The following is a 1,000,782-nucleotide window of genomic DNA, read 5'->3' on the forward strand; positions in this document are numbered from 1 at the left end:
GGTGTAAGTTGGTGGTCCAGTTTCATTTTTTTGCATGTATCTGTCCAATTTTCCCAAAACCATTTATTGAAGAGACTGTCTTGACTCCATCGTATGTTCATGCCTCCTTTGTCAAATATTAATTGGGCATAGTGGTTTGGGTCGATATCTGGGTTCTCTATTCTATTCCATTGGTCTATATGTCTGTTCTTGGGCCAGTACCAGGCTGTTTTTAGAACAGTGGCTTTGTAATACAACTTGGTATCTGGTATTGAGATCCCACCTACTTTGTTCTTCTTTCTCAGGATTACTGTTGCTATTGGGGGTCTTTTTTTATTCCAGATGAATTTTTGGAGAGTTCTTTCAAGGTCTGTGAAATATGCCATTGGTATTTTAATGGGAAGTGCATTGAATCTATAGATTGCTTCGGGTAGTATGGACATCTTAATGATGTTGATTCTATCTATCCATGAACATGGTAAGTTCTTTTATCTGTTTTCGTCTTCCTCTATCTCTTTTTTCAGTGTCCTGTAGTTTTCCACGTATAGGTCTTTTACCTCCTTAGTTAAGTTTATTCCTAAGTATCTTAATTTTTTTGGTGTGATGGTAAATGGGGTTGCTTTTTTAGTCTCTCTTTCTGTAAGTTCACTATTGGTGTATAGAAATGCCATAGATTTCTTGGTGTTAATTTTGTATCCTGCTACATTGCTGAATTCATTTATTAAGTCTAATAGTTTTTTGATGGAGTCTTTAGGGTTTTATATGTACAATATTATGTCATCTGCAAATAAGTACAGTTTTACTTCTTCTTTTCCAATTTAGATGCCTTTTATTTCTTCTTCTTGTCTCATTGCAATGGCTAGTACTTCCAGGACTATGTTGAACAGAAGTGGTGAGAATGGGCATCCCTGTCTTGTTCCTGTTCTTAGGGGAAATGGTTTTAGTTTTTGCCCATTGAGTATGATGTTGGCTGTGGGTTGATCATATATGGCTTTTATTATGTTGAGTTATGATCCTTCTATTCCCACCTTGCTGAGAGTTTTTATTAAGAAAGGGTGTTGGATTGTGTCAAATGCTTTTTCTGCATCAATTGATGGGACTGTGATTTTCATCTCTCAGTTTGTTTATGTGATGTATCACATTAATTGATTTGCGGATATTGTACCATCCTTGCATCCCCAGGATAAATCCTACTTGGTCATGGTGTATGATTTTTCTGAGGTACTGCTGGATCCGATTTGCTAGAATTTTGTTGAGGATTTTGGCATCTATGTTCATGAGGGATATTGGTCTGTAATTCTCTTTTATTGTGTTGTCTTTATCTGGATTTGGTATTAGGGTGATGCTGGCTTCATAGACGGAGCTTGGAAGTGTTCCTTCCTCTTGAATTTTTTGGAATAGACTGAGGAGGATAGGTTTTAGTTCTTCCTTGAATGTTTGGTAAAACTCCCCTGTGAACCCGTCTGGCCCTGGACTTTTGTATGCTGGAAGCTTTTGGATGACTGCTTCAATTTCTTCCATAGTTATTGGCCTATTGAGATTTTTAGATTCTTCCTGATTGAGTTTTGCAAGGTTGTATTTTTCTAGGAATATGTCCATTTCCTCCAGGTTGTCCAGTTTGTTGGAATAGAGTTGTTCATAGTATTTTTTAACAATCCTTTGTATTTTGGTGGGGTCTGTTGTTATTTTGCCTCTATCATTTCTGATTTTGTTTATATGGGTCCTCTCTCTTTGCTTCTTGGTGAGCCTGGCTAGGGGTTCAACAATCTTGTTTATCCTTTCAAAGAACCAGCCCTTGGTTTCATTGATCTTTTGTATTGTTTTTTTGGTCTCTATGTCATTTATCTCCGGTCTGATATTTATTATTTCCTTCCTTCTGCTTACACTGGGCTTTTCTTGTTGCTCTCTTTCTAACTCTTTACCTATGGTTAGGTAGTTTATTACCATTGTTTCTTGTTTTTTTTGCAGTAGGCTTATAGATCTATGAACTTCCCTTTCAAGATTGCTTTCGCTGTGTCCCACAGATTTTGGATTGTTGTGTTTTCATTCTCGTTTGTTGCCATGATGTTTTTTATTTCTTCTTTGATCTCTCTGGTAACCCAGTCGTTGTTTAATAGCATGCTATTTAGTCTCCATGTGTTTTATTTTTTTTTTTGGATTGTATTTATTGTAGATTATTTCTATTTTTATGCCATTGTGATCTGAGAAGATGCTTGATATGATTTCTATCTTCTTGAATGTGAAGAGACTTTGCCTATGACCCAACATATGGTCTACCTTTGAAAATGACCCATGTGCACTTGAGAAGAATGTATATTCTGTGGCATGGGGTGAAAAGTTCTGAAGATGTCAATTAATTCCATGTGGTCTAGTGAATCATTTAGGATTGGTGTTTCTTTGCTGATTTTTCACTTAGAGGATTTGTCCAATGGTCATAGTGGGGTATTAAAATCCCCTACTATGATTGTATTGCTGTCAGTCTCTCCCTTGATATCCTCCAGGAGTTTTTTTTTTATGTATTTAGGTGCTCCTGTATTTGGTGTGTATATATTTACCAGAGTTATTTCTTCTTGTTGGATTGCTCCCTTTAGTATTATGAAGTGGCCTTCCTTATCACTTTTTATGTCCTTCACATTGAGATCTAATTTATCAGATATAAGTATTGCTACCCGAGCTTTTTTTTCATTTCCATTCGCCTGAAAATCCTTTTTCCATCCCTTCACCATCAGTCTGTGTGCGTCCTTTTTTCTGAGGTGGGTTTCCTGTAGACAGCAGATATATGGGACATGTTTTCTTATCCAATCCATTACCCTATGCCTTTTGATTGGGGCATTTAATCCATTTACATTTAGAGTTATTATTGATAGGTACTTGTTTGTCGTCATTTTTATTCTTTACCCCTGTGTTCCTTCTTCCCTTCCTATTTCTACTTTTTACAGCAGACCCTTCAGCATTTCTTGCATTGCTGGTTTGGTGGTAATAAACTCCCTTAGTCCTTTTTTGTCGGTGAAGTTCCTGATTTCACCCTCAGTTTTGATTGATAGCCTTGCTGGGTACAGTATTCTTGGGTTCAGACCCTTCCTTTGCATGACTTTGTATATTTCATTTCATTTCCTTCTTGCCTGATGTGTTTCTGTTGGGAAACCAGTGGATAGTCTGATGGGGGATCCTTCGGGGGTAACTTTCTGTCTCTCTCTGGCTTACTTTGTCATTGGTGTTTGCCAATTTAATTATAATGTGCCTTGGCATCAGTCTTTTGGGGTTCATTTTGTTTGGGGCTCTGTGAGCTTCTTGGATTTGTGTGGATTTTTTCTTCCCTATATCAGGGAAGTTTTCTGTCATTTCTTCAAACAGGTTTTCTATTCCTTGCTCAGTTTCCTCTCCTTCTGGCACCCCTATTATTTGGATGTTGTTTTGTTTAATGTTGTCCCAAAGTTCACTTAGGCTCTCCTCCTGCTTTTTAATTTTTTTTTTCTAGAAGCTGCTCTACTTGGGTATTTTTTCCTACCTTGTTTTCTATTTCACTGTTGCAGTCCTCTGCTTCTTCTAGTCTACTGTTGATGCCTTCTATTGAGTTCTTTATAGCAGCGATGTCATTTTTCATTTCTTCTTGGTTCTTCTTCATTTCTTCTTGGTTCTTACACATATTGTTGAATTTGTCTTCCATTCATTTAATCCACCTTATGACCATTTCTCTGAATTCTTTCTCTGACAGTTTGCTTGCCTCCATTTCATTTACTTCCTTTTCTGGTGATGCCTGCTTTTCTTTCATATGTGGGCTGTTTGTTTCCCCATGATCTCTCTTCTCTGGGTGTCTGGTTATGTAGTTCTCTCTCTCCTGTGTTGATTTAAAGGCACAAAATACAACACAACCAGGTACAACACACAAGGCACTGAACACAAATGTGTTCATGATATTAATAACCCCAAATAAAGGTGACCAACAGAAAAAGGCGAATTAGAGGATAAGAAAGAAAGAAGAAAAAAAAAGGAATGCAAAAATGAAATTGGGAAAAGGAACAAACAAGTAAGCGAGAAAAGAAAGAGAATAAAAAAGAAGAGGGGAAAAAACTATTTATATGGGGAGAAAACTCCAATAGAACAGCCACTAATCCTAACAAATGCCAGCAACAAATACCTAGAGATGAATGCAAACTACAAACAACAACTAATATCAAGCAAGGCGAGGGAAAACAGAAGCAAAAAACAAAACAAAAAAACAAAAAAAAACAAACAAAAAGAAAAAGCAAAACAATGTCACAAACAAGCATAAATAACTCGATATAATCAACAATCAAGCAAACAACAACAAAAGGACAGAGAGAAAAAAAATTTTTGAATAGTGAAGAAAGAGAAGAGAGAGGTGTGTATGGACTTGAAGCAGGGGATTGGAATTAGATATATAAGTAGGGTGAAATTTTAACAGGGGGTAAAAAGAAGGAATAGGGAAAATCTAAAGCAGGAATAGGGTAAGAGAAACAGGACAACAAAAGGGGAAAAGTGAGGAAGGGAGTGTTGGCATAAAGGTAGAGTTGAGATAGAGTAAAATGATGCTAAAGGAGAGATGAAAATAGAATGTAGAACACTAATCCCAAAGTAAAATAAAGAGAAAATAAAATGACACTTTTTAAAAAAAAGGTAAAATAGTAGTAGTAGTAATAATACTGATTGAAAATAAAAATGTAATAATTAAAAAGGTAAAATCAAAGTGAGGAAAAAAGAAAAAAAATGGGTTTCTTAAGTAAAAGATGGAAAAAATAAAAATAAAAATGTGCAGTAGTGAAGGTCATTCACTTCCTCTACTATTCTGTTTGGCACGCCTGTTTCCTAGTCAGGACAGTATTGCAGTTTCCTGTGTTCCACTGCTTCTCAGTGTTGTAAGCCAGACCTGATTTTTAAGCAGGCAGTACGTCTTTATTTCTGATACTCCTTTATTTGTGTTTACACAAGAGTCAATTTGTGATTCAACCCCTGGGTGGCAGTGTTTCTGGATTGACCTCCGGGTCTATAGGTCCTCTCTAGCTAGTGTTTAGATTTTGTTTTCCCTGTGGCACTTAATACTGGTTTGGGGGAAAGGATTGCACCAGAGCTGGTTCTCTGATCGTTATTCCCCGCTCTGATCCCCAGATTCCACAAAAATAACTTTCCCCTGCAGTCTCTTAGAGTGTCCCCAATTGGGTGATCCTATGTATTGGGCTTAGTAATTAAAAGCAAGGATTTAAACAGAAAAAAAAAGAGAGGGAGAGGGAGAAAAGAGCTAGAGTAAGTGTGTGAACTCTGGTGCTGTGAGCAAGTCTGTGCAGTCTTTTTTCCCCTTGGGTCTAAGCAGCTGGCACACTTTTAAAATTTTTAGGCTGTTCTTTTGTGCCCATTTCAGCTTTGGGTTGCTTTTTAGAGTTCCCTTCTATTAGCAGCTCTGCGGACCCCCTTCCACATTCGTGAATCATGCCAGCTCCAACGGCCGTGGATTTTTCTGGTCGCGGACTTCCCCAGGTCCTCCAGCTTCCATAGTGTGCATTTCTCCTGCCCGGACCACAGACCTCACCTTATCCCAGGTGAAATCTGACCTTTCTGTGAGGGGCTGCAGAGCTCCTCTGAATCCGCGTGCTCGTGCCATTTGGGAACCGGTGTTCTCAGGTTCGCAGCTGTTCGCTGGGTGCCGTAGTTGTAGATTTTCAGGCTTCCGATAACATCCACTTTCCCCTTCAAGATGGTGCGGTCTCTGTGTCAGAGCTGGTCGCTCCAGGAGGGAACCCAACAGCAGTGGGGGCTGCCTGGTCAGGGGAACCCCGTCCAGCCATCCCCCACAGTCCCCTGGAGTATAGCTGTCCCTCAACTCACCAAGAAACACTCCCTGTGCGACCACACACTCTCACTTTGTACTCTCACTCAGACACTATCTAGCAGTCTGCTTTCCCATTGGCAGCCATCTTCCCTTCCTAACACCATGGTTTTAATATTCCCAAACAATGAAGTATAAGTGAATCAAGGAAACTGTCTAGAATCCAGTTTTAAGTACCCAGACCTGTAAATGATGGAGAGTCACAGAGAAAAGGGTCCAGTGAAGGAACAAAGAGAAGCTGAGATTCCAGAATGGCAGTGTGAAGCTTTCAATTCTTTGTCAACCCCCTAATGATGGAAGAGAGACCTAAATTGGGGTTCCTCATAGGGATCCAGCTGTAGGCTTCATGTGAAAACAACCCTGCCCTGCAGATGTTTCCTCTGCTGCTGGAATTTAAGGTAATGTGGTTGTGGATTGGCTTTTCCTGCTGTTGTTTTTGTTGGCTGAGATCAAGGTGACTGAAGATGTAGCTCCCTGATGAACTCCTGGACCCTGGGCCTTGGGGGGACTCTAGGTTGGCCAAAGAGGCTGGCTTAGTATTCAGTTCGCAGCAGAGAACACAGGTGGCAGTCACTGTATTCTGACTTCACTGTTGAAGCCTGAGGTGCACCCCATGGCACCTCCTTGGTCATTTGCCACAGTGCTTTATTCATTAACGAGGTTCCAGGACAGCAGCCACCTGTGTCAGCCGGTTGCCAGCAGAGGGAGGCAGCTTGACTAAAACATCTGCTAACCAGGAGGGCAAAATCTCACTGACGAACTCTGAGCCAGAATTAGGGTAGGATCACAGGTAGCCTCTTTGGGGCTGATAGCCACCCTAGGACTATAACAAGGACAAAATTTACTGTGTAAACTCAAACGAGCAAAGACGATTTTCTGGCTACTGTAAATTTGATGAGTCGGTACTTTGTTTTCTAGAGAGGGTTCTCTCCATTTGTGCTTTTCCTTTCCATTCCTGTTTCCGTTCTCAGTGATTTTCATGTCTCTCAAAGATAAGCAGCCAGATTAGTCAACTAAAATTACTTACGGAACATAATTATAAGATAGCTTGCTAGGAGCTGGTTCCAGCCCTTGAGGTGTTTATAATCTTGTTCTAAGATAAGACTTTGCATAAGGTGTAATAAATAATAAGCATTAAGTTAAATAAAATGCCACATGAACACCTAGAAGATAAGAACCATAGGAGCAAATTAAGGAAAGAAATAAACACACTAAATCAAACAGTTGTGTTGCTGCATATAGATGCACATAGAAATGTTCTCTGAGGGAGGCAGTGGGAATGAACAGTTCAAATGATGTTTTAAATTAAATGGACTCTTAGTCTTGATCTTCCTCTTTGTTTCACAAACTCTTCTCCAGGTAATACAACTCAACAGTTGAAAACCCAGGTCCTTATGAGTATCAATAATAGGAGAGTGGAGTGCGGTGAGGAAGAGGCAGGAAAAAGAATGCATAGCCTCCCTCAGGCGAGATGTAGTGTTGCCAGGTAATGCCTGTCACTGTTTATTTCCAAAGAACTTCCTGAGGTGCTTGAGGTTGGGATGTGGTAGGTTTAGATTTGCTTCCTAACATGAATTGAAAGAATGGGCGGCTTGCTGTGGCATAATTGATAACAGCTAAGTGGCAGGCTGTCTCCGTGTAGCTGTCTATTTGGCACATGGGAATGAATGGGGCTGGGGAGGCGTGCATTTTGTGTTCAGGCTGTTGGTTCATTTTTTATCTCAAAGCCCAATGTTTGGGATGCAACGTTGAGCAAAATCACATTCAGTCCCTGCCTTTTTGGAGCTTAACATCATCCAGTTAGCAGACAAATATTTTTTAAAGAATTACACCAAAGAGTAGAAAATGACAGTCCTGGTGAGCGCTACAGTCCCCAAAAGAAGCAGAACCAGGCGGTGAGGTGGGCAAGTCACTGGGGACAAGTCAGCCAATTAGAAACTACCTGACAAAAAAATCATGGACAAGTCTGACTGGAACAGCACAAAACCGCCCTTTCTCTTCCACATTTTGTTTTTCAGGAAAGGGAATTTAACCTGTAATCAGGACTGGGATTATCCCAAATGTAGGCTATTTATTTACTCTTACTGATTAGTCTTAAAAATAAGTCCCCTCTACCCTCATTCTCAATACAGCTCATTAACTTTCCTTCCCTCTCCACCTCTCCTCTCTCCCTCCCTCTTACATAGTAAAAGAAAGGAAAAGGTTATCTTAAGGGCTGATCCTAAATTACTTAGCCAGGTGAGTTCCTCTTTGCAAACCTGTGACCTAGAGGCTCAAGTGAATCAACTCTTTGGGTTTGCGGTCACTACTCATTTTATCGTATTTTCTACAGTTTCTTGCACAAGGTCTTGAGGAATGCTGCCTACTCACGTCAATCCGAGCTGTGCTGGTCTGTCTGCTGTGCTGCGGAGTTCTCTTCCTGGCTTATTTCGCACACCAGGGCTCTGGGCCCAGGGTTTGCTTTCTCACACCTCCTTCTGGTCTGTCGTGGAGCAGTGGGAGAGGCCCAGGAAGGGAGCGGCGAGGTGGGGGACGCCATCCCAGGCAGTGGGGTGTCAGGAACCATGAGAGACCCATTCTTCCCTGAGCCCACACTCTCCTCGCTTGGGTGTGTTCACACTTTATCTGGTGTCAGCTAACATTTGCTGAGAACCGCCCGTGTGTGCCAGTCATCATGAAGGTGAAATGTGAGCCCTGACTGGTTTGGCTCAGTGGATAGAGTGTTGGCCTGCAGACTGAAGGGTCCCAGGTTCGATTCTGGTCAAAGGCATGTACTTTTGTTGTGGGCACATACCCAGTAGGGAGTGTGCAGGAGGCAGCTGATCGATGTTTCTAACTCTCTATCCCTTTCCCTTCCTCTCTGTAAAAAAACAATAAAATGTATTAAAAAAGAAAAAGAAATGTGAGCAGGACAGAGTCCCAGTTCTTGAACTTATACTCCTTAAAGGCCCTGCAAGTAGTGTCCTGCAGAGAGCCTTCATATGTTACATTGACCTTGACAAAGGTGGATATGGAAAGGGTTGTAGGAACCATGAAAGTGCAATTCATTCTTTCCTAAGAGAGTGTAAAAAAGTTCAAGTGCAGGTGTCACAAGGAAGTTCCATAGTCTTATCTGTGACACCAAATGAACATACCCAAGCACACATGTTTGTATATGAACGTACCCAGACACACACATCGTTTGTGTAAAAGCAAAATGTAGGAAAGCCAGAGGCGGCAGCCACTCCTGGGTCTCAGTGCTTCCTTTCCCTAGTTCAGGACTGATTGCTGGACTCTCATTGGCTGACAGCCTGAACCTGGAGGTATCAGGGGCTGCATGCCTTCAGTGGAAGGGTTATGTGTGTGCGCGTGTGTGTGTGTGTGTGTGTGTGTGTGTGTGTGGAGGGGCTACTTTCCATAACCAAAGTCGGATAAAGTTCACATTGGATGTCAGTTTGGAGTTGGGGGGAAAAATTGGGCAGGGCTGGCCCAGCTCAGCTGAAGTCTAGGGCCAGGAAGGAAGGTGTCGGGAGGTGTTGCCATCCCATTCTTAGGCCCAGGGGAAGCCTCTGTCCCGGCCACACCTTCTTAACTCGGAAAAACCCTAATTAAGAGGCCTCTAGGAATCAAGTCTTCCTGGGGAGGATGTGTTCAGTGAAGAGGCAAGGCAGCGGAATGAAACCTCTTTCCATGCCCACTCTGGGAACAGGAAGGTGACATTAGGCTTCTACAAGTCAGGGTTTCATGCTTTTTGCTGGAGATTTCAATCTACAGTGTTGAGTGGTGGGGTCGTCTATAAATAAAATAATAAATTCAAGCCCTAGGGCCTAGTCTATACAGGCCTTCAATGAGAGACGGGTGTGGTTGCTGCTGTTGCCATCCTTAAAATGATGTGAGATGCTGCCATCTAGTGTGCATCAGCGAACTTTTTTACTTTTTCATTAGAATTGGAAATGTATTATTATTATTATTATTATTATTATTATTATTTAGTCAGTTGGTCTTCGAATTTTTTTCTTAGAACGCCAAACTTCCGTTCTTGGCTGAGGTGAACGAATGTAAAACAAATCCATCAGTTTGATAGGATGGGTTCCTGCATGAAGAGTAAAAAGTCCTCTTTCCTAGTCCCAGGAAGCCTCCTACTCCGGGTACTGGGCAAATCACTGAGCCTCCTGATGGTTACTTCTCCTCACCTGTGACACAGGCCAACCATCCTTTCCCCACCCGCAGCCGAGTAGTGTTGCAGGGTTGAAGTGTCACCTGTTCATTCATCTGGTGATGCCTAGTGAAGCCGGCTGTGCTCTGACCCTGGGCTTCGGGGAGTAAGGAAGGCAGGGTGCTGCCATCAGGGAGCCGGCGTTCTCTGGATGAAATAGATACACACACACAATGAACAAACCTTTCAACCTTTCCTCACACTGACTAATAGAAGGCTCTCTTCCTCCATTCTCTCTGCTTCCAGACCTTCTCCTTGCATAATACTGCCAGTTCCTTCCTGAAATAGATCTCAGCATATTACTGCCTTGCTCAGAAACCTCCCTTGTCAATATGACAAAATCCTGTTTATCTGTCATGGAGGCTCTGGCCCTAATCACGCTGGCCAGCTTTTGAAATAATAGCAGGTAGACTTTGCCATGTGTCAGGTATTTTGCTAAGTGCTTAATCTGTTATTCCTCACAACACCCCAAAAGCTATGACGTGCTATTACATTCTGTTTTTCCATGAGGAATCTGAGGCAGAAAGATGTAAAGAACATACCTAATAGACAAGTAAACAGCAGCCCTGCAACTCAGACCCAGGTCCACCTGGCAGCAGAGCCCACACCCTTAGCCACTAAGCCACACTGCAACACTGCTTCCTGCTTCTGCACCTCACACCTACCTGGTGTGCTTGCCTTTCCACTGCCACCTGTTGCAATCGCATCCATTGCTCCTGACCCAGCTCAAATATCCTGACACCAGGCTGTACCTAACATCCACATTGCTCCGGCTCTGCCACTCCCAGCTCTAGAAGGGTCATGGCATGCATCCTGCCCTGTCACGCAAGATAGAGATAGTGCACATGTTTGCCTCCTTGGACGTAGTGCAGGAGGTCTCGTGAACATCTGCAACAGTCTGACCCAAATGAAGGTTTGCTGAATTGTAGCAAACAAACAGCACAGGAGAAAGGGCACTGTAAACTGAGAAACATTCAAGAAACATAAGCCAGCAGATGCTTTTAAAATTTCTTTATAAAATGAAACAGACTTTGAATATTCACTTGTGCCTGAGCATTGTCTTCTTTTTTTAATTTAAGTCCGCTTTCCGTATCAACTAAAGATATTCCTGCCCTTTTAAACAGAGGTTACTACCTGGGAAATGTTCTATTCTAATAGAGAGAGAGATTTGAAACTATCCTACACAGAGTTTGAACAAAGCAAGCCTGACCCTCCTTACAGAGCCTTAACAAGCATCAGTGCAGTGCCTCCAGCTGGAGGGAGAACCTTGCCAGGTAATCGAAGGGACCCTGGCCTGGGAGTCAGGGACTTGGCTGGGGCTGGGGCTGGGGCTGGGGCTCTGCCCCTCACTGGCTGAATCTCATTAATCTTCTCAGCAGAACAAAGGAGCTCAAAATGATTTCTGAGGTCCCCAACCAATCTTAAGTATCTTAGATTCAGATCTGGGCTCTGCAGCCTCATTACTTGGAGTCACTTAATTGCTTTTGGAAGTCAATTTTCTTGCCTATAAATTGGAGCCTATCTTATCAGAAAATGGTGGGCATTGCAGAGAAGGATGAATGTAAATTGCTTGTACAAAAATCTAACAAATGCAGGAAAGATGGAAGGAGCACAGAGTGTTGCCATTGATAAGTTAAAAAAGGATGGCTACCTAATGGTGTCCAATTTCCTCTTTCTGGAAGGTGGATTAAGTAGGTTAAGCCTGAAATCTTTTTTCTTTGGGGTGAAACATTTTCTTAAGACAAAAATTATAAGGAAGATACTAGTAAAATGATAATTGACAAAGGACTCACATGCAGAATATATTAAGAAACCTTATCAATTAATAAGAAAACATAAAGAACCCAATAGAGAATTGGACTAAAAGATGTCAACAAATATTGCACAAAGGAAGGAAAACTCAATAGCCAAAAAAAAAATATGAAGGATGGTTAGCCTCATTCGTAATTACAAAAATGCAAATTAAAACCACAGCGTAATGCCATTATATACACACCAGATTTTAACATTTTAAAGAACTGACAATATCATGTGTTGGCAAGAATATGGAGTAACTAGAACTACTATACTCTGGGGTAGCAGTAAATAAGTTGCTGTGCTTTGGAAAACAGTATTACTTTGTAACATTGAGCATGTGCACACTCTAAGACCTAAGAATTTCACGTGTATGGATTTGTATTAGTTTGCTAATGCTGTGTAACAAAACTCACCACTAATGTAGCAGCTTAAAATACTACACATTTACTAGTTGACAGCTCTGTAAGTCAGAACTCAGATGAGCTTGACTGGGTTCTCTGCTTAGACTGTCAAAAGGCCAAAGTCAAGGTGTCATCTGGGCTGGACTCTTATTTGGAGTCTTGGGGAAGAATCCATGTCCAAGCTCATCAGGTAGTTAGCAGGATTCATTTCCTTGTGGTTGTACGACTGAGCACTCTGTTTCCTTGTGTGCTATCAGGGGAGGACAGGGTGGGGAGGGGAGTAGGGGTCATTCTCAGGTCCTGGATCCCTATCTTTGGCCAGCAACAGCACATCAAATCCTTCTCCTGCTTTGAACCTCCCTGACTTCTTCAGTGACCAGCTATGTAGTATTCCATTGTGTAAATGTATTACAGTGTTGCTTTTATTCTATTTTATTTTTTATCTGTAAGATTTTATTTAGTTTGCTTTTTATTTATTTTTAATATATCCTTATTGTTGCAAGTATTAAAGATGTCTCTTTGATTTTTTTCCCATTGACCTCCTTCCTCTCCACACCTGCCCATCCCAAGCCTTTACCACACTATTGTTGTGTCCATGGGCTATGCATGTATGCATACAAGTTCCCAGTTAAATTCTTCCCCCATACCTTTCACCCCACATTCCCTCTGAAATTCATCAATCTGTTCCATGGTTCTATGTCTCTGGAACTATTTTGTTCATCAGTTTATTTTGTTCATTAGATTCCACATGTGAGTGAGATCATGTGATACTTATCTTTCTCTAACTGGCTTATTTCGCTTAGCATAATATTCTTCATGTCCATCCATTCTGTTGCAAATGGTAAGGGTTCCTTCTTTATTATCACTGCGTAGTATTCCATTGTATAAATGTATTACAGTGTTGTTATCCGCTCATCTGCTGATGAGCACTTGGGCTGTTTCCAAATCTTCTTTTTTTTCCTTTTCAATTTCCTTTTTTTAAATTATTTTTTTTCTTTATTTATTAAGGTATTACATATGTGTCCTTGTCTCCCCATTGCCCCCTCACCCCCCCCCCCACTCATGCCCTCACCCCCCTGGTGTCTATGTCCATTGGTTATGCTTATATGCATGCATACAAGTCCTTTGGTTGATCTCTCCCCCTTACCCCCACCCTCCCCTACCTTCCCTCTGAGGTTTGATGGTCTGATCAATGCTTCTCTGTCTCTGGATCTATTTTTGTTCATCAGTTTGTGTTGTTCATTATATTCCACAAATGAGTGAGATCATGTGATATTTATCTTTCTCTGCCTGGCTTATTTCACTTAGCATAATGCTCTCCAGTTCCATCCATGCTATTGCAAATGGTAAGAATTCCTTCTTTTTTACCACAGCATAGTATTCCATTGTGTAGATGCACCAGTTTTCTAATCCACTCATCTGCTGATGGGCATTTAGGCTGTTTCCAAATCTTAGCTATGGTGAATTGTGCTGCTATGAACATAGGGGTGCATATATCCTTTCTGATTGGTGTTTCTAGTTTCTTGGGATATATTCCTAGAAGTGGGATCACTGGGTCAAATGGGAGTTCCATTTTTAGTTTTTTGAGGAAACTCCATACTGTTTTCCACAGTGGCTGCACCAGTCTGCATTCCCACCAGCAGTGCATGAGGGTTCCTTTTTCTCTGCATCCTCGCCAGCACTTGTCGTTTGTTGATTTGTTGATGATAGCCATTCTGACAGGTGAGATGGTATCTCACTGTCGTTTTGATTTGCATCTCTCAGATAATTAGTGACTTTGAGCAAGTTTTCATATGTCTCTTGGCGTTCTGTATGTCCTCTTTCTAAAAGTATCTCTTTAGGTCTGTTAATGTAAAAAAAACATTGAAACCTGTAAAGAACTTTTGTGAGTTTATGTGAGCCAAACTGTCGACATATGCCTGGAAGCAGAACCTCAATGAATTGAGATAATGCTCCAGAGATTGGCGGGTTACATCTGTATTTATACATTGCAATCAAAGGAAAATGACATAGGTGGGTTACATGAAATCCATTGGTGATAGACTAGAGAGGCGGGAGAAAGTAAAGGCAGGGGGTGGGGTTTGGGGAGGGAGAACCCCTGGGATTGGATAAAAAGTTAAATGATTGACACATACTTGACAACTGGCTAGTAGGCAAAAGTGGGCAGGGGCGGAGTCCAGAGAACCAGGGAAAGTTTGCTGACCCAGCCCTGGGCCCCACACTAACAAAATCTGCTTTAGAGGGCAGATTGGCCCCTCCTGCTTGCAGCTGTTATGCCCAGATTTCGTGATCCCCAAATACCACCATGGAGCCCAGTCCGATGCAAAAGCAAAGAGCCTTTAATCGAGCTAGCTTGAGCTCAGTCCCACACACACACACCGGCGCAGCTGCGAGGTGGAGAGAGAGCGAGCCCCAGACCCCAAACGCGCTGATTTATAGGGGGCCTGGGAGAGGTAGGAGGGGTGATGTAGTGTTGTCTCCGCTGATTGGTCGGGGTCAGGTTGCACATGGGGGCAGGGCGCGGCTTACTTTCCTCTTGCATTTCTATTGGCTAATTCAAAAGTATGGGTTGGGCTCTTGGAGAGGTTCTAGGGCGGGAACCTGACTCCACGAGGTGGAGGACATGGAACAAAGGGAACATGGAGTCGGTCTCTCCCTGCCCTTTCACAGCCAAGTCCTGTGGAGACAAACACAAACTGTGGATCGAGTGGAGCTTCAAGCAGGTTGCTGAAGCCAAAGGAGGACAGATATTTAGTGGTTAGCACCTACATATCTCACGGAAAGCCCAGAATTGGCAGACAGAACAGTCAGCCACAGTCATTAGAAGTGAGGAGGAAACTGGTCTTGCAAGGCATGTCAGGCCATAAAAACTGTGAACAATGCACTGCCCTGGGGTCAGGGGGGCGGCTGCGGTGGTGGTGGTGGTGGTGGTGGTGGTGGTGGTGGTGGTGGTGGTGGTGCAGGAACAATTAACATGATAATGAAGGAATTTGTGGTATCTGTCCCAGCACCCAACACATTAGGTTGTGCCCCAAGGGGTCTGGAAAAAGGGAAGTTACAAGTTACCCAGACATTTCAAAGGGTATGTTATCATAGATGCAAAAAGACAGATAGGCTCAGTTAAGGTAAAGGTTGACCTTGTCAGTGAAGATACCAGCGTAGGAGGTGACTACCCACCATAACTGCTTTTAGTTAAAGTTTAATTTCAGACCATCCTTTGTGGTTGCTTTAGGTCTCTGAGTTTGCAAGACCACCATGCAGGCCTCCCCTGAGCTTGTCAGGTTAGCATATGGCCTCTTTCGTCCACAGGTCCGGTGCCCTTTTTTTTTTTTTTTTATTGGATTGTTTATCTTCCTTTTGTTAAGTTGTATGAGTTCCCTGTAAATGTTGGAGATTAAACTCTTATTGGAGATAACATTGGCAAATATGTTCTCCAATGCAGTGGGCTTTCTTGTTGTTTTATTGATGTTTTTTTTTTTGCTGTGCAGAAACTTTTTATTTTGATCCTACTCTTCTGTACAGAAGACCAAAGAAATACCAAGCACGCTTCCTAGAGAAAGGGAGGGACCCCGTTTATTAACACTAATGGACTCTGGGAATAATTTCCAAATCAGAGTGAAGAAACATGCAGAGGGCTTCACTTTTTATAACCTTCTGGGGTCTTTGTCTTGCAGATATGGTCCCGCCCCCTTTCGTGGGCTTACAGGAAGGCCCCCAGGTGTTGGGGGTCCCCAGGCCATATCCGATGATCTGTCCTGGGGCCAGCGATAACGACCCTACCCCCCAACAGGGCAGTGCATTGTTCACAGTTTTTATGGCCTGACATGCCTTGTAAGACCAGTTTCCTCCTCACTTCTAATGACTGTGGCTGACTGTTCTGTCTGCCAATTCTGGGCTTTCCGTGAGATATGTAGGTGCTAACCACTAAATATCTGTCCTCCTTTGGCTTCAGCAACCTGCTTGAAGCTCCACGCGATCCACAGTTTATGTTTGTCTCCACAGGACTTGGCTGCAAGTAGGAGGGGCCAATCTGCCCTCTAAAGCAGGTTTTGTTAGTGTGGAGCCCAGGGCTGGGTCAGCAAACTTTCCCTGGTTCTCTGGGCTCCGCCCCTGTCCGCCTTTGCCTGCTAGCCAGTTGTCAATCTTAAAATCCCTCAAAGGTCCCTTTCTGAAAGGGCTTTAGGAGAGGGAGGTGCTGTTTAGCTTTTAGGGAATGTGCTTGGTGTGTTTCCCTTTCCAGAGCTACTCCTTTGCAAGTGGCCCAAAATAGCACTCTGCCCTCAGCTAGACAGAGTTCCTTCTATGCAATGCAGTGGGATCGGCTAGAAACCTGGAGGTCCTACCAGCTCTCCCGTGTGGGGAAAGTACCTATCTGGTTTCCAGGATAGTGGGGCAGAAGGTCCCAAGCTCCTGAGACTGTTCAAACCCGTAGGCTTGGCCTCTGCTTTTGTTTCCTCTGAAAAGGTCAAAATGGAGGGTGTGGCTGGCTGGACTCCTAAGGGTGGGGCGGTCTGTAACACCAAGGGTGTGTTTTTTCTTTCTTTACCTGCCCTGTAGCTACTGGGATGGGCTAGCTCTCTCAGGAAAAACTGGCCCTTTAGGTTTGGGTGACAACGATTGACCAAATGCAGGACTCCTCACCGCTGCTCCTCCAGGTCTCCTTACACTGCCTGCCACCATAGCCTCTCCCTAGGCACCTCAAGTCCACACTTCCCTCCCTGCACCAAAGCCTCAGGTGAGTAGCTGCAAATGGAAACTCCTGTGCTCTGGGTTTAGAGAAAACAAAACAAAACAAACCGTGCTTTCTTGGCTCCAGACTCTGATGCAGCCAGCAGCCCTGCCTCCTTTCACAGCTGGATGTTACATGGCCCTCGGGTCTCAGCTCTGTGGAGCCCAGCCTGGGTTGCAGGCCTCTATCTTCTGAGAGAATGTTACAGAAAACCGGAGAAGAACCAAGCAATACTTAGAGAGATGGAGTTACATTTATTACGCGCAGGCCCAGAGGAAAATGTCTCAAATTCTGGACCCCAACATGGAGGAACTTTCCCCATTTATATGTTTTTACCTTTGTCTCCCAAATATGGGGTGTTTCCGGCCCCCTTTGCAAGTTCTTAAAGAGCCCCTATGTGCTGGGGCCTTGAGACCTCAACCAGAGGCCTGGCCTGGTGCCAGCACTGATAATTTTGTCCAGGGAAGGTTTAATGGCCTCTCTGAAGTGGGAGTAGTCTTATTTTCCTTATTATTTAAGCAAGCAAGCATTTACAGAAGCCGAATAGCAGGGTTAAAATTTCAAGCAGCAGTTTTTATATAAGATGGACGCTTCAAGAACAGATCCTCCCATAGCCAGGACCTGCCTCCTCACTCTCGGCCCTGCCGCCCCTGGGAGCTAGGTCAGCTCCTCTCTCAACCTCACCCTTCCTTCTGGTCTCCAGGTGTTTTCTGTCCTTACTTGATATAAGTCTCCTCAGCTGGACCTCAATTGGTAATCCCCTGTGGATGTTCTCTAATTTAGTTGTATTTCCAGTCTGGCCCTGGGAGGGGGTGCATGACAGGTCTGCCTATTCGGCTGCCATTTTCCCTCCTACCCTCTGCTTTTAATGGGCTAATGTGATCTGACTAAGCCCTTGGGATAACTTGCCTTTGAATTAACTCGAAGTCAACTGACAAGTAACCTAATTACATATGCAAAATCTACTTTTCCACATAACATCATCATGAGTATGCTGTCCCCTCATAGTATCAATTCCAGGGAAAAGGGTGGGGAATCTTGGGAGGCATTTTAGGGTTTTGCCTTATGTCATATGTACCTATGAGAAACTGTTTTACCGATGTACTAGGAGCCAAATACAAGGATTTTCATAATTACCCCCCAAATGAATACACAGCAAGATTTATCACCATAGGCTAGATGAGTAAATTGTATTACAGTCGTAAGATTAAATTCTGTACAGGAGTAGAAATAAGTGAACTACAACATTTATCGACAGGGATGGATCTCACACACAATGTTAAACAAAATAAATTTATCACAAAGGAATGCATACAGTTTGGCTCTTATTACATAAAGTACAGAGAGAGGCAAAATGAGACTATTGTGTGAAAAAAATCTACTCATAGGGACGTACTAAAATATGGCAAAACTATAAGAAAGGGAAGGAAATGATTCTTACAGAAATCAGGATGCAGTTGTTTCACTTACTTTTCAGGGATTAGAAGGAAGATGTATCAGGGAGAAGAGTACAAATAGCTCTCACCTTCGACCACTTAGCCTGGGTCGCGATTGCATCAGTGTTTAGTTTATGATTATTCACAATGCAGACATATCTTTGATATACTCTTCTATAACATGAGATATTCACATTAAATTTTTTTTTACTGTGAACTTTTAATGAAACCTTATGATTGGTGTCATAAGAAAAACCCTGGTCACATAGGAAGTGGACATGAACATATCTGGAAAGGAGAAAAAAGCCAGGGGCTAGTGTAAAGACGCCAAGCAGGAGGCTTTTGCAGTATGAACTGTTCAAGAAAGGATGTCTAATTTCATCTCAGAGAGGGTCCTTCTCTCACTGCTCTGTAACAGTGTCAACCAGCACTCCCAATGGGTTCTAGTAACTGCCAATACACAGTAGTAGAAATAGAATTTTTCTGTTCCAAGGTTTTAGTTGTGGTTGCATCTTTAGGTTGCATTAATATTGCAGCAAAAGAATTTAGGTAAGATTTGCTTTACCTATTAGTTTTTTAAAAAGCAGCAGCATTGCCAACAATTAATAAATCTATCAAATGCATATGGCCTTCCATGTTTGTCTATACAAACCCAAGACCCCCTCATCTTCTCCTTTTACTAGCCTCTTTTCATGAGGCTAAGAGAGTATAAGCATCTCCTTATAGGAAAGTTCAGTTGGAATTCCCTTGAAAAAGACAAATTTCTGGCCTGCTGGTCGCCCTCTATTTCCAAGCCCTCGTTTCTCTGCTTATTTTTATATTCCTTGGTTATTTCAGTGGAAGTTTGAAAGGCAGAGAATGTAAATGGCAATCTGAAAATGACTCAAAGGGCAATTGTAAAATGGTGATCTCATTATAATAAGTGTACTCTGCTTGTTGAGGGAAAAACACTAATTTGGGTGTACTGTCTGTTACAATATATTTATTAAGAAACAAAGTCCATTCCTCTGAGCACACCAAGCACGCTTCCCCAGGGCCTTTGCACAACTCTTCCCACTGCTGGGCTGGCCCTTAAACCAGATGCTCACAAAGCATATTCTCTCTTCACTCAGTTCTCTGTTTGGATATCACCTCAGAGGGACTGTTCCTAAACACCCTCACCCTCCCTCTCTTTTCTTGCTTTATTTTCTTACCACTTATCACTCCTTGACATTGTATGATGTGTTTACCTGGTTGCCTTTTGCTTTTCCTCAATACGAACAAACTCCAAGAGGACAGAGGCTTTTTCTGCTAGTTCATCTATCCCCAGCACCTAGAATAGTGTCTGATATCCAGGAGCATCTGTCAATATTTATGAATATAAGGACCTGTGACAGTGGAGAAGGATGACTAGTCCAGCTGGGGTAGCTGGGTGACTGTCCTCACTTATTTTTCTGTAATGTCAGAGTCACACAACAACTTGCCTTATAGTTTTACTAGTTTATTTTCATTCCTGTATTTAAAAATCTTACATTTCATTGCTTAGTAATAAATTGACATTTTGGCTGACAGTTCAGCCCTCTGTTATATTGACTTACAAAACCTGGAGGTATAAGCACGTCTACACCCCACTGACAGTCTTCCTGGTGTCTGGGGTGTCCCTGAGAATAACCTTTTATTTGTGAGCATGTAGCTTGGATTTGGCAGCTGGACAATCATTCAGAGATAATAAGCAACACAACAGTTCCCAGTGGCTGTGACTGGTTGGTTCTCTCCTCGGTTGACATGATTTTATTAATACCAGCAGTCACTCTTCGCCATTCTGTTATTTTTCAGTGTGATTAATGGTGAGCCTATGGATGAAAGGAGCTTTACAGTAGCAAACTATCACTTAAGTCATGCTTTGACTCCCTCCAGCTGCCTGTTCAAATAGAAACTAACTCCTCAAGGTGAAAAGCAATTGGTAGATGGAGAATTTAAGTACCAAGAGGTGGTAAAGTGGGAAAGAAGCATATCTGTACACTGAAGGTTGACCTTCTGGAACCACATTTGGGCAGTGGCAAGGGCTGGCCATCTCATTGGCAATGTGCAGGTACTACTGGTACTCAAAGTCCTCCAGCAGAGACACATAAGCAAAGAAAAATAACAGTTACAAGGAAGGAAGGGGGAGCAGAAGAGATAGAGAGGAGGAAGGAAAAAGAGAAATTTGTTTTTGTTGCAAAGTAATAGAATATCACAAGAATAGAATTTGCTCACTGACCTCAGTGCAAGGTCTTCTATCCAGAACACTTATAAGTAGGGCAAGAATTGGTTCTCACTTTTCTATTGATTTCTGGAGTTAATAAATCAGAAGTCAATGGAAGTACTTTGATGTTGCCAAAATTGATCTGGAGATCTTCAGCTCTTGAAAGAGTATTTCAGGGCACAGATATCAAGCTTTGAAAGGCTTTTAGTTGTAAAGTGAAGCTATCACCAATGGACAAACATAGTAACCAGCCCTGATGCCAGGTGCCATGTTAGACAGGTGATAGACAAGGATTGAGACTCACTCAAAGGGCACTTTTTTTTTTTTTTTTTTTTTTATGAAAGCTATGTTAAAGGAAAATCCCTTCTCTCCTTGGAACATTCCAGAATTCCCTCTTGGTTTAGCATCCCCTTTTGGCACCAAGACTAGATGTGATATTAACTGATGGGATACAGTCAGAGAAGAATCCCATGGTGCAAGTTTTGTCTACAGTTCAGCCTTAAAGTTGCTTTCTTAGGCTCTTCTGGCTCATGCTTAGTCCAGGGAGCTAACACTACAATCAGCACTGAAAACTTTCCAGACTTCTCCTAACATGCTAGCAACAAAGATATCACTTGACTTTCTCTCCACTATGTTCAGCTATAACTCAGACAAATAATACAATTGCATAAATTCTAGCATGAGAGTTAGTCATCAACAAGGGGCCTTGATTAATGGCTAAAAAAATTAGAAGATTTTATAGGGTTAAAAACATGTACTTGGGAGTCTAAAAAAAAAATAAAAATCTCAAGATCCTGTACGTGGTAATGATATGAACTTTGGCTAATTACTTAGTCTCTGGGAACCTCAATTTCTTTATCTGTGAAATGGGGAGCCTTCTCACATGGGTTCTCAGGTAAGGTTCCTAGTACCAGGCTTTCCATATTCCTATTGCACAATAAGTAACTGCACTGGCGTGATTACTATTATTATCATTAATTTGAGAGAATAATGGGGAGAAATTTTAGCCCAAACAAAATTGATTCCAGATCTTCTCTGGCCAGTTGAATTCCCCTACACTGAATTCAAGAATCCCTCAACAGTGTGTAATTGCGATCAATACAAACTGGATAGTGTTATGGCCCTTCAACCCACTTTTCATAAAATCGCCAGTTATTATTTAAAAGCAAAAATTTTACCCCATGTCACTTCTACCTTCAGTATTCTGAAAAAAGACTTCCATATCTCCCCATAGGGGCCCCGGAGAACACCCTGTCTTGACCCCCCTGTAGTTCCATATTCACCTTCAAGAGAGCTCCCAACCCATGTGCTGGATTCTGATCAAATGGAACCTCCTGTAGCGGTGCCTGCAGGCTCCTCCTGGATGTCCTCCTCATCTCTTCTTTCTCTTGCCAGCTTTGGGCACTGCTGTTCACCTTAAAGACAACCCAAAATACCACGTGCAGGCGCGCACGTACAGTGCGATTGAAACTTCGTGGCCCATGCGCAGAAGTCGGTTTTTGGCTCTTAAAAAAGAAATTTCAATCGTTGTACTGTTGATATTTGGTTCTGTTGACTAATGAGTTTGCCGACCACTGCACATGGGCCAGGAAGTTTCAATCACACTGTACGTGCGCACCCGCACATGGCATTTTGTGGAAGAGCCACATTCAAGGGGCCAAAGAGCTGCATGTGGCTCGTGAGCTGCAGTTTGCCGACTACTGCACTATACCATGACATAAGCACAGCCAGAGAGCTATTACGTGGTCCAGCATGATGGAGAGAGTGACTGGCAGTTACTTATTGTGCAATAGGAATATGGAAAGCCTGGTACTAAGAACCTTACCTGAGAACCCATGTGAGAAGGCTCCCCATTTCACAGATAAAGAAATTGAGGCTCCCAGAGACTAGGTAATTATACTATAGTGGGTGCTTGTCGCCCTTTCTCCTTCCCCACTAGACCGAATTCTGAGGGTTCAGACCCTGTCTTGCTCATCTTGGTGACCTCTTTGCAGAACCCAGGGCCTGATAACAGAAAGTGCTCAAGTCAGTTGAGTGAATCAATGAATGATAATCATTATCTCCTAGGACAGTGGTCAGCAAACTCATTAGTCAACAGAGCGGCAAACCGCGGCTCGCGAGCCACATGCGAGTTTGCCGACCACTGTCCTAGGAGAAGCAGAATTCATGTGCTCCCCTTCCTTCCCATAGGAAACCCAACTTCCGCCAGTCTTGAGCACCACCTGTGCTTTCCCAGCTCCAGCTGCCGGTCCAACTCTGTTCATCTTTGAAGTGCTGGCTAGAAGTACTGCCGTTTGAACATTGTTCAGTCCTATTTGTAATCTGTCTACGTCTCCTGATCAAAAGGGTTAAAGAGAATAAAACGGGTCAGAGAAAACTTATTGTGCTTAGCAGATATCTTGCAGAAAGCTTGCAGCCTTGAGCACAGCATAGCTCAGATAACCAGAAGACACCTGGCATGGGAGGAACCAAGGACGGACCGGACCCTTACGTCAGCAGAGAGGCTTGCAGTCAGCAAAAATGAATAAAAATCTGCCTCTCCCTGCTCTCTTTGCTATTGCCTTTCTCGGTCTCAGCCCACCTGCACCCAGGTGACTGGAATAAAATCTCTTTTGATACATTATGGCCTCATGTCACAGGTGCGTGACCTCGACCCACTCCAAACCTTTCACTGATCATTTCTGGGCACCTGAAGATGGGGGTTATGTCTTTCATCCTGGTAGTTTGGGCCTAGACCAGTGCCTGGAACATGGGATTTACTCCACAAATGTCTATTGAGTATATAAATGAAAAGTATACACTTAATAACCTCATTATTCATTCAGGACTCATTCACTACTGATATTTTAGTTGCCTTTTTATATTTTAGACTTTGTGAAATTACTTTTAGTACTTATCCCAGGACTGAAGATTTAATAGAACCTTAATAAATATTTCCATTTACTTAGATTTTCTTAATATTGTGTGTTGCAGCTTACATTTTGCCATTCTTCTTTTTAAAAAATCCTCACCCTGAGGATATGCTTTTATTGATTTTAGGGAGAGAGGAAGGGAGAGGGAAAGAGAAAGAGAGAGAAATATTGATGTGTGAGAGAGAAACATCGATTGGCTGCCTCCCATCTGTGCCCCGACTGGGGATTGATCCCACAACCTGGGTATGTGCCCTGACTGGGAATCAAACCCATGACCCTTTGGTGCATGGGACGATGCTCCAATCAACTGAGCCATACCAGCCAGGGCTGCCATTCTTAAACGCATTAAATTTATGCCAGAAGTAAAAGACAAAGGCTTCCTTTAACCTTTAAACCAAAGCTTTCTCAGAGAAACGGATAATCATCAGAGAGAAATAAACATGAGTAAATAGTGCTGCTGGGTGGCAGAGAAGTAGCCCGGCACTAGAGGTCCCTCTCTCCATGTGATGCAATGGCCCTCACCAGCTTCAGTGGCTTCTGACTTGGAACAAAAAGTGAGGAGCAAAGGAAATTTGAACCCATGAATTCTTTGTGGCATCGCAAATTAGATTTTACACATCAGGCCTGCATTCCCGAGGCCCTGGCCAGAGCCACAAGAAAAGAACTATTTTCTTTCCCCAAATCCTACCCCCAGCTCAATTTTATTTTATTTATATCTGGCTCTTAAATTAGCCATGTGACTTTATTCAGATTCTTTTATCTCATCCCCATCTGGGAGGCAATCTGGGTCTGGCTGCTAGTTTTTACACTGAAATATCACCGTGGAATGTAAGCATGGAATGCCACTCCCTGTTCCTCATAGTAGTATGTCCAATGACAAAACTTAAAACAATTTAATAATGAGTTTTATGTCCTTTATTCAAGGGAAAGCAATTCATGGATGGAGGAGGGCAGTACCTCACAAGCAGCAAAGACTCTTTCCAAAAAAATTTTGGGCAAGAGTGACTTTTAGGGGAGATTAGAAGGAGCAACTGGGAAACTGGGCAGATTGCCTAGGAGGTTGGGATTTCCTTCTTAGGCCAATAGGTCCTGTTTTCTTGAGTCAGGTGAGTGAGCTAAAGCTCAGGTGGAGGATGGTGATTGGTGTGTGTTAGATCTCCTCAACAGGTATTTCCTGTAGATGCAGGCTGACTTAGGTTTAGATTTGTAGCATGGGCTGATCTACTGGGTGGCCTCCATTTTGTGGGTTTCCATGTATGAGTTCACTTTATCAGGCATGAAGGATAATGGGAATAAGCTCAGGGATAGCAGGGTCTTGTAGCTCAGGCTGTGCCTTGTCCAGGGATGGCTCTTCATTCCAAGGGTTTGGGGTCCTCACAGAATGACACATCTCATTATTCACGGCAACTAACAAGTGCCATCAAGGAAAACCTCGATGGTTATGTTATTTTCCACCAAGAATCAATAACTCATAAGAAATCAGTAGAGAAGCACGTGAAAAGGCTAACCAGTGCTTTTAAAATAAGAAACAGAAAAATTAACTTATGTTAGGAAATAAAGAATAGAAAGATGACTTTCAAGGAAATAAGTTTTAGGGTTTTGTCATGGTAGTGATGAGTAGTGGAGAAGAGGGTGAAAGTGTTATCAGAGTTCTTGGGGTGCCATGGGGAAAAGGATTTACTTAGGTCCCCCATGGGAAGAAGGGGTTTCATGGGAAGCTTTATTGATGATGCAAAACTAAAGGAGTTCCCCTTCAAGGTCCCATTTCTATCTGTCCCACCATAGAAGTCTAATCTTATGTTCTGCAGGGGGAGAATTAAGGCCACTGCCCAGAGTCTCCATTCCATATTAAAGCACAATCCAGGCCAGCATTCTGTGTGTGGAGTCCGCATGGCCATTGGCCATGTGGCTTCTAAGGCCACATGGCTATGGAGAAGGAACAGGCGAGTGTACCAGGTGAGGGTGGGTCATGAAGCAAGAGCACAGATCTGGCACATGAGAACAAGACAGTGGGAACTCTGGGGGTTATGTATTCCCAGATTTTTGAGGGCTTGCATTGGGGTCCACCCACCTAACCAATCCATTATTCCCCAGGCAAGCACCTTCCCTATGTCACCCTGACTTCACTGTGCATGAGCACATCTGTCCCTTTGTTCCATCCCTTCCCCCAGTGATCTTCACGGAATGGACTAGTGGTTCCCAGGGGAGCCTGAAGCAATAGCTTCCTGGTGAAGCTGCCCAGATAACCAAGCTTATAATGTCTGGCTTCCCCTTTGCCCCCCTCCCACTATTAATATTAATAACTAGCTAACTACAACAATATAAAAAGAATTGCTGTGGCCTCCTTGTTGCTCCAGTAACCTCCTCCCCAGTTCTGTGCTCTGTAGGGTGGCCCATGCTGCCTACATGCATCACCAGGGACGGAGAGAGCCATGAGGTGGGTGCTTACAGGGGAAAGGGCTGGAGGCCCCCTGTGGGGCAGAAGGAGAAGGAGGGAAGGCTCTTTCCTGGGCCCTGCAGTGCTGCCACTGGCAATTCATACACAATTAGTCCTCTCAGCCTAATGAACTGCACTCTCCATGTGAGGGGCTCTGCTGAAGAAGAACCAGCTGAGGGCCCTGGGCAGGGACCCTACTTGCCTAGGTATAAGGTGGAACTGGGTCATCTCCAGGTTTCCATTCTTGGTTCCTTTGTCTTCTGGTTCCATTGACCCCTGAGCTATGCCTTCCCAACTCAGGACCAAGGAATATGCTGCAACTAACCTAACCAAAGTTGCCTTTTTTCACATCCAGTTGTTAAGTCCTTGAGGACTTTTGCCAAATCCACTGGCTTTGGACTTGCACAGAATATGTATAGCAAAGAAAATTTGGAGACTTGGGACTTGGTTTGGAAGTGGTGGATAGTTATACAATTATCAGGCAATTCTACATAGTTGCTTGCACCCTGACTTGTTCCAAAGTGATTTTCTATTAGTTGCAAAATGGATTACACCAAGGGATGAGATCACACACATTGGGGGTGGGGTGGAGTCGAGGGAGGGGGAAGAGGGTTGTGCTGAGTACCTTTGGTTGGCTTTTACCACCACAGGCTAAACAATGACCAGGGAGTGTGAAGAGCCAAAGAATAGAGGAGGGGTGGGGGATGCCACAGACACACCCTCATGCTGGGACATTTCTGACACCTCATTTTCAAAAGCCAAACATCAGATTCTAGGATTCCAGATCAGTTAGTTTGCCACCCTGGAATTCTGCGTGGGGTTTTGGCAGAGCCTCTTAGTTGACTGACTGGGCCACAATTTGGGAGGAAGTTAATGTGTTTCATATGTTATTGGCAACTGTGGGCCCACCCACAGTGATGAAATAACTCTGAAAATTCCTTTGCGGACTCCCTACTGCTTTTATTCTTCCTACAAAGAGACACAACTCAGAGACCTCTGCAATTTACAAATCAACGAGCAGGAACACACCTGTCCATTGCTAATGGCTTGAAACTTCAGGGGAAGAAAGTCAAAGCCTGACAATGGCATTAATTTAGGGAGAGGCAGTGTGCAACTGTGGGCCCAGAGTGAGCTGAATTCCCCAGCATCTTGTAGTTTTTTTGGTGTTGAACATCTGAGGTGCACAGATTCTGAAATGGAATCCAATTAACCTTTAGCAATGTTTCAGCTGGGAGGCCAGAAAGCACATTTGTTCACCTCATTCTGTAGTGGTCCTGATACCAACAGATGATAGCACATTGAGGGACCGAATCCTCTTTGTGTTTTTATAACCTGGCAATTAACTTCCCCATTTTACTGCAGCGCAGAAGGAAGGGAGAATCTCCAGGCAGGGCCCTTCTCCTTCACTCTGCAGGTGCCTGGAAACCACCACCCCGTCCTCTCTTCTCACTGGGATTACAGCAAAAGCAACAGTTAAGCTTCAGTAAGAAGAATGTTGGTTTCAAAACATGACAATCACTTTTCTATATGAAATGCATATCTTTGGAAGGTGTAGATCCTGTATTGTACCAGTAACTTAAAAATATGTATTTGTGGGAGATTAGGGTATTATGGTTATGAGTTGTGGTGTAACAAATTACCCCCCAAATTTTAGTGTTTTAAAACAACAATATTTCTTTAAGGTCTTGTATTGATTTGCTAGGGCTTCATAACAAAGTGCCACAGACAGGGAGGTTTAAACAACAGAAATTTATTTCCTCAGTGTTCTGGAGGCTGGACATCTGAGACCAAGGTATGGGCAGGCTTGGTTTCTTCTGAGTATTCTCTCTTGGCTTGTGGACGGCTGTCTCCTCCCTACGTCTTCACATGGTCTTCCTGCTGTGTGTCTGTGTCTTAATCTCCTCTTTGTATAAAGACACTGATCATATTGGATTAGGGCCTACTTTGGTGGCCTCCTTTTAGTTCATTATCCTTTGAAAGCCCCTTCTCCAAATGCAGTAACATTCTGCAGGACTGGGGCTTTGGATTTAAACTTATGAATTTGGGGAGACACAATTCAGGCCATAATAGTTAAGAATGTACAATTTGGACAGAGGTCAGCAGAGATGACTCATTTCTGCTCCTCCGATCTGGGACCTCAGCTAGGATGACTAGAGTAGTGGGAGCTGGAACAATGGAGACCACCTAGACTCTCTTTCTCCTTTGCCCTCTACCCATGTGCCCTTTCTAGTGTTGGCTGATTCAGGGCATCTGGACTTCCTCTATGCTAGGTCAGAATCCAAGAAAGCTAGGCAGAAGTTACAAGGCCTGTATAGCCCAGCCTGAACTGTCATCATTGTCAATCCCCCTTTATCCTGTGGGTCACACAGGCCCACCCTCCATTCAATGTCCTTTTTGCTCCAGGCTCTGCCATCATCAACGTCTTCTTGCCTCTCCCAGCCTTATCCAGAGAATTCTTGCCACGTGCCTGGAGTCTCACTCTTGATTGGCTCTGGGATGCTCTGATTTTTCAGTGGTACTTTACGTGTTTCAGTGGTACTTTACGTTAAATGTTGAGCCAACATTTCTAGAAAAGCTGTCACAAGCCAGGCATAGTGCTAGGAGCCAGGAGTGCACAGATACTTTCTGTCTTTTGAGAAGCTCCATGGAACCATAAACAGTTTCAACATGTTAGTGACATGCTGTTGAGGACGGGAGGTGAATCAGGGAAGGGTCTGAGGAAACCTCATTGTCCAGACCCCTGGCGCTTGTGGAGTTAGGCAAAGAATGTAGGAAAGAACTTGCTGTTGGCACAGGGCACAGCTGTAACTGAGGCCATGAGGTGTGTGGATTTCTGGGGACCATGCAGTTAGGGTTCTGGAGTGACAGGTGCAGTTCCAGGGTATTGAATGTTGATTCAAGTGCGGTCAGGGGGCAGCTGGGGCACAGCTAGGGTTATTCTAGGACTCAGGAGTCAGGGAAGGTTTTCAGAAGCGATATGAAACCTTTAGTTCTGCATTTACACACATTGCTCTGGGGTTGAGTGGAGGGATTGCAGGAGGAGGTCAGGAGCTCGGAAATCTGTTGGGAGACTCTTGTGAGAGTCCAGGTCATCATGAGTCTGACATAAGGCAGTTGTCATAGCAACGAGGTGAAGGGAAAGATTTGAGAAATGTTTCCAAACTGAAAAGGACAGGGGTTGGCTGCTGGTATGGGGAAGTTGTGGTGGTGGTGGTGGTGGTGGTGGTGATGGTGGTGGTGGTGTGTGTGTTGGGGGTGAGGTGTAGGGTGCTGCTGTTTTGCCCACTTCCAGCCAATGTTCTTTGTCCTTCCCACCACTGCTGCTGTCTTCTCAAGCTTCCTTCTCTAGAAGAGTCTAGGTGGCCAGGTGGCCATGCTCTCTGCTCTGCTGAACCTCCCATCCCATCCTAATTCAACAGAGAGGAGAGCCTGATCCACTTCCTAGGAAGTCGCTCTTCACCCAAGCTGCCCACTGATTCAGTTAGCTCCTGGTGGATCCTTTCTGCTTGAAGTTTACAGCTATTAATTAACAATTGCGTGTGTGTGAATAAAATACTTATTTTGACAGATAAATTTATTCCAAGTGTTTTATATTTTCTTGGATGGCTTATCCTGTCTAATAAGGAGGGAATATGCTAATTGACTGCCCCACCCTCAAAGATGGCGGCACCCACAGCCACAAGATGGTGGCGCCCAGTCCCCTCAGCCCCATGTGCCTGCCTCTGGAGTCCCCCAGTTCTGTCAGACCCCCAGCTGCCCAGGGCTGCCCAAGGCGCAGGCAAGCCTTGGATGGTGTCTGCCCAGTCACCCAGGGCTGCCCGAGGCTCAGATAACCAGGGCCGACTGAGGCTTGCACTGCCAGCAATGGCAGCAGCAGAGGTGTGATGGGGCATCACCTTCCCCTGATCGCTGGGACGCCTCCTGCCCCTGAGGGCTCTCGGACTGTGAGGGGGGCAGGCCGGGCTGAGGGATGCCCTCTCTAGTGCATAAATTTTCATGCACCGGGCTTCTAGTTGCTTTATAAAAAAATAACCTTTTTATGTTGGAAGAATGTTATTTTATAGAAAGTTGCAAAGCCGGTATAGAGAATTCCCTCACCCATTTTAGTTTCCTTTAATGCTATCATCTTATATTAGAGTGGTGCATTTGTACAAACCAAGAAACCAACACTGGTACATTGCTATAACTAAACACTGGGCTTAGTTTAGATTTCACCCGTTTTGCCTTTACTGCCCTTTCTCTGTTCCAGGTTCCAGCAATCCAGGATCCCACGCCCTCTCAGTTATCTATGTCCTTGGTTATCAGGGTTCTCTCCAGCTGGTCTTCAGTTGCTTATTCAGGATGATTTTTCTATATTTTAGTTGTAATTCCTGTTTGGTCCTGAGAGAATGTCACCGTAGCTTCCACTTAATCCGCTGCCATTGTTTCTCTGGTTTTAATCATTATCTTACCTTAGGACCCCCGAGGTCTCCAGCTATGGAGTCAAGTTTTCAGGAGGATTAAATGAGGCTTATTTCATTTCTATGAAGGGCCTGGTACCTCCCCTTATAGTCTTGTGATAATTTAGGGTCTTGAAATAATTTCTTTAAAAAAATAAGATTTTTAAAGTAGTAATTCCACGTCCCTAGCAATCTCAGAGAGTTTACTTTAGGTTTAGGCACAGTTTACATCTCTATATAGTAGATGAACCATTGAACTACAGTATAAGAGGGGTGAGGCAAACAAAATCACCCCAAAGGTGTTTAAAAACTGACTTGTGAAAAATCCTTTCCTTGATTACAGCCACTGTATGTTTTCAGTGGGGTAGCAAACAAGTCACAAGAAAGTGTGTAAAAATGGTTCCCAAAGAAACGATAAAATCTATAGGGAAGGACATCAGGAGGCTATTGTTCTGACTGCCAACTAAAAAGAATAAACACTACAATCTGTCCTGAACCCAAAGCACAGCTTTTGGAAAATAAAGATTTATGATCTGGGTATAAATGGTGATGAATCACTTAACAATACATGTTTTCTGGCCCAACCTGTCAAAAGTAACGAGCCATAGTGTGTCCCAGAGTTCATCTGGTTGTACGCTTTCCCTGTAAAATATGGAATAGATGAAACACAATTTGTCTGAATCTCTGCACAACTCTCCTCCAATTACTGTGCTTCTGTTCCTGTCATCAGTGAAAATAAATGGGCCTATAACTACAGCCTCAGATACAGTCTCGTGGCCAGTGTTTCCCTGGCTGTCGCCAGCCTGAGTGTCTAATGGGGCCACATTTTAAGTCAAAACTCAAATTTTATTGTCCCCTACTAATGTCTGCTGGCTCCTCTGCTCCCCCAGTCACCTCCATTTCTGCGCAAGGCTCTCCCAACGCATCTCAGAAGCTCCCCGGGCATGCCTCACTGCCCTTGAATAAGGCTGCTCCTTGGAGTACTAACCTTACTCTGGGTACGCAGTGCCCCCCTGGACACATCTGATGCCCCACTATTTTTCCTGGGCCTGATGGTCTTCCACTGATACCATAGCATCTTTCTTTGGGCCCTGCTCCTAATCAATGAGGCACTTGTGGTGCCAAGCTGTGTGGCAGTTTGTGGCAAGATGGGGGGATTAAATGAGAACCGACGCCTCTCTCTTTGTTACTCTGTGTGTGTGTGTAATCTATCATGCTTGTGCCATGACGTTTTGCCACTGTTTTAATGAATTAGCCTGTCTGACTTGCATCATTCTTTTCCCCTCAGACCTAACTAAGTAAGAGCCATGTGCCCTTCCTATGAACCCTGCTCTCCATGCCTGGCTCCTTTCCCCCCTAGAATGAGTTCTCTCTCAGGAAACGCCAGTGCCCATGCAAATAGCGAGTCTGTCCCACCAGTTTGCCAGACAAGTTCAACAGATATATATCCTAACCTCAGCTCAAGCTGGGACAGGCTTTATGTTTTACTTCAATGAAATTTATAGTTCTTTTGCAGAGGTTTTCATGGTTGCCACGAGTCCCTTCTTGGAACGGGAGAAAAGAGCCCTGTGGAAATTGGATCATTATGGCACTTCTGGTGGGCGCCGGGCATGCTCAACGATTGTTTGAGACCTTGACCTTGGCTGTGTTGCTCGATCTGTCAAACAGGCCCCTGACTCCACCCCTTCTTTTCTTTCTCCAGCTGGCTTTGTTGGGAGTGCTGTCTGTGTCTTAGGAAAGCCCTTATGAGGTGTAATGTTCCTGCAGGCAATTCTGAGGAAATGTGAAGACAGAATCACCTACGTGACATATTCTGATTTATATTGCTTTTTAATCAACTTTGTTTACATGTCTAACTTCAGAGAATATATGTTGGATAGGGAAATTGAGAAAAAAAATCCAGGAAGTTAATAAAAACTCTGAGCCATGGCAGGATATCTTTCTTATAATCTTCAGTGACCCACCCTGGAAATGAACTTGAAGCCGAGATTGAAAATGGAGAAGACATTAGCACCAAAACAAACTGGTGCCTGTTCCTTCTGCAGGCTGGGCTCGGTTCCCAGGTTTCAGCGCACGCTGGCTGCTTCTCCCAGGATGACTGCATGTCACACTGCTGGTTTTCAAAAGCCACGAAGGACAAGTCCAGGTCACAGATGGCTGGTCTGTGACTCATGCCTCCAGTTCCAACATCTCACTGTATGGATGATTGATGGGTGTGTAGGGAAGACTGCACTTCACCTTTCCAGATAAAATATGGAAGCAGATAAACCAAGCTGAGATTACTAAAAAAAAAAAATTCACATGAACCATACTATAATAGCAATAACAGAATTTGAAAAAAAGTATCCAGAATCCCAATATCCCAATAAATAACTATTTTATTTTGTCTGTGTTCACTTATAGTATAAGAAGCAAAAATTAATCCTATCTAATAAAGAGGGAATATGCTAATTGACCATCATTCTGTCACAAAGATGGTTGCACCCACAGCTGAAGCCAAGTTCCCATAAGGAGCCTTAACGAGTAATCAGCAGGGACCTGAGGCTACACCCTCCCCGACCCCGATGGGGACCTCAGGCCACGCCCCCTGCCCTGGTGCCAGGCCTGGGGACCTGAGGCCATGCCCCCCACCTGGGGGGGGGGTTGATGGGGGACCTCAAGGTGCGCTTCCCATCCTGGTGCTGGGCTAGGGGACCTCAGGCTGCTCCCCCCGCCCCAGCACCAGGCTGGGGGACCTCAGGCTGTGCCCCCCACCAGGTGGGGCTTGACAGGGGACCTCAGGCCATGCTCCCCACCCAGTGGGGCTTGACAGGGGACCTGAGGCTACACCCCCCTGCTGGTAGGGCTTGACGGGGGACCTGAGGCCATGTCCCCCTCCCAGTGCCAGGCCAGGGGACCTGAGGCTGCACCCCCCTGCCTGGCGGGGCTTGATGGGGTACCTCAGGCCATGCCCCCCACCCAGCGGGACTTGACAGGGGATCTCAGGCTGTGTCCCCCACCTGGTGGGGCTTGATGGGGGGCCTCAAGGCATGGCCCCCGCCCCAGTCTGGGCTGGGGGACTTCAGGCCACGCTCCCCATCCTGGCGCCAGACCAGGGGACCTGAGGCTATGTCCCCTGCCTGGCGTGGTTTGACAAGGGTGGGACTGGCCAGGTCTGGATCTAGCCCAATGGGGGGGGGGAGGGGCGGGCTGTCTGGGTCTGGGTCTCACGTGGTTTTGAGGCGCATGTGGGTGGGCGGGAACTTGATTCTGGGTCCCGTGGTGTGCCCCAGACTCTGACAGGAGGAAGGTTTTCATATACATTTTACTAATTTTCTTTCATCTCTGTTACTTCTATTATAGAGAAAGGGCAAATAGCAATATTAAATTATTTCCTCTAATTAATCCCCTTTTAATGTGCATGAATTTCGTGCACCAGGCCACTAGTTAATTAATAAATGTATAAAGCAAAAAGTGGTTGAGACTTTGAGAGAATGAATGCACTATATTGACTGAACATGCATGTAAATAAAGCTACTTGAGTAAAAACCTGATATTGGATCCCCCTAATTTATTCAAAAGGATTGAAAAAAACGAAATGAGAAAAATCTGTATTATTTTAAAACATCCTGATTGAGTTTCCTTTAGTCTCAGAGGACTAGGAATCTTAAATCCTTTTATTTTAAAGGAAAATAATAAATTTATTGCTTGTTAAAAACGTATTTTCTGATTGTAAAACTAATATATACTTAAGGATACAAAATCAGTAAAAAAAAAAGTCACTTGTAATTTTTCCATCAGGGATGACAGTAATGTTTTGTTTATTTTCTATAGTGTCTTTTTTTGTGTGTATGTGCACTTTAAAAATGAAATTTGGTCATGCTCTGTTGACACTTTATTTCTGTTCTTTTTCTTCATTATTATTTCCACTAGAGGCTTGGTGCACTAACTTGTGCACCAGTGGGGTCCCTCAGCCTGGCCTGTAGGATCAGGCCAAAACCAGCTCTCTGACATCCCCTGAGGGGTCCCAGATTTCGAGAGGGCACAGGTCAGGCCTAGGGACCCCACCAGTGCACAATCAGGCAGGGGAGGGATGTGGGAGGTTGGCCAGCTGGGGAAGGACTTCGGGAGGGCTCCAGGGCAGGTCCAGACTGTATCACTCAGTCCTGATCACCAGACCCCAGCAGCAAGCTAACCTATCAGTTGGAGCATCTGCCCCCTGGTGGTCAGTGCACATCATAGCGAGCAGTTGAGCAGCCTTAGCATATCATTAACATATTATGCTTTGATTGGTGGAATGGATGACCGGACAACTGGACACTTAGAATACTAGGTTTTTATTATATAGGATAGCATTTCCTCAATGCCATTAAATATTATTGGAAGGCATCATTTTAGTTTATCGCAGACAGAGATTCTGTTGCTGAACATTTGATTCCAACATTTGTTATCATAAATACCACTGCAGTGAACAGTTTGTACACTGATCTTTGAGTTTCAGATAATTTTCTTAGGGAAAATGCTTAGACACAATCTGCTATTAGCTTGAAAGTTGACATTCTTTGTTACTGTTTTTAATTTTTAAAAATTCTTTTTCTTATATTTTGATGGTTCTCAGAGGTTCTACAACATAATCCTTGACATCTGATAGCCTAATTAATAATTGATACTTTCAGCTCTTGTTGGAGAAAACAGATCCTTATAACACTTTCCTAAATTTAATCTTTTTCCAACTTCTATGCTATCACTGCTGTATATTTTAATTCTCTCTTTATTTTATACCCCACAAAACTTTAAAAAAATAGTCAAAAATGATTCTTTTTGATCACATATTTGCCCTTTTCAATGTGCTTCATTCTTCCTATAACTGTAAACTTTATCTGGGATAATTTTCTTCTGCTGAAAAACTTGTATTTCTTGCCCTGGCTGGGTTGTGAAGTTGGTTAGAGCATTGTCCAGATACGCCAAAGTTGCCAGTTTGATCCCCAGTCAAACTGGCAACTTTGTTTGCTTAAAATATCTTTAGCTTACTGTTTCTATTTTCTATTTTACTGGATATAATTGGGAGTTATTTCCTTACCTTGTTTTCAGATAAATGGAAAGTCTTGCATCTTTTCTTCTATTAGTCTAACTATTGCACCTTCTATGATAATTTGCAATTTTTTTCAGGATGATTTTAAGCTTAAATTTTTACTGCCTCTCCTTCTCCCCCTCCCCCTCTCCCTCGTCCCTCTCCCTCTCCCTGACCCTCTCCCTTTCCCTGACCCTCTCCCTCTCCCTGTCCCTCCTGCTCCCCCTCCCCCCTCCTCCTTCCCCTTTCCCTCTCCCTCTCCCCTCCCTCTCCCTCTCTCTTCTCTTTCTTCTTTTTAAGAGAGTGCCTGCATTTCCAGCTGTCTCTCACTGGCAGACAGCAGCCCTGCTGCTTTTCACAGACAGATGTTATGTGGGCACCTTTCTCAGTTCTGCTGCTCTGGGCAGGGGAGCCCAGATTGGAGTTTAGATCCCAGAGTTCTCAGTGGGAACCCCTCACAGCTGAGATATCCCTCTGGATTTCAGCTGCTCTCTGTGGGAGCAGGGCCAGCCCTTTTGCACCTCTGCACTTCCAACCAGTCTCTATGTGATCTCCTCTTTCCATCCTTGGATATCAGGGTTCTCTCCATCGAGTCTTCAGTTGATTATTCAGGGTGGTTTTTCTGTATTTTACTTGTATTTCCAGTTTGGTCCTGGGAGAGTGTCAGTGTAGCTTCCTCTTACTCCACCGCCACTTTGGAGTCCTCTTTGAAAAATTAAAAAAAAAAAATTAATTGAATCTATTGGGATTACATTGGTTAATAAAATTATATAGGTTTCAAGGGTACATCATCTGTATATTGTATTGTGTATTCACTCTCCAAAGTCAAGTCTCCTTCCTTTGCCATTTATTCCCCCTTTACCCTCTGCTACCTGCTCCCAACCACCTTTTCCCTTTGGTAATCACCATACTGTTATCTGGGTTTGTAATCACCCTTGATCCTTTCACCTATTTCACTCAAACCCCCAAACCTCCTCTCTGACAGTTACCAGTCTGTTCTCTGTATCTATTAATCGGTTTCTATTTTGTTTGTTTGTTTGTTTGTTTATTTTGTTCATTATATACCACATATTAGTGAAATCACATGAAATTTGTCTTTCTCTGATTGATTTATTTCACTTAGCATAATATTCTTCAAGTGCATTCATACTATTGCAAAAGTAAAGATTTCCTTCCTTTTTACAGTCTAGTAGTATTCCATTGTATAAATGTACCACAGCTTTTTTATCTACCATCTACTGATGGGCACTTGGGCTGCTTCCAAATCTTGACTATTGTAAATAGTGCTGCAATGAACATAGTGGTACATATATTCTTTTGAATCAGTGTCCCAGGTTACTTCAGATATATTCCCAGAAGTGGAATTCCTGCATCATAACGCAGTTCCATTTTTAATTTATTGAGGTAACCCATACTGTTTTCCACAGTGCCTGCACCAACCTACATTCCTACCAACAGTGCATGATAGTTCCATTTTCTCCACTTCTTGTTTGTTGATTTATTGATGGTGGCCATTCTGGCAGATGTGAGGTGATATTGTGGTTTTAATTTTCATTTATCTGATGATTAGTGATGTTAAGTATCTTTTCATGTCTATTGGCCATCTTTATGTCCTCTTTGGAGAATTATCTGTTGGCCATTTATTAATTGGCTTTTTTTTAAAAGTGTTGTGTTGAATAAGTTCTTTATAAATTTTGGATAGTAACCCCTTATCAGATTTATCATTGGCAAATATATTCTCCCATTCAGTGGCTTGTCTTTCTATTTTGTTGATGGTTTCCTTTGCTGTGCAAAAAATTTTTAGTTTAATGTAGTCCCATTTGTTTATTTTTTCTTTTGTTTCCCTTGCCTGAGGAGATTTATCAGGAAAAATATTGCTAAGAGAGATGTCTGAGATTTTGCTGCCTATGTTTTCTTCTAGGAGTTTTGTGGTATTGCGTTTTACATGTAAGTCTTTAATCCATTTTGGGTTTATTCTTGAATCCTAATAATAAAAGGCCAGGGTTGTAACGACCTAATCACAATGAAGGCTGACCATCGGGAAGTCAGTCCTGCAGTCAGCGCTGGGTTGCCCTGGCGCCCTTCACAGCCGCTGCCACATGCTGTGGTATAAAACACAGTGTGCAAGTGATCAGAAGTGCAGGCACCACCTCCATGCCACCCCCCCACTTCCATCAGTCCCACCGGGCCTAAGGTGCCTGCCCCATTTCTCTTCAGGCCTCCACCGGGACTGCTGATAAGCCCTGCCTTTCTGATAAGGCCCCATAGATAGGCCCAGAGACGCTTACTGGCATAGAAACTGACCAATCAGAACCAAATCTGGGTGAATGTAAGGAGTGAATGGCTGCCTAGGAGGTGGAGCTTTTGATGCTGACTGGCATAGAAACTGACCAATCAGAACCAAATTGGCCGACAGAGCAGAGCATTTGGGGGTGAGATCAGGCCAGCAGGGGAGGGCAGTTGGAGGCAAGATCAGGCCAGCAAGGGAGGGCAGTTAGGGGTGATCAGGCAGGCAGAGGCAGTTGGGGGTGAGATTAAGCCGGAGAGCAGTTGGGGGCAATCAGGCAGGCAGGCAGGCAGGTGAGTGGTTAGGAGCCAGCAGTCCCTGATTGTGAGAGGGGTGTCTGACCACTGGTTTAGGCCCGATCCCTGTGGGATTGGGCCTAAACCTGCAGTTGGACATCCCCTGAGGGGTCCCAGATTAGAATGGGTGCAGGCTGGGCTGAGGGAACCCCCCCTCCATGCACAAATTTCATGTACCAGGCCTCTAGTATGGTATAAGAAGTTTGTCTACTTTCATTTTTTTTGCATGTATCTATCCAATTTTCCCAACACCATATGTTGAATAGATTGAATATTATTACCCCATTATATGTTCTTGACTCTTTTGTCAAATAGTAGTTGGTCATATAGGCATGGGTTTATTTCTGGGCTCTCAATTCTGTTCCATTGATCTATATGTCTGTGTTTATGCCAGTGCCATGCTGTTTTGACTACTATGACCTTGTAGTATAGTTTTATATCAGGTAGCATTATTCCTCCAACTCTGTTCTTCTTCCTCAAGCTTGCTGTGATTATTTGGGGTCTTCTGTGGTTTCATATAAATTTTTGGATTATTTATTTTAGTTCTGTAAAATATGTCATTAGTATTTTGATAGGAATTACACTGAGCCTATAGATTGCTTTGGATAGTATGGACATTTTAACTATGTTAATTCTTCTTATCCATGAAGATGGTATATGTTTTCATTTATTTATATCTTCTTCAATTTCTTTCTTCAGTGTCTTATAATTTTCTGAGTACAGGTCTTTTAACTCCTTGGTTAAATTTACTCCTAGGTATTTTTTAATGCAATTATAAATGGGGTTGTTTTCTTAGTTTCCCTTTCTGATTGTTCATTATTAGTGTATAAAAATGCAACTGAGTCCTAGCATAGTACCTGAGGAGACACTGCAGACAAGCCAATGGCACCATTGTCGACCCAGCGCTAAGACAGAAAATCCATTTTTTCTGTCTACCTGAAATAATTTATCTACTTATATTTTGAATTGCAAGTTTCATTGTGTTTTTTTCCCTGCTTTAACATTAAATCTAGTAAAATACCAGCCTTGATGGCAATATCTTGATACTTATGTCTTTGTCAGAGCAGATTTGTCAGATCTGCTTTAAGTGCTGTGGGAAATTTCTAGTGGGTCAGGGTCCTTAGCCAGCAATTATTTATGTATATATAAATACCAGGTAACAACCAAGAATAACTAAAAGCAGAAAGTGTGACACCAAAACCACAGCTTTCATTATCAAAGCCAGTCACCACATCCTGGTTGATCGCAGTTCTGATGTGTTCCAAATCCCCCAAACACCACTGTTTATTTCTCTCCATGTCCATCAGCCACGTCTGACTTTCAGACTGACAGAGAAATCAAGCATGTTTTCCAGAAAAAAATTACAGGAGCTTTAGTGTCTTTGTTGCATTTCATCCCTGGGGCAGCACAGCACATTTCCCAGAAAACCACACTGATGATATTTTAGCGAGGGTTTCACAAATTTCACAAATGTTAGGGCCTCAGGGTGCAGAACTGCCCAGGACTTCTCTCACTGTGCTTGATGAAATAGCAGGCTGCCAATGGGAATTAAAAGAAGAAGAAGAAAAATAGAAGTTAGAGCAATTGCATTTTTTATCCTGCCGACGTTTCTTTAATAATATATATTCACTAAGAAATGACAAAGTGGAAGCTGAGAGCACGCAGGGCTGGATGGAGAGGCTTAGCCGCATCTGGGGCAGGCCGGTGGGATTGTTTGAAGAGTTATATTACTCCTGCCATCACTTTGCACTCCGTGCTGCTGGCACACTGATCCCGTGGCAAGTGCCTGGCGGGAGGGTGATGGTCAGTGTGGGCACGCTGTGCAGGGCGGGGCCAGCCCTACCTGCATGGAGGTGGAAATGGACGTCATGACCGAGATTTTCCAGTGCTGCCCTTCATTCCTCCACTCTCAGGCTTAGCACTTGGTGTTCTTCTTCATATCCTGGTTTCCATCTTGTTTTCCATCAGTCCCTGACTCATTGTGGCTGATTTATATGTAATCCTTACAGGGATGGGTATCCTGCAAATGTCAATGTCCATCCCCCAGCTTCTGCTATTAGGCAGGTATAACACTATGAGTTGGGGATGCAGAAGTGAACAAAATGCTCCCTGCTTCGTGGAATTTACATTTTAGTGGGAGGGGCTGATAATAAATGCATATGAAGGATGTAATAAGTGCTATTAAATAACATAGCAGACTCACAGGGGGTGGGTACTGGCACTTGCTTTAGGGTGGTCAGGGAAGGACTCTGAAAAGGCCACCTGGGAGCAGAGACCTGAGGGAGGGAGGGAGGCAGTGTGGGTACATCTGCAGGAGAGTGTTCTGGCCAGGGCCCAAGTGGACTCTACTTGGGAAGACTGAGGCCCTGCACTGGTAGCTGGTGGAGCTGGGGCAGGATGGGGTGGGCTGGGAGACAGGCTTAAGGGAGTCAGATGATGCAGTGCCTTGAGGGCCACTGTAAGGAATTTGGATTTTACTGCCAGGAGGGCCCTTTCAGAAGGAGAATGATAGGATCCAATTGGGTTTTAAGCTCTCACTGGAGAAGACATCATCCAGGCAAGGGCAGCAGCAGGGAGGCCAGTTAGGAGATCATTCTAGTAGTTCTCGAATGTTCTGGCAGTTAGCGTCCAGTGACTTTCCCTGTTTGTCCCAAAGGGTGTATTCTTTTCTTATTCAAATCCTGCTTCTCATTGCTTCTCTGGTCTCTGGGGATGGGCCCCTTCTTGGGCCCTGTGCCTGGACACTATCTTCATAAGTTGCCTGGAGCCCCAGGCTTCCTTTTCTTACCTGCCCCCTCTCTCCACCCCAAGCAGGAGCCCCACTCGGAAGCCCAGGCCTACCGGTCCCTGGGGCACAGACACCAGAGTTCTCCCTGCCTCCTGGGCATGTGCTATTTCTTATATGTAAGAACGCTGAATTATAATACATTCTACATGGGTTATTTAAACTCATGTTATTTAGTTTAATGCTATATTAACTTTAATGCTATTTAAAGTAACATTGTGAATTTTAATCCATCTACTTTTCCAATTTTCAATACTCTGAACTACTTTAATGTTCTGAAAAATATTACTATTAAAATTTTCCATAAAAGCCCCAAGCTTCAGGCCCAGTATGACTTGGTGTGGCACTGTGTATCATGTCTTTAGTCACAATTTTGATATTTTGTTCATTGTGGATATGTTTTAAACAACATAGGCTTTTTAAAAAAATCTAAATTCTTTATTGTTTTAAAGTATTACATATGTCTTCTTTTCCCCCCATTGATCTCTCCCTGGCTGCTCCCACCTCCTAGCACATGCCCTCACCCCCCTACTGTCTGTGTCCATTGGTTATGCTCATATGCATGCATACAAGTCCTTTGGTTGATATCTTATCCACACCCCCTCCCTCACCTTCCACTTTCCCTCTTAGGTTTGATGGTCTGTTCGATGCTTCTGTGTCTCTGGCTCTATTTTTGTTCATCAGTTTATGTTGTTCATTATATTTCACAAATGAGTGAGATCACGTGATATTTATCTTTCTCTGACTGGTTTATTTCGCTTAGCACAGTGGTTGGCAAACCGCGGCTCGCGAGCCACATGTGGCTCTTTGGCCCCTTGAGTGTGGCTCTTCCACAAAATACCACGGCCTGGGCAAGTTTAAGTTTAAAAAATTTGGCTCTCAAAAGAAATTCCAATCGTTGTACTGTTGATATTTGGCTCTGTTGACTAATGAGTTTGCCGACCACTGGCTTAGCATAATGCTCTCTACTTCCATCCATGCTGTTGCAAACGCTAAGAGTTCCTTCTTTTTTATGGTTTTTCTTTTTAAAATAGCACTAAGATATTACTCATCTTGATTCCTATGTTTTTTGGCACCCTATTATATTTTGCATATGAGCTGACCACTTGCTTCCCCCTAATTTGATCCTTATAGAGTCAGGGGGTCAGTGAGAGCCTAGTGTAGAAGCCCAGGTGTGGGAGATGGAGGCTTGGACCAGGTGGTGGAAGTGGGCATGGAGAACATGTTAAAAAGTGTAAATGAGTATAACCACATAGGATGATGGCATTATTGTTCCTTGTTGCTACGAGTGTAACAATTGACTGGTTTTTACTCTGCCTTCTTTGGAAATGTGGAGTTAGTCAAGTTTTACTTTACTAGTATAGGTTTGCAAAAACTCAGTTTTGAAATCACATATTCATTTTGCACTTGAGGTCAACTCTTTATCCCCACAAAGCAGCAATTTTCTGTTAACATTTTGCATATTGGAATAGAAAGGAAATATATAAGGCAGCTCTCTTTCATAGCCAAGCGATGCAGACCAAATAAACGGCACCAAAGGCAGCTGATCATGATCACAAGGAAATAATGCATTCCTTAGCAAGATCTGTGCCATAAATACACTGGCCGCTTCTGTTTTACAGGGTCGAGTTCCATCTGAGACCCACAAATGTGGCTGGAAACTCAGCCCGTGGTAATTGCTACAAGTGTCTGATGAGTGATTTTTATTAAGTCTTCTAAATTTTAAATAGTGATGGGTGAGCAGAATACAATAATGATACTCTGAGCATAGTTCCCACGGATATGATTATGCTGGCATGGATCGGGACATATTCTGGTGATTTTTTTTTCTCCCTGAATGTCTCATTAATTTTTTCTTTCACACCCCCCCCCCTTTTTTTAAAGGAAGCTTATTCTGGTTTAAATGACATGTTCCCATGGAAAGAGCATGTGCAAATTATCTTTCTTTAGAAATGAAAGGGCACATCATGAATGCTTTTCCACTGTAGGGTTTTGAAGAATGCATACACTTGTCTGGACAGAGAAATAATTGGCTCTGAATTAACTATGCAATGAAGATTAAAATGTAATTTTTATAGCAAGGATTCTTCAGGCACCTTACCTTTCTGGCATGGGTAAGGCAGGACTGCCAGGCTTCCTTCTTTCTTGAGGTGCCATGTAGTGACATGGGACACATTTAGAATCCTAAGGGATGTCAAATTTGGGGGCCACAATGGTGGTTACCAAATTGATAGTGACCTTTTTATATGATCCTTCCACATTCATTTGGTATCCAGTTTTGGAGCTAACAACCATAAATACCCCAAGTAACATGTCTTAAGAGAACTGGCAACATTGAATGCTTCTCTTTATTGCCTTTATTCAACAAACGTTTGTCCCTGCTTGGTGCTAAAGCTGGGTACTAGGGCTGAAGGTACAATACCTAAAGGAATGGTTTATTAAGCAGCTGTGGTGTTTTTGAGTGCACCATTAGACTGTGCCTTAAAGAGAGATTCCTGGGATTCCAGATGGGAGAGCAGTCCCTGACTTAGGCAACTCAGGCTGCTATAATAAAATACCACAGACTGAGGCTTAACCAACAGACATATTTCTCACAGTTCTGGAGGCGTAAAATCCAAGAACAACATCTAGCAGATTTGGTTCTTGGAGAGGGCTTGTAGACAACCTATAGTCATTTTACAGCTGAATATTCACATGACCTCTTCTTTTTTTAAATTTATTTTTTTTTTAGAGAGAGAGAGAAACAGCAATTGGTTGCCTCCCACACACACCCCAAATGGGAAATGAACCCACAACCCTGGGCATGTGTCCTGACCAGGAATCGAACCAGTGACTTTCAGTTCATGGGGCAATGCTCAACCAACTGAGCAACACCGGCCAGGGCACACATGACCTCTTCTTTGTGTGTGAAAAGAGAGAAAGAAATCTCTTTTGTCTTTTCCTCATCTTATAAGGGCACTCATTCCAGCGTGGGCGCCCCACCTATCTAAATCTATTTCCTCCCAAAGGCCCCACTTCCACATACCATCACATTGGGGGTTAGGGCTTCAACATATGTCTTTAAGAGGGCACATTCAGTCCATAACAGTCTCCCTGGGAGAGGGAAGCAGTCAGGGAACCTCTTGAAAGGAGGTATGGTTGATCCCTGCCTGACCTCCAGGGAACCTGAAGAATGGAGGGAAAATTATTCTGTGAGCAAACCCCTTCCCTCTGCTCCTCAGATCCCTGCCCTGAGTTGGCCTGCGGACAACTTCCAACCACAAGGAGAGAGATTTTTTTCAGGGGCTTATTCCCAGGCCCAGGCCTGCCAATGGCTAGAGTCCCCTCACCCCCTTGTTAAATTGGGGTGCATTGGGCCACTCTATACTCTGAGGTGACATTTGTCAGCTACTCACTAATTTCCCCAATCTTCCACTCAATCCAAGAATACCACTTCTTTGCTTGTAAATCCTTTTACTTCTCTTTCACCTTCAGCTGTATTTCCAAAAGGAAAGTTATTTTCTTATCTGTGAGAAGGAAAAAGGCCTTGCAGAAATAAAGCTATCCATCCCTACCCAAGCAGCATGAACTCTTGGCTCATCGCCAGTCAGTTCACCCTCCTGCTGCCCCTCTTGGCGCATGTCTGATAGACATGCCTCTCAGCTTCCTTCGTTTGTCTTCCAAGTCCTGAATGAGCCATGGCCACGTGACCAGCATCCGTTAGAGCAATGGGATTCTTGCTTTCTCTTAGCAGCTGTCCTGCTCCCGCTCCTTTCCCAGGAGGCTTCTAAGCTCATCTCTATTGTGAATGAGGCAGTGCCAGAAAGAGGAGTTCCAGATGTTTTCCTGCATTAGTATGTGGTTCAGTTTTAAAGGCCTATCTATGCATATGATACATTCTGTTCAGGTCCTCTCTCAAGCCTGCCTTGGCAAAAATAGATGTGGTGGCTGGAGGGCTTGCACAGATGCCTGGCGGTCCAGGGCCCAGTCCTCATTGCTTTTTTTTGCCTCTTCCAGCAGCTCCTGCTGAGGCTTTGGCTTTTGATACAGGAGGGATTTACAAAGTTAGTTCCTTGTCCATGGTGACATGGCAGAGGCTGTGGCAGAGCCTGGTGAGAGGAATTCTGGTTTTAAATTCACTTCTCTTTTCACCTCATGACACAGAAGGTAGCTCCAAATAGTGGGAAGCACACTGGGCTGGTGGCCAAGAGGCCGGGCTGCATGTCCCACCTTGGCCACTAGCTCGCTGTAGGGTTTGGGCAGCTTCTGTGGGATCTGTTTCCTTTAGAACTGCGATGGTTGGCAGGGGCACACACATTCCTGCTCCTCTACTCCCACAGGCTGCAGAAGCCTCCAGAATGCCCCTGCTGATAACCGGACTCCTCACGCTCATATCATGTGTCCTGCCTCTCCTCAGATCAAATGAGGGATAAAATATGTTACTCATTTCCCAGCAAGTTTTACAGCAGAATTCTTTCTTCAGATGATATCAGAGGTGGAAACCCTACATACAAGCACAGTCATCCTCTTTATTCATGGGGTCTGCAAATTTGCCCACTTGCTGTAATTTATTTGTAACCCCAAGTCAGTACTCACGGTCAGTCTTTCATAGATATGCACACACTGATGAAATGTTTGAATGGCCCATGTGCATGTCCCGGCTGAGGCCGAACAGGGCTCTGCCTTATTGTTTCAACCCCATCCAGAGATGGGTGGAGGCTGGAGACGGACGGTCAGCGGCAGGCAGTGCCAGGGGCTCCAGCTCTGGGGCCAGTGGACAGGGCTTGAACCCCAACTTTGGCACCTGTTGGGAGTTGGCCTCAGCAAGTCACTGAACATGCCAAACCTTGTTTTCTCTTTTGTAAAAAAACAGAAAACTAGAACTACAGGATGAGTTCTTTTTAGGATTTAAGATTATCATCTGTCTGAGGGGTGTGTGTGTGTGTGTGTGTGTGTGTGAGTGTGAGAGTGTGTGTGTGAGTGTGCGTAGTGCATGCGCGCATGTGTACATAATACTTTCCCTAGAAACTTTCAGAATTCAGAGTTCACGAGACTTACGGAACATGACTACATGAATAACCAGAATTGACTGTAAGCCAGGTGCTGAGCTGGTCTGGAGCCCTGTCAGCTGACCTTTCTCCAACTGGAAGTGGGTACGGGGATCCTAGTTCGGCAAGGCCTGGCCATGTGAGCCTAAGGAGCCCTTCTATGACCGTTACACCAGGCGGGCTGGACCCTCCTAATCTGAGGGGAGACTGCCCTGGTTGGGCCAGGGGGAGGACTGTTCTACGTGGAGGGTCACAGGCTTGTTCCTTCCTGGAGAGGATTTCCCACAGCTCTTCCAGGGAGGTCTCAGCTGAATCAAAGGACCACTTCTATTCATGTGGTCGAGATGTTAGCTCCAGAGACACCTCTGCCCTTGGCTTTCTTTTTTGTTTCCTTCCTGGAACGAAGTCTGACCATTGGAACATTAAATGTCACAGTACATGTGTATGTGTGTATGTGTGAGCATACATATATTTGTGTTTACATGATTATTTGTGTGTGAACGCATGTTCATGCATGTGTGAATGCATTGTGCATGTTTATGTGTTTACTCATGCACACCTGTGTGTGTATGTTTATGCACACATAGCTGCATATGCATGTGTGCATACGGGTTTGTGTATGTGCATATGTGTGTTATTTGTGTGTCTCTGTTTATATTTACATGTTTGTGTATGTGTTTGTGTATGTGTGCATGTGTTTATACATGTGTGCCGGTATATATTATGTTTCTATGTGCAGGTGTTTGCATATATGTGCAGGTTTATATGTGTGCATTTGCATGTGTGTTTATGCATGTGTACATTTGAATGTGTTTGTGTGTATTGGTGCATTCATGTGTGCACGTGTGTGTATTGGAAGTGGAGTTTTATATGATTCGAGGGGCAGAGGCAGGCAGCACAGGTGGTGACTTTAAAGGCAGAAGAGATGTGAACTTCCTCAGTGAGGCAGCTTCCAAAGCTGGGACTGACTTTAAAGATGTCAAAATCCTTTCCTCTCTCAGCGTTTGAACCACAGCTCAGATGGTGTCTTCAGCACGATCAGAAAAAGACAGATTCCCTTCCTTCCCTTTTCTTCTTCTTCTTCTCTCTTCCTGCACCTCTCTTCCTCCCCTGTACTGCTTCCTCTACCATCGCCCCCTCTCCTGCTCGGGTGGTGACTAGATTTCGTTGTTAATAACTGTCTGTGGCTTTAAAGCCAGGTCCTCCCACACATCCCTGCACTGTGCCCAGCGTCACTGTCCTATTTCATTTGTACAGAAGGAGGACCTTCGCCCATGCCCAGCAACCCAGTGGGGGTTGTGGCCAGTGGCACCAGGTTCTCCCTCTCCCCTCTCGGAGCCATCATGCAAAGCTAACTACACAGGAGAAAGTGGGTGGCTCAAGGGCAAAGCAGGAAAATGAGCACATCCAGCATCCTCAAGGGAAAGCACCCTCAAATGGGAGGACGCTGGCGCCAACACCACAATGTGAAAGGACATATAGGGCATTGTGCTCTGATGTGCATTCATTCGATTTTACCATGAGAAATTGGTTGGGGAAGAGTCTAAAACTTAGGTGCCATATTGGGGAGTAGATTAGGCAGGGCTGCCCTTTCAGTACTCACTCATCTGCTCATTTGTTTATTTGTGATATATAATCACTGAGTGCCTACATGTGCCAGGCACTGTTCTAGTGGTTGGGATCCTGGACTCTTTCCTGACTCAGTCACTCCAGAATAGCTGGCTGGCTTTGGAGAAAGTGATTGCATGTTTGGGACTAATAAAACACCATCATAGTTGGGGGACTAATCGCTAGGAAAGTCCCTGACTTATGTATCCCTCTCACTTTCAGCAACTTTCAAGGTCAGGAGGAGTCTCTGGGCTGCCAGGGCTTTGGGTGTGACCATCAGTCCATCTTGTCTGAGAAGGGGCTGAGCTGACTGTCTCCAGAGTCTCTATGCTCCAGCCAGAGTCACTCCTCTTCTGTTTTGTTAGCAATTTGCAGGATTTAATTCTGCAAAAAGTTTTATGTTTTGTCTTGTTTTGTTTCTGTGGATGTAAAGGGGCCACATGCTAACCTGAATAGCTCAGGGAAGAAGGCCTGTGTAGGAGCCTTGCAAACTCAGAGACCTAAAGTAACCACAAAGGATGGTCTGAAATTAAACTTTTAAAATTAAAAAGCAGTTTATGGTGGGTAGTCATATCCTGGACTGGTATCTTCCCTGACAAAGGCCAATCTTTATCTCAACTGAGCCTATTATCCTTTAGCATCTATAATAACATATCGCTGGAATGTCAAAGTAATTTTCCTTTTTCTGGACCCTCAAAGCACAGGCACCGCTTTGCAGAGACCACAGATCCCCTCACTGTTGAGTTAATTGTTGACTGTTAAGTATCCTACATCCACTTAAGTGAAAGAAGTATGTGTATCATTTTAGTTTTTATCCAACCCCAGAGGTTCCCGTCATTTGCCTTCTCCCACCTCCCTTATCTATGACCAGTGGATTTCATGTAACCCACTTATGTCTCCTTTGATTGTAATATATAAAACAGGGTGCAAAACTGCCATTCTCCAGAGCATTATCTCAATCTGTTGAGATTCTGTTTCCCAGCAATTGTCAACAGTTTGGTTCAAATTAACTCAAAAAATTCTTTACAGTTTTGAATGCTTCTAATGTTAACATTTCATTTAAAGGTTGAAAACCCACTATCCTGCTTTTTCATCTTCAGAAGATGACAAAGAGTAAAAGTCTAAGCAATGGCAACTCACCTGGTTTCTGCCTCACTTATTTTATCTGGGGGTTGGGATAATGCTAATTGGTAATAGTTTACTAGGTGTACCGGTTAGTAATGCGGATTTTTTTTTCAATAGATGGTGTTACACATATATTGATATATATGTGATTTGATATGTATGCTATTTTGTTGTATTAACAGCAAGCTTCAAAACTGCATATGTCAAATTTTCTGAAGTTGTTAACATCATAGATATTTTTACACTTAAAAACATTGAATTTCGTGCCCCCAAAAAAAGAGCATTTGCGGGAAGTTTTTTTTTTTTTTTTTTTAAATATATTTTATTGATTTTTTTACAGAGAGGAAGGGAGAGGGATAGAGAGTTAGAAACATCGATGAGAGAGAAACATCAATCAGCTGCCTCCTGCACACCCCCTACTGGGGGATATGCCCACAACCAAGGTACACACCCTTGACCGGAATCGAACCTGGGATTCTTCAGTTCGCAGGCCGCTGCTATATCCACTGAGCCAAACCGGTTAGGGCAATTTGCGGGAAGTTTTAATTCATTACTTTATTTTGAAGAAAAGTGCCACTGAATACTTTAGGAAGCTTGTGGTAAACATGCTCCACCTCAAGATACTTGAGAACACTGGTTTAAACATTTTAAAAGTGATGATTTTGATGTGAAAGACAAAGGCGTCCAGGTCAACCAAAAAAGTTTGAAGATCAACAATTACAAGCATGAAGATGTGTGTCAAACTCAAAAACAAGTTGCAGAAAGATTAAAAATTGCTTAGCAAACAATTTCTGATCATTTACAAGCAACGGGAAAGATTTTAAAGGAAGGAAAATGGGTGCCACATCAACTGAACAAAAGACAAATGGAAAACCGAAAAGTCATCAGTGAAATGTTGCTTCAACAGCACAAAAAAAGTCTTTTTTGCATCGAATTGTGACTGGCGATGAAAAGTGGATTTATTTTGAGAATCCCAAATGCACAAAATCATGGGTTGATCCAGGTCAACCATCAACATCGACTGCAAGGCCAAATCACTTTGGAAAGAAGACAATGCTATGAGTTTGGTAGGATCAGGAAGGTGTGGTGTATCATGAGCTTCTAAAACCAGGTGAAACCGTTAATACTGATCGCTACCGACAACAAATAATCAATTTGAACCATGCTTTGATCGTGAAATGACCAGAATGGGCCAGAAGACACAGCAAAGTAATTTTGCTTCATGATGATGCACCATCACACACTTCAAAACCAGTTAAAGACATGTTAAAAGATCTTGCCTGGCAAGTATTAACCCACCCGCCATATTAACCGGACCTTGCTCCTTCAGATCACCACTTGTTCCAATGGATGGCACATGCACTTTCTGAGCAACACTTCAAAACATATGAAGAAGTGGAAAATTTGGTCTCTGAATGGTTTGCCTCAAAACAAGACAAGTTCTATTGGGACAGTACCACAAATTACCTGAAAGATGGGGAAATGTGTAGCTAGCGATGGGCATTACTTTGAATAAAGCACTTTCGATGTTTCTCTTGAAATTATAGTGTTTTCTTTGATTACAAAATCCACTATTATTAACCGGTACACCTAGTACATAGAGATTCCTTCATATATTCAAAATAATTTCATATTCAATATGCCATTAGATATACATTCCTTTCTCTCAGGGTTATAGAAATGATGGGCTAAACAATCATTGCAGTTTCTGGAAAGAAGGAGCCCAAGTTGTGAGTACATTCAAATGGATGGCTTCTGTCTGACCATGGAGTCGGCTGCCAGAACATATTTTTTTCTAAGCATTGTCATGTTATTTTTAAAAAAGTTTGTATAGATTTGGGTCTTCAACGTGTCAATAATTAAACAGGATAATCAAGTAAATATTGCAGCAGTCACCTCTTTCCTTCTTCCTTTCCACACAGGCACCTTGACATTTCGTGCTGTCGAAATGGCTGACAAATCTGTTTACCACTGAAAAATAAACTGCTTTTCTAACCCAAAGGGACACCCAAATAGTGTCATTCTTATAAGAAAACTAAAATATATACTTTGATTAAAAGGAACTGTCAACAAGGGGAAATATTGGGCTTTCCTCCTGACTGCTGCCAGTAGCCTTAAAGCAAAGGTTGAGACCATGAGAAATTATAAGTCGTCGACAGAAAATGCCCCAGATCCCACAGCACTTTGTAACACAATGTGCTCTAGGCATGCTTTGTACAGAAACAAAACTCTACTGATAGATCTGAGTTCCATGGCTATTTATTTCCTCCTTCATTTAAAAAATATTTTTGTTTGTTAATTTAAAATTTATTATAATATGGTTCAGTTATAAAAAAGATTTATATTAATATCTATGTTTAAGATATAAAGGATCATTAACAGCCATATGCTCGTCATCCAGTTAAGAATATTATGAGTATGTTATGATCATATTTCCCTCCTTTAGATAAATATTACTTTGACTTTTGTGTTCATCATTCCCTTGCTTTTTACTGTAGTTTTTCTACCTAAATATGAATCCTTAGACTGGATGGCTTTATATTTTTGACCATTATATGAATAGTATTCTATTGTTTTTATTCTTCTGTGACTGACTTTTTGCATTCCATGTTTCATAGATGCATTCTTAGAAAAAAACCAGTGTTTGCAATTATCCTTAGTTAATTGTAACTGATCTATAATATTCCATGGAATGAATGGGCTGAAATATACACACACATATCCTATCTAATAAAAGAGTAATATGCAAATTAATCATCACTCCGCCACATCCATAAGCCATGCCCACCAGTCAATCAGGAGCGAGTATGCAAATTAATCCAACCAAGATGGCTGTGGCCACGGAGCAAGCAGGAGGCTTGGGTTTCCCCAGCAATGGAGGAAGCCAAGCTCCCACAGCCCTGTCCTGCCTTGGCCTTGGCTTAAGGCTACAAAGTTTCAATTATAGAAGATAAATAAATCCCAACAAAAATGGCTGTGGCTATGAAGCAAGCAGGAGGCTTGGCTCCACTCAAGGCTACAAAATTTCAATTATAGAAGATAAATAAATCCCAGATACCAGGGCCTCCGCTTGGGTCACCGGGGGGCGTGGCCAGCCTGCAAACCACCACAGGCCCCTTGCCCAGGCCGCCCCACGCCCCAAGGGAACCCCCACCCTGATCCAGGACACCCTTCAGGGCAAACCAGCCGGCCCCCACCCATGTATCAGGCCTCTATCCTATCTAATAAAAGAGTAATATGCAGATTGACCATCACTCCAACACACAAGATGGCTGCCCTCATGTGGTCAAAGATCCTGCCCCCATGTGGACACAAGATGGCCGCCACAAGATGGCCAGCAGGGGAGGGCAGTTGGGAGGGAGCAGGCCTGCAAGGGAGGGAAGTTGGGGGCGATCAAGCCTGCAGGGGAGGGCAGTTAGGGGTGACCAGGCTGGCAGAGGAGGGAAGTTGGGGGCAACTGGGCCTACAGAGAAGGGCAGTTGGGGGGGACCCAGGCCTGCAGGGAAGAGCAGTTAGGGGTGACCAGGCCTGCAGGGGAGGGCAGTTAGGGGCAATCAGGCTGGCAGGGGAGCAGTTAGGCATCAATCAGGCTGGCAGGGGAGTGGTTAGGGGGTGATCAGACTGGCAGGCAGAAGTAGTTAGGGGCAATCAGGAAGGCAGGAAGGCGTGCAGTTGGGAGCCAGCAGTCCTGGATTGTGAGAGGGATGTCCAACTGCCCGTTTAGGCCCAATTGGGCCTAAACGGGCAGTTGGACATTCCTCGAGGGGTCCCATATTGGAGAGGGTGCAGGCTGGGCTGAGGGACACCCCCCCCCCATGCACGAATTTTGTGCGCTGGGCCTCTAGTATATATACATACTAGAGGCCCGGTGCACTTAGGCCCGGTCCCAGGGGAGTGGGCCTAAGCTGCAGTCAGACATCCTTAGCGCTGCCCAGGAGGTGGGAGAGGCTCCTGCCACCACTGCTGAGCTGGCAGCCATCAGTCCGGCTTGTGGCTGAGCAGAGCTCCCCCTATGGGAGCACACTGACAACCATGGAGCAGCTCCTGCATTGAGCATCTGCCCCCTGGTGGTCAGTGCACGTCATAGCGACCAGTCATTCCCAGTAGTTCCTCCATTAGGGTCAATTTGCATATTACCCTTTTATTATATACTAGAGGCCTGTTGCATGAAGATTCATGCAAGAATAGAACTTCCTTCCCCTGGCTTCGCTCCTGGCCGCCCAGGAGCCTGCAAGTCCTCCCTCCCAACTGCCTGGGAGCCTGCAAGTCTGCACTCCCAGCCAGAGCGCTACTCCTGTAGCTCCCTCCACCCCCCCACCTTCCCCCTCATAGCAGGCGTCCTGCCCCACCCGGCCACTCCAGGCCTGCGTATGCAAATTAACCCACCATCTTTGTTGGGTTAATTTGCATACTCACTGCTGATTGGCTGATGGGTGCTGTGGAGGTATGGTCAATTTGCATATTTCTCTTTTATTAGTGTAGATATACACATTTTCCTATGGAAGGACACTGATTCCAGTTTATTTGTTTTTTTCCATTACAAACAATGCTGATATGAACATTTCCTTCATGCTCCCAGTGCTCCATTGCAAGTGTCTATAGTGTATGCTTTTCAGGAATGGAATTGCAAAATCATATAGCATGTCTATCTTCAACTTTACCAGGTAATGTCACATTGCTTTCCAAAGTGATTGTAATAATTTATACTCTCAATAGCGGTATATAAAAACTCCCATTGTTGTGCAAACTTGCTGATGCTTGGTATTTTATAGTTTAAAGAATTTTTGCCTTTTTTGGGGTTGTAAACTGATGTTTGTGTTATAGTTTTAATTTGCATTTTCTATACTACTATTAAGGTTGAATATCTTTGCATACTTTACCATTGGCCGTTGTGTTTTCATTTCTGGGAAAATATTCCTATGTTTTGTCCATTTTTCTATTAGTTGTCTCTTTGTTAGTATTTTATGAGTTCTTTACCAATGCTGGGCACTAATCTTTTGTCAGTGATACGGGTTGCATATCTTTTGGCTTGGCTTTTGAATATCTTTAGATCATTGTTGGGTAAAGAGATAGTCCAAATTATAATGTCAAAATTGTTAATGTTTACTTTATGGTTTGTTCTTTTTCCATAGTGTCAGAAAACCTTTCCCCCCCCAAAGCTCTGAAGATGGTTTTATGTATAATTTTAAAGTTTTGCTTTTTAGAATTAATTCTCTATTCTACCTGGAATTAATTTTTGTGTGTGAAGTACATGTCAAATGTTATTCCCTAAATGGATAACAGGTGCTCCACATCCATTTTTGAATAATCCATTCTCTCCCCACCACCTGCAATGCTGTCTGGGCTTTCTTTTATATTGCATTGGTTTAAAGACTTCTCTCCCATCTTGACCCAAGTACAGAGAATGAAGTTAATCATCACACACCTCAGTTCATGTCATATTGTTATTATTGGTTCATTCATGCTCTTTTATTGCCTATCCTCTCTCTTCCTCCTCTTTTACTTCCTTTTCCATTCCCACTTGCCTCCTTTCCCCAAGGCAATCTTTCTAAACAATGTAATGTGTATCCTTTGTTTTTTTGTTTGTATATGTTCTTATAAATAAATATGTGTGTGTATAATCAGCTTTATTGAGCTACAATTGACAAATAATAAAATTTTCCCTTTTAAAGTGTACAGTTCGATGAGTCTTAACAAATGTATGTAAGTTCCACTGTGGGTCTTTGTAGCTAGTCCCTTTCTTCTTCCCTAGCATCTGGCAACAACTGATTTGCTTTCTGTTTCTGTATTTTTCCCTTTTCTAGAATTAAATATAAATGAAATAACATTGTAGTCTTGTGTGTCTGACTTTTCTACTTGGCATAATGCTCTTGAGATCCAACCATGTTGCTGTCTTTAGCAATAATTCATTCCTTTTCATTGCTGAGTAGGATTCACTATATGGATATAACGCTATCTGTTTATTTATTATTATTATTTCCTTTTATAAAATAAATTTTGTCTTCAACTTTTCTTCTTATTGAATTTACTAGAGGCCCAGTGCATGAAATTCATGCACTGGGGGTTGGACATCCTTAGTGCTGCTGTGGAGGCAGGAGAAGCTCCCGCCATCGCCAGCCATGAGCCCAGTTTTTTGGGGCCCTGCCTCCCGCTGGTCGCCCTCTGTGTGTGGGGCAAATGGGGCCCCAGAAGCCAGGCTTATGGCTTATGGCTGAGCCGTACTCCCCCTGTGGGAGCACACTGACCACCAGGGGGCAGCTCCTGCGTTGAGCATCTGCCCCCTGGTGGTCAGTGCACATCATAGCAACCGTTCGTTCTGCAATTCAGTCAATTTGTATATTAGCCTTTTATTATATAGGATTGGGGTGACAGTGATTAACAAACTATACAGGTTTCAGGTGAACACATAATCTGTACACTGTATTGTATGTTCACCACTCCAGTTTTATTCATTTACTGGTTGATTGATATCTGGGTTGTTTCCAGTTTGGGGGGGTATTGTGAATAAAATAGCTATCAATATTATGTACAAGACTTGGTGTGGACATATATCTTCATTGCTTTAGGTGACTATCTAGAAGGAGAATTTCTGGGTTATATGATAAGTATATATTTAACTTGATAAAAATTGTCAATGTGTTTTCCAAAGTGGTAGTATAATGTGAATTCTCACCAGCAAAGAATGAGAATTCCAGTTTCTTTGCATCCTCACAAATAAAAATAGTCAGTCTTTAAAATTGTTGCTACTATAGTGGCCATGTTGTGCTATCATCTTGATTTTACTTTGCATTTCTTTAATGACTAATAATGTTGAACTGTTTTTCATGGGCTATTTGCCATTCTTCAGGCTGGGGGGAATTGGTTAAAATCTTTTACCTATCTTGTTTTTTTACCAGTTGATTTTCTTTTACTTACTGAATTGCGAAAGCTCCTTGTACATATTCCAATGAAAGTCCTGAATCAGATATATGTTTTGCATATATTTTCTCCCAGGATGTGACTTGACTTTTTATTTTCTAAAGTTTTAAAACTGACTTTGAGAGAGAGAAACACACACACACACACACACACACACACACACACAGAGAGAGAGAGAGAGAGAGAGAGAGAGAGAGAGAGAGAGAGAGAGATTTGCTGTTCCACTTATGCTCACTTATGCATGCATTGGTTGCTTCTTGAGCCCTGAGTGGGGATTGGCACACAACCTTGGCTTATTGGGACGATGCTCTAATTAATTGAGCTATCTGAACAGGGCTTGACTTTTAATTTTCTAACAGTATCCTTTAAAAACTTTAAATTTTGATTTATCAAATCAGATTATTAAATTTTTCTTTGATGGTTTACGTTTCTGTGCCTTGAGAAATCTTCTTCCTTCCTTCCTTCCTTCCTTCCTTCCTTCCTTCCTTCCTTCCTTCCTTCCTTCCTTCCTCTCTCTCTCTCTTTCTTTTTTCACTGCAGTTTACTTTCAATATTATTTTGTCTTGATTTCATGTGTAGCATAGTGTGGGTAGACAGTCATATATTGGTACTTTACAAAGTGTTCCCCCTGATATTTCCAGCACCCACTTGACACTATACATAGTTTCAATATTATTGACTATATTCCCTATGCTGTACTTTATTTCCTGTGAATATATTGTAACTATGAATCTGTACTTCTTAATCCGTTCACCTTTTTTTGTCCAGGCTTTAACTTCCTTCCCCTCTGCTCTATGTGTCTATGAGTCTGTTTCAAGTTTGTTTGTTCATTGGTTTTGTTCTTTGGATTCCACATGTAAGTGAAATTATATGGTATTTGTCTTTCTCTAACTTTTTTATTATGCATAGTGCCAGTTAGGTCCATCTATGATGTTGCAAATGGTAAGAAGAAATAGAAGAAATTTTTTTTTTTTTTTTTTTTTTTTTTGTAATTGAAGTTCACAGATAGGTTTTAGTATGTTTTCTTCAGGAAGTTTTATACTTTAAGCTCTTACCTTTAAGTCTTTGATCCATTTTGAGTTATTTTTTTATATGGTGTGAGGTTGAGTTTTAGATGAAGTCCACTGGGATTTTGAGGTTGCAATATGTATATAAATCAATTCAGAAAGAATTGATATCTTAACAATATTGAATCTTCTCATCTATGAAATGGCATATTTCTTCATTTATTTGTGTTTTCTTTAATTTTTCTCAGCTGTGTTTCCATTTTCAATATATTTCACTTCTAATTGTTTACTGTTTGTATATAGAAATGCAATTGGTTTTTGTTGTTCGTCTTGTATTTTGCAACCTTGTAAAATCCCTTATAAGTTCTAGTGGTGTTTCGGTGGGTTCCTTAGAATTATATTATTGCATTTGTGAAGAAACAGGGTTTTCTTTTTTTTCTCCCCAATTTAGTCCTTTTTTTTTGGTTTTGTTTTGCCTTTTTACACTAACTAGGCACAAAATTGAATAGAAGTGGTGAAATGGACATTCTCACTTTTTTCTAAATGAACATATTCATTCTTTCATAACTATGTCTGTTAGCTGTATATTTTTAGTAGATGCAATTAATCTAGTTGAAGAAGTTTCTTCTAGTCAAAGTTGGCAGAGAGTTTTTATCATGAACTAGAGGCCTGGTGCACAAAATCATGCACGGGTGGGTTCCGGCTGCCTGCCTGGATCAGGGTTGATTGGGCCAGCCCAGCCAGAGGGAGGGGCCATGGGCAGTTGGCTGGCCGGCCCCACCCCTGATTGGTGTGGGGGGCCTGCCAGGGGAGTGGCCATAGGTGGTTGGCCAGTTGGCCCCACGCCCTGGTTGAACTCCTGGTTGAATTCCCAGTTGAGGGCCCGTTCCTCCAGTCTCTGCTTCTGTCATCATATCCATTTCCTCCAATTCTGACTTCTCCTGCACCCTGTTGTAAGGACCACTGTGATTGCATCAGGCCCAAATGGATAATCTAGAACAGTGCTTTTCAACCTTTTTCATCTCATGGCCCACATAAACTAATTACTAAAATTCTGCAACACACCAAAAAATATATTTTTTGCTGATCTGACAAAAAATAGGTATAATCTTGATTTATTCATACTGGACAGTTATGATTATGTTAGATGCTGTCATTTTTTTACTTGACAATCTAAAGGAAGAAAGGTCAGTGCCCCTGACTAAATAGTTAGGTATTGCTTGTTTTAAAAATTCTTGCAGCACATGAGTGTGCCACGCATGCAGGTTGAAAATTGCTGATCTAGAATGATCTCCCCATTTCCAAATACTTCCTTTAATCAGACATGCAATGTCCTTTCTGCCATGTCAGGTAATATTCACAGGTTCCAGGGATTAGAAGGTGGACATATGAGAGGGGCATTATTCTGCCTACCACATATGTTCATGAGAATATCTAGTTATCTTTTTCAGTAAAGTTTTGTATAGTTTTGGAAGTGTTCCATCTTATTCTATTTTCTGAAAGTATGTGGGTTAATCTGGTATAATTTCTGCCTTAAGGGCTTAGTAGAATTTATTAGTGAAGCAATCTACACCCCAGAAATTTTTTTCCTGAGTGTCCAATGTAGATCAGAACTTCCTGCTACACTTTTAAAAATACCCTATATTGCCCTGGCCGGTGGCTCAGTGGTTAGAGTGTAGGCCCATGCACTGAAGGATCTTGGGTTTGGTTCCTGATCAAGGGCATGTATCTAGTTTACAGGTTCAATCCCTGGCCCCAGTCAGGTTGCATGCAGGAGACAACTAATCGATGTGTCTCTCCCAAATCAATGTTTCTCTTTCTCTATTTCTCCCCCTCCCGCCATCATTCTTCTCTCTCTAAAAAAAATCAATGGGAAAAAAATATCCTCAGGTGAGGAATAACAACAACAAAAACAATACCCTAGACCAGGGGTGGGCAAACTTTTTGACTCGAGGGCCACAATGGGTTCTTAAACTGGATCGGAGGGCCGGAACAAAAGCATGGATGGAGTGTTTGTGTGAACTAATATAAATTCAAATAAAGGAGCGGAGGGGAGAGCAAGAGAACCCTCCGCTCTTTCGGCTCCGCAGGCTGGATAGAACAGGCGAACAGGCGGGATCCAGCCCGGGGACCGTAGTTTGCCCACGGCTGCCCTATACCCTTTCCTCAGAGCACTCAACCCAATTTATAATGATATGTGTATATGTGTGATATTTGATTTATGTTTCTCTACCAGCGAAACAAGGGTGCTTACTTTTATGTATTTTTAATACTTAAGATTTTTTTTCAGCTTTATTGAGTTACAATTGACAAAATTATAAGTTCTTTTGGATAAAGCTAGCTCAAACCAAAAGTTGGTTTCTCTTTTTAGTAACTGAAAGTGTCTTAGAAATAGCCAGGGGGATGCTACTACTTTGTGGAAGGGTGAGGCTGATGTTATGTTTCCAGGTAATTTAGAAAGAAACCTCCATGAGCCTGAGAATGATGGGAAAATACAGTGGTATGAAGTGGTATGAAGTGGTCTGAAGTGTTACGGGCTGAATGTTTGTGTCCTTCCAAAATTCATATGCTGAAGCCCTAACCTCAATTTAGAGGTGGGGCTTTTGGGAGGTGATTAGGGTTAAATGAGGTCATGAGGGTGGGGTCCTATGATAGGTTAGCATTGAGGAAAGGCCACATAAGGACACTGAGAAATTGGCTGTCTACAAGTTAGTAAGAGAACCCTCTTCAAGAACGGAATCTGCTGGCACCTTGATCTTGGCTTTCCCAGCCTTCAGAACTATGAGAAACAAATGTTTGTTATTTAAGCCACCCAGTCTGTGATATCTAATGGCAGCCCAGGGATGACTAAGACAGCAAGTCATATGCTTTCTGTTCTATTCACTCCATTCAGGCCTGACCAGACCAGTGTCCACCCCGAGGCTACCCTGCTGGGGTATGCAAATGAGCAAGGCCAAAGAAAGAATGCATCAGAGGCCTCAGGAATAAAGAAGTAGAACAGAAGCAGCCTGCAGCCTCCTTTTCTGTAGACACTGCCAGGTCTGTAGGTCCATGCATTGCTGCACTCTCTCACTCTAACTTTTCTTCTTTCTTTCCTAAAGATACACACACACACACACACACACCCACACACCCATCTCCAACTTCGTAAGCATACCTTCAAACACAATAGATGCCATGAATAAAGAAAGTTTCCTCCATTTTTAACACCTAAATTTATTAAAATATAAAAAAGTGAAGATCAGCTTAGATTGAACTTTTACTTCTAACTTAATTTCTTTTCTTTGTAGAAATTCATGTATATCCTCAATTTCCCCAACTTGACTCTACCACTTCAACATAGAGGGCTTAATGGGATGTAGAAGTCCCTTGGTTCTGGCAACTAGACTTGCCTAATTCATTGCTCTGAGTTTAGTCATCAACTATAAATTTTGAAAGTTTGCAAGGAATCAAAAAACCTCTGTAGAAGAAAGTTAAAAAAAAATAAATGTGTCCTCAGATGACCTTTGTTTACTCAATCTGACAAGTATAGATTATGTTGTTTGAAATGCTTTCATTCTGCTAGGAAGTGTCCTTTAGTGGAGTCTACAAAGGAAATAAAGCCCTTGTATTGTTACACACTGCTCTACTATTTATGAAAGGACATAGATTTGAAATGAAATACTTATTGAGTCATCTGGTCCACTGTCTAGGACAGCTTCTTTCTTTCTAGTACTTCATTCAACCTGTAGTGTTGGGCATTTTATTTTCTACAATTTCTTACACATAGCAAAGTTGCACAAGGCCAGAGTAGAGTCCAATTTATCTTTAGATATGCAGTACCTAACTTGGTAAATGTACCAAGTAAATGCTTAATATATATTTTTTTTCAGTGGAATTTAATTGATATTTTATCTGAAGCCAAATCTTTGGTATAGTTCATATTTTCTAGTTTACTTACCAAATTAATATTTATTACCTGCAATATATGAAGCATTGGTTACCTTATCCTATCTAATAAAGAGGGAATATGCTAATTGACTGCCCCGCCGTCAAAGATGGCAGCACCCAGTCCCCTCAGCCACCCAGGGCCGCCCGAGGCTCAGGTAACCAGGGCCGGCCAAGACTTGCACTGCCAGCAGTGGCAGCAGCAGAGGTGTGATGGGGCATCGCCTTCCCCTGATCTCTGGGTTGCCTCCCACCCCTGAGGGCTCCCGGACTGTGAGAGGGGGCAGGCTGGGCTGAGGGACCCCCCTCTCCAGTGCATGAATTTTCATGCACCAGGCCTCTAGTTTCTTGATAAAAACAGATTTATCCATCTTTACAAATAAATATGATAAAACACCTGATACAATTGAATGCTTAATAACTGACCTTATAATGCTTAGCTAAAAAATAAATTCTTTTTAAAAAGGAGAGAGAACTTTGTAAAGAATGCAAAATAGACTCTTTCTTGTCTCATTTTTTTCTAAAAGCATGCCTTAATTGACACTATAAGCAAACAAAAAGACCAATGGGAAACTGAAAAGTAATGTATTTATAAAATTCTCTTTATAATATAATATGACAAATATAAAAGTTAGAAATATATATTAGCCTCCTCATTAAAGAAGAGATTGAAATGATCAAGGGATTTTAATTTTATGCTCTACATACATTTATCCACAGGAAAAAAATAAATACATAAATCTGTGCCATGTACAGATTATTTTTAAAGAAATGCTTATGGGCAATGCCTACATTTAGGTACTAGGATTCTTGAAGACTGATGTTAAAGGGATTGCTATAAGAAGACTTATGTGTCCGCACATTGTTTCTCTGCATATTTATTCTTCTTTGGAAACTGTGAGGGAAGAAGAGGAGGTTTTGTAACCAAAAATGCAGGTTGGGCTGCCTGCCACAATGAAAGCCACACTCCTGAGACAGGTGCGTGTGCAAAAGGAAACAGGTTTTATTCAGGTGCCTGACCTGGAAGAATGGTGGATGCTTGTCTCAAAGACCATTTGCTTTCCTGCTTTCCTGCTCAAGCCCTGGTTCTTACAGGGATAAGGAGCAGAGGGCTTCCCCCCCGCCCCCAATTATCTTGCTAGCTTTCATCCTGCCAAAGGGGAAAACTCCCTGGTGCTCCATGTCTCTGGTACTGGAGAGGGGTGCTGCAGCACCAGCCATCCGAAAGCATGGAGATGCCACAACCCTCAGCACATCTTGACACTGGACACGTCACCCGCACATCCAGGGAAGTGGTTGGATCCTGGCCACCCCTGCATCCTCTGCGCCACCCTTCAAACTGGCCAGCCAGGCCTGAGCTCCAACTGATGCCTGTCTACAGTAACAGTTGTTCTTAGGCAACAATGAATAAAGCATATGGTAATATTACAAATTGCAAAAGCAGAGAGTTGCCACTTAAACATCTGGAGCTATTCCATATTCCTTTAAAATCATCCTTGGTGTTATTACACAATGGTGCCATCAGTTTTAAAAAGAATTCTTTTCTCACAGCCACCTTAGGAAACAGCACAACAGCCTCAAGAACCACAGCCTCACTATGCTCCCAGAAGTATTTACCTTTTTGTTAATTAGAACTTCTTTGGTTCAGTCTAGGATTTCAGCTCTTTCCACTCTTGCTTTGACTGTGACACCATTTAAAATCTTTGGTGATACATGATCCCATCCTTTTATTTCAGTTAATGGTGCTTGTGAAATCCAAATCCTTAAATCATAATCTCATATCGCACTAAATTTTTAATATGAGTTTACACTGATTATTCCGCCATCATCTTGTTTTTATTTGCAATAAAACGTTAAGAGAGGAAATGCCTCAGTGTATCACCACGCAGAGCTGGCTTCATGGGCCATGCTTTTCATGCTTCTTTTAATGCTTTGTTTTTGTCATCTTGAAGCTCTTAATACTTACTGAGCAAGAAACCCACATTTTCATTTTGAACTAAGCTCCTTGAATTATGGAGCTGGTCCTGTCACCACCAGCCCTGACTGGTTTCCAAGCAGAAAGTTGGAATTGGATGAAACACTAAAAAAGACTGTCTTGATGTGGTTGAAAACACAAAGTGGATTTTTTGCTGTGTTTGTTTATATTTTCTGAACAGAGCATCTTAAGGAAATCTCAATCCTTCTTGGGAAATGGAAGTGGGGGGTCTGTCATGCTACTGGCTGGCTATTATTCCTTACAATGTACCTTAAGTCTAGTACATGTTCCAAGAAGCATGAAAGGAAAAAATAAAAAGAGGGAGCAGCATACAAAAGCAGCCAGGTATAGATGGCAGCCCAAAGTTGTTCATGTTGCCAGCCACACTTTTCCCAAACACTTGGCTGCCCTAGAACACAGGGTATAGCCAAGTATTTCAAACCACTTTGTGTTAAGTTCTGATATATTAAAGTAAATTTAATCTATATGTTTCTGAATCATTTATACCTAATTTATCAAAACATTATTCTTAAAGGCCCTTTGAGGTCATGAAAAATCTGAGAAGTTCATAGAAGATTTCTTGCCCCATTTATGCTAAAATTAGAAATAGAAAATTGAGGATTGTGTCAAATATTTGAATCAAGAAGTTGTAGAATGTGGTTTGTAAAACAAAATGTGGCCAAGTGTTTTCAGTTAACCAAGGTATCCACTTCATGCTCTCCTGCTCTCATCTCCAGCACAAACTCTATCACCTTCTGCACGAATGTGGTAGCTCCTTTCAGCTCTGGCTGACTTGCACTATGTGCCAATCAAGATCAACTAGTCACCTCCTTCAAGATCACCTTCTGTTATAAAACATCTTTAATGGATGATCTAAACAGAGAGAATAATATATGGTCTCAGATGATCAGATGACAGGCAGGGTACATTCCATTTCTACATTTGGGTTTTTGGTGATCTTGGGTGGGTCTTCATTCTGTTAGGACCATGATTGTTAGGACCAGGCTTAAATGACCCTACATGCCATTGAGATTGTCATATGCTCTTTGCTTTTCATTTTAGTTGTCAAGGTGCACTCATCTGAACCAAAGGGGACTTATATTTAGCAAAAGATAGAGTCACTACTCTATTATGTTTAATGGAATTATGACATTGCCCAACCATTGTAACACAGAGATGATAGTATTTTCCTTTGAAAGCATGGTGTGGGTGCAACCCACCAAAGGGTAAGTTTACAGTTAAGTCTTCTACATGTTTATATTCCCTCCTACTTTTTTTTTTTTTTTTTGCGTTATTTGAGTTTATTCTTGTAAGCTAGGTACTATTATTGGCTCCATTTTTCTTTTTCTTTTTCTTTTTTTCAAATTTTTATTAAGGTATTATATGTGTACATATCTTACCATTGCCCCCACCCACCCCACTCCCATACCTGCCCTCACCCCCCAATGTTTTGCATCCATTGGTTACTCTTATATGCATGCATACAAGTCCTTCAGTTGATCTCTTATTTCCCCCACCTCTCCCTAACCTTACTGCTGTAATTAGACACTCTGTTTGATGCTTTACTGCCTCTGTAACTTTCTTTTGGTTCATCAGTTTATAATGTTTTTCATTATCCCTAAATGAGTGAGATCATGTGGTATTTTTCTTTCATTGACTGGCTTATTTCACTTAGCATAATGTTCTCTAATTCCATCCAGGTGTCTACAAATGGTAGTAATTCCTTCTTTTTTATGGCAGCATAGTATTCCATTGTGTAGATGTACCATAGTTTTCTGATCCAGTCATCTGATAACGGGCACCTAGGCTGTTTCCAAATCTTAGCTATTGTAAATTGTGCTGCTATGAACATAGGGGTGCATATATCCTTTCTGATTGGTGTTTCTGGTTTCTTAGGATATATTCCTAGGAGTGGGATTACTGGGTCAAATGGGAGTTCCATTTTCAGTTTTTTGAGGAAACTCCATACTGTTCTCCACAGTGGCTGCACCAGTCTGCATTCCCACCAGCAGTGCACGAGGGTTCCTTTTTCTCCGCATCCTCGCCAACACTTGTCGTTTGTTGATTTGTTGATGATAGCCATTCTGACAGGTGTGAGATGGTATCGCATTGTCGTTTTGATTTGCATCTCTCAGATAATAAGTGACTTTGAGCATGTTTTCATGTGTCTCTTGGCCTGCCTTCTGTCTTCTTTCGAAAAGATTCTATTTAGGTCCGTTGCCCATTTTTTTATTGGATCATTTATCTTCCTTTTATTAAGTTGTATAAGCTGCCTGTAGATGTTGGAAATTAAACCTTTATCAGTGATACCATTTGCAAATATGTTCTCCCATACAGTGGGGTTTCTTGTTGTTTTGTTGATGGTTTCTTTTGCTGTGCAAAAGCTTTTTATTTTGATGTAGTCCCATTTGTTTATTTTCTCTTTCGCTTCCATTGCCCTAGGGGCAGTATCACTGAAAAAGTTCTTTTGGCATATGTCTGAGATTTTGCTGCCTGTGGATTCCTCTAGTATTTTTATGGTTTTCCGTCTTATATTTAAGTCCTGTATCCATTTTGAGTTTATTTTTGTGTATGGTGTAAGTTGGTGATCTAGTTTCATTTTTTTTGCATGTATCTGTCCAATTTTCCCAACACCATTTATTGAAGAGACTGTCTTGACTCCATTGTATGCTCATGCCTCCTTTGTCAAATATTAATTGCGCAGAGTGGTTTGGGTCGATATCTGGATTCTCTATTCCATTCCATTGATCTATATGTCTGTTCTTGTGCCAGTACCAGGCTGTTTTGAGGACAGTGGCTTTGTAATACAGCTTGAAATCTGGTATTGAGATCCCTCCTACTTTATTCTTCTTTCTCAGGATTGCTGTGGCTATTCAGGGTCTTTTTTTATTCCAGATGAATTTTTGGAGAGTTCTTCCTAGGTCTGTGAAATATGCTATTGGTATTTTAATGGGGAGTGCATTGAATCTATAGATTGCTTTGGGTAGTATGGACATTTTGATGATGTTGATTCTACCAATCCATGAACATAGTATGTTCTTCCATCTGTTTACATCTTCCTCTATCTCTTTTTTCAGTGTCCTGTAGTTTTCCGCATATAGGTCTTTTACCTCCTTGGTTAGGTTTATTCCTAAGTATCTTAATTTTTTTGGTGCGATGGAAAATGGGATTGCTTTTTTAGTCTCTCTTTCTGTAAGTTTACTGTTGGTGTATAGAAATGCCATAGATTTCTTGGCGTTAATTTTGTATCCTGCTACCTTGCCGAATTCATTTATTAAGTCTGTTAGTTTTTTGATAGAGTCTTTCGGGTTTTTTATGTACAATATCATGTCATCTGCAAATAAGGACAGCTTTACTTCTTCTTTTCCAATTTGGATGCCTTTTATTTCTTCTTCTTGTCTAATTGCAATGGCTAATACTTCCAGTACTATGTCAAACAGGAGTGGTGAGAGTGGGCATCCTTGTCTTGTTCCTGTTCTTAGGGGAAATGGTTTTAGTTTTTGCCCATTGAGTATGATGTTAGCTGTGGGTTTATCATATATAGCTTTTATTATGTTGAGGTATGATCCTTCTATTCCCACCTTGTTGAGAGTTTTTATCAAGAAAGGGTGTTGGATTTTGTCAAATGCTTTTTCTGCATCAATTGATATGACTATGTGATTTTTATCTTTCAATTTGTTTATGTGATGTATCACATTTATTGATTTTCGGATATTGAACCATCCTTGCATTCCTGGGATAAACCATACTTGGTCATGGTGTATGATCTTTCTGATGTACTGCTGGATGCGATTTGCTAGAATTTTGTTGAGGATTTTGGCATCTACATTCATGAGGGATATTGGCCTGTAATTCTCTTTCATTGTGTTGTCTTTATCTGGTTTTGGTATTAGGGTGATGCTGGCTTCATAGAAGGAGCTTGGAAGTGTTCCTTCCTCTTGAATTTTTTGGAATAGTCTGAGGAGGATAGGTTTTAGTTCTTCCTTGAATGTTTGGTAAAACTCTCCTGTGAAGCCGTCTGGCCCAGGGCTTTTGTTTGCCGGAAGCTCTTTGATGACTGCTTCAATTTCTTTCATAGTTACTGGCATATTGAGCTGTTTAGATTCTTCCTGATTGAGTTGGAAGGTTATATTTTTCTAGGAATATGTCCATTTCCTCCAGGTTGTCCAGTTTGTTGGAATAGAGTTGTTCGTAGTATTTTTTAACAATCTTTTGTATTTCGGCAGGATCTGTTGTTATTTCACCTCTTTCATTTCTGATCTTGTTTATTTGGGTCCTCTCTCTTTGCTTCTTGGTGAGCCTGGCTAGAGGTTTATCAATCTTGTTTATCCTTTCAAAGAACCAGCTCTTGGTTTTGTTGATCTTTTGTATTGTTTCTTTGGTCTCTATGTCGTTTATCTGTGCTCTGATCTTTATTATTTCCTTCCTTCTGCTTACACTGGGCTTTTCTTGTTGCTCTTTTTCTAACTCTTTGAGTTGTTGGGTTAGGTAATTTATTACCCCTGTTTCTTGTTTTTTGCAGTAGGCTTGTAGAGCTACGAACTTCCCTCTCAAGACTGCTTTCGCTGTGTCCCATAGATTTTGGATTGTAGTGTTTTCATTGTCATTTGTTGTCATGATGTTTTTTATTTCTTCTTTGATCTCTCTGGTAACCCAGTCATGGTTTAATAGCATGCTGTTTAGTCTCCATGTGTTTGATTTCTTTGGGTTGTTTTTATTGTAGTTGATTTCCAGTTTTATGCCACTGTGGTCTGAGAAGATGTTTGATATGATTTCTATCTTCTTGAATGTGAAGAGACTTTGCCTATGTCCCAACATGTGGTCTATCTTTGTAAATGACCCATGTGCACTTGAGAAGAATGTATATTCTGTGGCTTTGGGGTGAAATGTTCTGAAGATGTCAATTAATTCCATCTGGTCTAGTGAGTCATTTAGGATTGATGTTTCTTTGCTGATTTTTTGTTTAGAGGATTTGTCCAATGGTGATAGTGGGGTATTAAAGTCTCCTACTATGATTGTATTGCTGTCAGTCTCTCCCTTGATATCCTCCAGGAGTTTTTTTATGTATTTGGGTGCTCCTGTATTGGGTGCATATATGTTTACCAGAGTTATTTCTTCTTGTTGGATTGCTCCCTTTAGTATTATGAAGTGGCCTTCCTTATCTCTTGTTATGTCCTTCAGTTTGAGATCTAATTTGTCAGATATAAGTATTGCTACCCCAGCTTTTTTTTCAGTTCCATTTGCCTGGAAAACCTTTTTCCATCCCTTCACCCTCAGTCTGTGTGCGTCTTTTTTTCTGAGGTGGGTTTCTTGTAGACAGCAGATATATGGGTCATGTTTTCTTATCCAATCCATTACCCTATGTCTTTTGATTGGGGCATTTAATCCGTTTACATTTAAAGTTATTATTGATAGGTACTTATTTGTCGCTATTCCTATTCTTTACACCTGTGTTCCTTCTTCGCTTCCTATTTCTTTTTTTTTTTTTACAGCAGACCCTTTAGCATTTCTTGCATTGCTGGTTTGGTGGTAATAAATTCCCTTAGTCCTTTTTTGTCTGTGAAGCTCCTGATTTCACCTTCAATTTTGATTGACAGCCTTGCTGGGTACAGTATTCTTGGATTCAGACCCTTCCTTTGCATGACTTTGTATATTTCATTCCATTCCCTTCTGGCCTGATGAGTTTCTGTTGAGAAATCAGTTGCTAGTCTGATGGGGGTTCCTTTGTATGTAACTTTCTGTCTCTCTCTGGCCGCTTTTAAGATTCTTACTTTGTCGTTGGTGTTTGCCAATTTAATTATAATGTGCCTTGGCGTCGGTCTTTTGGGGTTCATTTTGCTTGGGACTCTGTGAGCTTCTTGGATTTGTGTGGGTTTTTTCTTCTCTATATCAGGGAAATTTTCTGTCATTATTTCTTCAAATAGGTTTTCTATTCCTTGCTCAGCTTCCTTTCCTTCTGGAACCCCTATTATGCGGATGTTGTTTTGTTTCGTGTTGTCCCAAAGTTCCCTTAGGCTCTCCTCCTGCCTTTTAATTTTTTTTTCTAGAAGTTGCTCTACTTGGGTATTTTTTTCCATCTTGTCTTCTAGCTCACTGATGCAGTCCTCTGCTTCTTCTAGTCTACTCTTGATGCTTTCTATTGAGTTCTTTACAGCAGCAATGTCATTTTTCATTTCTTCTTGGTTCTTCTTCATTTCCTCTTGGTTCTTGCTCATATTGTCGAAATTGTCTTCCATTCTTTTCAGCCACCTTATGACCATTTCTCTGAATTCTTTTTCTGGAAGGTTGCTTGCTTCCATTTCGTTTACTTCCTTTTCTGGTGATGCCTGCTTTTCTTTCATATGCGGGCTGTTTCTTTGTCTCCCCATGGTCTCTCTTCTCTGGGTGTCTGGTTATGTAGTTCTCTCTCTCCTGCGTCGATTTAAAGGCACAAAATACAGCACTACCAGGTACAAAACACAAGGCACTGAACAGAAATGTATTCACGATATTAATAACCTCCAATAAAGGTGACCACCAGAGAAAGACAAATTAGGGGATAGTAGAGAAAGAAGAGGAAAAAGAAAGAAAGAAGAAGAAAAAAAAAGGGGTGTCAAAATGAAATTGGGAAAAGGGAAAAAAAGAAGAAAAAAAAGTAAGAGAGACAAGAAAGAGACTAAGAGAGAAAGGGAAACAGACTATATATATTGGGGATAAAACTCCAATAGAACAATCACTTATCCCAGCAAATGCCAGCAACAAGTGCCTGGGGATTAATGCAAACTACAACACCAACTAATATTGAGTGAGGCAAGGGAAAACAGAAGCACTAAACAAACAAAAAAATAAAGAAAAGAAGAATAAGCAAAACAATCTCACAAAAAAGCATAAAAATTCGATATAATCTACATTCAAGCGAACAACAACAAAAGGACAGAGAGAAAAACAATTTTTTGGATAGTTAAGACAGCGAAGAGAGAGGTGTGTATGGACTTGGAGCAGGGGATTGGAGATTAGATATATACGTAGGGTGAAATTTTAAAAGGGGGTAAACAGAAAGAATAGGGAAAATCTAAAGCAGGAAAGGGGTAAGATAAACAGGACACTGAAAAGGGAAAAGTGAGGAAGAGAGTGATGGCATAAAGGTAGATTTGAGATAGAGTAAAATGATGCTAAAGGAAAGATAAAAATAGAATGTAGAACATTAATCCCAAAACAAAATGAAGAGAAAATAAAATGACACTTAAAAAAAAAAAAAGATAAAATAGCAGTAGTAATAATACGGATTGAAAATAAAAATGTAATAATTAAAAAGGTAAAATCAAGTGAGAAAAAAATTAGTTTCTTGAGTAAAAGATGCAAAAATGAAAATAAAAAAATAAAAAATAAAAATAAAATGTGGAGTAGTGAAGGTCATTCACTTCCTCTGTTGTTCTGTTTGGCACGCCTGTTTCTCAGTCCGGACAGTATTGCAGTTCCCTGCGTTCCACTGCTCTTCAGTGATGTAAGCCAGTCCTGATTTTAAGCAGGCGGTGTGTCTTAATTCGTATTCCTTTATTTTTGATTACACAAGAGTCAATTTGTGATTCAGCCCCTGGGTGGCAGTGTTTCTGGATTGACTTCTGGGTTTATCTATGGCCTCTCTAGGGAGTGTTAGAGCCTTCTTTCCCTGTGGCACTCACTACCGGTTTGTGGGAGCGGGCTGCCTCAGAGCTGGCTCTCCGATGGTCACTCCCCGCTCCAATCCCCAGGTTCCAGAAAAACAACTTTCCCCTGCAGTCTCCCAGGGTGTCCCCAACTGGGTGAACCTATGAATTGGGCTTAGTAATCAGAAGCAAGAATTTCAAGAGGAAAAAGCCCAAGTGTGCGCACTCCGTGGCTGCGCGTAAGTCTAGCACACCCCTGAAATTCTTAGGGTGTCCCTGCACTTCAGATCAAAATGGGTTGCTTTTTAGAGAGCCCTTCTGTTAGCAGCTCTGAGGACCCCCTTCCACATTCACAGATCACGCCAGCCCCAGCAGCCACCGATTTTTCTAGGCACAGACTTCCCTGGTCCTCCAGCTCCCGCAAAACGCGTGTTCCTCTCTTGCGCTGGGACCAGAGACCTCACCTTATCCTAGGCGAAATCTGACCTTTCCGTGGTGGAGTGTAGAGCTCCTCTGAACCCGTGTGTTTGCGCCAATTGGGGAGCGTTGTTCTGGGGCTCGCAGCTGTTCCGTGGGTTCCGCAGTTGTGGATTCTCAGGCTTCCGATAAGCTCCACTTTCCAGTTCCAGATGGCGGAGACTCCGCGTCCAAGCCTGCAGCTCCGGGAGGGGACCCAGCCGCAGTGGGAGCTGCCAGGTCAGGGGAACCCCGTCTAGCAGTCTCCCACCTTCTTCTGGAGTTCAGCTGTCCCCCAACTTGCCAACAAACACTCCTAGTGCGACCCTCAGCTGTTCTTTCTTTCTGCTCCAGGACAAGGCTCGGAACACGTCTGTCTATTCCGCCGCCATTTTTCTCCCCCCTCCCTCCTACTTCTTAGCATAATTCTTTACCACCAAAAATCTTCCAGTACATATTTCTGGTATAAATACAATTGAATACAATGCTTTCAATATAATGAGTGGAAGCACAGATGAATTTTTAAGTGATGATTTCTAATCGAGTGCCAGAAAAAATTTGAAGACTCTTTCCAATTCTCAACACTATCACAACATTTTATGGAAAAACAGAAATAAATAGGTCAAATATCAAAGAGTATCCAAAAATCATATTTTATAATTTCTCCAGAAAGTAAGCTACAAGAGAACATAGATATTTGTCTGTTTTAATTGCTGGTGTGTTCCAAGAGTTTAGAATCTTGCCTAGCATATATGAGTATTCAAGAAAAATTTGTTGAATAACTGTCATTAAGAATGGATGATGGATATAGCTCCTCAGTAAGAATGAAAGCTCTGATTCAGCACCTACCTTAATTCCCTTTTGCCCTCATCTTACCAATTAGAAAAAGAAATTTTCATTAAACAAATCTCCCACTGCTGCAAACCACTATTATGTCAAGTGTGATCTCCAAACCTAGCATATAATAGCTTTGGGAAATGTTACAACTAATAATGAAACATAACTTATTGAATTCATAATTTTTTTCCTTGTGAAATGGAACTTTCATAAATGCCAATTTTTTTTTATGGTAAAGTGCAGTAAAGAAGGGATGGAGGCTTTGTAAGCATATTTTATTTTTTAATGGAGCCCAAGTTTTATTTTTGTAATTTAAAATTTCTTAAAAATTTTTTTCAATTACAATTTACATTCAAGTAGTATTAGTTTTGGGTATACAGCATAGTGGCTAGATATTTCCCTCTGATATTTCCAGTACCCACCTGGCACCATACTATTTATTACAACAAATTATTTTTTCTGATCTATTTCTTTTAATTTCTGAATCAGGTCATTTATACTTCATACAAAGTTAGTCAAAGAGCATATAACAGTCTCAGTGGCATGGAGGGTCATTTAAGCCTGGTCCTAACAATCATGGTCCTAACAGAATAAAGACCCACCTACGATCACAAAAACCCCAAATGTAGAAATGGAATGCACCCTGCCTGTCATCTGATCATCTGAGACCATATATTATTCTCTCTATTTAGATCATCCATTAAGGATGTTTTATGACAGAAGGTGATCTTGAAGGAGGTGACTAGTTGATCTTGATTGGCACATAGTGCAAGTCAGCCAGAGCTGAAAGGAGCTACCACATTTGTGCAAAAGATGATAGAGTTTGTGCTGGAGATGAGAGCAGGAGAGCATGAAGTGGATACCTTGGTTAACTGAAAACACTTGGCCACATTTTGTGACTAATAAACATATATTTATCATGATGTAATTGATGTGACTATAGGGATAAAGTTTCTTTCATAATCTTTTGACTGCAATTCCATTATTAGTCTTCTCACTTATTTTCCTAAAAGGTGGTTTTAAAATTCAGAACAGAATCACAAGACTATCAAGAGCTCAACTGGATTTTCCTCTTACATTCTTATTGGTTTTGTGACTCTTAAGATAAATTTTACATTATCTAAATGTAACTTTTGTCCCTATAATATGGTCATTTAAGGTTCTATTTCAGGATGCAGTGCAACTGTGAGTGTCAGCATTTAGGACAGGGACATGTCCCTATTGGCATGGATGGTCCTACCCTCCCTCCCCATGCACATGGCAAACACTGCCGTTCAGCCTGGCTCTCCCTTCTACTGCTAGAGACCTTGGAAAGCTCACCATGGTGCTACAGCTGCCCACCAAGTGGCTGGGGTTGGCTACTTGCCATCTTTAGCTTAGGTTCTTTTCAAAATGTCACTCTGGAGAACACTCCGTTTAAAGTTGTTTCTGTGTGATTAGAGTCCATTTTAGTGGTGCTGGAGGAGATTAGAGCAATTCTGTAGATGTTCTGGTTTTAGATGGAAGGACCTTAAGATTTCTGGCCATATAAGCATCCTTAAAACAGCTTCTGTGCACTTTCTCTTTGAAAGGGTCTCTTCAGTGTAATGATGATAAGCCAAGCCTAAATTCTTATAGCACAATCAGTGCTTACTGACTGTTTCATTAGCTCCTTTGCAGTCTGAGACCTCTTTGCAGCTAGGTTGGGCCACATGACTAGTTCTGGCCAGTGATCCCTTTCTTTTCCTGGTGCGGTGAGTTTGTTGAGATGGCAGCATCATAAGTTGGAAGGATCCTCAATCTCTGAGTCACCAGGTGGAAAAGAGTTCTCAAAAATTTAATTGGGCCTTTATTGTGTTAAGTTGTGGAGGCTCTGGACTTCATCTGACATAATGCACTACATGAGGGAAATATCACCAACATGTGAATAGGAAGGATTAAGATTAACCCTAAGTTCACTGTCTGACTGTTCTTTACCTGCCAGTAAAACCCATCACAAGCCTTGAATGTGAACCTATATTGTCTGCCTCAGAGACAAGAAGCTAAGGGTAAATACCCAAAATAAATGAAAACAGGGATGTGAACAGGTTATTTGTACACTCATGTGCATAACAGCATTATTCCCAATAGCCAAAAGTTGGAACACCCAAGTGTCCATTAACAGATGAATGAATAAACAAAATGTGGTAAACACATACAATTGAATAGTATTAATAGTATTAATAGCATTAATAGTATTAATCCTTGATAAATGCTATAACATAGAAGAAACTTGACAATATTATGCTAAATGAGATAAGCTAGTCACAAAAGGACAAGTACTGGTTTCATTCATATGAAGTACCTGCAATAGTCAAATTCACAGACAGAAAGTAGAATGGTGGTTGCCAGTGGCTGAAGGAGGAGAAATGGGGAATTGTTGTTTAGTGGCTACAGAGTTACCTTTAGGGAAGATGAGAAGTTCTGGAGATGAATAGTGGTGATAATAGCACACAATGTGAATGTACCTAATACTAAACTGTACACTTAAAAATGGTTAACATGGTAAGTTTTATATTATGCCTATTTTACAACAATTAAGAAAAAAGGAACAGAAAAGATTGTTTAACTTCAGCAAGAGGGAGCGCTCTCTGATCCTTTCATCTCTCTGGGCTAGATTATTCTCTTGTTCTCCCAATTCTCTTTTCCCAGATTCTCCACACAAACTCCCATAAAACTTCTTTTCCAACGCTGTTGCCGCATTTCTGTGACCCTCCTAAAAATATTGGGTCTGTCGTGTTCACTATTGTGTCTCTAGAAAACAATGCTAAATGTTAACTGGTACCTAGAACATGGTAAGCATTCAATGTTTAAAGCAAGGGATGCTGGAATGCCCTTCTTCCTCCACTGGTGTTCTCAGAAACTACCAGGTGGGGGCAGCACTATTCTGATGAACTCCTAGATGCTGGGGGAAGTGAGGCCTAGGGTCTTTCCTGTGGCCAAAGCCAGTCTGGGACATAAAATTATGGAATGATTTGGTGGCATTATGTCTGTTTGCCATGTAGTCAACCTCCAAGAATTAAAGAGCTACCCTAAACATCATTAGTCTTCTTTAAAGACTTGTTATATATCTATACTAATAAAAGGGCAATATGCAAATTGGTCAGGACGCCCTCACAGTTACAACTGAACAGCAGGCTGCGTGGGGTGACCAGGCCGGCAAGGGGGTTAGTGAAGGACGACCAAATGACTGAACAGCAGGCTGCGTGGGGCGACAAGGCCGGCAGGGGGTGCAATGAGGGGCAACCAGGCTGCCAGAGGGGGGCAGTGAGGGGTGACCAGGCCAGCAGGGGGGACAGCTGGCGGTGACCAGGCCAGCAGGGGGGGCAGTTGGGGTGACCAGGCTGGTGGGGGGGGGCAGTGAGGGGCAACCAGGCCCACAGAGGGGGGCAGTGAGGGGTGACCAGGCAGCAGGGCAGGGACAGTTGGGGGAAACCAGGCCAGCAGGGGGGCATTTTGGGGCAACAAGGCCAGCAGGGGGGCAGTTAGGGATGACCAGGCCAGTGGGGAGGGCAGTTGGGGGTGACCAGGCTGGCAGGGGGGCAGTTAGGGGTGATCAGGCAGGCAGGCAGGTGAGCAGTTAGGAGCCAGGGGTCCTGGATTGGAGAGGGTGCAGGCTGGGCTGAGGGGACCCCCCCCCCCCCCATGCATGAATTTCGTGCACCAGGCCTCTAGTTTATTATATATTTATCTCTCTGAATTATTCTTAAGTTCATTCATTCATTCATTCAATAAATATTTATTAACTGCTTACTATCTTCAAGAACTATTCTAAAAGAAACTCACTACAGACTGATTCATTTGCCTCTCAGCATAACCATTATTGCTTGTCTCATTTTCGGTTCTTATAAGTGTATTTCTAGTATCACATGATCTCACTCATCTAGGGGAAATAATGAACAACATAAACTGATGAACAAAAACAGACCCGGAGACAAGGAAGCATTGATCAGACTGTCAAACCTCAGAGGGAAGGTAGGGGAGGGTGGGGGTAAGGGGGAGAGATCAACCAAAGGACTTGTATGCATGCATATAAGCCTAACCAGTGGTCATGGACAGCAGGGGGGTGGGGGCATGCGTGGGGCGGGGTTTGGGATGGGAATGGGGGGATGAGGACAAATATGTGATACCTTAATCAATAAAGAAATTAATAAAAAAAGAACAAAAAAACAAAAAAACAAAAAAAAAGAAAAGAACTATTCTAGGCCCTGAATGAAAAAAAAGACTAAGTCCTGGCCCTCATGGAGTTTACATTCTAGTGAGGGAACACTGTCTCCATCCAGAAAAATGAATGAGTGAACACATAAGATATCGAAAGGTGATAAGAGCTGTAGAGAAGAATGGGTGAGAGAAGAGGACAGACAGTGATGATTTCATTACATGTTATTCACCCCCCCCCCCTGAAGTTTTATCTTGTTCTTTGGTTGGAACATATTTGTTTCTTCATTTCCCTTGATTCTCTACATTGGTTCCTATGCATTAGATAAAACAGCCGGCTTTCCCAGCCTTGAAAGAGTGGCTTGGTGTAGGAGACAAATCTTTCAGTTCAACTCTGCCCCAGATCATGGTTGTCTCTCAACCTTGTGATTGCCCAAACAGCCTACTTTACTTTTGGGGGCTCCCAGTAGTTGGGACTGTGCCAAGACCTGCCAGGGTCCCAAAGAGGAGGATCTTAATCAGCACCTAGATTCAGGCTGATTGGAAGACAGACTCTCAGGCAGCAGCTTTTAAAGTGTGCAAATATGTACAGGCTGGTGGGACCGGGAGTGTGAGCGCCACTGACCTCCAGAGCCAGATGATCTGGGGGGGTCCCCTGGGTGGCAGCCACAAAAGTCAAGGCTCCAGAAGAAAATTAAATGTACGCAAGCAGCAAAATTTTGTAAAATATTTCCCAATGTCCCACTCAGTATCCCACCTGCCTTCCATCTTGTTTTACCTCTCAACATATCCATAACTTCTCCCCACAATGGTTTGTCTGAGGATTTATTCACTCCTGGCATCTACCTTGAGCATCTCTGTTTTTTGTTTTTTTCCCCAAATACAAACCATGTCTAGTTCTTCTGGCTACTTTAATTTTGTAGCAACTATATGTAGCAGTTGTGTGTGTGTGTGAGTGTGAGAGGCTGGAAACACTCCTGTGTATCATTTTACAGGGTGGACCTAAGGGTGAGAATGCTGAAAACTACAGGTAATCTTTTAAAGCCCAGTGTCCAGAGGGCAGCCATCTGTCCCAGAAGCTAGGAAGCCATAGGTGTCTATTGTCTCCATTGAGTTGGTCCTGGGTCCACTCACCCCTCTTCCCTCTGCAACCTCTATATTCCTCACCTGGTTAACCTGCTTTGTTAGCCTTCTAGTTTCTGTTGTCCATAACTGCAATAGACTGAATGTTTCTCCACAAAATTCATATGTTGAAACCTAACCCCCAAGGTGATGGCATTAAGTGGTGGGGTCTTTGGGAGGTGATTGGGTCATAAGGGTAGAACTCTCAAGAATGGAATTAGTGCCCTTATAAAAGAGACTCCCCTTAGCTCTCTCACCCCTTCCACCATATGAGGACACAGTGAGAAGGCACAATCTCTGAACCAGGAAGTGGGGCCTTACCAGACACCAAATCTGCCAGCACCTTGATCTTGGATTTTCCAACCCTACGAACTGTGAGAAATGAATTTATGTTGTTATTGAGTCACCCAGTCTATCGTATTCTGTTTAAGCAGTTCAAAGACTAAGTTGATAGCTTTGCCGAGTATTTGGCTTTTGCATGCTGTGTGGATTTAACTTACATGAACCTTCAGTTCCAATACCCTCTACCTGATTCAGAGTCTGTTTCTCAACTACAGATTCCTGCATGGGAGGAGCTGACAGCCCAGTCTAGATCAGGTTCTGCCTTCCTCACTCCTAGCAGACGTGATGCTAGTTGCCCCTCTGAGTGGTGATGAGGCAGACTTTAAGAAGGGCCTTGTCAGTGGGAAGAAATGAGAGATATCTGTGGTTCAGCAACGTAAGTCCATGTAGCTCACAGTGACACTTAACAATATTAGAAAGTTCAAGCTTTAGGCTAAGACAATATCTTGAACTCATTATTCCTCTAAAGCGACTAAACTAATCCTGTGAGTAGATTAGCGCAGAAGTGCAGAGAAGTTTACCTGATATGCCTCATTCATTCCTGGCCCTTTAGGATCATAGAACAAATTCACAGCTGAGTTTTAGTCTTTATTTTGAGTTTGCCTGGCTTTCACTCAGTTAAGTGAAAACATTAATATTTAACTTATAATGTCAATGGTGGTCTGATCATAAACTCTAAGAAAATTTTAGGGATATTGCAGACTGCTAAAATGAAAATGAGCCATTTACTTTGTGGTGGTTCATTAATTCTGGGGTATTGGAGATATTAATTTTAATAGATTCAAAGCCATTAATCAATATTTATTGAGAGCCAGTGAAGTGTTGTTAATTTGGCATAATGTAAAAAAAGTTTTTTGCTTCTAACAAATATTTGTTGAATGTTCATCATATGAGACAACAATTATTTGCATCATTGAATTGGGAAATAAAAATTATGTAGACAAAAAGTTAAAGAAAAATATCTGTCTTTGTAGTTATTACTAAATTGAAGACTTAGGAAGTACTACGAATACAACTAAAACTCATCTTTCATTGACTATAGAAAGATAGAGTTGATTATGATCTTAGACCTAATTGTAGTCTCTTGTTTTTTAAGAGGATACTGAAGCCTAATGAAAGGGCTAAGTGACCAGTTTAATGTCACATGGCCAATGGAATTTATTTCCTGAATATCATATTCCCTTGGTGACTATGGTGTGAGTTTTTTTAAAATATATTTTTATTGATTTTCACAGAGGAAGGGAGAGGGAGAGAGAGATAGAAATATCAATGATGAGAGAGAACCATTGATTGGCTGCCTCCTGCATGCCCCCTACTGGGGATTGAGCCTGTAACCCAGGCATGTGCCCTTGACGGGAATTGAACCTGGGACCCTTCAGTCTGCAGGCAGACGCTCTATCCACTGAGCCAAACCAACTAGGGCTGGTGTGAGGTTGTTAGGTGCTCTCTAGTTAGAGTAGAAAGTTGCTTGGTAAGAGAGCCCATCAATATTGCAAACTGGAGAGATTCCCCGCCCCCCTCCTCCCCCCCGTCACATTATTTTTGGTGCTTCCCTAATTAGAGATGTTAAGATTCCAAAACACAGGATGACGATCAATTTTATATCATTTTAAAAAAACCACCATAAAGTGTGTCTAAATATGTTTGAAAAGTTATGTATTCATGTCATGTTCTTTTAGGTTTTTATTTTTCAGTTTCAAGTTGTGTGTGTGTGTGTGTGTGTGTGTGTGTTTCCAGAAAAGCAAAACAAACTCAGTTATCTGGGAATCATAAATCATTTAAGTAAGAGCTAGGGGGAAATAGGACCTGTATGCTAACACTATTCAAATCACAGTTATATAGGCCCAGGAATAAAGGATTCCCAAAGCACAAAAGTAGAGAAAAGGCTTTCTGAAAAGAGAACAAAACAGATTAGAAGCATCATGCTGTAATCATTTACTTTTTTCCTAATTGAGGATATCATAGATATAGTAACATGTAGCGCTAATTTTAAGTGTTCATCAGGATGAATTTGTGTGTGTGTATATGTGTGTGAATGCGTATATGTGTGTGTGTGTGTGTGTATATATATATGTGTATATGTGTGTATATATATATATATACATACATACATATATATACACATATATGTATATCCCATGTAATCACTACCCAGATTAATACCTCCACATCCCATGAGATGTCCCATTCCAGTCTATACTTCATCACTACAAAGGTAACTACTGCCAGCATCATTGGAGCATTATACTTCTTATCTAAAAGAAATTAAAGTTTTAAACTCTGAAGTCCCAAAATTTATTTGCCATTTATTAATTTAACAAATATCAAGTGACTACTCTATAATAAACTTCACACGGGGACTGGAGACTCAGTGGTGAACGTGACAGAAACTATTGTTCATTATTATAAACTAGAGGCCCAGTGCACGAGTTTCGTGTACTGGGATGATCCCTCAGCCTGGCCTCACCCTCTCACAATCCAGGACCCCTCGGGGGATGTCCGCCTTCTGGCTTAAGCCCGATCCCCCCTAAGCTGGCATTCAGACATCCCTCTCGTAGTCCAGGACCCCTCACTCCTTACCGCCTGCCTGCTCGCTGCTCCTTACCACTTGGCTTGCTGCTCCTTAGTGCTGTTTGCTCACAAGCTGTGAGCCCGGCTTCTGGCTGAGCAGTGCTGACCACCAGAGGGCAGCTCCTGCATTAAGAGTCAGCCTCCTGGTGGTCAGTGCGCATCATAGCGACCAGACATTTTGGTCATTCCACTGTAATGGTTGCTTAGGCTTTTATTATATAGAGGCCCAGTGCACGAAATTTGTGCATGGGTGGGGTCCCTAGGCCTGGCCGGCAACCAGGGCCTCTTGGGGCCATCTTGCCCAATCCCCATTGGGGCTGGGCCACCCAGTTGCCTGCCGGACCGAACCTGCTGGACGGGGCCTCCCGGATTGGGGGAGGGATAAAGGGAGGGACTGTAGGAGGTTGGCTGTGGGAGTGCATTGATGACCAGCAGGCAGCTCCTGTGCTGAGCGTCTGCCCCTGGTAGTCAGTGCATGTCATAGTGATTGGTCGACTGGTTGTTCCGGTTGTTCAGTCATAGCAGTCACTTAGCTTTTATATATATATATATATATATATATATATATATATATATATATATATATATATATATATACACACACACATACTAGAGGCCCGTTGCACGATATTCGTGCAAGAATAGGCCTTCCTTCCCCTGGTTTCACTCCCAGCTGCCCGGGGCTGCCTTGGAGCCGGCACGTCCCCCCTCTTACCGGGAGCCAGCAAGTCCCTGCTCCTGGCTTGCCTGGGAGCCGCACGTCCTCACTCCCCAGCCACCCGGGAGCCGGCACCTCCCCGCTCCTGGGCTGCCCGGAGCCGGCAAGTCCTCACTTCTCTCTGGAGCACCACTCCAGTAGCTCCCTCCGCTGGCCCCCTTCCCCTCATAGCAGGCTTCATGCCGCTGCACCCTGCATATGCAAATTAACCTCCATCTTTGTTGGGTTAATTTACATACTCACTCTGATTGGCTGTGGGTATAGCGGAGTGATGGTTAATTTGTATGTTTCTTTTTTATTAGGTAAGATATAGATAATGCTGTGGTCATTTTTACTATATTTTGAAAGTCTTTTCTCCCTAAAGTTTGTTCTAATTATGTATCTTTATGCAAGATATTACATATATCAATTTATATTATCTTTTACAGCTTTAATATTGGGTTTGAACTTTAAAAACCTTTTTTTTAAGTGTAACAGGTTTGATGTTGGATATGGTAATAATTATAAGAACCTCAAGATGTGTCCTGACTGGTAGCTCAGTGGTTAGAGCACTGGCGCATGTCCTAAGGGTTGAGGGTTTGATTCCCACTCAAGGGTACGTAGCTGGGTTGCAGTACCTGGGTTGCAGATTTTCTGGCCCCAGTTGGGTGCGTGTAGGAAGCAACCAATCGAAGCATCTTTCTCACATCAACGTTTCTCTCTCTCTCTCCCCCTTCCCTCCATCCTTTCCACTCTCTCCAAAAATCAATGGAAAAAATATCCTCTGGTGAAGGTTAACAACAACAACAACAAAAACAACACAAAATAGAACATCAGGATGCAACTGTTTCTTAGTTTATCTCCTGAGAATTCTGGCAATCAGGACCCAGTAGCCACAGCTATGGCACCATTATGAACTAGGTGCAGCACATGCTCATGAAGGCAAAGTGTCAGAGGGAATAAAGTCCATGCTCTTGTTCTCAGTTATGCTGAGTCACTGTGGTACAGAAGGTGAGGGACCAAGACTGAGCTGTAAGAAGATGAAGATGGAAAGTCCCAGGGTAACACTGCTCTGGCAACAGCTGTCTGTAGTTGGAGATAAATCTCCATACCTCAGTTCATTATTAAAATACATTAGTTTTGCTCTAAGGGCAAAATGGGCTGGTGTACCTTGACTGTTGTATCAGAGGTGTCTTATAGTCCCCACATCTAAAGGATGACTGGATGCTTGCTGAGTGTATTTCCCCAGAAAGGACGGTCAGTCACTATTAATTACAAGCCCTTTTCTGGCCAGTGCTCTTGGATATTTCAGCCCTACCTTAGGCAGTCAACTTGTGACTTTGTTAGAACTGATTTTAAGGGCAGGTGTTTTTAGAAAGGGAAATGCACTTTTAAGTTATTTATAATATTAAAAGAGAGAGCGAGAGAGAGAGATTTTTGTTTATTCTTTCTGATAAACATGGAGCACCACTGAAGGCAAACCAGTCTCTGTCTCATTGGGAAGTGGCTTCTGGAAGTGGGACTTAGTCCATGTAGACTTATGGGATCTGCAAAAGCAATCACCAGACTGGCCATTCACCTTTTGCAGAAAAGATTTGGGAAAGAAACAGTGGAGGAGTTCAGGGATGAATTTCCCTCTCCGTTTTCCTTGGAGGGAATGAGAAGCTTCCCAGATGATCATTTGTTTCAGACAATAGTAGAGAGTCATGATTGACATGTTTTCATGTTACTCTTTTTTGGTTTGACACAGAAAATCTACTGGGGTTGGGCTAATTTACAAATGAAGGGGTTTATTTTCCCTTTGGTTGTGGACATAATTGTCTCTATTAACTTTAATGGGAGTTTCAGAGCCGGTCTGAAGGGAGAATGGATGGCTTATAGTGCAGTGCTGGTTCTGGCCATGAAACCCAGGGGCAGGAAATGCAGCGCATGTTCAACTTCGATACCATAAAGAAAATAGAAGCCGTTTGGAAGTGTTCATGTTTTTCTCTATCAAGGCTTTTTTGAAAGAAAGAAAATGAAAGCTCGGTGTACATAAGAACAATTTTATGTGGCCATTGAAAAGATTAAGGATCATCTTTAAAAACACCATAAACATTTCATCTTGAGTAATGGGGATGTGTGCAGTAGTAAATGTGCATCAACAACGGGGAGTCCAATTTCTGCATCTTGTAACCAATACAAGTCCATATCCAAAAGGCCAGCTTGGCCAATAAAAACTTCCATATAATTCAGAGTAGCAACCTAATCTCCTGAGAAAGGACTATAAGATATTATCAGGGAACATTTCATAGTGAGGGTCTCTGTTTCACCCTTTCTAAGATTGTATATCAAGAGTGCTATAGGCATCTGGACAAGATAATGAAATCACATTTAATTATGAAATCAGCTTTATTAATGATATAACCATCACATGGCATTGTGTACTATGTAAAAATAACGTAAGGGCTCTGGGAGAACAGAACTCTACTCAGATTTTAATTCATCTCTACAAATGTTGATTGTCTTGTTCACTGCCTGGCACATATTTGGCACTCAATAGCTTTTTGTTGAATGAAGTAATGAGTAATTGGGTGACTCTCTTCAATCCTAATGAAGAGAGTGAAATATGATCCTTGCTCTCCAGAAACCACAATCTAATAGATACACATAACAACTACAGTGTCCTTTTTCTTGCTCTAATGGTTTGAATCCAAATATAAGGTGTATTATCCTAAGTGCAGTACTTTTTAAAAAGTACAAACTGGATATAATGGGAGACATGGAAGGGAGTGATCAATTCTGTCTGAAGGGATTGGAAAAGGCTTCACAGAGGAAATACCAGTTGACCTAGACTTCCTGTGAGAGGGAGAAAAAGAAAAGAATGAGCAGAAGATTGGAGATGTGAAGATGCACATTCTTTTCAGGGAACAGCAAATAGTCTAGTCTTGCCAAAGCTAACTAGGTCTGTGTGGAAAGACAATGTAAGGTAGAGGCAGGTGAGAGGATGGTAGGGGCGCAAGTTCCAATCAAATTGTAAAGGATCTTGAATATCATATGAAGGACTTTGGATTTTAAAAAATGATAAATAATTGATTTTTAAAAAAGAAAATAGTGTGATTACATGATCCAATCTGAGTTTCAGAAAGATGACTCTGACATCAGTGTAGAGGATATATTGAGAGGGGAAAAAAAAGATTGTGGTCAGTGATATCCTATATAATAAAGAGATAATATGCAAATTGACCCTCACGCCCTTGCATCACAAGATGGCTGCCCCCACATTGTCACAAGATGGCCGGCAGGGGAGGGCAGTTGGAGGTGATCAAGCTGGCAGGGGAGGGCAAGTTGGGGGCAATTGGGCAGGAGGGGAGCAGTTAGGTGTCAATCATGCCGGCAAGGGAGTGGTTAGGTGTTAATCAGGCTAGCAGGGGACTGGTTAGGGGGCTATCAGGCTGGCAGGCAGAAGTGGTTAGGAGCGATCAGGCAGGCAGGCAGGCGAGTTAGGAGCCAGCAGTCCCTGATTGTGAGAGGGATGTCTGACTGCTGGGATCCCTGACTGTCTGACAGGGATCGGGCCTAAACCGGCAGTCGGACATCCCCCAAGGGGTCCCAGATTGGAGAGGGTGAAGGCTGGGCTGAGGGTCACCCCCCCACCCCAGTGCATGAATTTCATGCACTGGGCCTCTAGTTGATTATAACAGCCATTGCAATAACTTTGGTGCTAATGATGATCTGAGCAGAATGGGATCATTTGCAGAAGGCATGGGCAAATAGTTTGTTCAACTGTTGGTCTATCCATCCTCCCATCCACTCAGTTCAGGTATCCATCCATCCATCCATCCATCCATCCATCCATCCATCCATTTACTTAATCAACAAATATTTGTAAAGTGCTGTAGTTAACACCAATGCTTCCTTAACAGCCACTTTGTCTTCTCCATTTTTTTTCAATAAATCTTGATTTTTCTTTGATATTGGGTGGCCTTGTACTTTGTTGTTGTTAATTTTCACCCAAGGATATTTTTTCCATAGATTTTTAGAGAGAGTAGAAGGGAGGGAGGAGAGAGAGAGAGAAAGAGAGAGAGAGAGAGAGAGAGTGAGAGAGAGAGATATTGATTGGTTGCCTCCTGCACCCACTCTGACTGTGCCAGGGATTGAAGCTGCAATCCAGGTACATGCCCTTGACCAGGAATCGAACTTGCAACCTTTGGGTTTACAGGCAAATACTCTAACCACTGAGAAACACTGGCCAGGGTTGGGTGGCCATGTACTTTTGAAGAAGTTGGACTTTCCTCAGTTCTGTGCAGTTGATATTAATTAGTCTAAATTATTTCTTTACTTATTTATTCCTTTATTCAATATTGATTAGGCACCTTCTAGCATACAGGCACTGTTTTCAGAATTGGGGATATAGCAGTGAGGTGAATAATTATGATTCTTCCAATTAAGATGCTCACCCTATTGTTGGAGACATTTAAGTTGACTGGAGTGCAGTCAAAATTAACTGCATTCAGATTTGTAATGCTCATCCATATTTTAAGCCTTTCTCCTAGGCCAGTGGTCAGCAAACTCATTAATCAACAGAGCCAAATATCAACAGTACAACAATTGAAATTTCTTTTGAGAGCCAAATTTTTTAAATTTAAACTTCTTCTAATGCTACTTCTTCAAAATAGACTCGCCCAGGTCATGGTATTTTGTGGAAGAGCCACACTCAAGGGGCCAAAGAGCTGCATGTGGCTCGTGAGCTGCGGTTTGCCAACCACTGTCCTAGGCAGATACTCTCTCTTGCAGTCAGGCAAGACCTGAGTGACTAATTATTGTTAGGTGAGATCTCTGAGTCTGCATGGAGAGTAGGTGTCCTTCTCACCATTACTTGAGCAGAGTTTGCTTGAAAGAAAAATAAGCTTCTGTTTTTATAATAATTAAAAATTTGTGAGTTGATGGTTATTGAAGCATAAGCTATGCTAACCTGACTAATACTATGATTATTGCCAGTATCCAGGTATGAATGAACTATGTGTTACAGGAGCCCAGGGGAAAAATTATTCACTGTCCGAATGAACCAAAAGGAGGACTTTGGAGGTGATACTTGAGCTGGGTCAGGAAAAATGATCAGGAGTTAGTTAGGTAGATACGCAAGTGAGAGGCTTCATGTAGTGGGAACATCTGGGCAAAGGCTTGGGGGCTTGAAATGGCTGGACATGTCTGCAGATTTCTTTGGCTCCATGTAGAGTGTGTGGTTGGGGGAATGGCTTTCATCAGGCCAGGAGTTAGCTCATTACTGCAGAGAGCCTTCCCAGTGTGCTGATTGTTGATGGTGGAAGACAGCAAGAGTCCCAACTAATGGGAGCAAATCAAATGTCAGAGGTTTTCTTAATCACAGTAACTGGGGGTAGAATTGAGAGTTTCCTTTCCACTTCAGACTTTCAGCCTTTGCTTTCATTAAATACCATTAAGTGAAGTGATATAGCCTATTAGGATCTTTCAGACAATTCCCCCTGGGACCCTGGAAATATCTTTAGAGAGATCAAACTTTGGAGCCAATGGTGTAAATAGGAATTACTCAGGCAGAATTAACAAGAACAGGTGGATGCCATTTGAGTTGTATATATTTTTAGTCTAAAAAAAGAAACCTAAAAATACCCTTCGAGCAGTAACACGTCTTGTGGCAGATTTAGTTCTCTAGAGAGGGACAATTAAACCAATCACCAGGCATAATTACTTACAAAATGTCTTCTCTAAGGCTCACAAACTTTATAATAAAAAAGCACATGCTGTCATAGAACTTGGATTTCTCAAGAAAATAAACAGGCTAGAAAATAATCTTCCATCACTGCAAAACTGAAGAGAATTTTTTCTATTTCTTGACATTAAAAAACACACATGGTAACTAATAAATGATTTCCTAACACTCTTCAAGACTATAAATTTTTCTATTTGAAAGGCAGAAATGTACTAGTTATTTTTATAATTCTCACAAAGTGCAGTGCAAACCAGTAAAATAAGCTAATTTATTCAATCTTGCAACAAATGTTCACCAAGTGCCTACTTTGAGCCAGGCAGTGTTCTAAGTGCTGGGGCTACAGAGGTCAACAAATTGGAAAGATATGATGCCTTAAGAAACTTGGATTTCCATGCGGGAAAGAAATGATAAGCAATGTAAGGAATGTCAGATGGTGGAGGGCTAAGAAAATAAATAAATCAGGGGAAGGGTAGGGTGTATTGGGGGTTGTTTGCTATCATATATAGAGTAGTCAGGGAGGACTTAACTTGATCAACTGACATTTGTGCACAGACCTGAAGGAAATAAAGAAAAGACCATGTGGTTACCTGGGGAAACAGATATCCAGGCAGAAGAAGCAACCATGCAAAGGCCTTAAGGTGGGGTGTACTTGGCATATTGTAGAAACAGCAAAAAGGTCAGTGATGTGGGGATAAAGTGAGCAATGGGAGAATAATGGATATAAGGTCAGAGCAGTTTTGGGATTAGCTCCTGTAGGGCTTGTCGGTCACTCTAGGAACTTTGGCTTTTATTCTGGATGTTAAGTGGAGCCATTGACAGTTCAAGAAGACTGTGTGGTCTGGCTCTTATGAGCTGAACTGTGTTCTTTTGAAATTCATATGTTGAAGTCCTAACCCCAACTACCTCAGAATGTGACTGTATTTGGAGACAGGGCCTTTACGGAACAAATTTAAGTAAAATTGGTGATATAGGTGGGTTCTAATCCAATATGACTGATGCCTTATAAGAAGAAGAAATTAGGGCACAGACACACAGAGGGAAGATGATGTGAAATACAAGGAGAAGGTGGCCACCAACAAGCGAAGGAGAGAGGCTTCAGGAGAAACCAACCCAGTTCACACTTTGACCTTGAACTTTCAGCCTCCAGAAAGGTGAGAAAATAAATGTTTGTTATTTAAGCCTCTCAGTCTGTGGTACTTTGTCATGGCTGTCCAAGCAGACTAAAGCACTGAATTTCCGCTTAAAACAGATATTCTTTCCTCTGTGTGAGTGCAGAATGTGATGGGCAAGGCAGAAGCTTGGAAGAACAGGTCGCTGCTATTTTAAAAGTCCAGGTGAGATGTAATGGTGCTTAGTTCTGAGAGGTAAAAGTGGAGGAAATGTGAAATGGTCAGACTTGGGTTATATTTTGAAGGAAGAACAGATGGAATTCATTCTACCTGGATGTGAGACAAAGTGAGGAGTCAAGACTGTCTCCAGGGGTCTTGGGCTGGAGCAACCAGAAAAATGATGCTACCATTTGCTGAGGTGAGAAAAACTGAATGAGGAGCGGGCCTGAGAAGGCGGTGTGGGAATCAGGCACAAGGTATGGACGTGTGAACCTGATTTGCTTACTAGAGAGTCAGTGAATGCATCTCCAATGCAGGTAATAGGAAATAGAAGAGCTTTAAGAGCCTTTGTCTACTGAGCACCCAGTAGGTGATTAACAATGCTCAGTGAATAAATGAGCGAATGAATTGGAAAGTGGGGTTTCAGCTTTGCTTTTTTTGACTTTGGGAGAAGCATATCATATCTCTGCATCTGAAAAAAATGTAAATGCTACTGCAGAAATTGCTTGCTTGAAGCTATATTTTTAAAGATTATGATTACAAAAATGTGTGCTACATTATGTTTGGGGATAATTTTCTAAATGTATTTAAATAGAACATATAATTTGAATAACAAAACGTCTGATGTTCTGCCACCTTTCTCAAACAGTTCTTGGTCCTTCCCTCCCAGTAAACGGTTAGTTTGTCTTGTCCCCTCAATTCTGTCTACATCAGAGCCTCCAGAGCCACCTTTCAAGATTTTTTCTATTTGACATGGTGAACAGTGGCTATTCACGTGACTTTGTCCATAACAGTGAAAATCAGCTTCAAGATGACAGGCAGTGTCCTCTAAAGGAGATAGAGCAACTCAGAGAAATTTCAAAATTCCACCTCACTGACACACTGTGACACAAACATGAATTAAATTTTTTCTAGCTGTGATTATTTTCCTTGACACAATTTTAATAAAATTTTAAACATACAGAAAACTTACAAGAATAGTACAAGAAATTCCTGAATTACCAGTTGTTCACATGTTACCCTTTGTCTCTCTCTTTGTACACACACACACACACACACACACACTTTTCCTGAATTATAATGAAGTTGCAGATATCATTCCCTTTTATTCCTAAATACTTTAGTACACATTTTTAAAACCATGAATATTCTATTACATAATCATCCTATATAATAAAAGGCTAATATGCAAACTGACCAAATAGCGGAACAACCGGTCACTATGATGCCCACTGACCACCAGGGGGTAGACACTCAATGCAGGAGCTGCCCCCTGGTGGTCAGTGTGCTCCCACAGGGGGAGCATTGCTCAGCCAGAAGCCGGGCTCATGGCTGGCAAGAGCAGCGGCAGTGGCGGGAGCCTCTCCCACCCCCCATGGCAGTACTAAGGATGTCCAACTGACGGCTCAGGCCTGCTCCCCACAAGAGCGAGCCTAAGCTGTCAGTTGGACATCCTCTGAGGGCTCCTGGACTGCAAGAAGGCCCAGGCTGGGCTGAGGGACCTCCCCCTGAGTGCACGAATTTCATGCACCAGGCTTCTAGTACCATTATAAAATCAATAAATTTAACATTGATACAATGCTGCTACTTAACCATATTCAATTTTTTCATTGGTGACCATAATTTCCTTTATAGCCATTTTTTCGAGGCCTATGATCTGATGGTCCAAGATTGCCTTCATTTGTCATAGCTTGTTTTTCTTTAATCTAGTTTCTTGACCTGTCTTTATTTTCTTGATCTTGACATTTTTGAAAAGTAGAGGTCCTTTATTTTGTAGAATCTCTATTTGGCTTGTCTGCTATTTCCTCATAGTAGATTCAGGCTCTGGATTTTGGCAGGAACAGCACATAAGTGCTGCTGTGTCCTTTTTGGTGCCTTGTATCAGGAGGCACATGTTTATTTGTGTCAATATTGTCAATATTGGTGATGGTGACTTTGCTCACTTGGGAGTTACTTGCTCCCTTTGTAGTGAATAAGTGATTTGTAAGGAGATACCAGGAGACTTATATAAATGTCCTGTTTCTTAACAAGCTTCCACCTACAACCTTTATCATTTTTTGATGAGTTTCTGTTTCCAGGATGATTGACTTTTATTGGTTATTTATTGATTAGTCTAAGTCTCCAGGTTGATTAAGGTGTATGACATCTATTGAACTAAACATTTGTAGGATAATTGTTTATCTACATCTGTCTATACAGCTCAATGGATCATAAGTGAGGCACACATGTATTCATGGCCTTCATTAGTGATGAAGGCCATGGTTAATTAAAATGCTCTGGCAAGGTGTCACAAAATTAATGGGCCTCCTGGGAAGCTGAAGTAGTTTTTCTCAGCCCTTGTTTAATATTTGAAAAAAACATCTTATAGAGTTGACAGTTCTGTGTATGTAGACTGTACATAATCAACATACACTTCTGGGTGGTATAAAATAAGTGTTACAAAATAAATCCCTAACATAAGTTTGCTTTGTTTTCATTTACCTTTTCCATTTAAAGGTGGAATGAGCAACATTCTAGTTACTTGAAGATTTTATTTATGTTTGAATAAATTGAAGTATTGCATAACTAAATGTAAAAATACTACTTTCTAAGCAATTTTAAGACTCTATTTCTTACGACAACATAGAAGTTTATAGATACCACCCATATACATATATGATGCTGCCTCCTCCTCTTCCTACTATGTAACTTATATATTATAGAGGGCATGCATTACAATTTTTGTCCTCAATTTTCATGAATAACAACTATATAAAACCATGAAAACTAAATTAAGGTACAAATTATTAATGTGTTTAAATGGAAATTTATGCAAAACAGTGAATATCATTGATATTGGACCAATTCATAAACGGTGTCATAAATAATACAATTACTTAGCCCCAACCGGTTTGGCTCAGTGGATAGAGCATTGGCCTGCGGACTGAAGGGTCCCAGGTTCGATTCCAGTGAAGGGCATGTACCTTGGTTGTGGGCACATCCCCAGTAGAGGGTGTTCAGGAGGCAGCTGATCGATGTTTCTCTCTCATTGATGTTTCTAACTCTCTATCCCTCTCCCTTCCTCTCTGTAAAAAATAAATAAAATATCCTATATAATAAAGAGGCAATATGCAAATTGACCATCACTCCAACACACAAGATGGCCGCCCACATGTGGTCAAAGATGGCCGCCCCCATGGGGACACAAGATGGCCACCACAAGATAGCTGGCAGGGGAGGGCAGTGGTGGGTGATCAGGCCAGCAAGGGAGGGCAGTTGGGAGGGACCAGGCCTGAAAGGGAGGTCAGTTGGGGGCTACAAGGCCTGCAGGGGAGGACAGTTGGGGGCGATCAGGCCTGTAGGGGAGGGCAGTTAGGGGTGACCAGGCTGGCAGAGGAGGGCAGTTGGGGGTGACCAGGCCAGCAGGGGAGAACAGTTGGGGGGGACCAGGCCTGCAGGGGAGGGAAGTTGGGAGCGGCCAGGCCTGCAGGGGAGGGAAGTTGGGAGCGGCCAGGCCTGCAGGGGAGGGCAGTTGGGAGGGACCAGGCTGGCAGAGGAGGGCAGTTGGGAGGGACCAGGCTGACAAGGGAGGGAAGTTAGGGGTGACCAGGCTGGCAAGGGAGGTCAGTTAGGGATAACCGGGCCAGCAGGAGAGGGCAGTTAGGGATCGATCAGGCTGGCAAGGGAGCAGTTAGGGGTCGATCAGGCTGGCAGGGGAGTGGTTAGGGGGTGATCAGGCTGGCAGGCAGAAGTGGTTAGGGGCAATCAGGCAGGCAGACAGGTGAGTGGTTGGGAACCATCAGTCCTGGATTGTGAGAGGGATCCCAGATTGGAGAGGGTGCAGGCTGGGCTGAGGGACACCCCTCCCCCCACCCATGCATGAATTTTGTGTACTGGGCCTCTAGTATTTAAAATAATAATAATACAATTACTTTGTAAATATTCAGCAAAATAAAAAAAGTATTCTCAGAAGGTCTTATCTCTCCTGTATATCTCATGTATCTCAATGGCTTCCAGGTGACCAGGTTTTCTCAGGTGATTATAACATTTAAATGTGAATTCTGCCCTGGTGGAGCCTGGCTAATTAGAGGGGTTCTGGACTAACCCACTCCAGGATCTGTTCACCCAGAGCTGGCCCCTTTCCAGCCTCCATCCAGCCCTCCCAGGTACCCATATAGATTTAGGGGCTTTCATAAAAGGTCTGAATAAAAGAAAGAACAGAGCAAAGACTTCACAATGTGGGTAGCAAGTGCAGTGCCACAGAAGGCTCTTATTGTGCCATTTGCTAGGGACCACATGCTGAGTGTAGTAGAGCCCAGTTTCTGTTTCATGCTGCTGTGAAATTTATAAGCGAGTCTCAAGCATCACTTCCAGTGAGGAATGTCAGAGACTTACTAGTAGACTTTTTAATGTGCTTTTATATTGCAAGATTGAACTCACAATCTGTTTAGAGACAGCAAGAAGCAAGTTATCGAACCCTGATCTTTGTTATATGTGCTTAAAATGAGAAATCCTAGGGTACAGTTTGATTATAGTGGAGGGGATTGGGATGGAAAAATCTACCAGAGTTTGGGAGCATTTCATTATGATGAAGGTCCAGAGTTAAATCTTTTCATACCATGCGTGAGATCCGCTAAATCTGTAAAGGAAACAGACACACACAGACCTTGTGCTCATGCTGCGATTAACATCTCAAGGAACCCCTAGCTTCCTAACTATGGACAATATTGTTCAATCACAAAAGGCTTTCTTTCCAATATGATCTGTACTTACCATGCGTTATTTATAGGAGCAGCCAGTTCAGTACCATATGAATGAATTAATTCTTTTGAAATATTTGGCACATGGCTGGGAGGTTGTGTAGTCAATAAGATGAATATTCTCTCTCTCTCTCTCTCTCTCTCTCTCTCTCTCTCTCTCTCTCTCTCTCTCCATATATATATATATATATATATATATATATATATATATATATATATATATATATTTACCCCAGCAGTATTCTTGAAGCTTTAGAATATTCACTGCTCTTTAGAAAAATTGAGCCAGAGTTCAATCATGTAGTAATTTTTTAATGCAAAACCAAAAGTGGCATCTATAGATCCAAAGTGAAATCTTTACCATCTTGGCGAGATTGCTCATGGAGCCAGAGGAGCACAGCTGCCTTGCTTCGGTTGCCCCCATAGATACTGCTTTCCTTCAATGTTCTTTATTGAACAAGTTGGCTAATAGGCCACCGTTTTATTAAGTGGAAGGATCTATGGGCAGCTGGATGGTCAATAACATTGACCATTCATAAATCAAATAATTAAGTCAAATGAAGCTCACACAAGGGAGGTTGACAATTGTGTAGGAAGTTACTTCCCAAGGGCACTTTGAGTAGTACAATTTACTTGGCTAGCCTCCAGGTTATTCTAGGTTTCATTTGGAGTGGTAGCTTTGGGCTTGGGGAATGTGTAGGAATACACACATCACAGCCTGTAACTGAGTATTTGTATTAATTCCCCCTCTATAGTGAAATCAGGCTGTCTCATTTAGCCTGTTCATTCATTCCTCAAGGGCACTCCACAGGGGACATCTGAATCTGTCAACTAGCACACACACATCACATTCCTACAGAGCTGTAGCTGTTTCAAAGAGGAGTTCTCACTGGTTGTTTCCTTTGGGGAAGAACAGAACATTTTCAGAATCTTTTCTTTTTTTTTTTTTTTTTAATATATTTTATTGATTTTTTACAGAGAGGAAGGGAGAGGAATAGAGAGTTAGAAACATAGATGAGAGAGAAACATTGACACCTGTAACTGGGGATGTGCCCACAACCAAGGTACATGCCCTTGACCGGAATCAAACCTGGGACCCTTCAGTCCACAGGCCAATGCTCTATCCACCAAGCCAAACCAGTTAGGGCAGAATCTTTTCTTATTTCTCCATGGCAAGGTCAAGGGTGGGAAGTCAGGGAAACAGTGAAACTCGCATTAAACTCCCTGCCATCTTTCATTTTAGAAGTCATCCTATACAATAAAGAGCTAATATGCAAATGGTGTTTGCGCCTTCGTGCTGGGGCCAGGGGACATGAGGCCACGCCCCCCACCCAGTGGGGCTTGATGAGGGACCTGATGCTGTGCCCCTCACCCAGCGGGGCTTGATGGGAGACCTATGCTGCACCACCTGCCGGGCGGGGTTGATGAGGGACTTGAGGCTGCGCCCCTCGCCTGGTGGTGCTTGACGGAGGACCTGAGGCTGTGCCCCCAGCCCTGTGGGGCTTGACGGGGTGGGGGGAAGGCTGGCCGGGTCTGGGTATTGCGCGATTTTGAGGTGTGCGGGTGGGCGTGGACTTGACTCTGGGTCCCGCGGTGTGCCCCAGACTCTTACAGGAGGGAGATTTTCATATACATTTTACTAATTTTCTGACACTTCTATTATAGAGAAAGGACAAATAGCAATATTAAAATATTTCCTCTAATTAATTCCCTTTTAATGTGCATGAATTTCATGCACTGGGCCACTAGTAGTAATAATAATGTTGTATTTGGCACTTATGAAGTGCCTATGATGTACCAAGTATTGTGCTATACTGTTTACACATATTGACCCAGATATTCAAAACGGCCTTACAAGACAGGTAGTGTCCTCACTTTATAGACTAACTGGGCTCTGAAGATAAGAGGATAAGACTGCGATTTAAACCTGGATCAGACTGCCCTCAAGAAATATTTAGATGGAAGAATAAGCCAAGGCTAGATGATTCTGAGGGTGGAGTAAACCAACTTCTCTGTAACACATGTTTCTAAGGGCTTACTCCTGAGCTGGGAGTGTGAGAAGAGGATGCTGAGATATGGGGACATGAGTTTCACAGAGCTCTGTGGTCCCAACAAGACAATAACTATTGCTCATGCAGCATTTAGTAGGTGCTGGTCATTATTCTAAGCTCTTATCTGTATAATTATGCAATGAATCCTCACCACAACCCTATGAGATAGATACATTTATGACCTCTGATATACCTTCTTCAGTACCAGCAGATTCCTTAGTGCTTCAAATCTTTTTTTAAAATATATTTTTGTTGCTTTTTGAGAGAGAGAGAGAGAGAGAGAAATATTGATGTGAGAGAGAAACATCAATTGGTTGCCTCTGGTATGTGCCTGACCAGGAATCAAAATCACAACCTGGGCATGTGCCCTGATTGGGAATCAAACCCACCATCTTTTGGTACATGGGATGACACTGTCAAGCAAGGGAGCCACACCAGCTAGGGCAGTGCTTCAAATCTTGATGTGATAGCACAAACACACTGAAATCTGACAGGAGTGAAAACAACAGCTTTTTCTGTTAATTGTCCCTATAAATTTTCATTTGTGTTAATACTTTTGAGTCAATGTGTGTATTGCCTAATAAAATCAAAGACAACAGCAGGTATGCTCATTTTGTATTTAACATTTGTTTCTTTTAATTTCATATATCTTTTCTTCAAAATAGTTATTAAACATTTTTTAAACAAAAGCTTTTCAATGGGAGAGCACAGAATCTCAGAAAGCCCTTACTGGGAAGGAAAATCCGAAGGAAGCCATTCTACGTCAGCCACCTGCTTAACTCTAGCATTACTGAACAGAGCGAATCTCACCACCAATGGAGCTCACAGAACACAGGCTATTAATTGTAGCAAAGGGTAAAAACAGGCACTTTAATGTTCTTTATAAAAACTGTGATTTTATCACTCAAAAAAACTACTGTGTCTCTGAGCTCCATGGTTACCCACCCACAGAATGTCTGAGGGAGATTCCCAAGCCAATAGCAGGTCACCTGTCAATTAATGTAACAATCCAGTTATTAATTTACATAAAATAACATATAATTTAGAATAGAACAGCTATAAAAATTACAAATATTCATCATTCAAAAAACATTAGATCAAAAATTGTCATAAAATTATGTTTTTCTTACTATTCAAGCAATACATGTCCCTTTAGGAAAAATTAGAAAATTCAAAAAAGCAAGAACATTTTAAAAAAATTGTTCATAATCCCATGACTCAGAAAAAACCTTTGGTGGTTGTTTTTCATGATTTAATTTCGAGGGACATCTGTGGTTTTCTGACACAGGTTTGGCAACTGTGTGATTCACTTTGGCTAATTACAATTGCTAGTCAGGAGCTGTCCTGATTTCTAGTCACTTCCAAGGATCTCCCTGGGGGAGGTGGCTCAGAGGAAGGTGGGATGGTTGTACCATTTTGCCACATGGTAGGAAAAAAAATGAGAATAATAAGCATATTGGTACTTCAAGATGATCTAATTCAGTCAGAGATAAACAGCTGCCTGTAAAGTGACCCAACAAAATTAATGATAAAGTTAGGACCAAAACAGAGCTTGAGACTTTTTGCTCTTCACTGTTTTGTTCTCTGTCCTCTAGGTTGACACCAGGAATTGTGTAATAACACACGTGTTCTTGGCTTAACCTCTCTGTCTTTCATCTCAGCTCAAAGCAGTGACTTCCTTGCCTCCCATCGCAGGTCCTTGGATAAATGGGTTTTCTGCTTAGGAGCAGCTACACTTAAATCTTTGGATTTTTTTTTTTTAAATATTTTATTGATATTTTTACAGAGAGGAAGGAAGAGGGATAGAGAGCTAGAAACATCGATGAAAGAAGAACATCGATCAGCTGCCTCCTGCACACCTCCCACTGGGGATGTGCCCGCAACTAATGTACATGCCCTTGACCGGAATCGAACCCAGGACCCTTCAGTCCGCAGGCCGACGCTCTATCCACTGAGCCAAACCGGTTTTGGCTAAATCTTTGGATTTTAAGCAAAGGGTTTTAGGTGAAAATGTACCAGATGTTTATACTTTTAGCATTTGGTGTCCATTTTAGCTTAATTCTCATAGTAACAAGTGGGGAACATGGGGACTATTTGAGGGGACAAGACTAAACAGTTAGATAAAAAAGAGACAGTCACTCACTGCTGGTCAGATGGCCACGGACAGGGTGAAGGGCAAGGGATTGAGGAGCATCCAGGTCAAGACATTTCTTTCATCTAATTTTACAATTTAAAAATATTGGTAGGTACTAGTTTTTATAGAAATGTAATTTCTTTTTTTTTTTTGTTTGTTTGTTTTGTTTTTTTGTCTATGTCAACACACCTACGACTGACTATTACCATGATCTCCTTTTTCAATTAACATTTATAAATAAAAAATCTAAATTTTGTATGATATTTGCAGTCTTCAAGCTTGTTCCCTGTGGTATGATTATATATTCAATGATAGATATTCTTATTTTATAAATAATTCACGGAAATAGACTAACATTTTAGAATTCAGCATGGCTATGTCAAGAATGGGAAATATGTTTTCAGTTAAGTTTTAAAAAAAGGAGTCTTTGGTCAAATGACTGTTAAAATATAAATAAAAATTGGAATGAAGAAAAATCCAGGGAGAGCTGTAAAATGAGCTGTGCTGCAGTGATGCTAGTCATGATTTTGATGGCTAGGAAAAGTTATAGTGTTTCCCAGGCCATCCAAAGGCTAATATCACAATTTATGGACCATACAAAATGTCTTATTTAAACTCCTGGGAAATTTAAAAACTATATATACTTGGGAAAATAAAGAACCCTATGTTTTAATTCTATGAGATGGTATAAACATTATTAATGTGTGGGAGTTCATAGCTCCCCAGGCCCTTTCGCTTCAGCATCTTCTCCTCTCCTGCTTTTTTCAAGGAAATAAAGGACAAAAGCCACATGCACATATTTTTGTTTAAAAAAAAGTTTCTTGGAGGTGGAGAGAGTAGAAGCAATGTGCATGGAGGAGTGAGGAAACCAAGGGCAAAGATGGGAGCAGGAAGGGTGGCTAGTGAATTTGGTGAGGGCAAAAGATTGAGCAAATCCTGGGGGATTTGGAGACCAGAGGAGATGCTAATAAGAGTTGCATGGGTTAATTTTCTGACCTATCTTAAATGTTTGAGAGAAAAGTGAGGATTGATATTCCCAGCTGGGCCATTTTTCTTTCATTGTGACCCTGATCCACAGTTACGCAGTGAGGGACAGGGCTATAGAAGGAATGTTTAAGCAAAGCTACCAGAGACTAGCTCCATCCTAAGCTAGATCCATATTGTGGGACAAAGCCCATTGGCTCCAAGCTTAACGTATGTTATTTTAAATTTTGGCTCCATCAAGCACTTCTTTTAAATTGATTTTTTTTTTTTAAAGAGAGGAAGGGAGAGGGATAGAGAGTTAGAAACATCAATGAGAGAGAAACATTGATCAGCTAAAGGGTTAGACAAAAAAGAGACAGTCACTCACTGCTGGTCAGATGGCCACGGACAGGGTGAAGGGCAAGGGATTGAGAAGCATCCGGGTCAAGATATTTCTTTCATCTAATTTTACAATTTAAAAATATTGGTAGGGTACTAGTTTTTATAGAAATGTAATTTCTTCTGTTTTTTTTTTTTTTTTTTTTTTTTGTCTATGTCAACACACCTAAGACTGACTATTACCATGATCTCCTTTTTAATAAGTGACAGTGGCAATAATATGGACTTAAATTTTAGGCCTCTAATCAAATAAATTTAGAATGAATTCTCTTGCCATATTGATTTCCTGCAACCAAGGTACATGCCCTTGACCAGAATTGAATCTGGGACCCTTCAGTCCGCAGGCCAACGTTCTATCCACTGAGCTAAACCGGTTAGGGCTTAACATATGTTATTTTATTGAATCCTCATAACAACTGTCTAGTGATGGTGCTATTTGATTTCATCTACAGGAGAGAGAAACTGAGACTTAGAGAGGCTGCCTAAGTTGACCCAACTGCTGATAGGTCATATCCCATATTCAATATTCAATGGGCATCAAAGGGGCCATGCTCTCACCCCTTTCCTCTCTTCCTAAACAACTTTTCAGTTAAGGCTCAACTCTTCCTTGTTCTTTCAGTTTTGGGGCCCACTCACACATTACCTCCCCTCCCCCAGGAAATGTTCAGCAGAAAAGATGAGTCATGAAATGCCAATCCTATGTGCAGCTTTGTCGACTGACTTGTGGACTTCAGGGGCTTAAAAATCTCTGTCTCAGATCTTCCCAAGTGAATAATCGGTCATAAACATGTTCTCAATCTTGAAGAATAGCAAGTCAAGACCTGCTCTAAAACCACTCAGGAGAAAAGCACTTAGTAGAAGCAGTAAGAATCCAGATCTGTCCTATCATCATCCTGAGGTCTTCCCGCCCCCTCTCAGTTCTGTTGCTGAGGCAGAGTTCCACTTCTGCTGTGTGAAAAATTGGAGCTGAGGAGGGATGGTGCCAGAACTGCTCTCCCAGATGTCTGTTTAGCAGGCAAAGGGCTTTGAGTTATATTATGATTGTGGACTGAAGCATCAGACCCCATAGACTAACCCCTATCCAAACAGACACATGACTTGATGGATTCTGCCCAGGACACCTGTCATATTACACATACAAGTCATTCTTTGTTAGCTTCCTTGTGATAAGTGGCAGTGGCAATAATATGGACTTAAATTTTAGGCCTCTAATCAAATAAATTTAGATTGAATTCTCTTGCCATATTGATTTCAAAACAAACACACATCCAACAGGGGGACACTTGGTCCTTTGTGAGCCTCCCTATAATCCAGAGACTGCTTGGAGGGTAGTGATTCCTTTGATGCCAGAAATTCCTCAAAACCCACCTGAAGAGTAAGAGAACTCAATATAGTTGGCAGTAGGAAGGCCACCAGATCTTGTGTCTTTGTGGTCCGGCAGCTTTGTGGTGGCCGATTGCCTAACTTTCCTGCAGCATCTGAGACCAAGAAACTCAGAAAGTAAAGTCACTCCACAAAGAGAATAATAATAATAATTTGAAAGAAGTTTCTTTGATTTTTGTTAGAGCTGATCTATGGATGATTGGACCCCAAAGAAGAGACATGGTGATTTGGTGTCCTCTGGCTGACTGTGATAAAACAATGAGGGTGACCTCCAAGGGTGCAAGACAAGATCTTGGTGTCTCAGCAAAAGACAACAAAGTAAAACAATAGATCACAGAATCTGGAGTGAGTCCAGGCAGTCAGTAGGCAGCCCTGGGAACTTTGTCCCAGTTAGAGAAACAGTTCATTTCAGACTAGGGTCCTTTTTCTAAGACTCTGGAAACTCTCTAAAGCAGGGGTGGGGAATGTTTTTTCTGCCAAGGGACATACAAAATTATCAACTTAAAAAGTAGTCTAATATATTTGGTCAAATGTTTGATTAACTCACCCCTAATGCATTGGCAGGGCCAGACCAAAGGATTTCTCGGGCCTTATACAGTCCCTGGGCTGGACTTCACCACTCCAGCTGAGACTAAAGGGATAGTTCCCCTCACAGCCCAGAATCTTTAATTCCTCTGCAGGCAGACTTTGCGCCTGACCCTAAGAAGACAAGAACATTGACAGTAAATTCAGTGTCTCCTTAAATTACCGGTACACCCTTGATTTAAACATTTAAACGTGTTTTATTGTCATTGTAATTTTGTTGCAATTTTTAAGTCAGAATGCTTATCCATCTTCACACCATCGATTTTGGGCTCCCATGAGACAAGGAGCAGAGGCAGAAATCATTTCCGGCTGTGGCTTTCTAAATTAGTTCAAGGGACCCAAGAATCCTTATGCACCTAAAATTTGTGTGGTGACTGGATAATAATGACTTACACACATATGTAATGTTCACTGATTTTATTGTAAAGAATAAGATACAAACATGTTTATAAACATTATTAAATTCACACTAGCTTTTTGCCTTATTCAATGTGTACTGCGATGACAGCGATTATCATGATTTATTTTTTTGAAAGGAAAAAAGGATTCTCATGTTGAAAAAGGATGGAAATGCATGGAACAGAAGGAGATTCAGACTAGCACCTGGCTCTCCAGACCTGCCATCATGTTCCTGAGAGTAGAACCTGCTCCCCTTATAGGAACCATTGAGGTTGAACCCTGGTATCAAATGACTTGGGCATAAATTCCAGCCCTGTTCCTCCATTCCTAGTTAAGTAACCCTGGCCAAGTTCCAGGGCCTCTGGTGCTTCAATTTCTCATCTGTAATTATGGGGACAATGATAGGGCTAAAGTGTTTATCATAAATTTTGGAAGGTGCTTTATGTTCAACAAACAATAGCTATTGTTTTTCTTAATAGTAACAGCTGCAACTTTTCTGTAAAAGGCCAAGATTGTGCCTTTCAATGTGGACAGAACCTCTGTTTATGGTCAATGTGTCTCTTCTGCCTGAACAGGACCCCTCATATGTCTGCTTTGCCAGAGCCCCCTAAGAGGGATTCCATATGTGGAAACGCCTGCCTTCCTACAAAGGACAGATGCTAACGTGATTGCCAGAAAATGAGACTGATGAAAATGTTTAGTTTTGTTACAAATGAACAAACTCAGGCCATGTTTAATAGTTCCTTTACTTTTAAAAGAAAAAAGAAAAACAGGAGAAGCCAAAGGCTTCTAGACAGACCTGCCTGACAGTATGAGATAACCGACCAAGGGTAGCCGCTGAGCATCAGGCTCCTGTTGGGCGCCTGCCTGTGTTCTTCAACCTTGACAGCAAGTTCTGGAAGACAACCTGGCAGCCTCACAGTCCATTAAGATAGCAGATGCAAGCACACTCAGAAGCCAACCGCTGAAATCAGGTTAATTTCAGCCTTGTCCTGCGGCTGTCCTCGCGCGGCCAATGCCAACTCAACCCAGAACTCTGCAAGGTTAGGTCATGGCAAAGCTCCCGCTAGTGGGTATTTCTCAGTAGGGTGTGTGCTAAATAAATGCAAAACTTCAAAACTGGGTGGCTGCGTGGCATCTGTTTGGAATGGAAATTTCCAGCCTATTGCTAGGAGATGGAAGCAGGGTAGAACATATAAAATAGGTGATATGCACGGAAGTGGAACCAGGTGAATGGAAAAATGTCTTAGATTTGATTTGTGCTCATTTGCTGGAAGATAAGGTTATTTCAGGAACAGTAGACTTAACTGTTATGTGATTGAACTCTTTATGAAACACGAGGTTTACTTGTATGTTGCTATTATGACAATAGTATGTGTCCATGTAGAGAAACAGGAAGACAAACGGCAGTAGTTCAATGATCCACCACCGACCACAGTTAGATTTTAGATCATTTTGTCTTTATCTTCTTTCTCTGGGCTCTCGTTGGCTCACTTGTTGACCTAAGTTTGTACTTAATATTGAGAACATTTGCTGTTAGGTTTTCTTTTGTGACTCAGTGTCAAAATGATTTGAATTTAAATTTTGGGAAGATGAAAGAATTTGAAGGCTGCTATGTTTCTGGTAACAGTTAGTACCCTCAGGGGAAATGCATTTCTATTACTGAGAAAGAGGTAATGATGCGGTTTTTCTCTCCCACTGAATTTCTGATGATTGTGTTCTGCTGCCCGCCCTCTCCTTTTCCTTGGCAGTGCCCCTTTTTCTCTCTCTCTTTTCCCCAGCACCCAGTTCAGTATAGTTCTACAAATGGCCATGCACACCTGCTCCAGGCTGGACATGTGACTGAGCATTGGGGATATGAGATAACCAAGTCTTGTCTTTGCCTCTACAAAGTCCACAGTCTAGTGATCTAGGATGTGCCTGCCCCCCGAGGGAGAGGGCACAGCAAAGGGAGAGGAAGCATCCCAAGCAGTTGCTCCTTGCTCTGCAGTTCTAACCTAGCACGTACTCGAGGCTCATTTGGGTGCATGGATGGGTACCGTAGGTGAATGCAAGCTTGGTTAACTGGGCATCTTCAGGAGTGATGGCTTAAAAGGCAGAGTTGCCCCTGATTAAGAGCTTGAGCATTGAAAATAGACAGGACTGACTTGGAACTCTGGCTTTGCCATTAACCACTGTGTGACCTTGAAAAATGTATCTATCCTCTCTAAGCATCAGCTTCTGCATATTCCAAAATGGTATAATAATAACTGCTTCATAGGGCTGTTGAATGACCTATTTGTAGGTGCCTAACAAAGTGGCTAACACATGGTAGGTACTTAATAAATTGTAACTGCTATTATTTTCTGGTTATTTATGCTTGCAGATGAGTTTGTTATCAACTGTGTGAAGGGCAAGACTGTGGTATTAGTAGATGATAGCTGGAATGGGTACACATAAGCCAAGGGTGGGTGTTCAGGAATCAAGGCGGGTGTGAGGACTTGGGGAGCACTGACAACATCTTTGCTTTGGCAGCAGCTGGGTTTTCTCCCAGGGAAAAGAAATGGCTTGTTTAGCCAGCCAGATAACCAAGCTGTACAGTCCAACAGCCTTTTAAACGGAGCTTTGCAAATGTGTTCCATGCAGCCTGCTGTAATGAGATTCATGCTTCTTCAGTGGTAATCCTCCACTAGACAGCATTTTAAATCTTTTCCTATTTGATGCACAGAACTGAGGTCCAGGATATACATATTTTCAAGTGTCATTTTTAATTTAATGCATGATTGAACATATTACCACTGGCACAGCTAAATAGTTAAACTAGAATCCATCAATTTGTCCCGAACTGTTGACATGCAGGATAATGCTACAGTTAAATTAAATTTAAATATAAGAACGAGAAGCAGCTTGGTTTCCTGGCAGCCCAGGGGCCTGCTTTGTCAGTGAGGCTTGGCTGCAGGGAGAAAAGGACATTTTAAAATATGGGGTGTATTTCTCACCACCCTTCCGTATGCTCCGGGAATGTGCTGATTCTGTTGCCTTTCTGCCCGACTGAGTGGCAAAGCAGACCAGGTGTCCAGAGTCTGGCAGGAGGGTACTGTGCAAATGGAGAGGCAAATCACTGATAATAGGAAACACCTGGTTTGCAAATCATAACATTTCAGAACTAGAACAAATTTGGGAGACCCCAGAATGTCCAAGTTGGGGAGACAGGCCGGAGCTTTGGTCCAGTTCAGAGTAGCTGGGAAATCTGCCCAAGGACATCTGAGATGAGAACATGGCCCTTCATTCAACCCAGAGTGAATGTTCTCTTCTCTGTGTTTCACTGTGCATTATGAAAAGACATAACAGAGTGGGCCCTGATGCTCATTTCTATGAGAACGTGGGCTAGTGAGTGAACCACTCTGAGCTCAATGTGCTTGCCTGAAAAATGGGGATAATGTTACTAGGTATCTCATAGGATTGCCAAGAAGATTGAGTTCTAGGTATGAAATGATTAGAACAGTGCCAGGCACTTAATGAGAACTCAATCAATATAAACTATTCTTGTTATACTAATAAAGATAACTTATTTTTTATTGTTGAAGCATCCTATATAATAAAAGGCTAATATGCAAATTGACCAAACAGCAGAACGACCAGTCGCTATGATGCCCACTGACCACCAGGGGACAGACACTCAACACAGGAGCTGCCCCTTGGTGGTCAGTGCCCTTCCACAGGGGGAGTGCTGCTCAGCCAGAAGCTTGGCTCATAGCTGGTGAGCACAGCAGCGGTGGCGAGAGCCTCTCCTGCCTCCATGGCAATGCTAAGGATGTCTGTCTGTAGACTTCCGAGGAAGTGGGCCTAAGCTGTCAGTCAGACATCCCCTGAGGGCTCCCAGACTGTGAGAGGGCACAGGCTGGGCTGAGGGACCCCCGCCTCCAGTGCATGGATTTTGTGCACCGGGCCTCTAGTTTCCTATAAACTGTTTTCCCAGGAGTGAGGATGTGTGTGCTGCCAAGTATATACTCTGTCTCCTGGGTCCTCTAGTGTTCCCTTGTGGAAGTACCTAAGACAACTGGCCTGTGCAGTCATCTCCTTGGGATGCTGTAAGAAATTCCAGTGGGGTTTGTGGGTTACAATAATAGGCATTTAGTCTCTCACAGTTCTAATGGCCAGAACTCCAAAGTCAAGGTGTCAGCTGGACTGTGCTCCCCAAAAGCTCCAGGGGAGGATCCTTCCTCACCTCCTCCAGCTTCTGGTGGTTCCAAGAGTTCCTTGGCTTGGTTCCATATCCCTCCAGTCTCTACTTCACATGGCCTCCTCATCTTCTCCATGTGTCTGTCCTCTTTATGCCCCTTATAAAGATACTAGAGGCCCGGTGCATGAAACTCATGCATGGGGTGTGTGTGTCCCTCAGCCCAGCCTGCACCCTCTCCAATCTGGGAACCCTCGAGGGATTGGGCCTAAACGGGCAGTCTGACATCCCTCTCACAATCCAGGACTGCTGGCTCCCAACCGCTCACCTGCCTGCCTTCCTGATTGCCCCTAACTGCTTCTGCCTGCCAGCCTGATCACCCCCTAACCACTCCCCTGCCAGCCTGATTGATGCCTAACTACTCCCCTGCTGCCTGATTGCCTCCAACTGCCCTCCCCTGCAGGCCTGGTCATCCCTAACTGCCCTCCCCTGCAGGCCTGGGTGCCTCCAGCTGCCCTTTCCTGTAGGCCCAGTTGCCTCCAACTTCCCTCCTCTGCTGGCCTGGTCACCCCTAACTGCCCTCTCCTGCAGGCTTGATCGCCCACAACTTCCCTCCCTTGCAGGCCTGGTCCCTCCCAACTGCCCTTCCCTGCTGGCCATCTTGTGGCGGCCATCTTGTGTCCACATGGGGGCAGCCATCTTGTGTGTTGGAGTGATAGTCAATTTGCATATTACTCTTTTATTAGATAGGATAGAGGCCTGGTGCACGGGTGGGGACTGGCTGGTTTGCCCTAAGGGGTGTCCCAGATCAGGGTGGGAGTTCCCTTGGGGCGTGGGGAGGCCTAGGCGAGGGGCCTGTGGTGGTTTGCAGGCTGGCCACGCCCCCCGGTGACCCAAGGGGAGGCCCTGGTATCTGGGATTTATTTATCTTCTATAATTGAAACTTTGTAGCCTTGAGCGGAGGCCAGGGCAGGCCAGGACTGCGGGAAGCTTGGCTTCCTCCATCGCTGGGGGCAACTCAAGCCTCCTGCTCTCTCCAGCTCCGTGGCTGCTGCCATTTTTGTTGGGATTTGTTTATCTTCTATAATTGAAACTTTGTAGCCTTGAGTGGAGGCCAGGGCCCGCCAGAGCGGGCGGGAAGCTTGGCTTCCTCCATTGCCGGGGAAACCCAAGCCTCCTGTTTGCTCCATGGCAGCAGCCATCTTGGTTGGGTTAATTTGCATACTTGCTCCTGATTGGCTGGTGGGCGTGACTTGTGGGACTAGTGGAGGTACATTCAATTTGCATGTTTCTCTTTTATTAGTGTAGATTTGTCACTGGGTCTCATTTCATCTCTGATCTCTTTATGAGATCCTTAGCTCAAGAATATCTGCAGAGACCCCTTTTCCAAATAAGGTCATATTCACATTCACAGTTTCAGACCATGGATATACCTTTTTGGAGGGCCACTATTCAGCTCACCCCAGCTGGCTATTGTTGGGGTGAGATCTGGTTATTGGAAATGAAACAGAACTAGAAGGAATTAAACACATAAATGTGGCTTTGGTTGATATTATAGTTCTGACATAGAGAAAGAGGTTTCCATTACATGTGTTCATGAAAATGAACCAGAAGTTTTGCAAGCGTCACTGAAGGATTTTTCAAACCCAAGTTCCTTCAGGACTATCCTGCATTGTTTGCACTGGGCAGGAAACTCTGCTAAATTCCCTGGTTTCTGCAATGTCTGGATATGTGTTGTTTGTTTCTTCTGAAGCCAGAACTCAGTGGGCAGAATAAAAGGAAGGTGAGGTCCATCCACAGCAGGGACATCAGACACAGCTGGCAGCCAGCCCCACTCAGCCTTCTGTATGCAGTGTTCAGAGCAAGGGAGGTGGCTGGCCAGCCCCTGGCGTGACATTATCAGCTGCACAGTTATGGGCCCTGGCACGTCGCTGCTTGAGCTTGGTGGTGGTCTTCCAGCCACTGAATAGCTGGTGATTAGGGTGAGATGTCCAGCAGATGGTCAGGTTTAAGCCATGTGCTGTGGTTGGAACCAGCCATGCTTATCATTATCCTATTCAGGGAGATTTAAGCACTCAGGTGATTTCTTAATTTTTTTGGCCTCTAGCCTTTATGATGACTATATCATTTTGTGAATCTTGACACTTTTATTTTTATAATTACAATTTCCACAGGCCTATGAACTTTACTCTCAGAATTAGGTGGAATCATTGATGCCATCAGTTCTGAGACTGACTGTGCCATGATTAGAATCCAAGAAACTTTTGAAGTTGGTGTTTATCCCGTTCTTTTTAAATGAGGCCAGAACTTGGAGTTCTCTGGATCTTAGAGGGAATTTCAAAGTTGAAATAAGTAATTAAACTGTGAGTTGGGGTGGTAGGGGAAATGGATACCAGACAAGTCAGCAAGAAGGTGGTAGAGTATGGGACCTCCTGAAGTGTGACATTAAAGTCACCAGGATATCCATTCATGGCCACAGGTAAATGAGTCCTAACATTTGAGCAGCAGAGAATCATTCTTTTGACTTAAGCCTGTTCCTTTATTGGAAAGCAAGTGCTCCTGGGAAGGGTAACCAGTTGGTCTGTTTTCAGACATGTCTATCTATATGTACATGAGTTTATCAGATCATTTCCTGACATTTGGTTTTGTTGGAAGGATGATAGAGGGAGAAAGAGGGCATTGGGCTTCTGAGTGGTATGAGGAGTCAGGGCCATGGGTAAAGGAGTGATGCTACCTTATATATGTTCTTAAGTTTATCTCTGTTAAGAAATAGAGTAATGGGAAATTGGGGCATCTTGGATGACAGTGACAGGGAGAAAGGAGAGCAGAGTTAAAATTCTTAAGAGAGACAGGGGGCAATCCAGCCTATAGCTTAAAATACAGCAGTGTGTTATGTTCCAGGAGCCCTTTTTTACCATAATTTTCTTCTGAGCGTAAAACACAGACTGATAGTTTTTCATATATTTTCCCTCCTCCCTCAACCCAAACAAAGCTCTTTATAGACAATTGCTAGAAGCTTAGTCCCCTTCCTCAGCTCTCTTGACACCATATGAAAGTAGAATAGGACCTCTCCACAGTCATGTTACAAGGGTTAATTCATGGTAAATACAGCATTACACCTTTATACAAAACAAAAGCTATAAATGTTATCATGTCTCCTTTATTTCCCAAAATGAAATTAAAACTAGCCTGTAAAAGTAAAAAATGATAAACTTACTTATTTCAGTCTTGGTTAAAGCTAGAAAAAATAAGGTTATGAAGGCTTTAATGGGGTCAAATCTTGAAATAGAATAAACTTTGTTGATAAAAATGGTTCAAGGATTCAAAGTGCAGGGCTAAACAATTACAGATCTCAGCAAGATAAGAAAGATTAAATGAAGCAGTGCTTATATTTGTTAGTTCATAAAATACAATGGACCAACAACCCTTGCCAAAGGAAGAAACCTGGCCTTTTAGTTTAAATTTTTATATGCTCTGATGCTTATAGATATCAAGACAGCTCTCTCTAAATGTTTATTAATGAAGGACATAGAATACTTTAAATGAGTTCTGGTATCTCTCTCAAAGATGATTTATTTTGGAAAATTATCACCCTAGGTTGGAACCTAAAACTATACCCCTGCATACTGGTAAACCTCAAAGGTTGTTAAAAAATAGTTGTTAAAGGAAATTATATTTGTTCTCTTAAAATTATAAACTCTGCAACAGGAAATTGAATTTACTCACTAATAGCCAAACTTCTATTATTTTACTGGTCATAATTACATAAACTATATAAATGCTCTTGCTGCTCAGAAAAATATTTCAGAATCCAGAATTTCCTCCTTGAGAGACAGCTGCATAAGTAAAAGAAGATACTTTTTAATGTTCACAACCACAAATGCCCATTCTTTCATAGCTCCTATACCAAATAAGTGGGAAGTCCAGTCTTTCTTGGGGCTCTCTCCCTTGTCTGGATGATAAGAGAACCTCAGAAAGCTTATCTGGTATAAAAAGTAGACTGTCAAACCTTGTTGTTGAGCCTATATGAGAGTACTATACTTTCAGATGCATTCAGCCACCAGAACTTAAGACAGTGATACCTGGTCTAATGGCTGCCATTGAGCAGATATGGGGGACTGAGTAAATGTATACATTCCTTCTTTTTTTTTTTAAAAAAAAAATTCTTTATTGATTAAGGTATTACATATGTGTCCTTATTCCCCCATTACCCCCCACCTCCCATTCATGCCCCCAACCCCCTGTTGTCTGTGTCCATTGATTAGGCTTACATGCATGCATATAAGTCCTTTGGTTGATCGCTCTCCCTTCCCTTCACCTACCTTCCCTGAGGTTTGACGTTATGATTGATGTTTCTCTGTCTCTGGATCTATTTTTGTTCATCAGTTTATGTTGTTCATTATATTCCACAAATGAGTGAGATCATGTGGTATTTATCTTTCTCTGCCAGGCTTATTTCACTTAGCATAATACTCTCCATCTTCATCCATGTTGTTGCAAATGGTAAGAACTCCTTTTTTACCACAGTGTAGTATTACATGGTGTAGATGTACCACTGTTTTTTAATCCACTCATCTGCTGATGGGCACTTAGGCTGTTTCCAAATCTTAGCTATGGTGAATTGAGCTGCTATGAACATAGGGGTGCATATATCCTTTCTGATTCGTGTTTCTAGTTTCTTGGGATATATTCCTAGAAGTGGGATCACTGGGTCAAATGGGAGTTCCGTTTTTAGTTTTTTGAGGAAACTCCATACTGTTCTCCACAGTGGCTGCACCAGTCTGCATCCCCACCAGCAGTGCAGGAGGGTTCCCTTTTTTCTGCATCCTCACCAGCACTTGTCATTTGTTGATTTGTTGATAATAGCCATTCTGACAGGTGTGAGATGGTACCACTTTGTTGTTTTGAATTGTATCTCTTGGATGATTAGTGACTTTGAGCAGATTTTCATATGTCTCTTGGCCTTCCTTCTGTCTTCTTTCAAAAAGTGTCTATTTAGATCAGTTTCCCATTTTTTAATTGGGTTGTTTTTCTTCTTTTTGTTAAGCTGCATGAGTTCCCTGTAAATGTTGGAGATTAAACCCTTATCATTGATAACATTGGAAAATATATTCTCCCATGCAGTGGGCTTTCTTGTTGTTTTGTGGATGGTCCCCTTTGCGGTACAAAAGCCTTTTATTTTGATGTAGTCCCATTTGTTTATTTTCTATTTAGTTTCCATTGCCCCAGGAGCAGTATCAGTGAAGAAATTGCTTCAGCATATGTCAGAGATTTTTCTGCCTGTGGATTCCTCTAGTATTTTTATGGTTTCTCGTCGTATGTTTAAGTCCTTGATCCATTTTGATTTTATTTTTGTGTATGGTGTAAGTTGGTGGTCTAGTTTCATTTTTTTTTGCATGTATCTGTCCCATTTTCCCAACACCATTTATTGAAGAGACTGTCTTGACTCCATTGTATGTTCATGCCTCCTTTGTCAAATATTAATTGAGCATAGTGATTTGGGTCGATTTCTGGGTTCTCTATTCTATTCCATTGGTCTATATGTCTGTTCTTGTGCCAGTACCAGGCAGTTTTGAGGATAGTGGCTTTGTAATACAGCTTGAAATCTGGTTTTGAGATCCCTCCTACTTTATTCTGCTTTCTCAGGATTGCTGTGGCTATTCGGGGTCTTTTTTCATTCCAGATGAATTTTTGGAGAGTTCTTTCTAGGTCTGTGAAATATGTCATTGGTATTTTAATGGGGAGTGCATTGAATCTATAGTTTGCTTTGGATGGTATGGACATTTTAAAGATGTTGATTCTCCCAATCCATGAACATGGTATGTTCTTCCATCTGTTTATGTCTTCCTCTATCTCTTTTTTCAGTGTCCTGTAGTTTCCTGCATATAGGTTTTTACCTCCTTAGTTAAGTTTATTCCTAGGTATCTTAATTTTTTTGGTGAGATGGTAAATGGGATTGCTTTTTTAGTCTCTCTTTCTATAAGTTCACTTTTGGTGTATAGAAATTCCATAGATTTCTTGGCATTAATTTTGTATCCTGCTACATTGCCAAATTAATTTACTAAGTCTATTAGTTTTTTGATGGACTCTTTTGGGTTTTTTTATGTACAATATCATGTCATCTGCAAATAAGGACAGCTTTACTTCTTCTTTTCCAATTTGGATGCCTTTTATTTCTTCTTCTTGTCTAATTGCAATGGCTAATACTTCCAGTGCTATGCTGAACAGGAGTGGTGAGAGTGGGCATCCTTGTCTTGTTCCTGTTTTTAGGGGAAATGGTTTTAGTTTTTGCCCATTGAGTATGATGTTAGGTGTGTATTTATCATATATAGCTTTTATTATGTTGATGTATGATCCTTCTATTCCCACTTTGTTGAGAGTTTTTATCAAGAAAGGGTGTTGGATTTTGTCAAATGCCTTTTCTGCATCAATTGATATGACTGTGATTTTATCTCTCAATTTGTTTATGTGATGTATCACGTTTATTGATTTGTGGATATTGTACCATCCTTGCATTCCTGGGATAAATTCTACTTGGTCATGGTGTATGATCTTTCTGATGTACTGCTGGATCTGATTAGCTAGAATTTTGTTGATTTTGGCATCTATGTTCATGAGGGATATTGGCCTGTAATTCTCTTTCATTGTGTTATCCTTATCTGGTTTTGGTATTAGGGTGATGCTGGCTTCATAGAAGGAGCTTGGAAGTGTTCCTTCCTCTTGAATTTTTTGGAATAGTCTGAGGAGGATAGGTTTTAATTCTTCCTTGAATGTTTGGTAAAACTCCCCTGTGGAGCCATCTGGCCCCGGGCTTTTGTTTGCTGGAAGCTTTTTGATGACTGCTTCAATTTCTTCAGTAGTTATTGGCCTATTGAGCTGTTTAGATTCTTCCTGATTGAGTTTTGGAAGGTTACATTTTTCTAGGAATATGTCCATTTCCTCCAGGTTGTCCAGTTTGTTGGAATAGAGTTGTTTGTAGTATTTTTTAACAATCATTTGTATTTCGGTGGGGGTCTGTTTTCATTTCACCTCTTTCATTTCTGATTTTGTTTATTTGGGTCCTCTCTCTTTGCTTCTTGGTGAGCCTGGCTAGAGGTTCATCAGTTTTGTTTATCCTTTCAAAGAACCAGCTCTTGGTTTTGTTGATCTTTTGTATTTTTTTTTTGTCTCAATGTCATTTATCTCTTCTCTGATCTTTATTATTTCCTTCCTTCTGCTTACACTGGGCTTTTCTTGTTGCTCTCTTTCTAACTCTTTGAGTTGTAGGGTTAGGCAATTTATTACCATTGTTTCTTGTTTTTTTGCAGTAGAATTGTAGAGCTATGAACTTCCCTCTCAAGACTGCTTTCACTGTGTCCCACAGCTTTTGGAGTGTTGTGTTTTCATTGTCATTTGTTGCCATGATGTTTTTTATTTCTTTCTTGATCTCTCTGGTAACCCAGTCATTGTTTAATGGCATGCTGTTTAGTCTCCATATGTTTGATTTTTTTGGATTGTTTTTATTGTAGTTGATTTCCAGTTTTATGCCACTGTGATCTGAGAAGATGCTTGATATAATTTCTATCTTCTTGAATGTGAAGAGACTTTGCCTATGACCCAACATATGGTCTATCTTTGAAAATGACCTATGTGCACTTGAGAAGAATGTATAATCTGTGGCTTTGGGGTGAAATGTTCTGAAGATGTCAATTAATTCCATCTGGTCTAGTGAGCCATTTAGGATTGTTTCTTTGGTGATTTTTTGTTTAGAGGATTTGTCCAATGGTGATAGTGGGGTATTAAAGTCTCCTACTGTGATTGTATTGCTGTCAATCTCTACTTTGATATCCTCCAGGAGGTTTTTTTTTATGTATTTGGGTGCTCCTCTATTGGGTTTACCAGAGTTATTTCTTCTTGTTGGATTGCTTCCTTTAGTATTATGAAGTAGCCTTCATTATCTCTTGTTATGTCCTTCACTTTGAGATCTAATTTGTCAGATATAAGTATTGCTACCCCAGCTTTTTTTTTTCATTTCTATTCGCCTGAAAAACTTTTTTCTGTCCCTTCACCCTCAGTCTGTGTGTGTCTTTTTTTCTGAGGTGGGTTTCTTGTAGACAGCAGATATATGGGTCATGTTTTCTTATCCAATCCGTTACCCTACGTCTTTTGATTGGGGCATTTAATCCATTTACATTTAAAATTATTATTGATAGGTACTTATTTGTTGCCATTTTTATTCTTTACCCCTGTGTTCCTTCTCATTTCCTATTTCTTTTTTTTACAGCTGACCCTTTAGCATTTCTTGCATTGCTGGTTTGGTGGTAATAAATTCCCTTAGTCCTTTTTTGTCTGTGAAGCTCCTGATTTCACCTTGATGGGTACAGTATTCTTGGATTCAGACCCTTCCTTGATAGCCTTGATGGGTACAGTATTCTTGGATTCAGACCCTTCCTTTGCATGACTTTGTATATTTCATTCCATTCCCTTCTGGCCTGATGAGTTTCTGTTGAGAAATCAGTTGCTAGTCTGATGGGGGTTCCTTTTTAGGTAACTTTCTATCTCTCTCTGGCCGCTTTTAAGATTCTTACTTTGTCATTGGTGTTTGCCAATTTAATTATGATGTGCCTTGGGGTAGGTCTTTTGGGGTTCATTTTGCTTGGGACTCTGTGAGCTTCTTGGACTTGTGTGGGTTTTTTCTTCCCTATATCAGGGAAGTTTTCTGTCATTATTTCTTCAAACAGGTTTTCTATTCCTTGCTCAGTTTCCTCTCTTTCTGGTACCCCTATTATGCGGATATTGTTTTGATTCATATTGTCCCAAAGTTCCCTCCTGCTTTTTAATTTTTTTTCTAGAAGCTGCTCTACTTGGGTATTTTTTCCTACCTTGTCTTCTAGCTCACTGATGCAGTCCTCTGCTTCTTCTAGTCTACTGTTGATGCTTTCTATTGAGTTCTTTATAGCAGCGATGTCATTTTTCATTTTTTCTTGGTTCTTCTTAATTTCCTCTTGGTTCTTACTCATATTTTTGAATTTGTCTTCCATTCTTTTCATCCACCTTATGACCATTTCTGTGAATTCTTTCTCTGGCAGGTTGCTTGCCTCCATTTTGTTTACTTCCTTTTCTGGTGATGCCTGCTTTTCTTTCATATGCAGGCTGTTTCTTTGTCCCCCCATGGTCTCTCTTCTCCGGGTGTCTGGTTATGTACTTCTCTCTCTCTCCTGTGTTGATTTAAAGGTAAAAAATACAACACAACCAGGTACAATACACAAGGCACTGAACAGAAATATATTCATGATATTAATAACCCCAAATAAAGGTGCCCACCGGAGAAAGGCAAATTAGGGGATAGGAGAGAAAGAAGAAGAGAAAAAAAAAGAAAGGAGTGCCAAAATGAAATTTGGAAAAGGAAAAAAAAGTAAGAGAGAAAAGAAAGAGAATAAGAAAAAAAAGGGGAACAAACTGTATATATGGGGGGAAAACTCCAATAGAACAGCCACTAATCCCAGCAAATGCCGGCAACAAGTATCTGGAGATGAATACAAACTGCAAACAACAATTAATATCAAGCAAGGCGAGGAAAAACAGATGCAAAAAACAAAAAAAAAAAACAAAGCAAACAAAAAAACAAAACAAAAAAAGAATAAGCAAAACAATCTCACAAATAAGCATAAAAAAGCGATATAATCAACATTCAAGCAACAACAACAAAAGGACAGAGAGAAAAACAATTTTTTGGATAGTGAAGACAGAGAAGAGAGAGGTGTGTATGAACTAGGAGCAGGGTATTGGAAATTAGATATATAAGTAGGGTGAAATTTTAACAGGGGGTAAAAAGAGAGAATAGGGAAAATGTAAAGCAGGAAAAGGGTAAGAGAAACAGGACAACAAAAGGGCAAAAGTTAGGAAGAGAGTGATGGCATAAAGGTAGAGTTGAGATAGAGTAGAATGATGCTTAAGGAAAGATGAAAATAGAATGTAGAGCACTAATCTCAAAGTCAAATAAAGAGAAAATAAAATGACACTTTTTTTAAAAAAAAAAGGTAAAATGGTAGTAGTAATAATACTGATTGAAAATAAAAATGTAATAATTAAAAAGGTAAAACCAAGTGAGGAAAAAAAATTAGTTTCTTAAGTAAAAGATGAAAAAGAAAAAAAATAATAAAAAATTAAAAAAATAAAAATAAAATGTGCAGTAGTGAAGGTCATTCACTTCCTCTATTGTTCTGTTTGGCACGCCTGTTTCCCAGTCAGGACAGTATTGCAGTTCCCTGCGTTCCACTGCTCCTCAGTTTTGTAAGCCAGTCCTGATTTTTAAGCAGGCGGTATGTCTTACTTTCTTGTATTCCTTTATTTGTGTTTATACAAGAGTCAATTTGTGATTCAGCCCCTGGGTGGCAGTGTTTCTGGATTGACCTCCGGGTCTATAGGTCCTCTCCAGCCTGTGCTTAGATCCTGCTTTCCCTGTGGCACTCAATACTGGTTTGTGGGAGTGGGCTGCCCCAGAGCTGGTTCTCCAATGGTCACTCCCCGCTCTGATCCCCATGTTCCAGAAAAACAACTTTCCCCTGCAGTCTCCTAGGGTGTCCCTAACTGGGTGATCCTATGTATTGGGCTCAGTAATCAGAAGCAAGGATTCAAAGAGGAAAAAGTGCAAGTGTGTAAACGCTGGGTCCGCGTGCAAGCCTGCGCAATCCCCGTTTTCCCCTTTTGTCCAAGCAGACGGCACACTCCCAAAATTTTTAGGCTGTCCTTCTGCGTCAGATCAAAATGGGTTGCTTTTTAGAGATCCCCTCTGTTAGCAGCTCTGAAGACCCCCTTCCACATTCATGGATCACTCCAGCCCCAACAGCCACGGATTTTTCTAGGTGCAGACTTCCCTTGGTCCTCCAGCTCCCACAGTGCGCACGTTTCTCTGTCCTGCTGGGACCAGAGACCTCACCTTATCCCAGGCGAAATCTGACCTTTCAGTGGTGGAGTGTAGAGCTCCTCTGAATCCATGTGTTTGCACCAATTGGGGACTGGTGCTCTGGGGTTCGCAGCTGTTCGGTGGGTGCCGCAGTTGTAGATTTTTAGGCTTTAGATAATATCCACTTTCCCCTTCAAGATGGTGCGGTCTCCACGTCTGAGCTGGTGGCTCCAGGAGGGAACTCAGCAGCAGTGAGGGCTGGCCGGTCAGGGGACCCCCATCCAGCAGTCCCCCACCTTCTCCTGGAGTATAGCTGTCCCTTAACTCTCCAACAGACACTCCCTGTGCTACCCTCAGCTGTTCTTTCTATCTGCTCCAGGACAAGGCTCGGGACACGTCTGTCTATTCTGCCACCATTTTTCCACCTTGTATACATTCTTTCTTAAATCAGACACAACAGCCTCACTGAATTCAGTGAGATTAAGATGTCTGGATTTGTCCATCTGTAGCCAACTAGGACTCTGATCAATTTTACCTAAATAAAGTAGGAAGTCAAGGTTATGTAATTAAACATAGGGCACTTGCTACAATCATCTAACATGCTTACAGCTGCCATGTTCTAGACCTTAAGAATAAATATAGCCTAGTAATTAATGTGTAGTGTGTTGGGAGGAGTGAGTGAAGATTCCATGTGGTCTTTAGGACTCAATGTAATTTACACAGTGATGTGCACATTCTGAATTCTTGAGTAATACCCATTAGTAATCATTGCTAGAAATGATACCTCATTTCTCCCAAGGAATCCAGTTCAGCAAACCTATCATATCAAGGCATTCTTTGAGCTGCTGAAGATATGACAAATAGGAGAAATATAAATTTTCCAAACTCTGAAGTTGAGTGTTTGGTCCATCATCTTCAATGGAGGCTTTTCACTGGATTTTTTTCAAGGTCAGTGTCTCCTCTCTTATTAAGTGCTATGGATTAAGTAATGTATTTATTCAGTTCTTTCTTTCTTTTTTTTCCAGTTCTTTATTTAATAAGTAATGCCTAAACTATTATTGGCTATTAGTCCAGAGTAAGTCAACATATACTTTTTTAAGCTCTAGGGATAAAACCATGAGAAAAATTTGCATGTTTTCCATTCTCAAAGAGCTCACAGTCTAGCAGGAAAGACAGACATTAAGTATATAATGCAGGGGTTCTCAACCTTTTTAATGCTGTGACCCTTTAATACACTACATGTTGTGGTGACCCCCAACCATAAAATTATTTTTGTTGCTACTTCATAACTGTAATTTTGCTACTGTTAATGAATCGTAATGTAAGTATCTGTATTTTCCGATGGTCTTAGGTGACCCTGCTAGCGATTCTCAACCTGTGGGTACAGCAGCAGTTCTCAACCTGTGGGTCACGACCCACAGGTTGAGAACTGCTGCCAGGGTCACCTAAGACCATCGGAAAACACAGATATTTACATTACGATTCATAATAGTAGCGAAATTACAGTTATGAAGTAGCAACGAAAATAATTTTATGGTTGGGGGTCACCACAACATGAGGAACTGTATTAAAGGCTAGTGGCATTAAAAAGGTTGAGAACCACTGATATAATGGCAGCTAATTAAATGTATGATTACAGGTAGATTAAAGGCAATAAAGAAGAACTGGTGGTATAGGAACATTTAACAGGGAGACATGAGTAAGGGAAGTCAGGGAATATTTCTTTGAGGAAGTTTAAGTTTAAATTGGATCAAAGCATTTGTATGTTGGTGTGTAGCATGGGTGCCATTTTTACTGGATTTTAAGATGTGCCAGGAATTCTTAGTCCCTGTTACTGTGCTCTAGTGGTCCCTTGAGTTGGCTTTAAAATGGTTTCACTTGTCTGCATTTCTGGAGGCTAGTGATTCAATGAGACATGCACTATGAAACCAGTGCCCAGGTCAGGGGTTAGAGAGAACCCTACATGTTTTCTTCAATTTTGAGTCAAGGCCGTCACTGGATTTTTTTAATCCCTGAGTGTCTCAAGTTTTCAGATAGTAAATGAACTTATTAAGAGCCTTACTTTCTACCCTAGTATTAGTAATTAGGGTAATTCAGGTTTCCACTTCCGTATCAGACTGAGGGGACCAATCAAGTAAACATGGGTCTCTCTAAAAAGGCTTGCAGTCAACAGCTCCTTCTTTAAACATAGCCCGCACAAATTTCCCATCCGAGCCAGGGATTCCTGGGGTCTCTTCCATCTACTTCTGAGAGTGCTTTCCTGGCTGCCCCTGAGTGATCTCATTTCTCTCACTGTGTGGTTTCTTAACTGTCAATACCAAGCTAGAGTGCAAGGTGGCACCTCAATATTTTGATGTTCACTTGTATCTAGGTTCTCTTGTTTTGTTGAAACAAGGCAGCCATGTCTTTGGGTTACTGAGAGAATCCATGCTTGTAATCTTCTTTCCTTTGTTTGTGTCAAGGTTCCAGTTTAGCACAATCAACCAACTACCTCTCCAGAACTTGAACAACTCCTCTGGGAAAGGAGGAGAGAACTAAGAAGCCACATGACTGATTGCTCCTAGTGCTGTCCACCTGCAGGCCCCTTTCCCACCCAACCCCTGCTGCCCCTAACACACACTTCTTAAGTGGCAACGTTGACTCTAGCTTGGAGGAAGTTTGACCCAAGTGAAAGGACATCAGTGCAGATAATTTGGGGATAGGGAGCACAATCTATTACACACAAGTTTAAAATTTGCAAAGCTCTGTGTGGGAGCTGCTGTTATAAACAGTTATCTGTTAATGGGATTTGAGCCTGAAATGCCCACATGCTGCTTTAAAATTTTCCTCCATCTGTTCATTTCTACAAAGTTTATTTATTTATTTAGGACAAGAGACGTGGCCTACTAATGTTGCTTGCAGAACAATTGGGATTTTTAGATTCAAGGAGGTAAAAAAAAAAACACCCTTTGCTGGGGGTTCCTGAGATGTGTCTTTTTATTCCCACTCCTCTGGTATCTTCAGATGAGAAGGTACTGGTAGAAGTGGAACAAGAGGAACAATTAGCAAAAGTTATCATTGGTGACTTTTCTGTCCTCAGCCTGGGCATTCCTACAGATTAACTGTGTGGCGTCAACACGGGTCACTGGAATATGAGGTAATGGGTTTCATATCACAGCACTGTGTAGATTGAGAAGCGATGGGCAAGTATGGTCCATACGACTGTGGAAAATAAGATAAAATAAATACATAGGAGACACAACTGTGAATTGATCCAATTTTACATAATTCAGGAAGGAATTTGTTCCTTAATTCACATTTGGAAAATTTCACCACAAAGGTTGGCTTTTTAAAAAACAAAACTAACTTCCGGTGTTTTCCTCTCATCTCCTAGTTGAGTTGACTACAACTAGAAGCTTCTTTTCTCAAAATAACTCCCCTTCTCTTTCATGCGAGGTGGGATTTTGGTCCTGATTTCTGCTCACAGGCATTTGACCCATGTTTTGAGCTGTTGTGGACAAAATGAGGCTGAAACTTTCAGCCCTGATGCTTTCTCTCACCTGCCTGCTGCTCTTGACCACAACACTCTACAGACCCTGTTTTCTTTTCATAAAAAAACTAGAGGCCTGGTGTACAAAATCCTGCACTGGGAGAGGGGGTCCCTCAGCCCGGCTTGCACCCTCTTGCAGTCCGGGACCCCTCGCTCCTTACCAACTGCCTGCTCACTGCTCCGTACTGTTTGGCTCACTGCTCTTTCCTTAGTGCTGCTTCGGAGGCTGGGGAGGCTTCTGCCACTGCCACTGTGCTCGCCTGTGGGAGCTCTGGCATTGAGCATCTGACCCCTGGTGGTCAGTTCACATCATAGTGACTGGTTATTCCAGTCGTTCCGCCGTAACAGTCACTTAGGCTTTTATTATATAGACTAGAGGCCCGATGCATGAAATTCATGCAAGGGGCTCGGCCCTCGCAGCCCCAGCTGGCCCTCACAGCCCCGGCTTAGTCCAGAGGTCATCCAGACAGTTGTTCAGCTGTTTGATCTAATTAGCATATGAGCTCTTTATTATATAGGATTAGAGAAATAGATCTTGTAGTTATTTCATAATTATAAAGCACTTCTTGCATACTTATTCTTTTAAGTGTGTAGATAGTTACTGATGCCCAATATGAACCAGACACCTGGGGGTACAGAAGTGAAAATATAGACAAGGTTTTTGCTTCCAAGGAGCTTATGGTCAAGTAGAAGAGACCTATATTAAAGAAATAAATATACCTACACACACAATGTTAATAAAGAGGAGGACGTGTGACAATAACTGGCTTGGGATCAACCACAAAGATCTTTGAAATCTACTCCTTGGAAACCCGGGTCCCAGATGAATGTTTTCCGAGGACTCTGTGAAGAGAGATAGTCGTGAACAAGAGAGGAGTGCCCCCACATTGACACTGGGATGGGCCCAAGAATTTGTATCCACATTCCATCAGGTCCAAGGTGGTGCTGACCTCATGCTGCTGGGCCTGCCAGCCACCTCCATAATCTCTCTCCTGGTTTCTCTCTCTGGTCCCACTCTGCTTCCCTTAGAATTCTCATTTCTCATGTGGACACTTATTTTACCCACTATTCTCCTTTCTGTAACTCTACCTGGCCCTAACCACCACCTTAGCTTACACTCTGGTCAATTCTGAAGTGAATGAAACAAAGAAAAGATATTCACATTGCTTCTCTCATAACACAGATAATACATCTAGGGTTTAGGGGTATAATTAAGGCTATCCTATATCTAGAAAAGATAAGCTTTCTTCTGGTGTCTTTCACTGTCTCCATCATGATTGCTTCAATCTTATAGTTTTTCTATTGCTGCAATTGTTTTCTTTCTCACTAATAGTTTCAACTTAAACTGGTTACAAAACACAGTTGCACAACATCTTCATGGGCACATATTTATAAAGAAGTTTCAATACAGATAATTCCACTTTAGTGAACCTTTTGTGGATTTATTTCAGAATGAATTTGGAGAACTCTAAAAAGATTTTAGGAACAATGATTTATGTATTAGAGCTTGGATTGTGTAGCTGGATTACAGCACGAATCATGGCACAGAATGGTGTTGTCCACAACGTGAGTCATGTGTGTAATTAAAATTTTTCTGCTAACCACATTTATAAAAGCAAAATGAAATGGGTAAAATTAATTTTAATAGTATCTTTTATCAAACCGAATATATCAAAATATTATTTCTACATGTAATCAATATAAAATTTATGAATGCAATATTGGCATGCTTTTTAAAGTTACTGAGTGTTTGAAACTCACTGTACATTTTGCACTTATAGCACATTTCAATCTGGACCAGGCACATTTCAGAATAGTCACAGGTGGTCAGGGGCTTCTGAAAGAGAACAGGCAGAGCATTGTTCTTTATTCTTCTTTGGCTGCTCAGGTTTAAACAATGTTATTTTGAAGTTAAAATGGTCTTTCAATATTGATGAGCCCAAATTCCATAGTTTACATAAGAGATTTGAGTCTGGGAGAGATAAGGTGACTTGCCAGAGTGAGCTGGGGACCAAGTGGGCTCTGAGCCCATGTCTCCTGCTCCCCTGGCCAGGTTTCTTTCTAGAACACACTCCATCTCTGGGATGTGATGACTCATGACATGTGTCTAGACGAGAAATAAGCCAAAGTTGTCAATGCCATGTTCTGAGCTCTGCCTCTGACTTGAGATGGGATCAATGTCAAATCCATCTCTTGACATGGTCACTCACTTGCTCAATTCATTTGACTGCCTACTGCATGCTAGACACTAGGAATGCAAATGCACCCTGGGGAAACTCAGCCTGTGGGGGACAGACAGCATTAACTGCAGCATTGCAAAACAATGTGTTAAAAGGTTCAACATGAATGTATATAAGTTTCAAAAGGTTCTAAGACCATCAAGGAGAGGACAGATGAAGACACATTCTGTAACAGGCATGATTGTGGAGGAGAATCTAACAGAATGAACAAGAACTGCTGATACCTAGGCTGAAATTTAGACCTATATTCATTCATATGGTATATGTTTATGGAGCTTGTCTTAGGCACTGGAAAATGCAGTGATAAATTAGACACAGTTTGCATATCAAAGAAGGTTACTAGCTAGCGAGGGAAACATACCAAAACCAATATCCTATATAATAAAAGCCTAATATGCTAAGTGTCTGGACGTCCGGTCAGCCGTTCAACCAATCAAAGCATAATTATGCTAATGATACTCTAAGGCCACTCAACTGCTCACTATGACGTGCACTGACCACCAGGGGGCAGATGCTCCAACTGGTAGGTTAGCTTGCTGCTGGGGTCTGGCCGATCGGGACTGAGTGAGATGAGCTGGACACACCCTGGAGCTTTCCCATGGTTCCTCCCTGGCTGGCCAAGCTCCCACATCTCTCCCTGGCCCCAATTGTGTACCAGTGGGATCCCTCGACCTGGCCTGTGCCCTCTCGCAATCTGGGCTGAGGGACCCCCTCAGAGTGCACGAATTTCGTGCACTGGGCCTCTAGTGTTAAAATAAATAAATAAGTCACAAAACTCTGAAAAGAGGCCAAGAAATTACTTGGTGACACAAAATGATGAAGGGGAGGACAGCTCATAGACATTGGGGGTATAGGGAGTTCCCCTATCTGAGATGTGTATTAGAGTAAGCTTAGGCATTTAACCACAAGAGAAACACCCCAAAATGTATAATGGTTCAAATACAAGTTTTTTTTTCTAATGTAAAATCCGAAATGAATATTACCAATCAGTTGATGGCGCTTTTCCATGGACTATTTCAGGGACTCTAGCCCCTTCCACTTGTGGTTTCTCAATTTTCAATACATAACTTCTATTGCTGCATACTTTTCTGCATAATGTTTTATTTTCCCAGAGGGGTGTGCAAGCCCATAAGAGATGCATGTTATTTTTGCTCACCATTACTTGACATACCTAACTGCAAAGGAGTCTGGGAAATAAGGTCTAGTTATGTGTCTATTAGGGAGAAGAAGCAGCGATTGGTGGACATCTAGCTAGATTGTGCCACGGAGTCAAAGGGTTAAAAGAAATTACCTCTGCAAAGAAGAAAGAGAAGAATGTTCTAGATAGAGGAAAAGGTATGTGCAAAGGCTCTGTATATGTTCTTTGGAGAAATGTTTATTCAAGTCCTTTGCCCATTTTTAAATTGGACTGTTTGGTTTTGTTGTTGTTGTTGTTGGTGGTGAGGGGTTTAGGGTTTTATTCTAAGTGCGAAGAAAGGCATGATGGAGCTCAAACAGGGGAGAGGCATTTTAGGAAGAGCCTGTGTCTCTCTCTGAGTGATAGTGTAATATTCTCCAGTAATACTGGCTTCTGGATCTAGGAGCAGTGTGGGTGGATATTGATGACACCATTAACCACAGCAGTCCTTGTTCACTAGGAGCTAAAAGTGCAGTGTAATTGGGATAGAAGGCCTGGGTTCTATTTTTCCTCCCACACACTTCAGCAATGTCCTATATTTCTAGGCTGCTCCATGGTGTCCTGTATTTCCCATGTATAGGACTGAAATGGGGTAGGGATAGGGCGAAGACCACTTGGAACCTGTGTTAGGTGACCCAATCTCTAGGACCCACTTAGTCCCTATGATTCTGAAAGGACCTGACAAAGGCAGCCCAATTAGTGCAGGCGGTGATATTGGTTGCTGTGATGATGGCAGAGACACCTATTTCTTGGGCAGCTGGTGACATTGTTAATGCATTTCACATCAGCCCAATAGGAACAGCTGGATCAGAGCAAGAGATCCGTGATGTGGAAGCAATAGGATTTCCAATCTCCAGAGAGCTTCTGTTCCCCTCCCGCTGATGTTATTTCAGGTTTATACAGCCTGACACATTCAAGTCAGAACTCAATGTTAAACAACATGCCACTTGACAATTTTATTTGTTTTATTCAGTAAGGCAAGTGGTTCACAACGTTAGTGCACCAGAATCACCTGGAGGGCCTGTTAAAACAGTGCTGGGTCCAGCTCCCCCTCCCCCGCAAACTTCTGAGCCAGTGGGTCTGGTGGGGTCAAGGATTCACATTGCCAGCGAGTTCCCAGGAGATGTGGCTGTGGCTGCTCTGGGCCCATTCTTTGAGAACCACTGCATGAAGACACTCAGCATGGCTCTTTGTGGTCACCCAATAAGCTAATTTAGAGTTCTTAAAATAGCAGTAATTGCAGCTGCTGTTCATGGTGGCCTGGCAATAGATGCCTACCTCCTTTGGTGAGGTTTTCTTCCACACCATAGTATGCAAGTGTGTGTGTGTGTGTGTGTGTGTGTGTGTGTGTGTGTGTGTGAATGCGTGCACTTGAGGGTGCAGACATGTGAGCCCTTGACCTCTGGAAATTCCTTGAAGACCACTGCTTTTCTGTACAGAAGCAGCAAGTGAGAACTCCTAGCCTTGATATGGCTGGGAGAAAAATCACTTACTCTTTTTCTATTGTTTGTTTCATGTGATGAAAAGAAAAAATGATATTGCCTTTATCGGTCAGGAGTGTATGGGAAATAATTAACACCCATTAAAATCTTTGATTTTATTCATACAGCTCACTACAAAAAAATGTTAATCAACATTTACTTTATGCTAGCTTTGCACTACATGCTGAAACTATAGCTATGACCAACACAAAGTAAGTCTCTGATCATTTTTTCTAGTGACAGGAATAGAAAATAAGCAAATAGAAAGTAAATATGTTGTGTGTCCAATGGCAATAGATGCTGTGGGAGAAAATAGAGTACGGATGATAGGGTATGGTGGGACTGGAGGAATTTATCATTCGTGTGTGTGTGTGTGTGTGTGTGTGTGTCTATGCACATTCACACAGGGGTCAGGGAGGCATCTCTGAGAAGGTAACATGTGGACATAGACTTGAAGAAAGTGAGGAAGTGAACCATTTGGAAATCATGTGCTCCAGGTAGAGGGAAAAGCATGTGCCAAGGTCCTGAGGAGAGAGTGCCTTTGGCATTTTAAGCAATAGCTAAGAAGCTAGTGTGGCTATTGTGGAGCAATGAGAAAGAGGAGGGGTGAGAGAGAAATTCAGAGAGGTAATCAGGTCCATGTAGTGTAGGACCCTGTGATTGCAAAGCTTTGGTGAGATGGGTGTCATTGGAAGGCTTTGAGCATAAAAGGGTGCAGTCAAATTTGCATATTAAAGGACTGCTGCTAAGGGGAGCATGCACCAGAGGAGAGGATGGGAGGAGCAGGAAGACCAGTTAGGACCGTGGTCGGCAAACTGTGGCTCACGAGCCACATGTGGCTCTTTGGCCCCTTGAGTGTGGCTCCTCCACAAAATACCACGGCCTGGGCGAGACTATTTTGAAGTGGCGTTAGAAGAAGTTTAAGTTTAAAAAATTTGGCTCTCAAAAGAAATTTCAATCATTGTACTGTTGATATTTGGCTCTGTTGACTAATGAGTTTGCCGACCACTGAGTTAGGATATACTCTGAGTGGCCAGATTATTATGATCTCTGAACGCATAATAATCTGGCCACTCAGTGTATAGCCTATATAATAAAAGGCTAATATGCAAATTGTCCCCTCAACCAGGAGTTCGACCAGCAGGCAGGCCGGCCAACCACCCATGTCCCCTTCCCGTGGCCAGGCTGGCCAGACCCCACCCATGCATGAATTCATGCACTGGGCCTCATATATATATATATTCACACACACACACTGAGTGGCCAGATTATTTTGCGTTCAGAGATCATAATAATCTGGCCACTCAGTGTATATTCAGTAATCAAGGCAAGTATGATGTTTGATCAGACCAGGGTGTATAGCCAAAGGTGGTGACAGGTGATGGTGTTTTGAACAAGAGCCAACAGGATTTACTACTTATTTAGATCCGAGGTGGGGGAGAGAGGATCCAGATGACTCCAGGTGTCTTGACTTGCGCGACTGGGAGAACAGTTTCCAGGACCTGTGGAAGCAGGGCTGTGGTCTAGCTGTGAGCTCAGGAGAAAAAGGAGACATCACAATCCAAGGAAAACAAGACAGATATAAAAGAAAGTCACCCCAAATCCTACAACCTCAACAGAGTAGATGTTTTTATTTTTTCATGTTTCTTTCATTTTATATTCCCATCCATTCCTAGTTTAGAAATAGGTATAGTTAACACTGAATGGTTAATATATGACAGGCACCATAATAACATTTCTCAGGCATTATCTCATTGAATCCTCACAGTACCCCCAAATAAAGATAACTAAAGCTTAGACAGGTTGGGTAACACCCAGTTAGAAAGTGGGGAGCTGGAACTTTCACCCAGGGCTGCCTGATTCCAAAAGTCCCTACTATTCTCCATTTCTTTATATTTATCTATAAAACCCAGGAAACCATAGTCTTAAGCTTTTGGAGTCATTCCTCAACTTCCATCTATTGCTGTGCACTTCAGGGCTCACTTTCCCTGGAATGCCTGAAGGAATAAGCCTGGGGATCATCAGAGATAAATGTGCTTCCTTGGTGAGTTGATTGACTTGTTACAACTGAGACAGTGCTCCAGGGCATCAGAGTAACTCATCTAACAAAGGGAACAAGGAGGGTCTCACAGGATGTGGGGAAATGGTGGGACTTAGCTAAAAGTCAAATGAAGCCATGTTTTGATGGGCGCAAAGCAAAGCAGGCCTGTGTCCAAAGGAATTAGTGTCAGCCTGGATCGAAAGCAGACTCGGAGTCCTGTTTCCTTGGAAACTGCAGGGTTAAGAGAAATGGAGAACGTTCAATCCTTCAATCCGCCACCTCGTCATCTGAAACTCTTCCCCCTGGGCTGGAAATCCAGGCCATTGTTCTGTGTCCCAGATGCCTGGGACTTCCCAGGTAGGAGCGGGGATAGTCCATGCTTAGTGATTTTGAACAGAAAAGTTTCTGGGATTTTCTCACTTTAAAGAATAAGGCTTCTTAGTGCTATGTCTTTTTGCTCATTAAACAAAAGAGGTTTTTCACAGGTTGGCAGAATGAAGATGGCTTTGCTGCTCCTAGCCACTGTTCCTGTGGCTGCTGTTTTTCTTGCCAACCAGGCTTGCCCGCTGTGGTCCTGTGCCTGTTCATTCAGAAAGTTTCACTAACATCGGGCTGCGATGCCTGTTTGGGGTCAAGGCGTGGGATTATAGTACATGAAGACAAAAAGGCAAGGTTGCACTATCAATATGACTGTCTAAAAAATCATTTCCTGCTTCTGTTGGCCATGTTTTGCTCTCTGCCATTTTCTTAGACCTCTGTCCCTCCTCGGGGTTCTTTGTCCCTCCTCCTCTTCCTCATTTTAGAGCTTACTGTTCCACTCAACACAATATTCTCAAATATGCCCTGTTTTCTTAGGCAGAGCAGTTCCATTCTTTCTTTCTCTTCTCCTTCCAAATCATGACCTGGTGGCTGATGGCTCCCTCACCTTTCCCAGGCAAACAGGCTCCTCAAGGCGGGTGGGGTTCAGGAACCTGGCGTCATGGCTCTGAGAGCATGGAGGGGAGGGAGAAAAGGAGGGGAGGGGGGAGGGGGGAGGGAGGGAGGTGAACTCAGTGGCTCTCGGTTCATTCATAGAAGAGCCTGGCTCCTCTGACACCAGGTATTACACCCTGACAGTCTCTGAGGATGCAAACGCAGGTGTAGTGTGTTTTTACTTAAAACACAGATACTTTTCTTGGAGTTACAACAGCGTTGTATTGAAAAGAGTTCCTGGTTTAGAATTGATGAGGCCAGGATGAGCATCTGGTATCCTTTATCTTGAAGACAGATTTGGGAGGAGCAAATTGGAAAGACGGGGCTTGAGCGATGGTTTTGTCTACCCTGGTTGGCTAGGGAGCTGAACCTCTCCCTTAAAGCACTGTTGTGCTTTGAGTAATTGTAAACTCCAGCAGGGCAGCAGGGTGGACCTAATCAAAGCAAGGAAACCAGGACTGACACATTTCAGAGCTTTCACTCATTTATTGAACACAATTTTATTAGGGTGTACTTTGTGCTAGGTACTATGCAGAAAGGTGAGTCCAATACAGACTTGCCCTCAAGGACCATACCTAGGGGGAGAGACAGATAATAAATAAAATAATTTAAATGCAATGAAAAGTGACAGGAAAAGAACTTCAGTAACACTATGCCCAGGAACAACTGGACATCAGAGAAGGAACAGAACTTACTCTGCGGTAAAAAGTCAGAACAACCAGGGGATGAATTTTGGAGGGAGGCTGTGAGGGTACAAAGGGGCAGCAGAGGGGGTGTGACAGATGCTCGGGTGGAGAATACAGACAGCGAACTAGCTGTGGGCAGTGAGGCTGGAAAAATAGGCAGGGGCTGCTGGAGAAAGACTGTTTGCCAGGATGAAAAGCTGGCACTTGTGGAAGCCATTAATACCCCTAAGCTTGAAGACAGGGAGGGGGTCTGATACCTCACTCAATAAATGTTGAACTGATGTGCTGTGAGCGAAGGGGTCCACTTATCCTTTAGGAAGGAAATTCTAGATGTGTGTGGATGAGCTACCCCAGGCAGGAATAAGAGAGCATAGGAGTAGCACTGGACTGCATCTTGACAGAAAGAACTCTATCTTAGAGGCCCGACTATGACTCCTTGCTTTCAATAAAATTCCGTAGTTTAAATTAATCTAACTGCATCCTTAAAGAATACATAACAATAACATCCCTTCTTAACATCATGTCCTGCAAAATAGTTCTTTTCTCAATTAACTGATAACTAGAATATTTGTGCAAGTATTATTTCATAGGCCCTTTGAGTGGTCCACTGACCATGGAAAACCACCACCCGAAGACGATCATGGGACAACGGACCTCACTCTCATTCCCAAGCCCTATACCCCTCCCCAAGACCCCTATAAAAGCCCTCCACACGAACCCCTCTGGGAGCTCTTCTCTCTTCTGGTCAACCCCCTTGTGAACAAGCTCTTTCAGTGAACTCCATGATCTTGTACTGAGTTCAGCACTCAACTCTATGACATTGAAACTCAAGAACCTGGCATTCAAAGTCTGGTAACAGGAAGATCAGTTAGAATGCAGTCTGGAGACCTGGCAATTGAGGGAGCAGCAGGAGAATTGGAGAGGAGCAGAAAATAAAATTGCAGAAAGTACTCGAGAATGGCTGAGAGTGGCCACTAGGAAACTTGTGAGGGCACCAGGGTCACTCAGAGGACAGGCACCAATGTGGGGAAGAGCCCAAAACTCTTAAAGGTGGGAGCATGTGCCACATCCATAGGGAACCACCAGGGGGCACTATCAGCTACTCAGGTCACAGCTGGTTTCGGGGAGACCGTTTCAGGGTTGTTTCTGGGCTTGCATGTCTGACTTGGTAGGTGGACTGACTGGATGGGTTATTTCCCCCTCATTTCACATTTCCACTTCATCTGCAGCATGGCCATGCCCATCAGGCTGATGTCCTCCATTAGGCTGCTGCCTGAGGCCATGAAGGGTGCTCAGTGGTGTGTAATTAGTGTCTGCTAACAATTCTATTATACTGTTCACTCAAGAGTAAGCCATTCCATTTATCTTCACCACACAAATAAGAAGCATCATTTAATGAGATATTAGAAGAATGAACTAAAAGAAATGCCAGTGATATCGTATAAAAATAGAGAACACCACCACCAACAACAACAACAAAAACCTGGCTTTTTATAGGTGACTGACATTACTTATTCACTCAGTGACTATTTGTTGAGTGCCTACTATGTGCCAGGCACTGTGCTTGGCACTGGGGATACACAGCAGTGAAGGAGGGAAGCAAGGATCCCATTCTGATGGAGCTGCACTTGGTGGGGGAGGCAGGCAATAAACAAGTGACAAGCAAGATAATTAAATTGTGGTAAGTGCACCGAGGACAATGAATTAGCAGAGCGACATGATGGGGCACGTCAGGTAGGGTGGTCAGGGTAGGCCTTTCTTACAAGGTGACAGGGAAGCTGAGCTCATAAAGATGTATAAGAACCAATGGAAGAGGTGCTCAGAAAGAGGAAACCCAGAGAGCTGGGGGGCGGAGTCGGGGGAGACAGATGGGCTCTCCAAGGGGGGACAAAGAAGATAATCTCCCAATCACAGAGCCTTTAACATGCTTGTGAATGTTAACTTTATTCTCACAGTAATCAGGAGCCACCAAAGGGTTTAAGCAGAGGAGAGACCTGGTGTGCTCTGTTAGAGCATCACCCTGCTACGGAGGAAAATGAACTGGAACGGAAGCAGAGAGCCCAGTGAGGAGATCAAGGCAGTTGATCCGAGCAGACAATAAGGTTGGGAAGTGTTGTTGAGGCAGAGTAGACAGGGCTTGTTGCTCCATTCAATGTGTGGTTTGAGGGAAAGAGGGATCCAGGAGTAGCCCTGCAGTCAGGCTTACTCGATTTGGGTGGAGGGTGTCATCATTTACAACAATGGAGCATCCGGGTGAGGGGAGTGGGAACAATCAGTGTGCCACGCTGGACATCTGATGTCCGAGGTGCTCCTTGGCCATCCAGGTGAAGACACCAAAGAGGCGAAGTTGTGCTGTGAGCCTGCTGCCCAGAGCCAGGTGTAAAACAGAAAACTGAGTCATCCATATACAGATGTTTTCATTCAGACTGTAGCACTGGACAGTATACTTCACATGTAGAGGCCTAGGAGGTGGAGCAGGAGCAGGAGCAGGAGCAGACAGGAGGGAACTCCAGGCACCCGCACACAAAGGTGAGAAAGCAGCACTTCCAGAGGAGAGCAGAGGATTAGCAACCTGGGGCCATGGATGACCTTGACTTAAGTATGCAGAACTTTAACCATGACTCAGCTGTTTTAAGAATGCAGGAAATGGCCAAACCTAGAACTTTTATTACTTTTCAAATTGATAATGGCACTTCAGTCTTCCTGGGGCACGGATAAGATTAATGTAAGTGATTAAAATATGTTAAATAAACCTTTACATCGAAAGCTTTTCTGAAAGAAAGCGTTTTTTGAGCCAGATGCTGGTGAGAAAAGGACCAGGTCCAGGCATGCAGTCTAAACCACAGCCGCAGGGCTGGGTGGAGGAGACAAACGGCCACCTTCCTGGACTTTACAGGGCTCTTCAGTACTTTAAGTTTGGGGGAAAGGTATTAGTTTTTTGAAAGACTTTACATTGGCTATAAATAAAGGAGGTGGGATAAGGCGAGGCTGGTCTGGAACAGTCCTTAGGGAAAGAGCGTGTGCACTCCTGGCTGGGTTTGGGCAGCAGTCTGGGAAGCTCATGCAGGAGCAGGACAGGGTGGCACCCAGCGGGCTGCCACCCTGATGTAATGGTAAACAGACAAACACCAGCCCTTGCTCTCACAGGGCTTACATGCGGCTGTTCTTTCTAGCGAATCGTGGAAATAGTCACCTGGAAGTTAACTCAAAATTTCAACACGCATTCAGGAATGTAAGCAGTCTTTTGTTGGTTTTGGCCTCCAGCTGTATACTGATTGTCCTCTCCAGTCTCTTCCTTCCAGCCTCAGCCTGCTGTAATTTAATTTAGGACGTATCAGAATTTTTTAAAGTGACTGTCATTCGGCTTTGCTGTCCGATACATACGAACTAGGACAGGTTGGCTTTGGTGAAAGAAGTGGTGGAAGAGGTACAATGTCCCCTGCTGTTTGCTCATGAAGGTCACAGCATCCGAGCCACAGTGGCCAGGTGCTTGGGCCAGACTTGGCTGAGGCTCCTCAGGCTGACAAGGTCTGAGGCACCAGAGTTCGCCGCCCAGCACGTGATGTGGTTTCATAACCGCTATGTCTCAGACAGCTCCACCCCGGGTGCTGACCCAGGGAGAGACTGTGCAGCCCTTTCCTCCTCCAGCTGGCCTGGTGCAGGTGGCCTGGGCGGGCCCTGAACATCAAGGAAAGCTCTCTCTCCAAAATGGTCCCCCTCACTGCAGCACAAAACAGCAGTGCTAGAGATCTGTCCCTTCGTGTTAAACACTGGCCTTCCTCATTGAAAATGTAGCCAAGACAGTGCATAATTTCTGATGGTGCTGGACGGGAGGGGGCCAGTGATCCAGCCTCACTGTCCATGGGTTTCTAGATGGTTTTCTTTTCTTCAGTGACCAGGGAGACGAGGTCACTTAGACGAAATGCATCCCTTGTCCCTGCATTCATTCATTCAACAGATATTGGAGCGCCTACTGCACACCAGGCACTGCTTTAGATGTGGGGGGATAGTGGTAAACAGACACCAGCCCTTGCTCTCACAGGGCTTATATTCTAGTGTTGGGCGGGGCGGGCGGGGGCAATGATGAAGAAAAAAGTAAAATAAATAGTGGGTATAGATGGAGATAGGTACTATGGTGGAGGGCAAAGCAGAGGGAGGTAAGGTATTCCAGTGGAAGGGGGATTCGTGATGCCCTTTTGAGTAGAACGGTCAGGAAAGGCCTCAGGGAGAAGCAAAGACCTGAGGGAAAGAAGCCCCGTGGTTATAGGTGAAAGGTGTTCCAGGCAGGGGGCGCTGGCAGGAGCAGGGCTGGGAGGTGGGGCTGTGATAGGAGTGAGGAGCAGCAAGGAGGCCTGGGAGCTGGCCTAGAGGAAGCGGGGAGAGTGGCAGGGGATGAGGTTGGAGGCTAGGGGAGACCAGCTCACACATGACCCTTTGCTCCTGAATGAAATGGGCAGCATTACAGGCATCTGAGCTAAAGAGCTGCATGGCCAGACTTAAATGTGAAAGTTCCACCCCGGCTGCCTGGGCCACACTCCAGGTGGGAAGTGACAGTGGGGACACAGCCAAGAGGGGTCTGTACAAGGAGGATCCAGAGACCCTGGAGACAAGTACTACCTTTTCCATAACTTGGTCTATGCCAAATTTTGCCCCAAATCTCTCTGCCTTCTGACAGACACATCTGGCTCCAGAATCACTGAAGAGTCCACTGGGTGGTGGTGGAGGGGGGGTGTCATCCACTCACCATGCTGTCCCAGGCCCTATAGTTTGGTTATCTGTCATGTGTGTCCTGGTGCAGCAGCTCCCTGTGCTGTGGCATGTGGCACCTCCCTGCTTCCTGCACACGTACGTTAGAATTTAAGTGTCATTTGTGGTAGCGTTGGAGGCATTGACTCTCCTTACCTCTTTCTAGTCCTCGACTCATGTTCAGCTCTGGTCTCTTTGTGACTTCAGACATGCTACTAAATATGTGAGCTCCCTGAAGACCAGCTTTTGTGGGGAGGATGCTTAAGTGGGTAGCTTCTGTGCCCCTTCAGACAGGAGGCAGGGACTCTGAGCTCCCGGCGGGGCATCTGTTGGATGGACCAGGTGGCCCAGCTCAGCACATTTGCTGAGGTCCAGAGAAGCAGCTCCTGTCCCTCCCACCCATGGACAGGAAGCCACAGATGGCCCAGGATTTGATTGGCGGTGATGTTTGCAAAGCTCCCAGGGCGGCATGTGCGGCCACACTGCTTGCTTCCAGGAACGTGCCTCCAGTGTGGGGAATTTGTCATTTTATCTATAGCTCCTTTAAAAGCTTTGTAGTGGTACGAACCCCAGGCAGAAATGAGCTTTCTGTAAATGCTAGGAAAATCACCAGGTTCACTCACTATGTTTGTAAAAAGAGCTAAGCCAGAGTGGTTTTTCACACTGGCACTTCTCCTAGTCCACTGAGACTATGACAAAACATCTCAGTGACAATGAGGTCATTTATCCCGGCGATCTTCTGGGACTATTTCCTTAGAAAAGGTGATTTTTTTAAGTGTTCAGAACATTATCTTCTTCAGACTTGAATTTTTATTTTTATGTTTAGTAATGCTATGCCACAATAGCTACCAAAATGACAAAAGTGTTTGCCCTTTCACACAGAATTCCCACTATTAGAATTTATAGGTACACTTCCCTGTATATGAAATAACATCTTCAGCATTGTTCATAATAAGAAAGAGGAACTAGTTAAAAAACAATGCCACATGCACACAACGGGATACTGTGCCACTAAGAGAGAAATTATGATGTGCTCCTTTTCCTGACATGATAAGATTCCTAAGACATGTTATTCAGTGGAAGGGAGAAAGAAGTAAAATGGTGCAGTGCTAACTTTTGCGTAAGAAATGGAGGACAATAGGTATATGCATAAAGAAACACTGGAAGGTAGAAAAGATTAATGAAAATTGTTCCATTGGGGGACAAGAGGAATGGAGTAGATCAGGGCACAATACAAGACCCCTCCATGTATTTCTTTTTTTTTTTTTAAATATATTTTATTGATTTTTTACAGAGAGGAAGGGAGAAGGATAGAGAGTCAGAAACATCGACCAGCTGCCTTCTGCACACTCCCCACTGAGTATGTGCCTGCAACCAAGGTACATGCCCTTGGCCGGAATCGAACCTGGGACCCTTGAGTCCGCAGGCCGACGCTCTATCCACTGAGCCAAACCGGTTAGGGCTCCATGTATTTCTTTATTAAAATTTTGATATTAAAGTCATGCAAATGCTTGATCTCTACAGAAATTTTTTTAAAAGTAAGGAAAGACACACCCAACTATGTCTATGTTTCAGTGGCTCACAGTGTGGCTTCTGATGGTGGTACAGGGCAGTGCAAAGAGTTTTGATAACTATTTAATTTTTGAATACCAACCTGTGTAAGGCAGGGGCTGAAAGGGGGCTCCAGAGGGAGGGACAAAGATCCAGGCATGCCCTGGAGGCACTTGCTTATTAACATGCGAGTTAATAGCTGGTGATGACACACTGGACTGAGAAGCACTTCGGGGGAGAGTGCCAGAAGCTGTGGGGCTTGGAGAAGCTAGCTGGGAAGAGAGTCAGAGAGGGTCATTGAATTCTCCACAGGAGAATGGGGCTGGAGAAAGTAGGAATGAGGAAACTGGGAAGAGGAAGAATATACAGAGGCTCAGAAAGGCAGAGAGCAGAGGAACTAGGCGTGGCAGAGTTCAGGGTGTGGGTCTGGGAACTGCAGGTAGTTCAACTTGGCTGAGAGGGAAGGGGTGTTGATGTGTGATTGATGGGATGTCAAAAGCAAAAGGGAAGTGATCTGATCATAAAGGTCCTTATTGATTGTTCTGTGACAGATGGTGCTTGTTTGGCTACCAATATCCTTTCTCCCTTTATGCAGTCTCCCATTTTTGCTTAGCATATGGCCTCTTGGATGAAAGACTATACTTACTAGCCTCCTTTGCAAATTGTAATGTCATGTGACTAAGCCAGGCGTGGGCAAACTTTTTGACTCGAGGGCCACAATGGGTTCTTAAACTGGACCGGAGGGCCGGAACAAAAGCATGGATGGAGTGTTTGTGTGAACTAATATAAATTCAAAGTAAAGGAGCGGAGGGGAGAGCAAGAGAACCCTCCGCTCTTTTGGCTCTGCGGGCCGGATAGAACAGCCGAACGGGCTGGATCCGGCCCACGGGCCGTAGTTTGCCCACGGCTGGTAAGCCCTGGTCAGTGAGATGTAAATGAAAATGATGTGTGGAACTTTTCCTTCCTTTCCCTTTTTGGTGGCTGGAATGCAGATGCGATGACTAGAACTAGAGGGCATCTTGGGCCAGTTGGAAGACATGTGTAGTGATGCATAGAGCATTGAGACTTAAGTGCCAACATTTATGTAAGAGAGAAATAAATTTCTGACCTAGTTTTAGTTAATACAAAGGTTTTCTGTTCCTTGCAGGTAAATACAATACCAATTAACCTGGGTTTCAAATTTCCACTCTCTATCATCTTTGGTGGTTTAGGACAATGTTTCTGATATATCTAACTTCCATTTCATAACTCTATCTCAAGCTAAGAATCCCAAGTTTAGCCCTTGAATATTTTTGGTCTACACCATATCTTTGAATGAACATTTTATTATTATTTCTATCTGTTTGGTAATGTTTTTTGAACCATTGAAAAGCCATCTCCTTTAAGTTTGATATCACATGTTGAAATCAAGTCAGTATTGCAGAGTGGCTAAAAGTGTGGACTGTAACACCAACTTGCTGGTTTTCAAATCCTGCCTCTGTCACTTATCAACTGTGTGATTTCAGATAAGCTCTTTCCCCGTCTTTGAAAAGAGGATAGTTCAGGGGTCCTCAAACTTTTTAAACAGGGGGCCAGTTCACTGTCCCTCAGACAGTTGGAGGGCCGGACTATAGTTAAAAAAAAAACACTATGAACAAATTCCTATGTGCACTGCGGGCCCAGGACGAGTCGGCTGCTAAGCAGGACAGGCAGCAGCACCTGGTGGGCCGGATAAATGTGGCCCTCGGGCCGTAGTTTGAGGACCCCTGGGATAGTCCTTCCTTCATCTTCCTTCATAGCCTACTTAAGAGGATCAACTGATATACTATAACTAGAGGCCTGGTGCATGAAATTTGTGCACAGGGTGGGGGGATTGGGGGAAGGGTGTGTGTGTGTCCCTCGGCCCAGCCTGAAACCTCTCCAATCAGGGACCCCTAGAGGGATGTCCGACTGCTCATTTAGACCCAATCCCACCGGGCCTAAAAGGGCAGTCAGACATCCCTCTTACAATCCAGGACTACTGGCTCCCAACCACTCGCCTGGCTGCCTGCCTGATTGCCCCTAACCACTTCTGCCTGCCAGCCTGATCATCCCCTAACCACTCCCCTGCCAGCCTAATCGATGCCTAACTGCTCCCCTGCCAGCCTGGTCACCCCTAACTGTCCTCCCCTGCTGGCCCGATTGCCCCTAACTGCTCTCCCCTGCTGTCCCAGTCACCCCTAACTGCCCTCCCTTGCCAGCTGGGTCGCCCCTAACTGCCCTCCTCTGCTGGCCTGGTCGCCCCCAACTGTCCTCCCCTGCAGGCCAGGTCACCCCCAACTGCCCTCCCCTGCTGGCCTGGTTGTCCTCAACTGCCCTCCCCTGCAGGCCTGGGTCCCCCGCAACTGCCATCCCCTGCCAGCCTGATTACCCCTAACTGCCCTCTCCTGCAGGCCTCGTCACCTCCAACTTCCCTCCCCTGCAGGCCTGGTCACCCCCAACTGCCCTCCCCTGCAGGCCTGATTGGCCCCAACTGCCCTCCCCTGCAGGCCTGGACCCCCCCAACTGCCCTCCTCTGCAGGCCTGGTCACTCCCAACTGCCCTCCCCTGCTGACCATCTTGTGGTGGCCACCTTGTGTCCACATGGGGCGGCCATCTTGTGTGTTGGAATGATGGTCAATTGCATATTACCTCTTAATTATATAGGATACACAAAGAGCAATTAGCACAGAGCCTGGTGCTTGGTAGCCTTCCAGTAAATATTGACTGCTATTACATTTATGGTTTTCTATGTTTGAAAATCTCTAGGCACATTTCAAACATAGTCATATAGTCAATTATATGTGTTTTCTCTGTAGAGGTACAAAGAAGTGACATTGTAGTACCCAGAACACATGGACATAAGTAGAACCCATATCTCCTTATGTTCCAGAGTAATGATAATACCTGTGAAAGGATTTGGTTAGTGGTGCGGAGACTTATAAAGGAAAGAGTCTGGTATTATTTCCTTAGCCCTTTTTCCTCTTAATGCTCCCAGGCAGGCTTCATCATGCCTGCCCTACCCTCTGAGATTTGTGTTACCCTTAACCCTTTCCCACCTGGTTCCCTGGATGACAGAAGCATCACTGGAGGGAGGCCCTTTCCCCTGGCTACCATCACCATAAACACTGAGCCACTCTGTGCCACTCCTTACCTGCCATCCCCCCAAATTGGTGCAATAAACAGGGAAAATTATTCCCTCAGGCATTTGCTCTTATTGGCAGGAAGAATGAGGTGAGTATAAAGTATCAGACATGGAATTATAGGGGTGCTTCTATAAGGAGGCATCTCATACCTGACAGGCAAGGCACAAGAATGCCTCTAGAAGATGCATGTTGGATAGTGCAATCTGCTCTCAAATTTAGGAAAATTATTTGATGAAGATTATGGGTTTTGTAGTGAGCCTTCCTGGATTCAAATTCTGGTTCTGCCACTTTCTTACTGTGAAAATTTGGGCAAAGTTACTTATCTGCAAGTGGGAAAGGCATCCCTGACCTGACATAATAAATATGACAATAGGAGCATGCCATAAGTAAGTATGTGCAATGTAGCTCCCGGCCCCCATTACACATGATAAATGGGTTGAACAAGTGAGAACTTAGCCCTCATTAAACTCTTAGCTGAAGTCAAGTGTGTTTATATGCGTAACTATTTCTCCCCAATGAGATGTGCCATATAGTTTCTTTTCTCCTTTCCTTCCTTCCTTCCTTCCTTCCTTCCTTCCTTCCTTCCTTCCTTCCTTCCTTCCTTCCTTCCTTCCTCTCTCCCTCTTTTTCTCTTTCTTTCTTTTTTTCATTCTTTCTTTTTCCTTTCTTATTTTTCTTCTTTTTTTTTTTTTAAATCTCTGGAATTCTCTGCAAAGGCTAGCATATACCTGTATCAGTTAGCTTTTCTGTGTAACAAACTAACTTAAAACTTAAAATAATAACTGTTATCCAGCTCATCATTTTTCAGGTTGGCAAATTGTGCCAGGCTATTAAGGAATTTTGGTCTTGGCCGCACTCTGTCTATCTCACCTGGGTTCATTCGTGTGTCTTGGTCAGCTGGAGGGTCAGCTGGGGAGACTGGTTTATCACAGTCCCACTTTGGACGACTGGATGACCGGGGCCTCTGATCCTCCAGCAAAATGGCCAGGGCTTGCTAACGGAATGATTGCCAGGTCCAAGAGCAACAAAGAGACACAAGCACTCTCCAAGACCCAGATTCTGTCACAATTTTCTACTGTCCTATTATCCAGAGCAGGTTACCTGGCCAAGCCAATGTGGGAGGGAATACCTGAGGCATGGAGACAGAAGGTGTGAACAAATACGGGCCCATTGTTATGACAGTCTACCACAGCCCTCAGAGTAGAATTTTCATAGCTGTTTACCAATGGAGGGGTTACAATCTGGCCCCTTTCCAAACTGGGTAGCTTTCAGAAGCCACAAGTCTCTGCTTTGTTTTCTGAGGCCAGCATCCCAGTCATCTCTGCCGCACCATGGGCTCCATATTGGCAATCAGGTGTGAAATACCTGCCCCTCTTGTTGATTGGCTCCACCTAAAGAAGAGAAGGTGTGTCCCTCTCCTCATGGAGAAGCCTAGGGACTCATGTTTCAAATTCTGGAGGTGCCATCACTTAGTTGTTTGTATGAAGGCACTCATTACTTGTGCAGTGCAGGCTGTGCAACCACATGTGCCAGTATCAAGGCCTCCAGCAGAGCCTATTTCTGGTGGATGAGAAGGGATTCCAGCTGCACAGGGGAGCCAGACCACTGGATAGGCAAGAGGGAGGGAAGAGTTTTCACAGCCACAAATCCTTATGTGTTTCATGAGGAGGTTGGTCTCCAGGTCTCATCCTCCTCATCTGTAAAGTGAGCTGCTTGTACCAGAGACTCTCAGGGAAGTTCCCTTCCAGCTCTAATCTCAGTGGTTCTCAACATATTAAACAAGAGTTAATGCCACTCTAGTTGAGGGGAGGGAATGGAAAGAGGAACTAGCATTTATCTGGCGCCTATGATATACCAGGCACTATATATCTATGTTATCTTGTTTGATTTTCATACCAACACTCTGCCAGATGGGTATAATTAGCTCCGTTTTTGCACAAGTGGAACTGGGATTCAGAGAGGGTAAGTGACTTGTCTGCGGTCCCACAGATGGTAAATGACAGGGCTGGGATTTGAACTGTGGCACCAGAGCACTTTCCCCTCTAACTGCCACAGCAGAGCCCAGGTGGATGGCAAATGACTTGTCTGTAACACGCCCCCCAGATATTCAACTGACAACTGTGGCTTGCCCAGAGGCAGTCAACAGAGCCAAATATCAACAGTACAACGATTGAAATTTCTTTTGAGAGCCGAAAACTGACTTCTGCGCATGGGCCACGAAGTTTCAATCGCACTGTACGTGTGTGCCCGCACGTGGTATTTTGTGGAAGAGCCACACTCAAGGGGCCAAAGAGCCGCATGTGGCTCGCGAGCCGCAGTTTGCCGACCACTGCCTAGAGGAAACGACAGTTGTCAACATGAAACCTGGCTGCGAATGGGGGCCTGGGCAGTGATAAGGTGCTTAGCACAGCTTCATGAATGAGGAAACAGTGCAGCTGATCCTCGGCCGGAGGGCAGATCATTGGCTGGAAGCCGACTCTGTGTGGGGAGAATTGGCTGTTTACTGGAGATAATAAAACAGGAAACATTTCAACATTAAGGTATATGAGTTTTGGCAGGGAAAGATTTGATGACCTAATGATGAGCACTGGAGGCTAATTTGAAAACAGCAGATTCTCCAGCTATACCTAAAATAGTAGGCTGATCTATTAAAATGGAGGGTGCCGACAAGCCTGGAGACAGCATTATTTAAATTGGATGGGGTAGAGAATGCTCAGTGCCAAATAATGGCTTTTTTTCTATTTAGGATTAATGATGTGGTGCTGGGCCTGTTCGGGTCGGCGGCTGTGTGGATGGCACCTCCTGAGGCTTGGTTGACTGGAGGCAGCTGTCAGCCCTGCTGGAGGGAGCCTCTGTCTTCAGAAAGGGGCAGGGGAGAAGCTGGAAGGGTCAGCAGCTCAGTGTGTCCTCCTCACATCTGTGTGCCCATTTCCTCCTTTGCCCCTGGAATCTACACAGCCAGCTCTCAGTTACCTGAATCAAGGAGGAGAGCTTGGCCAATCTGTAGCTATTTCAGTGTTTTGAGTGGTGCTGCTGATTTACCTGTCTGAGATTGGTTTCTGGGATGTGACGATGAATTAAACACCTTCTTTATCCCAGCCCCACCTACAGTACAGTTACAGGAGGAAGGCAAACAGGCAAGTTCAGTGTGACAAGCTGAGTGATTGGGCAGCTCCAAGCATGGGCAGCTTTGGACTGGGATCCTGGTCTAAGCTTGTATCAACCTGGAAGGTGTCCTGTGGAGGCTGTAGTTTCTACATTGGACATGTGAAGGTGACGCTGAGGGAACACTGGCTGACACTGGGTGGCTATGTCCTCAGGGACCATAAGGGCTTCTTCCAGGAGGCATAGGGGCATTTGCCTACCAGGGTGTCAGAACTGTCACCAGGGTACTCATCACGCTTACCACTGTCCAGCCCCACTCTAGCTGAGGAGGCCACACGGGGCAAGGGACCTTAGGGTGGTTGGGTGGGGACACTAGTGGCCCTGGGACGGCAGCTCTTCACCAACTGGACAGTCTAGGCATGCTGTGCTTTCATCTTTTCACCACTTTGCAGCTGTACCTGTGAGTAAAGACTTGGTGTCATAAGGAAGAACACCTAGCCATCAGGGAGAGCTTCCTGGAGGAGACCACAAATGAAAAGGGTGAGATGAGCATTCCAGGAGGAGAGATCGGTTTATACAGAACCACAGAGTTGAGTGGGAACTACAATTATGAGGCTGTAGAGTGAGGTGATGAGGCTGAGGATATAGGTAGATGTGCCACACTCAACACTGCCAGTGGTAAACCTGAGGGGGTGGAGCAGTGAAGAATTAAAGAAGACAGACAAGAGAATAAAGCTGGGGCTAGGTAGGACACTGCTCTTGGATGGAGAGACAGTGCCTTAGCCTGAAAGCCCGAGTCTTTATTTTATAGCCAGATTCCACGAGGCAAAGTAAGGGTGTGGTCAAGATGTTCACAATGTTCTCGCGGGTTTCAAATCTACTCAATTACATGCACCTGAACTCTATGAAGCTTTGTTTTGGCAGCACTTGCTGCACCTCCCGCAGCCTATATCACTTAGCCACCTGGGACCACAGGTTCGGACCATGAGATCAAGCTTACAACTATAGCCTTTGGCTATAATTCTGCTGGGAGGGCTTTGCCCTCTCATTAGTCTGATGCTTGAACCTGTCCAAATGTTGTAGCTGCTCTCCACAGATAGAAGCCTTGAATGCCATTCTAGGGAGCCTGGAATACTTTCTGTTAATGCTATTTAAGGGTTTTAATTAGTCAATAACAATAATAATAGGCATTTAATAAGTACTAGTTATGTGCTACATAATGTACTAAGGTGCTTTAAAGACTTATGAGTTAGAAATTACTGTTTTCCATTTTACAAAAAGGAAACCAAAGTGCTGTTAAGTCAGCTTTCACGGGTTACATTTGAGAAGGTGCTAGCAATCCCTCTACTACAGGGTGTCTTCTAAAGAGCATCTGCCTTAGCCATGTTCTCTTGGCTTTACATTGGCACTGGTAGAGAAAAATAGTGAGACTTAAAACACAAAGGATTCTCTGTGGTTAGGACTCAGGTTCAAATTCTGACAGTCACTTTCTATCATTGTGACCCTGCAAAAATTGTTTAACCTCTCCATCTTTTCTCATCTATAAAGTAGATATAATAACAGTAGCTAAAATTACTATGTAGAAGGCATTGTACACTAATTACCTGATGAGTTTTTGCAATAATACAGGAACTTTTATTATCTCTGCTCTGAGTATTTACAGTGCTGCTCAGACATATTTACCCTTCTCCACTCTTGTTCTCCCATGAGTGTATGGTGTTTTCCAGTACAAGGTATGTAATATCACAACTGAGTGAATGTAGACGCAGATATGAGAATCCAGCTGTTTTCTTTTGAGCCAGACACTTAAGAGCTTTTGGAAAAAATGCAAAACCATGCCACTCACTGAAATGTTTTTTTGATGGAAAAATATCATCATTTGGGTAATGTTAAGGTTTTGTTATTATTTTAAAGAAAATAAGTAGCTATTTTTCAAACGTCTCAGTTTCAAGTTATATTTTGGAACTTACTTATAGATAAAATCTATGTAAACAAAAACTCCCTAGGCCCTCAATTATTTTAAAAATAAAATGGAAAAGTTTGGGAACGTGGGCTGTGCCTAGGTTTCAATGGGCATGTTTGTGGCGTGCTCTGACGTCGTCTAGGATATGAGGCACGCAATGGCCGTCCCGCTGCCCTGGAAGCAGTGGAACCGAAGCAGTATGCAGCACTGTGGCAGTCACTGTGGGGGTAGATTGCTCTTTTGTAGCCCTGCCTGTGGCCTGTCACAGCCTGAAGGAACCTCATGGAGGACAGCAGAGGAGCCAGCCTCACTGAAAGCACCACAGTCAGTGGGCATTTGTTAGTGGCCATCTACGTGTATGTAGCATGTCCCAACAACACCCCCTTGCACCCATTTTTCTTGTTTTTAATTTTGACTGGCCACCGGGATAAAGTAGACTTACCATATGATGGAGTGGAGCTGAATGATATAAATGCCATACTGAAGCAGGCACTCTGGGGAAGCATTCCTCCACACACTGAAGGCAGTTTGCAGTGAAAACTGTGACTGCTCCAAGGCTTCCTCCTGGTTCTGGGACCACGCTCAGCCTGCTTTCAGGGCGAGCCAGGAGTGCTGGAGAGTCAGGGGCCAGGGAACATCTCTGAACCCACGACAGAGGGGGAGTTGGTGGGAAACACTGGCTTTCTTGCCCCTCACTGTTCCCCAGGGGACTCTGTGGAATGGAGCTTTGGTTGCCCTTATTGATAACTGGTCTGATCATGGGTCTTTTATTGGCTTCCTTCCTCTCCCTAGTCCCTTATCAATGTTTCCTGGGTCCACTTCCTATGTGTCTCTGACTTGGGGTCTGCTTCTTGGGACACCCAAACTGGGACACCAGGGGTAATGACTCTAGGCTCCAGTCCTCATGACCATCCAGTTAGGTCCTCCAGGTTTAGGTGCCGTTGCTTAGCAATATGCAAGAGGGCTATTAAAGAAAAATCTCAAAGTTTTTGGAAGGATTATTCATAAAAAAGTGCACAGAACAAAGTGTACAGCTAATGAATTTTCATGACGTAAACACTTAGACCAAGGTCTAGAATCTTACTGGCATCTTAGGAGCGTTTGCTTATATTCAGCTCTGCTGAATACTATGAAATGGTTTTCCGATGTGGCTGTATAAACCTATATCCTCTTCAGCAGCAAGGGTTCCACTTCTCCAAATTTTTGCCAGTACTTGTATAGCCTGTCTTTTTTATTTAAGCCCATTTGGAGGTGTGTATCACATTGTAGCTTTAATTTGCATTTTCCTGATGGCTAGTGATGGTGAACACTTTCAATATGTGTATCACCATTTATAAACGCTTTTTTTGTGTAGCATTGGCTTCCAACCTTTTGCCAGCTTCCATATTGGGTTATCTTTTTCTTATTGATCAGTAGGAAATCTCTATATATTCTGGATATGAGCCATTTATCAGACATATGTTTTGCAAATAACTTCTACTCTGTGACTTGTCTCTTCATTTTCTTAATGGTGATTTTTGATGAGCAGAATTTCTTAATTTTAATATAGTCTATCAATTTTTCCTTTAAGTTCAGTATTTTTTGTGTTCTGTTTAAGAAATCTTTGCCCTGTTTGAGTGGCACAGTTGGTTGGAGTGTTGTCCCATTTGCCAAAAGGTTTCAGGTTCCATACCTGGTCAGGGCACAAATCTAGGTTGTGGGTTTGATCCCAGTTGGAGTGCATACAGAAGGCAACCAATAGATGTTTCTCTCTCACATCAATGTTTCTCTCTCTCTCTCTCCCTGCTTCCTTTCTATAAAAAATCCATGAAAAACATATTCTATGGTGAAAATTAAAAAAAGAAATCTTTGCATACTTCAAGGATGTTTTTATGGGACTGTATATATGAAGCTCTATCTGGGCTTTCTATTCTATTTCATTGGTCAGTTTGTCTATTTTTGTGTCTCTTCTATTCTTATATTATCTTAATTATCACAGTTTTATAGCAGGTCTGTCTCAAGGTGGGAGTTCTGGACCATCTTCTTTAAGATTGCCTTTGCTCTTTTTGGCCTTTTGTATTTCCATTAGAATTATAGGATTAGCTATCAATTTCTTAAAAAAAAAAGAAAAAAATTCTGGGATTTTAATTGGAATTGAATTAAATCTGTAGATTTATTAGGAGAAAAAATTGCTATGTTTACAGTATCATGTCCTAAGGTCTATGAACATAGCATGGCCCTTGATTTATTTAATTAAAATTTTTTTCCCTCTCAATAGTGTATTTCTAGTTTTTAGTGTAGAGGTCTTACATGTAACAGGGGCAATTGAAGCTCCGTGTTGTTTCAAAGGCAATAAAAGGATCAATTGAGATGCTAGACACATTCTATTGAGTGAAAGTTGAAATGTTTTTCAATTCACTCAGTAACCACCAAACTAAGCAGGCATGACCACAGTAAGAATTTGGAGTGAACTTCAATCTTTCTATACAAAGGAAAAAAAAGGACTTCTTTTTGTGTCCCCCAAAATGATATGTTGAGGACCAAGCCCCCTTTAAGTGGATGCAGGAGAGTCTGAGATATGTAGTTTTTGGCATTTGAATGAGCAGCGTGGGAAGGCACACAAAGGAGTGGAATGGATGCTGAGTGAGCCAGTCTGCAGCTTTTGCTGGAGGGGGGAGGAGGCTGCTTCACAATCTTGGCTTGTGTAGGCAAGAAAAAGCCCTCCAGATCAATTCAGACAGACTTTCCCGTCTCAGAACTTCTCTGTAGTTCCTTTTGGCATACTATGAAATCTATGCACCATTCCTTGTTCTTTGGCAGTCTCCGGCTTTGAGATTTAACTCTTTCTTGTCCTTTTCTTTGTGAAGGTGACATTAGCACTCTGGTTTTAAAAGCTCTGACAATTATAGTAGCTATTCCCCAATCCACAGGAGGAGCTACCAGACGGTTGTGTCCTCCCAGCATGTTAGAGGCAGAAGATGATTCTCCAAACCTCTAAGTACCACCTCCCTTTGCCAAGGTTTTTGTTCTCGCAATCCTGTCCCTGGGACAGGCTGCACCTCTAGCAACAGCACCGAATGCATTCTGCCTGCAAAGCCACCTCTGAGGGACCATATGTATTGCTCTCCTCTGGTGCAGCTGACTGTCAGGTGCCTTTGAAATAGGATCAACAACACATGCTACTAATTGGCACCAGTACACACTCACACATATGTAATGTGTGTGGTCTAGCCACTGTCTTCCACTGTGGCAATTGAAGCACAAACCTTCTGAGATCACCCTCACACAGCCCAGGTCAGACAAAGGGGTGCACATGGGCTCTGACAATGCACCTGTGTGACCTGGTGAGGAAGAGCTTGAGGCTATGATGGTGCTCAAACCCAGCCACCACGATGCCCCTTCTCTTCATGTGAAATGGCAGAACCTGCATTTGTACTGTGTAGGTGCGGAGTAAGGAGCAGGGCTTTTCATGGACTCCCATGGCTGCTGGCTCTATGCTCTCCTGAAGAGCAAGCTGCTGTCTCATCTTTCCTAAGCTCTTTGCCAGACATGAATTTGCTGCTGCGCTGCTCAAATCATATTTAATTTTGAGAGAAGGAGGACTGGCACTTGCACTTGACAACAGGGTGTGATTGGCTGAGTCATGCTGGCTATTGCTTTCCTGTTTCTTCCACTTGAAATTGTTTTTGCCATGTGTATCAATCAGGGCCTGTGGGAAACAGATGGGATATTCCACTGGAATAATTACAAAGAGTTAATTAAAGGGACTGTTTATAAAGTGTGGCAGAGGGTCCTCTGGGGGTACCATTGAGGGATGGCAAAGGACCCTTAGGTGAGCTGAAGCTGTTACCTCCCCTGAAGCAGCTAGGAAAGGGAGAAATTCTGAGAACCTGGGAGAAGGGTTGTAAGGAGAGGGCTGCCTGACTGGAGCTGTGACCTTCAGTTCAGAGATGCAGTCACTCTGTGGCCACCCAGCAGGGAGGGACTGGGGGAATAAGCACTCTAACCTCATGCTCTTAACCCTCATTGACCCAACCCAGCTAGAAGCCAGAGGGCAAGGGAACCCTATGCAGCCTACAAGGTCAGCCTCCTGGGGGATCAATGAAGGCTACAAAGTGACTGTGGAGAATCAAATGGAAAATCACCAGCAACTACTCTGGAACATGCTAGAATGAATTTACTTTACTATGTTTGGGCACAAGAAAAATCTCATTGATTTTTCTAAATCAAGGTAAAACTAGCTCAGCCCTAGCCAGTTTGGCTCAGTGGATAGAGCATCAGCCCGCAGACTGAAGGGTCCTGGGTTCAATTCTAGTCAAGGGCACATACTTGGTTGCAGGCTCCATCCTGGCCCTGGTTGGGGTGTATGGGGGAGGCAACCAATTGATGTGTCTCTCTCACATCGATGTTTCTTTCTCTCTCTGTCTCTCCCCCTTCCTTCCACTCTCTCTAAATCAATGAAAAAATATCCTCGGGTGAGGATTAACAGAAAAATAAAAAAGAAAATGAAAACATTCTTAAAAAGAAGATAAAACTGTCTCAGATGCTATTATTATAATAGATCACAAAGAAATATCAATCATTGGGAAGCTCCCTTGATGACACTGGGTCATATAAAAATCCTGGCTCAATGTGACTATGCAGAAAAATTGGAAGGGGCCTTAGCTCACAGTGCTCTCTACCTATAGTAAACACCAGGGTTTTGCCAGCATGCTTGCTTCTTTTAGCAAATAGTCTCTTGTGTTCATTTGGGAAATGACCTCCCTCGGGTGTATAGTGCTTAGGGGAATTGGCCAAAAGGTGAGCATCCAATTCACCAAGCCACTCACACTCAATTCTGTGGGAGTTTGAATTGGAGTTGAGTACTTTAAACCTGAATAGAAAAGATTTGGAACCAAAGCATCCTAATAACAGAGCCCCAGAAAGAGGACACTGCCTATTTTCTAGCTGTCCTGAACTGCCCTGATTTCTGTCCTTTAGGAGACCAGGTTTTTCAGTTTTCTCTTTGATTCTGTGGCACCCTTTGTCCTTTTAATCACTGGTGTCTTTTTTTTGTTGCTTACAACCAAAGCATCCTGATAGCTACACCAGTGTTGCCATGGCTACATCTGCTACATGGGACTTTCGCTGCCCTGGTCTCCAGCCAGCTGCCTTGGCAGAGCTTCAGGGAGCTCTTTGCAGAGGTCTTGCCCCCACTACAAGCTTGCTCAGAGGGGACGCTTGCTGCAGCTCCTAAAGTCATGAGCTTGAAGTCCAGCCTCTGTCTCCAGGGAGCTGCCTGGGGGCAGAGGGCATGTCCCCACCACTTGTATAAAGTGCTATCCCTTTGCCTTTCCCCTTCCTTTCTTTTTGTCCTGAGGAATCAAGATCGGGTTGGGCCAGTTCCCTCTCTTCCAATTCTCAGATTCTCCTCTTTTAGACAAGTCACTTCTCTTACCTTAGTAACTTACACTTTCAAACAAAATCTGTTAGCTTCTCCTAGGCAAATAAGTCTTGATTTCTCAGCTTCAAAGGCCTTGGACTGTCTTTTTAAATGGTGAAGTGCTGGGAAAATACATTATTTTGTGGTGAGAAAACGTTGGTGCAAAAACAAAACAGAATAATAAAAAATAGTTAATTTCTCAATTAGTTTATTCTGTAATATTGCTTTCTATCTTTTGACAGAATGCATCTAAATCTACAATATGAGTATCTGTGAGAATATACCCCTCCTCTCTTTCTATATATGTATGTGTGTGTGTGTGTGTATTTGTTGCAAATATATTTTACTACTAATCTATGAGGGTTTCTGTGTGTGCAAATAAATTATATTTATCCATATATCATTATATATAAACAATATCTTAAAACTACTATAAAAATGAATGAAACCATGCCTATAGTAAATGAATCCTTACTAACCCACTGGTACTGATCTTTAATGAGTTAGTCAACATAATTAAGATTAAAATTCACTGTTTTGCTCTGACTTCGCTCATTGAGCCCATTTTTCATCATTCACTCACCTGCCTACAGAGCTTATCACCATTCCCTCTGCAGTTCTTTATATAAGCTTCCGTTTCTGGCTGAGTAATCTCTCTCTGGTAAACCTTCTCTCCTTTCATATATTTTTTTTCATGTCTAAGTCATATTTCATCACCTGAAATAAATTTTCCAAGATTGATTGGCCTTTTGCCTTTAAGCTATATGAATATATAATATAAATCCAAATTCATGTTCAACCTTCCACTCATATGTGTTTATGTCAGCCTGTTTATCATCTATATATCTATCAATTTATCATTTTAATGCTGATGTAAGCAGAGATTTTGTTCATGTGTTAAAACTTAATTATAAGCCAGAACCCATTTATAAATAAGCAGAAGAAGCCTCCTCAAGGACAGAAAGATTCTTCTTTGCATTGAATATGCCAATTTGCATTTATTAAAGTTTAGCCAAACAGAAATAATTTTCTCTAATTTCTTTTTTGATAAAAAGGACTTGAAACCATATATAATTCATAGTAATAGATTAGGAGTCTATATTGGCACAGGAATCATGAGGGTAAAGAAAAGCACAATGTGCCCTGGCCAGCATCACTCAGTGGTTAGAGCATTGGCCCACACACCAAAGGGTCGGGGATTTGATTCCCTATCAAGGGCACATATCTGGATATTTGCTTTCCAGGTTTAATCCCCAGCCTGGGACACATTCGGAAGGCAACCAATAGATGTGTCTCTCTCACATCATTGTTTCTCTCTCTCTTTCTCTCTCTCTCCCCCTCTACACTCTCTTCCATTCTCTCTGAAAATAAATAGAAAAAAATATCCTTGGGTGAGGATTGAAAAAAAGAAAAGGAAAAAGAAAGAAAGGCACAATGCCAGAGGTAAGCAAAGTTGTCTAGGAAGAGCTTATTGTCACTAAAAATTAGTGATAATTCCGATAGTCTGGAAGATTGAGAACTTTCTTGAACTGCTAAAAATTCAAGTTAGTATTGGGTAAAGACAAAGAATACTGTATTGTGATTTACAATTACGACTCATAAAATGTCAGATTTCAATGTAAAAGAGAGAGAAAATCAATTATGTTTATGTTTTATATTCCAGGAAACAAAGAGTTATTTTAGCTTCTTTGTGGGTTATGTCCCACAAAACCTTTCTTTTTTGTTAATTTGGAGGATACTTTTCCATTGATTTTTTTTTTTAAAGAGAGAATGGAGGGGAGGGGGAGAGACAGAAAAAGAGAAACATCAATGTGAGAGAGACACATCGTTTGGTTGCCTCCTGCAAGTGCCCTGACTGGGTCAGGGGTGAAGCCTGCAACTGAGGTACAGCACTTGACTGGAATTGAACCTGAGAGCCTTCAGTCCAGAGGCTGATGCTCTATCCACTGAGCAACACTGGCTAGGGACCTTTCAAAGAATGCTTGTAAACCTATGCATGTCTGCAGAAGCTGATTACACTAATAAGATAAGACTTCAAGGTACAAAAAGTCATTCTTTACTACATTCAGGTGTCATAGAGTTTGAAATTCTATTAGAAATGATTCTATTGAATTAAGAGTTGTCCATTTTTCATGTGTTTATTAATTTTGAAAACCTTCACTGAGTATCAACATCTTCAGGGTCCTGCAAGAGAACATGAAGATGCAGAATGGACACCTTGGCTCCATAGGCACAGGAGTAAGTAACTGCAGGGCAAAACAGGATGTGTGCCCTAAGGGGGTATAACAGTGGTGAAGCAGGGAACCTGGGAAGGAGGGAGGAGTTTCCATCTGCAGAGGGACCCGATAACAGTGGAGTCCAAGGGGTGAGAGTCCCCAGAGCACTGGGGACATGACTTTGTTAGGGTTGGCTCAGTTTACAAAAGCACAAATAGAATACAAACTTGTGAACACATGCCCTGACATTTAAAAGCTGGCCTCGCATGAATTTTTATGGAGCCTCACTATGTTTTTTGAACCTCCAAGTCCAGAGGTGAAGGTGTTAGCAAGCAGTCTGACCTGTTAGGTTGGCCGTTTGCTCCACTGCCTCCCTCTCACTCCAGAGGCCTAGTTCTTTCCTTTCAGAACCTTTTTGAATTCAGATTGAGTGCACCCTCTTGCTGGCCCTGCCTCATAGACTTGTTCCCATTTTAAGATGTCAATGCGCTGACCACCTAGGAAGCTGGGAAAGTTAAGCAGCATAACAGATCGCTTTCATGTCAGGTCATTGGTCCCAACCACATTACAGATATTCCAACTATTTACACCTGCTGCCCACTGTATATTCCCCTAGAATTTCTGTGTCACTATAGGAATTCACACCAACCAAAAGGGAGTGAATACAAAATAGAAATTAATTATTATATTACATTTCAAATAAGCCCATTGTTCAAAGTCTACCAGGCTATCAATGGTACTGGGCCTTTGGGCTCTGGGCCTCAGGCCAGCGTTTCTTTTCAAATTTGGGTTAAGGAGTTGGATTTGGGTTCTGGAAATAATAAGGGGTCTAAACATAGCATTGGTTGCTGCAGAAGCAAAAATGATGCTGTCTGAATGTCTACACTACTAGCCAGGATTGATGACTCAGCAGTACTGCCTCCTGCTTCCTGTTTAAAGTGGTAGCAAGGGATTTGTCCTGGGTAGTGAGCCAGTCCACTACCTGACCAGCAGACACCCTCACTCAGAGCTCTTCCCTCCTCTCCCCACTAAGAGGGGCTATGGTGCTCTGGGAAGAAGGAGCTGCATAACTCAATATGTAAATGAAGTCTTTGGAATGGACTTTGAGACTTGGCAGTGCTGTCTCTTTGCAAGTTCTAAAAAAACTTTAAACTCTTTAAAAAGTGTGCAAGCCTGGGAATGGTTTTATAGGGCTCTAATGAGCAGATAATTGGGACATATGAGAACTGTTTGGTCACTTTGTTAGAAAATGAGAGAGATGAATAGATAATATGTACATTTAGTCTTAATCGTAACTACATTTCATCTATATACTCAACACCTACCCCCAACAGCAGCTACACATGAATGGACAAAGCTTTACTAATTAAAGTGGAATTCCCAACATTTACATATTTTCTCTCTTTTTATGTGAACAAATGGCAGGTTGGAGCATTAATATTTAACATAACTGCATGGTTAAGACCATTTCACAATAGATGGCTAGAGAAGTCTGAAATTTACCAGCTGGTTGTTAACCCTTTGGACATTTGGTATTTATTTTATATTGAACATTCTTTGCATTTTTTCAGGGTCTCATTATTTCCATTTGGGAAATCTAACAGGGGGAGGGAATTGACCTGTAGACATTACATAATTCATTCTCTTTTAGCTTTGATTCTGGAAAAAAAATAAGGCGTGAAGATATCTCCATCACTTTTCTTTTCTCCTCAATTGTCTTTTGTGTTTGTGCTGGGGCCAGCCCAGGGTCTCCTAGGCCCCTCTTGTTAGCAACCAAAAAGAGGAATGAGGTGTGGGCTGCCAACAGCTGGTTTCACTATTTCTCAAGTTGAAACACAATATTTAAATTTCATGTTAACGCTGGACTTGACCACGTACAGCCATGGGAGAAATCATTGCTAAGATAGGAATTATTGTGAAGAACAAGTAACAAAAATGGAAATAAGACATTTAATGGCAAGTAGTTTATAAGACAGTATAATAATATTTAGGAGAGAAAGGAGAGCTACATGACACCTTTTCTCTTGCATTTTAAAATATATTTTTAGGTTAATTTCTCTCTGATTTCTGTACTACATTATTTGAATAATTTTATTTCTTTAACATTCTGGAATGGAAAATTTTCCTACATTACATATGGTTAATTTATTAACATTTCCCCCAAAATATTTTATTTTTCTAATGAACTTCTTCCTGAAAACTTTAATAGAAATATCATAATAGTACATTCCTATGAAATGCTAATATTGCTATCTTTTAAAAAAATATTTTTATTGATTCAGAGAGTAAGGGAGAGGGAGAGAGAGATAGAAACATCAATGATGAGAGAGAAACATCAATTGGCCACTTCCTGCAGGCCCCACACCAGTGGTCGTGCCCACAACCCGGGCATGTGCCGTGACCGGGAATTGAACCGTGACCTCCTGGTTCACAGGTTGACACTCAACCACGGAGCCATGCTGGCCAGGCACTATCTTTTTATATTAGTAAATAATTTAAAATACAAAAACTTTTTTTTTTTTTTAAAGTAGCAAGTCAGTGGTGGATTTGCTCATGGTCAGAGGAGCTAGACCTTTGGAAATAACTCTTGATATTCATTCCCCAACACCTTTGCACCTCTTTTATATTAAACACATTGCTAGGGAATGTTTGCTTTTGATTCTCCTGTGAGGAAAATGTCAGAAGTCCACTCTGAAAGATATAGACAAAGAATCACAGTTTAGGGATATGTTTACTCAAATTCACAGCAATGCTGAGTTTATAAACCAAAAACTTTATCTTCTTCTAGATCTTTGTTTGGCTCTTTTGTCTTGACATTAGCTCAGGGTGATAAGTAAGGAATGCTGACTTCATGTTTTGGGTTGTATGTCTTCAATTTGTTGACCTTATAGAGCCCAAACCTGTTAGCTCCTGTGGGGTAGTGATTGATTTATTATTCGTGGTCAAGTTGCAGGAACTTTTCCTTCTGGCTGATGCACTGCTTTCAACTGCACAGGGCCAGAGCTCTCTGATCTTTTTTTTTTTTTTAATATATTTTATTGATATTTCACAGAGAGGAAGGGAGAGGGATAGAGAGCTAGAAACATCGATGAGAGAGAAACATCGATCAGCTGCCTCCTGCACACCTCCCACTGGGGATGTGCCCGCAACCAAGTACATGCCCTTGACCAGAATCGAACCCGGGACCCTTCAGTCCGCAGGCCGACGCTCTATCCACTGAGCCAAACCGGTTTTGGCTCTCTGATCTTTATTATTATTATTTTTAATGTGACTATTTTCAGTTACAGTTGACATTCAATATTATATTAGTTTCAGGTGTACAGCATAGTGGTTAGACATTTATATAATTTATGAAGTGTTCCCCATGATAAGACTAGTACCCACCTGGCACCAGACATAGTTATTACAATAGATTGACTCCATTCCCTATGCTGTACTTTACAAGGCTCAGTCCCTGACCTTGGCTGATTTTAATTGCCAATTACTTTAAACATATTTTCAAAGTTTATTTCAGAGGGGAAGGAAGAGGGAGAGAGAGATAGAAACATCAATGATGAGAGAGAATCATTGATTGGCCACCTTCTGCATACCCCACACTGGGGATTGAGCCCACAACCTGGGCATATAACCTGACCTGGAATTGAACCATGACTTGGTTCTTAGGTAGATGCTCAACCACTGTGCCACACCAGCTGAGTGCTAATTACTTCTTAATCTCTTCATCTTTTTCACCCCCCACCAAGCCCTGTCCCATCTGGCAACTATCAGTTTGTTCTCTGAATGTTTCTGTTTTGATAATTTATTTTGTTCTTTAGATTCCACATTTAAGTGAAATCATATGATATTTGTCTTTCTCTGTCTGACTTATTTTACTTAGTTCAATACCCTCTAGGCTCATCCATGTTGTTGCAAATGGTAAGATTTCATTATTTTTTATGGCCAAGTAATATTCCATTATATATATATATATATATATATATATATATATATATATATATATATATATATATATATATATATATTAGAGGCCCAGTGCACGAAATTTGTGCACTTGGGGGCAGGGGGTGTCCCTCAGTCCAGCCTGCACCCTCTTGCAGTCCGGGAGCCCTTGGGGGATATTCAGCTGATGGCTTAGGCCCACTGCCCAGAGGGAGCGGGTCTAAGCCATCAGTCGGACATCCTTCGTGCTGCTGCAGAGAAGGGAAAGGCTCCCACCACAGCCACTGTGCTCGCCAGCTGTGAGCCTGGCTTCTGGCTGAGCGGCGCTCCCTCTGTGGGAGTGCACTGACCACCAGGGGGCAGCTCCTGCATTGAGCATCTACCCCCTGGTGGTCAGTGCGTGTCATAACAACCAGTCATTCAGCCGTTCAGTCAATTTGCATATTAGCTTTTTATTATATATGATGTACCATATCTTCTTTATCCAATTGTCTTTTGATGAACACATTATCTTTATGGTTGTTACTTGTCTTCTCACACCTGGTTCCTAGGGTGATCTTTGGTTTGACACTGCTAGATATATGGCATAGGCTGCTGTTAGTAGAAGTAAGTATGCACTATTTTAAGTAAATGCAGTGCATGAAAATCAAGATTTTCAAAGAGAAAAATTTCATGGTCATGTATTTTACAAAGAGTTTTGAAAAAATATTTATCATAGTTTTTTTTTGAAAAGTTGGATCCATATCTGTTTCTTATTTACTGTAGAACCAGTGTTGCTACCTCATTTACTTGGATTTTTATAAAGATAGGTTGCTTTCACAATATAAGCCACATGGAATATTAAGACAATCTTTTTGATAATTCAAGCCAAAAATTACATTAACATCTTCAAAACATTGAAGGAAAAGCATACCTGAACCTACATCACCACTTACCTGTAACGTATCTTACTGAATTTTTCACAAACAGGTTTGGAACTCTTTTCATCATGAATTACAAAAACAAGTCACAATAATAATTAATATTTTGGCTAAGTTTAAACAATGTTTTATTGCATAAATTTTATCATGTTTGTATTTTATAATTTTAAGTTTATAAACATTTTATAAATTGTTATTAAGTTTCATCCTATCTAATAAAAGAGTAATACACAAATTAACCATCACTCTGCTACACCCACCATCCATGCCCACCAGCCACACCCACCAGCCAATCAGGAGGGAATATGCAAATAAACCCAACCAAGATGGCTGCAGCCACAGAGAGCAGGAGGGAGGCTTGGGTTTCCCTGGCAATGGAGGAAGCCAAGCTTTCCGCCTGCCCTTGCCGGCCCAGGCCCCCACTCAATGCTACAAAGTTTCAATGATAGAAGATAAATAAATCCAAACAGAAATGGCTGCTGCCACGGAGCAAGCAGAAGGCTTGGCTCCACTCCAGGCTACAAAGTTTCAATTGTAGAAGATAAATAAGTCCCAGATCCCAGGGCCTCTGCTTGGATTGCCAGGGGGCGTGGCCAGCCTGCAAACCACCACAGGCCCCGCACCCAGGCCACCCCATGGCCCAAGGGAACCCCCACCCTGATCCAGGACACCCTTCAAGACAAACCAGCTGGCCCCCACCCATGCACCAGGCCTCTATCCTATCTAATAAAAGAGTAATATGCAAATTGACCATCACTCCAACACACAAGATGGCTGCCCCCATGTGGACACAAGATGGCTGCCACAAGATGGCCAGCAGGGGAGGGCAGTTGGGAGGGACCAGGCCTGCAAGGGAGGGCAGTTGGGGGCAATCAGGCCAGCAGGGGAGAGTTGGAAGGGACCAGGCCTGGAAGGGAGGGCAGTTTGGGGCGATCAAGCCTGCAGGAGAGGGCAGTTAGGGGTGACCAGGCCAGCAGAGAAGGGAAGTTGTGGACAAACAGGTTGGCAGGGGAGCAGTTAGGCATCAATCAGGCTGGCAGGGGAGTGGTTAGGGGGTGATCAGGCTGGCAGGCAGAAATGTTTAGGGGCAATCAGGAAGGCAGGCAGGCGAGCAGTTGGGAGCCAGCAGTCCTGGATTGTGAGAGGGATGTCCGACTGCCCGTTTAGGCCCAATCCTACCGGGATCAGGTCTAAATGGGCAGTTGGACATTCCTTCAGGGGTCCCAGTTTAGAGAGGGTGCAGACTGGGCTAAGGGACACCCCCGCCCCCCCCACCATGCATGAATTTCATGCACCGGGCCTCTAGTTTTAAAATAAACTTTTAATTTTAGAACATTTAGATTTACAAAAATATCAAGAAGATAGTTCATAACAGTTTTTCCTATTATTGACAGCTTATATTACTGTGGTGCATTTGCCAAAATTAATGAATCAATATTGACACAACTGTAGCTGAAGTCCACACTTCATTCAGATTTCCTCAGTTTTTCTCTAATGTCCACTGTCTGTTTCAGGCTCCCATCAGGGTACCATGTTACATTACATTGTCATGTCTCCTTAGGCTTCTCTCAACTGGATTTGTCTGATGCTTTTCTCATGAGTAAACTGGAGTTATGGGATTTGAGGAGGAAGAACCTAGAACTAATGTGCCATTTTCATTACATCATATATGGGGCACTCTCAGCATGACATCACTGTTGATATTGACCTTGATTATCTGCCTCAGGTAGTGTTGATCATATCTAGCATTCTTTTAAATGCCAAATTTGCACTGCATATTTAAAAGATGATAAAGGAATTTATTCATGTGCTACTTGTCAGGAACACAGCTTTTTACCTGAAACAAATTATGACCATAATGTTCATTTTGGGTAGTAAGAGATTGCATAGCCATGGAATGAACCAAAACTACTGAAAATTGACAAAATGTGTGAATTTCTGACCAGGTTAAAATTTCATTTGATTTTCAAATATCTGCAAGTGTAAAAACAACACAAAAGTTATCACTAAGTATTCAGAATTCTATACTGTTTTAAATAGAAGTAAACACCAGACTTTTGCTACTGAAAGACAAAGGTTAATATAATTTATTCATTATAATATTCTAACACTTCTTGTGCTGGTATCACAGATACATATGTTAGAATTAAAAGCTACATTACTTCTTACCTGTGGGCCTATTATTTGTAGGAAATAGTAGGGACCAGGGAAACTGCCAGATGTTGGTAAAAGAGTTGGGTAATCAAGAAGATTAAAAGAAATTACAACTCATGGGATATAGTAATATGACTATGAAACACTGTATACATAGAAGTAAGTGGTTGTTGATAACTGGAATTCTCATCAACTAACCCAGGCACAGTCATTAATCAATGTAATATATACAAACGAATAAGACATTCACAGGGGTCATTTTGAGATATGTTAGCAAAGCATTTTCTCCTCATCTTGTTTATTTTTCATGCTGGCTAAATCATTAGAATTTCTTCTTCTTTGCTCTCTAGTGAAACAACCATTGGCCTGTATCCATGAGAAGGCAATAAGCCCAGTCAAAAAATATCTTCAATATCTTCATTAATCCCTGGAGATTAATGTTATTTAATCATTTAAGGGGAAAATGTTTAGTGAAATACATTAACCTACTCTATGATGGCCTAGTACATAAAATTACACCTGACTGATGAATTGTTTAATAAAATTCAACATTAATTCCTAATCAAACCATGAAAAAAAGGAGTAAAAATATTCTTCCTTACTATGATAAAGAAAGCCCATTAATATGTAGATAAAAGTCATACTGAATTTAGATATGTTTGGAGTGAGTCACCCTCAACCTGCTACAAAACAATATGTAGCATCTATTTTCTAATGCTAAAGATACAGTAATGAGAAAAACAGACAGGAATCCTTGCTCTCTGAAGCTTATATTTTAGTTTTGGTGTGGGAAGTGGGGTGTAAGAAGGAGGTAAGTAGGCAGATTAGAAATAAATTCATCCGGTATTTCTTCCTTATCCACAGTTTTTCTGTCCATGGTTTCAGTTACCTACAGTCAACCACAGTCCAAAATACTAAGTGGAAACTTTCAGAAGTAATAAATTCATAAATTATAAATTGCAAGCTGTTCTGAGTTGAGTGTTGAAATCTTAAAAGTTGAAATCCCAATGGGGTACATGAATTATCCTTTTGTCCAGCATCTCTACCCAGTTCTCAGTCCTGCTCATTTGTCACTCAGTTGCCATCTTGGTTATCTGATTGACTGTCGAGGTATCACAGTGCTTGTGTTCAATAATCCTTTTTTTTTTTTTTTACTTAATAATGTCCCAAAAGTACAAGAATAGTAATGCTGGTGGTTCATATATGCTGAAGAGAAACCATAAAGTGTTTCCTTTAAGTGAAAAGATGAAAAGTTCTCAACTTAATAAGAAAAAAAAATCATATTTTGAGGTTGTTGAGATCTATGGTAAAAACTAATTTATCTTTGAAATGGCCTAATGTATAAATTAAACACTAGAGGCCCGGTGTATGAAATTCGTGCACAGGAGGGTGTCCCTCAGCCCAGGCTGCACCCTCTCCAATCTGGGATCCCTCTCACAATCCAGGACTGCTGGCTCCCAACTGCTCACCTGCCTGCCTTCCTGATTGCCCCTAACCACTTCTGCCTGCCAAACTGATCACCCCCTAACCACTCCCCTGCCAGTCTGATTAATGCCTAACTGCTCCCCTGCCAGCCCGATTGCCCCTAACTGCCCTCCCCTGCCAGCCTTATCGCCCCTAACTGCTCTTTCCTGCTGGTCTAGTCCCCCCCTCAACTGCCCTCCCCTGAAGGCCTGGGTCCCCCAAAACTGCCCTCCCCTGCAGGCCTGGACTCCCACAACTGCTCTCCCCTGCCAGCCTGGTCCACCCCTAACTGCCCTCCCCTGCCAGCCTCATTGCCCCTAACTGCTCTCCCCTACTGGTCTGGTCCCCCCCGCAACTGCCCTCCCCCGCAGGCCTGGATCCCCCCAACTGCCCTTCCCTGCAGGCCCGGTCACTCCCAACTTCCCTCCTCTGCTGGCCTGGTCACCCCTAACTGCCTTCCCCTGCAGGCTTGATCGCCCCCAACTGCCCTCCCTTGCAGGCCTGGTCCCTCCCAACTGCCCTCCCCTGCTGGCCATCTTGTGTCCACATGGGGGCAGGATCTTTGACCACATGAGGGCAGCCATCTTGTGTGTTGGAGTGATGGTCAATCTGCATATTACTCTTTTATTAGATAGAATAGAGGCCTGATGCATGGGTGGGGCCGGCTGGTTTGCCCTGAAGGGTGTCCTGGATCAGGGTGGGAGTTCCCTTGGGGTGTGGGATGGCCTGGTCGAGGGGCCTGTGGTGGTTTGCAGGCCGGCCACGCCCCCCACCCAGTGACCCAAGCGAAGGCCCTGGTATCTGGGATTTATTTATCTTCTATAATTGAAACTTTGTAGCTTTGAGAGGAGGCCAGGGCCAGCCAGGAAGCTTGGCTTCCTCCATCGCTGGGGGCAACCCAAGCCTCCTGTTCTCTCCAGTTCCATAGCTGCCGCCATTTTTGTTGGGATTTATTTATCTTCTATAATTGAAACTTTGTAGCCTTGAGTGGAGGCCAGGGCCGGCCAGAGCGGGTGGGAAGCTTGGCTTCCTCCATTGCCGGGGAAACCCAAGCCTCCTGCTTGCTCCATGGCTGCAGCATCTTTGTTGGGGTAATTTGCATACTCGCTCCTGATTGGCTTGTGGGCGTGGCTTGTGGGCGTAGCAGAGGTACGGTCAATTTGCAAGTTTCTCTTTTATTAGTGTAGATGTCTCAACTTAACTTTTGAACATATTGAATAAAATAATAATAACTATTTTAATATTCTTTTCTGCTAACTCTAACATCTGTGTTAGTTCTTGATGATTTTGATTATGTTATTTTGTATTTAGTGTTCATATTTTCCTACTTCCATTCTTGGTAATTCCAGACATTGTAAATTTTACCTTGTTGGATGCTGACTATTTTTGCATTTCTTAAACACTCTTTAACTTTGTTTTGGAACACAGTTATGTTACTTAGGAACAGTTTGATCCTCTCAGGTCTTACTTTTCACATTTGTTAGGCAGACACAGGGAGTGATCACTATGGCTAATTATTCCTCACTACTGAGAAGGGGCCTTCTGAGCACCCTACCTGATGCACCATGAGTCACGAAGCCTTGCAGTCTGGCTGGTGCAAACAGGCACCATTCCTGGGCCCTGGGTGAGCACCAATCACCAGTCTTTCTAATTTGTTTAGGTGGTTCTTTCCCCAACTCAGATAGTTTCCTGTTGTGCACGTGGTGGTCAGTACTCAACTAAATACCCAAAGGGGGCCCTTTTACAAGTCTCTGAGGTTCTCTCTTTCTGTACCTATCTGTCTCCTGTCTGGTGCTCTGTCCTGTGAACTATACCTGTCCTGATCTCCCCTGACTCTTGCCTCTGTCTCCTCCATTTAACAAGTGCCCTTCTTCTCACCTGGGTTCCCCTCTCTGTTCTGTGGCCTGGAAATGCTCTTAATGCAATAGTCTGGGACAACTGTAAGGCTTATTATGAATCATTGTCCTTAGTTGTCCTATGTTCAGCGTCTTGAAAAGTATTGATTCACATATTTTGCCAGTTTTTTTGTTTGTTTCTGGTGGAGAGGGTAAACTTCATCCCCATTACTCTTGGCTGGAAGCAGAAGTTTCCTCATATCCTCTTAAAATACAATATTTACATGGTTGTAATTAGAGTATATGTATCATTTCATGGTCAAATAGACATTATAGTTGAGACAGACAGTTTTCATATTTCTAGTTTTCATAATTGCCATTTAGTAGCTGCAAAATATTCCACAGTGTGCCAAATTTATTTGAGACCTATTTATACATTAAAGGATGATTTGTGTTCTACCTCTTTCCAAAAAAAGGATGGCTTACTGACAAAAAGGCCTACTAAATAAGAGTGTTGCATTATGAATTAAAAGGAAGAAAAAAGGTTAAGAAAAAACAAGGAAGTAGTAATGCCAACTATGATAATATCTGCTCTAAATGAAAGTAAAATTGGGCTTTGGGTATTCTGGCAGCCAAATGTGCCAACTGTGATTAGTTCCTTACTTTTATTATTAGAATTAAAAGGAGACATAAGGGATATTAACAGTTATTGAATGCCTACTATGTGCAGCTTAACAAAAGGTATAATAATATTCGATTTGGTTTGATTTCACCTTTGTGGCCCTTGCCCTGGGTCACAGAGCCAATGACAGAACAAGCATTCAGATTTCCACAGTAAAATGGCACAGCAGGGATTCTGAGGCTACCGCCACCCTGCACACAGGCTGCCTCAGAAGAAAGACATTTTCCTTGTACTGAATTCTGAGAGATGTTTCTTACAAGGAGCAACTTATATAGGCAAGTGGGAGTGATCCAATGACCAATGTCTTCACAATAGCTTCATATTAAAAGGAGTTTTTAATGACTTTATTTTTTGTAGCGGCTTTTGATAGGTATGATATTGAACTGCCCTTCAACTGAGGAGCTTTTGGAAGGAATTATGTCACTTTCTTGGGAGGTAAGGTTAGGCAAGAATGGGATTTATTACTTAGAGAAAAGGATTGCTGTCCCCACACTGTCCTGTGATCTCAATTACTCTTGGACAAAGTTTTGAAAAGGCCTGGAGAGCTCAGATTTCACTGGTTTGTTTTTTGTTTTTGGATGAGGATCTATTTTACACTAATGAACTCCTCTTCCTAACAAACCTCTCCACAATTTTTCACACTTAGACTTACGTGTTCATAATTCTACTAAAAGCTCCAGGCATCTTTGTGGAACCACCATTGTCACCAGAATTCTGAGGCTCCCTGCTTTTCTGATCTCTCATTCTCTGTCAGATGCTACTTTTCATCACCGACGCCCATGTTCTACCCAGCACCCATGCTCTGGGTGCTGTCCTTGCCTCTTTCTCGTTGTACTTAACATTTTAGCATCTCTTGGTGCCCAATTTAATATTAATGAGCATCTACTGCTCTCTAAGCTCGATGCTCCCAACTGCAGGAGTGCACACAGACAGTACCTAGTTCTGACATAGGTTGCTCACTCTCTAATAGGCGGATAATAGAGAAAAGTGAATAACTGTCATACCAAAAAAAACCCAAACATTAAAAAACACAGTAACTTAAAGTTGTGCAAACGAAGCTAATATAAATACCCAAATGGAAAAATCAGGAAAGTTATGTAAACATACACACTTTCATCAGACGCAGTTTATGCACTTTCCAGATTTGCTTGGCCCCAGGGATTAGCTATCCTGCCACTGTCATTTCAACTCCTAGTACTGCTGCCATCCCCGCCTCCTCCAGGGTATGGGCCAGGCTTTGGGACAATTTCCATAACATGTTCTGAGCAAGAAACCTCAGCAGCTTCAGTGCCCAAGTCCTATCTGGCTGACCCGCAAAAGCTGTGGTGTCTGCCTCCGTTTCTGGGACCAGATGCCATGCCCTTCCGTTCACGGTTGCCTGGAGGAGCTGGTAACAGAACTCTGAAGTTCAAGGGAGTTCATCCTATGGAGTCAATTTGACTGACAAGAGTCAGCAAAAAAGCAGAGGCAGGCTGGTAATGACCTCTCTCTTCCTCTCCTGAATGGACTGTTTCTTAAAATACTCTCTCTTAGAAGCGCTTTCTTGCAAATGAGCAACTGTACTATGGCCAGGTCACTACCTTTTTTGATTTGTTTGTTAATCCTCACCCGAGAATATTTTTTCATTGATTTTTAGAGAGAGTGGAAAGGAGGAGAGATAGAGAGAGGAACATTGATGTGAGAGAAACAAACTGATTGGTTGCCTCCTGCATGTACCCCTGCAACCGGTACATGCCCTTGACTAAATTGAACCCGGGACCCTTCAGTCTGTGGGCAGACACTCTATCCACTGAGCCAAACCAACTAGGACTAGGTCACCACCTCATACCCACTCTCATCCCTTCCCTGATGTACCTTCCCAGCTCCTTCACTCTTACTGCCCTGAGATTGCACCTCCCAATAATGTCTTCACACGTGGGGTCTGCTGCAGACACTGTCTAGGGAATCTGGGCAAAGATTCGGGGCGAAGCTTTCCAAGCAGAGCACAGAGAGATGAAGGCAGGTGTGCTGAGGCCTAACATCAGTGGTTGACACATTTCTCAGGTCTGTCTATCCACCCTGAGCGTGTCCTGACTTTTCTACACCAGGTACTGCTCCTGCTGAGCCCTCTGCGGGACGTACCCTCTCTCTGTCCACATCCACATGTTGCAATAGCACGCAGTATTCCAAGTAGAATTTTTTTAAAAAGCAGAAGTCATAAAAAAAGATGTTCTGCTTACTCCTCAAGTTCCACCTCAAAAACTACCATGTCCTTGAACCTAAAAGCAAACTCTCCCTGCTCTTTGCAGCCCAAATTGTTTTTTTTTTTTGTTTGTTTGTTTGATTTTTTTTTTTTTAATCCTCACTGGAAGATACTTTTCCATTGATTTTTTTAGAAAAAGTGGAAGAGAGAAGGAAAGACAGAGAGAAATATCGATGTGAGAGAAACACATCAATTGGTTGCCTCCTGCACACCCCCTGGGATCAGATGCCATTGGGGAGCACCCAGGTTGGGGAGGAGCTTGCAGCTGAGGTGTGTGCCCTTGACCAGAATCAAACCTGGGACCCTTCGGTCCGCAGGCCAGTGCTCTATCCACTGAGCCAAACTGGCTAAGGCCAAACTATTTGTTTTTAAGTCACTTTATAAACATTTTTTAAATATATGTTTTGTTGATTTTAGAGAAGAAGGGAGAGGGAGGGAGAGAGAGAAACATCAATGAGAGAGAAATCAACATTGATTGGTGGCCTCTTGCATGTTGAACCTGAAACCCGGGCATGTGTTCTGACTGGGAATCAAACCAGTGACCTCTTGGTTCATGGATTGACACTCAATCACTGAGCCACATCAGCCAGGCCACTTTATAACATTTATCATATATTGTCTTGTATCATAAATGAGTCTTTGGTATTACTGCATCTATGAGATAAAAAGCTCATGAGGGCAGGAGTATGACTTAGCTTTGTATCTTCTGCAAAGCTTATCATGGAGTACTGCCTGCAGTAGGCACTCAGCAAATATCAGTTACATCTATTTAGAAACTTATCTGTAAGGTTAAGTTAATGCTATAGATATGTTCCTTAAATAATTATTATTAATTTTTAAAAATTCTTTTATGAAACTCACCACAAAGTGCAAAATGTTCTGATTAGCTCAATAGAAGGCCATACTCACGTGACTCTGATCTTGCCATGACTTTCCAGCACCTGGGAGTAGGGAGTGATCCTCAGAGCTTCCTGAGGTCAAGGGCATTAGCATTCAATCACACCGCATGGACCTCCACCACAGGATAAACACTGAGAGGACTCTTTTCAATCAATTAATGAATACCTTTGAGCAGTTACTTTGTGCCAAGTACTGTGATGATCAAATAAATGCTTTTAAGAGCATAAGTTATGTAGTGACAAAACCTATATCTGTCCATACCAACATTTAAAGCCCATTAATTTCTTCCCCCCTGTTTTCTATTTAGAAAGTTGGCTTCTGTGTTTCTACATTTCACAATGTCTAGTTCATTTCAAGGAATTTTTGGAATCATTAAAGCAGGTGAGTGAAAGAAGAAATCAGAAACAGACATGAAAAATTATTACTCTAAGTATTAGTAATGGCTATTTTTAGTTGACTGAGTAGACTCCATAAAAAGATAGAAGCTTGGCAGTGCTCATCAACAAGACGCTTTCATTTTCTTAAATATTTGACTCTAGGAAGTCTTTTGAGCCACTCACTAAGTAACAAGACTGGGCAGACTTCTATTTTTTTCTCTATTGACATCTTCCAAGGAAAATGCTGCATGATATGATTTTCAAGGCTAATTTGCCTTTTTGTGTTAAGCAGTGTCCCTGGTTACAAATTAGCCTCCCTGAGCTAGAGAGGCTCCTTCAAAATTCCTAACAGGCAGCCTGGTGGAGAGATGGGAGGGAAGCGATGGGAGGGAGGACGGGCGGAAGGAAGGGAGGGAGAGAGGTAGAGGGTGTCTGTCTTCTGCGTACATGTGGTGCAGGCAGGGAGATCTGAACGCTAACAGAACAGGCAGTGTAATTACATGCTCCTTGGAAGTATATTAGCCCCACCGGGAACTAAGCTTGCCAGTTCACTTGGGGAAGAAAAGTAGATTTGGGGGTGGTGAAAGGGGTCAGTTCATAACTGACTTCCCACTCAGTTATAATGAGGGCATTTGCTGATCTCCAGTGACCGCCTGGTGCTGTGGTCAGGTTCATCTCCCTGACTCCCAGATATTTGATTTTGCAAAAGGGACACACCTTTCTCCAGAAAAGAAGGCTCTGACCAGATTGCAAGCGGTAGGTTGTGACATTCAGCATGTTTATGCAGCAGTATTGCTTAGAGATGCAGAGAAGGGAGCGGGGGGTGGTGTTGGGCTGGTTGATTTATCTGCAGTGGGGAATGTTTTATTTTAATTGTCAGTTAAAAGAAGAGTTGCTGCCTAGGCTAAGGTGTCGGTTAAAAATTCTGTGTTCTAAGATTTTATATTTGTGTTTGATGTGGTTTCTGTGCTTGTGCAGCTTAGCGCAGCCAGGCAGGGCTCACCTTTAAATAACCTGCAGCTTTCCTCCTTTTTTTTTTTTTTATTCCTAAGCCCAGTTCCCACCCCTTCTTCCCAATATCCCCCTCACCTCTCCCACCCCATGTGAAACGTGGCCTGTCTTCATCTTGAGCCTTTTGCACACTGAGTCTGGATTTGTGGCTGGTTTTTGGCAGGTATTTGTGGATGCTTTGCAGTCACCCAGGGCCCAGGCGGACTGACTGTGCAGAAGTGTTTGTGCATGGGAATCGGAGACCATGGCAGTGCAGCTGGTGCCAGACTCCGCGCTCAGCCTGCTGATGGTGAGTGCTCCGGGAGGAGGTGGGGCCCAGGGGCGCCCAGCTCCAGCCTCTGCAGCATCGCATCGCACCCCTGTGGGGTCTGCTGCTGCAGCCAGAGCTGCAGACATGTTAACAGTCGTTCTGCTTTATCCTGCAGGCTCTTTTGAAATGATTTCTTGGGTAAAGAGCAACAGCCATGACAAAGCACTTCCAGGGAAAAGGAGCTTTAGATTTGCCATTTTAGAAACTTGTTGCTTAATGCTATTTTGAGAGATGTGCTTGCAAACAGGTGCTAAGAGCCCCTGGAAATAGATTCCCAGCAACGCCTCTCCCTGGCTCTCAGCATCCTTTCCCCCGTGCCTTTTGCTTCTAAATTGAGGTAATCATGTTTGTTTGGTATGTTTTTTTATATCTTCTCATGGCAACTGTGGAATATTTTGCCCACAGGACAATTGAATAGGATCTTCTTTCAAGGTGCCCATGTATCTGCTCAGATTTCTCTGTAGAGGCAGTCGAGGTGGTTCGCTGTGACCTTTTGTGACACTGGAGTTTGAGGAAGCTTATCTCCCAACTACAATTGCTGGGGAGACACTCTGAGGCCTTGTCCTGGCATTTTTCCGTGTGTGGACCACTGACCTACTTTAAGCCACTCCACGAGTTCCATCACGTTAAGAAACAAGGACATTTAAGCAAACAAGGACAGTGGCATCGCCTTGTTTTAAGCTGATTGATGTTTGCTTGACATTAGGTTCAGAGTTTGCTTTTGCATCATGTTGCTCCTCCCCGTCCTCAGGAGCAGCCCATCTGCCAGGGGAATGCTGGTGGAAATGGCCCCTGTCAGCTGGGTGTGGGAATGTTCCAACAGTTGCACAGGAGATTTTATGAACAAAGCGTAAGTGCTTCTGCTGTATATTGATCAATGTTTTCTGATTGAGGAGAAATGCGGCTTTGCATGGTCTCATGAATTTATTAAGGCCACTTGGAAGAGAAACGAGTGGGGAGTAACCTCCCCAGTGGCCAGCCTGGTCAAGTTAAGAGAAACAGATTATCTTGGTTCCTTATTACCCCAAATGTCATTTAGGCCAGAGAGGCTGTTGATGTGCCTGAGATCTCACGGGCCTCTGCTGACTTCCGACTTCACTGGGGGAGAAGGAGTGGAAATTTTCTGTAGAAATTACCCTTTACTCATCTTTCTTCCCTCATGAATTCTATTGTCTTATGCTATTTTATCCTCAGTGTCTATCTGTGCTCACACAAGTAGATGCAAAGGCCCTGATGAGTATTTGTGCATGTGGCAGGCACTGAAGTGCAGTATCCAAGGGGACCAGGAGACCCCTAGGGAACTGGGAGTCTGAGTGAGATGCAGAAAATACAAGTGCATGTGCTCACAGGCAGGTATGCATGTGCATATTATATAATATTGTTAAATAGAAACAAATCCTGTATATGTTAACATAGAGAAGAAATGTGTTCTTGAAAAATAGAGCTGGGCCTGCTGCCTCCAGGTGTCTGCTCTGAATCACCTGAAGCTTCCATGCTTCTGAGCACTCAGATAAGTGCCTGTTTGACTTGGGCCCTAAGGCTAAATCCTCAGCACCCAGACAGAAGGCAGCTCAGCACCCTGGTCCAGCTGCTGCCACACACACACTCCTGTTCCCTTGTGCTTGGGCTTCCCAAATATTGTGGTTGCTGACCTGGAGGTCTCTCAGCTCAGACTTTATCCTTCATTATCAGCAGTCTCTGCCCTCAGATCTCTCCCTAGAGCTCACCTCCTGCCCGGATTAAAGGATTGTGTGCCTGTCTCTCAGGGAAGCCGGGGAAATAGCTTTGACACCGAGATGGACCATCAGATTACAGAACCCTTGTGTGCTGTGTGTAATTGGAGTCAATATATGTTTTCTGGTTCATGACTGGTTTAGGGGGATTTTCCCCTATGGATGTCACTGATTTTTTTCATTTTAAGGGTAAACCCCAAAGTAATTGCTTCCCTGACCTATTACATGATGAGTCTCAAAATTTATAGGCAAGTAGAGGTGGAAAGGATGAAGGAAAAAGGAGCTGCTTTAGCTGTGAGTTCAGGAAGGAAGCTATAAATATTATTACTTAGTAGCTAATCAATCAGCCAATCAGATCTCGGTACGTAGAGTGCCCGCTGACTGAGAAAGCAGCGTGGTGCAAGAGCAAGAGCAGGAGCAGCTTGTAAACATGGGGCAGAGGGAGCTATCAAGTGGCCTCATTGCAGTTTTGATTCTGTGCCTTGGAATCACTGGGCTGTGGGGAGGTGGTGGAGGGGGGGGTGCACTTGGCCATGCCCCTTCCTTTGGGATAAAGAGGCAGCTGGAAGTTATACTCAGTGTAGACTCTAATGAATCAGGGCAGAATGCGTTTGCTTGGTTATGGAAGGGGCAACAGAGCCTGGAGGTGGAGACCCTGTCATTTCTTCCCAGTTTTGACACTCACTGTGTGATTCTGGGCACATTGCTTCCTCTCTTCGTACCTTAATTATGTCATTTGCTAATTGAGGTGTGGTCCTCATCACTAGGGTCCCTTTCAGCTCTGTTAAGCACCATGTAAGGCCACTAGGAATGCTGTCTAGAACAGAATTCCTGGTAGGCAACTCTGACACTTGATTTGGCATTGTGTCTTATTTGCACCCTAGCACATGAACGGTATTGCTTTTAGATGGTGGAATTTGTCCCCATCCATGTGGCTTTAACTCCAGGGTAAGTATGTTTCAGATTATCTGTTGGAATGGGCAATCATTAGGGTTCGCTCACACTCTGCTTCAGGAGTCCTACCCCATGGGATCCTGATTTATTCTGTTTGACAAGAGCAGGTGACCTTTGAGAAGTATCTAAGGTGCCTTTCCAAGTGTGCAGGGTTTGGGCAACTGAGAGGGGTCCTGAGTTGTGAGCATGTACTGACTTTCTTGAGGTAGGAGGATTTCACTGACTCTGTCAATGCAGAGTTACTGTGGGGGGTGAGTGTCCAAGCAAGATGGAGCCCCTCAGATGAGGAAGGGTAGAGTCATAGAGAGGACAGGTGCTGGTGATGGAGATAGTCTCACAGGCATGGAAAGCCCACGTGTGCAAAAATCTTGGGAAGCAAGAAAAGATAGTACTGTTCACCACATTGATGGGAGCCTTCAGCCTGATGTGGCTGATTGCAGAGTAGGAAGCTGTTGGCTATGTGTCATTTGCTGAAGCCATGTGACTTTGAGGACTGCTGCGAGGCCTAGAACATAGTAGAACCAGGGATTTCTTAATAATTTCATTAATTACAGGATAGAGATGCATAGCCAAGGGTTATAAAGGTAGTATTATGACATTTTGGCTCATTATACTCTGACAGTTGGATTAAAATAGATTTTAATGTAAGTTAACTGGCTAGGTAATAATGCAAATTATACTTTTCTGTGAAGTGTCTTTACATATATTATCTCATTTAATCCCTTCAAGAACCATATTTTAAGGCAAAAAAAAACCACCCCATTAATAATCAGAATTTGGGAACCTGTCAATGATCACACAAATGAAATTGATGGCTCAAAGTCTCAAAATTGAGGTCCTCAGACTTTAAGCCAGTGATAGCACATCAAAGCTCAAGAACTTGACTACCAGGATCTTCTATATATATATATATATATATATATATATATATATATATATATATATATAGAGAGAGAGAGAGAGAGAGAGAGAGAGAGAGAGAGAGAGAGAGAGGTAATATGCAAATTGTCCAGGACACTGTAACATCATGACCACTCAGGAGGAGGCTGCACGTGCAGGTGGGTGGGAGGGGACTGTGTGCGCAGTGAGGCAAGCCACGGATGGCGCAAGCCCAGAGAGAAGAGGGCCTGACAGCCTCTGCAGCTGCGGGGAGCCCCGGAGAGAACAGGGCCTGCCAGCCGCCATGGCTGCGGGGAGGCCCGGAGAGAAGAGGGCCTGCCAGCTGCAGCACGCTGGCAGTCCCACCCCTGAGCGTGAGCTGCAGAAGAAACATCTTTTCTGACTGCTCATTGGCTAAGCTCCCAGTACGCCACTCACAGTGTTCTTGGTAACTTGGGTAATAAGAATCCAAGAAGGTGATCTAGGGTTTTTCCACCACACTCCTGGAGGAAAAAAACAAAGGTCCACTGCTGGAGGGGCTAAGAAATGTCATATCCTGCCCTAGCCAGTTTGGCTCAGTAGATAGAGCCTCAGCCTGCTGACTGCAGGGTCCGGGTTCAATTCTAGTCAAGGGCATGTACCTAGGTTGCAGGCTCCTCCCTGGCCGTGGCCCAGGTCAGGGCTCATGAAGGAGACAACCAATCAAAGTGTCCTTCTCACACTGATGTTTCTCTCTGTCTTTCCCTCTCTCTTCCACGCTCTCTAAAAATCAATGGAAAAATATCCTCAGGTGAGGATAAAAGAAAGAAAGAAAGAAAGAAATGTCATAGCCTATGAAAGACACATCTTGAAAATGCCTAATGAAAGTTGTCATTTTTTCGTGGTGAAGGGACTGGACTCCATGTTGATGAAAATACCTTGGCAGCTGCAGGGACCAGCAGTGGCAGCAGCAGCAGGGTGATGGGGGTGGCTCCTTCTCCTGATCAGCTGGTCATCTCCTGCAGAAGGAGGCCAGACTGGAGCTTAGGTCCACTCCCCCAGGGGCATCCCCTGAGGGCTCCCGGACTGTGAGAGGGGGCAGGCTGGGCTGAGGGACCCCCCACCCCCGCCAAGTATACAAATTTTTGTGCACCAGGCCTCTGGTTGAAATATAAAATTGAAAAATGATACCACTGGTCTGGTTCAAGAGATCTGATTTGACTCTAGCACTAAGAAATATATTTATATTCCTAAAAGACTTGCTGTGTTTCAAGGATCTGTTTTTTTGGACTCTGTTTCTAAGAAATTGCCAAGAGTTATGTTTTATAATAGATAAATTAAATATGTAAAAACTCTAATTCATAAGTTAGAGAAATTAGCAGGTGATTATTTTCACTGAATGAAGGGTGTGAATTAGATTATCATAAAGGTTTTTTCCATTCCAAAAATTTGATTTCAGATTTCTGGTTTGTGTGTGTCTGTGTGTGTGTGTGCGTGTGTGTGTATGTGTCTTTTTCCCCAAGTCATTGTTTAGTACTGTTGAAATTATCCACTGCCATCATAGTCCCAAACTTCCTAGTGCTATGGAACTAATGTTGTAAAAAGTATGTGGAAATATAATCTAGTTACTCAAAAATGCTTAAGGTAAGAATGCTTAGAAGTTAGTGTTTTTCTAGGAAATGTGTTCACTTTCTTCCTGACCATACTTTCTATTAAAATTTCAGTGGTGCATTAAAAGTTGCCAACTCCTTAAACTATGCAATAACCCATTTCCCATGCTAGTCGGTGATGTTTTAATACTGCCTGATGGAAGACTTGCCTTTGGTACAACTTTGATCACCCAATTCAATGAAGTCAAAGATTAAAATTGATGTGGTTAACTTTTTAGTGTTAATGATGAGAAAATTAATTTTGTCATAAATCTTTAGCTAATACTATCAGCAGAGAAGGTATATTTAACTCTTCTTTCCTTTTCACTGATACGTCCCTACTTCAGTTCCTGAATTAAAAAAAAATTTACACTAATAAAAGAGTAAGATTCAAATTGACTATACTTTCGCGATGCCCACCAGCCAACCAGGAGTGGATATGCAAATTAACCAAACAAAGATGGAAGGTTAATTTGCATATGCAGGCACCGCCCCAGCCGCTCTGGGCCTCTGGGCAGCGTGGGAAGGTGGAAAGGCAGCTCTGACCGGAGCAAAGGCGGTGTCAGCAGCCAGGGGAAGGTAGGCCCATTCTTGCACGAATCTTCGTGTATCGGGCCTCTAGTATATAATATTTGCATAAATTTTGTTTTGAAAGGATCCTCTTGAATAGACTAGCTTTCTGATCTGTTTTGAGTAGAGCCCAATTGATAATTTGCTGTCCTATAACTTTATCTCTTTCATTTTGTTTTATATAGGTTCTTTTTTCCTCAGACATTTTCCTCATTGGGACATTTTTATGTTTTAATTGGACAGTTCAAAAATATTTACTAAATATCTACCCTGTAAAAAAAAGAATGCAAGCCTGTCACTGGCTTTGGTGAACTGGCAATCTAATTGGAGAGACCAGATAGAGACCTGTGGAGATTTTAATGAAAGGAATTCACAGGACAATGTCAGAGAATCTTGTAGGAACTGTAATAAGACAATGTGTAACCCATCACCACATAAGCCCTGGGTGCTCTGAGTTCTAAAGCCCTGTGGTGTACTGCTTGTCAGAATGGAGGGACTGGTTCTTTGTGTTTAAAGTAACAGATTGAACGCCGAAACTGGTTTGGCTCAGTGGATAGAGCGTCAGCCTGCGGACTGAAAGGTCCTGGGTTCGATTCCGGTCAAGGGCATGTACCTTGGTTGCGGGCACAACCCCAGTAGGAGGTGTGCAGGAGGCAGCTGATCGATGTTTCTCTCTCATCGATGTTTCTAACTCTCTATCCCTCTCCTTTCCTCTCTGTGAAAAATCAATAAAACATATTTTAAAAAAAATAAAGTAACAGATTGAGGAATGAATGAGTTAAGAGTGCAGATTTGAAGTGAGGAGAATGATTGAATTACAAAAGGGTCTGGATTATGTTTGGGCGGTAGAAAGTTATCTCAGAAGGAAGAGGGGAGGGGTGGGTAGGAAGAGATTAACCAAAGAATTTATATGCATAACCCATGGACATAGACAATTGTGTGGTAAGCCTAGGGGAGGGAGGTGGGGGGAGGTAAGGGATGGAGGTTGTCAATGGGGAGAAAAGGGGGGCATCCATAATACTTTCAACAATAAAGATAAATAAATAAAAAAGTCATCTGGTTTGGACAGAGTTCCTATAGGTGACAAAGAGCTAAATGGTCAGAAGTCAGGTAGGAGATGATATCAAGGTCCTAGTTCTATCATTATAACCTAAGTTTTCTGTACGTTTGACCTCTGATGGGTGTCTATTCTGAATTTCTGATAAGATCAAGGATTTTCTCCAGATCCCTGTTGGCAAAAGGCACAGGAGAAAATTGAGTTCTATCTTAAGGAAACTTGCTCTTGAGTTGATAAAAACTCTCCTACTATTTTTCTTTTTTTTTTTTTCATGTATTCATGTATTTTTATTGTAAACATCTGAATTATTCACATTGTCATAGATCCTGAACTCATAAGCATGGACCATGCACAGGCTGGCAGCAAGCCAGGAAGCCACTCTGCAAGCAAACAGATACTCTGCGTAAGGAGAAAAGTCATAGCACAACATTTAATGTCCAACCTGAGTCACCTCAGAATGTTACATATATTGACTTCTTAATTCATGTAGTATCGGGAACTCAACTGCTTGTTTGGTGACAGGGTTGACCTGGTTTCAGGAGGATTATTCCTGAAATAATTAAGGAAAGGGGGCTCAATCTTTTCTTGGTGGCTTGCTCCTCCCCAGCACCTTCACCTTTCTTCGCATCCTCAACTTCTTGGGCATCTTCTCCTTCACCTTTACCTCCTTCTTCTTCCTCCTTTGCATCCTCAAATTCTTCCTTGGCACCTTCTTCCTCTTCCTCTCCTTCCTCTTTGTCAGCTACTTCCTTCTCCTTCTCCTCCTCTTCAGCTTCTCCTTCAGAGGGGGGTTCATCCTTAGCTTCCTTGGCTTTTGCAGCCTCAATGGTCTCCTCCACCTTGATCTGCTCCTCCTGGACATGGCTGGTGTATTAAGAAGGGAAGGAGCGAGCGGATATCAAGTAGGAGCTAGTCTGTAAACCACCTTAGGCAGATCGACCAAAGATCTGGGAACTCTGGGAGTCGCCACTGGCTATGCTTCCCAAGCTGGTGAAACTGAGTTGGGTCTCCTCACCTTCCAAGAATTTCCTGTAAGCTGCAATGTCAATGTCCAAAGCCACATTGAGGAGGTCCTGGTATTCTTTTAAATATCATGCCATTTCACTCTTTGTAGTTCTCAACTCATTTTCTAATTTGTTGCTTGTGTCCTGCATAGCACTAGCATGGGAGTTCTGCTTATCCTCCAGCTCTCGCAGCTGCTTTCCCAGAGCTTAGTTCATGCCCCGGCTTGCTTTGATCTTCAGGGTCTTGGCCTTGAGCAGGCGGCGGCTTTCCGACACCTCCTCCTTGGCGGCGGGCACCCTGTAGGTGTTCTTGGCAGTGCTCTCAGTCAGCATGGTGAAGCAGCTCTTGTACCATTCTTCTGCATTCTGCATGTTCTTGGCAGCCAGCTTCTCGTACTGGGCGCGGATGTCCTTGAGCGCGGATGTCCTTGAGCGCGGCAGAGAGGTCGGACTTGGAGAACATGTCCATCTCCCCGGAGATCTGAGTGTACTGGATCTGCGCCTGTAGCTCGGGATCTCCTCTTCATGCACCTTCTTCAGAAAGGCAATTTAGTTCATCAGGCTGTCGATGCGCTTTTCAAGCTCAGCGCCAGCGAGAGCCGCCTCATCTGCATCTTTGCGCGCCTCCATCAGCCAGCCCGCTGCATCATCATGGTTCAGCACCTCTTCCTGGTGGCATGCCTGCAGGTTGCTCCCAGTCCCTTCCAAGCCCTGGTGCCTGCTAACTGCCCACTGTACTCTCCTCGCCAGGGACTGGGCACGGTGGGCCGGGGCACAAGCATCCCATTTTCATTAAAATGTTCAACCCCGGCCTGCTCCACTGGTGTCCACAGGCGGCCCGGGGGCAAACAGTGATCTCAGAGACCCTGGCCACCACCACCTACCCAGGTCCCCGATGGCGGCCTGGACCCCGCAGCCAGTGTCATGCACTGCCTGCACTCCCCCCCCACCACCCGCCCAGTTATCTATCGTGTCCTCGACCCAGCAGGCGGCGTCAGGCACTGCCTGCCTGGCCTGCGTGGTCCCGGATGGCGGCCTGGACCTCTCCTACTATTTTTCAAAGTGCTTTTGTACCTGTTGTCTCACAAGTATTCTCTATGAGCCAAGCAGGATGGTTACTATATCTTCCTTTTACACAGTGAAGCTCAGACCCAGAGATGTTAAATGGCTTGCCCAAGATGAGTCAGCTAATTGGTGATGAAACTGAGATATGACCCAGGTTTCCATGATGGTTAATGCATAAGTTTGAAAGTTGGAGACCTTTGTGGAAATGTAGAGAATCATAATTATGTGGGAATAAGGGGTACAGTATCTGGCACTGTACACAGAGTGGGGCCATGGGGCCCAGGACAAGGGCCCTGGATGTTCAGGTCTATAGGTGTGACTGGTTCTTATCATTGGTTTTTCTTATTTATTTAAAATAGGATAGTTATAAAAAAGTCTCTGGGAAATGTCATGTTATGGTTTATCTAATTCAGTAGCTAAAATCCATCTTAAACTCAATTATCTACCTCCTAAGGTATACTTTCCTAATGGGCATATCTGAAATCTTGATGTTAAAGATTTTGTAGTGTTAACGTAAAAAAACCATGGAAACCTGTAAAGAATTTTTGTGAGTTTATTTGAGCCAAACTGTCAACATATGCTGGGAAGCAGAACCTCAATGAATTGAGATAATGCTCCCGAGAATGATGGGCTACATCTGTATTTATACATTGCAATCAAAGGAAAGGGACATAGGTGGGTTACATGAAATCCATTGGTGATAGATTAAGGAGGTGGGATAAAGCAAAGTGGAAAAACCTCTGTGATAGGGTAAAAAGTAAAATGATGGACATATGGATAGTTTTACATAATTAATAGTTGACAATTAACTTGATAACAATAACAAAGAGGGAATGTCTTGGTGCCATTTGTTGTGCCCTGAGGGGTCCAGAAAAAAGGAAAGTTACAAGTTACCCAGACATCTCATAGATATGTTATCTTAGAGGCAAAAAGACAAATGGGCTCAGTAAAGATCTAAGTTGATCTTTGTCAGGGAAAATACTGGCCTAGGACATGACTACCCACTATAACCTGTTCATAGTTAAGTATTTAATTTTCAGGCCATCTTTTGTGGTTATTTTAGGTCTCTGAGTTTGCAAGACTGCCATACAGTCCTCTCCTGAGCTTGTCAGGTTAGCATGTGGGCCCCTTTCATCCACAGTATTTAATGTTTATTGTATATATTTGTCTGTCTCAGAGGGTAAAGTTTTAAATCAATGACACTCAAACCACCTCTCTCTGATATATATATATATATATATATATATATATATATATATATATATATATATATAGCTAAATATATTTTTATTTAATTTTATATCTAATCTATTTCTCTGGTTGTAAGTGACAGAGACCTACTCAAACTAGCAAAGAGGGAAATGCATTGACTGATACAACCGGAAAATCCAAGAAATGGAATAGCTCCAGGAAAAGCTGGATCAAGGACTTTAGGGACAAAGTCAGGACCCTGTTTCTCTGCTTCTCCCATGTCTTGATTCTACTTTGCTCTGTGTTGACTTCAGGCTCTGGAAGATTCTTCCCTCAGTAGCTCTGGGGTTACTTGTCCTTAGAGTGAGTTAGAGGGAAAGCATCTGTGAACCCTAATTCATAGGTTCAGTTTCCCTAAAAATAAATATAAATTGAAAAGCCCAATCATCTAAATCATTTATGGTAGGTTGAACAAGTCTTATCATCTATAAAGTGGGATAATAATAGCTACCAGATAAGAGTTGTCATACTTATTTAATGAAATGTGCATGCAATATACTTGACACTGTTCCTGGACCAAAGTAAACACAGTATTAGCAATTAATTGTTTTATCTTAAAATAATATGAAACAACCATTCACCCAAACCCATCTCATTGGACCCCTGAATGAGCCAGAGTCAGTCTAAAAGAAAAAGTTGCCCAGTTCTCTCTTTCTGCATCCTATCTGGACAATCAGTGACCACCTTTGGACAACCAGCCAATAGTTTTAGAAAAACAGATGCTCATAGGGTTAGGCAAACACTTAAATTTTATTCCTGTCTTAAATAACTAACAAAATTTTCTTATCCTTCAAGGGGAGATGACTAAAATATGAGCTGCAATATGTTCTCTCTGGCAAATGCAAAATGCATGCCATCCAGTTCTGCTACACATGATTGGGTGGCTATTCATGTATCTCTGCTAAAAGATAATTGCACACTGCTTTGCAAAGTTTAGTAGTGGTTTGGAGAGTATATGTTACTGGTGCAGGTAGCAGCTTCTCATTGAATTCTCTGCCAAAATATGAAATCTAATGAAACATATAGTATTTAGCCTGGTTGTAATCAAGGTCTTGGAAATATGTTTGACTAAGACCATGTGATAATACCAAGTGAGGAGACTAAATTCCAATGTCAAAGTAACATTGACCTATGACTTATGTTGCATAGCAACAAATGCTTTTTATGACTCCGGATATTGAAATCTTAGTCTCAGTCTAGACCTGGAGAAGCAATTTCCTGAGCAGAAGATCTAGTTCTCCTCCTCAAGCCAGTCATACATGCCCATGGTTTCAACTCTCGTCTGTGTAATAGCAACTCTCTAATTGTATCTGTACCTTGTCCCCAAGCTCCTGATGATGACCAATGCAAATGCTTGTCAGACTTTTTCTCTGCCTTGTCCCATAGGTACCTCAGACCCACTTCATCCCAAAAGGATTTATGGTCTTCTTAGTCTACGAATGTCTCACCTTCATTTGCCGTAGCACCATTTTCCCTGTCATCCGGGATTTACCTTTGACTCCTTCTTCTCCCTCATCCACCTTTTCCAGTCACCACCAGGTCCTATTGTTTCTACTCCCTCCTTTTCTTTCTAATCTGGGTCCTTCTCCCTGTTCCCCTTCCTGAGCCTTAGTTCAAGCCTGTCATCTCTCACTAATGGGATATCTACAAAGCTGCTGAGCTGGTCTTCTGCTTTTACTCTCTTTCACTATGTCTGTCTTTACATTTTCCAGAGTGATATTTATAAATTGAAGGCCTACTTTCTCTTCCTAAAATCCTCTGATCACACCTGATTATACATGGAATAAAGCTCATGTGTCCACATTGGCCACTTCATGCTCTGGTCTCTGCTTACATGTCCAACCTTGTGTCCCACTATTCCCTCCTCTACCCCTGAATATTTATACTCTAGAAGTGTTGAAAAATTCCTCCCCCAAAGCAAACACCCTGTGGCTCAAGCCTGTGCACTTTTGGATGTGCTCTTTCCACTGTCTGGACTGATACTCTGTCCACCTTCCTCAGTTTCTCCTTTATTTCATTCATATACATTTTTCTATTATTTCATTTATTAATAACACTGCTATATGATGTTTGGCTTTTGTATTTGTTTCCTTAATAGAATATGACTGCATCGAAAGTATAGAGTATTTGCCCAGCAGGTGTGACTCAGTTGGTTGAGCATCATCCCATGCACCAGGTGGTTGCTGGTTCTATTCCCAGTAGGGGGGCATGCAGGAGGTAGCCAATTGATGTTCCTGTCCCATGGATGTTTCTATCTTTCCTCTCTCTGAAATCAATAAAAAAAAAAAAAAGGTTCTTAAAAAAAAGTGTAGAGCATTTGTCACTCATTCATTCAACAAATATTTATTGAGTACATACTATCTTCCAAACACTGCATTAATGTGAGAGATGCAGTAATGAACAAGACAGATGAGGCTTTGCTGTCCTTGAGCTCATGCTCTCATGGGGAGAGATAAAAAAATTAATATATTAAAAATAGATAGAGATATCAGGGAGTGATAAGTGCTCTGTCACTGGTTAAAAATGATGATGGGAAGACACTGTGTGGTGACAGCTTTGGAGTGGGTGAGTAAGGGGACCTTCTCTGAGGTGGTGACATTTAAGCTGAAGAGTGACTGGCAAGAAGAAAACATTGGTGGAAAGTTATGGGCAGCACATTCCAGATAGAATAAAGGCCATAGGACTGGAAGGGGGTTCACAGGCCCCAGCACTTTGAACTGTACTCAGTAGATTTGGTAAATTGAGGTATTAATTGATTGCTTCTGGCAGCTTATCAGTGGACCAGGCTCTAGGAGGAATTTGGGATAAATATAACATATGGCCCTTGCCCCAGAACTTACATTTCATTAGAGAAATAGAATTACAGAAAACACCATGTGAGAGAAAATGGCCTTACATTAAAGGGTGGGGTACCAATAATGTGTAGGAAGGAATTCAGAGAACTGGTAGGGGAGAGACAGGGGAATGAGACCTAAAGATCTAGTTAGGACAGAGCCTGTGGAAGAAAAGGACATCAGGCCATTGTGAAGAGTGCATTTATTTATTTTCCATCTTTATTGAGATATAATTGGCAACAACATTGTATAAGTTTAAGGTGCAAAAAGTATTGATCTAATACATTTATATATGGGAAAATGGTTACCATTGCGGTGTTAGCTAGCACCTCCATCATGTCACATATTTACTATCACTTTTTTGTGATGAGAGCATCTAAATTCTACTCTCTTAGCAACTTTAAAGTATATAATACACTAGAGACCCAATGCACAAAATTCATGCAAGAGTAGGCCTTCCTTCGCCCGGTTGCCTGCACCGGTTTCCCTCTGGCACCCAGAACCCGGGCTTCCCTCCAGCTGCTGGCAGGTACCTGAGACCTGGGCTTCCCTCGCAGCCCCAGCTTCATCCGGAAGGTTATCTGGAAGGACATCTGGTCTAATTAGCATATTATGCTTTTATTATTATAGATTATTGTTAAGAACAGTCACCATGCTTTACATTGGATCAGAACCCTAGAACTTATTCAGGTTATAACTGGAATTTTGTATATGAGACTACATCTCTCCATTTTCTCCACCCCACCCCCTGGCAACTGCCACTCTACTCTGTTTCTATGATTTTTTTTTTCAGATTTCACATGTAAGTGAAATTATACAGTATTTCCCTTTCTCTGGATGACTTATTTCTCTTAGCATAATGCCCTTAAGGTTCATCTATGTTGTTGCAAATGGCAGGACTTCCTTCTTTCCTCTCTGTGTGTGTGGTTGATATATATATATCTCCTATATAAAAAAAGCCTAAAATGCAAATTGACCAAACAGCAGAATGACTGGTTGCTATGACGTGCACTGACCACCAGAGGGAAGATGCTCAACGCAGACCTGCCCCCAGCCCACAGGCCCCAGGCCAGCCAAGGTGGATACCAGTGGGGGGCCCCTGATCGCCCTGCTGGTCACCCTGCAGAGAGAGGCGACAGACAGTGGCTGTGGGTGGGGCTGGCAAGCAGGCGGCACCAGGCCAGCCAAGGCGGGTGCCAGCAGGGGCCCAATGATCGCTCCGCTGGTCACCCCACAGATTGGCCCTGATCACTGACCAGGCCTAGGGACCCTACTCATGCATGAATTTCATGCACTGGGCCTCTAGTATATATATAGATTGATATAGATATAGATATAGATATAAATATAGATATAGATATAGATATAGATATAGATATAGATATAGATACAGAGATATAGAGTTATATATATGTCACATTTTTTAAATCTACATGTCTCACCTTCATTTGCTGTAGCACCATTTTCCCTGTCACCCCAGGATTCAGCTTTGACTTCTTCCTCTCCCTCATCCACCTTGTCCAGTTATCACTAGGTCCTGTTGTTTCTGCTCCCTCCTTTTCTTTCTAATCTGGGTCCTCCTCTCTGTTCCCGTGCCCAAGCCTAGTCTAAGCCTTAATCTTTAACATTTTTTTTATTCATTTATTCATATGTTGTTGATGAACACTCAGGTTTTTTCATATCTTGACTATTTTGAATAATGCTGCAATAAACACGGGGGTGCAGACATCTCTTTCATCTCCTTTGGATCTATAACTAGAAATGGGGTTGGGGTGCATTTATTTTTGGTGGGGGAGGGAAGAGAGAGAGTATCTTCCCAGCAAAGGGAAAAAAAGTGATGAGGGAAAAGCCAGAATAAATGATTCTATATGGCCAAGGGTGGGGAGAGAATGAGGGCAGAAGTGGGGTGTGAAAAAGAAATTAGTAGGAGGAGAAGGAAGATGGCAACCAGCAGGATGGCAGGGAGAAAGAGAGTAAGGGAGCAAAAAGGAAGTGTGTGTACATGTGGTGTGTGTGTGTGTGTGTGTGAGAGAGAGAGAGAGAGAGAGAGAGAGAGAGAGAGAGAGAGAGTTAGAACCTGCAAGACTTTTAGGGCTGGTGGACCAGGCTTTCCAGGCTCTCGTAGACAGGGAGCCTCCTCTACCTATGCAAGCACTCCCCTGTGGCGGTGCTGGCACAGAAATCATGCCATCTTGAAGGGCAGAGCTGCTGTAACTAGGAACCCAGGCTAACCACCACCCAGACTGGATTCAGACGAAAACTGAGACCCTATAGCCACTCTGGACAAAGACCTGCTACCACAGTTGCAGACCCACAGACACCAAGACTCAAACCACCATGGTCTCAGGCTCCTATGAGTCCTGGAGGGCATTCCCCTCCCACCTGCCTGCTGCTGGGGCATAAGTCCCATGCATCCCAAGCCACCCCTGACTGTTGGCAGGCATGGCTCCTGCTGGCCCCTAACTGTCGGTGCACGATTCCCACAGGACTGTGGTGGCCACAGTCTCCTGGGAACCCGAGCCAACCCTGACTGTTGGCACACGGGGCTCCTGCCGACCATGCTTCCCAGGTACCCAAGCCAGCCCTGACTGTCAGTGCACAGGTCTCCCATTGGCCATGCTTCCCAGGCACCCAAGCTAGCCCTGACTATCAGCTCACGGGGCACCTGCTGGAGGCGTCTCCAGGCACCCAAGCCAGGCATGCTGGGCCTCTGCCAGCTGCGCTTCCTGGGCACCTGAGCCAGCCCTGACTATCGGCACACCAGGGCTCCCGCCAGCTGTGCCTCATGGGAGCCTGAGCCAGCATTGACTGTCTGCATGCTCAGCTCTTGCTGGCTGCACCTTTCAGGCACCCAAGCCAGCCCTGACTATTGGTGTCCAAGGCTCTCACCGGCCATGTCTCACAGACATCCCAGCCAGCCCCTGACTATCAGTAGCCGCATCTCCTGGGCACCTGAGCTGGTCCCTGACTCATGGTGCTCGAGGGTTTCCCGCTGACCTGCATGGTCAGGCCTCCCAATACCCTGAGCCCACCCTTGACTATTGGGGTGCACTACACTCCTGCCAAGCTCGCCCCACAACTCAGGCCCTGTGCAACTCAGTGACTGGAACTTTCAGCAATAGCAAAAATGGGGAGACAAAAACCCAACCCCTAAAGGAAAGAAAAAGAGGCATGCACTATGTCAGAAAAAGAATTCAGAATAATGATCATACAGTTCATAAACCAGGTGGATGAGAATATCAACAACCTATGTAAAAATCAAGAAGAAATCAAAAGTTATATAGCTACAATAAAACACACAATGGAAGGTTTCAACAGTAGACTAAGAGAAGCAGAGGACTGAATTAGTGATCTAGAAATTAGGGCAGAGAAACAGGCACAATCTAAACAGCAACTGGAGAAAAAAAATTAGAAAGCAGGAGGAGAGCCTAAGGGACTTTGGGACAACATGAAATGAACTAACATACATATAATAGGGGTGCCAGAAGGATAAGAAGAGCAGCAAGGATTAGACAACTTATTTGAAAAAATAATGACAGAAAACTTCCCTTATATGGGAAGAAAAAAGTGACACAAGCACAGAGAGACCCAAATAAGTTGAACCCCAAAAGACCCAACCCAAGACATGTCATAATTACAATGGCAAACATTAACGACAAAGAGAGAATTTTTAGGGCTGCAAGAGAGAGACAGAGAGTTATCTACAAAAGATATAACATTAGATTATCAAATGATTTCTCAACAGAAACACTTCAGGCCAGAAGGGAATGTAATGAAGTATATAAAGTAATGCAAAGCAAGGGGCTGAATCCAAGAATACTCTATCTAGCAAGGCTATCATTCAAAATTGAAGGGGCAATCAGGAGCTTCATGGACAAAAAAGGGCTAAGGGAGTTTATCATTACCAAGCCAGCAATGCAAGAAATGCTAAAGGGACTGTTGTAAAAAGAAGAAAAACAAAAGGGGGAAGAAGGAACACAGGCACAAAAAATAAAAATGGCTACAAACAATTACCTATCAATAATAACTTTAAATTAAATGGACTAAATGCTCCAATCAAAATACATTGAGTGGCTGAATGGATAAGAAAACATGACCCATATATATGCTGTCTACAAGAGACCCACCTCAGAACAAGAGACTCACACAGACTGAAAGTGAAGGGATGGAAAATATCTTTCAGGCAAATGGAAATGAAAAAAAAAAAAAAGCTGGGGTATCAATACTTATAGCTGACAAAATAGACCTCAAAGTGAAGGCCATACCAAGAGATAAGGAAGGCCACTTCATAATACTAAAGGGATCAATACAACAAGAGGATATAACTCTGGTAAACATTTATGCACCCAATGCAGAAGCACCAAAATACATAAAAAACTTATGGAAGAAATCAAGGGAGAGATCAAAAGCAGTAAAACCATAGTAGGGGACTTTAAATACCCCACTGACATCACTGGATAAATCCTCTAGACAAAAAAATTAGCAAAGAAACAGCAATCCTAAACGACTCACTAGATCAGATGAAATTAATTGACATCTTCAGAACATTTCATCCCAAAGCTATAGAATATACATTCTTCTCAAGTGCACATGGGCCATTTTCAAGGATAGACCAAATATTGGGGCACAGACAAAGTCTCTTCAAATTCAAAAAGATTGAAATCATATCAAGTATCTTCTCAGACCACAATGGCACAATATTAGAAATCAACTACAATAAAAACAATCACAAAAATTCAAACATTAGGAGGCTCAATAGCATGCACTTAAACAATGATTGGGTTACCAAAGAGATCAAAGAAGAAATTAAAAACATCCTGGAAATGAATGACAATGAAAACACAACAATATGAAACCTATGGGACACAGTGAAAGCAGTGCTGAGAGGGAATTTCATAGCTCTAGAGGCCTACCTCAAAAAAAACCCCCCAAAAAACTGGTAATAAATTATATAACTCTACAACGTAAAGAATTAGAAAAAGAGCAACAAGAAAAGCCCAGAGTGAGCAAAAGGAAGAAGATACTAGATCAGATAAATGACATAGAGACAAAAAAACAAACAAAAAACAAAACAAAACAACAACAACAACACACACACACACAAACAAAAAAACATTACAAAAGATCAATGAAACCAAGAGCTGGTTCTTTTAAGGATAAACAAGATTGATGAACCTCTAGCCAGGCTCACCAAGAAGCAAAGACAAAGGACCCAAATAAACAAAACCAGAAATGGAAGAGGCGAAATAACAACAGACCCCACAGAAATAGAAAGGATTGTATAAAATACTAGGAACAACTCTATTCCAATAAACTAAATAACCTAGAGGAAATGGACATATTCCTAGAAAAATATGACCTTCCAAAACTCAACCAAGAATAAAAAAATCTCAACAGGCTGATAACTAAGGAGGAAATTGAAGCAGTCATCAAAAAACTTCCAACAAACAAAAGCTCGGGGCCAGACGGCTACACAGGGGAGTTTTACCAAACATTCAAAGAAGAAATAAAACCTACCCTTCTCAGACTATTCCAAAAAATTCCAGAAGAAGGCACACTTCCAAGCTCTTTCTATGAAGACAGCATTACCCTAATTACAAAACCAGATAAAGACACCATAAAGAAAGAGAATTACAGGCCAATATCCCTGATGAACATAGATGCTAAAATCCTCAACAAAATTCCAGCAAATTGGATCCAGCATTACGTTAGAAAGACCATACACCATGTCCAAGTGGGATTTATTCCAGTGATGCAAGGCTGGTACAATATCTCCAAATCAATAAACGTGATACATCACATAAACAAATTGAGAGACAAAAATCACATAAATCATATCAATTGATGTAGAAAAATTTGACAAAATCCAATACCCTTTCCTGATAAAAACTCTCAAAAATGTGGGAATTGAGGGATCATTCCTCAACACAATAAAAGCCTTATATGACAAACCTACAGCAAACATCATACTCAATGGGCAGAAACTAAAACCATTTCCACTAAAAAGAGGAACAAGACAGGGATACCCACTTTCACCACTCCTGTTCAACATAGTACTGAAAGTGCTAGCCATAGCGATCAGACAAGAAGAAGAAGAAATAAAAGGCATCCAAATTGGAAAAGAAGAAGTAAAATTGTCATTATTATCAGATGACATGATATTGTACATAGAAAAAAACTACTAAAATTAATAAATGAATTCGGCAATGTAGCAGGATACAAAATTAACACCCAGAAATCTATGGCTTTTTTATACACCAACAATGAACTCACAGAAAGAGGAACTAAAACAAAACAAAACGAAACAAACAACAACAACAACAAAAAAATCCCATTTACCATTGCAACAAAAAAATTAAGGTACCTAGGAATAAATTTAACCAAGGAGGTAAAGGACCTTTACTCACAAAATTACAGGACGCTGAAAAAAGAGATAGAGGAAGACATAAACAAATGGAAGAATATACCGTGTTCATGGATTGGTAGACTCAACATCATTAAAATGTCTATACTATCCAAGGCAATCTATAGATTCAATACAATCCCCATTAAAATACCAACAGCATACTTCAAAGACTAGAACAAACTCTCCAAAAATTCATCTGGAACAAAAAAAGACCCAGAATAACTGTAGCAATCTTGAGAAAGAAGAACCAAGTTGGAGGGATCACAATCCCAGATATCAAGCTATACTACAAAGCCACTGTCCTCAAAACTGCCTGGTGCTGGCACAAGAACAGACATATAGACCAATATAATAGAACAGAATACCTAGAAATAGACCCAAGGCATTATGCTCAATTAATATTTGACAAAGGAGGCAAGAGCATACAATGGAGTCAAGACAGTCTCTTCAATAAATGGCACTGTGAAAATTGGTCAGATACATGCAAAAAAATGAAACTAGACCACCAACTTACACCATACACAAAAATAAACTCAAAATGAATAAAGGACTTAAATGTAAGATGGGAAACCATAAAAATCTTAGAAGCAGCCATAGGCTGCAAAATAGCAGACATTTGTCGTAGCAATATCTTTACTGACACAACTCCTAGGGCAATGGAAACTAAAGAGAAAATAAACAAATGGGACTACATCAAAATAAAAAGCTTATGCACAGCAAAAGAAACCATCAACAAAACAACAAGAAAGCCCACTGGATGGGAGGACATATTTGCCAATGTTCTCTCCAATAAGGGTTGAATCTCCAAAATTTATAGGGAACTCATACAACTTAACAAAAGGAAGATAAACAGTCCAATCAAAAAAATGGGCAAAGGACCTAAATAGACACTTTTCAAAAGAGGACATACAAAGGACCAGGAGACATATGAAAACATGCTCAAAGTCACTAATCAATCAAGAGATGCAAATCAAAACAACAATGATGTACCACCTCACACCTGTCAGAATGGCTATCATCAACAAATCAACAAATGACAAGTGCTGGAGAGGATGTGGAGAAAAAGGAACCCTTTTGCACTGCTGATGGGAATGTAGACTGGTGGAGCCACTGTGGATAACAGTATGGCATTTCCTCAAAAAATTAAAAATGAAACTTCCATTTGACCCAGTAATTCCACTTCTAGGACTATATCCCAAGAAAATAGAAACACCAGTCAAAAGGATATGTGTACCCCTATGTTTATAGCAGTACTATTTAAAATAGATAAGATTTGGAAACAGCCTAAGTGCCCATCAGCAGATGAGTGAATTAGAAAACTGTGGCACATCTACACAATGGAATACTACACTGCTGTAAAAAAGAAGGAACTTTTATCTTTTGCAACAGCATGGATGGAACTGGAGAGCATTATGCTAAGTGAAATAAGCCAGTCAGAGAAAGATGAATATCACATGATCTCACTCATTTGTGGAATATAATGAACAACATAAACTGATGAACAAAGATAAAACCAAAGTCATAGAAGCATCGAACAGACTGTCCAACCTATGAGGGAAGGTGGGGGGTGAAGGGATAAGAGATCAACCAAAGTATTTGTATGCGTGCATATAAGCATAACCAATGGACACAGACGGCGGGGTAGGGGGGCAGGAGAGAGGTGAGGGAATATGCGGGGGGTAGGGTGGGTGAGGAGAGTTCAAGGGGGAAAAAGGAGACATATGTAATACTTAAAACAATAAAGAATTTAAATTAAAAGAAAAAAATAGAAATTAGTAGGAAGCATATGGGATTGAGTGAAGAAGATTTGCATTGTGGAGGAGGGATGATGGTGAAACAAGTCGGAACCAGATGAGAGAAGACATGGAAAATGGTCCCTTTGAGGACCTGGAGTGAAGCCAAAGGCATTTAGGAGCCTCTCTGTGTTCTTGGATGGGGACTGACTTAATGACTGTGGGGCTGGGAAGGGTGCTCTGGAGAAGTGGGAGGGAGAATGCCAGTTTAGGAGACAACTATATGAATTCAGGTGGGAGGTGAAGAGGCAACATGGTGATGGCCATGAGAAAAGTGAATGAATTCAAGGAACATTCAGAAAGCAGAATCATAAGGACCATGTGATAGATTGATGATAGGAGACCATGCGCAGAGAGGAGTCAGCCAGGAGTGTAGGAAGGGTGTTGGATATTGGAGCGGCAGGAAGTGATGACAGAGGAACGACTTCGGGGTGGGAAATATAATTTGAAGACAAATATTCTGTGATTAACTTAGGACCACTGAGTTGGAGGGCCTGAGGTAATTATGTGATTTCCCAGCAGAGATAGCTGATGGGCAGTTGGAGATAGTGGTCAGGTTAGGTCAGTGATTATATTTGGAGGGGCAGAACTGGGAGCATGGGAATCCTGAATAAATATTATAGAGAGAAAAGAACAGATGGTTAAGCTCATAAAAGGGGAATTCTAACAGCCATGGTTAGAAAGAGTTCATATTACCTTATGATACAAGGCCACATTTATATCAGATCAATGTTACCTCAAATTTGGCATTAATTTTCCTCATGATAAATGTACCATGTGGCCTCATTGAAGCAGCCTCAGAGCTTTTTCGCTAGATTCAGGCTAAATGCAGTACTATTAGATGACTGTGCTTCCTCACAAGTTTCTCTGGGCATGGCTAAGTTAGGAATATACATATATAAACTGTTACTAAACTTCATAAAGCAGCTGGATGTATTTTGTGTTTGTGTGTTCTAGTTACTATTGCTGCATAACAACTACCCCACACTTTTTGACTTGGAACAACTATTTTAATACTAGTGGCCTGGTGCATGAAATTTGTGCACATTAAAAGGGGATTAATTAGAGGAAATAATTTAATATTGCTATTTGCCCTTTCTCTATAATAGAAGTGTCAGAGATGAAAGAAAATTAGTAAAATGTATATGAAAACCTTCCTCCTGTCAGAGTCTGGGGCACACCACAGGACCCAGAGTCAAGTCCCTGCCCACCCACATGCACCTCAAAATCATGTGAAACCCAGACCCGGCTGGCCCCCACCCCCATTGGGCTAGATCCAGACCTGGCCAGTTCCACCCTTGTCAAGCCCCACCAGGCAGGGGACATAGCCTCAGGTCCCCTGGCCCGGTGCCAGGACGGGGGTCATGGCCTGAGGTCCCCCAGACAGACTGGGGCAGGGAGTGTGCCTTGAGATCCCCTGTCAAGCCCTGCCAGGTGAAGGACATGGACCTGAGATCCCCTGTCAAGCCCCATTGGGTGGGGGGCATGGCCAGAGGTCCCCCGTCAAGCCCTGCCAGGTGTGGGGGGGTGCAGCCTCAGGTCCCCTGGCCCAGCACTGGGAGGGGGTCACAGCCTCAGGTCCCCCGTCAAGCCCCACCGGCAGGGGGCTGCAGCCTCAGGTCCCCCGTCAAGCCTCGCTGGGCAGGGGGCGCAGCCTGAGTTCCCCCGACCCAGCACTGGGGGTGCACCTTGAGGTCCCCTGTCAAGCCCTGCCAGGCAGGGGGCATGGCCTCAGGTCCCCTGGCCTGGCGCCGGGGTGGGGGGCATGGCCTGAGGTCTGCCAGCCTGATGCCAGGGCGGGGGGGCACAGCCTGAGGTCCCCTGTCAAGCCCTACGGGGGTGGGGGAGGGTGTAGCCTCAGGTCCCTGCTGATTGCTCGTTAAGGCTCCTTGTGGGAACTTGGCCTCAGCTGTGGGTGCAGCCATCTTTTTGATGGAGTGATGATCAATTAGCATATTCCCTCTTTATTAGATAGGACTAGAGGCCCGGTGCACAAAATTCGTGCATGGGGAGGGTTGTCCCTCAGCCCAGCCTGCACCCTCTCCAATCTGGGACCCCTTGAGGGATGTTCGACTGCCCATTTATAGGGATTGGGCCATGGGGGTGTGTCCAGCCTGGGTGAGGGGTTGAGGGCTGTTTGCAGGCTGGTCACACCCCCTTCAGGGTGGTGGTCCCCACTGGGGTGCCTGGCTAGCCTGGGTGAGGGCTGATGGTTGTTTTCAGGCTGGCCAAGCCCCCCAGCAGGGACCCTCACCCCATGGGGGTGTGGCCAGCCTGGGTAAGGGGCTTTTTTTCTTTTTCTTTTTTTTTTTTTCAGCGCCTTCTTGAGCAGAAGCCAGGGCTGGCTGGAAGCAGGTATCTGGGATTTATTTATCTTCTATAATTAAAACTTTGTAGCCTTGAGCGGAGGCCAGGGCCGGCCAGGGCGGGCGGGAAGCTTGGCTTCCTCCATCGCTGGGGGCAACCCAAGCCTCCTGCTGGCTCCAGCTCCGTGGCAGCCACCATCTTAGTTGGGTTAATTTGCATACTCAATCCTGATTGGCTGGTGGGTGTAGTGGAATGATGGTTAATTTGCACGTTTCTCTTTCATTAGTGTAGATGCTCACCAATTTTATGGGTCAGGAGTTCCAAAAGGTGATAATGGGAATGGCTTGTCTTTACTCTGTAGTGTCTGGAGCCTCAGCTTAGAAGCGTTGAAATCTGGGGTGACTCAACAGCTACAGTTTGGAATCTCCTGAAGGTGTCTCCATTCACACGTCTAGTGGTAGATGTTGCTGTCAGCCAGATCAGACCTGGTTTTGTTGACCACGGCACTTTTTTAGGGCCTCTCCACATATCCTGTGCTTCCTCACAACATGGCTGCTTCAAAGTAGTTGAACAGCTTACATGGTGGATCAGGACCCAAAACCCAGCATCTGAGCTAACAAGGCAGAGCTGATGACCTTTTATGATCTAGTTTCACAAGTCACATAGAGTCGCCTCTGTTGCATTTTCTTGGTGGCAAATAAGTCACTAAAGGTTAGACTCAAAGGGAAAGGATATAAACCTACCTCTTGTAAAGTGTGTCAACATATTTTTTAATATGTTTAAAACCACCACAGTGTATATTTATTCTATGTAACTCAATTTCTTGGTCCTTGAGGGTCTTCTACTTTTTAAATTTCTTACAACTTGTCCACTATTGATTGATTGAATGGTAGGTTGATATCACAAGAAGCCAATTTTTTTTTTAAAAGGCCATAGGTTTATTATTTTATTTTTATTTTTTTTAAAATATATTTTATTGATATTTTACAGAGAGGAAGGGAGAGGGATAGAGAGCTAGAAACATCGATGAGAGAGAAACATCGATCAGCTGCCTCCTGCACACCTCCCACTAGGGATGTGCCCGCAACCAAGGTACATGCCCTTGACCGGAATCGAACCCGGGACCCTTCAGTCCGCAGGCCGACGCTCTATCCACTGAGCCAAACCGGTTTCGGCAAGAAGCCAATTTTTAATTTTTTGCCTTTTACCAAAAATTTGCCTCTGAATTTTCAAATTACCATCCAAAACTCTAAACATCTAGGAAGTAACATGTATTTAGTACTTTTATGTCATATCTTTAAAGAATGCCAGAGAATGTATGAATCATGAGGAATGTCCTGGTCTGCCTGCTCTGTGACCTTTAAGGTCCCAAGGTTTAGTTCACACTGAAGATTGGGAGCTAATAAAGCAATAGAGCTGCTTCCATTACATGCTTGGTATATGGATGAATAACTTGTTTGGTTTCTTTATTGCCCATGTGTCAAGGTAAAAAAAGGTACATAGCTTGGTATTAGGACTGAAATGATTTTTTTTTCCTCGTGAGGAGTGTGAGCATAATTGAGCTGTAATGAACACAGCTGAGGTCATTTTCTGGGGATTAATGAGAGGGAGAATGTGTTCATGGCCCAAGGCTTAGTCTTCATCATTAACCTAGTTGGTCATTAATATTGTCTGGGAATGCTTTATGTTAGGCCATTACAACTAGTGCCATATGCTACTACAATTGGGAACATGAACATTACCTGTATCAACAACTATTTGTTTTCCTCTCCACTCCTCACAATTACTGAGTGAGGCTGCCTTTTTAATACATATTCCAAAGGCATGAAGCACCAAGGGCAGGACAAATTTAAAACTTCCCTTCCCTCCTCTCCCCTTGGTAAGCACCAAGGATATGAGGACACATGTCTAAATACCACCTGATCCATGTTCTCATGAAGTTTAGAGTTTAATTAGTCCAATAAACAATGTCAACACAGTGAGATAAATGTTATGGCAAAGAAAACGTCAAAGTGTCTTATGGCACAGGATCCCAGTGTAGGAAGCTCTAAAGGGCACTGATGTTTCAAGTAAGTTGTGAAGAACTAAGGGTCGGATAGGTGGATGATCGTGTGGGGAGTTCCAGGTATAGGGAAGAGAAGATGAGAGAGCAAATGCAAATGAAAGAGCTGTATGCTCCAGCAACTATGTGACATGTTGGTATGGGAAAGGCAAAAGGGAATGGAGGAGATGAGGCCAAACCCTGGCTAGGAGCAGACACAAAATGTCTTCTGAATAAATGGTAGGAAGTTTGAACTTTATCTTGAATTTTACTAATAGTCATTAATTATTTTAAGCAGGGAATGACATGATCAGAATTGAGTTGCAGAAATAACACTCTGGAAGTAATGTGGAGAATGGCTTGAAAGAAAGGGTGACCCGAAGGGAGGGAATCTGGATTAGAAGATATGGAAGTCAAGCAATAAAGTGAGCTTGAACTAATGCCGAGCCATTGGGAATGGAGGCGAGAGCTAAGATTTGTGAGCTATTGAAGTGGGAGAGAGAGGTAGGTGGTTAGTAATGACTCTTAATAATAAGCAAAATAAATGGCTGCTCAACGGGCTTAAAAATAGAGACTTCTTTAGTTAATTTATCAAGTCCAGAGGTGCAGCTGTTTCCGTGCTCTGGCTCTGATCCCACTGCCCCCTCCACCCTCTTGAAACTCTTGGTTTGGCCATCTCTGTGTTTTGTCTTCAAGCTGGCTTCCATCCCATGGTCTCAAGATGGCAGCCAGCAGCAACTGTTCAATATGCTTCTTTGTTTAAGCCCAGTGAGGAGAGAAGAAACATCTCTCCTCAAAATAAGAACAATAAATTCTCCCTTTCTTTTTGAGAGGGCCAACTTAGATCGTCTGCCTGCCCCAGGAAAATGTCAAGGACCCATTGGCTTAAGCCTGGGATGCTGAGCTGGTCACTTGCCAAGTGGCAGGAGTCACCATGCTTGGCTAGATCTATTAGTATTTTCTGCTGAAGCTTGGAATGGGGTCAATTTCCACAGTCTCACATAAAGGGGAAGGAAGAAAGTGGGTGTGGTTGCTATGTAAACAACCAACAGTATCTCAACCCATGCAGGAGAATGGGAGGATGAGGGAAGTCAGTACGTGGAGTGTAAGTTTCTTGAGTGCATGGCTACATCTCATTCATTTGTGATCCAGTAAACAGCTGTCGAATGAGTAAAGGCATTTAGGAAGAAATAGTGTCTGAGCTTGAAGATGCAGACCAGGTGATGCAGTAGAGGAAGAGTTTCAGGCAGAGTTTAAAGAACTGGCAAAGGTAAAGAATAATACAGTGGCATGATATGTTTCAGAAAAGTCAAGGAGTTTAGAATTGCTGGGACAAAAACCCAAGGCAGAGAGAGGCAGAGGTTGTGGCTGGAGAGCTAAGGAAGGACTGTACTCTATTGAGGAACTTAAACCATTTCCTGTAGATAATGAAAAGACGTTTGAAAAGTTTTAGTCAAGATAATGAAAAAATCATATCTGCATTTATGTAGATCATTCTGACAACAGTGTGTAGAAAACTGCTATAGGAATGCAAGTAACAAATGCTGAGGTGAAATCAGCAGCTGATAAGATTTTGATCCAATATCTGAGTCAGAGGGAGGAGTCAAGCATGGTCTCAGATCTTTATGCTGGGTGATGACATGGTGGAGGCCACAGGGAAGAAAGGACTAATAACACCTTCATTTTGGATAGTTCATTTCAGGGGCTTGTGAGACATTCTAGTAGAGGTGTTTGGCCATCATTAGATATATGCATGTGAAGTTGGATAACATTTCTGACTGAACATACAGATTCAGAGTCATCAGTATTCACGTGAGTGTTAGGTCAACATGGGAGAGTGAAAAACACCTGGGTGAAGCTATGAGCCATGGGTGAGGAATTGAAGGGACAGGTAGTGGGAAGAAAGCCCATAAAAGAGGCAAAAAAAAAAGTGGGAGAGGTGGAAGGAGGTCCAGGAGCATAAACTGTCTTGGATGACAAGAGAATTACAAGGAAGACAGAAGTGATTATTAAGATTGCTAAGTGCTACAGAGAGATTAAGGAAAATAAAAACTGAAAAATACTTACTGGATTTGCCAATCAGGATGGCAGTAGTGACCTCAATGTGTGAGATGCTTTCTAAATGTGATAAAATCAGAAGCCAGGTTGCAGGTGAATGAAGAGGGAATAGGAGGTGAACAAGTAAACACAGAGAGGAGAATATAGGAGGTGAGGAGAAGAGACACTGGATGGTGCCTAAGGAGTGGGAGGAAACAAGGCAGGGATTTCAGAGATGGGGAAATTGGGAGCATTAATATAGACTAAAGGATAAAGGCTCACAGAGATTGAAAGATGAGAAATACAAAGGGTTTGGGGGGAATGTGAGCAGTGCTTCCCCTCACAGTTCCAAGATGGCTGCTGTAACTCCAAACATCATGTCTCTTATTCCTAGGACCAAAAGCAAAAAAAGAGGGACAGTAAAGAGCTCTTCTGTGTCTCTATTTCTGTGAAGGAGGAAAATCTCTCCCAGAAGGTCTCTAGAATAGTTCCCCTTATTTTTTTGCTTTTCTTTTTTTAATCTTTATTGTTGAAAGTATTACATATGTCCCCATTTTCCCCTCATTGATCTCTTCTAGCCCAACCCCACCCCTCACCTCAGGCTTTCACCACTGTATTGTCTGTGTCCATGGGTTATGCATATATGCATACAAGTTCTTTGGTTGATCTCTTCCCACCCTTTCCCTCCTTCCCTCTGAGGTTCAACAATCTGTTCCATGCTTCTATGTCTCTGAATCAATTTTGTCAGTTTATTTTGTTCATTAGATTCTACATATGAGTGAGATCATGTGATACTTATCTTTCTCTGATTGGCTTATTTCACTTAGCATAATGCTCTGCAGGTCCCTCCATGCTGTTGTAAGAACAAAGTCACTTATGTGACATATTGCAGATTGGTTCACTCAACCCCCTTCTAAAGCCCCTCTCTAGAATGCTCTCTTAAACCATAGAGACTGGGAATCTAAAAAATGCATTTCCTAATCAGATGTATATACATATATACATATGTATGCATGCATTTCTCAACTAGATGCCTCCCACTCTTGTTCCTTGATCCTTTAGATTCTTTATGTATCCTTCAAGAATTTCTCTACTAATAAGCAACATCGTCCCTTGTCATTCTTTATAGCACTACCTCATTCTTTTAAAGGCTGTGTAATATTGTATGATATGAATACTTCATAATTTATTTATTAATACTTCTTGATGGACATTAGGCATTTTCAATATTCTGTAATTACCAACAGTCCTGCAGTGAACATCTGTGTGCTCCATCTTTTTGTAGGGGCCTGAGCATACAGTAGGATAAATTTCTAAATGGAGAATGCTGAGTCGAGGAGGATATCATTTCAAATTTTTGTAGATATTGTCATAGTAGTGTCTTAAAAATGCATCATGCCAGTTTGTTTTTAAAAATTCTACTTTCTAAGCTCTAGGAATATAAGAAGTGATTCTTATTTGCTGGTAGGGAATATAGGGACTATTCTCCAAAGGGTAGTTAGAATCTTACTGTATAAACAATTACAGCATTAAATGTCTGTAAAATTCAAGTGGCAAGTGAGTAGTGAATATCAATTACACAGCTGCTGCGTCTCAAAGGCAGATGGCCTTTCAATTTTGTATCCCAAGAATTACACCCAAATTTCATCTCTTCCTCAGATTGTGCTCCCACTGTTTTTTTTTTTTTTACCTCCAAGAAAATGGTTTATTGCACTTTTTTGCATAACCAATTAATTTTAACCAAAAGCACAAAGAAACATTCTACTAAGCAGATATCTGGGTTTGGGGTTTAATCCATCAATATATGTTGAGTCCCAATAATTGTTTAACACTGAGGAATTCCATACAAAAAAATATTATAACACATGTTCCCTACCTTCAGTGACTTTACAATCTAGGTTGAGAAACCAACATATAAAACTTAAATGCTTATGCACCAAATAAAAAAACAGTCTCTAAGTGCCAAGCTGTGTAATTTAACTATTCATGTTTGCCAATACAAAGAAGAAAGAGGTTGCTTTGCGTGGGAGTCATCAGGGATTCTGTGAGACAGGTGGGTGTTGGCTTGGTTTTGTGAGGCAGGAGGGAAAAGGTGTGAAAGCACTGGGAGCAAGGTGTGGTTGCCATGAGCAAATAGAGCTAAATAAGACCTGCACTGAGCAGGGAGAGTGTGTGTGATGGCTGAAGTAAGTTTGGGTGGATGGGGTGGGAGCACATAACAAAAGGCATGCTTGGTAGGAATATATAGGAAATCATAGGAAATGAGTGTGATAAACTGGAAAGAACATTTGGGGGAAAGAAGTTGTGTAGTGTATGCAGAATGGTCCTGTAGATCCCAAATGGGTCATGCTCTCAGCTCTCATACTCAGCAATTTGAATTTGAAATGGACCCTTCTTAGTTCCAAAGCTATGTGACTTTATCTAAATTTTCCCTGCCTTTAGAAGTTAAGACAACTGTGATTTTTTTTCAGGACTTAGATAGATGTTTAAGAAACACTTCTTCAATCAAAGTCTTGGGGTGGTGGCAGGAGGAGGAGATTGAGGTTGGGGCGATGGGTGGGGATCTGAGCAGTATTGCAGGCATAAAGCCACACAAGGCTTGTACTAGTGGTACACTGGTGTGGGGATGGCAGTACAAGTGCAACTCAAGAGGAATTTCAAAGCCAGAAGCCTCAGGCCTTGGTGATACATTAAGAAGGTGAGGGGTGAGTCTATTAAACAATCTAATAAGAATTCATCTAGGGTCCACTGTGTTCCAACCCCATACAGGGTGCTGGAAGGTAGTGAAAAGCTGAACAAGAATATTCCTTCATTCAAGGAGGTACAGAGTGGGCAGTTTTAGTGTACAGAGGAAGAAACGGCAAAGTCAAATAAGGTGGGAGCCCAGGAAAGGTGTCAACAATGTGTGCAGAGATTCAAAGCTGGCTGGGGTGTCAGGGTGGCATTTGAGGTTGTGAGCCTGGAGGACACAGTGGAATTCATCTTGTGGAGTTAAAGAAGAGGGTCTGGGAGAGTGGGCACCGACCAGAGAGATTAAGAGGAGCAAAGGAAAGCACGAGGGACATGAGAGGTGCGTTGGAAGAGTAGCCAGTCATTCAGAAGGTTTAGATGGAGTGGGGGTGGGGTGAGGGTAGGAATTCAGGACAGAAATCTTCTTTCAGGCTTTGACTTTTAGGCTGAGGAGTTTTGTTTTGTTTTTAAATGTGGTAACAAATGAGGGTCTACTATGCATTCTTGAGCGGGGGTGGGGGTTACTGGGGAGGGGAAATGGAGGTGAGCTGATAAGTTGTGAAATGATCACAGGAGCCCTGAAAGACATGAGGAATCTGAGTGGTGAAAGGGGTAACATCTACTGGGGATGGAGCCTGAAGAAAAACAAGGAGGGCTGACGTTTTGAAAGCTGGCTCAGCGAAGACCTAATGGCAGTAGACATTAAGCTACTCGGAGGTTCTCAGAACTTTAGACAACCCAAGAACCTTGGGAATTTGTTTAAAATTCAAGTTTAACCTCTGAGATTCTAGTTTTCTGGGTCTGGTGTGGCTATAATTTTTTAAAACCACCCCAGATATTCAGTTGCAGGTGGCCTGAGAATCACATATTGAGAAATTCTCTGTGCCCTAATGTGTCTATCTATAAACATCCTGGTTTGAATATAGACTTGCAGAAAGCACCTTTTCTCTCAAGAAAGAAGGACCTGGATGGAAAGGTAATGCCAAAGAGTAAATACTACAATCCTTGATGAACTCTTCTGGCACATAAAAAGTGGGCATTTGCTGAATGAATTTTCACAGTCCTTCCTAATATTAGCTGTGGCATACGAAGATGTCTTGTACAATGATTGATCTAGGGTGATTTGATAGGTCACATTTTAATTTTCATGAAAACTATTTGTCTGGCTCATGCAATTCCAATCCGATTTTGTCAGTATTCTGTAATGATGGGGTGGCGGTCTTTTGCTTATCTCCCCCGGGAAGGCACCAGTGTATCAGGGCAGTATTTCATAACAATGGTGTCGATGGTCAGGAAAATACTTCCAATGCTTGAAACTTTTCAAAGAGTGCATGTGTCATTCAACCTGAAAACAGATTTAAAAGAGGTGCAGTAACTATTCAGAGATGAAAGATATGTGTGCAGGGAGAGAAAAACAGTTGAATTTTAAAAAGAATCATCTATTACATATGAAAGCAGAGTTATATTTTCCCCTCAGCCTGCTCCTGCATAATTTTATTCTACTTTTCTAATTATGGTTATAGAACAAGAAAAATCCAGACTGCTGCTCACATTGTCACTACTTTTCTCAAGAAAAAAAGTAAATAAGTAAATTGGTAGTCAGTATCCATGCCAGAGAAAAGGAAACAAAGATAGGATGTGAATTTTCTTTGTCTGAGTTTTCCTTGGCATGTTTCTCTCCTTTTTCTTCCCAAAGTCATTTGAAAGGGTGTCACTCAAGACCAATGAAAGGAATTTGGATGAGAAACTGAGTGTAAAGTTGATACCAATCAATAGTACATTTGTCTATCAATAGACTTTGAAATGCTCTTCAAAAATGGTTGCATTTTACTGTGGCTAAATGATTAGAAAATAAAATTTCACTGAACAAATCCTCCTTTGTCTAAAAGACTGAGCTTCAGAGTATCTAAAATATATATTTTTTCCTTTATTGTGTCAAAAGCTATTGATTGGGAAAGAAGAAACTGTGTCTGGTGCATCTTAGGGACAAAGGGTATGTTTTTAGTTCTGGCTCTGGAAGGTGTGGCATTAAAAGGAGAAGAAACAGAAGGTTAGCATTTGCTCTTCACATTTATTTAAAAAACACTGTGCAAATGTCACTCATGACGATCTCCAGCCAGAACAAGTGGAACATATCATGTGCTCTTGCTCTTTTCCATTTTGTGGTTCATTTTTAGAGAGAGTGATTTCTCACTGGGGGTTGCTCTCCTTGATTGGCATATTAGCCAGCTTGGTCTATTATAACAGAGTAACTAAGATTGAGGGGTCTAAAAATCAGAAATTTATTTCTCACAATTCTGGAGACTGGAAGTCTGAGATCAAGGTGCTGGGGATTCAGTATGTGGTGAGGATTCTCTTCTGGTTTAGAGAGGGCACCTTCTCGCTGGGTCCTCACATTGTGGAGAGTGAGCTTTGGTGTCTCTGCATCTTATCAGTACATCAATCCAATCAGATTAGGCTAACCCTTATGACCTCATTTCACCCAATTATAGTCATACTGGGGATTAGGGCTTCAACATATACATTTGGGAGGACACAAGCATTCAGTCCATAGCAATTGACTAACATAGCTTCACGCAAGGCCCAGCCCTTTCTGAGGTGTTGATTTTCATCTGTGTGTAATTGTCTCTCATTCATCCTTCAGTTAAAATTAAAAGCTTTACTAAGGTGTATTTTGTTGCTTGTGACAAATGGATGCAAATGTTTTATCAAAGAGCAATGTCAGAAGTCAGAAACCAAGAATCAGAGAAAATCAATAAACAGAATTAATGGCTAATAAATGAATGAATTTGTAAATAGCAAAGCATTTGTCTTTTACCAAGATGGTCACATTTCAACTATTTTGCATTTTCCTGCTATTTGGAGTCCAGAGCCCATGATCTTAACCATTATGCTATTTTTGAATAACGTTTCTTTAATATGAAGTGAGCATATCTTATGAATTCATTATATGATTCAACATTTAAGTATCAGCCAGTGTGGTTCAGTGGTTGAGCCTCGACCCATGAACCAGGAGGTTAAGGTTCAATTCTCAGTCAGGACACATGAGTGGGTTGCAGGCTTGACATGTAGGAGGCAACTGATCAATGTTGACTTCTCTCTCATCGATGTTTCTATCTCTCTCTCTCTTTCTTTCTCTCTTCCTGAAATCAATAAAAATAAGTAAAAATATAAGTAAATAAATAAATAAATAAATACATAAATATCTTATGATGTGAATTCCACACTGTCTAATAATCATCTATCACTATGTAAACTTACCACACTATTATTGACTATATTCCTCTTTACCTTTTTCATCCATCCCTCTCTTCCCTCTATGCTATCTGGCAATCACCAGTTTGTTCTTTGTTTCTATGAGTGCTTTTGCTTTGTTTTATTTATTTATTTGTTTTGATTTTTAAAAATTCTACTTATGCCCTAAACGGTTTGGCTCAGTGGATATAGCGTCAGCTTGTGGACTGAAGGGTCCTAGGTTTGATTCCGGTCAAGGGCATGTACCTTGGTTGCAGACACATCCCCAGTAGGGAGTGTGCAGGAGGCAGCTGATCGATGTTTCTAACTCTCTATCCCTCTCTCTTCCTCTCTGTAAAAAAATCAATAAAATATTTTTTAAAAATTCTACTTATAAGTGAAATCATGCAGTATTTGTCTTGCTCTGTCAGACTTATTTCACTTAGCATAATGCCCTCAATGTTTATTCAAGCTGTCAAAAATGGCAGGATTTCCTTCTTTCTTGTGGCTGAATGATATTCCATTGTTTGTATATACCACATTTTCTTTATCCAGTCATCTATTGAAAGACATTTAGGTTGTTTCCATGTCTTGACTCTTGTGAATAATGCCACAATGAGATCCTGATTTCAGTCCCTTTGGATATGTACCCAGGAGTGGAATTGCTGGACCATATTCATTCTCCTTTCCATGTTTGCCAACCAGTGAAGCTCACTTAAGCCTTTGATGTCCAAAGTTTTACTGGAGTTCAAACATACACTTCCCACCTGGCTGACCTATAGTTCCTACCCTCTGGAGGTGGAACTAATATAACGTGGTCCAAAGTCCCCACCATAAATCATATTGCCAGACTGCCCAGTGACCAAAACCCTCAGGCAAACAAAGACACTCCTAACAAGCTTGACAGTCCAGGAGCCTAGATAGAGATCACCTCCCAGTAGTTGAGGGCAAAGGTGAGACCTCTCCTTGGGTAAGGTTAATTCTTCATTGCATAGCACCTCACCTCCTACCTAACACTCAGGCCTCAGTTTCCCCTTCTATTCCTCAGGAAAGCCTTTCTTTATCATCAGACTGAGTTGTCCATTTGTTTTATGGTCTCATAAACACCACATCTTTTTACTTCATAGTATTTCACACCATTTACATGAATGACTTGAGTAACACATTAATGTATGTCTCCTTGAATTATATATCCCATGAGGGCAAGGACTGAGCCTGCCTTGATCACCACTACAAATCCAGCTTTTGGTACAGTGCTGGGCTCACAAAATGGCCTAGGAAACCAATAAGTATAGATTGGTTCCTTTAGAAAAGAACTTTCAGACTGGCTAATCATTTATGTGACTTTGGATAAGTGAACCAAGGAGTGAATGTTTGTGAGATGCTTGGGACAGGGATTGGCAAAGTGGGTGTCTATGTTAGCCTTCTCCATCTCCAATCCTACCACCCTTGATTGAAAATGACTCTGTATGGAATAAAGCAGTTTAATTCTAGATGTGAGAGACCTGGGCAGGGCCTGGAGGCTGAAAAGACATGGCTATAGGCTCTTTTCTGGCTCCTGACCTGTCTTGTCTAAAGCAGCTCATTTAGTTCATAGTGATTATGGTCAGGTTCCCCAAAAGGACAACCAAGGTGATGACTGGGGTGAGGAAGGTAAGGTGTGCTGCAGGAGTAGAGGTTAGGATGACTTAATCTGATACCAGGCAAGTTACCTCTTCAACTATTTCACTTGCAAAATGGGATAAAAATCATACTTGTATTGTATGGGTTGTTATAAATATTAAGTTAAGTGCTGGGCCATAGCAAGTACTCCCTCCATGGGAGGTTTTATTATTATGGTAGCAGCAGCAAGCTACCCATCCTCCTCCCAATAGCTCTCCCAGTGATTAGCCCACATTACTGACACTAAATCCATATAGTCTTTCAGGATAAGGTTTTGCTGCTAGAAAACCTTTTAATGCACCTAGAACAATGCATAAGGATAGAAGAGGAGGCCATTCCTTTCCATAGGCAAGAAGTTGAATATCAGAATAGAATGGATTAAAGACTTATGAACTTAGCAGTCTTGTTATCTTGTATCTGGACTACAGAATAGCCTTTGGACAGGTCTCTTGTCTCTGTGAGGCTGAGCAAATGTTCATTTTCCCAGATCTGTCACAGTTTATGCTCTGACAGTTCTGAAGCCCAGAAAACTCCTCTCAGTCCTAAGAAAATGGGAGCAGTAGGTGATCCTACACATCTTGGCTTTTTAAATCTCAAGTGCCTGGCATAAGTGCCTCCACTTCATGCCACCATTCATCCATTGCTGGGTCAGCCTCCCCCTGGTCTTAAATCCTGCCCTGCTGGACACAGTGACATGAAGGCAGCCATGGGCATCAGAATAGAAGGTAGAGGTGTTGGAGCTTAGCTGAACATAGGACAAAGTGGTCTTTCTCTGCTGGGTAGTCTATGATTCCTTGGCACTCATGCGTCTTACTACATCCTTCACTTTTGCTCTAAGTATGATTTCTTAAAATGGAAGCCTGAGTGATATTCATTTTCTTCTTTATATCTTGTTTATCCTATCTAATAAAGAGGGAATATGCTAATTGACCCTCATGCCATTGCAAAGATGGCGGTGCCCACAGCCAACAAGGAGGGAATATGCTAATTGACTGCCACACCCTCAAAGATGGCGGCACCCACAGCCACAAGATGGCAGCACCCAGTTCCCTCAGCCCTGCTGGGGTGCTTGCCTCTGAAGTTTCCGAGTCCCCTCAGCCCACCAGCCACCCAGGCTCGGCCCGGCCCCAGGTGCAGGCAAGCCTCGGATGGTGGCTGCCCAGCCACCCAGGGTCGCCTGAGGCTCAGGTAACCAGGGCTGGCTGAGGCTTGCGCTGCTGGCAGTGGCAGCAGCAGAGGTATGATGGGGTGTCACCTTCCCCTGATCGCCAGGTCACCTCCCACCCCTGAAGGCTCCCAGACTGTGAGAGGGGGCAGGCTGGGCTGAGGGACACCCCCTACAGTGCATGAATTTTCATGCACCGGGCCTCTAGTATTTCTATAAATTAGAAAAACCAACATAAGAAAGGAACCTATTGAGAACTGGGGCTCTCTGGATCTAGCAGAACTGTAGTTAGCAGAGTGAAGGGGGAGATTACAAATAGGTTTTAACTTTTGGGCTGTTTCTGGTCAGTTGTTAACAGGCATCCAGGAAGGCTGCAGCACTGTGATGAAAAGTAGTGTGAGGTATGAGGCTGTATCCAGGCTCAGGGAGAGAGAGAGAGAGAGAGAGAGAGAGAGAGAGAGAGAGAGAGAGAGAGAGAGAGAGAGAGAGAGAGAGGCAGTTCTGTGATCAACCAATGATATCTGTCGTGTCACAGAAGGAAGCAAGGGGCACACAGGCTACATATTCTCATCACTAATTTAGGAAGATAATCAGGAATGAGAAGTTGCATCAGCTTTCTCCCCCCTTGCTGTTCCCTCTGGGACAGTAATGAAGATAAAGCTATAAGGAAGGAGGATGCTGTGATGGAGATATGCCCAACAGGGGGTGGGGGCAGGAACAAATGTGTTGTGATTCATGGTAATGACTCTAAGAAAGTAAATGAGAAGGTAGACAGGAGTTCATTGTTAATTCCCTTTTGGCATTAAGCACTTCATCTTTCTTCTCATTTGGATTTCACATTAGCATTTTATATCAATAAACAGCCAAAGATACTAACCCATTTTGCTGGTGTGTCTGAGATCATTTGAGTATTCCAGGCATTGTAGGGAGATGGATCTCACTGATACCCTAGGGCAGATAGAGGCTGATAACAAAGGCTTGGGGATCAAAATATGACCTCTACATGGACAGAGCTATGGACCTGACCAGGCAAGGACAGGAAGGTCTTTCTGAGCAGATAGCAAAAGGGATGTGAAGAGGCAGAGAGTTCCCACTACAGGTCAAAGGGCAGAAGACCAAGAGTTAGCTCTTTCCATTGTGCACAGGCTCCGATTATTTCATCTGCATGTGCCTGCCTGTGAGAAGCCTTGTTGGGTCAGGCCAGAATTTTATTGCTTTGGCCAAAAGCCTTTGCAGGAAATATACTCGTCCAACATGTTTATGAGTTTATATACATTACCCAGTCCTTCTTGGCTTTGTTTTTCTTCTTGTGTTGGGATTGGGAAGTGAGTTATGACTACAGTAGTTCCTTGTTATGCCAGGTGGTTGCAATTTACATCTTCTCTCATAAACATAAAGACACTTCTTGTTAAGTAATTTAAGAGACAGAAATGATAATAGGAAAAAAATTTCTTAATAAAGTGCTTAGGCAAAGAGAACTATAGCATGCTGTTATAATTCCAAAGATTTTGTTTATTTTGACCCAGTTTAAATTGCTGCATCCTGTTTTCTGCAATTGTTTTTGAGATAATATTGCTTTTCAAAAGCTTACAATATTGCATTTATGTACATTTTTGTATATTCAGAGGCTTTTCATATTAAGAAGTACATTTTATTCTTTAAAACATGAGTTAAATTACAGTTTCCATATTCTTGCCCACCTCCTCTCTCAAACTCCTTCTAAGGGAGAGCTGTCCATTCCTACCCCAGCTGGAACCATACTGTATCTACTGTGACCCCTCCTTGTCTCCTCAGCCCCAGCTCCACTGGATAAGGGGCAGCCCAGAGTTTATACAGTGCCTTTGACGTATGACTCTGATGGGCCTGTCACAAAATGTGAGCTGAGGGCAGTTTCTTCGCTGAGATAAGAAAACTTGGAGAGACTGAGGCACCAGAAACTGCAATGGAAAAATTCACAGAATATATGGGGTTGGAGAGACTACAATGGGACTATCCTTTGCACCCAAAAGCAAACTGACACAAAATCAGCCTGTATTTACAGTTTTTGTATTCACTTGACTTTCCAGCAAATCTGAGCTTCCTGGTGAATTAGGTCTTTAGCGGAAGGTAGGTGTTTCAGCAGCTATCATAAGTCCTCCAAGTAAACCAGGGCACCACACAGGGCAGATGTGAAGTCCTGGGCGGCTTTCCCACTGCCTGATACTGCAACGTCTCAGGGGCCTGAGCCCCAGGGATAACCTGCACTGGTCACATTATCTCCTCCGCTCCATGCACACTTGTCCAAAGCCTGAGTTTACGGAGGCTGGCCCTCCTTGGAATCACTATTTTAAGGAGAGAGATAATTAATCTCATTACTAAAAACATTGTCTTAGACTCTAGTTTCCCCACTTACAAAAAGTGGGGAGCCTGGCCAGGGTGGCTCAATTGGTTGAGTGTCATCCTGTACGCCAAAGGAATGCCGGTTTCATTCCTGGTCAGGGCACATACCTGGGTTGTGGGTTTGATCCCTGGTCAGGGCACTTACTGAAGGGAACCAATCAGTATTTCTCTTTCACATTGTTTCTCTCTCTCTCTCCCTCTCTTTCGTTCTCTCTCTCTCCCTCACCCCCTCTTTCCCCACTTTCTCTTTTTAAACATGTCCTAAGGTGAGGATTTAAAAAAAAACAAACAGAGAACCTCAGCTTATCACATCCTTATATGGCTTGGATAGATAGAAGATTAATGTGAGACCCTGGGCGAGACATGCTGAGTGACTCAGGGCAGATGCTATGCAAATGAAGGATGCAATAACAGCCACACTCCACACACCTGAGCCCACCCTAACCTTTGGGTAGCCTCCTTGGAAATAAATGAGATCTGATATTTAATAAAGCTTGTGTTTTTGAGAAGATTGTGGTAGGGAATCTTGCCGAGCAGATTTAGGCTTCAGCGACCTTTTTATGCCATTACAAATAGTGTCAGCAGGTTAACTCAATGCAGAATGTGCTCACTGTAGTAGAAGAAAACCCTTTATGTCTTTATTAGACTTTCTTAAAAAAAAAAAAAGATAATAAAGACCAATTTCACTGGTTGCCAATTTGAATCCACCTGAGTTTGGGGCCAGTTTCGGCTACGCATGAAGGGAGCATGGTAATCATCCTTGTATCCAGGGTCAGTGAACTATGGATTGCAATACTTTGCAGACATATTGCATTTACTGCAAAGCCTCAGGCATGGCCTTATTATTTTATCTGGGGGATGCGGAGGACACCTGATATGTTAGTTTACTTGTCCTTTTTATAGTAGTCCACGCTAGGCCAATTGGAGCTCTGGTCTTCAAGGCCCTGACTTTTAGCATCGCTGAAGGTTTAATGTAAAGCATGCCTCTTTCTTTTCTTAAAAAGTCCAAAATAGATCATACATACAAAAGAATATATAAAAACTATGTCCAGTTTAAAGATGAAGAATAAAATAAGCATCAATGTGCCTACCATTCTGAGTAGGAAGCAGAATATTCCCTGCACTTAGAGGTCCTGGGTGCCCCTCCCTGATTGCACCCTTTCCCACCCCACTTGGAGGGATGAGCCTGCATTTTCCCTGAATCATTCCATTGATTTTCCTGGTAGTTGCACTTAACAGCTATCCCAAAATGATGCATTCATTGACTATTTTTAAAAAATTTATCTTTATTGTTGAAAGTAATACAGATGTACCCTTTTTTCTCCATTGACCCCTTCTAGCCTACCCTCTCCCCCCATCCCAGGCCTTCACCACACTACTGTCTGTGTTAATGCGTTAACGCCTATATGCATGTAAGTTCTTTATTAATCTCTTCCCACCCACCCATCCCAGCCTTCCCTCTGAGATTTATAAGTCTGTTCCATGCTTCCATGTCTCTGGATCTGTTTTGTTCATCAGTTTATTTTATTGACTATCTGGGTTGTTTCTGGATTTTTGCTGGTATGACATGCTGTATGAATGTTTAAATATGTTTCCTGGTGCACACATGCAAGAGTTTCTCCAGGGTTTACACCAAAGAATGGAATGTCTAGGGCTTGGGATAAACACATGTGTAATGCAGAATGTTTCCAACAAGGTAGCACTAATTTAATCCCTAACTAGCAGTAGACAAGCATTATCTGTTTTGTCTATATATTCTTCAAAACTTAGAATTGCCAACTGTGAAATAATAATTGAACCCTAAGTGTTAAATAATTTTTGTTATTTTCCCAATTGTCAGTGAAATAGAGGCTTTCTATTCAGCGGACCTGCGCATTTCTTATTCTATAAAATTTCTGTTCTGTTGCTCATTTTTCCATCAATTGTCTTTTTCTTATTAATTTTTATCAATCTGTTATACACTCATAATGCTTATAATTTGTCAGTTATAGTTATTGTAATATCTCCATTTGATGGCTTATATTTTCACTCTTCTTAACACAGTAGCTTTTAGAGAACAGAAATTCCTGATTCTAATGTAGTCAAACTTATAAATCTTTTCTTTATGAACCACACATTTGTGTGTTGTTTAAGAAATTCTACCTGGAGGTCATAAAGATGACCCCTATTTTTACTATGGAGTATAATACTATCTACTGGGGACTTATTTTTGTGTAGCATGTGAGGAGATATGTAATTTAATTTTTCATCATGTGGAATGATGTCCCTGCAGCAGTTATTAAATTGTCTATACTCTCTCCATTTGTTCAATGCCCTTCTGTGATAAATCAACTTTCCATATAAGTCTGGGCATTTTCTGAGCATTCTATTCTGTTCAATTGGCCTGTTTCTCATTCCCAGTGCCAGTATCTCCCTGTCTTAATTACTACAGCTTCATAAAAAGTATATCTGTAAGATAAGTCCTTCCAAATTGTTCTTTAGGAGCATCTGGATTATTCCTAGTCCTTTATGTTTCCATATAAACTGTAGAATCAATGCATCCAGTTCCATAAAATATCCTTTTTGGTATTTTCAACAGTATTGCATTGAATACATGGATCAATTGGGGAAAATTAATTCTTATTCATGAATTATTTAGGTCTCCAGTCACTTAAATCTCTGAAGTCTTTCATTACAAATTTCTCATTTTCTTTAACAACATTATAGGTGCTCAGATTTATTTCTGAGAAATACGTACATGTGTATAACTACTGTGATGGTAACTTAAACACATAATATTTAAAAATTATTAGGTTTAACATGTTAAGTTAATCTTTGTAAATTCCCATAGTAATTATTCTTCCATAGATTTCTTAAGCTTTATATAAAAAATGATAATTGATGGCAGTTTTTAAAAATTTCAATTCTTATAAATGAATATAGTTTTTATTTTACTCTGCTACTAGGAGTAGTCACAGTGGGGATTCTTAGCTTATTCCTGCTCTTAAAATGTAACAGAATGCTTTTAACATTCCACCATAAAATGTATTATTTTTAATGACATTTTATATAGATATACTTTATTATCTATACTTTATATAGATACTAAGGAAATAAATTTTCATTCTATTCCAAATTTACTAAGATTATTCTTACCATGAATAGATGTTAAATTTTATTGAATTATTATTATTATCATTATTTTCATCTACAGAGATGATCATATATTATTATCCTTTAAGTTGTTAATGGGGTGAATCACATTAATCTATTAAGCCAATCTTGTATTCTTGGCATAAAACCAAGAAAATATGATGAGTACAATTTTTTAACAAATTGCAATGTAGTAGAAAGATCCAAACCCTGAGTCAGAGTATCTATTATTTAAGTCTCCCTCTTGCTTATTTTCTTTTAAATAATAAAAGCCATATCTCAATGTTATTTTTTGCCACCAGATTTTAATTGAATAAACACTAGTTTCCCCCTGATTTTTCAATTTTCTCATTTATAAAAAGTTAGACAATTAATTAATTTCCCCCCATTGATTTTTAGGGAGAGTGGAAGGGAGGGACTGAGACAGAGAGATAGAAACATCAATGTGAGAGAGACACATCAATTGGTTGCTTCCCACACCTACCCCAATTGGGGTGGGGGATTGGACCTGCAACAGAGGTACATGCCCTTGCCTGGAATTGAATCCCCGACCCTTCAATCTGTGGGCTGACACTCTAACCACTGAGCAAAAACCGACTAGGGCAAAAAAATTTTAGATGGTATAACAAATACATGTAATTTGTATATTTCACAATTGTTTTTTTTTTTAGTAGTACCATGATTCTGGATCTATGTTCAGTAAAAAAAAAAAAAAAAAAAAAAAGAATCTATGTTCTGCATTCTTACTATCTTGATACAACTTGAAAATAACAAAAAAAAATCACAAATTTAACTTGCATCTCCCCTTTCTTCAGGTCTCACTCTACGGAGGTAATGATTGAGTGTAAAAGATCACAATTCAAGTTTTCTCACTGTATTTCTCTTCCCAACTTGTTGTTGATAAATCCCACATTTCCAAGGTGTCAAATATTTATAATGGAGTCAAATTTCACTAGTAGTAGTAGACACCTTTTCTTGAGTTTCCCATCTGCCAGGCATTGGGCTAAGCATTTTTCATCTATTTTACATATTTTGTAACCCAAGACCCTGCGAGGTAGTTATCATTATTCCTATTTTATAGATGAAAAAACTAAGTTTAAAAGAAGTTGCATAACTTGCCCAAGATCCCACAAGATGGAGCCACACAAGACCCTTCTTCTCCTACAATGTCTCTTCCCTCAGTTTACTGGGGTATTTTAAATACATGGGATATTTTAAATACATGGTGATGGCTTGCTTAGACTGTGGAAAGTCTAAGTTTCCAACATAAAATTGTACGTATTCTCCCTTGTATGAAAATTGTGCTTCCCCCCAACTTTAGGCATACCACATCATTTCAAGAGGGTGAGACTTTACAGTAAGATTTTGCAATTTCTTTTTGGAGTAATGGAATATCCAAATTTACTTGCAGGAAGTTGGACTCTGAGGTTTATTATGAATGCCCCCACTCTTAACTACCTGTTTAAATATTCTAGGCCATACTCAAATTTTTTTAAAAAAAGTAGTGGTGAAGATGAAAAGGTTGATGAGGAAAATGGGTTGGCATAAGTCTTTCTACTCGAGGTCGGTTATTTTCATTTTTTTCACTGGAGAATGTCATTTCATCTAGACTAGAGAATCAATTTTCTCTGAAAATAGAAGATAAACACCTGGAATCACCATGGGATTTAGGCAGGATTCCTATCGTTAGTCCATAAGGCTCCTTGAGTTTCTTGAATAAGAGTTGTTTTGTCATTTCTGACATAAAATAATTATTGTCTTAACAACCTATTTCTCTCAAACCTGACATTTACCATTCTTCCCATTTGCCAAGTCTTTGCAAAAAAGACCTCAAAAACTAAAGGTCTTGTGATCCTTTGTAGGTAAGCATTTTTGTTTACCTGTCTGAGAGAAAATATACGTCAGGTGTTATCAGCTAATATCTTTATTTATTTAATTACTAGGGCCCAGTGCACGAATTCGTGCACCTTGAAAGGAACTGTAGGCCACGAGGCTGCGGTAGGCACAGGGGCAGGTCTGGGCCCATCCTCCTTGCCCCTGCCCAGCCCCTCCTGCTGTGGCCCCCCCTCCCCCAGTCCCCTGTCTGTTGGCAGCCCCACTCCTGCTGCCGCTGCTCCCATGTGCTGAGGGCACTGGCCCCTGTCTCACCTGCTGAAGGCATGGAGTGATTGGGGCTAGCATCAGCAGCAGGTGCAAGCAGGGCCAGCACTGGCAGTGGGTGTGAGAGGCGGCTGCTGACCCCAATCTCCCCTCAGGAACAGGGGGAGGTGGAGAAGCCCTGAGGGGTGATTTGGGCCGGCAGCCACTGCTTGCACCCACTGATGACACAGAGCGATCAGGGCCAGCACCGGGTTCCAGCAGTGGGTGTGAGCAGTGGCTCTGGTGCTGGCAGCGGGTGCAAGTGCCAGGCAGGACTGTAGCATGCGGGAGCAAAGAATTTTCAGTAATCACCAGAGGCTCGCTCCGATGGCAGCAACTGGCTTATTCTGGTGCTCCTGCTCACCTGCTCCACCATCCCACCACAGCCAACGCCTGACATGTTCTGCGCACACCCCCTGGTGGTCACTACACATCATAGCGACCAGTTTTTCAGTTGTTTGATTGTTCCAGTTGTTCTGCTGTTCAGTCTATTTGCATATTAGCCTTTTATTATATAGGACTAGAGGCCTGGTGCACAAAATTCATGCATGGGGGGGGTGTGTACCTCAGCCCAGCCTGCACCCTCTCCAATCTGGACCCTCTACAATCTGGGACCCCTCGAGGGATTGGGCCTAAACGGGCAGTCGGACATCTCTCTCACAATCCAGGACTGCTGGCTCCCAACTGCTCGCCTGCCTGCCTTCCTGATTGCCCCTAACTACTTCTGCCTGCCAGCCTGATCACCCCCTAACTCCTCCCCTGCCAGCCTGATTGATGCCTAACTGCTACCCTGCCAGCCTGATTGCCCCTAACTGCCCTCCCCTGTAGGCCTGGTCACCCCTAACTGCCCTCCCCTGCAGGCTTGATCACCCCCAACTGCTCTCCCTTGCAGGCCTGGTCCTTCCCAACTGCCCTCCCCTGCTGGCCTGATCACCCACAACTGCCCTCCCTTGCAGGCCTGGTCCCTCCCAACTGCCCTCCCCTGCTGGCCATCTTGTGGTGGCCATCTTGTGTCCACATGGGGGCAACCATCTTTGACCACATAGGGGCAGCCATCTTGTGTGTTGGAGTGACTGTCAATTTGCATATTACTCTTTTATTAGATAGGATTTTTAAAATGTCTTTAGCAACTACTAAGTGACAAAACCATTGCTAAGGTCAAGGTACATAAAAAGGGAAGGAACCCTTAAGGATCTTGCAGGCTGGTGCAATACACATCAGAAAGCTGTAATTACAGCAATGAGATCAGTACTTACACACACACACACACACACACACACACACACACACTTTCTATAGAAACACAAAAGAGGGACATCATACAGACCAGTATACCCCTCAGTAGTGCTTACCTTATGGCCATCTGAGAGAATGATTGGGTCACAAAGGAGTCATGCCAAAGAATAAGATGACAGCATGAAGAAAGATTGGGATACTAGTAGGTGAAACTAGAAGATAAACTTCACCTGCTTTGCAATTTTATTAAAGATTGATCCTAACAGAACAGAACCCCAGAAGCAACTTGACATATACTCTTTGTGAGAATGAAAATATGCTGTTCCCATTGCTTAACAGGAGGCCATGTGACCTCCACCATTTCAAGTCTTTCCCTGGCCCCACTAGTGAGGACAAGCAGATTCCTACCCCTCACTAACATTTGGCAAACTTACCCATGTGGACTTGGTCTCCTCCCACCACCTCCCTTAGCCTCCCCCCTGCCTCCAAATCTATCTGATTATTTTGAAGGGTTAATTTTTAAGGCTTAGTTTATATAGAGCAGACCAAGGGCTTTCAAACTCCCCCTGCTGGGGAAAGACTGTGGCCTCAGAAAGACCCATTTGCAACAATGAAAGTGACTTCTGGCATCAAGACAGGTGTGCTCCTGGTCTCTAACTAGAAACCATAGCTGCTTGACTTCTGGGCTGTTATCAGCTATATAGTCTCACCAGAGAGCAGGGAGTTGTTGTGTTTCTCTTCATGCAACTCTTTCCACATTATAATCTTTTTTTTTTTCTGGCACATGTTTTCTTAAGCCACTATTTAAGAGAGAGCAGCATGAATATGAATAATGCATTTTCAGCAGAAAACTTGTAATGGCAAGAGGCTCACTTAGCCTGAGGATTTGAGAATATTGCTGAGAAATCCAATGCTTTCCTGCCCATGCTTTCATTTCAGAGACAATTAGGAGAGAGTTGAGCAAGAATAGAATGCAAAGTTATAATATCCTTTTTCTTCTTTTTTTTCTGTGTTTCTCAATGTTGAGAGGATGAGAGTAGAAATATCTATGAAGCATTTGTAATTCCTTTTCTCAGCCTGCCAAATAAAATCTGTTTACTGAGTCCAAGAAGAACTGGTGCTTAGATGAGAATGTCAAAGCTTTGTAAAGTGAAATATTGAAGGGCGATTTCTCATCTTAAATTAGCACCATAATGCATGAGGAGAATTCTAATGGTCCACATGGTGTGTTGCATGGCTATGATATTTTAGCAACTGAAGTTCTTTCATAGATCTGCCATTTTGTAGTTTGATTAGATCTGTAGAAAACTAGTATTTCCCACCCCAAACTGTTCAGACCAAAACATCATCACCAGCATTTGATTGATTAGTTTTCTGGCCTTTGAGGCAAATGGAGACTCTGATCTATTGATTGCCAATCAGCTGGCACTGATCCATGATCTTAAACCATGAGATGAGAGAGTTAGATTATTTTAGAGGGAAAGCTAGTGTGGGGAGAAAAGCAAAAGAACTTATAATGATTGAACCTACTTGGTACTTAACACATACTTTCTCTAGTCCTCACAACAGTTTTGAGGTGTATTATTATCCCATTTCACAGATGGTCAGATAAATTGAGTAACTTGCTATGGTCTCACAGTCAGTGTGTGCTAAAACCAAGGGACAGACCAGTGTCACTCTGCAGCTGCCCTCTTTTCCCTACACCAAGGCTCTGGACAGTGAAGTTCAACTGGGGCACCTGAGGGGAGCATGGGAAGCTTCGGGGTGAGCTCTCCCTTTAATCTGAATGATGTTTTCCAAGATTTCACTATTGAAACAGTGCCCACCAGTGGTGGCACATGAGAAGCAGGGAGCTAGCTCACCTCAAAGCTTTCGATGCTCCCCTCAGGTGCCCCAGTTGAACTTCACTGTCCAGACTAGTATTTTCCAGCCCAATGCAACTCTCAACCCTAGAGAAGGCTTTGTGAAGACAAGAATTGGGTTCAGACCCAAGAGTGAATATGGGAAGTAGGCAGGTGAGCTGGGAGATCCCTGAAGGATTTACTTTGGGGGTCTGTAGTACACTTTGCTTATCACTCCAAATCTGACCCTTCAGTATTAGCTAGATTGAAAAGTGGCATTGCTTATTCTAATTCAGAAAGTCTAATGAATCTAAGATTCTTCATAACATATATTAAACTCTGCTTTATATGCTCTCAGGTATTCAGGCTATTGGGAATTCAAAATCAGCTCAAAGTGTTCCTTCATTAAGTAAATAATCACTGTGCACCTTCTATGTATCAGGCTCCATGTTGGACCTGGGTATCAAAGTTTTCTAAGACCTAGTCCCTGCTCTTGAGTATCTAGTGGCATTCTGTGGTAGTACAGAGGAGAGTCAGTTTCCTTCTATGCATGTAGGAGAAGGCCTCACAGGAGAAGAAGCACTGAGGTGGGACTTGAAGGATGAATAGGCGATTATTAGGACAAGAAGGCAGGAACGAGGACTCGCGGTATATTACCATCACACAAATATACAGAATACGTATTACACAAGTTTTACAGTCACTATACATATTTTATTGCTGAAAAATCATTGTACTTAGCTCTGCAACAATATTTTATAATTGTTTTTTCTTTTGTTGCTGTGTATTCCAGTTATCAACATCACTATCTAAAAGTGTTATTTGGCATGCCTATATTAAGTTTGAGTAAGTCAAGTTATTTGATGGTGATATTCATTGTGACAACTTTGGCCACCTTATAAAGGTGTACAGTATTTGAAACCAATATATACCTACATTGTGTCAGGCTCCATGGTATTAGTTACATGTGTAATCTCATTTAAATTTTACAATAATTTTATTAGCTAATAATTTTTGTTCATACTTTACAGTTGAGATAACCGAAACTCCCAGGTAAAACAGTGTAATTGGATTGTCTATCAGCTGGCACTGATCAATGATCTTAAACCATGAGATGGGAGAGTTAGATTACTTTAGGGGGAAAGCTCTAAAAATTAGATAAATTTAGATAACAACTTCTTTCTCACTAGCTATTTGTTTGATCATAAGCAAGTTATTAACCTCTCCAAATAAGACTTTTCTCATCAGTGAACTGGGAGTAATAAAGATATACTCATCAATGGTTGTTGAAGGATTAGTTGAGATGATCTATATCCAGCCCTTGGCCTAGTACATATGTGTTCAATGAAGTATAGCTATTTTTAGTTATTACTACAGAGGTTAAGAAACTTGTTCCAAACTGAACACTATTATATCTGATTTCAAAACATGTACTTGCATATTTTTAAATTAGGGCTCAGATTCAATGACCTACAAGGCAGATTTGCAAAATAAACAAAGTTGTTGAAACAACACTTATTATATGTAATAAGTGAAGGTCAACATTACACACAATCAGAGGAATTCTTATAATTATGAAGTGGTGAGTAAATGGACGTGAACATAAGAGAAAATAAATACTCAAGAGTTTTGAATACCAATGCATAGGGCCAATCCCCAAAAAATCTTTCCTTCTTGATCCCCCCCCATCTCTGTTTTTGTTTTGTTTTGTTTTATTTTATTTAAAAATTTCCCAGTCGTTTTTACTTTTACCATGATATAAGAATATATAGATTAAAGCAATGATATAAGTCTGTAATTACTTAATATGTAATTTCCTTTGTATTTAGCCTTATTTCTTTTTAGTGATCAACTTTTTAGCCATTTTGAAGTCTACTGTTTTAATAATTGCACAATTTGATAGTGGTTATTTTGATTTGAAGCCATTCAAACCCTGAAACCTTGTTAAGTTAAAGTCAGCTCTAGGAACCCAGATTTGAAGGGAGATTTAGCTGAGAACAAGGTTGGAGAAGCTTATAAATGATATGTAGCGAATACTGCTCTCCACTGACACTGCTGATGGATAATCCCTTTAAACTGGTGAGTTTGAGCTTCAGGCTTATGTCTGAAACTCACAAGTGTCCTCTGAAGATACAGCTCTAAATGTCCAGTGGCATGTTATTTGTACTTCAACTTTCACAATCTTTTCTGGAGGGATGCACTTTGATGTGAAGTCAAACCCCATAAACCACTTTTTGTGGTTGTAGCTAAGGCTTAAGCAGTGTCTCCAAGCTCAACAATCTTGGTATGAGAAAGGAAGGAGGAACTGCTGGCCTGTGTAAGAAGGTCTCCCTGAGAGCAGTAGGCAGAAGGGAGGGTGTTATGTATATACATTTTTGCTGGAGGACCCAGTTTTCAAATTCTCACCACTGCTGAACAATTAATCAAATGGCAAACAATCTTGTACATTTACTGTTTTAGATGTGTTCTCAACCAACCTGTCTCTTTGCAGTTTCAAAGTTCACATATGACATGAAGTCTGAGTGTTGCTGGTTCTCAGTGTCTTTACATGTATGTAGTTTATTTCTACATTTCTGTCCTGAAGGTTCCCACACATTCTCAGATTGTGGTTAGCTGCTGTAACTTTGGAGATAACTCAAGAGGATCTCCTGGAAGCCTGCGACTAGGCTGTATTAGAATGTATTAGTTTCCCCATCTCTCCTACACTTTCTTAATCTTCTGAGCTGTTGCTGCTTCCTTGTGACTAAAGCAAAAGCAATTACCAGTTTTATTAGGGGAGTTGCCTGGAGACTACTGGGCCTTATGGAAGGATAGATGGGTCACAGTTGCCAGCTTATCTTGTCTGCAAGCAGCAGAATTGGCTTTGCAAGCCATGAGCTTCTTTGCATCAGGTCTGGATCAAGCCCCAAAACCTTTAAAAAGGGCACTTGCCAGCCCCTAATAAATATCTTTGCATGCATTTCCTTTAATTTATTGACTTGCTTGTTCCTACATGTCCCTGTATGAGTTTACGACGTCTGGAATCAAGTAAGAAGAGATTGTGCTGACTCAGAAAATTAGAAAGGGGAGTTAGTGCTTTTATGGGTGCAGAGTTTTAGTTTGGGGAGATGAAAAAGTTCTAGAGATGGATGTTGGTAATGGTTGTATAACAATATGAATGTACAGAATGCCACTGAACTGCACACTTGCAAATGATTAAAATGGCAAATTTTGTTACGTATATTTTACCACAGTTGTGATAGGACTGCCATAACAAAGTGCCACGAACTGGGTGGTACTTAGAACAGAAATTCATTTTTTCACAGTCCTGGAGGCTAGAGGTCTGAGTTCATAGTGTTGGCAGAGTTGTTTCTCTTGAGGTCTCTCTCCTTGGCTCCTAGATAGTCATTTTCTCTCTATGTCTCCACAGGTCTTCCCTCTGAACCTATCTGTGTCCCAATAGTCTCTTCTTAAAAGGACAGTCTTATTGGATTAGGCCCACCCTAATGATCTCATTTTAACTTAATTACCTCTTTAAAGACCCTTTTTCCAAATACAGTCACATTCTGAGGTATCAGGGGTTAGGGCTTCAACATATGAATTTGAGGGGAATACAATTCAGCCTGTAAGAACAATTTTAAAAGAGTAGATTGTACTTGGTTAGTAGAAGGAGTAAAAAAATTCCAATTTCTAGCTCAGCGGTTCTCAAATAAGGTATGAAAATTGCCCATAAGCTTTTTCAAAATTCATACACTGAAGAATTTTCAGAATTGTGATACATGGGTGTATTGAAATACATCCCTGGTAGCAAAGTCTGGCAGGACAGAAGGAGATAATGGATCCAATCACTTACTTTCATAGCAAGAGCTAAAACTATTGGTCAATGGAATCTGTTCCGAAATGACTATTGTATTTAATTATAAAAATTGATTTGCATAAATTTAGACAGTATATGCATACAAATTACTTACATGGTAGGTTTGACCTTGGTAGGTCTGAGAGGTAAGGAACTTAATAATGGGCATGGCCACGGTCAGGGTGGAGTAAAGCTGACCCAGCAATAGTAGAGGGGCCTCACTGATGCTTTTCCTTCAAGTTAAGGTTACATGGGAAGCGGGCAGCTCCCTCCCTGCCACATGTGTTTTGCTCCACTGCCATGTTGCACTCCTCAGCCTCAGACATTATTGTCCTTAAAAACAAATGACCAATATGTCCTTGGTGGGTCAAATTCTATTCAAAGAGTTGTCAGGAGCCCTGGGTAGCCTTCTTACTCTACCACTAATTAATATGATGACATTGAGCAATGGCCCCTGTCCTGGCCTTAGTTTCCTCATTTGTAAAGCATGGGATGTGCAGTAAAGAAAGAGTGTGTAGTGGTCATGAATATGGGCTTGGGAAAGACAGACCTGGGTTGGAAGACTGTAATTTTAAGCAGGCTACTTGTTTTTGACTCTGAGATTCTTTGAAATGGGGAAAAGAATAGACTCTCTCATAGCATAGTGTGAGGATTAAATGAGATAATGCATGTGAACATCTAGCATATGGTAAGCATTCATTACTAACATCAACATCACCATCACCATCTAAGTTTTCACTACAAGGTCAGAACATCCTGGTTCTACAATTTTAAATCCCAGTGGGATGAGTAACTGTCTTTCCTGGAAGAAGTATGAAGGAAGAACACTATGAGTAGTAAATTCAGGCTTTTTGCCTGAGTTTTATGGAAGTTGAAAAACTCCACTTCTTCAGGGAAATAGCTTACTTTGATAAAGAGTTGGGGTTGAATCAACCTCATGTTTTCTAAATATTCACAAATCAAGGCCAGCAGGCATGCTGTGATGGAGCCCAGTGGTCAGCACAGCCTGAAATGGCTGGGACCCTTCAAGGCGCCCATGCCTTCTCCAGCTTATACACCAAGGAAACTGAAACACTAAAGGGAAAGGGGAGAGGTACAATAGCACAGCGGTGATTGACTGGGAAAAATAAATCTATACATTTCATCCCGAGAACACAAAATAAATGCAAAAACGCAGAAAATAAAGATTGCCCTCCCACTCTCCTAACTGCTGGTCTCCTCGTAACATTTGTCAGACAGGATGGAATTGACCGCTTCATTTGGCCAGGAACAAAGCTCTGGGAGCTATAAAGACTGCACAGCCTATTTCACATGTTCAGCCGGAAAATGCATGGCCCATTCAAACCCCAGGCTGGGAGCAAGCCAGATTCTTTGCCGATCTTATCCAGAGAACCTCTCCATGTGTATTCCCTTGGTGTTGAATTTAAACTGCCATGTTTACAGCCAAACTGTGGTGTTCTAGTGCAGACTCGAGCCATTGGGAGGAAATGACCTTGAGAAGTCAGAGACAGCCTGAGCTCCCTAACCCTGGGCCCTGCTGGGCTGGGACCCCCTTTCCTGACAGAGTGTACTCAGTAGGGAATTTGGCATGAGGGGCAGAGACTGGAATGGCAGACAGGATAGAAAGTACAGTATGCTAATTGTGTGTGGGGAGGACTTGCTTCCTTCTTTACTGAGATGATTCTCTCAGTCTCAAACCTGACTTTTTCATCCTTCCTGAGGCTCAGATTCAGATTTGGACCTTTCTCCCTAACGACTGTGAGGGCTTCTCCGGAGCATCTCATCTTGTCAGGACAGGCGGGCCCTGTGCCTGCAACACCCTCTCCCCAGAATGTGGGAATGGTGGAGTGTGAAGAATGTAGGGGGCATACACACTGCTGATCACCTTGACAGGAAGATCAAGGCTTAAAACCATAGAGAAGTCAACACATAAACAGACAGAAATTAAAACGATCTCTGACTCTGGGGATGTGAGGTTTCTCACATCTTCTTCCTGCCTATGGGGCCCATGACACAGGGCCAGCTGTCCTCACACAATTTTAAACAACTTTAAACTTCCTAGGGCAGGAATGGAAGCCAGAGGCAGAGGGCCAAGGTGACCAATTGGAACTTGAAAATGGGGACACAGAGTTCCTGAGCTGAAAGGCCAAAAGACCCGGGCCTTCTCATTTAGAGATTCTGAAGGGAGCTCTCCTCCTGAATAGGTTTCACAAGAGGTGGGGAAGAAAGCAAAAGAGGGTGGGGAGGTTTGCGCCAAGTGGCTTTTGTGGGGGGTCTTGGGAAGGCTCCTTAGAGGAAGTGTCCAGGTTGGTCAAACTCAGATTGTGAAGCTGGTCACATTTAACTTCTACTCAACTCTTTTCCTTCAGCTCTCAGAAGTACACCAAGTCCCCAGGTGGCCAGTGTTTCAGGCAGTGTATGATAGTCATGACACCGAGGCATGACATTTAGAGCGGAAAGGATCCTTACAGGTTAACTAATATAAAATACTGGTAGGAAAAAATATCCACTAGAGGCCTTGTGACTTGGCCAAGGCCTCTGTCAGGGCCAAGGCCAGAGCTTGGAGTCCTGTTGCACTCTACCATGTTGTGTTTTGGAAGACCTAGGATAGACTCCTGATGGAAAAGTCTTAAATTTTTACATGAATACAGAGATATTTGCATTAAACCACCTTTATTGCCTAATGTAAGTCTGGTTACACATAAGAAAAGGCAAAAATTTCAGGACACACGGAAACAGATATCATCGGAAAGTGTAAATTGGCTTGATTCTCTGCTCTGGGGCATTCTCCTTTGTTTGTCCTTCCTATATTCCCCTTCTTGAATTGCCCCATGTATTAGACACAGGCTCAACATATTCAAATGGCCACCAATTGTGGTGTTGTTATGGAAGCACAAGTTGTGTTTGGGTATTTGGGCTAAAAAGAAGGGCAGTATTGCTGTGCATACTTCCCGATATATTGTGTCCATCTTCACCATTCAGCATTGTGTGTTTTTTTTTTACCCTTTCCTTATAAAGGTTAGATGAATTTTATCATCTTTAGTCCTATTGGGAGAGGCTGAGACTTTGGCAGTCACTATAGGTGTTTCTCAGTTGGTCTAGGTCCTCCAACATTATTGTTATTGATTCACAAGAGGTTTCCTCAATGGTCTCCATGTGCCTGGGATGGAGCAGAGAGCCTGGCACGAGGAAGTCAGACCCACTCCTCACAGAGACAGGGTGGAACTGCCTGGCACTGGGCAGCAGCTAGAGTCAGAGTTTGGGATCTGAAGTGTTGATCAGGACAGAAAGTGTCCTACCAAAGACTGAGGGACACAGGGATTACCTGCAAGAATGGTTCAAGACCAAAGACTGAAGGAGAGACAAGATGTCAACCTGGAAACTGAAATTTCAACACCAAGACCATAGGGCAAGAGCAAGAACCGATTTGGGCTTCAGGTGCTAAACTGGAAGAGGAGACCAGAGAGGCCCTGGAGAAGGGAGGGTCGGTGACTCCTGGGAACAGCCTTGGTGCAGAAGTGGATCCTTTTCCCTTGTCCCTTCCTGCCTTCATCTCCTCCCCTTGGCACCCTGGTTGAGGTTCAGCCCTTGTTTTTCCAGCCATGCATATAAACATGAAGATCCCTGGTTGGATTCAGAATCTTTTGGCTCTAACAGCCTCCCAGGTGACAGGTTCAGTGCTCCTTTTGCCTTCTCCAAGCTTCAGGATCTTCCACAGCCTTCCCTTTGCCCAGAGGGGTCTGTATTTCTCTTAAGGTAAAATAGCAGAGTGGATAAGAGTGTAGCCCTGGAGTCAGTCTGGATTTGATGGCTGGCTCTGCCACTGTGTGACCTGAGCTAAGTCACTTCACCTCTCTGTGCTTCAGTTTCCTTATATGTAAAATGAATTCACACATGGGCCATGCTTAGGGCTGAGGTCATTCCTCAAGAAATGGTTTTGATCATAAGCTGAAGAGAGTTGGGCTGAGGGTGGTCCTCCAGTTCTGCTATCCCCTTCAGGAAACTACTCATGAGTTTCCCAAGCCTGAACTGATGGCCTGTCTGGTACCACCTCCTGCATTTGTGTATAGAGCAGGACACCAGCCCTTTGGCAACACCAGTCTTCAAATGGTGTACCCCATTTATGCACAGTACCTCCATTTGGAATGCTCTGTATTAGCTAATGTAATAAATACTAGCACTGTTCATTTTCTCCATGGCAATCAAGTTATTCATAATTATTTTATTGGAGCTTTTTTCTTCCCTTCACTATTTCCTTTAACATCATTCTCACCACACCCTAACTTTGAAAGGTCAAGGATAGGGTCTTTCTTGTTCATTGTTGTATAACAGATTCTAGCACAATGTAAGGGCACTAGTGAGGTCTCTAAAGTATTTATTGAATGATTGAATATATCTCAACTTCTTTGTGAGATAGTCTGAGTATTGATATCCAGAGAATTTATGAAAGGAACTGAAGTCCCCATATCCATTCATCCAGAGGACATGGAGCCCTGTTATATTTAAGAACCATGGAGCTAATTCTGACCACCCTGAGCCCCAAGATGAAGGTATATGGAGATAAGGTCCTGCCATAACTCTTGTCACATTTGTGTCTAGTGTTTGGGTCTGGAAGGGTCTATGAAAAGGTTAGAAATCATTTCTACCTAGAATTCAGGCTCTATTTTAATTTAAAAAGATGAACAGGAAAGACTGCTAATTCAATACACTCAAAAAAGAAATCACCAGCTTATGTGAGTTGACCACTTGGTTTAATATTTCATATACAAAAATAATTTTGTTGAATTTTGTCAGAAGAAAATGATATGATGAAGAGATGATTTAATACTTGAACATAGATAAACAGAGGTATAGGGAATCTTAACTGGCATTTTCCCATCTGTCTTTATAACTTCAAATCCCCACAGCTCTTTAAGGTAGCAGAATTGGTTACTTCATTGCCCCCAGCAGAGATATATTTTGGAAAAGCAACAAGAAGATGTTTCAGAGCCTAAGATGTCTATCTGAGTAAAATATCTGCAAATTAAATTGATTAGAATATTAACTTTAAACATATTTGAGAAAGTAGCATTCAATCCCCTTTGTGAAGTATGAGCTTTGAATGAGTCACCATCCTAAGGGTAAATCATTTAGGGAAAGACAAATGATATGACTTCAAGGTGTACTAGTAAGTCACTGAAATTGCCAGGACTTTAATGGAAATTAGTCATATTAGGCAACCTTGAGAGACTCTCTTAAAGAGAGAAAATTATCCTACCTTCAGAAATTCCAGAGCTTCAAAATGGCAGAACACTAATGGAGGTCTGAGGACAGATGGTGGCTTGGTTGGTTTAGCTGCAGATAACTTTTATTTCTACTTCCGTTTGTTCACCTTTCACAATAAGATGGCAAAGGAAATAAATGAAGGGTATGAAGGTGACAGAGTGGCAAGGACAATTAGCCCTCACCAATGACCCATGCTCTCCCCGTTATTTCCCAGTCTCCTTTGCAATTAAGTTAGTGTCTTGTGGCTATTTCTGGCCAATTCTGTGAGGGGCAGTTACCTGGGCTATTTCCTAACCAAGGTGGTTAAGAGCAGGTATACCTTCTCCATCTCTCTCTTCCTGCTTACAGCAACGTTGGCAACCATACTTTCCTGATGGCATAGCTATAAGACGGGGGAAGATTACCTGAACTTCACTGGGCTTTGCATGAGAAAAAAATAAACCCTGATTTTATTAGATTTATTAGATTTTTTTGTGTGTGATATCAAGATGTGTTTATTGCTGTATCATAGCCTATCCTAACCTGGTCAGAACAATAGGTCTCTTTATGACTCTTCCGCCAAGGTGGTTGGATAAAGTGAAAATTAATTATAAATGTACTAATTAATCTAATTATTAAATAACAGTCATAACAGTTCCTCTGATAAGACTTTAGAATTCCATGACATTGTCATCCTGCTGTTTTCAGAGCAGGACTGGTTACTTTTACCCTAGTAGCCACCTATACAGTATGTTTTTTAAAATGCTGATTATGTCACAGAACATCTCACTGCCCTCTCACTTAGCTTAAGCTTTTTATAGATGTGATCATTAAATAAGAAAATGATTTAATTCAAAGATCTCCCAAACCCAATATTGTAAGAAGATATTGTTCTTAAGAATAAAGAAGGATGCGATAGAAAATAGCTAAATCCTAAGAATTGTCATAATCGCATCCATCAGAAGAACCTTTGAGAGTTTGCTATATAAATGAGTAATGATAATAATGGGTTCTTGGAATTAGTATGTATCAGGTGAAATCGCTCACTGCAGTGGATGGGAGGGATTTCCTGTTAAAGGGAGTAGATGGGTAATGAATTTGGGAATCTTCAGATTGTGGACCATTTTGGTTGACAGGTTAATAGCTCCCCAAAGATGTTCTCATCCTAATTCCCAGAATCTGTGACTATGTTACCTTCCATGGCAAAAGATATTTTGCAAATATGATAAAGGTTAAGAACACTCAGATGGAGAGAATAGCCTAAATTATCCAGCTGGAACCACTGTAATCCTTAAAGTTTTAGAAGCAGAGACCCTTTTCCAGCTGGAGTCAGACAGAGATGTGACGATGGGAGTAGGTCAGAGCAATGCTTCTGCTGGCTTTGAAGATGGAGGAAGGAGGATACAAGCCAAGGACTGAGAGCAGACTCTAGAAGCTGGAAAAGAGAAGAAAACAGATTCTCCCCCAGAACCTCTAGAATGGAGCACAGCCCTGCTGACACCTTGATTTTAGCCCAGTGAGACCCATGTCTGACTTCTGACCTACAAAACAGATAATAAAATCGGGTTGTTTAAGCCATTAACTTCATAGTAATATACTCCAGCAGCAATAGGACACATACAACCATGGACTATTTTAAGACCTCATAAAGCAGCCAGTTTTGCTCACACAACTAATCTATTATGTGGTTACATTTCAAACATTTCCTTTGTTGAGTTTATGAATAGTGTGGCAGTAGTAATACTGCCCACCTGTCCCTCACTTCTTCACGAAGAGCCACCACCCTGTCTCATGGCCCTTGTCCAACTACTGGCTTTCACAGAGCTATTGTAGCATGACTTTGCATTCAGTATGCAATCATGTTACCAGAAAGAGAAGCAGAAATTCATCTGAGGTTTCCCTCTCTTGTCCCATAAGTTCTTTACCCAAACCTCAGATAGTTTTGCCCCTGGCTGCCTGTCCTTGACTTTTCTCCCAAAGAGCTGTGGTTAGTGGGAAAATATTCCTCAATGGTTGCTTCAAATATGGAACTATTTTGTAATGCAATTACCATTTGATTTGGACCATTTATAAACTGAAGATAAACACAAAATATGTAAAAATTTCTGAAAAATTAGCCTTGGCTCCCTGGATGGATTGGTATCACAGGAAATGCTGACTTGCTTCTATTGGCTATTGGCTTCACCTGGGCAAAACATTGCTTCTGACTATCTTGTTCATGCACATGAATTGCAAATGAAGAGCGACCAAGCTTTGCATTTCCATGGGGGATATTGTGTAGATTTCATAATGCATCAAATAGTTCAGAATATAAGTGGCTTTCTTCAAATATTAATCTTCACTAGTTTTTTAGAGCCCCTGGCAGGTAGGTGGGCACATGAAGAACTATAGCAATTTCATTGCTATATTTTTATAAAGATGAATGAAAAAATAAATGAGTTGGAGGAATCTTAAAATCCTATATAATAAAGAGCTAATATGCAAATGGTCATCATGCCCTCACACCATAAAGGCTCAGACACTCAACACTGGGGAGAGAGGAATGGGGACAAGCCAGGCACAAATGAGCTCACGAGAGAGGAATGGAGACCAGCCAGGCTGCTGTCCAGGAGAGGGACAAGCTGCCCGCCCTGTGGTCCCGGGTGCCAGCGGCTGAGCCTGCACCTGCGCCTGTGGCGCAGGAGAGGGACAAGTCGCACGCCCCGTGGTCCCGGGTGCCAGTGGCTGGGTCTGTGGCCCAGGAGAGGGACAAGCTGCCCGTGCATGGTCCCCTGCAGCTGCAGCCAGCCCGGGCGAAGCTGGCCCAGGTCCTGGGTGCCTGTGGCCGGCCAGAGGTATTTAGCAGCATCTGGGTGTGGGGAGAGGCAGAGGCAGTTAGGGGCAATCAGGCCAGCAGGGGAGCAGTTAGGGGCAATCAGGTCGGTAGGGGAGCAGTTAGGGGTGGTCAGGCAGGCAGGCAGAGGTGGTTAGGGGCTATCAGGCAGGCAGGCAGAGGGGTTAGGGGCGATCAGGCAGGCAGACAGGTGAGCGGTTAGGAGCCAGTGGTCCCAGATTGCGAGAGACAGTCGGACATCCCCTGAGGGCTCCCGGATTGGAGAGGGTGCAGGCTGGGCTGAGGGACCCCCCCAACCCCCATGCACACATTTCGTGCATCAGGCCTCTAGTTTATGTCATAATAAGTCATTTGCATCTCCACAAAGCTAAGTGACATTCTCCAGGAAATACAGCTAATAAGTCAGGGAGTCAGGACTCACACCTAAATTCTGAAAACCTGTTCACCTGCCTGTATTTACTTATGAACACTAACACATACATGATTTACAATCATTTAATACACCGTTTTTATAATTTTAAAAGAGGTTATTTGTTAACTTAAATGAACTCCTAATTGGCTGACTTGCAGACACTGAATGAAAATGAGGAGAGAGTAGACCATTCTGGAAATAAAAATAAATATTTTACCCCAAGTGGCTTATGAGTAAGAGGAGGGCCTTGAAATTTAACAGTCGAGCTTGAGCTATTGTGTCTTTATCGCTTGGCATTGGGCAAGTTACTGAGTCTCTAAAAGGGTTTCCTCATGCAGGGGTCCTCAAACTTTTTAAACAGGGGGCCAGTTCACTGTCCCTTAGACCTTTGGAGGGCCGGACTATAGTTTAAAAAAAACCTATGAACAAATTCCTATGCGCACTGCGGGCCCGGGACGAGTCGGCTGCTAAGCAGGACAGGCAGCGGCACCCAGCTGGCCAGATAAATGTCCTCAGCAGGCCGCATGTGGCCCGTGGGCCATAGTTTGAGGACCCCAAAGGGTCAAGAACATCTATTTTCCAGGGATATTATAAGGATGAAATGAGATGATTTGAGCTACTTGTGTTTTCTTTGCTTCTTCTCTTCCTCCTTTTAAACCTGCAGACATGTATTCACAAGAACTACACTGCACACAGCATCTGAAAGAGACATGCGGCATATAAAAATAATAATTTTAAATATTATTTAAATAATTTTATTTAAATAATTTTAAATAATTATTTAAATAATTTTAAAAATAATAATTTTAAAAATTCCAAGGTCTTAGCCTCTTATTTTTTTTAATCTCCCTTTCTTTCTTTAGCCATAGACATGATTTGCAGAATTTGAGCCAATTATGTCTTCCCTGTGTGTTTTTGTTCTGATTCTGTTGTTCACTGTGTCTATCTGCCTGCCCCAGGCATTGAGTTTCTTGAATAAAATGTGTTTTGTCAATACACAGTGCTAGCAATACTGAAACTTAAATGCTGCTTAGGAATTCCAAAGAAGAAATAGTTCTGTTCTTGATTATTTCCATGACACAGTGTGTGAATTCATTATACTTAATGCTAGCTCGATGATATAAATTGTATATTGACTACAACATGCACATTTATACACATCTATTCAGCCTAAAATTCTTAGTGTTCCCCAGAGAGTAGTAAAATGATATAACTTATAATAGTATCATTAACTTTTGACTATATTTGCAATTACACTTCTTGGAGTCTCTTCATGATAAGAAAGAAAATAAAGGCAGTTAAACTAATGTGTACTCTCAAGTATGAAAATACGATTTTTCTCCTTCCTCATTTTTTATCTTTTATGAATATGTTCTAATGTTTTGGGGAACATTTTTCAATCAGCTTTTTCTGCTTTGTGCTTTTCTAAGTGTCTGCATGAAACTACCCGGCATAGCCTTAACACACACACACACACACACACACACACACACACACACACACACACACACACACACACACCTGGAGTTCTAAACATCCAGGGAAGCAGAAATGGGAACATTTAATTCCGTAGTTCAATGGCATTTTACCTGAAAATATTATTGGTAATCTTAAGGCACATCCTCCAACATCTGACTTAGAGAGAAACTACTTGAAGGATAAGCAATGGTTTTCAATTAGGGGCTATTTTATGCCCACCAAACCGCACTCCCTAGAGAACATTGGCAATGTCTGGAGAGATATTTGGTTGTCAGAATTGGGGGAAAGTGCTACTGGCATGTCTCAGTAGAGACCAAGGATGCTGCTAAATACACTACAATGCACAGGACGGCTGCCCAGTACAAAGATCTGACCAGCCTAGAATATCATGACATGAAGATCCAGCCCATATAGATCTATTATCTTTAGGGATACTCATATCAATGGGGAAGCTGGAAATAAAAGAAAAGACAGAAATAATGTGGCTCAGGGACCTGTGCTCTGCTTTGTGGACCAGAAGGGCTGCCAGGAACTTCAGACACTTGCTTCATCTCTGCTGATTGCCCTGTCTCTGAACGAGGCATAATAAGCAGTACCAGCTTCACGGGAGGCGGTGTGGATTAATGAGATAATCTTGCAAAGTGCTTGGCAGGTGAAATGTTTTTGAGATGTGCTGTGATTGTGCTCATTAGTTTTCGGAGACACTTGGGGAGAGAATCTTTAGTGAGAAGACAAGTAATTAATGCAGCAACTCTGTGCTTAGCATGATGCTCGCTCAGGGGAGAAGAGCCCAATGCTGCTGTGACCACTTTCTTCCTTTTGATGCTCCCAGACTGCTTATTCTTCCGCTCCAATCTACCCCCATGTTCCTTCTCTGGGTTGCCCTTTCCTGACAACTGAACTGGCTGCTGGAATGTCTTAATTAGGTTTGGGATTTGCTTATGGTCTTAGTCCATTCAGGCTGCTTGCATTATAACAGAATACCATAAAATGGGAGACGTATAAACAACAGAAATTTGTTTCTCATGGTTCTGGAGGCTGAAAGTCCAAGATCAAGATGCTGGCACATTCAGGGTGGTGAGGACTTTCTTCTAGGTCAGCTGTGGGCAAACTACAGCCTGCGGGCCAGATCCGGCCCGTTCGGCTGTTCTATCCAGCCCACGGAGCCGAAAGAGTGGAGGGTTTTCTTGCTCTCCCCTCCGCTCCTTTATTTGAATTTATATTAGTTCACACAAACACTCCATCCATGCTTTTGTTCCGGCCCTCCGGTCCAGTTTAAGAACCCATTGTGGCCCTCGAGTCAAGAAGTTTGCCCACCCCTGTCTAGGTTTATAGAGGGCTGTCTTCTAGCTGTGTACTCACATAGTGGAAGGGGTGAGAGGCCTCTATGGAATCCTATCTAATAAAAGAGTAATATGCAAATTAATATGCACCACTCTGCTACACCCACAAGCCACGCCCACCAGCCAATCAGGAGCGAATATGCAAATAAACCCAACCAAGATGGCTACAGCCACAGAGAGCAGGAGGGAGGCTTGGGTTTCCCCAGCAATGGAGGAAGCCAAGCTTTCCACCTGCCCTTGCCAGCCTAGGCCTCCACTCAAGGCTACAAAGTTTCAATGATAGAAGTTACATAAATCCAAACAGAAATGGCGGCAGCCATGGAGCTGGAAAGAGCAGGAGGCTAGGGTTGCCCACGGCGATGGAGGAAGCCAAGCTTCTGCAGCCCTGCCCAGCCCAGGCCTCCTCTTAAGGCTACAAAGTTTCAATTATAGAAGATACATAAATCCCAACAGAAATGGCTGCTGCCACGGAGCAAGCAGAAGGCTTGGCTCCGCTCCAGGCTACAAAGTTTCAATTGTAGAAGATAAATAAACCCCAGATACCAGGGCCTCCACTTGGGTTGCCAGGGGGCGTGGCCGGCCTGCAAAGCACCACAGGTCCCTCGCCCAGGCTGCCCCATGCCCCAAGGGAACCCCCACCCTGATCCGGGACAACCTTCAGGGCAAACCAGCTGCCCCCCACCTGTGCACCAGGCCTCTATCCTATCTAATAAAAGAGTAATATGCAGATTGACCATCACTCCAACACACAAGATGGCTTCCCCCATGTGGTCAAAGATCCTCCCCCATGTGGACACAAGATGGCCACCACAAGATGGCCAGCAAGGGAAGGGCAGTTGGGAGGGACCAGGCCTGCAAGGGAGGGCAGTTGGGGTGACCAAGCTGGCAGAGGAGGGAAGTTGGGCGCGACCAGGCCTGCAGGGAAAGGCAGTTGGGAGGGACCCAGGCCTGCAAAGGAGAGCAGTTGGGGGGACCAGGCCTGTAGGGGAGGGCAGTTAGGGGTGACCAGGCCTGCAGGGGAGGGCAGTTCGGGGGGACCCAGGCCTGCAAAGGAGAGCAGTTGGGGGGACCAGGCCTGTAGGGGAGGGCAGTTAGGGGGGACCAGGCCTGCAGGGGAGGGCAGTTAGGGGTGACCAGGCCAGCAGGGGAGGGCAGTTAGGGGAAAACAGGCTGGCAGGGGAGCAGTTAGGCATCAATCAGGCTGGCAGGGGAGTGGTTAGGGGGTGATCAGGCTGGCAGGCAGAAGCGGTTAGGGGCAATCAGGAAGGCAGGCAGGCAAGCAGTTGGGAGCCAGCAGTCCTGGATTGTGAGAGGGATGTCCGACTGCCCGTTTAGGCCCAATCCTACTGGGATCGGGCCTAAACGGGCAGTTGGACATCCCTCGAGGGGTCCCAGATTGGAGAGGGTGCAGGCTGGGCTGAGGGACAACCCCAACCCCGTGCACAAATTTCGTGCACCGGGCCTCTAGTCTCTTTATAAGGGTGATAATCTCCTTCATAAGGGGTCCACCTTCATGACCCAATCACCTCCCAATGCCCCATATCATAATACCATCACCTTAGGGTATAGATTTCAACATATGAATTAGGTGAGGGGGCATGGACATTTAGTCTATAGTACTTATCAAGGGTAGGCATGAGTCACACTGGAAGTTGTGTCCTGTAGCTCTTTTAATGACTCCAAGGGCTTCCTGCTCTGCCCACACCCTAACCCCTGCTCTGTCTACACTCTAACCCCAGAACACTAGGGAGTTTAGAGAGTCAACTCTGGGAGCCAAGAATCATACCATTAAGATGACACGTCTATGACCATCCCCAAAGCACCTTCCTAGGGCAGTGGGCAGCTGGCGTCTGGTGCAAGGACAGATTCAGGAGACTCAGAGCCACTGTGAGTGGGGATGACTTGCTGGTGAAGGGTGATGGACATTGACACTGAACAACTTGAATATATATGTTTTTGATCTTCACCCGAGGATGTGTTTTTATTGATTTTAGAGAGAGAGGAAGAGAAAGAGAAACATTGATGTGAGAGATAAACATCAATCAATTGCTTCCCATACATGCCCCAACTGGGGATCGAACCTACAACCTAGGTATATGCCCTGATCCAGAATCAAACCCACAACCTCTTCCAAGCATGTCAAACCCACCAGCCGCGAGTTTGACATGCTTGGACGGGATGACACTCCAACCAACTGAGCACCTAGTCAGGACTGAATAATTTTTTAAAATTTAAATAAATTTTATTTTTCAATTTTAGTTTACATATATCCTGATACATCTTACACCATATATAGTTATTAGAATATTATTGACTATACTAGTGGCCCGGTGCATGAAATTCATGCATGGGGTGGTGTTCCTCAGCCTGGCCTGCACCCTCTCCAATCTGGGACCCCTTGAAGGATGTCCTACTGCCGGTTTACAGGGATCAGGCAGTCGGACATCCCTCTCACAATCCGGGACTGCTGCCTCCAGCCGCTCACCTGCCTGCCTGTCTGCCTGATTGCCCCTAACCACTCTGCCTGCTGGCCTGCTCGCCCCCAACTGCCCCCCACCACTGGCCTGCTCGCCCCCAACTGCCCCCCACCACTGGCCTGCTCGCTCCCAAATGCCCTCCAACTAGCCAGATCACCCCCAACTGACCCCTGTACCAGCCTGCTCACCCCTACCTTCCCTCCCCACTGGCCTGCTCACCCCCAACTGCCCCCCTGCTGGCCTGTTCAGTCCAAACTGCCCCCCCCCACTGTTCTGATCACCTCCAACTGACCCCCACTGACAGCCTGCTCACCCTCAACTGGCCCCCCTGCTGGTCTGCTTACCAAACCTCACTCCCTAGAGAGCCAGTCCACATAACGTTAACTAGGTTAATATGTTCCCTTCCCAACAGCCGCTGCCATCCCATTCTGGCCTGATCACCCCCCAGGGACCCAAGGTCCCAGCCCCTCCTTTTTTTCTTTTTCTTTTTTTTTTTTCAGCACCTCTTTGAGTGGAGGCCAGGGCTGGCTGGAAGCAAGTATCTAGGATTTATTTATCTTCTATAATTAAAACTTTGAAGACTTGAGCGGAGGCTAGGGCTGGCCAGGGTGGGAAGCTTGGTTTCCTCCATCGCCGGGGGCAACCCAAGCCTCCTGCTTGCTCCAGCTCCATGGCCTGCCGCCATCTTGGTTGGGTTAATTTGCATACTCGCTCCTGATTGGCTGGTGGGCATGGCTTGTGGGTGCAGTGGATTGATGGTTAATTTGCATGTTTCTCTTTTATTAGTGTAGATTCCCTATGCTATACTTTACACCCCTCCTGTCTATTCTGTAACAACCAATTTGTACCTCTTAATCTGGATATTTTGAGGTTCCAAAGAACATGGAATGGATCCACTTATTTAATATTTTTTCAGTTTATGAATCAAAGGCAGATGATGGACATTTTGGGCGATGGTTGGCAGCAAGACTGTCCAGCAGCTTCACTTGATTGATGTGGCCTGCCCCGCCTCCTGAACTGGCTAGAGTCAATGACACATGCTCATGATCTGTTTTTGTGCAGGGGCCTCAGCTCTGCCAAGCAGGAACTTTGCCCAGATGGGGCTGGTGGGAAGGGAACCAAGCTGGGTCATCAGGCTTCTGTGCCAGCCCATAAGGGTAGGCATCAGTGTCCTGTTTTCTCAGACCAAGTTGGTCCACACTTTCAAGCTCTGTCTCCTTTAACATAGCCATCAGAAAATAGCACAGATCCCCTCCAGACCATTTGACCTGAAAGGGGATTTCTGAGTGGGATGGGACAGGGATCCAGCCAGGAGGATGCCATGCTGGTTTATTTACCCCTCTTGCCAGCTCTGAGGGACAGAATGAGAGCAGTATGGACTGGATTTGCTGTTCATTCTTCTATGACTTGCCCTCTGGTTTTTCTGACGAATCACAGGGCTATTCAGTAGGCTGACTTGTTTAATTTACTCACACGAAAATGCTCTTTATGACAGGGTGCTCCTCACTGTGCCGCTTACACCCCTGAGGCCCTTACCAAATAGCTCATTGGTCTGCGGCCCCAGAACAACCACGGGTTGGTGATGGGCTGTGTGTATCTCCCCCCATATGGGAGAACTATTGTTTGTCTCTCAACCCTTCAAAGAAAGGGAAGCGGCTCATTTCAAATTCCTTCTGCTACTCACTACCTAGGAGTCTTTGTGTATTTTTAAATCCTGAGTCTGGCAAGGGTCTGAGCAGGGAGAATGAGGTGAGGGCAGTTTAGCCCTTGGAGAAAAAAACATCCCAGTCCTGTGCCTCCATGCCTCTTACCCTGCTGACGGCACCATACATGCTTGCATTGTAGAGCCCTGGATAAGCCTCAGCACAGAAAATGTCTCTGCTCATATTTACACATAATAATTACCAAGAATTTACAGTGCTGGGGGCTGTAATTTCAACACTAACAACAACTTCCTGAAGTATTCAAACCCTGTTTTATGGAACCAGGACTCAAAGAATGAGGTAACTTGCCCATGGTTACCTCTTTGGTGTGAGGATCCAGGAGAAGAAATAGCAGGCTAGCAGGGAGTGGAAAGAAAGTTCTCAAACCAGTTTTCATGTTGAAATTTAGAGAAAGCCATGGACTAAAATATGACCTCTCTTTATTTTGTGGTTTTGCCACTTGAAGGTTTTCTACTTATGAACCAAATATTACTCTTTAAATTTTGGAAGTGGGTGGGGAGGTAGAGGACGTATGTTGAGATGGAGAGAGACAGGAAGTAAAGAGTGGAAACAGGTGAAATGAGGTGTGTGTATGGGTGTGCGTGCACGTGTGTTTGGAAAGAGTGTGAATAGCTGCCTCTCACCAGCCACAGGTTGGTTAATAACTCCCCTTGAGACCAGTGTTTGGGTTGGAGCCTCTTAATTTGCTTTCAATACAAGTGGCCACTAAAGAACCTAGTAGAGTAAGTATTAAAAGAGCTTTGCTAACTACATTAATGCTGGGGTGAGGGGCAGATCCCTCCTGGCTCATGTTATAGGCAAAGGAACGAAGGTGCAGAGAAGTTCAATGATTTACCCAAGGCCATATCACCAGCAGTGGGCAGAGCTGGAATGGGAGCACGGGTCCTCTCTGCTGCACGGTGCTTGCCGCCTTGCTCCCTGGGGGCTGAAAGGCACCAGAATGGAATGGGACAGGGTGCTATTGCAATGACATGCTTCTTGGAAGAGACACTATTTGGAAAGGCAGCTGTTGGGAACTGCTTCTCTGCAGCTGTTTCAGTGATGGAAATAGCAGCTTTGATTTGGGTCCTCGAAAGGAAAGAGATGGGCAGTAGGACCATCCGTGAGTAGGTTCGTTTTCAGTTTAGGACTCACCTGGATAGGAAGAGAAGAGGGACGCAGTCTGACAATTAGTTTTGCAGGAAAATACACTCTGGGTACACAGTAGAGCTTGTCTAATCACTTCTCAGGACAGTGATCAGAAAAAGTAACCCCTGGAAAAGGATTTGCTCTAAAGTGACTTCGGAATGACTTGGGATGTCTACTTCCTTTGAGCTTCCAGAATGTTTTGTTTCTTTTTATTTTCCTTCTCCTTCTAAAAGGGCAGCTAGTAGATGGAGAATAATACTTAAAACAAATACCTCCTCCCACTTCCCTCCAAGATGTAGGAGCTCATGGTAGCAGGGCTAAGGACATGGACTTGGAAGTGAGACTGCCTTGGTTTAAAGCCCTGCTCTGTCTCTTACCCTATGTGTGAGCTGATAGCTAACCTCTACTTAACTTCTTTTCCTCTTTGCTAGTTTTAAAATGGAGATTGGAATGGTACCTATTCCCTAGGATGGTTCGTAAAGATTAAGTAGGTTAACATTCAGAAAACATTTAAAACTACCTGGCACACAGTTAGCACTGGATCTGTATTTGTTAAATAAGTAAATATAATTAAGGACTATAAGCCAAATGGAAATGCAGAGGTGGTGTTAGGAGCCGAATATGGTGAAGAGTTCATGCAGTTATGACCCTGTCCCCACATGTGGCTCGCGAGCCGTGGTTTGCCGACCACTGCCTTAGAGAAACTGAATGTGGCCCATGTACTGGCAAATGCTACAGCCATGAAGGTAAGTCCATGCTTCATCCAAATAGCAGGCACATATCAACTTCTGATTAATAAGTACCAGTCACTTCTTTTTGATGCCTGCAGTTGAAAGCATGAGCTGCCACCACCTTCACAGCTAGAATTAGCTCACCTTAGTCATGCTTCCCAATTGTTCCCAGGAGGTCCCCCCAAAGAGGTGACTCACATGCTCTTACACATCTGTCAGTCCTCCTTGCTCACCCACACCCAGGACTGCTGACTTCAGAGCTGCTTGGAGCAGCATCACCTCTTCTCTTTCCCTTCATGGGAAAGCCAACGTTCATGCCCAAATAAGCCAGTCCACATAACCGAAATCAGGCCTGGGAGGCAGTAAGTGCTCAATAAATGTGCACTATTATTAATATTAAGCCCTATCCCTCTGGATGCCTCCCAAGCTTTCACTTTTCAAGATGCTATAGCTGGTTAGTTTCTCTGCAGACATCGAGAATATGGATGCTGCCTACTCAGAAAGCATTTATCTCTGGATGTGCTGTATGTAGCATTTTAAAAAGTTTTCTTGAGTAGTTGAGTCAGTTTCTGGCCCATACCTCATTAAGTCTTTCGTCAAAATCTTTTCTTTTCTAGCTCTTCCCTTCCTAATTATATGGGCTCAAATTCAACTCAAAAGGCCAGATCATAGTAAATGCCAACATTTTTGAGCCCTTGCTATATGCCAGGCACTCTTTTAAGTGCCAGGCAATGGAAATATCATTTCATCTTCGCAGTGACCCAACAGATTGGACATGAACATTCATTTTACATATGATGAAGCTGAAGCCCAGAAAACATATCTTTCCCATGGTTTCCCAGCTGAGAAATGGTGCAGTGAGAATTCAAACCAGCAATCCGTTTCTAGATCCTACCTCCTAATGATTGCACCACACTGATGGGGACTCTGAGCCTCATTTCCTTCTTACCTTGCCCATTGGTACAGTACAAGAATTCCTTCTTCATTTCTCAGTTCCAGTATAAATCTTTCCCTGTATCTCAAATTGATGGAAACATTTACTGAGATGGGTTGGGGCAGAGAAGTTGCCTACATATTTGGAGCCCCCGTTAGCCAGCAAAACTGTTAATAGGGGCTATTATCATGAAACACAAACAGTTGATTCAAATGGCAGAGGTCTTAATCCCAGCACTCAGAATGGCATTAAGCATCTCCTATATGTTATCCTTAAAGACATTGTCCATTGTTCTGTATGCAACACTTGCTCATTTAATAATGGTGTCATAATGCTTACTATGTAACAGATATTATATTACATTAGTAATGCTTACTGAAGAACTCTTCTTCACATAGTTATATCTGTTCTCTCATTTATTGGTTTCTGCTGATGCCCAAATAGACAATCATGTTAGCTACATTAAAATGTGGTTCATAGAAATTGCATTTCACTTGTTCATGCATTAACTCACTTACCAAATATGTATTTAACCCATCATGTGTAAGAAATCCATAGGCAAACATATAAGCAAATGTAATGGGGATAATGTTCCCAAATATTTAACCAGTATGTTTTGCTGCCCCCTTAAATCATGATTCCATGTAACTTCTACTTCCAAGGCTGGGTCATGAGATGTATTGCCACCACAAAGAAGGAAAAATTGGACACTGTCTGGAATAAAGATACCATGGACCACTTTTAGAGCTTAATACCAGGCTCCGTCCTCTCAATCCCATGCATTCATTGACCAGATACCTTCTTGTATTAGAATTCTTCCCAGGTGGTGGGGCATAATGTTCTTAGAGATCATCTCCTTCAACACATTTACTTTACCAGTAAGAAAACAAGCCTAGAAAGGTGAATGATATACCAAAAAAATTAGGGGCAGAACTAAAACTTGATTCTAAACTTGATTCTAATGTTCCACTTGGAATCCAACATTCCGAACTATCTTCTTTGTTATTTAGGGAAATGTCCAGGTTTTTATCCACATTTATGTTTTATTTTAATATATTTTTTATGGTCAAGGAAATAGTTCGCTTTGACAAAATCCACGTTTCATCATTGCTGGGTGCTTCTCTTAAGAACAAAGGTGAAGATTGCAAGCCTGGCTGTGAATGTTTTCTTCTGTTCTGTCACTTAACTGGAGGTAGCCAGAGGTGGCCAATTTGAAGTTGTTAAGATCAGCATGTGCCTTGAATGGTAATATTTCTGGCTTCAGTTCTAATCTTAAAAATGATTCAACTCTGTCACTGAGGTGTTAGGCCATAACAAAACAACAACACTCTTTACTTGTGATTTAATGAGTATTTAGGGTAACTGATAATCCCCTGTTGGATCAGTGTGTGAACCCTGAGCCCAAGTGGACATTCATGCCTTCTCTATGTTGTTGCAGCTGTTCTGTGGCTTGATCCATTGACACAGTCACTGTTTGGTGTCAATATTTTCAGACTGAACAGTCTCCCTCTGCTAGATGAGTTGACTTGTGGGGACTTAAACTCCTTTATTAGTTTACTCAAGGATGAATAGATCTCCATTCAAAACTTTGAATTCTCTGGAAGCAAATGAGTTTATGGTACAAAAGGGAGAGATGGCAATGGTTGAAACTGGGATCATGGTGGGCTGTTATAACAGCAGCAGCCACATACATCTATTTATTTTCTCTTGTGCTTGATATAATCTCCTCTTGTTTTGTACAGAACATACTGCACAGGCTTGTAGCTTAGAATCAATAGGCTGTACCATATAGCCTGGGTGTGTGGTAGGCTATACCATCTAAGTTTGGGTAAGTGCACTCTGTAATGTTCACGCATTGACAAAATTGCCTAACAATGCATTTCTCAGAAGGTATCGCTGTTAAGTGGAGCATGACTATATAGTATGAAGTAAAGATCACGTTTTATTTATTTTTCCATATGGCTGTCCAGTGTTTCCAGCACCATTTGTTGAAAATATTTCCTGTTTTCCACTGAAGTTTGTATTAGTGTTCCAAGGCTTTCTTAACAAATTACCACAAATGGAGGCTTAAAACAATGGAAATTAATCTATACTAATAAAAGGGCAATATGCTAATTAGACCGGGTTGACCAGCCATCTTCTGGACATCTAAATTCCTTCCGGACAAAGCCATGGTGATGGGGGCTGAGGCAGAGGCAGTTACGAGCGATCAGGTCAGTAGGGGAGGGCAGTTGGGGGTGAGATCAGGCTGGCAGGGGAGGGCAGAAGGGGTGAGATCAGGCCGGCAGGGGAGAACAGTTAGGGGCGATCAGGCAGGTAGGCAGAAGTAGTTAGGGGTGATCAGGCAGGCAGGCAGGTGAGCAGTTAGGAACCAGTGGTCTCAGATTGTGAAAGGGATGTCTGACTGCTGGTTTAGGCCAGATCCCTGTGACCAGCCGTTGGACATCCCCCAAGGGGTCCCCAATTGGAGAGGGTACAGGCTGGCCTGAGGGAACCCCCTTCCCCATGCACGAATTTTGTGCACTGGGCCACTAGTCCTATATAATAAAGAGGTAATATGCAAATTGACCATCACTCCAACACACAAGATGGCCACCCCCATGAGGTCAAAGAGGCCACCCCCATGTGGTCAAAGATGGCTGCCCCCATGTGGACACAACATGGCCAGCAGAGGAGGGCAGTTGTGGGCGATCAGGCCAGCAGGGGAGGGCAGTTGAGAGGGACCAGGCCTGCAAGGGAGGGCAGTTAGGGGTGACCGGGCTGGCAGAGGAGGGAAGTTGGGGTGACCAGGCCTGCAGGGGAGGGCAGTTAGGAGTAACCAGGCCAGCAGGGGAGGGCAGTTGGGGGTGACCAGGCCAGCAGGGGAGGGCAATTAGGGGCAATCGGGCCGGCAGGGAAGCAGGGATGTGTCAATCAGGCTGGCAGAGGAGTGGTTAGGGGGTGATCAGGCTAGCAGGCAGAAGTGGTTAGGGGCAATTAGGCAGGCAGGCAGGTGAGTGGTTGGGAGCCAGCAGACCTGGATTGTGAGAGGGATGTCAGACTGCCCATTTAGGCCCGATCCCACTGGAATTGGGCCTAAACGGGCAGTCGGACATCCCTTGAGGGGTCCCAGATTGGAGAGGGTACAGGCTGGGCTGAGGGACACACACCCCCATGCACAAATTTCATGCACTGGGCCTCTAGTTTTCTTATAATTTTAGAAGCCAGAAGTTCAAAATCAAGGAGCTCTGTTTGGAGACTCTAGGGGTGGCTCCTTCCTTCCTCTTCCTAGCTTCTTGTGGCTTCTGGCACAGGAGTCCACAACCCTTAGAGTTCCTCGGCTTGCAGCTGCATCCCTCACATTTCCACTTCCATTTCCATGTGAGTCTTTATGCATATGTCTCCTTCTTCTCTGTTTATAAGGTCACCAGTCATATTGGAATTAGGAGCCACCCTACTTCACATGAACTCATCTTAACATAACTAATTATATCTTCAAAGACCCTATTTCCAAATAAGGTCACATTCTGAGGTTCCTGATGGACATAAATTAAACCCACTATCAATTACTTGGCCACTTCTGCTGAAAATCACTTGGCTATATGCGTGACTTATACTCTGTGATTTGGTTCATTGCTTTAAGCTTAGAAAGTCCTTGCTCATCCTGAGATCAGTTTAAATATTAACCTCAGTTTGTTGAATGATTTAACTTTTAAAAATCTGGAATAAATTTTGAAGTATGGCATATGGTTACACTGTAAGTTTTCCCCCCAAAATAATAAATTTCTCTCCCCCCAATCAATGCCTAGTATTTATTTTGTATTTTAAATTGTAAATATATACAATGATTATAATTTTACCTAAATGCATATATATGATCACATACAGCTTTTAAAATAGCCATTTTCTACTTGTTGAATAATTAATCTCTTGCCTTTTTTGCTGCTTCCTTTAAGTTTTTTCTAAGTATATATATTAGGGCCAATTTAATGACCACTTTGTTCTATTAGTGCTTTTGAGATTTGTACTAACTAGTACTAACCATTATAACTTTATAATTGGCTTTGAGAATTATGAGGAAAAATCTCTCATCACTTTCATTTTTTTCCTGGCTTATTCTTCAAGATGAACCTTTAAATAATTTGTTCAACAATTAAAGTCATTTTCATTTCTACTGAACTAACACTGTACAAATGCATATTTTTGGTGAGAACTGTCACCTTCTCAATTTTACGCATGCCATAGAGAAATCTGCATATGCCTTGTCTCATGTAAGTCTTTTATATCTTTCATTAAAGTTTTATAGTTTTTATCATATGGTTTTCTATTATACATTTCTTATTAGCATTGTCCCTAGATATTTTCTACTTATTGCCTTCTATATAAATTGAGTATTTTTTTCTCCTATTCCATTTTAAAACCAGTTTCGGCTGGTAGTTAGGAGCAGAATAAGTGCTTTTGGTATACTTATTTTTATCTGTCACTTACTAAAATAACCTTTATTAATTTTATAATTTCAAAAATTACTTTTATCCCCCTTTGGCATCAAAAATGTAAACTCTTTTTTTTTTCTTTCTTTTGGTCCCTTTCATGTTTCCTTTTCTGGTGACCAGGATAATCTCCTTTTCAGATCTGCAATTTGAGGGCAGGTTAGTATCCTCAGCTCATGACTGCATTCCAAGTGCTACTCTGCTGGTCTGATTGTTTCCTGCCTCTGCTGCTTTGTTCTCTGCGACTCTCAATGTTGTGATGCATTAAAATGTACCACTCCTAGTAAGCAGTAACACCAGGGCTTTTCTTGTGCCCCCATCTACATCCTCTCTTGGACATAATACTCTGATGTCCCACTACCAGTTTCTAGTCCAGTTCATGCCTGATTTGTTTTCCTGAGAACCACTCTGTCCAATCATGTGGAGGAGAGCCGTGGTGTGGGCCAAACTGCGGCCACCTCAGAGGGCAGCAGTTAGACGGCAGGGCGGCTACCTGGCCTTCAGCTTGGTTCAGACTGATAAGCAGAAACAACACACAGGATGAAGCAGGAATGGTTTTTCTCCCACTTTTAGGAGGTTGGTTGGTTATTTCCTAGCATTTTCCATCTTGGCAGATATAAAAATCCACTCCCCCGCCCCCCAGATTTTAGCAGCAAATTGATAGCCACTTCTAATTTTGAAAGAGTTGTAAATTCTTAACTTTTTCTTGTACTTCACAGGAATTTTAAAGGAAAGCTGGCATACCTTGCTTCTTGGCTGCAGGCCGATGCCATCCTTATCAGGAAGTTAAGCAGTGTGGAGGGAGTGAGGCAGAACTCTGGAAGCTAGTGCTCTGTAGATTGGGATCCTCCCTCAAGACGCCTTCCTGGAAAGAGGACAGTTCTGTGGAACATTTGTACCTGCCTCTACTGCCCCACCTGTCTTGCCCCTTGAAACCTAGGCTACCATCCATACGGGAACTTAACTAGCAATGAGGAATAATACAATTCACAAAGAGTTTCTTTTACACCAAGTGTCAGACAACGCTTTTCCTGTCTTAGGTCCAGGAAGTGACAAAAACCTCTCATATTCTAAAGAAGGGAAAACAATGACTGAAGCTGGTCCTTCTGCCCTTAGCCAGCTCCCAGTTCAAGCTTGTATGTACAAGAGAAGGCCGGACTGAGACGGTGAGGGAGTTGGGAGTTCCTTAGAGGGAAAGGTCAGGTTGTCCTGTGTTTTCCCTCCAGGAAGAGAAATGGACATATCACCCCCCCACCACCACCACCACACACACACACACACACCCTGATCTCGACTTCTGGCAGAACTGTGAAAAAGTAAATTTCAGTTGTTTAAGCTGCCCACTCTGTGGTTCTCTGCAAACTAACACAAGCCCTTTCTGGTTTCAAGTGACTGGAGTCACTCTGAGAACCTCCGTAGATACGGATGCTGGACAACGAAGCTGGCTTTGTCATAAGTCCTAGAGTGGACATAGCAGCACTTCAGCTATAGACAACCCCCCCCCCTCACCTGCCTTTGCTGCAATGTCTTGGGAATTGACACAAAAGGAAGCTTCTAGGGCTCCCCAGGGTCTCCCCAGATCAGCTCCCTGCTCCCCAAAGACAGATGCAGTAAGAGGCTCGCTAGTGAGCATCTGGAGAAACTGTGGCCAATGCTGGGTTTCTAGTGGAATTACTAAATTTTTCTCAGGTCTAACTAAAGACTTAGTTAGGAGTGTTCTAGAGGGATGGAGGCAAAGGCAATTTATCAAGAATAAACTTTATATCACAGCCAAACACAAACTCTAATGTTATTAGTAGCAGGAAAGTACTTTTCCAGCACCCACACAGACATAGTAAGTGCAAGTTCAGAAATGACTAAGAAAACACACACACACACACAACCTTTATCCCACCGATGACCTGTAATTAAATTATTTTGACAAGACACCAAGTTCACTAAGCAAAAATGTTTAACCCTATCGCCAAAGAACACATGGTGCCAAAAAGCAAAGGCAGGAGGTGACAACCCTCCTCAACAGATATCAGGAAGAGAGAAAATATGGAGACAGATGAGGGAATAGACACAGGTAAGAGAAGAAAGACTACTTCAACTGGAAGGAAGTGGGTGGCAAGAAGGAGGAGGGCGTCCAGGGAAGAGGCCCGGAAAGAGAGGAAGCTGTAGTCACAGACCCACATCAGGGCTGAAGGGATAGGGTAGCCTTTAGGGCACGCGAAGCCATAGAAAACTTCAAAGGAGGCTTTTCCAAAGGCTCTAATGGCCATGGCAGTTCTCCCGTTCACTTTGCATGTGGCTCTTACCAATATGAGTTGGGGTATAATATAAATAGCTGATTTCCTCCAGCATCCATGTGTGTAAGTAGGCCTAGTGACCTAAAGAGACCAGTGGAAGACTGGATGACCGTCTCCAGGGAAGGTCAGTTTGCTACCTACACAGTTAGAGAGAGCTTCGGAAAAGCCTTCAGTTATCTCCCAAATGGTCCCCACTGCTAAGCACTGGCACATGAGAACTGAGTTCAGGCCACAGGTCCTGCGATATAGACATTTACCCGGTGCCCAAAGCAATGGCAAATTGAAAATTCAGCTGATAGCTCCTGTCAAAAGAAATAAGATCACATTAAAATTCTTGCCATTTCCTCTTTCCTGTTAAATAAGCTAGCTTAACATGCAGAGCGCTCTCTCTCTCTTTCTCTCTCTCTCTCCCCGCAACAGGTCTGTTTTCTGGAGAGTGGACCAAGGATCTATATGTTTCAACCTGTCTGAAGAAGCTGATAGGAAAGACACATTTATTCTTTTCCTTTCAACATGCCTCGGGAAATGAGCCCCATTCAAGGAGGGTAACATTAAGATGAGAGGGAGTGGAAGGCCTCCTGGAGCACAGGACCACTCTGAAAGTGGACATTTCAGCCTTGAACTGAAGCCCAGTCCCCACTCCATGCTTATATTTGTCGTGAATGAATAGAATAGCTTCGTTGTAATTTCTAAAATGCTTGCAAGCATTGTACAAAAGTCAGAAACCTCTGTTGCACCCTCACACAAAATAGCACTTTCATAAGTTAAAAACATTTTTTTGTTGTTTTTGGCAACAGACAACCGTACATGGCCAAACACTATTTTAAGCCAGTTTGCCTTCTGTTCCCTCTGTCCTAAAATTCCCGCTTCCCTTCATCCCCAACACTCCAGTGGGTGCTCTTCCAGAGTTTGCATCTGACTGCCCACATAACATGAGCTAGATTTAATTGAGCACTTGCTATGTGCTAGGTAGGGGGCTCAGAACCCTATAAATTTCACATTTTTATTTTCACACAATGGCGTGCATTAAATAATTAATGTATCTGCCCAACTATAAGGAGAACCATTTTACCTAATGGGAAGATTCCCTGAACACCACTTTTTTTTTTATAAAGTGTTATGGCTGTAGCTAACATAAATACAACTTATGAAATGTAATTTATTAATTCAGCTGCACATACATATTTAAATCACATACTATTTAAATAATAAAATAGTGTAGAAATATTGCCTTTTTTCAGTCTTACACATCATTACATAATTTTATTCACCATTGTGTTCATTATCTCCAGAGCCAATTTTGAGTCACTCAATTCATTTTTCCAGGACATATAAACTTCATTTCCACCTCGGTTGTTTGAGATACAGCACACTGTCACTGGAAATTTTATACCAAGTCATGAATACCCATTAATATAACATTAGGACAGTTGTTTTATTTATTCAAAGTATAGGCGTATATTTATGAGCTCCACAATTTAACCATTTACCTTATTACCTTTTAGAATCTTCAGAAAGTTTGGGTACAATGGCTTCCACTATTTGCATTCATGAGGTCGTATTCTCAGAAATAATTGCTAAATCTGTGTTCTATTCATTTGTCTTTTCTATTTACAGTTTCTGTCAGGAAACCTCTGTAAGAAACCCCAACAAACACTGATTGAAGTCATTTCAAGCCAATGTATTTTCTTTAAACAATGCCGTGTGTGTGTGTGTGTGTGTGTGTGTGTGTGTGTGTGTGTGTGTGTGTTTAAAGTAAATGAGACAGCATCCCAACATCTGAGTCACTTTATAAGAATTTCAGTATTTGGAACTTCCTTCTTTTCTAAGGGATGATTTTGGTAAAAGCCCTTGGACCTATGTTCTGATTTACATGAGATCATTAACCTCATTTTACAGATCATGACACTGAGGTTCAGAAGCGGAAAGAGCTTTGCTGAGATCAAAGAGCTAGTGTTTGAATGAAATGAAGCTGAGACTGCAGGCCTGGAGCCATGTGCTGCAGGGCCCAGGGCACTGCCGGTGGTCTGCCTGCCGCCCTGACCTCATGTCCACTCTGCAGCAGTCCCATTCCAGAGCATCCTGCTGCTCTCAGATGCTATGATAACAGATTCGCTTGCAGGCATTTATCTGAAGGAAATCATCAGAAATATGTACAATAGTGCAATTTAGATAGCATTATTTTTAAGAGCAAAACATTAGAAACAAACTAACCATCCACAATGAGGGACATTTTAACCTAACATTATGCTCACATTAGAATGCTAAGCAGCCGGTTTAACATTCATGAACTATTAAGTAGAAAAACGAGAAATTGTAAAATATGATTCTAGTTTTATATTATTTCTTAATAAAAGCACATATACATCAAAAAAAGACCAGAGGGGAACACAACATGTTAGCTTGGTTAATCCTTGGGAGATGGAATTAAATGAGATGGTTATTTTCTTAACTGTACTTTTATTTTCCCCCTACCCCAGTGGTCGGCAAACTGTGGCTCGCGAGCCACATGCAGCTTGCGAGCTGCGGTTTGTCACTCTGTTGACTAATGAATTTGCCGACCACTGCCCTACCCCAAGTCATGCCTTTTCCAAAAGAATAGCTTCAACAGTGAGAATTCAGGGACAAAGAAAGAGGAAATGTGCCATGTGGAATGACAGGAGAAATACCTGGGAGAAAATGATGTCATGTTTTACAAAGTGTTAGCTACACGACTTTCACAAAGGTACTGCCCTGCAAAGGCATTTTCTAATTAAGGGGGAAAGATTAAGGTTGTAATCCTGGGGAGTTATCAAGTCCAAAATATGTTTGATCTCTGTTACAACTGCACAGGTGTAATAGCCTGTTTTATGGAACCAACTAGGTGTGCAAACCGCTTGGCCACATTTCAGACCCTCTTCTATGGCCAAAAACCAAGCAAGCTCTCCTAGAGAATTAGCTAGGGCTCTTTTAACCCAGGCCCTGGCTCAGGGCTGTGCTAGGTGAGAAGTAACAGATTTAACAAAAGTGACACATTCTTCACCCTCAGGGAGCCCACTAATCCAGCACAGACATGCTGATGAAGACATGGACACAATGAGCAGGAAGGGAATGGGCATTCTCTGGGGGTGGCCCTAAGTCACAGCCGGTCACCTGCTGGTAGGTGGCAGGAATGTCCAGTACCTAGAGGGCTAATGATACTGGATGGAAAAAGGTAGCATGAGGCCAATCTCTGTTCATTGCCAGGATGAAGCAAGGCTGTCCCTTAGAAAGGCACCATTCCATACCCCTGCCACAAGGTTTCTAGCTGCATTCAAACTCTGGCCTCTACTATCGCGCCTGGTACTGCATTTTTCTTTGGGGAGTAGGGAGCTGATCTGGGGAGCCTCGGGAGAGTCCTGGAAACCTCCCTTTGTGTCCATTCACAAGATGATTACAGCAAAGGCAAGTGAGGGGGGGTTGTCTGTGGCTGAAGTGCTGCATGTCCATTTTAGGATTTAGTGCAAAGCCAGCTTCAGTTGTCCAGCATCAGTGTCTAAGGAGGCTCTCAGAGTGTCTCTGGCCACTGGCAACCAGTAGGGTTTCTTGTTAGTTTGCTAAGGTTGCCATAGAAAGAACCATAGCCCTAGCTGGTTTGGCTCAGTGGATAGAGTGTCAGCCTGTGGACTGAAGGGTCTTGGGTTTGATTCTGGTCAAGGGTGCATACCTCAGTTGTAGGCTTGATCCTTGGCCCTGTTCGGGACACATGTGGGAGGCAACCAATTGATATGTCTCTCTCACATCAATATTTCTCTCTCTGTGTCTCTCCCCCTCCCTTCCACTTTCTCTAAAAATCAATGAAAAATATCCTCAGGTGAGGATTAACCAAAAAAAAAAAAAAAAAAGAAAGAAAGAAAGAAATAAAAGAACCACAGACTGGGTGGCTTAAACAACAGAAATCTCTTTTGCTTTCAATTCTTTTGGGTGTATATCCAAAAGTGGAATTGCTGGAGTTTATGGTAATCCTATTTATCATTTTTTGAGGAACTGCCATATTGTTTCCTAAAGCAACTGCACCACTTTACATTCTGACCAGCGGAGTCCCTTTTACTCTTTAACCCCTGGCTGACCTCCCCATGAAGAGCTTGGAGTATCAGTTGCTTCTTTCACATTATTAAACAAAGGACAGGGTCCCCCTTGCATCCCATCTATCATGACTTAATTTGGCATTTATTGCCTCCTTATCCTTGTTTTACTTTATAATTTTGTTCAGAGGTCATGTGGTAGAGCGGCAGGTTATACTTTAAATCCTCACAAAGAATATGTAAACACAGAAGTTATCCTTTGTATCTCTTTATTGGACTTCTGTTATTTTTTTATTACCATTAATATACTACCTATACCTTTGGGCTATCTATCACTGAATTTCTTCAACATCCTGAGCAATGATGTGTAAGAAATATCTAAAAAACCTAATATAGAAATGCTGCCCCTTAGAGATTTGTGGGAATAAAATTAATTTGAGAAATGTGTTTGATGTTTTAGTTAGCATCTGACTTTGAGGTGTACTGGCTGTATCTGACTACATGCTACCATATTGGGGGAAAACACTTGGGGAATATAGTTAAATGTGCAATGTTCTCCTCTCCCTTGTCCATGACTCCAGATGGTCATTAATATCCCATCAGTGGAGTTTTCACATTTTTTCAATATAATCTAATTCCTTTTGCTTTTGAAATGGTGATTTTTTTTCCCCACATCTCTTAGGTCCCAAACCTGAAGGAGTTTTAGTTTCCTAAGATTCAATGCTTAGCCTGTGAGGAGAGGTACAAATGCTTCAAGTCATGGAGCAGAGATCACAGTGACAAGTTCTCCCACAGTCATTTCTGCAGTCAGACTGTTCTCCACCAACACTGTCAGCAAACAGCAGTGCCCTCTGCCCCGTGTGCTTGGCATTCCCATAAAAGCAGCTCTGTGGAGACACAAGCATAGGAAAACAAAAGATAGCCTGACTATGGCTTTACTCTTTCTATATGGCCCCAGAAACCCCTACATGGGTGGTTGTGGAGTCCTCAGGAAGCCATCTTGCAGGGAACCAATTCCAGCATGTAATAATTACAAGAGTTCCATCAAAAGTTTGATGGGACTTGGGCGCTCAACAAGGGTGAGCCACATATGTAGTTTACCTGTTGGAAATGGCTAAATGGCACTTCCCCCAAACCTGAATAGGATTGTTAACTGCCAGACAGCTCAGGGCATTTTATTGCCTCCTGTTGGTCAAACACCTGAATAGCTGTAAGGCTATTCCCCAAACTGATAATGCTTCTGTATACCCTTTGATACCTTACCCTTTGAAGTCTATTATTTCTACCTTGCCTTAGGACAAATTGTGTTGAATAAAAGCACGGGTCCTAGGTCAAGGTAAGAGTCTTTAGCTCCTTCAGCTGAAGATCCTCTGACCCCCAATGCCTTTCAAAATTATCTTTCGTCTCCAGACTCTTTAATCATCTATGCGCAGCCCCTTTCTCCAGAATGCTGAACCCTTTGTAAGGCTGGGAAAAGAACCCTGGCATTATGGCACCCAAACAGAGACACCAATACCATCTTCCCAACGTTCCAGACAGAGATGCACATGAGTGACAGTTCTGCTGCTACTTACTCTTATCTTATTTTGCCATCTCTGTTCCTGACATCACCTATGTTTAATGCTCAGTGGCTTTTTTAAAGGGGGAAAATAAATCCCCCTCCAATACTCTGTAGAAGGGGATTAGATCACTGTGAATATCCATGCTGGCTAGTAAATAATTTGAATGTAAATTATATAAACTCAGAACACAAGTATCTGAATTCATGAGTGTCCTTCAATCATTGCCATTTCTGTACTTCTGCTTTTTAGGAATGGAAGGCTTTTTTAAACCAAGAATTAAAAATAAACTCATTATTGAAATATCTTTTATGCTAAATAGGAATCTTAATTATTGTTGAATAATCAGCTTCAACTAAAATAAAAGGTTATACTCAAAATGCTGACTATAGCAAAGAGGTTCTAGTAGCTATTTTAAATAACAGTTTCAGATAGTTCCAACTGCTTCACTGTTGCGTGGTTTAATAAAAAGAACTTACATCAAAGTCGAGCTTTTTAGAATGCATTCTTTTTTCTCTGAATGGAGACTGGCTTTTTTATAAATATGGTGACATGGAATTAAATTTTACATTAGCTGGCTATTTTATTATAGGCTATTTTTAATATGGGCTGTTTTGTGATCACCTGGAAAATACTACATTCTGGTGGGAGATTTTCTACTCTCATTAAGCCAGCAGAAACCTAGGTAGACTGAATTAATTGCCAACAGAATTGGGGTAACTGCCTCTTCATTTGCAAAGTGCTGAGCCATTAAGAGGATCAGTCAGTAGGGGGTGGTGTAATCCACAAGCACAGACATTTTCAGTGTGATTCCACTGGTGGGTTGATGTACCTGAATGCAAAATTATGCTGGGATTTTGTGTTGTTGTTTTTTAAGTGCATTAAAAAGAAAACTATCCCAGCAGGGGCTTAATAAAATACTTTTTCTCATCTTTTTACTTTTTATTTTTATACCAGGTGTCATAGTTTAGAAACCATTTGTGAATGTGAATATTAAGCAGGGAAGGGAATGAGGCCAAGCTGTGACCTCCTTATAACAGTCAGATAGGAACCCTTTCCTACTGCCTGTGTGGAAGGTGTGATATGCTCAGAATGACCCTTTAGATCCTGTTAAATAGGCAAATTTAGTAATAATGGTGAAACTTTATGCAAGTGCAAGGAGGGTTATAACTGGTGTGGACTTGTGGAGGGGCAGGGGGGCTTAATCTCCAGGGAATAAACTTGAACCTCAACCAGGAGACCAGAACTATCCTGTTACACTGAATTAAACTAAACATGCTGGTGTTGCCCCTAACAACAGTTGCTAGGCGACCTTTGCCAGCATGTGGAGGGGTGGGAATCACTGCAGATAATGGCACTATTTATCATCACACACCAGCAGTCCTGTTTAGGGAAAGGCCTGACACAGACATCTAATGTGCCACATGATGAAATGTCATGCACACACAGAGAGGAAAACATTGGGGGGAGGTCTGGGAAATCAGAAATAGTTGTCATGCAGCTGCTATCTCATTCCTGCCTATGTGATTTCTGACTAAAACTTCCAAAGTGGCGTTTCAGTTGTGTGACAACGTTAAGTGTACTGTGTGACCACTCCACCTCTGATGGGGGAGGCTTGGAAGGGAAGGGAAGACAGAGTGGGCAAGAAATAATGACAATGTCATTGCTCTATCATTGACATTGTAACTCTAGTAACAGTCAGCATCGTACCATATATTATCAATATACAGCCCAAGTGAGCACACACTTAAAGCATCCCTCTAAATCAATACGTGACTTGATTGACAGATCACCAAATATGTCATGATGTAATTCACTTTCTGAGATACAAAGGACCCTATTAAGACTAGTTCCTCTTTAAAAGGTGTTACATCTATTTCAGCACAAAATGTCACCACTGTTCATAGAATAGAGTAGGCCAGTGGTCGGCAAACTGCGGCTCCGTTGACTAATGAGTTTGCCGACCACTGGAGTAGGCCAACATTATCAGAGCCCAAGGGGGTATTTCCGAAAATCACACCATTCTGAGTTGAGCAAATGCTTGGAGTAGCATCAACTCTTCCTCTCCCCAACCCGCCCCCTCCCCCCTCATCCTCCTGCATATTCTCTATCTACTTGGCCAATCTGTGCAATCTCAGCAGTTGGGCTGGGACTCATGTGGTTTGAATAGTTAGCTGTAGATCAATAGAAACCTACCTGACCCCACCCTGCCTTTCCCAGTTTTAAAGAAGCAATTCTCAGCAAGATATTTTTTTAACCAATTAAAAAGCTATTTTTAATTAGAGCAAATTGAGGTGGATCATTAAATGCATTAATCCCTGTAGTATGAGACAACTTAAACAACATTCCTGATTCAGAGGTTTCAACCCTTAAACGATCCAGCTATGTTACCACCAAGGAAAAGAAAAGGAAGCATCTCCGGGACATTTTTCTGTGGATGTGCCAGATAATTAAAATGACAGTAGCTTCAGGGTGAAATATCGTACCTGCCCTTCTGTGTTCTCAACATTAGAATTGCATTTAGAAGAGACTTTTATAGGTCACCAATAGGAACAGTAGAAATAAATCAATGTCGGGGGGGGGGGGTGTCGCACTTTAAAAAGAAGAGAGAAAAGAAACAACTTAAAAGGTCCTTTGGAGAAGTGATGGGTCAAAGTCTATTACTATTTTTCTATGGAAGAAATAAAGTGGGTGATGATCTGATTGCTGGATGGAATGTCAGGCATTGGTTCAGGCCTGGACTCATTTATTGTCACCACCCACTTACTGCTGAGCCTTTAGGCAAGGTATTTAATCTAGATTAGCTCCCATTTCTCCTATAAATTTGGGATAATCATTATATATTACATACATAACATATATAATTATGAGATTAGATGACACATAGTATATAAAGCACTTAGTATAGTGCCTGGCACATGATAAGCTTGCAACAGATGTTAGGATGGTTGACTCCTTATTTTTATTGTAAATTGCTGGGAAAGAAGTTCTAAGGCAGAACTCCAGAAGGGCCAGCGTGTTACCTGAGTCAGGGGAGTGGGGCTTGCACCTGCCTGTCCTGTTAGAGACTCTGAGCTTAAAGGCATTTTGAAAGGGTCCTGCTAATGGCACAGACCTGCTATGGAATGACACAAGTGCAGTGGGAATGAATGCTGTGCAAAGCAGATGAAACCAATGCCGCATCTGCCCTGCTACTCGGACACTCAGAGAAGCTGTCGGGGGCGGGGTTGAGTCTTCACCAGTAACCTTAGCAGCCTCACAGTGTTCCATGCTCACAGACTCAGAGCACTAGTTAATAATGGAGTCCCAGAAGGGACCTAAGTGGTCAACATAATGAATAGCATTTGCCCAACACTTCATAGCTCCTCACATTATCCTACTGGATCCTAGCAACTGTCCTGTGGCATGAATAGGGCTGGGGCTCTTCTCTCTCTCTCTCTCTCTCTCTCTCTCTCTCTCTCTCTCTCTTTCTCTCTCTCTTCCCTCCCCCCCCCCCCCCGCCCCAGAGAAATTGATGCTCACAGTCTATGGTTTACTTCTGATTAAATAAGTCAGCCTAAGAAGTATAAGCCCAAGACCTAATGTGTGTCTTCTGTCCCCGTATCTCACATCCCAGAGCCCTGACTTCCTGTGGCAATGCTTGTTGTGCCCATGCCATATCCCCGTGTCCCACTTGGCTTCAATGCAGCTGTGGAGACAGCACCTACGCATGGCCAGAAACTCACCTGAACACAGAAATTCCTCCAGAATTTCCCCAGCAGCCTCCTGACCCCAGTGTAGGAAAGTTAACACCCTTAGGGGCAAACCTCAACCAGTGGGGGTGGGAGTCAGTGGGGAGTCCCCAGCTTCCAGTCTAGGGCACATTCTACACGGCTTCTTAGAGTGCCCCTTGTGAGACTGAGCCCCTTTGCCACAGCAGTAATCAGCTCAGTAATAAGTCTTTTTCAACTTTTCTTCCTTTTTTCTCACTTACTTGCCCTCTAACTGCTAATTCTTGAGATTTCCTTTCAAACTACTCACAGCTGTATTCAGGAAAACCCAAACTAAGACAGCTTTGCAAGCCTTTAACAAAAAAACCATCAAACCAACGTATCGGGAAGAACAAAAACCATATTATTAGGAAGGTGTCAGTTTCATATTCAAAGCTGCTCATTTTGTAAATTTTGGAAAATTGGAAAAAAATTATTGGGTTTCAAAATTCAACAGGGCACAAGGAAGACTTGCTTTTGCCATGGGTTGTTAAGTGGGTTTGTCTTCTGTGGAGCCAGATGGCCAGGGTCCTTGTGGGTTTGCTGCCCCTTAACTGTGTTTCTGCCCAAACACAGGATGCACTGGAGTGCTGCTCAGGGCCCTTTCTGCTTCGACAGAGTATGTTCCTTTTGCTGGATTCACACAGAAAGGCAAAAGATCATTCCCCCCCACCACTCTCAGCCTTGGAAATCCCACCACAAAACTCTGTGTGGGAGGCCAGCGCGGGCCAAGGAGGGTCAGAAAGGGCTGAGCGCTCAGATTTGGGCACCGCCTCCTAGTTGGGTTCCCCATTGCCACTCAGTGGGATGTGCAGGGGGTGCAGAATAAGAACTCCTGGGTTTGAGTTCAGGCTCTTTTTTCTGCCTGCTGTGTGAATATGAGCAAGCCACCTAAGCTCTCACTTGTAAAAATGGAGCTAAGATAATAAGAGGTATCTACATAGCTCATGGGGTTGTTGTAGGCACAAAGATAGGAAACATATGTGAAAGCATTCAGAAAACCAAAGGAAGGAAACAAGTGTTACTTATTAATTTTTAGGAGGAGAGGAAGGGGGAATAGGAGGAAGAAGGAAGAAGAATGGTGACAAGAACCCTGCTTAGTAAGTTCTATCCCTAAGGCTGCTGCTCCCTGTGCCTGACCACGCCTGTCTCCCCTCCACCTCCAGCCTCCTTTGGCCTGGCCCATTCCTCTCTTCCTTGGGGTCTCAGCTTAAAGGTTAGTCCCTCCAGGAAGCTGCACTGACCACCTTTTCATTGATAGGTGCCTCTGTGACTTGTGCTACTGTGAAGTTGACCCTTCAGAGCCCTTTCTTCATTGCCTGTGGATAAATGACTAATATGAGAGTGGACATGTCCTTCAATCGCATCACAGTTGAGATTTTGGAGACTCAATATACTTGGCCCGAGTCATCTTAACCTTTTTAATAATTAAATACTACAGTTACCAAAATACCAGAAAGCAAAACCCACGGGGTGGAATGTTTTTCTAGTAGAGGAACAAATCATTTATTTACGAACATTGGTGTTACTTTAAGCTGGGACTGAGGAGCTCCAGCTTTTCCTGACGCTAAGGAAGCCCTGAACTCTCCACTCCTGGAGATTCGATCCATTGGGTAAACACTTTCTGTTGAAAACATGTCAATATGCAAAACAAATGCTTATCTTACCAACATGCTAGGTAGTAAATTTTTTTTTTTTTTGCTAGGTAGTAAATTTTGAAAAATAAGTTCCCACTCTACCTAATGTCCTTTAGTGGAGGGGATACTTTACTTTATTCAATGTTGAAGGCACAGCAAGCATTGATGAAACATAGACTGAATCTTGGGAAATTTCAGCATATACATAACACGCATCTTCTAAAAATACCTTAAAGTTTAAATTTAGAAATAATGCTACTCTGTACTTAGTGTCTAAATATTTCTACAGATTTTCCTTAGGGGAAATCATAGTCAGTGCAGTTGTAGTTGAGTAGCCAGTCTCTGCAGTGATATGACACACATGTATGTTTTCTTATGATGTTACCTTAGCTCATCTTAACGTAATAAGTATGATAACTACTATTCATGGTACAATGATAGCTATTGATCTTTCCTGCCTAATTAAGTAACAAAGTATATGAAAGGTGTGAAGTGAGTCATTGATGCATTTGATGGCAAATTATGATCAATGTGTATCACTAAATCCTTGAGGGCTTCAGGGCTTGCCTGGCTCGTAGCCCAAAGCCTATGCACTGTTCGCGATCGCTGCAATGTGGAAACAATCTAAATGTCCATCAGCACATGAATGAATAACAACAATGTGATATATACCATAATGGAATATTAGCCAGCGTTTAAAAGACAGGAAATTCTGCAATGTGCAATATGTATGTATGAACCTTGAGGACATTATGCATAAGTAAAAAAAGCCAGTCACAGAAAACAAATACTCCATGATTCTACTTAAATGAGGTATCTAAATTTGTCAAATTCATAGCATCAAAGAGTGGAATGGTGATTGCCAGGGTCTGGGGAAAGGGAGAAATTACTAATTAACGAGGATAGTTTTAGTCAAGATGAAAAAGCTCTAGAGATCTGTTGTACATCATGCCTATAATCAACAATCATGTACTATACATTTAAAAATTTGATGAGACCTCTCTCCCCCGCCCCCTTGCCCAGGCACACACTCTCCAGCTGGTGCTTATGGAGACCAAGCCCTCTCCTCTGGACCCCTCCTCTGGCCTTCCCTGCCCCCTCCCCTAAAAAAAAAGAATAAAAATTTGATGAGTGTAGATTTCACATTAAATGTTCTTACCATGATAAAATATAATATAAAAACAAACAAAACAACAAACCACCTCCTGGTAGGCTCCAAATATGAAGTGCTTTGGTAATACTTGGGATTTGTAATCTCCTGCGGTCATTCTTTATTTTCCTTATCAATGCAGAGGAACAGGGTTAGAAGAGAGCATCCAATCAGGAGTTCTATATTGGTTTAAGATGCCTGTTAGACATCAAAGTGGCAATTAGGCACACAGCTGGATGTATGAGTTCAGCTTAGGAGAGAGATCTGAGCTGGCGGCAAAAACCTGGGCAGCATCAACATGCCTCTGCCATTCAGAGCATGGGCTGGGTGCAGTAATCTAGGGAGTATAGTGAAGGAAGGAGGCTCAGTCACACATTGCAACATTCAGCAGTTAGCCAGATGCTCCTGGTACATTCCACCCACCTTGACAGTTCTGCTTAGCAGGAGGGTTCCACAGGGCTTCTCTTCAGTGTGGCAAGAGGCCAACAGGTCCCCAAGTACAGTAACCCCAGTGTATGGAGGGTGTTGCCAACCACAAGCCAGACACAGTCATTATGCTAATCTGGGAGCCTTCACTACAAAGTTTGCCCCAGGACGATCAGGGGTGGTATTCCCTCAGCCCTCCCCTGCATTTGCTCTGGGAAATAGAGGTCTCTGAAGTGCTCCACATCTATCTTGCTCTGTTCATCTCTACCAAACTACCCTGGACCCCAGGAGGTGAGGGGATGGCGGTCCTCTGCCTCTTCCCACTTCCTGCCACTGCCTAGTTGCTTTGCTTCCACTTACAGCAGAGATCCAGCCTAATACTGGAGGTAGGATAACCAACTCAAGTTTGCCTGGAAAATCCCACATTCTAGGGAACCCCCTTAGTCCAGGACAAAGTTAGACTGTTGATCACTCTGACTGGAAGGAAACTCAGAAAATAATTTCTGTCATCCTCTAGATTCTAGAGTCTAGAGCCTAACCCATGGACTCCAGATTCCTCATGGCTCTCCAGACACTCCTCATAAGAAGTTTCTGCCCTGTGCTAGTCAGGCTGTGGTTGCAGGGTTGCAGGCTTCCCCACCCCCACCTCACCCCATTCATCCCACCTACTCTCCCACTTCTGTATCTTCAATAGGCAAGTCATGCCCTGGCCAGTGTGGCTCAGTGGTTGATTGATTCACAGTCAAGGGTGTGTGCCTGGATTGTAGGTTCGATCCCTGGCCCCAGTCAGGGCACATTTGGGAGGCAACCAATCAATGTATCTCTCTCATCTCTCTCTCTCTCTCTCTCTCTCTCTCTCTCTCTCTCTCTCTCTCTCTCTCTCTTTCTCACTCTCTCCCTCTCACTCTCTCTCTCTTCCTCCCTCCCTTCCACTCTTTCTAAAAATCAATGAAAAAAATATTGTAAAGTGAAGATTAACAAAACAACAACAACAGAAACCACACACACAGGCAAGTCAAGTCAGTAAGGAAGTCTGCCCCTGACTCAACCAGCTTTTACTCCCTAATTCTCCTTTCCCATGTCCACAAAGCCCCTCCCTGCCTTTCAGCTCTTAACTCAGCAAGATCTCCCTGCTACATACTGACTGTGTCAGAAAGCTCCCTAGGAACTCCCTAATCCCAGCCTTCCCCTTCCTTTCCCAGTTTTTCCCTTTTAGGCCACATGCCACATATTATGTCTTCGGATTGTGAGACTTTGCTTTAAGTCCCATAGAAAAAGTAAATGAGCCAAATAGGTGTTGAACCTTTTCTTACCACCACCTTTGGAGAAGTCATTTTTCTTATTGAAATAAGAATAGTAAATCATTGTTGAGGTGTATGAGCTCCTACTGTGGATACTTTATGGAAAGTATCCCTAAACTTCACAGCCCCTCCTGAAATATAGCCTTTTTACCTATAGTTTACTGGTAAGTTGATGGAGACCTAAGTCATTTTGATCAAGGTCACACAGGATTAAGGAGGATTGTTAGTTGATCATCATCTGAGCTCCCTGCCTGTTTAGGGGAATCTCCCACCCAATATGTAAGTCAGGGTCCTGCTGCCCAGGTTGGAACCTGAGCAGAGCCAGATGTTTCCTCTCCCTGTTCTTTGACAGCTGGATGCAGGCACTTGACCCAGACCCAGCCAATTGCTTGTTGTGCCTGGTTCTCTGCACCTGCAGAGGGAGTACACCAGAGGGACAGGTAGAGATGGTTAGGGGAGCTCTAGGTTCAGGGACAGCATCAAGTGTCCAGTGGTATGGGGCCAGCTGTCCTAAGTGACTGATTGTGGGGGCCTCAGCTGTCTCTTCTGCCACCTAGACCCATTGCTCTCATTTATTCTCTGACTCTGGCCCTCTAGTCTCCCACTCGGTGCAGTGAGCTCCCCACGTCCTTCCAATAATGCCACTTTTACTTGAATCAGATAAGAATCAGCCAGAGTTGCATTCTTGGTTACAAACAAGAATTCTCATCCATGCTGCTGGGAAATCGAGACCACTTTCAACTATTGGGGAGGGGTGGGGGGTGGTGTGTTCTATCCAGGAAAAATGCTCCCCTGAAGATCTACGAACAGGCGTGAGGCTGAGGAATGTAATTTTCTGAGGAAAGAGGGTTTCCTTTTCTCTTCTTCACCATCAGATTGAAGGCAAGTCTAGCAACAAAAACATTCCTTTTGGAAAATCTTAAAGAATATGTAAGAAAGACTCAGATTCCATGGAGGATACTCACTCATGAGACTAGATGGAGTTCTTTCTGTTCCACTTTCTTCTTGGTCCTGCTCAATTTTCATTATGGGATTTTGTGGGACTCTGATATTCTCTTTTGCCCTTTAATGTCAAAGGTTGGATTTGCTGCCTGATTCTTAGTAGAGTAATGGGAGAGCATGGTTTGGAATGAGGATTATGCTTATTCTATACAGTGCTGATATAGTTATCCTAATTATTTCCTTTGCCGGCAAATGGAAAAACCAGCAAAGAGTCCCAAGGACAGAAGACACCCTGCTATACCCTGGGATTCTCTATTCATTTCTGTGAACCCTGCAACAACACATCTGTCGTGGGATGATTGGAGAAATGGTTGGTAGGAAGCTCAGCTACGGGAATGGGAAAGGGGCTGATTCTGTAATATATGTGTCAACGGGCATAACAGAAGTACAATATCAAAACCCCATTGAAGCAACAAAGGGCAGTAGTTAACATTGGTCTGGAAGATGTATTAGAGTGTGGTACAGGAAGTACCTCTAAAGTACAGCACTTCCTAGCAATGCAGCAGTGGGTGTGTATGAGAAGATGGGGGTTGCCCAGAGAGGCCTCCCATTGAATCAACCACCCAGAAAATGTCATTGTAGCCAGCACATCTACAGGTGTACTAATTGCTAACGGGGAGAGAGCTACACCTTTCACTTCTGCATGTAACTATGTAGTAGTAAATAAGAAAGAAGTAACCAGAGCTACAAAAGTACAGTTGATAAAGATAAATGCTTTAAAGCTGGAGCTTGGAGTGAGTTTAGAGTAATGCTAAAAATTCTCTGTAATCCATGGATCCAGCCCAAGTCACAGAAGTGATTGATCTCACATAGAGCCACAGGGGCTGTTAGTGATGTGAGACCATGAAGGAAGGTTGCAGAATTTGATCATAGAAGGAGAGAATCTGAATGCCCAGCACAGAGACAGTTCCCTGGCTGCTCTTGGCTGAAAGTTCCAGCCATCTCAATAAGGAAGAATTGGCCTTTAGCATCAAGTTCACACTGTAGTTATTGAGTTCTGTTTCTAAAACAAGACCAGGTTCCTTTTTATTGTGGTCCACCTCCCACATTCACAGTCCAGAGCACATAAGACTTGCTTTGGCCTTGAGTGTGCCTTTCAAGTACTTTAGCCCCGCTCTCTGGGGCTCCATTGGGGGCAATGAGTCTGAGCAGCCCTGTGTAAGATGGGTTGGTTGCTGCCTATGAGAAATTCCTTCATGCCTATTTCACATCAACCCTAAGATCACTCGGAGGGGCCCACAGTATCAGTGAGGCAAGGAATTTGCTAACAAGAACTTCATGCTAACACAAAGGTAAAACAGACCAGTCTCTGATTTTTTGATTAGTGGATGATCTGCCTCAAAGCATACAGACTTTTCACCAGGGACTGACACAAGCCAATCCAGAGCCGTGAGGTTGTAATGGTTGATTCAACCAGTGCTAAATTTTTTCCCCTTCCTGGAAGGCCTAGCGGCTAGGCAATCAATATCCTAGATGCTTATCTTCAGAGATGCTATGTCAAGAGGTCAGACAAGAAAGATGCATTTCATTTACCTGTTTGCTGCTCCTGAGCACAGTGAGGGTTTGGAGTGCTCTGTGCTTAGTGTCACAAGAGACTATGGTAGTTTTCTATGCCATCAGCTTGGGATTTCTTTCTTTGCCCTTCATCTTAGCACAATAGCAAAGAAGACATATTCATCTTCTTGGCAATGGCCTGTTTAGAATCTTTCCCTGTGTCACATTGATTTATTATTTCAGACTCACTTTGAAAAGCATCTTTCCAGTCCTTAAATGTCGGAATAACATCTGAAACGGATTCTGATTCTGACTTTAGTTCTCCAATTGCAAAGGCCAGCCAACTGTAAGAATGTGGTCCTCATTGCAGCTGCCCTGCCCCTCCCTGCCTCCCTGTGCTGAGTACATTCCTCTGAAGGAAAACAAAGCCAGTGGTTCTCTTTCTGCTCACCTGTTTTTATTCTCATCTAGTCTTTTCCTATTCTTATAAATCTATATTAGGCTGGGGGTTGCAAAGCTCTTACAGCCTACACTGAACTGACTATGGTCATGAAAGTGCCCAGAATGATTGTGTTTTGTATGAGGGGAATACCATGAAATCAGATGGTTTTGCCTATTTTTATGCCTTCGTGGAGGTAGTTTAACATTATCATTCTATTCTATTATTCTGGAGGTAGAATATTATTAATAATAAAATCAATAGCAACCATTTAATGAGTGCTTACTCTCATTTCCCAATTACCTTTATAGACATTACCTTTAATTCACAATAATCCTGTGAAGTATTATCCCCATTTTATAGATAAGCAAATTGAGTTTCAGGGGTTAAGAAGAGGGCAGAGTGTCACGTAACTATGATGTGTCTGAACTGGGTTGGAATATAGAGCTGTCTGATCATAAAGTCTTTATTTTTTTTCTACTTTACCACTCCATCTGTACAACTGAAAATTATTGTATGGGCTTAGGAGCACCAGTAGCTCTTATGAGTAGCAATGATAACAGCCACAACAAACGCAATAACAACAATGACTAATATTTATTGAGCATCTACCAGATGCCATGATCTTTGTTTGCATTGTCTTTGTAATCCTCATAATAGTTTTGTGATTTAGACACAAATTTTATTCCGATTTTACAAACAAGGGGACTGAGACCTAGAATGGCTAAAGGAACTTGCTCAGGGACACATGACTTGTAGTTTGATGGAGCTGAGCTTTACACCCAGGTCTACAGTATCCAGCTCCCAAATTCTTAACCATTTCTCAGTGGTGACAGCAATGGGCAAATGTCCTCAGATTAGGTGATTTTGTCACATGATTCCCAGGAGAAAAGGGTTCCACATTTCTCATTTATGAAATGAACAACTGTAGATGTTAAGGAGAGGTACACCTTGGCTTGTGTTTTGTTGAGAGATGTGTACCAATGTTGTCATTAGAAAGACGGGAGTGATATTTACGGAAGCTCTGAGCAGGCCAGATCGACACCTCTCTGACCATTATATCAGCCTTTCTCTGGAGATAGGGATGAAATGAAGCAAATTGTATTTTCCACCAATTCTCAAAGGGCATGAACTCAACTCTTCTAGTTCACAGGACAATTCAAGTTTTGATTTGGGACAGAATGACCCCATGTAGAGAGGACAGGCTAGCTAGATTATCTGAGCATTCAGTTCTATTTCAATGTGGAAGCTCTGGGGAGTCAGAACTTTAGTTTTATGTTTGATATAGAACCTGTTGACATTAAATCGCTTGTTTTTAAAATAAATATGTGTGTTTGTGTGAGTGTGTGTATTTGTGATATACTGTGACAGCCCTGTGTAATTGGTCTTAAGAAAAAAACAGGATACTCAAATTCATTGTATAAGAATATGTTTCTCTGTTTGCCATATTTTATCCTGATTTTAGTTTTTAAAATGGCACCACTTGAAGAAGTGCAATATTTTGAAAAGCACAAATGTAAATGGTGGTGCAGATATGCACATGCATTACACCTCCCACATACCCACCCATGTAACCAACTTGGCCTTCAGTTAACATGTTCAAAGCTGCTTAGGCAGAGTTTTCACTTCATTACCACTATTAGCACCTGCTTTTGAAATGTGAACTATGTTAGTTGAAAGATGACAAAGTAATCTTATTCTGGCTATGAACCCAGTCCACCCTCCCACTACTTAAAAAGGTCCATCCTATATAATAAAAGCCTAATATGCTAAGTGTCTGGTTGTCTGGTCGTCCAGTCATCCGTTCAACCAATCAAAACATAATATGCTAATGATATGCTAAGGCCACTCAACCACTTGCTATGATGTGTACTGACCACCAGGGGGCAGATGCTCCAGCTGGTAGGTTAGCTTGCTGTTTGGGTCTGGCTGATTGGGACTGATCGAGATGGGCTGGACACGCCCTGGAGCCCTCCTGCAGTCCCTCCCCACATTCCTCCCTGGCCCAGATCATGTACCGGTGGGGTCCCTCACCCTGGCCTTCTCGCAATCCGGGCTGAGGGACCCTCTTCCCCTGAGTGCACAAATTTCATGCACCAGGCCTCTAGTTTTATTATAAAACACTTCTCCAACATTGGTGCTGGAGGAGACAAAAACAAGAAAATCCGTATGAACAGAGAATCCCAGCAGTGCACATATTAGGCTGTGGGTTGCATTTTTGTGCTTCTATTACATGGTTCAGTTGATTCTGTGGGGATACTCAGCACTTAAAACTAAATCATAAAGCAAGTTGGGAAATCTGATGTGAGAATTCTAGAAAATTGATCTGCATCCCCTTCTGGCTTTTTGCTTTTAAACTGTGAGGGCTTGATCATACTTTTTCTAAATGTAAGAAATTAATTGGGTGTATTTCTCAATGACTGAAAAAGCCAAATAAGCAGAAATTAGTGAATCGTATTAATCTCAAACCTAATTTTCTTTAATGCAATTACTCCAGATCCATGGGTCACACGTTGACTCAAACTTTTCATTGTTTTCTTTCTGAAAATGTCTGCATCTTGCAAACCTTAGCTACTGTCACCCTCTTGTTTCTAAACCCCATTTTCTCAAACAAAGTATATTCTGCATTTGGGACCATAGCTATTTACTTCCTCCTAAGAAAGCAGAGTTAGGAAAACACTATTTTTATTTACAAAATTAAACACTTGTAAACTGCTCTATAAGTATATGACTGTATAATCCAGTGGTCAGCAAACTGCGGCTTGCGAGCCACATGCAGCTCGCGAGCCGCGGTTTGCCACTCTGTTGGCTAATGAGTTTGCCGACCACTGGGATAGGGGCTTAATCACAAGGAACAACAACAGCCTTTAATTATTGGAATTGAGAGTCTAGGTCAGTGGTCGGCAAGCTCATTAGTCAACAGAGCGGCAAACCGCGGCTCGTGAGCCGCATGTGGCTCACGAGTCGCAGTTTGCCGACCACTGGTATAATCAATCACCCAACTAGTGTGCTGTAAGAGTGAATAGGAATTTGTTAATAATTACTCCTAATAATAGGCTTAGACCAATGGCCCCAATCAAATGGGGCATATGGTCACCACACTTGTGTGAAAATATTTTCACTGTGTACTGCCTATAAGTATATAACTAGGATTTGTTTTCCTAGGCCAAAATCACAGTAGAAGTCTTCCAACATTATCATCTACTTTGAATCTAAATTGATTCTATTAAACTTTGATATTATTAAATTTTCTGGTCAGAAAGCTTTATTTGAAAAAAAAAATAGTGATGAAGTGATTACTTTTAATGAATATCTAACAGTGCTCTTTAACACCTAGTATGAGCCAGGAACTTGTGCTAGAGTAGGATTGTGATTGTGTGCAGAATAGATACAGTCCAACCCAGTGCGAAGCTTGTAGTCTAGTGGAGGCTGGAGATGAATAAATGGACCATTTTAGTATTTTATGATGAGAGAAGAAAGGATGTCATGGGAATACAAAAAGATGTATGATTAATACCCAAACTGAGAACTGAAGGATTCACAGAAGAGATAAGCAAGAGTACTGGATTGAGGAAGAGAGAGAACTCGGCACCTTCAGGGAATTGTGAGTAGTCACTCTTCCATCTCTGTGACTTTCTTTGCTTCCATGGATGATCCACTCAGTCTAATGAAGACCCGGTCTGTATTTGGAATATTAATATCTTCAGTCAGATTAAAGACTTGTCTTGCTGCCCTGGGACTCATTCACCTTCTTTGAAATAATTCTTTGTATCTCTCTGCTTTAATCCATTATGTGTTAATTTTAAAGTTTAATTTTCCTCATTTCTACATTCTTGGCCATGAGGTAAGAAAAGGACAGACAGATGCCTCACTGTAGCTTTCATTTCAACTTCTTAAATAGGTATAAATATAATATTTTCAAATAAATAATTTTGGAAGTAATTATTTCAGGCTAAATGTTTTACAACAAACTTTAAAGGATATTTTGTAAAATATTATTAATTTACTTTCATCTGGTTAATATTCACCTTTTCATTCTTCCTGCTAATTCTAACAAGGATGCCAAGTTTCTTTGGAGTCAGGTGATTCTATTACTCTTGGGACATTTTGCTTTTAGGGCATTTTATAATTCAGATGACAGGTTATCATGATGAGAAAGGCAAGGTACATTTATTTACAGTAAGGTTTGGCGTTTTGTCTCTTTGAGACCTCTTGAATAATTTCCTGTTGCTTTGAATAGGTGAACAATAGTTTCCTCTGGGTCTGCTCTCCATCACCTGCAAGTCAGACTTACCAATAAAGTTGACAAAACACCAGCCTCTCTCCCCATAGCTTCAGGCCAGTGAAATTAAGTTAATCAAGTGTCTCCTCTTAACACAGTCTGTCATCAAAAGTCATCAGCTCTAAGGAGATCAACATGAGTCTCTTTTAAGCTTCCTCCTTCCTCTTTCATCTTTTGCTGCTTCTGGATGGTGATCTGGGTGTGGCCTTGAATTGTGTTCCTGACAGTTGGAATTTTATCCACATAGGCTTGCTTGCAAGATGCTAGTACAGTGAAGCTCTTTGCAGGAAAAAATACTTCAAAAGTTAGTCAAGGTGCCATTTTCACAGTCAAAAACACTTCTCTAGTAAATGTATTAACTTGTCTTTTAATTGGCCAGACCTCAAATCTTTCTTCCTGGTCTGACTAGGTGTGGAAGTGAGGAAGGAAAACAAAGTGAAGAAGAGACAGCTCTGCTCTCAAAGGGCCCCCATCTGATGGGGAGACAGACCACAAGCCAGGAACAGTCACACAGGGCAGGTGTTCAGAGCCCAGGATGTTGCAGAATAGTAAGGATATGCAGACAAACCCCCTGGAGGATGGCGTAGTTCTGCTGGTGAGCGCAACTCATTTAGGAACAAGGACCTTGATTCCTAAGACACTCCTCAGAAACCGAGCTATTTCTGTGGAGTTGGCTTTCTTTTGCACACTTTTGGGGGCATGGGTTTGAAAAAGAGGGGCTAGTTGTTTCCATCAGAGGGAATAGAGCAACCCAATCCTGTTGGTGAGATGGGTGGGACTTCCCTGAGCAGCGTGATGAACAGTGGTCACCCCAGCACACCAACTTTTCAAAAACAGTGAGTGGAGGGGACACAGGGCCAAGCCTCCTGCTGCAAATGATGAGTTTTAGAGAGGAGTCGCCTCAAATCCTGCTATCCCATAGCAGAAATGAGTTAATAGGGGACGTCCAGGCCACATATGCCTCTCTGGTTGAAGAGGAGAGTTCAACCACAGAGGCGGAGGGTTGCCAGAGGGTTGCCAGTAGTTATAACTACTTCTGCCCACATATTGCATATGGCTGCTTTAAACATTTCTCCAAGAACCCCTAAGAAAATGCATCAGGGCCAATGGCAGTGAAGGTCGTTGCCTTGCAGAGAACAACTCCCTAGAGATAAGCATGGATTTGGCCTCCAGCCAAGTTTTGGGGAAGGAGAATGAAGGTTCTCCTTGCTCCACACAGTGGAGGAGCACAGGACCCTGACACCTATGGAGAAAAGGTGGTGTGAGGCAGAGGGCACTATGCTGACCTGGCTGAGCAGTTGTACCTGCTTCCCCCAGGAGTGCAGACCATTGAGATCACCCTCCCAGGAGAAGGGAAAGTCACCAGAGCAATGGTTCTCAATAGTTTATTAACTTCAGAACCCCACTGCAATCACCAATAACCAGCAGTGCCACCTGAAGGCATAAGGAAACAGTAAATAATATTTACCTTTTCCAGGTGCTCTCACTTTAGTCATTACCTTTAAAAAGATTAGATTGAAACTCCATTCCAATCTGTGGTCTAATACTGTAGTGGGGAGGGGGCAAGTAACATAGGTTGATGGGAAGGGGTCATGTGACAAGAATCACATAATGAATGTCATTATAAGATGTAGATTCTAATTTCTAAATCTCTGCTCCTACTCTAGATTTAGAATATCCACTGTTACAGAGGCCTTACTCTCTCTCTCTTTCTCTCTCCCTCTCCCTTGCCCTCTTTCTCTCTCTTTCCCTGACTTACTCACTCTCTAGCCAAATCAGGCTCTCATATCTTCTGCTCTCCAAAGGTGATTCTGATTATTGGGCAACTGGATCACCATCATATGCCTTCTTCAGGTGTGCTTTGTGGTGGGCACAAGCTGAGCTTGGTATTTTGCATGGCAGGGAGCACCTAGCCAAGCTGTGCTCACACTGCATAATAAGACCTTCTGCTAAGTGAGGCTTATAGATTTGTTGAAAAAAATTATTCTGCACTGCCAATGAAGAGCCGAAACACACAGGAGCTTCAGATTATTTCACAGCTGATTTATATTCACAAAGAATAATCGGCATCGTGGAATTTTTCTTGCCAGATTGATTCTCATTTGAATATTGAAAGATATGTCATTTTAAAATAATTCCATACTTCACTAATGAATTAAAATTGAGATATTGAACACATACAACACATGTGTGCTTGTGGGCAATCCATTGGTCTTTTGTCTTAGGAAGGTAGGGACATCAAGGCCCCCAGGAAGTCATCATCTGTCTTCAAGAGAAGCAACCAACATTTTAAAGTCTGTTTTCTAGAAAAGTAAACTTGGGCCTCACTATGCAATAGCCAACTGTACCCCTTCCAATAACAGATTAGTTCAGAAACAAAATGATTGACATGAAAACTCAAATTAAGAATATAACACAGTGAGTTTCCACTAATCTTTTTAAAGATAATAATTTCAGAGCTACAGCAAACTTACTTGGTATTGAAAGAAGTGGAGATGCATCTCCCTAGATCACACCTTTCAGGGCTGGCCTTGGCACATTGCAGTCAGAGCACCCAGATAATGCTTTCCCTGTGGCATCCAACTTCCCAGGCTTCCTTCTTATAGTTCCCCACACTGAAATGGTCCTCCATCACCTCCAAAACTCCCTGCATGGCTCCTCTCCCAAAAGTTCTTCCCACATAAAAGATGGAGCAGTCCCAGGCAGGCCCTGACCTGTTGGGCAGGCCCTGAGCCAGGCTCCTACAGTGGTGCTCACCTGGTTAAGAGGGTTTAAAGCCCCTCAGATCAGAAGGGCACATCAGATCAGCCTTTCCTCTGCTCTGCCCCACCCTGAACCAGGGTCAGCATCTTGCTTTCCCTGCACTTGAGACTTGCTACATTGGTTGCATGATCCCCCACCCCTTATTTTTTTAGGAAATCTTCCCTCAGTCTTCCTGCCCCCACCCTAGTCAATCTGGTGGGGTTCCTGCTCCCTAAAATCATCACATGTGCCTGCCTCCATGGCTGTGCCCTGCCTCTGAGCTATGGAAACCCTGTGCAACTCAGCCCACCTGTCTGATTGCTTCCTATGTGCTAGTGCTGCCAAACTGCTCACTCAGGCCTCCTCATCTGACTGGTCCTGGGTGGAATGACCTGGGGTTCTGACTCCCACTTCCTCACTGATTTCAATGAACTGAAATGACACATACTTGCAGAACCACAATGCTTTCAAGGTATGTGAGTTTCCTCAAAATATGACAATGAGAAGACTTTCAAACCATAAACCCAACACTTAAAAAAAAGTCAGTTATTGGCAAGAAAGTTGGAGGTAGAGATGAGAACTTCTTGACCCCTTCTGGAGCATGAGGGACATGAGTAATTGTGAGCATCACTTCTCTAGAAGTCTCATTGCATTGCTCTGCCCACAATGAACTTAAAAGAGTTCATATTAACAACTGATTTTATTTTCGAATGGCATGACCAGCAACGTAAGTAATGTTATCAATAATGCAAGTAAAATCAAAACTGTTTATTGGGATTTGGCTGTATAAATGAGTCAATTTGAGGCCTGATGTGATGGAGTTAATTCACAGTGACCTGGTGTTTGAGCCTCTTTGGATGAGTATGTTAAGTTCTAGTTGGTCAGTGCTGAATAGTTTTGTCACTTAAAAGGACAAGAGCGAACTGATGTGAATCAATAGAATGTAAGTTCTAGAATGACAGCAGAGGAGAGCCAAGATCCAGGCCTTTCAGGCTCAAGTGGTCACCATGGATGGTAGATAGCCTAGCTCAAAACCCAACCTCTTGCTTCACAGGTAGCCTCTACGATGAGAATCATAATAGATCATGTAAAAATGCTTATAGGAATCATCACATTTTCTCTCTTGTCTTAAAATAAGGGGGAAAATACTTTGATCACTCTTGACTGTGGGCACTTGAGAGCTCCAGGCAGGAAAAATATGATTTGTCTTAAAAATTCAGGCCCTGAATAAAACCAAATTTTCATCTCCCTGCAGTCAGGTTTTGTTCCCTGAATGAGTCTGGATCATGGATGTCCACAGACATCCCTTGGCACTTCTGAAGTTCTCAGAGTCCCTGTCTGAAGGTATTCCATTGGACTTAGCTGTGTCTGTTTGCTTCTCAGTTCTTGAAAAACAAAACAAAAATGTAATTATCGAAGACAGGAATTCGTGGGGTGGCACAACTCATTAAAAAGAGCAAAGGTTTGTAGCATGACACTTGATGGGATCCCAGGTTGGCCACGGGTCATACTCTGATCTCAGATAGATATCTTGCCATCTCTGAGCCACAGTTTCTTTATTGAATAGGATAATAATCTATTTATCTATCTATATATAAAAGCCTAAATGACCATCCGATTCTTCAACTGTCCAACTGGTAGCTATAACACACACTGACAACCAGGGAGCAGATGCTCAATGCAGGAGCTGCTGAGCTGTGGTGACTTGGCAGCTGCGGTTCTCGGGTGACACACTTGGAACCAGAGAGGAGGGAGCCCACCTCTCTGGTTCTGGGGTGCGTCACCCGAGAACTGCCCTCTCGCAATCCAGGGCCCCTCGGGGGATGTCAGAGAGCCAGTTTCGGCCCGATCCCCATAGGCCAGGCCAAGGGAGCCCACTGGTGCATGAATCTGTGCACCGGACCTCTAGTATCCTAATAAAATAGAAAGAGTAATATTTACTCTGAAATTTTGTGGAAGGATTGAAATGTGCTGGCATGTACTAGTTATTCAATAAATATTTATGGAACATGGTAGTTTAGCTAATTTCAAACACACCAGTCCTGATACAGTTCTAGGACACTCAGGTCTTCATCAAAAGTAGCAGGTAGAGTGGACAGAGGAGTGTCCTTGAACAGAGAAGAATATCTGCTCCTGACAAAGAGCATCACGAAATCTAAGGTGCCTATAATCACAAGGAGCACTCACCCTAATGCTCAAACAATCCAAGTGGAACAGAAATACTCGCTTTTTATTGTTGCTTCCAGCTCTTTTTCTCACACAGACTGAGTGCTGTATATCTGGTTTTCTCTTGCTTATTCTCCAGCTCTTTCTCACCTCCTATTTTCCTAGCCCCCTTTCTTACCCTTCTCTTCTTTCGTGAGTGACTCCAAAGCTAAAGATCATCTTAATCCAACCCTATGACGTACCACAATTTAGGTGAACCACATGAAACAACAATAACTTTATAAACTGTAAAATCTTATACAAATGTAAAGAATTATGATATTGGTGGTGGAGATGATGCTTGTATTAGGATTAACCCAATGGTTTAATAACTCAGCAGTATTGAATTCTAATCTAGGGCAGTTAATGAGCATTGAAACAACTATGCCTTCTGGGTGAGAGAAGAAATTAGTCCAATAATCAATTAAATTCTCTGCTTGTTTGAGTGAGCATATGGGATAAAGTATCAGTGTGTATAATCTTTAGAAAAATCTTCAACTGTATTTCACACCAATTCAAACAAACTAAATCATCATGGAATTGGGAAATGATTGGACATGGAGAGCACAAGACGAGGAGTAGAGAGAAACAATGATGATTTTGGAGGATACTCTGCTAGCCTTCACAGCACCTTTGTAAGAATTTCCAAACGTGGTCTTTCCTGCGGGTGGAATGAGCCCTGTCCTAGGAGAGGGGTCTGGTTGACAGACAGTGGGCTGGATTTCAGCCCAACACCCTGTGACCAGGTACTCTCATGCAGGCCACCACCTGTCAGCCCTTTGGGTGGTCCAAAGTGGGGGACCGTGTGGTCCTTGTAGGATCAGTACTTGGGGTTAGTTCATGTAATATATTTTTAAGTTGTCTAGAGAAAAGAGTGCATATTTACCTTGAAAACTTATTCTGTGTAGTAAAATGTTTAAACAAAAAAAGGTGAGTGCATCAAATGTAATGACAAAAGTGAGGAAGTGAAAGGAACAGTTGAGTAAATTATGTAGGCTGATTTTCAGGAAGACATCTGAGCACATTCCTGTGTCCTTGATAGCCAGTTACATTTTGGGCATATAATAGACACTTAGGAAATGTATGGGAAATAACTAAAGAAAGGATGGGACATTGGGAAAAGGGGAAAAATAAAGAAGGAGGCTCTGGATACAAAGGATTTAAGGATTTGGTCCCTGTCTCTGGGATTTTCCCATATCTCCAAGAAGGGCTCACTGGTGACTTGGAAGTTGGTAAAAGACTAATTATTTGCATTCTCCTTGGAAAACTTGAAACATCCTCTTCTGAAGAACAGGTAATTTAAAAACCCATGGTTCTATTCTACTTTTGAGCAAACCCAGATAGTGTCCCTATTTGGAACTGAAAGTGAGATTCTAGTGAGATGTACCTTGAGAAGAGAAAGAAATCACGAAAAAGCCCTAAAGTTGTGGGGTGTTTAGGAAGAGAAGAGAAAAAAAAATCAAACTGATTTTCACTATGTTTAAAGTCAATTCCATCATGACTGATAAGATCAGTTAAATACTTATTCAGCAAATTTCAGAATTCCATGGGAATTTTGGAATAACCACAGTTTGGGTGAAGCTGGTGGGGTTTCCTAAACCCAAACAGAGCCCCTGTCCTAAAGCAGCAGAACATGGCAGTAGGTGTCACCACCAGAAAGCCATTTCTTTTCCCAGTGGGGATTGCAATGCTAGCAGACAGGGTCTTCAAAAGGAAAATAAATTAAAGCTTTTTATTTCTTCCAAGAAGAGAATGGTATGACTGTTTAGGATAGTAAGATTTTCTCACGAAGGATGCAAGGCAGCCAGAAAGCATGGAAAGTAGCAACTGAGAATCCCATGACTAAATTCTTAAAAAGTGTGAAATAATTATTTTCACAGTAGACTTTCCTTGTTCTTTGGTAAAAGTTGGTAAATGTACTGACTACTGGTTAATATAGATATTCACTTAGTTGTTTATATTATTCTTTCAAGCTTTCCACCAACCTCTTTAGGACCTCTAAGAAAAGCTTTCAACGTGAGTAGGAGAAACAGCCGAACACCTTGCCGTAGTATTCTGTGGGGAATTTTGTTTACTGATCTATTGATGAACATGTTGTTTCCACCTTTTGGCTATTTGTATACTCTTAATTACTAAAACAATTATTAAATTTGTTTTTCTTCCCACTTAGTGCTCTTTTCCTCTAAAAACTAAAAACAAAAAATACTTAAAATCACTTTTGTTACTTTTAGTTTATAAAGTTAAAAATTATAGTAAAGAAAGATTAGGCATTCTATTGTCTTAATAATTATATTTTGGTGTTAAATTAACTTTTAAACAAACACCCAGCAATTCAAGTAGCAGATAGCAACCACATTGCACATCTTATTTCATTTTCTATGAGTAAGAAAGATCAGTCCCTTTCAAACCTGAGTAGTTGATATTGATGGCTTTAATTATTTTAGCGGCTGGCTTGTTTTTCACTTACATGGACACATGGACTTTAAAGTAACTTTTGAGCGCCTGGAATGTATTTATTTCCCATGGCTTTTCCATTAACGCCAAGACAATGGCTTCTAGAGTTGATGGCACCTACCTTTTTTCTATTTAACTGGCTGCTATCATGACATTTTATAGTTAAACTTTAAGCACTTTAAATTTAACATTATTTTACCTTAAATCTAATCTATTAAGTGACTCGGTTCACTATGCTTGCTTTAATTCAGTCACAGTAATAAACTGCAAAAACATGGAATAATGTGCTTTTAGCTTTATTGGTGTGATTCAGTCTTACAGATTCTAATATTAAAAGTATAAATAAGCAAGAGGCAATTACTTAGATAATTCTTTGTTTACATTTAGGCACAGTACACAGAAGATTTTTTAAAAGCACAATTGGTTTTCCCTCCCCCCCCCCCCCTTCCTTTCTGTTGTTCTCGGAATGCTACAATTTTAGTTCGGACCATGTGGTACAATGATGGTGCACATGGGAAATATGTCAAATACAAGGTTATCTATGGACAGTGGAACTCTAAACACCAAAAAATAGTAAGTTTTGATTGAGAATCTAAAGAGACTCTGCCTGCAAGAAACTCACAATTTTTAGAAACTATGCTAGAGAGAAATAGAGATATGTGAAAAGAATAATACTGTACAAGATAATGTACATTATGTACTAAGTTACAAATGTTTTGAGTTCAGAAGAGACTGGGAGGATTTACCTAATCCCACCCCCTTATTTCCTGGAGAAAAAAGCAGAGATCCAGAAAGGTTAAAAGGTTTGCCTGGGGTCTCTCAGCTTATATGTAACACAGTCAAAGTCAGATCCAATGTCCACTAACTCCCAGTCCAGTACTTACTAGTAGGTCCCATCACTGACATCTTCACTTCCAAAGGGAAGTCGGGGAAGGCTTCATAGCTGACATGGGATTTGAGTTGGGTTTTGAGAACCCATATTCAGGGCTTCCAGGTAGAGTTGTGCCCGCTGGGCACTCTAGGTGCCAATCCAGGGACTCTGATGGCCATCTCCCAGGGAGGAAGACACACTAACAAAGGGTGACATTTATTCAGGCAGAAAACATGAAATGCTGGTGTGGTGAGATGCTTTCACTGCCCCTGGATGTAGGTAGACCACCTTAGCACAAGGCAGCCCTGAGGGATGATCCAAGGGTCCTCAAACTATGGCCCGCAGGCCACACGCGGCCCGCCGAGGACATTTATCTGGCCCGCGGGTGCAGCTGCCTGTCCTGCTTAGCAGCCGACTCGTCCCGGGCCCGCAGTGTGCATAGGAATTTGTTCATAGTTTTTTTTTTAAACTATAGTCCGGACCTCCAACGGTCTGAGGGACAGTGAACTGGCCCCCTGTTTAAAAAGTTTGAGGACCCCTGATAGGCAAATCAATAAAAATCACTTCAGGGCTTGGTCTCTTCAAGAATCCTTGGCATTGCTAAAAGCTTGACTAAGGCTTAAATACTGGCTCCCCTGTTTACTGTCTGTGTGATCTTGGGTAAGTTACTTACCTCTCTGAGTTCAAAGACAGTAACAGCACCTACTCCACAGGGTTGTGAACATTAAATAAGATCATGCTTATAAAGCAATTACCAGAGCACCTAGTCTATGGTGTCTTAGTCCATTCCAGCTGCTATAACAAAAATACCATAGACTGGGTGGCTTAAAGCAACAAACATTCATTTCTCACAGTTCTAGAGCCTGGAAAGTCCAAGACCAAGGTTCTGGTAGATTCAGTGTCTGGTTCATAGACAGCTGTCCTCTCCCTGGGTCCTGACATGGCTGAAGGAAGGAGGGAGCTCCCTGGAGTCTCTTTTATAAGATCACTAATCCCATTCATGAGGGCTCCACCCTCAACACCAAATCACCTCCTCAAAGGCCACCTACCAATATCACCACTTTGAGGATTAGGTTTCAACCTATGAATTGGGGGTAGGGGGGAAGTTCAGTCTATAGGGGTAAGTGGGAAACACCTGTTTACTCTTTTTTTTTTTTTCAATTCTTTGCCATCACAGATTTTTTAATTTTTATTTTTCAATTACAGTTGATGTACAATATTATACTAGTTACAGGTGTACAACCCAGTGATCAGACATGTATATAACCTCCTTCTCCAGCTCCTGGTAACTTTTAAGCTACTTTCTATATACACTGAGTGGCCAGATCATTATGATCTCTGAACGCATAATAATCTGGACACTCAGTGTATATCCTATATAATAAAAGGTTAATATGACAATTGTCCCCTTGACCAGGAGTTCAACCAGCAGGCAGGCCGGCCAACTGTCCATGTCCCCTCCCCCTGGCCAGGCTGGCTGGACCCCACCCATGCATGAATTCATGCACTGGGCCTTTAATACACACACACACACACACACACACACACACACACACACTGAGTGGCCAGACCATCATACGTTCAGAGATCATAATAATCTGGCCACTCAGTGCACATGAACTTGCCTATTCTAGATATTTCATATAAGTGGAATCATATATTATTTATCCATGTTGTAACATGTGTCTGAACTTTATTCCTTTTCATGTCTGAATATTTCAGTATATGTATATACCATATCTTGTTTACTGATCTATTGATGAACATGTTGTTTCCACCTTTTGGCTATTTGTATACTCTTAATTACTAGAGTTGTGATCCACCGCAGATTTTTGAACTTAGTCTTTGTTTTGCCCTGAGCAATCCCTCTGAGGCCTTGGGGGAGCTCTCTGCTTTCTCTTCATGGCAGCGAAGCATGTAGCTGGCCCTTGTGGAAAATGCATTCATGAGCAAAGCCTTTCTGGCAGCTTTCCCTCAGTGATCAGAGAGCACGGTGCCATTCATTCGAATGTCATTGTCAGCTACAGTTTCAAATTTTAAATTCTTTTCCCAAAAGCAGCTCACCATGTTGCCTACAACCAGCATTCACCACAGAATTACCCAGAGTGATTCTCCTGCTCTGATTTCGAGGCACCTTCATGTGCTTGAAAGATATATATAAATTTCTTTTCCTGGTATCCAGTGTCTAGAGAAGAGCTGGCTGAGATTGTGGCTGGCAGTGCAAAGACTAAATGATTTCCAGTATCAGGAGCGCAGATCTGTTCTTCCATTAAGGGAGAAATAAGATCATAGATGCAGGGAGTTCAGAGCTGACATCTGAGACAGCTCGCTCCTGTATAAGGTGGTGGGGGTGGGCGTGGGGGCACTTGGGTGAAGCGGGAGGACAGCTGGAGTGGTCCACCGCTCACTAGAAGCAGGAGGTCTCAAGAGGCAAAAGGGTCATGATGTGTTGCTCTTATAATTAATATTCTTCCAAAGCTGCCCATGCAAAGGCCTCAGTACCTCTGAATTAAGGTGCTGGTGCTGCTGAGCCGCCCTTGTTAGTGGGGTTCTGTAGGGAAGGTGAGGGGTGGCCCTGCAGGGATGGGCCACCCCTTTTCTCCTGGGGTGGGGGGGGGGGGAGGAAGACCAATTTGGAGCTATCCTGGGGCACTTCTTCAGCTCCAAAAAAAAAGACTTATTGTCTCAAAGCATCAAAGGGAATGTCTGTTTGCACCCTAGGCATCATTTTGGAGCTTGATTCTGCTTCATTATCCCACTTAGGTTTCCACTGAAGAGAGATGAGGAAAATCCTGTGGCCCATTTCCCTGTGCTGAGGCATCACTGAGACAGGCGGGCTTTTAAGCATTTCACATTTAAATATCTCTCCTGGCGGCCTCTCTACAGCTTCCATTTGGAAATAGGATTATAATGGGTTGTAATGTCTGACAGCTTTTCAAGTCACTTAATTTGACTCATTCTTGTGATTCTTACTTAAATGTTAGATCCCAGCTCCAAACACTTTGTGGTCTTGGGAACATCAAAATTCATAATCCAGCCTGGCCCATAGCCGATACTTAGTTGTCATTTTCTCTCTCAGAGACAGTGGGTAAAGCTGTAGGGGAAATTGCAAGCTTTGCCCCCTACAGATCTTATCATGGCAGGGAGGGGAGGGGGACTTAAGAGAAATAGTAAGCAGCCCTTTATAAATGATGTGCATAATTTGGTCTGGTTCCTATGGCAGCTCTTTAGAAATATTTATGGACCTCAGTTTCCTTGTCTGTGAAATAGAGATTGATCTCTTAAGGGACTCTAGTAATAACACAGTAATTAAAAGTAAAGGCCCCAAACCAGACTGTGTGAATTCAAATCCTGGGCCTGCTGCTCAGATCCAGCTGCTCTAAATACTAACTCTGGAACCCTGAGCCCGTTACCTAACTTCTCACACCTCTGTGTTCTCACCTGTGCAGTGGGGCTTATGACAGAACCCATATCAGGGTTGTTGGAAGGATTAAATGACAAAACTCCTTAGAACACATTTGGCACAATGTAAGCTCTTGATAAAAATTAGCCATTGATATCATTCATATTCTAAAACATTTTAAGTTAATTTATTTCACTAGTACTGATGAACCAGGGAAGTGTGGCTAGAACAGGAACCTAATTCATCTAAGTTAAAAATCCCATTTTATTTTTCCTCTAGAGTAACACTTCCCTAAAATACAAATAACCGTGGTACAAGGCCCAACATAAGTGTTGTGTTTTAAAGGCATACAAACCTGCTTAGGAGCTGGGACCCTGATTTCACCCTCTGTGTTTCTCTACCACCTATCCCAGAGGCTGGCACATAGTAGAAGCTCAGTAAGTGGTAGTTAAGAACAACACTGTTGAATATGAGCACATGTAAGCAGGCAGGACATGCCATAATGTCAGGGATGTCTGGAGTTAAGGGTTTGTATTAGGGCTATAACAAATTGCCTTAAACTTGGTGGCTTAAAACAACAGACATTTATTGTGTCACAGTTCTGGAGGCCAGAAATGTGAAACTATAGAGGTGGAAAACTTTTTCCTCTACCCCCTCAGGTTCAGTGCCTGAGGCCTGAAAATTAAACCGAAGAAAGACAGATTAACAGGAGAAAAGGCATCACATTTTATTTGATGTGGTCTTGGGAACATCTTGGGGGTGGGGGGGGGACACTCAGGGCAATGGCTCTTTTCCATCCACCTGGAAGTATTTCCCTATTTTAACACCAATTCACGGTCTGGTTCCCTCTTGTGCTGCCTAAATATCAGCCCTGAATTCCTAGCCTGTAGGCAGAGGGCTGATGGGCCTACTGGGGAGAGGCCAGGGTGGGGAGAGGTTGGTAGGGCAAGTGACTTCCCTTCAGCCCAGTGAGGAGGTTCTCAGAGGCAGGATGTATCGAAATGAGCTTTAGGCTGTTAGGCGTTAGGAGTAACAAGAAAATCCCTTTGCCCTTCTGTAGTGTCCTTGCGATGAATAAAACGAGCATGTAGAGTATGGACATGAGTTTTATCCATTGCAAGGACATGAGTGAATGTGTGTGGCTGTGAGCATGTTAATGAAATTCTCTACTATGGAAGTGACGTCGGAAAACAATCATTGTCCCACTAATAGAAGGATGTGGACAGGAAACTGGGAAGGCTGGTCAACAACCTTAATTGTTTTAATCACTCATTGTTTAGTAGAAACATTGTTAGCTGAAGCAGCCTCCACCTCTGTTTCTCCTATGTAAATTTCTGTTATTGGAATTTCCTGCCTAAAGGTTATGGGCGTATCCCATAGTCTCAATAAAAGGGATTGTAAGGCCAGAGCAAGGGGTAGTCCTTCCACTAGAGTTGGGCTCCCGCCTGGCCTCCAATATTTCCAAATTAATACTTTTCCAAGTCTCTTTCCATTTGTGTGCGCCTTCTCCAGAACCCGAACCCTGAACCGGAACCCTGAACCACGCAGGACGTGAAAGGGGTTCCCACAACGTCCCTTGTCCCTCACTAGAGCCTCAGGGTAGCCGAGAGCCAAGGACAGCCTGATCAGATTTTATTCTTTCAGCAATTAGACCAGAACCCTTACCCATGACCTCTCCCACAGAGCATGCATTATTTAAACAATAACTTCATGTTATTATAGTAAGATGAGGTTTGTATTGTCCTCAGAGTACAAAAGTAATATATGCTCATTGTAGAACACTTAAAAATTCAAGCAATAAAGGAAATAAAAAATCACTAGTAATACTAGTATCTACTGATACTTCATGTTTGCTTGCTAGTATTGATTCTCTCTCTCTCTCTCTCTCTCTCTCTCTCTCTCTCTCTCGTGTGTGTGTGTGTGTGTGTGTGTGTGTGTTTTCTGTCATATGTAATGACAATAGCTAACTGTAGGGCTCCCCTGCCAGTGTTAGGTGTTGTGCTTAAGAACTTACAAGGCTTATTTTATTGAGCCCATACAGAAAACCTGAAGTGAGGGGGTACCATAATTAATAGCATTTTACAAGTACAGAGACGGGAGGGCCCTCACTGAGTTCACATTTCATATACCGGTTTATATTATGCATTTGACACTTAACATAATAACATGGGCATATCCCATGGTATTATTCTTTTTTAAAATATATATTTTTAATAATTTCAGAGAGGAAGGGAGAGGGAGAGAGAGATAGAAACATCAATGATGAGAGAAAATCATTGATCGGGTGACTCTTGCACGCCCACTCCTGAGGATTGAGCCTACAACCCGGGCATATGCCCTTGACCGGAATCAAACATGGGACCCTTCAGACGTAGGCTGACACTCTATCCACTGAGACAAACCAGCTAGGGCAATATGGTATTAATTATTCTTTAAAACCATAATCTTTAATGGTTGCATAACATTCCAGAGTGTAAATATATCATCTAACCATGTCTTAAACAAAAGCTATAATAATATACATATAAAATGTTGTTGAACATTTCAGGTCCCCTCTCAGGCTCTTCAGCATTGTAAAAACACAGTGATGAACATCTTGGACATAAATGTTTGAAGGATATCTGACTGGGTCTTTGGCTAGTTCCCCAGAACTAGAGAGGTATTAGGTCAAAGGCTGTGAATGACTCTATTTTTTAAAAAAACTTTCTATTTTTTAATTACAATAAACATACAATATTATATTAGTTTTGGATGGTTAAACATTTATATAACTTACAAAGTGATTACCCTGATAAATCTAATGCTCATATGCCACCATACATAGTTCTTAAAATATTGACTATAATCCCTATGCTGCACTTTACATTCTAATGACTATTTGTAACTACCAATTTGTACTTCTTGATTCCTTCACATTTTTCACCCATCTCACCAACCTCCCTCACATCTAGCAACCATCAAAATGTTCTCTGTATCTATGAGTTTGTTTTGTTTTGTTTATTTACTTTGTTTTTAGATACTACATATATGTGAAATCATATGGCATTTGTCTTTCTCTGTTTGACTTATTTCACTCAGCATAATAGGCAATAGGTTTATCTATGTTGTTGCAGATGGCAAGGTTTCATTCTTTTTTATGTTAATATCCCATTGTACATATGTACCACTTCTTCTTTATCCATTTATCTATTGATGGACACTTAGGTTGCTTCCATATCTTCACTATTATAAATAATGCTGCAATAAATATATGCTGCAATAATACCTTTTTAAATTAGGGTTTGAGGTTTATTTGAATAAATACCCAAAAGTGGAATTGCTGGGTACTTGTTGTCTCTTGTTATAGCCTTTGTATTAAGTCTATTTTGTCTGATATAAGTATTGCTGTCCCAGATTTTTTTTCCCATTTTCATGAAGTACCTTTTTCTATGCCTTTACTTTTGATCTGTATGTCTTTCCATCTAAAGTGAGCTTTTTGTAGGCAGCATATATAGGGATCTTGTTTTCTTGTCCATTCAGCCACCCTATGCCTTTTGATTGGAACATTAAATCCATTTACATTAAAATAATTGTTGATAGATATATAGTTATTGCCATTTTATTATTCATATTTTTATTTTTTTAATCTTTATTGTTGAGAGTATTACAGATGTCCCCCTTCCACCTTGCCTCAACCCAGTTCCCACACTGCCCCAGGCCTTCACCACCCTATTGTCTGTGTCCATAAGTAATGCATACAAATTCTTTGGTTAATCTCTTCCCACCGCACATGGATATGGGACCATCCCATTCCTCATTCTGCCCCTCCCACCAGTCTTTATGTGGCTTCTTCTGTATATTCCTAGTTGTAGGACTTTTCTTCAGCTAGACTTCAGGCGGTTCTCAATAATGGTTGTTTTGAAGTTTAGTTGCAATTTTGATGTGGTCATGGGAGGAGGTGACCACAGGGTTTACCATCATAACCAGAATACTATTGTGAATGACTTTAAAGCCATTGGTTGGTCTGAATGAAATTGCTTCCCAAAAATATTGAACCATCTTGGATTCCTATCAGTGGGGTATGAGATTGTTGATCACATCTCCAGTGTTTTATGCAATTAAAAAGTATTTTATTTCTCCTTTTAAAGTTTGGGTTTTGAAATAGCTTTCTAATAAGAAATACTTTGGGTTCACAAATAAGAGCCAGTGAAAATAAATGAGGATTGAAGCATAAACTAGATGAATATATATATATTAAATTTCAAAAGACAGGCCTCTGTTGTGGAAAAGACAGCTGCAATAATTTAAAAGTAAAACTATAGGTGGTAAATTTTTCTTTTACTTTTTTTCCAATTTAAGTGCTGGCTGGTTGTCAGTTTGTTGCCAAGATGGGAAGAAGAAATGTGAACTTTCACATTGAGAAGGTTATGAGAACCTTGTGTGTCTGTGTGTTTGTGTGGGAGTCTGTTGGATTATTCTGAATATTTAGCTTTGAAAACAATCAAACCAATCAATTGCTGGGCAGTAGCTGGATGTGCTGTATATCAACAGAGAGACAGACTAGGTCACTGAGACAGAGGCTGGCCCTTGGTAAAACCAGCTGAGAGCCAGCTTTTATCTGTCTGAACCCGCTCCCTCCAAAACGTACTATAAATCATGGGAAGAAGTAAGAGTCTCAGTGACAAGTGCTGGGCTTAGTCACTGTTCTTGTTTCATAATTGCACAGCAGCAGATCCCAACAGTTCAGACCAGACCAGACATGAAACATTCTTTCCCCTGGGAACCAAGCTGGAGGCTTGGCCACTCCAAATCTTCTCTATTTACCCTTATCCTGTTTATCCTTGGTTTCCAAAGTCTTTGTTGGAAGTAGGAACTCTCCCACTGCTAGGCATTAGCTGGTACTTGAGCTGAGGGTACGCCTTTTCAAGGATGAGAGGGCACCTACACATCTGTACCCTGCGGTGGCTGAGGAGGGCGATTGGAATCGACTCACATGCTTACGGAGGCTGAGAAGTCCCACAATCTGCCATCTGCAAACTGGACACCTAGGACAGCAGGCAATATAATTCAGTTCAAGTCTGAAGACCTGAGAACCAGGGCAGCCGATGGTGTAAATCCCAGTCCAGGGGCAAGAGAAGATGAAAAGGCATGTCCCAGCTCGGTCAATGAGGCAAGAGAAGAGTGAATTGGTACTTCTTTCATCTTTTGTCCTATGGACTGGATGGACTGGGCCATACCCCCCACGTGGGAAGGACAATCTGCTCTACTGAGTCTACCTTTACACCTGCTAATCTCATCTATAAACACCTTCACAGACACAACCAGAAATAATGCTTAATCTGGGCACCCATGACCCAGTCAGGCTGACACACAACATTAACCATGACAGTGACCTCAGGAGGTGACTTTAGAGAGTAGGAAGAGAAGTCTCTTTTTCATCCCAGTGAAGCAGAGGCCACACAACCTGTAAGACAACACTATGTCTAAATAACCAGAGCCACCTAGGCCCTGGGGATCTTCTAACAACTGAGTTTACATGAGAAGTAATATCAGGCCCTGGCCAGTGTGCTCAGTGGTTAGAGCATAGCCCTACAGAATGAAGAGTCATGGGTTTGGTTCCTGGTCAAGGAAATACCTGCTTTGCAGATTTGACCTCTGGCCCTGCTCAGGGCACAAGCAGGAGGCAACCAATCAAAGTGTCTCTCTCACAATGATGTTCCTCTCTCTCACTCCCTTCTTCCCTCCCTCCCTCCTTTCTACTCTGTCTGAAAGTCAATGGAAATAATATCCTTGGGTGAGGATTAACAACAACAACAAAAAGAAGTACTATCAGGAGTTCCACCAGGAAAGAGGAAAGGCAGACTCTCAAAGTGCCAAAAAGTTAGAAGTAGTCAGTTGCGTTCTGGAAGGAGGGTTCCATAACCATCTCATTGCCTCGAGAACTTGATGCTATGTTTACACTTGCCTTGAAATGTGGCTAGTGCAATTGAGCAATTGAATTTTTAATTTAATTTTATTCTAATAAATTATAATTTAAACGGTCACCTGTGGCTGTTGGCTGCTGCACTGGATAGCAGCAATAAAAAGCTTTTCAGTTTTATGGCTAACAATATTGAAAGTCCAAATCCTGTTTTAGACAAACTTTTGATTTAGACAAAGAAATGTGGGTACCATTTACTAAAAAAAGAATACTGAGTGAGCAGAGGTTTGATAAACTGAGGCAGGGGCACATAACTGAGAGTAGAGAGAAAGTAGTGAATTTGAAATGCAACTGAGTTTGTGTCCCTCTCTGTGCTTTGCTGGGCAGTTTATTCCTTTCCTTCCTGGTTTGAGTAGTTATTTCGGTGGATCGGTGCTTTTGTGTTCAATAGGCTTGATTTTTCACGCAGCAGGGTTATTGCAGGCAGGAGAGCTCTTTGCTTAATCTTCTCAATTTCTCCCTGCTTGTTCCAGCTGCACGGATGTGAGCATGATGCTGTCAGCTTTCTCTCCAGGCGCTGATCAAGTGTGACAGTTTCTATGATGTGCCCACACAGAAAAATAAACAAAACGCAACTTAATGAAGAAAAAAGAGACCCCCACAAAAGGAACCTAACACCCCAAGTGTCACTTATCGTTCTTATCTCTTGGTGAAGTGGATCCTAGTCAACTCAGTTTATAGTTGTGAGAAAAAAATATTAACCCTAACTAGGGCAGCTTACCTTGTGCAAGATAATCAAGTCTGTTGTGAGTGTCTATTCTTTCATAAATCCTTATTATCCTAATTAATAATTACTTATGGATAATATAGTGATATCTTTAAGTAAGTAAGTCACCCTTTTTTCTTTTCAGTTTCCTTCCTTCCTTCCTTCCTTCCTTCCTTCCTTCCTTCCTTCCTTCCTTCCTTCCTTCCATCCTTCCTTCTTCCTCACCCAAGGATATTTTTCCTATTGATTTTTAGAGAGAGTGGAAAGGAAGGAGGAGGCGGGGGGGGAGAGAGAGAAACATCGATGTGGGAGAGACGCATCCATTTGGTTGCCTCCTAAACGCTCCTTGACTGGGGCTGGGGACTGAGCATGCAACCCAAGTATGTGCCCTTGACCAGCAATCAAACCAAGGACCTTACCATGCATGGGCTGACTCTCTAACCACTGAGTCACACTGGCCAGGGCTACAGTACTTTTCAAAGCAAAGGCACTTGTTAAATAAGAAAATTGACTAGCTAAAGTAAAACCCTAGCTTTCCCATTTACTACAAAAGAAACTTTACGTCCCCATCTACTCCCAATTAATGCAGAAACAAAATAAATTGCAAAGATTTCTAATATGTGGAACACAGCCAAATGACAAGATGACAAACAAGGCAGGTGACATCTATGGGAAGCACTTAATGATTCAATAACCAAATAGTTTAAGACTATAGGAAAATAGGAATATATTTAGAAGAGTGAATATCTGTTATGTTTACTAGAGGGGGCAAAAGCCAATTGGCATTGTTATTGTGACTTAACTGACCTCACCACTGACTTTCTAGGATCAAGATACTATATAGTGTTACCTAAGTCGGCTGTTTTTGGATGTCCCCTAGAGTGCATGAGACATTGTAAAAACATTCTCCATTAACTACAGGAAAATGGCTTGTGTAATAATTAGGCTCATTTTAGGAGAATCCATCCCTACCAAATTCTGAGATGGAAAATGAGAAAATAATGATATCTGTCAACTTCTTCAGTTCAGTTTCTTCAACTCACTTTAATTTTTTCATTCCAGAGCCCCTTTACTGTGCTTTCCCCTGTTCAAGGGGCATCACCACCTCCTGCTTCCTGACCAATGTCAGGCTTGGGCACAGACAGGAAAGCCACCCATGTGGAGAGTCACAGCCTTGGGGAGTCACTGGCAAGGGGTCTGCCATGCTTCTCAGAGTGGGAGACTTGCGGGTGGCTTTGGGAACAGCTGAAGGGAAGAGCAGCAGCTTCCAGGGTTTAGTGAGGAGCTTTTTTCCTCCCAGTCCACACTCTTTGCTGGACATTATGAAAAATAAATATAAGGTAGCAGAAACTAAGGAGAATTGAAGGGGAAGACTGCATTTGTGTAACTCAAACATGGCATGGCATCTTCTGAAACTCCCGTAGGATTTCCCCCCAAGCTAACCCTGAAGCAATACTCAGAATTCTTTGCTTTCCCCACAAAACAAAATGCACTTTTCAAGTACGTGTATCAGTCAGGGTCCAGGGAGAATTTGATATAAAGATTTGTTAACTGGGGAACTGGATGGCAAAGAGAGGCCGAGATCCAAAAGGCAGCCACTGGGAAAGCTGTTACCACTTCCAGTGGAAGGAACCAAGAGAGAAGGTTGGGACTATTAAGATAGAAATTTGGAGGAAGAGCCCCATGGAGCTGAGTCAGTCCTGCTGTGGTGCTGGGCTGTGAGTTGGGAGGAGGGGGTCTGTGTGGCTGCATCCTCAGCTCCAGGAGGGGGTACTGGCATCTTTGAGGTTGCCATCATGAGGCTGGTGCCAGTGATAGAAAACTACAAATGATCCAGCGGCTGCTGCTGCTGCTGAAACGTAACTCCTGGGGCAGGTAGAAGCGGCCAGGCTGTGGTGATGGAGACAGGACAGGAGGCAAAACAGGAATAAATATGCCCCTCTCCCCATGCAGCTTTGCAGGCTCTCTCCAGTGCCCCCTATGCAGAGCATAAAAGAGAGCCAAGGTGACCTATAAGCCAGCCCAGGCATCAGAAAGAAGTGTCTGGAAGGGTCGATTTGAAACTGAGAATCAGTAGTTAAGTTATTGACACAGATTTTATTGAGGGTTCTGTAGAGAAGTCTGAAAGGCAATTTACATTGCAGGGTGTTCTATGATTCCCTCCCCCCAAATAAATCCCCATCAAGTCTCTCTTCCTCTAGTCTTTTCTTTCTACCGACTTCCATAGTTGTCTTCTGTTTTCAAAATGAACCCACTTAACTGCTCTAATCTTGCATCTCTGCACGATCATCCTGCCAATAAACATGACCAGTCTCTTTTTAGAAGGTGAAGGAAGTCTATACAATATACTTTTTTTCTGTCAAAAATAATATCTTTTTTTTTTACATCAGAAGGTAATAAAAATAATAAAAATTTAAATTAATTGTAATGAGATAAGAAAAAAATAAAAGAAAGAAGAATAGAGAAATGATATCTTTTCTCTATAGACTTTATTACAAGTCAAACTCCTGTAAACAGACAGTAGAAAAGCTATTGCTGGGGTGGGTGAAACACAGGGAGGTTAGGAAATGGGTGCAAACTTTCAGCTATAAGATGAATAAGGTCTTAGGATCTAATAAATAACATGGTGATTAGAGTTGATAACATTATATTGTACTAGAGGCCTGGTGCATGAAATTCATGCATGGGGGCGGTCCCTCAGCCCGGCCTGCACCCTCTCCAATCAGGGACTCCTCGGGGGATGTCCAACTGCCGGTTTAGGCCCAATCCCACAGGGATCCAGCAGTCGAACATCCCTTTAGCAATCCGGGACCACTGGCTCCTAACCACTTGCCTGCCTGCCTGCCTGATCACCCCCTATCTGCCCCCTTTGTCACCCCCAACTGCCCCCCTGCCAGCCTGACCACCCCCAACTGCCCCCCTGCCAGTCTGGCCACCCCCAAATGCCTCCCTGCTAGCCTGGTCACCCCCTAACTGTCCTGAAGGAAGTCAGGTGTCCAGTCACTAGGTCTAATTAGCATATTACCCATTTATTAGTATAAATAATAGAAATTTGCTAAGAATATAACTTAAATGCCACAAAAATAAATACATTAATTAAATAAAATAAGAAAATTAAAAATTGAGTGCATAAAGAATGAGTGAAATAAATGAACATTAAAGCAATAGCTAAAAGAAAAACAAAATGAAAAGTTTTAAAAATTAAACTTAAACAGCATAAGAATAAAATCAACAAACAATAGTTTAAAATGGAACTAGTCAAGTGGAATTAAAACTCTTTTTTGGATAAAAGTGGGAAATTTATTTTAAGAGAAGAGAAAACCAGGAAGGAGAAAATAGAAACAAAGTGCTTAAATGTAATAGAAAATAATAACTTTCATTTATTAAAGAATGAATGACAGGCACTGTGCTAAGTGCTTTCAATGTAGTTTTCATTTAACTCTCACACCACCATTAGGCAGGTATTATTAAGCCCCCATGTTTTCTAGGTTGGAAGACTTAGAGTATTCTCACAACTCAAAAAGTTATGGAATTGAAATTTAAATTTAGCTAGACCTACCTAGATGCAGAGCCCGTTTTGAGGAAAGGGTCATGATAATGAATAGTAGAAAGAGGGAAAAACAAATTAATCAGGACGTTTAATGTAACAAGATACCAAAGAATGCTGCATTACTGAATTATTCACCATTGTGATAAGATAAAATCAGGGCAAAATCAGAAAAGAGAATAAGAAGAAGCAGGAGGAAACAAAATTACAAAAATCAAGGATTTGGGAAAATAACAAAATCCCCAGGTCCTCACTTTCCCTGTGGTCCAGTCCCCTGTTCAGTTAGAGCCTGGGGTGTCTCCTCTGCCCTTTGCCTCCAGCTTAATGAAATGGCTTAGGCCCTTCCTTAGGCCTTGCTTTCATCTTGCCTGACAAAGAGGGCTTCCAAGGCCAGGTGGCCTGCCTGGTTGGACGTATGCATGTCCCATAATCTCAAAACAATTGCAGGGCACTTGCCACAACATCCCAGGCCTCAACAGCTTGTAGATCCAAAAGAGGTCATCTAATATTAACACCTTCATGTCCCTCAGCCTGAGGCTCTATGCTCACACAAGAAATTCAGTCCTTGTAGAGATCTGCTGCTCGGGGAATTTCAAAGAAAAGATCAGTGTCTAAGCAGCTACTCCTCTCTGGTATCTACTGCATCGAGTTGTGTCACCATCTCAACTCTTAGGCTTCGGAAGTGTATTTTTAAAGTTTGGGAATCCCAAGAAAACTACTCAGGCATGCTTCCTAAAAGGATGTGCTTTGATGGGATGAAGGTGAGTGGTGGGAAGCAACCATGGTCTGTCTTATACACTGAGCCTTACCAAAGAGCAGATCTTCAGGAAACAGTTTTGAGCTGGCCTGACACCTGGTGGGTAATGAATAAGTAGGAATTTTCTGTCTCTTTGGAATGGTTGGGAGGTATTAGTTTCTCAAGGCTTACATACACAGTATGCTCATTTTCTAGGGTTAATAAACAATAATAGACACTCAGGCATTAGCAGGACGTTGGCATATTAGGCACCAAAGTTTACATGTATGTTTGCATGTGTTACAAATAACTTCAGAGCAATGTAATGGCATATGAGGATGATGATGATGATGATGTAAGTCTTGCCATAACTAGAATAACTGTATATTCTATTTGCCCTGAATAATTTTGGTTTCTGTTTTCTTGCTCCAACATTATTGTAGTGTCTCCTTTCTCCCTCAAAATTTTTCATAATACAATAGCCATGACACAACATGTGGGGTTTCAATTTGTCAACTGTATAAATTATGAGGTTCCTTAATTGAAGGAGTGAGCTTCTGGATTGAGCTATTGGTTGCAGCCTTGTTGTAGCGCCACCTGGTGTCAGCATTCTGAGCCTACTTACATATCCATAGGGACAATTCTGGGTGTTGTGATTGAGGCTTTGAGGACAGCAGTAACAATTGTAAGATTCTCCCAATTAGATGGTTTGCAATTCATGGAGACCGGGCTGGCACACCATTGGGATTGAATGGATCCTTCCTAGAGAGGGCTGCCTGTCTTCTCTTGACTGGTCTTAGCCTCCCTTTGACATCCCTCCTCAAGATAAGAACTTTGCCCACCTATTTAGAGAATTAGGGCTGGATACAGAGGGTGGGGGCAAATTGCCTATTGCTTTCTATTTGAATTCAAGTTATTTCAGTTAGCATTGGTAATCACAATAAAAGTTAACACTTATTGAGAGATTTCTGTGCACCAGCAATTTACATTAAGAAGGCATTACTAATCAAACACCAAATAAACATAAGCAGAAGTAACCTGTAGACTATTGTAATGCACACCCTACCATTGAGGTCGATGTCTCTCCATATCTAAGACTTATGTAGGAAATATCATTTTGGTTTGCACTTGAATTTTTTCTTTTATAAAAATAGAAACTTCAGAATTTGATTTGAATTGAATTTTAGCCTTTGATTTGAGGTTTTAATATTCTTCATGTACCCCAAAGGTATTTGATTATAGGTACTTTTTTAAAATCCTCATCTGAGGCTATCTATAGAGAGAGAAAGAAGAGAGAGAGAAACATGGATGTGAGAGAGAAACATCAATCAGTTGCCTCCCATACTCACTCTGACCAGAAATCAAACCTGAAACTCAGATATGTGCTCTGACGAAGAATCAAACCCACAACCATTTTAGTGTATGGGGCAATGCTGCAACCAACTGAACCACTCAGCCAGAGCAATAATAGGTACATTTTAATGTTTTACAACCTATCTGGAACTCCTGCAGCTTAAGCTATAGGGTCCATGGCTGAAGTCAGCCTGGTGAGACTCTGGGATCAATCCTTAGAGGATAGATCAGGTTTGAGTAGATCAAGGCTGAGTTAATGTTCATTGTTGGTCCCACTCAGCCCCAGATATCCAAAGTTTCTATGAAAGAGATTCCTGTAATATTCCCTTATGATCAGGCATGTGTGTGTGTGTGTGTGTGTGTGTGAGAGAGAGAGAGCACGGTTTGTAGTTATGCTGGAAGGGTTTTAACATGGATTTCAGAATATGTTTTTTCAGTTCCTGGCCATTTTAACTGACTTGTCTTCCCTGGGAAAGACTCTGTTGAATTTCTGCTTTTGCTAATCTATACATATAAAGAGGTAATATGCTAATTTGTCCCTTACAGTGTCCGAATCACGACCGGGCAGGAACTGGTGGGCAGGGACCGGGGCGGGGACTCCCCCCCTTACTCCCCCCGCCCCTCTCCCCAGGCACACACAGGCCTGCCCTACGCTAACTACACGCTGCCTCAGAGGCGGAGGTCACTCCCGACTGGTGGACGGGGTCGGCCAGCCAAGCCCAAGTCCAGCTATGGTCGGGCCAGCAGGAGCCTGAGGCCACCCCAGCCCCCACAGGTCCCAGGCCGGATGGTGGCTCAATAGCAGGCAGCGACTCCATGCACAGTGCCCGGTGGCGGTTGCAAGGGGTACCAGGCCTCACCGAGGCCTGCTGCTGCTGCTCGGCAGGAGCCTGGTGGCCTGAGCCAGAGTGGGCATGCACTGACTGCCAAGCCTGCTAGCGCTGCACGCCCCACCCCGCGCCCTGGCCCCATGCCTGTGCCCAAGGCCACACTGCCTGCGCCGCTGCCGCCTGCCTGGCTGGCAGGGACCAGAGTGTCCTGGGCAAGCTTTTCCTGCCCCTGGTGGTGGAATGGGGAGGAGGGCGCTGGGTACAGGGAGGGGACCTCAGCTGGGGTCCTCCCAGCGCAGGGAAGGGGCCGGGCCTGGGCCTGGGCCTGGTGGGGAGCTTAGGAAGTCTGGCTGAGCAGGCACTGGTTCATACCAACTGTTACTCTGCCATCTTCCTCCAGCTCTCCAAGCCAACCCCCCTGCCCCACCTTCCCGGGAGAATGGGCTCTGGGCGACATCCCCGAGCACAGACTGTGGGCCCGGAGACTCAAGGAAGAGTGCCCGGTGGGGCCCGGGCGTGGGCCAGTGCAGAACTACCAGGGCAGAGCTGCTTCCGTGTCTCAGTGAACTTTGCAACTTACCCAAGGAGGAAACCCAGAGGGGAGAGGCTGGGAGCTGTGGATTCCCAGCCCTTTGGTCACTTGAAAACAGCCCCGCTTGGAATGTGAGGTGGCTGTACGTTCAGCTGAGAGGTGCGGGGGGGCTGAACCCCACTGTCCCTGGGCTCGGTCGGTCCAAGGCCCGAGCATCCACCACGGGAAGGAAAAAACGGAGGGAGGGGCCTGGAGGAAGGGAGGGCAATCAAAGGAAACGTGTCTAGACTTTCCCCAGCCCTCTCCCTCTTTCCGCTGCCTACAAAAGCCCCAGGCCCGGCCACAGTTCTGTCTCCACCTTTTAGTCCCCTGTTCTCCAACCACAGAGGAAAGAAATAAGGAAGGAGTCGTGCTGCCTCCAGAAGGTATCTATATACCTGATTGGCCAGTCACCTCCTCCAGGGAGGGCCAGACTGTGGCTTAGACCTGGTCCCCATGGGGAGCGGGCCTAAGCCATCAGTAGGACATCCTGTGAGGGCTCCCGGACTGTGAGGGGTGGGGGGTGGCAGGCCGCGCTGAGGGACCCCCCTACCCTGTGCACAAATTTTCATGCATCGGGCGTCTGGACTTTCATAAAAAACTAATAAAGAGACATGAAAGCTGGTTTCTGAATATACTGAATGAAAATTTTCAGTGTTGTGAAGCGATAAAGAACACTTACTTCAGATTCTTAGTTTGTATATGTTCAATGGGGGCACAAGAAACAGTGACAGTGTATGCAGTGGACACTTCCTTGTGCAACCTCTCCTGGGCTGGATACATGCTGAAGGCGTTGAGGGACCTAACCAGTGGTTGGCAAACTGCGGCTCGCGAGCCACATGCGGCTTTCGAGCCTCGGTTTGCCGCTCTGTTGACTAATGAGTTTGCCGATCACTGACCTAGACTCTCGATTCCAATAATTACAGGCTGTTGTTGTTCCTTGTGATTAAGCCCCTATAACCCAAGGAGTTGCTACTATGAGTTTTATAATGGTCTCACTCTCAGAAAAGCAGATGTTGCACTCTGGTCTTTTCTGTCATGAATATTACCACCTGGTTCCTGGCAATCAGATAAGAAATTGATTGGACACAGCTTGACTCTTCCTGTAACAGGGGACACCTGGAGATCTCGCCGCAAGAAGAGTCAGACTTGATGTTCAAACCTCAGCAAGTTTATTTATTATCTGAGTAGAGAATGGAATAAATGGAGAACCTTAGGGAAATAATTTTTACAGATGATTTTCAGTCTATAACTGCAGCATAGAGTCTCTCTGCCATTTCCTGATGGCAACTAATTTTTATGCAAGGAAGCTCAAGAGGGATGGTTTATTTTTGTGAGAACGATTTACTATCTCATGCAGGCATGATTTTCTCCCAGGTCTGTTTTCTTTTTTAAATTTCACTGAAATCTTGGAGATTTGGTTTCCAGTCCTTGTTCTATTTCTAATGTATCTATACATATAAAGAGGTAATATGCTAATTGTCCATTCTGGTGTCCCAGTAATGACCAATTTGCATATTGACAGACCAGCAGGAGGCTGTGTGCGCAGCAGGGGGCGGATGGCTGGAGCCAAGTTCCTGGGGGTCTGAGGAGAGTGCCTGACAGGAGCCTGGACTGCAAAGAAGGAAGAGGAAGCAGCCACGGGGAGAAGACCCAACCTCGGGGGTAGCTGCAGTCCACACCTCTGACTCCCGATCTCTTCCCCCTGCCACCCCTGCCAGGGGTGCCCACAACAATAGCATGCTTGCAACCACCCATCAGTGCCCCCGAGGCACCTGTGGCCCACAGCCCGCCGCTGCTGGGCCCCCTCCACTGGGGCCAGGCATGCCTCTCCTCCCTATAACTCCAGACCCAGGTGGAGGCAGGCCTGAGTGGCCCCCCAGGGTCAGACCCTTTCTCCTGACAGCAGCAGCGCCATCTCCTGCTGAACCTCTCTGGGGGTGTGGCTAAACCCGCCCTCCTAGCCCACCTGGCTCCGCCCTGGCCCGGCCCCCACCCCGCTCCAGGCGATTGGAGCCCGGCCCTGAGCAGGTACAGCTGAGAAACAGCCACATACAATTTAAAGAATGGCACCAAGTGGGAAGGTTTGACAGTTACTCCCCCTTCGGCCTCGCGGACCCCCTTGCGCCCCCCTAACTCCCTGCCCCCTGCCAGCACCTCCAAGGACAGCCACCGCTACAGGGCTGCTGGCCAGAACCCACCCCTCCGAGGCCTGCGGAAAACTATGCAAAGCTTCCAGTCCCAGGAAACAATCATGCCCTCCTCCCCTAATCAGCATCTGCTACCTGTGAGGGTACCTGTGAGCTTAAAAATAACAATCCCTTCCCCTTTAGACATCACTTACTAATGAAACATTTCTAGGTTTATTAGCTCAGAACCTCCTCATGACAACCCAGTGAGGTAGGCGGAGAAGAGATTACAATTCCCATGGTATATGTGTATGTATTCAGAAATGAAGCTCAGAGAGGAAAAGTGTCAAGCCCAGTGGTTCCCAAGGTGGGGGTGCAATTTGATTTTAAGTGGGGGCAATTCGAGAATGAGTTAACAGTGAATTTTTTGCATTTCTTATGGTTCTAGGAGGCCTCATCTACAGCGTATCCTACAAAATAAAAGGCTAATATGCAAATGATCGAATGGTGAAATGACCGGTCACTATGATGCGCGCTGACCACCAGGGGGCAGACACTCAACACAGGAGCTTCCCGCTGGTGGTCAGTGTGCTCCCACAGGGGGAGCGCCGCTCAGCTGGCGAGCACAATGGCAGTAGTGGTGGGAGCCTCCTGCCTCCGTGACAATGCTAAGGATGTCCGACTGATGGCTTAGGCCAGGGGTGGGCAAACTTTTTGACTCGAGGGCCACAATGGGTTCTTAAACTGGACCGGAAGGCCGGAACAAAAGCATGGATGGAGTGTTTGTGTGAACTAATATAAATTCAAAGTAAAGGAGCAGAGGGGAGAGCAAGAGAACCCCCCGCTCTTTCGGCTCCGCGGGCCGGATAGAACAGCTGAACGGGCCGGATCCGGCCCGCGGGCAGTTTGCCCACGGCTGGCTTAGGCCCACTAAACCATCAGTCAGACATCCCCCCAGGGCTCCCGGACTTCGAGAGGGTACAAGCCCGGCTGAGGGACCCCTCCCCCCCAAGCACACAAATTTCGTGCACTGGGCCTAAAGTTGTATTATAATAGGCAAAGCCTTAACCCCTTTGGGTGTTTCTACTCAAGGAAAAATAAAAATTAGGACATCTAGCCTATATAAAAAGGAATGTCAAGGGAATATGGTAGATTATTTTTGATGTTATGAAAGAAAGAAATAACTGCTACTAATAATAATTCTCATTGTTCTATTTAAAACTGCCTTGAGAATAAGATTTGCCATTTAATTTTTAAGGAGTGAAGGGAAAATAAAAGAGAGCAAAAAGATATTATTTAATGCTTTGATCAGCCTGATGTGGAGTAGGGGCATTCCTCTCCCAAACCAGCATGTGGTTCATAATTTTCAGCTAATAGTATCTGCAAAATCATATGAGGTATTTTTTAAAGGGAAATTGAAATATAAATAAAACAATACATTTTTAGAACAAAAATAAGTTTTTGTATTTTATTTAAGGATCATGAAATGAGATTTCTTAAATTTCATCCCCTCCACATCTCAGATATGTAAAGTTCCTAATGGCAAGAACGTCCCTTTTTTTCACCATCACCCACAATACTGAGCCTAGTATTATGAGAGCAGAAGGGATCCATATGTGGTTGATGAGTGATTGAAGGAATGTAGAGGCAGATGAGTTAATGAAGAACAGGTGACTATTCTGACATCAGCTCAGTGGTTTGTTGTTTACTTTTTTTTTGTTTTGCTTAATGTTATAGAAGATCATTGTAGGAAATTTGGAAAGTGAAGAAAAGTATTAAAATAATAATCACAGAGGATCCATTGTAAATACGGTATTTTGGCATATATTCCTGTTTTTCACACACGTGCATGCAGACATATACACATGTACACATGGATATTTGTGTATAAGTCCATAATATCATTTTTGTATCTTGACAACATAATGTAAATATAGTTGTGATGAACTCTTTTCCCAATTAATATTCTATTGTGAATATTTTCTCAGATAAAATATTGCTAAAAATTATTCATTGCTAGATTTCTTTTTTTAAATTGAGATGAAAATGGCATAAGACATTATATTAGTTTCAGGTGTATAACATAATGATTCAATATTTGTATATATTGTGAAATGATCCCCACAATTATTTAGTTAATATCCATCACCACACGTAGTTACAAATTTTTTGTCTTGTGATTAGAACTTTTAATATCTATTCTCTTAGTAACTTTTAAATATACAATACAATATTATTAACTATAGTCACCTTGTTGTGCATTACATCCCCAGGACTTATTTATTTTCTAGCTGGAAGTTTCTACCTTTTGACCCCCTTCACCCATTTTGCCTACACTCCAATCCCCTGCCTCTAGCAATCACCTATCTATGTATCTATAAGCTTTTTTGCATGTGTTTATTTGTTTAGATTACCATTATAAGTGAGATCATATGGATTTGTCTTTCTCTGATCTTATTTCACTTAATATAATGCCCTCATGGTTCATCCATGTTGTTGAAAATGGCAAGATTTTATTCTTTTTTATGGCTGAATAATATTCCATTGTATATATACACCACATTTGAGTTATCCTGGCTATTGTAAATAATGCTGCAATAAACATATGAGTGCATATATCTTTTTGAATTTATGTTTTTTTGCTTGTTTGTTTTTGGATAAATACACTGAAGTGGAATAGCTGGATCATAATGTGGTTCTATTTTTAATTTTTTGAGGAACCCAATACTATTTTCCACAGTGGCTGCCCCAATTTACAATCCTACCACCAGTGCACGAGGGATCCCTTTCCTCAACATCCTTGCTAACATTTGTTGTTTTTTGATTTATTTATGATAGCCATTCTGACAGGTGTGAGGTGAGATCTCATTGTGGTTTTAATTTGCATCTCTCTGATAATTAGCAATGTTGAGGATCTTTTCATGTACCTATTGGTCATCTGTATCTCATTTGAAGAAAAATGTTTATTCAAATCCTCTGCCCATTTGTTGTTGTTAATCCTCATTTGATGATATTTTTTCCATTGATTTTTTTTTTTTCCGAGAGAGTGGAAGGGAGGGATGAGGAGAAGGAGAGGGAGAGAGAAACATCTATGTGAGAGAGACACATCTATTGGTTGTCTCCCGCATGCACCCTGAGTGTGGCCAAGGATTGAACCTGCATCCCAGGTAAGTATCCTTGACTGGGGCACTTCAGTGTTGGCCAACAATAGCCTTTGGTGTGTGGGCCAACACTCTAACCACAGACCCACACAAGCCAGGGCAATCCTCTGCACAAGTTTTTAATCCAGTTTGTTGTTGTTTTTTTTTTTTTTTTGCTGCTGTTATTGAGTTGCAATATTCTTTTTGGGGTGATGAAAATATTTTGGAACTAGATAATTGCAGTGGTTATACAACATTATGAATGTACTAAATTCCACTAAAATAGTCACATCAGTAAAAAGAAAATAATTATATCCTGGAAGTAATTCTCTTCCTATGAAAGTTCAGTCTTCAACATTTCCCCTCCACCCCCAACACATGCATGCACAGATGCATGTACACACACACACACACACACACACACACACACACACACACACCAGCGGACAGAGAGCATCAGCGGACAGTGCATGGTGGAGGGGCATGAACCTCTGTAGGGTTTTCATTTACAGATTTGTGCCTTCACTAATATATGTAGCTAGTTATACAAATCATAACAATTCTATTTTTAAAATTCTGATCTTCAAGGCATTAGAGAAAGAATGGGAATTCCCATAGTGTGAGTATAAAGCTTGATACAGAGAAGACTTCAGCTAAGCATGGGACATAGGCTGGAGCAGATCAATGTTCACAACAGGACTAACTGAAAGAAAAAGAGCACAGAGGTTTTCAAAAGGGGCAATATATTTCCCTCAGCCTCACCAAACTGAGAAGTGTGCCAGTGGCTTAGTAAGAGAACCTTAGAGTTCACAGTAGAACTTCATAGCAATAACTCTAAACATGCATGTTTGTTAAACAAACTAAAATACAAGAGCAATCTAACTATGACTACATCAGTATATCATCTTATATGTGTATATACACATAAATGTATATATAAATTTAGTTTATTGCTAATGTACTATGCTTAAGCTAACTGATTAGCAAGGTTTCCATTACTCATTCCACGGTAGTCAGTTTTTTCCTATGAATTCTTTGGCCTTTATAAAGCCTCTGGCTTAACGAACCCTTTTAATTTTTGCTAAAGAGGCAAACTAGAAGCACAGAGAGCTAAGTGACAGTTTCCAAGAAGCCGTGCCCCTATGCCATGGTGTCTCAGCAAGGATCATTCAGTTCTGGGTGCATCGTCTGTTATTCTTGCTGGTGTAGAGCTGTCCTTTGAGGTCATCCACTCTGTCATTCACTATTCTTTCTCTGCCCTGCATGTCTAGATTCTGCCTATAAAACCCAATCCACTTGTCCAGGAAGCGATAAAGTCTTCCCCAATAAGTCCCCTCTTTAACTTCCTTCTCCATTCCCAAATCCTCACAGCACTCCTGGTCTCTACTACATCATCTTGTATGATTGCATAGACCATCTTTTATTAACTATGAATGTTTTCTGGTCGTTTCTGTAAGCTTCTTGAAGACTCATTTGGGTCTGGTTCTGTGTTCATTCCTATGGTGTAATATTTAACTTCTATATTTCTGTTGCATGTTTGGTATGTGATAAGGCACTGTGAGGATTATAAAGCAATACACTATGATATTTTTATTTTCTGGGAGCTTAGTTTCTGAAAGATAAGATAAGGACTCCAGACCTGAAAAAGTTAAGTAAAAGTGTCAACAAAGGCTCTGTGATTGCCTCCACAGCACTATTCTCAATGCAAGTTCTCAATCCCTTGGTGCATTATTGTTGGCTGATTGCTTGCTTGCTTGCTTGCTTGATTGATTGATATTGATTTCCTGATTAAGAAGGAAAAAGCAAGGTAGAGTACAGTTCATTGAGTTACAAATAGTCAAATATGCTTAAAATTTACTGAGGTAAGAGTCTGTTCTTCACCAGACCATGATTGCCAGAAATTGTATTCAAACAAAATTAGCCATGGTTGGCCCAGAGTGCAATTTCTGAACACAGTATTTAACTTGACCTAGATATTGATGAAGATAACAGTATAGTCCTTGATGTTGGAGTCAGCAAGTGCTGTATTTCTTTTTGTGGCATTACTCTGTGCAAATATATTTAACTCACATTGGTATGTACATAGCCCTGACAACAGCAGCCTTTTGGGGGTGATTATAGATGTAATAGCGAATAAATAAATCATCTTCTGGAAGATTCTGGTGACCTATGGAAGAAAAGTTGAGTCAAAAATGCTGAAAAACTCTGTCATGGAATTGATTACATTTTAAAATTCAGTGATATAGAGGAAGATATATCAGTTCCTGGAACTTCACAGTTAAAAGTCACACTTTGGCAACGCCACACTCATGGATGTACTTTTATTGTCTACTCTGTGCAGGGAACAGCAAGGCTCTTCTCTGGAGAGGCTTAAAGAGGGAAAGAAAATAAATAACACAAGAGGTCCTGAAACTCTCTTAAGGGAAGAGGCTCAAAGGAGAAGGCTCTTACATAAACCAGAAGGTTTGAAGAGGCTGATGCTGGAGGGACAAAAGGAATGTGAAGTGGAGGAAGCTTACCACACAACAGAGTATTAACAGGTTCCAGGTTCTTTGTAGAGAATTTACACTTCCTGACTATATATTTAAATTTTTACCATTTTTATAAGCTAACTAACTAGGTTGAGTTGTTATTGTTAACAAACTAATTAATTTATTTTAGCATCTTTAAATTAGATGATGTATTTGTGAGTGTGTGTGTGTATGTGTGTGTGTATGCACTTATATTCCAAATGGTTGTGTAGAGTTAAACAAAATCCTGTTAGCAATTCTCATAGAGGAAAAGTGGGATGACACGCTTATTATTCCAGATCCAAAAGAGCGATTTTATACAAAGCCTGGAAAAGTCAGTAAGTTAAGATCCCCTTGAATGATAAGGGAATGGTAACTTCAGAGATAAAGAATCACCAGGGAAGCAGCTCTGCACCTTTGGCTGGGCCTCAGAACTCTTGATTATTAGCGACTAAGGCTTCAAGTGTAATCAGGTAAGACCAGTGGGGATTAAGACCTGAGTGATGTTTTAAGTAGGAATATGAAATGCCTAACGAGGGGTAGTATGGTGGAAGTAGAAATAGGCAACCACTGAAAAAATGATTTTAATTATAGGATAAAGAGAAAATAGGAAGCAAGAATGAAGCAACATCTAAGAAATTAGTATATAAAGAGTTGTAATCACTCATAAGGAGATGGGACATTTACTGGGAGAAAAAAATCCAGCCAGTGGAACTGAAAAATCCCATCTAATTATGAAAGCAGGGAATGTATTCTGGAGGTGCAAATATTCATCAATGTGTTAATTGTCACACATTCTAAAAATATGAGATAGATTTAAACGGCCCTATCATTAGACTGATGATTGGAATTTTGCTTTTATGATGCCGTAGCAATTCAGATGGTTCTTAAGTCTCCATAGGAACAGCCTGATGCTACTTTTTATTCTTCTTTGTGGTCACATGATGACTGATGCATTGCATAGGAAACAGAGAAATGGTTGATAGTATTTTCTCATTAGTGACACAGGAGCTACCATGAAGGACTTTTATTAGCAATGGTTCTGAGCCTTATAAACTAGAGCCATTTCATGATAACCTTTCTTCTGCTAGCTGACACTTATACTGGGTGTCAACCTTTGCCTTGATGAGCCACTGCTCTAGATCAATAATATTATTGTTTCATGAATTATATGTCCATCTGGATAATGTTTCCTCAGGCAGATAGCCCCTTTCTTTTGTAATGCCCGGTTGTCTTAGAAGGTGCCACCAATATATGAATGGAGGTCATTACCATGAACTGCCCACCATTCTCACTCTAAGATCAGCAACAGACTAGTCTACTAGAGGAGGGTCATAGGCATGTCATGAAACCTTAGACAAGTCTCTGTAGTGGTCTCTATCTCAATTTTCCCATCTGTGAAAGGGGAGTGATGACTAAAGCCTTTTTCTTACTCAAAGGGTAATGTCTATATAACATTTAGATATTTTGCCAAATGTGTTTTGAAGGTGATGTACATGTTGAGAGAACCCCAACTGCCTTAGGTTTATGTGTGAGAGGGATCAAAGTGCTATGTGGCTTAACCCACAGAGTCAGGGAAAACATCATGAAACTTGAAAGCATAAGTACGACAGACAGAAATATCTCCACCCTCATCCTATAAAGAGGAAATATGCAAATTGACCATCACTCCAACACACAAGATGGCCACCCCCATGTGGTCAAAGATGGCTGCCCCCAAGTGGACACAAGATGGCCACCACAAGATGGCCGGTAGGGGAGGGTAGTTTTGGGTAACCAGGCCTGCAAGGGAGGGCAGTTGTGGGTGACCAGGCCAGCAGGGGAGGACAGTTGGGGGGGACCAGGCCTGCAGGGGAGGGCCATTGGGGGGAACCAGGCCTGCAGGGGAGGGCAGTTGGGGGCAACCAGGCCTGCAGGGGAAGATAGTTAGGGGTGACTAGGCCTGCAGGGGAGAGCAGTTGGGGGCAACCAGGCTGGCAAGGGAGAGCAGTTAGTGGTGACCAGGCCAGCAGGGGAGGGCAGTTAGGGGCAATCGGGCCGGCAGGGGAGCAGTTAGGCAACAATCAGGCTGGCAGGGGAGTGGTTAGGGGGTGATCAGGCTGGCAGGCAAAAGCGGTTAGGGACAATCAGGCAGGCAGTCAGGCGAGCAATTGGAAGCCAGCAGTCCTGGATTGTGAGAGGGATGTCCGACTGCCCATTTAGGCCCGATCCTGGTGGGATCGGGCCTAAATGGGCAGCCGGACATCCCTTGAGGGGTCCCAGATTGGAGAGGGTGCAGGCTGGGCTGAGGGACACACACCCCTGCCCCCATGCACGAATTTCATGCACTGGGCCTCTAGTTAAATTTATAACAGTTTTCTAACAGAGATAGACTCAAGTTCCCAACACTGTCACCATCATTCCCATTAATGAATATCAGACTGAGTTCAGATTCTTCTAAACTCTCTTGATACTGGTTGTTCTTCAGTGGGAATCAAACGTTTATGGGCTCCAGTCCTAAGCAATGACACCAACATTTGTTATCCTGACTGAAGCAATTTGCTTCTTCATATTATTTCTTCTTTATATGAAAGGATGTTTATAAAAGAACGAAGAAAGCTACCTTGTATGCAGAAGACAGCTAGTAAATATTTGTTCTCCTCTTCCTCCTATTCCTTTCTCCATCTGAAGTTCTTGCATTTTGGAATTTTGCTGCAGGGATTAAAATGTGAGCTAGGCACATCGATGTGTTTGGAGCTAAGGATAACAACATCATTCTCAATTCAACTGTATTGAATATTAAGTAAGAGTAGTAAGCTCTTACTATGTATAGGACACTATACATAGTGATGGAAATACAAAGAGTTATGAGCACCTGTGCTTGAGGGTTAAAATGCAGTTGAAGTTTAAAAGATAACCATGACAACCTAAACTAACTGACAAACAGGCAGTATAAATAATACGTGGGCTGAGTTGCTGAGGAAAAGTTTCCTGAAAGAAAAGGAGTGGAGGTAGACATTGAAGGGAGCTAATATTTATTGAGTGCTTTTTAAGTAATGGGCATTGGGCGCTTTGCCCACTTTATCTCACTGATGAAAGGGGGGCTTTTGATAAGGGAATAAAAGTGGGAAGATGGAACTGGCGGCCTAGAAGTGGAAATGATTGACTAATGAGTTTGGCAGAAGAGAGGAGGTAAATAGAAAAAAAAAAAAAAAAGATAGTAAATGACCCTAAAAGCCAGGAGTTTGAACTTTATTTTCCTTAGTGGGAAGCCATTGTACATAGTTAGGTAGGGGACAATGTATACCCAATAGTAAGATTTCAAAAAGAAACCTTGAGGAAAACAAACAAAAACAAACTTGTTGGTTTTTGTGTTTTGTTGTTTTGTGTGTTTTTTTCTAGCCAATATCCTAGGGTAATGTGAGCCGTATATTTCTAGTTAGTTCCATCTCTCTTTGTTTTAATCTGTCTTTTCAGACCTTTCTTTTCTCCTGGCAAATTATAGACTCAAATAAAAAACAAATTCTTTGAGTCTGTTTCTAACCTAAAAATGTGTCATTCAGCAAGTGTTTCTTGAGTACTTTCTTTGTGACAGGTTCACGTCCTTTCTGTAACTTCCGTCCATCATACCTGGCTGTTCTTTTCCCTACATACTTTACAGGGTGAGTGGAGAAATGCATTGGATACAAGTCAGAGCAAATGTTCATGAAGAGATTCCAAGTCATTTCACCAGCATTTGTAAGGCTGGTCTAAATAAAATGCCTTTATTTACAAAGAACATATGTAGCAGACAATATTTTGGAAGAGAATTTGGAGTGCTGAGGATTCATGTAATTTTAGGAAATCCAGTGAGTTCCCTAAGACTCAATTTACTTAGCTGTGAAATGGGTAGATGGACTAATTGAAATAGAGTTCAACTCTAATATGTTATGCCTTTATATAATGGAGTTAAGCTTATAATGCCTTTGAGAAATAGCATTCTTGTATTACTAGAATATGAGCTATTTCTTATTGTAAGTTGTTCTTTAAGGGTGAAACTTATGTCTGAGGCCACCTTGAGTGGTCAAAGGCCACTGAGTCCCTTGACTAAATTCCCTGGTCAAAAATCTAGGGGATTCACCCAACAGTTGAAGGTTCAGCGGCTAAATAACCCTCTCCTCTCTCAGGAGGATACAAATATAACTAAGAGGGAATAACATGAACAATATATTCCTGTGGGTCACACATGGGCGACATTGAATAAAAGAGCAACGTTTCCTTTGCTCAACTGTGTGGGTCCCAGCTTGCACCCCTACCTAATCCATTGCTTTGTTGACCACAGACTCTGTGCAGCTGATCCTCTGGGCTTGCTCCTGACCCAGAATGATTCTGCTCTGGTTGCAATCTTGCCTGGTGCTTTATGAAGCTGTTTCTGTGCCTATCTCTTCATCAATACCATTGTCATCCTATCCCATTCTATATAGAATGTGCTGCTGCTTCTCTTAGGTCCAGCCCAGCTCAGCCTCACACCTTCCAAGACTAACCTGAATTACATTTCTCTGTTGTTTGGGCTGGTACCAACTTTCTCTACTGCCACCACCATCACATCCTTCTAGAACTGCTGGAGATGCCACTCCCTCCTGCTGCTGCTGTGGACACTGCTCTCATGTGTCCCTTGGAGATCCTTTGCCATGACTGCCAATCCCTAATGCATCACCCATAGGCTCCATGGTTAACCCTCTTACTCATGAGGCATACTTCCTTTCCATCTCTCTATTTTTCCTACCAAAAATATGTCTTTGACACTTGAGTAACATAGTTCCCTGGTTTTGGACAGGAATACTCACAACGTGCCAGTACTTTCCCAGGCTCTGGGGTCTCCCTCTGCAATGTTGTGACTGTTAGTACTTCTCCTTTCACTTAGTGTGATACCTCTTTCCCCAAGAAAACTCTGCTGATGTTGGGGTTAAATCATACATATCTTTCCTGTGGATATCTAGGAACAAATGAAAAAAATAAAAAGAACATTTAGTTCTTCTAAATCTTTCTAAGTCAGATTTCTAGGGTCTCTCAGGAAGCAAGAGCCTTATGCAAATGATGTTTTCCTGGCTTCTGGAAACAGACATGCAAATGAGACTCACAGTGGTTTTGGGCTATGCCATCTATATACATAAAAGCCTAAGTGACTGTCGCAACTGAAACAACCGAACAGACGACTGAACAGGCTGCATGGGGTGACCAGGCCGGCAGGGGGGTTAGTGAGGGATGACCAAACGACTGAGCAGCAAGCTGCATGGGGCGACCAGGCCAGCAGGGGGGAGGGGGCAGTAAGGGGAAACCAGGCTGGGGAGAAAGTTCAGGGTGACCAGGCCGGCGGGGGAGGGGGCAGGTGGGGGTGACCAGGCCATCAGGGGGGAAGTTAGGAGTGATCAGGCAGGCAGGCAGGTGAGCAGTTAGGAGCCAGTGGTCCCGGATTGTGAGAGGGATGTCTGACTGCCGGTTAGGCCTGATCCCTGGGACATCCACCGAGGGGTTCTGGATTGGAGAGTGTGCAAGCTAGGGTGAGGGGATCCCCCCATGCATGAATTTTGTGCACCGGGCATCTAGTATTATATATAACTAGAGGCCCGGTGCACAAAATTCGTGCATGGGGGGGTGTCCTTCAGCCCAGCCTGCACCCTCTCCCTGCTCTTAAGGGATGATCAGGGCAGCAGCTGCTGCTCACACCCACTAATAGCACTGGCCCCACTTGCACAATCCTACATCCCTCTCACAATCCAGGACTGCTGGCTCCCAACTGCTCACCTGCCTGCCTTCCTGATTGCCCCTAACCGCTTCTGCCTGCCAGCCTGATCACCCCCTAACCACTCCCCTGCCAGCCTGATTGATGCCTAACTGCTCCCCTGCAGCCTGATTGCCCCCAGCCACTCGGCGCCTGCATATGCATATTAACCTGGCATCTTTGTTGGGTTAATTTGCATACTCACTCCTGATTGGCTGGTGGGCATTGCGAAGTTATGGTCAATTTGCATCTTTCTCTTTTATTATTGTAGATACTAGATGCCCGGTGCACAAATCCCTGCATGGGTGAGGTCCGGCCGGCCTGCCCCATGGGGGCTGATCGTGCCGGGCTGACGGGCAGGGAGGGGATGCGGGAGGTTGGCTGTCTGGCCTTGCCTCTGATAGAGGTTGGAAGGGCCGATTGAGGGCAGGGCCAGCTGTGGGGAGGGGCCTCAGGCAGTTGTGGGGGGGGCGATCGGGGCCCCAATCAGGCCAATTGGCTGCCACAGTGCGTGTCATAGTGACAGGTCGTCCTGGTCATTCTGTTGTTCCAGTCACTTGGGTTTTATATATATAGATACGAAAAGTAGCCCTGGCCAGTTTTCTCAGTGGTTAGAGCTTTGGCTGGTGGATTGAAGGGTCTCAAGTTCAATTCCTGGTCAAGGGCATGTACCTTGGTTGTAGGTTTGATCTCCAGCCCTGGTCAGGGAGTGTGCAGGAGGCAATTAGTTGATGTGCCTCTCTCACATTGATTTCTCTCTCTCTTTTCTTCTTCCCTTTCTCTCTCTCTTTCATTCTCTCTAAAAATCAATGGGAAAAAATGTCCTCAGTGAGGATTAAAAACAAAAATAGGAAAAGTAGGATGAACGGTTGTTTCTGAACTGTATGCCTAGGACAAACCTGTCCAGACACAGTCTCTGGAAAAGGATGATCAGTGCAATACCTTGGGTTGATTTCACAAAGAAAAAGTAAGCAAAATCAAGGCCTAGCACCTCAGATTCAAAACATTCCTCTTTCCTGGCCATTGTTTTCTTTCATTCCAAGCTCTCCAGTTGTGTAACTGTCTAAACATATTCAGACATGAAAGGGGAACACCCTAAACTACTTTAGTGGTCATGTTTGTTTATGCTCCACTGTGCCCACAGAGTTGCATCCTGGCAATCCTTGCATGAGGATTCTGTAAGGAAAGCCAGCATTTTCTTTTTAAAAAAAGAGAGAGAACCATGTCTTTATTCCCCAAACCTCTCTCCCTTAATTTCTGATGTATCACCCATGTGCCACACATCAGGGCTTCTTTGAATGAAGGCTTGAGGAGATTTATTTCACTGAGAAGTTATATCTTGCCCAGCTTGGGCATGTGCTTCTGCAAACATTTAGAGTGCCCCTTGGGAGATGAGCACGGTGCCTACATAGAGAACTTCAATCTTTGTTGAGCAAATGAATCTACTAAAATTATAAAGAAAATACCTTTTTTTCCCAGAAAGGTTTTGAAACATTTAAAAACCAGTAAGCAATTTTCCCATGTTACATTTAATACATTTGAAAGTTGGTGAAGAGAACCTAGGTAAATAACCAAGGTTATTCAACAAGCCAGATATAGAAAATAAGTTCTATAAGAGTTTTGTTGATCTGGTTTTAAAAGTTCTAATACCACCCTGGCCAATGTGTTCAGTAGTTAAACGTCAGCCTGCACACTGGAGGGTCAATGGGTTTGATTCTCAGTCAAGGGCACATACCTGGATTGTAGGTTAGATCCCAGAGTATGCAAAAGGCAACCAATTGATGTATCTCTCTTCCCTCTTTTTCTCCCCACTCCCTTCCACTTTCTCTAAAATCAATGGAAAAAATATCCTTAGGTGAGGATTAAAATTAAACAGTCTAATCTTTTCCTACAGATCATGACCAGGTGGCCAGTCCATGACCATGCTTTGAAACCAAAGTTTTAAAATAAAACCTTTTCTTTTTCTGCAGCTGTGCACCATATTCTATAATTTCTCTTGTTCTTATGATTAACTAGGGGCCCAGTGCATGAATTCGTGCACATTGAAAGAAACTGGGTTGTGAGGCTGCTGTGGGTACAGGGGCGGGTCTTGGCCCATCCTCCACACCCCTGCTCAGCCCCTCCCGCCATGGCCCCTGGTCCCCTGTCTGCTGGCAGCCCCACTCCCGCCACTGCCACTCCCACATGTCGATGGTGCCGGTCCCACTCGCACCTGCTGATGGCAGGGAGTGATTGGGGTCAGCGCCATCAGCAGGTGCAAGTGGGGCCAGCGCTGTTAGTGGGTGCGAGCAGCAGCTGCTGCTCTGATCATCCCTTAAGAGCAGGGAGAGGTGGAGAAGCCCTGAGGGGCAATTGGAGCCGGCAGCCACCACTCATATCCGCTGACAGCGCCAAGTGCTGGCAGCGGGTGCGAGCAGTGGCTCCAGTGCTGGCAGCAGGTGGGAGCACTGGGCGGGACTGTGGCGCGCAGGAGCAAAGAATTTTTAGTAACCACCAGAGGCTCGCGACCTGCATCCCGCCTTGGTCTGGGGACCCCGCTCACCTGCTCCACCATCCCGCCGCAGTCAACACCCGCCATGTTTCGTGCATGCCCCCTGGTGGTCAGTGCACATCATAGCACTGGTTGTTTGGTTGTTCTGCTGTCCAGTCTATTTGCATATTAGCCTTTTATTATATAGGATTACATTTATGTTAAAGCCAATGCTCTTCACCTTCAGAGTTTGGTTTCTCAGGTTCAGACTGAAGTCTTGAATTAGAAAAGTCATGTTTTATTATCATTGAGGCAGAAATATTCTTCAAGTTCAATCAAAATGCCAATGATTTTGTGACCTTAGATACTGTTGCCTCTTTTTATGTTTATGAAAAAAAAAGACACAGTAGTTTTCTTTTAAGACACATACTTATTTATCAAGGTTAAGATACAGTTTGCCAAACAGACTGCATTTTCAGGTTTGTTTTGTTTTTTTTTTATAAAAGATGCCCATCAATAACTAGCATTAATTTCAATTTTTTGATAGTAAAAAATTTAATCAAGCCATTATTTTCCTTTGTGCCTTAGGTCAAAACTGGCCAACAAATTTAAGATGCAGGATTGATTTGAAGAACTCCTCAGAGCTATGAAAATAATGCACATTGAGGCACATTTAATGTTTGAAAGGTCACATTTTAAATGTAACACCATTAATTAGGTGATAGCACTACTGTCAATTAAAGAGACCATCAAGTACTGTGCAGGTAGGTGTATACACTTCAACTTGTAAAATTAAATAACTTAGAAGAATGAGAAATAACAATAAAAAATAATTTCCTGGAGAATTTAAAATAAATTAATATGCAACTCTTCAGGTGAACACTGACATATAAAGTAAACTATGCCTCATTTCATTTGTGCATGATATATATAGAAGTGGATATAGAGGGGATAAATGGTGATGGGAAAAAATGTTCTCTGTAAAAAAAATAAAAAAATAAAGTATGCTTCATTTCATTTGTGCAAGATGTATAGTTTTTTTTTTCTTCAAAGAAGGGAGATGTAAATTAAGTTTTAAATTAAGAAAATAACCCTGAGATCATATAATCTGGCAATCATTTATCAGCACTCTGCACACCTCAATGGTCTTACCTTGGTCATCAAGCAATGTGTTATTTCCCGCCTCTGTAATTCCTTTGCATGTTTGATCTCTGCCTGAAATCCTCTCCTCATTCCCACTTGTCTCCATGCCCATCCAATGTGTTGGCAGCAACATAATGACCTCCTCTCTGTGGCTTGAAGACACAAGAATAGTTCACTTGATGTTTTAATCCACAATGTCATGTGAGTCAGTACTTCCACCTACCTTTGGTTCTACTGTAATTATCCAAACCTCTGTACTCATTCTTTCTCAGTATAATTCAGATGGTTAAAGTGACTGTCATTTCCAGTCCTTGGAGTTTTCAAGATCCATGATCAGGACCTGTGGAAGTGATTAGGTCATGTGGGTGCAGCCCTTATGAATAGCATAGGTGCCCTTATAAAAGGGACCCCAGGCAACCCCCTTGCCCTTTCCCCCTGTGAGGACACAGTGAAAAGAAGGCTCTCAATGAAGCTGGAAGCAGATCTTCACAAAACACTGAATGGGCCAGTGGCTCGATCTTGGACTTTCTGTCTCTAGACCTGCTGTTTATATGTATGCATTTCTGTTATAGCAGCCCGAATAGATGAAGACATTTGTTAACACATGTGTGGTGTGAAGGAGCCCTGCTGTGTCCCAGCCAAGCCCAGATGGGCCCAGTGGTTATGAGGTGCTTCTGACAGGAGATGGAGGGTCCCTTTCATATCTCCAGGGAGGGGCCCATTGGAGAAGAAAGTTCCTGTTCTGTTTACACAGCTTAAGGATTCCAACGAGCTCCAAAACAGAAACTGCTCAGATTCCTGTCTCTGTTGATCACTGTCATTTTTGTCCTGCCCACGTCTAGGTTTTGATAAACAATTTCAGGATAACTTTAAAAGTGATTTGTCTAAGGCCAGACCTTCTCAAATACTTTGAGGAAAATATCTAGAAAAAAACACATTTCCCTGCATAATGTCCTTCAGCACAATGCTTTATTTAGGAGCTTTGAAGTAAGTACCCCAAGAGAAACAGGAGGCTGTGAAAATGCTAGTGATTGCCCTTTTGCAGGGAAGTGGCTGGAGAGGGTTAAAGGAGCATCTAACTGCTCCCCTTTCCCTCAACCAGCCTCCCATGAGGATAAGGAGGGAAAGTGCCAGCAGATTCCTGGGTGCCTTCCACCTGGTGGCCCTTACTCAGCTCTCTCCATATCTGTGCTCCCAGAGGCCCTCTAAGCAAACACTGGAGTAATGATCTGAGGCCTAGGCAGCTGTTGGTTTCCTCCCTCTTGACAAAAGAACTTAAACCAAAACCCTTAAAGAAAAGAAGGAGGGACGGAATGTAAATACCTCTTGTCAAACTTTTTGCAAAGTAATGTCCCTCTGTTCTTCATATTTTTTTCATAAAACACAAGGGTAGGTAGAGCCCCATTCCAGGATAATGAAATAAAGCAATTTTATTTCCCACCCATGTGGCACTTTTTTTTCAGAAAGGTAAGAACTGCCGAAGGAGGAAGCCTCCCAGGGCTAGATTCCAATTAACTGCTGTACTCAATGCTGATAACTCGGCATCACTGTTCTTCTGAAAATGGGACAGGGAATCTGAAAGAACGTGAAGACAAGGTGACTGATCAACCAAGACAGAGCCTAACACCACTCCTTCCCCAGTCTTCCACAGTGTTAGGACGAAAATAGTGGAGGAAGAAACACAGGAGAATAAAATGTCATAGGTCGTATACTTGATACTCAATCCAACGCAAGTGTTGGTATGGGCGCCTTGAAGCTCGAATATTGACCCAGAGGTTTGGAAACTACTGTCATCATCATAAAGTGTCTCCACTCCTCTGCATGACTTGCTTTCATAGCTGAGGCAGAGTAGGAAAAACTTGGAATTTGGAATTAGAAGAACTGTGTCTGTGTTCTGGTACTTCTGCTCAGGAACTCTGTGATTCTGGATGAGTCACTGTCTCTTGTGGCCACATATGGAGCCAGGCAATGGTAGACATTGGTTGTTGAGAAGTTTGCAGGGTTTCACTGACCTAGGATGGGCTCAGCTGAGTTTGCTTATAAGCCTGTACAGTGGATCTTCTCTCATCCTCCTCTTGAGATCAAATGTCCTTCCATGGACATTTTCAAGCTTCTGTTTATACCACATTTGTTAAGTTCCATTGGCCAAATAAGTCACATAGGCATATGCAGAGATAGTGAGAGTGAGGCAAAGTCTGGATGGCAAATGGCATGGATAACACACTGCATGAATAATTGAGACTAAGTGATGCGATCTGCCACGATACTTAACTTTCTCAATTTCAGTTCTCTCATCTGTGAAATGGGGATCATCACATACTTTTGAAGATTAAATGAGATGGCACTGAAGTGCTTATCTCAAGTCTGAACAAAGTTGATCCTCAGTAAATATTACTTTCTTTCTAGTTACCTCTCCAAACTTGCAAAATGGAAATTAATACCTGTCACACCTAACAGGATTATTGTGAAGCTTTAAAAAGGTAACACCTGTGAGAGCATTTGAAAGAATGTTAATCACCATATAATATTTGTATTGCAATAACGTATAGAATGCTTATTCTTACACAGATGTAAACATAAATTTAGGCATTTGGATATTAAATCACAGTTCTCATTGAGCATTTTACCTTAGCATATAGTGAGTGAAATTTTTTCTGTGATGTATTTTGATATTTACAGTATAAAGTGAAGCAAATATGTGTGGCCTGAGATAAGGGGCCGCGGTAAAGGAGAGTGAGAACGGGAAGGGGATTTTCGGCATTCCCCAAGTAACTCCCTTAGTTTTGCCCAGGGTATCTGGAGTCAATCCAAGAGGAAGGTCTGTTCTATTCCTTATCACCCTAAAGTGCACATCTTAATGAGGGTATTTCCCAATAAGAAGTAAAGAGTGATGGGTCACAGAGGAAAAAACCGATACGGTTAAGACACAATCTTCTTACCTTAATAAATCAAAAATTGTTTGTGGAACAGGGCAATACAATCCGCAGATAATGACTCTTAATTGTGTGACTGGCTGCCATCCCCAGAGACTACCAGGGACTTAAAGAAATTAACCTTGAAGATGGCAAAGATGTGGGGAAGAGAGGGTCAGATTTTAATGCAGCAGAGAGGGGAAATCTGAGCATCTGATCCTGACCTGTCTTATGGCCTTTGTGACATTTCCAAATGCTCCTGGTTCAAAGAGGTTTATTATCAAGTTCTTCCTTTTTTTTTTTTTTTTTTTTTTTTCTAACATCAGAATGGGGAAGAAGAATGGCGCGCAGGACAAGGGCATTTGCTAGGAGATGTTTCCTGGTGCAGGGGCATTCTCTCTGTGGGTCAGAAGCCCCCACTGTGCAGTGGCAATGCCTTGAGTCAGACTTCATCTAGCACTCCTTTTCCCTGCAGTGCATACGTAATTGCTATTTTGCCAGTTTCTATATATTTGATATTCATTGACTTTTTCTTCCAGGCTGAGTTAACCCAGAGTGCAAATTCTGCCCTTTTTGAAGTTGAAGGAACTCCTTTGGAACGTGAAGTTGCAAGCAGAGAGCCCCTCCCATTTAAAGCAATCTGTGAATTATCGTTGCCACTTATGAGTATTTTGGTGACATTGATCATTCTCCAGAGTGCTGGGATGGCTAGTGATCTGATGATTATTGTGCACTGACATTGAACATTTATTGTCCAGGCTGGACCATTTCCTAAACCCCCATCACTCCATTCTCTCTCACCCCCTCTCATCATTACTCCATCAGTTCTTAAAGGACTTGAAAATGATAGGTAATAAACTAACTGGTATGTTCCACTTTACTAATAACTGTTTATCTTAATAACATAAAACTCTGCTTCATAAGTGCCTTACATGATAGATGGCTAATGAATATTGGTTTCATGAACAAATAAATGAATGAGGTTAACTTTTAGGCTAAAAGTTAATGTAATAGCCTAAAATAATAATTTCAAATGCTGAATTTGCAGCCCCCAACTAGTAAAGAATAGGCCATTAAATATGCACTTAACTCTTTATATGTCTGATGTTGCTGGGGAGATGAGAAGGAAATGTTCTCACTAGTAGGCCTCATGGAGCTAAATGTAGGTCCCTTGTGTGAGCAAATTACTTAACCGAAGCTTCTGTGGAATAGCAATAATAGTCCCTCCCTCATCGGGTAGCTGAGGGGAGTGTATGAGCTAATGCATGAAAATCAGTTAGTGCAGTGCCTAGTACAAGGGAATGTTCAAGAGCTATTGTCATCCTCATCTTAATCACTATCATCAGCATCCTCTAAAGATCATAATTTGGTTCTGAGTTCTGAATATTCCCAGGAGTTTGGTTTAGTCAGGGACCTCTTGGACCACTGTGAAACATGGTAGACAACCCAACTGCTGGGGCAGGGCGACTGGTATGAACAACCACAAAAGTTGCACATTTCCTATGCAGTGTGATAATGTATAGCATCAAAGTGCTTTCTAAAGTCTCTTCCTCTGGCTCAGGAAGCCTATTCTGGTTCTGAAAACTAGAGTGTCAAAAACCAGCCAGCCTGAAACATATAATCAGTCTAACTTTTTTTTAACCTTGACACAGTCCCAGTCTGTTTTACCACTTTAATCTAACCCTTTGGGAGATTCAGGGTCAGATAGAGTAATAAGAAGCAGGAGTGATCAGTGTGCCAAAGACAAAAAAAGGTCAAGGAAGAAACTCTAGAAAAGTGATCCTGATTAGTAAGTCTGGTGAGAGGGTCTCTGGGATTAGGAAGGGACAAAGACCAGAACAGAATGCTTCAGAAAAAAAAAATGTCAAAAGTGAAAAAGCAGATCATGGGTATACCTGTCCAAATGACTAAGGGGTCAAATGGGATGAAGGCTAAGTGTGGCACACTGATGAGTGATGTCTCCATAATGAGCAGGGTAGCCAGCTTATTTTAATGTCCAGGGCTAGTAAGTGGGGCAGATGAGGAATAATATTTTGAAAAGACAAGAGGGATTTTCTCCCCCACCCAAAAGAATTAAAGCTGTTGAAGGGATAGGGGAAGGGTGTGGGAAAGAGGAGAGGGAATAGAATTAAAGATGGAGGCGCAGAATGGAATTCTTGTGGAACAGATTAGTGTTCAGTTGTCTCAGAGAAAGTTAATAATGGTTATCCAGTTAGGAGAAGGGCACAGAAAGAATTGAGCTATAGTGGAAGGGGAATCTCATGGAGGGCTTACAGTCCTGTACAGAAACACAATAACATGGGTGGAGGCTGATATAAAAAATGAGGTGACTGATGGAAGGGCTTGATTCATTGGTTGAATTTTGTATCAAACCTGCTAGAAAGCATAAGGGCATGGGGACAATGGCTTTTCCCACCCTGTCCATCACTATGTCACCTGGAACTAGAATAGGTCCTGGCACTTAGTAGGAACATTGCAACTGTTTGTTGAATGACTGAATGAATAATTAAAGATTAAGGGACCCCAAACACTAAGATGCTGGGTAAAAAAAAAAGTAATGTTTAAGCCAATAACAAGAGAAATAAGGTTCAGAGGTCCCCAGAAATGGCAATTCAAGAAGAAATAGAGTTGTGTAGACTCTGAAGTTCTTTAGAATGTAAATGTATAAACTGGAGGAGAATGAAGAACACGAATGAAGGAAGAGGCAGGGTAAAGAGGGCCAGCCTATGACATCATTGGGAGGACAGTGTGTGGATTGCCCATCTTGGAGATATACAGAGAGTCAGGCACAACAGCAGATAGAGGGACAGTTCCATCCAGGAGACGAGGGACAGGAAGCATCAGCTTTAATATCATTGATGAGTTCACATGCAGTGCGAGAATATCACATATATGATGTGAAAGCTTTGGTAATGGCATAGATGTTCTTAGTTACAATTAAGGAGTCACCAGTTGAAGGAGAGATGTTGAATTATTTCCACATAGAGACTATCTCAAGCATAAGAAAGTTAAGGAAACTCTCATCTGACCCAGGACTTTGCAATGTTTTTTCATTGTCTACTTTTTACAAGTGTCTAGTGGTGCTGAATAAAGCTGTCAGCCCTGGTTTATTTGGAATCTTGGACAGCACACACACTTATTCTTTAATGCTCAGTTGTTCAGGACCAAGTCCATAAATCTGGTTTTGAAACTTCTCCTAAGAAGAGGCTATGCCTCTAAACATCTGGTCAAACAGAAGAAAAAAAATCCAGTTAACTATCTAGATGTTAGGTCAACACTGGGTTAAACAAATTTTGAAATATACAAACAGTGGGATTTCTATTTTCGTTTTTAAACCAGAAAACCATCTGAGTAATGGTGGCAACTGGATCCACTGCTGTTGGGTCCCAGTTTCTTAAAAGAGGAATGAATGAATAGGGATAGTGGTACCTTCAGCTGTCAGCTCTAGAGAGAGTAAACCCCGCAGAGCTCAGCCCCCCTCTCCTGGCCTCCTGTCCTGGGTGAGCTGCCCCTGCGGTCTGATTCAGATCACTTTTCTTGGCTCAAATATGGTACCTAAGACAGTGGTCGTTTGTCAAGTGAGCATGGTACACAGGGAACTGTAGGCAGATTATGGAAAGAGAGGGAGGAGAGAGAGGGAGGAGAGAGCGCTGGAGAGAGAGAAAGAGAGAGAGGGAAGAGGGCGAGGAGAGGAGCCGGCTGCTCCAGGAACCGTGCTTTCCAGGCGCTGGGGATTCAAGTTAGACCGGGTGGCTGTGCGGCGCCACCAGGGAGCGGGGAGCGGGGAGCGGCCGCGCCTCCCGACATGGCTCTTTTCATGTGGGATGCTTAAGGACTGCACGGAGAGGGAGTCACTTCAAGAGGAGAGCAACTGGCATGAGGATTCCGCCAAAATGGAAGGGCTCCTGTCTCCGATGAGGACTAAGGTAAGGGGAATGAGTCGCGGGTTTTTTATTCTTCTGGAGGGATAGAAAAAAGGCAGCGGAGGTGCCTGCCGGGAGCCTCTGTGAATGGGAGGCTCACTGAGCTTTTGTCTTGTTTCACAACTAGGGTGGCGATGCAACTGGATCTCTCAAAGAATAGGCTCGCCTCACAGACAGCGCGAGGTGCAGGAAGGGGAGCGCAGGGGTGGAGGGAGAGCCATCGGTCAGTGTGGTCAGTGTGGACAATGGGAGTCTTAGTAAATGAGTTCTCCTCTTGGTTGATTAGACAGCCATATTTTAGCAGGATTTCCGATCACTCTTCCTTGGGGGCCGGGCAACACCGGGAGCTGTTCGTTGCAAGAAGTACCAATTGCTGAGGCTACATTGCTGTTTAGCGGAGGAGTAGTAACACGTTGAAAGCAGAGCATGCCCAGCTCTGGCTTGAAATCCCTCTTTCCCCCTCCTCTTCTTCAGAGCAAGAAGGCAGGGAATCCTCTGTGGAAAGTAGGTTAATGCATTCTGGAAGCCAGCGTGTTTTCAGAGAACTACCAGCCCGGCAGAAAAGCATGCAGAGTACTGGACTAGCCTGACATATTGAACTTGGACCTGAACTGTTCAGGGGGAGCTGCTGAGTCTCCGGAGGCTCAGGGAACTTGTTCTCCTCGGGTGGGGCTTGCTTTTTTCCTTGAGAAAGGGTTGCCTCAAAGACTGGGCTTTCCACTGAGAGCTCAGGTGACAGGAGGCTATTTAATTTCTGCTAAATCCACATAGAACTCTAAGTAGGTGGGTCAAAAGTTCTAAATCATGCTAGCAATATTACTTTTCTTATTCAGAAAATTCCAAAACGTCCGAAAATGGGCTCTATAAGCACATGGCAGAGTTAAAGCCAAAAGACGGAGGCTCTGACTTCATCCCTGATGCTCAAGTTAGTGATTCCAGCACAAATGGGCTCTTGCCATCAAATCGTTCCTTTCCTGCCAGTTTAATGAGCATGGCCACAGTGTTTTAGGATAATGTCAAAACTAGGGCCTTAAGCAGGAAAGTGTCCTACCCTTTGGGAGAATTGCCCATCTCCCTGTCATGCTCACTAGCCCTCTGGTCATCATTCATTAGGTGAGTAGTCCCAAGTGAGAGTTTGCTACCAAAGGTTCTAATCCCAACCCCTCGCTGGCTAGCTGACTTGCTGGGGAGCCCCTCTGTGACCATTTGTTCTCTCTGAGCACAGAGCTGAAGTCCTGATTCTTGCAGTCAGCAGACCTCACTCCAAGGTGCTGTAGAAGCAACAGCAGGTACTGTTTCATAGAGGGACCTGTTTTCCTTTATTGTCAGGATGGGGTTTGAATGCTTAGAGGGTGGTAATGTAATCTGTCCATTCGTTCCACTTATGAAATTGCTGCCTCAGACACTTTGTCCTGGTATTGTGCACTCTGAGGCTCCCCTCAAATCTGTGGATTTGAGCCCAGAAGCTTAGGCAAGTACATTTCTCATAGACCTTGAGGGGAGTTCCCTATGCAAATGAGCCAGCACTCAGGCACGGTGTAAATCACACTGCAGGCCCATTTAAATGGCAGATTGTAGTAGGGGGAGAGATGGATGGCAGTGGGTCAGGCTTCTCATATATTATATTTATCAGTTTAATCCACATCATAGCTTGTTCCTTACCAATCATATCATCTAATGAAACACTGAGGGTTTGGGTCCCACCAAAGTTCAAACAAGACCTCTACATAGCAAACTGATTTTCATTCAAACCCTTAAATTTTTAGGTTTCAAAGGATATGTGTGTGTGTGTGAAATTGTTTTGGTGAAATTTTTTTAAATCTCTTTATTTCTGACTCTGAAAATTGATATTTCCATATTGAAGATTCAAATTACATTTTAATTTGGTGACCTACAGTAGCATCTTGACTCAGGGAGCAAGACCCAACTGTGTAAAACTTTCACTGCTGAGACTCAGCTTCAGTTTCTAAATTGCCATGTCTGTGTTATTGACATTACCCAGCGATTTTTAAAAATTGACCCAAATTCTTTTATGAGGGACAACATGTTGTCATTCTTAAACTTTGATCCACATTGTACCCTTTTAAGTCTACTCTGGAATATTCTGCCCCTTCAGTAAGGATGTAGCTTGAAGATCCTGATTTTATGGCATCCTGATGGGTTGGACAATACAGCCCCCGAGTGCTCAGTTTTGGTGTGTTATGGTTACTTAATAACTTACTGACAGTTTAAAGAAAGTGTTGAGGTAAATTGGACATCATGCAATAATTTCATTATGCCATGTAATAGACTTAATCAGTCTAAATCATGGGTGCTTAATGCATTTTAATCTTGTGTTTTGCATAATTGGCACATAAATATGCATGTGATTAACTGGAAGTGGCAAAATGGGGTGGGCAAAATGTTCACAAGTGTGAAAATTCAGGCACTTGCACAGAGGGCACCTGAGAACACACGGTCTCCTGGGTGGTGGCCACACTTGAGATACCTAGAATCAGACAAGGCAGCAGCTGGCCTTCCTTTGTCACAGTTAGTGTGTTGTCAGTGATACATGGTCTTAGCTCAGCTATGGCTTTGGCTGGATTCACTTGGGTACTCTACTCATTCTTCCTTTTATATATAATGCATCGCATAGAGTCTCTAGGCTGATGGATGTACTTCTGACTAGCCTCCTGGAAGGCCATGACACAGGCCTCAGGATTCCAACCACAACAAATGATATTCGCAAAGGCAGGGGGGAAATGGAAAAAAGAGAAACGCCGATTGAGTTGTTTCTCATATGAGAGTAAACAATTTTGTGATTAATCATCTTTACGTACTTTTAAAATGTGTCCTTTTTAAATTTGACTTTTAATCCTCCAACCTTCATATTTCCCTTTAATCCTCTGTACACCGCCTCCAGTGAATGAGACTGGCAAAAATTGCCCTCCTTTTCAGCGTCTTGTGATGCCAGCTTGCCAGTGCCTGCTGCAAAATTTACAATGAGCACCTGGCTACAGCCACGTAATATCAAGCCAAGCCTACTTGGATGCAAGGTGTGTTTTCTGGAGAAGTTATAGTATCAAAAAAAGCTGAAGAAGGAGAGGAGAGAAGAGAAAAAGAGGGGAGGCGAGAGGAGAGGAGAGGAGAGGAGAGGAGAGGAGAGGAGAGGAGAGGAGAGGAGAGGAGAGGAGAGGAGAGGAGAGGAGAAAGGGCAGGGGAGAAAAGGAAAGAATCCTTGGTTGGAGAACCATTTTTTTTCTTTCAGTTTTATTGAGATGTAATTCACACATAGCACTGTTTAAGTTTAAAATGTACAGATAGAATGATTTGATAAATTTATATATAGTTAAATGATTACCACAATAAGTTTAGATAAAACCCATCATTTCATATGGTTACAACAAAAATTTTTTTTGGTGATGAGAACTTTTAGGATCTATTCTCGTAAACTTTCAAATATGTATATCATACTGTAGTGTTAGCTACAGTCATCATGTAGTACATTACATCCCCTGTATTTATTAATCTTGTAACTGGAAGTTTGTATTTTTTGACCACCTTTATCCAATTCTCTCACTCCCACCCATTGCCTCTGTTAACCACAAATCTGATCTCCTTTACTTTGAATTGGGTTTTCTTGATTTTTTTGTTTTGTTTTTAGATTCTATTTATAAGTATGATCACACAATATTTGTCTTACTCTGTCTAACTTATTTCACTTAGCATAATGCCTTCAAGAGTCCTCCATGTTATTACAAATGGCAGGATTTCCTTATTTTTTTTATTGCTGAACAGTATTTCTTTGTGTGTATGTGTGTGTACATACAAACACATACACATATATTTTTTTCTTTATTCATTTTCTTTATCCAGTTGTCAATGGATACTTAGATTGTTTCAATGACTTGTTTATTACAAATAATGCTGCAGTGAATATGGGAGTGCCAATAGCTCTTCGACATAGTGATTTCACTTTCTTGGGGTTTATACCCAGAAGTGCAATTGCTAGATCATTTAATAGTTCTATTTTTAATTTTTTGAGGGACTGGAGGCCCATCTTTTATATCCAAACAAAAATACTCACATCTTTAATTAAATGCTTGCACAGTAAATGGCGAGAGGATATAATTAACCTGGAGAATGGATGTTAACTAGATTTATTATAGAGATAATTTCTCAATATATACAAATACTAGTGATCCAGTGCACAGATTTGTATACATTGAAAGGAAATTAATTAGAAGTAATATTTTAATATTCTATTCACCCTTTATAATAGAAGTGTCAGAGATGAAAGAAAATTAATAAAATGTATATGAAAATAATATATAAATTGATTATTAAATAAACAATAACAACATGATATAACAACAACAAAGACATGATATAAAAATAACACACACGTGCAATTGGCACCAGCAAGAGCTTTATATGTATTGTGCATGCGCGAGTCAATGTTTATTTTTAAGTTGCCAGTGCATGTCATATGTACTGGCTGGTCAGTCAGTCAGATGGACGTATGATCGATCACTTAGCCTTTTATATATATAGATTGAGTCATCATGTTGTACACCTGAAACTAATATAATGTTATGTGTTAGAAAATTAACCTCTTTATAAAGGATGGAATATTAATTTTTAAAAAGTTTAATTTGACATCTCAGTGACTATTCTGTGTGCTAACTAGGGTTTTTAGAACACTGTGATACTGCTGCCTTCAATATCTTCTCCCCTTCACAATTAGCTAATTCCCCAGAGAAGGTGCTTTTTATCTGTCTGAAGTCTCTTATTTCTGCCACAAAGGCACTGTGTCATTTACTGCACTACAGTTACTTTTTAAAAGGAATGACTTCTGATTTGTGGCATAAAGTAGTTTTCCAAAGGAAGTCTTCTGAAAGAATCAGACTATTTATAAAAGGAACACTTACTGGGAAATGGAAGCTAAGCTTATAAAGAATGAGCAATTGAAATTAACATAAGAATTGTGTCCTGCAACTCCTGCCCTTGTGTACCCAGGGTAAGTGCCACAAATAATTGCAGTTAGTTCAGGAATTGTCCATCTCAACCACTCTACAATTTTGGAAGCACATTAGATACAGATGTAAGATGTGAAAATTCTAAAACTACAGACACTATAGATAGTAAAAGAATGAATCAAAGGAGCATGGTCAAAGGCTCTCTGGTTCTTCAGACCAAGTATCATACAGTATATGAAACCCTTAAAGCCACATATAATTCTACTAAATCTACTTGGAACCTTGCCAGGTCTCCATAGAGAACAGTGCCTGAAATGATCCATTGTGTTCCACACACTTGATACATGGATTCTGATTAAATATTGGAATTTCCCTTTGAAGAGCTCTGTGAACTAGGCAGCAATAAGGACTGAAGACTGGTGTAGACTGAGTAAGGTAAGACTAAAGGGGTGCTTGACAATTACTTTCAAACACATTAAATATACACAACATTATTCACCAGCTAATGACAGGCTATTTTATCTTAATAGAGGCTTAAATAAGAGGAAACCTGCTGGAGTTGAAGCATGACAAGTTTAGATTAAATCCAAAGCAGTGTTTCTTGACATTAAAATGTTTTCCTGAGGAAGGCTGAAACAGTTTCTAGTCTGGAAGCCTCTGAGACAGGTAAGGAGAATCTTACCTGAGAAGCCAGAAGGAGCCTATAAGACACTCCATGTTTTTATGATGCTGGACATTTTTCTTATAAAGCCAATAAAACCAGAAATAGATTTGTTTATGAGGGATGCATCAAATTCCCTTACAAAGAGCTACTGTACTGTAATGTTTCTATTAAACCACTGAACTCAGTTGGGTGCGAACAGGATACAACTTTATTCTTTTTCAAATGACCTCTTTCAAGGCATCTGTGAATCATGGAAAGAAATTGGGGACTCTCGGCAATTTATTTAGTTAATGAAAAGGAGGGGTATGAGGCACCATAGCCTATCCTAATCAGCTTAGTGGGTTCAAACCCTAGCTCCTCCATTCCCTAGGGGTAATTTTTCTGAGCTTCAGTTTCCTCATGTGTAAGATACATAAATTAGTAGCCTGTATCATAGGTTATTGTGAGAAGTAAACAGTTAATGTCTGTAAGGTCTTGGCACACCGTAATAAATGTTAGCTGTTACTAGTATGAATGCATGAACAAATACACAGATGAATATTGCAGAAATTCAAGTCATGACACAAGTGTGGAATGAATTGTCACAGTCATGAGTGCAGTAGGAAAGACGGGACCTAGCTTCAGGGTGATGCTGTTAGCTCAGACACAGAGTGGGAACTCCCACCTGCAAGAGCCCTATGAAGTTGGGTCCTTGCCTATCAAGAGCTCAGAGTGAAGCAGATGCCTTTGTAGCATAAATAGCTTTCATCACAATAAAGACTTTCACAACCAATAATTATGATAGGTTGGTAGTTTACCAGAAAAGACTGTGGATTCAAGCTTAAGCCAAAAATTTTCCTCTCCGGGACTTCAAGAAAATCATGTTTCTGTACTTGGCCCTGGGTTTTATAATCTCTTAACAGAACCCTTAATAAAAAACAATTTTCCTTTCTTTTGTGCTTTATTTTTTTTAAAATATATTTTATTGATTTTTTACAGAGAGGAAGGGGGAGGGATAGAGAGTTAGAAACATCGATGAGAGAGGGACATCGATCAGCTGCCTCCTGCACACCTCCCACTGGGGATGTGCCCGCAACCAAGGTACATGCCCTTGACCGGAACCGAACCCGGGACCCTTCAGTCCGCAGGCTGACGCTCTATCCACTGAGCCAAACCGGTTAGGGCTCTTTTGTGCTTTAGATCTTGAAAATTTGAACATACATATTCTTATGTGATCTTCACTACAGTAGTTAACCCAGAAATCAGCCAGTTACAAAGCAGGGCCCTCCCACCAAGGGCTGGTCATTACCATTAACCAGCACACCACTGCCTGGGACCTGCATGAAAAAGTCCATCTTCGTATCTGGACCTCCAGGCTCACCTTGACCTCACCCTTACTCACTGACTCTGCCTCATGCTTCTTCTTTCTCCTGCCCTGGCTGCTCTCAGGCTTCAGCTGAACAGTTCAGTCACCGGAGGTGTGTTTAACAGCTCCTGGGCCTCTCTCCAGAGATTCTGATTCAGTAAGTCTGAGATAGGCCCAAGAACCTGCATTTTGTGGAAAGGCGGTAGGACTCTGATTTGGGTGATCCTTTCACCACATGTGGAAGGAATACATCATCTACCTGTCCAGTTGCCTCAGGGAGGCTTTGCAGCTCTCTGAACATGCCAGATCTTTGAGGTGCCCAGCCCTCACCACCCTGCCTTCACCTCCTTACACTGTCTGTCCCTTGTAACCAATCCTCTTGGGAAATCTTTGATGCCCAAGTCTGGGGTGAGTCTATAGCATGCTCTGCTTACCTCATCCCCAGCCTTTCTCCCACTCAGTAACCACATATATATTTGCTCCTTTTGTAATGGTTGGCCAGGAACTTCTACAAAACAGGCTTCACCGTGTCTTGTTCACCCTGTTTGCCTAGTAGGTAGCATGGTGCAAGCAAAATTGTAGGCTCTTTTTATATATTTATTGACTAAGTGCAGGACACAAATCACTTATAGTTCTCTAAGGACTCATGTAGATTTGATAAATCTTGGGCATTGAGCAGATGTCCCAAGGCCAGAGTAGCTGGTTAGATGCAGTGCAGAACTAGCTCCACACAATAGGATGGGCAAATTCCACAGGGTGAGACCCCTAAGGCAGAATTTTCAGGAACAGATAGTGGGTAGGTCACTCGTGTTTTTCTTTTCCTATCTTGTTGTTTCTGGTTAGTAATAGCTAACATTGCCAGAGTGTTTTAATAGTTTCCAGGCTTAGGAGACTGTAGAGTGGAGAAACCACAACTGAGGGCTGATGGTGACTTCTGTTCAGGGTTATTGTTATTCCTGACATACAGGAAAAATAAAGTCAGAGATTTCTATTCCAAAATGTCTTAATGACTCTACTTTTGTTGAAAAAGTAAATGACTTTTTTCCAGATGAAACCAGGCTGAGTTTACTCTAGGAAAATGGGAAAACATCCTGACTTTATTTTCTTTTACTGCCAGTGTATCTCAATGGGTAGCATAAACTAGCTAAAAAACAGTGAAATGACTTAATTCCTTGCATTAATACAAAACAATGTTAATATTTTGAAGTAACTGTTGATTAATGATACTATATTAATACAACTTAACAATATATAAATATTATAATAGCTATGATATTATTTAAATATAATATGTCAATATACTAGTATACATTTCAGCAGATATTTATTAATATATTGATATAACGTGTTAATATATTATTGACACAATATTGGTATTGGTTACAAATATAATGTGGCATATTAATAATATATGTTGATATATTAATTATAAATGTCAATACATAATATAGTTAAATGCTGTGATCCTATATAATGAAAGCATAGCATGCAAATTGTCCCCTTGACTGGAGTTCTGGGAGTTCGACCAGGGGGCAGGCCATCCAGGGGAAGGAAGGGTGTACCCGGCTGGCAGCTGGCAGCCTGCAGCTGGTATGGACCCTACCAGTGCACGAATTTTGTGCACTGAGCCTCTAGTATTTTAATAATATTATAATATTAATTACCATTTATTGAGTATACTATAAGGACAAGTATTTTACTTTTTTAAAAAATCTCTAACCCTCATAAGAGTTTTAAAAAGCAAGCATTGTTAACCTCATTTTATAAATGGGAAATGAAGACTCCAAGAGGTTGGGTCCCTCAAAGCTATGGAAATCATAAGTGGAGAAAGCAGGGCTTGAACCCAAAGCTTCCTGGCATCAAAGCCCATCCTCTTTCTATCATCCTTCTGCTCCATGTGACTAACTTAGAAATAAAGAAATCAGAGGAAAAGAGTCTGAATTCACCATTGCTTCATTGTAAACTGGGAGTAATGGGAGTGTGAAGTAGAGTTAGCTAATTCCAATGTGCCAGTTCACTTCATTTGACCCACATGAATCCCAAGACAGCTTGATTCCTGATAAAACCTTATTTGACTTCAGAATTGCCTGGGGCACAGGATTCTGGGGTTCCTTGCCAGCTGCCTGAGAGGAAGCACAGGGACACCCCTTCTCGTTCTCCCTAGACAGAACAGCCCCTTATTTCCAGACAGTGATGCCTTGGCACTTGAAGACTTGGCCTGGGCAAATGCAGGATGCAAGGCTTGCTCCACACCCCAGAAGGTGATGAAAGAGCCAGCAACACACCACAAATGCCAGCCTGCTAACTGCTGGACTTTCAAAGCCATGGTTGGTTTACAGCCCTTTTCCATCGTGAGCCAAAAAAATCCTGTTTGCCCAGCAGAGTTTATGAAGTCTCGGTGGAAGCTGTCTGGATGGCCCTGGTAAATGAGAAAATACATGGGCCACTGGCTTCATTAAATGGGATAACAGGGCCCTGGGTGGTCTCTCCTGGGGGCTGGTGGGCCAGGTTGCACCTGCAGGCAGAGCTAGTCAATTGGTTAAAAGAAAAAGGAGAAACCCCAGGCCATGCCTCATGCTATATAATTAAACTGGAATATGAGTGTGGCAGGTAAAATGTAACATGACTGAGGGAGGGGAGGTAAGTGACATGAAGATTTCTGATACATAAAAAATAGGGGGATTGATTTATTGGTGGTTAATTCTATTCATTTTCCCAGTCAGATCTGTTCATTACATCCCAAGCAAGCAGAGAGGAGAACTCTTAGCAGTAAAGCTGTTGGGAAGGAAAAAGTAATTTTGCAGTTCTTCTATCTCATTTACTTATTCATCCAAAAAGGATTTATTAAGTGCTCATATCCAGTGTCAGGCAATAAACACATTTCCTCTGTCAAGGTTGTACAAACAAAAGGGAAAGTGTTAAAGGGTCCACAAACAAGGCAAAGCAACCCATCACTCTCCCTTGGAAACAAATGGGAGATAAAAGCTAGAATCAGGATACAATCACTTTTCCAAAAGGCCACTTTTCACTAATTGTGCTGCTTTTAATACAAGTGGATGATAGCAATTGGGCAAATTAACTCCGCATTGATATTCAGTGGGAATTACTACATTAATGGCAATAACTTAGTGTCTTCAAAGGGATAAAAATGCCTGAAGGAGGATCCTATTTAGTTTTGTAAGGTTTCCTTTATCTTACACAAAGAGCATGAACTCGGACATCTTTTCTAAATGGGGGAACTGAAATGTAGTCATTTCTCCTAAGACTTCCAAGTAAAACATTATATTTGACACCAGGGAAAGCAGCTTGGAAAACACAGTGTAGGATATCATGCAATTTGATAAAAACCAAGGTCCTTACTTAAACAATGAGCTGTGAGAACTAGAATAACCCCAAGCACATAAATGGGCTTTCTATTATTACTTAGTCACTACAGATTTTTGGCAGGAAATTCACGTTTACCCTACGTATGTGTAGTTGTCATTCACTTTAAAAATTGATGCTTCAAAAGGTGATTCCAATGCCAGTGTATGTGATGGAAACAGAGCAGGGTTTAGATGTTACTTTACTGACTATAAAGCAACCTTTCATTTATTTCATGGATTCAGTAAATCATGAATCACTTTGGGCATGTCTATCATGGGTAGATTGAAAGATTTTAATATTTTCACTAAGTTACTTTGTTTTAATTTAGGATAAATACAACAATGAAGCATAATATGTGCTTAGGATATACCATAGTATATACCCAGGAATGAAAAATATTTAAGTTATTGATCTCAGTGCGGACCAATAGAAATATAATTCCAGCCACAATGAGAGCCACATGTATCATTTTAAATTTTCTAGTAGCCACATTAAAAAAATAAAAAGACACAATAAAAGTCATTTTAACAATATATTTTATTTAGCTAAATATACCCAATGTATTATCATTTCCCTATGTAATCACTATAAGAATTATGAATGAGATATGTTACTATGTTTTTCATATTGTCTTCAAAACCCAGTGTGCATTTTATGCTTCCAACACATCTCAATCCAAACTGGCCACATTTCAAGGGCTCAATAGATGCACATGGTTAGTGGCAACTGTGCTAGATGAGGCAGCTCTAACTGATTTATTGGTACAATTAAAGAAGTCATAAAGCTGATATTTGTCTAATATTGGTAAATGGCAATTGCTGTTCAAATAGCTTATTTTGACAATGTAGTCTCTCCCCATTACTATTTTTGTAGTTGTGATTGGCACAGTGCAGGACCTCCGGCACAAGCATAGTTGCTGGGATGAATGCCCAGAGTGCTTTGGCCTCTGTAGTGAAAGCTGATGGTTGCACACCAAGAACGAATGAGCTCAGTGCTCCTGTTGTGCAGAGGGGGCAGAGTGGCAGGTCAGAGGAGACATGTGGGCACAGGGGAACAAAGCAGTTCTAAAGGGTTCACGTGGTTATTTTCCACATTTTCCTCCCAGTCAATCTAACATTAATCTTGAGTTTCTCTTTTTTTTGCCATTTCAAGTGTTGTTTACTGCATTCCTGTAGGAACCTTCTCTAGCTAGTTGCTGCAGATACCAAGGCACTCATTCCATGCAGAGGCACTGTCAGCCAAGGGAGGCATTTCCTCTACTTCCCACAGATAACAGGTCTAAGTTCTTGGCCCCGTAGACCACTCTTATGTGAGGCCTCCAGAGTCTCTACCTTTGAACCACACCTCTCTCTCAGGTTTCATGACTACACTCTAAAGCTGTTGTTTGTTTTTGGGGTAAGCTTTAAAAACTAATACCTGGATATTCCAGATGTATTCTTACCGTAATATAAGCGTGAACTCATTGTTTGCTCCTCAAGCTGCTCCTCCTTGCGTGTCCCCTACCTCCTCTAGTGCCAGCCTCCTCCATCCAGGCTCAAGCCAAAGCCCTGGATCTTCACACACCTCTCTTTGGCCATTTCTCTTCATAGTCCACCAGTCTTCACATCCTGTCATTTCATCTCTTCCATATATCTTAGATCTGTTCCCTCCTCTTCATCCACATGGTAACAGTTCTGGTGCAAGTGGCCATCTTTTGATTGAATTCTTGCCATAGTCTCCCAGCTAGGTTTCTGATGTCCACAACTCCCTCCCTCTAACCCATTAAATAATTACTGATAGAACCACTGTTTTTAGACACAAATCTGATCATGTCATTTTCATAATAAAATTCCTCCTACTGTGACATTCAGGCTCTTCATAATTAGATCCTTGCCTACCTCTTCAAGTCTCTGCTGCTGCCACTGCCTTCTGGGATGTTATGCTCATTACTGATGCTTCACCAAAAATCCACGGCTTTCCTAGCCCTGGTGCCTTTGTACATGCTGATTCTCATGTCCAGATTCTGCTCTTCTCTTGCCTTCCTGAAGATGGTGTAGTTCTCCCAAAGTTGACTCAAGTGTCACTTCTTCCATGAATCCTTCCATGGCTTGAGGGTAAACATGAGGTCACCTTTTCCCCTGTCTCCACAATCTTGCCCATTAACCCCCACCCTGTACACACATCACCCCTGCTACATAAGTGTGCAACAGGTAGTTGGTGAAAAAAGTAAAACTGTCATTTAAGGATTAAGCTCTCAGAATTGTCCCCCATGGCTTGCAAGTTTGCCTAGATGCAGAATTAATATTTCATTCATTAAATATCTGCCTCATGGCCTGTGCATGTCATACCATAATAAGACTAATATTCACCCATAGATGTGTGGATTCCAGATGCATAAGACCCAGTGGTCTTCAACTTAACCTGCAGCAGGAGTTATGTCAGTGCCGGTGTTGGCTGGGCTCCAGGATGGTGGGAACAATGATGCCATCTACTAACTTCCAGCCAGTGTTATTAGTGTATGAGCTAGGTGTTTTCATCCCCATTCTAAAGCTGAGGAGTCAGAGGCTCAGAAAAGCCAAGTAACTTTCCCAAGACCTCACAGTCATTAAAGGGATGGAGTGAGGATCTACATCCTCATTTGTCCACAAATCCCACTCTTGTACCGTTGTACTAAATGCCTCCCAAATTTGTCTTGTGCTTGGTTGTATTTTGAGTGTGATTTATAGATGACAAAGTTCCTCAGGAAAAAGAATGAAGGGTGAGCCAGACTGTAGTAGGTCCTGGGCTCCATGTGGGCACAAGGGTAGACAAGAGGCTCTAGAGAAGACTCAAAGGCTCTCCATGAGATCTCCAGATCCCACGACATTGGAGATCTGATGTGTGGGACCTCCTTTGAGGTGTTTTCCGACTTGGTTTAGATTCAGGTTAGACTTTTGCTGCAGCTTTCAGGCCTGAACCCCAAAGATCTCAAGGAGTGGCGAGTTTTGTCAATGAAAATATGTGATCCTTTGTGCTGCTCCCAGGAGCTTTTTGTCTATTAAACAAATGAACCACCACCAACAATAACACCAACTACTTTCACATGTTTGTATTTGCTTTAAGAAAATACTTATCCAGATTGCTGTACATTTCTTTGCTTCACAGACTGTTTTCAGGTAGAGAGTGTTGGTAAAATAACAAGTGGGTGAATAAGCCTCTCTGATGGAGAAACTCAATGAGATCATGAGGCCAGCTGTGTGCTTGGCTTTACGAGCTGTGTTCCAGAGTCTATGGAGGCTTCAAAGGTTTCCATTAAAGAGTTTTCCAAGCAGAGTTGAGTTTTATGTAAGGTGACTGGTTTGCTAAAATGTTTTATGTAGCATGACTTATTTGGGATACATAAAAACACATAAAGAGTATAGACCTATGAATGTATCACCTGGCTTAAGAACTACAACATTGCTGAATGAGCAGAAGTCCCTGGTACCTTCCCCAATAACACCCCTCCCAGAGGGAATGCCTATCCTGAACTTGGTATTTATAATGGCATACCTTTATTTATATTTATATTACAAATGTTTGTAGAAAAAATAAATAATATTCTATGTATATTTTGGTGCTTTCCAGAAATGGTACTAATGTGTATATATTCTAAGGGTATGAATTTTCTGCAACTTCTCCCGGTCACTAAACAGTTTATGTGTGTGAGTCACCAACATGAATGTGTTTAGTTGTAGTTCATTCATTCTCCCTCCTGAAGGCATTGTTTGAGCACAACAGTACATCAATGTATTGCCAGTCATATATTCCTTCTCCTGTGGGTGGAGAGTTCTCTATTTTTAGTTATTACAAACAATATTGCTACATCCATTCTTAAATACGTCTCCTTGAGCTCACAGGGAAAGGTTTCCCCAGTGTCTATACTTGGGAGGGGAATTGCTGGGCTGGGAGGTATGGACATCCTAACATATACTAAATTGCTCTCCAAAGACATTGACTATTAAAACATGTTTGTTTCCCTATAGAACACCTCTGTCTACACTGTGTTGTGTGGTATATGTATCTGCGCATAATTAAGAATAATGCCAAAAAAGGAACGATATAAATATTCCTGTCTACATACAGAAATTATTATACTTGCAAACATCCTGAAAACAAAAATAAGAGAGATATTTGATTACTTTCCTCCAAAACGTCCATCTACTATCATTTTATTCTAACATGTACTTTCAATATCATCATCCCAAATCTCAGTGCCCCACCCTAGTGTGAATTTTTTATATGTATGGTGTTAATGTATGTAATCAATTAATGTGTTAATTAATTATTAATTAATGTATTGATAATCAATATGGCCTGATTAGGGTTTACTTGATTTTATTTTATTTTCACAAAATTCATAAAATGGTAAGGAAAACTACTGGACTCTGTTACTAAAACCAAACCCACATTTTTTCATGCTGTCCAAGGAAGAAGGATCTTCAGGTGGAAAGGGACAGTAGCTAGTTCTTCATCTGACCCTTTGAGTTTCCTTTCTTTTTAACCACTGCTGGGCTGGCCTCCAGGGCACGATTACTAGTACTGTCTCTCAGGGGGCCTCTATAAGAATTTTTTATTTGATGTTTCAACACAATCATCTTCAAAACACAAAGAGTAGGAAAGGATTGTGCACCATCTGATGACCACCTCATAGCCAAGCACTGGCCCATGATAGCAGAGTCACCATATTTCTTTCAGGCTAATGAAGAAAAAGTAGAGATATACTTAGTACTAAGTTACGTGGTTTTGCCAAAAGTAGGTCAAGGGCCTCACCCTGTATTATTAAGGTTGTGCAGAGGTTTGACCTGGAAGAAAATAATAGTAGAGTTCACTCTTCACCCAGCACATGGCAATATAGGCACGCCAAACTCACAGGAACCCGGCACATGGGAGTCAGAAATGGATTCATGCTAAAAGCAGCAATTTAGTTTAAAGTGGGGGTGAGGGGAGGAGTCATCACCTGGTTAAATCAACATGTTAATTTGAACTTTATTGATATATGATTTTACAAAATTGACTTTATAGTTTTGTAAAAACTCTAAGCATAAAGAGATTCGTTTTTTACTAGTTTGCTTGCAAATACTTAAGTAACAAAAATTACAACAAAAATAAATTATGTCAGCTCTAGACATCTGGTGGAAAGGCGTCCCGTTTCCAAAGTGGATCAGACCTCTCAGTGCTGCTGAGACCCAGTGAGAACATCTCTATGTCACTTTTAAAATGTCAATAATCACAAAAGGGAGAGAGGCAGACTTGCAATGGTAACCTCTCTCAGAAGGGGTAATTCACTTACCCTCAGCTTCAGGTCCTGGTGGAGTCTACTGTTTGCCCCTTTCTTTGGGTGAGGCCCTCATTCTTCATCACCCTGCAGTTCCTCAAAAGCTATACGTTTGAGCTTGAAATCAGGGGAGAAAGAGCCTCCCTGCCCAACCTATCATTTCCTGTTTCAGTGAGGTTCCAGCCAAGTATTTCAAACACACATCATTTAAGACAGGGAATTGGTTACTGGGATGCTGGAAGAGCTAAGAAGTGAAGAAGGGGATGGTGAAGTGACAGCAGGAAACCATTACCCTATAAGGCTGTAGGGATACAGGGAAGAGGTGATGTTACCAGAACACACCAGACCAAGTCATGTGTCAGGAATTAGAATAACCAGGAACTGCAGCTAATAGCCAGGTTCATGGAGGAAGGGGCAGCTGGAAGGGGAGGCAGCACTACAGGATGCAGAGAGAAAGTTGTCTCCCTTTAATCTTCCCTCACTACTTCCCATGGACAAAAGTGACAGAAAGTGACCCCAAGGCTCTTCCCTGTGACACACTGCAGGGGGAGGAGGAGGAAACAGGCACATGAAGGCTTCCTCCAGATTTCTGTGTTCTTGCTCAGGACCCTCCACTTCTCTCAGGTAATTGACGCTGGGGGCAACCTTTCTTGGAAGGCAAATAGGATTCCTATTTTGTACCAGGTTCCATTGGTTGCTGTGGAGCCCCATGTTGAAGTTCTTGTGACTCTGTGATTGACTGATAAATAACATCTGTCATTAGTGCAAAAGGTGAGTAGTGGCACTCATAGTTGGTCTATACCATCTCTATCTTCTTTCTTCAGAAAAATCTTTCAATAGACAATATAAAAAACTAGCATCTCTACATAGCAGATATGAATCTTAGTCTATACACAAATTCAGGTGTGCATGAATTCTTTATTTTCTTAAATTGAATTAATTTGAATGTAAGTCTTTATCCCTCTGGATGGGTGGGGATTTCAAGCACATTACTCTTCTCATATGGTGCATGGAAAATGGGGAAAGACCTCTTCACTCCAGCCCATTGTGGACACCCCTGTCCAATCACTCTCAAGACTGCATGAGGGAAATTTGGATAATTATCTGCTTTCCTGACTTGTGTGAGGCCCAGGAATCTTTGCCACAGCTTGGAGCCCTACTGCTCAGGGCCAGCATTCCAAGAAGTCCTTTGCTACCATCTTCCCCTTAGAATCTAAGGCTTAGATAGTGTCTCCTTCCTGAGCTCTGCCTCAGAGGGGGTGTTAAAGATCCCTACTGTTCATGGACTGTGGATCCTGACCTCTACCCCTTCACATGCTGGGGAGTCTCTCTTCTCTCCATTCCTAAATGCAGGTGCCCAAAAAGGAGGTCCAAAGGGATGTTATGTTCTTAGGTGTCCCCTCGGTTTGTGCAACCAAGATGCCAGCCAATTATTTTTATTTAAATTTCATGAACTGAGTTACTATCTTTAGAGTTTTCTAATGGAAGTATCCTGGTTTGGCTACATATTTATTTTCTGGCAAATTCTAATGTATGTAGAGACAGTATAAATACATTACATAGCCTTCCCTTCATGTTGTTCAAAGGCCCATCCCCTCTCTCTTCCCTCACTGGGAATTCTGACAACATCTTTTCAAAAAACTTGGTTTTAGGAACTAGAGCTGGGGTAAAAGGTACCCTGCAAGCAACTTCTGGCTTTGGCTGGGGTGAAAACTTTGCTTAAGTGAAGGACACAGGAACCTGCTGCCTTCCTAAAACAAAGGAGAGAAAAACGTAAGGACAGAAATTAATTTAAAATCTCCAAAAATTAACCTACAGCATTTTCAAGAAATTCACCCTGTGAGTGGGAGGGAGAAAGAGCTACAGGGAAGGTGGGCTGTCCTCACTGAAGAAGGTTCTGTCCCTTCATTCAGGCATGCATTCTCCTGCAGTGGGAAGACACTACTCTGGCCACAGGGGGAGCCTAGAAAATACCCACCAGAACTACCTCATGGAGTTTCAAACTGGGAAGTCAAGGAATTTCAATAACTTCAGTCTTAGTCTCTGAGCAGCATGTATAATCTCTAGGCATTTGACAAATCCAATACTTAGGATATTAGGTGTGATTCTAAACTGAGATTTCTCCAGAAAAAGCCCATCTTCTGCAATTACCTTGTCTTCCCATGAATGAGTATGAAATCGGTGGAGTAATTTGTGGAGTAATTTTTAAAAGTGCTGATGTATTCTCAACTGTGCCACCAGTTAAAGCTAATTGGGAGAGAAGGTGGGGAGGAAATGAAAATGTGTAGTTTGGGGTTCCTGGCTGTGAGCGTGTCTCCTAGGAAACCACACATGATGGAGAGTGGTAGACTCTCTGAAACGGGGGAGGAGAAGTGAGAAATATGAAGGCAAATATGCACCAGGAAAGAAAAGAATATCATTGGCTGAGCCTCAATTAGTAAAGAAAAATACTCTATTCTTAGTGGAATCTTTTGGAATTGCTGATGAGATCAAGGCAGGGTAGGGTGGGAGAAATAAAAATGAGTACATTGGTTAGACAAAATACAATCTAATCTCACTAATAAGCAAAATATTAAGCAATGTGCAAATGAGTAGTCTCTACTTTGGCTTTGTAATATAAATGAAAATAACAGTCTAATTATCATCTGAGAATGAAGCTGATACCACTTAACTCTCTACCACAAGTCACAGGTGTTGGTTTGTTTTTACTAGTGGGGGCCATGTACTAAATGTGTGAAATGCCCCTGCTACTTCTTTTTATAATCAACAGTACAGACCTATATCTCATGGACTCCAGGATTACAGGTAGGGCATGTGCACTCTTCAAATGCGTGGGAGTCTGAGTCCTCTCCAACACTTTCTCAGTAACACTGTGCCAATAGCACAGTACACATTAGAATGGGGTGTACCTCTTCAGGCAGGGGTGGGGAACCTTTTTTCCGCCAAGGGCCATTTGGATATTTATAACATTATTCACGGGCCATACAAAATTATCAACTTAAAAATTAGCCTGCTCTATTTGGTCAAACATTTAATTAACTCACCCCTAATACCTTGGCAGGGTCAGACCAAATGATTTCATGGGCCTTATGGTCCACGGGCTGGACTTTCCCCACACCTGTCTTAAGGGAATGATTACAGATAACAGCCCACACTTTTGAGAGGGGTTCTAAGAACTTACTGACATTAAATTACTGAAACACCTTAAGGTAGGAATTATTTAGATCATCCACTCTTTTACAGATAAGGAAACTGAGGCACAGAAACATAAACTAACTGTCCCAACGTCACACAGTAAGAGAAGCAGCCAGGATTTGAACCCAGGCAGAGTAATCCAGAGCCCACAGGCTTAGCAATGCTCTATGGCATCTCTAGCCTGGATTTGTGGTTTGGCACCAGCATCTAGAGCAGCCGTGGGCAAACTACGGCCGGATCCGGCCCGTTCGGCTGTTCTATCCGGCCCGCGGAGCCGAAAGAGCGGAGGGTTCTCTTGCTCTCCCCTCTGCTCCTTTACTTTGAATTTATATTAGTTCACACAAACACCCCATCCATGCTTTTGTTCCTGCCCTCCGGTCCAGTTTAAGAACCCATTGTGGCCCTCAAGTCAAAAAGTTTGCCCACCCCTGAATTCTAGAGCCAAGTGACTCGCCTTATGAATATAATGAACCCCTATGGGGGTTGGGTCTGGACCATCTCATCCACTACCTATCCTTTAGACTCTCACCTGCTTTAGCTCTCACACTATTCTTCATCTGCAGGTTGGCAGCGAGGAAAGGAACAGTTGTATCTTTTCCAAAAGGTAGGTCCTAGGGCTCCTAGGTCCTGCAAAATCTAGGGCATCTTTTAGTGAACTGACCTGTCTGGAATTTTTGTTTATTTATGTATAATTTATATCTTTTGTCCAAAAAGGAGCTGAAGCATGTGTATATGACTAAATAAAAATAGAAAACTACAAATCTGGAAAGGAAATGAAGCAAATGCATGCTTATAGTTACTACAATTAAGCACTACACTTAGTTATTACCCTGTTATTTTTCCCAAATGAAGTTCAAATTTATTTTCAACTCACCTATAGACTCATTTGCATTGGGAACCTACCATGTGCCAAGCAAGTGCCAGTGCTCTAGTTGAGATAAAGATATTTAAGACATGGCTACATGCTGACATTTATCTGCAGAGAAAGGCTGGCTCATATGAGCAATAGCTGAGAACTAAATTACAGATGACACAGTGCCTTATTATACATAAACTAGAGGCCTGGTGCACGAATTTGTGCACGGGTGGGGTCCCTTGGGGTGGCCTGTGGAGATTGTGCCCCAGCTCATGCCCCAAGCTTTGCAGCCCCGCAGCCCCGCCTGGCACCTCGCTTTGGCCTGATGCTGCCCCCTCACCTGTTCCACCATCCCACCTGTGGGGCAATTGATCTGGGCCGGGGTCCTCCCCTCCCCCACCGCCACTGCTGTTTACCCTCTGCAGGGCAATCAGACCCCCACTAGCGCTCACCTTGGCTTGACACCACCTGCTCACCTGTTCCACCATCCCGCTGTGGTCCTGCTCTTGTTGGGGGGGGGGCATTGGGGCTGGCAGCGCCTCCACTGCTGCCCGCTGCCAGCACCACATCACCCACTAATGCCCACCATGTTCCGCACTGCCCCCTGGTGGTCAGCACACATCATAGCGAGTGGTCGAACTCCGTCTCCCAGTCAAACTCCTGATAGAATGACTGCCCGAGGGGACAATTTGCATATTAGGCTTTTATTATATAGGATGTTCAAAGTAAGGGCTCTGAGAGGTTAACACAAATCAGGTATAGGAGAACCAATCCCTAGAGTTTCAGGATTCTAACAGGTATCAGTTACTTCATTATATATGGATAATGGCCATGATAGGAGTCAACAGCTAGAAGATGAATAGAGAGCTGATCACCCTGCCCCTGAACCTAGGGGACAGGCACTTAAGAGTAAGACTCAGAACTTCAGAACTGGACACAAGATCTGAGACACCAAGTCTCTCAATGACTTATAACTAACACTCATTTTTACATTCATGAGCATTATTTAATTGTATATATTATCTTTCAATATAGAGAAGAGAAGGATAGATTTATCTGAGGGAAAAGTGATTGTTCCAAACTAACTCAATTAGGATTAGAACTCTAGCTTCCTGGGGCTTTCTTGCTTACTTATCAGTTCTGCTTCCTGGTTGTTACCACCCTGTGTTCTGTTTACCCTTCTTCTACTGGTCCTTTTATGCATGTGTTTGCTCTATCTTTCTGTTTCAGTGTAAACTTATATCTGTTCATGTCAACCCTATTCTCCAAGTCACCCAAGGAATGAACCTTGAAGTGACTTTGGATTCTTTTCCCTTCTCTGCCACCAAAATCTGTCCATCCCCAGTGGTTTTTCCAGGCCACAGTAAAATGAAGGAGCAACAGTAGATGGTTTCGAAAGACTTTTCAGTTCTCTTCAAGAGTTTGTCTTGCCAAAGAAAATTATAGTTAAAGCAGTAAAAACAGATTTTAATCAGGAACTATGGCAAAAGGAGAAAAGAGACCCAGGGAAAATTGAACTGGGCTCCGTTCTAAATCCAGCATAGTGAAGATGGGATTTATAGCCAGGGTGAGGTCAGTGGATGGGAAATTACTAAGAGGAGATATCAGGGGTAAAGAGGAAGTTCTGGCTAAAATGACTGGACAGGATTCTTTCTTAAGGCCAGCAGGGGTAATTAGACATCATCTCTGGGGTGGTGAGAGATGAGGAATTTGCTCAGCTATTGCGAGTGATTAGATATTGAGGGTGGGGACCCTGGCTACACCAACTTGCCAAGCTTCTTGCTATAATTGGATAGTGAAAGACTGACAAGGACACAAGGAAGGACACTGAATGTCTAGGTTAGAGGACCCTGACTAAAGTTTAGTCAAGGATGAAGTCTGTCAGTTTCCATGTCTTTATCCTAATTCAGAAATTTCCTCCTCCAAATTCTCTCTTGACCCATATCCTTTTCTGCAGCTTCGTCATCCCCTTCACAATTCTTCACTACCCAGTCCTGAACCACACTGTATGTGGAACAGTCTAAGTTTTTCTCATTCCAGAGCTACTCTGCATTTCACCCAAGTTTTGGGAAACAGACCCCTCAGGCTCATGGATGGCCATTCCATCCATCAGAATGGACTCCCACACAGCATCGCAGCATACCTTTTTATTTTTTTATTTTTATTGATTTCAGAGAGGAAAGGAGAGGGAAAGAAAGATAGAAACATAAATGGTGAGAGATAATCATTGATCAGCTGCCTCCTGCATGCCCCTTACTGGGGATCAAGCCTGCAACCGGGCATGTGCCCTTGACCAGAATTGAACCCAGGACCCTTCAGTCGGCAGGCTGATGCTCTATACACTGAGCCAAACCAGCTAGGGCCATAAACCTTTTTGAGTGACAGAAATTATGCTGAGACAATTACCAAACACATGATAACACCGCCGACAGCAGATAGAAAACAGCTGCAAAGACACGTTTATTGCCAGTGGGGTGGATTAGAGCAGAAACCCATCAGGGTATTGTACTTTTCGATTTTTGGAATGTAAATTGTGTGTGATGCAGAGCAAGGAGAATTATTTGTACTGTTTGAAAGATTTACCTGAGCACATTATAGATTTTTTAAAGGAGCAAGGAAAATAAGAAAGAGTTCTTTGAGTTATTAGAATCTTCTTCCCCTCCTCCCCTCCTTCTTTCCCCCTCAGAACAGGTTCCCAGGGGAGTCCCGACTCTTTTCTCTGAAGGCACTGGTGACCTTGTGACTGACTGTGCCATGGCTCCTAGGAGTAATTCTGATTTGAATTTTAACAAAACTTTAAGTCAAATTAATGAACTTCCAAGGAAGATATTTTGAGGCTCAGCCAGCAGGTAGGGAAGACTCTGGGGGGCCTCAAGTCCTCCCCAAGAACATATAGGCCTCCTCTTTTGCTTACTTATGTTGGCCACACTTTAGCATCTTTTAGTTTTCATTTTTTAAAATCTTCACCTAAGGATAGGCTTTGATTTTGAGAGAGAGAGAGAGAGAGAGAGAGAGAGAGAGAGAGAGAGAGAGAGAGATTCATGGTTTGCCTCCTGTATGCACTCTGACCAGAGATCGAACCCAAAACCTAGGTAAGTGACCTGACTGGGAATCGAACCCACAACCTTTTGGTGAACAGGATGACGCTCCAACCAACTGAGCCATGGCCAGGGCCAATTTTAACGTTTTATTCCAGCTCTTCTAAACTCTCACCGTTTGTCCTCACTTAGTGAGAAAGATGCCTTGTGCTCTATTTTTATTACACCAACAACACTACCTTGACAGCCAGAAATGGCAGGAAGAGCCATGTTCAAATACCTCAAAGGCTTGGGTTTGAATTCTAGCCAGGAAAATACTCTCTGGCTTTAAGCACTTCTCTACACTCTTTCTCAGTTTCCCCCATCTCTAACATTGGTTGTATTAGCTCTCAAGGTCTCTTCCAGTTTGCAAAGTCCTTGATGCTAACAACAATTCAAACATCTATTTGGGGAGCTTACTGTACACAGACTTCCATGTGCTGGAGCCTGATTTCCAGTAAAGGATGCATATCTCAGTGCTTCTGCTGCTCTTGATTCTCTCAGGGTGTATGAAGGATTTTTGACAATATTTGTACTTTAAGAAGCAATCACCATGAGATTACAGTTTCTGAAGGGTCAGCATTTTACTAGGCCACATTTTCTGCTTAAATTGCCTGACGGTGTCCCTTAATAGTGAAGAGTATGCTTTGCTTAGAAAACCTGTGTTCAATAATTTAGAGAATGTCACCAGAACATGGAACATGTACATAAATGATACACACATCTTGAATACCAATTATTGCCTGACAGAGAGGAAGCCTACTTTACGGTTAAAGATGGGAAAACTGGAGGAGCTCTCTGACCAAAAAACTCTTTCCTGTTAGCAGCACCTTTGTTTAAAAAAACATTTTTCCATTCCTTGTAATGTCTCCATCTATAACAGAGCGTGTAATGTATATTATTGATCCCAATAAAAGCCAGCTACCCGAACACTGTTTTTCTCTATGAATCTTTCTTTGTGACAATATAGCCTATTAGAGCCAATATGTATTTTGTGATGTTTAAAGGGAAATGAGATTTATCAGTTAACCAACCTTTATTGAATTCAGTCACTATGCCAGGCATCAGAGGAGCCAAAGACACAAGAAGCCACTGATATTATGGCGCACACACACACACACACACACACACACACACACACGTTGAACTTTAAACCAAAAAGATCACATGGTAAGAAGCACTGAAGAGAAGACAGTAGAGGCAACCAACTCTGATGTGAAAGTGTAGAGCAGTGGTTCTCAACCTTCCTAATGCCTTGACCCTTTAATACAGTTCCTCATGTTGTGGTGACCCCCAACCATAAAATTATTTTCGTTGCTACTTCATAACTGTAATTTTGCTACTGTTATGAATCATAATGTAAATATCTGTGTTTTCCGATGGTCTTAGGCTCTGTAGCAGCGGTTCTCAACCTGTGGGTCACGACCCACAGGTTGAGAACCGCTAGCAGGGTCGCCTAAAACCATCAGAAAACTCAGATATTTACATTATGATTCATAACAGTAGCAAAATTACAGTTATGAAGTAGCAACGAAAATAATTTTATGGTTGGGGGTCACCACAACATGAGGAACTGTATTAAGGGGTCACAGCATTAGGAAGGTTGAGAACCACTGGTGTAGAGGAAGGAAGCAATTAACCTTGCCTGCAGGTGGGGCAAGGAGTGGGGAGGGCTAGGTGACAATCAAGTGAGGCTTCACAGGAAAGGTGCTCCTGAAAGTAGAAATGAGAACAAAGACACTATGCCAGTCCAGGCTATGGAACTCAAGAGCCAGTGGGAAGTGTGTCAGTGTTTTAACAACTGGTACAGCCATAGCACTTATACTAGCTGAATATTATGAATGCTAGTAGGTAGGTTAAAATTACTAGGCCTCCAATTGTTTATGAGTCCTTGTCAAAGCAGGTTGAACTTATTTATTTTGTAGTCATTGTCATCAAACATTTATTGCATTACTAGAAATGAGCCAATTATGATGCTGTAGAAGTTCACTGTGTCTAGTGGACTCAGCCACTTCATCGTGCCCACCATATCATGAAATTCTGGAGAGCAAAGGTGCATGTAGTCTCCTTTGTGTTTCCAACACCTAACACTGAGATAGGCACATAGAAAGTGATCAATAAATGCTTATGAATGAACAAGCTGGTATTTGAATATATATATATATATATATATATATATATATATATATATATATATATATACTGATTTCAGAGAGGAAGGGAGAGGGAGAGAGAGATAGAACATCAATGATAAGAGAGAACCATTGATTGACTGCCTCCTGCACACCTCACATTGGGGATCGAGCCTGCAACCTAGACATGTGCCCTGATTGGGATTAAACCGTGACCTCCTGGTTCATAAGGCAACACTCAACCACTGAACCACACCCACCAGGCAACTTGCTAATTCTTGATTCCTTTAGACTCCAGAGCAAGTTGAAAACTCAATGATCCATTTTCCATTCCCTTTAGGTAAATATGTTTGACACCTTTTGGATCCTTGGTTTACCTGTTAGGAAGCTAAAGTGATCTTTGGATCTTAAAATTGTCTTCTTACTGTGAAGAGCTGGCCCAGGCTTACTTCCTGGAGGTGTGTGCAGAGTACTTTGTTCAAAATATTTTGGTGTGCCCAGAGAAAATGCACTTGGGGCTTAAATAATTCCATCTCATGAAAGAAGGGAAAGAAGTAGTTATAAAAATATCTTCAGATAGAATTAAAATTAAATTAGAGAACAGAAAAGGGGGGCAGCAGAACACCCTTGCATAATTTAGATGTAGAAAATATATAAGCAACTGGCAATTAATGAGAAGAGAGATGATCAAGGGTAGGCAAGGAAGCTGGGGCTGGGAGGTGAGGCAGGGGACCACATCTCAGAGGTGTGTATGTGCAGTGAGAGCAGGTTTTCCTGGGCTGTGTAGCATGAATTTTTATTATGCCTCTCCATTCATTTCTACTCAACTTCAAACACTTCATTCATATTATGCAAGCAACTTCTTGATGTAAAAATTGGTATGTGCTGATAGCTCTTGAATCAAAAGGCAACATTCAAAGGTGAAAGTCTCAATGGGAGAGGAAGAAAAGGTGAAAGGTGCCAAACCAACTCAAAGCTTCTGTTCAGTCAAATGTTTTTCTCACTTTTTGTCACTTCAAAACACACACGTTCCCTGGCAGAATTGAAAATCCAGTTCAAATGACAATGCAATTATACATAGACTGTAAATCTTATTTCAGAGTCACAATGCATCATTCCACTGGCGATGGGGGAGTGGTGCTAATTATTCCTGCTGAGAATGATTATTTTTAATGAACTGAGATCCAAATTATACTTGTTCCATTTCAGTTGAAGGGCTGTAACCATGACATAGCAAGACCCTCCTTGTAGTCACCTTATAAAAATTCATCCATGTGCACTAGCTTTCAGGATTTCAGAATAGCAAGACCCCTGTTGGCTTCTAATAGTGGTACAGCGAGTTGGAATAATCAGCAAGTGCTGATAACTGAGGGGTGGAGGGGCAGTGACATTGCTCATGATGAGGTTACCTGGTGGGGAGGAGGACAAGCTATATGCATCCACAGGAATTGCACTGCCATGGCTTTACTTCACTGGCAGTGACTGAATTTTTCTCATTTTCACATTTCAGAACACACATAAGGCTAATTATGAACACCTGAATCCTACCATTTCCTAGGGATTAATTAATGGGATGATAATGAAACCTTGAGCAGCCTTCCTAGAAAGGGCAGTCAGAGGGTCAGGGCTGACCTCAATGACAAGGGGGAATCAGGGTCAGTGAGGGTCCAGGATATGCTCACAATTAGTTGAGTATTTAGAATCCATTTCTTGGCCTAAAAACTTGAAAAACTGAATCAGAAAGATGAAATTTTACTTCATCTTCTGATATTCAGAGTGGGGTTTTTTCCTTATTTAAAATTATTTTTATGGAAATAAAATAATGGTAGGTTACCTGTGCAGGCCCAAGTCATATATATATATATATATATATATATATATATATATATATATATCCTCAAAATCATTTAAAATCCCCTCTTATCTCTATATATAAAATCCTAAGCAACCATTATGACCAGTCAACCAAATGTCCGGTCAACAGGCCGATAGCTATGACTTGTGCTGACCACCAGGGGGCAGACGCTCAACTCAGGAGCTTCCCCCTGGCAGTCAGTGTGCTCCCACAGCCAACCTCCCGCCATCCCTCCCCCTGGACTGGGCAAGATGGCCCCGATCGGCCCCAATTGCTGGCCAGGCCAAGGGACCCCACCTGTGCACAAATTTGTAATTATAAAAGTCATCATATTCTGAGGTCTGCTGTGAGAGGGTTGATGATCATATATTTCTAACTTTAGTTGAGTCCTCCTCCTTAGTAATCCTATTTTTTCTTTTATCTCCTTTGTCAACAGCTAGACAAGTGTAGCATGTACTTTTCCTTCACTGCCTTAGTCTCCATTGCTGTCTCTACCTCATTTCTTTTTCTATCTATATGACAGTCCATTCATTCATCTATCCACCCACACATCTATTCATGCTTTCAAGGCTTATTCCAAAAAGATTTCAAGACATCTTACAAAAAAAACCTGCTTTACAACAGAAAGAAAACAAAGAAAGCTATTCAAAAGAAAAATGGTAAAATAAACTCAAGATTAAGTAGTCTATAGAAATATTTACTAGAAGTCTCATAGAAATGACCAAAACGTAGATCACAGAAGTGGCTCTACATTTTTCTAGTAGTCATAACAAATAGGAGAAATCAGCCTGTCCCAGGAATCACAGGTCATAGCAGATGCTAAAGAGAAAAAAGTTCTTCAAATGTCATCTCATTTCCCCCTCTTTCTGCACATGCTCCTAACAAACTGAATTTATCTGTGTGGACTAACTTTTAATTCCAGAGGTAGAGAAAGAGAAGAGCCCTTTATCCTCTAAATGATGGGCTTTTATTCAGAGAATACAGAATCACACGGTTCAGGCAGAGAGTAGGCACGCTTTAAAGCCACCTCTCATTGTTCAAGACAGTAGAGAAAAGGGGGGTAGGCACTAGCCAGCCGTGGGCAAACTACGGCCCGCGGGCCGGATCCGGCTGTTCTATCCGGTTCTGTTGGTCTCCCCTCCGCTCCTTTACTTTGAATTTATATTAGTTCACACAAACACTCCATCCATGCTTTTGTTCTGGCCCTCCGGTCCAGTTTAAGAACCCATTGTGGCCCTCGAGTCAAAAAGTTTGCCCACCCCTGCGACAAACAGGGAATAAAGGTTTACTGTAACCACCTCTCCACACAGGATATAGCACACAGGAGAGAGTGGAACACAGGGAACTGGGTTCTTCCTCTTTCAGTTGGCTGCCTGCTCAGCCTCTGCAGCTACCAATGGACCTGATGGGGTCCTGCTGGCTGCTGGCTCAAGTTGTCCCATGGCCATCAGACCCTCCCTATATTACCCATGGTCCTGTTTCTTGTGGAGATGGCCAAGCATTAGACACTACTGTGCTGCCTGGGTTTGAGGGACCCACAAATGCTTTAAAAACCCATAACCAAACATCCACCTCACTTTTGCATTCCTAAACATTGTTTGGGCACTTAAAATCAAACTGTTTCATTATTTAGTAAATTTTCACGTGCTAGCTTTATATTTAAAGCCTACAGGCTTTCATACACTGGTATTTGCTTGGCCTAGAGTAGCAATGTCCCAAGAATCACAAGGACCCCTTAGCAAGACATCATCTTTTTTTTTGCTAATTCAACTGTAATCAACTCAATTTTATGCTATATTGATATCACTTTTGTCAATAATGCTCTTCCTACCACAGTCAAGTCTTGAACTAAATCTTCTGAAGTTTGGTAAGAATTAAATTACTCCAATTTTACCAATTTCCCCCCTTCTTATTCTAATCTTACTGATGAGACACCAGGATAAAACAGGATCAGCTCTTCATAAATTAGATAAGCAGGATGGCTGCTCTGCCTATAGAATTCTAATGATACAAGGAATTACTCTTGTTAAATCTACTTGAAATAATGATAAGAGCTTAACACATGTTCTCTGGGTCAAAGTGGGGCCAGGTTTTGCCTAAAGTGGAATAAAACTAGTTTCTCTCCATCCATCCTGTGACTCACAGAGGGCAGGTCTGACCTGGTAATGCATCACTTCTGTGGCCCTCTCATAACCAGCCCTGTGTCTGAGCCCCACGATGACCCTGCAACTCACCCAGACAGCCACTGCCTGCCTGCCAACACCAAATGGAAGTTTTAGAAGAGAGGAATGGGGATGGTAGGAAAGACTCAAACCCAACTGTCTTAGTTCAAGCTGCTATAATAAATATAACCTGGGGGCTTAAACAACAAATATTCATTTCCCACAGTTCTAAAGGCTGGGAGGTCCAAGATCAAGGTATGGGCAGGTACAGTGTTTCATGAGGGCCCACTTCCTGGTTTGCAGATGGCTTCCTTCCTGTTAGGTCCTCACATGGCCTTTCCTCGGTGAGTGCATGCAGGGAGTGAGGAGAGACAGAGGCAGAGAGAGAGAGATTGGTTTTTCTCTCTTCTTCTTTTCATAAGGACATTATTCCCATCATGGGGCCCACCTGCATGACCAAATTGAACCATAACCACCTCCCAAACGCCCCATTTCAACCAGCATCACATTGTGAATTAGGGCTTCATCATATGAACCTAAGGGGAAGACAACAACTCAGTCCATAGCCCCAGCCATCTCTGCTTTCCTCCTGCCTCCCATTTCCAGGGAGGACCTCACAAATTGCCCAGGTGCCTGTGGGGAGGCTCAAAGCAAACAGGGACCAGTGCAGTTGACAACAATATCAGCAGGGTCAAAGATATTAAGAGGTGAACCTGCCTGCTGTCTGCTCCCATGAGCCCTTGGCGTCCTCTCCACCCACAGTGCACTCACTCTGCTCTCCGTTTCCTGCAATATTTCCTGGTCTGGTTAGTTGACAAGTTGAAAAGCATGGCTCCCTGGGAACTCCCACCTGACTGTGTGCTTGAGTTTTCTGCCCCATTGGTCAGGGATAAGAAATTGGAAATTGCCTGTCTGACTGCAGACCAGAGGGTAACTCGCAGTGAAACAGGGGTCTTCAGATGGAGGTATGGAGGTGGCTGTTTTGATTAGGAGTGAAGAGGGCATTGTCATGGTTAAGAAGTCCATGATTTCAACAGCCCAGCTCCCACTACTGACAGTGTTTCTGTAAGCTCTGCAGGGAAGGAAGAATGAGTTTCCTGAGTTGATAAAATGCAGAAAAAGACCCCATCCATCTGGTGGTGCATTGTCTGCATGCCTCTGTCTCCTGAGCCAGGATTTAAAAGTGTATTTTTGTCTCGGCCCAAATTTCCTGTAATGGACTTACAAGTGGATCAGAAACTTCAGATGGAAGCCCCAGACATTTGTTTTGGGAGCCAGAGAAGCCACACGGCTGAGCCATTGATAGTTAACGAAGTTATGCTGTCCATTTTGCTCATGTTTGGATCTGTGTCCTTTCCAACAGTTTCCAGAACAGTCACACTTAACTGGATTTGAATCAAGGTGACTCAGGAGAGACACCAAATAGAGGAGAAAGCAGGGTGCCTGTGGGTGGTGCCTTGGGCTAACTAGCTAAACAACAGAAGGGTCTCTTCTTCTCCCACCTTCCATCACCGGTTCACTCTGGGGAGCCCTCATTGCTTCTGCAACACCCCAGCCTCTGTTCTTGGTGGTTTTGCAAGTCCTGGTATTTTGGGTGTGGCATAATTAGAGGAGAGATTTGTGAACTCTGCAATTCATTGTTTCCTTTGTCCAAGCAAAAGTATAATTTGGGGATTTGTGTGGTTGAATCCACATTACAAATGCTGCAGTTAGGCACTCATGGTGTACCAGAGCCAATTACAGGAGGGCCACGAAGATGGGACATGCGGATTTAAATGCTCTCTTGTGCAGCTAACTTTTTATGAAAGAGTAACCATCCTGTGCTTCCCCTTCAGATGCCAGGCATGCAAACCAAAGAGTCTAGATTCCACCTTAGTACCTTAACCTCAGACCAAAGCTTGACCTCTGACCTGGACTACAAGTTGCATGTCCCATTGGATAACTTGGAAATTGTGGAGGCTTGATCCCAGGCTAAACAGGTTTCATGGCCTCCTGGGAGCCTGGAGTCAGGAGTTTTGACATAAATATATAAAGCCTTATTTCCTATGTCAAATAAATATAACCATATTTACAAATGTGTACATGCAGACAGGTAGCAACATCTATGTCTTACGTGGTTTATATACAGTAGTTAGGTATGTGATTATCACATCAAGGCAATTATGAGATTGTACTTAACAATATCACCTAGAATTGCTGTTTACAGACCAAACTTTGCAATACAATTTAAAGAAGAAATTTAAAATTATTGACTGTGGCAAGTGTCACAGAGAAAGGTCCCATATTGATGGAGGACAAAATGTCTCTGGATACAGTAAGGACAAGAATAAGAGACCTCATAAGGAAGGGAAGAAAGAAGTGTTGGTGACAGCAGAAGGACATGTGCTCCCTCCATCTGTGGCTGTCACCAGGGGCTCCAGGGAGAGGAAACTTTGGGTGGAGAGCAAGCAAGGTGGGTCCACAAGCACTGAAGCCTCCTGAAGCTAGAGGTAGGACCACAGCCTAGAGAGGTGGCAGTGAGGACAGCATGGGGAACCACAACATGGAAGGAGCTGGATGGAACAGCTCCCCAAAATCTCAGCCATGGGGGATGAGCTGCCAGGTGCTTGCAAGATGGAAAATTTGGTAGCATGTGGACAAAGAAGTTGGCCAGCTTCAAATATCAACCACTGACTTGTTGTTGTTCAGTGTTAATTAAAACTGTTAATATCATCCAAAGGTGAAATATAGGACTTCCTGGGAGAACTGAAAGATGAGGGAACAGGAACAGCAACAGTACACAGGACCAATTACTCAGGTGATGGCCGCACAGCCCCACCGCAGAGCTGTTAGAACTGACACTCCTGCCCAGGTTGCTGGTGGCCTGAACCTGTGTCCAGAGACTGGGCTCCTGCCCAGCAGATGGGCCACCTTGGGGTTTTCCTTCCCAGCAGGGCACCATCTGATGTCAGGCTTTTGTCCCAAATGCTTATTCCACTTGGTATTGACTCTCTCTGGGACCTTAAGTTCATTTTTAAATTGCTGATTCTAAATTGCATTCCACAGTTCATATATATTCAAAAATAATAATGGTATTGTTATAAACTATTGGTGATTTTTAAATAGTAAGTAACCCTGAGGCTCTCAGAGGGACTTTTTGTTTGGTTGGATTTTTTTCTAATTTAAATCAAATTATCAAAGGGAATAAAGTCTCTATGCTTTGTTTCTTTGAATTATTAACTAGATATCCTATGTAATAAAAGCCTAATATGCTAAGTGTCCAATTGGTCGACCATTCGACCAGTCATTATGACGTGCACTGACCACCAGGGGGCAGATGCTCTGACCAGTAGGTTAGCTTGCTGCTGGGGTCCGGCCATTCGGGACTGGGCGAGATAGGCTGGATGCGCCCTGGAACCCTCCCGTGGTTCCTCCCTGTCACAGATGTGCACCGGTGAGTTACCTCGGCCTGGCCTGTGGGGATCGGGCAAAACTGGCTCTTCGACATCTCCCGAGGGGTCCCGGATTGCAAGAGGGCCAAGCCAAGGGACCCCACCGGTGCACAAATCTGTGCACCAGGCCTCTAGTACTATAATAAGATGCCTCACTGCCATTCACAATGATGGAAAAAGAGAGAGAGAAATTAAAGGCTATTGGGATGGAGGTCCTTTCATATCAGGCAAGTCATGGATTTGCAAGAAGGAAATAGGGTGTTTGGTGGAAAGCACTGCTCTGTTCATAGGCAAACATACAAATCAATCTTATTTCCTCAGCTGGAAAACAAGCAGTGTCCCTTCCATTCATGCACTTGGCACTGGCACTGTTCACACTTACTATCCTACCTGACCCTTACAATCCAGAGATGAGGAATGTAGGGCAGATGAGGTTAAGAGAGGTCAAAGGAGGACTGAGTCATGCTGGAGATGGTGTCAGGCCTGAGAGAACAGACAACAGTGTGATGGTGATGGTGATGATGACAGTAATTAATATGCACAGAGTGCTTTACAATCCAGAACTGCCACATGCATTTTCTCATTCAAAACTAGAAGGCTAGTTTTACACTAATGTATGGGACACTGAGTTGGAAGCGAAAAAACTTTACATTCTAGGTTGCTCAGCTACAATATGCAAAGCCATGTATAGACCAGCAAATCTGTTTAATTTTCACAGGGAAAACATACCAAAATTTGCATCAGATTTGAGTACCTAGGATTCTTGGGATACAATGACTATGCAAATGGTATTTGTCCTCAAGTAGAGGGAAGAATCTCATGTTACTATACAAGAAAGCAAAATATAAGAAGTGATGGGGAAAATGACCCAACATATAAAAGTGAGCTCAATGGAAGCGAAGATGTATGAGGGTATTTGAAGAAGGTTTAATGGAGATGGAATTTGAATCAGTTTTTGGAGGATGGGTTGGATTTCAGGAGAAAGAGCAGAGGTATTCTGGGAAGAGAAAATGTCTTGAGCAAAGGCATGGAAGAGAAAAACATGACCATGTCGAGAGATCCAAGTGGGATATAGCAGAGGGCACAGGAAAGAGGGTTCTGAGTAAAAAGCCTGAAAAGGTAGATAATTGGTCCAGTTGTTAAGGGTGTTGGAGGCAGAGGTGGACACTATCATCACCCCATTGACAGATGAGAAAACTGAGGCACACAGAAAACACGGTCACAAAAGCCAGGAAATGGATCTGGGTAGTCTGACTGCAGGAGCCATCCTCTAGCACTAATGACAGTGCCTCTTGTCTGGGTGCTCAAAATCCCTGCTCCACCTTTAGCTTCCCCATGGTGTGGGTGTGGCAAGGCCTGTCCTCTACCTCACAGGACTAATGCCAATCAATTTGCTTTTGGTTGCGAGTGATAGACTCAAACTCAAACAAGTTGAAACAAAAACACAATGTTTGACCTCAGAAAACAAGAAGTCCAGAGGTCAGGCAAGAGCCATCACTGGTTAATTCAGCAGCTCAACAATAACTTCCAGAACGGAGGTGCTCCCTTCTCTCCACCTGCCACTCCCCACTCCCCCACCTCATGGGCCAATTTCTATGCTGGCTGAATCTTCTTTCCACTACCCCCCCCCCTCTCAGGGCAGCCATTCTGACTCCCTAATGCTGTCAACTCCACTTCCCACACCTCCTGTAGTCATGTGGGCCTCCTCCTCCTAGCAGGGCGGCACTTTCCGTATTGTGTGACCCTGACATTAATGTCAGTGTTCCCTCTTAGAGTCCAAGCTCTGAGAGGAAAGAAACTGTATATTTTTGTTCAACATTTTGTCTCTAATGCCTGCCACTCAAATACTTGTCAAATGAATAAATGATAGCTTTGTGTAATGCCTAAAAACTAAGAACCACAATACATATGAAATATGGCAAACTACTAATTATGATGTATTCTCCTATGGTGCTTTTCTCTGATTCATATTATTATTGATTTCTCCCCCACGAAGCATTGTCCTCTTTCTCCTTCCTTAAAACCCAGGATTTATCCAGATATCCATGCAATCCCCTGTTCCTGAGAATATTCTAATTATTTACCACCTCTGGCAACTGCTGTTAGCTCAGGAGTGGCCCATGATGTAAGCTTCCCAAACAGACTGAGGGAAGGCTGTTCTTGTAGGGACACAGGGCTACTGATTGCCCCTGCTGTCTGCAGTCATCTTGTAGCTGGTATAGTGCTAGTAAAGTTGGAAATAATAGAGAGAAACTTAGTAGGCAAAAGCGAACAGGACTTGGTGATGTTTGGGAACATGAGGAATGAAAAAGTGATGTTAAGGAAGACTCCTTGTTTTCTGGCTTAGATCATGGAGTGGATGGATGGATGGATGGATGGAGGTTCTAATAATTGGAACAGAAAATCCTGGATAAAATGGGAGTCATCTAGACCAGACTTTCATGTAATTTGCCATAATTGTTTTTTTTAATTAAATTTATTGGGGTGACATTGGTCAACATGAATATATCAGTTTCAGGTGTGGGTTTCTATTACAAGAGCTGTATATTGCACTGTGTGTCCATCACCCAAAACTGCAGTTTGTGTTCAGGGGTTTCAGTTTTATTTCCCACACATGAGTGAAATCATGTGGTTCTTAGCTTTTCCTGACTTACATCACTCAGCATAATGTTCTCAAGGTCCATCCACGTTGTTGCACATGGTGCTATTTCACCCTTCCTTATGGCTGAGTAGTATTCCATTGTGTATATGTACCACGTCTTCTTTATCCAGTCCTCTATTGCAGGACACTTTGGTTGTCTTGGCCACTGTGAATAATGCTTCAATGAACATAGGGGTGCATATATATTTGCAAATATATGATTTCAAGGTTTTTGGGTATATACACAAGAAAGGGATTGCTGGGTCATATGATAACTCTATTCTCAATTTTTTGAGGAATCACCAGACTGCTTTTCATAGTGGTTGTACCAGTCTACATTCCCACCAGCAGTGAGTGAGGGCTCCCTTTTCTCCACAACCTCTCCAACACTTGTTATTGCTTGTCTTGTTGAAAATGGCCACTCCAACAGGTGTGAGATGGTTTTATAGTTTTGATTTGCATTTCCCTAATTGCCACTGAGGTTCAACATGTTTTCATATATCTATTGGCTGTTCGTATGTTTTCTTGGGAGAGGTGTATTTTCAGGTCCTCTGCCCACTTTTTGATTGGGTTGTTTGTTTGGTGTTGCATAATCAGTTTTACAAATTAAGTTTGAACTCATCTTCGCTTCTTGTTTGCTTCCTTCGTGCTGTGTTGGGCCCTTGGGTGTGCCCTGTTTATTACAGTCCTCCTTGTATCAGACTTTATTTAGTAATGTTTGCATTTCATACTTGGACCAGTCTGAGAGTGCCAAGATAGCAGGAGATGTGCGTCTGTGTGTATGTATGTGCATGTGTGGGATTGCATTCCACATGGCAGATTATTATTTGTCCGTAGTAAGTGGTGGATAAATATCTGCTGGGTATGGCTGGGCTGAAGCATTGTGAAGGTGAGATCACCACACTTTGGTGGAAATTTGCATTTAACCTGGGAGACACGGGAGCCAACAAAATTCCCACCTTATCCACTCCCTTTGCTCTGTGTCTTTTGTGGTTGCATATTTAGAGTACATCCAGCAATTGAACCTCTGCAAGCCTCAGGCTATGTGGCAGGGTAGCTGTGTCTTTGAAGGTCCTGGAAAGAAGTTTGTCATCCTTTTGTCTTTGGAAGGTGGGGGTACCTTTCTTTGATAATAGGTTTGCAATTTTTTTGGCAGATTGGAAATAATATTTCAAAGGCAATGAAGAAGCAGATGGGGGACATTACTTGTAATTGCTTTATACTGTTATCAATTTGCTTACAAGAAAAGAGAGGCAACCCACCATCCATCAGGGGAGGGAATCGTCATAGCCAGCGATCATGGTGCATGCTTTGGAATGTCATGGCAACCGCCCCATGGTCTGGACTTGATTACTTGCTGCTGCATTCGGTCATAGCTGAGTTGCTTCATTAACATTATTTTCTTCAACCTCATTTGTAAAAGGAAGTTGGAAAACAGCTCCACGTGGGGCTTCATGCTCACCTGCTCAGAATAGCTTATGTGGCAAAATGAAGTAGCATTCCTCTCTCTATCCATTGCTAATGGAGTCTATAATTGTACTCGGAGGCTTATGGGTACTGATGCCTACTGTGGGCATGAAGGAAGGGCTCACCAGAGGTGACTACCCAAACCTGTTTTTCTACAGGTGGCAAAAATGAAGTCAGGAAAGATTGGTGCTCAGTGTTGAACAGAGTCCTCTTTGGTGATCAGCTGTCCTTGGGTTCAATTCCTGCCTCCGTCACTTACTGCCTAATAAGCGATCTGAGCCTCAGTTCTCTCCTGTGAAATGGGAACAACACCTGCCTTCTCAGCACCTCATGTGAGAATCACAGATCAAGCTATGATCATGGTACTTGGCACAGAGCAGGTGTTCATTTCCGGGGACTGTCATTATCATTATGTAAAAAGTCACAGAAGGAGTTTATTGGAAAGCTGGGACACAAATTCGTGTCTCCCGAGTCTGGCCTGGTTAGACCACACAGCTCTGCTTGAGGAAGGAGGCCTGAGTGTAGGTATCTGTCATGTCTGCTCAGTAAACAGTTTCACTTATTTTGTGCCCAGAGAATGGCACTATTCAGGTGGCAGGGGAAGCTGGTGTGGGTTGGTGGGCTTTGGGCTGAATATTTGTCCTAAACAAGCTATCTGTAGCGTTCCCTGGAACTCTCCACATCCTCCCACGGCACACGGAGACTAGATGGTTGTACTGTAAGTTGCAAATAAAATGGCCAATCAGTCTGGAAGACTCTGGGGGCTGCCTAAACAAAGATGAAGACCACTCCACGCAGAGAGCTAAGTGACCGCTGAGCGCGCAGGGGAGGTAACAGGCGGTGGAGAGGCGTAATGAAGATGGGTATCTCAACGGACGCTTTAGCTCCAGAACAGCCTGGTGCCTCTCTCCTCGAACTGGAGCCAGAGCACATCAGAATTCTGGAAGGTTCTGAGAGGTAAACGGGACGTCTGGCATACAGAGGCCATTTCCACTGAAGAGAGGTTGTATGTGGAGTGTGAGTGAGAAAGCAGATCCAGCCCAGGGTCCCTTCACAGGCGGAAATAACAATGGAGGGAGGGGGCGGGACAGAGCCAAGTGAGGGGCCCTGGAGACTGCAGAGGAGCCTGACCTTTCCAGAGAGGCCCGTCTCCCTGTGTAGGGAGAGGCTGGGAGCGCTCCGTCCCAGGGGTTTCAGCTTTGTTCCCATAGCCCTCTCAGTGTTCAAAGAAATGGAAGCGGCCAGAAACCCAAAGACGCTGGCACAAAGGAAACTCAGAGCAGAGCTGGATAATGAGCAAGCCTGTGCCCGCAGGGTGCCAGTGCGGGCTGGCGTGAACCCACCGCCTCCCACAGATTAGACGCTGGAGCAGAGCAGCCCTAGCCAATTGCGTCTCCGCGTGGAGGACGGGAGCGTGCCTGAATCTGCCTGAGGTGGGGCTCGTTCTCTTTCACTTGAGCAGCCCCTGCCTTTGAGTCAGGTAATCCTTCACACTCAGTTTCTCTTTGAATCCCCACAACATACTTGCGAAGCAAGTCCTTTTATTTCGGTTTAACAAATGAAGACGATGAAGCTGAGCAAGATTAAGTAATTTGCCTTGGGACCGAGTGGGAAGGTAGATGAGCAAGGATTAGAACCCAAGCCCACACTCACACCTCTAATAGTGTCATAGTAACAGCTCACCCTAATACAGAGCCAGCCAGTGCCAGGCACACACTTTCCATACGTTCATGTGATGCCTACACCCCCCTGATGAGGTAGGTATTTTTACCAGCATCATGTCCATTCAACTGATGAGGAAATCGAGGCACCATGAGATGAAGTAACTTGCCACACTGAGTGGCAGGGACAGCTGGAATGGCTCCCAAGAGCACGCTGTTAGCCATGAAGCATGCCTCTCAGCATGTGCTCCCGGGAACCACAGCCTCAACATCACCTTCAAACTTGTTTCAAATGCAGATTGTCAGGCCTCGCCCCAGATTCAGCGCACCAGGTGATCTGGCCTTGCCCTGTCACTCCTGTAGGTGGCGTTCTCTCCAGTAACCCATGAGAGTAGCTGACACCCACTTCTTACATTCTTGCTCCTGGAAGTGAAAGTGTGTTCTGTGAACAAGCAACATGGGCCTCCCCTGGGTGCTTGTTAGAGCTACAGACTCTCAGGATCCACCATGATCTATGAACCAGAACCTGTGTTTTAACAAGATCCCCAGGTATCATGCGTGCAATTTGAAGACTGAGAAGCTCTGACCTAGGGTATAGCACGGTGAGGTCGCACTGAGGAAACTGCCCTCAGATCTCACTACTCCCGAGTGGGGGAGGGAGGGGAGCGGCTTTCCTCAGTGTCCCCAGGAGGGACATCAGTTAGGAGACAGTCCCTCGCTAGAAGGTGGTGTACTAATTAAGGTAGCCGCAGCTGCTGCAACAGATGAACGAAGTCTCTGACTCAGTGTAACAGATATTTCTTACTTGTGCAAAATCAAATCAGAGGGGAGGGCTCTGCTCCCCAACAAATGAGAAGTGATGCCCACAACTTTCTCCTCACACTCCAAGGCCACCTCTCCCTGCGAGGGAAAGTGGGAAATGGGACCTCAATATGTGCTCAGGAGCACGAGCAGCCAGCAGTCTATCACATTCACTGGAAACCTTCAGCTCTCAACTGCTCATTTATTTATTCAGCGAATGAACACATGTGTGCATAATATTGAGTAAGGAGTAAGATTGATTTATTCACCCACTCGTTTATTCAACAAACATCTGTTAAGGCCGGAGCAACTTGGAATAACAAGGTGAATAAAATTGCTTCTTCTCACAAAGAAGCCAGCATCCAGAGGGGAAGATGACAAACAGCCCAGTGACTGGCAACTGTGGCTAGCAATAAGCTATCTCCTCTGAGACCTCAGGAGAGGGTATCAGGCAGGGGATACCAGGGAAAGCTTCCTGGAGGAAGTGACACTGAGCCAAGTTTAGACACGTGGAAGGAATAAACAAGGCATAGAATGGAGTTTGAAGACTCAAGACTGCTGAGCAAGCTGCATGTGTGAAGCTGTTGAGTAACTCAACTTGGGAAACCGACATGTTGGTTGGCTAAATGGTGGTATTAGGGATGGCGAGGGACATGAAGCAATACAATTAAAAAGGCTGAGTTGCCTGTCTCCTGCGAGATGGGAAACAGTGAAACTGTGGTTTGGCCCATGATGGCAGGAAAAAGAGGCAAATAGTTCTGACCACACACTTGTATGTTACCTTCATGCTTAGTCACCCAGAAAACAACATGCCCACCCTACAATGAGCTTCCTCACTAAAATGCCCTTTATATTCTGCAGGAATGGAGGTGCAAGCTGTCTTAAATTACTCCGTACTTTTTATTCCTGGAACAGCTGTCACCTGCCTTGTCCTGGGAACTCATTACTTAAAGTGGGATGTGCAGATTTCACACATTCCCCTAGTCTTAGGTAGTCCAGGGCTTTCTGAAAAGCTGCCAACCATATTTCCACCAGACTGTCAGCCAAAGATGTTCTTTAGAAGATCTGTGGGACAGGACAGAAAGCTCTGTCTTTCATAATTAGGGAGTGATTAATAATTTAATCAGGACAGAGAGCAGTCCACAAAATGTCACCTCTTCTCATTTGCTGGGCTACGGGTCCCCATTAATCACAGGACATTCTGAATGCAAAAGGGACAGGTTGATTTGAAGCTTAATGTTGAGGTAACCTTGCCACTGCTCCCTGTTCTGCTTCAAAAACGCTGCCAATATATCACAGCCAACGTCACTGTCACTGGCCCAGCCTCTGTCCCTGATGAACATCCTGGGAAGCTGATGGAATATCTGCAGCTTGCTCCATCCCACCTCCTTCCATCATGGGTCTTGAAAGCTGGGCCACAGCAAATGCACCCATGGGAAAGTTCCTGGAGGTGTAATCCCACCCAAGGACCCGGAGCTCTGCTCTCATTGTCACAATGGCCCCTGCAGACTGAAGGTTCGTGTACTGCAGTTTCAAGTCCTGTTTGAAAGGACAGTTCCTCCTCTTCTGACCTCTTCTCTTCTAAGGATGCTCCTGCAGAATGCTTTTCTCCAAGCTCTTTGTCCACAGAAGCAATAGTCCTGGTGTCAACAGCAGTGAGAATGAGTTTTCTCCACCATGACTGTCACCCCTCTGAACTAGGATGCTCCCTGGCTTGCCATGGTTGCTGGCAGGAGACTCCTGGATTCTCAACACTGCCCAAGGCCACCTCCCTGCACTACATGCTCAGTTCAAAACCAAGACCTTTCCCAACAAAAGACTACTCAGCCCATTGGGGTTCCTGGTTCCTCACTGTAACACACATCTGGCTGATTATGCAGGAAGGAAATTTGTAAAGAGGAAGGTCATTCAGGAGGTTAAAGAATTTCCATGAGATCCAGAGTATCGCTGGATTCAGGGCTAAAAGGCCAGGAAAGATACCCCAAATCCCAACACCAAATGGGCCCCCAAAGCACGGCATCTCTTCCATATCAGGTTCCGATGAGGCAGCTTGCTTCCTAGAGTTGCGAACCTGGACACCACACACCCTCACGAGGATGGCTGCCACTGCTGGTCCGGCGCCAGACACTCGCCCCCTGTGCTGCCACTGGGATGTCTCTTGGTGCTGAGGATTCCTTGAGACCAGCTTCCTACTCCAGGTCTAAGGCCAATGCATGTGCCCACTTCCCATGCCCACACTCTACCTCCGGGAGCCTGAAAAAGTGAGTGAGCACCAAGTATTTTTAGCTTCCATGGCAGAAAATTGCCTCTAGCTCAGCAAGACATCCATCCTGTGGGCATGCCACAAACAGAGAAAGAGGTTAGTGGTCAGCTGCTTCTGTTTTATGCTCGTGAGGGATGAAATGAGGTTGAAATTCATCAACACCAGCTAGCTTATAACATTATTCATAACAGACGCTAACACTTTCAGACTCTGACAATGGGTTCATTGCCCATCCCTCCTGCCACTTCTCCAAAACATTGCAAACACCTGCTGTTGTCTCCTTACCCCTCTGCTAAGTGGGTGGGGGTGGACTGGTAGCCTCTGACACTCTGGGTGCTCAGGAGGAGATGGTCTGGGAATTTTGATTCTATTTGACTAGCAATGGATATTTGCTCAGTTAAATTTCTGTCTGTCACTTCTTTACTTTTGCAGTTTGCTGCCAAAATATTGGCTCTCTCTCTCAAGACTGCCAATTGTAGTGTCTTCAATACCAGCCACATAGACTACATTTAGGGCCAGGAATTTCTGTTAAAATTCATATTCTCAGCAGCTTGATCCAGAATTATTGTGTAGTAGGTGTTTGAAAGGACTGACCAAGAGCTTCAAACTTAAAAATTCTTTGACAATTTTGCAGTCTCTCTGAGTATCACCATTACTATACTCACTGCTAACTCTTTGAGTATTTAGGGAAGCTATGCCTCAACCCAGGCTCTAGACAGAATTATCCATCCATAGCCAAGGAAATACATCCCAGCTGTCCTAGACTCCTAGGTGATGCTCAATGTGCTCCCATGAGTCAGAAGGATGCCTTATGGGGGCGAGTCAGGGCCTCCATTGCATCAGAAGGTGTCCACACTTACTCATGTTGAAAGAGGAACCAACTCTCAAACTCTTACTGCACCCTTTTCTTCCATCCTCCCTTACTCAGGGTAACCAACCTGTCTTGCTTGGCATGAACTTACTTGGAGTTGTTGGCCTCTTGATGGGGCCTCCTTTCTCTGGCCCCACTAGGTGAAAAGGAAGTGATCATTATTGCTTTAACCTTAGGAACATAGAGCTCAATGAAAGTTGGCTGCTAAATTCTAAGAGTCTCAGAGACCAGGACTCACGGTGGCTCCCATGGCATTAAAATAACCCCAACCCCACCTCCACCCCTGTCCCATCAACTTCTAGGAAATGACACTCTTGCTTCCTTAGGAATGCAGGGCAGTGGCCTCAAAAATAAGGAGGCCAGCAGACTGTCACTTCCACCATGCCATAAAAATATTTACCTTTATAGCAAGGGCTACCTTCTTCACTGTGTAAGTGTCTCTCATTCACTCACTCACTAACTCATGAATTCAGAAAATATTACTTGAATGCCTACTATGTGTGAGGCCCTGTGCAGGTCCTGTGTTATAATGGATTCTTGCCTTCTTCTGGGTCAGTGGAAAGGAAACTGTGTGAGTCTGGGCCTTGCAAGAAACAGACACCAAGACAAGGTTACACATGCAAGGATTTTGTTAGAGGAAATGCTTGCATGACAGGGAAGAGCTGGGAAAGGCTGGGAGAGCCCTCAGAAGTAATGCAAGTCTGACCTTGAGTGAAGGAAAGGGGGTGTGCTAGACTCTGAATGATTGTGTCATCCCCCATTCATATGTTGCAATCCACACCCCCAGAGGTGATGATATTAAGAGGCAGGGTCTTGGGTAGTTGCTTAAGTCATGAGAATGGAGCCCTCATGAATGGAATTAGTGCCCTTATAAAAGAGGCTCAAGAGAGACCCCACACCCCTTCTGCCATGTGAGGATATAACAAGAAGTCTGTGACCCAGAAGAGTGCCCTCACCTAACCATGCTGGTGCCCTGATCTCAGACTTTTAGCCTCTAAAACTGTTAGAAATACAGTTGATCCTTGAACAGCATGGGGATTAGGGCTACATACCCCCACCCCCGTATGTCAAAAATCCACATATAAGTTTTGACTCCCCCAAAACTTAACTAACAGCCTACTGTTGATGAGAAGCCTTACTGATAACATCAACAGTTGATTAATACATATTTTGTATGTTTTACAGGGAGGGGCAAAAGTAGGTTTACCATTGTTTGGAAAATAATATAAAAATCCTATATAATAAAGAGTTAATATGCAAATTGACCATCACACCCTCACAAGATAACTGCTTATGACCAGGCTGGCAGGGGGGTTAGTGAGGGATGACCAAACGACTGAAAAGCAGGCTGTGTGGGGTGACCAGAACAGCGGGGGGACCGTGAGGGGTGACCAGGCTGGCAGGGGGGGGGGCAGTTGGGGGTGACTAGGCTGACGGGGGGGGGGGGCAGTTAAGGGTGACCAAGCCGGCAGGGAGGGGGCAGTTGGGGGCAACTGGCCGGCAGAAGGGGGGAAGTTAGGGCAACCAGGCCAGCAGGGGGGGCAGTTAGGGGTGATCAGGCTGGCATGCAGAGGCAGTGAGGAGTGATCAGGCTGGCTGGGGGTGGGGGGCAGTTAGGGGCAACCAAGCAGGCAGGCAGGTGAGCGATTAGGAGCCAGCAGTCCAGGATTGTGAGAGGGATATCCAACTGCTGATTTACGCCCGATCCCTGGCGGTCAGACATCCCCTGAGGGGTCCTGGATTGGAGAGGGTGCAGGCTGGGCTGAGAGGACCCCCCGATGCACAAATTTCATGAACCAGGCCTCTAGTTAATAAATAATAATACAAGAATAAACTCTGTGTTTTACACATAAATGTAAATCTACTTTTGCTCCACCCTGTATGTGTTATATACTGTAATCCTGTATAATAAAAGTCTAATATGCAAATTGTCCCCTTGACCGGGAGTTCAACCGCTCACTATGACGTACACTGACCATCAGGGGGTGGCGCAGAACATGGTGGGCATCAGCAACACTGTGGAGCAGTGGAGGTGCTGTCAGCCCCAATGGGCCCCAATCAGAACAGGACCATGGTGGGATGGTACAGCAGGTGAGCAGGTGGCACCAGGCCAAGGTGGGTGTGAGTGGTGGCCCGATTGCCCCACAGAGGGCGACTAGCAGTGACAGCAGGGAGCGAAGCCACCTTCCAGCTCCCAGGCGCTGAGGGAGCCAGGTGGGGGGCCCAGCCCAATCGATCATCCTGCAGATGGTGACCAGCAGCTGGCAGGCCCTGATCACCTGATCTGGGCTGGGACCAGGGCTGGGATGGGGAGCTGGGGGTGGGTGGTGGCGACCAACCTCCTGCGGCACCCAGGCCGGGAGCTGTGACCTCTCACCGGCTATCTGAGGGTAGGGGTGATGGGGATGGAGGTGCAGTGGGAATGCGGGTTGTCCGCAGAGCTCACTCTCACTCCCCCTGCTACCCACCCCAGGGATGCCAGGGCTCACACACTGGGGAAGCCCCCGCGCTCAGGTGCCAGGTGCCTGCGAGGAACCCACCCCATACCCAAGCAGCCTCTTTCCAGTGAGCCAGGCTGCAGCTGCCAGTACTGCAGGGGCCGGTTGGGCTCCCCATGAGTTCGCGCAGGAGTCAGTCTGCAAGGCCAGGCGTGAGAGAGCGCACTGCCCGCCCACCTTCCATGCAGCACCACTGGGTGGCCCAGAGGCCCACGTTGCACCCCAGACCACAGCATCAGGTCATGTGAACCATATCTCCATGTGGGGACTCGGGCACCGTGACTCAGGTGGAGGGGGGTATGTGGGGGCCTGGGAGTGCAGGTGCTGCCCAGGGCCCAGAGGTCAGCTGGGACCTGCCCTTCCACTCCAGACGCTCATGCTTCGATCCTCAGCCAGGCCTAGAGACCACACCCATGCATGAATTTCATGCACCGGGCCTCTAGTCTTACAATAAAGTATGATAGAGAAAATAAAATGTTTCTACGAAAATAATAAGAAAGAGAAATACATTTGTGTTTTTTTTTAAGTCCACATGTAAATGGACCTGCTCAGTTCAAACCCTAATTATTCAAAGGTCAGCCCTGGGAGTCCAGGCCTCAGTGCCAGCACAGCAGTGGGTTTCAGCACAGAGCAGAGGGCCCTTGATCAACTATGACCTCTGCTCTCTGAGGTCGGCCAGGTGCATCCTCCCAGTGGCCACAGAGCCATGCTTTCAACCAAAACCAGAATAAGAAAGGGAGCACGAGGAAACTTTGGCACAAAGTCAGATCTAACATAAGAGGAAGTTATATCCATCCCCCCGAGGGCTCAGTTTTGTTCTGTCAATAGCCATTTCCTGTCTTGTAAAGGCAAGGACTAAATTAGGGCTGGTGTCTATCAATTATGCTAGTTGCTGGTTTGACTTCACTCTCTTACTTATGGAGAAAGGTGGACTGTGCAAATGTTTTTATGAGATGGCTTTTGTTTTTAAAGCTGCTTCAAATGGGGTCTTTGCATGTAAAGAAGCTGATTTACAGGGTCCTAGCCCATTTTGCTTAGTGGGTAGAGCATCATCCCACAGACTATAGGGTCCCAGCCAGGTTCAGTTCCAGTCAAGTTGCAGGCTTGATCCACAACCCCGGTTGGGATGAATACAGGAGGCAACCAATCAATGTGTCTCTCCCACATTGATGTTTGTCTCTCTGTCACTCCCCTCCTTTCCACTCTCTCTAAAAATCAATGGAAAAATATCCTTGGGCGAGTGTTAACAAATGAAAAAGAAGCAGAGTTCCAGGACCTTGATTCTGCCATCGGAAGCCCTCTTTCACCCCTTCTGCCATCTCATAGACTGGGCTTTATCTGCTATATCAGAGTTAGCAGAACCCAGCATAAGCAAGTTCTGGGTAATTCTCAGTATCTGCTTTCAGCAGAAAACACAAGAAGCATAACACTTGATTAAATCTGTTCAACCTACCTGTTCCAATGGCTCCAATTTCTTATTAACAGAGGAATAAACATGCACAAACCACCCACCGGTGTGCATTCTTCACTTGAATCCAAGGTGAAAATCAAGCTCAGGTTTTCCTAACAGATGCTACACACGTTTCTGGAGTGTAACACGTCCGTGTTTTTCTATGTCAGCTCTGGTTCCTAATAGGATGCTGTGATGAGGCAGGTCATGAAATTTTCATAACCAACCCCCTCCAAGTACATGCACGAAAGCTGAGATAGCCCAGGGAGAGAAACAACTAATGCACATGCGATCTGAAGTGTTTCTGAATATTGGTGCTATTTTCCCAGTGCTTTGAAATTGATAAGTGCAGGTGGCATTTACACAATTTTTTCTTCAGTCATTCATTCAAAGATACTTACTGAACGTCTATAATGGGCAAGCTTTTTTATAGAGAATTCAGTTAAACCAGAGACACTGATAGACAAGAGGGTAGGGTTCAGGGAGGTAAATGGAGTTTTACATTGATTTCTGTGACAAGGTAAAGAAGAGAACTACCATATAAGCAGTACCTTAGTCTATGGTAGGAAGACTGCAAGACTAGTTAGTCATGGTATATCTAACTAGGTAAAAGAGTAACTTATTATTTTTCCTATGTAGTTTGTGATTTCCTGAGAGATACTAGATAAGCTAGAAATAGCCCACCCACAGATGGGTTGGGACCTTTGCAGTAGTAATGATCAAGGAATAGCCAGATATGCTAAGATCTACATGCTGCAATGCAATAGCCCCTTCCACATGTGACCAGTGTACGCTTGCAATGTGCCTTGTCTGAACTGAGGCTCTCTAGGTATAAAATAACCCCTGGATTTCCACAACCAGGCTGCTCTAGACTGTAAGCTTCTAGGAGGTGGGTAATCGTATTGTGTCCTTAGGACATAGCACACTTTCTGCAACTTATGAGATGATCTAAGATGTTTGTTGAGTGGATGAGTGTGAGTTAAGTAGACATCAATGCTGTCACTGATAGTAAGTGATCATTTATTATCTCACTTATCACCCACTCTTAGTATCCCATTCATTCTCCATCCACAACACTTTGTGGTTTCTGACAAGTCTACTCAGAACTTGGTCTAAGGTGTTCAATAGGCAGATGGCCATCCCAGATTCTGTGCTAAAGCCCCCACGCATGTGCTAATCCTGGCAGCTTAAATAAGGGCTTGCAAGCAGAGACACCTACCTGCAGATCTGTGGGATACAGAAACTGAAGGGGGTTTAGCTCTACATACTCAGCTTTCCCTCCCTGCTTTCCAACCACTTAAATTTCTCAAAAAATTTTAGTTGATCCAAAAGAAATGTGTTCCATCCTTTCTTTTCTCTGGTGATTTTATGGCCACCCTTCTTGCTTGGAGTCATTCTTCTGACTCTCCCTCATCATCAGGTTTCAGTGGTCATTTCTCCCTGCTCTTCGTGGGTCATCTGCCTCTCCTAAATTATAGGCTGTAAAGGAATGAGGGATGAGGAAACAAAAATGGGAATTTTAGAATTGTGCCTAAAAATAAGAATAAATCTGTTCTGAGTGAGGGCGTGCGGGGCCATCCTGCAAAGGATGGACATAGGTTTTGGAGTATGGACTTTGTTCTCTGTTTGCTGACTCTCCCCAGGGCTTCCACCTCCTGCTGGGCCCTGGCTGCATTTGAGGTGAGTGGTGTTGTTACCAGGAAAGTGAGCTCTGAAAAACGAGGTTAAGTTGTATCTAGGATAGTGAAGTATTTGGAAAGTTAGAAGCAATTGGGGTGAGGTTAAGATAGCATTTGGCCCTGGCCAGTATTGCTCAGGAATTAGAGCATCAGGCCATGAAACAGAGGGTCATGGGTTCAATTCTCAGTCAAGGACACATACCTGGCTGCAAGTTCCATCCCCAGCCCCAGTTGGGGTGCATGTAGGAGGCAACCAATCCATGTGTCTCTCCTCTCTCTCTCTCTCTCTCTCTCTCCCCCCCCTCTCCCCCCTCTCCCTTTCACTCTCTCAAAAAAATCAATGTAAAAAAATATCCTTTTGTGAGGATTAACAACAAAAAAATATAGCATTTGGCCAAGGCAATCAGATCTACCCAACCATACCTACAAATGCCTATTTTTGGAAAACATATGCACAGAAAGCCAAAAGCAGGACTGGATAGTGGAAAGGCTAGGGCTTGCCCATAGAGAGGAGAGCCAGAGGAAAAGAATAAGGAAGAACAGGGAACAGATCTCCTCAAGTCTGTGTGGAGCTTGCCCAAGCCATCCTCCCTAAATTTTGTTGAATACACATCAGGCAATGGGCAGGGGAAATTTTTCAGAGAAGCCTTGGGGAGAAGACAGATTTCCAAAGCATGCTGAACTTTGAAAGAACCACCCACTGAAACTGTAGCACTGGAGTCTGGCCACCCCAGTCATTCTCAGCATCCTTGGTGATAGATGAGTTGGGGTGGTATGGAGTACAGAAGAAGAGACCTTTTCGACCTGAACTTGAAGGTCAAGAGGTCTGACTCCAAAAGAATTCAGTAGGAAACAAAGATGTTCTCTTCAATAATAGAAATTTGCTGAAGCGGAAAAACAAATATATACATACATATATACCCATATGTGCATTTCTAATTAAGGCTTTAATAATTAGGCTTTGATTTGGAAAATCTGAAGAAATGGGTAACAAATGATTTCTGAAAATGGGTTGACTACGTATACTTATATATTTTAAAGGAACATTTAATTCGATAATAATAATGACATATGGAAATGAAAATCAATACGCTATACAGCATTCTTTGAGCTGCTTTTCCCTTAAACTATGCCAAATTAGTGTAATTAAAAATGATTTTAAGTACAAATCTGTACTAGATACAAAAGCTCTTCTTCCTCCCACCCCCAGTCTTTCAGGCAGCCCTCTCGTGTGCATTTCACAATTAGCATACACTTAAACAGAGCCCTTATTTAATAACCTCTTTGTATGTCTCTTAGTTATATTAATTACACCCACTAAGTGAAGTTGAAGGTGGAAGCATAAAATGGATGTCCTTTTGAATTTGAAAAGAAATAAAGTTTAATCATGACCTTCCTGTAAGTACAGCCGCCCTAAAGTGTGAAGATGGTGAGGCCCCAATGGAGCTATTGCTATCTCTTAAAGGCCATCTCATTCTTTTGAAATCAATTGAGAGAAAGTGCAGACAGGGCCCCGTTGAAGCTGCACAAAGTGTTCTTAACAGCTCTCTCTGTCTTCTGCTCTCTTCTCTGCACTCATCCATCGCGCATACCTGCCACATTAATTCTCCTAAAATGCCACATTAATCATGTTACTCCTGCTCACCCATCTTCATAGCTCCTAATTACTTAGAGAATTCGATTCAAAGACCGAGTCAGTTGCTTGAGGCTCTCCCCAGCAGGGCCCACGTTTTCATAGCTGACTACGCTCTTCAGGCACCTCCATGCCTGTCCCCTTCCTTCTGAAAACCCAGTCTGCTATGTTTCCCAAATAATTCATGACCTTTCCCATCATCAAGCAATTACTCACACTATTCTCCAGGCCATAATCTCTTTCCTCATTCTCTTTGTCTTTTCCTTCCTTTCTTCACTAATCATTGAGCACCTGCCGTGTATCAGGAGCTGAGTGTGAACCCTACTGTCCACTCCACCTCCCTGCAGGATGTCCTCCTTCTCCAGAGCACATAGCACTTAATTTTTTGTCATTAATTGTTAATCAATCATAGAATCCTGTGACAGTCTCTTACACTTACTGTATACAGTCTCAGTCAGTTCAGGCAGCTATGGCAGAATACCATAGACAGGGTGGCTTATAAACAACAGAAATGTATATCTCACAGTTCTAGAGATTGTTAAAGTCCCAGACTGAGGTGCTAGCCAATGTCAGCAGCGTCTGGCAAGGGCCCCCTTCGGGTTCATAGCCAGCTGTCTTCTTGTTGTGTCCTCACATGGCAGAAGGGGCTGGGGAGCAAGCTGAAATCTCTTTCATAAACAAACTAATCCCATCACCAGGGTGTCACCTTCATTACCTAATCACCTCCCAGGGCCCACACCGAAGATCAGATTTCAACATATGAGTTTTGGGGAGAAGCAAACATTCAGTCTATGGCATATACTATTTTTTTTTTAATGTGTTTACATCATCTCTCAATAAGATTTTAAGGTTCTCAGTGGAAGGATCATTACTTACTCTTTTTGGTACTTGACATAATGCTTTGCTTGTGGTAGGTATGTTTAGCAAAATTAATTGGTAATGATATTTATACTCAGATCTTTACCACAGTAGACCCAACCATAGTGCTTTTATTTTTTGGTGGTTTATTTTTTTAGCTTTTATTTGTCTTGTTTCCCATTACTTTTGCCTCATTTTCTTTTCTTTTCATTTTTATTATTGACACTACTAGAGGCCCAGTGCACAGATTCATGCACCATTGGGGTCCCTCGACCTGGCCTGTGGGGATCGGCCAAAACCGGCAGTCCTACATCCCCAGAGGGATGTAGAAGTGTGTGAAGCAGCAGGCAGCTGGGGAGGAGCCCGAGCCCTGGCCTGGTGATGAGCTGCTCCTGCTCTCCCAATACTGATGCTGGTCCCAATCCCGTCCCTATCCCATCCCGGTCAGGATGGGGAGGGGCGCACAGAGGGAGTGTCTGTGGGAGAGGCTCATGCCGCCACAGCTGCACTTGCCAGCCATGAGCCCGGCTTCTGGCACCTGTTAGTCAGTTGAGCAGTGCTTCCGCTGTGGGAGCACACTGACCACCAGGGGGCAGCTCCTGCATTGAGCATCTGCCCCCTGGTGGACAGTGTGCATCACAGCTACCAGTTGATCAGTTGACTGGTCGCTTAGGCTTTTATATATATAGGTTACAGATGCCCTCCATTCTTCCTTCTTTTGCCCACCTCCACCCAGCCCCACCACACCTCCTCCAACCATAGTGTTTTAAGCGTGGATATTCCTTCAGGAAGAGAAGACAGTACTGCTTGAGTATCCACTGCCTTCAAGGAAGGACTGTGTAAGGAAGAGTAATCCCTGAGCTAGAATCTGTGCACTTTGTAAACTATCCAATGGCAACAAACCGTAAGCCAGATGACAGCTTGGGCTGCTATCCCAGCGTTCTCAATGGACCCTGCCTCAGAGAAACTTAAGGTACAGGGGCTGTGATTTTAACAAGGGGACATAAATAAGAGTTAAAATATTGCCTATGCACCTGGAGGTCACTGTGCTAAATGAAAAAAGCCAGTCACAAAGGGACAACTGCTCTATGATTCCACTTACATGAGGTTTCTAGAATAAGCAAAACACACAGAAGGAAAGTAGGACAGTGGTTTCCAGGGGCTGGGGGAGGGGAAGTGGGGGGTTGTTCGATGGGGACAAAGTTTCCGTTTTGAAAAGAGTTCTGAAGATTGTTTGCACAATAATGTGAATGTACTTAGTACTACTGAACTGTAGCTTAAAAATAGTTAAGATGGCAAATTTTATGTTATGCGTTTTTTATGACAATTTAAATTTTAAAAACCTTTAAAAAGGAAAACATGAGAGACTTCTGAGATCTGTGTTTGGCAGAATAAAATAATTTCAATAATGGCAAAACAACATTTCCTATGTATTGATTATCAGCATAACAAAGGGATTCAGAGGTTTTTTTTTTTTTTAAATATCTGAGATATCTGCTTGAATATAGTTCAGGTGACTAAATGGGCCCTTCCTTGGACAGTCTCCAATCTTGCCTCAAAAAAAAAAAAAAAAAAAAAAGATACCTATATCATAGTTGTCCAGAATGTTTATTTTTGCATTCTCTTTTTCAGTATTAAAAAAGGAAAAAAATCTTATGAATCACCTTACAATTTATAAAATCCCTCACAATTGCTGTTTTCAAAGACATCTTCAGCACCCCATTTCCATATTTTCATTGTGGTCAAGAGGGGTTTTTCTCTTTCTCTCAAATAAATTATTTTTATTTTTTATAAACCAATTTCTCCTTATTTGGCCTTCTAAACCACACTGAAAGGGCTTAGCAGACTTTTCATATAATCCTTATACTTCTGTAGTTAAAAGCAGTGCTTGTAAGAAGTAGAAACAGTGAAGACGTTTAGGCACCATACACTGAGCAGCTTGTGTCAGTTGTCAGTGAATTTTGTACTAACTTACCTGGCAGCTTGCACACAAAGGGAAACATAAACCATTATGTGTTTTGTTTTTCAGCAGTAGAATATGTTCAAATTTAAGTGTACCCCAAAACAGTAATGAGACACCTTCTACTTTACTATTATTTTTTAAATCCTCACCCAAGGACATGCTTTCATTAATTTGAGAGAGAGAGAAAGGGAGAGGGAAAGAGAAACATTCCTGTGAGAGTGAAACATCAATTGGTTGCTTCCCATACATAGGTGCCCCAACTGGGGATCAAACCCACAACCTGGGTATGTGCCCTGACCAGGAATTGAACCAGTGACTGTTCGATGTAAGGGACAGTGCTTCACCCAGCAAGGGCCTACTTTTACTTTCTTTAGAAGAAATAAGCATAATTCTGTTTCCCTTTCCTTAAAACACTAATTTCCCACCCTTTAAGTTCTCCTTTGCAGATCTTTTACTTTCTTTGTCACTTCCAGAACACAGTGAACCAAGCTGAACACTGCTCTACTAGACAACTGACTATGGAAAAAATAAGCTCCTCTCAGCCTGTGCAGGGTACAGTATCTCACCCATTGTTATGGCCTCTGAGATGTTTTTACGAAACCATCATTTTCCCAGCCCCTATTTATTATTCAATCCAGAAAGTACATGAATACCTACTAGTCTGGAGGCTGTGGAGCTTGAGGTACCTTGCACTTGATGGGAATATAAATTCGTGCAGCCACTATGAAAAATAGTACGGAGGTTTTTCCAACATTTAAAAATAGAACTACCATATGATTCAGCAATTCTACTTCTGGATATTTATCTAAAGGAAACAAAATTGCTATCTCAGAAATATATCTGCATCCTCATGTTCATTGAAGCATTATTCACAATAGCCAAGACATGGAAACAATCTAAGTGTCCACTGACAGAGAATAGATCAAAAAGTTGTGGCATATACACACAATGGAATAGTATTCAGCAATGAGAAAGAAGGAAATTCTTCCATTTGCAACAATATGAACAGACATTGAGGGCATTATTCTAAGTGAAATAAGTCAAACAAAGATAATTACTATATGATCTCACTAATATGTGGAATCTAAAAACATCAAACTCATAGACACAGAGTAGAATGATGGTTTCCAGGGTGTGAAGGGTGGGGAAAATGGGGAGATGTTGGTCAAAGAGTACAAACTTTCAGTTATAAGATAAGCAAGTTCTAGGGATCTGAGGTACACATGATGACTTGAAAATTGCTTTGACAACAGAGCTTTAATGTTCTCACTGTGATAAGAACAACATGGTAATTATGTGAGGTAAAGGTTGTATAAACTAACATTATTGCGGTAAACTTGCCATATACAAGTTGTATACCTTGAACTTACATAATGTCAATTATCTATAAATAAAGCTGGAAAAAGTTTTTAAAGAGGTGATTGAGAACACCTTCAGTTCTTAATACAACCCATTCCTTGTCTGTCAGGCTCTGTGTTAGGGGCCAAGTGGTGGGTAAATGGGACTTTTGAGCTGAGACTAAGGATGAGAGGGAGTTTGCCATGGAATGATGGGAGGGCACCCCATGCCCAGCAGTCCTGCCTGCAGTATGGAAGAGTGTAGTGTAACTGAGGTTGGGGCCATTGCCCACAGATACTCCTGATTTTCTCTCCTCAGAGGCCTTCTAAGGACAGTCTCAGCCCTGCTCCCACAACACAGAACTCAAAATCTTGTAAGATATGTACACATATAATACCTTAATAAAAAAAAATAAAAAATAATAAAATATATATTTTTATTGATTTTTTACAGAGAGGAAGGGAGAGGAATAGAGAGTTAGAAACATCGATCAGCTGCGTCCTGCATGCCCCCCCACTGGGGATGTGCCCAAGACCAAGGTACATGCCCTTGACTGGAATCGAACCCGGGACCCTTAAGTCTGCAGGCTGACGCTCTATCCACTGAGCCAAACTGGTCAGGGCCAGAACTCAAAATCTTTTAAAGGCCACTGTTCTGACAGGATGTGTGAGCTGGTTTTGTTTTCCCCTTACAGGAGAGGCACAGGCAGTAAGAACTATAGTACTAAGTTGAACCACAGGACCTTGCCAGCTTCTTGGGTCAATAGTGATGGACTCTCAGCAATTTCACATGTTCTAAACTCATTATTTTGAGTATTGGGACTGGCCCATGGGGACAAGAGTGATTGGGAGGAGTCTCTTGCTTTATGTCCCTCACTTTTCTGCACAGGACAGGCCAGGGTTACAGCACAGACTTGGAACCTGAGGGACTGAGTGAGACCCTTGTGCAGCACAGTGACAGGGAGGAGTGGTTGGGATCTTATGACATCGCCTTCACTTTCTGGGGAGCGGACCATCTTGGAGAAGAGAAAACCTGCTGAAGGCACAGATGAGGGTTCTCAACTTGAAGCAATTCTAGTGGCAGAGACTGAGGCCTGTGTAGTTTGTATTATTCTCTAGGACAGAGAAGTGAGCATCACGTCTCTCTGGCATGAGAATGGTGAGAGGTGCTTAGTATGGAAAACAGAATGAGAAAGACCTTTCTTGGAGCTATGTTTGCTTCATTTCACAGCAAGGAGGGACGAGAATGCTACCCTACTTTACCTATGGTTGGTTGGCTTAAGCTGAACAGGAATTGTTGAGTGTATGAAACTCTAACAGCTTGGACTGAGTTCCATCATTTCCAATTCAACATTTCAACATCATCTTTATGAATTTTGGAGTTTTAAAAAACTTCTAGGTGTTATTATAGAAAGAAAGATAGATGACAGGAGGGAAGGAAGGAAGGAAGGAAGGAAGGAAGGAAGGAAGGAAGGAAGGAAGGAAGGAAGGAAGGAAGGGCAGAAGAAAAATATCTAGGTGACCTTCCAAATAATCATTCCAAATAAATTTCTGGCCCATGGAGTAGAGAGGCAAGGTAAGGCCCTCTCTCTAGAGCAGCCATGGGCAAACTACGGCCCGCGGGCAGGATCCGGCCCGTTTGGCTGTTCTATCCGGCCCGCGGAGCCGAAAGAGCGGAGGGTTCTCTTGCTCTCCCCTCCGCTCCTTCACCAGCAGCAGTGTTAACATGGCAACGTCGGAAACAGGGCCGCAGCTCCTTCTTCTGAGTGGGCGGATTTATATCCGCCCATTCAGTAGAAGGAACAACCTCTCAATCTTCAGAGGCTCCTTGTAATGCCCAGGGACGCGTCCCCCGACATCACCCTGGGAATGCATAGACACATTATCATGGTGATGTAGGGAGACACGCCCCTGGAGAGCACAGTATCAGAGCATTAACTAAAAAGGAGACCAACAACACTGTTCCCACTGAAGTTGATGTTTTAAAGACCAAAAACCTTTCAACCCAGTCTACATTGCCATCTACATCTACGTCCTGGGCATAATTTGGAAGTTGCACTAAAGAAAATGTTTAATTTACTGTTTACACATTTTGTTCTTTTCTATTTGTTTTAGTTTTAAATTATTTTATTATATTTAAGTTTAATTTGAAAGGCTTTTGTACCTTTCCTTTGTTAGGCAATTTTATTTTGCCTTTGCCATCTTCAATATAAGGTATGTTATTGTACTATGATTCCTCCATTTTTTGAAGTTTCAAATTATAATAATTAGTGTTTACATTCTTCTTGTTTAAATGTTTGAAATGAATAAAACTATTGAAATAAAAAAAAAAGACCGTACCCTTTTATGTAATGATGTTTACTTTGAATTTATATTAGTTCACACAAACACTCCATCCATGCTTTTGTTCCAGCCCTCCGGTCCAGTTTAAGAACCCATTGTGGCCCTCGAGTCAAAAAGTTTGCCCACCCCTGCTCTAGAGAGTACTGTCTTAATTTAGCAATTGCATACTAATTTATGTACTATGTAATTTATGTATCATGTAATTTAATACTGATTATGTACTAACCTGATATTTGAAAGATAATGCCATGGCTGGGTTGCTCAATTTGTTAGAGCATCAAAGTTGCAGGTTTGATCCCTGGTCAGGGCACATACAACAATCAAGCAATGAATGCATGACAAAGTGGAACAACAAGTTGAAGTTTCTCTCTCTCTCTCCCCCCCTCTCTCTCATCAATTAAAAAAAGAAAGATAACAATTTTATCAGTTAGGTTTCCATTCAACTGAGTATAATAGAAAAACTAAGGCTTACCAGGATTAATAACAAGTGGTCTAAATAGGATAAGTATTTACTTCCCTCTGAGGAAAAAAATATCTGCAAGTAGGCAGTCCAGGGCTGGGATGGATGCTCCGTGGTTAGCAGGGACCTAGCCTCTTTTTTTGTGGCTCCACTATCTTCAACATATCACCTCATGGCCCTAAATGGCTACATGAGATCGAAACATCACATCTGCATTCCAGACTGCAGTATGGAGTAAGGGGGAGAAGCCTCTGACCCGCCTGTTTAAGGAGACTTTCGTCAACATCCCATTAGGCAAAGCATAGTCACAGAACATGTCTGCATAAGATGCATATGTATCCCCTTTTAGGTGGGCTCATTGCCGATCTGATTAAAACACATTTTGTTACATGGAGAAGAGGATAGAATAAAGCAGGCTTGGGTTGACACTGCAGTGTCTGTCATCTTGGCAGTGCAGTCTGCTGTTGTCCAAGACAGCTGTGTAAAGGAGAGGCTTATGTCAGGAAACCAAATATGGAAGACACCCGGGAACAAAAACTAAATCATGTCATGCTCCTCCTCCACATTTTTAAAGGTGCTCTTGATTTCCTATGGGCTGGTTTAGAATTTTAGAATATAAAGCTTCAGGAAGTTGCTGTGACAAGTTGCCCTGTGTGAAACCTCCCATGCACATAATCACTGTACCAGATATAATTGGGAGCTAATTTCATATTTCCTGCATATCATATTGGAAAATTGAGCTGTCAGATCTATTTAAGGGCTACACACCAAATGCAAACACCCAAGCCCTGCTCTTTTAAAGAATATATTTCTAGGAGACTTCTTTTTCTCTCTTTGAGACTTAACAATAACATTATACTAGAAGCCAAATCCATCTAATTAAGCCTTCAAAGTTCAGCTATTTGCTGTGTATAAAATTTAGAAAATTTACAGATGGCAATATAGCTGAGGGAACTTTTTCATAGGTATCCTTTCCCATTGAAAACTCCCTTAATTTCCAAAGCTTTTAAAATTGTGGATTGTAATCCAGTAGAACAATATCTTAGGCATTATGTGAGGTTCAGTGGGGTCTAGATAATCCACAGTCATGATGCATTGGACATAACTGGGTAATCAAAGCTTGGTTAACAAGAAATGAGTGGGTACTATTCAGCCTGCCTCTGGAGAGAGATTAAGCTACATGCTATGAATGTATATTACTGAAGTCATGTTGCTAGTATAGTGCCTTTGATTCTCTGACTTATCAAAGAATCTCCAAATCAGTGGACAATACCACCTGAATTCTTTTCCCATAGCTTTTTCTGATCTCTTTTACATCATTTTTTAAAATATGTTTATCTGGGAGGAAAGCTGCATCCTCTATTCCCTAACGTCCATGGGTTGGACTTCAATCCAGTAAAAGCAGCTTGATTTTCTCATTTCATTTCTAGAAATAGTTGAGAGATAGAGAGATAATGGTGATCCAACATCTGGTGGAGATATGTCTAAAATTAGATAAGATGACTGTGGATAGAAAATGCTAAAATGAAGAGGGAAGGAGGAGAGAGTCAATTTACTAATGTGATTCACTCTGTGAATAGTGGATGGGCATTACTTATGAGGAGAGATGTGCTGTGTGGTGTGGTGTGGTGTGGTGTGGTGTGGTGTGGTGTGGTGTGGTGTGTGTTGTGAGCAGGAGAAGCCAGGACTGGGATGCAGACGTTCCCAAACATGGCGATGGTGTCCACACGGTCCAGGTAGGGAATGAAACAGGAGAATGTATCGTTGGTTGTCTAGCTCCTTTCTTCACCATTTTGCCCTTTATCTGCTGCCCTTTCTCCTTCAATTCCTGGTGTCACTTTTTCTTCTCTTCTGCAGTCTCAGAAAGGTCCGTCAAAATTAATTCACACCTAAATTGTAATGAAGTGTAAATTGATTTCGTTGGAATTTCAGACAGTAGTGTGTATGTGAAGAGGCATCTTTGGAGCAGCAGATCACATTGGCATTTTTTTAACCTATTCATAAAACTGACTGTCCAGCAAGTAACTCTTTCAGGGCAAAAGCCTGAGAAATGTTTTAGCAAAGTTAACTATTGCAAGTCAGTCCTATTGTCAGCTCATTCTCCCCCAAGGAGGATAATTGTAGGAAGCCCTGGGAAATCCAATCATTTTCATGAGCTGGAGGATTGATGAAAGAATTATGAAATCACAGGTGAGAAGCTAACTTCACCTAGCTATTACCTAGCCCAGAGGTTTTCAAATTCTTTTGGTTCTGAGTGGGTTATTTTTAAATAAAAACATGGAACAGATAAAGCAGAGCAGTTTTGGTAGAAACCTAGGTGGGCATCAAGGGGGTGGGGAGGGAAAGCCCGAGGCTCTTGCAGACACCCCTGACACTTGGGGTCTGGAGTCTAAACACCACTGTACCATCCAAGCCACCCCTTGTGAAAACCTAGGGGCTTGGGCTCTGAGATGTTAAAATACTTGTCCAAAGTTATACAGCCAGGATGGGAAAAGTTACAACTTGGATCCAACATTCCAAACGTCTAGGTCAGAGCTTTCCCACAACAGTGATCAAATGACTGATTTTCCCTTCGATGTTTATTTTTTTCTGATTAGAAAATCTAAAAAGTGTAGCAAGTATAGAGAAAAGATGAAATCCACCTAAAATCCCATCAATCAAAAAATTCTATGCTATATTTCCAGCATAAAAAAAACTTCAATAAACTTAACTTCAACAGTCTTAGACAGATTTAACTTTTCTTGTATTGATTCAAATGGGTGGTTGTTCCTGAGACCCAGTGAGCATATAAAATCAAATTCTACGTCATAAATGCATACAGAAAGTTTGAGCTATTTCATTTACTTAGATTTTTAGGGAGGAGAAATATATGGTGGAACAGTTCTCTTAAAATATCTCTTTCTAATCAGGTTTGCCAGAACCCAAACCCAGCCTATCCTTGCTGATAATGATAGAATAATGTAAAAACGTTTGCCACAGGGAAATTTTCTCGACCTTTCTCCCCAAATGTCTGTGAGTGTCAAACTCTGGCTACAGCTGAATGTTTCTAATGAATTCTTTGAAGCACCAGCATGGATGCTACTTCCAAATAAAAAAGTGATGACAAATGAAATGCTTATTTTACTTATGTGCATTAAATAATTTTAACTTCATAGTTCAGGTGAATCAAGAAGAGAGTGAAAATGATGATGATAGGGTAACCCAAATACTGCACCTGGCTATGCTGAGCTGACTGGATGCACCGGCAAAGGCTGGCATATTCAGGGTGAAAATCAGAGATCAGTGCTCCACCTAAGAGTTTCCATAAATGGCTGGAGCAGGGAATCCAGGGCAGAGTCATACAGTGGATGGAGGGAGAAGGTGTTTACCCTAAAGCCAGATTGCCTTGCTTCAAATCAGGCTGTCTCTAGCCTTGGCTGGTGTTGCTCAGTGCTTAGAGCATCAGCCCTAGAATGGAAGGGTCACAGGTTTTATTCCCTGTCAAGAGCACGTACCTTGGTTTTAGTTTTGCTCCCTGCCCACCCAGGGTCTGGGCACATATGGGAGGCAACCAGTTGATGTGCCTCTCTCACATTGATCTCTCTCTCTCTCTCTCTCTCTCTCTCTCTCTCTCTCTTCCTCCCCACCCACCCCCCTCCCCCGCCTCCCTTTTATTCTCTCTAAAGAGCAATGGAAGGAATACCCTCAGGTGACAATTAACAACAAAAAATCAGGCTGAGTCTCTGACAATTAACATCCCCATCTATAAAAGAGGGACAATAAAAATTGCACCAATTTTTTTTTTAAGATTTACTAAGCATATCCACATACATCACTTAAACCAGGGTCTCACACATAGTATTCAATGATTATTAGCTATTTTGATAGTAATTATCATACAACTTATGGACTTTTACCCTCTTTAACTTCCCATCCCTCTGCTAACTCTGTTCTGTAAATTTAGACTATAAGGATTTTTACTGGATGCATCTGGGATTCCAAAACAAAGCTGACTTTTTGACTTAAGCCAAAAGTCGGGCCTGAATTGGACATTAATGGAATATGAAGCTCAATTGAGACAGAGAAAGCCCTGTATGCCTGGGCACCCCCTGAAACACAGATCTCAGAAAGGGCAACGGATTTCCCAAGGCAAATGAAAGTAGCTTCCATTTACTGAATACTGTGCGTCAGGCACTGTGCTAAGTGGAATGCTTTGTTTCATGCTCTCAACAACACATGTTTCAGGCGAAGGAAACAAGGTTTAGAGAAGTTACACAACTAGTCCAAGGTCACACAGCTGTCAGGTGGCAGAGCTAGGAATCCAAACCAAGTACAGTCAACTTCAAAGCTTGTATTCATGCCCATTATGCTGGACTGCCCCCTGAAGGCAAGCCAAACTGGGAACATAGCATGAGCAAGTCTTGGACTTTTTTAACATTGAACAAAGAAGGTGTTCAAATGGGTGTGAGGGATGTAACAGGAATGAGTCAGGGTCATGAGGTCCTTGAGCACCTTATGCAGAAGTATTTATCAGTCAAGTGAAGGGAGCCATTGAGAGCTTTGGGGTATTGGAGGCAATGGCATGCCTTGCATTTTAAAAACATAACTCAAATGGCAGCTCCTGGGGATAAATTTGTTTAAGCAGAGACAGGAGTCGGGAGTGACCAGTTTGAAGACTATCACAACATATCATTGAGAGCGTCCTGGGCCAGGAAAATGGGAATAGGAAGAATATATAAGAGACATAATATACCCATAAGCATAGCAACTAAGGGCACTGGCTTTGGAATCTGACCATCTAAAGGCTGAATCTCAGTTCTGTCATATAGTAATTGTTTACCTTGACATTCAGCTTCCTCCTGTTTACATCTGAGAGAATGATTGTCTTAGCTAGTTTGAGCTGCTATTACAAAATATCCTAGACTGGGAGGCTTATAAACAACAGACATCTATTTATCACCCACCTTTCTGGAGGCTGAAAGTAGGAGATCAGGATGCCAGCAGGGTTAGGTTCCGGTGAGAGCTGTCTTCCAGGTTACTGACTGCCAACGTCTCATTGTATCCTCACATAGCATCTGGGGTCTCTTTTATAAGGGTACTAATTCCATTCATGAGGGGCTCCACCCCCTTGACCTAACCACCCTCCAAAGGCCCTGCCTCTTAAAGCCATCACAATGAGGGGTTAGGATGCAACAAATGAATCTGAAAGGGACACAAAAGGGTCAACCCACTGAAGTCATGTTAAGATTGTGAAAATTAGGATTAAAAAGATGAATCACTTAAAAGCAGTTATAATACAGTTGCCTAGCATTATTAATACAGTGCTCAATAAATACTAGCTACTTTATTATCATTATAATAATTAACATTCCTACTGTCTTCATCCTTCCTGTCAACCAAAGAATAAAAGTCTACAGAGAATGAGAATAAATGAATTTTTAAATTTTTATCATGGCCTCATTAGACAATTGAAAATTTTCAAAAACTATATTTCTAATGTTTCTTATGCACCAGTAGGGTAGAGAAATTGTGGTGTGTAGCATGGTGTTTTCCACAAATAGACAGGATTTTGTTCTTTAGTGAATGAAGAAAATGCAATGCAGCTAAACAAGCCACATAGCTAATGACTTCCACTGGATGGACAGAAAACCACACATTTCTCAACTTTTTCATTTCACTGCCTCTTTGGCTCAGACCCATGTGTCCTTCCTGGGTGCCCACTCCTGCACAGCAGGGTCCGGGTCAGTGTGACTCTTCTTATGGCCAAGCAGAGTGAGCCCCACACAAACTTAGCTACTTAAAACTTATCTTCTTTAAGTGAATATCTTTTGTAACTTTGAATGGAAATATCTAATATTTTAAAATGTACTTATTTGCAAAGTTGGGTTAAGAAGCAATTTTTCTCAACGGTGCCCAGAGTATTCCAGTTAAGTCAACTCCCTACATCTGGCAGGATTTGCAGATCACAGAGTCAATCTACAAAGTTGCTGCCAGAGAAAGGGCTAATTAAGAGGGCTTGGTACTGTGTTCCCCAAGAACAGGATGTTGAGGGTATTTTTACAGCCCCCCTCAATTGGACACAGATGTCCTAAATTCACACCTTACCGCAATGTTCCAGTTTTTTATTTTTACTTCTCAAATCTTCTTTAAAAAAATTTTTAAAATATGTTTTTATTTATTTCAGAGAGGAAGGGAGAGGGAGAGAGAGATAGAAACACTTATGATGAGAGAGAATCATCAATGGGCTGTCTCCTGCACACTCCCTACTGGGGGTCGAGCCCGCAACCTGGCATGTGTTCTGACTGGGAATCAAACGATGACCTCCTGGCTCAAGGATCGATGCTTAAGCACTGAGCCACACCGGCAGGGTCTCAAATATTCTTGTTGTTCTCCTAGTTTTATTGATCTAAGTGAGTGTTCTTGTTGTTTTGCATTGGTGCATTTTGAGCTTGCCCTGAGGTGGGACTGCCAAGCTGCAGAAGAGGCCCAGTGCAATTAAGCGCTGGAGGAGCTGGTTATTGTTCAGAAAGCATGTTAGCTGTGCGCAACTCTGTGTACATCATAAATGGGCTAACACCTACACATGTAGTCTTTGTTTCATTGCTTCACATGGAATAAGGGTTTGATCCACCATGCAGGATAGGAACAATGGTTTTGGAAACATGGGTCCAGTGAGCCACACTGGCCCACAGGCCACAAAGTGCTGAAGTTGAGATTATGTTTAGAAGTACATTTATACTGTCATTTAAACTGAGTGATCCCCTACTATATGCTCTTTATGCATTTGCTCTATCAATAGCTTATGTCCTCACAGAGAGTGCAAGCATTTCAATTCAATTGTAAATTATAATACAAGTAGCATCAAATCAGTGAATGGCCCCATGCTAATTGCTATCACCATTTTTCCCATGGGCAAATCTGGCTGAGTGTAAAAGTGATGGCTAGCAAGAGGAACTCAGTTACAGGCAAAATCCTTTAAAACTTGAACTAATTCCTAGACAGAAAAATATTTACACTTGGTAGATACCTGGGGGAGAGATGTCATGAGTTGAATGGTCAGTGATCTTCTGAGTAAACAAATAAATCTTAGAGTTTCATTTTGGTCTCAGTTATTAAAATCATTGGGTTCTTTGTCTTAGTTTCTTACCAACTCCTTAACTATCATAGTCATTAAAATTCACTCTTCAGAGACAATATACAATAAGACAATGAGACTCAATGTCATTAGCCCCTTAGTATTCACACATGCACACACATATGTGCCCACACATGCATATTTATATGCACTCACATCACACATACATAGCCATGCACATACACACATACAGATACACACATTCCAACTGCAGTAGTCACTGCAAATCTTCAGTGTTCCTCTCTGGGGAGCCACACAGGCATTACTCCCCAAACCTGAGCGACCCTCTCCCCAGCATGTGCATGGATCCTAGGCAAGGCTGAGGACTCTTGAAATCCTCAGAGAGAGGCCAGGTGGATTCAGAAGCAGATGGGATCTCCCTGGGAAGACAAGACTGAGCCACACAGGGCTCACTGAGTCAGCATCTGGGTCCAATTCTCATGCAGTTTGTGTGTGGAGTGATGAAGGAAGATGCATCCTTTCAGTGTCCAGCGACCCTGCATATGGGGTGTAGGAGGTTACCCTTCCTCTGGATTTGGAGATTACAGCCTTTGTGTTCACACTGAGGGGACATTGGCCAGAGGTAGGGTGTAGGAAAGCTGCCCACTATTACATTTCCATTAGGATTACATTGCCTTCACTTCTGGGATCGTCCCCCCAGAGGGGGCTCATTAGCATAGTTTTAATGCCTCGCATGTACAGCCTCCCTCATTCCAACCGCCCTTTTTGTATACCAAGCCCCTAACATCTGCAGGGGGCGGGCAATGCGACAGGGGGCCCTGCGTTTGGGTTCAACCAAGGCGCAATCAAAGACACAGACCTATGCTGTGGAGCCAGCCTGTTCTGTGCTGTGCTGTCAGGAATTGCTTCCCCAAGCTGCTCTTTCCAGAAAGCTCCACTGGATGGTGGCTTTGTTGGTGTGTTACGCTCCGAGGGGTCCAGTTCATTATCCACAATGGCTCTGGCTCTTTTGGCAGGAGCTTGCACCTTCCTCCTCCAGGCACCCATTATGATTCAACAATTGCAGTCACTGGTTAAAGCTGTTGCCTTTTTTTAAATTTTATTTTATTGCTTAAAGTATTATAAATAGTAGTACATATGTCTCCTTTTTTCCCCATTGACCTCTCCCTCGCCCCCCCAACCCCCACCCAGCACAAAGCTACAAAGCTGTTGCCTTTTAAAAAGCATTTCCTTCCCAGCTATAGTTTCTTTCCCAAATAAGCACGCTAGGTGGCAGTGAGCAGTGAGAGAGGAGGGCTGCTTGGGAAAGGCATTCTGAGGCAAGTGCAGACCTACAGGCCCTGGATGCAAAGAATCCTTCCGCGAGGTGGGCTCTGTTACCCATGGAAGACCAACGGCAGCTTTAAGGGCAACCTGTAGTTTTTACTAAATGATGAAGGGCAAGATTTATTGTCAAACCTCTTCTTATTTGTAGAAGTTTGATGATAATTTCTGTTCTGGTAGTATTCATAATATTGTCAAAACCAGAGACATTTATTTATAGCCTATAAGCATACTTCCTTCACAGAAAATAATGATTATAGCTAGGTGATACTCATTCAGTCAAAACTTATAGTGTGAGTGGGTATAAATGTGTTTTCTTTAGAAGGCAGGAGAGCTTCATGATCACTTCAAGTATTTAAGTGTTACTGTTCTTTCTCTACATAACCATCATCTCCCTTTTTCAATCAAGATGGACATTCCTGCCCTGGCAGGTGTAACTAAGTGGTTAGAGCATCATCCCACACATGGAAGGGTCAAGGGTTCTATTCCCGGTCAAGAGCACATACCTGGGCCTTAACTGGTTTGGCTCAGTGGATAGAGCATCAGCCTGCGGACTCAAGGGTCCCAGGTTCGATTCCGGTCAAGGGTATGTACCTTGGTTGCGAGCACATACCCGGTGGGGAGTGTGCAGGAGGCAGCTGATCGATGTTTCTAACTCTCTATCCCTCTCCTTTCCTCTCTGTAAAAAATCAATAAAATATATTAAAAAAATATATATCTAAAAAAAAATACCTGTGTTGTAGGTTTAATCCCCTGCCACAGTAGGGGCAAATGCAGTAGGCAACCAATTGATGTGTCTTTCTCAAGTCAATGTTTCTTTATCTCCCTTCCACTCTCTCTAAAATATCAATGGGAAAAAATATCTTCAAGTGATGATTAACAAAAAACAAAAGAAGGACCCCCCTTTTACTATCTTAAACTCAGAGTCACAGCTTTCTCAGCAGATAAAGCCTGGAGTCTTAGATTGCCTCTGCTTAGGGAAGACTTTAAAACTTGAAATGTAGGAAAGGACACTAAAATCTTAGTTCATACACTTAGTTCATTTATATTCTGCCTGTTTTTTAACCTGAATGCACTTTGTTCAGATGGGAAGAAAACACTTGCAAATCAACTGGCAAGGTGGTTTCCGTAACCTGAGTCTTGTCTGCGGCTGGGGAGGTTGACCTCCCCCCATCCAGAAAGCAGGCACTGTCCCTTCAGCACCTTTGGCCCCTCCTCTCCAGCCACAGCCCTGCCCTGCCCTGGCCTGGGGTCCTTATCAGAAAAGATGCAGCGAGCTGTTTCTAGCCAAGCATTCTTGGACACATAGCATCATTGCACCAGTCGTGTTTCTGTTCTAACCCTGATCTGAGTCTCCAGCTCTCGTGACTTCTGGGTTCTTTTCTAGGTCCAGGTCTCTGCTATTCCCTTGGCTTGAGCCCCCATCTTAGTAACGAGTCGACCCCCTCTGCTCTGGCTTAGCTCTTGCCAGATACTCTCTAAGGTTTGAAGTCCTTCCCCTGGGGCCCCACTATCAAGTGACAGACCCTCTCTCAACTGCATGCCTCTGATTGATGGTTAGTTCTAACTTCTGAGTCCCCCACAGTGTTCTCCACTGAGCTGTCTAGATACCATGCAATTCCAATAAGAATTGCCATTAAAAACACTTCAGCTTTTGCTGATGTCTGCACTCAACAAACACTTATGCAGGGTTACTGTGTGCTCCACGCTGGGCAGTGGAGACATAGTGGCTATAAGACATGGTTCCTGTCCTCCAAGTGCTACATCTTACCTTTAGATCCCTGTTCTAGCTCAGCACCTTCTCCCAAGGCCAGTGGCAGTCTGCTCCCAGCTCTGCCCACCTTTGCAGGAAGTTCCTTCTCTAGACCAGTCACTCCCACTCGGCCTCGTCCTATTGCAGCAAACTGGGCCATGGCTGGCTGTGCCTGAGGTCATCAAAGTGTCCTGCTCAGTTTCGGGTGACATTCTTTCTATAGCTATCCACAGGCAGGTTGAGGCTACCTTTATTCAAAGGGAGAAGGGAACTAGAGTGCTGAATTGTCAGGGTGTCACTGCCTTCTTGGATCTGTGCCTCCACCAAACAAAGACGACACAGAGCAGACACAAGGAATCTGCCTGGCTTGAGGTGTGAAATCCTGAGTAATTTGCTGTAAGAGAGATCAGTGTGTTAGTGTGTCAGGAACAAAAAATCGCCTCCTCCTTCACTTAATTATGTATATGACCCAGAGACCTTGAGGTGGCATTGAGCAGAGTGTAAGCTCTACCTTGCTAAGAAGATAAAATCATTTGAAGCTATATCCATATGCAGTGAACAATTGTACCTTCTAGGAAAGCTGTGCTTCTGATACTGTGTTAATTACCTTGTAAGTGAGCAGTGTGGGTAGTTAATAACGTTGGTGATTCCAGCTGAGGACTTAAAGATAACATAATACATCTTAGTTATCTACTGGCTGCAAAGCAAGTAAGTAAATGTCAAGCTCCGCCTTGGTCCTCTCATTGAGTGAGGCAGATGTGAAAAAATACCCTAATAGGGAAACTAGGGTGGAAACATCTGTTCAGGAAGGGATGCTCTTAAAAAAAAATCTTTAAGAACATGCCACAATTTTTATGCAGTTATTTTCTCTAAAATTGGGTGTTGTTTTTTTTTAATTTTCTTTGGGTGATATCTTTTCCACTGTATACATATGTATGCACACACATACCACCTAATTGCTTTTTAATTCATTTTAAAAGATAAAGGACTTACTTAAGAAATTAGGTTTACAAGGAAATCCTTTTGAGGAATCTAAACATTCTTCCTGCTCCTTCTTGAAGTATTTTTCATGCCTCAAAGTTCTAATCTGTCTGGTGTCATTTCGTGTTTTGCTAGTCTGTGCTGTGGAGACCTGGGGGTAGGGACTTTAGCGTTAGTCTGGATACTTAATTTGGGTACTTCCCTTTAGTGAAAGAATTTTTAACAATGACAAAAGATTATTGCAGAGTATGGAAGCCATGTTGCAAAGTGCTTTTGATGTAATTCATAAAGGTAGAAATATGGGGAAAATCATAGATAGTACCCAGGCCTGGTTGCAGTATGGTTCCAGTGTTAACTAACAACCCTACTCCTTAGGGCAGTTGGTGAAGGCATTAGCACAGAGTGGCTGGCTGCTGCACCCTGATTCGACCCCATTCTCCTAGACCCAATTCTACATTTCCTGCTGTGCCCTGCTCAGGTCCCTGCAAAGTGGCCCCTCCTGGGTGCCCACTGTCCTGCTGATTGTAGTGTCCCCAGGCCCTCTAACTGCAATTTTGCAGTGTGCAGAGCAAAACTCACCAATTATGCTCCTAATAATCTTGCTACTTCTCCTCCCATTTCCAATCCCTGTGTGTCAGATCTGTGCAGCACAGAGCTATAGGAGGCATAATTTTTGTGCACCCTGTGAATACCACAAATATTCTTTCCTGGATGGCAGCGGTCGAGGAGCCCTCCGGGACTTCAGATAGGAGCAAGAATACCTTCCAGATTGAGTGTTACCTTGGCGACCCATCTCCTATTACTTAGAGGCTTTTCCTTTACAGTTATTTCCTGCTATAAATATCCTCCCGGCAGCCATCTGCCCCTGCGGCAGAGTTTTACTATTTCATGCTTGCTGTTTGGATTACACCATCACAGTACTGCATCCCTTCTAGAGACATTGCAACAATTCCTGTCTCTCCTAAAGAATATCAGCCCTGCTCTACCAGGACAGAGCAAGATTTATTTTAGTTTCATTAAAAAAAAAATCTGTGCAATTTGAACAAAGCAATCAGGAGCTTGTTGGCCCATGAGGTTTAATCCATGGACTCATACAGGGGACGGAGGAAACAAAACAAAGCCTGGAAAATACCTAGACATCTGGACTGTGAGCTCCTGCTCCATGGAACAGGTGCAGACCCTCCAACAAATCCAAACTGTTGGTGATGGCATCTCTCAAGGGGCCAGGTAGCTATTTTCCCACAAGTGAAAAATTTCCAGTGAAACTAGACCCTGTTTTGTTTTCTTTTTAAACTTGAGAGGGTAAACTTTCATTTTCAATCCACAATAAATAAGGTGTTTTGAGGCCAAGACCCTAATGAGGTAATCACCACAAAAGCTGCCACCGAAATGAGCATGTTTGAAAACTTATTGAAAACCTAGAATGGGCTGACCCTGTTCCCAGCATACTGGCTGAGAGATTGGGGGAGGGGGTCTTTGTTGTCCTTGTAACAGGTGACAATTCAGAGTAGGGCCAGCCCATCCTCTGTGGGAACCTTACCGATACATGTTTGAGGGGCTGGTTGGAGGCTCCAAGAGGGGAAAGAATGAATAATAAGTGGGAGGTCAGCCAATGGCAGTCACACTGTTCACTGTTCTCTCCCATGGAAACACAGCCTTCCCAGAGCCATTGCCAGGGGCCTGTGGGAAAATAGGTAGAGTCGGGAACAACCTTTGTGACACTAAAATCTGCTGGAAAGTAAATGGACTTCAAGCGCTGGGGACATTCCAAGAGAGAGGCTTTGAAGCAGTGGAGATCAGGAGTCAGCTGACTAGCCCCACTGGCTTTCTCATAAATGGGGACTGATCTTCAGGGCCTTTCCCATTGCCTCCCAGCCCACCCTGCCCTGGCTTTTGCCTTTGCAGACACGTTGGGATTAGGCTCACTGTCAGAGCAGCCGGGAGCAGTGACAGCAGCCCAGTCCCTAGCACACTTGGGGCCCACGCCCCTGGCCCTGCACACAGCTGTGAGATCTTGCATTGTGACTCACCCTTCCTGTATCTCTGTTCCCTCCTGGGCAACACTGACTGGCTTGGCAGTCCTTCCAGAAGCAGACCCTGAACTGAGGATCTGAGTGAAAGGAATTTGTTGAGGAAGTGTTTCCAGGGAAAACCAGGGAAGGAGCCGGGTGAGCAGGATAGATGGGCAGAGAAGCCGTGAAGTGTGGGATTGCCCATCCAGGGCAGCTCTGTGGTGTGAGCTGAGTGTCTCAGAGTTTGTGCCTCTGGAGGAAAGGGACCCAGTCTCTGTTCCCTCTCAGCAGTCCTCATTGCTGGCTTCCTGGTGGAAGGGGGCGAGGGGCGGGGGCAGGGGGGCTTAAGTTCTCACGTACCTCTGGCTCTCACTGTTTGAGCACAACAGCTCCCGCAGCAGCCTGTACGCAGCCCTCTGACGGAGGCAGCAAGTGAGCTGTTAAACCCACAGGAGCTGTGTGAACATGAGGTGGAAGGAGTCACAGCAGCAGGCACCAGCAGAGGTGTCCTTTACACTGTGGGATAAGAGCTCTTATTGCACAGCATTAACATGAGTATGAAATGACTGGCTGGGTTCCTACAAAGTGCTTACATGGAACAATATACAGTGAACTTTCAATGACTTTCTAGTTTCCCCCAATGAGCATCACACTCATTATCCCCAACCTCTGACGCAGCGTGCTGGAACAGGGCCAGCCCAATCCATGTTCTTAAACATGCTGGTTTCAGTGGCAGCTTCCACAGTGATCGTCTCCCTCATAGCACTGCTCCTCAGTTGTGCGCTGGGAGACGACACAAGCTGGGAGCAGAGGGGACTCTGTTGGTGACAGGATGAGAACCTAGAAGGACCACAACAGGCTGGAGCAGTGGGATGAGCATGAGAAAGAAAAGCGCACCAATCCTCAGTGTACAGTAAACTATGTGGAGAAGGCACAGAGGACATAATCAGCTATCAATAAGCTCCCCATGAGTCAACACACAGCGGAAACTATCAAAAACTATCAAATACAGACTGGCTCTATTCTTGGAACTGTTATTTTTTGAACTTTACAAGTAGCAGTTTCATCTGACTCCAAGTTTTATGGGCAGTTCCCATCACTGCCCTCATGCACATCTGGACTATTGTATTTGGATCAGGCAGAGTTGGTTGAACGGACCATGTGTGCTTAGCTAGACAGGAAAAGTTCAGGCCATCTCCACATACATGTAGAACTGTCATGTGAAGAAAGCTGGGAAGCTGTGAGGGGAAGGCCTGATGTGAGGAAGTTACTCGAAAGTTCTTCACGAACTTTCCTTCTCTCTACATCTTCCAAGACCACTTGAATTCCCAGGGGGTGTGGCAGGACAGAGCCTTCCCATTACCCAGGGCATTGGTGCAGGTGCTGACAAGCAGTGGAGGAGATTCAGACATGCAAGGGAGACAGACCCCTTCCCCCATCTTCAAGACCATAGAGTTTATCAAGGGTCAATAAGAAATGGATAATAGATGAATGGTAGTCAGATTGATAGATAAGTAGATATATGGATAGACAGATAAACATATTGACAAATAGGCAGGCAGAGATGGGTAGGTAAGTAAGTAGGTAGATAAATAGAGAGATAGATAGATGAATAGATAGACAGATGGATAGATAAACAGATAGATGGGCCCTAGGCAGTTTTGCTCAGTGGATAGATCATTGGCCTGCGGACCAAAGGGTCCCAGGTTTGATTCCAGTCAAGAGCACATACCTGGATTGTAGGCTCCTCCCCAACCTGGGCCCTGGTCAGGGCACATGCGGGAGGCAACCAGCCTCTTTCTGGCTCTCTGGCTCTCCCTGAATCTGTCTTTCTCTATCCCTATCTCTCTCTTCTCTCTCTCTCTCTCTCTCTCTCTCTCTCTCTCTCTCTCTCTCTCTCACACACACACACACACACACACACACACACACACACACACATCTCCCAATATAAGGTACCACATATTCCCAGAATTCTGGAGTTGGGAAGGGCTTTAAGACACACTCGAGAAACCAGGATTCTAAGCTGGCAAGCAATGAAATCATTTATCCTACTGGAGTCAGGGCTGGGATCTCCTGAGTCAGACAGAAGAATGAGAATGAGTCTACTCAGTGATGTTTCTTTATGCCATGGTGATTGCCCCCAAATCTCAAAAAAAAAAAAAAATACATTATATAAACAAACTCTCATAGGGGAGTTACATATAAAAACTTGTGAACATAGGCTTGCTTGGCAATGTTATACTATACTCTGGTGAAGGGCTACAACTTTGCCCCCCCAAAAAATCCTGAAAGAATAGTAAATCTATTAAATAAACATTGGAAACAGCCATTTCCCTTTGAGCTGAAAATTAGCAGGTTTATCAAACTTGATTATCTCAAAATAGGAAAATAGCCATATTTTCCACTTATAAAAGGTGAGATGCAAATCATAAAAAGTAAATTATGAAGAATTTTTTAAAATAAGTTATTCCTAACCTTTGTTTAGAATGCTTGAAAATTGATTCAAATCTTTTATGTTGACAGATTTGATGTTCATATTAGTGAATTTGAGGCACTGTCAAAAGCTGAATTATCAAAGATTAATCAAATGTTCAGTCTATGAAGGGAAAAAGACAGGCTGGTACATTTGGTATATATTTTTGTTAAAGTGGTGACATCCACACTAAGCTTTCTGTTTAGCCTTTAGTTAAATAGATAATTAAATTAATTGTTATATTCCATTCTACCTTATTAGTTTTATTTCTTTGTAGATAAGTAGAAAAACATATCACTTTCATTTATTTTACAATTATACTAAATGTATACATTAACTAGAGAAATATATATACAGGGTAGAAATACATGCCTTTATATATGACTAGAGGCCCAGTGCACAAAATTCCTTCACTGGGAGGGTCCCTAGCGGCTGTCTGCCAGCTGCTGGCCAGGGCCTCTCTTTCTTCCCCAGGCTTCCTACTGCCACCGCAGGCCAGGGCCTCCCTCCCTTCCCGGGGCTGGCCCCGCCCCCTGGTTGAACTTCCTGTCTAACTCCCCATTGAGGGGACAATTTGCATACTACGCTTTTTAAAAATATTTTTATTGATTTCAGAGAGGAAGGGAGAGGGATAGAGAGATAGAAACATCAATGAGAGAATCTGCAACCCAGGCATGTGTCCTTGGCTGGAATTGAACCTGGGACCCTTTAGTACGCAGGCCGACACTCTATCCACTGAGCCAAACTAGCTAGGGCTACGTTTTTATTATATAGGATAGAGGGCTCTTGAAAGACCTAGCTACAAAAGGCTTACTGCCAACCACATTGAAGTTGAAGGCAGAGGATTTTGCAAAAAGGAGAAAAATTGGTTGCAATGCTAATCAAAATGGCAGAGCCATGCATGCCTGCTACAGTCCCAAAAACACTGTGCCGATTCTCAAAGCTATGAAATGAATTGATAATTCCTGCTGCTGAATTGAACAGTGAATGAAATCCCTCCAAGTTCATGAATCACATTGGGGACCAGACAGATGGTCCTTCCCCCAAATCATGACTTCATCAATTTCACAGAGAAGAGGTTTTCACAGAATACTGAAAGCAAATGAATAGGCGGGAAAATACATACCTCAGCTCCCACTCGTCCCACAGGCTGAGCTCTCGCTGGCATGTGATAGTGTCTAGCATGCGAGGCAGTCTCTTTTCCCAGCATACCCATGGGCATGGAGTTAGTTCATAGGCTAGCAATTCTGAGACCCGCTCAATCTCTCCGCTGCAGAGAGAATGTCTGATCAGGGAGCAGACTCCCTGCAAAGTATCAGAGCTTTGCCCAGGGGTTGTACCAAGGTTGCATATGAACCTGCACTTGCAGGCAAGTTGTTTGCTACCTTTAGAAATCAGTTAATCTGGGACAAGCAGTCTGTCCTCCAGTCCATGAGGCACCAGGATTTCAACACCTCACAAAAGATAGAAAATAAAAAGTACAATCAACACAAGAGACACCTAAAACCCCTCTGTTGGAGAAAATAATAACCACTAACAGCTACCCTTTGTGTAGTGCTAACTGGAAGCCAAGCAGCGTGCTGTGTTCTTTACATCCACCACCTCGTGTAAAACCCAGGACTGTGGGAGGTGGATATTCATTCCCATTGGCATCTACAGATGGGAAAGCTGAGACTTCAAGGGAATTCCTGCACAGTCACACGGCGAGTAATAGTTAGGGTTCAACCACTTCTCGGTCTCCAGCATTCGCACACTTAACCACTGTCCTGCAGTGGCGAGGGGTAACCTCTCTTGTAAGATGACTTTCAGGGCTTGTGAAGAACACCTCTTGATTTACAAACAGATGGAGGAATGAGCGCCTTAGTAAAAATTAGGAGAACTTACCCTGGCATCTTAGGAAGGAAGTGCTTTAAATGGTACCCAGGGGTTTGTTTTTATTCAGGTATGGTAAGGACATTGGAAAGAGAGTTTGTTACTACTCACCATCACCAGGAATAGGGGAACACCATGCAGGGCCACACAGGGAAGCACTGGGCCATTCAGGAGGCAGACGAAGCACGGAAAAGGCATGGGCAAAGCCTTTATTATGGTCTTTCATGGGAAAGGACAGGCAAGGCAGGGTAAGCTGCTGAGTAGGTTTAGAATTGGGTACTTCCACTAATTTGGGCAGGCTCTGAGCTGTGGAGGGGGTCTCTCATCACCTGGCCCTGGGTGATGTAGCACAGGGGACAGTATTCTGGGCTGCAGGAACCTGATGAAAGGAGGTGGTGGGGGTATGGACTCAGAATCGGTCAGTTTGCATGTGAACCTGCGCTTTCAGGCAAGTTGTTTGCTACCTTTAAAAATCAGTTAATCTGGGACAGTCTGTCTCCAGTCCACGAGGTGCCAGGATTTCAACACATCGCAAAAGATAGAAAATAAAAAGTACGATCAACACAAGAGGCACCTAAAACCCCCTCTGTGCAAGTGCTGTTTTACTCGCCCCCGTGACAACATAAGCAGCAGTCATGGCTACGAATGTTTTACGGGACGATGTACGGTTTACAGAGCACATTGCATCTGAGCTGTTTACCGGTCTGAGACGACTGAAACATGGCCCGTTTACACTTTTTCTCTGGATGCAACCTCTCATAAAATGAGTCTCTTAGCTCAGCTGCTTGAGTCATGGAAATATTTCTTTAGAAATATGATCATCTGCTTCTTTAGCAACCAGAGTTTTTATTAACCGAAGTTTCAGTTGGACAAAGGTAGGGAAGAGACGCCTAACAAAGTTACTGATGTTATTAGCTTTTTAAAATATGATGCTCATACCAAGTTTTTCTGTTGTTTTTATGTCCCTTGCAATTGTCTGTCTGCTCTGCTGCTATAAATGAAGGAATTGTGCCTGAGAGAAGAATCTGCTCCCAATGTCTCCCATCCATTGGTGAGCACTAAACAGCAGCAGCAACATGAGCAACTAGAGACCCTGCCCAACTCTCCTGTCACTTCACAGCTTGGCTCTGCCCTTATGTGTGTCCCCAGCCTGAACCCATGCCTGGGAGGGCCGTCTTCGTCAGCCTTTCCTCCATCTGGAGGCACCTGAGGATCCAGTGCCTTTTATGCTAAGACAAAACCGAGAAGAGACAGTAGCAGTCCATCCAGCTCCTTCCCCTATCCCTCCTCACCCTCCTGGTTAGGGAGCCTAGGGACAGTTGGGTTCCTCTTCTGACTCAGACCAACTCGATGACCAGGGCTGGTCACCTAACCTCTCGAGCTTCAGGCTTCCTGTCCCCCGCCCCCCCAATCTGTAGAATGCAAGGATAATAATAGGACCTATGTTATAGGGTTGGTGAGAGGATTAAATAACTATTCCATGGGCAGAGTAAGGACTCAAAGATGTCAGCTGTTTATGAATGAACTTCAGAACAGCATTTGTCCAAGTGTGGCCTGTGTTCCACCGGCACCAAAATCACCTACAGGGCCATGACCAGGGTCCTACCGAATCGAGATCTCTCAGGGAGGTTCCAGGAGTCTGTGGCCCTGCCAGTTCCTACACATACTCAGCCCATTAATGTATGAGAGCTCACCTTAGAATTCAGGGCTACAAAATGGTTGAGGCAGGGGCATTGCAGGCAGACAAATCTAATTTTAAATCTTGCCTTATCTTTTAGATCTGTGTGATGCAGAACAGTTTATTGGATTTAACTTCTGGGACCTGCTGTTTTAATAAATTGATATTAACATCTACCTTGTTCAATAAATATTTGTCAGTGATGCTATGTATATGACAACCTACTAGGGGCTGGGGATATAATAGTGAACATTCTTTAAAAATCTATTTATTTGGATCTATGCCAGACCTTCGCATGGGACTATAAATAATTCACATTCAAACCCATCCAAATTAATGGCTACCTATCATGATTATTGGTAGGTCTGAATATGCCATGGGAGAGATGATATATAGAGTCAGCTTTGGGCTACAGTGCCATTTGGTTTACATTTTAACAATGTCCATGAAGATCAGTCACTAACTCAGATGCACTTGAGTTTCAGATGCCTTCTCCTCACCCAGCTGCAACCCTGGGTCCTGTCTCTCTGCAGCCCACTCAGCCCTAGAGATAGCATAGCATGGAGGAAGGAACAGCTGGGGCTACAATAACCAACACAGTTCTGTCACCAGCTGGCCAGTGACCTTGGACATAATACTACAAACTCCGTGAGCTGCTGAACCCTCATCTGTAGAATAAGGGTTTGGGGTTCCAAGAACTCTACAATCTTTTCTAACTTTAAGAGACATGGGAAATCTATTCCAAATGTCATTAAGAGTTCTAGGCCTCGCCTCAATAATCTGTTTCTAGGATACCCAATATCTACTCCTCATTTCTCATCCAAGTCTATGTGTCTTCTAGTCCTTCTTGGGAAAGAAAGGCTGAGTTCTGTATGAAGCTTCTGGCACTGGTTATCAACAAAGACTGCACATCTTTTGCAGAATACAAGACTGAAATATTAATGAAAAAACCCTAGGTTATATCTGTGGGTTTAACAATTAGTAGAAAATGTTTGAAAAGTATGGTTTGACTTAAGACAGAAACACCTTAATAAAAATTACAAGTGGAATGTGTAATTCAAATACAAAACCATGACTGGCCCATGACTGGAGCCAGATGACCAGCACTGAAAGTGTGAACTTGCCACAATAAGCAAGCTATGCCACCTCAAAGCAGTTACCCAACACTCTGGGCCCCATGAAAGTGATATTTTGCCTCTTAAAAGAACTGTGGGGATAAAAAATAATAACAAATGTCTAGTGGTTGGCACGGTGTCTTACATGGTAAAAGACACTCTGTATATGATCATTGTTGTTATTATTATACTAGAGGTCTGGTGCACGAAATTCATGCACGGTGGGGGGGGGGGGGGCAGTGTCCCTCAGCCCAGCCTGCACCCTCTCCAATCTGGGACCCTTGTGTGTTGCAGTGATGGTCAATCTGCATATTACTCTTTTATTAGATAGGATAGAGGTCTGGTGCACGGTTGGGGGCCAGTTGGTTTGCCCTGAAGGGTGTCCCAGATCAGGGTGGGGGTTCCCTTGGGGCATGGGGCGGCCTGGGCAAGGGGCCCACTGGGATCGGGCCTAAATGGGCAGTTGGACATCCCTCTCACAATCCAGGACTGCTGGCTCCCAACTGCTTGCCTGCCTGCCTTCCTGATTGTCACTAACCACTTCTGCCTGCCAGCCTGATCACCCCCTAACCACTCCCCTGCCAGCCTGATTGATACCTAACTGCTCCCCTGCCAGCCTGTTTTCCCCTAACTGCCATCCCCTGCAGGCCTGGTCACCCCTAACTGCCCTCCCCTGCAGGCCTGGTACCCCCCAACTGCTCTCCCCTGCAGGCCTGGGTCCCCTCCCCCCAAATGCCCTTCCCTGCAGGCCTGGTCACCCCCAACATCCCTCCTCTGCTGGCCAGGTCACCCCTAACTGCCCTCCCCTGCAAGCTTGATTGCCCCCAACTGCCCTCCCTCCCTTGCAGGCCTGGTCCCTCTCAACTGCTCTCCCCTGCAGGCCTGGGTCCCCCCCCAAATGCCCTTCCCTGCAGGCCTGGTCACCCCCAACATCCCTCCTCTGCTGGCCAGGTCACCCCTAACTGCCCTCCCCTGCAAGCTTGATTGCCCCCAACTGCCCTCCCTCCCTTGCAGGCCTGGTCCCTCTCAACTGCCCTCCCCTGCTGGCCTGGTCACCCACAACTGCCCTCCCTTGCAGGCCTGGTCCCTCCCAACTGCCCTCCCCTGCTGGCCATCTTGTGGTGGCTATCTTGTGTCCACATGGGGGCAGGATCTTTGACCACATGGGGGCAGCCATCTTGTGTGTTGGAGTGATGGTCAATCTGCATATTACTCTTTTATTAGATAGGATAGAGGTCTGGTGCACGGTTGGGGGCCAGCTGGTTTGCCCTGAAGGGTGTCCCAGATCAGGGTGGGGGTTCCCTTGGGGCATGGGGCGGCCTGGGCGAGGGGCCTGGTGGTGGTTTGCAGGCCAGCCACAACCCCCCGGCGACCCAAGCAGAGGCCCTGGGATCTGGGATTTATATATCTTCTACAATTGAAACTTTGTAACCTGGAGTGGAGCCAGGCCTTCTGCTCCCTCTGTGGCAGCAGCCATTTCTGTTGGGACTTATTTATCTTCTATAATTGAAACTTTGTAGCCTTAAGCAGAAGCCAAGGCAGGCCAGGGTGTGTGGAAAGCTTGGCTTCCTCCATCGCTGGGGGCAACCCTAGCCTCCTGCTCTCTCCAGCTCCATGGCTGCCACCATTTCTGTTGGGATTTATTTATCTTCTATAATTGAAACTTTGTAGCCTGGAGTGGAGGTCTGGGCCCACCAGGGTGTGCGGAAAGCTTGGCTTCCTCCATTGCCGGGGAAACCCAAGCCTCCCTCCTGCTCTCTGTGGCCACAGCCATCTTGGTTGGGTTTATTTGCATATTCGCTCCTGATTGGCTGGTGGGCATGGCTTGTGGGTGTAGCGGAGGTACGGTCAATTTGCATATTGCTCTTTTATTAGATAGGATTACTAGGGGCCCAGTGCATGAATTCATGCACCTTGAAAGGAACTGTGGGCTGAGAGGTTGCCATGGGCACAGGGGTGGGTCTCGGCCCATCCTCTGCACCCCCGTCTGGCCCCTCCCGCTGCTCACCCCCACCCCCAGGTCCCTTGTCTGCTTGCAGCCACTCCTACCACTGCTGCTCCCAGTGCTGAAGGCACCAGGCCCGCTCACACCCGTTGACAGCATGGAGCAATTGGGCCCAGCCCCAGCAGCAAGTGTGAGCTCCTGGCAGGACTGTGGGAAGCAAGAGCAAAGCATTTTCAGTAACCACCAGAGACTCCCCTGGATAACATTGACCATCGCCTGCCTTGGTCTGGCGCTCCTGCTCACCTGCTCCACCATCCTCCTGCGGCCGACTTCCACCATGTTCCCTGTGCGCCTGCTGGTGGTCAGTGCCCATCATAGTGACCGGTTGTTTGGTTGTTCTGCCATTTGCTCTATTTGCATATTAGCCTTTTATTATATAGGATTGTACTTTACATTTTCCATGACACAGAGCTTTCTCCTGCGCTTTCACCTGTTTTACCCTCAATCACCCATATGAGCTATGCAGAGCTGGTATTATTTTTAGGGAAGCACTTTCTGGGTCAGCCATGATTCCCACCCAATTCTGCTTTAGAAGATTTTAATCAGAGGTGGCTTCCCTATCTGCTCTTCCAGATGAGCCACCCGGCCAGCTGCTTACAGGTGGCCAGACCTGGGAGAGGCACATTGGCATTAATCCAGTTGCCAGCAAATGTCTCGTGGCCTGATTTTGTTTTGTTATTGGCCTTTCCCCTTCATTGCACACACATACAGAAGGGAGTCAATATCAGAAATGTCACTTTTGCACAGACCGAAAATTGACTACTGTGGTTTTACAAGTCACAGAGAGTTTATTAAAAACTAAATTGATAGCTAAAAAAGACTCTGACTAGGAGAAGCCCATAAACTTAATGGCATTTATTAATTTATGGGCCATTATTACAAAATGAGTAATATTTATATAAAAGCAGCAAAGAGCTGTGATTTGGTTAGGATACTTGCTGTCTCCCCTTACAGAGATGATGACTACTCAACCCTCAAGTCCGAGCTGGCTTTGGCGCCCAGCAGCACCCTCCCACCTCACCCTGAGTTCCTTTTCTCCAGGCCTCTCCCTGCCTTAACACTGTTATCTCAGTCCCTTACCCTGAGGACACAAGCTTGGCAAATGATCAGGAAGGCAGCAGATGAGGCATAGAGATCCCGGCTGGGTGCTGACGACCCTTCTTTCCCCAGTCAGCCTCCTGCAGGCAGGACATCCTCTCTTTCAGGCTTCAGTTCTTTACCTTCAAAACGAGGGGCTTGCATGACTGCTGTGCAATGTCCTTTAATAGTTGTGAGCCATGCCCAGGACCCAAAAGGCCAGCTGGTCCAGCAAAGTGTTGTCATGCAATCCGCAGCCCAGGAGAGGCTTATTATCTTGGCCCTGGGCACCAAAGTGGCATGAGGAAGAGGAGGCACCAACAAAGAACACTCCCTGCTTGTCCAGTTGCTCTTCCAAGAAAGTTGAAAGAAAGAGGGTGTGAGGCACTGGAGGGCTATGACATCTGGGTGGGGCTCCCTTCCTAGGCTAAACTTTGCTAGAAAGCCAGTTACAATGTCTGCAGGCTGGAAAAATGTTGAGGAAAGGAGAGAGGAATGTAGAACATCACAAAAGCCTTCCATTGGTATATGAGGCACAAATTTAAAAGTGGAAAAGTAGCAGAGAAACTGGATTGTTTGGTAATGTCACCCTATCAGACACTCCAGGTACAGGGGGACAATGGAGTACTCAGTGGCTGAATGCTATTATCAGACAGCCTTGCTAAATACTGGGGACACACAGAACCAAGGACACACAGAACCAAGTCTATATAGCCCGTTAGTTACTCTCTGGCCACAGTAAATTCATTGCCTAATAGCCCTGTAGATTTCACCTGTTCCATTGAATACCATCACTATGTAGGCTTGATTATCTGAAAATTGATGCTGGCTGTTAAGATGGGATCAGGAATCATAATTTTCATTAATGGGTATAAAAGAAAACATTTCTATCACTTTTATCTCATTTACTTTTCTTTCATTTAAGAGACATCAATATACCTAATAGTTATTGAATGCTTGCTCAGTACTGGCCCCTGTGGTAAGTGCTTTCTGTGGCATTACATGTTTAATCTCTGTGCTGACCTCAGGAAGTGTCTGCTGTTGTTATCTCCAATGTGTAGGTGGGGAAAATGAAGCACTGGGAGTTCCCATACACAAGTGATCAGAGGATCAGGGATTTGAACTACCTGCTGGGTGACTCAACCTCTCACCCACACTGGGGACAAAGAGAAACTGGATTGTTTGGTAATGTCACCCTATCAGACACTCCAGGTGCAGGGGGACGATGGAGTACTCAGTGGTTGAATGCTATTATCATACAGCCTTGCTAAATATTGGGGACACACAGAACTAAGGACACACAGAACCAAGGACACATAAAACCAAGAAAACATAGAACCAAGGAGAGGAATATAGAACATCACAAAATCCTGGAGGAAGTTCACAGAACATCTCTAAGGTCACTAGCTAGCTGGTGACAGAACTGGGTTGGTTATTGTAGCTCCCTGGTGCTCCTTCCTCCATGCCAAGGAGAGGAATATAGAACATCACAATGGGCCGCCCCTTCTTTGAAGCACCACTGGACAGCTGGGGTCAGTGAGAAGGAAAATGAGGTGTGTTGGTGCTGTGGACACACTGAGATGACCAAACCCTGAACTGTTCCGGTCTCTAAGGGAAGTCCTTCAGGACCTAGCGATAGAGCGATAGTCATATTCCCTCTTCCAGGGGGGAATTCTTAGGACTCATCCAGCATATGGAGCCTCAATATGAACAGCCAGCTGGAAAGCACTGAATACAGATGCGCTTGTCTCCACAGAAAAGGAAGGTGGCCCAGGGCTGAGGGAGGTGGACATAGTAGAATGGGAAACACGTGTGTTCAGAGCCAGAAGACCTAAGCATCAGTTTCTTCACCCATCATATAGGGGTCATGACCTCCTCCATATCCTAGCATGTAAAGTTGTCATGTGGGTCACAGGAGAAAACAGATGTAAAGTGCTATAAAATGCAACATATTCCAGAGAGCACCTCGCATATAATAGATGCTCAATAAATGATGGTTGAATAAGGTAGTTTCCACTCAGGCAGTAGATCAGCTGAGCCAGGGCCTCTTTTGGAGGGGAGAAAAGTCAGCTTTCTTCTGTGTGCCACCAAAAATGAGTCCCATTGCCCCAGATGTAGTCTGGCCCTGACGAAATGTAAGATACATGTAAGATTTGACACACAATAGGAAGACTTTTGAGAGCCATGGTAGTAAAGTCTTAAGCATGTTCTCACAGGGGTATCAAAGTGGTTGCTACCCACTCTGGTCCTTCCTACCCTTGGTATTCCAAAAAATGAACCTGAGAACTGTGACCAGAGCTGTTGTTCACTTAAGATCCAGCAAAGCAGAGTGGAAGATGAACCTCTGTCTTATATGTATTATGTTTGTATTTATTCTGATGATTCATTCATGGGAATGGTCCCCTGCAATGAGGTGCTTTCTGCCTCAGAAATCTAATGACAAGGGTCATTAATCCTTGAGGCCAGGGTGACTGTCAGGTTGATTAAGGCTGAAAATACTCACTATCGTGTAATGTTTTGTACAATTGGGTTCATTTTATAAGACATTTTCTCATCATCTTCTTTCCTGCCCTATATCTTACTCATGCGGGTGAGTGTGCATGTGCACGCACACACCATGAAACACAGATATCTCCTAGAAACAAGCCACAGGAATACCCGAGATGGATGTTGAGCCTATATGAGAATGGAAAGCTTTCTGGGTATTTCAGAAGATGCAGTCTATGGTTTAATTATGTAATCCTCTGAGAATTAGATAGAAGAGCTCAATTCAAACAGATCTGCTTCCCCTTGTGTTTACTTCTGAAAATTAATGCATTCTTCAAAACTTCTACAAATGGATCACTTCTCACAAGATGCAACATCAAACTCCCATGTTGCAAAAGGCCTCTCAGAATTGACACCAGTGACCTCTTAATAGCAGGCGAGGGAAGCCTTTCCATCAGTGGAAGGGAATGTAGAAATGGACATTTTGCCAATACTGATAATGATGACTGCACACTTCAGTGTTTACAAAGCACCTTCACATGCATTATCCCCTCTGAGCCTCATAACAACCCTGAGAGGTCAGTGGAGCAGGCATTATTGTTACAATTATGCTCATGATTAGCCTTACCTAATGAATGAGAAAGCCAGAGTTCCAAGATTCCACAGTCATCAAGCAGCAAAAGAAGGACCCACATTTCAGCTGACCAAGTTCAAACCTTGCATACCAGTAAGTAAGAAGAGCTTTTGATAGAAACAATTTGGGCCCCTGAGTAAAATTCTTATTACATGTATTTCTTGTATAATGGAGTTCCTCAGTCCCTAGCAGCATTTTTAGTCCCATTGGTTTGTACCTGGTGCTGTGGCAGAACCTGGATTCCTGGCATCTCTTCACTTCCCCAAATGTTTGAGTGACACAGAACTGTGCCCTCTGGAAACTGCAAAGTTCACTTAGACCCAGGCTCTCCATTAAGAGGACAACCAGGGTTGTCTAGTGGTTAGAGTATCAGCCCACACACAGAAGGGTCATGGGTTCGATTCCTGGTCAAGGGCACATACCTGGTTTATGGGTTCAATCCCCACCCCCAGTTGGGGCGCATGCAGAAGGAAACTAATCAATGTCTCTCTCTCTCTCTCCTTCCCTCCCTTTCACTCTCTCTGAAAAGCAGTGGAAAAATATTCTCTGGTGAGGACTAACAAAAACACACACAAAAAAAAAAAAAACAAAAAAAGGATCAAAGCTTAAGGCACCAAGGGCTGCCTCCTCCATAAGCCTCCAGACTCTTCCCTCTCATCAACACACATAATCTGCACACCTCCTCTCTCAGCTCAAGAAATCTCCATCCCTCGTTCTCTCCTGTCTCCCTTACTGCAGAGCTCTATGAGGACAAGGACCATATCTCAGTCAGCTTTGTATCCTAAACAGGTCATCACAGTTCAGGGTATAATGTGTGAAGTGAACAAATGAAGACATTAACTAACTAATTAATTATTAGGGAGAAATATGAACAAGTGTTAGTAAAAAGTAAATTAGTGGATTTTGTCCATGCTGATACCTTTTTTCACCCAAAAGCAATTTGTTTGACAACTTTCCACATTTTAGCTTCTTAAAATGACAGCTTTAACCCAACCCCAGAAAAGACAAAATAAGCCTGAGCATGTTTTATACTTTAGTCATACTCAAAACCTCTAGGTCTTTAGTGAGCATTAGATGGGCTGGGAGATACTGGCAGGGATTCAGGCACAGGCCTTCATGACACCACTGAGGGCTGCTGCATTAGATCCATAAAACATATGTATATATTTTTCTAGTAAACAGGAAAGGGGCTCATGTTGGGTGCACAGTGGGCCAGCCTCATAGCAATGAGGTGGTTTTACAGGGGCTCAGACGTGGCAGACAGACCCAACACCAGGTAACCATCCTACTAAGGTCAGATTCTTCTGGTAAATATTAGTACAGTGTCCTTCTGAGGTGAGAGGTGGGTGGTATATTACAAGTAAAACAAGTTTTAGGTGAAATTCTGCCCAACGTACAAACATTTGTCAACAAATAGGCACCAACAAAAAGTCCTGTAACTTGGGGAAATACCACTTTCCATCTTTATAAATATGCAGCAATATCATTAATTCAGACTGTGGCATTCTGCCACCCTCCTGCTTTCCACTGCTTCCTATTTTGCTCTGTTCCCTGAGATCCCATTCTATAACCTGCACCCTTACAACTCACCTTGACTACTACCATTTTACTAACCACCTAAGTATTTTGTTGGTACTATAGTACTTTCTACACAAAATTTAAAGGGAACTTATAGTGACCCAACTCACACAGGGCAACTTCCAACCTTCCAACACTTGAGTTATCAGAGACTTCAATTTGACCACTTGGGTGGTCATAAATAATAGGATCATGAAAAACCCATGAAGATGGTGTACTCTTTTCCCTGAACTGCCCATCACTTTATGCTCCCTTCAACCCCCAACAGCAGTCCTTGGACAAGGTAAGATACCACAAACCACATCAGCCATCATGTGAGGTCTTTCCCAGCATGGACACCAGCCATGTAATATCTGACCTCAGGCCCCAGTTATATTTTGGTTTTGGAGTGTTTATTTAAGGTCCTGGGTGTTTAATTTCAACCACACCACCACAAAACCAACCATATAAAGATGATGGGCAAATTTAGTGAATCATCTGAGAACTTGAGGAATGTTACATTTCTTGCTGACAACCTAATGAATTAGTTCTTCATGACCTAGAACACCTCATTTCATACAAAGATGCCTCCAAGATTCATCCCATCAAATTCCTTGCATCCCTTCCCTCACATGAACAACTCAACATGCAGGTCACCCCCACTCGAAGTCTACTAAAGGGATTGTAACCAGTACACCAATCAGCAAGATCACAAGGGAGGGCACATGAATAGAAGATACTGCCTGGCATAACATCTGAGCCAAGAGATGGGAGGCACCGTGGGTTGCCTGGGAAGATGGTATAGGTAAAGGTTATAGAGTATCCTCACAGAACAAGCCTTGTCTTTATTTCTTTTGCTGTTGTTTTTTTTCTGCTACTAAGTTATTTTTTTTTAAATTCTTATTCTTTGGCTCTTTCTTTCCCTTCATATAAATTATAAACATATGTATATATTTTTCTAGTACTCAGTATCCCTAGCTATACATTACTAAGACTTGAATTGAAGAAACATACCTCATGGCTGGAAGGTGCAGAGTTAGGGAAGGATAGAAAGCTATTTTCCAGAAGCATGTTTCATTAGTTTTATGACTCAAATATCTCCATCTCACCTCATTTTCCTTTAAGCCTAAATATATAGCAAACTGAGATGTACTCATATGGGATCTCAGTGGGGAATGAGTGCAGACAAAAAGCTTATTAGAATAGTTTCCTGTCTTCTAAAAAATCCTCCTCTTTCCAAAAATAACTGATAAATGATCCTTTGTGGTGATGGTTGTGGTGCTGCTTCTATTGCTGTCAAATGCCTACATCTTGCTGAAAATTATAGCCTCCTAGGTCTGGACAGCAAATGTGGATACTTGCATGTTGGGGTAACGCCACTGGGGCTCAGAAAGCACTAGGTTTTTGAAAACAACTCCACTACAACTCACAAAATTTTAATTTTAACAATATTTTAGATTTTTAATTTTCCAAAGAATGCTTAGAACTAAGAAGAATGAGGTTATGTAAATCCTGAATTGTGCCCCACATTGCATAGCCACAGTTGTTGTATTTGGCTTATTCTTCCAGATTATCTCCTTTGCTTGGAACTTTGAAGACATTATGCCAAAGAAGTTGAAACTTCTGACTTCCCAAGACCCCATTTGCACCCAAATTCAGCCCAGCATCTCTTTGGCCCTAAATTGTGTTGCCTCTTCTTATCTAGTTGGCAATCAAACTCTCATTGTTTTTGCTGGTCTCAACTATATATCCAGAAGAAAGCAGTGTTATTAAACATTCATGGTAAAAATGATCAATTGATTTGAACCTTCCCAAGAGAATTATTTTTATTTTAAGGAGGAAGTTGTTAATATAAGTCAATGTCCAGTGGCTGGAATTTCAGGTTTAAACTCAACATTTATTGAAGACGTATTACATGTTGGTCACAGACCTTTGTGCTTTGTGGTAAAGCCACAAAATTAAGAGAAGCAACCTTGCAAATGCAAATACATCATTCCCAATACTTCTTTCTTTTGCTCTCCCTCTAAGCCCAGCCACCAATTCCCACTTCATCCAAGTGTCCACCCCAGTGTCCACCATCACCCAGTCTTGGCATCAAGACTTAATCTCCTTCATTCAATACTTACCTTGGAGAAGATGCCCAGTATACGCATCTTTCCACACACTGGTCTGGTCATTTTCTCTGACTATTTTTACCCATATCTTAAGCTACCAAAAGCACCAAGCTTCTTGTCTCCTCACCTCCCAAGAACAGAGTTTAAAGAGTAATAATTTGGATGTTAACCCCCCACCCCCGCCATTCCATCCTTATATCTTCCTCTCCTGATTTAGAAAAGTGTTCTAATCCAAAGTAGGTATTTCCCCTCTAAATTGTTTTTTTACATAAAGTATTTTCAGATTATTTAAAAAATCACTGAATTATTTACAAAGAAAATTTTGCCATTTAAATATTTTTCTTTAAAATATATTTTATTGATTTTTTACAGAGAAGAAGGAAGAGGGATAGATAGTCAGAAACATCGATGAGAGAGAAACATCCACTGGGGACGTGCCCGCAACCAAGTTACATGCCCTTGACCGGAATCGAACCTGGGACCTTTCAGTCCGCAGGCTGACGCTCTATCCACTGAGCCAAACCGGTTTTGGCCCATTTAAATATTTTTATGTAATTCATCTCCTATGTTTTGGTGGCATAGGCATGAATATGAAGGGTAAACTTACCTTCCAGCTGAAAAAGCAGGGTTTACCCAATGAGCAGTGTTAATATGAACAGTGGTTAAAGGTTATCAGATTTAGCTTCCTCCCAGCCAAATGAACATGACAGCCTGATATAATTTGGTCTGTTGGAGAATTTGTTTTTTTCCCTGAATATTGCATTGTATTTTGGGGGTCAGGGGAACTAAATTTGCCTTCAATTTATGTTTGCTCTGGACTGACTTCTGAAAAATGGAGATCCAATGCCCTCATAGATGGAATGGCCACATGGAACAGCAGAAAAGCAACTCAAGAAAGTGAGGACACAAGTGTTTTGGGAGCTGGGCTCTTTCCCTAGAAAGGGGTGTGTTTGCCTTGGTATATTAGTCAGCTCAGTTTATGCCTTTCCCTAGAGAATAATTACTAAAGATTCACAGTATGCATCTTGTCTTACAACCCTTCAATTTCCTTTGATTAGTGCATCAATATTGGCCTGAAATCCTTGCATCTACTTAGAAGAAGTTAAGGAAACTTCTTGTGGCAATGAATCTGTTGACTCAGTTATCTTGAAACACACCCTTTCAATCCTGCTGATTCAGTGGCAGTCTGAGCAGAATATTTGCAGAAACCACATCTGCATGTATGCACTTTTGCACCCCATTGCCTAGCACGGCCTTTAGTACACAGTAGGCATGCAATGGCTGTTAAATAAACCCATGAACCAAGATATAACATAACAACATGTACAACAGCCCAAGGATGCTTCAGAGCCCTGAAGTAAGTGAGAGGTGCAGTGCTCCTAAGTCCCAACTGACAGTGCTCCATGTCAAGTCCATTCCTGCCCAGACAGAAGACCAGCTCTTTCTGTCTCTGCCTCTCTTCAACACTTACCCTCCCTGACAATTTTGCTTTCATCAAATTTTTCTCCAGTGGGTGGCCCTACTATATTGCTAATAAAATGTTGGTAGAGGAAAAATACTAGGGAGAAAACAAATTAGTTGAGAGATTAAGATGAGGAATGTAGTTGCATTTTTCAATCTCACTTATTTGAACCGTACAATAGTCCCTCCTTACCTGTGGTTTTGCTTTTCATGGTTTCAGTTACCTGTGGTCAACTGCAGTCCAAAAATGCTAAATAGAAAATTCCAGAAATAAACAATTCATAATTTGTAATTGTTTTGAGTAGAGTGATGTTTTGAGTTTTGAGAAGCGTGATGAAATCTCCCACCATCCCACTCCATTCTGCCTGGGACTTGAATCATCATCCCTTTTCCCATCATCTCCATGCAGTACACACTCCTTGCCCCTTAGTCACTGAGTAGCCATTTCTGTTAATAGATCAACTGCCTCAGTATGACAGTGCATGTGTCAAGTAACCCTTATTTTACTTAATAATGACCTCAACAGTAGTGATACTGAAAATTCAGATCTGCCAAAGAGAAGCCATGAAGTATATGTATCTATGCATAGAAAAAACACACAGCATATATAGGGCTTGGTACCTTGTACAGTTTCAGGCATCCACTTGAAACATATCCCCTGCAGATAAGCGGGGATAACTGTAACTTCCATAATAAGATAGATGGAGGATTTTATCTTTCAAAATTCCAGGAGGACTGCTTAGGGGAGGAGACATGGAAAAGGGGGTAGAGTAGACACTGGAATACACCCAACACGAATCTGTGCAGGGTGGAGGGCCCCAAGGGAGGAGCACAGGATGAGGCATGGTACCAGTTTCAGAGGAGGTGGAGCATGCAGGGGGAGGTTGGCAGTAGGAGAACAGAGGGACAGAAGCTGAGCATTTCTGGTCAGTGAGAGATTTGAGGGGAAGGAAAGTCTAAATACGCTGTGATGTGTTGTGTGAACCATCCCTTCAAGAACAACCACAACAAAGACTATTCATTCTTCAAGACTGATGGCTATTGATTTGTGTTGAGTAGACTGGCCCTAGAGGCAGCCCAATGATACTTGATTAATATTACTCTCAAAATAGCCAAAGAGGGACAGCAAAAGTTAGAGGTGAAAATAAAGGGCTAGCCTAATTCTCTATAAAAGCTGTAATTCTCAAATATTTTGTTTCATAGGCCATGCATTCTTTTTAATTTATTGATTTTAGAGAGAGGAGAGGAGAAAGAGAGACACTGATTTGTTGTTCCACTTATTGATGCATTTATTGGTTGATACTTGGATGTGCCCTGACCAGGGATTGAACCTCCAACCTTAGTGTATCAGGACAATGCTCCAACCCACAGAGGCACCCAGCCAGAGCATCATAGGCCATGAAATTTTAAAAAGTTTTTAGAACCTGACTTTTAAATTTTGCCAAGGGAAGCCACTGGGGCAGAGGGAGGTTGACTACCCTATTAGCACTAGCAGAATAGAAAGCTGAACACCAAAAAACTGTAAAATACATACTTTTAAAATAAAAGTCTTTAAATTTGAATATGTTTTATTTTGGTGAAAATGCCCTTACAATTGATCTTATTTTTCCCATTTCATCAAGGATCAAAGAAAAATTCTTCATAGGTCCCCAGACCAATGTTTATGAAGGTCGAGTGCATAGAGGCTTCCATGAACTCTGATGACATTCATAAACCCTCTCTAAAGAAAATGAGCATGTGCACACATGCCTTTGCAAAGAACTTCAGAGAGTTTATCTCTAAGATAAGCACTTATGCTCCAGAGAACCCTTTGCACTGATAGAGATCTGTCATTTGAATTAAACATATCATGGCCGGTACTCTTTGCAATCTTATCTTAATTTTTATAGCAGTGAATGCCAAGGCATGGAAGTTCTGTCACTTACAGTCTATCACCATGTGAATTAGTGGCAACCTAAGGAATAAAATTCACATGACCTAAGTTCAACATTAACTTAGCCAAACTATTTAACACTCCTAAAATATAACATAGAGGACAAATGATATTTCCACAAAAGTACAGAAAAGTAAGTCAGCAAATCCACTTTCTCTCTCCCCTGGAGTCAGGAGTGGGGACTGGGAGTTGGGGGAGGAGGAGTAATTGGAAACAGTGACACTGGAGAAAGAACAAAAGCAAGTCTCTGTGCCATGAGAGAATAATACACCCTCAACCATTCAGTGTATTTTTAAGAGAAAGAGAGAGCTGACTAAATAAGACAGCTTCCTTCATCTCACTTAATGGGGGGAGTGGGGAAAATAGACAGGAAACAATTCCAATTAACCCTAATAAAATTAGCATCCTAATATGTGAAAATCCTGAGTTCAGCTACTACCCAACAGTCTATGGAAATATATGTGTGAGAACTTCAAGCTTACACATGAGTAAGTGATATCAAATGTAAAGTATTATTGTTTCTGCACATTTTAATAATTTTCAATGGGAAGGAGTGGCAAATTGTCCTCCTACCCCCACCCTACCCAGAACCTTTTTAATTCAAGGTTAAGAATTCTGAGTTCTTAGCTACTTAGCACAGACCAAAGTCAGATTTAATTACAAACATGATGAACAAAATATAGTAATATATAAATATACTAGATTGTAATTAATCAAACCTTTATTGAACTAGAATTTTTCTGCACCATGCTTAAATGATAAAATCACAGGGAAAGCAATGCATATTGGGTGTCTGGACTATATTATCCTTTCTTTCTTTTCTTTTTTTTTTTTTTAATCCTCACCCGAGAATATGTTTCTGTTGATGAGAAAGAGGAAGGGGGGGGGGAGAGAGAGAGAGAGAGAGAGAGAGAGAGAGAGCATTATCCATAGGTTGCCTCCTGTATGCACCTTGACCATGGATCAAACTGCAACCTAGCTATGTGCCCTGACCAGGAATTGAACCCACAACCTTTTGATGCACATGATGATGCTCCAACAAGCTTAGTCACCAGGTCAGAATGATATATTACCCTTTTTTTGGTCATAACTGTTTTATTCTCCCAAAAGTCCCCGTCAGATATGTGGTATAATCACCACTAGGGAAGCAATCTGCAAACTGGCTCACTGTTCCTTCCACTGACACTATTTGAACCTTCCTCCACCTCAGCACCTGAACCTAGAAAAGTTAACTTTGTGATATGACCAGGATTCTAGCTAACGTGTTAGTGACTTCATACCTTACTCCTCTCAGGCATATGTATACTCCAAAAAATAATCCTAGAAAGCACATTGCTTCATTTATTAAAATCTTACCTAATAATAGAGAAACATGTAAATTGACCGTACCTCCACTTACACCCACAGCCAATCAGAGTGAGTATGCAAATTAACCCAACAAAGATGAAGGTTAATTTGCATACATACCTGGGTCCGGGAATCTCCTGGCACCCAGGTCACTCCCAGCAGGCCATCAGAGGGGCCAAGCCTGCGATGGGGGGCAGGGGGAGGGGGGACGCGCTTCCCAAGCCTAAAGCCTGGGACTTGGGAAGGGGCCGAGCCTGCGACCAAACACAGACCATCCGGAAGTCAGCGCTGGGTTGCCCAGCTGCAGCCTGGCGACCCAACACTGACTGCTCAGGTGGCTGAGACCCAGAAAGTGAGTCAGGGTCTGATCTGCAGCCTCAGTGGAAGCTGTTGATCAGTGTACTTACCTCTCTCTTTCTCTCCCTCTTTCTTTCTGATCTTAGCCAGCAGCCAGGCTTTTCTTTCTCTCCCGGCCTCTGCAGTGGCTGCTGTTAAGCCCCGTCTCTTTGATCAGGCCCAGAGATAGGCCTGGAGATGCTGACTGGCATTGAAACCGACCAATGAGAAACAAAGGTGGGTGCTGTGGGGAGCCAATGGCTATCTAGGAGGAAGAGCTTTTGACGCTGACTGGCATAGGAACCGAACAATGAGAACCAAATCTGGGTGCTGTGGGGAGCCAATGGCTGCGTAGGAGGTGAAGTTTTGATGTTGGCATAGGAACCAACCAATTAGAACCAAATTGGCCAGCAGAGGAGGGCAGTTGGGGGTGACATCAGGCCTGCAGGAGAGGGCAGTTACCGGTGATCAGGCTGGCAGGCAGAAGCAGTTAGGGACAATCAGGCAGACAGGTGAGAAGTTAGGAGCCAGTGGTCTCAGATTGTGAGAGGGATGTCTGACTGCCAGTTTAGGCCCAATCCCTGGGATCAGGCTTAAAATAGTAGTTGGACATCCCGCAAGGAGTCCCCAATTGGAGAGGGTGCAGACTGAGTTGAGGGAATTTCCCCTCCATGCACGAATTTCGTGCACTGGGCCTCTAGTGGACTTCTAATGGTAGAATTTCAGATGGGACGGTATCTAGATGGAGAAGATATTTGGAGTGGAAGGAAACTTTCCCAGCACAAGTTAAGTCTTGCTATGGTAAATATTATTTTTGATGTTTAGAATTAGCCCTGGCTCTGCTCGTGTTTACTACAACCAATGAGATGACTCTCCTTGTGTATATACATATGGGTGTGTATTCATGTCAGTGTTCTTAATAAGGCAGCAGGCCAGGAAACTGTTATGTTTGTGTTATTTTCTAATTCTGCAGCCGTAAATAAGCCTGATTTTTATAAGTTTAGCTTTTCTTTTATTTAAGTGTTTTTATATAGTGTTTTCATTTTCTTTTTTTCTCTTCAATACTGGTTATTATTGTTTAAACTAGAGGCCCGGTGCACAAAATTTGTGCACAGGTAGGGTCCCTAGGCCTGGCTGGCGATCAGGGCCGATGGTGTCTTCCAGCTGCCAGCAGGGGCCTGCCTTTGTTCCGTGCTGCCCCTGGTGGTCAGTGCACATCATAGAGAGTGATTGAATTCCTGGTCTCTCAGTCTAACTCTTGAGAGGACACTTTGATATTAGCCTTTCATATATATAGATGTTTTGTTATTAATGTCTATAAAAGATGTATTTTTGATGTGATTTACTGTATTACAAGTTTTTGTATGGGCTCAGAGAGAAAGTTTATTCCCTGAAGGATTGAAGGTTAATTGTACATCTGTTGATACACCCCCATGATTGTTAACATTGTTTCATTATTATTTGTTGTTCAATCAGTCAATAACAATAATGTTCCTTTCAATTTCTTTTATATTTTTTATTTATGTATGTTTATGTTAGGTTATTTGTTACATACAGTTTCTTGACTTATTGTCACTGTAGATTCTATGTCCTTTTCCAGTACGGGTTGACCTTCTTAGTCCTTTGTGAGTCTTTATTGCCATGAACTCAGTGTGCAGCACACAGATGTAGGCTCTACCTCTGAATCCTTCAAATGCTGGATGATCCCTGTTCCTTATTCTTCTGTGTCCTTTTTTTATAGTCCTCTCTCCACTTTCAACACAAATACATGTAATTTTTATCCTCTTCACCCATCCTCTCTATTCGGACTCAACGCATATTCTCATTTCATTAACAAATATCTACACTATAAGTAGGCTGGTTCCTGACCTTAAGGTGCTGAATCAAGAAAACAGCTGTGTACCCATCCATACTCTGAGCACTCAGGCAGGGCCCCAGTCACCTTCATCAGAGGGAGATGTGGTATGTTAGCTCAATTGTATTTTATGGGGTGGGCAGTCCCCCATTCTGATCTCCAATAAGAATAGCAGATCAAAGTGCACAGCTCCTCACCCAACTCCTAGTGCAGCGCTATTATACCAAGATGGGTCCTGTCCTCCTTAGTTGCCCATGTTTCTGCAACTCTGAATCAATGGAGTCTTTCTGAACATTCTTACCCCCTGTGTGTTTCTAGCAGCCTCTGCCCATTATGCTTCGTGTTAGAAGCTGTACTTCCCAGAGGCACTGACCCCAATGCCCACCAACATACGCACATGCCCCCCACTCCCCACTTCTTGTTTCCTCTTTTGTTGTTTTCTGAAAGTCACAAGATGCTTGTACAGTATAATTATGTTAGCAGGGAGAATTAAGGGCTAGGACTCTTGTCACCTCTAAAGCATTCTGTGGAGAAAAAAGTACTATGACCCTTTTCATGTTTTATTTAGAACTGAGCCTGGGGGGCATACCATGGAGGGACAGCATGTCTTTCTGTCTCCTTTCAAGGGGGCAGGGCTTTTTTGTTTCATAACATGAAGCATGGTTATTTAACATTGATTCCAATAGCCTTTCAAATAGTGGAAATTTCTCTCAGACTCTGTTTCTTGATATTTTGGTTAGGGGTACTTGGAGTTCTTGTCATTTTGTATGACTCAAGAATTTCAGTGAGGAATTGGGAGAGACTGCATTGAGGCCTCTACGTAGATGCTACTTCAAATGAGAACTAGAAAAACAAAGTTTGACAGAATAGGGGAAAGCTACCATTCTCCATCTATCTCCTCTTGCTAGTGGTAGGATCAAACATCAGTGATAGGTGTGAGCAAAGACCCTAAGTGCCCACAATAGGGAGTTGGCATACTCATCCATTCAAATTAGATGATACTATGAAGATGCTTTAAATGGTACGATACATGATAAAAGGTTGGTGGCTTTATTTTAATCCAGGGTGCCTCCCCCCTGAAAATGTATACATACTTTAACAGTTGATAGCTAAATTTTGAAAATTAAATGTATTTTAATAAATACTGCTGTTATAATTTATTCAAAGTGTGTGTACACATTTTTTGGGACAACCTATATATAATTATCACTGCAGTTTTGCATTCTAAAATTGCCTCTGCTGCTGTTTCAATGAGTGATCTATTTCCTCAATGTTAAAAATGAGCATAATATTCTGAGGGCTGCATTTCACCAGAAGTGCCACAGTAACAGGCACCAGCAAAGTGCCTTTCAAAGTTCACGCAGAAGAAATCATAATTTCCTGAGAATAAACATTTATTTTATTTATTTTTATTTTTTTATTGATTAAGGTATTACATATATGTCCTTATTCCCCCATTACCCCCCACCTCCCATTCATGCCCCCATGCCCCTGTGGTCTGTGTCCATTGATTAGGCTTATATGCATGCATATAAGTCCTTTGGTTGATCTCTTCCCTTACCCCCCTTCCCTTACCTTCCCTGAGGTTTGACGTTCTGATTGATGTTTTTCTGTCTCTGTATCTATTTATGTTCATCAGTTTATGTTGTTCATTATATTCCACAAATGAGTGAGATCACGTGATATTTATCTTTCTCTGCTTGGCTTATTTCACTTAGCATAATGCTCTCCATCTCCATCCATGTTGTTGCAAATGGTAAGAACTTCTTTTTTACCACAGCATAGTATTTCATTGTGTAGATGTACCACAGTTTTTTAATCCACTCATCTGCTGATGGGCACTTAGGCTGTTTCCAAATCTTAGCTATTGTAAATTGTGCTGCTATGAACATAGGGGTGCATATATCCTTTCTGATTCGTGTTTCTAGTTTCTTGGGATATATTCCTAGAATTGGGATCACTGGGTCAAATGGGAGTTCCATTTTTAGTTTTTTGAGGAAACTCCATACTGTTCTCCACAGTGGCTGCACCAGTCTGCATTCCCACCAGCAGTGCACAAGGGCTCCTTTTTCTTTGCATCCTCGCCAGCACTTGTCATTTGTTGACTTGTTGATAATAGCCATTCTGACAAGTGTGAGATGGTACCGCATTGTTGTTTTGATTTGCATCTCTGATGATTAGTGACTTTGAGCAGGTTTTCATATGCCTCTTGGCCTTCCTTCTGTCTTCTTTCGAAAAGTGTCTATTTAGATCAGTTGCCCATTTTTTGATTGGGTTGTTTATTTTCTTTTTGTTAAGCTTCATGAGTTCCCTATAAATGTTGGAGATTAAACCCTTATCATTGATATCATTGGCAAATATGTTCTTCCCTGCAGTGGGCTTTCTTGTTTATTGATGGTCTCCTTTGCTGTGCAAAAGCTTTTTATTTTGATGTAGACCCATTTGTTTATTTTCTCTTTAGTTTCCATTGCCCTAGGAGCAGTATCAGTGAAGAAATTGCTTCGGCATATGTCTGAGATTTTGCTGCCTGTGGATTCTTCTAGTATTTTTATGGTTTCCTGTCATATGTTTATCCTTGATCCATTTTGAGTTTATTTTTGTGTATGGTTTAAGTTGGTGGTCTAGTTTCATTTTTTTTCATGTATCTGTCCCATTTTCCCAACACCATTTATTGAAGAGACTGTCTTGACTCCATTGTATGTTCATGCCTTCTTTGTCAAAAATTAATTGAGCATAGTGATTTGGGTCAATTTCTGGGTTCTCTATTCTATTCCATTGATCTCTATGTCTGTCCTTGTGCCAATACCAGGCAGTTTTGAGAACAGTGGCTTTGTAATACAGCTTGATATCTGGTATTGAGATCCCACCTACTTTGTTCTTCTTTCTCAGGATTGCTGTAGCTATTCGGGGTCTTTTTTTATTCCCGATGAATTTTTGGAAAGTTTGTTCTAGGTCTGTGAAATATGCCTTTGGTATTTTAATGGGAAGTGCATTGAATTTATAGGTTGCTTTTGGTAGTATGGACATTTTGATGATGTTGATTCTACCCATCCATGAACATGGTATGTTCTTCCATCTGTTTATGTCTTCCTCTATCTCTTTTATCAGTGTCGTGTAGGTTTCTGCGTATAGGTCTTTTACCTCCTTAGCTAAGTTTATTCCTAGGTATCTTAATTTTTTTGGTGCAATGGTAAATGGGATTGCTTTTTTAGTCTCTCTTTCTGTAAGTTCATTATTGGTGTATAGAAATGCCATAGATTTCTTGGCATTAATTTTGTATCCTGCTACATTGCCAAATTCATTTATTAAGTCTAATAATTTTTTGATGGAGTCTTTAGGGTTTTCTATGTACAGAATCATGTCATCTGCAAATAAGGACAGTTTTACTTTTTCTTTTCCAATTTGGATGCCTTTTATTTCTTCTTGTCTAATTGCAATGGCTAGTACTTCCAGTACTATGTTGAACAGGAGTGGTGAAAGTGGGCATCCCTATCTTGTTCCTGTCCTTAGGGTAAATGGTTTTAGTTTTTGCCCATTGTGTATGATGTTGGCTGTGGGTTTGTCATATATGGCTTTTATTATGTTAAGGTATGATCCTTCTATTCCCACCTTGCTGAGAGTTTTTATCAAAAATGGGTGTTGGATTTTGTCAAATGCTTTTTCTGCATCAATTGATATGACTATGTGATTTTTATCTCTCAATTTGTTTATGTGATGTATCACGTTTATTGATTTGCGAATATTGTACCATCCTTGCATCCCTGGGATAAATCCTACTTGGTCATGGTGTATGATCTTTCTGATGTACTGCTGGATCCTATTTGCTAGAATTTTGTTGAGGATTTTGGCATCTATGTTCATGAGGGATATTGGTCTGTAATTCTCTTTCATTGTGTTATCTTTATCTGGTTTTGGTATTAGGGTGATGCTGGCTTCATACAAGGAGCTTGGAAGTGTTCCTTCCTCTTGAATTTTCTGGAATATTCTGAGGAGGAGAGGTTTTAGTTCTTCCTTGAATGTTTGGTAAAACTCCCCTGTGAAGCCATCTGGCCCCAGGCTTTTGTTTGCTGGAAGCTTTTTGATGACTGCTTCAATTTCTTCCATAGTTATCAGCCTATTGAGATTTTTAGATTCTTCCTGATTGAGTTTTGGAAGGTTGTATTTTTCTAGGAATGTGTCCATTTCCTCCAGGTTGTCTAGTTTGTTAGAATAGAGTTGTTCATAGTATTTTTTAATAATCCTTTGTATTTCTGTGGGGTCTGTTATTTCTCCTCTTTCATTTCTGATTTTGTTTATTTGAGTCCTCTCTCTTTGCTTCTTGGTGAGCCTGGCTAGAGGTTCATCAATCTTGTTTATCCTTTCGAAGAACCAGCTCTTGGTTTCATTGAACTTTTGTATTTTTTTTTGGTCTCTATGTCATTCATTTCTGTTCTGATCTTTAATATTTCCTTCCTTCTGTTCACTGTAGGCTTTTCTTGTTGCTCTCTTTCTAATTCTTTGAGTTGTTGAGTTAGATGATTTATTACCATTTTTTTCTTGTTTTTTGAGGTAGGCCTGTAGAGCTATAAACTTCCCTCTCAGGACTGCTTTCATTGTGTCCCATAGTATTTACATTGTTGTGTTTTTATTGTCATTAGTCTCCAGGATGTTTTTAATTTCTTCTTTGATCTCATTGATAACCCAATCATTGTTTAATAGCATGCTATTCAGCTTCCAAGTGTTTGAATTTTTTGCAATGTTTTTATTGTAGTTCATTTCTAATATTATGCCATTGTGGTCTGAGAAAATGCTTGATATGATTTTAATCTTTTTGAATTTGGGGAGACTTTGTTTGTGACCCAATATGTGGTCTATTTTTTAAAATGTCTCATGTGCATTTGAGAAGAACAAATATTCCGTGGCTTTGGGGTGAAATGCTCTGAAGGTGTCAATTAGATCCATCTGATCTAGTGTGTCATTTAGAATTGCTGTTTCTTTGTTGATTTTTTGTCTAGAGGATTTATCCAGTGATGTCAGTGGTGTATTAAGGTCCCCTACTATGATTTTATTGTTGTCTATCTCTCCCTTGATATCTTTCAGGAGTTTTTTTTATGTATTTGGGTGCTCCTGCATTGGGTGCATATATGTTTATCAGGGTTATATCCTCTTGTTGTATTGATCCCTTTATTATTATGAAGTGGCCTTCCTTATCTCTTGTTATGGCCTTTACTTTGAGGTCTATTTTGTCAGAAATAAGTACTGCTACCCCAGCTTTTTTTTTTCATTTCCATTTGCCTGAAAGATGTTTTTCCCTCCCTTCACTTTCAGTCTGTGTGAGTCCCTTTTTCTGAGGTGGGTCTCTTGTAGACAGCATATATATGGGTGGTGTTTTTTTATCCATTCAGCCACTGGATGTCTTTGAGAATAAGCATTTATTGTTTCCCAAGGCTAAAGAAAGCCTCCCTCTCTGGTGGCCATGGCAATGTTGGGTGGTGGAATTAGATACTCAGATGGTAGCTTGCATATGGCACTGTTTTACAATAAGAAATATTTCCGGCACTATTGGAAGTGGCTATAACGAAGTGTAATTTAAAAGCACTATGAGGGGAAAAGTGGAACTGGGAACACATGCGTTCTTTCAGTGAATCTGTAGTTGGGGAAAACACCAATATAAAAATAGGCTATTTTTAGGACCTCAGTATCTCGGCTCCGTGAATGCTTCTGAGTCATATTTTATGAAGACGACACACTTGGCTACTGTTGGGATGTAGCCCCCATCCAGCTGGGGTGGGGGTGGTGGTGGAGGATTAAATGGCATTCCATCCTGAGCACTTCCAGGCAACACTGCTAGTGCAATTCTGATTGCAAAATCTTGGACTTAAGTAGCAGGAAGAACATGACTTGATTTTTCAAATTGCCAGTAGATATACTGCTGCTTTGGGGCCATTCATTTGGCCTCAAAAGTCTCAGGGAAGCTGTAAACTTTCTAATATCAGATTTTTCTTTTTTGGTTCATTTAAAATTTCTGGGGTAATTTTTTAATGGTACGCATCTAACAAGTAGATTTAATTCTCATGTTTTGACTAGAGTGTCTTTATCTACCGAGGGCAGACAGAAAATCCTAAGGTGTTAAAAATGTGTACTAGATGGGAGTTTGCTAAATCCACATACAAAATTGTGTGCTTTTAAGCAACGATCCTTGGTCTAACCTAGTTTGATTGGATAATTTGCCAGATAGTTATTAAGAGATAATTACATGCTCGGCATTTGGTTGGACCTGTTGAGTTTCCACAGAACAGAACAGTAAGGAGTTTATCACTAAATTAAGGGTACACAATTAAAGCATATGGCATAAGACTTTACAAAGGGGGATGGTAGTGGAAGGGAGCCTATAGAAAAAACACCCTTTCCCATGTGCATTGGCCATAGAGACCCTGCCTATGTTTGTCCCTGAGAGCCCCCTTTCTTCTGCATCTATGGCTCAGCAACCCCGCCCTCACCCTCAATGTGATGAATAGCATCTACATGTCTCTTTTATCAGACACATATAATTTACATAAATGAAATCTTACTGATACATGCTTTTTCATAATCTGATATCCCTCCAACAATATATCTAAAATAAAATATCTTGCCTGTAAATATAGCTCTGCATCATCATTTTATTGACTCTGTAAAAATATTTAATCAACTTCTTTTTGAGGGGCATTGAAGTGGTTTCCGAGGTTTTCACTGCTGCCAACAGTGTATTATATATACAGCTCTTTGTACTTGTCTGATTATCTCCTTAGGGTAAATTTCTAGAAATTACATTTGGGGTTCAGTGAGTATGCACATATTGAGTTCATTTTGTCAGAATGCTTTTACCTACAAAGAATAGGAAATCCAATTGAAGAAATAAAAAATAAAGAATTAATTATGACACATAAGAAGTCTGGAAGTTGAGGCATTCTAGGGTTAAGTCAGCAACTCAATCATGTCACTAAATCCAAAGTCCCCTTCCTCTGGCTCATCTGGTATTTTCAGTGTATTGACCTGGTCCTCAAGCTTCCTAATCACACAATGTTGCCACAGTTCCAGGCATCATGGAACAATACTGGTATATATAAAAAAAAGGCATTTCCTCTATACATCTTTTTTTTATCACAAAGACGATATTTCCCAGGATATCCCAGCAAATTCCCCTTTGCATCACTTAGCCAAAATCAGCTGGACAACTAATGGAATCAGTGATCTGTGAGCTAAGAAAACTCTTGAGATCAGGAGAATATTGACAAACTACTTTCCAGAAAGATTATAGCCACTTTTACTATTAGCACCTGTTTATCCAACTTTTATCGGTCTGATATTACATAAAAAATGATACCAGGATTTGTGTTGTTGTTTTTTTAGGGGGATATTTCTCTTTTATTGAGATAATAATTATAACTTGTTTTTATATTAATTCATCAGATTAGTAATTATCTTTTCAAATATTTATTGACTGCTTTTGACTCTTCTTTATAAAACTGCCTGGTTATATCCTTGGCCCTTGGGTAATTTATTTTTTTCTAATTGGCTTGTAAATGCTCAGGGTATATTAGAAAAAGTGAATCTTGTTTATTGGTATCATTGTAATTTTCCCACTGATTTATTATCTGTTAGTATTATTTATGGTGAATTTTGCCATACAGAATTTTAAATTTTTATGTAGTCAAATTTATCAATTTTTCCTTTATGGTTTCTGGCTTTGTGGTTATGCTTAGAAGTCCATGACAACCCAAAGATCAAAAGAACTTCACCTGTGTTGTCTTCCAATATTTCTTCTTTTAAGTGGCTAGCCACCTATCCCAGAAAACAGTAATTAAATAGCCCATCTTTCCCCCACTAATTGGAGAATGCCATCTTCATCACATACTAATTCTCATATATGAAAATAATTTGTGTTCACCAGTTTTAAAAATGAGACATTCAACCAATATTTACTGATTTTGCAATGTAGAAAGCACCTTGATTATGGATGAGAGTAGAAACAGGGATAATTAGACCCCATGTTTGTCTTTAATCATGCATATGCCTAGTATTAATAAAAAGTGCAGGCACCAGACTAAGAGTAACTGGTTTGATTCCCAAGCTGTCCACTTACAAAGACTGTGACCTTATATGACTTTAAGCATTATATTTCACTTTTCTGTGCTTTACTTTCTTCTAAAGAACAGTAGAATAATAAATTGATAGGATAATTAAATGAACGAATTCATGTAAAATGCTTAGAGTCTGGCACAGAGGGTGAGTGTGATGATGGTAGCTATCACTTAAACTCAGAGGAGGGCATCAGGGTGCTTAATGCAGAGACTCTGGAAACAGGCTGCATGGGTTGGAATTCTCCTAACACTTACTAGTTGGGTCATCTTAGGTTAGTTACTTAACCTCACGTACTATGTCTCAGTTTTTTCATCTGTAAAATGGAGATGATGTTGTAATCCTATATAATAAAAGGCCAGGGACCATAAGCAGAACAACCAGAATGACCGCTTGACCAGTTGCCATGAAATGCATTGACCACCTCTCGGTCCTTCCCCCCTACCCCTGTGGTAGGCTGGTGGGTAGGGTGTTGAGCGGCAGCAAGCAGCAGTGAGCTATGTGCGCATGATTTGTGCGCTGGACCTCTAGTCATTAAATAAATTTGTATGTGTAAAGTGCTTAGACACTTTAGAAAATGCAAAATGTGTAAAAAGCTATTTTTGTTATCCAAGAGATATCATGTCACTTGATTCCTGACTACTTCAGAATCTTGACAATAGACTAAAGAAAGAAGAAGAACAATTTGGGGGAGCCCATGGTCACCTTCCATTATTAAAAACCCCAACAGGCGAGGGATCTCAATACCAGATTTCAAGCTGTATTACAAAGCCACTGTCTTCAAAACAGCCTGGTACTGGCACAAGAACACACATATAGATCAATGGAATAGAATAGAGAATCCAGATATCGACCCAAACCACTATGCGCAATTAATATTTGACAAAGGAGGCATGAACATACAATGGAGTCAAGACAGTCTCTTCAATAAATGGTGTTGGGAAAATTGGACAGATACATGCAAAAAAATGAAACTAGATCACCAACTTACACCATACACAAAAATAAACTCAAAATGGATACAGGACTTAAATATAAGACGGGAAACCATAAAAATACTAGAGGAATCCACAGGCAGCAAAATCTCAGACATATGCAGAAAGAACTTCTTCACTGATACTGCCCCTAGGGCAACGGAAGCCAAAGAGAAAATAAACAAATGGGACTACATCAAAATAAAAAGCTTTTTCACAGCAAAAGAAACCATCAACAAAACAACAAGAAATCCCACTGTATGGGAGAACGTATTTGCAAATGTTATCACTGATAAAGGTTTAATCTCCAACATCTACAGGCAGCTTATACAACTTAATAAAAGGAAGATAAATGATCCAATAAAAAAATGGGCAACGGACCTAAATAGAATCTTTTCTAAAGAAGACAGAAGGAAGGCCAAGAGACACATGAAAACATGCTCAAAGTCACTAATTATCCGAGAGATGCAAATCAAAATGACAATGAGGTACCATCTCACACCTGTCAGAATGGCTATCATCAACAAATCAACAAACGACAAGTGTTGGCGAGGATGTGGAGAAAAAGGAACCCTCGTGCACTGCTGGTGGGAATGCAGACTGGTGCAGCCACTGTGGAGAACAGTATGGAGTTTCCTCAAAAAACTGAAAATGGAACTCCCATTTGACCCAGTAATCCCACTTCTAGGAATATATCCTAAGAAACTAGAAACACCAATCAGAAAGGATATATGCACCCCTATGTTCATAGCAGCACAATTTGCAATAGCTAAGATTTGGAAACAGCCTAGGTGCCCATCAGCAGATGACTGGATCAGAAAACTATGGTACATCGACACAATGGAATACCATGCTGCCATAAAAAAGAAGGAATTATTACCATTTGTAGGCACCTGGATGGAATTAGAGAACATTATGCTAAGTGAAATAAGCCAGTCAATGAAAGAAAAATACCACATGATCTCACTCATTTGGGGATAATGAAAAACAGTATAAACTGATGAACAAAAAGATAGATACAGAGGCAGTAAAGCATCAAACAAACTGTCAAATTACAGCGGGAAGGTTAGGGAGAGGTGGGGGAAATAAGAGATCAACTGAAGGACTTATATGCATGCTTATAAGAGTAACCAACGGATGCAAAACATTGGGGGGTGAGGGCATGCATGGGAGTGGGGTGGGGGGGCAATGGTAAGACATGTACACATATAATACCTTAATAAAAAAATTTAAAAAACAAAACAAAAATAAAACCCTAACAGGCAAAAGGATAGCTTCCAAGAAATTCTACCTCTGGCTTCTACATTATTCTTTCTTTGGGGATAATATTGGGACTTCAGAGGAGACAGGAGCTAACACTGCCACCTAGTTTCATTTACTCAAAAAACATTAGATTCCACAATAACGTTTACAAAACATAATTAGACTTAAACCAGGTTTGCTCTCTCTTTCAATCGTAATAGGATTTGGGATAAATTTTTTGCTGTTCAGTTAGCTGCTTTTCAACCAAAATTATCAGATAAATTAGGTATGCTTTGCATTTTGTTTCTTGTTTTCTCCTCAGTTATATCTAAATCCATCATTAGCCCCTTGACTACTTGAAACATTTTTAGTTTGGCCAGGGCATATTTCCCCCCTGTTCCCACCCATCTTCTAAACCAAGAGTAGACATTATACCTGATTATGGCAACCTAAAACTCGACATGCGGCCTCAGAGTGCTGCATGTTGCATTTGGGTCTGTGATTTAGCTGGTGATTATGCACAAACTTGGGCAGCCAGTCCATTCTCTGCAAACCCTGTAATTGCAGAGAGCTCTGTGGCATGCTCCTTCACTGAAGGGCTGCATGCTGGCCTCGGAGACAGCCTGCTAGGATGTCACCAGCCCATTCCCTCTGGTCACACAAGTTGTAGAGAAAGGACGAGGAGAATCCCCCCTGAGCTCACCTAGATGAGGTCCTCAGTCAACAGTGAATGTCTGTACTTATCCTTCCTGTGAAACGAAGTCAATTTTTTTCTCTAGTTTCAACAACACTACAGAAAATGTAAAGTCCTACAGGAGAATAGTAACATAGTTGTTAAAAAATACTTTTTTTACATTTCTTCTCTCTCAGTCTTTGATTTCATGCCAGTTTTATTGATGCATATTCAATGTACCTAAAAGAAAAATGGGCAAATGATTCTAAGAAGATAAATGAAGATTATAAAAGTATGTATTTCAAATTGCATATATCTGCAAAAGTTATGTTAGTTAAAACTTCAGATTGACCCTAAATAAATGAATTCTGTGTGATGAATGAACTTAGTATGAAAATAGGCTAAATTCCCCCAAGGGACCTGGGAAAACAAGAAACTAACATTTCGGGATGGACTGTATTTGGTAAAGGGAACCTCCCCATCCTGCACGACCTCCCTGAACCAAGCCTGGACTAGCAATCATTTTTCTCCAGTTCCACTCATTGAAGGAACGGTAAATTTAACACATTCTTGCCAGGTTCAATTTAAGACCTGGGTAAAGATGAATGAATTGTTTAATTTGTAGAGAACTAGATATTATTTTCCTGATCAAAACCATTCTTTTATTTTGGGGTAAGTTTTATTTATTTGTTTAAATCACACAATCACATCCACCACATAGACGAGCAAACTGAGCTTGGTTCCAAGAGACTCTGGTGCATCAAGTGAGAGTCAAGATGTACATAAACACAGTAGATGAGAAGGGGTTCTTTGGTATTAAAATTGCCTGCAGCATGCATTGACTTTTGTCTTGTTTGATTCATATTTCCCTTTCCTTGAAATTTCCTGAGTTGAAGCAATAATGCAAAATGGACATGGAGCCTGGTGTTTATTATTTTCTTATTTGTCAACATGACATATTCTCATAAACCCAGCTCTATAGCATGAAGACAGTATGTGAAGAAGATAATATATTCACATTGCACCGAGAAGGAAGAAAGCCTCTTTTATTGCTTTCATTTAATAAAGAATGTTGCTGTATTTATTGGAATTTGAAAAGTAAGGTACCGTTGTGTTCTCTGCTTGTGTTGCCTCATCTAAGAGACAAATGATGGAGTCTAAGATCTGTATTGACAATACTGCATTATATAACTTTCATTGACCTGAAAAGCAAAATGCTTTAATTGCAAAGCTCTTTGAGGCCTCATCCCCTACGCCTGACTGAAGAAGATTCTTGCATTTTTATTGTCTACTGCTTCTCAAATATGACAAGTCAAAGGAGGCACAGAGCACATCGGTCCACTTGCTAAAGCTTCAAGGTTTTGTGGTAAAACATAATCTGCCAAAGGTGAAGGGACTAAGCAAAATAAAAAGTATTCCATGCAAATAGTAACCAAAGAGAGCAGGCGGAGTGGCTACACCAATATAAGACATAAAAAATATACCTTTAAATAAAAAACTTTTTTTAAACCTCACTAGAAGTTATTTTTTCCCCATTGATTTTTAGAGAGAGTGGAAAGGAGGGAAGGAGAGGAAGAAAGAGAGAGAGAGAGAAACATCAATGTGAGAGAGATGCATCAACTGGTTGCCTCCAAAAAGAGGTGGAACCTGCAGCCCAGGCACATGCCCTTGGCCCATAATTGAATTTATGACCCTTCCATGTGCGGGCCAATGCTCCAACCACTGAGCAACATTGGCCAGGGCTCAAAAATATTTTTTAATGGGTATAGAGTTTCAGGTTTGCAAGGTGGAGAGAGTTCTGGAGATGGATGGTAGTGATTGTTGCACAGCTATATGAAGTAATTAGTATCACTGAACATTACACTAAAAAAGAGTCAAGATGGTAATTTTTATGCCACATATATTTTACCACAATAAAAAATGTTTTAAGAAAAACAAACAAAAACATAATATGACAGGCCTGGCAGGGCTAAATGTAACCATAGAAAACTCACTTGCTGCCTGGGGAGATGTCAGGAACAATGAAATTTCAAAATATCCTATAAGCAATAATTTTATTTTCCTTTTGAACTTATGAGGAGCTATTTCCTTTCACTAGAGGACACAAGTAGCAGCAAAGAGCTCAGCCACGCATTTGAAATGCCTGAGTCTTTGCAAGAGAATGAACCTGGCAGATGGTGGGGTGGGGTCTGATGGCCTCTGGGTTTGGATAGGGTGGCAGATGCATAAGTGGCAGTTTAGCAAGCCAATGGAAAATCAGGAATCCCATGTACACAAGGGGGCCAGGGAAGTGGAAACTGGGACTGAGACTGGTACTGGAGAAATACAGTGAAAAAAAATTTTTTTTTAAGTTTTCTTTTTCAATTTAAAAGGGAATGAAGTAGGTGCATTAAAACTGAAAACAGAAAATATCTTTAGAATGAAGGCAGGTCTTATTTACAGTCCTTTTGATCCTTCAGCTGCTGTTTCAGAAGCTTTGTGAGAAAATAGGCAAATCTGGTGGTCATTCAGTGCTGCTGAGTACCTAATTCATGGATTTATTTATTTTTAACTTAATTTTCTTGACCCAGTCATTTTTGTGTATTATTTATTTGAGAAAGATGTGTATTAGTAAATACAGCTTTAAGAGAATCATTAAAAATTCAAAGAAAAATTTTTTTAATTACAACAGCAAATTATTTATATTAGGCTGACAATTATGAATAACTTTCTTAAACATCATAAACCTACTTATTGATGTGACTATGGAATTAGATTGAGTGGCTGCTCAGAACTCTGTAATTGCATACATATTCCCCCAATTTTATTTTTGTATTGGTTTTGGGTGTACAGCTTAGTTGTTAGACAATCATATACTTTACATAGTGTTCCCCTTGATATTTCCAGTACCGAACTGGCACCATACATAGTTACTGCAGTATCATTGACTCTATTTCCTGTGCTTTACTCACTTCCCCATGACTGTTTTATAACTACCAGTTTGTGCTTCTTAGTCTCTTCACTTCTTTCAGTCAATTTCCCAACCACCTCCCACCCCTAATTCATGAATTTTAGGTCTTTAATATGTATGTATGTCTGTGTATTTGTGTGTGTGTGTGTGTGTATCTGGAACAGTGCAGTGATGGAGGGTATAGGGAAGTCAGATTGAGTCTCTATTACTGAAGATCTCATTTTGCAGATGGAACACATCATACAGTCAGTAAGTCAATGAGATGAACATGGCATCTGGAAAGAACTGATCCACTAATGCATATTCATATAAGGTAACCTGAAAACCCAAGCTCCTTCAGTCCTCCTTGGAAGAAAAGAATGCATTGATATATTAATTAACTTGTTAACAAAGTGACCATAGTTGAGTCTCTAGGGACAAATGTCCAGGTGATACTTATGTGGTTGAGATGGGGTTTTCTCTGGAGTGAATCAGTACACTCACTTCCCATCTTCTTGGGAAGAGGCAAAAATTAAATACCAGCAAAATGGACTTGAGATAGGAGTGGAGGAAAACCTCCCTCTCCTGGGATCCAAGAAGGCAGTTTTCCTGTGTCCAAAACCTGGGGAGGCCTGGGCCTGGAGAGGTTCTCAGTGGCTTCCCTTGTTCACTGGAGACTGTTCAGATTCCAGGTGGGATGCAGGCTCTCTACCAGACTCTAAAATGTGTCTAAATCCTTATTAAAAACATCAGCCTATTCGCAGATATAGTTTGAAAATTAGGGCAAGGTTTGTGTCCATTCTTAGGACACATGCTTGTCATGCAGGCAAGAAAGAGCAGTGTCCCCTGTCCCCAAACCAGAACTGGGGTACCAGTGGCTGGGTCAGGAGAGACAATCTCTCCAGAGTCACCAGCAGCAGAGGACTGGGCAGGGATATAGCAGCAGATAAAATAACATGAGTTGAGGGGCCAGACCTGTTTGTTCCAGATATACTGAAGGCCTCAAGAAGTGCTCAGAAATAACAGGGGTCTTTTGGATGGAGGTGGACTGATGCCATAATAATATGAGTGAAAAGAGCAGGTGTAACCTTACTTAGACATCAAAGGTGGGTGATTCCTAGGTCACAAGGGTGAAAAATTAACAACTAAAACCAAGTATATTAGCAACCCCCCCCCATCACCCTTATACACAATTTCTATTTTCATGGTTTCAGTTACCTGAAGTCAACTGTAGTTCAAAAATATTAAATGGGAAGTTTCAGAAATAAATAAACAGTTTATAAGTTTTAAATTGTACACTGTTCTGAGTAACGTGATGAAATCTTGCACTGTTCTGCTCCATCCTGCCCAGGATGTGAATCATCCCTTTGTCCAGCGTCTCCATGCTGTACATGTTTCCCCCCTCCCCACTCACACCCCTGTTAGGCTCTTAATGGCTTCAGATATCAAATCAACTGTCATGGTATCACAGTGCTTGTGTTTAAGTCACCCTGATAGGAGCCTAACACTAAGTACAATCCTTAGTCATTCACCTCACTTCATCTCATAACATAGGCATGGTATTATCTCACATCAGAAAAAGAAGAGTGACCATACAATAAGATGTTTTGAGAGATTGACTACATTCACATCACTTTTACTACAGTACATTGTTATAATTGTTCTATCTTGTTATTAGTTATTGTTGTCTATCTCTTACTGGGCCTAATTATAAATTAACTTTTATCATGGGTATGTATTATAGGAAAAATATAAAATATACAGGGTTTAGTATTATCTGTGGTTTCCAGCATCCACTGGGGTCTCAGAATCCCCTGCAGATAGAGGGGACTACTGTACTCAGTGCTGTAGACTGAATGCTGTGTCCCCCAATGTGATGGTATAAGAAGGTGGGTGGGGCTTTGGGAAGTAATTGGGATTAGAAGATGTCACCAGGGTGGATCCCTCATAAATGGGATTAGTGCCCTGATAAGAGTGCTTGCTTCCCTCTTCTGCTCTCTGCCATGTGAGAATACAAAGAGAAGGCTGTAACTTAGAAGAGGGCTCTCACCAAAATGCGATCATGCTGCTACTCTGATCTCACACTTCCAGCCTCCAAAACTGTGAGAATTAAATTCCTGTTGTTTACAAGCCACCCAATCTATGGTATTTTTGTTATAGCAACCTAAGCCACTCAGGAAATATAGCAGAAAGGAGTTGTCTGAATTGGGTGAGGCTAGTGAGCTAAGGATCATAGGAAAGGCACATTGGAAGTAGAGTTCTAGGGAAATAAGGACATGGAGAGGAAGAACAGCTATTGGTCTCCAATAGCTGCTGTAATTCAAACTTCCAGCTGAGGGAAATCTATAGGGCTGATAGCAAAGCCACCTGATTTATGTGGTGTCCAGGCTGCACAGCATACTTCCTGCACACCCTTGCCCCAAGATCCTCACATTTTGAACGTATTTACTTATGCCAGAGCAGAATTTCTCACAGTGATCTGATCCTCCTTGGATGCAGCTAATCAGCCATGCTCTGCCATGATGGATCAGTGGTTCTGGATCTCTGTTAATATGCCACTGTAGAGAGAGATACATTCCATGACCTCCTTTTCATCATAGCTATTATTAGCCTGGGAGAGAACACAAAAATCAGAGACTCAGAGAACAGTGTTTATGTGTTTCTGACCCCACTATCCCTGCAGAAATCCTTCAGAATGTTTCCCTGAGTGTTTTGGGAGTGCCCAGGAAAATGTCTAAGGTGTATGTATTCATTTCCAAGAGCTTCTGCAATAAATCACCACAAACTGGATGGCTTAAACCACAGAAATGTTTCTCTCACAATTCTGGGGGCTGGAAATCCAAAACCAAGGTGTTGTTGGCAGGATTGGTACTTTCTGAAGGCTCTGAGTCCAAGTCTCTCTCTTGGATTCTGTTGGTTTCTTGCAATCCTGGACATTCCTTGTGCTGCTGGTGGAAATTGTGTTCTTTCATGTAATCACGAGAAAAGCATTCAGGAGACTCACACGTGGGGGGATGAGGTTTAGTGGTAAGATTCACCAGGGTGTAATGGAAGGCTGCCTCTGGGTTCCCAATGTCTCATCTCTATTTGTCCTGCCATGGAAAAAGTTCAATCTTGTCTTCATCAAACCCCAAACAAAGGCCAAGTTCCAATAGTTCTGTGCCATTGCTCTGGCCCTGCGGTCCCAGTCCCTGTCCAGGTAGCTCAGCACTGTTTCCAGCTGTGATCCTTTGCTGTGCTGCCCTATCCAGGCTCCTGCTTGGAGCCTGCGTTTGGAGTCTGCACCCAGCTGCTAGGACCACATGGTTGCTATGGAGAGAGAAAGCACCAATGAAGGGGTCAGGGCATGTTACAGGAGAAAGTGAGAAAGGGACTTGTCTTTGTTATGCTCAGCTTACATTATCTTGTACTTGAATAGGGCCAGGCACTCTTTTCAAACTCACCAATTAGTTTTCCAAGCTTTCCAGGGCTTCTGCTGTATCCACCCCCTAACTAATCCATTTCCTAGATCTTCCAGGGTGTGTCTCTTTTCCAATCCGATCCTTCTCCCAGGCCAGACTAACAGGGCTCTGTGGTCACCATCTTGGCTGCCAATGTGTAAGTGCTTGCCTCCCACCATGGTCTGGGCAAGCAGACCGAGGAAATTGATAAGCTGGTCCTTCCTCTCTATAAGGCAGAGGGAGGGGCATTAAACCCCTCGTCAGGACAATGCTGTTATCCCTTGGTATGTGAAGCTGCAGCTTCCTGGTTAAGCAGGCTTATGCTTCCTAGTTGATTATCCTTTAATAAGTCTGGTTTCCTTTGCTCCCTTCCTTTATTAACATCTAACTACCTATGATCACACTTGGTTTGGAGGTACATCCCTCCAATCTCCACTTCCATCATCCCGGGCCTACTCCTCTCTGTGTGTCCTTCTCTGAGTCTCTTCTCCTTTGCTTACAACTTTAAATAAAAATAAAATCCAATATCCCCTAAGAAACTTGGGAGGAAAAATATTTACTTTAGACCACTATGAATTATAAGGAGTTGGAAGGGCACAGCTTGGCTGACCTCTTTCCTAATGTGCCTACATTAAAGGATTCCCCTGAGTCCACCTTTTGTTCTTACAGCTCTGGAATGTTTGCCAGCAGGGTTCTCCAACTTCCTGTTCTCAATCTTTTTTAAATACTCCATCTAGTGTGAAACTACTACATGCTTCACCATTAATTGCTCTTTTATACTGTCAGAAATCTCCTCATCCCTCAATTCCCCTTTTGGACATTTGTAATTCTAATGGGCTTAATTGCTCTGTTTACTACCTTTAAACTTTATTTGAAAAAAGTATGAGAGAGGTTTCAGATACAAATTAAACCAGCACATTAAACCAATGAATCAGGAATGCAGCACTGGGCAAAGTCACACTTCTTTCCCAGAGAGAATGGCTTCTCAAATTCTTTCCACACAATTCTGTGGGCTCCAGGTTATTCCTGAACACAGAACTATGGTGGCCAGGGTCATTCTGTGCATCCTGCTTTAAAAATATATTATTTTAGAGAGAGAAGAGGGAGAGAAACATTGACGTGATAGACATCCATCAGTTGACTCCCATACATGCCACGACTAGGGATCAGACCTGTAACCTAGGAATGTGCCCTGACTGGAATTAAACCTCAGACCCTTTAGTTTAAGGGATGCTGCTCCATCTAACTGAGCCACACCGGCCAGGGTGCATCCTACTTTTTGAGCTACAAGTGAGTTCTCCACATTCTGCCAGTAAGAGATTTTGTTGTTGTAGACCAACTCTCGTCCATTTTTGAACAGACATCAGAACCTAGAGGTAGAGTCAGTGAATGGAAACTTCCAGGGCCGGAGGAAAGAAATATTTTTGTCTTCATAACAATCAGGGAGATCCCCATTTTGTTTATAAAAAATACTGTTGTTGTAATTACTGTAAAATTCTGCCATTATATAGTAAGTGGAGAATTTCAAGAAAAAAATCATTCATGCAAAATGAGGGGATTGTGCTAGTAAGAGGTCAATGCAGTCAATAAGGCAGTCTCAAAGCTTGATGCTCAGAATTTCCTAAGATTCTAATTTGCCATCCAAATCCATCCCAGCCCCAGCAATTGTGTGTTCTGGCTTGAATTTCCATGGGGATTATCTGAGTCCTATCGTTGGCTGGGACTTTCAGGACAGTGACAGCCATCCTAGTAATATCTTGGTAGGCTGGTTCATTCTTAAACCTGATTCAGGGCCGTTGGCTACTGCTCCCTACCCACCAACCCCCACATTCCTCCTCTATTTCCTCTCAATTTCCTCCTGTCCCATAAAAACTCTAACCCACCCACCTACCCCCATTATCTTGGGATCTTACTGATTAATAACATAGAAATAATGTATATTGTTTATTGAGTGACTATGTGCTAGGATGTGTGCTAAATGCCTTCACATTTTTTAATATCAAATGGTTAAAACAGTTCTGTGAAGTGGGTACTGTTTCCCCCATTGGTGAAGAAAGAAGCAGACACTAGACTTCAAAAGTCTGCTATAGGCCCCACAGTGGGAAAGCAGCAACACCATGATTCTAACTCTGCTCTCTGTAACTCCAAAGCCTTTCTATTTCATGTTTCTCATTGACATTAAAGTCTGAAGGAGTCACATTCTCCCATACTTCTCAGACTTGGAAATCCCTCAAAGGGGAAATTTTTAAGCTGGAAAGTACTTTTCATCCCTAAAAGTTCACATTTCGTGTTACAGTCAGTTTTGTTTTCTGGATTATTCAGTACTAATAATACAATGAGGTTCTTCTTTGAGTTTTCAGAACACAGCTGGGAGAGAAATCAACAGAAATATTTGAGTCATCTTCCCCATTAGCTGATACTCATTGCAGATGCTATAAAGATAGTTTGGGTTCATATCAACCTCTTTGATTGAACTTCTGCCTCTGAGACGGCTGAAACTGACCACTCTAGTTTTAAAAACTGAAATGTACACAATGGCTTCTCTTTCTTCCTTACGTGTTTATTTATTTAACATGTTGTGTACCGTCTTTGAGGTTCCCAGCCCCCTTTTTGCCAAGGGCCCCCAAGGTAAGAATCCTTGTAAAGGTGACCAACATTGAAGCAACAGTTTTTACAAGGAGATGTTCCAGAAGTCACCAGATGATCAAGCATAGGCTCAGGCCATGGTTATGGTGTGATTCTAGTTTTAAGACCTTCTTCTTTTCCTCTCAATCATTTGCAAAAACAACACCATGTTAATCACCTCAGGCTTGGGGTCCCAGAAGACAGCCTGCCATTTTGCCCTAGGTTTGGGGCATCAAGCTCTGGGCCACTTGCTATTACGGGCTGCTGTGCTGCAGGCCTAGACCTTTTGTCTCCTCCAGACACATTTATGTGCCACTCTAGCAATGCCCACAAAGGCCAGTTCCTCCAGAGCTCCCCATCAGGGGACAAGAGGAGAGCTGACAGAGTCCATGGACCACATGCTGGCAGGTGGGTGTATGAAGAACTTTCCTGTGATACCCTGCAGCCCAGACCTCCAAGATAGAGTCATTAACTGTGGCTTCCCTATGGGATGCTGGTCTACTATAACCAAAGCACATCACAATCTGTGAGCAGCTGTCACTCGTAAGGAACCAAGGAGCTGTTCTCATTTTTGCTACCAAGCAAGGACAACAGTAAAGCAAAATCCCGAAGGCTGAAGAAGTTAAAGCAATTTACATTGGCATAGTTCCACTATGGAGAATCTATTCTTACTCAACAAATCTAACGAAATTGAAATTTTGACACAAGAGCTATCAAAATTATGTTGCCTCATAGGGGTCATTCCACAATCCTGAGAGTGAGGTTGGAGATGAAAGCAACCCACAAATCAGAAGGAATATGGTAGCATGGCCCCTGGGTATAACTCCACAGTTTATAAAAACCTTGTTCTTCTTCTTCTCCTCCAGATAATCTCCAGGAACCAGCCCTGATGACCATGCTTCCAAATAGTAGTGTTACTACTTGGTGGGGATTTTTAAATCACCACATTTGGATCAATATGAGCAGACACAGGGGAATTACCTTAACTGTCTTTGGGCTGGTCTGGGGAAAAGCCAGGCAGGATCCTGAATCACTGCCTAGCTATGCATTCTAGCTGTGAAAGGTCAAGGGCCTGATCCTCACCCTGAACAAACAGAAATGATAGAGTCAGGAACCAGAAAAGCTGGGTCCAGGACTCAAGCCAGCAGAGAAAGAGTAAAGCTGAAAATTACCTCTGCCTTGGCATTGACAAGTATTAAATTAAATCTACCTGTTGTTTTCTTAAAATATGGTCAGATTAGGCCCTGTGGACTCAGCTGATCTGGAAAGGACTTTTTCAAAAAAGTTTATAGAACAGTTTTGCCTCTTGCCATGTGTCCTTTTTATGGTATTTTAAAATGTTTCTGCAGCATAATATAGATGAGGAAGACAGTGGTTCCTCTTAGTACATTAACAAGCTTTCAGTTAATGATGAAAGAAAAGTGTCACAGATCCTGATCATTGCAGTCACTTTAGAGCAGTAGTGATTACAATGTTTTATTATATCATGAACAAATATCTGAATTATTTTAACAAATGTATGGAGAAAAGTGAATCGGAATGTGTGTATGACAGAATACATTAGAGCTGATGATCCCAAAGATCTACTGTATTTGGTTAGTAAACTGAAAAGTAAATTCAGTGATTTAATCTACTAAAACAGCATTTATTTATATTTACGCCAAACATATTCTATAATAAATTTGTATAAAGTATATAAATCACTATAAAACAGAAAAACTATGATCAGTATAGAATAGAGGTGATAACCATTAAAAGATGGAATCCACACACCTAGCTCAATCAATGAAAGCTTCATAAAGGCAAAGGCATTTGAACACCTTAGAAAAGTAGTACAATTTCAGTAGGAAAGAGCAAAGGGAGAAGTCCCATCAGATTTTGCACACATGGGGTAGAAAAGGCAGGGGAATGCTAAAGGGAGATCAAGCATGGAGGTTCGTTGGGCTCTAGCATAACTCATGTGAAGTTATAACAGAAGAAGGACTAAAAGCGTATAGCCTGACTGTAAAGAATTCACTTAAATTAATATGATAGACAAGTCAGGCATTGCAGGTCCTTGAGCAGAGAAGTGTCATGATTAAAAGTAGTTTTTATGAAGATTATGGTGGTGGCTCTATTACTTCCTAAGACTCTTGTAACAAAGTACTACAACCTGGATGCCTTAAGACAACAGAGATTTGCGCTCTCACAGTTCTGGAAGCTGGAAGTGTGAAAGGTGTCAGCAGGGCCATGATCCCTCTGACAGCTGGAGGAGAATCTGTCCCATGTCTCTTTTGCTTCCACTGTTTGCCAGAAATCCATGGCATTCCTTGGCCTGTAGATGCATCACTCCAATCTCTGCTTCTGCCTTCACATGGTATTCTCTCCCTGTGTCTGTGTCTCCATGTCCAAATTTTCCTCTCCTAATAAGGATATCAATTATATTGCATTTAGGATTCACCTTAATCCAGGATAATCTCATTTTAACTTGATTACATCTGCAGAGATCCTATTTCCAAATAAGATCACATTCACAAGTTCCAGGTAGACATGAATTACAGGGACCATTATTTAACCCAGTCAAGAGGCCAAAAGTAGGAAGAATTTACATGGGGAAAGATTGGCAACTCGGAGACATCTGTGAGGAGTCCAATGTAACAGATCAAGCCCAGAGCAACACTAGGCAAGAAGAGGAGAGACCAAAAAAAAAAGGCAGAGTCCCTTGAGTTGGGTGACTAATTCGAGCAGGAGAGAAGTTAAAGACGACCTGGAGATCAGGTGCTGGGTGCCTGGGTGAATGGTAGTGCCACCAACCCAGGTAAAAAAGTAGAAAGCCATAGTTAGTTTGGTGAGAAATTAATTTGATTTTATGTTTCTTTGCATAAAGCTAGCAAAAGATGTTGCTGTGCATGGAAGTGCAGGCAGCAGGCATTTAGGGCTGGAGTGCCAGACAGAGATTGGAGCAGGCAGAGGGGATTTAGGAATAATCCAGCAAAAGAAGATAGATAAATTATCACAAGAATGGACAAAAATCTCGGACTTTGAGAAGACAAATGAAAAAGACAGAGGGAACATTTTGAAGGACAGCTCAATTGCAAATCAGAGGAAAAGAGAGGCAATGAAAAAGGGAGAATTCAGGACGCCAGTGGGCAAGGATTGAGGGCAGGAGAATGAAGAAAAAAATAGGTTTGTGAGGCTTTTTTGTTTTGTTTTTGTGTTTCTTTTTGGAAATCATATGATTTAATTCTTTTATAAAATATAAACATGCATTCTAGGACATTTCCTTTGTGTAGATATTTAGCACACATGAAATTTTAGGATTTCTTCATAAAATAACATTGAACATATAGCAAAAATTACTCATGAGCCCTAGCTGGTTTTACTCAGTGGTTAGAGTGTCAGCCTGCAGACTGAAGGGTCTCAGGTTCAATTTCTGTCAAGGGTATGCACCTCAGTTGCAAGCTCAATCCCTGGCCCCAGTAGATATGTCTCTCTCACATCAATGTTTCTCTCTCTCTCTCTCTCTCTCTCTCTCTCTCTCTCTCTCTCTCTCTACCTCTAAAAAGTAAAAATTAAAAAAATCAATGGAAAAAATGTCCTCAGATGAGGATTAACAACAAAAATTCACATAAAAATGAAATTCTTCAGAAATATACTTATATTCAATCATCAGCCATTTTAATGTTATATGTTAATGTTCTATATCAGCTGTGGGCAAACTACGGCCCGCGGGCCGGATCTGGCCCGTTCGGCTGTTCTATCCGGCCCGCGGAGCCGAAAGAGCGGAGGGTTCTCTTGCTCTCCCCTCCGCTCCTTCACCAGCAGCAGTGTTAACATGGCAACGTCGGGAAACATGGCCGCAGCTCCTTCTTCTGAGTGGGCGGATTTATATCCGCCCATTCAGTAGAAGGAACAACCTCTCAATCTTCCAGAGGCTCCTTGTAATGCCCGCGGACGCGTCCCCCGACATCACCCTGGGAATGCGTAGACACGTTATCGTGGTGATGTAGGGAGACACGCCCATGGAAAGCACAGTATCAGAGCCTTTCTGAGGTAAGATTAAGAGCTCTACTCAAACACAATTTTTTCCTGTTCCCACATTCTGTACATCACAATGACTTGTTAATAAAACAATAAAGACTTTCAGCTTTTAGGGCTTGTATCCACTGCAGTTTTTTTTCCCACTGCGGACGTGCGCAGCAGGAAAAAAGACACACAGAGGACATGTCACACTAGCCATGCTGTGGCTGCATTTTTTTGCTGATACGGATGCGGTATCAGTAATGCTACCGGGGCCACTAACCGCATGTGTTAGCGGCAAAACAAATGCATTTTGCGCTGCGTTTGCTTCTCCCCCTTGCGCCTGTAAAAATGCGTGCTACAGGGCATTTGTGTTAACATGCACCACTGCACATTAGCATCAACGCTGGTGTTAAAATGTTTAAAATGAATAAAACTATTGAAATAAACAAAAAAGACCGTACCCTTTTATGTAATGATGTTTACTTTGAATTTATATTAGTTCACACAAACACTCCATCCATGCTTTTGTTCCGGCCTTCCGGTCCAGTTTAAGAACCCATTGTGGCCCTCGAGTCAAAAAGTTTGCCCACCCCTGTTCTATATGTTCAAATTTTTGATGAGGAAAACATTGTTGTCAATACATAGATAGCATAGTAATAGGTTGCAAATAAAAATATCCTTTTTAAAAAGTTTCCTATGTCCTATCCTTGTTTTTAACTTTATATACGTACTAGAGGCCCGGTGCACGAAATACATGCACGGGGGGATGTGTTCCTCAGCCCAGCCTGCACCCTCTCCAATCTGGGACCCCTGGAAGGATGTCTGACCGTCCATTTAGGCCTGATCCCAGTAGGATCGGGCCTAAACGGGCAGTTGGACATCCCTCTCACAATCCAGGACTGCTGGCTCCCAACTGCTCACCTGCCTGCCTTCCTGATTGCCCCTAACCATTTCTGCCTGCCAGCCTGATCACCCCCTAACCACTCTCCTGCCAGCCTGATTGCCCCTAACTGCCCTCCCCTACAGGCCTGGTCACCCTTAACTGCCCTCCCCTGCAGGCCTGGTCCCCCCCAACTGCCCTTCCCTGCAGGCCTGGTCGCCCCAAACTTCCCTCCTCTGATGGCCTGGTCACCCCTAACTGCTCTCCCCTGCAGGCTTGATTGTCCCCAACTGCCCTCCCTTGCAGGCCTGGTCCCTCCCAACTGCCCTGCCCTGCTGGCCATCTTGTGGTGACCATCTTGTGTCCACATGGGGGCCAGATCTTTGAACACATAGGGACAGCCATCTTGTGTGTTGGAGTGATGGTCAATTTGCATATTACTCTTTTATTAGATAGGATAAAGGTCTGGTGCATGGGTGGGGACTGGCTGGTTTGCCCTGAAGGGTGTCCAGGATCAGGGTGGGGGTTCCCTTGGGGCATGGGGTGGCCTGGGCAAGGGGCCTGTGGTGGTTTTCAGGCCAGCCACACCCCCCGGTGACCCAAGCGGAGGCCCTGGTATCTGGGATTTATTTATCTTCTATAATTGAAACTTTGTAGCCTTGAGAGGAGCCCACGGCCGGCCAGAGCAGGCAGAAAGCTTGGCTTCCTCCATTGCCAGGGAAACCCAAGCCTCCTGCTCGCTCTGTGGCCAGCCGCCATCTTGGTTGGGTTAATTTGCATACTCACTCCTGATTGGCTGGTGGGCATGGCTTGTGGGTGAAGCGGAGTGATGGTTAATTTGCATGTTACTCTTTTATTAGTGTAGATAACCAGGTAATACACACCCACTTGTGTCTATCTTCTTTCACTCAAAAATATACTTTTAGATCTACCCATGTTGTTGAGTGTTATAGAAGTTCAGTCATTTTCTTTGCTGTATTTCATCTCATTATATGGTTAGTCAGTATGACTAAACCCCATATTTATCTGTTCTATCTCTGATGGCCACTTACATAGTGTCAATTTTGGAGCTATTATGAATAATGCTTCTATGAAAATCCCTGGGCATGTCTTTGATGCTCACACAGACACATGCCTAGATATGAATCTTACTTATAAATGTTTCCCAATTTTAATTCTTTAACAAAATAGCTCAGGTAGGAAGATTATAGTGCAGTTCCCTTTTGGTGAAGAAAACAAATTAATTTTTAAACAGACAAAAGAAATTTCAATTAGTCAGAATTTTAATGATGGAAAGCTAATCTGTAACCACTATGTTGAAATGTTGGACACACTGCAACCCAGCAGGACTTTTAGAGAACGTCATGAGAAAGGCTTCTTGAAAAAAGCCATGAAGAAAGCAAGTCAGGCTTCCTTCTGAAGCAGCTCTGAAGAATCTGAAGTACAGAAAGGGCTCTGTTTTATTAGGAGAAAGCAGAAGTGTTCTACTTGCCCTATTTCAGCCTGAAACTGGAACACAAAACAGGACAGAAGAATCCAGTGTAACGCCAAGTACTCCATTACTTTTTCAAAGTATCGCAAGTTGCTGTTCTCAGAAGTTATTATGATAAAATAAGTCACTTTGCTTTCTCACATGGGAGTCATATAGTTCCTTTAATTAAGGGGAAGTAAGGCAGTTATTCTGCTTGGAAGGCCTGGTGTGTGCTACTTCACAGCCTGGGAAATATATTCATATAGGCTTGCGGGTGTGACATCTTACCATTCCTTCTCCTCATGCCCTGCTTATTTCTGTTCCCTCACCTTCCCATCAACATCTCATTAAATGGACACCTGATCACTGTGTCCACTGTGGGGCTGAACTCTGCCTCCTCCTGACCTCAGTTCCAGTGAAGAAAGAATTTGCAGAGTGGTCAAGGAGACTGTTCCCTCATCTCCAAAACGCAGTTCATCTCAGATGAATTTTAGACTCCTCCCAACTTTAAGAATTGCATCACTGTGTTTTTTGCTCCAACATTAACTTCAACTAAATTCCTCTAGTGGCATTATTGTATTTCTCCATTACACAATGGAGATGCTATTAAGATTATCTTGTAAATGAATACCAGACATTTTCCAGTAAGCCCCACCACCACCACCACCACATATACTTCTTAACCAACTTTGCTTCCTCACAAGAACTCTCTCTGTTTCGTTCAACAGAAGAATGATTTTCCTTCAGTGACAGGGAACAAGTGATTGTTCACAAAACTAGGTTGCTGTACACAAGCCCAGTGTAGTGGTTATATCACTGACTCTGGAGCCAGAGGATGTGCTCCTATTCCAGCTCCACCATTGGACTGGCCCTGTGACTGCGAGTAAGTGACTTAACCATTCTATTCCTGGGTTTCCCCATCTGTGAAATGTGAAGGGTGAAGAAAATAACCACCTCATTGGGCTGTCATGAGGATTAAATAGGTTCATATTTGTAAGGCACCTAGAACAATGCCTGGCACAGTGTAAAGGTTAGAAAGGAGATGGATGGATAGATAGATAGATAGATAATAGATAGATAAGCAAATGTGCAATCAATAATATCTTACTTAGAAATTAGAAATACACATTCTTCGATGTAAAACACCTACCTCACTATAGAATATCTAACATCTAATCCATTGTGAGCAAAAAGTATATTATTAAACAACAATACCAGTAAATGGTCTAAGTACAGGTCATAAAAATAGCCTTCTAATAATTCATCACCATTTCCAGCCACAGGATTAATAGCTTGGAGTCTGCAGGACATGACAAAAATCACTACAACTTCAATGCAAGTTCAATAGAAAACAACAAACTCAGTAAATGTTTAATGTTTAATTAAGTTAATTATTAACTGAATTATTTAGTAGGTTGGTTGCTGTTTTGTAATGATTCTTTTACGTGCCCAAGAAAGTAAAGGTATCTACATTGTCCCTTTCAAAAATGCTCAAGAAATGTTGACCTGAATGTCAATGCTATTATTGTTTCTTCCAAACACAGCTAGTGACCTTGAGAATAAGTGGAAACATAAAGAGATTAGCAACAGAATAAAATAGAGGCCCACCATAAATTTAGGGAGGCAGTGGGATCAGCCTTACTGATGATGCAAGTCGTTGGTAACAATCTTTGCTCAACCAAGTCTCAGGGGAACCTGCAGCCATACTTAAGGTGTTGACATTCTCGTATATCTTGGCACACAGTGGAAATTCTAAGCACCTTTATTGCCTATGCTGTTGATCCCTTATGAGATTACCTTCTGACTTTGGTAGATTTGAAATTGATAGCTGACAAATGTTATCAATTTTATACAGTTCACATCTGATTAGGTGTCATGGTCCAAAGCCTTTTAAGATTTAACCTTTTTTTTTTTGCTTTGATATGTCTTCTCAAGGCCAAAGGGAAATTTTTTGGAGGGGAATATTTGGATGAATTACCCTTTGTTCTTGCTTAGAGTGGTTTTAATTTCCATTCATCCTAACAGGTGTGTTTTGGGTGGGTAATACAGAGATGCATAAGGGAACCATTAATAAAGATTCTCTTAAATTGCCTTTAAATGTGGACTTCCGTGGGTAGATGGATCTCACATTTTGTTGCTAATCTTAGTTCATGCCCATTATTGGAATGTTTATGGGACACAGCTGGTCCTGTTTTGATGAATGAAGCTTTGGTTTAAAAAGGGGAATAAGTATTAGGAAATTTTATGAACCAATATTTTGCTTATTAAGGAGATTATAAGTTGAAATAAAAATGAAATGCCATTTTCACTCATCATATTGTCCCAAATTAAAAAATTGGCACTCACTCATACTGTGTGGCTGACTGAGGCCTTCTCTATCATGTGGGGGTATAAACTGGTACAACCTCTAGGGAGAGTACGATGTACAATATCTAGTTTTTTAATGTAATGACCTGTGAGCCAGCAATTCCATTTCTAGAAGTCTACCTTATAAATATTTTGGCACATATATAAAAAATACTTTCTGTTATATTACTGACACATTAAAATATCCATCAATAGCCCTGGCCAGGTTGCTCAATTGGTTAAATCATCATCCTGATACACCAAGGATTCGGGTTCCACCCCTGATTAGGACACATACAAGCATCAATCAATGACTGAATAAATAAGTAGAATAAATAATCAATGTCTATCTCCCCCTACTCTCTTTCTAAAATCAATCAATAAATAAAATTAAATTTCTAAAAACAAACAAAACAAACACCCATCAATAGGGAATAGGTTAAATGAAGTACTAATTACAGTTGTAAATATGCTACCATTTTTGAGATATAATATATGTACATTATATATATATCTGTATATATATATATATCTGTATGTGTGTATATATATATATATATATATATATATATATATATATATAATGTATTCAGGAATAAAATATTGTGTGATACAAATGATAAAATTTTATGCCTAAATATATATAATGTGTATTTATATATATATTCACAACTGTAAATAACATATTTTCAACTGAAAATAGCACTTCATTGCCTGGAATCCTATCTAATAAAAGGGTAATATGGAAATTGTCACTCCAACACACAAGATGGCTGCCCCCATGTGGTCAAAGATGGCTGCCCCCATGTGACACAAGATGGCCACCACAAGATGGCTGGCAGGGGAGGGCAGTTGGGGGGGACCAGGCCTGCAGGGGAAGGCAGTTGGGGGGGGCCAGGCCTGCAGGGGAGGGCAGATGGAGGCGACCAGGTCAGTAGGGGAGGGCAGTTGGGGGCAACCAGGCCTGCATGAGAGAGGAGTTGGGGTGGGGACCAGGCCAGCAGAGGAGGGCAGTTGGTGGCAACCAGGCCTGCAGGGGAGGGCAGTTGGGGGGAACCAGGCCTGAAGGGGAGGGCAGTTAGGGGCAATCAGGCCAGCAGGGGAGCAGTTAGGCATCGGTCAGGCTGGCAGGGGAGTGGTTAGGGGCAATCAGTCAGGCAGGCAGGCAAGTGGTTGGGAGCCAGCAGTCCTGGATTGTGAGAGGGATGTCCCAGATTAGAAAGGGTGCAGGCTGGGCTGAGGGACACCACCCCCCCCCCCCCCAGTGCATGAATTTCGTGCACTGGGCCTCTAGTATATATATATATGTGTGTGTGTGTGTATGTATATATATATGTATATATATATGTATGTATATATATGTATCAATATATATATGTATTATGTATTCTCCTTTTAGACCAATCTAAGTGCTTTATCTAGAGTTATTGTGTTCATTCTCAAAACAACCCAGTTAGACATGGAAATCTTTAAATCCTGTGTACCATTTACAGATGAGAAAGAGCCATTGGAAACATCAGTAAGAGATATGGGAGAACATGGCAAGGCTCTGTGCTTCCATAGCCTGTATTTGTTAGAGTTCAGGTGGTGGGGCTGAGATGGTTTTCCTGGCACATTCCCAGTTTGCCCTGCTGGTGCCCATCACAGAATCTCTACAAGTCCCTTTTTCTCCCAATGGTAGAGCCAGTGACAAGTGGCAAGCCTGAAAGATCAGGCGAGTCATTATGTGTTCCTCTCCATCATAAACCCAGAGCACCACTGCATGTGCCTGACACCAATTTCACTGCCTTTTAGTTTTGAAAGTCTCGAAATTTGTCCTTGTGAACAGGCAGGGTATGAGGGTATGGGAAGCAGGGCTGGGGTGGGGTGGGTGGGACAGATGTGGAGGAATAGAGCCTTTGTCCTTGACAGAGAGGCTATCAAAATTGAAAATGCATTGTGAGTGTGGAAGACAAGGTTGGCTGTGTAAGCCATCTGACACAAACAGGGGAAGAAGGAGGCAGACACTCAGTACATGGTCTGCGGATACCACTGCTCTGACCCACCACAGTGCCAGCCTGTGGGGGACCCTATAGAGGCAAGCTTTAAATTAACGTCTGTCCTCTGAGAGACAGCGAGACCACACAGGCGAGCCTTTATAACTCGACACAGACAGGCAGCTGTCTGTGGGGCCATCAAAAGAGCCTGATTTACTTAAATAAGCATATCTTTAGAAATCCTCTCTCTTTCTACTTTTAAGTTAAGGCAGAAGGTTGACAGGCAGGATATCAATAATACCTTGGTATCAATTGCTTTTAATGTATCATTGTGTGTGTGTTTGTGTGGGTGGGGGAAGTTCACTATAAACTGAGTCTATAGAACATAATTGAATGATCAAAATAAAAGCACTGATTTTGCTTTTTAAAAAGATCTCAGTAATCATTTAATCTTTGTTTCAAATTTCTGCTTAGCTTCACTAAATAAGGCCCCAAAAATAGTTAACTATGTTATTTTAATGACTAATTTAATTAAACTGTATGGTGGTCTGATCACTACTTTGTCTGACTTTCAAATAAATGGTTTTGCTGAGTAGAAAATCACTGCACTAGGGTGGACAGTGAGATCATTCCAGAAAAACATTTTGTATATTGCCCACTGTCTCAGGCTTACACACTGTTGTACTTAGAGATTGTTTGAGATGAATGGCACTGTGCTCTCATTGAACCAAGGACCTCACTTCTCCAGTGTACTCATACCTTTGACATGAAGATTTATTTTCAGGGCTGCAGAATAACAGTTTTCTCTTGAAGGAGGGTTTACCCTTAGTTTCCTTAGGGAGTACCGAGGGGACACTGGTTTGCTGTCTCTACAGGGAATTCAGCCAATGCCCACCCTCCAAGAAATTATCTGAGTCCTCACACCACAATGTTGAGCTGCTGCAGAAGATTTTTCATAGACTTGGGAGAAGGAGGTGGTCATTCAAGCTTCAAACAGAAAGAAACTCTAAATTAAAAAAATCTAACCATAGCCCTCGCTGGTTTGGCTCAGTGGACAGAGTGTAGACCTGTGGACTGAAAGGTCCCGGGTTCAATTCCAGTCCGGGCACAACCCTATTAGAGGGCATGTAGGCAGCAGCCGATCATTGATTCCCTCTCATCATTGATGTTTCTATCTCTCTATTCCTCTCCCTTCCTCTCTGAAATCAATATCTATATACGTATATAAAAGCCTAAGTGACTGAACGACCGGTTGACCGGTCACTATGATGTGCACTGACCACCAGGGGGCAGACGCTCAGCACAGGAGCTGCCCCCTGGTGGTCAGTGCACTCCCACAGCAGGAGCACTGCTCAGCTGACTGACGGGCACCAGACGCTGGGCTCACGGCTGGTGAGCACAGTTGTGGTGGCGTGAGCCTCTCCTGTTTCCATGGCAACACTACCTGAGCAGTGGCAGGCACAGTGGGGTCAGGATGAGCAGAAACAGTGTGGTACCTGGCCCGGGTTTGGGCTCCTCCCTGGCACACTACTACATCCCTCAGGGAATGTCGGACTGCGAGAGGGCATAGGCCAGGCTGAGGGACCCCACTTGTGCATGAATCCATGTGCCAGGCCTCTAATATATATATATATATATATATATATATATATATATATATATATCAATAAATGTTATTATTTGAATACGCAGAACAAATTCTAGCATTTGCCTACTATATCAGATGTGTTGCTGATTATTGTTCTCAGTTGGTGGTACGCATCAGATCCTTCTCTAGGGTCACTAATCTTTGAACAGTGGGTAAAGTTTTTTTGTTTTTTTCCCAACTGTGACTTATGCCATCTATGGGGTGGAATCAGGATTCCAGGTTGCCACTACTGACTCCTTGCCTGCCACCTTCTCAAACGCAGTGATTTCTGGGCGCAAATCCTTGGATCCGTCATGGCCCCCAGACATGCTCCTGTTACTGATTGCTGCAAACCCCTTCTTCAGGAGATGTGCCCTGTACCTCACTCATTCTTGCTCATTGCCTTTTCCATGGTGTGAAAGGAATGTTCTCCTTTCCCCCTTTATCAGTGAGCTTTCCCTCATCCCCCAAGTCCCAGAGTGAGCACCCCCAATAAGGAAGTACAATCTTCTTTCATCTACCCAAAAAAGATAGTACAGTGGTAGCCATTTATTCACTTTCCATGGTTTCAGTTACCTACAGTCAACCATGGTCCAAAAATATTAAATGGAACATGCAGAGATGAACAATTCATATATTTTAAATTGTGTCCTGCACTGTCTCCCTCCATCCCTTTGTCCAGCGTCTCCATACTGTACATGCTCCCCACCTGTTAGTCACTTAGTAGCCATACAGGTTATCAGATTGACTTTTCAGTAGCTCAGTTATTGTGTTCCAGTCATCCTCATTTTATTTAATAATGGCCCTAAACCAGTGGTCGGCAAACTCATTAGTCAACAGAGCCAAATATCAACAGTACAATGATTGAAATTTCTTTTGAGAGCCAAATTTTTTTAACTTAAACTTCTTCTAACGCCACTTCTTCAAAATAGACTCGCCCAGGCCGTGGTATTTTGTGGAAGAGCCACACTCAAGGGGCCAAAGAGCTGCATGTGGCTCGTGAGCCGCAATTTGCTGACCACTGCCCTAAACCATTCACATAACTTTGATTAGAGTATATTGTTATAATTGTTCTTATTTCATTATTACTTACTGTTTCTTACTGTGTCTAATTTATAAGTTGAACTTTATTACAGGTTTGCATATATAGTAAAAAATATATATAGAGAGAGTTCAGTACTATCCACAGTTTCAGGCACCACTGGGGGTCTTGGAACATATTCCCGAGATAAGGAGATACAGTATAAAATTGTATCTCATCTTGCCATGTCTTCTTGAGACTATAAGATCTGGAAGAAGGAGCTGTGCTAGTATCTGGCCCAGTTTCTGAATAAATATTTGTCAAAAGGATGAATGAAAGCACGAACAAAACTTCTCCACAGTTACCAAAAATACATCAATTAGATACAATATAGTCACTAAAAGAGATTCCCCATTCAATCTGCCTAAGCCATTCTTTACCATGTTTTCATCTATTGGTAAGTACTGATGGCAATGAACTTACCTTATAATATTGTATCTTCTAGGGTTTCCCCGCCTTCAGACTGGTGTGGTCCTTCTGCTTCTAGGGTGCCTACTTTCCTGTATGTGCCCTGACCAGGGATCGAACCTGCAACCTTGGCATATTGGGATGATGCTCTAACCAACTGAGCTACCCAGCCAGGGCATTAAATGTCTGTATGATGACATCCACAACACACTACCAAATTCCTCATTCTCTCTTCATATTAACTCACTTTTGGTCAAGTTTTCACTTTTGGAAATGGTTCAAGTGATTTAGTTCCCAAAAGTAGGATGTTCTCGTCCTCAGAGGCCTAGATCAAGGACACTAACCACTGACACTGCCCAAATTATGCAGTTTCTTGGCCATGAACTTTGCTATTTATGTTAGGGAAGAAGCCACTGCCATGGACTTCCCTTAGAACCTAAGAAATTGTCTCAGAAAATTGCCATCTAAAGTCCTTGCTGGGACTCGGAGACTGTCTTATATGAAAACTATTAACTGTACTACATCAGCTGATCCCTTATCCATCCCAAAAAGACAATTAATGGAATAAACAAATATGTCTTTAATGAAGTCCCAGCTATTCAAAACACTTTGTCCAAATTTAATTCATAAGGAAAGAAAAAAACCCTGGTTTTGAAAGCCTTCCTGAGGTTTTCAGGAGACCAGAAAAATACTGTCTCTAAGAAACACCTATCGTCCCCAATAGTCTCCTGGTTATATGGCTGATGGTTCCCCCATCTTACCTGGTGAAAGGAGGCACCTGGTTTGTTGAGTACCTGATGGCAACTGTAGTTTTAAAAAATATGGCAACCACATGGCAACAGCTAGTTGAGACTTTGTTTTTGACATTGCTTGCTCTGGCCCTTGCATCAAGTATAGACATGGCAAAAGCATTAACTGATAGCAAGGTCTGTGAATATGAGTTTGCTCATCAGGGAAATATATTTTCTATACATTCTTGGTTATTGAAGCCATACATCATCACAACACTGAGCCCCCTCCCTCGTGCCTTTGCCTAACAAGGGAAGCCTGTCATGAGGCCCTCTCTATTTCCTCTATTAGAGGCCTGAGAACAGAATCCAAACCATAACTCAGAGAACACTTATGTACAATTTATGACCAACTGTCAGGCTAAACTACTCGCACAGACTCCAAATCTGCTTTAGAAATAATATGATGCTTTTTATTTTTTTTTTTTTTTTTTTTTTTTACATTTTTTTTAATTGTTTGAAGTATTAAAAATAGTAGTACATATGTCTCTTTTTTTTTCCCCATTGACCTCCCCCCACCCTCCCCTTCCCCCCAGTACATGCCTTTACCTGCCCCCCCCCAGTGTCTTTTATCCATTGGTTATGCTTATATGCATGCGTACAAGTCCTTCGGTTGATCTCTTACAGCCCCCCTCCCCCCAAAAACCTCCTCTGCCTTCCCACTGTAGTTTGACAGTCTGTTCAATGCTTCTTTGCTTCTGTATCTATTTTTCCCCCTTTTCTTTCCTTTAAAAAATCTTGCCTCTGCAGACTGGAAATAGACATATAATAAAAAATGTTTGAGTCCCAATTTCAATGTCCAACAGTTCTGATTCCCCGTTTCAATGTCAAACAGTTCCTTTTGTGTACATGTCAGCAATGATATCTGGATGGTGGGCACATGGTGGCAATGCAGGTCCAACCCTCTCTGGTTTGGTCCTAGGCAAGTGCTGCGTCGCACAGCTTCTGACTGCTAGCGTGGCAAGGCGTCGTCAGCGTCTCCCATCTCTGGACTGTTTCTCCTCTTGTCTTCATGGTTGGAGCAGACCTGTCAATTCCTCTCTGTTGCAGGAATCCACATGGTCTTGGAGTTGTTTTCTGAAAATATACAAACATATTCTCGACCAAAAGTTAATAAAGGAATCTTTTCTATATAATTGATTTGGGATCCTTTTTATTTTTGCCCAAATGATTTTCCTTTGTCTTATTTAGACACCATGTGTGTTTTGCTGTTAGCATTACAAATAGAAACTAATTTTGTAAAGTAAAAATTTTCTAGATGTAATTTACTTATAGGATATTTTTCCTTACATGATATTACCCTACTATCCCCCCTTTTTTGATTAATGGAGGCTTTTGTAAATTTTATAATGCAGTCTTGATAACTTTAAATTTTAACTTTTTGCACAAAAATATGACTGCTTTAGTTTCATTGCATGTTCAGGAATTTTACCATGAGATGAACTACCAATAGAAATTTTAGTTAACACTTTAGGAACAGCTTTTTGTCCAGTACAATTAAATTTTCTTGAATATTCACTTATTTGAATTAGCCTATTTAAATTAATCTGAAAACTTGATTATTATTTTACTGTCAAATTTAATACTCTACCAACAATCTTAGTTTACCCTGTAAATATTAGTGGAAAGGATTATTTGCATTCTTGAGTAGGCCCTGAGCATTCCTGGTGCTAGGCTGGATTTAGATATAGGGCAGCTGCTGTCAGCCAAGTCTCTGTCTGTTACCTGGGTCCCAATCTGAGCTGGGCCAAGTCACACTGTCTGTCACCTGTGTCCCGATCTGAGCTGGGCGTGGGAAGCAAAGCAGCCATGAGAGCAGGAGACCTCCCTCAGATGGGGCGAGGGTTCAGGCCCCTGCAAGGTTGGGAGGGTGGGGGTCTGTGCCCCACCTCTGATGATCCCCAAGTTCTCTCCTGATGGCCCCTCTGCGACTGTGCCTGTCTTAGGTTGTTCCTTCCCTGAGGAATCTTACCCGTCTCTGGCTAACCAGTCATCCTCCAGGGCCAAGCAGGGTGATGTGAGGTTCAGTTCTGTCTCCTTGGTAGCCTATGCCCCCATGGCCTCCACGCCCAGTACTTGCCTTGGGATCCCCTGGCCTGCTGGCGGGGCCCCAGAACTGATTACATATCTCGGGGAACTCAGATTTCTTCTCCAGGGAGGGCCCAGCTCACACAATTGGGCGAGAGACAGATCCATGGTACCAGCCACCACGAGGCTTCAAGCTCAGCATGAACAGAAAGCTCAGGCAACAGCTGAGGGCAATTGGATTGTGAGAAGAGGGTCCCTCTTGGCACAAAAAGCAAGAGGGGCCAATATAGAATGCTCAAGTGCCTTCCCAGTGCCTTAATTCCTTCTGAAAGGGATTAAATCCTTTCATGTCCTTTTTTTTTTTTTTTTTTTTTTTTTTTTAAATTGCTGCCAAACATTCCAATAATTAGTTTGTAAGTTTGTTTGGGATAATTGTACAGTATGCTGTTGTAAAATATCTAAAATTATAATGACATTGTAGAATAATATCATGTAAGGATATTCTTTGCTCTAGGCCATGGCAATTCAATTTCAAACTGGCTGACAATTACTTTTTGTAACTTTATATAAACTTTGTCAGGGAGGCAAAAACATAAATTATTCCCCCATAACCCCCCACCCCCCACTTATGTCCCACCCCCTTGTTGTCTGTGTCCATTGATTAGGCTCATATGCATGCACACAAGTCCCTTGGTTGATCTCTCCCCCTTATCCCCACCCTCCCCTACCTTCCCTGAGGTATGACGTGCTGTTCGACGTTTCTCAGTCTCTGGATCTGTTCTTGTTCATCAGACTATGCCATTCATTATATTCCACAAATGAGTGAGATCATGTGATATTTATCTTTCTCTGCCTGGCTTATTTCACTTAACATAATACTCTCCATATCCATCCATGTTGTTGCAAATGCTAGGAACTCCTTCTTTTTTACCGCCGCGTAGTATTCCATTGTGTAGATATACCACAGTTTTTTAATCCACTCATCTGCTGATGGGCATTTAGGCTGTTTCCAAATCTTAGCTATGGTGAATTGAGCTGCTATGAACATAGGGGTGCATATATCCTTTCTGATTCGTGATTCTAGTTTCTTGGGATATATTCCTAGAAGTGGGATCACTGGGTCAAATGGGAGTTCCATTTTTAGTTTTTTGAGGAAACTCCATACTGTTCTCCACAGTGGCTGCACCAGTCTGCATTCCCACCAGCAGTGCACGAGGGTTCCTTTTTCTCCACATCCTCGCCAGCACCTGTCATTTGTTGATTTGTTGATAAAAGCCATTCTGACAGGTGTGAGATGGTACCGCATGGTTGTTTTGATTTGCATCTCTCTGATGATGAGTGACTTTGAGCAGGTTTTCATATGTTTCTTGGCCTTCCTTCTGTCTTCTTTCGAAAAGTGTCTATTTAGGTCAGATGCCCATTTTTTGATTGGGTTGTTTATCTTCTTTTTGTTAAGCTGCATGAGTTCCCTGTAAATGTTGGAGATTAAACCCTTATCGTTGATATTATTGGCAAATATGTTCTCCCATGCAGTGGGCTTTCTTGTTGTTTTATTGATGGTTTCCTTTGCTGTGCAAAAGCTTTTTAATTTGATGTAGTCCCATTTGTTTATTTTCTCTTTAGTTTCCATTGCCCTAGGAGCAGTATCAGTGAAGAAGTTCCTTCGGCATATGTCTGAGATTTTTCTGCCTGTGGATTCCTCTAGTATTTTTATGGTTTCCCGTCTTATGTTTAAGTCCTTTATCCATTTTGAGTTTATTTTTGTGTATGGTGTAAGTTGGTGATCTAGCTTCATTTTTTTGCATGTATCTGTCCAATTTTCCCAACACCATTTGTTGAAGAGACTGTCTTGACTCCATTGTATGTTCGTGCCTCCTTTGTCAAATATTAATTGAGCATAGTTATTTGGGTCAATTTCTGGGTTCTCTATTCTATTCCATTGATCAATATGTCTGTTCTTGTGCCAGTACCAGGCTGTTTTAAGAACAGTGGCTTTGTAATACAGCTTGATATCCGGTATTGAGATCCCACCTACTTTGTTCTTCTTTCTCAGGATTGCTGCAGCTATTCGGGGTCTTTTTTTATTCCAGATAAATTTTTGGAAAGTTCGTTCTAGGTCTGTGAAATATGTCGTTGGTATTTTAATGGGAAGTGCATTGAATTTATAGATTGCTTTGGGTAGTATGGACATTTTGATGATGTTGATTCTACCAATCCATGAACATGGTATGTTCTTCCATCTGTTTATGTCTTCCTCTATCTCTTTTTTCAATGTCGTGTAGTTTTCCGCATATAGGTCTTTTACCTCCTTGGTTAAGTTTATTCCTAGGTATCTTAATTTTTTTGGTGCAATGGTAAATGGAATTGCTTTTTTAGTCTCTCTTTCTGTAAGTTCACTATTAGTGTATAGAAATGCCATAGATTTCTTGGCGTTAATTTTGTATCCTGCTACATTGCCGAATTCATTTATTAAGTCTAGTAATTTTTTGATGGAGTCTTTAGGGTTTTCTATGTACAATATCATGTCATCTGCGAATAAGGACAGTTTTACTTCTTCTTTTCCAATTTGGATGCCTTTTATTTCTTCTTCTTGTCTGATCGCAATGGCTAATACTTCCAGCACTATATTGAACAGGAGTGGTGAGAGTGGGCATCCCTGTCTTGTTCCTGTTCTTAGGGGAAATGGTTTTAGTTTTTGCCCATTGAGTATGATGTTGGCTGTTGGTTTGTCATATATGGCTTTTATTATGTTCAGGTATGATCCTTCTATTCCCACCTTGCTGAGAGTTTTTATCAAGAAAGGGTGTTGGATTTTGTCAAATGCTTTTTCTGCATCAATTGATATGACTATGTGGTTTTTATCTCTCAATTTGTTTATGTGATGTATCACGTTTATTGATTTGCGAATATTGTACCATCCTTGCATCCCCGGGATAAATCCTACTTGGTCATGGTGTATGATCTTTCTGATGTACTGCTGGATTCGATTTGCTAGAATTTTGTTGAGGATTTTGGCATCTATATTCATGAGGGATATTGGCCTAAAATTCTCTTTCATTGTGTTATCTTTATCTGGTTTTGGTATTAGGGTGATGCTGGCTTCATAGAAGGAGCTTGGAAGTGTTCCTTCCTCTTGAATTTTCTGGAATAGTCTGTGGAGGACAGGTTTTAGTTCTTCCTTGAATGTTTGGTAAAACTCCCCTGTGAAGCCATCTGGCCCCGGGCTTTTGTTTCCTGGAAGCTTTTTGATGACTGCTTCAATTTCTTCCATAGTTATTGGCCTATTGAGATGCTTAGATTCTTCTTGATTGAGTTTTGGAAGGTTATATTTTTCTAGGAATATGTCCATTTCCTCCAGGTTGTCCAGTTTGTTGGAATAGAGTTGTTCATAGTATTTTTTAACAATCCTTTGTATTTCGGTGGGGTCTGTTGTTATTTCTCCTCTTTCATTTCTGATTTTGTTTATTTGGGTCCTCTCTCTTTGTTTCTTGGTGAGCCTGGCTAGAGGTTCATCAATCTTGTTTATCCTTTCAAAGAACCAGCTCTTGGTTTTGTTGATCTTTTGTATTGTTTTTTTGGTCTCTATGTCATTCATTTCTGCTCTGATCTTTATTATGTCCTTCCTTCTGCTCACTGTGGGCTTTTCTTGTTGCTCTCTTTCTAATTCTTTGAGTTGTTGAGTTAGATCATTTATTAGCATTTTTTCTTGTTTTTTGAGGTAGGCCTGTAGAGCTATAAACTTCCCTCTCAGGACTGCTTTCATTGTGTCCCATAGCAATTGCATTGTTGTGTTTTTATTGTCATTAGTCTCCAGGATGTTTTTAATTTCTTCTTTGATCTCATTGATCACCCAATCATTGTTTAATAGCATGCTATTCAGCTTCCAAGTGTTTGAATTTTTTGGAATGTTTTTATTATAGTTTATTTCTAATATTATGCCATTGTGGTCTGAGAAAATGCTTGATATGATTTTAATCTTTTTGAATTTGGGGAGACTTTGCTTGTGACCCAGTATGTGGTCTATTTTTGAAAATGTCCCATGTGCACTTGAGAAGAACGTATATTCTGTGGTTTTGGGGTGAAATGCTCTGAAGATGTCAATTAGGTCCATTTGATCTAGTGCGTCATTTAGAATTGCTGTTTCTTTGCTGATTTTTTGTCTAGAGGATTTATCCAGCGATGTCAGTGGTGTATTAAAGTCTCCTACTATGATTGTATTGTTGTCGATCTCTCCCTTGATGTCTTCTAGGAGTTCTTTTATGTATTTGGGTGCTCCTGTATTGGGTGCATATATGTTTACCAGGGTTATATCTTCTTGTTGAATTGCTCCCTTTAGTATTATGTAGTGGCCTTCCTTATCTCTTGTTATGGCCTTTACTTTGAGGTCTATTTTATCAGAGATAAGTATTGCAACCCCAGCTTTTTTCTCATTTCCATTTGCCTGAAAAATGTTTTTCCATCCCTTCACTCTCAGTCTGTGTGAGTCCTTTGCTCTGAGGTGGGTCTCTTGTAGACAGCAAATATATGGGTCATGTTTTCTTATCCATTCAGCTACCCTATGTCTTTTGATTGGTGCATTTAATCCATTTACATTTAATGTTATTATTGACAAGTACATGTTTGTTGTCATATTTTTCCTTAGTGTTTGTGTTTCTTTTTGCTTTTCTCTTTCTTCTTTTTACAGCAGTCCCTTTAGCATCTCTTGCATTGCTGGCTTGGTAGTGATAAACTCTCTTAGCCCTTTTTTGTCTGTGAAGCTCCTGATTCCACCTTCAATTTTGAATGATAGCCTTGCTGGGTATAGTATTCTTGGATTCAAACCCTTGCTTTGCATCACTTTGTATATTTCATTCCATTCCCTTCTGGCCTGGTGTGTTTCCGTTGAGAAATCAGTTGATATTCTAATAGGAGAGCCCTTGTAGGTAACTTTCTGTCTCTCTCTGGCAGCCTTTAAGATTCTTACTTTGTCGTTAGTGTTCGCCAATTTAATTATGATGTGTCTTGGTGTTGGTCTTTTGGGGTTCAACCTGTTTGGGACTCTATGTACTTCTTGGACTTGCATAGTTTTTTTCTTGCCAATATCAGGGAAGTTTTCTGTCATTATTTCTTCAAACAGGTTTTCTATTCCTTGCTTCTCTTCTTCTCCTTCTGGTATCCCTATTATTCTAATATTGTTTCGTTTTGTGTTGTCCCAAAGCTCTCTTAGGCTCTCCTCTTGCTTTTTAAGTCTTCTTTCCAGTTGCTGCTGTGTTTGTGTGTTTTTTCCTACCTTGTCTTCTAATTCGCTGATGCGGTCCTCAGCCTCTTCTAGTCTACTGTTTAAGCCTTCCAATGTGTTTTTTATTGCAGCTATGTCATTTTTCATCTCTTCTTGGTTTCTTTTCATGTTGGTGACATTCTCATTCAGCTCCTTATAGTTCTCATTGAGTTGTGTGTATTTGTCATCCATCCGTTTAAACATCCTTATAACCATTACTCTGAATTCTTTCTCTGTTAAGCTACTAGCCTCAATTTCATTTAACTCCCTCTCTGGTGATTCCTCTTTTTCTTTCCTTTGGGAGTTGCTTTTTTGTCTCCCCATGGTTTCCTGTAATGTTTTAATTGTAGATCCAATTGCTTTGCTACCCAGGTTCTTTTGGTGATGGTGCTACTGGTGTAATCTCTCTGTTCTCCTGGGCTTGGTAATCTAGTGTAGCTCCCTACTTGAGCTATTTGGATTCTCTTGATGTAGGCCTTCGACCTTGAGAGGCACAACTGCAGTATCTAGAAGTCAGCAGCTGTGGAGGGGAGTATCCCAATTTTTGCTGTCTTGCACCCTTAATTGAAATCACGCGTGCCCAGTGGGCACTCACAGTGGCACCAAGGAACTGTCTGTCGGGGTGATGTGGCTCAGGGGGTCTGCACTCTGGAAAGGTGTGACTGTGATGCCCAGAGTTCTGTAGTTATGGGGTGGGCAGACTCAGCTTTCACTGCTGCACCTGTGGTGGATAGGCGCTTACTCCCAGTGGCGGATCACAGGAGCACCCGCCGTTAAGTTTGCCAGCGAGGCACACTGAAGCACTCTGAAGGGCTCTGGCAGTGTAGCTGTGTAATTAAGGTGCTTAACTTCTAAAGATTTCTCTTTAGGGCAGATCCTATAGCCTCAGGGAGTATTCAGGTTCCTCGGTATTAATCAGTGTGGGATCTGGGTGTGGCTATATTGGTTGCCTGGAGACTGGAGGGAGGGGCTATCTCTCAGGAGAAAATGGCGACGGGGCCTAGATATGACTCAGCACCAGACTCGCTTCCACCTCTCCTGGACCATCCGCTGCCTACTCTCCCCAGATTCCACAACCCCACTCCCTCCTCTGCACCTTAACTGCAGGTAAGCGTCTGTATCCTAAGGGTCCTACGAACCAGGTTCAGTGGAGAAAGGCGCAGGCCCCAGCGCGAGGAGGGACCGTGTCTCTGCAAGTTCCTCTCTTGCCGGCACTGCGCGGTCCAGCAGCTCTTCAGGGCTGCCTTAGAGCTCAGATCCCAAATCCAGACTCCAAGGTCTAAAATCCCCTACCTCCCGCAATCCCGTGGACCCTTTTTTTTTTTTTTTTTTTTCAGTCAGACGCTTTGCCTGTCCTCAGGGACGCGGCTTGGCGCTGTGTAGTTTCTCCCTTACCTGGGCTCAGAGGTCCAGCAGATTCTAATGCCTAGATCTTTGATTTTACCTTTATCGGGGAATCTCTGCCCTTCCCAGCTGCAAACTGTCTCACCAGCTGCGCCTCCTTCGCCAATTCAGGCTGGATTCCACTCGTTTCAGCTGCTCCCTCTATCTGCTCCGGGACAAGGCTCAGGACACGTCCGTCTATTCTGCCGCCATTTTCCACTCCAATATGATGCTTTTTAATCAAAAATTTTCTTTGTCCTTTATGGTTGCTTTGTTTAATGATAAGTGCCAAATTAAGTGGGTCTGTATCTCCTTTGGGGAAATGAAAATCATAGAAAGATACTAAATTGGACAGTTTCATCTGTTCCCACTTTAGAGAGCTCTGACAAGAGGAGGGGAAGTTTTATTGTAGAGCAAAGACTTTATATTCATAGTTTCTTCTCAATTTCATGTGGGCTACCTTATTTTTTGTCATCAAACACTGACTCCTAAGTGGTCACACCCTGCCTAGAGTCAGAGATTGGAGTTCGCCTGGGCCTGGAAGCTTGGAAATTGCTTAGGGAACGGGACAGAACTCCCTTGCAGACCAAGGCTGTTTCCCATAGGACAGTCACAGCAAGAATGGCAACTAGAGGCTTGACTGACAAGTGTTCCAAGGAGATTTTCTCAGGGCTACAAAGTTGTTCAAAGCAATGGTCTTTCTTAAGATATAATATTTCAGCTTTGCCCTAGCCGGTTTGGCTCAGTGGGTAAAGCATCGGCCTGCGGACTGAAGAGTCCTGGGTTCAATTCCAGCCAAGTGCAAGTACCTCGGTTGCAGGTTGCAGACTCGATCCCCACCCAGCCCTCATCCGGCCCGTGCAGGAGGCAACCAATCAATGTGTCTCTCTCACATCAATGTTTCTCTATCTCTGTCTCTCCTCCTTCCTTCCATTCTCTCTAAAAATCAATGGAAAAATATTCTCAAGTAAGGATTAACAAACAAACAAGCAAAAAATTTCAACCATAAAGGGAAAGAAATTCTGACACATGCTACACCATGGATGAGCCTTAAAAACATTACACTAAATGAAATAAGCCAAACACAAAAGGACAACTATTGTCTGATTCCACTTTTATGAGGTACCAAGAGTAGTCATATTCATAGAGATAGAAAAGAGAATGCTGGTTGCCAGGGGCTAGAAAGCAGGAAGAAGGAGGAGTTGTTATTTAATGAGTCTCAGAGTCATTTTTACACGATGAAAAGAGCCCTGGAGATTGGTTGCACAAAGATGTGCATGTACTTACCAATACTGAACTTTACACTTAAACATAATGAAGATGGTACATTTTATGTTATGTGTATTTTACCACAATTCAAATTTTTAAAGTAAAAAGCAAAGCATACTTTGGAGGCAGAAAAGGAGAAATGGCATTTGCAAGGTTTAATGGATATTCTTTAACTGGCAGAAGCTTGAGTTGACACAAGAGATTAAATTTTTTTGCTTGATGTTTATCTTCTCTTGCAGAGGAGGGAGTTGGAGGGTGGAGGATGGGGGAGTGTGTAAGGGATCTAATAATATTCTGAGGAAAAATTTAGTACCCCCACAATTTTCGTTTCCTTGTTTTTCACAAGAATATGTGCTTTTCTGTCATCGCGCACAGAACAAGGTCTGATGCGTGTTTTACAAAGAACTATTGATGGCGTGTCTGTGTGAATTGCCCTAGCCTTGGTCACAGCCAACTTCTGTGGGACCCGCTGCCCTGTCTACAATACACTCCAGTGTGTTTGGCCATTTATGAAAGGTCAGAAATGAACTGAGAAATGGCTAGAGTCAAAAACATGTGGCCCTATAAATATCAGAGCCAGACAGTTTATTCCATTTTCCCCACTCTGGCTTCTCACCCCATCTCACTTCTCTCTCTTTCACCATCTGTTGAGGTTCCTGCATTTTGGCTGGTGCCTCTGATTGTGAAGTTGCGTTATAAAGAGCAGATGGTGGCCATATTCTTCACCTGTTGATAGCACCTTGTGCCCAGTCTGGTCTTATAGCGCCATTAATATAGCTCTTTATTTGCACCTTTTAAGATCTCCGGTTGCAAAGCACCAGCAGTGCAGTCTGCAATGTTCTGTTTTCTCTTAAGGGTTTCCACTCCCCGTTAGTGGCAATTTTGCCTTGTGACTAAATTTGACGCCAGCCGTGTTCACTGAGCTGAGAGTTTGCAGGTTTGGGCTGTCAGCCTAAGAACAAATTGGAACGTTCACTATGACGTTAGCTGCCAAGCTGGAAGACATTGAAGTGACGCTGGAACATCTGCTCATGGACGTGTTTGTAAGTAAAGACTTTCACTTATTTCACGCGCAATAGGCCTTCCTTGCCACCCCCACAGTTTTCGTGACTGTCCCCATTACTGAATCTGATTCTATTCCGCACCTGGAATAGGCTGTGGAGGGCGGGATCTCTTATTCCTTACTGATGCGCCTTGTGTGGAGAACACCGTAAAGTCTCTAAATGCCTGAGGGGGCGGGGTGGTCTGTGCAGATTACATAGCCGAGAAGTGACTTTTAAAATCAAGCAGTTTCCAGAGTCTGAATAAATGCGATGAAGAAATATAAAACAGTTGCCAGAAGAGACAAAAGTAGCTTCCATAGGCATTCCTCGAGAGAATCAGATTTGTTTGGGAAGTGGTCATTCCAGAAAAGAGGAGGGAAAGTGGGTTCAAAATACTGCATTTTTCAGATGGAGAACACTGAGGGCAGGAGAGAGCGAGAACTTCACTCTCCTCAGAGCCCCAGGCCCGGACCTGGCCACTTCCATAGGTATTAGGTTACCAAGACTTCTTCAGAGAGTTGCTTTTATGGGATGAGGCTGTCTGGGTGACTCGTTTTTAAAGAAACAGCAGGTGATGAGGACACTTCTGTTCTTGTGATGATTTTAGAAACACAATCTTTAGAAACTCCTGGCACCAATAGCAACTTAAACATCGCTTCTACCCCCACACTAACCACAAGCATTCTTAGTCTTTTCTCTGGGTTTTCGGTTGGTGACAGGTCTGTCTGTTCTGTATTATTGATGGGGTTCAGGGAACGATGGACTGTGTGAAACAGGCAGGTGGTAATGCAGCTGAAAGGTGTTCTCCTTCCAAGAACAACACTGGCGCTGCCTGGGAAAGGCGGCTCGGTGCGTTTCGAGGACACGCCAGTCTGCATCTGGAATCTGGAAAAGGCTGTGGAGGGCGGGCTGCACATCGCGGAGTCCCTCTCAGGAACCTTTCAGGAAATGATGTGTTTTGGCAGATGTGAGAGTCTGGGGCTTTTTTCATTATTAATTTATAATTTGTCTTCGAATTGAAGCAACATTCTGCTGGCAGGATTCCTAGAGGGAATTAGCCTTTCCAGGGCTGGGTACCAGGATTCATTGGAACTTAGGGTCGGGAAGTTGTGACTTAAAGAGGGATGTGTCAAGAATGGGGAGTGTTCTTCTGCATTTCCAGGGATGGAGGTTCATGGGCAGCAGTAAGAATAGAGAATGAGCAGCAGGATGGGGGCGTTGCTTTGACAGCCAATGTCCTCTGCCCAGCCACCACTGCCTGCCACGGTGGGGGTTACTGGGAGTGGGGTAGGGGTGGGGTCTCACATGGGGGGGCGGGTTGTGGCATACCAAAGGCTGGTGTGAGTTTGGTCATTTCAGGGGGAAAATTCATGAGGGAGTTATTTCATTTAAATACCACAAAGTCATTCATGTATACAGGGGTCCTCAAACTTTTTAAACAGGGGGCCAGTTCACTGTCCCTCAGACCGTTGGAGGGCCGGACTATAGTTTAAAACAAAAAAACTATGAACAAATTCCTATGCGCACTGCGGGCCCGGGACGAGTCAGCTGCTAAGCAGGACAGGTAGCGGCACCCAGGGGGCCGGATAAATGTCCTCGGCGGGCCGCATGTGGCCCGTGGGCCGTAGTTTGAGGACCCCTGAATTACCTTTTCTCCTTAACTGCCCCTACCCCACACCATTTTCCCAACACCTTCACCACCATGATCTTGTTTGGAATCTCCCAGATACACTCCCTCTTGGAAGGAAATGCAGCCACACACTCCATCCTCTTCTGTAAATACAACCCATAATGTCATGGCCCCAACTGAGATCCTTACAACTTCTGATTTGGACTAACCATCTAACTACTCTCCTGCATTCAGCATTTCTCCTCTAATTCATCCTACCATTGTCATCTCCAGAGCAACCTCCCCACATCCTATTTTTGCAATTAATGAGAAATTATCGTTTAGACTAGTTTTAGGTTCACAGCAAAATTGAGCAGTAAGTACAGAGAGTTACCATGTACCCCTCCCCCAACACACACACACACACAACCTCCTTCCCTGTGGACATCTCACACACGAGTGGTTACAATCGATGAACCTACATTGACACATCATTACCACTCAAAGTCAATAGTTTACATTAGGGTCCACTCTTGGTATTGTACACTCCATGGGCTTTTCAAATGTGTAATGATGAATCCTTCATTGCCCTAAAAACCCTCTATGCTACATGTGTTCATCCTTTCCTCCCCTCTAACACCTGGTAATTGCTAATCTTTTTACTGTATCCATAGTTTTGCCTTTTCCTGAATGTTGGAATTATATATAGTATGTAATTTATTCAGATTGGCTTATTTCACTTAGCAAAATGCAGTTTAAGTTTCTAACATGTCGTTTTATGTCTTGATAACTCATTTCTTTTTAGCACTGAACAATATTCCATTGTCTGAATGTATCACTTTTTTATCTATTCATCCACTGAAAGACATCTTGGTTGCCTCCAAGGCTGAGCAATTATGAATAAAGCTGTTATAAACATCCACGTGCAAGTTTTTAGGTGGACATAAGTTTCAATTAATTTGGGTAAATACTAAGAAGCTCCATTGTTTGATCATATGGTAATAGTTTAGTTTTGCAAGAAAATGCCAAACTGTCTTCCATGGCTGTACCATTTTACATTCCCTCAGCAGTTAATGAGAGTTTCTGGTGCTCCACATTCATGCCAACATTTGGTATTGTTGTGGTAAATCAGTGTTTTGAATTTTAGCCATAGGTGTGTAGTGATATATCATTGTTGTCTTAATTTGCAATTCCATAATCATATATTATATGGGACATTTTTTTCATATCCTTCATTGTTATCTGTATATCTTCTTTGGTGAGATGTCTGTTCAGGTCTTTAGTCCATTTTTTAATCTGATTGTTTGTTTTCTTATTACTGAGTCTTAACTGTTTATTGTATACTTTGGATACCAGTCATTTTTCAGAAACATTTTTACAAATATTTTCTCCCAGTCCATGGTTTGTCTTCTCACTTTCTTGACAATGTCTTTTGCAGGACAGAAAATGTTCATTTTACTGAAATCTAGCTTGTCAATTATTACTCTCATTGACAATTTCTTGGTGTTATATTTAAGATGGCATGGCCATACCCAAGGCCACCTAGGTTTTCTCCTATGTTATCTTCTAGGGGTTTTATAGTTTTGTGTTTTATATTAAGTCTATGATCCATTTTGAGTTAATTTTTGTGAAGGGCATAAGGTCTCTGCTTAGGTTCATTTTTTTTTTTTACATGTGGATATTCAGTTATTCCAGCACCATTTAATGAAAAGACTATCTTTTTTCCATTATACTATACTTTCTCCTTTATCAAATCAGTTGATCATGTTTATGTAGATTTATTTCTGGACTCTCTACTCTGTTCCATTAATCTGTTTGTGTACCAATTCTTGCACCAATACCACACTGTCTTAATTTGTGTAGCTTTACATTAAGTCTTGAAGTTGGGTAATATCAGGTCTCCAACTTGGTTATTTTCCTTCAATATTGAGGTGACAATTCTGGGTCTTTTGCCTTCCATATAAATTTCAGAATCAGTTTATTGATACCCACAAAACAACTTGTTGAGATTTTTATTGAGATCATGTAAAATCTATAGGTCTAGTTGGGAAGAACTGACATTTTGACACTATTGAGTTTTCCTATTGTGAACATGGAATATTTATCCATATATTTAATTCCTTGTTGATATCTTTTATCAGCATTTTCCCATTTTCCTCATATAGGTCTTATATTTTGTTAGAATTATACCTAAATATTTTATTTTGGGGTGCTAATGTAATTGGTAATGTGTTTTTTAATTTCAAAATCCACTGTTCATTGCCAGTACAGAAGAAAGCAATTTATTTTTATGTATTAACCTTGTACCCTGTAACATTCTATAATTGTTAACTAGCTCCAAGAGTATGTTTTTTAATTCTTTCAGATTTTCTACATGGACAATCATGTCATCTGTAAACAATGACTGTTTTACTTTTTCTTTCCCACTCCGTATGCCTTGTATTTCATTTTCTTGTTACATTAGCTAGGAATTCCAATACAAGTTTGAAAAGCGGTGGTGAGAAGGACACCCTTGCCTTGCTCCTGATTTTAGTGGAAAGCTTCACGTTTCTTGCCATTAAGCATTAGCTGTAGGCTTTTTATAGATATTGTTTATCAAGTTGAGGAAGCTCCCCTCTATTCCTAGTTTACTGAGGGTATTTATCATGAATGGGTGTTGGATTTTGTCAAATGCTTTCCCTGCATCAATTCCTCTGGTAAAATATTTTCTCCTGAGGGCAGGCCTTGCTAAGAAGAACAGAATGCTCTGACATACCTCCATGTACGCATCCCTAAAGAATATTGAGAATGAGCTTTGAAGTTGCATGGACTTGGATCTCAATCCCAGCTCAGCACCCTCCCTAGTCATGTGACCGTCTGCAAGTGTTGAATTTTTCTGAGCTTTTTGAGCTTTGATTTCCTTATCAATACAGTGTAGCTAATACTACACAGTTTACAGGGTCACAGTGAAGATTTTAAAGAGGTAATTTAGAGCAAGTGACAGGGCCATGCTTGATGCAAAGGAGGCACTTGGTGAGTTAACTCTCTTCTGCCCTTTGTCTTCCCCTAGAAAAGGCATCTGTTTTAAGTCCCTAGCCACAAAGCGTTATTTCCCATTCTTTTGCTTCTCAAGCTCTCCTCACTGTTATCACCTAACCTTCCCCCTTGGATTATCAGGGGTGTTGGTTCTGTTAAAGCACAGTGTTTCCTCCCTGCTTTAACCACAGTTGTGGCTGTTTCTCCTGCCTGTTACCAAATTGCAGGAGGCACCTGGCCCTGAGTTCTGCAGCCAACAAGGGATGGAGCCCTGGGCAGAGCTGTGTTTGGCTTCTGCTCTGCAACTCAGCTTCTGTGGTGGGGACTTTGAGCAAGGTGACTTTTGGCTGCATTTCCAAAGCCACTTCCCAGGAGAGAGCCAGGGAGACTGTCTGACATCCCACAGGGCTTGGAAGGATTAAAAACCCACATAAGAATGAGGGCAACTGACATCCACGGGACAGTATCTCTTCTCATCCTTGCTCAGGATGACAGGCTTTCTCACATGAGTCTAATTGTCAGAAAGAGTATTTCCATCTGAGGGCCATTAGCCTTAGCTTTCCTCTATAGCTCATAGCTGCTCATTAGGATGTCATCCCACTATCTCAAGAACAGCTGTTTCCATATTGACGCTTCCTTTCCAGGATTACAAAAGGCCACTGGGGGGTTTGTGGGATTGCAAGGCTTCTGCAAGATGAGATAAAAGGGACACATCAGACCTGGTGTTTCATAATTAGTTGTCACCACTCTGGGGCTCCTGTAGTTGCTGCAATGCTGCTGGGTTCATGAACAAAAATAACACACATGGGTGTGAAGGAGCGCGCGCACACACACACACACACACCACCCACAACACTGCAGCAAAGTAAAGAGCACAAAAGGTGAGCTCAGTCACAGTGTATGTGAATGACTCTTGAGGACTAGCTCCAGAATTGCTGGCAATGCCATGGCTGGTGTAGTTGTCTTGTTCCTTTTGTCTATCTTCATCTTGTTTCAAAAGATTCAAGGGTCTTCTGTCCAAAGTACAGCTTGGAGGCTTCATGTCACCAGTGGGTCCATGGACTAAGAGCCCTGCAACATACACTGAAGGAAAAATGAGCGGAGGGAATTAAGCAGGTCTGCTGAAACACTGTTTGTTGCATTAAATAACCAGCTATCTAGATTCGAGTTTGTTCATTCAGAAAGGCTGGAGAGCTCCAGCTCTCCCTTCCAGCATTCCATGCACACTTTCTCAAGGCCCTCCGTGACCTTCCGGTTACTACCCACAGCTCTCAGTTTTTATCAGGCTTAAACTCTGTAACATTGCTCCTTCTGTTTGTAATTTAATTCTTGTTTTTGTCAAAATAATACACATGCATGGCAATGCTAATAACATTCCAAAGTTCAAGAGTATTACAAGGTTTATAAAAAACACAGCCCAGACCCTTTCTCTCAGTCTCTAAGTCCCTCTCCCCAGGGCCACGGCAGATATCCCTTTCAGCTGTTGCTTCTAGTAGTTAACTCTATGTTTCTCAATAATATAATTATACTAGTGGCCCAGTGCATGAAATTCATGCACATTAAAAGGGGATTAATTAGAGGAAATAATTTAATATTGCTATTTGCCCTTTCTCTATAACAGAAATGTCAGAGATGAAAGAAAATTAGTAAAATGTATATGAAAACCTTCCTCCTGTCAGAGTCTGGGGCACACCACGGGACCCAGAGTCAAGTCCCTGCCCACCCACATGTGCCTCAAAATTGTGTGAGACCCAGACCTGGCCGCCCTTCCCCCCCCCCCCCCCCCCCGCCTCATTGGGATAGATTTAGACCTGGCTAGTCCCACCCTTGTCAAGCCCCACCGGGCAGGAAACATAGCCTCAGGTCCCCTGGCCTGGCACCAGGATGGGGGGCGTGGTCTGAGGTCCCCCAGCCCAGACGGGGGCAGGGGCTTGAGGTCCCCTGTCAAGCCCCGCTAGGTGTGGGACATGGCCTGAGATCCCCTGTCAAGCCCCACTGGGTAGGGGCATGGCCTGAGGTTCCCTGTCAAGCCTCGCCAGGCGGCAGGGGGGGGGGGGGGAGGGGGGCGCAACCTCAGGTCCCTTGGCCCGGCACTGGGAGGGGGGAATAGCCTCAGGTCCCCTGTCAAATCCCATTGGCAGGGGGGTGCAGCCTCAGGTCCCCCCTGGGCAGGAGGCGCGGTCTGAGTTCCTCCGACCCAGCACTGGGGTGCACCTTGAGGTCCCCTGTCAAGCCCCGCCAGCCTCAGGTCCCCTGGCTCAGTGCTGGGGTGGAGGGTGCAGCCTGAGGTCCTCCTGCCTGGTGCTGGGGTGGGGGACTCGGCCTGAAGTCCCCTGTCAAGCCCCACCTGGTGGGGGGCGTGGCCTGAGGTCCCCTGGCCTGGCACTGGGGCCAGGGGAGCAGCCTAAGGTACCCAGGTCGGGAAGTGCACCTTGAGGTCCCCTGTCAAGCCCTGCTGAGTGTGGAAGGTGGCCTAAGGTCCTCTGTCAAGCCCCACCGGGTGGGGGGCACGGCCTGAGATCCCCTGTCAAGCCCTGCCAGCCTGAGGTCCCCTGTCAAGCCCCATGGAGGCGGGGGAGGGTGTAGCCTCAAGTCCCTGCTGATTGCTTGTTAAGGCTCCTTATGGGAACTTGGCCTCAGCTGTGGGTGCAGCCATCTTTGTGATGGAGTGATGGTTAATTAGCATATTCCCTCTTTATTAGATAGGATTGTGATTTCTTAATTGCTCCATTTTTGGCATTTTATGCTGCCACCCTGAAGGATGAGGCTTTAACTTACTCCACATTCTCACAAGCATATACGTATCTCTTCTTTATATCAATATATCTATATCACAGTTTAAATAAAAATTCAGTTTTTTGTGAATACCAAATATTGCTTACAGCTGAGAAATACTGTATATTATGATTATATACCTGAATTTTGTGACTTTATGTTTTTCTAGGAGTTAATAATTGCATTGTTTTCTTAATATTTACCCCTCAATTATTTTTCTCTAAGTTCTTCAATAGAACTACTTATATCCTCTCAATATGAGAAATTCATCAAATAATCAACATATTCTCTTTTATTTTCTTATTTTTTTGAGATATTCTTCCTGGAGTCCTTCGTCTTCCTGCAGCCATTGGGCTAGCTTCTAAGTCTCTTGTATGACGGTATTCTTAGGCTCCTCTTTTCACCTCTCCTGTGATTCATTCTTTTCTTGGAACTTATGTTCTTTTCTCTGTAGGTCTAACTTTCTTTTGCTAGAGACTATCTTCCAGTAAACTTCTGAGAAAGGGTGAGTGATAAGTGAACTTTTTGTTCTTGAATATCTGCCCTCACACTTAACTAATAACTTGTCTAGTGGTTACTTGTCTGCTGTTGAAACCCAGACCTGCATTTCTATGCTTGACTCTTAAGTTCCAGGTCAAAATATTCAGGCACCAAAAGCTCTGTATGTCTGAAGCTACTCATTTTCATCTCTCCAAACATTCTCCTCCTGTGTAACTAACAAGACCATCCCTCCTCTAGTCCCTCAATATAGAGGAACACTGTATACCTCCCTCCATTTATGACTCCCCAATATCTTGTATTTAACCTCTCACCACTATCCTACTGCTGGGCTCAATCATTGCTTATTTGGACATTTGCAACAAACTTGCAATTGCTCTCCTGGGCTTTAATACACTTTGTTTCTTCATTGTGCTATTCATCCTCTATCATTCAAGTTCAAAAAATTTAGGCTAGATGGTATTGCTTCCTTCCCCAAAAGTAACTTTTAATGACTCCCTCTTGCTCACAGAGTAAGTTCTAAAATATATTTTTATATGCTATACGAGTTGGAATCTGGTCTCATTGTCATTTTTTACTGCCTCTTTTCTCACATGTGATTCTATTTCATTTAATTTTCACAACAGTCTATTATCTGTGTTCATACTATAGAGGTTTAAAATTCAAATAGAATGGAGTACCCCTAAGCAAGCAGTAACTATTACAATCCCCTACCCATCCTCATTTATATCTAAAGATTTGTCCACTAAAGAAGAAATAGCTAAGATTTTGCCCATTCTGGTCACAATCTCTTACTGAGAAACCCTCTGGCATTTTGACTTCTGAGATGTTGGGAATCCTCTACTGCACACTCAAGATAAACCATAGTCCCATGATGTGAGATCTCCAACCACCCATCTTTCTAACAGATCAAGTGCTTTCCTTCTTCCCCCTGGGAAAATACAGACCACATGGCTTACCCCAGAGACCCCTGGACAAATGGGCAGTTGCCCTTATGAGTGATGTGTTCCTGGCAAAGGAGAGAAAGCTATCTGATAGCCCAAAAGAAAGCCATCCTCCTTTGAAACACCACAGAGATTACTTAAATAAACCAAGATGAACCATTCTCCTGTTGAAGAAAATGACATGTTAAACTTCTGAAAAAGGGAAGCATGGACATCAGAAGATTTAAAAGTTGATTGTTAGCCACCCAATGCTTATCTAAGACACCTGAAATTTGGAGGCTAAGCCCTAGTAAAAATAAAAAGTCGACATTCATTGACTATTTGAAGGTGTACTATATATATTCCACTAATCCTGGGTAGTCAATACCGTAAATAAGGACATTATTAATTTTGCCATTCTAGGTGCAATTAACAGTTTACCCTGTGCAAACTTTACTTTATAAACATGGCAAATCAATGCTGGTTATAAAAATCTATCCACAACTGATAGCCCAGGAAAAAGGGCTTTGCAAATGGCCTTGAAAGCCAATCTACACAGCCAGCCTGCACGGGTCAGCTTATTACCTACTTAATCACACAGGCACCCTGGCAATTTTATTGATTTGTCAGGACCTGAACATGACATCACTCCTAATAGCACATGCAGTAAGCCATTACCACCATGCAGAATAGCCTTGATCCCAGGCTGCAGCCATTGATTGCCTGACTTAGCCCCCTGCTTGGAAGGGCAAGTGGTGTTCTGATGGGGCAAAGCATACCAAGGCCAGATGTGAAGACCTTCGTGTGGAGGTGAATAGTTGTATGATTCTGTCAGCATGTTGATAAGCCTGGTATTTAATGTCCATGAAGCAGGGAAGGCTAAGACAGAGCACTAATTCTTAAAGACCGTTCATATTTTCCACTTGACTTTCTCCACAGCTTGATCATTGCCATCAAGTTGAGTGAGATTCTGGGATGCCCAATTAGCATGTGAGGTTTTCATCCAGCAAATGCTGCATTTTCTTCCCACCCTGGAAGAATGAAGGTCTGGTTTCCTTTGTGATGGGATGTGTTTTTGCTTTGATGGAGATAGAAGGTCTTACGCTGGGCTGATTCTCTTCTCCTACTTACTGAAATAAAACATACTAAACAGAAAGGGTCCAAGAAGAAGCCTGCTTACCACCCAAATTATGTGGCTAAGCTGGATGACCTTCAAGGCATTCAGATGGATAAAACACAGACGTTACAAAACAACATGGTGAGGTCCAGGAGGCTGTTGTGATGATGGAGGCAGCAGGAAAATAGTATGCAGAATTGAGAATGGAAAAAACGAGGTGTGTGTGTGTGTGTGTGTGTGTGTGTGTGTGTGTGTGTGTGTGCCATTCACAAAGGACTTTTACAAACTCTATTTCATTCCATCCTATTGGGTAGGTGTTCAAGTATAAGCTTAGGTATAAGTTTTTTTCACTCCACTACAAACATCACTACAGAGAGGAGCGGAGTTTGAACAACAGAAGAAAACCCTTCCCATAAGCAAACGCTCCCTTATATCCTCAACCGGTGGCCTGGCACCTGATACACAGCAGCCATACAGGAGAGTACAGTGATTAATGGAGTCTGAAGCCACTTACAGCATTACCTGGGCAAGTCACTTCCTTTTTCTATGCCCCGATGTTGTCATCTGCATTTAGGGTAAATAAGAGCACCTATTTGATAAAGTGTTGTAAGAATTAAATGAACTAACATATTTTAAAACCTTTAAATTATTGACTGCAATGGAATGTGCCATATAAAGGATTGCCATTATTTTCTTAGCCACATAAAAATAATTGGTGAATGAATGCTGTGGCATAAGCAATAAAATGAAATAATATCGGTTTAGACAAGGGCAAGGCCAATATCATAGAGCTCAGTATCAGACACCGGAAGAGCACAGACAACATAATCTCAGGAGCAAGTAGTAGAGGCACTTACCTAGTCCACCAAACCTTTACCAGCCATGATATTCAGAAGTAAAAAAAAAAAAACCCACAAAAACAATTCAGTTTAAACTTCTATTATTATTATTATTATTATTATTATTGTGCCTGTCTGTTCATGAAGGCCTATTAAATGAAACCCAGAATGTAGTCCAAGTAGACAAGGGAAAGGGAAAGAGGAAGGAAGGAAGGAAGGAAGGAAGGAAGGAAGGAAGGAAGGAAGGAAGGAAGGAAAAAAGGAAGGAAGAAGGGAGGGAGGGAGGATGGTAGGGAGGAAAGGCAGGGAAGGGAAAATTTATCTGCCCACCCAGGTGAGCTATAGTTCTACCTACTGTTTCTTCCAAATGCCATAGGAGCAGGAACAGTGTGGGCAAAGATGGTAATGCTAACAGTGCACTGTGTTGATGCAAACCTTAGTTAAAACAAGAGAAAGGCAAACTCTCCTGCTCTGGTGAAATGCAGATAATCTCCTAGGCCCCAGGCCTGTGAGATCTGGTGATGACTGTGTTGCTTGATGTCTTCGTCCTGTTCTTAGGGATATTAGATTTCATGTTTGGCCTAAATTCTGGCCACTTTTCACACAGAAAATTATGGATGTAGACAGTGTTTCAGTTTGCATAACCTCAGTCACAGCTTCTTCTAATGAGATGTGACATGAATTACCAGGTGAGCTGAGCTAGGAGCTAAGGGACATGGTGTGGGATGTTGAAGAAAGACAGGCCTCCCCTTCTAAACTTCCCTCCCTCCTACTCTAGGAATTATCCAAATTGGTTAGGACTATGTTTCCTTTGTGTGTATGTGTTTGGGTGTATCTCATCCTATTTATCCTCCTACCTGTTTTACGTGGCAATAATTGACAAGGGCAAACTTCATTCAAGGCTATAGCTTCTTCCCTCACACAGCTCTGTGGGTGATGCCTGCAGTGGGAAAGGAGGGGTGTGGGCCCCTCCTCCCTGGGCAGCCTTTAGCATGTCCAAGGTTGAGGTGGGTGGGGGAGGCCAGGACAGGAAAGTCTCTCTCCCTCTGGTACTAAAAGGTGTTTAAACCCAACTCTTGTCCCTGTGGGGTGCTTCATGGGGCTTTGAAGACCCTTCCTGCCTTTCCCATTGCTGGGGGTTTCTCGGTGCAATTCCCTGGCATAGCCAGGCTTCCCTTCAAGGTTCCTCTCTTTGCCTGGGCCCCACACCCAGCCTCTTCCAGGTGGGCTTGGCTTGCTCTTCACACAACACACTGAGTACCTAAGAGGAACCAAGACCAATTCTCTCAGACGCCACATCTGACCCAAAACAGTGGGATGGAAGTTACTCCCAATATCCCAATCCTTCCTTCCCTTTCCTGCCAACAGCTGTTCCAATCAGTCCATTTTCCTTTAAAAAGCTCCCTGTGCCCTCCCAAGATTCTCCTCAACCCCTCTCATCAGGCCCTTGGCCAGGGGACATTGGCTCCCACCCCTTCCTACCCCCCCTTCTCCTCTAACAGCCTGGAGTACAAGGTCAACTTAGGGCTCAGAACTGTTCTCAGACCTTCCTTCCAGCCCCTGAGTGGATGTGGAAGTGGATAATGGTTGGTGCCCATTGTCTCAAGATCTCCAATAAAAGTGAAAAGGGCCTCCTTGTAATATCCTGTTAAATTTACTTGAATGACATTAAAAAAGGCATCTACACTGTGTGTTTTCTATTGTCTTTGTTTCCTTGATATAAGCAATATTTCACCTTTTACCAGAGAAAGAATGCAAGTGAACAGAAAGAGAAGAGATAACACTTTCTGAATTGATTCTGCCCGTCTTTTCCCAAGGGCACTTCAGCTCACCCCCCTGACCCCAGCTCCCGGTGGCCCCAGGCTGCCCCCTGACCCTGGAGCTTCATTATGGCACCTATTGTGCAGTGTGCCCCTAGTTACCAATCCCCCCGCCAAGCCAAAATTTCTATCCTATAGACAATTCTTTTTGTATTCTGCCAAATGAACAAAATAAAGCATTATAAATGAGCATGCTTAGTGCTAGTGAGTTATACTGAGGTAAGATATGCACACATGTGGGCCTGAAGATTGCCAAGGGTCAGTTGCCCGAATGGCCATTTCAAGCACTGGGCCAATAGCTGGAATAATACCCGAGTCCAGTGTGTCACTGTGAGCAGAGCCCAGAGGTTGCAAAGACCAGTCCTCATATCTGCGCCATGACCCAGGATTCTATCAAGGGTGACCCGACCTGCCCACAGCTTGTTAGCTGGCACCAGCTCTGCCAGGGCCTGACTTGTGAGTCAGCTATTGCCCCTGTGCCCACCCACTCTGCCCAATGAAGTCAGCCCCCTCCTGCTGCTGCCTTTCCCAGAATCCGGTTGTAAACTGCCTTCTCTGTAACAGGCCTTCATCTCCAACTCCCTTTTCCACCCCAGTGCTATTCGTGATCAGGAATACCCATTTGATTTGATACGTCTTGCTTCAGTGTATCAAGACATTGATTTATCTGAAATGTGGTTCAGCCGATTCGTATGCATTTTTGTTCCAGAGTTTGAGTGTAAACATTTAATTGAGACTAGAAGGAAATGTTCAGAACAAGCAACCTCAAACTTCACTGGCCTTGACTGCTCTGTTCCAGGAGGTATCAAAAGCAGCAGCTTCAGGGACCCTAGGACAGATGTGTGTGTTCTCCACCCTCTCTCTCCAGGGTTCAGAGACACCCTATCCTGGTCCCATCCTCCCCATCTGTCCTGTGACCCTTATGCTGTTCCCTGGGTGCACAGGGAACCCCCTTGTCCACCACCCTGGCAGAACCATGCTCTCTCTGACATATTCTGCTCTCTTCAGTTCTTCCTAATTCACAATCTTACATTTCTTTGTTCCAATGAATCCCTGGTCCCCCAGTGCTGTTCCTTGGCTCTTGACCCTCAAATCTGTTCGCTTTTCCCTCCCTTGCCTGAGTGGCTAGTTTCATGCCTTCAGTGCATGGAAGACATGGTGGGAGATTGGAGGGGGTAAGAAGGGAGAAGCAGGGCAGTCCTCTCCCACCTCCACCCAGCATTGGCATATGACTCCAGCAGTGGTTGGGTCCTACCTGATGGGTCCACAGGGTCCCAGCCTCGGTCAGGTGACCAGCTCCTTCCTGTGTTCCTCAGACCAAGGCTTATGCTGGCTTCCGGCTGCCTCCCCAGCTCCCATGGGCCTCTTCCTCTTCCATCACCTGTGCTTAGCTCCAACAGACATTGAAGCAGTGGTTCTAAAGACCCCAGAACTGCTACATCTAACACCATTTCCTGTATCCACAGAGATTTTTTTCATTTTCCTGATGAGCCCACGGATATAGCTCCTTTCTGGATCTCCAACCTGCTGTAATCTGATCAAGTCCTCTGACAGGGGTGGGTATAACAGACTTTGGTTTTCATCTTGGCTCTGACAGTTCTAGCTGTGCAACCTTAGTCAACTTCGTAAACCTCTCTGAGCTCCAGCTTCACCACCTGTTAAATATAGATAATAAAACTCAATTCTGCCATTGAGACAACCTTTGGTAACTTTTCAACATGTTGTCTACTTCCAGCAGGGTGACTACTGGGTACTCATCAGTCCCCTCACCTCTCCTGAAGTGGTCACATCCCCTAAGGTGTGAGTGCATATCCCCTCCAGGGAAACATGTTTGTGTTAGTGGCCTTCTAGAAATAAATACTTCAGACTCAATAATTAATTTTAAATGTTCAAATCTCAAACACCCACAATTAGAAAGGTGGTTTGGGACAAGCTGACCTTTGAGAGCCTTCCTATTTCTCTATGAGGACTAGGGAAGGCTCTGGGCCACCTTCTCCTCTCCACTAGCTGGAAGGAGGTGCTGATATGAGAAATGATCCTGCTCCCCGTCCCCTGGGGGCGGGGGGGGGGGGGAGGGAAGGAATGTGTAGGGCTCAAATGTGTGGGAGTCTAGCCCAGGGTTATTTTTGTTTCCATTAACATTCTCTTCTATATGTATTTTAACCTTAATCAATTGCACATGTTTTAGTTTTATTTGCACTTAGTTCATCAAAGTGTCCCTTATGATCTGAACTATGCCATGAGGACTTAAGCTCTTCGGTGAAATGTTCATTAATACCCCTGGGAAACAGGAAGTTGCATTTAGTCAAATATAAATAAAGTCAGCTCCCAGGGGCTTTGCCCTAGCCTGGGTCAGGAAGGAGACGGGGACTTCTCAGTTGATCTGATCCATTGCCTCCTCTCAGACTGCACTGGAGGAAGAAATTCCCAAGACTCCGGACAAATAAGTGCTTTGAAAATGTGCCTGTCCTTTGTTCAACACCATTATGTAGTGAAGTGGGAATTTATAAAGGAAAGAGATTCTGTTGATTTGGCCAAATAATTGGGTATCATTCCAGATTTATTGAAACCAGGCAGTGCAGGGAGGAAGTGAGGAATGGGAGGAAAGGTATGGAAGCCTAAACCACCTTGCCAAAGATGTCTGCAAGGCCTGTTGTAGAGCTTTCCCGTCTCTCCTTCTCTCACCCTCTCACTAACTCTCTGGCTGCACATATGGAACCAATTACCAACAAAGCCCGATTGTTATATATTTGGAATTTCCCACATCAACTTGATGCTTTCTTTAACTGCCTCTTAATGTGTGTCTGCCCTGGGTGACCAGACCCATGTTTCCAGCCTGCCCACCCCCTCCCCCACCCCTACCTCCCTTCGAAGAGTCTTTTTTCTGATTCATTTTATAGTGGCATAAAATTCCACTCCTTCCCTTCACACCCTACCCCCACTTCCTATTAGTTTCTTTGAATAAACAGAACATTCTTTTCCATCATTTTCAATAAACTGCTCTGTAGAGAGTAAATATAAGCTGGTTCCCAAAGCATATGAGTGATATCAGGTTAACACCCAAAAGCATGGGATGATTACCAAGGAAATGGCATCTCTTTCTTAAAACCCAGAACCGAGAAGAGCAATAGATTTGGAAATACGTTTAAAAGAAGGAGAATAAAACACTTCCAACCTCGGAAGCCCCTAACTTGTTTTTCTTTGTAGTCATTTTCTCTGCTACAGAAACAGGCAGCTTTAAGGAGGAGCAGTGATGGGGGAGGGGCAAGTACATAGCACATCCCTTATACAGTATTACAGAAAAGTTTAAATTTTAGAGCATGAGTACCCTCAGACAACCCGATACAGAATTATACAATAAGGTTAGAAAATAATAGGCAATTTTGATGGATGAAAATGAGCTTGGACAGCTTTTTTCAGAGCCTCATAAAGTAAAACACAACTTCATGTTTACTGGCACACATAAAAATAAATTTTCTATAACAGACATTTAAAGAAGAGATGTCAAATGCAAGTAGATTTGATTACATCTGAACCACATGAACAAACATTTTTCCCTCCCGTCTCTCACTCTTTCTCTTTGTGGGCTGCATTCACATATATAATGAATTGTATGCCTACCTTTATTTTCTATGTGTTGGAAAGCAGGAGGAAAAAAAACAGATATGCATGTCTGTCGCTCAGGGTCATAGGTATAATTTATGCCTGCGAACAGGCACGACCCCCTCCCCACAAGTCCCTAATGTACTATGTCACTAGTCCTCAGATATTTTTTCCTGTGCTGGGAAGAGAGAAATCAGAATGCAGAATTTCCCCGGAATCTCCGCACCAGATGGTGATGTTCCAAATAGTCTTCTTAAGGTGAGCACGTGACCTACTGTACAGCCCAGGGGCTCCGGCCTCACGTGACGGAATGAGTAATAACGTCTGATAGAGCTTTGATTAGACGACTGACCTGGTTACCATCTGTAGCCACCAGAAACAAAGTTGACATTTCTGGATCACTCCCCCCAGAAGCGTTGCCTGCCCACTTCTGGGACATGCAGCCTCACGGAGGGGCTGACACACAGGGACGGACAGGAGGGAGCTAAAGCTGCGCTGCTAGAGCACTCTCAACTTGCAGAACTTGGGCTATTTTTTCTTCTTCCCCATCCCCCCACCTCCCGACAAACCACATCTTGACTCATATGGTCGAAAGAAAAACTCTCTCCGTTATTTGATAGTTGGGAAACCTCCAGGAGACCGTAACTTTGTTTAGAGGAAGCCTCTGTCTCTCCCTTCGCTGGGAACCCTTGTGCGCGTGCACAGACACACACACTCACACTCACACACAGCTCTACACCATGGTGGTTCAGGCTGCCGTGGCTCCGAATAGACCCCAAAGACTTTTATTGAAAATTCCTTATGGATCTCTGAGAAGACGCAGCGTGGAGAGGGTAAGCAACGTGGCGGGCTGTTTGTTTTCACCCAGTAATTACTCCAAAGAAAGGGAGATGTTTGATTTCATTGTACATAGCATCCCTCTGCTAGTCCTGTTTACTGAAAAAATTCGAATTCCTGGGACTGTAGAATACTAAGTCATACGCAATGTTTTCCTTAATAGATAATGATGGGAAATTTGAAACAAATTTTTGTCAACTTTGCATGTGGGGGGCACCTTATGGATGAAAAATGGAAAAGATTAGGGTGGGGGCTGCCTCTGTAATGGATATGGGAGACGGTGTGCTTGTGGAGAACAGCATCTGGGCTGCGGGGACTGTAAACCCTGTTTTCTTCTATGTTTCATGAAACATCCATTAGTGTAGCAGGCTGCAAATTTCCTCCCTGGGTGACAGTGTCTTCAAAGGAGGTGATGATGACATTAAGGAGCTGTGATGCCTTGAGGGTTTAAATTGTACACCCAGTTGACTAAAATCCCTCTGTGTTTTGTTGCTGTTGATATTGTTTCAAATACCTTGCTATCATTTTGGTGGTTTTTGTTGTTGTTGTTGTTGTTGTTGTTTTTTAATACTATGGATTTTAGCTCAATATTACTCTGATAATTTTCTGAAAGCATGCTCACTTTACGGTAGCCCCTAGCAGAGAAGATCCTATAAAACAATACGAATGATTGTCCTTCTGGAGTGACTGATGATGTAGTTTGGGGGTGACTGTAGCTAATGCAAAGCTGATTATCCTCAAAACGGTGGGCTCATTTGTGTGAGGACAATGTCTACACCCACACGGAGGGGGAATTGTTGGTGGGTCTCAGAACCCCACCAACGATTCAAAGCTGCTGTTTGAATCATGGCAGGCCCCTCCGTGAGCTGTGGTGGTCTATTTAGACGACTTAGGTTAAGGTGTAATCTGAGATCAACAAAGCGAGCACTCTCTTGATAGATAGCAACCTGCCACATTTTTTTTAAAGGGGAACCGCATTTAATGGCTTTTTCTGGTTAGTATACTACTACTCAGTGACTTGTAAATTTCAAAAACATAATTAGAACTTTAAAATATGAAGAGCTCCCTGGACTTCTAGGCAGGGTTGATTTCTTCACTTTTGATGAGTTGTATTTTTTCTGTCATTTGAGTAATAATGAAAAAAAAATTCACTCCCTGCTCTGACTACGTGTACATCTTTACTTTGAAACATCTTTCTTCAACTCACATGTGTCATCAGTTCACATGTGTTCAGTGCCTACTGCATGCTCCCTGATATACCAGGAGCTTAGAGTGTAGGACCAACAGTTACTGTGAAAGTTATAAATTTCTCAGGCTTATGTAGGTTCTGAAAATGTTACTGTGAAAGTTACAAATTTCTCAGGCTTATGTTGAACGTAATTTTAGGCTCTGAAAATGTTTTGACCTGTATGGTAATTAATATATTATTTAATATGTTCTGTTCACAAATACCCGCTCAGAAACATGAACTGCACACACTGGAGTTGTACCACATGGCGATATTAATGAGAGAGTTATCCTGTGTTCAGGCATAAGAAATCATACTAACCTGGTAACCTCTGTTTAACCTTACAATCTCCAGCTGGATGTTTGTTTAATAAATCAAGATGTATGCAGTTACCATTTCTGTTACTCACTATTCACCAATTTTAGAAAAACTGACAATATATGAACAGTGTCACATATAAAACCTGTCAGCTGATGCATACGTTGGTGCATACTTACATTCAAAACACGAAGACCTGTTTTCTGCCCTTGGGCACATGCCAGTATTGCTCAGGCCTTAGGAGTCTGATCTGAAAGCTTTTGGGCCCTTAAAAGAAGCATGCCCATCCTTGGAGCATCAGACGTGCTATTACTGTCCATTGGTAGATGGGTAGCAGCGGGCCTGGGCCACCAGGAACATCACTCACAGGGAAAGGGCCCTTGAGCTCCTATGAGCCTTCCATCTCACCCTCCACAAGGGAGAGGGAGACTAATTAGAATACGTGATGTCATGTCAATTACAATTGGTTGTTTTATACTGCTGCTGGTTTTATGACAATTTTCAGTATCAGAGTCATATATTTGCGTAAAAGGAGGGCAGGGAAGGTGAGAAACGGCACTTGCTTTAAGAGGACCAGCTCTCTGTTCCAGGGGCTCCCGGAATTCAAAGCAATGGCAGCTTTTTTCAGTTACATCAGCAACCGAGAGGGTGACAATCATTGGAACTGTCTCGTGCTATTTAGTGATGCCACGACCTCGCATTTCTATAACGCCTTTACACACCGCACTTTCTTATCCATTGCCTCCCTTACCCTTTACCTTCATGAGCTGGTATGAAGAGAAGTAATCCAAGGTATGGAGAGATGTAATCTTCTGTCCAAGGACATGCAGTCAATGACAAAGCAGGACCTAAGTCAGGTCCTGCTATTGAGCCTGTGTTCCCTCACCTTTGCTCTCTGGGAAGCTTTGATATTGCAGCCTAGCCTTGAGAAATTGGTTACAGCCCACTTGCCACCAGAACTTCACATGAAAGAGAATATGGAAGACTTACCAAAGGCAGAGATGCTAACAGCCAGGAGAATAACTGGTGATTTCTAGGGCTCTGACAGTCGTGTGCCCTTAGGGGTCCAGGATGAAACAATTGTTTCTGTTTTCCAACTGCCTAGAAATTGAGTTGAAAGAAAAGAAATGAGCCCTGGCATGGTAGCTCAGTTGGTTAAGAGTGCTGTCCTGACCTGCAAAGGTTGAAGATTCAATCCTCGGTCAGGGCACATACCAACCAATGAATGCATAAATAAGTGGAACAACAACTAGATATGTATTATCTCTCTCTCTCTCAAAAGAAAGAGAATGCACCTTTTTAACTATACTGCCTAGATATTTGTCAAGTCATGATTACAAAAACCCTCTCTCAGGCTGGGAGGCCAGGCTTAGTTCTTGTTCATGTGTTTTCACAGACCTCCATCAGTTCATCACTGTGCCAGGCAGGGCAGCATACAAAATTAAAAAATAAAGAAATATAAGGTGCTATGTTTGGTAAAATAGGAGAGATTAGGATACAGGTTTATATAAATGAAACTATTTTAAGTCGATACAATAGGGCTTTAATTCAGCAATGTAAGTAATGAAGACACGTTAGGTGCTACAGGGAGCAGCAAGGTGGGGTGGAAAGGTTTGCAGCCACACTGTCCCTAGCTATTTATGTGTGACCTTGACGAAGTGGCCTAGGATCAGAATTAAGATATTAACAGAAGCTGCCTCACTTCTCATGTTAAATTACCATAAACCCCATTATTGCTGGTGGAAAATTTGTTCACTCTAACATGTGAATACAGACTGAGGAGACAGATGCTCTCCTGTTTATTCTGAACTCTAAGACGGTACCATAAATCTTATAGAGGTACAAAGTGAGTTTGTGAACAAATGGCCAGACTCAGATGATTGGTCTCTTCAGACTAATGTAAATTTGACATTTTTGTTGGGGGGGGGGGGTGGGAAAGAGCAAGAAAGCATTCTCTTTTACCACAATTATTTGAATATTTAAGTGAAAGGGGTTTTTTGTCCTGGAAAGACTGAAGTGGTGTGATATTTCTGGAAGCAGTATTTTTAACACAGTATAAATTAAACCTCTTGCACCCACATTATTCACTATTCGATGTGTTACTCCAGGTTGATGCATTGCCAGTCTATTATTTTATAAACCATTACATTATCACAGCTGCTAAGCTGCATAACTTAAGAATTCAGAATACAACAGAGTCTCTATAGTCAAGTGTGTGGTGCCTACATTCTGAATATGATCATGCAGGGAAGTGTAGGATTTTACCAAACACATATACAGCAGACGGCTTTTAGTGGGTATTTATTACCCTTGAAAGCAGACAGCCAAGAAACTGTTCAGACAGATCAGTGTAGTCACACATATTATTATCCAACCCCCTCATCCTGCCTGAGGTTTTGTTTCTTCTATAAATACACACCTCTCTGGAGAAGAAAGAACATGGACTCTCAGGGCTCCGGGCCTCTGGTTCATAGGCTGCATTGGAGACCATTTTGCCCATGTTGTTTTGTCCCAAACCATTTTAATTGACCTCAGCTTGGTGACCCAGAAACATTGATTTTGTTTCTGACAGCAGCTTATGTCAAGTTTAGCCAGTGACTTGTCAACTTGGCCAGGATGAGACTGCGTAGTAGAAAAGGCTGTTCCTACTGGTTCCACCCCAGAGTTGTTTTTCTGTTTGTTTTTAATCCTCACCTCAGGATATTTTTTCCTTTGATTTTCAGAGAGAGTGAAAGGGAGGGAGGAGGCAGAGAGAGAGAAAAAGAGAGAGACATTGATGTGAGAGAGACACATCGATTGGTTACCTCCTGCATGTGCCCCAACCAGGGCTGGGGGGTTGAACCTGCAACCTAGGTATGGGCCCTTGACCAGGAATTGAACCCGAGACCTTTCAGTCTTCAGGCCAACTCTCTAACCACTGAAAAAACCAGCCAGGTCTAGCCCAGAGTTTTCATTCCTCATGCTGGTGTGGAAAGCAGGACTGGAAATCTCTCTTCAAATGGTCAGGACCCCCAAAAGCGTTACTGTGCTGCACCAGATGGTGGCTGCCAAGCTGAACTTGAAGCCAGGTGGTGGCTTCTCTATTTAGAGTACTTGTTCCCAAGTCCTGACTCCTTCTTGGGACTATCCCTAGTGTCATAGGTCATAGTTCTTAGCTCATCCTAAAGCAGTGCTTCTCAACCTTGGTTTCACATTAGAAGCACCTGAGGAGCTTTAAAAATTCCCAAGGCCCCGCTGTCCCCCAGACCAATGTATATTAGAATACCTAGAGGGGACCCACACAGCAGTTTTCAAGGCCCCAGATGATTCTAATGTGCAGCCACATTGAGAACCATGGCCCTAAGGTAAGATCACTGGTACCACACTCACTTAAGGAGATTAGCTAGTTCCTATTCTTTCTTGTGTCTTCACATGAACAAGGAATAAATGAGTTGATTGTGTTGGATTTTTAGTAAAAAGTGTTATCCCAATAGGAGGAAAGATATTTAAGCTCCTTTCAAGTTGGGTCCATATTCCTGGAATATCCGATGCAGTAACCAGCACTTTGAGGCCACTTTCTAGGTAATCAAACTCAGCCTTCTGAAGTGAGAGCAGCTAGTGTGGTGCAGGACTTCCAGACAATTTGAGATCAGAAACAGCCAACCCAGCTCCTGACTAGTTCTTCTCCATTAAAGTGTCGACAAAGCCTCCGGGTTTCTCAACCCGCCATCTTGCAGCTATGTTCACAAAACCAACTGTGTATTCTCAGAACACTTTCTATAGGTGTTTTGAAATCATATCTCTTATAAATTGTTCTAGCAGAATGAATACTATCCACCTGTGTAACATAAGAGTTTCTTTGAACACATAGTTGAAAACAATCCTCTTTTACTTGGATTGCTTCATCAATGTGCCTCTGAGAACAATATTATTTTATGTGTAGGAAACAATATAGAAGAAACTATGGCTGTAGATCTTTGTTTTCTAATCTGGGAGTGGATGGACCACATCTGTGGATTTTTCATTCTTTTTTTCTATTCTTTTTAAGTCACTTAATAACTAACTGCTTCAAAGGATGTGGTCAGTTTTTTACTCCACCCCAGAGCCTAGAACAGTGCCTGGCATATATATAGGGAGAATAAATATTTATTGAGTGAATGTGAGTAGATGAATAAAAAAGAAGGGCTTCATGGTCATAAACTCAAACCTTTTATCAAACAGAACCATCACCTAAAGGGTAGGGTTGCCAAGTATCTGGTTTTCTTGTGTAGATGGATATTTGGGTCATGATCAGTCTTAACAAAGTGACTTATTTTGAGGATGCTAGGATGCTAGTGTTTCTTCTTTTTAATTTATATTTTTTATTAAAGTAAAGTTAGCTTACAATGTTATATTAGATTCAAGTGCACAATATAGTTATTTAACATTTATCTACCTTATGATGTGAGGATGCTAGTTCTTTGCAGAGAACTTGGTCATGAAAATTTCTTGAAATTCAACTACACAATTGACACTTTTGAGCACATGAGCAGCCCTTTTCCTCCCCAGTCTGAATCTGTGTGGGGGTATTTTGAGATAGTCTACAAATACGCCTCTCATCATTTCCTCCACTACTCACTGATTTTTCTCAAAAATGCCAGGGTCTCATTTCCACATGGATAGACTACTTTCAAGTGGTCATTTCAGTCCTTCAATTGGAACATTAATCAGGAAAACCAATAAGGCTTGCAAGTATATTGACTATTTCTGGAAAATGTGGTTTTGAGTTCAATCAAACAAAACCAGTCTCAGAAATTAATATCACGGGGAATATAATATCTAGAACCCAATTTATTAATTCTGCTATTTTTAATTACTTTTTATTTAGTACCTACTGGTACTACATGCAGGCAGTGTTCTAGGCCCAAGAAATACAATAGAGTGAAGTGTCTGCTTTCATGTTAAGAGGTGATAAGGTCTCTAAAGAAAAATATAGCAGGAAAAAAGGAGTGAGGGGAGATGAGTGTGCCACACTTTTTATAAGGTGGCTGTTTGTTAAGGTGATGTTTGATGAAAGACCTGAAGGAATAAGGGAATAAGCCAAGTAGTCGTCTGCGGAAAGAACACTCCAAATGGAGGAATCTGCAAATGCAAAAGGTGTGATGCTAGAGCACACTTGAGGGATATGAGGAACAGCAAGGGGGCAGCCAGAGTTGGGCAGTGAGAAGGTCACGGGGTATGTAGTGAGGAGTGGCAGTCAGAGAAGTCTTAGGAGCCCGGATGCCAGGGGCCTGTATGGGCCATGATAAAGACTTTGGAGTATTATTCTGAGTAAGACAGAAGAAGACCAGTGGTTTGGGGGCAAAAGGATGATATTAGTAGACATTTTTTAAAGGGGTCACTGTGGCCACTAAGCTGACAGTGAAATGGGTGAAAGCAGGGTGGCTCATTAGGTCATTAGTATAAGAATCAGAATGCAAAATGATGATGGTCTAGACCAGATGTACTCTGAAGGTGGTAGGAAATGAGTGGAGAGAAGAAAGATTGACAGGATTGCGTGGTGGGTTGGGTGAAGAGAGAGTGGGGAAGAGAGGAGTCAAGAATGACTCCTGAGCAGCTGCGGATGGGGTGGGCACTTACTCAGATGGGAATGCTGCAGGGAGAGCAGGTTGGTGATCACGCCAGGGCTAGGGGGGAGTAAGAGCTATGTTTGGATATGTTAAACTTGGGATGATGATGAAAAATTCAAACGGAGGATGTTAAAAATGTAAGTTTTGTGTTTAGATGAGAGGCCTGGACTGGAGCTATGAATGTGGGCATTACTGGGGTGCTGGAGCCAGCTTCTCCAGGCTCAAGAATTGACCATGTGCGTCCCTTCACAACTCGCACTCAGTGATGACGCGTGGGTAGCCTGGAGCGGGCCCTGGTGGTGGGATTTACACCATGGCAGCAGAACCAGTGTGCCTGGATGTGGATAAGTTTTGCCACCAGTGCCCCGAGAAAGCTCTGGACACTTGCATTTATACTTCTAGGTCCATCAGGTGGGCAGCAGTGTAGGTGCATACAGGGGTTCTGAAACTCCTCTCATTAAGATGTCAACTTAGTACTTAAGGGGAGGGAGAGGAGAGGGAACCCCCTCATTCTGCTGGGCCCCAGCTCTAGGTTTTCAAGTAACAGAGCATGTAGGGAGATGAACTATCAAAGAAAGAAAAAAATCTTCTGGAAAAAATCCTCCTGGACTGTGAGAGGGCACAGGCCGGGCTGAGGGACACCCCCCTCCTATTCAACATCACTTCCGGGGGCAATACCCATATCCTGTGGCATTTAGTTCAGCCACAGAAGCCATTCACAGATCATCTTCGTTTTCTTTTATTTCTAGTACTAGAGGCCTGGTGCATGAAATTCGTGCACTGGGGGTGGGTGGGGTATCCCTCAGCCCAGCCTGCACCCTCTCCAATCTGGGACCCCTCGGGGGATGTCCGACTGCCAGCATTGTAACTCAAATGCATTTAGGAGCCAGGCAGGCAAAATACGTGTAGGACAGTGAGGAAAGAGGCACATTGCAGACTGGAGCACCCATGCCCTAGCAACTGACACCAGCCACTCCCAGCCCTGTCACCAGGAAATGGACTGGTGTTCCTGGAAACTTTGACTTTCCAAAGAAAATCATTGTGCAATTTTCTCATCTATTAAGATGCAAATCAACTGAATGGCCAAACAGTGGAATGATCATCTGGACAACCATGCTATGACACCCACTGGTGCCAGGCCAGCCAAGGCAGGTGCAATGCAATTGGTCGGGGGGCCTGGCCATTGCCCCATGATTGTCTTGCAGAGGGAGACTCAGGCCACCAGATGGTGGGGCGATCAATCGGGGGGCTCCATGATTGCCCCAAAGAGAGAGGCCCAGCCACTGATCAGCGGGCTGCAGCGGGTGAGTGGGGCCTCCCTCTGCGGGGCGATCAATGGCGGGGCTTCCAGACTGTGAGAGGGCACAGGCCAGGCTGAGGGACAACCCCTGCCCCAGTGCACAAATTCGTGCACCAGGCTTCTAGTCCTATATAATAAAAGGGTAATATGCAAATTGACCCTAACAGCGGAATGACCAGGAAAGACCGGTCGCTATGACGTGCACTGTAGGCCAATATCTGTGTTTTCTGATGGTCTTAGGCTCTACAGCAGGTTGAGAACTACTAGCAGGTTCGCCTAAGACCATCAGAAAACACAGATATTTACATTATGATTCATAACAGTAGCAAAATCACAGTTATAAAGTAGCAACGAAAATAATTTTATGGTTGGAGGTCACCACAACATGAGGAACTGTATTAAAGGGTCGCAGCATTAGAAAGGTTGAGAACCACTGGCTTAGAGCATCGTTTCATTGTCTAGCAAGAGGAATAGAACTTAAAAAGCAACTGAACCTACAGTCTAACCTTCGCCTGACAGGGCAGCTGAGCATCAACCATACTGTTTTGCTCTGGGCAGGTATTCTCCACTGTTAAAGTGGACTATAGTGAACAATTCCATCTAATGAAGCAATCATTCCACCACCTAGAGGTCTAGTTTGCTGTAACTCAGATTTACAAACTGGCAGCATGTGGTCCTACTCAAAGCCAGAGGCAGCAGGAGAGCCAAAATGAGGTTCATTTATGATCAAGGTGGTTGGCTGGTAACAGCTGAACTAAATCCTTTTCATTCTAAATCATCTCTTTCTCACTCGATGGAGGAGAATTCTGGGGTCTCAGCCAAGTCCTTGAGCAAGAACTTGAAGGGATTCACAGCTCTTTTTCTGATGAAAACTTTGGTTGTACACATAGGAGCTCCTGCTCTTTCCAGACTGTCAGGTGAAATGGTGCTCCACCTGGGCACAAGTCATACCTCTCAGCGCCCCCCTCTGCTTCGCGGCCCTTACCTGGCAGAGCCACACAGAGATGTGTCTCTACTTTTAATCTCAGAATAGCTCCAGTTCTGCCTCTTTCAGGAAAAGGCAACTGACTTCACTGCCTTCCAGCACTTAGTCAAAGACCTCCCAGGGACATCTGACATGAGGAAAAGCAAATCAATGGATATGTTAGCGATTCATTATTCTGCCCCTTTTATACTATGTCTGTCTGAAGTTAAATAATCAAATATCAATATACCTGAACCGTTTTTTCTCTACTCTCTGCTGAGATTATTTTATTGAGTTAAGATTTAATTCATCTTTATAGAAGGATGATGTTCAGTATCTTTTTCTAGACATGCAGCAACCTATTCTGGGCCTGGACTAGGGCCAAGTGACCCAGGTCTTGGGCAGGACATGGAGTGGGTGGTCAGGATTTTCAGAATATGAAACTCAGGCAAGATGTGGGAGATGGCTGGTGGCAGGATTGCTAAAACAAGCCCCACAGCCAGGTGGATGGGTCCTGAGTCTGAAAGTGTTAGATGGAGCTGGAAATATCTGGAATGAAACAGCCAAATGGAGACCAGAGACATTAGCGAAGTAGATTCAAAACAGAAGGTAGAAGGGAGAGTCTTGAGGAGTCCATGAACCATTTACATAGCTGCAGGGGTGTCTGGGCAAAAGAAACATCCTTAAAAATACTTCTGAGGCTTTTTAAAAATTACAGTTAAAGATATTGTTCCTTATGTGTGTTTTTTTTCAATATCCCTTATATAAATTTCACCCTGTTAATTCCTTTTAGGAAATGATAAAAAATATGTGGTTCAATATGTGTACATTTTTTTACCTTTGTTGCGGGAAAACTCAGAGCTACATTTGGGGTCCAGCTGGCTCATTCTAGATAACCTTTTTGCATTCATCTCGTCCTTTTAAGTAGCTCTTTTTTCTATGTTATGGTATTCTTAATTTCCTAGTTTACCTTTATTATCCAAGTGTGTATTTACATGCATATACTTTGCACCCCTGCCAAGCGCATGACATCCTACCACTTTCTCTCCTGCTTGTGTTAGTTTCTATAGGGAAACCAACACAGCGGGAACAGTTCACTGAGAGTAAAAACATAGAACAAAGGGTGCGACCCCCCCTCTCTCGGCAGAACTAATGCTCCGAGAGGCATATCAAAAATGCTTCCCCGTAAGCTGAGACATGGGAACATCATGCCCTGAACAACGCAGCGTTTTTTCCCAGATGAGAATGAATGTACCTGGAACAGACGGCGCTGATAACACAGAGCCACTGCATTCACCCCATTGTGCGTGCCGTGTGTGCCCCCGTCCGCCCCGCCCTCCCCCCCCGACATAGTGCAGCTCCTGGTGGCAGCAGAAATGTATTCCTGGAAGGAACAGAGAATACACTACAGAGGGGGGTCCCCAGGGGAAGTCAGCGGTGGGTAGCCTCATTCTGACCCGCAGAGTCTGAGGCCACCTTCCATAAAGCTGCATGGTGCCCAGGGGCAACTCTTCCATCCCTTAGAGCCCTAACTCGCTGCTGCAGGCCGAGCCGCCTGAGAAGAGGGCCCCCGGAATGCTGAAAGCTTGCGCTTTGTCCTTTTCACCTGCAGCTCTTTTTCTTTTCCTCTCTAAATGCTGCTGTCAGTGTGCTCTGCTATAAACTATCCGTGCACAAATAACAATAGCTTCCTGGGAAAGAGCTGCTGCTGCAGGCAATGGGTCGGTGCCAAGAGGAGGGTGAAGCCAGGAACGCCACAGCATTCAGAGTGCAGTTTCAGGGTAATCGTCCAATTCCACTAGGGACTCTGGCTCGGCACCCACCATGGAAGCTGGCTCCAGTGTCTCCTCTGAGGGAACTTGGGGCCCCACCCCTTCCCAGATACCTTGGTTTTCTTATTTTATTTGTTTAATGTTTAAGGACAGACCATTGCTGGAATCTAGTCTCTGATCTTGGAGTTCATGAAAAGAAAGATGGGAACAAAAGCTGGCAGTCAAGGAGGCTTCAATGGTTTGTCAGGTTTACACCAAGAGGAAGAAATCACACATTCCCAAATGCCTACTCCTGTACTTAGCGGCTTTCTGAGAATTCCTGACCTTGAGATGTGAGATGTCACTGTCCTAGGCATGTCCTTTTGGCAGGCTATGGCAACTCCTGTTGCTCAGCTAAGGTCAAGGAAGCAGGAGCTTGCTCCCTCCCCATCACTAAGATGGAAGGCCAAGAAGCTCTGGCAAAGGAAGGTCTGCATGTGCTTCCTTCCATCTGGGAATGAATTAACCAGGTCATGCAGGTCAAGGAGCAAATATCCAGTTTTCCTCCCCTCTTCCCTAGCTCATCCACAGACAGGGCCCTCAGGGGGCAGGAGGAAGGAAATGCACTGACCGATGGACATGCCAGGCCAGGGCCCCCAAAAGAGGGGAAAGCTCCTCCTTGTATGGTTTTTCAGGCACCACGTCCTTTTCTCCCTCCACTTTCTTCTCCAGATTGATCAAAGGTCCCAGGAAAATGACCAGGAGCAAATTCAGACAGATAAGAAGTTGCTGAGGCCCAGGAGACCTTGGCCTGATGCTAACAATGTAAAGTACGTTTATTCAGTGAACTCCTGTCGGTGCAGGGCACTGTGCTTTACTTTACTCTCCAGAGGGAAGTTTACTTTACTCTAAACTGGAGGGAGGCCCTTGGGGCCTAAGCTGCTGAGGAAAGTACCCTTGAGAGAGGAACTAGGGTTGCCAGATTCAGCAAATGAAAACACAGGATGCCCAAGTAAATTTGAATTTCAGATAAACAGCAATAGTTCTTTAATATAAGTATGTCTCATGTTGTTTGTCTGAAATTCAAATTGTACTGGGTGTCTGGAGTCCTAATCAGAGGGCCACTGCCCTTTCTCCATCATTTGAGCTGTCTTCCTCTCCTGTCCCCCTGCTCTCTCTGGTTCCTCCTCCTGTGGCCTTCTAGGAACTTCTGAGCTCTATTCCTGCACACAATCTTGCTTTAAAATCATTTGTTCATCACCAATCACTGTTCCAGGCTGTTATGTTCTAAAGCCATGCATCACAAATGTCAATGTACACAGGGACACCTGGGGATCTTGTCAAATGCAGTCTTGGATCCAGCAGGTCCAGGGCAGGGCCTGAGAGTCTACATTTCTGACCATCTCTAGGTCATACTGATGCTGCTGTCCATGAGGCCTCTGATCAGCAAGGCTCTAAGTGTCCTAACTGGCACATGGACAGAGATTATTGTTCTTCTCATCTTTGTTTCCGATATTTTCTATTATCTACCTATCATACACCTATCTGCATCTCTGGATATTTATTTTTCTATCTACCTTTGTCTATATCTTAATCTCTGTGTATCTATATATCTATACCATCTATCTATATCTATTTACCTATCTCTATATCTATCTATCTATCTATCTATCTATCTATCATCTATCTATCTATCATTATCTATCTATCATCTTTACCGTGCTTACTTTATACAAACATTTGGGCAAGATCAGTGTGAAAGTCCAGGTCACTTAATGAGAAATGAAATCCCTTTGGTGCAGGGGGTCATAAGAGAGAAAAGAATGTAGCACATTGACATATTCCTTCTGAAAAGCATGCTCTCCTTGTATAGGATACTGTGGATCTTAAAAATATAACCCACTCTGAAATAGCCTCTCCCTCCTTGATGTCCTATGAAGGTCAAAGAATCCACTATGAGTATTTTACATTTGCCAAATTGGGAAGTCCTATAGACCTGAAACAGTCCTGGGCCTTAAGAAATCTAGGCCCTTGTATGAGCAAGTGGGAATCTTTATGCGTTGTGCATAATCCTAAAGAAGACCTCTGTGTGGTTTAAAAGCAGCTCATGGCCTTTAGTTATGAAGAGGATCATTTCCATTTCCCTCTCTGTTTTGAACAAATATTAAGTAAAATAAGTAGGCCTGAGACACTATGTCTATTGTTTGATCAGATTTTTTTTCATCTTCTACCATATCTCAAATTTATTTGTTTCTGTAAGAGTTAGAGCTCCTCCTTTTAAAAAAATAAATATTGAGTGTTTGTGTTTTCACCATAGATGATACCCAGTGCTCCTGCCTTGGAGACATTTAAATTTGTTTTTTCTCTTCCCTTGCAGCTGTGACCTAGTTAATTGTAGGTGGGAAGCAAACTCTGAAATCATTGGACTTTCTGTTTTGCTTAGAAATCTTGCTCCCTTAAATTGTAGCATGTCCTCCTTAATAACAGGAAGTCAGGTTTTGAGATCAGCAACATTTGTGTTTTTTGTGCATTGAGATAAAGAAGAGTACGTGTGTTGCCTGCAGTTTCCTGGGATGGGGAAGAGGGGAGAGAGAAGGGAGATAGACAAGAAAATAACCCAAAGATGAATCACTCATTTCCAAAACAAGAGTCTAAATGCTCTTTGTTGAGGGCAGTTTGTAGTCTCTGAATGTTCTGGCCTCTGGGCCACGGGGACAAAAGGGTAAGTGATTCAGGGTATCAGTGTGGCTGCTTGATTGCTGCCTTTGGGGGACTCCAGCGATTAAACTATCACATCCTAAGAAACCATTTTAATTTAGAAATAAATGTATGTTGCTTACATTCAAGCTTTTCAAATCAATAATTAGGTCCTCTTGGTGGGAAGAAAAATTCAATTCCTTTTAATAAAAATGTTTCTTTAAACTATTTAATTATTTTTTCAGCTGAGGGAGCAAGGAAGAGTTGGGTGGAAGGTCCTAAGTGTACCTTTCCATTCTGCATACGGAGAAGGGGTCCTTGATTAGCTCCTCCCGGGCTGGCTGCCCTGCTGGAGTGTTTCTTCCATGTTACTCTTGAGATGAGGGTGTCAAAGAATGAAACTAAACAGTGAACACAGGGAGTAACACTGTACTTCTTACTTCCATTTCTGTCAGCCACCCTAAATGCAAGAACTAAGGGGTGTCCTGGACCTAGGTCAGAGGTTCTCAGTGTGGTCGCTTGGCCAGAGTGTCAGCCTCACCTGAGAACATGCGAGAAATGCCAATGCCGGGCCTTACACTCCGGGGGGATTCCGATGCAGGCTAGTCCACGAGAACCTCTGATCTGGACTCTTAGGCATCATCTCCAGTTACAGGAGCTCATCTGCAGGACAGTGACCTCAGTGCCAGATGGTGGCAATGGCTCTTTTCCTTGGCTGCACGTTAGAACCCCTAGGCTGCTTGTTAAAAATTGTAATACCAGCCGAAACCGGTTTGGCTCAATGGATAGAGCGTCGGCCTGTGGACTGAAGGGTCCCGGGTTCGATTCCGGTCAAGGGCATGTACCTTGGCTGCGGGCATATCCCCAGTGGAGGGTGTGCAGGAGGCAGCTGATCGACGTTTCTCTCTCATCGATGTTTCTAGCTTTCTATCCCTCTCCCTTCCTCTCTGCAAAAATATCAATAAAATATATTTTAAAAAAAATTGTAATACCAACTCCTTCCCCAGACATAAACTTTCAGTCCCTAGAGGTGGCCTCCGGTGAAAGCATTTTGTAAAAGCTTCCCAGATAGGCAGCCAGGGTTGATAACCATTGCTTCATGGGAAAGGATGGTCCAGGTGGGGGAGGGTTGCTGAACCTGGGAAAGGGAGCTGGCAGCTCTTAGTACAGGGCCCAGGGGCTGGGGGGGGGGGGGGGAGGGGCTGCAAATTTGCCTTTCCAGGCAATGGAGATGCTAAAAGCCGCTAGTGGTCTCACCGTCATCATTGGGCACAACGGGGGTGGAAGGGGCCTCATTTAGAGCCAGCTGGCAGGTGTCAGATCCCTCCTAGCTAGTCCTGTCCAGCTACAGGTGTGACAAGTGCCAACACTGCGCCTGACTCTGCACCGATCGCGTCCGGCAGAGTCCAGGAGGAAGAGATGTTGGCCAGTGGCTGAGGGGGTGCCAGGGACCCGCATGTCCCAGTTTTGGTTGTTTCCCCCTAGCCCTGGCCAAGTCAGCGGGCTAGTGCCCTTGTCCCTGCTCTGGTTCTGCTTTCCATTGGAGGCTGGAGCCGCTAGTGCTGCTGTCCTGACGCCCTGCTCCCCTCTTGCTAACCCTGCTTCTAGGAGGGAGCCCTTCTTCAGGTCAGAAAGAAACCTAATCCCTCTCCGGTGGTGTTCCACGTCCTGGTGCCTGGCCCTAACTCACACCACTAGTCTATGTTCAGGGTAATTTAAATGGGGCCACAGTCTCAGCCTCAGTGGGCATCACTCATGCCCAATCTCCTTCCCTTGCCCCCGGCCCTCAGCAGAGGAACCAGCCTGCCTTACCCTGAGGCCCACAGTCATGACCAGCAGAGTGGTCAGTGCTGAATGTCCGGGGGAGGGCCACAAAGGGTGCCTTGGCCCCAAGTGTGTGAGCTGGACGTCAGAGCTGGACTCAGATCTGGCCAAGGAATGAGAACGCAGGTTAAGGAGATGTCGTAAAGGGCAGGGGCCCCTGAGGCTCATGCATGCTAAGGAGCACCGTTCACCCAGGGCCACCGAGCAGGACGCATTGGGGCAAACAAATGCTAAGTGTCAATACTGCGTGTCTGTCTGGAGGCAAAGGCCCAGCTGCCTCAGGGGAGGCCCAGGACTAACAGGGCAGAAGCAGTAGGTGAAAAGATTAGTATCCAATGCCATGGCATTTCCTCAAAAACTGAAATCACCATGTGACCCAGCGATTCCAGTTCTGGGAAAGGAAAGCAGAGACTTGGACAGTTATTTCTATGTCCACGTTCATAGCAACCAGAAGGTGGAAACAACCCATCTGTCCGTCAATGAATAGAAGGAGAAATATAAGTTGAAATATTATGCAGCCTTTAAAAAGAAGCATATTCTGACACATGCTATAACATAGATGAACCTTGAAGACAAATACTGGATGATTCCACTTACATGAGTCACCTAGCATAATCTAATTCATGGACTTACAGACGGAAAGTAGAGTGGTGTTACCGGGGCTGGGGGAGTTGTTTAATGGGCACAGGGTTTCAGTCTTGCATTTTGGAAATGGATGGTGGAGACAGTTGCACAACAATGTGAGTGGTACATTGTATGCTATGTTTCTCTTACCACAATTTTAAAAAATCAGTATCTGGCCCTAACCAGCTTGGCTCAGTGGATAGAGCGTCGGCCTGTGGACTGAAGGGTCCCAGGTTTGATTCCAGTCAAGGGCATGTACCTTGATTGCGGATACATCCCCAGTAGGGGGTGTGCAGGAGGCAGCTGATCAATGTTTCTCTCTCATCGATGTTTCTAACTCTCTATCCCTCTCCCTTCCTCTCTGTAAAAAATCAATAAAATATATTTTTTTAAAAATAATATCTGAAACCCAGAAGGTCGTGGGGGTGTGAAACCCGATAGGTAAATGCTTCCATGTGTCACACAGGACCTGGGCCTGGGCTGTAAATACACACTTAATTCCTGACACGCCTGCCCCCTGGGCTGCTCTGGCTTCACATTTTGAAATCCATCCTGGTTTAGGTAGAGGAGGAGGGGTGCTCCCTTGAGTGAATGCCTCAGCCCTTATTGTGGTCAAACCCAGGAAGGGGATCGAAGACCTGCCAGTTATTGGAGCTTAATTAACAGAAGTCTGGCCCCCGCTGTGCTACAATGAAGCCATTGTCCCAGGTTTATTAAGAGACACCAACAGAAGGCACTTAGCTCCTAAGCTGCTCCTCAAAGGAGAATCTTAAATCATCATCTTTGTTTCAAGGGGGAAATAACCAACACCCTGATCCAATTTCCTTCTCCTCTAGTGGAAATTTACCTCAAATTGTACCACACACAGACTTATTTTAAAATAAAAAATTCATTACATTCTGTTTTTCATGACAAATCAAGCAATAAAGTCTAAGCTGGTTTTCCTTATAGATTTTCAGATGCCTTCATGGCCTAGGTAGGTATAATTATATTTTTCCTCTTAAGTCATTAAAGGGAGTTCAATTTCTGTCCTTAGTTTATTTCCCTTGCCTGCCTAGCCCTCTATTTTTGGGTTGCCAATTGTGGAAAAGGACCTCGTGCAGCCCTGGCTGATGTTACTCACTCAGTGGTTAGAGCATTGGCCCTGACTCCGAAGGGTTGCAGGTTCGATTCCCAGTCAAGGGCACGTATCTGGGTTGCAGGTTCTATCCCTGGTCCTAGTTGGGGCAAGTGCAGGAGGCAACCAATGTATGTGTCTCATATCCATGTTTCTCTCTCTCTCTCTCTCTCTCTCTCTCTCTCTCTCTCTCTCTCTCTCTCTCTTTCTCTCTCTCTTCCCCCACCCTCCATCCCTTCCATTCTCTCTAAAAATTAAAAAATCAATGGAAAAAATATCTTTCAGTGAATATTAACAATAAAAAAAGGACCTCATGCATATTCAAGCACACAATTAGCCTTGGATTAAGTAAATGTTCCACTTATATAGGCTGATTAGTGTCTGTCAAAAATTGACAGGACTTAGAGGAGATCCACATATAGTCATGCATCGCTTAACCACAAGGATCCATTCTGAGAAATGCATCCTTAGGCAATTTTGGCATTAGGCAATTTGTTTGAACATGATAGAGCGCAGGTACTTACTCAAACCTGTGGTATAGCATACTGCACACCTAGACTATCAGGTAAGCCTATTACTTCTACACTACAAACCTGTGCAGGATGTTACTATATGGAATACTGCAGGCAATTATAATACAATGGTATTTATCTAAACATACCTAAACACAGAAAAGATACAGTATAAAAGATAAGAAATGGTACACTTGTATAGGGCACTTCCCACCAATGGAGCTTGCAAGACTGGAAGTTGTTCTGGGTGAGTCAGTGAGTGATATTACTGTACACTAGTGTAGCCTTATAAACAGTGTACAATTAAGCTACACTAAATTTATTTAAAAATATATAGGGTGTCCTCAAATAATGTATACACACACTTTGAATAATTATAAAGACTGTGTTTATTAAAATACATTTCATTGTCAAAATTGAGCTATCAGCTCTTACAGTGTATATACATTTTTTGGTGCACCCTGTATTTTTCTTTAATAGCAAATTAACCTTAGCTTACTACAACTTTTTAACTTTATAACCTTTTTTAATATTTTTTAACTTTTCAACTCTTTTAAGCTAACACTTAGCTTAAAACAGAAGCATTATGGCAGCTAGGATGTCACTAGGAAACAGAAACACTTCAGCTCCGTTATAATCTTACTAATAGCCCTGTGCACGAATCCGTGTGCCAGTAGCTCTCTGCAGGGCCTGGTCGCTCCGTGCCCACTGCCCAGAGGCTCTTTGCAGCCCAGAGGCCCATCTGCAGCCGGGCACGGAACACTTGTCCCTTCGCCAAGTGACGACACAAGCATTCCCTCCCCCCTCCCCGCCCCGGCTGCTCCATGCCCACTGCCCAAAGGCCCTCCGTGGCCAGGGTGGAACGCTTGCCTCATTGCCATGGCGACAAAGCAAGCATTCCGTCAGGCCGCTCACGCTACCCGCTCTCAGTGGCTGCCCCCCCAGGACTGGGGACTCCAGTGGGGCTGAGAGGACTGGGCATTGCCATCTTGTAGCTATGGGTGCCGCCAACTTTGTGACAGAGTGATGGTTAATTTGCATATTACCCTTTTATTAGATAGGATGGGGCTGCTGTCATATTTGCAGCGCTTGATGGTAGAGGGAATTTCGGTGGCTGATCAGAGTAACCTGGCAGGACCGTACCTCCTCCTCCTCCACACACTTGCACTGTGGCAGGTCTCTATTCACCTGCTTCCACCTGCATGTCACTTGTGTCCCACTGGGAACTTGCCTCTGCCCTAATGGGAAGGGTATAAATCTCCTGGTCTGGTCTGCTTTGCTTTCCCTTCAGTCTTTAGCCAGCCATGACCACTAGGCTTGCTTTGTTACATATCTTTTATGTGTTTGCTCTTAGTCCACCTAGTTTCCGGCCTCCTGGTCAACACGATCTCTGAAGTCATTATTCACAGGTATTTTGATTGATGGCTTTGAACTCGTTGATTTATCTTGAAATTCTGGATGACCCTGGATGTCTGTGATGAATTTCCTGATTTCCTAACCATAATTTGCCTAAATCTCCAACCCCAACATTGTTCTTGGTTTTTCAAGCACTGTTGCTAAATCCTAAGCCATTTCTACTATCCTTGGTCAGCCATGTATACAAACAGACTATGCTACCCATAATTTAAATGGTTCCAGAAAACAGCACTCCAAATTGTTTTATCTATGAGATCTTAATGAGAAAGCACAGTATTAAAATTCTTCAGTGGTAGTCTAGGCAATTCAAAAAATTAATAAGCTTATCCTAAAACAGCACTAGTTTTGTAATATAGAAGTTCAGTTCATCAGCGAACCCCATCCCCATTGACCAGCTCAATATACAAAACTCATGGTTGCTTTTTGTTTTGTTTTGTGTGTTTTGGGGTTTTCTGTCATTGTTGTTACGGGTGTTGCATCCTGAGAAGACTTTTTGTTAAATGTAGGAAATGTGCTAGACTAGAATAAAATAGACTTTTTGCCACAGCCACGTTGGAATACAGTCTCTAGAACCAGGCATAACTGTGGACTGGTTGGAGTCCTTACCCTGAGACTTAGTAATGCTAAGGACCCAGAGCACTGGGTGGAACAACGTGCTGGTCAGCCGACAGTCTCCCAGTTGGGTTCTTCAGATGGCCAGACAGCTTTTACAGCTCTGTGTTCTCTCTCCCCTTGGGAAAAGCATCCTAAGAAATAGACACAAAAACATAGCCTAGAAAATGGCTTCCGAAAGTCATTAGCTCACCCAGATTGTATCTGACCTACAGAAGCCACACTGACCCCACCTACATTAGCGAGGCCATTCCATTCCCATTCATCAACCTCTTGCATTGTCATTGTCACAGAGTGTCAAGTCTTTATTGCTAAATAAGAAGGGGGACTTAGGGCTAACACTAAAACTCAGGCTCTTTCAAAAATGGTACCTACCTCCTGTTAAGAACTTTAAGCTACTCCAGGGTAGATGTTATGAAGACATGTCACCCAAGAGCAGCAGGAAAAGTCACAGCCTACACTTTTATATAAAACTAGTGGCCCAGTGCACAAATTCATGCACATTGAAAGGAAATTAATTAGAAGAAATATTTTAATATTGCTATTTGCCCTTTATAATAGAAGTGTCAACAAAATTCATGATTGACAATGACAGATGGAAACACACATGTGTGATTGGTGCCAGTGAGAGCTTATGTATGGTGCATGCGCAAGTCAACTTAGCCTTTTATATATATAGAATAAACTTGCTTAGACCTGCTTTCTGATTTAGCTAAACTTTTTTTTAGCCCAGTGAAGCATCCCAACTTCTCTTCCAGGTAATTGTTAGCAACACAGCAGTAAATATCAACATGAAGCAGATTATTATTGTAGATCACTCAGGGAGAACAAAGGGTAAAATATTTAACTGCAGCAGTATTTGACTATATTCTGCACAGTGAGAAAACCTGAAGTCATTTTTAAGGCCCACCATTTCTTACTTCTTTTCAGTCGGGTCAGCCCTAACCGGTTTGGCTCAGTGGATAGAGCGTCGGCCTGCGGACTGAAGGGTCCCAGGTTCGATTCCGGTCAAGGGCATGTACCTGGGTTGCGGGCACATCCCCAGTAGGGGGTGTGCAAGAGGCAGCTGATCGATGTCTCTCTCTCATCGATGTTTCTAACTCTCTATCCCTCTCTCTTCCTCTCTGTAAAAAATCAATAAAAATATATTTTAAAAAATTTCTAATGAAGGAGAAAAAGATGGCAGCTGGCAGGACAGAGGTGAGGCAGAGGAAGTGAGTGAGTGAGGGTATGAAAGGAGAGTGTGTGGATGTGTGTGTTGTGTGTGTGAGTGAGTAAGGGACAGTTAAATCTTGCAGGAAAAGCAGGGGCTGGCAGACCAGGCTCTCTTGGACAAGGAGAGACTATTACCGCTGTGGGCACTCCCTGGACTGCAGGACTTGGGCACAGAGCCCATACCATCTTGAAGGAGAGAACAGCCTTTTTTAGGAACTCATCAGCACCACCACCCTGACAGGACTTTGACACTGCCCGCGACGCAGCAGACAATCCAGCCAAAATCCTGCTACCCCAGCTGCAGACCTGTGGACCCTGGGACCTCCACCTCCAAAGGTGCACAATTCCGGCAGCAGTAAGTGCATCTTCCCCCTCCCCAGAGGCAGAACTCCAGACACCACTTTCTTTCACGGGTTTCCAGCTGCGTAGGCATCCAGGGCACACCACTCCACAGGCAGCACCTGGGAGTCACTGGGAGCCCCCGCTGTACAGACATGGGCGTGCTGCCCCGCAGTAGAAATTCTGTATTTCCTCTGCCTGAATAACTTCCCACAGACACCCCAGCTGTGTAACTTTAGCACCAGGGCCCCTCAAAGTGCATCAGAGCTCTGCGCCAGCAAACTCACCACCACAGAGGCGCACATTTCCAAAGGGCAGGCACCCTGAGCCCATATATTCACAGGGTCCTCTGAGGAGCTGCTGTGAGTCCTGGCTGGGTGTGATCTTGGACAAACAGGGATGCACTGCCCCCGGCAGTAGAAATTCTGAATTCACTCATCCTGGACACCTGCACAGACACCCCAGCAGTGCAACTTCAGTGCCAGGGCCCCTCAAAGTTCATCAGAGCTCTGACCTGGCAAACTTACCTCCTCAGACACACATATTTCCAAAGGGCAGGCACCCTGAGCCCATATATCCACAGGGTCCTCTGGGGAGCTGCTTTGAGCCCCTGCTGATTGTGATTCTAAGGACATGCTGCCCCGCAGTAGAAACTCTGAACTCCTTCCTCCTGAATAACTGCCCACATATACCCCAGCTGCTTAACTTCAGTGCCAGGGCCCCTCAAAGTGCATCAGAGCTCTGCACAGGCAAACGCACAGCCAGTCCGTGCACACAATTCCAACGGGCAGGCACCCTGAGCCCATCTATTCACATGGTGCTTGTGGGAGCTGCTGTGAGTCCTTGCTGGGTGTGATCTTGGACAAACAGGAATGCACTCCCCCTGGCAGTAGAAATTCTGAATTCACTCATCCTGGATACCTGCATACAGATGCCTCAATTACATGGCTTCAGTGCCAGGGCCCATCAGAGTACTTCAGCGCCCCTCGCTGGCAAATGCATAGCGGGTGCCCCTGTGATCCCCCACATGGGAGCGTGTGCATATCCACCACAGGTGCAGCAGCAAAAGCTGAGTCTGCCTACCCCACAACTACAGAACTCTGGACACCACAGTCATGCCTTTCCAGAACACAGGCCTCCTGAGACTCATCACCCCAACAGATGGTTCCTGGGTGCCACTGTGAGTCCCCATTGGACACGTGCAATTTTAATCAAGGGCGCAAGACAGCAAAAATTGGGACACCCCCCCTTCACAGCTGCTGACTTCTAGACATCGCAGTTGTACCTTTCCAGCTCACAGGCCTACATCAAGAGAACCCAAATAGCTCAAGTAGGCAGCTACACTAAATTACCAAGCCCAGGAGACCTGAGAGATCACAACAGTAGCACCATCCCCAAAAGAACCTGAGTATCAAATCAATCAGACCTACAATTAAAACGTTACAGCAAAACATGGGAAGACAAAAAAGCAATCCCCAAGGGATGGAAAAAGAGGAATCACCAGAAAGGGAGTTAAATGAAACTGAGGCTAGCAGCATATCAGAGAAAGAATTAAGAGTAATGGTTATAAGGATGTTTAAAAGGCTGGATGACAAATAGACACAACTCAATGTCAAATATGCACAACTCAATGGGAACTATAAGGAGCTGAATGAGAATGTCATCAACATGAAAAGGAACCAAGAGGAGATGAAGACCGACAGATCTGCAATAAAGAACACAATGGAAGGCCTAAACAGTAGACTAGAAGAAGCTGAGGACCGCATCAGCGAATTAGAAGACAAGGTAGGAAAAAACACACAAACACAGCAGCAACTGGAAAGAAGACTTAAAAATCAAGAGGAAGCTCTGGAACAACACAAAATGAAACAACATTCGCATAATAGGGGTACCAGAAGGAGAGGAAGAGAAGCAAGGAATAGAAAACCTGTTTGAAGAAATAATGGCAGAAAACTTCCCTGATATTGGCAAGAAAAAAACTATGCAAGTCTAAGAGTCTCAAACAAGTTGAACCCCAAAAGACCGACACCAAGACACATCTTAATTAAATTAGTGAACACCAACGACAAAGTAAGAATCTTAAAGGCTGCCAGAGAGAGACAGAAAGTTACCTACAAGGGATCTCCTATTAGAATATCAACTGATTTCTCAACAGAAACACACCAGGCCAGAAGGGAATGGAATGAAATATACAAAGTGATGCAAAGCAAGGGACTGAATCCATGAATACTATACACAGCAAGGCTATCATTCAAGATTGAAGGTGGAATCAGGAGCTTCACAGACAAAAAAGGACTAAGGGAGATTATTACCACCAAACCAGCAATGCAAGAAACGCTGAAGGGTCTGCTGTAAAAAGAAGAAATAAGAAGTGAAGAAGGAACACGGGTAAAGAATAAACATGGCGACAAGCAAGTACCTGTCAATAATAACTTTAAATGTAAATGGATTAAATGCCCCAATCAAAAGACATAGGGCAGTGGTCGGAAAACTGCGGCTCACGAGCCACATGTGGCTCTTTGGCCCCTTGAGTGTGGCTCTTCCACAAAATACCATGTGCGGGCATGCACGTACAATGCGATTGAAACTTTGTGGCCCATGCACAGAAGTCGGTTTTCGGCTCTCAAAAGAAATTTCAATCATTGTACTGTTTATATTTGGCTCTGCTGACTAAAGAGTTTGCTGACCACTGACATAGGGTAACCGAGTGGATAAGAAAACACGACCCATATATCTGCTATCTACAGGAAACCCACCTCAGAAAAAAAGATGCACACAGACTGATGGTGAAGGGATGAAAAAGGTTTTTCAGGCGAATGGAAATGAAAAAAAAAAAGCTGGGGTAGCAATACTTATATCTGACAAATTAGATCTCAAAGTGAAGGACATAACAAGAGATAAGGAAGGCCACTTCATAATACTAAAGGGAGCAATCCAACAAGAAGAAATAACTCTGGTAAAAATATATGCACCCAATACAGGAGCACCCAAATACATAAAAAAAAAAACTCCTGGAGGATATCAAGGGAGAGATTGACAGCAATACAATCATAGTAGGGGACTTTAGTACCTCACTATCACCATTGGACAAATCCTCTAAACAAAAATGAGCAAAGAAACATGAATTCTAAATGACTCACTAGAACAGATGGAATTAATTGTTATCTTCAGAACATTTCATCCCAAAGCCACAGAATATACATTCTTCTCAATTGCACATGGGTCATTTTCAAAGATAGACCATATATTGGGTCACTGGCAAAGTCTCTTCAAATTCAAGAAGATAGAAATCATATCAAGCATCTTCACAGATCACAATGGCATAAAACTGGAAATCAACTACAATAAAAACAATCCAAAAAAAATCAAACACATGGAGACTAAATAGCATGCTATTAAACAATGACTGGGTTACCAGAGAGATCAAAGAAGAAATAAAAAACATCATGGCAACAAACAACAATGAAAAAACAACAATCCAAAATCTATGGGACACAGAGAAAGCAGTCTTGAGAGGGAAGTTCATAGCTCTACAAGCCTACTGCAAAAAACAAGAAACAATGGTAATAAATTGCCTAACCCTACAACTCAAAGAGTTAGAAAGAGAGCAACCAGAGAAGCCCAGTATAAGCAGAAGAAAGGAAATAATAAAGATCAGAGTGGAGATAAATGACATAGAGACCAAAAAAACAATACAAAAGATCAACCAAACCAAGAGCTAGTTCTTTGAAAGGATAAACAAGATTGATGAATCTCTAGCCAGGCTCACCAAGAAGCAAAGAGAAAGGACCCAAATAAACAAAATCAGAAATGAAAGAGGAGAAATAACAACAAACCCCACAAAAATACAAAGGATTGTTAAAAAACTACTATAAACAACTCTATTCCAACAAACTGGACAACCTGGAAGAAATGGACATATTCCTAGAAAAATACAACCTTCCAAAACTCAATCAGGAAGATTCTAAAAATCTCAATAGGCCAATAACTATGGAAGAAATTGAAGCAGTCATCAAAAAGCTCCCAGCAAACAAAAGCCCGGGGCCAGATGGCTTCACAGGGGAGTTTTACCAAACATTCAGGAAGAACTAAAACCTATCCTCCTCAGACTATTCCAGAAAATTCAAAAGGAAGGAACACTTCCAAGCTCATTCTATGAAGCCAGCATCACCCTAATACCAAAACCAGATAAAGACAACACAATGAAAGAGAATTACAGACCAATATTCCTCATGAGCATAGATGCCAAAATCCTCAACAAAATTCTAGCAAATTGGATCCAGCAGTACACCAGAAAGATCATACACCATGACCAAGTAGGATTTATCCCAGGGATGCAAGGATGGTACAATATCCGCAAGTCAATAAACGTGATACATCATATAAACAAATTGAGAGATAAAAACCACATACTCATATCAATTAATGCAGAAAAAGCATTTGACAAAATCCAACACCCATTTTTGATAAAAACTCTCAGCAAGGTGGGAATAGAAGGATCATACCTCAACATAATAAAAGCCATATATGATAAACCCACAGCCAACATCATACACAATGGGTAAAAACTAAAACCATTTACCCTAAGAACAGGAACAAGACAGGGATGCCCACTCTTACCACTCCTGTTTGACATAGTACTGGAAGTTTTAGCCATTGCAATTAGACAAGAAGAAGAAATAAAAAGCATCCAATTTGGAAAAGAAGAAGTGAAGCTGTCCTTATTTGCAGATGACATGATATTGTACATAAAAAACCCTAAAGACTCCATCAAAAAAACTAATAGACTTAATAAATGAATTCGGCAATGTAGCAGGATACAAAATTAACGCCAAGAAATCTATGGCATTTCTATACACCAATAATGAACTTACAGAAAAAGAGACTAAAAAAGCAATCCCATTTACCATCGCACCAAAAAAATTAAGATACCTAGGAATAAACTTAGCTAAGGAGGTAAAAGACCTATACACGGAAAACTACAGGACACTGAAAAAAGAGATAGAGGAAGACATAAACATGGAAGAACATACCATGTTCGTGGATTGGTAGAATCAACATCATTAAAATGTCCATACTACCCAAAGCAATCTATAAATTCAATGCACTTTCCATTAAAATACCAATGGCATATTTCACAGACCTAGAAAGAATTCTCCAAAAATTCATCTTGAATAAAAAATGATCCCAAATAGCCACAGCAATCCTGAGAAAGAAGAACAAAGTAGGTGGGATCTCAATACCAGATTTCAAGTTGTATTACAAAGCCACTGTTCTCAAAACTGCATGGTATTGGCACAAGGACAGATATATAGACCAATGGAATAGAATAGAGAACCCAGAAATCGACCCAAATCACTATGCTCAATTAATATTTGACAAAGGAGGCATGAACATACAGTGGAGTCAAGACAGTCTTCAATAAATGGTGTTGGGAAAATTGGACAGATACATGCAAAAAAATGAAACTAGACCACCAACTTACACCATACACAAAAATAAACTCAAAATGGATCAAGGACTTAAACATAAGACGGGAAACCATAAAAATACTAGAGGAATCCACAGGCAGAGAAATCTCAGACATATGTCAAAGCAATTTCTTCACCGATACAGCTCCTAGGGCAATGGAAACTAAAGAGAAAATAAACAAATGGGACTACATCAAAATAAAAAGCTTTTGCACAGTAAAAGAAACCATCGACAAAACAACAAGAAAGCCCACTGTATGGGAGAACATATTTGCAAATGTTATCACTGATAAAATTTTAATCTCCAACATCTACATGGAACTTATACAACTTAATAAAAGGAAGATAAATGATGCAATAAAAAAATGGTTAATGGACCTAAATAGAATCTTTTAGAAAGAAGACAGAAGGAAGGCCAAGAGGCATATGAAAACATGCTCAAAGTCACTAATTATCAGAGAGATGCAAATCAAAACGACAATGAGGTACCATCTCACACCTGTCAGAATGGCAATCATCAACAAGTCAACAAACAACAAGTGCTGGCGAGGATGCGGAGAAAAAGGAGCCCTCAAGCACTGCTGTTGGGAATGCAGACTGGTGCAGCCACTGTGGAGAACAGTATGGAGTTTCCTCAAAAAACTGAAAATGGAACTCCCATTTGACCCAGTAATCCCACTTCTAGGAATATATCCCAAGAAACTAGAAACATGAATCAGAAAGGATATATGCACCCCTATGTTCATAACAGCACAATTCACCATAGCTAAGATTTGTAAACATCCTAAATGCCCATCAGCAGATGAGTGGATTAGAAAACTATGGTACATCTACACAATGGAATACTATGCTGCTATAAAAAAGAAGGAATTCTTACCATTTGCAGCAGCATGGATGGAGCTGGAGAGCATTATGTTAAGTGAAATAAGCCAGGTAATGAAAGAAAAATACCACATGATCTCACTCATTTATGGAAAATAAAGAACATTATAACCTGATGAACAAAAAAATAACAGAGGCAGTAAAGCACTGAACAGACTGTCAAATTACAGTGGGAAGGCTGGGGAGTGTTGGGGAGGGGGGGAAAGAGATCAACCAAAGGACTTGTATGCATGCATATAAGTACAACCAATGGACACAAGACACTGGGTGGGTGGGATGAGGGCATGTGACAGTGAGTAGGGGAGGCTGGGGGAAGATCTATGGGGGGAAAAAAGGAGATATATGTACTACTATATGTAATACTTTAAATAATAAAATAAAAATTTTTAAAAAAGAAACATTAAAAAAATTTCTAAGCTTTCTAAATCTCCATTTTATGGCTAATGAAAATAGGATTCCACTGAGTCTCCTATCTACCTACTCCAGGACTTCTCTGAGAATCAAATGAGATGAGGCACGGGAAAATGCTTCATAGACATTTGGCTACAGTGTAAAGTGTTTCCACCTGGTTATAAAGCAAGTCGTGTTCCTAGGCTGAAGAAACCGCAAGGAGGCTAGTCATTGCTAGGGAGAGGAATCTGGGTGTTGCTACATGATGTCATTACCTGGTGCCCACAGCGACCATTTCTGGGTGGGCTGGGCTGTGGGCTGCATTTTGTGCCATGTGATCTCAGCAGCATTGGCTGTGATTTGGTGGACTGTCACTCTGGGGTGGTGGTGGGACCTATGTCCTACTTGGGGGAAGCCAAGTGTTGCTTTGTAGGTGCCAGGTTGGCAGTGCCATTTCTCTGTGCATCATTGCAGCTCCTACATTGAGCATCTACCCCCTGGTGGTCAGTGCATGTCATATCAACCCATCGGATGGAGGGAAGGACAGTTAGCATATTAGCCTTTTATATATATAGATAGGCAATTTCATTCATTCAGTACTCATGACATTCCTATTAAGTCCAAGACACCAGTGATGCCAAGAAAAAAGAAAAAAAAAAAGCAGGATTGCTAAAATAGAAGGAGGAGTTTTAGAGGAGAAAGAGACTTTACTACAAGTGAATAACATTTTTTAAGTAAAACCCTCTAATCTATATACAAGCAACCAGAAAGATGGAATGATTGGAACGACTGTTCGCTATGATATGCACTGTGGCGGCTAACTGGCCTGATTGGGGCCCCAATTTCCACCCCCCCCAAGCTCCTGCAGCCCCTCCCCCCGGCCAGCAGGCCCTGATCGCCTGATCAGGGCCAGGCCCCAGACTGGGACAGGGAACCAGAGGTGGGTGGTGGCAGAGTGAGCAGCAAAGGAAGGAAGAGGGGGGAGGCAGGGAACCTGATCAGCCCTGATCACAGTTCAGGCCTAGGGACTCCACCCATGCATGAATTCTGTGCACCGGGCCTCTAGTATATTATAAACAACACTAGAGGCCCGTTGCATGAAGAGATTCGTGCAATAGGCCTTCCTTCCCTTGGCTTCCAGCACCGGTTTTCCTCCAGCACCTGGGACCAGGCCTTTGCTCTGGCCAGAGTCTGCCTTCTTCGTCTTTGCTTCAGGCTCTGGCCACAGTCTGCCGCCTTCATCTTTGCTGCAGACTCCGCCCAGAGTCTGCCATCTTTGTCTTCGCTGCAGACTCCAGCCGGAGTCTGCCATCTTCATCTTTGCTGCTTCGTTGCAGATTCCGGCCAGAGTCTGCTGTCTCCGTCTTCACTGCAGTCCTCGGCTGGAGTCTGCTGTCTTGGTCTTCGCTGCAGACTCCAGAGTCTGCAGTCTTCGTCCACTGTGCCAGAGTGCTGCTCCTGTAGATCCCTTCGCCCCCCGCCCTCCCTTTCATAGCAGGCATCCTGCCCCGCCCGACCACTCCGCACCTGGAGCAGCTGGGCGGTGGCCATCTTTGTCCTTCTAATTTGCATATTCCCTCCTGATTGGCTGGTGGGTGTAGCGGTGTGATGGTCAATTTGCATGTTTCTCTTTTATTAGTGTAGATACTACAGTATGTCTTCAAATAACATTGTTTAGTTCAATGTCATTTCATTATAACATTATAACATAGCTCTTGTTTATGTTGATTAGCCTATGATAAAACTGGTTTCATTATATGTCATTTTTCCTAAAGTTGCAGAACCTATCGAAGATGTTTAGTGAAGACTTACTTACTGTACCTGCAGTTGGGTCAAGGGTTAAATGGAACTGAAGTTATAGGTGAAAACACAGGGGGCTTTTATCCCTGTTTACCTCTTATAAATTCCACTTGCTTTCCTTTAAGTTGGAAGAGAAATGTTACGTTCACAGCTTCTAGACACAAATTTTCTAAGGTCTTCGAGGTTCCCACTAGGAGAGAAAGTGTTAATTCTCTTTCAGCAACTCTCCTGTGGACATTAACTCATCTTCACCTTGTCCGGTGAGAAAGGAGTGGTTCCCAAGCTCTTGCCCATCTCAGTGGACACCCACTTCTCAAGCAGGTGGACCCTCCCTTGTGCATAGGCCATTCCATTCCCATTTATCAACAGGCCCCAGACCAGGGCCCTTCCAAGTGTATGTAACTTCTAAATAAAACAAGGCTTATAGGTTTTCACACAAGGCTGTGATCACATAAATACATGCTGTAAAATATATACTTGAAAGTCATCCTCGGCCACTGAGTTCCATGGAAACCAAATACCCAGAGAATGAGAAAAGAGCTGGGGCATTTAATTTCTCATTCAGGGCCTGGATGGATTTAATTCAGACAGCCGGTTTTATTTCTGTTGAAGTCTGGCATGTATATATGAACTGACTTTCGTAACCCGGGTAATTGATAGGATGACGTCACTTTTATGGCCATAAGACCACTTGTATAACGGCTTGTGAAGCTTGGGAGAAATATTTCTAAACATAGCTCTTGGCATGCAACTCTGGAGCACTTAAGCCAGAGGGCAGCTCCTGCCTCCCCAAACTACTTTCCCAGGGACCCAAAATATGTTTATATACACAGCCAAGCATTTTTCAAAAAGTATTCTCCTTCCCCCAAAATGAACAGACTACGCTCCCTCGCGTTTATATAAATGGCTCTCCCGGGTTCTCAGATTGAGGCCTGATGACGCAATGATGACCGTCAGAGCTGGGACATTGTCCAGACCCAAATATGGGATTAACTGTGTGAGTGAGAGTCTTGAAATGCCTCAGAATTTCAAAAGCTTGTTTGGGTTTGGGTTTTGCACATCGCCCACTCACTTTACCATCCAAGTGCTATTTATAAAATCCTTTCCCCAAAGATCTCGTCCTGGGATTATAAAGTGACAAAGGGGAACTTCCAAAACTGTTTGGACTTCGGCCCCAGATGGTGGGTGTGAGAGTGTCAGGAGCAGAAGGAGGAGAGGGTGGAGGGGAGCTGATGGTAAAGAAAGGGAAATTGCTGGACTCTTCTGCACTCTCCACCTGTCTGTCTGCAGCAGCAGGCTTGGGGCTAAGCCAGGGAGCAGAGGCCAGCGCCCTACAGCCAGCCCTTTTTGCTTGCTGTTCACACCCACCCTACGCAATGGCCATGCCATAGAGTTCATTTAGGAAAGCAGGAATGCTACCACTTCATACCCACTAGGATGGCTAATCTCAAAAAGACAGGAGGTAACAAGGTGGGCGAGGATGTGGGAAAATTAGAACCCTCAGACATTGATGGTGTTAATGTAAAATTGTGTAGTCACTATGGAAGACAGCTGGGCAGTTCCTGAAAAGGTTAAACACAGAGTTACCAGCAATGCCACTCTTAGGTGTCCACCCAAGAGAAATGAAAAATGTACATCCTCCCCAAAACGTGTACGCGAATATTCATAGTAACATTATTCATAATGGCCCCCAAAGTGAGGACAACCCAAATGCCTACCAGTACCACTGATGAATGGATAAACAAAACATAGTTTATTCATACAATGGATTTTTATTCATCAAGAAAAAGGAGTGAAGTGCCGATACTTGCTACATGAATGAACTTTCAAAACATTATGCTCAGGAAAAGAAGCCAGTCCCCCAAGTCACATTTATAATAATAAAAGCATAATATTCTAATTAGACCGGACATCTTTCCTGACGAGCTTCCAGACAAAGCTGGGGCTGTGAAGGAAGCCTGGGTCCCAGGTGCCAGAGGGAAGCTGATGCCTGCAGTCAGGGGAAGTAAGGCCTACTTTGCATGAATTTCATGCATCGGGCCTCTAGTTTATATAAAATGTCCAGAATAAGCAAATCTATAGAAACAGGAAGTAAATTAGTGGTTGCCAGTGTCTGGGGAAGGGAGGGCTGCCAGCTAATGGGTACAGAGTTTCTTTTGGGGTGATGAAAATGGCCTAAATTTAGATTGTGGTGGTGGCTGTACAACCCTGTGAATATACTGAAAAACCACTGAATGTACACTTTAAATGGACAAAGTGTTCTACATATGCTTTATATTTCAATAAAGTGATGAATTTTTTTTTTTTAAAGAACACTAGCAAAGAGCTATGGGATTCCTTCATTTAACGAATAAGCACCCAGCTCTGCCCCAGACCAGCATTTTGGTTACACGTGGAGATTTAACAACAAAAGCATTCAGTGGATGGAACAAACAAAGTATGCAATAGATTTCAACCTAAGTTTGAGTCCTGTGTTGGAAGTCAGGAGGGGAAGCAGAATTAAAATGTGAGTCTGTAGTGAGGAGCTAAAAAGGTCCATATGTGGCACAGAAAAGTTAGCTGCACACAAAACCCAAGAGGAATCTGCTTCCTAAAAAGCTGAAAATATGACCGACAACTGTTTCTGACAACACCCTGCTCTCCCTTTGCTATTATGTAGATTTATTTCTCCTCCAGCACCTTCTCAGGCTCACTTTGGAATTAGTTGCCTATTGATCCTCTTTAGTTCTTCCAAAAGAACAGATGTGGCTTATTAATTTGGGTTGGAATGTCTGGGTATTTTGGGTCTCAACTGAACTGGGTTTTGATGTTGGAGAAACTGCCCTTTACCTTCAGATTCTATCAGCAAAAGATAACAACTAAGAGAAACTTTTTAAAAATCCTATCTGTGCCCAGCCAGTGTGGCTTAGTGGTTGAGTGTGAACTATGATGCAAGAGGTCACGGTTTGATTCCCTGCAGAAGGCAGCCAATCAATGATTCTCTTGCATCACTGATGTTTCTATCTCTCTCTCTCCCTCTTCCTTTCTCTCTGAAATCAATAAAAATATGTTTTAAAAAATACTATTTGTGTCTCCCGGGGGCTGACTTTGGCCTGACATGGAGTGTAGAAGTTCTTCACTCAGTCTTAGGGCTGGCATTTTCTAAAATAGACGTCAGTAAATAATCACCAAATAATTAACACAGTTACCTTAGATTTTATTTCTGAATATATTTCTCTGTTTGCTATACATATACTTGTCTGTGTGTGTGTGATTTCCTGTGTCTTCCTGTATTTGAAAATTCTGTTCATAATTTTGTTCACATTACTTGCAACTTAGAGTTTTTGAGTTCTTCTCAAGGCGGTATTTATATCTGAAAATCCCTAAAGTCAGGCAAAGGCATTTATGGCTTTAAAAAATATGTTTCTCCATCTTTACAAAAACAGCAACCTAGAGTCTGGGAGCAGGGACAGAAACCATGGAGATGTGCAGATGGAGACAGGGCATAAGACGAACAGCTGGACAAAGTGGCAGTGGCTAGGAGAGTGGTGGCACTGGAAGTGCCGGGCAGTGCCCTCATGGCCCTGGGTGCCCTGCCAGTCCCACCGCCTCTCCTCCTTTGTCCTGGGCAGGAACTTCTGGCTTCACGGTGCCTGCCTCCCTCCAGGGTCAGCACCAGATTCAGAGTGCTCAGCTTTGGTCCCTTCCCAAGAAACCACAGGACCAACACTTCTGTTCTACTTGTAATGCCCCTCTCCCCAGGACAGTGGTCGGCGAACTGCGGCTTGTGAGCCGCGGTTTGCCGCTCTGTTGACTAATGAGTTTGCTGACCACTGCCCCAGGGCATACAATAGGCAAACACACACAACTGACCCAATCCTGCCATATAACTAATACTTGGACTCTTTCACCCCAAACATTAGCATAAGAGTTCATGAAAAGGGTGATAATGGTGATTGCTCTTAATTATGTCTTCCTGGTACCTCAATGATGTTGCTTACCCTTTAGAAACCATGAGGTATTTATTCATTATTCTTTGTGATCAATTGACTGAGTAGTAAGCTACATAAAAAAGCTCAATTTTCCATGATTTTTGAGGATAGAAAGTGATTAAAAGGAGCTGGGAGTCTGTAAGACAAGTCCAGGTCATTTATTTGCCTGATGATCCCAGCTTCCATCACAATATCCATGTGGCCTGGGAATGCTACTCTGACCCTCTGCACTATGATTTCCTCCTCTCTGAAATGAAGGTGTACATTATAAATCCTTTTAAAAGCAAGGGCATCGTGGTCAATGGTCGTGTACTATTTGCATGCACAGCCTATCAGACACCATTGGGGCAGCACAGAGTCTACAGCAGAATCAGAGCTATGAATGAAGAGACTCAGCCAGTGATGCTGGGCAGCATCCTCACAGCACTGGGGCATAACCAGTTCCTCTCTCCTTTGCTTGTGAGGGCTGGGGACATCTGCCGATATTGCCAGGCTCAGATTGCAGGTGCAAAGCAAGTCTCCGAATTGGTCATCCCTGTCCCCATGAGTGGTAAAGACTTCAGAACAGTTTAAGTAGGTCTCATGGTTCTCATGAATTAATATTTTGGTATTCAGGCATGTTTTTAAAAAGCCTATGGCACCTTCGGACTTAAAAGATTCCCAGACCATAAGCTAAATATATATTTAACTTTTTAAAAAAATTAAAGTCACATTATTTAATCAGAGAGTAAACAATATCTTTAAAACTGTCCCTATCTATTCCATAATTACACACTTCAGACAAGAGCCTAGTTCCCAGCCAGAATCCCCAGAGGATGGACAGCATGAGCTCAGGACAGAGGCAAAAGCTAACTGTGATGTAGCTGGTCTTTGTTTTTTCTTGAAAATACCAAGGTGGTTAGGTAATGTTAATGGGACAATTGTTTTCCCCATTCCATTTGTTTTTTAACTTATTTTTTAAATCATTCTTTCACATACCTTTTTTTTATTTCTTCCTTAAATAAAGCTATCTCTTTCCTTCCTTCTTCCTTAAATAAAGCTACTTCTGCTGATGGGGTGTTTGTAGAAAGGCAAGATTCCTTAGTATCCCCCCTTTAATTCCAGGGTGTGTGGAAATAAAGGAATAACATCCAGGCATAATGTTTTACCTCAGAGCCATCACTCATGGGAAAATGATTAAAATTCATCAAAGCAGAGTTAAATGAAAATGGGCTTCCCATATTTATTAAATTAACTAGAGGTCTGGTGCACACATTTGTGCATAGGTGGGTCTGGCCGGCCCGCCCCCATTGGGGCCAATAGGGCAGGGCCAGCCGGGGAAAAGGACCATGGGCAGTTGGCTGGCCGGCCCCGCCCCCTGGTCGAACTCCCAGTTGAGGGGACAATTTGCATATTAGTATTTTATTATATAGGATTAATGTATCAATTCATGGAAGAAGAAGAAAAGGGACTAAGAGAAGATGATGTGGAGAAACAAATTTTGAAATGATCTCAAGAGCTTCATGTAATCAATAGTAGGTAATGTCCTTGAATTACCTGACCATGGTAAGTGCTCCAAAAAATAACTAAAATCAGGTACATGCCATGCTCTGCATAATTCACTTTAAGTATATTGTCTCATTTAATCCTCACAACCACCCTATGAGGTTGGTATGATTTCTATCTTACAGATAAGGAAATATGTCAGAGAAGTTAATTTGTCTGAGGTCACACAGTAGGTGGTTGGGCCAAATTTAACCTCAGGTATGTTGGACTTCAGGACATTCCAGTACTGTACTATCATTCTGATGCTATTAAAGGTTCAAGTTGAAGAGATGTGGGTGGGTGGATGGATGACTGACTGAATGGGGAAAATGTGCACATGGCAAACACCCCTCAGTAACTACTATGGTTTTTCAGGGCTATCCAACCAAAATGCTATTGAGACTAGACATGCCCCTTCTCTTAACTGTCCAGGTTGTGTTGTGGCTGAACCTCTCCTACCTGTTGCCTCTCCTTCCTGCTCTGAAATCTATTAAATTAGGATGCAGATGCCCTTATGAAACATGGTTTAAAATAATCAAACTCTAAACAACTGACATCTCATATAATTGTACCCTGTTCAGCTGGGTGTCTTTCCTTGGACTGAGATTCACAAAGGGTTGATCCAATACATAGTAAAGTTGTAAGAGCTTTGGAGAAAGTGCCCCATCGTGCGGAAATGTGGAATATTTTGCCTTTACCTCCTTTATCTGCTTTCCTCCCAAATTGAGGATGTTGATATAAAATCTATCAGATAAGCTTTCTCACAGCCTTATAATCCTAATCTCAACTTGGAAAATTTTCAAAGAAAATGCCTGTGTTTTTATAAATTGGACACAGAAATAGAAATTTCTCCAGGGTTGATATAAGATGGGCTTTTTGGCTTCGCCATGCAGACACTTGTTGCTCTCTAAGTTTGAAAGAGTTAAGAGGAAAGATGGAATGCCTCGGGAATGTTGGCCGGGAGGCCCAGCTCTCTCCTCTCCGCTTCTCACCCTGGACGAACTCCTGGGAGCCAGGAGAACTTAGTGATGACTATGGGTTCATGCTCTTCCCTCAGTTCTGCCCCAAAAGCCGCCTCTGTGTGCTGGAGAGGGAGGGATGTGCAATTTTCTGCAGGGTGAGGCTTGTTTGCACCATGTCCCTGGAGAGTTCCCAGACACAGAAAGAAAACATTTGAATTAGGAGCCATTGGCTAATCCTTGCTGGAAAACAGGACCTGAAGGGTAGTGGGGGTGGTGAGGGAAGGTAAGGGAGAGAAGAGTGAGCAAGAGGAAACAGTTATTTTGACTGCATTTTTTCCTTGCCTGATTAAATCTAGTGACATTTGAACTTTGTGGTACTAAAAGAACCCAGCTCTGAATGTGGGGCCTGGGACCAGAGGGTAAAGGCGGGGCCTGGAGCTGGCTTGGCTGCTGGTCGCTTGGCGCTGGGGACCTGCTCTGTGGCTGGGACCAGCTGGTGTGGGACCTGACTTGCCTGGCGCTGAGGACGTGCAGAGGGGAGAGCCTTCGGGTCCCGCAGCTGATGCAGAAATTATGGTGCTTCTCCAGGGCTGTCTACCAGGTGGGACCTGCAGCTCCTCTTTCGTTGCTTTGCAGCATGAGAAATGTGGGGAATGGTGGAGGAAAGGCAGAAACTATTGTCACATGTTTAGGGTTATGGAGTGTGTTATAATAAATGTGAGGGGCGTGGTTAACATTAATTGAGCATCCTCTTCAAGGTACCAGGCACTGTGAGCGGTGGCTTGTAAGCAGTATCTAATTCAGTTTTCCAAACCACCAGGTAAAGTAGGTGCTATGTCACCATTTTGGAGATGAGGTTATTGAAACTCAGAGGTCTTAAGTTGCTCAAAGTCACCCAGCTGGTAAATGGCAGAGCCCTGCAATTTAAACCAAAGGTTTTCTGGATACAAAGATGAGGATGCTCCTTCCATGAGTTTGTACTCCTCTTACAAGAGACATTGTTTTCTCACAGTGCGTATTGGGGTGGTGACAAGCTGGTAAGGGACCTGTGGCTGTGGGGACAGGAGGCCAGGAGGGGAAAGTGCTGAGCAACAATAAGAAGTCTTTGTTCTCACTTCCTTGTCCCTTTGGTGGTTTGCATGGTGGCCCCTGAAGTCAGATATTCACACACACTTCTTCTCAAATGTAAGAAAAAGAGAAAATTTTCTGCAGGAAGGTAGTCTTGAGTCAATTGGCTGGAGGTGCAGAGCCCTCCAAAGGGGGAGACAAAGAGTGTCTCTGTCCCCTGTTCATCCCCTCAGACTGCTGTCATTTTGCCACAGAGACTTCAGTCCCCACAGCCCAGCCCAGAGGAAGGGGCCAGACTGACCTGGTGTGGTAGGGGGTGTCACCAGCTCTTCCTCAGTTGACAGTGGTGTTTTGTAACCCAGTTTATTTCACTAAGTCAACTTGCGTGGTTTTGGCCCCCTCTCCTTGTTAGCTGGCTCACCACATGCTTGGAACCAAGCAGGCACAGCTGGTCTTTGTATTTTTAGGTGTAATTTGGCGGCGCAAATCCCTTAATGAACTGTAATGACTAAACAGCGCAGGACCATGTAGCCCCCTCCCTCCCTCCCCTCCTTGAGGAATGTCTGGATGCATGGAAGCGACAGCTCCTTGGAAGAGGTGCCCAGGAGCCTGGGTTGATTTTACAGAGGAGCACGCCCTCCCAGGACCCCTCCTCCCACTTCTTCTGCCCATTGGCAGTCGGACTAAAGGCCATTTCCTCTAGAAATGAGATTTTCCCCAGAATAATTGTGTTTGAAGGGCATGTATGTATTGTTTTACTAATAATAGCAAATGTGCCCATAACTGGTCTTATATAAATGAAATGTGAGTCTTACAAGTTTGAAACAATCTAAAAAATTTACACAACATTTCCAATGATGATTTGCAAATCTGAAAGAAACCTGGAAAAAAAGTCTCCCTGATTAATCAATCATGTGGTTGGTTTGTCTACTTGAAGATTTTTCTGGTTTAGAGTCAAATCTCAAACAGCTTGGAGTTTGGGAGTGATTTCTTAGTCAAGGAAATTCGGTCTTAGCTGTTGCTGTACTTGTGAATGAATTTGAGGGCCCTGGCTTCCTACCTCCATCTCCCACCTTCTTTGTACCTCCTGTTTGCCTTCTCAGAAAGTTCTATCACCACCATGATTCTAAATCAAGTAAGCCCCACTTCAAGGGGCTTTTTCAGGACTTCCCTTAATGTTATAAGTGTTCTAAAAAGTATATTGAAATTTAATGGCTGCCAGGTTAGGGGAAAAAAATAAATTGTTCCTGCTCAACCTCTATTCAGTTTGTCAGGCATGGAGCAGCAGCTCTGTGTCTGCCCTTTGCTCCTCCCATATAGAGTGGGGGCGATGGCTTCACAGCCCCATAAGAATTAGTAAGAATTAAGTAAGGGCATGTGTTGAAGTGTGCTGCAACACCAAGTGCATACAAATGGGAAATGTTGTTGTTTCTTAATATACTGTATTCTTACTGTTTTTATCTTGAGAAAAGTTTACCAAAAAATGTCTTTATTTTTTAGCGGTAAGGTGACTAATGGCCATTTTATGTATTTTGTTTGGGTAATTGTCTAGGAAAAACTCTGTGTTTCCTTTTACTGTAACACTACTACTCTTACACTCAACACTTCTAATGCCAAATATGAGGATTTCCCACACACGGAGCAATTCTGACACTAACTGGAGTTAGTGCAGACCCCACAGGTTAAGGGCTTAGTCCCACAAGACTGTGCCCCAGTTCAGATGCCAATCCCAAGTAGGTCCCAAGTTACCCACAACTCTTTCCAGCTTGGCTACAAAATGGAGGTTCCCATGAGCCCCTCCCTGGGTTTAATCAGTTTCTAGAAACAGCTTAAAGAACTCAGAAGCACATTTACCACTGTTATTGTAGGATAAACTGCATGATAAAGGGTACAGATGACCAGCCAGATGAAGACATCCATAGAGTTTTAGAGGGTCCCATGTGCAAGATCTTCTGACCCTGTGGAGTTGGGGAGTGTTGTCCTCCTGACGTAGAGATGTGTTCACCAATCTGATGAAAAGCTATTGGAACCCCGTGATTTGGGGCTTTTATGGATTCATGGTCACATAAGCATGATTGATTATTAACGTAATCTTCCTAGAGAATGGGGTGGGGCTGAAAGTTCCAAGTCTCTAGGCATGGCTTGGTTTCCTGGTGACCAGCCCCCACCCAGGAGCCCACGCAGAGTCACCTCATTAGAACAAAGACACTCCTGTCACCCAGGAAATGCCAAAGGGTTTTGGAACTCTGAGTCAGGAGCCAGGGTCAAAGACCAAATGTTAACACAAAAGATGCTCCCAGTGCTCTGATCTCTTAGGAAATCACAGGGGTTTCAGAGCTCTGTGCAGGAACTGGGACAGAGACCAAATACAATTTTTCTAGTAGTTCATAGCAATGCTTTCATGGTTTACAGCTTCTCACTGGCTAGGGTGATGGTTGTCAAACCCTGGCTGGACTTGAATTTCAACAAGGGAGCTTTTACTATCACCCATGCCCAGGCCCAACTCCCGGAGATCCTGATTTAATTGTTCTGGGCCTGCATATTGGTATGTTTTCATAGCTTTCCTGGTGATTCTAATGTGCAATCCAGCTGGAGAGCCCCTGAGCTGAAGGAGGCTCATTCTACTGTCAGGTAGCAAGCAGATGTTTATGAAACCCCCAATAATAGGCAGCAATGAAATCACTGAAGGAAGGGGACACTTTAAAAATGTATGTATGGCCTTAGCCAGTGTGATCAATGGTTAGAGCATCCGCCCAAACACCAAAGGGTCACATGTTTGATTCCCGGTCAATGGCACAAACCTGGGCTGCAGGTTTGATCCCTGGCCCTGGTTAGGGCTTGTGTGGGAGGCAACCAATTGATTCTCTCTCTCTTTCCCTCCCTCTCTTTCTCTCCTCTCTTCCTCCCTTCCCTCCGCTTCTCTAAAAAGCAATGGAAAAATCTCCTCAGGTGAGGATTAACAACAAAAATGTATGTATTAATTTCATGAGCCCCACCTTAGACTTCATGATTAAGAATGTCTTAGAGCGGAGCCTGGCAATCTACATTCTTAGCATGTGATTCACGATATGAATAGGAACCACTAATAAAGAACAGAAAGTATTACATGGCACATAAAAAAAAATAAGGATCAGAGTCAATGACTTGACAAGATCATCATGAGGATTAACTCAGTTTAAATTAAGTTTATTCCTTAGCCCACACAAAGCACTAAATAAATGTTAGCTGCTTTTATTATTATTGCAAGAATGAATGTGATCACCCACATTTACCCAAAACTATGAAGAGAGTGGGATTTGTTACTTGGGATGGTAGTGACCATCTTTGGACCAGGGTTCACCTGCAGCTCCGGAGCGGGGAGCTTTCCTCATTTCTAGGTCCCCATCATGCTCCCCAAACAGTGGCTCCAGATGTGCAGTGGCCCTGCAGGCAGCTTCAGTCTCCTCTCTGCAGAAACGCTGGTCTTTCTGACGTGCCTCTGACCCAGTACTTCTTGATCACGTTACTTTCCCAGAGAGTGGTTATTTGTGGAGCTTGAAATGTCCATAATCAGGGGTGGGGAAGCTTTAAAAGGAAATAATTTTTTAAATAGTACAAATTTAGGTGTGCAAAGAAAACCACAGCACATTACAAATGGAAGAAAGCTGACAAATTTCATAAGCATCACAAAATCCAGAAAAGTGACACAAGTTTATTAATAAACTGCCTAACAATCTCTATTAATACTTTTCCTCCTATGTATTTTGGCTTTCTACTCTTTTTCTTATTTTTTATTTTTCAATTACAGTTAACGTTGAATATTTTTATATTAGTTTCAGATATACAGCATAGTGGTTAGACATTTGTATAACTTATATAGCAATCTCCCCAATATGTCTAGTACCCACCTAGCAGCATATATAGTTATTACAATATTATTAATATTTCTAATTTATTGATTTTAGATAGAGAGAAGAACATTGATTTGTTGTTCCACTTATTTATGCATTTATTGGTTACTTCTTGTATGTGCCCTGACTGGAGATCAAACCCCAATCTTGGTGAATCAGGACAATGCTCTACCCAATTGAGCTACCCTGCCAGGGACAATATTACTGATTATATATCCCTTGCTTTACTTATATCCCCAAAACTATTATGTAACTACCAATTGGACTACTTATTCCCTTCACTTTTTTTCACCCAGTTACCCAATCCACCTTCCATCTGGCAACCATTAAATTGTTCTCTGTTTCTATGAGTCTGTTTCTGTATTGTTTGTTCATTTATTCTGGTTTTTAGATTTTATATATAAGTGAAATTGTATGATATATATCTTTCTCTGCCTGGTTTATCCCACTAGAATTACCCTCTAGGTTCATCCATGTTGTCACAAATGGTAAGATTTCATTCTTTTTTATGGCTGAGTAATGTTCTATTACATATATATATATATATATATATATATATATATATATATATATATTACCTCTTCTTTATCCACTCATCTATTGATGGCCAGTTGGATTGCTTCCATGTCTTGACTGTTGTAAGTAATAATGCAATGAACATAGGGATGCATATATCTTTTCAAATTAATGTTTTGGGTTTCTTTGGATAAATATCCAGAAATGGAATTGTGGGGCCATAAGTAGTTCTACTTCTAATTTTTTGAGGAACCTCCATACTATTTTCGATAATGGCTGCACCAATTTGCAATTCCGCTAACAATGAATGAGGGTTTCATTTTCTCCACCTCCTCACCAACACTTGCTGTTGGTTGATTTATTGATGATAGCCATCTGACAGGTGTCAGGTGAGCAACTTTCATATGTCTATTGATCATCTATTTGTAGAAATGTCTATTCAGGTCCTCTGTCCATTTTTTTAATGAATTGTGGTTGTTTTTGGTGTTAAGTTTTATAAGTACTTTATAAATTTTGGATTATTAACCCCTTATCAATGTATCATTGGCAAATATTTTCTCCCAATTGGTAGGTTGTCTTTTCATTTTATTGATGGTTTCCTTCTCTGTGCAAAAACTTTTCAGTTTAATGCAGCCCCATTTGTTTATTTTTTCTTTTGTTTCCCTTGCCCCAGGAGGAGATATATCAACAAAAACATTATTAAGAGTAATGTCAGAGAGTTTACTGCCTATGTTTTCTTCTAGGAATTTTATGGTTTTAGGTCTTACATTTTAGTCTTTATTTTCAATTTATTCTTGTATATGGTGTAAGAAGATGGTCTAGTTTGTTTTTTTGTATGTAGCTGTCCAATTTTCCCAACACCACTTATTGAATAGACTGTTTTTACCTCATTGTATATTATTGCCTCCTGTGTCATAGATTATTGACTATATAAATATGGGCTTATTTCTGAGCTCTCTAATCTGTTGCATTAATCTATGTGTCTGTTTTTATGCTAGTACCATGTCATTTTGATTACTATCACCATATAGTATAGTTTGAGATCAGGTAGCATGATACATCCAACTTTGTTATTTTTTTCTTTTCAAGATTGCTTTGGCTATTTGGAGTCTTTTGTGGTTCCATATAAAATTTAGTATTATTTGTTCTAGTTCTGTAAAAAAGAAATGCCATTATTGCATTGAATCTGTAGATTGCTTTGGGTAGTAAGGACATTTTAATGAAGTTATTTCTTCCTATCCATGAGCATGGAATATGCTTCCATTTATTTGTATCTTCTTCAATTTCTTTCTTCAATGTCTTATAATTTTCAGAGTGCAGGTCTGTTATTTTCTGAGAGTTCATTACTGGTGTATAAAAATGTAACTGATTTTTGTATATTAATTTTTTATCCTTCTACTTTACTAAATTCATTTGTCAACTCTAGTAGTTTGTGTGTGTGTGTGTGTGTGTGTGTGTGTGTGTGTGTGTGGAAACTTTAGGGTTCTTTATATATAATATATGTCATCTGCAAATAATGACAGTTTTACTTCTTCCTTTCCAAGTTGAATGCCTTTTTTTCTTATCTGATTGCTGTGGCTAGGACTTCCAATACTATGTTGAATAAAAGTAGTGAATATGGACATCCTTGTCTTGTTCCTGATCTTAAGGAAAATGCTTTTAGCTTTTCATCAATGGGTGTGATGTTAGCTGTGGGTTTGTCATAGATGGCTTTTATTATGTCTCAGTATGTTCCCTCTATTCCTACTTTGCTGTGAGTTTATCATAAATGGATGCTGGATTTTGTCAAAAAATTTTTCTGCATCTTTTGATAAAACCATATGGTTTTAAACTTTTGTTTGTGTGGTATATCATGTTAACTGATTTGTTGATACTATACCAACATTGCATCCCAGAAATAAATCCTACTTTATGGTGATGTGTGATCTTTTTAACGTATTCCTGAATTTGGTTTGCTAATATTTTTTAAGGATTTTTGCATCTATGATCATCATGCATATTGTCCTATAATTTTCTTCCTTTGTGATGTCTTTGTCAGGTTTTAGAATCAGGATAATACAGGCCTCATAAAATGAGCTTGGGAGACTTTTGTCCTTAAATTTTTTGGAGTAGTTTGAGAAAGATAGGTGTTAATTCTTTTTTGAATGTTTAATAGAACTCATCTGTGAAGCCATCTGGTCCAGGGCTCTTGTTTGTTGGGAGTTTTTTGATCACTGATTTGATTTTGTTAGTAGTTACTGGTTTGTTTAAATTTTCTGTTTCTTTTTCACTCAGTCTTGGAAAATTGTACATTTCTAGGAATTTATCCATTTATTCCAGATTGTTCAATTTGTTGGCAAATAATTGTTGGTAAGATTTTCTTATAACCCTTTGTATTTCTGTGGTGTCAATTGTCACTTCCCCTCTTTCATTTATGATTTCATCTATTTGAGTCCTCTCTCTTTTATTTTTAATAAGTCTGATTAAAGGTTTATCAATTTTGTTTGTATTTTCAAAGAACTAGCTCTTGATTTCATTGATCTCTTGTATTTTTTTAGACTCTATTTTATTTATTTCTGCTCTCATTTCAATTATTTCCTTCTTTCTACTACTTATGGGTTTTGTTTATTGTTCTTTTCTTATTTTCTTTTTTTTGTATTTTATTTTATTTTTGCATGCAATAAACATTAATATTTCAAGAAAAACTATCCTATATTATAAAAAGCCTGTGGTCGTCACGCCCTCATGCCTTAATGACTGATCAGCAGAAGGCTGTGTGCACAGTGGGCGTGCACGGGTGGGTGGGGACTTGACACTACATCCCCATGAGCACCGGTGGGGACTTGACTAGGTGGTGCATCAGGGGAGTCCCGTGGTGCCAGCCCTGCAGGGTGGGACTCTGGGACTCGGGGGTATCCTGAGGCACCGCCTCTCCAGGGGCCATGCAGCAAAGAGGGTGCAGGGGATGGGAGTCGGGCGGGTGGGGGTGGGTATCACAGCACGGGTCCCCAGATGGCAAGCGGAGGTGCTCCGGTTGTGGGGGGAGGGGTGGGGGTGCATGCAGCCTGAGGTGGGGGGAGGCGGTGTGTGGGGGAAGGGCATGAACTGGGAGAGGAATTGAGGCAGAAGGTAAAAGCTGTTACTAAGGGAAAGAGCCAAACAATTCGGAGCAGCCAACGGCTCAGACACTCAACACTGGGGAGAGAGGAATGGGGACCAGCCAGGCACAAAAGAGCTCGCCAGGCCCATGGCGGTGGCGGCGGTGGCGGTGGCTCGGGGAGGGTGTGAGCAGGACCACATGATTTCTCGCACTGGGCTTCTAGTTTAACTATAATAATGTTACATGTAGTCTCTATGCAGTCTCCACTTTTGGTCCTCGGGTGTCAGGGTTCTCTCCTGCGAATTTTCCGTTGATTATTCAGGAAGTTTTTCTGTATTTTAGTTGTAATAGCAGTTTGTTCCTGGGAGCATGTCTATGCAACATCCACTTACTTTGCTGCCATTTTAAATCTCCTAACCTTACTTTTTCCTTATTTTCTTATTTGAGATTTTTTTCTTAGTTTCTTTGTTTATTGTTCTTTCCTTAGTTCCTTATTTGAGATTTTTTGTTTGTTTCTTAAGATAGATCTGTATTGCTATGAATTTCCCTCTTAGAACTGTGTTTGCTGTGTCCCATAGATCTGGGGTCATTGTGTTTTCATTTTTATTTGTCTCAAGATATCTTTTTATGTCTTCCTTGATTTTCTTGTTAACCTATTCATTGTTTAGTAGCATGCTATTTAGCCTCCATGTGTTTGTGTGTTTTCTAGTTTTCTTGTAATTGATTTCTAATTTCATACCATTGTGGTTGGAGAAGATGCTTGATATGATTTCATTCTTAAATTTATGGAGACTTGTTATGTGGCCTAACATGTGGTCTATCCTGGAAAATGTTCCATGTTTGACTGCCTACTCTTTGATATCTTCAAATGATCCTATATAATAAAAGCCTAATATGCTAAGTGTCCTGTTGTCTGGTCAGCCATTCAACCAATCAAAGTGTAATGTGCTAATGATATGCTAAGGCCACTCAAATGCTTGCTATGATGTGCACTGACCACCAGGGGGTAGACACTCTGACCAGTATATTAGCTTGCTGCTAGGGTCCAGCCCATTGGGACTGAGCTAGATGGCTGGCCAGACATGCCCTGGAGCCCTCCCGAGGTCCCTCCTTGGCTGGCCAACCTTCTGCATCCCTCCCTGGGGTCTCTTGGTCTGGTCTGTGCCCTTTTGCAATCTGGGACCCATAGGGGGATGTTGGAGAGCAGGTTTTGGCCAGATCCTGCAGGCCAGGCTGAGGGACCCCAATGATGCACGAATTCGTGCACCAGGCCTCTAGTTTTGTAATATTTCTGTAGAGACAGAAGAGGAAGATAAACTGGACTTTCCTGTAACATGACTGATCAAAATCTTTTCTTTTGTTGGTATTAGTTTAGAAACATTTCTTTCAGATTTACAACTTGTTATTGGACATATTCAAATTTTAAAAATTGTTGTCAAATTTGGAGAGCTTTCTCTCAAGTTTCTTTTATATATAATCTATTATCAAACAAACTTATTGTTTGTAATAAAAATACAGGTGTGTACCCTCTAAGCACTGAATTCTGGAAAAATTCAATTGTATTCTATGAATGCAATTCATAGAAAACAGTGTGGTGCTTCTGTAATGTGTATGTTGTATATTATATTGTCCCTTGATAGGGGACAAGCTTCTGCTTTTGACTGGGGATTATGAGAACTGCACTCTCTACTTATAATTTTAATGTCTGATAATTAGAAGATTTCCCCACTGACTATATTCTGGCTCTTAGCTTTCTAAACTGTCTCCTATGTAGAGGCCACATTCCTGCATAGCCAGGTGATGTGAGATACAGTAATACCTGGTTAAGATCTGGCCCTGTACCTTCATGTACAACTTTCAGGTTAGGAGTATGGCTGGAAGCCATGTCTACACTAGTACTGCTCTTTTTTATTTTTTTTCTTTTCATCAATGTAAGTGACTGTGAACTTCATCAATACATACTCCTTAACCAAAACTACATGCATCCCAACTCAACTTCCCTTTAGCTGAATTCCAAAAAAATCTGATGGCCATTCTGATGCCACCTGATCAAGAGGGAAAGGTTAGCAGAGGGGAAGTTATTGTGGAAAGAGACATTAGTCACAAGTGAAGTGTAAGCTTGATTAGCTTCATGATGAATCCACCTCTGTACCTTCACCCCCAGCCCTCATCACTCCGGGTTGTGCAGTACAAACTATAGGAAAAATAAAATAAATAAGACTAACATCCTGAATTACTGCCATGCTGTAAATTGCTTCTGGACTCAAAGATGTAGAACATATGTATGACATATGTAAGCCTGTTTTAGATTATTATTTTTTAAGTTGGATGTCATTAGTTTTTTTTTTAGTTTTGGTCTATTATAGAAACTGTATTCTTCATTAGAGTTGTCCACTTTGTTGTTGTTGTTGTTGTTGTTTTCTAATAGCTACTGGACAAAGCACAAAAGAGGCAATATACCTGGTCTTCCTGGCTATAGGATGTATCATAGAAAGTAGGAGAGGGACAGTGTCCCAAGGGACATCACCACCTTCCTTCAATAAGTGTGGTTTGTTACATGGTTTTAAAATCATCCGTGGTTCACCCATCTCTGCTGCTTCTAGAAGGAAATATGGACAAGTGGCTAGAGTAACCATCCAAGTGTCAGAATTTGGGTAGAGTCCTTTTTAAGCTTATATATCCTGGTTCTAACCCAATGCTCCAGCAGCAGATCTGTGGCCCACAGGTCAGGCTGCAATGACCTGTATACACCACATTTCCTGCAAACAGTGTAAGAAAAACAGGACAACAAGTGAGCTAATATATGAGATTGCCTTATCACCCTGGGAAGGGGTTTGTTGTCACAGAGAATGATTTGTGTTTTCTTCTTAGTAGAAATCACATTTCTGTACTGAGAGGTTATAGAAACATGAACTGTTTTGAAAATGGAACTTTATCAGTTATATACATGATTAATTATGATGATGTCAGTGGTAAATTCTAATGACAAGCAATTCTCTAAAATGAGATTGGGTATTCAGTAATTCATTTGTATATTCTTAAACAACTAGTACAACCAGTTTGGGGCCGATGGATTACGCCATGATTCAAACAAACGTTTCCACATGTGGAAAGTTAGGCTTTGATTCTCAATTTGCTGTTTTTGCTGTTCCCCTTTCATCATTTCGTTACGGCGATGTATATTTTCAAAGGGCTGTGCCCTTTGTATTATTTAATGCCTGCATATGGAGTGGGGCTTAACTTTTTCTCCAGTGATCTATAACATATGTTATGGTTAAAGGGGGAAAGAAAAGGCTTGCACCAAGAAGAACAATTAGCAAATTTATGAGGTTTGTTGCTAACTTTTCGCAACTCTGTGCATTTGTTTTAACCTTTCTGACAGTCATTAGGGCTGTTGGCACCTGTCAGTAAAAGACGGTGTGTTTGTATTCGCTCCAATGTGCTGGAATGTCACTCAGACTGTCTCCTGCAACAGTATTTTCTGACATTAACACAATATCACGTCTTTGTAATGGGATTGGAAGCAAAATTCTCATTCTTGAATTTTCTAATTTCTCCTCTTTGATGTGGACAATACTTGCAAACAATGTCAGAGCTCTGTTTTTATCCTGTTCATAAAATATTTTTGAGTCTGACATAGGGTATGCTTTCATCCTCCTTGAAGGCACTTCCCTGGTTTTGGTGAGAAAATAATATGTTTGGAGTTTTAACATTCTCCGTCAGTTATTTCAGTCATCTCTCATATTGGGTCAGTTCCTCCCAATATATGCTCATCTACTTTCAAAACATTGTAGAAATCAACTCTGTTTTTAACTTTTAACCAAAATCAGGCTACATTTGAATAGTGAGGGCTTTGAAAATTCTACTTAGGCGGGGTCTGGAGTAATGCCATTGAAAGGGTATAGCCAGTTTTTATTTTAATTGTATGTTTACTTGGGGGTATCTTGAAGTGGAGCTGATGGAGAATATGGGGGGGGTCTAATTTCTCTGTCATTGCCTTGAAAAAAAGACATTTAACTAAAGGGAGAGTTTTTGCCTAACAACCTCAAAAAGTCCTATTCACAAACTGATGTCTTTTCAGAGGCCCATCAATTGAAAGAGAATTTTTCACATATCCTAACTTAAAACAAAAACAAAAAAAACCACACACACCAAAAACTCAAAAAAACATATTTGCATGGGTTTTTCTTTTTTAGAGTTTATAAAGTAGTTCCAAACGCATTCTGTTATTTTTGATTCTTAATACCACTGGGAGGTATTATAAACAAGGGCACTGCACTGGGCTCAGAGAAGTTGGTGGCTGGCCTCCTGTGGGGAGGATCTCAGCGGTTATACCACCAACATCTGTTCTGGGGTAATGATCACCCAGGAAGGCCAGCAGATTTGGAGTAGCCCTCTTCAACAGTCATTTGGAAGAAGATGGCTAGCAGCGGATGCTAAAGTCAAGTATTCTAAATTATATTTCTAGCTTTTACAATTAATTAGGGTATGGCATATTTCTGTCTCAGCTTCCCCATGAATTAAATTAAGATTGATTCATTCACTTATTTATTCATTTATATTTTGTTCATTTAACAAATAATGAACAAACACCTGCTATGTACCAGATATTGTGGTAGGTCCTGGAGATGAGATGGTGAGCAAAGCCAAATAGGATTCCATATTCTTATAGAGGTTGCATTCCAATGGTAGAATCCCAACCATCATTCATTCACTCAGCAGCGCAAATACAATACCAAAAAAGTTCAGGTAAAATTAAAATTGAAAGTCAGTCCTTTGAGGACAAGGTGTATGGTGACCTAACAGGGGTATAAGAGGGGAACTTACCTGTTTTGAGATGTCAGGAAAGGCTTTCTGAGGAGGCAATACATGAGCAGAGGTCTTAAAGACAAGTGGGAGTTAACTAGGCAAAGGGGGCCAAAGGGATGGGCAGGAATAATACTATGTGCCAACTCAAAGATGCTGCAGCAGACAGGAAGACAAGAATACTGAGTTGGTTATGCCTAACAATCGTGTGTCCTTATTTAATAAATATAATGTGTTTTATATAATTTACAATAATGGTGACCATCCTGCTTGACCACTGGGTGCTCTGTATTAAGCATTGTTCTAGCCCCACAGTGGACCTTGTGAAAACCAGCTGGCCTATTTTGGAAACCCCAGCCTCAGCTAGAAATTGTCTTCATTCCCAAGGGTGTAAGCTCATTACCACACCAGATGGGTTCCCAATAAATGATGATTGTGCAATCTGATTATTTTCATGTCATGCTGATTCCCTTTGGAAGATGGAAATGGGGTATGGGATCTCCTTCATCTTTCTAAGTTAGAGGAGAACGTCTGCACCCCCTGCAGATGGAGAGAAAATGTGCAGTTCAGAACGAGGTGCCAATTCTGTAATAAGGATCCACTAACAATCACTTTTCAACTGGAGAATTGATCCATTTTTATCACAGGCTACATCATTTAAAGTAAGTTGGGCTTCCGCAGTGATACCTTGGAAATCTCAGTGACTTAATATGACAAATTACATAAGTCCAGCAATGTATTCAGGGTCATCTTGTGACTCTCTCCTCCTCTAAGTTCTCATTGAACAAAGGAAGACAGAGAAGGGAAGCACCCATGAACGTTTTTATGGGTCTTCCCTTCTACTCACATCCCATTGGCCGGAATGCAATCTCATGGCCATTCCCAACCACCAGGGATGCCAGGAAGAGCAGGTGGGTGTGCATCTGGCTCACCTATCACAAAGGGTCCACTTAGCCTGAGGTAAGGACATGTGCCATGCAGTCAGTGAATTGATATAAGTCCCAATTCCCAGACCAGATCTTGTCACCTATAAAATGGAAATAGCAACTCTATTTACCACATAGTGTTATCTTTAGGATTGAATGAGGCATTGCATGTGAAACACTTAGACCAAGCCCAATAAATAGCACGTGCTCAACAAATGTTATGCTTTTATTATCAATGTATTCATTCCCTACAAAATAAAAGCAAATGTAATCTTTTTGTATTATCTCATCTCAGAAGGAAAAAAGCTCTTGATTATCCAAATTTGGGGAAGATTATTCTTCCTGAGCCTCCTTTACGTTTCCAGGGGAATTTTTTTTTTTAAATTTCTTTATTGATTAAGGTATTACATATTTGTCCTCATCCCCCCATTCCCATCCCAAACCCCTCCCCATGCATGCCCCCACCCCCCTGTTGTCCATGACCACTGGTTAGGCTTATATGCATGCATACAAGTCCTTTGGTTGATCTCTCCCCCTCACCCCCACCCTCCCCTAACTTCCCTCTGAGGTTTGACAGTCTGAACGATGCTTCCTTGTCTCCGGGTCTGTTTTTGTTCATCAGTTTATGTTGTTCATTATTTCCCCCAGATGAGTGAGATCATGTGACACTAGAAATACACTTATAAGAACCGAAAATGAGACAAGCAATAAGGTTATGCTGAGAGGCAAATGAATCAGTCTGTAGTGAGTTTCTTTCTGGGCCAACAATTCTTTTGAGTCCCAATTTCAATGTCAAACAGTTTCTTATGTGTACATGTCAGCAATGATATTTCAGTTCTGGATGGTGGATAAATGGTGGTAATGCAGGTCCAACCCTCTCTGGTTTGGTCCTGGGCAACCTGCAGTGACGCACAGCTGCTGACTGCTAGTATGGCAAGGCGTCATCAGCATCTTCCATCTCTGGACTGTTTCTCTTCTGTCTTCATGGCTGGAGCAGTCCTGTCAATTCCTCTCTGTTGCAGAGTTGTTTTCTGAAAATATACAAACATATTCTCTACCAAAAGTTAATAAAGGAATCTTTTCTATAAATTTGACTTGGGATCCTTTTTCATTTTTTGCCCAAACAATTTTCCTTTGGCTTGTTTTGACACCATGTGTGTTTTTCATGGGTGTCTTGCTGTTAGCATTACAAATGAAAGTTAATTTTCTAAAGTAAAAAATTTCTAGATGTAATTTACTTACAGGATATTTTTCCTTACATGGTATTCTTCTACTATCCCCCCTTTTTTTATTTAAATATTAGGAGGCTTTTAGAAATTTTATAATGTAGTCTTGATAGCTTTTAAATTTTAATTTTTTTGCACTAAAATATGACTGCTTTAGGTTCATTACATGTTACGCAAATATACCATGAGATGAACTACCAATCAAAATTTTAGTTAACACTTTAGGAACAGCTTTTTGTCCAGTACCATTAATTTTTCTAGAATATTCACTTATTTCAATTAGTCAATTTAAATTAGTCTGAAAACTTGACTACTATTTTACTGTCAAATTTAATACTCTAACAACAATCTTATTGTACCCTGTAAATATTAGTGGAAAGGATTATTTGCCTTCTTGAGTAGGCCCTGAGCATTCCTGGTGCTAGGCTGGATTTGGATATCAAAAACCCACTTCCCCACACCATGGGTACAAGACAACTCAAACAAGTCTTGTTGCAGTGAGAGGGCAGCTGCTTGTCGGCCAAGTCTTTGTCTGTTACCTGAGTCCTGATTTGTGCTGGGCATGGGAAACAAAGCAGCCATGGGGGCAGGAGACCTCCCTCAGAAGGGGTGATGGTTCAGGCCCCTGAAAAGTTGGGGGGGGGTGAGGGTCTGTGCCCCACCTCTGTTGGCCCCCAAGTTCTCTCCTGATGACCCCTCTGCAACTGTGCCTGTCTTAGGTTGTTCCTTTCCTGAGGAATCTTACCCGTCTCTGGCTAACCAGCCATCCTCCGGTGCCAAGTAGGGTGATGTGAGGTTCAGTTCTGTCCTTGGTGGTCTATGCCCCCATGGCCTCCATGCCCAGCACCTGCCTGGGGATCCCCTCGCCTGCTGGTGGGGCACCGGCACTGATCACATATCTTGGGGAACCCAGGTTTCTTCTCCATGGAGGGCCCAGCTCACCCCACTGGGCGAGAGACAGATCCATGGTACCAGCCACCACGAGGCTTCAACCTCGGCATGAGCAGAAAGCTCAGGCAACAGCTATGGGCAATTGGATTTTGAGAAGAGGGTCCCTCTTGGCCAAAAGGGCAAGAGGGGCCAATATAGAATGCTCAGGTGCCTTCCCAGGGGGCCCTCTACACAGTGGAAGGGATTAAATCCTTTCATGTCCTTTTTAAATTGCTGCCAGACATTCAAAGAATTAGTTTGTAAGTTTGTTTGGGATAATGGTACATTATGCTGTTGTAATTCTAAAATATCAAGAGATGTGTTACCTTTGTCTCCAAGCACCAAAAAGATGATTTTTTATTGATTCCCAAGGGTGCGAGGTACTATTATAGTTAATGGGGGTAATACAAATCTGGGAAAAATTATAATGACATTGTAGAATAATATCATGTAAGGATATTCTTTGCTCTAGGCCATGGCAATTCCATTTCAAACTGGTTGTCAATTTCTTTTTGTATAGACAAGGTCTTAGTTACATTTTCTGCACCTCTCCCAGGAGCAAGTACTGATAGTCCCTTCCTTTGGTGTCACGCAAGCCAGAAACCTCTCTTTAATTTTACACACAAAGAAGCAGTGGTTTGATTTTGTGTCATACAAAAGGGAAGCTGGGTAGCGACCCCTGTGTAATTATACTTCCTTGCCCCACCCATGGTCCTCCTGGATGACCAAGGTGTTTGGTATTATTGGTGACTACATTAGGCGGGGGATCAGCCCACGTAAGGGCTCTTACCCATGAAGGGTCAGGAACATAAGTCCAAAATACTTCCCCATTTTCCCCAGGTAATATTACCATACAGCTGATGACTGCTAGCATGGCAAGAAAGACGTTCTCAGGCGTTCTTGGGGTTCTGGTTACCTCACAATTTCTTTTTTATTTTTATTTTATTATTTTCATTATTATTATTATTATTTACATATTTGTCCTTATTCCCCCATTACTCCCCACCCCCCATCCAGGGGAAATTTAAGAAAGTCTTTTGATAGACGGTTTTGTCAGGAAATAAGCAAGCTGCGATCCAAGAGTCAAGTGGGCAATTTTGGTGCCTTCGGTGGCCGCAGCTGGGGACTCGCAGCTGAAAGTCACACGGGTTGGCAGTTCCTAGAAATCTGAAGGGCGCTCTGTTCTCTCCTCCCTGTGAGCCTGGGTCCAGGCGCGGGGGCTGCCTCTCCCACACCGTGTGGCTCTGTCTCTGCTTCCTGGAGTGAGCATTTTGTTTATAATGTCCCTGTTCTGGGGCAGCCACTCTGGCTTTTCCACAGCGTCTACTGGTCTGGCCCAAATAACCCGCAGTTTGTTTTCTCTCTTGGCCAAGTCAAGAGCCAGCGCAGGGCACCCTTGAGCATTTTCTGAGCAAGAGGAAGTGCTTGTTGATATCCAGCTCTGGGGTGCCAATCGCAGCTGACATCTCCTTAAAGGGCTCCGATCCAGGCCAGGCAGCAGAAAGGCATGAAGTGCCAGCTCTCACTGTGCGCTCTGGAGGTAATAGAGGAGAGGGTAAGGCTGGTGTGGCCTCCTTTTAACAGCTGCTGTTATACTTAGTTCCCCTCCTATGCCCATGAAGCTTTAGATAAAGCCTTGGGAACAATTGGCTCAGCTGATGTGACACAACCTGGCCTTCCTTTACAAGGTCCATGGGATATTTGGAGCATATCACCTGATGACATCAAATCTTAGCAACAACAACAACAAAGTCACAGCTTTTGAATGTGTATAGACATTATTTGATAACCATTGGGTGGGGAGGGGCTGCTGAGGAGAAGGGCTTCTGGGAATTCCAGCCAATGCTGTCTAATAAGACCCCATATTTATAGAGTAAAATATTCCAAGTGGCTGTGAGTCTTGTGAGCTGTATCAAACACCAAGGAAATTACTTGCCTAGACTGGTTATAACTATAAAAAGTAAAAGACGTTAAAGATGTTTATTGAGCTCTGTTTCGAGTATTTTACAAATATATTAATTCTCCCAATGAGCCTATGAGGTAGCAACTGTGATTACTCATTTTACAGATAAGAAAATGGAGGTGAGATCATCCCGTCCAAGGTCACACAGGCCAGAGTTAGGCTGGCTCCTCATCGCGGGGTTTATATAACTATCTACAAGCAGGAGACCCTTCCTGGTGCCACCCTGGGCTCCGACAACCATCTAAATATAGTCTCTCTCTCTCTCCTTTTCTCCATCTTCCCCCCCCCCCCCACACACACACCATCTCTCTCACGTTGGTCATGTGTTCATAGTTACTATATATGATCACCTTTCTAAGTAGCTGACAGTACAGAGGGAGACAGAGAAATTTGGGGGCCAAAGAGACACAAGGACACAACTAAGAATAAATAGAATGGGGAACTGAAGGCAGAAAAAAAGCTAGTGATTTGCTCAACCCCGTGAATGAATATTGCAGCCAGAAATAGCACCAAGGATTCCCAATTCCCACTAGATTCTCAATATGAGATACTGTGCTTTCCCCAGTAAGGGAGGGTTTACACTACCTCCTTTGTGTTTGGACTCTGCTTATGATAAAATATACACCAAAAAGAAGTGGTGAGATTCATAAACACACAGTTGAGCAGTATAGCCTCTCAAAGGCCCTGCCTATTTGATTATCTTTCAGCTTTAAGACAGATTCTCCTTCCCACACATGTCTGTGCAGAGTCAGAGCCATCCACCCACCAGAGAGAGGGCTGATCCTGTCATTAATAACTGTTTGGGTTAGCTTTTGGTTCAGAGACTGTGACTCTTTTCACGATTTTCTAAGCTAGTTATCAACAATGTCTGGGCAAGCAGACACTCAGGTCTCAGGCCTGAGGAAGTGCCCAGGGTGGAGGCTGGAGGGAGGATCCGAACTGACTGTGGAGCTCACTGTGAACCTCAGTTTTCAAAAGTTGCTCACAATCTCCTGCTCCCTGCCCTTCCCAGACACTTGCTGAGGGCCAAGACGTGGGAGTGGCCTGTTTGTTTTCTTACCCAGCCTTGTGCTGTTGTCCAAATTGTTAATGCTGCTCAGAAATTCCAGTCAATTCACTTGAATCTTAAAACTTACTGCTAAATCAATTTATAGTTTTCTCTGCCATGGGGACAAATACTCTTCTTTACATCCACAATAATTTTCTTTTTCCTCAACTAGCAATTTTACTTTTTTCCCATTTTTATTGCGATATAACTGACATACATCACTGTGTAAGTTTAAGGTTTACTGCATAATGATTTGACTTACATATGTTGTAAAATGATTACCACAGTAAATTTAGTTAACATCCATCATTTCATATATACATATATACAAAAAAAGAAAAAAAATGTTTTTTTCTTTGCAGTGAAAACTCTTGAGATTTACTCTTAACAACTTTACTATGAATCATACAGTAGTAGTAACTATAGTCTGCATGTTGTATATTACATTCATAGTACTTGTGTATCTTATAAGTGGAATGTGTACCTTTTGATCCCCTTCCCCCACCCTTCCTTCTGCTAATCACAACCTTGATCTCTTTCTATTAATTTGATTTATCTTTAATTTTTATCTTTTTTTTTGGACTTCACATATAAGAAAGATCATATAGCACTTGTTTTTATCTGACTGACTTATTTCACTTGGCCCGGTGCCCTCAAGTTCCATTCATACTGTTGCAAATTAGAGTATTTCCTTCTTTTTTATGGCTGAGTAGTATCCCATTGTGTACATGTACCACATCTTCTCTATCCATTTAGCCATTCATGGAAACTTGTTTCCATGTCTTGGCTACTGTGCCTAATGCTGCAGGGAACACAGGGTGCAGCCTGTAACTTTCGATTGCATCATGGTGTATGTGAGATAGCAGAGACTTTGGTGTCAGCCCAATATAGGTCTGATTACCTGTCTCCACCAATTACGGGTCCATCGTCTACCTGTTGCATGAACTTGGCAAGCTACATGAGCCTGTTTCCTCTTCTGTAAAATGGGTGGGAATCATTTCTTATACGATTGTTTTAAAGATAATATATTCTACCTAAAGCACTCAACATATTGTATAGCACATCCAAGGTGCTTAATAAATGGTAATAGTTTCATTGTTAACCCTTTAATCATCATTTAAACATGCCTGGGAATCTAACTGTGATAGGAAGGCCCTTTGCAGCAGCATTAGAGATGAGTTTGAAAGGGCTTAAAATAAAGATCAATCACCTTGATATTTTCCACATACATTGCCAATTCAAACCAAGAGTGGAAGAGCCTGGAAAACATAGAAATAATCTTCATACATCCTGCTTTATGTCTAAGAACAATTCCTTCTCCCTCTCCCCGCATGGACTGCTAATCAATCCCCATCCCCTTGAACTGTGCTTTCTTGAAGGGTTGAGTATCTCCACATATGGAGTGCAGTTTCTCTGCGGGGCCTTTAATACTAGAAATTCCTAAACAAAGCAGACCCTGGCAGAGCACGGGCTCCACGATGACAAATCAGCTGCCATCAGGCGCCACCTCAGGTATTACAATGTGTTTTCACTTAAGGAGGAAACTGCAACTCAGACTTCAAAGGTTAGCTCCTGGCCCTGTGCAATAGCGCTGATTGTCCCACTGCAGAATGGCGGTACCTGGAGCCAGAGAGAACCTCTCCACCCTGCTCTTTTTTCTTTTTTTAAAAATATATTTTATTAATATTTTTACAGAGAGGAAGGGAGAGGGATAGAGAGTTAGAAACATTGATGAGAGAGAAACATCAATCAGCTACCTCCTGCACACCTCCTCCTGGGGATGTGCCTGCAACCAAGGTACATGCCCTTGACCAGAATCAAACCTGGGACCTTTCAGTCCACAGGCCGACGCTCTATCCACTGAGCCAAACTGGTTAGGGCTCCACCCTGCTCTTATTGTCACCCTCACCAGCCATATGCTTCTTGGAGCACTGACATCTCAGTAACTTGGGTTAGAAGTACAATGGGTCACCCACTAAATGGCATTTAAGAGCAGAATTATTAACATCAAGTTAGATGACTACCTCACCCAATTGAATATGATCTATGCTTTGTTAAGATCCTGTGAAATTTGAAAAATGGGAGCTGTCTAAGAAAGAAAATTGTGTATATGGCTAAAGAATTGAAGTCAATGCTCATTCTCAGAAGAAAAATTCAAATTGCTTTTAAAGACAATTTGCTGGTTATTTCTAGCCTATCTGCAATCTAAGCTATCACAGATTAAAAGGGGAGCTACAGTCAGGTTTGTGTGGAGGCCCTGCATTTCACACTGGCATGCTGGGAGGGTTGGGGCAGGGTGCTGGACCCAGGCCTGGGGGTCTGTGATAGACTTCCTACCTTGGAGGAACTTTGGCAATGACTCCAACAGTCACACAGGCTGCCACGGGAGGGATGGAAATGTTGCCATGGGACTGTGGACCTGGTGTCTTGAGGGATCTGGTGACACTAAGGCCATGTTTCTTTCTCATTTGGTGACCTTTCCTATTACTTGAACAGCTAGAGCCACTGAGCACCGTAGGAATCTCTGATCAGGAAGAGGCCTCTCTTTTTATTTATGTCTGCACAAGCAGCCCAATCTGAAGAAAAGCAGCAAAGACAGCGAAGAACTGAAAACTTGGCACATTTGGGTCTGTTTCTGCCCTGCTGTCCTAGCACAGCGTGGACCATTCATCGCTGCTCCTCTTCTGTTTCCCTAACAACGGAATAAAGACCAGCTGCTGCCCTGTGGGGACTCTTGGTAAAGTGAACCCCTGGCTGGGGTGGCTCAGTTTATTGGGCGCCATCCCATGCACCCAAAAGGTTGCAGGTTTGATTCCTGGTTGGGGCCCATGCCCTGGTTATGGGCTCAAACCCTGGTGGGGGGCATGCAGGAAGCAGCCGATCAGTGTTTCTCTCTCACATCAGTGGTTTTTTTCTCTCTCTCTTTTTCCTCTCCCTGCTTTTCTCTAAATAAATCAATTTTAAAAATCTTTTATAAAAAGGAAATGCAGAATCCCAGGCTTCACCCCAGACTTACTAAGTCTGAATCTGCTTTTTAAAACAAATAAATAAATTGGCCCTAGCCGGTTTGGCTCAGTGGATAGAACATCGGCCTGCAGACTGAAGAGATCTGGGTTCGATTCTGGTCAAGGGCACATGCCTGAGTTGCAGGCTTGATCCCCAGTAGGGGGCATGCAGGAAGCAGCCAGTTGATGATTCTCTCTCATCATTGATGTTTCTATCTCTCTCTCTCCCTCTCCCTTCCTCTCTGAAATCAATTTTAAAAATATCTATTAAATAAATAAATAAACAAACAAACAAACAAACAAACAAACTGAACCTCTTGTGTGATTATGGCAGGCCAAGTTCTTACATTTTACAAACAGTAAAAATAGTTGATAGTGCAAAACCAATAAGCAGCTCTTGGGGAGAGTCCTGCCCTGGCTCACTTTAGAATACCAAAGGAAATGTGGTAAATGTTACAGGAAAAGGTTCACAAGTTAATTGTGTGAGGGAACAAAAGCAGGATACACAGCTGTTCATACAAAGCAATCACCATTTCACAAGGGAAAGAGCATCTATGGAGGAGTCAGGTGGAGAACAGCATTGTCCTAATAGTGGAGTATGAGGACTTGCCACATGCCAGGGATCAGGCTGTGTGTCCTGGAGATGCATCTAATTTAATCCTCACAGCAGCCCTGTAGGCAGTGAATACAGAAAGAAGTGGCACAGCCAATTCTGAACCATGGCAGATGCTTCTAGAATTCATACTCTTTGCCACTAGGCTATAACATAGCATTTATTTCTGGGTAGTATAATTTCAGACGTATTTTAACTTCCTTTAACTTTTCTGTGTTTTTTCAAGTTATGTGTTATTGTTGTTGTTTTACAATGAGCATCTATTATCTGAAAAATCAGAGAACAAAAAGCATTAAAAGGGGAAAAACAGACACATTTGTGAAAAGCAATCACACTTGCTTCATAGAGGAGATGTTAAATTAAACCAGATTTAATTACCTCTAAAACAAGCTACTTCTAATTTAAGATGTAAATCTGAAAGAACATCCTAAGAACCCAAAACTGGGGCAAGCAGAAAACAGATATTCTCACCTATCACTTCTCTGTAAAATTTTAAATCATAATATCTGATCACCCTTAACGTTTTTCCTAGTGATTAGGCTGACATTGCCCACCCCCAAACGTGGTCAGCTGAATCCCTTCATTTGTGCTTTTTTTTTCCCTTCTCGTACTTCTTTCTGTAGCTTTCTGTGTAAACTCCCTCCCCTGGTCTCATTCATGCTGGTGTTTCATTTATGGTTTCCTCTCAGTCTGTCCCAAAAAACAAGTTCTCTCCAGCCGCTGTAGCCCCACGATGCACACTAATGCTCCCCTTCCTTCTGTACTGAATGTCACCACTGCCTCCTCACCACCCACTCCTTAAGCCCTCACAGTCTTGGGCCTCTGCCTCTACTGTCCTGTTTCCCACAAAGTCACCAGTGACCATTCACTTGTTACCTCAATGCCCATTTCCCGTCAGTGTTTCTGTAGCTTTGATCACCTTTTTGGAGGTGCTCAGCACCCTTGGCTGCTATCTCCCTCTTTCTCTTTCTTCTCAGCTTCCACTGCAGGTTTCTCTTGCTCCACATCCCACCTAAACCCAAAGATCAATTCTCAGTCTTGTTTTCTTTTCTCTATATATACTCTCTTTGAATCTCAGTATTTCTTGTGTACTACATGTTCATGGCAGAGTTATCCACAACTCCCAAATATATATACTATATATGGGAAGGTTACATTCTGTTGCACAAGAGAGATGAAAACTATATAAACAAGCAGAAAAGTGTCATCATGAAGGACTTCCTGACATCATGACATCTGAGCTAAGACACAGATGATGAAAAAGAACTAGGCAGTAACGTTCTAGTGGAAGAGAGGGCAGAGGGCAGAGCAAGTGCAAAGGTCCTGAGATAGAAACAAAGGTGGCCTGTTCTAGGAAGAGGAAGAAGACAGCGTGGCGAGAGCCTGGTGAGCAAAGGGGAGAATAGAAGAAAGGGAAAATGGAAAGGTTGACTCCTCCATGAAATGTTAAATTACTACAGTACTTGGTAATTCTATGGTTATCATTCTACCTGGTAATGGCATTATCTGTGTCTCCTACTATAGTCATCTAGAGTAAAAAAATGCGATCTTACTTGTTTTTCTATTCCTTCCAGCTCTAGATCAACAAATTATTAAATTAGTTGAATTTCAGTGGGGATAAGGCAGAAATGAAATCTGTTAAGATCCAGACTTACACAAGTTAAAACCAGCCTTTGAGTCATTAATCAGCATGATGCCAGAAATAACATCACACTGAAACATCAGTAAAATTTAGCCAGAACAACTAAGCCAAGTGTCCCTTTCTTTTTTGCCTCCTCCAGGCTGGGAATTTAGCATCCCCCAAGCCACTCATCTGGGACAGGATTTCAGGGTGTGTGCATATTTTCCATCTCCACGGGGCCAGCCATGGGTGGAAGAGAATTCCTAACATAGGATAGGGTCACCCTGAATTAATGGAGAAGACTCTTTCCTGGGGAAATCCCTACATGCTGCAAAGCCAGTAACCCTGCTAATTAAAGAAGCATTTTTTGAGATGCTGCGTTCTGTCATAAGAAGTGTTGACTCTTGATGACATGGAGAATGACTAGCATCTTATTTCATGCATTCCAAACAGAAAAACACACAGATGTGAATGTCTGCTCTTCTTATCCATGGCTTCTGAAACAAGGTGTTAAGAAATCTCAGTAGTTTAGGGTGCAGCTTGGAGTCAGAAAAGCAATGTAAAGGGAAAACACTTTTATGTTTTTTATCTACTCTCAGTACCGCTGCACCACCACCTCACTGCGGACACCATGAGCGAGCTTTCCACACATCAAGCTGTTCTGTGACCAGTGTGGTGTCATTTAACTAAGTTATGATACTGTTTACCTGGAGATGGGGTCTGATCCCACAAGTTAAGGGTTCAGTCCCACAAGACTGCCCCTGCCCCCACTTCCTTTCAGAGGTCCCAGGTCCAGGTTTTCACCTGTGCTTCTGCCCACAGTAGATGGGAGGTCCCCACCACCCACTCCTTGGCTTCCATTAATTTGCTACAGCAACTCAGAGAAACATTTTACTGACTGGATCACCATTTTATTATAAAAGGATATAACACAGGAACAACCAGATGGAAGAGAATTACGGGGCAAGGTTTGGGGAAGGCGTGTGGAGCATCATGCTCTCTCAGAGCACTACTCTCTCCAGACTGCCATGTGTTCTCCCTCCCGGAAGCTCTCCAAAGCCCAGACTTTTGGGTTTTAGTGGAGGTTTCACTGCTTAGGTATGATTGGTTAAAGCACTGACTACTGGTGACTGAGTCAACCACCAGCCCCTCTTCCCTCTCCGGAAATCAAGGGTTGGGACTAGAAGTGCCAATCTCTAATCACACAGTTATTTCCCCTGGCAATCAGCCCCATCCCTCCTTAGGGACTTTCCAAAAGCCATCCCATTAACATAAACACCTTCATCACTCTTTTCATCCAGGAAATGAAATTCAGAGGGTTTTAGGAGCTCTGTGCCAGGAACAGGGATGAAGACTAAATATTATATTTCTTACTATAAATTTCTTACTATGAATCACACAAGGTTCTGGTATCAGTGAGGTGGCATTTATTACCTTCCATGTACTCACTCTGGCCTCAGTGTCCTTATGTACAAAACAGGGATTTATAAAATTGGTCCAATAGGGTTGACATAAGGTCACCAGTTTGTGAAATTGATTTGTCAAGTCATATAAGATCTTACAAAATTAAGGTATGTTTGAAGCTTTTGAAAAATCTTGGCAGCATCAATTCTGGTCTTCGTTATGTGGAGCTGCAAGAACAAGATATTCCCAGAGTTCCCTTGATTAAGTCTGGCCCTGGGCGTGAGTTCCTATATCCCAAATTGGGCTGATGAATTCACAAAGAAAACTTACTTGAAGTCATGTACTCATTCCCAAGTGAGCTTAATTGCTGTGGAAGTAAGCAAAGCTGTACCTAAACAATTAAGTTTTAGGAAATGCAAGCAGAAAACCTCTCGCTTGGAACATGACACCCACTCCTCTCTAAAGTCCCCCCATACCAGGATCTACAACTGTTTTTACCTTGGGCGTCAGTCAGACCTGCCTCCATTGAGTTAATGTATCTTGAAAGTGAAAGGTCTTTAAAAGTGGTTATATAGTGATGAGTGACCATTTGATTTAGTGTTTTAAACTATATATATATAAATGAAAGTTTTAATTAGTATTGAAAATGAGTGAATTTCAGATCTCAACCCCCAGCAAATAGTTATACTTTAAGGTAGCATCTAGTGCAGCAATTTTCAATCTTTTTCATCTCATGGCACACATAAACTACTAAAATTCTGTGGCACACCAAAAATATATTTTTTGCCCATCTCACAAAAACTAGGTATAATTTTGATTCATTCTTACCAGATGGCTATTGTTCTGTTAGCTGTTGTCATTTTTAACTTTATAATCTAAGGAAAAAGAGGTCAGTGCCCCTGACTAAATAAATAGTCAGGTATCGCATGTTTTAAAAATTCTTGTGGCACACTGGTTGAAAATTGTTGATCTAGTGCAAATGTCAAAAGTGTTTGAACAATCAAAAAGTTATATGCATTTTTAACTTTCAAAAATCTTTTCCCTTTCCAGCTTATCACTTCTGCTCGTGCCTTCTCCCCATCTCCATCACCTGCTCTATTGTTCAAACCCGTTTTGCCCATCCTGTACCTTTGAGCTGCCGCTCACTGCCTCTGACTCCTTCCTCCTTCTTTATCCTACCATCTTTCCCTCCAGTTCATTTTACCCATCACTGGGTAAGTCACTTGTCTGCTAAATTATCAATACTTTTTATGGTTCTCGATTGTCTTTCAGGACCAAACATTTTAACAAAAAATCACTTTTTAAAATGTGGAATCATATGTTAAACTCCCAATATGTAAAATAAATTTGAAGAATGACATTTTAACAGCATGAACCTACAAAATGTGTGTATTATGCCCTGGCCGGGTAGGTCAGTCAGTTGGAGTGTTATCTCAATATGCCAAGATTGCAGATTAGATACCCTGTCAGAGCACATACAATGAGCAACCAATGAATGTATAAATAAGTGGAACAACAAATCAATGTTTCTCTCTCTCTTCCTCTCTCAAATCAATAAAATTTTCTTAATACAAGACCATTCAATGGGAATTATATTTGGTTGCCCAATACCAAGAAAATCCTAGGACACTCTGATACGTGTTTTTTATGTGAGTGGACATGTGCAGGCCTGAATATTTGGAAAGGCCAGGATAAAATGACGCTGGTTGACTCTTGATGACATGGAGAATAATGACCCAACCAGGATTCTGCGAAAATTTCACAAACGCAAAGTGCCTAGTCAGACAGACAGATTGACTGACTCAACACATTACTCATTTGACACATACTCCACTTCACCAGTTCTTTTATGTGCAATATTTAAAAAGACTTTATTTTTAGAGCACTTTTAGGTTTAGAACAATATTGAAAGGAAAGCATAGAGATTTCCCATCCACCCTCTGCCCCCACACATGCACAGCCTCCCCCACTAGCAACATCACTCACTGAAGTGGAACATTTACTCCCAAGGATCAACCCACATTGACACATCACAATCACCCAACGTCCATGGTTTGCCTTAGGGTTCATGCTTGGTACTTAGACAAAAGTATGACATGGATCCTTCATGATCATACCGTGCAGAGTACTTTCAATGCCCTAAAAGCCCTCTCTGCTCTGCCTGTTCATCTTCTTCCCCACCCCCAGTGGCCACTGACCTTTTCATTGTCTCCCTAGCTTTGCTTGCCCATTCTTTTCATATAACCATTACAGGTTGTCCATGCTGCTTTTTTAACTGACTGGTCACCTTATTGCTTAGCTAGGAAAAGGATATTAAAAGAAAAGAAGTGGAAGTTAGAGGGTGTAAAACAAACAAACAAAAAAAAGACAAGGAAAAAACACACACACCAGATTCTGTTCCCATGGTGAGGCTGAAAAAGGGAGTCAGCAGCCACTGGAATTTGTAGAGTGACCCAAGGGAAATGGACTGTGTTCGGTGAATAAGACACCTGTGTGTGACTTGGGGACATTATATTAGATAAATAAACAAGGGACTGTTACACCTGAAGGTTTTGTTATGGTAAGAAAAATGCTCTCCTCTCTTGAGAAGCCTGTGGCGTTGACTAACTCTGACAAGACTGAAGCGGTTCAGCAGGGGAGTCTGGGTAACTAGCACATGTTTCTAGCGGAGCCTCAGGCATGTTCCTTGACTCAAGAAAGGGCCTGATTGGAAAGTCCAGCTGAGTTTGCTCTTCTAGAGCTGAGGTTCAGGAAGCATTCGCCCGTGCCTCTGACTTCACTGGCTGGCTCGGCCCCTCCATTCTGGTGGCCGGGCCTGCTGGGTCAGGACAGGGCTCTAAGCAAACAGTTCAGGGAAGATCAGATCCCTTCCTTGGTCCTTTTTGCATCCCAACTCATAGCTGTGGGGCCCAACATTATTTCTCATCCGGGCAATCTTATTTTTTAACCTCCCTGGACCCGTTGGTGTATCTCTCTGAGAGAGGGGAAGGCAAACCCTAGAGTAATGTGTAAGCAATGGTTGGGCCCTGATTTATAGGTTTGGTTTATGCGAAATGAAGGTGAAACTGAGGCATCTGACTCTGGCCTTGATCATTAATTACTCCGAAGCCAGGAGTAATTAAGGAGCAAGGAAATGAAGGATTTAGTTGCTGGTGATAACTGGATAAGGAGAGAGAGTAACACCAGCCAAATGCAGAGTGCCCCACACTGTGTAAATGTGGAGGTGGCAAGACTTCCAGGGGTGACCCTGGATATGTAATTGAGCGAGCTTTATTAAATGACTTGCCGCATGGAGCACGTAAAGTCTCCTGGCCGGTTTATATGACACGCTGCTCCAGAGGCGGAAACCAGCTGCATCTGAACCTCCGCAGAGCCCTGCCTGGCAGATTTGCAGACAGCAGTGCCCATGAGACATCTCAAACTTTATAACTACATATTTAAGCATTTATGAGACTTGCACTGCGTTCCATTAAAATGGAGAGAGAGAGAGAGAGAGAGAGAGAGAGAGAGAGAGAGAGAGAGAGAGAGAGATGCAAGAGGGAAAAATCCTGAGACTTCCAGCAGAGGTAATTAACCCCAAATGTTTCATAAAGGATTTGATAGCATTCTGGTTTTAAACTCCCTTCCCAGGCCTATTGTAGAAGGGAAAGAGAAGAAAGGAACTTATTAAAAATTCACCATTGCACTTTTTAAAAAATCATATGACTAAACCAAGCTGTTGGACCCATGTTCAGAAAGAGACTAACCACACGGACCTCATGCCAAGGTAACAGATTAAAATTTTACTGGAGAGAAAATATTTAAGACACAGACTGGCAGTTTTCACCAGACCCACTCGAGAAATGCCTTTCTTTTATCCCCTCATCTACTTACTCTGTGCCTTGCCTGTCCGGTCTAGGTTTGGCATCAGCCTGGGCAGCTTGGCGTCTGCCCAGCTTCCCACCAGCTGGGATGCATTTCCCGTTCCTCCCACTGCACCGTTGCTGGTGGAGAGGCACGGAGGGGCTGCTGTAATAGCAGAGGTACCTGAGTAAAGCCAGTGCTAATACCTGCTCACTTGACCTCACCTGCAGTGGTCCCACCTGACATGCTGACCTCCCTAGGATGAACACCACACCACAGGACTTCCTCATCAGGCCGGTCTCAAAAAGACGGAGAGTCAGTGCGCTTCCCTGAGGGGTGGGGCGGCCTTCTATTTGTCCCTGTGTGCCCAGGCAGTGAAGGCACATCAGTATGTATACACTAAGCCTTCCCATGTTACAAAAGAAGCTTCCACAACAGTCAACAACTGAGGCAGCATCTGTCTCCAAAAATTAAGTCTGAACATATAAACAGGAGAGTTTTCTGCAATGCCAGGGCAGACATATTGAACATTCAGCAGACCAAACAGTGTCATGCTCTGTCACACCTGCTAATGGATGTGTGGTTTCCATCTCATGAAAGATCCCCAAGAAGTAAGCAGACGGTCTGATGGTTTCAACATTCACCTGCCAGGAGGGAGGTACTGGACAGGTGGCTTCTTGTAGTTCCCTTGACACTTTAACTCTGCCCTCTCTGGATGGGAGAAACATTTGCATGTTCTCACTGATGGCTTACTTTACTTAGGGTCTGACCCTTTCGCTGCCATGTGGTGCGCCTTTCTGCCCACCTTAGCAGGACCCTTTCTCCAGCCCACTCTGAATGCAACTTTTAATAGCAATCTAACCCATAACCGCCAACCTACTTCCATATCAGGTATTTTTAAAGACGTAATAGTTGTTGAGCTTTGGTATTATCTAAAGTGAATGAGAAGCCCTGGCTGGGTAGCTCAGTTGGTTAGTGTTGTCTCAATTTTGGGTTCAATCTTAGGTCAGGGCACATATAAGAATCAACCAATGAATTCATAAATAAGTGGAACAACAAATCAATGTTTCTCTCTCCCACTCTCTCTCTCCCATTTTCTCTAAAATTAAAATAAATAAATACAAATCATATCTAATAAAGATGGAATATGCTAATTGACCATCACACCCTCACAAAGATGGTGGCACCCACAGCCAATAAAAAGAGGAAATATGCTAATTGACTGCCATGCCCTCAAATATGGTGGCACCCACAGCCACAAGATGGTGGCGCCCAGTCTCCTCAGCCCTACTGGGGCGGCAGGCACACAGCATGGCCAGGCCCACCCTCAGGCGGGTCCGGCCTCTCTGCTCACCAGCCTCAGAGTCCCCCAGTCCCCTCAACTCCCCCAGCTGCCCAGGGCCAGCCCGAGGCACAGGCAAGCCTTGGATGGTGGCTGCCCAGCCGCCCAGGGCCACCAGAGGCTCAGGTATCCAGGGCCGCCTGAGGTTTGTGCTGCTGGCAGTGGCAGCAGCAGAGGTTTGATGGGGGCATTGCATTCCCCTGACCACTGGGTCGCCTCCTGCCCCTGAGGGCTCCTGAACTGTGAGAGGGGGCAGGCCTGGATGAGGGAACCCCCCTCTAGTGCATGAATTTTTATGCACTGGGCCTCTAGTTTAATAATAAAAAGAATGAGAATTATACATTACTGTTTGATTTAGGTATATTTTTCATCAAATTATTTGATCAAGAATTGTGGTGGGCTTTTATGTCCTTGTTTTGGACATTTTGCCATATGGAAAAGCACAGTCCTTCACAAATATCTGGAATTTTCAATATGAAACACATAACTCATAATTTTAAAATGACTTCACGGCATTTTATAATTCATGAAATCCCCTACTCTTTGTATGATCAGACATTTTATAACATAAACCATAACACATCTTGTTTCTCTCAAGGAAAATAAAAGCAGAACACAGCTTTTCTTTTTAACCCTTTCTTTGCCATCAGGGAAGAAGACTTTCTGTTTTTGCACAAAATTCAGAGATCTTTATAAGCTTGGTGTGAAACAACTTATTTATACCTTTCCAGGCATCTTGGTCAATAAAAATTCAAGCCATATGTTTTGTTTGTTTGGACTGCTGTAACAAAGTACTATGGACTGAGTGGCTTAATCTCAAGAGAAATTTGTTTCTCACAGTTCTAGTGGCTGGGAGTCCATGATCAAGGAGCCAGCAGGTTCGGTGTCTGGTAAGGACCTGCTTCCTGCTTCAGAGACAGCATCTTCTCACTGTCCTCACATGGCAGAGGGCAAGGGAGCTCTGGCGGGTCTTTTTTATTTTTTAACCCTCACCCAAGGATGTGTTTATTGATTTGAGAAACATTGATGTGAGAGAGAAACATTCATTGGTTGCCTCGACCGAGGATTGAACCTGCAAGCTTTTTGGTGTACTGTATGATGCTCCAACCGAGCCACCCGGCCAGGGTTGTAGGGTCTCTTTTATAAGGACACTAATCCCACTTCTAAGGGTTCCTCCCAAAATCACCAAACACCATCACATTGGGGATTAAGCATCTACGTATGAATTGGAGGGGGCACAGTCGTTCAGTTTATAGCACCGTATGTCCCTCATACTGCTCTAATGACTGAAATCCATGCAGGCCCTCAGCCACTCACTCCTTCCCTGGTGAAAGCCTTGATCCAGTTCCATGATCTCTTTCAAGTGCCTACAAGATGAACTTGCCTTTCAGTCTTGTTTTACATTTTGTTCATCGAGTTCACCTTCAGTCTGTCAGCCCTTCCTGCTCTCCCGTGAGGAACACAGGTCCCAGCATTGCAGTGGCAGCATTAGAGAAATCAGGATAGCACCGAGAAGCTCTAAGAGGGAGCTCATTAGTGCCGTTAATGAGCCTTCCCCAGTTTCATTTGTGTCTGAATCACAAACTTTCTAAGTCATTTACCTTGTCACAGAGCCATTTTTGGAGCGGGTAAGCAACATTAGAAAGGCTCGGGCTCCTCCGTCTCAGAGAGAGACCACAATGAAAATGCAATGCCACCCAGGATGGAGGTGACACGGCGGCCTAGAGATCTGGGGCACATGCCTTTGCCTCTGCGGGCTCCATTGGTAGCACCTGTCAGAGGTCACCTGAAAAAGGAGCTCAGGATGCTGGGCATGCTGGGCCCCTGACCTGCCCCTTCCCATGACCCCTCTGGTCTGGATCTAAGGTGCAGGGGCTATAAATGGACCCAGAACAGGGTCTGCTCTTTCCAGGGGACAGCCCTGAGGAGCAAGCTAGACTTAGGGCTTGGGCAGACCTGAACCCTCTTCTGGTATTACGCTTTCTCTGCCACTCGGCTCCCCTCAGGTCTGCTTCCTTCCTTTGTAGTTAGTGGCACCGCAGAATAAAGGAGTAATCCCAACTGGCCACTGACTGGCTGGGTAACCATGAGCAGGCTTAACCACTCTGCCCTGTAGTTTACATGAGGGTTGGACTGGACAGCCGAAGGACACTTCTGACCCCTAACCTTCCAGGAGTCTATGGATAAGGCAACAGGGTCATGTTGAATGGAGAGGCAAAATGGATAAGCCCCATCATGAAGCTGTTCTCCCATTCTCTTCCCCTGTGAGCATTCTCTTCCCCTCACTGCCTGGGTCATTCTCCATTCCTCAATCCCTTCAGAATCCACCAGGGAAGATGGGAATATGGTGTGAAGAAGCAGGGATAGAGCCATCCCTGCTCCAGACTTGCAGCATCGAGACTGAGAAAAACAAATGTTACCAGGCCAATAGATGGACATTATGCAGAAATCTAATTTTAACACAAGAACTTCATTTTTTAATAGAAAAAGAAATGATGACATATATGGCATCATATTATATTTCAAGAGTCCTGTCTTTTGAATATGACATCAACACTATACTGAAGGATTGCCTTTCTGGGAACTGAACTAGCAGGAGTGATCCCACATTCTTGCCCCTTCAAACTACAATAGTTTGTTCTTTTTTTTGTTGTTAATCCTCACCAGAGGATATTTTTGTCCCCATTTATTTTCAGAGAGAGTGGAAGGGAGGAGAAAAAGAGAGAGAGAGAAAGTGAGAGACAGAGAAAGAAAGAAACATCGATGTGAGAGAGACACATTGACTGGTTGCCTCCTGCACCTGCCCCAACCAGGCCCGGGGATCAAAACTGCCACCCAGGTACATGCCTTTGACTGGGAATAGAACCTGAGACCCTTCAATATGTGGGGTGACACTCTAACCACTGAGCGACACTGGCCAAGGCATTTCATATATTCTTGAATGGACAGCTGAAGAAGGCTAGGGAGCCTGGCTTTGGTCATAGGACTTGAAGAAGCTGACTGCCTGTGGGAGGCGTCAACCCCTGACCTTGGCCTCAGCTGACACTGCTCTGAGTAAAACAGCATCAGACCCCAGAGAAAGAAGGATATTGCACAGCCTACTTCAGGTTCACCAAGCAAAACATGGGTGGTGGTAGAATTTCTCTCTTTCTAACTCAGAGGGCCAAATGGCTCATGGTGGACAGAACTTCAACAGGTATCAAGTTGTTTTCTCATATTTATTTCCATCAGAGAGCTGTGCTGTTTGTTTTGCCAAAAACACTGGATGTTACTACCTTAACAAGCCTTCCAAGTGTGTATCCTTCTATCAGGACACTGAGCCTTATTTTTCAGCCAAGGTGATGAGATGGAAAAACCTTCTGCTGCCTGGCTGGGAAGCCTGGTTTAACCTAGGCTCTCCAGCAGCTTCCTCTGTGGCCATCCCGCTGAAAGACGTGGCACATTGAGAGGTTGTCAGGCAAGACGGTCACTGCAGCACCAAAGATAATTATTGTTGTTGTTGGCTCCACAGAGTCATTTAAGGGTTTGTTCCACTCTATATTTAGTCATGCTTGCTACAAAATCGGGAATACTTTCATATCATTGACATTTGACACATAGACATTTTTCTGGAGGGAAAAAATAACATTCAGGTTCTCACATTAATGTTGGGAAAGTTCAACCTCCCTACTCCCAAAAATGTGGCAGTTTCTAAAGTTGGAGCCAGGGACTAACCAGCCAGAAGTTTGTATTACAAATAAATCCCGCTCTTCATGCCAAGGAAGCATGTCAAGAGGCTGATGGTTAAACTGGCCAAGCTAAAACGTTTCCTGAAAAATTAGAATCCCCAAATAATGAATTACCTTTTACCTGATTAAAAAATAAAGGCAAAGTGGGTTGGTAATCACATTCTAAAATAAGAAGTAGATCCAAAATGTAACTAAAATCATATGGTTAATAATTTTCCAGACCCCAAATGATCTCTAGGTTGGTTTTTCTCCCTAATCTCACTCTGTGTTGATTAGTCTCACGAGACAGAGCAACTTGAAATGCATGGTCAGTACCAGAGTGAAATCCCTCCAGCTGCTTCTGGGGGCTTCCCTTCCCATGTAGCCACCCCTGCCCCTCCCCCCCCCGCCCCTCCCCCCTCCCGCTGCCCGCTCCACTCCAGGGTTTCTCAAGCCTGGCATAGTGACGTTTTGGTCCAGATAATTTTGTGTCATGGACACTGTCCTGTGCATTTGAGGATGTTTAGCAGCATCCCTGGCCCCTACCACCTGATGCCAGCATACCGCTCAAGTTGTAGCAATTAAACACATGTCCAGAATTGGCTCCATTCCAATCAGGGAACATGTCCGGGTTGTGGGTTTGATCCCCATTAGGGGGCGTGCAGGAGTCATCCAACTGATGTTTTTCTCTCCCCCTGTCCCTTTCTCTCTCTCTCAAATTAATAAAAACATACAGGATTTTAAAAATGTCTCCAGATGTTGCCAAATGTCCTCTGGGTGGGAAAGCAAAGTCACCCACTGTTTCAAACCACTTTGTTAACCTCTCTGTGCCCAGTACGAAGCTTTGCCAAGAATTAACCTGAATTTGTGCTGTACAAATATATATTATTATGACCTATTGAGACTGATTAAGAACAGAGCAAAAATCAGTACCTTGAAACCATAAAAAGAGTGATTTCTGAGCACAAGAAAAACTTTTTTAATATTAAAGTGGTTGGTAATGATGTATATTCAGGGCCACTCCTTGAAGGCCATTAAAAGTTAGATTAGAAGATTATCTGTAGTAGGAGGTTTAGGTAAGAGCACATAAATAAAATAGAATTTCTTTAAAGTTCTTTTTCAAACTTTTTGTTTAGTTGGTTTTTATTTTTAACAAAAAGGATATACAGAAAGGCATGTAAGTATACAGGGATACAAAGAAAAATAAATTATTTACAAGAGGTATTTTTGTTCTTTAGCCAAAGAACTAGGCATACGGGGGGGGGGGGGGGGGGACCAAGAATATGCTTACATGAGAAACAGTGGAGAATGAAATTGAGAGATTAGTGGATCGTTCATAGCGTAATGTAATGGTTACAATTAAGAGATTTGCCTACTGATAAATGTTTCAGAACACGCATAGTACTAACTGCTCTTCCACCCTTCTCACGGCAAATGGATTTACTGATTGAAGAGCCTTTTAAATTTTAATTTTAAGTTCTTTTTTCATTTCAGTTTTATTAATCTTTATCATAAATATTAACTTATGAGCACCAATGTCCAAAGGGCCTTGGTATACTGTCTCACAAAGGCTAATGAATATCACTACCACATTTAACCAAAAAAGCAGCGTGAGTGTAGAAGAACTGACAAGTTGTTCCTCAATTTGAAGCAGATCTAAACCTAAAACACACTGATCCTTATCCATGACCACATTCAAAGGAAAAGCACCCTAAATATAAGGGCATTGAAAGGCTTGACCCTGGGATGCTGGGGAGGGGTTGCAGTTTGGGATTTCATTATTTATAGAGTGAACCTTAAGTTGTTTTGTTTCATTTACCTGCTAACTGCAGTTTTCCCGTGTCCCTTTCTGCTTCATTAAGTCCATTGTCGCTGGGGTCAGCTATTTCAGCTCTTGTGGAAGCACCTTTGCAACCAGAGGGAAGGAGCTTTCCCACAAATCCCCGAGGTTTGCTGTTATCAAAATGAGTGAGGCCCTAGCTGGTTTGGCTCAGTGGATAGAGCATCGGCCTGTGGACTGAAGGGTCCCAGGTTTGACTCTGGTCAAGGGCACATGCCCGATCCCCAGTAGGGGGCCTGCAGGAGGCAGCCGATCAATGGTTCTCTCTCCTCATTGATGTTTCTCTCTCTCCCTCTCCCTTCCTCTCTGAAATCAATAAAAATATATTTTAAAAAACACACACAAATAAACAAACAAAAAAGTGAGTGAGGTTCTTTCCTCTCTCCAAAGACACGCAGCTGCTGGGGATGGCAAGCACTTGATGCTTTCCAGGGATAAAGAAGGTTACTCATCAAAAGGTTTGCAAAAATGTCACTGAGAGGACTGCTTCAACCCCGGATTTGCTGTCAGGAGTTTCTCCACTTTACAGAGAACTGTAGGCTCCTTTGGCCAGTCCAACCAGAACTGCTATTGGTACCTGTCTAGTCATGTGCAGCATTTATTAAGTGGATCAGGTGCAGCACAAAGAAATGTCAAAACAGTTTACTTAAAGGAAAAAGCTCAGTTAACACATGAGTTTGCTGCATAAGTGATGAAAGTGTGACAAAATGAGAAAGCTCTTTTTTTTTAATCAAAGTGGAACATAGACCCCAGATCTTTGAGATTCAAAGCAACCCAAACATCCTTGGTTCACTACTCATTTACAAAGAAAACCATTCTCAGTCTCCTCAATGTGCGTGGGTGACTAGGCCAAGGAGCCCAGTTGGGGGCTCAGACTCTAGCTCCATCATTCTTGTCACTCCACCACATGTTGGTGATTTAAATGATGACTACTGTCCTCAAAACAAGGAGTCCAGCTGAAGCTATTGACATTCCTTTAAGCTCATGTGCTGATCTCTCCATGAAGCTCCCCTGGATGGACACATCGATCTTATAGTTACAGTCATGTGCCACTTAATTACAGGGATATGTTCTGAGAAATGTGATGTTAGGGCAATTTCATCATTGTGCTAATACCATGGAATGCACTTACACAAACCTAGATGATATAGCCTACTACACACCCAGGCTGCTTGACACTGTAGCCTACTGCTCCCAGGCTACAAGCCTGTGCAACATGTTACTGTACAAAAGAACATGAAATTAAATCAAGCACAGGAGAAAATGATGCAACTAAGAGATGCATGAGGCTGCTGCTGATATAATATACTATTTTACAGCAAATTTTTTACATCTAGAGGGAGTACACTCTAAAACAATGATAAGGAAGGAGTATCCTATATAATAAAAGGCTAATATGCAAATCGACAGAATGGCGAAATGACTGGTCGCTATGACATGCACTCACCACTAGGGGGTAGACACTCAATGCAGGAGCTGCCTCCTTATGGTCAGTGTGCTCCTACAGGGGAAGCGCTGCTCAGCCAGATGCCTTGAGTTGGGCTCACGGCTGGCAAACACAGCAGTGGTGGCGGGAGCCTCTCCCACCTCTGTGGCAGCACTAAGGATGTCCAACTGACATACATCCCCCCGAGGGCTCCTGGATTGTGAGAGGGTGCAGGCCGGGCTGAGGGACCCCCCACTCCCAGTGCACAAATTTCATGCACTGGGCCTCTAGTAGTACATAAACAAGTAACATAGGTGTCTTTATCATTATCAAGTACATGCACTGTAGGTAGTTGTATGTGCTATGCTTTTGCAATAGGTTTGTTCAAGTTACCATGACCACAGACATGTGGTTAACGCATTGTGCTATGACATTACAACAGCTATAAGACTAGGCGATAGGAATTTTTTAGCTTCATTATAATCTTAGGAGACCACCATTGTATATGCCATCTGCTGTTGACCAAAAAGCATGGAAAGCCCAGGGACTCTAGAGGTGGATAGAATTTGGTTCGACTTATGGTTTTCCACTCAAAAGATGCATTTCTTTAGGGAAATTGTGTACCTTCCAGAGAAGGTATCAGTTTCTGGTCTGTAAGAAGGAGGATGCAGGAACTAAAGTGCCACGACAAGTTTGAGAATGAATGAATGCATTGGGGTGATAAGTGGCAAGAACATGACATACAGACTAGCAGGTAGGGGGCACTCAGGGAAGGGAGTTTTTCTCTACTAACTGGTCTTTGCTTTCATTCACCACTGAAAAATAAATATCAGAGATGATAAACTTATTTTTGCCCATTCTCTGGAAAATAGGACACACTGGATATAAAAATACTTTTACTTAACACATTGCATGCGGATTATACTGGAACTTTCTGGAATATCATCCCTCAACTTCTAGAATGAGGGCTGCTGTTTTAGTCTTGAATTTGCACTGTTCTTTTCATAATCTGATACCAGGTTTTTTGCAAGGCAGTTATGTGTTCTACTTTTAGTTTAACTGGAAGAAAACCTCCTTAGCATTCTTGTCTACTGCTATACATGTAAAAATGTTCTGCAAGGGATTGACCACAAAGGGACTGGCTGTTTTATTTCAGCAAATGTGTAGTAAAATGCTGATACTCTGAAGAAGCTTCAGCAGAGATGCAAGCGGGATTACCTGGCAGAGTGTTTCTCTCTGTTCTTTGGTCAATGAACATTAAAAGATAGCCGACTTCTCCAGTTTTTAAAAGCAAGAGCATGTTTTTCTTTTTTTTGTTTTGTTTTGTTTTTGTTGTTGTTGTTAATTGTCACTCGAGGATATTTTTCCATTGATTTTTAGAGAGAGTGGAAGGGAGGGGGAGAAACAGAGAAAGAGATACATTGATGTGAGAAAGATGCATCAATTGGTTGCCTCCCATACATGGCCAGGCCAGGGATCTAGCCTGCAACCGAGGTCCCTGTCCTTGACTGGAATCAAACCTGGGACTCTTCAGTCTGTGGTTCGATTGAGCCAAACTGGCAAGGGCACAAGAACATTTTTAGAATCCTATTTTTCCAGCTATAAAATTAGATTTTCTATCCAGGAACTAAATGAATTAAGTGGATCCCTAGATGTTTATTGAGGAAAAAAATTAATACTTTTCTCCAAGCTAATATCCTCCCGTGATGAATCATTTTCTGTTTGGCAGGCTAGCACAATTAGAAGCTAGACTGCCTATACCTTCCTAGAATCTGTCCCTTGTTCTAGCTGTCATTTGTCATCATCAATGTTTTTTTAGACATATAATTCAAATATTTCCTTCCAAAGTGTGAAAATGTAATTAACCCCACCTACAGGTGCTTGGCAAATCCTGTAGCACTTTTTTTTTTTTAAATCATGTCTTCTGGATCTTCATTCATAACAGCTTTAAAGTTTTTTTACAACCTTGGATGCTTGTAGCTGTTGCTACACTCTGCATAATAATTATGAAGCTGCCAAGAAGACTGTTTCCCAGCAGCTACAATGGTGGCATTTCTATATTTGCTACTACTCCCAGGATTGGGCTTGGCTGATAGTAAAATGAGCTTCCCCTCCTTGTCTGTTCCACCTGCCCATCCCTCTTTGGCCAATTCATCTGTTGCCCAAATCTTTGGAAATGACAGGTCCTTTCTGTGACTGGGGGATCCCTAGGAAAATAGATACAGGGGATAGGCAACATACATTGACCACGATTACCCAAAATATCCACAAAAAAACATGAAACTCCTCCTTACATTGAAAAACCGAGAAGGAAATTTTCAATGTAGATAAATCTGTGTTTAAAACATATCTGATTCCCTATGGGTGCCTCCTAGTTTAGAGTGTGACTTCTACTGTGTATATAATTTAGAAATTCTTCAATCTTCTAAATGTAGTCAGAAATGATTTCTTAATTATAGTAAGTCAGATCAATTACTTGTTTGAGTATTCCCACCCCTGTGTGTTACAATGTGTCATCCCCTATTATTTTATGCAGTGTTCTTCATTTTTTCCAATAGATTGTTAAGTTCCTTGAGAGTAGTTCTTCTAGAAATCGATGGTGGTCTGGGATGAGTCTAAGTTCAACATGAGCCAAGAGTAGTGCCCAGAGGTTAAGGGAGGCAACCCAATCTGAAGCCTCATTCGTAAAAACATGGGGACCAGCTTGTGGGAGGAAGGCAGCCGGCTGTCCAGACTGCTCCAGCTGGGTGAGCTGCAGCCTCTACAGGGTCCCAGCTAACCAGAACTTTGAGAACCTGTAGTTGGCCCAGAGAGGTTTTTAGTTGATTAAAATTCTGGAAGCCATGTCTTAGGAGAAACACAAAAAAGCGAACATGTTTACCTTGAGGGAAACAAAAAAGATACAGGGAGGATAATATCGATTCTTAATCAGTTAAAATGAATGCATTCATTCAACTGTCATTAAACAACATTTGTTGAGCAGCTTCTTGTGCCAGAGAAGAGACACCAAGAGCAAAGGACAAGGGCCAGGTGCTGTTTTTGCAGACTTAGAGTTAGTGGGGCGTGGAGACCAGACAGAAAGGGCTTCCTCGGGGACAATATATTTTGGGTTAGGAACTACTTCGTTACAGTTCTTTGGGGAAACGAGGCCATTTGCCTAATTGGTTCTATTTCTTATTATTGAGATATAATTGACATATAACATTATGTTAGTTTCAGGTGTACAGCATAATGATTTGATATTTGTATATAATAGTGAAATAATCACCACAGTACGGTAAGTCTAGTTAACACCGATTACCACACAGAGGTATACACATTTTTTTCTTGCGATGAGACTTTTAAGATCTACTCTCATAACAGCTTTCAAATATGCAATGCAGCAGTGATTTTCAACCTGTGTACTGTGGCACACTGGTGCCGTAAAAAATTTTAAATCGTGCGATACCTGACTATTTAGGCAGGAGCACTGACCTCTTTCCCCTTAGATTGTCAAATAACAAAATGACAACAGCCAACATTACTATAGCCATCCAGGGTGAAAGAATCAAAATTATACCTATTTTTGTCAGATCAACAAAAAAATATAATTTTTGGTGTGTCACAGAATTTTAGTCATTAGTTTGTGTGCCATGAGATGAAAAAGGTTGAAAATCACTGCAATACAGTATTATTAGCTATAGTCACCATGCTGTGCATTATATCCCCGTGGCTTATTTGTTTATAACTGGAAGTTTGTACCTTTTGACCCCCTTTATCCCTTTCACCCAACCCCTAACCCTGACTCTGGCAACCACCCATCTGTTCTCTGTATGTATGTGTTTGGTTATTTATTTATAGGTTCCACATATAAGTGAATTCATACAGTATTTGTCTTTCTTTGGCTAACTTATTTCACTTAGCATAATATCCTCAAAGTCCATTCGTGCTGTTGCAAGTGACAATATTTTATTCTTTTTATGGCTGAATAATATTCCATGTGTGTGTGTGTGTGTGTGTGTGTGTGTGTGTGTGTGACAGTTTTTTGTTTTTTGTTTTTATCCATTCATCCATTGATAGACACATAGGTTGTTTCCATATCTTAGCTATTGTAAATAATGCTGCAATAAATATGGGGGTGCACATATCTTTCTTAATTAGTGTTTTCACTTTCTTTGGATAACTACCCAGAAATGGAATTGCTTGATCACATAGTAGTTCTATTTTTAACTTTTTGAGAAACTTCCATACTGATTTCCAAAGTGGCTGCACCAATTGACATTTCCCACCAACAGTATACAAGGGTTTGCCTTATTGTTTCTTAATTCTGGATCTTTATGATCCTGATTAACTGCTTTATTTCTTTCTCAAGAACAGGCATGTACACCCAGTGTGAGACCCTTGGTGATGGGGTACACAGTGGGGTTTTAGATGCACAGGGAAAAGCATTCAGCCAGCACTCGGGTCAGGAAAGGCCCTATCTGCTGCCTGGATGGTGTGGTGGACTCGGAGCGCTGCGGTGGGGGGTCCAGAGGAAGTCATCAGTACCCAGAATCACTGTGAAGGGTCCTCAGCAGTGCCACCGCATGTGGGGGCGGGAGCGTGGATTTGGTCAGTCCTGGGGTGGGGCTCCCAGGTGGCTGGAGTGGTCCCTGTGCTAAGGAAATGTGGAGTTTTAGAAAAGGCCAGTGCGAGGTCAGGGACCTGAGCTCTGGTCCTGCTTGTGGTGCCTGAGCAGCTCACTAGTCTCTCTGGACTCAGAGCCTTTCCCGGCAGCGAGCTGATGCGCTGGATTATCTCCAACCTCTTCTCCCCTCTTACCTCTACATGGCTCCCTCATGTCCAAAGTTAACATTTTAGGATGTTCCCCGGCGACCCCGGCTCAGGGATTTTATGGTAATTAAAGGCCCATTTACCATTATTCTTAACTCCACACTGTGATGTCCCCATGCAAGTTTCGTTCAAACAACATTCTCCCCTAAAGCTGAGACCCTTTATCTGTCTCTTTCCCCCAGTGCTTTGGGGAGTGGCTAGCAGTGATGCTCTTGGCTCGTGACTGGATTTTACAGATCAGAGCGAGTCATCTATACCCTAAAACAAAGTGTGCTCACTGGAGAAACAACCCGCAGGTCGCCCCAACCGCCTCCGCAGCACGACTGGCTGTGGCGCTGATGGCTTCCTTTCTGAGTCCTAGGAAGACTCTCACAGGGCAAGTAACCCCTGCAGCTTATCTAGCAGAGACCAGCATTATCAAACACCTGACGGAAAAGTCGGAGAGTGGCAGGAACCTACACTCCTGTCACTCGTCAGCTCTTGATTATAGTTCTCAACCAGAGCCACACAAGCCCCCAGATGCAGTGCATGTCTCTGATTAAAGCAGGCTGCGATGCTAAGGAAGGTGGCATTGAATCCAGCCCCCTGAACACCTGACCTAGCCTGTTGGAATTTAGCTGCAAGCACTCTACAAACACATAATTTCATGCATTCATAAAGTCATCTCTGTCTTCTTACTAAGGAAATGCTGCATTATTATTGCCTATCTCTTCTTTCCGGAAATTCAAAGTATTTTTTTGGAGAAAATTATTAATTCTTATTCTATGTCCTGACATGGAATAATAATAATTATTATAATTTTAGCTAATGTTTAGTACATGCTTATTATAGACAGGGCCCTGGCTTGTGTGGCTTTCATGAAATATCTTATTTAATTCCCACAAGAACTTTATGAGGCAGATATTGTCCCTATTTAATAGATGAGGAAACTGAGGCACAGAAGACTTAACTTAATTTTGCCTCATCATAGAGCTAGTAAGTAGCATGGGCAAGGCTCAAACCCACAGAGGCTGCCCCCAGACCCTGCCTCTTTGCCACTCTGCCTTGCTGCCATTTCCCTGCTGAGAATTTAAAAACCAAAGGTTATAAAAGTTGGCGTAAGCTCACATTTGGGAATGCCTTACAGCCAATATCAGAAACTCGGCCTCCAGCTTTGGGGAGCTCTGTTCCCCTCCCCTCTTTTTATTCAGGTGACAAAACCAGGCTAAGTGCCAGCTGTTATTACAGTTGTTCTGGGTTCTCCTTCCATCGTGACTTAAGTTCTCATCTTCATAAACTGCTTTTCACCTTAAAGTGATAAGACTTCTCTCCAAATTTTACCACTGAAAACCATCAAAGTGCATCACTCCTGTGGAGCCTTACTGGTGACCTAGACATGGGCTGACGGAGGCCAGGGGGCCGCATCTCCAGGCCAGCTTTCCCGGGGGATGTCTAGAAAGGCCACCTCTGTTGCAGCTCAGGACAGTCTGTAGCGAGAGCTCACCTGGAGGGCCCCTCAGGAAGTCCTCCAGACGGTCTGCCAGCCATTCCACATGGAAAGAGAAAGGACGGGACAGATTGTGAAACACAGGTTGTCACAGTTACTTTATGGTTACAATTTGTATGTCAAGTGGTAAGTTGATTTAAAAATAAAAAATTGCTGCTGGCTGCTATCCCACAAATAACTTGTAGCTGTGTGCAGCCAAACACATCTACAAATAATAAGGAAATAACACTTGAGAATAACAACATGGCTTGGCACAGGAAGACAAGGATCCCAACTATGTCCAGTTACTTTGGGACCAATTTCTTTTTGTGGGTTTGAGTGGGGGAGGGGGGTGGGAGATGGAGAGCCATTTTCTAATATACCACCAAATGCTCATTCACGTATGGAGCAAACTTGAGGTCCTACTAAATTAAAGTTCCATGTAATTTTATTTTAACTAGACGTCCTTTTTCTCATTGTTCTGTCACATGTAAAGGTAGAAGGGTGAGGAAAGGGAGATGGAGAAAGTCCTCCATGACTTACACCCACTGGGCCTTTGGAGTGGCTGCGTGACCAGCTGGCCCTGAGGTGGCTTGAATGGGATGGGGAGGAATTCCTGGCAGATGCCCATCTCCTGCCGAGCCACACTCCACAGAGCACTGTGTGAAATCACAAAACAGACTATTAAGGATAATATATACTAGTAATCTCCATTTATCACTGAATGTAAAAAGAAATGAAATGGAGTCTTTAATATAAAAATAAAAACAATGACTAGTATTCTAGAACAAGTCTGTATTTTTTAATTCTACAGGTATAAAAAAAATGTGCACCTGGATCAGCCTAATATAATAAATGCCAATACAAATACTTGTGCGGATAGTTTGATCTTCATGATTACAATTCACAGTGTAGGATTTTTTCTTTTACTCCGGCTGAACTTCTACTTTTTAAAATAGATCCTTAAGCTATCATTGTAAATACTAAATACAATTCAGTGGAATTCTGAAAATGAACTCTAAAAATGATACTAGGAAAAAAATGAATTTTATTTCTTATGATCACCAGCTTAACTTACATATTCCAAAAAAAAACTTAAATATCTTGAACATCCAACACTGCCAACTGCCTTAGAATTTAGAGATCTAATTTTGTTCGCTTTCCCTATGTTGCTATGAAACGCAGGTCTTCCCTTCTGTGCTGATAGTCTCTCCACATGGATGGAATGTATAGGGTCTTTGCATTCATGATCTGTTGGCCTCACTTTTTTTTTTTTTTTTTTTTTTCTTTTTTTTTTTCTTTTTTTTTTATTTATTTATTTTTTTTTCAAATTTTTATTAAGGTATTATATGTGTACATATCTTATCATTGCCCCCGACCCCCACCCCACTCCCATATATGCCCTCACCCCCCAATGTTTTGCATCCGTTGGTTACTCTTATATACATGCATATAAGTCCTTCAGTTGATCTCTTATTTCCCCCACCTCTCCCTAACCTTACCACTGTAATTTGACAGTCTGTTTGATGCTTTACTGCCTCTGTAACTATCTTTTTGTTCATCAGTTTATAATGTTTTTCATTATCCCCAAATGAGTGGGATCATGTGGTATTTTTCTTTCATTGACTGGCTTATTTCACTTAGCATAATGTTCTCTAATTCCATCCAAGTGCCTACAAATGGTAGTAATTCCTTCTTTTTTACGGCAGCATAGTATTCCATTGTGTAGATGTACCATAGTTTTCTGATCCAGTCATCTGCTGATGGGCATTTAGGCTGTTTCCAAATCTTAGCTATTGTAAATTGTGCTGCTATGAACATAGGGGTGCATATATCCTTTCTGATTGGTGTTTCTGGTTTCTTAGGATATATTCCTAGGAGTGGGATTACTGGGTCAAATGGGAGTTCCATTTTCAGTTTTTTGAGGAAACTCCATACTGTTCTCCACAGTGGCTGCACCAGTCTGCATTCCCACCAGCAGTGCACGAGGGTTCCTTTTTCTCCGCATCCTCGCCAACACTTGTCGTTTGTTGATTTGTTGATGATAGCCATTCTGACAGGTGTGAGATGGTATCGCATTGTTGTTTTGATTTGCATCTCTCGGATAATTAGTGACTTTGAGCATGTTTTCATGTGTCTCTTGGCCTTCCTTCTGTCTTCTTTCGAAAAGCTTCTATTTAGGTCCGTTGCCCATTTTTTTATTGGATCATTTATCTTCCTTTTATTAAGTTGTATAAGCTGCCTGTAGATGTTGGAAATTAAACCTTTATCAGTGATACCATTTGCAAATATGTTCTCCCATACAGTGGGGTTTCTTGTTGTTTTGTTGATGGTTTCTTTTGCTGTGCAAAAGCTTTTTATTTTGATGTAGTCCCATTTGTTTATTTTCTGTTTGGCTTCCATTACCCTAGGGGCAGTATCACTGAAAAAGTTCTTTTGGCATATGTCTGAGATTTTGCTGCCTGTGGATTCCTCTAGTATTTTTATGGTTTCCCGTCTTATATTTAAGTCCTGTACCCATTTTGAGTTTATTTTTGTGTATGGTGTAAGTTGGTGATCTAGTTTCATTTTTTTGCATGTATCTGTCCAATTTTCCCAACACCATTTATTAAAGAGACTGTCTTGACTCCATTGTATGCTCATGCCTCCTTTGTCAAATATTAAATGCGCATGTTGGTTTGGGTCGATATCTGGATTCTCTATTCTGTTCCATTGATCTATATGTCTGTTCTTGTGCCAGTACCAGGCTGTTTTGAGGACAGTGGCTTTGTAATACAGCTTGAAATCTGGTATTGAGATCCCTCCTACTTTATTCTTCTTTCTCAGGATTGCTGTGGCTATTCGGGGTCTTTTTTTATTCCAGATGAATTTTTGGAGAGTTCTTTCTAGGTCTGTGAAAAACGCCGTTGGTATTTTAATGGGGAGTGCATTGAATCTATAGATTGCTTTGGGTAGTATGGACATTTTAATGATGTTGATTCTACCAATCCATGAACATGGTATGTTCTTCCATCTGTTTACATCTTCCTCTATCTCTTTTTTCAGTGTCCTGTAGTTTTCCGCATATAGGTCTTTTACCTCCTTGGTTAGGTTTATTCCTAAGTATCTTAATTTTTTTGGTGCGATGGAAAATGGGATTGCTTTTTTAGTCTCTCTTTCTGTAAGTTCATTGTTGGTGTATAGAAATGCCATAGATTTCTTGGTGTTAATTTTGTATCCTGCTACATTGCCGAATTCATTTATTAAGTCTGTTAGTTTTTTGATGGAGTCTTTCGGGTTTTTTATGTACAATATCATGTCATCTGCAAATAAGGACAGCTTTACTTCTTCTTTTCCAATTTGGATGCCTTTTATTTCTTCTTCTTGTCTAATTGCAGTGGCTAATACTTCCAGTACTATGTCAAACAGGAGTGGTGAGAGTGGGCATCCCTGTCTTGTTCCTGTTCTTAGGGGAAATGGTTTTAGTTTTTGCCCATTGAGTATGATGTTAGCTGTGGGTTTATCATATATAGCTTTTATGATGTTGAGGTATGATCCTTCTATTCCCACCTTGTTGAGAGTTTTTATCAAGAAAGGGTGTTGGATTTTGTCAAATGCTTTTTCTGCATCAATTGATATGACTATGTGATTTTTATCTCTCAATTTGTTTATGTGATGTATCACATTTATTGATTTGCGGATATTGAACCATCCTTGCATTCCTGGGATAAATCCTACTTGGTCATGGTGTATGATCTTTCTGATGTACTGCTGGATCCTATTTGCTAGAATTTTATTGAGGATTTTGGCATCTACATTCATGAGGGATATTGGCCTGTAATTCTCCTTCATTGTGTTGTCTTTATCTGGTTTTTGTATTAGGGTGATGCTGGCTTCATAGAAGGAGCTGGGAAGTGTTCCTTCCTCTTGAATTTTTTGGAATAGTCTGAGGAGGATAGGTTTTAGTTCTTCCTTGAATGTTTGGTAGAACTCTCCTGTGAAGCCGTCTGGCCCCGGGCTTTTGTTTGCCGGAAGCTCTTTGATGACTGCTTCAATTTCTTCCATAGTTACTGGCATGTTGAGCTGTTTAGATTCTTCCTGATTGAGTTTTGGAAGGTTATATTTTTCTAGGAATATGTCCATTTCCTCCAGGTTGTCCAGTTTGTTGGAATAGAGTTGTTCGTAGTATTTTTTAACAATCCTTTGTATTTCGGCGGGATCTGTTGTTATTTCACCTCTTTCATTTCTGATCTTGTTTATTTGGGTCCTCTCCCTTTGCTTCTTGGTGAGCCTGGCTAGAGGTTCATCAATCTTGTTTATCCTTTCAAAGAACCAGCTCTTGGTTTTGTTGATCTTTTGTATTGTTTCTTTGGTCTCTATGTCGTTTATCTGTGCTCTGATCTTTATTATTTCCTTCCTTCTGCTTACACTGGGCTTTTCTTGTTGCTCTTTTTCTAACTCTTTGAGTTGTTGGGTTAGGTAATTTATTACCCCTGTTTCTTGTTTTTTGCAGTAGGCTTGTAGAGCTATGAACTTCCCTCTCAAGACTGCTTTCGCTGTGTCCCATAGATTTTGGATTGTAGTGTTTTCATTGTCATTTGTTGTCATGATGTTTTTTATTTCTTCTTTGATCTCTCTGGTAACCCAGTCATGGTTTAATAGCATGCTGTTTAGTCTCCATGTGTTTGATTTCTTTGGGTTGTTTTTATTGTAGTTGATTTCCAGTTTTATGCCACTGTGGTCTGAGAAGATGCTTGATATGATTTCTATCTTCTTGAATTTGAAGAGACTTTGCCTATGTCCCAACATATGGTCTATCTTTGAAAATGACCCATGTGCGCTTGAGAAGAATGTATATTCTGTGGCTTTGGGGTGAAATGTTCTGAAGATGTCAATTAATTCCATCTGGTCTAGTGAGTCATTTAGGATTGATGTTTCTTTGCTGATGTTTTGTTTAGAGGATTTGTCCAATGGTGATAGTGGGGTATTAAAGTCTCCTACTATGATTGTATTGCTGTCAATGTCTCCCTTAATATCCTCCAGGAGTTTTTTTATGTATTTGGGTGCTCCTGTATTGGGTGCATATATGTTTACCAGAGTTATTTCTTCTTGTTGGATTGCTCCCTTTAGTATTATGAAATGGCCTTCCTTATCTCTTGTTATGTCCTTCAGTTTGAGATCTAATTTGTCAGAAATAAGTATTGCTACCCCAGCTTTTTTTTCAGTTCCATTTGCCTGGAAAACCTTTTTCCATCCCTTCACCCTCAGTCTGTGTGCGTCTTTTTTTCTGAGGTGGGTTTCTTGTAGACAGCAGATATATGGGTCGTGTTTTCTTATCCAATCTGTTACCCTATGTCTTTTGATTGGGGCATTTAATCCATTTACATTTAAAGTTATTATTGATAGGTACTTATTTGTCGCCATTCCTATTCTTTACCCCTGTGTTACTTCTTCGCTTCCTGTTTCTTTCTTTCTTTTTTTTTTTTTTTACAGTAGACCCTTTAGCATTTCTTGCATTGCTGGTTTGGTGGTAATAAATTCCCTTAGTCCTTTTTTGTCTGTGAAGCTCCTGATTTCACCTTCAATTTTGATTGACAGCCTTGCTGGGTACAGTATTCTTGGATTCAGCCCCTTCTTTTGCATGACTTTGTATATTTCATTCCATTCCCTTCTGGCCTGATGAGTTTCTGTTGAGAAATCAGTTGCTAGTCTGATGGGGGTTCCTTTGTATGTAACTTTCTGTCTCTCTCTTGCTGCTTTTAAGATTCTTACTTTGTCGTTGGTGTTTGCCAATTTAATTATAATGTGCCTTGGCGTCGGTCTTTTGGGGTTCATTTTGCTTGGGACTCTGTGAGCTTCTTGGATTTGTGTGGGTTTTTTCTTCCCTATATCTGGGAAATTTTCTGTCATTATTTCTTCAAAGAGGTTTTCTATTCCTTGCTCAGCTTCCTTTCCTTCTGGAACCCCTATTATGCGGATGTTGTTTTGTTTCGTGTTGTCCCAAAGTTCCCTTAGACTCTCCTCCTGCCTTTTAATTTTTTTTTCTAGAAGTTGCTTTTCTTGGGTATTTTTTTCCATCTTGTCTTCTAGCTCACTGATGCGGTCCTCTGCTTCTTCTAGTCTACTCTTGATGCTTTCTATTGAGTTCTTTACAGCAGCGATGTCATTTTTCATTTCTTCTTGGTTCTTCTTCATTTCCTCTTGGTTCTTGCTCATATTGTCGAATTTGTCTTCCATTCTTTTCAGCCACCTTATGACCATTTCTCTGAATTCTTTTTCTGGAAGGTTGCTTGCCTCCATTTCGTTTACTTCCTTTTCTGGTGATGCCTGCTTTTCTTTCATATGCGGGCTGCTTCTTTGTCTCCCCATGGTCTCTCTTCTCTGGGTGTCTGGTTATGTAGTTCTCTCTCTCCTGGGTTGATTTAAAGGCACAAAATACAGCACTACCAGGTACAACTCACAAGGCACTGAACAGGAATGTATTCGCGATATTAATAACCTCCAATAAAGGTGACCACCAGAGAAAGGCAAATTAGGTGATGGGAGAGAAAGAAGAAGAGGAAAAAAGAAAGAAAGAAAGAAAAAAAGAAAAAAGGAGTGTGAAAATGAAATTGGGAAAAGGGAAAGTAAAGAGAAAAAAAAAGTAAGAGAGACAAGAAAGTGACTAAGAGAGAAAGGGGAACAGACTATATATATTGGGGATAAAACTCCAATAGAACAATCACTAATCCCAGCAAATGCCAGCAACAAGTGCCTGGGGATTAATACAAACCACAACACCAACTAATATGGATTGAGGCAAGGGAAAGCTGAAGCACAAAACAAACAAAAAAATAAACAAAAGAAGAATAAGCAAAACAATCTCACAAAAACAGCATAAAAATTGGATATAATCTACATTCAAGCAAACAACAACAAAAGGACAGAGAGAAGGACAAGTTTATGGATAGCTCAGACAGCGAAGGGAGAGGTGTATGTGGGCTTGGAGCAGGGGATTAGAGATTAGATATGTAAGTAGGGTGAAATTTTAACAAGGGGTAAACAGAAAGAATAGGGAAAATCTAAAGCAGTAAAAGGGTAAGACAAACAGGACACTGAAAAGGGGGAGGTTGGGAAGAGAGTGATGGCCTAAAGGTAGAGTTGAGATAGAGTAAAACGATGCTAAAGGAAAGATAAAAAATAGAATGTAGAACCCTAATCCCAAAATAAAATGAAGAGAAAATAAAATGACACTTTAAAAAAAAAAAAAAAAGATAAAATAGCAGTAGTAATAATACGGATTGAAAATAAAAATGTAATCATTAAAAAGGTAAAATCAAGTGATGAAAAAAGAAAAAAAAGTTTCTTGATTAAAAGATGCAAAAAATGAAAATAAAAAAAAATAAAAAAATAAAAAAATAAAAGGTAAAAATAAAATGTGAAGTAGTGAAGGTCATTCACTTCCTCTGTTTTTCTGTTTGGCACGCCTGTTTCTCAGTCCAGACAGTATTGCAGTTCCCTGCGATCCACTGCTCTTCGGTGTTGTAAGCCAGTCCTGATTTTAAGCAGGCGGTGTGTCTTAATTTCTCGTATTCCTTTATTTTTGATTACGCAAGAGTCAATTTGTGATTCAGCCCCTGGGTGGCAGTGTTTCTGGATTGACTTCCGGGTCTATCTATGGCCTCTCTAGGCAGTGTTAGAGCCTTCTTTCCCTGTGGCACTGCCACCGGCCTGTGGGCGTGGTCTGCCTCAGAGCTGACTCTCTGATGGTCACTCCCCGCTCCGATCCCCAGGTTCCAGAAAAACAACTTTCCCCTGCAGTCTCCCAGGGTGTCCCCAACTGGGTGATCCTATGTATTGGGCTTAGTAATCAGAAGCAAGGATTTGAAGAGGAAAAAGCCCAAGTGTGCGAACTCCAGGACTGCGAGTAAACCCAGGCACAAAGGGAGCGCACGGGCTGCGCGTAAGTCTGGACAGCCTGAAATTCTTAGGGTGTCCCTGCACTTCAGATCAAAATGGGTTGCTTTTTAGAGTGCCCTTCTCTTAGCAGCTCTGAGGACCCCTTTCCACAATCACAGATCACGCCAGCCCCTACAGCCACGGACTTTTCTAGGCACAGACTTCCCTGGTCCTCCAGCTCCCGCAAAACGCGCGTTCCTCTCTCCCGCCGGGACCAGAGACCTCACCTTATCCCAGGCGAAATCTGACCTTTCCGTGGTGGAGTGTAGAGCTCCTCTGAACCCGTGTGCTTGCGCCAGTTGGGGAGCGTTGTTCTGGGGCTCGCAGCTGTTCCTGGGGTGCCGCAGTTGTGGATTCTCAGGCTTCAGATAAGCTCCACTTTCCGGATCAAGATGGCGCAGACTCCGCGTCCAAGCCCGCAGCTCCGGGAGGGGACCCAGCCGCAGTTGGTGCTGCCAGGTCAGGGGAACCCCGTTCAGCAGTCCCCCACCTCCTTCTGGAATTCAGCTGTCTCCCAACCAGCCAACAAACACTCCTTGTGCGTCCCTCAGCTGTTCTTTCTTTCTGCTCCGGGACAAGGCTCGGAACACGTCTGTCTATTCCGCCGCCATTATTCCCTCTGTTGGCCTCACTTTTAAAAGAAGATAGCCTCATGGAAATAACTTCACTCTGTTCCTGATCCTTTCTTCCTAGAGATGATATTTCTTGGCTATTTTAAAATTATCTTGATAATCTTTGTAGAACTTGTGTCCAGGTAAAAGGAAGAAACCAACTAAACCCAATTGAAATTGAACATTTTTACTTCTTGAGTAGTATGAGAAAAATCAGATATCAATATATGATTCAGAAAACTGAAAATTAATCTTTGCATAGAAATTCATACATGAAATTAAGGTAAGTCTACAGTCATGGTATGAATGTTTGTTTCCTCACAAAATTTATATGTTGAAACCTAATGCCCAAAGTGAGCTGGGGCCTTTGGCAGGTGCGTAGGTCATGAGGGTGAGCCCTCATGAATGGGATTAGTGCCCTTATAAAAGAGGCCTCAAGAGATCCCTCGACCACTCCACCATGTGAGGACACAGGAAGAAGTCAGCCATCTGTAACCTGGAAAAGGGTCCTCACAGGAATCCAACCATGCTGGCACCCTGATCTTAGACTTCCAGCCTTCAGATCTTTGAGAAATAAATTTCTATTGTTTATAAGCTGCCCAGCTGTTGGTATTTTATTATAGCAGCACAAACAGACTAAGACATCTAGGTTCTAGGAAATATTTGCAATGTCACAGAATCAGTCTTTCTGAATGGATGGTTTTGTGTGCTAGGGTATTTGGGCTTCATTGTAAATAGAAATTGTAAATAGAGATTTACATTGAACTCTTTTAACTTGGAAGAACTTAACCATGCATCTTCTTGGCAAAGGTGGGGGATTCTGTAAGTAAGAATAAAGGTGGACATTGCCTCCCAAGTGACCCTGTGGAGGTTGTTCTAAAAGCATCTGGTGTCGCTGGTACCTCTGCATGTTTTTATTCCCTTCCTTCTATGCATCCTTGTCCATTCTCACCTCGAGCATCTTGCTCTTATTTGTCTGTATAAGGAAATTGCCTAAGTAGAAGAAGACACGTGAAGATAGCCAAACTTGGGGAGCTCAGAGTGAGACAAACTTCCTCTCTTACTGCTACAGTCAAAACTGCTCCAAATGCAATTGGTGGGTCACAAAGGAAATATTTTGCTTTACACTCATGTCTGGGGGAGATGGCATTATGAAGCTTAAAAATAAATATCCCAGCTTCTAATCGTTAGCTTTGACTTGAAAATTGCTGGCTGATTATTGGCACTGCTGTTGTGTTGCTTTTTTTCTATGGACTGGAATTGCTTTGGGTATTGCCTTGGCATTAATCAATACCCATTGCAAAAGGGAATAGCTTATTACATCATCTTCGCCTCCCTTCCCCTATGCCTTGAGGGGATCCAGACAGGATTATTCCCTACAGTGAAAATCACAAGTGTCGGGACCAGTCTGGCTGCAAATGACCCCAACAAAAAGCTTTTCACTGATTCTCTGGGGATCTGTGTTCACCATTTGACAGGGAAGGTTGAGAAGTGTTTCCCAGTATACAACCGCCCTGTCTCCTCTGTCTATTTCTTGGCATGACTCTTAGTTAATGTGCAAAAGCAGACACGGCCAGAACTGAATATATTCCTTCACTATGGTTTTCAAATATCTGTAGCTGAGAATGTTTTCTTTGAACCAGACACCTAAAGGGAGGAAATGCAAAGTTGATTTCTGTGATCAACAATTATTTCCCATGCACTGTATTCGATCAGTCAAATAAATTTACTGATTGGTAACATGAAATTATTTATGTAAAGGGAAACTTTATACTAAAAAAAAAAAAAAAAGAAAAGAAAAAATAGGTTTCACTGCAATGGAACGTTTCATAATGTTATACTGAAAATTGATTTTAGTAAAAAGAGAGAAACTGAAATTAAAGAGATTTGGCATTTTCCCTCTGGCACAAATTAACTTTCCTAGAAAAATGGTCTGAATAAACAAAAGTGGAGATTGGGAAATTATCAAATCAGTGAGGTTGAACATTTGCACACAAAAATAAACATATAGTCAGCTTGTGGTTGACTGTAAAAATTGTGATTAGAGAAAGTTCTTCATTTTATGTCTGTTTTTCTCTATCTCTCTTGTCCAGTGGTCAAGTTTAAGCCTTCTCTTTGGGGCAGTGATTGAGTCTGAATCCTGACCAATGGTGAGATCAGGCCCAACCATCCCTGTGACCTTTCCAAGTGACCTGAGAGTCTCGCCCATTGTGTACAGTGTCTATGTAGCCTATCTATAATAATAAAAGCATAATATGCTAATTACACCAGACGATCTTTCGGATGAAGCCAGGGCTGCCCAGGTCCCAGGTGCCTGCCAGTGGCTTGAGGGAAGCCCGGGTCCCAGGTGCCAGGGGGAAGCCTGTGCTGGCAGCTGGGGGAAGGAAGGCGTACTCTTGCACAAATTTCGTGCATCGGGCCTCTAGTATTACGTAAAGAAATACTCAAATCGCATTCTGTATTAAGGCATTCCTTTAACAAATGGCTGTTGAGAACCCATTATATGCCAGATACTCCTCTAAACACTGGGGATAGAGCAGAGAACAAGTATGCCCACTCTCATGGAAGTTCCATTTTGAAAGGACTGGGGAGATAGAAAATAAAGAAATCTGTACTGTGTCAGATGGTGGGCAATGCTGTAAAGAAAATAAAGCAGCCAGGACAGACAATGATAGCAGGGGGAAGGTTGTTGTTTAGATTGGGTGATCAGGGAAGGCTTCTCTTTGAGAGAAGTCCTGCATGAACTAAGAGACTGTATCTGAGGGAAGAGGGTTTCAGGCCAAGGGAATGGCAAGTACGATGGCCTAGAGGTGGAGCATGGCTGGTCCAGTGACTGGAATAAAAGGAGGGAGGAATAAGGAAAGTGGGAGGAGATGAGCTTGAGTAGGGAGAAGGTATTTCACATAATGTTGTTTGGGGGTGGGGGGTTGGTATATGCAATTTGCACATTACGCCTAATTAGATATGGTGTCTTGAAGAAATCTTAGCTGAGGCATAATGTGATCTTGCTTATTGTTTTAAAGGGTTGCTCTGACAGCCGCCTGGGCCATATGATATCAGAGGCCAAACTCAATAGCTCAAGTTGGTTTTCATCATCCCCTGGCTGGCCATTGTAGGAAGTATGTTCATAAGACTTGCAAATAATACAAAATAGAAAAAATAACAGATTCAAGATCTAAAAAGATTCATTCTTTACTTTTAAAACCCAGCTAAATAGCATCCTCCACTTCCCTGCCCCCTCCCTGCCTTCCCTGCCCCCTCCCCCACCATACCCCACTGCTTCCCCAGCAATGCTCCCTTAATGTTGGCATACACTTCCCGCATCAGGTTACTCTAGAACTTGTGGCTTTATTTATTCCCCCCTGCCTCAACACTGCACCCCACTTAAAAATAGGAAGGTAGCTTACTCACCTCACCATTCCCCAGACTGGCACATAGTAGAGATTTAATAAAATTTCTTTGAGTCAGTGAATTAGCTAGCAATCTGTTAGGACTGATTTGCGCCAATATGATGATATATAGTAAAATCCAACTGCTTGTGCCTAAGATTGATAAGGCCCACCTTTCCAATAGTTTAGGTTTTAAAAAGTCTGGTATTTAGCAGACCTTGAACTTATTATGAGGTATGCATGGGATATAACTACTTTATAAAATATAGTAAGTTGATGAAGTCTTAAGATCTAAGCAGGTTGGGCCATTTGCTGATCAGATCAAAAGCACTGCATGGAACACATGATGTTTGGATTTCCATATGTGTGCGGGTATATGCCTGTGTGAGCAGAAACAACACAATCTTCTATTTCACCAGAAATAAAGTTGGGAAGAGCCTAAGTCTGAGGTTGTGATACCTGAACTTCAGAAGCAGCAAAGTCCATGCCCGGGGACACCTGTCTAGTGGCTGGTGCATTGCGTTCTTTGACATTTTAACTTGGCCTTGGGGTTTGCTAACACCTGAAGATGTACCCTGTAAAATCCCCTAATATGAAAGGGAAGCCCTGATTTAGTTAAATATCACTTCAAGGAAACATGTATGGAAACTTCTAAAAGGCAAACAGATGTATATTTTTTATAAAATTGCACCCTGGAAAGCCTCACTCACATAGGCCTCCAGCGCACCATTTATTCTGTGCCCAAGGTGTGCATTCCTTATTTCTTTCATGAAAATATGTGACTACTCCAGCTTATCATTGTGGATGGAATGCATTTTTTCCATTCCATTTTCTCACCTTTTACAAGCATGACTTAACCAAAGAACGAACTACTCATAGTTGGTTATAATACTGAGTAGTGATTCAGTCCTACTGTTTGACCACAGCCCATTTATTACCGACAACTACTGGAGTCTTGAAGAAGTCATGAACAGACATGGCAGAAATAGTCAACATTCCTGTCACATGCCTCATTGTAGTGATTCAATTCTACAACTGTGTCCTAGAGAGAGAGAAAACAACTGTGTCCTAGAGAGAGAGAGAGAGAGAGAGAGAGAGAGAGAGAGAGAGAGAGAAAAGTCACAAAGGACTGAACTTGTTGGTTTCTAAATGATTTTTAACTGGCACCATCTGATTCTAATTGTATCTCATATTTTGGCTTTTCAAGTCAGAAGCAGTGTGATTTTGTCATTAGAAAAATAAAAGAGGAATTTTACCTTCTACTTTAAGTCAAACTTTGAGGAGAATGAGAGCTTTTTATTTTTAGAGCACAGTCCACTTACCTTAGAGATAGAAACCAATCTTCTCTAATCCTACAAAACAAACAGCCATCAGTCTCTTCTTATACTGACTTTTGTATAGTAAGTCACTTACCCTCCCTGGGTTCCACTTTTTTCTATAAAATAAAGGAGTTGGACCACATAGTCTCAAACACATTTTCTGACTCTGTACAATTCTTTAATCTTTATTATGATACATGTATGGACATTGTTCTTGAAGACCACTGACCCCCTGCTTACTTTCAGAGCACCTTAGATTTTAATTCTTCACTGCATAGCACCAATATCAGGGATAGACAGATAGAAGGATGAATTGTCACTGTCTTAGGGAACTTGGACTCTATAACAAACCGGACTGGGTGGATAAAACAACAGATATTTGTTTCTCACAGTTCTGGAGTTTGAGAAGTCTGAGACTAAGGTGCTGGCAGGTTGGTTCCTGGTGGGAGCTCTCTTCGTGTCTTGCAGATGGCCACCTTCCTTCTGTGTCCTCACACGGCAGAGAGGAGCCTCTTCTTATAAGGGCACTAATCCCATCGTGGGGACCAACCCTCATTACCTCATTTAACCCAATCATCTCCCAAAAGCCCCTATCTCCTAATCACATCAAAGGTTAGGGTTTCAGCATAGGAAGTTTGTAGGAACACAATTCAGTCTATAGCTGTTACCATACAAAATGTCTAAATGCTTAATATATAAGGAAGCAAAGAAATAATATAGAACAATGTAAGGGCTCTGAAGCCACACTAAGTTTAAACTTCACTTCTACCATTAACTAACTCTGTGACTTTTTTTTCTGTAAAATCGGGATGTTATAGGATGAAGTTTATGAAGAGAGGTAAAGTGCTTTGTTTAGCACTTTATTTTATTTATTAATTAAATTAGAGGCCCAGTGCATGAAATTCATGCATGGGAGGGGGTTCCCCTCAGCCCAGCCTGCACCCTCTCCAATTCAGGACCCCTCAGGGGATGTCCAACTGCTGGTTTAGGTCTGATCCCTGGATTGGGCCTAAACTGGCAGTCAGATATCACTCTCACAATCCGGGACCACTGGCTCCTAACTGTTCACCTGCCTGCCTGCCTGATCACCCCTAACTGCCCTCCCTGCTGGCTGGGTCACCCCTAACTGCTCCCCCCCCCCCCGCCCACCGCCAGCCTGGTCGCCCCACGCAGCCTGTTCGGTCATCCATTCGGTTGTTTTGGTTGCAACGGTTGCTTAGGCTTTTATATGTATAGATGCTTGTTTCTACTCTGCTACTGAAGCACCTGTACATAACTGGTCCCATTCTAAGAGCTACAGGAGGATTAAAAAAATAAAAAAGAAAGCAAAGCATTGAATAGAATAGTTGGTTTCCAGGGCCAAACAAACATGGCATGTGTTAAAAGTTTTGGAATAATAAGGAAGGTGCCAGCCAAGAGAACCCAGTGTTGAATCTCTGACCTCCTAGCAATGTCAGTGGAACACTCTTCAGGTAGTATGGTTTCCCGAAATACATCTACGGTATTAGAATTCAGGTTTTGTGAATGTGCCCAATTTTAGAAGCAACCAAAGGATATATTGTATTCCATGTTCTTATATCCCAGGAAGAATATCTATAATCACCTCCAAAGTTTGCTCTCTGGCTCAATTAGTTTAATATATTCTCTCCATAATGGGGTAGGAGTAGGAGGGCAGGCAGGGTGTGAGCGAGGCGTCCCAGGTGTTCTGTTAAAGGGCAGTGTTGCAATAGCATCCTAACCAGGCCAGAAGCTTTGGATGAAAGGGATAGCATTGAATCAGTAGCTACCAGTTTGCTTTCATCAGAAAATGTCTCGATGCTAGAGGAATGCTGAAATGTCTGACTCTCCCCTTCATCTAGCTGATTTTATAAAGATTGGGTGCAGCACGATGACTGCTTACACTTTATGGATGTCTTCCGTTGGTGCAGACGATTGACTACTTTCAAGATCCTGTTCTCCTCATGGAGGTTTGGGAATGTGGAGGAATAACTTCCGGAGTTTTCCTTGGCTTCTTTGATGATCACTTCTGTGCCCAGATGTTCATGCAGGGGCAGAGTTTCAATCTTTTTTTTTTTTCAAAGTTAGAAAAAATTACTTAGGATTTCGAAATAGGCATCCTTCCACTTAAGTGCCACTTTTAAATTTATTGGTGCTTTTTTGGTATCAGTAGTTTGCTGTGAAGCATTTTCTGTACTCTCAGTGATGAGATATGCAGGCCACACATGGATTTCTAAAGGTTCTGAGCTATTTATAAGTTTTCTTTCTCTCTCAACGCTTCCTTTCAAGCTGTTCATGCTATTACTTCCCAGAAATAAAGTGGCTACAAAATTGGAAAATATAGGTGTCTAGTTACTTATTAATTCATTAGTACAATGATGAATGAACAACTTCCTGAGAAAAAATGATACCAAACTGCAGTATAAACAGAGTCACAGACAAGTCATCACGTTAGAACAAGGATTTTCTTTTTAACCTTTCCTGCTAGGAGACTTTTCTCACATTAACTGTACTCATTAGTGTTATTGTTTAAAACCACATATCTATAGTAATTGCTACTATTTTAGAAGCAATTGTGGAAGAAACCAGAGAGCACAGTATCTTCCCCTCAGCATCCAACCAGATGTCACTTTGGGAATTACAACAAACCTCTTACATCTAAAAAGGAGCCACCAAAAGCCAAAATGTCTTTACATGAGCTGTAAAGGCACCAAAGAGAATGATTTCTGAGGATTAGGGGGACACCTGTCATTTAAATACATATTTGAAACCTTTTTTCTACAAAGCCCATTTTGCTTTGTTTTATAGTACTTTTGATTGATATTCATGGGCCATGCTTCCCTGGTTCATTCATTGCCTAGCCCAGGGCTTTCTTCATGGTAAATATTCAAGAAACACCTGTTAAGTGAATGAATAAACTTGCTTAAATCCCACTTCCAAAACTCAAGTTTCTGAAACTATGATTTTGTGACTGCTTATTCATGATTATTAGAGCTGGGTGTTAGGATGGGAGTTATGTAGACTAGAAATATTTTCTTGCCTGCACTCATTTAACTAGAATTTATCAGCCTCGCCTACGTTGTATACTGTTCAAGGTTCTGGGATGCAATAGAGAACAAAACCTTCATGGGTGAAAAACAGGGGTGGGCAAACTTTTTGACTCGAGGGCCACAATGGGTTCTTAAACTGGACCGGAGGGCCGGAACAAAAGCATGGATGGAGTGTTTGTGTGAACTAATATAAATTCAAAGTAAAGGAGTGGAGGGGAGAGCAAAAGAACCCTCTGCTCTTTCGGCTCCGCGGGTGGATAGAACAGCCGTAGTTTGCCCACAGCTGAAAAACATGTTTTCGTTGAAATCATTGAATATAGGGAAACAGACAAATAAATAAAACATGTATTATGCTGGTAAATAGGTAATTGGAGAAAAACAAATCAGTAATGGAATTGTGTTTGGGCAATTTTACATAAGGACTCTCCTTTCCAAAAGCAGGTCAGTTGAATTCTCCCACTGGAAAGGGCATATGGACTTAAGTAGCAGCGATCACTGAGTAGAGTGCTTATGGCTCCCTATGCACTCTCACATGCCCCCTCATTTGCAGCCCTCAGAGGTCTCCATATCCCCATGTTATTGATGATAAAATTGAGGGTCAGAAACCGATTAAACAACTTGGCCAACACCTTATAGCCACAGAGTGCTTGTGCCCGGGGCTGACCCACTCTCCTCTCTCCTCTGCCTGGCAATGTGAAGAGCATGCCCATCTGTGTCACGCCTGCCGACAGGAGGCCAGGGAAGTTTGTGATGGTGTGTTTGTGTTCTGTTCAGAGTTGCTGTTTCATGGACATTTACAGGTTGTGGGGCTCCTTTTCTCCCCAAGGGGAATAAGAGTACAGTGTGTGCTTATTACAATAAAATCTCTGAAGACTCTTAAGAAACAAGAGAGAAGAATTGGGTAAAATGGAAGAATCTCCTAACAATCTGGGGTGAAACCTTCCTTGTCCGTCCTGCACTTAGAATCTTGAGTTCTGAGCCAGCTCGGAGCCGCTCTCCTTCCTCATGTGGTGCTGCACATGCTTGTCATCTGGGCCATCCCTGACTCATTCATCAAACTAAAGCCACTTCTTGGTGAAGAGCTCCTTTATTAGGAAGTACAACTCACCTCTCCCTACTATACAGTGGTGACAATTTTTAAATTTCATTAATAATTTAAGTCTTGAGAGCCAAAGCTTTAGTAGACCCACAAAGATGATTTTTTCCTACTTAGAATATCCAACTATAAAACCTCAAAGCAAATTTTTCAAACACAAAGTGTTCATTTTCATAGATATATACTAGAGGCCTGGTGCATGAAATTCATGCACGGGGTGGGGGGGTGTCTCTCAGCCCAGCCTGCACCCTCTCCAATCTGGGACTGCTGGCTCCCAACTGCTCACCTGCCTACCTTACTGATTGCCCCTAACTGCTTCTGCCTGCCAGCCTGATCACCCCCTAACCACTCCCCTGCCAGCCTGATTGATGTCTAACTGCTCCCCTGCCAGCCTGTTTGCCCCCAACTTCCCTCCTCTGTCGTCCTGGTCACCCCTAACTGCCCTCCCCTGCCGGCTTGATCACCCCCAACTGCCCTCCCTTGCAGGCCTGGTCCCTCCCAACTGCCCTCCCCTGCTGGCCATCTTGTGGTGGCCATGTTGTGTCCACATGGGGGCAGGATCTTTGACCACATGGGGGCAGCCATCTTGTGTGTTGGAGTGATGGTCAATCTGCATATTACTCTTTTATTAGATAAGATAGAGGCCTGGTGCATGGTTGGGGGCCAGCTGGTTTGCCCTAAAGGGTGTCCAGGATCAGGGTGGGGGTTCCCTTGGGGTCTAGGGCGGCTTGGACGAGGGGCCTGTGGTGGTTTTCAGGTCGACCACGCCCCCAGCAACCCACGTAGAGGCCCTGGTATCTGGGATTTATTTATCTTCTACAATTGAAACTTTGTAGCCTGGAGTGGAGCCAAGCCTTCTGCTCGTTCTGTGGCTGCCGCCATTTTTGTTGGGATTTATTTATCTTCTATAATTGAAACTTTGTAGCCTTAAGTGGAGGCCTGGGCCGGCCAGGGTGTGCAGAAAGCTTGGCTTCCTCCATCGCCCAGGAAACCCAAGCCTCCTTCCTGCTCTCTCTGTGGCCGCAGCCATCTTGGTTGGGTTAATTTGCATACTTGCTCCTGATTGGTTAGTGGGCATGGCTTGTGGGTGTAGCAGAGTGATTGTTAATTTGCATATTACTCTTTTATTAGATAGTATAGTGTATATATATATATATACATATATATATATATATGTGTGTGTGTGTGTGTATATTATATATATCGTATATTTCAGAGAGGAAGGGAGAGGAAGAAAGAGATAGAAACATCAATGATGAGAGAGTATCATTGATCCCACACTGGGGATGGAGCCTACATCCCTGACATGTGCCCTGACCAAGAATCCAATAGTGACCTCCTGGTTCATAGGTTGATGTTCAACCACTGAGCCCCACCTGCCAGGCTATTCTTAAAACTGGTTCAGTATTGAGTGTTATTCTCTTGAAATATAGGAAATATGATGTAAATTTTTATCCATATGGTGCAGGTTAGGAACTAATGGAACAATATAGCTTACTGTCACCTCCCCAGTGTCATCCAACTCCCACTGTGCTTCATTCACTAACCTGCATGTTCATCTCACACACTCTGTACTTATTTACTTACTAGAGGCTGAGTGCATGAATTTGTGCACCAGTGGAGTCCCTCGGCCTGGCCTGCGGGATTGGGCCCAAACCAGCTTTCCAATATTCTCCAAGGGGTCCCGGATTGCGAGAGGGCACAGGCCAGGCCAAGGGACCCCATATCAGGGGTGGGGAGGGATGCAGGAGGTTGGCCAGCCAAGGAGGGGCCACAAGAGGGCTCCAGGGCATGTCCGGCCTGTCTTGCTCAGTCCTGATTGGCCCGACGCCAACAGCAAGCTAACCTACTGGTCGGAGTGTTTGCCCCCTGGTGGTCAGTGCACATCATAACAAGTGATTGAGCAGCCTTAGCATATCATTAGCATATTGTGCTTTGATTGGTTGAACAGTTGACCGGACACTTGGCATATTAGGCTTTTATTACATAGGATTTGTTTATTGTCTGAGCCCCTCACTGGAATGTCAGCCTCATGAGTTCAAGGACAGGGACTTTTGGGAGGTTTATTCTGTCCATTAACTATATCCTTCATACTAAGATTAGTGCCTGAACCATTGTAGGATCTCAATAAATATTTATTAGATTAAAAAATGGGGATTGTGTTCTTGAGGGAATTTATCTAGAGCCCTACTTAAGTGGTTCCTGACTTTGTGTTATGATTATAGCATTCCTCCAGCACCAAGCACCCTAATGGCAGAGAAGAGCAAAGGTGTACACCAGAGACTAGGGACAGTGGCTTAATGAAAGGAGGATACTTATGGTTCACATGCCATGCAAGTCATCTGTCAAAGTGTACAATTCAGTGATTTTTAGTATATTTGGAGAGTAATGCAAATGTCACCACAATCAACTTTAGAATATTTTCATCATCCCCAAGAAAAACCAGACTGTTGTCTGTGTCTATGAGCTTTTTTAGAGAGAGTTTCTTTTTTTCTGTTTTGGTGTCTCAGCATTTTAAGGACTTGAGTGCCCATAAATATGTGGGTAGAAAGAGCAATGTTTCTCTCTCTGCTTTACATGCTGTGCCAGAAACTCCCTGAGATACTACCAGTCTAGGGAGAATTTTTAGACTTTTGCAGATAGAAATGTCAAAAAAAAAAATGCATCTTCGTGTGTATGGTGAACTCAAAGGGTCTATGGTCCACTAGTCAATCTCTTTTAAATTCTTGGGGACCTAACACTTGTTAGGTAAAGTAAGATGACTGAGGGTGTCTTTCTTTGTTTTGTCCCCAATACATTGGTTTTCATAAAATGAAAAAAGCTTGGAATGACAAAAGACTTACTGTTCCCCTCCAACTCTCTACATTAATTTCTAGAACTTTCTTTTTACCGATGTGATCTTACCACATGTAGGAAAAAACATTCATAACTTTGTTTAGTACTGATTAAACATGAAAGTGTAGCTTTGAACAAGCTTTGTGAACCACTCTTCCTCATTATTAACTTTATTTATTTTGGATTTTTAAAAGTTGTAGTCTGGGTTTTTGTTTGTTTTTCATTTGCTTTCCATGAATAAAACTAACAATTCATTTCTGAGTTTGAAAATTCCAGCCAGTAACTTCTCCTTGCTGAGGAAAAAGGATATGCTCAGAATTCTGTTTTTAAAAAGTCATATTTCAGAGGCACTTGTTATTTTCTTACAAATTTCCTTTAAAAGACAAATTTTCAAATCACTTGATTTTTGTCAGGAAACTCCCAGAAGTTTACAAGTGTTCTTGGTGAATGCTGCCGTGCTTGATGGTACACGCATGGGGTGAAGTGGTATAATGCCCTGTGTGTCTGTCACAGATGGCTGCCCAGATGTGCACACAATTGTTTATTGGTCCAGTTGCATTTGCAGATTTTGTTTAAAAAATTATCAGCTCTTTGCAAATCAAGATATATTCACCAATTTTATCAGCACAAATATAGCAAAAGAAAAGAAACTGAAGACATTTACAGCTCTGTTTTCTTTAGGATGAAAACCTAAGTTAGTCTGTATATTGGTTAACCATTGCTGTATAACAAATCCTCACAAAATTCAGTGGCTTAAAACAACCAGTATTTATCTAGGTCATGATTTTGTCTGTTGGCAATTTAGATTGAGCTCAGCAGGGCAGTTCTTCCAGTCTCCCTCATGCATCTGTGGTCAGCTGGAAGTCTAGCAGGTAGCTTTGCTGATCTTGGCTGGGCTCTGTCATCTCCTTGGGGCCTGACTCAGCTTTGATCCATTTGGTCTTGTGTCTTCTAGCAGACTAGCCCTGCCTTTCTTATATGGCAGCTAGGTAGATAAAGTAAAAGCATGAGAGATCTTTTAGGGCTAAATTTTAAACATTGTCACTTTTTCTGCATTTCATTGGCCAAGATAAGTCAGAAACCTGATCCAGTTTCAAGAGGAAGAATAATAGACTTCACCTCTCGATATCACTTCAGTCACATGACCAGGAGCCTAGATACAGGGAGAAGTAAGGGATTATGACCATTTTTGCAAAGACCACAGTTTATTTTATGACTATTCAAGAATGTATTGTCCGGCCAGTATGGCAGTGGTTGAGCATCAACCCATGAACCAGGAGGTCACAGTTCCATTATTGGTCAAGGACATGCCCAGATTTGGGAATCAATCCCCAGTAGGGGGTGTGCAGGAGGCAGCTTATAGGTGATTTTCTCTCATCATTGATGTTTCTATCTCTCCCTTTCCCTCTCTCTGAAATCAATATAACATCTTTTTAAAAAAAGAATGTACTAAGAACATATTTAGATGTGTCATTTCCTTGCATCCTTTGATCACACTGCTTTTTTTTTATATGTAGGTTGAATTAATCTTTTGAACCTAAAAGAGATTGACCATTTCTATAATAAAGAACTTTATCAAATTTTCTCTTTTAATATGAATTTCGTGTTTGTGACAATTTTGAATCTGATCTTAAACAGCATGCCATTCAATTTTATGTGCATGTCTTCATTTTATGGTCTTGAGCCAAGACTTCCTCCTTTTTAGTTGAAAATAGTAATAATCAGGTGGCTTTTCTTCAAAATTTGTATAATGGCCTTTACTATGTCACTGCAATAGTGATGGGTTTATGCAATTTTTGTTTGTTTTCTTACACAAGAGAAACCATGGCTTAAGACTGCACATTCATAATAATTTAACCAGTCTTTTAAATAAGCACCCAATGACATCTGACACTTTCTGGATAAACAATTATTCTTTATTATGAATTCACTAGTTGTAATTTACTAGTGGGCATCTTCTGTTTTCATGCTGGTTTCAACTGTTGTCACAAAATTACTATATTTTCAAAGGTGAAGAAAGAAAGACACTGTGGATGTGGGGAAATGGGACTTTTATACATAGTTAATGGGAACAGAAATCAGCTTAATCACTTTGAACAGCAAAGTGGCAACATCTATTAAATACACACATCTACTGAAAGCAACTCCATATCCAGGTGTTTATCCTAGAGAAAAAATTCTCATGCATGTACTAAGGAGATAACCTTTGCATTCTTCCATTCATGTATTCATTCTTCATCAAGTATTTACTGAGCACATACTATGTCTCAAATACTATTTCAGGTGTTACTATATAGCAAGGGACAAAACAAACAAAAATTCTGCCTTCTAGGAGCTTACTTTCTAGAAGATTACAGAAAATAAACAAGATAAATAAGGAAGGTAAATGGGTGACTATTGCTATAAAGAAAAAGGAAACAGAGAAAGAGAATAGAAAGTGTTGGGGAGGGGATTAAACACTTCAATAGTATGGACAAGGGACAGCCTCATTGAGAAAGTGACAATTAGGTTTGTTAGATTTAACAAATAAAAATGCAAGATACCTATTTAATTCCAGGTGATCAGTGACTTTAAGTATAAGCATGTTCCACGTAATATTTGGGACATTCTTATACTACTCGTTGTTTATCTGAAATTCAAATTTAATTGGACATCCTATATGTTACCTGGCAATCCCAGTGACAATGGAGTAAAACCCTGAAGGAATAAAGGAGTGAATTAAGTGGACAATATGAGAGTGTCGTTGAATGAATGAATAACTGGGAGGTGAGCGTGCCATGCAGAGGAAACTGTAAGAGCAAAGGCCCTGGCTGATTGTAATTGTGAAAACTTAGAAGTGACTTGTCTTTTAGTGGGAGAACAGATAAATGAGACAGTCAAACAAAGAAAGACAAATCCCATATGGTCTCACTTACAGGTGGAATCTGAAAAAGCTGTACTCATAGAAACAGAAAATAGAATGGTACTTAGTAGGGGCTGGAGGATGCAGGGGTTGAGGAGATATCAGTCAAAGGGTGCAAACTTGCAACCAGTAGATAAATAAGTCCTGATGATCTAATGCAAAGCTCAGTGATTATAATCAACAATATGGTGTTATAAACTTCACAGTTGCTTGGAGACTAGATCTTCATTGTTCTCACCACAAAAAAGAGATAGCAGTTATATGACTTGATAGAGGTGTTAGGGTGATAATCATATTGCAGTATCTAAATGTATCCAACCAATACATTATACACCTTAAACTTCCACAGTGTTATACGTCAATTATATTTCAAAAAAATAAGAAGGGCAGTCTAAAGAAAATAAGGCAAACTGTCCAATCTGAATGGTAATTATCCAGTAGTCTAATATATCTTCTGCACTTTTCTGAATGTTTGTAATGTTTCATTATTTAAAATACTTTTTAAAGAAGGACAAAAAAATATAAAAGAAATTAGATACTTTTGTATTAGGAGGAACTCACAACATACAACTTAGGAGAGTATTCATATTTGACCTAGCAACAACCTGTGCAGGTTCTGGTAGGTGACAGACACTAGTGAGCAGGGCTCTTGACCCAGGGTGAGAAGCTGTCTATTCTAATTCTGAATGTCCCCCAAATTCATTGGGAGCCCTTGGGAACCACTCAGAACTCATTTCCTCGCCTGTCCAGAAGAGGCACTCACACAAGCCTTCCCCCACAGAGCGCCACATGAATGGCTCAGACCATAGCCACGCAGGACTGTATGTGTCCTAATCTGCTTTGTCCTCATTTGTTTGTCTAATCTGGATTAGATTTCCCACTGAACTGGAGACTGAACAAATTTATAAAAGCCTGGCTCATTTCCCATTTCCCTCTATTGATTTTTTTCTTGTAGAAAAATAGAAATTAATTTAGACTCCTAAGAAATGCAGTGAAACACTGGGGTTCAGCCTCCACTTCGCTGGTGTTGTGGTTGACTTGCTGAATGATCTAGGGCTACGAGGGTCTACCAGAAGTTCACATGTGCGTATTGACATGCTGCACCACACATGTGAGGATGGGACTGGTGACCCTTTAGGGGTACATGCTGTGACTGGTTGTCAATTCTAGGGGGCATCCTTTTAAAGCAAACAACATAGCCTCAATGGCTGAACAAGGTGTTGAGGGCTACTTAACTGGGCTTGCACCACTCTTAAATTAATCACAGATAAGCAGGGTGAACATCTCTGCAAGGAGAGGGAGCACTCAGAGGAAAGGGCTGGAATTCAGGACACAGTTATTTAGGACAAAGAAATATCCTTGTCTGTTTACTGTACTTAACTCATCTGGATCTCATTAAAGCTCACAGCACTTAGGCTTAAACCAAGAACCAACATCTCATGTAGTGGGGAAGAGGATATCTTATATAGACAAAAGTTACCAGATTTTATGTTGTTAGTTGATGCAGATAATACAAATAAGAATATTAATAGCATATGTTTTATTAAACACATGCTCTGTGCCCAAAATTTTATGCAATGCAATCCTCATGGCAACCTTATGTGAAGGAAAGTGAGACCGAGAGAAGGTTAGAACTCAGCCTATGGCTGGCTATAAAACGGTTGCTGCTCTGTGGTTTAAACCCAGGTATAAACTCCTAACCATTAAAATTATTTTCCTGGCATCTTTGAGCAGGAAACTGAATTATAACACCAATTTCAGCGTGCTATGTAGACAGATAAGGAAGGTGCTGCCCAATTCTCAGATTGACTCTTTCAATGCCCATCAAGGATGAGGAGGAGAATCAGAGATGTGACTGTGATAACCACGAGGATTAGGGTGAAAATAGAGAGAATCCTCCAATAACTGCTTTAAAGGTATAACCAAGGATTATGCCAGGTTGGCAAACTGGGGCCAGCAATGACCCAGCGGTGGCCTGTCATTGAACTTGGCACTGCTGGAGAACACCTCTGTGTGTCTGCAGAGCTCAGCTAGGGGTGGGAATGGTTTTGAGGGCAGCTGGGAGCAGCAGTCAGCAAAAATGTCACCTAGATGAACATTACCTTTGGAGCTCCCTTGTGCTCCCCCTCACCAGAAAGCAGTCCTGAGACTCTTCCCGCTGTGAGTTCTTGATTGACCAGTTTCTGCTTTTGCTCAAAATTAAGCCTCAGTGAAAAGAACATACTTTGAAGGCCTGGGGGACAGACTTGGGTTCAAATATCTTTCTGGGTTTGGACTTTTGGCAAGTTACTTAATATTTCTGGGCCTCAATTTCTGGATCTATGCAATGGGAATTAATACAGTCATGCTCCACTTAACAACAAGAATACATTCTCAGAAATGAATCCTTAAGTGATTTCATCATTATGGGGACATCATTGAGTGCACTTACACAAATCTAGATGATATAGCCTACTACACACCTGGGCTATGATATACAACTGTCATTGACTGAAATGTTGCTATGCAGCCCATGAACATAATTCCTGTTGTGTAGTGTTGCTGTAAGGATTATAGATAATGAGTGACAGCTATTATTATGATCTTTGTTGTTGTTATTATTATTATTATCTGATAGCAATTTAGGTTTAACCATTTCCAAGGGCAATTTTCCTTTGTAAAGAGTACAGGAGGCTTTCCCTGAAGATTCTGAAGATACTTCCCTTTCTTTCCACTGCATATGCCATCTTCTACTGAAAACACAGACTGAAATGGTCCCAGCCATCTGGGTCTCTGCTTAGTCTCCACTTCAGACCACATTGTTGATTTGCCTTGTTTTGAATTTTTGAGAGTGAAAAAGGGGGTGGGATAGGAAGAGGGTCTTGGAAGGTCTTCTCCAGACCACATGAGAGATGTTAGAAGAATATAAATGAAGGAAGCACCTTCTATTTCCCAAAGCAAACATCCAAACAATTTAGAGTTTACTCAGTAGGGACTAAGAGAAGAGATGAAAAAGGCATCCCTCTCAGATTATTAAGTGCTTTGTTAGGCCTCAGTGAGCGCTTCTAGGAATCTTCAGAGCACATGCAGGGATTCCCCAAACTGGGCTTTGATGTTTGCAGTGCAGTGTGGTGCCTGATCCCAGCTCATTTAGGAGAGACAGAGCCTGCTTGCAGTTTCAGACTGACTGTAATTTAGGCCGCCTTTATGAGACAATTACATGAAATTGCATATAAACACTGGTCAGACGCTCTTCTCTTCCATCACAGATGCTTCTCCTGTTTTTATTTATTAGCTGGATGGATTTAATTATAAAAATCTATTGGGTAATTATCACATGCTTGGCCCGAAGAAAGTGGTAAAGCAAAATTAAATACACAGTGTACAAATCAACAAATTTTGAGCATTTAGAAAAAAATAAAATTCTCCAAATAAAAATAAGCAAAGCGTTGCCCTGATTTCTGCCCATGAGAAATCCCCAGTGGGGTAAAGAAAACAGACATGTGCAGAAATGGTTATAATAAAGTGCTATGTATAGAGATAGGCAGGGGCTGTTTTAGAGCACTAGAGGGGACCTCTGGGATGGCAGCCAGGAAGATGAGTGTGAAGAGTGAAGGGAGTTGGCCAGGTGAAGGGAAGGGAAGGGGAGGAAGGTCTTCTGCCCAGAGCTAGAGTGTGAGCAGAAGCAAGAAGCAACAGGGACTTGCCTGAGTTTCTCATTGGCTGGGGATGACATGCCAGCAGGGAAGAGTGAGTGGTGAGACTGAACCAGTGGGAGGCCCCTGTTTATAACAAGGTAGTAAGCAAAAGGAGCCAGGGACCATGCAGAGTCTGCTCCCTGTCAGCTCCTGCCCTAACCAGTGCCTACTGATGAATACCTGCCAAGACCTTTGACCTTACCCCAGGTGCAAGAGGAGAGTATTTTTCAAAATGGAGCAACATGGTTATATCTTATTTTTTATATGGAGATCACCAGATAGGAAACCCTTCCTATTGTGGTATTAAGAAGTTAATTCTGATGGAAGGGTTTCCATCAGAATTAACTTCTTAATACCACAATTCTACATGTGAGGATGTTCATTTATTCATTTTAATTACCCTTAAATATTTATTTATTTACTTACTTATTTGAGAGAGAAAAACATCAGTTTGTTGTTCTACTTATTTATTTATTCATTGGTTGCTTCTGGTACGTATCTTGATTGAGGTTCAAACCTGCAACCTTGGCCTATCAGTGGTCGGCAAACTCATTAGTCAACAGAGCCAAATATCAACAGTACAACGATTGAAATTTCTTTTGAGAGCCAAATGTTTTAAACTTAAACTTCTTCTAACGCCACTTCTTCAAAATAGACTAGCCCAGGCCGTGGTATTTTGTGGAAGAGCCACACTCAAGGGGCCAAAGAGCTGCATGTGGCTCACGAGCGGCAATTTGCCGACCACGGCTCTAACCAATTAAGCCACCTGGCTCAGGCCTTATTTATTCTTTTAATTAATAGGTATTGAATATTCACTATGTGCAAATGACTGACATAGATTCAGAAGAATCAGAAATAGACATAAATTCTTGCTCTCCAGGTAACAAACAAATACATAAATAAAATACAGTTATATAGTCTGTTAGAAGTTGGTAAGGACAATAGAGAAAAATTAAACAGAGAAGGGATTAGGGAGAGGGCAGCTACAGAAGGGCAAGCAGGAGGAGTTGCCATTTTTTAAGAAAAATGATCATACATCACTGTGATTTCTGGCATTTAAAAAATTGAGGGACAGCTATGAAAAATAAATAAAACTTAGCTCCATTTCTCTCTACTGAAAAAATAAAGAATGGAAGTAAGATGGTCAGATAAGATCTCACTAGTAAAGTAACATTTGATCAAAGACCTGAAAAAGGGCCCGCTTGATTCCTGCTGATATGTGGGGAAATGCAAAGGCCCTGGGGCTAGAGCAAGCCTAGCTATTGGGAGGATACCTGGGAGGGCAGAATGCCTGGAGCGAAATGAAGGCCTGAGTGGCAGAACGGTGGTACTAATCGACCAGCAGCAACATCACCTGAACTTGTTAGAAATGAAAATTCTTACACTCCTAATCCGGAGCTATGTATAAATCAGAAACTCCAGGGAGGCATGAGCAGGTGAGACCCAGAATCTTCCAGGTGATCCTGCTGCTGGCTTATATCTGAGAACCACTGTCTTAGCACTAGGTCCCAAGATCTCCTTTCTCCCTAGAGCACCTCTTCTCAATGATCTCATCACTTTCCATAGGTACAGATGCCTTCTGTGTATACTGTTGGGGAGGAAGAAGTTTTATTCTGCCCTCCAGGTTCTTCAGGCTGGTCTAAGAGTTAAATGGCCGTGAGACAGTAACAGGAGATTGGGAGGACTCATGTAAATAGAGACCTAAAGAAAATGACCAAAGCAAGCAACTTTTATACTTTTTATGCAAAGAAACAATAAATTTGTGAGTATTTGATGGACAAAGAAATGTAGGTTTGGGTGCTTAATTAGTAAGGAATCTAAGGAGAGTTTTGTCTTGGGATAGTAAATTAGTAAAAGGCAACAAAGTTTGTATACAGGCTTCTCTGCCCTGCATTATCTATCTCTGGTCATAAGGATGTCTCTCTTTCCTCCTGGTGCAGGGAGGGGGTACCTTTCACATGAAAGATTTCTTTCCCATTCTCAGAGGGACAGAGGAGGGTCAGAATGCCCTTTTTGTACCAGTTGCTTCTTAAGAAATTTTAATTTGAAATAATCAGTATGCCACTTTGGCATATTTGGGAGCAGCCTGCTACTAGACATGCCCAACATTTAAAATTTTCCACCCAGATATTTCTTTGTGAGTTCTAATCTTATGTATCCAATCCCACCTCAACAAATACCCTAGCCAGCTTCCTATTGGTGAAGTCAGGACCCTAGAAAGTGCTGCACAGACCTCTAGTTTATAACGTGGACTAGAATGTAATCCTTGCTGTTATAATTTGGGGGTAGGAGTGATTTGTATTTGGTTGCAGGAGAAATCATCACATCACTCCATGATAGCTTCCAGCCCCATCTCACCTCCAAGAGACTGACTTGCCTTTTCTTCCTAAGGCACAGGGGCCTGTGTCTGTCAAATCCTGGGGCTGTTCCTCCCTTGCCGACTCATCATTTTAATACATTCTTGTTGCTTCCTTGAGAGATTGATTGATTGATGTCACCTGTACATAAGACTTCACACTCTTTGTAGTTACAACTGAAAAAGAAATATTTGCTGAAAAATATTTTCATTCAATTTCACAAATATTTCTGTCTTAGCTCCCTTTTGTAATGTGACAAAAGGCCAACAAATAAATAACGAGTATTGAGTACCAGCTGAGAGACACTGTGCTAGGCACTATAAGGGATGTGAGGCCTCCAAATACTTGACAATTGGAAGATGAGTGAGGATTATCAATGCAGACTCTGAGGTCTGACTGCCCAAGTTTGGTAATTGACTGTTGCCTACTTATCATCTGTAGAACCTTAGGTGGGCTATAAATCCTCTCCCTGTGCTTTCATTCTCTCCCCGCAAATGGGGTTACTAAGAGTACCAGCCTTATGGGGCTGCTGAGAAGATTAAATCCGTTATTATATATAAAGCACATAATCAGTATCTAGCACTTAGTAAGTGCCAAGTGTTAACTAGTTATTAACATATATATATATATATTTCTGAGTAAATAAACAGAAAAGATTTGGTGAGAGAGGGAACCTATGTACTTGAGTGTATCTGTAATGTATACCAATTTTATACTATGGTGCTCACTATAATAAAACTGCTCCCAGGGGCTCCAAATTACATTAATAGCTTGTGATGTCTTGATTGATCCTTCTCTGTGTTTCAGAAAGACTTGCCTTGAGTTTTTGTTGCCATGAGTTGAGGCGGTCTAAACCATGATTCCCAAACAGGAAAGAATAATAAGCAATAATCTAATATAATGAGAACATAACAAGATTATAAAACATAGCTATTAAAATGACATTGCTATTTAAAAAAAATAATGAAATAAAGCACAGCTATTAAATGAGTTCTTCATATACCCCAAGGACCATGGTTTTAAGTACTTACTTAGGCCATAAGGGGAGCTGACATTCTTCCTTTTTGATTGAAGTGATTCATCATTGGTCTCTCATTGACCTGGGAGAAGGGGAAAAAGGATTGGGTATAAAAATGGAATAGCAGTGACTTAAAACCAGTCAAGCACTATAACCTTCCCCAAAGGGGTCTTTGTTTATTCTTTTTTAAAAAATATATATTTTATTGATTTCAGAAAGGAAGGGAGAGGGAGAGATAGAAACATCAAAGATGAGCGAGAGTCATTGATCCCACACTCAACCACTGAGCCATGCTAGCCAGCCTCTTCTTAAAACTGGCTGAGGGTGGAGGGAAAAGATGCCGGTGTTATTCTCCAGAAAGACAGGAAATAAAATGTAAATCTTTGTCCATATGGTACAGTTTAGGAACTAATGGAACAATATAGCTTACTGTCAAAATCCAACTGCGCTTCATTCACTCTGTAATTAATAGTTGTACGTAAAGGAACTTTGTGGCCATTCTCACTGTGCGTGCCTGCTTTATTTATTTGTTTGTTTGTTTGTTTGTTTATTTTGGGATACCATGTGGTAGTCCAACCATGGAAGGTAATGCTCAGGATCTCAAAAGAATGACTCTGGGTTCAAATGTGATTGTTGTCTCAGTACATTGCTTCCTTTTTTAAATACCAGGTTCTTCATCTGTAGAAATGGATAAAAATAGTGTCCACCTCAAGAACATCTTGTATTGATCCAGTTAACTAATGTTTGGAAAGTTCTTAGTACTGTGCCTGGCTCAGAGTCTATACTCAAAAAATGTTAGCTATCAGTTGTTATCAGTTGTATGGTTTTTGGAATAATGTGTTGAATCCATAGTTTTCATAAGGCTGAAGAAAGATAATAATAGGGCCCATTTTAAAGGTGAAGAAATGGTTACCCAAAAGTCAAGAGACTCAAAGTCACACTGGACCTTCAGAGCAGGGCCTGGTTACTGTCTCTTAGAAAGGGATTATGCAGTCCAGACTCAGATCCATTCTCCTGATGCCACCTGTCTGGGAAGCTATGACTTCAGATCTCAGAGTTAAGAACTTGGTACTTTTATTTATAGAGTGCATAATTTTTGCTATCCAACTTTGATCATAAAAAAACACATTAATTTATTTCTCTAAACCCACTTAAATCTTGATTACTAGTACATACTTGCTCACCAAGAAGGTAGGAATTCACTCATTCTTTCCTCTTCCCTAGTTCACATTGTACCTCAAGACAAGATTAGTTGCCACTGAGATGCTCAGTATCTAAGAATTTGAGGTCCATTTAAAGCCAAAGACCCCATCCCTCCTGGCTGAACCCCAAGATCCTTTGCCTAAGACACACCTCTTAGAACTTAGTACCCCCCTCCAGCATCCACATGCTGCCCTATCTGCTGACAGGTGCCTTCTTGAGGCCTGTATACAGTTGTCACCCCTTCCCTTCTTCTGAGGGGGGGGGGTGCTATGACCTTTTTCCATCCCTTTTTAGATCCCCACTCTCAAGCCATAAACCACCTCTCCTGTCTTTGAGAGTTCAGCTCTTTTCAAAACAAAGATCCCTAATTGTGTGAGAGAGGCAAGGAGAGCCCCAGGTATTCAGGTCTTGCCTTCTGCAGGGGCAAAAGAAAAAGTATTTCTCTTTCTTTCTGAAACTTCTCCAGCCGTGAAAGCAAAACACAAAGGTGAATGTCCAGAAACCAGCCTGCCCTTTGTTTTTTGTTTGTTTGTTGGTGTTTGTGTTGTTGTTGTTTTCAGTTAGACTCTTCAAAAAGTATCAAACTGGAGCTGAAAATGGAAACACTATCTTCTTTCATCACAACTGTATGTTAGGGCGGGCAGATGGACCAACACTTTGCAAAGATCCTTTGATTCTTTATGCCTTTACAAGTAACTGCCTGCATTCCCTGTGGCCACATTGGCTGCTCTGTGAAAAGCAGACCGTTACAAAATTCTGACTGGCAGAGCTTGTCATCCATCAACTCCAAGCATCACAACTGGTGAAACAGAGAACATATTTTCTCTATATTTTCATTAAGTTCCAAATAAATTAAGTTTGAATTTTATCTCATTCATCAAGTTTTACCATGACCTATTTCTCTTAGTACTTAAATTCTACAAATAAGGTTTTTCTTCCTGGAATTTTTATTTATTCTCTGTCTTGTAGCCAAACACAAAAGGCTTAGAAGGTAAAAAGATCCTGTGCCATATACTAACCCAGGTCCATGGGGAAAGAGTGAGAATAAAACACATAAGGGCCCTCACAGGGCTTTAGCATATTTAGCCAGGCTCTGTTCTAAATGATTCACATATATTGACTCATTTAATCCTCATAACAACCCTATGAGGTAGACAGTGTTCTTATCCCTGTTTCCTAGATAAGAAAAGTGAGGCACAGAGAAGCTTGCCCAAGATTGCACAAGTAGCAGGTGGCCTAGGTAATATGCAAGCCCAGGCAGTCTGAAATCGGTCTGTGACCTTATCATGGGGCTATGAATACCCATTGTGGTGAAGTGTTAGGAAATAAATCCTATATAATAAAGGGCTAATATGCAAATTGTCCTCTCAATTTCGACTGAGAGACTGGGAATTTGATTGCTTGCTATGACATATGTTGACCACCAGGGGGCGGCACGGAACATGGCAGGTGACCAGAGGCAGCAGCGAGGTGATGAGGGAGTGGGGGAAGGAGGAGGTGGGGAGGCTGGGAGGTGGGGAAGCTGATGGCCGTGATCACTGGCCAGACCTAGGGACCTTACCTGTGCATGAATTTCATGCACAGGGCCTCTAGTAAATGATAATGATACAAAGAGTACCTGGAAGAGGCCTTTCCCCATGTGTTGAACAGGGAAGGTCATCTAGGAGGCAGCCTTTGAGCTAAAAACTGAAGGATGACAAGGAGCTAGCTATACAAAGAGGAGGGTATGAGGGTGGAAGGGCATTCAGGCCAGGAAGAATGAGAAATACAAAGGCAAAGAGAAGAGTTGTGCAAGGGCAGAAAGGTGGCCTGTGTGGCAAAGTATAAAGGGACAGGGAGATTAACACATGAGGAAGATGGAGAGGATGCTTCAAGAGCAATGAGAAGCCATCGACAATGGTTAAGTTGTGCAGAGACATGATCTGTGTTGTTTCTAAAGTCACTGGCTGCTGGATAGCAAGGAGATAAATGAGAACCTGGGAGCCGGGCACAGAAGGTGAGTGGACCTTGTTGGGGTCAGGTGGCAAAAGATAAGGCTGGATGGATAAGGGGGGTTTGGTGCTCAGGCCATTCTAGTCATCTGAAGAAGTGTGGACTTTGTTTCTAAGAGTCAGGGAAGTCCTGAACAGGTTTAAGTGAACAAGTTCTATGACCAGATCTGAGTTTTAGAGGAGAGTTACTCCAACGAACGTGGAGAAAGGGTTTCAGAGACAAGACCTAGTCAGGAAGCTGCTGGAGACTGTTGCAAGGTGATGTGCACAGAAGGCTAGGGCAGGGGCTGCTCATCTACACAGGTTAACCAACCCCAGGCGCTGTTGGAGCAAGTCAGAAAAGGGGCTGCTCTTAAGGAACTTTCCAGAGCTATTTTTGAGGAATGCTTGGTGACAACCTGAACATGGGGAATGAGTGAATGGAAGGTGATAAAAGACCCCTCAATACCTACTTCTGGCTTGTGGGGATTGGACAGATGCTCTGTAGTGGGATAGGGCACCTGGACTTCCGGTGGGACAGGTTCAGTTTAGTACATACTGAGAATTCCAGTGGCCACGTGAAAAAGCAGCAGGTAAAAGGAAGCCAGTGACTCTTCTAAAGATGGGAACTAAATATCTGAAGAGAAATGGTAGTTTTGAACATTTCCTCAGTCACCCCCTACTAAGTGTTGCAGTCACAACAAACCAGCACTGGAAACAGCCTGCATCCAAAGAAATAACACTCCCCTGAGGGCCTCCGGACAGGAGGAAATGGGCTTCAATTGCATTTGGAAAGAATTGGACTTAGCATTGGCACAATCCTCAAGGGCTCCAAAAATGCAGACACATCCCGTGCAGAAACAGCTTCCCCTGACTCAGATCCCAAGAATCATGTGAGTCCCCAGTCACCAGCATGTGACCAAGACAGCTTGAAGTAAGACAGGCAGTTCTAACCCACATGTTCACCTTTACCTCCAACACTAATTGTACACGGAGTTTCCCTTTATTGATTGTGAGATCTCTTGAACTCTCAAAATTTTTCTTCAGAGATCTTTAGAGAAGAACACACAATGGGTGTGCTCTGGAAGATAGGATTGTGAGATTTCTTATTATTACAAAGTTTGTAAGTTTTTACTCCTGCCAGTGCCCTGGAAATCATGGTGCTGGATTTGCCAGGGTCTCCTTCAGAAGAACCTTTCTCGCCTTTGAATAGTGGATGGATGATGAATGGATGGATGCTGGGAAATTCAGCCATGTATGAACTCTAAAAATTTTATTCCTGAGACAAGCTAGCTTTTGCCCCTTAGCTAAGCGGTGCCCCTGTCTACTTCGCCCTTTATTTTATCAACTGTGTTTTGACAATTCATGGGGGAAAAAAAAATGTGTCTGGGGCAAATTGAGCTACTGAAGCAATAAACATTTAGGCTTGACATGTGAATTGAGTAATTGTTCTTGGTAGGGATATTCTCCCAGTTTGTTTCTTTTCTTGCAAAGCATACTTGTCAGGTTGTCCTCCCCCAGGGCCTGGAAATGGAAGTCTCCTTTCCCCAGTAATTGTTGCGAATCCCTGACAATAGTTTTCACACAGGAACTTCTATTCCCCAAGAGTTGAGGGGAGATTAAAATTCAAGAAAATTGGTCTAGCTCAGGGGCGCTACACCTTCAGCCAAGCACAGCCAAAGGCGCCTCCTTCTCCGGCTCGCGGGGTGGGGTTTTTCGGTATGTTTTTGGTGTGTGTGTCCTCCGTGTTAGATTCCCTTCTCTTCCTCCCGCACAGCCTCTCCAGGCCCGCAGCCTCCTTCAGGACCTAACTTTGTCCCTACTTGCGTGTGCCACCAGCCCAGGGTGACCGGATTCCCGGGCTTTAGGAGGCCGCGGCCGGCCTAGCGCGGGCGGGCTCATTGTTGTCCGGTGCTCCAGGCGCGGGTTGGGGACCCGCCTCGCCCGCCTCGCCCGCCTCGCGTGGGACCCTGCAGCCCCCACCGGCGCCGGGGGAGCGCGCTGTGTGCGCGGGGGCGTGGCGCGGACCGAGGGGCGGAGGCGCCCACACCGTGCCGCTGGCCGGGCGCGGCGGGAGAGGGGCGGGCCGGCGGCGGGGCGTCCGGGCGTGCGGCCAGGCTCGGCGGGAGAGACGCGAGCTGGCTATGGCCTGACGGAGGGCCGGCTGCGCTGGGCGGAGGCAGCGGGACCGGCGGGGCGGCGGAGGCAGAGGCGCCGGGCGCGGATGCCACTGAGTAGGCCACGGCCTGCGCTCCCAGGCGGATGGAACGCCGGTTTCCGTGGATCCGCCGCTGCAAACGTGAAGTTCCTTGGCTCCCTGGGACGCGCAACAAATAAAAGGTAATGTGTCTTTGTTTCCCAGCCGTGATCGCAGGGAGGCAAGGGACTGTGCAGTACTTCTGTGTTCATTTTTAAATGCTGGGCCGGTGAAAGGGACATGACATTTCTTAACGCAGGGCGTAGAATATATAATGTCGCGGATGTGACATTTTTCAGTGCAAACCCCACGTGTGACCCGCAGTATACTCCGTTCTGCTACCCCCCTCCTCCCCTACAGGCACTTTGCTTTGGCACTGAACTCTCTGAATTTACCCAGGGAGAAAGGAAAGGACATTGCTGTATGCAGACCAGGTGGGATTTTTAAAAAACATTTTTATGGAAATGTCAGGGGAATTCTGCTCTTTGGATGAAGGAGGGAACATTTCAGACAAGGGTGGCGGTTGACTGCTGGCTGCCGGGGACTGCCAAAATGGACTGCTCTTTACATTCCAAATGGCTGCAGCAAGTTTGGTGCAGAAAGGGGAGGAGGAGAGGAGGAAACCCCCGTTAGTACGTGGTCATTTAAAAATGACCCCAGGCAATGCTTCTGTATTGCAGGCAGCTGCCCAAACGTTGGTACATATTGCATTTAGAAAAGATTAACCAGTGCACTTTGAAAGCTGTGTGAGCTGCCGATGTGTAATCAGGAACTGCCTTCCTCTGATGCCTTGCTAGCAGAGTAACTGGTCAGGAGATTCAAGCAAATTCTGTGGGATTTCCAAGGGATTGCTGTACTAATAATAACTCTGGCTGTAGCTACCTAATAGACATACTCATTCTGAAGGATGCAGCCATGACCAGGCCCTGGAAGCTCAGCTGGCTGAGAAAGGCCATCCCATGCTGGAAAGGACTTCCTGACCCCTCCATGAATGGAGGAAGCTCTCTCTCCCCTATGAATGGAACATCCCAGCAGAGGCTGCTGCTGCTGCTGTTCTGGCTTCTTTCAGTTTGAATGGAAGGCATTCTCAGAACACCTAAGAAAGGCACGTTTTTAAACCCCAGCCGTTCAGTTGCACAGCCTATTCAATTTTGGAGTTGCCTTGACTGTATTTAGACTCCTGGCCTGGGCGACTTGATCTGCATTTACCTGATTGAGTTTAGAACACCTGCTCATAACCCCTTCCACCTCAGCATCCATAAGTCTCATTTTTTTTTTCCAAAAGCATGACTCTGACTTGTGGGAAAGCACTAGAGAGCCAGGAGCTAACTGCTGACTTCACCCCGGGAAGCCACCCTGACCCTGGGGAAAGTACCTCAGGGCTGGATGCAAAAATCTATCCCTTGCACTTATAGAACTGTGTGCCCTCCTTAAAATGTGCAGCAAAGTGGGGTTTGAGGGAGAGCATGGGAGAACACGTTTCATTGTTTTGTTTCTGGTCTTCAAATTGCTTCAAGTTCATTCATAAAATTTCCTCCTGTTTCATTGGAGTCTGATTTAGGCAAGGCCAGAAGAGCAAACCTCCAGATCAGCAGAAATCTGATTTTGATCCTTGAAGTATTGCTTGTCTGTTGAAATCTGGAGTTTCAGAGGATGAACCATTTCTGTTGGCTGAGAGATCCATTCTGTTGCAAATGAAATTTGGGTTTAGTTAAGGCACAACAGGAATGAGGGTCCTGATGCACATAGGTCAGAATCCATTTGGTCCTGAGAGGTTACATAGCACAGTTTAACTGGAAGCAATATTTGGACATGCTTTGAAATCAACACTATATCGTTTGGTCAATGAGTAGAATATTGCTTTCAGATAACTTAAAATGAAGTAACACCTAACGTGTAAAGTTGTATGTGTAGAAGTAACCTTTTAGAATAAACAACAACAATAGCATGAAACTCTTCTTGTATTAAAGGGGAAACGTATCTATAGAAATGAGGATCAGAAAATCTCTCTACCCTCTTTTGTTCTGACCAAGTATAATCTGTCCCTGCTATTGCTATCATCTTTTTGGCTCTCATCTTCAACTAATTTTATTAATAAGACTTGTTATTTATGGCACAGGGCCTCTGTGTAATTTGTAGACATTGGTGCCAAGTCCCCTGATAGCTTGGCAGGTGGCTTCTACCATTAGCATGATCTTGTTGTTGGGGAAACCAAGACCCCTTGAGGTTCTTGAGTTGCTGATTTAATAATCCATGAGAACTGCGTTACAGATGTGTACAGTGCTCCATTTTATCATAATAGCAAATTTTACAGTCTGAGGTCAAAGGCAAAGCCAAGTATAAGCCCTTGCTTGGGTTCTAGAACTTGGAAAAAGCTCTGTGGAATAGAATGTATACCAGAGGTGTGAAGGAAGGGCCCTTCAGTCAACCCTCATGAGCTGATGAAACAAGTGTGGCCTATTTGTGACGGGAAAGGCAGTGATGAGATGAAAGATCCAGGGACTTTGGTATTGAGGGGACCTGTTGGGCTACCTTTGTCTTTCAGTAAGTATGAGGTAAAGTGAGACCTTGTCCAAGGAAGAGCTTTACTCACTTTACTGCATAAATATGTCATTTGTGGTCACATTATTGATGCCTCTATGTGTGTATGTGTGTGAAAGTAAAATACTTAAAGTTCTATTCACATGCCATATACGTATTTGTTACAAGAGTTGCATTTAGTCTGACAAACTGAATGACTGAAAAGATGAAGGAGTACTTTCAAATCTAAAGCTTTGTTCTTAAATATACAGCATGTGTAAATACCTTTTTTTAAAAAAAGAACAGTATAGCTTCTGGAGAACTTCCATATAAATATTTCAAAATGAGAAACAGACATGCTAACAGTTAAATAGCTGATGGAGTAATTTTAAACCACTCTTTACATAGTATGAGGGTATGTAAGTCTGGACTCATCAATGACTTTAACTTATAACTTTATATTTTGGATAGCACCTGATGTGTCAAAAACTGTGGCAGAAATTCTCTATTTAGGTGTAAAATTCCAGCATTTCCATTAAAAACTATTTCTGAGACTTCATGGGAAGAGAAACCATGGAATAAAGACCTTCCAATGATTATTTGACCTAAATTCTAAAAACTGTGTTCTTCTTGAGCTAAAGGAGGTGAAAAGAGGAGCTTCTTTTCTTGGACAGGATCAGCGGGTGCCTCAGGCCCACATTTCCTTGTGAACTCCAAGGACACTGGCTATCTGTTCACTCAACCATGTCCCTTTCTGATTCTTTGCTGTCCGGTACTCTCTGCAAATGGAATTAAAGCAACAAAAGAAGACACTGGATGTTTCCTAAAAGGCAGGAGTTGAAGTAGAAAAGGAAGAGAAGAGATCACTCCATCGGTTATGTAGGATACACAGGTACTTGAACTTTTCCTACAACAAGCTCAAAGACTGAAAGAATCTGGGGAAAGTGGCCACTAATAACTGAGCTTGTTAGGAAGGGTGTTCATTGTAGCCATCATCCGCCCGAATCACCTTGGTAGTGGTTTACAATTATGTGATTGCTTCTCCCAGGCCATTTAATCTCAAGAGCTGGTTCACTAGCTCCCCTGGGCTGCAGGGTTACCATTGCACACAAAGGCTTGCTGGTTTCACTACTCTCTTCTGGAAGAAGCTTTCTGAATCAGCATAAACTGGCTTATCAAAAATTCTCTCCACAGCAGTTTCCTTTTGGTTCCCTAAATCCGTCAGCTGACACCCTTCCTCTGTCCCATGGGATCAGCATGTCTTTCTCTTATAAGGAATGATTTAGGCACACCCTTACACTGAGGCAGCCTGTTCCACCGCTAATAGTGTTTTCCTAAAAATACCTATCATTATGCCTTTGTCAGAAGATGATCAGAGCTGTTTCTACTGTTCAGTGGATTGCATTCTTGCTTCCCTTGGGTGCTGAATCGATTCTTAATTGATTCCGTGGAAATTCGGTATTGTCTCCCAAAAGAGAACATATATTCTTCTCGAACTACATATATAAATTATTGCTAAGTATGAAGGTCAAGATTGTTATAGGGAATTTGAGAGCTTTGGTTTAGTTCCATGGCCTTATTACTACCAAATAATCAAGAAGGAGTGAGCTGGTTGCCTCCATTTGAACTGAGTGAATAACCCCTGTGCAAACATTCAGGCAAAGCTTAGTCTAATTCAGAAATGTAGCGTGTAGGATCCAGCTTGTTAGGAAGCCAGATCTCTATCTGTGGTGGTTGGGGGTGTTTTTGTTTTAAAATTGGAGCTCCAATTACTCCATGATGTATCACAAGAAGAAACTAATTGTCCATGGTCAAGAACATTTGTACTTGTACACCTTTCTCCCCAAACTCTGACTATATCCTCATGCATCTTATTGCTATCCTATCTTATTAGCAGTTATTTGTCAATTCATGGTTACCACATACTTTCTATTCACTTAATGCTCACAGCATTGAACCCTCTGCTCATGTTGGACACTCACTAGGTTCCGTAGGAGTAAGTCAAGCACTAAGTGAACTTTTTAGCCCACATTCCAACATCAATATATTTAAGTGTCTTTAGAAATCTGGAAATCCGAGTGGTCCAAAGTGAAATGTCATCTGTTAGGTCCTCCTGTGTCTGATCTTTTCCTAGTCCATCTTGTAGTATGGCCCCTTTTTCACAGTTAGCAATACCTTGCCAACCTCAGGACCAGAAGTCTTGGTACTGATGCAAAATACTAAACCATTTAGCAGTAACTTTCACCTTGAGTTAGCCCAAAGCTGTCCCCCCAATTGGAGGCTATAACTTCCCAATTTCCATCAAAATCAGCCTGTTCTTCTGGTGATAGAGTCTTCTTCACAGGGCTTTTGCACTTTCTTTGTCCTTGCTGGGTGAGGAATGCATGCAAAAAATGGCGTGTAATGGGGAATTAGATTGATAATGCATGACAGCGAATGGAAATAATAATCGGAGAGTTGCCAGGCTGTGCCATTCATAACCATAAAATGCACAATTATACCCTCACCACATGCCTGTGAACAAGTATTATAGATGTGACAAACGTGAACTAGGAGACCAAATAGTGTGGAGCCATCTGGAGCTGGGCGATATACCTACAAAATGAGCTGGGAAGTGCAGTGTGGGTTTACCCATTTCTCTGCTCCCACTGGCTACCCCCAATAAATATTGGAGATTTCTTGCTCTTTTGGGGGGCGGGGGTGTGAGGGGAGGGAGAGAGAAAGAGAGAGAGAGAGAGAGAGAGAGAGAGAGAGAGAGAGCAGAAAAGAGGGAGGGTGGTGAGGATAAGAACCAGACTGGAGCTGAACACAATGGAGGGCAGTGTTCTGCCTTCTCAATCCCCTTTTATTGGGATGGCTGAGTGTTTTGTAACAGAGTAACTACAGAATGACCAGTAGCACAGATGTAGCCTGCAGGTCTTGGCAGGAGAGCAGAGGCCCCGAATACAGCAGAGTAGCAGGGGCTGAAGTCACACCAGATGTGCAGTGTTGTCTATGAACCATGCACAGACGATATTTGGGGGTTATCAGTCAAGTCAAACATTTCAGATGGACGGAGTCTTACAGTTAAAGGTGGGTATATAGATCATTTTTGCAAATGAGGAGCTGCTTACAGATGTTCGGGGACCTTGCCAGGGTCCTAGTTGCAGTGCCAAGACTAGAGTTCCTACCGCCTGACAGGATTTTTATGTGAGGCAGCCTGGTATGGCAGATTGAGTGGAGCTGTGGTGTCATGGAGCCCTGGGTTGATTTCTGGCTCTGCCTCTTAGTAGCTATGAGGCCTTGGGTGAATTACTGAATCTCTCTGAGTCTCAGTTTTTTTTATTTCTAAGAAAAGTTACATTCAGAGGAGCCAGTGAGATAATACCTGTGAAGCACCTATCACAAAAAAAAAACATGGGAGACTCTTAAAATAAGAAATGTGTCTTTGTATTCTGTACTTGGCTTGCTTTTGTCACATGGCTAACAATGGTAACTTCGGGGCGGGCGGGGGCGGCGAAATTGAAACACACTGGGGTGGAAGAAGGCCAGTCGGCATGGAAATGGAGATACCTCTGAAATAAATGTTACCTCCTTACCTACAATCCTGATGTGAATTTTATAAAGAGAAAGTTGCATTAAGGGGAACAACCCTTAGCTCTGATATTTCATAAATGTCACCTGGCCTTCCAGGAAGGATTTTGCAGGTAAAGGCATCACACTAGTGTTCCTTACCTTATTGGGACAGAGAAGGCCTCCTAAGCACGGGGACCTCCTGCTGCGTCCCTGGGTCCCCAGTGAGTCCTGGAACATCTATATGAAGAGGGCCAGCTGTGGGAGGGGAGGAAGAAATATGCTTTTGCCTTTGTACTAATGGATCCCATCACCCTTCCTTCTGAAAGTCTTCAATCTTCAAAAATCATCAGAACACTCTTAGGGCTTTTATCTTGAAAACATTTGAGAATGGAAATAAGAATTACCCATGGTTTGTTAATCAGTGGTATTGCCATTTTTTCCTTAGCAACAAAAGCAAAAATCCAAATACTGTTTACAATTCTTTAGTTACTTCCATTCATTGCCATTAAGTAGAAATATTTTCAGCTCCTGTTTTCTTATTTATGTTTCACCCAAATAATTAGTGCAGCAAGTTAATGATAGAAATAAGCTTCAAACCGAGAGTGTCTTGGATGCCCATGGGAGTTTTTCCCCATTGCACCCCACACCTGACCACGGCAAATGCTGGGAGAGTCTCCTTGTAGCATGAGACATCAACATGTCAACTTACATAATAGTCATCAAAAGTTATTTATGCACTTAATAGCCTCCTAGGTGTTAGATAAAATAAATCAAGATCATAGGTGGCTCATCTTCTGGGATAGATTAAACAGGCACACACAAGCAGCAGAATCAGAGCATGACACAAATATAAAAACAGGGAAAGTATTTATAGAACATTATGGCTACATCCAGGACAAGGGTATATTTTAGGTGAAGCCTCAGAGACAGCTTGTGGTCATCGTTTGCCTTGACAGGGTGGAGTGTGCCTGTCATCTTAGAGAGAAATTATAACCTGGTATTTGTTTGTGGTTCCTTTTTTCTTTATTGTGGAAAATACGGTTTCTGTCACCCACCACAGTTTGGTTCGTCTGCCATCCTGTTCCTAAGGTTGTGTGCTATTTAGATACAGAGATCACTAACTTCCCACTTGGAAAGATATCTGACACTTTGAGAATAAGACCCCAAACCACAGTCTTCTGTATTTTTTAATTTTGTAAAAAATTTTATTGATTTGAGAGAGAGAGGAAGAGGGGTGGAAGAGAGAGATTTGTTGTTCCACTTATTTATGCATTCACTGGTTGATTCTTGTATGTGTCGTGACTGGGAGCGAACCCGCAACCTAGGCATAGCTGGTTGATGCTCTGATCACCTGAGCTACTGTCCAGGGCCAGTCCTCTGTGCTGTATATAGCTAGAGTCTTCTTTTCTTCTTGTGGATAGAATTGATCACGTTTCTAGAGAACTGACAAAACCCAATGGAACAATTCCATAAACTGTAAGTTTTATACAGTGGTTTTTGGTTTTATAGTGGAAATAGAAAAAAGTTGTTATGTGAGCATACCTTCTTGTTTGTAGGTAAGAAAGGTGAGAGCAAGGATGATGAGTTACACAGCTGTCCCTGTAGCCCTGAAGGGGAGGATGAAACCAACACAAAGCATAATTCACCCCTTCTCATCAGACCCTCACTGGGGGAGGTTACCTGTCAGATGGGCTTTGCAACAGCTGATTCTTTGGCTATTTATCAACTTTCCCTAAATATGATTCCCCAGAGGAGCCTCCCTCTGAGGTATTCCAGGGTGAACAAATGCTCTCCTGAGTCCTCCTTTGTTATTGGAGCTCCACCCATGGTTTTTTATTACTCCTGTTGCTCTTCCTCCTAGGGCTTAAAAATCATTGTCCCATGATAATGACTTACCCCAGCTCCTTCACTCTTCCTCTTTGCTGCATTACTAGTATTTAACTCTTCTGGCCTTTTATAATACATTTCTCTAATGCCTTGTTCATGTTTCCTTCCCATATTCTTTTGGGGTGAGATGTCCACTGCCACCATCATAGTTCAGGGCCTTCTCTTTACTCTCTCTCTCTCTCTCTCTCTCTCTCTCTCTCTCTCTCTCTCTCTCTCTCTCTCTCACACACACACACACACACACTTGCCTTTCTCAAGCACATTTGATCTTTTCTGGACATCAGCCTCTTGCAAATGCTTGTCCTTCAGATCGAGAGGCCCCTCTGATCATTCTCTGCAAGATGCCCCTGCTCATTCCTTAATTCCAGCCATCTGCTGTCTCTCTTGTTCCTCCAAGCAGAACAAGTCTTCCTCCTGTATTCTCCCAAAGCATCCTCAGATATCTGTTGCAATGATCTTTGTACATATATCTCTTCATAACTTTCTTCTTAAAATTTTTTTTAAAAAATTTATTGATGTGTGAGAGAGAGAGATAAGTAGAGATTTGTTGTTCCACTTATTTATGCAGTAGTTGTTTACTTCTTGTATATGCCCTGACCAGGGATAGAACCTGAAACCTTGGAACATAATGGAACAACACTCTAACTGACTAAACTACCTGCCTGGGCTCTCCCACACTTTATCTCTGAGTCACAGCACCTAATAGTATGCCTCTTATTTGGTAGGTGCTCAAAATTGAGTAATAATTTCACGTATATTGTGTGTCTCAGTTTTTGTTTGCACATAGTTACAATGATTTTTTCCCTGCCTAGGCATAGTGTTCTTACCTGCCCTTCTTTCTCTACTTTTCATCTCAGACTACTCTCTCTGCACATTTCTTGTCAAAGAGAAGAAAATAAGGATGCAGCACAGTTATCCTTTATATGGATATAGCCTTGCAAACCCCAGCTGGCAAAATAACAGAAAGTATCTGGACACCACAACTCATTCATTTGGTTAGTCAGTCAACACACACTTGGTATGCCTCTGTGCCCCAAGAATGTGTCAGTGAACAAAACTGACAAAAATTCTTGCCCTCAGGGAGATTGCATTCTAAGGGGAAGAGATAGGTGACTATATAAGTAAATTATATAGTGTGATAGAAGGTGGTAATTGCTGTGAAGAAAATAAAGCAGAGAATGGGAAGTACAACAAGGTTGCTGTTTTAGATACAGGAGTCAGATGAGATACTATGAAAAGATGATAATTGAACAAAGCTTTCAGGGGTCCTCAAACTACGGCCCGTGGGCCACATGCGGCCCGCTGAGGACATTTATCCGGCCCACCGGGTGCCGCTGCCTGTCCTGCTTAGCAGCCGACTCGTCCCGGGCCCGCAGTGCGTATAGGAATTTGTTCATAGGTTTTTTTTTTAAACTAGTCCGGCCCTCCAACGGTCTGAGGGACAGTGAACTGGCCCCCTGTTTAAAAAGTTTGAGGACCCCTGCTTTAAAGTGTGTGAACAGATGAGTGAGCCTTGTGAGTGTGTCTGGGGAGCACATTCCAGGCAGAGGAAAGAGCTCATCAAAGGCCCAGAGTAGGAAACAGCAAGGAGATGAGTGTGGAAGAACAAACCAAGCAAGGGAGCATAGAGATGGGGCCTTGAAGGCTCTGCATGGAGGCATGGGACCATTGCAGAGTGTGGATCTGGGGCACACCCTGATAGCACTTGGGCTGCACAGGGATGGGTAGGGTGCTATGGGGAACCAGACGGCAAGGCAGGCAGAGGTAACAGCCATTGTAAGAATCCCGAAAGTGATGAAATGATGGTGATGAAAAGTGTTCAGGGTCTGGATATTTTAAGAAAACCGACAAGATTTTCGGGTGGGTTGATGTAAGATGTGAGATGAAGAGAAAAGTTCAAAATTTTGGGGCCTAAAGAACAGAACATGGGGATAGAAAGTTGGTAGTATGTGAGAGGTGAAAACTGTGGGCTAAGGTGGTTTGGGGAGAAGATAAGTCAGGAATTCTGTTTGGGACAGAGAGTTTGGGATGTTGAGGGATATACAGATGGAGGGATATACAGATGGAGGTGCTGAGTGGGCAGTTTGTATGCACTCATACAAGCCTGGGAAAGGAGAAAGTCTGAGTGGAGATACAAAGTGGGTCTCAGCCCTGTAGAGGTGATATTTAAAGTCTCCATGGCTTAGTTTTGAATTTGACATGTCTGAGAAAAATTGTAATTACCACACTTCAAATAAAAAGAACATACGATGTAAAAAAGGGAGTTAATTCCTGGAAATGTGAAGAACCCTAAGAGATGTGCTTTTGCACAAGTTGAAATCTCCTTGTCATCCTGGTGGTCTGTCTCTTTTTTAAAATTTTAATTTTTTATTGATTTTAGAGAAGAGAAGGAAGAGAGAGAGAGTGGGGGGAGAAAGAAAGAGAAACATCGATTGGCTACTTCCCATATGTGCCCCAACCGTGGATCTAAACTGCCACCTGGGTATGTGCCCTGACTGGGAATCGAACCGTCACCTTCTGGTGTACTGGAAGATGCTCCAACCAACTGAGCCACCAGGCCAGGGCAATGTCTCTTTTTTTGATTTGTGAAGGGGACATCTCTGACTCACATGTTTTAAATGAGTTTATTGATGTATCATTGGTGTATAATAAGCTGCACATATTGAAAGTACACATCGAGTTTGATAAATCTTGACAAATGTCTGCACCTGTGAAACCATCTCCGCCATCAAGAATTATAACTCTATGCTTTTAATCAGTCATATTTACTGAGACTTTTGTGTTTAAAGCTCCATGCTAGACACTGAAGGATGTCAGATGCAATCACTACCCCTGCCTCATGGATTTGTACTGATTTAAAGTTTTGGCTTTCCTTATCCAGTGATCTAATCACAAACTTATTTCCAGGGTTTTTCTGAAGCACATGCTGGAAATACACTCAAGTTTGGTTACCAAAGTGTTTGAAAAGACACACGTACACCCTTAGACACTAGGAAAGAGGAAAGATTAGGAACCCTGCCATCTGTTAATCTGTTCGGATACAGGCAAAAACATATTCCTCCTACCTTCTTTTGTGGAAACAGCCCAAACAGTAGGCTCAGTCTCATCCTTTTTCACTATGTGTAGTCAACACAGTAATTACCTCCTGCCAAAGCTTTGAGCAATTAGAATTTTTGATTTGCCTAATAGATACCACATAACATCTTTATTGCTGCAACTGCTCACTAATGACAAGCACCCTGGATAGCCTTAGAACTCCCATTTGCAATGTCCATTGCATTAGAAGGCACTGCATGATTTCCTGTGACAGCATTTACATCAGAGAATGGGGTGAAAGGAAGGGACTTCCTTTGGTTCCAGAATCTTCTTTCTCCCCCTCTCACCCATCTCCATCTCCTTTCCTCTCCCAGCCTCATGCCCCACCCCCATTTTAACTGTTTTGGGGGAACAAATGCATCCGCTCTGGAAACTTGTCCTGTGCCTGGAGCTGGGGCAGCAGGAGCAGGTCCCTGGGAGGCGTCTGGGGTAGTTCATGGGCAGCTGGCCAGTGTTGAAACCTCAGACAAGATGAGTGGAGGGAAGGAACTGCCAGAGCGGCTTGTGTAAGTGGGAGAAATCCCTGCCAGCGAGGCTCCAACAGAGTCCTTCCCAGAGAACTCGGGATATAAACATGCAGGCTCCAGCCCAGATGGACTGCCCCATACAGACATCAAAGGTAGCTGTAAAAAATGTCCTTAATGTAAGCACTGCAGGCTCCTGCCTGCACCTTTTATTAGGATGTTGGGTGGAGGAGGGGCAAGGGTTTGCTGAACCTTCTGGAGCTGGGACCACCCTGCAGGACTGGTGGCTTTCCAGATCTGGAATACCCCTGTTCCTCGGATCTTGTCTGCTGTGATGACGCTGGGAATTTGGTCCAAATTAAGCATGAGTTTCATGAGGGTCAGCAATTGGTCTGGAGTGCTTCCTTGGAAACCTGGAGGACTTGACATCTGGGCACAGGGTTCCTGGACTTAGGGCACAAGTGCTTGCTTCCTGTCCCATGCAGGTTCTGGGAAGCAGGTGGCCTGGAGGGCCACCCCGTTTTCATCGTGGCTGTTCTCCCACTATGTTTTAAGAGTCACCAAAGACCTAATAATGGAATTCCAGTAGCTTTCAGATGGTCTAGAATACTGTTTCAGTCCCCATCGGCTCTTCCCACCCCCAGCACATACATCCCAGGACTACTGGAGAGTTTGACTGTAGTGATACACAGAGAGTTGTTTATGGGAATGAAAACCCATTCCCAAATTCTTATCTCTGTGACAAGACCTCTAGCTCCTACTAATGGCAGATCAATGTCCATTCTGCTCATTCCACATGTGGCCATGCGGATAATATAAACTACAAAGAATGTGCATGTTCCTGAGCCTGTATTTAGGGGTGCGTTTCCATAGAATAGGCAAATTAAATCACATCTCACTGAATGCAAAATAAGTTGTATAATACTATATTTTGGAATTGCCCTTGAAATGATGTATAAGTCTATGTTATTTTAATATATATTTATTAATTCATATAAAATATTATAGAGTGCCTATTATGTTTCATTCTGTTTCAATCACATATACCAATATATCATTTTAATGTCAACAAAATATTTACAATGAAAATGTGATAGGCCTGGCCAGTGTGGCTCAGTTGGTTGAGCATTACCCCATGCACTGAGAGGTCTCTGGTTCCATCCTGGGTTGTGGGCTCGATCCCCAGTAAGGGGTGTGCAAGAGGCAGCCTATCCAAGGTACCCTCTCACGTCGATGTTTCAATCTCTCTCCCTTCCTCTCTAAAATCAATAATTTAAAAAAAAACTTATTTTTTAAATGTGATAACTTATGGCTTAGTAAGACCCATAGTTGTAAATAGAGTTGTCTCACCCTACTAATCAAACATAAGCAAAAAAAATTACAAATTAATTAAAAATAACACATTGAATTTGATATTGGAGCCAAATATGTAAATTCATGTTACCAAGAAAATGTGATGGAGTTATTGGTTATCAAATACATGAATGCTAAACCAGCAGCAGATACACAGTCATTTGACACAACATTGGATTTAAATAGAGGACATTTGATTGTACATTTATACAAAGGAAATTAGCAGGAAAATAGGTAGAAAATGTGTTTGTGCCTACCAGTCTGTAGTGTGAAATTTTAAAAAAGTCTTCTGAAGCAGTAAATAGATGATGTGAATGTTTGTTTTATCAAACTACATGTAATATTGTAACAGGAAACATTATAAGTAAATATCTGAGTTATTAGAATGAATGCATTTTCTTGGAAATCTTGTCTGTTGGTGTGCACATGTGTCCATGACTTAGAGAACGTCTGGCCCACCTTCCCCCAGAGTTTAGAAATCCTTTCTATAAGAGCCCTGGCTAATGATCTTCTTGCCTGTCCTGATTACTGAAGTGATGATGGGGCAACCCTTTTCATTTTGAACAATGATGCCTGTTTGACAGTTCTTCCTTCTGTTGAATTCAGATGTGTCTTCTTGAACTTCTACTCATTGATTCCATTTCGGCCCACCAAAGCAATGTTCTCCATTATCCAATTTAATAATCAAATTAGCATAAAATCATCAAGTTGGCAAGTCTCCACATCCAGGCATGCCCAGGACAGTCCAGTTTATACCTGTTATTTCCAAAGAATCAATAGTTGCTCTCTTTCGCTCACAAAAGCGTGTTGGCATGGACAGTAAGTTATAGGGCACCCTACCCTGGAGTCTTTGCTATTTAGACTAGTAGGCACTTTTCCCATCAGCCCTGAGGAGACATGGCTTCCACGGCTCTGCTCAGTCTGATTACTCTACTTTGGCCTTGCTCCAGTTTCTTTCATTTCCTACATAAAAGATGGTACCCAGAAATGAACACAGATTTCCAGAAATGGTTTAACCATATTCAAGTGGAGGCCTCTTATTTTCATTATTCATAATGCTGTGCTTCTGGCATGTGAATTAAGAATAGGACACAAAACTATCTATATTATAAAAACCCAGTGGCCCTAACGCCATAACGACCAAAGACTGGTCACCAGGAGGCTGTGTGCGCAGCGAGGCGCATGCGGTGGGTGGGGACTTGACTCTGGGTCCCGTGGCACGGTGCGACTTGACTCTTGGTCTCGCAGCGTGGTGGGACTCAGGGGAGTCCTGCTGCATGGCGGGGTCTGGGGTCCCAGGTCTCGCGTGATTTCCCGCGGGTCTGGGTCTCACGCGATTTTGCACTCTGGGTCTCACGTGATTTTGCACTCTGGGTCTCACGTGATTTTGCACTCTGGGTCTCCAGTAAACAATATAATCCCAATTGAAAAAATTGAAACTACCATCTAAACCTCTTTGTCAACTGTAAACTAGATCAGCGCACTCTCTATGACTGTTTACAAATCGTTAGGGGGATAATACACACTGAGAAAGACAGCTTATGTTTTAGTATCTCTTTACAGTTTTCCAAGTGCTTGTCTGTCTTCTTAAGCACACCCCTTTCTGCATCAGTTAGAATTAAATTGATTGGAAACAATGATCAGTGACTACTTATTATTTCATCAGTGATTTTCTCATTCTCAGACCATTGGATATATCAGTGGTCAGCAAACCGCAGCTCACAAGCCACATGCGGCTCTTTGGCCCCTTGAGTGTGGCTCTTCCACAAAATACCACGGCCTGGGCGAGTCTATTTTGAAGAAGTGGCGTTAGAAGAATTTAAGTTTAAAAAATTTGGCTCTCAAAAAAAATTTCAATCATTGTACTGTTGATATTTGTCTCTGTTGACTAATGAGTTTGCCGACCACTGGGATATATGATTGCGCCTCCTTCTTACTGTTACTGTAAATAAGGCTCTCCCACTGTATTCCTCACTGTTCGTCACCGACCCACCACTCTGCTCCAGCTCTACTGCATGGCTCATGTTTCCAGAACATGCCATGTTCTCTTCCATTCCAGGCCTTCTTATATCAGGTTGCCTCTGCCAGATGTCCTGCTCTGCAGATACCACTTCTTCACCTGAGTATTGATCAATTCCCCAGGTGTGAGTTAGAGCCCCCTCCTTTGTCCCATAGCATCTTACACCCACCCTGTTGTCACATGTATCACACTGTAACCACCTGTTAATTTGGGTAGTTTCTCTAGTGGACATGGAAGTCCCTTATGTATGGGAACAAAATTGCGTCCATCATTATCTATAATAGTAAAAGTGTAATATGCTAATTAGACTGGACAGCTGAACAATCTTCTGGATGTCATTCTGGATGTCCTTCTGGACAAAGCTGCTGTGGCGGGAGGCAGTTAGGGGTGATCAGACAGGCAAGCAGAGTGGTTAGGGGCGATGAGGCAGGCAGGTGAGCAGTTAGGAGTGATCAGGCAGGCAGAGTGGTTAGGGGTGATGAGGCAGGCAGGCAGAGTGGTTAGGGGTGATGAGGTAGGCAGGCAGAGTGGTTAGGGGCAATCAGGCAGGCAGGCCAGCAGTCCTGGATTGTGAGAGGGATGTCTGACTGCCAGTTTAGGCCTGATCCCACAGGAATCCAGCAGTCAGACATCCCCTGAGGGGTCCCAGATTGCAAGAGGCTGAGGGACCCTCCCCTCCTCCCATGCACGAATTTCGTGCACTGGGCCTCTAGTGTTTAATAAGATGTCTGGCACATGATGAATGCATCATAAACACTTGTTGAATGAACACACTATAGTGTCCATTATTACATATAATTATTAACCCTTTTCTCCTAGTTTATTAGGATAGATTACTCTCTTGATTACTAGAGAGATAGATCTCTTCTCTAGAAGAGAAATTACTGAGATTACTGAGTCAAAGAATATAAAAGTCATTTGCATTTTAGTTTTATTTCCTATAGGGTACTAGTAGTCTTACAATAAATTTGTAATTATACACTAATTAAATAATTTTATCTTTAACATATTAACCCCTCCTTATAGTTGTTGTCATCCTCTCCCAAAAGTTACATTTGTTGTTTTATTTTCCTTTTGCTTACTGTGCCTTGTGGAGTAGAATTATTTTTAATGTAGTCAAATCCTTAATTTTTTCTTCTATTGGCTCATCCATTGCTTTTATGCTTAGAAAGGTCTAATAAATAACAGCCTATATATTTTTAAAATATATATTTTTATTGATTTCAGAGAGGAAGGGAGAAGGAGAGAGGTAAAAATATCAATGATGAGAGAGAATCATTGATGGGCTGCTTCCCGCACTCCCCCTACTGGGGATAGAGACTGCAGCCCGGTCATGTGCCCTGATGAGGAGTCGAACCAGTGACCTCCTGGTCCATAGGTCAATGCTCAACCACTGAGCTACACCAGCTGGGCGCCTGTGTATTTTTAATATATGACTTTATGAGCCACCTGGAATTTATTTGGGGGAACAAGATTTATATTTTTTAGTAGTTAGTCCTACCATTTCCTGTCTTGGTTGAGAAGATTGAAACAAAACAACAACTGAATAGTTTAGCAGTTCATCTATTAACAAAAATTCATTGGCTCCAAATAATGAAAACATTCTTTTCTTTCATCTTTTTGCTTTGAACATATCTCTAAAGGCCCCTTTATTGTCCTTAGACTTCCCTTGTTTTACATTTCAGTTTGGTTTTATACCTCTGTCCCTATAAGTTTATGACACTCCTCATCTATGGACATGATATATATAATGTGCTGGGCCCTTGACACATCGTATCCGTTAGACTGAAATCTAGTGTCCTTTGGGAGTTCTCCATGCAGATACTTTGTGTTCCCTGAGCATCTCCACTTTTTCATTCAATTTTGTTTTTACTGTTATCAAATTTTTACTTTTAATGTCTTCACCTCATACCCGTGATATTCTTTTAGGTGCATAAAGACAACCTTATCTTTTTATATGGAATTTTAAAAATTGTTTTCCTTGAGTCTTTGGTCCCCATCTGAATAACCCATCAGGTCTCCTTTTCAACTATAAAAATTCCAAGTGCAGTCATCAAAACCCCCAAAAGGGTATATATTCGCCTTTTCCTTTGGAAAAACTCATCTTCATTCCACCCCAAACAGCCTGTCACTAAGATACTGAAGTCAGAACTCCACATGGCAGAGACCAGGTGTTTGCCCTCACCTTTCCTCACTCTAAGGAGAATGGTGGGTGTTAGAAGGGAGTATAGTTCTTGTTGCTCCTTTGCATGTTTTGTTTTTTTGGGGTTTATGCCTCACTCAGCCACCTTTAAAGGATGTCTGCATGGATGCTGTGCTGTGAACAGTGTGTGTATAAGAATAACGCCCTGAACCTCCCAGGGAAATAGGCGCAGCCTCCATGTTAGCAAGGCGTCTTCTCCTTTGTTAACAGGGCAGTCTGTGGCCTGGCAGTCTTTGTTGTCCTTGGTGGTATTACCCCACACGTCACACACTGACTCTCCTACACCCCCATTCTTAGGCCAGCTCCAGCGTTCCTTACATCAGCTCTCTGTCTTGATGACTGCCAGCTAGCCCACGATGACCCTGAGGAGAAGGCGGGACCTCCAGGCACCCTGTTGGATGAGGTGCCCCTCTAGATATGACCAGGGCCCCACAGAGCTCCGTTCTGTGAAGGCCATGTGCTTGCTCAGCACTAGGAACAGCCACCCAGAGGAAGCCTGTCCTGACCAGCCTCCTCCCCCTCCCTGCCACAGTAGCAGAAAATCTGGTGTGAGGGACAGAGAGCTGCAGCCTCACCCGCCATCCTGATGGAGGGTGTGAGGAGGGTCGAGGTGCATTGGGATGAGTACACTTTCTGACACTCCTGCCCGGAGGCACCTCGCATGCCCTGACTAGACTTCTGAAGGTGATACTGATTGAGAACCCACTGTACTCCAAGCAGAGTCCCACACTCCTATGTGCATTAGTTACTCCTCACAGCCGCCCCTGAAGGTTGGCACTAGTATGGTCTCCATTTCCTAGACTAGGGATTGAGGCACAGTGGGTGCAGTGACTTGTGGAGGGTCACACACCTCTCCCCCTAGTGAAGCCAGGATAAAACAGACCCAGCACTCAGAACCCACATCCCGACCCCCATGCTCTGTGGACCACAGCCCATGGCCTGGGAGGGACCGCTGGGAGGGGCAGAGCCTGGCATCCGGTGTTATGGCGGGAAGCTGCCAGATGGGGTGGAAACACCCATGGAGAGGAGAAAGGGTGTGTCAGCACAGCTGAGTCTGCACAATGTGCCCCTCTTTCCCTCAAGCCAGTACCTCTAAGAAGTGGGATTGCGGTTTCTTTGATCACCCCTGTTTCTCAAGCACTTGGCTCAGCATGTGGCATAGAGTAGACAGGCAGGGGTGGTCCTTTGAGGACATCAGTGAAGAAAAAGTGTTTTCCTGGCAAAGGAGACAGCATGGGCCAGGCCCTGACACATGGGAGAATGTGGCCCTTGGAGAAAAGAATTATGAAGTCCAGGATGGCTGGCTCTTGGGACTGAGGGGACAGGGAAGGAGAGCATTTAAAAATAAACACATGAGGTTAGGTGAGGCCAGATCTCGGAGGACTTGTTATTCAGTATGAAGATATCCATCTGTCACAAATGGTAGAACAGAGCATAATGATGGAGAGATGTTTTGCAACAACCTCAGAAATCTATTCTTCAGGCCTTGAGGATTCTGCTCTCTACACTGTTTTCACCTGTTACCCCTCACCCTCCATTCAGATTGCACAGGACTATCTTTCTGTTGGAAATGCCCAACTCCCTTTCCCTTACAAGGAATAGGCACTCTTCCCATCTCTGACCCATCTCCAAAGGAGGAGGAGGAAGAGGAGGAGGAGGAGGAGGAGAAGGAGAAGGAGGAAGAGAAGGAGGAGGGGGAGAAGGAGAAGGAGGAGGAGAAGGGGGAAGAGGAGAAGGAGGAAGAGGAGAAGGAGGAGGAGAAGGAGGAGGAGAAGGAGGAAGAGAAGGAGGAGGGGGAGAAGGAGAAAGAGAAGGAGGAGGGGGAGGAGGAGGAGAAGGAGGAGGAGAAGGAGGAAGAGGAGAAGGAGGAGGAGAAGGAGGAAGAGAAGGAGGAGGGGGAGGAGGAGGAAGAGAAGGAGGAGGGGGAGGAGGAAGAGGAGAAGGAGGAAGAGAAGGAGGAGGGGGAGGAGGAGAAGGAGGAAGAGGAGAAGGAGGAGGAGAAGGAGGAAGAGAAGGAGGAGGGGGAGGAGGAGGAGAAGGAGGAAGAGGAGAAGGAGAAGGAGAAGGAGGAAGAGAAGGAGGAGGGGGAGGAGGAGGAGAAGGAGGAGGAGGGGGAGGAGGAGGAGGAGGGGGAGGGTAATTAAGTCTCTATATCAGGGGTGGACAAACTTTTTGACTCGAGGGCCACAATGGGTTCTTAAACTGGACCGGAGGGCCGGAACAAAAGCATGGATGGAGTGTTTGTGTGAACTAATATAAATTCAAAGTAAAGGAGCGGAGGGGAGAGCAAGAGAACCCTCCGCTCTTTCGGCTCCGTGGGCCGGATAGAAAAGCCCAATGGGCCGTAGTTTGCCAACGGCTGCTCTATATCTTCAGAGACTCCAGTTGCTCCAATCACAGAACCAAAGTTGTCTGGGATTCTAAGCCTGAGTAGAAAGCAAAGCCTGCAGATTGTGTGAATATGTGTGTGTAAGTGCGTTTAATTATATACTTGAACTGGAGGTAAAGAAAACCCTGTCAGAAGATACTCTAGCAGTGGCAGAACCCAACTGTGACAGTCAAGTTACTGTTCTTTCGATGCCCAGTTGGCTAAGTGTAGTGCAGAAAGCACCAGCACCTTCCTGGAGCCTTAACAGCACTTAACCCAAGTGAGATTATTGCTCTGTGCTCATCGGGTTTGGTGCCTGTGATGCATAACCTGACTCCGGAGCCCGTGCACTCGGTGGGTCTCCCAGTGTCCATTTTCTCCTGACCATTTCCTCAGAGGATTGTCTGTCAGACAGAGGAGTGTGATTGTCTGTGACACTCTTGACCTGAAATGCACCAGCTGGACTTCGGCCTTCCATATCTGAGACCCATCTGTCCAACCTCCATGTCAACAGCTTGTCCTCAAATATTGTGCAATGTCCCATTGGAAGGTGAAAAGAGTGCCCTTGCTTCCCACATCCTGCAGCTTAGCTTTCGGTTGGAGTTCCTCTTCTCTGGGATCACGGAAGACCATCACTGGAGCTCCTGCTTGTCCTCGCCTCTTACCTGTCTGGGTCCATTCCTCACCTAAACTTTAGGCCAAGAAGCTGATGATTAATATTTTCTGATTCTCTGCCCTGTGGTACCATCTGGAGAGGATTGAGATGGATTGTCCTGTAGGACTGGTGGCTCCATCACACAGCAGTGGTCTTCAGGGCAGCAGAGTCGTGGTCTAAATCCAGACACAGCAGCCGTACCCTGTCCCCAAGCCCTTAGTGCACCCAATGCCACGACTTTTCTTCCTGCATTACCAGAGAAAGCCTCATTTCTTTTTGCTGTAGGTAGAGAAGGAAAGGGAAGAGAAGAAGGAGAGGGGTAGGGGGAGCAGCAGCAACACTAAAATATGCTTTACAAAGATCCTCCAGTAAAACACTGGCCTCACTTATGACCTCATCAAATGCAAACTTGCAGAATGCAAGGCTGTTTCAAGTTTTACATTACAGTACATTGGCATGTGAATTTGTTTCTAACAGAGGCACTCACTTAAATCACTTTCATCTGGGTTTATAAGTTACAACTGTATTGAGGAGCAAAGAGCTTCAAGGACAGGCCTGGGTGTGTCCTTCTTTTAAATCCAGGAGACTCATGGGAAAGACAGAGGTGGGATAATTTGCCAGAGGTCATGGAGCAAAGTAGGGACAAGGTCATTCTCTCTGCATTGGATTTCTGGTGTCTAGCATCTTGTGTCTCCTTTCCTTCCATTATCATTTTATATATCACTTAAAGACAAAAAAAAGGTAAGCTTGAGATAAATCAGAGAGAGGGAAAAATAAAAATAAAAATGGACACTATACCTTTAACCTTTAACGGTTATGAGCAGAGACCCCTTATGTTCTGTTATTACATTACAATATGATATTACATTATAATTGTGATTATATCTGGTATTTTCATGGTACAGGATAAGTGTGGGCAGCAAATGGGTGAATAATTTTAACAAATTTTTATTTGCCTGAAATCCTTTCTACATATGTATTTGCTGTGTGAATTTCTTGAGGCCACTGTGATCGTATCACATTCATTCCTTTCTTGGATGTGACAGGTTTTGGATTACTGAGATTTTGTGATCTTGTGACTTTTGGGGACCTAAATGGGTGGTAGGGCCTCATTTGTCTGCAGAGGAAACTGAAGTGGAACAAGGGAGGGTTCATGGGGAGTTGACCCCGAGAGCAGATGCTCCCACAGAGAGTTGCACTGGGAAGTTGTAGTCATCTGTCTGGAATTTCCTTCTGAGCCTCAAAATGGCCTGGGTCAAAGGGCTCCTGTGAGGTGCTGCTGTAACGCATCCGGATTCCTTGAAGCGCCCTGCCTTAAGGAACGTGCTTAGGGCGGGCGCGCTGGAGACGCATCGCTGTTTGGGCCTTGGCTAGAATGCTCTTGAAATCTGAAGTTATACTTAACAGCACTTAAGTAAACCGAAGTTTGGAAGTCGTACTTTAAAAGATAGGATTTCAGGTTGTTTAGGGGAACCTGGATCGTTTTCCTAAATGAAGCATGTTTGGGAAATGTTAATTCTTCCTTTTCTACAACTCTAGTGGAGTCTTTAATAATTTTCATCTTATTATCTCATAAAGGTATTGTCTCTAAAATGAATATGAATCATAACTGGGAAATGACCTGTACACAGGTATGTAAACAAGTAGGCATGCGGTAACTAGGTGAAAAGTGCTTTTGCAGGGCTGGGAACATTGCCTAAGCAGGTCTCCTCCTGCCCACCCACCCCTTCTTCCCCGCACTGCCCTGCATCTTAGAGATAACAATTTCAGTACAAATTAGCATCAGGAAATACAATGATAATGTGTTAATTGAATAATTTTAGTTTTTATAAACCATTTGTTTCTTCTTCTAAGTTCAGGATCTCTTACCCTATAGTCATTCACACAGCTGCATTAGATTTCTAGGGCGACGTTCTAAATAGTGGAGCTAGGGTTGTTTCTTTAGAGCACTTCCTCCACATACATGTAACACAGTGTATACATTATTTGTCAGGGGCGAAGAATCAATGAGGAAGAAGACATCCAAGAAGTGGCAGAAAGAGAAAAGGAGAGAGGTGATACATAGGGTGTCCCAAAAAATGTATACACACTTTGAATAACTATAAAGGCAGTGTTTATTAAAGTACATTTCATTTTCAAAATTAATAGAATCTATAGACATTGTGTGTTTACATTCTTTTTTGGAAACACTGTATAGAGAAAAAAGTGATAATAAGAGGCATAGTATAATGGGTTTTAATTCATTTTGAATTGGAAGACAAAATATTCTTAATAAAGCATATTTTCACATGCTGAGCTTTCCATGTAAAGCAACCCCAAATGGCCATTTGGGAGTTGTCAATGCTAGTTAGTTAGTTATTATTTGTTTTTTAGTTGATGCCCTGATGAGGGGGACTCCCCTGCCACATTTGGACAGCAGTGCTTCCCACCATCAGTAATAAATTAAGCTGCTGTAGACAGATGCTCTCAAATGGAGATATTTATAATTCCCCCTTTGAGATGCTGGGTTTCCTGAACCGCTTCTGGTCACAGTTGGCTTCCTATTAATTCTGCCTGCAGGGAGAGAATGTGTCAGACTTTCAATCTTCAGATTTCTGACCTATGTGACAGTTGTAGTTCTCATTTGTAAATTAATTACTTTGATTTAATACATTAAAAACACGGGCCATCTAAAACAAATTTGCCCAGAAAGAAGCTTCTCAGGCTCCATTTCCGATGGCTGGCCTCAAACACTGTCATTCATCTTTCTAGATCAAGTTTCTTTATGACATTATTCTAACTGGAAAAAAACCACACACAACGTTTTGAGTGATATTTGGGTGGGGTGGGGGGAAGCACCCATAAGCCTACTACCTTACCACATCAGCTGTTTTATTTATGCCTCCTAATTCCTGCCCATCTGCCCAACAATTTTATTGGCTGACCTTATAGTTCACATATCATTATGTTCTGCTGTGCTTACTTAAGCTACTATCCCAAATCCATGTTTCTGCATAGTCTTCATGATTCAGTGTATATCTTAACAGAAAAGTTGGATAAATGGGGTAGACACCCTACCTTCAAAATAATAATTTTCTTTACATTCTTTACATCACAGCGCACTTGGCAAGCCTTTGCTTGGCATAGGAGTATATGTAGCCAGACGATTTATGATTGGAGTGGTAGCCAGTTAGCTGACATCTACGAGAAGCCTTGTTCTCAAAAGGATTTCCTTGGAGGGTGATTCCAGTGCCCCAATTGTGCCTGCACAGCTGAAAAGGAAAACAAGGAAAGCAATATTGCTTCACAATTGTTAGTATTCAAAAGGAAATTTCAGTGTCCCTGGCGAGCCAGACAAAGCTACAGATGTCCACTCTTTGTCTGTACACACCCAGAATGGTAAGCCTTTTCTGAACTGATAACAGGATACTCCTATCTTACTTCAGTATGAAAAAAACACAGATCCTCCTTTTGAGGAAAAACTACTGCAGTGGTCTCAAAAGACAGTTGTACTTTCAAACACATGATGATTGCAAGTTGAGTTTCTGTTTAGATTCACATTTCTGGGCTGACTCTTTTCAGCAACATATTATTTTCCAAAAGGGAGGCAGCTTACAAACTCCTGATTCAAATGGGAGCGTGCTTATAAATCCCCAGACTGAGCTATGGGACTTTGCTGAAGAGATAAGTGAACTTGGAAGACCTTGGGTGGATCTCAAAATCTCAATACATGTTACTTCCTTAAAGTGCTGGGCAGATAAGGTGAGATTAATGTAATGAAAATTTTATGTTTCCGATGAAAATGAGAACCTCAGGGGCAAACTTCTAGACGTGGGTGTGAACTCAGTGTAATGTCACACTTGGCATGTTTTGAAATATTTTGAGAAAGTAAGATACTATCCCTTAATACTGTGATTAAAACTTTATTTGAGGCCTGGTCAGGTGGCTTGATTGGTTGGAGTGTCCCATATGCTGAAAGGTTGCAGGTTCTGTTGAAGGCAGCAGGAATAGCACCAGGTACTAGACCCTTGGGGTCAGACCAGACCTGGGTTCAGCAACCTTGGTACTTGGATTCTAGAAGGAAAGAATTCAAAGCCAAGACACAAACTATAAGAGAACATCTATATATATAAAAGCCTACGCAACCATCTGACCGCCTGACCAGTAGCTATGACACGCACTGACCACTAGGGGGCAGATGCTCAACGCAGGAGCAGAAACTACAGGCATGGAAACATGGAACAGACTGATGAATCTCAGAGACAAAGGGGGAGGGGGAGGGCAGGAAGAGATTAACCAAAGATCTTATATGCATACTAGAGGCCCAGTGCATGAATTTGTGCACGGGTGGGGGCCAGCCAGGGGGAGGTGCCACGGGAGGTTGGCCGGCCTGCCCCACCCCCATTGGGCTGGTTGGCTGGCTGCAGTGTGCGTCATAGTGACTGGTTGTTTTGGTCGTTCTGGTTGCTTGGCTTTTATATATATAGAGGCCCGGTGCATGGATTCATGCACTGGTAAGGTCCCTCGGCCTGGCTGGTGCCCTCTCACAATTCGGGACCCCTCGGGGGATGTTGGAGAACTGTTTTCAGCCTGATCCTCACCGGCCAGGCCGAGGGACCCCGCTGGTGCACGAATTCATGCACTGGGCCTCTAGTTTATTTATAAAATCACAGAGGTAGAAGAAGTAATTTGTAGAAGAAATGGACTTAGGAAAACAGTTATAGAGGTAAAGGAGGGGCCCTAGGATCTTGGGAGTGAGGAAGCTAATGGTAATGTGCCAAGGGGAGGGGAGTGGGAAGGGGAAAAGGAAAGGCACAGGTGTGCTCCTGGAGGGAAAATGCACTGGGTCCTCAGTCCTAAGGGTTTTAAAGGTGGAGACTTTAGGGGAGGTCCCAAGGGAAGATCTCAATGGACTATTCAACAGCTTTCCATAGGTCTTTACTGATTGGTTGGCACCAGTGCAAGGGGTCTTTATCCAATGCAACTGGTCCTGAGGTCAGCCTTGGTGTTGCTTGTCTGGTTTTGCTGCTTTTCTAGACCTGGAAATACAACTGAAGCAAAGATGTTATCTCTAGGGAAGAAAGGTCAGTGATATGCTAGGGCAGTGGTCAGCAAACTGCGGCTCGCGAGCCACATGCGGCTTGCAAGCCGCGGTTTGCCGCTCTGTTGACTAATGAGTTTGCTGACCACTGTGCTAGGGGAAGAAAAGTCACCTTGGGGGCAAGGTCCCACCCTACAGTTGTCCTTTGATAAGCATCCAGAGCTTTCCACTCTGGTGACCTTCTGTACCTGGCCCATCATCCTTGCTCTGCTCATGTCTGTCTAACTGCCTCCACAGTTCGATTCCTGGTCAGGGTACATACCGAGGTTGTGGGTTCGATTCTCAGTCAGGGTGCTTACTGGAGGCAGCCAATACATGTGTCTGTCTATCTCTCTCTCTTTTCCTTTCTCTAAAATCAGTGAACATATCTTTGGGTAAGGTTAATGAAACAACAACAACGAAAACTTTATTTGATACAGTAATGTCTTTCTTTGTTTTTGTGAAATGTATTAGAATGTGAATAAGGAACACAAGAACATGTTTATATCCTTAACCTTTTACAGTACAATGAGGTGATAGCTCATTGTGGTTGTCATTTGTATTTCCCTGATGATTAGTGATTTGGGGCACCTTTTCATGTATCTGTGGGCCATCCATATACATCCATATTTTCATTGGAAAAATGTCTATTCAGATTCTCTGCCTACTTATATTATTATTTTAAATATATTTTTATTGATTTCAGAGAAGGAGGGAGAGGGAAAGAGAGAAACATCAATGATGATGCCTCCTACATGCTGCCTACTGGGGATCGAGCCAGTAATCCAGGCATGTGCCCTGACTGGTAATTGAACTGTGACCTCCTAGTTCAGCCTTGGGTTCTATCCGGTTCTCTTGCTCTCCCCTCCGCTCCTTTACTTTGAATTTATATTAGTTCACACAAACACTCCATCCATGCTTTTGTTCCTGCCCTCCGGTCCAGTTTAAGAACCCATTGTGGCCCTCGAGTCAAAAAGTTTGCCCACCCCTGTGACCTAGTTCATAGGTCAATGCTCAACCACTGAGGCACACTAGCCAGGCCTCTCCCTGTTTTTAATCGGATTTTTTTTGTTTGCAATTGAGTTATATGATTATTTTTCTGTATTTTAGATATTAACCCCCTTTTAGGTATATGATTTGCAAATATTTTCTCGCATTTGGTGGGTTTCCTTTTCATTTTGTTGATGGCTTTCTTTGCTGTGCAGAAGCTTTTTAGTTTTATGTAGTCTCACTTGTTTATTTTTTGAAGCTGATGAACTTTTAAATTAAGTCATTTGGCTAGGCTGACTGCTGTTTGTAAGGTTGTGGCTAAGACAATTAACACCTGAAGTTAAGACCAGAGAGTGAATAAAGACTTTGCATAGACCCATCTCATATCCACAACTGCCTGCTTTGGCTTAGATGTGCAAAATAGCAAGCCTTGGACTGAAGATTTTTTCTCAAATTTTCACTCTATTTCAACCTCTGTTAGAGTGCTTCTGAGCATGTGAAACTTTTCTTAATGACTTGTCTTAAAGCTGGGGACTGCTGAGTCACTAGAACTTGGATTCCAGAGACTGTTTTCGCCCCTCCCAAGCAGGATATGCTGCTTTGGTTTAGATCCCATCAGTAGGGAAGTCTGACTCCATGGAAGGATGATGGGTTGGCTTCTTTAGAGGAAGGACTCAGAATTATCTTATGGGAGTGCATGCCAGCTTTGAACATGCTGATGGTTAGAGAATAAACCCTGTTAAACAAGCAGAGAAGAAGCTATCATTTCTATGTTTTATGAAGAAAGTACTCGGGATAAGGGACTAACCCCGATGACCGTACAATTAGGTGAGACCAGGATCTGCCGTGTGCATCCTTACCTTTGATCTGCTCGTAGCTGGGGCAAAAGAAGGTAGCTTCAGTTAGGGTTACAGAGTCATATGAAAATTCAAAGGCTGGAGGAACCTTATGTGGCTTCTGGTCCAGACAGTGGTTTTGGAGCCAGCTCATATTTGTAGTTTTTACATTTTCAGGAATTTTGCATGTCGGTTGTAAAATATAGCCATTATTAAAATTATATAAAATAGCATTAAATAAATTACATTAAAAACTAAGACAATAAATACTAAGATCCACCACTTCCTAATTAGTTTACTATACTATCACCTACATTCTTGAGGTTACTTATGTCTATTGCATCTGTTGGAAATACTATTGGTGTTGTCATGACAGTAGCTTGAAAGCAGACATGGTGAAGACATTCAAAACACAGTGAGACAGTTTTTGGTGAGTGCTGGCCAGCTGACGTCTATGGGAAGGCTTGTTCTTCATGAGATTTCCTTTGAGGGTGATGTCAGGGCTCCAGCAAGTGCTATAAACAAATGCCTTCTTTTTAATTCAGAAATATAGTTAAATATTCACTAGCACCCACTGGGCCCAGCCCACTCATTTTTATGTGTGAAACCTGGGGCATTGAGAGGAACAGGGGCTTGTCCAAAGTCCTGCAGCCAGTACCTTGAGGGACCAAGACTCAACTTGGGTCTCCTGATGCCCGTCTAAGGGCTCTTTCTGTTACATTGCACAGAGGTATTAGTAGTGAAAAGGACATGGGTTAGGGTCAGCTTAGCACTTATCTCCAGGGTTCCTCTCTCACAGTGAAAGCACTGTGGGGTCTAGGGCAGTGGTCGGCAAACTCACTAGTCAACAGAGCCAAATATCAACAGTACAACGATTGAAATTTCTTTTGAGAGCCAAATTTTTTAAACTTAAACTTCTTCTAACGCCACTTCTTCAAAATAGACTTGCCCAGGCCATGGTATTTTGTGAAAGAGCTACACTCAAGGGGCCAAAGAGCCACATGTGGCTCGCGAGCCGCGGTTTGTCAACCACTGCTATATAATAAGGAGAGAATATGCAAATTGTCACTCCACCACAAAGATGGTGGCGCCCACAGCGGAGGTGGGGTTTCCATAACACAAGATGGCTACACCCACAGCATAGGCCGAGTTCCCATAACAAGCCTTAACGAGCAATCAGCAGAGACCTAAGGCTGCCCCCCCGCCCCCGCCCCTGTGGGGCTTGACAGGGAACCTCAGGCCGTGCCCCCCACCCGGCAGGCCTTGAAGGGGGGCCTCAAGATGCATCCCCCCGCCCTGGTGCTGGGCTGGGGGACCTCAGGCTTCTCCCCCCCGCCCCAGCACCAGGCCAGGGGACCTCAGGCCGTGCCCCCCGACCAGTGGGGCTTGTTGGGGGACCACAGGCGCACCCCCTGCCCTGGTGCCAGGCCGGGGGACCTCAGGCCGCGCCCCCTGCCCTGGCACCAGGCCAGCGCACCTGAGGCCACGCTCCCCGCCTGGCAAGGCTTGACGGGGGACCTCAAGGTTTACCCCCGCCCTGGTGCTTGGCTGGGGGACCTCAGGCTGCTCCCCTCGCCCCGGGCTGGAGGACCTCAGGCTGTGTCCCCTGCCCAGTGGGGCTTGAGAGGGGACCTGAAGGTGCGTCCCCCTCCCAGCGGGGCTTGACAGGGGACCACAAGACATGCCCCCCACCCCAGCCCGGGCTGGGGGACCTCAGGCCATGCCCCCTGCCCTGGCTCCGGACCAGGGGACCTGAGGCTGCACCCCCTGCTGGCGAGGCTTGACAAGGGTGGGACCGGCTGGGTCTGGATCTAGCCCAATGTGGGTGCTGGCCCGGTCTGGGTTTCGTGCAATTTTGAGGCACTCGTGGGTGGGCAGGGACTTGACTCTGGGTCCCATGGCACGCCCCAGAATCTGACAGGAGGAAGATTTTCATATACATTTTACTAACTTTCTTTCATCTCTGACACTTCTATTATAGAGAAAGGGCAAATAGCAATATTAAAATATTTCCTCTAATTAATCCCCTCTTAATGTGCACGAATTTCATGCACCGAGCCACTAGTTTTGTTATAAATTTCCCTATAAGATTGTAAGCTCCATGAGGGCAGGGACCTTGTCTTGCATGCCGCTGCATACCCGGCTCCCAGAATAGTGCCTGACACATAGAAAGTGCTCATAAATATTTTTGAATGAATGAACAATGCTGCTCATGGTTGGCATTACATAGCCCAAATCCCTGGGGGAAGTTTTTCCCAGAGGAATGTGCCCGGTGGAGTCCAGCACAGGGGACCCTCTCACTGTTTGCCAGGCTGCTAGCCTCTCAGTGACTATCATTTCTCTTTCTTCTCAGATGACGGAGGGCCGTCGATGTCAAGTACATCTTCTTGATGACAGGAAGCTGGAACTCCTAGTACAGGTAAATGACTTTGGGCCCACTTTCTAGGTTTCTTCTGTGACTGATGTGGCTGGCTCACACTTTGATTCAGGTGAGGGGTGGGCAACAGTGTAAACTATTTTTCAGCCTAAATCTGTACAAATCTATGAGAGAAGATTTTGACACACCCTGGTATTTTTGTGTGTGATTGCTATTTTTGTTCATTCTGTTTCTTTGCACACCACGCCTAAGGCTTCAAGGTCAGATGTATATCTAACCTATTGTTGCAAATCTCTAGAAAAGGAAATTCCATGACTGCCATTAGCTATTCTTTATGCTTGAAAGAAATTAATTATAATATAACCTAAATAACTCTTGCTGTAGCCAAAACTGGTTCAATTGTCTAAAACATAGTTCATTATTTCAAGTTAAGCTTTCATAGAGATGAAGAAAGGGAAGCAATCTCTTGGCTCTGTCTCCCCTTTAAGAGTGGATAAGCACCTGACGCCATCCTGTGCGTCAACATTGCCATCTCCGTTGAACATCTGTAGAAACGGACAGAGGAAATCAATGTATCTCCAAGCTAAGGACACATCAGTCTCAGGGAAGTCCAAAAAGTAATTAGGATCAAAGACCCTGGTCTTGCTCAACTTACTCTTGAGAAAAAACATTGTTTTACCCAGAGCCTTAGAGAGTGGTGAAGTTTCCAAACTTGATTTAAATAACTTAATTCCAAATCTGTTGCTCAACTCCAACTTTTGTAACTATATTTGCTTGATATTCTCAAATGTCTATCAAATTCATAGGTCACTACTCCTTATCCATGACATTTTGCTGTGAAGAAGCTACAGTTCATCAGTCAATTGAAATGACACCTGCATGCTCACTCCCTCAGGGAACCACACTGCACCATTGTGGAGAGTCACATAGAAATACTCTCCTCTGTGTTCCCTTGTACATGCCACGTGGATTTCAAAATGTTCCAATTGCTAATTTAAAAAGTTAATACTTTTCATAGGAAATAAATTATAAAGACATTACAAACACAATGTAGGAAACAGAGAAAATAGGACATAGCTCATAATCACAGCACACTAATTCAACTACTCTTCTCATTTTGGCATATCTCATATTTATACTTCTTCATATTTATATTCCTTACATGGTTGTGATCATAATGTATGTATAATTCTATATATTTTTTCACTTAACATTGTTCTTCACTAGCATTTTTCAAGTTATTATCAATTGTCATCTTTGTTAATGGCTGTATAAATTGTAGAAAAGGATATACCATTATTAGCTAATCATTCACTCCTTTGAGTACATTTAAGGATCTTTTGTTGTTGTTTTGTAATTTTTTCCACTATGACAAGGAAATGCTGTGATTAATTTATCCACGTATGTAGAGTTCTCCCACATTTTGGATTATGTCTTTATTAGGCTAGATTAGGCTAGATTGTAAGGTCTCCAGTCTTATGAAGAGTCAAGCTTGTGATCTGGGTTGGGGTGTGAGTAGGTAGAGGGGACTATAAAGGAGCAAGACCTCTTCAGTTAGCAGGATCAGGACTAAACAAGTGATTGGAGCTTTCAGTTGTTAAGAATCAGTGTGAGCCTTCCACAGGTGAGTAGTCTGCAGTGTTTTAGATGCTTTTTGTGTAACAAGGCTTGGAGGTTTAGAGAGTAGCCAGCCTCTGAAACAGGAAGTGAGGCCTCAGTGACAGTGAAGGCACTTTCTCTTGGCCAGCCTGCCCTGGGAAGACTGAATGGAGGCATCTGAAATGGACTCGAGTCACAGAAAAGATGTTTTATTACTGATGGCCACAGTTTTAGAAAGGCCACCCTCAGCTCTTAACTATCAAGAAAATGTTGAATTAGACCAAGCAAGAGTTTATACTCTTCCCATCCCTTTTTAGAACTTACTTCATGTGACTCCCTCTTCCTAGAACACTCTTTCCCACCCCGTCCCTATTCCTGGCTGGTTTCTGTTAAGCTTTCAGACCACAGCTTAGAAAATGCATTTCCCCCCAAGGCTTTTCCTGGCCTTACCCTCTGCCCCTCCATAGCTGGGTCTTAGCTGTCCCCCCCCCCCAACTCCCCCTTTTTCTCTTACAGCACTGTCATAACTCATTTTCACATTCACTGTCATTCCTGTTTACTTGTCAGCATTTCCCAGAGCCACCAACAAATTAAGGACTGGGTCTGTTTTTTGATCACTGTATCCCCTGTACCCAGCACATGCCTGGCACACATGTCAGTAAATAAATACTTTTTGAGTAAAAAAAAAAAAAAAGAGTGAATCCTAAAGTTCCCTGGTGTTACTTCCCTAAAGGACTTACTTCTTGCCATAGAACCATTGCTTGGCAGGGGATTTACTTAGGTTAGTGAAAAACAAATAAATGAGTAAGTAAGTAAATAAACAAATAAACAAGCAAACAAACAAAGCCCAGCCAGCATGGCTCAGTGGTTGAGCATCAACCTAAGAACCAGGAGATTACAGTTCAATTCCCAGGTCGGGTCATTTGCCCTGACTGCAGGCTCATCCCCAGTGTGGGAAGTGCAGGAGGCAACCGATCAATGATTTTCTCTTATCATTGATGTTTCTATCTCTTGCTCCCTCTCCCTTTCTCTCTGAAATCATTAAAAATATAAAAATAAGTAAACAAATAAATAAGGAACAATTCTAAACTTTTTTCTACATTATTGCATGGTGGGCTTCTGCAATAATGTAAATATCTGTGTTTTCCGATGGTCTCAGGTTGAGAACCACTGCTGTAGAGCCTAAGACCATCGGAAAACACAGATATTTACATTACGATTCATAACAGTAGCAAAATTACAGTTACGAAGTAGCAACGAAAATAATTTTATGGTTGGGGGTCACCACAACATGAGGAACTGTATTAAAGGGTCTCGGCATTAGAAAGGTTGAGAACCACTGGGTCACTAAGCAATGCCTTTCAATGTTTCTGCGATTACCTGACAAGGTTTATAAGACAGAAAGTGGGGTTTGGGGTTTGTAGGAAATGTTTATTTCCCATGGAGAAGCACAGGGGTTTACACCAGGGTGACTGACTGACAAACATTCCTAAGTAGCACAGAGGTGGGAGGTCTAGTTTTTTGATCATTAATTATTAGGTAAGAGACACATCAAAGGCTATACCTCAGACCTTCAGAAGCAGGAAAAGACTGAGCTGACAGAGTCAGCAACTAACAATTGCTTCCCACCAGGAGGATGCTGTTAAGCAGTCTACCACAGGGACAATTTTCTGTGGTGGTATAGACCTGGTCACTGTACTGGTAGCATTTCCCTTCTCTGGATTACAGAGCAAAATGGCCATAATCCCAAAATGTAATGCTTTTTCTAAAGCCCTTTGAGATTTCCGAGTGAAATCTACTTCCAGATCCCTGACTGCCCTGAGTAATTTTGCATCACTCATATGGAGGGAAGGGAAGGTTAAGAGTGCACATACTAGGATTTCATATTCGAAAGGCCCATCCCTAAATCCACAGGCAGGTCCTTGACACCAGGACATTATCATGTGACTTTTAAAATCATTGAATTCCTCTTGAGGACAGCTGGAATGATGATGTGAGCATTCAGTAACCAATCAACCTCAGTAATCGATGTGGGGCAGGTGGTCCAGCCAGATCACCCTCCCATCCAACCCGGAGACAGTGTCTTTTGCTTTGTCATCCAAAAGTGTTTCAACCAACTAGAAACATACTCGAAAAGCCTGTTTCAGAACGAGGGAGGCCACAGTCACGGGTGTCTCTTAGTCAGCCTCTGCCTGAGGCTTCTGTAGCCAGACCAGAGGGTGTCTGCATGTTTTGTATTGAGCTTTACAAGTCTTGGCTTCATATGGTTATTCCTTTAAAATGACTTTCTTCACTTTTCTCTGATCTGAATGCAGATTTGGGGGAGCATTTTGAAAGCGGAGAAAAGGAAATGTGGTTCAGCCTTAGTAAGAATAGGTAACAAAGACAGAGAAGAATTTCCTGACAGTGAGGTTCTGAAGATAGAAGCTATTAACAGGGAAGGTTCAGGCTCTTTCTCCTGGGAATCTTAAAAAAAGGGATAGGTTTTCATTAGTTTGGAATGGCTGAGGTGTAGCCAGCCTTTCCTTATTAGGCTCTCTGAGGCTGTGCTGCTGTATGGTCCCCTGTCTTACCGGAAGACAGGCCAGGTCAGGAAACAGACGCGGGCCTTCTGCTCCAGAGGCACCTGGTGTCAGGGCGTTCCCCGCACTTCAGATGAGTCCTTGCCATCCCCCAACTCGGCTGCAATGAACTCCGCTTCTTTTTAATTAAATTTATTATTAATTACAATTGGCATAAAATATTATATTATTGTCAGATGTACAGCTAGTGGCTAACCACTGATATACCTTAGGAAGTGATCATCCTGTTAAGTCTAGTATCTGTTTGGTACCATACACGGTTTTACAATATTATTGAGGGATCCTGGATTGCAAGAGGGGGCAGGCCAGGCTGAGAGACCCCACCAGTGCATGATCGGGGCCAGGGGAGGGACAGCAGGAGGGCTCCAGGATGTGTCCAGCCCGTCTTGCCCAGTCCTAATCGGCCGGACCCCAGCAGCAAGCTAACCTACCGGTCGGAGTGTCTGTCCCCTGGTCGTCAGTGCATGTCATAGTGACTGGTCGAATGGTCGAACAGTTGGACACTTAGCATATTAGGCTTTTATATATAGAGACAGTCCCAATGCTGAACTTGACATCCCTGTGACTATTTTTACAACTGGCTATTTGTACTTCTTAACCTCTTTCATCTTTTACGTCCACCCCCCCACCTCCCTCTGGTGGGACTATCAGTTTTTGTTCTCTGTATTTACAAGTTTGTTTCTGTTTTGTTTGTTTGTTTATATTGTTTTTTTTTTTAGATTGCACATATAAGGATGGTATTTGTCTTTCTCCGTCTGACTTATTTTGCTGAGCACAGTAACCTCTAGGTCCATCCATGTTGTCATAAATGACAAGATTTCATTATTTTTTTAGTCGAGTAATATTCCATTGTATACATGTATACAAATATTTATTCATTTGTCTTTGATGGACACTTAGGTTGCTTCCATATCTTGGCTATTGTACATAATGCTGGAATGAACATAGGGGTGCATATGTCTTTTTGAATTAGTTGAACTCCACTTCTTGTTTTGTTGAGGAAGCTGCCCTGTTGAGGAGGCAATATTCTGGGGTTACAGTGTTGCCCCTCTGACCCCCTCTCTCATGGCCATTGTCAGCACACATATAACCATCTACTTCTGTTAAAATAGAGGAACCAAGTGTCCGGGGATTCGGAGATGTGGAACCAACTTCAGTGTTTTTCAAGAAAATTAAAGATAGTAGCTGGATTTTTTCTGTACATGACATGGTGTCCCTGATCCTGAGAAAACCAGTGAGACAGAAACATCAGGAAAGATTTAGAGCTGCTCTGGGTAGGATGGTTGGAGCACTTGAAATATGGCCAGTCCAGACTGCTGTGCTGTCTGTATAAAATATGCACCAGAGTTTGAAGACTTCATATTAAAAAAAAAGAACTAAAATGTCTTGATGATTCCATGTTGAAATGATGTTTTGGGTATATTAGGTTAAAATATATATGTAATTAAAATTAATCTCACTGATTTTTTTTCCCTTATTTAATATGGCAACTAAAATTTTTTAATTTCACATTGGGCACACATTTATGGCTCACATTATATCTCTGTTGGAAAGCTATCTCTGAAGAATAGAGAGAAGATCATTTAAACAAGAGAAACGGTTAGGACATGATAGAATTGTTTAGGGTTACCCAGATGTAATCCTGGATATCTTCCACAGTAATGACTACACTTTACGTTTTTTTTTATAGAGTTTCTATGAAGTTTATTTTATTTAATCATCACATTAACTGTGTCAATACATAGGTACTCTCTCAGATAAGGAAACCAATTGAGACAGGATAAATAACATGCTCAACGCCACATAGCAGTACATACAGTTTGAACATACGTCTTGTCTGTTTTCCTTGCACCATGAAAAGTACACTGAGTGGCCAGATTATTATGATCTCTGAACGCAATATATATATTAGAGGCCCGGTGCATGAATTCATGCATGGGTGGGGTCCAGCCAGCCTGGCCAGGGGCAGGGGACATGGGCGGTTGGCTAGCCTGCTTGCTGGTCGAACTCCTGGTCTAAGGGACAATTTGCATATTAGCCTTTTATTATACAGGATATACACTGAGTGGCCAGATTATTATGCGTTCAGAGATCATAATAATCTGGCCACTCAGTGTATATACTGTGAAACCTAGAATATGATGTGGTTCACCTGAAATGTGGCAGCTGTGCTAGCCTCTAACCAGCATTGTAAGTGACTGGAATTAAAGACTTTAAAACTCATCTCAGGTTGAGAACTGAAGATGGGCTTACCCAGGTCATTCCGTTTCTTCAAACTCAGTTTCTTATCTACCCAGTGAAAATTTAAACATGTGCTACGTGATTATGAAGGATTTTCACGTCATGTAGATAAGCCTGAGGGTATCAGGTGTGGAAGAAGATTAAATAAGAGGTTAAATCAGTGTTGCCTTGTCATCACTGTCTGACAATGGTGCTAGTGACACTTTCTTAAAGGTTAATAAGTATGTTAATATGGGGTTTGAGTAAAGCAGTGTTGAAGGCAAAGTAAATATTCTGGCCTATAAAGGGCTAAAAAAACCACAAACCATGTATATGACTTAAACAAAAATCTGGAACCCTAATCATGCCACAAAGAATAAATGAACAGGCCTGGGTTCTCTATGTGTGTGCACATACCCCTCTCACACCCCATCCTCAGCTACTTCCGTGGCTTACAATGTTCTTTTGAAAAAATATAAGGGATTTACTTGGATACAAATCCAAGTAAAATAGGAATTCCCCCAAGGTACATATTGCCAAGGGGAAAAAAATAATAAGTTGATTCCCTATCTTCCTAACTGAGAAGGGTGGCTCAGTTTGCTCGCTGGCCTGTCCACTGATGAGTGAGCCAGGTCTGCCATCTGCTCCTGTCTGTTGTAAATTCACCAGGAGGTCCAGTGTCAGCCAGGGGTGGGAAGCCATGTGCAGAAGCTGGGCGCAGACCAAGGGCCTCGGTGTTGCGACCCTTCTGTCCGGGACCTCCCAGGCCGTCAGGCCACCTCATAAAGTAAGAGCCAAGCGGGTGTCAGGCAGCTCTGCTTGGGCTGACCTCATACTTCACCGCAATTGCCATCATCATTTATTAGTCTTCTTGCTGCAAAGCTACACCAATGAGCCAAACAGATGTCTTTCTAGCCCCTGGGGATGGCTGACAATATTTACATTTTAAAGGCACATGGTGAAGCTAATAGATGTTAAGGTATAGATTAGAGACAGATAAACATAATGACAACCCTAATCAAAAGTTCGTTTAGTGCCTTGGAGGAATCAGAAATAGTCCATAAAGTATACCCTTGGGTGACACAGGCAGCTAAGGAGTTTCTCCTTTGGCAAGGAGGGAGGGACCCGTACATCTTCTTTCTGCAGCAAGGGCCTTGATGGAAAAGGGGGTGAGCGCTGTGCTGGTTGGGAACAAAAGACAATCCCTGTCTCCCTGTGGGGCTGTGTTAGCGGGAGGATCCTCAGGATGCAGCAGACTGATGCAGTCATTTAGGGAACCACCAACACATACACACGCACATGCACATGCACACGCACACGCACATGCACATGCATACTCAGTTATACATGCAGCTCAGACAAGACAGCTCAGCCTGGCAGAGGCTGAGGACAGGAAACCATTTCTCTGGGCTCTCAGGTCCAAGCTCTGGTTGCTTAGCAATAATCCCATTTTTTGCTCCCCTTCCCCTGCTTACCCTGCTTTCTCACCCCCTCCCCACCCCATTCTCCCTGAGGCTAATTTTAACCTGTTTTATTTTTTTTTATTTTTTTATTTTTTTTAATATATTTTATTGATATTTTACAGAGAGGAAGGGAGAGGGATAGAGAGCTAGAAACATCGATGAGAGAGAAACATCGATCAGCTGCCTCCTGCACACCTCCCACTGGGGATGTGCCCGCAACCAAGGTACATGCCCTTGACCGGAATCGAACCCGGGACCCTTCAGTCCGCAGGCCGACGCTCTATCCACTGAGCCAAACCGGTTTCGGCAATTTTAACCTGTTTTAAAGTGGATTCCTTGGAACCATTTAAAATGGCCAATATTTGGCTGACTTTTCCTACTGAAAGGACAGTTTCATTTGGTTCCCACTGAATGTGAAGGGAGAGAAAGGGAAGCGGGGGAAGAGGCCCGCCTCCTTCCCTTCCAGGAAAGACCCCTGGAAAGTGGATTTTATGGTTTTGCTTTTAGTTTTGTTACTGCTGCGTTTCTTTAAACCCTTTACAAAATCATTTCCACATGTTCTCTAAGGTAGCCCCATGGGAATGTTTGCAGGTAAGGAACCTCAGGTGATGCCTGTAAACTGTGGGCTCCTAATTTTTGTCTCCCTGATCAAGAGGATAAGAGGGGGGATTAAATGAATTTAACACACAATGTAGTTCAGCGAAATGTGAATAATTATGCTTATAGGGGAAAGACACACATAAAACACACACAGACACACACACACATACATGTGCACACACCCCTAACAAGAGTATGGAAAATTAAGAGGAAGCTGGCCATCTAGAAAGGATGGTGTCACAGGAATCTGGAAGTTAATCTGGCTGTTTTTGTTTTTTATCCATAATTCACAGATTGATTTTTGTCATATTGCTCAATTCAAACACTTGCTCGTTTGGTAAATCTTTATTGTTTGTGCTATGCAGATCTAAGTGTGCTCCCCGTGGGGGCAAGAGGTCATGTCTAGAGGTGAGAAATGATCATTCAGGCTTTTTAGTATGACTTGTACAAATCCAGGGGTGGGTGTTCTTTTGTTCCTTCAATGACCTCCCTTCTCCTACTGCACCCTGTCCTTCCCTGTAAGAATGGGGTTCAGGAGGATTTGGGGGCGTGGAGATCTACTCATCTGGATCTGCTGCTGCTTGTCTCACTCACGGGAAAGAAGGAAGGGAGGGAGGGAGAGGCCGAGGGACAGAGGGAGGGGATAATGGGAAAGAAGGGAGGGAGATCCTCTCCTGAGAAACAAGGAGTTGTCCAATATCAGGTGGAGGAGGAAGGAATCGAAAGGTCTGAGGGTATCTTGGCTGCTCTATATTTTTCCCGGACTCTTTCACCCACACAGGCCTCCCTAACCCTTGAATCTCTCTGCTTTCCTCTTTCCTCCCTCGCCTAGCATTGAACTAACAATTTAGCTGTTAAAGCAACTCAGAAGATTCCAGATTTGGTCAAGCCCCAGTCCCACATGTCGGGTGCCTGCTAGGTATGCATGACTGCTGAGGTGGCAGCTTTTAACTCCACATACCCAGCTCAAGCCTGTTGTCCCCACTTCTCGTCAAACCCAGGGCATCTTTTTCTTGCACCTGCTTTGAAAGTGAGCCCACTAAGCTTAAGAACCCAGACTCCTTTTTGACTTATTCCTCAATTCTATCTCCATCTTCAAGTCTTGCCAGTTTTTCCCCTCATAAGAAAAATGGCCTTCCTTCTCCAGTCCCACCGTCACCTTATGTAGACATTTGCCACCTGGGCTTGGCATTCTCAGCACCCTCAGCACCCCTGCTCTGTTTGCTTGGCATCCTGTAACGGCCTCCTCGCCTACCTCAGCATTTCCACACTCTGGACAGTTCAGTCCGTCCTATACAACACAAGTGGGTTATTCTTCCTTCACTGCTGCTTTATGACAAGTCTCTGCTCGGCGCCTTTAGTAGTTCATCCTGTTTGGATTCCTCTGTTGGACTGTCACGTCCCTGCGTAGTGCGACCCTGTCCTTCTTATAAGAGCAGAATATTAAAGGTGAAGAAGGCAGTTTTGCCCCTTCCTGCCTCCTCTCTGGATGTGCCTCAGGTGTCATAGCTGGGTCCTGAACTTTATGATTACAGGGAATTGTATTGATAGTGATGGACAGATTAGCCATGTGACCCTGACTCTCAAATTCTTTCACTTACAGAATCCTTTATCCAATTTCATATAAAATGAGGAGTTCTGAACCCCACCAGCTTGTCCCACCCACTAACAGGGATTTGCCCAACAGGCCACAGCAGACCCCACAGGGTTTGGAAATCACTATTCGAAGTAGAAACCAGATGATAGTAAAGTACATAACCTTTACGCAAACCAGCACAATCCTGAACAGTTAAGTGTAAATTGAGCTTTAATTATATAAGCCATCTTTTAAATGCATTGGGAAATTTTATAACTTAGTGATTAATCATCACGTTAGTACCAGACTGTTCTAAGGGCTTCGTGTGTGCTCAGTCTCAGCTGGTGATCAGCTCCACAATGCTATGAGGTAGGTAACTGTTATTGTCCTCATTTTTCAAATGAGGAAATTCAGACACAGAGGAGTCAGTAACTTGTTCAGAGTTGTATGGCTGGTAAATGTGGAGACCTGATTCAAACTCAGGCTGTCTGGCTGCAGAGTGAGAGCAGCTTGTGACCAGTGTGCTGAGAGCACAGGCTTTGGGGCCAGACGGCCTGGCTTCAACACCTGGCCCAAATTCAAAACTAGCCAAGGTCACAGAGCTACCAACTCCCGCGCTTAGGAGCTCCATGACCTTAGCCAATTGCACAACCTCTTTAAGCTTCAGTTTCTTTATCTGTAACCTTGGAATGATAACTGCCTCTAGTCTGCCTGATGTAATTTTATCTGTAAGTTGATATTAGTACCTGCCTTATAGAGTTGTGGTCAGGATTCGATGAGTTAGAACGTATGAAGTGCTTAGAAGACTTCCTGGCACCTCATGTCACTCTCTTAGCTAGAATCAGATGCCCAGGTTGGACCACTTAGTAGCTATGGTAACCTGGGCAAGCCATGTGCCTTTGCTACCTATCGATAAAATGAGAATAACTACCTTAGCCTTTTGGAGAAATGCTACATAACTTGCTGAGTTATTATTCCTAGTAATTTGGTTTTTATTATGACTCTGTACAAGGCTTTATGGAGTATTTTTAGAATTCAGTGTAAGCTCACTTGACAAGTGATGGGCTGACTGTCTGTCAAAAATGTCTTAACTGTTGAGTCTCCCGAGCTTCTCAGCACATCATCTCCTCATCTTTTAATGAACTGCTGATCCTTCCAGTGTCATATACAACTCCTATGACAAGGTCATACAAGGACATGTATTAATGCAGATTACTGATAACCATCCAGATAAGTGAATTTAGTTTGACCTCCAATTATGTCAAAGCATGCTAATCACACCTTGTCATTCTTGGGGATGAAATAGAAAAAAACAAACGACTTTGATGGATTCAGCCCAGTATCTTAAAAATAACCCTGTTCATAATGCTTTACATTAAAATGATCTTGTAGCACAGTTATATACAGATGGGTCATATTAGTCTGACAGAGGGGAGGGTAAAAACTGAGAACAAACACCATTTCTTATAAACAATGGTTTCCCAGCCCATTCCTCACAAACTCAAGTTCTCACAACTTCACACTGTAGCTTGTTTTCCATTCAGGGCTGTATCCTGGGACAGAAGGGTTGAGGTGCGCTAGCCAGATCTTGTAGCACTGAGTGGGATGGACGTGTTGGGGCATTCAGGTGTGTTTTATGTGATTCTGCAAGGCTCAGAGGAACACCTGCCTAACCAGGCCTGCAGGATCTCAGCAATCTGATGATTCCTGGGAGAATCTCATGGCTCTGAAAATGCCTAACTGCTGGTTCAAAACTGGCCAGTTCTTTTTATATGTGTGTTTTTGAAGGAAGAAGGTTTTAAAATCTCATACAAGTCCTCTGAGGGTGGCAGTAGATTAGTACAATGACGCTTACATTTTAAATTGTCGATAGATCTTAAGATACTTTTACTAGTTTAAAGTGAGCCATCTGTTATTATTATAAAAAGCCTTTATTAACCTTCCTTACTCTTATAATAGTGTCAGTGATTTGTAAAAACAAAGTGTAACTAGACTCATACATAGGTATGTTAGAACTATAATAATTCTCCAAATTACCTTAGTTCTCCATTTCATTTCATCACATATCCTTAACAGAGTCAGAGAGGTGGGTAAATGCCTTCTCACCCACCTTTCAGAGATTAAGTGGATTCGGTTCCATACCATTGCAATAAAGCAAGTATTACAAGAATGTGAGTCCCATGAATTTTTTTGTTTCCCAGTGCATATACAAATTATGTTTACACTATACTGTTGACTATTAAGTATGCAATAGCATTATAACTAAAAAACAAAACAAAAACCGTACATACCTTCTTTTAAAATTACTTTTTGACGCTGAGAGACTTGCTCAATGCCGAGTTGTCATAAACCTTCAGTTTGTAAAAAATACAATAAAGCGAAGCACAATAAAACAAGGTATGCCTGTATGAACTAATGATACTGTGATAGCCAAATGCCTTCCACATTAAATTGGTTCAGTCAGAAGCACACATGCATACATCTTAGGGGTTAGCGCTGCCATGTAACCTTTAGTTCAGCAACAATGTTCTCACCAGATTGCATTTACAAGCATGAAAAAACAGTAGGCTTTTCGTTCATCTTCACTTTGAGCACAAGGAGACTGGTCACTTGCTGGTGGCAGCGGCCCCAAACACCACATCGTCCACAATGTCACACCCAGGAAAGGGATTTTCTCCTCTTGTTAACCCTTGTCCTGGAGGAAGAACCTTCCCACCCTCACTTCCCCGAGGCACCCCAGACCATACCAGGTTCTTGTTCCCATATCTGAGCCAACTGCCAAGGAGACAGGATGAATGTGATGGGCTTCACCCAGTGGTTCTCAAAGTGTGGGCCTGGATTGGCAGCATCACTGTCGTTTGGGAACGTGTGAGAAATGTGAGGTCTTGGGCTCCATCAGGCCAGAGCCAGAGTCTGCCCGGGGCAGTGTGCCCTGGAGCCTGTGTGCTTCCCAGGCACGTCATCCGGAGGCAGGAAGGACTGAAGGCGGAGGAGAGCACGGGGCCGTAGGCCTTGCTGCTCAGTGTGATGCAGGCATTCCCAGACTTCTGGATTTAAGGGACCAGAACATTTAACGATAAAAGTGGAGCTGGAATATTTGCTTTTTTTGCCAAGTAAAGGTATTAAAAATATTGCTGACTACTGTAACTTGCACTTATGTAATAAAAAAGAAAACACATCGACCAGGATATGAAAACAGAGTAAAGAACAGTCTCTTAAATAGAATACATTTAGCTTTATGAAGCAGTTGACACTTATTAAACTTATTTTTCTTGTTTTAACACTGGCCCATGGAAAAATGTTATCAAGGATCAGGAAGCATTGATGTGAAAAGCTCACATTTTGGATAAAGTCAGATCCAAGTTTGAATCCTGGTTCTCTCTTCCTGTGTAGATGGTGTGTGGCCTTGGGAAATATTTGTCTTCATGAACCTTAGCTTTGTTGTTGCTAAAATGGGAAATATAATAACTACCTTGAGGATTGTGATGGGAATTAGAGATAATGATAATATGTAAAATACTCTTGTTACTGAGGAAATTCCAAGGATTCAGTCTTCCTCTCAGGAACCAGGGACAAAATCCAATCAAATTATTTACTATACAATAATAGCTAATAATGCAGGCATTCAAAATCTTAAGGCATGGCCTGTGATTGTTGAAACAAGACCAAAGTTAATGTAAGAAGTCTCTACTGCCCCAAGCATGAACTTTGACATCATATCATTTTTTAACTGTGACTCTGTTAGCTTGGCTGTCATAATGAAATACCACAGACTGGGAGGCTTACAGAACAGAAATTTATTTTCTCACAGTTCTATGATCTAGAAGCCCAAAATCAAGGTGTTAGCAGGTTCTGTTTCTTGTGATGTCTCCCTCCTTGGCTTGCAGATGGCCACCTTCTCACTATCTTCACATGGCCTTTTTCTGTGCAGGCATTTCCCGCGCCCCCCACCCCCATCCCCTTCCCTGTCCCCTGCCAACGTCTCTTCCTCTTCTTGGGAGGGCACCAGTCCTGTTGGATCAGGGTCCCACCCTATGTTACCTTCATCATTACCTCTCCAAACAATCACATTAGAATTCAACATAGAATTTAGGGTGGGGAGCATACAATTCAGATTATCACAGTAATCTTGAGCAAATGATCACTTTAAGCCTTAGAATCTAAATCTTTTTTTTTTTTTAAAGAAATTAAGTAAAAGAACATAAATGTGGACAACAGTGCTTTCCTTGATGGGTAGTTGTGAGGCATAGTGTAGCAGTGTGTGTAAAGCTGCCCATCATTGACATCCTGAGGGCAGCCAGCAGGCTTCATGCCATGAGCTCTACAGGGACACCTGCTGTGCTACCAGGGTCTGCCTCACGTTTCTCACCCGGGAAGCGGGTGTTTCATGGGGCTGGTTCTCAGATGTGGGGTTTCACAGAGGAAGTCCGAGCTGGGTTAGCACATGCCAGCTCAGACCTGAGTCGTCACTGGGGCTATAGGTGTCTACTACTCCCCAACCTTCATCACTGTAAAATAGGGGCGATGGCCCTGGCTGGTGTGGCTAAGTTGTTTGAGAGTCCTCCCATATACTAAAAGTCACTGGTTCCATTCCCAGGCACATGCCCAAGTTGTGGGTTTGGTCTCTGGTTGAGGCAACTGATTGATGTTTCTCTCTCTGTCTGTCTCTCTCAAAATAAATAAGTGCATACATAAAATCCTATATAATAAAAGCTCAGCAACCGAATGGTGGAACAACCAGAACGACTGGTCAGCCTGTCGCTATGATGTGCACTGACCACTAGGGGGCAGACACTCAATGCAGGAGCTGCTCCGCTCAGAGGCGCAGATCCACAGCCACTTGGCTGACCGGGATGAGCGGCACTCCCACAGGTGGCGATCCCCGCAGGCCACACCCCCCACCAGTGCACAAATCCCAAGCACTGGGCCTCTAGTGAAATAATAAAATATGGGTGACAACTTGTAAGGCTCCTTTCTTCTCTGGAGCCAGAAGACTGTGTGCAGTGAACTGTGATTGAGGCCTGGGCTTGATGACCATCAAGCCTCTGTGTTGACAGGACCATGCGGCAGTCAGGAAAAGCATGTGAGTCTGAATCTTAAGCTCTTGGTATTCAATAAACTTAAAAGGAGAAAGAAAAGAGAGAAGGATGCAATCATCCCCAAAGCCAAATTAACTGGGACCTCACTGAAAACCTTAGAACAGTGGTCGGCAAACCGCAGCTCGAGAGCCACATGCAGCTCTTTGGCCCCTTGAGTGTGGCTCTTCCACAAAATACCACGGCCTGGGTGAGTCTATTTTGAAGAAGTGGCATTAGAAGAAGTTTAAGTTTAAAAAATGTGGCTCTCAAAAGAAATTTCAATTGTTGTACTGTTGATATTTGGCTCTGTTGACTAATGAGTTTGCCGACCACTGCCTTAGAACTTTACATCTACATCCACAGACTTCCTCAGAGTATATTAGGAATTGTGTTGGCTGAGATTACCACTGCGGAGGGTCATTTAAAAAGTATTTTCTCATAAGTATAATTTCCTTAGTCTTCTGTCCAAATGGATGGTGACCACCTCAAATGTCTAGAAATGGTGATTCTTCCAGCCAAGCCCTAAAATTAGGTTAATCACTGTGTTTATCTTTCTTTCTTCCTTTTTTTTTTTTTTTGGTTAATCCTCACTGGAGGATGTTTTTTTCCATTGATTTTAGAAAGAATAGAAGGGAAGGGGGAGGAGGAAAGAGGAGAAAGAGAGAAACTTCAATATGAGAGAGCCACATCAATTGCTTTGCCTTCCACACATGCCCCAACCAGGGCAGGACACCTACAACCCAGGTATGTGCCCTTGACTGTAATTGAACCCATGACCCTTCAGTTCCCCAGCCAACGCTCTAACCACTGAGCAACCACCGACCAAGGTTTGTGTTTATCTTGATCATCATCAGATGGATTTTATTCAATGTCATGGTCCTGGGCAATATGTTAGACTGTGTAACAAAGGAAAACAGGCATGTCTCCATGCCCCAGAAATTTATCATCTGAAGAATGTAATGTCAGTACAGTGAGAAATGCAGAAAAAAAATCCAGATGGGAAACAAGGCAACAAACCAATAGCGTAGTCATGAAAGATGGGTTGATGAAAGTAGACTGTAAATGGTGTGATGGAAAAAGATATTCTTTTCCATGATGTTTCTGAATAGGGGAGTGAGTGGAGAAGAATAGTTATGCCCTGTCTTTCCTAGAAAGAATGGTTTCTGGTGGAGTTAAGCGTATTTTCCCCTGTATCTTCTTTAAGATGCTCCTTGGGTAGGTAGGGTAAATTAGAGGCCAAAGACAGAATCCCAATGGCACTGGTGTGGTCAGAACGTGAAGCAGAAGGAAGAGTGTGAGAAAGCGAACAGAAGATGCCCAGTAGTTCTGTGTAACCAGAGCCATATGGATCGAGAGGACACCTGGCTGGGCAGGAGTGGAATTGGGATTTGATGGGAAGAAAGCAGGAAGTCATGAGGGCACCACACCATGCATTTCTTAATGGTGAGGGCAGGGTTAGACTCTCAGAGTCGAGCGCTGTGTGCACATAAACACTACGCAAACCAAGAGATGAGATTGACTTTGAAGAACAATATTGCCCAAGAGGATAAAAAATCAGAAGCTGCCCATTCTGACCAATTGTGGGGAAAAGCACGGTGGCTGAAAACAACGCCCTCTGATCCTTTGTTACGGTCGTACGTTCCTTCGGCTGAATTCCTGACCCACTGGAAAGCTCCAAACAGTTTTGTGAAACAGGTCGGGAATCTTGGCTGGAGTTCTTGGCTTCACAGGAGAAGCAGTGATTCAGGACCCAGTTGGGACTGTGGAACACAAGTGCCAGGGCCCTTGAGCCTTGCCCGGCTCAGCCCAGTGTGCTTTGGGAGAAGTTTCTTTCCAGCTCAGTGACCACATTAAGGGAGAGAGAAAGGAGGTATTTCAGTTGGTTTAAACTTGTATTTCTTTAACTTTGGACGGTCCTCTCAAAGGGTCAACTTCTGAGGAAACCATTTCCTGAACCAGCATCCCCAAAATGTGCTCCGTGGAACATGAGGCCCAGAGGTGCTCAATTAGGGGAGGGTTCTGTGCTAAGTGAGTTTGGAAAATGACTCACAGTATGTTCCCATCAGAGATATGTGCACATTTGCCTGTTAAAACTATTGAGGAGGCTTGCAAGGAAGGTACTTGCTTAGTCAGTCTTCCCAGGCCTCCCTACCCAAGAAAATGCCACACATTCCTTTTGGGTGGTCCAGATTATTAAGGTCCTGTGGGACCAGGGCTCTATGTCACAACGCTCTGGAAAATGCTACCTCTGACTCCGTGCCAAGGCACATGTCCTGTATTAGCTCCCCCAGAGGCTAATGGGATGGCTCTGGGGGAGCAAGCCATTTGGCCTTTCTGTGCCTCAGTTTTCCCAACAAAATATGTTTCTTTCTATAGAGGTGGTTTTTTTCCTTCCAAGGAAAGCTACCAACATCAAGGAAATAAAAAAAGTTCTGAGCTCTTTAGGAAGATGGTACCACCAAGATGTTAGATGACTGTCATAAGAGTTCCTTCCAAGAAAGTCTGATGGTCATTCCTTAAAGAAAATTCTGAACTGAGCTGCCTAGTACCAGGCCCATCACAGGCACTCTCTGGATATTTATTGAATCAATGAATTAAAATAACAATAGATAAAGAGTATATAATTATGTAAAAAGTATATAACAACATATAAAAATTACTACTGAAATACATTAGTATGTTTTCTTTTTTTAATTGCAATCACATCTATCTAATAATACAGTAATATGCAAATTGGTCAGGATGCTGTCACATTCTAATGACCACTATCTCAGGCCCTCCCTTGGCAACCTGACTCTGTGGTCTTAGACTGATGATGCTGTGCTAACAGGTGCTGTATGCACATGGCCACCACAGGAATTATCTAATTATCTGAGAGTCCATTTGACAAAGTGGGGCTAAAGTAAAAAGCTGAACAGAGAAGAACTTCAGAGGAAAAAGTGAGGTCTGTTTAGTCAAGAAGAGAAACGTTACCCTACTGGCTTAAAAAGCCATTTGGTGCTCTCTCAAACTCATTTAAATCATCCCCTCTTAATAGCCTTTCTAAAAGTATGTTGTATGTTACCGTGGACCTGCCTCTATTCCCTGTTCACCTCCTGCAGACCCCATTCCTTTTTCTATTGATGTTGTCTGTAACCCTGCAGACTACTCTCAGAAATTTCAGCCACATCAATTTAGTCTTCCCTATGCCCTCGGGGATGAAGTCAATCTCTTCAAAAGTTTTCTTTCTAATGTCAGGCTTTCAAATTCTGGTAGCCTTTGATTATTCAAAAATTAATACTAGGGGAGCTAAAAGGAGCCTCAGGGGTAACGGGGCTGATTCCTCTCCATTTTTCTTCTTCCAGGAAAAGAGAACAGGGGTTTGAGCTCATATTTGCATGCAGAGTTATATTTTAGGGAAGACTGAACTAATTTTTGTCCAGAGACTGGTTTCTTAAGAGAACCAACTGCCTCTGCTGCCTTGTTATTTGGTATTTTTCAAACTGGATTACACATCCTCAGGGGAGAGAACTTCTTCCTAATGTGCCCACTTTGGGCTTGACTTGTAAATACGGAGAACCGCTTCTGTGTGTGACCAGAGCATCTGTCCGAAAAGTCCCCTAGAAATGACGGCTTGGGGCTGGGTGATTTTCTGTGGATCCATCACTGTGGATACCTGTTACTGTTTGTATTGTTATGGGTGAAAGTGAGGTATCCCCTTCCCCACTGGGTACTGGGGGTGGGGTCCTTACCATATCTCGAGAAAAATAATTTTCTGAGACTAGAATGAGAGGATGAGTGAATTTTACTTGTGTAGAATTACATCTCTGTCTTTCTAAAGTCCCATTTCCCTTAATCCAGTCCTGGAAGATGTGCAGCTGGGGATTCAGTTGTGCTAGGAGCAAAGGCAGAGTCTGGAGTTTTCGTTCTGTGGTAGAGCTGGGTCCGGTTTAGCATTAGGCTGGTTGCAGTCCATCAGTCCATTGCGTGGGGTCCACATGGCTGTGAGCCATGTGGGCAAATGTAGGGGAACCAAGAGAACATGTCCCTGCAGCAAGAGTCCCAGGAGCACAAGGGAGTGAACTCCTTTGTTTAGAAGATTAAAAATCTCAAATCTTCCTGTGCTTGCAGTGGCCACACCTACTTTTGCCAATGACCTGTTCCCAGGTGTGACTGACAGACAAGTACCCTCCCTATGTCACCCAGACGTGACTGGGTCCCATGCATCTATTCTCCCAGCAATCTGTGGGGCATAGACCTGGGGGGGTGTTAAACTTCAGCTTCCTGGCAAAGCTGCACAAATGACATGCCTATATTATTTGGCCTCCTCTCTGTGCCTTTCCAGTTATTCATTGCTAGGTTTATTATCATTATGTGTCATCTTTATGTTTTTTGTTTTTTCTTTTAAATTTCTAAGTATCTTTAACAGCTCATTGGGGCATAATTGGCATATGTCAGACTGCACATATTTAAAGTGTACAATGGGATTGTTTTTTTGTGTGTCTACAGCTGTGAAACCATCAAAAAGTCTAGCTACTTCAGTAACCATAGCCAAAAAAGTGTATTTCCACTGAGCCCACCCGAGACCCCCAGACACTCAGTATTCCTTTTTTTTTTTTTTTAATCCTCACCTACTTGAGGATATTTTTCCATTGATTTTTAGAGAATGTGGAAGGGAGAGAGGAAAGGAGGCGGGGGGAAGAGAGAGAGAGAGAGAGAGAGAGAGAGAGAGAGAGAGAGAGAGAGAGAGAAACATTGATGTGAGAGAGACACACTGATTGGTTTCCTCTTGCACAAGCCCTGATCCGGACTGGGGATGGAGCCTGCAACTGAGGTATATGCCCTTGATTGGGAATCAACTGTGACCCTTCAGTCTGAGGGCCTATGCTCTAATCACTGAGCAAACCAGGTAGGGCCAGTATTCCTTTTTGATGAAGCTGCTGGTCATGAGACCCCACAATTCGGCCCTTGGATGGCCTGCCCGGCAATTTGTTGCAGGGTGCCTGTGGGCTCTATGGAAACCACATTAGGAGTTTTTAGGGGCTCTGTGAAGGGAAGGCAAGCATTTTTTACTTCTCCACGGTTATACCCCCAGACTCTCTGCTGGGATGGTCAGGGTCATGATCATAGCCCAGGACTCTGTCTGGCCTTGAAAAGCTTGTGGAGTAGTGAGGTGAGAAGTGAAGTGTGGTTCCATGTGCGCTGGTTCTGGGCACAGTCAGCGTGGGTGGAGGGTTTCACTTCTGCATCGGCACCAAGACAGGAAGCTGGGCAGAAAGAGTCCCAGGAGCGGGGCATTTGGACAGGAAAGAACCTAAAATAAACGCTGAAGGAGGGCACAGGCGGCGCGAGGTGGGGTGGGCATTGGTGGACACCAGAGCAAATAGTGCAGGAATTGGCCTGCTGTGCTTGCCAGGTTGTTCCGAGACCCTCCACCTTTCCTCTCTTTCTCTTGGTTTGTTAAATGCTTCACAGTCAGGCTTTCAACTCGTGAGCAAGTTCCCTGTTGCCATCCTGGCTGTATACTCAAGAACCCAAAATAAAAAAAGATTGCCAGGGTTCTGTTACTTTTAAAGTGTTGAGTTATAGAAGTTTTCAAGCATACTCTCTTATTTATGCCTCTGACTCGCATACAGAGGCAGTTACCTGAGATCCAAGTGCATCGGGCCAGCCCCGCGCTAGCCAGCGTGGACCCCTTTCTTCGTGGATTGTGCACTGTGGGCGAACTGTCTGTACAGCTTCATTTGCCTTCTGTGACTTCGTAAACAAGCTTAACCCTATTCCTGGGTCTCACCCGTCTGAATGACTGTCGTGCCGGGTGTCCTTCCTGTGCCGGTCACGGTAGGTCCTCACTCCGTGCACATTCTAAGTGTGACTCTTCCTGAGGCGCATTGGTCAGTGCCAGGGCTGTGACTGACTCAGAAAGCAAGGGGCAGAGATAGATTGACAGTCAGACCTCTTGCGCAGTCCTGTGCCAATTAAAATCGATAAACAAATATCACCTGGTGAACGTGAAGAGCAGGGCATGCCACTCCAAGTGGCGCGCGTAGGACTCTTACCCCAGTTCAGGCCGGGAGGAAAGGTGACTAGTGTCTCGGTTCACTAAGATTTTTAAAAAATCCAGTTTTCAGGTTCACTTTAAACAGCATCAAATGTGACAGTTGTTCTTAAAGTGTTGGTGGGCTACAAACAAAGAAGGTGATATTAAGGTCAGTTTCTTGAGGAGTGAGTGTGTTTTCTGCACAACTGGACTTTCATATTTATTGAGAATCTTTATTCCTTACATTTTTTAACATGTTGTATTCATGAAGCGTTGGGGTGAAAGATCAGCAATAGGACTGGAATGGATGATGGAATTCTGAATGAATGGTGTTGAAAAGACTTGTATGTCTGTGCACTTTACCTCCTCTGTCCTGGAGGCCACACCCTCTCAATTTTGAAAATAGCACCAATTTAACAACATTTCTTCTAAGTGTACTTGATATCTTGTTTAATGAGTATAGAGTACCAGTTTTGCAAAATGAAGAGAGTTCTAGAGATTGGTTGCACAACAACATGAATGTATGCAATGCTTTAAAAATGGTTAAGATGGTTAATTTTATGTAACATATATTTTAGTACAGTTTTCAAAAATGTCCTTGATACCTTGCAGCCTTAGAAAGCATTTGGTAGGAAATTTTTAACTTCTATGTTAAGTCTGTCCTCATAGAATTTCACATCATAGCCTCTTCAGGGGGAAGAAATGAAAAGGTGCTAATCCCACCTGTAAAGTGCACTCTCATAAACAGAGTCAGGCTTAACGCGTAACCTGCTTCCTGCTCCCGCCCCACCTGAAACTCAGACAGAGAAGATGATGGCTCCTCACGGCCCTGAGACCCCACAGTTAGAGTTCAGACCATCTTTCCTCTAGACTTGGCCCCTGCCCCGAGGGTGCTCCTTGGAGAATGACAGGAAATCCAGATGAGGGCAGAGCCACTCCTGCTGCTGCCCAGTGCCTGGGGAAGGAGAGTAGCCAGGAGGAGCTTCCAGAAAGGTGGGGGTCCACGGAGGTTCATGCGTGGTCAGAGGCTGCTCCCTCCTCTGCCTCCTCTGCCCACACTCACTCTTCCTTCAGAAAGCACAGAGACTCCTGGCAAGTCCTGCTCAGGGTCGCAACTCTGGCTTTCTGGAATGCTCTACTCCTGGCTAAAAGCATAGGGCTTGGCCGTGGGATACCTCCCAGCCAAGCGGTCACCCAGAAGCATGCTAGGACATCTGGGGCACTTGAAGGGCATTACATGGCACTTTCTCTTAGGAATGGAAGTGGAGGTGTCTTAAATATGTCCCACGCACAGGAAGTGGTAGGGCACGTGCCTGAGAGGATGCAGCTTCGGTCGGCCAGGTTGGAATATGAAATCTACCCCTTGCTAGTTCTGTGACCTGGGGTGGGGTGCTCTGTCTAGTCTTGGTGCCTCAGTCTCTCTAGACAGAAAATTGGTGTATTTATATTTTTATTGAGTCTCTGATCATTGTAATGGTTACATCTGGTCATACCTCCTCCCCAACCTTAGAATCAGGTCCCAACTTTGGACAGGGTTCAGAGATCCGATATTTCCCTTTATAGGTCCATGCCCACATTATCATTTATCCACCCAGGTTTTATTGAGTCACTGAGTCATGCAGGCCTGCTTATATAACAGTTCTCACCCATTGGGCTGAATTTGGTGGGGTGTTTGTTGGTATTTTGTTGTTGTTAATTCTCACCCAAGGATATTTTTTCCACTGATTTTTAGAAGAAGTGGAATGGAGGGAGAGAGGGAGGGAGTGAGAGTGGGAGGGAGGGAAAGAGAGAAAATCATCGATGTGAGAAAAACACATCTACTTGTTGCCTCCTGCATGCACCCTGACCTGGGGCTGGGGATCGAACCTACAACCCAGGTACGTGCCCTTGACTAGGAATCGAACCTGTGATCCTTCAGTGCATGGGTCAGTGCTCTAACCACCAGCAGGGCTTTGTTGGTATTTAATTCTCTCTTCCCCCCAAGCAGCAGCAGAAGCAGGAATATGGCTTCCACATGGTCATGTGCACAGGATTGGAGTCAGACTCCCCGGGTTTGAAGCCCAGCTCTACCACATCCTTGGAGCAGAATCTCAATCCAACTTCACATTAGAATCCACTGATCCCTGGGCCCCTCATAGACTAATTAAGTCAGACCCTCTTCCCAGGTGATCCTCCTGTGCAGCCAAGGCTGGGACTTGCTAATTTAGATCATCCCAGTGACACTCTGCCCAGACTCCTGCCTGGAACCTCCAGCTCTGCACAGAGCACCAGGCACATTTGGAGAAATAGTTTATAGAGGACAGTGTATAGTCCTCGACGTCATTAATGCTGTTGGTGCACCAGAAGGGCACTTTATTCAAGTAGTTGAAAGCACAGCCTTGGATGTATCTTTTTGAGAAATTTACTGATTTTGAGAGAGAAAGAGAGAGAGAGAGAGAGAGAGAGAGAGAGAGTCATGGATTTGTTGTTTCACTTATTTATGCATTATTGGTAGATTCTTGTATGTGTCCTGGCCGGGATCGAACCCACAACCTGGCATATCGGGATGACACTCTAACCAACTGAACAACCCAGCCAAGACTTAGGATGCACCTGTGAAAAGATGCTACAAGAGTCGGAGCATCAGGAAGTGCATCAGGGACCCAAATGGGGAGAACCGATTCTCGTGTCAAATTTTATCACCAAAGCCCATCTCACATGCATTAGAATGCAAGTCAGCACAGGGTTTGGATTTTGTTTTCCATCTGTTTATTTTTACCTCCACTCTCTGACTAAGAAAGTGAAAGTCTTGAAGATGATGTGCCAGGGGGAGATGTTTTTCTGGCTCAGCTATAAAGGTCCTGAGCTTCTGGGTTTGATGAATTCTGATACAGGCAGGAGTCCATCAATGCATGAGCACCATGGCACAGAAACTCAGCCTCTCCCCAGTGAATGCCAGGCTGTTCCCCAGTGATGACAATTGGGGGAACTGCTACCCAAAGAAGGCAACGTGGAATGAGGATGTGGGTTGGGTGTAGACCTAAGTCCATAGAGACAGTGTAGGTGGAATTAACAAGCATTCAGTAATAATCACGTATTGAGAACTGGATTCCATTTTGTATGTAGTCTTATTTCATCTTCACAACATGCGTAAGGTTGGTAGCATTATATGCATTTGGAAAAGAAACTGAGCTCTGAGGAATTAAACTGCTTGACCATCAGCCATGATTCCAATTCAGGTCTCTGATTCCAAAACACTCCTGTGTTCTAACAGTGATCCAAGGCTCCTAAGGTCGTGATTTGGTGCCCAGGTCTCCAGGTCCCAGCTCCTGAGATCAGTGTTATCCGGGGTAGCTCTACTGGGAGATCAGAGAGGTCACATTTGGTCTAAAAACCCAGTAGGGACTGTGGAAGTGAGAGTCCCACCTTTCTCTGTGCCTCCTTGTCCAGCTGAGAAGTGTCCTGTGCAAAGATGTAGGTCAGGAATAATTTTAAAAATTAGAAGTTACAATACTAAGTGGACATGTGTATATGCATTCTCTCTCTCCCTCTCCGTCTCCCTCTCCCTCTCCCTCTGTATGACCCTGAACATGAACATACAGGATCAAGCTTCCCTTTCAGCCTCTTATAAAGTGTTAGCCAGCAGTGCTGGGGTTCAATGCAGCCTCCTGCTGGTTCTGCATGGGTGGAACTAGGCGAAATGAAGCAGTTAGAAGTTGACTGTGTATCCTGGCCTCTCTGCTCCTGGTGCCACAGAATGCTGTGGACAACACATCAGGACAGCACCTGCATCTCTAATCTTGGCCCAGGGTTCTCTCTCCTGCACAATGAGTTTGGAGAAGCTCTGGGAGGAAGAGATGTCATATTTTCATTATTTCTTCACTGTATCATTCTGATGCTGGTGCTGTCTCGAATCCCGGACTTCTTTGATAGGAGCCTTTCAGAGAGGTTTTAAAAGGCAGCAGCACAGACAACAGAATCTCTTTTATGCTTGTGACCTGGGCTGTAGGGTGACCCTTCCTTGTGGAAGTGAAGGAAAGGGGGGCCAGGAGTGACAGCTTCCTGCCCAGAGGTCAGTCTGCCTAGCAACCAGTGACACTTGCTGACATGGGGTCACAGCCTGTGGTGATTTTTCTCTCTGCAAATTGACACACTATTATGAATGTAAAGAGTATTGCTGCTACTCTGGAAAGGGAAATGTAAGGCCTTAAAGAGAGTAAGCGAGGGCAGGATGGAGAAGTTCACGGTCTGATCCCCCAAGGACCATCGCTGGGCGCTAACACTGGGGACAGGCAGGGTCAGGGGGTGGATCTTCTCCCTGAAAGCCTTCCAGCTAAATGTTGCAGATGGCCCTGCCAGGCCCCTGATATATTTTGATGAAACTGTTCTGACACAAAGAGACAGGCAGGGTACAAGAGCACAGACTGGGATGTGCACCTTCATCCTGGCTTTTCTTTATTCCAACTGACAGACCGCCCCCCTCCCCACTTCTTCAGCTCCAGTTATTAAGAGTGGTTGGGGTTCAACAGGGAATCCACGGAGAGAAGGGGTTGGCCCCAAGGTGGCCCTTTTCCAGGAGAGTCCTAATGAACAGGCGGGGATCCCAGCAGTTGAAGATGCCTGTCTGGTGCTTACTGAGGAAGAAGTCTCTGCCGGCTTTGGGAGGCACTATAATTTGGTGGAGTTAGAACCAGGAGAAGAGGTCAGCTCCCCCAAGGCCCGTGTGAGGATCGAGAAGGGCTTTGACCTACGAATGGAACTCAGGGGACACTGGTTTTTATCAGTATGAAGGTTTCTCTTGCTCAAATTTTATCTTTACCTCTACATTCATTCATCCATCTATCCACCCACCCACCCATCATCCAGTCATTTAACAGTGAACATTTGGGCCAGGCTTTGTGGAAACAAAGATACATAGGACACCATTTCTGCTCCCACGATGGGGTCATTCTTGGAAAGAAATGGACTGTGACTAAGATGAAACTGCTGTGGGCCGAGTGCGTCAGGAAAGGCTGACTGTCCTCTCTGAGCCGGGAGTCAGCCATCCAGCTGCTAGGTCGGCCAGGGTGGAAGCAGAGAGAAGGGTGTGAGATCAGGCCACTCTCCCTGAAGACGCTTACCTCATAGACTTTTGAATAAGAGGTAGTTTGGGCAGTAAAGAGAGAGGGGCATGGAGGTGATGAGAGCAGTGGTGGAGCCCCAGTAAAGAGCAGGGCTCCTCAGAAGCAAGTAGGAGCAGAGGGACTCACCCCCTTCTCCCTCCGGCTGTCTCACCCACCATGGAGAGAGTGGGCTGCCCCCTGCCCATCTCCTAAGGGGGACTTGCAGACCCACCCGAGAGGAAATGGGGTGCAGGCCACTCCCTGCCTCCTGGCTGACTGTGCCACACCTCTGATCCATTCCACTCAGGTCCAAGAGTACTTGGCCCAATCCACCTGCTTTCGCTTTCTTGAGTGTGATTTTTTGGATGTGATTCCTTCTTCTCGCCTTATCAGGCTGCAGAGGGCTTTTTTGCTTTGGCTGAATTGGGGCTGACTTCATATTCCTTATGTGACTTGGCTTTGGGACCAAGACAGAATATCAATGCCAAGCTGCCTAATGGCCGCCTTTAGCATGTGTTAAAAAAGCTAATAAAATATTGCCTCCAAAATTCCTGGCCAGATTCACTTACATAAATATATAACATAAGGTCTCTCCCACAATATCCCGTCAGAGTTCATGAGATCGCTTTAACATCTGCCCTGTGAGGAGAGGTGCACAGAGCTTGTGTCCCAGGTGCCACTGGGGTGACCTCAGACAGTGCCTGAGCTGCATTTCGCTTGTTCCCGGGGATAGGGTGATGGGCTGTCTGCTGTCCCTTACTTACCTGTGGAAGCACACCACAGATTCCTTCTTGGGTGCACTTCCAGGAAAAGGCTTTCGTGTGTGTGTGTGTGTGTGTGTGTGTGTGTGTGTGTGTGTGCGCGCGCGCGCCCAGGCTGTTCCTCCATCTGCCTGTGCACCCGATTGTCTTCAGTGGGCTCTGTCTCATTTATGCTCTCAATCGCTGTTTCATACCATTTAAAATGGTGTAAGCCTTCTCCAAACCTCCTGGCAGTGGGGGCTGGAGGCTGCAGGTAAGTAGTAAAATAGTATTTTTGATCCGAAAATGAGGGTATTCTAAGCTCACCATTTCTCTTTGGACCCCCGCGGCACAGCATCTGCTCTCATCCACTTCATTAGCGCGGCACAAGGGAGGGGCTGCCCTGCCTTTGGCATTGTTGCTTGTCTGACTTTAATGAAACTGCTCTTCAGGAATAAATATTTTGCAGCCATAAGTTAATCTTCTCTCCTTCCCCTCCTGGGAAACCAGTACCTGTGCACGTTTCTATTCCCGCCCCCCCCCTCGGCCTCCGAGGTGCCTTTTTAATTATATTGACGATGACATCACCCGGCGGAGCATGGTGCATCTCTCCAGCAAGTACCTGCCAGCAGTTTGCAAGAGCCATGGGGAAGGGTCCCACAGGGAGGAGATTTGGGGAACTTCCAAGTTAAAATGCTGACAAACATGGGAAAGCCAGTGCCGTGTCTCCAGGTGTATCACCGAAGCGGGAGACTTGTTTCTCTTCTTTCTTTAGCCAGTAAATGCCATTTTAACCCCAAAGAAGCAGGAGGCAGGGACAGGTGGAGAGAAGGTAAATTACTCCCGTGCATGAGCGGACACTGGGAGTGGGGAAGGTGTGCCACTCGGGGTGAGTCTGCCTCGGTAAGTCCAGTTCCGGGGGAAGCTGTCTGCTTTCTGTTCTCCTTGCTGTGTGTGCAGTGACGGTTTACTCATGCTTCCTGGGGTGAAGGACAGGATAGGTCACTCAAAAGAGGATTTAGGTTCTGATCAGAGTAGGTCCTTGTCACATGATGAGGGGATAATAATTTCTATGGGGATTCAGTTACCGATTGAAGGAGAAGGGGAACCTGCCTTTAACTAAGCACCTTCCTTTGTACCAGGTACTTTATAAATGATCATTTTTGGAATCCATGCAACAACCCTGTGAGGCAGATATTATCCTTCTGCTGTTTCAAAGTGAAAAGAAATGCTGACCGCTTTACACATCGAGTATAATTGGGTTTTCAAGCCCTGTGGTCTGACCACAAATCCACTGCCTAGATTGCATGAAAAGGGCACTTACATTTTAAAATCAATCACAGCAATACTAGTATGTATGCGCGCGCGAATACACACACACACACACACTTATTGGGTGTGTATTTGTGTGTGTGTATATATTTTTATTTTACCCCCTTGCAACTCTCCACTCTCGCTACCATTACACTAGAAGGCAAGCCACGTTGTTTGAATACCAGCAAGGCACACTCTAGTTAGGCAAAGGATGGCAGGTATCATGTGAGCCACACCCTTATGTACATTGGAAACAGCATCAACCAACTTACCCGTCCCTGAAAATGGCCCCACCGTCCTCTTCCTTCTGCCCTTCCTTCCTTCTGCCTCACACACCTTCACGGAGGCAGCTCCTAAGAGCACTCAGGGCCTGCTGCTACAAACTGCCGGTTGGAAGGACTGAAACTGGCCTGAGGCTTCAGGGCCTCCCTGTGAACCACACAGAGCCTGATGCAGAGCTCCGATTCCTGTGCTCCTGGACCACACCCTGCTCCACTCTCCCCTGAGCGTCCAGTGACGGGAGTGCTTCCGCATGCAATGTCATGAAGACCTCGAGTTCAAACTGCCCCCTGGAAAGGTAGCCAGTCCGCCAGTTCGATTCTGGAAAACTCACTTCACCTCGTAAATATGCGGACAGTTTACATCCAGAATAGTCAGTTATTACTCACTGTAGGGCAAGGTAGGGCCATAGCAGAGTATGCAGAGCAGGGTTCTTTTTAAAGGAAAAAAAGAAAGGACGTGGTGGACATGACTGAAAGATGCAGCTTGAATCCCAGGCACCTTTGCATCCCCAAGTTTACTAGAAACATCTCTGAATTCGGGCTGCAGACCTGACCGCTCTACGTGGGAGAGACACATTGAGTCCTGTGTGTCTTTTTGTGTTTTCGCTTCACTGAAACAGTTATTGTTTCATTAATGCAGAGACGCTGCAAGTGCGGGGGGGCGGGGGGGCGCCTGGATGCGCTGTCCTTATGACATTGCCCCGAGCAGGCTGGAGTGGGGATTTCTATGCTAATCAGCAGGCTCTCCCTAATGAACACCTGCCCGCTGCCCAGAGTCCCGAGGGGCGGGTCCTGAATACAGCGGGCTTCCCAGCAGGCTGGCAGAGGTACTTTGCATTTCTGGAGGAGCAGTAATTATGTACGCCTGTCAGAGCCTTCGCATCGGGCATCATTCAAATGCATGGAGGAGACTGGCTTCCCAGACTGATAGCAACCCCAACTTTTCTGAACCCAAGACAGCCTGTATCTTAGCAAAATGAGGAAGAAACAATGTGTACGTAAGAGGACAAGAACCAGGGAACAAACTAGCGTAAAGGATGGTATAAAGGGGGTGGGGTGAGGGGAGACAACTGGGAAACCAAAAAGGTTGTTTCCTAGGAGCCCCCTTCCTGGGTTAAGTGGCGGAGCTAAGTGAAAGGAGAGAGAATGGGGAGCAGCTGGAGGAAAGTGACTGAAGGAGCCGACTGTGACTGTAGGTGGCATCAGGAGAAGGGTCAGGAGGAAGAAGCGCACTGAGACAGGGTTAGGGAAAGGCCCCCCACACCTCCTTTCCTGGGTTTACACGTAACGTTGCCTAAGTTTGCATCACGCCTCCTTCCTGGGCGCCAGGAGGCACATGATGGGATTGAGACCTGGCTGCTAGCTCTGAGCATATGGCATCTGGCCCCGTCCAGCTCCCTGCAGCACCACTGCCTCTGCCTGGCAGTTCTGTGCTTCAAACCAGCCTGGAGAGAGTGCAGGTGCCACCCCCTCCTGTGCCAGCTTCCCTGCTGGGCGGGTGCACAGATCAAACAATGGCCTTTGGTCTCTCCCACTGTACCAACACACAGCCTTTATTCGGTGTCTACAGTGTGGCAGGCACTGTGCTAGGGTGTGGGCTACAGTATTGCTAAAACCTCCCTGCTCACTGAACTTACTGTCTGGCAATATTTTATTACATTTAGAAAAAGCAGCTTCAAACCCTTCCTGCTTGGGCTATGTGTTTCTTGCTGGATCTGCACCCCAGTACATAAAACCAAAGCTTCGGAGGCAGCCCCAGACTCCAAGCCCCTCAGTGTCCTTGGGGGATTGTGACCTTGGGCACTAACATTTCTAAGCCCCAGGGTCCCTGTCCATAAACATCGCAAGGCTGCTTTGATGATTAAATGAGATGGTATAAGGGAAGCTTGCAGCCCAGAACCAGCGGGGTCGGGATGGGGCAGGGGCACAGGGCGGTGCGGGGGGAGGCGGCCTGTACAGGATGACTGTGCTGGTGGGAGGGGTGGACGGCAGCACCAGAGGGGCCAGGAAACCTGGACCTTTGTCGAGGGTGTGCCACTGACTGTTTTTTGCCTCCAAGGACCCCCTTGTCACTGATGCACTTTGTTTTGTTTTGTTTTTTTCTTCCTGCTTCGGAGCTTTGCAGCCTTTCCCGGTGTGACCCGCTCAGTCCCCACTTCAGTGGAATAGCAGGAAGGCTGGGCAGGCACTTGGGTCCTGGTCCCACCTCTGCTGGCAGCTGAGCTGACCTCCCTGGTCCCTGGACAGGCTCAGACCCCTGAGACTTAGTCTCCTCCCCTGGAAGTGAAGTGGGTTGGGTAGCTGGTCTGTCTGGCTCTTCCCGTAATCCGGCATTTGTGGGTGACCTCCACCCACCCTACTGTAGGGTTAAGGTCTGCCAGTTGATAGCTGTGTGCCTTGGGCAAGTTACTCCTCTCCGTGCTTCTGCTGCTTCTCTGTCAGATGGGGGAATCCTGGCATCTACTTCTTGGGGGAGGATTGACCCCATCAGTTCCTGGACAGCACCTAGGGCAGCACTGGAACCCAGGCTGCACCCATTAAACAGAAATTTAGTATTGACCATGCTTAGACCGGCCTTGCTGACGTAGTCTGCCGCTACTCACTCCTAAGGTGGATGGAGATAAAGCATTCGTCTCATGTGTTGGGGTTCAGGTTGATGGGGACCTCCGAGATAGAGAGATGCTCCTGATGGCAGGACCCATGTAGCCTTAGGGCCCGCCCTGCCTCCCCAACCTACCCAGAAGAGCACAGGCCCCATTGACCTCCACATCAGCCGGCCTAAAGGAAGTCGCCTCCCAGAGGCCAGGAGCTGCCCAGGGAGGGCAGGAAGGGAGCAGCCTCTCAGCTAACCAGGCGGGGTGGGGGTGGGGGTCGGGGGAGGGTGACGGGGGGGGGGGGGGAGGGGAGAATAGCCAGACCCTTGTATGCAGAATGACCTCATGCTTTCTGTTCATCACTGGTGCCCCTCCCCAGGGATACTGAGCAGCCAATGAGCATTGTCTGCTTTTTACCCTGCCCCCAGGCTCCAGCTGCTCCGGGAAAGACAATAACAGGCAGGGCTTCTCTGCTTCTGCATCATTTATTCAGAGCCACCCTTCCCCTCCCTTCAGGTTTTCAGGAAAGTTGGAAAGAAGGGCAGGCTGGCCATGCTCAGCACCTGACCAACCGTTCCTGTCTGCTCCATGGTTGCAGCGACTTTCACAGGGCAGGGAATGGCCATCCGTGGGTCCCAGGGCCCAGCAGTGCCATCAGGGTAGGCGGATGTGGCCCAGCCCTGGAGCTGTCACCTGGCAGCCCAGAGGTCACTGTGTGCAAAGCAAAGTGTCCAAAACAGCCTCGGGGAGGAGGGAGAGGTGACAGGGTCAGTCTTCTGAGGTTTCTGAAAGCTGAGGTGGGAAATATCCAATGTTGTAAATGTTTTAATATGGTCAGTTCAGGAGTGACAGTTCCTGTGATTTAGAATCTGGGAGATGCCCAAGGGAATGGTGGGTGATGGGAAGGGGCCTGAGGGGAGAATTCACCCAGGTGAAAGCCACTGTGCCATAGACTGACCAGGAGACAAAAGGCCGTCCACCTGCATGTGACTACCTTGTCCACATCACTGTGCCTCAAAGACAGAATTCAAGCACTAATAACGGGCTTTCAACTGAGATCCAAGTTTACTCACATCTCAAAAACCAACAAATACTGAATTCCCTGTGATTAAGAAGTCTGTGCCAAGCGCTATGGGGCTAAGAGACCTTTGGGATTTCAGTCTAAGGGTGTGTATGAGTTTTCTGTGGCTGCTGTAACAAATCATCACCAACTTGGTGGCTTAACATAACAGAAAAGGGATCTTTCACAGCTCCGGAAGGCAGACTTCTAAATCAGGCTGTCAGCGGAGCCACGCTTTCTCTGGAGGCTGGAGGGCAAAATCCGGTCCTCGCCTCTTCTAGCTGCTGCTGGCTGCCAGCCTTGCTTGACAGTGGCTTCATCAATCCCAACTCTGCCTCTGTCCTCACATGGCCTTCTCTTGTGTGTCTCTGTGTCAAAACAGCTGCTGTCTCTCTCCACCCAATTGCATTCAGGGCCCACCTGGATAATCCAGGATAAGGTCCTCTTCTCAAGAATCTTAATCCCAGCCTTTGTAAAGTTAGGTAATATTCACAGGTTCCAGGCACTAGAATGTGGGCATATCATTTTGGAGGCCACCAGGGACCAACTACAAGGTGTAACAAGTCCTGTCACACAAAATTCACTCACTGTGTTGATAGCATTATCGACAGTAGCCAAAACAGAAGCAACCTAGTGTCCAGTGACAGATGACTGGATAAACAAAATGTGTTCTCGTCATACAACAGAATATTAGTCACCCTTCAAAAGGAAGGAAGTACATATACCTGCTACAACATAAATGAAACTTGAGGACATATGCTAAGTGAAATAAGCCATTCACAAGAGGATAAATATTTTATGATTCCACTTATCTGACACATCTAAAGTAATCAAATTCATGAAGAAAGTAGAATGGTTACCAGGGGCTGGTGGGAGGGGGAGTGGGAAGTTGTTGTTTAATGGGGACAGAGGTGTGTCTTACAAGATAAAAAGTTCTAGAGGTGAGTTGCACAACAATGCAAATAGACTTAACAGTACTGCACTGTACACTTAAAAATGGTTAGGATTGCCAATTTTCGGCTATGTTTATTTTACCACAATTAAAAATTTTTTCAATTAAATTTATCTCAGCACAACAGCATGTACACCAAGGGTGAATAAGGTACATACATGTGGTAAATGTTAGAGGAATTCAAAGGAGAAAGACACCATTTGGAGGTGGGAGGGTCAAGGAAGGCTTCCTGGAAGAAGTGGCCTTGAGCAGGATACAATTTAAATGGGAAGGGGGAGGAGAGGGTGGAGCGAGCAAGGATATGGAAATAAAAATGAGACTGATTTTTGTTTTCTTTAGTCCAATGCTAATAGATTGCACACAAATGAGTGATTTGGTAGGTAACTGGGCAGAAGGGAGGTTGGCTAGGCAAATTGGGCCCATATTCAGAGTAGTCTTAAATATCAGGCTGGCATTTGATACCATTTACAAGCTTATTATCGTAATTCATAATGGACTCATAGAGCACTCTCTCTGTGCCAGGCACTGTCCTCTGCACCTTATGCACATGGATATTGACTCATTTAATCCTCAGAACATCCTGGGATGCTATAATTATCGTCTTTTTGCAGCTGAGAAAACAGGCACCACGAAGTTAAGTGACCTGCCTGAGATGATGTAAGAAAAGTGGAATATGTTAACTTATTTAAGAGATCAAGGTGGGATCTGGAATGGTCATAAAGTTTTTCCAAATGGGTAAACAGACCCTAGAGAAGGCTGGGCAGTTTTTAGGGAAGAAAGAAGCTACAATTAATAATAACATAAAGAAGAATATTTTCGGGCAGGAATCCATTTCATCAACCTAGTCCATCATTTCACAGGCGAGAGCACTGAGGCTCAGAGAGGTGATAAAGTTTGTCTGAGAGTCTCTGTCTGGGAGGTGACCATGTGAAGTTCAAAGTGGCTGTATAATGGGTGCGGGATGGTAAAAGTACTCTGTGGAGGACTGAGGGGTGCCAGGGTGCTACCTCATCAGATTTCTGTCCCCAGACTTTGCCCAAACAGTTCACAGAGATCACCTTAAGGCTTGTTGTCCAGGTGTGTGCCTCGAGCACTTCAGGGTCCTGTGCTATGTGAAGTGTTCTTTGGTCATTACTACCTGATCCTGTCTCAGAAGGAGGCGGAGAAGTAGGCAGGCCTGCTTTCCAGAGCCCTGTGTGTGCTGATCTGTGCATGGTTTCCCACTGGAAAAGTCCAGAGCCCTAGGGGACTCGGAACTGGGTGACAGAGTCAGACCAGTGATGACGAGGCGTTATTCCACGCTCCTCCCAGACGCTATTGAGGGAATAAAATTAATTACAGGCTGAGAGAAAGTCAGTCTTAAATGTACAGGGTGGGGCAAAAGTAGGTTACAGTTGTTCTTGGAAATAATGCAATAATTAATAAATAATAACACAGAAATAAACTCACATACTCACAACTGTAAACCTACTTTTGTCCCACCGTATAGTGACCTCATAGGGCCAGGACATCACCAAAGACCCAGCACAGGCTGCTTCTAACCCCAAGTGCCCAGGGTTGTCTTGCTTGGGCCCATGTTGAGGCCCTGCCCAGTTTGTCCTGTAGAACTTGACTGGGCTACTGCCTTCCTGGCCTCACTCCCACCCGGATCCCTGCAAACTCCACAGATGTTTATAGTGCAAGTAATTGTCGAATTATAATCAGCAGGATTCTGTAAACATCCCTTCAAAGTACGTAAGAGCATAAAGCTTTCTGCTTACCCAGCAATTTCTCTAAATTAGTTTAAGAAAAGTTTGGAACAATGTAGTACATTAATCATCATCACGTCAAGGTAGGATATTGTCTTAGTTTGCAAGATCAGGAAATCACAGGGCTGATGCCTTAAATGCTTTTAAACCAGCCGTACAGAGAAGTAAAGGCTTGGTGCCTGATCAGTCAGGATGAGCTAGTTTGTGCTGTTGATGACAGACAACCTCAAACATCTCAGCAGCTTCACAAGGTTTATTTCTCACTTACATTACACGTCTATCCGTTTGGTGGGAGTGCTGTCACTGATGGAGCAGTCACCGGGAAAGATAGAGGGCGGCTTCTTAAATTATTATTATTGAGGTGTAATTGATATGTAACATTATGTTAGTTTCAGGTGTACAACATGATGCAATATGGTATAGGGCCGTGGTTGGCAAACTGTGGCTCGCGAGCCACATGCGGCTCTTTGGCCCCTTGAGTGTGGCTCTTCCACAAAATACCACGGCCTGGGTGAGTCTATTTTGAAGAAGTGCCGTTAGAAGTTGTTTAAGTTTAAAACATTTGGCTCTCAAAAGAAATTTCAATCGTTGTACTGTTGATATTTGGCTCTGTTGACTAATGAGTTTGCCGACTACTGGTAGGGTATAGCTTTCAAAGGGACTTAAAATTTGGGAGTTGTAACATCCACATCTTCTGGGATCTGTTATCAACCCCTTAAATGGGACTAACTTAAGGCATTTTTTAAGCAATGATAGGCATCCAAACGGGTGCGTCATTGAAAAGAGTGAGACATGTTTATTCTGGAGATGATGCTGTTGCTCAGATCCTTTTGGTTGCCTTCAGCTTATGAATCATCACGAAAACTCATTTTTCACGGTTAAAATCCCAATACAAAGAGCTTTGTGTCAACAGGCTAAATCATAGGGTTACGTCCCCATGGAAAGGCCAAACGTCTGTCTCCAAGAGGCTCCTGGGTGGCTGCATTACTCTGGTGACTTCCTCAGGGTGCTGAGTCAGACTTTTAGCTCTGTAGGCTCAGGGAAGACTCGCATTAACCAAGTTCAAAGTACTGGTTACATATAAATCAGTACCAATCTGTAAACTGTCAGTATTGATGTCTGAATGACAGTGTACTGGGTTCACTGAGTGTTGTAAGCCTCATCCAGACATGACCCCCAAGTCCAGACCATGATCCTTGACCGCTCACCCAGGAAGCAGAGGCAGCATGGCAGAGGGTTAAAGGCGACCTCTGACAACAGTTTGATTTCCTTAGGAATCCTGGCTTTGCTGTGACCCTGCCCCTGACAGCTCCAGGTGAGAGTCTTCATTGGCAAAGGAATGACAGCCTCTTATTTCAGACTAGAGGCCCGGTGCACGACATTCGTGCACTGGTGGGGAGGGGTGATCCCTCAGCCCAGCCACGCCCTCTCACAGTCCAGGACCCCTTGGGGGATGTCTGCCTGCTGGCTTAGGCCCCCTCCCTGCAGTCAGACATCCCCCGAGGGGTCCTTAGTGTTACTGTGGAGGCAGGAGAGGCTCCTGCCACTGCCGCTGTGCTCGCCAGCTTCTGACTGAGCAGTGCTCCCCCTGTGGCAGTGCACTGATCACCAGGGGGCAGCTCCTGCATTGAGTGTCTGCCCCCTGGTGGTCAATGTGCATCATAGAGACCGGTCATTCTGCCATTCAGTCAATTTGCATATTAGGGTTTTATTATATGGGATGGTCCCACAAGCATGTAGGATGGTCAGCACCATGTCTAAGACAGCAGTGCCTCAGCAAGGTCTTTGGAAGGATGCTATTTGAAGGAGAGCTAAATAGGTAATTTGAGTGTTTAATATGATCAGCTAAAGTAGCCCCATTGCTACCACATAAAAGGACCACAGCTCCCCTCCGTTTTCCAAACTGCTTCTCCAACTCCTCCCCCACACACCTCCCATTTACCCTGCCCTCTCCATGGAATGATCATTGTATTTACTTCCTGTTATAATCTGTTCCAGCCCTGAGACTACACTCATGCTTCACATAATGTTTCAGTCAGTGATGGACCACATACATGACCCATAAGATTATAATGGAGCAGAACAATTCCTATCGCCTAGTGATGTCATAGTCCTTGCAATGGTCTCAACACATTACCCACATGTTTGAGGTGATGCTGATGTAAGCAAACTACTGCTCTTCCAGTTAGATAAAAGTATGATCCACACAGTTATGGACAGTACATAATCCTTGATAATGAAAATAAATAACTGTAATACTGGTTTATGTACTTATTATGCTTTCTTTCATTATGGTTGTGTACTCTTTCTACTTACATATAAAACAGTTTTCTGTAACACAGTATGCCATGTTGTGCTGGCAGCAGCCTCCAACATCTCGTGCTTACCTTGTCTCTTGATTGCCATCATTCTCTCTTGTGCTTGATTTAATCTCATGTTCTTTTGTACAGTAACATGCTGCATAGGCTTGTAGCCTGCGAGCATTAGGCTATGCCATGCAGCCTGCGTGGGTAGTAGGCTGTACCATGCAGGTTTGTGTATTGCCCCACTCAATGGTTGCACGACAATGAAATCACCTAAGGACATATTTCTCAGAATGTACCCTGATTGGTAAGTGGTGCATGACCATAATTCTTTCTCTTCCTGGGTAAATTTGTTTCTCTGACCAGTTCTATTGAGGTGCTGGCTTTAAACTTTACCTCTCAAAGAGAAGGCAATCTTACTTCTATCATTTCTAAGTCGGGGCTGGAAACCTCACCATAACCCTCAAAACCCACAATAATTACTTTATAGTCACACCTCAATTTATAAAACCAGTTTGACTCAGCGCTCAACTCCTCCCCTCTCTCTGTCCCCATTCAGTACACTTGACTTCAAGTGACATTAGCCAATTGGAAAAAAATTCATTCTGAGAGCAAGAAGATGTATTAATAGTGAGGATGCTTTTATAAATGGGACACAAGCTTCAAAGGCAAACCCAAAAGTTTATAAAACATGTTTTAAGAAATAGCAGGCATCCTAGAAACACTGAGCCTATTTTGAAAGGGGCGGCAATCATTTGGACAGGTAGATTATGCAATTTGAAAATCTGCCGTGCTGCTTTATATTCAGTCACAACCTGTCCATTAAATGCTTTGTATCTGGGCAGCCAGGTACCTGCTGGGGGTGGAGGTGGTGCCGGCAGCAGCACATAGCAAACACAGCCTCAGGAGCCTCCTCATCTCGGATTCCACTTTGTAATTTATCAGAGACGTTCTGAGACGGCCACGTGTGCTGCACTGCACTCCTTGTGGTAGGTTGCCCCTATTTATGAAGGAGGGTCTTACATAAAGCCTTGCATTCCCTGTTGGCCACAGATTGCTTTCTCGCTTTTCAAATTTTAGTGTGGATGAAAGTATAGAATATTAGATGGCTTTGATTTATCAGGATGGGTTCTCCTGTCGATTTACATCTTCTGGGGAGAGAAAGCTCTGTCCTCAATTCAAACCCACTGCTGTCCTTTCCTGCTATTTCACTGGTAAACTGGAGGTTGTTGAGGCCTGAAGGCTGGTACCCTGTGAGCCCAGGAGCGAGGCAGCAAAGGGGAACCATCTGCTTTGGCTTTTTCAAAGGAACGCCGGCCCTTGCTTTGTGCCCCTGGGAAAATCTAAGTCCTCACTGGCAAGCTACATGCTGCTCGTTTTATATCTCCTGCAGTGCTGGCTAGTGCATTGCCCATATTAGACACTCAAACGCTGAACCAGAGGGAGTGCACCTGTCTGCTGGGGCTGCTGTAAAAAAATACTAGGTTGCTTAAACAACAGAAATGTATTTTCTCACAGTTCTGGAGGCTGGAAGTGGGAGATCAGGATCCACCCTGGTTGGGTTCTAGGAAGGGCTCTCTTCCTGATGTGCAGGGGGCAGCCTCCTCTCTGGACCCTCTCACGGTGGAGAGATAGCGCAAGCAAGCCCTCTGGTGTCTCTTCTTATAAGGACACTAATCCCATCATGGGGCTGCCCTCTTCTAAGCCTAGTCATCTTCCAATGGCCGAGTCTCCAAAGATCTCACATTGGGGTTAGACTTCAACATATGAATTGTTTGGGGACACAGTGTAGCCCAGAGCAGTGCCAAAAAAAGAAATAGGAAATCAAACTGTCGTGTAACTCCTTTTTTTTTTTTTAACACCTTCACCCATTTCAGCCTTCTACCTTCTCAGCAATCACCAATCTGTTCTCTGTATCTATGAGGTTTTTTTTTTTTAATTTTTTAAGGTTCTACATATAAGTGAGATTATAATGGCATTTATCTCTGTCTGACTTATTTCATTTAGCATAATACCCTCAGGTCCACCCATGCTGTTGCAAATGGCAGGATTTCCTTCTTTTGTATAGCTGAATAGTATTCCATTGTATATATTCACCATTTCTTCTTTATCCATTCATCAATTGATGGACACTTAGGTTGATTCCATGTCTCAGCTATTATAAATAATGTGCCATTGAACATGGGGGTGCATGTATCTTTTTGACTTTGTATTTTTGTTTCCCTTGGATAAATACCCAGAAGTAGAATTGCTGGGTCATAGGGTAATTCTAAAACTGTCAAGTAAACTTTGATTTGTATGTCTTATCCACTGTCCTAACAGAGAAGTGCAACAGAGTAGCCACAAGAAGAGGAAATATACTCAAGAAGGCTATAAATGCACATACATGTACATACACAAACAAGCATATGTTTTCTCTTCTGGAATCTGTTTTGCTCTGAGCTTGGAGACATGCAGCTAGTGAGCTTGAGATGCAGTAGTTGTCATAGAGTAAAGGCAATGCGTTTGCATATACCTGACCTGGGAGGTCATTTAACAATGACTCTTCCCTGGTAGTCCTGTGTCTGCATCACACAGAACCTGGTGGCTGTGGTCATGTCAACAGTGATGGACCCAAGCGAATGAGGTATGGATAGTGCAGACGTCTACATGATTTCATGCCTAAAGGTCTGGGAACTCCTTTATATTGGCAGAGATGCTTAGGAATGAGCTTATGATAAAAACCTACATAGGTAGCCCTAGCCAGTTTGGCTCAGCAGATAGAGCGTCGCCTGTGGACTGAAGGGTCCCAGGTTTGATTCTGGTCAAGGGCACATGTCCAAGTTGTGGGCTCAATCCCCAATGGGGGGCGTGCAGGAGGCAGCCAATCAATGATTCTCTCTCATCATTGATGTTTCCAGCTCTTTCTCCCTCTCCCTTCCTCTCTGAAATCAATAAAAAAAATATGTTAAAAAAGAAAAAACAAACTACACAGGTAAAGGCTGATTTTTCCTTTGGAAAGGCAAATGGAAAATTCTCAGTTTATTCTTAAATATTCTTAAATAATATTCCCAAGGCCCTTTGGCCATAACTTTAACATTTCTTGCAGGAAGATACTTTCATTGTTTGGATTTTTAATTATGGGAGCACATAGTGTGTTCAAGGGTGGAGCCAGGATTCAAATCCCAGTCCCAATACTTAAACAGAGATGTTTAGTCTCTGGGCCCCTGTCTCTTCCCCGTACAATGGCCTTAATGATGGGACCACTGTCGAGGGCTGTGATGAGGTTTAAAGAGACTGGAATTTGTAAAGTGCTTGGAGCAGGGCCTGGCCCATAGTAAATACTGTATAAGTATATGTTAAATACATATATACATTATAATGGATATTTTATAATATGTAATCTATTGATTATAATATTAATATAATTATGATATATTAAACATATTTTAAATAAATATACATAACAATACATATTACATATGTAACATAAAATATCTATATATATAAAAGCCCAGCAACCAGATTGGTGGAATGAACAGAACGACTGGAATGAACAGAATGACCAGAATGACCAATGGCTATGACACGCACTGTGGCAGCCAAACAGCCTGATCTGGGCCCCCATCGGCCCCCAACACCCCGACTGAGGTGGGGCTGGCTGGCCAACCACCCACAGCCCCTCCCCAACACTGGCCAGGTCCAATGGGCCCCCATCGGGGCGGGCTGGCTGGACCCTACCCGTGCACAAATTCATGCACCAGGCCTCTAGTCTATATAATAAGAGAGAAATATGGTAATTGACCGTCATTCCATGATGCCCACAGCCAATCAAGAGAGAATATGCAAATTAGTGGGACAAAGATGGCAGCGGCCATGGAGCCAGCCTGAGTGGGCAGGAAGTTTTGGTCACCACTGGCAATGCAGGAAGCCAAGCTTCCCGCCCATCTGGGCTGGCCACCAAAGGAGGGGCCTTTGGGTGGTGGCCACACACCCCCAGCAGGGACCCTCACCACATGGGGGTGTGGCTGGCCTGCAAACTGCCCCAGCCCCTCACCCAGGCTGGCACCATCCCCAGTGGGGACCCCCACCCCAATGGGGGCGTGGCCGGCCTGCAAACCACCACAGACCCCTCACCCAGGCTGCCCTGCTCCCCAAGGGAACCCCCACCCTGATTCAGGACACCCTTCAGGGCAAACCAGCCAGCCCCCACCCATGCACCAGGCCTCTGTTTATACTAATAAAAGGGTAATATGCTAATTAGACTGGGATACCTTCCAGGAGACCTTCTGGACGTTCTATTGGACAAAGCCATGGTGGCAGGGCTGAGGTAGAGGCAGTTAGGGGCCAAGAGGGGAGGACAGCTGTGGGTGATCAGGCCAGGATGGGATGGCAGTTGTGGGTGATCAGGCTGGTGGGGAGGCTGTTGGGGGTGATCAGGCCAGTGGGGGGGGGGTGGGCAGTTGGGGGCAAGCAGGCCAGCGGCAGGGCAGTTGGGGGCAATCAGGCCATCAGTGGGGGGAAGTTGGGGGTGAGCAGGCTGGCGGCGGAGGCAGTTGGGAGCGAGCAGGCTGGCAGGCAGAGTGGTTAGGGGCAATCAGGCAGGCAGGCAGGTGAGTAGTTATTAGCCAGCAGTGCCAGATTGCAAGAAGGATGTCTGACTGCCAGTTTAGGCCCAATCCCGATCCCTGTGGGATTGGGCCTAAACCGGCAGTTGGACATCCCCTGAGGAGTCCCAGATTGGAGAGGGTGCAGGCCAGGCTGAGGGACACCCCACCCCCCCTCATGAATTTTGTGCACCGGGCCACTAGTCCTATATAATAAAAGCCTAATATGCAAATTGACTGTTGCTATGATGTGCACTGATCACCAGGGGGCAGACGCTCAATGCAGGAGCTGCCCCCAGCCCACAGGCCCAGGCCAGCCAAGGCGGGTGCCAGCAGGGGCCCTGATCACCCCACTGGTTGCCCCACAGAGGGAGGCGACCAGCGGCGGCGGTGGCAGGTGGGGCTGGCTGGTGGACGGTGGTGGGGGACAGAGACGGCAAGTAGGCAGTGCCAGGCTGGCCAAGGCAGGTGCCAGTGGGGGCCACACACCTCCGCCCCGATCACCCTGCTAGTTGCCCCACAAATTGGTCCTGATCGCTGGCCAGGCCTAGGAACCCTACCCATGCACGAATTTCGTGCATCAGGCCTCTAGTATATTATAGAATATAGAATATATTCATTATATTAATACTAATATAATTAAATATGTGTTAAAACATATATTATAAAAATATAAATGATATATGTTAAATATATAATTTTTATATTTATTTTATATATATGTATATGTTTTTAAGTAAGGTATCTTCCTGTTCAGCTTGAAACATTCTCTCGTTCCGTGTGGGGATGGAGAGCCCCAGGGCTGACAGCCTGTCCATGAGTGAGTGCCATTTATAGTAGGAAAAACTAGGAACAAAGCAGAAGGTCTCCATCTGTATTTGGCTGTTTACTCAGTGGTGCTTTCATTGCCCACTCCTTTGGGTTTTATAAAAATCATTTGCATCAATGTACTAGGGCTTTGAGACATTGCATTTAAAAAATTATGTAAATTGGGAATTGCCTGTTTTAGGAAATGTTATCTCTCATCACTTACCCTTTTTCCGTTTTGTTTTCCCTCCAGCCCAAGCTGTTGGCCAAGGAGCTGCTTGACCTCGTGGCATCTCACTTCAATCTGAAGGAAAAGGAATACTTTGGAATAGCCTTCACAGATGAGACGTAAGTGTCCCATGAGCCCTCAGAACTTGACGGGAAACTGGAAATCACAACTGTCCCAACTGTCAGAATGAGCTCAGCTGCAGGCCACTTGGGTCCTGTGGTAAGGGGTCAGTTCAAGTTCATCATTTGAATTTCAAAGGCCTTGTGATCATGCCCGGAATGACCAAAGGATATAATTACGGTGATGCTTATATTGTTAAATTATTAGGTAAACTAGTTCCTATAATCAAATTGCAGATTGTGTTCATAACTGAAATGCTTTTTTGTTTGTTTGTTTTAAGTAGATTTGTATGTGTTTGTTTTCTATTAAAGTTAAATGAAAACTCCAGGAAAGTCAACTTTTCTCTCCAGTGTTGGAATAACAATAACAGCAAGTGAATTTTATGATAAATTCAAAATGAAAAGTATCTGTGCAGTTTCACTGTCTAAGCTGAAATAGAGAAAATAAAAATCAGGAATTCAGTCACACATCTGATGAAAAGTACATTTGCTTTAAAGACCTTTCAGTTTGGCTCTATAAAGAAGTGTTTTACAACACAAGTAAGAAAATCTTTACTAAAATTTCAATTATCTTCTTTTTTTAAAAATATGTTTTTATTTATTTCACAAAGAGAGAGGGAGATGGAGAGAGAGATAGAAACATTAATGATGAGAGAGCTGCCTCCTGCACACCCCCTACTGGGGATTGAGTCCACAATCCAGGCATGTGCCTTGACCGGGAATTGAACCTTGATCTCCTGGTTCATGGGTGGTTGAGCCACACAGGCCGGGCTCAATTTCCTTCTTAATATACTATTAGCAAAAGAATATGGTAAAAACCTGCACAGACTGCTAGATAAGAATGTGTTCTAAACAAATGTGTAATGCTTTTCTTTCCTCTGAGTGTACACACACGCATACACATACACACACTCCTGCGAATCTTTAGAATTACAGAGATGATACTCTAAAATACTAATAGATCAGGGTTGGGTTGGTGGCTGGACAGGTCAGTGTAGGCAAGGCCATGATCCATTGACCAGATGGGGAGCCATCAAGGCTCAGAAGCAAGGGTGGGAGGCAGCCACAGTGGTGAGTAGGGGAGGTGATCAGGTATGTCTGCACCTGGATACACTGAGCCTGGGAACCGCAAATCCAGACCCTGGAAGTAAAAGGCGGTGTAAATTGGCACTGTCTTGGGCAAACTGGAACATCCAATTGCCTTCTGAATTAGCAACCATTCAGATGGTGGGGTGATCGGGGCACAGGCAGTGGGAGCAGTCGCATCTTCCTCCAGAAAGCCGGGAGGAACTGGGGCAGCCCTGGCCCTGAGCCTGTCAGGAACTGGGCCAGAGGAAGGCAGGAGTGGTGGCCCTGATCTAGAAGGATCGCCGTGCCTGTGGGTAGAACCAAGTAAGCCGGCTGTGAAAGGAGGGCTGCGGTGGGAAGGATCCAGCATAGTGGTGGGAAAAAATGCTTTAAAACAAATACACATTGAGAATAGCTACTTTCAAGAGTGCAGATATTTCTACCCTTTCTCCTGTAAACCCCCAAAATTGGTATTCATACGTTTGTCAATAATTAAAAGGAACCCAGAAGTTTCGATTAATTATATCCCATCATTCACATTTCCCAAGTACCGTTACTCTTCTCAAAGATGCCATGACCTCTACACGAGTCCCAATGAGACCTCCCTTTTGAATAAGAATCTAAGAGTGAGCAGGTTGTCCTGTGGTAAGGAGGGAGAACTAGGCCTGCTGAGTGTGTCACATCACTGCCCAACAGCACCTGCAAGAGTGGGCTGCAGGTAGAAAGCAATTCTTCTCCCAGATGGGTAAGAGCAGGAACACGTCATAGAAAGGAGAGTGGGGCGTGCAGCACAGACCACTCACCCCATCAAGTGGCGCCAGAAATGGTCTGGGCTGCCCTGGTCCCTTGGGTTGGCCAGGAAAGCAGGTGTGTGCATGTGTGTGAGGCCAGGCTGGAGGAAGGTGTCCCCCACCCTGGAGTGGATTGACAGATAGAGGGCTCTGTGGGGGGGGGGGGGGGGGTGAGGAAGAGGATATGAGCCATCTCCTGGCACAGTCCAGAGAAAGTGTGGTCACCACCACCTCTTCACTAAAGTCTGGGTAGGAGGGTTTCTTCCGCAATTGCAGGAACGGCCAGAGGCCAGCAGATCAGCAGAAAAGAGCAGCCTCTGCAGACGGTTCCTGAAAAAGAACTGGCAGGTGGACCTGACTCATGGGGGAGTGTCAGGGCCCCCAGGAAACTAAGGACAGGAGACAGAAACAAAGGGGATGGCCGTGACTCAGGGCAAAGTCATGGCCTGACAATATCTGGGGCCAAGGGACGCTGGCTGGTGGCCTCTGATAATCTGAACTTTTCTCCTTTTCCTGGTAAGAAAGGAAAAAATGAAAGCTGTGCCTGTGGGTGTGACTTAGTCTAGGGCAGTGGCCAGCAAACTCACTAGTCAACAGAGCCAAATATCAACAGTACAACGATTGAAATTTCTTTTGAGAGCCAAATTTTTTTAACTTAAACTTCTTCTAACGCCACTTCTTCAAAATAGACTCGCCCAGGCCGTGGATTTTGTGGAAGAGCCACACTCAAGGGGCCAAAGAGCCGCATGTGGCTCGCGAGCCGCAGTTTGCCGACCACGGGTCTAGGGTGAAGGGCTATGTTATATGTGCCCCTGGACACTAACTTAAGATCTTCCAATAACCGTATTTTCAAATTGTGCATTGTACTGGGCCATGTACTGGGACATGTACTGTGTGTGTGTGAGTGAGTGCGTGTGTGGTTTCTGCAGGGGCTACACTGTGTATTTTATAATCAAATGCAGATGAAGTTTCATTCTTTATTCCATCCCATGGTATATCCTATGTATTGCCTATTTCCTCATGCATATCAAGCAAGACTAACAATCAGAAAGTGTTGTAAGCTGTAAAATGCTGTAGAAGTGTAAGATATTACCACCAGTGTTAAAATTCCTTAGAGTAGAATATATGAGTCTTTCAGTATTAACAGCTGTTGATGACATTTTGTAGGATCTGGTTGGGGCTGGAGAGAAGATATATAGAGAAGAATTCAGCCAGGAAATTGGAAGTGTCTCTAAGCGTTTCTTGCCCCATAAGTTGTGCTTATGAATAAAGTATGAAGTACACAGTGCAAGACTTTATGTCCACAGATATTTAGTATTGTTAGTTGATCCACAATGTTGTAGCATCAGTACTAACTCCACCTTCTCTTTTTTAAATTTAATATTTAAACTTTATATTTTGAAATAATTAGACTTACAGAAAAATTGCAAAGATAGTATAGAGAGTACCACATACCCTTCACCCAGCATCCCCAAATGTGTTGATATTTTACAAGCTATGTTAATATTACTACATTATATGATCACATTATCAATACTACACTGTAAACTTCATTCCAGTGTCACCAGTTTTCCCATGAATGCCTTTTTCTGTTCCAGGTTTCAGTGGTATGCAGCCTCTTTTAATCTGAATAATTCTGCTGTGATAGACAGAGATGGTCACCTGTACATGATCTAAATTGTGGTGATACCAGCAAACAATGCTATTTCAGCCGCCTTTAAAACATTCTGAAACAAAGGAAGAGCCTCATATTAATTTGATCCTAAAATAATTATTTCTGTTTTGCTAGAGTTGTGGTTCTCAACCTTTGCTGCACACTGGAGTCATCTAGGCCATTTTATAAAATACCAATGCCTGGGACCTGCCTCCAAAATTGTGATTTAATTGGTCTGGAAGGGGACTGAGCAGCAAAATTTTTCTAATATGCATCCAAGTATGAAAATCCCAGTTCCAGAGAGAGGGGAATGGTGGAGTAAATTTCCTCTGTTCCCTCTTTCCAGATCCAAGAAGAAAAGCTGATTTCACTCAAACTTTGAATATTTGGGGCCAATCATGGCACATGCCAGGGATCTGAAAGTTATAGACTCTCTCCACTCCAGACAGACTCTGGAAACCTAACAGTGTGAGAACCAACTCACAAGAAGTTCAGCTTTAGTATTTAGCCACCAGTCCATAGAGTGTGGCTGGGATTCCACCTGTTAAGCATTGGCATCCATCATGTAAGGAACCCTATTTTTGCATTTTATGTTTGAAATATTTTCAATACTTTTTCAGCACCCAAATTGTTGGGTGTTTTTTTAAAAATTCCAGAGCTCATGGATCTGATTGTATAATTTATATCAATAAAGCCCTATATTTAATTATCTGATTTATTCTCAATCATAACTTTGTTTTCTCTATTTGGGTTTCTTTAAAAAAACAGTTTTATTGAGGTATAATTGATATACAAAGAAATGCACATATTTAATATGTACAATTTGGCGAGTTTGGACATTTGCAAATACACAAGTTTTTAATTTTTAAAATTAAAGGAAAATTGTTGACAGAGAATTTCATCATCAAAAGCTATAACTAAACAACTTTTAGACCATTTAGCAGAAATAGTCCAACACACCCCAAACTGAAATAATGATTTATAATAATTATCCTATCATAAACTTTTGAGAATTGTGTGTCAGACGCTGTAAATGAGTATCACTGTAATGAAAGCTTTAAGAAATATTTGGACAATTGAAGGAGAAAGTTAAGAAACTTGGTCAGCAATCACTGCACATTTTAAAAGCCAGATAGTTAGAATGTATTTTCACATACCAAGTAAGAAAATTTTACATGCCAATTAAGGAAGCTCTTACACTCTTACTTAATCACAGACTCCTTTGAAATTTGTTAAGAAGGTATGTTCCCTTGCTTCCACAAAAGTAATTTACACATAAAATAATTTATGCTTAGGTTTTTAGAGGGGTTCTAGACATTCTGAAGCTAGAATCCTAGTTTAAGAACTAATTAGGGATTTTTTTTAAGACAACATGCAATGTTTTAATTAATTGAATCATTGATTAGTACTGTTTAGGGAATCTGATTTATCCAGATAATTAAGGTCCAGTGTTTCTTAATTAATTGGCCTCTAGACCCAATGCCGGACAAAGGGGCAAACCCTCAGCCCTGCAATGTCCTTGAGTCCTCTTGTGCCCTTAGCTAGAACCATGACTGGCACTGGCCAGCCATCTGAACAGGATCTAAGCTCTCCCAGTCTCAAGCTTATCTACCATTTAAAAATAAAGTAGAAAAGAAGTTTCCCAGTCGTGGAAGAAACAATGACATGTAGCTCTGGGAAAGAAATCTAGTATTTAGAAATAGGTTTGAGATTTCCACTCATTAAATGCCCCGAACCACAAGACTGCGGAGAGAATCAGTGCTACACCTCTAAGCTTGGGTTGTAACAGCTGCTCCTGGAACATGGCATTCACCGTGCATGGCCTCCTCAGAGACTGGCAGACGGATGGCACACAGCCCTACCTTCTATTTAGTGACCAGAAAGGGATTTAGCAGAACTCTTTCTGTGTGTAACAAAAATAAAGAAAGAAAGAATGAGGTGATCTGAGAAGCCCTTAGGGATCCAGGCTTTCTGTTGACTTCTTACTTCCCAAAGAAAGTGTTAGGGCGGAGCTCAGGTCCTGCATGAGGAAGAGCAGAATGAATTCTCACTGAAGATTGTTTACTTAGGGCAGGAGCGGGGTCTTTACATGGATGGCCATCCAAGGCTGACAATAACATTGATCTAAGGGGCATATTTGAAGCTGACTTATTGGTTTCTTAACAGATATTTTTTAGCATCCACTGTTCAGCACCAGAAATAACCAGACTTTTTGACCCCTTGTGTGGCTTGTATTTTTAGTTTAGGAGGTAAATAAGATATAGTGTAGGAGGTGCTATAAAAGAAGGCTTGGAGCAGACAAATCCTCCATAAGTAAAAAATTAAGGCTATAAACTCAGTTGGACCAATAGCTCAAGTTTTAGTCATCTGGTTTCCCCAATATACTCATCTTAATCTTTCTCTGTGTGTCTGTCTGGTGCAGATGCAATCTCTCTCCCCTTCTCTCTCTGTCTCTCTCTCTCACACACACACAAACTCCCATGCTCACACTCACACACTGGGAGACCACTATTTGAGGATTTCTAGCTAAATCAGTACCCTGAGCTGCCCTTGATGAGAACATGCACTTCTGAATCAGGACACTAAAAGCCAATCATGGTTTCATTTGAAGAGCTCCCACCCACCCCTCCATCCAGAGACATCTGTAAGGATTTCATACTTTTACCTTGGCTTTCCATAAATACACATTCCATATGAGGTCAGCTGTCTGCAGTGAGAACCTCTAAAAGGCACAGAGCATCCTTCTCCCCTGGGGTCCAAGAATGCTCAGCTCAGTCTTATACACCTCCACCCTCCAGTAACTCTCTAAAACAAAGCTCTCCTTAAGACCATCTCCACTTAAGGTGCCAACACTTGAACCAGAAATATATTTGTATTATATGTAGAAGCTAAAAGCAATCTGTTAAATAAATGCTTCCAATTTCTGTTGCCCAGAGGCAATTGTGTATTTATTAGTGACCCAACAGTTTGACCTATTGCCACCATAAACCAAATGAGTGTCATCTTACTCAGCTTTAATGGTAGTTATCAGTCAAACAATAACAAATACCAAGTGTCTGCGGGAGTATTTTTTATTTTTGTGCTTTGTTATTAGCGAATGCCCTGATGTGCATTCTCAAATGAAAAATCAATAGGAATAATGAAAACCAAGCTATCCGGCATCTCTTACCTAGTTAAACTGTATTGAGAAAATGCATCAATGCTTCTTTTACCTCCTTGTTCCACCCTGGTCCACCTTGACTTAAATTAAAAAAAAAAAAAAATGAGAAAGTGACTTGATGTCGGAACTGTGAGGTGTCACGTAGGAAAGAAAAGGTCCTGGACAGTGAGGAATGCTCGATGCCACTGGGTGTAGGAAATATGACTTTGAACCCCATACAATGAGCAGAAACATTTTAACAAGTCCAATTGCAGCCAGAAGTGGTGGTTTCAGAGCTAGGGTTTCCAGTTTGCTTTTTAATCTGTCTTTTAGCTTTTGCCCAAATATTGGGCAGTTATCATAAGGGACATTGGATGAGTCACTTGTCCCTTCAGTGGAGAGATTCTTGGTTACATGAAATGAAGGGAGCTGACTTCCTTCTGCCTCAGGATCCCAGGACTCCAGATCTGGGGAAGCCCCCTCTGCATGGATACCAGAGCCCTGTGGGTATTCACATCATGCCGACCCCGCAGAACTGGGCTTGAGGAGTTCAAATAAGGGAGTGGAGAAAGGAAATTCGTGTTCCTCAAAAACTATTTCTTTTAGGGGTGATTCTGGCCTCCTTGTTCTCTCTGCTTGCTGACCATTTTCATACTTTCTAGTCAGTTTATTGCTGATAAATGATAAACCAATATAGGGGCTGGGGACAAAGGAATTGCCAGTTAAATAAATCCATTGCTAAAATGTCATCCTTTTAAAAAGTTTAATATGGGGCTAAAATTATCCAGAGAGGGAATCCACCCCTCTCTTTGGCCTCCGTGAACATGGATGAGGAAGAAAGGCCAGGAGCAAACCCAACAGAGTGGTACCTGTCTCAGTGACCCCTCATGCAAATGTCCCCACTTTGAGGTTCTTCACAAGTGAACCGTGTCCCTAGAGACCACGTGGAATTCCCTGCTGCCTGCGTGGTGAGGCATGCTGCGCCCCTGGGTGGGAGCAGGATTCATCTCTTGAGCATCATGAAAAGGTTATTTCCCTCAGATCATTTATCAGGAATCATTGTCAGGCAAAATAATGCATTTAAATCTATGTGGCCATTGGATAGATTGCTTTTATGAGTTTTCTTAGATTCTGTTTTTATTTAGCATCCATTAATTACAGAGCCAAACTCACAGTGGAAGCTGCTCACATCTCTCCTGCTGTCCAAAGCCCATACTCGGAGCCACTCCCTCTATCTAGCTCTCACACATAAGCCAATAGTTCCCCTGCCCCAAATCAACCCAGGGCCAGGGACCAGAGAGCCAGGGACAGCCCTAGACCCCTAAGTCTGCCGGGGTTTCTCAAATTAGCCAACCCTGAGTGGTTTCCCCTTGTCTTGCCATCCATGGAAACCCCAGTAAAGGCTCTGCCTGTGTCTCCTCACTCCTCTCCTGCCTCAGGACCAGCCCTGGCGATTCCCCATCATGGCCCTGCCTGGTGTGGTGTGCCTCTCATTTCTAGGGGAACTGAGTAAGATTCAGTTTTACTTTCCAGGGCATTGACCTCTGCATGTGGTCACTCAGTCCCCTTTATAAATTAAGGTCTGAGCACAGATCCATCGCTTCTGGAGGTAGTCATCCAATCAAAGAGCAAGGGCTTTTGAGCAGCTACTCTTTGCCAGGTCTTGTGCTAGGTTCTGGGATGATTTTTTTAAAAGTTGAAAACTTACGACATCTTCAGAGAGAGATCATATTTTTTAAAATAACTAATTGTACACGACTGTGCTATTAATGCCTTGCAGACAACACAAACCAGGAGCTCTGGAGAAGTTTGAAAGAAAGCCCAGACTTAGGCAATCAAGGCAGACTTCACAAAAGCTCTGTACTGAACTCGGCTTCAAACAATGGCTAGCGTTCAGATAAGAGGATGGAGAGACTGTTCCAATTATGAGCAACAGCGTGATCAAAGTCTTTGTGCAGAGCGTGCTTGTGGCGTGTGTGCAGGATGCTGGGCACACGGAGAAGAGCCTGGGAGGTTTGGAACATTTTCAGAGGCAGGAAAGGCGTGGCTGGAGTTTCTTATTCCCCAATAATTAGGTCTCACATTTGTCTTAACACCTTCTAGTTCAGGGGTGGGGAATGTCCGGCCTGTGGGCCATATAAGTCCTGCGAAATCATTTGTTCTGGCCCTGCCAAGGCATTAGGAGTGAGTTAATTAAATGTTTGACCAAATATAGCAGGCTAATTTTTATGTTGATAATTTTGTATGTCCGAAGAATGATGTTATAAATATCCAAATAGTCCTTGGCAGAAAAAAGGTTCCCCACCCCTGTTAGTTGATCAAAAACACACTTTTACTTTATGAGGTACATTTTGCTTTATTTTTCAGATGTAAAAAATGTTATTGGGGGAAAAGAATGCATACACAAAACAAGTTCTATGGACTTGGGGAAATGCCGCAGCAGAGGTGTGCGTAGGATGGGTGCTGTGAGAGTCCTGTCCCAGGCAGGTGTGTGTGTGGGGGGGTGCATCAGGGAAGACTTTCTGGAGGAGGCATAGGAAAGAGAGGTCTAGAAGGATGGGTTGGACTTTGCTGGGTGATGAAGCAGAGGAAGGGCATTCTAGGCAGAGGGACAATGAGGTATAACTGACATGCAATAAATGGCACATATTAAAGTATACAATTAACAACATGAGCTAAGGCACAGCGGTCACCATTTTCAGTATTACCAGAAACGAAATTGGCACTCCTACCTTTTCTTTCCAGGTCTGTATTCTAGTTGGCTAGGAATTTATCCCACTTTCTGGAAGAAGTTAGTTCAGTCATTTTAATTTAAAAACTTTTTTGTTAATCATCACCAGCGGATATTTTTTTCTATTGCTTTTTAGAGAGAGTGGAAAGGAAGGAGGATAGGATAGAGAGAGAGAGAGAGAGAGAGCGGGAAAGATATGAGAGGGAGAGAGAGAGAAACATTGATGTGAGAGAGACACATCAATTGGTTGCCTCCTGCACATGACCTGACCAGAGCCAAGGATTGAGACTGCAACCTAGGTATGTGCCCTGGACTGGGAATCGAACCTGCAACCCTTTGGTGCTTGGGCCGACACTCTAACCAGTGTGCCACACCAGCCAGAGCTTAAAAAATGTTTTTCATATTATTTTTCACCCTTATTATATTCAGAGAAGAGTAACCAAAAATGAAAAAGAAAAGTTTATAGAAAAAAAATTATTTCCAGGTGGAGATTCTCAAAAGGAGGGAGAAAAGCAAATCCAAACATCATCCTTAGGCCACAGGTGTGGGCTGAAGTGAAAGAGAGGTTTATTTTGTGCAACGCAGACAGCTTTTGCTTCTCATCCTCCACAGAATAAGTGCCAGCCTTCCACATGTGTCTGTGCACTCTAAACATCGGAGTCACATAGCACTGGGCACTTGAAGGGATTTTTGTACAATCAGTTGTGTCTGTTTAACATGAGTTTACTAACTAACCATGATTATAGGGCTCCAGGACGTTGGACTGAGGTTGGGTGAGGAGAGGAGAAAAAAATGGGTAGATTTTTCTGCTCATACTTGTAACATGGCTCTGCCTCACTCTTCAAAGACCAACCTCCTCACCGTGGCCTCCAAGGCCCCAGGTGCTGGTCTCTGCCTCTATCCAGCCTTTTCCCTTCCTACTCACATGACACCTCAAGGCCTTTGCTTATGCTGGTCCTTCTGTTTGGAAAGTGGTTCCCCTTCCTCTTTGCTGAGTTAACTCTTTTCGTTATTCAAATCTCACTCGAACGCCAGGAGTGCTTCTCAGATCCCCAAACTAGGTCAGATCCTTACATATCCTCATAACTCATAGTCCTAATACTATTAGTTAGTATGTAATTAGTTGTGGAAATAGTGGTTGAGTGCCTCCATACAAGCATATAAGCTTGAGGGGAAAAGGGATCGTGTTTATTTTGCTGCCTGCTTCCATTCCAGAATCTTTGTCAGAGAAGATGGTCAGTTGACATTTATGAAAAGAAGAGATGGAGGGAGTGGAGGAAGAAAGAAATGCACAAGTCACTCCATTTATATATCAAGTATCTGTGGTTCACTGTTTAAAATAGCTGTAATGAGGTATAACTGACATGCAATAAATGGCACATATTAAAGTAATATAATTTGATAAGTTTTGACACATGTATGTACCAATAAACCCCCCTCCATCAAGCTAATGAACATAATCCATCACTCTCCCAAACTTTTCTTTATGCCCTCCAAACCCTCCCTCTCACTTCCCCCCAGGCAACCACTGATGCTTTCTGTCATTGTAGATTAATTGGCACTTTCTAGAGCTTCTTATAAGTGGAATTATAGAATTTGTACTCTTTTTGTAGTCGGGTTTCTTTTACTCAGCATAATTATTTTGAGATTCATATATGTTGCTGTGTATATCAGTAGTCTTTATTGCTGCATAGTGTTCCATTACATAATTATATCATAATTTGTTTATACATTCCTCTCGTTGATAAACATTTGGGTTGTTCAAGTTTTGAGCTATGAAAGATAATGTGTCTCTGAACATCTGAGTGTAAAAGTCTTTGCATGGCCAAATGCTTTCATTTCTCTTGGGTAAACACCTAGGAGAAGAATGGCTAGCTCATATGGTAGATGTAAGTTTAATTTTTTATGAAATTATCTGTTATTGGCTTTTCAACCCATCTGCTTCCAGCAAGATGTTGTGAAGGTTGCTGACATGTTTCTAAAGTGCGTTTTGAGTCCTTTGGGAAAAAGCAGCCCACAGCAAGGTAGAAAGGGAATTCAGGATGAGAGGATGCACATTACGCTTTAATTTTAGTGCAGCCGAAGAAATGGACAGCAGGTCTCCAACTCCGACTTTCTTTTTTTTAAAAAAAATTTTTTATTAATTTCAGAAAGGAAGGGAGAGGAAGAGATAGAAACATCAATGATGAGAGAGAATCATTGATTGGTTGCCTCCTGCACTCCCTGTACTGGGGATCAAGCCCACAATGCAGGCATGTGCCCTGACCAGAATTGAACCCGGGACCCATCAGTACACAGGCCGACGCTCTATCCACTGAGCCAGACCAGCTAGGGCTCCAACCCCTGACTTCCTGAGTGTCAATCTCCTCCCTTGTGGCGCACAGTATCTCCCACTCATGCATGTTCCCTAGGTCAGTGGTCGGCAAACTGCGGCTCGCAAGCTGCGGTTTGCCGCTCTGTTGACTAATGAGTTTGCCGACCACTGGGATAGGGGCTTAATCACAAGGAACAACAACAGCCTGTAATTATTGGAATCGAGAGTCTAGACCAGTGGTCGACAAACTCATTAGTCAACAGAGCGGCAAACCACGGCTGCGGCTCGCGAGCCGCAGTTTGCCAACCACTGCTAGGTCACTCCTCTGGGTTCTTCAAATATTGAAAACTTCATAGTGAGGCAAAGTCTATATGTACCTGTGATCCAGCATATTCTGCTGTACATATACCTTTGTTACAAGAAACTTCTATAAAATCCAAAGCCCTAATCAATTTGTCTCTATTTTCCTCAGGGGACACTTAAACTGGCTCCAGCTAGATCGAAGAGTCTTAGAACACGACTTTCCTAAAAAGTCAGGACCAGTGGTTTTATACTTCTGTGTCAGGTACGTACACCTGGTGTCTCTCTTTTTATTTCTTTTTCAGAAAAGTCTGTAAGGGTAGAGAGATCAAAAGAAAGAAAAATCAAGTTTGTCTTGGTTCATTACCAGGAATAGAGGTCATGGTGTAGCTACATTTCCAATAGATGTAAACATAGGGCGTGAGTGTGTGAGGCATGTCAGTGTGTGTGCATGATACACGTGTTTGTGCTCTTGCATAGGCTGCATGTGTGAAATAAAGAAATGAACCTTTTTTGCCTTTTTTGCCTTTTTTGGGGACATATATCTCAAACTAAACTGAATCTCTTATAATAACACAAACTCTTGGGTTCTGTTTTGGTCGATGTTTGAAGCTACATAACTAAAGCTTATATATTGTTTATGCCTATCACAAGTGCCACTTGACCTTTTGAAACTTACCAATTTATCCCAAACAGGAGTAGTTGAACCCCAGCAGTAAGCCACAGATCAGTGCATTTCCCAGCGATGGAGTATATGGCATAATATATCAGAAACAATGGTCATTTTCTGTTCACTAATCTATTATAAGTTTTATTTTGTAACTACAGGGAACTAGATTTGCTTCTTGTAGTTAATATTTGCAACAATTTCAGGAAATCCACCAGACTTAACGCATTGGTTTGCAAAAGGTTGTGTGAAGCCAGAGGGGTCATGTCATGGGTTTTGGGGCAAAGTATAGATCGTAAGCAAAGTCAGAATCTGAGCCCCAGGTGGTGGAGCCAGAACCTTCTATAAGGTTTCTGTCAAAAACCTTCATTGAAACACAATTGTAGAGACATTTAGGGTGAAGGGCTCAGTCTTCCAGTGGACAATAGCCCTTCCACCCATTCCATGGGCCCAGCTCTTAAAATATGTGAACCGAACTCCAGGAGCAGGACATGTGATTCAGAATTCAGTTCTTTTTTTGTTGTTTTTCATTCTCACCCAAAGATATTTTTCCCATAGATTTTTAGAGAGAGTGGGAGAGACAGAGAGAGGGAGGGAAGGACAAAGGGAGAGAGGGAGGAGGAGAAGGAGGAGGAAGAGGAGGGGGAAGTGGGGGAGGAGAGAGAGAGATTGGTTGCCTCTGGCATGCACCCCAAACCCCGAGGGTGCTGGGGATCAAATCTGCAACCCAGGTACCTGCCCTTGACCAGGAATGGAGCCTGTAACCCTTTGGTGCACAAGATGATGCTCCAACCACTGAATGACGCTAACCAGGACAATAATTCAGTTCTTAAAGAGCACCCCAGGAGTGCAGTTTTGGACATAGTCATCCTGATACCACAGGAGACACTGAAGAACCTAAAATCAGAGTTAAGGGCCCCATTTAACAGGCAGGAGTGTGTATCTTTACCACAGCTGGTGGGGTAAACTTAAATTTGCATTGAATGCTTTTTTTGATTTAACAGCTGCAAACATATCAGAGCTAATCTCAACCATTTTCATTACTGATGGGTATGATTTCAATGTCATGTTCTCTTTTTTTGGTGCAGATTTATTTCCCCCCACTTTTTCAAAATAGCAGTTTTACTGAGATATAATTCACATACTGCACAATTCAACAGTTTAAAATGTACAATTAAATGGTTTTTAGTTCATTCACAGAGCTGTACAACCATCACTACATTCAATTTTAGAACATTTTCATCCCACACCCTCTCCCTGAAACCCATTAGTAGCCACTCCCATATCCCCCACCTCTCCAGCCCTAGGCCATCACGAATCAACTTCCTATCTCTATACATTAGGGTTATTCTGGACATTTCATATAAATGTGATCAGACAATATGGAGTCTTTTGTGTCTTCTTTCACTCAGCGCAATGTTTTTGAAGTTCATCCATGTTGTAGTATGAATCAGAACTTTATTCCTTTTTATTGCTGAATAATATTCCATTGAATGAATATGTCACATTGTATTTCTCCATCAATTGATGTCTTGTTTCTACTTTTTTATTATTGTGAGCAATGCTCCTCTGAACATTCATGTACACATTATTGTGTGAACATGCTTTCAGTTCTCTTGGGTGTATACCTAGGAGTAGAATTTCTGGGTCACAGGGTAGCTCAGTGTTTAGCATTTGATAACCTTCCAGCTGTTTTACCAGGTGGCTTCACTACCAATGGATGATGGTTCCAATTTCTCCACATCCTTGGCAGCACTTGTTGTTATCTGAACTTTTGATGATACCCATTCTGGAGGGTATGAAGTGCTGTTTTATCGAGGCTTTCATTTGCCTTTCCCTAATGACTAATGATGATGAGCATATTTTTATGTTTATTGGCCGGTTATAGATCTTCTTTGAAGAAATGTCTCTTCAGATCATTTGTTCATTTTTAAAAATGTTATCTTTATTGTGGAAAGTGTTATGGATGTCCCCTCAATGTCATGTTCTCTTGAATGGTGTCTACATTTTCTCAGATAAGAGAAGTAACTTTATAAAGCAATGGAAGGAGGCTGAGCACACGTGCCATGCATCAGGCTGTCTCCTCCTTCCTGGGGCTTTGCAACAACATTCACCAAGAAGAGGAAATGCTGGGCTGCTTGCACGTCAGGCCTCTTTTTCAGGTGTCTGTGATGAGCCAAGTTATTTGTGAGTTGGGGGAACCCAGCCTTGGAGGAAAGCTTGGGGTGCTATGAGGTTGTCAGTTGAAGGGTTTGTCCCTGAGAATATGCAGATGGTTCCAAATCGCTCCATGCTGACCCATGTTGACAACAGAGAGAACCAGGATGGGGTGACAAAGACCCAGCAATGCTTCTGCCATCGGCCTTGCGTTTTCCTGGTGGGCCACAGCAGGCACCTCACAGAACGCTCGCTCCTTAGGAAAAACTCTCCAAATACCCATTTGCGAACAGACCTCTAACAGCACGGCCGCAGGCAGAGCTCCTTCTCCAGCTCAGCGCAAAAGCCGATGTTTCCAGAGAGCCAAAGGTTCCTATTTCCAGTTACCTCTTGGCCACCTGAGAACATAAACTCAGCAGGTCCCAAAGCCAAAGTCATTGTCTTTCCACTCTCTCCCACTTCCCAAATCTTCTGTGGTTCCTTCCAATCTGTGACATCATTATGCATTCAGGCATCTAGGCTTTCAATCCTGAAGTCCTTCTTCCTCCAGTTCTTACGTGCATTCATTCTGCTGCCACTTCCAAAATCTCTCTGCCCTGCCCTCTCCGCATCTGTCACCTGATCTATCGCACCTGTTTCCCAGGGTAGGTGTCACCTGGGCACCAGCTATGGAGGACCCTAGCTCTTGGAACCCCCATGAACCTGAGTCCCCACTTTTCAGCTAGCTGAGCAGCATAGGAGCAAATGCCAATAGTTTGTTTTCCCTGAGAGAGGAGGCAGGTGCTCCTATGTGGGGACACTGACCTTCCTAACAAGACCAGCCCCCGCCCAGCATCCATCACACAGGCATACCTGGAGGCAGCCTGACTCCAGTACCTCAGAGCTTCCCTGCTTTTGTTTAAACATCTCTACATTACACCTGTTTAACACGTGTTCAGTTAGCCTTTGTGGAAAAGGGGGATAAAACCACCTGATGAAAGAGACCGTGGGAAATACCGGCCGCCTTAAAGCCAAGTTTTAGGGATTCATTGAGTGAAAATACTAATCCTGTGTGACCTAGGGTCTAAGTTTGGGCTGCCATACCAGCCTGATTTGTTATTTGGCACTTATATAGTCTTCCTTTGTAAGGCATATTCAAAAACAAAAAACATCTGTGAGGGTGAGGGCAGAATTACCGCCCCCATTCAACTGAATAGGAAAAATAAGATCCTAGTATATTGAATAATGTGAATTTGAACTCAGAGAATTCTGCTTCAGCCTCGAAGCCAGAGTTAAGCCTTTTAAATGAGATTTCTTCTTCAGAGGGCCTCAAGCAGTGTGACTGCAGGATGGAGGTCTAAGAGACCCACCTTCATCGACCTGCTCCCTCCAACTCATCCATCAAATCACCAGGAATGATCACAGTGGCTTCTGGGTCTTAATAATGGCCTAAAAAAAAAAAAAGGTCATAGAGGATGGAACTGTCCATTTTTCAGGATGATTGTTAATCTTCACAACAACCCTTGAAGCAGGTACTATTTATTATTCCTAATTAAAGATAGGAGGTGGGTGCCCAGGAATGTCAGGTACATTCTCCCCCATCATGACTAGTAAGTTATGGCATCTGTTCAGATAGATCTGACTCTAAACCTTGCGGCCTTCCCCATTCACCAGGCTGCCCGCCTTGTAAGTGACAAGTGGCACTATGACTGTTTATCAGCGACTGCCACGGTCCCCTCTCCCCTCTTTGCAGAGAGGGCCAGAGGCACCCAACTTAAGATCTGTGACCTGGGCTCATCTGGCATTCCACACCTGCCATGTCTGCGGAGCCAGCATCCGGCAGAAGTGGTGCTGAGGACAGGTGCTCCCAGTACTGGGTGAAAGGCGCATGGAGAGCAATCCCCCAGGCCTGGCATTCCTGGTCAGCACTCAGACTCAGACACCATTGGCAGAGTGTCCCTAAAGGGGAGACCCATGGTCACAAAGCTTTGGCCTGTTGGAAACTCCACATTGAGTAAAGGAGGGAATATATGCATTTCCCCCAACTTCTGAGGTGCAATCAGCCATGCCTGTTGTCATCTCTTTGCCAATTCAGTCCAAACCCAGCTATGCATAATTGCAACCACTTCCTTACCCTGGACCTCACCTCCCCTTGCTGCTTGGCACACATATATACATGTATACACACATATATTCAAGTGTGTGCAGTACACACACACACACACCGATCACATACTTTTTTTATTTCTACTCGGCTCTGAGTGTAGTCACGAGGGAGCGGGGATGGGGGGGCACACAACTGCATGTAGGCACATGAATGATTGTAACTAGTCATAGAGATAATCGATTTTTCTAGCCAGTTCTGTTCGGGTGCCTGCTCATGGCCTCTGCATGCCCACAATGGCTTTCCTTCCCTCTTGCTGCAGACTCCAAACCAGAAGTTCACCCCCTTTGCTTCAAGAAGGTAACATTGCTTTATGATTTTGCAGAAAAAACAAAAGCTAATACAATGATCTCCATCAGCCTTCCATGCCCTTACCCACAGACTTAATTGTATCTGCCTCAACTTTGTGGCCTTCTCACCGACCTACTGCACACACACACACACACACACACACACACAGGAAGAGAAAGAGTGACCATTGTCCCATCATCCAAGGCTGGCAGGTTCAAGTGTCCTCCAGGCCCAGTCCCTTCCACCACCTCAGCGAGCCTGCCCCCTCTCATCTCCTCTCTCCTTTTCTCTTCTTAAACAGCTGCTTCTCCATGGATCCCTACCCACCATGGCCACCTCGCTCCCACCGTAACAGAAAAAAATTACCCCCTTGACTTGCATCCTCCTCCAGCTGCCACCCTGGGCTTCCCCTCTGTTCACAGCAAAGGTTCAGAAGATGGGTCTGCACTTCCCACATCCCACAGAGTCCATGCTTTGTGGTAGCCCAGCTTCTGGTCCCAACACCCCATGGTCAGTGGAGGCTAGGACCCCAATTCCACAGGCGCTTCTCTGCCCTCCTTTGCCTGAATCAAATGATGTCAACTTTCTGCCCCCAAACTTACTCTTCTTTCTGTGGCCCCTCCTTGTCTCTGTCATTGGCATTACCACCCATCCAGCCCCCCAAGCCAGAAACTTGGGCATCAACCTTGGTGTCAACCTGCTCTGCCCCACCTGCTCCCTTCTCTACCCTCAGTCACTGATTCCTGTTATGTCTGCATCTTAACTAGCTCTTATGTCCATCCTTTACTCTGTGCTCATCTCTGCTTCTGATCTTGGCCCCTTCAATCTCTCCTATACGTTTCCATGGAGTCTCTTTCCAAAACTTTCATCTGTTCCTTACTCATAATTTTTCTGGACTCCCATTGACACACTAAGGATATCTTTGGCATGTCTGACGTGATATGACTTCTGCATGCCTGTCCAGCCTTCTCTTCCCCACCCCTTACTTCTCAACATTTTACAGGCAGCCCAGTGATCACTGTATGACTGAGATCCCATTCAATGAAGAACTTTGTTTAGAGCCATGAGGCAGGCTCCCCAAATTGAAGAATAATGACCCTCTGAGAGTGTTTACCAGGCAGGCTTAAGAAATAGGTCGAGAAAAAACATAAGGGAAATTTACCAACCCACCTAAGGAAGTCTCTTGTCTTTTTTTTTTTTTTTTTTTTTTTTGTCTTTTTAAAACCTCACCCCAGGATTTAGAGGGATAGAGAGAGAGGGGGGGGGGGGGCATTGATGTGAGAGAAACATTGATTGGTTGCCTTCCATTTGTTCCCTGAGGTTATATGGGATGACACTCCACACAACTGAGCCACCCATCCGGGGCTCTTTGCCTTTTGACTGACACAAGTTTGTGCTTAGAATGCGTCCTCCATGTCTGGTTATTCCTTTAATTGTGTCTTCTCTGGCAAGTGTCTCTGGAGCTCTGGTCATCTTCCCTATTCATAGGAAAATAAATGGGGATGAGATTTGTCTCCTCAAATGTAGACTTTCATAAACAAGGAACTGAAGTGGGCAATAGAAAAAAAAGAAGAGGAAGCTTTAATTCGGGAAAAGGGATTTTAAAGGCAGTTCATGGCCAGACTGGGTGTCTCCTGACTGGTGGAGACACCAATTGCTATTTTCTGTCACTCACAGGAACATGGGTGTAAAATGAGGTGCCTGCTAACCAGAACTTGCTAGATCCCAACTGGGTGTCCCAGTTAAGATTTCTGTGCCATTGAAATTCTAACCATAAGACATTTGGCCGCAGAAACTCAGTCTCACTTACCCTTCTCATTGTGGTTTCTCCTTTCTGCTATGAAAAGTCAGCTTCCCAAATGTGACATTTCTGTTCATTACAAAATGAAATCACTGATCCATTTAATTAACACTTGCTGTAATTTCTCAGTGATTCCCAGTGTGAGGGGTGGATGTGAGAGGGAAGTGGAGGAGTGAGGGGCCAGAGGGGGGACCTGGCAGATGCCATCGGCTGCACAGTGTTCGGTCCACTGCAGTCAGAGGCTCCCACGACTTCAGGGCTTCAGGGCCTTTTGTGTATGTATTGTGTGCAAACACATGACCTGGCGCATATTTAGTCCTACCTCAGACAGTGTGATAAAACATTCCTGGTTGGGGTCACCTGGGCCAGGTTTTGTGTGGCATTGCTCATGGAGCCCAAAGACCACTCTTGGCCCAGTATTCCTTTGCTTCAAAAAGAAGCCCTAAGATCCAGTCCTGCCAAGTCTGCTGAAGAACCTGTTAAAGTGTAGGTTTTGTTATGGTTCAGGTACAGTGAGGCCAGTACACCAGGAGACAGCTGCCATTGAAAAGGCAGTTTGCTACTCAGAGTTCCCAAGAGGCACAGACACACCAAGCCAGGTGGACAGTGAACTGGGGGCAAGAGCCTCTGTTGTTTCTGGGGGAGAAATGGGTGAGGACTGGCTACTTTGAATAATTTCAGAGGATCTGGGGCTAAGGGGCTGTCTCAAGTCGTTGGTTCATTGCCCTGGAGTGATTAGGGTGGGTGGGTCTGGCCCTGAGTGTGAGAACCCTCTAGAGGAGACGGGAGGGGGGTGGGCGTGCTCCCCAGGTGAGTCCTTTAGTATCTCTAGGAATAGGCTAATGCTAGGAGGGCGGACCCTCCAGAGTTAGTGAGGCCCCAGATGTGGGTATTAACCCATGGTTAGTGTAGAACCAGATTTGGAATTCTCCATTCAGATTCTCTGAATCTACAAGAAAATGCTCATTTTGGGGGGTTTCCCCAGAGTCCTGGAATTTTCTTTGTGAACAGGGTGGTAGTTAAAGAAATCAACATCGCCACCTACTGCCGAAAAGGTGTACCTTTGACAAGGCTTTCAGAAAAAGAAGTCAAAACTGGTTTAAAAAAAAGAGAGAAAATAAAAAATATCTACTGTGAACTGAAACCACCATCATTTGCCTTTTCCCTAGAAGTTTCTCCTCCCCGGGGCGTTGGGCCTCGGGGTATGCACTGAGATGTCTGAGGCCTGTTTCTCTCTAGGCATTTTGACTCACTAGTTCTCTAGCACAGATGGAAAGTTCAGGATGAGTTGAATATCCCCGGTTATAGAATAATAATATGACAGGCCTGGAACTCACAGGGTTTTCCAGGATGTTTCTTGGTGATAAAGGTTAACAGGAAACTGCTTTACAATTTGTGTCAAGAGAAGATGAATTGCTTTCTTCATGTGAGAATACGCTTGTTATTTCCTCTACCTTCCTGCCTCTTGGACAGCCAGACAACACAGAACTCGGTGGAAATGAGAGTTGTTGCAAAAATAAAAAGGTAGAATTTGCCCTCTCATTTCAGTTTTCCATTATTAGAGTTGAAAATGGAATTGTTATGCTTCCTTAATATACTGGTGAGAAAATTGGGGCTGGAGAGACAGAATGTCTTCACTCCTAAATTCTCAAGAATGAAAGCAAATGCAATAAAGCTATAAGGCATTGCTTTGAAGTAAGTTACTTCAGACCCAACAGGTTTAGACTCACAATTATTATTACAGAGCTCAGCTCACTCGCGGTTGAACTCAAGATGCCTCTGCTGTTGTTTGGCTTTAGGAGTTCACAGTTGATTTCTTTAACTACCACCCCGTTCACAGAATCTGAATCTGACTGAACAACTTTCCATGTTCACAGTGAGGGAGGGACAAGGGCAAGAGCTGGATGTGGAATATAAAACCCCGTAACCTAGAATTTTGTGACATCTGGGAAACAATGTATTTCTTCTCCTTCCTGCATTGCCTTCATTGCCCATTTCACTGTCCAGTAGAACTCCAGCCAATGGTGAGTGGAGAGTTTCATTCACAGATGCATAGTGAGCTCAGGTTCATGCCAGGCACTGTAGTGGTGCTGGAGAGGCACTAGGACCAGGAGGGAACAACAGCAGCCTCCTTAGGGAACTTCCCAGGGAACAGAAAATTACAGGACCCGCAGGCAGTGCCACAGGCAGAGGGTGTCCTGGGAAAGGAGCGCTTCTGTGGGGAGAGAGTGGAATCAGATAAAATGTGTGATGGTCCTGAGCCAAGGGCTGGAGTGAGTTAGGGTGTGGGGGATTGTTTGGGGGGCCAGTGAGAGGAATAGGCAAAAAGCAAGTTTCATCTGTAATAGCCACACCTGCAAGTCACCCAGCCTAACTGGCATTCTTCTTCCCTCTCGTCCCCTCCTCTCCTGTCCCTTTACTCCCCTGGGTTTTCCCCTCCCTTCCTTCCTTTTTCATTTTGCTATTCTGACTACCCCTTTTCAAAAGCCCTTTACAGTGGATGTAGATTTTAATTAAATCAACTTTAACTTATTTTGCTTTGAGATGTAGAATTTGCTACTGCTTTGCAAGTCTCCATTATTAGGGAACTGAAAGTTATACAACTGGACAGTTCTTCTGAGACCACCACCACAGATGCTACATGGAGGCATCCACATCCTACGGCACCTGCTCTGGGAGGCAGATGCCTTCAGTCATTCAGTCATTCACTCATTCATTTACTTTTACAGGAGAGGAGGTGTGGTAGAGGTCAACCAGCTTTCTCATTCCCAGGCTTTGCAAGAATGGGGGCCATAAAGTGATTTCCAAAAATTCTGTAGACTCTTACGTGATGGTAATTGCATTGCTATCTGTTGATTGGAAATATCTGCTAATACTTTAAGTGAATTTAAATTTAAATGAATCTGTAATGTATTACAACAGCCTCCACACACATTTGAAAAATGATAGAACACATTATTTAGTCAGTCTGTAGACAAAAGTTTGCTAACTGGTGGACCGTGGACTTGACCTAGCATATGGACATGTTTTGTTTGCCTTATATAATGTTGGTTTATTGTTTTTGCTGTTGTTATTGTTTTAATCTGAATTAGTTTCCTGTACCTAAAAGCAGTAGATTTCTTAGATGTAGAACTGCTGACCAAGTCCTGCTATCTCCTTTTACAATCTGGGAAAGAAGCCCAGAGAGATTATGTTACTTGTCCTAAATCACACTGAGCTGGGACCAGATCACTGGCCTCTTGACTTCTTCCCCAGGATCCTTTCCACCATCTTATAATGCTGTTCTAGAACATTATACCATTCGTTTCTTCTCTTTTCACCTGCAGTCTACTCTTGGTATCCCTGGTTTCTGTGCGGCAAGTATCCAGGGCCCCCCAAGAGTTGTCACACCCATTCAGAGCTTCTCCTCCTCCAAGGCTCTGCATTTCAATCATCTCCTCTTTCCCCTCTCATCACAGCGCCTACTCTCTTAGTGCAGCTGATCCTTATCTAATGAAGGGATTTAATAAACTCCAAAGTCAATGTGTAAAGGTGCACTTAATGTAAACTTCAATAATTTCAGCATGTTTCATCCTGAAAAAAAAATCCATGAGCTCCATCTAGATAAAAATTCAACTCTCGTGTGGCTTAATATGTATTAATATTATAGCGTTACACATGTCACAGCCCTCTGCATGTGCAGAAATCAGACCACACTTAACCACCTTCGGGAAGAAAGGTCACAACCATTTCTCAGAGAAATATGGCCCCTGGTTTGATTAAGCAGAAGAAACTATCTTTTGAAAATCCAGCTCAACAATGATTAGGACACAAATGTACTGTATTGAAAACAAATAATGTGTTGTTTTTTTTTAAAAAAAAAAAAAAAGGAAAGCAAATAAGGAAAAAGAAAGTAGATGGTCGAGTGTAAGTCCACTCTAAGAAGCTGATAGCAAGCCCAGTTCCTTAGCCCACGATAAGGGCTATCAGGCATGATGGTTCTATAAATGAAATCATATGAAAATAACCAATCACTCCTTTTTCTTGTGTTCATCTTGGACTGGGAGCACTAGTCCTCATGTCAAATCCTGTAGCTCGGAGAACAGTATGTTATCTGCTTGGTAGGTGCTTCTGTGATTCATCTGCAGTTTTTTCTCTTCCAGGTTCTACATAGAAAGCATTTCATACCTAAAGGATAATGCCACCATTGAGCTCTTCTTTCTGAATGCTAAGTCCTGTATCTACAAGGTAAGAGTTTCCCATTGAAATCTGAAAGTATATTTTGAAGCTGGAAAGCCCAAGTTGTCTCTCATGTGATTTTAAGGCTTAGTAGGAATAACTTATAAATTAATTACTATAAATAAATGACAACTTCATGAAACTAGAGCTACCAGTTTAATAGTGTGACTCCTGATCCCAGCACTGTGGTTTTGGCCCTTGAGGTGCTCTTTAACCTGATCTTAGGGGCCTCCTTAACCTGGCAACTGGCACAAAGAGGAAACCTAGACAAGTATGACTAATGCACTAGTCATCTTAGGTCGCACTAGTATGAATGAACTTATAACCAAATGCATTTATTTCTTACCATTTTTAGACTTTCTAGCAGCATCTCTCAAAGAGATGCTATTGGACTTAGGGTGGGACATATTTTTTTAATTGTGTTAAAATACACATAAAATTCACTATCATAACCATTGATATATGTACAGTTCACTGGTACTGAATGCATTTACATCATTACCACCATCTTCAGAATTCTTTTCATCTTATGAAACTGAAACTCTACCCATTAAACACTTAATTCATTCCTCCTCCCACTAGACCTTAGTAACTACCTTTCTACCTTCTGTCTCTATGAATTTCACTGATATAGGTACCTCATATAAGTGGAATCAAACAGTACAGGGTGGAGCAAAAGCAGTTTACAGCTGTTTGTGTGGAAAATAATACAGTAATAAATAAATAATAATACAAAAATAAACTCTGTGTTTCATGTACTCACAACTATATACCTACTTTTGCCCTGCCCTGTATTTGTTATTGTGTGACTGGCTTATTTCACTTGGTATAATATCCTCAAAATTAATCCATGTTACAGCATGTGTCAAAATGCCCTTTCTTTTTAAGGCTGAATAATATTTAATTATCTGGATATACCAAGGCCTGTTTATCCATTCCTTCATCAATGGTCCCTTGGGTCACTTTCACCTTTTGCTATTGTGAATAATGCTACTATGAACATGGGTTTATAAATATCTGTACAAGTCCCTGCTTTCAGTTGTCTTGGGTGTATACCCAGAAGTGGTATTGCTGTATCATATGTAATTCTATGTTTAATCTGAGAAGCTGCCATACTGATTTCCATAGTGACTGCACCAATTTATATTCCCACCAACAATGGATAAAGGTTCCAATTCCTCCGCATCCTTGCCAACACTTATCTTCTGTGTTATTGTTTTTTTAAATAATAGCCATCTTGATAGTGTGAGGTCTTATCTTGTGATTTTGATTTGCATTTCCCTAATAGTAAGGTTGAACATCTTTCCATATGCTCAGTGGCCATTTGTACATCTTCTTTAGAGGAATGTCTATTCAAAAACAGTTCTTAATTGGGTGGGACGGTCTACACCCAGTTCCCCCATATGCTAATAGTGTTTTCTTTCATTGGAAAACCCACATGCCCACACCCATTTCCAGCAAACACCCCTTCCCTTCCAGGAAAGAGGTGCTTGCAGAGCACCCCCTGGGTTGAGAAGCACCACTAGGAAAACATTTTTAAAGTAAACAGCCACTCTGCTGGCCCCCAGCATGCACCCTGGGTCCCACTACTGCAGCCCTCAGCACACACGCCACGTGTGCTTGTTAGCAACATAAAGACAGGTGATACCCGCTCAGGTCTTACAGTGGCAGTCTGGGTGCTGAGTGCCTCCCGGAAGTTGTGTGGCTGAATCTTCACAACACCTTGAGGGGAATACTACTTTTTATCTCTTTTTCCCTGTGAGGAAGATGAGGCACAGGGAGGTTACAAGATTCGCCTGTGGTCACACATCTACTGAATGGCAGTCTCAATGGGGTTGAGCTCAGTCACCTGCGCCCTGGAGGGCATACTCTCCTCAGAGTAGAAGATGCCCCTGCATCCAGAAAACTTCAAAGCCAAGTACACGTGTTATAAAATGGTCAGTGGTTATATTCGAAGGAGTCTGAGGAGATTCCCACTGCCTATATTTTCACATTTTGACTAAACCCAGTTTTGGGGGATTTCAACAACCCATAACCATTCACACACACACACACACACACACACATTTTCTCTCTCTCTCTCTCTCTCTCTCTCTCTCTCTCTCTCTCTCACACACACACACACACACACACACACACACACACACACACACACTCACAGAGTTGAAATGGTGTATCAGCCATCACTTTTCCTTCTGGAAGTACTTCAGCACTTTCATTGCACAGAATAGTTTTACCAAATGCAAATATTCAAACTAATATTTGTAGTTATCAAATTCAGTTCTGTGAGAGGACCACACTTGGTGACAGCTACTGAGCCAGGGCTTACACTGGGTTCAAACCCAGTGGCTCAAGACTAAAATATTTTGAGTTTTTGCTGAATCGAGGGAAAAGTCCCTAAATGTAGTTCCAAGAACATGCAGGTTCCTTCCTTTCTCCAAGCCCTTGTTTTCCCATTATAATGTGGAAATCATAATACCAAATTTACATGCCTTACAGATTGTAAGAGTAACTGCTGCTTTTTGTTTAATGAATGTAAGCACACTTGGAAATGGTCAGAAATAAAAAGTGAGCACTGTCCACCAGATGGCAGACGTGGGCAGTAAATGTTGGGAAAGTCACTGACCTGATGAAACCACACTCAACGCAGGCAAGTACAGAATTACCCCAAACCGTGCTTGTTCAAGCAGCTGGGTGAAGGGAGAGAAAGTTTCCCTCTCGGGGTTGTTCAGTTCAGTCTAGTCACAAATGCTGAGCTGGAGCTGAAGCCTACAGTGCTTCTAGGACTCTGGGATTCATGGGAAATAAAAATAGGATAAATCCTTCCAACGAAATACCAGGTTCCCAAGTGAAGGTGATGATGCATATTCATTTATGATCACGGTGCCCACAGCAGCAGTCTGCCTACTGACATGGGGGAGGGTGTCAGTTCAGAACCCAGCTGCCTTGTCTCCAGAGCTATCCTAGAGCTTGGCCATGCCAATGACCCAGGGATGGCTGTTCTACAGTTTCTATAGGACACCAAACAGCATCATGGATGACTTGTTTCTCTCCCTGTCATCAAAAATAATTTGCATAAATCAACACTTAGAGATTATTTTTACAATGTTCACATATATTACTTTATTTGAGCTTCATGAGTGAGGTTGAACAGGACACATTAACTTTCAAGAGGAAGGAAACTGATGTCAGGGAGGTTACGGGACTTACTCAGAGACAAAGGGCCTGGTGTGACCTATTGTGCACAGTTGTAAACATGTAAAGACCTTGGGAGTTTCAGTAGTTTCAGTAGCACAGTGATTGTGATTAAGAATTTAGGTTTGGTGTCTGACAGACTTGGTTTCCCTTTCCAGCTCTGCCTCTTAGTAAATGCAAAATATGTGGACACCCTCTGTGGTGTCTCCAAGCTTAATTTTCCACTTTGGTTTGCAAGGGTATTAAAAGACCCTACCCACAACCTTCTTGAGAAAATCAGGCGAGATAAAGCATGAATGTGGATAGCACCCGCCAGGCACTCTGCTAGCTCCTGTTGAGATAGAAGTGCTCACTTGGGTTCAGGCCCGAGGAGGTGTTTATCTTGGCTGTGATCTTCTTTGAGTCACTCATGCTGCCCTGGAGCCAGAGGGTGGTGCCAGACATAACCTGTAGATGATGCTGATACCACAGGCTTCAGTTGACACAGCACAGGTTTAATATCAGCTCCCTTTCTGTTTCTTGGGGAATGAGTCCTATAGCATGCTGGAATCCAAGTTGTTCCAATAAAATAAGCTGTTTAGAACCAAGATGGCTGCGTAGGTAACGTAGGTAAACGCCAGTACTTGCCACTTCCTACTAACTACATCAAAATTACAACTAAAATACAGACAACCATCATTCAGAACCACCAGAAGTGCAGGGCCTACAACTAGAGAAGTAAAGAAGAAACTACATAGAGACTGATAGGAGGGGCGGAGGCACGGAATGGACTGATCCAACATATGGCGTTATTATAATCGGGAAGGATTTAGTGGCTGTAGGGTCCCAGCCCCACACCAGGCCCCATAGCTTGAAAGAGAAGTCCCCATAACTTTGGGCTGTAAAAACCAGTGGGGATTGGGGCTGAGTGACACAGACGCTGCTGGAGACCCAGGGAGTTCCTCTTTAAAGGGCTGGTGCACAAACTTATATGGTCCCTCTCTCCTTCTGAGTTCCAGCTCTGGGTGGCAGCATTTGGGGAACCAGGGACATACTGGGATGTACTGGATTGTTTGGTATCAGGACAGGATCTCAGGGGTGGCTTTCTCCCAGACAGGGGTGCTCGCAGGGGTCATTGTTCCTGTGCTGGGACCTCCCCCAGTCGCAGAGCTGACTCGTAGCCATATCTGAGTTTCTATCAGCATGGCTTACACTATTTGCTCCTACCTGGTGATTCCCTGAGACCCCCACCCCATTGAACTTGCAGCCCCACCCTAACTGTTTGCAGAGGCTTTTCTATATGACTGGCCTGTCCTGGATCAGGCTTCAGACTTTCCTAAAATCTCTTAAACAAGTAGCAGCTGGTGTCAGCATGCCCCATACCTATCAATAAGAGGCTCAAGACCCAGCACTAGCACTAGCCTGCCTCACCTGGACATTTCCAAGCCCATTGCAAATAGCAGCCATCTGCTGATAGCTTCATAGCTCCTGCCTGGGTAGCCCCAGGCAGTGACTGACTTTGCACCTCCCCAGAGGCCCCAAAGCCAGTGCACCTGGTAGACAGCTTCAGATCATACCAGATTACAACTCCGCACATCCACAAGCAACACACTCAAGGGGCAGATGCAGTAAGCCCCAAAGCCCCACTGAAGCAAGTTCTGCCCCATAGGGGTGTCTCCTGCATAGTAGCTCTTCCACTGTACTTGCAGCTAGTCCTCACAGCCAATTGGCCTGGAGGTCAACTCCTCCCAGTGACGCCAACAGCAATCAAGTGGTGAATAGCAAACAAGATTGTGTACACACTCACACAGGGGTGCACTTAGAGTGCCCAGCTCAGGTAACTGGGAAGTCTGAGCAACTGGGTCCTACAGGACTCCTACTACACAAGGCCACTCTACCAATTCCAGGAGACACAGCAACTCTACCTAATACATAGAAACAAGCACAGCAAAGCAGCTAAAATGTGGAGACAAAGAAACATGTCACAAATGAAAGAACAGAAGAAATCTCTAGAAAGAGAAATAAATGAAATAGAAGCAAGCAGATTACTGGATACAGAGTTCAAAACAATGGTTATAAGGTTGCTCAAAGATATGAATGATAGCTTCAAGGGACTCAAAGAGAGCTTCAAGGGACTTAGTGAGACTTTCAAGGATCTTAAGGAGAATTTCAAAGACATGAAAAAGGACCAGTCAGAAATTAAGCATACACTAAATAAAATAAAGAATAATTTACAGGGATTCATCAGTAGAGTAGAGGATTCCAAGAATCAAATCAACAATTTTGAATATGAGGAAGAAAAAACATCAGAAGAGCAAAAGGAAAAAAGAATCCAAAAATATGAAGATAGTGCAAGGAGCATCTGGGACAACTTCAAGCATACCAACATTTGAATTATGGGGGTGACAGAAGGAGAAGAGAGAGAGCAAGATATTGAAAACCTATTTGAAGAAATAATGACAGAAAACTTCCCCTATCTGATGAAAGAAATAAACTCACAAGTCCATGAAGCCCAGAGAGTCCCAAACAAGAGGAACCCAAAGAGGCCCATACCAAAACACATCATAAGTAAAAGGCCAGGGATAAAGATAAAGAGGGAATCTTTAAAAGCAGCAAGAGAAAAGCAGTTAGTTACCTACAAGGGAGTACCCATACAACTGTCAGATGATTTCTCAACAGAAACTTTGCAGGCCAGAAAAGAGTGGTGAATAGCAAGGACCTACAACCAAGGTCATTCTACCCAGCAAAGCTGTCATTTAGAATTGAAGGTCAAATAAAGAGCTTCACAGACAAGAAAAAGCTAAAGAAGTTCATCGCCACCAAACCAGCATTACATGAAATGTTGAAGGGTGTTCTTTAAAAGGAAGAGGGCGGGGGGAGAGGAGGATGAGGAGGAAGGAGATGAAGAAGAAGAAGAAGAAGAAGAAGAAGAAGGAGGAGGAGGAGGAGGAGGAGGAGGAGGAGGAGGAGGAGGAGGAGGAGATAAAAATATAAACAATAAAATGGCAATAAATACATATCTATCAACAATTGAATCTAAAAATCAAAATAAACGAACAAGGAAGCTAATGATTGAAATAAACTGGAATAAAATAGAACCAGAGGCATGGAAACATGGAACAGACTGACACATCTCAGAGGGAAGCAGGGAGGGGGAGAGGTGAGACATTAACCAGAGATCTTATATGCATATATGCATTACCTATGGACACAGACAATAGGATGGTGAACCAGGTGGAGAGGGGCAATGGGGGAAATAGAGGGGCATCTGTAATGCTACTCTCAACAATAAAGATTTTTTTAAAATAAGCTGTTTATTCCTGTTTCTTCTAAGTCCCTGTTTCATTCACTTTTCAAAGCATAAATATTTATTTTTATCAAAGTAACATATAACACAGATATTAATGTAGGCAAAAATAGAAGGCAGCAGGGAAAGAGGAAGACCAAATATGAGATGGATTGACTCCATAAAAGCAGGTGTAGGTGTGAGTCTACAGGAGCTGGGCAGGACTGTTGACAGGACACTCACATCACTCACTCATAGAGTCACCTATGACACAGTTTAAAAACCAAATGGTTCTAAGAGGCTTTTTATGGAAAAGAGCTCCACCCCTAGTCCTACCACCTTTAACCATTTTAGCTGTTTCTTCCGGTATTTGCTTCTCTATTTCTAAATAATTGGCACAGGGCGTTATTCCTTGATTTATCCATTTTAGATTTATTGAGTTCCTGTTAAGATAGGTGAGGGTTAAGGTCTCCTATACAACTATCTACACTATGCCTTTCCCATTTTCCCAGTGTGGTGATAGCGCAGTCCTGGGAGAAAGCACAGCCGTCAGCATTACATTATTATGACTAATCCAAGCAGCATCCTATGTTTGTGATTCTTTTTTCAGATAACCAGATGTTTTACCTAAAGGTGATAATTGCCTTGCTGTTACTTGTTTCTTTTCTATGTCCCCATTATTACTTCCCCAAAGGCTCCCACAGACTCCTAAATGCACACCAATATTAATTTCCAAATGCATCAGGTGATTCACCAGCTCGCTTTGGTTTGGTTTTGGTTGTTTCTGCTTTGTGTTGTTTTTCTTGGGCCCTCCCTTTTGGAGCCCTCTGTCCTCTTGCTCCAGTCTGGATGTGGCATCATTCATAGACCTCATGAAAGACACCTGTTCCCCATCCCGTCTCAGCTGTGGGGTGGGTTGTTTGTTTACTGAATCCTGAGTCTTCCTGTGTTTTATTTTATACCATCATTTCACTGGACAACCTCCTCCAGAAATCCAGAGAAAATGCATATGGCAAGGAAAATGTTTGGGTGCTTGCAAATCTGAAAAAGTCTTCTACCTTCATATCTGATCAATTGTTTGACTGTATGTAAATACATACAGGATGACGATTTCTCTCAGGGTATCACAAGTGTTGCTTCAGAGTCACCTGCTTTGATACCTCATTTCTCCTATTTTTCATCTCTTTTTATTCTTCTAGGAGATTTCATCAATATTATCTTTAATCTTCTCTATTGACTTTTTAAACTTTGCTGTCATGTTTTTAATTTCTAAGACTTCCTTCATTTTATCTGTTTTTTTCTTTTTATCCTATCTAATAAAAGAGTAATATGCAAATTGACCATCACTCCAAGACACAAGATGGCCGCCCCCATGTGGCCAAAGATGGCTGCCCCCATGTGGACACAAGATGGCCACCACAAGATGGCCAGCAGGGGAGGGCAGTTGTGGGCAGTTGGGGGTGACCAGGCCGGCAGAGGAGGGCAGTTGGGGGAGACCAGGCCAGCAAGGGAGGGCAGTTGGGGGGGGATCCAGGCCTGTAGGGGAGGGCAGTTGGGGGGGACCAGGCCTGCAGAGGAGGACAGTTGGGGGGGACCCAGGCCTGCAGGGGAGAGCAGTTGTGGGCAATCAGGCCAGCAGGGAGGACAGTTAGGGGTGACCAGACTGGCAGGGGAGGGCAGTTAGGGGTGACCAGGCCAGCAGGGGAGGGCAGTTAGGGGCAATCAGGCCTGCCGGGGAGCAGTTAGGTGTCGATCAGGCTGGCAGGAGAGTGGTTAGAGGTGATCAGGCTGGCAGGCAGAAGCGGTTAGGGGCAATCAGGCAGAGGCAGGCAAGCGGTTGGGAGCCAGCAGTCCTGGATTGGGAGAGGGATGTCCGACCGCCCTTTTAGGCCCGATCCTACTGGGATCGGGCCTAAAAGGGCGGTCGGACATCCCTCAAGAGGTCCCAGATTGGAGAGGGTAGAGGCTGGGCTGAGGAACATCCCTCGCCCATGCATGAATTTCATGCACCAGGCCTCTAGTGCATGTATATTGTTCTATTCTTGTTTTTGAATCTAATATTCTTTTATTGTTCTGATAATATTATCATGGGTGTTCTGTCTAGTTTTTCTTTCCTCTTTCTTTTTCTTTTTTTGCTGTTTGTTTATCATGGTTTGTGTCTTTCATTAGGAGACTTTGACTTTCTTGATAATCTGTTGACCCTGGTCTGTTTGTGGACATTAATGAGAGAGGCACTTAAAAACTAACTGATGCTCCCAGGGCCCAAGAGGGGGTGGTCCCCCCTGGTGGGCATCCCTGTGGAGGGATCCATTGGCAAACTGGTTCTTTCAGTGTGAACCCCTGGTATCAGTGTCCTTTCTTTGTGGCTCTTCATTAAGTCCAGAGGAGACCCCTACCCCCTCCTTCTTGCCTGGTGAAGGCAATGGCCTCCATTCAGGGTATAGATGCCCTTTTAATCCTTGACTTTTAGTACACCTCATCCCAGCTTCCTATTCATCTCCAGGGAACAAACCTTGGGTTTCTTCAACAGCAAAGAAGTGAGAAACAGGTTTTTGTTTTATCTTTTTTCCCAAACTACAATACCACCTTCCTACCTTCCACTCTTTCTTCACCAGGAGGAATTAGACCCATATCCAAAGTGGGTTTCTCTCTCACTTTCCCTGCTTTCCACCCCCCTTATTTCCTACAAAAGGAGCAGGAAAGTACAGTGCTAACCTATTCAAGTGGCAAAAAAATAGACTCCAGTAATGAGAAAGCAGGGCTGTAATTGTCTGTCTGAGTGAAGCAGGAGGGAGTACAGAATGGGGGCACCAATGCCCACACGCTCCAACAGCACTTCTGATGTGTTTTAACTCAGCTAAGGTGACATGTGGGTGATGGGAAGGAAATTTATGACCAGAGGATGGGGAGATTCATTTAGAAATCTGTCTGGTCCCATGGCAAACTCCTCTGGGAATTGTGCCTGGGGATGTTATGTGTTCCCTGGGAAGAGACACAAGAAAGCAGAGCTCTCCTGCCAAGCCTTCCATCGGGTTCTCTCCCTCTTAGATGTCAAAAGGAGACAGTGGACATGTCACACTACACAGGCATGGTTGGGTGGACATAGATTCTCATCTCAGCTCTGTCCCCACCTTCAGGCTGCAGGATCAAATGCTGCCTGCTTTGAGTTCTGCACTGACAAAGTGAAATTGATGTCAAAAGTTAATCACCATAATAATTTGCAGTAGCCTTGCAAACAATTAGTGCTAGGACATAAAATGTCAGTGTCTGTTTAATTTTTTTAAAGGATTCCCATAGAATATAGAAGTTAAAGTTATAAGGGAAATCTGAGACCCAGCCCCCAACACTTTTCAGAGAGGCAAGAAAATTGGCTCCCACACTGAAAGATCTTCTATCTCCATTCAATTCCTCGTAAGAGTAATTTGATACTTATGTGATTTCAGTCAGGTGACGTGAGGGACTAGTCAAATAATTAACTGTGTAATTATGAATTTCATGTTCATGCTGTATGACCCGGTCCAGACTTCCAGGGATCAGCTGTTCACTCTATAACTGTATTTGTCAAATTTAAATTATGCTTTACCTCAACCCTTATCCAACAATGATCGCCGAGGAAACAGGACCCATGGTCACCATCTGAAGAGAATGGAAATGTGCCTCTTTGGGTTGGAGGAAAAGTTGTCAGGAGCATTTTTCTGAATTTTTATGATCACCTTCCATGACTGGTCACTGAACTAGTCACATAGTCAAAGCTCAGTAAATTGTTTTTGATTGGTTACTTTCCAACCCCAGGGAGCAAGGATTCACACATTTCCTGGGAAATTATCAAGTTTGGTGCCTACCTGTGCTCACTGAGAGCAAGCAGATCATGTCAGAAAAGAAAATTCCTGTGTTAGGTGTGGTAGGGGGGTCTTGTCCAACCTTCTTTTTCAAGATTTTCACATTGGTCTGGGACCTTCACATATTACTGGAGCTTAAATATTCAGCCTTGGGCAATGCTTGCCACTTAGTCTAAATACCATCACTCTTGACAAGATTGAAATAAGTGGTCTTTATCTAAGATCTTCAAAGGGCTTTGCTAATGAACAGATGATATCATCTCCTCTGAAGATGGGAGGAACACAGCCCAGAATCAAGTCCCACAGGACAAAGGAACCAACATAAAGATTAGTCTCAGACTTATAGTATCCTAATCCTTATCTCTTAGTATGATTATTGCAGGAGTAGTGTGTGCTCATATCACAGTGAGAGGAAGAGAAGGCCCTTCATTTTCAACTCTAGAAACAAACTCATGTGGACTCATTATTTTGGCTGCTCATGACCTCTAAAAGATTCCTCAGGGTCATGAGATGGTCTGTGTGCAGTGGACAGCAGGAGCCATCCTTGAGCCACAAAATGAGATTGGGGGCCCAGCATGAATGGCATGTACCCCAGTGGATCATTAGACAAACATGAAGTGACATGACTGAAAAACTGGCAAAGGGCTAGAAAGAGGAATTGTGCAAGATCACATCAGTCTTATCATGCACCACAGCTCCTGTTTGCCCAGGGGCGAGTTCTTGTAGTCATTATGAGTTGTGCAAGAAGGCGGGGCAGTTATACAGCCACAAGGAGGCAAAGTGTGGGCATCAGAACCCACTTGGATGATACACACACACACAATGCTGCCCACATCTTTAAAAAATACATAGCTCACTGAAGATTTCTATGTACACCAAAAGTGCTGGAGAGCAGAGGCAAAACTGTGGAGTTCAGATGATCTATAAACACCAGTGAATGAAAATAAATAATACAGACATGATATTTGTAGTGGGTCTTAGAGTTTCCAACTCACATCTACGTTTATGTCTCATCAAACTCAGTAAAATAATTGGAAAAGAAATTGTTATTCCCGTTCGACTGAGGAAGAAGGTGAAATTCAAGATCATTGATTTATTCACTGTCCCACATCTGTTTGGGGGTTAGAACTAGAACCTGGAATGTTCAAGTGAGCATAGAAATTATCTTAAGGAGGACGGAAAGAAACGACACTCTTTAGATGTTTTATGGGTGACAAGAAAGGTGGTCACAGTTGGTAGGATTCATTCAGAAAACTATTGGGCCAGCCCTGTAAGTCATTCTGAATGGCCTTTGCAAAGGTCGTCCTCATTGGAAGCTTCTCGACCTACCTTGTAGTCATCAGTCATATTTTGTTATAATTATCTCATTAATCTCACGTGAAAGTTGAAATTTCTGTCATTCCTGATGATGGAGGGATGCTTCTCATTAAGATTCTTTGTTGAGTGGAAAGACCATCACTACATTCCTTGGTGCCAGGGGAGCATGAAGATATCCTCCAGCTCTCAGGACTTTTGGAGACAGTCCATAACACCTGCCACTTAGGGTTCTCATGGGGCTATTTGTTTGGAACACTTGGAGACCCCAAGGTGGAAATCTTTCTGAGAATTGTTAGGCATTATGCTGCTGACAAATGACCTCAGGCCTCTTCCTTCCAACTGCCTAATCACCTGGGATAAAGCCATGCTGACTGGGAGGAAGGGAAGCCATCCCCAGCCTGCTCTGAACACATGCACACACCTGCAGATAGTCACACTTTGACTTTCCCTGCCATCTTTCAAAAGATTAAAGAAAGCAGCACACATTATTCAGTAGTACGTGAAACAGACACCCCCAAATGCACACCAAATGGCCTCAATAACTACCAGACATCACATTCCCTTCTACCCACACTACTCCTCTTACCAGTAAGGCCCAGGATTAAATATCACATGGCCACCAGAACACCATAGATTCCCAGGCAAGATTACAGCTCAGCAAGCCCTGCTGACACCCATCCTCAGGCGGTTCTGAGAGCATTGGGGGCCTGGGTGGTGCAGGTGAGAAATGCCCATAGATCTTCCCTGAAGGGTCTTCTCCTGGTCCCCCTCCTTCTTTCTCATTTTGTTCCCAGTCAAGGAAAAACCCAGCATCCAGGAAAGTATGGGGGTTTTGCACACACTCTTTCTGGTCCCATTCAGTTTATTTTCTCTGCTTGAGCAGAAACACATGGAAGAAGCCACCTCTGGTTGCCAGAGAAGTCAGATGAGAAGAAGGTGGAGTCGTCTCTTCAATGTTATATAGTATCTAAGAGGAGGATCCCTGGAAACTTTTATCCACTCTTCTCCACAGGGAAGTCAGCTTTCAGGTTTTGAAGTCCAATGGGAAATGTGTGATGTGGGCAGAAAGTCTAGAGCAAACATGTCAAACTCGCAGTCAGCGTGCCGCATGCCTGGTTTATTTATGTGTGAGTTTGACATGCTTGGTCTAGAGCTCTGTGCCATCACAGTGGAATTTTAAAGATAAAATCAAGTGGCAGGCCCGGGTGTAAAAGGGGAAAACATTTTATTACAGTGGATATTAGAGACTGCAAGATAGTGAAGTGTTTTCTTCACAATTAGGAACATGTCTTCCCACCGTTCCCAGACCAATTCTTACACACACACCATGTAGATCTCTATCCTGACTTCTCTGAGCGTAAACTAGCTGATTCTTGAAAGCAATCAAAATTAAGTAGAAATGATAAGTAGAAATGATAAGTCATAATGCAGCTCTCTTTTCCATCAGATTTTGCAAATGTGTGGGATGTCTGGGCCACTCCCTTTGCTAATCCTTTTCCTCTATCTGGCCACTTTTTGATACTCGCTGTGTTTCCTATCTTCATTGGAAGATGGTTTAAGGTCAGAGAAGGTGAAAACTCACCCACTTAGATTTACTAGTTCCCACTTACCCTGAGGACAAATATGATGAGAAAGAACTTGGGTAAATCAGGTCAGACATTTAATTGTGCATTTTCAGTATACTGAAACATTAACTGTAATGTACTCTGAATAATAGTACATTACAGTTAATGTTCACCAACAGATTAGTGTCCAGCAGTCTCTCTGGGAACTGCACAATAGACTGTGTAAAACCAAATCAAATAAAAAAGACCTCTGTCTTCCCCACCCTGCTTCTCCCCACAGTGGGGCATTCTCATTTAGCAAATGAGTCAAATAATGAATTTAAAGCTGTGTTCTTGGTTTTGAGTTACACGTTAGTTAAGCCTCACCTTGGGTGTTAAATATTAGCCCACCATTGGCCCCTGGCTGCAGTGTAGGTGTAAATGTTTGACAGAAAAGTACACATCACAATACACTAACAGGTACACGTGAGTGACTTTGGAAAGCTGGTTGGTAGGAATGGAAATGAACATAGACTAGAAATCGTCCACTGTGGAGACCCTGGAACAGTGTTTCTGTTAAATCATTTGTACGCTGTTAAGTGATTTACATTCTCATGGCACCTGGTAATCCCAGAAATTTGATTCCAGGCATTCCTCCACATCTCAGCACTGACAGTCTGTGTCAGTGACAGCAGCCTTAAAGCTCCTTCAGCCGACTACGGGCATAGAATTATTGTCCCCTTTCTTCCATCTAGTCTTGTTAGTTCCCTTAGCCCACACTTCTAAGGCAGTTCAGTAGCAAACATTACTATTCATCTTTGAGATTCCTAAGCCTGAAAGAGGCGGAACCATATCCTTCCCGCAAAAGATACAGGTTTGCTTTAGTGCATTGTTTTGCACAGGGGCCCATTCTGGACCACACACACAAAATAATTAGAAACCTCCATGAATCAGAGTTTAGTTTGTAATTCAAATGAAAAGTAACTCTTGTTTTAGCTACCACTAATGATAGATGTGGTTCTGAAAATATGTTGGCTAAGACAGTGTCCTAATTGGTTTGGGGGATGCACACCCTCAGGAAGTTCACACACTGGACAGGAAGTTTTGGGTTGTCTCCAGCCCCGTCACTGCCACTAAGGCCTCCTGACTTTGGGCAAGTCCCTTACAGTTTTGGACTTCTGTTCTCAGCGTAAGCAGGGGCTGGGCTAGCTGTGTCTAAGTCTGTCCTCACTCTTAACTTTCTGTGCTCCAGTCACTGCAGGATCTAGAGATGTTAGAAAGGTAACAGTAATTTGACAACAGAAGCATCACGTCAGTTACTTTTCCTATTATTCTTCCATGCCGATGGACTCCAGGTTTCCCTTCATCTTTAAGATCTGTACTACAGGGTGTCCCCCCAAAATGTATATACACTTTAACAGCTCATAGCTCAATTTTGAAAATAAAATGTATTTTAATAAACACTGCCTTTATAATTATTCTAAGTGTGTGTATACATTTGGGGGGGGGGGACACCCTATATATAACAATACAGAGTTGTGAGCTTTAATTTGTTAAGAAGGTAGGTGTCATGTTAGGTGTTTATACTACACACACACAAAAACAAACAAAAAACACCCACACACACCCAAAGGGACTCAAGGAACATTTTGGAGGTGATAGATATGCTTATTACTTTGACAGGTGTATGCATTTGTCAAAACTCACCTAGTTATAGATATTCAACATGCGCAGCTTGTTGTGTTTATCAATTATACCTCGGTAAAGCTGTTTAGAAAGGAGATATGAACTATATACATATTGAAAAATATATATTAAATAGAAGAAAAAATATATATATTATTTTTTTCAAAAGTTTTATGTCCTTTTAAGACCATGTCCATGGATCATGATTAAAAATTTGGGGGAAGGAAGAGTAGGCCAGAGCATTTTTACACTGGAACTCCGGAAAGAGCTGACCCATAGTACAGGCTGCAGTGGCAGCCCACAGCTGCCTCGCATTCCTCAGTGCAGGAGATAAGTGTGGTGACCGAGGAACTGGATTCTTAATTTTTATTTTAATTTAAAGAGTCACAATCCCATTATAAAGTTTCCTTCAATAAAGTCTTACTGCTGGTTCTGAAGTAGAGTTTATGAAGAAAACGCAGTTCATTATCAAGCAACCTTACTCCATTGACAAATCAGATGAACAGATTTGTAACAAGCTGGGGACTGACCCATTCCTTAATTTCTCCTGAAGATTTAAAGATGGCGCCTTAGAGACGACTGTGCAGGCCCAGCACCACTGGGTCCATTCTGGCCAAGAGCCGTACAAAGGATGTCGGGAGCTCTTGGGGCCAAGTAATTCAGAGGCGTTGCCTTGGGACCCAGAGATGCTCATGCGTGTTTGAGATTCTGGGGAGCCCCTCGGGAAAAGCTCCTTTTAGGGAGATGGCAACTTCTTTAGGGAGAAGTTGCTGTCTGAGTAATACACCTTCCTTGTCGCTTATTTCTTTGCAGGAGCTGATTGATGTGGACAGCGAGGTGGTGTTTGAATTAGCCTCCTACATTTTACAGGTAGGTAGCCCTCCCCGCCTGACCACACCCAGAAGAAGAGGCGTAAGACTTAGTGCACAGCCAGCTGCCATTCCACAGCTCGGGGCCTCCAGTAGCTTAGCCACAGCGGGAAAAGATTACTAGGGACACTACATGAAGGCAGTAAATAAGAGCTCTGGTATTTCAGAATGTTAAGACAGCATCTGTACAAAGGAATATCACGTGTGTAACCTGAGCCTGGGGGAAGCAGATCATTCTGTGTCCCCATTTTCTTCAGCTTGGCCTTCTCCCCGACTCTGGAGAAAGCCAAGTAAACAGCAAGAATTAATTGCCAGGGCAATCACTTCGCAAGCTCTCTAGAAAGACAAGGACAAGACCTTTCCTTTATGTGAAAAAGAGATACACCAAATATGAGCAACATTGGTGATATTAGCAACACTGCAGGATGAATAGGAATTATGTCATCAGCTTATCCCTTCAACAAAGATTTATTGAACAAGTACTTTGTTCAAGGCATTCTAGGTTCATAAAGGTCCCACAGTCCCTCCCCGCCTCCACATCTTTAGTGCATTCAGAACATAGCCACTCTCCAAGGTAGAACCACCAGTAGCACCGAGACGCAGACCGTGCTGCCCAGACACCCACTGACTGAAAGTCTTTAAAGTAGAAAACGTAAGAGCAGGGCCCAGAGGTGGGAACTTGCAGTTTGTCATTATTAATCACCATCTTTGTATATAACTTTCTCAAGTTTAGTTTAGGTCCTTATATTTCAGTGGCAAATGCACGCGCCCCTTCTTAATTATGTTTATGTAGCGGATGGGACCACGGCAGCATAAGCTGCACTTATCCAGCAGAGGGGTTGTCATGACCATAGAATTCATTTTAAAGTATTTAACACGGAATCAGAATGTTTCACAGATGTTGAATTTTTTTCCTTCCACAGGAGGCGAAGGGAGATTTTTCTAGGTAAGTTTACAAAAGTTTTTTTGCTTAAAAATGCATTCCGTTGCATGTCTATTAAAAGAACGTATTCTGCCCTAGCCGGTTTGGCTCCGTAGATAGAGGGTCGGCCTATGGACTGAAGGGTCCTGGGTTCGATTCTGGTCCAGGGTACGTACTTCAGTTGCAGGCTCCTCCCCGGCCCAGGCCCTGGTCAGGGCTCGTGCAGGAGGCAACCAATCAATGTGTTTCTCTCACATCGATATTTCTCTCTGTCTTTCCCTTTCTCTAAAAATCAATGGAAAAATATACTCGGGTGAAGATTAAAAAAAAATTTTTAAAAAGAAAGAAAGTATTCTGCCTTTTGTAGGAGGACACTTTATAATAATAAAATTTATGATGAGATCCAGCTCTCAACTTGTCTATTAAAACGCATATGTCAGGCATACAAAATACGATGATAGCGAGGATATTCTGTACTAAATAAAAAGCCGAGAGGCTGCTAAAAGGCTGAGATGAGAACCCTGTGTCACACATGGCCATGGAATGGAGGTTTGCCAGTTGCCTGAGTGTCTCTGTGAAGCCCCAAACCACCACTGTGGTGTGAATAAGGCCGCAGATAACCCTGGCAGACTTAATACAGAAGTTGACATCTTTATTTTTCTCTCTCTCAGTTTTAGTTCCTGACCCTCATGGGACAAAATGCTTCCCCACAGGGGGGTTGTGTTCCTGAAAGTGTTACAACATAATACCCCCCTACCCCCTTTTACTTTTGCTCCTTCATGTGTCACATTAGAGATGACGACAGAGACAGCCTCCCACTGCGGAGCCTGCGTGCTGCATTCATACTCCTGGAGAAGCACACAGTTCAGTCCCACCATCGTTCCATAGGCACCGCCCGCTCTCCAGCATGGCTGAAGTGCCTCCCAGTCTGTCAGGGCCATTCCTGGAGCCTTCACGGAGCAGGTGGTTGTAGCCATCCACCGATGGGACTGTCTGCTCAGAGACAGACCTTATTCCCGGGCTTCTATTGTATCCAACTCCCACGGGGAGTCCAGGATAGCCAACTCTTTGGAATCAAGGTCTAGAGGCAGAAAGACCAAACCACATGTACAAGAGAACAGAGCATTGAGGCATAGGATTCTGACTTTTCTCATGCTTTGGGCATTTGATCTGTAAATGCAGCACTAACTGCCTCAGTTGGTGACCTGCCTGTACTGGTCCAGCTTTGTCAAGTTCATGCTGACTGGTTCTTCGGGTCTTAGCTGCTTTCTCTTTCCTCTCCTGTGCATTTCTAAAGCTTTCCAACACAGCATGAGGTATATGTTCTCATGCAAATATCTCAGCAAAAGCAAAAAAAGTATTTGATAACCTAAAACAAGGACTGGCAAACATTTTCTGTAAAGGGCTAGACCAGTGGTCGGCAAATTCATTAGTCAACAGAGCCAAATGTCAACGGTACAACGATTGAAATTTCTTTTGAGAGCCAAATTTTTTAAACTTAAACTTCTTCTAATGCCACTTCTTCAAAACAGACTAGCCCAGGCCATGGTATTTTGTGGAAGAGCCACACTCAAGGGGCCAAAGAGCCGCATGTGGCTCGTGAGCCGCAGTTTGCCGACCGCTGAGCTAGACAGTTAATATCTTGGGTTTGCAGGCCATACAGTCCTATTGCAATTATTTAACATCCCTCTCTCTACGTGTGAAAGTAGCTGAAGACAGTCAGCAATGTTCCAATAAAACTTTGTTTGTAGACTTGAAAATTTTAATTTCTTATACATTTCCATGTTTTACAAAGTATTATTCTTTTGATTCCCCTCCCCAACCATTTAAACATATAAGCACGCTTAGCTCACAAAGCAGAGGACTGGGTCTGGCCAGTAGGGTGTGGTGTGCTGACCTCTGACTCGAAAAGGCAGTCCCTTCAGCTCAGTTTTAATATTTGCATAAGGAGACCCCCAGCCCCTTTTATTTAGGTTCCCCAAGGTCTTGCCATAAGGCAGAGGTAGTCCATGTTTGTGTTTTCGTTTTTTTTTTAACTGAGGCTTTTTTACAGCCTCATTAGCAGACCTTGAACACTGTAGGTGGCCAGTCACCATTCACTGAATTTGTTGAATGAAACATTTTTAGGATACAAAAACTACACTGTGTTGTGATTTTCCTTTGTTACTCTTTTACACCCTTCATTTGGTATTGGAGTTTGAAGGTTTTGATAAGTGCAAGTTCTTATCTCCTTACAAAGATTTCTGGAATCCCATGAGAAATGGTTTCACAGTTCTCAGACCCAGTGGTTTCTATTGTCTGCTCTACTTACCGTTGAGGTCTCCCGCTCCCCCTTTTCGTTCACCAGCTCTAACCGCTGCTGTAAATATTATTTATTGTTGAGAGCACCCTGGCAGGATGGAATGTGAACTGGGGGCAGCATTATCTGGCCCCGCAGAGCATGGGAACGTGGACCACAGGGGCCACCAGGAGGAGGAAGTGCAGGCCTGGCCTGGCAGTAGTTCATGGCCCCCTAATGAGCCTGTGGAATGCCAGCTTGTGGGCTTCAGAGAAACAGAGGATCTGTTTTGGCCTCACAGTTTGTTTGGATCAGCAGCTGTCCCTGGAGAGAAGTAGCTGTCAGGGGAGGGAAAGGTCAGGCACCTCATCCAGAGGTCGGTTTCCCTCCCACACAAGTGCCTACCCCCTCCCGAGGTGGAGGCGATCTGTTGTGTGGGGCTGCCTCCTCACAGACACCCACTGTGTGGCAGGCCCACAGTGAGTAGGCTCGAGGGGCCTGGAGTATGGGGATAAGAGAAGTCCTTCTCAATTCCTTGTTGGTGCCTCTTCCTGTCCACATCCAGAAAACTCCCTGGAACATTGAAGGTGACCACATTGGGTTTGGTGGCTGCACATTAGGTGTTTTAGATATCATGATCTCTTAATTTAGTTTTAATTTTTGCTGTATTAATAATTCATACAGGACTATACAGCCTGAGTGGTGTTTAACTGAATGTCTTTGACTTGTATATATACCCTATAAATATATTATGTTTTCCTGAACAACATTAGTAAAATGAGATGTCAGCGTAGAACACACAGAGCACTGGATAGGGCTTTTTTATAATATACTAGAGGCCTGGTGCATGAATTCATGCACCAATGGGGTCCCTCGGCCTGGCCTGCAGATCAAGCCGAAACTGGCTCTCTGACATCCCTGGAGGGGTCCCGGATTGCGAGAGGGTGCAAGGCAGGCTGAGGGACCCCACTGGTGCATGATCGGGGCTGGGGAGGGATGCAGGAGGTGGCCAGCCAGGAGGGAATGTGGGAGTGCTCAAGGCATGTCCGGCCCGTCTTGTTCAGTCCCGATTGGCTGGACCTCAGCAGCAAGCTAACTTACTGGCTGACTGTCTGCCCCCTGGTGGTCAGTGCATGTCATAGCAAGCAGTTGAGTGTCCTTAGCATATCATTAGCATATTACACTTTGATTGGTTGACTGGACGACTGGACACTTAGCATATTAGGCTTTTATTATATAGGATGGTTCAAGGCATAATTCTAAGATATTCTAGAGCCCAAATGATCAAATAACCTTTTGAACTAATGGTTGCTCCAAAAAGGCAAAGTAGCTCTTTTGTAGCCTGAGGGTCCTGATCTATAACTTCCTAAAAAGCTACCTTTGCTCAGGACGCTATTATTCTGTTTACATCTTCCATATATTGTATATGTGAGTATATACAAGGTGCATTTGTGGAGAATGAGTACTAAAAATCTACAAATCACGGGACCAATTGCCTTGAAGCAGCAGAGGAAGAGGGTTATTTTACAAAAGAGAGAAGTCAGAAGTGCTGAGCCGCCTTCACAGAAAACAACTGCAGAAGGACAGCGCAGAAGCAGGACTCCTCTTCCTCATGAAACCACAGGCTCTTCTGTTTCTCCTTTTGGACTCTGAGCTCAGCAGAACCCCAAAGCTGCATTTTTACATAGCACCCCCTTTTCTGTCCAGCTAAGGGAAATGCTCACTTCTTTATCCTACTGAACTTCACAATGAATTCTTGGGTTCCGCACTGCTGAAAGAAAATGACTCAGGTATAGATAGAGAAGAAGAATTGCCCACAATAGAAAGAAATATATGTTATACATTCTAACACATGGTGGGCAAATTTATAGGATATCATTAAAAGTTTAGGAAATAGTCTTATCTAAAAACAATATTTTCTCTCTTGTATTATTTTCCTTAGCATAGCATGTAGTCATTGTATTTCATTTCCTGGTGTATATCTAGTAAAAAAGTAAATGTCCATCAACCATCAGGAAATTAGTAGAGTTGGCATGTCTGTTTAAAAACAATTGACGCCTAAAAACTATTAACCATGGCAGTTTTATAGGCAAATATTAGGTTGAGAAGGGTCAACACAGTTTAAAAACAAAATGTTCTCATTTGATAATCACTGCTGAACATTAGTCAACTACATTTTTTATGACTTACACATACTTTATTCAGTACAAAATCTGAAGTAGTTTGAGTGCTAAGCACTGCCATTTCTTATTAAAAATTTTTAAACTTTGGGTTATTGTAGAAAAATATTCTCTTTAAAAAGGTAAGTGCAGGAAACACCTCATTTAATAAACTGAATGGGACATCCAAATTGTATGCCTACATTCTAATTTAATTTAATAGAAGACATTGCTACACTGTATTAAGTGAGGTGTTACAGGAACCTAAGTTTTTGTTTTTATCCCTAACGGGACCTTAACTGAAAACCCTAGTGGCCAATCTGTATACTCTGACTTTGAGAATCGCCCCACTTTACTTTCTGTCAGCCCTTCAGAAAGTGTGTGCCACCAAAAAAGAAGGGAAAATATTATTTTAAACATTTTGCCAAATTGGTGAATTGATTAAAAAATACTTTATGCTGAACAGCACAAATAAATGCCCAAATCACTCTGCCTTTGATATAAAAAACCACCCATACATTAACGGGGACTAGTAAAAAACATCTGTTATGTAGAATTTTTTGTTAACAAGATTTATTGAAACCAGATCACTACAGCTCTGTTACTCTGGGCCATCTGCTGGGATCTGGAAATACCTTTGTTACAGAGGACCGGATGTACTGATGCTAATCATCAAGACGGGGTTCTACCAGCATGAGATTTATTAGGACCTGGAAGCAAACAGCACCTGAAAAAGGCTGATAGTAAGGCAATTCCGTGTGAAGATTGCTTCAGCAGGGCCTGTCGTGTGCACGAGAGGCAATGGAGGGGCCTGCAACTGCAGACTGTATTCCAAGTCAGCCCAGTGACCAGAGAAAAATAAGCAAAGTTGTGATTGAGTGCTTAGGGGTCAGTGTATATGACATCTGTACAAAGTTAAATGCTTGTCCAAGTCAGCTTCTCAGAATCAGTGGTCAGTAAGAAACCTTACTATATCCCTGATTTGTCCACCTGCAAGTTTCTAATGCTATTTCTTAAAAAAAAGAAAAAGAAAATGCTTTTAGAAATAGAGCAATGCATTACTCAGTCAATAGAAATGAATAGCAGTCCTTCATTAACAAAGGAAATTGCCTTTCACCTCCATTTCAGAAGAGGAGATAGAGTGTTTATTTGTGCTGAAAAATTCCTTTTCTCTTTCACAGACTGCATGTTCTTAGCAGTTATAAGCAAGCAAACAAACAAATATAACCTCCCCAAAAAACAAAACCAGATCTTTTAATATTTTATCTTCTGTAAACCATCAGACCATTAATCTGGAAAGTTAAATGAAATTTCTGTGACCAAAAGACACTCTCTTGATTTTTTTTTTGTTTGTTTGAAATCTGTTCTGCCTTTTTAAAGAGCGTTTGTGAATTAATGTGAATGAAACTTTGCTTACTGGTATCTGAAAATTCCAGGTTTGTAGGCCTTTTATATCAAACTAGATGATGTCATTGAGGTAGTCGAAGGTTCAAGGAAGAATTTTAGAAGAGCAACAGGAAAAACAGAGAGCTAGTTTTCTTCTAAAGACTAGTAACATAAACGTTTGTATAGATTGCTATCTTTAAAAAGATGCCAATGTTCTTTTCTTGCCCAGCTAACACGCAGCATGAAAGAAAGTCGCTTAATCTAAAGCAGCAGTCCATGTATAAATCACAAGTCCGGGTCTACTGGTGTCATTACTTTGCACTTTTACATAAGTGGTTTTACTATTACAGCTCAAAGCAAGCTTGGTTTTAAATCATTACTATAGGCCCTATAGTATAGGGCATTAGATGATTTGGGGTATATTTTCCTACAGTTTTTAAAGTAGCCTCTTGAAAGAAAACAGCTGGCACTAAGTACATAGAGAGATACATGTGCTGAGACTTTTAGTATCATTAATTAGTAAAAAGTACTCAGTTGTGTTTGTAATAGTCAACATTTGGAATATAACTTACATAACCTCATAATATCTTGAATACCAAACCTGCAAATTTCCCTATTGTAAACTTCCTAGAAAAAATTAATTAAGCTTGAAACACATGTATCAGCCCAAAGAAGAATTTTTGTGGGCAGAGTTTAAATTTATATAATTCTCATATATTATTTTACCAAAAACAGAAGAAAAGGGTGTGTGATGTTTTCCTGTGTTTTTACAACTTTGGGGGAGAAGCTGCTGGACCCTATCAAACCAGCAAGACCTTTTGAAAGGAACAGAGTAGGTGAACATTTGAAACAAAATGTTCAGTGGAAAAGTTACAAATTGTGACAGAAAGTTTTGTTTTGTGCACAAAAGTCTATTTTACTGAGATTTTCAAGTGTGTAATTCACATTTTTCAAGTATAGAAAAGTATTCAGATAGGGTCTTTTGCAGGATAATATTTTTCAAATACCATGGGATTTTAGGCATAAAGTAAGGAGGAGATGTTTTATTATTATGATAAATTGCCAGTTTTGTTAAGGATTTAATATCAATATCAGATTTTGATGGCTATGATACTATGTCAGTTTTTCAGAGTTAAGATTCCCAATCTAAAGGGTGAAGTTGTAGAAAATTAATCAGTTGCTTCTTCTTGTCTATTTGAGTAAAGTTATTCTCTTAAATTGTAGATTTATAAAAATTTTTTAACATGTTTTGAATTTGACAAGTGTAAAACTATGTTAGAAATTCACAAAATTTTCACAAAACCCTAAGAAATCAAACTTACTGATCAAGGAGGAAATCTTTCCTTAAATAAGTTAGTAATTAGCATCAGAAAGAAAAGCTCATAGTTCACCAATATGTTTGTCATTTTTGCCCCACTACGATTGGTAACTTAGTGTGGCATAGGTATCCATAAAACATGCCCAGAGTCTAGAAAAATGCCCTATGCTAGAGAAATATCAGGGCCCCAGCTGCTTCCTTTTGTCTGTAAATGGTGACACAATGTCAGGAGAAGCGTCCCAGATAGTATCCCTAGCCACCAGCTTTGAGAGCCCTCACTATACACCTGAAGGACAATGTGTCTCTGCAGAGAGGCAAGTGTTCTCATTTTCTTTGCTAAAATCTGAACTTTTTCTAGGTTCACAAAAGAAGTAGAGAGGGAAAGGAAAGGAGAGAAAATACTTCCTCGTGGCTTTTCAAAATCGAAGAAGAAAAAAATCTGTTTGTTTTTATTAACCTTATGAATCTGTCTCAGCGTTTTCTACATCCATTATGCCATTGAATAAGTAATACAGGTCCACAGTGCGTCTCTGAAACTAGGGTCCCAATGTTTCTGAATTCAGAAAATCGGAGGATTTAGACAGGACAGTCAGAATATTGCTAACCTCTGCCCGCCTTCCCCCCCCTTCGCCCCCCGGCAGGGCAGCACCCTCTGCTGCCCCTGTTACTGCTCCTGCACCAGCACAGATGTGCCACCACGTGGGAGAGAGGAAGGTCCAGGGTCATCCAGTGGGAAAGGTTAGGTTGCCACCAAGCAGTTGGAAACGTTTGTTTCTTAGCGCTTTGCAGTTTTGGAGCTGTGGATAGCGAGGAGCTGTAATACTCTTTTTTAACTTATGAAATACCTCTCCCTGGAGAACTTTACTCTCATGATACACTCAGAAAACATGGAAGCGTTAGTGTGACACTAGCATAATATTACCGTTTCTGAGTTTCAGGTTAGTCCTTCATGTTACACTGGTATAACTTTCAGGGTCGCATGCTCTATTTATTGTTTCAGTTCCGGTGTGCACATCCAAAAACACTTGTTTCAGGGAGTGTTCTTCCACACTGGTTGTATTACTCGTGCCCCAGGTCCTCCTGCCAATTATGAAATCTCATTGGATCTGAAGGGAATCTTCTGAAACAGCATTTCCTTGTCCTTTGTAGGAAAACAAACACATTGTGGATTTTGCAATCCTCCTATCAAATTTAACTTTTTCATTTCTTCACTTTATGATGTCTCAGTGAAATTTGTTGTTGCTCTTATTTGTGATAAATTCCTATTTGATGTATTGATAGACATCTTAGTGTTATCTGCAATAGATCATTGGAACTCTGCGTGTTTTATGAGCAGTGCAGGCAGTCGAAAAGATGCAGCATCAACCCCCCTCTATCACAGACACCGAGAGACCACATTTTTGCTGGCAGCACTAATAACTACCCAGATGTTTGGGATAAAATCTGGTTAATATTAAAAATAAGAAGACTTCAGTTTTATTCTCAGTTTAGCAAACAACTGTCTTAGACCCCCTATTTTCTTTCTGTAAGAAATGATCACTGTTTAGGGTGTTTTATAAGTTGGCATTTATCAGGTGCACTGAACTCTGGGGAGATGGCTGGGTGGGGCACCCTGAGAGAGGAAGCTGGGAGCTTTCAGCACATTTGTTAGGATTTAGCTTCTCATGTCTCTGGAGATAGAGTGACCAGTCTTCTGCTAGGGCAGCTTTCTGTACTGTGGCCACAGAGTTTGGCCAGCTCACTGACAGGACTGGCCACCTCTCAGTTACTCCAGATGTTTACAGACAGCAGAAAGGCAAATAGAACATTTCTACATCGATGTCCTTGGGGAAGGCTTAAGAGCCATGGATCCCTTCCAGAATGTAATGGATTTGGACGGGCTTCATGCCTTAGTGATTTCTTGTTGTATTTGTCTGTGTAACCTCGCCCTGGGGGAAAGCTTGAGAGCCCATTGCAAGCTCCAGTGAGGAAGTCAAACCTGGGCCTGTCATCAGGGAAATTTGTTTGCCAACAAACTAGGATTTGGTGGTAAGACAATCCCTTCTTCCTTCAACTCTTTCCTTCCCCATATAAACTGTAGACGTGATGAGTGTGAGTAAAGCCAAGCTCAAACTTCAGCTTCATTGCCTTTCTCACAGTGTCATCCAGTAAAAGTTCATTCCTAAAAAGTGCCTTTTGATAGACATTTAAGGCACCATGCTAGGCACTGACGAATCAATGACTCCACTCCCCTTTCTTAGAGGAGCAAAATAGGGGAGAGAAAATCCAGAAATCCATCCTCGTGGGCTCTCGATGTTTGGTGAACTAAATATTTGCTCTAACTATGCCTTAACAGCGTATGAGTAACGATTCCAAACCCTCTTGGGAGTTGAATTTTCCTGACCCCGGAGCTTACCTGTTTGAAACCTCCAGTGACTGACATTGTCTACTGGATCAGTTTGAATTCTATCAGCCTGGCAGTGCAGGGCCTAAAAAATTTGTGCCTAATATTTCTTTTATTTAGCTTCATTCCCTCTTATATACTATCCACTCTAATTGATCTCTTCGGTTCAGATTACATGGCCTCCATGCTCTGCTGTATTCCATTGAGGAGATCCGTGACAGTCCTCCCCTTTTCTCCTTGCAGGCCCTGCTCCGAAGCCTGTTCCTACACCAGAGTCCATGGGGACTCCTTCTTTCTTCTGAACTTTTAAATTTTGTTTGAATCTACATGATCAAACACTGCTCATATTGTCAGTTACCTTTCCATTCCTACCTCTGGCCTCCCACACTAAATTGTGAGCCCCTTTTAGCTGAGGACTTTGGCTCATTGGGGTTTTTGTTTTGTTTGTTTGTTTCTTTATACCCTTAGCATACCTTCCACATAGCAGGAGCTCCAGAAATGCCTCCAGCTTGTTGGTTATTAATTGACAAATTCTTGCCTTCCCACTTAAATGATAACAGTTCTAGAACTTGGGTTTATTAACTCAATAACAAGTTCAGCTTTTCCGTCTGGGTGCTTGTTCAAAGCCAGAATTTGCAAACACCCACTACCCCTGTTTCTTAGTCCACCTGAAAAATGCCCTTTCTGGGAACAGCTATAATGTCACCACCCACCATACATGTGTTTCTTTGTCACCACATACATGAACTGAAAGTATTGGAATGGTTTTGCCCAGTGCCACTTGGTATCAGAAGGGCAGCTGCTGTTCCACTGCTGTGGGCAGCATTCCCAGCCTGGTGCGGTGGTCACTGGAGGGTGAGAGCACCCCTTCCTCCCACCACTTTTCATTAAAATGGAACCGATGCGGGCCTCACCTTGAGGCCTGGTGCGGTGGGCACGTCCTCCAGTTAGCCATGTGGGCATTGGTGCTCTCATCTATTACTGTAGTCTTTCTTCCTTCCTTCCTTCCTTCCTAACTTCCTTCTTCCTTCCTTCCTTCCTTCCTTCCTTCCTTCCTTCCTTCCTTCCTTCCTTCCTTCCTTCCTTTGTATTTTCTTATTGAGCTGCTAGCTCACCACTTGTTAGATGTTACTGCCCAAGGTCCCTGTGGCCAGTGTTTGCCTTGTTTGGGGTGAGCAGCATGGAATCTGCTAGACTGTGGTCCAAGGCAGGACTCCACTCTGAGTGGCCTTGGTGGACTAGTATAGGGAAACAGAACCTCCCCAAGTGGGTGCCACTAATTGCCTCTGGAGGTAAAGAGTGGGCGCAGACACCCAGAAATCTGTCCAGAGGGGAGCCGAGCATTTGAAGTGCGCTGGTTACACGAGGAGCAGTTAATGTATCTTCCGTACCTGAGAACACGGGAGTCTGTGGGAAAAAGAGTTTCTGGTGCCTGACCTCCTCCTCATACCAGATAGTCTACTTCACACTTCCAGAGTAATTTCCATTTCTAAGTTATTTGTCATCTTCCAGAAAACAGGTTCCAACGTGTGGTCAATCCTAGCAAAGGAAATAGTATGTGTGTTAGTGAAGAAGTAACTCTCCCGGAAAAAGCCACCAGGTGGCCCCTCCTCGGAGCCTCAGGAGCCCATGGCAGTGCCCCAAACCAGACAGGCGCACTGGTGACCCTTCTCCCAGATTCCGGCTACTCAGGGCCTCGGTCTATGTGCAGGGTTTGAGAAGGAACCACAGCCATCTGTGAGCTCTGGGCTCTGCATGATGAGTGTGCCTTTTCGTCGCTAGTAAGTTAGTAAGTAAATAAGTAAATAAATAAAAGGAGAGCACCCCTTCCTCCCACCACTTTTCATTAAAATGGAACCGATATGGGGTCTCACCTTGAGGCCTGGTGCGGTGGTCACTGGAGGGTGAGTGAGTTTCTTGGCATTCCCTCTGTCTCTGCCCCTGTCTTGCAGCAATGAAGTGGTGAGGAGCGACTTGAAGAAGCTGCCGGCGCTTCCCACCCAAGCCCTGAAGGAGCACCCTTCCCTGGCCTACTGGTAAGCTGCTTCTCTCCCAGCGCCCAGGCGTCTTCTCCAGGAGCGAGCCCTTCTTGGGGTGTGTGGGGCTCCAGACCAGAGCCCCCTGCCGGCCACGCAGGGTCACCCCAGGCCCCAATTGTATATTAAGTGGCTGGGGTCTCCATGAAACCAGTTTCTGCATTTATTTAAATGACGCAGTATGTGTGACATCTCTCCTTTCCCCATTTCCTTTCATTTTTTAAAAAGAAAATCTAGAGTTTCACGTTGAAAGCTTCCCCTCCTTGGAGATCCTTTCAAGTGCTGCTCGGGTTTCCTTGTGGAATCCTGTCTTTGATGGCAGGATGTGCGGGGTGGGGCGGGGGGGGCCTTGAGTTGGAGGAGGGCTGCAGGGATTTTTCTTCACAGAAGAGTGAGGTTGATTCTTTCATTTCCCCACAATGTTTCATGTCTCCTGTGTTAGCTGCCATGAAGCATTAAGCCGTAGTTCATCTGTCAGTCCGGAAATTACTGATTCTGAGTGAGTCGGGTGTCTGAAAGGTGCCCAGATTGGGGGTTGGGTCACAGTGGAACGGGGCTTGTATTCCTGGGTCTTGGGTTGAATTCTGCTGGGTGCACCGACCCTGACCCTGTCCCTAGAAAAGCACAGTGCAGCTTCCCCGTCCTCCTTCTGACTCCTTACCAAAAAGCATCAGAACTGCTTTTATAAAACAAAAGTTAAAATCCCAGAACAAGTCGATCCTGATAAACTATAACGTGGCTCTTACAAACACTTCTGTGATGTGCTTCGTAAAGTTTACAGATTCCTCACAGCTTATCTTGTCTGGATGCTTTTCCAGTCCCGCGGGGGGCTTGAAGGGATTCCTTGGCCAGGCGGGGTGGGGCGTGCTGACACACAGGGCACAGCAGGAGTAAATGCCAGTACAAGTCATTTCTCCCCCAGAAGCCCCGGGATGGGCAGCTGGGCTGGAACTGAGAGAGCTGCGTGGGCTGGCACCCTGATTTCATCCCTCTGAATGCTTTTGTTGTCTTTCTTCCTCTGGTAACATAGACGGATAACTAGTGGCTTTATATCATTTAAAAGACGGAATCTGTTGCACGTGTCAGCTTCCGAACTTCCAGCCTGGCCATCTGCACCTGTGAACCCCAGCTGATGGCATCCCATTCCCGTGTTCGTGGAACACTATTGCCCTCTCCCCAAGTTCGTAGGCCCCTGGGCCTTATCTGCTTTCTCCCCCCAAGCTGTTTCTTTTCAGGAAACCAGTGGTGAAGGAGCTAGGGACACAAGGGTTTAACAATGTGAACGGGAACTGCTGACAGGGACTGTAATGTTGGTGGTTTGTTTGGGAATCAGAGTTGCTTGTAGCCTAATCCGTCCCTCAGATAGCTTCCTCATTCATTTGTTTCCAAACATGTTTTACACCCCATGCTCATTTCAGAGTTATGAACTCCTCTCTCCCCTCCAACACAGTTCTCTCCCCGACCCCTCTGTGTCTCTATCTCTGACACACAGACTCCTTCCTTCCTGTCCACAGGTTCTCTTTGGTCAGTGGGACATCTCCTTTCCATCCACATCTATAACTGTCTTTCAAGAACACCCCTCCTCCTCCTGTCCCCGTTTAGACCCACAGGCACCCAGCCACCGTCTTGGTGCACCTGAGGATGCAGGACAGTGGGAGGGACATGCCCTCAGGCTTCCGAGCCCAGGTGATAAACAAGCCAGTAGCATGGGCCATCTGGATGATGAATTGCTTAAAAACACCAACAAACAAATAGGGCTTCACCATATTTCATTATCGTTGGCTGGTTATGGTTGGCTTTAACATTCCAGCCTACCTATTTCAATTTTTAAAAAGCAGAGACACCAGGAAAGGGATAAATGCTGTTCATACTTCTAGTAAATGTAGACTGGAGACAGAGCCAGCCTCCCAAGTGTGTTAAATGTTTTCCCACTCTGCCTCAGTGTCATCCCTCATTTGCAGGCTTAACTGTGACCCTTTGTAGCTGAAGAGGGCCTTCAATCACGCCTCACATCACAATCTCAATCAAGTTGCCCATAGTTTCAAATTGCCTGATCATTCTGAAATGAAGGATGTGCATTTGCTGTTCATTGGGGCCCAACTGCTCTCCCAGGCCTTCGCAGATGCGATGAACAAGCTTGGGCCAAAATAAACCATAGGGAGCCCCATCCAACTCATGAGGGGAAGCATCGCCGCCCAGGGAGCAGAGCTGCGGGTCTAGAGCCTCGGCCAAGTCCCTGCATTAAGAGGAGCTCCAGTTACTCCTCTGCTGCCTCGATTCCCCACCTGGGAAATGGGATGAACCATACCAGCCTAATGTGACTGTACTTGAAGGAGAAAGTAAAATGTTAATGCAATTTAGAAAGTAGTGAGAGGTATATCATAACACTAAGTAGCAGTGCAGTAATCTTTCTGCTACTTTTCCCCGTGCCTTTAACAAACTGTGACTTCTCACTCCACATGAATCCCCTTCCAGGGAGGCATCTGGGGCATAAAGTTGGGATAATGGGGGCTCCGAGGGCCACAGAACCAGTCAGGATCAGGTCCCTGACCCGGATTCTCTCAAATGCCTAGTTTGTGAATGCTAGCCCACCCACACAGGACGGAGACATCTTCCTTTGCTTCAGAGGCACTGACAATGGCAGGCCCATGGCTCCTCCAAGACAGGGAACCATGTCTCTATCACCTGATTTGCCTTTGAATCACCTGTGTGTCTCCTGGGCCCCTCATCTGCAGAGGTGCTTTAACTTAGTGACATGACCCAGCCCAGGGCCAGGGCACAGCCAGCTCCAGTCACTTGTCTTTTTTCTATATGAACTGCCTTGCCCTCCAAATAGTGTCTTGCTATTCTGTTTACTCTGGCTGGAGGGTCTCTGATAATTATTCCCTTGACTCCCTAGCACCAGTCTGGGGTAGTTGGGACACTGCAAAGCCCTTGGGCCATCTGTAACTTCCGGAGGAGAGGCCAGAGCAGGGCTGGAGGCAGGATGTGTTCCTGGTCAGCTGTATGGCACATGGGACCACAGTGTTTCAACTGGGGCAAAAAGAGTGGGGAAGCTGAGGAGGGGGAGGGGAGATACTGTGGCCTCACAGATGGTCTCAGACAGCAGGAAAGACGGTGGGCGAGGTGACAGGGGAGGGCCCTGCAGCTGTCAGGCACGTTGAGAACCCATGGTCAGGCATTCAGTCCATAAGCAGCAGAACAGCTGCCTGACAGTGTTTCTGGCTCAGTGGTGTTTTCCCTGAGCCTTGATTGTGTTTGGAGCTGCAGCACTATATGGATTTTCATCTCTAGCTCAGTCGGCTCCTCTCTCTCAGAGCTAAGAAGGAAATAGTCTCATATATACACACACTTGCTTGACCCTGGATCTAGGAGTGGACCCCACAAAATCCCAGATCATGTGGTAGGAAACATGCCAACACAGCGTGGATTCAATGGGCAGGTGGGGAGGAATCTGGAAGGGCAACCCTGGGACGTCCTGACCCACCTCTGCATGTCTGTTGATGCTGGCATCTACCCAAAGAGGATGCTTCTAGAGAATTCTGTCCGGAGAGGGCTTTGTCACACTCCATGCAGAACCTCCATGGTGTGTGGGCGCTGAGGAGAAATAGGCTGCATCTGCCCTTTGAGGACAGAAGGTGCCCAGACGCCGCAGAAACGGCTCTCCAGCTACAGAAAGGACCCTCGTAGGAGCCGACCCTAGTTCCTGGTGTATATGAAGGCGCTTTCTTGTGAAGAGTCAGACCACTTTACATGCACCAAATTTCAGAACACTAGAATGAAGAGATCTTCATAAAGATTAAAATAGTATGCCCTAACCAATTTGGCACAGTGGATAGAGCATCGGCCTGTGGACTGAAGGGTTTGAGGTTTGATTCCTGACAAGGACATGTACCTTGGTTGCGGGCACATACCCAGTAGGGAGTGTGCAGGAGGCAGTTGATCGATGTTTCTCTCTCATCGATGTTTCTAACTCTCTATCGCTCTCCCTTCCTCTCTGTAAAAAGTCAATAAAATAAAATATATTTTTTCAAAAATAGTAACTGGAAGGTAAACAAATTACCCCCAAGTAGAAAGTAAGGAACATATAGAACATGTTACCCCCTGAAATGGTCTAGCTGGAAAAGAAGAAGTAAGAGCTGATCTCTTCTTGTTTGGGAATTAAGAGTTCAGAAGATAAAAAGGGAGTTCCTTCTGAGCCTTTCAACATGGCCTCATGCTTTGTGTTAATTAGGCCCTAATTCCAAAACTTTCCCCCTCCACCTTGACATCTGATGCAGGGGAGGTAGGCATGAATGTTCTGGTGAGGTTCTGGTGTTCTGCTCTCCCCTGTGAGGCCCTGGGAAGACAGGATTCGGAAGTGAGAAGGAGGCCCTAGGGAGTTCAGCCAGAGCATCCACTCTGATGTCCAGCCAGTCGGTCCTCTTCCCATCCCCTGACCCCTTTCCCCTACCCTTTCCAACTGAGATGCCTGCTCTCCACTTCTTTCTCTTCTCTCATGGAATCATGTCTTACAAGGAACTGACCCCAAACCTGAGCTCTAATCTTAATTCTGTGACAATAAGTCCAAGATAAAGACAGTGAGAATCCTCTGAGGGGGAAATGGACTTTTTAAATCAGTTTGGAAATGCCACTTCAGGACAAATCCTTTTTCCAGGAGCTGTTGCCTCCTTGGAGCTTTTCAGAAGCTTCTGGGGCTCAGAATAAGTATCTCCATTAAGCAGGTGCTCAGCTGTTGACTCAGGGAGTGTGATAACAGAACCCTTTTCTTGTACTTTCAGTGAGGACCGAGTGATTGAGCACTACAAGAAACTGAATGGCCAGACCAGAGGTCAAGCAATTGTGAAGTAAGTGCCCCCCAGTGCTCCTGAGATTGTGTTATGTCAGGGTGTTCAGTTCTTCTCAGAAAGCCTTATCTCCGGGGCCAGGGGAGGGGGATAATTCAAGTTAATTTCCAAGTAAATAATCACTCCAAGAACTTTATCATGCACACACACACACACACACACACAAATATGTACATGATAGCAGTTCTGCCAAATAACCACCCCGTGTGTGTGTGTGTGTGTGTGTGTGTGTGTGTGTGTGTGTGTTTTGTCTTCCCAGCTACATGAGCATCGTGGAGTCTCTCCCAACCTACGGGGTTCACTATTATGCAGTGAAGGTAAGTGAATTCATTTGGTTGTTAAGCCTGTCCTAAATTAAAAAAAAAAAAATTCTCATTTAAAAAAAAGTTTCTTGATTTTTTTGGGCGTAACTGGAAGGTAAATAAATTACCCCCGAAGTAGAAGGGGGTTGGGGAGGACTTGGTCAGGAAGATTGCATCTTCAGGGGGATTAGAGCAACTTTTCCCTAGGGTAGTAGGACTGGATTCAGTTACTCTCCAACACTCAGCTTCACTTTTGAAAAGTGGGTATGACAGATCCCTACCTCCTTTCATTCTCAGAAGGACCCTGAAAGATCAGGGCCTCAGAGCCTCTCAGTTGGAAGATTCCATCTAAATACATGGAAGTGCAGAGAACAGAAACGTTAAGCGGAATCAACAGTGTTTTTCTTGGTGGTCAAATGCCATGCAGACAACTTGAGAGGTGGACTGGGATTGTCGGCTGACAAATGGAATGAAGGACAATATTGTGATGGCAAGTCCAATGTGACATGGACCCCATTCTAAATTCTCTTTAACTTTATTCATAATATCCCATATTGGGACCACTTCTTTGAAATAATAGTTAATGGTGTACTCATGTGTCCTTTTCTACGATGAGAAAAAGAGCAGAAAACACTTCTGAATTCAAGATACTTTCACCAGACAACCTGAGATTCTCTTGTTCTTCTACCAGTTTCTTTTCTCTTGTTTCTGCCCAACTGTATTTTTAATTTCTGTAGAGTAGAACATGCACCATGTTTTACTCATCTTTGTGTCACCTGTGCAGCTTGCACACTTTGCATGTTCTTGGTATGCATTTAATTGCCTGTATCGTCCAGTAAACTGCAGGCATTTGATGGCAAACACTGTGTTGTATTTGGTTATATATTCTTGGAACCCAGGGTAGTGCCTGGCACATGGATTTACTGAGTTTTTATTGAAAACTGAGTGTTTATTGAAAACTGAATTGAGTAGTTGGATGTGTACATTTTCATCATGGGAACAGATGTTGGAACACTCTTTGTGGAGCCCAGTTCTGAGGCATATGCAGGGATTCTAATCCCACCCAGTAGCTCAGCTCAGGATCTCTTAAAGCCTGAAATGGTTAAGTTCTTCCTGATGTCCTACCATAGTTCTTCCTACCAATGGAAGCTCTTTTTTTTTTTTTTTTTTTTTTTTTAATTCTCACCTGAGGATATGCTTCCATGGACTTCTAGGAAGAAGAAAGGGCGGGGTAGAAACATTGACCCGTTGCCTCCCACACCCTCCCAACGGGGGATTGAACCCACAATCTAGGTATGTGCTCCGACCAGGAATTGAACCTGTGACCTTCTGGTGTATAGGGCAATGCTCCAACCAACTCAGCCCTCCAGCCAGAGCCCTCACAGAACTCATAGAACCATCACAACCATCCCTGCCCTTCTCAAGCCTAAACTGTAGCATGTCATGAGGAATGTGATGTAACCTTTTGAGCTGTCTCTGATCCCAAAAGAAAGGTGAATTCTCCAAGGAGATTTCCCCGTGTAAGGCCATGCCCTGGAATGTGGGAAGTCAGAGAGCAGTCAATTGGATTTTACATAAAAAGCGACTCAAAATCCACTGTGCTGGCTGAGCCCATTTCCACTTTGTTACCATAAAGGAAATATAAGGATCCAGCAATAGTTCCTGACCTTACAGGAGGCATTTCACAGAAAGCACACTGTCGTTCTCTGTTGTGGAAATAGTCTTTGGGGATAGGTAGCCAGGGGGCTGCTTTCAAGAATGGGAACCAGGAACTCAGGAATTCCTGGACCACATTCTCTTTGTGTTCTTAGTTTGATCTCATCTCCATCACTTATAATTAAAATAGAGATTAAGAAATTTGTTTCTCTAACTACCCCCACAAAAATCTTCTAGATATTGAAAGACTATAGAGATGCACTGTTAAACGATGAAGATGGATTGAAATGAGTAGATTGGAAGTCTTTGAGATAAGGCTTCACCTAGTCTTTTACTTGCTTACACCCATGTTCCATTTCTTCGTCAGCCCTGGAGCTTGACAAAAAAGGTGGCCTCTGACAGCTATGATTTCTGCCTTCCAATAAAACTTCAGAAATGTGCTTGCTCCTTTGCAGTGTTAGAAACCAGAAGCAGGCCTTGTGACTTTCAGAGTGCCAAATGCACGTGTGGGTTTGGATTTTGGAATATCTAGGCGTAAGCAAATGCTCTCCTGCTTTCTTGGAAAACGAACACAGGAATCCCACAAGCCTAAACCACTGTAGCAAGACTCCCTGTTTGGTGGCCTCATGATTTTGCAGATGCCATATTCTATGGTGTGATGACAACCCCTACCTAGTCAACCTAGCGTTGCAGCAGCATTGGGTCTCTTGTCCTGTTCTCTGAAACCATTGCAGTGCAGAGGCAGAGACCAGGGTTTTATAGCTTTAAAAAACTTTTAAAGATATCTTTTACCCTGAAACTTTTCTAAAAATTCAAAATATATTTCTTTTGCCCTTTAGCTCTGTGCTCACCTTGAAATTACTCTTGCCTCACAAGTATTTGGTATTTGAAAACCATGGAGCCAATTTTGAGTTTTCAAGACATTTACAATGTGGTGTATTAGGTGATTCATCAATGTGGCGATTAGGACAAATCTGGGGAAAGGCTGCTTGATAGGCCCCCTATCAGCTCCTAGCATTTGGGGGCTTGAATTAACAGCTCAGTCATCCTACTTGAATATAGAATTACAGCTTACAGTGTGGTGCCAAGAGGTCTCTGTTAAAGGAGTAAACAGAGGGAATTGGTGTTTCTAATTCAGTCCTCAGAACATCTAGGCTTCAGTGTTGCTGCTTTGTCCAACAGCAGGAGTCAGACAATCCTGCTGGCACCCTGCTGTCCTCTTAGGGTGAGCAGGGCTGGATGGAGAGCACCTGCTCGCCCCACCTTTGCCCTCCAGGGGGGAAGGCAGCGGCCTTAGTAGAGCAGGACTGACTCTTTGCTTTAGTTTATTTGTCTTTAAAGTTAGGGGAGTCTTAAATACAAGTTACTAAGTGAAAGAACCTCATCTAAAAAGCTACTGTATGGCCTGGCCGGTGTGGTTCAGCTGTTGAGTATCGACACAGGAAACAAGAGGTTGCCAGTGTGATTCCCGTCAGGGCACATACCGGGGTTGTGAGCTCCATCCCCAGTAGGGGCTGTCCCGGAGGCAGCCGATTGATGATGTTCCTCTGTCATCGACGTTCCTATCTCTCTATCCCTCTCCCTTCCTCTCTCTCTGAAAGTCAATAAAAACATTTTTTAAAAAGCTACTGTATGATTCCAACTCTGACATTCTGGGAAAGGCAAAACTGGTTGCCAGGAGCTGGGAGGGAGTGGAGGAGTGACGAATAGTGAGCACAGAGGATTTTTAGGAAAGTGAAATTGTGATATTGTAATGGTGAATACGTGTCGGTATGCATTTGTCCAAACCCATGGAATGTACAGCACTTAGCGGGAACCCTAATGTAGTGGACTTGGGGTGACGTGGAGTGTCATGTAAGAAATGCAGCACTCTGGGGGGATGTTGATAGTGGGGGAGGCTGTGCATGTGTGGGGGCAGGGGACGGGCTGAAAATCTCTGTACTTTCCTTTCAATTTTACTGTGACCCTAAAACTGCTCTAAAATTTTTTAAAATTATTTTTTGAAGAGTGGTCATCCCTGTCCCCATGGTCCTTTCTAGCTCTGAGCTGACGACACTTTCTCTGCTCAGAAGGCCATTTTATTAGAATGCTCAGCATCTCATTTTCCCTTGTGGTGCCCAGCACTGAAAGCCCAACATCTCAGGAGAACAAAGAACAAGGCATCTGCTACTTACTCATAAAGGGGGAAGGACCATGGCTGTGCTGCTGAGTGGGAACCGAGCTGGGTCCCCAGCCAGAGCACTTTCTAGGACACCTGTTCTATCCCTGAGCATCATTGATGACTGGGCACATCTGCTAAGGTAAAGTGTGGAGAGATGGGCTCTGTTCACTTCAAAGAGTTTACTTTTCCTTGTCTTGAGATGAACCAGGAGGTCTCCTGTTTGTGCTTATCTTCTCTGGCCCATACTTACGCATATCCTGTTGGTGTCCCAGGACAAGCAGGGGATCCCATGGTGGCTGGGACTGAGCTACAAAGGAATCTTCCAGTATGACTACCACGACAAAGTGAAGCCACGGAAGGTACGTGCTCGCTTTTGTGAGACAGACAGGAACAGCGGAGAAGTGAGTAAAATATGTTATGCCGCACAGCCCGAGGGCCTCTGGGCTCACTGTGCCCTTACTACTGTGTGTGTGCAAATTTCCGCGCAGAAATCCAGCCTGAGCTCCCTGGGTAAATGTTTTTTTTCTGTCAATAAGGAAAGTAAGCAGTTATAATTATTTAAGGTGAGACTGGCTCAGCTCTCCCTGAGGAAATGGGCGAAAGGAATCTGAGGGAATGTCCTATTCCTTAATTTCCGGGGGTGCTTTGCCTTTGGGAAAGTAGGGGAAGGTCATTCTTGAATCCTGAAACTAATCTGCATTTTCCCAAAGCGCGCGTGCGTGTGTGTGTGTGTGTGTGTGTGTGTGTGTGTGTGTGTGTGTAAGGGAGCTAAAAGAAGAGATTGTAGGTCAAAAAGAGATGAAAAATAAAAAGGCGTGAGAGGTATTGCTGCAAATCCAGTAAATATTTTATGGCGTGTCAGACGTGAACAGAAATCTGGGGAAAATCAGGTCATTTGCCAAAAAGAAAGGAAAGCAGAGAGGGATCTGCAAAGTCATTGTAAACACAGAACAGAATGTTTGAAGGGGGCACAGTGCTTGAGTTTTCTCTGTTTTCGTTGACACACATTTTTCAGACCAGAACAAATTGAAAAATTATAAGGGAAAAATATCTCTGAGGCAAGAGCTGTCATTCAGATCCTCTGGCAGAAGATCATGGAGAGAGGCCGGTATATAGTTTAAACCCTGAAATACATATTAAAAGTCTCAAAACCACACTTGCTGTAGGAGAGAGAAAGCAATATTGATCCATTATGTCATTCCAGATTGCTCTCCAGACTTTGTTAGCCACACCCAGGATTGAAATGCACACTGTACAGCTGAGCGTATCTCACCTATCCTGTTACATCCACTCTCAGCCAGCTCTTTATAATTGATGGAGGAAATGGTCTGTGTTGGGGAGGATTTTCGCTCAATTCATCAGAAGTCAGTTAAGTTCTAAGAAAAGATCCTGAGCAAATGATGTGAAGGAATTCTGTCGTGGGAACAATTCCGTAGGCACCTGGCTATTCAGAGCATATTATTTTGTGGCTATCTCCCGGAACTCTCTAGTTTGCACTTGGATCCTATAAAAGAGGAATTGGACCCTGTGTTCTTAGTTTCCCTCTCTGTTTTCCTTGGTCACACTGTCTCTTTCTTCCTGCTCCCCTCTGCCTCTTTCCCATGTCAGTGCCTGTGCTTTCTCTCCTCCAGTTTTCTCTTCACTCCCTCCTTCTTTTTATACTGACAGTCCTCTCTTTTCAACCTGCATGGTGGTTTTTCTGTTTGCAAGAACCAAGAATAAATGCTTGCAGATCTTTACCAAAATGCTGGTTACACTCTATCCAGCTCTTCATTGCCCACATTGGTAGAAGGCCAAGGCCAACGTGGACACTTCAGTTCCATAGCCAAGTTCATGAAAATCCAGCAGTGGAATCCTCTCTCTCTCTCTCTCTCTCTCTCTCTCTCTCTCTCTCTCTCTCTCTCCCTCTCCCTCTCCCTCTCCCTCTCCCTCTCCCTCTCCCCCCCCCCCCCCCCCGCTTCTCTCTTTCTCTCGGAGCATTTTGAAAGACATGTTAACAAGTACCCATACATTTTCAGTTTAAGTTATTAATATGTTTAAGTTTTCTTTGTTTCTCTAATTGAGGTACTAATGAAGACTGAAGAGGTAACAAGATAACACGTGATGTATGTAAAAAGCAGGGTATGACACATTCCAAGGCCTCAATAAATTATAACTGATAAATTCAGTGGCTCTTAAGACTCTAAAACAGGTTTCAAGATAAGAAATAGGAAGTCAGAGGTGTGAATAATCAGCCATTGAGTAAGAGCATTTACTCTCATTTGTGGAGCTTGTCCAGGTCATTTAACATTGAAAAATGTTAAAAGGTCAATATACTTATTTAGGATATTGGCTCTACTCAGAGTTATTACTTAAAATAACCTATTCTTCTATAGCCTCTGAGGAAGTAGTTGGGATTCTCAACTTCTACTGCCAGTTAGGAACAACTAAGCCATCAAGGTCAATGCTGATTCCTTCTTTCCTTCCTTCCTTCTTTCCTTCACTCATTTTTCAGTGTTCATTATATACCTGTTGTGCCAAGCAGACTGCAGGGTGCTGAGATAAACAAGAAACATGTCATATCCTCAGCTTGCCCAGGCTGCCAGGAGAGGGCTGTGTGGCAATTGCCTCGGGTACCAGTGCTATAACAGGCCTGTGTGAGGGTCGGTGATGAATTAAAGGACAGAGTCTCTCCTGGGCTTACAGGGGAGAGACACATCTTCATAAGCTGCACAGCGGGGCTGGGTCCTAAAGGGTGGACAGAAGTTTTGCAGATGGACAGATGAGCTGGGGAGATGTGTGGGCTGAGAGCCCCATGCTCGGGAAGGCACACGAAGGAGAACTGGGTGCATGAGGGGGAAGAAATGCACCACTGGGGCTGGAATGAGGGGTGAGAGGAGGCGGCTGCAGAGGGGGCTGAGGAGGCCCAACGGCCGTTCCCACAGCCCTGAAGGCTTTGCTAAGAGAATTTCGTCTTCAAGGCCGGGAGCCACTGAGCATTTGAAGCAGGGGAGTGGCCATTTCTGATTTTCATTGTCATGGAAGCATTATCTGGCAGCTGTGAGGAGGTGGGTGGAAGGAACTCAGGACAAGACTTGCAAAGCAGGACCTTATATCAGTGGTGGAGGCTAGAATTGGTGGGGGCTTGGGGTTGGCTATCAGTAATGGGATGGATAAGGGAAAATGGAGGAAAATATTTAGGAAGTACATATGGTTGACCAAAGTGTATGGTGGGAGAGGTTGGCAGTCAGAGCAGAAGGGGAATCTAGAATGATGCCAGGCTTCTTGACTAATCAAAGCATGGATATGAGAGAAAGGGCAGGAAGTTGGACATACAGAGCTTGAGGCTTGCTGTGACATCGGGGTAACTGCGATAAGCAGGACATTGGGTATTCAGTCGGAGCTCAATAGTTTCAAGAATTTCCGATGCATAACTGAACCAGAGACTGCACAGAGAAAAAAGGGAGAGACACTCAGCACACGGGGAAAATTACCAGGAGCTGGGATTAGATTTCAGGTCCCTACCATGACATTCCTGTGAGACACAGAGGCAGTCCAGAGGCATGGCCTGAACCTGATATAATTTGGGAAATGCTCTTGAAGAAATGAATGTACAATCTGAGTGTGAAATTAAGAGCAGGCCTTTGAAAGCCCATAAGAGGAAGAAACGTCTAGGTTTCATTAGCCCAAGGCGTACCTGCCTCTGCTAAGACCTGGGATAAGACTTAAAGACAAAACTAGAGACTTAAACCAGAGCCAAGTTAAGAAGTCACAGCTGCAAGAAGAACCATGCCGGTGCTTGTTCTTCTTACATCAGCATCTTCACTATCATAACAAGGCCATGTAAGGCAGCTGTGGGTCCCTGAAGCAGCGTGTGTGCCCTGGCTCCAGACCTGTAACTATATATAAAGAGAGGCATGTGGTGGTAACGACTGCCTATGAAGATTCGCATATAAGGTGCCCAAGGGCTGCCTTCAGTGCTTCAGGCCAGTGATGCTTAACCTCGGCTGAAAATCAGAAATCACGTGAAACCTTTTGAATGTATAGATGCCACCGTCTCTCCCAGTCCCACTCACCCCCTCTCTGACCCGGCCACTGAATGTTCAGAAAGCCTCTCTAACGGGGAGCTGGCGTTGAGCACCACCACCCAGCCGTCTGTGCTTCCTTTCCAGACTCGACCTCCGGAGGGTCAGCCAGGTTCCGCGGGGTGTGCAACATAGGAGAGCTAGGACACTCCGAGGCATAGGGCTCAGGTGGGCCAGCCCTGTGAAGGATGGCCTTCCAGGTGGTGCCACTCCTCTTCCGCAGGCCAGGCACAGCTGTCTTGAGCCCCCAGCAGTGCTCAAGAATCCTGGAGTGACGCCCAGTTCTGTGCACCTGGATGCCCTTCTGTGCCTTACGCTTTGACCCATTTACTGGGGCTGTCACATGGTTCCACAACAAAGGGCCAGCAATTCAAAGAGAGACCGTGGCAGGGGTGGGCCTGCTCCCTGTCCCCTAAGGGCCTTGAGGCTCCTCCGGTGCATCTGGCATGCACAGCTCTAGGAGCGTCAGCAAGCCCATAGTAGCTATGGGAGAAATGGAGTCAAACACAGGGTGTCTCACAGGTGAAATGGAGAGGACATTTTCATCCCCTCCCGATCACACACCCCATATGCTACCCGGGCCTTCAAAACAAATGGGCGCCCAGCCTTGCAGAAGTACAGCCAGCAAGCAAGCTGCTGATGTTTGTTAGAATAAAACCAGCCTCTACGCCTTCGGGGCACACTTAGGGAACAGCCAGACAAGGAGGAACACCCAGACAAGGAGGAACACCCAAATAAGGTGATTTGGCTTCTGTGTACATTTGGTCGTTCAAAGTCAACTTCAGAAGTTTAGAAATATATGTGCAGAAGAATAGCCCTGCAAAAGCCAATCAGTAAATAGGACTTTAAATAAGGAAATTATGATATATTTACATGCTTCAGAATACTAGCCCTTGCTTGCATGTAGGAGTTCTTTAAAAAGTTCAGGCAGAACCCCAAACAGTATCTGAGGACAGGTTGCAGAATTTCTTATAAGCTATTCAATATCGTCCCATCACCTCTCACTAAATCCTTCTATTTCTCTTCATCAACCCGCCATGTTTTCCCTCTCACTCAGCCTGTCTCCCCACTCCTGTGCTCCTGTGCTTACTGAAATGCTATAAGACCCTTTGGAACTTCCTTTAGCTTATCTCAGCTCACCTCTATTCTTTCCCATAGCTATGGTTTGATGTTTTATGCACAGTTGTTGAGTGTGGTATTAGAATTCGGGAATGGCAGGATCTACATGTCCAAGTGCTTGGTTTAGCAGTGGTGAGGTGGAAGGAAGGTCACAGTGGTTGAACAAAAACATCTCACAGCTGCGCAGATAATTTTACCCTATTTTCTCCTAGCTGCCAGTTTCCATTTCAACATGTGCATGTGTGTAGAATTGGAATGCTGGGTAAGAAGGTTGTCCTTTATTTCACACGTTACAGTCCTGTTGGCTTCAGGGAATAATGAAACTGTCATATTGGCATTTGGGCACTAGAAGTGTTTGCATTTACAGCCAAGCAAAGAGACCCAAGCCAGCAAGAAAAAAAGGGAAGGGAAGGAAAGGGGAGGGGAGGGGAATGCCAGGTGTGCAGAGTGGCCACAGTGACATGCCTTGAATTGGTGCCCATCGCTTTTAGGCAGTGGTGCCTGTACAAGCAGGACTTTTCCCTTTTTCTTCCTTAAGAGCATTTGAATGAAAAGTTTGTGATGTGTGTTGAAGAGGCATTGTATATTAATTCTTACAGAACTGGGGTCACATGGGGCAGAGATAAATAAAGTGGACCTGCATTCCTTAGGTCAGAGCCCTAAAAAACTTGGAAAGCTCTCATCTTTGGGATGATCTGCCCCTTCTTTGCACCACCAGGACCAAAGGTGTTGGGAGGTTAGCCTCTCCCACATTTAAGACTCAACTCCCCACCAGTTCCAAACTGAGCTGCTTCCTGTTGTGTCCTTGTAGTTGGCACTTTTCCAACAGACCAGGCATTGAATCCTCAGAAACCACTATACATTATGACAGAAATCCTTTTTGAACGGGACACCAAGAGAGTTAGAATAAAGGCCCCTCCTGCAGGCTGTGTCTGAGGCTGTTAGCATTAAAGAACAAATAGTGTGAAACATGTGACTCCACAAAACCTCCTAGAAGGAATGTTCAGTATCGGCAAGCATCACTTACGGCTGCAGCCACTCACCAGCCCATATTTAATGAGCTGTCTCCACTGGAGAGGAATGGCAGTGCTGGTCCTTGTTGCATTTAGCAGACAGCATTTACTTATTTATTTGATGTGCAATTAGGGGCGCTTTTATGTACTCTTAGATGCACAATTAGGAGCACTGTGGAGTCCCCTCTGAGGCGTTAGGAGAAGGAACGAGACTAAATGGTCTGCCGCCATGCCCAAGAAGCCTGTGTGGCTTCCTCTGGTTCCTAAGAGTATTTAGGATGCAGGAGTATTAGCTCAGGGAATTGATGCATTACTGTCACCCCCAGGTTAGTAAAGATTTTTGAACTGTCTGAGATGATGAGACAGGAAGAGAAAACAATATTTACAGGAAATATTCCATTAACTGTGAATTGACTCCCAGCAGAGTTCGCCTGCTAAATTATTCAGCGAACTAAGCACTCCATTAAGCACACTGCTGACTTAGTTTTCAGCTTCTGTTTGGATGCACTTGGCTTATTTGGGGGTTGCTGAGTCCTCCACCTTGGCTGGCCCTGGGTGGGTGCCTACCTCATCCCATTATCTGTATCCCCCTTGGAAAGCACATACTATGAACCCCAGAGAGGAAAAACTCCACTTAATGCCTTTCGCATTTTTAGCGTTTAGCTGCCATTGCTCTTTCTCAGGGTTGGATCAAAGGGCCTCACTGGTTGCTCCCTATCAGTCCTTTAGATCTCATTCTGCTGAGGGACCTGGAAGGGTTCAGTGCCTGTGAGTGACAGACCCTGGCCATGGGTCACCTAGGAGGTACCGCCTCACAGCTAAGATCAGCCTGCCAAAGGAATAATGGGGTGAGGGTGGGGGACATAGAGAATCTTCCATCTAAAATAACTCTCCAATAAAGAACGAAAAAAACCAATCATATTCTAAGAAAATTGACATGCCCTTCCCAAAGCATCAATATTAGACATGCTCTTCACCAATAATAGGCATAGCTGAATTCTCTTTCTGAACTAGGACCCCCACCTCCCCTTCCATGCAAGAATTGCAGTCACCTGACAGCACTGAGCTGAAGCTTTAGAACTTCAGTAGAGGGTGTTAATAAGAAACCCTCTCCAGTAAAATGGTCCCATACGAGAATGACCAGGTGCCTGTTGTGTGCCAGGTCCTGCTCTGGGCTTGATCCTCAACAGGGGGGGTGCAGGAGTCAGCCCATGGATGAAGTTTCTCTCTTGTTGATGTTTCTATCTCTCTATCCCTCCCCCTTCCACTCTCTAAAAATCAATAAAAAACATACTTGAAAAAAAAGGTTCTGAGAGTAAAGCATGCCAGGCTCCCTGGGAAGCAGAGGCTGAGCTGGATTCGCACCCAGGAAGCTCACTGGGCAGTGCTCTGAACCTAACACCAGTGAGGAGAGGGAAGGAAGCAGGACTCCGCAGAGAGAGAAGCTGAGCTGTAATGAAATCTTGGATGAGACTCTGAATTTGGAACAACCCTCAGAGCCACTGTCGTGAGGCTGCGAACCAAGCCTTGTGCTCAGCATCAAGCAATCATTAGATGTAGGTGACCATATGGGGAAAGGTCGTGACCTTGGGCAAGGTGCCACTTCCTGGAAAGAGAAGGACTCCTTCAGTCCTGAATAGAGAGGCAGGTCAGCACAGCACCGTTTTTCCAGCAATGGTTCTGAAAGCACGGCCCTTGGACCAGTGGCATCGACATCACCTGACAACATGTTAGAATTAAAAACCCCGAGTCCCCACCAGAGATCATGGACTCAGGAACTCGAAGGCAGACTGTGTTCTCATGAGCCCTGGAGGTGATGCAGATGCAGGCCATATAGTGTGAGGACCACCCTCTAGGCACAGGAAACTGGGAATTTCCTCTGTGATTTTACTTTGTTGTTTAACTGTTGGAAGATATTTTAGTCTGTGCTAACATCAGATCCTTCCCTAGAGCAGTTACACCTCCATATCCACTCAAAGGTCCAAAGTAAATCACAGAGTCTCAACCTAGGAGGAATTCTGATGCTATTAACTCACTTGCCGTGTATGCAAAAACGTTGTGGTAAACAACATATTTAACCTCTCTCGTGCCTCTCTTTTTGTGTCTGTGAAATGGAGGCTCTAAGACACAAGAAACAGTCTAATTTTCTTCATCTTGAACACGTTTACAATTCAAAGAGTTTTCTGTTTCCAAGATTAAAGTGCTGTTGCCCTTGACAGAGCACATATCATTACAGTCTCTTTTACACTGAACGGAGAGGTGAATCGCCGTGAAGAGCAAACAATGTCTCTTTGTTAAGAAGATTAAATTTTTTTTTCCTGGTCATTGGACCTGGGAACCGAGGGTCCCTCAGTTCCCACAGGCTCCTGTGGGGGCCACTTCGCAGCCTGGTGCTGCGTAAGCCACACTTCCAAGGGCACCAGCGTGCATTGTTCTTGTATTCCTGTCGAAGCTGCCCCCACAGGGGCCGTTCTGGTGTCAGACTGTCACGCTGCAGGTTCTGGCATAGCCCTTTGGGTGCCACGTTCCTGCCCCCACCTCAGGCTCCTATTCATCGCAGTGACAAGATATCTGCCTGGGCAGTCAGGAGAGCGCAGTTCTAGCTCCACTTCTGCAAGGCACGTCGCTTCCTGGGCCCATGTCCTCATCAAAGAGGCAGGTGAGAGAGATGACCAGGAGTCCAGGCTGAGAGGATCTGGAGAATAGAAACCTGTCAGAGGAATGCAGTGAGGGCCAAGCTCGTTGTCCACCAGGAAGGACTAATGAATAAAAGGAAGAATAAAATCAGCATGTTCCCAGAAGAAAGTGGTAGCGAGAAAAAATGCTAATTTCCAAGTAGGTCTATCTTTGTTCTCCAGTTCAGCCAGAGCCTGAGCTAGATTTGATTCGATGACCAAAAGTCGTTTTTCTCCCTTCCCCAGACAGACACAGTGTCCCTTTTGTGGGGGGTGAGGTTGCCCAGGGCTCATCCACTTCCCACAGCAGTGCCTGGCCTCAGCCTCCGCCTCCCTGCATGAGCAGGCACATGTGACAACGCTGAAAAGGCCACGGTACACAACCACGTTGACTGTGAGGACTGTCGGGGTTAAACACATTTGACATTTATAACATGCAAATAACACCCAGCGGACAGGCCAGCAGCCCCCTGAGGCTCACTGGCTTCTAAATCACTGGCGGCCCCAGAGTCCCACCATTCAGGGAGCCCCACTGGCCTTGGATGTGATTTGAAGAAGCAAATCAAAACCAGTATTGTTGGATCCCAGACCTCAGCATCAAGTGGCCCCACCCACTCCCAAAAGAACCATGAGCCAAGTAACCAATAGTTGGTTTCCTGGGCTTATACTCCAAAGACTTTGCTCGTCTGACAAGAACACTGAACACCTGGGACTCAAAAGGCAAAATGCTTGGATCTCACGCCGTTCTTTTAAATGTGTCCTCCCTAGATAAAAATGCAGTCAGACCCGTGACTTTTCAGACCACTCCCAGGTAATGCAAAGCCACACTTTTAAGTAGCAAGACAAATTGTATTAAGAAATTAGCGTGTCCAGTCCTTTGTAAGAGCCAGAAAGCTCCAAGCTTGCTTTAAAGTTACAGTCTCCCCTCTCTCAGGTAGGCTTCCCCTTCAAGTGCATCTGCCAGCTCCATGAGTAAGCGGAGGTCAGGCAGCAGCCTTAGCTGTCCCCAACGTCAGCAGCTGCTGGTCAGGTGCTCCAGGAGGCCCACATTTACTCTCTCACTAGCTTGCAGAGGGCATTTGCCCCCTTTCCCTCAATTTCTATCTTCCTGAATGCTTTATAACCCCTTTGAGGGGGAGGGGTTTTAAAGTCATCTAAACCATAAGGTTTAAAATTTTTAAAATACACATAAAACTTACCGTCAGAACTACCTTTGTGTCCAGTTTAGTAGTATTAAGTACATTCACATTGTTGTGCAGACAACCTCCTGGACTTTTTCATCTTGCGAAATTTAAACTGTCCCACTAAACAACTCCTCTCTTTCCCCTCCCCCACCCCCCGGCAACCACATTCTATTTTCTGTTTCTATGATTGACTACTCTAGAAAGCTCACCAGCTGCCCCTGTGAAAGACTGCAGGGTCATGTAGCAGAGGGGAGGAGCCCCCTGAGCTGCCTTGGCCATGAGGGCCCAGAGCCTTCAGGCTCATCTGCAGAGACCCCATGGGGATCGGGGAGCAGGGCCTGGTCGGAGGACCTCAGACAAGTCGGGTAGTATATATGGGAGGAGGCTTCTTGGGAAGAAGAGGTGTCACAGGGGAATTGGGGGTTTTGTCCAGGACTGCCGGCTCCTTGTAAGTAATTCATTCTACTGAGTTTGAACTGATTCATGATTTATCCAGGCTGGGATTTACCAGTTTGAACAGTTAAAGGCCACAAGAAAGCTCCTGGTCACTTCCTGTGTCTCCCCAAGCCCTAGGCACCCACAGACCCACTTTTCTGTCCCTCTGGACTTACCTGTTTCAGACATTTCATATAAATGAAAACATAATCTGTGGCCTTTGGTATCTGGCTTGTTTCACTTAACATGATGTTTTCAAGGATCCCCCCGCCCCATGTTATAGCATGAATCAGAACTTCCTTCTTTTTTATGGCTGAGTACTATCCCACTGTCCTCTGATGTTTACTTCAGCGTTTTCTGCAATGACCCAGCACGTGCGGTGCCTTGGGTCTTGGCACCAGCTGTATTTCCTCACACAGCTGCGTGGCTTTGCACCCTCCCCCCCCCCCCCCCACCCGTTGTCTTCTGCTAGTGACTCAGCTGTCACTTCTGTGCAGCCTTTCCCAAATACCTTATTTACAGGAACAGCCCCCTCCTGGCCTCCTCTGGTTTGTCCTTGGAACCTCTTATCCTCTGACATTCTTCCTGCAGAGTTTTCTTACGTATTTGCCTACTTCTCCCCTCACAAAAACATATAAAAGTTTTTATCTATTTTTTTTCCCCACTGTTGTATGCCCGCTGCCTAGTCTAGTGCCTGACATGTGGTAGATACTTAATAAATAGTTGTTAAGTGAATAAAAGCAGTCAGGGCAGAATATCCAATAGCTTATTGTGACCCACCACCGATATTGAGGACATCTCCGTGTGTAATGGCCCAATTGGAATGGATAACTGGTAAAGCCCCTATAAGGAAGGGTTTGAGAGTGAGACATTGCAAGGGAGGGGAAGGCAGGAGGGAAGCATGAGGGATTCTCTAAGCTGAGATTGTTGATGAGAAAATGAAAAGTATTTACAGAGTTCCCTACCAGTCCATCTGGACTGTTCCTCAATTTTCTTTTTTGTCTCTTAAACCAAATGGACCCAAAGAACTAATAGCAATGGCATTGAGAATGAATTTCTAGAGTCTGGAGACCGCTGAGCCATTCTGGTTAATCTGGCCACCTTGTCTTTCTTAGAAGCAGGAAACATTAGGCTGGGAACCGCTGCTTGTTGAACCCGGCAGCCTTCACTTGTCTTGGAAGATCCTGGCTTGTTTCTGCTGAGCTGTGCGATACTTAGCAAGATCTGTGAGCTTTAAAAAAAAAATCTGCATGATTCAAAGGGGAAACCCAGGCTGAACTGACCTTCCTGGAAGTGTGAACTTGTGTAATACCAAAGTCCGACATAGCCAGGAAGGAGTCAGTGTGAATAGGCCGTGGGGCTCAGCATCAGCCCTACAGGTGGGACCAGTCCAGCAGGTGGGACCAGCCCAGCAGGTGGGACCAGCCCTGCAGGTGGGACCAGCCCACCGGGAGGGCACTGAGGCTGTCTCCAGGTGAATGAGTGGTGAGGAGTCACTCCAGGTCAGGGCTGGGATTCCAGCTTGAGCCCAGGAGCCCCAAGACTCCAGAGTAGACTTCCCCCATTCACTTTGCAATCCATTGTCATTCAGACAGAGCCACCAGGAGGAGGAAGGGCTGTAGTTCCAGCTGGGGCTCTTGAGCTGGCACTCAAGGCAGCTGCCCTCTTGCTACTTGCCTTACAGTTTAGAAACGTTTTTGTTTGTTTGTTTGTTGTTAATCCTCACCCAAGGGAATTTTTCCATTGATTTTTAGAGAGAGTGGAAGGGAGAGGAGTGGGGAGGAACATCAGTGTGACAAAAACACTTGAATTGGTTGCCTCCAGCATGCACCCCAACCAGGGCCAGGGATTGATTCTATAACTGAGATACATGCCCTTCACCGGAATGGAACCCGGGACCCTTCAGTCCAAGGGCCAGTGCTCTATCCACTGAGCAACACTGGCTAGGGCTAGAAATGTATTTTTAACAAAATGCCTAGGTTCAACCACTGATGGCTCCTCATATCATGGGAGTTGCCTGCATTTCCAGCAAACAGAGAAGGGTTCAGATACCAGCTCTCACCATTTATCATCTGTGTGACTTTAAGAAAGTGACTTAATGTCTCTGAACTTCAGTTGCAGTAATACCTATCTCATAAAGCTCTTCACTCATTCATTCACTCAGCAAATAATTATTGAGTGCTTAACAGGTATTGGGCCAGGTGCCAGGAGAATACCTTCAAGGTACCAAGTCTGGCAGATAAAGCATTTGAATAAAATAGAGAATTGCAACATGGGATGATGATTGCTTTGGCAGAGGATGTATATGAATATCTGGGAGGACTAGCATGGATTGGGGCTGGGAAGTCGGGGGTTAGGGACAACTGTGGTGAAAAAGTGGCTTAGGGCAGCCTAGGGAGTAGGAGGCGCCACGGCCTCCTCTGCCCTCACGGCCTTCCTCAGAGTCACAGCTCCCAAGTTGCCCTGCCCACGACGGAATTCCTCCAGGGAAACAGGAATGAGGCAGAGCTTAACCAGGAGCAGCCCTCCTGGGGACAGAGGTTCTGAAGTTAAAACTCTCACCTCTAGAAAACATGCCCACGTCTCTCTTCTTCCTGGGAAGGAAAAATGGTGGAGCAGATACACAATTGCTCCAGCAAGAGGATCCTGAGAGGGAAATCGCCAAATTCAACCAGGGCCCCAGCTGCAGAGGTGGCCTCTCTGGCACTCAAGCCAGCACAGGGTGGGACCCTCCAGAAGAAAGTCAGGGCTGAGGTGGGGCAGGCTCAGGCACCCCTCTGTTGGCTACAACCATCGCCGCGGAGCAGCCAGCAAGACCACAGGTGTTCTCAGCACGGCCTGACTTGAAAAGCAAGCTGCCAGCCCTGGCCTGGTGCCCACTCGGCCTCTGCGCTCCCTGAGAGGCTTTGCAGCCAGAGGCTGAGCGGTACCTGAGGTCTGTGGCAGCAGGCAGTCCCCTCCTCTGGTACCCACAGAACCACGCCTGCAAGCCCTCCCCTCCCCCACGGGTTGGGCCAACTCTGGAAGCACTGGCTGTTTTAAAGTGTACACGAGCTACTCCTAAATAATTATTCACAGGGAGCCTTGTGGCTTACTCGTTTCTTTTAGCTTTGTTTCACACGAATATCATTAGGGTAGAGTATTGGCATTTCATCTTTTTTTTTTTTTCCTTTGCTTGATTATGCAGGTTTTAGTCATGCATATATGATAACCTTTGTTTCTACAAAGAGCCGGTTGCCAACCTCTTCATTCTATCCCTGTCTTCCGTGGAGCCCTGGGAAATCAGGGGCTTACTGTGACTCTACACCTCTGGACAGAGCTGCCCGGCATGAGAGGACTGACAATTGCCAACACTCCCCCCCCCAAAAAAGAAAAAACATACTTCCCCCTCAAAAAATAAAACATATGCTTCCCCCAAAGTCTGCCCTCTAAAGTGGTCAAAACAAAAAACCTTACCACAGCCAAAAGGAGAGAAGTGTTTGCCATTCAGGTGAAAGGGCCCGTCATAGTTCAGATGTGGCAGATATGCCTCAAACTAACTCCTTCTTTGAAGCCTCCCATTGACACAAGTCACAGCAGGTGTAGTTGGCCTTGGAGGGTTTTTCAAGGAAAGCCTGGAGCACAGAGAGGGTAAGCCACACACCTGGCCACAGTGCTCGTTGCTGGAAAGCCCAAAGCTAGACCCCAAGGTGGAGCTCACTGCTGGCTTCTCCCTGCGAGCACTAACCCTCCTATACGCCCCAGCAGCCACTCTGAGGAGAGTAGAAACGACATGAGTAGGCCGAGGATGAGAAGGGAAAAATACTTTCAGCTTCTTTTAAACCTTTTACATTTGCCAAAGCTTTATGGCATGTCTTTCTGCAAGGAGAGCCAACGTACACAGAATAAAATCATATATGGGGAGAAGCCCTCCCAGGAGAAAAAGACAAGGAAATGGAGTCCAATCGGGAGAAATAAAAAGGCCTGTTTCTCTGCAGGCCTGTGAAGGAGTTGTTGACCCTCTTGCTCTTTTTCTTCTACAAATAATGACTCATCAAGCCAAAGCTGAAAGGTTTTTGACGGGTTAAAAAGAGACCATTCGTGAAAGGGTCAAGGCCTGGCGCTCTGGGTGTCTGTCACTGAATTAACCAAATCAGTTTAGACCTTATGTCCTCCGACAGTCAGGAGAAGGCAGCCCGCCAGAGGCACATCTTGATCCCATTAGGTCTGGCTGTGGGGAAAAGTAGCCATTATTTTCTTTGCTGGGGCTGTGGCCCTCTCAGAATACAACAGATGCCAGGAGCCCCCCCACCCCCACCCCCGCCCCGCTTCGGTGCAGGAAAGGAGGGCATACTCATTTGCACTTGGTAAGCATATTACCTGTGAACATTAGTTGGCCCGTGTTGGAGGGCCTGATTTGGTTTCCAGTAGAGCCCATTCCATGTAATACCGAGCCGTATTACAATAGGTAGTTTCTCCTCAGGGTGAAGGTGTTGTGATTAGAAGGTATAGAAGGAAAATGGTCGGTGCTGGCTCAGCCCAAAATTGCAGTGGACCCAGGACCTGGCTGGATGAGGATGGACCAAGAAGCCCAAAGACAGTTCCTCCAACATCAGTTCAGCTGGAATGCTAACCTGGGTTTGGCTCGTGCATGCATTGTAATAAATCCAATTAACAGAAAACAGTTTTTAAATGCCCATGGCACCATATTAGCTCTCTTATAAAGAAAATTACACAAACTTGTACTTTGGGCTGATACATGTTCAAAGTATTCAGAACTTATTTTCTTTCATTAAGAATAATGCTGGCATGTAAATGATGGAGGGGGAAGAACATAATAATAGCTAGAACCTATTGACCACTAACTCAATAATAAAAAATAAATGTTGGCTATCAACACCTTCACTCTGAGAAGAAAGTACCTGTTGTAATATGGCTCAGTATTGCATAGAATGGGCTATCCTGGGAACCAAATCAGGCCCTCCAACACAGGCCAACTGTGTTCACAGGTAATTCGCCTGCAAAATGCAAATGATCAAATATACTGGCTACCTTTTTACGCACTTTATATGTACCAGTATTAATTTATTAATACAACAGACCTATGAAAATAAAACTTGTTAATAGTAGTAGTATTTCGAAGATGGGAAGACTAAGACACAAATTATATTGCTAACAATACACAGCCAGTCAGTGGTAGACAGTGTGGCTTTGAAAACCATGCTTTTAATCAGTACTGGTCTGTACTGTCTCCCATAAGTAGGAAATGTTCTAAGATAAGCTACTCGATTTTTAACGTCCAAAGAGGAGCAGTGTGACATTGAAGATTTACAGTGCTGACCTTCCACCCGCCCAAAGGATGTAGGAATGCCCGCACACGCACACCCCTCCCTTCACAGAAAAGGAAGCTGAGATGCAGAGAAACTTACCATGTCAGGAGTGTCACTGAGGCCTCTTGACTTCCAAGCCAGCATTCTCACCCCAAAAAGTGATGAACGGAAACCACAGAGAATAAGTGATGGATGAATATTGATTATCTGAGACAAACACATGGGACGTAAAGGGGTGCATCAACTATGGATTTTTAAAAGCTTGATGCAGAAACTATAGATGATTTTAAATTGAGGTTGCATTGGCTTATAACATTGTACCTCTAAGTTTCAGGTGTACAACATTGTAAATTGGCATCTGTATACACTATAGCATGCTCACCACCAAGGGTCTAGCTTCCATCCATCACCATACATGTGACCCATTTTACCCATCTCTCCCTCCTCTCCCCCCTCCCCACTCTGATAATCACCCATCTGTTGTCTACCAGGTAACTCTATGAGTTTGTTTTGTTTTCTTATCCCACATGCGAGTAAAATCATACGCTATTTGTGTTTCTCCATCGGACTTATTTTACTTAGTATAATATCCTCAAGACCGACCCATGTTGTCTCAAATGGCAAGATTTCATCTTTTTTATAGCTGAGTAGTATTCCTTGTTATGTGTACATACCACATCTTCTTTACTCATTCATCCATCATTGGACACTTAGGTTGTTTCTATATCTTGACCATTGTAAATAATACTACAATGAACATAGGGGGGTATATATTCTTTTCATATTAGTGTTTTTGTATTTTTTAGATAAATACCTAGAAGTGGAATAATTGGATCATATGGTTGTTCTACTTTTAATTTTTTGAGGAATCTTCATATTGTTTTTCATATTAGTGACACCAATTTATAATCCCACCAACAGTGCACAGGTTTCCATTTTCTCCACATCCTCCCAACCCTTATTTCTTGTCTTTTTGATAATAGCCATCCTAACAGGTAGGAGCTGATATCTCATTGTGATTTTTATTTGCATTTTTCTAATAATTAGTGATGTTGAACATATTTTCAGGTGCCTGTTGGCTGTATGTATGTCTTCTTTGGGAAAATACCTGTTAAGGTCCTCTGCCCATTTTTTAATCAGATTGTTTGTTTTGTTGTTGTTGAGTTGTATGAGTTCTTGATATATTTTGGATGTTACCTCTTATTGGATGTATGATTTGCAAATATCTTCTCCCATTTGGTATGATGCCTTTTTGTTTTGTTGATGGTACAGATGCTTTTTAGTTTGATGTAGTTTGTTTTTGTTTTTGCTTCCTTGCCATTGGAGTCAAATCCACAAAAACATCACTGATGTTCTTGGCTCCTTTGTCATAAATTATTTGTCCCTATATGTATGGGTTTATTTCTGGGCTCTTAATTCTATTCCATTGGTCTGTGTGTCTATTTATCTGTCCATCAATACCACACTGTTTTGATTACTATAGTTTTGTAGTATAGTTTGAAGTTGGGGGGTGTATGATACCTCTGGTTTTGTTTTTTTCCTCAGGGTTCCTTTGGCTCTTTGGGTTCTTTTGTGGTTTCATACAAATTTTAGTATTTTTTTGTTCTATTTCTGTGAAAAATGCTCTTGAGATTTTGATAGGGATTGCACTGAAGCTATAGATTGCTTTAGGAAACATTGACATTTTAAGAATGTTAATTCTTCCAGTCCATGAGCACAGAATATTTCCATTTCTTTGTGTCTTTTTCAGTTAACTAAGATGACTTTAAGAGCTATATCATGAATACTGTCTGCTTTGTCGATGTTGCCTCCTCTCAACCAGATTTAGATTGTGAGCTCCTTACAATATAAGTATGCATTAGGCATCATGTCCTTCCTTTTCCTATTAGCATAGGCCCATACAAAGTAGACACCACTACTTGAGTGGTTGGAAAGGGGATGGGGCATTAGATATTCCCTAAAACCCCAGGGCCTACCTTTTTCTTTAAGCATGAAGGAAAATATAGTGCATGCCTATGTAACTGATACAAAACCTCTGAGGTATGGTATTGACCCACTAAAAACACATATGTGCTTCTGTTGTTCCCTAGAATGGGTTCTCCTGGAACAGCAGAGCCTCGTCATGTTTTCTGAGCACACAGGCCTGGCTTTCTTTGTGATGCACCTCCATTTTAACTAAACTCCATCCACTCCTTCTTTTGTCCTGTAGCCCTCAGGGTGTGTGGCAACTCGTTTTTATTTACTGAAGGCTTAACCAGTGAACTGCCATGCATCCAAAACGGAAACCATCCCCATATGCACTGGAATATTTATGAATTTAAGTTACCATAATTTTCTTTACAAACCCATAGTTGTCCCTAGCAAGTATGATTTTAAAATTGGGCAACCAGAGTTGATATTCGAGGCTTGTGGCTATAGACACGCGTGTTTGTGGGGAAGGTCCACTGCTTGCATCTATAGACGCTTATGGCTTACAAAGGATTAAATATACCCAGAGATTAGTGAGTGACAGCCCTTCTAGAAAATGAACAGAGCCGAAGTGACATAAAGAAGTACATTTTCCAGTATATATGTTTCCTTCCGGGCCCGGAGACTATTCCTGGCCATGAGTCTAATTCTTCTTAGAAGACAACTCGTGGCTGGTGTTCGGAAAGCACTGGGCATCACGCAGACTGCTAAGGGCCTTTGAAGAAGTGATCATTTACTTAATCGTCGGCTTGAAACAGCTTTGTCCTCGCTCATCGTCAGGTCTTCCTGGTGTGTTAGAAGAAGCCTAGAACAGAAGTCACAAGAGTGGGTCCCAGCATCAGTTCCTAATTTAACTGTGCCGGTCCTTTAACCTCTCTCCCTTGGGCTTTCTTAATCTGCGGAAGGAGGCAGCTGGACCAGATGGTTGCTGGCATTCTGTGCAACGGTCCCTCTGGGAGAAGCAGGAAGTTACTCAGAGAGAGGTCATTAAGAGGCTTGATGATTCAGCCTCAGGGACAGGAGGAAGACAAGACTCCCTGAAGCCCGGTCAAGAATCAGAGCCACCAGAGTGAGCTTGCTCTCAAGACTTTATTTCCGCCTCATTCTGCGAGCTCACCCGCCACCCACGTGCTGTCCCGGCACTCAGTAAACACTTGCTGGGAGGAAGTCTCATGGAGTCAAGGCCCCTTCTCTGTCCCCGGTGGTGGTGGGAGGGAACATTAGCCCTTTCCTGCCCCAACCGCCAGCCGTGCACAGGATGTGGGAATCCAGCAGCCCAGCTAATAGGACCAGTGACCAGTCCTGCCCACGAAGTGTTTACATGCAACCTTCACACTCATAGCTGGAAGGTGGTATTTACTAGCCAGTTTTCTTTGCTCTTCCTGGTTGAACGTTTCCGATCTCCTATTTTACACTTAAGGACATTGAGTCCCAAAGAGGGTAAGTGGAAGATCTGTGATCCCTTGGGAATACAAGTCTGGGTCAGACATTACAACTCCACATCCAGTACCAGCCCTGGTCCCAAAGGTGGTGACCGACACCGTCTCATCTCCATGGAAACACCTCTGAGTAGTTTCTCTACACTCGAACCAGGACAAGCGAATTATTAAGGTTATTCCTTATCATCATGATTTTTGCTGTTAGTCCTTGATTGAAAGCTAAGGCATCTCTGAGTAGATTACCAGAGCCATCCAGGTCTCTGAGAAGGAAATCATGTCATCCAGAAGGGAAGAACATTTGCTGTATAGGACTAAAAAGATTTGGTTTTATATTTCCTACTTATAGTCACACTGTTGCTTATTTGTAAAAATTATTCCACTCATAAAGTGAACCAGCCATTAGTGACTAAAAGCTCTTCCCACTAATTAGTGGGCCCGTGTGGAAAGGAGCATATTAGAGGTTAGAGTAATGGGCATGTACCCTTGACTCCTGTTTCTGGTTCCTTCACTGGCTTGCTGTGTGGCCTTAAGCGGTTTCTCTGGGCCTCACTTTCCCTAAGAAGCAAGTTTCCCACTCGCTCTTCTCGGGGATGCTAAAAGATCAAAGAAGGGGTGTTTACAGACCTATTAAACATGCCCGATGAAGTTTATTAGAATGGCCTTGATTTGATAGTATTAATTAATAAATCCTTTGATTATTGATAGACCCAGGTATTTGAGCTTCTAATTAGCTCCTTGGGCATAATTGGCCACAGTGGTGATACCAAATCCTAAGGGAACTAGCACAGTCATAATGATCATTTTGTGTGTGTGTCTGATGGGCCTTCATTTGGAGTCACAAAGCACATGGGCATCTTTACCTGGTGGCTGAGAAGCTGCAGGGAGCCAGGAAGGCTCTCCTAAAGTGACACAGATGATCAGGAGCTGCCCCACACCAGCACCTCTGGGGCCCAGCATGGCCTGTTTATAAAGGGAGGCAAGGCCAAGTGTCTCTGTCTGTTTGCTTCTTGTTTTCACCCTGCCAGCCTCCGTGGGGGTATAGCAGGCAGGGCCTCTGAGCTGTGCTCCATGAGGAGACAGTGCATTTACAGCAAGGAGTGACCACCTGGTGGCCAGCCCCTCGGGCACAGCTGCGCCCTGCTGTCTTCATCTCCTTGCTGCCTGGCCCCACATCCTCCGTAAGTGAGGGGAAAGGATCAGGCCAGTGTGCCCAAAGGGGCATCTCCTCTGATTCCTGGGATTCAGCTCATGTCCCAGTGCAATCCTGTCTTGAAAACCTGTCCATTCAGTCACCTCTCTTTCTAGTATTTCTTTTGCAAAAAAAAAAAAAATGTTTTGAACACTTGCTTAGAGCAGACATGAGGGAAAGCCATGGTTCTGCCTCCTGTTAGAAAATGTCTGCAGATATCATCCTGGGAGAGGCCAGAGCCAGGCAGCCAGGGTGCAGTGCCCAGGATAGGAGTCAGGGCAGCAGCAGTGGCAGCAGATCGAGAGCCTGCAGCAGAGCCAGGTGGTTTGGTTGGGCCGTTGACAGAGGCTCGGCTCTCCACACCAACTACACGGGGAGCACTTCAAGGGAAAGCCCGGCTTGGTCTATTTTGCAAGGAGTTGGGGAGGGAGGAGCTGCCAGGGAGCCAGCCACTCTGAGTATTGGCTCGGTTTCTTCACCAGGTCAGGGGAGTCCAAATAAAAGGCCCAAGAGAGGTGTTTGCAGGCACCCTCACACCAGGTTTACTTTCTTTCCTCCTGATGGAGAGGGGATAGCAGACTCTGGGTGGGCACTTACCCCAAATGCTGCCTACCCCAGGGCAGTACCTGTGGCACCAGAGCCAGCCAGGACCAGTGATGGGGACCAGGGACATAGTTTGTAGGCCGGGCACAGAATGAAAATGCAGGGCCCTTGCTCCAAACTTACAGAGAATTTCAACATGGGGACAGCAGAGCAATAAACCAAATGGCCCTTCTGAGCACAGGGACCGAGGGCCACAGGCCTTAGCAGTGGTCCTGGTCATGGTGGAGGCAGCACAGGGCTGAGGGTGCCCCTCAGAGACCAGCTATCTTCCATCCACCCTTTTCTTCAAAAGAAAGGGAAGAGAGAGGGGGCGGGGAATAATTCTGTACACTTCCTTAGAGATTCCCAGCATGCAAATAATCAAATTGTATTTTCTTAAACCCCATTGTGAGAGCTTGATATAAATTGGGTTTGAGCCTAGTGTTGGTCTCTTTGATGTCCGCTAACCAGGAGATGAGAGCAGTTTGGAAACATACAGAAAGAAGCCCATTGAACACAGAAAAAACTACATCTATGAGTGGCCGAGGCAAAGGAGGAGGAATACTGAACTATTAATGTAATAAAATATTTCCAGCTTTAAAAAATTTTTTTTAAGAAAATAATAAGTTTGATTCCGAGTTATTCTTTTTTATGTCCCAGGATTTGGGAGAAGTCAGAACAATTAGGAATCATAAGATCTAAGTTCATTGAGCGCTTACTTTGTGCCAATGAGCTGTACCTAGAAGGGACCATTAATGCCATTTCACAGATGGGGAAACTGAGGCTAAAAAAAGTGTTGTCACTTGCCTATGAGCAAACAGTTTGGATATAGGAGAGCCTGGACTCACACCGATGCAGGCAGACTGCAGAGCCTGTGTGCTGCACTTTGGACCGTGTACTCTGCCGGGTTATGAGGTCAGTGTCAGCGATCCGATGGTTCTGCTGCTTTTCTGTCTGTGGCTAAGTTCAAGGGGACTGTCTATAAGTGTCTGACCAGCGGGGGTCAGAGAGAAGCTGTGAGGGTTTTCAGTGAGGGATTTAGCGTAAGGGCATCGCAAAGGAGCCTGAGGCTCAGCCCTGTCATCTGAGTCCTCCAGGCTCTGCGCAGGCGGCATTTCATCTGTGCCCCGCACACGCTGTCGGAGCCAGTGCAGGGCTTTGGGTCACCTGCTTTCTTTGAAACGTCTCTGCACCCACTTGGAACCACCCCTAAAGGAGAAGGAAAGTATAGCCCCCCTTGGCTTCATAGTGACATGTACTGTATGAGCTGTGGACCACGGAGGTGACTCTCATACAGGAGAGTGAGGTCCTCCTCCTTGGTACATGGAACAGTCATCAAATTCTGCCCAGCAGGTTCTGAAGAGAAAAGATTGCAGCCCTTCTAGAAGCCATTTTTGTTTGTTTTTATGTGTTTCTTTAATTTTTTAAGTATTTATATATATTTATTATTGACAGTATTGCTGATGTCCCTTATTCCCCCCCCCCCCACATCCTCCTCTGCCTAGCCCCTACCCACCCACCCCCAGGCCTTCACCACGCTGTTGTCTGTGTCCATGTGCCATGCATATAGGTATATGAGTTCTTTGGTTTATCTCTTCTCACCCCCGCCCCCAACACCAAAATCAGTCTGTTCCATGCCTCCATGCTTTGGGTCTTATTTTGTTGGTCAATTCATTTTGTTCATTAGATTCCCCAAACAAGTGAGATCATGTGATATTTGTCTTTCTCTGATTTGCTTATTTCACTTTGCATAATAATTTGCAGGTCCATCCCTGCTGTCTCAAAGGGTAAAAGATCCTAGAAATCGTTTTTATTATTCATTCCTTCAAGAAGAAACTGTGAGCAAGTCAGAGAGGGTCAGGAGCCCCAGATGACAGGAGTCTGGGTCTAGGATGACACCCTGAAAAGCATATGCCCCTGAGAGGAGCCGGGAGGATTCCTGCTTTACCCTCCTTTGAGCAAAATAAGCTCCAGTTCTAAGACTACTAGTATAGAAGGGATGCTGTATACATAAAATATAAATATAAATACTAGTAATGTGTACATGACTCCAACCTCTTTTGACATTTCCCAGAGGGTTAAGTAACTTTCTTTTTCATCTTATAAAAAGCACCCCCCCTCACCCCCGCCAGCAGTGCTGCAGCCTTAATTATCCCCAGTAATTGCAGTCAGCTTCTTAGTTAAGGGGTGCTCTCTTGGAAGGAAAAATGCCCACCAGGGCCTGAGGGGGAGCTCTTTTTACTGCCCATTTTTTTCAGAACTGCCTCCATTCCCCTGCTCCCCCTCCCTGCGCACCCCCTGGCGGCTGCTGTGTCCTGGCAGCTGCAGGACCCTTGGTTTCTTTGTGCTGCAGAAAGAAGTATGGGCTTGACAGGCGCACATTGTTATCTTGAGTTGCCTGGCCCAGAATAAGGTCAAGGCAGCCCCCGCCCTCCTCAGGAGGCTTCCTGAGCTGCCTTGTCACCAGGGTGAGTCCGAGCTCTTACACATTAGTGGGCAGGAAGTAGAGTCCCGATGGGAGGCTGGGAATTTGAGCGCCTTCCCATTTCAGCACTGGAGGGAGGAAGCCTCAGGCAGCCCTCCCGCAGATGGCTACTGCTTCCTTCCCAGCGCTCAGTGCTGCTCCTCCGTCCCTCCAGTCTCCAGCCTGCCTCCGCTCTGCTCTCCCCGCCCCTTGCCTTGGAGGGAAACTTCTGTGGAGCTGGGAACTGTCTTGGAGAACTCAACAAAGGCAGAGCAGCCGGCAATGACTTGAAAAGAACTTGTTTTGTTCTCGTTCAGGAACCTGCAGGAAAATCCACACCCACGTTGCCAGGTTTTGAACTGGAGAGCGTGTGTGTGTGTGTGTGTGTGTGTGTGTGTGAAGCAAGAGGCGGAGGAGGCGAAAACAACTGTACAGGCTCTGCTTTGATAAGGAAACTGCCAGCTGCAGAAGTTCAGCGGCAAAGGGAGGACTGTGGCCGCATGAACCAAGCGCTTCTGAACTTAAACTGCATTGCTCTCTGTCCAGATATTCCAGTGGAGGCAGTTGGAAAACCTGTATTTCAGAGAAAAGAAGTTTTCTGTGGAAGTTCACGACCCACGCAGGTAAGCTAGGAAAATCCTTACGTCTGGGAGGGCAAGGCCCACCAGCACGAATGATCCTATTTTTGTGTTGCCATCCTTGCTGTTCATTTTGGCAGGGAGAGGATGGGTGATCGTGGAGAACAGTTGAAATCAGACAGTAAAGCTTTGTTTTGTGCTATGTATGTCGATAAGTGCAGTGGGTTCAAGTGTGTGTGTGTGTTGTGTTGTGTGTGTGTGTTTGTGTGTGTGTGTGTGTGTTTGTGGTAGCCATTCTGCGCTCATCTCATTTCCTGCACGTGTTGGCGCTCATGCATGTGGAGCTGTCTTTCTAAGCCGGGCATTTTGGGGAAGATTCCTAGCTCTTTGTAACCAACACCAAATTAAACTGGGCAGCAGGCTGAGTCTTTTTAGGAAGTTTTGCCGGAGGAGAATCTGAAGGATGGCTTGTCAGAGCTTCTGAGGGTGTGCCGGGTAGGACAGTCCGCACCCAGAGTGACCTGCACATGAAGCAGTGGTGCCAAACTGTTGGATTCCGGGAGCTGTGGTGTGAGGGTGTCAGCTTTGTGGATGGATGTGAAAGACGCAGTTCCTTTTCTCTGCACCTCACATCGTGTCACAGGCAGCACTAGCGTAAAAGCTGTGCTAAGTCAGATGACAAACACTAGGACCCTGGTTTGCCCTGCTGCAGGCCCTGCGTGGAAGGTGGGGGCAGCAGGCACCCGCGGCTTCTCCTCTTTGTCTGCCGCAGTCCTGGAGGTTAGGCAGCCCAGAAGCAGCTGCAAGATTTCCAAAAAGCAAGCCTGCCACCTCTGAGTAAATCACTTTGGGTAAGTCCAAAAAATGGATTTACAGCCCGAAGGCAGTCCTGGGAAGACGGGAAGATCAGACTCTGCAGAGGGGCAGATGTGGGTTTTCAGTGCCATCAATCCCCAAGCCCAGGCCTGGGAATGAGGATCTCACACCAGCTCACTCCTACATGGCCTCTGAGCCTCTGAAAAAGCTGCTGTGCCTCCTGCAGGGCTGAGGCCACAGGTAGAGAGGGCGCAGGTCAGGGCCTGAGGCTTGTGCACCTTCTGGGTCCTGCGGCCCTTGATAACCAGTGGGGCTGACGTGCTGCTTGCCAGGTTGCATAATCTGTGCGAAACAGCCCTTCAGGTAGGGCAAGAGCTTACTCATCCCCACGGTCACTAGAGAAGCAAACGGAGAACATTTTAGAGAGTCTTGTTTTCACAGCCAGGTGAAGGCGGTAGCATTGAGCAGAAGAACAATTTTTCTGGCATTTCTCAGGGTCTTACAGTCCAGAGACGCAGCTCTACAGAGTGGGAATCTGCTTGTGCCGGCAGGGAGAGAGGGAGATGCTGGAAATGATGGCACAGCCAGGATGGAACGCGGTTATTTGTCCAGGTGAACTGACCAGACTTGTCTTAGGAGTGTGGAAGGAGGGGAAACTTATGTGAAAGGAATGAAATGCATGTTGCCACCGTGGGTCTGATGTAGAAAGGGGATGCTGGACAGAGTAAAGCTAAGGAAGAGTAGTTTAAGGGGCTATACATAGGACTAGAGTAGACCCTCTTCATGCCTGTGCTCTGTTGGGCATCCTGCTAACTCAGGCACCTTGGACAAATCCTTGCATGCTGTGCATGTGTGTGTATATGTATGTGTGTTTTTTCTCTGAGTCTATTGCCCTGTCTGTGATACAATACTAAATTCCATTCCCCAAGGCCTAAGGGTATAGGAAAGGTTCCAAACCTCACATGTTACTATTATGTGAGCTGTTAGCCTATGAAATGAAGGTGATCAGTCTCATATTAATTGTGTAGCTTCTGTATTCGGGTACCAAGACAGAGTCCACGGCCCTTAGAGAACTTCTGGCACACTTGGAGAGACAGGCAGAAGAAGAAGTGTGATATTTATTGAGTGTTCACCATGTGCAAGCACATTTCTCAACACTCATTCCCATTAATCTCATCTGGCCCTCCCTGTAACTCCAGGAAACAGGCACCATCGTGTTCCTCCTCTACATCTGGGAAACTGAGGCATGGAGAAACGGAGTAGTTTGCTCTAGGTTACAAATAGCTAGTAAGTGGTAGAGGCAGGTTTTAAACCCAGGAGTTTGACTCCAATGCTCACACACCTTCCTGCTACACTACACAAGGTGGCAGTACCAAGCGGCAGATGGAAAAAGCATAAATGCTCTAGGTCACCAGGAGCCAGGCTGGTCAGGGAGGAGAACCTCAGAGGGTGACCAGGATGTAAAGCTTGAGATGGGCCCTCAGGAGGACAGATGTCTGTCAGGTAGACAGAAGAGAGGAGAGAAAGTGAGGGGCCCAGGCAGCCTGTGCACAGAGCAAGGTCTTATCCCCGGAAGAAAAGAGTCTCTCTCAGCCCCGAGGCAACAGGGAGGGCAGGGAAGGCAGGAGAGGCCAGGAAGGGCTCTTCAGGGCCTCATGGTGCTCCTTAAATTCAATAGATCATCCTGCTGCTGGGGCCTTGTTTGTTTGGAGCAGAGAGGACAAATATGACCGGACATCCATAGGGATGACCGCCCCCCCCCAACCCTCCAGGAAGTGAGTCAGAACCAAAGCAATTTGATGGAAGTTCAGGAGAGACTCTTGTTGTGAAGATACGAAGATGTCATCCATGGGGCATGTGGGTGAACAAGGAATTCACTCAGAGCACAGGCTTATTCCAGAGGTGATGGGCACTGGTGGGGTCACAGAAGTGCTGTGGGTTTTATTCTCCTGCACCGCTGTCCTGACTCCCCCACCATTGTATCTGCTGTTTTCTGCCCAGAAAGCAGTCCCTTTGTAAGGTTTATGCAGGACAGAAAAGTGGGTGGGGTGGGAAGAGCCTGAAGGGAAAGATGCAGGAAGAAATACATTAATAATGAAGCAGGAGGAAAACTCTCAGCGGGTCTGATTCAGATCCTCTGTGGCTAGCTTGGAACCACCCAGACCAGAAGGCCTCTTAACTCTTCCTCTCTCACCTTATCTGAAAGAGATCAGCCTGGTACAACTCTCATTGCTTTCACTAAAATATATAACAACTTACTTTTCCTTTCTAACTCAGCTTTTTCAGGAAAAAAAAAAGTATTTACTCCCAGGAGTAGCCATTGCTATGGAAGCCAAAATAGGTGTTCAGATCATGGGTTTCTTTTTAAATTTATAGATAATTTCTTTTTAGATTTATACATTTGTAGACCACAGTTTCTTTTTAAGTTTATAGATAAATTTATCTTCAACTGCCCTTCATGCACTGGCATTTTCTCTTAACTCTCCCTTTTTAACAAAAGGGGAAAACACCCTGCCTGGAATCAGCATCACCAACTAACCACAGATCTGAATTTCTCCTTAGAAATGGGTCTGAAGAAGACCTACTGTTAAAGCTGTAGCCCCCAAGGGAAGGTGACCGGAGCAGCTCTAAATTTTCTTCAAGGGAAAACGTGCTATGAAAACAAAAGTTATTCATAGGTCCTGACGACCCCAAGTTTTCTCCAAATTAGATATCTTAATCTTGAGAACACACATTTTCTTCAGACATATACACCTCAGATACCACAGACCCCACCCACGGTCCCATCACCTTGCCCTACACACACACACACACACACACACACACACACACACACACTTGCATGCAAACACTTTTGTAATAATCTGCCTACCATAAAATACACTTCACTGAGGAACATGGTCAGTATACCCCCCCCTCCCCCTAATGCTGCTGATATGGTGAATTATGTTGGGACCTGTATTCCACTTTCATTTTTAAAGTCTGATTTCCATGCGTATATATACTGCATGTCTTCCCCATACATGTACATGCGGAGGCAGGGGATTGAAGGGGTTGGCGGGGCTCATCTTTCTACCTTTCCTCTCCTGATTTTCTAAGGCCCTGTCTTCCCTATGAATGTTCCCCAATGTTCTTTCAAGGAACATTGAATTAAAGTAATATAAGCCCTGATTCCCTTAGGACCTTCCACAGGCAGGTCCTGTGGTGATGAGACCAGAATTTGCTCATCCTTCACCATAGGACATTGTCGAAGGCTTTCCTGTCTTTGTCTTGGTTCAATACCAGGAGCTGAAGACCAGAAAGGAGACCCATCTTATCTCAAATAAGGCAGAGGCTTGGCCCCATTCTGAACCCAAAGGAGCCAGTAAATCAAAAGATTAGCATTATTCACAAAAGCCAAGAAATGGATCATCCTGCTGCTGGGGCCTTGTTTGTTTGTAGCAGAGAGGACAAAACAGACAACTTAAGTGTCTGTGGACAGATGATGGACAAAGGAATTGTGGTATTTTTACACAGTGGAATATTATTCAGCCTTAAAAAAAGAAGGCGGTCTTGCTGTTTGTAATAATATGGGTGAACCTGAAGGACATTATGCTAAGTGAAATCAACTGGACAAAGAAGAACTACATGCTTTCACTTATAAGTAGAATCTAAAGACATGAAGTTCATAGAAGCAGAAAGCAGAACTGTGGTTACCAGGAGAGATGGGAAGATGGGTAAATGAGATTTTGGTCAAAGGGTACTAAGTTGCAATTATGTAGGATGAATAAGTCTAGGGATGTAATGGACAGCATGGTGACCATGGTTACTAATACTGTATTGTGTAATCTTGGAAATTTGCCAAGAGTGGATTTTAGGTGTTCTCATCACATAGAAAATAGTAACTATGAGAGAATATGGTATGTTCATTAGCTCGACTCTAGTAATCATTTCACTGCGGGATGTGTATCAGATCATCTTGTTGTATACATTAGATACACTCTTTATTCATAAAATAAAATGAAAGTAAGGCCTTTGGTACCGGTTTCTCAAAGCATGCACCAGGGCATGCTCATCTGTCACCTTTGCAGCAGGACATTTAGGACCCAGTGGGTTCTCAATAAAAGTTTTGACCCATCAGTGGAGTTCCTCATCATAAACATGTTGCCCCTTCTGATTCTTGCTTTCCCAGGGCTTCTGTGACGAGGAGGACGTTTGGGCACAGTGGCATTGCGGTGCATACGTGGTACGCGTGCCCAGCATTAATCAAGTCCATTTGGGCTATGGCTATTAGCCAGCACCAGTTCTACCTGGACAGGAAGCAGAGTAAGGTAAGTCCTGGTCCGGGGCCTGGGAGGGATTCTGCTGTGACCAGACTGTCACCAAGCTGAGGGCAAATGAGAGCCCTTGTCTGGGTCTCATTGCTGAGGGATTGAAGATTGGAGGTTGGGGGTGGCACTGTATCCCTTGCCCTGAGATGTGCACAGATACAGACCTGCCTTATAGGAGGAGTGAGACGAGCTCTTCAAGAGGGCACATTCCTTGCAACTTGATCAAGGGGCTCTGGCCCAACCACACTTGGCACTACTCAAGCCATTGAAGACAGTCAGGTAGGGCCCTTCTGAGGAATTTGAACCTCAAGAACCTCCTCTAGGAGCAAGCAGTGAAGCCCCTTTTGGTGTTTAAACAGTGGTATATTGTTTTCTTTTCAAGGAAGAAAATAAAGTAACCATTCTCAATTAATAGACACCGTCTAACTATTGTGGATAATTGCTGTGAAAACCCTCCAGGCTTATTCAACTGCCAACTCCAGTTTTTTAAAATGCAAAGCTGGAAACATTGAAAAAAAAAAAAAAAAAAAAAAGCAGCAGCCCTATTTCCCTCAAGGAGACCTGGAGCCTCAGGCCTTGGTAAACAGTCATCCTCAGCGGGAGATCCCGCCCAGCTCCAGGGGCACGGGTGCATGTTCTGCGGGTGGGAGAGTGACTTCTCCTTGGTTCACACACAGCTTATATCAACACTCTGCCCCCTCTTCCAGCTATGTCTGCCTTGCTCCCCTTGCGTCCCCTCCCCCCCATGCTTGGCAAACCACTCCCATTCATTACCCCTCAGGTGAAGAGCCATTTGGATGTGAGCTCTGCACTTTTTCAGGATCCTGCTGCCTTGGGTTAGGGCTACAGGGTTGAATACAGAGCTATGCCAACCTTGGCCCTGGCCTAGTCAGTACCACCACCTGTGGGAGGTTTTGTCCCATTGTTTGAGTTCTTGGCAGGGGAGGAGGTGGCAGGATCCTAGGCTTACGGGGCACAAGAGTCATTGGATCTGTGTCCTTTTGGATCCTTTTGGTTCCTCTTTTCCTTATTTTCCACCTGGATGGAGCTGCTCTTTCCCTGGCTTGGGGAGAGGCATGGAGGGAGAGAGCTGGGGTAGAGTGGGAGGTAAGAGAAGGATGGTAAGAAAACAGGATAGGAAGAAAGGAAATAATCATTTGAAGTGTAATTTCAGTTTCAGATCAATGCCTTTCCCATGTAGTAGTCATTGTCTCCTTTGTAACAGCTTTTCTCCTCTACTCAGTCTTCTTCCTGACCCCTCTTTTGTTCACTTTCTGGGGTGAATGGGCATAGGGCAAAGCATTTTTCTTACTAGGAATTATGAGAGTATTCCACAGCTCTTCTAGTGGGCATTGGCACAGGAATTTGAGAACCCATTAGATTAAAAGATACAGGGCCTTTAGTAGGTAAATGGATAAAAATGTTGTGGGACATTTATACAATGGAATACTATGCAGCTGTGAAAAAGAGGGATCTCTTACCCTTTGAGACAGCATGGAAGGACCTGGAGACTATTAAGCTAAGTGAAATTAGCCAATCTGAGGAAGACAAATATAACATGATCTCACTTATTTGTGGAATGTAATGAACAGAATTAATTGACCAACAAAATAAGACCCAAAGCATGGAGGCATGGAACAGACTGATATACCTCAGTGTGGGTTTAGAAGGACAAGAAGAGATAAACCAAAGAACTTATATGCATAGCCCATGGACACGGGCAATAGGGTAGTGAAGACCTGGGGGGGTGGATAGGGTCTGGGAGAGGGGGTAAAGTGGGGGAAAGAGGAGATATCTGTAATACTATCTATAATAATAAAAGTATAATATGCTAATTAGACCGGACAGCTGAATGACCTTCTGGATGTCATTCTGGATGTCCTTCCAGACAAAGCCACTGCGGCGGGGGCCAAGGCAGAGGTGGTTAGGGGTGATCAGGCAGGCAGGCGAGTGGTTAGGGGAGATCAGTCAGGCAGGCAGAGTGTAGGGGTGATCAGGCAGGCAGGCGAGCAGTTAGGGGTGATCAGGCAGGCAGGCAGAGTGGTTAGGAGCCAGAGGTCCCAGATTGCAAGAGGGATTTCCAACTGCCAGTTTAGGCCTGATCCCCTGGGACATCCCCCAGGGCAGTCGGACATCCCCTGAGGGGTCCCGGATTGTGAGAGGATATATGAATTTTGTGCACTGGGCCTTTAGTCAACACTAAAAAGTATATTTAAAAAAATACAAGACCAAAGTGTTTGACTCATGCTTTAGCTTGAGTCGGTGGGTGGGTGTCAGCATTTTGTCCTCCAGTGGTAGGAGCTGGAGATCAAAACCTTAGAACACTGATCCCATCCTCTGTATTGTTCAGCAATGAAGGGGTGAGGGATAAAGAGTCTGGCAATCCTCCTCAACCCCACTGCTAGTTCCTCCTGCAGGCAGACCCCCCACACTGATACCATGATTTTGAACAGGGGAAAGTGAAAGAGTATTTCATCCTAAGGATCATATATTAGCTGTTTGAACTTTTCTCCTGACCTCTTGCTGTTTTTTGTTTGTTTGTTTTGTACAGATAGTCTCTTGGGTAACTCAGGAAGCTGTTCCTAGGGCTCTAGAGCCACATTCTGAAAGGTGATCTTTGTTCAGGTAGAGAAGCATCATTCATCAGGCTTAGTGGTCAACCCACTGATGCAATAAGTAAACCTCAAAAAGTAGTGATCAAAGAACACGTTAACAGGATGTTTTTTCAGAGGCCAAACCAAATGCACAGCACTAGGAAAATTTCAGCTGTCCTTCTCAGCAACCCCTGACTGAAGGAAATGCATACACTCCCAGAGCAGAACTTTCCCAGTAGGCTTTGAATGCACACAGATCCTTCAGAGCCCTTGCACTTCTCATAGGAACCAGTATCCTGCAGGGATCGATTAGGAACAAGTTCCCCCATGTGGAAGTCCAAAGACTGTTGTCCAGTTCTGTAACCCTGGGCAAGTCTTTTATCATGGCTTTGTTTTCTCCAATTAGGGAACAGGAAAGGAAATTCCTAATTGATATTGATATTATTAATGCAACACACTATTACCTGGCCAGCACTTATGGAAAGCTTAAATTCTCTAAAAGTTCCCCAAATTAAATTAGAGATAATAAAACTCCCTGTAGGAGTTACATTGCAACACCTTTTTTTTTTCTTTATTGATTAAGGTATTACATATATATAATGGGAGCATTGCCTGTCCACCGCCCCACCCCCCACTTATGTCCTCAGTCCCCTGGTGTCTGTGTCCATTGCTTAGGCTTATACGCATGCATACAAGTCCTTTGGTTGATCTCTCCCCCTTAGCCCCACCCTCCCCCTACCTTCCCTCTGAGATTTGATGGTCTGATTGATGCTTCTGTCTCTAGATCTGTTTTTGTTCATCATATGTTGTTCATTATATTCCACAAATGAGTGAGATCATGTGATATTTATCTTTTTCTGACTGGCTTATTTCGCTTAGCATAATGCTCTCCAGTTCCATCCATGCTGATGCAAATGGTAAGAATTCCTTCTTTTTTACCACAGCGTAGTATTCAATTGTATAGATGTACCACAGTTTTCTAATCCACTCATCTGTGGATGGGCACTTAGACTGTTTCCAAATCTTAGCTATGGTAAATTGTGCTGCTATGAACATACGGGTGCATATATCCTTTCTGATTGGTGTTTCTAGTTTCTTGGGATATATTCCTAGAAGTGGGATTACTGGGTAAAATGGGAGTTCCATTTTTAGTTTTTTGAGAAAACTCCATACTGTTCTCCACAGTGGCTGCACCAGTCTGCATTCCCACCAGCAGTGCACAAGGGTTCCTTTTCTCCGAATCCTAGCCAGCACTTGTCATTTGTTGATTGGTTGATGATAGCCATTCTGACAGGTGTGAGATGGTACCACATTGTCATTTTGATTTGCATCTCTCGGATGATTAGTGACTTTGAGCATATTTTCATATGTCTCTTGGCCTTCCTTATGTCCTCTTTCGAAAAGTATCTATTTAGGTCCATTCCCCATTTTTTGATTGGGTTGTTTATCTTCCTTTTGTTAATTTGTATGAGTTCCCTGTAGATGTTGGAGATTAAACCCTTATCAGTGATAACATTGGCAAATATGTTCTCCTGTGGTGCAGTGGGCTTTCTTGTTGTTTTGCTGATGGTTTCTTTTGCTGTACAGAAGATTTTATTTTGATGTAGTCCCATTTGTTTATTTTCTCTTTAGTTTCCATTGCCCTAGGACAGTGGTCAGCAAACTCATTAATCAACAGAGCCGTGTTTTGCTGACCACTGTCCTAGGGCAGTGGTCGGCAAACCGCAGCTCGCGAGCCGCGGTTTGCTGCTCTGTTGACTAATAAGTTTGCCGACCACTGCCCTAGGAGCTGTATCTGTGAAGAAATTGCTTCGGCATATGTCTGAGATTTTACTGCCTATGGATTCCTCTAATATTTTTATGGTTTCCTATCTTATGTTTAAGTTCTTTATCCATTTTGAGTTTATTTTTGTGTATAGTGTAAGTTGGTAGTCTAGTTCCGTGATCAGCAAACTGCGGCTCGCAAGCCACATGCGGCTCTTTGGCCCCTTGAGACTGGCTCTTCCACAAAATACCACGGCCTGGGCGAGTTTATTTTGAAGAAGTGGCATTAGAAGTTTAAGTTTAAAAAATTTGGCTCTCAAAAGAAATTTCAATCGTTGTACTGTTGATATTTGGCTCTGTTGACTAATGAGTTTGCTGACCACTGGTCTAGTTTAATTTTTTTGCATGTATCTGTCCAATTTCCCCAACAACATTTATTGAAGAGACTGCCTTGACTCCATTGTATGTTCTTGCCTCCTTTGTCAAATATTAATTGAGCATAGTGGTTTGGGTCGATTTCTGGGTTCTCTATCCTATTCCATTGGTCTATATGTATGTTCTTGTGCCAGTACCAGGCAGTTTTGAGAACAGTGACTTTGTAATACAGCTTGACTGAGACAGGGATGCCCACTTTCACCACTCCTGTTCGACATAGTACTGGAAATACTAGCCATAGCAAATAGACAAGAAGAAATAAAAGGTATCCAAATTGGAAAAGAAGACGTAAAACTGTCATTATTCGCAGATGACATGATACTGTACATAGAAAACCCTAAAGACCCCATCAAAAAATTATTAGACTTAATAAATGAATTCGGCAACGTAGCAGGATACAAAATTAATGCCTAGAAATCTAAGGCATTTTTATACACCAATAGTGAACTTACAGAAAGAGAGATTTAAAAAAGCAATCCCATTTACCATCGCACCAAAAAAATTAAGATACCTAGGAATAAACTTAACTGAGAAGGTAAAAGACCTATACTCAGAAAACTATAGGACATTGAAAAAAGAGATAGAGGAAGAAAAAAAACATATGGAAGAACATACCGTGTTCATGGATTGATAGAATCAACATCATTAAAATGTCCATACTACCCAAAGCAATCTATAGATTCAGTGCACTCGCCATTAAAATTCCAAGGGCATATTTCACAGACCTAGAACGAACTCTCCAATAATTCATCTGGAATAAAAAAAGACCCCGAATAGCTGCAGTAATCCTGAGAAAGAAGAACAAAGTAGGTGGGATCTCAAAACCAGATATCAAGCTACAACACATTTGTTTCTGGAATGTTGTTATTTATGTAGCTGTGATGTGATTCCTCTGGATGAGTGAAGGCTGACAGGCTTGGGATAAAGAGCTTCCAGGTAGTTCTGAGCAGCCAGTGTTGGCTAGCAAACCGTCCATTGCTACACACTCTACTGTATCGGGCCATGCCAAACATTCCTTCCTGTGAAATGCTTTAGAAAAGCTAGGCTTCCCAAGTGATGCCTATCAAACCCAGCTACAAGTGCGGTCTAGTGGGTTGAGTCAGCAGGGGTGGGTAGCCAAGAAGTCTCATGTTCTTCCCCTGGTACTCAGTTATTTTCTCCTTTCAGAGTTATTGTGTAAATCATTTAAGGAAACCAATCAATTTCTCTCTCCCTCCCTCCCTTTCCCTCTCTCTGTCTTATATACACACCACCACTACCACCAAAGATGGAGTGAAGGGTAAGCTTTATTGCTTGGTTTCCTGTGGCTTATTCTGAATGAGAGGCTGTGCAGGCACCAATTACAATTGGTAACATATATGTGCTGAAGGACCCCAAAGATCAGAAATGTCCTCAGCTGCATCTCCACAACCTCTGTAGCCCAGAGCCATGAAGTGTCTTATAGACTTCAGAGGAAAACATTTGAAAGTTCAAATTATTTAGAGTAGATATTAGACCCTTTTCCTCTGAACTCAGAGTGGAGACTTATTGCCTTGGCTTCCAATCCAAACATCTGTCCTGTTTTTTTTCTTCTCCTGATGCAGTTTGCTAGTCTTCATTCTATCTAGAGCAAAGGCAGAGTGAAAGCATGGTGGGGGGCAATTAAACCTTGCTGACAGAATATCAGTAAGAACACTTCGTTTGGCAAGACCCTCATAGCCAAATGCTTAGAAGTGTGGAGTTTCTTTCGGGTTGGCCCAAAGGCTTGATTTTGCAAGGAGACAGTCTCCCCATCAGTACTCACTTCCTCTTAGCATTCTCTTTCTACTGGTTCATTCGGCCATTATATTTACATTCTAGAGAGATGCAGGCAGTTCCTACAACTTCTAATAATTTAATCTCCCTTGGTAAGGGTGTCTGTTGGTCACTTTTCCATATTTTATTTTCTGCCTGAAGTTGATGTGTGGCAGGAGTGGAGATGGGGTGGGCACAGGTCCTCCATGTGATTAGTGAGATCCCCAAAATATCAGGTTGAGTCATCAATCAAACCTCACTTAGCAAATCACTGCCAGGCCCTGACTTATAGCCTGTTACTATTCCAATTCCATTGGCCTTTATGTGTATTTTCTAATTTAGTCCTTATCACAACTCTGGGATGTGAGTTTTAAGATCTCCATTTTTAAAGCAGCAATCTGAGGGTCAAAGGTTAAAGACGAAGGTCAAACAGTGATTGAATAGGAAGAGTCAGAATTCCAACTCTAATCTTTCTAAGCCTGGGCCCTTCACCATCATGCTGAACTGGTCTGTGTCTTCATGAGTTATTATTACATAACTGCGGGCGTGGGCTCCTTCTTATTAAAGTGTGGGCAGTAGTAAAAGTAGTGCTGAAAGAAAGGAAGTCATGGATTGTGCTTTCTGTGCTGTGGGAGGGAAAAGTCAACCAAATGGGTGCTGTTGATAAGCTGAGACAACTGAGATGAAAGGCCCTTCCTGCTTCTGCTGCCAGTGGGAACACTGTGAGGGCCTGGCAGCAGGATTACCTGATGAACAGGGAACCCTGAGCTGAAAGGTGAGCTGGTCCTGAAGGCAGGGACGAAAGTTCAGGTCAAGGAGATAACAATCGAGGAAGGTCCAGTGGGATTGAGAGAATGAGGAAGACAGTACATGGCCCGTGAACAAAAAGTCTCGGCATTTCCTCTGTTGCTCAGACTTTTGTTAACATGGGGAAAGCTCTCAGCGGTCAGAAGTCACTGTGTTTCATCAATGCTGGCATCAATATGGAGGCCATGAGAAGGACAAGGCCACAGGGGTTCTGAAGTCTTTGCTGGACAGCTGGGGGCACCTGGGGACAGCATGTCACTGTGGGAGTTGGCCTGGGTGTACCTTCCCCTCTGTGGTTTCCTTAGCTACTTCCTGCTGGCTTTGCCGGTGTGTGGGAAAGACGTGGTTTCACATGTGCCAGGTGTGAATGCACACGAAGTGACTGAAAACCTCCCCAAGTTCCATCCATGTGCGTGATATCACCAAGGGCCACAGGAAGATGAGTATTTAGAGCTGTTCTCGTAAAGTCCATAGTATAGGTAATGCCCATTGCCTAAGCACTATCACAAAAATAGATTTCCTGACGAAGAGAGAAAAGGCAAACAACCATCAAATACATATACTGGAAATGCTAACCCATGGCAGTCACCAAAGGTGGTAACTACAGCAGATGACTTGACTCTAAATGGTGACTTTAGGAATGTGATTGTGATTGCAGAACCCCTTTGATTATTCTCACCTGTTGTGGCTTTTAGCTAAGTGGGCCAGCTAATATGTGGAACAAGTGGAGTGGAGCCTTAACCAGATCCTGAAGACTTTTCGTGTACATTTAGGTGTCAAAATAAAAGCAAAGTACTGTGCCAGGTGCTTATTGGTGGGACTGGAGTGTCCAAATGATCAGCTGTTCTAGGGGCTTTTACACCTGCACACTCTTACGGTGTAGAGGGACAGAGTGCTGTCACTTCCCAATTCTTCAACCTTTCCATGGTCACATGGCTAGCAATTTAAGAGGTTTAAATCACTTCAGAATTTATTAAAATTCCATGATTTTATTTCAGAAAGCTCTTATGTCACTCATAAAGCTGAAATTATTTTCCCTCCTTCTTTGAATATAAAACAGTTATAATCTCTACTATTTATTGAGAGCAATGGTTCAGGCAGAGAGGAGGGGAGGGGAGGAGAGGAAGGTCTGTTTGCCTGCAAAGTCCCTGCTCTCAAGGACGGTCCAGTACAGCCTACAGAATAATAAGTTTAGAAAATTTACCACTCAAGTCAGCTCCTGAGCCACACCTGCTCCTGCAGAGAGCTTCGGTGATTAGTGATCGGCCAGGGAACACAAATAAATGCTGCAGGTGGAGAAATGAGTCCGTTTGCTGATTTTCAGGTCTACAAGCAATGTGTGATTACTGTTGTCTCAGCGTGAACAGGTGCCCCTTTATGATCTGGTTGCTTTTCTCATTCTAGTCTAAAATCCATGCCGCACGAAGTCTGAGTGAGATCGCTATCGACCTGACCGAGACGGGCACACTGAAGACCTCCAAGCTGGCCAACATGGGGAGCAAAGGGAAGATCATCAGCGGCAGCAGCGGGAGCCTCTTGTCATCAGGTAGGCACGGTCTTGGGTTGGGAACCACCTGAGAACATGGAGGAAGTTCCTGCTGAAGGCTGGCTTCAGCCCTGGAGGGCTCCAGGGAAGGCGGGGAACCAGCAGCAGCTGGGGAGGCTGCTTGGCAGGCTCGCCAGGAGCTGGCTCTTGTTTGGAGACACAGGTTTGGGGCCAAATGGGAATCTGAGAAAAGTGCCAGTAGTATCAAAGGGTGGGGGAAGAGGAGCGGTAGAGCCAATCAGTGTGGGAAGGGTGGTTGGTCATCTAAGTGTCTTCAAGCGCCCTCCAGAGCCCTCTGACTGCGATGGCGATGGCTGAGTGTCATGAGTGGCAGCTTCGGGGACAGCGGTGAGGTTCACTGTGTGTCGTTAGAGGAGAATTATACTCAGGCAGAGCTGCATGTAGGGTCATGGTGCTGAGTGACAGTACATTGTGTTCCTAGATGAACTTCTTGAAACTTTAAAAAGTCCAAAATACTCTTGCTCATTTGGAAAGGAGGGACTTGCTGTCACTGAGGACGGGAGAGCAATCAAGCGCCTTTTAAAACTGAGAGTCCTCCCATCTGTTTCTGTGGGCCCTGGGCAAGCCTTTTGTCATTTGATGGTGGGAGGGACAGAAAAGCTCTGAGGGTTCAGATCCGCTTGACTTCGGGAGAAGGAACACCATTCACTAAAGTGTGAGGCAGGAAAAAGAACGGGTTTGAGGAGGGCAGGGAGGGAGAGGGAGGCAGTAATTGTTAGGCAATATTAGTGAAAAGTATTACTGATGCAGGTCACTCCCCAGGCCACACGGTCTTTCTGGTTGTTCTTGGGGACAGTGTGCCCTTGCTTCTGAGCCATGAAAATACAGAAAGAAGTCTTTGACTGGCCTCAGTTTCACTTTCTATAACTGTTTTCTAGTGGCTGCACACAACAGCAGAATGACACAAAAAAAGGGAAAGAGACAGGAGAGGAGGAAGAGCTGAAAGCCATCTAGTTAGCTTCTGGGCAGGTGGAGTCCAGCGAGAGCCAGGACAGGGAGGAGGATGGCTGCCCTTCCTGGACTGGGAGGCGGTGTTACAGAGGGCCCCTCATTGGACAGGCCTTTCTTTCTAAAGCTCTGGGAAGACCCCAGCATGTGTTCACATGGACATGTGTTTTCATCAAATCTGCGAACAGAATACATTTCACATTCTTTTTCTTAAATAGAGCCACCAAAATAATAGAAGTCCAGGCTCACAAAACCTGGATCTGCCTCTGCCAGATCACTGTAGGGTTCACCATAAACCCCTCCCTGATTCAGGATTTCTAATATTTCTCTTTTATCAACACAACAGGCCAAATCATTATTTCTGAGGCCTAGAGGTTTACAGTAAAAACTTAGAATGTGGTCTTCTTTTATCAACGAGAAGGCCATTCAAAACCTAAGCCCCTGCCTGGAATTGCAGCCACTCCTAGTCCCCTGTGGAATGGCCAAGGGCAGGTCAGAGCCCACCCCTGTGTTTGTCCTCTAGACTCTCCCGACCCCTGCTAAGGCCCAGAGTCTCAGATTCCAGCCTGAACTGACCCACCCAATCTCCTTATTATCCAGCCACAGATGAGTCGCACTCATACTTCATTCTCAGTGAGGGGGTGCATTTCTGCTGTGGTTACATATCCATTTGGGAATCTAGGTCCTTTGTGAACATGGCATGGTTATTCCCAGAAGAACAATGGTTCACCCAGCTCAGGGCTTCTCCAACCTTCCTGTGCATCCCAACCACTTGGAGGGCGTGTTCAAGCACAGATAACTGGGCTCCAGCTCCAGAATGTTTGATTCCCTTGGTCTAGGGCAGGGGTCAGCAAACTGCGGCTCACGAGCCACATGCGGCTCTTTGGCCCCTTGAGTGTGGCTCTTCCACAAAATACCACGTGCGGGCGTGCACATACAGTGCGATCAAAACTTCATGGCCCATGAGCAGAAGTCGGTTTTCGGCTCTCAAAAGAAATTTCAATCGTTGTACTGTTGATATTTGGCTCTGTTGACTAATGAGTTTGCCGACCACTGGTCTAGGGTGAGCCTGAGAATTTGAATTTCTAATGAGTTCTAACAAGACCTCAAGTGATACTGATGCTGCTAGTCTGGAGACCAGACCACACTTGGAGAGCTGCTCTTCTTGCTGAAGAAGAGAAAAAAGCCTGAGGTGGCTGTGCTCAGAATCTTAGGACCAGGTATCCCCACTTTTAAACCTGTGCCCTGGTTCATCTGCTCAGACGCATTATCTCTGGCAGCCTCCAGTGATACCAAGGCAGTGCCTAACAGCATTTACACGTGAGGGTATGAGCCGGAGCCCCAAACTTCCTGACATGGAACTGACCTCACTCAACCATCAGAAATGAGATCCAGGCAACTTTAAGGGAAAAAGCAGTTCCTCTCTGTTATTGCCATCACCTTGACATTAACCATCAATCTGGAAGGTAAAGCAAAAGAAAACCTCCCTGCTGAGTCCACCCCCACCCCTAACAGAAGCATCTTTATACCAAGATGCTAAAGTGATTTTCACGTGTTTGATAACTTATGATGGAGGCCCCAAGCTAAGCTGTTGTTTTAAGTTGATGGAGTCAGCTAAGGCCCCTTGCCCTCCCCACTTTCAGTAGCTTCATTTGCAGGCACTGACTCTCTGCTGCACAGCTAAGCAGGAGGAAGCTGGGCAGAGGAGTCAGCTGGGAGGTGCAAGCCTTGCCCATGGCAGGCCAGGGAGCGCTTCCAACTCTGCCTCACCCTGCGGTTAGAGCCTGAAGAATGGTCCTTGAATGTGGAGATGAGGCTCCCAGGAGAGGTTCCCTTCTCTTGACTTAGGAAAGAATAGGGCAATGGAGGGAGAGACCATAAAACAGGAAACTTCCATCCCTCAACTCAACAAAGGGAATTTCTAGAACCCAGAGATCTGGTCACCACTCCTTCTGGGCCTGCTGATTGCTGCTCCTCTGTCTTTTCTTGTCCCAGGAAGAAACGCCTTCCCTTGAGAAGTCCTTAGAAATTCCTCCTGGAAGGCATCTGCTTCCCATGCCCCACAATGCAGAAATCTAGGTTAGGTTTCCCACCCTGTTCTTTTTGTCCTTTCATGTCCTCTTGCCTAACTGCTGTTGAAAAAGCCTTTAGTCATGTGCTCCCACAGTCTGAGAGTGCATTCCTCCTCCAGCACAGCCCTAGTTTTAAACACTTTTTATTACACTTACCAGACCCTATATTCTATCCTTTGTTCAAAAAATATGATACATATAACCTACTAGGGGGCTAGTGCATGAATTCGTGCACCTTGAAAGGAACTGTGGGCCGTGAGGCTGCGGGGGCACAAGGGCGGCTCTTAGCCCATCCTCTGCACCCCCTCCCGGCCCCTCCCACTGCGGCCTTTGGTCCCCTGTCTGCTGGCAGCCCCACTCGTGCCACCACAGCTTCCACGCGCTGACAGCGCTGGCTCCGCTCGCACCCACTGAGGGCACGGAGCAATTGGGGCCAGTGCCAGCAGCGGGTGTGAGTGCGGCCTGTGCTGTCAGCAGGTGCTAGTGGTGGCTGCTGCCCAGATCACCCCTCAGGAGCAGGGGGAGGTGGAGAAGCCCTCAGGGGTGATAGGGGCTGATGCTGGGCGCCAGCAGCAGGTGCAAGTGGGGCCGTCACTGGCAGTAGGTGGGAATGGGCAGCTGCCAGCCCCGATTGCCCCTCAGGAGCAGGGGGAGATGGAGAAGCCCTGAGGGATGATGGGGGCCAGAAGCCACCACTCGCACCCGCTGATGGCACCAAGTGATCGGGGCCAGCACCGAGCAATCGGGGCCAGCGCCAGGCACCAGCAACAGGTGGGAGTGCCCAGTGGGACTGCAGTGCCCGGGAGCAAAGAATTTTCAGTAATCACCAGAGGCTCGCCCCAATGGTAGCAACCAGTGCCCCGCCTTGGTCTGGTGTCCCCGCTCACCTGTTCCACCATCCCACCGCAGCTGATGCCCACCATGTTCTGTGCTCTGCCGCCTGCTGCCGACGCCCACCATGTCCGCACACGCCCCTTGGAGGTCAGCACACATCATAGGACTAGTTGTTCGGTTGTTCTGTCTTTCGGTCTATTTGCATATTAGGGTTTTATATAGAGAGATTTCCTATTTGATCAGTTGACTTCTCTCCTTCTGCTGCCTCATGCTTTGAAAAAAAAAATATGATGGTCCTTAAAAGCATTTTGAGAAATTATTATTTGAAAATTATATTTTCTACTTTCTAACATCTAGTAGGTGCTCAATATACAATTTTTAAAAAATTGTTTGCATTATATTCTCATGACTTATTTATATTATAACTGGAAATTTGTACCTTTTGACTCCCTCACCCCTTTCACCAACCCTCTCTGGCAACCACCAATCTGTTCTCTTTCTCTGTTTTAGTTCACTTAGCATTATGCCCATGTTGCTGCAAATGATAAGATTTCATTCTTTTTTATGGTTGAATAATATTCCAGTGTGTGTGTGTGTGTGTGTGTGTGTGTGTGTGTGTACACCACATTTTCTTTCTTTATTCGTTCAGTGCTGGACATTTAGCTTGTTTTCATATCTTGGCTATTGTGAATAATGCTTCTGTGGACGTGGGGTGAAGTTGATGGTTTAGTTTCCTTCAGATAAATACCCGAAAATGGAATTGCTGGGTCATATGGGAGTCCCATTTTTAATTCCTTGAGGATCCTCCATGCTGTTTTCCATGGTGGCTGCACCAGTATTCCCATTTCTCCACATCCTTGACAACACTGTTGTTTCTTGTCTTTTTGAAAATAGCCATCCTAACAGATGTAAATGATAGCTCATTGTGGTTTTAATTTGCATTTTTTCACTGACTGGTGATGTTGAGTATCTTTTCATGTACCTGTTGGACATCTGTCTTCTTAGAAAAGTGTTCAGATTCTCTGCCCATTTTTAACCAGATTGTTTGTTTTCCTGCATGTATAGGTGAGGATGTTTCAGCACATACTCAGTCAGGAAGCATAGTTATATATACATCATATGTTCAAATATGGTGGCAGATTCCTTCCCTGGGAGGAGACTTTAGAACCATAATGAGGGAATAATGAGAACAGTTCCTGAGGAGTCACTGGAGCCCCTTCAGCTGCTCCAGCAGGTCTCAGGTGGTGGTTTCAGCTTGTTCACCCCCTGGTTCTGTAAAACACCCTGGCCTTGTTCCTGAAAAACAGTTCTAGCAATTATCAAAGTCAGGGATTGTGTAGGTATGGATAAACATCTAAGTCTTGGTCTTTCTGTGAAACTTCCAGCAAGTTAAGACAGCATTACACTCACTTTATAAATTTTAGAGTCAGATAAGTGGGGTTACAGGTTAATAGTGGCAAAGGTATAAGCTCTAAACAAAGGTTAATCAGTGCTAGGTTACCTGCTAGGCTCAGGTGTAGGTTTGTTTACATTATCAGATATGTGGTTTGCAATTAATTTCTCCCATTCAGTAGGTTGCCTTTTCTTTTTGTTGATGGTTTCCTTTGCTGTGCAGAAGCTTTTTATTTGATACAGTCCCACTTGTCTATTTTTACTTTTGTTGCCCTTTGTTTTCAGTGTCAAATTCAAAAACATGGTCACCAAGACTGATGTCAGTCATACACGATTATTGAAATTAAAATCTTTTCATTGGTTAGAGAGAGAGAGAGAGAGAGAGAGAGAGAGAGAGAGAGAGAGAGAGAGATCACTTTGTTGTTCCACTTATCTATGCATTCATTGGTTGATTCTTATATGTGCCCTGACTGGGGATCAAACCCACAACCTTGGTGTATCAGGATGATGCTGTAACCAACTGAGCTACCCGGCCAGGCCAGCCAGAAAATAAATTATGAAGAGTACTAGTAAGAATCCTGCATGTGCTCCATGAATGTTCCCAGAATATTGGTATCTTGGGCCTGCCAAGAACTCTCATATACCTGCCAAGAACTCTCATATACCTGCCACTAACATTTTTCCTCAAGTTGTACTGTGTCACTTTTGTCATGCTGGCATTAGACCTTTAAAGGTTAATCTTGTCAGATCAGGCTCCTACTGCAAATCATGTCCATTCTTGTTACCTTTCATTCATCCTTCCATCTTTGTCTGCACCCAAATTGTGGTGTAACTGAGCCATGTAACACTGTAATATCTCTCTGGTGTAAACATATTTTCTAGCTCCCAAAATTTGGTAGGGACTATACACAGCATTCAAAAAAGTATAGCTCCTCTCCTCACAGAGTTTGCATACTATTTTTGAGTATCTTTTCATGTACCTGTTGGCTATCTGTCTTCGTAGGAAAAGTGTTCAGATAAATGCAGGTAAAATATTTCCAAGCTATTCATGACTTTGAAGGTGATTTTCCTTTTGAACTAAGGGCATATAATTACCTCTAAAGTTATTGAAGTCCAGTACATGGCATCTGAGGTCTAAGATGCTAAAGAAATGATGAGATCGTATTGGTGTCTATTAAAGAAGTCAAAGGTTCACAGTTACTCATACCATGAGCCAGCAGCTAGTATTAAAAAGAAACGGTGCACATTGAAGCGATGTGTTAAGGCTTGGGGCCAGAACACCCTAGTTCTTTGGTGATGATATATAGGTCTCCTGTGTGAGACCTGGAGTCCCATATCCTAGTAGAGACCCTTAGAAGCAGAGCTTTCTGAGTCCGAGCTGCAAGGCGTGTGTCAGAATAAAAGGGATGAGGTCCTCACCTCCTGGTCCAGGTCTGGATGGGATTCTGAGCATAGGAAGTTGATGGAACCCATGTCCTGAATCCATGTGTGAAGGGACTCAGGTGGCCAGGCTTCCAAAGGGTGTAAGGATCCTGTCCTCAGGTCACATCTGCTGAGATATGGCCTGACTTCCCAGCGGCCCCTGGAAGCGGGGATGTTAAGGCAGCTCCTCCAAGCCAGGCCGGCAGAACCCTACCCTTGCCCTCCACAAGCCTGGCCTGGCTTGGCCTCACAAGCCTGGAGAGGTGGGTGCTCAGTAAGCCTGCTGACTGACCACTGCAGGGTGAGCAGGGGCCACTGGATTCTCTCTGCCCTGAGGGAGCATTGCTTTGCTCATAGGTGTTTCAGGTCACCAGTTTGTGGAGGTTCAGATAGAGTTTGAGAGGACAACTATGAATTCACATCACTTGGTTATGAAGTTTTCAGAGTTCAAGTACCTGAAATCCTTTTTTTGTGGGAACTTGGATGGGTGTTTTCCTCTCTTTCCAACCCCCACTTCTTGAAATCTTAAAAAGGATCACAGATGAGAAAAAAAAATGGAATAACAAAACAGAAAATGACAACTGATTTGTTGTTCATAGCTCCTCTGAAAATGGGGGTGAGAGCGTGTGGGATGGTCCTCAGCATTGTTCCAGGACCTGCCAGCACAGAGCAGTTAAGATTTCAGTGGGAGTGCAGCCGCCAAGGGCAATGAGCTGTTGTTCTCAGCCACCAACTCGCTTAGGAAATACCCAGTGTTCTGCAGGCCCATGTGCCTCATTGCAATAACCACCCAAACACAAAATATTTCTGTGCGTCCTTTCTGAAATAAATGGAACAAAAAGACTGATACAGCCTTTTTTAAAAGAAATGTAGAGGCATAAGCCACCCATTCTCTCCAAAAATCACACATGTTGTTACTATAAACAGGAACGCGATGGCAGTTGAGTTACCTTCACTGTGATCAGCAGGATTGAAAAGAATGTGGTGATGATGCGGGTTTTAAAAAACACACACACAACCTGCGGTCTGCAGTTATCCCTCAGCTCTTATATTTTTCCTTCTGGAAAAGCCGTGTGGTGCTAGGCCTGGGGCATCGCTTCACCTGGGGTCAGCCCACATGCATTACTCACCGCCTCACACATTCTCATTCTCTGAATGCTAGCACTTCCTCCCATTGTGAGGAAGTTTATTAATAACTAATGTAACAATGAGGATGCCAGCTATCTCATCTCTCCATACAGACAAGTGGCCTGATCGGCGCCTGCCAGCTTTATGGCCATGGCTTTGTTCAGCTCAAAACACACTGCCTTAATGCTAGTATCAGTCATGTGGTTTTTGGTGTGTTGTTTTTCTCTTTGTCTTCATCCTTTCTTTTTTGCTCTCACTGTACCCCCTCCTGCGTCTCTGTCCAGCATCTCCAAGTTCTCTGTTACGTAGCAGCTGCCTGCCTCCGTTAGGTCTAATGACAGCAGGATGCCAGGGGCTTTCATTTTGGTCCTGACCTCAGAGCTCTGCAGATGGGCACAGCCCTGCAGCCACTGTCAAGGGCGTGTTCATGCTGGACTGTGCCACCAGTGAGGGCTGTGAAATCTAGAGCAGGACAGGCCTGAGTCAAAATTGAGACCATAAAATGTTTGTCCCTTTCTACTCTCATACTGGGGAAGTAAAACTCACTAAAGTAATTTAGACTGATGTATTTATGCCTTCAGGTATTCCTAGTAAAGGAATATTTGCCTACTAAAGAGAACCAAACAGAATGGCAATTTATAACCTAAATGAATGATTTTCCAATGGTGAAATTTTAAACACTGAGAAAGAAATATCACCATCAGCTCTCATAGGCATTGCTTTGTTCCCGTGTAGGCCAGCCCTCTCAGTATTGCAATAGAATAACAGTCTCGGAGCCAGAAAGATAAGCTCCTCATTTCACAGTTTAAGAAATGGAAACCATATGAGTTACTCATAAACAGTAGTTTCAACTAGGTATTTTACCAGATGCTGCTGCTAATTTTTATGATCAACTATTCAATTTCTTCTCCCTCTCTTTTTCTCCCTCTCTCCCTCCCCCCGCTCTCTGTCTCTGCCTCTTCTCCCCCCTTCTCTCCTTGCCCTCTCTCATATTTTAGTTGTGCTCTTCACCCTGTGGTGAAGGTGCCCGGAGCCCTGGCGTCTGGCCACGTGGGAAAGCCATCCCAGACACTCTAGCTAACATCAAAAGGTGCTTACCTTTCAAAGATCTTCCATTTCTACTGTTTCAAAGGAACTTTTATTTTTACAATTTTTGACCCTGATGACAAGTTTGCCAAGCATGCATTTTTCATGCTAAAAATCACATTTACTTCTCTGAACCCATCTCCAGGGACCATGTGTATACCCTGAAATCTGCGGTGTGCCATTGTTTTGTACTGTCTCCCAGGACATCTTTTAAGTGAGGGATTCATAATTGAGGATGTGTATGGCAAATAAATATCTCTTCATCAGAAAGGAGAATTCAGACCTTTCCTGCACATTCACTCCTGGGTGTCTGCCAAAACTTGTTCTGACGGCTTTTACAGATCTGCCGGGAATGTGCCTTCTTTATTTTTTTTATTTTCCCTGAAGGCCTATACAGATTGTCATTTCCTTTACTTACTTTCAGGACAACAGACTTCTTTCCTCTTTGGAGCGTGGTTTTTTTCGATTTCCCCTCCTCTCAGAGAGGAAAGCACCCCTTCTTTCTTCTGAGACCAGGGGGTGGGTCACAGTATTCCAGCTGTGTGACAACAGCGCCATGGCTCCTGAGAACATGCTCTTCGTAGGATGCGCGCTCATATCCTGCGCTGAGTAGTCAGGGGCTTCTGAAAGATTGGAGCAGATTCCCCATCACAGCTGAACGAGGATATCCTGGAGGAGAGGAGATGCTGTGTGTGTGTGTGTGTGTGTGTGTGTGTGTGTGTGTGTGTGTGTGTGTGGTGTGCCCCCTCCCCATACACACGCACATGTCCTGCCCAGGGAGCTGGCTGCCCGCTGGGGGAAGTCTGAAGTTCCCCAGCTGGATGGGACAGTTTCTCCAGAAACTGCCAGAGGTAGCACAACAGGTTTCACCATATCTTCACCAATAAAACCTCCACAGCACCAGACACTCACTCAAAAGATTCCCAGATACCCACTGAGAATGACTTCTGACCTTGAGCACGTCACCCAGACTCTCCTGGCCATGTTTGATAGGACTTACCTTCTTTGAGATCAGATCTTTTTTCTCCTCTTCACTGGCCAGATTATTAGTGGTCTATTTCTATAAAATCCTTTGGATTTTGATTGAAACATAAAGTAGCCAAAAAGCACACACAAGATTATATTTTCAGCCTAGTATCATTCAAATTGGTAGTTGTTGCACAATAACTGGGGTGGAAGGGCTTACTAGAGAACTGATCTGATGCTTAGTTTTCCTGGTGGTGAAACACAGGGAGCACCTCACCTGTGCAGACCAGACTAGGGTGACCGCCAGCTCCCAGGTTATCTAATTGGTCCCAACCTGTGGGTTCCTTACCTGTGTGGCAGCTGTTGCCTCTCGCCTTCCCGTGGCTTATCTCCTGCCTCCCCCACGTGGGCAGCTTTTTTCATGTTAGGACAGGGCTCTCAAGGCTGGGACCCTGTCTAGTTATCTGTCTCCCTCCCACCTGCACACGGAGGTGCTCCAGAGACATGTCTCATTGGCACGTCTGAAGAACATCCCTGGTTCCACCTCCTGCTTCCTCTGCCTGCATGTCCATCCACGCAGCACGTGGCAGGGGTCGGGGCTGGACTGGCCCTTCCTCTGCCTGCATGTCCATCCACACAGCACGTGGGAGGGGTTTGGACTGGAAATGCAGGTGTGACTGCACACTGAACCATTTTACTACGGTGACTCAGCAGTCAATCAAGACAGGAAGTTCCTACCCTCATGGTGTTTCCATTCTAGGGGCAATATAGCCCACACAGAGCCCAGTTGGAATCCCAGCTCTGCCTTCCTACATCCCGGTGACTTCTATGAAAACAGGGATGCTGTTTTTGTGACAATTAAATGAAGTGGAAGATGTGGGAAGCTCCGGTAAGGAGTTCTGTAAAAATCCACTTCCTTTTTTCCTTTCTGCTCACTAGTTTTCTGAACGTATGCACCCAGAAACACTATTTAATGCCAGTAACTACGAATATTCACATAGCACCTATGTTCTGAGCTATGTTCTAAGCATCTGTCAAGTATTATCTCATCCAATTCTCCCAACCTTTGAAGAAGCCCTGTTTTTATTCCCATATTACAGGAGAGGATACTGAGACTTAGGTCATGTAACGTTACCAGGTCCTTCAGCTAGTAAGTTGTGGAGCTGGGACATAAGCCCAGACCTGTTCCCTCTACACTGCTAGACTGTGGACTTCGGCCTCAGGAGGCCACAGGATCAAGGTATGTTTTCCAAACCATATTTAGGTCACTCTTTACTATACATTTGGGTACTGCTCTAAACTTCTACTAACAACCAGGAAGTATTTATGTATTTATGTATTTTGCCTCCTGCCCCATTCATTATGGGTAGACAACCCTTTTGAAGTAACTTGGCCACTGTTTGGTCAGTCCATAAGTTTTGAGATCCCACTCCTGACTCTAGTAGAGTTTTCCATCTTCCTACTTTTCTAGTCCCAAAGGCAGCTCTGATTAATCTGTTTAGCATTCAAGCTTACAAGTATTTGCTTTGAACTGTTGATAAGATGACGAAATAAATTATTTAGGCGCTGGTTGATCATTAGACATTCCCTTCCAATTCGAGGCAAATTGTCACATTAACTGGGGAAGGACCGGAGTTGGCAGGGTGTCTGTCTTTTCTAGAGGCGGGAATCGTAAGGGAAAGAGGGAAGATGGCCCTGGATGTGAGGATAATTTTGTACAAGCTGCAAAAAATGACTGCCAGAGGCACGAGGGCACTGCCTAATTAAGTGGTTTATTAAGTAATAGATTCTTCAAGTTTGGAGGGCTCTTGGAGGTTGGTTAATTGGTCGTTTCTAGAAGGGAACATCATGACTCCCAGAGTTAGTAACCCGAGGTGTTACACATTCAATAGCAGATCTTGATGGAAATCCGGGTCTCTTTCCTGTCCTTCACTGCCCCTCTCAAAGACTACAGACTTACACTTTTTAATTTCTGAGGCACTAAATTTATACCCTTGGGGTGTTCTTGCCTATTTGTGTGGGTTCAAATAAGTGGAAATGGATAAATCGTGGTAACAGAGAGTTTCTGTACCTTTTGGCAAGTCTGTGTGCTGATTTGAAGTGATTTCTGTCTAGAATCATTTTTGACATGGTCAAAATCCTTTAGTTTGTTAAGATTCCTGTAGACCAGAGCCCCTGAGGCCCCTTCCCTGATTGGGTGTCTCCTGGAATCATTGTCTCTTAAGGGAATTAGCCGGGAATCTCTGCCTCCTGCTTTCTGGCTAACTTTCTGGCCTCCCTTTAGGATGTCAGCTGTGCCATTCAGGGGATGCCTAGAGAGCTGTTGTAGATGCCATGGGAATCTCAACATAACAGACCACTTGGGGCTCCTTCTCTGATGCTCTTGTGTTTCTTTCTATGGAACTGTTACTGAGGCATCCTTGTCGCTAGGAACTTGGCCACTTCTCATGATTGGCATATTTACCTGGTTGCAGGTAACGTCCCACAGGCTCAGATCCCACGAGCTCTAAAATAGAGCTGCCTGGAGAATTCAGAGCCCTGGTCCCAGAGCAGGGGATTTCCTTTAGAGAAACAGAAGCACTGGGAACCTCTTTTCAGATGCAATCTGACACGAACCTGAATGCATGAAACAGGTTAGGCTGGAACTGCCCTACCTTGAGGTGTGCAGAGTGGGGGCCCCAGAACCCACGGAATCTCACAACCGTGATCCACCCTCATTCATAGCAGTCCCAAAGGCATGTCTGCAAACCCAGGGGCTCAAGAAACATAGTTCAGAAATACTGCCTAGACCTCTGTTGCTCCTTTTAAAAGTGAGCTTTGGAGCCCAAGTGGTATGCTAAATTACATAGTATCTTTTCTTTGACCAATACTTCCTTAAGCAATGGTGAAGAGGTAGTCTCAAGGATTTCTCTCTCTAATTCCACTGGTGTGTGTGTGTGTGTGTGTGTGTGTGTGTGTGTGTGTGTGATGTACATGTAGGGATATATATGCACTCACTCGTGTTAAATCTTCACCCAAGATTGAGGAGTTACCTATTTATTCTAGGCACATATAGTGGTATCATATGCATTATTTCACTTAGTCTTCACAACAGATTAAGGAGGGCAGGTCAGTACCCCAAGGTCACACATCTATTAAGTGGTTTAGAGTTCATTAAACTCAGAACTGCCTGACCCTCTACTCGGGTAGCATTATGGCTAAAATGGAAATCCACATGGCCAGGCCAGGCTGGCTCAGTTTGCAGAGATTTAACTTGGTGCCTCGCACCACATTTCTCATGAAGCAATATCCAGAATAAAGGTGTAAAAGAGCTAGACTTAGTGGTGCCAGACATGAAGAGGGCCTCTTGAGCCATCTAGTCTGTCTTATGTGGGTTGGGTATTTAGCCTAATTATTATGAATAAAATAATTTAGGTAGCGCTAATGAGCCCTATAACTCAAGACTACAACTAATCCCACAACTAGAGACAAAATGATCTAAAAATGTTGTGCTTTACCTCCCAGAGTTTAATGTTGTGTGACTTTTGCCATCCTTGAACATAGTTAATTCTTATTTTTGACGTCATACAGCATCATTTCCTACAGAGAGGCTAGGCAGGGGTGAAAGGGGAAAACAATGAAGTTTTCACGTGAGCTAGAGATCCTTTCATCTTTCTTGGACCCAAGTTTCCCCGGGCCTGTTTTTTCAGTCCAAAGTATGACTTTCTTCCATTATTATCTTACATTCTTACTAATTCTTCAGATGATAGAACAGAGCATGCCTCATTAGTAGTTCCTGTGTTCTCAAATGTAATTGGTGACTGTGACGACGAGAACCAGAGAATATTCAAAGTGACTTAGTATGTGCTATTAGATGGATATAAACTTGGAGAGAGTACTGATAAGTGTGGGGTCATTGATAAGGAAGTAGAGCACCTGAACTACACCATTCAAAAGGGGAGCCTGTCGAGCTGTGTGTTGCATAACAGAACACCATGTGAATTCAGTGTCTAAGAACATGAGGTAATGGATACTTCCTAAGAGGCACACTTTTGTTCAGGGTTGCTATTGAATTTGGAAACCTGTGATTGAAGCATGACAAAATCCAAAGAAGAGGTACCAAAATGATTAAAGGTTTGGAAGGTAGGTACTATAAAGAAACGACTTACAGGTACTAGATTTCTTTACCAAGATGAGGTACAATTTGATTATAGCATCCAAGTATGACTGACAACATTTATTTGTTTGTTCATTCCAGTTAATACTCATGAGCCACTGTGGAGGCATCAAGATGATACTCTCCTGCAGTGACAGATTTTATCTATTTCATACTAGAATGGGGCGAGGGAGAAAAAAGGCCCAAATTGGAGTCAAAATATACTGATATTGATTGTTTTTCTTTGTGTTGAGATGTATGTATTTTTTCGATATTAATCCCTTATCGGAGTATCATTGATGAAAATCTTCTCCCATTCAGTAGGCTGTCTTTTTGTTTTATTAATGGTTACCTTTGCTATGCAAAAACTCTTTAGTTAAATGGAGTCCCACTTGTTTATTTTTTTTCCTTTTTTTTCCCTTTGCCTAATGAGACATATTGAAAAAAAATATTACCAAGAACAATATCTAACTTCTACTACCTATGTTTGGTTCTAGGAGTTTTATGGTTTCAGGTCTTATATTTGTTTTTAATCATTTTTGAATTTATTCTTGTATATGGTGTAAAACAGTGGTCTATTTTTTTTGCATGTATCTGTCAATTTTTCCTAACAATATTTATTGGAGACACTATCTTTATCCCATTGTATATTCTTGCCTCCTTTGCCATGGATTAACTGACCATATGGCTGTGGATTTATTTCTGAGCTTCATATTCTGTTTCATTGATTCATGTGTCTGTTTTTATACCAGTACCATACTGTTTTGATTACTATAGCTATAACTTGATATCAGGTAGCATGATACCTCTAACTTTGTTCTTCTTTCTCAAGATTGCTATGCCTATTCAGATCTTTAGTGGTTCCATGTAAATTTTAGGAATATTTGTTCTAGTTCTATGAGAAACACCATTGATATTTTGGTAGAAATTGCATTGAATCTATAAATTGCTTTGGGTAGTATGGACACTTAAACAATGTTAATTCTTTCTATCCATGATCATGGTATATGCTTACATTCATTTGATTCTTTTTGTTTCCTTCTTCAATGTCTTATAATTTTCTGAAGACAGGTCGTTTACCTCCTTGTTAAATTTATTCCTAGATACTTTATTTTATTTTTGACTAGAGGCCCGGAGCACGAAATTTGTGCATGGGGGTGAGGGGTGTCCCTCAGCCCAGCCTGCACCCTCTCCAATCTGGGACCCCTCAAGGGATATCCGACTGCCAATTTAGGCAGTCGGTCATCACTCTCACAATCTAGGACTGCTGGCTCCCAACCGCTTGCCTGCCTGCCTGCCTGCCTGCCTGCCTGATTGCCCTAACTGCTTCTGCCTGCCAGCCTGATCACCCTCTAACCACTCCCCTGCTAGCTTGATTGACATCTAACTGCTCCCCTGCCGGCCCGATTGCCCCCAACTGCCCTCCCCTGCCGGCCATCTTGTGGTGGCCATCTTGTGTGTTGGAGTGATGGTCAATTTGCATATTACCTCTTTATTATATAGGATGCAATTATAAATGGCATTGTTTTCTTAATTTCTCTTTCTGATAGTTCATTATTGAAGTATAAAAAGGCAACCAATTTCTGAATATTAACTATGTATTCTACCTTGCTGAATTCATTTATCAGTTCTAATGTCTTTTAGTGGAATCTTTAGGGTTCTCTCTGTATAGTATCATATCATCTGCAAATGACAGTTTTACTTCTTCCAATTTGGATGCCTTTTATTTCTTTTTCTTGTCTGATTGCTGTGACTAGGACTTCCACGACTATGTTGAACAAAATGGTGAAGGGTAGATATCTTTGTCTTGTTCAAGATCTTAAAGAAAAATCCTTCACCTTTTCACTGCTGAGTATGATTTTAGCTGTGGGTTTGTCATATATGACCTTTATTATGTTATTGTCCCTCTATCTTCACTTTGATGAGAGTTTTTAACATGAATGGATGTAAGATTTTGTCAATGCTTTTTCTGCATCTATTGATACGATTATTTTTGTTTATGTGGTGCATTACATTTATTGACTTGTGAATATTGTACCAACCTTGCATACCAGGAACAAATCCCACTGATCATGGTGTATGATCTTTTAATGTATTGTTGAATTCAGTTTGCTAATATTTAATTAAGGATTTTTACATCTATGTTCATCCATGATTTGGCCTATAATTTTTTTTCTTTGTAGTATCTTCATCTGTTTTTTTTTTTTTAATTTATCTTTATTTTTGAAAGTATTACAGATATCCCTTTTTTTTCCCCATTGACCCCTTCTAGCCCACATCTGCCCCCGCCCCAGGCCTTCACCACACAATTGTCTGTGTCTATAGGTTATGCATATGTGCATACAAGTTTTTTGGTTAATCTCTTCCCACCCACCCCCATCTTCCCTCTGAGATTCTACAGTTTCTTCCATGCTTCTATACTTCTGGATCTATTCTGTTCATCAGTTTATTTTGTTCTTAGATTCCACATATGAGTGAGATCATATGATACTTGTCACTCTCTGACTGGCTTATTTCACTTAGCATAATACTTTCCAGGTCCCTCCATGCTGTCTCAAAGGGTAAGAGATCCTTCTTTTTTACTGCTGCATAGTATTCCATGGTGTAAATGTACCAGAGCTTTTCTATCCACTCATCTACTGATGGGCACGTGGGCTGTTTCCAGATCTTAGCTATTATAAATTCCTATAAACGTAAGGGTGTATTTATTCTTTCTTATTGGTGTTTTGGGTTTCTTAGGATATATTTCTAGAAGTGGGATCACTGGGTCAAATGGCAGTTCCATTTTTAATTTTTGAATTAAAACTCCATACTGTTTTCTATAGTGGCTGCACCAGGCTGCATTCCCACCAGCAGTGCACGAGGGTTCCTTTTTCTCCACATCCTCACCAGCACTTGTCATTTGTTGATGTGTTGATTGTAGTCATTCTGACAGGTGTGAGGTGATACTTCATTGTGTTTTTAATTTACCTCTCTCTGGTGATTAGTTACTTTGAGCATTTTTTCATATGTCTCTTAGCCAACTGTATGTCCCCTTTGGAGAAGTGTCTGTTTAGGCTTTTTGCCCATTTTTTAATTGGATTGTTTGTCTTCCTTTTGTTAAGTTGTATGAGTTTCTTATATATTTTGGATATTAACCCTTTATCAGATGTATCATTGCCAAATATCTTCTCCCATACAGTGGACTCCCTTTTCATTTTATTAATGGTTTCTTTTGCTGTGCAAAAGCTTTTTATTTTATTTTTTTATTTTTTTCATGCGGCCCCAAAGGGGCAAGAAGAGAGTTTAATCAGGGGAGGGAGGATCTGCCAGAATAAGACAAGATACAGGGAGCATGGGATCAGAGGACCCAGAGCAGGTGGGAAGACCCAGCCAGGAGTCTGAGAGGACTCACCTCTCCACCTCTCACACAGGCACTGCACTGACAGACAAGGCGGAACAGTGGCTCCCCTCGGCTGGGCGGGCTTGAAGCGGCCCCTGTGGCCAGAGGTTGCCTGGCTTTCTGGCTCTAGCTCCTAGGTATGGCTGGTAGCCATGGTTCAACCCTAGTCCTCAACCAGTGCTGGGTGGCCATTTTTAGGCAGAGCTCAGGAAGCTGGCCACTGCTTCTCCTGGACCCAAGGAGGCTTGAAAATAAGAAGGCAAAAGAGACAAACTGGAGTCTGAAACCTCCCTCCATCCCGTGGGGTGGCTTGGGGGAGAAACAGTAGTCCCCTTCTGGGTCCAGGTCTGCCCAGACCCACAATGACCAATAAGGTACAATCACTGGGACCAGTCACAGCCACTGGAGGTGGGAAAAAAAAAAAAAGACATAAAGGTTACAGTTTCCTACAAGCACAGAGTTTAAATTTCAAGACATTTTTAAAAATCTGTCCCAGCCCAGGGACTGAATAGCAGAAGCCAGCCTGACCTGGCACATGAGGCCTTGGGGCAGGTCCACTGCTGCATTATTGCCAGCTAGCACACACACCACCCCCCTCCCACATCCAATGTCCACCCCACTCCAGGCCCCCTCCTCTGCTTCCTCTGCTGCTCCGAGAAGTGACTCCAGGATGCATTCCCAGAGACACAGGAGATTCTGAGGGGGAAGGCCACGAGATCCAACCAGATGTTTAAAAATTCTTAAGGAACCTCTCAGCCACAATGCTGGCGTGGGCGTTGACCGACAGCTTCGTCTCCCTGATCTGTTTGTGGATCTACTCCATGAAGTGGATTACAAAGTCCACCAACTTATGTGCTCTGTGTGGAAGCTGGTGATCAGAAAACTGATGTCATACCCTCCACTGGTTTCCTTTGAAGAATAAAGAAATTCTCTGCTCGCTTCATCATGAAGCACATGAACTTGTGGCATAAAATCTCAATCTCATCAGCCGTTTCACAGCAATGCTGACCTACACAGAGTTGATGGAGCCCTCAGTCAGAACCTTTTCCTCCTCATTCCTGCTGATGGTCACGGGTTAAAACAGGAGCTCTTTGCTACTCCTGACTTCCACCTCGTGCTTGTAGTGTCTTTCTGGGAAGAAAGTTCTCCAGGCCGAGGGCCACCTGCAGTGTGCCTGCACAGCACTCAGGTAGGGCCTGAGAGTGGCAGTCATCCGGGGCACTGGCTGGGCCAGAAAGCAGAGGTGCAGAAGTCGCTTTTTATTTTGATGTAGTCCCATTTGTTTATTTTCTCCTTAGTTTCCTTTGCTCTAGTGAAACAGGGAAATTGAATGTGTTGTTTTCCTCTGGGCAGGATGCAAAGGTGATTTCCCAGGTTCTTGTCCAGGTGGATTCGAAAAATGAAGCTTCGAACAAAAGGTGGTATAGGAAAAAGTGGAGATATATTGGGAAACAAGCACAGACTCTCATGTGGGGAGGGGAAGAGAGAGACCCACAAAGTCCCTCTTTTCTAAAGTTTATAAAGGCTGCAGTTCTTTGTGTCCTGTATCCCCTCAGATTGGTCACTATAGCAGCTTCAGAGCTCAAACCCCAGGTGGGGTTCCCCTCTTTTTCTCCCTTTTGTTTTTTATTCCCTGCGGCCTTCCTCTTTATTCTGTGAATGGGTGGCTTCCTCTCCTTTATTCTGTAAATGTATACCTTTTGGCAGCCCCCAGCCCCTTATCTTGTGAATGTATTCCTTCTGGCAGCTCCCAGCTTACCACCCCCTAATTCCTGACACTTCCTAAACCTGCCTATTTTACCCCTAAAAACTCCTTTCACTAGGAGATGTATCAGCAAACATATTGCTATGAGAGATGTCTGAGATTTTGCTGCCTATAGTTTCTTCTAGGATTTTTATGGTTTCACAAGTTACAATTAAGTCTTTTATCCATTTTGAGTTTATTCCTGTGTATAGTATCAGTTGGTGGTCTAGAATCAGTTTATTTTTGCATGTATCTGTCCAATTTTCTCAACACCATTATTGAAGACACTGTCTTTACTCCATTGTATGCTCTTGCCTCCTTTGTCAAATGTTAATTAGCTTAATGGCTTGGATCTCTGTTCTGTCCCGTTGATCTATATGCCTGTTCTTGTGCCAGTGCCATGCTGTTTTGAGTACAGTGGCTTTGTAGTATAACTTGGTATCCAGTATTGTGAACCCTCCAACTTCGTTCTTCTTTGTCAAGATTGATGTGGCTATTTGGGGTCTTTTTTGGTTCCATATACATTTTTCAGGTATTTTTTCTAGATCTATAAAATATGTTGTTGGTATTTTAATAGGTATTACATTAAATCTATAGATTGCTTTGGATAGTATGCACATTTTAATTATGTTAATTCTAGAAATCCATAAACATGATATATATTCTTCCACTTGTTTATATATCTTCCTTTTTTTTCAACATCCTGCAGTTTTCTGAGTACAGGTTTTTTAACTCCTTGGTTAAGTATATTCCTAAGTATCTTAATTTTTTTTTTTTTTTTTTTAGTTTCTCTTTCTGAGAATTCATTATTAGTGTATAAAAATGCCATCAGTTTCTAGGTGTTAATTTTGTATCCTGTTATGTTACTGAATTCATTTATTAAACCTAGAAGCTTTTTGGTCAAGTCCTTAGGGTTGTCTATGTACAATATCATGTCATCTGCGAATAATGACAGTTTTACTTTCTGCTTTCCAATTTGGATGCCTTTTATGTTTTCTTCTTGTCTTAAAGCTGTGGCTAAGACTTCTTATATGATGTTGAATAAGGGTGGTGAAAGTGGACATCCCTGTGTTGTTCCTGTTCTTAGGGAAAATGGTTTTAGATTTTGCCCATTGACTATGATGTTGGCTGTAGGTTGTCATATATTGCCTTTATCATGTTGAGATATGATTCCTCTATTCCCACTTTGCTGAGGTTTTTTATCAAAAGTGGATGTTGGATTTTGTCAAATGCATTCTTGCATCTATGGTTATGATCATGTAATTTTTGTCTATCAGTTTGTTTCTGTAATAAATCACATTTATTGATTTGCGAATTTTGTACCAGCCTTACATGCCTGGAATAAATCCCACTTGGTCATGGTGTATGATATTTTTAATGTATTGCTGGATCTGATTTGCTAACATTTTGTTGAGAATTTTAGCATCTGCTTTCATCAAGGATATTGGCGTGTAATTCTCTTTCTTTATATGTGTCTTTATCTGGTTTTGGAATTAGGGTAATACCGACCTCATAAAAAGACCTTAGAAGTGTTCCTTCCTCTTAGATTTTTTGGAATAGTTTGAGGAAGATAGGTGTTGGTTCTTCTTTGAATCTTTGGTTAAAAAAAAAATCTCCTGTGAAGCTCTCTGGACATGGGCTTTTGTTTTCTGGGAGTATTTTTTTTATTACTGCTTCAATTTCATCAGTTGTTATTGGTCTACTCAGGTTTTCTGATTTTTCCTGATTCTGTTTTGGAAGATTGTATTTTTCTAGGAATTTGTACATTGTCCACATTGTCCAGCTTGTTGGCCTATAGTTAGTTGTTCATAATATTTTCTTACAATCCTTTGTATTTCTGTGGTGCCAGTTTTTCCTTTCTCTTGGTTTCTTGATGATTTTGTCTAGGGGTTCATCAATCTCCTTTATTTTTTCTAAGAACCAGCATTGGTTCCATTGATCTTTTGTATTTTTTTTAGGCTCTATAACATTCATTTTTGCGCTAATCTTTATTATTTCCTTCCGTCTACTTACTCTGGGCTTTTCTTATAGCTCTCTTTCTAAATCATTAAGTGTAGGGTTAGACAGTTATTAAATTTTTTTCTTGTTTTTTAAAGTAGGCCTGTAGTACTATGAAATTGCCTCTCAGGACTGCTTTTGCTGTGTCCCATAGATTTGGGGTTGTTGTGTGTTCACTTAGGCTGTTTCCAAATCTTAGCTATTGTAAATTGTGCTGTTATGAACATAGGGGTGCATATATCCTTTCTGATTGGTGTTTCTGGTTTCTTGGGATATAGTCCTAGAAGTGGGATCACTGGGTCAAATGGGAGTTCCATTTTTAACTTTTTGAGGAAACTCCATATCATCTTCCACAGAGGCTGCACCAGTCTGCATTCCTGCCAGCAGTGCAGGAGTGTTCCTTTTTCTCCACATCCTCACCAGCACTTGTCGTTTGTTGATTTGTTGATGTCCTCCTCTTTTTTAATTGTTTTTTTCTTTTTGGTTCTCTGATTGAGTGATTTTTTTCTACCTTTCTTCTAAATTACTGAATCTGATCCTCAGCTTTCTCTAATCTGCTTTATATTCCTTTCAGTGTTTTCTTTATTAGTGTTATGGTATTCTTCATTTCCGTGTGGTCATTTTTCATAATTTCTATATCTTTTCTCATGCTGTTGAGCATCCTTATAATCATTATTCTGGACTCTATATATGATACCTTTCTTATCTCCATTTAACTTATCTCTTTTTCTGGAGAATTCTCTTATTCTTCCATTTGAGGCTTTTTTTTTTTTTTTTTTTTTTTTATCTCCCCATTTTGGCTGTCTGTTTGGATTTGTTTCTATGTATTAGGTAGATCTGCTATGACTACCAGTCTTTTTGGAGGCACTCTGTGGTCAGACAGTTTGTGACTGGCCCTGTGTACCCTGTTTGGAGCTATCAGCAATCCACAGCTTGTGGCTTTCTCTGCTGTGGCTCGATATCTTTGGAGAGGACCAAGATGTACACCAAGTGTGCTTTTCCTAGACCAGGTTCTAGAAGCAGATCAAGCAAAGACACAAGGTATCAAGAAATCCGCTTCTGCCTGCATGCTGATTGCTATTCATAGTCTCTCAGTGAGCCTCAGGCTGTCGACCACAGCAAGGAGTAAACTCCAAAGGGTGGGGCGAGAGGTTTTCCAACATGGGCAATTTACTCCCCCTCCCCGCCCCCAGGCAAAAGCTGCCTGGATGATAAAGGTCTGCCTTGGAAAGATGTCCTCTGCAGCATGGGGGAATGTCTCAGCACAGGAATCTGGTGTCTGCCTTCTGAGTTCTAACTCTAGAGCCCCCAACCCCAGAATTTTCCTCACACAGCTCTAGTCCACTCTACCAACCCTCCACCGTAGCCCAAGGTAAGTGGCTGCACATGAAGTTTTGTGTGTTGGCCTTTTAAGAGGCCTGCATTTCCAGCATTTCCCCCTGACAGACAGCAACCCCACTGCTTTTCACAACCAGATGTTATGTGGGCACCTTTTTCAGTTCTGTTGCTCAGGACTTGGGAGACCAGCTTGGGGTTTAGAACCTGGAGTTTTCAGTGGTATCCCCCCAAAGCTAAGATATCCCTCTAGCATTTCAGTTGCTGCCTGTGGGAGCCAGTCAACTCCACTCATGCCTCTGCACTTCTTGCCAGTCTCTATGTGGTCTCTACTTTACATCCTTGGCTATAAGGGTTCTCTCCAGCAAGTCTTCATTTAATTATTTAGGATTTTTTTTCTATTTTAACCTGTCACCATTTTGCAACTCTTCATCTGGTTTTGTAATGAACATAATACTAGCCTCTTAAAATGAGCTTGTTAGTCTTTATGCCTCTTGAACTTTTTTGAATACTTTGGGAAATATTAGTTCTTCTTTGAAAATTTAGTAAAATTTATCTGTGAAGCCATCATGTCTAGGACTGTTTTTTTGTTGGGAGGCTTTAAAATAAATAAGGCATTTTATTTTTTAAAAAATTTATCTTTATTGTTGAAAGTATTACAGATGTTCACTTTGGTTTTTGTTTCCATTGACCCCCTCCATCCCACATCCAGCCCTCCCATATCTTCACTACACCACTGTCTGTGTCCATGGGAAGGCAAGGGTGGTGGGGAGGGGGAGATTAAACAGAGAACTTATATGCATATATTCATGGCTCATGGATGCAGGGAGTTTTTTTTCATTACATCTTTGATTTTACTAGTTGTAATTGGTCTGTTCAGAATATCTGTGTGTGTTTTTTTCTTATTTCCATTTTGGAAGATTGTATGTTTCTATGAATTTATCCATTTCTTCCACCAGACTGCAATTTGTTGGCATGTAGTTGTTCATAATATTTTATTATAATTTTTTTATATTTCTGTTGTGTTGTTAATTTTCCTCTTTTCATTTCTGATTTTATTTGTTTGGATTCTCTCTCTCTCTCTCTCTCTCTCTCTCTCTCTCTCTCTCTCTCTCTCTCTCTCCTAAGGAATCTGGTTAAAGGTTTATCAATCTTGTTTATCTTTTAAAAGAACTAGCTTTTGTTTTCATTGTTTTTTTTTAAGTCTATTTCATTTATTTTCACTCTGATCTTTATTATCTCCTTCCTTCTATTCACTTTGGGCCTTGTTTGTTGTTCTTTTTCTTGTTCCTTTAGGTGTAAGGTTAGATTGTTTATTTGAGATTTTTCATGGTGGTTGTTTGTGCGTGCGTGGTAGGCCGGTAATGCTATGAATTTCCCTCTTAGGACTGCTTTCGTTGTAGTCCATAAATATGGGGTTGGCCTAATTTTTAACCCATTCATTGTTTATTGACATATTATGTAGCCTCCATCTGTTTGTGTGCTTTTCAGGGATTTCTTTAAGAAATTACTTTCTAGTTTTATAGCACTCTGGTTGATATTATTTTAATTTTCTTAAATTTATATACTTGTTTTGTGTCATGTAGACTATCCTAGAAAATGTTCCATGAGCACTTTAAAGGAATTTATATTTTGCTGTTTTGGGGTGAAATGCTCTGAACTAATATCAATTAGTTCCATCTGGTCTAGTTTTCCATTCAAGGCTACTGTTTAGTTTTTTGTTTGTTTGTTTGTTTGTTTGCTTTTCTGTCTGTAAGATCTATCCATTGAAGTTTAAGTGGTTTAAAATCCCCTACTATGATTGTATTAGTATGGATCTCTCCCTTTATATCCATCAATATTTGCTTTATATACCAGTATATATGTGTGGGTTTTTTAGTCCTCACCTGAGGACATGTTTTTATTCACTTTTAGAGAGAGAGGAAGTATTACAGATGTTCACTTTGGTTTTTGAACATCTGTAATACTTCAATGAGATGCTTTCTGTACATACTCTGACCAGGAATCAGACCTTATTGGTATACTGGACAATGCTCCAACCAACTGAGCCTCCCATTCAGCGCTATTTATGTGCTTCTATGTTAGGTGCATCAGTGTTTACAAGGGTTATATCCTCTTGTTGATTGATCTCTTTATCATTATATAATGACCTTCTTTATGTCTTATTTTATATTAATCCTCAGCAAAATATATTTTTACTGTTTTTTTGTTTTGTTTTGTTTTAGAGACAGTGGAAGGGAGAAAAAGAGAGAGAACATCAATATGAAAGATTGGTTGCTTCCATCACACACCTTACCAGGTCTGGTAATCTAACCTGCAACCCAGGTGTGTGCCCTTGACCAGGAATCAGACCCGTGACCCTACAGACCATGGGCGGATGCTCTATCCACTGAGCAACACCGGCCAAGGCTTAAAGACTATTTTGTCTGATAAGAGTACTACACCAGTTTTTTTTATATCCATTTGCATGAAATACCTTTATCTATGCCTTTACTTTCATTCTGTGTGTATCTTTCATTTGGAATTGGGTGGCTTGATGACAGCATATACACTGAGTGGCCAGATTATTATGATCTCTGAACGCATAATAATCTGGCCACTCAGTGTATATCCTATATAATAAAAGACTAATATGCAAATTGTCCCCTCAACCAGGAGTTTGACCAGCAGGCAGGCCAGCCAACTGCCCATGTCCCCTCCCCCTGGCCAGGCTGGCCGGACCCTACCCATGCACGAATTCATGCACCGGGCCTCTAATATATACATATGTGTGTGTATGTATATATATATATATATATATATATATATATATATATATATATATACACACACACACATACACTGAGTGGCCAGATTATTATGCGTTCAGAGATCATAATAATCTGGCCACTCAGTGTATATGGATCTTCTTTTCTTATTCAATCAGTTACCCCATGACATTTGATTAGAATATTTAATCCATTTACATTTAAAATTATCCTTTATAAGTACATATTTATTCCCATTTTATTCTTTATAACTATTTAACTATTTTCTTTCTTCTTCTTAAAGATTTTCCTTTAACATTTCTTGTAATACTGGGTTAGTGGTAATAAACTCATTTGGTTTTTTCTTGTCTGGGAAGCTTTTTATTTCTCCATCAATTTTAAATTATAACCTTGCTGGGTAGGGGAATCTTGGTTATTGGTCCTTGCTTTTCATCATTTTGAATATTTCAGGCTAATCACTTCTGGCCTGAAATATTTCTATTGAGAAATCAGCTGACAGTCTTCTGGGAACTCCCTTATAGGTAACTGTCTATATAGGTAAATATATATTTTGCTGCTCTGATTGGATGTTTTCTGCTACCTTGTTTTACAAATCACTGATTCTATCCTCTGCATCATCTAGCCTGCTGTTGATTCCCTCTAATGTATTCTTCATTTCTGACTGGTCCTTTCTTATGTTTACTATCTTTTTGTTTAAGTTCTCAATGAATTCATCCATTCTTCCCCTAAATTTTTTGCACATCCTTATAACCATTGTTTTGAACTCTGTATCTGGTAGATTGATTCTTCCATTTCATTTAGTTCTTTCTCTGGGGATTTCTTCTGTTCCTTCATTTGGGGTGTGTTTCTTTTTCTGCCCATTTTGGATGCCTTTCTGTAAATGTTCCTACATATTAAGTAGATCTGCTATGCCTACCAGTCTTGGTAGGTGGTCTCATGTAGTAGGTATCTTGTGAAGGTCAGAGACACAGTCTCCCTGTTCACCTAAACCAAGTACATCAGGAATGTCCCTTTGTGGGTCATGTGAGACCTCCTGTTATAGTTGAATCTTGATTGCAGTTGGCCCATCCATAGGTGGCATTGACCCTCAGGCTGGCTGACTGCAGAGATCGATCCTGACCACAGTTTATGAACTGCTGTGCAGGGGCTGATGCAACAAAGTCGAATTTGCCCCAGCAGGGTCCAGTGCTTTTTGAGCTTTTCCTTTTGGTGTGCTGATTGTGAAGCTAATTGGTTGTGCTCTGATATGGTCTGAATCCAGCTACTGTGTTTATTGGTTCTGGGGTCTTTTGGAGGGACTCCAGTGCAGGTCAGTGTAAGGCACTGCCTGTTGCAGGCCCTGGGCTACCTGTTTGGAATTACAAAGTGATCCACAGTTTTTTGCTGCCTCTGCTAGGACTGGGTATGTGTGGAAGGGGTCAAGCTACACACCAAGGCAGGCTGACACCAGATCAGAGCCCAGGGACAGATCAGCAAAATGTCCAAGTCACCTTGATATCCGCATCCACTTGCCAACTGCCTGTTAGGCTCAGTCATTGAAAAAGCCTCTGGCCATAGGCGAGTTGCATGAGTAGGTTTTCAGTGACACACAAGGTAGGCATGAGTGGTGTTCACCAGATTCATACAGATTCAAACTCAATGCTAGTGGTGGGTCTGAGGTCACTTAGCAAAAGTCTCAGGGTACACCAAAATCGGGTGCCCACAGACTTTTGTGGTAGGTTGGAGTGTCAGGGAATTGTCAAGATGAGGCTAGCTAATTAAGATTTGGCAGTGTGAAGGGAGTGCTCTGCACAAGAACAATAGTGATAGCCTTGCTGGGTAGAGTAATCTTGGTTGTAAGCCTTAATTTTCATCACTTTGAATATTTTGTGCCAATCCTTTCTGGCCCACAAAGTTTCTGTTGAAAAATAACCTGAAAGTCTTTATGGGAACTCTCTTGTATTAACTCTACTGCTTGTCTCTTGCTGTATTAAGATTATATCTTTGTCTATGATCTTCGGAATTTTAACTATGATGAATGTTTGTGTGGACCTCTTTGGGTTTATTTTGTTTGGGGCTTTCCACACTTCCCTGGTCTTGTATGTCTGTGTCCTTCACCATGTTAAGGAAGTTTTCAACCATATTTCTTCAATTAGAATTTCAATCCCTTGTTCTCTTTTCCTTCTGGTACCCCTGTGATGATATGCTTGAGGTTGTCCCAAAGTTCCCTATCCTCATCTCAATTTTTTAAATATTATTTTTTCCTTTTGCTATTTTGACTAAGTGTTTTCCACTACTTTGTCTTCCAAATCTATGATTCAATCCTCTTCTTTGTCTAATCTGTGGTTGATTCTAATCTATTCTTAATATTGATTGTTGTATTCTTCATTTAGACTGGTTCTTTTTTATGTTTTCGGTTTCTTTGTTGAAATTCTCATTGAATTCATTTACTCTTCCCTTAAGTTCATTGAGCTTCCTTCTAACTAGTGTTGTGAACTCTGTATCTGGTAGATTGTTTATCTCCATTTCATTTAGTTCCTTTTCTGGAGTTTTGTTCTATACTGTCATTGGGACATGTTTCTTTGTCTCCCCATTTTCCTGACTTCCTGAGTTTGTTTCGATGTATTAGATAGAGCTGCTACATCTCTCAGTTTTGGCAGAGTGACCTTATGTATGTAGTAGGTGTCCTGTGAGGCCCAGTGGCACAATTTTCCTGTGCACCTGAGCTAGGTGCTCCAGGAGTGTCCCTTGTGTGGTCTCCTGTTGTAGCTGCACTTTGAATCCCGTTGGCACATCAGTCTGTGTTATTGACCCTCAGGTTGACTGGCTGGGAAGGGCCAGCCATGACTACATTGGACAAGCTGTTATAGAAGAGCTGACCCCACAGATTGGGAGTTGCTTTAGAAGGGCTCTAGTGCCAACTGAATCCGCCCTTTGAGTGTGTTTGTGGAGCTGGTGGAGGGGTGCTCTGCTGTGTTCTGAAGCTAGCCACTAGGTATATTGCTCTGGAGTCTCTTGGAAGGGGCTTCAGTGCAGGCCTACATTAGCCACCATTTGTGGCCAGTTTAGGGCCACCTGGTGGGAGCTACAAAGTTATCTGCAGTTGATTGCTTCTTCTACTGGGCTTGGAGGCACTTGGGAGCGGCTATGCTGTGAACCAAGGCCAGCTGACACTATTGTTTTGGATTGGGACCTTTTAGTAGATACCACAATATGAGCTGAGGCCAACTGCCACTTACTTGAAGTTATGTTCCAAGGCCTACCTTGGCCATAGCTTATGCCAGGCTTGGGGCTGCTTAGGAAGAGATACAGGGCACACTAAGGCCAGCCGCTTCTTGTTTGGGGTTTGTGAATCTTTGAGAGATTTTAAAAAAGTATTTAGTGTGAGCCAAGGTAGGCTGCTCCTATGGAAAATCTGCTGGAAGCCACTCAGACCAGGTGTGTGAATTGGGTGGGATCCCAGGGAATCACCAGGGTGGGGCAAACAGTGTTATCCAGGTTACTGAAGAGCTCAGATTTGGTGCCCACCTACACCTGTTGGCTAGATTAGGAGAGGTCTCAAAGGAGCAGTGGTGCCTGCCAGCATTTCTATCCCCATAACACTCCAAAACCTGCCTCTGAGTCCTTGCCCTGAAGCTAGTCAATTCACTTCCTCCCTGTATGTTGGTTGCTTTTTGAGATGCTGCCACTGCACTGGAGCCCAGAGTGAGTGAGTTTATGACCAAGTGAGTCTGTGCTCTGGCTCTTTAGGAGGACGCTTGGGTCTACAGCAGCCCTCCATCTCACCTGGATCCAATTCCTGCTGCTTTTCAGACAGATGTTGTGGGGACACCTCTTCCCAGCACTGGTGCCTGGGAGTAGGGAGCCTGGGGCCACTCGCTCATCAGAGAGGACCTCTGCAGCCAATGTCCTTAATTGCCACGAGTGGATGTGGGACCTGCCTGTTCTGTGTTTCCACCCGTTTTGCCAATCTCTTTGTGGCTTCTTCTGTATATATTTAGTTATAGGACTTCTACTCAGCTAGTCTTCAGGTGGTTCTTAATGTAGGTTCTGAATTTTGTTTTAATTTTGATGTGGTTGTGGCGGCAAACACAGAATTTACATCATCTATCTTGACTGGAAGCCCTCTTAGATGTCTTCTTTACCACTGGGAGAAACTGACCAGTTGACTGGGAATTCTGATTAGATTATTCTCATATCTGTCTATTCACTGATTTGTTCTAAAATGCTTTACATGGAAATACAGTTGCTACCCTCCCCCTCCCCAAAAGTCCTGCTCAAATTTTTATTGGTATTGCAATGATTCTGTTAATTCCTGAAGTACTGACATCTTTATGATGTCAAGCTTCTAATCCACGACTACCTACATCTCTCTATTATTTTAGGTCTGTAATTTATTTTTCAGCAAACTTTTATAATTTTCATCATAGAGATCTTGCATATTTCTCATTAGATTCTTCCCTAGATGTTTGATGTTGTTTGATTCTGTTGCAGCTGGCATCATGTGAGGCCTTTGAAGGCACACTGAGTATCACCTGTCCGTGTCTAACACTCTGCTCACCATGGGCATCAGAAGCAAAGTAATACTCAGCTTTTCCTTTTCCAGGGAGCTGGTACACCTTGCCTACCCCAGCAAAGTGAAAGGGTATAATAGCTTCACTGCAGGAAATTTCAGAATCCAAACATTGCATCCAAGAAAGTGTGCTTTCTTCTAACCTACATCTCCCCCGTTGGCATTTCAGCTTATTTTCCTCTAGTTTGGTTCACTGTGTGCCTTCCACAAAGGTTTCATATCTATCAGTCTGCTATTTGAATCATCATTCAGATAGTTCTGCCACATTGTAAAAATATGTGTAGCTTTTATTAAGAGGGAATTTGCTCATGATACAGTATTAAGTTAAAAAACACAGTAAAAATCTAATTTTATTTTTTAAATGTATGGCTTAGATAAAAAGGTTAAAATAAAATGTATGAGAGTGGTTATCTTTGGGTGCTTAGCTTCTGGACTATTTTGATACATGTCAGCATTTCCAAAATGTTAATGTTAAACGTGCAAAAAAAAAAAAAATACAGCCAAAACCAGTTTGGCTCAGTGGATAGAGTGTCGGCCTGCGGACTGAAGGGTCCCGGGTTCGATTCCGGTCAAGGGCATGTAACTTGGTTGCGGGCACATCCCCAGTAGGAGGTGTGCAAGAGGCAGCTGATCGATGTTTCTCTCTCATCGATGTTTCTGACTATCTATCCTTCTTCCTTCCTCTCTGTAAAAAAATCAATAAAATATATTAAAAAAAAATACACACACACACACACACACATATATATATATATATATATTAGTGTATATATATATATATATATATATATATATATATATATCAGCATCTGTTTTGTTAATCCTTACCTGAGGATATTTTTTATATTTTTTCCATTGAATTTTCAGAGGGGGTGGGGGGAGGGAGAGACAGGAGGCGGGGGGAGAGAGAGAGAGAAACATCAATTGGTTGCCTCCAGCATGTGCCCTGACTGAGACAGTGACCCTGTGAAACCCAGTACATTCCCTTGACTGAGATTCGAACCTGGGACCCTTTGATGCACAGGCCGATGCTCTAACCACTTAGCCATGCCAGCCAAGGCAAAAAATACCAGCATTTTTTAATGGAAAAAAAAATTAAACTATGTATTAAAATTACTGGCTTGAATTTCACTTTCCCCTTCATTGTACAAAGTATGTTAAACTTTGCTAGTGAAGTTAAAACAGGTATCTGAAATATCCTCCTATCTAATAAAGAGGGAATATGCTAATTGACTGCCACAACCTCAAAGATGGCGGTGCCCACAGCCACAAGATGGCGCCACCCAGTTCCCTGAGCCCTGGTGGGGTGGCAGGCATGTGGCATGGCCGGGCCCACCCCCAGGCGGGTCCAGCCGCTCCACGCACCTGCCTCCAGAGTTCCCCAGTCCCCTCAGCCCCCCAGTCTCCCAGGGCTGGCCTGAGGCACAGGTAAGCCTCAGATGGCAGCTGCCTAGCTGCCCAGGGCCAGCCTGAGAAATGACCAAACGACTGAACAAGCAAGCTGTGTGGGGCAACCAGGCCAGCAGGGGGGTTAGTGAGGGATGACCAAATGACTGAACAGCAGGCTGTGTGGGGCAACCAGGCTGGCAGGGGTGCTGTGAGGGGCGACCAGGCATGGAGGGGTAGGCAGTTAGGGGTGACCAGGCTCTGGCAGAGGGGGGTAATTGGGGGAGACCAGGCTGGCAGGGGGTCAGTTAGGGGTGACCAGGATGGCGGGGGGTGGGCAGTCAGGGGCGATCTCTCAGGGAGGCAGGTGAGCAATTAGGAGCCAGCGGTCCAGGATTGTGAGAGGGATGTCCGACTGCCGTTCTAGACCGGCAGTTGGACATCCCCCAAGGGGTCCCGGATTGGAGAGGATGCAGGCTGGGCTGAGTGGGGGGACCCCTCCCATACACGAATTTCATGTGCCCGGCCTCTAGTCTTAAGATAATCAAGAAAGTGAAACTTCTTTTTCAGATGTGTAAATTTTCCTGCCAGTGCTTCTGACCAGCTGTAAAGTCCACTACTTGCTAAGAATTCTCTCCTCACACTTGGAACCTTGCAACACCTGTTTTATTTCACACTTCCTTTATTCCTGGGGTAAATCCCAGGTCCACAGTGTAGGCTCCAGTTAAATTTCTTAGTGGTCCAGATGTGTGTCCCCCACTGAGCTGGCCTAGTAACCCCACTGTTTATTGACAGGTTCTCAGGAATCAGATAGCTCTCAGTCTGCCAAGAAAGACATGCTGGCTGCCTTGAAGTCCCGGCAGGAAGCGCTGGAGGAAACGCTGCGCCAGAGGCTGGAGGAACTCAAGAAACTCTGCCTCCGAGAAGCCGTAAGCAGTTACAGTTGCTGCCTGGGGAAGTCTGTATTGTCTGAGCCCTCATCTGTGTTCACATATTTATAAAGGGGAATGGGTCACAAAGAGATCATAGGAGGAAAACAAGAGCTCCTCACACACAAACGTTGGAAATATCCAACCCCTGTCATGTGCCCCATCAGAAACAGAAGTGGTGATGTTAATGGGACACCAGGGCACCAGTGAAAGCTGAGTCTCAAGTGGGACCTCACTAGAGACCAGTCATGTAAATAATAATGTTTACACAATACCCCTTAGTTTATAAAGCATTTTCTCATATGTTATTACCTCCTTGACTGTAGTGGTTTGCCACTATTTTCTAAGACTTTGTGTCTGAGTTGACTGTTGTGGCTTTTGTTCCCTTGAGGCTGTGTCAGATACTATATCTTTGGAAATCATGCTGAGAAGCATCACTAGGAATCTATAAAGAAACAGGATTTCACTTTATATATAATTCCCTTTAAAATTCATCTATCTGATGTGACACTCTTTTTTTAAAAAAAAAAATGAAGTCTTAGCCTAGTGATATCTTTAAGTTTTATGCATAGCAACATTCCTCAAGCTCCTGTCTGCACTGGTCTCAGGTTTCATTGGGACTCAGAGGCTGTGACAGGCCACTGTTGTATTTATTTGAATGTCCACTTCCACCTTCTTTTGTATATTCTGCAATTTTCTCTTAGCATGTTTGATGAATTGAATTTTTAATGCAATCAATACACCTTACTGTGAATGTGTGTGTGCATGGACATGAGTGTGTATGTGGTTGCACCTGCACAGGATAGGGTGGGAGCCCTCCAGGGAGCCATTGTAGTTTATATAATGTTACACAGAGCAATACTGGTGAACAGTTGAGAATCGGAAGTATAAAGAGGCTCCCAGACTGTATTCCCCTCCCCGCAGTAATAGTGCCTTGCCTCAAGCCAAATGAACCAGGGGGCTTAGAATGAGATCACATTACATTTCCACTTGGCTTAATTAGGTACTGGATTGATTTAAACTGGGGCCAACTCAAACCAGACCCACATTAGCACAAACCCACTGCAAATCTTAGGAAAGCACATGCCCTGAGGGAGGGAGGGATAAAGGAAGGGAGGGAGGGAGGGAGGGAGGGAGGGAAGGAAGGGTTCCCAGCAAGCTTTTTCTTGGTGTCCCAAGACTCCCAGGGAAAGGTGTGGCTCTCTGGTGATGACCAGCATGTCCTCCTCCGGTTTGCAGTAGCCACCGGCATTTGTATAAAGAATATGCTCAAAGAATTTAAAAAGTATGGCTTTGGGTGTCTGCATTTAATAATTTGTAAAGACTTGTTTTGTTTTTAATAGAGACAATGTCCCTAAACCCAGCAGGGAGTCCGCATCAGAAAATTGGCGAAACGTGTCAGGGCAGGGTTAGCATGTGTTAGAGAAGGTCTCACTGTGTCTCTTAAAATGAAAAGCAAAATCAGGAAAACAAAGCTTTCGCTTCTTACAATGTTGACAGCAGAAAACAGCTTGAGCAGAAGGGATACCCTCTCTGGCACCAGGCAGATTGCTTTGTGACGTCTCCCATTCTGGTCTCTGAACGCCTCTGTAGTCGGGGGCAGGAGAGCCTCGGCTGCCTCTGTCTGTGCCACGCATCGTGCCCCTCCGCTCCGGATGTCAGGGAGCAGTTTGTACCCTGGAGAGCTAGCGGGGCAGTCAGAATGGGTGGAGCAGGAGCATTTGGCAGAAATACCAATACGAGAATTTAAGAGGAACCAAGCCAAGCCCCACAACAGTGTGTGAAATCCTTCTTCCTCCTGTGGCTCTGGCTACATGTGAAATCGGATTAAATGTGGAGAATCGAGGCCTTGAGTCAAAGATCATCAAGCAGATGGTGGAAAATCAGTAGCCTCGTTTTTTAAAACTTAGTATTTTGTTTTAAAAACACAGATACTTTAGACTTGCCATATTAACCATGATCCCCTACTTTTTATAAGTTTCAGGTGAAAAAAGAAAGTCCTAACAATATAAAATTCTCAGTGTGCATGTTGTTTATAGACTGACTTGGAGGGAAGCAGATAAACATGTCACAGAATAAACACATAGAACTTTGGCAACATTTGAACCACAATAAAAAAGGAAAGAAACAGAAGGGAAGAATGAGCCTTCCACGCTCAGACAGTTTGCCATTGTCCTCTAGAATGCTTACACAGGACAAAAAGGCAAAGGGCTCATTCTCAGGTGCAGAGCACGGAAGGGGCACTGCCCAGGAGAGCGGGGAGCAGGGTGCTGGTGCACTCACATGCATGCACCATTGCATATGCCCATATACCCCAGTGTGTGTGTGTGTGCATACACACTTCCCAGTGCACACCCCACACCCCAGTGAGCACACACACACACACATGCAAAGAATGGTGGGAGAAGCCAGACCACTCCTCCTCTTTTTTTTTTTTTAATATATATTTTTATTGATTTTTTTTTACAGAGAGGAAGGGAAAGGGATAGAGAGTTAGAAACATCAATGAGAGAGAAACATCGATCAGCAGCCTCCTGCACATCTCCTACTGGGGATGTGCCCACAACCAAGGTACATGCCCTTGACCGGAATCGAACCTGGGACCCTTCAGTCCTCAGGCTGACATTCTATCTACTGAGCCAAACCGGTCAGGGCCACTCCTCCTCTTAGAAGGTGGATCAGCACCTGGAATTTGCTGATCCGGGCTTCCCGCCTGTGGGACACACACTGGGCCACCCGACACAACGGCTTTTTGTGACGATGCTGAACTGTGAGCTCTTCCTTGAGTCTGTGCAGCACAGGTATTGATTTGGGACTAGAAACCAGGGCTGGGCTTTGCCACCTGTGCCAGCCACCTGTGCCATTGGCACCTCACAGTGGCTCTCCTAGGATTTTCTTGTCCCTGGAAGTGGCTCCACAACTGATACCTTGGCTCTACCACATGGATTAGCTGCTGACTCAGATTTGAACATTATTTAGCCCAGACATAGCCCCTCATATGGAGCCCAATTCTAATCTGGACTCATGCCACTGACCTAATATTTGCAGGGTCATTGTCACTATGGCCATGTGTCAACTATGCTCACTGTCATTGTACTCGCAACAATTAGATTTTCAGAGTCCAAAATATACACTCAACAGATCAGTTTTAATAGATGTGTCAATATTATGGGTTTATTTTCAGTTCTTATTTGTGTACATTTAATGTCTTTTAAGCTCAGCCTTTCCCTGAGTGTTGGCCTGAGGGGAATAATTATTATATTTAGTTTCTAATTTGTCATATGCATTTTTCTGGGATTTTCCATATAGATACCACTCTTCCTAAGAAAGCCTATGTGGAAGACACTTTAATCTCAGCTATCAGTAAGGAAGGATGGGATGCAGGGGCACAGCATGGGAGCCAGAAAGATCAGAGATATGTATGGCACACAGTGGGCATGCAGGAATCACTTGAGAAACTAACGAATGCATGAAATGCAAGTTTTATGATGAAATCTAAAGCAACTTTGTTTACATGACAGACAGTTACTTTCGGAAGAACTTTTCAAAGTGCATCTGTTCTGTAAAAAAGGGCTGCTCTCATCCATTTTTAGAGAAATGAAATCACATTTAAAAAACTCTTATTAACACTCACTTAGGCATTTTGCTTAAAGGTACTATTTTGAATGTGTGCATTGAAGAGTGTGTTGTGTGTGTGTGTGTGTGTGTGTGTGTGTGTCCTGGAAACAAGCACCTGCCCCTGATTCCGCCCTCTCCTCCTGCTATTGCACATTTGCAGGAGCTGACGGGCAAACTGCCTGTTGAATATCCCCTGGACCCGGGGGAGGAACCACCCATTGTTCGAAGAAGAATCGGGACCGCCTTCAAGCTGGATGAACAGAAAATCCTGCCCAAGGGAGAGGTGCGTCCCTCTTCCTGGTGGTGGGTTCTCTCACATCACCCCCGTTGTCTGTCTGTTGGGGCTCCCAGGTTTTCTGTCACAGCTGCATCATTCTGCACAGTGCCAGCTGCCCTTTCCCCTTTCTGCTCAGTATTTGCCTTGGCCTCTTGTTACATTTGCATGTTGGTCAGTATGTGGCTCCCAGGGTAGGACGAGCTAGTTGAGCATTCCTAAGCATTTTGCTTTTAGTGCAAGTTGTTTATCTGACAGGATAGGCCTGTCGCAAGCTGTGAGGTTAATTTTGGGAGAACTTTGTAATAATGCCCATTGCGTGTCTTTTTAATGGCCTCCCAGCACTGGTTACTGAGAGCCCTAGCCCACTGGTTAGCATGCCGGTGAAGTCACCGGAACACAGTGTCCTGGAGTGGGTGGAAGCAGGGGCCAGTCTGCTGAGATCTGCACCAGGAGGTCCCAGGGGGCTGGGGGCTGCACCGAATGCTTCACCCCAATCTGCATCTTCACCTGGCAGTTTCCTGTTCTGTACAATGAAGTGCATTGCAGAGTCCTTATTTCTTTGGGCCAGATCCAGGGTTAAGTGAGCTACTATATTTAGGAAGTTTAACTTGGGTCTTCACACCTGCTTGATGAGCAATAAACACAAGTAGCTTGAGGTGGAGAAGGAGATGTTACAGGACAGTGCAGCCTGTGGAAGAGGCAGAAATATAATAGGTCAGAACTGGGGCGAGGGCGGATGGGATTTAGAAGACCATCTGGTCAAGTATATCTCAAATCTGCTATCATCAGAATTACCTGGGGAACTTCCTCTCCCCTGTGTTGGGCAGATACCAGACACTCAACTTTTATGAGGAGACCCCACCTTAGTGAGTGCTCCCCCCCGCCCCAGCCCCATTGTCTTTCCCGCAGTCCCATCTCACCGCACCTTCTCACCAGCTGCTCCTTCACACTTGTCAGCAATATATGCCTTTAGTTCCTGGAGAATTCCATGTGCATCCCCAACTTCCTCACCTGTCCCTGCATATCTTGGTCCAAAATCTCTCAAAAGAAAGACCGCAGAATTAGCTGGCATGCTGCAGAGTTGCTCTCTGAAGAACAAACTCCCTTTTCTCTTGGAAACACACTTGCACCCTCCCTCCCCTTCCCCCACAGCAGGTGGCCATCTGTGCAGACTGGGCTGCCAGCATGTGCTGGGCTCAGTTTAAGTGGTGAGACTGTCCTGGGTGTCCACAAAGCCATGGAGCAGTGTTTGAACCAAGGCTGTCAGCACAGCTGGCTGGTGGAGTCCCACTCACAGCTCACTCCATCTTTGTCCCTGCTGACTCATTTCCAGGCTCCAGCACAGAGGGCTCAAAATCTGAGAGACAGGGGGGTGTGGGGAAGGTGGGGGAGAGGGGCACATTGGAGCTCCCGTCAGCAGGCCCACAGAGCAGGACAGAAAGGTGCTCTGAAAATAGTGCTGCATCCTGTGCCCATTCAAACCGAATGGGTCTGAATTTCCATGAAGGCTTGGTCTTCTTGAACCATGTGGAGACCGTGGAAATGAAGCCAGGAGTCCCCAGGCCCTCAGCATGGGGACTCCTTGCTTCTCAGTGATGGATCCCATGTGCAGACCAACCTTGTCTCCAGAGTGGAACAGGGCCATGGTCTCAAAAGTGTGTGTGTGCCCAGGGCACTGGCTGCCAGAGATTTTAGGAGCAAGGTCACTGCATTAGGCAGAGGGACTACTGGGTGCCTAGTGCTGTGGCCCCCAGGAGTAAGGAAGGCTGGCTTGCCTTGGGGGGTGGGGGCAGAAAGGACAGAGGTGAAACTCTGGCTCTCCCTCCCACAGGAAGCCGAGCTGGAACGCCTGGAACGAGAGTTTGCCATTCAATCCCAGATTACGGAGGCTGCCCGCCGCCTCGCCAGTGACCCCAACGTCAGCAAAAAACTGAAGAAACAAAGGAAAACCTCCTATCTGAATGCCCTGAAAAAGCTGCAGGAGATTGAGAATGCCATCAATGAGAACCGCATCAAGTCTGGGAAGAAGCCCACCCAGAGGGCCTCGCTCATCATTGATGGTCAGTGCTGAGCCCCTCCCCACGGCAGGCTGCCTCCACTGCCTGGGAGCGGGCACCAGGCCTGAGAGTGGGCCAGAGACCAGCTCCTGCCATGCCCTAAGCAATCTAATTAACCAGTGAGGGCTATTCTGTTAGGAATGCTGACAGAGTCCGTTTTGACATCATCTGTACTAACTGGTGATGGGACCCATCCAAGCCTGCAGCCATTTCTTTTTAATCCTCACCCGGGGTATGTTTAGACAGAGGAAGGGAGAGAGAAACATCCATGTGAGAGCGAACATCGATCAGTTGCCTTGCCTTCCATACACACCCCAACTGGGGATCAAACCAGCAACCTAGGTATGTACCCTGACTGGGGAATCAAACCTGCACATTTTTGGTGCACACAAGGACACTCCAACTCAAGAATATATCTTCTCTATTTTGCTACCTCTTTCAAATAATGTTTTCATCATACGAGCCCATTTGAATTAGAGAAGTAATTAAGATTCTTCCTAGTTTCTTAGCCTGTTTATTTTTAAATATATATATTTTTTAATTTCAGAGAGGAAGGGAGAGGGAGAGAGAGATGGAGACATCAGTGATGAAAGAGAATCATTGATCAGCTGCCTCCTGCATGCCCCACACAGGGGATCAATCCCACAACCCGAACATGTGCCCTGACCAGGAATCACCATGACCTCCTGGTTCATAGGTCCATCCTTAACCACTGAGCCACAGCAGCCAGGCAGCATGATTTTTTATTTCAAAAGAAAAACACTAAACTTGGTATCCAAAGACCTTTTGCCAGGAGAGTTGAGCAATCCTGGAAAAAAACAGCTCCCTAGCTGTGCCTCAGTTTCCCAAAATGTTTAGCAGGGAGGATTACCTTACTGTCTCCCTCTTTGGCATGTTCTCATGGTTAGTTGAATGGGGTCTATGAAAATAAGCTTTGTAGAGATAGAAGCTGAATTTAGCAGCTTCCTCCCCTCCACCACCCCCACTAATGGCTTAAGACATTTATTGAGAAGCCATTTGTTGACCTGTGAGCAAAGCCAAGTTCCTCACCCTAGTTTCACATTTGTACAATCAATAGCAGTTCACTTCCTTTAGGTCGGTCAGAACATGCCCTGGGAATGGGCTTGAGACCATGGTGTGACCTAACCCGGCCAGGCAGCCTATTGGATATAAAGCCACTCAGCATTGCGGTGCCCTGTCTAACAAGAGCACAAAGACGGGCACGTTGAGTGTCGGGGGTGGGGGTGAGCTCATGAGCCATGACAGGGGCTGTCATGGAAATGCCCAGCAGAGTTTGGGTTGTATTTCATGGATTCTCTCTGATTAGAAAGAGAAGGATATGCTAAACACATGATTTTTACAGATAGGCCTTTGTCTAAAGCAGTGGTTCTCAACCTTTCTAATGCCGCGACCCTTTTTAATACAGTTCCTCATGTTGTGGTGACCCCCAACCATAAAATTATTTTCGTTGCTACTTCATAACTGTAATTTTGCTACTGTTAATGAATCGTAATGTAAATATGTGTGTTTTCCGATGGTCTTAAGCAACCCTGCTAGCGGTTGAGAACCGCTGCTGTAGAGCCCAAGACCATCGGAAAACACAGATATTTACATTACGATTCATAACAGTAGCAAAATTACAGTTATGAAGTAGCAACGAAAATAATTTTATGGTTGGGGGTCACCACAACATGAGGAACTGTATTAAAGGGTCGCGGCATTAGAAAGGTTGAGAACCACTCTAAAGGATGTGATAAACTCTCAGACTTTTGCTTTTTGTCTTCTCAGATGGAAATATTGGCAGTGAAGACAGTTCCCTCTCCGATGCCCTTGTTCTGGAGGATGGTAGGTGGTTGGGAGCATGGGGAAGGGGCTTGGATTAAACTGGGTTAAGCTATGTGTAGCCTGGGACAGGCCAGTGTAACGGCGAGAGCCGGGCCAGGATGGCCCCAGCTTCCCTGCTGTTCTCTCACTCCCCGATAGTCACTGAGTTGGTTGGGAGTTGCTGGGCGCTGCGTAAACCATGTCTATTGGAATTTTAGTGTTTTCTGTGCCTGAGAGTTCAGATTTAAGGTGATAGTCAATGAGTTGTACTTTACTTTATTAGTTGCCAAACCACATTTTTACCTAAACAGATGATCTCTACACCACACATAGTTTCCTTTAGCATATTCATATTTCTGGAGGAAAGAGGCAGACATTGGTTTGGATCACAAATCAAAGATTGAAACCTGCTAGGAGAGCCTGGAGGTAGCAGGAAAAATAGAAGTGACCCCAACCTGGACCCCTAGTCCACACCTGACATAGAATAGGAAAGAAGTCCAACCCAGAACCATCTCCGAGCACGTTCCTACGGATTTAGCCCCAAACTTGTGAGGCCAGGACATTAATGAAATGAAAATATATTAAGTGGCAGTTAATTTTTTACCCCTTAGGGAAAACGCAGGTGGGCAGTGATACATAGCTATTTAGATGGAAAACAGAGAAGGTCTACCCAGGTCAGACTAAGTGGATAATCGCAAGAATAATAATAATTGCTGTTAATGTGGGGAAAGGCTGGCGGGTTATTTACCCAGTCGTCTTGGCCCTGCTATTATCAATCACACTGTAATATTCTTATGGTCACTTGGTTATGTGGGTGGGGAGGAAGTGGGGCTGCAGGGGAGAGAGAGCTGTGTTTTGAAGATCAGAGATCCAGCCCTGGTTTTGGCCTCTGTGGACTCCAGTCTCTCTGGGGGAGGAAATGAGAACGATTTCATGAGATTCCTTTGTAACTGAGGAGTTAGGGGCATTATACATTGTCATTGGCTAATTCTAATGCACCTCACATGCTCAGGTCTTGGGGACTGAGAAGTAATCTGTGAAAGGAACACACTTTGGTAGTGGATTTAGGATCACATGAATGGTTATTAGGGTTTGAGGTTTCTTCTGGGTATTGTTCCCCTCAAACTCCCACCTCGGCTTCCACAAGGAACACTGTTTTTTTCCTGCCTCTCTGCTCAGTGCTGCCCTCCCAGGGGCTCTCACCACTGGATATATATCTTCCCAACCCCTCCCCAACCCTCCCTGGATCCTATCCTTTTGTGAACCCTGCCAGATGACTAAACGGGACTTTCATCCTAATGCATCCATACTTAGTTTCCCTGTGGCTTTCAGACCTAATCCTGACACCTGAATCTGGAATGAAAGGGCCCTGTCAGTAGGGCACCTTGCTTATCTCAGTACCCACAGAAGGTCTCTTGCTCTTAAACTTGATCAGAGCTCCTCCCTGTCACCCTCTGATCCTCCTCACCAGCTGCTGGGCCAGCTCTATCTGGTCCTGGCTTCTTCCTTTTGTTTTCCTCTCTGCCAGGCCACTGCTGAAATCCCTTCTGAACCACAGCTTTTTGCCTGACTAACTGAATTCACTTCTTTCGAAAGTCCTATGGCCATTGATGTTAGAGTGTTACTCCCCTGAGGGTAGAGCATGGTCTTCTATCCTCCTATATAATAAAGACGTAATATGCAAATTGACCATCACTCCAACACACAAGATGGCCGCCCACGTGTGGACACAGATGGCCGCCACAAGATGGCCAGCAGGGAAGGGCAGTTGTGGATGATCAGGCCAGTAGGGGAGGGCAGTTGGGAGGGACCAGGCCTGCAAGGGAGAGCAGTTAGGGGTGACCAGGCCTGCAGGGGAGGGCAGTTAGGGGTGACCAGGCCTGCAGGGGAGGGCAGTTAGGGGTGACAAGGCCTGCAGGGGAGGGCAGTTAGGGGCAACCAGGCCTGCAGGGGAGGGCAGTTGGGGGCAACCAGGCCTGCAGGGAGGGTAATTGGGGGTGACCAGGCCTGCAGGGGAGGGCAGTTGGGGGCAACCAGGCCTTCAGGGAGGGCAGTTGAAGGATCCAGGCCTGCAGGGGAGGGCAGTTGGGAGTGACCAGGCCAGCAGGGGAGGGCAGTTGGGGGTGACCAAGCCTGCAGGGGAGGGCAGTTGGGGGCAATCGGGCTGGCAGGGGAGAGCAGTTAGGGGCAACCAGGCTGGAAAGGGAGGGCAGTTAGGGGTGACCAGGCCAGCAGGGGAGGGCAGTTAGGGGCAATCAGGCTGGCAGAGGAGCAGTTAGGCATCGATCAGGCTGGCAGGGGAGTGGTTAGGGGGTGATCAGGCTGGCAGGCAGAAGCGGTTAGGGGCAATCAGGCAGGCAGGCAGGCAAGCGGTTGGGAGCCAACAGTCCTGGATTGTGAGAGGGATGTCTGACTGCCCATTTAGGCCCGATCCTACCGGACATCCCTTGAGGGGTCCCAGATTGGAGAGTGTGCAGGCTGCTCTGAGGGACACCCCCCACCCCATGCATGAATTTCTTGCACTGGGCCTCTAGTTCATTTATAGTAGTTGTAGCCCATCTCCTTCCCAAAGAACCTAAGGCAGTTCCAAAATGAAAATATTATATGGGAACATGTTAAAAATTGTGTATACAGTTCTGGAAAAAGCAGAGCCAGTACCTAGAGCCACCCATAGATCATTACTTTGAACAGATATGCTTTTATTCATTTTTTTCTAATAAATGACTTATTGATTACCTACTACGTGTCAATAATCATTGTAGACACTAAGGATATAGCAGTTAACAGACTAGACAAAACCCTCATGGAGCTGACATCCCCCAAAGCAAATGAGATATGTCCTGGCTATTGAAAGAAAACGTACAACAATGAGGACATTTTGCTGTTTGGTATGAAGCAAGCGTTAACCCATGGGATTTAATGAAATTTGGGTTTACTCCACTTGTATCTCATCAGAATTGAGCCTCCTCTTCCCATTTAATGCTGCTCATAGTTTAGGTTTGGTTGTTCTGGATTGACTTGTTTGGCAACTGGAGAAGAGTCATGGGCGCCTTCAAGAGTGAATGCTGGCCTGGCTCCCGGGTGTTGCTATTGGGGCAGAGATGGGTGGGAGCCTGTCTGGAGTCAGTAGGAAGGACGACCCTTGCTCAGTTGCTCTCTCTCCGTCTTTGCGCAGAAGACTCTCAGGTCTCCAGCACACTGTCCCCCTTACAGTCTCCTCACAAGGGACTTCCTCCTCGGCCACCATCATCGCATAACAGGCCCCCTCCTCCCCAGTCCCTGGAGGGACTCAGGCAGATGCACTATCACCGCAACGACTATGACAAGTCACCCTTAAAGCCCAAAATGTGGAGTGAGTCCTCGTTAGATGAGCCGTATGAGAAGGTCAAGAAACGTTCCTCCCACAGTCATTCCAGGTGAGCTGGGTGGGGAAGGCCACAACAGGCATGGTCAACAGCTATTGAAAGCATCGGTGGGCTGTCCCAAATGGCATCCACAAATTACAAAATGCAAATCAACCGAACTCCTTCCAGGGGTTGACTTTCAACAGGGATGCTGACCTGTCCAGGTGCAGAATGTCATTCCAAGGGAAAGTGGGGGTTTTGTCTCACAGCCAATGTGTTGGCAGATGGCTTTAATGGAAATTAATCAGGAAGTCTTGGGCAGTACTATTCCAAAATGGCAAGTGACAGCCTTCTCATAGGAATCCCGAAGTGGTTCAGAACCCTAAGCCATCAGCCAACAGGATTCTGGAGCCAAACACTGTAATCTCAGCTGTGCATTATCAGCTTGTTACTGGACTGATCTTGGAGAGAGGTTTTGGAATGGCATTTTTGGTTGACTTCTCTGGTTTCCTCATGTCCTTTCATTACATCATTTAAGCTCCAAGTGGGTGTCCAGACAAGTAAATGTTTGTCTGTTGGAAAACGGAAGCTGCAGTTCAGGGCAGTGGCTTCACAGACAGTCATACTCCCTGTCCCAGTGAAGGCTGACCAGGACCCAGGGGCCAGGGATAAGGATTCTCAGGGAAAGGCTCAGAGGTCAGAGGGAGTGAGGGTGGGAATCCTGAGCAAGCCCACCCAACACCAAGGTTGATGTCTCGAGACTAGTCAGTTCCTGGGCACGGGTGTGGCACTGTGGCAGTGACCAGCATGGCTTCCTCTGGTTTCAGCAGCCACAAGCGTTTCCCCAGCACAGGGAGCTGTGCTGAAGCAGGAGGGGGAAGCAGCTCCCTCCAGAACAGCCCCATCCGCAGCCTCCCTCACTGGAACTCGCAGTCCAGCATGCCGTCCACACCAGACCTGCGTGTACGGAGTCCCCACTATGTTCATTCCACAAGGTGAGTCCACCTGGCCCTCGGGCCACTTCCTTTGTAAAATTGGATATCTCTGGCTCCAACTGCCCCAGATAATGGATGATCTAGAGTCAGGCCTGAACTAGTGAGGTCATTTCTCCTTAAAATGAAGCAGAATTTAAAACTGAGCTGGCAGCAGTCTGCCCACGTTTGCAGAGACCCATCATATCTCACTGCCCATGCCTAGTGGGACCAGGAGGCAGCTGGAGAATCCCAGGCAGACAGTGCGCAGGGAAGGGGCCTAAGCAAAATGCAGGGGGGAAAGACCCGCAGATTAGCAGGGAAGCATGTTGGAGCCATACCACCTTGTCCTGATGAGGTGATCTTTACTGGAGAGTACTCCTGTCGCTTTCTACTGGGGCCTAATTTATCCCGGACTTTTTAATGCCTCAAGGTATAAATTCATTAAAGAACAAAAGGAATGCGCAAAAGGGTGGCTCCAATGAATCAGGCCTTCATTTTCTAAAAAGAAGCAAAACCAAAACCAAAGCCACCATTCCATTTTATCAAAAACTGAGTCTGTAGGGATCAGGACAAGGTGGTATTCTCCAAAGGAGAGAAGGTGTGAGCATCCATAAATGGTAAACCATTTTATATCAGGTAGAGCACTCCAGGAAAGATTTTCTCATTCATTTTATTAATGCCTTTATTCACTCATGCACCACATATTTATAAAGTGCCTCCATATAGCAGGTATTATTTTAGGGGATAGAGCAGTGAAAAAAAGCAGACCACACCCTGGCTCTCATCAGACTTACATTTCAGTTGGGCATCATAATAAGTATCTGTCAAGTGGTGAATAGCACTAAGAGGAAAAATGAGCCAAGCAAGGGGCTAGAGCAGCCGTGGGCAAACTACGGCCCACGGGCCGGATCCAGCCCATTCGGCTGTTCTATCCGGCCCGCGGAGCCAAAAGAGCGGAGGGTTCTCTTGCTCTCCCCTCCGCTCCTTTACTTTGAATTTATATTAGTTCACACAAACACTCCATCCATGCTTTTGTTCTGGCCCTCCGGTACAGTTTAAGAACCCATTGTGGCCCTAGAGTCAAAAAGTTTGCCCACCCCTGGGCTAGAGAGTGAACTAGAAGCATGGAGAAGCTCTCTCTCCTAAGGTGAACTTTGAGCAGAGACCTGAATGGATGGGGGCGGGGGGCCTGGGAGCAAGCTCTGAGGATACCATAGAGAACAGCAGATTAAAGCCCTGCACACAGGCCTGAACTTGGCATGTTCCCAGGAGGCCAGTATGACTGGAAGAGAGTGACAGAGTGATGTGGGACCAGGGGCCACATGATGGGAACTTCTCATTCTCCCCTGGGTAACAGTCAGAACGGAACTCATATCTTCGTGTAATTGGCCAACAGGGCCACCCTGACCTTCACATGTGGCCCTAGCATTGTCTGCAATATTGATGGATATTTGTAGGATGGATTCCGATAAGCAGAATGCGTTACAAACAAAATGGTGGCCTGGTAAGTTTTTGCATCAGTCATTTTCCATGTTCCACCAACCTTGCCTTTCAGAGTCTTCATGGAAATGGAAATCTGTTTCTGTGCGTTTCATAATAGTATTTGGTTGAACCATATGAAATGTCTCCATAAGGCCTGTTTTGACCTGCAAAAATGGACATTTCATTTGGTTTAACATAATGACTGGAATAGGCATTTTCTTTGGTTCTCTTTGTATCTATAGAATTCCTTTACACTTAAAAAAAAAAAAAAAAAGAAAGAAAGAAAGAAAGCCCTGGCTGTTGGCACACTTTTTTCAGAGGGAACCCTTATGTGGGCGCTGTCTTCAGTCTTACCTCCCACTGGGAATCAGAATCCCAGCAGGGGCCAGGCTTGACTCCGGGGTCAGCCTTGCTCTCCTGCCTCCTATTCACCTGAGAACCATGGGAAGCACCTGGATTCCCAGGGCAGCACAGCTCTGCTTTCCAGCAGCTGGAGGCTTTCTCCTGAGTCCCAGGTTGCAGAGCCCCTAACCCTCCACTGGGCCACAGACCCACCACCCATCGTCTTCCTGCAGGTCCGTGGACCTCAGCCCCACGCGCCTGCACAGCCTCGCTCTGCACTTTCGGCACCGCAGCTCCAGCCTGGAGTCCCAGGGCAAGCTCCTGGGCTCTGAGAATGACACAGGGAGCCCCGATTTCTACACCCCGCGGACTCGTAGCAGCAATGGTTCAGACCCCATGGACGACTGCTCATCCTGCACCAGCCACTCAAGCTCGGAGCACTACTACCCAGCGCAGATGAACGCCAACTACTCCACCCTGGCGGAGGACTCGCCCTCCAAGGCGCGTGCCAGGCAGCGGCAGAGACAGCGGGCGGCGGGTGCGCTGGGCACAGCGAACTCAGGCAGCATGCCAAATCTGGCCGCGAGGGGGGGCGGCGGCGGCGGGAACCCACCTGGCGTCTACCTGCACAGTCAGAGCCAACCCAGCTCGCAGTACCGCATCAAGGAGTACCCGCTGTACATTGAGGGGGGCGCCACGCCCGTGGTTGTGCGCAGCCTGGAGAGCGACCAGGAAGGCCACTACAGCGTCAAGGCACAGTTCAAGACCTCCAATTCCTACACAGCGGGCGGCCTGTTCCGGGAGAGCTGGAGGGCCAGTGAGGAGGGCGACTCCAGCCGCCTGACGCCATCGCGCTCGCAGATCCTGGGGACTCCATCGCTGGGCCGCGAGTGCGCCCACGACAAGGGCACGGGGCGCACCGCAGTGTCCGATGAGTTGCGCCAGTGGTACCAGCGCTCCACCGCCTCGCACAAGGAGCACAGCCGCCTGTCGCACACCAGCTCCACCTCCTCTGACAGTGGCTCCCAGTACAGCACCTCCTCCCAGAGCACCTTCCTGGCCCACAGCAGAGTCACCAGGATGCCCCAGATGTGCAAGGCCACGTCAGGTGAGAATGGGGACAGAATGGGGTTGGCCCTGAAGGAGCAAACTGTTGACTCTTTTCAAGGGCTTACAGAATTTCTTAGAGTCTGCGGTGAGGAATGAGAGATGGTTAATTCCAGAAACCTAGCTGTCAGATGTATGCGACTTGAGGTTTTTCAACCACCCTTTTACCCCTCCCATACTGGGCCTGGTTTTGCCAAGTGACAGACTTCAGAGGGGGTGGGACAGCACATCAGATACTCCCCAGTGGATTGGGCCAGCTCCTACTTCAGCTTCCTCAGTAGGCATGCAAACCATCCCTCCAGCCACTTCTCCTGGTTAGGACAAATAATCAAAGAAGTTAGGTGTCTCAGGGTTTGCCTAAGACACTGGTAAGATAGAGACCTGGGTGGCACCTTGCAGAGGGTGACTTGCTTAAGGCCTTGACTTGTGGAAGCCTTGAAATTCGGCAGGTGTATCCCCGGTGGGGCAGGCTGATGGAGCCTGGAGTGCGGCACTTGACTTCTCTGTGACCCATGAATGGACTTCACTATGATCACATGGATAACTGCTCCTTGCAATCCCTTTTCAATGGTGTTAGGATATGACCACAGTCATTTTTGTAAAGAGCTTTCAGAGTTTCATAATCAAATTAAGGGTTACTTTATTTTTGTACTCAGAGCAGGAGGAATTAAGTAACAAATGAAAGAAACCATGCTTTTCCCTAAGAAGTCACACTCCCTTCCTACTCCCTCTCTGAGAGAATCCTGGCAATAATAACACTTGTTCAGTACTGGTGCTGGCCAGGCTGTGGGCCTGGCACGGACTAACTCATTTCCATGCTCATGGCATTCATAAGGAGAGGGGAACTCGTGCAGTGGCGAGATGCTGCCTCATACTGACTGTAGGAAAAGAAAGGGGGAGGATGTTGACATGTAATAAAAAATGATTTTAAAAGTAGAATGAAATGAGAATCAATAGCAAATGGAAGGTACTGCAAGTCTGAACTTGTGCCTAGAAAGAGGTTGAAGATTAGGGGAAAGGGATGATTCTAAAGACAGAAAATAGGAGGTCATCTTTGGGGAGCTGAAGGAGATTCTGGGGGCCTAGAGAGAGCAGGGCAAAGAGGAAGGACCTGCTGGCTGCCCAGATGTGCCAGGCCACAGGGCTCCTTGGTTCTGAGCCTTGGTTCTGGCTCATTTATTATGGTGCATCAGTCAAATGACAAATTCCAGAGACAATAATAAAAATGCTTCAGGCAATCATGAGAAAACCATGGGCTTCAAAACCCCAGAACCATCTCCATATTCCTCCACCTGTAAAATAGGCCCAGTGAAGTCTGCCATCGACTTCCCAAAGCACCGTGAGAGGGAATGAATGGACATACTGAGCCTGTTACCCTACTGGAAGCAGCAGTGCTCCGAAGAGGGATGGGAGGGTTTATGTTCCATCAGAGCGTTAGCACTTGTCTAGTAGATGTGCTTTATTTAAAGAGATTAGGTAAAATCTTTTGGAACATGTTTTAGACTGAAAATGTTAAGAAGTATATCTGTGGTTTTCTGATGAAAAATATTCCATTCCCAAGAAAGCAGAGGATGCATTTAAGGAGGCTTTACTTCTTACTAAACTTTCCCAACTGGAAAAAGTCTGCCCATGTCAATAAACTCCTAGTAGTCAGATTTGGATGAGCTATTAAAGGCCCAGCGGCGTTTAAAGTGTCCAAAGGGGTAGATTTTAAGCCTGAAATAGCAGACAGCAAGCTCTGAAAACCTTTCTGGAAGTTCTCTGTTCAAGACACAGGCACAGTTTTGACACTGGGGCCACATCTACAAATGCCCTGAGGTGTCATTTCCTGGTGTCCAGAGAAATAGGCCCTCCCGCACTAGCCCTGCCCAGGACTCCCTCAAAGGTCTGTGGGCCATCAGGTTCTTTGCTACTGTTGAGGCTGCCGCCATCCCTGTGGCCACTTTCCAGTGGCAAAGCGGGGACCTCGGATCCCAGGTCAACTTGACTGAGGATGGAGCTGTTCCATGATGTGGAGGAGACACATAGGTGTAGGGAGTGGATATTTGCCCACTGTGGCCCTGCAAGGGGTCACATCCAGCATCTCTGGAAATAAGCTCCTTCATTTGACTGGTGTCTGACGCATCTTTTCTGCACCACCTGCATACAGCTGCCTTACCTCAAAGCCAGAGAAGCTCAACGCCATCGAGTGAAATTGGAGCAACACCCCCAAGCAGTCCCCACCACATCCTAACCTGGCAGACTGGGTGAGTTCCTATCAGACCTTTCATCCTCCTCTTCCAGGTTCTAGAATGATCCTCAGCCTTCCTCGTCAGGAAGAGTGTAATGAATATGAGATTCTAGTAACAGAGAGTTTATCAGGAAAAGAATGGCAAGTGTTCATTACTAGGAACTTTCTTCCTTTCCACCGAAGGCCCATGCTGTTCCTTCTACCCCTCTCCTTTCCATCGCTATCCTTTAGATGGGGAATTCTCGCTACTTCCTTGTAAAGCTGGCCCATGGCCCCAGAAATGTGGGGAAGTGGGTGTCACAAGTCCAACTGCACTGCTTTGGTCAGAATTCCAGACAGCATGTGACTTAAGTTCCAGTTATACCAGGACAACTTCAGAATGCCAGGCACAGAAGAGGAAGGGGAGAAAGAGACCGGTGTGAGCACCCTGGGCTGCCTCTGGTCCCACGTTTTACCTGCTCCTCAGGGTGCTCACTGTCTTGGTATCAGGATGTATCTTAAGAAAAAGACAGGAGGCTCAGATCCCATCTCTGTCCTGGCCAACCACTTAATCAACACACAAAGGGGATCAGATATCTTGAGACCTTTGAGAAATGGCCCACAGCAAAATAACCCAAAAGTCAACTCTCCTTACAGCTTTCAGCATAAATAAACATCATAATCTCAGGGATATTGAGGATGTTCTGATCTGCTGCAGTCTGAGGGGATACACTTAGCTTGCTGTGCTCACAGTTCCTGCCTCTTCTGTTGCTCCTAAGGCATCACCTCTAAATGGATGTTATATACTATCACTATCTGTTGGTTAAAAAAGTAAATGGTCCCTTTATCTAGCTCTATTCAGTTTCTCATTTCCTGGAGCATCGGTGGGGGTGTCTGGGAAAGTATGACAGCTGTCTGTGAGTTGAATCATTAAAAAACAACAGGACCAGAATTGGCTCCACTGACCACATTTCTGACTCTCATGCTTGGTAGACATTCTTTGTTTCTGCAAATTTATCTGTAGTAATTAAAAACCAGACTTTATGGCTCCTTAGTATTTAACAGAAGGTAGGAGAGCTAATGTTAATTAAGTGCTTGCTGTATACTCAAAGGTTGGAAGCTTCTTCTAACATATATGAGCTCATATAATCTCATTGCAACCTTGCTCGGGAAGTATCACCTCTTTTCATTTTATAGATGAAGCTAAGAGAAAATAAGTGCTTTGCCCAAAGTCACAACGGCTGGTTGGAGCTGACACTCCAGCCCTGTGCTCTGTGAGCCATAAGCCCTGTCTCTTTCCATTAGGCCAGTGGTCCTTAACGTGCAGTCCCCAGACCAGCAGCATGAACGTCACCTGGGATCTTGTTAGAAGTGCGGGTTCTCAGGCTCACCCATGGCCTACTGAGTCAAAAAGTCTGGGGCGGGTCTGGAAGTCTGTGTTTTAACAAAGCCTCCCACTCAAATTTCTTGTGTCCACTCCCACTTCTTGATCTGTCTTTGGAGCAGCAACTTCCCCTCTGTCATTACAGATCATGAAAACACTCCCTTATTCACCATCCACACTCCAGCTCTAGCTTGTGTGGTCTGGCAGCTGCTAGGCCTAGGGCCCTGGAGTCTCTCCAAGATTAATTTATAAAAAAAATGACAGATCTTCTGTATCTATGGTACCTCCACTGGTAAATCATCTCACCTAAATAAGGAATTTCAGATTCCAGGCTCTTTCTCTGGATCCCCAGATTTTCTCCATCATATCCAATTTTACCTGACCCAAATGTATTTGTTTAAGTGACAGCAGCCTCTGGAACTTACAAGCACCCCTCAGATGCACACACAGTGAGCTGGTCTGGAACCCTGCCTGGGTTTCACCACCCATAGCTAGTGAGGACTCAAGACAAATTTGAAACAAAAAGGTATTTTGGTTCTTGAAGTAAAATCTTTCATCAGATTGAGTTGAATTATCATTAATAACTATTTTCTGTGATGTGACAAGAAAATGAGACATGGGTAAAAAGTGCCAAAGCCTGCCTTCCTACCAAAACTAGAGAGGTCTTTTGACTTGCTCATGAAGGTTGAAAGTTCTGTGTGACTTATTTATCACTAACACTGGGCGTGTAGTCAACCAGTCTTTCCAATGTATCAATGAGCTACAAATCATGTCTGTGTCGGTTCCTCTCTTTAACATGACCTCTCTTCTCTTCCTCCTCTGCTTTCCTTTGTTCAGAGAAGCAACAGAACACTCGCCCATTATGGACGGGTCTGAGTCTCCAACTCACCAAAGTACTGATGAGTAGAGGTATCGTAAGGGAATGTTTTGTTCTTACAGCCCTTCCCCCTTCACTGCTTTGGAGTGTGTGATCTCAGATGTGTTGCATATGTGTTGCCCTTGCCCATATCATAATCCCCAGAAGGAAACATCTGCATGGTGTGGAAGCCATTGTTTTATGTTGATTTCTAGATACATGTGGAACTATATGTTTATATGTATATTTTTATATCAGATGTTAGGTGTTCTTACATGACTTCCCAGAAAAGACCCCAGAGTGTGTTTTAGACCTTCCCAGGCTCTATGTACATGCAGATACTTGTAGACACTTTTACTGATTTAGTAACCCCTGTCCATGAAAAGAACATCATCATGCAATTTAAGTTTCAAAGCACAAAGGGCAGACTTAGTTAGCAGAAGCATTAGAAAATCTCCCATGCTATCCTCCCAGCATTCATAAGTGGCAGTGAGTAATCTACCAAATGCTGTAGTGTCCTGCTTTCCCAAATGTGGTCCATAGAACAGCATCTCCATCGTCTTGAAGCTGGTTAGAAAGCTAAACTCCTGGGCCTACAAATTTGAATCTGCATTTTTAACAAGATCCTTGGGCAAATCAAATGTACTGCTACAGTGGGCATCAAAACAGTAGCACCTGGTCTGGGTCCTGTCCTCGGGCCAGCAGAATCTTAACTCAGAGATGAGACATTGAAATTAAGCAGCATTTTAAGGGTTAACAAAAAAGATAAGGATACTATTCAGAAATGGATAAATTTATTCAATTAAAAAAAATGGAACCATCACTATATTCTAGGAACCATGCTAGAGACCAAATCAGCAATTTGAAAACCTATCAGGATTTTCTATACAAGGGGAGTAAGAAACTTGTAGCAATTATGTATAAAGTGATCTGAGACTTTAGGTGGAGGCCTAGAGGCTTTTCCAAGGGCAAAAACACAGGTGCAGAAACAAGCAGGGTGTTTGGGAAACAGCAAAGAGTCCTGTTTGCTGTAGAGAAAGAGCTGGACTTGAGCCTGAAGAGTAGGGCAGGACAAGATCCTGAGCAAATTAGGAGAGAGATACAGAACAGTTTTTACTGTGAGTCCCCTGAGTTGGCAGATAAGGGATTAGGAAACAGGGGCTTGGCCTTTAAGAGGAAGATGGTGTGAAACAAAATTTGACTGAGTAAATTTAAAAGACTTACTGGCTTTATTTACTTGTTCATGAATCAGACAGCATTCAGCCCAGCAGATAGAAAGGGGCTGTGAAGAATCTAATGAACAAACTGAACTAACAAGCAAAGTACAAACAAACTCATAGATAGACAGCAGGTGGGCAGCTCTGGTGAGGGAGAATTGGGGGAGTGTGTGAAGGGATTGAGGGGAAAAAAAAGAAAGGAAGAAAGAAAGAAAGAAAGAAAGAAAGGAAGGAAGGAAGGAAGGAAGGAAGGAAGGAAGGAAGGAAGAGAAAGAAAGAAAGAAAGAAAGAAAGAAAGAAAGAAAGAAAGAAAGAAAGAAAGAAAGAAAGAAAGAAAAAAAAGGAAAGGAAACTCATGGACAGGGAGGGACAACAGTGTGGTAATAGGGGGTGGAGGTGGAAGAGGGTATGAGGGATAGATGGTGATGGGGGAAAGAAGAAAGGAGCTCTGAGTAGCTGTACCAGATGAAAGATTTTCATAGGCAGAAGGCAGCAGGAACAAGGCAGCCGCATGAGGTGAAAAGGCAGGTTGGGTATTGCAGAGTCACTTCCCTTTGGAGATGGCAGGGGTTTGTCAGGCAGGTTACCTCACTAGTGCTGACCAGGCCATTCCTGATTGACAGGTTTAAGGTTGCACTTACAGGAAAGCCCAAACTATAGTTAAGTCTCAGTTTGGTGGTAAGCAACTCCATTTGGGGCCACTGTCTTGTTTTTATTAATTTCCCCCCTTTGATTGGACTCTCAGCCTAGCTGAGAGATGTGATCAAAATTTAAGGCATTAGTTTCCAGTCTGGAGATCTCTCAATTTTTTGCCCAATCTCTCTGTGACATTCACTGGTCACAACATCAGGTTCACATGCTTTCAGGTGGTCCTTCTCTTTTGTTTCTTTTCTGACATTCTGTTCTTAGGGGGATAATTTGCTTGATGGTTAGTGACTGTGAATATGCATTAAAGCTTTTGAGAGAACATACCAGGGGGAACTACTATGATTATTATAAACAGGATAATTCCCAATGTCGGGAGTACACTTTGGACCCATGGTCCCCAAGACCCAAACCAATCAAAATCAAGTAAGTCAAGCCGAGACGGGTTTGGCTCAGTGGATAGAGCGTCGGCCTGCGGACTGAAGGGTCCCGGGTTTGATTCCGGTCAAGGGCATGTACCTTGGTTGCGGGCACATCCCCAGTAGGAGGTGTGCAGGAGGCAGCTGATTGATGTTTCTCTCTCATCGATGTTTCTAACTCTCTATCCCTCTCCCTTCCTCTCTGTAAAAAAATCAATAAAATATATTAAAAAAAAAAAATCAAGTAAGTCAGGAAAGGCCCTGTTGAAGGAGTCACTTTAAGCCAACTGGCTTGTCTCAACTTCCCCAAAGTATCAATCCACGTGCAGCAAGTGGTGTTGGTCATAGCACAGTCTGTGAGTCAGGACTTTAAAAGGTGTCAACCATGCAGGCCAGTAAGATTTAAGGGTCTGTAGACTGCAAAGGTGTTCTTTTTGTCCTGAACACCCTTGCCTTGTGTCCCTTTCTTTGGATACAGAGCCTGAATGCAAAGCTCCCCGGGTCTGGAGTTGTTAACCAGAAAGAAAGAAATGCATCCCCAGGGCTAGGGACTCTGACACAATAGAGAAGGCTAAATTTTCCCCAGAGAAACTGATGCATTGAAAATCAGGGAGAAATTTGGGATGGGCAGAACTATAGAATCGCTAGCATCGCGGCAAATCCAGCAGTTGTTTGGAGGCTAAATTACCAACCTTTGCAGTGGTCTGAGATACATGAACTTTCCAGGCCTGGGCAAGACACAAGGTAGACAAAAGAGTCATAAAGACCCTCATGTGTATGAAACAGGGAAAAATGGTCAGAGATGGAAGGAGGAATGGAAAGAAACATTCTTGATCTGACATCTTGGGGGGAAGTGGTCTACTCGGATGTTGGCTACTTTTTTCCTAGTCAGTTTGATTGTGAGGTCTCCAGCGTTTACACAGGACCAGAAGTCAGGTGGAGACTTCTTCAGGTGTGAAGTATGCACCCATGATTCAGCACCTCCTGATTTGCCCACGGTGCCAGTGGTCAAGAGTTCCTGGTACACCCATTGCTAAAGATCTGACGAGAGCTCATTGCGATGGAATTGACAGGGAGATTTGGTTATTTCTGTGATATACAACATCTTAAGATAATAAGTGGAATTATGACTGATAATACCAGGATATATCAGATTTCTAGGAATGTCATACATTTCTAGGATGCACTGATTAGAATTCTAACCGTTAGAATCCTTAATTCCTAGTGAACACTAAGAAGTAAGCAATTGTGAACTGTTTGTTACACTAGCATTCTGTGGATTGGAAAACTTATCATTACATTTCATAATTTCCAGAAGAACATTCTCCCTCACAGTAAATGTTTCAGTGTGGCACAAACCATGCTGACTGATAGACCTGGCATTACAGACAGAGATGTGGGAAAGCCGACTCTAAAAAGGATTCTCACCCTTCACCAGCTTCTGCCAGTTTTCTCAGAATCCACTCTGCAGCCTCCAGAGCGAGTGGGGTTTAAAGGATAGAGTGTAACCCTGGTATCTACCAGAAATTGGGCAAGGTTTTCCACTGATGTAATTTTAGTTTCTCCTTAGCTGTTTTAAGGGAATAACTGGTAGCAGTTTACTGGAAAAATCCCTAAGAGTCTCATCAACCTTGGGAGGAGCCTATATAGGGGCATCTGTAAGGCCACTGACTTGGCAGGCTTTTGTTCAGGTCTTGCATTCTCTTTATAGTGGGAAGGCAGTTCAGAGAGAGGATTAGACTGTGAGTACTCAGGTAAAGGAGGATGGAGGGGAGCAGTAGGAACATATCAGTCCTATAGTCTTTTGTTGTAGGTACCACTATGTGCTTAATTTTTTATTAGCCTTTTGCAATGAACCTTTAAGTGAAGTTATTTTGGAATCTTGAAGCCACCTGGAGGTTTTAGCATGCCAGTTAAAATAGGTATCCAATTCTGTTTTATTTGGGAGCCCTGGCTTTCAAGTACACATCTTAAATGAATGCTCTACTCTAATTGTAACACTGCCCATAATGGCTGTCAACCTATATAAGGAGGCAAACTGAGGCAAGCTCAAATGATCAGAAATTGAGTTTATTCAGGAATAGCAAAGGAATTGCAATTCTGGAAATGCATGATATATTCAGCTACAGGTGAGTCCGTTGAGGGTTTGGGGCAGGCTGTATTTATGGGCAAGGAGTGAAAAGGGGGTAGAGTCCAGCCAGAGTCTAAACAGTAAGCTTATTGGCTCCAGGTTAGAGATTCTTGGTGGATATTCAGTTGTTGGAAGGTAAGTCTCAGTCTTCTGTTTATCTGGCATTTACAGGTAATTGGTCTCTCAGCTTTTAAGTTCTGTTTTTCTGAAGGCACATGTGTGACATTCTCCGTTTCCTATCCTCCAGTTCCATTTTAGATAGAAATGCTTTCACATTTCCCCTCTTGATCAAGATATTTTGCAGAAAGTATCACTGATCAACCATATTATTTAGGTGTTGCTTTCTTTCTTCCTCTTGTATTTTTTTCTTGATCAAAGACATTGTTAGATGGAGAATGTGTCCCTCAGAGCAGAGAAGGATCATCCTCAGGTGTCTAGTACCATAGAAGAAGGAAACAGCAATGGATTTCAGTAGCCTCATTGGAACAATAAGAAATGTTAACAACCAAACTGTAAATTTGGGTCAGGATAGCTGAGTCAGGGGAACAAGGAAGACCAGACATGGGCATGAATAGATTTCGTGGTTGGAGATTGGCTGGTGTCTTCTGGTTTGAGAAGGGCTATAAATTCCTCTAAGATTAGACTAAGTTTCTTGGATGAACCTGTGTTGACCATCTCCATTTTTTCCATAACATAAGTGACTCCATTTTAGTTTGGGTCTACATTTCCACTTTTTGATCAAGTCCCTATTAGGGAGTATTGATCACTTGTATATTGCTAGGTGTTTCTTCTGCATGGACTTTATCCATTTTGTTTATTTTCCTTTACCATGCCACAACTGGATATCTTCCTCAGGGTGAGAGAAGCTTTCAGGGTTGGTAGCCACTAAAAGGTCACATTTGAGCATAGTGGATCAAAGTGGAGGTCAAGGCAGAGAGATTTTGTCCAGGGTATAGGTGTTAGATATCAGTTTGAAACACTGGGCAAATCTATCAGGTTTGCTACTTTTTACAAAGACTCAATAGACAACAACTGGATACTTCAAAAATTAAAACACAAAATAAAATGACAAATAGGATAGAGAGACCAAATTGTAAACCATGAGCCCAATCCTATTGGTAACCAGATGAATAAATCAAAATTCCAAGATAAATCAAGTTGAGCTTGACCTCAGGTTTCTCAGAAGTATTGATCCGAGTACAATGGTATTGACTATAGATGCATTCTTGTTCAGTTAAGAGGTACTTAAGGTTGTCCAGTTGCCAAGGATAACTTTAGCTAGAGAGTCTTGGAATTTTTGTTGGGCAGCTAATGCCTTTGTGGTAGAGTCAGCAATGTTTCCTAGGGTTTAAAGGGTTTCTGATCATAGTCTCATTTGTACTTGCTTCTAACCAGGCAAGTAGAGATCTGCCAAAAGAAATAAATCCTGAATTCCTCCTGGTAAGTCCTATATAAGTTGATGATAATTCAGGGGAGTTGACTAACGAGGTGTCTCAGTTTGGTTGTAGACAGTTAGGAGTGCAGTACATACCCTAAATAAGAGACATTTGCCAGTTCTGTGTCAGCCATCTAGGCACAGGCATTCACAGGCCCAAGGAGCAAAACCACCACAGACAAAGTCCCTTCAGGGCACAAACCCACTCCTGCTTAAATGGCCTTGTTAACGATTCATCTGCATGGTTTGTTGCATTTGCACATTCAAGGCAGGCGTAGGTTAGGGTTTTGATGCATCTGGGAAATAAATCTCCTATCCTGAAATAAAAAATTGTTCTAAATTCCTTGCAAAGGTGGATGCTACTGGTAAGATTTGTCATCATTGGGGCAGATACGATACAGATAGATAATCACAAGAACTTGGGGGTTGCACATGTGTTACGGTTTCATAGGTATTTGTGTCTAACTGGGAAAGATCAGTGATAATCAGAGAAAGGAAAAAGAAAGGCACCAGAAGCCTGGCTGCAAAAGCACGAAGGGAATGAGGGTATTGGTTATGGTGGCATTAGGGATAGAAAATAAACTGGTTACAGGAATGACCAGCATCTCTACCATCATGGGAGATATGAAGTTTTAGGTGGCAAATCCAGCAGCCTAGAAAGTTACCACACTTGGCAATCACCTGGGAGATACAGGCAAGGGCATTTTATATATGGACAAGATCAAGGGAAAATAGGAGAAAAAAAACAGAAAAGTAGAATAGTCTGATTAATTTTTCCCCTCGTGACTTTTGTAGAGGAAAACAGTGTTGGAAGTAAGCTTTAAGTTCTGCTGGCCTGGTCCATGTTTGGGATAGCTGTCTACATCCAGTGTTGTCTGCTGCTGGCTGCGTGGAGATCTTGAGTTTGAAATCATCAGTGGCTTTGCTGGTCCATTCAGGTCCTGTGACTCTTAAATAGGGACGGATGCCTTCACGTTTAGCTGCATGGGAATTGGTGAGCAGTACCAGGAAAGGTCTTTCCTACAAGGGAAGAGGAAGTCCTTTAAGTTTATGTCTTTTTCAGTAGACATATTCTCTAGGACAGCGGTCACCAACTGATGGTCCGTGGACCACTGGTGGTCCATGAAGTCCAAAAGGTTGGCAACCGCTGCTATAGGAAGTAGGTCATGAGGGGAATCAGAGATCAGACTGTATTCACTGTAGGCTTTTTTAACTTTGAGAGATGTTTCTGGAAATAGAGAATAGGGAGCTAGTAATATTTTAATAGATCCCATTGGGCAATGTGATGGTCCGAGTATGGGGAATGAGGCAGCTGTATGGGTCTGCAGGTTACTCTTTCACAGGGAGCAAGCTTATGTTTTTCAAAAGTTAAGAAAGGACCCTTAGATTCTCTAGAACAGTGACAGCACCTTGGTCCAGGGAATTCCCAAGGCTCACAACGTTTTTGTAATTGGGTTTTAATGATGCCACATTCAACCTTTCTGCTAGTCCTGAAGACTGAAGACGATATGGACAATATGCAGCCTCTGTGGAGCAGAGAAGGGACTCTGCAGAATTCCTGGATTGCCTGGCCAGGAAAATGAATTCTGAGGTCACTGTGCAAAGCAGTAGGGGAGCCCCAGGGAGGGATGATGTTTTCAAGTAATTTCTTTGCTACAAAAAAAGCAACAGGAAAAAGCTTCTACCCAGTGAGAAACATACAGACCATGACCAGCTCATATTTGTTCACTTGTTTTTAACAATTGTATTTAGATTAATCAATAAAATTTCTCAAGATATTAAACAGTGAACCAAATCTTATTTTCCTTGCTGACAAATTGTGTAACAGAGATAACCAAACTTATTTGACTAGGATATAAGTTTTATTTCTGCATTATAGTAAAGCTGGTAACTCTGAATACATACCTATTTTAATTGAACCGACACACTTAAACTAGCTTTTATTTACTAAATATTTATCCTAGATTACATAAACTTTGAAAAACATCTGGGTTAAGTTTCTATATTTCTGAGCATTTAGAATACTTAATTTGATAAGTGCTTATTTTCCTTTAAGCCAGTTAAATAGAGCTCATTTACAAACTAATTTTGGTAATGCTACCCAGAAGAAGAAAAACATTACCCATTTGCAATATATATACATATTGCATTAAAACATTACCCATTTGCAATATATATACAACAGAAATTTTAATTTTAAAATTTTGGCCTTGAGACAAGTACGATAATGCAAAAATCACTAGTTTATAGAAAAAACAGATGGCCACAAATCAGGTTTCCAGCAGAATCTTAAAGATTCCATTTCTTTAGTTAAGCATTGGCTCTGAGAGCAGAGCCAAATTAATACCTCAATGCCTGAACATGTTCTTGAGGTTGGCAGGTGATCCAGTGTCAGTCTAGCCTGTTCCATGACCACCTTATCCTCGTATCAGTCTTAGAGTTAGTTGGGAAGCCCTCTAACAGCTTTAAGTGCTCAACTTGTGCCCATCAGTTTTGCAGCTTTGGCTTCTGAGATTCCCATTAACCATAGAACTATTACTCCTTTACCTCCTGTGCACATTGACAGAAACCGGCAGTAGCCAAAGAGATGGTCCTGCGGACTGGCCAAGAGAAAGCCTTAGGTATGCACCAGCAGCAGCTCCCAAAGTAAAACTGCAGCCTGAACCAGCAGACCTCAACCAGTGTGAACTGTGGACTAACCGAGGGCTAGTGACTGGTGCTCTGTTAGAGCCTCTTGTCAGTCCAGACTAACCCATTAGGCCTGTCCTGGGCAGCCAATTAGATTGATAACTCAACGCAAAGAGAGCTGAACTCAGGACCCAGAGGAGCTTACCCATGGCCCTCGGAAATGGGGGAAAAGAGAACTCAAAAGGTTCACAGGGACCAGAGCCTGGATTTCTCATCCTTGAAGCTGTGAGATACCTTTTTTGGGTTCCACCACTGCTATCAAACTGTTAAAAAAAACAAAATTCAACTGAGTAAATTTTTGAGATCTTTTTGGCTTTATTCATTTAAGTCGCAACTTAATTCCTTGAGGAATCAAAAACTGTACTTGTCTTCCAAATCTAGTCTTTACAAGAATAGAAATGCAGCATTCAAAGCAATTCAGAGCTTACCTATCCTTTTTACCAATCCCCAAACCTCCCCTATTCATCTCAAAAGGCTTGCAGATACTGTAAAAGATGTGGATTCAGAAAACAGTTTTTTCCAGTGCCTTTGAGATATAAATGTTCTACCTGGTGTTCTCCAGGAGTTCTCATCTGGGCTATTTCTTTTAAATGCAAACTTAAGGGAAGTAATTCTTATCAGAGGAAAAAAAAGATGGAGAAGGCTATTTGGAATTTAGGCAAATAAAAAATCTTAAGTATCTTCTCCACAAATATTAATGAAAAGTTTTAGCCATCTGAGCATGTAACCTTAATTTATTACAACTTCCAGAAACATGGCTTGGATCCAACTCTTCTGTGATAAACTAGTGAGGTATGGCTCATGACTCGGGGCAAAGGTGGAGCCAGGACTTGCTAGTTCTCTTTCCATCTCCACATCCGCTTCCTGCTCCTGTAACTGCATTCTTAGGAGGAAACTGACATCTTCATGGTGTGAAAGCTGCTTGGTCTTGCAGCTTTCAACCTGTGGACCAGTGACTGTGGCTGGAGGACTCTTAATTGGGCCACCTGAGTCACTTTCCACCCTAGGTGAGGGTATGGGGTGACACCTGGTGGAGAGCACCACCAGGACCACATAAAGGTACAGAGGGACTCCACCAGGGTGCCAGCATCCACACTCACCCCCAAGGAACAGCCAATGTCCACTATGGGATCCAACCACCTTTTGCCACAAAAAGTTTCTCAATTCACAGGCACAATCGCACACATCTGTTTTCTCAAGGCAAAGAGGAATTTTGCAGCGAAGGTGTAATGGAGTCAGGCATGGACCATGCACATGCTCCATTTCTTTAGTTAAGATATCCATGGACCTAACTAATTAAGAGACTTTGTTACTTTGCTTCTGAAGCCACATTTAAACAGCATTAACTGGGGTTCCTGGCACAAGACTCTCATTAAGATGGTATACCCACAGTATGCTTATAGATGCCTTGGGATTTCCCAGCTTTCGTGGGTGTTTTTTTAAAGCCAGATGAGAAACATTTACAAAATCCAGAATGTCTTCATCCATTTGTTCCTAGAGAAGTCAGCAAATCAAACAGAAAAGTGGCAATGACTGATCATTCTCAATCATAAACTGGTTCTTGAGGCCATGTTTAAGATGCTCTTTAAACTTGCTCTTCTTTGAACCACATTGGATTGGGGGCTCTTCCTGTCACCCATCCCAACCATAACCCTAGCACTAGGTACAGGGAGGTCAGCAGCAGAGGAGAGAATCTTCTGACATTTATGGGAAGTCCAATGGTGTTTCCAAATAGACCTTCCTACTCCCTCACTGGCATATGCTCTTGGGAGGTCAAACTTGAAAATCCAGCCTTAACAAGACACAGACCTACTAGCTCACAGTCACAGTCCAATGTCCTTCACAGGAACATTCTTTCCAAAACTGAAGGCTGTGGTCAAAGGCCTAGAGGCTTCATCCCTTCAGGAATCAGCACAAATGAAATCACATGAGGAGTAAAAGCAAAAAGCACAAGAAGGGGCACACAAGACACTCCAGGCCACAGCACAGCTGTAGGACAGAGCACCAGCTTAGCCACGGCACCATCTGGGACTGCGGCTCAGAAGGCAGGGCCTACAGGCAAACTCCAGCTCATTCCCACCCTCACCAAGATGAAGTCTGACCTTTACCTTACCCTGAAAGAGCTAGTTTAGGATCGCTAGAGAGGGGCTCTTTTTCCTGAACGTGATCCCTAGTGATGATTATCAGCTTCAACATACATAGCTCTGTGATCGCTTCTTGATATGTAAAAATTCCTTCTACTCAACCTACATAGTGCTGCCTACCTGAAACACTTTTTAAAAGTCTCTTGTTTTCTACACACTTTCCTATATATTTTCAATATACCTTTTTTTATAATCACAAAACATGTTATTTGAAATAGTAAGCATTGGTTCAACATTTTTAAAAACTCAGTTTAAAATATGACTCCAGTTTCACTAGGGTGAAATCTAACATTTTAAATGTTCTAGGACAATAAAATCTAGTTAGCCCTAGGGGCCAGGGAGGACTACCCAAAGCAGCTGTTCTGTGGGAAAAGAAAGCTGAGAAACCCAGCCCCAGGGGCTTTCTGGTGCTGCACCGGGGGATCACGTGGGGTCTCTGAAAGCTCCCGTACCTAGCACACCCAGTGCACCGCAGACCAATTAAACCAGCACCTCTGGGGTGGAGACCAGACCTGAGGTTTATGAGATTTCCTGGGTGACTCCAGCATGCATGCCAACTGCATAAGTAAGCGTTAGCTCCACTGTCCTCCTTCACAGATGTCAAAGGTTAGGTCCCCTATATGTCTACTCAGCACTGCATCAGGCCTAGCTCCTTGTGGACAGGGAAGACTACTGCTCGGTATGAAACCCTACAAAATCAGCACGCACTTGTGAAGGCAGGCTGGTAAACGCCACTCCCCACTTACCATCTGCTCTCCTTGGATTCCCTGCAGGAGCTACAGTGACAGCTGTTTCCTGGATTCCCCCCTGTATCCAGAACTAGCTGACGTCCAGTGGTACGGCCAGGAGAAAGCCAAGCCGGGGACCCTCGTGTGAGCCAGCCGGCCTCAATCTGACCGCCTCAACGCCATTCTGAGATCACCTCACTGCCTCTCATTTGCCTTACCCAGACACACTGTCACCCTGCACCAGCTTCGGCCCTCAGCACTTTTTCCTCCTGTCTCCACATCCCCTCACAACTCAAAAACCTGACTGAGGAGACATTATGGAAGGTTCCGGTCCCACTGTGTGTCCCCTGGCTCTCTTGCCCACAGAGAGCCAGGCACCTGTCCTTAATGGTACCTTGGTGGCTTCCCCCTGCCATGACAGCCCCCAGGCCAGGAACCATCAGGGAAGCTGGCTGGCCTCGAATTCCTGTGGACAAGTGTTACAGAGGACAGGGAAGGAGACTACTGCGGGTGGCCCAGAAAGTCTGTTAAGCTGTGGCCAGCCTGCCGCCTGGAGGTGCCAACTAGGCACTTCAGGAACAGGCCGCCTGGTGGAAAGGCTCTTGACACCTGAAATATTCCTTGGGCAGTGGCTCTTGGGGGAGTGGGGAGGAATGAAACAGGACGCTCAACACATCAGAGATGCATCAGAGGATCACAATCAGTTCTATGCTGCCAAAGATTTAAAAAATTAAAACACAAAAAATGAGAGGGGCCAAGAGGAAGACATTCTTTGTGTAACAAAATCTCTTTCAAATTCTAAACTGCTACAACACCCAAGTCCAAGTCAACCATTTGTAAACTGTTTCCCCTCTTTATGCCTCTCCCTAATGTCCACCTTCTCTCTCGGGAGAGCCTGGAAAACTCAGTGATGTGACACGAAAGTTGGATCTCCGTGAGTCTGGACGCTGAGGACAGACCTGTGGGGAGCAGCGGAGTGTGCTATCAGCCCTAGTCGGTGACCAAGCCCAGGACACAGCTGCTTTCCTTTTGGGATTTGTAGGAAACATAAGGTGATAATGCCAAAAGTGGTTCTCTCTCATTAAAACAACCTGTATACGATCCTGTTTTTTTTTGTTTTGTTTTGTTTGTTTGTTTTTGCACAAGGTGTTTCATTATATTTTTTACGGGAAACCAAGGGAAAAGCACATTGCAATTCATTCAAGTGTTTAACTGTTGTCGCTCATTTTATGTTTGTTAGCACTTGTGTAACAAAGAGCTCAGATACAACTTCAGTTACCAATGTGTCACTTATTCAAAAACCCAACTATGCCCTTAGATAGAAAGATTTTACTCATGTGTCTACTAAGGCAGAGCAGGGTTGAAAAAAATACCAGCTCTCAGGGGGCCCACATGCCTACAACAGTGTCAGCCACCTGATGTACCACACTTGTCAGCAGGTACCAAAAAAAGAAAGAAGAGCAAAAAACAGTGTGGGAGCTGCACGTTTACATGTGCTTTGAGCTATGCTTAAAACACAACTGGAAAGCCATCAATCTTCACAGGCCTCAAAACTACTTTTATAATAATAACAAGTGCACACTCTTAGTTGGGTATTCAAAATGGCACAAACACGGTCTCCACAGAGGTGGTATGCTGTGCTTATTGGCACAAGTGGGAGGGTGGGGCGATATTTTTTCCCTCACTTATAATGACTTACCGGAAAGGCTTTGGGCAGCCAGAGACAGGAGCCAGGGTGGGGGTAGTTTTGTGGGAGAGCAGGACTGAAGTTAGCTTTAGCATAAAAAGAAAAATCTTTGTTCTTTATGTATATGTAATCCAAGAATAACAATAGACTCCACCAGACCAGGAGGGTATGGATGGACATTAAACAAAATAACTAATCTGGTGCACCCTCTGCTGCAGCGGGCAAAGCGCATGGATTCACAGCTGGCTGGGCCATCTGGATGATTCAGGGCCTGGTCTGTGAGGCCCTGTGCATGGCTGGGTTGGCGATAGCAGCTAGCGGAAGGGATTACTATTCACAGAACACTTTAGGGGTAAACCCTGCAGAATACATAAAACTGGTTATAACGTTAAAATGATTCTGGGGATTGATGGGGGGGGGGGTGTATATTTTTGTTGCCCTTATTCTGATGGTCAAAGCTACAAATAGCAGATTTTTTCCCTCCCCACTTGGAAACGTTATACATTGGGCCATTTTTTCTTTCTCCCAAAACTGATACATGGATAATCAAACTGGACTATGTACAACAGGAGCAGTCAGTCGAAAGGGAAATAGAAAAGGTGACAAGGTTCTACAACATGTACAGTAATGGAGCATTAAGTCTGAAGTCAATCGGGTCAAGCTTTAAGCCCAGTTGGGTTACAAAGAATGAGAGATGAAAATTCTTTCCAAACACCTGGGTTCTGGATTCTGGGGGCAGAAAGAAATGGAGCAGGAGAGGGATTATAATTCAGACCAACATCACAATAGTCTGGTAGTAAAGACAGAGATTAAGTAAAACAGGTTTTACTGTTTAGCTGTGTTCAGTTACTACGAAGTGTACATAAAGTATTAGTCCTTTGAGACTGATATGATTAATGAATGATCAATATGTTGGGAAACAATAGAGTAATTGTACACAAGCACTTGCAAGCTCTTTATAGATCCCTATTTCTTTAAAACAAAAGATGAACCATAAAGCCTAGTCTGATATAAAGCCCCATTGGATTCTTTGGACACGTGTAAGAAACTACCTGTTTAGCCAGAAGACTGGTGAAAACACCTATATCAGACTGTTGCTAGCCAGGTGAATTTTTTATTTTATTATATGGAGGTGAGTGTTGAAGAAGTTAAAATTCCAATTTGTTTTCATTCAGTATTAGTTTAGTTCTAAATATAGCAAACCCCATCCAGGTGCTATCAGATGACCAGTTACTGCTTAGTTAACTAGGTGTAAAGTTTTTCATACACAATGTCAATAGTTTATTACAAGTTGTGTAAAATGGACTCTAGTTTAATAATGATGGAGAGAAGGATTAGGTTGCTCCTGAAACTGACTGTAGAGCATGTAAAATGATTTTACTGGATTCTGTTCAACTGTAATCAATGAAAAAGATGTATGTTGTAGACAAAATTGCAGAATTAAAAAGAAATCTGCTTTTAATTTATTCTTTTTGTATTAAGAATTTGTATAGTACCTTTACATTTTGCAAAACAGTGTTGTCGACACTTATTAAAGCGTTTTCAAAATGAAGAGATCTCAGTTGCTGCTTGGCGATCTTGTTTGTTTCTAGATGACAAATGCTTAAGATGCTTTGGAAATCTGTAACTCCGGTGCTAGTGTCCTCACCAGGCTCATTTTTTAAAGTCAACTTGCAGATGCTATTCTTTCTATTAAATTTTTTAAATTTCATTTTTAAGTACAGTTTGAATTCAACATTATTTTGTATTAATTTTGGTTATACAGCACAGCGGTTAGACAACCATATACTTTACAAGTGTTTCCCTGATATTTCCAGTATCCACCTGGCACCATATGTAGTTATTACAATATTGTCGACTATATTCCCTATGCTGTACTTTACTTCCCCATGACTGTTTTGTAACTACCAATCTGTACTTCTTAATCCCTTCTCCTTTTTTACCTAGCCCCCAACAGTCCTTCCCTCTTGCATCCATCAGTCTGTTCTCTATATCTGTGTGTCTGTTTCTATTTTGTCTATTCATTTATTTTGTTCTTTAGATCCCACATATAAGTGAAATCATATGGTATTTGTCTTTGACTTATTTTACTTAGCGTAATACCCTCTAGGTCCATCCATTCTCTCATCAGATCTTTATCTTTTTTATGGCGGAGTACTATTTCATGGTATATATGTACCACAGCTTCTTTCTTATCCACTCATCTATTGTACAGATGCTATTTTTATTGTCTTGTTAGGTGTTGTAGACAAGCTCAGTTCATTTACTAGAGGCTAATTCTTATTCTATTTTTATTTTCCTTTTGTTACTTAGAGATGATATATTCTCAATTATGTATTTTCCCTTCTTCATAAAAGGATGTGAGATTAGAGATCACACTTTGTCAGGATGCTAGGTTAGTGTTTGTATCACTGTTATTATAAAGAGTTACCCATGTGCAACATGTGCTAGGCATGGGCACTGTCTCCACAGAAGAGAAACTATAGGACCCTGGGCTCTGGAAGTCAGTCCTTGTCAATTTCCAGTAGTTCCTGGCTCTGTGTGGGATGCATAGGGCCAATCAGGGGGACAAGCAGGATGCTCAGGCTTTTTACCACCACTGCTGTTCACTGCTGTGCTCACACCACAGCTCAAATTCTGTCCCGACCCTTCAGGTCATATCACCAAAGCAATAGCCTACTGGGCCTGCAGGTCCAAAGAGCCCCATGTTTAAGGGCATAAAGGTAACTGGCTGACTTGAGGAGGAAATTTGCTGCAATTGAATCCCTGCCTCCTAGTCTAAGCCAACATGCATCTCTTCTTTAGCAGGAAACTAGAATCTGGCGGCCAATAACATCCCTGGATGGAAAGTCCTCCCAGATGGAAAGCCCTTGCTGAAGCATTTGCCACCACAGCTAACCCTGCCAAAAATGAGAGCAATCACCCTGGCTGGTTTCTCAGTGGTTAGAGCTTCAGCCCACAGACCAAAGGGTCATGGGTTCAATTCCCGGTCAAGGGCACATACCTTGGTTGCAGGTTCAATCCCCAGCCCCAGTCAGGGTGTGAGCAGGAGGCAATCACTTGATGTGTCTTTCTCATGTGGATGTTTCTCTCTCCTTCGCCTCTTCTTTCCACTCTAAAAATCAAGGGAAAAAATCCTCTATGGATGAGGGTTAAAAATAGAGAGAGAGCAATCCACTGAAAACGCAAAGCATACCTGGAAGTGAGCCTATTAAGACAGTATTTTATACTTCCTAAAGCTTTCCTCAGGAAAGCAACCAAGATAATCTGTAGCTCAAGATAATCTACACTAATCCTATATAATAAAGAGCTAATATGCAAATGGCCATCACGCCCTCACACCGTAATGCCTCAGACACTCAACACTGGGGAAAGAAGAATGGGGACCAGCCAGGCACAAATGAGCTCATAAGAGAGGAATGGGGACCAGCCAGGCTGCAGCCTGGGAGAGGGACAAGCCGCCCACCCCATTGTCCTGGGCACCAGCAGCCCCCAGCCCCATGGTCCCAGGTGCCAACTGCTGGGGCTGCGGCCCAGGAGAGGGACAAGCCACCCGCCTTGTGTCCCGGGCACCAGCACCTGCACCTGCGGCCTAGGAGAGGGACAAGCTGCCCGCCCTGCAGTCCCAGGTGCCTGTGGCTGCAGCCCAGGTAAAGCTGCCTGCCCATGGTCCCCTGAAGCTGCAGCCGGCCTGGATGAAGCTGGCCCAGGTCCTGGGTGCCTGAGCCAGCCAGAGGGAGGGAAGCCTGGGTCTTGGGTGCCTGCGACTGGCCAGAGGAGGGAATCCTGGGTCCCAGGTGCAGGGCAAGACAGAGGCAGTTAGGGGCGATCAGGCCAGTAGTGGAGCAGTTAGGGGTGATCAGGCAGGCAGGCAGAGGTAGTTAGGGGCAACCAGACAGGCAGGCAGAAGGGTTAGGGGTGATCAGGGAGGCAGGCAGGCGAGCGGTTAGTAGCCAGCAGTCCCAGATTGCGAGAGGCAGTCAGACATCCCCCGAGGGGTCCCGGATTGGAGAGGATGCAGGCTGGGCTAAGGGACCCCCTCCATGCACGAATTTCATGCACCAGGCCTCTAGTCTATACTAATAAAAGCCTATATGGTCATCTTGCCCTTACACTGTGATGCCCTCACGCCTTCATGCTGTAACAATCCATCATCAGGAGGCTGCGTGCACAGTGGGCACACACAGGTGGGTGGGGTCTTGATGCTGCGTGTGCGGCATGGAGGCAGGTTCTGCAGCTCCTCATGGCGACGCCAGGGGCAGGCCCCCCAGCTCTGGCCTACCTCTTTGGGGCAATCCATCGAGGAGCCCCGAATGGGTGGGCAGGGCCTACCTCTTTGGGGAGATCAATTGCGGGCTCCCACACTGTGAGAGGGCACAGGCCAGGCTGGGGACCCCCCACCCCAAGTGCATGAATTTCATTCACCAGGCTTCTAGTTTCAAATAAACAGGGATCTTCCACAAGTCTTGTACATGTAAATACACCACAGCTCAGGAAATAAATCTCATAGCCACTCATTAAGTGGAATGGGAAGGTCGAATTTTTTCATTGCTTCTTCACTCCTTCCTACCTTTCACCACACACACACACACACACACACACACACACACACACACACACACACACACGCACACTCCCTCCTTACACGGTGCCAACAAGGCAATTTGGTTATTAGAAAAAACTTCAGTAAAAGCATTAGAAATAGCCAGACCTTTCCTTCCTCTCTTCCTCAAAACCAGTTAAAACAAAACAAAACAAAACAAAACAAAACAAAACAAAACAAAAGAAAAAAACAAAAAAAACTCAGACATAAAATTCCTTTAAAAAGAGGGCTGTCAGGAAACCACAGATGAGGGCTAGCAAGGAGGCATCAGGCCCCAGTTAAAGTCATTCATTGCATTTAAGAGACCTATATTATATTTGGGGGTGGAGGAAGGAGGAAAGAAAAAGTAAATTATAGAAGACCATAGAAAGTGACAAGAAATAAGGGATAGTGGAAGATTTAGCCTCTGACAAGGAGAAGGAACATGTTTTCCTCAAGTCATGTAAGAAAAGCTGCTGGCAGGTGTGGAGGTGGAAAGAGACCTTGGGCTTGCTCCATATTCAACCTGGTGTGAGAAAAGATAGGTGAGGCCACCCTTCCAGTGAGAGGGTCAATAGATAGCAGGTTCAGCATGCAGCAGAGTAACAGGGTTTAGAATATAAAATAGCCTAAGAGGAAATGAAGACGGAGAATGTCCTCCAGGCATCACTTAGGGCCCAGCTGCCACTGGACACTCAGTGGCTGTGAATTCCCTCCTGGCACTTACTAGCTAGGGTATGGGAGGAGACCGATGGAATGGCACAGGCTTAGGTTCTGCAGTGTGGCATGGCAGGAGGACAAAAGGGTAAGAGAATCTAAGATCCTGGTGAGAGAATGACTGAAATGACAATGGCTTTTAGATGGACTAGAGAGAAAGTGCAACCAGGAATAAAGCAGAAAACAGAGGAGTAAATAGGATGCCTTGAAGAGGCCCAGGAACAGAAGAATGAAGGAGCAAGGGAGCAAGGATAGGACTTCATGACCAGAAGGAGGTAAATACTCATTTTCCCATAACCTTGCCATCCCCATGTGAGTGAACCGCACAATCTGATAATCGTCACATGGAAAAGTCCCTATGTCAGGCTGATGTGGCTAGTGAATGTCACCTGAGCTTGGGTGACACGCACCTGGACACACACCTGGGTCTCATTCCCTGTGTGCAGGAGCTGCAAATCTGGCTGCCTGTTGTATCAGGGGACCAAATCCACACCAACTGACAGAGATTTGATAAAAACAATTGCTTAACCAGATAGCGAAGAGGTGACAGAGCAAAAGGGGGTTGCTGAGACCTCACAGAGATGATGAGCACAGGAAGCAGCATCTGTCCTTAGGGATGGGAAACAAAGGCAAGGGATGGTTAGAAGGGAGAAGCTGGTTAGATGGTTAGAAGGGTGCAGCCTGTGGAGCTTGGAGTCAGACCTGAGGAGTGGATACTGCTTTGTTGGCACCTGTGCCCTGGGACCTTGGCAGGACCCCCTCAGAGCCGGGTTCAAACCTCCAAAGAGGGGGCACCAGCTGACAGTGCTCTGACATCTGAGTTGCATGACGAAGTCATACAGGCTGTGCCATCACTGTTAGGGACGAGAAGCTAACAAGACGAGCAGATCCCTTCTTCCTTCCCTAGTTCCAGTCTGTCAATGCTTACTATTGGTGGGACCACCTTCCAAAAGGTCAGCCAGAAAGGAAATGTGTGGCCTGCAGAGTCTCATCGTCACCACGCAGAGCATGGGAGGTGCAGGGGAACTCAGAGAGAACAGCTGCACCACCAGCACCTGCGGCCCAGCAGTCTAGCCTTCACCTCTGAGCCGTGGCTGGTGAACCAACTAGCGATCCCAAGTCCCTAGTCAAACTAAACGGCTCTAAATCAAGGAGAGACCTCTACAATCTACTGCTGAAGGACAAGCCAATGGGTATTGAATGAGTGAATGAATGAATGAGTGAATGAATGAATGAGTTTACACCAGACCATGTAAAACACTGATCATAAAATCCTCCCAGAGGATTCAGCCATCGGTAGCAAATGCAAAGTCTGTTTCCATCACAATATCAAACTCTTGCTTAATTCCATTCACATTACTCCTATTAGCTCTCCCAGACTTGCTACTGTTACAGGAGAAGGTTTTTTCTTACTGCTCTCCAATGTTCTCCTCAAACAAAATATTTTAAAATCTGTTTTCCTAATAATTCTTCCAAGTATTTTTTTTTTCACTTAGCAAGTTTGAAATTATTTAATTTTCAAAATCATGCATTTTATTTGTGTGTCTGTTGTTAAATGCAGCCACTATCTGGTGCTTTATTCTTAAGCATTGTCTCAAGCCTAGAAGAGTCATCCAGAATGCTATCTGATGACATTCCTGGGACTTTAGACAATATTACTGTTACCATGGAATGCAGTCACCAGGCCCTAAGGATTTAACTAGATGCTGTTTATTGAAACTGAACTTCACTGAATCCTTTCCCATTCCATTCTGGTTTCCACATTCAAATATATTGCTCATTCTTCTCATCAAACGTACTATACCTTTTAAACAATTGAAGATTCATAATCTCTGCTTCCCTGATTTTTTAGGTGACCTTTCCCTCCTGCTATCTTATATAATAAAGAGGTAATATGCAATTGACCCTCACACCCTCACAAGATGGCTGCCTACGACCAGGCCACTAGGGGGGTTAGTGAGGAATTACCAAACGACTGAACAAGCAGGCTGTGTGGGGCAACCAGGCTGGCAGGGACGTTAGTGAGGGATGACCAAATGACTGAGCAGCAGGCTGCATGGGGCAACCAGGCCAGCAGGGGGGGCAGTTAGGGGTGACCAGGCATGCAGGGGGGGCAGTTGGGGGTGAACAAGCCGGCATAGGGGGCAGTAAAAGGTGACAAGGCCGGCGTGGGGGGTGTGTGCAGTTGGGGGCCAGCAGGAGGGGGGCAGTTGGGGGGCAATTAGGCTGGCAGGAGGGGCAGTGAGGGGTGACTAGGCTGGTGGGGGGGTTCAGTTGGGGTCAACCAGGCTGGCAGTTAGGGGCAACCAGGCTGGCAGAGGGGGGCAGTTAGGAGCGATCAGGCCGGCAGGGAGGGGCAACTATCTCGGTGAGGAGGGGGGAGATGGGGGTGACCTGGCTGGCAGAGGGGGGCAGTTAGGAGCAACCAGACTGGCAGGGAAGGGTAACTAGGCCGGCGGTGGGGGGGGGGGGCAGCTGGGGGTGACCTAGCCGGCAGCAGGGGGCAGATAGGGGTGACCAGGCAGGCAAACAGGTGAGCTATTAGGAGCCAGCGGTCCAGGATTGTGAGAGGGATGTCTGACTGCCGGTTTAGGCCTAAGCCCCAGGATCAGGCCTAAACCGGCAGTCAGACATCCCCCAAGAGGTCCCAGATTGGAGAGGGTGCAGGCTGGGCTGAAGGGACTTCCCTCTGATGCATGAATTTTGTGCACTGGGCCTCTAGTCCTTCTAATAAAGGAGAACAATTCCTCTGGTCATTTTTTTCCACCTTATGAGATTAAAAAGTTTGTAAATGTTCATACTTCTTGCAGTGACATGTCATTTTCTTCTTAATTTTTTTCTTTACTCTTCTCCAAAAGGTTTTGCTATTCCTTTTGATTACTTGGGAGAAATAATTAGCCTCCTCTTCTACTTTTGTGACCTACATATTTATATTTATAGTTATAGTTATATATTTATAGTGGAGCTGCTTGGTTTTTGCTCAAATTTCTTTTCAACCTACCCACCTTTGAGGCAAGATATTATTTGGTTTTCTTAGGTATTTTGAGCTTTTCTGAGGTGTATACTTCTCTACACAGTACCCTATTTTTCCCAATGTAGCTTTCCATATAGAAGCCTATTAAAATAAAGAATAATAGAGGTCACCAGATGAGCTCTTCCTAAGTCTCTCCTCTACCAGGAATGTCTCTATGAACACACAGGTCCCTCTCCCTCCTTGCTTTTCTATCTTTCCAAAGCAAATCTATCCCTGCTCTGGAAGGCCTCCACTGCTGCTTCTTTGGGGGAGTCTTGCTCCATTCAGTCTCCCTTCTCCTCTAACTTCACACTTTTTCTTTCTCCTTTGGCTCTTCCCTTTTAACATATAAATATACTCATTTTTAAAATCTTAAAATAAAAAAAAATTCTAACAATGTATTTCCCTCTGACTATGACCACATCTCTCTTCTCAGCCAAATGTTTTGGAAGAGAAGCCCTCAGTTGCTGCCTTCACTTTCTCATGCCCCATTCACTTCTTCATTCACTGCCTGCCATCCTGCAGGTATACATCCCCAAGCACCCAGTTGCCATCGCCAAAGGCATTTGTAGCTTTCCTGACCTCCTGACAACAATTGACTGTGTTTAGGAAATAATGTATGGAGCACCAGAAATTAAAGGCAGATGCGATCCCCACAATCTCATGGGGCTCAACAGATTAGGCATTCCTGATAATACTCAGGTTTCTTTGCTTCCACTGCTCACCTTTGCAGGCTTTACTTATATGCTACGTAAATCTCCCTATTCTCCAAGTCTTCTTTTTTTTTTCTTCTTCTTCTTATACATAGCTTCTCAAAGCAATCACTTCTATACCCATGGCTTTAATTACTTTATATACAGGGTGGGGCAAAAGTAGGTTTACATTTCTGAATACATGAAATACAGAGTTTATTCTTGTACTAGAGGCCCAGTGCACGAAATTCGTGCACGGGGGGAGGCGTGTCTCTCAGCCCAGGCTACAACCTCTCCAATCTGGGACCCCTACCTGGATTGGACCTAAACGGGCAGTCAGACATCTCTCTCACAATCCAGGACTGCTGGCTCCCAACTGCTCACCTGCCTGCCTTCCTGATTACCCCTAACCGCTTCTGCCTGCCAGCCTGATCACCCCCTAACCACTCCCCTGCCAGCCTGATTGATGCCTAACTGCTCCCCTGCCAACCTGTTTGCCCCTAACTGCCCTCCCCTGCAGACCTGTAAATCCCCCCAACTGCCCTTCCCTGCAGGCCCGGTCACCCCCAACTTCCCTCCTCTGCCGGCCTGGTCACTCCCAACTGCCCTCCTCTGCTGGTCTGATCGCCCACAACTGCCCTCCCTTGAAGGCCTGGTCCCTCCCAACTGCCCTCCCATGCTGGCCATCTTGTGGTGGCCATCTTGTGTCCACATGGGAGCAGGATCTTTGACCACATGGGGGCAGCCATCTTGTGTGTTGTAGTGATGGTCAATTTGCATATTACTCTTGTATTAGATAGGATAGAGGCCTGGTGCATGGATGGAGGCTGGCTGGTTTGCCCTGAAGGGTGTCCCAGATCAGGGTGGGGGTTCCCTTGGGGCGTGGGGCAGCCTGGGAGAGGGACCTGTGGTGGTTTGTAGGCTGGCCATGCCCCCCAAATCATATTACACTTTGATTTGGTTTGGGTTAATTTGCATACTCGCTCCTGATTGGCTGGTGGGCATGGCTTGTGGGTATATCTGAGTGATGGCTAATTTGCATATTACTCTTTTATTAGATAGGATTGTTATTTAGTAACTAGAGGCCCGGTGCATGAATTTGTGCATCACTGGGGTCCCTCAGCCTGGCCTGTGAGATTGGGCTGAAACTGGCTCTCCAACATCCCCTGAGGGGTCCTGGATTGCGAGAGGGTGCAGGCAGGGCCGAGGGACCCCACTAGTGCATGATCAGGGCCGGAGAGGGACACGGGAGATTGGCCAGCTGGGGAGGGACCACGGCAGGGCTCTAGGGCATGTCCAGCCCTTCTCGCTCAGTCCCATCAGCCGGACCTCAGCAGCAAGTTAACCTACCAGTTGGAGCGTCTGCCCCCTGGTGGTCATTGCACATCATAGCAAGCGGTTGAGCGGCCTTAGCATTATCATTAGCATATTACACTTTGATGGGTTGAATGGATGGCCAGACACTTAGCATATTACACTTTTATTATATAGGATTGTTGCATTATTTTCCATATGAACAATTGTAAACCTACTGTTGCCCCACCCTGCAACTCCAATGACAATACAGTTTTAAATGTTTTCATTTAAGTTTTATTTTACATTGAATGCCTCATTTACTAAAACCATAGATTCCACGTTGCTCTATAAAAGCAATCACAAAAGAATGTGATATTCTTAGCATGTCAACTTTAAGAAATTTCCCTAATAACTTTGATCTTACAGGAGGAGGACTCAGGCTGGGGAAAGGCATGAAGAAAACTTCTGGGGTGCTGCTATAAATGTTCTATATCTAGATCTTGTTTCACATCTTGATATAAATTGCAAATATCAAGAATCACCGAGCTCTACAATTAGGATCAGTACACTTCACACACTGCACTGTTTTTGGTATATTCTATCTCAACGTAAAAGAAATAATTGCCCTATTAAATGACCTTTGCAATAGAAAAGGTTTGGGTATATACATTTACCAGGGTTCTGAAAACTGTGGCCCACAGAACACCTGCTTCTTTTATCAGTGAGGTTTTACTGGAACAGCCAGGCTGCTTCCACACTGAGCTGCAGGCTGAGTAGCTGTGATGAAGAACTAAGATCCTGTAAGAAAAGTCTTGCCAACCCTAGATCTAAACTGTCTCTTCTTATGATAGTTCAAATCAACTTCACCTAAATACCAAAGTAACAAGGAAATTCATATGACAGCTCAGTAAATTAATTAGTTAACTGTAATCAAGCATTTCATAAAATTCTACTATGGGGGATGGCAGCATTCTTTTGCCTTGAATTTTGATTACTTGGGAGAACTATGGGTTTAATGACACAGATCAAAAACTAGGACTTTATTTGGCCTTACACATGTTATATTTTTTCAGTTTGGTGTTAATATTTAAAAAAATAGGAGTGTCCACTTAAAAAAACACACAATCAATGCCTGGCTGGTGTGGCTTAGTGGCCGAGCATCAACCCTGCACCAAGAGGTTGCTGGTTGGATTCCCCGGTCAGGGCATATGCCCAGGTAGTGGGTTCAATCCCCAGTAGGGATACGTGCAGGAGGCAACTGATCAATGATTCTATCTCATTATTGATGTTTCTACCTCTCTCTCCCTCTCCTCTCCCCTCTCTGAAATCAATAAAAACATATTTTTTAAAAAAATCAAGATTTTGGCAGTCTATACAAAGGAAGATGGAGCAACTTTGGAACCATATTCCTACAAGGTAACAATGAGCTAAAGTGACTCCTACAACACTGAGGCTAAGCACCGGTTGACACCTCACCCTGTGCTTTCACTGTCTACTTTTTCTATGGCAGAGCTGGAGCACATGAAATATTGCTTCTATTAGTGCCTACATAAAAGTAGCAAAACGAAAGACAGAGGGGGGCGGGGTGGTCAGGTGTTTCCTAACATTCAGCTCACTTGTTACCTGACTGTCATGGGCATGCAAGCTTAAAACTTGAGGTTTAAGCAATGGCCTCTAGGAAAATGTCAGATGAAAATCAGAGATATGGAAAGGCAATAGTTAACTTGATACTTGCAAACATCAAGTGGTAGGGCTCTCCCTCCCTATATCTTCCAAAGTGGTCCTATTCCTAACTTGCATAATGTTGCTTCTTAAAAGGCTTCTTTGTAACCTTTCTGCAACCTCTATGAGTCTATATTTATTTCAAAATAAAGTGTTTTAAGAAATAGCATTTCCTTGCCCAAATTAGAAATCTGTCTTTCTTCCTGTTCTTTGATTGGTCCTCAACCATATATGACAAGTTTAATCCCTCTTCCACCAGAAAGCTCTTCCATTATCTATAACTTTCTGCCCACATCCTCACCAAGAGTCTCCTTTCTCAAGGACTCTCTTGTCCTATAGAATATTCATTCAATCAGCAAAAATTCATTGGGCACCCACCATAAGTATGGTGTGTTCTAGACTCTGGGGTTATAAGAGTGAACTATGTTCTTGACTTGTGGAGCCAACACTAAATTATCCCTAAAATGTAATGTAAGTGGTCATTAGACTTTCCAGTGGCCATATCATATTGCTAATTTCATTACACCTCTAATCCACTACATTCCCAAATTCTTCCTCTTATATATTGCTCAAACATATTCAAGCAACTAGGTTACTGAATCTAAATTTCTTTATGGTCATCCTTGCTAAATGTTACAGTTTTAGAATCTGCCCTTCAGTCTGTCAAGAACTTCTAGAATGCCAGTTTCTTTTCTACCTGAGCGTACACCCTATCCCTTCTAGTTTCTTGTTGTCTATAAATCTGACAAATATACCTCTCTGTAAAATCATCTGAATCAGTCATTAAAATGTTTAACAGGACAGCATTGAGGTCACTAAGAACCTATGGCAGATGTTACTAGCATGCACCAAGTACACAAGGACTCATTATTCTGTGCTCCGTGGCTTCCCTCACTCAACAAGCTGTGAGTCATTTGATTGTATTGTCATGTCTACATCTGTCCACCAAAATATTATTGTGTTTAGGTCAAACACCTTCCGAAATTCAGATATAATATGATCATCAATTTTCCCTAATTATCTTGGGGGGGGGGAACATTTTTTAAACAATGTAAGGCCCTGACCAGTGTTGCTAAGTGGTTAGAGTGTCAGTCCATGCACCAAAGGGTCTTGGATTCAATTCCTAGTCAAGGGCACATACCGGGGTTGCGGTTCACTTACTGACCCCAGTCTGAATGTGTGCGGGAGGCAACCAGTTGATGTGTCTCTCTCACATTGATGTTGTTGTTGTTTTTTCTCCCTCTCCCCTCCTTTCTTTCCTTCCATTGAAAAGCAATGGAAAAAAGATCCTCAGGTTTATCCTAAGGATAAACACACATGCACAAAATATGAGATGACAACAGTTAAAAGGGATGAACAACTAAAGGAGGATACATCACTATGCAGCTTCCATATAAACCAGAAAGCTTTATAAATAAATAGTAGGTATACATTTTATTAAGAAGAAAACCAGTTTATGGGGAGGTACCATTATTTTAAAAAGAAATGCTCTTCTATTAATTATCTGAACCTTGATACACACTATATCTTTGACCAGTGTATAGTTGAACAGAGTTAGAAAATTTTATCATTGGGAATTCTTTTCTGTTGTTAAAGCCAAACAATTTTTTTATTTTTTGCCAACCAAAAGCTTCTTGCCCCCAATAGAGTCACTGGTAGTTATTTTAAAAAATGGAAATGTCCTAAAATTTCCATAAGTATATTTGAACTTTACAAACTCTACCATTCATACTAGAAAATCAGGTTGAAATCACTTGTTAAGATACTTATATATGTAAATAAAGCATAACACAAATTAACGTTTAACACTTGGAATTGAGATACAAACAAATAGATAATTCATGAATATGGTAATGATTGTTCTCTGCACAAAACCTGAAAGCATTTTTAATATTTTAAGTAAATTTTAAATTTTATGTAAAATTTCAGAGTATCATTTTCAAGCAGCTCTACTTTTGAGAATTAACGTTCAGCAAAAGCTACTCTATGGACACAACCTGGGATTCTTGACAATTTGGCAAAAGCTTTCCCCCCACTAAGAAAAATTTAACCAGTAATGATATGCACAAGTTTACATGAGGTATGTACAACTAAGAAAATAAACTATAAAAATACTTCAGACCTATTTGTGTAGAGAAGTGTTGTTATATGTTAATTAAAAGTTATGTTCATTAAAACAAAATTTTTACTATTTGTACCTTTTATCCTAGTGGCTGTTAAGTCTACCTTGAAAGTAATAAAACTAGACTTACTGCAAAATATTCTAAATTTGCTACTCTTCACTAAACTTCCAAAGCAAACTGCAATAGTCTTATTTCAATGCTAAGGTAAATAAAGCATAACCTTTCACCCTGTTTTGCATCAGACTTGAAACTTATAAGGTTTTTATTTTATTCAGTGAAGATGTCTTAAACACAAGTATTTATAAGGAGTGGACTTACTAGTACATCCTATCATGCTATGTCCTATTTGCTATAGTTCTTTTGCTCTCAAAATTTAGTTTTAAAATTGGAACATGTTGATCTTCAGAGAAATGTCTTCCTCTCCAAATTGCTTACCTGAATATATTCCCCTGGGTTTCATCATTTAAAACATGTGCAACATGCTTGGAGGAAATCTTTACCCTTCCTGTTCTGACAGTAACATCAATGGGCCAAGGAGCATTTCCAATGGCCATCTAAAGATAAACATCATTAGCCTAGAAAGAAAGATTAAGGAGAGATCAGAAAGGCAGAAATAACGTATTGGTCCAAATTTTGATATCAAATATTTCACAGGTCTTTATGATGTAATTTTCATCCATCTTTTAAGCATGTTGAAAATATTACCACTCTCCTTACTAAAAAAAAAAAAAAAAAAAAAAAAAAAAAAAAAAAAAAAAAAAAAAAAAAAAAAAATTACATTAAAATACAGATGACAGACTGCCCAGGACCAAAAGAGTCCACGGAAAAACAGAAACCAAAGCTAACCTTGTGAATAAAAAGACAAACATTCCTTTGCAGCCTCTGTGTACTGAAAATTAATGCGTTTTGATCTGGGATTACTAGGTAGCTAATTTGATGTACTGACAGAAACCCCAGTGTGGATTTTCTTTCTACCTAGTCTTCTCCCCGGGTGGTCACACAGAAGACAGAGGCTGACTAGTTTTCCATAATCCAACCTGAAACCATGTCCACTCCCTGAACAGCAGTCGGACCTCTGAAGCAGTGGGCCTCTGCACACGGGGACTATTACATAGAGCCCATGGCGGATGTGTAAACCAAGATTAATTACTGGCCCTGGAGTCAAATAGCTAAAGGATAAGATCGATTCACTTTGGCCCCCCACACCTTCCACCTACCAGGAACCTTAAAATGAAAGCTACAAAATGTAAAGACAGAAACCAATGAAGACAAATGGCTCCTTTTCTAAACCAAGTCTGGCAACTTATGAGGAAGGAAAAGAAGAAGAAAAACAAAGTAGAAAACAAGGAATTTCTAAAAGACCCTGAGGGTCCCAGAGAAGCCTATAGCCAGGCCTCAGAAGATTTTAATTTAAAAATCAAACACCCTGGCTGGTTTTGCTCAGTGGTTAGAGTGTCAACCTGAGGACTGAAGGGTCATGGGTTTGATTCCAGTCAACATACCTGGGTTGCAGGCTCGATCCCTGGCCCTGGTGAGGGCACATGCAAGAGACAACCAGTTGATGTGTCTCTCTCACATCGATGTTTCTCTCTCACTCTGTCTTTCCTCCCCCTCCTTCCATTCTCTCTAGAAAAATCAATGGGAAAAATATCTGTGGGTGAGGATTAACAACAACAACAAAAAATCAAACACCTATGTGATTGATATATAGAATTGGTTTTTAAAAAACAAGCAGGTACTACAAATAGCTCTACTCAAATTTTTTAAAGGGCATATACACATTTTTATCACAGATTTTTATATTTCTATGTATGTAAATTTTAACACTGGACATTTACTGGTAACATTTCCAATATTTAGATTCCCTAAATTTCTAAAAAAAACTGTCCAAATAGGTTAAGTTTTTTGGTCCTTTCCGTAGTTTATATAAAATAAACTTTCACCTGATTCTCATATATAAGAACTAGAAGCCCAGTGCATGAAATTCATGCACTCCAGGGCAGGGGGGGGGTGTCCCTCAGCCCAGATTGCGAGAGGGTGCAGGCCAGGCTGGGGGACCCCACCGATGCAGGATCGGAGCCCTGGAGAGACTCGGGAGGACTCCAGGGCGTGTCTGGCCTGTCTCAATCAGTCCCCATGAGCCAGATCCCAGCAGCAAGCTAACCTACCGGTCGGAGTGTCTGTCCCCTGGTGGTCAGTGCACATCATAATGAGTGATTGAGTGGCCTTAGCATGTCATTAGCATATTATGCTTTGATTGGTTGAACAGACGACCAGATGACCAGACACTTAGCATATTAGGCTTTTATTATATAGGACTAGAGGCCCGGTGCATGAAAATTCATGCACTGGAGGGGGGTCCCTCAGTCCGGCCTGCCCCCTCTCACAGTCCAGGAGCCCTCAGGGGCGGGAGGCAACCCAGCAATCAGGGGAAGCAACGCCCCATCACACCTTTGCTTCTGCCACTGCCAGCAGTGCAAGCCTTGGCCAGCCCTGGTTACCTGAGCTTTGGGTGGCCCTGGGCGGCTGCGAAGCCACCATCCGAGGCTTGCTTGCACCTCCGGATGGCTTGAGGCTTCCCTGCTCCTCGGGCCGGCCCTCAGCAGCTGGGGGGCTGAGGGGACTGGGGGACTTTGGAAGCAGGCACGCCTGCTGCCCCAGTGGGGCTGAAGGGGCTGGGTGCTGCCATCTTGTGGCTGTGGGCGCTGCCATCTTTTTTTTTTTTTTTTTTAAATATATTTTATTGATTTTTTACAGAGAGGAAGGAAGAGTGATAGATAGTCAGAAACATCGATGAAAGAGAAACATCGATCAGCTGCCTCCTGCACACCTCCCACTGGGGATGTGCCCGCAACCAAGCTACATGCCCTTGACTGGAATCGAACCTGGGACTCTTCAGTCCGCAGGCTGATGCTCTATCCACTGAGCCAAACCGGTTTTGGCTGCGCTGCCATCTTTGAGGGTGTGGCAGTCAATTAGCATATTCCCTCCTTATTAGATAGGATGAGAAATGTAACAAGAGGAAAGGCAAGTGATCTGGATTCTTTCTGCAGCGATAGTGACCTATCCACTCATTCCAATGCTGTCCTTAGTAAGCAGCATGCAATTAACAGAACTATCCAAGAATAAAGTTTATAGCCATAAAACAAAAATATTTTCTTTGATGAAACCAACTGGCTCTCCTATAGAGGGAATAAAAACAATATTTAGTCTCATTAGCTTGTGGCTCAGATCATGGAGCCCACACAGTCACCCAGGAAGGCCAGCAGTCCCTTCTCGTAAATACAGATACTCCGAGCACAGAAATAAGCAATGTCATTCCCACTTTGCTGTCAGTGCTTGTCTCCTGTTCTGGTCCTGTCACTGTAACTGCTGCACTGAAATTCTTACCTGCTACTCTCAGGAGGCACAGCCACCCAAAGCCCCCTCCTCACCCTCAGCTTATGGCCCACCAAGCAGTGTCCCATGTCCAGTCTCCATTGCTGGTGCACTAGGCCCTTCTCTTCTTGATCCATTCTACCAACTGACAGCCTTCCACTCTTCCCTTTCTAAACTCTGCCCTAGCAGCGCTTGGGCACCAGAGCTCTTTCCCCTGCACCCAGAGCCCACTCAGGAGGAAAGACACTGGAACAAGGGACTCATCTTCCCCTCCAGGGTTCTACTATGGCTGCAGTCCTGAAACGGGAGAGATAAATGCTGGCAGAACATTTTCTCATAGAAACCAGTATAAAGGGTGGTCAAATTATATTGTATCATTAGTACAACAGTTCAGCTATATTAAGAATTAAGTTGCCCGGCCAGCATAGCTCAGTGGTTGAGCATCAACTTATGAACCAGGAGGTCACAGTGCGATTCCCAGTCAGGGCACTTGCCCGGTCCCCAGTGTGGGCGTGCAGGAGGCAGCTGATCAATGATTCTCTCTCACCATTGATGTTTCTATCTCTCTCTCCCTCTCCCTTTCTGTCTGAAATCAATAAAAATATATTTTTTAAAATAAGAATTAAATTTTTATAGCTGGCCTGCAAAAGAAACCTGCATAACATGGTTTCTATGTCAAAATTTGTTCTAAGATATAACCACCAATCTATAAATTTTGAAATTTAATCCCATTCATGACGTGAACATTACCTATATCCAGTACATGATCTGAAGAATCTTTACACCTACCATAAAAATGACTAAAAAATATAGTGTTGTCTGAAAGTTTAATACTGAATGCCTAACAATAAAGCTTACAAAACATCAGAAAAAAAAGGTGTTTTTTATTTTACTACTAATTCATTTCATATTTATTCTTAAATCTCCTATGTAGAAAACTCCCACACTAAATGAACATATTATATACACAACCCAGATAAATAACCATACTTCCAATGCACAGCATGGTAATGTTCCTTCACATATTCTCTCTGCAACATGAATTTAATAATATCTGTTATGGATCCCTCAATATCAGCAGGAAGATTCTAGAAAATAAAATAAAATACAGGCATCCTCCCACAACCACATCAAAATTATATCTAAACCAAAGAACAACTGTCATTCAGAATCATTTGAAATCTGGCTGAATGGAAGCCCTACAACTAGAGAATTAAAGAAGAAGCCACACTGAGGCTGGTAGGAGGGGCTGAGGTGTGGAATGGACTGGTCCATGTGGCATCTTTTTCAACAGGAGGGCTATCTTGGCCATAGAAGTCCCCCCATAAGGAGCAAGGGGTCCCAGCCCCACACCAGACTCTTCAGACCAGGGTTCCAGTGCTGGGAAGAGAAGTTCCAATGACTTTGGGCTGTGAAAACCAGCAGGGGTTGTGGCTAAGTGACAAGGAGGGTTGCTGGAGTCCTGGGCAGTTATTCTTAAAGAGCTGGTGCATGGACTTACTTGGACTCAATCCCTTGGAGCTTGACTAATTGGGCAGTAACTTGAAAGGATCCAGGGACATACAGGGAGGAACTAAATTGTCTGGCGTCCAGTCAAGCACGCAGGGGAAGCTTTATCCTAGAAAAAAAAAAAAAAAGTGCTGGCAGAGGTCATTGTGTCTTTGCTGAGACCTCCCTGCCACAGAACCGACAAGCAGTCACCATCAATCTGGCTCACAGATTGCCTGGCCCTGGTGACTGCCTGATATCCCACCCTACCCAATTTTCAGCACCACCCAAGCTGTTTGCAGTGTCTTTTCCATATGAATGGCCTGTGCTGGCTCAGGCTTCAGACTTTCCTAAAATCTCTCAAACAAGCAACAGCTGGACTCAGCATGACTCATACCTCTTGCTAAGTGGTCCCAGACCTGGCACTAGCAGCAGCCTTCCTTGGTTCACAGCTTGGCCTCTCCTGGGCACCTCCAAGCCCAACACAACTAGCAGTTATCTGCAGATCACTCTGTATCTTGTGCTGGGTGGCCCCAAGTGGGACACAGGCAATAGCTGACTTTGCACTTCCCAGAAAGCTGTAGAGCCAGTGCACCTGGTGGTCAGCTTCAGTCCATGTCACATTATAACCCTATCACATCCACAAATAACACACTCAAGGGGCAGATTCAGTGAGCACCAAAGCCTCACTGAAGCAAGTCCTGCTCCATAACATTGGCTCCTGCACAGCAACTCTTCTGCTGTAGTCACAGCTGATTCACACAGGCAATTGGCCTGGGAGTCAATCCCTCCCAGTGCGGCCAACAACAATCAAGGCTCAACTACAACAGGGCAGAGCACACAGCCCACACAGGGACATACCTAAAGTGCCTATCTCAGCTGACTGGGGAGGTTGAGCCATTGGGTCCTACAGACACCTAGTACATAAGACCACTCTACCAATTCTAGGAGACATAGCAGCTCTACCTAATATATAGAAATAAGCACAGCAAATCATTTAAAATGCAGAGGCAAAGAAACATTTCACAAATGAAAGAACAGAAGAAATCTCCAGAAAAAGAGCTAAATAAAATGGAAGCAAGCAAACTATCAGATACAGATTTCAAAACAATGGGCATAAGGATACTCAAGGATCTTAATGAGAACTTCAAGGAACTTAGTGAGAATATCAATGACATAAAAAAGGACCATTTAGAAATGAAGGATTCACTAACTGAAATGAAGAATAATTTACAGAGAATCAACAGTAGAGTAGAAGATGATGAGAATCAAATCAGTGATTTGGAATATGATAAATAAAAAAAATCCAATCAGAACAGCAAAAATAAAAAAGAATACAAAAATATGAAGATAGTGTAAGGACCCTCTGGAATATTTCAAGCATACCAACATTCAAATTATGAAGATGCCAGAAGTCTCCTTCAAGAAATTGAAAACCTATTTCAAAAAATAATAACAGAAAACTTCCCTTACCTGATGAAAGAAATAGACATACAAGTCCAGGAAGCACAGAGAGTCCCAAACAAGATGAACTAAAAGAGGTTCACACCAAGACACATCATAATTAAAATGCCAAAGATTAAAAACAGAGAGAGAATCTCAAAAGCAGCAAGAGAAAAGTAGTTAGTTACCTACAAGGGAGCACTGATGACTGTGGGCTGATTTCTCAACAGAAACTTTGCAGCCAGAAGGGAGTGGCGAGAAATATTTAAAGTGATGAAAAACAAGGAACTACAATCAAAATTACTCTACCCAGAAAAGCTATCATTTAGAATTGAAGGTAAGATAGAGAGCTTCACAGACAAAAATAAAAAGCAAAAGTTTATCACCCCAAACCAGTATTACATTAAATGTTGAAGGTTCTTGAAGAATAAGAAGAAGGAGGGGAAGGAAGGGAAAAAGGAGGAGGAGAAAAAGAAATATCAAAATAAATACAAATCTATTTCCCTAGCCAGTTTGGCTCAGTGGATAGAGTATGGGCCTTTGGACTGAAGGGTCCCAGGTTCAATTCTGGTCAAGGGCATGTACCTCATTGCAGGCTCAATCCCAGGCCCTGGTCAGGGCACATATGGGAGGTAACCAATGGATATATCTCTCTCACATTGATGTTTCTCTCTCTCTGTCTGTCTCTCCCCCTCCCTTCCACTCTGTCTAAAAAACAAATAAATGGAAAAAAAATATTCTTGGGTGAGGATTAACAATCCTATATAATAAAAGGCTAATATGCAAATAGATTGAACGGCTGAACGACCTGTCACTATGACTCGCACTGACCAGCGGGCAGATGCTTAATGCAGGAGCTGCCCCCTGGTGGTCAGTGCACTTCCACAGGGGGAGAGTAGTTCAGCCAGAAGCCCTTAGCCTGGCTCATGGCTGGTGAGCGCAGCAGGGGTGGCGGGAGTGGGCCTAAGCTGTCAGTTGGACATCCCCCAAAGGCTCCCAGACTATGAAACCCCTGATTTCAGGCCAGGCTGAGGACCGCCACCCCACCCCCCCAGTGCACGATTTTCATGCACTGGGCCTCAAATAAATAAATAAATAAACATCAACAATTGCATCTAAAAATTAAATAAACAAAGAAGGAATCTAATGAACAAAATAAACTGATGAATAAAATGTAGCTAGAGGCAAGGAAACATGAAACAGACTGACGAATCTCAGAGCGAAGGGGGAAGGGTGGGAAGAGATTAAAGAATTTATGTGCATATATTTATTACCCATGGACATAGAAAATAAATAGGGTAGATAAGGCCTGGGGTAGAGCGGTATCCAGGGAGAGGGAGCAAAGTGGGGGACAAAGTGGACACATCTTTAATACTCTCAACAATAAAAAGTAAAAAATAAAAAGAAAAATGCATAACTATTTTTTTAAATTTAATTTTATTTTTTTAAATTGTTTGAAGTATTACAAATAGTAGTACATATGTCTCCTTTTTTTTTTCCCCCATTGACCACCCCCCCGGCCTCCCTACCCCCCAGTACATGCCTTTACCTGCCCCCTCCCCCAGTGTCTTGAATCCACTGGCCACGCTTATATGCATGCGTACAAGTCCTTCGGTTGATCTCTTACAGCTCCCCCCACAACCTCCCCTGCCTTCCCGCAGTAGTTTGACAGTTTGCTCAATGCTTCCCTGCCCCTGTAACTCTTTTTCCCCCATTTCTTTCCTTTAAAAAATCTTGCCTCTGCAGACTAGAAATAAACATATAATAACAAAAAATGTTTGAGTCCCAATTTCAATGTCCAACAGTTCTGAGTCCCCGTTTCAATGTCAAACAGTTCCTTATGTGTACATGTCAGCAATGCATAACTAATTTTAGATGCTACTGTGTAGTTACAGACTGCATTTATTCTAATTTTATATATTCTATTTTTAAAAAAAATATTTTTATTGATTTCAGAAAGGAAGAGAGAGGGAGAGAGATAAAAACATCAATGATGAGAGAATTATTGATCAGTTGCCTCCTGCATGCCCCCCTCACTGGGGATCGAGCTTGCAACATGGGAATCAAACTGTGATTTCCTGGTTCTTAGGTAGACACTCAACCACTGAGCTAAGCTGGCTGGGATATATATTCTATTTTTTAAAATCAGTTAATAAAAGCATTTTTTAGAAACCTCACCATTTTCCATAGTTTTCTGAAAAGGGGTCTGAGATAGCACTCAGTCTGTTTCTGAGTAGCACTGTACAGTTTACCCTGTACACTGCATTTCACATGGTCTCTGGCATTCAATTCTTTAGCCCAAATACCTGGAACTGTTGAAAGAATTGGTAAAATTAGACTACAGTGCCACCCAGTGGTTGAACAAGTTAAAATTCCCTAACACAAAAACCAGTATACTATCATCCCTTAGGGCAGTGGTCGGCAAACTCATTAGTCAACAGAGCTGAGAGACGCAGCTTGCGAGCTGCATGTGGCTCGCGAGCGCAGTTTGCTGACCACTGCCTTAGAGTAAATTTAGCAACTGATTACAATATCATCCACTAATACTTAATGAATGAACTATACCTACTTATTCTGTCATGTTTTGAAGTAGCACATCTGGCAATTCACAAACTTTCCTATTCTATATACGTATATTCCTAGCTCAAAGATAATCCATTTTCCCCTAAAAAGAATTACCAAATTATATGAATAACTATTTGATAGAAATAAACTTTAACTTGTATTTCTATTACATAAAATTCACCCCACCTAGATTATCAGCCATCATACCATATGTGCTGTGATATTTAATAAATCCCCAAAGTATGTTGTTCTAGTAGTACTTGGACTTTCTACTTTGGCAGTAGAGATAATAATTCAGTTAAAAATTCCCACTAAAGCACCTAACTGAAAGAGAAGGAAAGAACAGAAATAAAATAAACTATTACCCATACCCACCCCTGAAAAGTACTGCAGTGCCCCTTGGGTTTACCAGTTTAAAGAGCACCCTTCTAGAGGCAGGTAAACCGTGAAGGCCACGTAGAACACGTCCCCCTCGTCGAGTGGCATTCCCTGTGTAATCCTATATAAGGAGAGGCTGTCACTCTAGGAAAAGTCTGTTTCATAACTAGTTCCCATGCCCTATATATTTCCCTTTCATTTCCTCAACAGATTCAGAATCTTTTTTATCTTGATTGCTGAGATTATTACAGATGTCCCTATTTTTCCTCCCTATTGCTCCCTTCCATCCAGTTCCCATCCCACCCCAGGCCCTTGCCACCCTATTGTCTGTGTTCATAGATACTGCATACATGCATATAAGATCTTTGTCTAATCTCATCCCTCACCCACCTACACCCCCTTCCCTCTGAGAATCGTCATTCTGTTTCATTTCTATGCCCCTGATTCTATTCCATTCACCAATTTATTCTGTTCATCAGATTTTTTATTCATTTGGTTTTTAGATTCACTTGTTGATAGATATGTATTTGTCACTTTGTTGTTCATAGTTTTTTGTCTTTACCTTTTTCTCCTTCTTCCTCTTCTTAAAGAATACCTTTCAGCATTTCATATAATACTGGTTTGGCGGTGATGAACTCCTTTAGCTTTTTCTTGTCTGTGAAGCTCTTTATTTGACCTTCAATTCTAAATGATAGCTTTGCTGGGTAGAGTATTCTTGGTTGTAAGTTCTTGCTATTTATCACTTTGAATATTTCTTGTCACTCCCTTCTGGCCTGCATAGTTTCTGTTGAGAAATCAGCTGACAGTCATATGGGTACTCCCTTGTTAGGTATCTAACTGTTTTTTTCTTGCTGCTTTTAAGATTTGCTCTTTGTCTTTTGCCCTTGGCATTTTAATTATGATGTGTCTTGGTGTGGTCCTCTTTGGATTCCTCTTGTTTGGGGTTCTCTGTGATTCCTGGACCTGTAAGTCTATTTTTTTTACCAGGTAGGGGAAGTTTTCTGTCATTATTTTTTCAAATAGGTTTTCAATATCTTGCTCTCTCTCTTCTTCTGGCACCCCCATAATTCGGATATTGGTACGCTTGAAGTTGTTCTAGAGGCTCCTTACACTATCTTCATATTTTTGGATTCTTTTTTCTTTTTGCTCTTCTGGTTGGGTGTCTTTTGCTTCCTCATATTTCAAATCATTGACTTGATTCTTGGGATCCTTTACTCTACTGTTGAATCTCTGTATATTATTCTTTATTTCAGTCAGTGTATGCTTAATTTATGACTGGTCTTTTTCCATATTTTTGGCATTCTCACTAAGATCCTTGAAGGTCTCACTAAGTACCTCGGAGGTTTCTAGAAAATTCTTGAGTAACATTATAACTGTGATTTTTAACTCTATAACCAGTAGTTTGTTTTCTTCCATTTCCTTCATTTGTGACACATTTATTTGTGTCCATATTTTGGCTGTGATATTTAATAAATCCCCCAAGTATGTTGTTCTAGTAGTACTTGGACTTTCTACTTTTGCAGTAGAGATAATAATTCAGTGTTTGTTTCTATGTAATGGGTAGAGCTGCTATGTCTCCTTGAGTTGATAGAGTGGCCTTGTGTAGTAAGTGGCCTTGCATCATAGCTCTACAGGCCTATCTAATCCTACCTGAGGTGGACACTCTTGGTGCACCCCTTTGTGGGCTGTGTGCACAGTCTTGTTATAGTTGAGCCTTGATTTCTGGGAGGAATTGACTTCCAGGCCAATTGGCTGTGGGGACCAGCTGCAACTACAGTGGGAGAGCTGCTGTGCAGGAGACACCCTTATGGGGCAGAACTTACTTCAGTGGGGCTCACTGAGTCTGCCCCTTGAGTGTGTCACTTATGGATGTGAAGAGTTGTAATCTGGTATGGTCTCACACTGACCACTGGTACATTGGCTCTTGGGTCTCCAGGGAGATGCAAAGTCAGCCACTGCCTGGGGCCACCCAGCAGGAGCTACAGAGAGATCTGCAGATTCATCCTCTTTGTATCAGCTTTGGAAGTGCCCAGACCAGGTCCAGCTGTGAAGCAAGGCAGGCTGGTGCTAGTGCCAGACATGGGCCTTTTATTGATAGCATTGGGGTTCCCTGACCCAGCTGAAGCTTGTTTGACAGGTTTTAGGCTGAGAAAGGACAGGCCATTCATATGCAAAAGTCGCTGTGCACAGCTTGGGTGGGGTGGTAGATTGGGTGGGGTGGGGTTTCAGGGGATCTCCAGGGCAGAGAAAACAGAAATGGCTACCAGTCAGCCCTGCACTAGGGAGGTCCCAGCACAGGAACAAGGACCACTGCAAGCACTTCTGTCTGGAACAAAGGTATCCCTGTGTTCCTGCCCCAATGCCAGACAGTCCAGTTTCTCCCCGTATGTGTCTGGGTCCCCCCAGAGCCTTACCTGGCACTGGTGCTCAGAGCAAGCGGGAGCTTGTAAATTCAGTTCACAGTGCCGGCGTTTTAAGAGGAGCAGTTGGGTCTCCAGAAGCCTGTGTGTCACTCAGCCCCAACCCGCACTTGTTTTTACAGTCTGCAGTTCTTACTGCCTGTAGGGACTTCCCTCTCCAGCTCTGGGACCCTAGGCTGGGGATACAGTATGGGACTGGGACTCCTTGATCCTCCAGGTGGCCTCCAAAGAGGCTATCTCCCTCCCAGTTAAAAAAGCAGCACACCCATGTGCTGGACCAGCCCGTTCCATGCCTCCACACCTCCTCTCAGTCTCAGTGTGCTTTCTTCTTTACCTCTCTAGTTGTAGTCTTTCTACTCAGCCAGTTCTCCTGCAGTTCTGGATGATAGTTATTCTGTATTTTAGTTGTAATTTTGATGTGGTTGTGGGAGGCAGCAAGTATAGGCATTTACCTATGCCACCATCTTGGTTCCCGCTCTGCATTCCTAGATTCAGAATCTTGATGACTGCTAGAACTATGCTGTATTTAAACTATAAATGCAAGGAAAAGCATTTCTTGCACTTAAATCTCATGGTCTGATCACAAATAATTTGTAAATAAATGCTAAAATAAGTCTGCATTTGCACACACTCTACCTAGACTACTAAAGACAGAAGTTCTGAGAAGAAAGATGCAATGAGCTATCATAACAAAAATAAGCAGCTATCTGTAGAATTGAGAAAATGAGCAGTCTCTGAAAGGCTGTGATGTTTGCTTTATCACTGCCAATGTCTTCCTACCTATTTCCTTTTTTTACTGTCATTACCTCTTATAAAAGCTTCTAGAGCTCTCCCCTAACTGCACTCCTTCCTAGTGTTTTTAAAAAATGTAGATCTCGGATCCAAGATGGCTGCCGACAGGATGGCAGGCTACAAGATAGTGTGTGAGTGAGAGAACAAAAGAAGAGTACGTGGATGTGTGGGGAGTGTCTTTATTTGTGAGTGAGGGACAGCTATACTTCAAGGGACTGTTGGGGACTGACAGACCAGGCTCCCCTGGCTGGGCAGCCTCTGCTGCTGCTGAAATTTCTCCCAGAGCGGCCAGCTGTGATGCAGAGACCAAAACATCTTGAAGTGGAGAGTGGCTGTGATCAGAAGCCCAGCCTTACCTACAACTGGGGAGACCTCGGATACCTCCTGGGACCCTACGGACACATGCCCAGGGACCAGCTGCCTCAGCTGCAAACCCAGGAATTCCAGGACTACAGCCTCCCCAACTCGGGTGCCTAGAAAGTCTGTCAAGGGGGAGACAAAGCTGCATGGTTATCGGATGAGCCCTGCTCCTTCTCACAGAGCAGATAGAAGGAACAGCTGAATCTAATAACATCCACCGGAATTGGAGAATGAAACACAGTGGTGAGGCAATCCATGGATGGAGGGTTCAAATATTGCCTAGAAAAAGCTCTGCTTCCTCAGATTCATCTGTGTGTTTGTTGTTTGGGTGTTTGTAGTTTACATATTTTGCATTAGTTGTTGTTTGTAGTTTTCATTCATCTCTAGGTGTTTGTTGTTTGCATTTTTTGGATTAGTTGTTGTTTTATTGGAGTTTTCTCCATATATATGTTTCCTCCTTTTTTCTTCTCTTTCTTTTCTCTCTTACATTTTTCCCTTTTCTCACTATCATTTTTGCACTCTTTTCTACCCCTTAATTCTCTTTTCTCTGGTGGTCACCTTTATTTGGGGTTATTAGTATCATGAATATATTTGTGTTTGGTGCCCTGTGCATTGTGCCTTGTTGTGTTGTATTTTGTGCCTTTAAGTCAATGCAGGAGAGAGAGAGCTACATAACCAGACACCCAGAGAAGAGCGTTCATGGAGAGACAAAGAAATAGCCTGCATATGAAAGAAAAGGAGGAAACACTAGAAAAGGAAGTAAATGAAATAGAGGAAAGCAATATGCCAGGAAAAGAATTCAGAGCAATGGTCATAAGGTTGCTGAATAGGATAGAAGACAAATTTAACAATATGTGTAAGAATCAAAAGGAAATGAAGAAAAAAAAAGAAGAAATGAAAAATGACATCTCTGCAATAAAGAACTCAATAGAAAGCATCAACAGTAGCCTAGAAGAAGCAGAGGACAAGCATCAGTGAGCTAGAAGACAAGGTAGGAAAAAATACCCAAGCAGAGCAGCATCTAGAAAAAAAAAAAAAACTTAAAAAACAGGAGGAGAGCCTAAGGGAACTTTGGGACAACACGAAATGAAATAACACCCACATAATAGGGGTTCCAGAAGGAGATGAAACTGATCAAGGAATAGAAAACCTGTGTGAAGAAATAATAACAGAAAACTTTCCTGATATAGGGAAGAAAAAAACTCACACAAGTCCATAAGCTCACAGAGTGCCAAACCAGATGAACACCAAAAGACTGACATCAAGACACATTATAATTAAATTGGCAAACACCAACAACAAAGTAAGAATCTTAAAGGCTGCCAGAGAGAGACAGAAAGTTACCTACAAAGGACCCCCCGTCAGACTAGTGACTGATTTCTAAACAGAAACACATCAGGCCAGAAGGTAATGGATTGAAATATAGGAAGTCATGCAAAGGAAGGGTCTGAATCCAAGAATACTGTACCCAGCAAGGCTATCAATCAAAATTGAGGGTTAAATCAGGAGCTTCAGAGAAAAAAAAAGGACTACGGGAGTTAATTACCATTAAACCAGCAATGCAAGAAATGCTAAAGGGTCTGCTGTAAAGAGAAGAAAAAGGAAGGGAAGAAGGAACAAAGGCATAAAGAATAAAAATGGCTACAAACAAGTAACTATCAATAATAAATTTAAATGTAAATGGATTAAATGCCCTAATCAAAAGACAGAGGATAGCTGAATAAATAAGAAAACATGACCCAGATATCTGCTGTCTACAGGAAACCCACCTCAGAACAAAGGACTCACACAGACTGATGGTGAAGGGATGGAAAAAGGTTTTTCAGGTGAATGGAAATGAAAAAAAAAGCTGGAGTAGCAATACTTATATCTGACAAATTAGACCTCAAGGTGAAGGCCATTACAAGAGATAAGGAAAGCCACTTCATAATACTAAAGGGAGCAATTCAACAAGAAGATATAGCTCTGGTAAACATATATGCACCCAATATAAGAGCACCCAAATACTTAAAACAAACAAACAAAAAAACAAAAAACAAAACAAAACAAAAAAAACACTTCTGGAAGATATCAAGGGAGAGATTGACAACAATACAGTCAAAGTAGGGGACTTTAATATCCCACTAACACCACTGGAAAAATCCTCTAAACAAAAAATGAAAAAAGAAACATCAATCCTAAATGACTCACTAGATCAGATGGAATTAATTGACATCTTCAGAACATTTCACCCCAAAGCCACAGCATATACATTCTTCTCAAGTGCACATGGGTCATTTTCAAAGATAGACCACAAATTGGGAAACAGGCAAAGTCTCTTCAAATTCAAGAAGATAGAAATCATATTAAGCATCTTCTCAGATCACAATGGCATAAAACTAGAAATCAACTACAATAAAAACAATTAAAAAATCAAACACTTGGAGGCTAAATAACATGCTATTAAAAAATGACTGGGACTGCCGAAACCGGTTTGGCTCAGTGGATAGAGCCTCGGGCTGCGGACTGAAGGGTCCCGGGTTCGATTCCGGTCAAGGGCATGTACCTTGGTTGTGGGCACATCCCCAGTGGGAGGTGTGCAGGAGGCAGCTGATCGATGTTTCTCTCTCATCGATGTTTCCAGCTCTCTATCCCTCTCCCTTCCTCTCTGTAAAATATCAATAAAATATATTTTTTAAAAAAAATGACTGGGACCAAAGAGATCAAAGAAGGACTAAAAAGCATCATGGCAACAAATGACAATGAAAACACAACAATCGTAAATCTATGGGACATAGTGAAAGCAGTCTTGAGAGGGAATTTCATAGCTCTACAGGCCTATCTCAAAAAACAAGAAAAATGGTAAAAATTTATCTAATCCTACAACTCAAAGAATTAGAAAGAGAGCAACAAGAAAAGCCTAGCGTAAGCAGAAGGAAGGAAATAATAAAAATCAGAGCAGAGATAAACAACATAGAGACCAATAAAACAATAAAAAACATCAACAAAACCAAGAGCTTGTTCTTTGAAAGGATAAACAAGATTGAAAAACCTCTAGCCAGGATCACCAAGAAGCAAAGAGAGAGGACCCAAATAAACAAAATCAGAAATGAAAGAGGTGAAGTAACAACCGATCCCAAAGAAATACAAATGATTATGAAAAAATACTATGAACAATTATATTCCAATAAAATGGACAACCCAGATGAAATGGACATATTCTTAGAAAAATACAAGCTCCTAAAACTCAATCAAGAATAATCAAAAAACCTGAATAGGCCAATAACTACCAAAGAAATTGAAGCAGCGACCAAAAATCTTCCAGCAAACAAAAGCCCTAGTTCAAATGGCATTACAGGGGAGTTCTACCAAGCATTCAAAGAACTAAAACCTATCCTCCTCAGACTATTCCAAAAAATTCAAGAGGAAGACACAATTCCAAGCTCTTTCTATGAAGCCAGCATCCCCCTAGTCCCAAAACTAGATGAAGACACCACCAAAAAGAAAAAGAGAACTACAGGCCAATATCCTTAAAGAACATAGATTCTAAAATCCTCAACAAAATTCTAGCAAATTGGATTCAGCATTACATTAGAAAGATCATACACCATGACCAAGTGGGATTTATTCTGGGGATGAAAGGTTAGTACAATATCCACAAATCAATAAATGGGATACATCACATAAACAAACTGAGGGACAAAAATCACATAATCATATCAATTGATGCAGAAAAAGCATTTGACAAAATCCAGCACCCTTTCTTGATAAAAATTCGCAGCAAGGTGGGAATAGAAGGATCATACTTCAACATAATAAAAGCCATAGATGACAAACCCATAGCCAATATCATACTCAATGGGCAAAAACTAAAACCATTTCCCCTAAGAAACAGGAAGAAGACAGGGATGCCCACTCTCACCACTCCTGTTCGACATAGTACTGGAGGTACTAGCCATTGTGATCAGACAAGAAGAAGAAATAAAAGGCATTCAAATTGGAAAAGAAGAGGTAAAACTGTCCTTATTTGCAGATGACATGAGACTGTACATAGAAAACCCTAAAGACTCCATCAAAAAATTATTAGACTTAATAAATGAATTCAGCAATGTATCAGGATACAAAATTAACGCCAAGAAATCTATGGCATTTCTATACACCAATAGTGAACTTACAGAAAGAGAAAGCAATCCCATTTACCATTGCACCAAAAAAATTAAGATACCTAGGAATAAACTTAACTAAGGAGGTAAAAGACCTGTACTCAGAAAACTACAGGACATTGAAAAAAAGAGATAGAAGAAGACATAAACAGATGGAAGAACAGACCGTGTTCATGGATTGGTAGAATCAACATCATTAAATGTCCATACTAACCCAAAGCAATCTATAGATTCAATGCACTCTCCATTAAAATACCAACAGCATATTTCACAGATCTAGAAAGAACTCTCCAAAAATTCATCCGGAATGTAGGAGGGATCTCAATACCTGAATAGCTGCAGTGATCCTGGGAAAGAAGAACAAAGTAGGAGGGATCTCGATACCAGATATCAGAATGTATTACAAAGCCACTATTCTCAAAACTGCCTGGTACTGGCACAAGAACAGACATATAGACCAATGGAATAGAATAGAGAACCCAGAAATCGACCCAAACCACTATGCTCAATTAATATTTGACAAAGGAGGCAAGAACATACAATGGAGTCAAGACAGTCTCTTCAATAAATGCTGTTGGGAAAATTGGACAGATACATGCAAAAAAATGAAACTAGATCACCAACTTACACCATACACAAAAATAAACTCAAAATGGATATAGGACTTAAACATAAGACGGGAAACCATAAAAATATTAGAGGAATCCAAAGGCAACAAAATCTCAGACATATGCTGAAGCAATTTCTTCACCGATACCACTCCTAGGGCAAAGGAAACTAAAGAGAAAATAAACAAATGGAACTACATCAAAATAAAATGCTTCTCCATAGCAAAAGAAACCATTGACAAAACAACAAGAAAGCCCACTGCATGGGAGAACATATTTGCCAATGATATCTCCGATAAGGGTTTAATCTCCAACATTTACAAGGAACTCATACAATTTAACAAAAGGAAGACAAACAACCCAATAAAAAAATGGGCAAAGGACCTCAAAAGATACTTTTCGAAAGAAGACATAAGGAGGCCAAGAGACATATGACAACATGCTCAAAGTCACTAATCATCCAAGAGATGCAAATCAAAATGACAATGCGGTACCATCTCACACCTGTCAGAATGGCTATCATCAACAAATCAACAAATGACAAATGCTGGCAAGGATGTGGAGAAAAAGGAACCCTTGTACACTGCTGGTGGGAATGCAGACTGGTGCAGCCATTGTGGAGAACAGTATGGAGTTTCCTCAAAAAACTAAAAATGGGACTTCCATTTGACCCAGTGATCCCACTTCTAGGAATATTTCCCAAGAAATAAGAAACACCAATCAGAAAGGATATATGCACCCCTGTGTTCATAGCAGCACAATTTATAATAGTTAAGATTTGGAAGCAGCCTAAGTGCCCATCAGCAGATAAGTGGATTAAAAAACTTTGGCACATCCACACAATGGAATACTATGCTGCTGTAAGAAGGAAGGAATTCCTACCATTTGCAACAGCATGGATGGAGCTGAAGAGCATTATGCTAAGTGAAATAAGTCAGAGAAAGATAAATATCACATGATCTCACTCATTTGCGTATTATAATGAACAACATAAACCAATGAACAAAAATAGATCTAGAGACAGAGAAGCATCAATCAGATGCTCAAACCTCAGAGGGAAGGCAGGGGAGAGTGGGGGTAAGGGGGAGAGATCAACCAAAGGACTTGTATACATGCATATAAGCCTAACCAATGGACACAGACACCAGGCGAGTGAGGGCATGAGTGGGGGGTTGGGGGGAAAATGGGGAGATAAGGACACATTTGTAATACCTTAATCAATAAAGGGAAAAAAATGTAGATCTCCCCAAACTTCTCGTTCATTCCACTGCTATAATTCTTTCTTTTCTTTTTTTTTTTTAAATATATTTTATTGATTTGTTACAGAGAGGAAGGAAGAGGGATAGAGAGTTAGAAACATCGATGGGAGAGAAACATCGATCAGCTGCCTCTTGCACACCTCCTACTGGGGATGTTCCCGCAACCAAGGTACATGCCCTTGACCGGAATCGAACCTGGGACCCTTCAGTCCACAGGCCGACGCTCTATCCACTGAGCCAAACCGGTCAGGGCTATAATTCTTTATGTTTATGTTAGTGAGCTTTAAAGAAAAGTGCCAGGAGGAACATAAACATGCATTGTCTTCAATTGACCACTATATCCTAGTGCATAACAATATCATAAACAGTATACATGGCAGAAATGTATATTGAGCTTTCCCTCCCCTTAACCCTTGATAATCCAAAAATGTAAAAACAGTTCTTTGCCAATCAAAATGTCCTCCTTTCTTGGCCTAAAAGTACATACCTTAAGGAATTTGGTGATAATGCCCATCTATATATATAAAAGGCTAATATGCAAAGTGTCCCCTCGGGAGTTTGACCAGGAGACTGGGAATTTGACATGCGCTGACCACCAGGGGGCGGCACAGAACATTGCGGTTGACTAATGGCAGCAAAGGGACGCTGAAGGAGAAGGCAGGAAGGTGGGGAGGCAGGGAATCTGATAGGCCCTGATCTCTGGCCAGGCCTAGGGACCCTACCCATGCATGAATTTCATGCACTGGGCCTCTAGTGTCTTTATGATCATCACCTTTTCCTAAAAATTCTCCCAATGCCCAAAGAAAAATAATGCACCTGCTCATTAGTAAAGAGCTATTGCTGAATATAAATGTTATCAACACCAGCCTAAACATGTCTCTTTATTACATGAACTGTCCAATTTCTATTTAAAACCTGATGGAATTTCTAGATATTAAAAATAAATACAATTTGCCAATTAAAATTTGAAAGCGTATTATCTTTGATGAACCAAAAGACAGAAGAGGGGTTCTGGGGAGTGACTGCTAATGCATTTAGTTTTCTTTGCAGGGAAACAGAATTGTTCTAAAATTAGGTTGTGATGATGATTGTACCTTCCTATGAATAAAAACAATTTAATTGTATGTACACTTTAAATTGGTAAATTGTATGGCTTGAAAATTTTTCTATAAAGCTGTTAAAGAAAGGAAATGGGGGAAAAAAAAGCTCAGAACTGGTTGCTCAAATCAATGATTCCAATAAAATTTAGAGTCCATAGATAGGTGTTTGGGTGTGAGAGAGTACAATTCCAAGGATATCCTCCTCATTTTATTATGTCCACATGTGGGAGAGCCTGGAATGAAAGGAAAAATATAACTAACACTTCACATTTTACTAAGTATTAAGAGCTTTAAACTAAGCCTTATTGTTTTCTAGAGTTAGATATTTGGATGATATAACATTGCTCTTTATTTGCGATTACATATATCACTCCACAGTCATTACACTGGCAAAAATTAGAAAGCAAGAGATTGCCCAGTGTTGACAGGGGTTAGGGAAGTGAGACACACCCAGTTGGTGGGGTACAGACTAGTACAGCAATTTTGGAGAGCAACTTAGCAGTACTTACACAAGTTAAATATACATAAATCAAACAATCCCACTTCTGAGTCCATAGGGGTGATACAAGGTTATTTATCACAAAGCTGTTTGTGATAATAAGAGCTGGGAGCAATCTAGTTGTCCACCATTATAGGTAAGCAAAGGTGGAAGGTAGCAAATGCCATGGGATATAAACTATTACTTAGCAGTTACAAGCAAAGTTTTAGATGTACATAGGCATCGAGGGTGGATATTAAAAACACAGTTCAAAGTATGAAAAGTAAAAGGAAAAAGCAGAAAGAAGAATTTTACAGTACAACCATTTATGGAAATAAAAAGCACATGCTCTCAAAACACTACTAGTTTTAGAAGACCACCAACAAATAAAACAATGTACATAAAACGTATTAGAATGATTACTTTTGAAAGCAAGAAATAGGGAAATCTGAGTAGAGAATGAAAAAAAAAAGGGACTGAATAAATGAAAGCATGAAATGAAAGAAGGTCCTATGTAATGACCAAAGAAGACAGGGTACTCTGACCTGAGCAATCTGTTGAACTGAAACATTTTCTCCAGGGAATGAAAGATGTGATGGGGAATCAGGTAAGGTAGGAATAGTGATTACCTCTAACTCTTCAGTTGTGGTGTTTTCTTCATGAACTTTCAAATCATTCTGTGTCTCTTCCTCTCCAGGTTCTTGACCACCCACAAGTTCATTCAAGTATTGCTGATCGATCTTATCCAAAGCTGCTTTCAGATCATTTCATAATCCCTGAGAAAGGTGAAAAATTATACCTAGTATAAAAAATAAGTCTAATTCATCTCAGACTAGGCAAGATGATGGAGTGGGTAAACACTGTGGTTGCTTCCCTCTTCCCATGACCACATCCAAAATTACAACTAAATAATAAAACAACCATCATTGAGAACCACCTGAAGACTATTCTGAACTCCCAAAACATTCAGAAATATCAATAGTATAAAACTAGTGTTTCATCTATAGCCTAAGCTAGCACTACATTTCTAACAGCAGCAAATTCCACAATCTTTTCACATCCAGTTTGTGACCATTTAATAACAATGGAAGCCTTAAAGCTTGACCCTAACCTTACACCATATACAAAAATTAACCAAAATAGATTAAAAAAAAAAACACCTAAGTGTGAGTTGAAACTATAAAACTTAGAAGAAAGCATAGGGGGAAAGCTTCATGACATTGGATTCGGGAATGATTTCTTGTATACAACATAAGCACAGGCAAACAGCTATAACAAAAACAGATAAGTTGAGCTCCATAAAAATTAAAAAACATGGATGCATTAAAGACACTATAAATAGAGTGAAAAGATAACACATGGAAAGGCAGAAAATATTTGTAAATCACATATCTGATAAGAATTGTTATATAAAATAAAAGGGAAGCACCAAAATAGAATGGAACCTCAGTAATACTGTATCTTATATTAAGAGATGAGGATCCAGGGACACTGAAGCAATGGACTAGGCAGTCAAAAAAAAGTACTATAGAAGAGCAGGGTGTCCAGCTTGCGAGTGGAGATCTTCGTGTTGCATGCGACTAATGAGCAATTAAAAAATGGGTGATGTTGAGAAGGGCAAGAAGATTTTTGTTCAGAAGTGTGTCCAGAGCCATACTGTGAAAAAGGGAGGCAAGCACAAGACTGAGCCAAATCTCCATGGTCTCTTTGGGCGAAAGACAAGTCAGGCCCCTGGATTATCTTACACAGATGCCAACAAGAACAAAGGATCACCTGGGATGAGGCTACACTGATGGAGTATTTGGAGAATCCCAAGAAGTATATCCCTGGAACAAAAATGATCTTCGCTGACATTAAGAAGAGTGCAGAAAGGGCAGACTTGATAGCTTATCTTACAAAAGCTACTAATGAGTAATAGTTGGCCACTACCTTATTTATTACAAATGTCTCATGACTTTTTTTATGTGTACCATATTTAAACTGATCTCATACACCAGAATTCAGATCATGAATGGCTAATAGAGCATTTCTTTCGGGCGGTCCTGATTTAAATAAGATTGGCTTGTGATTAAATGAATATGGTCAGCTTTCTGAGCTTTGATGATAATTTTGGTTCAGCAAGTGCTGTCACTGTTCTCCCTTATAAAAATATGATTGGACTTGATTCCTAGTGAGCAACTTTTCACAGAGCCGGTGATTGCCATCTCAAAACCTGTAGAAGATTGGCTTATATTTAGATTTATATGACTGGTTGTATAAATATGTTTAAATTCTGAGGAAATCCCTTCACTGTCTCTTAGGCCTGCAAGACTTGCTTGTGTTTCAAGCTGTGTTCATTAGCCTGTTAAAAGGCAAGGGCTACAAATGAGCTGGTAGTGACCATTTTATCTTTTTGGTCCCAACTATGCCAAATTAATAAAATTCCCTGTATCTGAACTATTGCCTTTTATTGAATGAAAGAAATTTTAGTGTGGTCTATGTATACTATCAAATAAAGAATATTTAACACTTAACAAAAAGTACTATTAAAAAAGAATTGTTATCTAGAATACATAGAAATTCCTACAGTATAACAACAAAAGATAACCAACATGATGAAACATGGGCAAAGGACTTAAAGAGAAGAAGACATGCAAATGTCCAGTAATCAAATGAAAAGATGCTCATCATCAGTAAGTAGGAATATGCAAATCAAAATCACAATAAAATATCACTTCTCATGCATTAGGAAGGCTATTATTTAAAAAAAAAAAAACAACACAAAACAACCTCAGAAAATAACAAGTGGTAGCTTGGATATGGAGAAATGGAACTCTGCATTGCTGCAAATGTAAAGTGGTAGAACTGCTGTGGAAAATTGTTGGCAATACCTCAGAAAGTTAAACATACCCACACCAAGAAACATTATAATTAAAATGTCAAAAGTTAAAGACAAGGAGAGGTTTTTAAAAGGAGTAAGAGGAAAACAACTTGTTACATACAATGAAACCCACATAAGACGATCAGCATGTTTTCAGCAGGAACATTGCAGGGCAGAAAGGAGTGGTGCAATATATTCAAAGCACTGAAAGAAAAACTTCCGACCCAAAACACTATACTTGGCAAAGTTATAATTCAGAATTGAAGGAGAGATAAAGAGTTTTCCAGACAAGCAAAAGCTAAAGCAGTTCATCACCACTGAACAGGCCTTACAAGAAATGTTAAAGGAATTTTTAAGCTAAAAAGAAAGGGTGCTCCATCATATGTCTCTTGGCCTTCCTTATGCCCTCTTTAGAAAATTATCTATTTAGATCCATTGCCAATTTTTTTGAAATATATTTTATTGATTTTTTTACAGAGAGGAGTGGAGAGGAATAGAGAATTAGAAACATCAATGAGAGAGAAACATTGATCAGCTGCCTTCTGCACACTCCTCACTGGGGATGTGCCCACAACCAAGGTACATGCCCTTGACCGGAATCGAACTTGGGACCCTCCAGTCTGCAGGCTAATGCTCTATCCACTGAGCCAAACCAGTTTGGGCCCATTGCCAATTTTTTGATTGGATTGTTTATCTTCCTTTTGTTAAGTTGTATGAGTTCCCTATAAATGTTGGCGATTAAACCCTTATCCAAGATAACATTGGCAAATATGTTCTTCCATGCAGTGGGCTTTCTTGTTGTTTTGCTGATGGTTTCTTTTGCTGTGCAGAGCTTTTTATTTTGATGTAGTCTCATTTGTTTATTTTCTCTTTAGTTTCCATTGCCCTAGGAGCTGTATCGGTGAAGATATTACTTTAGTATATGTCTGAGATTTTGCTGCCTGTGGATTCCTCTAAGATTTTAATGGTTTCCCATCTTACATTTAAGTCCTTTATCCATTTTTGAGTTTATTTTTGTGTATGGTGTAAGTTGGTGGTCTGGTTTCACTTTTTTTGCATGTATCTGTCCAATTTTCCCAACACCATTTATTGAAGAGAATGCCTTGACTCCATTGTATGTTCTTGCCTCCTTTGTCAAATATTAATTGAGCATAGTGGTTTGGGTCGATTTCTGGGTTCTCTATTCTAATCCATTGGTCTATATGTCTGTTCTTGTGCCAGTACCAGGCAGTTTTGAGAACAGTGGCTTTGTAATATAGCTTGATATCTGGTATTGAGATACCTCCCACTTTTTTTCTCAGGATTGCTGCAGCTATTCAGGGTCTTTTTTTATTCCAGATGAATTTTTGGAGAGTTTGTTCTAGGTCTGTTAAATATGCCATTGGTATTTCTAGGTCTGTTAAATATGCCATTTTCAGGCTGGCCACACCCCCCAGCGACCCAGGCTCCCAGCCCCTTCTTCTTTTTTTTTTTTTTTCAGTGCCTCCTTGAGCATAGGCCAGGGCGGGCGGGAAGCTTGGCTTCCTCCATCGCCGGGGGCACCCCAAGCCTCCTGCTCACTCCAGCTCCGTGGCCACCGCCATCTTTGTTGAGTTAATTTGCATACTTGCTTTTGATTGACTGGTGGGTGTAGTGGAGGGACAGTCATTTTGCATGTTTATCTTTTATTAGTGTAGATACTGTATTGCATATTTGAAAGTTGCTAAGAGAGTAACTCTCAAAAGTTCTCATAAAAAAAGTAACTATGTATGGTAATTGATCATTCTGAAATATATACAAATATTGAATCATTATGTTGTGCACCTGAAACTAATACGATGTTATATGTCCATTGTACCTGATTTTTAAAAATGTATAAATAAGAAATTCTGTATTATCTGACACAGGCTTGAACAAGATTAGAATAGATCATATTTTTATAACTCAGTGGGTTTAGGGATATGAAGTTGCAAAGAAGGCTGGAATAAGTGAAAGTTGATTTCAAATCTAGAACAACCACCGGATTTGAATTTCCTAAGAAAAAGATGTATCCCGGTTCCCTGTGACCTACAGAGCCTTCAACAAACCTTCCATCTGTAGTCCCAGTCTCTGGTATGTCAATATGCTTGTGGAACTACCACAAAATGGACCCACAGAAAATAAAAGTCAGGTATGCAGCCCAATCACTCATCTTGATGAAGGAGGAAAGAGAAGGAGAAAAAACTATGATATCTCTTCATTTCCTAAGATATGGGCTTGACCACGGAATAGTAATCGCTGAACATGAGCAGGCAATATCTGAAGAGCTTACATTTTTTCTTTTAGGGACAATGCATCTCTATATTGGCATTAGATATAGTTTAATCAACCTCCATTTTTGACTCTGTATGAACTTCCTCAAATATAATGCTGTCAGCCCTTTAAAGTGAATCTAAAGCTACTCCTAGAGACCTGTGCTAAAATATTCCTTCCCTCCCTTTCCAACTACAGGAAGGAATTTGGATCTAATTGGACCTTTAGTTATCAGTTTGGATTACCTCTTGGACTCCCAGAAACCCTGTTGTCTCTGGTGGAAGTTGCTCTTCCTTCCCTTGGCATCCAAGTTCCCAATTTCTGTACCTCTTGGTCTCCCTTCCTCTCCATACTGGGGGTAGGAGTGAAGTTAAATAGTGTCTAGTATGTTAAATAATTCCTAACTCCAAATCTTTCTAGTACTTTCCCAACTTACTTGAGTCTACAATCTATACATAAAATCACTTCCATCTTACCTGGGCCTTATAAATGGCTCCTGGTCCTTAAAATATTGGATGTCCTCCCATAAAAACCAATTTTGGAACTGTGCACCACCAGAAAGTCTAGGTAGTTGATTGTTGTCTTGAAATTTATTTATTTGTTTTGCAAGCATTTCCTATTTTTCAAAAAGTGTGTATCATATATTGCACATACAGTATATGTACGTGAATGTATATATATGTATATATATAATGTTTAAAAAATTTATAGAAATAAAACTGTCCTTTGATATGCCTTTTTTATTTACTGTTTAGTAAACTTCCTGTACTTTCTAAATAACTAAGTCTGTTTAACTTCATTTAAATCTATTTTGAAGCAATTATAGACCTGGTTAACTGAACCAAATTAAAAATTTGTCTGAAAATGAAAACTAAGTATCTCACCATATATTTCCATCCATTCTGAAAAACATTAAATGAAAACATAGAAGAAGGGTAGGAGAAGCTCTAGACACAGAGAAGAAATGGGGGAAAATATAGACACTTAAAGTTAAAGGTAACTTATTCTCATTTGTATACCACTCTCTCAACCATCTATACTAATAATAGAGGAATATTCAAATTTTCTGAGATGTCATCACAATAACAGTAACGACCGAACAGCAGGCTGGCAGGCTGCGTGGAGCAACCAGGCCAGCAGGGGGGTTAATGAGGGACAACCAAACAACTGAACAGCAGGCTGCGTGGGGCGACCAGGCCAGCAGGGGGGTTAGTGAGGGGATGACCAAACGCCTGAACAGCAGGCTGTGTGGGGGTGACTAGGCTGGCAGAGAGGGGAATTTAGGGGTGACCAGGCTGGCGGGGGAGGGGCAGTTAGGGGCGACCAGGCTGGCAGGGGGGGCAGTTAGGGGCAATCAGGCCGGCAGGCAGAGGCAGTTAAGAGTGATCAGGCTGGCGGGGGGGGGGGGGGGGGCAATTAGATGTGACCAGGCAGGCAGGGAGGTGAGCAGTTAGGAGCCAGCAGTCCCAGATTGTAAGAGGGATGTCTGACTGCCTGGGATCAGGCCTAAACTGGCAGTCGGATATCCCCCAAGGGGTCCCGGATTGGAGAGGGTGCAGGCTAGGCTGAGGGGATCCCCCTCCATGCATGAATTTCATGCACCGGGCCTCTAGTAGAACATAAATGTGTAAAAGTACACATACACATACCTTTCTTGAACCTAAAACCCAAATTCACTCATGGACATGTTGTGTGCATCACACACACACACACACACACACACACACACACACACTAACTTTGAGTCAAAAATTGAAAGGAGCCTGACCAGTGTGGCTCAGTTGCTTGGGCACTGTCCCATGCACCAAGAGGTTGCTGGTTGGATTCCAGTCAAAGCATTTCCAATCAGGGCATATGCCCAGGTTATGGGCTCAATCCCAAGAGGGAACACACAGAAGACAGCCAATCCATGGTGAGCTCTCACATCAATGTTTCTCTCTTCTCTCTCCCACTCAAAAATCAATAAAACTATTCTTTTTTTAAAAATAAAAATTTAAAAATGGAAAGGAAGTCACTACTTATACCCACTCTCTCTCATTCCACTTTACCTTTATAAGATAATTTTTTACTGGATGAACACAGCTGCACGTGCATGGGTACAAACACACAGTGTACATGTTCTTGAGTCACCCGTAGGACATTGTAACTATTCACACGGTTCCTCTCCTGTTACTCAAGCTGTTTTTGGTTACAGCTTCTGAATCTTGCTGCCACAATAGACTTTTCCTATTGGCTCCAACTCAGACAGAAGGAACACATTGGAGTAGCAATTTAGCTACTAAATTATGCAAACTACCACTGACATTAATAGAATGACCTGGTCCCTTTCTTGACCTAATGAAGTCACCTCAAATTATTCTTTATTCCTGCTCTAAATTTTAATTTGGAAAAAATACTTTTCATACAAGTAAATCTTTCTTCCAAACCTTATGTAAGAAAACAAATTTAAGTATTTAACATACTTGTTCTTTTAAGTAGTGCCTTTCGAAGTCTAATTTCAGACTTGTAAGATATTACCTGCACTTGTTAATCTCCTTCAAGTTACATATAACCTAAAAAAATAAAACAACAACAACAAATATAAATGTAAACATTTAAAAATCATAGCAATCACTTTATGGAGGAAAAATAGTAATAATATAAAATTTGATAACATTTTGGTAACAATAGTAATAAATTGCTAACCATTTTGTAAGTTGTATATCTCTACAATCATTAAACAACAGGACATTTCTATCCAAGTCTCATTACTTTAAAAAAAAAAACTATTTATGAATTTAGGACACACAATTGGAGTTATTAGAATAAAATACCAATGTAATAATAATGTTCAACACAAATTAGAATATAAGATTATTCTTATTCTATCAAGATTGTATCAGGCTAATATTGCTGTGTTCCTATTTTGTCTTTAATTTTTAAAAATTTCATAAGACGTAATCCTTGACAAGCATACAAAATTATTGGAGACAATGAGAACTATGATACAATAGGAAAATTATTTTTATATCCTTAAATTACTTGGTAATCATCTTTTGATATTATAAACAAAAAAGGTAGAAGAAATGGTATTATTTAGAAACATAATTGTCTGATTTCCCTTGACCCAAAATACTAAGTAATTTATAGAATTTCTAATTAAGTATCTCTCATGACCAAGTTAAAGGTGAACCTCACCCCCATCCCAGTGAGGTATAGAAGCCAACTTATATCAAGTCTTGGAAGTCTTCAATGATTAAAAGGAAGTAATCTTCAACCCACTTCATTATTGCAGGTGATGTAGCCTCCTCTCTTTAATCTCCTCCGGATATCTTCGTGTGAATGGTATGCTCTTAAATGTGGATCATGGAGACTATTATATTGGTTGTCCAAAAGTCGACAATAAGGATCAGTCAGATTAAAACCATAAGAAGGTTGAAAAAGCTGCAAACACAGATTTAAAAAGATGACAAATGTAAATTTTGAAAATGACTAGAATGTTCATTCAAAATATAGCATGCAAGAAGAATTTGACATGGGGAAAACCAGCAACAGAAAGATTTGGATTATGTAATGCTAATTGTTTATTCCTACCACTGCCCCCCACCCCCCGCACACACACACAACACACCTGACCTGAATTATTCTAAAAACCCACCCTCACTCAATTCCTCCACTGATCTCCACCAGTCTCTGCCCCTGAGCCAGAGATGAAAGGAAGAGAGGAAATGAAAGAGACTAGGATAAAATATGTTTTAATGGACAAATCTAATGCTAAGTTCTTCATTTCCTCCCTCCCTCTTTCAGGTCAAGGCACTGCATTCCAAGTATAAAGAGATAATGTTAATTATGACTATTTTATCACAATAATCTAAAAATGAAGTGGAAAATCTTTTTCCAAGATGCATGGAAACAAGTTTGTCTAAAACAGTGGTCGGCAAACTGCGGCTTGCGAGCCACATGTGGCTCTTTGCCCCCTTGAGTGTGGCTCTTCCACAAAATACCATGTGTAGGCGTGCACGTACAGTGCGATTGAAACTTTGTGGCCCACACGCAGAAGTTGGTTTTCGGCTCTCAAAAGAAATTTCAATCGTTGTACTGTTGATATTTGGCTCTGTTGACTAATGAGTTTGCCGACCACTGGTCTAAAAGATAGAAGTAAAACTCAGATGTTAAAGATGATGAATTAAAGAGTGATTGTGTCTTGGGGTCTTATCTAATACAAAAAAAAAAAAACCCAACAATCTCTGAGTCCTATAGTCAGGAAAAAATTCAAGATCTGACTTATAAAGTTCAATATATTGAAGAATCAGTTAAAAATTATCAGGAATTTTTCCATATGTGAAAGACCAAGTACAAACTTGTGCTATAGCCATTAGCATTTAAAAGAAGAAAAAATATCAGCTAATAGTCATGTTTCTATATGTATTATTTTGCAGGAGTAGGGAACCTTTTTTCTGCCAAGGGCCATTTGGATATTTATAGCATCATTTTCGGGCCATACAAAATTACCAACTTAAAAATTAGCCTGCAATATTTGGTCAAACATTTAATTAACTCACCCCTAATGCCTAGGCAGGGCCAGACCAAGTAATGTTTAGGCCTTATAGGGCCCACAGGCCAGATGTTCCCCACTCCTGATTTATTTATTTATTTATTTGTTTGTTTATTTATTTATTTATTTATATTAAAACAAATTTTATTGATTTTTTACAGAGAGGAAGGGAGAGGGATAGTCAGAAACATGGATGAGAGAGAAACATCTATCAGCTGCCTCTTGCACACTCCCTATTGGGGATGTGCCTGCAACCAAGGTACATGCCCTTGACCAGAATCGAACCGGGGACCCTTTAGTCTTCAGGCCGATGCGGCTGAGCCAAACCGGTTAGGGCCCCACTCCTGTTTTAGAGGAAACAGCTGTTACTTAATCTCATTTGTAAATTAAAACATTACCAAAGTGGGAAGTTTTTTTGTTTGCTTGTTTTTTTGTTTGTTTGTTTGTTTGTGGGGTTTTTTTGGTGTGAGTTCTTAGTCCACTTTCAATAACAGGATGGTGTTAATGTCTTAAGGGAGAACCTGTGAAAGGGAAAAAGTGGAGGACACAAGTAGGTGTGGACTTTGTCCTAATGTCTTCACATTATTTTTGTTTTCATTTACCTGTTTCTTTTCAGGAAAACAGAAGTTTTAGTTAAAGTAACATAGAAGCAGAGACTGGCCCAAGTGAAAGGCGACTGAAAGTGTGGGGATGTGGCAAACCTGAGAGCACCTGCCCTGTTTGCAGGCCCCCCATTCAATGTACAAGACTCCACAGTCCTGACCTGTCTGTGGAGACCTGTGTTGTTCTGTCTGGCAGCAGCATGTCAGTCATGTTCTGAACACTAAGCAGCCTGGCTGGGTGGGATCCTCAAGGAACTCCCTTAAGGTAGGTGGGCGGATGCTTCATATGCGGGCAAAGGGGATTGGTGGGAACTGGTAGGATGCTAGCTTTCCTTTCCATTTAAAGCTTCCTTGGAAAGTTTCTGTTCTCAGGCTTAACACCAGGCTTTAACCCCTTCCAAGGGGCCTAAATCATAAAGTGTAATCATTCCTTAACACGTTAAGCACCCAGTCAGTCACCAGTGACACTATACTTTTCGTCCGGAAGACGAAACAGTGCTTCCCTGAGAAGGAAGAGAAAGGAATTCTATGGGGCAATGTCTTGAATTCAGTGACGCCAGATATAAAGCAACCAACAATCATAAGTCCAGGATTGGTCTGACTGTTTCTTTTAGAGGTTGACATTTAGATAGTGACTTTTAGCTGTGATGTTTCTCAATATCAAACCTAGGCTATTGACCTATAAATGAAGCACACCTTTTAAACAAATCCATTCATGCCCTAGCTGGTTTGGCACAGAGCTTTGGCCACAAATTGAAGGGTCCCAGGTTCGATTCTGGTCATGGGCAAGTACCTTGGTTTGTCTCTCCCCCTCCCTTCCACTCTCTAAAAATCAGTGGAAAAATATCCTCAGGTGAGAATTGACAACAACAAAAATTCATTCATTGGACCGGGATGACCCTTTTGTTGTCAATTAAAATAATTGGTTTGTTTTCCTTTGGGAAAAAAAAAACCACACACTAAAAGTGTAAATATAAAGCATTACTTTACTGAGGAGCTTTTAGGGAAAAAAAAGGAAAGCTCTCACAGTCTTCAAGGTAATAGCTTGGTGCCTAATATAATTAAATGAAGACAATTTGAGGGAAATGAATGTAAAAATACTTTTTTAAAAAGTAGTTGACAAGTGAATTAATATGTGACAGAAAATGGTAACATAGCAAACAATATACTTGAGGAAGCAGGCAAAATAAAGACAGGACTAAGTTTAGATACAAAAGAAGAGAAGTATGGGTGGCAAGCATGCTGTAGGAAAGCTAGTTTATGTGAATGTGACCCAGTTAAATTGTACAAGGTAGGCATGGTTTTAGTCAGCTTGATCTATCTTAGTAGAACAGATTTGATTTTAAAACCAAATATTTCCCAGAAGCAAAACTTACTTTAAAAAATAATGTTACTTGGCAAGTATCAAATACCAAGGCACCCTACTCATTTCTGACATCACAGAGAGTAGAAGGAATTTTTCCTTGTAGAATTTTTGGCAATATTAACCAAAGAAACACTCAGAGAATATACTGTCCTGGCCAGGGTGTTTCAGTGGTTGAGTGTCAACCTATGAACCAGATGATCACGGTTCCATTCCTGGTCAGGTCACATGCCCAAGTTGTAGGCACGATCCTCTCTGTGGGGCATGCAGGAGGCAGCCAATCAATGATTCTCATCATTCGTGCTTCTATCTTTCTTTCCCTCTCCTTTCCTGTCTGAAATCAATAAAAATATATGTTTTGAAAAAGAATGTACTAAACCTGCTTCAGTGTTAGTGATTAAGTAAAGGGCTGAGGAGGTTTGAGGGTGGGTATAGCATTGAGGACTAAAAGCAAGAAAGGATTTGAGGGAATTACACACTATAACCCAGTATGATTTAAGTTATAAAACTGTAATTATAGAATTGCATTGTTGAGTAAAATTAAACAGACCAAGGGCAATGAAAATTCCAAGGAAAGATAAGCTCACTGGAGGCTATGAGACTTCAGAAAAAAAAAATCTTGAAAGATGTTTGTAATTCATAGACTGAGGAGAAGGGTATGCCAGGTTTGGGGGAAGGTGAATAAAGGCACAGAAGCATTACCATGGTATGTGTGAGTAGCTATAAAAGACCCCAACTTGAGGAAGCTGAGTTTCTGGGTGGGAGTAAAGACTGGATAGGAAGGTTGGGGGAAATCAAGGATTCACTTTGGGGAGGCAGAGCCTTCTTCTATTTTTAAATATATATATATTTATTGATTTCAAAGAGGAAGGGAGAGGGAGAGAGAGATAGAAACATCTCCTGCACTACCCCTACTAGGGATCGAGCCCACAACCTGGGCATGAGCCCTTGACCAGAATCAAACCTGGGACCTTTCAGTCCAAAAACCGACGCTCTATCCACTGAGCCAAACTGGCTAGGGCAGAGCCTTTGTCTATTAAAGTGAAGTTAAAGTACCTAAACATGTTAACTCATTTCAGTTCCATTTTATGCTAACTATTGTGTATGAAATAAAATTTATCTAGAGAACAAAAATCTAGAGAAGTTTCTGTAATGACAGTTTTGTACAAGTTATTGGTTAAAATAATAAAATAATTAAATGCCAGCCAGTACCATTCATTTTCCACCCTTCAAGCAAACATATTTATTTCTATGTAAATAAATTTCACTAAGTAATTACATATTGTGTTGTTACAAAGAAAAATTCATATGCTTCCAAAACTTAAGAGAGAACTAAGAATAAAAACTTTCCATCCCATTATTCTGTGCAAGACATGCTAGATGAAGTTGCTTGGAATGAATCCTTAACAATACCTTGGATTAGATGTGGGTTTGATTTTTTTTTTTTTTTTTTTGCTGTGAATGTTAATGCGAATTCCCTCAATGGACTTTGTATAATGTAGCACCCGACTTTAAGAGCAAGTAGAAATGGGCAAAGACAACCAATGTCAAGGCAAAAATTACCTTTCTATTTAACTTCGTCATATAGTATAAATTATTGCTTCCTGGGATCACAGGCAGTTTGACCTCAAGAGGTAGATCCAGTAGTGTAGCAGCTCCGACCCAGGGAAGTGGGCTTTGTGCACACCCCGTCAGGAACAATCGAAAAATTTATCTTTCCTTATAGGTTTTATTTCCTTGTTTTCAGGCCCTACCTACCCCTACTTTAATTAAAGGAAGCAAAGAGTCATACAGTCAGGGTTGAAGAGTGCCGGCCTGCCAGATAGCCCTGAAGACCTCCTGAACCACAGTTACACCCGTGGGACCTGTCTGTGGCTCTCCCTGTCCCACCCAATGGAATACAAGGACACCAGGCCTCCTGCCACTCACATCTCCGTACTGCTGGCTGTCTTCCTGTCCTTGGGAAGGCCGCTGGTGGCCTTCTTGGTGGGAACAACGCTGGCAGCCTTGGAGTGGGTGCTGAGGTAACTCTCCATAGAAGGCCTGGGCCCCCGCCCTCCTCATCCCTTTCCCAGACCACACCTGGAATGCCTAGTACCCCCTTGTTTCCAAGGTCCCACTGTTTTGGAGTTCCAGGTCAGAATGTGGGGGCCCCAAAGGGCAGAGCTCTTCTCGCTTGAGGCTTGAGCATCCAGAATTGGGCAAATCAGTCCATAGGGCCTAGTCAAAAAATCATTTCTCTCTGAAACCAACACAAAACCAACAGTCAAACCAAACCTCAAATCACAACATATAATGTGTTGCTGGTGAATAGCTGGCTAATTTCTTCTGGCCTCCAAGGAGCAATGGTTGCAGAAAAAGAAAACTCCAGCAGTGATTGTACCAACCATTCTAGAGCCAGAGGCCTGGTTTTCCACCTGTCCCCTCGTATACACTATGACCACACCTTGTCCCAGGGTCCTGTAACCACTTCCCACTCCAGGTCTCAATGACCTTTCTTTCTTGTTTCTCATCTAGTTAATCTGACTGCTACCTTTTATCCTTCCTGATCCTTTGGTGTCCACTGTCACCTCTCTTGCTTTAAGTTCTCAACATATAATCCAAAAGTTTTAAAATTAAAAATTAAAGTAATGTAACATTCAAAGGGCTCAACAACATATATTCATTCATGTTATCAAATAAGAACAGGCAACGCTTAAGAGTTAACAAATGGAAGTGGGGAGAAAATGGCTGCCAAATAGGCAGCAGTGTTGTGTACCTCCTCCTAGGGCCAGACCAGAAAATCATCTAAATTGGAGAATATCCACTCTGAATTAACAAATTAGACATATAGCTGAGGAGACAATTTTCAATAAGGAAGGGCAGAGGACAGAATGCCACTTGCCAGCCATAATCCATGTGGAACCCCACCATGCCCTGGCAGTGAGTGGCGCAATACCTCCTGGCAGGCTCCCAGATGTCTGCAGGGCACACTCACTGCCAGAGTGAGCTCCCACACCAGACCTCCTCACCAGCCCACTGGGAACCAGTATCCTAGTATCTAGCTCCAAGACCCCAAAGTGAGTGCAAGCCAGGGGGAACCCTGTGCTTCACCCCTGCCACAAACCCCAGAACCATGCTGCTAACCTGACCCAGAGCCACCTGGTGCCTGCTACACCCCAACCCCCGGGACTTATGGGACCTGCTGCTGGGGTGACTCAGAGAAACCCAGAGCATGCCCCACTCCAGGCCACAGGGGAGCACTGACTGCAACCCAGAGCAACTAGTGCCTGCTCCAACCCGGCCCCCTGGACAGCCCTGCTGGGGTGACCTGGATCAACCCATGCCTGCTTCACCCCAGCCTGGGAGGGGCGGCCCAGAGCAATCCAGTGTGCATCTCACTCCAGGCGACAGGAGCATGTGGACTGAGTGACCTAGGGCAATCCACCCCTGCTCCACACTAAGGAGGAGTGAACTGGAGCAACCCAGAGCACATCTCACTCGAGGCTACAAGAAAGCAAGGATTGTGTGACCCAGAGCAACCAATGCCCACTCCACCCCGAGCCCAGGGTCTTGCTGTGCACCCCACTCAGGCCACAGGGGAGCTCTGACTGTGCAACTCAGAGCAACCTGCACCTGCTTTTCCCCAGCCCAAGGACACAGCCAAACACTTCCAGGGTGACCCAGAGCAAACTGGTGTGCCCATCCAGGGACCACAGGAATGTGCTGCAAGTGCACTGCCAGAGGAATCTAGGGTGCCACCCTGCCACAGGTGCTGGGGCCACACAACGAAATGCATGCCAGAGAGCTCTGGGTCCTCACAGAGAGTCACACACCAGAGGAACTGTGCATGCACTCCCACCACCCTGAGCATCTAAAGCAGACAAATGAGGGACCAGATCTGTAGGAGAAGGGGATACAACTCAGAGCAGAGACAATAACGGCATGAAACTCAAGGCAGACCCAACCTCTGGGACAATGATTTCTGGACCATTGCCCTGATAGGGTCTTCAACCTCTCAAACCCCAAGCAGGATCCCCAGGGCCAGAAAGACACAGCAAAAATGGGGGGCAAATAACTCCCCAAGGAAAGAAAGAAGGAAATGCCAGAAAAGGAATTAAATGAACCAGAGGCATGACAAATGTCAGAAAAATAATTCAGAGTAAGGATAAGAAAATCAACAACCTAGTAAGAATCAAGAGGAAATCAAGAATGATATAGGTACAGTAAAAAACAAAATGGAAGGATTCAACAGTAGACTAGAAGAAGCGGAGGACCGAATTAGTGAGTTGGAAGATAGGGCAGAAAAACACACCCAATCTGAACAGCAATTGGAGAAAAAAATTAGAAAGCAGGAGAGCCTAAGGGAGCTTTGGAGCAACATGAAATGAAGTAGCATACATATAATAGGGGTGCCAGAAGGACAAGAAGAGGAACAAGGATTAGAAAACCTATCTGAAGAAATAATGACAGAAAATTTCCCTGATTTGGGGAAGAAAAAAGTCACACAAGCACAGAGTCCCAAACAAGACAAACCCAAAAAGACCCACACCAAGACACGTCGTAATTACAATGGCAAATGTTAACGACAAAAAAAAAAAAAAACTTAAAGGCTGCAAGAGAGACAGAGAGGTACCTACAAAGCTTCTCCCATTAGATTATCAAATGAATTCTCAACAGAAATGCATCAGGCCAGAAGGGTATGGAAAGCAGTATACAAAGTGATGCAAAGCAAGGGACTGAATCCAAGAATACACTATCCAGCAAGGCTATCCTTCAAATTTGAAGGGGAAAGCAGGAGCTTTGCAGAAAAAAAAAAAAGGCTCAGTGAGTTTATCACTACCAAACTGGCAATGCAAGAAATGCTAAACAGACTGTTATAAAAAGAAGAAATAGAAAGGGAAGAAGGGCCCTAGCCAGTTTGGCTCAGTGGATAGAGCGTCGGCCTGGGGACTGAAGGGTCCCGGGTTCGATCCCGGTCAAGGGCATGTACCTTGGTTGCGGGCACATCCCCAGTAGGGGGCGTGCAGGAGGCAGCTGATCGATGCTTCTCTCTCATCAATGTTTCCATCTCTCTATCCCTCTCCCTTCCTCTCTGTAAAAAATCAATAAAATATATTTTTTAAAAAAAGGGGAAGAAGGAATACAGGCATAAAGAATAAAAATGGCTACAAACAAGTAACTATCAATAATAACCTTAAACGTAAAAGGACTAAATGCTTCAAACAAAATACATAAAGTGGCAAAATGGATAAGAAAACATGACTCAGGAGGAGAAACCAAGATGGCGACATAGGTAAACACCTGAACTTGCTGCCCTGCACAACCACTTTAAAACTATAACTAAAAGACAAAACGGACATCATCCAGAACCACAGGAAGGCTGGCTAAGTGGAAATTCTACAACTAGAAGGGAAGAGAAAAGCACACTGAGACTCAGAGGAGCTGCAGAAGTAAAGTACAGAGGTATGGAGGCGTGCGCGCGGAAAGGGCTGGCAACTGAGTATGTGGCTGTCTTTTTCAATCGGGAGGCAGACACAAGCTCCCGACTGCTCTGAACTCCAGTTCTGAGTGAGACTCTGGGGACCCAGATTCATACAGGGAGAAACTGGACTGTCTGGCAGCGGGCGAAACTCGAGGGCGGCTTTCTCCCAAAGGTGCTTGCAGCGATTACCAAGGGACACTGAGACCCGGGGTCCTCTTAGGGCAGGGCTGATGGGAAGCCATTGCTGTTTGCTCCACCCTGAGACTCCACCCCATCCAAGCTGTGCTCAGAGGCTTTTGCATATGAACAGCCTGGTCCTTTGAAATCTAAACTTACCTAACAAACTACAGCTGAGTCAGAGAGACCCAGAGCTGCCAAAAGAAGGCCCAAGGCCCCACAGCAGCTTGCATTGCTTCACAGCTGGGCCTCAACTGGGCACCTCCAAAACCCAAACAAAGAAGAGGAATCTGCAGATCTCTCCGTAGCTCCTGCTGGGTGGCCTCAGGCAGAGGCTAAATTTGCACCTCCTTGGAGATCCAAGAACCAGTGTAACAAGGGGTCAGAGTAGGACCATCCAGATTACAACTCCTCAGATCCATAAGGGATGCACTCAGGGGCAGACCCAGTGAGCACCAAAGCCCCACTGAAGCAAGTCTTGCCTCATAAGGATGTCTCCAGAACAGAAGTTCTCCCATTGTAGACATAGCTGATCCTCACAGCCAACTGGCCTGGAGGTCAATTCCCCCCCAGTGATACCAACAACAATCAAGGCTTAACTACAACAAGACTGTGCACACAGCCCACAAAGGGGTGCACCAAGAGTGTCCACCTAAGGTAACTGGGAAGGCTGAGCCACTGGACCCTATAGGACACCTAGCATACAAGCCACTCTATCAACTCAGGGAAGCAACCAAAATGCGGAGACAAAGAAACAGGTCACAAATGAAAGAAATGGAGGAAAGCAAACGACTGGATATAGAGTTCAAAACCATGGTTATAAGGTTTTCAAGAATTTTTTATAAAAGGCCTATAAATTTAGTGAGACCCTCAAGGATATGAAAAAGGACCAACTGAAATCAAGCATACACTGACTGAAATAAAGAATAACATACAGAGATCCAACAGCAGACTAGAGGATCACAAGAATCAAGTCAAAGATTTAAAATATGAAGAAACAAAAAACACCCAACCAGAAAAGAAAAAAGAATCCAAAAATATGAAGATAAGTGTAAGGAGCCTCTGGGACAACTTCAAGCGTACTAACATCTGAATTATAGGGGTGCCAGCAGAAGAGAGAGAGCAAGATACTGAAAACCTATTTGAAGAAATAATGGCAGAAAATTCCCCTACCTGGTGAAAGAAATAGACTTACAAGTCCAGGAAGCGCAGAGAACCCCAAACAAAAGGAATCCAAAGAGGACCACACCAAGACACATCATAATTAAAATGCCAAGAGCAAAAGACAAAGAGAGAATATTAAAATCAGCAAGAGAAAAACAGTTAGTTACCTACAAGGGAGCACCCATACGACTGTCAGCTGATTTCTCAACAGAAACTATGCAGGCCAGAAGGGAGTGGCAAGAAATATTCAAAGTGTTGGATAGCAAGAACCTACAACCAAGATTACTCTACCCAACAAAGCTATCATTTAGAATTGAAGGTCAGATAAAGAGCTTCACAGATAAGAAAAAGCTAAAGGAGTTCATCACCACCAAACCAGTATTATATGAAATGCTGAAAGGTATTCTTTAAGAAGAGGAAGAAGGAGAAAAAGGTAAAGACAAAAATCTATGAACAACAAAGTGACAACAAATACATATCTATCAACAAGTGAATCTAAAAATCAAGTAAATAAAAAGTCTGATGAACAGAATAAACTGGTGAAAATAATAGAATCAGGGGCATAGAAAGGGAGTGGACTGACAATTTTCTGGGGGAAAGGGGTGTGGGGGGTGTGGGAAGAGACTGGACAAAAATCGTACACCTATGGATGAGGACAGTAGCGGAGGGGTAAGGGCAGAGGATGGGGTGGGAACCGGGTGGAGGGGAGCTATGGGGGGAAAAAGAGGTACAATTGTAATAATCTGAACAATAAAGATTTATTTAAAAAAACTGTGGTACATCTACACAATGGTATACTACGCTGCTGTAAAAAGGAAAGAACTCTTACCATTCGCAACAGCATGGATGGACATGGAGAGCATTATGCTAAGTGCAATAAGCCAGTCAGAGAAAGATAAATATCACATGATCTCATTCATTTTTGGAATATAATGAACAACATAAACTGATGAACAAAAATAGATCCAGAAACAGAGAAATATGGAATAGACCGTCAAACTTTAGAGGGAAGGCAGTGGGGGGAGGGGGGAGGGGGGTAAAAGATCAACCAAAGGACTTGTATGCATGCATATAAGCATTACCAATGGACAGTGACTAGGGAGGTGAGAGCATGTGCTGGGGAGTGGGGGTGGCCGGGTAGAGGTCAATGGGGGAAAAAGGAGACATATGTAATTCTATATGCAATACTTTGAACAATAAAGAATTATATATATATATATATATATATATATATATATATATATATATATAAATAAAATAAAACAATAAATACAACAAATGGGGGTTCGGGGGAAGAGTTAAGGAATATTTCTGCCCTGCTTGCTTTGCTCCATAACAATTACTGTTTTCAGCTCCAGAGCTCAGGCCCTCTCTGTCCGGCACAGCTACTCCCTCCAAAGGCTGATCTACCAAGGATGCACAATCCTTTCCTGGGATTCTCAAATAAGATCAATTGCTTAGTTGTTAATATTATAATGATGAGTTTAATTGTCTGATATACACACATACTTTCAATTTTTTTATGATACTTGTGTACCATAAAATCAATGAATGTTAACTTCTAATCAAAGCTGGATTTGAAATTATTTTCCAGGATAATGTCCTAAGAGGTAAATTCAATTTGAGTTTTCTAATTCATAGCAAGTGGGAAATATCTGTAATTATTTATTCAATAAACATATAAGTTTGCTTTCCTTTTCCTCAATTTTCAGCCTTCCCTGCTATTTCCACTTCCCCTAAAAATAGCCATAGAGGAAAAAACCTTAGTGAAATGAAGTCAAGCAGACATGTTTTTGTATCCTAACTCCACGCTTTTAGGTCATTTTTCTCTATCTAAAATTGTCTCCCCTATAAAATAGTACAAATAATGCCTTCCATTCAAGAAAATTTCTATGAAGATATGTGTAAAGAACATACCTCATTGCTTGATAGATAACCGGTCCTCAATGATGAGTATTCAGTTTAAAAGCCTAGAATATTTCCCCCAAATTTCTAACATCTAGCACCTCCATTTTTACCATTTACATTTTAGAAATTTTTATGCATAAAATAATATGCACTTAATTATTTTATTTTAAATCACATTTTTACAATTATATGTAAAATAATATTAAATGATCTTAAAATCAAAATTTGATCATCTTTCTTTTCTGTCTAACCTTTCAACATCTCCTCACTACAGCTAATAGAAAATGTAATTCATCAATATGGCATTCAAAGGGTGACAGGATCTGGTTCCTGCCTGTCTACAACCTAATCTAACTCAGTAAGCTCTGGCCACATTGCTCAGTGTGTTGAACACGCATGTTCTTTCCCACATTAAAGACTTTACATTTGCTGTCCCCTCCACCTGAACATGTGTTCCACACCCACTCTTCCATCCCATGGCCAGCTTCTTCTCATCCTTCCTGTCTCAACCAGCTGTCATTTCCACATAAGGGGAATGCTGACAACCATCCCTGAAAAGGTCCTAGTCTCCTATTCTGCCCTGTATGTGCTCTTCTCAGCAATTCACTTTCTGCTTCTTTTTAAGACCTATCTTCCCCACTGGAAGGCTAAACTACAAGAGAGTATTAAAATGACCCAGGTTAGACATAAAAATTACAACTATACTAAAGAACAACCATCATTCAGAACCACCTGAAATTGAGCTGAATGGAAGACCTACAACTATGAAATTAAAGAAGAAGCTACAGACCTAGTTTAGCTCAGGAGATAGATCATCCACCTTCTGGGCTAACAGGTCTTGGGTTCAGTTCTTGTCAAAGGCACATACCTCGGTTGCAGGCTTGATCCCTGGCCTCCCTGGATGGGGCACAGCAGAAGGCAACAATGAATGTGTCTCTCTCACATTGATGTGTGTGTCTCTCTCTCTCTGTCTCTTCCCCTCCCTTCCACTCTTTCTAAAAGTCAATGGAAAAATATCCTTGGGTAAGGATTAACAACAACAAAAAAGAAGCCATATGGAGAATGGTAGGAGGGGTGAAGGCATGGATGGTCTTGTCCCACACCCCTGTGTAGTGGATAAAAATGAGGAGGTATACCTTGGCTGTGGGGGTCACACCTAAAGAGTGAGGGGTTCTAGTTCCAGGAAGAGAAGCCCCCTTAACTTGTGACTGTAAAAACCAGTGAGAATTGAGGATGAGGGAGGTTGAGGTTGCTGGAGTCCCAGGTAGTTCCTTTTAAAGGGCCCACACATGGGGTTACTCAGACTTACTCCCTCTGAGCTATAGCACAGGGACAGCAGCTTGAAAGGCACCAGAGATGTATGGGGAGGAACTGAAGTGTTTGGAATCAGGGCGAGAGCTAGTGGGCAGCTTTCTTGTAGACAGAGGTGCTGGCATAAGCCACTGATCCTTTGATCAGCCCTTCCCACAGAGCCAGAGACTCCATAAACTTGGCTCTCACTGTTTGCCCCAGCCTGGTGGTTCCCTGAGACTCTGCCCCACCTACTTTGGGGGCCTACCCAAGCAGTGTCCAGTGGCTTTATCAGAGGAAAGGCCTGTATTGGCTCATGCTTCAGATTTTCCTTAAATCTCTTAAATGAGCAGCATCTGGCCTCAGCAAGCCCCTAGCTAAGTGGCTTGCTGAGTGGCCCCAGGCCTGGCAAAAACAGCAGCCAGCCCTGGTTGCCAGCTTGGCATCGCCTGAGCATCTCCAAGTCCAGCACAAGAAGCAGCCATCTACTGCTTTGTACTTTATGCCTGGTGGCCCCGGGTAGAACAAAGGTAGTGGCTGACCTAGGCCTATACCTCCAGGGAGGCCCCAGAGGCAGCACATCCAGTGGACAGCTTCAGACCATGTTGAAACACCACCACCCAACCACATCCATAAGTGACACATTCTAAGGCAGACTCAGCAGGTACCTGAGCCCTGCTGAAGTAGGTCCTGCTCTATGCAGTGGGTCTCTGTATAGCTGACCCTCTGAGATGGTTGGAGGTCAGTGGTCACAGCCAATCCTTGCAGCCTTGGTAAATCCTTCCCATTGAAGTGCCATTTTCAATCAAGACTAAACTACAGCCTGGCTAGTGAGGCTCAGTGTTTGAGCTTTGACCTGTAAACCAGGAGGCCACAGTTGGATTCCCAGTTGGGGCACATGCCAGGATTGTGGGCTCCATCGCCGTGGGGGGTGTGCAGGAGGCAGCTGATCAATGATTATCTCTCATTATTAATGTTTCTATCTCTCTATTCCTCTATGAAATCAATAGTAATATATTTTTAAAAAATAAATAATATATTTTATCAGTTGATAAATTGGGTAAATTGAAAAGAAATTTGAACAAAAACCAAGGAGCTCTACAATAAATAAGTAGGTCACAAAAGTAGAAGAGGGGGTTATTTCTCCCAAATAATTAAAAGAAATAGCAACAACTGTTGGAGAAGAGTAGAGAAACCAAAAGAAAATGACATGTACAGTAATTGCAAAAAGTGTGAACATTTATGAAACCGTTAATCAAAATTTCTCCTTCTATAACAGTAGCAAGTCTGGGAGAGCAAAGGAAAGCTAAAATCCCCTGGGAGTACTTTATGATCAGTGTTTAACATGGTCTGGTGTAAACTCATTCATTCAATACCCATGTAATACCTGAGCCCTTTCCACATGCAGGTTTTTAGGTGCTGGTGATGTTGCTTTGACCAAGGTAGACAAGGTGTCTATTCTCATGAAATTTATTTCTAGTAGTAGGTCAACACACAGTATTGCCCATCACATTTCAAACTCATGGCTCAGGATGGCTATTGATTTCCAGCTCTTTTGACCTCATTCCACACAGCAGGCCAAAATAAGGAAGATTTTTAAAAGAATACCCTCATAACACAGTGCTTACATATTACTGGCTTAAAGACTAGTCACATGGCCATATGTAGCTATAAGAGAGGCTCAAAAAATGTATCTTATTGCTGAGTTAACTAACACAGAAGGGAGAACTGGGTATTGGAAAGTAACTAGCACTCTGTGCCACAATCTGTAAGGAAAGAGTAGAAAAGTTTCAACATCAGGAATAATCATGACTAAATTTCATAGTCCTTTGCAAGCGTATATGAAAAATTTATACAAGCAGGTCTGTAGTAATCTTTTCTAAAGCAAACAGGACAGAAACACTGGACAGAGGCTTAAGCTATAGAACGAAACTAGATCAAATAGAAGAAGCACTCTCTGGCAGTCAAGTGATCAGGATTACTCAGTGTATGGGCATTGTGACTCATAGGGTTCCAGCTTGAGTATTATAACTAGTGGTTCTTCAAGAACAGGATTTTGTGTGTAAGTAATATGTATACTTGTCCTGGGCTGAGTTTATCATTATAATCATATTCTCAAAGGCATATGTAAACAAAAATGCTAAGAATTACTATACCTGATTTGATGTGGAACAGCTCCCATTTCTAACTTCAGGACATTATAATCTGAATTTTTTAGGAAGTGGGCATTCAATGGTGTTGATATTCACATTTTAGTCAACTGTCTAGTGCCTCACCCATCTGTCTCTTTCCACACCTTCTGAATTCTCCAGTCATCTCACTTCTCACAGCATTAGGTTTCTTTCTGCCAAGGGAGTCAATTGAGATGAGACCATTAATTGGTTTGTATGATGCTCTGAAAAAATAGTAAGGGTGTTAGTTTGCCATACCATCAGGGCAGTACTGCTTACTGGACAGGTCAGTGTCAGACCAAAAGGTCCACTGTGATTACAGTCCCAAACCACAGGGCATTTTATGAGACAAGTTCTAAGAAGGGCCTGCAGTGTTGAGAGTAGGGGTTTCTTTTCTTTTCCCTTTTTTTTTAGGTTTTCAGTAAGTTTATTAAGTAAATGTCAGTAGGAAAAATGCCCTTCCTCTCTTTGGTGAGTTCTGTGAGGGGTGTGTGCATCAAATACGCAATGGCGTCTAGCTGGCTAATTGGCTTTAATATATCCCTTTAGAAAGAAATAGCCTGCCTCCACTCGACAATGGGGCTTCTAGGTTGAGTGTCTGTGTTGCTCCAGCTGCATTTCCTGAACCTATAACACAAACTGGCACACAGTGCTCAGTAAACGACCAATTAAGTTAAATATTTTTATGTTCAGAAGAAAATAGCTATAAGAGAGAAATTAACCACCTTTTGATTCTACAACAGAATATGGCAAAAAAAAAATCTACAGATAAACTGTCTTAAATACGGTTCTAACCTCCTCCTTCCCCAACACTCTTAAAAGAACAGGCCTGCCCACAGTTAGCCTGCCCACAAGCTGGCCCAGATGGCATCTGGGAACTTAGGTTTCCAGAGTGTTCCCATCATCTTTAGTGAAGTGGGGCTCCCCGTGCCTAAATGGTTGGTACAAACAATGTGCTTTGTATTAAACACGGTTGTCCTGCTGGGGTCTGGAACTTGGCTGTATGCCGGTGTGGGATGCCCACAGGATGGGCCGCCAACACAATCTCAGGGCGCTGAGTCTCTGCTGGCAGCATTGCAGGTGTCCCAGAACTGGGTGCTGGGCAGTTCAGTGCTGCCCTGTGTCCCCGCTGGGAGGGGACCTTGGGAGTCAATGCCTGATCCCCAGGGCTTCTCCCCTGGAGCCTTGGCAAATGTTGCCTTGTCCTTTCCCCGTGACACATCAAAGCCACCAGTCTTCCCAATGAATCAGCAAGGCTGGGGATCTGGGGGCCCTGATCCATCTAGCCAAACACAGTCAATGTTTACTCTTGCCAATTGTCCTCCCTTTGAACAGAGAAATGACCCAACTCTTGTTTTATACAATAAGTTGCCTATTATTGCTAATCGCTCAATAAACCTGAGTTATCTCCAGGTGAACCTGACAATCAGTGGCAGGCATTACCTTCTGTCTCCATGTGTTCATGCTTCTCCCTAAGCTGAGACCTTCCTCCAGTGGCGCTGTGGGCCCGCTCCCCAAGTTGGGACAGTGCGGACTCTGGACTGCCAGGCTCTCTGGGAGGAGGAGGGGCCATCGCCCACCTTCTGAATCTCTCCAGGGCTCTTCCCTCCACACTGGGTCCAACTGACTTTTACTCTGATTTAGTGCTTGTTTGCATAGGCTTCCTCTGCTTCCATCCAGCCCTGCTCTGGCAAAGCTCTGTTCTAGGAACTAAAGTCTGCTTAGTCACTGGTGGTCCGTGAGGTCCGAAAGGTTGGCGACTGCTGGTAGTGGAATCAATTTTTTGCTTTTGCTGTAACAGAGAGAAAAGGCTCTAGGCAATCCCTCATCCTGATGTTTGGTTGGCAGCCTTGGGTATAGAACAGGAGTTACTGGAACTCTGTGAGAGGTTGGCGCCCCCTCCACCCCCCAGCGGAGCTGGCATTGGCATTGATAGGTGACCTGCAGATCAGGGGCTGTCTTATTTTTCAAGAACTCTGCACATGTCTTTTGTTGCGGTTAACTTAAATGAACGTGGAATAAGAGCTACCAAATGTTTGAACCAGGCCTGGCTGGGCATGGGGGTTGGGGTGTGGGTCCAGGGGGAACTGGGCTTGGCAGGGATCTAAAGCAGGTCCTCCAGGCAAACCCACAAGCCAAATTGGTCCCCGCCAGGGACGCGCCCTGGAAGCAGCTCCTCCCCGCGGGCCCTGCAGGGCCTCTGGCAAGGCTGCAGGTGGCAGTGAGGACATGCCTCCCTCCCTCAGCTGCATCTTGTGCAACTTCTGCAAGTCAAAGTGGCCCCAGCTGGGCGCCTGGAAAGCCGCCCTGGGCTAGTGCACTCTGCGGGCAGGCCCAGGGAGGGGTCCAAGGCGCCAGGGGTGCCCCTTCTCGCCCCTTCGCCGCGAGGAAGGCCCAGAGGAGGCCCCTTGGCACCTGCCTTCCGCAGCCTCCACATAAGGCGGCGCGCACTCACCTTCAGTCAATCCCACAGGTCAGGTCAGTAGTTCTGTAGCTCAGTGCCCGCCACCGAGCACGTCTACACTCTGGGCAGCCCGCCTGCCTGAGCGACTCTTGTGCCCAGGGCCCCACCAGCCAGAGCCAACTGCCGCGGGGGGAAGGGCGGGCGGGGGGCGCGGTTAGGGGAGACACGAGTGCACTGGGCCCTCCTTACCTGCTCCTACGGCCCCCCGGTGGGGTTGGGGGGGTAGGGGGGCGACCAGCGGGACTCCCAGACGCGCTGGTGTGGAGGTGCAGGCTCCAACCTCGGGGGAGCAGGAGGGGCGGGGTCCTGCCAGGGGCTCAGGTGCCCGCACCTAAGGTTTGGAGGGGAGGCAGGGAGCAGTGGGAAGGGCTTGCTCAGGCTCACTCCAGCCGGGTCCAATGGTGTGGGGACAGGTGGACTAGCTCAGGCCCGGATTCCCTGCACCTGGGGGAGAAGTGCGGGCGTGGGGGCACAATCCAGAGGGTCGGGGTAGTAGTGAGGGAATAGCCCTTAAGGGGTCCAGAAAAGCCCGAAGATATTTCTGGGAATTCCCTAAGAAACCCCCCTGGGAAGCCCCTCCCTCCCTCATCTGGACCACAGCACCCCTGACTTATTTGTTAAACAGTGTATTTTGTCCATAAGAAGAACTTAATGGTGAGTCACATCTAGGAAGCAGGAATTTGATTTTCTACATACTTAGTTCTTTATAGTTATTAGAGATCCAACAGTGATATTTGACAATTATTCCACTTTGATAACTTGGCTACTCTTTAAAATAAGATGGTGTATGAGGTATGGTAGATGTGATAATTCATGTCAACCATACACTTACTACAAAATCTCAAATGTTTTCTGACATAAATCAGTAGAGACCTAAAAATCTAACTCATTAACATGTATTGAGGTTCCTGTAACCTTTTCCTCAGGTATAAAATGTGCAAAGCTTTAAGTCTAGTCTATAAAAGGAACCCTTTTTGTGGGTAGTTGAAAAGCCTGGCAGAGGGTAGGTGGAGGGGTCATGGAGGTTGGGAGTATGACAAAGTAGATTATGATAAATTAGAAACTTGTCCCAGAACGGTGATGGGAGGAGCTTCCAGGCTGAGTCAGGTTTCCCCAGTGCCTGGGCCATGATCTGTTTATAAATTAGGTTCCTCTGAAATTGCACTAACATTTCTGCCCACTAGGCCATTATAATTCACTTCTCCTAAATGTAGTAACAGTAATAGTGAGTCAGTCTGCATATGCTGCAGCTGGACTGTGCTATTTGTTGCTGGTGATAATTTCATAGTGTTCATGTCAGATGTTTGGAGAAATCACCCATCATCCTCTTGCTTAGTGATTATCAATGGCTCTACCTGGATTATGAAATAAAGCAAAACTTAAGTCAAGCTCCTTGAGGGCAGGGATCATGGTTAATGAATCTTTGTGTAAACAGCACCTGGAACATAGTTGGAGTGCCATAAATGTGTGGATTTTATAAATAGATGCTCAAGCCTTTTAAAACAGAGCATAACTACCAAGTAATTCACTGGACATCTGTGGTAGGCAGATTCTAAGAAACCCCAATGGTTCCCTCCTTTGTCAAATCCCCTCTCTTTCAAATGTGGTGAAACCTTTGAATGTGATGAGATACCACTCCCATCATTATATTATGGTAAAAGGTTGATCCTCTAATCTCACAAACCCTTTGAAAGCAGAGTTTTCACTGTCTAGTGGAAGAAAAGACAGTCAGTGATCCAAAGCTTGAGGGACATGCCATGTACTAATGATGCTTTTGAAGAAAGAGGGGACCACATGCCAGGACATCCAGGTAACCTCCTGGAGCTCAGAGTGGATCTCAGCTGACAGCCAGTAAGGAAATGGGGACCTCAGTCCTACAAGTGAAAGGGATTGAATCCTGTCAACAGCATGAATAAATTCTTCTAGATCCTTCAGAAAGCAGAGGAGCCAGCTAACACCTTCCTTTCAGCCCTAAGCAGAGAACCCAGTAATGTCATCCCAGACTTCTGGTCTTCCCAGCTATGAGATAACAAATAGGAATTGTTGAAAGCCACCAAGTGTGTAGTAATTTGCTTTGCAGCAATAGAAAATTACTACAACTGGTGTGTAGCCTCATTAGATAAAGCGGACACTTCGTACTTGTCTGTTTTGGTTCATTGGTTTAATTAATGGGTGCTTCCTCATCAAACTGATGCTTGTAAACTAGATAAAAGTGCTTAACTCAAGGCATTTTGGTCAGTTCAAAGCAAGTAGCAAATTGTAATTGGATATATTCCACATTTCATGACCTATGTGGGGCTCTGGCTGAAAATCGGTCCTGAATATAATAGACATCATCAGAACAGCTTGATGTTCTAACTCAGGACAGCGGAGACATAATTGCAGACAAAAATTTTATGTCAAAGAAGTGATTAAAAATGGGCAAAGGACTTAAATAGACACTTCGAAAGTGGACATACAGAAGGCCAAGAGACATATGAAAACATGCTCAAAGTCACTAATCATCCAAGAAATGCAAATCAAAATGACAATGAGGTACTATCAGAAAGTTTACATGCACCCCTATGTTCATAGCAGCACAATTTACAATAGCTAAGATTTGGAAACAGCCTAAGTGCCCATCAGCAGATGAGTGGCTTAAAAAGCAGTGGTACATCTACACAATGGAATACTACGCTGCTGTAGAAAAGAAGGAATTCTTACCATTTGCAATAGCATGGAAGGACCTGGAGAGCATAATGCTAAGCAAAATAAGCCAGTCAGAGAAAGGTAAATATCACATGATCTCACTCATTTGTGGAATATAATGAGCAACATAAACTAATGAACAAAAACAGATCCAGAGAAAGAGAAGCATGGAACAGGCTGTCAAACTTCAGAGGGAAGGTGGGGGACTAGGAGGAAGAGGAGAGAGAGATCAATCAAAGGACTTGTATGCATGCAGTGCATGCTATAAGCATAACCAATGGACACAGACAGTAGGGGAGTGCGGGCATGTGCTGGGAGGTGGAGGTGGCCAGGGAGAAGTCAATGGGGGGGAAAAAAGAGACATATGTAATACTTTAAACAATAAAGAATTTAAAAAAGAAGTGATCATAATAGCCTTAAAGTTTGAATATTCTGGGAGCTTCTGCTGTAGCAAATACATTTATTTTCTAATTACTGCAGTACTGTTTGGTTCTGTGTCAAATATGCCTAGCATTTGTAATTTGGATAATATCCTGTTTGTTTTATTTTTTAAAAGTATTGTCTTTGATGTTTTAAAAAGGTTATTAATTTTTATTTGACATTTTGAGTGCTTTAGTGATTCTGGTGAACTAATCAGATATATATTGTGCCAGGGAAGCCAACACATATGTTGGCCTATAAGTTGATCAGAAACCAGTAAATACTGCATGGCATTCAGGAGCAAGTCTGAAACATGGGGCACATGTAGCATTTGGAGAGTTAAGACCACAGTTTGGTTGTAGAAGTCAGTAGAGTAGATGTGGAGACTTAAGCCTCAGAAAAGAGCAGCTGTCACACTTTCCTGCAAGAGTAACGGTTCTGCAGGGAGAGGCCCGGCAGAGTGGGGCTGCATGAGAGAGAAGCCTCGCTGGATGGGACCTTGGATAGGGATGTGATTGGATGGGAAGACCCACTGGGAGAGCCAGAATTCCTGCCAGAGAGAGGTTTGGAGTTGATCTAGTATAGACAGTAGGGAGCTAGTCACTTTCATTAAACAGGTGGTGCTAATTAATTGAGGATAATCAGGAGTCACTGAAAAGTGTTAGTTTATTAGGAAGATGCACATGGGAGAAGCACTTCCCTGAATCACAAGTGCAAATTGGCAGCCCCTCTTATGTCATATGTGTTTTAGAGGGTTTGGGACAGAAACAGTATTTCAGAAGCTCACAGAGTGAGTCTTATTTATGCACCACTTTCTTCTAGGTAGTTAGAACATGTATTTAATAACAGGTTTACTGTTTGCTCTCATTTTAAGTCAGATTATGTAGAACGACAGCCGGGGTGAGGGTGAAAGAACTTTGGTGAGTTTTCTTTAAGCAATTTACTGTTTTTATTTAATGTCTTTAAGTGAATCCCCCAACTTTTTGAGTATTTTGTCCCTGATAAATTTATTAATTGTAGTATGTAGTAAAAGAGAAAAAACTATTTAGCTTAAGTAAAGACATTCCACAATATTGCCAATATTACCAGGTATTTTATAATAAAATGTCCACTCTCTGTCTAAACCATTACATTTATCTCTGATATCTTCTTAGAATTTTTCTGTGCTTTCAAACAGTTGAGGGAGCTATTAGTCTTGCTGTAGTCTTTTTTTCTTCCTGGCAGAATACCAATTTACAATGAATTATTGAACTACTACACCCTAGAATTTTTAATTATTATCCTAAAATTGTAATGCTGTATTGTCTTCATAATCTATTACTTGGAACTTCTACATAAGATGTTGATGGTACACCTTTTAAAAATATATATTTTTATTGATTTCAGAGAGGAAAGAGGAGGGAGAGAGAGAGAGATAATTATTGACCAGCTGTCTCCTATATACCCCCCTATTAGGGATCAAGCCCACAACCAGGGCATGGGCCCTGACTGGGAATTGAACCATGACCTCCTGGGTCATAGGTAGATGATCAACCACTGAACCACACTGTTGGGAGATGGCACTCCTCTTTACTTATCTCCCAATATAAACTTCTTTGCCAGTTAAAACAAACTTAATGTGGGTAAATTCTGTATATATATATATATATATATATATATATATATATATATTTAAAAATAAAGCTATATATATATATATAGCTTTATTTTTAAATATATTTTTATTGATTACAGAGAAGAAGGGAAAAGGAGACAGAAACATCAATGATGAAAGAGAATCATTGATTGGCTGCCTACTGCATGCCCTCTACCAGGGAGTGAGCCCGCAACCCGAACATGTGCCCTTGATCAAAATTGAACCCGGGACCCTTCAGTCTGCAGGCCAACACTCTATCCACTAAACCAAATGAGCTGGGGCTCAATAATTTTTAAGAGTATAAAGAGCATGAGACCAACAAATTTGAGTGTAACTGGATTATAGCATTCAAAGGAAAAAGTTGGAGTGGGGTGAGCAGCCCAAATAGGTAGAAATGGTACTATACAGCCTTGCAATTTCCCCTCCTTTTCTTATGAAATGGAAGCAGCACTAAATGTTTTCACGTTCAAAAACAGAACACCTTAGAAATATTTTCACATTTGAATTTCTAAAATCAGTTACCACCTGGTGTTATGATTAGATATTACATCTATTTTTTTCTTGAAATTTTAAACAAATGTCTAGAATAGTCTATTTATAATAATATCATGTTACTCAGGAAAATAAATTAACTTCATAATTTTTGAGTAATAAATTATTCATATTAGGTAATCACATGTTTATGTATATATTTAGTTTAGATAGTATTATTTTTACAATGTATTAATCCTGTTTCCTTAAACAGAATATATAATTAAAAATTTTATCTATTTTTAATGGCTAACATGCATCATTAAAAATAATTATTATTGTACAAACTTGTAATCAGAGTGAGGATACAATACTCTCATGGATTACAACTTACAAAATTGACTTATAAGTGTTTTCTCAATAAGTCTAAAAGTTTATTTACATAGCAGAAAATTCTAATAATTATGTCATTATATTTTAGAACTAGAGACCTGGTGCACGAATTCGTGGGCGGGGGGGTCTGGCTGGCCTGGCCTGATCAGGGCTGATCGGGCAGGGCTGGCTGGCGGGAAGGGCCGCAGGAGGTTGGCTGGCCAGCCCTACCCCCAATCAGGGTTGGAGGGGCCAATGGAGTAGGGGTGGGGCCTGCAGGGCGGGGAGGGGCCTGGAGAAGACCCACTGAACTGGAGCTGAGCATGGGCCCCAGGCTTCCCAGGGAGGATGGCCTCAGCAAGGAAAGAGAAACCACCAGAAGGCTCTGCAAATAGGCCCTGAGCTCCCTTTGGAGAGGCGGACTCAGAGCTGTGTCTCTGTGTGTACATTAGACTCAGCCCAGCACTCACCTTTGTCTGTTGGTCAAATCCACTGCATTGAAAAACCTGTTCCCCTTCTTCTCTTCAGGCCCTTACAACAAATACAGGCCAATTGGAAGACGCAGGCCCCAGTGGCAGAGCCAGGCCCCACAATCACCTGGAATTTAGGCCTAAGACAAGTGGGTAGCAATCTCCACAGAACAGAACACACTGTTTTAGAGTCTTAATTCTTCCCTAAAATATGCCCAGCTGCTCCACTTTAGCTGGGATAGACTGACTAAGGAACCAAAGACCAAGTTTCCTTTGAGGTGGGATCCACTGGAAGCCGGCTGGTGGCAAGGCCCCTCACAGGCGGCTGCCTTCCCGTAAGCTAGGTGTGCTCTGAGCTGGTCCCTTTCTGACAGTGCTGGGTTCTGGGATGCTGGTTAGGCGGCAGGTCCACAGGGTTTCTCTCCGCTGCCTTCCTGGCCTCTCGAGCAGTACCCTCTGGCCGGCGCTCCAGGCAGCTGTCGCTAGAGCCCAGGAGAGTGAAGGAACTGGCCCACGCTGAGAGGGACCCGCAGGTGACCAGACCACACCTCCCAACCCACTTCTCAGTCTTGCTCATGTGGATCTGGCCAAAGCCCGCTGCCTGAGAGGGGCATCCTGACCTGCCAGCCTTGGTGACGGATCATCTCGGTGCCCAGCTGATTGAATTAGTTCCACAGAGCCTTCATCTCAAGATGCATGCTCACACTGGCCACGTTCCTGTTCTTCTTTACCAGCGCCTTGGCAGCGGCTGCACAACTGGCCCCGGGCCCTCGGGCTTGGCAGTGGTGCTGGTGGCAGCCCCTGCGGCACCTGTGGCCTGCGAGTCATAGTGACCGGTTTGTCTGGTTGTTCTGCTGTAATGGTCGCTGGGCTTTTATTATATAGACTAGAGGCCTGGTGCACGAAATTTGTGCACAGGGCGTTTGTCCCTCAGCCCAGCCAGCACCCTCTCCAATCTGGGAGCCCTCGAGGGATGTCCGACTGCCCGTTTAGGCCCAATCCTAGTAGGATTGGGCCTAAACGGGCAGTCGGACATCCCTCTCACAACCCAGGACTGCTGGCTCCCAACTGCTCACCTGCCTGCCTTCCTGATTGCCCCTAACCGCTTCTGCCTGCCAGCCTGATCACCCCCTAACCACTCCCCTGCCAGCCTGATTGATGCCTAACTGCTCCCCTGCCAGCCTGTTTGCCCTAACTGCCCTCCCCTGCAGGCCTGGTCACCCCAAATTGCCCTCCCCTGCAGGCCTGGTCCCCCCCAACTGCCCTTCCCTGCAGGCCTGGTCACCCCCAACTTCCCTCCTCTGCTGGCCTGGTCACCCCTAACTGCCCTCCCCTGTGGCTTGATCACCCCCAACTGCCTTCCCTTGTAGGCCTGGTCCCTCCTAACTGCCCTTCCCTGCTGGCCATCTTATGGTGGCCATCTTGTGTCCACATGGAGGCAGCCATCTTTGACCACATGGGGGCAGCCATCTTGTGTGTTGGAGTGATGGTCAGTTTGCATATTACTCTTTCATTAGATAGGATGTTTTATCTAATTTTGTTTTCTTACCCACACATTCAAGACTGATCATTATTTGTCCCTATCTACCCTTATTTGTTTCAGTCCGTGAGACTGTATATATGCAGAACTTGGCTTTTCACAGTCTTGTCCTCCATTCTCAGCTATCACTTCTCACTGCTGTCATAGGGTCTCTACAGGAGTTCCTCGTGGGCCTTTCAAATCTGATGCATTAAATTTATTTAACAAACACACCCTGAGTGCCTAGTATTGAAAAGAACAATGCTAAGCATAGTGTAGGAATATGAAGACAAAGAAGTCAAGACTATTCACAGTAGGCAATATGTTGGAATAACCTACATGTCAAGTATCAAATGAATAAATCAAGAAGTTATGGCAAGAACAAAGTTGAGGGACCTCAATGCCAGATATCAATCTATATTACAAAGTCACTGTTCTCAAAACTGCCTGATACTGGCACAGAACAGACATATAGACCAATGGAACAAAACAGAGAACCCAGAAATCAACCCACACCATTATGCTCAATTAATATTTGACAAAGAAGGCAAGAGCATACAATGGCGTCAAGACAGTCTCTTCAACAAATGGTGTTGGGAAAATTGGACATATACATGCAAAAAAATGAAACTAGACCACCAACTTACACTATACACAAAAATAATCTCAAAATGGATATAGGACTTAGATGTAAGATAAGAAACCATAAAAACTTAGAAGAAGCCATAGGCAGCAAAATAACAGACATACGTATGTCGTAGCAATATCTTTACTAACACAGCTCCTAGGGCAATGGAAACTAAAGAGAAAATAAATGGGACTATATCAAAATAAAAAGCTTCTGCACAGCAAAAGAAACCATCAACAAGACAACAAGAAAGCCCACTGCGTAAGAGAACATATTTGCTAATGTTATCTCCCATAAGGGTTTAATTTCCAAAATTTACAAGGAACTCATACAACTTAACAAAAGAAAGAGAAACAATCCAACCAAAAAATGGTCAAAGGACGTACATAGACACTTTTCACAAGAGGACATACAGAAGGCCAAGAGACATATGAAAACATGCTCCAAGTCACTAAACATCTGAGAGATGCAAATAAAAACAACAATGAGGTACCATCTCACACCTGTCAAAATGGCTATCATCAACAAATCAACAAACGGCAAGTGCTGGAGAGGATGTGGAGGAAAAGGAACCCTCATGCACTGCTGGTGGGAATGCAGACTGGTGCAGCCACTGTGGAAAACGGTATGACGTTTCCTCAAAATATTAAAAATGGAACTCCCATTTGACTCAGTGATCCCACTTCTAGGAATATATCCCAAGAAACTAGAAATACCAATCAGAATGTTTACATGCACCCCTATGTTCATAGCAGCACAATTTACAATAGCTAAGATTTGGAAACAGCCTAAGTGCCCATCAGCAGATGAGTGGCTTAAAAAGCAGTGGTACATCTACACAATGGAATACTACGCTGCTGTAGAAAAGAAGGAATTCTTACCATTTGCAACAGCATGGATGGAACTGGAGAGCATTATGCTAAGTGAAATAAGCCAGTAGAGAAAGGTAAATATCACATTATCTCACTTATTTGTGGAATATAATGAACAACACAAACCAATGAACAAAAATAGAACCAGAGACGTAGAAGCATGGAACAGACTGTCCAACCTATGAGTGAAGGCGGGGGTTGGGGCGGGGTGGGATAAGAGATCAACCAAAGGACTTGTATGCTTGCATATGAGCATAACCAAGGGACACAAACAGTATGGGTGTGAGGGCATGTGCTGGGGGATGGGAGCGGCCAGGGGCAGGTCAATGGGGGAAAAGGAGACTTGTGTAATACTTTAAGCAATAAAAATTTTTTTAAATTAACAGTAAAATAGAATCACAATGCAAAAAAAAAAAAGGAAGAAGTTATGGCACACACATGACATGGAATGTTGTTCAGGCTCACAAAAGAAGGAAATCCTACCAATGCTGCAACATGGATGAACCTTGAGGACATTATGCTAAGGGCCTATGCCAGTCACAGAGGGAGAAATACTACATGATTCCATGGGTATGGGTATCTACAATAGTCAAATGCATAGAAGCACATAATGGTGGTTGGGGGCACCTGGGAGGAGGAGGAAATGGGGAGTTGCTATTCAACAGATGCAGAGTTCCAGTTGTGTAAGAGAAATACATTCTAGAGGTCAGCTGTACAAGTTCTTATCTATAATTGTCCTGTATCTTAACCTAAAATTTCATTAAGATGGTAGGTCTCATGTCAAATATTCTTACTACAATTTAAAAAATTCACCTCCCCAGATAAAAATAGTCAGAATATGCTGCTCAGAGGTAGGAGAGATCCCTTTCAGCTGAGTAGGGCCTGGCCGGGGAGGAACCTGCAACCAAGGAATGTGCCCTTGACTGGAATCGAACCTGGGACCCTTTGGTTCACAGGCTGACACTCTATTCACTGAGCCAACCAGCTAGGGCTTCAGTTTTAAATATATGACAGTAGCCCCTGTGAAGGACTGAGGGGGTGGGCAAGAAGGAAATTAGGTGGTTGGTTCCATTGCAGTTTTATTTCTAGTCTCCTGCAGAAGCAAAAGACAGTTCTAACAATTAAGATAGACTAAAGTATCTGGTTTCAGGAACTATATGATCAACAATATATAATTTCATTAGAAGTCATACAAATAATCTAGATCAAAAGACTTAATGGTATAAAGATGTGTCACTACTTTAAAATAATCTATAAATTTAATGTAAAATCCTTGAACATTTCTTAAAACTTGAAACTTAAAAAGCTGAAAAAAGTTCAATTGGAATAATGTACAAATGACTATGACAATTTTGAAAAAGTACAGTTTTAGGAAATGTATTAATAAGTATCAAAGTATATTATAAAACTATAAAACAGTGTTGGTTTGACATAAGAGCTCATAAATAGATTAGTGGAATAGAAGAGTCCAAGAAATAACTCATCCATATGGGAAAATTGATTTGATAGACTAGATGTTACCTGTCTGTGGAGAATTGACTGGAGTTAGGATATTAGGTAATTCTTTGGGAAAAAGTAATAAAGAGCCAAACATTAAAAGATACCACTAGCAAAGTTAATAGAGACAGACAGGATGAGGGAAAATATTTGCAACACAGATTTAACAAACAAAGAACTCCTATACTCCTAGAGACTGTCAATAAAAAATAACACCTGGCCCCAAAATGCCAAAATGACATAAAGATGTAATTCCCAAGTGAAGAAATACTAAATGCTGACAAACACAAAAAAGTGATCAAGCACAGGCTCACTAGGAATCAAAGAAATGTGAATTAACATAGGCTATCACTTCCCAATAAGCTGACTGGAATATATTAAAGATGGATAGTTCTAAGCCTCGGCCAGAATGCAGAAACATAGGAACTCTCTATACTGCAAGAAGCAGTGGTTTGTACTTTGCCAGTTGGTAAATGTTACAAGGTAATTTGGCATTCTCTATCAAAGTTTAACAGGAGTTTCTCAAAAGGTTACTTTTAGAGTTATGGCTCAGGACCAAGGAAAAATGAAAACATATATTCTCACAAAAATGTGTACATAAATGTTCCTGACCACATTATTCATGATGGCCAAGTGGAAAGAATCCAAATGATGAATGAATAAGTAAAATGTGGTATAAATCATACAATGGAATGTTAGTCATAAATACAAAGGAGTGAAGTGCTGATACATGCTAAAACCTGGGTGAACCTTGGAAACACTGCGCTAAGTGAATGAAGCCAGTTACAGAAGACCAGATGTTATATGATCCTCTTCTTAAGAAATGTCAAGAATTGGCAAATCTATAGAGACAGAAAGTAGACCAATAGTTGTTAGGAGCTGAAGGGGAGGAAATTTCGGAGAGTAACTACTAATGGGTACAAGGGTTCTTTTGGGGGTGATAACATGTTCTAAAATCGATGCACTGATGCCTGAGCAGCTCTCAGAACATGCTAAAAACCACTGACTTGTACATTTTACAGGGATGACTTTTATGATATGTAAGTTATTTCCCAATAAACCTATGTGTAAAAAGTTAACACAGGCCTAAGTTTTTAACTTTTAGGAACCTATTCTCTAGGACTACTTGAACATTTGCAGAAAGACATATACAAAAATCTTTTCTGTGACATTGTTTATAACAGCCCCAAATAGAAACAGTCTAAATGTTCACCATAAGTAAACTCAAAGCAAATGACAAACTGGGGAAAATGTGTTTATTATATGACAGATAAGCATTGGTGTCCTTCATAAAAGTGAGCACACTGCCTCATATACCTTTCATTTGAACGTTGTTGGCCTTTTCTCCAAGAAAACAAATAGCATCCATTTTCTCTCCCAGAGCCAGATCCATGATTAATGCTAGAAAAACACCTAACTATAAGCTTTCCTGGACGGTTCCACTCTAAATAATCATTCATAACCTCATTTCAAGTCTATTGTTGACTAAATATTTAACAATTTATCACATAATCCCTTTTTATATTCCTTTTTAAAACAGTTGATTAAAACCCTCTCATGCCTTTATTATATATGCTTCTAATGTGTTTACTCTCTTAGCAGACTTTTAAATTGGTAGTTTTCCCAATTTAAATCTTCAACCCTCAGAATGCCCTTTTCTTTTATCACCACATTCTTTCTTCCAGTTTTAGAAGAACTGTGCATCTTTCAAACATTACTATTACTCTTGAGGCCATTTAGTATCTCTGCTATCAATGAAGCAAATTAGCTCTCAGGGCTACTGTTAAATTTAATCAATAAACATCTTCCAGATTAACCCATATTATATAACCTCACTCAAGACAAGTAAGTGTAGCATATGAGGAAGTATATTATAATAATTAGATATGCTGGTTATATGGAACCAGGCTATTGTGGTTCAAATTCAGCTTTGCTATTTATTAATCTTCATAAATGAAAAGAAATATTTAGCTATACTATGCAGTTTCCTCTATTCACAACATGTAAGAATGAAATGAGTAAACTGAAAAAAAAAATCACTAAGTTATTCACAATGCTGCTTGACATTGTTAAATAAATGTTTGCCACTGCTGCATACAAAGCATTCTTGATGAATAGTTGTAATTGCTATTTTTAAAAATAAAATACTTGAGGACAAAAATTTTTCCCATCACACATTTCCAATTCAACAAATGTCAACAATTCTTGTCATTTCTTAAGAAGAGAAACATACACAGTGACTTCAAGCAAACTTGCCATGAGAGCAATAAGAAAAGTCCAGAATAAGCAGAAGGAAGGAAATAATAAAGATCAGACCGGAAATAAATGACATAGAGACAAATATATATATATATATATATATATATATATATATGCACAAAAGATCAACAAAACCAAGAGCTGGTTCTTTGAAAGGATAAACAAGATTGATGAACCTCTAGCCAGGCTCACCAAATAAACAAAATAAAAAATGAAAGTGGTGAAGTAACAAACAATCCCATAGAAATACAAAGGATTATGAAATAATACTATAAACAACTCTATTCCAACAAAATGGACAACCGAGACGAAATGGACATATTCTTAGAAAAATACAAGCTCCCAAAACCCAACCAGGAAGAATCCAAAAACCTGAATAGGCCAATAACTACCAAAGAAATTGAAAATTGAAACAGGGATCAAAAATCTTCCAGCAAACAAAAGCCCTGGTCTGGATGGCTTTACAAGCGAGTTCTACCAAGCATTCAAAGAAGAACTAAAACCTATTCTTATAAGACTATTCAAAAAACTTCAAGAGGAAGGCACACTTCCAATCTCTTTCTATGAAGCTAGCATCACCCCAATTCCAAAAACAGATAAAGACACCACAAAAAAAAAAAAGAACTACAGGCCAATATCCTTGATGAACAAAGATGCTAAAATCCTCAACAAAATTCTAGCAAATCGGATCCAGCATTACATTGGAAATATCATACACCATGACCAAGTGGGATTTATTCCAGGGATGCAAGGATGGCACAATATCCACAAATCGATAAATGTGATGCATCAGATAAAAAAATAGACCAAAATCACATAATCACATCAATCGATGCAGAATAAGCATTTGACAAAATCCAACACCCTTTCTTGATACAAACTCTATGCAAAGTGGGAATGTAGGGATCATACCTCAACATAATAAAAGCCCTATATATTAAACCTACAGCCAGCATCATACTCCATGGGCAAAAACTAAATCCATTGCCCCTAAGAACAGGAACAAGACAGGGAAACCCACTTTCACCACTCCTGTTCGATATAGTAGTGGAAATGCTAGCCATAGTGATCAGATGAGAAGAAATAAAAGGCACCCAAATTGGAAAACAAGAAGTAAAACTGTCATTATCTGCAGATGACATGGTACTGTACATAGAAAACCCCAAAGACTCCATCAAAAAACTACTAGACCTAATAAATGAATTTGGCAATGTAGAAGGAGACAAAATTAACACCCAGAAATCTATGGCCTTTTTATACACCAATAATGAACTCACAGAAAGAGAAACGAAAAAACAATACCATTTACCATTGCACCAAAAAAAAATTAAGATACCTAGGAATAAACTTAACTAAGGCAGTAAAAGACCTGTACTCGGAAAACTACAGGACACTGAAAAAAAGAGATAGAGGAAGACATAAACAAATGGAAGAATATACCATGTTCATGGATTGGTAGAATCAACATCATTAAAATGTCCATACTGCCCAAAGCAATCTACAGATGCAATGCAATCCCCATTAAAATACCAATAGCATATTTCAAAGACCTAGAACAAATTCTCCAAAAATTCATCTGGAATAATAAAATAGACCTGGAAAAGCCATAGCAATCCTGAGAAAGAAGAAAAAAGTTGGAGGGATAACAATACCAGATATCAAGATATATTACCAAGCCACAGTTCTCAAAACTGCCTAGTACTGGCACAAGAACAGACATATAGACCAATGGAACAGAACAGAGAGCCCAGAAATTGACCCAATTCATTATGCTCAATTAATATTTGACAAAGGAGGCAAGAGCATACAATGGAGTCAAGACAGTTTCTTCAATACATGGTGCTGGAAAATTTGGTCAGATACACGCAAAATAATGAAACTAGATCACCAACTTACACCATACACAAAAACAAAGTCAAAATGGCTAAAGGACTTTAAGGTAAGACAGGAAACCATAAAAATCTTACAAGACTATCTAGGCAGCAAAATATCAGACATATGTCGTAGCAATATCTTTACTGACACAGCTCCTAGGGCAATGGAGACTATAAAGAAAATAAACAAATGGAACTATATCAAAATAAAAATCTTCTGCACTGTAAAAACAACTATCAACAAAACAACAAGAAAGCCCACTGCATGGGAGAACATATTTGCCATTGCTAATTCAGATAAGGGTTTAATCTCCAAAATTTACAGAGAACTCATATAACTTAACAAAAGGAAGATAAACGATCCAATCAAAAAATAGGCAAAGAACCTAAATAGACACTTTTCAAAAGAAGACATGCAGAAGGCTGAGAGAAATATGAAAGCATGCTCAAAGTCATTAATCATCCAAGAGATGCAAATCAAAACAACAATGAGATATTATCTCACACTTGTCACAATGGCTATCATCAACAAACCAACAAAAGACAAGTGCTGGCAAGGATGGGGAGAAAAAGAACCCTTGTGCACTGCTGGTGGGAATGCAGACTGGTGCAGCCACTGTGGAGAACAGTATGGAGTTTCCTGAAAAAACTAAAAATGGAACTCCCATTTGACCCAGTGATCCCACTTCTAGGAATATATCCCAAGAAACTAGAAACACCAATCAGAAAGGATATATGCACCCCTATGTTCATAACAGCACAATTTACAATAGCTAAGATTTGCAAGCAGCCTAAGTGCCCATCAGCAGATGAGGGGATTAGAAAACTGAGGCTAGTAGGAACCAGGGAGACTTCAATGGGGGGAAAATACGTCTATACAATGGAATACTATGCTGCGGTAAAAAAGAAGGAACTTTTACCATTGGCAACAGCATGGATGGAACTGGAGAGCATTATGCTAAGCGAAATAAGCCAGTAGGAGAAAGATAAATATCACACGATCTCACTCATATATGGGATATAATGATCAACATAAACTGATGAACAAAAATAGATCCAGAGACAAATGGCAGAGGAGGTAGGGGGTTGGGGTTAGAGAGCAACCAAAGGACTTGTATGCAGGCATATTAGCATAACCAATGGACACAGACACTGGGGTGGTGGGGGCTTGCCCTCAGGAGTGGGAATGGTGAGGGGGAGGTCAACTGGGGAAAATGAGACATATGTAAAACTTTAGACAATAAAAATAAAAGAAATTAAAAATGGAACTCCCATTTGACCCAGTAATCCAACTTCTAGGAATATATCCCAAGAAATCAGAAACGCCAATCAGAAAGGATATATGGACCCCTATGTTCATAGCACACTTTACAATAGCTCACTTTACAATAGCTCAGATTTGAAAATAGCCTAAGTGCCCATCAGCAGATGAGTAGATTAAAAAACTGTGGTACATCTACACAATGGTATACTATGCTGCTATAAAAAAGAAGGAACTCTTACCATTCACAACAGCATAATGGATATGGAGAGCATTATGCTAAGCAAAATAAGCCATCGGAGAAAGATAAATATCACATGATCTCACTCATTTGTGGAATATAATGAGCAACATAAACTGATGAACAAAAATAGAGCCAGAGACATAGAATCATCGAACAGACTGTCCAACCTATGAGGGAAGGTGGCGGGGAGGGAGGGAGGGTCAGAGATCAACCAAAGGACTTCTCTGCATGCATATGTTCATAACCAATGGGCACAGACAGTAGAGGGGTGAGTGCATGTCCTGGAGGCTAGTAGGGACCAGGGAGAGTTCAATGGGGGGAAAAAGGAGACTTATGTAATACTTTAAAAATTAAGAACTTAAATAAATAAAAAAGAATAATCAGAACCACCCCCCCCAAATAATACCCATGGTACATCTACACAATGGAATACTACACTGCTGTAAAAAAGAAAGAACTCTTATCATTGGCAACAGCATGGATGGACCTGGAGAGCATTATGATAAGTGAAATAATCCAGTCAAAGACAGATAAATATCACATGATCTCACTCATTTGTGGAATATAATGAATAACATAAACTGATGAACAAAAATAGATCCAGAGACATAGCAGCATGGAACAGCTAATCAAACCTCAGAGAAATTGCACGGGAGGGTGGGGGTGTAAGAGATCAACCAAAGGACTTGTTTGCATGCATAATCATAACCAATGGACCCAGACTGTAGGGGGGTGATAGCATGTGCTGGGGGGTGGGAGCGGCTGGTAAGAGGTCAATGGGGGAAAAAGGAGTCTTATGTAATGCTTTAAACAATAAGGAATTTAAATTAAAACACACACACACACAAAGAGGAGGACAGCTTAAGAGAGCTGTGGGACAACATGAAAGGTAATAATATTTGCATAATAGATTGCCTAGAAGGAGAATAAAATGAGCAATGGATTGAAAAAATGTTTGAAGAAATAATGGCAGAAAGCTTCCCTAAGCTGTTAAAGGAAAAGGTCACATAAGCACAAAAGGCACAGAGAATCCCAAGCAAAAAGAACCCAAACAGGCCCATGCCCAGATGCAACATAATTAAAATGCAAAAAATTAAGGACAGAGAGGGAATCTTAAAGAGAAAAGCAATGTATTACCTACAAAGGAGCTCCCCTAAGGATGTCAGATAATTTTTCATCAGAAACTCAGCAAGCCATAAGGGAATGGCATGAAGTACACAAGTTAATGAAAAGCAAGGATCTGAAACCAAGATTACTATATCCAGCAAAACTATCATTCAAAATAGATGGTGAAATAAAGAGTTTGACAGGCAAACAAAGGCTAAAGGAGTTTATTATCACCAAACCATCACTAAAGAAATACTAAAGGGATTGCTATAATGAGAAGACGAGAGAAAGAGAAACATAAGCATACAGAATTAAAATGGCAATAAGTAAGTACCTATCAATAATAACCTTAAATGTAAATGAATTAAATGCTCCAATCAAAAGACTTAGGGTAGCTGAATGGATACAAAAACATGATCCAACTATATGTTGTCTGCAAGAGACCCACCTCAGAACAGAAGACTCACTCAGGATGAGTGTGAAGGAATGAAAAAATTTTGCTATGCCAATGGAAATTGAAAGAAAAAAAAAAACGTGGGATAGCAACACTCATATCTGACAAAATAGACTTCAGAATGAAGGCCATAACAAAAGACAACAAAGTCACTATATAACACTAAAGGGATTGATCCAACAAGAGACTGTAAACCTGGTAAACACATATGCACCCAATAAGCATCTAAATATATATATATATATATATATATATATATATATATATATATATATATAAATATATATATAAACTTCTAGAGGACTCTGAGAGATCAACAACAATACAATCATAGTGAAGGATTTTAACACCCTCCTGACTTCACTGGGTAGATCATCCAGATAAAAAATTAACAAGGAAACAGTGACTCTAAATGACACACTGGATCAGATGGATTGAATTGATATTTATAGAACATTTCACCCCAAAGCTGCAGCATATACATTACTCTCAATTAAACATAGGTCATTCACAAAAATAGACCATATGTTAGATCACTAAACAAGTCTCTACAAGTTCAATAAGATTGACATCATACCAAGCATCTTCTCAGATTACAATGGAATGAAATTAGCAAAAAACAAAACAAAACAAAACAAAAACAGTAAAAACATTCAAACACATGGAGGCTAGTAAATAGCATGTTGTTAAAAAAATGAATGGGATACCAAAGAGATCACACAAAAAGCCAAAAATGTCCTGGAAACAAATAACAATTAACACACAACAATCCAAAATCTCTGGGACACAGGAAAAGCAGTCCTCAGAGGGAAGTTCATAGCACTACAGGCCTACCTCAAAAGCCAGGAAAAATTAAGCCTGGGGCCAGGCTTGCAGGAGGCAGGACAGAGGCTCTGGGCCGGAGAGACACCCAACCAGGCAGCTATGGGCACTTCTCCAGCCTCTCCGCCAGGGCACCCACCCAAAGGACCTCCAAGCAGCCAGGAAAAGCCATGAGTTGCAACCAAAATTAGGCTGAGTATGGAACTCAGAGTGAAACTGCAATCTGCCTGCCCCCAGACCTGACCCTGACCTTGACCCTGATCCTGATGCAAGGCTGGAGAAGGGCACAGTGCCAGGCCCTGCTGTACCCACCCACCATGGTCCAGCTCAGTCCTGCCCGGAGTGGCAGCCGGGGCTCACCCTCGCCAACCCTGCTGGAGTTTCTGTGGGCACAAGGCACTGGTGCCCTTCCAAAGCACATAGTCACTGAATGTTTACAGAATGGCTGTCCTGGCAGAGCCTTCAACTGCACATGTTTTATATATATATATATATATATATATATATATATATATATATATATATATATATATTATTTAATATATTTTTTACAAAAAAAAATTTATACAAGCAATATATAAAATGATTTCTATAATCACTTGATGTGATACGGCATAAATATGCTATGGTTTGTTTGTTATGAACAGATATTCAGCAGTTATGGCCATTGAATGTAAATTCTAAGTACTGTAATCTCTGGGTGTTGGGGGTGGCAGGGGCAGGGTGCGGTGCATTTCCATCCTGGTAAATCCTTCATAGTACTCAGTTCTGTATTGCTCAGTAAATATTACTCTTACTTAAAAAAAAAAAAAAAAAAGGAAGAAAGAGGCAGGCCCAGGCCAGCCAAGCCATCGCATCCCAAGCCTGTCGCCTACAGAGGGAGGCGACCGGTGGCAGGGGAGGGAGGGGCAGCACTGCACAGATAGCAAGCAGTGGCAGCAGCAGGGGCGGGACCAGCTGCCTGCAGCCAGGGGTAGGAAAGCCCTGATAGTTCCTGATCTCAGGCCAGGCCTAGGGACCCTACCAGAGGGTCCCGGATTGTGAGAGGGTGCAGGCCGGGCTGAGGGACCCCCCGAGTGCATGAATTTTCATGCACCAGGCCTCTAGTAAGTTTATAATTCTTTAGCACTTTTGGTCTTGTGTGTTCCTCCTTTGGCGACCCTAATACATACCAATAAGAAAATCTAAAACATTAATTGGATTTAATAACATGAAGGCTATTGATTACATTACTAAACGCAGTTTTAGTTAAGTAGGAGCAAAGAATAAAGTACAATTTCTATTAAAGCAGTTTGAGTAATAAATAAGTAGTAAGATAGCGGACTATGATAAACTGAAACTTTACCACAATAATACCAATAAAAACAAACCTTAAAAAATGAGTGTAATATACAATGTGATTGAAAAAAAAAGACATAAAGAGAATTACTACCTTTTGTGTATATTAGGCAAAGATAGCTTTTGTATATTTGCCCTGTGTTATTTATTTATAGGAGGCTGAGACCCACTAGCTCAGTGGTCGGCAAACTCATTAGTCAACAGAGCCAAATATCAACAGTACAACGATTTGAAATTTCTTTTGAGAGCCGAAAACCAACTTCTGCGCATGGGCCACTAAGTTTCAATCGCACTGTACTGCGCGCCCGCACGTGGTATTTTGTGGAAGAGCCATACTCAAGGAGCCAAAGAGCTGCATGTGGCTCGCAAGCCGCAGTTTGCCGACCACTGCACTAGCTCAAAAGTCCCCTGGCACGAAACCAAAACTTTACACATTAGTTGTTTTAAACATAGCCCAGACAAGCAGGTGTTTAGCCATTTAGAGCTTGCCTGCTTTACTTAACGTGAAACTGTGTCCAAAATCTGCTTGCCACAGACAAATGAGCCTTGGGCTATAAAGATGCTAAGTTGCTGCTACCCTTTGGAATTTTCTGACCCAGCTTCTCCCTGCCAGGCTGTATGCTGCAGCGTGACAACATACATAAGCCCCGTAGGCACAAAACCCCTCTCTCTCATTCTTCTCTATCCCAAGAGTTTCCCTTGCCCCCTCTCCTTCTGTATGGTGGCCCCCATGGCCTTAAGCCTCTGGATGGTCTCGCTCTATTAGGGCCTTCTGCAGACCTGGCAAAGCGTTGCCCAAATAAAGCTTGTGTGATAGTGCCACCTCGTGGCCATAGTTTTTTTTCTTGATCAGTTCTGAAATGTTCCAATTCACCTCCTTACACTACATCATAATAAAAGTAAAAAGTCTCTAAGAAGATACACTGATCCTAAAATTGTAGATACCTAATAACACATCCCCCAAATAAACAAAGTTAATTAAATTACAGTAATTTAATTATAAGGCAAAATTTTAGAGACAATTTTAAGAAAAGATCAATGGTTACAATTCAATTTCAATATAAAATGGAAGGAGAGAGGAATGTGTTTGGCACCCAAGGGATCCATTGGGGGTTCTCTAGGTAACCTCTTGTTTAATTTTATGGCTTGATTTAAGTAGACAAGTGCAGTTTGTGCATGGCATCCAACATTCAGTGGAGGAGGAATGGTGACCTGGGCTCAGACACCTCAGGGATGAGGATCTGGGTCCATCCACCAGATAAGTGACTGAGACCAGCAGAGGTGCTAGCTGAGGGTGAGAGGAATGTAGACCAGACAGCACATGAATAGCAGAGGAGGGAGATGATCAGTTGAGGGTGCAAGACCAGCTGCTGAGCTAAGGCTCTGTAGTTCATTCCACTAACGTTCTTTCATAAATTTCCCCAGCAAAAGAAACCAACCAGAATCCTGGAGGAGCTTTTCTTAGATGCAGTGAAATCATATGAAGCAATAGACACAAATGGCACAAGGGGTGGACAGCAGTGTATTCTGTGGTGTATATAAAACTGCCATCTTCAAGTGTTCTCTGTTGAGGGCTCACAACCAAGTCCCTCAGATAAAAGGAACTGTGTCGCCCAAATTACACTTCCTCCCGAGGACAGTACACATCCAATGGCTACTTGATGGGAGTAAATATTATATTAATTGTTGCCAACAGACTTTAATATGTTCTCAGTGAAAGAAAAAGAAAACTTGAGTTAGATGAGCTGTTGGGGAACTGTTGGTGAGCGGACAGGAAATAATGATCATGTGGTCCGTGGGAGCCACTGAAATTCAGAGAGTTATTCAAGCAAAAAGCAACTGAGATAGGTGCCTATTTTGTATTAGGAAGCAATTCAGCCTGATGGATTACTTTAAATGTTCCAGGGGTATTTACAGCTTTATTTTGTTCTTGAAATATGTAAATACTAAGAACACATTCTATTTTACATTTTTAAATTAAATTAACTTTGTAATAAAAATCATAGAAAAGCTCTGTAATCAAATCACGTTTATTCAGTCCTTGCTTCTGTGTAGTCTTCACATATTTGTATCTTTTAATTTTTGTCTCATGTAAGAAAATTCATTAGAAGAAGCAGGCAGGTGATGACAAATGAACTTTTAATGAAGTGCTCATTATGACAATTTCTGTTTTATTTAGTTTGGATCATGGTGTGTAAGTAATATGGGCCCCAGTATGTTAATAAGCAGAGCTCCATTTGGAGCTGTGATCAAGATGGCTAAAAATGCTATTGTCATCATCACTTCCTTTGCATATGGTTCCGATTCGGGTGAGCTGATTCTTGCAGTATCTAGAGCCAGAGGACCTAACACAGCCTGCATTTGGGTGGTGGGTAGGTGGAGGAAGATGAGGCATCATGAAAATTGTTAAGCAAAGTTAACATGTAATAAAAGCAAATGACTCTGTTAAAATAAGCAAAACCTGGTACTAGGCTAGCGATTTTCAACCATTATGCTGCAATAATTTTTAAAACATGCAATACTTGACTATTTAGTCAGGGGCACTGACCTCTTTTCCCTTAGATTGTCAAATTAAAAAACATGACAACAGCCAACACAACAATAGCTGTCCAATGTGAATGAATCAAAATTATACCTATTCTTTTTTTGTCAAATTGGCAAAAAATATAATACATTTTTTAGTGTGCTACGGAATTTTAGTAATTAGTTTATGTGTGCTATGAGATGAAAATGGTTGAAAATAGCTGTACTAGACTATTAGAAAAGAGGCAAGACTTAAAGCGCTGAGGGATTTTCATGAGTTACTCATTAATGCTATGTTCTTTTTAGCAAATATCTCTAGAGTAAGAGTGAAATAGTGACCAATCAGCATGCAGACATTTTAGGGTTGATTTTGTATTTTTGTCATCTCAGCTTTCCCCTATTTAAATATACTGTATATGTTTCTGAGTGCTTGTATGACTCTCAACCTCCAGTTTTAACTGAACCAGGGTTTTTGCTTATTTGCCGTTACCAAGTACCACTTGGTTCTTGGCTGCAACAAGACAATCCAAATACGAAGGTTTCTTATGGTTCACTAGAATTTTGTTGATCATATTCTCCTTGTTCTTCCTCCTTGGGAGGCAGTGTGATATAGTAAAACTGACAAGGAGTTTGGAATCTACAAACTGGGCACTGAGAGATTATGAACTAACTTGACTAAGGTTATAGGCAAGTAACATGGTATTCAAAACAGGCAGTCTGACCCCATAGTCTGCTCTCTAACCAACTATGACATAGAGAATTTTGTTGCATGGAGGCTCACAAGCTTTTGTTTTGGAATAACAATGGAGAAAAGAATCTCAGGGAATCAAGACATTATGCAGCCAGGTGAAAAAGTCTAATAGTAAGTAGTAATACCTTTTTAGTAGGAGGGAATATCATAAAATTAGAGGACAAACTACATCATTCATTCATTCATTCATTTACTCATTCTTGTAGGCATGTAAGGGTTATTTATTGTGTGCTTCTTGCTTCCCCGGCACTGTGCTAAGTGCTAGAGAAAAACAATGGGGGAAACCCTAGACATGGTAGCTATCCCTTCTGTGTGATCTAGTGGGAAGATTCAGTCAGTAATCAAGTAGTCATACAAAATAAATGTGTAATTAATAATAATATATGTACATTCATGTGTGGTGGAGTGGGTGGAAAGAGAAGATATATTTTAAAAAGAATCAGTGTATCTCTATTTTAAAATCATAACATTTAGCTCCACAATATTTAGCAATATTCAGCCTGCAATGTATCTCTATGATCGTTCAGTCCGAAGGCTGATGCTCTAACCACTGAGAAACTGGCTAGGGCAATTTTTTTTTTTTCCAGATATAGACTTATTTTATGTTTTGGAAAAATAGAAAACAATTTTTCATAAGTTAAGGAAGTAGTTCATTAAAATTACACTTTTCAATTTCAGAAGAATTGATTTTAAAACTGAGATTTTTAAAGATTACATTAATTTTAATGAGTAGCTATGATCAATCAAGCATTTTAAAAATAAGACTAATGGCCCACATATTGTGATTGGACAAACAGCTGTCATTTAGAATTTTTAAAAATCAATATTAAAATCATTAGAATGACTTAATATGTTCTTACCTGGACTGTAGCTCTGGGTATCCATGAAAGAGCAATAAATATTTTCTCCTTAAAATTAAAACCAGCAAAAGACACCAAGAAAAATGTAAAAGAAATTCGAACCAATAAAACCAAACTCATACAAGCAATAGAAATACCTACAACAGATAAAAAGCAAATATAAATAACAAAATACTTGGGAAGAAGTGGTCTTTTATGTCTAGAGATATGATCTGTGTAAGTATTGAAAACTTTTAAGACTATTGCCTCTTTCTGTCTTTATTTTTTAAGTAAACATAATAATCATAAAAAATACAAATATAATTGAGGCCTTTATGTAAAGCAGAAGAGGTTATCTGATGGTGGAGGTAGCATGAAAAATAAGGTAAGTTGCATTTATTTAATTCTGAGCTAATAGACTTTGAACTTTTACTACAAGTGAAAAGTATCAAACAGGTTCTGATAGTATCTAATAATTCTCCTTGGAAAAAAAATTCTAATCTTCATTTACTCAGGTCCCTTAGGGAAGATATGGGACTATCTTTGGTAACAAAGAGCACACAGGGTAAAGAAGAACAAATGTATGTTACTGTCTCAACACGAGTTTCTAAAAAAGGCATTCAAAGACATACTGTAAATAAAAATAAAAATTATTCATAATTTTCTTATTTTCAACTCATATTTTTTGTGCTTATAATCATTCTTACCAATAAGCATTAGATTTAAGAGCTGTAGCAGATACTTCCAATCCAAAACCAAAAAGAAGGGGTTGAAAAATATCCCATGCAAATGTAATCATTTTTTGGACTCCAATCTGTAGAAAAGAGCAAAACATTTTTAGTTATTGTGGCACATAAAAATAACTGCATTTCAGAAATTTAAAGTCTATTTTATTACATAAAATTAAGATATTTATTTGTAGGAGAAATGTTAAACAATAAAAATTGAGTTGGTTCATTCTTTTACTCAAACACTTGGGTAGAATTTGACTAACAGAAATACCAAAGCTATAAAATAAAAATATTTGGTAATTGTGTCATGAAACAGTTAAGGTCTTTGGAGCCCCAGACACATTCTGATTGTTCAGCAAGAGTTCTAGCTTTTGTTTGCAAGGTAACAGAATGGAGACAGAACTACATGATGCCCAATGAGAACATACTCAAGATCAGGCAAACATTTTAGCTCTCAACATGAAAGTGAATCCTGATAGTCTTAAACTATGAGGAAAAAAATTTTGGTAATATGTTAGGCTGTTTTGGAAGGACCCATTTAGAAAACTTCAGTAATTTTTTTTTCCATAAAGCAAAACCCAAAACATATAGATTCTTTTTTAAAATTAATTAATTTATTGATTGATTTTTAGAGAAAGAGAGGAAGGGAGGGAAAAAGAAGCTATCAAGACTACATTATAAAATTTCCAAAAGCCTACTAATATTTAAATCAAAAAAGGGGGGTAGTAGAAGAATATCATGTAAGGAAAAATATCCTGTAAGTAAATTACATCTAGAAAATTTTTACTTTAGAAAATTAACTTTCATTTGAAATGCTAACAGCAAGACACCCATGAAAAACACACATGGTGTCAAAACAAGCCAAAGGAAAATCGTTTGGGCAAAAAATGAAAAAGGATCCCAAGTCAAATTTATAGAAAGGACTCCTTTATTAACTTTTGGTCGAGAATATGTTTGTATATTTTCAGAAAACAACTCCAAGACCATGTGGATTCCTGCAACAGAGAGGAATTGACAGGTCTGCTCCAGCCATGAAGACAGAAGAGAAACAGTCCAGAGATGGAAGATGCTGACGTCGCCTTGCCATACTAGCAGTCAGCAGCTGTGCATCGCTGCAGGTTGCCCAGGACCAAACCAGAGAGGGTTGGACCTGCATTACCACCATTTGTCCACCATCCAGAACTGAAATATCATTGCTGACATGTACACATAAGGAACTATTTGACATTGAAATTGGGACTCAAAAGAACTGTTGGCCCAGAAAGAAACTCACTACAGACTGATTCATTTGCCTCTCGGCATAACCATTATTGCTTGTCTCATTTTCGGTTCTTAAAAGTGTATTTCTAGTATCACATGATCTCACTCATCTAGGGGAAATAATGAACAACATAAACTGATGAACAAAAACAGACCTGGAGACGGGGAAGCATCGATCAGACTGTCAAACCTCAGAGGGTAGGTAGGGGAGGGTGGGGGTAAGGGGGAGAGATCAACCAAAGGACTTGTATGCATGCATATAAGCCTAACCAGTGGTCATGGACAACAGGGGGGTGGGGGCATGCATGGGGAGGGGTTTGGGATGGGAATGGGGTGATGAAGACAAATATGTGATACCTTAATCAATAAAGAAATTAAAAAAAAATATCAACTTGTTGTTCTACTGCACTTATTGTTTCTCATATGTGCCCTGAACAGGGATCGACCCATAACCTTGGCGTATCAGGAGGATGCTCTAACTTACTGAGCTACTTGGCCAGGGCAAAACGTATAGATTTTTACTTGGTTGCTTGCCAGGCTTCCCTTTCTGGGAATGAATCTCTCCCAGTTCTATCTGCCAGTGATGTGGTTACAGCAAAGACCCTGTGGACATAACAGTGCTGGCTCTTCTCCAGGAACTTGGATGAAGCGTTTCAGCCTAATCTGGGTTCATCTTTTTAAATAGAAGATACATAAAACTTTGATCTCCTTTGTTTGGGGCAGAAACTATCTTTTTAACTATTCCTTTTATGTCTGGATTTTCTGATTGCCATTTATATATAGTAAGAGTGAAGTTTAAAAGAGGGAAAAACAAAAAAACAAAATCCACCCACAATATTACTCTACCTTGCTTATAGCACATTATTCTATTTGTTACCTTTGATTTTTACAGTTTATTTTCTTATTGTTGGATTTCCTTTATCACATAAAAAGAGAATTCTAGTAGTTTTCATTTTATTTATCTAACTAGAGGCCTGGTGCATGAAAATTCATGCATGGGAGGGGGGTCCTTCAGCCCAGCCTGCCCCCTCTCACAGTCCGGGAGCCCTCAGTGGGGGGAGGCGACCCGGCAATCAGAGGAAGGTGATGCCCCATCACACCTCTGCTGCTGCCACTGCAGGCAGCGCAAGCCTCAGACAGCCCTGGTTACCTGAGCCTCTGGTGGTCCTGGGTGGCTGGGCAGCCACCATCTGACACTTGCCTGCACCTTGGGCGTCAGCTGGCCAGCTGCCATCCAAGGCTTGCCTGCACCTCAGGCTGGTCCTGGGCAGCTGGGGGGCTGAGGGGAGAAGGGGATTCTAGAGGTAGGCATGCGGAGCGGCCGGGCCTGGCCCAGCCTTGCCACGTGCCTGCCACCCCAGTGAGGCTGGAGGGACTGGGCACTGCCATCTTGTGGCCGTGGATGCCGCCATCTTTGAGGATGGGATAGTCAATTAGCATATTCCCTCCTTATTGGCTATGGGCACTGCCATCTTTGAGGGTGGGGCAGTTAATTAGCATATTCCCTCTTTATTAGATAGGATTATAATTTACTATTAACTATTTTTTATAATTATGATTTTATTGGAATACTAAACAAAATGCCAGTATAACTTTTGGGTATGGAACTTCTCAAGCTGATTCTAAAATTTTTCTAAAATTCAGGAATGGCCAAGAAATACTTTAAAAATAAATTCAATGAGAGTAAATCTATATTAGATTTTGAGACATAAAACTATGACCTATGATTTAAAATAGACTTAGAGTATCTATAGGAAACAAAAATAGGATTAGGTTCCAGAAAAAAATTTCGATATATCTGAGGGTTTAAGTCACGTTAAAGAGGCATTTAAAGGTCACTGAATAATTAATGCTTAGTCGATAAATAATTTGGCAAAAATTGACTATCCAATTTATACCCATTTCTATCCATATACAACTATTATATGTGTATATATGTATATCTATGAATACATATATAAACATATACATCTGCATTCTTATCTCACAACATTCACAAAAATAAATTCCAGATGAATTAAAGATCCAAATGCAAAAACAGAAACAAATGCAAAAACAAAACAATAAAAACTACCAAAGTATTAGATGATAATATAGAAGATATTAAAATGTTTATAATCTTATAATCTTGAGTAAAGATATCCTTTTTAAATAAGATAATGAATACAAAATAAAAAAGGAAAAACTGACAGGATTGACTATAGGAAATTTTACTTCTATACAAAAGACATTATAAACAAAATTATTGCAATACTATTGACTATATTCCTTGTGCTGTATTACATCACTGTGACTTATCTATAAAGACACAGGGTCCATAACGACCGAAGGCTTGACCAACCAGAAGTCAGTGCTGGGTCGCCACTGACTGCCGCTGCTGCGGGCGCCCAGACCCAGCACTGACTGCCGAGGAGTCTGTGGATCAGGCCCAAAGAGAGGCCTGAAGAGAGAAGAAGAGTCTAATCCAGGGGTGGGCAAACTTTTTTACTAGAGGGCCACAATGGGTTCTTAAACTGGACTGGAGGGCCAGAACAAAAGCATGGATGAAGTATTTGTGTGAACTAATATAAATTCAAAGTAAAGGAGCAGAGGGGAGAGCAAGAGAACCCTCCACTCTTTTGGCTCCGAGGGCTGGATAGAACAGCCGAACGGGCCGGATCCGGCCCATGGGCCGTAGTTTGCCCACGGCTGGTGTAGCCTCGGTTGATCAGCACTTGCCTCTCTTTTTCGCTCTGGGCCTGGACAACAGCCGTGCCTCTCTTTCTCTCGGGCCTCTGCTGGGGCTGCTGATCAGCTCCGCCTCTCTGATCAGGCCTGTTGATAGGCCTGGAGACACTGATTGGCATAGAAACTGACCAATCAGAACTAAATCTGGGTGAAGTGTGAGGAGCCAATGGCTGCCTAGGAGGCAGAGCTTTTGCCACTGACTGGCATAGAAACCTACCAATCAGAACCTAATCTGGGTGAACTGTGAAGGCAGAACCTAAGGTGGGGGTTGAGGAGGGCTTTTCAGGGCAACAGCTGTTTGGTGTAAGGTATAAGAAAGCGCTTCAATTTTTTAATGACCGGTTTGGCAGTATAGTGCATATAGCTGGCTATCAGTCCAGATATAGGGATTATGTATTTTTGTCTGCCAAAAGCATCTCCTCCTGATGAAAAAAGCCCCCCCCCCATTTAAGCAATCCTATCCTATATAATCTATCTATATTAATAAAAGGGTAATATGCTGATTAGACCGGGTTGACTGGCCATCTTCCGGACGTCTGACTTCCTTCCAGACAAAGCCATGGTGGTAGGGGCCAAGGCAGAGGCCATTAGGGGCGATCAGACCAGCAGGGGAGGCCAGTTGGAGGCAAGATCAGGCCAGCAGGGGAGGGCAGTTAGGGGCAATCAGGCAGGCAGGCAGGCAGAGGCAGTTAGGGGCATGCCTTTCTTTCTCTCAGGCCTCAGGCAGTCAGGCAGAGAGGTTAGAGGTGATCAGGCAGGCAGGCAGAGGGGTTAGGGGCAATCAGGCAGACAGGCAGGTGAGTGGTTAGTAGCCAGCAGTCCCAGATTGCGAGAGGGATGTCCAACCGCTGGTTTAGGCCCGATCCTAAACTGGCGGTCGGACATCCCGCAAGGGGTCCCCAATTGGAGAGGGTGTAGGCTGGGCTGAGGGGGAACCCCCCCCCTACGTGTTTCGTGCACCGGGCCACTAGTTTACTTTGTAATTGAAAGCTTGTACCTCTTATTGTCCTTCACCATTTTCATTCATTCCACACACAAGTCGCTTCTGACAACAATCAGTTTGTTCTCTGTATCTATGGGTCTATTTTTGTTTTGTTTTTTAGATTACACATATAAGTGAAAGAATATAGTATTTGTCCTTCTCTGTCTGACTTATTTCACTTAGCACAGTGCTCTCCACATCCATCCATGTTGTAGCAAATGGTTAAGATGTTGTTCTTTTTTTTTATTTTGTTAATTTCTTTATTGATTAAGGAATCACATATTTGTCCTCATCCCCCTATCCCCATCCCAAACCTTTCCCCACACATGCCCCCACCTCCCTGTTGTCCGTGACCACTGGTTAGGCTTATATGCATGCATACAAGTCCTTTGGTTGATCTCTCCCCCTTATCCCCAGGTCTGTTTTTGTTCATCAGTTTATGTTGTTCATTATTTCCCCTAGATGAGTGAGATCATGTGATACTAGAAATACACTTATAAGAACCGAAAATTAGACAGCAATGTTCTTTTTTATAGCTGAATAATATTTCATAAATAATGTTATATAGTTTTTTCCCCCATCAGATTAAAAATAATAGAACTAGTGGTAATGTTAGTGTGTTGATGTATTGAGGTACTGGGGACTCTGTTAACCTGGTGGTAGTAAATAGTGTAAATATATAAAATCATTTGAAGGGAGAATTTGGCAGTCCCCATCAAAATAGAAATGTACCATTTCGAAATTCAACAATTCTATTTCTAGGAATATATTCGTACAGAAGTATTTGTACACTTGCAAAAGGGCACATGAACAGGACTGTTCATGGCAGCACTGTTTATAATATTTGTATTCATCAGGGATATTGGTCTGTAGTTTTCTTTTTTGTGTTATCTTTGCCAGGTTTTGGTATTAGGGTTATATTGTGCTGGTAGAATGTGTTAGGAAGTATTGCCTCTTCTTCAATTTTTTGGAAGCGTTTACAAAGAATAAGCTTGAATTCTTCCTTGAACATTTGGTAGAATTCACTGGTGAAGCCATCTTGTCCTGGATTTTTGTTTTTGGGGGAGGCTTTTGATGGTTGTTTCAATTTCCTCACTGCTGATCGGTCTATTTAGATTTTCCAGTTCTTCATGATTTAGTCTAGGAAGGTTATATATTTCTAGGAACTTATCCATTTCTTTTAGATTATTGAATTTGATGGCATAAAGGCTTTCATAATATTCTAGTATTTTCCTTTGTATATCTGTGGTGTCTATGGTGATTTCTCCTCTCTCATTTCTGATTTTGTTTATATGTGTCTTTTCCCTTTTTTCCTTAGTGAGTCTAGCTAGGGGTTTGTCAATTTAATTAATCTTTTCAAAGAACCAGTTCTTTGTTTTATTAATTTTTCTACAGTCTTTTGTTCTCTATTTCATTTAATTCTGCTGTAATTTTTATTATTTCCTTTCTTTTGCTTTCCTTTGGATTGCTTTTGATCTTCTTTCTGTAGTCTTCTTAGGTATGATGTTAGGTTGTTTACTTGGAATTTCTCTGGTTTCTTGAGATAGGCCTGTAGTGATAGAAACTTCCCTCTTATTACAGCTTTCGCTGCATCCCAGAGGGTTAGATTTGTTGTTATCATTCTCGTTTGTCTCTATATATCTTTGATCTCATCTTTTACTTCTTCTTTGACCCAGTCATTTTTTAGTAGTATGTTATTTAATCTCCATGTATTTGTAGGTTTTTTTTAACCTCTTTTCTGTGGGCGATTTCTAACTTCATGGCATTGTGGTCAGAAAATATACATGGAATAACTTCAATCTTTTTGAATTTGTTGATGCTTGTTCTGTGACCCAACATATGGTCTATCCTTGAGAATATTCCATGTGCACTGGAGAAGAATGTATAATCTTAGGTTCTGGGATGAAATGTTCTGTAAATGTCAATTATATCCATTAGGTCTAGTGTTTCATTTAAGTCTGATATTTCTTTATTGATTTTTTTGTTTGGTTGATATGTCTAGAGCTGTCAATGGAATATTAAGGTCTCCAACTATAACTGTGTTTTGATCTGTTTCTCCCTTTAGTTCTATGAGTAGCTGTTTAATATATTTCGGTGCTCCCTGGTTGGGCGCATATATATTAAGAAGTGTTATGTTTTCTTGATGTAGTGTTCCCTTTATCATTATAAAGTGTCCATCTTTGTCTCTTGTTATCTTTGTTATCTTGAGATTTATTTTATCAGATATAAGTATGGCTACATCTGCTTTATTGTGGATGTTATTTGCTTGGAGAATCATTTTCCACCCTTTTACTTTGAATCTACCTTTGTCTCTGCTGATTAGATGTGTCTCTTGTAGGCAGCATATGGTTTTGTTTAGTTTTTTTGATCCATTCTGCTATTCTGTGCCTCTTTATTGGTGAATTTAGCCCATTTACATTTAGGGTAATTATTGATGTATGAGGATTTCTATAGCCATTTTATCTTTTGTTTTCTGGTAACTCTGTGCCTCCATTGGTTCTTTTCCTTAATACTTTTATATGTTGTTTTTGTTTGGTGGTATTCCACACCTCTTTCCTCTTTTTTTTTTTTTTTTTTAATTATATGTCTTGTTTGGGGAATTTCTGTGTGTGGTTTCCATTAGTTTTATAAAAAGTGAAGTTGCATATATATACCATAGTTTTTTCCCTTTTCAGTACATCTGATCTTCATCTTCCTTTGCCTGTCCATACCTGTCCCTCTTCCCCTTGTATGTTTTTATTGTCACAAATTATCCCTGTCTATGCTGCGAGTTTTTGGGAATGCTACTGGTAGAGTTATGACCTTATGTTCTTTGTTTCAGGTAGAATAACTCCCTTGAGTATTTCCTGCAATGGAGGTTTTCTAGTGATAAAATCCCTCAGTTTCTGTATGTCTGGGAATGTTCTTATTTCTCCTTCATATTTAAAGGATAATTTTGCTGGATATAATATGTGTGGCTGGTAATTTCTGTCTTTTAGATGTTTGAATATTTGGTTCCACTCTCTTCTTGTTGTAGATTTTCTGCTGAGATGTCAAGTGAAATTCTGATGGGTTTTCCTTTGTAGGTCACTTCCTTCTTTTTCCTGGATGCTTTGAGGATTTTTTCTTTGTCACTAATTTTTGACAGCTTCATTACCAGGGGCCTTGGAGAGGGCCTCTTTGGAGGTGTTCTGTTTGCTTCTTGGATTCGAAGATCTAGTTATTTCCATAGAAATGGGAAGATCTCATCCACTATTTGTTTTAATAGACTCTGCATTCCATACTCTTTCTCTTCATCCTTTGTTATGCCCATGATTATGTTATTATTTTTATGGAATCAGAGAGGTCTCGTAGGGCTATTTCATATTTCTTAACTCTCAGGTCTTTCTCTTCTTCCCTCTGCATCATTTCTTGATTCCTAACTTCAATATCTAATTCTTGAAGCTAGGAATTCACTAATTCTTTCCTCTAACTGGTTGGTTCTGTTTTCTATGCTCATCAGTTCATTCTTAATTTCTTTAATTGCCTGCTTCATTTCCAGGATTTCTGCTATATTCTTAAAAATTCAATTTCTTTGGAGAAACACTCATTTTGTTCATTGATTTGTTTTCTGAGTGAGCTGAATTGCCTTTCAGCTCTCATTATTTTCAGAACTGTAATCTTGAAATTTCTGTCATTCAACTCGCAAAATTCCGTGTGTTCCAGCCTCTTTTCTGAGCATGTTTCATTTTCTTTCTGGCCATTCTTGTTCTCCTTGTTCATGGCTTTCATTGTTCTGCTTTGTTTTCCCATTTATCTCTGAGTAGGTCTTCTACTCTATTCCAGTAGATGGCGCTGAATTGCAAGATTTTTTTTTTTTTTTTCCTCTGTGGCCTCAGTTTTGAGCCTCTGTGGCTTCCATAGGGCTATACTGCTTCTGCTGTTTGGGGGTCAGGTTTGTTTTTCCCTCCCAGTAATGGCAGTCCCTGACCTCCAAGGTTCTAGCCCAAGCACCCCTCCTGGGGTTCAGTCACAGAGGGAAACTGTGTTTCTACTGCAACAGCTCTTGGCCTCCAGATAATACACTCCTGGAAATAACTCCAAGGGCAACGGGAGGGAGGTGAGATTTGGGAATCTAATCAGTGGCAGGGCTCTGTGATCTACTTTCTTTGCCTGAAAGCCAGCAGCCAGGCTCAGCCCTGGGGAGCAACTCTCTAGAGAGGATGTCTGCTGACTCGCAGCTCAGGCATGCAACTCAGATTTCATTCACAAGGCGCCCCTAAGGTTCAGACACTCTCTCACTGTTTGTGTGCTGGAGCACACAATGCCACCACTCCAGCCGCCATTCCAACAGCCAGCCACTTGCTGGGTTAGCTCGCTCTTGGTCCAGACCAGCTGAGGAAAATGCCTGTAACTGCTGCTGTCCTTTCCCAGCTGCGCTGTGGACAGGCTGCTGCACTATCCCTTGTTCAGCTTCCCTCCCTTCTCTCGTCTCCCCGCTTATTCCAAGGAGCCCACCTTGGTTGTCCCAGTGTGCGGGTCTCTCAGGAGTGCATCTGTGTTGAGCAGGGACTTCTTTGTTGAGTTACAGGTGGTTATTTTGTGGAAATGTTAGGGGGAGAGGATAGATGCGTCCTTATGCTGCCCTTCCTCTGACGTCACTCTGTTTATAGGTCATTAAATGCCAGACCTTAGTGCTGCTATCCTTTCTTCTCAAAAGAAATCTAATTGTTGCTTTTCCAAATATACAGCAGTTTCCTCCAAAAGCCTTGAATCTCTTAATTACAACTCTAGTACATATAAACATTACTATACAATCAGTGTACCAATGCCTAAAATCCTGGCATTTATTATGTACTCAAATGTACAATAAATACTTAAACTTTAAGTTACTTGCCAGTTAGGATTACAGGACTAATATAAAATATGTATATATTTTCCACACTAAAATATTAATTATGTTAATAAGGATTGTTGTATTTTGAGGTGAGAATTACTAAGATCATTCTATTGCCTATAAATGAATGCATGAGGTTCTATACAATTGATTTTGGTGCCATAGACTATAAAATGCAAACTTAATTTATTATATTTGTGGAATCACTAAAAGGTGTTAGGTATAAAAATAATTAAATAAGGTTGAAGAGTATTAGAAGTAAATGAAAATAATAATGCTTTTTGAAAGTAGGATGGTTAAAAAAATTCAAAGTGGCATATTAAACAGTCATTTATAGCAATGAATTTTATAAAAAGCTTACTGGAAGAATAATATGATCATATCTAGAAAATTTTACTTATAAGTGAAAAAAGGCAAAAAAAAGAGTGGGCAATCAGTATACATTCTTAGGATATAAAAATACAAAAAATGTAATGGATATTAATATCACTTAGTAAGTATTGTGTTTAAGATTTAAAGTAACTAAATCATAAAGTCATCCATATTACAAAGTTATATTTCTTGAGAAATAACAATTGAAGAATTTTGAAATCTAATATTGATCTACCAAAACTTGGTCACATCAACTCAGTTTTTCAACAGAGTGGAAATTTGCCATCTATAGGCCAGGAATTGACTGTATTCAGGAAAACAAAAGACCTTTAAAGTATTGATATTTCAGAATCTAACAAAATCTGTTATCTTTATTATTTTCTCCATTCTTTTTGGTTGGTGATCAGCAATTCTAACTTTATTGGCATTCCAGACAGGACAAATTCAAAGAATTATAGTAATTCCCTAATTGCTATTTTGATGAAAGACATAATGTAGTCCAATAATCTCACTTTGCTGGTAAATTATCTCAGGTCCAGAGAGGTTAAAGCAACTTATTCAAGGTCATCCTTGTTCTAGTTAAAGGCAGAGATGAACCCAAGTCTTCCAAATACCCAGAAAAGACACAAATATTGACAATATTGTAAAAATTATTACGTACTGATGGTCTGAAGATGATGTTAAATTTCTTTGACCTTTCACCACATGTTAAGCAGGCAGGAAATACCACTTGGAAAACATGACAGCTTTCTTAGCGGAACCTTGGTTAATTTTGCCAGCCAGCATTTCTGTTAGAACTGCCCATGTGTCATTCAGTATTTCAGCGAGGCCAGAGGAAAATTGCCACTGGGGGCTTATGCAAAGGGACAAAGGCTCTCTTTCTGAAATTTCCATTCAAAGGCCTAGACTTTAAAGTTAGAAGTAGCCTAGCACCCTGGACTTGTTTAAGCCACATTATACCACCAGGAACAATACGCTGGGGAGTATTAAACTCATGTGCCCTTTCCCTCTATGTTACTTACTTTCCTCTTTCTCTAACAGTCACATTAAATGTTCTTTTTGAACCACTTTGCTGTGAATGTCTAGGAAACAGCACAGTTAGCCTTCCACATGGTATGAATAATAAGAAACCCCTCCCCAGAGGAAAATGAGAGGTACACTGAGCCAAGTTTTCAGTGGGGCCCCTGCGCTGAGGCCCTCCAGGATATAAGGCATCTTACTAATTCCCTTCATGCTATAAAACCACACTCTGGACATTAATTTCCAAGCCACATTACAAACCTCTGCCTGGTGTCCATATTTTTCCTCTATCTTAGTTTAAGATGAAAAGGATAATAATTCGGAACAAAAGTACCGTGTTTCTCTGAAAATAAAACATCCTCCGAAAATAAGACCTACTTACAGGTTTCCTTCTGAGTGAAATATAAGACATCCCCCGAAAATAAGGCCCCCAGGCTCTGTCTCAGAATGAAAATTAATTTACTGTAAACTGGTCGCTAGGGCCGCCCCAACTGGTGTCCAGCAACCAGTGATGTTACGTGGAGTCCTGACGTCACTGCTGTGTGGAGGCGGAGCGGAGGTCGGAGTGAGCGGTGAGCTTGGGGCGGGAGTGAGGAGGAGACTTTCTCAGATGCGTGTAGAAGAACAGGAGGATTAGAGCGGACGGGACGTGGTGAAGGTGGTGAGTGCTGGTCTGTCTCTGGTGACACTACCTGATGCTCGCGGCCGCCTTCATGATGACTGAAGGTTCTCAGTCAGTGGCAGACCCTGCTCCAGCCCAGATTCAGGCCCAGCAAGCCCAGTGACAGTCCCCAGGCAGGCCCCAGGGGGTAAATGTCTGATAAAGGGGTAGGGGGGATGTCTGGTGAAGGTGTTCAGTGGCACAGGGGTGGGGGGAGGGGGATCACTTAAAATGACACAGAAGGATCAGAGGGGGCAATCAAAATGACACAGGAGGATCAAAAGGGGTTACTAAAATGGTAATCCCCCCTCTGATTCTCCTGTGCCATTTTGATTCCCCCCTCTGATCCCCCCTGTGTCATTTTGAGTGATTCCCCTCCCCCCCACCTTGATACCCCAATTCCTTTTTTTTTTTTTACCCCTAGAAATGAGCGCAAAAAGAAAAAGCTACTCCGTGGAGTACAAGAAAGGAATCGTGGGAGACTCTTGGGGCCAAAATCTTACTGCTTTTTACAAAGAGAAGATGTTGAGTATCCGATTGGTCCGAAAATGGCGAGCAGAGTATGGTAACCTCATTGAACAAGTGGACAAGGGAAATGCTAAAAAGCGCAAGTGTGGATCAGGTCGACAACCATTATTTTCCGAGCTGGAAGACCTGATCTGTGAATGGGTTGTTGACAGGAGAGCAAAGGCTTTGGTTGTGAATAGGGCTCAGATTCAAGAATTTGCCCTTGCAATGGCACCACAGTTTGACATAGCCCCCAAAGACTTCAAAGCATCACAACACTGGCTGGATAATTTCCTTCAGTGAAGTGAACTGCCTTTAAGAAGATCTACAACATTGTTTAGGTTGGAAGATACTCAAGTTATTAAGCGAGCACTTGCATTCAAGTCCTTTATTGATGATGCTGACTTCTCTAAATACACTCTTTCCAACATGATTGCTATGGATGAAACTGCAGTGTTTATGGGCCAATCATCTCAAACAACAATTGAACAGCGGGGTGCCTCCTTGGCGTACATTCCCTCCACTGCTTACGAAAGTGCATGTGTTTCCTGTATTTTGGCAATTCGTCTGGATGGCACTAAAATCCCACCTTTAATCATTTCTAAGGGCAAGAAGGAAAAGATTGAACGTGTTTTGGGCGTTTTTATTCTTGAAACTGAAAAAGCCTGGGCCGCACAAGCAGTTATAAGGAAGTGGGTCAATTTAATGCTGCCGCTTGTTATGCGAGGGAGCCAAAGAGGTCTGTTAGTCTGGGATGCAGCCAGCACTCACCGCGCTAAAGACATGAAGACATTTCTTCACGAAAGAAAAATAGATCAGATAATGATTCCCGCAGGAATGACGGCCTATCTCCAGACTCTTGATATTGCAATAAACAAGCCATTCAAAGACAATTTGCGCATGGTAATTAATGACTACATTGAAAATAGAATGGAGAGAAATCAGCGTGGAAACTTTGTGAAACCTAAACTGCAAGAAGTTGTGACTTGGGTGAAGAATTCATGGGAGAAAATCACTGACAGTTGCATTGCAAATGCACTGCAAGCAGGCTACCTTGACAAGAAGTACTCATTTAAAGACAGTGCTATTGCTAAACATGAGAGATTTGGTCCACTGATTTTGAAAGAAATGGAGTCACAAGAAATTCACCAGGAAATTCAGGAATTGGATTGTTATGATGATGTTCCAGAAGATGATGACATGATTGTCATTGAATAAATGAGTAAATTCTTGATACTGTAGGATTCAGTTTGTCTGGTTTGTGTTGACAACTACCGTACTACCGTACCATATACAGGTAATAAATTTCCTTTATTTTCATTTAACAATAAATGTGTACCGTATTCTTCTTCATGGAAAAATAAGACATCCCCTGAAAATAAGACCTAGCATGTCTTTGGGGGGAAAATTAATATACGACACTGTCTTATTTTCGGGGAAACACGGTATTTTTAGAAAAAAGAAACAGCTGTCTGAAAGTTTTCAAGGAAGTATCTCAAATTCTACAGGACTTGCATTTAATCTACAGCGCCCAGAAATGCCCCAGGAATCCCTTCCAGTCGGCTTCTGGACCTGGTGGACAGGCAGTGGTTCCTCCCAGTTCCTCGTGGGAACTTGTAGCAATTTTCTGGCCAGGAAATCAGTCAAATCTGATGAATCCGGGCGCGGGGAAGGCCAGCCTCAGCCCCAAACGCCCATGGAGCTAGGTCAAGTGAGGACATCAGTGGTGGGACCCTGGGGAGCCGGTCCAAGAGGGGTTCGGGGCTCCCCCTCAGGAACGGTGGGTTGGGCCTGGGACCCAGGGTCCTGAAGCAAGGTGAGGTGACTTCCCCAGGGTCCAGGCTGCAGCTCCCATTACTCCCAGGCTGGCTGGCACCACTTACCTCCAAAGCTGTTCGGGGACCTGGCGGGGTGCAGGCAGGGCAAGGGGTCGGCCTTAGGACACCATAGGGGAATGCGAGGAAGTGCACTAGGCTGCACCAGGCTCAGGTCTGCAGCCTCAGGAAGGAAGTGGTGTCATCCCTGCCCTTACCCCTCCGCGAGCAGACTTGGGGCGCTTGCAGCTGCTTTGCATGAGGTGCAAGGGGGGCGCCTGTTTGGAGACTCAGGATGGAGCACGACTGTGAAAAGTCGGGGCTGATCTGTCCTCCTCATTGCATTTGTACCTCATTTCCTCTTACTTGCACTGCACTGCAACCTTGATAAACCTGAGGAAAGAGGTGTTGTTATTATTGTTTGTTTGCTGTTTTTAAATTCTGGTAAAGCTGTGCCTTCCTGGCTAATCCCTCCCTTACTTGCACCAAGCGCCCCCTTTTCTAAGGAGTGTCCCTTGGAGAATTGACCTTCTTTGTTGCCTCAGTATATTAGTGGAAACTGGCAAAGGGATTTGGGGCCAGAAAACAGCTGGATAGAAGCCCAAGAACCGGTTATCTTTCAAAACTGTCTTTTTAAGTGTTTACTTCAGTGCTTTCTGTGCTTCCTCTTTCCGCACAGTTGTGCAATGGCCTCTTCCTGGCTGTGCGCATTCCGCCCCAGGGCATGCAGATCTGCAGTGCAGAGGGACCTGCGCATTCCACCAGACAGGCTGTTCCCTGAGTTCAGCTGACTTTGTGGGAACCCAGAGTGGGTGGAGGGATTGGAGTAGGGGTGGGGACAGGCACACTAGGCAAAGGCCATTACTTTAGGATCAGATTAACAACCTTCTCACCCCCAAAGCTTATCCACACTCGGATGGCAGGTGAGGCAGTAGCCTCTCCACACATTGCTGATGGAAATCCAAAATGGTAATGGCATGAGCACTGTGGGTGGGGGTGGAGGGATTGGGGGTTGGGGATGGAGTGGTGTTAGGCAATAGCTATTTAATTTACATATGGACTTACCCTTTGACTCAGAGATCACATTTCTAAGAATGTATTACAAAGATTAAGTAATGAAAAGAATAATGCACATGCACAGGGCTTTTCTGGGCCCTCCTATTTTTAACAGCCAAGGACTGACTGGAATAACCCCAGTGGCCTTGGGGAGGGGAGTCTCCTGAGAGAACGTGGGGAGATCTGAAAATATAGCAGTGAAAATCCATTACCATTTGTAAATAGGGTACAAATCCCCTATACAGCTGTCTTCAAGTATTTCTATGTGGAGAGGTGGTAGATACTGTTAACTTAAAAAACCATTGAAACCTGTAAAGAATTTTTGTGAGTTTATTTGAGCCAAACTGTCAACATATGCCTGGAAGCAGAACCTCAACGAATTGAGATAATGAGCCAGAGAATGGCTGCTTACATTTGTATTTATACATTGCCATCAAAGGAGGGACATAGGTGGGTTACATGAAATTCATTGGTGATAGATTAAGGAGGTGGGATAAAGCAAAGCTGGGAAAACCCCTGGGATTGGATAAAAAGTGAAATGATGGACACATACTTAGGTGGGTGCAGGAACAATTAACATGATAATGAAGGAATTTGTGGTATCTGTCCTGGTGCCCACCACATTTGGTTGTGCCCCAGGGGCTCCAGAAAAAGGGAAGTTACAAGTTACCCAGACATTTCAAGGGTATGTTATCATAGATGCAAAAAGACAGATAGGCTCAGTTAAGGTAAAGGTTGATCTTGTCAGTGAAGATACCGGCCTAGGAGGTAACTGCCCACCATAACTGCGTTAAGTTAAAGTTTAATTTCAGACTATCCTTTGTGGTTACTTTAGGTCTCTGAGTTTGCAAGACTGCCATGCAGGCCTCCCCTGAGCTTGTCAGGTCAGCATGTGGCCCCTTTCGTCCACAACACATAAAGATATAAATTAGACATGTAAGTTAGGCAATTCCATAGGTCAGTCATTTAGTTAATGAGAAACTATTAAGCATCTACTCTTCTAAAAGCAATGAAGATAAATAGTGAAGAAAATAATTACTTTTCTCACAGATGGCACATTCTAGTTGGGATAAAGTAGACAGTAAACAAATATTTAACAGGTCAAGTGTGAACAAAAAAGTGACCACATACTAAACCTGGCAAGCTCACAGGAGGTGCACAGCAGCCCTTACAAACTCTGAGACCTAAAGTAACCACACACTGTTATCAGTGGAAGTGGGTATCCCCTCTGCCACGGGGTGCTTGGAGTTGGGTCCTTACAATATCTGGAGAAAAATAAATTTCTGAGACTCACACAGGAGGAGGAGTGATTTACATCCCAGGGTTTGCAAAGTCCCATTTCCCTTCATCCAGGCCTGCAAAATGTGCAGCTGGGGACTCAGCAGAGCTTGAAGCAGAGCTAGTGTCCAGAATTTGCTTTCCATGGTGGAGCTGGGTCCTGCATTAACATCAGGCTACTTGCCGTCCATTAGCCCACTGTGTGTGGGGTCCACATGGCCTTGGCCTATGTGGGCAAATGCAGGAGCATGAGAATCCACAGGCCAGGAGCGTGGGCCTGGCAAGATAGAAAACTCCTTTATTTAGGAGGTCAGTGTCTCAAATCTCACACTTGCTGTGGCCACACCTATTGTAACCACTGACCTGTTCCCAGGTGTTACTGACAGTCAAGCACCTTCCCTGTTTCACTGAGACATGCATCTATTCCTCCCCTGTGCAGTGCCCCCGCTGCCATCTGGGGGGAATAGCCCTGGGAGAGTTAAATTACAGTTTCCTGGCACAGCTGCACAAATGACATGCCTATAAAATTTGGCCTCCCCAGTTATTTATACTGGGTTTATTACAGCGGTATCACTGATGCAAAAAGAAGCCGACCACTTATGGATGGGAACAGAAAACTTCAAAACCAAAAACATAACCTGAGAATTTAATGCACAGGAAAGTGACATTTTAAATTAGGCGAGAAAAGGTGGTTTGTGACAGGTGAATAGCCCTTTTTTAAGAAAAAGTTCTTAAACGTTAACACCATGCTCAAAAATAAATCTTCGATTGATTAAACATTTATTTTGGTGAAACAAAACATAAGTGTAAGAGGTGAGCCAAAGAGGAGATTAAGAGGAATGTAGAAAGGGGTTTCATTTCATCAGGAGAACAGGCACTGGTTTCTCATAAATTTACACTTGCAGACATATATTGCCATAATCTCTGAAGCCATGAAAACATCCGTCTGTTCTTGCATCAGGTACATTCCCTGGAGTTTGGCTAGGGCACAGAGGGATGAGGAAGAGAAATAAACTGAGTCACAAGGAGATTTAGAGATGTTTTTAAGGGGTGTTTTCTGGGGGACTAGACCTTGAGCATCCTGAAGTTCCACACCACCCTAGCCCTGGTCTTAGGTAAAGACTGCTTTTTCACTGGGGTGAGTAACCTTTGTAAGCGTCTGGAAACACTTAGCCAACTCCCAGGGATGTTTGAACAGAACCCACACCTGCCCACAGGCAGTTCCTGAGATTTGAGAGGCTTGGTCCTTGGGCATGGGCTCTGGCTGCCCTTGACCACAAGGCTCTGTGCACATGCGCAGTTATGTCAGAGGCTGTTGCTTGGTTACTATGGCTCTGAACTGGGAGTTCTAAACTTCCAAACTGCCGAACTGCCGAACTGCCCAACTGCCGAACTGCCGAACTGCCCTGCTTGAATGCTGTGGCGTGAGGTGGTGGTTGGCTAGAGAGCTAGTTTTGGGCTCAGGCGGCGCGACAAGCGGAGGGAAGGTAAAGCTTCTCTAAAGCCTGGACTCTTCACCAGGAAGAAGATGTTTTTTTTCCGGAGGAGAGCCAGCGGGGAGACCATAGTCACCCCTACCAGTGGGGCCAAGGTCTCCCCTACCAGCGGGGCCAAGGTCTCCTCTACCAGCGGGACCAAGGTCTCCTCTACCAGCGGGACCAAGGTCTCCCCTACCGGCGGGACCAAGGTCTCCCCTACCAGCGGGGCCAAGGTTTCCCATACCAGCGGGGCCAAGGTCTCCCCTACCAGCGGGGCCAAGGTCTCCTCTACCAGCGGGGCCAAGGTCTCCCCTGCCAGCGGGACCAAGGTCTGCCCTGCCAGCGGGACCAAGGTCTCCCCTGCCAGCGGGACCAAGGTCTCCCATACCAGCGGGACCAAGGTCTCCTCTACCAGCGGGACCAAGGTCTCCCATACCAGCGGGACCAAGGTCTCCTCTACCAGCGGGACCAAGGTCTCCTCTACCAGCGGGACCAAGGTCTCCTCTACCAGTGGGACCAAGGTCTCCCATACCAGCGGGGCCAAGGTCTCCCCTACCAGCCAGACCAAGGTCTCCCATACCAGCGGGGCCAAGGTCTCCCCTACCAGCGGGACCAAGGTCTCCCCTACCAGCGGGACCAAGGTCTCCCATACCAGCGGGACCAAGGTCTCCTCTACCAGCGGGGCCAAGGTCTCCCATACCAGCGGGACCAAGGTCTCCTCTACCAGCGGGACCAAGGTCTCCTCTACCAGTGGGACCAAGGTCTCCCATACCAGCGGGGCCAAGGTCTCCCCTACCAGCCAGACCAAGGTCTCCCATACCAGCGGGGCCAAGGTCTCCCCTACCAGCCAGACCAAGGTCTCCCATACCAGTGGGGCCAAGGTCTGCCCTACCAGTGGGACCATGGTCTCCCCTACCAGCCAGGGGAGCAGTGGCATGGAAGCCAGAAGGCCCAACTTTCGAGACAAAGATATGAATGCAATCCACAAAGCTGCCAAAGAGGGCAACCGGTGGAGAATGAAGCAAATCCTCTTTTTCGGGATAAGTGACCTGAATGCAAGAGATAAGATGAGCAGGTAATAGGGACTGTGAGGCTATGGGCCCGTGGCCCACTGGGACAGAGCAAGTGGGTCTGGGAGAGGCGGGCCTTTCCCTGGCTCAGCAGCTGGAGAGCAGCCCTTCTGACAGCCAGGGCTCTGGGCTGACTTTTCTCCTGGGGTCCCGCAGCACCTCCCTGGTGGACACCTGACCTGGGGTCTAGCTCTCAGACCAACTTTATGAGCAGCAAAAACAAAAACATAAGGACACACTCACAATTCCTCCTACAGAACACTTTACTGACAACTTTTTAAAAAAAATATATATTTTATTGATTTTTTACAGAGAGGAAGGGAGAGGGAGAGAGAGTTGGAAACATCGATGAGAAAAACATCGATCAGCTGCCTCCTGCACACCACCTACTGGGGATGTGCCTGCAACCAAGGCACATGCTCTTGACCAGAATCAAACCCGGGACCCTTCAGTCCACAGGCTGATGCTCTCTATCCACTGAGCCAAACCGGTTAGGGCTTTACTGACAACTTTTAAGAGATTTAACTACATATCAATAATTGAAATGAAATTGGGTAGCAGGATTTTGCTTTATTGAAATATCTTTATAAAATGGTAGTAATAGTAATAATGATACTAATATTATTTAATAATTATTGAACTGATTTTTTGTGTGTGCTAGGAACTATAGTAAACACTTTGCATAGATTCTCATTGAAGCAAACAGTGATGTCCTGGGAGATAATTATTATTTTTGTCTCCATTTTGTTGATGAGGAAATTGAGGTCAAGTGACAGCTAATAAGTGACAGTTAAAATAGGATTAGACCCAAGTAGAGCTGAATTCCCAGGTCACCCTCTCTCTATTCAAATAGGCTGCTCCTTTATTAATGTGGTGAGTAACAAGGACTAATAAATATTGTACCGTTTCCAGAAGAAAATGAAATGTTTGTTTTGAAGTCATAGGGATAAATGTTTACAATTACATGGATAATGTATGTTTTGAGATAGTGCCCTCTATGTTCCTAAAGAGTCCTCTGACTTCCATAGGACTGCTCTCCATGTGGCCTGTGCCTATGGCCGTCCAAGGATGGTGAGACTTCTATTAAAGAGACACTGCCTATTGGACCTCTCTGACATTGAGAAAAAGACAGCTCTGATTCAGGTATGTACTCGCCAACTATGTCAACATGAGATGGGGTTGATTTAATTACTTAGAATAAAAATGGATTTATCTCATTGACTATAAGTCATTGGTGAAAAACATGAAATGGGGTTGATTTAATTACTTAGAATAAAAATTAATTCATCTCATTTAACTAAAAGTCATTGGTGAAACTTGTGGAATGTTTACTTTGATTCCTAGAACTTATAATCTATTTCTTGGCATAATACTGACAGGCCCTACAATACCAGAATACGAAATGTGCAACTCTTCTGCTAGACTCTGGTGCCGATCCAAATATAATGGACAACGATGGCAATACTGCTCTGCACTATGCTGTCCTTAGTCACAATAAAGCTATAGTGGAAAAGGTGCTTTCGTGCAAGGCAAATATTGAAGTGAGAAACAAGGTACAGCTCAAGTAACCTTATTTATTAAATATTTGAAATACATGTTTTTAGTTTAGTTACAAGCATTTTTTAAAAAAATATGTTTGTATTGAGAGAAGAAGGAAGAGGGAGAGAGAAACATCAATGATGAGAGAGAATCACCCATTGGCTGCCTCCTGCACATCCCCTACTGAAGACTGAGCCCCCAAATCCGGCATGTGCCCTGACCTGTCATCAACCCTGACCTCTAGGTTCATGGGTCTACACTCAAACACTGAGCCACACCAACTGGACACAAGCATTTTCTTTCTCACATACATATACTAAATACAATAGATCAGGCCCTGTCACCATGGAAACAACTCCAAAGCCCGGTCAGGGGGCTGGGGAAATGTAGTGTCCATGGAAGGGGCAAAGCTCTGCCTCCCTTCCACCCCAGAAGGAAGAACTTCCTGTTAGTGCCTGGGAGTGGGAGATAGGCTCAGAGCCCACTAAGGACTGAAGGCCTGGGGGAGTGAAGTGATGCTGGGGACTGGCTGCTATGCAGGCAGGGGCTTAGGAAATGGCGCTGCTGGGGATGGGTGGGAGGAGGAGGCCTAGTACCCAGCAAGGGGAGCTGGGTGAGTGCAAGTGGGAAGAGGAAGCCCCAGTCCACAGGCAACAAAATAGCAACAGGAAACCAAGATAGGAACAAAGATTCTTGGAACCCGTACTGTAAATGTTGGAAGTGAGACTTGGAGAAGGATGTTGCAGTTAATCTGTTGAAGAGGCAGTGGAGGGCATTTTAAAGGGAAGAATAGCCAGTGACTACACAGGGGTGAGAAGAAAGGGGCTCTTTTTTTTTTTTTTTTTTAATCCTCACCAGAGGATAGTTTTCCCCATTGATTTTAGAGAGAGTGGAGGGAGGGAACAGATGAGAGAGAGAAAGAGAGAGAGAAAGATCTATGTGAGAGAGAGACATTGATTGGGTGCCCCCCATGGACCCCCTCTGGGGCTGGGGATCCAATCTGTAACCCAGGGACTTGCCTTTGAATGGGAATCTAATTCTCCACCCTTCCATGTGCAGTCTGACACTCCAGCCATTGCATAACACTAGCCAGGGCAAAAGGGGCTACTTTTTATTTATTTTCTATATTATACGTGTAAGTTCAGAGTATCTTTCATAATTTTTAATATTCAATTTGGCTATATGTAATTTCTTAAATTAGAAATTGTTTTTGCTGCTTTACAGAGTGACCTCACACCACTTGCACTTGCTAAACTTGCAAACAATGAGAAAATGGTGGAATTATTAGTAAGCAGAGGTGCCAAAGATGATCAGAGGTACAACATTTTGTTCTTTTTAAAATTTATTTGGAGAGTACATTTATTAAAGCTGGGGACAGTGAAACAGGAAGAGCTTCGGATAGAAGAAGCGGGTGTTAGTTGGAACCATCCTTAGCTGCCAGAGATTCAAAGAATGCCTCAGGAGAAGACCAGATGTTTCTTGCTCTTTGGTACCAGGTCTGTACTCCAATGTCACTCTATATCCCGTGGAGCATCTTTGTTTAGGTAGTGGAAGGTCCCATAATGCCTTTTCAGACTAGTAAGCACCAGCTTGCCTGAGGCTCCATAATTGAGGTTGGCCCCTCAAGTGATCTCTTTGCCATAATAATGAAACTTTACCTCAGGTTTCAAAATTTAAATTATGCCTCACATGGAAGCCAGTCAACAGAAAGCTCTGAATCAAAAGTAAGTTATTGGTCCTTAAAATTGGTCCTTAAAATGAGTCCCAACCATGACTCATCAGTATCCATGGCTGACCAGTAGGCTTGCATCTTCCAAGCCAGTTGGGGTGGACAGGGAGAGTAAGCGTCATTGTCATAAAGATCTGCTGGCTCACAGTGCGAGCAGGTAGAGAAGGAACAGTCGTCCTGGCTTCTGTTAGTTTCCTTTCTGCTGCTGGTGATTTGCTGCAGAAATACAGGGAGCACAGTGCTGTCTGACTGCAGCAGGTGACGTGTTTGTACAGACACTCAGCTGCCAGTTATATAGCTTCTGAGATGCCCTGAGATACAGACCACCACATGAGGACAGGTGACAACCAGAATTCATAACATCTTCTGAAAACCGCAACATTTGAATGTTAGAAACCATGAATAGCCCACATTGGGGTTGATTTGGGATTCCAAAATAGTTTCAACAAATAAAGTTCATAACTAGATTTTTTTCTTTGTTTCACTATTTTTTCTGAGCATATCATTTTGCTGTATTATGCCATTTCATCCTCCTAACAACCTTTTTAAATAAGGTAGTAAGATTCTTATTTTGTAGCAGAGGACCTTGAGCCAAAGAAAAATGACTCGTTTGAGAACAAATGGCTGTGGGTTATAGAATTAGGATGTGTGAGTTCAAGACATTTGTGATATGTCTAACTCCAATTGACTCACTGAACTATACTGTCCTCAAATCATGACTGTTACACCTTATTTTTTTAATTACCTGCTTCATAAAACAGTTGTAGAACTTACAAATTTAAAGTGTATGGTATAATTAAAGTTTTAATATTAGTCCTGATATTATGTGAAATATTCTATGAATTTAGTATATTTGGAAAATATTTTTGTGTTAGTATTAAGAGAGTAATATTATTTATCACCAATTTTTGTACATAGGAAGCAACAACTAACTTCTGAATATAAAGGAAAAAGAAGACCCCGAACATCTCAAAGTAGCAATTTTGGTAAGACTTCAGATAGTGAATTAATCTTGGCGCCCCTACCATATTTGAAGTAAGAGTAGGGAAGTTTTGATAATGAAAGAACACTGAAAAAAAAAACACCAAACAATGTGTAGGTTGCATATATAGTTTTTCTCAATCTCTTTCTTACAGCATAGTGTTCAGTATTATTAACTAAGTTAATTGTAGGTAATTTAAAATCTGGGGCAATATTATTTGAAAAGAAATTCATTTATTTAGACCTGACCCTTAAAATCCTGTATGATACCTTTATGTAAAAAAGAAAAAAGTGATAATTTAGGATGTTGTATGTTTCTACTATATTCACATGATAACAAATTGGACTTGGTCTAAAAATGGATCTTAGCTTTAGTATTTATAGTGAATGGATTACATTTAGTAAATGAATATTTGGTATTACATAGTGATTTATCTCACTAAAAAAATAACTAAAACTAGGAACGCAGGAATACTTTTCCAGTACCACAAAAGAACGGCAAACCATAAGAGTTACAGCAGTCAGCCAGGGTGCAACATCCCAATGAGATTGTTTCTTAAAGATTTCTGCCCATAGTACTGAAGTCAGAAAGGCAAGGCCTGTTGAGAAGCATGGCGGATTTGACATATAAACCAACAAGGTCTCACTATTATCAGCTTCATTGCTCAGAAGTCAAAACAGAATGAGATATGTTGACTTCATTAGTTGGATAATTGTCAGGACACTGTAATTTCTTTAGAACACGATGCTCTGTTGCCGTTGGCCAGAAGGTAATCATAATAAATATTCCAAGAGCCCAACTTGGGACTCAGAAATGATAATAAAAGTACAAAGGTGTTTCACAATAACAAAAGTGCCAGTGTGCTACCCAGATGTGGCACCTAGTTTGTTGTGTAATCGGAACTGTTTGAGGACACCTTGGACTTAGTGGACCTTTATTAGAGACTTGTGTATATTGGTTTTGAAAGTTATAGCAAATACAAGGATGGAATAGCACTTTGACCTTAGAGTCTCTCATAAAATGAGAGAGTTGTCCCCTAGTTTATTACTGTATTTTTTTTTAACAAAAATTGCAGAGAAAATGTAAAAAATAAGTCCACTTAATAATGGTCTGCTACTTAACTCTCAGGTGTCTTTTAGGTGCTAAGTGTTATTCTGATGTTGCAGAATGGAAACAGTTTAACAACACAATCCTTCCCCTCTAAGAGCTTGTTAGTACCATTGTCATTTTTATTATTTACATTACTTTATTCAGTGCCACTAGGTGCCAGAGCACACTAGAAGCTTATAATTATCCTTGTTTATTCTTTTGTATTGGTGTGTAGTGTGTGCCAGCCTCTTTAAGTCCATGATGAGAATTAGAGTTTTAAAAATGTGGGTGAGGCCTTGGCCAGATAGTTCAGTTGCTTAAAGCATTGACCCTGATAAGCCAAGGTTGTGGTGTTGCTGCCTGGTCAGGGCAAATACTAGAATCTCCCAAAGAATGCACAAATAAGTGGAATCAATATTCCACTTCTCTCATGAATTTCTTAAAAACTGAAAAGAAATAAAAAATGTGGGTGTGTTTTAAAGTAAGCATGCAGAGTGAAATAAGTTTGCCAAGCAATTCAATCCTGCTTAGTTGGAGGAATTGTCAGTGTGATGTTTCCATTTTCTTTATTGGAACGTTCATGCTATAGAACCTGTTGTCACTCATCAGGATTCTGCATTTTCTATTCTGGGTCAATAGGATTGTTGCTAGTTTCATATTTCTTCTTCTTCTTCTTCTTTTAGGATTTGTCTTTTCCACCCTCATTTTGCATTTTCTTTTTCTTTTCTTTTTATTAAGGTATTATATGTGTACATATCTTACCATTGCCCCCCACCCCACTCCCATACATGCCCTCACCCCCCAATGTTTTGCATCCGTTGGTTACTCTTATATGCATGCATAAAAGTCCTTCGGTTAATCTCTTATTTCCCCCACCTCTCCCTAACCTTCCCACTATAATTTGACAGTCTGTTTGATGCTTTACTGCCTCTGTATCTATCTTTTTGTTCATCAGTTTATAATGTTTTTTATTATCCACAAATGAGTGAGATCATGTGGTATTTTTCTTTCATTGACTGGCTTATTTCACTTAGCATAATGTTATCCAATTCCATCCAGGTTGCTACAAATGGTAAGAAATCCTTCTTTTTTATGTCAGCATGGTATTCCATTGTGTAGATGTACCATAGTTTTCTGATCCAGTCATCTGATCACGGGCACCTAGGCTGTTTCCAAATCTTAGCTATTGTAAATTGTGCTGCTATGAACATAGGGGTGCATATATCCTTTCTGATTGGTGTTTCTAGTTTCTTAGGATATATTCCTAGGAGTGGGATTACTGGGTCAAATGGGAGTTCCATTTTTAGTTTTTTGAGGAAACTCCATACTGTTCTCCACAGTGGCTGCACCAGTCTGCATTCCCACAGGCTGTGCACAAGGGTTCTTTTTCTCGGCATCCTCCCCAGCACTTGTTGTTTGTTGATTTGTTGATGATAGCCATTCTGACAGGTGTGAGATGGTATCCCATTGTTGTTTTGATTTGCATCTCTCGGATAATTAGTGACTTGGAGCATGTTTTCATGTGTCTCTTGTCCTTACTTCTGTCTTCTTTCGAAAAGATTCTATTTAGGTCTGTTGCCCATTTTTTTTTATTGGATCATTTATCTTCCTTTTATTAAGTTGTATAAGCTGCCTGTAGATGTTGGAGATTAAACCTTTATCAGTAATAATATTCGCAAATACGTTCTCCCATACAGTGGGGTTTCTTGTTTTTTTGTTGATCGTTTCTTTTGCTGTGCAAAAGCTTTCTATTTTGATGTAGTCCCATTTGTTTATTTTCTCTTTGGCTTCCATTGCCCTAGGGCCAGTATCAGTGAAGAAGTTCTTTCGGCATATGTCTGAGATTTTGCTGCCTGTGGATTCCTCTAGTATTTTTATGGTTTCCTGTCTTATGTTTAAGTCCTGTATCCATTTTGAGTTTATTTTTGTGTATGGTGTAAGTTGGTGGTCTAGTTTCATTTTTTTGCATGTATCTGTCCAATTTTCCCAACACCATTTATTTAAGAGACTGTCTTGACTCCATTGTATGTTCATGCCTCCTTTGTCAAATATTAATTGAGCATAGTGGTTTGGGTAGATATCTGGATTCTCTATTCTATTCCATAGGTCTATATGTCTGTTCTTGTTCCAGTACCAGGCAGTTTTGAGAACAGTGGCTTTGTAATACAGCTTGAAATCTGGTATTGAGATCCCTCCTACTTTATTCTTCTTTCTCAGGATTGCTGTGGCTATTCGGGGTCTTTTTTTATTCCAGATGAATTTTTGGAGAGTTCTTTCTAGGTCTGTGAAATATGTCATTGGTATTTTAATGGGGAGTGCATTGAATCTATAGATTGCTTTGGGTAGTATGGATATTTTAATGATGTTGATTCTACCAATCCATGAACATGGTATGTTCTTCCCTCTGTTTACGTCTTCCTCTATCGCTTTTTTCAGTTTCCTATAGTTTTCCGTGTATAGGTCTTTTACCTCCCTGGTTAAGTTTATTCCTAGGTATCTTAATTTTTTTGGTGCATTGGTAAATGGGATTGCTTTTTAGTCTCTCTTTCTGTAAGTTAACTATTGGTGTATAGAAATGCCATAGATTTCTTGGCATTGACTTTGTATCCTGCTACATTGCCGAATTCATTTATTAAGTCTAATAGTTTTTTGATGGAGTCTTTAGGGTTTTTTTATATACAATATCATGTCATCTGCATATAAGGACAGCTTTACTTCTTCTTTTCCAATTTGGATGGCTTTTATTTCTTCTTCTTGTCTAATTGCAGTGGCTTATACTTCCAGTACTATGTCAAACAGGAGTGGTGAGAGTGGGCATCCCTGTATTGTTCCTGTTCTTAGGGGAAATGGTTTTAGTTTTTGCCCATTGAGTATGATGTTAGCTGTGGGTTTATCATATATAGCTTTTATTATGTTGAGTTATAATCCTTCTATTCCCACCTTGTTGAGAGTTTTTATCAAGAAAGGGTGTTGGATTTTGTCAAATGCTTTTTCTGCATCAATTGATATGACTATGTGATTTTTATCTCTCAATTTGTTTATGTGATGTATCATGTTAATTGATTTGCGTATATTGTACCATCCTTGCATTCCTAGGATAAATCCTACTTGATCTTGGTGTATGATCTTTCTGATGTACTGCTGGATCCGATTTGCTAGAATTTTGTTGAGGATTTTAGCATCTATGTTCATGAGGGATATTGGCCTGTAATTCTCTTTCATTGTTTTGTCTTTATCTGGTTTTGGTATTAGGGTGATGCTGGCTTCATAGAAGGAGCTTGGAAGTGTTCCTTCCTCTGGAATGTTGTGGAATAGTCAGAGGAGGATAGGTTTTAGTTCTTCCTTGAATGTTTGGTAAAACTCTCCTGTGAAACCGTCTGGCCCCAGGCTTTTGTTTGCCGGACGCTTTTTGATGACTGCTTCAATTTCTTCATAGTTACTGGGATATTGAGCGTTTAGATTCTTCCTGATTGAGTTTTGGAAGGTTGTATTTTTCTAGGAATATGTCCATTTCCTCCAGGTTGTCCAGTTTGTTGGAATAGAGTTGTTCATAGTATTTTTTAATAATCCTTTGTATTTCGGCGGGATCTGTTGTTATTTCACCTCTTTCATTTCTGATTTTGTGTATTTGGGTCCTCTCTCTTTGCTTTTTGGTGAGCTTGGGTAGAGGTTCATCAATCTTGTTTATCCTTTCAAAGAACGAGCTCTTGGTTTTGTTGATCTTTTGTATTGTTTCTTTTGTCTCTATGTCGTTTATCTCCACTCTGATCTTTATTATTTCCTTCCTTCTGCTTACACTAGGCTTTTCTTGTTGCTCTGTTTCTAACTCTTTCAGTTGTAGGGTTAGGTAATTTATTACCATTGTTTCTTGCTTTTTGCAGTATGCTTGTAGAGCTATGAACTTCTCTCTCAAGATTGCTTTCGTTGTGTCCCATAGATTTTGGATTGTTGTGTTTTCATTGTCATTTGTTGCCATGATGTTCTTTATTTCTTCTTTGATCTCTCTGGTAATCCAGTCATTGTTTAAGAGCATGCTGTTTAGTCTCTATGTGTTTGATTTCTTTGGATTGTTTTTGTTGTAGTTTATTTCCAGTTTTATGCCACTGTGGTCTGAGAAGATGCTTGATGTGATTTCTATCTTCATGAATTTGAAGAGACTTTGCCTATGTTCCAACATATGGTCTATATTTGAAAATGACCCATGTGCACTTGATAAGAATGTATATTTTGTGGCTTGGGGTGAAATGTTCTGAAGATGTCAATTAATTCCATCTGGTGTAGTAAGTCATTTAGGATTGATGTTTCTTTGCTGATTTTTTGTTTACAGGATTTGTCCAATGGTGATTGTAGGGTATTAAAGTCTCCTACTATGATTGTATTCTTGTCAATCTCTCCCTTGATATCCTCCAGGAGATTTTTTATGTATTTGAGTGCTCCTGTATTGGATGCATATATGTTTACCACAGTTATTTCTTCTTGTTGGATTGCTCCCCTTAGTATTATGAAGTGACCTTCCTTATCTCTTGTTATGTCCTTCACTTTGAGATCTAATTTGTCAGATATAAGTATTGCTACCCCAGCTTCTTTTTTCATTTCCATTTGCGTGGAATATGTTTTTCCATCCCATCACCCTCAGGCTGTGTGCATCTTTTTTTTTCTGATGTTGGTTTCTTGTTGACAGCAGATATATGGGTCTTGTTTTCCTATCCAATCAGTTACCCTATGTCTTTTGATTGGGGCATTTAATCCATTTACATTTAAAGTTATTATTGATAGGTACTTATTTGTCACCATTTTTATTCCTTACCCATGTGTTCCTTCTTCGCTTTCTATTTCTTTTTTTTACAGCAGACTCTTTAGCATTTCCTGCATTGCTTGTTTGGTGGTAATAAATTCCCTTAGTCCTTTTTTGTCTGTGAAGCTCCTGATTTCACCTTCAATTTTGATGGATAGCCTTGCTGGGTACAGTATTCTTGGATTCAGACCCTTCCTTTGCATGACTTTGTATATCTCATTCCATTCCCTTCTGGACTGATGAGTTTCTGTTGAGAAATCAGTTGCTAGTCTGATGGGGGTTCCTTTGTGTGTAACTTTCTGTCTCTCTCTTGCTGCTTTTAAGATTCTTACTTTGTCGTTGGTGTTTGCCAATTTAATTATAATGTGCCTTGGTGTCGGTCTTTTGGGGTTCATTTTGCTTGGGCTCTGTGAGCTTCTTGGATTTGTGTGGGGTTTTTCTTCCCTACATCAGGGAAGTTTTCTCTCATTATTTCTTCAAACAGGTTTTCTATTCCTTGCTCAGTTTCCTCTCCTTCTGGAACCCCTATTATGTGGATGTTTTTTTGTTTCATGTTGTCCCAAAGTTCCCTTAGTTTCTCCTCCTGCTTTTTAATTTTTTTTTCTAGATGCTGCTCTACTTGGGTATTTTTTCCCATCTTGTCTTCTAGCTCACTGATGTGGTCCTCTGCTTCTTCTAGTCTACTCTTGATGTTTTCTATTGAGTTCTTTACAGCAGCAATGTCATTTTTCATTTCTTCTTGGTTCTTCTTCATTTCCTCTTGTTTCTTACTCATATTGTCCAATTTGTCTTCCATTCTTTTCAGCCACTTTATGACCATTTTTCTGAATTTTTTTCTCTGGAAGTTGCTTGCCTCCATTTCGTTTACTTCCTTTTCTGGTGATGCCTGCTTTTCTTTCATATGTGGGCTGTTTCTTTGTCTCCCCATGGTCTCTCTTCTCTGGATGTCTGATTATGTAGTTCTCTCTCTCCTTATCTCAGGCGAAATCTGACCTTTCTGTGGTGGAGTGTAGAGCTCCTCTGAATCTGCGTGTTTGCGCCTATTGGGGACCGGTGTTCTGGGGCTCGCAGCTGTTTGGTGGGTGCCACAGTTGTGGATTTTCAGGCTTCCGATAAGCTCCACTTTCCCTTTCAAGCTGGCGCAGTCTCCACTTCCGAGCCCGTAGCTCCAGGAGGGGACCCAGCCGCAGTGGGGACTGCCCGGTCAGGGGAGCCTCGTCTAGCAGTCCCCCGCATTCTCCTGGAGTTTAGCTGTCCCTTAACTTGCCAACAAACACTCCTTGTGTGACCCTCAGCTATTCTTTCTTTCTGCTCTGGGACAAGGCTCGGAACATGTCTGTCTATTCTGCTGCCATATTTTCCCTTCTCATATTATTTTCTGACATCATTATTTCATTTATCCCTTTCCTGCCTTTATGCCGATATCTACAGATCTACAGGAATCTCCAAAGTCAGCACAAATGAAAAAATCAAAGACAGGTATTCTGTGAAATCAGCTTCTGACTGTAATCATGTATAACATATCAACCCAAATAATAACAATTTCACATAATGCAATTTTGTTAGAGGTTCCTTAACCCATACCTAGGTTTGCTTATTCACTAGAAAAATTTACAGGACTCAGCATATAGCTGTGTTCATACCTGAGATTTATTACAGTAAAAGGCCAAAGTAAAATCCCCAAAGAGAAAAGGTGTGTGTGACAAAGGGTGGAGGACACCAGGCACAAGCTTCTAAGAGTCCTCTCCTTGTGGAGTTAGCAGGAGGTACTTAGTTACTCCAGTGTCAAATTCTGACAACACATGTGAAACAACGTCATCTACTAGTCTTTTAGACTCAGTGCCAATGTTTTTATGGCATGCTAGTCACATGGGCATCTTCCCCATAGCCTGGACCTCAATTCTAGATTCCCAAAAGGAAAGCAAGTGTTTAGCACAAGCCCCATTGGTTGTACAAAGTGTGTAGGCACAGGGGGCCACTCTTCTCAGTTAGGAAAAGGTGGATACCCTCCCCAGATTCAGGTTTTCAGACACCAACTAAAGGGTAGCCATTTAAGCAGGACTTTCTAAGGATAGCAGTCTTGGGCCTGCTGCATGCAAATTTTCTGCACAGCAGTTATAGCCATGACTGAATTTAGGCGTTGACTTAAAAATCTATTTTTAAAGCAAGCAATAAGACAATATAATATGGTATTGGTTTCAGTTACATCATCCATAATTGCTTACAATGCTGGTTACTTTTGTGGACTCCTGGTGAGTATTTAATAGGTATTTGTACATAAATTACTAGGGCAATATTAGGCAATGATAAGCTTTCCTTTTTATCGGATTAATGTTTCAAGATAATTTTTAGATAAAATCAGCATAATAATTTCTGATTTAAAATTAGAATAAAAAGTGTCTTTTAATTACATTGATGATTCCATTTTTATTTATATTGCCCTAAATCCATATTTATAATTATAAAGCAAGATACTCAATCATATTTATCAGTTATTTTCTTATCTTAGTATACAATTAAAATTCTTGACTTTATTTATGTCTTTCCATATGTTTTACTGAATTTTGGGGATGACACCCATATTCTGATACTTGGATCTTTATGTTAATTTCTAATGCAACTGTATCTTAAAATAGCATTAACATATTTTTATACAGTATGTTAATAGCAGATACATTTTATAAATAAAAGTTAATAAACCTTATTTTTGAAGCAGTTTTAGGTTCACAATGATATTGAGTGGAAAGTATAGAGTGCCCATAACCCCTCATCCCCTACACCCACAGCTCATTTTTGAAATCCTGCACCTGAGAGGTTCATTTATTACAATGAATGGACATGCAATGACTCATCATTACCTACCAAAGCCCATAGTTTACATGAAGGTTCACTCTTGCTGTTGTATATTCTATGGGTTTTGACAAATGTATGATGACACGTATCTTATAGAATCTTTTTGCTGCCCTAAAAGACCTCTGTGCTCTGTTTGTTCATCCCTCCCTCCTCCCTCAGCCATGGAAACCACTGGTTGTTTTTACTGTCCCCATAGTTTTGCCTTTCCTGAATGTTGTGTAGTTGGCATCATACCGTAGGTATCTTTTTGTGTGTTAAAAAAATTAAAATTCTAAGATAATTGGATGTATTTATGCAAGATGTTCTTTGTCCTTTGTGGTTTTTTGTTGTTCATCAGCATAGGATCTGATGACATGTGCTATTACACTAAAAAAAAAGCATGATTTCTCCTGGCCACCTTATGGGGAAGGTTGAGAAAAATGACCTCACACACTACTGCAGAGCACTCACTGGTTGGACCATCCTGCTCTATGAGGTGGGCCCAGAGAGACTTTCACAATGAAAGGAGACACTCTCAAGTAGTTCTACTTTATACAGTTGGAATCCCAAGGTCTCTCCTACTTATCTTGCAATTGGAAATGGGGCCAGAAGAATCTGTTTCTTATGTTTGCTGTGCTCCAAAGTGTAGTGGCTAGCAACCAAGCTTCCTTGTGATGTTCATCCTAAACTGGCTTATCTTCACTGAAGAGCTGGAGAAGGTGTGTTAGGCCAAAATAAGTGTACTCTCTTCCAACTGCGCTAAATGGAGGGAGTCTAGAAAACCCATACTATTTACTCTATGATCCTTTTTTGCACTAATAATACCATTTTCTGTCTGATGGGGTTTGGTTAGGATTATGTTCATTGTACGTAGCAGTCAAAGGTAGTATCATATTTTGATAGATCCCATTCCATTTAATTCCTTGCATTTGGTATATTTAAAATGAGAAAGTAAATGTTCTTAATCTGTTAATGGCCTACCAATAATATGATTAATATTCACTCAAGTGTAGTCTTCAGGTGTGGTCCCAAAGGGATACTTTATAATAAAGTATTAGTCCAGTATTTTTAAAGTCATGAATTTTTCTATTATTGTTTAAAATTTATTTTACTTTTTTCTTTAATAGTGGATGAGATCTCTGCAGAAGCCTCTTTAAACAGGTAGATTTTATGGATTTTAAATGTTATATGTTAAGGGAGTGCAGAGAAAAGAAACTATCATTTCTAGAGTGTTCTGCTGTGGACTAGACCCTATATTATGTAATTAACCATGACATATAGTCATCTCAACAGCTCTCCAAAGTAGCTGTGCTCTTGTAACCTAGTTTTTATTAAAGAGGAAACTGGGTTCAGGGAAGTGGATGCATTGACCTATGATTCCATAGTTAGCAAGTGGCTGACCCATAATTTGACTATCAAGCAGCTTGACTCCCAAATCTAATCTGTTGTCCCTCAACATCTATATTAATAAAAGGGTAATGGGTAATATGCTAATTAGGGCAGACGTCTTCCAGACATCCATCTGGACAAAGCCACAGTGGCTGTGAGGGCCTAGGGCCAATGCCACATGGGAGGGGCTGGAGGGGCAGGCGGGTCTGGCGCTGCTGGTCCAGCGCTGTAGCCCCTTTTGCAGAGGTGGCAAGAAGGCGTCGCTGCATCCCCTTCCGCAAAGGTGGCGTGGCACAGGCCATGGTGCGGCCTGGTCCTAGTGCTGCCCCTTCCACAGAGGCAGCCACAGAGGCAGCAGCGCAGGCCCAGTCTAGGAGCCACGGCTCCACAGAGGCTGGATGGGGTGCAACCTGCAGTGCCTCAACTTCCCACAGCCCCTACCCCAGCCAGCCTGGCCCCAGATCTCCCCCTACCCACCAGTGGGCAGGGGTTGGGGCCAGCGCTAAGAACCAAGGGCTGAGGGCCTTCAGTTGCAGTGGCCGGCAGTGGCAGCAGCAGCAGGGTGATGGGGGCAGTGCCTTCCCCTTATCAGCATGGTCGCCTCTCGCAGAGGAGGACATCCCCTGAGGGCTCCTAAGACTGTGAGAGGAGCAGGCCAGGTTGAGAGACCCCCTCTCGCCCCCGCCCCCAATGCACGAATTTCATGCACCGGGCCTCAAGTACACTGATAAGTTCCTGTGTACAAATGGCAGGAAGATACAAAAGAGAATCAGATCAACTCAGAAAGTGAAATCGCGTTGTCTGGTAACTCTGATTTAGTGTTTTTCTAAGAGGCCCAGTTAGTCCAAGCATTTATCTTAGTGGTAAATAAGACCTTGTTCTTCCTCACAAACCTTTTAGGGCCCATCTCAGTTAGCCAGGGCCACAGAACCAAAGGTTGTACCTAAGCAAGGCGTAATCAAGCAAGCGTTGTTAGGTAAAAGGATATCTATTCTTCCTGAGAGGAATTATTTATCTGTAAGTAAAAAGTATCTATGTATAAACCATGTTATGCTAATTAAATTCGGGGTATATTTAGAGGATATTTCTAATTGATTTCTCTATTTCCTCACTTCCCAGTCTGGTTTCCTTTCAGGCTGGTGCCTTTGCCTATTTGTGTGAAGTTTTATCTTTTTCTTCCTAGAGTCATTTTACCCTCAATGTCTGTTCTCAAGTTAAATGCGGGTGGACGGCCGAAGAATATGCTTTTGTGAGTGGTTTTAATTTGTGTTTGATTTAAAATGCTAGTTATCACTAAACTGAGGTTTAAAATGGTTTCACTGTTCCTTCTTCTGTACCAGGTGAGATTTCATAGTTTGGTTCAGGCAGTTTGGGAATGGCAGTGAATTACTGTGTGTCTTCAGCCAGAAACAAAGCAAAGGCTTGACTAGTTAGAAGGAGCAAATGGCCAGATGCTTTATCTCAGAACTTTTAAGATCTTTATCCTTTGTATTCCAAGTAGAACCTCTATGCATGGGGTTACAAATAGAGTCTCTGTTCTGATTTTTCTAACTAGTTATTTGGGGTCTTGAAGGGTTCACTTCAGCAGAAAAACCTGTATTTCCTGGAGGCTATTCTCTCCCCCTTGAATTCTTCAGGAACATAAAGAATCCCATAAATCCAAGGGAGGCAATCTTCTCTCACAAGTCAGATGGAGAGGTAAAAAAAAAAAAAAGGACATTTTAACCTTTCTTTTTCCCCCATTGATCCTATTGCTGCAGAATTGCCATTGAAACTGGTCCTATAGTCATGATGGATCTTTGCTCCCTGGTGAGCCTTGCTGATTCAGATTCCTGGGTCTTCATGTTGATTCTCTCTTGGACTTGAAAGTCACAACTTTTTATTAGTTTACATACATATGCTGTTCTGCTCAGCATATGCGCCCCCCCCCCCCCACACACACACACACGCCCTGGAAAGTCTATATGGAGCTCACTCCTTAACCCATACCTTTGTGGACTAGTTACCCTTGGAACTTTTTGTTTGTATTTTTCTGCTGGCAGGTATTACTTGGAACTATTCTAAGCTCTCAGAGAGGTTCAAATAAAGCTTCAGGAAAAGACCAGACTTTTCTTTCTCCTTTGTTACCAGATCTGTTCACTTTAAAAACCTGTAGAGCATCTTTATTTGGGTAGTGGAAGATCCCATGTCACTTTCCCCACAGTGGTGGGCACCAACTTGCCTGAGATTCCATAATTGACATTGGCCCCTCAAGGGATCTCTTTGCCATAACAATGAAACTTTCCTAAGTGAGTTGAATTTACCTCAGGTTTCAAAATATTTTAAATTATGCCTCACATGGAAGGCAGAAAGATCTGATTCAAAAATAGGTTATTGATCCTTACAATTGCTAAGCCCCCATCCATGACTCATCAGTATCCATGTGTGACCAGTAGGATTCTATCTCCCAAGCCAAAAGGGGTGGACAGGGAGATGAAGCATCATTCACATAAAGATCTGCTTGTTGACAGTGTGAGAAGGTAGAGAAGGGGTAGTACTAGTCCAGGCCAGGTCCTGGCTTCTATTAGTTTTCTTTCTGCTATTGGTAGGTTTTGCTGAAAAAATAAGGGAGCATTGTGTTATCAGACTTCATGAGGAAATATTTTTGTACATACATTTAGTTGCAAGTTATATATTAACTGAGATACCCTGAATTACAAATCACAAATAATGAAGAGGTATAACCCAATGTAATAACGTTTTCTGAGAACTGCAACATTTGAATGTTAGGAACTATGAAAATCCCATATTGGGATTTATTTGGGATTCCAAAATGGTTTCAATAAATAAAATTCATGAACAGATTTTTTTTCTTTGCTTACTGCCCCTCTCAGCATTTCTTTTTTGCTGTATTATCTCATTTAATCCTTCTAATAACCTTCTAAAACAAGGCAGTAAATTTCTTATTTTGTAGAGGAGTACCTTAAGCCAAAGAAAATGACTTGTTTGAGAACAAATAGCTGTTGGTTAGAGAACTAGGATGTCTGAGATCAAGACATTTGCCATTATGTCAAGCTAACTCTAGTTAATTCACTGAACTATACTGCCCTCAAACATGACTATTTCACATTCTTTTTTTAAAAAACAATTTTCATGCTTTATAAAGTTTATAGAACTTACAAATTTGAAGTGTTTGGTATAATTAAAGTTTTAATATTAGCTCTGATATTATCTGAAGTATTCTTAGAATTTACTATACTTGGAGAATATTTTTATATTCATATTATTTATCATCATTTTTTTTTTGTACACAGCAAGCAACTAACTTCCAAATATAAAGAAGGAAAGAAACCTCCCAAATCTGAAAGTAGCAATCTTGGTAAGACTTCTGATAGTGAATTACGCTTGATGCACTTACCGTAAATGACGTAAGAGCAAGGAAGTTTTGGTAATGCAAGAGTAGTGAAAAAATACGAACAATGTGTAAATTGCATGTATGTTTTCTTAATCTCTTTCTTAATAGAATAGTATTCAGTATGATTAAAAATGTTAATCATAGGTAATTTAAAATCTGGGGCAATATTATTCGAAAAGACGTTCATTTATTTAGTCCGGATACCTCATATGATATCCTTATGTAAATAAGAAAAAAAGATGCTAATTTAGGATGTTGTATGTTTCAACTATATTCACATGATAACAAATTGGACTTGTTCTAAAAATGGATCTTAGTTTTAGTTGTTATGTCTAATGGATTACATTTAGTAAATGAATACTTGGTATTACATAGTGATTTGTCTCACTACAAAAGTAACTAAAACTAGGAACTCAACAATACCTTCCTGGTACCACAAACAAACGGCAAACCATACAACACTTTGCCAGTGTGCAACAGTCTCAATGAAATCGTCTCTTAAAGATTTCTACCCATAGTACTGAAGTCAGGAAGGCAATGCCTGCTGAGAAGCATAACAGGTTTGACATAGTATACCAACAAGGTCTCACTATTATCAACTTCATTGCTCAGAAGTCAAAACAGAATGAAATATGTTTACTTCATTAGTTGGATAATTGTCCTGGACACTGTAATTTCTTTAGAATACAATGCTCTGTTGCCATTGGCCAGAAGGTAATCATAATATTCAAAGAGCCCAAATTGGGACTCAGAAATGATAATAAAAGTACAAAGGTGTTTCACAATAACAAAAGTGCCAGTGTGCTACCCAGATGTGGCACCTAGTTCTTTGTGCAATTGGAACTGTGTGAGGACACCTTGAACTTAGTTGAGGTTTATCAGAGGACTTGTGTAGGTTGGTTTGCAAGTTATAGGAAATACAAGGATGGAATAGCACTCTGACCTTGAAGGTGTGCATAATATGAGAGAGCTGTGTTTTTTTTAAACAGAATTTTCAAAGAAAATGTCAAAAATAAGTCATTCATTTATCCACTTCATGGTCTGCTACTTAACTCTCAGGTGTCTTTTAGGTGCTAAGTGTTATTCTGATGTTGCAGAATGGGAACATTTTGACAACACAATCCTTTCCCTCTAAGAGCTTGTTAGTACCATTGTCATTTCTATTATTTGCTAACTTTATTCAGTGCCACTAGGTGCCAGAGCGTACCAGGAGCTTATAATTATCCTTGTTTATTCCTTTGTATTGGTGTGTAGGATGTGCCAGCCCTCTTTAAGTCCATGATGAGAATTAGAGTTTTAAAAATGTGGGTGAGGCCTTGGCCAGGTGGTTCAGTTGCTTAAAGCGTTGTCCCTGATATGCCAAGGTTGTGGTTTCAATGCCTGGTCAGGGCACATATGAGAATCATATCACAATGAATTCATTACCCAATGAATGCATAAATAAGTGGACCCAATATTCCCTCTCTCTCCCTGTCTCTCTTCCTCTTTCTAATGAATTCTTTTAAAACTTTCAAAAAATAAATAAAAAGGTAGGTTTTTTTTTCTTTATTGATTAAGATATTACATATGAGTCCATATCCCCAAATGCCCCCCCCCCCCCACCAGCCCCCTACTCATGCCCTCACCCTCTGGAGTCTGTGTCCATTGCCTAGGTTTATATGCACACATACAAGTCCTTTGGTTGATCTCTCCCCTTTACCCCCACCCTCCCCTACCTTCCCTCTGAGGTTTGATGGTCTTATCAATGCTTCTCTGTCTCTGGATCTGTTTTTGTTTATCAGTTTATGTTGTTCATTATATTCCACAAATGAGTGAGATCATGTGAAATTTATCTTTCTCTGATTGGCTTATTTCGCTTAGCATAATGGTCTCTAGTTCTACGCATGCTGTTGCAAATGGTAAGAATTCCTACTTTTTTACAGCAGCGTAGTATTCCATTGTGTAGATGTACCACAGGTTTTTAATCCACTCATCTGCTGTTGGGCACTTAGGCTGTTTCCAAATCTTAGCTATAGTAAATTGTGCTGCTATGAACATAGGGGTGCATATATCCTTTCTGATTGGTGTTTCTAGTTTCTTGGAATATATTTCTAGAAGTGGGATCACTGGATCAAATGGGAGTTCCATTTTTAGTTTTTGAGGAAACTCTATACTGTTCTCCACAGTGGCTGCACCAGTCTGCATTGCTGGGTGTGTTTTAAAGTAAGCATGCAGACCACAAATAAGTTTGCCAGGTAAAGAGGCAGATGGTGATGTTTGGCAGGAGGAATATTTATAGAGATTATGGGTTTGGCAGCAGGAGCAGCAGAGCCAGGGCTAAGGTGTACACGTGAGCTTTGCGGGATTTATGAGCAGTACTCTTTTGATGGGGTCCAGTGTGGGTTGTGGGAATGGTTGGGAATGAGGTGAATATGTAGCTAAGGCAGACTTATGAAAGTCTTTAGTACCACAGAAAGCACTAGATCTTTCTTCTTTTATACTTTTTTTGTTAAAATATAGTTAGCACACAATATATTACATTCAGGTATACGACAGAGTAATTTGACATGTACATTTCTGACGATGTGTTCACAATGATAAGCCTAGTAACCGTCTTACTGTGCACAGTTATTGCAACTTTGACACGTTCCCTGTGCTGTGCACTAGATCCCTGTGGCTTATACATTTTATAACTGGAAGGTTGCACTTCTTATTCATATTCTTCCATTTCATCCAAATCCTCAACCCACTGCCCTCTGGCAACCATCAGTTTATTCTCTCTAGCCATGGGGTCTGTTTCTGGTGTTTTAGATTGCACATGTGAGTGAGATAATATGGTATTTGACTGTCTCAATCTGATTTAACTTAGCATAACACCTTCTTGGTCTCTCAGTGTTGCCATAAATGGCAAGACTCCATTCTTACTTATGTCTGATTAATATTTCTTTCTCCATATATACACATACATGCCACATCTTCTTTATTTATGAGCAGTACTCTTTTGATGGGGCCCAGTGTGGGTTATGGTAATGGTTGGGAATGAGGTGAATATGTGGCTAAGGCAGGCTTATGAGACTCTTTAGTACCACAGAAAGCACTAGATCTTTTTTCTTTTATACTTTTTTTGTTAAAATATACAAGATTTTTTTGTTAAAACATATTGGCACACAATATATTATTCTTTATTATGTTGTTTCCTTCCACGTATCCTCTACATGAGGGGTCAGCAAAATAGGGCTCACAGGCCTATTTTTATTCATTATCTATGGCAGGACACCTAGGTTGCTTCCATATCCTGTCTATTGTAAATAATGCTGCAGTTAACATTAGGGGTGCAGATATCTTTTCAAATTCATGTTTATGTTTCTGTACAACAAACACCCAGACGTGGAATGGCAGTTCTATTTCCAATTTTTTTGAGATAGCTCCATGCTAATTTCCACCGTGACTGTACCAATTTACAATCACATGAACAGTGCACGAGGCTTTCTCTTTTCTCCATATCCTCGCCAACACTAGTTTTCCATTTATATTTTGGTGACAGCCGTTCTGAGAGGAGTGAGCTGGTACTTCATTATGGCTTTCATTTGTATATCCCTGATTAGTGATGTTGAGCTATGTGTTTCCTGTAATTTTTAAAAAATGTATGTTTTTATTTATTTTTAGAGAGAGATGAAGGGAACGGGAGAGTAAGATAGAAACATCAATGAGAGAGAAATATCATATCGATAGGCTGCTTCCTGCTGCCCCTGCTGGGGATCCAGCCTGCAACCTGGGCCTGTGCCCGGACTGGGAATTGAACCAGTGACCTCGTGGTGCAGGGGACAACTCTCAACCCACGGAGCCACACTGGCCTGGCCTATGTGTTTCTTTTAAATAGGGAGAAAATGGACAGACTTTCAGTTGGCTTCCGCTAAAGTTTTATAGGCCTGAGTTACATCACATGCTCATTCTTAAGCCAGTTATTGGTAAACTAGGTACTGTGATGAGATTAGTATAATCATTTCCCATTTGGGAGCTGGGGAGATACCACCTTCTTTGTGGATCAGGACAGTAAATGTCCAAATAGATATGTGGTTCTCCAGCAAGAGTGAAGACTGAGGTAGGGAGCAAGCAATACTTATTGCAGGGATGCATTGGAGTTTTGAGCAGAAGAGTAACAAGATTATATTTGATTAGGGCCCTCTGGTTGTGGTATGAAGCAGGTATAGCAAACTTTTCCTTGTAAAGGGCCTGATTTTAGTCCATGTGGTCTGCCATATTTACTCAAGTCTGCCATTGTAGAGTGAGGGCAGTCCTAGAGAATCTGAAAGTGAATAGGCACAGCTGTGTTCTAGTGAGACTTTATTTGCAAAACCAGATGGTAGCTTGTATTTGGCCTGTGAGCCCTATTTTGCTGACCCCTCATGTAGAGGATATGTGTAAGGAAACAATATAAAGAGACTGGGAGATGAAAAAAGCTCTTGTCTCCTTGGACTAGTATCAGTCCATTATGAAGTTTCCACCCATCCATGCTGAAATGAGTCAGGAAGCTCAATGATACCATTTAAAATGTTGGAGTTTTTCTAGGTCTATGACTTTTTCATTTGTTTTGCTTTCAAAACCTTAGTAATTTAAGAAGGAACAATAATAGTTGTTGGTATCTTCTCCCATGTGAGAGCCACCTGGTAAGAGCCCATGTTTGACTAGGGCAGTTGACAGTAGCAAAATAAAAGCAGAGGGAGTAGAGGTCTAGTTCATATGGTTGTGTAGATGACTGCAAGTAGGGAGTTACCAGGGAGAGAGAAATCTAAGGTGATTCATAGGTTTCCAGGCAGTGCGCTGGCATTTAGATTGCACATGAAGAACAGGACTTTGTCAGATGAGCAGGAAAGAGCAACAGTTCATGAGGAAAGACCAGTACTTTTTCAAACATGTTGAGTTTTTAAAAAAATATATTTTTATTGATTTCAGAGGAATGGAGAGATAGAGAGAGATAGAAACATCAATGATGAGAGGGAATCATAGGTCGGCTGCCTACTGTATGCCTTGTACTGGTGATTGAACCTGCACCCCAGGCATGTGCCCTGACAGGGAATCCAACCTTGACCTTCTGGTTCACAGGTCAGCACTCAATCTCTAAGCCAAGCTGGCTGGGCCATACATGTTGAGTTTGATACAATATTCATGGATATCTACATTTTGGGTACAATTTTTTTGACTTTTTGACTTGTCCTGTCAAGAACTGCCTTTAATAGGTGAGCGATGATTTCAGTTTAATAAAAATTAAAAAAATATATACTAGGAACTAATAAAAATAACTTTGTAATCACTAGAACACTATTTTAGTACATGTGATCATTTTTGTTGTTCTACAGTTATTGTAAAAAGGAATTCAACCCTGTTTAGTTGGAGAGGATTGTCAGTGCGATGTTTTCATTTTCTTTATTGGAACATTCATGCTATAGAACCTGTTGTCACTCATTAGAATTCTGTATTTTCTATTCTGAGTCAATAGGATTGTCTCTTGTTTCATATTATTTTCTGACATCATTGTTTCATTTATCCCTTTTCTGCCTTAATTCCAATAGCTACAGATCTACAGGAATCTCCAAAACCAGCACAAACCAAAACAAAATCAAAGACAGGTATTTTGTGAAATCAGCTTCTGATTGTAATCATGTATAACATATCAACCCAAATAATAACAATTTCACATAATGCAATTTTGTTAGAGGTTCCTTAACCCACACCTAGGTTTGCTTATTCACTAGAAAAATTTACAGGACTCAGCATATAGTTGTGTTCATACCTGAGATTTATTACAGTAAATGGCCAAAGTAAAATTCCCAAAGAGAAAGGGTGGAGGACTCCAGGCACAAGCTTCCAAGAGTCCTCTCCCTGTGGAGTTAGCAGGAGGTGCTCAGTTACTCCAGTGTCAAATTCTGACAACACACGTGATACATGTCATCTACCAGTCTGGTTAGACTCAGTGCCAAGGTTTTTATGGCATGGTAGTCACATGGGCATCTTCCCCATAGCCTGGACCTCAATTCTAGATTCCCAGAAGGAAAGCAAGTGTTTAGCACAAACCCCATCGGTTGTACAAAGTGTTTAGGCACAGATGGCCACTCCTCTCGGTTAGGGAAAGGTGGAAACCCTCCCCAGATTCAGGTTTTCAGACACCAACTGAAGGGTAGCTATTTAAGCAGGACTTTCTAAGGATAGCAGTCTTGGGCCTGCTGCATGAAAATGTTCTGCACAGCAGTTATAGCAGTGACTGCATTTTTGGCATTGACTTAAAATTTTATTTTCAAAGTAAGTAACATTGTAATATAACATGGCACTGGTTTCAGTTGTATCATCCATAATTGCTTGCAATGCTGGTTATTGTAATTACTCTTGGTGAGTATTTAATAGGTATTTGTACATAAATTACTAGTGCAATATCAGGCAATTATAAACTTTCCTTTTTATCCAATTGATGTTTCAAGATAATTTTTCGATAAAATCTGCATGATAATTTCTGACTTAACATTAGAATAAAAAGTATCTTTTAATTACATGGATGATTCATTTTATATTGCACTAAATCCCCACTTATTATTATAAAACAAGATATTCAACCATATTTATCAGTTATTTTCTTGCCCTAGTATACAATTAAAATTATTGGCTTTATTTATGTCTTTCCATATGCTTCACTTTATTGTGGGGATAATTCCCATATTCTTTTTTTTTCAAATCTTTATTGTTTAAAGTGTTACATATGCCTCCTTTTCTCCCAATGACCTCTCCCTGTCCGCTCCTGCCCCCATCATGTGCCCTCACCCCCCTATTGTCTGTGTTCATTGGTTATGTTTATATGCATGCACACAAGTCCTCTGGTTCATCTCTTAGGCCTTCCCTTCACCCTCCCTAGTTTCCTCTGTTGTTTGAAGGTCTGTTTTATGTTTCTATGTCTCTTCATACCCATATTCTGATACTTGGATCTTTATATTAATTTCTAAGGTGACTATGTCTTAAAAATAACCTTTATACATATGTTAATAGCAGTTTTAGCAAATACTATTTTTAAAGAATAATTCGTAATTCTTAGTTTTTAGATGAGTTTTAGGTTCACAGAAATAGAGTACAGAGAGTTCCCATAAACTCCACATCCCCTACAACAGTGGTCGGCAAACTGCGGCTCGCGAGCCACATGCGGCTCTTTGGCCCCTTGAGTGTGGCTCTTCCACAAAATACCACGGGCGGGCGCACACATACAGTACGATTGAAACTTCATGGCCCATGCGCAGAAGTCGGTTTTTGGCTCTCAAAATAAATTTCAATCATTGTAATGCTGATATTTGGCTCTGTTGACTAATGAGTTTGCCGACCACTGCCCTACACAAACAGCCTCACTCATTTTTACATCCTGCAATAGAGAGGTATATCAACAAAAGTCCATAGTTTACATTAAGAATCACTCTTGTTGTATATTCCATGGGTTTTGACAAATGTCTGATGACACGTATCCCCCATTACGGTATCATATACAATCTTTTCACCCCCTTAAAAATCCTCTGTGCTCTGCTTATTCATCCATCCCTTCTCCCTAACCACTGGTACCCGTGATGGTTTTGCCTTTTCCTGAATGTTGTATAGTTGGCATCATGCCGTAGGTATCTTTTGAGTGTTTAAAAAATTAAAATTCCAAGGTAATGGGATGTATTTATCCAATATGTTCTTTGTCCTTTGTGGTTTGCTGTTGTTGTTTATCAGCTTAGGCTCTGATGACATGTGCCATATACACTCCAGAAGAATGATTTCTCTAGGCATTTGCCACCTAATGGGGAGGGTGAGAAAAATGACCTCACACACTACTGCAGAGCACTCACTGGTTGGACCATCCTGCTCTATGAGGTGGGCCCAGAGAGACTTTCACAATGCAAGGAGACACTCTCAAGTAGTTCTACTTTATACAGTTGGAATACAAAGGTCTCTCCTACTTACTTTGCAATTGGAAATGGGGCAGAAAGAGTTTGGTTCCTATGTTTTGCTGTGCTGCAAAATGTAGGGCCTATCAGTCAAGCTTCGTTGTGATGGATTGTTTCATCCGAAACTGGCTTGGCTTCACTGAAGAGCTGGAGAAGCTGTACGCGTTAGGACAAAATAAGTGTACTCTCTTCCAACCGCTCTAAATGGAGGGAGTCCAGAAAACTCATGCTATTTACGTTTGACATTGTTACTCTATGATTCCTTTTGCACTAACAATACCATTTTCTGCCTGTCTGATGGGGTTTGGTTAGGATTATATTCATGGTACATAGCAGTTTAAAGGTAGGTATCAAATTTTGATAGATCCCATTCTTTTTTCCTTGCATTTGGTATATTTAAAAAGAGAAAGTAAATGTTCTTAATGTATTAATCATCTACCAATACTATGATTAATATTCATTGTAGTATAGTCTTCAGGTGTGGTCCCAAAGGAATACTTTCCACAAAATATTAGTCGGGTACTTTTAAATTCCTGCATTTTTTATTATTGTTTCAAAATGTATTTTTTGTTTTTCTTTAATAGTGGATGAGATCTCTGCAGAAGGCTCTTTAAACAGGTAAAATTTTATGGATTTTTAAAAATTTATGTTAACTGAGGCAATGCTGAGAAAAGAAACTATCGTTTATAGAGTGTTCTACTGTGGACTAGACCGTATTTTATGTAATGAACCTGTGTAATATAGTCATCATAATAGCCCTGCAAAGTAGGTGTGCTATTTAGCCTATTTTTTATTAATGAGGCAACTGTAGTTCAGGGAGGTGGATGCATTGACCCATGATTCCACAGTTAGCAAGTTGCTGGCCCATGATTTGACTGTCAACTAGTTTGGCTCCCAAATCTACTCTCTTGTCCCTCAACATACACTGATAAGTTCCTGTGTACCACTGGCATGGAGATATGTATGAGAATCAGATCAACTCAGTGAAATCTGATTGTGTCTTAACTCTGATATAGAGTTTTTCTAAGAGGCCAGATTAGTCCAAGCATTTATCTTACAATCCTTGACAATTGCAGTGGTAAATAGGACCTTGTTCTTCTCAACAAACCTTTGAGGGCTCATTTCATTTAGCCATGGCCACAGAAGCAAAGGTTTTACCTATGCAGGCTTAATCAGGCAAGCGTTTTTATGTAAAATTATATCTATTCTTCTTGAGATGAATTATTTATCTATAGGTAAAGAATATCTATGTGTAGACCATGTTATGTTAATTTAATTCAGCATGTATTTAGAGGATATTTCTAACTGATTTCTCTTATTTACAGACTTCCCAGTCTGGTTTATTTTCAGGCTGGTACCTTTGCCTAGTTTTGTGAAGTTTTCTCTTTTTTTCTAGTCCTTTTTTCCCCTCTTCCATGACTTTTATTGATTTTACTTCTTCTCTGTTTTTTTTTGTTGTTGTTGTTTCTTTCATTGTGTTATTTTTATCTACTTCTGCAAGCTACAGGGTTCTCCATTTATCTATATTCAGAATCAAAGGCATGTAGAATTTCAAGAGTTGAAGGAAGCCCAGCAATCTATAATAATAAAAGCATAATATGTTAATTAGATGGACAGCCAAACAACTTCCCATTCTGGATGGCCTTCTGGACGAAGCCATGGGGGCTGGGGCTGAGGCAGTGGCAGTTAGGGACAATCAGGCAGGCAGGAGGAGTGTTTAGGGGCAATCAGGCAGGCAGATAGCTGAGCAATTAGGGGTGATCAGGCAGGCAGGCAAGTGGTTAGGGCAGATGAGGCAGGCAGGCAGAGGGTTAGAGAAGATCTGGCAGGCAGGCGAGTGGTTAGGGGCAATCAGGCAGACAGGCAGAGTAGGTAGGGGTGATCAGGCAGGCAGGCAGAATGGTTAGGGGTGATCAGGCAGGCAGGGGAGCAGTTTGGGGCATCAGGCAGGCAGGCAGGCAGAGTAGTTAGGAGCCAGCAGTCCTGGAATGCAAGAGGGTGCAGGGGCAACACTCCAACATGTACGAATTTCGTGCACTGGGCCTCTAATTAATTAATAAAAACACCCTCTAGTACGTCATCCTTTGTTTAACATCGTGGCCCATTAAATCTTTCCCTATTTCTGACTAGTGACCTCAGCATAGTTTATTATCTGTTAGACTTTCCATTAGCAATACGCAAGTGGGATAAGAGGCATCCAAATTGTCCCTTCACTTTAGCCTTTGAGTAGCCCACAGAGATTAACACTTCAGTATGTAAATGGGCAACTCTAGGTAGACAAATAGGGCATTAACTTGGGGAGTATACCAAATTAGCTGTTGAAATAATTAGCTGTATTGAAGATGCTGAGGGGGAAGTGATCTCTGTGTTATATGCACAGCCCTCATGCTTGCTAGAAATGATGAGTCCACAAATACAATCAGGTTTCTTCTTCAGTAAGGTACTGATGTCTTTTTTCCAGATAACTGTGGGTGGACTCTCAAAGAATATGCTTTTGTGAGTGGTGCTAATTTATGTTTGTTTTAAAGTGGTGGTCATGACTACACTGAGGTTTAAAATAGTTTCACTGTTGCTTTTTATGTACCAGGTGAGATTTCATAGTTCAGTTCAGGCAGTTTGGGAATAACAGTGGGTTAGTTTCATCTTCATCCAGAAACCAAGCAAAGGCTCGACTAGTCAGGATGAACAATGGGCCAGATGCTTTATCTCAGAACTTTTAAGATCTTTATCCATTTCATTCCAGGTAGAACCTCTATGCATGTGATTACAAATAAAGTCTCATCTCTGATTTTTCTAATTCGTTATGTGGGATCTTGAAGTGTCCCCTTTAGTAGAAAAATCTGTGTTTTCTGGAGGTTACCACCTATCCTCTTCCCCTAGAATTCTTCAGGAATATAAAGGATTCCCTAAGTCCAAGGGAGACAATTTCTTTCACACGTCAGATGCAGAGGTAAAAAGAGGACATTCTAATATTTCTGTTATTTCCTTTGATCTTATTGCTGCAGACTTGCCACTGAAACTGGTCCTGTAGTCATGATTGATCTTTGCTCCTGGGTTGGCCTTGCTGATCCAGATTCCTGAGTCTTCATGTTGATTCTCTCTTGGATTTGAGGGTCACAGCTTTTTATTAGTTTATATACATATGCTGTTATGCTCAGCCACTATTCCAATTACCACCATCTTATATTGGTAGCTGAGCCTCCTAGCTTTAGCACTCAAAGTCTCCCCAAAACACACACACACACACACACACACACACAAAAAAAAAATTGGAAAGCCTACATGGTGCTTACTTCTTTGCCGAGACCTTTGTGGACTACTTACCTTTGAGCTTTTTGTTTGTATCTTTTTACTTGAACGTGTTAGTTGGACCCGTTCTAAGCTGTCAGGGAGGTTCACATAAAGCTTCAGGAAAAGACCAGACTTTCTTTTCTCCTTTGTTACCAGTTCTGTACCCCAGGTTCACTTTAAATCCTACAGAGCATCTTTGTTCTGATAGTGGAAGGTCCCATGTCGCGATTCCCATAGTAGTGGGCACCAACCTGCCTGAGATTCCATAACTGAAGTTGGCCCCTCAAGTGATCTCTTTGCCATAACAGGAAACTTTCCCAAGTGACTTGAATTTACCTCAGGTTTCAAAATATTTTAAATCATGCCTCACATGGAAGGCAGAAAGCTCTAATTCAAAAGTAGGTTATTGGTCATTACAATTGCAAAGGCCCCATCCATTACTTATCAGTATCCAAGTGTGACCAGTAGGATTCTATCTCCCAAGCCAATGAGGGAAGACTGGGAGATTAAGCCTGATTCTCATAAACATCTGCTGGTTGACAGTGTGAGTAGGTAGAGAAGGGGTAGTGTTAGTACAGGCCAGGTCCTGACTCTGATTAGGTTTCTTTCTGCCCTTGGTATGATTCACTGAAAAATTAAGGGAGCATTGTGTTATTGTACTTCATGAGGAAATACATTTTTACATAAATTTAGTTGCAAGTTATATAATACATGAGATACCCTGAATTACAAAATGCAAGGAAAAAAACAGGTAATAACCCAACGTAATAACATTTTCAGGAAACTTCAACATTTGAATGTTAGGGACTATGAAAAAAACCACATTGGGATTTATTTGGGATTCCAAAATAGTTTCAGCAAATAAAGTTCATGTTTCTCTGAGCATTTTTTTTTCTGTGTTATCTCATTTAATCCTTCTAACAACCTTCTAAAATAAGGCACTAAGTTTCTTATTTTGTAGCGGAGGACCTTGAGCCAAAGAAAGTCACTCCTTTGAGAATAAATAGCTGTTGGTTATAGAACTAGGATGTCTGAGTTCAAGACACTTGCCATTATGTGAAGCTGACTCTATTTAATTAACTGAACTGTACTGCACTCAAGTCAGGACTATTTACATTCTTTTTAAAAAATTTAAAAAGTTTGTAGAACGTATAAATTTGAAGTGTATGGTCTAATTAAAGTTTTAATATTAGCTCTGATATTATCTGAAATATCCTAAGAATTTACTGTATTTGAAAAATATTTTTACATACATATTAATACAGTAATATTATTTATCCCCATTTATTGTACACAGCAAGCAACAGCTAACTTCTGACTATGAAGAAGGAAGAATCCAAACATTGGAAAGTAGCCTTTTTGGTAAGAATTTTGATAGAGAATTACTCTTGGTGCTCCTACCATAGATGAAGTAAGAGTAAGGGAGTTTTGATAATGAAAGAGCAGTGAAAAACTACCAAGCAATGTATAAGTTGTATGTGTAGCTTTGCTTAATCTCTTTCTTAATAGAATAGTAGCCAATATGATTAAAAATGTTAATTCTAAGTAATATAAAATCTGGTGCAATATTATTTGAAATGAAGTTCATTTATGTAGTCCTAACCCCTAAAATCCCATATGATATTTTTATGTAAACAAAAAAGATGTTAAGTTAGGATATTGTATGTTTCTATTATAGTCACATTATACCAAATTGGACTTTTTCTAAAAATGGATCTTTGCTTAGTTTTTACAGCAAATGGATTATATTTATTAAATGAATACTTGTAACACATAGTGTTTTTTCTTACTAAAAAGTAATTAATATTAGGAACTCTACAATACTTTCCTGGGACCACAAACAAATGGCAAACATTAAGAGCTATATCACTTAGCCAGTGTGCAACACTCCTAATGAGATTGTGTTTTAAGGATATCTACTCATAGTACAGACGTCAGAAAGGCAATGCCTGTTGAGAAGCACAGGGTATTTTACATATTTTTTTCCTTTTTATTTTTTTTAATTATTATTTTTTAATTGTTGGAAGTATTACAAATAGTAGTACATATATCTCCTTTTTTTCCCCCCATTGACCTCCCCCCGGCCTCCCCTACCCCCCAGTACATGCCTTTACTTGCCCCCCCACCCCCTTCCCGCAGTGTCTTGTATCCATTGGTTATGCTTATATGCATGCATACGAGTCCTTTGGTTGATCTCTTACAGCACCCCCCCCAACCTCTCCTGCCTTCCCGCTGTAGTTTGACAGTCTGTTCAATGCTTCTTTGCCTCTGTATCTATTTTTTTCCTATTTCTTTCCTTTAAAATATCTTGCCTCTGCAGACTAGAAATAAACATATAACAAAAAAATGTTTGAGTCCCAATTTCAATGTCCAACCGTTCTGAATCCCCGTTTCAATGTCAAACAGTTCCTTATGTATACATGTCAGCAATGATATCTGGATGGTGGGCACATGGTGGCAATGCAGGTCCGACCCTCTCTGGTTTGGTCCTAGGCAACCTGCTGCGACGCACAGCTGCTGACTGCTAGCGTGGCAAGGCATCATCAGCATTTCCATCTCTGGACTGTTTCTCCTCTTGTTTTCGTGGTTGGAACAGACCTGTCAATTCCCTCTGTTGCAGGAATCCACATGGTCTTGGAGTTGTTTTCTGAAAATATACAAACATATTCTCAACCAAAAGTTAATAAAGGAATCTTTTCTATATAATTGATTTGGGATCCTTTTTATTTTGCCCAAACAATATTCCTTTGTCTTATTTAGACACCATGTGTGTTTTTCATGGGTGTCTTGCTGTTAGCATTACAAATGAAAATTAATTTTGATAAGTAAATTACATCTAGAAAATTTTTACTTTACAATATTTTACATATTATACCAACTAGGGCTCAGTGTTATTAACCTCCTTCCTCAGAAGTCAAAAGAGAATAAGATACGTTGACTTTATTAGAATAAGATGTTAGCTTCTGTTTCTTGGAAAATTGTAAGGACACTAATTTCATTAGAACAAGATGCTCTGTTGCCATTGGTCAAAAGATAATCATAATAAATATTCAAACAGCCCAACTCAGGACTCAACAAATTATAATAAAAGTATAAAATATTTCATAATAACAAAAATGCCAGCATGCTACCCAGATGTGGCACCTAGTTCACTGCACAATCTGACTTGTATGAGGATACCTAAAACTTATTAGACTTTTTTCAAAGGACTTGTGTAAGTTGGTGTTGCAAGTTATAGAAAATACAAAGATTAAATATCATTTTGACCTGGAAGGTGCTCATAATATGTGAGAGTTGTCCCTGGTTTATTTCTGCATCCTTTTAAACAGAATTTAAAAGTAAATGTCAAAATTGAGTTATTCATTTTTCGGCTTAATAGTCTGCTATTTAACTCTCAGGTGTCTTTTAGTTCCTGAATGCTGTTCTGCTGTTGCAGAATTTTAAAAACACAGTTTCTCCCCTTCAAGAGCCTGTTAGTGTCATTGTCATTTCTATTATTTACTAACTTTATTCCATGCTCACTAGGTGCCAGAGCACACTAGGGGTTATAGTTATCCTTGTTTATTCTTTTGTATTGGTGTGTAGCATGTGTCAGCCTCTTTAAGTCCATGGTGAGGATTAGAGTTTTACAAATCTGGGTGAGGCCTTGGCCAGGTAGCTCAGTTGCTTAACTTGTGCCTAATATGCCAAGGATGTGGTTTTGATCCTGGTCAAGGCACATAACAATATCACCCAATGAATGCATAAGTAAATGGAACCACAAACCAGTGTTTCTCTCTCTGTGTCTCTGTCTCATCAAAATTTAAAAACCTTTTTTTAATAAGTAAACATAAATATATGGATGGGTATAATCATGCAGACCACAAAGAAGTTGTCCAGGTAACGGGGCATAATTGTGATGTTTGACAGGAGGAACAGATATTGAGATTACACATTTGGCAGCAGGAACAGCAGTGCAAGGGCTGAGATGTACAAGTGAACTTTTCGGGGTTTATGAGCAGTACCACTTTGATGGTGCAAAATGTGTGCAATAGGAATGGTTGGCAATGAGGTGAGTGACTAGCTAAGGCAGGCTTATGAAAGTCTTTAGTACCACAGACTCTAGAAAGGACAAGATTGTATACTCTAGGACTTGGCAAATTTATCAAGTAGAATGCTTTTTTTATTCCTTTATTGATTAAGGTATTATATATGTGTCCTTATCCCCTACATTGCTCCCTCCAAACCCCCACTCATGCCCTCACACCCCTGTTGTCTGTGTCCATTGGTTAGGCTCCCCTCCCCTACCTTCCCTCTGAGTTTTGACAGTCTGATCATTGCTTCTCTGTCTCTGGATCTGTTTTTGTTCATCAGTTTATGTTGTTCATTATATTCCATAAATGAGTGAGATGATGTGATATTTATCTTTCTCTGACTGGCTTATTTCGCTTAGCATAATGGTCTCCAGTTCCATCCATGCTGTTGCAAATGGTAAGAATTCCTTCTTTTTTACCACAGCATAGTATTCCATTGTGTAGATGTACCACAGTTTTTTAATCCACTCATTTGCTGATTGGCACTTAGGCTGTTTCCAAATCTTAGCTATGGTGAATTGTGCCACTACGAACACAGGGGTGCATATATCCTTTCTGATTGGTGTTTTTTGGGATATATTCCTAAAGTGGGATCACTGAATCAAATGGGAGTTCCATTTTTAATTTTTTGAGGAAACTCCATACTGTTCTCCACAGTGGCTGCACCAGTCTGCATTCCCACCAGCAGTGCATGAGAGTTCCCCTTTCTCCGAATCCTCACCAGCACTTGTCTTCTGTTGATGTGTTGCGATAGCCATTCTGACAGGTGTGCGATGGTACTGCATTGTCATTTTGATTTGCATCTCTTGGATAATTAGTGACTTTGAGCATATTTTCATATGTCTCTTGCCCTTCCTTCTCTCTTCTTTTGAAAAGTTTCTATTTAGGTCTGTTGCCCATTTTTTGATTGGTTTATCTTCCTTTTGTTAAGTTGTATGAGTTCCCTGAAAATGTTGGAGATTAAACCCTTATCAGTGATAACATTGGCAAATATGTTCTCCCATGCAGTGGGCTTTCTTACTGTTTTGTTGATGGTTCCTTTTGCTGTGCAAAAGCTTTTTATTTTGAGGTAGTCCCATTTGTTTATTGTCTCTTTAATTTCCATTGCCCTAGGAGCGGTATTAGTGAAGAAATTGCTTTGGCATATGTCTGAGATTTTGCTGCCTGTGGATTCCTCTAGTATTTTTATGGTTTTTGTGTATGGTGTAAGTTGGTGGTCTAGTTTCATTTTTTTTGCATGAATCTGTCCAATTTTCCCAACCCCTTTTATTGAAGAGACTGTCTTGACTCCATTGTATGTTCATGCCTTCTTTGTCAAATATTAATTGCACATAGTGGTTTGGGTCAATTTCTGGGTTCTATTCCATTGATCTATATGTCTGTTCTTGTGCCAGTACCAGGCTGTTTTGAGAACAGTGGCTTTGTAATACAGATTGATATCTGGTATTGAGATCCCACCTACTTTGTTCTTCTTTCTCAGTATTGCTGCAGCTATTCGGGGTCTTTTTTTATTCCAGATGAATTTTTGGAAAGTTCATTCTAGGTCTGTGAAATATGCCATTTGGTATTTTAATGGGGAGTGCATTGAATCTATAGATTGCTTTGGGTAGTATGGACATTTTAATGATGTTGATTCTACCTGTCCATGAACACAGTATGTTCTTCCATCTGTTTATGTTGTCCTCTATCGCTTTTTTCAGTGTCCTGTAGTTTTTCGCATCTAGGTCTTTTACCTCTTAAGTTTATTCCTAGGTATCTTAATTTTTTTTGGTGCAATGTTAAATGGGATTGCTCTTTTAGTCTCTCTTTCTGTAAGTTCACTATTGGTGTATAGAAATGCCATAGAATTCCTGGCATTAATTTTGTATCCTGCTACTTTGCCAAATTTATTTATTAAGTCTAATAATTTTTTAATGGATTCTTTAGGATTTTCTATGTACAGTATCATGTCATTTGTGAATAAGGACAGTTTTACTTCTTCTTTTCCAATTTGGATGCCTTTTTTTTCTTCTTCTTGTCTAATCGCAATGGTCATATTTCCAGTAAAATGTCAAACAGGAGTGGTGTGAGTGAGCATCCCTGTTTTGTTCCTGTTCTTAGGGGAAATGGGTTTAGTTTTTCCCATTGAATATGATGTTGGCTGTGAGTTTGTCATCTATGGCTTTTATTATGTTGAGGTATGATCTTTCTATTCCCACCTTGTTTAGAGTTTTTATCAAGCAAGGGTGTTGGAATTTGTCAAATGCTTTTTCTGCATCAATTGATATGACTATGTGATTTTTATCTCTCAGTTTGTTTATGTGATCTATCATGTTTATTGATTTGCAGATATTGTACCATCCTTCCATCCCCGAGATAAATCCTACTTGGTCCTGGTGTATGATCTTTCTGGTGTACTGCTGGATCCGATTTGCTAGAATTTTGTGTAGGATTTTGGCATCTATGTTCATGAGGGATCTTGGCCTGTAGTTCTCTTTTATTTTGTTGTCTTTATCTGGATTAGGTTTTAGGGTGATGCTTGCCTCATAGAAGGAGCTTGGAAGTGTTCCTTCCTGTTGAAATTTTTGAATAGTCTGAGGAGGATAGGTTTTAGTTCTTCCTTGAATGTTTGGTAAAACTCCCCTGTGAAGCCGTCTGGCCCCAGGCTTTTGTTTGCTGGAAGCTTTTTGATGACTGCTTCAATTTCTTCCGTAGTTATCAGCCTATTGTGATTTTTAGATTCTTCCTGATTGAGTTTTGCAAGGTTGTATTTTTCTAGGAATATGTCCTTTTCCTCCAGGTTGTACAGTTTGTTGTAATAGAGTTGTTCATACTATTTGTTAACAACCTTTGTATTTCTGTGGGGTCTGTTGTTACTTTGCCTCTTTCATTTGTTTATTTCGGTCCTCTCTCTTTGCTTCTTGGTGAACCTGGCTAGAGGTTCATCAATCTTATTTATCCTTTCAGAGAACCAGCTCTTGGTTTCATTGATCTTTTGTGTTATTATTATTATTAATTTTTTTTATCTCTATGTCATTTATTTCTGCTCTGATCGTTATTATCTCCTCCTTCTGTCCACTCTGGGCTTTTCTTGTTGCTCTCTTTCTAAATCTTTAAGTTGTAGAGTTAGATGATTTACTGCCATTTTTTCTTGTTTTAATTTTGAGATAGGCCTGTAAGTTATAGACTTCCCTCTCAGGACTGGTTTAATTGTGTCCCATAGATTTTGAATTGTTGTATTTTTGTTGTCATTAGTTTCCTGGATGTTTTTAATTTCTTCTTTGATCTCTTTGGTAATCCAATGATTGTTTAATAGCATGCTATACAGCTTCCAAGTGTTTGAATTTTTTGGATTGTGTTTATAGGTAAAATGCTTTTAGCTTCAGATAATAGGTGGCCTAATTAACAGAGACCGAAACATTAGGAACCAGGATTGTTTTGGTGGTTCAATGATGTCTTCAGAACCCCAGTTGTCGACCTTTTTCAGCTGTGAGGTTGTCAGTGTTTATGTCCGCTTTCCTGATCAGCTAATTTAGCAATGGCTACAAAGCATGTATTCTCACATGTAAAGGCCAGAAGAACTGCTTTTCCTTAGGCGTTTCTTTTTCCTCTCTTAAACTTTTTGTTACAGTTGGACAGCTAGGGCATTAGCCTGCAGTCCAAAGGGTCCTGAGTTCGATTGTGGTCAAGGGCATTTACCTTGGTTGTAGACTCCTCTGGGGCTCTGCCCCTGGTCAGGGCTTGTGCAGGAGGCAACCAATTGATATGTTTCTCTCACATCAATATTTCTCTCTGTCTTTCCCTCTCTCTTCTACTCTCTCTAAATATTAAAAGAAAAATGTTCTCAGGTGAAGATTGAAAGAAAAAGTAGAGTTGGCACACATTATATTACTTTCAGGTGTACAACCATAGTGATTGGACATTTACATACCTTAGATGTGTTCACAGGTATTTACAATAATATGTCTAGTAACCATCAGACAACGTGCAAACTTATTACAATACTAGAGGCTCGGTGCACAAAATTTGTGCACTAGGGGGTGGTTCCTCAGCCCACCTTGTGCCCTCTTGCAGTTCGGGACCCCTCAGGGAATGTCCAACAGATGGACATCCTTAGTGCTGCCACAGAGGCAGGAGAGGCTCCTGCAAGTGCCGCTGTGCTCACCAGACGTGTACTCAGATCAGGGCTTCTGGCTGAGTGGCACTCCCTTTGTGGGAGTGCACTGACCACCAGGAGGCATCTCCTGCATTGAGCATCTGCCTTCTGGTGGTCAGTGTGTGTCATAGCAACTGGTCGCTCCAACGTTCAGTCAATTTACACATTAGCCTTTTATTATATAGGATTTGACACATTCCCTATGCTGTACACTAGATCCCTGTGGCTTATATATTTTATAACTGGAGGTTTGCACTTCTCATTCATATTCTTCTATTTATTCTATCTCCTCAACTTAATACCCTCTGGCCACTATCAGGTTGTTCTCAGTATCTGGTTCTGTTTTGTTTGTTTTGTTGTTTTAGATTGCACATGTAAGTGAGATTGTATGATATTTGTCTTTCTCTGTCTTATTTCATTTAGCATAACACCTTCTCAGTCCATCATTGTTGTCTTAAACAGCAAGAGTTCATTGTTCTTTATGTCTGAGTAATATTTCATTTTATATATATACACATGCTACATCTTCTTTATTCATTTATCTATTGAAGGACACCTACATTGCTTCCATATCCTCTCTGCTGTATATAATGGTGAAGTGAACATAGGGGTGCAGATACCTTTTCAAATTCATTTTTATGTTTGTGTTGCATAAATACCCAGAAGTGGAATGGCAGTTTTATTTCTAATTTTTTGAGGAATCTCCATGATGCTTTCCACAGTGACTGCACAAATTTACAATCACATGAACATTCCACGAGGCCTTGTCTTTTCTCCATATCCTTGAGAACACTTGTGAAAAATATATGTTTAATCTTTATTGTTGAGAGTATTACAGATGTACCCCCTTTCCCCCCCATTGCTCCCCTCTACCCAATTCCTACCCTGCCCCAGGCCTTCACCTCCCCATTGTCTGTGTCCACAAGTAATGCATATCTCTATATATATAAAACCCTAATATGCAAATAGACTGAATGGTGGAACAAACGAACACCTGAAAAACTGGTCACTAGTACATGTGCTGACCACGAGGGGTGTGCGTGGAACATGGCGGGCATCAGCAGTAGGCGGCAGAGCTTGGAACATGGTGAGCATCACCACGTTGGGATGATGGATCAGGTGAGCGGGGGCGCTCCGCGTTGGTCACTGTCATTGGTGTGAGCCTCTGGTGGTTACTGAAAATTCTTGGTGCCTGAGCACCGGCCCCAATCGCCCCACAGGGCTTCTCCACCTCCCCCTGCTCTGAGGGGCGATTGGGGCCAGCAGCTGCCTCTCACACCTGTTGCCAATGATGGCCCCATTCGCACCTGCAGCCAGCACCAGAGCCACTACTCGCACCCACTGCCAGAGCCCAGCGCCAGTCCTGATAGCTCGGCACCATCAGTGGATGCGAGAGGCAGCTGCCTCCCCAATCGCCCCTGAGGGCTTCCCCACCTCCCTCTACTCCTGAGGGGTGATTGGGACAGCAGCTGTAGCTCACATCTGCAGCTGGCACCAGCCCCAGTAGCTCCAAGCCATCAGCAGGTGTAAGTTATGGCGACAAGAGTGGGGCTGCCAACAGATAGGGGACCAGGGGTGCGGTGGTAGGAGGGGCTATGCAGGGGTGTGGAGGATGGGCCAAAATATGCCCCTGTGCACACTGCAGCCTCTCAGCCCACAATTACTTCAATGGTGCACAAATTCTTGCACTGAGCCCCTAGTATGCATATAAAACCTTTGGTTAATTCCTTTGCATCCTCCCTCCCCCCATTCCTCTGAAAATCATCAGTCTATTCCATTAAACATGCCTCTGATTCTCTTTTATCCATCAGTTTATTTTGTTTATTAGATTTCTTGTTTGTTTATTTTGATTTTCAGATTTAATTGTTGACAGATATGTACTTATTGCCTGTTTATTGTTCATTCTTCTTCTTCATTTTCTCCTCCTCCTCCTCTTCCTCCTCCTCCTCCTTCTCCTACTCCTTCTTCTTCTTCTCCTTCTTCTTATCCTTCTTCTTCTTCAAGTGTACCCCCAAATTTCATGTAATACTGCTTTGGTGGTGGTAATCTCCTTTACCTATTTCTTGTCTGTGAAGCCCTCTATCTGACCCTCAAATCTAAATAAGATCTTTCCTAAGTAGATTATTCTTGGTTGTAGGTACTTGCTATTTATCACTTTGAATATTTCTTGCCACTCCCTTCTGGCCTGCATAATTTTTTATGAGAAATCAATTTAAGTAAATTTAAAACAGGAGAGAATTTGGGAACAAGACATATGCTGTATATTGGTGCTCTCTTGAAGGTAACCAACTGTTTTTCTCTTGCTGCTTTTAAGATTCTCTGTGTCTTGGATTTTAATTATAATGTGTCTTGGTGTGGGCCACTTTGGGTTCCACTTGTTTGATAATCTCTTTGCTTCCCGGACTTGTCTCTTCCTTTCACCAGGTAGGGGAAGCTTGCGGTAATTATTTCTTGAAATAATGAAGTTGTCCCAGAGGCTCCTTAAACTGTCTTTATATTTTTGGACTACTTTTCTTTTTATTCTTCTGATTAGGTGTTTTTTGCTTCCTCATATTGGAAATCCTTGATTTGATTCTCAGAATTTTCTATTCTAATGTTGGATCCCTGTAAAATTTTCTTTATTTCAACTTGTGTATGCTTAATTTCTGACTGGTCCTTTTTCATGTCTTTGAAATTCTCATTAAGATCCTTGAAAGTCTCATGAAGTCGCTTGAAGCTCTCATTAAGTCATTGAAGCTCTCATGAAGATTCTTGAGTAACCTTATAACCATTGTTTTGAACTCTGTATCCAGTAGTTTGCTTGCTTCCATTTTATTCATTTGTGTCATGTTTCTTTCTCTCCTCATTTTGGCTGCTTCCCTGTGTTTGTTTCTATGTATTATGTAGAGCTTCTGTGTCTCCTGGAATTGCTGGAGTGGCCTTGTGTAGTAGGTGTCCTGCAGGACCCAGTGGCTCAGCCTCTCCAGTCACCTGAGCTGGGAACTCTAGGTGCATCCCTGTGTGGGCGTGTGCATAGTCTTATTGAAGGGAAAGGTGGAAACCCGCCCCAGATTCAGGTTTTCAGGCACCCACTGAAGGGCAGCAATTTAAGCAGGACTTTCTAAGGGTAGCAGTCTCAGGCTTGCTGTATGAAATGTTTCTGCACATCAGGTATAACCCTGACTGAATTTTTAATGTTGAGTTGAAAACTTATTTTTAAAGCAAGTAATATGATAATATAATATGGTAGTGGTTTCATTTGCATCATCCATAATTGCTTGCAATGTGGGTTATTTCTGTAACTCTTGATGCACATTTCACAGGATCCTATATAATAAAACCCTAATATGGAAATTGGCTGAACAGTGGAACAACCAGTCGCTATGACATGCACTGACCACCAGGGGGCAGACACTGAATGAAGGAGCTGCCCTGGTGGTCAGTGCACTCCCACAGGGGGAGCACCACTCAACCAGAAGCCGAGATCAAGGCTGGCAAGCGCAGTGAGGGTAGCAGCAGAAGCCTCTCCAGCCTCCACGGCAGTGCTAAGGACTTTTTGGGGGTCCCGGACTGTGAGTGGGTGCAGGCCGGGTTGAGGGAACCCTCACTCCCAATGCAAAATGTCGTGCACCAGGCCTCTAGTTTGTACATAAATTACTAGGGCAATATTAGGCAACTGTAAACTTTCCTTTTTATCAAATTAATTTTTTGAGATAATTTTTAGATAAAATCAGCACAATAATTTCTGACTTAAAATTTGAACACAAAGTGTCTTTTTATTAAATGGATGATTCAGTTTTGATTTATATTGCACTAAATCCCCATATGTAATTATAAAGCAAGATATTCAATCATTTTTATCAGTCATTTTCTTGCTCAAGTGTACAATTCAAATCATTGGCTTTATTTATAGCTTTCCACATGCTCCACTCAGTTGTGGGGATAATACTCATATTCTGCCTGGTCAGCATGGCTCAGTGGTTGAGTGTTGACCCATGAACCAAAAGGTTGTGGTTGGATTCCAGGTCAGGGCCTGTGCAAGGGGTACATGCTCAATCCCCAGTGTGGGGCATGTAGGAGGCAGCCATAGATGATTTTCTCTCATAATGGATGTTTCTATCTCTCTCTTCCTCTCCTTTCCTTTATGAAGTCAATTAAAATATATATTTTTGAGAACACACATTCTGATACTTGGATCTTTGTCATAATTTCCAAGCTGACTGTGTTTTGAAATAGCAATAATATGTTGATATATGTTAATAGCAGATACATTTTTTCAAAGAAAAATTGATAAGCCTTTTTTTTTAGAGCTCTTTTAGGATCATAGGAAAATCGAATGGAGAGTACAGAGAGTTTCCCTAAACCCCATAACCCCAAACACACACAGCCTTGCTCATTTTGACATCCTGCAGCAGAGAGGTACATTTATTACAATGGATGGACTGCATTGACTCATCATTATCAACCAAAGTCCATAGTTATCCTTAAGGTTCACTCTTGGTGGTGTACATTCTATGGGTTTTGACAAATGTCTGATGAAATGTACCCACCATTACAGTATCATGTACAATCTTTTCACTGCCCTAAAAATCTGCTGTACTCTGCTTATTCCACCGTCCCTTCTCTCTAACTACTGAAAACCACTGATCTTTTTTACTGTCTCCATAATTTTGCCTTTTCTTGATTTTTGTATAGTTGGAAAGAGACATTGAGTACCTTTTTAAAAGTTTAAAAAATTAAAATTCTGAGGTAATTGGATGTAGTTATCCAAGACTTGCTTTGTCCTTAGTTGTTTGTTGTTGTTGTTCTTCAGCATAGGATCTGATGACATATGCCACACATGCTGAAAAAGCATACTTTCTCGAGGCATTTGCCACCTAATGGGGCGGGTTGAGAAAAAAGACCTCACGCACTACTGCAGAGCACTAAAGGTCTCTTCACCTGCTCTATGAGGTGGGAACAGATACTCTCTAGCAATGGAAAGAGACAGTCTCAAGTAGTTCTACTTTATACAACTGGATTCCCAAGGTCTTTCCTATTTAAGTTGCAATTGGGCATGGGGCCAGGAAGACACTGTTTCCTGGTTTGCTGTGCGTAAAGTGTAGTGCCTGGCAATCAAGCTTCCTTGTGATGGAGTGTTTCATCCTAACGGGCTAGTCTTCACTGAAGAGCTGGAGAAGCTGTATTGTGTTACTGCATGAGAGGTGTTCTCTTTACTAACTGCTCCTAATGGAAGAAGTTCAGAAAACTCATGCTCTTTTACGTTTGCCATTGTTATTCTATGACTAGAGGCCTGATGCATGAAATTCATGCAAGGAGCTTGGCCCTCGCAGGGGCAGCAGCTTGCCTCAGCCCTGCCAGCCCGGGCTTTGTCCAGAAGGTCGTCCAGTCTAATTAGCATATTACGCTTTTATTATTATAGATTCTGCTTCTACTAACAATACCATTTTCTGTCAATATGATGGGGTTGGTTAGGGTTATGTTCATTGTAAATAACAGTTCACAGATAAGTATCAAATTTTGATAGATACCATTCTTTTTTTCTGTTGCATTTGGTATATTTAAAAAGAGAATATATTAATATATTAGTGGACTACCAATAATATGATTACTATTCACTATAGTATAGTCTTAAGGTGTGGTCCCAAAGGATACTTTCTAATAAAGCACTACTCCAGTACTTTTAAAGTCCTACATTTTATTATTGTTTTAAAATGTATTTCACTTTTTTTTTCTTTAATAGTGGAAGATATCTCTGAAGAAGAAGACTTTTTAAGCAGGTTGGATTTCATGGATTTTTTAAAAATTTGTTACCTATGGGAATACAGAGAAAAGAAACTACCATTTCTAGAGTGTTCTATTGTGGGCTAGACTCTATATTATGTAATTCACCTGTGTTATATAGTCATCACAATAACTCTGCAAAGTAGGTGTGCTTTCATAGCTTACTTTTTATTAATGAGTCAACTGTGGTTTAGGGAAGTGAGTGAATTGACCATGATTCCATAGTTAGCAAGAGGTTGACCCATGGTTTGACTGTCAAACAGCTTGGATCTCAAATTTTTCTGTTGTCTCTCAACTTACTCTGATAAGTTCCCCTGTAGCTCTGCCAGGGAGATACAGATGCAAATCAGAGCAACCCAGAAAGCCAAATCTGATTGTGTGTTAACTCTGAGTTAGAGTTTTTCTAAGAGGCCCTGTTAGTCCAAACATTTATCTTACTCTCCTTGACAATTGTAGTGATACATAGGACCTTGTTTTTCCCACCAAAGCTTTTAGGGCCCATCTTGGTTAGCTATGGCCACAGAACCAAAGGTTTTACCTCAGCAAGGCCTAATCAGGCACATGTCTTTAGGTAAAATGATACTCATTTTTCTTGAGATGAATTATTTATCTGTAAGGTAATAATATCTATGTATAGGCCATGTTTTGCTAATTAAATTCATCATATATTTAGAGGATATTTCTAATTGATTTCTCTGTTTACTGACTTCACAGTGGTTTTCTGTTCAGGCTGGTACCTTTGCCTAGTTGTATGAAATTTTTTCTTTTTCTCTTAGAGTCCTTTTTTCCTCCTCCATGACTTTTCTTGATTTTTTTACTGGCTTCTCTGCTTTTTTTGCTATTTTTCACTGTATTATTTTTTTCCAACTCTGCCAGCGATGGTGTTTTCCATTTTTATGTACCATAGACAGGATCAAAAGCGTGTAGAATTTCAGGAGTTTATGGAAGCCCAGCAACTAATTAAAGCACCCTCCAGTCCTTCAACCTGTGTATAACATCCTGGTCAAGTGGTGGATCTTCATTTAAATCTTCCCCCACTTCAGATTAGTGACCTCAGCATCATTTCTTATCTCTTAGAGGACTTTAAATTAGCAATATGCAAGTGGACAAGAGGCGTCCTTTTTGTCCCTTTATTTTATCCTCGGAGGTAAATTACAAAGATGAACACTTTAGCATCTAAGTGACCTTTCTAGACAGACAAAAGGGTATTAACTTGGGGAGTACATCAAGTTAGCTGTTGAAATAATATATTTGAAGATGCTGAGGGGGAGGTGATCTCTGTGTTACATGCACAGCCCTCATGCTTGCTGGAAATGATGAGTCTGCAAATACAGTCAGGCTTCTTCTTCAGCAAGGTACTGATGTCTTTCTCAAGATAACTGTTGAGGGGGAGGCTGCCAAAGAATATGCTTTTGTTACTGATTTTAATTTCTTACTGTTTGCTTTAAAATGCAGGTTATCCTTAAACTGAGGTTTAAAATAGTTTCACTTTTTCTTTTTATGTACCAGGAGAGCTTTCACAGTTCAGTTCAGGCAGTTTGGGAAAGGCAGTGAGTTAGTATGTGTCTTCAGTCAGAAACCAAGAAAAGCTCAACCAGTTAGAAGGAGCAATGGGCCAGATTCTTTACCTCAGAGCTTTAAGATGTTTATCCATTTCATTCCAAGTAGAACCTCCATGCATGGGGTTACAAGTAAAGTCTCATCTCTGATTTTCTCTAACTGGCTAATTGGGGTCTTGAAATGTTCACTTTATCAGAAAAAAATCTGTATTTTCTGTGGCTATCTCCTACTCCCAACATTGAATTCTTCAGGAAAATAAAGGACCCCCTAATTCCAAAGGAGACAGTCTTCTTTGACAAGTGAGATGGAGAGCTATAAAAGGACATTCTAACCTTTCTGTTGTTTCCATTGATTCTATTGCTGCAGAGTTGCCATTGAAACCGGTGCAATATTCATAATTGATCTTTGCTGCAGGGTTGGCCTGGCTGACCCAGATTCCTGAGTCTTCATGTTGATTGACACTTGGACTTGAAAGTCACAATTTTTTTTAGTTTGCATACATATGCTTGTATGTATAGCCACTATTCCAATTATCAGCACCCTATTCTGGTAGCTGAGCCTCCTAGAATTACTCACTTACTGCCTCCCCCCGCCCACACTCAACACACCCTGGAAAGTCTATGTGCGGCTTCCTTCTTAGCCCAGACCTTGTGGAGTAGTTACCCTTTGAGCCTGTTGTTTGTATTTTCTACTAGCAGGTGTTAGTGGAGAGCATTCTAAGCTGTCAGAGAGGTTGAAATAATGTTGCAGGAAAAGAACAGACTTTCCTTTCACCTTTGTCACCTGATCTTTCCCCTTAGGTCACTTTATATCCTGTAGAGTATCTTAGTTTATTGTCTTATGTTGCCTTTACCTGAGTAGTAGGTGCCAACTTGCATGAGATTCATTCCATAACTGAGGTTGGCCCTTCCAGTGATCTCTTTGCCATAACAAGGAAACATTCCCAAGTGATTAAAATTTGCCTCAGGTTTCCAAATATTTTAAATTATGCCTCACATGGAAGCCAGTCAATGGAAAGATCTGAATCAAAAGTAGGTTATTCGAAGATCTTGTATGCATATGTGCATAACCCATGGACTCATACAGTGGGGTGGAGAGTGCCTGGGACCGGGGTTGGGGGTGGTCTGCAGGGGGTTAATAAAGAGAAAAGGGGGACATACGTAATACTTCCTATAGTAAAGAATTATTTTTTAAAAACCCGATAAACAAAAGTAGGTTATTGGTCAGTATAATAGCTACGCCTCCGTCCAAGACTCATCAGTATCAATGTGTGACCAGTAGGATTCTATCATCAAAGCCAATGAGGGTGAACAGGGAGATTAAGGATCATTCTCATAAAGATCTGCTGGTTCATAGTGTGAGTAGGTAGAGAAAGGATAGTAGTAATCCAGGCCAGGTGCTGACTTCTATGAGTTTTCTTTCTCCCATTGGTATAATTCACTGCAAAAATAAGGGAGCATTGTGTTATCTGACTTCAGTAGGCAATATATTTGTAGATAAATTTAGTTGCAAGTTATATAATAGCTGAGATATCCTGATTTACAAAACACAAAGAAAAAATAGGTAATAATCAAAAGTAATAACATTTTCCCGAAAACTGCAACATTTTATGTTAGAAATGTTGAAAACCCCACAATGGGGCTTATTTCAGATTCCAAAAGAATTTCAACAAATAAAGTTCATGAACTGATTTTTGCTTTGGTTTACTGTTTATCTGAGCATTCTTTTTTGCTGTATTAGCTCATTTAGTCCTCCTAAGGACCTTCTAAAATAAGGCAGTAAGATTGTTATTTTGTAGAGGAGGACCTTGAGTCAAAGAAAAGTGTCTTGAGAACAAATAGCTGTTGATTATAGAACTAGGATGTCTGAGTTCAAGACACGTGCCCTTATGATAAGCTAACTGTAATTAATTCATTAAACTATGCTGCCCTCAAATCATGACTGTTTCAGTTTACTTTTTAAAAAAATTACATGCTTCCTAAAAAACGTTTTAGACCTTACATATTTGAAGAGTTTCATATAATTAAAGTTTTAATATTAGCTCTGATATTATCTAAAATATTCTAAGAATTTACTACATTTGGGAAATATATTTATACTAGTGACTCGGTGCACGTATTTGTGCACATTGAAAGGAAATTAATTAGAAGGTGGGTGGCAGGGTGGGACTGTGTGAAAGGGGCCAGACACACCCTGGAGCAAACCTCCTGAGGACCCTCCCTGGGGGGCCGCACCAGGGGCGGGGTCCTTCCAGCAGGTGGGTTCCCTCCGCCTGACCTGTAGGAATCATGTCCAAACCAGCTCTCCAATATCCCTGGAGGGGTCCTGGGTTATGAGAGGGCAGTTCTCAGGTGACACACCCAGCAATCGGGCTCCCTCCTCACTTGTTCCGGGTGCATCACCCTAGAACCACAGCTGCCAGCCAAGTAACTGCAGCTCAGCAGCTCCTGCATTGAATGTCTGCCCCCTGGTGGTCAGAGAACATCATAGCTACAGGTCAGACAGTCAAAAGGTCAGATGGTTTTATAGATAGATTTAGGCTTTTATAGATAGATTTGTATTAAGGCACTAATATTACTTATCACCATTTTTTTTTGTGTGTGTGTGCACAGCAAGCAACAACTAACTTCTGAATATCATGAAAGAAGGAGACTGCACACATCTGAAAGTACCCACCGTGGTAAGACTTCTGATAGTGAATTACTCTTGGTGTTGTTACCATAGATGAAGTAAGAGTAAGGAAGTTTTGATAATGAAAGAACAGTGAAAAAATGCCAAACAATGTGTAAGTTGCATGTATAGTTTTTCTTAATCTCTTTCTTGATAGAATAGTATTCAGTATGATTAAAAATGTTAATTGTGGGTATTTTAAAATATGGGGCTATTTTGTTTTAAAAGAAATCCATTTATTTATTCTGACCCCTAAAAGCCCATATGATATCTTTATGTAAAAAGGAAAAAAAGATGTTAAGTTAGAATGGTGTATGTTTCTACTATATTCACATGATAACAAATTGGACCTGTTCTAAAAATGCATCTTTTGTTTAGTTTTCATATTGAATGGATTACATTTAGTAAATGAATATTTATTATACGTAGTGATTTATGTTACTAAAGATCTGCTGGTTCATAGTGTGAGTAGGTAGAGAAAGGATAGTAGTAGTCCAGGCCAGGTGCTGACTTCTATGAGTTTTATTTCTGCCGTTGTTATAATTCACTGCAAAAATAAGGGACTAAAACTAAGAACTCATCAATACTTCTTAGTAGCACAAACAAATGGCAAACCATAAGAGTTACTCAATTAGCCAGTGTGCAGTGATTCCAATAAAATTGTTTTTTAAAGATTATATACTCATAGTACAGAAGTCAGAAAGGCAATACCTGTTGAGAATCATAGGGTATTTTACATATTATACCAACTAGGTTTCACCGTTATTAACCTCATTCCTCTGAAGTCAAAAGAGAATGAGATATGTTGATTTATTAGAACAACGTGTTATCTTTGTTTGTTAAATAAATGTCAAGAGACTAATTTCTTTAGAACAAGATGCTCTGCTGCCATTGGTCAAAAGATAACCATAAATATTCAGATAGTCCCACTTGGGACTCAGCAAATTATAATAAAAGTACAAAAGGGTTTCACAATAACAAAAATGTCAGTGTGCTACCCAGATGTGGCACATAGCTCACTGTGTAATCTGAACTATATGAGGACACCTTGGACTTAGTAGACCTTTATCAAAGGACTTCTGTTTGTTTGTTGTGCAAGTTACAGGAAGTGCAAAGATGAAGTAGTGTTTTGACCTTGAAGCTGCTCATAATATGAGAGAACTGTTCCTAGTCCATTTCTGTAGTTTTTAAACAGAATTTTCCAAGAAAATATCAAAATTCAGTTAATTCATTTTTCTGCTTAATGGTCACTCTATTTACATCTCAGGTGTCTTTTAGATATTAAGTATTATTTTGATGATGCAGAAATGAAATATTTTAAAAACACAGTCCTTACCCTCTAAGAGTTTATTATTATCATTTGTCATTTCTATTACTTACTATTTTTTATTCATTGCTTACCAGGTGCCAGAGTGCACTAGGAGCTTATAGTTATCATTGTTTATGCTTTTGGTTTGTGTGTAGTGTGTGCCAGCCACTTTAAGTCCATGATGAGAATTAGAGTTTTAAAACTGTGGGTGAGGCCTGGGCCAGATATCTCAATTGCTTAAAGCATTGTCCCTGATATGCCAAGGTTCTGGTCTTGATGCCTGGTCTGGGCACAGTCCAGAATCACCCAATGAATGTGTAAATAAGTGGAACTACAAACTAGTGTTTCTCTCTCTCTGTTTCTGTCTCTTTCTAACCAGTTTTTAAAAAATGTTTTAAAAAGTAAATAGAAATAAAAATGTGGGTGAGATTTAAAGTAAGCATGCAGACCACAAAGAAGTTTTCCAGGTAAAGTGGCAGAAGGATGATATTTGGCGGGTAGAACAGCTGTTGACATTACAGTTTTGGCTGCAGGAACAGCAGTGGCAGGGCTGAGATGCACAAGTGAACTTTGCGGGGTTTATGAGCAGTACCGTTTCAATGTGCAAAATGTGTGTAATGGGAATATTGGGAATGAGGTGAGTGCCTAGCTAAGGCAGGCTTAGGAAAGTCCTTTAGTGCTACAGAAAGGACTAGGTCTTATCCTCTAGGCCTTGGGAAATTTATCAGATAGAGGCTTTTAGCTTTAGATAATAGGTGGTCTAATTAACAGACACTGAAATAATAGGAACCATGACTGTTTAGGTGGTTCAGTAATGTCATCAGGATCCTAGTTGTCCTTTTTTTCAGCTGTGAGGTTGTCAGTATTTATGTCTGCTTGTCTGGCTCTAAAAGCATCCTATTCTCACATGTCCATATGTGAAGCCGGAAGGCCTGCTTTTCCTTAGGCGTTCTTTTTGCTTTCTTAAACTTTTTGTTACAGTAGAGTTGGCACATATTATATTACTTTCAGGTGTGCATCCATAGTGGTTTGACATTTACATACTTCACGATGTGTTCACAATGATATGTCTAGTACCCATCTGTCATTGTGCAAAGTTATTACAATACTAGAGGCCCAGTGCACGAATTCGTCCCTCGGCCTGGCTGGTGATCAGGGCTGATCGGGGTCTGTCTCACCCAGTCCTGATCGGGCCAATCAGAGCTAGGAGATTGGCTGGCTGGAGTAGGTTGGTTGTGGGAGTGCACTGACCACCAGAGGGCAGCTCCTCATTGAATGGCATCCCTTTGGTGGTCAATGCACATTATAGCTACCAGTCGGTTGTCCGGTCGTCCAATCGTCTGGTCATAACGGTCATTTAGGCTTTTATATATATAGATTTGACACATCCCCTGTGCTGCACACTAGATCCTCATGGCTTATACATTTTATAACTGGAAGCTTGCACTTGTTACACATATTCTTTATTTCATCCCTCTCCTCAACTTACTATCCTCTGGCAAGTAAGGGATTAGTTTGTTTTGTGAAGCTATGGGGTCTGTTTCTATTATATTCTTTTAAATTGTACATATAAGTGAGACCTTATAGTCTGTCTTTCTCTGTCTTATTTCACATAGCATAATACCCTCTCAGTCCATCCATGTTGCCATAAGTAGCAAGAATTCATTATTTTTTATGTCTGACTAATATTTCATTCTGTATATATGTTCAAAGATGTGTATGTGCATACATATATACTACTCTCATATTCATTATTCATTTATCTATGGAAGGACATCTACATTTCTTCCATATCTTGGCTATTGTAAATAATGCTGTAGTGAACATAGGGGTGCAGATATCTTTTCAAATTCGTGTTCATGTTTCTGTTGGATAAATACCCCGAAGTGGAATAGCAGTTTTATTTCCAATATTTTGAGGAATGTCCATACTGCTTTCCACAGTGACTGTACCAATTTATAATCACCTGTCCAGTGCACAAGGCTTTTGCTTTTCTCCATATCCTCACCAATACTTGTTATTTATTTATATTTTGAGGACAGCCATTCTAAGAGAATGAGCTGGTACTTCTTATGGTTTTCATTTGCATTTTCCTGATTAGTGATGTTGAGCTATGTGTATACTTTAACTTTCTTTGAAATAAGTTTTTATTGTCTTTAGAGGGAGACAAGGGAAGGGAGAACGCCATAGAAACATCAGTGTAACAGACAACCATCACATCCATATGCTGCCTCCTGTACATCCCCTAATGGTGGATGAAGCCTAATAGTGCCCTGACTAAGAATATGACCAGTGACCTATTGGTGCATGGGAAATTGCTCAATCCTTTGAACCACACAGGCTGAGCCTATGTGTTTCTTTTAAAATAGAAAAAACAAAAAACAAAAAAAAAAACACAAGTGGCCTGCAGCTCACTTCCTCTAACATTTTATAGGATTGGGTTACATCCCATGCTCATTCCTAAACCAGACAGTGGTAAACTTGTTACTGTGATGAGCTTAGTCTAATCATTTCACTTTTTGGAGCTGGAGAGATACCACCTTCTGTGTGTATCAGGACAGTGAATGGCCAAATACAGTTGTGGTTCTCCAGCAAAAATGAAGACCAAGGTAGGGAGCCAGCAATATTTGCTGCAAGGATTCATTGCAGTTCTCAGCAGAAGAGTTAAAAGATTATATTTGATTAGGGCCCTGTGTTTGTGGTATGAAGCAGGGATCAGCAAGCTTTTTCTGTAAAGGGCCTGATTTTAGGCCATGTGGTCTTCCATATCTACTCAAGTCTGCCATTGTAGAGTGAGGGCAGTCCTAGAGAATATGCAAGTGAATAGGCAAGTCCACTGAAACTATTTGCAAAACCAGATGGCAGCTTGTATTTGGCCTGTGAGCCCTCTGTTGCTGACCCCTCATGTAGAGCACAAATGGAAGGAAACCACCTAGAGACTGGGAGACAAATGAAGATTTTCCTTCATTGGACTAGCATGTGTCCATTATGAAGTTTTTACCCATTTATGTGGAAATGAGTCAGGAAGCTCAATTTATTCCATTTAAAATGTTAATGTTTTTCTAATTCTATGCCTTTTTCATTTGTTTTGCTTAAAAAAATCTTATTAATTTACAAAGGAACAATATCAGTTAGTGGTATCATCCCCCTGTGAGAGCCACCTGTAAAGAGCTCATGTTTGACTAGGGCAGTTGACAGTAACAAAACAAAGCAGAGTCAGTAGGAGGCCTAGTTCACATGATTTCCTGATGATCACATGTAAGAAGTGGCGAGGAGAAAGAAATCTAAGGTGACTCACAAGTTTCCAGGCAGTGCACTGGCATTTAGATCAGACATGAAGAATAGGATTTATTAGATGAGCAGGAAAGAGCCACCGTTCAAGAGGTCAGAGCAGTATTTTTCCATACATGGTGAGTTTGGTAGGATATCCCTGGATATCTCTACATTTTGGATACAATTTCTTTGACTTTTTGACTTGTCCTGTGAAGAACTGCTTTTGATAGGTGAGCCATGATTTTAGTTTAATAAGAAATTTTAAAAACATTAGAAACAAATAAAAAGAACTTTGAAATAATTAGAACACTATTCTGGTATATATGATATTTTTTGTTTTTCTACAGTTATCCCAATATTGATTGATTTATGACTATTGTAGAAAGGAATTAAACCCTGTTTAGTTGTATAAAATTGTCAGTGTGATGTCTTCCTTTTCTTTATGGGAACTTTGATAATAGAACATGTAGTCAACAATTAGGATTCTGTATTTCTTATTCTGAGTAAATATTGATGTTGCTTGTTTCACATTATTTTCTGACATCACTATTTTCTTTATCCCTTTCATGTCTTTATTCCAGTAGTTATAGATCTCCGACACACTCGAAAACAAGCATGGACTGAAAAAAAATCAAAGAGAGGTATTCTGTGAAATCAACTTCTGACTATCATCATGTATAGAACACCAAATAATACCAATTTCACATAATGCAATTTTGTTAGAGGTTCCTAAACCCACACCTGGGTTTGCTGATTCCCCCCTCTCCCCTCCCCCCCCCAAAAAAACATTTAAAGGACACAGCATATAGTTTTACTGATAAAAAAGATTTATTACATGGAAAGGCCAAAGCGAAATCAGAATAAGAAAATGTGTGTGTGAGAAAGGGTGGAGGACACCAGTCAGAAGCTTCCAAGAGTCCTCTGCCTGTGGCGTTACCATGATGTGCTTTGTTACTACACTGTCAAATTCTGACAACACACCTGAAACAATGTCATCTACCAATCTGGTTGGACTCAGTGCCAAGGTTTTTATGGCATGCTAGTCACATGGGCATCTTCCCCATAGCCTGTACATAAATTCTAGATTCCCAGAAGGAAAGGAAGTGTTCAGCATGAATCCCATCGGTTGTACCAAGTGTTTAGGCACCAGGGCCACTCCTCTCAGTTAGGGAAAAGTGGAAACCCTCCCCAGATTCAGGTTTTCAGACTCCAACTGAAGGGCAGCCATTTAAGCAGGACTTTCTAAGGATGGCAGTCTTAGGCCTGCTGCATGAAATGTTTCTGCACAGCAGTATAGCCCTGACTGAATTTTGGCATTGATTTTATTTTTAAAACAAGTAATATGATAATGAAATATGGTACTGGTTTCAGTAGCATCATCCATAATTGCTTGCAATGCTGGTTACTTCTGTGATGCTTGGTGAGTATTTAACAGGTATTTATACATAAATTACTAGGCAATTTTAAGGTTTCCTTTTAATGCAACCAATTTTTGAAGACAATTTTTTTGTAAAATCATTGTAATGATTTTTGATTTAAAATTAGAAAAATGTGTCTTTTAATTATATGGATGATTTAATTTTAATTTATATTATGCTAAATCCCCATTTATAATAATAAAGCAAGATATTCAATCATATTTATCAGTTATTTTCCTGCCCTAGTACACAGTTAAAATTATTTGCCTTATTTATATTTTTCCATATGTTTCACTCAATTGTCGGAATGATACCCATTTTCTAGTACTTGGGTTTTTCTTAATTTCCAAGGTGACTGTGTCTTGAAAATAGTGCTAATATGGTCATGTGTGTTAATAACACATTCAGCGGATACATTTTTTCACAGAAGTTCTTAAGCCTTATTTTTTAAAACAATATTAGGTTCACAGCAAAATTGAGCAGAAAGTTCCCTTAATCCCTACATCCCCTACACACACAACCTTGCTCATTTTTGACATCCTGCAGCAGAGAGGTAGATTTATTACAACGGATGGACCTACATTGACTCATCATTATCAACCAAAGTCCATAGTTATCCTTAAGGTTCACTCTTGGTGGTGTATATTCTATGGGTTTTGACAAATGTCTGATGACATGTACCCACCATTACAGTATCATGTACAATCATTTCACTGCCCTAAAAATCTGCTGTACTCTGCTTATTCCACCGTCCCTTCTCTCTAACCACTGAAAACCACTGATCTTTTTTACTGTCTTCATAATTTTGCCTTTTCTTGATTTTTGTATAGTTGGAAAGAGACATTGAGTACCTTTTTAAAAGTTTAAAAAATTAAAATTCCGAGGTAATTGGATGTAGTTATCCAAGACTTGCTTTGTCCTTAGTTGTTTGTTGTTGTTGTTCTTCAGCATAGGATCTGATGACATATGCCACACATGCTGAAAAAACATGCTTTCTCGAGGCATTTGCCACCTAATGGGGCGGGTTGAGAAAAAAGACCTCACGCACTACTGCAGAGCACTAAAGGTCTCTTCCACCTGCTCTATGAGGTGGGAACAGATACTCTCTAGCAATGGAAAGAGACAGTCTCAAGTAGTTCTACTTTATACAACTGGATTCCCAAGGTCTTTCCTATTTAAGTTGCAATTGGGCATGGGGCCAGGAAGACACTGTTTCCTGGTTTTCTGTGCGTAAAGTGTAGTGCCTGGCGATCAAGCTTCCTTGTGATGGAGTGTTTCATCCTAACGGGCTAGTCTTCACTGAAGAGCTGGAGAAGCTGTATTGTGTTACTGCATGAGAGGTGTTCTCTTTACTAACTGCTCCTAATGGAAGAAGTTCAGAAAACTCATGCTCTTTTACATATGCCATTGTTATTCTATGACTAGAGGCCTGATGCATGAAATTCATGCAGGGGGCTTGGCCCTCGCAGGGGCAGCAGCTTGCCTCAGCCCTCCCAGCCCGGGCTTTGTCCGGAAGGTCATCCAGTCTAATTAGCATATTACACTTCTATTATTATAGATTCTGCTTCTACTAACAATACTATTTTCTGTCAATATGATGGAGTTGGTTAGAGTTATGTTCATTGTAAATAACAGTTCACAGGTAAGTATCAAATTTTGATAGATCCCATTCTTTTTCTCTCTTGCATTTGGTATATTTAAAAAGAGAATATATTAATATATTAGTGGACTACCAATAATATGATTACTATTCACTATAGTATAGTCTGTAGGTGTGGTCCCAAAGGATACTTTGTAATAAAGCACTACTCCAGTACTTTTAAAGTCCTATATTTTATTATTGTTTTAAAATGTATTTCACTTTTTTTCTTTAATAGTGGAAGATATCTCTGAAGAAAAAGACTCTTTAAGCAGGTTGGATTTCATGGATTTTTTAAAAATTTGTGTGTTAGCTATGGGAATGTAGAGAAAAGAAACTACCATTTCTAGAGTGTTCTATTGTGGGCTAGACTCTATATTATGTAATTCACCTGTGTTATATAGTCATCACAATAACTCTGCAAATAGGTGTGCTATCATAGCCTACTTTTTATTAATGAGTCAACTGTGGTTTAGGGAAGTGAATGAATTGACCCATGATTCCATAGGTAGGAAGGGGCTGACCCACGGTTTGACTGTCAAACAGCTTGGATCTCAAATTTTTCTGTTGTCTCTCAACATACACTGATAAATTCCCCTGTAGCTCTGCCAGGGAGATACAGATGCAAATCAGAGCAACCCAGAAAGCCAAATCTGATTGTGTGTTAACTCTGAGTTAGAGTTTTTCTAAGAGACCCTGTTAGTCCAAGCATTTATCTTACTCTCCTTGACAATTGTAGTGATACATAGGACCTTGTTTTTCCCACCAAAGCTTTTAGGGCCCATCTTGGTTAGCTATGGCCACAGAACCAAAGGTTTTACCTCAGTAAGGCCTAATCAGGCACATGTCTTTAGGTAAAATGATACTCATTTTTCTTGAGATGAATTATTTATCTGTAAGGTAATAATATCTATGTATAGACCATGTTTTGCTAATTAAATTTTGTATGCATTTAGAGGATATTTCTAATTGATTTCTCTGTTTACTGATTTCACAATCTGGTTTTCCCTTTTGGCTGTTAACTTTGCCTAGTTGTATGAAGTTTTTTCTTTTTCTCCTAGAGTCTTTTTTTCCTCCTTCATAAGTTTTCTAGATTTTTTACTGTCTTCTCTGTTTTTTTGTTTTTTTATTTGTATTTTTCATTGTATTATTTTTTTCCAACTCTGTCAGTGATGGTGTTCTCCATTTATATGTACGGTAGACAGAATAAAAGGTGTGTAGAATTTCAGGAGTTTATGGAAACCCAGAAATTAATTAAAGCCCTCTCTAGTCTCTCAACTTGTGTTTAACATCCTGGCCAAGAGGTGGATCTTCATTTAAATCTTCCCCCACTTCAGATTGGTGACCTCAGCATAGTTTCTTATCTCTTAGAGGACTTTAAATTAACAATATGCAAGTGGACAAGAGGCATCCTTTTTTTTTTCAAAATATATTTTATTGATTTTTCAAAGAATGGAAGGGAGAGGAATAGAGAGTTAGAAACATCGATGAGAGAGAAACATCGATCAGCTGCCTCCTGCACACCCTCTACTGAGGATGTGCCCGCAACCAAAGTACACGCCCTTGACCGGAATCGAACCTGGGACCCTTTAGTTTGCAGGCCAACACTCTATCCATTGAGCCAAACTGGTCAGGGCAATAGGCATCCTTTTTGTCCCTTCATTATATCCTCAGAGGTAATTTACAAAGATGAACACTTCAGCATGTAAGTGATCCTTTCTAGACAGACAATAGGGTATTAACTTGGGGAGTACATCAAGTTAGGTGTGAATAACATATTTGAAAATACTGAAGGTGAAGTGATCTCTGTGTTACACGCACAGCCCTCATGCTTGCTGGAAATGATGAGTCGGCAAATACAGTCAGGCTTCTTCTTCAGCAAGGTACTGATGTCTTTTCTCAAGATAACTCTTGGGGCGGGGGCTTCTACGGAATATGATTTTGTTAGTGATTTTAAATTCTAAGTGTTTGCTTTAAAATTTAGGTTATCATTAAACTGAAGTTTAAAATAGTTTCACTCTTTCTTTTTATGTACCAGGAGAGCTTTCACAGTTCGGTTCAGGCAGTTTGGGAAAGGCAGTGAGTTAGTATGTGTCTTTAGTCAGAAACCAAGAAAAGCTCAACCAGTTAGAAGGAGCAATGGGCCAGATTCTTTACCTCAGAGCTTTAAGATGTTTATCCATTTCATTCCAAGTAGAACCTCCATGCATGGGGTTACAAGTAAAGTCTCATCTCTGATTTTCTCTAACTGGCTAATTGGGGTCTTGAAGTGTTCACTTTATCAGAAAAAAATCTGTATTTTCTGTGGCTATCTCCTATGCCCAACAATGAATTCTTCAGGAAAATAAAGGACCCCCTAATTCCAAGGGAGACAGTCTTCTTTCACAAGTGAGATGGAGAGCTATAAAAGGACATTCTAACCTTTCTGTTGTTTCCATTGGTTCTATTGCTACAGAATTGCCATTGAAACTGGTCCAATATTCATGATTGATCTTTGCTCCAGGGTTGGCCTGACTGATTCAGATTCCTGAGTCTTCATATTGATTGACATAAAGTCTCAATTTATTTTTTAGTTGATGTACATATGCTTGTATGTATAGCCGCTATTCCAATTACTAGCACCCTATTCTGGTAGCTGAGCCTCCTAGAATTACTCACTCACTGCCTTTCCCTGCCCACCCTCAACACACACTGGAAAGACTATGTGGAGCTTCCTTCTTAGCCCAGACCTTGTGGACTAGTTACCTTTTGAGCCTGTTGTTTGTATTTTCTACTAGCAGGTGTTAGTGGAGACCATTCTAAGCTGGTTCATATAATGCGGCAGGAAAAGACCAGACTTTCCTTTCTCCTTTGTCATCTGATCTGTCCCCTGAGGTCACTTTATATCCTGTAGAGCATCTTAGTTTACATAGTATAAGGTTCCATATTGCCTTTACCTGAGTAGTAGGTGCCAACTTGCACGAGATTCATTTCATAACTGAGGTTGGCCCCTCCAGTGATCTCTTTGCCATAACAAGGAAACATTCCCAAGTGATTTGATTTTGCCTCAGGTTTCCAAATATTTTAAATTATGCCTCACATGGAAGCTAGTCAACAGAAAGATCTGAATCAAAATTAGGTTATTCGAAGATCTTGTATGCATATGTGCATAACTCATGGACTCAGACAGTGGGGTGGAGAGCGCCTGGTACTGGGGTTGGGGTGGTCTGCAGGGGTAATAGAGGAAAAAAAGGGGACATACCTAATACTTCCTATAGTAAAGAATTATTTTTTAAAAACCCGATAAACAAGTAGGTTATTGGTCCGTGTAATAGCTAAGCCCCATTCATGACTCATCAGTACCCATGTGTGGCCAGTAAGATTCTAACTTCAAAGCCAATGGGGGTGAACAGGGAGATTAAGGATCATTCTCATAAAGATCTGCTGGTTCAAAGTGTCAGTAGGTAGAGAAAGGATAGTAGTAGTCCAGGCCAGGTGCTGACTTCTATGAGTTTTCTTTCTGCCGTTGGTATAATTCACTGCAAAAATAAGGGAGCATTGTGTTATCTGACTTCAGGAGGTACTATATTTGTAGATAAATTTAGTTGCAAGTTATATAATAGCTGAGATACCCTGATTTACAGAACACAATGAAAGAATAGGTAATGATAAAAAGTAATAACATTTTCCCGAAAACTGCAACATTTTATGTTAGAAATGTTGAAAACCCCACAATGGGGCTTATTTCAGATTCCAAAAGAATTTCAACAAATAAAGTTCATGAACTGATTTTTGCTTTGGTTTACTGTTTATCTGAGCATTCTTTTTTGCTGTATTAGCTCATTTAGCCCTCCTAAGGACCTTCTAAAATAAGGCAGTAAGATTGCTATTTTGTAGAGGAGGACCTTGAGTCAAAGAAAAGTGTCTTGAGAACAAATGGCTGTTGATTATAGAACTAGGATGTCTGAGTTCAAGACACGTGCCCTTATGATAAGCTAACTGTAATTAATTCACTAAACTATGCTGCCCTCAAATCATGACTGTTTTAGTTTACTTTTTAAAAAAATTACATGCTTCCTAAAAAACGTTTTAGACCTTATATATTTGAAGAGTTTCATATAATTAAAGTTTTAATATTAGCTCTGATATTATCTAAAATATTCTAAGAATTTACTACATTTGGGAAATATATTTATACTAGTGACTCGGTGCACGTATTTGTGCACATTGAAAGGAAATTAATTAGAAGGTGGGTGGCAGGGTGGGACTGTGTGAAAGGGGCCAGACACACCCTGGAGCAAACCTCCTGAGGACCCTCCCTGGGGGGCCGCACCAGGGGCGGGGTCCTTCCAGCAGGTGGGTTCCCTCCACCTGACCTGTAGGAATCATGTCCAAACCAGCTCTCCAATATCCCTGGAGGGGTCCTGGGTTATGAGAGGGCAATTCTCAGGTGACACACCCAGCAATCGGGCTCCCTCCACACTTGTTCCGGGTGCATCACCCTAGAACCACAGCTGCCAGCCAAGTCACTGCAGCTCAGCAGCTCCTGCATTGAATGTCTGCCCCCTGGTGGTCAGAGAACATCATAGCTACAGGTCAGACAGTCAAAAGGTCAGATGGTTGCTTAGGCTTTTATAGATAGATTTGTATTAAGGCACTAATATTACTTATCACCATTTTTTTTGTGCACAGCAAGCAACAACTATCTTCTGAATATCATGAAAGAAGGAGACCGAACACATCTGAAAGTACCCACAGTGGTAAGATTTCTGATAGTGAATTACTTTTGGTGCTCCTAACATAGATGCAGTAAGAGTAAGGAAGTTTTGATAATGAAAGAACAGTGAAAATATACCAAACAATGTGTAAGTTGCATGTATAGTTTTTCTTAATCTCTTTCTTGATAGAATAGTATTCAGTATGATTAAAAATGTTAATTGTGGGCAATTTAAAATCTGGGGCTGTTTGAAAAGAAGTTCCTTTATTTATTCTGACCCCTAAAAGCCCATATGATATCTTTATGTAAAAAGGAAAAAAAGATGTTAAGTTAGAATGGTGTATGTTTCTACTATATTCACATGATAACAAATTGGACCTGTTCTAAAAATGCATCTTTTGTTTAGTTTTCATATTGAATGGATTACATTTAGTAAATGAATACTTATTATACATAGTGATTTATGTTACTAAAGAAGTAAGTATAACTAGGAACTCATCAATACTTCTTAGTAGCACAAACAAATGGCAAACCATAAGAGTTACTCACTTAGCCAATGTGCTGCGATTCCAATTAAATTGTTTTTTAAAGATTATATACTCATAGTACAGAAGTCAGAAAGGCAATACCTGTTGAGAATCATAGGGTATTTTGCATATTATACCAACTAGGTTTCACCATTATTAACCTCATTCCTAAGAAGTCAAAGCAGAATGAGATAAGTAGATTTATTAGAACAACGTGTTATCTTTGTTAAATAAATGTCAAGAGACTAATTTCTTTAGAACAAGATGCTCTGCTGCCATTGGTCAAAAGATAACCATAAATATTCAGATAGTCCCAATGGGGACTCAGCAAATTATAATAAAAGTACAAAAAGGTTTCACAATAAAAAATGTCAATGTGCTACCCAGATGTGGCACATAGCTCATTGTGTAATCTGAACTCTATGAGGACACCTTGGACTTAGTAGACATTTATCAAAGGACTTCTGTTGGTTTGTTGTGCAAGTTACAGGAAGTGCAAAGATGAAGTAGTGTTTTGACCTTGAAGCTGCTCATGATATGAGAGAACTGTTCCTAGTCCATTTCTGTAATTTTTAAACAGAATTTTCCAAGAAAATATCAAAATTTTTGATGGTCACTCTATTTATATCTCAGGTATCTCTTAGGTACTAAGTATTATTTTGATGATGCAGAAATGAAATATTTTAAAAACACAGTCCTTACCCTCTAAGAGTTTATTATTATCATTTGTCATTTCTATTACTTACTATTTTTTATTCATTGCTTACTAGGTGCCAGAGTGCACTAGGAGCTTATAGTTATCATTGTTTATGCTTTTGGTTTGTGTGTGGTGTGTGCCAGCCACTTTAAGTCCACGATGAGAATTAGAGTTTTAAAACTGTGGGTGAGGCCTGGGCCAGATATCTCAATTGCTTAAAGCATTGTCCCTGATATGCCAAGGTTCTGGTCTTGATGCCTGGTCTGGGCACATTCCAGAATCACCCAATGAATGTGTAAATAAGTGGAACTACAAACTAGTGTTTCTCTCTCTCTGTTTCTGTCTCTTTCTAACCAGTCTTTAAAAATGTTTTAAAAAATAAATAGAAATAAAAATGTGGGTGAGATTTAAAGTAAGCATGCAGACCACAAAGAAGTTTTCCAGGTAAAGTGGCAGAAGGATGATATTTGGCGGGTAGAACAGCTGTTGACATTACAGTTTTGGCTGCAGGAACAGCAGTGGCAGGGCTGAGATGCACAAGTGAACTTTGCGGGGTTTATGAGCAGTACCGTTTCAATGTGCAAAATGTGTGTAATGGGAATATTGGGAATGAGGTGAGTGCCTAGCTAAGGCAGGCTTAGGAAAGTCCTTTAGTGCTACAGAAAGGACTAGGTCTTATCCTCTAGGCCTTGGGAAATTTATCAGATAGAGGCTTTTAGCTTTAGATAATAGGTGGTCTAATTAACAGACACTGAAATAATAGGAACCATGACTGTTTAGGTGGTTCAGTAATGTCATCAGGATCCTAGTTGTCCTTTTTTTCAGCTGTGAGGTTGTCAGTATTTATGTCTGCTTGTCTGGTCAGTACTTAGCAATGGCTCCAAAAGCATCCTATTCTCACATGTCCATATGTGAAGCCGGAAGGCCTGCTTTTCCTTAGGCGTTCTTTTTGCTTTCTTAAACTTTTTGTTACAGTAGAGTTGGCACATATTATATTACTTTCAGGTGTGCATCCATAGTGGTTTGACATTTACATACTTCACGATGTGTTCACAATGATATGTCTAGTACACATCTGTCATTGTGCAAAGTTATTACAATACTAGAGGCCCAGTGCACGAATTCGTCCCTCGGCCTGGCTGGTGATCAGGGCTGATCGGGGTCTGTCTCACCCAGTCCTGATCAGGCCAATCAGGGCTAGGAGGTAGGCTGGCTGGGGTAGGTTGGTTGTGGGAGTGCACTGACCACCAGGGGGCAGTTCCTCGTTGAGTGGCTGCCCTTCGGTGGTCAATGCGCATTATAGCTACCAGTCGGTTGTCCGGTCGTCCGGTCATAACAGTCATTTAGGCTTTTATATATATAGATTTGACACATTCCCTGTGCTGTACACTAGATCCCCGTTGCTTATACATTTTATAACTGGAAGCTTGCACTTGTTACACATATTCTTTATTTCATCCCTCTCCTCAACTTACTACCCTCTGGCAAGTAAGGGATTAGTTTGTTTTGTGAAGCTATGGGGTCTGTTTCTATTTTATTTTTTATTTATTTTTATTTTTTTTATAGTTTTTCTTAATCTCTTTCTTTTTTAATTTTTTATATATTTATTAAGGTATTATATGTGTACATATCTTACCATTGCCCCCCCCACCCCACTTCCATACATGCCCTCACCCCCAATGTTTTGCATCCGTTGATTACTCTTATATGCATGTATATAAGTCCTTCAGTTGATCTCTTATTTCCCCCACCTCTCCCTAACCTTACCGCCGTAATTTGACAGTCTGTTTGATGCTTTACTGCCTCTGTATCTATCTTTTTGTTCAACAGTTTATAATGTTTTTCATTATCCCCAAATGAGTGAGATCATGTGGTATTTTTCTTTCATTGACTGGCTTATTTCTCTTAGCATAATGTTCTCTAATTCCATCCAGGTGCCTACAAGTGGTAGTAATTCCTTCTTTTTATGGCAGCATAGTATTCCATTGTGTAGATGTACCATAGTTTTCTGATCCAGTCATCTGCTGACGGGCACTTAGGCTGTTTCCAAATCTTAGCTATTGTAAATCGTGCTGCTATGAACATAGGGGTGCATATATCCTTTCTGATTGGTGTTTCTAGTTTCTTAGGATATATTCCTAGGAGTGGGATTACTGGGTCAAATAGGAGTTCCATTTTCAGTTTTTTGAGGAAACTCCATACTGTTCTCCGCAGTGGCTGCACCAGTCAGCATTCCCACCAGCAGTGCACGAGGGTTCCTTTTTCTCCGCATCCTCGCCAACACTTGTCGTTTGTTGATTTGTTGATGGTAGCCATTCTGACAGGTGTGAGATGGTATCGCATTGTCGTTTTGATTTGCATCTCTCGCATAATTAGTGACTTTGAGCATGTTTTCATGTGTCTCTTGGCCTTCCTTCTGTCTTCTTTCGAAAATATTCTATTTAGGTCCATTGCCCATTTTTTTTTATTGGATCATTTATTTTCCTTTTATTAAGTTGTATAAGCTGCCTGTAGATGTTGGAGAATAAACCTTTAAAAGTGATAACATTTGCAAATACGTTCTCCCATACAGTGGGGTTTCTTGTTGTTTTGTTGATGGTTTCTTTTGCTTTGCAAAAGCTTTTTATTTTGATGTAGTCCCATTTGTTTATTTTCTCTTTGGCTTCCATTGCCCTAGGGGCAGTATCAGTGAAAAAGTTCTTTTGGCATATGTCTGAGATTTTGCTGCCTGTGGATTCCTCCAGTATTTTTACGGTTTCCCGTCTTATGTTAAAGTCCTTGATCCAATTTGAATTTATTTTTGTGTATGGTGTAAGTTGGTGGTCTAGTTTCATTTTTTTGCATGTATCTGTCCCATTTTACCAACACCATTTATTGAAGAGACTGTCTTGACTCCATTGTATGTTCATGCCTCCTATGTCAAATATTAATTGAGCATAGTGGTTTGGGTCAATTTCTGGGTTCTCTATTCTATTCCATTGGTCTATATGTCTGTTCTTGTGCCAGTACCAGGCTGTTTTGAGAACAGTGGCTTTGTAATACAGCTTGAAATCTGGTATTGAGATCCCTCCTACTTTATTCTTCTTTCTCAGGATTGCTGTGGCTATTCGGGGTGTTTTTTTATTCCAGATGAATTTTTGGAGAGTTCTTTCTAGGTTTGTGAAATAGGACATTGGTATTTTAATGGGGAGTGCATTGAATCTATAGATTGCTTTGGGTAGTATGGACATTTTAATGATGTTGATTCTCCCAATCCATGAACATGGTATGTTCTTCCATCTGTTTACATCTTCCTCTATCTCTTTTTTCAGTGTCCTGTAGTTTTCCGTGTATAGGTCTTTTACCTCTTTGGTTAGGTTTATTCCTAAGTATCTTAATTTTTTTGGTGTGATGAAAAATGGGATTGCTTTTTTAGTCTCTCTTTCTGTAAGTTCACTGTTGGTGTATAGAAATGCCATAGATTTCTTGGCGTTAATTTTGTATCCTGCTACATTGCCGAATTCATTTATTAACTCTGTTAGTTTTTTGATGGAGTCTTTTGGTTTTTTTATGTACAATATCATGTCATCTGCATATAAGGACAGCTTTACTTCTTCTTTTCCAATTTGGATGCCTTTTATTTCTTATTCTTGTCTAATTGCAGTGGCTAATACTTCCAGTACTATGTCAAACAGGAGTGGTGAGAGTGGGCATCCCTGTCTTGTTCCTGTTCTTAGGGGAAATGGTTTTAGTTTTTGCCCATTGAGTATGATGTTAGCTGTGGGTTTATCATATATAGCTTTTATTATGTTGAGTTATAATCCTTCTATTCCCACCTTGTTGAGAGTTTTTATCAAGAAAGGGTGTTGGATTTTGTCAAATGCTTTTTCTGCATCAATTGATATGACTATGTGATTTTTATCTCTCAATTTGTTTATGTGATGTATCACATTTATTGATTTGCGTATATTGTACCATCCTTGCATTCCTGAGATAAACCCTACTTGGTCATGGTGTGTGATCTTTCTGATGTACTGTTGGATCCGATTTGCTAGAATTTTGTGGAGGATTTTGGCATCTATGTTCATGAGGGATATTGGCTTGTAATTCTCCTTCATTGTGTTGTCTTTATCTGGTTTTGGTATTAGGGTGATGCTGGCTTCATAGAAGGAGCTTGGGAGTGTTCCTTCCTCTTGAATTTTTTGGAATAGTCTGAGGAGGATAGGTTTTAGTTCTTCCTTGAATGTTTGGTAAAACTCCTGTGAAGCCGTCTGGCCCTGGGCTTTTGTTTGCCAGAAGCTCTTTGATGACTCCTTCAATTTCTTCCATAGTTACTGGCATGTTGAGCTGTTTAGATTCTTCCTGATTGAGTTTTGGAAGATTATATTTTTCTAGGAATATGTCCATTTCCTCCAGGTTCTCCAGTTTGTTGGAATAGAGTTGTTCATAGTATTTTTTAACAATGCTTTGTATTTCGGCGCGATCTGTTGTTATTTCACCTCTTTCATTTCTGATTTTGTTTATTTGATTCCTCTCTCTTTGCTTCTTGGTGAGCCTGGCTAGAGGTTCATCATTCTTGTTTATCCTTTCAAAGAACCAGCTTTTGGTTTTGTTGATCGTTTGTATTGTTTCTTTGGTCTCTATGTCATTTATCTCCGCTCTCATCTTTATTATTTCCTTCCTTCTGCTTACACTGGGCTTTTCTTGTTGCTCTTTGAGTTGTTGGGTTAAGTAATTTATTACCATTGTTTTTTGTTTTTTGCAGTAGGCTTGTATAGCTATGAACTTCCCTCTCAAGACTGCTTTCACTCTGTCCCATAGATTTTGGATTGTAGTGTTTTCCTTGTCATTTGTTGCCATGATGTTTTTTATTTCTTCTTTGATCTCTTTGGTAACCCAGTCATGGTTTAATAGCATGCTGTTTAGTCTCCATGTGTTTGATTTCTTTGGGTTGTTTTTATTGTAGTTGATTTCCAGTTTTATGCCACTGTGGTCTGAGAAGATGCTTGATATTATTTCTATCTTCTTGAATTTGAAGAGCTTTGCCTATGTCCCAACATATGGTCTATCTTTGAAAATGACCCATGTGCACTTGAGAAGAATGTATATTCTGTGGCTTTTTGGTGAAATGTTCTGAAAATGTCAATTAATTCGATCTGGTCTAGTGAGTCATTTAGGATTGATGTTTCTTTGCTGATTTTTTGTTTTGAGGATTTGCCCAATGGTAATAGTGGGGTATTAAAGTCTCCTACTATGATTGTATTGCTGTCAATCTCTCCCTTGATATCCTCCAGGAGTTTTTTTTATGTATTTGGGTGCTCCTGTATTGGGTGCATATATGTTTACCAGAGTTATTTCTTCTTGTTGGATTGCTCCCTTTAATATTATGAAGTGGCCTTCCTTATCTTTTGTTATGTCCTTCACTTTGAGATCTAATTTGTCAGATATAAGTATTGCTACCCCAGCTTTTTTTTTCAGTTCCGTTTGCCTGGAAAACCTTTTTCCATCCCTTCACCCTCAGTCTGTGTGCGTCTTTTTTTCTGAGGTGGGTTTCTTGTAGACAGCAGATATATGGGTCGTGTTTTCTTATCCAATCCGTTACCCTATGTCTTTTGATTGGGGCATTTAATCCATTTACATTTAAAGTTATTATTGATAGGTACTTATTTGTTGCCATTCCTATTCTTTACCCCTGTGTTCCTTCTTCGCTTCCTATTACTTTTTTTTTTTTTTTTACAGCAGACCCTTTAGCATTCCTTGCATTGCTGGTTTGGTGGCAATAAATTCCCTAAGTCCTTTTTTGTCTGTGAAGCTCCTGATTTCACCTTCAATTTTGATTGACAGCCTTGCTGGGTACAGTATTCTTGGATTCAGACCCTTCCTTTGCATGACTTTGTATATTTCATTCCATTCCCTTCTGGCCTGATGAGTTTCTGTTTAGAAATCAGTTGCTAGTCTGATGGGGGTTCCTTTGTATGTAACTTTCTGTCTCTCTCTTGCCGCTTTTAAGATTCTTACTTTGTCATTGGTGTTTGCCAATTTAATTTTAATGGCCTTGGTGTCGGTCTTTTGGGGTTCATTTTGCTTGGGACTCTGTGAGCTTCTTGGATTTGTGTGGGTTTTTTCTTCCCTATACCAGGGAAATTTTCTGTCATTATTTCTTCAAATAGGTTTTCTATTCCTTGCTCAGCTTCCTTTCTTTCTGGAACCCTATTATGCGGATGTTGTTTTGTTTCGTGTTGTCCCAAAGTTCCCTTAGGCTCTCCTCCTGTTTTTTAAGTTTTTTTTTTTTTTTTTTTTTCTAGAAGTTGCTCTACTTGGGCATTTTTTCCCATCTTGTCTTCTAGCTCACTGATGCGGTCCTCTGCTTCTTCTAGTCTACTCTTGATGGTTTCTATTGAGTTCTTTACAGCAGCGATGTCACCTTTCATTTCTTCTTGGTTCTTGCTCATATTGTCGAATTTGTCTTCCATTCTTTTCATCCACCTTATGACCATTTCTCTGAATTCTTTCTCTGCCAGGTTGCTTGCCTCCATTTTGTTTACTTCCTTTTCTGGTGATGCCTGCTTTTCTTTCTTTCTTTTTTTTTTAAATAAATCTTTATTCAGATTATTACAATTATTTCTCCTTTTCCCCCCCATAGCTCCCCTCCACCCATTTCCCACCCCACCTTCTGCCCTTACCTCCCCCCCACTGTCCTCATCCATAGGTGTATGATTTTTGTCCAGTCTCTTCATGAACCCCCCATACCCCTTTCCCCCTGAGAATTATCAGTCCACTCCCTTTCTGTGCCCCTGATTCTATTATATTCACCAGATTATTCTGTTCCTCAGGTTTTTAATGCACTTGATTTTTAGGTTCGCTTGTTGATAGATATGTATTTGTTGTTCATAATTTTTCTCTTTACTTTTTTCTTCTTCCTCTTCTTAAAGAATACCTTTCAGCATTTCATATAATACTGGTTTGGTGGTGATGAACTCCTTCAGCTTTTTCTTATCTGTGAAGCTCTTTATCTGCCCTTCAATTCTGAATGATAGCTTTGCTGGGTAGAGTAATCTTGGTTGTAGGTTCTTGCTATTCATTACATTGAAAATTTCTTGCCACTCCCGTCTGGCCTGCATAGTTTCTGTTGAGAAGTCAGCTGACAGTCGTATGGGTGCTCCCTTGTAGGTAATTAACTGTTTTTCTCTTGCTGCTTTTAATATTCTCTCTTTGTCTTTTGCTCTTGGCATTTTAATTATGATGTGTCTTGGTGTGGTCCTCTTTGGATTCCTTTTGTTTGGGGTTCTGTGGGCTTCCTGGACTTGTAAGTCTATTTCTTTCACCAGGTGGGGGAAGTTTTCGGTCATTATTTCTTCAAATAGGTTTTCAGTATCTTGCTCTCTCTCTTCTTCTGGCACCCCCATAATTCTGATGTTGGTACACTTGAAGTTGTCCCAGAGTCTTCGTACATTATCTTCAACTTTTTGGATTTTTTTTTTTTGCTTTTTGCTTTTTCGGTTGAGTGTTTTTTGCTTTTTTGTATTTCAATTCTTTGACTTGATTTTTGTGTTCCTCTTGTCTGTTTTTGGGTCTCTGTATAATATTTTTTATTTCAGTCAGTGTATGTTTAATTTCTAGTTGGTCCTTTTTCATATCTTCAAGGGTCTCATTATATTTATCTGCCTTTTCTAGGATATTCTTAAAAAGCCTTATAACCGTGGTTTTGAATTCTATATCCAGTCGTTTGTTTTCATCCATTTCTTTCGTTTGTGATCTGATTCTTTGACACCGCATTTTCACTGCTTCCCTGAGTTGGTAAGGTAGATTTGTGTGCTAGGTTTCCAATATGGCCCAGTGGGTCTGCCTCCCCAGTTAACCTGAGGTGGACACTCTTGGTGCACCCCTTTGTGGACTGTGTGTACAGCCTTGTTGTAATTAAGTCTTTATTGTTGTTGGTATCACTGGGAAGAATTGACCTCCGGGCCAGTTGGCTGTCAGGATCAGCTGTGTCTATGTTGGGATAAGTTCGGTGCTGGAGACAGCCTTCTAGGATTAGACTTGCCAAATTGCAATAGCCTCTGTGCTCAGCTTGGATGGGGTGGAGTCTCAGTCTTGGCTTCCTGTCAGCCTTGCCCTTGCGCGCACGTGCACGCCTTCAGACCTCTGCCTTTCCCAGCTCGAGTCTCCGCCCGAGAGTCCAGACTCCCCCCACAAGAGCGTGGGTCCCCAGGGGCTCGCCTGGAACTGGGGTTCACTGCAGTCAGAACTGGGGCTCAGTGCCGTCAGGAGCCTCTGACTCCCTTCCACTAAGGAAAGCCTGTGGCAACCTCCGCAGCCTTTGTGCGCACTGGCCCGCGCGCCTTCAGACTTCTGCCTTTCCCAGCTCGAGTCTCCGCCCGAGAGTCCAGACTCCCCCCGTAAGAGCGTGGGTCCCCAGGGGTTCGCCCGGAACTGGGGTTCAGTGCAGTCAGAACTGGGGTTCAGTGCGGTCGGGGGCTTCCTTCCCCCTTCCGCCAGAGAAAGTCAGCCAGGCTCTCAGCCGCCCTTCCTCTCTGCGCACACAAAGACCCTTTGCCGTACCTCCAATTCTCTGTGAGCTTTTCTCTTTTCTTCTAGTTGTAGAATTTTCACTCAGCCAGCTTTCCTGTGGTTCTGGATGGTGTCCGTTCTGTCTTTTAGTTGTAGTTTTGAAATTGTTGTGCGAGGCAGCAGTTTAGGTGTTTACCTATGCCGCCACCTTGGTTTCTCTCTGCCTGCTTTTCTTTCATATGCGGGCTGTTTCTTTGTCTCCCCATGGTCTCTCTTCTCTGGGTGTCTGGTTATGTAGTTCTCTCTCTCCTTTCCGTGGTGGAGTGTAGAGCTCCTCTGAACCTGTGTGTTTGCGCCAATTGGGGATCGTTGTTCTGGGGCTCGCAGCTGTTCCGTGGGTGCCGCAGTTGTCTCTATTTTATTTTTTAGATTGAACATGTAAGTAAGACCTTATAGTCTGTCTTTCTCTGTCTTATTTCACTTAACATGATACCCTCTCAATCCATCCATGTTGCCATAAGTAGCAAGAATTCATTATTTTTTGTCTGACTAATATTTCCTTCTGTATATATGTTCAAAGATGTGTATGTCTATACATATATACTATTCTCATATTCATTATTCATTTATCTATGGAAGGAAACCTACAATTCTTCCATGTCTTGGCTATTGTAAATAATGTAGTGAACATAGTGGTGCAGATATCTTTTCAAATTCATGTTCATTTTTCTGTTTGATAAATACCCCGAAGTGGAATATGAGTTCTATTTCCAATTTTTTGAGGAATGTCCATGCTGCTTTCCACAGTGACTGTACCAATTTATAATCACCTGTCCAGTGCACAGGGCTTTTGTTTTTCTCCATGTCCTCACCAATACTTGTTATTTATTTATATTTTGAGGACAGCCATTCTAAGAGAATGAGCTGGTACTTCTTATGGTTTTCATTTGCATTTCCCTGATTAGTGATGTTGAGCTATGTGTATACTTTAACATTCTTTGAAATAAGTTTTTATTGTCTTTAGAGGGAGACAATGGAAGGGAGAAAGCCATAGAAACATCAATGAGACAGACAACCATCACATCCATATGCTGCCTCCTGCACATCCCCTAATGGGGGATCAAGCCTAACTGTGCCCTGACCATGAATATGACCAGTGACCTCATGGTGCATGGGAAAATGCTCAATCCTTTGAACCACACAGGCTGGGCCTATGTGGTTCTTTTAAAACAGAAAAAAACCACAAGTTGCCTGCAGCTCACTTTCTCTAACATTTTATAGTCTTGGGTTACATCCCATGCTCATTCCTAAACCAGACAGTGGTAAACTTGTTACTGTGATGAGCTTAGTCTAATCATTTCACTTTTTGGAGCTGGAGAGATACCACCTTCTGTGTGTATCAGGACAGTGAATGGCCAAATACAGTTGTGGTTCTCCAGCAAAAATGAAGACCAAGGTAGGGAGCCAGCAATATTTGCTGCAAGGATTCATTGCAGTTCTCAGCAGAAGAGTTAAAAGATTATATTTGATTAGGGCCCTGTGTTTGTGGTATGAAGCAGGGATCAGCAAGCTTTTTCTGTAAAGGGCCTGATTTTAGGCCATGTGGTCTTCCATATCTACTCAAGTCTGCCATTGTAGAGTGAGGGCAGTCCTAGAGAATATGCAAGTGAATAGGCAAGTCCACTGAGACTATTTGCAAAACCAGATGGCAGCTTGTATTTGGCCTGTGAGCCCTCTGTTGCTGACCCCTCATGTAGAGCACAAATGGAAGGAAACCACCTAGAGACTGGGAGACAAATGAAGATTTTCCTTCATTGGACTAGCATGTGTCCATTATGAAGTTTTTACCCATTTATGTGGAAATGAGTCAGGAAGCTCAATTTATTCCATTTAAAATGTTAATGTTTTTCTAATTCTATGCCTTTTTCATTTGTTTTGCTTAAAAAAATCTTATTAATTTACAAAGGAACAATATCAGTTAGTGGTATCATCCCCCTGTGAGAGCCACCTGTAAAGAGCTCATGTTTGACTAGGGCAGTTGACAGTAACAAAACAAAGCAGAGTCAGTAGGAGGCCTAGTTCACATGATTTCCTGATGATTGCATGTAAGAAGTGGCGAGGAGAAAGAAATCTAAGGTGACTCACAAGTTTCCAGGCAGTGCACTGGCATTTAGATCAGACATGAAGAATAGGATTTATTAGATGAGCAGGAAAGAGCCACCGTTCAAGAGGTAAGAGCAGTATTTTTCCATACATGGTGAGTTTGGTAGGATATCCCTGGATATCTCTACATTTTGGATACAATTTCTTTGACTTTTTGACTTGTCCTGTGAAGAACTGCTTTTGATAGGTGAGCCATGATTTTAGTTTAATAAGAAATTTTAAAAACATTAGAAACAAATAAAAAGAACTTTGAAATAATTAGAACACTATTCTGGTATATATGATATTTTTTGTTTTTCTACAGTTATCCCAATATTGATTGATTTATGACTATTGTAGAAAGGAATTAAACCCTGTTTAGTTGTATAAAATTGTCAGTGTGATGTCTTCCTTTACTTTATGGGAACTTTGATAATAGAACATGTAGTCAACAATTAGGATTCTGTATTTCTTATTCTGAGTAAATATTGATGTTGCTTGTTTCACATTATTTTCTGACATCACTATTTTCTTTATCCCTTTCATGTCTTTATTCCAGTAGTTATAGATCTCCGACACACTCGAAAACAAGCATGGACTGAAAAAAAATCAAAGAGAGGTATTCTGTGAAATCAACGTCTGACTATCATCATGTATAGAACAACAAATAATACCAATTTCACATAATGCAATTTTGTTAGAGGTTCCTAAACCCACACCTGGGTTTGCTGATCCCCCTGCCCCCCCCCCAAAAAAAAAAACATTTAAAGGACACAGCATATAGTTTTACTGATAAAAAAGATTTATTACATGGAAAGGCCAAAGCGAAATCAGAATAAGAAAATGTGTGTGTGAGAAAGGGTGGAGGACACCAGTCAGAAGCTTCCAAGAGTCCTCTGCCTGTGGCGTTACCATGATGTGCTTTGTTACTATACTGTCAAATTCTGACAACACACATGAAATATGTCATCTACCAATCTGGTTAGACTCAGTGCCAAGGTTTTTATGGCACTATAGTCACATGGGCACCTTCCCATGTCATGTACCAAACACCTAGATTCCCAGAAGGAAAGGAAGTGTTCAGCATGAGCCCCATCGGTTGTACCAAGTGTTTAGGCACCAGGGCCACTCTTCTCAGTTAGGGAAAGGTGGAAACCCTCCCCAGATTCAGGTTTTCAGACTCCAACTGAAGGGCAGCCATTTAAGCAGGACTTGAGCAGTCTTGGGCCTGCTGCATGAAATGTTTCTGCACAGCAGTATAGCCCTGACTGAATTTTTGGCATTGAATCAAAATTTATTTTTAAAACAAGTAATATGATAATGTAATATGGTACTGGTTTCAGTAGCATCATCCATAATTGCTTGCAATGCTGGTTACTTCTGTGATGCTTGGTGAGTATTTAACAGGTATTTATACAAAAATTACTTGGCATTTTAAGGTTTCCTTTTTATACAAGCAATTTTTCAAGACAATTTTTTTGTAAAATCATTGTAATGATTTTTGATTTAAAATTAGAAAAATGTGTCTTTTAATTATATGGATGATTTAATTTTAATTTATATTATGCTAAATCCCCATTTATAATAATAAAGCAAGATATTCAATCATATTTATCAGTTATTTTCCTGCCCTAGTACACAGTTAAAATTATTGGCTTTATTTATATTTTTCCATATGTTTCACTCAATTGTTGGAATGATACCCATTTTCTGGTACTTGGGTTTTTCTTAATTTCCAAGGCGACTGTGTCTTGAAAATAGTACTAATATGGTCATGTGTGTTAATAATACATTCAGCGGATACATTTTTTCACAGAAGTTCTTAGCCTTATTGTTTAAAACAACATTAGTTTCACAGCAAAATTGAGCAGAAAGTTCTCTTAAACCCTACATCCCCTACACACACAACCTTGCTCATTTTTGACATCCTGCACCAGAGAGGTATATTTATTACAACAAATGGATGTGCATTGATGCATCATTATCAACCAAAGTCCATAGTAGACATTACAGTTCACTCTTGGTGGTGTACATTCTATGGGTTTGGACAAATGTCTGATGACATGTACCCACCATTACACTATCATATACAATCTTTTCTCTGCCCTAAAATCCTCTGTGCTTTCTTATTCATCCCTCCCTTTTCCCTAATCCCTGGAAGTCCCTGATCCTTTTTACTGTCTCCATAGTTCTGCCTTTTCCTGAATTTTGTATAATTGGAATCATAGAGTGGGTATCTTTTTATATGTCTAAAAATCACATCCAAGGTATTTGGATGTAGTTACCCAAGATGCTCTTTGTCCTTTATGCTTTGTTATTGTTGTATATCAGCATAAGCTCTGCTGACATATACTGTCCAAGCTGAAAAAGCATGATTTCTCTAGGCATTTGCCACCTAATGGGCAGGGTTGAGAAAAATGACCTCATACCCTCCTGCAGAGCACTAACTGATTGGACCATCTTGAGCTATGATGTGGGCCCAGGTAGACTCGAGCACTGGAAGGAGACAATTACAAGTGTTATATTTTACACAACTAGAATCACAAAACCTTTCCTACTTATCTTGCAGATGGTAATGAGGCCAGAAAGAGTCGGTTTTCTATGTTTTGCCTTGCTGTGAAGTGTAGTGCCTAGCGACCACGCTTCCTTGTGATAGGGTGTTTCATCCTAAACTGGCTAGTCGTCACTGAAGAGCTGGAGAAGTTGTATTGTGTTAGGGCAAAATAAGTGTACTCTCTTCTAATTGCTCTTAATGGAAGATGTCCAGAAAACTCATGCTATTTACAATTTTCATTGTTAGTCTATGACTTTGCTTCTACTAGCGAAACAATTTTCTATCAGTCTGGTGGGGTTTGGTTAGGAATATGTTCATTGTACATAGCAGTTCAAAGGTAAGTATCATATTTTGATAGATCCCATTCTTCCTTTTCTTGCATTTGGTATATTTTAAAAGAGAAAGTAAATGTTCTTAATGTGTTAATGGCCTACCAATAATATGATTAATATTCACTCTACTATAGTCTTCAGGTGAGGTCCCAAAGGAATACTTTCTAACAAAGCATTAGTCCAGTACTTTTAAAGTCCAGTTTTTTTTATTGTTGTTTAAAATGTATTTTATGCTTTTCTTTAATAGTGGATGAGATCTCTGAAAAAGACTCTTTAAGCAGGTAGGGTTTTATGGATTTTTTAAATTATATGTTAACTAAGAGAGTGCAGAGAAAAAAAAACTAACATTTCTAAAGTGTTCTGTCATGAGCCAGTCACTATTTCATCTAATTAACCTGTGTTATATACAGTAGTCTTCACAATAGCTCTGCAAAGTAACTGTGCTATTTACCCTCCTTTTTGTAGTGAGGCTGCTGTGGTTCAGGGAGGTGGATGACTTGACCCATGATTCCATAGTTAGCAAGGGGCTGACCCATGGTTTGATTGTTAACCAGGTTGGCTCCCAAATTATTCTGTTGTTTCTCAACATACACTGATAAGTTCCTGTGTAGCACTGTCATTGAAATATGGATACAAATCAGATAACTCAGAAAGTCAAATCTGATTGTGTATTAACTCTAATTTAGAGTTTTATTAAGTGGCCCAGTTAGTCCAAGTGTTTATCTTACTGTACTTGAACATTGTAGTGGTAAATAGGACCTTGTTCTTCCCACTAAAGCTTTTAGGGCCCATCTCAGTTAGCTGTGGCCACAGAACCAAAGGTTTTACCTCAGCAAGGCCAACTTAGGCAAGTGTTTTTACATAAAATGATATCTATTCTTCTTGAGATGAATTAGTTATCTGTAAGTGAATAATCTCTATGTATAGACGGTGTTATGTTCATTAAATTCAGCGTGTATTTAGAGGATTTTCCTAATTGATTTCTCTATTTACTGACTTCCCAGTGTGGATTTTCCTTCAGGTAGTAACCTTTCCTAGTTGTATGATGTTTGTTTGTTTTTTTTCCCTAGCGCCCTTCTTTCCTCTTCCATGGCATGTATTTATTTATTTATTTATTTAACTTTCTTTTCTGCTTTTTTTTTGGTGTGTCTTTTATTGTGTTTTGTTTTTTTCTACTTCTGCCAGCTCCAGTGTTCTTCATTTTTTCATAGGCAGAAAGAAAGGCACGTAGAATTTCAGGAGTTTGAGGGAGGCTATCAATTAATTAATCAAAACTTCCTGTAGTTCTTTAACTTGTTTAACATCCTGGCCCAGTGGTTGTTCACATGAAGTATTGGAAACTGGTTTAAATTGACTCATTGGGATGTAAAAAGTGGTGGAACTCATATGTAAATTCAGGTTACTAAGTGTAATACTCCTCTTTATCATTCTGTTGGTGAGTTTTAATAATAGACATATGGGGATTGGGTAGTGAACACAGTCAATAGAGGATAATAATGGAATTAGCAGGACTTTCTAAATTTCAAGAGGAACAACACTCGGTGAAGGTTGGAATAAGAGTTTTGGAAACGAGATGAGTATATTGGAGTTTGTGACAAGTTAAATATAAGTTTTAAGAAAGAAGGCCATTGGGTGTTGGGAGTTCTCTAGAAAGGCAGATTAAAATATGGGGCTCAAAGAAGTCTTGAAAACTTTGCTGCTCTTTTGTTAGTGTGTTCAATTGGAGGAACTAGCAACAGTCAAGTTTTCTTTAGAAAGATATTTTAAAAATGTGAGCTACTAGAAAGATCTTTTGATCACATAAAGGATTGTAATGCCATCTACCTGAACTCTGACTCACAGAGTGGGGCTTAGGTCTCCTTGAGTCCTAGGGGATGAGCATTGCTAAACTACATAGATCTATGGCCCAAGGCAGGTGTCTTCTCACTGCTACCCGTTTTCCCAATTAGCTGCTGTGCTTCTCATCTACATGGAGGGTTGGGCAGGGGTAGGAATAGATGTCAGATCAGTAATGGAGTTGGTAACATGCCTGTGTTATGTGTGGATTACTGAGACTCCATTTAGACTGATTTCAAGGAGCAAGGGAAATAGAGAGCTCCTATTCTTTGTCATTTTAGCCCGTCCTTGTTTCAGGAGTCTGTGCCCTCATCGGCTGAAGATTTAATGTTGGTGACTAGCATGGAGCCTGAAGAGGGTGATCTGGGAGTGGGAAGGCAGGCTGACAACATATACATTTGTTCTTTGACATTTGGACATTTAACTTTCAACCATTTCAGGGAACTTCCTGTACAGTTTTAGGGTAAAAGGAAGGAATGGGTTCTCCTTAATAAGTGGTTTCCAGGTTAAAGAAGCAAAATTGCCATTTTTGACTGACATTGATTAGTCTTTGAATCAGGGACA

General features: G+C 42.7%; 3 protein-coding genes and 2 pseudogenes across 10 annotated transcripts in view; 3 read left to right on the forward strand and 2 right to left on the reverse strand.

Annotated features, from left to right (window-relative positions):
• Positions 1-164,104: 164,104 nt before the first annotated feature.
• Positions 164,105-820,991, forward strand: FRMD4A (FERM domain containing 4A). Of its 6 annotated transcripts, none has more exons than XM_080647786.1 (25): positions 164,105-164,495; positions 164,914-165,039; positions 613,306-613,371; positions 656,186-656,280; positions 668,450-668,542; positions 679,479-679,563; positions 695,214-695,270; positions 696,193-696,215; positions 707,668-707,751; positions 712,533-712,598; positions 712,858-712,915; positions 716,990-717,076; positions 740,705-740,781; positions 745,724-745,862; positions 754,640-754,781; positions 786,746-786,879; positions 790,658-790,780; positions 792,606-792,834; positions 794,620-794,676; positions 797,831-798,071; positions 798,827-798,994; positions 801,031-801,905; positions 804,054-804,150; positions 806,335-806,406; positions 817,806-820,991. In XM_080647786.1, exons 2-24 carry the CDS (start codon positions 164,995-164,997, stop codon positions 806,402-806,404), a joined length of 3,111 nt encoding a protein of 1,036 aa, XP_080503912.1. In that variant the 5' UTR covers positions 164,105-164,495; positions 164,914-164,994; the 3' UTR covers positions 806,405-806,406; positions 817,806-820,991. The 6 variants fall into 6 exon arrangements, with proteins under 6 accessions (XP_080503912.1, XP_080503913.1, XP_080503911.1 ...); XM_080647787.1 differs by having other exon boundaries at positions 797,834-798,071; positions 817,806-818,859; XM_080647785.1 differs by lacking the exon at positions 806,335-806,406 and having other exon boundaries at positions 817,806-818,864.
• On the reverse strand, positions 772,898-773,380 carry LOC308237274 (actin-related protein 2/3 complex subunit 4-like; annotated as a pseudogene). The gene has a single exon. The product of its transcript is annotated as an actin-related protein 2/3 complex subunit 4-like (transcript).
• A 12,440-nt stretch (positions 820,992-833,431) lies between the features above and the next one.
• Positions 833,432-854,770, reverse strand: PRPF18 (pre-mRNA processing factor 18; the record flags this gene model as incomplete). The annotated part of the gene is made up of 7 exons (XM_080654780.1): positions 833,432-833,504; positions 834,028-834,146; positions 837,972-838,058; positions 842,080-842,213; positions 852,909-852,939; positions 853,181-853,222; positions 854,633-854,770. Coding segments are annotated over 7 exons (624 nt in total), but the record flags the coding sequence as incomplete, so codon positions are not given.
• Positions 854,771-855,601: 831 nt separating this feature from the next.
• On the forward strand, positions 855,602-855,918 carry LOC308250347 (cytochrome c-like; annotated as a pseudogene). The gene has a single exon. The product of its transcript is annotated as a cytochrome c-like (transcript).
• Positions 855,919-962,359: 106,441 nt separating this feature from the next.
• LOC308241383 (putative coiled-coil domain-containing protein 144C) overlaps positions 962,360-1,000,782 on the forward strand; it is a gene marked incomplete at both ends in the record, with an annotated part of 105,738 nt that continues 67,315 nt past the window's right edge. The window contains one exon of the mRNA XM_080654790.1: positions 962,360-962,431. Within this exon, the coding sequence (XP_080510916.1) occupies positions 962,360-962,431 (72 nt within the window). The remainder of the gene's footprint in view (positions 962,432-1,000,782) is intronic.

This window comes from Plecotus auritus (genome assembly GCF_963455305.1).
Source record: "Plecotus auritus genome assembly, chromosome: 1".
In the NCBI taxonomy this organism is placed as follows: domain Eukaryota; kingdom Metazoa; phylum Chordata; class Mammalia; order Chiroptera; family Vespertilionidae; genus Plecotus; species Plecotus auritus.

Bases quoted from the DNA above. Each gene is read 5' to 3' on its own strand.
- FRMD4A (XM_080647783.1), top strand. From the start codon at position 311,365: ATGCTTAAGGACTGCACGGAGAGGGAGTCACTTCAAGAGGAGAGCAAC. The intron at 613,372-656,185 runs GTAAATGACTTT...TTTTCCCTCCAG, and splicing joins AGCTGGAACTCCTAGTACAG to CCCAAGCTGTTGGCCAAGGA. The intron at 740,782-745,723 runs GTAAGCTAGGAA...TTGCTTTCCCAG, and splicing joins GAAGTTCACGACCCACGCAG to GGCTTCTGTGACGAGGAGGA.